General features: G+C 36.9%; 3 protein-coding genes across 15 annotated transcripts; all 3 read right to left on the reverse strand.

The window, feature by feature from the left end:
- Positions 1 to 508: 508 nt before the first annotated feature.
- On the reverse strand, positions 509 to 103,648 carry LOC147374448 (uncharacterized). 6 transcript variants are annotated; one of them, XM_086397187.1, is made up of 6 exons: positions 103,449 to 103,577; positions 55,201 to 55,259; positions 25,497 to 25,890; positions 23,974 to 24,103; positions 14,172 to 14,263; positions 509 to 1,084 (listed from the first exon to the last, which is right to left on the reverse strand). In XM_086397187.1, the coding sequence occupies exons 4-6, from the start codon at positions 24,085 to 24,087 to the stop codon at positions 913 to 915; spliced, it is 378 nt and encodes a 125-aa protein (XP_086253313.1). In that variant the 5' UTR covers positions 24,088 to 24,103; positions 25,497 to 25,890; positions 55,201 to 55,259; positions 103,449 to 103,577; the 3' UTR covers positions 509 to 912. The 6 variants fall into 6 exon arrangements, 2 of the variants coding, with proteins under 2 accessions (XP_086253313.1, XP_086253315.1); XR_015162776.1 differs by lacking the exon at positions 55,201 to 55,259 and having other exon boundaries at positions 103,449 to 103,584; XR_015162777.1 differs by lacking the exons at positions 55,201 to 55,259; positions 103,449 to 103,577 and adding an exon at positions 38,368 to 38,507.
- Positions 103,649 to 106,278: 2,630 nt separating this feature from the next.
- On the reverse strand, positions 106,279 to 491,253 carry PCLO (piccolo presynaptic cytomatrix protein). 7 transcript variants are annotated; one of them, XM_086398565.1, is made up of 26 exons: positions 490,612 to 491,253; positions 482,723 to 484,406; positions 463,799 to 465,196; positions 302,370 to 303,128; positions 288,021 to 293,109; positions 286,111 to 287,651; positions 259,296 to 261,483; positions 253,527 to 253,663; positions 244,018 to 244,108; positions 220,147 to 220,272; positions 193,960 to 194,068; positions 193,358 to 193,425; positions 192,112 to 192,326; positions 186,028 to 186,078; positions 181,904 to 182,028; positions 179,155 to 179,181; positions 168,087 to 168,180; positions 166,796 to 166,867; positions 165,039 to 165,219; positions 163,239 to 163,433; positions 161,866 to 162,048; positions 145,756 to 145,897; positions 141,713 to 141,786; positions 113,443 to 113,577; positions 112,853 to 112,998; positions 106,279 to 110,957 (listed from the first exon to the last, which is right to left on the reverse strand). In XM_086398565.1, exons 1-26 carry the CDS (start codon positions 490,863 to 490,865, stop codon positions 110,817 to 110,819), a joined length of 15,225 nt encoding a protein of 5,074 aa, XP_086254691.1. In that variant the 5' UTR covers positions 490,866 to 491,253; the 3' UTR covers positions 106,279 to 110,816. The 7 variants fall into 7 exon arrangements, 6 of the variants coding, with proteins under 6 accessions (XP_086254691.1, XP_086254689.1, XP_086254687.1 ...); XM_086398563.1 differs by having other exon boundaries at positions 161,866 to 161,940; positions 285,637 to 287,651; XM_086398561.1 differs by having other exon boundaries at positions 285,637 to 287,651.
- A 204,635-nt stretch (positions 491,254 to 695,888) lies between these two features.
- Positions 695,889 to 971,095, reverse strand: SEMA3E (semaphorin 3E). 2 transcript variants are annotated; one of them, XM_086398568.1, is made up of 17 exons: positions 970,360 to 971,095; positions 821,090 to 821,250; positions 810,173 to 810,232; positions 806,875 to 806,994; positions 759,001 to 759,094; positions 747,900 to 748,019; positions 746,693 to 746,835; positions 744,897 to 745,011; positions 744,247 to 744,316; positions 740,872 to 741,016; positions 738,307 to 738,529; positions 734,932 to 735,023; positions 730,778 to 730,819; positions 728,941 to 729,107; positions 724,109 to 724,176; positions 722,474 to 722,613; positions 695,889 to 700,092 (listed from the first exon to the last, which is right to left on the reverse strand). In XM_086398568.1, exons 1-17 carry the CDS (start codon positions 970,472 to 970,474, stop codon positions 699,640 to 699,642), a joined length of 2,328 nt encoding a protein of 775 aa, XP_086254694.1. In that variant the 5' UTR covers positions 970,475 to 971,095; the 3' UTR covers positions 695,889 to 699,639. The 2 variants fall into 2 exon arrangements, with proteins under 2 accessions (XP_086254694.1, XP_086254695.1); XM_086398569.1 differs by lacking the exon at positions 695,889 to 700,092 and adding an exon at positions 707,655 to 708,332.
- Positions 971,096 to 1,098,952: the final 127,857 nt, after the last annotated feature.

A 1,098,952-nucleotide genomic window follows, 5' to 3' on the forward strand; every position in this document is an offset into this window, starting at 1 on the left:
ATGCTAGGCTCCACTTTTTTCTCTTTCCAAAATAAACACGAAGGTAGACTGACCACCTTAGTCTTTCTCTTCTCTAACAACTTCCTAAAATTTTTTCAGTCTTGGTAATAATTTAGTTTCCCTGCTGTTCTCCCCCTATTCCAGATTGCTGGGCTTTAACAGAGAATATTAGAAAAGTGTGCAGGTAGGACTACCCTGGTGGCTGAGTGGTAAAGAATCTGCCTGTCAGTGTAGAAGGCACGGGTTTGATCCCTCCATCTGGGAAGATCCCACCTGCTCCAGAGCAACTCAGCCTGAGCACCACAACTATTGATCCTGTGCACTAGAGCCTGGGAACCGCAACTACTGAGCCCATGTGCCACGACTGCTGAAGTCGCCCTAGAGCCTGTCCTCTGCAACAAGAGAAGGCACTGCAATGAAAAGCCCACTCATGGCAACCAGAGAGCAGCCCCTCTTTTGCAACTACAGAAAAGCCCAAGTAGGAACAAAGACCCAGCAGAGCCAAAAATCAAATAAATAAATAAATAAAATTTATAAAGGAAAAAAAAGAAGTATTCAGGTAGGGATCACTACAAATGGTGCAGGCTACAGCCTCTCCTGGAGCCTCTATGCAACACTACCTGGTGAGTTTAGATTTTCCATCTTTTTTAAAGCTGTTTCTCACTGAGGTTATTTTCTTCCCTTATTTCTTAAGTTCCACATCTCTCCTCTCACCATCAGAATTCCTGACCAAGAAAATAAGAAGCAAGAAGCTTCGCAACTTCCAATCACTTACCTGCAGATTCTCAATCATCCACAGCCATCCTTGCCTCCGTGGGTGCAGCACTGGTTTCTGGCCCAGGGCTCCACAGTCCATTTTCTCTGGCATGAGCAAGTTTCCTGCCCAGTTCTCCAGGCTCTGTGGTTCACCATTCACTCTGCCTTCTGTGTCCACTTGTAATACCTGGGCACAATCCCCATAATGGTCTGCTTCTCTTCATCATCAAAGAGGTGTGTGTGAATCAGATTTTTTTCCTCTTTTCTGCCCTGTGCATTTAGAATCTTTATCATCACCATATAAAGGTGAATTTGAGGATAAGCTGTTCTGTAAGGAAAGATCAGAGTAATTAGAAGAATCTATAAGAGAGGAAATTATGTCACATGTGACATCCCCTCCCCCATAATTTAAGAAATACAATTTTCTAAAGAAGATCCTAATTCAAATAGAAGAATACAATTCTTACAGAAATCTAAAATTTGGAATTGTGATGTATGCAGGCATTGGAACAGAGTCATTTAAATGTCATCTCTGTAAGAAAAGGATCTAGTTATATATTTATACTAAAGGATACCTCCTCCTATTCTTTTTCACCCAAGGCTTGATTGTACAACTTTTCTTAATTTCTCTGGTACTTTATGAGTACATTTTTAGTAAAAACCACCCAGTGAGTTTCATTTACTTACATTTGAAAGAGGCCTAACTACTAGCATGTGACATAGACACAGAAGAAAAATTAGGGGCAAAAGAAAAGACAAACAATAAGTATAAGAAGAGCTGCTCAGTATCATTAGTCATTGGGTTCCGTGGTGGCTCAGGTGGTAAAGCATCTGCCTACAATGCGGGAGACCCAGGTTCAATCCCTGGGTTGGGAAGATCCTCTGGAGAAGGAAATGGCAACCCACTCCAGTACTCTTGCCTGGATAATCCAATGGACAGAAGAGCATTGTAGGCTACAGTCCATGGGGTCGAATTAGGGAAATGCAAATTAAAACCAAAAAGAAATTGTTACTATACACCACTAGAATATCAAAAATTTTAAAATTGGAAAATACTAAGTATTGGTAAGAATATGAAGTAAATGGAAATTTCATATATTGCTTGTGGAAATATAAAATTGCACAGCCACTCTAGAAGATGGTTCTGTAGTTTCTTGTAAAGTTAAACATACCCTTAGTATGTAATTGAGCAATTTAATTCCTAACTACTTATCCAGGAGAAATGAAAGCACATGCACAACCGAAGGCTGCACACTTGCATTCATAATAACCCCAAACTGCAGACAACTAAATGCCCATCAGTAGGTGAATACAATGAACTCCTGATATATGTATAGAACAAAATGTAATATCATCATGCTAAGCGAAAGAAGCTGTGTACAAAAGCATACGTGCTGTATCATTTCACTTATTTGAAAGTTTAGAAAAGGCAAATTGCCTCAGAAAACAAGGGAGCATTTGCACTAGAAAACAATGAATTAACTTCTAAAGATAAAAAGTAACTTTCTATGGCAATGGATATGTCCTATATCTTGATTGTGATAGTGATTACATGACAATACATATTTGCTCAAAACTCACCAATCTGTCTACTTAGCTAGATCTTATTGCATGTGACTTCTTTCTCAGTAAAGGAAAAAATAGGAAAAGAAAAATGGGAGCACAATTAAGTTATGTCTTTGGATTAATTGCTAAGATGTACTTGCTAGCTTTGCATCATTCCAGCATGAAAATAATTAAAAGATTCGCTTGTAGATGTCTGTGGTTATGTCTTAGTACTTCCAACAACATTTAGTAAAGTCACATTAAACATAGTGATTATTAAATAAATACCCACAAATTAGACTAAGATAAATTTGTTTCCTTTCAACTAGTACAGATAGATATCCTACCTTATGTTATATTGATAAAACTGTTTATCAAGCTATTTGTTAACCAGAATTTTTGCTTTTTGTTGATAATGTTCTAAATACTACCAGCTCATACACTTCAAAAGGAATTCTAAAGGGAATAACAAATCTACCTCTTGGTCTGCATCTGGGAAGGGTAATTTCACAGTTAAGTAGGGAACCCTGGAAAGTTGTATGATTTTCATTGATTTCTACACAATATGTTTATTTTTTTATTAATGAGAATTCTCATTATCAAACATAAAGAGAAACAAGTCTAGGTTTTTCAGTGAAACCCAAATATTACCTCCAGAATAAGATGACCAAATAATTCCCTCAAAGGCAGTTTAAATGAGATTAGAAGTTAATGTTTTTATGAATTGCATATTTGCCAAGATAATTTCAAAACGTTCCTGTGATTTCTATGCATTTTCCTTTAGAGAACATTCTTGGATGAAAATCTAGTTTTTCTGTAACTGAAATTTCTGAGTACCACCTGTAATATAAGACTTTATAAATATTCTATCCTGACTCCTCAAAAGATTTAGTTGAAATTTTACCTATGATGACAGATGGGATAAGGAAGACAGGGCAACAGTCTTTACTCTGCACATATTCTGAGCAGAATGGATTTATGTTCCTATTTTCTACCAAGGACAGAAGATGCTAGGCTTCTATCATAAATCTATTTACATTTGCTGCTGAATGTCTGAGTAGATTTGAAAGAGTCATTCTGTTTCAAAATAGGAAAAACATGGGGTGCTGAAAGAATGTTATCAGTGGTGTGCTAGCAGATGCTTAAAAGCCAACTCTCTGAAAAAAAGAAAGCAGAAACACAAAACCCAACCCTAATTTGTAGCATTTGCTGATATTCTTGATGTAAATACTCCTAACATTTGCAATTTCAAGTCACCAACGTCATGTCAAATGGTTTATAAATTCCTAAAACACCAATGCTTGTGACAGCCATTGCATGCTGACCTCAGAATATAAGTGAATTAAACATTGAAATTTATTTTTAGCAATGAGTTTTAAGCTCATCAATGACCTAATCAAAAAAGAATGACAGTTCCACTTAAAGTGAAAGTAGAAAATGAGCTTTAGCCCTCACCGTACCAAAGAGATGTTACTTTATTACTGCTTTAAACATAGAAGAAAAAATACAAATAATCTTAAGGAAAATGGTGCAAAGTATCTCCTTTTTCATATGGCAGATTGTTTTGGGCGTGGTCTTTCTGAAGGTACCTATATACTTTGAGATCTACATTTAGAAAAATAAATCATGGAATTTAGGAAGTGAATGGAAACAGTCTTTAAGGTGATTGCAGTAGTACATAATTTCTTGGATTAACATCATAATAGTATGTCAAGTGATCAGAATAATTCTTATCTATAGAAAATGCCAGAAGTAAAAGGAAGTTAGTATTCAACTATATCTCTCAAAATGTACTCAATGCATATAAAATTACTATTTATAATACATTTTTAAAATTCCTATAAATCAAAAGGAAAACACAAGATACCCATTGGAGAGAAAAAATTCCAATCATATAATCAGAAAGTTTTCATAAGGCAAATTCTTATTATCATTATTTTACACATAGAAACTGAAATACAGAGAGGTTAAATGATCTGCCTAAGGTCACACAGTTGGTCAGTGGCGGAGCCAGGACTCAATCCAAAGTCCATGCTTTTTGCCATTAATGCCCATTTGACACAGCATCTGAACAAATGATGCTTTTGAATTGTGGTGCTGGAGAAGACTCTTGAGAGTACCTTGGACACCAAGGAGATCAAACCAGTCAATCCTAAAGGAAATCAACTCTGAATATTCATTGGAAGGACTGATGCTGAAGCTGAAGCTCCGATACTCTAGCCACCTGATGTGAAAAGCTTACTCATTAGAAAAGAACCTGATACTGGGGAAGATTGAAGGCCAAAGAGAAGAGGGCAGCAGAGGATGAGATGGCTGGATATTATCACTGACTTGACACAAATTTGAGCAAACTCTAGGAGACAGTGGAGGACAGAGGAACCTGGCATGCTACAGTCCATGGCGTTGCAAACGGTCGAAACAACTTAGAGACTGAACAACAACAAACAGCAACAATATCCCTTTAACATGTATGTTTTAGGATCATCTATGCATCAGTTGTTAGCAGAAAAGACTTGTTCACATTTCCTCAAGTAATCTGGGACTATTAAAAATGGGAATAGTATTTTGCAGCTAAATCTCATTGGGACCTAGAAAAAGCTACCTACCCGATTTTCAGGGAAGAGACAAGAAGTACTACAGCCACACCTCATTGGAAGCTACACCATTTTGAATTCAATACAACTGTGACTTTCACATGATCTTGCCACCTCTAGAGAAAAAGTTCATTGATTTCTAAAACTGTATTCTAGAATCAATTTGACCCCACTTGCACAAAATGTAGAAAAAGAAACTCTGTTGAAGCCAATTAACATTGTTCCTATGTAAGCAGAGCTGTGTGCCAAGTTATCTTCATAAAAGACACTGATTATTAAGCAGAGGGAGGGAGTGGGAGAAATTAGGGCTTCAAGCTTTGGTAACTAGAGGGATATGAGTACCATTCATCACAATAAAAAGTACAGGAGAATGATAAGATGATGATTTCAATGTTGGGAGACCTGAGTTTTAGTGCCCACAAAATACACAGAAGGGGCTACTCATTAGCAAGACAAATTTAATGGTCCATAGGTCAGGTGAGTCCCTTAGACAGGGACCCATCAGGGTACTTGTCATGGTTAAATTAGGATGTCTCTTACTCAAATGATAACTTAGTCTCAAATCCCTCCTTCTTATTTTCTTTTTAAAGCTGTGTTTTAATTAAATATTTAAATTCAATCCCAATGCATTTTTGGGGGTGAAGGTTTTAATTAAAAGTCAGTACACTGTGGTTTTCTCATGTAAATTTGTAGCTTGAAGGCTACCTGGCAAATAAAGAAAGATAAAACAGAAAATGTCTTTGAGGTAAACTCAGCAGAATCATAGATGCAGTTCCTCTGAGTACTGCTGCATTGAAAATCCCTCCAGAGATAGGAAAAAAAAACATTTCTGTCTGCAATGCTGCACATTCCCTAAACTATAGTCTTTTGAAGCAGTCATTAACATCTGCATCCTCAGTGTATAGTGTTTTATGGCCTCACTGTATGTGACAACATTAAACATCGTAAAAAGGGTAATTAGAATAAAAATGGAAAGTTCTATATATCTTTTGAAATACATCAGATGTAGTTTGTCCTTGAAATAGAAAAAGGGCACAGTAATCAAGTTAGCTTTTCTCCCTTCTAAAATATGTACATGGATAGAATAAAGAAGTCTCTACATTGCTAAAAGATACAAATAATAAGTCATTTGAAAATGCTAAAAATATGAAAATTCAGTGCTTTTTAAAATCCTTAATTGAAGAATTTAAAAAAATACTTTTATTTACTTATTAATGTATTTTTTGCTGCCCTGGGTCTTTGTTGCTGTGCATGCTTCTCTCTAGTTGCAGAGAGCGAGGGCTACTCTCTAGTTGCGGTGCCTGGACTTCTCATTGTGGTGGCTTCTCTCTTGTTGTGGAGCGTGGGCTCTAGGGTGTGTGGGCTTCAGCAGTTGAAGCATAAGGGATCAATAGTTGTGGCTTCTGGGCTCTAGAGCACAGGGTCAGTAGCTGTGGAACTCAGGCTTAGCTGCTCTGTGGCATGTTCGATCTCCTCAGATCAGGGCTCAAACTGGTGTCTGCTGCATTGGCAGATGGATTCTTTACCACTGAGCTACCAGGGAAGACTGAAAGAATGTTTTTAAGGTAATGACTATCTTAGCAAAAGAAAAGATACCCAATTCTGTTAGGGGAAGCACTCTGATTGAAACCGCCCACCCTGGCCAGGCACCATAGTAACCATTTGCATGAGTTGTTTTATGACTGGCGATCCTGATAAGGAATACGGAACTAATAAGCCACCACCAACCGGAAGAGTTTAGGAAAGGTCTAAAGGAGACACCGCGTGTCCGTCCACTTCCCAGAATCCCTCTCGCTAGCATCCGTCTTGGCTGAGTGATGCGTGCGCTACCAGGAAAGACTGAATTAGAATGATTGGCCAAAGACCACCCAGAAACTAATCCCATCACCATAAAACCCGAGACTACAAGCCACACTGCAGAGCAGTTTTCCTGGGTTCCCTTACCCTACTGCTCTCCACCCGGGTGTCCTTTCCCAATAAAATCTCTTGCTTTATCAGTGTATGTGTCTCCTTGGACAATTCATTTTTGAGTGTTAGACAAGGGCCCAGTTTCGGGTCCTGGAAGGGGTCCACCTTCCTGCAACAATTCCATAGAGAGAATAATTGAAAATTATAAAGTCAAAAATTTAGTAACAATTGTTTCACTATACATTCTCCTCCAGGACCATTAACAGGGAAGCAAATAATGCTTTTTAAATTGTTTAAAATAAGAAATTCATTTTCTACATGGTCTCTAGTAAATTTTTCTATCAACTAACTATATACTAAATAGTGTAAGAGTTTCATAGGAATATTGAATATGAAATATAAATTTTGGGGAAATGGTTATCAACTGTGACTCAACTGAATATAAAGTGATCCCTCTGCTCTAGCAATGGGAGATGGAGGTTTAATTTAAAAGATCATTCTTATTTTGATCAGGATAAATGCACGCTTTAGCTTTGAGTTTAGGGAGAGCTTAACTGGTACATGTTGATTACGCTCGGGGCTGATTTCAACTACATGCTCTAAACAACCTCCACTAGAAAACTACTACACAGTTAAATGCATGCACTATTTATAAATAGCTTTGTATAAAATACTTAAAAATGTATTATAAAGATTAAATTTTAATTACTTTTAATTAAATTTTAATGCTTGTAAACATTAAAAATCCCATTAAAAAATTAAATATATTTCTGATAAATAGGCTAGTTATTGTGAGAAATACTTCCAAAACAGTTCAAATATTCACGTTAGAGACAATTTGGGGGCTTCCCTGGTGGTTCAGTGGTAAAGAATCTGCCTGCAATGCAGGAGATTTGGGTTTGATTCCTGGGTCAGGAAGATCCCCTGGAGAAGGAAATAGCAACCCATTCCAGTATCCTTGTCTGGGAAATTCCAGGGACAGAGGAGCTTGCCAGGCTACAGTCCATGGGGTTACAAAAGAGTCGGACACAATTTAGCGCCTAAACAACAGAGACGACTAATTCTCTAAGGTACTTGGAGATTCAAAGCCGTGATTTCCATTGAGAATTAATTCACATTCTGCTTTAGGAAACAAGATGTCTTTCACTTCTCCATCATTCAGTGTTAAGTATTTAGTCACAATTTTAGCCTCAAGCCTCTATGGGGATTAAGGAGCAGGCACCGGAAAAGATTGACAAGGCTAAATTGAAAGATGGACAAAGTCCTGCTTTAGAAACTTTTTTTAAGCACTGAATTTAAATTTGTAACCAGCATCATATTTTTATATCAGTGAAATAAAATTTATATATTATGGCAAGACAAGAAAAATATAAACAAAATTTTTTCTGCCCCTTTGGGTCTTGTCCCTCCTCTTTAGTGTGTATTGTGTATTTGCATTAACCAGACCTCCTTAGGAGATAACATTCCTTCTCAGTCTTGTAAAGATGACCCACTACTGCCTTTGTATATGCAGATCTGGATTGTGTAAACTATCACTATGTCATTTGACAGCAACCCTATGTCTCAGAAATTATATATATATAACTGTGCTTTGACCTCAGAGCTTTCTTTAAAAGAAAATTGTATTAAGGCATAGGTTTAGGTGTATAGCAAAGCAATTCAGTTATACATACACATATGTTACATATGTTAGGTTTTTATAGTATATTAGATTCTTTTCCATTAGATTATTACAAGATACTGAATATAGTCCCTTGTGCCATACAGGAGGTCCTTGTCTATTTATTTTATATATAATAGTGTGTATTATTATAGTATATATAATAGTGTGTTAATCCCAAATTCTGAATTTATCCCTGCCACCTTTTTCCCTTTAGTAACTTTAGGTTTTATGTCTGTGTGTCTATTTCTGCTTTATAAATAAATTCATTTGTATCTTTTTTTTTTTTAGATTCCACATATAAGTGATACCATATATTTGTCTTTCTCTGTCTGACTTAGCTCAGTCAGTATGATAATCTCTCGGTCTATCCATATTGCTGCAAATGGAATTATTTCATTCTTCTCTATGGCTGAGTAATAGTCCACTTCATGTAAGTACCACATCTTTATTCATTCCTCTGTCAATGGACATTTATGTTGCTTCTATGTCTTGGCTAAGTATTTGTAAAGAGTGCTTCTAAATACATTGAGGTGCATATGTCTTCAAATTATAGTTTTCTCCAGATATATACCCAGAAGTGGGATCTCTGGATCATATGATAATTTCAGTGTTGTTTTTTCTTTAAGGAAACTCTATGAAAAAAAGTGAAAGTGTTAGTCACTCAGTCATGTCTGACTTTTTGTAATCTCATGGACTGTAATCTGCTAGGCTCCTCTGTCTATGGAGTTCTTCAGGCAAGAATACTGGAGTGTATAGCCATTCTCTTCTCCAGGGGATCTTCCTGACCCAGGGATCGAACCCAGGTCTCCTGCATTGCAAGTGGATTCTTTACTGTCTGAGCCACCAGGAAGCCGAGGGAACCTCTATACTGTTCACCATACTGGCTGCAACAATTTGCATTCTCACCAACAGTGTAGAAGGGTGTCCTTTTTTCCCACACCCTCTCCAGCATTTATTACTTGTAGACTTTTTGCTGATAGACATTCTAAATGCTTTGAAGAGGTATCTCATTGTAGCTTTCACTTGCATTTCTCTAGTAATTAGTATGTTGAGGATCTTGCATGTGCCTATAGGCCATGTGTATGTCTCCTTTGGGAAAATGTGTACTTAGGTCTTCTACTCACTTTTTGATTGGATTGTTTGTTTTTTTGATATTGAACTGTGTAAGTTGTTTATATATTTCGGAAATTAAACCCCTGGTAGTTGTATCATTTGCAAGAATTTTCTCCCATTCTGTAAGTTGTCTTTTTGTTTTGTTCATTGTTTCTTTTGCTGTGCAAAGCTTTTAAGTTTATTTCTATACACTAAAAATGAAATATCAGAAAGAAAACTTAAGAAAACAATCCCATTTACTATTGCATGAAAAAGAATAAAATATCTAGAAATAAACCTACCTAAGAAGGTAAAAGACATGTACTTTGAACCTAGAGGATACTGATGATAGAAATTGAAGCCCACACACAGATGGAAGGATAAACCATGCTCTTAAATAGGAAGAACCAATACTGTTAAAATGACCATATGACCCAAGGCAGTCTATAGATTCAATGCAATCCCTATCAAATTACCAACACCATTTTTCACAGAACTAGAACAAATAACTTAAAAATTTGTATGGAAACATAAAAGACCCTGAACAATCTTGAGAGAGAAAAATAGAGCTGGAGGAATTGGGCTCCCTGACTCCAGATTATACTACGAGATTACAGTCATGAAAACAGTATGAAACTGGCACAAAAGCAAACTCATAGATCAATGGAACAGAATAGAAAGCCCAGAAACAAAACTACACACTTATGGCCAAATAATCTATGACTAAGGAGGCTGCTGCTGCTGCTAAGTCGCTTCAGTCGTGTTCGACTCTGTGCGACCCCATGGACTGCAGCCCACCAGACTCCTCCATCCATGGGATTTTCCAGCCAAGAGTAGTGGAGTGGGTTGCCATTGCCTTCTCCAATGACTAAGGAGGCAAGAATATGCAATGGAGAAAACTTATTCTTCAATAAGTAGTGCTGGGAAAACTGGACAGCTACATGTAAAAAAATGAAATTAGAACATTCTCTAACAGCATATACAAAATATATTAATATAAAAACATATTAAATACCTAAATGTGCCATGCCAAGTAGCTTCAGTCATTTCCAACTCTTTGCAACCCCATGGACTGTAGCTCATCAGGCTGCTCTGTCCGTGGGATTCTCCAGGCAAGAATACTGGAGTGGGTTACCGTTTCCTTCTCCAGGGGTACTTCCCAATGCAGGGATTGAACACAAGTCTCCTGCATTGCAGGCAGATTCTTTACCATCTGAGCCACCAGAGAAGCGCCAAATGTAAGAAGACCTAAACGTAAGATGGGATACTATAGAAGTCCTAGAGGAAAACATACTCAGAACACTCTGACATAAATCTCAACATCTTTTTTTATCTGTCTCCTATAGCAATGGAAACAGAAGCAAAAATAAATAAATGGGCCCTAATTAACCTTAAAAGCTTCTGCACAATAAAGGAAACCATAAACATAATGAAAGACAACTTCAGAGTTTTCTGAAGGCTCTCTTTCAGGTTATAATCTTCAAGTTGGCTTGGATAAAATTTTCCATTCCTTTCTTCAAACTATGGATTAAACTTTTTCATTGACAATATAAAAACCACCTTGAAGGTTAAAGAATAAAAAAGAAATTTAAAGTTTAATATTCATTCAGAAGAAGCCCTTAAACACACCTGCTTGATGCATGTTCAGTTCAGTTCTATTCAGTCGCTCAGTCGTGTCCGACTCTTTTGCGACCCCATGAATTGCAGCACGCCAGGCCTCCCTGTCCATCACTAACTCCCAGAGTTCATTCTGAAGAAAATTTGCAAAGATCCTTGCCAGGAGCCGGCATATTGCATATTGAGTGCATATTGCATATTGAGTGCAGCACTTTCCACAGCATCATCTTTCAGGATCTGGAATAGCTCAACTGGAATTCTATCACTGCCGGTAGCCAGCGTGAGGAACTCCGCCCATGACAAAGGTCATGAGGAAGGAGGCTCAGCATACGCAAAGGCGGGATCGAGCTTCAGGAGTCCCCCTGGAAATTCTCGAGCATATACCCCCAAAACCAGAGTCTGCCTACTTTCTGCTTTGTGCTTTCACCTACACCTCTGACTTTACGGGGGGCTGTCCCCCACTACCTCTCTGAAAAAAGAGTTAGCTTACAGCTCCAGTTAATAATTCCTGGGTGTGACAGTGTTTAACCTACAAACTCCTTTGGAAATCCTCTAGCCTGCCTGAATAGGATTTTCCGGCCACATGTGATTGTTCAGAGCCTCCCAACTGTGAGAGGCAGGAGATGTTCTAAACTGTCTAAATACAGATTCCTTTGAGCAGTTAAAAGATTGATTAGAAATTGTATTGGTGAAGGGATTTTCACTTGTTGGGCCAATGTTTGCTGCTAAGTCTCCATATCCCTTACCTGCTGTGTCCCTGGCAGTGTATTGATTAATATAATTGGTGTAAGTAGTAGCTTTAATGTTTGTAACCTGGGACCCTTGAGTTAATTCTTTTTCTTGTTATAGCCCACCACGCCTTTGCTCTGTAGGAACGCAACTTTATCTAATGCTTTTGGAGGGTGGCTCCTGACCAATCACCTTTAGAGAAAAATAAGTTTTCTGAAGAAAAGGTCTTAAAATGTTAACAGGCCTCCGGGCCAGAAGATGATGCAAATCACCTAAGCTTTTGCATATGATAAGTTTGCAGGAAGAAAGCCTGGTTTGCTGCAAGACTCTACCCCTTCCCCCATTATCCTCTATGCATAACTTAAGGTATAAAAACTACTTTGAAAAATAAAGTGCGGGCCTTGTTCACCGAAACTTGGTCTCCCCATGTCGTTCTTTCTCTTACCTTCTGGCTGAATTATTCAGCCTCTTTTCTCCACTGAATTTCCTCACTGAGCTATCCTTATTTCAGCCTCTTTTCTTCACTGAATTTTACTGAGCTATCCTCATTCTATTACTCTTTATATCCTTAATTAACGTTTAATTAAGCAGTTGTTTCCTGATCTTCCCCTACGCCGTCTCTCCTTCGAATACCCTGGATCAGCCGGGGCTGGTCCCCGGCAGATCCTTACAAAGGCTTCCTTTTAGAAATCCAGACAGAGCCTAGCCATTCAGTTGATGACTGGGGGCTGTACTTCCTGGTATGATTTCCTTGTTACTACGAGTATCTCTGTCTTTGGTGTGTCTTTCAGATATTCCACGGAGACTTGTTTATTCAAAGTGTGGGCCAAAGACCAATAGTTTTGAGAATCACTTGAAAAACTTGTTAGAAATGCAAAATCTAAGGCCCCGCTCAAGGCCTAATGGACAAGAATCTGCATTTTTACCAAGATCTCTAGGTGATTTATTTGCACTGAGAAGCACTGTTTTAAGCTCTTAAGGGGCTCACCAGCCACCTCCTTCTCATTGCCCTTTCTTTTTGAAATCAACTATTTCTGAAAGTATTATTTCACTCCTCTACTAAAATTACTGAGTTCCAGTTTCCCTTCTGTGCATGTGGTTTTTTAAAATTAATTTTTAGTTTTTGCTGGTGCTGCTCAATCGTTTTCTCTTTGTGGCAAGCGTGGGCTACTCCTCACTGTGGTGTGTGTGCTTCTCACTGAGGTGGCTTCTCCTAATTTGGAGCACAAGCTCTGGAGAGTGGATTAAGCAGTTGTTGCATGGGCTTAGTTGCCTCTTGGCATGGGGGAACTTCCTAGCCCAGGAAGTGGATTGAAAGGCAGATTCTTAACCACTGGACCACCAGGGAAGCCCACCTTCTGTGTTTTAAAATTTTCCTTCTAAGTTGCTGTGTTTAAGTTTCTTCTCCTGGGGAGTAGGAAGGATGATATCAAGTAGGAAGGATGATATCAAGGTACCTTGGAAGGGGCCGAAATGACCTTGGGTTCCTTGGACTCTCAAGTTCCAATTAATGTTTTTTCTCAAGTATCTATAATAGTAAACATATCTTGGACTTTGAGAATTATTTTCCTTCTGAAACCCCCAGTTTGTCTATCAGTTCAGTTCAGTCGCTCAGTCGTGTCCGACTCTCTGCGACCCCATGAATCATAGCACGCCAGGCCTCCCTGTCCATCACCAACTCCCGGAGTTCACTCAAACTCATGTCCATCAAGTCGGTGATGCCATCCAGCCATCTCATCCTCTGTCGTCCCCTTCTCCTCCTGCCCCCAATCCTTCCCAGCATCAGGGTCTTTAACAATGAGTCAACTCTTCACATGGGGTGGCCAAACTATTGGAGTTTCAGCTTTAGCATCAGTCCTTCCAATGAACACCCAGGACTGATTTCCTTCAGAATGGACCAGTTGGATCTCCTTGCAGTCCAAGGGACTCTCAAGAGTCTTCTCCAACACCACAGTTCAAAAGCATCGATTCTTTGGTGCTCAGCTTTCTTCACAGTCCAACTCTTACATCCATACATGACCACTGGAAAAACCATAGCCTTGACTAGATGGACCTTTGTTGGCAAAGTAATGTCTCTGCTATATTAGACATGATATTCCCATCTTGCACATAACTTAGACCCTATTTTACTAAAAGAGAATTTCCACCTGACCCTACCCACAAAGATGTAAGAGACATGGGTTTGAATCCTGGGTCAGGAATATCCCTTGGAGGAGGGCATGGCAATCTACTCCAAAGAGGAGTCTTCTGAAGGAGTGGTTACTTACATGATGAATTTCTTCAAATGCTTCCTTTTCTGGCATGTTTCTTCCAGTTTCATCATATTAAACTGTAGAAAATCCCTCTTGAATACAGTAACCTGTAATTATGAAAACAAATTGAGTTTTAATGACTTACTGCCTAAGAGAACACCTTATACTGACAATTCAAAATGGCAGCTCATTAGGAGAATGAGAGCAAGTTTGTATCACTTATTGCATTGAACACTGAAGTTCTTAGGGCAGGATATCAGAAGCAGAGTGTGGATTGGCTAATTTCTTAACAGGAGAATGGATGGAAGTGAGGTGAAATTCTAAGGCAAGAAAAACTGTCACGAGAGTCATTAGACACTGTGCAGGTGTAATCTCAAAATTGATGAGAGAGGTAATTCCCTTTCTCAGGAAGATGGAGAAGAAAGGCAATTAAACTAAAATGTTACACTTTTCACAAATTCAAATTTCTCTTCTGCAATTATTTTTTGTATGAATTATACTTCAACAGAACTTCACAAGCACAAGACAAAATACCAAATGAAAAGGCACCTTGCCCTCAACAACTAAAAGCTTTGTTAAATCAGTTCTATCCCTGAACTATGTGTTCGTGAAAACAACTGTTTTCTCATAACTGAAATATTTCAGAATAGGAAGTAGCTGTATAAATCCTTCATTTAATGGATGTGAAAAAAAGAAATAAACTTTCTATTGACTATTGTGAATCCATTTGCTTATTCTTTCCTTTGTCTACTAATGACTACAAGTTAGTATTCACGATGCCCAGCTCTGAGTTTTCCATAGTGTCCAGCAAAAAACAGACTCAGCCTGTGTTTTCCTGTAACATCATTTCATGAGTGAGACACACACAAGTCAGACAGTCATACAATTGGATGTATAATTACAAACTGTGACAGTGCTGCGCTTTACTGGATCCTGTGATACTGGAAAACAGCATCGGTTAAAGAAATCCCTGACTCCTTCGTCTAGGAAACTGCTTAGTGCAGAGAATCATACTTCCTCAGATGATTCTGATAAGATTCATGGATGTACTCCAGTGTTTACCCACATCAAAGCCAAATATAGATGCTCCAAATTCCTATTCTTTGCCTCAGAAATGATTAGCTGAACTGCTTGTCCCCACTGATGAATGGGAACAAAATGATTGTTAAACCTGTTTCAGCTTCTTTTCTTCCTTCATGCACCTCAACTTTGACCCATCGTCAGCCTCAGGCAGCATACAACTGTCTTAAGTATCCACTGGCCCAAAGGCAAACATTCTTTGATGTGCTATCCAACCAAGTCACCTTTCCACTCTGCTTCCCCACACCGCTTCTTTCCAGCCTTGTCTCTTGCAAGTGTGCTAAGTTGCTTCAATCATGTGCCACTTTTTGAGACTCTAAGGACTGTGGCCTGCCAGGCTCTTCTGTCCCTGGGGGCTCTCCAGGCAAGAATACTGAAGTGGGTTGCCACACCCTCCTGCAAGGGATCTTCCCAACCCAGGGATCAAATCCACGTCTCTTATGTCTCCTGCACTGGCAGGTGCGTTCTTCACCATTAGTGCTACCTGGGAAGCCCTGTTCCCTCTTCATTGTAAAACAAAGACCCTTTTTGCCTAACCCTAGAGAAGCTAGGCTTCAACAGTATGTGAACTGAGAACTTCCAGAGGTAGAAACTGGATTTAGAAAAGGCAGAGGAATCAGAAATCAAATTAACAACATCCACTGGATCACAGAAAAAAGAAAGGAATTTCAAAAAAAAAACATCTACTCTGCTTCACTGACTATGCTAAAGCCTTTGACTGCATGAAAGTGAAAGTGCTGGTCATTCAGTCAGGTCTGACTCTTTGTGACCCTAGCCCACCAGGCTCCTCTGTCCATGAGGATTCTCCAGGCAAGGATACTGGAGTGAGTTGCCATTCCCTTCTCCAGGGGATCTTCCTGACCCAGGGATAGAAACTGGGTCTCCTGCATTGCAGGTGAATTCTTTACCCTCTGAGCCACCAGTGACTGTGTGGATCACAACAAACACCTGTAGAAAATTCTTAAAAACATGGGAATACCAGATCATGCTACCTGGCTGCTGCGAAACCTGTATGCAGGTCAGGAAGCAACAGTTAGAGTTGGCCATGGAACAACAGACTGGTTCAAAATTGGAAAAGGAGTATGACAAGGCTGTATACTGTCACCCTGTTTATTTAACTTCTATGTAGAGTACATAACGCGAAACGCTGGGCTGGATGAAGCACAAACTGGAATCAAGATTTCCAGGAGAAACATCAATAACCTCAGACATGCAGATGACACCACCCTTACGGCAGAAAGTGAAGAACTAAAGAGCCTCTTGATGAGGGTGAAAGAGGAGAGCAAAAAAGCCAGCTTAAAACTCAATATTAAAAAAACTAAGACCATGGCATCCAGTCCCATCACTTCATGGCAAATAGATGGAGAAAAAGTTGAAACAGTGACAGATTTTATTTTCTAGGGCTTCAGAATCACTGCGAACAGTGACTGCAGCCACGAAATTAAAAGATGCTTACTCCTTGGAAGAAAAGAAGGACAAACCTAGACAGTCTATTAAAAAGCAAAAACATCACTTTGCTGACAAAGGTCCACACAGTCAAACCTATTTCTAGTAGTACGGCTTTTTCCAGTAGTCATGTATGGATGTAAGAGTTAGATCATAAAGAAGGCTGAGTGTCAAAGAATAGATACTTTTCAAACGGTGGTGCTGGAGAAGACTCTTGAGAGTCCCTTGGACTGCAAGGAGATCCAACCAATTAATCCTAAAGGAAATCTACCTTGAATATTTATTGCAAGGACTGATGCTGAAGCGGAAGCTCCAATACTTTGGCCACCTGATGTGAAGAACTGACTCATTGGAAAAGACCCTGATGCTGGGAATGATTGAGGGCAGGAGGAGAACAGGACAACAGAGGATGAGATTGTTGGATGGCATCACCGACTCAATGGACATGAGTTTGAGCAAACTCCAGGAGATAGTGAAGGAAAGGAAAACCTGGTGTGCTGCAGTCCATGGGGTTACAAAGAGTCGGACATGCCTTAGTGACTGAACAACAGTATGTTGTATATTAGCCATTCACCGTTGAGTAAATTCCATTGTATGATTTTGGCACAGTCCAACTGAAATGTATCCAGTTTTTTGTTATGAATAAAGATGCTATAAACATTTTTTTCTTGGCCATGCTGCACGGCTTGCACAGTCTTAGTTCCTAATCAGAGACTGAATTAAACCTGGATCACTGCAATAAAAAAGCACCAAGTCTTAGCCACTGGAGTGCCAGAGAATTCCCTGAACAGTTTTGCATAAGACTTTTTGTGAATATGTTTTTGCTTGTGGGTTATGGGTTAAATCTAGGTTAATTACCATTACTATATAAGAATTAGCCAGAGCATTTTTAAAGTAGCTATGACATGGATTATCACGATGGTGTGGTCACTCACCCAGAGCCAGACATTCTGGAGTGTGAAGTCAAGTGGGCTTTAGGAAGCACTGATGCCAATGAAGTTAGTGGAGGTGATGGAATTCCGGCAGAGCTATTTAAAAATCCTAAAAAATTATGCTGTTAAAGTGCTGTACTCAATATGTCACCAATTTGGGAAACCCAGCAGTTGCCACAGGACTGGAAAAGCTCAATCCTCATCCCAGTTCCCAAGAAGGGCAGTATTAAAACATTGGATGGTTGCTTCTTGGCAGGAAAGCTATGACAAACCTAGACAGTGTGTTAAAGAGCAAAGACGCCACTTTGCCAACAAAGGTCCATATAGTCAAGGCTTTGGTCTTCCCAGTGGCTGTGTACAGATGTGAGAGCTGGACCATAAAGAAAGCAAAGCACTGAAGAATTAATGCTTTTGAACTGTGGTAGTGGAGAAGACTCTTGAGAGTCTCTTGGACAGCAAGGAGATCAAACCAGTCAATCTTAAGGGAAATCAACCATGAAGATTTATTGGAAAGACTGATGCTGAAGCTCCAATACTTTGGCCACCTGATGTGAAGAACTGACTCATTGGAAAGACCCTGATGCTGGGAAAGATTGAAGGCAGAAGGAGAAGAGGGCAACAGAGGCTGAGATGGTTGGATGGCATCACCAACTCAATGGACATGAACTTGGGAAAACTCTGAGAGATGGTGAAGGACAGGAAAGCCTGGAATGCTATAGTTGATGGGGTCTCGAAGAGTTGGACACAACTTGGTACCTGAATGACAGCAACAGTAATGCCATTTTAATACTCCCACCAACAATGCATGAGTTTGTGTTGTTCCACACCCTGTCAGCATTTGTTAAGTCACTTTTAAAAATTTTAGCCTCTCAAGTAGGTCCACCCATATTTAAACAAAAATTATACAAATTTACTTTTTCATTTCCTATTTTTTTAATTTTTTTTTAAACTTTACAATATTGTATTGGTTTTGCCAAATATCGAAATGAATCTGCCACAGGTATACATATGTTCCCCATCCTGAACTGTCCTCCCTCCTCCCTCCCCATACCATCCCTCTGGGTCATCCCAGTGCACCAGTCCCAAGCATCCAGTATCGTGCATCGAACCTGGACTGGCAACTCATTCCATATATGATATTATACGTATTTCAATGCCATTCTCCCAAATCATCCCACCCTCTCCCTCTCCCACAGAGTCCAAAAGACTGTTCTATACATCTGTGTCTCTTTTGCTGTCTCATATATAGGGTTATTGTTACCATCTTTCTAAATTCCATATATATGCATTAGTATACTGTATTGGTGTTTTTCTTTCTGGCTTACTTCACTCTGTATAATAGGCTCCAGTTTCATCCACCTCATTAGAACTGATTCAAATGTATCCTTTTTAATGGCTGAGTAATACTCCATTGTGTATATATACCACAGCTTTCTTATCCATTCATCTGTTGATGGACATCTAGGTTGCTTCCATGTCCTGGCTATTATAAACAGTGCTGTGATGAATATTGGGGTACACGTGTCTCTTTCCCTTCTGGTTTCCTCAGTGTGTATGCCCAGCAGTGGGATTGCTGGGTCATAAGGCAGTTCTATTTCCAGTTTTTTAAGGAATCTCCACACTGTTCTCCATAGTGGCTGTACTAGTTTGCATTCCCACCAACAGTGTAAGAGGGTTCCCTTTTCTCCACACCCTCTCCAGCATTTATTACTTGTAGACTTTTGGATCGCAGCCATTCTGACTGGCGTGAAATGGTACCTCATTGTGTTTTGATTTGCATTTCTCTGATAATGAGTGATGTTGAGCATCTTTTCATGTGTTTGTTAGCCATCTGTATGTCTTCTTTGGAGAAATGTCTATTTAGTTCTTGGCCCATTTTTTGATTGGGTCATTTATTTTTCTGGAGCTGAGCTGTAGGAGTTGCTTGTATATTTTTGAGATTAGTTGTTTGTCAGTTGCTTCATTTGCTATTATTTTCTCCCATTCTGAAGGCTGTCTTTTCACCTTGCTTATAGTTTCCTTTGTTGTGCAGAAGCTTTTAAGTTTAATTAGGTCCCATTTGTTTATTTTTGCTTTTATTTCCAATATTCTGGGAGGTGGGTCATAGAGGATCCTGCTGTGATGTATGTCAGAGAGTGTTTTGCCTATGTTCTCCTCTAGGAGTTTTATAGTTTCTGGTCTTACATTTAGATCTTTAATCCATTTTGAGTTTATTTTTGTGTATGGTGTTAGAAAGTGCTCTAGTTTCATTCTTTTACAAGTGGTTGACCAGTTTTCCCAGCACCACTTGTTAAAGAAATTGTCTTTAATCCATTGTATATTCTTGCCTCCTTTGTCAAAGATAAGGTGTCCATATGTGCGTGGATTTATCTCTGGGCTTTCTATTTTGTTCCATTGATCTATATTTCTTTCTTTGTGCCAGTACCATACTGTCTTGATAACTGTGGCTTTGTAGTAGAGCCTGAAGTCAGGTAGGTTGATTCCTCCAGTTCCATGCTTCTTTCTCAAGATAACTTTGGCTATTCGAGGTTTTTTGTGTTTCCATACAAATTGTGAAATTATTTGTTCTAGCTCTGTGAAGAATACTGTTGGTAGCTTGATAGGGATTGCATTGAATCTATAAATTGCTTTGGGTAGTATACTCATTTTCACTATATTGATTCTTCCAATCCATGAACATGGTATATTTCTCCATCTATTAGTGTCCTCTTTGATTTCTTTCACCAGTGTTTTATAGTTTTATATATATAGGTCTTTAGTTTCTTTAGGTAGATATATTCCTAAGTATTTTATTCTTTCCATTGCAAATGTGAATGGAATTGTTTCCTTAATTTCTCTTTCTGTTTTCTCATTATTAGTGTATAGGAATGCAAGGGATTTCTGTGTCTTGATTTTATATCCTGCAACTTTACTATAATCATTGATTAGTTCTAGTAATTTTCTGGTGGAGTCTTTAGGGTTTTCTATGTAGAGGATCATGTCATCTGCAAAGAGTGAGAGTTTTACTTCTTCTTTTCCAATTTGGATTCCTTTTATTTCTTTTTCTGCTCTGATTGCTGTGGCCAAAACTTCCAAAACTATGTTGAATAGTAATGGTGAAAGTGGGCACCCTTGTCTTGTTCCTGACTTTAGAGGAAATGCTTTCAATTTTTCACCATTGAGGATAATGTTTGCTGTGGGTTTGTCATATATAGCTTTTATTATGCTGAGGTATGTTCCTTCTATTTCTGCTTTCTGGAGGGTTTTTATCATAAATGGATGTTGAATTTTGTCAAAGGTTTCTCTGCATCTATTGAGATAATCATATGGTTTTTATTTTTCAATTTGTTAATGTGGTGTATTACATTGATTGATTTGCGGATATTGAAGAATCCGTGCATCCCTGGGATAAAGCCCACTTGGTCACAGTGTATGATCTTTTTAATGTGTTGTTGGATTCTGATTGCTAGAATTTTGTTAAGGATTTTTGCATCTATGTTCATCAGTGATATTGGCCTGTAGTTTTCTTTTTTTGTGGGATCTTCCTCAGGTTTTGGTATTAGGGTGATGGTGGCCTCATAGAATGAGTTTGGAAGTTTACCTTCCTCTGCAATTTTCTGGAAGAGTTTGAGTAGGATAGGTGTTAGCTCTTCTCTAAATTTTTGGTAGAATTCAGCTGTGAAGCCGTCTGGACCTGGGCTTTTGTTTGCTGGAAGATTTTTGATTACAGTGTCAATTTCTGTGCTTGTGATGGGTCTGTTAAGATTTTCTATTTCTTCCTGGTCCAGTTTTGGAAAGTTGTACTTTTCTAAGATTTTGTCCACTTCTTCCACGTTGTCCATTTTATTGGCATATAATTGTTAATAGTAGTCTCTTATGATCCTTTGTATTTCTGTGTTGTCTGTTGCGATCTCTCCATTTTCGTTTCTAATTTTGTTGATTTGATTTTTCTCCCTTTGTTTCTTGATGAGTCTGGCTAATGGTTTGTCAATTTTATTTATCCTTTCAAAGAACCAGCTTTTGGCTTTGTTGATTTTTGCTATGGTCTCTTTTGTTTCTTTTGCATTTATTTCTGCCCTAATTTTTAAGATTTCTTTCCTTCTACTAACCCTGGGGTTCTTCATTTCTTCCTTTTCTAGTTGCTTTAGGTGTAGAGTTAGGTTATTTATTTGACTTTTTTCTTGTTTCTTGAGGTATGCCTGTATTGCTATGAACTTTCCCCTTAGGACTGCTTTTACAGTGTCCCACAGGTTTTGGGTTGTTGTCATTTCCTATTGAATTTTTCCATTACTTATGTGTGCCTCTTATACTTCTATTTCTAAAATCTTCCTTAAGTAGGCTTGGAAATAATATCACTATGTATTAATATATAGGCAAAATGTACCTTATTTGTATAAAAATGAGACTTTGTAAGTTAGGGAAAACAACACTTCTGTATAGACACAACAGAATCTTTAATTTATCACTTTGGAAAGGAAATTAGGATTCTCACTCTCAACCAGAATCCTTTCCAAAGCAACACTGATAAGCAGACATGTATATTTCACTTCACCACCACCAAAACAAAATGACCTACTTTACATGGCAACCCACTCATGTTTAGTCGTTGAACAACTCCAATGTGATTTTAAGTTTTTATGATCTAAGGTTGATGGACTTAAGTCTTTATATGTAAAGCAGTAATTTTTAAAATTTGTCGTTGTTCAGTTGCTCAGTCATGTCCGACTCTTTGTGACCCCATGGACTGCAGCACACCAGGCTTCCCTCTCCTTCACTATCTCCTGAGTTTGCTCAAACTCATGTCCATCCAGTCCATGATGCCATCCAACCATCTCATCCTCTGTCACCCCCTTCTCCTCCTGCCCTCAATCTTTCCCAGCATCAGGGTCTTCTCCAATGAGTCAGCTCTTTGTATCAGGTGGCCAAATTATTGGCATTTCAGCTTCAGCATCAGTCCTTCCAATGAATACTCATGGTTGATTTCCTTTACGATTGACTGGTTTGATCTCCTTGTTGTCCTATGAACACTCAAGAGTCCAGCACAGTTCAAAAGTATCAGTTCTTTGGCATTCATCTTTCTTTATGGTCCAACTCTCACATCTGTACATGACTGCTGGAAAAAACTATAGCTTTGACTATATGGATCTTTGTTGGCAAAGTTTTAAAAATTTAACAATTTTAAAAATATTTACTATCATATAATAACAATGCCCAATAAATAAGAATATAATTTAGTTTTCTGAGACAAGAGTGTTATTTCCTAATATCCTTTTCCATTTACCATGCCTAGCATGTTAAATATTTTTAAATTAAAAATTCCCTGAAATGGGAATGCTCTTCTAGTTGTTAGGTGAGCTGCTGCCCAATTCTTGAATCTTTGAAAAAAAGCCAATTAGCTTTTCTGAAAAAAGGAAAAAAATCCTGAAATGCCAGTGCTTTGGTTGTTGTTGTACTCTTTGCAGATAAAAAGTATATTAAAATGCATTTTGTATGACTTGTCCTGTGTTCTGTCAACATATTTATAACAGCCGAGTTAAAGTCTTTGTCTCGGAAGTCCAACATCTGAGCTTCCTAAGGTATAGCTTCTCTTGGCTGCTGTTTTTTGTGTGTCTTTTTTTTTTCTTCTGATGTATGGACCACACTTTTCTGATTCTTTACATATCTAAAGTTTTTGTTAAAAGTAGATACTGAAATAAAATAATGCACCACATCTGGAAATTAGATCCCCCCTGTCCCCACTCAGGTTTGCCATTTTTCTATTTCTTCTTGTTGTCATTGTTTTTACTTTTCCTTAGAAAATTTCCAGTATTAATTCTTTAAAGTCTACATCCTTTGTCATGTATGGCCACTGAAATTTCTGTTATTAGCTTAGTGTCAAGGAATGACTGAACAAGAGTCCGTGACCCCATGGACCGCAGCCTACCAGGCTCCTCCACCCATTAGATTTTCCAGGCAAGAGTACTGGAGTGGGGTGCAGGCCGTGGACCATGCTTTGAATGATGAGGTGTTAGGATACTCGTCTGCATTTGTATTACAGACCAGACCTTTAAGAGGATGAATTTAGTCATTCACTTGTTTTAGTCCTGGTCTAATCTTGTCTTGGAAATCTCCACCTTTGTTGTGTATTTCCAGGGAATAGACATTAACAAGGATTCCTGGTGTGTCCTCCTGGATTAGATATCCTCACTAGTCAGCTTCTTATACTTCTAAAGACAGCATTCTTTACTTTTTCCCATCTCTGCTCTTCAGTAGACTATTTTAGAAACATCACAGTTGAAAACTAGAAAAAAAAAAAACCTTCTTATTGTTCACTGGTAGTTAAATTGTGTCAAGAATATAAACTGTTTCAGAGGACAATATATTTTAGTATTAGCACTTACTTCTCTGATTTTTAAACTTATAATTGAAACTGGAATCATAGCATACTCCCAGGAGGTACTTGACTCAGAACAGAAGACAGTATTTACACTTCCAAAGCCTTTATATATGCTCATCACCTTCTATTCTTTTCTAAAAAAAAAAAAAAAAATGCAGACAGGTGGCTATTTATGTTTAATAAATGGATTAAAAACATAAAGTACATTTATCAGGATGTTAATTATCAATAGGATTTAGAATAATAGTTTATTCACTGTTTAATTTCTGAACCATTACATTAAAATTCTTTTTAATGGAACTAAATATTATTTGAATTAGATTAAATAATTTCATTTTTAGTTAAAAAATAATTAACTGCTTTGTGTGGTTGAGTAATATAAAGTAAACATTGCAGTATTAAGTAGGCCACAGAAATCCATTTCTAAGTAAACCACAAGAACCTCACAACAACCACATTGGATACTGAAGGTCTAAAAAGAGCACATCCAGAAATAGGGTATTCTAAAGGTTAGACTGAACTAAGTATGGAACAGATAAGACTAGTCTCCTAAAATGTCCTAGGATGTCTCGAAATTTTGTGACCTTTATCTTAAAGTAGTCCTAAACTGATGACCTTCTACACATGGCAGAAACAAATGAGGGAAGTTATGTTATTTACTATATCATAGGCTTCAAATGATTTCTATAAATAAATGTTTAGATACAATGGGGCTTTCCTTGTAGCTCAGCTAGTAAAGAATCTGCCTGCAATGCAGGAGACCCTGGTTCAATTTCCGGGTCAGGAAGAACCACAGGAGTAGAGAATGGCTAACCACTCCAGGATTCTGGCCTGGACAATTCCATGGATTATGTAGTCCATGCGGTCAAAAAGAGTCGGATACGACTGAGTAGATTTCACTTTAATTTTTCACTTTAGGCACAATACCAAAATGGGAAAAAAAAATTTAAAGATAATTAGGCAGAAAAAACAAGCAGATCTCAGGACTGAAAAACATCAAAAAATAAAAATAACAGCAGGACCACAAACAGCCCTTCAAATGCGCAAAATACTGGGATTATCATATTCAAATTAAACAGTCATGACAAGTATATTTAAAGAAGCAATAGACAGGCTTGACGATATCTGCTGGAAACAGATAACCAAAGTGGAAAAGTGCTGGAAAGTAACCAAAGTGACACAGAATTATTTAAAATGAACCAAAAACTTTGGGGAATAAAAATAAACAAATATTTTATAAAAATTTTTAAAACTTTTTTTTTTTTAATTTTAGGGAGGAGATGAAGACAGTAGAGCAGGAGGACATGGAACTCTCCTCCCACCACAAATACATTAAAAATACATCCACATGTAGAATAATTCTCACTAAAAACTAACTGGCAACTAGCAGAAGGACTCTTGAACAAACAAGGCTGTAAGAAAGACCCACAGAGAATCAGGTAGGAAGGGAAGAGAAGAGATGAAGTTGGGTCCTGAGTCCCTGGCCAGCTTCCCTGGTGTATGTCGCAAACTGAATCGTGTGCCCACCTTAGCCCTGCTTCCTTCACAACACTGTTCCACACTGAGGCAAGGGCTCCCATGGCCCAGGGGAGAGCTCATGGCTCTCTTAATGGATCAGTCTCTTAAGGTAAAAAAACAAAACAAAACCTAGAAAACAAAGAAGGGCTTCCCTAGTGATTCAATGGTTAAGATTCCACCAGCCAATGCAGGAAACACAGGTTCAATTCCTGGTCCAGGAAGACCCTACTTGCTGCTGAGCAACTAAGCGGTGTGCCACAATTGCTGAGAATGTGCACTGGAACTCCTGAAGCCTGGAGCTCTAGAGTCCATGTTCTGCAACACAGGAAACCAGCTCAGTGAGAAGCCTCCCCTGGGCCACAACTGGAGAAAGCACAGCCACAGCAACAAAGACACAGCACAGCTAAAAAAAAAAAAAAAAAAAAATTTTAACTGAAAAACAGGAAAAAAAAAAAAAAAAACAGAAAAAAAAAGAAAAACAGAAACAGAAGCAAAAGTAAATAATTAGACTGAATAGCTTTTACACAGCAATGAAACCATCAATTAAAATAAAGAAAGACAACCTATTGAATAGGAGAAAATATTTGCAAATGATATGACCAATTAGGGGTTAATACCCAAAATATACGAGAAGCTCATAAGTCTGTTTAAAAAAAACCTAATTATAATTTAGCTGAAGACATGAATAGATGTTTTTCCAAAGGAGATACAGGGATTGCCTACAGGCATATGAAACAATGTTCAACATCATTAACCATCTAAGAAATGCAAAAGAAAACCAGAATAAAATGTCATGTCACACCTGTCAAGATGGCTATCATCAAAAGTCTACAAGTAACAAATGTTCCCAAAATGTGGAGAAAAGGAACTCTAGTACACTCCTGTTGAGAATGTAAATTGGTACAGCCACTATGAAAAGCAATATAGAGTTTCCTCCGAATACTAAGACAAAAAAAAAAAACCCCAAAAAACAATGACATGGTTAAGCAATTCCATTTTTTATTATATACTGAAGAAAATAAAAACACATTTTGAAAAAAACACATGCCCAACAAAGATCATAGCAGCATTATATACAACAGTCAATATATGGAAACAAATTAAGAGTCCATCAAAAGATGAACAGATAAAGAAGACGTTAGATACACACACATACACACACACAGAGGTATATTACAAAGCCATAAAAATGGATAAAATTTTCCTGCTAAAAGGAACATAAATGACCTAGAGATAAACACAGTAAGTGAAGTAAGTCAACTACAGAAAGACAAATACCATATGATATAACTGACATGTGAAAAATAAAAATTGATACAAATGAACTACATTTGCAAAACAAAGAGACCCACAGATTTAGGAAACAGGCTTAGGGTGACCAACAGAGAAAGGGGGACAGGATATTAAGTAAGGAGGTTGCAACTAACAAATACACATGAACATACCTAACCTAGGTAATAAACAAGGACCTACTGTAAACCACTGGCAAAATCTATTCAATATAGGAATAAGCTATATGGAAAAAGAAAATGAAAAATAGTAGGTATATGCTATGCTATGCTATGCTAAGTCACTTCAGTCGTGTCCGACTCTGTGTGACCCCATAGACGTCAGCCACCAGGCTCCCCCATCCCTGGGATTCTCTGGGCAAGAACACTGGAGTGGGTTGCCATTTCCTTCTCCAATGCATGAAAGTGAAAAGTGAAAGTGAAGTCGCTCAGTCGTGTCCGACCCTTAGCGACCCCATGGATTGCAGCCTACCAGGCTCCTCCATCCATGGGATTTTCCAGGCAAAAGTACTGGAGTGGGGTGCCATTGCCTTCTCCGAGTAGGTATATGTCTCCATATAAATAAATCAAGCTGCTATACACTTGAAAAAAAAAACAAAAAACCCACAAAAGCCTGCTGCTGCTGCTAAATCGCGTCAGTCATGTTCGACTCTGTGTGACCCCATAGATGGCAGCCCACCAGGCTCCGCCATCCCTGGGATTCTCCAGGCAAGAACACTGGAGTGGGTTGCCATTGCCTTCTCCAATGCAGGAAAGTGAAAAGTGAAAGCTAAGTCACTCAGTCATGTCCGACCCTCAGTGACCCCATGGACTGCAGCCTTCCGGGCTCCTCTGTCCGTGGGATTTTCCAGGCAAGAGTACTGGAGTGGGGTGCTAAACCAAGTCTAATCAAAAAAAAAAAAAAAGTATACTCCAATATAATATAAAATTGAAGTTAACAACAAAATTAAAACAAATAAACAACAACAAAAAGAATGCCTACAATAATTTTTCCTGCATAGGAAACCCAGGCTTGTTCATATTCTGGAGACTAATCAGACTTGCTTCCCAAGGCAGGACTGCCATGGAGCTGAGGGACTGGGCAGGTTGTGCCAGTTTATAGGTTCCCCTTGGACCTGCAGTGCCTGGTCCCCACTGAAAGGGCAAAAATCACTTCAGGATGATTAAGGACCTATGCAGTTAAACCAGGCATAATGCACCCAAAGAATGGTGGATGCTCGGGACCCAAAGAGCACTGAAAAGTCACCTGGTCCCAAGGACTCCTAATGTTGGGGGTCCCACCTCCAGGCTCTTTCCTAAAACTCATTGAACCTGTGGCGGAAAGAAACCTCAGGACAGCATTGGCAGGTCTCGGACTTGATAGAACGATGTACTTTAAGGGGGAAGATGGAATGAGCTGAAAGATCTCGAGTGTCTGTTCTCTCACCCTCCACTCTCATTTAAAATCCACTCTCATTTAAAATCCATTTAATACCCAGCAGATAAAGGAACAGGATAAATGCCCACCAAACCAAACAAAAGAGGAAGAGATAGGGAATCTACCTGACAAAGAATTCCAAATAATGATAGTGAAATTGATCCACAATCTTGAAATTAAAATGGAATCACAGATAAATAGCCTGGAGACAAGGATTGAGAAGATGCAAGAAAGGTTTAACAAGGACCTAGAAGAAATAAAAAAAAGAGTCAATATATAATGAATAATGCAATAAATGAAATTAAAAACACTCTGGAGGCAACAAATAGTAGAATAACAGAGGCAGAAGATAGGATTAGTGAATTAGAAGATAGAATGGTAGAAATAAATGAATCAGAGAGGATAAAAGAAAAACGAATTAAAAGAAATGAGGACAATCTCAGAGACCTCCAGGACAATATTAAATGCTACAACATTCGAATCATAGGGGTTCCAGAAGAAGAAGACAAAAAGAAAGACCATGAGAAAATACTTGAGGAGATAATAGTTGAAAACTTCCCTAAAATGGGGAAGGAAATAATCACCCAAGTCCAAGAAACCCAGAGAGTCCCAAACAGGATAAACCCAAGGAGAAACACCCCAAGACACATATTAATCAAATCAACAAAGATCAAACACAAAGAACAAATATTAAAAGCAGCAAGGGAAAAACAACAAATAACACACAAGGGAATTCCCATAAGGATAACAGCTGATCTTTCAATAGAAACTCTTCAAGCCAGGAGGGAATGGCAAGACATACTTAAAATGATGAAAGAAAATAACCTACAGCCCAGATTATTGTACCCAGCAAGGATCTCATTCAAGTATGAAGGAGAAATCAAAAGTTTTTCAGACAAGCGAAAGCTGAGAGAATTCTGCACCACCAAACCAGCTCTCCAACAAATACTAAAGGATATTCTCTAGACAGGAAACACAAAAATGGTGTATAAACTCGAACCCAAAACAATAAAATGGCAACGGGATCATACTTATTAGTAATTACCTTAAACGTAAATGGGTTGAATGCCCCAACCAAAAGACAAAGACTGGCTGAATGGATACAAAAACAAGACCCCTACATATGTTGTCTACAAGAGACCCACCTCAAAACAGGGGACACATACAGACTGAAAGTGAAGGGCTGGAAAAAGATTTTCCATGCAAATTGGGACCAAAAGAAAGCAGGAGTCACAATACTCGTATCAGATAAATTAGACTTTAAAACAAAGGCTGTGAAAAGAGACAAAGAAGGTCACTACATAATGATCAAAGGATCAATCCAAGAAGAAGATATAACAATTATATAATATATATCCACCCAACATGGGAGCACCGCAGTATGTAAGACAAATTCTAACAAGTATGAAAGGAGAAATTAACAATAACACAATAATAGTGGGAGACTTTAATACCCCACTCACACTTATGGATAGATCAACTAAACAGAAAATTAACAAGGAAAAAAAAAAAAAACATGTATCTATAAAGTTCACTAAAGCAAAGCACAGTAAAATGAGGTATGGCAATAAAAGGCGTTAAATTTATCAAATAAAAAAATAAATAAATAAAGTGCTGAAAAATTAAAAAAAAAAAAAAGGAACAGAAGAAATAATATAAGCAATAAACTGTCTCGAGCAAACAGAAAGCATCGGTAAAAATTGCTAGACTGGATGGTGTCGACAATACGAACTATTTTTTTTTCCATCTCATGTCTTTTTCCCCTCAGTCTTCTGATCATTTCTGTTTTTCTTTATCCTGGCCTGACATTACCATCATTATAATGTCTTCAAAAGTTCAGGAATGTATCTGACAACTTGGTGTTGAAGTGGGCATTCCAGGAAAAGATAGGTAGGATCTAGCTACTATACTGTTTTAAAGCTACTGCTATTTCACCATAACCCAAAATACCCATATTTGGAAAGAGTTAACTTTTCATCATTATTTTAAGATTGATATTGCCAACACAACAACTGAAATAAAGGCATAAATTTTCAAAAAAATAAAATTAAATTAAATTAAATTAAATTAAGAAAAAAAAATAATAATACTGACTTCGTCTACTATAGATAAACAGTGTCTAATCCAATTGCCTTAGATTCATATTTTAGAAAACACAGAAATAGTTTCCTACAGTTATGTGCCTATCTAGTAAAGAAGGGCATAGGATGAGATAAAAATATTTATGGTTTGAGGTAATTTAGGTGGAGAGCTACATTTTTAGTACCAAATATTTAACACGCTGTAGCATTCTGTGCACCATACATTTTGAGAGCAAAGAGTTTAGCTGCTGCCGCTATAGATAAGCTAAAGCAACATAACAATCAATTAAAAAAAAAAAAAAAAAAATCCTGGGAAAGAACTGTCACCAAGGTTCAGATTACCAAACACCCTGAGTGGGTGAAGAGATTCTGCCACCTAGTGAACATATTTGAGAACTGCAACTTAGAAACCAACGCCTCAGTTCAGTTCAGTCGCACAGTCGTGTCCGACTCTTTGTGACCCCATGAACCGCAGCACGCCAGGCCTCCCTGTCCATCACCAACTCCTGGAGTTCACTCACACTCACGTTCATCGAGTCAGTGATGCCATCCAGCCATCTCATCCTCTGTCGTCCCCTTCTCCTCCTGCCCCCAATCCCAGCATCAGAGTCTTTTCCAATGAGTCAACTCTTCGCATGAGGTGGCCAAAGTATTGGAGTTTCAGCTTTAGCATCATTCCTTCCAAAGAAATCCCAGGGCTGATCTCCTTCAGAATGGACTGGTTGGGTCTCCTTGCAGTCCAAGGGACTCTCAAGAGTCTTCTCCAACACCACAGTTCAAAAGCATCAATTCTTCGGCGCTCAGCTTTCTTCAGTCCAACTCTCACATCCATACATGACCACAGGAAAAACCATAGCCTTGACTAGACGGACCTTTGTTGGCAAAGTGATGTCTCTGCTTTTGAATATGCTATCTAGGTTGGACATAACTTTCCTTCCAAGTAGTAAGTGTCTTTTAATTTCATGGCTGCAGTCACCATCTGCAGAGATTTTGGGGCCCAAAAAATAAAGTCTGACACTGTTTCCACTGTTTCCCCATCTATTTCCCCTGAAGCGGTGGGACCAGATGCCATGATCTTCGTTTTCTGAATGTTGAGCTTTAAGCCAACTTTTTCACTTTCCTCTTTCACTTTCATCAAGAGGCTTTTTAGTTCCTCTTCACTTTCTGCCATACGGGTGGGGTCACCTGCATATCTGAGGTTATTGATATTTCTCCCAGCAATCTTGATTCCAGCTTGTGCTTCTTCCAGCCCAGCGTTTCTCATGATGTACTCTGCATATAAGTTAAATAAGCAGGGTGACAATATACAGCCTTGACGTACTCCTTTTCCTATTTCGAACCAGTCTGTTCCATGTCCAGTTCTAACTGTTGCTTCCTTACCTGCATACAAATTTCTAAAGAGGCAGATCAGGTGGTCTGGTATTCCCATCTCTTGAAGAATTTTCCACAGTTTATTGTGATCCACACAGTCAAAGGCTTTGGCATAGTCAATAAAGCAGAAATAGATGTTTTTTTTGGAACTCTCTTGCTTTTTCCATGATCCAGCGGATATTGGCAATTTGATCTCTGGTTCCTCTGCCTTTTCTAAAACCAGCTTGAACATCAGGAAGTTCACGGTTCACATATTGCTGAAGCCTGTCTTGGAGAATTTTGAGCATTACTTTACTATCATGTGAGATAAGTGCATTTGTGCGGTAGTTTGAGCATTCTTTGGCATTGCCTTTCTTTGGGATTGGAATGAAAACTGACCTTTTCCAGTCCTGTGGCCACTGCTGAGTTTTCCAAATTTGCTGGCATATTGAGTGCAGCACTTTCACAGCATCATCTTTCAGGATTTGAAATAGTTCCACTGGAATTCCATCATCTCCACTAGTTTTGCATAGTGATGCTTTCTAAGGCCCACTTGACTTCACATTCCAGGATGTCTGGCTCTAGTAGAGTGATCACACCATTGTGATTATCTGTGTCGTGAAGATCTTTTTTGTACAGTTCTTTTGTGTATTCTTGCCACCTCTTCTTGATATCTTCTGCTTCTGTTAGGTCCATACCATTTCTGTCCTTTATCGAGCCCATCTTTGCATGAAATGTTCCCTTGGTATCTCTAATTTTCTTGAAGAGATCTCTAGTCTTTCCCATTCTGTTTTCCTCTATTTCTTTGAGGAAGGCTTTCTTATCTCTTCTTGCTATTCTTTGGAACTCTGCATTCAGATGCTTATATCTTTCCTTTTCTCCTTTGCTTTTATCTTCTCGTCTTTTCACAGCTATGTGTAAGCCCTCCCCAGACAGCCATTTTGCTTTTTTGCATTTCTTTTCCATGGGGATGGTCTTGATCCCTGTCTCCTGTACAATGTCATGAACCTCATTCCATAGTTCATCAGGCACTCTATCTATCAGATCTAGGCCCTTAAATCTATTTCTCACTTCCACTGTATAATCATAAGGGATTTGATTTAGGTCATACCTGAATGGTCTAGTGGTTTTCCCTACTTTCTTCAATTTAAGTCTGAATTTGGTAATTAGGAGTTCATGATCTGAGCCACAGTCAGCTCCTTGTCTTGTTTTTGTTGACTGTATAGAGCTTCTCCATCTTTGGCTGCAAAGGATATAATCCATCTGATTTTGGTGTTGACCATCTGGTGATGTCCATGTGTAGAGTCTTCTCTTGTGTTGTTGGAAGAGGGTGTTTGCTATGACCAGTGCATTTTCTTGGCAAAACTCTATTAGTCTTTGCCCTGCTTAATTCTGTATTCCAAGGCCAAATTTGCCTGTTACTCCAGGTGTTTCTTGACTTCCTACTTTTGCATTCCAGTCCCCCATAATGAAAAGGGCATCATTTTGGGGTGTTAGTTCTAAAAGGTCTTGTAGGTCTTCATAGAACCGTTCAACTTCAGCTTCTTCAGCATTACTGGTTGGGGCATAGACTTGGATTACTGTGATATTGAATGGTTTGCCTTGGAAATGAGCAGAGATCATTCTGTCGTTTTTGAGATTGCATCCAAGTACTGCATTTTGGACTCTTTTGTTGACTATGATGGCTACTCCATTTCTTCTGAGGGATTCCTGCCCACAGTAGTAGATATAATGGTCATCTGAGTTAAATTCACCCATTCCAGTTTGCTGATTTCTAGAATGTCGACGTTCACTCTTGCCATCTCCTGTTTGACCACTTCCAATTTGCCTTGATTCATGGACCTGACATTCCAGGTTCCTATGCAATATTGCTCTTCCCAGCATCGGACCTTGCTTCTGTCACCAGTCACATCCACAGCTGGGTACCCTTTTTGCTTTGGCTCCATCCCTTCATTCTTTCTGGAGTTATTTCTCCACTGATCTCCAGTAGCATATTGGGCACCTACTGACCTGGGGAGTTCCTCTTTCAGTATCCTATCATTTTGCCTTTTCATACTGTTCATGGGGTTCTCAAGGCAAGAATACTGAAGTGGTTTGCCATTCCTTTCTCCAGTGGACCACATTTTGTCAGATCTCTCCACCATGACCCTCCTGTCTTGGGTTGCCCCATGGGCATGGCTTAGTTTCATTGAGTTAGACAAGGCTAGTGTGCCGGTCGCAGCCACCCACGCTCTAGTGCACTGGTCACAGCCGCCCGGAGCTACCCCACACCCGAGGCCAGGGGCAGCAGCTGGGAGGAGCAACCCCATGCCCGAGACCAGGGGTGGCAGCCAGGAGGACCAACCCCATGTCCAAGGAGCGGTGGGTGCGCGGGCACAGGAGGGCCTAGAGGAGCTATCCCACGTTGAAGGTCAGGAAGGGTGGCGGTGAGGAGATACCCCTCATCGAAGGTAAGCAGCAACGGCTATGCTTTGCTGGAACAGCCGTGAAGAGATACCCCGCGCCCAAGGTAAGAGAAACCCAAGTAAGACGGTAGGTGTTGCAAGAGGGCATCAGAGGGCAGACACACTGAAACCATACTCGCAGAAAACTAGTCAATCTAATCACACTAGGACCACAGCCTTGTCTAACCAATGCCTAGGGGCATTTACTGTTCCCAAGCTCAGTTCAGTTGCTCAGTCCTGTCTGACTCTTTGAGACCCCATGGACTGCAGCACACCAGGCCTCCCTCCTTATCACCAACTCCCCGAGTTTACTCAAATTCATGCCCATTGAGTTGGCGGTGACATCCAACCATCTCATCCTCTGTCATTCCCTTCTCCTCCCGCGTTCCATGCTTCCCAGCATCAGGGTCTTTCAAATGAGTCAGTTCTTTGTATCAGGTGGCCAAAGTATTGGAGCATCAGCTTCAGCATCAATCCTTCCAATGAATATTCAGAACTGATTTCTTTTAGGATTGACTGGTTGGATCTCCTTTCAGTCCAAGGGACTCTCAAGAGTCTTCTCCAACAGCACAGTTCAAAAGCATCAATTCTTCCATGCTCAGCAGAGGGGATGCAATGATACATGCCCTGAAGGAGTATTCCGTGGGTAGGCAATCCAAACAACAACTGAGTAAATGACACACATTAGGGAAGCCACCAGAAAAGGTAAACTTGACCAAAAAAAAGTATAAAAAATGAAATAAAAAAAGATACACAGAAAGTAGTATCTCTTGCAAACAAAAACGGACTAATTGATTTCTAAAGCAAATTTTGGTGAACAGAAAAGAAATCCACTTGACTGACAAGACAAATTACAAAGTGAGAGTTCCAACAAACTCAAATTGCTACAGCTGACAACAGGAAGAACCTCCTGTAAACTGCACTAGTAAACTCTAGTCGCTATGCTACTATTTAATATGGAGTAAAATCACTCAGGTTGAATAAATATACCTGAATTCAGCTATTTTATACCTAAAAGTAATGCAACACTTTTAATCACTGGATAACAATATAATGTAAACATTAGGTGAAAACAGACAAAAAAAGATTCCATCCCGAAAAGTCAGCCAAGAAAAAAGACCTTTTTCTGATTCCTGCAGAATGAGAAGTCTATTTTTCCTACACAAACTGGCATGAGGCTGAGGAACCTGGCCAAGATATGCCCACATAAGGCCCCATGGCATCGACAGTGCCTGGCCCCCTCTGCGTGTGGGACAATGTGCCCAGGAGCAGTGGGTCACTAACAACTCGAGACATACAAATGTAAACAAAAACCAGGGTTTAACTGGCACCGATCAGAAAGGCCAAGTGAAATACGGGTAAGATGAAGAATTCGCAGAGGGGGTGTGGGAAAATGGGAACCCTGATTGGAGTTCAGAACACTGGACTTGGTCCTGGGTTGTATGAGACCACTGCAGGTGGTCTCAACACCCAGGCATCAACAGGGAGTGGTTCATAGGATCACTGCATACGGAGTTGGAGGAAATATTCGGAGAAAACCATAGTCAAAAAAGACAGACTCCAGCCTTCTGTGCAGAAGTAATTGCAATTGTTGAAGACACAACCATCAGAATGTCCATGGTGGCATGAATTGAGGGAAAAAAATGTGTAATCCATATAGTAAAGAATCTTCTGATTCATGGGAAGGAATGGAATATCGACACCAGCAGCCACTTGATTTTACTTGCACCAGGTCATACGAAAGGACGTTGATCAGGCAGAGAAAGAAAACAATACATAAAGTCATCAATGAGAGGCTGCTGCTGCTGCTAAGTCACTTCAGTCGTATCCAACTCTTTGCGACCCCTAGACGGCAGCCCACCAGGCTCCGCCATCCCTGGGATTCTCCAGGCAAGAACACTGGAGTGGGTTGCCATTTCCTTCTCCAAGGCATGAAAGTGAAACATGAAAGTGAAGTCGCTCAGTCATATCCTACTCTTTGCTTCCCCATGGACTGCAGCCTACCAGGCTCCTCCGCCCATGGGATTTTCCAGGCAAGAGTACTCGAGTGGGGTGCCACTGCCTTCTCCACACTGAGAGGCGGAACCTAACATTTGGTACACATAAAATACACCTTTCAAACAGAAACAGACTCATTGATGGAGAATCAAATTTGCGGTGACCCTGGAGGACATTGGGTTGGGAATGGGGATAAATGAGGAGGCTGGGTGGACACGCACACTCCTGTACCTGAAGGACCAAATCCACAAACCTCTGACAACCACGGGAACCTCTACTCAGCACAGTAAAGGTATGCGTGGGGAAACAATCTGAAAAACACCAAAGATTCATCCATTTTATTGAAACAGGCTGCTGTACAGCTAAACAAACCAAAAAAGGTGAAACAACGGATGATCAATATTATCCCAATAGCGGGCAAAAGGACAAAAACAAAACAAACAAACAAGAAAATCGGAGGCCACCTGGATAAACCTGGGCCAAGGATATCTGAGACGATTGCCATCCCTGTCAAACGAGCAGCCCGGTTTCTCTAGACAGAACTGCTCTGGGCTTGAGGATGTGCCACCTCAGAAGGTCCCAGGAGATATGGAGGGCCGGCTGGACGGGACCTCTCCCCACCTCTCCCCACTACTAAAGAAAGGGATCGTGGATGCTCTACGCCCTAAGACCTTGGAAAAGTCAACTGGTCTCGAGGAATTCTTCTCTTAAGGGTCCCACCTTGAGCCGCCTGCTTGAGCTTCAGTGAACTTAAGACCCAAAGAAATCCCTGGACACCTTTGGCACTGCCAGGTTAATCGATAGTGTGCTTTTTGACCCAAAACATATAAAAGTGCAGAGCACTTCAGGGGGCTGTTCTCCCATCATCCACTCTAATTGCCAACGCAGGAAGAGGATGGTCTCGTCTCTGCATCGCCCAGGAATGAGAGTGAGGTGGAAGAAATGCTGCCATCTTGTGGACACTCTTGGGAACTACAACTTGGAAATGCTCCAGTGCCTAGGGGCATTCCCCGTTCACAAAGCCCCTGAACACTTCTATAATATGTGCCCTGAGGGAATGTCCTGCTGGGAGGTAAGCCAAATAGCACTGAGAATAATGGCACCCGTTCAGGAAGGCACCCTGAAAAGGGAAACTTCACACACTTGATTAAAATGAAAAAAAGAAAAAGGACACACTGAAAGGTATATCTCTTTTAAACAAAATCCGACTTCCTGATGTATACAGCAATTTCAAGGTGACCAGAAAAGAAATCTGTTCGAGTGTCAAGACCGCTTAGGTGGTGATATTCCCATACATGCTCAAACAGCTACCACAGACTATCAGGAAGGACCACCTGTAAACCACAGGAAAGTTGATTCTCTATAGTACTATTCTATGCGGAATCAAATCTAAAAGATACTCCAGGTTGACCACATATAACTGAATGCAGCTATGTTACACCTACAAGAAATAAAATAATTTAATCACTGGAGGACCATATAATTGAAAAACGAGGTGAAAGCTCCACCCCCCCCCCCCCCCCCAAAAAAAGCCTTCTCTCCTAAAAATTGGGCGAGGAAATCCAAGCCTTTAGGATCCCTGTAGGCTTAGAAGCCTATTTTTCCTAGACAGGACTGGCATTGGGTTGAGGATGCTGGTCAGGATATGCCCGCTTAAAGCCCCATAGCATCGACAGTGCCTGGTCCCCTCTGCATGGGGGACAAATGCCCAGCATCAGTGGGTCACTAACAAGTAGAGATATGCAAATCTAAACAAAAACCAGGGTTTAATTGGCACTGATCAGAGAGGCCAGGTGAAATATGTCTACACTGAAGAATTCTCAGAGTTGGAGTGGGAAAATGGGATACCTGACTGGAGTTCAGGGAACTGGACTTGGTCCCAGCTTGTATGAGACCACTACGGTTATTCTGTAGGAATTGAAACTGACTGGTACATAGGATCTGCATACTGAGGTTGAAGAAAAATTCGGAATAAACCCTAGTCGGAAGAGACACACAGACTCCAGCCTTCTGTGCGGAAGTTATTCCAGTTGTCGAAACCGGAAACCACTGGAATATCTGCGGGGGGAAGGGACAGGAGGTGAAATTCGGGAAAAATCGTGCTATATATAAAGAATCTTCTGATCTATGGAAAGGAAAGGAATATTGATCCTAGCAGACACTTGATTTCACTTGCACCAGGTCATACGAAAGGACGTCGATCAGGCAGAGAAAGAAAGCAATACATAGAGTCATCACTGAGAGGCGGAAGCTAAAATTTGGTACACATAAAATACACCCTTCAAACAGAAACAGACTCACTGAAAGAGAAATCAAATTCGCGGTGACCATGGTGGACATCAATGAGGATAAATGAAGAGGCTGGGTGGACATGCACATTTCGATACCTGAAGGACCGAATCTACAAACCTCTGTCAACCATGGGAATCTGCTGCCTGGAGAATCTGAAAAACACCAAAGATTCGCCCATATTACTGAAGCAGGCTGCTGTACACCTAAACAAGCCAAAAATCGTGAAATAACTGGTGATCAATATAATCCCAATAGTGGTTTAAAGGACAAAAAGAGAAAGAAAAAAGAATGGAGACCGCCTGGTCATTTTTTTTTTTTTTTTTATAACAACAAAAATGATTTATTTGCAACACAACCCAGTCCCCATCACTTCAATACAGCACAGGAATAGAAAAGAGTCACAGTGCAAGCATTATTTAGTCCAAGGCAGAACTCCATGCCTCCCAATACAGCAAGCCTGTCTCCCCCAGAGACCCATGCTCAGAGCCCAGCTGAACACACAAACAAGCAAGCCCAGTATGAAGTCAGCCCCAGGTCTCAGCACATTTCACCCTTCCCCCACTGCCCTATTAACCTTCCTAACTGCAGCCTTCTATGCCTTCCACTCCCAACCAGGCCAACTCTCAGGCTCTGAGCCACCAGCAAGCTTTCTCTGTAGGATTATTAACAAGGGTTTAAGGATTACCTAAAATGAGAAAATACCCTGTGAAATCTATTGTTCCAGAGAAAATTTAAAATGACTCCCCCATACATAATTCTAATCAACAATGACAACTCTTCATTTTTTCACTATAGATATAAGAGGTTTTGAAATGATTGTCATCTCTGCTCCATTCACATTTCCCTACTGGCTTTATTAACGGCTGCTCTCTTCACAGCAGGATAATAAAGGGATAAACCCTTTATTATAAATAAATAAACCTTTATAAATAAACCCGGCCCAAGGATATCCGATATGATACCCATGCATGGCAAAGGAGCAGCCTTGTTTCCTTAAACAGACCTGGTCTGGGCCAGAGAATGTGCCATCTAAGAAGGTCCCAGGAGATGTAGAGGGCCAGCTGGACGGGTGACCTCTCCCCAGCCTGGGGCGGAACTCAGGCAGCCACTAACGCTTTGGCACCAGGGATCGCGGATGCTTACGTCCTAAGACCTGGAAAAGTCACCTGGTCTCGAGGATTTTTTTCTCTCAGGGGTCCCACCTCGAGCCACCTACTTGAGCCTCAGTGAACTTAAGACTGAAAGAAACCCCCGGGCACTTTTGCCACGGTCGGGATTGATCGGCAGTGTGCTTTTTGACCCAAAACACATAGCGGCGCAGAGCACTTCAGGAGGCTGTTCTCCCACCACCCACTGAGTTCCAATGCAGCAAGAGGACTGGCTCCAAGTGTCTGCATCTTCCAGGACTGGCAGTGTGGTTGAAGAACTGCTGCCGTCTTGTGGACACTGTTGGGAACTACAACTTGGAAAGCAGTGTTGGGGCCATTCCCTAGTCAAAAAGCCTGTGAAGATTTAAATTATTTTTGTGTCCTGAAGTTTTGAGCTGCTGATATATAGTCTAAACAACATTCAGTAATCCAATCTGTTTGAGGAAGGCACCCTAAAATGGTAAACTTTACACACAGTCCTTTTCAAAAAAAAAAAAAAATTAAGACAGAATTAGGTATCTCTTTCAAACTAAAACAGATTTACAAATAAAATTCATGCTGACTAGAAAAGTCATCTACTTGAGTGCCAAGGCAGATAGGAGATTGGATCTCCATACACACTCAAATAGCTACAATAGACAATCAAGAAGGACCTACTGTACACCACAGGAAACCCTAGTCACTATAGTACTTGTATATGGGTTAACCCACGTATATGGGTTAAGAATCTGAAAAATACTCCAGATTTATTACTTATAACTAAATCCAGCTATTTTTATGCCTAAGAGAAATACGACACGTTGAAGTCATCATGGACAATATCATTGAAAAATTAGATAAAAGAGGAGAAAAAAAGAAATAAAGCAATTCCACTATAACAAACCTCAGCTAAGGAAATCCACGCTTTTCTGATGGAGACCTGGAAGCCTGAGTGAGTCCTGTAGACTTAGAAGCCTATTTTTCTTAGATAAGAATGGCTTGGGCTTGGGGAAGCGGGGCACGACTATGCCTGCAATTATATTCTCAGGGGATGGACAGTGCGTGGGGACAACCTCCCCAGGATCAGTGTGTCACTAACAGGTAGAGACATGCAAATCTAAACAAAACCCAGGTGTTAATTGTCACCGATCAGAGAAACCACAGGAAATCTGTCTATGATGAAGAATTCCAAGAGTGAGTGTGGGAAAATGTGAATTCTGGCACTGGTGTGTGTGAGTGTATTAGTGTATGAAGTGTGTGTGAGACCACTACGGGTATCCTGCAGGACACGAAACGGACAGGTGCATATTGGCTGCGCACCCCAAGGGTGAGGATATATTTAGAGAAACTACTGTTGGAAAAGTCACGCACTCCAACCTTTGCTGCAGCCTTAATTACACTCACTAAGACACACCAGAATGTCCATGGTGGGAAGTATTGAGGAAACGTTGTAAGATAAAGAATCTTCTGAGCCACGGAAAGGAATGAAATAGTGACACTTGCAGCAGCATGACTGCACACGCAGATGGTCATACAAAGCAGATGGTCATACAAAAGGACTTACACCAGGTAGAGAAAACAAATACCCAAGATGATCACTGATAAGCAGAAATTAAATATGGTGCCAGTGAAGTACATCTTTCAGACGGGGGACTCACTGAATTAGAAATTAAATTCATGGTGAGCACAAAATAAATCTGGTTGGGTTCCACACAAATTGGGAGGTTGCTGTTGACATGCACACTCATATACCTGGCATACTTAACAAGAAGGCCCTCCTGTAAACCACAGGAAACTCAACCCTAACACAGTACCATTCTAGTTGGAAAAAAAATCTAAAAAATACTACCCATTGTCTTCATATAAGTGAATGAAGCTGCTGCTGCTGCTGATAGGTCACTTCAGTCGTGTCCAACTCTGTGCAACCCCATGGACTGCAGCGTACCAGGCTCCTCCGTCCCTGGGATTCTCCAGGCAAGAACACTGGAGTGGGTTGCCATTTCCTTCCCCAATGCATGAAAGTGAAAAGTGAAAGTGAAGTCGCTCAGTTGTACCCGACTTGTAGCGACCCCATGGACCGCAGGCCACCAGGCTCCTCCATCCATGGGATTTTCCAGGCAAGAGTATTGGAGTAAGTTGCCATTGCCTTCTCCTTATGAAGCTGCTATATACCAAAAAAAAGAAAAGAAAAGAAAATCCAAATTGGTGAAATAACTATAGTCCAGTACATTTAAAAAACGTTGCCATGTCTGGCAACTGAGTTGCCTTGTTTCCTTAGTCAGGACTCTCATGGGGTTGAGGGACCTTGGCAAGATATTGTACTAAAGAGATCCCATGGGACCCGTTGGGCCTGGAACCCTCTGGACAGGTGACAATCTCCGAGGGATCAGTGGGAAAGTCTGGGAGCTAATGAAGCCTAGTGCACCCGAGGATTCTTGTTCCTCTATGCCCTAAGATCTTTGAAAAGTCTTCTAGTCTTTAGGGCTTTTGTTGCTAAGTGGCCCACCTAAGGCCTCCTCATTTGACTCAGTGAACCTATGACACAAAGAAACCACTGGACATCTTTTGCACGCCTTGGCCTTACAAGTAGTATATTTTTAAAGGGAAAACGAGTAAAGGGCCAAAAGACTTTGGGGGGCTGTTCTCCCATGGTCCACTCTTGTTTACAACACAGGGGATTGTCTGCAGGGCCTTGTGTCTCCCTGCAATAGGAGAGGAGGTTTTAGAAATGCTGCCCCCTTGTGGAAATACGTGGGAACTACAACTTGGAAACCGGTGTCTAGGTGCCTTTTCCATTCAGAAAGGCTGTGAAAATGTAGTTTATACCTGAGCTTTAAGAATGTCCTGCGGTAGATAATCGAAACAAAAGTCACTAAAAGGCACAGTTTTGAGAAGTCACCTACAAATCACAAGATTCACATACCCTTGTTTTTTAAAAAATGGACATAGAAATGTGCTTAAGCTTGCTTAGCAGCCAAAGGGAAAATGTTTGTTGCTCAGTTGTCCGACTCTTTACTACCCCATGGACTGTAGTCCTCCAGGCTCCTCTGTCCATGGAATTTTCCAGGTAAGAATACTGGAGTGGGTAGCCTTTCCCTTCTGCAAAGGATCTTCCCGACCCAGGGTTCGAACTCAGGTCTTCTACATTTCGTGTGGATTGTTTACTGTCTGAACTACCAGAGAAATGCAAATCTAAACAAGAACCATGTATTCCCTGGCACTGATCAGAGAGGCATGATAAAAACGTCTAGAAAGAAAATTACAGGAGGGGATGTGGACAAAAAGGAATCCTGGCAAGCTATTTGGGGCACTGGGAATTGGTAACACGCACTATAAGACACTATGGAGTTTCCTTAAAAAACTGAAAACAGAGCTACGTATGATCCAGATATCCTGCTTTTGGGCATATATCCAAATAAAACCATAGTTGGAAAAGTCACATGGGCGCCAGCCTTCACTGTGGCCCTATTTATAATAGCCATAATAGGCAAGCAGCACAATACCCATGGCTGGATTCATTTTGGAGACATATTATGTATATAGAGGGCATATTACTCAGCCAGAAAAGTAATGAAATAATGACATTTGCAGCCCTATGAATTCATTTGCTGATGATCATACTAATTGAAGTAGATCAAGTATAGAAAGATATAATGTAAGACATCAATGATAGGTGGAAACTAAAATTTAGTACAAATGAAATCCATTTTTCAAACAGATTTCAAAAAATGAATTTATGGTGATCAGAAAAGAAAGGTAAGTGGGTGTCTGGAGAAATTAGGAGTTTTGGATCAACATACAGAGGCTATTATGTACAATACAAAATCAAGAATGCCCTATTGCAAACTACAGAAAACATGACTCAACACTGTAATAACCTGAAAAAAAGAATCTGAAAAAACAGTAGAAATATGTCTCCATATACCTGAGTCAATCTTCTGTAATCCTAGAACAAACACAACACCATAAAACAACTCTAGTCAGATATAATTTTAAAATGAAGTTAAATTACATGAAAAAAAAAATAGGAATGCCTATTCTATTCTTCTTGGGCCATAGAAACTCATGTTTGTTCACATCCTTGGAGCCTGGGCAGCTTTGTTTTCCAAGGCAGGACGTATGGTGCTGAGGGAGCAGGGCAGGATAAGCTAGCAAATGAGCCCCCATTGGACCGTAGTGCCTATTCCCCTTGGGATGGGTGACAGTCTCCAGGATCATTCGGGATCTCTGGCAGCAAAACCAAGCACAATACACCGAAAGGATGGTGGACCCTCGAGGCCCAAAGAGCTCTGAATAGGCACCTGGTGCCCATGACTCCTGGCGTTGGGGGTCCCACCTCCACCTCCTTTAGACTCATTGCACCTATGGCCAAAAGCACCCTCAGGACATTGGCAGTCCTTGGACTTGTTGAGAAGGTGTCCTTTAATGGGGAAGAAGTAAAGAGACACAAGATCGGGGGTATATATTCTACCACAGTCCATTCTCCTTTACAGTCCAGGAAGAGGACTTTCACAAAGGCTCTGGTTACCCCAAGGATGCGAAGTGGGGTTTAAAAAATTCTTCCACTTTGTGGACATTTTTCTGGAACTACAACTTGAAAATCAGTTCCTTGGGCTATTTTCCATTCACAAGGCCTATAGAGATGTAGAGTGAAAGAAAGTGAAGTTGCTCAGTTGTGCCTGACTCTTTGCCACCCCACGGATAGTAGCCTGCACCAAGCTCCTCTGTCCGTGGGATTTTCAAGGCAAGAGTACTGGAGTGGGTTGCCATTTCCTTCTCCAGGGAATCTCCCCAACCCAGGAATCGAACCCAGGTCTCTCACATTGTAGACAGATGCTTTACCGTCTGAACCACCAGGGAAGTCCATAGGGATGTAAAGGACACCTTAAATATCCTGGGAGTAGGTAATTGAAACAGAATTCATTAAAGGGCACACTTTCAAGAAGCAACCTGCAAAAGGTGAAATTCACACACACTGATCAAAAAAGTAAATAAATAAAGGACACTGAAAGATGCTTGAGGTCACTTAGCAGTAGAGAAATGCAAATTGAAACAACAATGACGTGTTACTTGTTATTGGTTGAAAGGCTGCCATAAGAAAGCCTACAAAGAAAAACTGCAGGAGAGTATGTGGATAAAAAGAAACATCACTTGATTTTCATGGGACTGTATATTGGTAATAGGGACTACGAGAACACTATGGAGGTTTCTTAAGAAAGTAAAAATAGAGCTACCATCTGATCAGGCCATCCCACTCGTGGGTGCGTCCAGAGAAAACCATAGTTGGTTAAGACAAAGGAACCCAAGTTTCACTTTAGCACTGTTTATAATAGCCACTTCCCTGGTGGCTCAGATGGTAAAACATCTGCCTACAATGTGGGAGACTCGGGTTCAATCCCTGGGTTGGGAAGATCTCCTGCAGAAGGAAATGGCAACCCACTCCAGTATTCTTGCCTGGAAAATCCCATGGATGGAGGAGCCTGGTGGGCTGCAATCCATGGGGTTGCAAAGAGTCAGACACGACTGAGCGATTTCACTTCACTTTCACGATAGCCAAAACAGGGAAACACCAAACAGTCCATGGTCAGATGCAGAATGATACATATATAGAAGGGAATATTAGTATGCAATAAAAACGAATGAAATAATGCCATTTGCAACCACATAAGTCTACTTGCAGATGAACATACCTTGTAAAGTAGATCAGGTAGAGAAAGACAGTGTCATAACAAATCACTAATAGAAGGAAACTAAAAATTACTACAAATGAACTACATTTTCCAAACAGAAACAGACTCATAGATTTAGAAAATAAACTCATCATGACTATAGAGGAAATGTTGGTGGGTGTTGGAATAATTTAGGAGGTTTGGGTTAACATATACACACTCAGGTGTATAAAACAGATAATCAACAAGGACTTTCTATAAAGTACAGGAAACCTTACTCAACAGAGTAATAACGCATATGGGAAAATAATCTGAAAAGTAGTAGATATATATCTACATCTAACTGAATCAGTGTACTGTTTGTGTAAACCGTACACAATGTTGTACCATAAATGAAGTACATTGTAATATAAATTTAAGATTAAAATTTTAAATTGCCCATCTATTTTCCTCCTGTCTTGGCTGTCATCCCTGGAGCCTAAGTGTACTCAGTTCCCAAGGCAGGACTGTTATGGGGCTGAGGGAGCTCGGGAGGAAGTGCCAGTAAATGAGCTGCCCTTGGACCATTAGTGCCTGCTCCCCTCTGAAAGGTGGGTGCCAAGTTGCTTTAGTCATGTCTGACTCTTTGTGACCCTGTGGACTGTAGCCCGTCAGGCTTGCAATCTCCATATCCAGGAGAACCTCCAATAGTTAATCCAAGCCTATGCACCCAAAGGATGGTGGACTTTCTGGTCCTGAAGGGCTTTGAAAAGTAACCCGGTCTCCATATTTCTTGGTGCTTGGGTTCCTTTCTCTAGCCCCCTACTTTGAGTTGCCCCACACAGGGACAACATCACCTTCAGAGAACAGCAGAGAATAGAGACAACAGCAGAGAAGACCTGCAGGAACTGTGATTTGTTCAGGATTAGGGGGGTGCAGTGTAATGGAGAAGTAATGAGACAGAAGTCCTTAAGCATTTGTTGTGGCACTGCAGTCTCATTCACAACTCAGGAACATGCCTTTCTCTAAGGCTCTGTTTATCACAGTAACCAGAGTGGGGTTGAAGAAATGCTGCCTCCTTGTGGCTGTTTCCCATAACTACAACTTTAAAACCAGAGCCTGTGAGGGTGTTCAGCTGCTTCAGTTCTAGCCAACTCTTTGCGACCCTATAGACTGCAGCCTGCTGGGCTCCTCTGTCCATGGGATCCTCCAGGCAAGAACACTAGAGTGGGTTGCCTTGCCCTCTTCCAGGGTATCATCCTGACACAGAGATCAAACCCTAGTCTTCTGCATTACAGGCAAATTCTTTACCGCTGAGCCACCCCGGAAGTCCCTTAAAACCATTGCTAACAGGTAAATGACGCCTGTTCTCAAGAAATGGCCTGGGGTAGGCAGTCGAATAAGAATTCAAAACAATTCAGGTTTCTCAAGAAGCTATTTTTAACAGGTATATTTTACTTACACTTTTTTTTTTTTAAGGCACATGAAACAAGACTCGGTATCATTCATTATTGTTGTTTTTGTTAAGTCACTGTTGTGTCCAACTCTTTGTGACCCTATGAACTGCAGCATGCCAGGCTTCCCTGTCCTTCACCATCTCCCAGAATTTGCTCGAACTCATGTCCATTGAGTCGGTGATGCCATCCACCATAGCATCCTCTGTCGTCCCCTTCTCCTCCTGCCCTCAATCTTTCCCTGCATCAGGGTCTTTTCAAGTGAGTCAGCTCTTTGCATCAGGTGGCCAAACTATTGGAGCTTCAGCGTGAGTCCTTCCAATGAATATTCAGGGTTGATTTCTTTTTGGATTGACTGGTTTGATCTTCTTGCAGTCCAAGGGACTCTCAAAAATCTTTTCCAGCACCATAATTCAAAAGCACAAATTCCTCGGTGCTCAGCCTTCTTTATGATCCAACTCTCACATCCATACATGTTTACTCATTATTAGAGAAATGAAAATCAACACTACGATAAGGTACCACCTCTTATTCATCAGAATGACCATCAAAAGTCCACACACAATGAATGATGGAAAGGGTGTGGGAGAAAGGGAAACCTCCACATGACCGGTGGGATTGTAAATCGGTAACAGTCACTGTGGAGAACAGCATAGAGGTTCTTTAAAAACCTAAAGGAAGAGGTTCCATATGACCTGGCAATCCCAGTCCTGGGCATATACGTGGAGAAAACTATAACTGGAAAACACACATGAACCTCAACTTTGATTGCAGCAGTACCAACAAAATCCAAGTAATGGAAACAACAATATCTGCCAACAGATGAATGGGTATAGATGATGTGGCACATATATGCAATGGAATATTACTTAGGCATAAAACAGATGAAATTGTGCCACCTTCAGCAAAGTGGGTGATTCTAGAAGATATTATGCTGAGTAAAAGAAGTCAGTCAGAGAGACAACACTCTCTGTTATCATTGATATATGGAATCTAAAAATAAAAGAAATGAATGTACTTAACAAAACAAACAGACTCACAGCTATAAAAAAGAAACTAGTGGTTACCAGCAGGGAAGGCACTGGTGACCCACTCCAGTCCCCTTGCCTGGAAACTCCCATGGACGGAGGAGCCCGGTGGGCTGCAGTCCATGGGGTCGCTAAGAGTCGGACATGACTGAGCGACTTCACTTTCACTTTCCACTTTCATGCATTGGAGAAGGAAATGGCAACCCACTCCAGTGTTCTTGCCTGGAGAGTCCCAGGGATGGGGGAGCCTGGTGAGCTGCCGTCTATGGGGTCGCGCAGAGTCAGACACGACTGAAGTGACTTAGCAGTAGCAGTAGCAGCAGTGGTTACCAGTGGGAATACACAGATGAAACCACCCTTATGGCCGAAAGCGAAGAAGAACTAAAGAGCCTCTTGATGAAAGTGATAGAGGAGAGTGAAAAACTTGGCTTAAACTTCAACATTCAGAAAACTAAGATCATGGCATCTGGTCCTGTCACTTCATGGCAAATATATGGGGAAACAATGGAAACAGTGACAGACTTTATTTTTTGGGGGGGCTCCAAAATCACTGCAGATAGTGACTGAAGCCATGAAATTAAAAGAAGCTTGTTCCTTGGAAGAAAAGCTATGATCAACCTGCTGCTACTGCTGCTAAGTCGCTTCAGTCGTGTCTGACTCTGTGCGACCCCACAGACGGCAGCCCACCAGGCTCCACCGCCCCTGGGATTCTCTAGGCAAGAACACTGGAGTGGGTTGCCATTTCCTTCTCCATGACCAACCTAGACAGCATATTAAAAAGCAGAGACATTACTTTACCAACAAAGGTCTGTCTGGTCAAAACTATGGTTTGTCCAGTGGTCATGTATGGATGTGAGAGTTGGACTATAAAGAAAGCTGAGTGCTGAAGAATTGATACTTTTGAACTGTAGTGTTCAAAGAAGACTCTTGAGAGTCCCTTGGACTGCAAGGAGATCCAAGCAGTCCATCCTAAGGGAAATCAGTCCTGACTATTCATTGGAAGGACTGATGCTGAAGGTGAAACTCCAATATTTTGGCCACCTGATGCGAAGAACTGACTCATTTGAAAAGACCCTGATGCTGGGAAAGATTGAAGGCAGGAGGAGAAGGGGACGACAGAGGATGAGATGGCTGGATGGCATCACTGACTTGATGAACATGAATTTGAGTAAGCTCCAGGAGGTGTTGATGGACCAGGAGGCCTGGTGTGCTGAGGTCCATGGGGGTCCCAAAGAGTTGGACATGACTGAGCAACTGAAATGAACTGAACCCTAAAATATCGAGTCTTTATGTTATGCACCTGAAAATAATACAATATTGTAAACCAACTATACTTCAGTTAAATAAACAAATGAATAAGCAAAATAATACTTTTTTTAAATAGCCAATCAGACATAGCTAAAGAGAAAATCCGTGAAATAAAATTTATATCAGAGTTAAATATTCAGAGTTTAGTACAGACCCTTGTGGCTCAGCTGGTAAAGAATCCGCCTGCAATGAGGGAGACCTAGGTTTGACTTCTGGGTTGGAAAGATCCCCTGGAGAAGGGAAGGGCTACCCACTCCAATTATTCTGGCCTGGAGAATTTCATGGACTGTTTAGTCCATTGGATCACAAAGAGTTGGACATGACTGAGTGACTTTCATTTCACAGACACAAGAATGAAAATACAAAAAAGCAGGGAAGTGATAGAGAGGATATAAAGAGAAAATATGAGTTTAATTAGAATCTCAGAAGGCAAAAATAAAGAATAGAATTAGTCAATATTTAAATTAAACAGCTGAGAGATTTCCAGTACTGATGATAGACGAACTCACAATATCAAGTAGCAAAAAAAAAAAAAAAAAAAAAAATCCAAATCCAGGTAATGAAAGGAATTCTATAGCTAGACACATCAAGAAAAAATTGGAAAAAAAATAGAAAATCCTTAAACTGCTAGACTAGAAATGACAGATGACTTTCAAAGGAGCATCTGTTAGTTTAAGAGAAAGCAAAGTTATTTATGGGGAAAGAAATGAGATCTTGAACGTATACAGAGCAACCCGTCTTTGAATGAAAGGACATGTACTCTGCTGTCACAGGAAAGAACTTCATGGTCGTAGTTGAGGGCATGCTTATAGATTCCTGGGAGTGGTGAGAAAATTCCCATCAATGAAGTATAAGTCAGAAAGTAGAAGATTAGAAAGTGCATAACAGGATTGTAAGCAGTAATGGGAAATCATGGGAAAGTGATGTATTAGATTACAACTATCACTTGAGTAAAGCAGATCCCTGGATTACTGAAGATTTGAGATATTCTTGCAGTGGCGTGGAGCAAATGACAGGAGGCAGGAAGCTGGTTGAACTGGTAAATGCCATTCACGATGCATTTTGGAATACGTTCAATTTTTTCAGCAACTTCCACAAATCCTTAGGGAGGGGAACCTGGTAAAATATCATGCTACTCACAATCAGAATTTCTGGAGCTCTGTTTCCAGAAAAACATTTAATTCATTTGTGATTTCACAGACTGGTTGAACACAAGATCTCTAGTTTACATGTGTAAATAAATACATACACAGGAATGCAAGCTATATTCTCTGCTACTCTCACTAATTTCAGAATCCTGTCTATATGGACATAGATCTGCTCTATAACACTGTCTTTGCCATGCCTGAAGAAAGTCAGAAAGTTTTATCACATTTCTTTTCAGATTCATCTTTAATGTAAAGTTGTGGAGAAGCTCAAAGGCTATGTGTGTGCATGCTAAGTTGCTTCAGTTATGTCCAACTCTTTGCAACCCTATGGACTGTAGCCCGCCAGGCTACTCTATTCATGGGATTCTCCAAGCAAGAATCCAGGAGTGAGTTGCCATGCCTTCCTCCAGGGGCTCTTTCCCACCCAGGGATCAAACTCGTCTCTCTTATGACTCCTGCCTCGGCAGGCAACTACTTTACCACTGTGCCACTTGGGAAACCCTTAAAGACTATAAAAAAGGCTCAAAGGCCATTTCCTGGGCATCATTTTACTTACTTTCTTTAATAGTCAAACACATTAGAATATATGAATTAATCTATTGATATTATCACTAGTTTGAAAAAATAAGTTTTTTTAATGAGTTTATATTCTAGTTACAGCTTGTATTTGAACAGCTGGGCAAACAGTTCTTAGCAGAATAAAAAAAGAGATAAAGGGTAATTAATCACTGAAAAAATGGTATATAAATATGTCCAGTGAAAGCAATGGTGGCAGTTTTTACATCCTAATGGAGGATGTAAAGCAAATGCAATGTTACTGTAATTAGCCTTAAGTTGCCAAGGAAGAGAACCTTTTGATATATGATATAGTTCCAGTCGGGGACTAGACTGAATTGTTACAAATCCAACAACCCTCAACGTAAAACGGGGCTTCCCTGGTGACAGTAAAGAAGCTGCCTGCAATGCAGGAGACCTGGGTTCAATCCCTGGGTCAGGAAGATCCCCTGGAGAAGGGAATGGCAACCCATTCCAGTAGTCTTGCCTGGAGGAGCCCATGGACTGAGGAGCCTGGCAGGCTCCAGTCCATGTGGTTGCAGTGGATGCAACAAACACTTTCAAGGTAAAATATTGTTTAAAAGATCAGTAACCAAGTTTTCCCCAAGTTATTTTTTTATTATTGTGATATTTAGATTTTTGCTGAACATTCAGCTCATATGCACATTTAGAGTTGTTCATAACTCCCTGGTGTCTTCCTATGGGTTGTACAACAATATGTTTGTTACGCTGCACAGAGTAGCTCATCAATAGTTAATACCAGTTTCAGGGATGAATGGAGTTATTATTTCAGTGTTTTATTCATTGTTGCATTTCTAGCATTTAGATCAGTGTCAGACCATTTAGACATGTAATAAGTATTACTTGAATTAAATTACTATATGTCATTTAGTCATATAAAGACCCTTCAAGACAAAGTTTGGAGCATAAAGATTTAAAAAGATCTTTATCTAAAATTGGAATAAGAATGACTGCTGTGCTCTATATTATTATTTGTATCTATGCAATAATATTCTCTCTACATAATCCCTATATTATACAGTTTAGTTTGGCTTTTAGGAAGCCTTATTTGTCACTATATCCAAGACTTGTCCTCAGTTTTTAAAGACTTTTAAAATTAAGTTTTGGCAAGTAATTAAATTTGGAGGTTGACACATTGTAAACAAATTCTCACAGAAGTGTGTGTCTGTATGTATGTGTCTATGTGTGCACTGTATTTGATGTATCATTTACAAGAAATATAACTGTTAAAGGAAGCTTCACAATTTTTGAATGGGGAATAAAGGTATTTTCATATAGATTTCTGCTTGGTGAGTATTGGATTTAAATTAGGGTATCACTTTTGCTATGTTAATAGATATTGTATCCAACCAAAGTATCTTGAGTCATCATTTCCTTTTAAAGGGAAAATAAGGCATAATTATCTGAGAAACAGAAGCAAAAATAAGTCTAGAATAACTATCTAATCTCTTGTTTCTAATTCATGTTGATCAGCAAATGATACTAAAGGTGAAACTCCAATACTTTGGCCACCTGATGCAAAGAACTGACTCACTGGAAAAGACCATGATGTTGGGAAAGGCTGAAGGCAGGAGGAGAAGGGGATGACAGAGGATGAGATGATTGAATGGCATCACCAACTTGATGGACATGACTTCAACCAAGCTCCGGAAGTTGCTGATGGACAGGGAAGCCTGGTGTACTGCATGGGGTCACAAAGAGTCGGACACAATAGAGCAACTGAACTGAACTGAACTGATAGTGAGTTCAGTGAAATCAGGTCAGAAATAATACCTTATATTCACAAAACATGTTATATTTTACAAAGCGTGTATACAAACATTACCTCAATTTAGCTATTAGTCCAAATCTTCTTGACTGGGATTAACCCAGTTTTATACTTGTGTCACTGAGGCTGAGAGATTAGATCATAGTTAGTAAAAAGAAAATGTGAAGAAGTCCCAGGGCGGTTGTTGCTCATTTTCCGCACGTTAAGATGAATGCCATGGACAGTAAAGTTGAAAGACAGTGTCTGTCACATAGAATTAGAAGGCATTTATAATAAAGTAGGAGTTTAGAGAATTGCCCAACATTGGTGGCTCAGACAGTAAGTGAGAATGCTATAAAGCAAAATTGGAATAGGAATGTAATGGAGATAAAAACTGAATGAATCACTTTTCTAAAGATTGCTATTTTTGAAGCTACACAAAATGAACTTTAAACTATCAAAGTAAGCTTAAGGATAACGGTTCTTAAAAGTCATGTCATATATATATTTGTTCTTTGACCCTTAAAATGTCCTGTATCTATTTCAATGGAACTTAAATATTCTTTGATGCTGTAGCTGAATTAACGGGCATTCAAATTTTGCCACCTCCTTTTGTGATTTTTCTTACTTGTATTCTAAACATAATTTTCTTTCGACCTTTTGTTTATGAAATAAATATCCAGCGTGAACTTTGGAAAATGAGTTTGGGTTCAATTCATATTCATCAACTAGATCATACTTTTATTGGTGCTGGGGTGTTTTGTTTTTCTCACAATTTTTGAGTGAATGCTATCATAGAATATTATTCAAGACATTGACAAGAAGATGAAAATACTATGAGACTATTCAAGAGCATTTCAGAGCTAAGTATCATTGTTATAATTCAGATATAAATTGTCCCAAATTCTCCCTCAGAAAAGTAATAATTCCCTAATGTTCTAAATGTAATAATTCCCCAAATAGGACATTAATTTATATGATAATTTTATAAATCTTTCATGAGGCAAATCTTCCCTCTCAAAAAATACTTCCTGAATATGTTTCCAATTTGAGTAAAAGTTTCAAGTCTCTGTAAAAACACTTGAGTTGAAATCTAATAAAAGAATATTCACGCATCACAGAGTTTCTGAGTATTTTTTATTTCCCTTGATTCCAACTTATACTTCTAGTGTAAATACTATGAATAATTTGAAGGATTAGAATTTTTAATAGTATTTTATATCTCAGAATATAATTATCTGTTATTAATAATTTGTTGCTTACCGAAGTCTATTTAGCCCAGTATTGTTTTACTTTAATTTCTTACCATAAATTGACATAAGAATAACTATTATGGAATAAAGAATTTTACAGGCAACAACTGAAAGTAGACTTGGCCAAGGACTCTTGAGGACTGAACACCAGTTCCCCTATATCATTACTTATTAGTGAATAAAACCTTGGGAATAATTCAGTTCCCCACTAAAAAAAATTATGTCTATATCTATATATAGATACGTATTTAGATATAAAGAGATATGGATATATGAATATGTATATCTCAAAAAGCTTATATCTCATAGATTTGTTGTAAAGACATCTGAGATAATATATCTGAAGCACCCAGAATATTTTAGGCAGTTAATAAATGTTTGTTTTAAAATAGCAAATATAATAGCTAATCTTTATTAGATGTTTAAAATGTGCCTGGCCCTAGAGACAGTGATGAAACAGTCAAAATAGTTCATCTTTAGGAGTTTATATCTAGTAGGGAGTAGAGAGATAATAGCTAGGTAAAGAGGATTTAAATAGATGATGTGAGTGATTCTTCTGTAACATATAGAAATGATGGAAGAAATGCTGAAGACGGGCAAAAACTGAAAGCTTTTCTAAGGAGATGCCATTTGTCTAGAAGCTGAAAAATTAAAAAGTAGACTACATAAAGAGCTTGCATGAAGACCAAAATGTATTTAGCTAGCTTGAGTAACCAAAAGCCAGTTCGTTTAGCTGCTCAGTCATGTCTGACTCTTTGTGACCCCATGGACTGTAGCCCTCAAGGCTCCTTTGTCCATGGGATTTCCCAGGCAAGAATACTGGAGTGGGTTGTCATTTTCTCCTCCAATGGATCTTCCTGACCCAGGGATCGAACCTGCATCTCCTACACTGCAGGCGAATTCTTTACTGCTGAGCCAGCAGGAGAGCCCCCCAAAGCCAGTTTGACTCAAGTGTTGTGAATGAGGGATTGTTTTACAAGATGGGATCTGAGGCAATGGCAGAAGCCCAGTCACACATATTGTGGTAAAGGTATAATAAGGAAGTTGGGTTGTATTAATATTCTAGACTATTTGGGAGCCACCGAGGGTTTCTAAGTAGGAGAGGTGTTGTGATCAGAATTTGAGTTTACCCTGAGTGCCATGTGAAGAATGAAATGTAAGGAGGTAAGAGGGGAAGCAGGAGATCAGCCTGGAATTAAATTGTCCTGGTTAAATATGATGGTTGTTTGAATTAGAACCCTGTCCGTAAAGACGGAATAACCAGATGGATTCCAGGTACATTTTGTTTTGTTTTTGTTTTTTCGATGCTTTATTTATTGACTTTTAATTAATTAACGTATTTGGCTGTGTCGGGTCTTAGCTGCACATGTGAGATCTAGTTCCCCCACCCGAGACTGAAGTGCAGCCTCCTGAATACAAGCACGGGTTTTAGCCACTGGGCCACCAGGGAAGTGCCTCCAGGTACATTTTGGCTGTCGAGCAGCATGGACTGCTGATAAATTAGCTGTCGGGGAGGGAGGCTGAGAAAAAGAGAGACAACAAGGATGGCTTACATATTTGTGGCTTGCACCACTCGATGATTGATGGCTCCATTCCTTAAGATAGAAGGTCACTGGAGGAGGAGAGATGGGAAAATTTAAGAGGTTATTTAGCATCAACTAAGTCTGAGATGTCCACCAAGGATTCAAATAGAGATGTTAAGTAAGACATACGGAGTAGAGGGCAAGAATCTGGGTTAAAAATTTAAATGTGCAATTCATTAACATGTAGATGCTATTTAAAGCACAACTAGATACATACCTAGAGAGAGACTAAAAAACTTTTTGTTAGTGATATAATACAGTGTATTGCGATTTCATACAATACTGTAGTAATACAAACTCAACTACTTCCAGAGCTTAACTGGGAGGATGGGAGGTACTGGACAGAAAACAAAACATGAAATTATGAGAGGAAGTAGTTGCTGGTTGAACTAACAGAAAGGAATTGGTTTGCCAAATAAGATTCACTAAAATTAAGTATCTTACTATTAAGCTTCATATAAATAATGAAGAAGAATGGGGAAAGCAGAAATTGTTCTGGTATCCAGAGTATAGGTCCTCAGCTTCTTCCTTCATGTCAGATCTGCCTTTCAGCCCAGAGTAACAGGGGAACAGTCTGAGCAAGTTGTGCTGGTGACCTCACACAACAGGAAGCATTTTAGGCTATGAAATACACCCATTTGTGTAACTGCATGGTTACATAGTTTATATAACATTCTCTAGGAAGCTGTGCCTTATAAAGTCATAGACTGAAGCTTATTCTGCCAAAAGTCTTCATTAGATAAGGATTTTACATCTAGAATACAACAGTGATTTGATCATTAGTCAAGTATTAGCATATTTAATTGACTTTAGACAAAACCATCTGAAATCTTTCTTTTCTGGTAACATCTCCCACATACGCCCAGTAAAGAAAGAGAAACTGGCCATAGGCTAGTGGCTCAACTCTTTCCTTCCGACCAGTATCTTCAGGAAACAAGGTATGCCCCTGGGAATGGATGACACAGGTGAGACAGAGGGGTGTGTTTCTGGGGAGAGGGCAAACATGTCAAGGAAGGAGGAGAATAGAGTGCTGGCTTTGTCATTCATGTGACTGAGGTCATGGGAAATTATGAGAGAAGCAGGATTAAAGTGAAAGAGTGTAGATGGTTTGCTATTTCTCATCTCTGCTCTTAGATGGTATACCTTCTGAAGTCAAGATCAAGGTCCTTCACCTCTGTATCCCACACATTTTTTTTTTTTTTATCACATACATTTTACATAAAGGGAGTAGAAGATCACTAAAAGTTTGTTGAATGAATGTAGAATTGATAACCATTGTTTCAAAATCTGTTCAAATATCTTTTCACAATAATTGCCTCCATGGCAAAATACTGTCTTCCGTTTGGGGACTTCTGTATCATTTTTCTTCTCATGATAATTGCTATTTATTTATGCATTTTTTCCTTATGAAAATAAAAGCTTCTTGAGGGCAGAGGCAATGCTATCTTTAATGTCACAGTTCTCTTCTCAGGGCAGGGTAGAAAATCTACATACAGGAAATAATCAAGTATTTGAATTGAATCAGGAGGATATGACCTATCAAATTAAATCCTGCCTATGAAAATCAGTAATTCAAACATATTAATTTTATTATAATTATTTTCTCAAATGAGGATATCTAGAGGGAAAAAAAGCCATAAAATAAACAGCACCATTTAAAATTTCTGTATGAGAAGATTTTCATAAATATTTCTGGTATAACACTTACATAATGTATTCAAAATTTACATATTAGGGAAATATTGTTCCTTGCACGCATGTATGCTAAGTCGCTTCAGTTGTGTCTAACTCTGTGCAGCCCCATAGATGGCAGCCCACCAGGCTCCTCCACCCACAGGAATCTCCTTAGTATCTTATTTTGTCATCACTAAACATGTCAACAACATATATTTTTTGTGAGTGATTGTGATGGCATGTCTGTTTATGTATTTTAAGAAACTCAAGATCATTCTTCAAAAGTCACTTTTCCAAGACTCTTTCATGACCACTTAGGTTCCTTTCTTTCTCCTTCTTGCTCTTTTTTAAAAAAATTATTTTTAATATTTATTTATTGATTTGGCTGCATTGGGTCTTCATTGCCGCATGTGGAATCTAGTTCCCTGACCAGGGATCGAACCCAGGCTCCCTGTATGGGAAGTGTGGATCCTTAGCCACTGGACCACCAGGGAAGTCCTCTCCTCTCTTTTTATAAAGTCAAAACAAAGGTATTATTTTGGCCAGATTTTTAGAATTTATCCTCTGAAAGATAAGTGTAAGTTTATGCCAGATTGTGTGATTTTCTCTCTTGTTCTACAAATGCACATTTTTGAACCTGTAATATAAATATTATGATTCATAAAAACTGAAAAAATATGGCACTCTTTTGACCTATTCTCCTTTTTCTAAAAATAACTCATATTTATTACCTTTTCTTATTGAAATTTTAATATCTGGGTATTACAGTAGTAAAACTGTTCACTGCATATGCAATGGGTGATATTGTTATGTTAACTGCCTACTTTATATTACAGTTATACATAATTTTGACATCCATAAAGGTGATTGAATATCATAATAATGTTTAAAGCAGTTATACCATTTTTCAGTTTTATTTCAGGTAACAGAATATTTTGTCCCAGGCATGTGATAACCATAGTATTTGAATATCTAGTCCTATATATGGTATTCAGGCTGTCCTGTGCCAATAAAAATGTCCTTGAACTAGAAATTGAGGGTTTTCAATCCGGTTTCACTATTATATCAGAAGCCATTTGAATGTAACCAAGTGTTTATTCTAAATCCAGTTGCTTTTCCTGTAATACTCCCCTCAAATACTCGATAACTATTTCCTGAACATCTGCTATATTCAAAACGCTGTGAACAAAGAAAAGTACAGACTCTAACAGAATAGTGGTGTCAAAGTAGCATTTTCAAGAAGTTAAATATATAACTTTCTATGGACATAAAGTGAGCACATGTCAAATATTTAATTCACTAGTGAATGATAGAACTTGCAAGATGGTAAGGATGGTTCAAAAAGAATTAGAAAGAAGGAAGTATTCAGAGTAGCCAAAGAAATTAATGCTTAAATAAGATTACTTATTTGAGTAGAAGCCTGGTTAATGTCCTATTGGGCAATAAAATTGCATTGATATAGGACAAGCATCATGTAAGTCTACCAGTTATGACTATCCTTACAGAGTTGTAAATTATCTAAACCAATAGTAAAATAGCAAGTTCAACAAAGGCACATACTCTAAGAAATCAGACAATCCTTGGCTTGGCCTGATAATGCTCAGCAAAAACACCGAAAGAAAACACAGCAATTTCTTTACTTTATGTATAAGTTTTGGATAGTTTTCTTAGTGAGAGGAATGAGAGATCAGTAACTCAGATTAAAATACGACCAGTACTTAGTGCAGGCAGGAGTAAGCTACTATCAAACCACAGTAAAACAGTACCAACAAGGGACGGCAGGACAAGAGGAAAGGTATTTTTAAGGAAGATGCTGAAATGCTAAGAACAATTTTCTTGAGATCTGAAAAACAAGTAACAAGGCAGTAAAGGATCCTTCAGGAATAGAAACATATTCATTGATATTCTGCCTTTGATTCTAGAATGGCTGATATGTGTTGCATATGAGACCAAAAAAAAAAAAAGGTAAAAAAGAAACTATTCTGAGTAACGAGCATGTGCAGGGGTGGGAAGCAGACTTTTTTTTTTTTTAATAGAAAGATTAATCCGACTTAGAAAGTCTGGAGCAAATAGAAAACAAAGAACAAAGCCTTCATATCAGGAGGAATGCTCCTAGTATCTTGGGAAAGGTAATCGACTGGGGAATAATTTTGGACCTCATGACCACAAATTACCTTGCCATTTTCATAAGGTAATAGTGCTGGTACTACTTATGATTAACTTCTCTTGTCATGGTTTCCCCACGGGAACAGCTATTACAGTTTGATGGCTTGCTTGTAGATTCCACAGGGGCATTTTATCATATATACAAGTGTGCTTAGTAACAGCCCAACAAAAATTCATCATCTGACTCTAGTGTAAGAGAGGAGAATGCTTAACCCCATATTACACTTTCCTCTTCAATCATAAACCCTGGAATAACCATTGACATCATTAAATTTTTGATTATATTTAAATCACTATAATTTCTGTTATTTTCAAATTCATGTTTTTTTAAGTCTTTTTTCTAACATAAGAAAAAAAAAACTTTGTTGAAATTCTTGCTATGCCAATTTTTGGCCAAAGAAACCTGATAATTAATAATAAAGTTCTTTTGTTTCAAATATCTCTCATTATCTTTTAGCCTAGGACTTTAGAAAACCAAGCCAAAAAAACAAATGTTAAAAGTTATATAGTCACATGATTGGATAAAACTATATTCATTTATAATGGTAGCTTAAGTAAAATTATGCATAATCATCTATATATTTTATATAAGAGTCCTTAGAGATCATTTTCAAATCCATTTTGATTAAAGATGTGACTTTAATATTTGGTCTTGCCATAAATGAACATATTTACAAAACAGAAACAGAAACACAGACATAAAGAACAAATTTGTGGTTGCCAAGAGGTGGAGGAGGTAGGGGAGGGAAGGAGTAGGAATTTGGGATTAGAAGACGCAAACTCATATATATAGGATGGATAAATAACAAAGTCCTACTATATAGCACAAGAAACTATATTCAGTATACTCTGATTCATCATAATGGAAAAGAATTTGTAAAAAGAGTATATGCATGTATAACTGAATCATTTTGCTGTTCAGCAGAAATTAACACAACAGTTTAAATCAACTACACTTCAGTAAAATCTAAAAATTAAAAATTAAAAAATAATTAGTCTTGCTTATTTAGAAAATCATCTATGATCTTATTTGTGTATATTTTTCCTTCCCATTTGTTTCCCAAGCTTTCCTATCTCTCTATTATGTGTCCTAACTTATTTCTTATGAGAAAGAGAAACGTGGCCTCTGACAGCTAGAAGCTGCTCTTGAACCATCAGTTAGACCCGGGTCTTGTTAGCTGCTGATCTCATGTCTTGGTATTCTCCTGCTGATTATAAACAATTTTATAGGACACCAATCAGACAATGACAAAGATGTCACTAACATATGTTACTATAATGGATTAAGACAAAATAAGACCATTTCATACATATGTCTAAACACAGATTAAAAACATGAACATAATCAAAAGGACAAAAATGAGCAAATATTCTTCTTTTCTGAGTAACATGAATAAGTGCTGCTTCTATACTAATCAGAATTTTAGCCACATTCTACTCTTCCTTCACTCCAGATAAGAATCATTAAAATACCTATAGCAGACCCACTCCAAAATGGTCCAGTTATCCTATCTTCTAGTTCTCACCCTTATGTATTTCTTCTCTTGAATGTAGACAGAATCCTTAACTTTCATTTAACCAGTGTAATATGATAAAGATAATGAGATTTTATTTCCATGATTACATTTTATAAGATGGTAGAAATCCCCATCTTGCCAGCAGACTCTATTTACTACCCATCGCTGCTGACTTTGATGAAGTAAGTCGCCATACGGAGAAGCCTGCATTACAAGCAACTAAGGTGGCCTCTAGATGACAACCAGTAAGGAACTGAGGCTCTCAAGTATCAGTCAATTCAGTCATTCAGTTGTGTCTGACTCTGCGACACCATGGACTGCAGCATGCCAGGCTTCCCTGTCCATCACCAACTCCTGGAGCTTGAGCAAACTCATGTTCATTGAGTCAGTGATGCCATCCAACCATTTCATCCTCTGTCATCCCCTTCTCCTCCCACCTTCAATCTTTCCTGGCATCAGGGTCTTTTCAAATGAGTCAGTTCTTCACATCAGGTGGCCGAAGAATTGGAGTTTCAGCTTCCTGAGCACCTTGCTGTCCAAGGGACTCTCAAGAATCTTCTCCAACACCACAGTTCAAAAGCATCAATTCTTCAGTGCTCATCTTTCTTTCTAGTCCAACTCTCACATCCATACATGACCACTGGAAAAACCATAGCTTTGACTAGACAGACCTTTGTTGGCAAAGTAATGTCTCTGCTTTTTAATATGCTGTCTAGGTTGGTCATAACTTTTCTTCCAAGGAGCAAGCATCTTTTAATTTCAAGGCTTCAGTCACCATCTGCAGTGATTTTGGAGCCCAAAAAATAAAGTCTGTCACTGTTTCCATTGTTTCCCCATCTATTTGCCATGAAGTGATGGAACCAGATGCCATGATCTTCATTTTTTTGAATGTTGAGTTTTAAGCCAGCTTTTTAACTTGTCTCTTTCACCTTCATCAAGAGGCTCTTTAGTTCTTCTTCTTTTTCTTCCATAAGGATGGTGTCATCTGCGTATCTGAGGTTATTGATATTTCTCCTGGCAATCTTGATTCCAGCTTGTGCTTCATCCAGCCCAGCATTTTGCATGATGTACTCTGCATATAAGTTAAATAAGCAGGGTGACAATATACATCCTTGACATACTCCTTTCCCGATTTGGAAACAGTCTGTTGTTCCATGTCCAGTTCTAACTGTTGCTTTTTGACCTGCATACAGATTTCTCAGGAGGCAGGTCAGGTGGTCTGGTGTTCCCACCTCTTTAAGAATTTTCCACAGTTTGTTGTCATCCACACAGTCAAAGGCTTTGGCATAGTCAGTAAAGCAGAAGTAGATGTTTTTATGGAATTCTCTTGCTTTCTATATGATCCAAAGGATGTTGGCAATTTGATCTCTGGTTCCTCTCCCTTTTCTAAATCCAGCTTGAACATCTGGAATTTCATGGTTCACATACTGTTGAAGGCTGACTTGGATAATTTTGAACATTACTTTGCTAGCATGTGAGATGAGTGCAGTTGCATGGTAGTTTGAACATTCTTTTGCATTGCCTTTCTTTGGGATTGGAATGAAAATTGACCTTTTCCAGTCCTGTGGCCACTGCTGAGTTTTCCAGGTTTGCTGGCATATTGAGTGCAGCACTTTCACAGCATCGAGTTTGAGGATTTGAAATAGCTCAACTGGAATTCCATCACCTCCACTAGCTTTGTTCGTAGTGATGCTTCCAATGGCCCTTGACTTTGCATTCCAGGATGTCTGGCTGTAGGTGAGTGTATGACAACCCACAAAAAGCTGAATCCCACCAACAACCATAGGAGGAGCATGGAAATGGACCCTCTCCCTATCAGGCCTTGAGATGAGATCACATCCCCAGCTGACACCTGGATTATAGTCCTGTGAAAAATTCTAAAACAGAGAATCCATCCAGTCTGTGGCTAGAGTCCTGACTCCCAGAATAATGAGACAAATGTGTGTTGTTTTCAACTGTTAAGTTTGTAGCCATTTGTTATTCAGCATTAGCTAGCTAATACAATAGCCAGTTGTAGAACTGCCTCCAATTCATGACAACATTCAATCCACAGCAAAGATCCACTTCCTCCAAGCTGTCCTGAATCACCTAATATAAGCCCCAATTTTATAATGCATTCCAAACTCATTCTCAATGAAACATACCCACAATTCTCCCTAGTGTGCATTTTCCCCTGTTGCAAAGATTATAACCCTCCCCAAATTTGTTCAACCACAGATGTATTTGTCTTGGGCTATTAAGCACTGACTTGTCCTCTGTCTTTCAGTATTGAGCTGTTTTTATCAGTGGACCATTGACCTGCCAAAGACCAACAGAGGCACTTACTGATGATTACAATGAAACCAAGTTTGTTAGTCCTACTGCAGAACCCCTGCTTGATAGAATCTTGCTGCTGCTAAGTCACTTCAGTCGTGTCTGACTCTGTGTGATCCCATAGACGGAAGCCCACCAGGCTCCCCCGTCCCTGGGATTCTCCAGGCAAGAACACTGGAGTGGGTTGCCATTTCCTTCTCCAATGCATGAAAGTGAAAAGTGAAAGTGAAGTCGCTCAGTCCTGTCTGACTCCTAGCGACCCCATGGACTGCAGCCCACCAGGCTCCTCCATCCATGGGATTTTCCAGGCAAGAGGACTGGAGTAGGACTATCTTAAAGTGAAAAGTTTAGGGGAAGAAATTTACAAGGTTTTAGGGCTTTGGCTATGTGATTTTAAAGTGGCTCTTGCAAGGTGAAGAATTTGTTGGGACTTGGCTGAGTTTACGGCATAGTGATTTTGGATTGATACATACAAAAAGACACAGCTCTTAAAATGAGCCTTGAACAAAGCTTTTTGTTTTGATAATTATGCCGTTTTAATTTATTCTTTGTTATCTTTTAGGAGCAAATATTTCCAGGATCTAATATCTAAATTGCATTTACTTGTCCTCAGTATTATTTAATAGAGGGACAAGGAATTAAATAGGTTTCAATTTTTCAAATCTCTCTGTCATGATCCTTACTGCTAGTTGTGGATAATGATGCACTTAACAGGACTGTCAAATTTCACTTTTAACATAGATTCAATCTGTTCTCTTGCTAGAGAGGATTGACCTAACCCTAGTTACAGTGTATTTAACTTGTATTTACATCTCTTTCCACTTCTTTCATTTCCTAATTTTATCATAGGGTCCTATGAAAATGTAGCAGGTGGAAACACGAAGGAAAAGTTCTTAACCTTTTCTTTTTTTGGGCAGGATCTTGGTCTCAAGATCTGAGTTGTGAGTACACTTCTCCCTGGGCAGAGCACGCATGTCCTGTTTCTTTTGAGGAATACTATTAAAAATCCCTCAAAGGGGCAGCATTTTAAAGACTTACCATTTAACAGCCTCACATCCTCTATCCTATGGTTATACGTAAAATTTTCTCGTATTGAAATAACAGCCTATTTGACAATGTAGGACATTTCCTACCAATTAAAATCTCATTTAAAAAAATTCTAAACAAGACTAAAAATCTTTCAATATGCATTGTCTTGTGATAATGTGTCAAAGTTATGTCCTCTTAATAGCAAACCAGTGCTGCCTTCATTCAAGGCAGGGGCTCCTCTTTCTGTTCTACAGCTTTCAGTTTTACCAAATCCCTATCTGCCTCTCCTTTGGAACTTTTCTTTTCCACTCGCTGACCAAACATAGAAAGGCAGTTTCTTCCCTTCCTAATCAGGAAAGTAAGTGCAAGCACATGAAGTGTAATCTATATATCTTGATTATGGGGACAAAGCAAAATATCAAAGTAACTTGAGATTTATATTAACCACTGGTTTAAGGGACAGTAAATGCCAAGAACAGACACACGTAGCATAAGTCACAAATTTGAAGCAATCAACTGCTTTAACTCAATGCCAGCCCAGGAATTGAACCCGCATCTCCTGCATTGCAGGTGGATTCTTTCCCTCTGAACCACCAGAGTATCATCATAGGTATACAATAAATAGTTGATTCATTTCAAGTCAACAAATCAAATAAATTCAAAAGATATGATTATGTGCCTATTACATGCCAGTCACTTTTACAGGTGCTTGTGATATATCAGTGGCAGGGGGAAGAGATCCCTGCCTCGTGGAGATTACATTTCTAATAGGTAGAGCTAGACAAAAAAACAATGCATATAATAATAAAACATGTAGCTTGATAGAATGTGATAAGAACTACTGTCAGAGAAAACAAGAGCTTGACAGTAGTTAAAGCAGTAAAAACAGATTTTATTCAGACACGATTGTAATTTAAGAAAAGAAAATCCCTCACTATAAAGCTGGCTACAATTCTGAGTACTGCAAGGAAAGTGGGAATTTATAGCCAAGTAGTGGGGCAGAAGGGCCAGTGGATGGCAAATTACAAAGAGGAAATATCAGGGATAAAGGGGGATTTCTGGTGAAACCAACTTGACAGGATTCTTATTGAAGGTAGGCCATGGATGTCAGATATAATCTGGGGGATGGTAGAAGATGAGGAATTTGATCAGATATTGAGGATGATCAGTTATTGATGGTGGAATATTCTTGCTAAACTGTCTTAGCAGGATTCTTGATAAAATTGGGCTCTTAAGGAAATAAGGCCTAGTCAAAAAAGGGTTCATGGGAGTCTGCCTTTTTTTCTTTTAGTGTTTGGCTGCACCACATGGCTTATAGGATCTTAGATCCCTGACTAGGGATTGAACCTGTGCTGCTTTCAGTGGAAGTATGAAGTCTCAACCAGTGGACTGCCAGGGAATTCCCTGGAAGAGCCTGTTTCAAGTTTCATCAAAGAGGAGGTCTTTGTCAGTATGTAAAATGAAGACAGTAGAGGAAAGGTAAGAGGAATGAGGTGGTGGGAGGGAATAGGAGGGAAGATGTTACTGTATTAAAATGGTCAGCCATCTATAAGAAGATAGAATTTGCCAAACTGTACCTTCTGCTTTAGCTCCTCTCTGAAGCACCTAGATAACAGTATCTACTGCACATTCCCCGAGTTATTTTATAGGTGCAAAACCCTGCCCCTCATATCCCCCCCACCCCCCACTCAGATGGAAGATGTGAACTATGTGATGACCATCAGCACATAGCCCCTGGGCCTTCTGGTACCCAAGAATTGGTAGTGTTAACCCCTAAGACACTGCCCTGTTACTTCACCATCCATCAATCAGAGACTTGTGCATGAGCTGATCACATGTCCTATGACATCTTTCCTTCACCTTGTTTTTTTTTTTTATATTATGATGTATCACCTGGCTTTTTAAAATGCTTTACTGAAACACTTCAAGGAGTTTGGGGGTTTGGGGGCAGGAGCCACCCATCTCCTTGTATGGTTCTGTAATAAATTTCTCTCTGCTCCCAACTCCAACCTTTCAGATTGTTTGATTTCACTGTGAGTTGGACACATGAACTTGTGTTTGGTGACAAAGTCATATCTCATAAGAGAGTTTTTTGTCAGAAGAACCAGCCAGAAAAATGTTTAAGGATAATTCTCAGCATGTTAGAAAACTTGCAAGAAAGCCGATGTGGCTTGAGCAGACTGAGCAAAGGAGAGAGGAGTGGAAGCAGTAATAGAAGTGATCTCTTCACTTGTTTGCTTCTAAAGTTAATAACTTCTCTGATCAAATTTTTCTATTTAAAAATTCACTTCCATGAATAACAATAGCCACATGAATATAGGAATTATTTTGATATTTCTTATTTTTCATAGTAATGCTAATGATAAATGGCATTTATATTATTAAACATGTTATTCCATGATAAATGGATCTTGTTAGGTGTTATAAAAGATAAATGCACAAGATCCAATTATATGCTGCTTATGAGAGACTCACTTCACTTTTAAGGACACACACAGACTGAAAGTGAAGGGATGAAAAAAGATACTCCACCCAAATGGAAACCAAACAAAAGCTGAGATAGTATACTTATAAAAGGCAAGATAGACTTTAAGACAAAGACTAACAAGATACAATGAAGGCCATTATATATTTAAAATGACAAAGGGGTCAATCCAACAAGAGGATGTAACACTTGTAAATATTTATGTACCCTAAAAGGAGCAACTAAATATATAATATTAATGAACCAAAGGGGAAATGGACAGCAATACATTAATAGTAGGGGACTTTAATACCATACTTTCATTAACAGATAGATATATAATATCCAAACAGAAAACCAATAAGGGAACAGTAGACAAATAACATTTTAGACCAGGTGGACTTACCATACACTTAAACACTATTCCACCCAAAAGCAATAGAACACTCATACTTCTAATTTACACATGGAACATGGAATCTATCTCTAGGATAGATTATGTATTAGGCCACAAAACACATTTTAATGAATTTAAGAAGGTTGAAATAGTATCAGGCATCTTTCCCAATAGTAATGATGTGAAACTAGAAATCAACTACAAGAAGAGAACTGGAAAATTCACAAATATGTGGAGACGAAATAGAATGGTACCGAACAACCAGTGGGTCAAAAAGAAATAAAAAAATATTTTGAGACAAGTGAAAGTGGAACTATAATATACCAAAAACTTATGGAAGCAGCAGTAGTAGTTTAAGAGGGAAATTTATATGGATAAACACCTACATGAAGAAAATGGACAATCTCAAGAAAACAACCTAACTTTGCACCTCAAGGAACTTGAAAAAGGAGAAACTAAGACAAAAGTTAGTATAAGGAAGAAAATAACAAAGATCAGATAGAAATAAATGAAACTGAGACTAAAAAGACAAGAGAAAAGATCAAGGAAACTAAGAGTTGGGTCTTTGAAAAGATAAACAAAATAGACCTTTAGCCAGACTCATAAGGAAGAAAGAGGTTTTGAATAAATAAAATCAGAAATGAAAGAGAAGATGTTACAATTGATACTAAAGAGATACAAAGTCTTAAAGGAGACTACTAGAAAAATTATATGCCAACAAATTGGAGTGTCTAGAAGAAATGGATAAATTCCTAGAAACATACAACCTACTAAGACTGATTGATGAATTAATAGAAAATCTGAGCAGACCAATTATTAGTAAGGAGATTGAATCAACAGTCAAATATCACTCCCAAAACAGAACTCCACACCCAGATGGTTTCACTGGTGAATTCTACCAAATATTTAAAGAAAAATTAATACTAATCTTTCTCTTACCAAAAAGAAGAGAGAAGGAAACACTTCCAAACTCATTCTATGACACCAGGATTACCCTGATACTAAAACCAGATAAGGACTCTAAAAGGAAAGAAATTTACAGGCCAAGAAAGACTAGAGATCTCTTCAAGAAAATTAGAGATTTTTGTTTCCGAGGGAACATTTCATGCAAAGATGGCCTCGATAAAGGACAGAAATGGTATGGACCTAACAGAAGCAGAAGATATTAAGAAGAGATGGCAAGAATACACAGAAGAACTGTACAAAAAAGATCTTCATGACCCAGATAATCACGATGGTGTGATCACTCACCTAGAGCCAGACATCCTGGAATGTGAAGTCAAATGCTTTCTAAGCATCACTACGAACAAAGCTAGTGGAGGTGATAGAATTCCAGTTGAGCTATTCCAAATCCTGAAAGATGATGCTGTGAAAGTGCTGCACTCAATATGCCAACAAATTTGGAAAACTCAGCAGTGGCCACAGGACTGGAAATGGTCAGTTTTCATTCCAATCCCAAAGAAAGGCAATGCCAAAGAATGCTCAAACTACCACTCAATTGCACTCGTCTCACATGCTAGTAAAGTAATCCTCAAAATTCTCCAGGCCAGGCTTCAGCAATATGTGAACCATGAACTTCCTGATATTCAAGCTGGTTTTAGAAAAGGCAGAGGACCCAGAAATCAAATTGCCAACATCTGCTGGATCATGGGAAAAGCAAGAGAGTTCCAGAAAAACATCTATTTCTGCTTTATTGACTACGCCAAAGCCTTTGACTGTGTGGATCACAATAAACTGCGGAAAATTCTTCAAGAGCTGGGAATACCAGACCACCTGATCTGCCTCTTGAGAAATCTGTATGCGGTCAGGAAGCAACAGTTAGAACTGGACATGGAACAACAGACTGGTTCCAATAGGAAAAGAAGTACATCAAGGCTATACATTGTCACCCTGCTTATTTAACCTATATGCAGAGTATATCATGAGAAACGCTGGACTGGAAGAAGCACAAGCTGGAATCAAGATTGCCGGGAGAAATATCAGTAACCTGAGATATGCAGATGACACCACCCTTATGGCAGAAAGTGAAGAGGAACTACAAAGCCTCTTGATGAAAGTGAAAGTGGAGAGTGGAAAAGTTGGCTTAAAGCTCAACATTCAGAAAACAAGATCATGGCATCTGGTCCCATCACTTCATGGGAAATAGATGGGGAAACAGTGGAAACAGTGTCAGACTTTATTTTTTTGGGCTCCAAAATCACTGCAGATGGTGACTGCAGCCATGAAATTAAAAGACGCTTACTCCTTGGAAGGAAAGTTATGACCAACCTAGATAGCATATTGAAAAGCAGAGATATTACTTTGCCAACAAAGGTCCATCTAGTCAAGGCTATGGTTTTTCCTGTGGTCATGTATGGATGTGGGAGTTGGACTGTGAAGAAGGCTGAGTGCCGAAGAATTGATGCTTTTATTTTTTATTTTTATTTTTTTGAGAAAGCTTATCTTGGTCTTTTATTGGAAATACATAATAAGAAATATCAACATTTCATTGGCCACCTTCAATAGTAAAAAATTTTAAGAATACATAATTTACAAAAGGAAGAAATTAAATTTTTATTAAAGAAATGAAGAGAAAAGGAATATTAATACCAACCAATTCTCTATTGCCCAGTCCAAACTCTAATAAAGTTCATGGACATAGAGGTGAAAAATTAAGACTGCCATCTGTTAAAAGAACATATGGCAATGGAATCTATCTTTGAAAAGAAAAAAGTAACCAAACCTGTAACTCTATACATATAATAAACATCCTTCAAAAATAAGGGTTGAATAAAGATATTTTCAGACAATTTGAGAGAATCTGTTGCAGGATGGACTGCATTAAATATACTAAATGGAAGTTCTTTTTTTCATTTTATTTTTAAACTTTATATAATTGTATTAGTTTTGCCAAATATCAAAATGAATCCACCACAGGTATACATGTGTTCCCCATCCTAGACCCACCTCCCTCCTCCCTCCCCATACCATCCCTCTGGGTCGTCCCAGTGCACTAGCCCCAAGCATCCAGTATCGTGCATCGAACCTGGACTGGCATCTCGTTTCTTACATGATATTTTACGTGTTTCAATGTCATTCTCCCAAATCTTCCCACCCTCTCCCTCTCCCACAGAGTCCATAAGACTGATCTATACATCAGTGTCTCTTTTGCTGTCTCGTACACTGGGTTATTGTTACCATCTTTCTAAATTCCATATATATGCATTAGTATACTGTATTGGTGTTTTTCTTTCTGGCTTACTTCACTCTGTATAATAGGCTCCAGTTTCATCCACCTCATTAGAACTGATTCAAATGAATTCTTTTTAATGGCTGAATAATACTCCATTGTGTATATGTACCACAGCTTTCTTATCCATTCATCTGCTGATGGACATCTAGGTTGCTTCCATGTCCTGGCTATTATAAACAGTGCTGCGATGAACACTGGGGTACACGTGTCTCTTTCCCTTCTGGTTTCCTCAGTGTGTATGCCCAGCAGTGGGATTGCTGGATCATAAGGCAGTTCTATTTCCAGTTTTTTTTTTTTTGTTTTTTTGTTTTTTTTTTTAGAATTGATGCTTTTAAACTGTGGTGTTGGAGAAGACTCTTGAGAGTCCCTTGGACTGCAAGGAGATCCAAGCAGTCCATTCTGAAGGAGATCAGTCCTGAGATTTCTTTGGAAGGAATGATGCTAAAGCTGAAACTCCAGTACTTTGGTCACCTCATGTGACGAGTTGACTCATTGGAAAAGACTCTGTTGCTGGGAGGGATTGGGGGCAGGAGGAGAAGGGGATGACAGAGGATGAGATGGCTGGATGGCATCACTGACTTGATGGACATGAGTCTGGGTGAACTCCGGGAGTTGGTGATGGACAGGGAGGCCTGGCGTGCTGCGATTCATGGGGTCGCAAAGAGTCGGACACGACTGAGCGACTGAACTGAACTGAACCCCTGATGAATATGGATATATATAAATGTTTCATATGGGGCCCTTACTTATTTACTTAAAATATTTTATTTCTTTATTCATTCATTCATTCATTCGTCTGCACAGGGTCTTAACTGCAGCACATGGGATCTTTGATCTTCACTGCGGCATGCGGGATCTTTAGTTGTGGCACTCTTAGTTGCTGCATGTGGGATCTTGTTCCCTGACCAGGGATGGAACCCTGGCCCCTTGCATTGGGAGTACAAAGTCTTACCACTGGACCACCAGAGAAGTCCTGAGGCACTTATGATTAAAGCTGCTACCAGTATTAAAAGAAGAAGAAATTAACTTTGAAAAATTCAATTTCAGAGTAAACGTTAAATAGATAAATTACCAAGGTCTAAAAGTAAAGGCAATGAAAAACATCCTGAGACCCCATCCTACTGCTCCCATTATAGAATCTCCGTTAATGTTGGCTAGTTCCAGATTTAGAAGGCAATGGCAACCCATTCCAGTACTCTTGCCTGGAAAATCCCATGGGCGGAGGAGCCTGGTAGGCTTCAGTCCATGGGGTCGTTGAGAGTCGGACACGACTGAGCGACTTCACTTTGACTTTTCACTTTCGTACATTGGAGAAGGAAATGGCAACCCACTCCAGTGTTCTTGCCTGGAGAACCCCAGGGACGGGAGAGCCTGGTGGGTTGCCATCTGTGGGGTCGCACAGAGTCGGACACAACTGAAGCGACTCAGCAGCAGCAGCAGCAGCAGCAGCAGCAGCAGCAGCAGCAGCAGCAGCTCCAGATTTAGGTTAAGTTTTTCTGGTGATTAGCGCCATCTAGTGGCATCCCTTGGTATAGCACACAAAAGTTTTAAAACTAGATCTATCATCTTAGTTCAGTTCAGTTCAGTTCAGTCGCTCAGTCGTGTCCGACTCTTTGCGACCCCATGAATTGCAGCACGCCAGGCCTCCCTGTCCATCACCAACTCCCAGAATTCACTCAAACTCATGTCCATCGAGTCGGTGATGCCATCCAGCCTTCTCATCCTCTGTCGTCCCCTTCTCCTCCTGCCCCAATCCCTCCCAGCATCAGAGTCTTTTCCAATGAGTCAACTCTTCGCATGAGGTGGCCAAAGTACTGGAGTTTCAGCTTTAGCATCATTCCCTCCAAAGAAATCCCAGGACTGATCTCCTTCAGAATGGACTGGTTGGATCTCCTTGTAGTCCAAGGGACTCTCAAGAAAATATCATTTGTCAAACTGGTATAAAAGGAACAGAAATTATAGGTGCATTGGCAACACATAATAATTAATTAAACAGCTTAAAGTTTGTTAAGATATTCCAAAGGTATAGGATACTTTTCCTCTAAGCAATTCTAATCCAGTTAGGTTTTGGGAGTGTCAAGGAATCTAAGATAGAAGATTATATCACCACCTTGAGGCAAAAACAAGAAGAGCAAACAAAAAGTGTTTTGAAAAAATGCAAAAATGAAAATCCTGATATCTGATATCTAGGATGAGAGAGATCTGAATACACAGAGCACTATAAACATTTTAGCCATAAAGGAAAATATTCTGGTAGCTGTTGTCCCTAGACTTTAGCACTTTGTTCATGTTTAAGTTTCAGGGGGGTTAAGTTGGTGAGGTGAAATATTAAAGGCCTTTTAAAGAGTTGAGATCAGTTATTTTGTAAGAGATTTTACTATTGCCATATAATATTTGAATTCTTAATAGTTTATATGCATCACTAACATATACATTAGAATTTTTAATATTTAAAATTATAAAGCATTTTATATCCATTTTACTATACTGTGTAGCCTAAATTTCACTTAGATATTTCTGTAACAGAGCACAAAATAAATTCTCCACATATTTGTTTTTTTTACAATAAAATGAGAAAGCATTCACCTCTTTATCATCTGCCCAAATCCTCAGAATCACGGTGAAAGTAGTACTGAAGAACCTGAATGAACATTTTATTTTAATTTTAGAATCTTGACTTTAAAATCTTGAGGTAAAAGAGGCAGTGCTGAAAATAGGTGATTTTAAGCATCTTTATAAGCAGAGCAGTTAAACTATCAATCAGTAGTTAGAACTGCCTTATGACCCAGCAATCCCACTGCTGGGCATACACACTGAGGAAACCAGAAGGGAAAGAGACACGTGTACCCCAGTGTTCATCGCAGCACTGTTTATAATAGCCAGGACATGGAAGCAACCTAGATGTCCATCAGCAGATGAATGGATAAGAAAGCTGTGGTACATATACACAATGGAGTATTATTCAGCCATTAAAAAGAATTCATTTGAATCAGTTCTAATGAGGTGGATGAAACTGGAGCCTATTATACAGAGTGAAGTAAGCCAGAAAGAAAAACACCAATACAGTATACTAATGCATATATATGGAATTTAGAAAGATGGTAACAATAACCCAGTGTACGAGACAGCAAAAGAGACACTGATGTATAGATCAGTCTTACGGACTCTGTGGGAGAGGGAGAGGGTGGGGAGATTTGGGAGAATAGCATTGAAACATGTATAATATCATGTAAGAAACGAGTTGCCAGTCCAGGTTCGATGCACGGTACTGGATGCTTGGGGCTGGTGCACTGGGACGACCCAGAAGGAGGGTAGGGGAGGGAGGAGGGAGGAGGGTTCAGGATGGGGAATGCGGGTATACCTGTGGCGGATTCATTTTGATATTTGGCAAAACTAATACAATATTGTAAAGTTTAAAAATAAAATAAAATTAAAAAAAAGAAAAAAAAGAAAAAATTTTTAACAGTAAAAAATCAAAAGGGTCCGTTTACTCAGTCCCCATTTTAGACTCATGGAATTAGAGTTTTCAGGTTAGGACTCTGAAAAACTATTTTTTATGAAAATGTACCCCCTAGAGATTACTATCCTGCTACCCCATGAAACATAGCTGTAATTCAAGTATAAAACCTAATTAATAAAAGACACACCATTAAAAGATCAGATAAGTAAAAATCCCTGTTGATCTAAAGTGTTGGTTCTTATATCTGCAGAGGGTAGCTGTAATTGTATTTAAGTAATGACTATTCCAAAGCCTTTGACTGTGTGGATCACAACAAACTGTGGACAATTCTTCAAGAGATGGGAATACCAGACCACCTGACCTGCCTCCTGAGAAATCTGTATGCAAGTCAAGAAGCAACAGTTAGAACTGGACATGGAAAAATAGACTGGTTCCAAATAGGAAAAGGAGTACGTCAAGGCTATATATTGTCACCCAGCTTATTTAAGTTATGTGCAGAGTACATCATGAGAAATGCTGGACTGGATGAAGCACAAGCTGGAGTCAAGATTGTGGGGAGAAATATCAATAACTTCAGATATGCAGATGACATCACACTTAATGGCAGAAAGAGAAGAAGAACTAAAGAGCCTCTTGATGAAAGTGAAAGAGGAGAGTAAATAAATTGGCTTAAAACTCAGCATTCAGAAAACTAAGATCATGGCATCTGGTCTCATCACTTCATGGCAAATAGATGGGGAAACAATGGAAACAGTGACAGACTTTATTTTTTGGGCTACAAAATCACTGCAAATGGTCACTGAAGCCTTGAAATTAAAAGACCCTTGCTCCTTGAAAGAAAAGTTATGACTAACCTAGACAGTATATTAAAAAGCAGAGACATTACTTTGCCAACAAAGGTCTGTCTAGTCAAAGGTATGGTTTTTCCAGTGGTCATGTATGGATGTGAGAGTTGGATTAGAAAGAAAGCTGAGCGCTGAAGAATTGATGCTTTTGAACTGAGGTGTTGGAGAAGACTCATGAGAGTCCCTTTGACAGCAAGGAGATCCAACCAGTCCATCCTAAGGGAAATCAGTTCTGAATATTCATTGGAAGGACTGATGCTGAAGCTGAAATTCCAATACTTTGGTCACCTGATGTGAAGAACTGACTCATTTGAAAAGACTGGGAAAGATTGAAGGCGGGAGGAGAAGGGGATGACAGGATGAGATGGTTGGATGTCATCACCAGCTCAATAGACATGAGTTTGAGTAAGCGCCACGAGTTGGTGATGGACAGGGAAGCCTGGCGTGCTGCAGTCCATGGGGTCTCAAAGCATCGGACACGACTGAGTGACAGAACTGAACTGAATGGCAGGACAGTAAGCATTGAGTCACTGTATGTAAAACACCTCATATGGTGCCTAGCACAAAATAAGGCCTTAGATAATTTTAGCTGTTATAACTGTATTTTATCATCATTATCAGGGAGCGATTTCTATTCTTGTAATTTATGTATCACTTAAGAAAATTCAAATAATAGTAAAAAAAGAGAAATTCATTCCCAATAGATATCTAATTTCTACAGTTATTAAAGCTGTACATAAATTAAACTGTGAAGCAAAAATAAGCTGCACTTAATGAACACTTTTTGAATTTTTTTTTTTTTCCTCCAAAGAGTTAGACTACCACCTTGTGGCAGAACTACTGTAGAGCAAACAACCATTTACCAGCTCGTACCTTAGTCATCATGGAGTAAAAAATTATTTATAAAAGTGAGGAAACAAGTGTAATTCTACAAATATTCGTCAATAAATGTAAATATGTGAATGGATAAATGAACAAACAAACAAACTCATCCTTAAACATAAAAGTAAAATTGAGAAACACAATTCTCACTTGAGAATTGCAAATCCTTTAGAGATAGGAAGCTGCCAACTTCCTGTCTTGTCAGATGTTCAAGTTGTGCTGGACGCACAGAGCGAAGTGTAGAGCCAAAAATCGGGCTTTGAAGAGTCAACAGTGTCACGGCTCTGGGTGTCTGGTCCAGGTTAGAGGCAGCTCCCACCACATCTCAGATAACTCACTGTAGGTAGGACAGTGGGCAAGTGTGCCAGCCAACTGATGCTCACCAAAGTACATGTGCAGATAGGTATGTTATACACAGAAGGGACAAGCCTGAAACCCTAAGAATCCTCTTACAAAAATATTTCCGAGTAATTTGACATGGAATCCCATCTTTCTGGGGCTTCCCAGGTGGCACTAGTTGTAAAGAACCCACCTGCAACTACAGGTGATGTGGGTTTGACCCCTGGGTCAAGAAGATCCCCTGGAGAAGGGCATGGCAACCCACTCCAGTATTCTTGCCTGGAAAATCCCGTGGACAGAGGAGCCTGGCAGGCTACAGTCTATAGGGTCACATAGAGTCGGATATGACTGAAGCGACTTAGCAAGCATGCGCACCTATCTTTCTACCTCCACTTCCCATCTTGACCATTTTCAAAGTGATGGGATAATTGATTTAGATGTCAGCACAACTTTCATAAGATTTTATTTATTTAGATTACTTTACTTTTGCTGTTTGAAATGAATGTTAGAAAAATCAAACATTTATCTAATCTTCCACAAATGTGAAACATATCACAATTTATTTCTCCTCTGACAATTTTTACCAGCTCAAGTGTAGCTTCTACTGCTTAGCGACTTTTTCAGGCTAGAAGAAATTAATTTAAAAAAGCCATTTTGTGTAAAATAAGCAATTGCTTGTAGGATCAGCATTTTCCTATTTTTTTCTTTAGTGAAAATTCTCTGAACTCACCTTGACATTTCCTACTTAATTTTCACCCACTGTTATCCAATTATCACTCTTAACACATACACCCAATAATGGCTTCCTTAATTTACTTTAGCATGCTGATAATTAACTGAACATTACTCATGAATGTAGGGATGAGGAAGGGAACGTTTACTAATATAAATTTCTGAATTTAGAGAACCATGATAGTTCACAGAATAACATAATTAGAAAAAAAAAGTTTCATTAAAAAATGCATCTTAAAAAGTAAAATACAGGAAGATTAAACCTAGCAAGAACATGAAAAAGGAAATACTGTATAGCACAGGGCACTATATTCAATATCTTATAATAACCTATAATGGAAAAGAATCTGAAAAAGGACATATGTATTATGTTCTTTTATAAGTATATATAAAACAATATTAATATATGCATATATAAAACCAAACCATTCTGCTATACACCTGAAACTAATACAACATTGTAAATTAACTACATGTCTATAAAAAATAAAGTATATTACAGACATTAAAAATAACATGAAAGACTCCTAGCTCTTCTATTTGGTTAAGTGATGATACAAGACTTCAGGGCTTCCCTGGTGGCTCAGTGGTACATAATTCACTTGCCAATGCAGGAGACGTGGGTTCAATTCCTGGGTTGGGAAGACCTCCTGGAAAAAGAAATGGCAACCCACTGCAGTATTCTTGCCTGGGAAATCCCATGGACAGAACCTGGTGGGCTACAGTCCATGGGGTCACAATAGAGTCGGACAGGACTTAGCGACTAAATGACAGCAACAAGTCTTCAACAAAGCTTATTACTCAATAATAATGCACTAAGCCATCTACATATATTGCTCAAGTTGTACCTTAGAAATGTGGTCTTTAATGAGCTTCTCAGATAAGAAGAGAAAAAAAAAAAAAAAAACGTTATGGATCAATTCAGTGCGTAAGTAGCAACCCTGAGGAGATTTAGAGACAGGAGAGGTTACTTTTGAGAGTAGTGTCACCCCCTGGTACTAACTCATCTCTTCTTGACAATCACTACTCAACACAGTGTGACCCCTCTGATTGTCTAGAAATTTCCTCATTCTTGCCTATATTGACAGCCTCTTATCTGGGTACTGTTAGTCACTCAGTCATGTCCGACTCTTTGCGACCCCGTGGACTGTAGCCCACCAAGCTCCTCTGTCCATGGTATTCTCCAGGCAAGAATACTGGAGTGTGTAACCATTCCCTTCTCCAGGGAATCTTCCTGACCCAGGGATCAAACTCAAGTCTCCTGCATTGTAGGCAGATTCTTTATCATTTGAGTCACAAAGGAAGCCTCTGGTTACTGAAATAGGGACGAAAAACGGTTGTTTCCTCTACCCTTCTAAGTTCTTGACTGACACTCCTCTGACAAGAGACAGGCTGTCAAGAGAAAAGCATACAAATCAGGCCTTCTCTAGTGGTCCAGTGGTGAAGAGTCCACCTACCAGTGCAGGGGATGTGGTTCAATTCCTGGTTGGGGAACTGTGATCTTCCATGCAGTAGGGCAGCTAAGCCAGCACACCCCAACCAGAGGGGAGCCCGCACACTGCAAGGAAGATCTTGCATGCCACAACCGAGACCTGATGCAGCCAAAAATTTTTTTTTTTTTAAAGTAAACCTTAAAAAAAAGCATGTAAATTTGTCTATTGTAAGTTTCATGTGACACTGGAAATGTCACAAGGAAATGAAAACCTGAAGAAGTAGTTAAACCTGAAAGTGTTTAGGTTAAAATCTGAGTGTTTGGTTAGAAGTAGAGAGGAAAGTCTTGTAAGAGTATGATAGGACAAAAAGGAGTGTGAGTTGAACATGGTAAATTAGGGGAAAAAGCAAAGCCTATTCAGTTTAATTTCTCTTGACATCTTAGAGACTAGAATGGACCTTTCCTCTAGGTATAGAAAAGGCACCCCCTCACATAAGGGTCTTAATCATCTCCTTCAGGGGAAGGTCAGAGAGTCCCTTCTACACATGCTATTTCTCTGATTTCTTCAGCTTAGAATATTCGGTATGCCCTGGTGTCATATTTGGGGTTAGCTCTTCCCGAATCCCATTTTCACACAGTTTCATAACAAAATGGCATTTAATTGGCAGCTCTAATTCCCCAAAGCATATCGTTCTGTACACGTCTTCAAGGACACTGAGGACGTGATTTGAGATGAAATCTACAGGGTGATTATTAGGTGGGCAAAGGGAAAAGCCTTGGCAAACGCTGTGGGGGTAACATGGAAACAAGGGTGATTTGAGATACTGCAAAGTCAGCGTGGCTGCAGCTGAGAAAAAGAGGGGGGAGTGATGAGAGAAGAGGTGAGGCGGGGACCCAGCTGCAGGAGCCTTTGTAGGGTCCTTCCTAAAAGCAATGGAAGCTCTATTTTTATTATTTTTTCTAAGATTATTTTTAATTACTTTTTATTGAAGGATAATTGCTTTACAGAATTTTGCTGTTTCCTGTCAAACCTCAACATGAATCAGCCATAGGTATACATACATGCCGTCCCTTTTGAAACTCCCTCCCATCTCCCTCTAGGTTGATACACAGCCCCTGTTTGAGTTTCCTGAGCCATATAGCAAATTCCCGTTGGCTATCTATTTTACATATGGTAATGTAAGTTTCCATGTTACTCTTTCCATACATCTCACCCTCTCCTCCTCGTTCCCCATGTCCATAAAGTCTATTCTCTATGTCTGTTTCTCTATTGTTGCCCTGTAAATAAATTATTCAGCATCATTTTTCTAGATTCTGTATATACATGTTAGAATACAGTATTTATCTCTTTCTGACTCACTTTACTCTGTATAATAGGTTCTAAGTCCATCCACCTCATTAGAACTGAGTCAAATGTGTTCCTTTTAATAGCTGAGTAATATTCCATTGTGCATGTGTACCACAACTTCTTTATCCATTCACCTATCCATGGACATCTAGGTTGCTTCCATGTTCTAGCTATTGTAAATAGTGCTTCAATGAACAACGGGATACATGTGTCTCTTGCAATTTTGGTTTCCTCAGGGTATATACCTAGGAGTGGAATTGCTGCGTCATATGGTGGTTTTATTCCTAGTTTTTTAAGGAAACTCCATACCACCTTCCATAGTGGCCTATCAGTTTACATTCCCACCAACAGTGCAAGAGTGTTCCCTTTTCTCCACACCTTCTCCAGCATTTATTGTTTGTAGACTTTTCAATGAGGGCCATTCTGACCAGTGTGAGGTGATATCTTATTGTAGTTTTGATTTGCATTTCTCTAATAATGAGTGATGTTGAGAATCTTTTCATGTGTTTTTTAGCCATCTGTATATCTTTGGAGAAATGTCTGTTTTGGTCCTTTTCCCACTTTCTGATTGGGTTGTTTTTCTGGTATTGAGTTGTATGAGCTGCTTGTATATTTTGGAAATTAATCCTTTGTCAGTTGTTTCATTTGCTATTATTTTCTCCCATTCTGAGGGTTGTCTTCTCACCTTGCTTATAGTTTCCTTTCCTGTGCAAAAACTTTTAAGTTTAATCAGGTCTCAGTTGTTTACTTTTGTTTTTATTTCCATTACTCTAGGAGGTGGGTCATAGAGGATCTTGCTTTGGTTTATGTCATCGAGTGTTCTGCCTATGTTTTCCTCTAAGAGTTTTATAGTTTCTGGTCTTACATTTAGGTCTTTAATCTGTTTTGAGTTTATCTTTGTGTATGGTGTACTTCCCTGGTGGCTCAGACAGTAAAGAATCTGCCTACAATGCAGGAGACCCGGGTTCGATCCTTGGGTTGGGACCGTCTCCTGGAGAAGGAAATGGCAACCCACTCCAGTATTCTTGACTGGAAAATCCCATGGACAGAGGAGCCTGGTAGGCTACAGTCCATGGTGTTGCAAAGAGTTGGACATGACTAAGCAACTTCACTTTCACTTTTGTGTATGGTGTTAGGAAGTGTTCTAATTCTTTTACATGTAGCTGTTCAGTTTTCCCAGCACCATTTACTGAAGAGGCTGTCTTTGCCTCATTGCATATTCTTGACTCCTTTGTACTCATAGGTGTATGGGTTTATTTCTGGGCTTTGGATCTTGTTCCATTGGTCTATATTTCTGTTTCTGTGCCAGTACCATACTGTTGTGATGATTGTAGCTATGTAGTATAACCTGAAGTCAGGAAGGTTGATTGCTCCAGCTCCATTCTTCTTTCTCAAGACTGCTTTGGCTATTCAGGGTCTTTTGTGTTTCCATATGAATTGTGAAATGTTTTTTTGTAGTTCTGTGACAATTGCCATTGGTCATTTGATAGGGATTGCATTGAATCTGTAGATTGCATTTGGTAGTATTGTCCTTTTCACAATATTGATTCTTCCTACCCAAGAACAAGGAATATCCCTCCATCTGTTTATGTCATCTTTGATTTCTTTCATTAGTGTCTTATAATTTTCTGTGTACAGATCTTTCATCTCCTTAGGTAAGTTTATTCCTAGGTATTTAATTCTTTTTGTTGCAATGGTGAATAGGATTGATTCCTTAATTGCTCTTTCTGATTTTTCATTGTTAGTATATAGAAATGCAAGTGATTTCTGTGTATTGATTTTGTATCCTGCAACTTTGCTAAATTCACTGATTAGCTTTAATAATTTTCTGATACTATCTTTAGGGTTTTCTTTGTAGAGTATCATGTCATCTGCGAACACTGAGAGCTTTACTTCTTTTCCAATCTGGATTCCTTTTATTTCTTTTCCTTCTCTGACTGCTGTAGCTAGGACTTCCAAAACTGTGTTAAATAATAGTGGTGAAAGTGGACACCTTTGTCTTGTTCCTGATCTTAGGGGGAATGCTTTCAGTTTTTCACCATTAGAATAACGTTTGCTGTAGGCTTATCATCTATGGCCTTTACTGTGTTGAGGTAGGTTCCTTCTATGCCCATTTTTTGAAGAGTCTTAATCATAAATAGGTGCTGAATTTTGTCAAATGCTTTTTTGTATCTATTGAGATGATCCTATGGTTTCTATCTTTCAATTTTTTAATATGGTGTATCACACTGATTGATTTCCATATATTGAAGAATCCCTGCATCCCCGGAATAAACCAAACTTGATCGTGGTATATGAGCTTTTTGACATGTTGCCGAATTCTGTTTGCTAAAATTTTGTTGAGGATTTTTGCATCTATGTTCATCAGTGATATTGGCCTGTAGTTTTCTTTTTCTGTGTTGTCTTTGTCTGGTTTTGGTATCATGATGATGGTGGGCTTGTAGAATGAATTTGGAAGTGTTCCTTCCTCTGCAATTTTTTGAAAGAGTTTTAGAAGGATAGGCATTAGCTCTTCTCTAAATGTTTGATATAATTCTCCTGTGAAGCCATCTGATCCTGGGCTTTTGTTTTTTGGGGGGATTTTTGATCACAGCTTCAATTTCAGTGCTTGTAATTGAGTTGTTCATAATTTCTATTTCTTCCTGGTTCAGTCTTGGAAGATTGAACTTTTCTAAGAATCTGTCCATTTCTTCCAGGTTATCTATTTTATTGCCATATAGTTGTTCATAATAGTCTCTTATAATCCTTTGTATTTCTGCATTGTCTGCTGTAACCTCTCCTTTTTCATTTCTAATTTTGTTGATTTGATTCTTCTCTTTCTTTTTCTTGATGAGTCTGGCTAAAGGCTTGCCAATTTTGTTTATTTTCTCAAAGAGCCAGCTTTCAGTTTTAGTAATCTTTACTATTGTTTCTTTCATTTCTTTTTCATTTATTTCTGTTTGGATCTTTATGATTTCTTTCCTTCTATTAATTTTGGATTTTTTCCCCATTCATTTTCCCACTTGGTTTAGGTGTAAAGTTAGGTTGTCTATTTGATGTTTTTCTTGTTTCTTAAGGTAGGATTGTATTGCAATAAGCTTCCCTCTTAGGACAGCTTTTACTGCATCCCATAGGTTTTGAGTTGTCATGTTTTCATTGTCATTTGTTTCTAGAAATTTTTTGATTTCCATTTTGATTTCTTCAGTAACCTGTTGGTTATTTAGAAATGTGTTGTTTAATCTCCATGTGTTTGTGTTTCTTACAGTTTTTTTCTTGTAAATGATATCTAGCCTCATAGCATTGTGGTCAGAGAAGATGCTTAATATGATTTCAATTTTCTTAAATTTACTGAGGTTTGATTTGTGACCCAAGATGTGGTCTATCCTGGAGAATGTTCCATGTGCATTTGAAAAAAATGTGTATTCTTCTGCATTTGTATGGAATGTCCTGAAGATATCATTGAGATCCATCTCATTTAATGTATCATTTAACACTTGTGTTTCCTTATTAATTTCCTGTTTTGATGATCTGTCCATTGGTGTGAGTGGGGTGTTAAAGGCTCCTACTATTATTGTGTTACTGTCAATTCTAAGATTATTTTTTAATGTGGACTATTTTTAAAGTCTTTATTGAATTTTGTTACAATATTGCTTCTGTTTTGTGTTTTGGTGGTGTTTTTTGTTTTTTGGTGTTTTTTTTTGGCCACAAGGTATATGGGATCTTAGCTCCCCAACCAGGGATTGAAATCGCACTCCTGCTTCCCTTGTAGCTCACTCAGTAAAGAATCTGCTTGCAGTTCAGGGAACCTGGGTTCTATCCCTGGGTTGGGAAGATCCTCTGGAGAAGGAAATGGCAACCCAATCCAGTATTCTTGCCTGGAAAATCTCACGGACAGAAGAGACTGGTGGGCTGCAGTCCATGGGGTCATAAAGAGTTGGGCACAACTGGGCAACTAACACTTACTTACTTAGTTAAATTAGTAGGCAAAATTTTTCGTTTATTTTGGGGAACCTCCATACTGTTCTGCACAGTCCTAACAGATTTACATTCCTATTAACCCTCTAGTAGGGTTCCCTTGTAGAACTATGATAAACCTAGGTAGCATATTAAAAAGCAGAGACATTACTTTGCCAACAAAGGTCCATCTAGTCAAAGTAGTCATGTATGGGTGTGAGAGTTGGACTATAAAGAAAGTTAAGTGCCAAAGAATTGATGCTTTTGAACTGTGGTGCTGGAGAAGACTCTTGAGAGTCCCTTGGACTGCAAGGAGATCCAACCAGTCAATCCTAAATGAAATCAACCCTGGATATTCATCCAAAGGACTGATGTTGAAACTGAAACTTAAATACTTAAGCCACCTGATATGAAGAACTGATTCATTGGAAAAGACCCTGATTCTGGGAAATATTGAGGGCAGGGGAAGGGGATGACAGAGGATGAGATGGTTGGATGGCATCACTGACTCGATGGACGTGAGTTTGACCAAGCTCTGGGAGTTGGTGATGGAGAGGGAAGGCTGGCGTGCTGCAGTCCATGGGATCACAAAGTTAGGACATGACTGAGTGACTGAACTGAACTGAACTGACAGCTACTATATGATCCAGCAATCTCACTCCTGGACATATACCCAGAGAAAACTGTAATTCAAGAAGACACATCTATGCCAACCTTCAGTGCAGCACTATTTACAGTAGCCATGACAGGGAAGCAACCTAAATGTCTACTGACAGAGAAGGTATGGCACATATATTCAGTGGAATATTACTTGGCCATAAAAAGAACAAAATAATGCTATTTGTAGCACCGTGAATGGACCTAGAGATTATTATACCAAGTGACATAACTCAGATAAAAACAAATATCATGTGATATCACATATGTTGAATCTAAAAAAAATGGTACATACAAGCTTATTTACAAAAGAGAGAGTCACAGATGTAGAAAACAATCTTATGGTTACCAGATAGCAAAGAGAGGGAGAGATACATTGGGAGATTGGGATTTACATATAAACACTGCTGTTGCTGCTAAGTCACTTCATTCATGTCCAACTCTGTGCGACCCCATAGATGGTAGCCCACCAGGCTCCCCCGTCCCTGGGATTCTCCAGGCAAGAACACTGGAGTGGGTTGCCGTTTCCTTCTCCAATGCATGAAAGTGAGAAGTGAAAGTGAAGTCGCTCAGTGGTGTACGACTCTTAGCGACCCCATGGACTGCAGCCCACCAGGCTCCTCTGTCCATGGGATTTTCCAGGCAAGAGTACTGGAGTGGGGTGCCATTGCCTTCTCCGACATATAAACACTATTATGTATAAAATAGATAACTAATAAGGACCTACTTTGGCCACCTCATGTGAAGAGTTGACTCATTGGAAAAGACTCTGATGCTGGGAGGGATTGGGGGCAGGAGGAGAAGGGGACGACAGAGGATGAGATGGCTGGATGGCATCACTGACTCGATGGACATGAGTCTGAGTGAACTCCGGGAGTTGGTGATGGACAGGGAGGCCTGGTGTGCTGCGATTCATGGGGTTGCAAAGAGTCGGACACGACTGAGCAACTGACCTGAACTGAAGGACCTACTGTATAGCACAGGAAGTCTACTCACTACTCTGTAATGACCTAAATGTAAAAAGGATCTAAAAAAGAGTGGATATAGGTATAAGCATACTTGATTCACTTTAGAGCAGAAATGAATACAACATTGTAAATTAACTATACTCCAATGAAAAGTAAAAAAACAATGGAAAATGATTGGATCTTAACTTTAGGGAGGAATTGATGAGAGTTCCCTTCCAGGTAAAAGTTTTTCTTCAGGTTGTTCCTTCAACTGCAGCCCATCCCCAGTTGTTTTTCCTCCAAAATTCATTGCTCAGACGGAAGGTGACCAATGAACTGGGTGAACAGGCTTATTAGGATTAGCTAGACCAAACTGATTCACTTTCCTAAGAATTTAAACTAATTAAAAATAATATTCCAACTATTGGAATGGAATATGAGAAGCTATCATTTGGTTGAGGATCTATCCTGAGAAACCATTAATTAGTTATGAGATTCATAAAATTATTATAGATTTTGACTTGGAAATAAAATTAGGTAGGCTTGTAATTTTTAAGTCATATATAGGGTGGCCTCTTAAATTTACCAGCAGACATGCTACCTTTTTATTCAATATCTGAAGCCACAGATTTTTGTCTATTCTAAAACAGCAAAAATATTCAATATGAGTAAATACTTCTACTCAGTGAGGTTTGTATTCTTTTTTCCCTTCCCCTCATACATTGACACACTTCCTGCTCTGTTAAATAAAGTGAGTTTCAGGGACACAGTGAAGGATTTGGGTGTGTCAGATCTGTATTTTTGGAAACTCACTATTTGGTATTCTGAACACTCCAGTTCTAATGAGTGGAGAGAGGGTGTTTCCCACCACCAAGCTGCTTTCTGAATGCCAACTGGGTGTCCTACACTTCAACTCAATTCTGATACTACATACCTGGAAGTAGCACCAGATTCCACAGGCTATGGGGTCAGTTCTACCACACTGTATGGCCACCAACAGGCCCCCATCTCCTCTCTCTCTCTCTCTCTCTCTCTCTCACACACACACACACACTTCAGACATGAATCACAAGATGAATCACAAGCCCAGGTTATCATCTGTGCTTCTCACTGATTGGCCATAGATCAACAAGCAATTTCAATGACCCCTCCTTGGTTTGAGGTTAATTTGTTTTAGTGGTTCACAGAGCTCAGAGAAACTTTTTACTTATCCAGTTGTGAGTTGACTATAAAAGGATATGATTCAGAAATAGTCAGATAAAAGAGATTCCCAGGACAAGGTATGGGAAAGGGCATGGAGCGTCCCTGCCCTCTTTGGGTGAGACACTGTCCCCAGATCTCCACGTATTCACCAACCTGAAAGCTCTTTGAACCTGTCCTTTTGAGTTTTTATTGAGCCTTTGTGACATGATTGATTAATACACTAGCCATTGATGGCTGAACTCAATCTCCAGTCCTATCCTCTCTCCTTATGTTGGAGGCTGAGGGGTGGAAGGAGGAAAGTGAAAGTTCCAGCCTTCTAATCAGCCTTCATAAACACATAAACAATAAAAAATTAAGGACATCATTAGAAAGACAAATTCCATTGAGATAAATTTTAACTGTTCGCCATCTCTGTCTCCTGGCAATCTTACTGTCTTTTACATAAATCATGTTCAAGTGAGAGAATGTAATTTTAATAATAAATCACAGAATTGGATGTGTGTTAGCAATCTGGGGAAAAAAACAGTTTTCTCAAGTAGCAGCCAGAAGCATTCCCTCCAAACAGGACAGAGGAATCTTTGCTGGGAAATTTGAGTAGCCCCAGAGGAAAGCTCTAAATATGCCAGCACCAGGATTTCCACTAGGAAATGTTCCAGCCAAATGTACAAGCCAGAGTTGAAGAGCCCCATCAGCTCTCAGAGCTTCCATTTGAGTTCTTAATGTACCACTCTTAAATATGGGCAAAAACATAAGCAAAAAAAACAGGTAGGAAAAAAAGAAAATGTGAGTTAAGCAGAGAGAAGAAAAAAATCATTAAAACAGCATAAATATCATTGGAGCAAAAAGAAGGTATTGCATTCATAAACTAAAATGAATGCTTTGAAAAAGTAACATTCAAAGACTAAAAGAGATATTTTTACAATTAAAAATATAAGAGCATAAATTAAAAATTGAAAATAAGACTTGGAATATAGTTAGCAACTCTCTGTTGTGTGTGTGTGCTTAGTCACTCAGTCATGTCTGACTCTTTGCGACCCCATGATCTTCCCGACCCAGGAATTGAACTGGGGTCTCCAGCATTGCAGGCAGATTCTTTACCAGTTGAGCTATCAGGGAAGCCCAGCAATTTTCTCGTAAATTAGGGTTCAAAATTGGAAATGGGCCAGGGGGAGCAGTTAAAGAGAGCTGAAAAAATTTTCCAAAAAGAAAAGTGCATAGAGAGGATAAGATCATGAATAAAACAATTTTCAAAAGATGAGCAAATCTAGAGAACATGAGTTCCCATTCAAAAGGGATTCACACTTAGACTGCCTAACATAATGGATGGAAACAGTCAATCAAAGTACATTCCTGTGAAATGAGAGGAGTATTGACAAGGGGGAAGTTAGGTTTCAAAGACAGGATCAAGAATTTGAATGATTTTAGTCATTTCTGAGCCTAGAAGACAGTGGAGAAATAACTTAATGATTTTGAAAGGCACTGATTTCCTATCTAGTATTCTATACGTTCCAAACTACTAAGTGCAAAGATGATAGAATAAGAGAATATTCACAATGCAAATTCTCAAAAAAAGTTCCACATGCCAAGCTTTATTAGGGATATGACAAAAGACATACTCCCACCCAAGTAGGAGGCAAAGAAATAAATACTTCCTTCAACCCAAACAGAAGATGGGATCCCGAAGAAAGGAGATCCTACAAAAGAGAGGTAAAGGGAATGAATATGACAGTGAAGAGTGTCCAGGACCAGAGGTGGGCATGAGAGGAATCAGTTCAGATTGTAGCAGGTTGGAAGATCCCAGGAAAGTTATTGTTTAGCAAGAAGAGAAAAGAAGTTTATTGTATAACAGAAGGAGCAATTGGGGTTAAATTAGTGAAGAGTATATAAACGAATAAATAGAACTTGAAAGAGATAAAATATTAGCTCAAAGTTAAAATGTTGTACAAAAACAAAAAGTGATCAAAAGAGTCTGTCCACAATGCAGAAGACCTGGGTTTTATCCCTGGGTTGGGAAGATCCCCTAGAGAAGGTTTTGTAAATAGCAATCTCAAATACAGGTAGGAAAGGAGAAGGAAGTAAAAATAGAAGAATTTGGGAGTCTGTAACAAAACAAAATGCTGTGCCTTTTTCTATGGCTTGAATATATAGCAACAAAGCTATATCATAATTATAAATAGATGGCTTTAAAAATTAAATATATACATAAAGAAATAATGTAAGCCCCACTGGCCTAGCCAACCTAGGTGAAGCTTCACCTAGGTTATGGTGCTGTTAAGTATCCTTACCTAGCTAGAGTAAAGATACTAACGGCAGCTTCTGGACAAGCCTTAGGAGGGAAACAAACCTTACTGTTGCTTTAGCTTTATCATTATGGGATCATACTTCTTTTCCTTTTAAAATATGGTAAGGATACAGAAATTTTCTCCTACTACTGTAAATGCTACTCTCCTCTCTTTACCTTTCATATGACAGTGATATGTTTTCAATGATCACAGTGATTTGTGTACTTGAATAAGTCCTTTTACTTAATTGCCTGATTCTGTTCATGATGCTTCTTTTGAAAATTAGACTAGTTTTCTCATTTGGGGGGAATTTTCATATTCTCTATATTTCACTCTTTTGGGAGTATCAGAAAATTATAGTCTTCCTATTTTATTGTAGACATAGGCTTTGGAACATGACTAGACAGATTTAAGTATTAGCTCTGCCGCTCAGTAACTGTGCAACACTGCTCAGATTATGTTGTCTTTCTGAGTTTCAGTTTCCTCATTCTAAAATGGAAATTATAATGCCTACACCGTAGGAGTTTTACAAAGATAATAATTTGTATAGCATACTAAGTACTCAATAAATGATTACTATCAAATCCCTTATGATTATACAGTGGGAAGTGAGAAATAGATTTAAGGGCCTAGATCTGATAGATAGAGTGCCTGATGAACTATGGAATGAGGTTCGTGACATTGTACAGGAGACAGGGATCAAGACCATTCCCATAGAAAAGAAATGCAAAAAAGCAAAATGGCTGTCTGGGGAGGCCTTACAAATAGCTGTGAAAAGAAGAGAAGCGAAAAGCAAAGGAGAAAAGGAAAGATATAAACATTGAATACAGAGTTCCAAAGAATAGCAAGAAGAGATAAGAAAGCCTTCTTCAGCGATCAATGCAAAGAAATAGAGGAAAACAACAGAATGGGAAAGACTAGGGATCTCTTCAAGAAAATCAGAGATTCCAAAGGAACATTTCATGCAAAGATGGCCTCGATAAAGGACAGAAATGGTATGGACCTAACAGAAGCAGAAGATATTAAGAAGAGATGGCAAGAATACACAGAAGAACTATACAAAAAAGATCTTCATGACCCAGATAATCACGATGGTGTGATCACTCACCTAGAGCCAGACATCCTGGAATGTGAAGTCAAGTGGGCCTTAGAAAGGATCACTACGAACAAAGCTAGTGGAGGTGATGGAATTCCAGTTGAGCTATTCCAAATCCTGAAAGATGATGCTGTGAAAGTGCTGCACTCAATATGCCAGCAAATTTGGAAAACTCAGCAGTGGCCACAGGACTGGAAAAGGTCAGTTTTCATTCCAATCCCAAAGAAAGACAATGCCAAAGAATGCTCAAACTACCGCACAATTGCACTCATCTCACATGCTAGTAAAGTAATGCTCAAAATTCTCCAAGCCAGGCTTCAGCAATATGTGATCCGTGAACTTCCTGATGTTCAAGCTGGTTTTAGAAAAGGCAGAGGAACCAGAGATCAAATTGCCAACATCTGCTGGATCGTCGAAAAAGCAAGAGAGTTCCAGAAAAACATCTATTTCTGCTTTATTGACTATGCCAAAGCCTTTGACTGTGTGGATCACAATAAACTGTGGAACATTCTGAAAGATATGGGAATACCAGACCACCTGATCTGCCTCTTGTGAAATTTGTATGCAGGTAAGGAAGCAACAGTTAGAACTGGACATGGAACAACTGACTGGTTCCAAATAGGAAAAGGAGTACATCAAGCCTGTATATTGTCACCCTGCTTATTTAACTTATATGCAGAGTACATCATGAGAAACACTGGGATGGAAGAAACACAAGCTGGAATCAAGATTGCCGGGAGAAATCTCAATAACCTCAGATATGCAGATGACACCACCCTTATGGCAGAAAGTGAAGAGGAACTCAAAAGCCTCTTGATGAAAGTGAAAGTGGAGAGTGAAAAAGTTGGCTTAAAGCTCAACATTCAGAAAACGAAGATCATGGCATCCGGTCCTACCACTTCATAGGAAATGGATGGGGAAACAGTGGAAACAGTGTCAGACTTTATTTTTCTGGGCTCCAAAATCACTACAGATGGTGACTGCAGCCATGAAATTAAAAGATGCTTACTCCTTGGAAGGAAAGTTATGATCAACCTAGATAGCATATTCAAAAGCAGAGACATTACTTTGCCAACAAAGGTTCATCTAGTCAAGGCTATGTTTTTTCCTGTGGTCATGTATGGATGTGAGAGTTGGACTGTGAAGAAGGCTGAGCACCAAAGAATTGATGCTTCTGAACTGTGGTGTTGGAGAAGACTCTTGAGAGTCCCTTGGACTGCAAGGAGATCCAACCAGTCCATTCTGAAGGAGATCAGCCCTGGGATTTCTTTGGAAGGAATGATGCTAAAGCTGAAACTCTAGTACTTTGGCCATCTCATGGGAAGAGTTGACTCATTGGAAAAGACTCTGATGCTGGGAGGGGTTGAGGGCAGGGGGAGAAGGGGATGACAGAGGATGAGATGGCTAGATGGCATCACTGACTTGATGGACATGAGTCTGGGTGAACTCCGGGAGTTGGTGATGGACAGGGAGGCCTGGCGTGCTGCAATTCATGGGGTCGCAAAGAGTCGGACACGACTGAACGACTGATCTGATCTGCTCTGATCTGATTGCTATTGCTTTAGGTTAGCTGGAAAAGGAAAACAAATATATCTTATTATATCCAAATTTTCTAAGAGATATTTCAAACTGATAGAGGTTGTTTTTCTTTTTTTTTGACATAAAATACAGTGGAATAGTATTTTGGGTGTCCTTATTGAACTGCAAACAGCCTATTTCCTATTTTCCACCGAACTCCTTTGGGGATGTTTTAGGACAGCCTGAGTGGCATATTGGTGGTGTTAAAGGGTATAAAGTATTAATTTGGAATTACATTAAATGTAATTTTCTTTAAACAGGGGACCTCCGCCTCCCATGCCCTCTAGGTACACTCCTTGCATAAAGACAAAAATCTCCACAAAATATTGAGAGGTAGAAGTGGGGAAGGGTCCATTTTTATGGGATGATTACATCTTTTACCTGTGTAACTACATGTGAATGAAGAGAAAACTAAAGCTCCTTAAATCTAGATTTTGCTATTCAGGATAAATGATGCAAGCAGAAAGCTGAAGACCCTAAGCTGTCAGAAAAATCTACGTCTCATTAGTCATTTAAGAAATAAATCACAAATAGATCACAATAAAAAGGTTCTCGTCTCTGAGAGACTGCTGAGCATACACTTTGAGCATCTTCTCCATTAGCAAGAGCATCACTGATGAACAACTTCAGTATAACAATGTAGTATTGATCATACACCCTTAAATTGAAGCTGTGGGGCTCCAGCAGAGGGCATGATTCACAAAGCCTGCAGCAGGGGAAGTTTTCTCTGTTATATCTATTTATTCATTTGTCTGTCTGTCTCTCTATCTACCTTTCTATATACTTGTCTATCTATCTAATGATCTATTGTCTAGCTCTCTATCTAGAGATGGATCTGAAATTTCTAGTTTGTTTCAACCTCAGCTCCCCTCCCTTTTGCAGTGAGCTCAGTCTGGTAGGTGGCAATGCAAGCAAATATAACATACTTCATGCTTCTTACCCTAGAAGATGGCAGTGAGAAACAGGAAGCTGGCTTTCCACAGAGAGATTAATTATTGAATAAAGTGTTTTAAAATATTTACTGAAAAATGATTCTTTTGTTAAATTGTTTTTCTTTAAAATACTTGGATATGTTTCTTCCTTTATGGATATGAGCTGCCTTATTGAGTCCAGAATGTGTAGGGGGGAAAATCATATTTTTTTAATGCCAAGTTAGCAACCTATCTTAGGAAGGAAAAGTGACTGCAGTGAGAAAGCACCCAGAGCTTGATAAGAGTTCTTAATAATGAATTCTAAACACCACACACACACAAACACAGACACACACCCAATCACTGAATAATAATAAGCTTTGCTTCTCAGGCAAGTATCTTAAAATATATATGTTGAATTTTTAAAATATTCCTGATGTCAAAATATTCAAGGAATGTGAGGAAACTGGAGAAGGCATGGAGGGACCAATGTCCATGAGCAGGATTTCTTTATCTCCTCAAAATCTCCTGATCTCAGAGCAGTTTCCATACAAATGTCCCTCTGTGGGTGAGGTCAGCCCGCCCCCTCTCCCCCACCCAACATCCAGGTTCAAGTGAGGCTAAATGTCATGATGACTGGAAGAAAAATGTCCCTGTTAGCTCTCTCTCACTTTCTGATTCAAGAGCCCACCTTTTGGTTTTGATGTTTCTGAAAAAGACGGGTTTGAGTTTTTGGCTTTACCTTGTATTTGGCCCTTAGCCCTGAATCAGCCCTGAATACAATCCTGTTGTATTAATACATAGGAGGCTGCAGATATTAGCTCAGGTTGGATAACATATAACATATTGAAGGCAAATAATACTTCTAATAGTGACTTTTGATAAAGCTATTAATGATAATGATGAAAAACAACACTGTGCAAATAGAAAAAGGAACAAAAATATAGGAAAAATAAATGAATAGAAAGGTCAATAGTCTAGATATATTTCAACTGAGGTCCTAGATCTTTATTTAAAAAAAAATCCATCTCAACTAATTTGGGGTTGCACCTCGCAGGCCTGTAACTCTTGCACTTGCCCAGCTTTAAGACTGAAGAAAGAGCTCAGAGTTTGTAATAGAGATGTCTGTTACATCTACCTTTAGGGCAGCAGTCCCCATCCTTTCTGGCACCAGGGACTGGTTTTGGAGAAGACAATTTTTCCATGGAAGCAGGTGGGGGGATGGTTTCAAGATGATTCAAGCACACTATATTTAGTGTATACTTTGTTTCTCTTATTATTGTATCAGTTCCACCGCAGATCATCAGGCATTAGATCCTAGAGGTTGGGGACCTCTGGTTTAAGGGATGGGGAGCTCATAAGTCTGAAACAGGGTCCTAGAGCTACATCCCACCATGTGCAACACAGGTCATTGTGGCAGTGTTCTTTCCTGCAGGGGCAAGGGGAAGAGGGCAATGCCCATTTTAGGGGAGCTTAAGTCAGGAGGGCCCATTAGGGAAAGCAGCAGTTTGATAAGAAACTGCTGATTTGATAATCCTTAGAGAGTCCCTTGGACTGCAAGGAGATCCAAAAAGTCCATTCTAAAGATCAGTCCTGTGTGTTCTTTGAAAGAACTGATGCTAAAGCTGAAACTCTAATACTTTGGCCGCCACATGCGAAGAGTTGACTCTTTGGAAAAGACCCTGATGCTGGGAGGGATTAGGGGCAGGAGGAGAAGGGGACGACAGAGGATGAGATGGCTGGATGGCATCACCAACTCGATGGACATGAGTTTGGGTGAACTCCAGGAGTTGGTGATGGACAGGGAGGCCTGGCGTGTTGTGATTCATGGGGTTGCAAAGAGTCGGACACCACTGAGTGACTGAACTGAACTGAACTGAACTGAACCACCTGTTTGAAAAGGACAGTTGCTAGCTGGAGCCTGAGGCAAGCATGTGGAAGGTCAGTCTCGTGAGTAAGGTATAGGGGAAGCAGGCACTGGTCAAACGGGATACAGAGAGCAAGAGAACAGCTGTCTTGTGTGACCTGACGACAGTTATGTATCTGAATGTAGCTAGGTCCTGGGATTTTACTTCTACCTTGGGAGCAGATAGCCTTCACTTTCCATTTTATGAGAGTACCAAACAATTGCAGAGGCAATGGCTCAGCATTCCTTTGAAGAGTGTACTAAGGAGAAATTTTAAGCTCTGCTAAAAGTCTGCTGCACCATCATTAAAAGCCAGCATTAAAATGCAGGCACCAACAGCATGTTTACACCAGGCTCAAACATTTTTTTTCATTCCTTTAAAAGAACATCAAGGACTTCCCTGGTGGTACAATGGAAAAGAATCTGCCTGACAACGCAGGGGAAATGGTCTCTGCTTGTTTACTTAGCCTACCCTCAGCTGGTCCCAGATTTTCTCAGAGCTGTTCTGTGGTCGAAGGCTCTCTTCCTTCCCCAGCCTTCCTTTTCTTCTCTGTCTTCATGGTTGTCACCCTTCCATCCCTACCTGAAGGCTTTCCCTGTCTGCTTCTCCTCCCTATTGCCTTATCCTTCACAGGAAACACCCCAAATCCCTGGCACATCCAGTCTTGCCCAAGGGTCTACACCAGATATCTTCTTCTTGAAAGACCCAAAGTGACACAAATTGTACACAGTGTGCTGTGAGGGCACAGGTGGAGAGATGTGGTTTGGAGTTGGCAAGTGAGACCTCATCCTGAGTGAAGTGCCAGGCAAAGAAGATATGAAAGTGAAAGTGTTAGTCGCTCAGTTGTGTCCAAGTCTTTGCGACCCCATGAACTGTAGCACCCACCAGACTCCTCTGTCCATGGCGTTTTTCTAGGCAAGAATACTGGAGTGGGTTGCCATTTCTTTCTCCAAGGGATCTTCCCCACCCAGGGATCGAACTTGGGTCTCCTGCATTGCAGGCAGATTCTCTACCATGTGAGCCACCACAGTCCTTGCAGTCAAGTGGCAGCCCAACTGCTGATGATTTCATGAGTGGCAACCCAGGAAAATGTCCCCATGGAGAGGACTGTCCTTGCTGGTATGATGATTAAGGTATTTTAAATGACTGTTTAGTACTAAATTAAACTGAGGCCTTATAGAAGGACAGTGGTAAATTGAGGGCAGTTAACAAATAATTAAAGTGTGACAGCTGGGGGACTGTTAGGGTAGTCTACATAGAGGCCTTTGTTTCTTGCTTTGGAAGGGCAGATGCAGGAGAGTTGACCCAGATTTTGTATTTAGAACTGCAGAGCTCTAGAGATGTTTAAAAGTGCAGCAGAGACAGTACTGATACCCTAAGGTCAGAGCAGTGGTTGGGAAAAGCTGAACCCTGGAAATGCTGACCGAGATGGCCTTAATGCTCCTCTCACCTTAATTAAACTTTAGATAGACTTCTTCCTGTCTCTAAGCTCCTGAACTCTCTTTCTTAGGAACATTCACTTTGGAAAATGTGTAATTATACATTTTTTGCCCTTTTCAGATGTAAATCCTTTTAAAAACCTCTTGACTGATTTACAATTCAGGAAGGTCTTTCTGGGATGACCTGGGAGCCATCTTTTTCAAATGTAATCATCAGGAAAGCTAGTACATCATTCCCCAGGCTCTGTGGGAGGGTAGGAACCTAAGCTCCATAGGTACCAATTATACAGATGGCCTAATAACAGAGAAAAACAGATGTGAACTCAGGAATAACTCAACGTGCTAGACACATCCTACTGGTCAACCTGTGCCCCTGACATCCTCCAGCATGTGTCCATAGCTCACCCTAGAGCTTGAAAACCCTCCTACCATTTGTTTCCAGACAGCTTATGTTAGACCGAGTTCTGATCCCTCTTCTCTATTTCAATAGGCCTGAACAAAGTCTTCTTGTGCAACTTTTTGTTTTAACAACATCCCTGAGAAGAGTAGCTCTTCAGGTCCCTCTGACCTTGGGGACTGGCCAAGGGGAGGAGGCTGCCCCCCTTATTAAGGAGCTAATACTTCTCCTGTAGGAAACGGCTGCAAGACAACAGCTGTCCTGCTCCAGAGTTGCTCTCTTCCACTTCTGGCTACAAGGGTGCTGATTATGATTAAATTCTAGCACCATCTAATGAGAGACATGGTGAACTTGACAAGGAAGGAACGAGATTATGTACTGAGGAAGCTTTCAGTGGTAGCCAAGGGAATACCTGTAGGGCGAGGTTTTGAGGGTGTTTAATCAAGGGGGCCAGGATTAAGAACTGAACGAAAGCAATATATTGACTTGGCAGCATTTTCCTGGAATGTTTGACTTTACACCTGGGTAAGGGCCCCAGAAAAGGAACACTCACTGCTAAAAGTAACTCATAGAAGTTAAGAATAAGATGATTCATGCTGAACAAAGTGCAAATGCCTCTGTTGTCTGACAGGTTGTAGAGGAAGAAGATGATGACTCAGGAATGTGGGCCTGATGGAATTTTTATGACATCCGAAGGCCCAATAGAGAATCCCAATAGGGGAATGCAGCATTCAGCAGGGCAGTCAGGAATGCATTGGTAGGGGTACAAGCATCCAAGAGAAGTTCAGTGACAGCTCATCCCAGAGCGACAGGGCAGAAACAAGGAGGAGCGCTCACAGAGCTGGTCTGATCAGTATCCATGAGGATGACAAGCCCTGAAGTAATTGAGTCTAGGTGGCAATGCTTAACTGCCAGAAACAAGGGGTCCATAGGACTGGAGTCATAGACAAAAGGGGCTGGACCTTCAGGGAGTTATGGAGATTGCTAGTAAAACATGACACCAACACATGCCAAATAGATAGCCCTGAAGTGTGCTGTTTGACATCTATGATCAGAAGCAGGCTAGAAGGGAACAGGAAGCTGAGGGCTATTGTCTCAATAAAAACTCACAATTCTCTGCTCAGTTCTCAAACCTAAAACAATCCTGAGATCCAGAACTTTCTGACCGAAGAGATGACCATGTGCACAGGAGGAACAAGTCTGTACCACCACAGCAGGTGTACACTGTTCTGAGTCCCCTAATCCTTCCCCAAAGAGACTTACAGTCATTTACTCATGTGATTTAATGTACTGGGGAGAGGGAAATAACCAGAGAACTATAAGACACAGAGTCTGAGTTGACTCCGTGTATCATCATGGTCCTCCAGTAACAGTGCGAACCACAGGAGTCATGGAATGAATGGAATCCTGCTAAAGTCTGGCTCAGAGTGGATCCACTGTGACAACAGATATAACTGGCTGTCATTTCTCTGTCTCCAAATATACAATTGAGTTGCCAGTTGGAGGCTGGAGTGTTCTTCATTTTGAATCCTTGATTTTATTGGAAAGACCAAGTGGAAGATTCCAAAATTATTTCCTTCTCCCTCCTCCCAGCCAAGATAGTAAATCAAAGCATCCCTGGAGAATAGGAAGAGATAGTGGAAATTAGCATCACATTAGAGAGCCTGGCCCTAACTTCTTTATTCTGGCCCTCAGAGAAAATGAATGGATTGTGGAGAATGACTGTAGCCTATGTAAGCTGAGGCAAGTAACAGCTCTGGTCATGGTTGCTATGCTACATGTGGTATTGTTGATAAATGCTGACCAATAAGGATTCAGGTGCATGGTACACAGACATGGGTTTTGCAGGTGTACTTTAAAAAACATTTGTTTGTTTTGATCAGAAAAGATCAGGGAAAAGCTGCATTTGTGTGGAATAGACAAAAATATGTACTTATAGTTTTTCCCCAGGATTACATTAACTCTCCCACTTCTCTGTCATAATATATTCAAAAGGAATCTAAATCATTTGGACATGTCACAGATTATCGCATTATTGGATTGATGCCATTACATTGATGAAACACTGGTAGCTAGTACATTGGAGACTTTGTTAAGACACATTTTAAAGAACAGCTGTTTCTGTCAAGCATTTAGTGGTCTAGTGGTCAGGGGTATTTGTAATATCTCCTGAAGGGTAAAAGACAAAATTACTAATTCCTACAGGCATGAGTCTCAGTGAGCTCCGGGAGTTGGTGATGGACAGGGAGGCCTGGCGTGCTGTGATTCATGGGGTCGCAAAGAGTCGGACATGACTGGATGACTGGTCTGATATGATCTGATAGTAGAGAAGAAACCACGACACATGGTAGGACTCTGGTGGTTTGGCTAGAAAACATTGTGCACATAGAAATATTGTTACAGCCCTTAAGTCCAATGATATGGGAGGCTTCCAGTTTTGAATAAAGTCCCAGAGTAGAAAAGGGTTCTGAAGCTGCCGCGGGCTGTGGTACTAGTGGTTCTATTACTTGGGCCATATCATCTAACAGGTTCTATATTGTTAGAAGTGTCAGTGGTGAGAAAAGATGGAATCCAAGTTTACAGCAAACCCTAGTGAGAGAATCCTAATGCCTACTACTGGGCTTCTGGAACAAGACCATGTCATCTGCGGTGGAGAATTCCACTTCATTAGAGAGTCATCTTCTGGCATGATACTTGGCCAAGGGGCACCAAGTGGTAATTGCCCACAATGAGCTGAGTTATTTTAGACCCCCAACATCATAGAGCAGAAAGCTCAGCAGTGTCCATCTTAAGTCAGAAAAGATGCATTTGAGATTGAAATTAAGAGTATGGGCAAGCTGCATGAGCAGGTGGCCCAGACTCTATGTCATTCACTAGTGCCCCATTGTAGATGAATTCTCTATGAGCAATTGAAAAGAGGAGGAAAAGGCCTAAGTTTGATTTCTGAATGGGTGGGCTCAGTATAGGTGTGCAAACTGAATCTGGATAAACATGGGGATGGCAGTGTTTCTTGATAATAGTGGAGACAGAAAAGTCTTTCCAGTGGGTGGAAGAGCAAATGGGGAATATGATCACACACTCTTTGTAGAAGTAGAACTGACCTTAAGGGAGAATACATGTTTATTTCTGTACATTTGCTAATGGCCTAGCAGAATGGTCAGGGGTATGGAAGGAAAAGACCAGGAGATCAGAGACGAGAAGGTCTGGGATTGCTGCGGATGGATACGTGGGAGTTGGATGCTGCAAGTGTAATGTTTGAATATGTTAATGCCTAACAGAAAGCATCCACCAAAGAGGCACTGAACGAGGAAGTAGACAAAGTGACATGGCCAACTGACATTGGTCCCATTGTCAGTGACCATCCAGACTGGCTTTTATGGAATGGAAGAGCCACAGAGCCCACACTGGTACTTCTTGATCATGAGCAGGGATTAAATAATGTTTATGCTCACTGCTTTGTCTTTTAATTGTCCCATTTTAATTTAATGTCTTTTAATTTGTCTTTCTATTGTGCTTAAAATCCAGAAACCAAGAATTATAATAATTATACAAACAAGTCATGAGGTTTACAAGAAAATTACCAATACCAAAATTATGTAGCAAGGTAGGATTTGACCAGAAACACAGTAAATTGCACAGAGAGGAGGTTCTTACTTTATTAATTATACCTATTTAGATTCAGATATTGAGTCAGACTTTGCATAAAAATCTTCTAAAATGTGGCTAATAATAGTGATTTTGGGAGGGGGGTTTACATAAAATGGGAGCAAGTGAATCAGCAGAAAGGTTTTATTTAAAATGCAATTGTATTCTCAATTTTGTTACATCTGAGGGGAACCTTGTGGATTATATATCATTCAACCCTTTAGTCAGGGAAAATAAGGCTTTGAGAAAGGATACAGTGGCACCAATTAGTGATAAAACTATGGTTAAAATCCAGCTATTCTGAGATTCCAGTGTTTTTCCACTAAGTCATATAGTCTCCTGTATTTAGAATAATGTTACTTGAAAATATTGTGGTTATGTACATGAAATTCATATTCCTTGAAATAACTGCTCTCTTAATCTGTCTTAATGAAGGCCCTGAATAAGTCCTGCATTTGTTTCATTCAAAAGAAGAATTGAAAATGCAGCTTGAGAAAATGGTGATAATTGTACAAAAAGTGATGACAGGTTGAAAATTCTCCAAATTATGAACTTATCCCAGCTATTTTCATACATATTTAATGCTAAATATTTTCTGCAAATGTAAGTAACCTATTCTACCCCTAAATACTCTTTTTTGATGATCATGTACCATCTTGAGATTGTAGATTTTTCTATCCTAAACTTAATATTTCATTTAAAAATTTAATTTGCTTTTGGTCAGTTTATTGACGCAGTAGCTCACTTTCAGGATTATTTCCATTTCAGATTCTCAACTTCAGATTATTTCTGGAGCACTAGCCAATCAGCATTTCACATTGATTTTTTTTTAAACATTGTTTTTTCTTTCTCAGATTCCTCATCAATGCAAGTATTTTCATCACTGAGGTGATAATTTGGAGATCATAGGGTGACAAAAGTTTGCCTGAGAATAATTTTCTCCTTCTCTATTACAAATTCAATAGTTTTGTAAAAGATTTTTTTATTATGCAAAACATATTTCATGTAAGAGTGAGCATTTGTAAGAAAAAAGGCCTACTTGTCTAAGATTTGACTGAGTGCTCGAACCAGAGAGTAAGTCTAACATAAAGCCAAGAAGATTTAAATGATTTCCTCCTTCTCCTACTCTTTAAAATACTGACACTCATGAAAGTCTTTTAATGTTATAGCAACACCATCCTGGCCTCAAAGTCCTTTCTCCCCTTTTTGCTTTCTGCACCACAATTTCTGACAAGCCACCCACTCACTCCTAACCCTCCTCATTTTAAAGTCTGAGAGGGATGTAGTTCTCTATCACGGTTTCTCCTTTCAGTCCACCTGGTATTTATCTGTTCTCTTTCCAGAGAAAAGGAAAGCGTGTCTGTGTGCACGTGTTTCTGTGTGTGTATGTGTGCCTGTGTGTGCCTGCATGTGGCTGTGTGCACGTATCTCTGTGTCTATGTATTTCTGTATGTGCGTTTCTGTGTGTCTCTGTGTGCCTGTGTCTGTCTGTATGTCTTTTGCAGGTGTGTCTCTGTAGGTATCTGTGTCTCTCTATATGTGCATTTGTATGTATATCTGTGTGCAAGTGTGTGACTTTGTATATCATATCTTTGTGTGTCTGTGTATATATATGTGCATGTGTGTGTTTCTGTGTGTGTGTGTGTGTGTGTGTAGGAATTGAGGGGAGTGAGAAGTAAGTAGGTAACCTAAATGGCCTTAACATTTCATCCATCTCCACCAAGCTTTAGACAGGCTTCTTCTGTCTCTAACTTCCCTTGTGGCTCAGAAGGTAAAGTGTCTGCCTGCAATGTGGGATACCTGGATTTGATCCCTGTGTCAGGAAGATCCCCTGGAGAAGGAAATGGCAACCCACTCCACTACTCTTGCCTGGAAAATTCCATTGACGGAGAAGCCTGGTAAGCTACAGTCCATGGGGTCACCAAGAGTCAGACACGACTGAGCGACTTCACTTTCACTTTTCTGTCTCTAGGCCCCTGACTTCCCTTTCCTTAGAGCTTACTTTAATTTTAATTTCTTAATATAATCTTGATATATAAAAATACATATTTAATGAATAAGATTCAATGAGTTTGGACATATACAAATATGGGAACCATCACCAAAATCAAGGTAATAAACATAACTCATTGCCTCCAAAATTTCCTCATGTCTCCCTTTTTAGGAGATAAGAATACCTAACATGAGCTTTACCTACTCATATTTTCAAGTGCACAATTCAGTATCATTAACCGTAGGTACTACACTGTACAGCAGATTTCTAGAATTTATTCATCTTGTACAACTGAAACTTTATACCAATAGAAAAACAATTCCCTGTGCAAGTGGGGGAACCAGACAAAAAGCATTTGCCATAGTTCAAGTGTGAAAGAGAATCTGAAAAACAACAGGATGAGTTTTTTTCAACGACCTGATTTTGAGGGAAAGGTAATAAGAAAAGATGCTGTCAAGGATGTTGCCCATTTTCGTGGTATGATTTGGCAATAGGAACCACTGCGAAGTTTCAGAAGGGACATGTTACAGTCAGATACAGATTTTAGATAGGTCCCAGGTGACTGTGCAGGGATCCATTTGAAGGAGAGGAGGTGGAAAACCATAAAGAGGCCACGATGGGAATCCAAATAAGAGGTGATAGGGTGTAATGAGGCATAACTGAATTAAATACTCTAGGCAGCAATAATTCATTTAGTTTGCAAGTCAACTATTAAAAAGAAATAATTCAGTAGTGTATGACTTTCCTTTAAATATCCATAGCAGATGTGAGTAGTCCCTTTACAGGAATATTGGAACCACTCAAAAGCTCTAATCAATTGACAATAATAACTTCTTGAATTTCAGAGGTAGAATAGAAAATTAAATTCTTCAGTTCAAGAGAATAAAACTGGCCCCCACATAGGAAAATTTTCTTCATTTGAAAGCAGAAATGTCATCTGAACCTCATGAGGTCAGTTTGAGCTTGATAAAGTATTACACAGGGAATGAAGGAAAATTGGTCAATTTTGAAAATAATCAGTTATTATCTCTGGTTCAGCTATATTTTTTAAAAAACTTTTATGTGCAATTCTGTACTTTTTGAATAAAATGGTAATCTTTTATTTTTGAAACATTCTTTGAAGTATAGAGACTAAAATATGTTTAAAATATATTATTTGCAGAATTTTCAATTGGTAAATAAAAGGCAGAATCAGATGTTTCCCTGCTGGAATTGTAATACTTATTTTAGAAGCAACATTATTACCAAATCAGAATTTGTGGCAGCTCATGCAGTCTGATTCTGATACCAATCAGAGATATCAATCTCTTTCCAGCTCTTCTTTACAGGTGTAAGCTATGCTTAGGAAATAGTTTCTCAGTATTTTTGAAATAAGCAATGTGTTTTCACAACACTTATTTACAATATTCCCTTAGCCTTAACACTTAGTCTCTCAGTTCAACTAGCAAATTCTATTCCCCTTCTAAGACTTTACTCATGGGCCCCTAAAATTTCTCTTATTTTCCTAGGAAGAATTATTCTATCTTAGTTAATTTTTTACATGTTTCTTTTCCCCAATCCAAACATCTTTCATTTTTACTTCCCTCCGTAACAATTATACCTTCTAAGGTCTGGCATTTCAAGTCAACTTGCCTGAGACCTGCACTCCCTTGCATGTCTGTCTTTTTTGTCTAATTCATGTAGTTAAAATATACAGTGTCTATTCTCTTACAAATAAGCCAAGGCTGAGGAAAGCTGTATGGCAAGGAAGTTTGGTGTCACTGTGGGTTGTCACTAAGCTCAAAAGGGCCCTCAATATAATACTGGTTTCTTCTCTCCCTGCCTACTTCCTCTATCACTCATTTCCAGGACTATAATAAACCTCATTCAATCTTCAAACATTTAACCTCTATTCATTTCCTCTTCACTCTTGAGCAAATAACCTCATATCTCACTGAGAAAAACACAGCCACCAGGAGGAAACATCACCACTTCCTATCAAACTTACAATCTGTCTGCTTCTGTACTAATGATCTCTTTTTCTTTAGTTTCACTAGGGTAGTAGTTTTAAACTTTGGCTCCGCATTGATAATAGCATCTGGGGAGTTTTCAAAAAATACTTCTGCCTAGGCTCAAACACCAGAGATGGTGGTTTAAATAGTTTGGGTTAGAGCTTGACTATGTTTTTGAAATTTCTTCAGATGATTCTAATGTAGTTAGGGTTGGGAATCAATCTTTGAAAAATTTCAGATTCTATCTTCTCAAATCATATACTCAAATTCACGCTTTCCTTCTTTTCTATATGTAGAGGGAGTATAAAGAATCACTCCCTTTCCTCTTAAAAATGAAACCAAATGAAACCAGATCAACCAGCTAACCAACCAAGCAACAAAAACACTTAAGAAAATTTCTCCGTCATACCTGTGGTGAGGAGTTTTCTGTATCAGCTTAGCTAGGCTGTGGCAGCCAGTTACGCATCCAAATGTGACTGGGCACGTTTCTGTGATGGATTCTGTAGAGATAGTTAGCATCTCTACACAGCTGACTCTAATTAACATGACTGTCCTCAATTACCTGAGTAAGCATGGCTGATTTCATCAGCTGAAAGTCTGAAAAACTTCAAAAGCTTAGGCTCCAAAATGGAGAGATTCTACCTGTGGTCTGCAGTGTCCATTTTCATCCAAGAGTTTCCAGCCTACATTTGATACAATCCAGAGGTCTGAAAAGAATTAAATATTAACACACACACACACACACATAAAATAACCACACCTGGTTCAGGACTTCTCTGGTGGTCCAGGCGTTAAGAATTGGCTTGCCAATGCGGGGGACACAGGTTCAATCCCTGGTTTGGGAAGATTCCACGAGTTACAGAGCAACTAAGCACAGTCGCCCCAACGTGTGCCACAACTAGTGAGCCTGTGCTCTAGAGTGTGTCTGAGAGATGCAACTACCGAAGCCCACGCTCCTAGAGCCTGCATTCTACAATGGGAGAAGCCACTGCAATGAGAAGCCTGCAAACCACAACAAAGAGTAGCTCCTGCTCGGGTCAGCTAGAGAAAGCCCATGCACAGCCACAAAGATCCAGGACAGCCATAAATAAACAAGCAAGCAAGCAAGAAAACTGCCCCATCATTCCACTCAAACAGCCTGCACATGTTGTAATTAACCTTGTTTTGCAAAAACATTTTCCAAGTGGCTATTCAATTGACACATGCTTGGGAAGTTCAGGCTTTGTGTTTTACAGCTCTGGTTCACCTACTCTGTTAGATATGAAGTGTCCATTCCTGCATGAGTCGACTTGTCTCATTATTAAGTTCAGTTGTTCAATTTATAAATACACATGTTGGATTGTATCAAATGTTTTCTACCATCTTAAGATTTTTACACTAATGTAACTCATTTTCCAATATGAACTAATCTTGCATAACTGGGATAACTGAACAAGGTCATAAGTCTATTACTTTTATACATTGCTAGACTGGGTTTGTTAAGTTTTGACTTTTGATATTGAAAGAGCCTCTTAATGAAACTGAGATGGGAGTGAAAAAGTTGGCTTAAAACTCAACATTCAGAAAATGAAGATCATGGCATCTGGCCCCATTACTTTATGGCAGATAGATGGGGAAACAATGGAAATAGTGACAGACTTTATCTGTCTGTCACCAAAATCACTGCAGATGGTGACTGAAGCCATGAAATTAAAAGACGCTTGCTCCTTGGAAGAAAAGCTATGACCATCCTAGACAGCACATTAAAAAGCAGAGACATTACTTTGCCAACAAAGGTCCATCTAGTCAAAGCTATGGTTTTTCCAGTAGTCATGTATGGATGTGAGTTGGACTATAAAGAAAGCTGAGTGCCGAAGAACTGATGCTTTTGAACTGTGGTATTGGAGAAGACTCTTGAGAGTCCCTCGGACTGCAAGGAGATCCAACCAGTCCATCCTAAAGGAGATCAGTCCTGGGTGTTCATTGGTAGAACTGATTTTGAAGCTGAAACTCCAATACTTTGGCCATCTGTGATGTGAACAGCCGACTCACTAGAAAAGACCCTGATGCTGGGAAAGATTGAAGGTGGGAGAAGAAGGGGATGACAGAGGATTAGATGGTTGGATGGCATCACTAACTCGATGGATGAGTTTGAATAAGTTTCAGGAATTGGTGATAGATAGGGAGGCCTGATGTGCTGCAGTCCATGGAGTCTCAAAGAGTCAGACATGACTGAGCAACTGAACTGAACTGATGGGCATTTATGTTAATTTTTTGTACGTGAAAATGGCAATTTGGCCTTACTTCTCTTTTAATTGCCATAGGCTTGTTAATTTTATTGATATATTCAAAGCATCAAATTGTTGGAAAGTCATTTTTTACTTCATAATTAATGCAAATATTTCTTAAATTTTACAAATAAGATATAATATTAAATAAAATTAAAATAAAAGTTTATTTGGAGTTAGTTGAACAGAAATAAAAATTTCAACATTTTCCAATTATAGTTCTACTGTTACTTTTAATAGGGAACTATTTTGGCTGAATTTTCTACAAAATTTGTTGACTATAGATTTTCAGCTCTTAAAAGCCTAGGTAATTAATAGTCAAAAAGTCAGATTCATTAATCATTTATCTAATTATAATCTTTTAGATTTGGAATTATTTAAAAAAAATGTTCCAAGATATATTTCATCCAAGAATACTCTAGTTTACCATAAACGTACTATATACTACTGTTGATGTTAGTGAAAGGTTGAGAAGGATAGCACATTACATAAAAGTTGATCAATCAACTCGATGTATTCCTAAATTTAATTATTTTTATAGAGATAAATAGGAAGAAAAATAAAAGTAAAAATTCAAGTTCAGTAGATTTCCTATAATGTTTTAAGGTTAAAGAAATGATATAAAATGTCCTTGCCATAGAAAGTTATCAAATATGTAAGCCCACTCATAGAGGGACCCACTGGCTCAAAAGGGTGAATTTAAGGCTTAATAAGAGTAACAAGTTCAATGAATTAAAATGTATCAAATATGTTAAAAGTTCAATTTCTTGATCTGGGTGGTTGTTTTAAGAGTATATAGTAATTTATTAAGTTACACATTTAATTCTGTTTTCTGTATTTGTGCTGTTTAAAACGTACTTTTTAAACTGAGTGAATGAACTCATCATATAATTTTCAGAAAAAATATTCCAGAAAGTTCTATTTCTATGTTAAGTATCAATATATCAAGTTGATAAAAACAGGCAGCCAAAGTTGATATTTTCAATATTTATTAGTAAGGCTGAGGCCACAGCCTTTATACAGCACAATTTGCATAAGTTATCAAGATACATCTTGTATACAATCACAAAACCAAGACATATTTTTACATAGAGTAAAACTCAAGACAGATTTACAAGCATTTCTATACAATTCTCATGTATTTCAGTTCAATTTATATAACCTTTAGCCCAAGAATTTTTCATTAGATTTCATTAGATGGTTCATTAGATTTTCGAGAGATTTGGGTAGAACAGAAAAAAGAACACATTAGCAAATCACCAACACGGCATGCAACATATAGTTAGAAACAAGACATATCTCCAAGTACTCTATTTTTTATTTTTAAACCAATTTTATTAGGTTTTTATCTTTTCAGACAAGAAACTTATTTCTTTTAACATCGGATGTGTTTTTGTTAGGATATCAGCACACACATTAATTGGTAGTGGGAGCACCTGAGCACATCACCAACAAATATACATACACAATCAAACAAGAATCATATTCACATGCTGAATGCCACAGGGAATTAATATTTCAACTTCGTCTAGTATACCAAATGGAGAGTTATGTACAGGGTAACGAATTAAGAAAATGCTCTCAATCTACCTATCAGAGAAGGAATCATTTGATTAAATGATTTTTATTTAAAGGGAGTCTTTAATAATAACAACATGGAACATACAGAAAACATCAATGTGTCATATTCAATGAGAATATCTGTTTCACTCATTCATTCTTGTGTCACATCAAAGGCAAGTTATTATTAAAGAGACAGCTCATAATTATTCACTGAGCTTTCTTTTACTTCCAGCTCAAGCTCAAAGAGGGAAAATCACTCTGTCACACATAGAGTTATAAACACATACATAGCTGTAGCTGGCTGCTTTTGGAATATTAGACATTGTAGCAATGAAAATAAGTTTTTAAAAATATTGTTAGTTATGATTTAAATAATAAAGTAAAAAAATACTATAAACATCTTTATGATATCTTAATGAAATGAAACACTGATCAAATCATTTCTAATAAATTGGGCACAATATAGTATATAATTTCATTTTACTTCACATCACCACCAACCTAGTTCACTACCTCTATCACCATGATCATCACAACCGTTCCTATAATAAGAATCAGTATCAGCTGGTTACCAGCTATAATATTCCCACAGTATGACTATTTTAATGTGTGTGATCCATAAAATTAAATCCACTGATATGCTGAAAATATGCATTTATTAATGTGATTAATTACAATATAGGCAACATTAAGGAGCAAAGACAATCACTTCCTCTTAGTCTTGGATACTCTTCTTTTAAACTGAAATAATAAAGAGTTCAGAGTCACCAAAAGTCTCCTTAACCTTAAGTAAAACAGGGAAACACAAACTTCTTAGTATTATCTATGTCTGTAATGACCATTCTAGACATCCCTGTCTTGTGTAAAAATTCACTCTGTGCTTTTGCTTCACAGCTAAAGGTTTCTTGGGGACCAAATTTTAAACCAAGAAGCAACTTGTGTCTGATGACTCAATGAAATTGTGGGAAAAATTAAGATGCTCTTCAAGGTAAAAGTGCTGTAATTGGATTGATCACATGTTATTTAGAGATTACAAACTTTGTCTCTATTAGGATAAAAAAAGCTAATCCCAATAAAATAAATGAAATAAAAAGTGGAAAATCATGTGCTGTGATATATACAAAAAAGTAAAAAACACCGAGCCCTATTTGCAATTAAAAAAGAAACAGTTTTGTTGTAAGAAGGGTAATCAATATCAGAAGAAATGCATTTGTATAAGGTTCAGTGTTGCATAGAATAATTCCAGTACAATGTAGGTGTTTGGTCAGCTGCAAACTTGGCACGCTTGGCAGGATCTTACACTCTCTGAAGAGGGATGCTGGTGCACAAAAAGAAGCCCTGTCATGAACTCTCTTGATTGGCCTGGCCACATCACCAGTTCTGGAATAGAGGGTCCCCTGTCATGGTAAGATTCCTACTCTCTCATGTCAAATAGCTACCAAGGTATGATCTTTGTTTTGGTGGCAGCTGCTTTTGTGTATTTTAAAAGAAATGGCAACTGTAATGAAGTAAGCTAACTGGTCATGAACCTCTCATGCATACTTCTGGTGTAAGTGGCTGCAGAAGAGGACCCACGGGAGTGAGAGTCTCCTTTAAGGACAAACAATAGAGCCTTTTTATGTCAGCAGGAGATCTTCCTGAACCCTTTCCTTCCCCAATTATGTGATGATTATAAGCTCCCTAAAGTGCTAAGTTCTGCTGGAAATATCCATGGCAACCACCAGCAGATCTAGATGTCTCTAAAAATAAAATTCTAGCAATATCAAATCCTTAGTGATCCTCTCACCACATGCTCATTTTACAGCAATAATCAATGATAAAATTGCATTGTCAGGGGAGGGAGATTACAAAGTAGAGGGAAGAAAAGTGACTGTTACCTTTTCTAGACCGGAAAGGAGTGAATTTATATACCTCTATATATAATAAAGATATGTAACATGGAGTTTATTATAAATTATTTAATTTTTAATGTCTTAAATTTAATCAATGTCTGTCAGATTTCAAGTATGTTTTTTCTTTAAAAATGAGAAAATTCAATATCTGACCAATATGTTTCTAGAAAATTTCTCTAATTCCACTAAAACTTCACCCTTGAATAAAGAAGCAGCTTTTAAACTCAGAATTCACAGAGAAGCAATTTATTTTTGTGGGTTTGGGAATAGGATAAGATCAGTATAATTTATTTAATTTATGATAACCCAATTTGTAAATTATTTTTATTAAGTTTTTGACATTAAAAATTTTTTTAACCTTTTTTGGTTAAATGAAAGTTTATATAAGTTCATATTTTAAGAAAATTGGTTTTGGAGTTAATATACTGCTTTTATCCATGTCTTTGCTTACCATTGGTTTCAAAGATGCTTTTTCACATACAAAATTGGGGAAAAAACTGCATAATGCCTATTCCTCACTTATGTGTATAAAACTACATTTGGAAATGTGCTTTCATCTTTTCTCATAGATCACTTAGTTTGATCATCCCAACATCCCATTAGGAAGGTTAGGAATATGTAATTCTATTTTACCACAAATAAGAAAACTGAGGAAAATTGAGTTTAAGTGACATGTGCACGGTGACACTTAGTGGCAGAACCAAGGCCTGAAGCCAGGCTTTGAATCCCAGCTGAGTTCATCTCCTCTAAGTCCATGCAACTTCCTTGTTCATGTTGTTGGTTGATGGGGAAGAGGATATTTCATTTTAATGACTTAGACGTTGGTCCTTTTATTCTATATTATTAAAGTAGCTCAAAGAACACTTTCACCTTAACATAACATTTATTTTTCACATATTTTCCCAACACTGATGAACTTGATTACTGTGATACTGTCACTAAAGTAGGACAATAGAGCACTAGGGAGAACTTGAATTTGGTGTCAGGGTTTTCATTTTACAATCAGTTAACGTAGTAAGGAAAACAGAAACTGTGGAAGAGCAGGAAATGACACCAATTAATCAATGTCACAGATTAGTATGATTTGTTTGCCAGAGGAAGAACTTTCTCCCTGTGCGTTTATTACTCCAGAGAAAGAAAATATGTGGGATAGTACATTGATTTGCAACTTCACAAAGCACAAGTTATCATGCTTCCTAGAATATGTCAATTTGATCTAGGTCCTTTGGTATGCAGATTGAAAATGTCTTGGATTAAGGGTTATTTATGGAGATTTTCATGTTTTCAACCAAGGTTCCAACAGTTTATGGGACAATATTCTTTTCCATTAGCCAGTCATGGCTTTACTTCTAGATACATGTAATTCCATTTCTACTTAGTATTATTTTTAGTATACATTATTTCAAATTATACAAATGTGCTTTTACAACATGAATTCCAAAATTGGTGTAGTTCACCCTTATAACATTTAGACACAGAGAAAACTTATACAACATGATCTAAAAACTATAATTTCTAAATCTCTGGTCCTCCTTACTTCTTTCTAGTCTGGATACACACTGTGGGTGTATCCTATGTCAGAAGCTCAAAACAGTTATCTGAGAAGATGAAGAAGAAAGACTTTTGAAAACTGAGATTTGTTACATCAGTTCCTTCCTTTCAACCAAGCTCTTCTGCATAAAGGATTACTTTTGCCTGCGTTAGAAACCATATTAATCTTTAAGTCTCAGCCTTCAGTTCGCTATAGCTTAACTCTACTCAAAAATGTTTTGCATTAAGTAATCAAAATTTCTCTCACTGTTTTTCGTGACAGCCACAAGAAATCCAAGGTTTCAGAACTCCTTTTTTTCTCTTGTCTTCAATATATGGACTTTTTCTTTTGAGTTTTTTTCTATGTTCCACAACCATACATTTGCAAAGGTTTCAGTATGCTTTTGCTTTTTGTTCCTCTTCTCACGATTACCCCTGAAAACAGCTTAGAACCAATAGTATTCAACTATAGTCGCGATTAAGATTATTTAAAGCACTTTCTATACCCTGAGCAGACACATTTCTTCAGTGGGTTTGAGTAGGACTGACCAAAAGTTTGTGCCAGTTGACTATTCTTTTTCTGAGATCCACTTTGTCAAGCCAGATACAGGCTTCGCCAATCAAGGTCTTTTTCATAAACTTCCCTCCATTGGAAAAAAGTAAAATCTAGAAAAAATAGTCAAAATTATATATCTATTTGTGTGTACATTTTCAACTTCTTTTATGGACATTTACACATCAAAGAACTAACACAGACAAGAAAGGGTGAGGGTGAGAGGAATTAGCAGACATCCTTGTAGGAGAACTAATAACTAAGATGACCTCAAAAGATCTGCATAATATTAATTAATTCACATCAACATTTCCCAAAGGCAGAGACCTATCCTGCAGGACAGAATTCTAGATAAGATATGTGTTATCAGCTAATTCTAACTCAGTTTATGCTTAAATTGATAGAAAGTTTCAGAAAAGAACTTAACTAGTTTATGAAAAACCAACTCAAATACAAAATTATTTGAGTGGTAAGTAAATAAGTAAGAGTTTACAAGGCAGATAGAACATAACATTGATTTTAAATACCATTTACTTTACTGGGGATTTTACTATAGTAAGCTCTTCTAAAGTGGTTTCTTGTCATATGTAGAATTTACATTAGTTGAAATTCCATGGGATCTCAAACTCAAGAATTTTTTTTTTTAGGGATCAGTTGAAAGAAAGGTAGAGACAAGGTAGAGACAGCCATTAATCCTTGACAATTCTCTTACTCTTTCTCTTTCTTTTTGGAATCTCCTTCAGATAATTCATCTTTATTCCTGGCCAAAATTTACTTTTATGTTTCTGACTTCAAAATCTACTCTTCTATCTTTTCAAGCCTTTGATTTTGTGATTTCAAATTGCCTAATTATATATTTCATTTGGACCTGCCCTCATCAAATTTATTACATTTCAGACAAACTCATGATTTTTTTCTCCCTCTATCCCTTCTTTAACTACTCAGCCTCTGTGCCTGACACATCTGTTCACACAGACTTCAGAGTGTCTTTTAATCTTATTATTCCCTTTAACTCTAATGTCAGTTAATCCTCTCAATGCAGTTTTTGCTTTGTAATATGTCTTACATTAGTCTCCAGCACAGGCCTTCATTTAAGTACCAAAACCATGGTCTTCTCGTCCCACATTTTTCATCATTACCCTCCCTCCTCTTTCTCCTTTCTCATTCCTTGTCTCTACATCTACCAAAGGCATACTATGTATAAGCATTGTGCTAGGCTGCAGAAGACAGAGCAATGAAAATCAAGCTTTGCACCAGAGAAGTTGATAGTACAAAAACAGTGGCAGGTAAGTACATAAATGGTTGTGCAAAACTGGGAGTGATGGCCTAATAAGATAAGCAAAACATGTGAATAAGATGTGATGAAGTATACCACAGCCATCAGTAAAGAGATGACTTTACATTGAAAGATGTGGAATATTGTAAGAGATGGAGAGAAATGAAGAAGGGAGTACTGAAGGGGAGGAAAAATACAAGCAAACAATCCAAGAATGTGAAGATTCTGGTGTGACTGAAGTAAAGAGTGAGTGGAAAAGTATACAAAGAGATGAAATTAAATGGAATACAATTAAATACATATAACTCACTTTAGAGGATTCTGAATGGGTCAGGCTAACAGTGAATCATTGGAGGGTCATCTAGTCAGTGTTTTTAAAAGATATATCTGCCAGTAGTGTGATAAAATGAATTAAAAGCATAAGATAATGATGGCAAGTAGGCCAGGTATAGTGCTGAAATGATGTGCATAATAAAGATGAAGACCCAAAGAGGATTAGTGGCAGTGAGTGTGAAAAAAAAATCTGTATAAATGAAACTGAGTAGGTAAGATAGAGGCTAATTGGATGGGGTGAATGGGTTGTGGAATTTTCAAGGGCCCCTGGAAAGTTACCTCTAAAATTAACTTGTAAAATGTCACATAGTATATGATTGGCATATAAATATTGAATAATTAAACAGTAAATAAGTACAGTATAGGTGAAAATTTAAAAATAGGAACGGTATGAGTTACCTGAAGAGAATGTCCAGCAGGACTTAGGCTGAATCTAAAAGTCTCATTGAATGAAGGCTCTCGATCATGTCTACATACTCTTGTTTTTTTCTTGATCACCTTTTTTTGGGTAGATATGTTCATCACATATAGTTTCACATATAAATCTGAAAATAAGAATTCAGCTTATTAAGTGTCTACTAACAATACATTTATACAATTAGCATTATAATTGTATACTGGGAGCTTCCCTACATTTTACATAAAGCCAGTAGACTGTGAACAACTTGTTTCAGACAACATAGAGCAATTAAAATATACCTAATTAAAACACACCAATTTTATTAGCAGTTTAAATGTTTACTTGTATAATAAATATATCACTCTAAGTTTATGTTGGAAAAAAATCTAATTTTTAACCAGTAAAATATCAATTTGCTTTATATAAGATTAGATTTATAAGATTATAAATTAATTCTTATTTCATATTTTTTTTCAGATATATTTGATACACAGTCCAAATTTTAGTTAGCATTTTCTAGGGCATTTAGTTCATTCTCCTAAGGAGTTCTTAGATACATTATATTGCTTATTATCATAAAATTAGATACCTGGTAAGTGATCAGGAGATTTAAATTTGTAGGTAATATTTCTACACTGTAGGATTTCAACTATTAGTTGTTCCCCATCTGTCTTCATTTCTTTCTTCAATGCAATCTTGATTTCTCCCATTACCTGAGTTTTAACTGGAACAATTTAATTAAAAAGTTAAGGAATATGTCATGTCATATATTAACTGGTTCATTCAATAAGTTTTTTGTACATTCATTTTTTGAGCGTTTACCAAGAGCTCAACATCTTATCATATCCTATGGATACACAGATGAACAGAATACAGTCCAAGCCCTTAAGGAGTAGAAAGTTTCACAGGAAAACTAATAAATTATAAACTTAAAATGAGGTATGTTATGTATAATGATAAGCTAGTAACATGAAAGGTATGGAGGAAATGTAAGTAGGTGTCACTCAACTGTAGATTTTTAGGACAAAAGAGGTAATAGATGAGACAATAGGAGACTGTAGAAAGATAGTCGTACATACAAATAATAGAATTCTAATTTATAGCAAACATTAAGTCAAGTGAAATACAAGAAGCTGTCTGCCAACAGTTGCTCACTACCTACAAGGCTTACAAAGGAACACTTGCTAACACAACTAAATGTAGTTGTATATTATATCTACTTCCATTCTATTTTCTTTGTAAGAGAAGTGGCCAACAAGAATATATAGTAATAAAATTGCACTAGGGAAAAATATGAGTGATTTAAATGAATTCAAGACATTCTTCTTCTAGTATTTATCTTGGATCTTTATATTAGTGAAGAAGCAATTCATGCTAGGTCAAACTCTATGTTGATTTCAATGGATTTTCTCTCCTATATTGATTCATACATTTATTCACTTACTCATTCACCAACAAATATTTTATTTCCCACTCTACTTTGTGATAAGCACTCTGTTAGGAAGAATGGATACAATGGTAAGCCATCATACACATGCCTGCTGGTTTTATGGTTTTTCAGTCTATTGGGAAGAAGTACTTCAGTGAAATAATTTATTCAGTAAAGGTACAATTAGAGAGAGAGAAGATGTTCTGATGTATAAAAGCATGGTTACAATAAAGTCTAGGAAAGAACTTCATGAGCTGAAACCAGAAGAATAAGAAAGCATTAACTAGGTGATATGGATGGAGAAGAACATCCTAAAGAGAAGGAACAGTGTGTCCACAAAAGGCAACATCACTGGACCAAGGAACTAAATAAATATTCATGGGATTATAATATACTGTTAAGTGGTGCTATGTTTAGAATTTGCATTTTATCTTTAGAACAATTGAAATCCAGTGAAGGTCTTTAACACGGATGTAGATCATTTGTTCTCATATGTTTCAATCTCAGGCTTTCTTTATATTACAAAAAGAAAACACTGGTCCTCAAAGAACATTAAAGTTTCTAATTAAAAAGTAAAAGTATACATTTACAAATATTTATTCATTGGTTCCATTAAAATGACAAGAATATACCTGTAAGTAGGGATTTTAATGAAAAATAACCATAATTTAAAAAAACAGTGAGGCATGTACAGATTAATGTAATTATCTGTACTTGGCTTAATAGTGGATGGCTGAATTCTCATACTTGTTTCTACATTAAATCCAGTTCAATATGTTGTATTAGTTGAAATATATGATGGTCTTACATATATACATAGTTGGAAAATGAAGAAGTATTTTAGTATCCTTTTCAGATAACTGTGGACAATCTTTGATACTACCAAAACATGAAAAGTAGTGTTTCTTTTTTTTAAAGATTAATGGAAATGTAGAATCTGAAACCATATCAATGAACTTTTTTTGTACTTTTACTTTAAAATACTATAGTCTATCTTGTACCTCGAATGGATCATTTAACTTCACCTGAATTGGTAACATCATATACTATTTATTTTGTAAAATAATGGTCTATTGAGTTATGTAGGTCTTCAAAAATCTGACACAATTCATACAATATTAAAAACACTTTTGTTAATATCACCACCCATATCATGAAAAAAGTCTGAATTATGAAAAGCTGTCAAGCTCAGGGAAGCAGATAAAAGTTTTAGAAAATTTCATTTTTACTTAGAAGTTGATTTTTGTCATTGACAACAACTACTGTCATTGTTTTCTTAAAGTGACAAATTCATTTTGTTAATTTTTTAGAAAATGGCTGCTGAATGTACCATGGACTTTGTTAAGTGAATGCTGCAAAAAATTTATTTTTCATTCAAATCTCAAGACAGAGAGCAAAACCTCATCAATCAGGGCAGCAACTTTATCTGTAAAACAGGTATATTTCTTTCCTCCAAACCCATAAGAAATCAGACAGAACTAATACTGCTCCATTCCTCAAACTGTAACTGAGATGGAGGGGAATAAAAGAGTATTCTAAATGATAGGGAGGGAGTCAAGGACAACACCCCAACTATTTGAAGCTAATAGGAGCTAAAATCAGAAATGATCACATCAATTAGCATGATGAAAGGAAAAAAACAAAACTAATTTTTCTGGAAAAAATTCATGGTTATAGGTGGTAGGTTCAGAAACTCCAACTTGCCAGCATATAAAATTTGTTGTTGTTGTTTTCACTTTCTCACTTCTGAAGAAAGGTGGAATTAAAAACTTGTTAACTAACATTCTCAAATCATCACATTGCCTATTTTTTTCTTGGAAGGTTAAATTCACATGCTCCATAGTGTGATACTTGTGAAGCTCTTGTTAAGTTTTTCCTACTCAAAGACGGTTCCAGCTTGTTCTTTACTGTTTCTACTAAAAGTAAAAAAGAGACATGTCTACTGAGGTGGTCTCAAAGGATGTATGCATTAATTATGAGTTATCACTAACAATCATGCTTATCCTTTTACAGCTACAAAATGCCTTTGTCATTGAAATCAAATGCATGGATTGTGACAAAAACCTCTGTGTCCACTCCCTCCACAGGTTGGGGGAGATTGGTGGATGGGAGGGACAGTAATGCCAGATCATCTTGAGCCTTTGAACCAAAGGAGACAACACACACAGAGAGGACACGTGAGGGTGTTACATAATCTTGTTTGGAATAGAGAGCAAAGTAGCAATAAAAATTTTTTTGACCAGCCTCCAGGTCTCTTAGTTTCCCAAAACTTCCATTTTAGCTGTATTAATAATACAGCTAAATAGAAATTAATCCTACTCCAGAGAAGATATTTATCCTACAACATGGCACATAGCTCTGATTACGAGTAGAAAGAACATTGTCTTTTCTCCACTGTATATTCTTGGCTCCATTGCTGTAGATTAACTGACTGTAGGTGTGTGGGTTTATTTTTGGGCTCTCTATTTGTTCCATTTATCTGAATATCTGTTTTGGTACCAATACTATGCTGTTTTGATTACTGTAGCTTTGTAATATTGTCTGAAGTCTAGGAGGGTTATGCCTCTAGCTTTGTTCTTTTTCCTCAGGATTGCTTTGGCAATTCTGAGTGTTTTATGGTTCCATATAAATTTGGGATTATTTGCTCTAGCTCTGTGAAAAATGTCATGGGTAATTTGATAGAGATCACATTAAATCAGTAGATTGCTTTGGGCAGCATTATCATTTTAACAATATTAATTCATCCAATCCAAGAGCATGGAATATTTTTCTATTTCTTTGAATTATCTTCAATTTCCTTTATTACTGTTTTATAGTTCTTAGTGTATAAGCCTTTAATCTCCTTGAACAGGTTTATTCTACTTTAAAAGGGATTTTTTTTAACTTTCTCTTTCTGATATTCATTGCTAGTGTAAACAACTGCAACAGATTTCTGTATGTTAATCTTGTATCTTGCTGAATTCATTTATCAGTTCGAGGAGTTTTTGTGTGGAGTGCTGCTGGGAAAGCGGGACAGCCACATGTAAATCGACGAGGTTGGAACACACCCCCATACCATACACAAAAATAAACTCAAAATACACAATACAACTCCTACAAAAAAACACAGGCAAAACATTTTCTGACATAAATAACATTAATGTTTACTTAGGACAGTGTCCCAAGGCAATAGAAATAAAAGTAAAAATAAGCAAATGAGGCCTAATCATACTTACAAGCTTTTGCACAGCAAATGAAACCATAAACAAAATTAAAAGACAATCTATGGACTGGGAGAAAATATTTGCAAATGATGCAACTGACAAAGGTTTAATTTCCAAAAAATACAAATAGCTCATACAACTCAATAACAACAACAACAACAAAAGCCCAAAACAGTAGAAGACATATGTAGACATTTCTCCAAAGAAGACATACAGATGGTGAACAGATACATTTGCCAAAGTAAAAACAACACCCAGCTGTGGATGTGACTGGTGATGGAAGTAAGTCCAATGCTATAAAGAACAATATTGCATAGGAACCTGAAATGTTAGGTCCATGAATCAAGGCAAATTGGAAGTGGTGAAACAGGAGATGTCAAGAGTGAACATAGACATTTTAGGAATCAGTGAACTAAAATGGACTGGAATGGGTGAATTTAACTTAGACCATTATATCTACTACTATGGGTAAGAATCCCTTAGAAGAAATGGAATAGCCCTCATAGTCAACGAAAGAATCTGAAATGCAGTACTTGGGTGCAATCTCAAAAACAACAGAATGATCTCTGCTCGGTTTCAAGGCAAACCATTCAATATCACAGTAATCCAAATCTATGCCCCGACCAGTAATGCTGAAGAAGCTGAAGGTGAAGAGGTCTATGAGGACCTACAAGACTTTCTAGAACTAACAACCAAAAAAGATGTCCTTTTCATTACAGGGGACTGGAATGCAAAGTAGGAAGTCAAGAGATACCTGGAGTAACAGGCGAATTTGGCCTTGGAGTACAAAGTGAAGCAGGGCAAAGGCTAACAGAGTTTTGCCAAGAGATTACACTGATCATAGCAAACACCCTCTTCCAACAACACAAAAGATGACTCTACACATGGATGTCACCAGATGGTCAATACCAAAATCAGACTGATTATATTCTTTGCAGCCAAAAGATGAAGAGGCTCTATGCAGTCAGCAAAAACAAGGTCAGGAGCTGACTGTGGCTTAGATCATGAACTCCTTATTGCTGAATTCAGACTTAAATTGAAGAAACTAGGGGAAACCAATAGACCATTCAGGTATGACCTAAATCAAATCCCTTATGATTATAAGTGACAAATAAATTTAAGGAGTTACATCTGATAGAGTGCCTGAAGAACTATGGATGGAATTTTGTGACATTGTACAGGAGGCAGTGATCAAAACCATACCCAGGAAAAAGAAAGGCAATAAGGCAAAATGGTTGTCCGAGGAGGCAAATTACAAATAGTTGAGAAAAGAGAAGTGAAAGGCAAAGGAGAAAAGGAAAGATATACCCATCTGAATGCAGACTTCCAAAGAATAGCTAGGAGAGATAAGAAAGCCTTCTTCAGTGATCAATGCAAAGAAATAGAGGAAAACAATAGAACGGGAAAAACTAGAGATCGCTTCAAGAAAATTAGAAATACTAAGGGAACATTTCATGCAAAGATGGGTACAATAAAGGACAGAAATGGTATGGACCTAACAGAAGCAGAAGATATTAAGAAGAGGTGGCAGGAATACACAGAAGAACTGTACAAAAAAGATCTTCATGACCCAGATAATCACGACGGTGTAGAGCCAGACATCCTGGAATGTGAAGCCAAGTGGGCCTTAGAAAGCATCACTACGAACAAAGCTAGTGGAGGTGATGGAATTCCAGTGGAGCTATTTCAAATCCTGAAAGATGATGCTGTGAAAGTGCTGCACTCAATATGCCAGCAAATTTGGAAAACTCAGCAGTGGCCATAGGACTGGAAAAGGTCAGTTTTCTTTCCAATCCCAAAGAAAGGCAATGCCAAAGAACGCTCAAACTACCACACAATTGCACTCATCTCACATGCTAGTAAGGAGAAGGCAATGGCACCCCACTCCAGTACTCTTGCCTGGAAAATCCCATGGTCAGAGGAGCCTGGTAGGCTGCAGTCCATGGGGTCGCTAAGAGTCAGACACAACTGAGTGACTTCACTTTCACTTTTCACTTTCATGCATTGGAGAAGGAAATGGCAACCCACTCCAGTGTTCTTGCCTGGAGAATCCCAGGGACGGGGGAGCCTGGTGGGCTGCTGTCTATGGGGTCGCACAGAGTCGGACACGACTGAAGTGACTTAGCAGCGGCAGCAGCACACGCTAGTAAAGTATTGCTCAAAATTCTCCAAGCCAGGCTTCAGCAATACGTGAACTGTGAGCTTCCAGAAGTTCAAGCTGGATTTAGAAAAGCCAGAGGAACCAGAGATCAAATTGCCAACATCCACTGGATCATTAAAAAAGCAAGATAAAAACATCCACTTCTGCTTTATTGACTACGCCAAAGCCTTTGACTGTGTGGATCACAACAAACTGTGGAGAATTCTTAAAGAGATGGGAATACCAGACCACCTGACCTGCCTCCTGAGAAATCTGTATGCAGGTCAGGAAGCAACAGTTAGAACTGGACATGGAACAATAGACTGGTTCCAAATCAGGAAAGGAGCACGTCAAGGCTGTTTATTGTCACCTTGCTTATTTAACTTCTATGCAGGGTACATCATGCAAAATGCCAGCTAGATGAAGTACAAGCTGGAATCAAGATTACTGGGAGAAATATCAATATGCTCAGATATGCAGATGACACCACCCTTATGGCAGAAAGTGAAGAACTAAAGAGCCACTTGATAAAAGTGAAAGAGGAGAGTGAAAAATTTGTCTTAAAACACAACATTCAGAAAACTAAGATCATGGCATCTGGTCCCATCACTTCATGGCAGATAGATGGGGAAACAATGGAGACAGTGACAGACTTTATTTTTTTGGGCTCTAAAATCACTGCAGATGGTGACTGCAGCCATGAAATTAAAAGATGTTTGCTCCTTGGAAGAAAAGCTATGGCAAACCTAGACAGCATATTATAAAGCAGAGATATTACTTTGTCAACAAGGTCCGGCTAGTCAAGGCTATGGTTTTTCCAGTAGTCATGTATGAATGTGAGAGTTGGACGATAAAGAAAGCTGAGTGCTGAAGAATTCATGCTTTTGAATTCTTGTTGGAAAAGACTCCTGAGAGTCCCTTGGAGTGCAAGGATATCAAACTGGTCAATCCTAAAGGAAATCATTCCTGAATACTCATTGGAAGGACTGATGCTGAAGCTAAAACTCCAAGACTTTGGCCACCTGATGCGAAGAACTGACTCCCTGGAAGAGACCTTGATCCTGGAAAAGACTGAAGGCAGGAGGAGAAGGGGATGACAGAGGATGAGATGGTTGGATGGCATCACTGACTCTATGGACATTAGTTTGAGTAAGCTCTGGGATTTGGTGATAGACAGGGAAGCCTGGTGTGCTGCAGTCCATGAAATCGCAAAGAGTAGGACATGACTGAGCAACTGAACTTAACTGAATAGACACAGGAAAAGATACTCAACACTGCTTGCTAATTATTTAAGAAATGCAAACCAAACATACACTGAACAGAAAGGACACTATTAAAATGTCAACAAATAACAAATACTGGAGAAAGTGCAAAGAAAAGAAAACCCTTCTACTTTGTCGGTAGGAATGTAAACTGGTACGGCCACTATGAAAGCAGTACAGAGGTTCCTCAAAAACCTAAAAATAGAGTTACTGTATGATATGGTAATCCCATTCCTGGGCTTATCTGTGGACAAATTACGATTCAAAAAGATACATACACCCCAATGTTCATATCAGCACTATTTACAATAGTCAAAAGACATGGAAACAACTTATATGTCCATGGACAGAAGAATAGATAAAGAAGATGTGATCAATATATATATAATGGAGTATTACTCAGTCATGAAAAGAATGAAATAATGCCCTTTGCAGCAACACAATGGACCTAGAGATTATTATATGAAATAAAGTCAGAATGAGAAAGGCAATTACCATATGATATCACTTATTTGCAGAATTTAAAATATGACACAAATGAGCTTATTTATGAAACATAGACAGACTCATAGACATAGAGAAATGACTTGTAGTTGCCAAAGGGGAGGGGACTGGGAGGGGGATGGTTTGGGATTAGCAGATGCACCCTATTATATATGAAAGAATAAACAAGGTCTTACCATGTAGCTTAAGGAATTATACTCAGTAACCTGTAATAAAACATAAGGGCTTCCCAGGTGACTCAGTGGTAAAGAATCTGCCTGCCAAGCAGGAGCTGCAGGTTTGATCCCTGTGTTGAGAAGAACCCCTGGAGAAAAAAATGGCAACCCACTCTAGAATTCTTGCCTGGGAAATCCCTAGAGAGAGAAGCCTGGTGGGCTTCAGTCCATGGGGTCACAAAAGACCTGGACACAACTTAGAGATTAAACAACAACAATAAACCGTAATGGAAAATAATATGAAAAAGAAATATGTATATACAACTATAAAGATACATGTTTATCACTTTTGCTATACACCAGAGACTAACACAACATGCAAATCAACAATATTTCAACTAAAAAAAAAAGGAATAGAAGGAAGAGGGATATGGAGGGCATAGCTAAAAAATGAGATGACAAAATGATAGGTGGGGTGAAAATGGGGATGCTGCTCCTGCTGCTGCTAAGTCGCTTCAGTCGTGTCTGACTCTGTGCGACCCCATAGACGGCAGCCCACCAGCCTCCCCCATCCCCGGGATTCTCCAGGCAAGAACACTGGAGTAGGTTGCCATTTCCTTCTCCAATGCGTGAAAATGAAAAGAGAAAGTGAAGTCACTCAGTTGTGCCCAACTCTTAGCGACCCCATGGACTGCAGCCTACCAGGCTTCTCCATTCATGGGATTTTCCAGGCAAGAGTACTGGAGTGGGGTGCCATTTCCTTCTCCAGAAAATGGGGATAAGAGAGGTAAATGCAAATAATCCCATTTAAAAGCTATTAATACATTAGACACATCCTGGGAACGAAATGAAGTAAGATAGAAATCAATCCTATTGTCACAGAATGAAGAAAGGCTTAGGATGATACAGAGAAAAATAAAGAGTAAAGAAGTTTCAGAATAATGATGGATATGTTAGAACCAAAAAATATGATCTGTTATAATTAATTGCTCCAGAAAAAAAGTAAAAACTAAATTCAAGAGAACAGAAAATAAGATCTATTTAAAATATAAATGTATTTACCTAAAACAATAGAAGAGTGAACATCTGGGTCAAAAGACTATTGTATATTCCTGGAGATCATAAGTTCATATACTGATATATCCAACTGAAGCTACTTCAAGTATACTGAAAGTGTTTTTAAAAATCCAGGGGAAAAACTAAGTTCCCCCAAAATGTAACAGACTGCTTTCCTAAAATATTTCAAAGATTGTGTAAAGGATATAGAACCTGTAATAATGAGTGAAAGAAAAAGAGATTAAAGAGAGAGGAAGAAAGGGAATGAATGGAAAATTTGAAGAAGAATCCAGGAGACCAATACACAATGGAAGAGGAAAAGTGGAAGAAAGTATGAGTATCGATTTCCTTTGTGCAGAGTTAATACAATTAAAATTTGAAATGTAGTATTAAAATACATAATTACTTACTCTTAATATTTTCAACTTTGTTTATTAAACTTAGTGAGATTTTTTTATAGACTATGGCTAAAATTTATTGAAATATTTTACATGTCTAAAATACTTATTGAGATTAAGCTTGTCTTGTTTTCACTGTATTACTTTTCTTAGATTAAAAATCAATAAATCATTTTTGATAAAGAACAGGAATAATTTAATTCAATTTTAACAAAATTGTGTGTGTGTCCCTTTATCTCTTTAGTTAACTGAAGTAAGTGTAACTGTAAAATTGGTTTATTTTTATCTTCCACAGCTTTCTTTTTTTTCACACTCTCTTGTGATTTATTCTCCTTTAAGATATGCAGTGTTCTTTCAACTTTTCTGTTTTCTTAAAAAAAGAGTTTACATATATTTTATCTTCGAAAAGCTGTGTTTTTTGAATCTATATGGAATATTTATATACATACTTATATCTAGATCTCCAACTAATTTGTGATTTTAGTAAGGTATATTTTAAGAAAACATTGCAATTAACAAAATACAATCATCATTTCACAACAAGAAATAAGGTTGATGTAATCCCCGTTTTACAGATGAGAAAACAGTGGCTTGAGTATTTTAAGTAACTTGTCAAATTTAAAGTGCTAGGCAGAACTATTTAAACTTCTGGTTTTAAGCACAGGTCTCTATTCTCTCATGAACACCTTATGTTTTCTTATGAATAATACTTTTAAAAACATTGGCTCATTTATGGAAATATTCATATGAAATATTAAAAAAATTATCAGAATGAAAGAATTTTCAGTAGTTCTTTTGCTATTTTATCTTACCTGGACATAGGACTTTAGAAAGAAAAGAGGTATAGCAAACAATTATTTTAGTTGGTTAAACAATAGCTGGAAGCTATAGTCTTCCTTTACACACTAGATCAGTTATGCAGATTATTGATATGAAAGGACAAAGCAGCAGTAAATACTTCCAGCAATATTCATTAATTATATGAGATTCTATATGTAACTGGCTTAAATATATAAAGTAATTTAAAATAAGTAAATTCATTAAAAAAATATTTTTTAACTATGTTATTCATATTTTTAACACTTAACTGGATAGAGTGCACTTTGAGGTTTACTCTCTCCCAGAATTGTAAGCATTATATTACAATCTGAGCACCTTTTGCCAACAGGAGACCATTTTAGGCAACAATCTCTTTAGAGGCAGTGTTTGCATTTGCAAATTTTCATTAGTAAATACCACATAACAATGCTTCAGGTTACTGGTGTCAGCTAATGCAGTATGAATTGGTGTTAGGAAGATTCACATTTAGCTCTGACTGTCTAACACCTCATAATTTGTTTCTTAGCTCCTATCACTCATTCCAAACCTAAGAAAAGTTTAATATGGAATTAAGATGGATTTTAAATACTAGGAATTCTGGCTTCTAACCCCATGAGATGGCAGGCCAGTCATCAAATGTCTCTGCTTTGTATTTCTTCATATTGTAAAGTAGAGTATGTAATAAGCTTATTTATAGACTATTTATAATATCACTGTGCACTTTATAGAATAATATATTTTTAGACATTTTCTGATGTCATCTAAAGATTATTTAGTCCTAGCCCTCTTCTAAACATCTTCCATCCTAGATAAGTTTGTCTGTTTACTCGGAGATTCTAAATCTACTCATTACAGAAAATCTTGATCATGTGCTAATACCTGTCAATAACCAAAGTAGTGGTGCATATTACCTCATGTATAATTACATTGCTTTTCATTTCACTTATTTTTACCCTATCAGTTTGAAGTCTAAATGATGAGCTAAAAAAAATGTTACCACAACAAAGGTAAATTAACATAATGCCTAAAATGGTAATAATTCAAGAAGCATTAATTCTTATTTCTCAACATTTAATGCAAAGGAAGACCAGTTCTAGAAGTAATTGACAGTTTAGACCTAGCATGTGTTATCTATACCAATAGGCCAATTGCTCAATCTATTCAAAGCAAGCAAACAAAACAAAACAAAAAAAAACGTGTCTTGGCATAGTCATATAAATCAATACTTTGTAAAAGGAAATTTCTTTAAAAAAAATGTCTTCTACTTCACTGAGCCTGTTAGAGAGAGGAAGTAAGCTAACTATAATTTGTTCTATTCAACAGTCCTCTATAATTTCCAACCATGTATATCAACCCTACCCTAGAGTCTATGATAAATTTTACCTTCGATGCTGAAATTATACCTCTCTCTTCCAGAAGTTCAAATGGTACTCACTAATTTAACAGTGGTACCCGATAATTATCTAAAATTGGCACTTCCTTTTTCTTTATACCTTGTCCTTGAGTAGCAGGGAAAAGCTATAGATCTTTTAACAAGTCTGGTAATCTTATCTGTAATGAATTTTATCTCCTAGTAAATCACTATTTTCTAGAGGCTGTATTCAAGCCATTCATATGTTTTAAACTTAGTTCTCAGAATTCTGGACAAAGGCATAGAACATTATATGTGTAGGACTGAGGAGTGAAGAGTCATAGTTTTAAAGGCTTATCCTAGTAATTTAATGTTTGAAAGGGGGAAGAAGCAAAATGAACTAATTTCTTCCTTCTGTAGTACATTAAATTCTATTTCAAGTACCCTCATGAAGCTGACTCTCCATAAATCAGCTTGCTTATACAATGAGAATGACACCACATAGCAGCTCCATTATCTGACTCCTTTTCTACCTCTGTATATAACAGATGACCCTAAATTCTTGGATCCAGTACTTTTTACAAAAACATACCATTAATAAAGTGTTAGAGAATTTCCAAGACAGGATTTGTAAATGCTTCATGAAAAGATATAAATAATTTCTTTATAAAGAAATTCAATATATTTGGTTTTCCAAACAAAATGAATCCTCATCCTAAATATATTTAAAGAAATATAATTTTCTACTCTGTCACAGTTTAAGTATACACTTATTTATAACCAAGTGCATAAATACTACTATGATATTTTAGATGGCAATACAAAGTTAATAATTTTAAAGTAACATATGTAAAATTTAGTCACATTATCTCATTTGTCCTAAACCATTTGAAGTAGACAGAGGCATCAATAACTTCACTTTAAAGAAAGGAGACTGCAAAGTTTCAGATCAGATCAGATCAGTCGCTCAGTTGTGTCCGACTCTTTGCGACCCCATGAATCGCAGCACGCCAGGCCTCCCTGTCCATCACCAACTCCCGGAGTTCACTCACACTCACGTCCATCGAGTCAGTGATGCCATCCAGCCATCTCATCCTCTGTCGTCCCCTTCTCCTCCTGCCCTCAATCCCTCCCAGCATCAGTCTTTTCCAATGAGTCAACTCTTGGCATGAGGTGGCCAAAGTACTGGAGTTTCAGCTTTAGCATCATTCCTTCCAAAGAACACCCAGGGCTGATCTCCTTCAGAATGGACTGGTTGGATCTCCTTGCAGTCCAAGGGACTCTCAAGAGTCTTGGTTGACTAATTTGCAAAAATCACATAGCTAAAAAAGATGTTTCCAACAAGACACCGCAAGGTTACTGCCAAAATCCTGATTATCTATTATGTGAGTGATGATGTGCCAAGTTCACGTGTATACTTGTGACTATGTATATATTGAGGGGAGGAAAGTTTGGATTCTTTTTGGTGGGGGGGGTGGCTCAAGATTTGTGGGGAAGTTGTACTGGAAAGACCAGGTACAGACAGGGTGAGCATTTGCTCACCCATTTCCTTTCCAAAGTATTAATTTATGACTCATATACTTCTCAATTTGTTACATGTAGGGAGGTACAATTTACTTGAATGGTATCAACAATGTATTCAATTTATTAAACAACTCTCCTATTTCAGGCATATTAAATCTATAGACTGCTGCCACCTTTAAAGTGTGTAGACTGTGCCTTATTTACCCTTGTCTTTTTAGCCTAGAAAAGATACCTAGAATATATTGGAGGTTTAATGGATGAATCTGTAAAATTTTTTCTAATCTTTACAGCAAACCTACAAAACATGTATCATTTTCATTTGACTCTTTGGAAAGTGACTTAACAGGCTTGAGGTACGTTAAGAAAGGAGACTCCATGCTCTTCCCATTAAATTAAGCTGAGGCCATATTATACAGAGTGAAGTAAGCCAGAAAGAAAATCACCAATATAGTATACTAACGCATATATATGGAATTTAGAAAGATGGTAATGACAACCCTGTATGTGAGACAGCAAAAGAGACACAGATGTATAGAACAGTCTTTTGGACTCTGTGGGAGAGGGAGGGGGGGGATGATTTGGGAGAATGGCATTAAAACATGTATAATATCATATAAGAAATGAATCGCCAGTCCAGGTTCGATACAGGACACAGGATGCTTGGGGCTGATGCACTGGGATGACCCAGAGGGATGGTATAGGGAGGGAGGTGGGAGAGGGGGGTCAGGATGGGGAACACATGTACACCCGTGGCGGATTCATGTTGATGTATGGCAAAACCAATACAATATTGTAAAGTAAAAAAAAAAAAAAATAATAAAAAATATAAAAAAATAAATTAATTAAGCTGAGGCCATAGATTTGGAGATTCTTCTGGGATTTTTTCAAACTTATGGTTTCTCCCCAAATAAATGCTTTTTGTCAATATATTAATAGCATTCTCTGTTTATATGCATATTCAAGCCTCTGTTACTCAAAGTCAGGGAGAGACATCCTAGTACATGGTCATGTCTCAAGGCTGAGTGCAGCTGAAAGAGGCATTTTGTTATGTTTTCATTAAATGTTTTTTTCAGAGCAGAAGAGTTCTGTAAGCTTTCATTAAGGGCTTTATTTGAAATAACCCAGATTCAAGGAGATATTTTATACAACAATCAGGCATTTGGGCCTAATGTGATTTAAGAGTTTTGTGAAAGTAGGGCAGGACTGCACATTCTTTCCGTCTTCTTATATAAAGAAAGCCTTTCTTTCTGAGACAAAGCCAGAAAGAACGTCATTTTAGAAAGAAAAACACAGATTCTTCGGATTGATCTCCAGTGTTTTGGCATTTGTTTGGTCCCTGTGGTACATGCTCCTTAGCATCCATTTTACTGTGACTGAAAATAACCAGAGTTCTTTAAAAACAAAACAACTTTTGATTAAAACCTCCCATCCATTATCTTGTATAGGACCAAAAAACAAACAAACCAAACTAAAACAACAAAAAACATTAGCTGTTAAGGAATAGAAATTGAAACCCTAAAAGGACATTACATTTTAAATATTTGCAGTTATGAAACACCTCTCAAATGCATCAGGAAAAAAAATCCTAAAAGGAATGAAATAGGAGAGCTGGTATGATTAGTGTTAGTTGCTCAGTCATGTCCGACTCTTTGCAACCCCATGAACCATAGCCCACCAGGCTCCTCTGTCCATGGGATTCTCCAGGAAAAAATACTGGAGTGGGTTGCCATTTCCTTCTCCAGTGTTCTTTACTCACTGGAAAAGACCCTGATGCTGGGAAAGATTCAAGGCAGGAGGAGAAGGGGACGACAGAGGATAAGATGGTTGGACGGCATCCCGGACTCGATGGACATGAGTTTGAGCAAGCTCCAGGAGTTGGTGATGGACAGGGAAGCCTGGTGTACTGCAGTCCATGGGGTCGCAAAGAGTTGGCACGACTGAGCAACTGAACTGAACTGAATATTCTTTTCTAGAGATGCATTAAGTTTAAGAAGACAGGCATTGTTTAGACCTCCTATCTAAACTTCTGACCTTTGATCTAAAACCAGGAAGATTACCCACTTAGGAGAAGTGGGTATATTTTCTATTTACAGAAAAATCTTAACATCATCATGTAATGATTTTAGAAAATAAAATCAGATAATAGCATAATGTGAGGGACACTAGAAGCTCCTATGAGAAAAACAGTTTTGTTGGTAAGAGTGAAGCTGCCATCCCACTGTAGAATAATCTCCAGTTTCTCACAGGAGTGGATGGTGATCAGGCAGTCAGGTAACCTCTGCAAAAACCTGAAAAAACCACCTAAATGACAGTTGATTATGAGAGTCATATGCTTACACTGGCCCACTACGTTATTTATATCATTTTGCTTCCTTTCTGCTTAGATTAATTCTGCCACTATTAACACACAGGAATTTTTATCCTCCTGTCAGTTTCAACTGATTCCCCACTTTATTTAACTAATGTTCCATTCTATAAAACCATTTCTCATTCGGTTTTTGCAATAAGCACTTTGTCTCCCTTGTCCTAACTGGCATGCTAAGCAAAATAATATACAATAATTCTACCTCAACTTTGTATTCTCAACCTACTTGTACTGTATGTGTATATATTTGCTGCTCCAATTCCCCTTTTTATCAGTCTTACCTTGCTTTGTCCCAAAATACTTGCTTGAACTTTATCACCTAATTCACAATATTGTGCAAAATTCACAATCAATATTGTGATTTAGTTACACATATATACATATTTTCAGATTATTTTCCATTATAGGTTATTATAAGATATTGGATATAGTTCCCTATGTTGTATAGTAAATCCCTTTTGTTTATCTATTTTATATAATAGTGTGTATATGTTAATCCCAACCTCTTAATTTTTTCCTTTCCTACTTGCCTTTCCCCTTTGGTAACCATAAATTGTTTTTCTATGTCTGATTTTATTTCTGTTCTGTATATAGGTTCATTTGTATTTTTTTTAGATTACACATTTAAGTGATATCATATGGTATTTGTCCTTGTCTGAATTACTTCATTTAGTATAATAATTTCTCAGTTCAGTTCAGTTCAGTAGGTCCTCACTTAAGCAAAAAAGAGAAAGGGAGAGAAAAGCCCTTGTCATAAGGGCCTGGGGGTAGTTCACAGAGTCAGAGGAAAAAGTTTTAGGGTGCTGATGGTACAGAAAGAAGACTTCCCTAACAGAGTCAGGTGGAGTTTGCTCCATAAATAGGTTCTTAGAAAAGTCAAGGTGAAGACTGAGCCTCAAAAGATGAACATATGTTTTCCAAGATAAAGCCATTTGAGAAGGGGAGATCATACTAAGTAAACAGCATGAGCAAATGTAAGGAATTTTGGTATTCCAAGATATAAATATGGTATGCGTACATGCTAAGTCACTTCAGTCATGTCTGACTCTTTGCAATGCCTTGGACTGTAGCCCACCAATCTCCTCTGTCCATGGGATTCTCCAGGCAAGGATATTGGAGTGGATTGCTCTGCACTACTCCAAGGGACCTTCCTGACCAAAGGATTGAACCTGCCTCTCTTATGTTTCCTGCATTGGCAGGAAGGTTTTTTTACCATTCGTGCTACACGGGAAGCCCACATACGGTATCACTTCAGTTCCATTCAGTTCAGTCACTCAGTTGTGTCCGACTCTTTGCGATCTCATGAATAGCAGCACGCTAGGCCTCCCTGTCCATCACCAACTCCCGGAGTTCACTCAAACTCAACGTCCATCAAGTCAGTGATGCCATCCAGCCATCTCATCCTCTGTCGTCCCCTTCTCCTCCTGCCCCCAATCCCTCCCAGCATCAGGGTCTTTTCCAGTGAGTCAACTGTTTGCATGAAGTGGCCAAAGTATTGGAGTTTCAGCTTTAGCATCAGCCCTTCCAATGAACACCAGGACTGATCTCCTTTAGGATGGACTGGTTGGATCTCCTTGCAGTCCAAGGGACTCTCAAGAGTCTTCTCCAACACCACAGTTCAAAAGCATCAATTCTTCATGTAACAGGATGTAAATATAAAGGATGTAATATATCCAATCAAACACTAGGACATGCCAGGAAATAAACTGGAGAAGTTGAAGGCAGGGCTCATTGTATTATTATTTTGTTGTATTATTAATAGACTCTTTCTAGAGTCAGGTAGCTCTGTGGTAAAGAATCCACCGGCCAATGCAGGAAACACAGGTTTGATCCCTCCTTGGTTTGGGAAGATCCCCTGGTGGGGTACAGTTCATAGAGGTGAAAAGAGTTGGACACAACTGAGCACACATGAGCAATGAGAGTCAGGTAGCCAATAGGGGTCCACAGAAACGTTTACACTGGAGAGTGAAAAAGCCATATTAGTGCTATCAAAGGTGATTTTGAAGATGATGATACTACAGGTGAAGAGAACAGTTAGGAGACTAGAAACTTCTCTGGGTGAGATGTGATTAAAACCTAAAATTGGGCAGTCACTGGAATGGAAAAGAAGGAAGACATTTTAAAAACTCTTAAGAAGTAAAATCTTCAAGAATTTGGCAATTGCCCAAATAAGGAAATGAGACAGCAACTGGAAGAATAAAGTGACCAAATCTAAAATATAAAATATAGGAAGCACAATAAAGGACAGAAGTGGTATGGATCTAACAGAAGCAGAAGATATTAATAAGAGGTGGCAACAATACACAGAAAAACTATACAAGAAAGATCTTCATGACCCAGATAAGCAGGATGGTGTGATCACTCACCTAGAGCCAGACATCCTGGAATGTGAAGTCAAGTGGGCCTTACGAACCATCACTACCAACAAAGCTAGTAGAGGTGATGGAATTCCAGCTGAATTATTCAAATCCTAAAAGATGATGCTGTGAAAGTGCTGCACTCAATATGCCAGCAAATTTGGAAAAGTCAACAGTGGCCAGAGGACTGGATAATGTCAGTTTTCATTCCAATCCCAAAGAAAAGCAATGCCAAAAAATGTTCAAACTACTGCACAGTTGCACTCATCTCACATGCTTGCAAAGTAATGCTCAAAATTCTCCAAGCCAGGCTTCAAAAGTACATGAACTGTGAAATTCCAGATGTTCAAGCTGGTTTTAGAAAAGCCAGAGGAACCAGAGATCAAATTGCCAACATCTGTTGGATCACTGAAGAAGCAAAACATCTATTTCTGCTTTATTGACTATGCCAAAGCCTTTGACTGTGTGGATCACAACAAACTGTGGAAAATTCTGAAAGAGATGGGAATACCAGACCACCTGACCTGTCTCCTGAGAAATCCGTATGCAGGTCAGGAAGCAACAGTTAGAACTGGACATGGAACAACAGACTGGTTCCAATTGGGAAAGGAGTACATCAAGGCTGCTTTTGTCACTTCACTTATTTAACTTCTATGCAGGGTACATCATGCAAAATTCCAGGCTGGATAAAGCATAAGTTGGAATCAAGATTGCCAGGAGAAATACCACTAACTTCAGATATGCAGATGTTACCACCCTTATGGCAGAAAGTGAAGAAGAATTAAAGAGCCGCTTGATAAAACTGAAAGAGGAGAGTGAAAAAGCTGACTTAAAACTCAGCATTCAGAAAACTGAGATCATGGCATCCAGTCCCATCAATTCATGGCAAATATATGGGGAAACAGTGGAAATAATGTCAGACTTTATTTTTTGGGGCTCCAAAATCACTGCAGATGGTGATTGCATGCATGAAATTAAAAGACACTTACTCCTTGGAAGGAAAGTTATGACCAACCTAGATAGCATATTGAAAAGCAGAGACATTACTTTGCCAACAAAGGTCCATCTAGTCAAGGCTATGGTTTTTCCAGTGGTCATGTATGGATGTGAGAGTTGGATTGTGAGGAAAGCTGAGCGCTAAAGAATTGATGCTTTTGAACTGTGGCATTGGAGAAGACTCTTGAGAGTCCCTTGGACTGCAAGGAGATCCAACCAGTCCATCCTAAAGGAGATCAGTCCTGGATGTTCATTGGAAGGACTGATGCTAAAGCTGAAACTCCAATACTTTGGCCACCTCATGCGAACAGTTGACTCACTGGAAAAGACCCTGATGCTGGGAGGGATTGGGTGCAGGAGGAGAAGGGGACAACAGAGGTTGAGATGGCTGGATGGCATCATCCACTCGATGGACATGAGTTTGAGTAAACTCCAGGAGTTGGTGATGGACAGGGAGGCCTGGCGTGCTGCAATTCACGCAAAGAGTCAGATACGACTGAGCGACCGAACTGAACTGAACTGAAAATCACTGCAGATGGTGACTGATGCCATTGCTCCTTGGAAGAAAAAATATGACCAACCTAGATAGCATATTAAAAAGCAGAGACGTTACTTTGCCGACTAATGTCCATGCAGTCAAAGCTATGGTTTATCCAGTAGTCACATATAGATGTTAGAATTGGACTAAAGAGTGCTGAAGAATTGCTTTTGAAGTGTGGTGTTGGGGAAGGCTTTTGAGATTCCCTTGGACTGCAAGGAGATCCAACCAGTCGATCCTAAAGGAAATCAGTCATAAATATTCTTTGGAAGGACTGATGCTGAAGCTAAAACTCCAATACTTTGGCCACCTCATGTGAAGAACTGACTCACTTGAAAAGATCCTGATCCTGGGAAAGATTGAAGGTGGGAGGAGAAGGGGATGATAGAGGATGAGATGGTTGGATGGCATCACTGACTCAATGGACATGAATTTAAGTACACTTGGGGAGTTAGTAATGGACAGGGAGGCCTGGCGTGCTGCAGTCCATGGGGTCGCAAAGAGTCAGACATGACTGAGCGACTGAACTGAACTGGTAATTACTTTCCTCCTTAGTGTATGTCCTGTACACACTCTCATATACTCATCAGGATGCAGAAGGATCTGATTCATCAAGCTTTCCACATTTGGAACAAGATACCAACGTCACTATATATAGACAAAGTTAAGTGAGTAAAATTTGTGCTCTCCCTCATTCAAACTCCATTTTACTCTTTAATTCATCTTTAAAATGTACTCTGAAGTGCTTACCATATGGCCCTTTAAAGCATAACCAATTTCTTTCTTTAAAATTCTGTGGAACGTTGGTTTGCATTTTATTATTTCCCTTCATCACTTTTTACACCGACCTCTGTTAACACTTTTTCAACTTCTTCATTTTAAATCATAATTATGTTTAACTACTGATCACTTACAGTGATCATCACTACATCACATTCAGCTACAGTGATGTAGCTGTAAGATGCTAGTGTCCAAAGATGTTTCATTCGCACTTTGATTTTGAATCATTTTTTGAACAAAACCATCCATTCCTATTTGTCTTTTTAGAGCGGTCTCAGAGTTGTCTATCCCCCTTTTTTCCCACTGCTGACTTTGTCTGTATTCTAGTCCTTTCTTACTTGGACCACTGCATTTCCTCCTAACTGGTCCCCTGACTGCAGACATGATCCCTTGTAATCCATCCTTCAGAACAGCAAATCTGATCATGGAATTTTCCTTTGCTTCCAGTTGCCTGTCTACAGCCTAGAGTCTAAGTCCCTCCTGACAGTGTCTGATACTTGTCAAATTATATGAGCTGTGATTACCTTTCAAGCCTTGTCTCTCCAACACAGAGCTCTGCTATAGTCACACAGAAGTGCCCACAGATTCACCAAGAATTCAATTTTCTCACGTTATAGAGGTTTGAACAGCAAGTTCCCTCTTATTAAAAACCTCGCTAGCCCTTCTCCCATTAGATTACTCATTACTTTTATTTCAAGAAGAATCTAAAAAAAAAGTATTTCCTGCCAGGGAGGCTTTCCTTATCCAACCTAAAGCAGAGTGACAATACTGACACTTATCTACCTCTGTCATAACTCAGCCCAGTTGTACATGAATATATCTGTCTGCTGCAGGGCACTGGTTATTTCTAGGGGAGACTCAGCACTAACCATCTTCTGTCGAGTCAATGGGGCTTTGTGAAAAAAGCACAACCAATAAAAATGAGGACACTTCTTTGGTTCCAGGGTAGTAAATTCCTTAAAAACTTGTCCATCAACATACAGAGCTAACATTACTTTTTAAGACATTTGGGTATAGCAGGTATATTAAAAAAATCTTAAGTTTTAAGACTCTCTTAAGTTTTAAGATTATTTTGTATAAATATCAACTTAAATTTTACAAGTGTATTACTAGGTTTGATTTATCCTTCAGTCTCTCAGAGTTTTAATGTCTTGACTCAAAAATGCTTATTTTTTAGGCATTTTGTATAAGTCTCTGTGCTAGACCTTGGGAATATCATAAATATTATTAATTTTAGAGGGTTATTATGAAAATAGGCCACCGGATTTTTAAAGATCCCAGCAAAACCTTTAACAAATAAATGTCAGTTGTAATGTTGCTGTGGTTATAGCTGTTAAGGAGAATGTGCTGGGGTTTTTGAGGATAAGTCATCAAGTGGAATGGATATATATATATATATAATTTAATAGCAAAGATGTCATAATAAAATGGGTAAGGTAAAGCCATGTTACTTTGTTACTGTCATTTAGTATTTCATACACCCATGACAGTTGTCTGGGCTTTAGAGAGCAATGCAAATTACAGAAATCACAATGGTATATTATTTAATGGATAAGAAATTTTCTGCTTTTGATGATAACAGTCGAAAATTTCATTTGCTTGATGCAAGAAAATACTCAAATGCAGAAGATGACTTGGGTAGATAGCAAAGCATTTTTTTTAAAATAAAAGATTTAAACAGGCAAATGGCTTCTTTCCTACAATTGTACTGTTGCAAAGAAAATAATAGAATATATTGATGTTTTTAGAAACTAACAGTCAAATAGTAAAGAAGCAGTGTGCACTTTCCTCAGAATATATTCATGTCTGTGTTATTTTTTTATCTTTAAAATTGGTTTATTTAGGGAAAGTGCCACTTGGTTGAGCAAGGGCTACTTATGTGATGTGTCGGTCTTTTTTTTTTTGGTCAGTTCTACTATTTGTTTTTTACTCAAATATAGGTGTTTTTTTTTTTCCTATAGAAAGTTACATAAATTTCCAAATGACTCTCTGGATCAAATAAATCAGAATGTTTCAATTAGAGAAAGTAACTAATAATCTAAATGGTGGAAAAATGAATTATCATCAATGAATTTTGCATTTTCCAAAACTCTGAAATTTTCTTTTTGCTGGCTAAATGAATAAAATACTAAAACTACTTGGTAGTTTGAATTCTGCAGCATTTTTGTCCACAGAGATTTTGTATTTTATTGGTATCAGTTAAAGTTAGGTGTCTTGAACGTAAAAAGCTTGCTGTATATAACATTAGTGCTATGAGAATATATTTAGTGAGTATGTAAAATAGAGTACTTAGTTGTAGTAACTATTACTAAAAGCTGTCAAGAGAATGGATATTCATTACTATTTAGGCTAATAGTAGGAAGTTACTATTACTCATAACTTTTAGCAGAATGGATATTCATTACTATTCAGGGTAGTTTGTGCTAGGTTGCTTTAGTCACGTCCGATTCTTTGCATTCCCAAAGACTGTAGCCCACTCCATGGACTGTAGCCCATCCCATGGACTGTAGCCCACCAGGCTCATCTGTTGATGGGATTTTGCAGTCGAGAATACTTGAGTGGGCTGCCAGTTCCTTCTCCAGGTGATTTTCCCAACCCAGTGATTGAACCCTTATCTCTTATAACTCCTGTATTGGCATTCGGAGTCTTTACCACTAGTGCCTGGGAAGCTCTAATAGAAGGAAGTTATTTGGGGATTCCTTGGTGGTACAGACAGTAAAAAATCTGTCTGCAATGCAGGAGACTTGGGTTGGATCTCTGGGGTCACAAAGAGTCAGACATGACTGAGAAACTAACACTTCAAATCACTTCGGGAAGTTATTTATTGTAAACAATGCCATTTTTCCCCTCATATTTATTAATATGGTTTGATCACTATCCCTAATTTTTATTTCCTCATGTATCAAGAGGTTGAATCATTTTACATAATTTTATGACTTCTTCATAAAAAAGTCAATTCTCCCATGGCCCAACTCTTTTTACTTTGACCCAACTTTTCATTTCCCCTAACCCTTAATAACCCTGGAGAAGGAAATGGCAACCCACTCCAGTATTCTTGCCTGGAGAATATCATGGACAGAGAAAGCCTGGCAGGCTACAGTCCATGGAATGGCAAAGAGTCAGACATGAGCAACTAACACAACCCTTAATAAAGTTACAGAGAAGAATCTACTGTCAACTCTTTATATCTGTTTCTTTGGTTCTTTTACATTCTTATTTCTTAAAGTAATTTTGTGTTGCCTTTAAAATTTATTTATATTTAAATTTTGGTATGTCAAGATTTAGTCTTCCCTCATCCTTCCAATGTATTTATGTCACAATCATGGTAGAACTAATATTTGGCATGCACATTAATGTGACTTATATCGCTCACTTCTGAGACCACTGATTATTTAATGGAGTTTTAAAGAATTTTTTCCCCTAAAATTATTAATTACTTTGTTTTACAATTTGCTTAGCTTTCTATGTACCTATTCCTAAGTGTTCCCAAAATTTCCACGTGTACCAACCCCTCTGAAGGCCATTTTTCACTTAGCTAGGTACTAACTCCTGTCAATTCCTTTCTTCCCCTTCCATACTAACACCTGACTCATCATCCACCTATGGTTAGAACTCTCAGTATTTGACCAGCTTTTTCCACGTATTCTCTCTGCCCACTGCATAACTACTGTCTTTAGAGTCTCCTCATTTCATCATGATATCCCCACCATTCTTTTCTCTACCCTTCTTGTCTCTTGGTTCCCAAGTTGTGTGTGTGTGTGCATGTGGGGTGGTCAGCATATGCATGAGTGTGGTTTATTCTCTATGTTGGTGGAACATATCTCCAAGTAACTTCCAGACAGGTAGCATGGAGACCTGAGAACTAGACATCCCAAACTGATTTTATTCAACCCTTACACTTACTGGGTAGTTTGTGGACAGAATTTTAGTTTATATTCTCTTCTGCTTGGAATTTCAAGGGCATTATCCATGACTCTCTTTTATTTTAAGTGTCTATTATTGCTGTTGAGACACTGTATGAATTCTTATCCTTCCTCCTTTGTATGTAATATATTTTAACTATGTAAAATACATAGTAATGTATTTTAATGTATTATGTAATATATTTTAAACAACTATAAACTAGTTGTTACTAGAATCATTTGGAATCTTCTTTATATCTCTTGCTGTTTTGACTACAGTAACTTTGTGGAAATGTTTAAAATCAGATAGAACAAGATTTAAAGTTGCTTTTTAAGCTGCATAATGCCTATAATGTAATTGATATTAATTTTAGTTAACTGTCCATAATCAGCAACAATGTTGATTATTTTCCTTTCCAATAATTGCAGACAGTTTTATAAATTTAAAATACTATTCATGCAAAAGTGCTCCAACCATTAATATTAAAAAAGGATGGAAAGTACAATGGGCAAAAGTCAGGAGATACTAGATTATATATCAGTAGATTTTAACCTTTGCCATTTAATTAGTTGACGTTCGATGAATGGTTTCATTGTTCCGGGTCTCTGTTTCTATAACTTTAAAGTGGAAATCATTATTCTATATTTACATCCCCTACTGTTTCATGAAAATGAATCAGAAAATGCATTCATGTTTTAAAGGCATTTAGAACAAAGCAAAACTATGTATCTGTAGTATTTATATGTCTTTTTTGTTAATTTTCCACATCTATGCTAAGAGAATATTCTTGGTTTATATTCATTCACTACCCTTTACTATGTTTTAAAGTCCTTATTTTGATTCAAATGCCTCTCTCATAAATAAATCAGAGCACTAACTCCCAATGCAAGTATTTCAGGGACTTCTAGGCAATGAAGACATTTCCAGAAAATATTAAAAACTGCCATTACAGATATTAATTTCAGAAAGTCTAAAATGTTCTGGGCTTACATTTAGCAATTGCCAAGTCTTTGATTTGTGCTTATGGCTAGGAAATGGTCAAGATATATTAAAGAAATTTAATTAATTTCTAGTGGTCAGTTAATAACCTCCAGTGATGAATCTGTTTCAGGTATAGACCCTGAATTATTTTTTATTTCAATAATAGACTGTTTTTAGAATATGCTTTCTATGTTAAATTCCCAGTGAGTAATCGAGGACTAGAAATCATTACCACTGAATTTTAAACTCAGGTGATTTAGGAAAGCATAATAAGGTCTAGGAAAGCCATCCTTCATGGAGAGGAGGCATTACTATACAAGGGATCACATGAGAATTATTCTGGGAAGAAAAATGGTTTGAAACACTGTAATAAACGTAATCTTTTCAAAACAAACTGGAAAATGTAAGACCCTGAAAACATCTTTTCTGTTGGAATGCCAAAGGGAAAAAAAGAGAAGCTATTTTAGAAAACATGAGTTTAAAAGTCTTGGGGAAAAGCAGACCAGGAGTAATCACTTACAGGATACAGGAGATGATAGGGAGCACTGCAGGCAGACTCTTTACCAGCTGGGCTACCAGAGAAGCCCCAGGGACAATGACAGCTAGCATATACTGAGTATAAGCCAGTCACAGTACCAAGTACCTTAACTATTTCCATCAATCCTTGCAACACACACTCATGGTAGATACTATTGTCATTCTTACTTTTGTAGACTAGGAACCAGAGACTTGGAAAATTTGAGTAATTTGTCTAATACTATACATATAAAAATAGTTATGTTCACATTAACATTTAAAAATATATACCATGTCCATGAGTAAGAAAGTATTATATGTAAAGATGTCAATTTCCTCAAAACAGTATTTGAATTATAGTATAATTTCAACAAATATTCATGTGGATCTTTCTTTGCTTCTCAACAAAGAGTTTTTTTTTTTTTAATTGAAAAATGGCTAAAAGCAGTCTAATTTAGAAAAACCAAAAATAAAACAAGAATAACAACGAGACAGGCACTGACAGATACAAATAGAATGAAAGGTCAACAAAAGGTTCCATTAAGTCCATTACCAGACATAAATATTCTTGAAAACTCTGAATGTGATTGTTATGGTATTTCGTACTAGTTAAGAAAGGAAAGCTTATTACCTTATCACCTTATCACATGGATAAAAAATTTTACTTAATTCAATATTACCTTTCACACCACAAAAGAGCAAGGAGAAAACAGAAAGAATTATGTACCTAGTATCCTCCCTGTGGAAAAAGAATATTCAAGCAAATGATTAAAGAAGAAATAAATAAAATTATAAATTTGATCTCACATATTTTGGAATATAAATTTAGGAATAAAAGGCAGGGATTTAAATTGCCATTTTAAAAGGCTTGGACACACCTTTTGTTCACATTTATGTTACCCATGAATCGAACAACCAGGGATTGTGCTACAATCTAAGCTTCATCCCCAGTGCTTACCCTAGTGCCATTAACAATAGGATTTGCTGAGGGACTCCTTGGATGTCCTAGTAACATCTGCTACTCTGTTCTAGTTGGGGGTCTTTCAGAATGATTTTGTATTTTTGTCTCTGCAAGCTAATTTTTAAACAACCCAGTTGGACAAGGAAATGAAATGAAAATTTTACATAGAGCACTTGTATATTCTAATCTACAACCCCCTAGAGGGATAACTATCATTTACTCCATTTTCTTTTTCCTATTAGAGAAAATATTTGGAGAAAATTAATAAACAAAGCAAAACACTTTTTTTGTGTGTGTTTATGAAAACAAGACAAGACAGAGGACTCCAGTTCTGAGACTTTGATTTTTTCCTGGTCAGGAAGTCATTTCTGTTCTACACTTGCTTCATGGACTTTGCAAAATGTGTTCATACACCTAAAAGGACTCATATTAATCACTGTTATAGTTACATGTAAAAGAGATATCTATATAAAATAGATGAGATACCAGTTAAAATGAGATTTGCATTATTTCTATATAAACCCTTATGCGTAATAAAACTTCCAATATTAAATCAAGTCTTGATCTCTTTCCTAAACCCCTGCCCTTCCCCCACCACCACATCCTTAGGTTGACATCCTTAGGTGATGTGCTTTACATACTCAATTATTTGAAAATACTTGTGAGTAGAATTTAGCATATTACTAAAATAGTAGAGGTTTATTTGTGCTGGCCCATTGAAAATGAAAATTGAGTGATCAAATTCAGGCTTCCAAAGATACTTAAGAGAATAAGTAATTTATTAGGGTTATTCGTTCTTTAAATGCACGCAGCCAGGCAAATGAAGCCTCATACAGAGTTGAGATCCTAACGCCTCCTGCTAAAGTTTGTGAACATCTGGTTTAGGAGAATAAATGGGTCATGTCAGTCATTATATGTAATGTACATGGATATCCACCAGCAAAGAATAACACAATTAGAAATTTAAGAAATGTGGCAAAGGGCCAAATTGTCTCTTTTGAGTGTATTATAAGTTTTCAAGGTAAACTGGGGAAACACCAGTACAACTGGAAAGTCTAACTGATTTGATCTAAATCTTTAAAGTAGTCTTGCATAAGCTCTCCCAAGAAGTGCATATTTTATCTTGAGGAGTATCACTCTTTTTGATCGGACCTAAATGGCTTTGTCTTATATCCACTTCTAATTTAATAATAGCTACAATTTAAAGAATATTAGTCATGTGCCATACATGGTGCTTATCTGCTCTTTACATTGTGCACTTACTTAAACTATGGGCATTCAATCATTCATTAGCAGAAATAGTTCACAAAAATTACTATTTTCCACTACAACTTAGATCAGAATTTCAGAACCTTTGATTGATCTTATATTCGGACACTGAATTAATCTCATGCTAGGATTAAAATTTATAAGTCAGTGCTGTACAGAAGATGAAACATTACTAGAAAAAATGACTAAGAGGAAAACAGATTTAAAAAAAATCAGAACTCATAATAAGTTGACTTGTTCAATAAGTAGTACTTAGAAGTCAACATTAATATTAAAACAAAAACATACAAACAAACAAATCTGTATAGCATACAGATTCAACCAAAATCCAGGATAGTAAATTTTAACTTACCTTCAGTGTCTGCTAGTCCAATGCCTACTCCTGTCTGTTTTATAGGCTCTTGCCCATTCTGTCCCATCTTTCCTCTGTTTAGAAAGGAAATAAAAGTTTATATACTTAAATTATGATCTTAAATGCAAATGTGAAGTCTAAGTTTGAAAAAATAGAATGTGACATTATATATTCAGACCTGCAACAAATTACTTGAATGGCAAATATAAACATAATAAATGGATTCCCATCATGTTAATTTTGAAGTGGATATTTGTTCATTATTCCTATTTAGGCTAAACACTGTACCTCAAAATTCAGTGTTCTATTCATGGATTCATTTATCAAAGATAAGACCATCATGAAATCTTCTAATTTTGTTTTGGAATGGGGATTTTTTTTTTTCCTTACCATTTTTAACTCAAGAAGGAGGGTTTTTTAGATCTACACTTTGTTATGATGAGTTGTATAGATCTTTTGGTGAGAAGGGAAATTTTGAATTGAAAAACTTAAAATAATATTGAAATAATATGGATGTTTATTTCTTTCAGATCCTTCCTGAGTGTAGCTTATTGGCTTTTGAAGTCATCCTGCTTGGTCTCTACCTCTGGCTCTACTACTTTATGCTGTCATTTAAGGTAAATCTACTTTATTTTGTGAAGACTATTTCTTCTTTTGTAATTTAAGGATAGTAGCACGAGTTACCCTTTGGTTATGAGAAAAATCACGTGGAAAATGTATATAACTGCTTAGCACAGTGACTGAAACAGCATAATATTCAATATATATAAAGTGCTGATAGGTAGTTACATACATAATGGCTTTAGAACTCAGCCAATGGCTGCAAACCATTTTTAGTTTTGGCCTTCAACTTCTTGGAAGGTCAAACAGATGAAAAACTCAGGAGACTTTGAGCCCTGTGAGTTCAGAATATTGATAATGTAACTGCCAAAAGACTATAGGCACTTCTTATTCCTTCAGAGAAAAAGTTACATGGCATACAAAAGATTCTGAAATTGCCCTTATATGTAGTTATATAAGATGTTCTAAAAAGACGGACTAAAAAGGTTTAAGTGTTTTAAAAAAAGGTGCTTGATCAAAGAAATGTCTTGATATTATACTTTCCAGACAATGATTCTAACACAGCAGTATTTACTAACAATTCATTTTTATTCTCACAAAAATATTTAATTTGCCCAGCCAGCAAAAATGTAACCATACTTATTTCTTAAGAATCCAATTTTATCTTACTTGAAAATTGCTCTAAAGATCCTCTTCTCATTTTACTGAAGTGGTTCTGTACATAATGAAAGAGGAACTGATGTAAATTCAACAATTATTTTACCTTGAAAGCCATTATATTGTTCCAATATAACAATGCTAGGTCAAAGTTTTAAGCACATATTTTTATTAATTGATATTGTGCAAGACAAAGTTAGAAATGTTAGAAATTATATATATATATATATATATATATGTCTGCATCTGCATATGGACAAAAGTCTTGATTAAGCAATGTACAAAACTTCAGCTTGTGTACTTACTTCAGTGAGATCACAACAAAGAGTTGATAAGTTAAAAAAATTAACTTTGCTGTATCTGCTACTATTACCCAGGGAGAAAGCCTAATAGTAGCAATCTTACCTTTAGCAGTACCCTATATTAGTAGAGCTAGCCAAAACACAACCTGTTATTGAGCCATACTCAGTTGAAAGTGAGAAACATTTTAGCAGTGCTAATCTAGTAGATTAGAGTGCTAAAAAATTACTATTCTATTCTATGCCAGACTTTAACAAAATAAGTATAATTTTAGTAATTGTAACAAGAATTTTTTGGGTAATTTTTTATTTGGCCTTAAGGTTTAGGTTTAATATTTTAATGATGCTATTCTGCTGCAGTACTTTTATTGAAAACTGATTTTAAGATTTGGTATTTAGCCAAAATATATATTAGGTGCATTTCTAAGATTATACAGAAAACTTGCAGCACTGTGAAAGCTAAATGGAGTACAAAGGAAATATAACTGTTGGTCATATAAAGGATGCAATTGTTTTGAATTCCCAATAAATAACCTTCAGTTCAGAACATTCTGACTGCACAAATGATAATGTTTATTTGTTAAACAATCACCAAGTAGTTATTGAACATTTACGCTAGCCCAAGCAATAATTGTGTTAGATACAAAGGGAGATAAAAGAACCACCAAATACTGATTCTTATATATCTCCTGTAATGCTTTAGAAAAAAGAACTTTCTTTGTGCTCATATGGCAAAACAATAGCTTCCTAGGCACTTTTAAAAGCTTTTGATTTACAAAAGAAACAGGAAAATGGGGAAAAAAAATTGAAATGTGGTCTGTAAGTAAAAAAAAACAATCCACTTTAGACATCCAGATATTGAGGAAATAATGTAGTTTATGCTCTGAAGTTATAATTTTGTCATCAGTGTTAAATTATATATCTTGAAAGGTACAGATAAATTGGAGGTCATGTGTGGTGCAAAACCTTTACTGACATATGATATTCACAGCTTGGAGACAGGAATGCAATGACTTTGCAGAAATTCTCTTCTGTTAGATTGGATCATCCATGTGCGGACCTACGAGATCGTACCCCTTTTAGAAATCATTGCCAATAAAAATGAACTGATTAAATACAAATAAGTCCATTGAATCCACAACCTACATCTTAAAAAAGTAGATGGATAGATAATCCAATACTGAGTCAAGTAGGAAAAACACATCCTGAAAATCACAAAATAAACATATTTTTCCACTGTACAAATCTATTTTACCCTATTATTTTACTTTTATAAACTTGAGCCATCATCTAAATAGAGCTCTTCTGGGGATCAAAAGGAAAGATTTGAAAAAACCTTGACATTAAAACAAAGAGAAGTAAAAAGATTTCACTCAACAGAGAAAATTTAATAAGGGCCCAGGCCAGTGGTTCACAAACTCACTCTGTAAAGGGCCAGATAATAAAGGATTTGAATGGTCTCTGCTGCAATCACACAATTCTGCCCCTAGAGCACAGACAATATTAGGTAACACATAAGCAAGCTGGTGGGGCCATATTCCAATGAAAATTAACATATGGACACAAATTTCAAATTCACACAATTATCATGTATCACAAAATGCTATTCTTCTGGGCTTTTGGGAAACATTTAAAAATGCAAAAGCCATTTTTAGTTCTTCTCACACCTTACAAAACCAGGCAGTGGGCTAGATTCACGCTGGCCTAGATCCTGGAGCTGTGGCCCAATGGCATTTTTGAAAACTTAACTAGTTATTGGAGAAAGTCAGGGAGTTTAGATTTTGATATTGGAATAGAGATAACATTTATCTTGGATGCTACTAAATTTTGCCACCAATATGACTAAAACCATTCTAACACATTCTAAATACAATCTGCTCTAGTTTTGCATTTTATTTGCAATATGATTTTCTCGAGGCTTAACATTTTATAAATGAACTTTATTCCAAGAGTATCTATTTGGGGACCTATATACAGCTTATTACTAGTTCTAGAAAATATGGTTCTACTTCAAAATACTCCATTTTAATGGTAGAAGAATTTATAGTTGAAAAGTTATTAGTAGTCCAATGTGTTTCTATTTCAAATATATGAGCTCTTTATATATATTTAAATGTCTCCTGATTCAAAATAAATTAATCTATACATTATATGATTAAAGCATCCGCATACTACTGCTGCTGAACTTCCTCCAGCATCAGTTCCGTCCAGTTCAGTCACTCAGTCATGTCCGACTCTTTGCGACCCCTTGGACATCTAAGTTATTATTTTAGCAGTGTTTTCTATTAAATATTGAATGTACTGATTAAGTAGTCCTGGTAGTGACCAGCATTCATCCTTAGAATTCACTAAAGTAATCCAGTCTTTCCTGAATAGTCTATTTTTCTGTTGGCGCAAAGAGTGGAAGTGCTTCAGAGACACTGACTCAAACTTGGATAATTATCTAGTTATTTCCTTTTCATTGGTAAGAAAAGCTTACTCATGATGCTGTTAACTTTGTAGTGGAATAAAAAGAGAGCCACTTACATCCTTGGAATAGGAAATAGATTAGTCTCCCCTGCAGTGCTGCTGCTTCCTTCACTGTCCACGCTATACCCACTGCCAAAGCTGCTGCCCGAGGAGCCAGTGGACACGGAGCTTTCTGCAGGCCGGTGATTGGTGGGCTTGGCTGCATGGTGTGGGAAGAGTCAACGCCACAGTCAATCAATGAAACTCCAACTGATCTCCAAATGCAACTTAAACGTTTTTCTTCATTTACATTATAAAGAAACAGCTCTGGCAAAAACTCTGCATTTCTTAACCTGCCTTTCATTCTCTTTTCTTTAACCAATAACTTTCAGTGGCAACACTAAAAGCCTTTGATTGTTTTTGTTGGACAAAAAAGAAAAACAAAATCACTTCTAGGGATAAACCATCAGATTTTTAGACTGAGTTAAATATTATTATTTGTTGTGATTTATTTGTACTGTATTACAATAATAATATGGCAAGCAAATAAGAATTGTGGCTATTTCATAGAGAAAAGACTTTAGGAAGACTTGGGTAGATAGAAGTGATAGAATACATGAAGATTGCTTTAATATTTTCCATATTAATAACCAATAATTTAAGAAGTCAAGGTGCAAAATAGAATAGATCATTTCAGGAAATGATTAAAAATTCTGGACTTGTTTGTATGTAGCTCTACCAACTGCCTCCAGCAGGTTTTAAAATTTGAAGATATTTATTTCCTCTTAGTCATGTCCTAGTTTATGAGTGGGAGTTGTTTTAAATAACCCATGAGTTTGATTTTTGAACATAAGAATGCATAGTCCCATAGAAGAATTATGAATCTGTATTATAAATTATGCAATAAGTGAATGGTAATGTTAGCAGAGTTCTAGATTAGAAATTTGGGAGGAAATTTTGATGCCAAAGAAATGAAGAGTAACAAAGAGTTTCCTCTTTTTTGTGGGGGTTGGGGAGATGCTCTAGGCAGATTTTTGAAACTATCGTTTTTCTTCTGCTGTGTGGTCAGAGTTTTAGGAGTGAGTGTGAGCTTTGATCTCACAGAATATGGTTTTGAATTCCCAATCCTGCTGAAGTAACTCTAGGAAGTCTGTTTCCTCATTTGAAAATAATGGAGTCAATAAAGCCTCCCTCATAAGATGATGGTAATCAGGAGGGAGATAAAGCTGGAATACAGTAACCCACACTTTGTACTGTGATTTTCTTTGCTATACCCGTCAGACCTCTTCTTCAGGGCTTTATCATCAATGGCTGTTTCCCAGTCTTTGAGAGTATCTGCTGCTACTGTTGCTAAGTCGCTTCAGTCGTGTCTGACTCTGTGCGACCCCATGGACTGCAGCCTACCAGGCTCCTCCACCCATGGGATTTTCCAGGCAAGAGTACTGGAGTGGGGTGCCATTGCCTTCTCCTGTAACTGCATAGTGATACACCAATTCAACTTACTGCTATGGGGGAAAAATACCGTTTAAAAGAGACATGAAGACAAAGCACAAACCTGACTAAGGGGACACACGCTGTGGACCATAGCACTGCTATGACCAGAGCAAGTGGGAGTATCTGGTCCCTGACAATGAATTCACCTTGATTCTCTTCTAATTTTAGATGTACTTTAAGCTGCAAAACTATTTAGATTCTCTCTCCTCCATAAATACTCTTCTACTGTTTAGTCAGGAGTTTCTTAAGCAGTTGGATGGATCCACACCACTTGGTAGAGTTGATAATCTTTTAATGATCTTATATTATCAACATTTTTCTTGAAATGTACAAAAGTACAGTGGCAATCTGGCAGTGCTTTAAGCAGTATACCCCCGCCAAAAAACAGAAAACATAGATGCTGTGAAGGAAATCATTTGAGGGCAGGAAACTCTATCAGATTAGCTATGATCAAGTCTTTCAAAGGTTTTAAGTTTTTTTCCCACTTCTTCCTTTCCATTTCTGAACAACCAGTTTCTCTAAAGCCACCAGAAATGTTCATACCATCTATTTTAGTGATAGTAGGATTCTTTTTCCAGAATAGAAAAGGAAGAAATATTTGATAATTAGTCAGTTGTATGGCAGGTGTGTATTAAATTGGGAATAGCTAGTTAGAAAAGTTCCTGAATCCTGTTAAGTAACCAGCCACCAGTGAATTAAGAGTAATACATAGGACTAGATTTCCAGGAAAAGAATAATAATCATAATGCTTGCTTAATATTCTCTTTGACTTATGTAGAAGAAATCTAACTAATGTGTTAAAGACTTTTTAAAAAGATAAAGTTATAAAATGCAAAGGTAATATGACATAAAATTATGAACACAATAAAATGGATTAAACTGTATAATAAACTGCATAGTGAGTCAGACAAGTCAACGGATTATAAACAAGGAAAAGCTATCACACTTTTTGATTGTCAATAGATGATTTAACTAACTAGATTGTTAATATTTTTAGTATGATACTGAATGTAACAAAGTTATTTCATCAACTGGAAAATCTCAATATATTATTTTCAAAGACAAACCTTAATTAACAGACATTATTTTTAAAATAAATTTATTAATTTAAAACTTTTTTTTTAATCCCTGAGCAATCTCACAAATGTCACAATACATCAAAATACCCGATGATGGCTTATTATTTACATTTCAAAATATCTAATCTTTTCTCTGGCAAACTTTGATTTTTACCTGATGCAGTTTCTAGCTCTAGTCCTCTTCTGGGATATTTGAGAAATGTGAACAGAATGTAAAACAATATAATCATAGGAAAGGAAAAAGGCTAGAAATAAATATAAGGAAACAGTTTTTCATATTGCCTAGGCAAATGGAAATTTCATGTGGAAAACCTATTAAAGTATTGCCAATATTTTAAATGCAAACCAGTAATATTTAAACAAAGAAAACTAAATATAGGGAACATATACAAATTTCAGAATAAGTCTAAGTCCACCTTTGTAAAATGAAATTACATGTAAAGTTAAATCTAAAGAAATTTTGGGTATTTAGGTGAATAACTCAAATGAATCTATATGTTTGGCATTATTTAATAAAATATCTGTGCATGACTGTATTTTTTTCTTAACCTGATACGTAGAGATAGCTTGACATTTAGTTTCTGAAAATGAATTCGATTATAATGCAGAATATATCTTCCTTGTACAGGTCTATATCTATATTGCATAAAATGAGGTTAAAAATATAGAATGCAGTTTTGATGAGCTGGTGCTAAACGTCCAAATATTTTAATAGTTCCTTTTCAGTTACTTGAAACAACACATCTATTTACTAATTTTCTTTAATTGAATCAGCTCCCACAGAAGAAACCATCAATTATATTAAACTGAACTAAATCTGTATTTCTGTAAACCTCCAACAGTAAGTCCTAAAAGCAATGAATAAAGTGCTTTAAGGACTTTCTATTAGAGGCCAGATTATAATTTCAAGAAATCTCATGATTTCAGTAAAATTCTTTAATTTTCATTATCAAATCTGTTTCATTTACTTTATCGTCTGTTGTTTTCCACACGTACCTCCCATGACTTTCCTTTGTATACTCTTCATTGAAGCCCATTCAGACCAATCACTTTGAATCTCTATGATTTGGTTTCTCTTCTCCTGAGCTCTAGCCAAGTCTCTTTCCAATTTTGTTATACCTTCCTCTGACCCTGTCATTTTCTCTATCTAAATGATACTCATCTGGAAAGGCTCAGTTCAGATAGAACCTGTTTCATACATTTCCCTCATCTTTATAATCAGAAGTGAACTCTCCTATATCTAGACTCTCACAGCACATAATTTGTATACCTTTTACAGCAATAATCACTTTCTATATTTAATTGTAGTTGTTAGATTCATGTGGTTTTTGGAAGCAGAACCTACCTATGTTTGTTCCATGGTAGCCTTCTTAAAAGCTTAATCCTGGAACTATGCTGAAGCAATATTTAATAAATTGATAGTAAAAATTATAATAATGATAATTATATTAATAATTCTTTCCTTTAACCAAACAACTTAAAATATCTGAGTGATATAGAGGATTTCTCACTTTTTAAAAATCTAGTTCTGTGTTGATACAAATCAAAAATATCAGAAACACCACAGTATGTATGTGTATGTATATATATATATTTACCCAATATTCTTTGTCAATGAAACTTTGGGTAATCTATTTTTTTTTTTTTTGGTTAACTTTTAAAATCAGAGATTCAACTTTAATCTGTCATACTGCATAGAAAAATGTGATCACTTGATCAGATGTTTTGTCATCCCAAATACCCCCAAACTGGTTTGATTAAAAGAAATATTTAATGAAAACACATGAAACATGGGAGAGCATAGCCTTGTGAATTCATAACAGACCATGAATATTATATATATACACAGACATATATATACATACTTATATATATTTCTAAACTGGAGTGAAAGAATAATACATATGGTAACATTGCATGGGAGGTACTAGAGGGTGACCTTAAGCTGACTACAACCCTTGGTGTACAGACAGGAGGTAAGCTCTGGTTTATATTTCAGTATAATGTCTCTCTACATTTCTTGTAGAAAATAATACTTGAAAACAGTAAAACTAAATACGATTTTTCATAATTTTATGATTTCAAAATTAACAATTAAAAAAATCTCTTCTTCATTCTTCCAACTCTTTAACAGAATTTCAGAAATCATATATTATACATCTGTGTGTTACATATGAAAATATTTATTTTACATTCGATTTGAGACTTTTTTAATAAGAAAAACGTTTTTGGAGCCATCTTCTTAATGAATTACATTTTGGGAGGCCTATTTTCTTTTTGAATTTTTACTTGTATTTGCAAAAGCCAACTAGAAAAAAGAGTGTATCAAATAAATATGTGATGGTATAAGTCTACTTCTAGAGAGAGGGTTTCTATATACACTGCTGCTGCTGCTAAGTCTAGAAGAATAAATACTAGCATGTTGAATCATTTTGGGACTCATTTATTGAGGGGGCATTTCAGGTAAATTAATTTTATCTTCTGTGAGGCAATTCAGTCTGTTTTGAATTATTCTCTGACCTCTTCACTTTCTGTGGCTGCTGGATGGTCAGACATCATTCTGTTTGATTGCTCCTCTGTGGCTAACCTTTATTAAATAGGGTAGTGTCTCTTTGACTGCCCATCTGTCTTCAATTAGCTTGCTCTGTTGATTTTCCCCTCTACTATATACACATCTTTTAAAAAATGCAGAACTATCACTGTACCTACCACACGATGGCAGCACCGTGTTCAAAGTGTCAGATCAAAATTGTGGATGACTTTATAATTGCACAATCATGGACTCTAAAGTTAACTAGTTCCAGAACCATCATCTTGTTTATAGAAAAACTAAGACCCTCCCACTTTTTTTTTTTAAAGTTTAAAGTTTAAGTGACTTTTTCCAGGTCACACATTCATTAATGAAAGAGAATCAAGACTAATCAAAATTAATGAAAGTGCTCATCCAGTTTTCTATAATACTGAATTTCTTAAATTAAGGGTTGTCTATTATAGAATTCAGTGCTTGGAGTGTATTAAGCCTGTGCTATTCTTTCACTGATTTTAAATCCCTGGTCTAGCTCAAAGGTGTTTCTAAATACTTCAGGAATAATTTATTATGTAGGTAAGCCTATAATTTCCTATTATATATATTATTATTATATTCCTATATGCAGTATATTATCTTCATAGATACAGTATATAGGGCTTTAGGATCAATTGTTTGGAATTAAGATAAATCAATCAATAATTCTTTTATTTCAATAGTATAATGATGGAACTGAAATAACTGCCTATTGCTGAAATTATATACTTATAGCATGCATTTTCTTTGTTGTTCTTTAGCTAGTATTATATTTACATTAGTGACCTTTTCTACTTTATCTCCTTCACCTTTCACTCTATTTATCTATCTATTATTATTGTTGCTTTTGTGTTATTTTTACCAAAGAGATCTTGCAGCTTTATCACATTTGCTGATTGGATTTGGATGGTGACCAAATGTCAGATTTTAATTTCCACTGTTACCAGCATTATTGGTAGGTTTTCCCTTGAATTATGTCCAGTAACATCTTTAGGTTTTACTACCATCCAGGAGTATTAATTTAAGAAGAGATATTGCATCTTATAAGGACTTAGAAATGTAATATGCTTTTTTCCTGCTTTACTTCAATATATTCATTATCCAATTAGGGAAAATTTAAAAGAAGACACTAGAAAAACGGCATGCTACTGCTGCTGCTGCTGCTAAGTCGCTTCAGTCATGTCTGACTCGGTGCGACCCCATAGACGGCAGCTCACCAGGCTCCCCCATCCCTGGGATTCTCCAGGCAAGAACACTGGAGTGGGTTGCCATTTCCTTCTCCAGTGCATGAAAGTGAAAAGTCAAAGGGAAGTCGCTCAGTCGTGTCTGACTCTTAGTGACCCCATGGACTGCAGCCTTCCAGGCTCCTCCGTCCATGGGATTTTCCAGGTAAGAGTACTGGAGTGGGGTGCCATTGCCTTCTCCAAGAAAAACGGCATAGGTGGCTTCAATACAATTATCTGTATTTGTAACCTCCAAACTGTAATTATTTACATTTGTTACCTCCAAATTATAAGTTTTCACAAATAAAAGCATTTAAAATAGACACCTCTAATTTCTATATTGGTCATTTGTAAACTCTTGGATAAGGGCAGTGGAAGGATGTCACTGCAATATTTTCTAAATGAAAAATTATTGGTGATTTTATTACTTCTCTCTCAGGGTTGCTGAAGATAAAATTAACACTAACACTGGGTTTGGTCCTTCAGAAATATATATGTATGCATATACCAGAAAGTTATAACAAGCTTATAAAAATCAAAATACGTCCCTTAAAATATTCCGTATTATTTACATAGTAGCTTCTTTCAGACAGGGAGATGATGTGATTCCTCTGTTCTTTCTTCAGAAAGATACTAAAGCTTTTAATCCTGCTTGCACTCTTCCCTCTCCATATGGTTCAGTGGACTATTGTTCCTGTATTTATGCTATAATGTTGCCTTTTAGTGTGTCTTACTTTCTAAAGGTGTTTTTGGTTAAGAACATGTTTTGGAAGAAACTACTTAAAGTTTAAATGTGGATCAAAATTTCAGATTAAGTAATGGATAAATGTTTGATTAAAACATCATTAAAGTTAATTCATCTTATCTTAAATAAATTTAGTTTATAATTCCAGCTATGTCCAAACAAAATTGACACAGAATTTATCAAGGGCCAAGTTTTTGTGCTAAAAAATGCTAACACAATTAAGATCTTTACCCTTAAATAACACAATACAAATCTTTAAAAGATTCATAGCAAGGAGAATCATATATGAAAGAAAAAATATTCAAGGGCATCAATTTTTCAAGGGCAACTCTATTTTACAATATTCTCTTTTGAAACTTAAATATCCTCTCTCTTGCAGTTTGCTTGCAAAAGTAATTACATGGTCACTTTTGAAAAATGTTCTTCATAATCCTGAAACTGATCACTAAGATCATGAATACTTGGATAACAAGGATGTTATTCTTAAATAGAATCCAAATATTTTGATTTATATAAAAATCCTGCCCAAAGGAGACATTTCCAGTACAAACAAATAGAAATTAATAATAGCATACTGATTTATATGGCTAATGCTACAACAAACCCTCAGCATTATTTTTCACGATCATTCAAATATAGTCAGTGGCCATAAAGAGGGATCTGGACAACTATCTGATAACTACATGTCCAGTCCCATGGAATCTAAAGTCTTTAATTAATTCCCTTAATATTCCTACCTTCTCCAAATAGATTGTTTTCTCTCTTCCTATAGTTGGTTGTGTGTTAAGTTGCTTCAGTCACGCCTGACTTTTTGTGACCCTGTGGACTATAGCCTGCCAGGCTCCTCTGTCCATGGGATTCTCCAGGCAAAAATACTGGAGTGGGTTGCCATTTCCTCCTCCAGGGGATCTTCCTAACCCAGGGATCGAACCTGTGTCTCTTGCTTCTCCTGCACTGGCAGGTGGGTTCTTTACCACTAGTGCCACCGGGGAAGCAGGAAACTGTAAAGATCATGAGAGAGTACCAGACCAGAACAAAACAATATTCTATTTCCAGATATTTATTTCTACAATTACTATTGTCTGGTTACATATAAACTTAAATTGACTAACTGCATTGTTCTTCAATTTAAGATAGAGAAAACTCATGCTTTTGTCATTCTTAAATTTCTCCCACATATCTTTAATTGGTTATTCAATAAATATTACTCCAATGGGAGATTAATGGGACAGTGATTTTTATCTATTGTGTTCACTAAAAATCACTAACACTTTGAAGAGTTTCTGAAACATGCTATTAATTAAAAAAAAAGTGTGTGTATGAATGAGAATAAATGATGAGCAACAAATCTGAGTAACCCAGATAATATTTTCTATAAATGATAAATATATATTTTCAGAATTCCCTTTTTAGATTTAATTATTTAAAAAAAAAAAAACTGAATTATATCCTTAAGGGTTAAGGATTAGGTAAGGGTTAGGAAACTCAAGTTTTACTTAAATTTGAATCAAAGTGATTATCTTCAATGTTTCTATTGTTATTTAATGCCCCAAATTAATTTTCAATGTGTAGAACTACTGATATAGATGATACAATAGAAGATAAAAGAAACAACTTATAAATGATTTTTTCCAATAAGTTTATCAAAATAAGGACACAAAATAAAATGTATTTACCTTTACAATACTCTGACTCTATCTTAATCTAGAAACAACTTGATTAAAGTTGATAGACAACTTATCAGTCAAACTTCAAAATTATATGGGCATATATAATCATAATTTAATCTAAATCATGCCCAGTAAATTAATTAAGATAAAATAAAAAATAGTCAATCTTAAATTATAAATTAACATTAATGAGCACAGAAAGTAAGGGTTCTGAAATGCACTATAAGAGATATAAGGCATAGAAAACTTAAGAGACAAATATGATAATTATATCTTGTGAGAAACTTCTAATTATCCTTCTTTCTTGACCATTGGAAAAATCAGGATTATGCCCATGTATAGAGCAGTGGCTCTTAAACATTTTGGTCTCAAGATCACTTTTACATTCTTAAACATAACTGAATTTCTCAAAGAACTCTGTTTTATGTGAGTTATATCTATCAATATTTATCATATTCAAAATTAAGAAAAGTTTAACATAAACAGTTGAGAAATACATTTTCCATTAGCCATCAACGCATTGATATTGTGCCTTGTCATAGAAATGTAGGAAAAGTTCATGCATATTACAAAAAGAATGAGAGTGAAAAAGGCAAGTAACATCTTAATAGTCTTAAGAATTTTTTGATCTTGTAGAGTCCTGAAAAGATCTCTGGAATATCTAGTGATCAATGGACACACTTTGAGAATTACTGGTCTAGATCTACAGTGATGCAAATGAAGTATGAACTGTGAAAATGAAAGAAACAAAGCAGTTAGCACAAGCCTTCTTCAACAATCATCTTAAACCAGTATACACATGACAATCATTCTATGGTGATTTTTAATTTTACTTTCTATACTAAAAAACATCAAGTTGTATCACCTTATTTGAAAAGATTTATTATTATTGATATTTCATCCTTTTAATTTCTCTAAACTTTTGCAGAGTTTGTTCACTCAGAACTTCACAGCTTTAGAGGAATAAGGTCATAAAAATTTGCTTGTCTCTTCTAGTTTTGTTTCTTTTTTTAAAAATCTACTTTATGTTACACAGAAACTCAGAGTAAATAATGAAATTTGGCAGGCATAAAATACTGCAAATTCTTCCCCAGATGGATTTCCTCTACATAAAGTCTCTTCATTTTCTTGTACATTAATAGTTGGATGGAGCCAAAGCAGCTATTTAAGAAATGTCAGTAGCAATGACAATGCTTCACAACAAATTAAAAGTATAGAAAGAATATATATATTGCTATACAGAAAGAAATTTGACTTGTTCAGTGTTAAAAAAATACACTTTCTCTCCCTCTTTAGATTCCAAGCTCATTTCACATAGTCAGATATGACCTGTGTGTGTAACTGAATAACTTTGCTGTATACCAGAAACTAACATAACATTGTAAATTAATTATACTTCAAAAATTTTTAAATAAAAATAAAAGCTATAAGAACTCTGAAAAAAAAAATTACCTGCAAGAACTTAAAAAAATGCAGTTTTTAGTTTGAAATCTCTCAATGAGAAAAAGTTGATTTTGCTTCTGTGTTTAGAATAAAGCAAAATTTATTCTATTGTCTTTCTCATGTTTAAAAATAGACACCTACCTCCTAACTTTCATCAAACATTTTCTTCTTAAAAGTTTATCTGTTCTTGATTGATTTGTAATATTATTTTGATTTGTTTCTGTTCAAATTATCAACTAACTTATTTTTCAGTATTTTACAACACATTGAGGTATAAAGCTATGGTTATATCTACATTATTCCTAATTATGCATGTAAAAACCTCAATACCCTAATCAAATATTGCTGATATGTTTTCATTTAATATCCAAAAGTGTTTATTTGGTACCTCAATAACTGAAATATATATTTACACATTCAACAAAGTAATAAAATAAAAAAGGCTACTTTTTACAGTCTGACTCATTATATGTAAAGATTCCTTCCCCCTATCCCATCCTCATTTCCCTCTCCTCCCCAAAGATTATCTTGCATAACAAGAATGGGTGGAATATCATGTTTTATATAATATACTCAGATGAAAAGTGGAAAAAAAATCAAGTATCAAGTAATTCATGGATAGATATCTGGAATTAGGCAACATTGGTAAGTAGCTACCTAGTGCCTTTGGCATTCCTCTGCCTCTCCCCTGGTTCCACGACGCCTCCTACCTACCCGAGTAATACGTTCCCAGCCCCAAGCTCTGATTGTACCCTCTGTTCAGGATCTTGTACTGTGTTCCCATTAGCCTTCTCATGCTCCATGCTTCTCATTTCTTTCCTCCATCAGCATTTACTTGCCTGTCTCATTTCCTCAGGGTCCTGTTCTCTGCTGGTAATTTGATAAATTACCTTTTTGAAAATAAATTTGCTCAAACCTAAAGTAAAATAATTTGCATTTTAAAAACTTAGGTTCATCCAAGGTATACCACGTGTCAGGGGTGGACAAGGTGTGGTCCTCAGCTCATCTGCCATGGGCCCGTCTAAGGACCAGGATACAGGAGGATGCTGTTTGTGAAAAAGACAGGCCCGAGGCATGGTGGAAGTTAGGCCCCTGAATTTCAACTTCATGGTTGAGTGAGAACGGCTCCAATGACTCAGAGGAGAGGTAGAAGACATTCCAGACCAAGAGAACAGCCAGCTGAAGGCTGGGTGAGGCAGGCAGGTCTGTGGCGTTCAGCATGACTATATCACAAAGACGGGGAGACGGGAAGAGCCTGGAGACCAGGCCAAAGAAGAAGGCAGGGCACAGATCCAGAGGGCCTTCTGAGCCAGGCTGGGCCTGCCACACAGTGATGGAGCCACCAAAGGGCTGGGGTAAGGGGGTAATCAACGTGCATTCTCGAAAGAATGTCCCGAGTGCCCACTGTGAACATCAGAGCGCCTGGACCACCAGGTGGGAATCTGTGGCCTCAAAATGACTGGGTGGCCCGACCAGGACAGCCGTAATGGGCTGGAATTTAAGAATACTGATGAACACAGGAAACAGATTGAATTCATGGAATTGGGCATAGGGTCATCCGTTACATCGTGACGCGTTAATTTCTTTATCATTTATTGGCACTGTCAACAGAATACTGTAAACAAGATCATTTTGTATGCGGGTAAGTCGGCGAGGTTCCCTAGCTATGGTTTTCTACCATGAGTTGATATATAGATAGATATAGACACATATAGATATATAGACAGATGAATGTTGTACACAACTTTGCATGGTTACTGAGTGTCAGTAAAAATTGTAAAAAATAAAAAAAAAAACCACCCATTTATAATAAAAGTGAGGATGTGCTAAAAAAAAAAAAAAAACTTAGGTTAACTTTGTTAAAAGACATGTCATAAATAGCATTTAAGGGACTTTGGCATGTTACAAATTAGGCCTTTCTCTTCTTGGATCATATGTTAATAGTCCTGCTCAATCAAACAGACCCATGGTTAGATCATGTGACAAAGGCACCACAATGCTGAAGCCAAGTTTGATACTTAGGCCAGTAGGTCTTACTATTCATGTCAGATGAAATGAATATGTAAGTCCTCGGTATGAACCAGTAATTCTTTACATGGATGGCTTGATGAACTCATGGTTGCTACCAGAAAAAGGCAAAAGTATCCAATGATGACAGGTCAGTGAATCACCTTTGGTAAGGAAGGTCCATCCACAAGAGGCAGCGTCATATGATCAGAGCTATATATTTACTGTCTGTGACTCTGCATGTACAGCAGAGATGTTTCTGGCAATAATGTTAAATGATTATAGAGTTTTGAAAATGCATAATCAATCATTCTAAGAGAATACAGAAAACTCTTAAAAAACACAAAGCTTTAGAAGAACATTTTGATTTTCACAAACAACATCAAAAGAAAACCCTTGCCCCAAGAGAAATAGGCCGAAAAATTTGAAAGCTGAAATCCAATTTGATTCTCTTCGATTGCTATTGGCTACTTACTTGCTGTGTTCGTATCAGCACAGTTTGTTTTCTTTTCACTTTATACTATCCCAAGTTTTATTTTTAAAGCTCTTCTCTTCTGCCTTTCTTTCTTATTTTTGCACAAACACAGTAAACTGAAGAATATAAAGTCTGTTTTTATTAACCTCTTGCATACATTCCAGATGATTTCACCTCCAAATGATCTCATTCTGATTTCTTTTCTGATCTTCACTTTCCTTTAGGACCCTTTCCTTTCCAGAAACACAGAATGCCAAATTCCTTCTGACCAAAAGTGACCATCTACTTCTGGCCAGAACCGAATGGACCACTGATCGGCTGCTGCCCTTGTAACCAACACTTCCCTCCACTCCCAGCGCCCACCCTGTTTCCCAACCCAGCCGCCCACTACCACTCGCCCGAGAGCGCAGGTCTCAAAGAGAGGTGGCTTAGTCAGAGTTCACCATGGCAACAAGGAAAGGAAACTCTTATTTGACAGGTACTGCAAAGGAGCCTTATGGAAAGTGGAGTTTCCAGCAGCGGTCTGTGGAAGTAGCTTCAGGCTTTTCTCCTGAATTCAGCCACAGCAAGGGACCCTCAATCACAGTTCCCTCACACAACTCAGTCAATGATTTCTCTTCTCAGCTAGCGTCTCCAAGCTGTCCCAGCAGTTCTTACTGCCCAAGGTGGAGAGATATTTCTACCCATCCTTTATCAGTGTTTCTAAACTTCAAGCTCACTTAAAAATCTCAGCATCACACAAAAATAGCTCAGGAATTAAAAAATATCCCTACAATGTAATATATTCAATAGAAACTAAAGTTAATTTTCAAGGTTTTAAGAATTTTTGTTTTAGTTTTGGTATGGTTTTAAAAAACAACCTATTTTTAAAACTCTCTTCCCAGGTTGGTGTTACCTTCTAAAATGGCGAGGCCTGTATTCAACCAAACCAACTGGCTTGGGAAAAAAACATCTCCAGGGATTTCTAAATACAAACAGAGAGTTGTTTAGGTATCAGGATGAGCTGGCACAATCTGTCTAGTCTTTCCTTTCAGGTTTCCTAGCATGCAACTAAACCCCAGAGGGAGAGAAAAAGTTCCTCCTGGCTCACTGTGTAGTTCATACTTGACCCATATTTTATGCTACTTCAAGCAGAAATCTGCTGAGAAGCTCACAAAAAATATGTGAAAAGCTCTTTAGGGACAATTTCGCCACCCTTGATAGAAATGACTACAGATGTGCACACAGCCTCCTCTGCAGAGACTGCTCACTGCTGCACTCGGCTTGTGCAGTGAGAAGGTTTTATTTTCCTGGTTGGTGGCAGCTTAATTATCAGCCTTCAGAAAAGAGGATCAAGTAGGTAAGCAAGTCTAAATTGTATTCCGCCATCATTTCTAGCAACCTCTAATCACTGGTAAGGACTTGAGTGTAAATAGAAAATAAGCAAATGACCATGGTTTTTAGTGAAATCAGGAGAGTGGATTTCAAAGGAGCCAATGTATTAAAAAGCAAAAGCTTAGGCACAGTTATAAGACCAGGGTTAGACTGCCGATTCTGACAATTTCTAGCCAAGTGCTCTTTATCAGTTATGTCGCCCCCTGACTCTCCAACGGCTCACTCAGAAAACAGAAATGAGAATATCTGCAATGAATCCCTCATCTACTAGGCGTGATAAAATGAGAAAATGGGTGATGAAGCACTTTTTACGTGAAGAACTACTGCAAATATATGAGAATATTCATTCGAGCATTATTCAAAGAAAGAGAAACACGTTTTGCTAAAAACTTTAAAACCCATATCTAAAAAAACCTCAGACAAAGTATCATATAGAAATACTTACATCAAGATAATTAAAAATGGAATGAAATAAGGGAAGCATTTGACTACTGTGACATTTGTAATTATGAAATATTTGCAGTAAGAAAATGAAGTAAGAAATCAATTGACTTATTTATTTGATTAAGAAAAGGCGAGAGGTGGAATTATAAGTACTCTTGGAAGGTACTAGTAAGGCTAACTAGAAATGGGAAATTGTCCTTTGGTGATAATCTATAAACTGGGTTGAATAAATGTATATTCAGGATTATCTTTTAATATTTAAGCTGTTTCCTTAAATCCCTGCTAATTCAAGAAATACCATAGTTCAAGTCCTTCGTACTGCCACACATATCTTCCACTGCTCCTAAATATTGATTAGTTGGGAGAAAGGAATATACAATTTTTAAGTTTTCTGAGAATAAAAAGAAATGCAGAAAGAAAAGTATGAGGTCTAATTTTAGTTTTGTGGGAAGTACAGAATAATAAAATCAAGTGTTTTAAGGCTGGAAGGGACTTAAGGACAGATAACTTATTTTTTTTTAAACCTTTCTTTGATATATGTTTTTGATTACAATGAAGATCATTTAATAATCACCCTGGTTCCCTGTAACTGTCAGTGAGTGGCATTCTTTCTTGGGGAAAATCTTACAAATGCTGAGGTCAAGTTAGGAACGGATATTAACTTGCTTTCCTTCCTAACAGAGCCATGGAATCAAGTCCAGGTCTTCCTCTATCCAGAAAGCTGAGCAGATTGTGAAGTTAATCAGACGTGGGAGAAAGAAAGAGCGGAAGCATTGACTAGAATAGCCGAACCCCATCGTTTATTTACATGTTTATGTAAGCTCTGGTATGTTTATTTGGTAACAATTCCCCGTCTATCTTATAATGTTTCCAACATGAAACTTTGTCCTGCAACCCAATATGCTATCGTTATAGCTCTCACTAGCAACGAAGCAGAAACTCTGAATTCTCTATTGCAAGGAATCAAATGAGAAAGCAAAAACTGACACACTCATTTTAAACTGTATCATATAACAATCGCTCAGAACCCAGCAGGTTATGAATGAAATAAATATACTTTATTTATTACACAGGCACTTGTATATTCACATGCCCAACACAACTGATACACTTGACAACTACGGAAACATGAATGGAAAATGTGTTTGTAGGATCAAGAGAGAACTGTTACCACGTAAAGGTGAATGAATGCATTAACATTTTTCCTTTACTTTCCTCTAGGAATTTCCAAAATTCACTGAATTTTTAAAAAAGTTACACTTAAAATAATATTCAACAAAAGCTTATCTACATTCCAACTGGTATGCTAATTCAAATTGTGAGTGGTTTAAATTTTTATCACAATGCAACATATTGATAGTCATGCTTGAACAGATTAGGTTAGTAGCATGCATTCCATTCTGCAATATGAATACTGTTAATCTATTTCCCAACAAAAGTCAAAAGATGCTCAGTGCATAGAAAAATACAAATCACTATAATCAATATATTATGAAACTGATCTTGGGACTTACACGGTGATGATGAAGTCCTGAAATGCCATGCCCACAAAAGCACATTAAAAAGTGGATAAACATACTTCATCAGACAATTTCTAAAAATTAAAAGATGAAGGCCTTAAATTTGGGGGATGTTCTCGCTGTGTACTTTGAATAGCGCCTTTCTGCTCACCTCCTTCTGGCTTGACTGGTCCATCAGACATCACCTTCCTGAGGGCTAGCTGGCTTTGGTCTTGGTTGCCATTGGCTGGTGGAGGCAGATTATCAGACTGAGTTCTTTGAATGGGGAAGACTCCTGCTATGCTGTGTCTGTGCTGCTTCCTGGCATGATTAGACTGACCGCTTTTATGTGCTGCTGTGGCAGTGTGGGTGAAATGGAAACTCAGAGTATGTATCCTCAGATGGAACCAGCTTGAATGTCATTCATGCAAACATAAGTGATGTTTTGCTCTACTGAAATTAAGTTGTGTTTTCAAATGCAGAAATGACATCACATGCACAGCACTAAAGGGGGTTAAAACTGGCTGTTTCTTTGGAAATGATGATTTTGGGAGATGGGGAGAACATTCATTTATCTCCATTGTTTGGCTGATGCCTTTTGGAAGTAACTGTGCCCCGGCATTTTCAAAGTCTCTGTACTTACTAAGTTCTTGTATCATTGTTATCAACTGAAATTACAGCCGTTAAGATGGGTGATTTGTTATGCTTTAGTTGATATCTTGACTTCAAAGGATTTCCAATGGTTAAAAAAAGAATAACCCTATAAATTTTCTGGAATCATAAACAAAGTGTGATCCAACTGAATGGGCCCAACTGTGCTCCTTAATGAGGCGATGACATAGTCTCATCACATATGCTTGTACATATATTAATACTATGTACTTTTGAGAATATAAGAAACATGATTTTCTTCATAGATTTTTTTTCAAAAGTCTAGAAAGTTTCTCACACAGAAATCTTCATCATTTCACATGCACAATTTATTAAACTTTTTAAGATTGATATGTCTTTTCCATTTCTCCTAGGTTCTAGAAGTTGACTATTGGTCACATTACTCTCTGTCTAAAATTGTTTAGTGTTTTTCAGAGGCGAGAATCTCATTGCTAGTCTGCTCCAAACAGTTGTGTGTATGTGCTTTTTTTTTTTGATGTAATGCCTGGAAAGTTGGCAGTCACTTGTGCTTATAATTTCTGTATTCTAAAGGCTATTTACAGGCACACAAAAAGGACACATGACATGGCTTTGCCTGCAAACATCAAAGACACAGCTCCCAAATACAATGAGCCAGGTTGGACGGATGGCAGAGACAAAGGAGAAACAGCCAGTTTTATTTTTGGTCTACGTAAACAACAACAAAAAAAAAACAAACAACTAAATAAGAAAGAGCATATTTATGTATTGATTCTGTCCTACACAGACAAAGGGACAGAGAACAGAGGGAGAAGGGAAAGCCAAAAACAAAGCAAATGGGGGAAGACAGCAGGAAAGAAAGGCAACAGATGAACACCAAGCTGCCATGCTGAGGAATTTATTTGCGTCTTTTACTTGGTTGAAGGCGGAGTTGTTGCACAGCGGCTTCGGCAGCGGCTATAGCAGCCCCTGCATCTTCCAGGTGGGTCTGAGTGACGCTGGTTTTGCTTTGACTGCGAGATGGTCCATGAGAGCGGAGATGGCCTTCGGATGAGGATTTCGAGCTACCGGGACTACTATGGGATTTCTCAATGGTGGGAACCTGCATGTCTGGTTACAAAAAGGTAAAACACGAGTTAAAGTTGCTCCAGCGTTCCTCTTGTTAAGCTTGGCTCACACAATTTGAAACTGTCTAAGATTGATGTTAATTCTGTTTGTTTTTTGGCTCATCTGTGCAACTGCTCACCATACAGCAATGTGACTCAACATTTGGGAGACAGTTTTTGGGAAGAAAGACAAGAGGATGATAATCTTGGGAAGAGAGGTTTGAGAAGAGGAATGCATTCGAAGTAGTACATGTAAATGAATATACTGACTTATAATTTTACCAAGGAACTCTGCTAATTCTAGCGGAGACCAGGGAAGAAGCAATAGGCTAACACTGCCGCAGGAGGAGTTTTAAGTAAAAAAGATAGTTAATTCCTGGAGGAAGGGTTGTGAATCACTGGGACACTTGGAAGTGGAGATGGTATTATCATCATCTCAGGTGATTTTAAAGAATGTACATATAAGATCACACATTTGCTATGGCAGCTATACAGAGAGAGAGGTCTTTATATTGATCATCTTTCAGAATGTCAATCAGGGCAGAGTTAATCTGGCTACATGGAATCCAGAAATGATAAATAAAATTCATAAGTAATCTATAGCATATATTGTAATCAGTGGTTTATCATATTAACTCAGTGGCCTTTGGACATAATCTCAGTTTTCCATCTTGTAGAACATTTGTATTTCTGACCCAAATTGCAAAAAAACACTTTTAAATTATGCTGTACTTCCTGAGAAGGGGCAAAAAAGGAAGGAATACTCAGATCCAATATAAAAATTTTTATTTAATATTTATGAATAGCTCAGCATATCCTGGAAAGATACTCCATGGTTATCTCATACAAGCAGTAAATCAGTTTATGATGAAGATTAATGCTGTGTTGTAGGATAACTGGTTACTGAACTTCCCAATGGAAAAGTTCATTCAAATGAGAAAACTGTGCATACTGCCAAACCCAGTGTATGATGCTGCAATTTAAAAAATAATAGTTAAAAAAATCATAGAATTCATTTGAATCCACCATTTAGGAAAGATTTAAGTAATTTTCAGCATACCAATTGTTTTGATGACCTAAGGAAAACATTTTTGATATAATTAAAAAAGCAAAATGCAAAGTTGTATGTGTCCTTATATTACATTTATAATGAATAAGAATGTATGTATGAAAAATAGGGATATAAGCAATTAGAAGAAATATGCAAAAATGATAATGATGATTACATCTAGTCAACATACTGCTGAGGATTTTTATGTTTTCTTTATGAGATATCCCAATACATTTTATAAAATCATATTATCCTGGATCTTGAGAGCTGGAAAAGACCCAATATCTTATATAATGCAACCTTCTCCATTTTACAGATTCAAAAACAGAGAACCAGAGTGGTGAAGATCACAAAGGCATCAACTTAATTATGGGCTGATCTGAGACTAAAGTCCATTTCTCCAGATTCCATACCCATCATTCTTTGCATGATATTATATTAAATATTTCCTGATAGAACCCAACCTTTCAAAAAATATTAAATATACAGACACTTATATTCAGAAAGATACTGAGTGAACAAATAGACAAAAGTTTTGCTATTTGAAATGTTTCCTACCCTTGGATGGGTCAGGGAAGATACCATGGCTTCTGCTTTTGATGACAGATGGCTTTGGGGACTGCTGGCTGCTCTGGCTGGAATGGGACTTGCCATGATCAATGCTTTCAGTCTGTTCTTTGAGCGGATACCACCTAGGCGTGTTATCAAGGTGAGATGTGCTAGATAAATCAATCAGTACCTGAAAAAAAAATGCAGTAAGTGAATTAAATTTATGGATTAATCTATAATTCGTTAATTTTTCCTGCATACTGAAATTTATTCAAGGACATAAGTCAAGGATATAGTATATCTTTTAGGATGATGAGATGAAATTTTTTTCATTTTTCAATTTTCCTCATTTTTCTTCATCCATGACATTGGGAACAATGTCTTGTGCATATTAAATGCTTTACAAATGTTTGGTTAAATTGAACCGTATTACATCTCTGACTATTAATTAAATTGTTCGGTGATGATGCAAAAAGAGAGATTACAAGTCAGTTTCTTTATGAAATAAAGTTTTCTTTTGTTGAATGGACATGTTCTAGTCCTAAACTTGGCTAGCAGTTTTCTGGAGATTGTTTAATTTTAGTTACCAGAGGGACAAAATGAAAAAGAATGGTTAGTTTTCAATTATTAACTTACTCCATCTATTTTAAAATATATCAGTTCACATTTGGAACAGGGATATGACCAACAATTTATGAAAAGAAAGCACTGCATCATGGTTTAATTGGCAATGTTTCCTTTTTCTTAGTGGTACATAAACAATGGTGCATTTTGCAGTAGTTGGCATCTTAAATTTGATCAATATAAAAGAAACGAAAACCAGAACAATGGATATATGCCTTAGGTTTATGTGAACAATAAATTATCAGGACTTCAGTAAATCAGCTTTTTGAAATAGGATCATAAATCAGATATAACAGTACATTCTAGAGTAGTCCTATCTAAAACCAAGATTAGCCCAAGTGGCTATTTCACATGGAGCCTGCAGGTGAAGTTCAAATGGGAAAGAGGTACAGATGGAGGAACCAAACATGACCTCGTGTCACTTAAGACTGTGCAACTGTTTTCTACTGTTTCTATCAAAAGGATATCATATTTTCTAGGTATTATACATTTTTGGAGAGGATTTATTTTTTTAACAATAATTCATAACTTCTGCTTTACGCAAAGATCACTAAACAAAAATATGTATTTTTATTTTTAAAAAATTATAGATGAAAAAAAGTAACAAGATCTGACCATCCTGCCAGATTTCATAATTAGGTTACATTCCTTGTGATTTACAAAAAATTTGTTTTTATTGTTTTCTTCTATTTCTAGCTTTGCTTCTTAAAATATTTTGAGATTTTTCTGTGAGACACTTAAATAAGAATATAAAATGTCATCAAGTCATTCATACATGCAATGAGGAACAGCAATTAAATAACCTCAAAATGCATTTGAAAAAATTCAGCTCATTTTATAATAAATTTATCCCATATCTTTAACATAGTCATTTGGATTCACAACATGATTATATAACTTTCTATCAAACAATTAATATTTCACTTTGAAAACTAATTATAAAGTACAATAAGTGGTAAAGTGAAAATTATTTCTCCAAATATTCATCTATTCAAAGAGTCAGTTTGAAAATAAATTATATTCACCAAAGAATTTTATCCAGAAATAGTTATTTTACACATTTAAGAAATTTCCTTTCCATCAATATTTAAATAAAGGCTTATAATGAAGCAAATGAAAAATAAAAGAAATCATAGGCTCACCTCACCAAGAAAGTCATTGGAAGAAAATCTATCATAATCCCAGACTGTCACCTCCAGTGTTTTCTTCTTGAGCTACAGTTCAAATCAAAGTGTTATTAACGTAATTCTCATCATAAATTTTCATTATACTCATATAACAGAGCCTTTTATTTTTATTCCTTGTACTCTATTTATGTAAAAATAGTTTTAATTTTATCTAAAACTGTATACTTACATTAAATATTATGTAAACTGTCAATCATTTTGCAGTCCAACCGAGTGTTTGATCATAAGGTACCTCACTGTTTTGCAAACAAAAGGGTGATTTTTACTTATTTCCTGTTATTCTACCCCCTCCCATTATTAAAAGTACAAAGCAGAATCTATATATACTCTTTAACACATGAAATTCATAGGTCATAAAAATGTCTAGGTTATTTAGATAAAGTATTTGGATTTGTCTCAGTAAATTGCCAAAACACACTAGTAGCATTATCTTATTTTTGCAGGTGAATCTGACTTATTTTCAACTCAAGAACACAGATTATAATTGATATCCAGCTTCAATTTCACAGTCAAATTAGAAATCTTCCAGATGATAAATTAGAAATCCCACTTTGAAAGACAACTCATTTGTAAATTGTTTCCATTGGATGTCTTCTATTTTATTTGTATTCTCTTCTCTCTTAATTCATCCTTATAAACCATCAGTTATTTTCTGTAAATCATGCATAGTTATGAAGATTTTCACAAACATATTGATGTAGTTTTGCCTAGAGTCATTCTGTTTCTGGTGATAACCCTTTACATTAGTTTTCTTCATGCTTTCTTTTGTACAATTCAGTTCCACAATGCCAGATCCTTACTAAGCCTCAATTTAGAGAAAAGACGATCTCCAAAATGTTGCCTGATGGGATAATTCATTTCAGTGTGTCCAGTTCTTTTGTATCTCTATACTGTTTATAAATGTCATGATGTGCCTAGCTGGAAATATTTTCCCTCAAAATATAATAGAGCCCATTCTACTTAAATATTTCATTTTGAAATAATCAATGGAAAATGTTTTACCAATCTTATTTACTGTGTTTATTTTTTTAGCTGTTTTGCCAAAATGTGCACATTTTCTTTCACCATTCTTTGAACTGCACTCAGTTCCTTTTATGGCTACATTTCTTATATGTACTTTACCTATTTTTGTTGTTGTTGTTGTTTATATAGAAAAATTGATATAAATCACATTCTTTCAATAATTTTATCATCACTGTTTTTATATTAGCCTAAATCTGTCATATAGAAAATAATAGCTGCATACCTGTTCCATGGAGATACTTTTATAAATCACTGTTTGATTCCACTCAGGATTAAGACTTTTCTGAACGTATTTAGTCCTTCTCTTGTACTCAGCACTGAATTGGAAGAAAAGAAAAAGTTATCTTGATTATTCACCTTGACTGATGACTTCATAGTCAACCTGAAGGGCATGCAGACTTTTAAAGGTACTTTGTTGTGAATCACTATATAATCATCTCATCATACTGATGTCTTAAACCATATCTTAAGTTGAATGCACAATAACAATTTAAAAATATCTTGGAATACTTTAGTTTTATTTTCCCTAAGGTAAATTTTTTTTAAAGAAAAGCTTTTTGGTGTTCTAACTGTGATATAATTTTAGAAATCTTAATCTCTCCTGAATGTTTGAGATAATTACATGAAGTATACAGTAATGTCAATATATTCTTATCCCATAAATAATAATTTTGTATTTAACTTTCCAATAGTTTTGCAACTGATCATGTCAGCAAAGCCAAATGGTTTTTCAATTTTTTTCCATAAAAAACTATAATAACTGTATTGACTGAGGAAAGGATGAAAAATGGCAGTTGCTATAGCTGAGATCTCATGAACATTTGTTATATTTATAGTATATTCTGACACTTTTAGTAAAACAGTAATATAGTTATGAAACAATCCTAATTAAATATAAATTCTTGGTTTCTGTCAATACCTTGTTATAAATGATAAACCAAATCAAAACTTTTCTTTATTCATTATAACTTGGGGCATTTGAGTTTGTCCTTGACTCTTCCATGCCCTCTGATCAACAGTTAGAAGCTTATATTTTACATGTTTAAACATGAGTATTTTTAAAACTTATTTTAATTAAGTTTGACAAAACATCTATACTGAGCATCAATCAATGAAGTTGGAATCACTGCTATTTGCTATGAGCCAATGGCACTCACACAGACCAAACCTTTCTCTAACATTCACTGGCTTTTCCCTAATTTTTTGCCTGGAAAACAAACCTATTATGTTGGTACAAATGTAATTATGGCTTTGGACTATGAATTCTAAATAATTATCAGTAGGCTCAAATACATCTTTATTAATCAAAATAGGAACCATTACAATCAACACACTTTTGCCACCGAGAAGTTTGTTTATTCCTGTAGCATAAAAATCCATGCTTTGGAATTTGATGAACTCTTGGAAAACATTTTCTCCTCCTGCTGATTGTAGAAGCATTTCCCCTGCAAAAACTTGTCAAGATGCTTGAGAAGTGGTAGTCAGTTGGTGAGAGGTCAGATGAATATGGAATATGAGGCAAAACTTTGTAGCTCAATTTGTTCAATTTTTGAAATGTTGGTTGTGCAACATGCTGTTGGGCATTGTGGCAGAGAATTGGGCCCTTTCTGTTGACCAATGTCGGCTGCAGGCATTGCAGCTTTTGGTGCATCTCATCGATTTACTAAGCATACTTCTCAGATGTAATGGTTTCATTGGGGTTCAGAAAGGGGCAGTCGATCAGCAGCAGACCACCGAACAGTGACCATGACCTTTGTTTAGTGCAAATTTGGCTTTGGGAAGTGTTTAGAGCTTCTTCTTGGTCCAGTCACTAAGCTGGTCATTGACGATTGTCATGTACAATCCACTTTTTGTTGCACATCACAATCCAATTAAGAAATGGTTTGTTGTGTGGAATAAGAGAAGAAGACATTTCTATTTATAATATATGTGCTCCTGAAATGAGTACAAGAGAAGATGACACTTCAAAATGGTGATTTTTTGATTTCTGGCCAGCTCATGAGGAACCCACTTTTTAAGCTTTTTCATCTTTCCAATTTGCTTCAAATACTGAATGACCATAGAATGGTTGACCCTGAGTTCTTTGGCAACATTCTGTGTAGCAGTAAGAAGATCAGCTTTGATGATGCTCTCAGTTGGTCGATGTCAACTTCTGATGGCTGGCCACTATGTTCATCTTCAAGGCTCTCGTCTCCTTGCACAACTTCTTGAACCACCACTGTACAATATGTTCACTAGCAGTTCCTGGGCCAAATGTATTGTTGATTTCGTGAGTTGTCTTTGCTACTTTATGACCCATTTTGAACTCAAATAAGAAAATTGCTTGAATTTGCTTTTTGTCTAACATCATTTCAATGTCTATAAAATGAATATAGACAGCAAGTAATAAGTCATTAGCAAAAAACATTAAGTGGGAAGTGTGCATTAAATGATGTATCAGATCAGATCACATCAGATCAGTCTCTCAGTCGTGTCCAACTCTTTGCGACCCCATGAATTGCAGCACGCCAGGCCTCCATGTCCATCACCAACTCCTGGAGTTCACTCACACTCACGTCCATCGAGTCAGTGATGCCATCCAGCCATCTCATCCTCTGTCATCCCCTTCTCCTCCTGCCCTCAATCCCTCCCAGCATCAGAGTCTTTTCCAATGAGTCAACTCTTCGCATGAAGTGGCCAAAGTACTGGAGTTTCAGCTTTAGCATCATTCCTTCCAAAGAAATCCCAGGGCTGATCTCCTTCAGAATGGACTGGTTGGATCTCCTTGCGGTCCAAGGGACTCTCAAGAGTCTTCTCCAACACCACAGTTCAAAAGCATCAATTCTTTGGTGCTCAGCCTTCTTCACAGTCCAACTCTCACATCCATACATGACCACAGGAAAAACCATAGCCTTGACTAGACAAACCTTTGTTGACAAAGTACTGTCTCTGCTTTTGAATATGCTATCTAGGTTGGTCATAACTTTCCTTCCAAGAAGTAAGCGTCTTTTAACTTCATGGCTGCAGTCACCATCTGCAGTGATTTTGGAGCCCAGAAAAATAAAGTCTGACACTGTTTCCACTGTTTCCCCATCTATTTCCCATGAAGTGATGGGACTGGATGCCATGATCTTTGTTTTCTGAATGCTGAGCTTTAAGCCAACTTTTTCACTCTCCACTTTCACTTTCATCAAGAGGCTTTGTAGTTCCTCTTCACTTTCTGCCATAAGGGTGGTGTCATCTGCATATCTGAGGTGATTGATATTTCTCCCAGCAATCTTGAGTCCAGCTTGTGTTTCTTCCAGTCCAGCTTTTCTCATGATGTACTCTGCATATAAGTTAAATAAACAGGGTGACAATATACAGCCTTGACGTACTCCTTTTCCTATTTGGAACTAGTCTGTTGTTCCATGTCCAGTTCTAACTGTTGCTTCCTGACCTGCATACAAATTTCTCCAGAGGCAGATCAGATGGTCTGGTATTCCCATCTCTTTCAGAATGTCCCACAGTTTATTGTGATCCACACAGTCAAAGGCTTTGGCATAGTCAATAAAGCAGAAATAGATGTTTTTCTGGAACTCTCTTGCTTTTTCCATGATCCAGTGGATGTTGGCAATTTGATCTCTGGTTCCTCTGCCTTTTCTAAAACCAGCTTGAACATCAGGAAGTTCACAGTTCACATATTGCTGAAGCCTGGCTTGAAGAATTTTGAGCATTACTTTACTAGCGTGTGAGAACAACCATATTTATTCAGAATGTATTCCAATATCAGATGGCAAATTTCAACAATGCAAAAACTGCAATTACTTTTGCACCAACATAATATTTGTCTGGGGTCCTTTCCTGTGCCTGGAATTCATAAATTGCCGTTCCCTGAAAGTAGTGGATCTTCATCCTGGATCTGCAGTTCTATTCCCAGCAATGGACAACAGAGTAACTCTTGTTATATTAATGGCCTCAAGCCTTGCTAAATTCTGGAATCTCTACTATTGTTCCCCCAACACTAGTTTATTCATTCTAGATAAAAATATTGAGAGTCAACTCCATTTCACCACTCACTTTTAGAGATATGTCTTACAGCCAAAGCTCAACATTCAGAAAACTAAGATCATGGCATCTGGTCCCATTACTTCATGGCAAATAGATGGGGAAACAGTGGAAACAGTGGCTGACTTTATTTTTCTGGGCTCCAAAATCACTTCAGATGGTGACTGCAGCCATGAAATTAAAAGACGCTTACTCGTTGGAAGAAAAGTTATGACCAATCTAGACAGCATGTTCAAAAGCAGAGACATTACTTTGCCAACAAAGGTTCATCTAGTCAAGGCTATGTTTTTTCCTGTGGTCATGTATGGATGTGAGAGTTGGACTGTGAAGAAGGCTGAGCACCAAAGAATTGATGCTTCTGAACTGTGGTGTTGGAGAAGACTCTTGAGAGTCCCTTGGACTGCAAGGAGATCCAACCAGTCCATTCTGAAGGAGATCAGCCCTGGGATTTCTTTGGAAGGAATGATGCTAAAGCTGAAACTCCAGTACTTTGGCCACCTCATGTGGAGAGTTGACTCATTGGAAAAGACTCTGATGCTGGGAGGGGTTGAGGGCAGGAGAAGAAGGGGACGACAGAGGATGAGATGGCTAGATGGCATCACTGACTCGATGGACATGAGTCTGGGTGAACTCCGGGAGTTGGTGATGGACAGGGAGGCCTGGTGTGCTGCGGTTCATGAGGTCGCAAAGAGTCAGACATGACTGAGCGACTGAACTGAACTATAGCTAAATATCTTTTTTCTTCCTCTGGCTTTATTCTCTTTCTTATCACATATACAAGGGCAATAATCTCCAACACTGATTGCCTGTTAGAATCACTCTGGGATCTGTGTTCCAACTGTGGGGGGTGGTGCAAACAATATGCATCCACATGTCCCTTCCCTTTACCCTTTATGAGAGTCTTATTTAATAGTCCTGGAGTGAGGCTTGAGCATCAGAATTTTTAAAATGACATGAGTAAATCTAATGTGTTGTCAAGATTGAGAACCAACTAGTTTATGTCTCCAAAGACTTTACATTTCAGCCACTGTGAACTGAATTCAATTTAAGAAATGAAGCAGTACTGTTCTCATTTTTAACCAACCTATTTGAATATTCAAAAATAAGAACACGATGTGACAATTTTGTCATTCAGCATAAAGTGCAAAGAATTCTGGGGAAATGAATAGGCAATGATTCAAAGACACACGAACTTTCATAGACTGTGGACAGAAAGTATATATTTTTATGTATCAGTTCAGTTCAGTTCAGTCGCTCAGTCGTGTCCGACTCTTTGCGACCCCATGAATTGCAGCACGCCAGGCCTCCCTGTCCATCACCAACTCCCGGAGTTCACTCAGACTCACATCCATTGAGTCAGTGATGCCATCCAGCCATCTCATCCTCTGTCGACCCCTTCTTCTCCTGCCCCCAATCCCTCCCAGCATGAGTCTTTTCCAATGGGTCAACTCTTCGTATGAGGTGGCCAAAGCACTGGAGTTTCAGCTTTAGCATCATTCCTTCCAATTTTTATGTATATGTTTTAGATAAATCTGTCTAGTGAAGTTTATATACCCAAGTATTCAGAAAGTTCCACTTTGACTTATTCCAATTTTACTCTAGAGAATTCTCCCACATGTACCTAAAGAATTGTTCAAGAACATTCATTGCAATATTGTTTCTAATAGTATGTGAATAAGATAGGAAATACAGGCATTATAATATATTCATTCAATGAAATTTAAGAAGCAGTTAAATTGAATGAAAACACCTTATATATCAACATATATAAATATTAAAAAAAAATCTTTAGCAAATAATTTTTAGAAGAAAACCTAGAGTAGGTTATCAAGATATAAATTGAAATCACATGAAATAATACTATAAATTATTTACATCTATATGTATATATGTATGACAAACATGTTAATGTCGTAAGACAGCATGGGATTTATGGATGTTACACTGTATTTAGTGGTTATCTCAGAAAAACAGGGGAATGGTTTCAGAGGGCTTCAGGGGTAGCTATAATATACTTTTTATTAAAAAAAAACCTGAAGCCAATATAGCAAAATATCAAGATTTGATAAAACTGGATATCAAGAACATAAGTACTTGTGACAGTATTTTCTATAATATTCAGTAAGTTTAAAATATTTTATAACAAAAATCAAAAATTATTTTAGCAAATTACATCCTTTTATATTTTATGATTTTGCTTTTTAAATTAAAGGTGATATAATAAGAATGAGTATGATCACTTTTCAGTTAATAGTCAACTTTGGTTGCTACTTTAGAATTCATGGCTAGTTCTCTAGTAGAATTTAAAAAAAGCACATTATAGTATGAGTTTTAAAGTTTCTGTTTTGGACTTAATTATCATAATGTGAGATCATGGGAAAAAACATATTAGGGATAAGATTCATAATACAGTGAACAGTGGTAAAAATGTTATTTTTTTCAAATCCTGAACAACTGAAAGCATATAATTTTAAAATAAGATTGAAGATGGAAACTAATGTCAAATGCAAACTCATGTATTTTTACTAAAATTCTAGATATGCCAACATATATTTAAAGCCAAAACTATTGAAATGTCTTCAAAAGATATATTAGTCACCATTTTTCCTTTATTTATAAATATTAACAATTGTAATAACATTTCACATGTATATTTTAGTAATTCTTTCACCAATATCTAGCAAAATTACTGAATGCCAACTTTGTGTCAGGAACTACGCTCTATAAAAATGTACAACTGCAAAACTTTTAATTGTATTAACACACCATTATATCATGAGAAACACTTTGTAAAGTCAGCACATTAAAATAATAACAGCTAACATTAATGAAAGGCTTTTTCACAGGCAGAGTCTAAGTGCTTTTCATGTGTTAAATTATTTAATCCTCAAAGCAACTCTGTGAGTCAGGTATTATTTATTATCTTATTTTATAGCTGATAAGAACTGAAGCTCAGAGGAATTAAGGCAAGCAGGTAAGGCTGCAGTTATTAATTCATAGGACAAGGTTTCAATAACAAGGAAACTGATTTCTTGCTCTTGAACATGGGCTATACGAACTCAGTTAATTAAGCCCATCATAAAATGTGACTAATCTATCAATTTTCTTAATTTTTCATTAGCTGAAGTGTCTAGTTTGTCTTATTTTAAAATCTAAAATTATATACCTCAAATTAAATATATATTTATACATATACAACATAAATTATTTACAGCATGTATATATAGACACATACTGAAAATCAGGACAGTTTTAGAGTTGCTTAGGGAAATAATGAATGGTATGTTGTAAGACAGTATTGTGGAACTAAGGATAATTAGTATAAATATTAACTTTTGTCCAGATACAATCAGATATAACCCCAATTAGTTGGGAAAAATTTAGATGTTTAATTTACTAGACAATATAAGTTCGACTCTCCAGTTTGTATCCTTTGCCTTTAGGGTTAATGAAGGTAAACACACCTTACTCCTGATCTTGCCTCTACCAGCCCAGGTTGACTGGTGTAAATGCAAATGAAATCCTTTGCAATCTTTTCAAACTTGAATTTGCTGACGTGCAGAGAAGGCCACAAGGGCCACACAAAGCTTTGCCTTCATTGACCCTCGTCTTAGAGCTACCATGTACTGACTATTTGGGCAAAATGCCAATGGACTATGTTCTGACTTTACACAATTGGAAACTCCACAGTTCTCAGCACCATATCAAAATCTGTGGATTTACAAGTTGAAGGTGGCCAGGTAAGCAGAATTCTTGAATGTGAGCAGAAATCCAGGTGGAGAAAAAAGTGGAGCTCATTTTTCTTTCCTACCTTTTCTAATAAACACACTACGGTCTCTAATGGGAAGGCTGAAATAATATTATTTTAGGATAAGTAAATCATATCTAATAATCAGAGACTTTTTTTAATAAGTGAAAATAAAAAGCCAATTAGTGAAGATGGGACATGGTGCTTATCAAAAAAGCTAAACCTTTGTTTCCTTGAAGTTTTGACTAATTTCTTTTTTCTTTGATTTTTATTGTTATGGTCACTTTTTCATAAGTAGGTATGATTTTAAGGCTGACAGGAAATATACTTAAAATTTAATTATTTTCTTCTAAACCAGCAGAATAAAACAGTTCTCTGAGTTTCTCTTTAATTAAAAAAAATTGAGAAAGAAGAATGGAATATAATGGCTTATTTATATTTAACCCTCATAGAATTATATAAAATATTGAAGGTCTTCATTTGCTTTCTCTTGATTGGAAAAATATATACATATTTCTTTACTGAAAAATATATAATGAGTCATATATATATATACACATAAATATATACATATACATACATAAACACATACACACACACACACATATAGTGAAGTGAAAGTCACTCAGTCGTGTCCTACTCTTTACCCCATGGACTATACAGTCGATGAAATTCTCCAGGCCAGAATAGTGGAGTGGGTACCCCTTCCCTTCTCCAGGGGATCTTCTCAACTCAGGGATTGAACCCAGGTCTCCCGCATTGCAGGCAGATTCTTTACCAGCTGAGCCACAGGGAAGCCTAAGAATACTGGAGTAGATAGCCTATCCCTTCTTCAGCAGATCTTTCTGACCCAGGAATTAAACTAGGGTCTCATGCGTTGCAGGCGGATTCTTTACCAGCCAAGTTTTCTTCAAACTTACTCCTCTGAGGATATTGCCTTTAATTTAGAAAGAAGCACAGAGCATATCCCATTTTACAAGCTCTGTTTCTCTGTGTGAAAGAACGTATATATGACTTGTCACTTGATTGTGCTCCCTGAGGTCTGAGACTATGGCTGTGTTCTCAATTCCAACCCCAGCAAAGAGTTTGGAGTAGTTTCTGCTAAATAAATGTTTATTGAATGGACCCTTAAAACATGTTTGTACTTCTTTTTTTCTTTAAAATCTACTGAAATAAAAGAAGTTTTGGCCTTCAAATTGTAAATATATACAACATGTATACCTGTTTCACATTCGTTCCAGAGGAAATAGTTTGAGATGCTAACAAGGGTGTTTAGAGAAAGTCCAGCCAGGAACTGGGCTTCCAGGTACCAGAATAGTGAAAATAAGCTTCAATTATAGCAAAATCTCATCAGTGGGAAAAAAAAAATCTGCACTTTGTCTAGCAGTGTAATGCAAGAAAGCAGAACGAAATCCTTCAGATATGCTCATTTTCATTTCTTAACTATCTAGGCACAAGTATTGAGTTAATGGACTCTAGGCTATTGTCTGTCTTTCACCTCATCTTGGCTGATATCTGGGCTATCAGAGCTTATGAATATCTTATTCAAAGGATGAGAAGAGGAAATGAAAGGAGACAAGAAAACCAGACCAGTGAAATTCTTTTAGTTAACAGGACATTAAATTTTTTTTAATCATTAAGGATGTATTATACTTATTACTGAAGAAAAGTTGCCTGATTTTCTAGTGTTGTTAAATAATTTTGTATAATTCAGTAGCCAAAGCATTCTATATCTCTTTTCTGTTGCAGGGTTAAGTGACCACTGGCAACATGAAATTTATTATACATCTCTATAAATAATAGCAACTGCCATTTATTGAGAGCTTATTATGTGCCTGACATTATGCTTATCATTTTTGGTACATTCTTCATGTGTTTGACAAAAATCCTGGGAGGGGGCTATTAAGATTCCTAGGTAGAAGAGGACATAGTTTTAGAGAAACCTCACAACTTCGAAGTGGTAGGGCTGAAATTCAAACTCAAGCTCTTAAGGACTTTACTCATTGGCCTCTTCAGTCTAACTTACAATGTCAATACTTTATCAGTATAATTCCTTTTCACACTGACAGTTCTAGAAGACATGATGAAAATAACTTCAATATGAAAGATATGACTAAGGGACTTCTAGATCTTCTATACTGTAATCCAGCACATCTCAGATCATTTTGACTATTATTTACATTTACAAAAAACATGTTCTCTTCTAAATTAAATATAGACAAGCACTGTCATTCTGACAATTTCCCTCTAGTTTCTCCTGATAAAAGAGAGAAAGCTTCTGAATAAAGGGACTGATAATGTCTGTTGTGAATGACATGATCCCTCTGAAACAAAACTCATTTTGCCTATCAGTCTGAGAGGTCTGGATGATGCCTGAGAAGAGAAAGCCAGTCATAACAAGTGACCTTTCTCAGTTTCAAATTTTCTGGTAGCCATAATTATGTGGCTGCAAGGAAATAGCTTCTGGGCACCAGAAAGGTTGTAGTGGCTAATACTGTTCTTTGAAATATTTAAATATTTAAGCTCTTACAAATTAGAAACTGCCTGTTTTGCCCAACAGTTTGTCAAGTTTATTAAAGATGTTGAATTTTATTATCAAAGACAAAAATCCTGTACCATTAAAATTCTGGGTGGGATTAAAATTCCCATCACTGTGTTGCTACAGATGGTACAAGATTCACCTCCCCAACTAAATAACACATTCAATTTATATGCAATGAGGTGTGCAAAAAGTGCTTTTGGCTATATATTAAGAAAACCCCTTAACTAACAATATACTGATTTAACACCCTCTAGCAGAAAATAGACAAAGGAGGTTGTTCTCATGCTGGAACAGGAAGATTATGGCATCCTAAATTGCACAGCAATAATTTTGTGGTACATAAGGTCTAAAAGCATGGAAGTGTTTCATCATCAGATCTGCTGCTGCTGCTGCTAAGTCGCTTCAGTCGTGTCCGACTCTGTGTGACCCCATAGACGTCACCCCACCAGGCTCTCCTGCCCCTGGGATTCTCCAGGCAAGAACACTGGAGTGGGTCTAAGTGAGGATAAAAAATGAGACAACTCTCATGTTTAAGATGGGATATATACGTAGTACTGGTCATCCAGAAGGCCAATTAATTTCTTCTGAAAAATGAGTATATATTTTTTTAATTTGTCATAGAAGACTCAGAAGGACCTAAGCCCTGATTACTGCATGAGAAGCTAAATGAATTTTAGCAAATTATAAACAAAAACTTTAGTTATATCTACTTTCAGAATGATATTTCTTTATCATACTTTTCTATGTTTTTACTATTTTCTACTTTTCTATCCTCTTCTGCACATATCTGCTAAACATATTTAGTAATGATGTGATCAGAACAGTCTGCTATTAGCCTAATTCAATTGATAGCAACATACAGAAAAATAAAAATTATAACTGCAGGTAAATGTACATGAAAGGCAAAAAAAAAAAAAAAAAAAAGTACTCTAGACATTTCAGCAAAGTGTGACACTGAAAGAGAACCAACTCTACCTTGCATTCTGGACAACCATGACTTGACTGCATTGATTCCAAGATCGAGAATGAAGGATACAGCAGAAAAGTAGGAAAGACAGGAAGAAAAAAGTTAGGAACAGAAGTAAGGAAGAAAATGTGAGAATAAAAACTAAAGGAGCTGCACCATAATACACAAACAACATGAGGTAGAAAATAATCGTTGAATCAAGGTGAAAATAATGCTTCCCAAGTATAATACATTCCAAGGTCTTGGTCATTATAGTAATTAGGAGTAATTTAAAGAAAGGGCTAGGAATTGAATAGGAATGGCATACTAGCGTGCTTTTTGGTCAAATCCCATCTAGAAGGCATATTTTGTTTGATAAATTGCATGGGGATAGCTTTCGGTGGGAACCTCACTCTTCATTTCATTATAGTTCCCACCCATCTTTCTGTTACCCACTCTGGAATGGACTGCCATATTCATGCCATCTGTCTGACCTTTCCAGTTATTCAAGTTTGCAATGGGATTGCAATAGGATTAAAACATATCCTGTAACAAATAAAAGATAACCACTCTTTTATAGTATAAACAGTGACACTCTAGGGTATTAAAGAAGATAGAAAATTAAAAGAGAGTGTCTATTTTCACTCATTAGCAAATGCTGATTAGAGATATAGCCTTGGCAGTGATTTCCTCTTATACTGTCATTAAATAACACTAACGGTCAAATGACCCAAATAAAAGGCAGAATGCAGTTATCAGTTTGTTATATTCATGCTAAAAAATAAAGTACTCGAGGAGGAGGGATAAATTAGGAGTTTGAGATTAGCAGTTACAGACTACTACATACAAAACAGATAAACAGCAAATTCTACTGTAATGCACAGAAACTATACTCAGTATCTTGAATTAAATCAGTTTGCTGTATACAGAAACGAATGCAACATTGAAAATCAACTATATTTCAAAAGAGTAGAAACATTGCAGTTATACTACTACATAAAGATAAAAACTAACATAGAAAGTCCCCTTTCTTGTTCTATAGGGCTAGTTTGAAATGTCTATGAATTAAAACTAGAGTAACAATACCAGCAACTCTAAGTTTCTAAATAAAATTGTTGGGTAGGATGAAATTAAGGGCTGTATACTGAATTAGATATATCACTTGGCAATTTTCAAATTATTTTCTGAGTATTATCTAATTTGATTTTCCTGAGCAACTGAAAATTATGGCTGTCTCTACCATGGCTCTTTCAATATCAACAAGGAAAGTGAATCTCTAAGAATTGATGATTTGACAGTTGTGACAACTGGTAAGTAGCACTCAAATGCAGTGTATAACTCTAATTTAGATCCTGTTCAAACAGACCAAATATAGTTATAGAACATACTTTGTATGATTTTAGTGTTTATAAATTTTTTGAGCTTTGTTTTATGGCCCACAACATAGTTTATGATGGTTAATGTTCCATGTGCACTTGAAAAGTATATATATACATATATATATATATATATACACACACATACATATTCTGTTGTTGATGGGCAGAATATTTTATATATATCAACTAGGTCATCAAACTGGCTAAGAAAATATTAGGAGGCAATTGGGGGAAATAAGAGATTTAAAAATTAAAAATTATTATGGCTATGTGTGGTATTATAATTACTTTTGAAGTTTTTTTTTTTTTAGAAATATATACTATTTGCATAAAAAAGTTACAATAGTTGAGATCTATTTTAAAATAATCTGCATGGAGGGAGTGTACAAGGGTGAAAATGAAACATGATTGGCTAGAGAGTGGTAATTGTTGAAGCTGAGTAATGGGTGCATGATGGATCATTATATTATTCTTTCTACTTATACTTCCAATGACTGAAAATTTCCCAGTAAAAAGTTACATTAAAATGTTGCTCTTCAAATTAAATGAAAACACAGCAAAAATGAAACCAGAGTCTTCAATAACCGTCCCCTAATTTTTTTAACTATACCTCGAATTGTTGATTACTTATGGTTCCATTATACTGATTTGGCTAGTATAAATTCTTCATAAAAGGTAATGATCTGTTGGGTCCAAATTACTGGTTTGAAGCCATCCCTGAATTATGATTTATATATAAGATTACAGCCATTTGCATTTATTATGTGAAAATTAAACATCTCTAAAGAGTACTTGCTTTATATAAACAGTTTATATATTACACAAGAGATTTAAAGAGATCTTTTTCATTTATCTATGAAAGTTGACATTTCAAATATTATTCTTATTTTTTTATTTTATAATTTTAGAACAGTGATTTGAAAATATGCATGTAAATAATGATCCATCAAGTTATTTAATGAGCATTTAATTATTGAATAATACACATGTCCTATAAGATAAAAGAGTAACTGGTGAGTCCTTGAACACTGGTTTCACAAATACATTTTGAAAGGTAAACTAATTCTTTAAATCTGCCACAGACAATTCCTGAAATGATTTCATAGTCTACCTGACTGGTCATAGCAGAAGAAGTTTCTAGAACTAACATACTAATACGTTCTTATCCAAGCAGCTTTTGTTATGATCATGAATCTCCAAAAACCCATTAAGGCTTAATTATAAATTTTTAATTCCACCTTGCTTACTAACTGGAAATAAATAAGTATGACATGTATTATAGATAAAACTAAGAAAAAGATATAAAGCTCTTTAGAGATTAGAAGACATTATCACTATTTAAAAAAAAAATCATATGGCAATATTTATGATACTTCGAAGACATCACTTCTTTACTTACCCTCGCCCTGGAAGAAGGTACACTTTAACAAAGGGGTCTGAATAACCATTGTTGTCTCGAGGGACTAGGTTTCTTGCTTGGAGAATATGTATTATGAGATTTCCAAGATCATAGTTGATTTGAAGCTTAAAGGAACAGCAAATATTCCATGAACATTATTTTGTTTTTAAAAAAGCATATAATACATTATCGTTCAATATTTTGCCAGTATTTAAAAAAAATTCTCATAAGAAGCATTAACTGTCACTTTCATTTTATTTGAAACTGAACAGACCAGTTAATGTCTAATTTAATTGGGAGCTCCCAGGCACACATTAATTACTAGTAAATGTGCTGTTCATTCTTTCCACTGTGAAAGTTCTGGCCTGTCTAAAATTCATTTAGAAGGAAAATAACACAGGGAATGCTAGTTACATTTTTAAACAAAATTTCCACTGTTAGCAAAATCAGAAATGTTAATGTTCATAAATACAGTTCCCAGAATTTTGAAAATAAATTAACTAATTGATAAATTTAATAGAAAATCTCTTTTGCATTTCATCAAATAGTTAACAGTGGGTAGAATCATTGTTTAAACACAAATACCTTAGTACTGAATTGTCAGGATATTTAAGAATGTGCAATTTGATCTCTTTCTATAGTACACTAGCTGATAAACCTGTAGCTTTTCTTTTTGTGCCTGCTTTCTTAACAGAGTGAGGTTAAGATAATAAAATACAACTGTTCTTTAATCTCAGAAACTGAAGAGAGAAGAAGAGGCACTGTCTCATAGATGTCTAACGGCTGTTGAAAAGTTGTCATTGAATAGTAAAAGACTTACCATTCAAACTAAATTTTAAGAAGCCAGCATTATTCAAAATAATTGAATTAACCAATTTTTCTCCTTCAAAAATGAAAAATTCCTTTGGCATCATTTAGAATAGGACAATTCTGTTTGATGCTGTTTCAATTTATCAAATAACAGAAAGGAAAGTCAAAGTGTTAGTTGCTCAGTTGTGTCCGACTCTTTGTGACCCCACGGATTGTGCAGACCCTATGGACTGTAGTCGACCAGGCTCCTCTGTCCATGGGATTTCCCAGGCAAGAATACTGGAGAGGGTAGCCATTCCCTTCTCCAAGGGATCTAGCCGACCCAGAACTCGAACCCAGGCCTCCTGCATTGCAGGTCGATTCTTTACTGCCTGAGCCACCAACGGAGCCCTAACAGAAAGGAAGAAATCTATACTTTGAAAAGGAAAAACCATAAATAAAAAATGAATGTACTTTCCATAATCATGCAAAACAGATATGCTATATTTATGTTGAAAATGGAATAACTTAGATGAGTCAGCCTTCATTTAAAATTTAATATTAAAACGATCTACTGATTTCAGCATAATTTTGATCTGATTACGTTTTGTGGCAGAAAAGCAATCTTTGTTCACTTTTCTCAGTACAGAAAGCTCCAGAGTCTCACTGACCACCATGAAAACAATATGAAACATGAAACACAGAGCCATGAAGGAAGAGGAGAAATAAGAAGTCTAGGACTGCAGTAACTGTGTTTTAATGGAGTACTAAAATACAGGAATTATTCTGCAATTAATTTCACTGAGGTTTAGAACAGCTTCCAAATCTTTACGGAGAAAATTTCCCCCTTTTTTTCCTTTCTCTGCTGGCCTAAAAGTCCATTTTTAACTGGTGAGGCAGCAAAATCATTTCTTATTGAAATAGAAATTTGCAGGATACTCTAAGAGAGTGCTTTCCAAAGCGTACTCTGTAAATCTGGTGCCTTAGAGAACACTTAGAGTTGCTCAGATGTTACATGTGAGAGAAAATGAGATGCCCCCAGTACCCCTTAACCAGACAAATTCCATTCTGGCAATTCACTGTTTGGGTGTTTACACAAGGTTTCATCTGGAATAAGGCTTTGCTAAAAAGACAGAAGATAAAATATTAAAAAATGAAATCACTGTCATAAGGAAGTATCTCCCCTTGCTGCCCCCCCCCCCAAAAAAAAAGAAAAAGGAAAGGAAAGCAAAGCAAATATCCTGGGGGTTGAAAATATTAGAGCAAAGTTCTACTGTAAAATTAAATATTACCACTGAAGTGAAAAGAAAATAAGAACAAAACAAATGAATTTACTTACGAAACAGAAATAGACTCACAGACAGACAATGAACTTACAGTTGTTGGTGGGGGACAGGGGGGAAGGGTGAAGGAGAAGGAATAGTTAGGGAATTTGTGGTGGATGTGTACACATCGCTATATTTAAAATGGATAACCAACAAGGACATCCTGTGCAGCATATGGAACTCTGCTCAATGTCATGTGGCAGCCTGGATGGGAGGGGGCTTAGCAGAGAGTAGATATATATGCATGTATGTATACATATATATATATGGCTGAGTGCCTGTGCTGTTCACCTGAAACTATCACAATATTGTTTGTTAATCAGCTATACCCCAATTCAAAATAAAATGGTTTTAGAAAATAAACCTTTCAGTAAAAAACAAATTATAACAAGCCAAAAAGAAACACAGCACATGTTGGCCCTTGAGCAAAAAATTAAAAAAATGAGACAAAGAAAGAGATATTATGAATCAGAGTATCTAGCATTTTCTTTGCTGCATGTGAAATTAAAAGAGATCACCTTTGGCTTTCTAGAAGTGAGAAATAGCAGTGAGACAGCAAGATTGAGAGCACATTGGTGATTTCAGTTCCATCCTGCTGGGTCCTTCTTATTAGGGTGCCCATGTTCTGTGCTTTTTCTTCATTTCCACTCTCACTCTCCTCTCTGCTTCAATCCGGGTATGCCCGGATGACAATTGATTTCTTTGTCTTTGTGTCCTCCTCTTTATAATACTTCCTAGAGGGTGTGGCTCTATGAATTTCTACGACATATTTGTTTCATTTAGCCTGTCCCTCACTCTAAAATATTTCCTGATCCCTCTATTATGTTGTGGCTAACATCCTTCGGGTTCTGTTCAAGGTTCTTTTAATTTAGTCTTAACTTATCTCTACAGGAACATTTTCCTGCAGCAGAGCAGATATGTTCCTTTCATTACCCTCTGGCAGCAGAATTGTTCCTTGTACCATTTCTTCTTCCAGGAAAACACTTCTCCTTTTTCTATGCTTATCCTCAAATTACTTCAAATCTCTGTTACCCTTTGTGAAAATGTACTGTGGATGCAACTAAGACTCACTGTTCTTTTCTCTTATCGAAAATGTACTATCTTCAAATAGCTATTATTTTCTATTTTGTTAATTCTTTTCACATGACATTTCTTACCTACCCTAAATTACTTTTTAGTATCATCTAAAGTATCATTTTTCTAACTTTTCTGAATCTGCCCATTTATGATGCAATATATAAACACAGAAACATGCACACAGAACTAAAAAAAAAACATAATGATTTAAACTATTTTCTTCTATCTTCCTGGTCAAAATCCTCTCAATTAATTTGATAAATTACAGATTGGTTATGATCTCCAGTATGAAAAACACTGCTCTAGAGTAACTGTTCAGCAATTATTTAGCAATTGTTGACCAGAGGAAGAAAAGAGGACAGCATTAGAGTCATGAAACTCTCAATGCTGCTGTTGCTGCTAGGTTGCTTCAGTCGTGTCCAACTCTGTGTGACCCCGTAGACGGCAGCCCACCAGGCTCCCCTGTCCCTGGGATTCTCCAGGCAAGAACACTGGAGTGGGTTGCCATTTCCTTCTCCAACGCATGAAAGTGAAAAGTGAAAGTGAAGTCGCTCAGTCGTGTCCGACTTGACCCCATGGACTGCAGCCTATCAGGCTCCTCCGTCCATGGAATTTTCCAGGCAAGAGTACTCTCAATGAGAAACCTTCAAATTTCCAGGAGAATCTGTCATGTTTGAAACACATTCAGCAACTATAAAGTAAATGAGACTTAATACATTGGTACTGTTAAGGTATTAGGTAGATTTCAAAGTACAGAATTCCAGAGGTATAATTAGATTTAATAAAACATATATCGTATTAAAATACTTATACCTATCTATGTCATAAAACAGGAAAAGTTAAGGTTCTAATAGTGCTTACAATCTCAATAGACCAGTGGGAAAAAGAGCCACAAAAGATGGTATAATAATGATCTTTTAAAAGCATTCATACCTGAATTTCCCCCGTAATTGGATGAGAGACAACCTTTGCTGCATCAGTAGGCTGCAATGTTAAGACATATATTAGATTAATGGATAAACCCTTTACAGGATTTACCACTTAAATTTCCCTTTGAGTTAAGTTCTGTTTGGTCAGAGCACACTGCCTGGAAAGCACATTTTGTCCATCTGGTTGCTTCAGATTATGGTGTCTACTTACACTTCTCAATACATGTTTAATTTTATAGATACATAAATCTCTTTTTCATTGTGTGAAGCCTGTTTTGAAACTATAATTTTATACCTGAAGTAATGTACATTCAATTACTTAAGAAATGGAACACTTTTGGTTGAAAGTATTCAATTTAAGTATTAATGGTTTTTAAATGTCTATAAGAAAATGAAAAAGATATTGTTTTTACTTGATTGCCTAGGAGGCCAAAAGTTATAAAAGTCCACCTTATATTCCTTTGCTGGGTTCTCAGTCCAGTCCTACTCTCTTCTAGAATGGGACACCCAGGTAAACACTTTTTAGCATTTCATACCCCTTTAATTAAAAGTCCATAACATTTGATCTAACTTCACATTTCCTTAATAATTTTCTTATGTCAGTAAAGCCTTAAAAACCATTCAGAATGTGATCTGATAAAGTGATTCACTCTGCTGATTAAATGACTGATTACTGATCTGTTACATTTCAGTAGAATGTACAAATTTGTACAAAAAAAGGAATGATGTCCCTGACTCTAGATCTACAACAGAATTTCAGGCAATGTGGCATCACTGTAGGGAGACATTTACTGAAATGGAGGCAAGCTTACTACGAGACAGCAAAGGCCCTGTATCCCTATATACACATCATATTGGCCTTATAATAATAATTAACTGGAAAAGGAAAATTCATCATATTTAGGTGTGTTTCTGCTACTTTTTTATTATTTTATGCTAGAAATGAGAGCAATCAAAGAAGACAGCTATCTTCCAGGTCTTGTTTTGTGAAATATTAAAAATTATGTGTAATCATTGGTAAAGTTATAGAGAAGGGTTTAAATTTTCTAAGCCATATATCCTTTATTAGTAAAGCTCATTTACATGAATGGCCATTTAACACTGAAACTATGCTCTAGCTGCAAAGGATAAACTGCTAGTTATTGAACAATTATGTTTACTTAATTCTTTTATGTTTAACTTTTAAGGAAAGCAAAGGAGTCGAGACAAAGAAGGAATACACAAGTTCCTGAAACTTTATCTCAATTAAAGATGGGAAGTTTCCTAAAACTAGATATCCATGAATCTCAATGAGCAAGGCTGAGGGATAACTAGAGATAAAATGTCAAAAATAGGGTGAAAAAAACCCCAAGTAATGATTGACAATGTATTTTGTTTTGATTTCATTTTGATAGTTATAACTCATTTGAAATATGATCATGCAAACATAACTAGAATCAGTGCAGAGAATATACTTACGGACAAATTTTAAATGTTCTGGGGGTGTGGCAATGAACTCATAAAGGCACACAAGGATACAATAATATCTGTGTACAGTGGGCATATCAGCTCCATGTAGTTATGGTTTAAGATTAGAGACAAGTATTTCTTTTCAGTGATGTCATACCCTTGTGAAGCTGGTTTTTGATGACTGTGGTGATTAAAAAAAATGTACTGCAAGAAAATTAGTGTGATCAGTGTGGAAGAGGAAATGCAAGTGTCAGTGTCCAAACCAATTCCACCATCTGAATAGTTCTGCAGTCCCTTCAGGCATACATATCCCACTGATAAATAATTTTAGTATATAACTATGAAATAGATACATCATTTTATTTCATTTTATGTATTATTTTTCCAATGGTTACTAAGATGTTAGGACATAAATACTAGTTAAATTGTTGGGACCTAACTATATAATAAATGTTAATTGTTTTAGGTATCTCTTTTGGTATAAGGGCAGTATGAAAAAATTACTGAGCTGTTGTGTGCTATGATAGAAAAGTCTGGGAGAGCAAGGACCTACTTCATTAGAACACTTAAAACTAGTAAGCATTTTAGTTGACATTTATTTATACTATGATGGGAGAAATTATTCAGATTTTAAAGATAATATGAAGAAAATCTGATTAGATTTCAGAAATAAAACAGCTTGTGGCAGTAAAATAAAAATTTTGGAGGAAAAAATTCATATTGAATTAGTAAACAAAATAATTTAAAATGGTCATATGTAAATATATAGCATAATTTAACCCTATGTCTAAATAATTTAGATTCACATTTTACTTTTATTTACTTAGAAGCAATCACTTAAACTGGAACATTATTAATAGATTAATAATTACTTATGAATAATCACTCAAAACATTTAATAGATGGTGTTCTAAATATACATAATTAATGTATAATTATGCTATGGTTTAAATATTTTTGTTTTAATTTACTCAATAATATTAATGTTTTATAATTTAATATATAGTTAGCCTCATAACTAATAAAAACAAAAGGATGTTAAAATTATAATTTTCTAAATTAACTGAAGAACATATGCTATATTTGAACATATTACCTGACTCAGAAACATGTAAGCTTCAGACCATTGCTCAGTATTTCTCTAATCTCTCAATGTCAATATTTTAACATTGTAGGATTTGTAGAACAAATAAAAATAAGTATTGACTTTTATGCATACTATAAATATCATTAAGTTCATTTATTTTAAGAAACTCAGTACCAGCTAAATGTTGATGATAATAAACTCTCCAAAAGATGAATAGGCAACAGTCCCTTTCTTCAAGAGTGTTAACATCTATTCACTATATATTTCTGTAAGTATATATAGAATCTCACTAATAACCAGATTTGATTATTGTTATTACTATTAATAAGAATTAAAAAGCAATCTATATACCATCACTGTCAAGTAGACTATAATGTGAGCCACATAGGTTATTTCAAATACTGTAGTAGTCACTTTAAAAATATAAAAATAAATGGTAAATTGATTTTTAAAAATATATTTTGTTTATTTGACTGCACCAGGTCTTAGCTGCACCGGTTTTAGTTGGGTACGTTGGCTCTTTAGTTGTGGCGTGTGGGATCTAGTTCCCTGACCAGGGGTCAAACCTGGGTCCCCTGCATTGGGAGCACGAAGTTTTAACCACTGGACCATCAGGAAAGTCCTGTGCAATTAATTTCTACTGACATATTTTATTTGATGTAATTTATTAGAAATACTATCATTTCACCATGAAATCAATATAAAAAATGTAATGAGCTATTTTACATGTTTTTTTATACTAAGTCTTTAAAATCTGTTGTATAATTCACGTATACAGCATATCTCAATTAGGACTAGAACATTTGAAGTGTTCAATTGCCACAGGTGGCTAGCAGCCTCTGTCATGGACAGTGAAGCTCTATAGCTGTTTCAGCAAAACCTCTGTAAAACTACATAGGTCACATTTTTGGCATAGAAAAGAATTACCACATATCATAAAACGTATCAGTATCATTTCCCTGATATTTGTCCTATAATACCTGTGTCCTATAATACCTATAATACCTGTGTTCATCTTTCAATCATTACCAAAAAAGTTCACATGAAAAAAAAAACTCTATTTTTTATTCCCATAATATTATAAAGACTCACAGGTACCACTGATGTTTTAATTTAATTTTAATTTATTTTGTTATGGTCTATGCAAGCTACTCTGCTACGTGCTTAGGGAGTTATAAAGAAAATAAGAAATGGCTTTTGGTTCTTAATGAGTGTGCAGCCCATTTAGGAGGGTAAAATAAGCAAACAAGTAACCATAATCAAGATACAAATTGTTTTACTAGATACATAAAGCATCTGGCACTTTGGAGGGAGTGAAGGAAGAGAGAAGGATGACTCTAAGGAAGGATTAGAATATGGAAAGGCTTCGTAGAGGAAGGGTTTCTGTTATTTTTGTTTATCATTGACTCTTCATTTTCTGCAGATTGTAGAGTAAAAGCAAGGCATGGCATATAATGTCTTTCAATTTACAATTATCTAGGCTTCTCCTCTATTTATTATCCCTATATCTTTTGTATACCATGACTTAAGCATACAATTTTCTGTTTCTCATTTTTTTTTTTGGTGGTGCATTCTCTTCTTCAATGTTGGTTTCTTTTTCCCCTTTACCAAACGGGTTCATTAGCTAAATGCCAGCTTTCCTAACCCCATTGTCCCAGTGCCCTCTGCAGTTTTTAATGACCACCAACATTATAGCTTTACTGAATTTGTTTATATATCATCCTTCATCTATACTTAAATTAGTACTTCTTAAACTTCAAGGGGTATCACACTCACTTGGAGAACTTATTAAAACTCAGGTTGCTTGGTTTTATCCCTGGAGCTTCTGATTCAGAAGGCATAATGGTAGGATCAAGAATTTGCATTTTTAATAAGTTCCTGCCTGATGCTGGTACTACTAGACTGAGCAGGCTTTAAGAACCACTGGTCTACATAGTATACAGGGATGGATTTTACCCATCTTTGTATCTTGCATTCAAATTATGACTCATGGTACTGAAGGCGGCATGTAAAAATGTCTTTGGAAAGTAGAATGAGTTGATAACCCTAAGAAATAGAGTACTTAGTAGCAAGGCTATTGTAAAGATCTGACAACATTAAGTTTACTGTGATAATCTCCCAAGGAACATCCCCCTTCCCCAGGTAGAGGCAGGGAAGCTGACATTCCAGGTAGCAGGGATGAATTTTAAACAGGAGAGGGACCTAATCCAATCACTGTGTCACAGATCCATAGTTGGAGGGTAGATTAAGAGGGAGGAAGAGAGACTGGTGAGCGGAGTGACTAGCAGTAAGTGCAATACTGCAGGTAAAGAAGAATAATGCTTTACTAAATGAAATTGGCAAGTTCAGAAAAGATGGAAAATTATTAGAGACTTATCAAAAAACTAGAATTCACAGCACTAGGATTCAATGAGTCAAAAGAAAAGATGAGATGGTGCTTTTATATTTGACTTAATTTTCTGGGAGGATGGTGATGTCAAATGCTGAAATAAAAAAAAATATCTGGATGACAGACTTATAGAATTTACTGTATTTGGTGTGAAAACTTTGTTAGCAGAATTTGTCATGTCTTTAGGTCATCTGTGTGGAGATACTGAGAAATCAGAAAATGATATCAGCCTGTAACTTTGGAGACAGGGCACCTCCATGAGGTAATTCTTCAAAATTAATACATAATTGCATGTGGGAAAATATAGTTGTGTTAAAATTTATTTTGAAATTGAGTCTATCTTTGAACTTATTCCTCATGAAACCTTAAAAAACTATTTTCTGAAGTCCAGTCAACTTATCTAACCATAGCCTGTCCTTCCTACATATATTTCACCACATAAGGAAAAACCTTTATGTTTAAACAAACAAAAAACCCTTTTAAATGTATTTATCAATCATGAAGAGAGTTTCTCTATTAATAATCCAATCTATGGGGGGAAAATTACAAATTGTCTATATTATCACCTGGTCCTATTAAGTTAAAATTAATTTATGTTTTCTTTTAATTCCCCAGTAACTCTAAAATAATACTGTTAGAAACATTTATTCTAACTGAAGAACTGCATGAAGAGAAAATTTATTAGTATGGAATTGGATACATTTCAAAATAGCAATACTGTATTACTGGGTTTCTTGGTTTCCTGTTGTCCTAAATTATCCTCATTTCGTGGTCTTTTTTACTATTTATTTAAATTACAAAATATAATGTAATTATATGTTGTGTTTCGAAAAAGATACAATGACTATATTTGATACACAAAGAGGTTCAGATTTATGTAACAACCACAAAGAAAAAGAACAGGAAGCATCAGATACATTTTTTTTTCAAGTCCCTCATAATAACTGCCACAATACTTTAAGAGAGAAACACATCATTTTGATACATCTTGATCAGTTTTATACTGAGATATGGAAACCTTTTTTGTTTGTTTCAGCAGATCAATAGGAAAGGAGAAATTACATGAGAAACACCTTTAGGACATGATACTATATTTCCCATCTCCTAATTTGAGTAAGGAGTAGAAAATAAGCAATTTAGAGGCTGCATTGGGCATTTCTCACCTTGCTGCTGCTGTGTTTCTTTTTGCTCACTGAGGGTGACCCTGGCTGCCCAGGACTGGGAACGGAACTGGATCCTGCTGATGTAGGACCTGAATGAACGTGAGATCCCTTTTCAACAACAGATGACAGAACCAGTGGTGACTGCTGTAGTGAGACCTTCTGGAGCTCTGCTGCCAACTGCTTGGGATCAACCCCTGGGGATTTCGCTTTATCCACTGCAACAAAACCAAATGGCTTCACATATTCTCAGTTTCATTGGTACTTAACACCATGGAACTTATCTGAGTTCTAGATGACAAAGTCAAAATGTTATGTAAAACAATTTAAATTAAAAAGAAAATACATGCAAGTGTACCTTTATAAATCTATTTCTCAGGAAGTCTAGAAGAGACTGAGAAAGAGTACTGAATTACAGAGGAAATTTGAGGTTCCTATTATATCATTAGAAAAATGCTTGTAAATGTTTTATACAGAGAACTAACTATATGACAAAATACTCTTTTATTCACTGGAATTTAATTTCTATGATTGATTGTTTTTATTTCTTGCAATCTTATACATCTATTTTTCTAAGGGGAAATTTCAAAGAATATATTTACATTTACAGATATATGAAAATTTCTACAGGTTTTGGTCTGCTCTGTTTAGTGCCACAACCCAGACTCTTAAAGATATTGGCTATAGCATAGGAAGTGCTTGGTAAATATTTATTGAACATAGAACAACAATATATTTAATCTTATAAATGAGCTAAATTTATAGACTATATCTGCTATCTAAGAAAGAGTTAAATCTACTTTATTGTGTACTTATATATTATATTGATTTTTATTTATTATAAAAGGCAATCGAATGTTTCAGTAGTGTTCCAAAACTCAGCTATGCTAAAAAGAATCTAGTATTATCCAAAAAGTATATAGGACCCAAAATAAATGACTCCATGAATTACTTTCATATGATGAATTGAATTTTAAAGAATTCCAAATGTGAATTCACACAGCAAGAATTTCATGTGAATTTCTTTAATGGTTCTAACATGTATATATGTGTTTCCCTAGAATACTAAAATGAAACTACAATGCTTCCGATTTTCTTACTATTACATAAATATATAAACATTCATATGTCTATACATTTATTTTTGCCTCTATCTGTGATTGTGTCTATATCCTCATCTACAGCTCCATCTGCCTCTACGACTGCTTCTCCATCTCCATCTTCACCACACTTGGAAGCTTTCACCTACCAGATTTTGGTGGTTCATGGAGTTCTAGGTGCTGGGGATTTTCAGAATCTGACAGCATATTGAGGTCCCTAAAAATTAAAACAAAAAAAAAATTAAGAAAGCAATTGAGGACGTCTGAGACAAAAGGCCCCTTTTCCCAACTACGCTGAGTATTTTTTTCAGTAGGTAAATGAGAAGTGGTTAATGATATAAAGCAATTTCAAAGCATGCTCACCCTTCTAACCAAATATATATTTGCAATGCTGTTAAAAGTCAGCTGATAAAAATGATTATTTAAGGTGAAATCTTTATGGATTAAATATAAGTTCATTTTGAAATACTGTACAAATCCATGAAATCTAAATGGGTTTAGGCTTTCATTTAAATGATGCATGTTTCAAGAAAATCATGAAAGGGGACATAATAAGAAACAAAATTAGCTGAATTCTTTCTGTGCTTTAGACTTTGATTCTGAACACAAGACATCTATAAACTTGCATTCACTTTATTTTCTAATTACAAGCAATCTTTCTGACTGGCAAAGGTTCCACCTTAACAATTTTAAATTAAAAGAGCCATGAATAGCCAAAAAAATGGAAACAAAAAGATGGGGAAAAACTCACAGTCTTACACATATTTCTGCTTCCCCATTTTGCTGACTAATGATACTCTGCACTTCTTCATATGTTTTAGAAGTTAAAGGAATTCCATTCCACTCCAATACTTGCATGCCTAAAAAGAAAAATTCAAGTATAAAATAAAAAAAAAAGGCGTGCTATGTCTCATCTGGGTCCACAGGGCACAGAAGACATTGCTTTGCATTTAAAAACCACTTCAGCAGCCATTCAACTGAACACGCCATTTCAGAGAACATCAGTTCAAAGTTCTCTGGAACATAAATACCAAAACCATATGTAGCTTGATTTCATCAACTTACCTGAACATATAAAATGTGTCTAATACAACATGCAAAATGTTGCTCTTAAAAACAATTAAATATTATCAAACCCATGCATTTTGTTCACACTGTTATGAAGACAACATTCTTTACTAAACCAATTTTTTATGGGGAAGAAATAATTGTAAACACCAATATATTATTTTCTATGTGCAGCAAGCAACTAGAAAAGTGTAAACTCTTATTATGTTATGGAATAGGAGTGGTAGAAAAAATTGTTAGGATTTTGTTGTGAAGCTTCCTTTAAGAAATTGTTATAGCCTCAACTCTGCTCAGATAAAAAAGATTTCCATTAAGTGTCTGTTACTTCACTACATGCAAGACAGTCCTAAGTGGAAGAAACAGATGTTATATAGAGGGCAGCGTCATGGGTGTGTGTATGCTCTATGCTCAGAAGGGCCCCATACTCGGTTTAATCTTTGCTGCTGTCATCTTGAAATTTTTAACACTGTTTGAACAAAGAGCCTGACATTTTCATTTTGCTCTGGGTCCTGTAAGTTATGTTGCTGGACTGGTCACAGAGCATTTTGTATTTCCTCTTTTTCTAGAAAGAGGATTTTCACAGAAAAAAAGTAGCAACATTATTAGTATTTCAATATTTTACATTTAGGTTTTTTGGTCCCTTTTATATGAGCTGTCAAATAATTTAGGGTGCATGTTTGGCACATATCACATGGTCATATTATGTAGCTATGTGAGCTACATATAAATTCAGTGAAACCACCCAAGTTATAGTGCCAGATATTTGTGAATGCTACCAGCTTTACCTGAGGAAAAATACCTGCCATGGCTAGAACATTATTTAAAAAGAAATACTTGTTGAACAATTAGGTTTTCAATGAGCTTCATAGATGCCAATGTGAAATTCCCTATTGTTCACTATCGGCTTCCATGGGAAATTCTAAACATGGCATGATTGAGTCTTAAAAGTTTTAATGATTTTGATATACATTGGTAACAAGTAAGGGAAGTTCTTTTACCATTGAGAAATGGCAAAAGAAGTCCATAAAAATGCCTACAATAACACAAACAAGAATGATGACTTTTCTATAACTTACTCCAATGAAACTTTATCTTCAGATGGGCCTTAGGTTTAGTTCAACAATCCCAGGCTGTTGTACACATAAAATGAGAAAAATTACATAAAAGAATGCGATAATACCTCCAAAGAAAAATTTAGCACTGAAAGTGGTAAAGCACACTGAAAAACACTTCTTTTAGTCACAAGAAAGAGTACATTTATAACCAGATGATTCTGAATTGAAACAAATTAATGGTGTCATAATCCAGAAATTGCATTGCCACTTTTCTGCAGGAACAAATTCTATTAAAGGAAATAGCTGCATAACCTTCTTGCTTCCTGTTTTGAATTTACCTGTTAGTTTTTCACATTTTAAAGGGGCAAATTCATACAATGTAGTTATACAGTGAAATGAAAAATGCTTCTAGTTGTAAAAAAGAAAATCTGTTTAGACTCATTAATAAAACTAATGAAAAAATACAGAGATAACTAGCATTTGCTGCTAAGTCACTTCAGTCGTGTCCGACTCTGTGTGACCCCATAGATGGCAGCCCACCAGGCTCCCCAGTCCCTGGGATTCTCCAGGCAAGAACACTGGAGTGGGTTGCCATTTCCTTCTCCAAACTAGCATGTTACCTAGATACATACGGAAGATCATGAACTACATGATCTTCTCAGTCTCAAGATATGCCCGTTGAACCTTCTTTGCCCCAGTAGTTTCCCACTAGCACTGGTGCAGTACTGCAGTTCAGAAGATTTTGCCAATTCTTCTAGTTTTGGTTTCATGGTGAGTATGAAATCTATAGGGAATGTGACTACTTGAACATAGTTACTTAATAACAACTTTGCTTTCCTCTGTCTCTCCAACTTCCTACAAATTATACAAGAATCACAGGAAAATCAATGAGTATACAAATCACTCCTTTAAATTCATAAAATGATTTTAGCACTTGTAAGAATTAAAATAATTAAGTATGTATCTTCAAATATATAATAGTTTTGAAAATTATTTTCTTTCTTTTTATTTATTTATTTTTTAATTTTATTTTATTTTTAAACTTTACATAATTGTATTAGTTTTGCAAATATCAAAATGAATCCATCACAGGTATACATGTGCTCCCCATCCTGAACCCTCCTCCCTCCTCCCTCCCCATACCCTCCCTCTGGGTCGTCCCAGTGCACTAGCCCCAAGCATCCAGTATCGTGCATTGAACCTGGACTGGCATCTCGTTTCATACATGATATTTTACATGTTTCAATGCCATTCTCCCAAATCTTCCCACCCTCTCCCTCTCCCACAGAGTCCATAAGACTGTTCCATACATCAGCGTCACTTTTGCTGTCTCGTACACAGGGTTATTGTTATCATCTTTCTAAATTCCATTGGATGTGCAACCTGGCATGTGGGATCCTAGCTCTCTGACCACGGATCGAACCTGCATCCCCTAGAATGGAAGTGTGAAGTCTTAACCACTGGACACATGCAAATTCTCTTGAAAATACTTTAATTGTAAGGTCCTAGAAACTGTTTTAAAATGCATGCAAACATTATTTGATCATACTACACAGAAGTTCACTAAAATAGTATTTTATCACTTAATTGATTTGAATGTAGGCATATTCAACGTTAAGGAAACTTTTTACTCTGACTTTGGTTTAGAAATAATTCCTAGAAGATAGAACACATGAATGGTTTTATCTACTGTTTAGCATTGTGAGCAAACACATTTCCTTTAAATTATATCAACGTGTATGCAAACCAGTTATTCAAGTTTGAGATTGTACAGATGGTACTTCAATTATATCCATGCTGCTGCTGCTGCTGCTAAGGCGCTTCAGTCGTCTCCGACTCTGTGCGACCCCATAGACGGCAGCCCACCAGGCTCCCCCGTCCCTGGGATTCTCCAGGCAAGAACACTGGAGTGGGTTGCCATTTCCTTCTCCAATGCATGAAAGTGAAAAGTGAAAGTGAGGTCACTCAGTCGTGTCCGACTCCTAGCGACCCCATGGACTGCAGCCCACCAGGCTCCTCCGCCCATGGGATTTTCCAGGCAAGAGTACTGGAGTGGGGTGCCATTGCCTTCTCCGAATTATATCCATGGAAAGCGCCTATTCTAATAACTTTTACTAGGAATGCTAGGATAATCTGATTTTTGATTTGTATGAGTAATGAGAAAATTAACTTCTTAAAATCTTACACTTTGGTAATTAAAACCCCAAAAATTTAATAAGAAATTTTTGAATTAAAAAAATCAGTCACCATAAAACATTCTACATTATCACTAGTTTTAGTGATATTTATCACTATTTATATCAATGTTTATCACTACTTCAAAAATGTATTCTGGATTAAAATTATTACATTATCTATTAAAATTTTATGGATTAAGGTATATCAAAATATATATCACACAAAAGTTCATGATTTTTATTTATCTATTCCACAAGTATTTAAGTGGCAGGTACTACACAATTTATCACCTTTGTATCTATTGTTTTATGCTGTTATAAAAATTAATAAAAATGATAATCTAGTAGAAAAAAACCAGAAATATCTTGGCAGTTAGCAAGATGTAGATGAATCACAGAGAAGGAAATTCAAAAGTATTTTAAGTATATAAAGAAAAACCTAGACTAATGAAAGATTAGAAAGTATAAATGAAAGCAATAGTGATGTATTACTTAAGTCTCACTATACTGAAAAATGTTTGAAAGCCAGAGAATACAGTGTGCTGACCAGAATATGGGATTAGGGGATTATGAAATATTACGTGGTTGTTTAGCTTTATCACCACTGTATGATCTGAGAATACTATGACCATTTCTGGATGAAAAATACAACTGCTTGTTTACAATTTACAAGCACATAATTATTTTATTGGGAATGCAGATAAACGCAACCACTCTAGAGTACAAAGTGGCAGAATGTTGTTAACTAAAGCACATGTACACCCTAGGACCCAAAAAACTTCTTGAGTTTCTATTTATGGGGAGGTGGTAGTATCAGGAAAAATGGACAATGAGAAAAATGGACACTAAATATTTATGATGGAAACACTTAGCAGTCTTAAGAAAGAAATCATACCGGTTGTTAATACGAAAAGATGGATCCATCTTAAAAGCATCTGACTTACAAAACATGTGAGAAACAGGATCTGATCTAAGGGCAATGACATTTACATTCATTAAGATGATATCCCACACAAATTAACATTATACATTATACAAATAATAAACAGACATTACATAAATTATAATGGTTGCTCATGGAGGTTAAGAACAGATAGGTAAAGAAAATGATATTAAACAAATGAATTAATAAATGAATAAACAAACAAACACCCCCCTACACACACACAAGGTAGGTGGGAACCTAATGAGAACCAGTGGGGTTGGGGTTGACGTGCTATGAGATAAGAATATGATATAGCTGAGTAAAACAAACAAACAAACAAAAAATAGAAAAAAACCCCCAAACTTAATTAATTCAAAATTTGTATATATTATTCCCCTTTCCCACTGATATTAACTATGACTCTAGATTAGTTTCCTAAATTTGGACATCTGTGCTCATGAATTCTAGATAAACTAGCAGCAGCAGGAAAAACTCAGCTGAACTGCTTATTTGTCTTGGCTTTCTAAATAGCAAAGAAACCACGCAAGTGAGTTTCAGGAGTCCAGTAAGTTATCCCATCAATACACTAGTTACTTATGCATTTTCAAGATAGGCCATGTTAATATAAATGAAATGCATAGATAGATATATTTTATTACTTTCAAAACTACATTTAATGTTTTTAGCCTATTTATATATTAACATTGGGTAAAGTCTATTGGGCTGCAAATGAGTTGGACACGACTCACGACAAAACATATGTTAACATAAAGAATGAATAAAGGGTGGACAAAGAGAAAAGAGGAAAGGGAAGAAAGAATGAAGGGAGGTAAAGGTAAAAAAAATTGAATATAGTTTCCTGAATATACAGGTCAAAGGAGATGCCCTAATCTATAACAAGATGTTCAATACTGTACACCTGAACACTTAAAAAATCAGCAAAGTATGGCTTTCATACAAAAGTTCTCAAATGAAATTAACTTCTACATTACAAAATTGTCACATTTTGAATGTGAAAAGTTATCTAAGAAATATCAAAGACTACCATTGGAAAAGACCCTGATGCTGGGAAAGATTGAGAGCAGGAGGAGAAGGGGATGACAGAGGATGAGATGGCTGGATGGCATCACCGACTCGATGGACATGGGTTTGGGTGGACTCCAGGAGTTGGTGATGGACAGGGAGGCCTGGCGTGCTGTGGTTCATGGGGTCGCAAAGAGTCGGACATGACTGAGCAACTGAACTGAACTGTTAAACTGAGTTTACTCACATTTTTTTTTTCCTATTTCTGTGTCTACTGAAAGTATTGTGAATTAATGACTTCTACACTTATAGGTGTAAAACATATTTAGCTCCAGTCATACAAAATTTTTAAAGAAAACAGATTATCACCTCCTTTGCAGTATTACTGGTCAATTTATTATTGACCAGGGTCACTGAAAGAGGATTGCATGAATAAAATGTCTTGTAAAAACATGCCACAACTATTTCATAGACTCATTATAAAGTAAGCAAGATCCTGTTACATATAGTAGTTTTAGTTTCTTTTTACAATTGAGAAGTAAAACATGAAGTGACATGACTTTTCTAACACCACATATTTACTTAATGGTAATGGAGAGGCAATGGCACCCCACTCCAGTACTCTTGCCTGGAAAACCTCATGGACGGAGGAGCCTGGTGGGCTGCAGTCCATGGGGTTGCTAGGAGTTGGACACGGCTGAGTGACTTCACTTTCACTTTTCACTTTCATGCATTGGAGAAGGCAATGGTAACCCACTTCAATGTTCTTGCCTGGAAAATCCCAGGGACAGGGGGAGCCTTGTGGGCTGCCATCTATGGGGTCGCACAGAGTCGGACATGACTAAAGCGACTTAGCAGCAGCAGCAGCAGCAATGCAAATAGGAACTCTGTTTAACTGTCTCTCAGGTCAATGCTAGCATCAGTAAATAAGAAAACTCATTCAAATTATGCTAACTAAAACTATGTCATAGCCCACCTGAATATAAACAATGTTCAAATATGTAAAACTGGGCACAAAGAACACATATATTATATAATGTTATTTTTAATTACAATAAAGACAGATAATGTATTGACAGAAATTGTTTATCTATATGACAGTATTATTTGAAAGTATGGACATGCAAAAATTGAAGATCTTATTGAACAAACAAATTGTGGGATACATCATTTTATGGTCGATAAACGATGACCATTAGGAGGGGAAAAAAAGCTGACTGGCTTTATCATCCTTTTTCTCCACTCCACTCTGAGAAGAGGAACCAATATTACATTTCTACAGGCATAATCATAGGAAACTATGCTAAGTCCTGCTGAAAGGGAAAATAATGTAGGATGGTTTGGTCAATATCACTAATTATCAGGGAAATGCAAATCAAAACCACAATGAGATATCATACATTGCTAGGATGGCTATTATAAAACAAAACAAAACAAAAAACCCCACAAAAGATGCTAAGTGTTGGTAAGGAAGTGAAGGAACTGGAACTAGTATATTCTGGTGGTTACATTGCAAAAGAATTCGCTGGTGGCTCAGAGGATAAAGCATCTGCCTGCCATGCGGGAGACCAGGGTTCGATCCCTGGGTTGGGAAGATCCCCTGGAGAAGGAAATGGCAACCCACTCCAGTATTCTTGCCTGGAGAATCCCATGGACAGAGGAGCCTGGCCGGCTACAGTCCAGAGGGTTGCAAAGAGTCGGACACAACTGAGCTGTGTAGTGTAGTGTAACCACTATGGAAAACATTATGAAGTTTCCTAAAAGTTGAAAATAGCATTACCACATGATTTAGCAATCCTACTGCTGGAGATTTATTCAAAAGAATTGAAATGATGATCTTAAAGAGATATCAGCATTCCCACATTCTCTGCAGTGCTATACACAATAGCTCAAATGTGGAAATAACCTAAATATCCATTAACAGATAAATCAATAAAGAAAAACACGGTTTAGAAATACTAAAGAATATTATTCGGTCTTTATTGCTCCTGAATTCAGGAAATTTGTAATATGAGGCATGGATAAATCTTGACAATATCATGCTAAATGAATTAAACCCAGTCACAGGAGGACAAATACTGCATGATTCCATCTGGATGATGTATCTAAAACAGTCAAGCTCATAGGAGCAAAGAATAGAATGGAAATGGGGAATTTCTAATTAACTTGTATGAAAGCTCAGCTTTGCAAGACAAATAAGCTTTAGATATCTGAGAAATAACATTGTGCCTTTAGATATCAATACTGTATTGAATTCTAAATGTTATGTTAAAAACCATGAAGAGATTAGGCCTCATGTTAAAAGTAGTAAGTGCAATTTTAAAAAGGGGAAAAAAAAGAATGTAGGATGAATAAAAAGAATGGGAGGTAAGGAGTTGTAGGGAGAAGATCTCCCCTAACAATGGTGGTTGGAGGTTGCAAAGGCAGTAGGGAGCAGCGTTCTATTTGCTTATATTATCCAGGGAAGATGGCATTACTTCAAAGAGAAATTTCTATGTGGTGCCTTTAGAAAAGCTGACCTTAGATTTGGTGGCTCAGATTAGACAGAATTACTCTCATGAAAATCTGGTCATAGTATAAGGGCACCACACACTCAAGGAAGTGGGCTGGCTAGATCACCACTCTCTCTGTGGGGCAGGTCAATGTACAGGGATCCAACCTCCATTGTTCTAGAATGTGTAAGACCCTCACTGGGAATTTCTCCAGCGCTCATGGGGAGAGAAGCATCAAATAATAAATGTGATTCAATTTTTCAAAAGTAGATGAAAGAAAGAGTGGAATTGATCACATTTGATTTACAGAAAATGTAATGTGCTTATTATACACCAGGGTGGTGTTGCAAACTCATGCTTTTTAGACAGAATTAAGGTAAAAAGGGAAATGTATTTAGCCATGATTTGTGGGTTCAACTTGAAGAAGGTTATCGTTATAGAATTCTTTTTCTAATCACTATGATTATTAACATAATCTATTATTCCAGCTCAGTATTTCCTGGAAGGTTTGGTATTGATGCCAAAGTTACTCTGTGGCTACAGTTAAAGGTGTTTAGAATTAGATATGTTACTTCATATAGACTTAAATAGAATGTGGCGGAATAAGGCAGGAAACAGTTTATAGGTACTGAAATTTGATATATCCTCTCCAAAATAATATAACACATGACAACTGAGCGACTTCACTTTCACTTTTCACTTTCATGCATTGGAGAAGGAAATGGCAACCCACTCCAGTGTTCTTGCCTGGAGAATCCCAGGGACGGGGGAGCCTGGTGGGCTGCCATCTCTGTGGTCGCACAGAGTCGGATATGACTGAAGTGACTTAGCAGCAGCAGCAGCATGGAGATATCCAATGATAGCTACATGATGCTAACATCTCATTTAAATCAGGTTGCAGTTCATAAATTAAAAACTTTTCTCCATTTAATTTCCCAATTTATTTTGTCAAAATACTCAGAGTAGATGTTTTCTATTTATTTGCTAATTAAATCGCATGAACAGATTAATATTATCAAATACCATGACCAGCTAACAGTAACAGATTAATCCAAAATGCAAGCATGATTATATAGAGACACAGAGTTGGGTTAAATGGTTATAGGAAGCTAGGTTAAGTCACACAATTGTGCATGAGAGATGCTTGTCTTAACTGGTGCCTCCTCTGCTTTAAGTATCCCTAGTGAAACATCAAGGATTTTAACTTTATGTTCTTAATCTTTTTTGGTATTCATGTATTCTGCATTATTCCATTTATAAAGTTATTTAAATATATCCCACTACTCAGAGAATGGAGTTTAACACAAAATATCATCAATTTATATTTGGTAAAGTGTTTCCTAATAAAAACAAGAAATATTTAAACCAGTTGCAAAAAAATCATCTCCACCAAGAATACATATATATATATTAGATACAAATTCTATTTCATAACATTATGAATGTTTCATAACACTATGAATGTTATAGAAACAGATAAAATATGCAGAACTTTGATTTCTAAGTTGTAACTTTAAATCATGTGCAAAATCAGACAGAAAGAAATTTATATTTTGAAAATTAAAGTTTGAAAATGAAATCTCCTAATCAAAATTTAAGAGCAAAAGAGATTCCAATATACTTATTATAGAGTATAAAAAATACTTTTTTTTCACAGAAGGAATTTTAAAAAATCATAACCTAAGTACTCATCACTAGAAATATCACATGATAAATTTTTGTGCATACAAATGTTGATTTCATATTTTTCTTATTTTGAGCCAAAGATACTACAGAATTATTATGAATGGGATAATCAAAACCTAAAAAGTGAACTTTAAATTACATAAGTTCTTTTATCATTTAAAGACTTAGGATAGAAATAAAACAGAGGAGTCATTTCAAACAATAATAACCATTTTATCACCATGAGAGAAACTTTAAAAAAAGAAAATGAATTATTTGTTACTTCATAAGAAATGCCAATATTTTATTATTTATATCATGAAGAAGAATTAGCAAATAATTCACTTTGGCTTGATGAATGTTAAATACATAACATTCAATGGTAGAATTCTATTTAAAAAGTTCTCAATCACTTTTAGTAAACAGAATGTAATTTTAATATATATTATTAGTATATAAAACATATTACAATAATTGAATTTTCCACTAATGAACCAAAGTTGTCTAAGAAGACAACACTTTAACAGCTATATCTGCCAAATGATAGAGAACAAAACTCAATTATTTCCCTCCAGGTCTTTAAAATTTACATAGAGAAATTACTTCCCCTAAGTCAGAAGCAAACATGATAATGGTAATATATTGTAGATAAATATAATGGCAATGTATTTTAGATAAAGTAAACAAAACTTTTTTGTTTAAAAGGAATAAAGAAGTCTTTTTGGATCAAAAGGAATAAAATTAGACCCATTTCACTTAAGTTAATCACACCAATATGGGATTTTTTTTTTTTAAGTTATTTTGACCACTTATCCTCATTTAAACTTTATAGCTATTCAGTAAAGTATGTAGGATAAATGTAACTATCCTTGTTTTTACAGATCTTTAGAAATTACATTGAGTGGTAGTTCAAAAGGCAGGACTCCTGACTCTTCATCTAAGCCCAAGAATATTAGTAGCATTTTTGTTTAAAACATACAGAATATCTACTTATAACATTTTGGCTATTTTTATAGCTAATAACCATAGATTTATGTGCAAAATCAATATGAATAAATGCACTTATTTATGATAAAAGTACTGTATGTGTCAAAGACAGGACTGGAGAGATGCTGGGTCATATCATTAATCATGATTTCTATCATGATTTCTCCTACTTAGAAGTAGGGGCATCATGAACACATGCTCATAAAAGTAAACAAGATTACAGCTCCAGGCTTAAGCTGAGAAATGAGATAGGTGATGGATAAAAATAAATTATAATGGATTGGCATAAGTTATGAAAGGCCTGGTAAATTACATTAAACTCAGGCTAATAGAAGAAATAAGAAAAATTTGCCTTAATAAAATTCTCATTTCAATAACTGTCTGCAGTTTGTATGTTAATGTCAGTCTCTTTCATGTTTTCTCTTGTACATATTTCTATTGTTACACTCAAAACACTTTATTTTACATTATGCATTAGTGTAACTGTCTCCGCTGCTGTCCTGTGAATTTCTACACCTGTACATATGTTTACTGGATAAATGAACGAAGGCAGAGACAGACTGGAAATGGGGAGACTGCTGAAGAAGATAAGAATTCAAAATTGCAGCAGAAGATAGGATTATACATTTTTACATCTAACATAATCATCAGAAAATGCTTTCATGAGGAAAACATGGAATTGCTGAGAATCAGTTATTCAAGTATAGTATTTAAATCCATTTTTCACAATTCATTAATATAAACTATTTAAGTTCAATAAAACTGAGAGATTTTATTCATTTTTGTTCCTCTCCAACACCTAAGTAGATATTGATAGACACATAATTTTCATATATAAAAATGCATTACAGAATGAGTTTTCATCATAAACATTAAAAACTGTGGCTCTTAGTGAGATACAATTAGAAAGTGATAGGAATAAAAAACATTTGAAATGCCACCTGTAGAACTACACAATTACACATTTTAAGTTGTATGATGTCTATTAAAGAATGTACACTTATTGTATTAATTAAAATAAGATTAAGACTTGAATGTTAAATGTTCTGTAGGTTTCTTACATTATGTAGCGATTTAAGTTTTTTAAAAACTTAACTTTTAAAAAAACTTTGGCTTATAGTACCTTTTGGCTTGTGAAATTTGAATACTCTGTATGGGAACAAATGAATAAACATATTGAGGTCATTTTCACTGAGCTGAAATTTAATATACGTTGTATTAGTATTTATAGATACATGATATAGCATCATTTATCCCCAAGTCCTCTGTTCCCATCTTTGGTCTGAACAGCCACATTTCATACCTGGATTATTTCTGTAGCTTCCTAACTGCTCTCTTTCCTAGTCTTTACTCCTTCAAACTATTATCCTTATAGCAGTCAGAATGATTTTATTTAAACGTCATTCAGCTTGTGTCGGCCCAGTGCCTTCTCATTTGACATTAATAGAGGCTGAAGTCCTTACACTGACCTACAAGATTCTAGCTCTGCTACTTCTGTTGCTCTGTTACCACCATTACTTTCCTGCCCACAACTCCTGCTCTCTTCTCTCACATCCTCACCCAGTGCCAGCCGTGCTGACCTCAATGTGGTCTTACTGTTCCTGGCACATACCAGGTAAGCTCTTGCTCTGAGCCTTTGCCCTTTTCTTTCCTCTGCCTGTAAGACCAATAACTGTAAGCTGACTCCTTCCTCTCCTTGGGGGCTTTCCTCAGTTTTTGCCTTCTTGGTGAACCTTTCCCTGACCATTCCATCTGAAATTGCAACCCCACCCTATAGTGTATGCACCCTCCTGGTTATCTTTTTCTCCTCAGCACTGATTACCACTTATTATGTGATACTTATGAATAGGTTTGTTACTTTCAGTCTCACCTACTAAAATGTATGGTCTATATTTTCTTCATTTACATCTCATAGGACCAAGAGAGGTTGCTCTACAGAGCATATATTTAAACACACACACATAATTATATATTAAATTTATACACACATATACATACATGCTAGAACTTAGAAAACTCAAGCACCATATCCGACAGTAATGGGATCTAGTAAAAACTAGGGAGTAAAAGCAAACAAAAGTAGTCTAAGAGAAAATAAAAGCAATTCAATTTTCTTCCACCACTCTCAGTATAACTCAGTATGCTGCTACTGCTGCTAAGTCACCTCAGTCGTGTCTGACTCTGTGCGACCCCATAGATGGAAGCCCACTAGGCTCCCCCGTCCCTGGAATTCTCCAGACAAGAACACTGGAGTGGGTTGCCATTTCCTTCTCCAATGCATGAAAGTGAAAAGTGAAAGTGAAGTCGCTCAGTTGTGTCCGACTCTTCGAGACCAGCCTACCAGGCTCCTTCGTCCATGGGATTTTCCAGACAAGAGTACTGGAGTGGGTTGCCATTGCCTTCTCTGATATTTACATGAGACATGACTTAATCACTTCAGGCATTAAATTTTTAAAAAATTATTCAGACTGGATACCTAAAATGATTTTCCATTATAGCAGATACCTCTAACAGATCAATGCTCCCTCTTATAGGAAGCCTGAACTTTGTATGATTAACTGTCATCTATGAAAAGATTTTTGTCTACCTTCAACAAAATAGCTTATTCAGCTAGTCTAGTTATTTATAGTTAACAAAGCACTCGCTTAAGCACAAAAAATGTAGCAGCTCCTTTTATACTTTCAGTTAACCTGATGAGATAGGTCGTGAAGCCTCCTAGTTGAAATATCAACCCATACAGATGAGATAAAAGGAGATTCAAAGAACATAAGCAACTTGCCTAGCAACATGAGGATGGTGTTAATTCAGTCTTCTGACTTCAAGTCTGTGCTTTGTATATTAGGAGTGTTCTAAATCCTTGCAGTTCAGAGCTCAGACCTGAATATGGTCAATTATCTATGCACATAAATACAGATAGAGGGGATCTAATTCAAGTTTAATAGCACAGGCTCCTCTTACCATCAAAGGTTTTCAAAATAAGTACCACTACTTCTGCGAAACACTGTGACAAACACTATATTAAATGTTTCTGATATATTATTTTTGCTGATAACAATATGGCAGACACTATTATTATGCCAATTTCCCAACTGAGAATACCAAGGTACTAATAGTTAAACGAATTTTCTAGGCAGTAAGTGCCAGAGCTCAATCTAAATCCTGATGTCTCTGACTCTAGAAGCATTCTCTTTATGTAATGAAGATGCTAAAGCATTGGCTGTCTGAAGGTACGGTATAGGTATTAAGCAGAGTTCAGCACCCTTACTTCCAAAATAACCACTCCAAGTTCAAACACAGAGAAAATGTAACCAATTATGATATACTGATTAGACAAATCCAGAAATTTAAGAACAGAGACAATTGTTCATGGTTAAACAGTGTCACTTGAACATACATGTGTATTTCAAGGCATACCACTCTTATTGATGAACCAATCAAATTAGGATATGGAGTATTGTACACACCAAAAAATGTGAAAAGGGGCAATTATTCCATTACACAATTCCTTCTGATTAATTTCCAAATAAATGGATACAGAAGAGAAATGCCTTGCTTTATCTAGTCAATACAGCTAACCATTATTATGTAAGTATGATATCACTGCATCTTCAAAATAGTGTATTATAACCTACCCATCCAGGTATCCACAATTTATGTTTTTTCTTCCCAGAAGATAGTTTCCTAATTTAAAAAATTTTTTTAGAAAAACCTTTGAATCAACAAGAAATGTGATCTTGTGCCGTGTGTACCTGACATACTATCTTGTAGGAATTCTGAGAAGTCTCATGCTAACGACCAATTCGTACCTGGTAATCCCCCTGGAACAAGTACAAGGAAGCTCACTCATCTGTGTGGTGTGTTTCTTGTTCTCCAACCTTGATCACTGCCATGCCATCTGTAACATATGCCAAAAAAGCATAAGCAGAAATAGAGACTTTCTTGCCTCGGAACATTCTCCTTTAACTCACACAGGAGTGTGTCCTCTACTGAAATTAGTTCTCCTACCATAGACTTCTTCAGTACAGGAAATTCCAGAGGCCAACTTCTAAAATCAAAACCACATGCCAAAAACAGCTAACATCATCTCCACTCCAATTTCTAATTCTCAAACATACATCCAACAACATTTTTTTTTTTTTTTTTTGCCAGAAACCACACCGATTCACCTTTAAAAGGAGCTAGCTAGATGAATCAAATCCTTTTCACTGAGACAACTAGAAACTGAGAATTTGGAAATATCCATGAATTAGAATTTATACCACAGGTACATTTCCTCACAGAATAGGATATGAACAAACTGAGATAAACTCATTTTTTTACAGGCCTAGCAGCCTGCAGAAGCTAATTTTCCATATATCTCTGGCTAAATCCATAAGCAAACATTGAATATTATTGGTTTTAAACTTTTGCTCTCCTAGTCTATATCTCTATTGATTATTAAGAAGTTTCTTGAAGCTACATTTGGAAGTTAACACTATCTTCCTACTTAACATATATTCCTATCTTAGCTTCAAACAGCATTCTCCAAACAAATATGATTTTATTATCAAAAATCAAGATACAATTTATCTTCAAAATACTTCAATTAATTTTCAGTTGGACAATCTATCAATATAAACAAATAACTGCTTTTGGTTCAATGGCTAAAAGATGTTTAGTTCTTATAGATTTACTGTTCTCTTATGAAAACTGTTGACATATGAAAAATATTACACAGGTAATGTATTTCACAATTATGATGTTATGATACACAATACTATGGGAAAAATCATTTGGAGAATAAGATCAGAAGTCCAGTGATTAAATAAAACTCAGAACCAACAACATGCATATAAAGGATTAGGTCTGTTCCATTATACTTCCTAAACAAATTTTTATTTGTATTTTTGACTCTTTTTCTGGAGACACAACATTGTAATAGGTTAATATAAAATGATACAACTTTTCAATAAGTTTAACAATTGCTATATATTAATTTATTTAAATGTCCTAACTTAATTTGTTATATTGATTCTAAACACAATGATTAAATCTCTAAGAAGAGCAAAGGTCCTGCATGGAGAACCCATGTAAAACTCAAATACATAAGACTCAATATAAAATTTTTTTCTACATTAATTTATACCTTCAATATAATTACTATCAAATTTCAACAGAGATCTTCCTGGAAACTAACAAGCCAGTTCTAGAATGTATATGCAAGATCAAAGTTCAAGAATTGTCCCAAGTCGATTTTGAATAGCAATATGGTAGATTACCTACCATATGTCAGGACTTAAAATAAAGGCATCATAATTAAAACAGCGTGACACTGATGTAGGGATAGACAAAGAGACCAATATCTCATAGAACAAAGATATTATAAAAGACCCACACATGTATAAAAAAATCAATATATGACAGATGGGGTATTGTAGATCAGTGGAACAATGCTACACTGTTTAATAAATTGTGCACAGGCAACTGATTATCCATACTGATGGGGGAGAAAACTAAAATTTCAGAGACCACAGATAGATTAAAAACACCTGAATTCTACATCTATAAGGGCATTATATAAAAACTGAGATTTTAAAAGTTTTAGAAAAAAATATAGGCTAATATTTGAGGACTTCGGAGCAAGAAGAATTTCCCAAATAATATAGAATGTTTATACTGCTAAAGAGAAACAAAATGATAAGCCGACTACGTTTCAATTTCAACTTAAAAAAAAAGACAGACACTAAAGAAACAAAAGAAACAAGCCACATACTCAGCTACCTACTTGACAAATGCTTATAACCAGAATATATAAAGATTCTCTGAAATTCATTTAAAAATACACAAACAATTCAATGAAGAATAAGCCAAAGAAACAAGCAAATCACAGATGAGGAAAACCCCAAAGCTAATAAGATTAATAAAATACTATCACATTCAATATCACTGAAGACATGCAAATGAACACAATGGGCTATCATTTTATATTATATTTGAAAAAGAAAATTCAAAGTAAGAGGAACAAGAATATAAAGGAATAAGAACCCTAATTTACTAAAGATGAATGTAAAAATAGTATAACACTTTGGAGAACAATTTGGAAAAATCAACTACAGTTGAAGAAACCACGTAATATTCTCTTACATTATTTATCAATATGAGTTATTATCACCCAGAAAATGAACCTGTAGAAGAAACTTCTGCATATGTGCAAAAGGAAAAGGAAAGCATTTCAGAAAATCAATTACAGCATTGTTTGAAATATATACAAAAAACCTCATATGTAATATAAATAACCAGAGAATATTTAAACATTGTTGAGCCATATAGTAATAGAATTCTGCCCTGTACTACAAATTAAGTTATCTACAAAACAGAAATAGAGTTACTGATGTAGATAATAAACTTATGGCTATCAGAGGGTGGGGGGTGAATAAACTGGAAGATTGGGACTGACACATACATACTACTATATATACAAAATATGTAACTAATAAGGACCTATTGTGTAGCACAGGGAACTCTACTCAGTACTCTGTAATGGCCTTTATATGAAAAGAATCTAAAAAAGAGTAGATAATGTATAAGCGATTCACTTTGTTGTACACCTGAAATGAATACAACATTGTAAATTCACTACACCCAATAAAATTTTTTTAAAAATAATAAAAATGAATTTTTCTTTCCTTAAAAAACTTCTGCCCTGCAGTTAAAATAAACAACTACAGCTACACATACCACATTATATAAATCTCATAAATGTTGGGACTAAAAAAACGTGGCAAAAATTCATGTACAGTAAGCTATCATTTCTATAAAAATTTCATAAACAAGCAAAATGAATCCTTATAAACTTTATGAATGCATACATAAAAATAAATTAAAGCAAGTGAAGGGTATTCTCATACTGTCTGGTGATATATTTTGGGTTAGTAAGAGGTTTGGAAGAGGAGAGGTGACTACAGGAGGCTTTCATTGATTTATAGATACTTATTTCTCCTAAAAATATGAAGCAAAAAGGCAAAACATTGAGACTTAAAACAGTCTGATGAATACATGGGTGTTTATCATACTACTCTCTATAGCTTTTTTTGTATGCTCAAACATTTGCAACAAAAATTGCAGGCTGGTACCTAATTAAGTGTTATATTGCATACGTCAAACGAGAATGTGAAGAAGCTCCCCTACCCCACTCCCATGAGGGAAGGCAGAACAGAAGATATGGATGTTGAGCTGTGTACCCCACTACATGAGGAATCTTAAAAAGCAAATCTATTAAAGCAATTTTCCTGATTGTGGAGGAAGCTCAGACTAAGGAAAATCACATCCATTTTCAATGAATTAGTAAACATCAAACTCTGACTTTCTGTTTTCACCATGTAACAGAGAAATGCAGCCACTGAGTTGCTTCAGTAAAATTTTCCAGGATTGAAAGCTCACCATTTAAGTGCAAATAAATCAGAAAGAGATGTGTCAGGCAGCAAACACTTCCACGTAGGACTTGTTATTTTGAGTTAAGATTTTAACTTCGAATTTAAAACTCATCTGTTTTGTGCCCTTCACCCTCTCTCCATCAGAGGGCCAACATGATAATTGGGAGATTCTGGACTGGAGAAGAACCCACCAGAGGGAAAGGATGCTGCATTTTCCAGATTGGGAGAGGTTTTTCTCTATCAGGAATCAAGCCATTACCCACTCCCACTCCAGAGACCTGAATTTAAATTCAGGGCAAAGAAAAACTAAGAGAAAAAAAAAAGAGAGAGCAAACATATATAAATTTATGAGCACCTAAATCCACGGTTATAAGAACATGTGCCCAGAGGAAACTATCTATTTCGATCTTCCTTTCTTAAAAGATAATCAAAAGTTGTGCTAACAAATATAGATGCTGTTCTAAATGCACATGATTCTTTACCAGTAGTAAGAGTGTAAGTACACGTACTGGGTTGGTCAAAATGTTCATTTTCTGTAACATCTTATGGAAAAACCTGGATGAACATTTTGGCCAACTCAATATCATTTTTTTTTTTTTGCTTCACATAACCTTGTATGGAGTGATATATTAGTGAGCACCAAATTTTGTAATTAAAAAGGAATTCTTCATTACTCATTTCTACATATATTGCTTGAAATATTTTATGAGGCACCTGTGTTGAGCACTGGGTATGGAGAAAAAAGAACTCCATGTCAAAGGACAAAAGAGATAAGAGGCACAAATGGTGTTGAACACAAAGAACTGAACTTGGTCTTTATCAGATAAAAAATGAACAAAGTCTGTGCTGTTCATAAAATATTGACAATTGTGTTATAGACTCCTCGTATTTGGAGATGGTTGGAACTTTGATCTGTGAAGAATACATAAAGTTGTTTTTACTGTTCAGTTGCTAATTCATGTCTGACTCTTTGTGACCCTATGACCAGCAGCACATCAGGTTTCCCTGTCTTTCACCATCTCCTGGAATTTGCTCCAACTCACATCCATTGAGTTGGTGATGCCATCCAACCATCTCATCCTCTGTTGCCCCTTCTCCTTTTGCCCTCAATCTTTCCCAACATCAGGTTCTTTTCCAATCAGTTGACATTTAGCATCAGAAGGCCAAAATATTAGGGCTTCAGCTTCAGTATCATTCCACCCAATGAATATTCACGGTTGATTTCCTTTACGATTGACTGGTTTGATTTCCTTGCTGTCCAAGGGACTATCAGCAGTGTTTTCCAGCACCACAGTTAGAAAGCATTAATTCCTGGGTGCTCCACCTTCTTTACGTCCAACTCTCACATCCATATACGACTACTGGAAAAATCATAGCTTTGACTATATGGACCTTTGTCAGCAAAGTGATGTCTCTGCTTTTTTAATACGCTATGTTTGTCATAGCTTTTTCATCCAAGGAGCAAGCGTCTTTTAATTTAGTGGCTGTAGTCACAATCTGTAGTGATTCTGGAGCCCAAGAAAATTCAATCTGTCACTGTTTCCACTGTTTTCCCATCTATTTGCCATGATATTATGGGAACCATGATCTTAGTTTTTTGAACACTGAGTTTTAAGGCAGCTTTTTCAGTCTCCTCTTTCACCCTCATCAAGAGGCTCTTTAGTTCCTCTTTGCTTTCTGTCATTAGAGTAGTATCATCTGATTATCTGAGGTTGATGGTATTTCTCCCAAACTTGATTCCAGCTTGTGAGTCTTGCATTCTGCACAGAAGTAAAACAAGTAGTGTGACAATATACAGCCTTGATGTACTCCTTTTCCAATCTGGAACATGATGTATTCTGCACAGAAGTCAAACAAGCAGTGACAATATACAGCCTTGATGTACTCCTTTCCCAATCTGGAACCAGTCCATTGTTCCATGTCTGGTTCTAACTGTTGCTTGACCTGCATACAGGTTTCTTAAGAGGCAGGTAGGGTGGTCTGGTATTCCCATCTCTTTTAGAATTTTCCACAGTTTGTCGTTATCTACACAGTCAAAGGCTTTAGCATAGTTAATATAGCAGAAGTAGACTTTTTTTGGAATTTTCTTGCTTTTTTTATGATCCAGCAGATAATGCAAGTTGATCTCTGGTTCCTCTGCCTTTTTAAAATCCAGCTTGTACATCTGGAAGTTCTTAGTTCATGTACTATCGAAGCAAAGCCTACCTTAAAGAGTTAGAGCATTACTTTGCTAGCATATGGAATAAGTCCAATTGCATGGTAGTTTGAACATTATTTGGCATTGCCTTTCCTTGGGATTGGAATGAAAACTGAACTTTTAAAGTCCTGTGGCTATTGCTGAGTTTTCCAAATTCACTGGCATATTGAGTGTAGCACATTAACAGCGTCATCCTTTAGGATATGAAGTAGCTCAACTGGAATTTCATCACTTCTGCTAGCTTTATTCACAGTGATGCTTCCTAAGGCCCACTTGACTTCACACTCCAGATGTCTGGCTCTAGGTGAGTGACCACACCGTCACAGTTATCTGGGTCATTAAGAACTTTTTGGTATAGTTCTGTGTATTACTGCTACCTCTCTTAATCTCTTCTGTTTCTGTTAGGTCCTTGCCATGTCTGTCCTTTATTGTGCTCATCTTTGCATGAAATGTTCCGTTGGTATCTCCAATTTTTTGAAGAGATCTCTAGTCTTTCCCATTCTATCTTTTCCCTCTACTTTTTGCATTGTTCACTTAAGATGGCTTTCTTATTTTTCCTTGCTATTCTCTAAGATTTATTTTTAAAGAAAATGTTATTTTTAAATCATGCCATGAGTTCAAAACTTCCTAAAACTTCAATGATACATAGGTTTCAATAGGTAAAATAGCCTACAGAAAAGTAAGTTTATTACTGAAGAAGCCTCTAATTCTCTGAGGCTGTTAATCATAGTGTTGATTATATGGAACTTTGTATTGTTATTTAATATACATAAGGTTTATAATCACTTGCCTAAGGATAGAGATATAAAGTGGCAAGTTATAAATATACTTTCAAAGTCCATATATTAGTATACTTTTAAGTGCTCAAATTAATTAAAAAAGAAACAATATCATGAACCTGTATGCAGGGAAGGAATGGAGATGCAGATGAAGAGAATGAAATTGTGGACACAGCAGGTAGCCATTCCCTTCTCCAGGGGATCTTCCCAACCCAGGGATTGAACCCAGGTCTCCAGAATTGCAGGTGGATTCTTTACCAGCTGAGCCACAAGGGAAGCCCAGGGAAAGGAGAGGGTAGGAGAAACACAGAAAGTGGCATTGACATATATACTCTATTGTATGTAAAACAGATAACTAGTGGGAAGCTGCTATATAACATGTGGAGCCCACCCCAGTGTCTTGTGATAGCCTGGAGGGGTGGGAAAGGAGGGGGAGAGGGGTAGGAAGGACCAGGGAGGGCAGCTCAATAGGGAGGGGATAAATGTGTGTGTGTGTGTGCCTGTGTGTGCCTGAATTATGACTCATTCTCATTGTTTTACTGCAGAAACCAGCATATTGTAAAGCATTTATTCTCCAATTAAAAAAAAAAAAAAAGACCAAAATTAGAAAACTACACACTATCTAAAACCCCAATACTGGTAAGCATTTCATGGCTCCAACATTGTTGATCTAAAACTGTTAACATTTTAATCTTAAAGCAAATAGCAAATCCGGCACTCTAGAAACTTAATTAGATTTGTAACTTAATCTGCTAGATCTTTTGTCTTCATTTTCTCAACAGAACAAAGACTGAATTTATGTGCGAAAAAACAGGATAATAGGCAGAAAAGGACCATTCTTTGTCTAGTAGTTGTTTAAGAATGTTTACTAAATGTTTCTGGGAGATAAATTTTAAGATTTTGAATGATTAGGATCCTTCAAGTACCTGACTGCCTGAGTTCTTTCAGAAAACTACTGTAGACTAAAATATTGGTTCAGGAAATTTAAATTAAAGGAATATTTTCTATTGCCTTTTTTTTTTAATTTTAAGGCACATGAGGTAATATTAGGAGTGTTTTAAAACTAATTTCTTGAATATAGCCTAAGTATTTTGCAATAAAATTATTGTTAATTCTCAGGATTCTGAACCATAAAATTCTTTTACATTATTTAACATGATAGACAACCTTGTTCAGAAAGATTTTTTTAAAAAGGTTGAATCAAAATCTTTTTTCAAAGAAATGAACAGAGTAGCGATTCAGAAAATATACTAGGGTTATTTTTTTCTCTTCCATTTAATAATTTAGTTACATAAGTGGGTACTTTCAGAATTTGAACATTAAGAAATCTACATCCTCGATCAGTATGTTTTAAATGCATAAGTTCAGAGAATAAAGTAGAGGAGATTTGAAAAATCAACACAGAGTCCATGCCACTGAGTGTCATTAACATGTCAAACCATGAAAAGTCTGAAAAACTTATGATAGGAAAAATGACCAAATTTAGAGAAAACAGTAGACAGGTAAACTGCGAACAGTAGCTTTGTATTTTGGAGTGATAAAAAGTACAGTCTAAAAATTCTATAGTCAATCAATTGTCATTCACATTTTAAATCAACTGGAAGACAATTTTGAGTCATAAAGACTGTCTATATACTTCTGTATACAGAATGTGAAAGAAAGACATATCAGGAAGAGATCAAATCAATTCCTATGTCCACCTGGAATTCATCATAAAAATGGAGAAACTAAATTACACAAACACAAAAAACATTTTATCCATCTATTTATGCACACACACTCACACACACATATACACATATAATATTCCTTAGGAAAGAATTAACTTCAAACTGTGGCAAATTAATCAAATTCAATCTCTTCAATAAGTAAATTTTAAAAAATTAACATTCATGAACACAATTTTAAAAATTAAAAAACCCCAAAACTCCAGTGATAGAGAATTGGCATTATTATATTTCACATCAGGCATAAAAATCAGAGTATTGTTTCAATGAATCTACTGCTCTGAAATTTTTTGATCATCTATTCCAGCTTGAGGCTCAGTTCCCTAAGGATATCACATATGAATGAAACACATAATTGTAGACAAAACAAATTATAGGGCCATCCCAGGTGGTGCTGGTAGTAAAGAATTTGCCTGCCAATGCAGAAGAGGCAAGAGATGCAGGTTCAATCCCTGGATTGGAAAGATTCCCTGGAGAGGGAAATGCCAACCCACTCTAATATTCTTGACTGGAAAGTCTCATGAACAGAGGAGGCTGGTGGGCTGTAGTCCATGGGGTCATAAAGAATCAGATGGCACTGAGCATCTGAACACATACTAAAGTCAGAAATATACTGGTCTCAACAAAGTAAGTCTGTAGATATTAACTTGGACTGATAGCCTTCTAGTCAGTTCATTTGTAGACTGAAAAAAACAAAACAAAACAATGAATCTATCATTTTAGCCTGGTGGCATAGAACACAGGTATAGCTTTGGATAGGAGAAAGTAAATGACTTATCCTATGTCAGAAGTGAAAGTGTAGTCACTCAGTCATGTCAGACTCTTTGCGACCCCAGGGACTGTAGCCTGCTAGGGCTCCTATTTCCATGGAATTCTCCAGATAAGAATACTGGAGTGGGTAGCCATTCCCTTCTCCAGGGGATCTTCCCAACCCTGACTGAAGCCAGCTCTCCTGCATTTCAGGCAGATTCTTTACCATCTGAGCCACCAGGGAAGACCTTCATATGTCAAAATCACTCCTCAAAATATTTAATGTTTCAAATACAGTATCTATTTTGACAGTTAAGATATTAGGTTGGCCAGAAAGTTCATTGGTTTCCCATATCATCTAATGGAAAAACACAAACTTTTTGGCCAATCCAATATCATCATGAATTTAATAGACATACCACCAAGAACTGTAGTAAAGATTTATGTTTTATGAGAAAATAAAGTAAATCTGGAAATCATAAGTAGCAAATTATGGCTATGAGTTATGCAAAAACTGAACTCTAATCAGAGGATTTATACTCAGAAAGGCCTGGCTTGGCACCTTGGCAAAACTTTGGGAGAATTAATAAATAATACAATTAATAAAAGTAAAATCTTAAGTCACAGGGAATCTTCCTGACCTAGGGATCAAACCTGGGTCTCTTGCCTTGCAGGCAGATTCTTTTCTGAGCCACTAGGGAATCCCAAGTCATATGCACATAGCTTTTAATGAGTTCCCACTTAAACAAATGAAACAACCTGCAAAATTCTCAGTTCCAAAAAAAGATGAGGACTTTAATGGCAGTGTCTGAGTTTATAAAATCACAAATGTAATTTTAGGTTCATTTCAGTTTTCTTTCTTGAATGAGTTTGCATTACATCTATTTTTAATTTAGGTGCATGAATTTAAAAATAGCCACATAAGCTACCAAATACAGACAGAGTCACTTCATCATAGAGTACTTCATTGAAACTGTACTTAAAATCATCCTGATTTGTAGCATTTGGTGATTTTCATGTTGTTAAGACAAAGAAGGTTATGAAATTTTATCTTTAAATTATCCAAGTATCTTTGTCAAACTATATTAGGCAGAGTTACTAAGTTGCAAATTTTATTCTAAAAGAAAAACAGCATATTCATTTCTTTCTGAAGTATGCTATCTGAAAGTAAACATATCATGCCCATACTTACAAATGGGCCTCAATCTTTGTATCTTACCTAGACTGTAATACCAAGAGAATAGTATTAGGCATGATAGGATTACAGTCATTGAAAATTCATACAGATCCAGTGTTTGTTCCTAATGGTTATGTTTTGATTCATATAGTCTTCTTTTTCATTTAGCTAGCCCTCCCAATTTTTGCTGTTGTATGAATATAATTAGAATATTTTAAATAATATACTTTCAGTTATATATTTGGCAATATCCTAGTAAACTAGCTTTCTGAAAATCAATAAGCAACTAAATGAACAAAAAGGTTTGATTTATAGCATTTGTCTATTTTCATGTTTAAATACTCTCACCATGGCCAATTCAAACTATCAACATGATGGCATTCAAAGTGAAGCTGGGAAGAGATGTGCAAAGCTTCTCGCAGTGAGTTGGTCAAGCTGGTTTCAGCAGAGCACTGTGATAAATAAATACTGCCTCAAGTCTGTGTTTATTCTAATAGTCTGTCAGAATATACAGGGACTTTTTGGTAAGTTCCAATATATTTAAGAATATGGCAGTGAATAATTTTAACATGATTAAGTTTTAAACAATAACAGGCAACATTAAATTATGAAGTGACAGCAAAACACTTTCTAAATAGCATCTAATTGAGGATAAAAACAAAAAAAAATGATTTACGATAAAACTATTGCTTTATGATAAAAATATTCATGACAAATAGTATCACTGAAAGCTTGTAAGCTATCTCTATGTTGGAATTTTGAAAATGTAAATGACCACATCATCTTGAGACTCAAGGTAACATTTTACTGAAATTAAAAGTAAGATCATTTTATGGCCCACTATATACACTTGTAAAGTTCATTATTTTAATACTTATGATGTAATAAGCTGAATAGAATAGTACCTAACATAGGATTTGACGATTTTTTTTTTCTCTAAAGGGTCAGAGAGAATATATTTAGGCTTTGCAAATCATATAGTTTGTTGTGAATGCAGTACTGTTTGTGCAGTGGGAAATACTCATGTTCAACATGTAAATTAACAATTCTTGCTGTATTTCAATAAAACAATGCTTACAGAAACAAACAGCGGGTGGATTTGGCCTGTGGGTCATCCACAGTTTGTTGACCTGACTTTAGCAGGTATCAAATCATCTGACGTTTTTATGGGACTGATTTCAATATGATTTTTCTTGGTGTTTATGAATCACTAGTCCCTTTAATTAAAGTACTTTTTGAATGTATATTGTCCCAGTCAGTAAAAAAATCTTTACTAATTACTGTTTCTTAAACAAGATACTCCGCAATGCAAAAGGACAATGCAATTGAAAATAAAATGAATACAGTGGTGGACATATCTTCCTTTACTATACCACAATGTCACCTTTAACCACAAAGAGAGGTTTTCCTAGACAGTAAAAGAAGAGAAAACTTTCAGATCAAATTAAGATATGTTTAATATGAGCACATTCATTTTAATTTACTCTGAAATCCTTATTCTTACCTTCCACAAGTTTCCCTGTCTGTTCGGCACTTCCCCCAGGAAGAATCTTGGCAATATAGGCTCCAATTTCTCCGCTATGTCCAGGGATTTCTTTACCACCCACAATTCTAATTCCTAATCCATTACCTGTATTGAAAAGTTAGCAAATTATTAGCAATAAGAAAGGACAACAGTTATCACAAGTGATAAGGTGCAGAAAAAATGGGTTCTGATATGTATAAGTTAACCCCAAATGAATATTGGAACTGGACACTGATAACAAAAGAACAATATTATGATTTCATAGTAGTTGATAGGAAAGAGAATTATCTGAGATCTGGTAGGATCTATAATGATTAATCTGACATTAACAAATAATTTTTATTTTTTATTTCAGCCATATTCAATAATATAATAAAGTTTTATCCATTTTGATCATATATGTTGCAAGAATTTTATATGATGATGTTCCCAGTATAAATAATTTCAGAGCAAAAAATTCATTTATGAAATTGATGAGCATTTGACTTACAAAAAGGAAGTAATGGCTATCATAAATTGAGAAGACATAAATGACTGCAACTGATAAAGTGAAACCATGATCATAACTTATGAATTATTATTCACATTTCAGCCTTAATTCAGAAACTAATATTGTTTGTGCATTAATATGGCACTTAATACAGGGATAATAAAAACATTCTTTACTGATGAGCAACTTGGTAAACTGTTCCTTATTCCACAGAACAGATTTTTCTATAATTAGCGATGCAGATAAAAGATGGAAAATGATTATTATGAGAAATCTACACACTCTACTTGATCTTAGCCAAAAGGCTGAGAAGTGATGATTATTATGAGAGATCTAATTGAATCAAATAAACTGTTGACATTTTAAGTTTATTTTAAAAGAGTAAACTAAAAAACAGCTAGTGTATACAGCTCCACATATATTTTTGTTACAAATGTCAAGAAGATTTTAAAATGAAAGCACTAAAAGAAAGCAGAATTCTCCTTTATTGAAGACACAATTAATTAAACATTTCATTCAGTGATTGAAGTAGCATTTCCAACTCTTTCAAAATCTCTAAAATTAAAAGCCAGGTCTCTTCCAAATCCTATTACTTTCCTACTTAACTCCTCAAAAAGAATCCCTCTAGTTAGCATCAACCGGAGAAGGCAATGGCACCCCACTCCAGTACTCTTGCCTGGAAAATCCCATGGGTGGAGGAGCCTGGTAGGCTGCAGTCCATGGGGTCACTAAGAGTCAGACACGACTGAGCAACCTCACTTTCACTTTTCACTTTCATGCACTGGAGAAGGACATGGCAACCCACCCCAGTGTTCTTGCCTGGAGAATCCCAGGGATGGGGGAGCCTGGTGGGCTGCCCTCTATGGGGTCGCACAGAGTCGGACACGACTGAAGCAACTTAGCAGCACCAACAGCAGCAGCAGCAGCAGCAGCAGTTAGCATCAACACAATTCAAACACTCAACAAGCAGTAGCTGAATTATGCACTGCTTTTTAAAAAATTTATTTATTTTAATTGGAGGCTAATTACTTTACAGTATTGTATTGGTTTTGCCATACATCAACATTAATCCGCCACGGGTGTACACGTGTTCCCAATCCTGAAGCCCCCTCCCACTTCCCTCCCCATACCATCCCTCTGGGTCATCCCAGTGCACCAGCCCCAAGCATCCTGTATCCTGTATCGAACCTGGACTGGCGATTCGTTTATTATATGATATTATACATGTTTCAATGCCATTCTCCCAAATCATCCCACCCTCTCCCTCTCCCACAGAGTCCAAAAGACTGTTCTATACATCTGTGTCTTTTTTGCTGTCTCGCAATACAGGGTCATCTCAGCACTGTTTCTAACAGCCAGGACATGGAAGCAACCTAGATGTCCATCAGCAGATGAATGGATAAGAAAGCTGTGGTACATGTACACAATGGAGTATTACTCAGCCATTAAAAAGAATACATTTGAACCAGTTCTAATGAGGTGGATGACACTGGACTGCTTCTTTATTTATCTAGTAGAGGTGTATTTTGGTAAAATACTGTTTATTTCTAGGTGACATGATCCTTCCAAATGAATTTACTCGTTCCTTTTCTTCCTTCCTCCTCCCTCCCTTTCATCCTTCCTCCCCTTTCCCCCTTCCTACTCTCCCTCTTTTCCCCTAGTACCCCACTCCCCACTCTCATCCCGAGACCTGCTTTGTCACCAGAGCAAGTGTTCTGAAGATTTAGCCTCAAAACAAAAACAAAACAAGTTAACTGCATGTTTCAACAAAGGGTTGCCAAGGGTGAGAGTTAAATAAGATCCTAGCTCTCTGTGGCCCCACTTGTGGCGCTTTTCTGTCACAAGTTTCTTAGCTCAGTGTTCCTGTTCTTGGAGATTAATTGAGGATCCAAACTGAACAGAACTGGACCAATGAAGACTAGCATTTACTATATGACACAGAGCATGTATTATATATGACTTTCAGTCTCAACAAAAGTTGATTTCTTAGACATTAGCATTTAAAGATTCACCAGGACTGATTCTACAATAAGACGTTAGATAGATACTAAGAAAGAGTAGAAGATGAAGAAAAGTAATTAGCCACTATTTATTCAATTATTTTATATATATGTGTGTGTATATATATAGTGTTAAGCCATTTTAGAAATTACAAAATGAGGATTTAAAAATAGCTGGTCATATTTAAAGGATTTTCCTATGGAATTTGTCCAGAAAAAATAAAAACAGATTCTTAATCTAAGATTTGGCTTTATCTTTCATGGTTGAATCACTCACAAGGTGCAATTCATCACTTGTTAAATATTTCATAAAACAGATACCTATACTGAATTTCTAATGTGGTCAATATATTCATATCAATTTTAAGACATGGTCAATCTGGGATGCCAAAAGATGATTGATGAGATTTCTTTAGAGTAAAGGCATATTTTCAAGATCAAGTTTTATATGAATATTTATGCTAGATGATAGCAGAGCATAGTAGGGTATAGTAAAGTGCTCATGGCAGCTCTTATTTCTTTTTAAGATTAAAAACTGTTGTATGGCAGAAACCAACCCAATACTAAAATTTTAAAAAATATATTTAAATTAAAAAATGGAAAAAATACCGTATAAATACAGTTCATAAAAATAATTCTGTACTATATAGAATATGGTGTAGCCATATACTTAGAAACTACAAACAGAGTTGTTATACCTTGTAAATGTATAGCTAAAAAGTAGAATTTCAGAATCTATTAATTAACATGTGACTACTTAAAAAAACTGATTATGTTTTCATTTTGAAAAATGACATTGTCTTGAAGATAAGTAGTTGGGTTCTTAGTACCATTTGATTTTTAGTGACTGAGTACATTCTAAAATCCTGTAGTAAAGGATCTATAATAGGAACTTACAACTATATCCACAATAATTATTTAATTTTGTAAAATACAGTTTCATGCTAATGAATTTGACACTTTTTAAATATACTTTACAAATCAGTGTCTTTGGTAAAATGGGAGTAATGCATAGCCATGAAAATACTGTGAAAAATGAGATTTGATAGACAGTTGACCCTTCCACAACCTGGGGGTTGAGGTGCTGACCCTCTGTGCAGTTGAAAATCCTCATAAACTTATACTCAGCCCTTTGTATACAAGGTTTCTCTGTGTACTTCCATATCCCTGGATTCAACCAACTGTGGATTGTGTAGCATTATATATTTACTATTGAAAAAAAATCTCCATTTAAATGAACCCATGCAGTTCAAACACATATTGTTCAAGGATAAATGTATATAGAAACCACTTCTAATACATAGCAATTCTCAAAAGTTACTTTTCTTCTTTTTGATCCTGCTGTGTTGACTGCTTTTGATTTTCATGTATACAATAAAGTAACATAGAAATATTAAAAGTTTGTGAAAGAAAAGCAAGTTAGAAAATAAAAAGACCTAAAGGAAAACATTTGTTTATTTTACAGTAGTTGCCTGTATCCTAATTTGGATGCCATGAGTATGAATTTAATTTATATAATTTCTAAGAATGTAAATCTAGATATTTTTATTTACCATTTCTATGGTTATACTTTGATATTTTATGAATATAGACAGAAAAACAAAAACACTTATATAAAAATAAAACACATCAGCTCAAATCTAAAAAGCAGAATGTCAATAAAATAATTTTATAAGCCTAAGAGGCAAAATTAGTTTTTAACTGAAATGCTTAAATCTAAGTGGTCCTTGATAAGTGATACTGTTGGTTTTAACTTTTACAAATTTTTAACAACATAAACTTATTTCCCTCTCTGTTTCTATTCCATCTAGAAACATTGCTAAAATATTTCCTCAGAAGCCATGAAAGTACACTGGTTTTGCTCTTTAGCTCACCATATGGCAGAAAAGAGAGGCCAACAATTACTGTAAAGAACATGGGAGCTTTAGTAAAAGAGATCATCAAAGTTACAGTAATTTTATAACATATAACCATAAATGTGGTTAAGGAAGTCTTAAAGGGAGATCTATAAGCAACCACAACACAATGTATTTGTAAATCACCATGATGTACACCTTAAATATCTTATAATTTTGTAAGCCCATTATACCTCAATAAATTGAAATGAAAAAATAAAAAAGTAAGCTGTACATAAAATAACATGAGCATACTAAGGAAACAGCCTCACATTTGAATTTCAATTTGCAGTTTAAATCTCCCTTACTTTTATATGTTTATCAACGTTACATTAAATGCTCTGATATTTAGGGTATTACAAAAATGTTTTTATTTCCATTATTAAATAACATGAAAATAGCTTGATGTTATAATTAGAGCACTGAATGTGGGCAAAATGACAATACTTGTTTCATTTCATCACTATCATGTGCTACATCTAAGCATCAAGGAAAAGGAAAATTTTCATCAACGAACATACTGTCTTATGAATAGTAGTCTTTAAATCAATAACCTATTATTCATAATAAAGTTATTACAGAACAAAGATATACTGCTTAGTTTAGTCATATAATTAGTTGGGCTGAAGAAGAAAGACTGTCTATATAAATATATTGTCTATATTAATATGAATACACTCATTGGAAGGACAGATGCTGAAGCTGAAGCTCCTATACTTTGGGCACCTGATGTGAAGATCTAACTCATCGGAAGATACCCTGATGCCAGGAAAAATTGAGGGCAAAAGGAGAAGGGGGTAACAGAGGATGAGATGGTTGGATGGCATCACTGACTCAATGGACATGAGTTTGAAACTCAGGGAGATAAAAATGGACAGAGAAGCCTGGTGTGCTGCAGTTCACAGGGTTACAAAGAGTTGGACATGACTTAGCGACTGAACAACAAAAACAATAAATAATCAATGCTAATGATGTACTAAGGATAATGAAAAATACACAAAAGATAGTTCAATTAAATCTATTTTTATAGTTCATCTTAATTATACTCTTGCATAAGGCTGTTGTACCTACAGCTATAAATTATCCAAGAAAATATTTAGAAAAAATCAAATTACATTAAAAGACCATAATGATTTCCTTTGCATCTTATCAAATGTTATATTAATTCATTAACTTTTGAAAACAAAGACCTAAAGAATATTTCACTATTTGTTCTTTAACTTTACTTACTTTTGTTCATTATAAGAAAACATTTCTACAAACACAACAAAGCTCATCAATTGCATTATTAACAATCCATACTTGACTGTTTCTAGAAAATTCAAAATGGAAAAGCCATATTCATGCCAAATATAATCCAACTGTAAGTCTGGACATGCAAATTACAAACTCAGCTCTTCAACCGTTAGCTTTTTTTAAAATTCAGCCAATTACTGTATAAAATCTTCTTTCCTACTTTTAAATATGTAAAGATTCATAAAGAATTTGAAGTGAATATTGTATTTCACATTTCTATGAACAAAAGTTCACCATTTGTCTTTTTCTAATGTAATTTGAATAATATTAAGGTAAAAATGTTGCATGGGCTTCAAAGCATGTATAAAATGCTATTCACACTTAGACCATCCTGGATGAGATAGGTCCAAGTTGGCCTGCCATAGGACTGAAATGGCCATTGGCAAGGGAAATAAGGAAGATAAGTCATGGATATAAGTCAAAAGTGGCACAGTGGTAACAAATGCACTTTAGAGACCTGGGTTTGATACCTGGATTGGGAAGATCCCCTGCAGAAGGAAATGGCAACCTACTCCAGTATTCTTGCCTGGGAAATCCCATGGGTAGAGGAGCTTTGCAGGCTATACATAGTTCACGGGGTTGCAAATAGTTGGACATGACTGAGCAATTACAACAACAACAATACGTCAAGACACTGGTATTCTGAGTTTGTTAAGCAACATCTTCCAAATGTCAGATGATGTATGAACTGATAAGGTATTTTTACTAAGAGGGCATAGGATTTCCTCTTTCTGAAATGCTTCAGAAATAGTCCTCACCAAGAAAATTTTCAGGACTTCCACATCAAAAGGGACATTTCGTTCACACAGAGTTTTTTTCTTTATTTTAACTTACATGTTTGATAGTTGCTGAGAGTAGATCTTAAAAGTTTTTATCACAAGAAAAAAATTTTGTAACTATGTTTGGTGATGAATGTTAAACAGAATTATCATGATGACTGCCTTCCCAGACAACACACAGATTGCAGCTATGTGAGTTCCTGATCAGGGGACCTAGTTAAGCCATGCTTCAGATTCTTGAACTACAAAAACATTGAGTACTAAATGTGTGTTTTTTAAGGCATTAAATTTGTGGTAACTTGTTATTCATCAACAAAAAATTAATACCAAGATGAAAGCTGCATTCTGAGTTTTCTGTGCACACAATACATAGGGATATTGTCTTGGTAGCAAAGCCAGTGGAATAGTTGTGTTTATAGTACTTAACCACAGTGATTGAGCAGCGATAGAGGGTAGGAGATACAGGGAAAATAGGCTATGAACAGAAAGCCTGTTGCCCTTCATAAATGAAGAGGAAGAGCTCTGTGTATCAGTTCTGCATCGCTGGGGTTCTAGTATAATGTGTGTAGCAAGTACATGGCATCTAGGCTACACGAAATTTGTAAATGAATGAATCATGAATGGATGAAAACTGAAGTGTCTAATTTTCAGTTTTGAAACTTTAAAGTGTCTAATTTTCTCTACATAGAGCTTCATGCCCGGCATGCTGCGGTCCATGGTGTCACAAGAAGTTGGACACGATTGAGTGACTGAGCTAAAATGAGGGCTAATGCATCAGTTACAGTGATCTTAAAAATAATAGATTTGTACTGTACTCTGTTCTTGGAAAATGTCTGTAAAATTATATTAACACAATGAATCTTAAAATTAAAAATAACAAAAAGGAAACCCTCTATTCTACATGAATAAAATAAGATTTTGTGAGGTCAACTGCTCAAGACAACACCTAATATACGGTAATGCTAGAGTGGAGCCCACACTCCAAATGAATGGGTTAGAGATGAGTCTCCCGTTAGGCTAGGGCCAGGGAACCTGGTGTGGGAGGAGAAAGGATGGGTTGGGGAGCTGCATACAAAGTCCTTCCCTTTCTCATTCAGTTGCAGAGGGGAGAGTGAAGAGAGACCTTACAATTAGGCCATTAAAAGGAGAAACTACCAGGATGTAAAAAATGTTGGGGAGTCAGTATCTGTCAGTCAGTACCGAGGAGAGGAAACATTTTGGGTTTAGACAGCTTGTGGGTTAAATGGCAGCATTTAATGTTTTTAAATTTATTTTTAATTGGAGGATAATTGCTTTACAATGTTGTGTTGGTTTCTGCCATACAACACTGTGAATTAGCTGTTCAGTTCAGTTCAGTTCAGTCACTCAGTCGTGTCCAACTCTTTGCGACCCCATGAATTGCAGCACGCCAGGCCTCCCCGTCCATTGCCAACTCCCAGAGTTCACTCAAACTCATGTCCATTGAGTCGGTGATGCCATCCAGCCATCTCATCCTCTGTCGTCTCCTTTTCCTCCTGCCCCCAATCCCTCCCAGCATCAGAGTCTTTTCCAATGAGTCAACTCTTCGCATCAGGTGGCCAAAGTACTGGAGTTTCAGCTTTAGCATCGGTCCTTCCAAAGAACACCCAGGACTGTTCTCCTTTAGAATGAACTGGTTGGACCTCCTTGCAGTCCAAGAGACTCTCAAGAGTCTTCTCCAACACCACAGTTCAAAAGCATCAATTCTTCGGCGCTCAGCCTTCTTCACAGTCCAACTCTCACATCCATACATAACCATGGGAAAAACCATAACCTTGACTAGACAGACCTTTGTTGGCAAAGTACTGTCTCTGCTTTTGAATATGCTATTTAGGTTGGTCATAACTTTCCTTCCAAGGAGTAAGTGTCTTTTAATTTCATGGCTACAATCACTATCTGCAGTGATTTTGGAGCCCCCCCAAATAAAGTCTGACACTGTTTCCACTGTTTCCCCATCTATTTCCCATGAAATGATGGGTGAATTAGCTGTAAGTATACATATATCCCTTCCCTCTTGAACCTTCCCACCACCCTCCATCCCACCCCTACAGGTTGTCACAGAATATGGGGTTGAGCTCCTGGTGTTATACAGTAACTTCCCACTAGATCATCTACATATTGTAATGCATATGTTTTAAATACCATTTAATCTGAAGCTGTAAGTGATCGCTTGGAAAAGGCTCTGCTTGTTTTGTCACTATAGTTTCCATTTTTCTATTGATGAATAAATGTCTATGACTTATTTATACCTTTATCAGCCATTACAAAGATGAAATTGTTACCTTTCCAGTATTAAAGATTTTATCATTTTGTATTTTAGCATTTGTGTTACTATGTTATATATATCTATTAAATGAATACATAATATTAATACTTATATATCTTACTTTGCAAATCTATAAAGAATGATGTATACACAGGCCTGATAACATAATTATATTATAATAACCATTATTTGGGGGAGTAGTTGAAAAACTGATTTGGAGAGAAAAGTTCTGAGTTTGCCAAGTCACTTTAGGGATACTATAAATAAAATCCAGGTGTCCAGATTATTTTTGTGTTACAGGCTAAACCTAGTCTAATCAAAATCAATTTGCTTTAGTAAAAGAGGTATTCAACACAGTTCAACAGATTCTACCATTCAGTATATGTTAGGGAATATTTTTTACTAAAGAGTTATTTAATATAATTACTTTGGTTATATTCATTAATCTATTTTTAAAACTGTTATTATAACACTATCTGAAATTAAGAATAAATATTATATGTTATTAGGTGGCCAGGCTAAGGATAAACATTCCTCTGAAATTGTACTCTAAACAAAAAGTGAGCTGCTTTTATTTCACCTAGTTTTCTACTGCATAAGATTTAGGGAACGTTTAGTTGTATGTTTCAAAATATATGACTTTGAACTAATGAACACTATTTGGTGTTTCTACTTTGTACCAATATTATATGTATTATATTACTTGTTTTCAATCTCTTCGGTAACATCTTCAGGGATAGAAGGGAAAAAAGTAACTAACATTTCTAGAGTTTCTCCTACTTTGCATTTTTAAATCATCTCATAACTTTCCATGTTAGGCACTGTCCATATCATTTTAGGACAAAGCAGCTGAGACTACAGGAGGTTAGAAACTTGGCTAGGTTGGCTGGTAAGTAAAACAACCAAGGTTAGAGCCCATTTTTCTCCTTGAGTCCCACATTCTTGTTCTTTCTATATACCTTTGCTCATCACTCTAATTGTCAAAAAAAATTCTAGAGGATAATTTTAGAAAATATTCTAGAAGTCTTTTCTCTTTTAATTGAATCTCATTTCTTTTTATCCATTTTCCAAGATGAAATCATATGCATGATCTCTCTCTCTCCCTCTCTCTCTCTATATATATATACATACATATATATATATACACACACATATTTAGTATTAACATCACCAAATTACCCTCCTTAACCTGTAGGTTAAACATCTTGAATGTCTTTACCCTCTCCTTACAGAATCAATTATTAATTCCTTTGCTTTTATTTATTAAGAAAAACAGAAAAATGTGTTCATCCATCCCCAGTCTTTTAACTGGGGTTTTAACTGGCTTTTAACACAGCCATTAATGTCACTTAATGGCAGGAACCCATTTCTACAAGCAATATTCATCTTGACAGATGTCAGGAAAAGTGATGATGTGAATGAGGAACTAGTCCAACAGTAAATACTTCTTTTATCACTGAGGAAATGAACGCAAGTTTTCACTGAAATATACAAGGAAGAAATGATTTTAGAAGAGATTCTATTCAAATATGATTTTTTCTATAGTTGTATACTCTTTATTTCTAAGACACTTTGAGGGGCTTACAATGAGAAATTGTATCATATATTTACAACATATTTGGACAGTTAATAAGAGTAAAGAGAAAAAGCCATTCTGAATGGGAAGGGAGAAATTTGGAGTCAAGACCTGCTTACTAGAATCTGTTCAGTTTCCCAGAACTTGCAGCATTTAGCATGGAAAACACATGTTCTCAAAGTGACAATGGACACTTTCTCTTGGTGTTCCACAAGAAAAAGAACAAATGACATAAGTGCCTTAACTTTCAAACACCTGACCTTAAAAAAAATGTTTTCTCATTAAATGTTCCTAAACAATGTAGGAGACATGTTAAGGGTGTGTTACCTACAATGTATCTAACTGCATGAAGTAGAGTTCACCACATTTTTGCCTCAGTTCACTTCAGTCACTCTGTTGTGTCTGACTCTTTGAGACCCCATGGACTGTAGCACGCCAGGCCTCCCTGTCCATCACCAACTCCCGGAACTCACCCAAACTCATGTCCATTGAGTCGGTGATGCCATCCAACCATCTTATCCTCTGTCGTCCCCTTCTCCTCCTGTCTTCAATCTTTCCCAACATCAGGGTCTTTTCAAATGAGTCAGCTCTTTGCATCAGGTGGTCAAAGTATTGGAGTTTCAGCTTCAACTTTAGTCCTTTCAATGAACACTCTGGACTGATCTCCTTTAGGATGGACTGGCTGGATTTCCTTCCAGTCCAAGGGACTCTCAAGAGTCTTCTCCACCACCACAGTTCAAAAGCCTCAATGCTTCGGCATTCAGCTTTCTTTATAGTCCAACTCTCACATCCATACATGATTACTGGAAAAACAATAGCCTTGACTAGATGGACCTTTGTTAGCAAAGTAATGTCTCTGCTTTTTAATATACTGTCTAGGTTGGTCATAACTTTCCTTCCAAGAAGTATGCATCTTTTAATTTCATGGCTGCAGTCACCATCTGCAGTTATTTTGGAACCCCCCCCCCAAAAATAAAGTCAGCCATTGAAATAAAGTCAGTTTCCACTGTTTTCCCATCTATTTGCCATGAAGTGATGGGACCGGATGCCATGATCTTCGTTTTCTAAATGTTGAGCTTTAAGCCAACTTTTTCACTATCCTTTTTCACTTTCATCAAGAGCCTCTTAGTTCTTCTTACTTTCTGCCATAAGGGTGGTGTCATCTGCATATCTGAGATTATTTGTATTTCTCCTGGCAATCTTGATTCCGGCTTCTGCTTCCTACAGCCTAGTGTTTCTCATGATGTACTCTGCCTAAAAGTTAAAGAAGGAGGGTGACAATATACAGCCTTGACATACTCCTTTTCCTATTTGGAACCAGTCTGTTGTTCCATGTCCAGTTCTAACTGTTGCTTCCTAACCTGCATACAGATTTCTCAAGAGGCAGGTCAGGTGGTCTGGTATTCCCATCTCTTTCAGAATTTTCCACAGTTTATTGTGATCCACACAGTCAAAGGTTTTGGCATAGTCAATAAAGCAGATATAGATGTTTTTTTTCTGGAACTCTCGCTTTTTTGATGATCTAGTGGATGTTAAGCAATTTGATCTCTGGTTCCTCTGCCTTTTCTAAAACCAGCTTGAACATCTGGAAGTTCACAGTTCTTGTATTGCTGAAGCCTGGCTTGGAGAATTTTGAGCATTAATTTGCTAGCATGTGAGATGAATGCAACTGTGCGGTAGTTTGAGCATTCTTTGGCATTGCCTTTCTTTGGGACCGGAATGAAAACGGACCTTTTCCAGTCCTGTGGCCACTGCTGAGTTTTCCAAATTTGCTGGCATATTGAGTGCAGCACTTTCCCAGGATCATCTTTTAGGATTTGAACTAGCTCAACTGGAATTCTATCACCTCCACTAGCTTTGTTCATAGAGATGCTTCCTAAGGCCCTCTTGATTTCACATTCCAGGATGTCTGGCTCTAGGTGAGTGATCACACCATCGTGATCATCTGGGTCGTGAAGAGCTTTTTTCTACAGTTCTTCTGTTTATTCTAGTTACCTCTTCTTAATATCTTCTGCTTCTGTTAGGTCCATACCATTTCTGTCATTTATTGAGACCATCTTTGCATGAAATAGTCCCTTGGTATCTCTACTTTTCTTGAAGAGATCTCTAATCTTTCCCATTCTATTGTTTTCTTCTATTTCCTGGCAATGATCACTGAGGAAGGCTTTCTTATTTCTCTTTGCTATTTTTTGGAACTCTGTACTCAAATGGGTATATCTTTCCTTTTCTCCTTTGCTTTTTGCAGTTCCCCTTTATTTGATATACCACATGTGAGCACAGGAGTGTGGTCTCAAATAAAGATTATAGAATTTTTTTAAAAAAATTGGTGTATCTTATTTCATCATGGTTAAATTTTTTTCAGAATTCAGCTTTGAACCAGACAAAACCATTAGAAAAATCTCTAAAAGGAAGCTTCAGTGATTTCATTGGTGCTCATATTACCCATCAAATTAAATTCAGGATTATTTAATATGATCTGGGTCTAACTCTTATTCCTTTTATGACCTCCTCCTAACTTTGATCCGTTTTGTATTCTGTTTTAGCAAAACAAAATTTAAAAAAATAACATAAGCCAAAAAAAAAAAGAACAAAAAACCCCCCAAAATAACCCACTTCCTGAAATGATAAAATCATTGAAAGGAAATAAAAAACACTAATCAGGTCCAAGGGCTAAACTCAAGACTCAATATTATATGCAGCCTCATTATCTAGTTTAATTAGTAGGTTCTTAAATGGTCTAATCATAAAATCCCCTTCTCTCTGGTGGATATAAAGATCCCTCACCAAATAGCACTCCTTATCAAGTGATCTGGGCTTCCCTGGTGGCTTAGATGGTAAAGAATCTGCCTGAGACCCCGGTTCAATCTCTAGGCTGAGAAGATCCTCTGGAGACGTAACGGTAACCCACTACAATATTCTTGCCTGGAGAATCCCCATGGACAGAGCAGCCTGGGTGGGCTAAAGTTCATGGGGTTGCAAAGAATTGGACATGACTGAGCAATTCACATGTCCACTTTTCATCAAGGGGCTCTAGTCCAATTTCTGCTTATCCCTGAGCAGGTGGGACTCAGTTTCCTCCAAGTCTATACAATTATTCAACCAAGCCAATCATATCTTCCTGAAAGAACCAGGGGGCACTCCAACTTTTAGATACTAAAATGCTGGCCTTGGCAGAACTGTTTATTCTATTCCTGAGTACAACCCCAATATGGCCTCTATACTTTAGGGAAATAAAGAACACATCATGGCAGCATTTTTTCACTGTGGTATTGTAGTATTGTTTATAATATTGAAAAGGGGAAGTCAGTACAAATGTTTAGCAACTGAGGAATGGTGGATATAGATGATTAAATATCTATAAATATAATAAAAATAATTAAACTTATCTTATGAAGATCTTTTGATGTAACAGGAAAACGTCTTTGTTAGGTAATTTATACCTATATACAAAATACGTATGTAAACTACTTTACAATATGCTCCTAACATTTACTGTATGTACCTGGGTATAAAGAAGAAAGGAAAGAGAGTGTAAATTGTCAGATTATGACAGTTTTCATTTTTATCTTTATAGTTTTCAGTATTACTATAATTTACTGAGGATCTCTCTATCTATTCATCCATCCATCCATCCATCCAGTTATCTATATATACACGACACACACATACTCATTTCACATACACATACAAAGAAGAGAGTTGAAAATGATACATGTATTTAGAAGATCAGATGGGAGATCTGCCTTTTAGATTTCTAAGAGGAAAGAGAAATGAAAATCTTCATGAGAAAATGGGGAATGATATATTCTCTATCTCCCATTAATATATTCTTTGAATAAATGAAGATACTAGGTATAAAAATTATATGTGTAAATACATGTACCCATGGTTTGTGACTTATTTTAACTTTCAAGAGACAATCTCATGTATTCAATGTTTGCTATGGATTAGCTCTACTTCTTCAAATATCTTGCAAATTCTTGGAAGTAGAATTGTTACCACAGGCTTTTTGCATGTCTGCCTCATATCTAGGTTGAGGTTGAGTTTACATTCAACATGAGCTATTTACTTTTACAGTGGGAAAGTGAAAGATTTGTTTATTTTAATTCTACTTTCTATAATTCTATATTATTTGGAAAAATTTTCAAGTAAATTTAACAGTTATAAAAGGTAGCTAAATTTTTGTTCCAGTATTTTTATTGACTATGGACTATATTCCATGGAACATGGGGTAGTTTTCTAAACTAATCTGCTGATTAATAATACGATATCTTCAAGAAAGACTAAACAAGATATATAGAACTATTACTACCATCTGAAGGTTCCATCTAGAATCTGAATGCAACTATTTATCTAAATCACCTCTACTTTAAATTTGTGGGTTTTCATTGTAAACACTCGTTAGTAAGAAAGAAAAAGAAGAATGGTATCAGTATTTGGTAGAATTGGTTATACTTTCAAATTATTTCAGAAGCAAAGGAAAAAATAAGCAAGTGTACAGTGAATAAAATAACTATGTTCATATCTTTCTAACTTAATTGAGATTTTCATTTCCTTTCTTAGGATTTTACATGCATAATTTCTTTGGTTGCATACTGGGACAATATAACGACCCTAACCCTAAATAAGGTCATTGTCATAAATGTAACCATGTCCATTAAAAAATTATTGAAATATAAACCAGAGTGAATATGAGGGTATGTATGTATGTATGCATGTATGTAAACTCTTTATCCTCTTTCAAATATGAAAACATAATTCATTCAATACCTCTTCATATTGCCAGGATTTGAGAGTTCAATTGGTAAAGAGAAGAAAGTGCAGTCTGATCAGCTAGTGTTTGCTTTAAAAGCTGTTCTTAAATACTTCTGCTCACCTTTCTAAAATTTTAGGCCAATAAAAATCCTTCCAATGAGTTTTAGTGCGGAAGAGAGGAAGGGATTCTACAACAGGCTTAGGGTAGAATCCCTGCATTACTGTCACAACTAGTCACTAATGTTCTTCAGGAACAAAGCAGGGATGTCTCCTCTCACGACTCTGCTCAGTATTATACCACAGGTTTTAGAAAGTGCAATAAGGACAAGAAATTTATACAAATTTATCCCCACTGGAATGGAAGAAGTAAAGCTGTCTTTATTTGTAAACAACATAATCTTGCTTGTAGAAAACTCTAAGGACTCCCCCCCAAAATTAAAAAACTATCAGAACTAAAAACACTAGTAAGATTATAAACTAAAAGGTCAGTGTACAAAAATCAAATGCATTTTTATAAAATGGTAGTGAATAATCCCAAACTGAAATTAAGAAAGCAATTCCATTCTTGGCTACATGTGTACGTATGGCCGAGTCCTATTGCTGTCCACCTGAAACTGTCACTACATTGTTAACTGGCTATACTACAATATAAAATAAAAAGCTTAAAAAAAGGCAAAAAAATATTGAATCTTATACTCACCATGAGTGAAACTTATAAGATGGAAATTATATCTCAATAAAGCTGTTAAAAAAAACAATTCCATTCTCAATAGCACCAAGAACAGAATAATTTGGAAGACATTAAACAAAGAAATTCTAGTTTTGTACTGGAAACTATAAAACTGTATTGAAAAATTAAAGGATACCTCAGTAAAGGTAGAAATATTACACATACATGAATTAGAAGATTCAGTGTTGGTAAGATAGCAATTCTTTCAAATTGATCTATAGTTTCAATGTGACCCCTATCATAATCCCGGTAAGTTGATACTAAAAAATGTGGAAATTAAAAGAATCTAGAGTAGCCAAAACAATTTTAAAAAAAAGTTGGAGTAATTACATTATTAGATTTCAAAACTTAATATGAAGCTACAGAGTAAGCAAAAGAGTATAACAGTTAGGCATATAATCAAACAGAACAGAATTGAGATTCCAGAAATAAATTCTTTTTTTTTTTTTTTTGGCATTGGATATGGCCATGGTTTCTTATATGTGACACAAAAACCATGAGCAATACAAGGAAAATATATAAATTGGATGTCATCAAAATGAAAAACTTTTGTACAAAGGACATTAAGATACCAAGGCAATTCAATGGGGGATTGGTTTCTTTCACAGAAGGTGCTTGTACAATTAAATATTCATTAGTGGTTCAAAAAAATGAATTTGGATGTCAGCATCATACCATATACACAAATAGGTACAAAATAGGTAACTGACCTGAATGTTTAAAGTATATAAACATAAGAGAAATTTTCTGGTATAAAACCTCTCAGAGAAAATCTTTTTGACCTCGAAATAGTTCTTAATACATTATCAGCAGCATGGTTTACAAACTAAAAATAACAATAAATTGAATTCTATTAAAATGTAAATTTTTCCTTTAAAATACACCTTTAAGAAAATAAAAAGACAAGACAAAAACTAGAAGGAAATAGATGCACTCCATGTAACTTATAAGAAACACATCCAAAATATATAAAGAACTCTTACAACTCTGTATGAAGACAAAGAATCCAAATGAATAATGGAAAAAAATTCTTAATAAATATTTTACCAAAGAATATGTATGCTTTGACTTTAACCACCTAAAAATATACTCATAGCTCAGTTGGTAAAGAATCCACCTGTAATGCAGGAGAACCTGGTTTGATTCCTGGGTCAGGAAGATCTCCTGGAGAAGGGATAGGCTACCAATGCATTATTCTTGGGCTTCCCTGGTGGCTCAGCTGGTAAAGAATCTGCCTGCAATGCAGGAGACCTGGGTTTGATTCCTGGGTTGGGAAGATCCCCTGTAGAAGGGAAAGGTTTCCCACTCCAGTACTCTGGTCTGGAGAATTCCATGGACTGTATAGTCCATTGGGTCACAAAGAACTGGACACAACTGAGCAACTTTCACTTTCACTCTCATCAGAGGTCATTAGGAAAATTCAAGTTAAAACAACACACTATCATCCACACTCACCCTAAAAGACAGATATTACCAAGTGCTGGCAAAGGCATAGAGGAAGTAGAATCCTTAGACATTGTTGGTAAGAATAGAATATGGTACCTTTACCTTGGCAAACTATCTGACAACTTCTTAAATAGTTAAAAAGAAACTCACCATGTAACTGAGCAATTCCATTTTTAGGACATCATACAAAAGTACCATATGTCCAAAGTAAAACTTGTGTGCAAATTTTAAGTGAAACCACAAAAAATCCAATGGATAAATAAATAAAGAGAATTCAAACAATGGAGTACTTCTTCACAATAAAAAGAACAAATATCTGATACATGCTACAACATAGATAAACCTAAAAAGTACTGGTAATTGAAAGGAGTCAGAAATCAAAACTGAAATCGTACAATTTAATTTATATGAAGAACCCATAAAGGGTAGAATCAGAGACAGAAAGTAAACTTCCTGTCTGTGACTGGGAGAGGAATGCTGGATGTGGCTATGGCTATCAGACTCAAAGGAACTTTTTGTAGTGTTTGAAAAGTTTCAAAACAAGATTGTTGTGATAGTCATACAACTCCACAAATTTATAAAAGTCATTTATAACCTGCACATTCACGATATAAGTTTTACCACAAAGTTCCACCCATGAAACTTTCCAGGCAAGAGTACTGGAGTGGGTTGCCATTTACTTCTCCAGGGGATCTTCCCGACCCAGGGATCAAACCCAGGTCTCCAGCATTGCAGGCAGATGCTTTACCATCTGAGCCACCAGGGAAGCCCCATACCACAATAAAGTTGTTAAAATAATAATTTTAAACGGGCTATCCATATTTGCTATTCCTACCAACTCAGATCCAGTGAGATCTGTTACATTTGTTTCTTGTTTCTAAAACTTATGAAGATGGTGGCCTAATGGGGTACAGAGAATGAGCCACTATATCTGGAGAAGACACTGCTATCTTTTGAAACTAACCATTCTTAATGTTCTTCACTATTACACTTCCTAATCCATCTTTCTAACCTTGCAGATGGAGCCAGTCCATTATGGAACTTTAATATAAGCAAATATCCTTTTTAAATTCAGAAGAATTTCTCTGACTTGTTTTGAACAGCTGTGTTTCTGAAGATGTTAAGATGGAGTTCTAAACAAAAAAGAAAGAGACTCACTTCTTGAGTATTACGTTTTATCTTTTTTTCTGATAATTTCTAAGAGAAAATAACATTCTTTTGATTGAACACTAAGGATAAGATTTTGTGTCAGGTTCACTTGCAATTATGTGAGATATAGAGAGCTGATCTTTTTTAAGAATGAATGTACTCATTCTCAAAATCTAAATAAGTGATAGAGCTGAACTCCAATTCAGGACTTTCTGATTCTAAAACTCATGTCCTATTTTCTCCATTTCACTGCTTTGTGCTTGGGTGACTGAAGGTTTTCAGAACTGTTGTACAGTTGTTGATCAGCACCTATAAGTATATCTTTGAAGTTTACAGTCAAAATTAAATGATCTATTTGCTCAAAGTTATCGACCACTTAACAGAAGACTGTATGCATGTATTTCCCTCTGCATACATCATAAAATAGTATAAAAAAATGGTACACATGTGTATGTGTGCACACACCTATACATATATACAGATGTCTATGAACAATAAAGTTTTGTAAATTCCCTGACTTTGTCTCAGTTGTTCCTTAAGTTTTACTATAGTTCAGTTCAGTTCAGTCGCTCAGTCGTGTCCAACTTTTTGTGACCCCATGAACTGCAGCACGCCAGGCCTCCCTGTCCATCACCAACTCCTGGAGTCCACCCAAACCCACGTCCATTGAGTCGGTGATGCCATTCAACCAACTCATCCTCTGTCTTCCCCTTCTCCTCCTGCCTTCAATCTTCCTCAGCATCAGGGTCTTTTCCAATGAGTCAGCTCTTTGCATCAGGTGGCCAAAGTATTGGAGTTTTATTCACATTTCAGATTCTCCTATTAAAGCGTGAATAACCTGTAGATCAAGGTCTTTGCTAGAGTCACTCTAGTAACCTAGCAACTAATACAATATAAATCACACTATGGGTGTTCTATGAATAAATATTAATGAATTAAAATTTAAAAGTATTCAATATGAGTTTGAAAGCAGTTATAAACTAAAATTTATTTGAATAAGTTTTTGTATAGGAAGGAAAAAAAGCTTAGAATTTTTTTCACTTATTCTATAAAGATTCTTAGAGAAGTATTTCACAAACATTTTGGCTTCAAGGAGCCATTTATATTTTTAACATTATTGAGGATGTCAAAGAGCTTTCATTTATATCAGTTATAATTTTGTATATTTTCGATATTATAGACTAAAACTGAATTTATTAATGAATTTAAAGCATTAATAAACTCATTCTATGTTAAAACAAATCATTTTTTTAAAAAATGCATTTTAAAAACAAAACATTTAAGAGAAAGGTGGCATTGTTTTACATTACTGAAAAAATGTTTGATTTGAATTAAATAGAAGACAGTTGAATTCTCTTATCTGCTCTGTATACAATCTTTTGGGATGTCACACATCATGTAATCTCTGAAAAACTCTACTGTATATTCACAGAAAAATGAGAGTGCAAAAGGTAAATGTTACCTTTAGCATTACTATGAAAATAATTTTGACCTTGAAAACCCCCTGAAACAATCTTGAGAACCCCGAGGGTTCTCAGCTTAACACTCTGACAGCCATATAATAAAAAGAATTAAAAAAATTTTTTTTCTATTTCTGTATGTTGTTAATATTTTGAAATTATTTTGCTTTCAATAAGTATCAATAGAAATATGTTTTTTTTTTCTGTGAAGTGTCCATGTTTCATATAATTCTTATAAAATAATTTAAGGTTAGACACAGAATGGTCTATTAAAACACTATAAAAGATATATTTTATTTCTCCTTTCAATGAGCTTTTATAACGAAAATGAAAATTCACTAATGACATTTCCCCTCTGTTTGGGAGAGCAGAAATGCTACATTTTACTCTTTTCTCCTTCCTTGATTATATCCTCATCTTGTTTTACAAAGGCAGTTAAATTATTAGCTTGCTATGCTAAGTCACTTCAGTCGTGTCCGACTCTGTGCAACCCCATAGACGGCAGCCCACCAGGCTCCCCTGTCCCTGGGATTCTCCAGGCAAGAACACTGGAGTGGGTTGCCATTTCCTCCTCCAATGCATGAAAGTGAAAAGTGAAAGTGAAGTTGCTCAGTCGTGTCCGACTCTTAGCGACCCCATGGACTGCAGCCTACCAGGCTCCTCCGTCCATGGGATTTTCCAGGCAAGAGTACTGGAGTGGGGTGCCATTGCCTTCTCTGAATTATTAGCTTAGATAGCTTTTTTTCCTATTGATGAAGCCACTGGGCACTGCTGTTTTTCTCTAAACATGAGAGACAATCAGGAATTTAATTGTTAGGTAGTTAGAACAGGAAAAAGGAGTCCAGATTGGTGGTGGCTAAAAGACAAGGAAGGAAGAAGCTTGCAAAAATAGAACAAAGGAAGGTCTGAGGACCAGAGTGAGGACCTCAGGTAAAACAAACAGCATTACCCAGGAGTGCTGTTTGTTTTACCCGAGGTCCTCACTCCAGTCCTCAAACCTCCTTTGTTCTATTTTCACGGGCTTTTTCTTTCCTTGTCGTTTAGCCACCACCATTCTGGACTCCTTTTTCCTGTTCTAACTACCTAACATAACTATTTTCTATTATGCAAAGTTTCATACATATAAAAAAGTAGTGACAAGGCTGTAATAAAACCCAGTGTAATCATTCAGCTCCAAAGTAATCAAATTATGTCAATTCTGTTCGATCTATGTCTTCACCACTTTTTACACAGCTAATTGTGAAGCAAACTCCACACAAGACATTGTTTCATCTGTAAATATTTTAGTATACATCTCTAAAAAACATACTCCATTTTGTCATGAAAATATTAACATAAAAATGACATGATAGCTAGAAAAACAGTAAAATCTTAGTATCATCAAATATTTAGTCACTCAAAGTAAGCTTTTGGTAGACCAGCAAATAACAGAGATTAGCCAGGAGTGTAAATTTTCTATGCCAGGGTTTGTCTGCCACTAACTTCAAACTGCTAGATGCTGTTTGGCAAATATTGCCATTTCTTGCTCTAATCTTGCATATAAATTTTTTTGTGTGTGAAATTGTTAGTGGCTCAGTCATGTCAGACTCTGCAACCCCCAGGACCATGGCACACCAGAAACCTCTGTCCATTGGATTCTCCAGGCAAGAATACTGGAGTGGGTAGCAACTCCCTTCTTCAGGGGATCTTCCTGACCGAGGGATTGAACCTGGGTCTCCCACATTTTAGGCAGATTCTTTTTTTTTTTTAAGATAAATTTATTTATTTTAATTGGAGGCTAATTACTTTACAATATCGTATTTGTTTTGCCATACATCAACATGAATCCGCCACGGGTGCACACGTGTTCCCCATCCTGAACCCTCCTCCCACAAGCTACCAGGGAAGTCCCATATACATGTATTTAAATCCCTTTGAAGCACTTAAGATTTAGTTGAAGACAATACAAATTGTTCTAAAAAATTTAGTTTAGAATGAGATCAGGCTACTTTGGGATACAAAGAAAATACATTCAGTAGCAACGCAGGATAAATGTAACAAGTATGTTTATTATTATTTTGCTGCTGCTAAGTCACTTCAGTCATGTCCGACTCTGTGCGACCCCATAGACGGAAGCCCACCAGGCTCCCCCATCCCTGGGATTCTCTAGGCAAGAATACCGGAGTGGGTTGCCATTTCCTTCTCCAATGCATGAAAGTGAAAAGTGAAAGGGAAGTCGCTCAGTCGTGTCCGACTCTTAGCGACCCCATGGACTACAGACTACCAGGCTCCTCTATCCATGGGATTTTCCAGGCAAGAGTACTGGAGTGGGGTGCCATTGAAAAGGAGCATGCATAGAGATAATAATATACATTACTAGTATATAATGCAAACTATAATCCTCTTCTCATTTTGCAAAGTCTACATATAGAAGAAACAAATTTTCAGACTAGAATAATTATAACAAGTCAATAGCTCTGATTTCTATTATTCTTATATTTTAAAATAAAATTATAATTTTTTCCTAATTTTAGTAAAATAAAACAAAAATTTCCCCTAACTGTAGCAAAAAAAACCAATATAAGTTGCAAAAGAAAAATGATAAGGTTGAAGGGATAATTACTTTGACACAGAATACTAATACAAATAGAAAACATATTGACATGGAGTCCTGGTGATTTAGTAAAAATTGTTTGAAGGTTTTTGCTGAAAAACATAATTTTGGCATTGCTAGAAAGTATTATGTTGTTTTGTTTGATGAGCTGGAGGGAACTGAAATAGGTTGCAGCAAGTAATTATTTCTACAAAAAGAGTCCCTGGATTTTAAGACTCACCCCTGGACTGTTCATCAGTACTTAAAATACAGTTTGCATGTAATAAAATTATGAAAGTTTGAAATATCTGTCTCTGGCAGAAGAAAAACTATCCTATCTTAAAAGGAAAACATTGCACTCCTAATCGATTCATTCTCTATGAAAATAAAGGGGAAAAAATTGCTCAAATCAAAACCTGTTCTAAAACCGTAGGGTCTAAAATCTGCAAAGAACAACAGCAAGTACACTGAAGAAATACCACTTTTTGTCCTCTGTTATGTCAGTTCTTAAAGAAAAAAAAAAGTAACATATATGCTATGTTAGATATGCCACTGACATATATTCATATGTATTGATGAATATTTTCTGTTGATATACAGTGTCTATTTAACACAGAAAATGTACTTGAGTGAGAAAACAGGTAATATGCATACTTTGAAAATTTATTAACTTTCAAAAAATTTATACTTCTACCTCATAGATATAAACTAGAGAACTTTTAATAATCTAAATGCAATCTGAGACTTGGGTTAGATCCTGGACCAGAAAAAAATTAGTGGGTCAGTTGGGAAACTCAAAATTTGGATAAGGCTTGTAGATATTTTAATACCATCATATTAATGTTGATTTCTGGTTTTGATCACTTTTTGTGGTTAGATGTTAACATTAATGAAACTGGGTAAAGAGTGGGCAAAAGAACGGATCATTCTATTTTCTGAGAGTCCAAAGTTTTTTCAAAATAACAAGTTTAAATTTTCTGTCATATGGTTAATTTAAAGAAGAACACAAACAAATAAACAAAAACTGAGCAAAACTGATAATGTTCAAATTTACAAGGTATAAGGGAATTTATTCCTTAGTAAAATTTAAGTTAGTTTCTGTGTAAGAATGTTTTATGGTCCTATGACCATATTACTCAACAGTGCAATAATTATGGAGCATTTACCATTATGCACATCAAAAATGAAGATATAGAATGGTCTAAATATAAATCATTTAGTAATGTATCATATTAATAATTATGGCATTATTTTTTTATATTTAAATATATAGCCTGATTATTTTTTGAAAATTTCCAATAGACAGTTTTTGACAGAAAAATGCATTTTCTTAAATTTAATGTCACCTAAACAAATTCAAATACATACCTCAACCAGACATTAAAGTAAAAAGAACCAGATTATTTGATTTCTTTTACCTGAAACTGTGTGATCCTTAGAGTCTCTTGTTATTTTTATCCTTGCATGTGGAAAGATGTAGTGCACAGTTTTCCCATCCATCTGTATAATCTAAGACATACATAAGATATGGTGAAAAAGCAATGTTAAAGACATTTAAAGGGCAATATACATAATTATCTTTCTTCAGACTACAGTGATTCAACCAATGAAAACAGAAGATTCTCAACTGATGACAATTTTAAGCATTTAATACCACATAATGATATATTGTTTTCTGAGTTTATTATAGTCTTCACATTTACAATCAGTTTCTCTTGCAAACTGATTTGTTGGGTTTGGAAAATCAATAAGCATATGTTAACACATAAGGATATCTATTACTATGGTATTACATAGAGAATGTATATGGAAAATTGACCTCTGCTGATTTTGTTTTTGGACAGCCTAGAAATAGAAAGGCATTTTTAATTTTCAGCCATCAAGCTTAAAAGGAGAAAAGACAAAGATCCTCCTACTCTGCATCTCTATCACTTTACCAGGAATGCATATTTCTGTTATGTTGATATCATTGTGGAATTTTGCTTCTGCTGAGCATATTTGCCAAAAGTTTTAGGATATACCTGATGCTGAGACTAATTCTGCATAAATAAATAAAGTCTTTGCTCATTTATTATTTTCTGAAGCCTTCTTTGTATGCAAAGGTATTATTTCTTATTTAATTCTGACACTCCTTCAGTTAGAAGAAACAACATTCAATGCCTTTGTTACAAGGCTGGGATTTCAATTCTCATTACTGAGACTTGAAAATGAGAATACTATAGACTGTGTTATTGGTGTTTCCACTTGACAAAATGAGATTTCAGAAATAAAGGAAATTAGCATATGCAAACTTCTGCTGTAAATTTTATGGAATTAGGCTTTCAAAAGAGATTTGTGAAATAATGAAAGACAGAGTAAAATCTTTATAAAACTATATTAATAGGATTTTAATAGTATGAAATCTTGTATCCATCACTTCTGGAGAATTTTTAACTAGAATTAGATAAAATAAGGTTTAGTAAAGAGACATTTAATACTACCCATTTCAGAATGTGTTTAGGTAGTGTTTGGGTTTACTAAGATAATGTATGAAAAGGCAAAATGATAGGATACTGAAAGAGGAACTCCCCAGGTCAGTAGGTACCCAATATGCTACTGGAGATCAGTGGAGAAATAACTCCAGAAAGAATGAAGGGATGGAGCCAAAGCAAAAACAATACCCAGCTGTGGATGTGACTGGTGATAGAAACAAGGTCTGATGCTGTAAAGAGCAATATTGCATAGGAACCTGGAATGGCAGGTCCATGAATCAAGGCAAATTGGAAGTGGTCAAACAAGAGATGGCAAGAGAGAATGTCAACATTCTAGGAATCAGCAAACTAAAATGGACTGGAATGGCTGAATTTAACTCAGATGACCATTATATCTACTACTGCGGGCAGGAATCCCTCAGAAGAAATGGGGTAGCCATCATGGTCAACAAAAGAGTCCAAAATGCAGTACTTGGATGCAATCTCAAACATGACAGAATGATCTCTGTTTGTTTCCGAGGCAAACCATTCAATATCAGAGTAATCCAAGTCTATGCCTCAACCATTAATGCTGAAGCAAGTGAAGTTGAACGGTTCTATGAAGACCTACAAGACCATTTAGAACTAACACTCAAAATAGATGTCCTTTTCATTATAAGGGACTGGAATGCAAAAGTAGGAAGTCAAGAAACACCTGGAGTAACAGGCAAATTTGGCCTTGGAGTATGGAATGAAGCAGGGCAAAGACTAATAGAGTTTTGCCAAGATAATGCACTGGTCATAGCAAACACCCTTTTCCAACAACACAAGAAAGACTCTATACATGGACATCACCAGACGGTCAACACCAAAATCAGATTGATTATATTCTTTGCAGCCAAAGATGGAGAAACTCATACAGTCAGCAAAAACAAGACCAGGAGCTGACTGTGGCACAGATCATGAACTCCTTATTGCCAGATTCAGACGGAAATTGAAGAAAGTGGGGAAAACCACTAGACCAGTCAGGTATGACCTAAATCAAATCCCTTGTGATTATACACTGGAAGTGAGAAATAGATTTAAGGGCCTAGATCTGATAGATAGAGTGCCTGATGAACTATGGACAGAGGTTCATGACATTGTACAGGAGACAGGGATCAAGACCATCCCCATGGAAAAGAAATGCAAAAAAGCAAAATGGCTGTCTGGGGAGGCCTTACAAATAGCTGTGAAAAGAAGAGAAGCAAAAAGCAAAGGAGAAAAGGAAAGATATAAGCATCTGAATGCAGAGTTCCAAAGAATAGCAAGGAGAGATAAGAAAGCCTTCCTCAGAGATCAATGCAAAGAAATAGAGGAAAATAACAGAATGGGAAAGACTAGATATCTCTTCAAGAAAATTAGAGATACCAAGGGAACATTTCATGCAAAGATGGGCTCGATAAAGGACAGAAATGATATGAACCTAACAGAAGCAGAAGATATCAAGAAGAGGTGGCAAGAATACACAGAAGAACTGTACAAAAAAGATCTTCACGACCCTGATAATCACGATGGTGTGATCACTGACCTAGAGCCAGACATCCTGGAATGTGAAGTCAAGTGGGCCTTAGAAAGCATCACTACGAACAAAGCTAGTGGAGATGATGGAATTCCAGTTGAGCTATTTCAAATCCTGAAAGATGATGCTGCGAAAGTGCTGCATTCAATATGCCAGCAAATTTGGAAAACTCAGCAGTGGCCACAGGACTGGAAAAGGTCCGTTTTCATTCCAATCCCAAAGAAAGACAATGGCAAAGAATGCTCAAACTACCACACAATTGCACTCATCTCACACGCTAATAAAGTAATGCTCCAAATTCTCCAAGCCAGGCTTCAGCAATATGTGAACCGTGAACTTCCTGATGTTCAAGCTGGTTTTAGAAAAGGCAGAGGAACCAGAGATCAAATTGCTTAACATCCACTAGATCATCAAAAAAGCAAGAGAGTTCCAGAGAAAACATCTATTTCTGCTTTATTGCCTATGCCAAAGCCTTTGACTGTGTGGATCACAATAAACTGTGGAAAATTCTGAAAGAGATGGGAATACCAGACCACCTGACCTGGCTCTTGAGAAATCTGTATGCAGGTCAGGAAGCAACAGTTATAACTGGACATGGAACAACACACTAGTTCCAAATAGGAAAAGGAGTACGTCAAGGCTGTATATTGTCACTCTGCTTATTTAGCTTCTATGCAGAGTACATCATGAGAAACGCTGGGCTGGAAGAAACACAAGCTGGAATCAAGATTGCCGGGAGAAATATCAATACCCTCAGATATGCAGATGACACCACCCTTATGGCAGAAAGTGAAGAGGAACTAAAAAGCCTCTTGATGAAAGTGAAAGAGGAGAGTGAAAAAGTTGGCTTAAAGCTCAACATTCAGAAAGCTAAGATCATGGCATCTGGTCCCATCACTTCATGGGAAATAGATGGGGAAACAGTGTCAGACTTTATTTTTTTGGGCTCCAAAATCACTGCAGATGGTGACTGCAGCCATGAAATCAAAAGACGCTTACTCCTTGGAAGGAAAGTTATGACCAACCTAGATAGCATATTGAAAAGCAGAGACATTACTTTGCCAACAAAGGTCCATCTAGTCAAGGCTATGGTTTTTCCTGTGGTCATGTATGGATGTGAAAGTTGGACTGTGAAGAAGGCTGAGCGCTGAAGAATTGATGCTTTTGAACTGTGGTGATGGAGAAGACTCTTGAGAGTCCCTTGGACTGCAAGGAGATCCAACCAGTCCATTCTGAAGGAGATCAGCCCTGGGATTTCTTTGGAAGGAATGATGCTAAAGCTGAAACTCCAGTACTCTGGCCACCTCATGCGAAGAGTTGACTCATTGGAAAAGATTCTGATGCTGGGAGGGATTGGGGGCAGGAGGAGAAGGGAACAGCAGAGGATAAGATGGCTGGATGGCATCACTGACTCGATGGACATGAGTCTGGGTGAACTCCGGGAGTTGGTGATGGACAGGGAGGCCTGGTGTGCTGCCATTCATGGGGTCTCTAAGAGTTGGACACGACTGAGCGACTGAACTGAACTGAACTGAAGATAATACATTAACTAGAATTTCACATAAAAGGGTGTTTGTTTGTGAATAAAATTTCTCTGGAATATTCATGTTATTTTAATATGCCTCTGAAAATTCATCTTTTAAAATTGCTAGAATTGTGGATTTTCAAAGAAAAATGCATTGAAAAATGCAAACAACGCCAGCCTTTAGGTTTTATTCTCTTTAGGAAAGAATAAGCTTAATCAGGCCTCTGATGAACAAAAAATTGTCCCCAGACAACAGCAGAATCCTGTCAAATCCAAAAATCTTATATGAATTCTGCAAAGTAAAACTAAAATATCATTTGCATGATTATAAGAATATCATGGTCCATATAATCAATCTAGATAATTCATACTGTTAATAACAATGGCTTTGTAAAACATTGTGAATCTTGTATATGTTCATGACAAAAGAGTGTGTATTTTCCTTTTTTCTTCCTTACTCTACCCTCTTCTGTCTCACTCTCTTTTACTTTCTCTCCCGGACTCCTTACTTTCCCTCCCTTCATCTTTTCTCCTTCTTCTACTTTCCTTCATCCTCTCCTTTCTTACTCTTCTATCTGTATTAAAAATCTTCATTTTAAATTATGTGAACTGAAAATCTTACAACTATCAGATATAACTCAAATTTGCTTTGTTACTATAGGTAATTCATTAACATTACGTATATTATGGTGTAATCTCAAAATCAATAGAATGATCTTGGTTCATTTCCAAGGCAAACCATTCTGCATCTCAGTAATCCAAGTCTATGCCCCAACCACTAATGCCAAAGAAGCTGAAGTTAAATGGTTCTATGAAGACCTATAAGATCTTCTAGAATTAACACCCAAAAAAGATGTTCTTTTCATCATAGGGGATTGGAATGCAAAAGCAGAAATTTGAGAGATACCTGGAGTAACAGGCAAGTTTGGCCTTGGAGTACAGAATGAAGCAGGGCAAAGGCTAACAGTTTTGCCAAGAGAATACACTGGTCACAGTAAACACCCTCTTCCAACAACACAAGAGACGACTCTACACGTGGAAATCACCAGATGGTCAATACCGAAATCAGACTGATTATATTCTTTGCAGCCAAAGATGGAGAAGTTCTATACAGTCAGCAAAAATAAGACCTGGAGCTGACTGTGGCTCAGATCATGAGCTGCTTATTGAAAAATTCAGACTGAAATTGAAGAAACTAGGGAAAGCCATTAGACCATTTAGGTATGACCTAAATCAAATCCCTTATGATCATACAGTGGAGGTGACAAAGAGATTCAAAGGATTAGATCTGGTAGACAGAGTGCCTGAAGAACTATGGATGGAGGTTCATAACACAGTACAGGAGGCGGTGACCAAATCCATCCCCAAGAAAAAGAAATGCAAAAAGGCAAAGAGGTTGTCTGAAGAGGCCTTATAGCTGAGAAATGAGAAGTGAAAGGCAAAGGAGAAAGGGAAAGATGTACCCAGCTTACAAGTATTTCAAAAGAAATTATGTTCATGAACTGGCCCTTTATATTTATGAAACAGCAACTCTTGTGTTAACATATCTTTTATTTATACAGACATTCATTCTTTCCTTTATTTAAATACCTTGTATGCTAGATGTAGCAGACAGAGTATCAAGCCCTGTGTTAGGCACAGAATAGATACCATGGTGGATGGTATAGGGAGCGCTTGCTCTCCAAAAGTTCACAGCCCAAGACACAATGCATGGAGTGCTCCTGTAGCACAAAGTAGGAACATCTGTGGGGAGATGGTGGTAGTAATGTCAGAGTAGGCTTTTTGCAAGATGAGGCATGCGCATGGAGCCCTGAGTGATGAACAGCGTTAAGTCAAGAGAAAAGAGGAGGAAGAATGTTCGGGAAGAGGAAACAAGACATTCAAAAGCCCAGAATAAAGAAAGACTGACTCTTTCAAAGGAGCCCGAGGTACCTCAGTATAGCAGTCACATGGGAAGTGCACAAGGCTTGGGCATTAGTGCAGAATGAACGCACTGTGTCCTAGTAGAGAAATTTTGACCTTTGCAATGATGCTGTGAATGGTATTAGTTCTATTTATTGATGAAGTGACTGAGGAAAAAAAGAAAGAGATCAGGTGATCTCTTCAATTCACAAAGCAGAGTTGAATTCCTACTGAATAGTGTGGAGGTTAAACATACAAAAGGAAACACACAGAGATTTGCCTTATGCAGATTTGGCTTTATAATTCAAATGACTTTGAGTCTAAAGTCAGACATAGCCTGCTATCTCTCTAACCTATGTTTTACGTTAAATAATTTTTAAAGCAGATACATTAGTGTTTATATGTTTTACATAACATATAAGCAAAAAAAAAAAAAAAACAACAACTATGCAATACTCAAAACTGAAAAATATGTAGAATTATAAACTAATAAAACAAACATCTATATAACCACCACACAAAGAAAGGGAGCATTCATAATTTCTTTTGAAATATTTATAAACAGAGAAGAACCCTTTTTCTGGGCAGCATACAAGTGATATTTCTGTCAATGGGGAATTATCCAAAGACAGTGATGTCAGAAACCTTGCTCTTCGGGAGAGGAACAGGGCAATTAATTGACATCAGTCCTATCCTCTGGCCTTGTCCCTATTTTTATCTGGCAGAAACAACACTTACCCTAAATAAATGACTAAAACAAGAATGATACTTTGTTATTCTTTCTATACCAAAACATAATTTTGATAGGAAGAGAGTATTTGAAGATAAATATTATGACAAAAAAGCATGAACTTCATTTAAATGTAATCAAAACATGTCATCTCCTATGTAGCTTTCACATAGAGAAATTTATAAAGAAAAATAAATTACTGACAGAAAAGTCAATATATTCACTACTTGTTTGAGAGAGGTTGAAAATTACAATCTGGAAAGGGGAAAATTACAATGTGAAAAATTACAATCCCCTTTGTAGATTTCAAAGGGAAGAAAACACTCCCTTTCTTTGTGTGGTGGCTATATGGCTGTATGTTTTATGATTAATTTATAATTCTACATGTCTTTAAGTTTTGAGTATTACATAGTTTTTTGTTTATGTGTTACAAGGGCTTCCCTGATAGCTCAGTTGGTAAAGAATGTGCCTGCAATCAATTCCTGGTTTGGGACGATCCCCTGTAGAAGGGATAGGCTACCCGTTCCAGTATTCTTGGGTTTCCCTTGTGGCTTTCTGGTAAAGAATCTGCCTGCAATGCGGGAGACCAGGGTTTGATTCCTGGGTTGGAAAGATCCCCTGGAGAAGGGAAAGCGGTGTACCCACTCCAGTATTCTGGCCTGGAGAATTCCATGGAATGTATAGTCCATTGGGTCACAAAAAGTTGGACACGACTGAGCAACTTGCACTTCACAGGTTAGATAACAAAATATAAATGTGAAAATAACTTTTAGCAATGAGATACACATTATTAAATTTACAAGGAGTCTTACATTTTCTATGTTATTAAACAAAGAAAAATTCATTAAATCATTCTCAGATATAGCCTGTTTAATTTTGGTATTATATTGCTCTATACTTATAAATTCAAATATAATGTGTTATGTCTTCAGATCCTGTAGAATACTAGTTGGATAAATTAGGTGGACAAGACTACTCTGGATACTCAGAAGTGTTGGGAAATAACTGTATGAAAGTTATTATGTTTTTAGCTCCTCAGTTTTTATATTTCATCCTATCAGGATTTCTTGAAAGGATCTGTATTTTCATTATGTTGATCTTGGTTTGTGGGAAATACTAAACTTCAGAGAAACAAACAAGATGAGTAAGGCACAACAAATAAGTCATTACAGAGAGATTCCTATAATAAAAAATAATTCAAGGAAGTTATTTTCAGTTGACAAATTGACTATTTTTGTAACTGTAAATAAGAGATAAACTAAAAGTTTTAAATACATTCAGAATGATTCTAATTTAAAAATTTTCTAATTTCCTAGTTAGATCTATTCTAGATCTAGAATATTTACAATAAACAGAGGATAACAGATTTCTATAAAGTATGAGAACGTCTAGAAGAGCACAATAAAACTGAGAAAATATTTTATCAGTTAGAAATTTGTCTAAAAAAAACTGAAATTGCTTAGGAAAAAGTCAAATCTATGACCATAGATCCTATCTTTTAGACAGCACTTTTACATGCAAAAATCTTGTTTTCTTTTATCCCTTAACATGACAAATACTGAATTATATTATAGTAAATTCATATGGTTCTTTTTTGTTCAAATATAGTTGTCAGCTTATCAATTAATCATTAATCAGACAGGATGATAAAAGAATTAATGTACATGATATAAGTAACTATCTCTTTTGTGAGTATCTTAATGATCATAATGAATACAAATACCTGCAAATACCTGATCCATTAAGGCAACTGATTTAAGGTCAGTGACCTACCAGAAGAATCTCCCTCAGGTTATCCAACTGTTAATCTCTCTAGTATCTATCAAGGTTCAATTTAAAACATCATCTCTTTTGTTCTAAAGTGAATAAGATCATGGGTTATGGTATTATATTTATGTAATAGTTAATAGTATCCCTGAATGACTGATTTTGACTCCTTAATATAGTAAGTTCTTTCCATCCAATCGGACTTCCCTGGTGGCTCAGACGGTTAAGTGTCTGTCTACAATGCGGGAGACCTGGGTTTGATCCCTGGGTTGGGAAGATCCCCTGGAGAAGGAAATGGCAATCCACTCCAGTACTACTGCCTGGAAAATCCCATGGACAGAGGAACCTGGTAGGCTACTGTCCATGCGGTCGCAAAGAGTTGGACACGACTGAGCGACTTCACTTTCATTAATAGTATCCCTTAGTTTTTTTTAATCTATAGATATTAACTAATAAAATCTACTTTATGAAAGTTGTTCTGAATATAAAATCCAATAATGAACGTAAAAGACTTCCATATAACACTTCCATATAACATCAGTTCCCTTATTCCCAGGTGAAGCCTTCTCTGTTCCCAGCTGCTTGGTTTGGTCATCTTCTTATTTGCTATTTCTTGATAGCTGGGCATATTCTAATGGAAAGCCCTGAAGTTACCCAAGTCTATTTTACCCTATATTCTGTAAGCTCTTCAGGAGTTTCATGCATTTTCTTTGCATGGCAGTGTTTGGTATGCTATATGGCTTAATTGTCTGTTAGAGGCAAAAAATCACTTAAATTGCCTGGTAAGAAGCATCACAGCTATGCTTCAATGTCAATCAGTCATGGCTGATGAAGTAAGGCAATTGCCACCTTAATATACTGAAAAAAAAAAGTCATTTGTGAGCTTGATTGATCAAAGTCCTGTGTATTTTGGGATAACTGAGACCATTCTATGGTGAAATGAGTCTTTTTTTTTGAGAAATCTAAAAGACATTGCTCAATATAGCACTTACTTGCTCTTGGTGTTGACTGAGTGGTCTAGAGTGGACCAATCTTTCTGGCAGTTTTCGATCTAGACCATGTCCATTGTCCAAACGAGACTCCCTGGGTTTGTCAAACCAATCTGTTTCTTCACGACGGAGGTGATAGGCTTTGGAGACCAAGGAAATATCAAACATTGCAACTCCAACTAATACAGATGACAGAGGGCAGTAGATGATCTGCAGTACCAGCATGCTTTGGGGCTTATTAACCATTCATGCATTTCAAACACAATTCCCAGTGGGATCAGAAATATCATTTTCTGCATTATGTTAAAAATTCTGTATGAGGGAATAACCTAGGAAAAAAACCATGTGCTACCTGTCAACTTTTCAGAGCAAAGTAAGACAAAATTAACATTTAAATCAGGTGAAAAAATAAATTTAGATAGTGATTGAATAAGTAAATGAACAAATGAATATTTCTCAAAAGTTGTTCTATTCAACTTCAGTCCATCAGTCCACCTCCTCACTTCTCCCCACTATATATCACCAAAATCTAAGGAAAACACATTTCTTCGATACAGAAGATTCAATTATTTTTCCACTATCATATTAACCCAGTACCAATATGTGGCTGCTAGATTTGGACATCAATTGAGCATCTTTTGAAAGCATGACACATCTATGACATTCATAACAAGATGAAAATATTTATTTTTAGGAGGATCCTAGGTATCAGTGCTAGGAACATGTGTGCCATAATCATCTGGTAGCCTAATTTTTAAAATATACCTACTAGAATTTTTCATTAAAAATCAAACAATTATTTTTTGTGGGATCATAGATCTAGGAATTAAAAGAGTTGGTAGGCTGCTTTCTGTACTTATAATGTGACAAAGCTTAACATCTTAAAATACTTTTTTGAAAATATAATTATATTTGAGTATATAACTACTATTTAAATTTTTTCAACCCATTAAATTCTTAGTACTTTCAAAGACATTTTAAAGTTCTTATCTAGTGATCCCAAATCATTATTTACCTATTATATAGAATTTGCCTTCACAGAAAGTTTTATGTATTGTAAAAGGATCCTTAATTAATAGTCTCTGGAAGTACACTGTTACTTCCTAAATGGCAGATGGAGCACCTCTTCTCAAGTATTATCCTGAAAGATCTGTTGATGATGCTATCAGTCTACATCTTCTTGAAACTCTGGTTTCGATAATGCCATACTATTGAGTATTCCTCTCAACCTCATTACAGTTCTCTTTCTGTCTGCATCACTGACTTCTCTTCCTCTACTTTCACTTTTTCCCAAGCAGTATCCATTAGTTCTTTACTGGCAGGGCTGGCAAAACCACAGCATATACAGCATTTACCTCTATACCTCCTGTGGTCTTGGTCATTGCCACTGATTAACCACAGAACTTTCTCTCAATAAACACAGAATGATAGACAATGTGTCATAATTTAGTCAGTCTTAGATTCGAGGCAATACAATGGTACATCCCTGGTTTGTGGTTGTATATGTACTTGTCTGATCTCCCCTATTAAGACTCTAAGCTGCTTGAAGGTAAGCCTTGTGTCTTCTGTTTTTTTGTTCTCCCTTAATACTAAAACCAATGCCTTGCAAATGCCACAATATTAATAAAGTATTTGGGAAATGAGTGGCACATAGGAAAATTAGTTATCAACTAAAGAAAGTTAAATATCCTAATTATTATAAGTACATTTTAAAATAAATACTTATCAAATGAACCTCATTAACAGTTACACAGTCTTTTCTCACAGTCTATTTGGTATTTACTATGGTTTTTAAAGTTTTCCCTTGACACCAAGGGACTAAATTTATGAAAGATATATTCAATATAATTTTGATAAGTAAACAAAACAAATCCATTATTTAATCATTAGTCTCTAAAACTTATTAGATGATCACCAAACACACAAATATTTTATGTTATTTTTATATATTTCAATAACATTTCTCATAAAAATAGTCTATACTGATTTTAATAAATGACTCCCTTGGATACTATACCTGATATCACTTGAATATATACTTTGCTAATTGCACTTAAAATAAAAAATCTTCTAAAATGTTTCCTTGGCTGTGTCTATACAAATAAGGCAGAATTTCAACTTGGTATACATTTTGTCAATTTATTTCCAATACTGATGACATATTTTGTCTGTTATGTTTATAATAACTCTATATGTAACTAAGTTAGGATAGCTACCATGCTTCGCATAGGAATTTATCAATCAAGAGAAACTAGATTAAGTAAGTCTTCTCTTAAATCGAATTCCATATTCACCATTTATAGAAAGTTGGTGTGTGCTAGGTTGCTTCAGTTGTGTCCGAATCTTTGCAACCCTATGTAGCCTGCTAGGCTACTCTGTCCATGGGATTCTCCAGGTAAGAATACTGGAGTGCGGTTCCATGCCCCTCTCCAGGGGATTCTGCCATCCCAGGGATTGAACCCAAGTCTCTTCCATCTCCTGAATAGACAGATAAGTTCTTAACCACTAGGGTCACCTGGGAAGCCCAATAGTAAGTTGGACATAAATGCTAAATGTTTGTAATTGCAATTGTTGGATCTGCCACGGTAGATCCAAACTTTAAAAATGAAATTTTACAATAATAACAGCATTTTCCAAATTAAACAATTCACTGCAGATTAGCATCCCCTTATTTTAGGCTACTGATATTTTCTTCTCTTAAATGTAAAATGCAAGTAAGCTGTTTTGGGGTCCAATTCTATTCTGTATAAAATATTCCTTGGAATTTTTTTTAAGACTGTATGTACTGATGCATTTTTTTTAAACATGAGTATATTTTAAAAGAATGTTTTCAACAAATTATTTGTGGTTGCAGAAATATAATGATTGTTTCTAGTTTAGTTTTTCTCCAATCTACTCTAGTCTTCCTGTTCTGTTCTTAACCAGGAATGAATATTAAGTTGTACAGTTTAGGCTTATGGTCATAACTATTAAGCAACATAAATTGTGCCTACCTCAAGTCACATTCTGCTTTAAAAGCTGTAATAAATACAGATTAATTAAAAAGAAAAAAAATTATATCTACCTAGATTTTACCTCAGATGAGGTATTTCAAAATTATCTGGAGTCATATAGAATACATCTGAAATATATATTGTTGTCTATAACCAAGAGTTTGATTGAATTCAGAGAAAGCACACAATAAATCTGAATAAATCTGAAATCAGTTAAATTTGCTTTGTTTACATGATACTAAGTAGCCTGCTGGAATGTTATATATTTCAAGGTTGTTTTAGTATCACTCAAACATAGATATAGTATATATGTGGCAAACTTTTATTTAAAAAAATCTCTAATAATTCATGAGTTTATAATGTCGTAACTTATGTGATTGGGAAAAATATTTTTTACTTTTTTCTTAATTACTCATGGATCCCAAGATTTAAAAAAAAAAAAAGAGCAGAGCACTGTTCACCAAGAAAAAGTAATACGTTTATGAGATACAAACACAAAGAAAATACAGAACATTTGAAAACACATCACTACAATTCACACAGATAATATTACATATATAATTCAGTTTGTTATAGTTTTCTTTGTATAATTATGTACCAACATGATTTTTTTTATGACTACATTTCTTATCTGCTTAATTGAAAAATAACATTTTAACTCAATTTAACTTCATGTAAGTTTCATTTTGTTTCCTTCTCTGGTGTCCTCTTTACACATTTCTTAATTTTGGGTGCTGCACGATGTCTCATCCAAATTAGTTTAAACAATTTGCTGGAGATTAACATGCTTTTTTAAATCTGATCTTTCCAATACTTAACAAATGTTTTTGATAAGTATTTTTTGATGAGTTTTGATATTTTATCAAAGCAAGTTTCTCATAGTCTTTGATGACTATGAGTACATATCATCCAAACATATAAATGAGAAAAATTTGGTTATTTTTACATGGTTGTATGTAAATAACTGTCCTACTTCAGAATATCTAGAAACATTTTTATGTCTGGCACCATGATGGCAGAATCTATGATTGAATAAATGAATTTGTCAAATTCTCTCCAGATAAATGTAAATCATGCATACAAAGCCTTTGGTGTTTAGTTTTATGATTGACCTGTTAGTTTTTACTCTATTTTGCTATTTTACAGATAGTATTATTGATGAGCCTGTCTATTCTTCTGTAGAAGTCATTATATATCTGTATATTTATATACATATATAACGTGTGTTAAATGTGGACTGTGAAAAACAGAAGAGTTTCCATATAACTCTTACTTAACTATGATGGTTGATTTAAACAACTGGCTAAAGTAAAAAAAAATAGTGTTTTATTTAATTGGCTAATTATCAATAAAAATGGTCAATTCAACAGCTCATAGAGAATAAAACAAATCAGAAAGTAACTGGTCTATTGGAATTTCACTAGGAAAAGCAGTCTCTTCTCCTTCAGATCCAGTGGTTACTTTTGTCCTGATCTAACCTACACTTAAACTTCTAATATCACACTGGTATCGAGATACAGAAGAAAGAAAATCCTTTCTGTGAAAATATATTTTCCTGCAAGCCCCCAGGGAAAATGTTAGATTTAAAAGAAGAGATGTTAGCTTAGAGCTTTTCCATCTCCAAAGTCATGAAGTAATACATTTTTATTGGATGAGAAATATTTTATTTTTAGGAGTCAAGCCACACTTATATTCAAATGTAAACCATGGAGGGAGAAGAAAAAAAAAGAACCAAGAGTAATAAGTCCTCGTGGCATGGGCAAAATGTCACATTTCTGTACCTCTTCAATCTTGTCCTCTAATTTAGACTTGGTCAGGTCATTTTCTAAAATCCTTTTGGTTCTATATGATTTAATAAAAAATCACCATAAAGTTTTCAGTTAAATATGTACTTGCCATATATCACTTGTTCTATATGAAAAACTAGTAAAACAATTTAGTGCAAAAAATATGAAATAATGCAAAAAGGAAACCCATGGAAAAGGCTAACTGAACATACAAGGAAAGCTTCAGCTCAAATACCTAAATTCACAAAAGCAATGTACAAAGTTCAAATTTTAAGATCTAAACAGTGCTTCATACATATTGACCAGCATATGGGTAATACTGTTGTTTACTGTCAATATCATATTAGGTACTAAGGTTTTAGTATGTAATACAAAATGTACAATGTACAATGCTTGTCAACTATGGCATTCACAATGAGAGAGAAATTAAAATACAGGCCTTTTATTTAGTAGATTATAAAACTACATTATGCTAACATTAGGGACTCACCTGAATGTTCTCAAGAAAACATTCTCTGAATTAACAAACACTGATCTCACAAATGATAAATAATTTTCTACTACAAAGTCTAGTGGAATAGTCAATGGCTCAAAACCTTAATCATTTCACAAACTGAAAGAAACTAATAACTTTAAAAATAACTTTTGAAAACAAAAGAAACATACAACAAAAAACTTTCCAACTATAGATTTAAAGGATGACCATATTTTATTGACACAATTATTTGATAATGGTTTTGGAAAAGTAGACACCACAAAAATCAAACAATCAAGAAACAATGATAAAAGGATAAATTAAAAAGAAATAAAGAGCATGCTATGAAATCTATACACAAGATAGAATTTCCATTTATAAGAAATAAAAGTGAAGTAAACATGCAAAAGACACACCAAGAAAAATAGAATACATTCTTGGAGAAGGAAAATCAAACATGCAGAAAAATAAGAGTTTGAGTTTTGAGAGTAGCAAGGTAGTTTGAGGCCCAATTTACCTTCACTGTCTGACATGGCATGTTGGAAGTCATCCATGATGAATGCTATGTCACGGTCATAGCCTCGAGTCCGTGATTCTTCTCTCATGTGTTGTTGAACTTCAGGCAAAGAGTGACTGGATCCGAACTGGTCCCTGGTGTCTGCAGATATTGGTGGCAGGGGTCCAGCAGCAGCCCTGGCCATTCCCATTGGCTGTCCAACAGGACTGAGTGGACTTTCCTCTTCAGAATTCTGGGCCACAATTGGTATTCTTCCTCTACTCTGGCTAATAGGCAAACTAGTAGGCTTAGTTCTCCCAGAAGGTGATGCATGACTAAAGGAAACATCTAGAGCTTCAGCCTCTTGAGCTTTCAGTCTTAGAGAAGAGCTAGAAGAATCTCTTTTAATGGATAAATCTAGCCCATAGACAGAGGAAGGTCTGGAAGAAGGTCTTGACCTGCTGCCACTGCTGTATGGCTTATCTGCTTCATCCTGCAGAGCTGACCGTATGGTATTTCCTAAGGTACCCAGTCCTGTGCCAAGAGATGATCCCATAAATTTTTGTTGGTCTGTAATATTTTTTCTGAGGCCAAAAGTAATATCATCTTGAAGAAGCCTTGCCCTGGAAGAAATGCCACCAATAGATGAAGTGCTTGAAGTCATATAGGTCGAATAATCAGGTTCAAGGTCTCTACTTTCTTGAATAGGTGAGAATTTTGACATTTTAGGGTCAATTAGTGATTTCTTATGCTTTGACTGCTTTTGATAAAGTATGGCAGCTGGTAGTTGTTTTGCTGCTTGTTTTTCAAGTGTGAGTCTACTAATGCTGTACTTCTCAGATTTTGGAAAATGTCTGTAACTAGTATCAGCATGGTAATAATGGGAAAGACCAGCAAGGTGATCTAAGCTCTCTGCTCCTCTACGGAATTCTTGTTTAATCTGTTGTTTCAGAAGCTTTAACTCATAAGGATCCTCCATTGGGTCCTCCTCTGCTTTCACGTAGCTATGCAATCTGGACGAAGTCTGCAGAGGTGCTAGGAAATCTGTCACTTCTTGAGACCTACGTGTCTCTGTGGTTCGGAGGAGACGGTCTGTTTTTGACAGATCTTTTTCATGAAGGCTAAACGCAGTGCTTAGAGCTGCTGTTCCTTTGGTAATCTCACCAATGTCATCAATTAAGACATAATTTCGCGAAGTATGATGGTCAATATCTGCATAGAAAGAATCTGCAGATATGCTTGATATTGGACTGCTTGCCATGCTACTTCTTTCCTCCAATCCTATTCTCAAATCTAAGCTGTTGTACTTACTACCGAGATGGGAAACAGCATATGTACTATCAGTAGAAACAGGTGCTATCATCAGGGGTTGGTTGCGAATCACCTCATAGTTTGAAGTTATCTTGGGCTCCAAATATAATGCAGTTTGCCGTGGCTTTTGTTGTATCACCATCATCTGTGATGGTAACTGATAAGAAGGTTGTGGGGTTGGTGTAGGTTGAGCTTGAGGTGTGAAAGACATTGTTGCCACAGCTTGGAAGGTTGGCTGAGTCTGATAAGGTGAAACTTCCTGATGGTACAGAGTCTGTTGCTGAAAGTGGGATTGTTGGGTGTATGGGGTAGGTGCTTGAGTAGGAAGAGCAGGGGAAGGGTATTGGTACTGGGTATAAGGACTCGTAGGAGGGACTAGCTGAGATTCTGTTTGGGTTTGTGGTGGAATAAACTGGTTGAATTCAGTTTGGGGAGCAGTTCTTGGTCGCTCGATGGCATGCTGACTTTCAATTCGGGTTGGTCTGGTGCTGCTGACCTCACTGTCGGACATGTAATCACGATCCTCAGCTACTCCCTGGAGATAGGCTCTCTCTCTCTTTTCCCTCTCCTTTAATAAGGCCTCTTTCCTCCTATTAATCCCCATTTCTAGGTACCGTAACTTAGCATCAATCTCCTTTTCTTCCTCATCAAGTTCTGCTTGTTTCTTCCTAAGCTTGGCAGATTCCCTCTCCACAAGATCAAGCTCTCTGTCTATATCCTGGAGAATCTTGGCTCGGGCCATCGTATTGGTTCTGCAGATCCTTCTCCTGGAGACTGTGCCCATTGTGCTAAAGGCTGACTGAGTTCCTGTGGAGGTCTCTTCAGGTGGTGGGTTTGGAAGAGTTCTCTTCACTTTTTTCTGAGTGCCAGAGGTTGTTGCGGTTTGAGAACCTTTTGCCTAAAATTAAGTAAATAAAATATAATACTTTACTATCAAGGAAAAAAGTTAAAGGTCAAAAAACCCATAATTTACATTTAAATAAAGATGATTTCATATATGTTTTAGCTTTGAGCACATAATAAAATTGTACCTATAATTGCAAGTATCAGTCACAAACAGTTAACTGAGAAATAATTTTCCCCTTCTTAGTAAATTGTTACATATTACAACTTACCTAACATTAGAAATGAGTTTTGAAATCAGGCACAAAGTGCATTGCTAGGCAGGCTTATATTTTAGTTAGACTCTTGGAAGAACTCTAAAAACTAATTTTTTATCGTACTTACTATACATATTATTACTTACTGAAGGTATGCCCAGAGTACTTGTGTTAACTATCTAAAATTCAAGTTATACTAGTTGAAGATACTCATTGTCAAGAGAATTGTTTGCTTCTGTCTCACCATTCCTCTTTCACCCCCTGAAGTGTCTGTCAGTCCTAAACCAATCACGAAATGTTTTGAAATGAAATCCTCTCATTCTCCACTTCTTTTTTCCCTCCCATAAGAGTTACCTGAACTAATTTCCTATTTATTCTTTCAATATTTTTGTAACAATGTGAATCAATTTTTTTTCAATGTTGCTATTCTTTGGTGATTTTAGCTTCTTATTAATATGCTTTAGTAACTACCACATGAAGCAAAAGGAAGTGACCACAAACAGTACAAAAATTCATTGAGGGTTTTCTGGGTGGCTCAATGGTAAAGAATGTGCCTGCCAACGAAGGAGACATGGGTTCAATCCCTGGTCTGGGAAGACCCCACATGCCACAGAGCAACTAAGCCCACGTACTACAACCACTGAGCCTGTGTTCTGAACCCGGGACCTCAACTACAGAGCCCTTGTGCTTTAGAGCCCGTGCTCCACAATAAGAGAAACTGCCTAAAGGAGAAGAGTGCACACTACAACTAGAGAAAAGCCTGAGCAGCAACAAAGGTCCAGCATAGCCAATAAATAAATAAATAAAATTATTTAAATAAACACACTGAAATCTTTAAAAAATATCAGAGAAAGCATATAGGTAAACTGTCAGATGTTTTCCATTTTATTTGGTTAATTTGTCATAACTTGCATTCTAAGAAACACTGGTCTTTAGAATCATTTAATTTCAGAATATCAGAAGACATGAGATCATTTTGACTATAATTAAAATAAACTGATACACTCAAAGCTACCCAAGCATTTAGTAGCATATTCCTCCAACTAGATCTCAGGTTTTCGGCCTTCTAGTTGCATATTCTTTACAAAATTCTTATTTTTTTGCTTTTTTGTACTAATAATCCAAAGACATTAATTATTCCCTTTCACCCAATCACCAAGTATTAAAAACCAAAAAAATATATATTATTCAAGACCTGTACTTCCACTGTCTTTTTACTATTTCCAAATTTATTTCCCTAGGTGTTTTAAAATCTGTTCTCTGTTGTCATTTTTTTTTTCTTCTCCACTTACCTACCCTCATTGTTTACCAGAAATAATATTCATAAGCAATACCATAAAGGTCAATTAAGGTTTAAACATATTTCTGAAATTTAAAATATTGAATGAAATTCACAATTACTAAACATCATAATCCTTTCAAGTACGGTTTTTGAAACTGTAGCTTGTTTCTCACAGAGACCTTGAGGAATATGGGCAATGGAACCTCAAAAGCAGCTGTTTGGTGTATTATTTATTCTCTCTCATCCTTATTTCTTTTAATTTTACTTACTACAATCAAGTCATAGAGCTGTTATTAACAGTCAATGAGACCTCTGTGCAAAATGTTTGGTACATACTGTAGTTGTTTTTTAGTTGCTAAGTCATAGCCAACTCTTTAGCGACCCCCATGGACTGTAGCCCACCAGGCTCCCCTGTCCATGGAATTTTTTCTGCAAAAAAACTGGAGTGTATTACCATTTCCTACTCCAAGAGATCATCCCAACCTAGGGATTGAGTGCTTTGGCAGGCAGATTCCTTACCACTGAGCCACATGCAATTCTGGACTTACTATAAGGTATCCATTACATATCATTTCCTTGCAAAATCCTCTCATTTCTACAGAAAATTATGGATGTTTGATAAATTCACATTCTAAATGTTTAAAAAACTGTTTCTTTGCAAAAAAATGAGTGTGCTGACCATAATAGTAAATAAATGAATAATTATTTAATAATTTCCCCTAATACTAACATATATATGTTTTCTATTTTTTAAAAAAGTTTTTTCACAATAACCTTTTTGGTTCTTTGAATATCATGGAGTTCAATAGGAGACTGAAATTAATGACCATTTCTTTTCCTTGAGTTGCATTTAGTAGATTTGGTATCTGGATAAGAATTTTCAAGTTTAAACTGTTCATCTGTACTACATAATTGTGGTTGTGAAATGGTTTGAAAAAGAAAGTTTCACTGTGTTACTCTGAAACTGTAATAGCATAGCATTTCAAAGTAAGGATTTCCCACCAAAGGAGGTTAAAAATACCCACTAACTAATGTAATACAAAAAGTGGATCCTGGCAGAGAGAAAGCACACAGAACAGAGAAGGTAACAATGCAATGGAACAAATAGAGAGAATGAAAGAAATTTCTGAGGTGAACACACACACTTTGAAAATTAATTTTTAAAAATACTGAAGGTACCCATTAAATGGGCGCATATATATATACACACACACACACACATTAAATGAAAGAATAAATAAATGAAAAGATAAAACAAGAACCTGTTCAATTACTTTTAAACTCTGAATCAAGAAATGAATTTCCCTGAATTCACTGTGTGGGATGAGAGTATATATGAAATCACCAGAAAGATAAAAGTATGAGGAACTGCAAAAAAGACAACTATGTTAAGAGTAATGGTTATTATGAACTAAACTAGAAACTGATATTAGTTCTTACTGTTGATTGCTCATACGTGTATATGCTACTGCTACTGCTAAGTCACTTCAGTTGTGTCTGACTCTGTGTGACCCCACAGACGGCAGCCCACCAGGCTCCCCCATCCCTGGGATTCTCCAGGCAAGAACACTGGAGTGGGTTGCCCTTTCCTTCTCCAATGCATGAAAGTGAAAAGTGAAAGGGAAGTCACTCAGTCGTGTCCAACTCTTCGTAACCCCATGGACTGCAGCCTACCAGGCTCCTCCGTCCATGGGATTTTCCAGGCAAGAGTACTGGAGTGGGGTGCCATTGCCTTCTCCAATACGTGTATATAATTTATCTGAATTTATGTTTAACAGTTTATAGTTCTCACTTGACAGAGTGAGCTTAGTCAAGCTCAGTCTTTGGTTGTTTTCAAAATATAATCCTAGGTTAAAGAAACATTCAAGGTATTAGGGATTTCTAATTTTCCTTCAGGGTTGCAAACATTTAATGATACATGACTTCTGTTTATCAATATTTTGTGGCCTAGGGACGTGAGTCATAGAAATAAGTGACAAAGTTGGTTGGTAGTAGCTAGACATTGGGTTGGCCAAAAAGTTCGTTTGAATTTTTCACACCAAACAAGCTTTTTGGCCAATCCAATACTTAATGAGCTAGCTCAGCTAAGCACTCAGTCCCCACAAGACAAAATAGCTTTGCTGTTCTGTACTACTTGATAACAAAGCTGGAGACTTGTCAAGATTTTAGCTACATTCCTCCCAAATGACAGGAAATGTAATGTGATTGTAAGCTTAGTCTCTCAGGCTAGACTCAGTTTCAATCCTGGCCCTGCCGTTACCAGCTGGGAGAACTTTAGCAAGTTGCTTAAACTCCCTGGCACTCAGTTTTCCTATATGTTGAGGAGATTATTGTTACATTGTCAGTTTGTCTAAGGAGTAAATCGGGCTTCCCTGGTAGCTCAGATGGTAAAGAATCCATCTGCAATGTGGGAGACCTGGGTTTGATCCCTGGGTTGGGAAGATCCTCAGGAGAAGAGAACAGCTACCCACTCCAGTATTCTGGCTTGGAGAATTCCGTGGACAGAGGAGCCTGGCAGGCTACAGCATGTGGGGTCACAAAGAGTCAGACATGACAGAGTGACTTTCACTAAATCATTTAAAACAAGGGCCTAAATTAGTTATTATTCCAGAGAACAGGGAGAAATAAAATAGAGAATTTAAAGTGATGTCTTGCCAACTTATAATTTAAAAAGAACAGCCTTTCTAGATAATAACTTCTAAAATGACTAATTCTAATCAATATAATGTAAAATAAGAGTGCATGCTCAGGGTGTCCAACTCTTTGTGACCCCATGGCCTGTAGCCCGCCATCCTTCTCTGTTCATGGAATTTTTCAGGCAGGAATACGGGCGCAGATTGCCATTTCCTATTCCAGTGGATCTTCCTAACCCAGGGATCAAACCTATGTCTCTTGCTTCTCCTGCACTGGCAGGTGGATTCTTTACCAGTAGGCCACCTGGGAAGCCCAAAATAAGAGTAGAGAACTCTAAAGTAGAGAACTGAAACAATGTAATTGCTTAGAAAAAAGAGAACCATCAAAACAAGTTTATCATGATTAAGGATGATGCAGTTGGAGGTCATGATTAGAGACAATAATAACAATCTAGAAAAATCTTGGTGTTTAATAAGATTTTCTTGCCTTGACGACTAGCCTGGTCAAAGTTTTCAAACAGATCTGGTGCCCTTAATCTGAAAAATAATTGTACTAAAAACAAATATTTAAAAATACTTGTGCAAATAATAGACCAAGGGAAAGGAAAGGAAGTCCTAAGAATAGAATGGAGGTTTAAAAAGACTTGAAGAAAAATTAATTTCAATCGCAATAGTGATAGGAAGCAAACAAACTCCAGCATAAGTTTGCTGTCTGAAGATATTTTAAACAACACTTCTTGGAGGAGCGCATTGATACCATGCATCTTATATGATAGATGAAATGCACTTCAGCCTGGTGATGCTTTAGTTTCTATGAGGTGGAAATACATACAGAAGGTGGTTGAATGCAAACAGAAAGAGGAAAAATGGAGAAGCAAAAAACAAATATATATATATATATATTTATATATACACACAAATGAAAGTTAAAGTCACTCAGCTGTGTCCAACTCTTTTCGATCTCATGGACTATAGCCTGCCAGTCTCTACTGTCCATGGAATTCTCCAGGCAAGAATACTGGAGTGGGTAGCCATTCCCTTCTCCAGGGGATCTTCCCAACCCAGGGATCAATCCCATGTCTTCTACGTTGTAGGCAAATTCTTTACCATCTGAGCCACCAGGGAAGCCCACACACCAGTGTGTATATATATATATATATATATATATATATATATATATATATGGAGAGAGAGAGAGAGAGAGAATATAATTCATAGGTGATACATAATACAAATGCTATATATAATATGTATTTTATATGTGTGTGTATATATATATAATATATAAAACCTTGAAATTTTATCTATATTAAGGTCTCCACTCATCCATTTCCTTTTTTCTTACAGGTGGAAAAGGGAACCCTGGTTATTACATACTGTTTAAATTAACTCTAATATGTTAACTACCAGGAAAACCATCAAACTCTAAATGTGCAATCACGGTTGATGACTTGGAATGCAGTGTACGGGGTGGCACGCATCATAGCTCTGCTAAAGAGAAAATTGTAACAGCCCAATTTAATTTCCTCCAATCATAATGTGGCAGTCCACATGGATAACATAGACACAGGAGATACAATCTCACAGGACTTCAGCAAAGCATTTTACATTATCCTTTGACACAGTTGCCAACTTTTGGATGTAACAATAAAAATAGTCAGGCAATTTGTTAGGGATCTGCATGCAGACTATGACTACTCATGGCCCAGCATCAATGTAAGTAATTAATCTTTCTTAACCTTGGCACTACTGACATTTCTTTCTAGATGATTCTATGTTGGGAGTGGGAGGACTGTTTTGTGAACTGTAGAATGTTTAGTGGCAATTCTGGCCTCTATCCACTCAGCACATCCTATTCTAGTCCTGTCAATCAAAAATGCCACTATACAATGTCAGATATCTCTAGGGGAAGACAGAGGCAAAACAGTCACTGGTTGAAAAATCATAGATGTCACAGGACATACAAGATGGTATCTTCAGAACGAGATCCCTAATCTATTGTTATTTAGCTTATAGAGAATGCTGGTATTTGTACGTTTTAGTGTCTTTGTCTGAATGGAAAAAGCAGAAACTTGGATGACCACTTGAAAAAGAGAGCTCCTTGGATAAAGGGTGAAAGAAAAAGAGATATTCTAGGCTATGATAACAATCTAAGCAAATTAATAAGGAGAGGAACATATTAGATTTTGCCTTGTATCAATTATGATCCTAAAATCAATCCCTTTATTAGATAGGATGATTCGCACCTTTTGGATTAACATGAATAAATACTCAGAAGATATTCAACCAAGATTTAAAAAACACAGTTTGATTAGAGAACATGGAGAAAAAAAATAGATGCTTACAACTATTAATGAGAATGTCTCTTTCAGTGCAGAAGATTAATTTTTCTAGCTTAACCCCGTAAAAATCTTGGGAAATTTTCCACAGGTGCAATAACTAAGGAAAAATCAGAGGATATGGAATTCCTAGTCTGAATGAAAAATTATGTAAATGCTACAACTTTGTTAAAAGTTGCTTGCTATTCTGAGTTCAAAAGAAGATCAATGGTGTAATTAAAAAGGGATTACAAACTTTAGAGGAAACAACAGTTATCTAGTTTGAGAAACTAATTACCCGAATCACTAAGGGAAATCAACTGGATAACTAACCTCAACTTTAAAATTGAGAAATATTTTCCATCTTAAAAATAATTTAAGAAAACAAGAATCAAAACAGTAACAACAAAACCCAGAAACACATATCTGATAGCTGAGTGCAAAAAACTAAGTGCATGTTTACTCTTTACTGTACTGACTGAGATTATGAGTAAGACTGTCCTTCAACTGTGCAGTATAATATACAGAACTGGAGGACAGAAATTGCTCTCAGAATCATTTGTCTCGCCTTATTGGAATTCTCACTCACGGCCTGTATTTACTTGATTACGAGAGAAGTCTTTGTCTTTGGAAGAAGAATACTACTTATACATATTATAAGTTCTCTGATATTTTTACTTCTGCCCTGTACCTGGTCGTTCCTTCTCATTAGGGTATAAATATCTTTCTATAAATGTCTATGCCTTTTAAGTATTAGGAAGGTAGATGAAATGTCTAGGATATTTGTCCCTTCAAACAAGATAGCTCTTATAAGGAGAGTTTCACTCTCTGAAATGTCAATGAAAGCATTAAGTCACCGTTAAGGGGGTCTCTCTACCCCACTATCTATAGTTTCCAGTTTGGAGACAAAATAGCAGTTGAATATAAAATATTCAGCATTCTATCCAATGCATTGTATCATTAATAATGTATTCCCCAAATAGACTTATTTTTAACATTACACCCCCACCCCTACATAGAGCTAAAATAGATTCTAAATGTTGAGTGCCAGGGCTCAGTTATTTCTACTGCTTTGAAACTCCAGTACTCTGGCCACCTCATGCAAAGAGTTGACTCATTGGAAAAGATTCTGATGCTGGGAGGGATTGGGGGCAGGAGGAGAAGGGGACAACAGAGGATGAGATGGCTGGATGGCATCACTGACTCGATGGATGTGAGTCTCAGTGAACTCCCGGAGTTGGTGATGGACAGGGAGGCCTGGTGTGCTGCGATTCATGGGGTCGCAAAGAGTTGGACACAACTAAGTGACTGAACTGAACTGAACTGAAGATATACAAGGAAAATTAAAAATAACATGGAGTGACCTGTGAAAAATGAAATTCTAAATGGTACCATTCTGGAAAAATACTTTGAACACTGATAAAACATCTAAAATCCACTAGTCATTGCAATATGGCACAATGCCTGGCACATACAAACAAAGCCATCAAATTTCTTCAACTAAAGTAGTGTGGAACAATTTAATAACTATTTCTATGAATCAAATGCTAAATGAGCAGTATCATCATTGCTATGAAAATATCACTGAATGATTGAAAAAAATATAGACACCTTTAAAAATAAACACTCTTGACTCTATGGCCATGGGAGAGAATTTACCATTTGTGAATATACTTGAAATTGTTTTTTAAAAGTACTTCTTCCTTAATTGTTGTAATATTCTAGTAGCATCAAAAAAGCAAGAAACTAAATCACAAGAACTTAGCAGTCAGAAAATAAAAACAAAGTAAATGAATATATTTAAAAGTCACACACACAAGTTGTTTCTTAAAGTCCAGTAGTAGAGACAAAAATGTTCTCCAATTAATACTGTGAAAGTGGCACTCAGTATATCATGAGGCATCTTCTGCTTTGCCTTAATGCATCTCTTGTCCCAGTTTGTCTTGTTTTCTTGCTGAAAGTCATTGCTCTTGGGCTGGGCAGCCAAGCAGAAAACTAGTTTCTACCTCACTGGACAGAAGCACTAGAGATGTCAGTCTGGGCAACACGTATTGTTTCTATTTTCTGGAATGTCCCAAACAGATTAATTTCTTTTCTCCTAAAATCTGTATAAGGTATTCTAGAAAGCCCTTTTAGCAGTTTTTAAGGTGATCAGTTTTTAGACATATGTACATGCAAGTATTTCTCCCTCTCCACTTTTACCCTCTATACCTCCCATTTATCTATCTTTGTCATTTCTAGATTTTACATTTTCATTGGAAAAACACACTTCTGTGTGCTACAGATATATTTCTAAGCTAGTTTTTTGCTTCATCCAAAATTGTATTTTCTTGATCACTTTCCTAGGAGAAAAGAAAATGCTTAAAGGTACTAATGACCTCCTTCTTTTTTTTCCTTTTAATCTCTCAACATCCAGTCATTACTAGGCTTAAAATCTCTCTTCTTATAGTTACAACTTCAAAAATTTATTGGGGTAGCAAAACATATTTTGCCCATATGTTCTTAGCTAAGCAGAAAGAAGGTGTGGTAACCAGTGAGCATAAAGAGAAACAAAGAAGTAATTTAACAGCATTTGTTTAACCTAAAGGTTATGAAAACATGATAGCATAAGAATTAAAATCTGATCAAATCACTGGAAAATAAACACAGGTAACTCCTATTTTCTCACTTCTATACCATTTAACTTCTGTATGTGCTGCTGGACTAGGATATGGAATGCTAAGAAAAACTAACATTGATTCCTTCTTCAAGGGCAAAATCATTTACAGTTCTAATATGCTATCAGGAGATAATGACTACATCCCTTCACCAGAAAATGTGTTAATAGTTTATGCGAGCAATCTGAAGTAGAATAATCAAGTTAATACAAATTTCCAAGAATTAACATGGAAACTTATCCTAAAACATATTAATAAATATATATTAAAAAGTAAGACACATCTCTTCCTCCCTCCATTCAGCATGCTAAATATTATAATATTGTCTGCCCATGACTTATTTCATTTTGAGAACAAATTGCTGATCCACAAAGAGGGACTGGAGTGATTCCAACACTTCTATAAACTACCTCCTCATTTGAATCTCTCATTGGCAACCTCTCATCATAACAAAATTAACTGTATTTCAAATGCTTTAAAATGTAAATCTCTAATTATACTACATTCTGTACATGGAGTATTAAAATGAAGATTGATTACTATTATATGTTTTCCAGAGCTTTGGATCACTAGCAATTTGAGGAATGATTCAATAACTACTTATCTAAAGCCACGAGGAATATAATGATCCTTTTAACAGTGGCACAGTCTTTACTAAATTATACTGAGATAATAAAGATATTTTATGTTTAGACTCTTGAAATACCTAACCACAAAATCACAGAAATCACTATTATTGCTTTTTATTCCTCTCTCATTGATTGATTATCCTTGGCCTAGCAAACCTTGGAACATGATATTAAAACAGTTCAGAGTTGCTTTTATCTAAACATACTCACAGTAAATAAAAACAGATCTCCTTCATAAAGCTATGTCACATAAATAGCTTCCTTCAAATTAAATTAAATTAACAAAATTTCCTTGGAAAGTAGGACCATGGTCCTTCTGTACAAACTGGAGAAGTGTTTGGTTCTTTAGAAAATGCTATTAAGAACTAACTGATAAAGGATGGCAATTGAATTAAGTAAGTATCAAGAAACATACAGTCATCTAAGATGATAAATCTCATGGATGGACTTTCATAAATACAATATTTTTATTAAATGTTATAATTTTAAGAGGTTAACTTTTCAATTCTATAAATTAAGTTATATGAGAATAGAGGCATACTTTGATGGTGATTAGATGATTTTCCAAATGGATTATTAAGAAAACCCGGGGTTACTGATGTGCATTTGAGTATTTACAGGCATCAGCTCATGCCATAAATGGGAGAACTGGGTGAAAGCAAATAAACTTTTTCTAAACTCAATATTATTTTATTAGAAATATTTCTATCATTTTAATTCCTGTTTCACACTGAATGAATTAATGCACATTTATTTATGTCAAAAGGAAAATTAATGTTGTGATGTGGGTCTTTTATGAATTATCATGAAACTCTCTACAATTAGTACTAGTAAGTACTTTAAATCTTGATTTTAGTTCGACTTTCTAAAAAGTAAATTAATGACTAATCCTTTAAAAGTAGCCTCTATGCCTGGAGACTGAGCCATGTGATTAGTGCTGAGTTTTATAAAAAAAAACAGTGGGTACTTGCCTTGTCCCTCTCATGTCAAAATACACCACTTACTAGATTAGAAATTAAAATTCAGTCCAACTTATTAAGAGTGACTTAGTCTATATTTTTTTATGTCACTTGAGGAAAGAGGAGGAGAATGATGAGTATACTCTCTTTTAGCTTCAACTCTTCTCCCGTGACTGACTGCTTACTCCCTCACAAGGGTTATTTACTGTTCTTTATGAAGGTAAGCTTTTATTTGCCATCTCATAACATTTTTTCAACCAAAAAAATAGAGACAGCAGTTCTATAAGTTAGCTCTAGGGTTTCTTTCATTGTGTTCAACTATTACTTTTCTTGACTGCCTTAATTTGAATCTCCAGCAATGTTCTTAAGGAGAAAATAAAATACATAAAAATTCCTTTTATTGTTTATAGCTTTAAATTAAGCTACCTCAGTTAACTAAACAGTTCTTTTAAGTTTCAATTCACCTCACTCTGCTTGTTCTGGTGCTTTGCTTTCTTAATTCAAATTCTATGCACCATTCAAGACAGAGGATCAAAAAGAAAACCCTGTTAAATAGAAGAAAATGCATTTTCTACAAATGAAATTAATGTTGGGTGGATATGGGCAGGTTCAAAGAATATTTACCTAACTTCAGATTTATCATTTTTAAAATACGGAATAAAATAAATGTAAAATCTACAGAAATAAATGGTTTGGATTTGTGCCAGGCAACTGCATGTGAAAATATTTTATTAGTTATACAAGGGTATAAAAATATTAACTAGTTTATGCATATATGTATATGTATGTAGGCATATATTTCTACTATGAACATGTATTTTATGTTGAATATAATGCTAAGAAAAAGTCAAGCAACTATTACAATACATTTTGATGTCACTATCTACATTATACCTCAAAACTTTTCCAAATTTTTATATTATACTTTAGTTGCTTGTTTTTTATTTCAGCAACAGCACATGTGGCAGATTAAAGCATCCTAAATAAGTAGTAATTTTAAAAAACATAAACAAATATACAAAAGTGCATACCTGTTCACTGGGAGGGGATATATTTTTGAGAATATGCATGTAGCTTTATGTAGTCAGTTATCAACAGCACAATTATTCAAAATAAGTAGTCTACTGAATCAAGAATATTATGATAAAATACTTAGGAAGCTAATTAAATGATGCTCTGTGTTCTTAAACTGGGTCAGTAATAATCAATGCTCTATTAATTCAGACCTTCCCTGTATTAAACCAATATATCCTAATATTTAGGGCTAATTTTCATCCAAGGTCTTTTACTGAACATTAAGAACATATATATGTATCTTATAATTATGCTTATTTACATATTTTGAAATGTAGATGTTAAGAAACTATAACACAAATAATACAATTTTTTCACCCTTCAGTCTGAAAACATTTGTTTTGAAGTTAATCCTAATATATTAATCATGGTGAAATAGTGAAGGTTAACTACTAAACACCAAATTGATGAGATCAATTAAAAAAATTTCTGGTTTTCACAGACATTTGTCTACATATATGAAGTCATTTTGATTTTTACCAAACCCTAATAGTTAATTACTGTAAAGTATTATCTTAGTTATTTTTTGAAAAATACTTTAATATTATTTCCTATTTTATAATAATATGGCATAATAACATATAATAATAATTCAAGATTTTAATCATAGAGAGGAACTATGGCAAGAAAAGTATACTAGCAATGAAGCAGTAAGAACTATAGAAAAAAATGAGGCTTCTACTATTTAGAATTTAACTCAGATGACCATTATATCTATTTCTGTGTGCAAGAATCCCTTAGAAGAAATGCAGTAGCCATCACAGTTAACAAAAGAGTCTGAAATGCAGTACTTGGATGCAATCTCAAAAATGACAGAATGATCTCTGCTTGTTTCCAAGGCAAGCCATTCAATATCACAGTAATCCAAGTCTATGCCCCGACCAATAATGCTGAAGAAGCTGAAGTTGAGCAGTTCTATGAAGATCTACAAGACCTTATAGAACTAACACCCAAAAAAGATGTCCTTTTCATTATAGGGGACTGGAATGCAAAAGTATGAAGTCAAGAAATACCTGAAGTAACAGGCAAATTTGGCCTTGGAGTATGGAATGAAGCAGGGCAAAGGCTATTCAGTTTTGCCAAGAGAATGCAATGGTCAGAGCAACACCCACTTCTAACAACACAAGAGAAGACTCTACACATGGAAATCACCAGATGATCAATACCAAAATCAGATTGATTATATTCTTTGCAGCCAAAGATGGAGAAGCTCTATACAGTCAGCAAAAACAAGACTGTGAGCTGACTGTGGCTCAGATCATGAAATCCTTATTGCCAAATTTAGACTTAAATTGAAGAAAGTGGGGAAAACCACTAGACCATTCAGGTATGACCTAAATCAAATTCCTTATGATTATACAGTGGAAGTGAGAAATAGATTTAAGGGATTAGGTCTGATAGAGTGCCTGATGAACTATGGACAGAGGTTCGTGACATTGTACAGGAGACAGGGATCAAGACTTTCCCCAAGAAAAAGCAATACAAAAAGGCAAAATGGTTGTCTGAAGAGGCCTTACAAATAGCTTTGAAAAGAAGAGAAATGAAAGGCAAAGGAGAAAAGGAAAGATATACCATCTGAATGCAGAGTTCCAAAGAATAGCAAGGAGAGATAAGAAAGCCTTCCTCAGTGATTAATGTAAAGAAATAGAGGAAAACAACAGAATGGGAACAATTAAAGATTTCTTTAAGGAAATAACAGATACCAAGGGAACATTTCATGGAAAGATAGGCAGAAATGTTATGGTCCTAACAAAAGAAGAAGATATTAAGAAGAGGTGGCAAGAATACACAGAAAAACTATACAAAAAAGACCTTAAGACCCAGATAATCACGATGGTGTGATCACTCACCTACAGCCAGACGTCCTGGAATGTGAAGTCAAGTGAGCCTTAGGAAGCATCACTACAAAGCTAGTGAAGGTGATGGAATTCCAGTTGAGCTAGTTCAAATCTTAAAAGATGATGCCGTGAAAGTTCTGCACTCAATATGCCAGCAAATTTGGAAAACTCAGCAGTGGCCACAAGACTGGAAAAGGTCAGTATTCATTCCAATCCCAAAGAAAGGCAATGGCAAAGAATGCTCTAACTACCACACAATTGCACTCATCTCACACGCTGGCAAAGTAATGCTCAAAATTCTCCAAGACAGGCTTCAACAGTACGTAAACCATGAGCTTCCAGATGTTCAAGCTGGCTTTAGAAAGGCAGAGGAACCAGAGATCAAGTTGCCAACATTTGTTGGATCACTGAAAAAGTGAGACAGTTCCAGAAAAACATCTACTTCTGCTTTATTGACTATGCCAAAGCCTTGACTGTGTGGATCACAACAAACTGTGGAAAATTCTCAGAGAGATGGAAATACCAGACCACCTTACCTGCCTCCTGAGAAATCTGTATGCAGGTCAAAAAGCAACAGGTCAAAAAGAACTGGACATGGAACAACAGACTGGTTCCAAATAGGAAAAGGAGTACATCAAGGCTATATATTGTCACTCTGCTTATTTAATTTATATTCAGATTACATCATGAGAAATGCTGGACTGGATGAAGCACAAGCTGGAATCAAGATTGCCAGGAGAAATATCAATAACCTCAGATATGCAGATGACATTATCCTTATGGCTAAAAGCAAAGAAGAACTAAAGAGCCTGTTGATGAAAGTGAAAGAGGAGAGTGGAAAAGCTGCTTGAAACTGAACTTTCAGAAAACTAAGATCATGGCATCTGGTCCCATCACTTCATGGCAAATTGATGGGGAAACAATGGAAACAGTGACAGATTTTATTTTCTTGGGCTCCAAAATCACTGCAGATGGTGACTGCAGCTATGAAACTAAAAGATGCTTGCTCCTTGGAAGAAAAGCTATGACCAACTTAGACAGCATATTATAAAGCAGAGACATTACTTGGCAAACAAAGGTCCATCTAGTCAAAGCTGTGTTTTTTCCGGTAGTCATGTATGGATGTGAGAGTGGGGCTATAAAGAAAGCTGAGTGCTGAAGAATTGATGCTTTTGACCTATGGTGTTGGAGAAGACTCTTGAAAGTGCCTTGGACTGCAAGGAGATCCAACCAGTCCATCCTAAAGGAAATCAGTCCTGAATATTCATTGGAAGGACTGATGCTGAAGCTCCAAAGTTTGGTCTCCTGATGTGAAGAACTGACTCACTTGAAAATACCCTGATGCTGGAAAAGATTGAAGGTGGGAGAAGAAGGGGAAGCGAGAGGATGAGATGGTTGGATGGCATCACAGACTCAATGGGCATGAGTTTGCATAAGCTCTGTCCAGGAGTTGGTGATGGACAGGGAAGCATGGAAGGAAGCCTGGTGTACCGCAGTCCATGGGGTCGCAAAGAGTCAGACACGACTGAGTGACTGAACTCAATTGAACTACTATTTAGAAAGCCTGTCTTTAATAAATGAGTACTTTTTCTCTCATGTATGTAAATAGTACCTTTATAAAATAGCTTATTTCATCAAACTCAGTTTTAATAGACTGATTTATGTTGCTTTCCAAAGAGAATAATGAAAAACAACCACTAAAAAATATTATTCTTCAAATCACATTTGGCCATCACAGTCATTATTTCTTAAATCTGTACATTCTGACAGAAATAAAATTGACAGAAATAAAATTTCTCAATTTAGGTTATGGAAATTACTCTCTGAAATAGACATTAAAGGGTTCCAAAAATCTTAAAAATAGCTATCAAAACAGCAATCAGTGAAGCAAAACATATTCTTGTAAAAATCAGCTCATGAATACCATCTGCTTTGCAATAGGATCCTGGCTTAAACTCTGGAACAAAAATATTTTAATAAGGAATTTGTCTATTACCAAAAAGTTCCAAAATTGTTCAACAAGTCTGAGGGTAGGAAAAATCAGCTGTAACACTTGGCAGGTTTTGTATTTTTAAGACCCGATAGAGGTGAAACATTTTAAATGTAGCTTATTTTAGCGCAAAAAGTTGCATGTATCACTACTGATAAAACGTCCTATTTCTGAAATGTATTTCTTTTTTGATAGAAAAATCTTTTTTTAAGACAGATAAATCGTAAAGGATATGTCTAGCTCTGAAAAAAATTCTTTGAGAGTACACTGCTATGTCTTTCAATGGCTGTTACTTTCTCTCCTGATTTTGTAGAGAACATTCTACATTTTATTTTTTGATGTTCTTGATCATTTGGGGTCATGATGTAAAAAGTCTCACTGTATAAAAGAACTAAGCCAAAACCACTGACTGTGTAGATCACAACAAACTGTAGAAAATTTTTAAAGAGATGGGAATACCAGACTATCTTACCTGCCTCCTGAGAAATCTGTATGCAGGTCAAGAAGCAATAGTTAGAACTGAAAAAGGAACAACAGACTGGTTGCAAATAGGGAAAGGAGTAGTCAAGGTTGTATACTGTCACCCTGCTTAAAAGTGAAAGGGAAAGTTGCTCAGTCATGTCCAATTCTTCGTGACCCCATGGACTATACAGTCCATAGAATTCTCCAGGCCAGAATACTGGAGTGGATAGCCTTTCTCTTCTCCAGGAAATCTTCCCAACCCAGGGATTGAACCCAGGTCTTCTGCATTGCAGGCAGATATCTTACCAGCTGAGCCACAAGGGAAGCAGAATACATTATGCAAAATGCCGGGGTGGATGAAGCACAAACTGGAATCAAGAGTCCTGGGAGAAATATCGGTAACCTCATTCTCAATGACACCACCCTTATGGAAGAAGAAGAAGAACTAAAGAGCCTCTTGATGAAAGTGAAAGAGGAGAGTGGAAAAGCAGGCTTGACACGAAACGTTCAGAAAACTAAGATTATGGCATCTGGTCCCATCACTTTATGGCAAATTTATGGGGAAACAATGGAAACAGTGACAGACTATTTTCTTGGGCTCCAAAATCACTGCAGATGGTGACTGCAGCTATGAAACTAAAAGACGCTTGCTCCTTGGAAGAAAAGATATGACCAACCTACACAGCACAATAAAAACCAGAGACATTACTTTGCCAACAAAGGTCCATCTAGTCAAAGCTATGGTTTTTCCAGTAGTCATGTAAGGATGTGAGAGTTGGACTATAAAGAAAGCTGAGCCCCAAGAATTGATGCTTTTGAACTGTGGTGTTAGAAAGACTCTTGAGAGTCCTTTGGACAGCAAGAAGATCCAACCAGTCCATCCTAAGGAAATCAGTCCTGCATATTCATTGGAAGGACTGATGCTGAAGCCAAAACTCCAATACTTTGACCACCTGATGGGAAGAACTGACTCATTTGAAAAGACCCTGATGCTGGGAAAGATTGAAGGCAGGAGGAGAAGGGGATGACAGAGGATGAGACGGTTGGATGACATCACCGAGTCGAAGGATATGTGTCTGAGCAAGCTTCGGGAGTTAGTGATGAACAGGGAAGCCTGGTGTGCTGCAGTCCATGAGGTCATAAAATGTCAGACACAACTGAGCGGCTGAACTGAGCTGTGTGAAAGAAGAAGGGCAGGAGGAACACATTTTGGTGCTCTGGTTTATGAAAATTTCATACATGTGATGCTAGAGATAATTGCTCCCCCCACCACACACACAAATGCTGCATTGAAATATATTTTAGAAAGTGTACTGTCATCTTTTTATCAAAAGAAGAAAAACATAGAAGGAGAAAGCAGAAGGAAAAACTCAACTCCACAAAAGGTATAGTGAAAGGATGAATCAAATCTCATTTATTTGTTTTGCTTTCTTTTTTTTTTTTTTTTTTGGTGTTGTTTTGTTTTAAGTGGGAGTGAGGAATTGGTGAATTCACCTAAATTAAAAGAAGTTTGATGGAAAAAGTGGCCTGTTCATTTTTTGATTCATCATATTAATATATTGTTATAGAGAACCTACTGTGAGCCAGGCATTTTTCTGGGTATAATAAACATAAAAATGTGATCATGTAAAACAAAAATCCCCACTCATAAATTCTGGTTAGGGAAGCAAAGACAATAAATGAAATAATAAAGGAAAAGACACTGTACTTTTGACCATATGTGATATGGAGAAAAATCACAAAGGGCGTGAGGATCAGAGTGTTAGAAAGGTAGGTGGTTTTCAACTAGTCAGGTAAGAATGGCCTCAATACCCAAAAGAAACAAATTTAAAATGGCTATAAAGAACAGGAATCTAATATCCCTAGAGTAGCACCATTATATACTTCATAGACTAGGAAAGACAAATAGTTACTATGAGATTTAATAATTTTTTTCTACTATCCCATAAAGTAAAGGTCTTTAATGATAGTAAGTTTTTGCTGAGGAAACAGAGAAATCGCCAAATGTTCCTGCGTGAGGAAAGGGAATCAAGGTTACTGGATATCTGCAATTGCCAGACTTGGGATGGGAAGGTTGTGTTACTTTCAATCATTATAGATGGTTTGATAACTCTATACTAGTGGTCACTCATTTTTAACTATTTGGCTCCCATAAAACATTTTAATTGAAGAATTCCACTGATAAAAATTAGAAATAAATCTTTGTGTGCATACTGTTTTTAATCAAAAAGCTTATTTCTTTTTGTGCTTTTTCTAAATTAGAATGAAAATACATTATTTTCAAGTGGTATCTAAATAGCGAGCTCAACCCCATGAGAAGGAGTACATTTCTGAATATTTTAGTTGTATCTTTTGGGAATTTTTCTGAGGAGCGAACAGAAAAACTCAAGGAAAAATGTGGCAATTTTTTTTTTTCATCTTAACGCAGAGTTAAAATTTTATATTTGTAAAAGGAAGAAGACTACATGATAAAAGTGTTTGGTTATATAAAGTTGCCAAAAATAGAATTTAGCTTGGGGGCTGTGACTTTGATAGCAAAATGACAAAGTCTGGAAAAGAGATATAGTTCACCTCTTGCAGACATAGGGGAATATTACATAACTCAATAAAAATATGTCAGATAACTCCTTGTACCAGTTAGGCCCACTGTGTACTATTTTATGATTTTATGTTAATTATTGCTAATTTAAACAATTAAATATATAAGATCTTAGGGTTAAGCATGAACTCAAAGTGCCAGTGAAACACTAACCAGATGGTACAGGCTCCTGGCTTGGAATTTCTGTGTCAAAAGTGTAACTACAATTCCATGATGGAAAAACTCTATCAGTTAAAGGATCTCAGATGCTTGGATTCCTATAGAGTGGGAAAGGAATAAATTTAAATCTCTAATGTTCCAAATTTCAGAATTAAGACAAATGTTTGGAAACTTCAGGGAAAGAGATTTTATTCATATGGAAGAATTTTGTAATAATGAAAGCTCTCCCATAAGCTTGTGAGATAGCTGCTAAGAAAAAAATAACTGCGTTTGGAAAGAGGACCAAAAGCAAACAAACCACAGAACAGTCCACATTTGCCTATGAAGAAACAAGAAGGGCAAGATAGTGCTTTGATGTGTCTCATTGGTTAAAAAACAAAACAAAAAAACCAAGCTTTGTTGGAGTGCTGATCCTTAGTACCTCAGAATGTGAAACCACTCAGACACAAGATATTTACAAGTAATCAAGTTAAAACAGATCTTTAGCGCTGACCTAATCAATAAGACCAGCGTCTGATAAAGAGTGGAGAAGGCAATGGCACTCCACTCCAGTACTCTTGCCTGGAAAATCCCATGGACAGAGGAGGCTGGTAGGCTGCAGACCATGGGGTCGAGAAGAGTCGGACACGACTGAGCGACTTCACTTTCTCTTTTCACTTTCATGCATTGGAGAAGGAAATGGCAACCCACTCCAGTGTTCTTGCCTGGAGAATCCCAGGGACGGGGTAGCTTGGTGGGCCGCCGTCTCTGGGGTCGCACAGAGTCGGACAAGACTGAAGCGACTTAGCAGCAGCAGCTGATAAAGAGGGGACATTTGGACGTATAGACAGCCATACAGAGAGGGAAGACAATGTAAAGAGACACAGGGAGACCACCTTCTGTAAGACAAGGAATGCTGGAGGCTAGCAGAAGCTAGGAGAAAGGCCTGCAACAGAAAGAACGAACCCTGCTCACATCATGATTTTGGACTTTTAGTCTCTAGAAGTGTGACAGCACATTTTTGTGGCTTAACTTACCGAGTTTGTGGTACCTTATTACAAGAGCCCTAGCAAATGAATACAACAGTGGGGCAAGGAGAACAAAATGATCACAGTGGTGGGAGGTCAGGCATGAACTCTGCCTTATCCTGTATGCTTTATAGAGTTTACCACAGTGTTTAAAAAAGACCAATGAATGGATGAATGTGATAATGAAAGAATGCAAGCAAGCTAAAAAATGAATAAACCTTATTGACAGGGGTTTAAATTATAATTTGGGGGAGAACAGAGGAAATGACAAGATAAAAAGACAGACACAAAGCATGGTACTGAATTAGCAAAAAACAAGCAAACAAACAAACAACAAAATCAGAAAATGTTCCATAAGCCTCAGAAGAGACAAATAGAGAATAACTGCAAAGTGCAAGTTTAGCATTCTAACTGGCCAGGTTACAGGTTCATTAAGGAATCATGATAAAGGCATTAGCCTACTCTGGGCTTTGTTCCTCATCTGTAAGGCATCTGGACTGTCTAATAGCTAAATACTGTTTAACTTGTACTCAGTGGTACAAATATCTATATGAAACCAAGTGGAACTGACACTTTAAGTATAGGCAGTATCAGTACAGATTATCAAAAGGACTTGCTAGGATGGGTCTGCTAAGTCACTTCAGTCGTGTCCGACTCTGTGCGACCCCATAGAAGGCAGCCCAACAAGCTCCACCATCCCTGGGATTCTCCAGGCAAGAACACTGGAGTGGGTTGCCATTGCCTTCTCCAGGATGGGTCTAAACTGTGGAAATGAAAAGGTAACCAGCTAGAGTCTTTTAATGCATGTCTTAACCCACTGCTTCCATGCAATCCTTCCTTTAATACATTTATTCAATAAATATTGAAGGCTTGCTTTGTTTTGGGTGCTGTTCTAGGCTCTTGGATTATAGCAGCTAACAAAACAAAGTTCCTGCTTTTGTAGAGGTTATGTTCTACAGGATAAAGTAGATGATTTGATTAAATATGTACTAACACATTAATACACATGTTTGGAGGGTGCAGGAATTCAAGGTGATAGGTTTATTTAGAGACTGAAGTAAGGAGAGCTTTTCTGTGGAAGTGAAATTTAACCAGAAATCTGTACACAGGAGTGAGTCAGACAACCATCTGGGGAGAGACAGCTCCTAACAGGCTTCCTGGGTGGGGATGAGGCATACCCAAAGACCAGCAAGGTCAGTGGTTGGAGCAGAGTGAGAAAGAGGGGTAAATGTGGAGAGTGACCAATGAGGCTGTGAGACAAGCAGAGACCAGATCACAAGGGTCCTTGCTAAGATATCTCTAATATACCCTGATGAATTTCTGAGAATCTACTTGAGAGTGTGTGACATAATCTGATGTAAACTTTAGAAAATCAGTTTAGAGGTGCAGTTTAGAGAATAGACTGTAAGGAAGGCCGGAGAAGGCAATGGCACCCCACTCCAATACTCTTGCCTGGAAAATCCCATGGACAGAGGAGCCTTGTAGACTGCAGTCCATGGGGTCACAAAGAGTTGGACACAACTGAGCGACCTCACTTTTACTTTTCACTTTCATACATTGGAGAAGGAAATGGCAACCCACTCCAGTGTTCTTGCCTGAAGAAATCCCAGGGACAGGGGAGCCTGGTGGGCTGCCGTGTATGGGGTCGCACAGAGTCGGACACGACTGAAGCGACTTAGCAGCAGTAGCAGTAAGGAAGGCAAGAGTGGAGGAGTCCAGGGCCTAAGGCATAGTGTAAATAAAAAATGATGGTGGGTTGAGTTAGGCTCCCTACAGCCAAGGGAAGTAAAACCAAACCTGAACTCAGCAAATTAGATCCCCTGGCACCTGTCCCTTCCTTATCTTTCATTTACAGTAAATCCTTTTCTCCTTCTCTTTGTTTTCTGTCTGTTCATCAGTCTGAACCCTTGTATATCTGTTTCCTCTAGAATGACTTCCATTTTGTTCTTCATGGTCCAACAGAGATCCCACCTTCCTGTTTGAGAACTTCCTTCCTTGAAACATTTCCTGGTACTTCCAGGCAGAGAACTGACTACAGAATGTTTTGCCATATAAAACTGATCTTTCATGCTGAATTATATGTGTTACTATGTTGTCTCAATGTTGATTGGATGGTATAATTTTTTTTTTCAATTTTATTGGTTTGAGAAAATTAACAATATGGAAATTACTGAGCTAAACAAACTTGCATCACCATGAATATCACTTAGATTATTCTTTTCAGTCCAACTAATATTTAGTAATTTATGTTTGTAATTGAGAGACTGGTTTTAGTTTAAAATGAACACAAGGAATGTCTAGAAATTTTCCAAGAAATAAATTATAAAATTCCCGTCTTAAATCAGAGTATCTAAAGTGCTAAGAACACTGCCTGTATATAAAATGGTCTACCTTACGCATGCAATAAAACAGTATTTTTGAGTTGGTATACAATTATTCCATATTGAAGCCTGCACTGAGTGTGACCACTTAGAAAAAGGAACTACTGGGTTGTGTTCCAAAGCTCAAAACACTTAGGATTTTTTAGGCTCAGAGTATTATTTGGTAATGCTATCCAACTTCTTCTAGGATTGGATAGTTAAAAAATATCACCATTACAATCAATAATACAATACATACAACCCATTGTATCTTTCATTTCATACTTTTAAAACCCAAGAGAATACTGTGAGGAAAAATATGGACACCTTGAATATCTTCTATACCTGTGTTCATTTGAATTAAGAGTATAGGGTGAAATGTTAAATTAATGGTCAATACACTGTGTGGAGAAGGCTGTTCTTTCTGTGACAGAAGTCTTGAGTATAACTTTAAAATACTGCTAAAAAATGTATTGTCAAAGATTTCTAGATTACTCTTTAGGTGAATTCATAGGTCACTGCTGTAAAAGTAAATACCTATACATTACAACTAAGTTAAAAATATTTCTCTCAATATATTTAATTCTAGAAACAAAGCCATACACAGAAACTGAATGAAATCTCAATGTAGAAGTGGTTCCCTGACTTACAAGTTATGATAAGTAAATTAAAAAAAAAATTATGACCTCTATCCCCCCCTTGAAGATAGTTTATACACTCTTTTTGAGAAAGTACATAATAACAAAATGCCCCTACGAAACTGGAACACTTAGATAAGAATTTTAATTTATTAGTATAACTATTAATATGCCTATATACCTAAAAATTGGCTTACAGTTACATATAATGGTACATTTTTCAGCCCACAGCCAGTGTTGAACACATTTGGGTCAGTTGCAATAGAGTAATTTCTCAGAAAAACCTATTTAAAAGCGTCAGGGTTTTAAGATCTAGAGTTTAGAAAGCAGTGTAATTAGGGGAACTTTTAATATAAACATAAATCTTGTTTTCAATAGAACTATTACTTTATTAATAACCTTCTAATGATATATATTAGGTTTTCTTGAAGTAGATAACCTGCTTTTTACCTGATTATTAACATTCCTTATTCCCAGTTATAGAGATCTTCACAAATATGTCCAACATTCCTATATATGTTCCTTTCACTTTGAAGCATATTTTAAATACACTCAAATTATTAAACTTAAATAATTAACAATTAAACCTATTTGAAGAAACATAAAAATTAATTTTTCTTCTGTAAGCACTAAGATTAAGGCTTACCTGACATTAGATTCAGAAAATTGCCAGAAACAAAATAAGCATGGATGAACTATGAAGATTAAATTACACTTTATGCCCTGCTGCTGCTGCTGCTGCAGCTGCTAAGTCACTTCAGTCGTGTCCGACTCTGTGTGACCCCATAGACGGCAGCCCACCAGGCTCCCCTGTCCCTGCGATTCTCCAGGCAAGAACACTGGAGTGGGTACTTTATGCCCTAGTAATGCTTTATTTTGAGCAGCAAAGATTAACATTCTGGCAGAAGGAATAATAGATTGATTAAATGATCTTCAAGGATCCTCCCACTAAGAATTCCAGCATCCATGGGTTTAAATTTTTGGTCATCCTTTGCCTTATCTATTTATTCAATACTTATTCTATCATATATGAATATTAGTTATATTTACTGAAATCAGCCTACAATTGACACTTGGGAGATTTCAAGATTAGAACAAAATGTTCAATCTCATTTATCACAAAATACTACACACTTTTCTCCTTTTGTCTTTTTTTTTCTTTGTATTTCTACATGGATGTATACTTTTCTGCTTACCACTCCCCCCACTAAATTTTCTAATGAAATAGTTCTCCTCATTGAAATTTAGAATTAGGCACCAGGAGTGTCATGGCCTCCTAAAGTCTGTAAACACACAGTTAACATCAACTCAGCCATTGTCTTCTAACTGAAAAGAAGCACTCTTACCGTGTAGCCCTCGGTATACTGAAAAGGAGCCCTGGAACTTTCGTCTGCTGTTGGACTCAGAGGCTTGGGGTCAGACATGGAGCGCTGCATCATCTTGGCTGTCTTAGGACTTGCTGGGGGAACTTTAGCCATATCTGGATGCAGTACTTTTTGTGGACTTATATCATCAGGGAGGGGTTTCTCATAAGGTACAAAGGCTGATTCTAAGGCTTTGCCTGGTGAAAGTGGTGAGATGGGAGAATAAAGGACTTTTGGAGATTTGGGTGGGGAAGGAGCCAGCTGTAGTGTGGAATCTGCCCGGAGGTGAGATGAATAACCAATTTCTAAAGGTGTTGGGCGTTTCTTGTCTTTGGGTGGAGAGGTGGCACTCAGATATTGAGGACTTTGTGTGTCTGAATCTGCTTCTGTTTGACATCCTAAACTGCCCCCTTTGTAAGTCTTTTCAGGTGCTGAAATGTGTTTAATTATTTCTACCTTGGCATCCACGCGTGCCCGTATCGAAGGTGTTCTTATGGTTCCAACTGGTTCAGTCTGCACAGATATCTCTGCTACTGTTTGAACGGCTATGCTGGAGACTTTGGAAGGGGGTTTGGCCTTGTCCGCCTCTGCAGGGCTGTCACCATATTTCCCTGCTCGAGCTTTCCTCCTAGATCTAGTAGGCATGTCCCATTCATCCTGATCTTCGTCATCCGTTTGGACACTTGTATCAACACTCTTTTTAGTTCTCCTTCTCCTACTCACATAACTCCGATCTGCTGAATCTTCATCATCAGTCTGTACTCCACTGTCCACTATCTTTTTAAAGCAGCGGGGGTCATCTGCCAGATTTTCCCCCATCTCGTCGTACTGGCCACGGACTTTAGCTCCAGAACTTCTCTTCTTGGGTTGTTTCTCCTCTTTGACAATTACATCTGTCAGAGGTATTTCTGAAACAGTACTCAGGATGCCAGGTGGGGCAATGTACTGAGTCACCCCATCAGACTGAACTGTGTACCATCCCTGGCTCTGTGGTATTTCAATTGCCACCACAGCTGAGGCTGTGGTGGTTGCATCTTCAGTTGCCCAGAACTGACCACCTTCTGGGGCAACATACTGACCTTCCAGGATGGCCTGGTCTGCAGTGGTCTGTGGAGAGGCAGTTCCGGAAGGGTCATAGTTATACTGGTAGACCTGGCGAATCTTCTGCTCCTCCAGCTGCTGGTGAAGCTGTTGCTGCAGCTGTTGGATCTGTTCCAGCTGCAACTGTTGCTGCGCTAACGTCTCCTGCCTCATCATGAACTGGGCTTGCCGCTCCTCTTCTTGCTGATAGAGGAGGTGTTGCTTCATTGACTGCAGCTCCTCCAGCTTCTTTTGAACCATGATCTTTTCCTGTTCTCGGAACCTTTGAATCTCCTGCCGTTCCCACTCCAACTCCTCAGCAAAACGCTGTTGCTTGATCTTTTCCAGTTCCAAGAGCTCACGCTCCAAGTCTAGCTGTTGTTGTTGCTTATCTTCCTCGGGGATGATTAAAAGTGCACTTTCCTCTCCCACCACTTCAGAAAATACTTCAGACGCTGTGGTCAGGGTGGGAACTGAGTCTATTGTCTCAGCTGTGAGAGTCTCCATAGTGATAGTCTGCAAACTGGCACTGATATCAATACCAGTGACTTCAATGTCTGTTTCAGATGCACCAGTTGTTAGGAAATAGGATCTAGGCATGGGCTGGCTTTGGTGCAGGGCGGACAAGGAAGTCACGGCGTCATTTGTGTGCACACCAGACAAATCCCTCATGGTGGTGCTGAAAATGGAGCCAGGCTGTGTGGTGATAGCAAACGTGGAAGGAATTGGAGTTGCTACTGAAGAATAGACAACCCCATTAGACGACCTCAAAACACTCCCCACACCATACTGGGGTCCTGGAGGTGGAGTCATTCTTGCTGTGGAATACTGCGGGGTACTAATCCCAACTCCTGAAATGACTTGTCGAGTTTCTGGATATGGACCTGTAGTCTTGCTTGAATAATCCATTACCTCACCTGAAATACAGGGGAGAGTTATAGTCCAGTTCCTAGAATGAATGATGTTTTTGGGGTTGGAAAGCCCTCTCAGTCTTGAAGAACATAATGAACAGGACTGCATGCAAATCCACAGGTTATTAACCTACTCAGGTGGAGAATAAAAGCAATGTTGAACATGCAGGCACATGCAGGCGACTTTGGGTGGAACAAATTTAAAAAAAAAAGTGGAGAAACAAAAATGCATATGTACTCCAAAATATATTGCCAAAACATCCAAAGAAAGATAAAAAATAACAAAATTGGAAATAAGACCACATTGTCATCCTGAAATGAGATGAGGAACACCATGATATTTCAAAGAAAGGTCTGTTGCTACATCATACTGACCTGTAGTAATTCTCCCTGAAGTAAGATCTACTGCTGCATCAGTTCCTCCAGAATAATCAAAAGCATTCTTACTTTTATAGAAAAAATGTCCAGCTTCTGCTAAATTAGTGTCAGACATGGAAGGTTTCATTCCCCCAATCCCTCTATAACCATATGGCCCTGATCGATCATATTGATAGTGATCATCCCTATAACCAAAACGATCTTCAGGAAGAGTGGTTGCAGGCTGCTGTGCTGTGCAGCTTCTTCCAAAGGGTAACTTATAAACCACATCACAGCACACGGCTCTTCTTCCTGCAGTCAGATCAACAGGTTTTTCATCATCTTCTATTATTTTAGTCACTACATTTGAAGAAGCTTCATCCATTGTTACAACTGTTCTATGAGTTTTGGAGGTACTGAGATCCACTACTTCCCCATCAGTGATGCTCTGGGATGTGGAGCTATCAGTCCATCCATTTGTGACACCAACAGGAGGTGTGGTAACAGGTTTCGTAGGAGCTGATGTCACTGGGTGTGCAGAAGTACTTAAAGATAAGTTTATTGGCGCTTCCTCCCTAATTGTAGGAAAGGTCTGGCCACTTGGAACTCTGTATAGTGGCTCCACATGCTTTGATGTAGTAAGCTGGAGTGGTGCTGCTGTTGCAAGTTCTAGACCCACTAGGCTTTCTGTGCCTGTGGTGTAACTTGCAGTAGCTGTGCATGTGACAACAGTCACTGTCTCGGTGACCAGGGATATAGGAGTCACTCCTGATGAAGTTGCGCTGAGATTTATAATTGAGGGTTGGACAGCACTAATTTGTCTCCCATACATTTCACTTGTTGTGGTCTGCCTCTTCACATCCACTGCAGAGGCAGAAAGATCCATACATTTTTCAGTCGCTTTAACATCTACTTTGGGTACTGTACGCAGATCAATGGCATCACCAACAAGTTGCAACTGGACATCTTCTTTATGCTGCTGCTTCTCTAAATGGAGGTGATCTAGAGCAAGAGGTTCTGAAGGAAAGGATATAGAGACACTGCTGAGACCAACGCTAGGGACTGTACTTCTTGCTGTTGGAACCTCAGCCTTGGAAACTTCAGTTGGGTGAAACTGTGTAACTGAAGCTGAAGTTGCTTGAAATGAAGACAGTGTTGTGACTGGGATAGCAGCAAATGTCTCCAAAGCTCTGGAGATGTATAGGCTCTGTTGTGAAGAAGTTGATATTTCCGCAGCTGTCATAGGAGGAACTACAGAAAATACTGGTTCAATGGAAATCAGATCTTTGGGGGGTGATCCCAACGGCCAACTGGTAATAGCTTGACTAGGTGAAGAATCTGTTGGAGTGCCAGGTTCAGATGGCAATGTGATAACCACATAAGTTTCCATAAGAGACTTGGAAAATCTTGGCGAGGACTTGTTAGAGTGAGGGGAAAGTGGAGAGGTAGGGGAAGGCAACTTATAGTCTGCTGATGTCACTAAATTTAATGTCATACTTGTAGTTAAAGGTAGACCTGTTGGTTTGGGGTATGTATCTGTTAGTTTTGGGGTAGTGACTGGAGGTTGAGGAACTGTTGGTTTAGGAGCAAGTGGAGGTTTGCTTGGTTCAGGTCTATGTGTAAATACAAGTCCAGATGGAATTAAAGATGGCTTAGGAGGAACAGGAGGAGGTGCAGTGGTATACACTTTTGTCATAGGTAACCCATCACTTCTGGGAGCAGACGTGGTCTCCACTGTAGTAACAGAATCTACTAGAGATGTAGCTGCTGTAGTTGCAGTCACTGGAGCTGTAACCGCTAACTTTTTTCTAGGATGAATAGTTGGTTTAGGTGAGGTTGGTGGAGGAAGCGGTGGGGGAGGAGGAGGAGGGGGAGGGGGAGGAGGTGGAGGAGGGGGAGGAGGAGGTGGAGGGGGTTGGGCTGATATGTCCAAAGAAGAACTTCGAAGGAATGGACGAGTTTTAGTTGGAAGAGAGAAAATGGGAGGAGTGCCAGATGGTAGCTGAGATGCAGGTTTTGCTTGACCCAAAACCTCTTCAGGTAAAAAGCATGTCGTTGAAACCTGCTCCTTCATTGGAAGAGTTTTTACAGAAGAAGGTGTCTGATCAAACACAGTGTCAGGTAAGCTAATTTCTGTCAGTTCAGCCTCAGACTCCTTCCTACTATCTCTATAAGCTTCCAAAACTTCCAGAATAAGTCCATCCCCTGTTTCCTTTCTGGCCTTCTTCGCTGCATCTTTTTCAGATATAGATAAGTCAGTAGAAACAGTGTCAGCAATTAGCCCCCCCAGTTTAGTTCCTACAGATTCTATGAGAGAAGGTTCTATATCAGATAAGGAAATCACAATGTGATCTTTACTAGTTCTACCATCCTGTATGGTTGTCTGATCTAAAGGTATATTTATGTCTTCTGGATAGTCTATAATACTGCCTGGGAAATATGTTGATGAAGAAATTTCCTCAGCATCTTCAAATTTAGCTACAATGTCCACTGGCTCAGTATAAACTGTGGTCATGCTATCCAGGGTAGTAATGGGTGAGGAGCTATCTGTGGTACAAACTGAAGAAACAGATGATGTGAGGGAGGGTGTGTCAGAGGGTGGCACTGATGTAGCACTTTCTGAAGGTTCAGAATAGGTCAAAATCAGTGATTCATGAGCAATTATCTCTTGAATTTCTCTTGTATAATCAGTCACATATTCATCCTCAATTTCTTCTGCTGAAAAATGTTGGGTTATTTTAACATCTGGGATGGAGAGTGTTGTGCTGCTGGTTGAATCTGTAAGAGATGCTCCCGAGAGAACACTTGATGTCAAAGATGCATCAGGTACCCTATCAAAGTCCACAGTGGACTCTGTCATATCGTCTCTGATGAGGGGCTGGGTTGGACTAGATCCAGGTGTTAACTGCATCTGTTGTCTTTTCATGAGTTCTTCATAGGCAGCATCAGCATCTAATAATTTTTTTTCTTCACTGGTAGAAGTTACCATACTACCCAGATCGACAATCTCATGACTTTCTGGGATGATAAAAGAACTTGAAACGATGTCTTCTTGAGGCAAAACAGCATGTAAATTTTCTAACTCATAAAACTCTTTCTGGAGGGCTGTGATTTTCTGCATGGGATCTTCATAAATCTGTTCTGGAAGTCTCATGTTTTGCTCTCTCTCTCTCTGCTGCAAAAATCCATTTTCTTCTTCTTGCCCTGTGAGCAGACTGCTGTCAACTGAACCATTGTATGTGTCTTCGACTAAAGACTCATAAATATAATCTTCTATTAGCATCCCACCATACAAGGGCTCTTTTTCAAACATTTCGTCTCGTTCATTTGCAGCTGGAAAAGCTTTATATTTCTGGCTTTTATGCATCATTTCTTCATACATCTCCTCAGCACTTTTTAATGCCTTTTGGCCACCTTCTTTCTGCATAATAGATTGCTCATCTGTTGGTGAGTATAAAGACACAGCTGTGGGCAATTTATAAACTTTTTGTACTTCGATTATTTTTTCTGGGCTTATTTCAAAGCCTTCTGGGTCTGACTCTATGCTAGGTGAATATTCAGAACACGAAGATCGATGGAGCTCCTCCATTTCTGCAGCCTGACGTAATTCTTCTGTTGGAGATGCGTCTTCGATGGGAGAGAGATTACTGGGTGGTGTCTTTGGTCTTTCCCTCCTTCTCTGAGCTCGAAGTTCATCTTTGTCTTTCTTTGATTTCTTACTAGAACTCTTTCTTTGTTGCTGTTCTAATTCCCGTTGCTTTTCTTGCTCCTTCAGTAATTCTTCTTCTTCTCTCAATTCTTCTTCCTCTGAAGAATCTTCAATGGTAGGTAAAAGAGGGCCATGTGATCTATGTCGAGCTTTGCGTTGTTGTTTGCTCTCTCCTTTTTTGTGACTTGGACTACTATCACTGTCTTCATCAAGAGAAGAAACGGATGTAGGGGATGTGCCAGGAGTGAAGCTGGAAGCATGAAGACTAGAAGATCCTTCCCCCCTTGATCTATCTTCTGGAGAGTCTGTCAGGCTTTCCATTTCTAATTCTGGCTCATCATCAAAATACAAAGCTGTTTTTTTCTGTGATGACTCTGCAGAGTATTTATCGGCTATCGTGCTGTTGAGTTCAATTGTTTTAAATCGACGGAGTCCTCCTCCTCCGGCAACTACAAGTTCTTCACTTTCCTGACTTTTAGTTTCTCTGTATTTAAGCTCAGGACTTTCATCAAAGGTCTCATCATCTTCATCATGCCAGGAATGGCGTCTTCCTGCATCGTCATCAAAGCTTGCACTACTTTTTCGTGTCAGTCGCCTGTGTTTCCCTCCTGTTCCTTTCCCCTTCCCTCTGGTTTCTTCCTTCTTCTGGCTTTCTATACTACTGCTAATCTCTTTGAGCTGGTTCCTAATGAACTCATCGTCTTCAGAATCGGAAACATCTTCATCAGCACTCATTTCTATGATTTGCTTTCGAATGAAGTCCTCCTCTTCCCCTGATCCTTGGCTGTCTTCCTGTTTATACTCATCACTGCTTGATGAACCAACACTGGTCCTCCCTTTTCTTTGCGGAACAGGTGAGTTTTCGCTTTCACTGCTGTCTTCAATTGAATCATAAGGCTGTCTCCTCGTAGCCAACTCGTCAACAAATTCAGGCTTTTCTTGGTCCTTTCTGGAAGGAATGTCTTGTTGGCTCTCTTTTTTAAAAGTGTCTCCTTCTTCTTGACTCTCTTTGAGCTCCTCCTCTGAAACTGTAGATTCCAGTTTTTCCACTAAACTCTGAGTTTTCTGCTGGTCCTTAGGCTGCTCAGGAGAAACCTCATGGGGCTGTGTTTTCTTTTCTGACTTTTCTTCAACAAGTGTACTTGCCTGAGCTTCTAAAATAGATAGGACTGTACTTTCTAACTTAGCCAAATCTGAGGGGCTGGAAGGGCTGCTTTCTTGTGAAAAGGAGTCCTTTTTGAGTCCCTTGAGCAAATCCTTTTCATCACTGGGAATAAGACTTGGAATTTCACCAAGTGAACTTGATATTCCATCAGAAGAATATCCTGTGTCACTAAGACCTTGTGGGCTTTTCGGCTGCTGAGAACTTGAAGTGTCTGATTTGTCATCTTCCTTTTCCTAGCAGGGAGGAAAAGATACAGGAAAACTTAACATGGGTAAACTAATAACACAGCCTCCCCATTACTCTCAAATAAGTATTACTGAGGAGAAATTATAGGACTTTTTCAACTATATAACAGAATTTTAAAAAATCTATGAGCACAAAAAATAAAAAGTTGATACATATTAAGGTTAGTTTTCATTTAACTAAAGTTTAATCAAATGTCAGTTCTCAAGCACAACTGATTTTATTTCATTGATATATCATTGTATATCTCAAAACCATTTTCCTTCAAAAACATGATTATCTTTCTCAGTACATTTACTTTGGGTAAGAAGTCAAATGGCCAAAGGAAATCTTTAGTAAGTTTCTCTTAACATAATTAATACTTTTGGATTATTAGGATAGGCAAACAAAGAATCAGAGAATGGGCTTTGTACTTGGCTATAAATTGTATGGGATATATTTACTTAACAGAAATAAGCAGGTAACATGACCATAATAATATTCATCTCACCTACTGCAAAGGATTCTTTTTATTTATTTATTTATTTTTGAGATAGAGAGGTCAAAAAAGGCATTGCCTTTTAAAGACACTCTGAAAGATGTAAAATGCTGTATTTCACTTGGTATGATTGTTAATCTCTATATCAATATTGCTAATCTCTATATCACAATTGTTAAGCTCTGTATCACTTGAAATGAATGTTTAGAAATTGTAAAATTCAAAAAAGCTATGTGATCATTGGTCTGACTGAAAGCTTTAGCTAAAGAGAAATACCTGTTATTTTTCTACAGTTATTATATCATATCTTCAGCATCCCATCTCAAAGAAATTTAATAAATATTATTTATAAATGTCTACAGACTTGAATATACTTGAAATTTTACCTTCACCTTACCCTAGTCATTTTACATTCATTTCCATTTCAATATCTGTCTTTATGGATAAAGATGTATCTTGAGCATATTATAGGGTAAAATGCTTTTGCAGAATTTAAAACATGACAATTAAAAAAGATAGTCTGATACATTCTTCACAACTTTTAAGCAAAAAAAAAATGCCTGCCCTTTGGATTACTACAAATTAACTTCTCTGGACCATTTTTGATGTCTTTCTAGAAAAGGAATACTTATCTGCCATTGTGAGATCATAGTAGTTGGGCTGACAAGCACCCAACTAACTAGTTCATTTCTCTTAAGAGCTACAAATTGAACAGGTAATCACAGGTGAAGCAGTGTTCTCATAAATTTTCTAGATGGTTTTTCAATGGATCTCCACTGTGACTGCTCACATCTCACACAATACCAGAGCACAACATTTTGTGTCCAGTATGCTTTCTACGTCTTTCTTTCCTATATGTCCACCTTTCACTAACTAACATAACCACAGGGGTGGGGACCTAAGCTCCTTGTGAAAAAAAAGTCAAGAAAATGATCCTTCATAATAAAATTTTGATGGTGTAATTTGTGTTCTTTATTGTGAGTCTGCACATATTATAATACATAACAATGTAATAAAAGTATACATATAAGGAGGAAATGCAACTATGATTATATATAACAACTTATTGAGTATAATAAAGAATGATTTTAATTTTATACAATGAATTCTGAAGGCTTTATTGGCATTTTACAAAAAAAAGATTTGGATCAGACATACACAACATAACAAAGGAAATTGAGATACACTAGACAGAAGACTCAAATGCATAAACATCAAAATCCCTACCCTACAATCCCCCTTATATGCCCTTCTGGATGTGTTCATGCTTTCCTTCTTTTCTCAGTGTTATGTTCTACCAACTTCTCCCTCCTGGTTTCTTTCCTCTATATTCCTCATGAAATTCAATCATCATTTACCTATGATGATGCTATGATGATTTTTCACCTAAATGACTTCCTCTCCATATTATAAGGTGGAATTGGTCTGCAAAGATGCTGTTCTACAGGTCTGTGGGTCTAAGATAAAGTGTCTGGAGTGTTTAATAAGGAAATCAAGTTAGGTGATCAAAGAGCATTTGGCTGAATTGTTTAGAAAGAACAATTGGTCATGTCTTTATACCACGATCACTGAAAAAACTCACAGTGTCAATTTCTGTCATACTGACTAGCATAAATGTAAACTTCCTGGCAGAGGTGAGTGACCTTCTGCTCCATTACTAATAGTGTACTATCAGATCACACACCAACTAACCCCTTTGCCTCTTTAAGAAACCTGTACATTCCTCTTTTCATCTGCTGCTACTAAAACAATAAAACAGTTGTTCTTCACATATAGAGATCAGCATGCTATGCTATGCTATGCTAAGTCACTTCAGTCGTGTCCGACTCTGTGCGACCCCATAGACGGCAGCCCACCAGGCTCCCCCGTCCCTGGGACTCTCCAGGCAAGAACACTGGAGTGGGTTGCCATTTCCTTCTCCAATGCATGAAAGTGAAAAGTGAAAGGGAAGTCGCTCAGTCGTGTCGGACTCTTCGTGATTCCATGATTGCAGCCCACCAAGCTCCTCCGTCCATGGGACTTTCCAGGCAAGAGATCAGCATAATGAGGTGCTTATCTCTCCATCCGCTTATCCTTTCTGTGGCTATTCACTCTTGTTTGTGAGATATCTGGACTAAATTTACAGTGGAATTTGTATCCATGTAGGTTAACTGGTCAATTATAGATTTAACACCACAAACTCTTGCTTTATGAGTACACTTCTTAAGGAGGGAATAATTTGATCAAAAAAGAAAGAGTATCCAGTACTAAGAGAAGAATATACAGCATAGTGTGTAAGTTTGGTCTGATTTTCTCTAATTATTCAAACTTCAAATTAATATTTGAAGTACTCTAACTCCAGAAGACTGTGATGAAAGGAGTCATGTGAGGGAGGCTTATTTTCTTTCAAATTTCTAATTCCCTAGGACTAAAAACAGGAGTTTTCCTTTAGTTGCTTCAAAAATGTGTGGCTGTATGCTTTTTACTGAGAAGAACATTAAGCAATTTAGTAACATTAAGATTTAATAAAATGAATAGATTCAAATGATTCTAAAGTATATGCATAGATTATATATGTAACACATATATACATATGTGGTTAAATATCACTGAGTTTTCATATTTACTCATTATTTTTCTCATTTGAATTGATAGGAGTTGGAATTATGCATTTAATTTATTACATGCAACACAAATATATCCAGAATAATCTCTAAAATTATTACATAAGAATAAAATTCCAGGTATAGTCCCTTTATAGTCCTCAATCTTAGATTGAGAAGTCAGCGGGAAGTTAAGTGTTCATAATTTAAGCACACTTTTTAAAAGAAAATTGCAATGTTATTTTTCAGTTCCCTGAGGAACACATTTTCACTGTATTTTTCTAAGTACATTTAACATTAGACTCTATTTCACTGACTTTTATTTTTCGTATATGTTGCACTTTTTCTCCATGTATAAAATTCTGTAATTAAGTCTTTGTAGTCTTTGTATATGAAACAACTATTTAAAATTTTAAGAAATGAAGATTCATATTTTCTTACTAACCCAAAGCAGAAAGTGCAGATTACTTTTCCTTTCAATATTCCACTGCCCTTTATTGACTTGAAGACTGGTCAGAGAGAGGCAGTGAAGAATTAAGAATCACTTGAAACCTTCCCATGGCATCGTATCTTGAGGCCTTCTCTAGTATCAAGACATTTTTGTACCGCCAAACTTAGTTCTGCCCTTTTCAGAGATGTTAAACTCTTAGGCTTCCATGTCGAAGGCAAATGGAAGGTTTTTTTTTTAAACTTTTATTGGAGTTATGAACTGAATTCTTGGTTAAATATAAGACTGTACAAAGAAAGGAAGCAATATTAAGTTTTTGCTTAATGTCCTCCAAGTTATTTAAGTTTAACAGGCCAAAGGAAAACAGCAGATGAATAATCTTTAATCAGTTATATAATGTTTTGTCAAAATGGATCGCTAGTCTGAATATTCTGAACAGTGTAAACAAAATTAAATCCACAAATTTACTGGACTTGGGGAGAAAATTGGATAGTCCCACATATATGGGAATCCTTTTCACTGCAGAAAACCTCATTATTTTCCATCCTATACAATTATGCTGTCTTTATATACTGGCTATATATAACTTAAATACTAACTCCTGGGTCATTTTAACTAGAAATAAAAGTTTATGCTAAAGGATGTTTGAATTTTGTCTTTTTTTAAATCAAGAGAGCTGTAACTTTTCAATGTAATACATCAAATGCAGACAAGCAGTATTCTGTTTCAGTGTAACATATAATTTTTAAATATTAAACTAAAAAAACAAAGAAGAATATACCTTTCAAAGTATTTATTATATTTCAGGATACATTTTAATTCCATTTGACTAACACATTTTGAAAGACAGGAATGAGTGGAGCGACAAAATGATGTGGCAATAAAGAAATGCAAACAACATACTGTAACAATATGAATGACGCACGTGACAAATGAATAAATAAAATAATGTCAACATATAGACAAAGTAAAAAAATATATACAAAGTGTCTGGGATTACAGTGGGAATTGCTAAAGGAGTTGAATAATTATAATAATGAAAAGGCAGTGTGCTACAAGTGTCATGGGGAGGCAGAATTATGTATAGTATTTAGGAGCCTAGCCTTTATAAGCAGAACTGGACTATAATCTTATCTTTGCTGCTTCTCAGCCTTGTGATCTAGAGCATAACAAATTTAGTTTCCTCCTCTTTAAAACAGATAAAATATTTAACTCATCAATAGTTATGTGGACTAAGTGATAAGGCACCTAAGACAGTGCTCAGAACATAGTGAGAGATAAATTGACTATTATTATGATTTAAAATAAAAAGCAATTTAAAAGTAATCATTATAGAGTGTTTGAACAGTAGGAGAAGTGACTGCCACAAGGGAGAGGTCCGGGTGGGATTTTTCCGATAGGAAAACAGCACCAGTGCACAGAGAAGAACTGAATTCAGGTTCAGAAGGAAGATGCACAAGCCACCTTTGGGATTCACACAAAGGCATTCTTGGCTGTTTTTCAACCTCTCATTGATGGGAGAATACTAGGTTGCTGGCGAGTTAGAGTGGAGCCATAGTCCAAAGGGCTGGGAAAGCCAACTTAAGTATTTAGGCAGAAGTTCTCTGTCAAGGCCAGGTATGCAAAATGTAAATACTTTTAGGAAGTAAATACGTAGGATTTTTAGTGTCTTTTTAAACCCCAAATAGAAATCATATTTTACAAATGTTTAATAAATAGATTGACACCAGCATTCTTTGATTTCTTATGTCAGTTGGTCATACGTTCTCTGCAGAATCCTGGGAGAAAACTGGGAGTTAAACTGTAAAAATTCATAGCAAGGCAGTTACTTTATTTGCTCACCTTTAAATTGAAGCTTATTGTTCAGTTGTAGTTTTTATTACCTAATTTCAAGCAAACCAATGTTCCTGTAATAGGTAAGTGGTAGACAAGATACTCTCACAAAAAATCATGTGTTAAAGATAATGTTAATAACATTGAAAACACACAAGCATATTTATAAAGAAGCTGACACCCTTCATATTGTTATCAGTTTTTCATCAGCAACATGTTAAGGTGAAAGCTGTGATGATCAAGTTAAATCAGATCTGACACAGTTAGTAATAAATGTTCCATAACTAGGAAAACTATTTGATATCTATATTGCATATGCTATTGCTATTAACAAACCTTGCTTCAACACATCACGTGCTGGCTAATTTCAGCAAGTGATCCTATAACACTATCACAGACTTCTAATATTTTTGGCAAATAATCATTCCAGTACTTAACAAATATTCAACAAGTTGAAATAAACACTTAAAATCTTCTTTTGAGCTGCTGTCTTATCGAATAGGAAAAGACAAAAAAATCATGCAACACTTGGGGAAACTTGATTTTCCTGCCATGGAAATATGGCTGAAGTAACACATAGAAAATAATATGGTGACAAATCAAACTGCATTTCTTTGTTAGCCAGTGTCACTGCAAAGAAGAAAGAAATAACTGTGGAAGGTTTGGGGAAAATTATAGGACAAAGTAAATAGCAAAAGGTTTGGCAATAAAATCAAAGTGCAGATGTTTCTAACATGCTCAGTTTATAATATTCATGATTTCCGTTTCAATAGTAATTACTACTGTGAGCTACTAAGTGGTTCAATACTGAGTGATTTGTTTTAAAAGGTGTATCTATATTAATGAAAAAAACTGTATGTTAAATTCTGAGGAGTGGTTCTTTTGATTGGAATTATTATTTTTAATTTCTTTATTTTAATTGGAGGATAATTACTTTACAACGTTTTGTTGGTTTCTGCCATACATCAGCATGAGTCAGCCATAGCTAAACATATGTCCTCTCCATCCTGAACTCCCCTCTCAGCTTCCACTCCATCCCAGCCCTCTCGGTTGTCACAGAGAACTAGGTTGAGCTCCTTGTGTCACACAGCAAATTTCCACTGGTTATCTATTTTACATATAGTAATGTATATGTTTCAGAGCTATTCTTGAATTATTTTTTAAGTTCAGGATAGGGGACACATGTACACCCATGGCTGATTCATGTGAATGTATGGCAAAAACCACTACAACACTGTAAAGTAATTAGCCTCCAATTAAAATAAATAAATTTACAAAAAAAAAAAAGGATAAGGTTACAGAGATAGCAGTGCATGCAAAATTCATTTACTGCATCTTTTACAAGTAAGCCAGTATTGCAGAGTACTTCATGATTTTACAGATGTGGTACGTATTTTAACGAGACCTTTATATTTTGAATAATATCTTTAATATTTTGTACTGAGATAAAGAATAACTAAGAATTTATTTTATCCATAGACGTTTGCTGATTATCTCATAAGAAATTAATTTAAAAAGTTGTAGATTTTGAAGATTTTTTTTTTTTTGACAAAAGTAGAAGAACCCCAAAGTGGCTGAACATTTTGGTGACAACAAATGGTGATTAGTAATATGCTACATGTTATATATTTAGGAAGAAAGTAAACTCTGATTATCAGTATGATAACTAGAAAGTATATGTGGAAAAAAATAAACACAAGCTGTCTCTTCAAGAGAATCATGATGTGTACACAGTCCTTTGAAGATAGATAACTGGAAAGCATCACATGATTATGCTAGATAAAATGACATATCATTTGAAAAAGTTGTCATGTTTGTCTTTTCAAACAAACTTTAGACAGAATATTTTAATCTGTTTATAAACTTTGTAGATAAAGAACTCCAGTGGGTTTTCAACCCATTTGCTAAAAAAAACATTTTAGAACACCACATTTTGTGATAACAGGAATAAATGACTGGTATCAAGTTAGAATAACACTTATTTATGGAAATTCCACAACTTAAAAAAAATATTTTTCAATTCCAAACCTAGAAAACAGGTAGCAAGATTTGGAAAGTACTGTCTTTAATACATTTCTTTCATTTCTGATATATTCTGTGGACTATCTTTTTTATTTTAGAGAGTCATCAACACTAAATTGTCAAAATATCAAAATAAATAACTTAGAAGCTGGATTTCAAAGAGCTCTTATTAAAATATTTTACAAGATTTTCAAACATCAAAGCACAGTCAACACTCTCTAAAATATTATTATTAATTATACTTCACTGTAATCAAGTGTATCTATATTTAATAAACATAATAAAAATGGTGATTTAGCTTATTTCACTGATTTTTTATATTTTTGTAAAAATCTATATTGAAAATATAGTGCACAGGTTTAATTTATAAATAAGTATATACATACTGAGGTTGTTAAAGAAAAGTAGAGATGATTAAAAGTGATGAATTTGTAAAATAAAAAGTAGCATCAACAAAATATTTGGATACTTCTTATTTAAATTAAAACCAAATAGAGAATCAGTAGAAATATCCGAGTGACAGAGTTATACTGTCTGAACTCTGGAAAATAATAATTTGATAATTATATCCTAGAGAAAGGAAATACAGAAGGCCTATTGACTAGTAATTACATTCCTCAAGTCATTGATATAAGATTATGAAGGCCATAAATAGGATATTGTCCTTAGGAATAGGAGCAGAGAGACAGAAGCATGATGTGGAGAGCCCAGTGTGTAAGAAGAAACCTCAGACTACCCTAAAGATTAGCGACTGGGAGACTAAAGACCTGATGAAGGATGAAGCCATTATCAGAAACAGAAACTGCTTCTACAGAGAGCTGGATATGATATGAACACACTGAGTTCCACTTTACCATGAGTTTCTGAAGTGAAATGATCTACTCAGTACTTGAAAATGCAGGTCCAACACTCAAGAGAGACAGATGGTACACAACAAGATTTAGGAAATAGGAAATATATGTTCATGTGGCTCCCCTGAGAGGAAAGAAGACAGAATTCAAAGAAAAACCTCATCATATAGAGATGGGAAAAGAGAAAGTCACAGAGATAGTCAAAGTAGAACTCATAAAGCACGATCAGAAAGACAGCCAAGGACAGCTTCACAAAAAAAGAAATAGTAAAAAGAATCTATTTCTGCAAAGTAGTTAGCTAGGAGAAGCAGTGGGTGAGGGTGGGGGGAGTTAGATCTAGCCATTAGAATGAGAATACACAGGCATCTGTTTTCTCTAGCTCTGATAAACTTATGAATTAATAACAAAGGAAGACCAGGATTTATTTTATGAGTGATGTACCATATACCAGAGATGAATTAGTAACCGTGTGTTAAAACTATAAACAAAACAACTAAACTGGGTTAGGATGGACTATTAACCCTTAAAAGTTTCCATTAAAGAAAACGAAAAAGAAGAATAATATGTAAAGAATAATATGTATTCCAGATTATGCTTGGATTATAAATAAACCTTCAATATTAAACAAACTGAATAAAACTCTGAACTAAATACATTATATTGCATACACCCAATACTAAAGTAACTTCGAAAAAATGTTTCTTCTGAATTTTGGCTGTACTTTTTAAAAAATCACAATTATTTAATCATTTTATCATTGAAAACATCTTAAAAGATTTTCAAGTGAGAAGTTGAGTCTTGCTTAACCAAGTGGCTAAGTAAATAAAAATTTCAAGACAAACATTATTTCACATGAAAGGGGGATACTGATTTCATGTTAGTATTTTTTTCTGAATGCTACTGACTCTTTTTGAAAATGCACCTAGTTGAAAGCTTTTACTTACAAAATCACCATTAAGCATTTGGTGTACATTTAGGTAGACGTTAGTAAATTACAGGTGTAAAACTGCAAAATGAGGTAAGAAACATAACTTACTGTTTTTTCCTTTCCAGATTCCGTCTGATCAGGCTTCGCCATGCCTGATGCCTGTGGCTGTACTTTTATTTTTTGAGTCATCCCATCATCTTCTTTAGGCAAACGCCGAGGTGCGCTGGCTGGTAAATCTTCCACCTCCATCACTGGCCGTTTCTTTCCTTCCACTGCTTCTGGAGGCACTCCGCCTTCAGGTTTAACTTCAGCAATTTGTACTTGAGTTTTAAGTAAGTCACGTTTCTGTTCTTCCTCTAGAATCGATGCTTTCGTTCCTGGGGCTAACTTTTTGTCTTCAAGAGCCGGCTTTTTGTCTTTAAGGGTTGGTTTTTTTTCTTCAAGAGGTGGCTTTTTTTCTTCAGGGAGTGGCTTTTTGTCTTCAGAAGGTGGCTTTTTGTCTTCAGAAGGTGGTTTTTTGTCTTCAGGGGGTGACTTTTTTTCTTGAGGGGCTGAAGTTTTGTCTTTCTCTCCTTTACTCTCCTCTCGGATTTGATCTATGGTTTCCTTAGGGGGAATTTTTTCACCTGAAGGTGTTTCTTTTACCTTTTCTGAAATGGTTTTTTCAGCTTCAGGTTTTTCTTCTTGTTCCTTCTTTTTCACTTTTACTGGGGCAGGCGTTGCTGTTTCCTGAAATGGTTGTTCTGCAGGGACAGGCAGAGGCAAGGCTTTTGGTCCTGCCTGTGTAGGAGGCATTTTGCCCATGTCTCCCAGCTGTCCTGATATCGCTCTCTGGGTTTGGCAATTTAAACAAAGCCATTCTTGAATCTGTAAATAAAGTAAAAATAAAAGATTAACTATAATACATCTGTTTTGGTACATTTACCAAGATGAGCACTTGACAATTTCTGGCTGCTTTTTTATATATGGAGAAGGTAGGTCATTGTTTTCTGAATCAATAGAACTGACTTTTAAAAGAACATTGCAAAAAGACTGCCTGAAATCTAAAGAATAGGAAGAATCCTTAGGGATTAGCATCTAATTGGCCTCATAATAAAAAGAAAATAAAAAAATGTATCAAAGATGTTTAGTTGCTAAGTCCTAGCTGACTCTTTTGCAAGCCCATGGAGTGTAGCCTTCTAGGCTCCATGGGATTTCCCAGGCAAAAATACTGGAGTGGAGTGCCATTTCCTTCTCCAGGGGATCTTCCCGACCCAGGGATCAAATACCCCAGGGATCGAACCCAAGTCTCTTGCCTTGCAGGTGGATTCTTTACCACTAAGCCACTAGGGAAGCCCGCATCAAAGACAGACTAGGGAAATATCATTTTTTTGGTTAAAAAAAAATCTGCATTTGTTCTAAATACAAATATTTTTAAGCCTCATACCTTCAAAATTAGTGTTCCTATCATAAATTTTTTCAAAAACTATTAAATTACAGTAGTCTTCTTTTCAGAGCCAATTAATAGTAAGTTTTAAACGACTTAGCCTATAATCTCCTATCTTTTGTTTTGGATCAAATGTAATTCTATCTACCCGGGCAGAAGATAACAAGGCACATGTAGAAGTTTCAAAAATCACATGTATATAACTCTATCTGACTTAAGATTAAAAAATGTTATTTTTAATAATAATTACATTTTTTATGCAATTGTGTCAAGAAGCATTCACAAATTAAAACTGTTTAATATCTTTTCCCCCAGTTTTCTCAATTGCTGACTAACATAGTTCTTTATACTACTTCTGTTCCTAAGTGGAATCCATGGGCCACCTGAGTCAAATCTCCTGAAGTAGTCCTTACTCATATAAATTTTAGTAACTATACCAATATAATTTTAGCAGAAATCTGGGATAGGAGAAGGAGAATCCGCCTTTTAAATAACCTGTTGGTGAATTCTTTTGCAAACTAAAGACTGAGAACCATCCTCTCATAACACACATAAATGATCACATGGGAGAGAGATTGCTAGACCGATAATGTTGCAGAATTTCCTTCTTATTGATGTATGGTGTGCTTTTTCTTACATTATACCTATTAAAATGTAAGAAATTAAGGTTATACATGTAGCTTCTAACTGTTACCATTTAATGAATGCCTATCCTTTAAAGTACACAGGTGGAGAGTCACATAAACAATATTGTGATTGTATGTTGTACTGTTTTCTGAGAGGTAATTTCAAATTGCTCTTCATATTGGATCATTCTTTCCAGTAGCATAACTTCAATTATTTAGAGACAAAAATCACTATTGTCCTAGAATATTATTAGACAACTAAGATTCATTTCTTCAGTTTTCAATTTCTTTAAAGAAACAAAAATGTTGCTTAATAATAATGACTATTTTGCAACTTGTAAGCTGTTATAATTCTTCCTTGATTATCTAAAACAGTAAGACCTGAGTCAGTTATTTAATTTCAGATAAAATGCTGTCTATAAAACATTAGTATGCATTATGGGTCACTTTACTTTGTGTGTTATGATCATCCAGTACCAATTTCTTTCTTAATTTCAACTCTAAGCAGCAATAAAGTGAGTTGTGGCTTCTCTATACAGTAACTTTATACAAAGTCTTATGAAAGAATCTGATTTGATCCTTATGTCCAATTCTAAAAGTTCCAGTTGTTGTGTTGAAGAATCCCTAGAGGAGGTACTTCCATAATGTCAACAGAAAATCAATCTTAATCAGTGTTGAGGTTTTAAAAACCACTCCTTGGTGGGGTCATATCTTAACAATATTTTCATTCAGAAACGGACATTTTAAAAAACAAAAATAGACACAAATAGCTGTACCATTTTGCTGTTTTGTCATATGGATTCTAAAAGCCAAATGCAGGTGTGTGCTATGCATTCCTGTCAGGGCAGGTCCAAATGTAAATAAGTTAGGATGTTTTTAACATTCCAGAAATAAATGGAATGTTTGGAAATTCTTATCAATTATAAAAGCATGATAACTTTATCTGAGTTTTAGGGACAAATTATTCTTACAAAGTTGTCATCTCTTGCTAGTTATATTAACAGTATGTGATACCAAAATGGTACACAGCTCTCATTAAAAGGAAAATCTGTTGAGAAAATAGAGTGATTATTTCAAGGTAGTACACTCATTATTTTCATACATTTGAAAATTTACATAAGAGGATAAAGCGTTTCATCGATTTAATCTATTATGTCACATAAAACACTTCATTTTCCTGATTTAAAATGTTTGATAAACCTACAAGCAGTGATAACCCACCCCTACTAAAATCAAAGGCAAAGGCAATAGTACTAGTCTAAGAGAAAAATGACCTGTTGAGAGCCTCCTTGACTGGTTCAAATCTCTGTTTTGCTCAAATTCCCATCCCAATTCAGTTAAACCTAGTATCTTTTTTGTTTTTTGGCCTGTTCATGCAGCTTGTGAGGTCTTGTTCCCTGACCAAGGCTTAAACTTGGGCCTTCTGCACTGAAAGCATGGAATGCTAACCACTGGACTGTAAGGGAATTCCCTACACCCAGTATCTTTTTTTTTTATATACTTTTTTTTTTTAAACTTTACATAATTGTATTAGTTTTGCCAAATATCAAAATTAATCTGCCACAGGTACACCCAGTATCTTTAACTGTTACTGTCTGTAATTAATTTTAACATGATGTTGCCACACTTGGTCTCTTGGTTACATGATTGATTTGCATTTTGAAGAATATCATAAGGCCAAGCTCGTTTTTTTTTAAACTTACACTTTGTCACCAAAATTAATTCGGAAACTGATGCTAGTATTATGTCAAATAATTATGACAATAGCATTCACTTACATAGCTATTCTGTAGATATCCAGCCTATTTTTATCTATTTTTATTTATATACCCTGGGGAAATTATATGTGCAAGGCTTATTCAATCATGAACTCACACTCAAGTAGAAGAAAAAAGATATGGGTTAAATATAAGTATAATATGCAGGGGAAAAAACCAAGGAAGATGGAAAGGATACTATGGTTTAAAAGGATTATCTGATGAATTCATTTACAACATAAGGAATTCGATAAATTATAAATCACACAGAGTAATTTTTCACCAATTAGAAACGTTGAACTGGTGGTCTCACATGTGTGTCTCTTCTTTCTGCAGCCCTAGAATTCAGATTGTTGTTTAGTTGCTAAGTTGTGTCACTCTTTGTGACCCCATGGACAATAGCCTACCAGGCTTCTCTATCCATGGGATTTCCCAGGCACAAATTCTGGTGTGAGTTGCGATTTCCTTTTCCAGGGGATCTTCCCAACCAGGGGATTGAACCCGTGTCTCCTGCAGTGGCAAGCAGATTGCTTTACCTCTGAGACACCAGGGAAGCCCTTAGAACCCAAATTAGAGTACCAACAAATTTAGCAAGCAGAGGAAGTTATAAATTCAATAAAGGATTGAAAAGAAAAAAAAACACTATTAGTTGCATTAAAAATTATGTATTTCTTTAAACATGTAAATTTAAATTTTGTTTATTAAAAGAAAAGATAGGAAAAGGCAGAGATTAGGGTAATATCCAAACTAGAAATGAGAAAAGCAAAAGCGATCAAATTCTGACAAAGAAGAAAATGAGTAAAAACTAATTTTCACAAGAAAATTCATTTAGGACAATACAGGTCATCATTATTCAGTCATCATTAAATATAAACACAATTACTAGAAAAATTTTCTTTAAAAAAAAAAACATTTTGGAAAAATACAACCACATAAGAAAATGTAAAAATCTGTTTTTCACAATTATTTCTTTTTTGCTTTTTTATCACAAATAATCCCAAAGACTTTTTTAAAATCACTGTATTCAGGAACCTAATTAAAAGTATTAATTTTCTGGGCTCAAAAATACATATGTACAATCTTAGTTTCTCAATAGCCACACATTATTAGACACAATATTATTTAATATTCATAATGTTTCTAGTTAAGTAGCAATCTGAAGAATTAAGTAAGATTTCTAAAATTATATTAAAATTCATAATATATCACTGCCACATATGACTTTGAATAACTGAAAAGATATTGCCATAGAACTAACTCTTTCTATAACTGTTATAGTGGTGATACACATGACTAATCATATTTTGCCTTAAGGTTAAATATCAGATGTTATGGTTTTATCTCTGAGCTATTTCCTTATAAAGACAGTGAGACAATCAGATGTATATTATATATAACATGATATATTGTATATTATATATGTATATAAATTGAAGGCATTTCTATTATATTACTGAGTTTATTACATAGAAAAATAGAACAAATAGATCCTATGGAGGCTTTTTATAAACATACTAGTCATTATTATGGATGCTCTCAGACCATTTCCATTTGTATTCCTGTGTTTTAAAAATATATTTTATTTTCAGTATACTGTAAGTATCTTCTAATGGCATAAATATAATGAAAGTTTATATTTCATCTATATTATTATTAAATGTATTAAATTCAGAAGGATGTATTTGTATGTCATTTATATATATTCATACTATGAAACCAATCACATTTTTTTAGTGCCTTAATGTTAATACCCAGAATATCAAAATTCACATCCAAATAGGAACAATTCTGATAAAGTATATGAAAAATAACTCCATTTTGATCACAATGCATTAAAATATATCCACTTGCCACCTAGTACACGTTAATAAAATACATTTATTTTAATATCAAATCATCAGGGCTTCAAAACAACACTCTAAAAAACCATTTAATCTTAAGAGGAGAGTAGGAAATGAAGGCAGTTTTACCCAAAAAAGGGATTCTGCTGTGCTACTCAGCATTTTTCTATCAATAAGCAATTTGCTTTATATAACATTTCAGCTGTAACTATAGCAACAATACCATTAAGGAAAATCTCAGAACTTCAGGCTTGCCTATTTATTTTTCTAAGTATTTTTTCTGAAGCATGATAATAAGACCTGCAGCAGGTTGAAAGTCTGATGTTAGACTTTAAATGGTAGAGAAGTGATGGTCCCCAAATCTACATGAGCAATTATATTTGTGTCAGAGAAATCTTAATATTATCTTAACATGAATTTTTCATTAAAGAATCAACTAGATTGATTCAGAAACTCATAAACTTTTTGTCAATAGAAGTGTTTAAGTATATCCTGAGTGACCCCACTTAAAATTCTGTAAAGGAAAACCAAGTAATCAAGGGGATTGCTACTATAATGCCATTGACTTTCCTGGCTACCATGAAGCTTCTGAGTCAACAACAAAAAATTTACACATATTTTTGCTGGTCTGCTTATCTGTTTGTCATCCAGAATGTTATTTTTTTTAAAGCTGAGAAATAATTACATTGATAATTTGTTTAGAAGTCACTATTTTACTTACTGACAATCCACAAATTGGCGAACAACATCACCTGCAACTTGTCGCTTTCTTCTATGCCCCCTACAGTCTTGGCATTAGGGTGTTTTATTTACCCAAGGCCCACATACTCTTCAACTTGACATTCTAAAAATCAGATTTTTTGCTTATTAAATCTCTAATTTAGTTACTTTTGTTACTTTTAAAAAGGAAAATGATTGAGTTCATGGTGGATTCACTTTTTTTCCTTCAGCTTACACAATAAATTGTTCAGACTACAAAGTCAAGATATTAAAAACTTGTAATCATTTATAAAACTACATTTGCAAGTGTGTGCAATAATGTGTTTGTGATATTTCTATTACTTTGTCCCTCCAAAAAATGAATGGGATTACTTTTGTTCCTTTTATAATCACTGAAATAAGAGTAACTCATAGTCAATATATATAACTGACTGGCTGAGGCTCTTCCTCATTTACTTCATATGTAGATATAAGAACTTTCTCAGAATGTATTAGAATATTAATATTTACATGAAAACTAAGAAAAAAACCAAGTAGATGATTTAAATATCAATTTTCAATGGAATTACTGATATGTAGGGTAGAAAATCAATAATGAAAACCTGTACTATTAGGAACCTATATAGGGGTTATCATTCTTAGGTCTAAATTGATCAGTGGTCATGTCCTTATCTGGAGAAGGAAATGGCAACCCACTCCAGTGTTCTTGCCTGGAGAATCCCAGGGACGGGGGAGTCTGGTGGGCTGCCGTCTATGGGGTCACACAGAGTTGGACACAACTGAAGCAACTTAGCAGCAGCAGCATGTCCTATCCATCTCTACTTTTATGTTTACATCTGTAAGACCTGCCCCCCAATCCCATATCTAAATGCATGAAGTCTATTTTACTCTTTTGCTGTAAATTTCTATATAATGTACATTTTTGTATAATGTAAAGCTATATTAACAAACATTTCCATAAATAGCAAGATGCCAACTAAAATCATGTATACTATACCAGGGTGTAAAATTATAAAATAAAATTATTGGGATTATAATTGCACACTTTGATTGACATTTTTCTGTGTCCATTTTTCTTTGAATAAAGCAGGATCACTTTTCTAGTCACCTTTTCACTACAATTAATAAGTATTTTCCTAAACTAAGAAAGTAATTTCTGAGTGTTCAATGTTTTAAATACCATTACATAAATAATATATAAATACACATGCACTAATTAAAATACTTCTGAATAATTACAGTAATACAGTTTTGACAGAACTTGTTGAGGGAAATCAGGGGCTTAGTTTCCTTTCAGAAATATATGAAAATAATATGTATTTTATATTAAATATAAAAGAACTAAACAGGGTTTTTTTCCTTAAAATATCTTCCTTCCTTTCTTCTTTTTCTTTTCTATCCTTTTCTACATCCCTCCCTTTCTTCCTCTCTTTTTTTTTCTAACTGGTGAGAGAGAGACACAGAGAGAGAGAGAGAGAATGACCTCACTAAAACTGTTTTTGACTTAAGTAAGTTACCTGATTTGGGTTCAATCAGAAACATTAGTATACCTGATCACCTTCCAGTGTGATCAAGTATTCTGTTAAAAGTGTATAAAAGAAAACTCTAAGGACACAGCTGGTTTGTCACTGGTAACCAATAATAAACTGAAGTGAAGAGTAATCATACATATTTATGTTGACTTTAGCTAATTCAGCTCTAGAAAAAATGGAAGTCTCAATAAGACTTACCTGCAGATTCATGGCATTTCTATTTGTGATTAATCGTTCTAGTGTACTACACTTTAGGTTGATATTTATATGTTTAACATAGAAAATAAGCAACAGTTTAAATATTTATCATTTATATGGATACCAAATTTAGGTTTTTAATCAGTTCTTATCCCTCTGCTTTTATAGAGTTTATTTTATTATTTATTACAAGAGGTGTTTATTTACTTTGTATGTGTGGATAATTACATCAATGAAAAAATTCCTTTTTAGTGTAACTTAGTTACTAGTCAGCCCTTCAGGAAATGTGTGACTGAATTTCAAAATAAGATTTATTTTGAAGATTTTTAATACACCTCAATACAGTCATTTTATGTATGTTAAAATTACAAAGTTACACACATTTAGAAGACAGGTTATTTAAAGCATACGATAGCTGAATAAAGGGAGGAGCCTGGTGGGCTGCACTCTATGGGGTCGTGGGGAGCCGGACATGACAGTGACTTAGCACAGCTGAATAAAACTTTATCAAACATTTTACAAGATAAATAAAAAATCAATCCCAATTTTAAACATAAGCATCATTGTGAATATAATATTCAAAGACAGAATAATCTCACAGGCTAGGGAGCCTGAAATGTACAGGAATAGGACTTATACCACTGGACAACAGAGAATGAAAACAGGTGATGGGTGTTAAACCCTCATATCAATACAATGCAGCAGAACATGGTGCAGTACTGGAAGTTCTGTGTGCAGGGAAGAATCAGTGTGTTGATTCTGCAAGATGTAAACTTTTCTAAGCTGAGCTGTGTTTCCCAGGATTCTCTTCTCCTTAAGTACATTATAATATAAAGTCAAATATAACTCCTCATTCAGTCAAGTGATGTAATTAAGGTAAGATGATAAAATGAGGATGAGGAAGGTAGCAACCTAAATGGAGTAGAATTTACTGTGGCCTATGACAGGCCAGATAGATATGGAAAACAGGAAAATGGACCAAATCTTTAAGGACAGTACAAACACAATTCACACCTGGATGGTAATTATCTGTTACAGTGTAGGCTGAAATTAGTAGGCATAAATAAAAAACATCAAAATCAAACAAACATTTAAGAAAGACTTAGTTCCTCAATATGGCAGTGACCAGAAGGATCTGTTTTAAAGCAAGTCATTTAAGTTGTTCTTTGTCCCATAGCCACTCGTAGACTTTAAGATTGAGGTCTAATATGTTGAACCTGAGATCCATTTATATTAAAAAAACAAATACACATAAATATATACATATACATCTCTTTCTTTTTTATAGGAATGCCTGCCTGTCCATGGGAAATTTTTGAATGGTTTGAAACAATCATTGATTATTAAATATTCTTATTTTATTATTTTATTTTTTATTGAAGGTTAATTACTTTATAGAATTTTTTTTGTTTTCTGTCAAACTTCATCATGAATCAGCCATAGGTATACATATATACGCTCCCTTTTGAACCTCCCTCCCATTTCCCTCCCCATCCCATCCCTCTAGGTTGATACAGAGCCCATGTGTGAGTTCCTGAGCCATAGAGCAAATTCCTGTTGGCTATCTATTTTACATACGGTAATGTAAGTTTCCATGTTACTCTTTCCATACATCTCACTCTCTCCTCCCCTCTCCCCATGTCCATAAGTCTATTCCCTATGTCTATTTCTCCATTGCTGACCTGTAAATAAGTTCTTCACTACCTTTCTTCTAGATTTTGTATATAAGTGTTAGAATACAGTATTTATCTTTCTCTTTGTGACTCACTTCACTCTGTATAATAGGTTCTTGGTTCATCCACCTCATCGGAACTGACTCAAATGCATTCCTTTTTATGGCCAATTAATATTCTATTGTGTATATGTACCAGAACTTCTTTATCCATTCATCTGTCGATGGACATCTAGGTTGCTTCCATGTTCTAGCTATTATAAATAGTGTTGCAATGAACAATGGGATACATGTGTCCCTTTCAATTTTCGTTTCCTCAGGGTATATGCCTAGGAGTGGAATTGCTGTGTCATATGGTGGTTTTATTCCTACTTTTTAAAGGAATCTCCATACCATCTTCCATAGTGGCTGTATCAATTTACATTCCCACGAATAGTGCAAGAGCATTCCCCTTTCTTCATACCCTCTCCAGCATTTATTGTTTGTAGACTTTTTGATGATAGCCATTCTGAACAGTGTGAGGTGATATCTCATTGTAGTTTAATTTGCATTTCTCTCATAATGAGTTCCAGAAAAACATCTACTTCTGCTTTATTGACTATGCCAAAGCCTTTGACTGTGTGGATCACAATAAACTGTGGAAAATTCTGAAAAAGATGGGAATACCAGACCACCTGACCTGCCTCTTGAGAAATCTGTATGCAGGTCAGGAAGCAACAGTTAGAACTGGACATGGAACAACAGACTGGTTCCAAATAGGAAAAGGAGTATGTCAAGGCTGTATACTGTCACCCTGCTTATTTAACTTATACGCAGAGTACATGATGAGAAACGCTGAGCTGGAAGAACACAAGCTGGAATCAAGATTGCTGGAAGAAATATCAATAACTTCAGATATGCAGATGGCACCACCCTTATGGCAGAAAGTGAAGAGGAACTGAAAAGCCTCTTGATGAAAGTGAAAGAGGAGAGTGAAAGTGTTGGCTTAAAGCTCAACTTTCAGAAAACGAAGATCATGGCATCTGGTCCCATCACTTCATGGCAAATAGATGGGGAAACAGTGGAAACAGCGTCCGACTTAATGTTTTTGGGCTCCAAAATCACTGCAGATGGTGACTGCAGCCATGAAATTAAAAGAAACTTACTCCTTGGAAGGAAAGTTATGACCAACCTAAATAGCATGTTCAAAAGCAGAGACATTACTTTGCCAACAAAGGTTCGTCTAGTCAAGGCTATGGTTTTTCCAGTGGTCATGTATGGATGTGAGAGTTGGACTGTGAAGAAAGCTGAGCGCCGAAGAATTGATGCTTTTGAACTGTGGTGTTGGAGAAGACTCTTGAGAGTCCCTTGGACTGCAAGAAGATCCAATCAGTCCATTTTAAAGGAGATCAGCCCTGGGTGTTCTTTGGAAGGAATGATGCTAAAGCTGAAACTCCAGTACTTTCACCACCTCATGCGAAGAGTTGACTCATTGGAAAAGACTCTGATGCTGGGAGGGATTGGGGGCAGGAGGAAAAGGGAATGACAGAGGATGGCAGGATGGCATCACGGACTCAATGGATGTGAGTTTGAGTGAGCTCCGGGAGTTGGTGATGGACAGGGAGGCCTGGCATGCTGCGATTCATGGGGTCACAAAGAGTCAGACATGACTGAGCGACTGAACTGAACTGAACTGAATAATGAGCAATGTTGAGTATCTTTTCATGTTTTTGTTGGCCATCTGTATGTCTTCTTTGGAGAAATGTCTGTTTAGGTATTTTTCCCACTTTTTCCTTGGGTTGTTTGTTTTTCTGGCACTGAATTATATGAGCTGCTTGTATATTTCAGAAATTAATCCTTTGTCAGTTGTTTCATTTGCTATTATTTTCTCCCACTCTGAGAGTTGTCTTTTCACTTTGCTTACAGTTTCCTTTGTTGTGCAAAAGCTTTTAAGCATAATCAGGTCCAAATTGTTTACTTTTATTTTTATTTCCATTACTCTAGGAGGTGGGTCACAGAGGATCTTGCTTGGATTTATGTCATCAAGTGTTCTGTCTGTGTTTTCCTCTAACAGTTTTATAGCTTCTGGTCTTACATTTAGGTCTTTAATCCATTTTGAGTTTATCATTGTGTATGGTGTTAGGAAGTATTCTAACTTCATTCTTTCACATGTAGCTCTCCAGTTTTTCCAGCACCATTTATCGAAGAGGCTATCTTTGCCCCATTGCATATTCTTGGCCCCTCTGTCAAAAATAAGGTACCCCTAGGTGTATGGATTTATTTCTGCACTTTGGTCTTGTTCCACTGGTCTATATTTCTGTGTTTGTGCCAGTCCATACTGTCTTGATGACTGTAGCTTTGTAGTATAATCTGAAGTCAGGAAGGTTGATTCCTCAGATCCATTCTTCTTTCTCAAGAATGCTTTGGCTATTTGGGGTCTTTTGTGTTTCCATATGAATTGTGAAATTTTTTGTTTCAGTTCTGTGAAATACGCCATTGGTAATTTATAGGGACTGCATTGAATCTGTAGATTGCATTTGGTAGTATAGTCATTTTCACAATATTGATTCTTCCTATCAGGAACATGGAATATCCTTCCATCTGTTTATGTCATCTTTGATTTCTTTCATTAGTGTCTTATAATTTTCTGTGTATAGTTCTTTTGTCTCCTTAAGTAAGTTTATTCCTGGATATTTAATTCTTTCTGTTGCAATGGTGAATGGGATTAATTCCTTAATTGCTCTTTCTGATTTTCATTGTTAGTATATAGAAATGCAAGTGATTTCTGTGTATTCATTTTGTATCCTGCAACTTTGCTAAATTCACTGATTAGCTCTAGTGATTTTCAGATACTATCTTTAGCGCTCTTTATGTACTGTATCATGTCATCTGCAAATAGTGAAGGCTTTACTTCTTTTCTGATCTGGATTCCTTTTATTTCTTTTTCTTCTATGATTGCTGTAGCTAGGATTTCCAAAACTATGTTGAATAACAGTGGTGAAAGTGGACACCTTTGTCTTGTTCCTGCTCTTAGCAGGAATGCTTTCAGTTTTTCACCATTGAGAATAATGTTTGCTGTAGGTTTATCATATATGGGCTTTACTATGTTGAGGAAGGTTTCTCCATACTCATTTTTTTAAAGAGTTTTAATCATAAATGGGTACTGAATTTTGTCAAAGGCTTTTTATACATCTATTGAGATTATTATATGATTTTTATCTTTCAACTTTTCAACATGGTATATCACATTGATTGATTTGTGTATATTGAAGAATAGTTGCATCCCTGGAATAAACCCAACTTGATCATGGTGTATGAGCTTTTTGAGGTGTTGCTGAATTTTTGAGGTGTTTGCTAAAATTTTGTTGAGGATTTTTGCATCTATGTTCATCAGTGTAGTTTTCTTTTTTTGTTGTTGTCTTTGTCTGGTTTTGGTATCAGGGTGATGTTGGCCTCATGGAATGAGTTTGGAAGTGCTCCTTCCTCTGAAATTTTTTGAAAGAGTTTTAGAAGGATAGGCATTAGCTCTCCTCTAAGTGTCTGACAGGAGAAGGCAATGGCAACCCACTCCAGTACTCTTGCCTGGAAAATCCCATGGGTGGACGAGCCTGGTAGGCTGCAGTCCACGGGGTTGCTAAGAGTCAGACACGACTGAGCGACTTCACTTTCACTTTTTCACTTTCATGCATTGGAGAAGGAAATGGCAACCCACTCCAGTGTCCTTGCCTGGAGAATCCCAGGGATGGGGTAGCCTGGTGGGCTGCCGTCTCTGGGGTCACACAGAGTCGGACAGGACTGAAGTGACTTAGCAGTAGCAGTAGCAAGTGTTTGATAGAATTCTCCTGTGATGCCATCTGGTACTGGGCTTTTGCTTTTTGGGAGATTTCTGATCACAGCTTCAATTTCAGTGCTTGTAATTGGGTTGTTCATAATTTCTATTTCTTCTCTGTTCAGTCTTGGTAGATTGAACTTTTCTAAGAATCTGTCCATTTCTGCTAGATTATCCATTTTATTGCCATATAGTTGTTCATCATAGCTTCTTATAATCCTTTGTATTTCTGAATTGTCTGTTGTAACCTCCCCTTTTTCATTTCTAATTTTGTTGATTTGATTCTTCTGTTTTTTTTTGTTTTTTTTCTTCTTAATGAGTCTGGCTAAAGTTTTGTCAATTTTGTTTATTGTCTCAAAGAACCAGCTTTAGTTTTAGCAATCTTTACTATTGTTTCTTTCATTTCTGCTCGGATCTTTATGATTTCTTTCCTTTTACTAATTTTCATTTTTTTTTCTGGTTCTTCTTTTTGCAGTTGTTTTAGCTGTAAAGTTAGGTTGTCTATTTGATGTTTTTCTTATTTCTTGAGGTAGGATTGTATTGCTATAAACTTCCCTCTTAGAACTGCTTTTTCTGCATTGCATAGGTTTTGAGCTGTTGTATTTTCATTTTCATTTGTTTATAGAAATTTTTTGATTTCCTTTTTGATTTCTTCAGTAACCTGTTGGTTATTTAGAAATGTGTTGTTTAATCTCTGTGTGTGTGTTTCTTACAGTTTTCTTCTTGTAATTGATATCTAATCTCATAGTGTTGTGGTTGGAGAAGATATGATTTGATTTGATTTCAATTTTCTTAAATTTACTGAGGTTTGATTTGTGACCCAAGATGTGGTCTAACCTGGAGAATGTTCCATGTGCACTTGAAAAAAAGGTGTGTTCTTCTGCTTTTGGATGGAATGTCCTGAAGATATCAATGAGATCCATCTCATCTAATATATCATTTAAGACTTGTATTTCCTTATTAATTTTCTACTTTGATGATCTGTCCATTGGTGTGAATGGGGTGTTAAAATCTCCTACTATTATTGTGTTACTATCAATTTCTCCTTTTATGTCTGTTAGTACTGTGTTACTATCAATTTCTCCTTTTATGTCTGTCAGTCTTATGTACTGAGGTACTCCTATGTTGGGTGCATAGACATTTATAATTGTTATGTCTTCCTCTTGGATTAATCTCTTAATCATTATGTAATGTCCTTCCTTCCTTCCTTTATTTTAAGGTCTTTTTTGTCTGATATGAGGACTGCTACTCCAGCTTTCTTTTGCTTCCCATCTGCATGTAATACATTTTTCCATCCTCTGACTTTCAGTATATATGTGTCTTTAGGCCTGAAGTGGGTTTCTTGTAGACAGCATATATATGGGTCTTATTTTTTTATGCATTCACCCACTCTGTGTCTTTGGGTTGGAGCATTTAGTCCATTTACATTTAAAGTAATTATTGATATATATGTTCCTATTGCCATTTTCTCAGTTGTTTGGCATTGATTTTGTAGATTTTTTCTTTTCTTGTATTTCTTGACTATTTAAGTCCCTTTAACATTTGTTGTAAAGCTAGTTTGGTGGTACTGAATTCTCTTAACTTTTGCTTGTCTGAAAAGCTTTTGATTTCTCCATCAGTTTTTAAAGAGATCCTTTCCAAGTACAGAAATCTTGGTTGTAGATTTTTCCTTTTCAAAACTTTAAATATATCCCGTCATTCCTTTCTGGCCTGCAGAGTTTCTGCTGAAAGATCAGCTGTTAAGTGTATGGGGTTTCTGTTGTATGTTACTTGTTGCTCCTCCCTTGCTGCTTTTAATATTCTTTCTTTGTGCTCAGTCTTTGTTAGTTTGATTAGCATGTGTCTTAGCATGTTTCTCCTTGAATTTAACCTGTATGGGACTCTCTGTTCCTTTTGGACTTGATTATTTCCTTTTCCATGTTGGGGAAATTTTCAGTTATAATCTCTTCAAAAATTTCCTCATACTCTTTCTTTTTTTTTCTTCTGGGACCCCTATAATTCAAATGTTGGTGCATTTGATCTTGTCCAGAGGTCTCTGAGACTATCCTCAGTTCTTTTCATTCTTTTTACTTTATTCTGCTCTTCAGAAGTTATTTCCACCATTTTATCTTCCAGCTCACTGATTCGTTTTCTGCTTCAGACATTCTGCTGTTGATTCCTTCTAGAGTATTTTTCAGAAATTGTGTTTTTTATGTTTATTCTTTAATTCTTCTAGGTCTTTGTTAATTCATTATTGCATTTTCTCCATTTTGTTTTCAAGGTTTTTGATCATCTTTACTATCATTATTGTGAATTCTTTTTCAGGTAGTTTGCTTATTTCCTCTTTATTTACTTGGACTTCTGTGTTTTCAGTGTGTCCCTTCATTTGTTTTAGTATTTCTCTGCCTTTCATTGTTTTTTTAACTTATTGTGTTTGAGATCTCATTTTCCCAGGCTTCGAGGTTGACTTCTTTCTTCCTTTTGGTTTTTTGCCCTCTTAAGGTTGGTCCAGTGGTTTGTGTAGGGTGAGATTTGTGCTGAGCTTAGGTTTGTTTGTTTGTTTTTGTATTTTGTTTGTTTTTGGTGTGTGTGTTTGTTTTTCCTCTGATGGTCAAGGCTGAGTGAGGTCATAATCCTGTCTGCTGATGATTGGGTTTGTATTTTTGTTTTGTTTGTTGTTTAGATGAGGTGTCCTGCACAAGGTGCTACTGGTGGTTGGGTGATCCTGGGTCTTGTATTTAAGTGGTTTCCTTTGTGTGAGTTCTCACTATTTAATATTCCCTAGGGTTAGTTCTCTGGTAGTCTAGGGTTTTGGAGTCAGTGCTCCCATTCCAAAGGCTCAGGGCTTGATCTGTGGTCAGGAACGAAGATTCCACAAGTGGTTTGTTATGGCATTAAGTGAGATTAAAACAAATATCCCAAAACAAGAAACCAACGATGAACCCCAGACAAATGGCAGTTACAAAATCAGGCAAATAATAATTATAATAATGGAATATGCACATACACATATACACCCATGAGCAAAGTCAAAACAGTCCAACAAAAATAAAGTACAGTACATTGACCTGGCAAACAAAGGAAATAAAAAATTATATTTACCAGTTAAGAACAAAACTAACTAAAGCACAAACTGGAAAACAAAACAACAGCAAGATGCCAAGTGGGGAATAAAGCAATGAAAATAAAATGAACAAATATGTTGAAAGGAAAGGAAAGAAAGAAAGAATAGATATGCAAAGTTAAAATAGAGATAAAGAAGATTTATATACATTAAAGATTAACTGCAAGGGGAAAAGAACAGTAGGAAATGCAAACAAAGGAATAAATGTAGAAAATATATAATAGTTTTTAACAATTAAAATTATAAAAAAAGAAGAATAAAAAAAGGACGAAGAAAACAAACAAACAAAAAAAAAGGAAAACGCCACAGAACTGCAAAAGCCCCATGTAGAGGCAGAGGTTTATAACAATAAAAAGTGTGACTGAATATACACATATACATATACACTCATAAGCAAAATCAAAACAGTCCAACAAAAATAAAGTACAACAGATTAACCCTGTAAACAAAGGAAACCAAGAAGTATATCTGCCAGAACAAAACTAACTAAAGCACAAATAGGAAAACAAAATTAAAGCAAGGTGCCAATTGGGGAATAAAGCAATGAAAACAAGTGTTTTAAGAGAAAAGAAATGTGTTAAGAGGAAAGAAAAGAAAGAAAGAATAGACATGCAAAGCTTATAGAGATAGATAAAGAAGATTTATATACATTAAAGATGAACTGCAAGGGGAAAAGAAAAGTAGGAAAAGTAAACAAAGGAATAAATGTAGAAGAAATGGTAAGTTTAAAAAATTAAAAATTTAAATTAAAAAAAGAAAAACTCCACAGAACTGCAAAAGCCCAATGCAGAGGCAGAGGCTTATAACAACTATAGAAAATGTGACTGAAAAAAAAATAGCTCAAAAGCTAAATTAGATATCATAGTGTCAATAAAATTGACAACTACAACAGACCAGGGTGGGGGGCGGGGTGGGGGGCGGGTGTAGGGGAAAAAAAAAGAGAAAAAAATCCAAAACAATCTATAGAACAAGTCAAAACACAATAATAAATGTTTTACTTCAGTTACTGCTGTCAGAGTCCTTTCCCTCGCTGGGAGTCACAGTCCACCTCACCTCCCTAGGGTGCCCTCCAATACTGTGCTGATCTCTGGACCTGCTGTAGGAGCAGCTCAGATTATAATCTGGTCCTACTCCTGTCTGTTCTAGCCTCCAATGTCCACAACGATAAGAACTAGTGCATTTTCTTTTGTGGGAGCTCTCAAATGAGCTTTTATATATTCCATAGACACAGTGTCTGCCTAGTCGATTATGTGGATTTAATCTGTAGCTTTGACAGCTGGTGGGAAGGTTTTCAGTCTTCCTCCTTAGGCACACTGCCCCTGGGTTTCAACTGTGAATTTATTTCCACCTCTACATGTGGGTCTTCCACTGGGATTTGCTCCTGAGGCTGTTCCAGAGGACTTAGGTTTGCCCTGTGAGGGTCAGGTGTGGAGGTGGTACAGTTGTTTGGGTTGCAGGGGTTCTGGCAGCATCAGGTATTCAGGGGAGTTGGTGGCTAGAGCAGCAGGAAATATAGTGCTCTAGAAGGGTATTCAGTTCAGTTCAGTCGCTCAGTTGTGTCTGACTCTTTGCAACTCGATGGACTGCAATACACCAGGATTCCCTGTCCATCACCAACTCTTGATGTTTACTCAAACTCATGCCCATTGATTTGGTGATGCCATCCAACCATCTCATCCTGTCACCCCTTTTTCCTTCTGCCTTCAATCTTTCCCAGCATCAGGGTCTTTTCAAATGAGTCAGTTCTTCGCATCAGGTGGTCAGAGTATTGGAGTTTCAGCTTCAGCATCAGGCCTTCCAATGAATATTCAGGACTAGTTTCCTTTAGGATGGACTTGTTGGATGTCCTTGCTGTCCAAGGAACTCTCAAAAGTCTTCTCAAACACCACAGTTCAAAAGCATCAATTCTTTGGTGCTCAGCTTCTTTATAGTATAACTCTCACATCCATACATGACTACTAGAAAAGCCATAGCTTTGACCAGACAGACTTTCGTTGGCAAAGTAATGTCTCTGCTTTTTAATATGCTGTCTAGGTTGGTCATAACTGTTCTTCTGAGGAGCAAGCGTCTTTTAATTTCATGGCTACAGTCACCATCTGCAGTGATTTTGGAGCCCAAGAAAATAAAATCTATCACTTTTCCCATTGCTTTCCCATCTATTTCCCATGAAGTGATGGGACCAGATGCCATGATGATAGTTTGCTCAATGTTGAGTTTTAAGCCAACTTTTCCACTCTCCTCTTTCACTTTCATCAAAAGGCTCTTTAATTCTTTCTCACTTTTTGCCACAAATGTGGTGTCATCTGTATATCTGAGGTTATTGATATTTCTCCCGGCAATCTTGATTCCAGTTTGTGCTTCATCCAGTCCAGCATTTCTCCTGATGACTCTGCATATAAGTTAAATAATCAGGGTGACAATATACAGCCTTGAAGTACTCCTTTCCTGATTTGGAACCAGTCTGTTGCTCCATGTCCTGTTCTAACTTTGCTTCCTGACCCACAATCAGATTTCTCAGGAGGTAGGTCAGGTGGTGTAGAAAGGTATGCAACCAGTGCTGCACTCAATATGCCAGCAAATTTGGAAAACTCAGCAGTGGCCACAGGACTGGAAAAGGTCAGTTTTCATTCCAATCCCAAAGAAAGGCAATGCCAAAGAATGCTCAAACTACCACACAATTGCACTCATCTCACATGCTAGTAAAATAATGCTCAAAATTCTTCAAGCCAGGCTTCAGCAATATGTGAACGGTGTACTTCCTGATGTTCAAGCTGGTTTTAGAAAAGGCAGAGGAACCAGAGATCAAATTGCCAACATCCGCTGGATCATAGAAAAAGCAAGAGAGTTCCAGAAAAACATCTATTTCTGCTTTATTGACTATGCCAAAGCCTTTGACTGTGTGGATCACAATAAACTGTGGAAAATTCTGAAAGAGATGGGAATACCAGACCACCTGATCTGCCTCTTGAGAAATCTGTATGCAGGTCAGGAAGCAACAGTTAGAACTGGACATGGAACAACAGACTGGTTCCAAAGAGGGAAAGGAGCTCATCAAGGCTGTATATTGTCACCCTGTTTATTTAACTTATATGTAGAGTACATCATGAGAAATGCTGGACTGGAAGAAACACAAACTGGAATCAAGATTGCCGGGAGAAATATCAATCACCTCAGATATGCAGATGACACTACCCTTATGGCAGAAAGTGAAGAGGAACTCAAAAGCCTCTTGATGAAAGTGAAAGTGGAGAGTGAAAAAGTTGGCTTAAAGCTCAACATTCAGAAAATGAAGATCATGGCATCCGGTCCCACCACTTCATGGGAAATAGATGGGGAAACAGTGGAAACAGTGTCAGACTTTATTTTGGGGGGCTCCAAAATCATTGCAGATTGTGACTGCAGCCATGAAATTAAAAGACGCTTACTCCTTGGAAGGAAAGTTACGACTAACTTAGATTGCATATTCAAAAGGAGAGACATTACTTTGCCAACAAAGGTTCTTCTAGTCAAGGCTATGGTCTTTCCTGTGCTCATGTATGGATGTGAGAGTTGGACTTTGAAGAAGGCTGAGCACCGAAGAATTGATGCTTTTGAACTGTGGTGTTGGAGAAGACTCTTGAAAGTCCCTTGGACTGCAAGGAGATCCAACCAGTCCATTCTGAAGGAGATCAGCCCTGGGATTTCTTTGGAAGGAATGATGCTAAAGCTGAAAGTCCAGTACTTTGGCCACCTCATGTGAAGAGTTGACTCATTGGAAAAGACTCTGATGCTGGGAGGGATTCGGGGCAGGAGGAGAAGGGGACAACTTTGGATGAGATGGCTGGATGGCATCACTGACTCGATGGACGTGAGTCTGAGTGAACTCCAGGAGTTGGTGATGGACAGGGAGGCCTGGCGTGCTGCGATTCATGGGGTCGAAAACAGTCGGACACGACTGAGCAACTGATCTGATCTGATCTGATCTGATTGGCCCATACACTCCATTATTCTTGTCTGGAAAACTCCCATCCCTGACAGAGAAGCCTGGCAGGCCACAGTCTACAGGGTTGCAAAGAGTCGGACACTACCGAAGTGATCCTGTGTGCATAGCCACAAGACGTTTTTTGCCTGTGGCAGGTTTTTTTTTTTTTTTTTTTTTTGCCCCAGTGAGTTAAGAGTGAAGTTGGCACAGCTGCTTGGCTTGCAGGTACCCTGTTAGCACAAAGTGTTTTCTTTTCTCGAGCCTTTTGCAGCTGGGGATCAGAAGGCCTCTTTGGCCTATCTTTCTCCATAGCCCTGCCCTTTCAGGCTCTTAAAGGGTTCCCTTGCCTGGGGTCCTTCTCTGTTGTTCGGTGCATCAGGCACATGGAGGGGACCCCCTGGCTGGGGTCCTACTCTATAGTTCAGTGCATCAGATGTTTGATGGGCCAGTGTCCCTATTGCTCAGCTGTTGATGCTGGCATGTGGGGAAAGAGAGGCTATGGTGATGGCTCCACCCCCTAGGCGTGACTCAGCAGTATCACCTTGCTTCCATGGCTGCCCGACTTTCCTCCACAGGGATTTACCACCACAATCTCCTCCCTAACATTCCCTCGATCCATCTCTCTGCAGTCAACAGCAGTCCTCGCCCTGGGATTGCTCCACAATCCCTAAACTCCCGCTCCCAGCTGCTGCACCTTCCAGGAGACTTGCATCCCTGTCCGGGGTATGTATGGCTGCAGCAAGGACTGTCTGATTCTCATTACATTTAGGCTGCCACAGATTAGCTGTTTTATTCTCAGCCTTAAATGTTTCTCCTCTGATTCAGACAATTGCCCCGATGTGGGGACTGGACCCCTGCTTCAGTCCCCCCTCTGTCCAAGGGCAGGTCCAGTCCTACTAACACTCCTGTTTTCCCCCCTGGTTCCTTTGTCCTACCGAGTTTTGTGTGGTTCCATATATTCTTTTCCACTGGTCAGGTACTCCTGTTCGCTCTCAGCTGGTGTTCTGCATGCACTTTTGTGTCTGAAGGTGTATTCCTGATGTATCCGTGGAGAGAGATGTACTCCACGTCCACCTACTCCTCTGCCATCTTGTTCTCCTTCTGATTTTATTAAATATTTTTAAGGATGTATTTTATTTAACTATCACTCTACTAGAAAAATATTTTAAACGCAGCAATGCAAATATAAATCAGAATGTCAAAGGAAGGAAGCAGAGAGTGGTTTAGTTTCTCTAATTCCTTATGTAAAATATTACTCATCTGCTTCACTATCTGGTACTCAACAATATGCCAATAACGTATATTATACCTTCAAGACATTCATAGTTCAGTCTTTTGCTCAGCGTTATCTTGCTGCCAGCAAACAGGCAGAGGTAGCCCATCTATATCTGAAGACTCATTATAGTTACTCATGGGACCTAGGGAAGGAAAGACGTTTCAGGTATGTTTAACTTTCGCATGTGCTTGTCTCTGGTGCTAGAGCTAGTAAGGATGATATGTGGTGATGAGGGATTGAGATCGGGATACTAGATAGTATGGAAAGTCACACTGGCAAAGATATCAATATTACTAAATATTAGGCATCAAAAACATTACCATTATCCTGTTCATTCATGGAATGAAAACACCAGTAATCCTAGGACTACACTAGAATTTAATGGATACATAATAACAGAAAGTGAATCAGTTCAGTTCAGTCGCTCAGTCATGTCCAACTCTTTGCGACCCCATGAATCACAGCACGCCAGGCCTCCCTGTCCATCACCAGCTCCCGGAGTTCACTCAGACTCACGTCCATCGAGTCAGTGATGCCATCCAGCCATCTCATCCTCTGTCGTCCCCTTCTCCTCCTGCCCCCAATCCCTCCCAGCATTAGAGTCTTTTCCAATGAGTCAACTCTTTGCATGAGGTGGCAATATCAGCTTTTAAATAAAAATTATAAATACAATTGTTCTTTTTTTTATACTGCTAAAGAACAGAGGAATTTACTAATGGAAAGAGTCCAGGTTGCAACCTCACAACCAGCATTGACTAGAAAGACCACCAACCTACCTGGAGACCTACCCCAGTCTGTATACCTTAGCCACCTTTAAAAGCCCATGACACCTCAGTCAATCCCTGTTGCCTAGAATTTCATTTTCATCTCATCAAGTCTGCTCAGTGTTTCTCAGACAGTAAGAATGTGACACCAGAGGTGAGCCGAGGTGAAGGGAGGAACAGAGAAAGAAAAAGGGAAAAGGTTTGGCCAGACATACATGCGATGTTTAGTTTTCACACCTGCTCATATTGCTGCCAGAATCAATGTTGCAGTGGTGATGCCAGGATCACAAGTTGTTCTAAGGCCTTTTGAACACAGCAGAGGCAGAACCACTATACGGGGAAGTTAGCTGTAAGCCTCACTGCCTAAAATGCTCAGCTGAATCAAATGAATACTTCTGAGTCAAAAGTGGCATGATTGAATATGTCATCTTGCAAAGAACCAAATAAATCTACCCTGAGAAAAAATACTGCTTTCTGTGTTTTTAAGTGTGCATAGTGTACTTTGGGTAAAAAACAGAACTATAATACAGAATTCCCATTTTTAACAGATTTCCATTTAGCATGTAACTTCCTCCCTAGGCTACTTGTATTTATTTGAAGAGGACAAGTTGCCCTGAAGGAATTACAGTGCAATGCAGAGGTTATAAGCCTGCACAGTTGACTAGGGTGGCGACAGAAGAAACAGAATGAGAGAATTGATGTAGTTAAGAAAAACTAATCTACAAGTATAAATGTTTTAAAAATGGAGGGAAACAGGTTCTGGGAGAACGTGAATACACATATTTCATTTAATCCTTGTAACTCTTGTGAACTATTAGTTGATCAGTCATGTCTGACTCTTTGCAACCCCATTGTCTGTCCATGGGATTCTCAAGGCAAGAATATTAGGGTGGGTTGCCATTCCCTTCTCCAGGGGATCTTCCCCACACAGGTCTCCTGCATTGTAGGCAAATTCTTTACCATCTGAGCTATCTATAATTACGTTCATTATACAGATGAAAAAAATAAAACATAGAAACTAAGAAGTAACATGGTGCTCAATATCTAAAGTTACAAGTGGCAGATATCAGATCTAAATCTCAGCTGTAGATTTAGATCTTAAAGAATATAAAAGAATACTTAAACAAAAGTTATAGGGCTTCCCTGGTGGCTCAGATGGTAGAAAATCTCCCTGCAATGTGGGAGACCTGGGTTCAATCCCTGGGTAGGGAAGATCCCTTGGAGAAGGAAATAGCAACCAGTATTGCTATTTGTGTCACTGCCAAATGGCACTCAGTATTCTTGCCTGAGAAATCCCATTGACAGAAGAGCCTGGTGGGCTGTCATCCAAGGGGTCACAAGAGTCAGATACAACTTAGCGACTAAACCACCACCAAACCAGAGTTAGAGGTGCTATTTCCTAGGGATGATATGGAAAAGAAGAAAACGGAGGGCAGATTCTTGGAGAAGAGCTCCACTGAGACTGGAAGAAAAACCAGCAAAGCATAGTAAAAAGCATCATTTATGAAAGTTGCAGTTTTATTAAACTCAAGGGAAGAAAGGTAAGAACTTCAAGGAAGTGATAGGTAACACTGGCAAATATTGCACTGAGGTTAAATAATAGATTGCAAAAAGACTGACAGACATGTTTTTTAGCTCTTTCTTTTTTTATAATTGAACCAAATACTCTATATATCCTTCTTGTTTGCTTTGTTCCTCTCATTTTTGCAATAATTGTTTTGATTTTTCTAAAGTGGTCTGCATAACTGACAGTGAACAACTGCTTTACCAGTGATTAAATATATACTTCTACTGAAAACAAAAGTTATGATATATACTATGTCAATAAATGGAAATTTTGCTCTCCTGCATTTCCATAAGTTGTCTTATACCCATATTATATGTGTCCTAAAATAGACCCTTTACTCTGAAGATCAAGCTAAAAAAGTATTTCAAACATCAGATATTAAAGCATCATTGATTTTAAAAAGAAAAGCAAAACACAAATTTGACATTTAGCTTAAAGTGTATATTATATATTATAAAAGTAGACCAGCTATTTAGCATTGAGATGCATATTTATAGAATTAATATTAACCAATATATAGCTTCTCATAAATTAAGGCATGCAACATTTTGATTGTATTTTACCACTACTAATTTCTGATACAATCCATGCACTTAAAACAGAATTTCAAAATATTTAATTGACTGAACTGTTACAAGTTCAGGATCCACAACTGACTTCTAGCCTCCACACTGCCATTTATAGTGATACATAGGAGATCTAAATAAAAATTTTAACAAAATAGTAAAATTTAAAATGTGCTTTTATAATATATGAGATTTTTAAAAGCTAATCTTTCTATATTTTCATTTTCTTTCTGCAAAACAATCATACTCATACCTATGCTGTTTACCAATAATTTCCTGATTTACTCTTGAAAATAGCAAGGTAAAAGTTACTTGGTAATCTGTAAGCTGTCTATAAACTTGTAATTGTCCTAAAATTAATTTTGTGGTTATTTAAAAAATATGCTCTTAATGGAATTATATATATTCTTTATTCACATCAATCTCAGAGAATCTCTTGACTTTAATAAGAAAATATTATAATATTTGTTAATAATAATGTAATGTTATACTCATTTTATACTGTGAAGTTTTAAGGAAATCCTAAAACTACTCTGTGATTTTTTTGGCTTAACACACACACACATACACATCTAAATATACACACACACATATATATATTATTAGGAGTTGATTTAGGTTTTAAAAATATCTTTGTATAACAATCAACAAAAGTATAGGATTTAAAAAAGATATCTCTATATATTCTCTCTGGTTTTACTGAGTTAAATATACTTCATATCAATAATATTCTACTTCATATTTAACTTATAATGCTTACTTCACATTCTATTGATTCCCTATTTGATTTCATAGAAATTAGGAAAAATAAATACTATATATTAATATTTTTATAAACAATATATAAATATAGCATGGCATAAATACTACAGATCTAACTGAAAGCTACATTTCAGTACACAGTGCCAAACTTTTAAATGTATATGTTTATTTTAGGATACATATATATTATTAATTATTTAAAACAATTACAGTTAGTAAAATGTATCATCACATTGCACATATAAATGAGATTTTGGGCAAAAGAGTGAAATGAAGGAAACAGTACTGCTAAAGATGCAATCAATTCTTATTTCAGAAGAATCATTTTTCCAAATGCACTTGGGTGATAAGTTCTGTTTGTTTCTGCATAAAAGTCAAGGTAATTTTATCACATCATTTATAAAAACAACCAATGATTTTATCCTCTTAGATTGAATGAAAAGGTGTTAGTTGTTCAGTTGTGTCTGACACTTTGTGACCCCATGGACTGTAGACCGCCAGGCTTATCTGTCCATGGAATACTCCAGGTAAGAATACTGTGGTGGGTAGCCATTCCCTTCTCCAGGGGATATTCCTGACCCTGGGCTTGAACTCAGGTTTCCTGGATTGCAGGCAGATTCTTTACCATCTGAACTACCAGGGAAAACCCTAGACTGAATAGTAAGGCCTCTCCTATGAACTTAAACATGATTGTTTATTGTGTCTTCCCAACCTGTTACCAAAGTTCCTGCTCACTTAGTTACATTTAGCCCTATATATTTTTTCTCTTTGTGAGCAGAACATATTTTTGGACCCTTCATCCCTGAAAAAAACTGTAAAGTCTGTGCATGCCTCTTGCTACCTTTGAAGCTGTTCTGGAATTCTAATTATCATAACAGGTGTTATTTTAAGTGATAAATTTAATTACATTTTAATTTGAAAAATATGCTTGAGCACACAACATGTATTAAATTGACATAATCTTAGCATGTTGTATAAAATCAAGAATGAAGCTGAAAATACTTTTTCCTGATGAAGTTGCAAGAATATTACAATGATTTACTGTTACTATCTCTCCTTTCCTAAACCTGGAGCTTCTCCCTATGATAACTGACTGAAACTATTTAAGTCCAGCTAATGTTGCAGGAGACCAGAAATGGATCCTCACAATGAGCATGCACTGACCCATTACATAACCATATGTGCAAAAATGTCCTCAACAAATGCTGATGGTATAGTGACAAAGTTCAGTTTAGGAAAAACAATTATCATTGTTAATGATAACAACTGCCTGGAGGTAGAAAAGGCAAGATTATAGTGTCCAGGCAGATGGCTTTCTGATGTTCTGTTTCAGTTCTAGAGTCTATTTACGAGAAGCAGGAAGAGTCATTAGATTGACATTTCTTTAAGCAACTTCAAAGCTATTTATTTTGAAAAAGTTTTAGAAAAATCTGACCTGAGGCTAACACAGGATTATACTGTGCTAAGCCCCTGCAGTGTGGTTATTTAATATGCCCAGCTGCTGGGGAGAAGTGTGTTTTAGTATTTGGCCAAACTGGGGTTCTGTGTGATGTACCAATATCGTCTTGTGACTGCTAATTATCTGAATAAGGGCATATGTTCAGCAGACAGGGCTGTCTTTTTGGACTTGCTTTCTGTAGTGTTCACTATCACAGATTCATAAAACATCTTAAGCAAATATTTGATTAAAATTGTCAATGTATGTGCAATAAACCAACATGAACCCAAAAGTGCACATATTATCAAGAACTATAATAAAATATTATAAACAAAATACAGGAGAAATAAAACTATCCATTTTAAGAATGGATAATAGAAGAAAGTTGATGTTTTTTACTTATTAAGTATAGAATATGCCCAGTACAGTTACTTAAACAATCATTCTGCATTTTAACCGGGTGCTTAAAAACTAGAGATAACAATACTGTTGTCTATCTGTTTTCAAGTGTACTTTTTACATTTTTGTATGTCTGAATAAAGTCTACTAAGGTTACAAAAGAATATTCATTTTGTGTTATCTTTGAAAGAAACAGCATCAAATACTTAACCAATGTCTTCATATTCTCACTTACTTTTTCATATCCTGACTACCAATACACCATAAATTCAGGGCAAATCTTTTTGATGGGACTACATTTTTCTTACACTTACTTAATAAAGTCACACATTATGTTATGACTATATTTGAGAAGAATGAAGGAGAAAAAAACATAAGAACTCTACAAGTGTTACTGGAATCAGAAAAACAGATTATAGGTTGTTTTTGCTTTTAAATCTGTCATCAAATTCCATAATAACTTACAAAGATTTTTGTATGTACTCTCTGCAAATGGATTCATTCATATGTAATTTGTAATAGCTTTCTTCTCAAATATGTACTTAAATATACATGAAAATAATTCGAAATATGCTCTGTCATAATTAACAAGATATGGCACTATTTTATAAGTCCAAATATAATTGCTCTAAAATGACAAGCAACTTTTTCCCCCTTATATATTGCAAAATATTTGAGTGAACAGAGCTTCACTGGCACACACAGGAATGATTCTTTTAACTCTACTGTATTTCAATTACTAATATAATTCCTATTCTAATTTATCTGATTTTCCATTTTACTATTAGTATTAATGGCAACCCACTCCAGTACCCTTGCCTGGAAAATCTCATGAACAGAGGAGCCTGGTAGGCTACAGTCCATGGGGTCACAGAGTCGGACACGACTGAGTGACTTCACTTTCACTTATTAGTATTAAAATGTAGATCTAAACCAGGTGTCGTTCTTTAAACAAAAGTATAACACAAAATCCTGAATAAAATCCATTCAAGTGAGTTAAATTATTTTAGAACAAAAATTTAAAGTACATTTAATTTAAAGTTCAATTTTCTTACATGTAAAATGGGACCGGGTTGGTGAAAAACTATGTGTTACTTTTCAAATTAAAATTTGAATAAACCTCTACTAACATATGATTTTGGCCTTTCATACAGTTCATGAGTATAAATGAACATGAACTTGGGCTCCAGGAGATGGTGAGAGACAGGGAGGCCTGGCATGCTGTAATCCATGGGGGTCACAAAGACTCAGACATGACTGGGTGACTGAACAATAACACATAATTTAAAGAAACTAATATGGGGCATATTCCATCAAATTATTGCAATATCATTTTTGATCACTTGAGAATTTCATTAGCTCTAGAAATTTATTCCCTTAAATAAGCCTGTGATGTTTCATAGAGGCAAATGGAAATTTGAAAGGGCAGAGCAACAGGTCAACAGTAAAAATATTCTTACTTTTATATAATATATATGAGCTATCTATATGTATACATATTATACCAAAAGAGGTATGCATACAAAAAAACCCAGAAGTGTATTCCATTTCATTTAAATTAAACATATCCTATAACTGATGATTCATAATACATAGTAATTTGTGGCCCAGTTTAAAATATCAATCAACAGTAGTAGATGAAAATTTTGAGGAAATTTGACAGGGATTTACAGATAGAATTATAAAGTGGCCAATAATCTAGGAGAGATATTACACAAAGTAAAATTTTTGTTTTTTTCAAATACTACTGACTTGATTTTGGAGAAATAGTCAACTGTCTCAGTTTCTTATCACACGAGTCTTTGTGGTTAAAAGAGGTAATACATACATAGTCTTTTCCAAAACTACTTGCAATAACATGCCAGACATATTGGTGTGTGTAGAAAAAAAAGAGCAAAAACTTAGGGTTGAAATATTGGCCTTATATTATTAAGTCTATTATTAAATGTCAAGTATTGAACAGAACTCTGCCTAGTCAGGTAATACTTTATCAGGTAGTAGCAAATGAAGTACAATTTTAAATAATGCTGACGTAAGCAAATATGCTAGAATTTCATAGGGAAAAAATCCTAATACAAAGAAGGTTGCAGACGTGTTTCACATCCAGTATATAGAAATCTATTAGTTTCAACCAATAATCAGAACTGTTTTATACATTTATATGTTTTTAATGTTTAAAAATGAAATTTAAAAAGAGGATATGAACCTGCCTATTTCTACCCATGGCTTTTCTTCCCACTCAGACAGTTATTCTTCTTAGATATGAAAGGTGGGTGTTAAAAGGGGAATGCGGGTATACCTGTGGCGGATTCATTTCGATATTTGGCAAAACTAATACAATATTCTAAAGTTTACAAGTAAAATAAAATTAAAAATAAATAAAAGGAGAAAAATAAAATGAGAGTAAACTCATTCACATGTTATGTGCTAATGGTAGATGACATGTAACAGTTTTTAAAAAACTTGGAGATAGTACATTATCAATTACTTAAAAATTAAGTTTAGTAGATAATATATCTACGCAAAATGAATGGTTACACACACACACATGCACAGTCACACACACACACTATTTATCCAGTTTTCTTTTTACTAAAGACTTTACACAATATTTAGGTTATCCTGGTCTCTTATGTTACTATTCCTTTGTTTCTGAGAAGTTTGATGGTTTCTCTTAATTATTAACAATTCTGACAGAAGACTAAAGAAATAGCACAAATGTCTGTTAATATTTTAAAGACAGTATACAAGGCAATATACAAAATATATTTCATTCCAATATATTTTTCTATTTTTATTTCAATCATTTTTTCTGTTTTATTCCAATCTTTTCTGCTTTAATACAGTTGACCTCATACATTACTCATTTACTTTATCTGTATCTATCAATCAACTATGTAGGAGTTATATACTCACTTGCTGCATATAGTTTTTCCTACTACTTTCATTTAACCTCATAATATAAGTGCATACAAGGCTATTTATTAATATCTTTGCTTACATCATTAAATATAGCAATATAGTATTTTACTATGAAAATCAACATCATTTAACCATTTTCAATTATTACATACTGAAAATATTTCCAGGTTTTGCCAAGGAAGCTCTTAAATTGTGTTTTTAGGGTCATCACAAATCCATGTGTAATACTGAGTGGGATGAGTTAGGGTTTTCTTATTGGAGCATGTACTTCTCAAGGGGCTGAAATTCTAAATTACATATAGATCCTCCTAAATGAAAAAATAAAAAACGGGATTACTGTTAGTTTCTATCTGGTGAAGGAGTAGGTTTTTCTTCTTTGTATAAAGGCAAAAACTTTTAGGGGAAAAAGCAAACCAATGAGGTACAGAAACTCAAAAGAAAATGCTTGGATTTCCTGATCAATTACCTCTATTCAAAGCTTCTACCATTTTCTTTAATGGCAGACAAATAATATACTGAAATCAAATTTATTTCAAAATATGTTAGAGAACTTAAAATTATTTGCATATACTCCTAGGTCCTTATGAGGATATCATTTATTCAAATCACAATATAGCATTCTTGATAAAAGAAGAAAAAACGAATGCTTTTTAACTGTGATCTATACATTTTACATATAAATTTAAACAAAATTTGAATATATTTAGTTTCTTAATTAAATCCATTAATGCCAACAAGGTAAAACATTTATAAAAATGATCAGATATATATTCTCTGTAAAATGCTGCTATTTTTGAAATACCGTTTTCTCATGGAATTTCCCGTTTTCTTTTATTTCCATAGATGGTTTAATCATGTACTGAGTGCCATGGGGAAGAGGTAGGGCATGTTTAAGAAAATTAGTTTCCTAGTAGTCTCTGAATTGGTGTTTCCCTAAACTTCAACTTACAAAGGAGAATCTGTTTGGTGTGAGCAGCATTGTATAGGGAGTACATCAGATAGGAAAACATTAAAACTTAAGAATAAAGAATTTCTTTGTGACTATGAAAAGATTTCTTAGCTTCAGGTGATAAGAAAGTTTAAAAGAAGTTTATGAAGAATAGTGAAAGGAGATGGGGAGAGAAGGGCCCTAACTTATGCTTTCTAGGAAAATGCCTAAACAGGTAGTCATGAAGAAATCCTTCCTCAGAGAAGCTGTGGGAGTTGAGGGCAAGACCCAGAGTTGATGGATCCTTTGTGTAGGAATACAGGACCACTGAGAATCTTTCAGAACTTAATATGATTCAGAATAACACCAAAGCAAAACATGAAAAAAACTGTATAATCAAAACAGGACCAAAAAATAGAAAAGAAACAGTGAAAAATAAGGGGAGAAGAAAGGAAAACAATAAACTCAAGTTGAGTGGAGTCACAGGGATTAAGCTTACATCATTTGCCTGAGATTTCTAGAAGTCAAGGCAGAGAAAATGGCTTTGTTAAAGTACTCGGAAGAAAACAAACAAAAAAATTAGCTGATATGTATGAAATACTGTAATCACATTTAGTGTAAATAATTCACATGTATTAAGTTATTCAATAATCATAAATAATTCCTTTTTGCATATGAGGAAATTAAGCTTCAAAGAATTTGAGTGACTGGCTCAAAAGACCATATTCTCAGTCATGTAGAGGTCTTCAAGAAAACAACCAATGAGAACCAACAGAATATGACTGTGTGTGTGTATGTGTGAGTGTGTGTGTGTATTAGATATTAGAGAGTATGAAGGAGAGAAAGGGAAAGGAAGAATGAGGAGAGGAAGGAGAAGTGGAGGGAGAGGGAGGGAGGGAGGGAGGGGGAGAGAGAGAGAGAGAGAGAGAGACTGATTTACCTTAAAGAATTGGTTCACACTATTAAAGAAGATGGCAGGCCTGAAACCTGCCGCGCAAGCCAGCAGACTGAAGTCCCAGGGAAGAGGTGATGTTTCTTGACTTCCAAAGTAGCCTAAAGGCAGAATGTGCTCTTCCTTAGGAGACTTTAGTCTTCTCTGATTGGATGAGGACTACCAACACTATACAGACTAAGCTGGTTCCTCACAGTCTACTGCTATTAATGCTGTTGCTGTTCATTTGCTAAGTCTTGTCTGACTCTTTGCGACCTCATGGGCTTGTAATCTGCCAAGCTCCTCTGTCCATGGGATTTACCAGGCAAGGATACTGGGTTGCCATTTTCTTTCCAGGGGATCTTTGCTAACCCAATGATCGAACCTCTGTCTCTTGCACGAGCAGGTATATTCTTTACTGCTGAGCCACCAGGGAAGTGCGCTATTAATGTTAATCTCATCTAAAAACACTTTCATGTTAACATCCAGGATGGTGAAAGATGAAATATCTTGCTACTGTGACCTAGTCAAGCTAACATAAAATTAACCATCACATATGGTTAATATGATTGGAAAGCCCATGGAACTTCTAGTGTCCCATGCTATGAAATATCATTTTACTATCTTTCCAAAAGTATATGTTTCAAGCCATTCACCAATATAATGAGGCAGGATTAAATAGGTTAATTTCTCAGATGAGTGATTCACAGACACATACATATATTTAGTGGAATGTATTTGCATTCAGTAGAAGAAGATAGTAGAGCAAATTTGGAAAGGACATAGTTACTGGATTCAGATACCTCTTGATTTCAAATTCCAGGCTCTACCACATTCTAAGTGAGTGTAAGCAACTTGTTAACTTCCCTAAACCTCAGGTTCTTCATCTGTAAAATGGAACATAATACCTAATTTATGGAACTGTTGTAGGAGTAAGTAGAGTGATCATCATCAAGATCTTAATATAGAGCTATAACAATATTTAGTTGTTTTCCTTAACAGTACCAATTCTGATTTGATAATGATGATGATGACAGTTAACAGAATAACAGGAAGGTTTTACCTCTGAAGCAGTTGGGCAAACACATAACTTGTCTTCACTTTCTATTAGTTATAAGAGAAAACCAGCCAGGTAATGATGCTTTTCATAAGGAGGATAAAAATAAGGAAAAACAAAGGAAACAGAAGGATCAAACCAACAAAACAGTGTTAAACAGCTATCAATTCACTGGTCCATGGCTTACTGTCAACTCATTACCCATTTTTAACCTGTTTCTGGCATAATGAAAACAAAATTTTAAAGTTGTTAATTTTTCATAAAGCCAAACTTTTCAACTAGAGGATACTATTTTGAGATTATGTCCTTCCTATATTTTTTATTTTAACAATATTCATACCTTTTAAAATAATGACAGTATTTAGTAAGGTTTTTTCTCTTCCTTTTTTCTATGACTATAGGTGACAAAATTAAAAAAAACCTGACAGATTTACTTCAGACACACTACTTTCTCTTTAATTTTAATATTTTGTGATTTTTAAAAGCCTGGAAACCATGGTCCTATTGTACATTAGTGGAGTTTTAGGTAAGAAGATTCTGAGATGTGTGATTGCACAAAGTGAAATAATCAGAAGGCAATGGCACCCCACTCCAGTACTCTTGCCTGGACAATCCCATGGACGGAGGAGCCTGGTGGGCTGCAGTCCATGGGGTGGCTAAGAGTCGGACAAGACTGAGCGACTTCACTTTCCCTTTTCACTTTCATGCATTGGAGAAGGAAATGGCAACCCACTCCAGTGTTCTTGCCTAGAGAATCTCAGGGACGGGGGAGCCTGGTGGGCTGCCGTCTATGGGGTCGCACAGAGTTGGACACAACTGACGAGACTTAGCAGCAGCAGCAGCTGTTCCTGCCATGGTAAAGAATACCAATTATCGGAAGGAATATTTATGCATATTATAATGAAAAAATAATCACTAGCATACATATAAAATTCATCATGACTAATTCATGCTCTGTTATATAACTAAATGCAGATAGCTGTGTCTGATTTAAAAACAAATAAAATGAAGCCTGTTTATCTCTCGATAAGATGCACACTCAAAATAAAGTGCATAGAAAGAATGGGATGGAAAAAATCTTTATCAAGCATCAAGTGAACAAATGCCTGTGAAGCTGTAACAATAGAGACCTTAACAATAGTCTCATTATATACCAGTGCCAAGAGAAAGCTTTTCATGAATAAATAACAATTTTGAACTTACATACAACAAATAACAGAGACTCAAAATACACACAGCAAAACCTTAAAATATTAAGGCATGTCAAAAGATGCTTAAGATTGTTAATTACCAGAAAATGAAAATAAAAACAATAATCTACCAATAATTTACCAATGAGATACCATCTCACATCTGTCAGAATATCCATCATCAAAAAGTTTACAACTGCTGGTGAGGATATGGAGAAAAGGGAATCCTTAAATGCTGTTGGTAGGAATGTAAATTGGTACAATCACTATGGAAACTGTATGGTTGTTCTTCAAAAAACTAAAAATAGAATCACTGTACAATTCAGTAATTTCATTCCTGGTTATATATCTGAAGAAAAATGAAAAAAAAAAAACTTTAAAAAATTATATGTACCACAATGTTCATAGCAGCTACATTTACAATGGCCAACATAGAGAAGTAAGCCAAGTATCCATCAACAGACAAATGGACAAAGATGTGGGGTATATGTACAATGGAATATTACTCAGCCATAAAAAGAATGAAATTCTACCATTTGCAGCAACATCAATGGGCCTAGAGAATATTATGCTGAGTTAAATAAGTTAGAGAGAGACAAATACTGTATGATATCATTTTTATGTGGAATCAAAAAATAAAACATGTATATAGCAAAACAGAAGTAGACTCACAGATATAGCAAACAAACTAGTGGTTACAGGTTGGGGAAAGGAGGGAAGAGCAGGATAGGGCAATAGGATTAAGAGACACAAATCACCATGTATAAAAATAGATACAAGGATATACTGTACAGCAGAGACAATCATCATATTAATAGCTATTATTTTGTAATAACTTTCAATCAGTTCATTTCAGTTGAGTTCAGTTCAGTCACTCAGTCATGTCTGACTCTTTGCAACCCCATGAATCACAGCACGCCAGGCCTCCCTGTTCATCACCAACTCCCGGAGTTCACTCAAATTCATGTCCATCGTGTCGGTGATGCCATCCAGCCATCTCATCTGCTGTTGTCCCCTTCTCCTCCTGCCCCCAATCCCGGTAAGCATCAGGGTCTTTTCCAATGAGTCAACTCTTCACATGAGGTGGCCAAAGTATTGGAGCTTCAGCTTTTTAGCATCAGTCCTTCCAATGAATACCCAGGACTGATCTCCTTTGGAATGGACTGGTTGGATTTCCTTGCAGTCCAAGGGACTCTCAAGAGTCTTCTCCAACACTACAGTTCAAAAGCATCAATTCTTCAGTGCTCAGCTTTCTTCACAGTCCAACTCTCACATCCATACATGACCACTGGAAAAACCATAGCCTTGACTAGACGAACCTTTGTTGGCAAAGTAATGTCAATGCTTTTCAATGTGCTATCTAGTTTGGTCATAACTTTCCTTCTAAGGAGTAAGCGTCTTTTAATTTCATGGCTGCAATCACCATCTGCACTGATTTTGGAGCCCCCAAAAATAAAGTCTGACACTGTTTCCACTGTTTCCCCATCTATTTCCCATGAAGTGATGGGACCAGATGCCATGATTTTAGTTTTCTGAATGTTGAGCTTTAAGCCAACTTTTTCACTCTCCTCTTTCACTTTCATCAAGAGGCTTTTTAGTTCCTCTTCACTTTCTGCCATAAGGGTGGTGCCATCTGCATATCTGAGGTTATTGATATTTCTCCTGGCAATCTTGATTCCAGCTTGTGCTTCTTCCAGCCCAGCGTTTCTCATGATGTACTCTGCATATAAGTTAAATAAGCAGGGTGACAATATACAACCTTGAAGTACTCCTTTTCCTATTTGGAACCAGTCTGTTGTTCCATGTCCAGTTCTGTTGCTTCTGGACATGCGTATAGGTTTCTTGAGAGGAGGTCAGGTGGTCTGGTATTCCCATCTCTTTCAGAATTTTCCACAGTTTATTGTGATCCACACAGTCAAAGGCTTTGGCATAGTCAATAAAACAGAAATAGATGTTTTTCTGGAACTCTCTTGCTTTTTCCATGATCCAGTGGATGTTGGCAATTTGATCTCTAGTTCCTCTGCCTTTTCTAAAACCAGCTTTAACATCTGGAAGTTCATGGTTCACGTATTGCTGAAGCCTGGCTTGGAGAATTTTGAGCATTAATTTACTAGCATGTGAGATGAGTGCAATTGTGTAGTAGTTTGAGCATTCTTTGGCATTGCCTTTCTTTGGGATTGGAATGAAAATTGACCTTTTCCAGTCCTGTGGCCACTGCTGAGTTTTCCAAATTTGCTGGCATTTTTGAGTGTGGCACTTTCACAGCATCATCTTTCCAGATTTGAAATAGCTCAACTGGAATTCCATCACCTCCTCTAGCTTTGTTCATAGTGATGCTTTCTAAGTCCCACTTGACTTCACATTCCAGGATGTCTGGCTCTACGTCAGTGATCATACCATCGTGATATCTTGGTCATGAAGATCTTTTTTGTACAGTTCTTCTGTGTATTCTTGCCACCTCTTCTTAATATCTTCTGCTTCTGTTAGGTCCATACCATTTCTGCCCTTTATCGAGCCCAGCTTTGCATGAAATGTTCCCTTGGTATCTCTAATTTTCTTGAACAGATCTCTAGTCTTTCCCATTCTGTTGTTTTCCTCTATTTCTTTGCATTGATCGCTGAGGAAGGCTTTCTTATCTCTTCTTGCTATTCTTTGGAACTCCACATTCAGATGCTTATATCTTTCCTTTTCCCCTTTGCTTTTTGCTTCTCTTCTTTTCATAGCTATTTGTAAGGCCTCCCCAGACCGCTATTTTGCTTTTTTGCATTTCTTTTCCATGGGGATGGTCTTGATCCCTGTCTCCTGTACAATGTCACGAACCTCAGTCCATAGTTCATCAGGCACTCTATCTATCAGATCCAGTCCCTTAAATCTATTTCTCACTTCCACTGTATAATCATAACGGATTTGATTTAGGTCATACCTGACTGGTCTAGTGGTTTTCCCCACTTTTTTCAATTTAAGTCTGAATTTGGCAATAAGGAGTTCATGATCTGAGCCACATTCAGCTCCCAGTCTTGTTTTTGCTGACTGTATAGAGCTTCTCCATCTTTGGCTGCGAAGAATATAATCAATCTGATTCGGTGTTGACCATCTGGTGATGTCCATGTGTGGAGTCTTCTCTTGTGTTGTTGGAAGAGAGTGTTTGCTATGACTAGTGCGTTCTCTCGGCAAAACTCTATTAGTCTTTGCCCTGCTTCATTCCATACTCCAAGGCCAACTTTGCCTGTTACTCCAGGTGTTTCTTGACTTTCTACTTTTGCATTCCAGTCCCCTATAATGAAAAGGACATCTTTTTTGGGTGTTAGTTCCAGGAGGTCTTGTAGGTCTTCATGGAACTGTTCAACTTCAGCTTCCTCAGCATTACTGGTTGGGGCATAGTCTTGGATTACTGTGATATTGAATGGTTTGCCTTGGAAACAAACAGAGATCACTCTGTCATTTTTGAGATTGCAACCAAGTAATTGCATTTCAGAGTCTTTTGTTGACCATGATGGCTACTCCATTTCTTCTAAGGGATTCCTGCCCACAGTAGTAGATATAGTGGTCATCTGAGTTAAATTCACCCATTCCAGGTCCAAGGTAAGGAGCAGCGGCTGTGCTTTGCTGGAGCAGCCGCGAAGAGATACCCCACGTCCAAGGTAAGAGAAACCCAAGTAAGACAGTATGTGTTGTGAGAGGGCATCAGAGGGCAGACACACTGAAACCATACTCACATAAAACTAGCCAATCTGATTACATGGACCATAGCCTTGTCTAACTCAATGAAACTAAGCCATGCCATGTGGGGCCACCCAAGATGGGAGGGTCATGGTGGAGAGGTCTGACAGAATGTGGTCCACTGGAGAAGGGAATGGCAGACCACTTCAGTATTCTTGCCTTGAGAACCCCATGAACAGTATGAAAAGGCAAAATGATAGGATATTGAAAGGGGAACTCCCCGGGTCGGTGGATGCCCAATATGCTATTGGAGATCAGTGGAGAAATAACTCCAGAAAGAATGAAGGGATGGAGCCAAAGCAAAAACAATACCTAGTTGTGGATGTGACTGGTAGTGGAAGCAAGGTCCAATGCTGTAAAGAGCAATATTGCATAGGAACCTGGAATGTAAGGTCCATGAATCAAGGCAAATTGGAAGTGGTCAAACAGGAGATGGCAAGAGTGAACGTCAACATTCTAGGAATAACTTTCAATGGAGAATATATAAAAATATTGAAATCACTGCTATACATGCCTGAACTAATAAAATGTTGTAAGCCAATGGTATACTGGCCTACAATAAAAAAAAGAGAAAAGATGGGAAAATTCACAATCATGGGGTAGAAATTTTAACTATCTTCTTAGTTGCTGATAGCTCAAGCTGACCAAAAAATTAGTAAAACTGAACAAGTGTGATCTAATGATGAGATGTATGATCCATACTCAAAAATAAGAAAATTAATATTTTTTAAAATCAGAATTGGTTATTTATAAAAAGTGACTAGATGTCAAGATACAAGGCAAATATCAATAAACAGCAAGCAACCAAGATCATGCAAATGATGTCATTTGACCACAATACAATACAATCCAACATTAATAAAACTCATGAGTCCATATATAAATAATTCATAACACATATACACACAAACATACACATAGGATTTACTTCAATAGATATGTAGCATTTTATTCTATGTGTGACTCATATTCAAAGGTATAGGAAAATGCTAATATCTGCCTAATTTTAGTAGTGTTTCTTACATTATATAAATTTGAAACTGCTACTACAGGATACTATCATTTTATATATTAAGAAAGAGAGGGGGAAGGAATGAAATAAAAAGGGATCTAATTATTTAAAAGGAGTTAAGAAAAATGGCCCCCTAAAAGTATATATGCAATGATTAATAAAAATGTAGAATGTGACCTTAAAAAATAGCTTGTCACTTGGAACTATTCAATCAGAACCACGATGGCTACTCATCTGTTATATAAAACAGATTCCAACATTAAGTAAAAGCATTAGGTAGCATTTTAAATTCTTAAGATTTTTATATTTCAAAAACTGATTTGGGGGGAGTCCAGACTACAATTTTCTGAGATATTTATACAAAGGCTAAGACAAAAATTCATATCTATAACAATTTCTATATCTAGAAATATCCCATACAGAAGAAAAATCACCTTTATACAATCATTTTAACTTATCTTAAAATAGCATTTTCAGTGGGTACTATAAAAGATACTTTAAAATTTCTAAATATAATGTCTACTGGTTCCTTCTTGCCTCCATTCTTAGCTCCTGGTCTAGCAACTAATGGATCAACCACAGACTTAGAATATTATGTAATATCTGAACATTTTCAGGGATAAATAATTTCACTAGCAGCAAATAAACTCAATGGCACAATGTTTAATATAAAGACAGAAAATAATAATTTGAACAAGTCATTTTAGTACTGTGAAATTGACACTAGAGAAGGAGAGCAACTCAAAGTCAGCATGCTTTCTCTGTAATCTGTGGGCAGGTTATTTATCCCATCTGTGACAAAAATTTCCAATTTCTATTTAATTATTTAATTTCTGAATTCCAATTTCTATTTAATTATAAATTCTATAAACTTTAGATAAATGGTTTAAGTGTAATAGAAAAGAGGTAATAGCTTTCTTTTCAAAGACATTTTTCATTCTATGACCTGAAAGCACATAATAAAATCCTTTCCAACTTTATACTATTTTGAGAGATTACTACAACATTTGATAATGTAAAAAGAATATACAGCTTCTATCAAATCAAATGGCTTCTCAGTATAAGCAACTACCTGCAGCTGAAATAATATAGACTGAAAACAAATGTTAATTTTTAAAGTAAAAATTCAGATTACATTAAAAATTTATGTAAGAGCTGATTGACATGCAATTATAGAAAAATGGAAAATATCATTTTTTAAGTACCAATACAATCTGGGAGAAGGAAATGGCAGCCCACTCCAATATTCTTGCTTGGGAAATTCCATGGACAGAGGAGCCTGGCGGGCTACAATCCACGGGGTTGTAGAGTCAGACATGATTTAGTGGCTAAACAAACATTAATATTTTGTCCATCTAAAATGATAATTCTGCTTCCTAAATGTTGATTTACTTGTACCCCCACCACCATTCTTCCTTACTTTTCTCCCTGCTGCTGCTGCTGCTGCTAAGTCGCTTCAGTCGTGTCCGACTCTGTGCAACCCCATGGACGGCAGCCCACCAGGCTCCCCCATCCCTGGGATTCTCCAGGCAAGAATACTGGAGTGGGTTGCCATTTCCTTCTCTCATCCAGTTAATCACTCACCTGCAGCTCAAACCACCTACCTTTCATACAGTACCTCAGTGATATTTTCAAAGCAATAATATTATCATGTTACTCTCCTTCCACAATGCATGAACATGCTTCTACCATGTAAAGAATAAATCCCCAAATATTTGGTCCAAGAAATCCTTCAATCATTTGCCCTACATCTTATCCAACCTTATCTTTTATCACCCTCTCTCACTTCACACTCCAATTTAGACCCACACAAATACTTGCCATACTTCAAACATATCATTTTCTCTCTTTACAGTTTCAGCTCTACACACTCTTCTTTCTGGCTTAATACCCTCAGCCTATGCATCTGAGAGCCTTAGCATCTTCTTTGAAACTATCCCTGATGCTCGCCTTACCTCCACATAGTGAACTGTGATCCCTTTTGATCATAAATTTCTTGAGCATAATTCTGACATTTGTCTTATAAAACTGCTATTATGGTATATTCTATTTGCTTTTTCAGGGATGAAGAATTTTATCCTTGAAGAATTTATCCAATGAAGAATTTACCATTAGGTCTTATTTCTCAGCTCCTAGGATAGGACCTAGCATACTCTGGCTTCAGAATATAAAAATACAAGAATAAAAATATAAAGATTAGTATGTCCATATATTCAAATACTTTAAATTCAAAAAGTAAACCATATTTTCTCTTTAAATCTACAACAAACTTTAAATCTTTAAGTTTTTCTTGCTATATCTCAATTTATATTTTTGACTACATTGTTGTTTTTTTATCTTTAATTTTCTGTCATTAATATCTTCCTCCTAATAGCCTAATTTGCTTTATCACTTTAATGTTTATCTTTTATTTATCTTATCTTCCCCATAGCCCCATGTAAAATGTATCCAATTTAAAAAGAAACATCTTTAACTTATAAAAATTAACTCGGTATGTTTTATATGCAGATATATATTAGCTAAATTTTATATTATTTTCCTAAATATCTATAGCTATTATATTCTTGTTTCTATATGACTTTTTGTATAACATTTTTGTCATTATTTTATTTGTTTAATTTGGCATTTGTCAGACACGTGGATAAATTCTATACTGGGAATAGATTAGAGAGTATTTTTATTCTCTACCAATCTTATTTTATGTTTTTATTTTGAGGAACTTCCTAAATAACAGAGAACAAGACAAAAAAATGCACTGAACAATGTAAAAGTATGACATAATATTAAAGCTGAAAAAACAAAGTTCAAGAGAATTTAAGATACATCTTTCAAATTTAGTTTTAAATTACTGATTTACCTCTTCTAAACTTGACTTCTTAAAACCCAAACATGACTAAATTTTTGTCTCACTTTAAACCAGATTAAAAAACCAAACAACCACAAATCAATAGTGGTTCATATGCACTTTAAAGATCCCTAGATTAGTTTCTGTATCCCTAGATTAGAGATAGCACTGAAAATTACAATAGTAGTTCACACTGTGGGACTGAACTGAACTGAACTGAATGCATTCATTCAAAAAACACTGGGAATCTCCTGAGTTACAGACTCTGCCAGGCACTGAGAATCAGAGAAAAGCATGTCAGTCACAATATTCAAAAACTCACACTTAACAAGTTACGGTTTGCAAATTCAAAGAATCAAAGTGTCCAGGCAGAAAACACAAACAAGTAAAGCAAATCAGGCACAGAAAAAACACGTCAGCATAATGAAGTTTTATGGATATGTTTAGGGATATAATAGGAAGTGGTATGGGCTCTTGTGAAAGAGAAAATTTGGGTTCTTAATAAGGAGGGAAATAACTGCTGAGAGCTTACTAACTGTTACCTTAAGGAATTAGCCCAGACCCGCCTGAAACACATTTGTAAAGAGAATCCAGAAATCCTGATTTCTATATGAAACTCCTTGCAGTTCAAATATCCGTAATTACAACCACTCTAAAAACAAACACTGTGGGGACCAATATAGAACAATTCAAGAAAAACAAAGCAAAACAACACCCTACTGACTGGTTCTGGTCGATTGGCCACTAGATCCCACCTCAAGGTTAAACTCTAGTTTTATATAAAATGCAATCTATTCAAGTATGGATATTTCCTTTCAACATCCCACCAAAATGAGTTTTATGTTTACAAGATCATATTGGAGTTGAGCCAAGGCAGAGAAGGAAAGTCATCTTTTCCACGCTGTCCCACTACTAGAGAAAGGCTGAAGGGTTTCAAATTAGCTATGAATTCAATGCTCATCCTTCATCCCATGCTTTCTCCTCTTAGTATTGTAGCTTGCTGGTCAGTTTTCTTCTACCTCCATCTTCAGTTTGTATATATTTTCCAGATAGAAAGTATAAATAAACAGGAACATGCCATTTATGAAAATAAAAAAATAGTCACATGTGAAATATTCTATGACGGTAAGAGAGTACATTTCATGCAGGGATCTGATATAAGCTGAGAACTCAAAACACGCAAGCAATCTATTTGACCTCACCACTTAACAATATGTATATAAATGAAGTACTTCAGGATTTAACAATACATCCTCTTTGCTAAACTACAGTATATTGTGGTATGATGCCTCATGAAATCAATATGCCTTCTAATATATTATGGTTTTTAGGCAAATTTTAGAAACTGTTTTCTCTTCCTCCTTGATAATGTTCACTCAGTGTCTTGTCTCTTTATAATAAACCAGCCTGCGGGGGAAATTCTCATACCATTTAAAATATCATTTCTCAAGTACAAATATTATATATATGTGTGCGTGTGTGTACATGTATATGTATCTTATACTAGTGTGAAAGTGAAAGTGTTAGCCACTCAGTTGTGTCCGACTCTTTGTGACCCCATGGACTGTAGCCTGCCAGGTGCCTTTGTCCATGGAATTCTCCAGGCAAGAATACTGGAGCGGGTTGCCATTCCCTTCTCCAGGGGATCTTCCTGACCCAGGGAGAGAAGCCAGGTCTCCTGCATTGCAGGCATATTCTTTACTGTCTGAGCCACCAGGGAATCCCCATCTTATATGAAAATATGAATTTAGTAGAGCTAAGGAATTTTGGTAACATACAAGTTCTCATCGCTTGAATAGCTTCTCATATTCCTGGATTTTTCTTTCTACTTACTAGCCTCTTAACAGTTATAAATCACAAAAAGATGTGAAATTCAGTGCAGTGTTGGGAGACATAACTGGGTTGATAAGAGGTATTGCAGTGGTAAAGAATCTGCCCCCAATGCAGCAGACACAAGAGAAAAGGGTTTGATCTCTAGGTTGGGAAGATCACCTGGAGTAGGAAATGGCCACCCACTCCAGTATTCGTGTCTGGAAAATTCAGTGAACAAAGGAGTCCAGTGGGCTACAGTCTACAGGATTGCCAAGGGTAGAACAAAACTGAGTATGCACGCATACGCTTCCACACACATATACATACACACACTTCATTAGACACTTACAGGTGAACCAGAGGCAGAAACAAAGTGCAGTAGAAAAAGACAGTTTTAAATTTTCAAAATAAAAGCTGCTAAAATCATTCTCATAAGAGATGTAAACTGAACACTTATCAATGATTTTAATTAGCTTGTTAATGAATGACTTAATTAACAGATGTTAAAACTGGTTCAAAAGGGAACTCAGAGTACCATATATTTATAGTCAGAAAGAATATGCTGAAATGAGTTTACTAATTGATACAAAACTGCTGATCATTATCTACATTGAGATAAACAACTGAGAGGAAACAATTTTTTTTCTATGGACAGGAATTAGGAGTTATTTATATTACTATCAGGTTTCAACAACTTAACTTATAGCTCTGTGAAGATATAAAATAGCCTAATCAAAGGCAAGCAAAAGTGAAGATAAATTCAGAGGATGAACTAGTTGGAGTCTACTAAAATGCAGTCTTCACAACTTTTCCTTATAATATTAAGGAACATTTGCTTATTTCAGAATTAGCTCAAACACTAGACCTAAACATATATTAACCCTGAAAAACCAATGTCTAACATTACCTCAAGCACATTTTCAACTTGATGGAGCGACCCAGCTCGAGAATAAAATTTTAGTTGTATAACTTCAAATTCTTGATTCAGTGAAAACTCATGATCTCAGAAAGAATTTATAACAAGAGACAGAATCAGTCTTCATTAACATAGATATTTTATGCTTTTAAATAGATTAAGTAGAAGTGAACAAATTAAATATTTAAAAATTTGATTCCAGCAGATAAGAAAAATGGCAAAGACAAACTTAAGCACTGAAGTCTAGAACAATAATAAAAATCACGTTTGAATATTTGCTCTAGAACGTATTCTCTACGTGATCAGTTCAGTTCAGTCACTCAGTCATGTCCAATTCTTTGCGATCCCATGGACTGCAGCACGCCAGGCCTCCCTGTCCATCACCAACTCCCGGAGTTCACTCAAACTCATGTCCATTGAGTCGGTGATGCCATCCAGCCATCTCATCCTCTGTTTTGTCTCCTTCTCCTCCCGCCTTCAATCTTTCCCAGCATCAGGGTCTTTTCCAATGAGTCAGTTCTTCTCATCAGGTAGCCAAAGAACTGGAGTTTTAGCTTCAGCATCAGTCCTTCCAACGGATATTCAGGACTGATTTCCTTTAGGATGGACTGGTTGAATCTCCTTTCAGTCCAAGAGATTCTCAAGAGCCTTCTCCAACACCACAGTTCAAAAGCATCAATACTTCAGTGCTCAGCTTTCTTTATAGTCCAACTCTCACATCTAAACATGACTACTGGAAAAACCATAGCTTTGACTAGACGGACCTTTGTTGGCAAAGTAATGTCTCTGCTTTTTAATATGCTGCTGAGGTTGGTCATAACTTTTCTTCCAAGTAGCAAGCATCTTTATTTCATGGCTGCAGTCACCATCTGCAGTGATTTTGGAGCCCCCCAAAATAAAGTCTACCACTTTTTCCATTGTTTCCCCATCTATTTGCCATGAAGTGTTGGGACCAGATGCCATGATCCGATGCTGTAAAGAGCAATATTGCATAGGAACCTGGAATGTTAGGTCTATGAATCAAATTAAATTGGAAGTGGTCAAACAGGAGATGGCAAGAGTGAACATCGACACTTTAGGAATCAGCGAACTAAAATGGACTGGAATGGGTGAAAATAATTCAGATGACCATTATATCTATCTTCTCAGGCAAGAATCCCTTAGAAGAAATGCAGTAGCCATCATAGAGCCAACAAAAGAGTCCGAAATGCAGTACTTGGATGCAATCTCAAAAAACAACAGAATGATCTCTGCTTGTTTCCAAGGCAAATCATTCAATATTACAGTAATTCAAGTCTATGCTCTGATGAGTAATGCTGAAGAAGCTGAACAGTTCTATAAAGACCTACAAGACCTTCTAGAACTAACACCTCAGAAAGATGTCCTTTTCATTACAGAGGACTGGAATGCAAAAATAGGAAGTCAAATACCTGGAGTAAAAGGCAAATTTGGCCTTGGAGTACAGAATGAAGTAGGGCAAAGGCTAATCAAGTTTTGGCAAGAGAACTCACTGGTCATAGCAAACATCCTCTATGTGATCATGAGCAGTTTAATCTTTTAACTGTTATATGCCCAAGGCTCTTCAAAGTTGTGAGACTATGGCTGTCTTGTGGTTGTCATGAGGATAAAATTAAAAGCACACGCACAGAAGCCTAGCACAGTGTATACCACAAGGTGTATCTGTTGTTCAGTTGCCCAGTCATGGCCGACTCTTTGCAACCCCAATGCACTGCAGCATGCCAGGCCTCTCTGTTCCTCACCATCTCCCGAAGTTTGCCCAAGTTCATGTCCATTGCATCATTGATGCCAACCAGCCATTTCATCCTCTGATGCCCTCTTTTCCTTCTGCCCTCAATCTTTCTCAGCATCAGGGTCTTTTCCAGTGAGTCGGCTCTTCGTATCAGGAGGCCAAAGTACTGGTGTCAGCATCAGTCCTTCCAATGAGTATTCAGGGTTGATTTCCATTTAAGACTGGTTTGATCACCTTGTATTCCAGGGGACTCTCAGGAGTCTTCTCCAGCACCACAGTTCAAAAGCATCAATTCTTCAGTGCTCCACCTTCATTACAGTCCAGCTCTCACAACCGTACAGCCCATGGGGTGCATCTGTTTACTACTAGGTAGATGACCTTTATGTATGCTTTTCAAATCAGAAGCTGGAACCCTGACGCCAGAGACGTCAACCTCAGTGTTGGGCTGAACCCCACAGACCTACAATGCCTGTACTTGTCCAGCTTTAAGGATAGTAGAAAGAACCCAGAGTAAGCAACAGACACATCAATGGTTTAATCAATGTGGGGGCTTACATGTCTGAAGCAAGTTTCCTGAGTGACATCCCATTGCGTGCAATGGACACATGAAGGACATGATGGCAGTCTTTGCTCCTGGAGGTAAGTGGTGCAGTGCGGGAGAGATCACAGTTATCAGATCAGATCAGATCAGATCAGTCACTCAGTCGTGTCCGACTCGTTGCGACTCCATGAATCGCAGCACACCAGGCCTCCCTGTCCATCACCAACTCCCGGAGTTCACTCACACTCACGTCCATCGAGTCAGTGATGCCATCCAGCCATCTCGGGGAACTGATACCAGGTGAGCTCATTAGTTACCAGAGAAACTGATAAAGGGTCACAACACTCACTGCCCCCTTTGGTAGGAACAATCATGAGCTGCGGGCTGGGGCAAGTATGTAGGAAGGTCAGTCAAGTGCCCAAGACATATAGGTAAAGCAGGCACTGGTGGGTCAGGGGAGGTACAGATAATAAGAGAATAGCCATCTTGAGTGGCCTGACCATATACTCAGTAAGGTACATCCTTGCTTCAGAAGATTTTACAGTGGGGGCCCTGATATTTTTTCTGGGTTCTAACCAATCCAAATAAAAAAAAAAAGTTTCAAACTTTCTACATGAAGAACAACAGATAGAAATGAAACTTCTGAGACTATATTTCTAGAGTCTTATAATGGATTTAAAATGGAACATTGGTAACAATAAACAAATTCACAGTTCACTTAATGTTTTTGGAAAACATTAATAATTTGGAAAATTAATTTTGGAAAACAGGGTAATAATTACTATAAAAGAATTACTTTGAAATATATATTAGATATTCATAGTATGCTATTAAATATAATTTTTGTTGCTGTTGTTCTTGTATCCTTTGTAGTATAGCAATTCTTATGTCAGTTTTGACATACCATACCACTAGTACCTGCAAAGCAGGAGAAAACAATCCACAGTTTCATGGAGAACAATCAAATACTTATTAAACATTGATTCTGTGTCTAGCTTTATGCCTGGCACTGTGAAGAGAGGCATTAGTATTAAACAGTCTCTTAAGAAATTTACTATCTTCCTAGAAAGGAAGAGATAGATATGAGATAAAAACAAAACAAAACAAAACAAATTAGCAATAAAAAACAAGAAAAAAATTCCAGGATGGGTTATATAAATGAGAAGTCGAGTCATGCCTGGAAAGGTCTTCAATTAAAAGTCTAACTTGATGTACTATAAAATTCAACAGAAGTACTTATAAGTTGCCAGGAATTTACAAAAATGATTAACTATGCACTTACATTGGACTGAATACAGAACATGGGATGATAAAAATAAACTCTCCTCAAGAACTTGGAGTTGATATAGAAGCAAGCTAAGTATCAATTAACAGACAAATGGATAAAGAATATGTGGAATCTATATATACAATGAATACTACTCAGCCGCAAAGAGAAGAAAATTTTCCCACTTGAAACAACACAGATGGACTTGGAGGGCATTAAGCTAAATGAAATAAGTCAGAGAAAGACTTATCACCTATATGTGGAATCTTAAAAATACAACAAACTAGTGAATATAACAAGAAATCTACTCTCAGATGTAGAGAACAAACTAGTAGTTAGCAGTTGGGAGAGAGAAGGGAGGAGGGGCAACAGAGGGGCAGGAGATTAAGAGATACAAACTATCATGTATAAAACAAACAACATGGATATATTGTACAACACAGGGAATATAGCCAATATTCTATAATAACTATAAATGGGCTGTAATCTTCAAAAATATTGTGAATCACTGTGTTGTACACCTGTATGGAGAAGGCGATGGCACCCCACTCCAGTACTCTTGCCTGGAGAATCCAATGGGACGGAGGAGCCCGTTAGGCTGCAGTCCATGGGGTCGCAAAGAGTCGGACATGACTGAGCGACTTCACTTTCACTTTTCACTTTCATGCATTGGACAAGGCAACGGCAACCCACTCCAGTGTTCTTGCCTGGAGAATCCCAGGGATGGAGGAGCCTGGTGGGCTGCTGTCTATGGGGTCGCACAGAGTCAGACAGGACTGACGTGACTTAGCAGCAGCAGCAGCAGTACTCCTGTAACTTATATAACACTGCACATCACTATATGTCAATTAAAAAAAAAAAAGAACTTGGAAATAAATACAGGTCCCACCTGCTAAGGTTTAACCATAAATCCAGTACATAATGAATTAATGAATACAATTCTTTCTTTGTGAAGCCCTTAGAGCAAAATTTCCTGAAAGTATCATAAATATAAAAAGAATGTGTGAGTCATATGGGAGGGGAGGGAATGGCTGTTTAATATTGGAAACAGAAAAAGGAGAATAGCAAAGGCTCAAAATTAACAGTACTCATCTCAGTACCAATTGGGAAGAATCCTGACCCATAGACTGACCAACTCTTTGGTTCTCTGAGGCAAAACTACACCCTTTGTGAAGGTGAATATATCAGGCTTATTGTTGTTTAGTCACTAAGTCGTATCTGACTCTTCCTGACCCCATGGACTGTAGCCCACCAGGCTCCTCCCTCCATGGGATTCTCCAGGCGAGAGTACTGGAGTGGGTTGCCATTTACTTCTCCAACTAAATGCACTAGATGGTCAAATTCTTCAACTAACATCTTTGTCCTAATCTCTTGCTTAAAACAGCAAAGGCTAGATTGTCTTACAGCTTCTCTGGTAGCTTCCCACATGAAAGTAAGGGGAAAATGCCAGAAAAAGGATGCAACTGTACTTTTTAGTTGCATTTCTCACAGTAAACGATTATAGTAGGAAACATATTTTAAGCAATTACTATGTGTCAGACACTATCCTAAATGTTTTACCTGAATTAACTCTTTAAACCATCACAACAATCCTATGAACTATGCCCAGATACTATCCTCGTTTTGCAGAAGAGGAAACTGAGGCACAGAGGGGTAATGATTATTGCTTGAGATTACACAGTCCGTAAGCCACAGAGACAAGATTCAGAGCCAGGCAATCTGACTCGTTCAGTCTTTGATCTTTCTTAACCACTATATTACACTGCTTCTCATAGGATCTATCAATTGACATTATAATTTCTGTGAGTTTGGTGGGCATACATCAGTGTCTCTAAATCCCCTACCAGTTCTAAACCCCATGAACATTAAATGTCTGGGCTCCCAATCTAAATTAAAAAATCACACTCTTGGGTGGTCTGTTAACCTCTTCCTCGTGAAACTGACCTCAACAGGAGTTTCTCATATTCATCTGCACAAATACTCTCCAAAGAGCCACACACTCTCATCTATTTCTATGTAAAATATACATAAAACATAACACTTTGTATCTCTGAAATAAGACTATATTTTAGAAATAAACAGATTTAGTATTAACAATAGTGAGATTTGTAAATAAGATACTGCTTCCTGATATAAACAGATGGTATAGGCAATGGTCTAAAACAAATTATCATTTTAATTTTTTATTGTGAAAATCAAGAATGATAAAAATAGTGTTACCCATAAACGCACCATTTTGAAGTAATTAAATGAGGCATAGTTATTATCTTTCCATTTCCTTAGCAGTGAAATATATTATAATTTTCTGCCACATTATGAATTAGTTCTTTTTTTTAAAGTTTGTTTTCATCTCACAACAGTGCAGGTATTTAGAAATGATTCTAGACTATAACTCTTTTATTTTACCCTAAAGAACATATGCTTTTTTGCATGGCCAAAAGCCAAGGTTAAGACACCTTTCCTTCACACAATTGTTCATCACAGACTCTTCTTAATTTTTTAAATGTCACACATTCTTATGTCTATTTCCTGAAAAAAATGCAGCAAATTGGCAGTGCCTAAGCACCAGCTCCTGCTTTGTTTTCATGACAGTGCACAGCCTGGGTGGAAAATCAAACACGGGGAGGAGGGGGACGCTCTTCCCACCAGCTCACCGAGTTCCTCCTGTAGAAAGGACATGACACAAGGTTGGACACCCACTAACAGAGGCCCAACAACAGATGGACTGACTAAGAATTAGCACTGCTGCCAAAATCTGGAAATGTCACAATAAAATAAAACACATAGGTTGAGGAAAAAGAGAAAAAAAAATATGTGTGAAAATGGGAACCTGAAATTAGAATCAGTGTTGAAGGAAGCAAGATTAAAAACGTGATTTCAATTGCTCTAAGAACTCAGTTCATGTGTAGACCTTTTAAAAGAAGGAATAAAGGGGGCTGCTTATTTTTTGATAGTTTTTTTTTTAATTTATTTTTTAACTTTACAATATTGTATTGGTTTTGCCATATACCAAAATGAATCCGCCACAGGTATACATGTGTTTTAAATGATGGTTTAATTTTTATTTCTGTTTATCTAGGAAGCTTATGCCAAGAAGCAAATACAGAAGTCTGGACCATTACAGAATGGGTCTTCTGATGCTGGCTTCAAAGAAAAGTTATTTTTTGGACAATCCATGGAATTGAGAGAGGGTAGTAATGTTGAATTAAGTTGATGTTGGAGAAATAAGTGTGTTATGGAGGGTCCTGCATGCCAGGCGCCTGAAGTCATCCATAAACAAGACAGGAATCACTGCAGGATTCTGAGCAGAAAAATGTAAAGCATGACATAAAGAAAATGCATCTAAGTGTTATACAGGGTAGACAGAATGAGAAGAATCCAGGTGGGCAGGAGCTTAGCTGAAAAGTACTTTAGATACTGGAAGGCTGAGAGATATCAGATCAACTTTCCTTTCAGGCTGCCGGAAAGATTTAACTAGCAATCCCAGGGTAGAGAGCAGAGGCCAGAGCAATTCAAGTGCTTTATTTGCTGGCTTACACCATGTTAGGAATAAATAGTACTCTTTGGAGATGAGATTAAAGTAGAAATAAACTGTGACACATACTCTATTCCCTTTAGGAAGAACCTTTGACTCTGAAGAGGAGAACAAGAAAGGTGAAAATCTGTCTGATGACTAGGAAGAAAAATAGGTATCTAAAAATAATTTACAAAGACTCAGAGAAAATAATTAGAAAACAATTTAGCCATTTTAATACAATGTTAAAATGCCTTTCATGAGTAAGTAGGAGGGGGGATTTAGAAACGCAAGTGTATCTTCTATAAGGTTGTGGGAATGGGTAAGCAAAGGAAGAACTAAAGATAAATAATATACTCATAAAATTAAATTATATTTTGATATTAGAAAAGAAGACTATAAACATTAAGAAAAATGTGGAGAACTTTACTTGAATGTAATGGAATAGGACAAAGAAAGACAAATGAAGGCAGACATTGAAAAGACATGAAAGAATTGGAAGTTCTCTAGAGAATAAAACCAAAATAACAATTGGACACATTTGCCAATATGTTTCCAGAGCAGAAAAAGGAATAGATTATGAAGATGGGTTCACTGAATTCCAAGAAAAATCCGTGCAAAGAGGTATACATAGATTTCTTATTTTTTAATTATTATTATAGTATAATTTTCTTGAGGCATTAATAAAGCACACATTACATTTACAGCACAAAATCAGATTACTCTTTTGCATCACTAAATTTTAAAAAGTTACACATTTTCAAAGAAAACAGACATTACAAAAGCAAACTATAAATGACTCAGTTATAATTCCTACATGGTGACACAGAAATACACTATGCAATACATGAAGAATTATGATATAGTGTTAACTATTAGATTTTCATGGGAAAAATACTTGACAACATTCTTCAGAAAGCTAAGAAATAAATCCAAAGTAGCACTCTCAAATGGGTATGCTGTATTAGAAATGAATTTACTCTCCATTTATAAGAATCTTTCCTAACGAAACACCTCAAAATGCATAAAATTTATAGCAGTATTATTTATAAAAATGCTAAGTTGGAAGAAATCCGAGGTCTCCATGAACTGTCACATACTGACATAAAATTTATGCATCAGCATGTTTACAAAGTATTTTTGGTACCACAGAAAAATGTTTACTATACATCTCTGTTAAGTAAAAAAGATAAAATGTAAAAGTTGTAAAATCTAAAATTTTCTATTTTAACCAGAAAAAACAGTAAGTATAAAAAATGTTGAACTGTGATAATATGTTGAAAGAGTTTGTGTATTTTGGCATTTGAGCTGTAATATATGTGACAGAATTACCTAGTTTAGAATGTGCCTAATATGGTACATATTAAGAATATTATAAACCCTATTTTAAGTAGGGATCTAAAAATCATCCTGAAAGTATATACATATTAAATATTCATGAGTATTTTAAGAATAGTACTAATTTCCCTTTCATTTTAGAAACTCAGGTTGGAAGCCTATACACCAGGGGATAACTGGAGTGTACTTAGTGAAGTATTCTACAACTTCAAACAATTGATGGCAACATTGAAAGTATTCTACATTTTAAACATTACCTTCTTTAGAATTCTATTAGAATGCATATTAGAGGGAAACTCCTTTTTGAAAGTTTGAGTTAGGAAGAAAATACAACTTTGGAAGATGAAATAAAGGAGATGGAATGAATGAAAAGGGCTGGCACACAGTAAGGAGGTGAAAGCGAAAGTGAAGTCGTGAAGTGCCCGACTCTTAGCGACCCCATGGACTGCAGCCTACCAGGCTCCTCCATCCATGGGATTTTCCAGGCAAGAGTGCTGGAGTGGGGTGCCATTGCCTTCTCCGAAGGAGGTGAAAGCTCCTGCTTACTCTTGTTTGACAACACCTACAATGGAACATGGGATTTCCCTGGTGGCTCAGCGGTAAAGAATCTGCCTGCCAATGCAGGAGACTTGGGTTTGAACCCTGGTCAGTAAGAACCCCTGGAGAAGGAAATGGCTACCCACTCCAGTATTCTTGCCTGGAATATAATTCCAATAAATGTTCCTGGAATCAATTATTTATATATGAATGAATATGCAAATAAATAAATGAATCAAAGTTTCTATGTAAATTGCTAAAAAATCTTAGGGTTTTTACTTACCTCAACATATGTGTGTACTGCTTTGCTTATAAACAGTATAGCTATTTTAGCTTAAGTAGACTACATGAATTTTAAATCTTTTAGAGTAGAGTGAGGCAGGAAGTGGAGCAGAAATAAAGAACTAAGTTCTTTTGTTTTGATTTTAAACCTATTTAGGAAAAAGTATGTAAATTCTATATTTTATAATCTAATATATTACATTTAATCTATTGTAATCTGCTGTCTTTAAATCATGAATGTATCATATCATGATTTAATTATAAGAGAAATACAAATTAATGTAAAGCTACACATGGAATATCAGGCTTCCCAGGTGGCTCAGTGGTAAAGATTTCACCTGCCAATGCAAGAGACACAAGAGATGCAGGTTGGATTCCAGGGTTGGGAAGATGCCCTGGAATAGAAAATGACAACCTGCTCCAGTATTCTTGCCTGAAAAATCCCATGGACAGAGAAGCCTGGTGGGCTATAGTCTATGGTTTGCAAAAAGTCAGACATGACTGGGCATGTGCGCATATACGGAATATCACTGGTTGGCACATTCTTGGTAGGCAGATTTGCCAGAAGAGCTCAAAGGACAAGTATTCCTCATCAATTACTCTTTTCAGTGAACAGACAGAACCGTATAAAAACCTGAGGAACTATAAACATATAGAAAGCTATCATGTGGGAGAACCAATGTCACGTTTTTCCTGTATAAAAATAATTTCTAAACACTAGGCACTGTGCATGCTAAATCACTTTATTTGTGTCCAACTCCATGGACAATAGCCTGCCAGGCTCCTCTGTTTATTTGATTCTCCAGCAGAATACTGGAGTGCGTTGCCATGCCTTTCTCCAGGGGATATTCCTGACCCAGGGATTGAAACCAGGTCTCCTGCATTGTAGGCAGATTCTTTACCATCTGAGCCACTAAAGAAGCCCTTAGACACTGGGTACTAGATGGCCCTTATTACTCTCTAAGAAGCTGGGTGTCTTTTTCCTTAAATATATTCCCAATCACTATTTCTATACAATATATCATAGCTAGAAAATCATTCAGATTGGGAAAAGACATGCATCAGTAAAAACATTTAAATACCAGAAAGACGCAATGTCTTATTTTAAAAGAGGCAGAGAAAGGAAGTACTTTAGAATGATCTTAGAGTGTTTCAAAGTCACCATCAGTTAAAAACACTTAGGAGATGAGTAGCTCTCAGAAGTAAATGAGAAAGAATCTAAAAGAGGAAGGGTAATATGATAATCTCAGTTTCAAATCTTCTTAGATGAATTCAGTTCAGTTCAGTTCAGTCGCTCAGTCCTGTCCGACTCTTTGCGACCCCATGAATTGTAGCACTTCAGGCTTCTCTGTCCATCACCATCTCCCGGAGTTCACTCAAATTCACATTCATTGAGTCGGTGATGCCATCCAGCCATCTCATCCTCTGCTGTCCCCTTTTCCTCCTGCCCCCAATCCCTCCCAGCATCAGTCTTTTCCAATGAGTCAACTCTTCACAAGAGGTGGCCAAAGTATTGGAGTTTCAGCTTTAGCATCATTCCTTCCAGAGAACACCCAGGACCGATCTCCTTTAGAATGGACTAGTTGGATCTCCTTGCAGTTCAAGGGACTCTCAAGTCTTCTCCAACACCACAGTTCAGAACTATCAATTCTTCAGTGCTCAGCTTTCTTCACAGTCCAACTCTCACATCCATACATGACCACTAGAAAAACCATAGCCTTGACTAGATGGATCTTTGTTGGCAAAGTAATATCTCTGCTTTTGAATATGCTATCTAGGTTGGTCATAACTTTCCTTCCAAGTAAATGTCTTTTAATTTAATGGCTGCAATCACCATCTGCAGTGATTTTGGAGCCCCCCAAAATAAAGTCTGACAATGTTTCCACTGTTTCCCTATCTATTGCCCATGAAGTGATGGGACCAGATGCCATGATTAAGCCAACTTTTTCACTCTCCTCTTTCACTTTCATCAAGAGGCTTTTTAGTTCCTCTTCACTTTCTGCCATAAGGGTGGTGTCATCTGCACATCTGAGGTTATTGATATTTCTCCCGGCAATCCTGATTCCAGCTTGTGCTTCTTCCAGCCCAGCATTCCTCATGATGTACTCTGCATATAAGTTAAATAAGCAGGGTGACAATATACAGTGCTGATGTACTCCTTTCCCAATTTGGAAACAGTCTGTTGTTCCATGTCCAGTTCTAACTGTTGCTTCCTGACCTGCATATAGGTTTCTCAAGAGGCAGGTCAGGTGGTCTGGTATTCCCATTTCTTTCAGAATTTTCCACAGTTTATTGTGATCCACACAGTCAAAGGCTTTGGCATAGTCAATAAAACAGAAATAGATGTTTTTCTGGAACTCTCTTGCTTTTTCCATGATCCAGTGGATGTTGGCAATTTGATCTCTAGTTCCTCTGTCTTTTCTAAAACCAGCTTGAACATCTGGAAGTTCACGGTTCACATATTACTGAAGCCTGGCTTGGAGAATTTTGAGCATTACTTTACTAGCATGTGAAATGAGTGCAATTGTGCGGTAGTTTGAGCATTCTTTGGCATTGCCTTTCTTTGGGATTGGAATGAAAACTGACCTTTTCCAGTCCTATGGCCCCTGCTGAGTAGTTAGAACTTTTAAATTAGGTCTCTTAAACTAACCTAGGTAATGTATCTTATTTAATTATTCACAACCTGGAAAGCATTAGCATAGCCCTTCACAGAAAAATTGTTAAATAAATGGCACACATCCAAAGAAGAACTTTAATCACTCAGATCCAGTTTGATCCTTAAGTGCTTATGTGATTGATTTCTTTGAAAGAAGTAAGCATTTAAAAAGAAATTCATGCTTCCTGTACTGTTGCATTCTATTACATTTCTTTTTTTGTATAGTTTATTTTTAATTTTTATTTTATTTTTATAATTTTATTTTATTTTTAAACTTTACATAATTGTATTAGTTTTGCCAAATATCAAAATGAATCCATCACAGGTATACATGTGCTCCCCATCCTGAACCCTCCTCCCTCCTCCCTCCCCATACCATCCCTCTGGGTCGTCCCCGTGCACTAGCCCCAAGCATCCAGTATCCTGCATTGAACCTGGACTGGTTTCTCGTTTCATACATGATATTTTACATGTTTCAATGCCATTCTCCCAAATCTTCCCACCCTCTCCCTCTCCCACAGAGTCCATAAGATTGTTCCATACATCAGTGTCTCTTTTGCTGTCTCGTACACAGGGTTATTGTTCATAGAGGTGAAGAATTTGCTGAGAGTGTATAACAGTTACTAAGGAATGTCATGTTGAGTGTGACAATGAGAAGACTTAACAGAGCCAGAAGCCACTGGTCAGAAAGTCCTAGATCTAAACTGATATCATCATTTACTGGCAATGTGATCCTGGAAAAGTTATGTAAAGTTTATGGTCTTCAGTTCTTCATCTACATAAGAGAGATAAAAATACTGTTTAAATCAATATCAAAAATAAAATGAGTAAACATACTGGAAAAACCAAACACACTAAACATAATACAAATTCAATAGATACCCACTCCTTCTCTTTCCCCTCCCTGCTTTCCTCTCCCTTCCTTTCCTCCCCTCTTCCACATGCATTTCCTGATATAATTATCACACCATAGAAATAAAAACAGTTCTGCATATTTGAAACAAGATTAGCATGCATTAAAACAAGATAAAATAATATTATGATTAAGAATAGGTATCTTAATTTTACAGTGCTTCATTTTAAGTGCTTTGACATATTTTATTTAATTTTCCTAATAAGTTAATATAGAAAGGTAAAATTATAATCTCTATCACCAGATAAGAAAAATAAAATATATTTATAAGGATCTCTTAAAGATTTCAAAGAATTACAGCGTGTGCAGTATAGAGTTGTTTACACGGATCTGTCAGCATTCTAGCAAAATAAAATTATATAAACTAAAAAATTTAATTCTGTATATAACATAATTGTCAATCATATATGCAATGATTTACTTCAAAAAGCAAGGTGACTTCTGAAAAGGTAGCTGAAAAAAAAAATGGCAATGTTACAAAAGATCAAAATATACCACAATATTATTCTTCAGGATCAAGAGTCTTCACTGGAAGCCCATAGGATTATTTTAAGAATCACCATGAATATTGTTGGAAAATCCTATGTTCCATAAATATGTAAAAGATATGTATGGGTAAACAATAAATATTTGTTGTATAAATCAAAACAAATCATTCATGTTTTATATACTTCTTATTGTCAGATTCCAGATTTTCTGTCAAAATAGAAATATCCATCTTTTAGACTTGACTTTAGCTGCAGGTCTTTTTTAAGCCTGCACAGAACAAATGCTTTCAATTGGAAAAGCTTATAGCACATTTATTTGCCTTATGTAAGAAACACACACTAGCTCCTTAGTGCCGCTGGCAAAAATGAACTGAAAAACTTGAATATATGCTATATACCGTGTATCTTATTTGTAAGATAAAGGTATTTTTAAGTAAGGCATTTCCTATTTGTTTCCTCAAACTTTTATGAACAGGTGTTGAAAACTAGAAAGCTAATTTGACACGTGGCCTTATTTTTATTATTTGGTTTGAAGTAAATATCACATGTATATATCAAGCCACAAAATCACTTTCAAAAACTGTAACTGCTAGCTAGTTTGACCTATAAAATTCATTATCATAAGCCATGTCAATTTTTAAACATGATTCATTGATGGCATATAAAAAGCTGATCTTAGTAAACAGACAAGTTAACTTAGAATTTCCAAATCTATTCATGTATTGGTTTTGCAGATTATAATGTAAAAATTAATGTAAAAGCAAAATTAAAAAGTTATTATTCTTTAAAGTAAAATATTATAGAGCTATTTACGGCATTATTACTGACACCATGACAATCCAGAAGCAATTTGAAATGAACAAGAAGGCAAGGTGGTTAAAATATATTTAGAATTCTATTACATATTCTATTGGTTTGCTCAATACACCTTCCCACTGGAAACCTTACTCACACAGCCTATTCACAAGCCAGATTCTGACTGGAAATTCAAGTTATAGGGCATATCTTTGAATCTGAAACTGATCACTACATAAAAGTACTAAGTATTGGTTCCTAACTGCTTTAGCACAAAAGATTGTGCCCCTGAGTAACAAGATAAATGATTAAAGTTTCAGCAGCAATGATTTCATTTGGAAAAAAGAAAAAGAGATGTATCTTGGTTTCCAGATTAAAGAAAGCTTAATACTGTTTGTGACCAAGCTTTTAACAAGTTAGCATAACTTGTGCCAGAGTGGACAGGTAGGGAGTAAAATGAATAACTCTAATTTCTTCACACCACTGATAAAGAATCAATGGTGCCTAAGAATATTATGGTTTACCAATCTTAACATTTCAATAAGCATTCCTGGAAATTTTATTTTCTGGAATGCATATCAAACTAAAGGAACAGAAAAGCTGCCTGTGGAATAATCCCTGAGAGTTGACTCACCATGACTATTCTGCCACTCCATGATCATTATTGCTCACTAGCTGTGGGCCAGACACCATGTGAAGTGTTAATGATAACAGACTCAGATAAGAAAAGGCTCAGCTCAGCTTTAAGAGTCTCACAATTGATGGCGTGAGACTGACATTTAAAACTCTACTACAATTTGATAAGCCCAACAGTTGGTATCTGTACAGGGATCTGTGTATATAGTAGAGAGTTACAAATAATTAATCTTGTCTGATTATGAAAAAAGCTCTACAGAGGATGTACCTTTGATCTGGGACTTGAAAAAAGTGCTTGAATTTCATCAAAGTGAGAGGAAAAAGCTATGGCAGCTATATAAAATGTCACTAGCAAAGGCACTGATGCTTTCAAACTGTGATACTGAAGAAGACTCAAGAGTCCCTTGGACTGAAAGGTGATCAAACCAGTCAATCCTACAGGAAATCAACCCTGAGTATTCATTGGAAGGACTGGTTCTGAAGCTAAAACTCCCAATACTTTGCCACCTGATGGAAAAGCTGACTCACTGGAAAAGACCCTGATGCTGGAAGAGATTGAAGGCAGATGAGGGGATGACAGAGGATTAGACGGTTGGATGGCATCACCCACTTGATGAACATAAGTTTGAGCAAGCTCCCAGAGTTGGTGATGGACAGGGAGGCCTGGCGTGCTGCAGTTCATGGGGTTGCAAAGCGTGAGACACGACTAAGTGACTGAACAACAACAACACAGGCATGGACAAGCGAGTCCACCTGGAACAGTCTTTGAAATGTTAGCTATCTCCTAAAACAACTGTGTATCAATCTTTTGCCCTTGATTTATTCTGCCTCTGTTTCTTTGAACCTTTTGCTTTCATGCAATTTACGCTGCAGAGAAGCTGAACAGAAGAAACATTGCTGCAGGGCTGTGATTAGAATGAGGTAAGTGCAGAATACACTGGAGGTTAGAGGGGCCTGGAAAAGCCCAGAACTTATGTGATATTTTTAAAAATCAAAAGCAGTGCAAAAAACTCTATGCTGAATAAAATATAAAAACATTAAAGACAGTTGGTTGTTGTTTATGACCTTGCATTATTGTACAATGGGAGTGGTGGTGGTTCCAATCAGCCCAAGGGATCCTGGTCTGCAACAGGTCACTCAGGTCTACTTCTGACCTTACAAAGGATGGGTTTATGAAAACATAATGGTATGCAAATCCAATGGGCAGGGCCGGGCTTTAAATATACGCTTTTTTTTTTTGGTATATAGTTTTTATATTTTTTACACTTTGTTCAAAAAACTAGAAGACATTTAAATAAGTGTATGTGGAGTGAAAGTGTTAGTCTCTCAGTCATGTCCAACTTTTTGCAATCCCATGGAATGTATAGGGGCACAATTTTTTTTTTCCCCTCCTTCAGGCTTCCATATGGCTCCAGAAGACACTGCCCTGCAGGAATCCATTCCCAGCCCTGCTCTGACGGGCTGTGGGATCTTAGTTCCTCCAGCTGCAATGTTCATACTGACTCAAACAGGGACAAGAGCAACTGCTCTAACGACAGAGCTACAGTGAGGAAAGTACTTTGAAAGGGCTTTGTAAATCAAATTTACAGCTCATACTGTATCGATTTAGCAACGTCTGATCAACTGAAATTCAGACATATATCACATGCATGTTCCAAACATCTATTTCATATCACACTGTTAGAAACAGGCAACTATCATCTTCCCTCAGCAGTCTGGGGCTCTGAGCATGACAAGGGTGTTTTACCACCAGACTGAAAGGATCTAAGGGGCGTTTACTTAAGAGTCTCTAAGCAGTTAGATCAAAGATCTTAGAAAGTTTTAAACAACAAGGCAAAAGCTACCATTTTAAATTTTGTTCCAGGTATCCTCCTTTGTTAGTGTCTAACATCCCAGATGTCATGTGGGCACCATGTCACAGCCTCACTAACAACATACCAAATTACTAGGAGAAAGGAAATGGTAAATTTAAGATGGAATCTTTGAACAAATGCAAAGGCATTCTGAATAGTCATCAGAATCACATCCTAAACACAAAAGACCTATATTTTTTTTTTTTTAAGAATCATCTAACAGCTATATAAGGGATAAAAAACTACATCAAGGAATGAGACTTCGAGACAACCTCTTTCTTTGTCACAGGCACAGGCACACACACAAATGCTGGCTCCTATGTCAGATCCACTAGAAAAAGTAAGTCCCTTTAAAGATAATCACCAACATTAAGTAGGCTTTTTATCACATTTATACAAACTCTCAATCATTCTTCCTTTACTTATATCCTTTACATGGCTATGCCTGATATACCACTCTTTTTGTTATACTACCAAGCGTTTTCATATTTAGTTAGCTACTTGCTTCATTTCAGTGGCAGGGTTTATTACGTGGTTGTTTAAACAGTATAAGGTCTTTACCTTGATTTTTCTTACCTACTAAAATCAAGGCATCAACTTAAGACATGCAGTAGATCTGTTTTACCTTCTTCACTCATGCCCCTAGCATCCACTTTTCTACCAGCCATTCACTCCAATTCCTCTTTCAATATGGTTTTATTTTTGCTGCACAGCTCTAACTACTGTCTTGAGTCTTTGTCAGTATCTCAATCAACAAATTCATTTATCCTCCAAGTACTGGACATTTCCCCATTACTCCTTCTTCAAACTCTCTTTTCCTTCTCTTTCTATTGAAAAAAAAACACAAGGCTCCCCAGGCTGTCTTATCTTCACTCTCTATTGGTTTCTCTTCTATTTTTAACATGAATGTTCTCCAAGATTTTGTTCCCTTATTACTTTTTCCCTCTCTATCTTGAGCTCAGACCTCTCCACCAGAGAGTAATCCTTTTCTAATCTGATATAACTTCTTGCATGTCTACTAATAACTTTTGACCATGCCCACATGAAAAATCTTTTCATTAACAGTGCTACCATTTTCCAAATCACCCAGGCATGAAACAATGGCATTTATTTAGACTACATTTTTTTTTGTGTTAGTTTTAAGCCCTATATCCAATAATCTAGAGTCAAATCATGAAATTTTAACATCTGTAACACTACAAATGCCTGAGATGCAGCTAAGCGAGGGTGAAGCACAGGGTTAAAGCCAATCAGAATGACTTTAAGAATACCAGTCCAACTCCCCACGAGCTATCTGATTTTGGCTCCACTGCTTACTTATCCAAAGATGACAGTTAAGATTTTGCCTAATAGGTGAAGATGAAACAAAATAGCATTTGGAAAGTTGGATACAGTATGACACCACCTAAACAAATGGCATCACTATTATTATGCCGTTTCTGCATGTGTAACATGTGTAATTCTTCAAGCTCTATCTAAATGTTCCTGTCTATGTATAGAGGCACTGGTTTCTTCTTCTTTTTTTTTTTAATTTTATTTTATTTTTAAACTTTACATAATTGTATTAGTTTTGCCAAATATCAAAATGAATCCATCACAGGTATACATGTGTTCCCCATCCTGAACCCTCCTCCCTCCTCCCTCCCCATACCATCCCCCTGGGTCGTCCCAGTGCACCAGCCCCAAGCATCCAGTATCGTGCATTGAACCTGGACTGGCATCTCGTTTCATACATGATATTTTACATGTTTCAACGCCATTCTCCCAAATCTTCCCACCCTCTCCCTCTCCCACAGAGTCCCTAAGACTGTTCCATACATCAGTGTCTCTTTTGCTGTCTCGTACTCAGGGTTATTGTTATCATCTTTCTAAATTCCATATATATGCGTTAGTATACTCTATTGGTGTTTTTCCTTCTGGCTTACTTCACTCTGTATAATAGGCTCCAGTTTCATCCACCTCATTAGACCTGATTCAAATGAATTCTTTTTAATGGCTGAGTAATACTCCACTGTGTATATGTACCACTGCTTTCTTATCCATTCATCTGCTGATGGACATCTAGGTTGCTTCCATGTCCTGGCTATTATAAACAGTGCTGCGATGAACATTGGGGTACACGTGTCTCTTTCCCTTCTGGTTTCCTCAGTGTGTATGCCCAGCAGTGGGATTGCTGGATCATAAGGCAGTTCTATTTCCAGTTTTTTAAGGAATCTCCACACTGTTCTCCATAGTGGCTGTACTAGTTTGCATTCCCACCAACAGTGTAAGAGGGTTCCTTTTTCTCCACACCCTCTCCAGCATTTATTATTTGTAGACTTTTGGATCGCAACCATTCTGACTGGTGTGAAATGGTACCTCATAGTGGTTTTGATTTGCATTTCTCTGATAATGAGTGATGTTGAGCATCTTTTCATGTGTTTGTTAGCCATCTGTATGTCTTCTTTGGAGAAATGTCTATTTAGTTCTTTGGCCCATTTTTTGATTGGGTCATTTATTTTTCTGGAGTTGAGCTGTAGGAGTTGCTTGTATATTTTTGAGATTAGTTGTTTGTCAGTTGCTTCATTTGCTATTATTTTCTCCCATTCTGAAGGCTGTCTTTTCACCTTGCTGATAGTTTCCTTTGTTGTGCAGAAGCTTTTAAGGTTAATTAGGTCCCATTTGTTTATTTTTGCTTTTATTTCCGATATTCTGGGAGGTGGGTCATAGAGGATCCTGCTGTGATGTATGTCAGAGAGTGTTTTGCCTATGTTCTCCTCTAGGAGTTTTATAATTTCTGGTCTTACGTTGAGATCTTTAATCCATTTTGAGTTTATTTTTGTGTATGGTGTTAGAAAGTGTTCTAGTTTCATTCTTTTACAAGTGGTTGACCAGTTTTCCCAGCACCACTTGTTAAAGAGATTGTCTTTAATCCATTGTATATTCTTGCCTCCTTGGTTTCTTCTTACACCTGGAATTTCCTCCATCACCTACCACTTAGAGTCTATGTATCACTCAATGCCCAACTTAAACAGTCCTTCCTTCATGAGGCCTTTGCTGATGAACTACCATTCCATACTAGTACAATCTTTCTTTTTTGAAAACACATGACGCTTTGCACTTCACTTTAGCCACTTTTTACCCTTTATTTTTCAATTTTTGTTTCCTCTGTTCATAGACCTATCTCTTTCCACTATATGTTCAAATTCCTCAAAATATTCCTGCTGTATTGCCATTGCTCACCTGGACTATTTTTTATTTTATCACATTCTTTTCCCCCTTATTTAAAGTCACATTTAGTTCATTCTCAGATACAATGATAGATTCCTCAAAAAAACAGTATCATATTTATATTTTTCTTGTTTTCAGTGCATAGCACATAGCCTTATTCCAGCTGCTCAATAAACATTTGTTAAGTAAGTTGAATCTGAACACTTGTAAATTGAAACTGAGTCCAAGAGAGCTAAGAAAAAAGTCAAAAGTATATCTTAGTTTTATGTGTCGTTTCATTCCATGACAGAAAATCAGAAAACATTTAAAAATACATTTTCTTATATTTTTTCCCAAAGAGCCAAGATTTTTGTCTCCAAAACACTTTTGAGAAAAAAGAACAATCAGATATAACTTTCTGGGAACATTTATACAAGCAAACTGCCACTTATCTCCTAATTTAAGTAGTGCTTCTCCTTAGCCAAGTCTCTAACATACCACATTTATCAGTCTAATCGTTGTGTATAAAGTGAAAGTGAAGTCACTCAGTCGTGTCTGACTCTTAGCGATCCCATGGATTATAGCCTACCAGGCTCCTCCATCCATGGGATTTTCCAGGCAAGTGTACTTCTCCGTTTTCTTCTTTGTTTATATGCTGTATTAAAATCACTGTTCAAAGTAAACTATATATACTGGTGACTTAATTATATAAATGGACTACTTACTATACTTAAGCAGCATCCACAAGTATTTCTAGGTAACATGGGATAAGAATTTAAAGCCTCTTGCTGAGGTTTTTGTCTCAAATTGCTCATTCTGTTTGTAGAAAAATGCACTGAATGCTATACCACCATAATATCCTTATTTATCTTATATCTTTGGTTACAGTTTTACTTGGAATAAGTGAATGTTTCATACACCTGAGGATAATGTTCCAGCTGGTTTCCTGACTAGTTGTAATGAAAATATGTTTCAAATTAAGGGTGCATTTCTCTTCATAATGTATATATTTTTAGAGACTATAATGTTCCTCAGACTCTCTGGCCACAAGACTCTGTAATATTCAGAGTTGTTTTGTTATTGTTGTTTTACCACTATCTGTGGGCTCAGGATTGAGAAGTACTGCCATATCACATTTGCTTCTGGTTCTGCCTTGTTCCTGTAAATCAATTCCAATAGCTTGGCTTTTGCTCTCTTTCTTGTGAGACATCCATCAATAAAAATTATTCCAGAATTGGAAAACAGGTAATATCAATTACTGCATGTTCTTTTCAAGTAGTGTGGGGGTACATCTTTGTATATCAAAGACTCTCTATTGATAGGCTCTTTTATAATTTTGTAGGTCTAGAGGTTATCTTATACAAAATTGGTATCAATTCAAATGATCCTTCTGTGAGAGTAATGCAAATGATTCATGTCTATAATAACGTAAATAAATATTGTCCAGGAGAGATGCAATTGATTTTAGTCTGTCAAAAATGATAACTCCAAACATTACAATATATTGCTCTGTAGGATATCATCCAGTTTTACATCTATTAGAAACATTTCAGCATTCTTGACAGATTATATAAACTGCATCCTTCAAAACGTCTTTTGAACTCAATTTTGACATTTTACCCATTACTTCATTAATGAATTCAAAAAATTCTTTGACACATGTTTATTTTATATTACACAAGAGCCATGTTTTTAGCCTTTAGAAAATTATAGTTTAGTAATCCCAAACCCCTGGGTTGGGAAAATACCCTGAAAAAGGAATGGCTACCCACTCCAGTATTCTGGCCTGGAGAATTCCACAGACAGAGGAACCTGGCAAGCTACCATCCATGAGGTTGCAAAGAGTTGATACGACTGAGCGACTTCACTTTCAATTCTTACATCACAGTTTTAATATATAAAAATCATGATGTGAGTTAACATCGATGGACAGAGGAGCCTGGTAGGCTACAGTCTATGGGGTCGCTAAGAGTCGGACACAACTGAGCGACTTCACTTTCACTTTTCACTTTCATGCATTGGAGAAGGAAATGGCAACCCACTCCAGTGTTCTTGCCTGGAGAATCCCAGGGACGGGGGAGCCTGGTGGCCTGCCGTCTATGGGGTCGCACAGAGTCGGACACGACTGAAGCGACTTAGCAGCAGCAGCTACTCTTACTATGTAACAGACATTCTGGGTTTGGTCTCTAACTCAGTTAATATTTATAGCAACTCTAGAAGGCTATCACTCTTATTATTAAACTGATTTTGAGAAGACAGAAGTGATGCATAAGGAGTCTAGCTTGTTAAAGGTTATATCTCTCTATTTGAAGTCTGAACATTTTAATTTCACTCTGTATACTGCATTTATAACTATGTATTTTTTGAAATGCATGCCTTCCTACCGAATATGCCGTTTTTTGTCGGGGACTGACAGTTCAGTCCTAACTCCTTTCCTTCTGAGATTCACTGCCAACTGCTGTCATATCCCCCTGCTTCCAAAATTATGTTTAATATCCAGTCTGTGAGGTGACCCTCAAATCTCACAAAACATCTTAGTACAGTGATTCGCCAACTTTACTATTCATCAGAACGACCTGAAAGACTTGATAAAATACAAATTACTGAGTCCTATCCCACAAATTTCTGATTCAGTATGTCTCCAGAGGAAGGGATTTGCAATTCTAAAAAGTTCCCTAGAAATGCTGACAAGGCCTGTCTGGAGGCCACACTTAGAAAACCACTTTCTTTGCATATGTTGCTAAATCCCCTTAAGGATGACTGCGAAATAATCTGGATTAGACAACCATCTATTTCTTGACCATGATACTTGTATGGTTCACCTGCTCTTCCTGGATGGGTTTCACCTCCCCTCTACCTCCACCTCCTTTTGTTACCACATAAGCACTAGTTCTCATATGCAATATTGTTACAACAATATATAATAATCTGAAATGTATTGTGGGGATGACTTGAAACATAGCGACTGATTCTCCTAAAGGCTCCAGTGCACAGCCCTACTTGTCATGGCTGCCTTAATATGAATATAGGACAGTGAACATTTTGGTGGCGGGGTGAGGGTGTATGAAGTTCTCTGAGATACCAACTCTCCATTGTCATATGCCTGCAAATTACTACCCTTGAAACAGCTGCTAATTACATTGTTCCTACTGCCATTACTACTGTAATTGCTTCCAACCTGTCCCCTACTGCTTCCTAGCTCCAAGGCTGCTTTTTCATGGCCAGATAACTTTATGGGCATGGTGTCCTTTTTCCAAAGTTACCTCCTGGTCTGGCATTGATGATTCACGGGGTCAGTGCAACACTGGTTAAACAGTAATAAGAAATGAAGAGTAACAAATTTGATATTCAACTCTGGTTCTATTCCACCAGGGTTGAAGAAAACTAAATGGAAAAAAAATATTTTTTTTTAAAGGAAACTCAAAAGTGAAAAAACATTGATTATTTATTGACAAATCAAATCTTTTTTTTTGACTGTTCAGCAAGCCTGTCTTGTAATCAAACTATAACAGGTTGCCAGGCTACATGAAGCCTATGTCAATAATGCATGTTATTGACAGCCTGGCTTGCAAATATCCTTTTAAAACAGATTTCTTCCATATCATTTTCTTATTAGAAGATTTTCCAATATCTACTCAGCCTATTACCATATCATAAGATCAAAGTATGTGATGCTGGAAGTGTTGATACATTTAGATAGAAACTGGTTTGAAAGGTTGGACAGATTCTTACTGAAATATAATTTTCTTTTAGATTTTGTGAGCTAGAGAACCAAGCTTAATGGTCATCAGAAGTAGCTCTCTACTTGTTTCTGATGGCTAGCAAGAAGGATTAGCAAGAGACTTTGGTCAGGAATAGATCAAAGGGAAAGAAGCAGTTACTTTTAAAATCATACTTCTAATCCATAAATAGGATGTTTTAACTTTTATAAATAGGATGTCAATTCTGACTTGTGTCATGGCAAAGAAAAAAGAAAAAGCATATCCTGGGGCCCCAGTTTCCTCTGACTTCTTTCATGATATTCCCTCAAGATGAATCATCCAAAAATCTAAAGTGAGTCACACCTATCAAAATGATGTCACACTCTTTATTTCTATTTAAAAACTACCTTAGAACCACCATACAGACCAGTACTTACACTTTTGTACATGTACCCAGAGAAAAGCATAATTTGAAAAGATACATGTATCCCAATGTTCACTGCAGTACTATTTACAATAGCCAAGACATGGAAGCAACCTAAAGGTCCATCAACAGAGGAATGGATAAAGAAGATGTGGTACATATATATGACAGAAAATCATACAGCCACATAACATAATGAAATAATGCCATTTGCGGCAACATGGGCGGACACGGAGATTACCATACTAAGTGAAGTAAGTCAGACAGAGTCAAATATTATACAATGTCACTGATATATGGAATCTAACTTTAAAAAGTGATAGAAATGAACTTATTTAGGAAAATGTAACAAACTTACAGAGTTAAAACAAACTTATGGTTACCAAAAGGGAAATGTGGGTGGTAGGCACAAGTTAGGAGCATGGGATTCACACACATACACTACCAAATATAAAATAGATAACTAAGAAAGAAGTACTGTACAGGACAGGAAATACTCAATATTCTGTAATAACCAATATGGGAAAAGAATCTGAAAAAGAATATCTATATTATGTATAACTGAATTTGTACACCTGAAACTAACACAACATTGTAAATCAACTCTATACTCCAACATTTTTTAAAATCCCCCCAAATAAATAAAAGCTCCCTAACTTGTAATTCACTACCTATATTAAAATATAGATAAATATTTTTTAACCCATAAACTGTCTTATGTTAATTACTGGTTTTATTGGCACCACGGACAAGCATCATTCTTTATGCTAAAGATTACTTTAGCTATTTGGGGTTTTTGGTGGTTTCATGCAAATTTCAGGATTTCTTTTTTCTATTTCTGTAAAAAATGTCCTTGGAATTTTGATAGAGACCACATTTGAATCTGTAGATTTTTTTGGGTAGAATGAACAGTTTTAACAATATTAATTCTTCTAATCTGTGAAAACAGGATATAACATATTTATTTGTGTCTTCTTTGATTACATTCATCAATGTTTTGTAGTTTTCAGTTTATAGATCTTTCACCTCCTTGATTTAATTTATTCTAAGTATTTTATCCTTTTTGTTGCTATTGGAAATGAGATTATTTTCTTCATATTTTTTTTTTCAAATAGTTCACTGCTAGTTCACCTTCACTTTTCACTTTCATGCACTGGAGAAGGAAATGGCAACCCACTCCAGTATTCTTGCCTGGAGAATCCCAGGGACGGGGGAGCCTGGTGGGCGGTGGGCTGCCGTCTATGGGGTCGCACAGAGTCGGACAGGACTGAAGTGACTTAGCAGCAGCAGCAGCAGTGTATGTAAATGTGACTGATGTGAATCACATTGGCATCTCTGCATTGATGAATATATGTTAGGCACAACTGTAACTTTAAAATGATTATAAATTGAATAACTTAAATGAGCTTTTAAAATAACCCCCATGTCTTTCCCTCTCAAAATATGAGAAAGTAGAGATGAATTTTGCAAGATTTACAGACTTAGGGCTCTTGATATATAATATAATCAAAATATTCACTTCATTATAGGGGAACTGGACAAGAGTAGGGAAATGACTTGTTTAAGATGACTGAGCACTCAAAGCAGAACAGATGACAGAACTGGAAATAACTGTCTATGTCATACTCTGTTGTTTCAAGTTACTTATTTCCTTAAAACAGGTAAACTCAATCCTATTGACATTTTGGGCTGCACGATTTTTGTAGAGGTGCTGTTCTCTGCATTGCAGGATGCTGAGTGCTGTCCCTAGCCTCTACTCACTAGGTTCAGTAGCATCCCTTACCCAGTTGTGACAATCAAAAATGTCTCCAGACAGTGTCAAATAGCCCCTGGGGATGGTGGAGCAAATTCTGCCCCAACTTACAACAACTTTCTTAAAATTAATGAAGTTGAAGTTCCAGAGAAAACCTTAAGAGAGTCACAGAAGTCAAGGAAGTTAAAATATACATATATGGAATCTGATTTCCAGTCCTTTCCATTTTCTTTGACCTTCAGTATATACACGCTCCTTGAATGCAGAATTATACTTGATTGAGTTTTGTTCCTTTATAGCTCTTGCATACTGAAGAGACACACAATAAATAAGCTGGTATGAAATGACATTATTTCAAAATCGTCAGCAGGAAAAATGTATTGGATATTTGATTCTGTGTGCCCTACTGCATTTCAAAAAGGCATAAAAATTGCCAAAAGATTACATTTAAAAGTCATAAGGCAACTTCTTATATAAGTTTTGCAAATGAGAAATTAACAGAGAACTGAAGTGGGACTTGTTTCTCTCTCATGCACCATTTGAACTGCCCTCAATTTTCGTTTGCATCCCACACATCAGACTACATGCATCTATGGAGCCCCCAAAACTTCTAACAGCAATTTAAAGATTCAGACTGTGACTGGTGTGAACAGAAGTCTGGCACAGCAAAAACAGCTGCAAATCCGCACTGCATACAAATCCATTTTTAGCTAAAGGTTTTATTTCCAATTCCAGAAGAGAAACTGAAACCTTGATTTTCCTCACATGAAGCAGAAAAGAAAGCCTTAAGTCAACTTTATTATTTCATCTTCTAACCTTATATCTTTATATCATGACTATACCTACAGTGTGCAACTATAAGTATTTTGAGTAAATAACATAGTTATTTCAAATTGAAGAGTTTTGATAACTATAAAATAGAAAACTAAGTAGTTAAATACCTAGTACTTTTTATACAGCAAATGATCAGTAAAGTACTAACTGATTATTTGAATGCTTAATAATTTAACACGAATTATTAAGCCAAAGTAAATTATAAATGTGTATCTTACCACCAAAATTAAAATGACCCCTAAACATTTCTTTTGCATAATGTATGACATGAACCTGCTGCATGATCATATAATAAAGAAAAACAAAGACCAGTCTCTATAAAAATGGGAGAAGTATAAAAACTATTTTACTGATTGATAATTTGGAACACAAAATTGCACAGGTTACATGTATGAAAAGAATAAGAAGTGGTCAAATATGATATTGCTTCCGTGTCTAAAAAATAAGAAGCTTCACAACATTGTATGGACTCTAATTTCTTGCCTAAAACGGTAGGGTTTAGTTGGAGAGGATGACTGAAACTCAAAGTTTTGGCAAATGTTTCTTTTGTCACTTAACATGGCTCCAGCTAAAAGCAACAATGATGGAACTAAAACAATCTTCCTCACCACAGTGCACACGAAAATATTTGTAAAACCACGTATACTCCTAGGATTCACTGTTTCTTATAACTGATGGTAGCTTTCAAATCTAACAGCAAAGCAGTTATTTAACATGAGCAGGGCCTGATGATTCTGAAGCAAAGCTATGCGTGATGCAATTCAACTGTAATTGCATCACTTAGCCTCCTGTTGAGCTAATATACTAGGCCAATAGTTCTTAGATGGCTAAACCATCTACTTTCTTCTCAAGTCCAACCTATATTCTTTTGTAGAGAAAAGTCAGTACGTAAGAAAAGGAAAGTAACAGTAAAAGGCTGATGCTGTTACATTAGGGATGGAGAGAAAAGTGAGACTGCTTTTTCCATGAATTAATTTCAATGCATAAGTGAGTTGCTTATGCGATGTTAATAGATAAAATGTGGTTTACTCTTAAAAACCCTCTGTCAAAGATTCTACTCCTCCTCTACAATTCAGCTAAAATGCCCACAGCTCAAAGGAGAAGACTTCCTTAATCTGCCCTCTGGAACAGATAGTACAAATGACTAAGGGTTTTCTTTTCCTCAGAACTTTCTATATCTGCATGGACCTTTCTTACAGCATGGAGTACAGGTTTATTATATTGTAGCTATTTGTCTTTACAGCTTATCCCCACCACTAGCTTGTATGTTCTTTAGGTATATCAATGACTATCATTATATCCTCCTTACTGTCGAACACAAAAATAATTCAGTAAATTACAGTTTAATATATTTTTTTCTTCTACCTACCTCACAGGCAATGAATCTCCTAGAAATCTAGAGAGATGATGACCTCAAGAAATAATGTTCTTTGACTCATTCACGGAAATGATGGTTTATTATAACTGTCCAATATTCCAACAGAGGCAGACCTTTCTCAGGAGGAATACTACCAGGGGGGATTCTAAGAACCAAAATACTAATACTATGATACATAGGTATCGATCTGTATTAGTTTCCTAGGGCTGCTGTAACAAAATAACCTAGACTTGGTGGCTTAAACAACAGTAGCTTATTTGGTCAGTTATGGAGGCTAGAAGTTCAAGACCAAGGGAATGACAGGCTTGGTTTCTTCTGAGGCCTCTCTCTTTGATCTGCAGATGGTCACCTTCTTGCTGTGGCCTCACTCAGTCCCTCCTCAGTTTGTGTTTTCCCAACATCTTCTTATAAGGACACCAGCCATTTGACCCCACTTTAATCTAATTACCTTTTTAAAAGTCTTATCTCTTAATACAGTCACCCTCTAGGGTACTAGAGGTGTGGATTTTAACATACGAATTTGAGGGTAGCAGGGGGCACAATTCAGTCAAGATAGTGCCTATCTGAATTTCTAAATTTCTAAGTATACCATTGTTACCTTCTTAATATTTCCCATGTGAAACTCCATAAATTAATACAGATGCATACCTTGTATGTTCTCTGTATACTTACAATGCTGCTTTGCATCATATAAATAGGTAAAAGAATGCTAATTTTTAAGTAAGAAACAGCATCTTCCAAGGAATGATAATAATTCTAGTTCTCAAAAGCTTTTCCAAATAGGAGAGTCTAAAAGCATTTCATAAACACTATTATCTAAATAACTTTTAAAATTCTTAAATTAGTTTTTTCTTTGTTTTATATATTAGTATTGAATATGTCCAGATTTGAAATATAAATCACAGACTATGAATGCACACCCATATTTCCTGATTTCTTATTTAATTCTTATTAATTCTGTATAAAAATACTCCTTTTCAGAAAGGAATATACATGGCCCCAGACATAAGTGTGTGTTTATAACTTAGGTTTTTGATTCTGTGGCTGAGACATCAATTTTTAAGCATGAGTGCGGTGGCTACCTTTGACATTTGTTATACTCCGTGCTTTAACATAGAGTAAAATCATAGAGTTGGATCTCTATCCAAGGAGATCCAATCAGTCCATCCTAAAGGCAATCAGTCCTGAATGTTCATTGGAAAGACTGATGTTGAAGCTGACACTCCAATACTTCGGCCACCTGATGCGAAGAGCTGACATTTGAAAAGACCCTGATGCTGGGAAAGATTGAAGGCAGGAGCAGAAGGGGATGACAGGGAGAGAATGAGATGGTTAGATGGCATCACTGACTCAATGAACATGGGTTTGAGTAAACTCAAGGAGCTGGTGATGGACAGGGAGTCCTGGTGTGCTGCAGTCTATGGGGTCGCAAAGAGTCGGACACGACTGAGCGACTGAACTGAACTGAACTGATGCTTTAACATGTTGACAAATAAGGAACAGCAAGAGGATGGCTGTATTTTTCTCAGGAGCAACTATTTTAAAAATAAGAAGAAAAATCAATGTGAGACAACAAACTTGTCAAGCAGCACTAAAGCAATAAAAATAACGAGTTATTTATTTAAAAGCTGCTCCAGCTAGGTACATGCTTTCTCATCTTCAAAGTAAAAGTTGCTTAGTCATCTCCGACTCTTTGCAAACTCATGGACTATCCAGTCCATGGAATTCTCCAGGCCAGAATTCTGGAGTCGGTAGCCTTTCCCTTCTCCAGGGATTGAACCCTGGTCTCTCGCATTGTGGGCATATTCTTTACCAGCTGAGCCAGAAGGGAAGCCCAGGGATAGTGGAGTGCATAGCCTATGAATTCTCCAGGAGACCTTCCCAACCCAGGAATCAAACCCAGGTCTCCTTCATTGCAGGCGGATTCTTTACCAACTGAAGCCCAAGCTGTCACCTTGGGAGCTACCAAAACTTCACTCTGAGTACTAAGCAAAAGCAAAAATAGAAACAGCTCAAACTCTAAACATAGGGCTTATATATAAAATATATAAACCAAATCAGAAAAGCAGGACAAAGAAACTTCCTATTACATAAATCACATTTGTTTACTTTTTTTGTCAGATAACATGATCATAATCTTCAGAAAGAATGATAATGAGCAATGTGTCTTTATGTGACTATATTTTCAACATGAAAGAGATCATGAAAGAACTGCTTATTATCTACAAAAAAAAAGAATATATATGTATAGAAATGACATTCGTTAACATCAGAAAATATATATGATTAAATTTACAAAGGAGCACTATAGACAGTTCCCACCTTAAGTTAAATATAACACATTATTAGAAATCAAGATATTAATGACCTTAGCTTTTATAAGATCCAGTGAATATTTACTGATTTTGAAGATGCCAAAAATATTTTACATTAACAGAGTCAACCTGATTTGAAAATTGAGTTCAAAATCCATTTGCCTTGGTATTTATATTAATAATGATAGATCACTAATAAAGAATCCATAATACATATAAATATTCTCTATCTTGAACTTTTTTAGCACAAATACTTTTGTGCTAAAACATTTTTAGCACATATAAATTCCCATTTATTAGGGATTTACTATTTTCTAGGTACTATGTTAAATACTTAAACATCACCATACCTAATAAAAAAAATCCTTTGAAGAAATCTTTCACTCATTATAAGAGAAAATGAGAGTTAGAGAACTTAATTTTTTCAATGTCACATGTAAAAACTAGCTGCTTCATGATATTAACCCAAGTTTGCCTGACTTCCATTCATCTCCCCAAAACACACACATACATACACCCCTCAGTGAACACACGCACAAAAGAACTGTGGCAAGAATTAAATTGAATTCTTTTAGGTAATAACAAGAATTGAAGCAACATATTATATGAGAGGACCAGGCCACCCAACCAAATATTGTTCCAGAGTCCAGGGTCCACATCATGTTCCATGGGATGTCTTCCTTTTCTGAACTTTGATAGTTTTTTATGATCTGCTGCTGCTGCTAAGTCACTTCAGTCGTGTCCGACTCTGTGACCCCATAGATGGTAGCCCACCAGGCTCCCCCATCCCTGGGATTCTCCAGGCAAGAACACTGGAGTGGGTTGCCATTTCCTTCTCCAATGCATGAAAGTGAAAAGTGAAAGTGAAGTCGCTCAGTCGTGTCTGACTCTTAGCGACCCCATGGACTGCAGCCCACCAGGCTCCTCCGTCCATGGGATTTTCCAGGCAAGAGTACTGGAGTGGGGTGCCATTGCCTTCTCCGTTTTATGATCTAAACCACTTATTTTAGCACTGAATCACATATTTCCTTATTACTTTGATGTTTTAGATGTATGTATACTGTGGTCTGGAAGCAACAGTTAGAACTGGACATGGAACAACAGACTGGTTCCAAATAGGAAAAGGAGTACATCAAGGCTGTATATTGTCACCCTGTTTATTTAACTTATACGCAGAGTACATCATGAGAAACGCTGGACTGGAAGAAATGCTGGACTGGAAGAAACACAAGCTGGAATCAAGATTGCCGGGAGAAATATCAATAAGCTCAGATATGCAAATGACACCACCCTTATGGCAGAAAGTGAAGAGGAACTAAAAAGCCTCTTGATGAAAGTAAAAGTGGAGAGTGAAAAAGTTGGCTTAAAGCTCAACATTCAGAAAACGAAGATCATGGCATCCGGTCCCACCACTTCATAGGAAATAGATGGGGAAACAGTGGAAACAGTGTCAGACTTTATTTTTCTGGGCTCCAAAATCACTGCAGATGGTGACTGCAGCCAAGAAATTAAAAGACGCTTACTCCTTGGAAGGAAAGTTATGACCAACCTAGATAGCATATTCAAAAGCAGAGACATTACTTTGCCAACAAAGGTTCGTCTAGTCAAGGCTATGGTTTTTCCTGTGGTCATGTATGGATGTGAGAGATGGACTGTGAAGAAGGCTAAGCGCTGAAGAATTGATGCTTTTGAACTGTGGTGTTGGAGAAGACTCTTGAGAGTCCCTTGGACTGCAAGGAGATCCAACCAGTCCATTCTGAAGGAGATCAGCCCTAGGATTTCTTTGGAAGTAATGATGCTAAAGCTGAAACTCCAGTACTTTGGCCACCTCATGCGAAGAGTTGACTCATTGAAAAAGACTCTGATGCTGGGAGGGATTGGGGGCAAGAGGAGAAGGGGACGACAGAGGATGAGATGGCTGGATGGCATCACTGACTTGATGGACATGAGTCTGAGTGAACTCTGGGAGTTGGTGATGGACAGGGAGGCCTGGCGTGCTGTGATTCATGGGGTCACAAAGAGTCGGACACAACTGAGCGACTGATCTGATCTGATCTGATATTGTGTTACTACCTTTATTTCAAATCTAAATTTTAGATTGCTTTGGGATTATAAGCAATGTGGTATTTAGCATTTTTATAACACTATATCCACGCCATCTGTCCATAAGATTCATAAAAGAAAACTGTATATAACTTGTTCCTTAACATGTTGCTGATTTGCTTGAGTTCTTCATCCATAGTGCAGATAGTACCTACAAGGAAAGACCAGTTTTGATTCCTCAGAATAAGTTATCTTGCTACCTGGAACAGAAAGAGGAATCTATTGTTGAATTAGATCCTTTTTTTAAAGAATCTTCTGCTCCAAAACAATGTCAGGTACTTCCAAGTCTAGTTGGGGTTTTCATCCCCCTCCCCAGGTCACCCAGAAAGCAAACCATTCCTGAAACTATGAGATAATTAAAATATTTTCTTCTTCTCTCCTCCCCCATTTCACACTATAACCACAGGCAGTTTGGCAAATTTATTTAATAGCAAAGCAGTATTTCCCAAAGAAGACAGTTAAGTAGGTGAATAGCAGAGTATTCTTAGATGTACAATTATGAGCTTGTGAAACATTCTGAGATTCTTACAACCTCCTTTATTTATGATAGTTTTTACATTCTCTATACCCTTCATTCTCACCCTGCTGCTGCTGCTGCTTATGACTTAAAGAACATAGTATTGCAGAACTTGACGTATTTCTGTCTGCCTTTTCCAATGACAGCTAAGAAAACCATTCTGATATGACTGTAATTCACTTAGTTGACTATCTAACGTGTCACTTACATTTTAATCATAACACATTTCTTACCTTAAACTTTAACACAGTTGAGGAACTTAAGTATTTTGCATATGGAAGCTGTTAGAACAGGTGGCACAGTCATGGTTGATTGTCCTCCCAAATGACAATAAAGTACCCTTCGGTATTTTGATGAAGCTGACTTAGCTACCTGCTGCTGACTTCTCACTATCTTAATTTCACTTGGAGTCATCAAGTTCACATCTTTAGGAACAGGAAGAAAATGAGAAACTTCCAGTTTTCTCTGTCACTCTCTAATATTTGATGGAATCTGGCAGTGACAACATGAATGATGAAATGTATAAAAGAAAAATCCTGACCTCACAGAATGCAATACAAAGGCATTTTAGGGTCTCATAATATGATGCAAGAAGTGTTATAATAATTCAATAGAGAAAGAATAGTCTTTTCAATAACTTATGCTAAAGCAGGTGAATATCTCCATGCAAGAAATGAAGCTAGATCCTGACCTTACAGCCTTCACAAAAATTAACTTAAAGGAGTTCATTGGAAGGACTTATGCTGAAGCAGAACCTCCAGTACTTTGGCCACTTGATGCGAAGAAGTGACTCATTAGAAAAGAGCCTGATGCAGGAAGAGACTGAGGACAGGAAGAGAAGGGAATGAAGAGGATGAGACGGGTAGATAGCATCACTGACGGTGGACGTGAGTTTGAGCAAGCTCTGGGAGCTGGTGATGGATAGGGAGGCCTGGCCTGCTGCAGTCCATGGGGGTCACAGAGCCGGACACAACTGAGTGACTGAACTGACTGAGATCAAAGGCCTAAATGTAAAATCCAAAGTGATAAAACTCCTAGATGATAACACAGGAGATAATAAGGTAATCTTCAATTTTGAGATGACTTTTTAGATACAACACCCAGATTAAGATTCATGACAGAAAAACAACGTATCATCATTGGTAAATCAATTGTAACAAGTATACCGCAGTAATGGAAGACATTGATAGGGGAAACTCGGGGCACCGGGAAGGTAGGAAAACTGAGATAGGGAATACGGGAACTCTGTAATTTCAGATCGTTTTTTAAAGTCTAAAATTGCTCTAAAAATAAAGTCTACTTATTAAAAAAACAACAAAATTCAAAACACTGACAAGACCAAATGCTGGTGAGGATGTAAAGCAATAGGAACTTTGATTGTTAGTGGGAATGCAGAATGGTACAGCCACTTTGGAAGACAGTTTGGTGTTTTCTTACAAAACTAAATATACTCTTACTATATAATCCAGCAACTTCACTCCTTGGTATTTATCCAAAGGAGCTGAAAACTTATGTCCACCCCAAAAATCTGCACACAGACATTTATAGCAGCTTTATTCATAACTGCCCAAACTTGGAAGCAAGCAAGATGTCATTCAGTAGATGAATGGATAAATAAACAGTGGCATAGCCACACATGGAATATATAATACCCAGTGTCAAAGAGAAGCAAGCCATCAAATCATGAAAAGACATGGAGAAACCTTAAATCTATATTACTAAGTGAAAGAAGTCAATGCGAAAAGGCTACAATTATACGATTCCAACTTAATTCCAACTATACAATTCCAATTGGAAAATACAAAACTATGGACACAGTAATTCTTGGGCTCCAAAATCACTGCAGATGGTGACGGCAGCCATGAAATTAAAAGACACTTGCTCCTTGGAAGAAAAGCTATGAACAACCTAGACAGCATATTAAAAAGCAGAGACATTACTTTGCCGACAAAGGTCCATCTAGTCAAAGCTATGGTTTTTCCAGTGGTCATGTAAGGATGTGAGAGTTGGACTATAAAGAAAGCTGAGTGCTAAAGAACTGATGCTTTTGAACTGCAGGGTTGAAGACTCTCGAGAGCCCCTTGGACTGCAAGGATATCAAAAGTCCATCCTAAAGGAAATCAGTCCTGAATATTTATTGGAAGGACTGATGCTAAAGCGGAACCTCCAATACTCTGGACACCTGATGCGAAAAAGTGATTCACTGGAAAAGACCCTGATTCTGGGAAAGACTGAAGGCAGGAAGAGAAGGGGACAACAGAGAATGAGATGGTTGGATGGCATCACTGACTCGATGGACATGAGTTTGAGCAAGCTCCAGGAGTTGGTGATGGACAGGGAATCCTGGCGTGCTGCAGTCCATGGGGTTGCAAAGAGTCAGACATGACTGAGTGGCTGAACTGAACTGAACTGAACCAAACTGATGGAGACAGTAAAATGGTTAAGTGGCTGTCTGGAGGTGGTGCTGTGAAGGATAAATGAGTAGAGCTCAGAAGAGTTTTACAGTAATTGAAATTCTATTTATGACACCATAATAACTGATACATGTCATTATGGAAGTGCTGATTGCTCAGTCTTGTCAGAGTCTATGAGACCCCATGGACTGTAGCCCCACCAGGCTCCTCTGTGGATGGAATTCTCCAGGCAAGAATATTGGAGTGGGTTGCCATTCCCTTCTCCAGGGGATCTTCCCAACCCAGGGATTGAACCAAGATTTCCTGCATTGCAAGCAGATTCTTTACCACCTGAGCCACCAGGGAAGCCCATTTTTCAAACCACAGAAAGTACAATACCAAGAGTAAAGTGTAATGCAAACTAAGGGCTTTAAGTAACTATAATAATTTGTGTGAAGGTAGATTTGATTGTAACAAATGTACCTCTCTGGTGGGGAATACTCAAAATGGGGGAGGCTTTGCATGGATTAGGGCAGAGAATATAAGGAAAATCTCAGTACCTTCTCAAATTTTCTGTGGATCTTAAAATCTTCTATAAAAAGAAAATCTTAAAAAACAAAACAACGAATATTCAAAAAACACAGGTTCTAGAGTTAGAAACTTTGAAATTCAACATCATCTTCACTACTTTCTAGAAAACTGAACTCAGGTATTACTTAACCTCTCTAAGACTACCAAGGTATATGTAAAATAAGGGAACACTGACAGTCTGACTTGGAATAATATTGATATTTAAATGATACTATGCATGCTGCTGCTGTTAAGTTGCTTCAGTCGTGTCCAACTCAGCGACCCCATGGACTGCAGCCTACCAGGTTCCTCCGTCCATGGGGTTTTCCAGGCAAGAGTACTGGAGTGGGTTGCCACTGCCTTCTCCAATGCATGCTATGTATCTGGTACATTGTCTCTAACTCCTGTTTGCAAAATACTTAATGGATGTCCCAGAGGGATTAAAAAATTACCATGACTCCAAATGAATGTAAAATCATTTCACTGAGTTCAATTGCTCTGCATGTTATGCCTCTGTCTTGTTGAATGTTAGACAGCCTTGAGTCTAACTGTACCAGCTACAAACAGGAATAGTCTTGATTCCTTCCTCTCAACTGGACTCCACATAGATCAGTGGTCATCAGATCTTTTCAACTGTATCATGTAATTAGCTTTACAGTTAACCCTCTTCTTCTCTATTTACTTTTCTGTATTAATCATGTCATCTAATCTATTATATCATCCTCCAGATTGGCCTCTCAGACTTCAGTTCAACCCTTATACTTATTATTCGTCCCTGCTGCTGCCTGAGTTGTTTTTTCAAAGGCAAATAATGTCCTAGAAATAATTCTCAAATTGGATGCACACCTGCTATACAGAAAAAGTTCTGGATGGCATTTTCCCCAGGAAAATGTATAGGGTCCTTCATGATCTGGTCTTATTACCTCTTTGGCCTCTGCTGCCAACATTACTAATTTACATTCAATATTCAGTCCTCCTACACTGCTTAGTTTTCTGTGCATTCCCTATTCTTCAATGCCATTTCCTCTTCCTATGGCACACTGCATCTTTTTTTTTCACTCCAATTTTTTTTCTTATCCTTTCAGATCCTGATTAATCTTCAGCAAATCATTTCCCTTCTCACCCTACTCTGACAAATAATATACCTTCCTCTATATAACACTCCTGTAAAATATTACATGATATTTTTCTATCTGTCTTGCAAAATCAATATAAACATCTTGACATCAAGGATTATACTGAGCTCAAAATTATATCTTAACCAGTAGCAAGTCATTAAAATGTAAAATGTTTGTGAATACTGACAAACAAGAGTAGAGAAATAAATGAATGGAGAGAAGGATGGAAGGTAAGAGGGTAGTAAGAAGCGAAAAGGAAGAAGAAATAGAAGATTAATTATGGCTGATATTATTCTGGTAAGATCATTTACACAAAGAGAAAATAAAAGATTAGTGAGTTTCATAAGAAAATAAGACATTGAGCTAAGTTTTAGAGTTTTCTGAATAAGTATTTAAGTCTGGGAATTCCTTTTAAACCTACCCAGTCATTCTGAGTTTTCAGTAACTGTTCTTTTCAATCTAATAAGCATTCCCTAAGCTACAATACCACTGTAATGGTTTATTTCATTGAATCTAAGACAGCATCTATATTAAAACTATACTACTTCACGTATAGGGCTTCCCTGGTGGCTCAGTGGTAAAGAATCCGCCTGCCAATGCAGGAAACGTGTTTGATCCCTGGTCTGGAATGATCTCCTGGAGAAGGAAATGGCAAGTCACTCTAGTATTCCTGTCTGAAAAATTCCATGGACAGAGGAGCCCAGAGGGCTGCAGTCCACAGGGTCGCAAAGAGTCAGACATGACTTAGCAACTAAACAACAATAACAACTTTATATATCCCAGAGAAAGAAAAGGAAGTGTCAAATAAATTTTAACCAAATTATAAAATACATCTCCATTTCAGAAATGTTAAAATGCTAAAAACATGCAGTGTAGAATCTATGCTATGCTAAGTCACTTCAGTCGTGTCCGACTCTGTGCGACCCCATAGACGGCAGCCCACCAGGCTCCCCCGTCCCTGGGATTCTCCAGGCAAGAACACTGGAGAGGGCTGCCATTTCCTTCTCCAACGCATGAAAGTGAAAAGTGAAAGTGAAGTCGCTCAGTCGTGTCTGACTCTTAGCGACCCCATGGATTGAAGCCTAACAGGCTCCTCCGTCCATGGGATTTTCCAAGCAAGAGTACTGGAGTGGGGTGCCATTGCCTTCTCCGAAAGAAACTACAATACAGGGAGTTAAATTTTTTCTATGATAGCTTTTTTGCTAAAAAATACTTTAATAATTCTAAAAGTAATTTTGGAAGGCATGGGGGAGGATGGAAGAGCTGAATTATTATTGCAGGGTCTCTGATTAGTGCTTTTTGTCCAATCCAGTGAGGTAATTTAAGATTTATAAGAATATACATATAAATGAATCACTCTGCTGTACACCTGAAACTAACACAATATTGTACATCAACTATACTTTAAGAAAAAAAAAACTGAATTAAAAAACCAAAAGATTTATAATAGAAATCAAGGTGATAGGTATAAAATGAACACAATTTTCATGGACCCATTCACTATGCATCCTAAAAGGAAGAGAAACATTAAGCTTGTAACCCAGCAGGTCTGTGAATATCACTAGAGAATCACAGGATAATCTTAATTTTGGCTCTAGAATTTTCAATCGATACTGCCAAGAGGGAAACATGACATTTTACATGATTCAGAATGTCTATAAAAATATTTGCAAGTTCAGGTATAACAAATTATTCTAAGCTAGTGAGACAAGAGAAGACCTTCCCTGGTGGCTCAGATGGTAGAGAATCCGCCTGCAATGCAGGAGACCTGGGTTCAGTTCCTGGGTTGGGAAGATCCCCTGGAGAAGGGAATGGTAACCCACTCAAGGATTCTTGCCTGGAGACTTTCATGGAGAGACGAGCCCGGTAGGTTACAGTCCATGTGGGAATAAAGAGTCAGACACGACTGAGTGACTAACTTTTTACTTTAAGAAAACTTCCTACCATAGGTAAAATCAATTTTTAGGAGATCTATGCAAAAAGGAAAGCTGCAAAGCCAAGTCCTGGATGTGTGTCTATACAATAAAGTTCATACTAATATTGCAAATCCAACCAAGTTCCTAAAGATAAAATTTTCTTCCCCATCCCTTATGTTTTCCTTTTCAAGGAATGACATAAGACATATAGGCCTCCAAATAATCAAATCTTTCACAAGTATTTTTCTTTAATATTGCAGCATTCTTTGAAATGCTTAATAAATTTTGACAGACACTATTTTAAAACAAATTAAAATAAAAATGATATTAGTTCTAAGGTAGGACTCAAGGAATCAAGCATTAAACCAGATACAAAAGAACCAAATGGCTGAGCAAAAAATTCTCCCTCGTGGCCAGGAAGCAACATCAAGGTTAAAATTTACATAATAGCTCATCCACATAAAATCAAAGGTCAATTGGCTCAAAACTGAGTACAATTCTCATACAAATAATTGGCAGGCAAGTGTGCGCTAACATAGAAGAATTGCCAATGAGGAGGGATTTCATGCTTGGGGAATTAAATTTTGTTGAATCAGTCGACCAGCTTCACAAGTACGTACAATACCTCAAAAGGAATTTAACTGTTGCAGCCAAAGCACAGTAATGAAAGTGCAAATTGACAAATCTGACCATTTTTAATTGTTTCCAACTGCACTTCCACATTTGGTTTTTTAAACACAGTATCCTATTTTCATTTGCTGAAAAAGCCAACTATAACTATCATAGTTGTAAATGCAATACTCCCAAGCCTAAAAATCTCCTGAAGATTTCAGCATTTATTGCATGATCACCATAATTTCATAAATACAGTAAAGAGTGTTTGTTTGCTAATAAAAATATTGACCTTTTTTTTGAACACTATTTCCCCCCATTAACACTAATAATCCCCGAATACATTCAAACACTAAAGAGAGCCACAAAAATTTGGAATAAATGGGACGCCTTCCTACCCATTGGGTAGTCAGGGAATGTGGAGAAGAAAGGGCCTAGAGAAGAATTTTAGAATGAGATCCTTAATGGTCTGTGACATTCTGTCACAATTACTTATTGATTTCAGTTGAGGAGACTCACTATAGCCTTTATAGTGAAAAAAAAAATGATAAGTCTTTTATTTGGGGGAACTAAGGGAGCCTCTAAAAAATCTATTGTAATCTTAATTCATGAGCAGAAAATTATTTAGTTGATATATTGCTCCCAACATTGTATTTCCATTGTGTATCTGGATTTTTTTATGATTATCTCCATCAGATAGACACTGTTGGGTTTGTTTTTGAAACGCAGGCATTTGCAAAGCTGTCAAAGTCAATTATTTGAAGGCATGAAGGGTGAAAAAGGCTGTCAGCAGATATAAATGCTTTTATAAATTTGTGAATTTTCTGGAAAACAATAACAGGATTGTTGAATATTTAAAAGAAACGTGGGGTTTAGAAGTACTCTGTAACATATTTTGTTTTACATAGTTCTGATTCTACACAACAAGGAAAAATTAATGGTAACACATAAAGATAATTCAAAGTGAAAAAGTATTTCTTTCAAATTTATATTTAGGCTTCCCTGGTGGCTCAGATGGTAAAGAAACTGTCTGCAAGGTAGGAGATCTGGGTTTGATTCTTGGGTTGGGAAAATCCCCTGGAGAAGGGAATGGCTACCCACTCCAGTATTCATTCTTGCCTTGAGAATTCCACAGACAGAGGAGCCCGTTGGGACACAGTCCACTGGGTCGCAAAAAGTCGGACACAACTGAGTGACTAACATACACACATACAAATGCTATTATATGTTTGTAGAAGTTGAGTCACTGAAATGCTTCAAGTCATGTGTGAGAAAACACGTACTTTCTCTTGGGTAGGTGTTACGATTGACATACATATATTTTAATATAATAGTTTATAGGCAGTGAATTTGAAACCAGGGAGCAATCTAAATTTGTATTCTTCATCTAGGGCAGTTTAACAGTACTTTTTCAGGGTATGGGGCTTCTAAATCATAAGCACTTAGAGTGTTAATTAAAAATGTGACTTTCAATCAATAAATGGGCAGAAGACCTAAACAGACATTTCTCCAAAGAAGAGAAACACATAACCAATAGGCACATGAAAAGACATTCATTATTGCCAATTATTAGAGAAATGCAAATCAAAACTACAATGAGGTATCACTTTACACTGGTCATCATAAAAAAATCTACAAATAATAAACGCTGGATAGAGTATGGAGAAGAGATCGCTTCTACATTGTTGGTGGAAATGTAAAGTGGTGCAACCACTATGGAAAATAATATGGACATTTCTTAAAAACCAAAAATAGAGCTACCATCTGATCCTGGACATATATCTGAAGAAAACCCTAATAAAAAAAATTATTGTACCCAATGTTCATAGCAGCATTATTTACAATAGCTAAGACACAGAAGCAACCTAAGTGTACATCATGACCAGATAAAGAAGGCGTACATAAACACACACACACACAGGAATATTACTTGGCCATAAATAGGAATGAAATACTGCCATTTACAGGCACATGGATGGACTTAGAAATCACCATAATGAGTGAAGCCAGATAGAGAAATACAAATATTATATGATATCACTTATGAAATATTACAAATGAACTTTTTTTCCAAAACAGCAACAGACTCACAGACATAGAAAACAAACTTATGGCTGCCAAAGGGAAAAGGAAACGAAGTATAGAATCAACAGACACATATAACATAAAGTAGATAAACAACAAGGATTTAATGTATAAAACAAGGAACTATATTCAATAATCTTATAATAATCTATAATGGAAAAGAATCAGAAGTATATGTACATATATAAATAAATCACTTTTCTGTATGCCTGAAATTAATAAAATATTGCAAATCAACTATATTTTAATTTAAAAAGAAAGAACATAAAAAATGTAGTTTTCTGAGCCTTACATTCCAGATTAAATCTCAAAATCATTTTTTTTGTCTTTGTATTTCTTTTTTTTTTAATTTTTTTATTTTTAAACTTTACACTATTGTATTGGTTTTGCCAAATATCTAAATGAATCCGCCACAGGTATACAAGTGAGGACTAGATATTCATAATTTCATTACTCTTGCATTTCACAATCTAACACTGAGATCTTTATTAAAAAGAAAGTCTGAGGGTGAATGCATTACAACAGTGTGTGCTCCATGAAAGGCTTCCTCCACATTTCACAAGGAAAAAAGGATCTGTTATTTCTATACTGAAGGACAGAAAATGAAATCAGAATTCTCAAATCTTGGGTTTAAGTTGTACTCAAATGTTTTTAGAAAAAAAGTACATGTTTTTATATAGAATTGTGCTAAGTCAAGTATTAAGTAATTCAGATTAGTCAATAATTATCTACATAGAATGAGAATGAGAAGAGCACCTATCCTTATATAGCTGTTCAGTTCTGAGTGGTTAGAAATAACTATAAGCCCACTATTACCTTGGGACTTGACCAGAGAATATACCTCCTACCCACATTTTTATGCATATTCTGAGGCTGTTCTCAGCCTTAAAACATCATTATAATCCCCAAACTATACAAACTCAAGCTAAAGGGAGGTGAAGCCTTCAGAACCACAAAGATCAAGATTGAAAGAAAGCTCAGGAGTCACTAGTCCAGTCACCTCATTTTACAAAGTTCAGCAAAAATGTTAACATAAGGATACATAAAAGCCAGAAATTTTTATATTAAGCCCATTGCTTTTTACTGCTGTCCAGATCATACAACTTTCTTACAGTGCTGTCTTATAATTTCTTAGATAATAAACGTTCTCTTTCAACACCTTTTAACTTCTTCTTTGGGCTACTATTAATATTCTTCTAGCATGAGTTCCAGATTGTTTCCCAGGTGACACTAGCAGTACAGAACTCGCCTGCCGATGCAGGAGACCTAAGACAGCTGAGTTCAATCCCTGGGTCAGGAAGATACCCTGCAGGAGGTCATGGCAATCCACTCCAGTTTTCTTGCCTAGAAAATACCACGAGCAGAGGAGCCAGGAGGGCTATGGTCCATAGGGTCACAAAGAGTCGGACTTGACTGAAGCGACTTAGCATGCATGCATGCACTGGGAAAAAGAGATGGAACTGAGATAAGCACTGAATCATGGGATTGATTCAAATCAATAGTTAGGAAGTGAAGAACTATGCCATCTGAAAGGAGTATCAAGATGGAAATCTTGAAAAGAAGTCAGAGAAGTCAGTGAAGGAAACAGCAATCAAGTTTCCCCCATTAAATGAAGAGTAGAAATAGCAGCAGAATACTAAGAGATTAAAAAAGAAAATCTATGTAATAACATAAAGTAAATAAAGGAACATTTAGACCTTTAGAAATGTGCCGAGTCTAAAGTAGTATGAGAGGACAGGTTCAGAAGATGATAGTAACATTGTTCTCTTGGCTTTGGGATAATATGAATAGAAATAAAAGTGATCCAGTGGTATCTACGGCTTCTAGAAAGTTGCAATTAAAATTTGTTTTCTGTGGCTTAAACCGTCTGCACTACGATTTAAATCCTCTTCACTATAGCAAGAAAAGAACTGCATGGAAACAAAAAACATCTGAATGAAGTGTCCTGATAAAATCACCTGGTAACTAGTACAATCCAGGGCCTCTACACTGCAAAGATAGGTTTACAAACACCACCTTAAAAATCCAAACCCAAACTTGGATAGCCTTCACTGGTGAAACAGTTGGACCTCAGTCCCCTTTTAAGCTACTCTCTCCATAAGCCCAACACACAACCTGTGGCCCTACCCATGAAGAAGTGCCCCACATGCTCCTAGAAATAAAATCAGGATGCTGCTCCTGCTTGGCTCTGGCTGGTGCTGAAGCTGCTGTTTGTGACTGTGCTCCAAGTAATTTCCAGTTGCTCTGCCAGAAATGCCGCCTGACCTGCTGCTCATTACTGCATGCTCGTTCCTACAGCTTCCAGCAGTTAAGGGCTGGAAACATGCCCTAGACTGCTCTTCACAGCCTGCCCCTCTGCTGCCAGCCACTGCTCAGCCCTTCCCTCATTCTGATGACATCATCATTCTACTCTCCAACACAACATTCTCTCTTTTCTGATCTCAACAGGCAACTCACCCAGTCCTCTAAGTTCGACTTTCTTGGAGGGCCCGTCTGGGGAATGAGGTGGACAGAGTCACACAGTTCTTCCAATTGTACTAAGGTCAGTGTTTCTCCTAGATGCACAAAGGTCATCTATGGCAAGATGGTGGGGACAGGGTGGACTGAAGCACTATTTTTTTGTTCCTTTGGTCAAGGTTGCTGAGTCCAGCTCCACAATGATTCTATCGCCATAAAGTTTTTCTTTTTTATGAAAGTGAAAGTGTTAGTCACTCAGTTGTGTCTGACTCTTTGCGACCCCATAGACCTCGCCAGACTCCTCTGTGCATGGAATTCTCCAGGCAAGAACACTGGAGTGGGTTGCCATTCCCTTCTCCAGGGGATCTTCCCAACCCAGGGATCGAACCTGGGTTTCCTGCATTGTAGGCACATTCTTTACCATCTGAGCCACTAGGGAAGCCCTTTTTTAATTATTTTTTTTATGAGCAATACAGTTATTGCTGCCAACCACAAACTGCTGGTCCACGGTTTATTATATCTGAATATGTCTAAAATTCAACTTTGGAAAGTTTTCATTTATTTCCCCGAAGTTTTATCTGATTTACTAATTTTGGATTAAATGAGAATATAAATTATTGATAAAATGAGAATAATATGTGCCATATAGCATAATACAATCAAGGGAGTGGGAACCCATCTTGTTCACAGGTCCAGTTTGCACTCAAGGGAACAAGATTATACAAGGCCTGTGCACTGGGGGTAGAGATTTTAGGGACCATCTGAAAACTCTTCCTACCATAGGTGAATTGGCATTCTAACTACACGTGCTAACCAAACACACAACTTCCAGTTTTTCTGGAAGTTGGGTGTACATTTTTATTTCCCTGCTGAAAATAAGACCCCTTCTGCCTCCACAGCTAAGCTGTGAACTGTATTGCCCCACATGCCCCGTCAACCGAACACAGTCATTAGCCATTAGCTTTAAAGGTAAGTATGATCCTGAGTCAACTCAGGATTCACTCTCTAATCATTTGTGTCCACTCTAGGTTTTAGGGTACTTTGAATACCTACAAAATGACTTAAACCAATCCTACTCTTGAGAACTTGAGGCTATTCTGGCATCAAGATCATATATTTTAAACATTTGGCATTTTTAATTTGACAGTGAAGAGAAGGTAGAGGACTTTTCCATGACCTTACTCAAGTTATCAGTATCTATATGACATTTGGTGACTAAGTACCAAATGGCATAAGGTCTACGGTTAGCAAAGAAACGTGCACAAGCTTTAAGAAGGATGTGTCTGAATATGTCAAATATAGATTTGATTTCACAGGCCATCTTGAAGACTGTCTTAATGACACCCTTATAAAACACAAACAACTAGTCTACCTGCAACTGGATCTGATTCTAAAGTTCTCAGAGACCTGGGGCCATTTTAGAATTATGGAGAACTAATGTTCCTGATAAAAAATATAATTTGTTTTACCAATATGCTACATCATGGGTGAAATAAAAATACTGTGAAATATAACACTCAGTGTCTCTCTGGGTACAAGGCAAATTGTATTTAAGCTCACATTAAGGGACAGATGATAGTCATTAGAAACTGAACAAATAGTATGGGTTGAAGGGAAGTGTTGAAGTGAGAAAATAATCAGTTTATTTACATTTCTTTCATTTTCTGTCATGATAGGATCTCTAAATTGGGTATAAAAAACAACTGTGTGTGATCAACATCATCCTTATTTAAATAAAAGCAAAAACAGTTCCACCAATACCCAGGGGAAGGTGGAACACCCCACTAGGCCTGCCCATCAACAGCAGACATTCATTGAGAGACCTGTGAGTGTGAGGTTACATCAGATTTAATACCATACTGCTGCTGCTGCTGCTGCTAAGTCGCTTCAGTCGTGTCCGACTCTATGCGACCCCATAACTATCTTAAATCCAACTTCCATTTCTTTCTGTTTCAACCAGTGCTACGATCCTGGGTTTTCTTGTTCAAGCTCAAAACTTTGTATTTTCCTTGACACCTCAGGTCACCCCTGTTCACCATACCAACCTTGTTGATAGTTTTACTATAATACTCACCATACAAATCCCTCAATTTTCATTCTCCTTTAATGGTGGTATTTGTTTACCTTTAGTTTTCATACACAATCCTGTATGATTACATTAGCTTTCTCACACTGAACTAGATTCCCTGCCTAATATCACTACTCTTTCCAAATTGTAACATATAAAACTGCTAGGCTAATACTCCCAAATACCTAATGGAAGCTAATGTTCTCTGCATATTGGAGTGCAAGTGTCAGATTTTCTTCTAATAACTTTATATGCATTTTATAACTTCAACCTTGCAACAATATACTTGAACTCTTTTTATCTCCATTTTGCAGAAAAAAACCCTTAATAAAAGAAATACCAAGGAAATCTCCTAAGGCAGACTTAAGTATCTGATTCCAAAGCTACTTATATTCATCCCCTATTGCCTTCTATGTAAATTAATAACCTGGACCAATGCCCAGTACTCAAGAAGCTAAGTATGAATGTTGTTTGAAGACTTTAATCTAGAACTCAAATCTGCTCTCTTTAATCCCTGAATATAATTGGATCACTCCCACTACTGACTTGTACTGTCATTTGGAACACCATCTTTCCCCATCTATTCAGATGTGATTTACTTTTAAAAACTGATCTCAAGTTCAGCCCTTTCAGTGAGGTCATTTCAGACCACCCAGGGTATTGTGATATATCCTCTCCTTTGAATTTCCTGAATATCTATTTCATTTTTGCACTTATAAAATGTCTTTTGGAGATATTCAACTTATTTGGTTGTACTTTATATCTGACTTACTGAAAGAACATAATGTATTTAGGGATATGGATTCTGCCTTATACTCTCTCTTGCCTTCACAGTGTATAGAATAGTACCTTACGTTAGGAAAGTGCTTTGCAGATAGTGGGTACCCCATTCAGTGAAAACTTAGTAAGAGGTTTCCATGAGCAAGCACCTACAATGGGAATGGTAAGGTACACAAAAGTAAATAACATGTTCCGTGAAAGAAAGTCCTTGCTATGAAGTAATTTCTAGTGAAGTTTATGGAATAAACACAGTATTATTTGTTGTATATTTGCATACATAATAACCACAGCAAGAGAGATACTGGCAGGTACCATAAGAGAGACTCAGGAAAGGCTCAGTCAAATCATGATATTTTGAGTGATATGCCATATCATGGGAACAGATAGAACAAATATGAGTAGGGAGGTACAGTTTATACACTTTATTGTTGGTGTTAGCTGCTAAGTCATGCCCAACTTCTTTGTGATCCTATGGACTGCAGCCCACCAGGCTCCTCTGTCCATGGGATTTTCCAGGCAAGGATACTGGAGTGGTTTGCCATTTCCTACTCCAGGGGATCTTTCTGACGAAGGGATTGAACCCAGGTCTCCTGCACTGCAGGAAGATTCTTTTCTGACTGAGCTACCAGGGATGAGGAAATAGACTTATCTGACAAAAAATACAATAGAAATGAAATAGTGGAAATTAATAAAAAACAATAAATGGAAAAAAACAGGAAGCACCTGAATGACATGCTATGGATTTTGGATTTTGTTTGAACTGCTGCCTGGTTTTCAGCACCAGCTCATAATGAGCATAGCACATTGTCACACAGAGTTGCTGTTAATGATTAAAGAAGATAGTGTTTGTCAAACACCTAGTGTGGGGCCTGCAAAATCACAGGTGTTCACCAAAGGATGCCTTGTCATTGTTCACTGTCAGAGTTTTGCTTGATACAGAAAAATCTGCCAAGATTGCATAGGATGGGGACAAAAGGAGTCAATGAGAGCAAACTGTCCATTGACGTGTCCCTGAAAGGAGAGAGAAGCTCTGAGGCCAGAAGCATTCAACAAACCTTTGTAGGAGCAGTTAGAAAAGCATAAGTTAATTTGTCTTTCCTTGAATGCCATGGCTATTCATGATCTCTCAGAGAGATGTTAAAAGGAAAAAGAATCAAAATGATTAATACAATTTCCTTTTTAACTCACTCTCTTCCCCACTCTCCCAAAGTGAAGAAGAAACTTAAGAAGGTGGGAAATGGATACTTTTGGCAACACAGAATACAACTGCCTTGTCCTTTCCAGAATCATTTCATTGCCTTCACTGGAATCATTTTACATCAGTTACTTCCGGCCAATCATCCTTACAATTTCTTGGCTCCTAGAAAGAAAGTAGGTGGAAACCAACCATCCTGAGCCATTTGGTCTCCCATTTCCAAGGCCAACACTTAAGCACTTGAAGACTGGTTGACTGTTTCCTCCTTCTGGCCAAAAAAGCTTCCCGTAGCAACAATCATCTCACTACTCACTCTCTTCCATATTGTACTTAATTTTTGTACTTAACTGTACTTAAATTATTTTCTATGTAATTCTCTTGCTATATTCTCCTGCCAATAATATATTCCTGTGATTTGTTAGCTAAATAATTAAAAAAATCAAAACTTTCTTAAAATGTCCCAATATTCTAAGAGGATCAAATATACAATTTGTGAGGTTCTTTTAAAAAACTTTCAGTCAGTTCAGTCGCTCAGTCGTGTCCGACTCTTTGCAACCCCTTGAATCGCAGCATGCCAGGCCTCCCTGTCCATCACCAACTCCCGGAGTTCCCTCAGACTCACATCCATTGAGTCAGTGATACCATCCAGCCATCTCATCTTCTGTCGTCCCCTTCTCCTCCTGCCCCTAATCCCTCCCAGGATCAGGGTCTTTTCCGATGAGGAAACTCTGCGCATGAGGTGGCCAAAGTACTGGAGCTTCAGCTTCAACATCATTCCTTCCAAAGAAATCCCAGGGCTGATCTCCTTCACAATGGATTGGTTGGATCTCCTTGCAGTCCAAGGGACTCTCAAGAGTCTTCTCCAACACCACAGTTCAAAAGCATCAATTCTTCAGCACTCAGCTTTCTTCACAGTCCAACTCTCACATCCATAGATGACCAATGGAAAAACCATAGCCTTGACTAGACAGACATTTGTTGGCAAAGTAATGTCTCTGCTTTTCAATATGCTATCTAGGTTGGTCATAACTTTTCTTCCAAGGGGTAAGGTCTTTTAATTTCATGGCTGCAGTCACCATCTGCAGTGATTTTGGAGCCCAAAAATATAAAGTCTGACACTGTTTCCACTGTTTCCCCATCTATTTCCCATGAAGTGATGGGACCAGATGCCATGATCTTCGTTTTCTGAATGTTGAGCTTTAAGCCAACTTTTTCACTCTCCACTTTCACTTTCATCAAGAGGCTTTTTAGTTCCTCTTCACTTTCTGCCATAAGGGTGAACTTTATTTTACTCAAAAGAGAGCAAAGAAGTAAGGCTATTAATCCCTAATTTATTTTCTGTTGAAGATGTTTGTTTACACTTAGTTCAAGGGTTCTTAAGAAAATATTTTCCTGAAATGTAGCTAAAAATAAGCAAAAATGGTGACTATTCCAGACTTCAACTGTACACTGGGGAGTCAAAAAAGAGAACTCCTGTCCCATGCAATATCATTTTATTATCAACTATATTTTACTGTGAAAGTATATTATTTTTAGATAAATATAAAGATAAAATGAAGACAGAGATAAGTTTAGCTAGAAGTAAATAATAATTGTTATTTATGATGTAATTATTATACAACAGTTATAATTATCTCTATTATACAACAGAGAGAAAAATAAAAGTAGCAACACTATCATTTGCTTTTCCTGTGTTCCAGATAAATGAACAAATACACAAAAATCAGAACATTAATAGTTATAGGTGAGTTACATTGAAAATGGGTCATAGTTACATGAAATTTGGTCATGAGAAGCTATCTCTAACAATGGTGAAAAAGGGTAAGTTTAATAATCTCCTTGTGTCTGTTCCGCCATCATACCTTCAGCAGACTATGATGGAGGTTCTATTTCCTTAAATGTATCTGGCCTGCCTTACTCATGTTTCTGAGACAGAACTAATCACGAGAATGTTGCTTTTGCACTTATATTTTCTTCTGAAGATTTCTGTCTCCTGAATTAGTTTCACTTTTTGGGAATAAATACAATGTTCTAGTTGGTACAACTTCTCTTCTATGAAAAGTGGTTGCTAACCCAATGACTTTAAGCTCTATAGATGAAAGAATAAATTGTTGAAACTTTTAAAACTCTTCAAGAGTCACTACTCAAACTTTGTTAATGTTAGTCTGATTTGTCAAACTTGATGATTCTTATATTGATTATACTTCATTCTAGCCCTCATGTCTACATTTTATCTGCTATGTCTACCATACAAGTTCTCCATTTTTAAGGTCATTTCGTTTTCCAACTCCTAATAGAATTTAAACACTTGTTCATTGAAGAAATGATTATACTTTCATATGGACATGTATGGACACACACAAATTTGAAACACAAGTTGAATAAAAAGTCTCAGTACCAAAGACACTAGGCCCTTGTTCATTTGTATTTTCACGTTCCATTTTAATTTACTTATATTTCCAAACAGTTAAATTTAAGATTATCTATATACTCTTTTAACATGTCAATACCTGAATTTTAGAATCTTAGGTTTCTAGTGGATTTATATGATTGAAATATCTGTTGAACTTCTTGAACTTGGATTATGCTTGATAAATAACCAAATATACCTTCCTACATTTTCAGTTATACAACATGTGTTCTCTCAAATGCCACACTAAACTCAGCTCTGAGGCATGTTTGATGAGGGAGCAGGGAAAATGGAGATATTCTGGACCTTAACTATGAAATTTGGTTTGAATCACTGCTGTTCATATATAAGATATACATGTATTCTGTACTTCAGCTTTCTAATATGTAAAATAACAATGCTATTAAACACTTCTTTGAGTTGATGTAATGAGATTTACAAGTAATGAGATTACTTGTAAAAAGATAACTGAAAGGTCTTCCTAGTTTGAGCTTCTTTCCCTTGATTTCTCACTCTTAATTTTATTCAGATTTTAGAAACTTTCTCTGAAGTAATTGGTTGCTTGAGACATTCCTCAAAATAAATTTTAAAGCAGGGAGTTATTTATTTTTTTCTTTTTCAGCAGGAGTTTTTGTTTTGTTTTCATTTTTCTTGTATCTGTCCACATTGTGGACAGACATCTTCTGTGTGTCTACAGGCATGCATTGTGAAGTAGCTATTGAAATACAGAGAACAGGAGAAGGGCAAGAGATTTTGTTTTAATCTGAATCCCCTAGCTGAAGCCAGAGAGAATGCCCTCACCGCAGGGAGGCTCCCTCCAGGTCAGCTGAGCATTGCTAGGTAGAGAGGCCTGACGCCACAGCACCCCTCTGTTGAGCCACCAACTTTCTTTGTGTTGGTTACTGAAGATCCATACCTTTCCTTGTTTGACACGTTTTGTTATATTGTGTTTTCTTCTCCAAGTAAGATGTGCCATCTTTGTATCTTTTCTTCTGCTCTTAGACTATTCAGTAGGAAGTCGGTCTATCACATTGAGATTAAAGATTCATACAACATATCCCTCCTGTGCAAGGAAAGGTCAAAGGAACCAATATGCAAGATTCATAAGGAACCCTTCTGGGGTACATCTTACAGACTCTGTGTGTATATCTGAAACTAAGGAGCATTTCCCCTCTATTTTTTAATGAAATTAAGTTTTGTTTACTTTTGCTAAGTTTAACAAGTAATATAGTAAGAGATAATATTTTAAAGAGAGATTTATATAAAAGCTACTATGAATTCTCCTTGCAGCAGTGTTAGATAATATATGACTGCAGATTTTTTTTCAGTTAAAACTAAAATTCAGCTAATTTTCCAGATACTATCCACATTCAACCAAGTAAGAATTTCTTCCTAAAACCAGGCCCTTTGAGACGAAGAAAATGGCCTGACATCCAAGAGCTATAGATAACAAGTTAGCAAGAAAGGAAAGATACTAAAGAGAGCCTGCAGTTTGCTCACAGTTAAAGGGTAAGTGAAGAAAACCAGCTTTTTAAAAATGAAATTGTATTACTTAAGAATCACAAGTTTAAAATCAGTATTAACTTTGTAAAATCAGTATTAACTCTGTAAAATATGTATATTTACCTATGCTATGCTATGCTAAGTCACTTCAGTCGTGTCCGACTCTGTGTGACCCCTTAGACGGCAGCCCACCAGGCTCCCCCGTCCCTGGGATTCTCCAGGCAAGAACACTGGAGTGGGTTGCCATTTCCTTCTCCAATGCACGAAAGTGAAAAGTGAAAGTGAAGTCGCTCAGTCGTGTACGACTCTCAGTGACCCCATGGACTGCAGCCCACCAGGCTCCTCCGTCTATGGGATTTTCCAGGCAAGAGTACTGGAGTGGGGTGCCATTGCCTTCTCTGATATTTACCTATATACACATATGTTTTATCACATAGAATGAGTTTGGATTCTAAAACTGCCACTTACAATTTATTCAACTTAAAACAAGTCACTTAACTTCTGGACTTTAGTTTATCTAAAATAAGAGTACTAATATCTATTTTATAGGATTGTTGGGCAATTAAGAAAATGCTTTGTTCTTAAGTGCCTAGTTCAGTGACTATGACAGAAAGCTTTTAATGAATATATAAATATTCATGGTCACCATCATCAGTGTCACCATTACTTATATCCTTAGTTACTCATCAAATAGTGTAAAGATTTTAATACGCACAAACATGCATACACATACAGACAGAAGATAAACAACCAGTGAAGGAAAAAGATACCTAAAGAAGAGGGAATGGAGAAGTACATTCTCAAGTGCTGTGGTGGTTTTAAAGTCTGTCTACTGATTTGTTGATGACCCAAGAGGTGAAGCTTAATTTCCATCCCCTTGAGTGTAGGCTGCATTTAGTGATTCACTTCTAAAAACAGGATATAGCAGGAGTAAAGGGAAGTCACTTCTAAGATTAGATCATGAAAACAGTATGGCTTCCATCTCGGGTTTTCTTTCTGCTGCTCTCTCTTTGATCCCTCTTTTTAGGGAAAGCCATATTGGGAGAAGCCCCAGGGAGGATCCCACAGAGTAAGGAACTAAAGTCTCCTGCTGGTAGTAACATAAGTGAGCCTGGAACTTCAAGCCCTGGTCAATAGCTTGAAAGCACCTCATTAGAGGTCTTGAGCAAGAACCACCTCATTCCTATATTCTTGACTCTCAGCAATTATGTGAATATACACTTGTTCTAAGATGTAAATTTAAAAGTTATTATGGAGAAATAGACAATATACATCTTAAATAATGAAAGAAACTGATTCAAGGAAATGATGATAGAATCAGACCAGAAAATAGGTATTCAGGAGTTGTGTTCGACTCAGCCATTTCATCATGGAGCATAGCTTCCTGGATCCTTACTCATGAATTACTCAACCCCACCTTCCTATTAAACTCGAATAATGTTTGTCATCCTCCTACCCATCTCTTGGATTATTCAACTGTACAAAGGCAAGTATCACTATTGGTAATATCTATATTTTAACTGGATTTTACATAAAACTTCTTAAATCACTTTAAAATATTTCTAAAATGTGACAATAGTTACATCTTTTTGTGCTTGGTATTATTTTCTTTCCATTTCTCTAGTTAAATCTAGAGATTTTTTGAATGTTTAAAAAAGAATATCATATGTGAAACGAATCGCCAGTCCAGGTTCGATGCATGATACATGATGCTCGGGGCTGGTGCACTGGGATGACCCAGAGGGATGGTATGGGGAGGGAGGTGGGAGGGGTGTTCAGGATGGGGAACACCTGTACACCAGTGGCGAATTCATGTCGACGTATGGCAAAACCAATACAACACTGTAAAGTAATTAGTGTCCAATTAAATAAATTTATATTAAAAAAAATAAAAAAGAAGTATTTCTTGCACCTGAAACCATATATCAACTTCAGGAAAGGAAGATTTGGCAACTGTTTCTAAGTTGATCACTCTTCCAGTAATAAAACAAATGGCACATTTCCCAGACTGAAATAATTATTTTAATCTCAAGCAATTACTCTTTCCTTCTCTCATTCCCCCCTCTCTCTCTCTTTGGAGGGTTATATGGGACAAAAAGTTTCTTAATTGAATAACAATCAAGAGATATCACTAATTAATATATCAGGAATCTATTGCTTCCCACGGGTAAGAAAGAACAAAAGTTACAGCTATATATATTTTGTCCACTTTAATTTCCAAAGAAATACATGAAGGCTATTAACAGTTGTTTGCTTTGTTACTGGAAAAGGAATGAGTAAAGGAAACACTTTAAAAGAATATTCACAATAATTGCATATACCTGCATTTAGAATACAATCCTGCAATTGGTTGCTAAGACCTACTGGAACATAAGAGGAAAGCTTTTAAATATTGTACATTTTTTACATGGAGAATTATCCATTTGTGGTTTTTTTTAAAAAATATTTTAAATTCTTTAATTTTGTCAATTTTTGTGAATTAAAATAATAGCTTAATATGCAAGTTTAGGACAATCTTTCTCAAAAAGAAAACAATAAGTAATTTATCATGGCTCTCTAGATTCATGTAAGTCCATTATAAAGGTTATGTTGTGTTTTTTTTGTTATGGTTTTCATCAAAATGGCTTATTATGAGAAACGTATGAGAAAATTCAAATCCATTAGAGAATTTCAATTATGTAAAGCACTTCAACACTTTATGAAGAACACATATTTCACAGTCTAAGCTTGAATACTTGAAAGTTGATTTCATAAAATTGCCAGAGTCTAGTAAGTTAGGATAAAGTCCCCTTCTTTCCTAATTTTTAAAACAATATCATTCCAAATTTCTAGTAGTCCCTTTTCTCTTTTTCACATCTAAAATAGTCTTCTGGACTCTCTTTTCATTGTACTTCTCACCAAAAATGTGGTATTAGTTCCTACACATATTTTCAATTTGCAGCTAAGAAAGGGGGAAAATGTATTGAGAAAAGAGATGAGGATTACAGTCTTCACTTTGACAGTATCTCTGGGACCTTGGCCATATTACTTCATTCTCCTTAGATTCATTTTCTTCAGCTACCAAATTAAGCTTTGTTCCAGTTCTTGTTCAGCTACAACATTTTATAACTGTCAAATCTGATATCCAAATCTTGCCACATCTCCTTAGTTGCAAATTTTCTGGTATTTCTCCCGTTCTGTACATTTTTCCACTTGCTGTTTCTTCAAATTCAAATTCCCTTAAACTAATGAGAAATGTCTGCCTACATAGCCATTCCTTGATTCCCCTGGTAAGGATGCCAATATTTCCACTACCCAGACTTGGAAATCCATAATTCTTGTCTTAACCTTCCCTTCTTCTTCAACATTAAATGCGTTGCAAAATTCACTTGAGATTTTCATCTCTATCTCTTTTCAGTCTAGTATCTTTCCATTTGCATCACACTATTTCTGATTTTTATTGCTACTCACCTAGACAACTAGTAAGGTTTCAACTTAATTTCGCTGCCTACAGAGTCCCCACCACCCAATGACAGACGAAATATCACTGGGAAGCAGGGATACTGTCAGTCTAACTTCTGAGCCCCATGGTATATGGGGCAATATTTTAGAATTAAAGATGGTATCAATTAGCCCAAACTTTTGAGCATCTCACAAACTGATTTAAATTATATTTACATTAAAAGTATCACAGAATGAATTAAAAGTCATCACAAAATGACACAAAGCAAATATTTTCTCAGCCCTGAATCATGGCTCACTCCAATAAGAACTTGTTGAGCATATTTCATGTAGCAGACATTATGCTAGATATTAAGTACATAGAGATTACTACTTTCTACATTGGAGAATTCACTACTTGGTACAGAGCAGACAGAACTGTAAACAAAAATAAATCACAATATAAAGAGAACAAAAGCCCATATTGGAGAAGAAAAACACTTTATGCCTTGCATTTAGCTTTTCCCCCATTCAACTACCAAGGAAGAACATTTTTAATGCAAACAAAGTAGCTACCCTGTATTTATCCTGTTACTTTGCTACAAGAATTTAATGAAACATATTAATTCTAAAATACTCAAGAAGCACACAGTAACACTGGAATGCAACTACGGATACTGTGATATTATAACTTTGAAAGCTGAAATGGAGTTTTACTTTTAAATAAATTATAGTCTTTAAAAATAATTCAATAATAAAAAATATTTATTGAAATTATGATCATGAAATAAAACTATATGTGGAGATGACAGATTAAAAAAACTTAGTAATTAAAACAAACCCCATTTAGATATTTGTTTCTAAACTTTCTACTATTAAATCTCAATACAATCCTGGAAGCACTAGATATAGAGAATTAAATCTAGAATATTATTAAATACAAATGAAACACATAATTCTGGATAAATGACCTATGTTTCCTCAATATGTCTAGTTTTCTTGCAATTATAAACAGATAAATGCCTAGGTTAGCTCTTTAAAATTGCAAGAAAACTAGATGGAATTTCAAGATAATCCATTAGTTTTATAATGTTCCTATTATATCCTCCTAACATTTCTATGAATACATCCAACACATTCATTACTTTTATTTTAGAATTCAGAGGAGGGGAGGGGAAGGGAGGGAGAGAAAGTGAAAGATATCTCTAGTAGGTATTTTAACACCTAGAATTGTCAACATTCCTAGAGAATTTCACAAGTAAAACTAACCTTCTGTACACACAAAATTTACTACATCCTAGAATCATATGTGGAAAGGAGTTTTGTGAACCAAGAAGCGATCAGATAGACAACCATCGGATGCATTATTACTGAACTAACTTTAATGAGATGAAATTACCTCTGATAGAAATCTTGTAAGAATAGGGATGAATTACATGCAAATAGGCCCATAAAAGATGCTGGGATAAGCTGTGTGAACACCTCCAAGACCTAGAATGATGGTCAAAGAACACAACACAGTGACCACCGATCTGAGTCACATAGCAATTTAAAAATTCTATAAGAGCCTTGACCATGGGGAAATTTGATGGACAAATAATTTACCAATTTCTTGTTGTTTAAGTGCTTAATGGCATAGGCCAATGTGGGAAAATTAGATGAACTGTCACTAGGTATCTGAAAATCATAGAACTAACAAAAGATGATGCTTCTGAAAGAAGCAGCACCACCGAAGGGGGAAAAAAAAAAAACACTGCCTGAAACACACACTTCCTCTCATTTTGACATCTGCTACTTGTGTATTCACAGGAAAAAGACAAGGAACAAGCACATGTAATGAAAGAATAATACTTTCATATCTTGCAGCCTTATATATAACCAGATATCGTGAGCTACTTTAAGAAGGTGGTGATCACAGAATATTCCCTAAAGAAATGAAAGACAAAAATCTAAGTGCTCCCGAGTAGAAAGATACAATCAATCCAATAAACAGCTGAACAGGCTGCATCTGAAACGGCTCACTGATCATGTCACCAAGTTGGTATTTTGAACCCATCAGAGATCCTTACCAAAATTACAGGTATTTAACAGAACATACATACTTAGAAAAGAGATTATTAAAAATCAATATACCATTCATTTTTCCATTAAAACTAAAAAATACTTCAAAAAGACAAGTGAAAATTGAAAGATATCCCCAAGAGTGAGTGTGAAATAGTATCAAGGGCTTTTCTGGACTAAGAGCCGGACTTCTAATTGCTACACTTCTTGCTCTCTGGCAGTTATTAACTTGATTGATTTGGAAGAGAAGTCAGTCAGCTTCCTAGGCTGTTTGTCCATTTGCAAGCCTTGATACCAGTTCTCCCTTCAATTATAACAGGTCCAACCTAGTTGACCTAACCTTTTGTTCCACCAAAGAAGCCTCAGCTCTAAAGTACATTCCATACATTTTTAATATAAAATGGCTGCAGAAAATATAATAAACAGCAAAATAAAAAACAAGATTCTAAAACATAACAAACGCTGTTTCCATCAAGAGTAAATTAAATGATATTAATTGATAGAATTCGAGTGGTATATTACTTTAAAATAATCATTAGATTTTAACACATTTTTAAACCCTGCATGTCAAAATAGTAAGTCACCATGATTTTCTCTCTGTAAGTTAAAATCTGGTGTATCAAGAGAGTATTGGGAAATCATTCTAATGCATATGTATATATGAATATATAAACTTCTATTAAATTAGAAAACTGTAATGATTATAATGTTAACACAAAAGCCTAATTTATGCCTTGTAAATAAACACATATGATATATCCAAGAGATTGTTTTTTTGACGTATCTTTTATAGTTCACAGGGAGATAAGAGTTAAAAGTGAAAAACAGATAGGAAAAGTTGGTTGAAATTTTTTGAATAGAAAACTATTTTTAAATCTCAGATATAATTTTGAATGCATCATAACCATACTTTTGCAATAAACATTAAAATATTTATAGAACCTGAATTTTAAAAATTAATATCTAGCATGCTGCTGCTGCTGCTAAGTCGCTTCAGTTGTGTCTGACTCCGTGCAACCCCATAGAGGGCAGCCCACCAGGCTCCCCCGTCCCTGGGATTCTCCAGGCAAGAATACTGGAGTGGGTTGCCATTTCCTTCTCCAATGCATGAAAGTGAAAAGTGAAAGTGAAAATGAAAGTGAAGTCGCTCGGTCGTGTCAGACTCTTAGCGACCCCATGGACTGCAGCCTACCAGACTCCTCTGTCCATGGGATTTTCCAGGCAAGAGTACTGGAGTGGGGTGCTATTGCCTTCTCCGAATATCTAGCATAAGATATCACTAAGATTTCATTACTTCAGTGGGACTCTGCAAACATGTCTAAACTAGATTTTCTTAGACTTTTATAAAACTCATAATTTTCATGAGTCTCTTATACAAGCTCATACTGAAATATCTACAGATCCTTATATCCTTCCAATTTACCCCTGCCATGCAATTGGTTTATCCAAGGAATAATCCTTCAAAAGTAAATGGTTGAGAAATTAATTTTATAGACCTTTCATGTAAAATATTTGTGTCCTATTCAATGTTATTTTCCTCTGGCCAAAGAATAAAACAAAGCCAAATACACAAAAAAGTAAAAACAAAACAAACAAAAAATCTCTAATATTTCTACTCCTCTGTTCATCAATGAATAAAAACTGGACAATGTGTCAATTTCTTATTGCTAATGAGGTATTTAATAATCAGCTCTTGAATCTGCATCTAGTCTAGATAAAATATAGTAAAGAGCAGTTACTCTCAAGGTATTTTTATGTACTGTTTCTATATCTAGAACATGATACATACTTTAAACAACTTAAAAGTATAATAATTTTAAAATTAAAAGTACACCAATTGGTGAGCATACATGTATGTGTGTGTCATATGACTAACAGTTTAAGATATCTAATATTCCTTCCTTTGGACTAAAATATGATTATATTCTTCACACAGGAGACTACTTTACAGAATCTTATATATAGACTATAACAAGGAAGTAGCATTTATTTTTACATTATAGAGTTCTGCTACCTTTTAGTAACAGATGCAACCTCTCCCCAATTCTGCTACTCTGTTGTTATAATTTCTCTTGTCCAGCTTGTGTGACTGCAAAGGATCAGTGACAGACTAGGAAAAGGCTACCCTTTAGTCATTTACAACAGCATTCAGTTTCAAAGGGGATCTTATTTTTGACTCCTAGCTGTTATTGTTGGGCTTTTTGAGTGCCTGCACCATCAAAAAAAAAAAAAAAAATAGAAATGTGGATGCTGGAACCAGGTCCTATCAGACTCAATGCCAAGTTATAAAACACAAAACAACTGATAACTCTATTTACAGATAAAAATGCATAAGGATGAGGGTTGGGGGAGAGTACTGGGAGTTTGGGATTAGCAGATGAAAACTATTATACAGAGAATGGATAAACAATAAGATCCTACTGTATTGCACAGGGAACTCTATTCAACATGCTGTGATAAACCACAATGAAAAAGAATATGAAGAAGAATCACTTCGTTATATAGCAGAAACAGAATCACTTTATTATACAGCAGAAAATCAACAAACACTATAAATCAATTATATTTCAATAAAATTTAAAAAAGAGGATGGGGAACACATGTACACCCATGGCTGATTCATGCTAATTATGGCAAAAACCACTACAATATTGTAAAGTAATTAGCCTCCAATTAAAATAAATTAAAAAAAAAGAAACAAATACTCATTAGCACTGCCCATGAAAAAATGCATAAGGAATAGATGCATTTTTATCAAAAAAAGACAACCAAGCCTAGACAAAGTTTCAACCAGATAAAAACACTTATTTGTTAGCACCAGGAGAAATTTTTCATTTTTGTTCTGATTATAGTAGATTCCAGTTCACAAAGAATTAAACTGCACCTTGATCAATCTGTCTCCCAAATGGATTGCTATTTTTCATATGAAGCCAACATCTGATAAAAAGATTTATCTGAAGGAGATAATAGCAAAGCTCATGAGATCCATCAGGTGGAAATGTTTGAGGCAGAGCTGGTAAACCAAAAAGCACAGTAGATTTCAAAATTTAGTGGGAGAGATCCAAATTACCTCAGCAGTTGACAGAAAAGGAAGACTGGGCAGTCAGAGGTCAAGATGGGTAATGGATTTTACAGGAGTCCGTGCCCAGCCATTCCGAGCACTCAGGCACAGGAGAAGCTCTGTCCTGCCCTCTGAGCTCTCGAATCTCACATGCCTCCTAATAATGGCTACAAAGAGAAATAAATCTTTAATTTCTCAAATATAATCAGATAAGTGGACACTGAACCTATCATTGTTATCCTATAATCAGCAAACATACATTATTAAAACATCAAAATGATGACATTTAGCTAAGAGATTTGCAAGATACAAAAGCACTCAAGCCTTTACTTTAAAGGCGTTATCTTCAAACAGAATTTTAAGTTGGTACCTCTGAGCCAACTCTTATTTATTCCCAAAATAGCCTAAGTTAACCTTTATTGCCTATTTTTTAAAAAATAGAAATTTTGAAGATGCACACCCCAAAAGAGAACTTCATTCAATGACACAGGAAAGTAGACTTTATTTTGCAGTTTGTGTAAAACCATCCTGTCTGTCCAAATAATGGTCAAACAATACTCCATATGTTGTTAGCGTTAATTGTTAATGCAAACCTGTTTAATAGAAGTTGGTATTTATAAATTAGTACCAGTAAAGTAAAAGATAAAATCTTACTAATAAGGCTGACTTAAAACCATGACTGCTGTTAAACAATACATAGGAGATGATCAGAAAAAGCAAATTTTTGAAAGATTTTCATTAGAATTCTCTAAATTCAAGCCAAATAGCAGAGGCAAAGTTAATACACAGATATAAACCAAATTAAATGCCAAATATTATTATTTTGCATTGCCACTTGATATACTGCTGCTAATATAGCCCTATATATAGGAAAACAGCATAATAATTAGGGAAACAATAAAAATGTATTTCTGAATTTCAATGAAGCAACATCATAATAATATTGACAAAAGCTACAGCAATATATTCATCAAAATTGTTAACCAGTGCTAACTTAAACCTAACATGAAAACTGCAGAATGGCTCATAAAAATAAGCCAGAAATTATTTTTATTCTTATCTCTAAACCAGGTCAACTGAAATAAAAATAGGACTGGTGATGAATAATCAGCTCCCATCTTACCATGCTTCCATTCAGAAGGCAGAAATAACTCTGATAGAACCATTGATGAAGATGAAGAAGAACAAAAACAAACTTCTCTTTCAGCACTTCTCCCCAGTTTTCAAGTTTTTCTAAACATGGTTGAGTTTGAAGGTAAAATAACTAGCTGGTCTCTGGAGGTCTTACACATGCTTATACACATTTTTTTGTTAGTGGCTGCAGCTGTTTTCTCACTGGATATAATATCCTCTTTAGTACATACTCAGGCTAAATAAAACTATATGACAGAGAGGGTTTAACAACGTTTTTTACATGTAATGACTAATGCAGTGCTTAATTTGTCTTCAAAATATAGTAATATACCTACAGATGAATTCAAAACTGTTCATCATAAAAGCTAATTTAAAAATCTACTTTGCTAAGTAATTTGAATGATCTCCCTAATATCATGAGTCCTAGCTTCTTAATTCATCCTTCTATCTTATATATTCATTCTTACCTCTGTACCAGTTATATTTTTAATAAGGATAACATTAAGTATTAGTTAATATATTTTTAAATGCTTTTCTGGATATCCTTAGAAATATATTCAGGCTTAAAATTGCATTATATTGATTTTTACTTTGAGGATTTAAAGGGCAAATTTGACAAAAGATAAAACTGATAAATTTCCACATTTTGCAATGTTGTATTCTTTTCTTTCAACAAAAACCATACATACACACACAAATAAGCTTTGGACTACAAACCCAGGATCCATAATAAATCAATGTTTTCAAACTACTTTGATGAACAAATATGGATTTTATAATTAGTGAGAGGTAAATTATTTTGTATATGTATTTCATACAGGAATTTAACAATGTATTTGGCAATGTAAAGATGAATTCAATGACTGAGTGAGCTTAGACAACCTACACAGTAGATCCTAAAAAGCCTGAGAATCATATCACCATGGTGTCAGATCATTTGAGTGAAAATGGAAAATAGCAAGACCTATATTCAACTATTTAAAAATGAGTAATATAAAAATATGAAAAAATTCAAACTGATGCCTTTATATTCACATACTATGCAAAATTTTGTTAAATAAATCCAACCATATTCTTCTATACACAGTATATATGTTCTATACTTTATATACTATGTTCTTGTTCAGTCGTTAAGTCATCTCAGACACTTTGTAACTCCATGGACTGTAGCATGCCAGGCTTCCCTATCCTTCACTATCTCACTATCTCCTGGAGTTTGCTTAGATTTCATGTCCATTAACTTGGTGATGCTATCTAACCATCTCATTCTTTGCCGCGCACTTCTTTTGCCTCAATCTTTCCCAGCATCAAGGTCTTATCCGATGAGTTGGCTCTTCACATCAGGTAGCCAAAGTATTTGAGTTTCAGCTTCAGTATCAGTCCTTCCAATGAATATTCAGGACTGATTTCATTCAGGATTGACAGGTTGTATCTCCTTACAGTCCAAGGGACTCTCAGGAGTCTTCTCCAATACCACAGTTCAACAGCATCAAATCTTCAGCACTCAGCCTTCTTCATGGTCCCACTCTCACATCCGTACATGACTATTGGAAAAACAACAGCTTTGATTATATGGACTTTTGTCAGCAAAATCATGTCCTGCTTTTTAATATGATGTCTAGCTTTGTCGCAGCTTTCCTTCCAAGGAGCAAGCGCCTTTTAATTTCATGGCTTCAGACACCGTTCACAGTGATTTTGGAGCCCAAGAAAATAAAATCTGTCACTGCTTCCACTTTTTACTACCTACTGCTGTGAAGTGACAGGGAAAATACATTAACTTAGATTTACAATTTTTCCTGTGAAATTGTGATGGGCTTACAATTACAGATCATTTAGAGCTACTAAAGGGTTCAATTCAGTTCAGTCACTCAGTCGTGCCCGAGTTTTTGTGACCCCATAGACTACAGCATGCCAGGATTCCCTGTCCACCACCAACTCCTGGAGCTTGCTCAAACTTATGTCCATAGAGTCGGTGATGCCATCCAACCATCTCATCCTCTGTCGTCCCCTTCTCCCACCTTCAATCTTTCCCAGCATGAGGGTCTTTTCCATGAGTCAGTTCTTCACATCAGGTGGCCAAAGTATTGGAGTTTTCAGCTTCAGCATCAGTCCTTCCAATTAATATTCAGGACTGATTTCCTTTAGGATGGACCAGTTTGATCTCCTTGCTGTCCAAGGGACTCTCAAGAGTCTTCTCCAACACCACAGTTCAATTCTTTGGCATTCAGCTTTCTTTATAGTCCAACTCTGACATCCATACATGACTACTGGAAAAACCATAGCTTTGACAAGATGGATCTTTGTGAGTATCTAGATATTTGAACTAGCCATAGTTTAGTTAATATATTAATTTTTAATTTAATTTACTGTTTCCTAAAACCTATACTAAACATGAATAACAGAGTCAAATGTACCAAAAAGAACAAAATAGAATATTGAGAAAAAAATCAAAAAGTCTGATGTATGTTCATGTATGATAAAGGATTTTCATAAATCATTTGGGTAAAAAAATGCTATTTTAAAATTAATACAGATGCAATCAACTACTTGAAAAAGTCACTATAATTTCATTTTATATTCTATACACAAATAAATCAGATAATTAATGTGGTCAATGTTAAAAATCTTAGAAACAACAATTTTTTAATGAGAAATATGTTTATCTTATATTAGAAGCAGTTTAAATAAATAACAATCGTATATTTATTATAATGTAAAGTATGTTATAACTAATTAATATGATAAATAACTATCATGCTTAAAAACTTTATTAACATTGAAATACCTGAATGTTTTAAAAGCAACACACAAAATATAATCTCAGTTTCACTAAACAATATGTATAGAAAGTGAGCAAAGTTCAACAAAAATGTTAATTATCTATGGATATGAAATGTTAGCCTTTTTGTGTTTTGAGCATTTCTTTTTACATCGAGCAAAAAGAATTAAATATTATGAGGTCTCCTATACCACAGAGCATATTCAAAATTAATCTGGACAATCTGTTTCCCCTAACTCTTTGTTAACCTGTACTTCTGTATGTTTTCTGATTATTCCCAGGGTGACAGAGAAATTTGCATGGATAAATTATAATCACCTTTGTGACAGCTGGATCCCACCATTTTAAGTAGATGGAAAATCACTCCATCTGTTTCTTGTGAATAGGTTAAAGTAAATGATAAAAAGAAAAGGTATGTGTTCCAAGTCTACATGTAGAGAAGGCAGAAATTCAGTTCTATGTCACGATTTCACACAGTGCTAGTGATGATCCTACCTCCTCAAAAGTATTTCCAGCAACTGGAACAGATTCTTTAAATTCCACCAATAGAGATGTGTTTCTTTGATTTCAAATCACTCCTCTTTAAAAAAGAAAAGATCTTTAGAAGTAAGGAGCACATTTAACTTTCATCAGTCACTTGTAAGAACATGAATGCTGCTGCTGCTGCTAAGTCACTTCAGTCGTGTCCGACTCTGTGCGACCCCATAGACAGCAGCCCACCAGGCTCCTCCGTCCTGGTGAATATAATTTTCAAATTCTTCCTGAGAACAAGTTGTAAAGAGGAGTAGGGCAGGGTTAACATGAGAACCTCCTCTATGGGAGGAACAGAAGTCAGAGCAGCCTGGTTAAGAGGAAGGATGAAGGCTGGAGGAAGAGATTAGAAAAATTAAGACACTTTTTTCCAAATATTCAACTTTGTGAATTACAGATCCTGAAAAGGCATGGGACCAAACTTTCAATAACAGGAATCCATGTATAATGATATTCTTGTTACTAGGGTGAATTTGGGGCTTCTGTGGTAGCTCAGCTGGTAGATAATCCACCTGTAATGCAGGAGACCCCAGTTCAATTCCTCGGTTAGGGCACTCTCCTGGAGTGGAGAAGAGATAGGCTACCTACTCCAGTATTTATGGGCTTCCCTGGTAGCTCAGACAGTAAAGAACCCACCTGCAATGCAGGAGACCTGGGTTCAAACCCTGGGGTGGGAAGATCCCCTAGAGGAGGAACCCACTCCAATATTTTTGCCTGGAGAATCCCCATGGACAGAGGAGCCTGGCAGGCTACAGTTCATGGGGTCACAAAGAGTTGGACACAACTAAGCATAGCACAATGTGAATTTTATAAGTTTGGTATCAAATATGTGAATTTTATAAGTTTGGTATCAAATATGCTTATGAATCGGAGAAGGCAATGGCACCCCACTCCAGTACACTTGCCTGGAAAACCCCATGGACGGAGGAGCCTGGTAGGTTGCAGTCCATGGGGTCACTAAGAGTCGGGCACCACTGAGCGACTTCACTTTCACTTTTCACTTTCATGCATTAGAGAAGGAAATGGCAACCCACTCCAGTGTTCTTGCCTGGAGAATCCCAGGGACGGGGGAGCGTGGTGGGCTGCCATCTGGGATCGCACAGAGTTGGACACAACTGAAGCGACTTAGCAGCAGCAGCAGCACCAGCACGCTTATGAATTTGGGAGCCTGAATTGGAGGTAGTGTGAAAGTACCCTAGAAGAAGACCAGAAGAATAGCTATAATATTATATTATGTACATTATATATACTGATGATGATGAAAGTTGCTCAGTCGTGTCTGACTCTTTGCGACCCCATGGACTATACAGTCCATGGAATTCTCCAGGCCAGAATACTGGAGTGGGTAGCCTTTCCCTTCTCCATGGGATCTTCCCAACCCAGGGATCAAATCCAGGTGTCCCACATTGCAGGCATATTCTTTACCAGCTGAGCTACAATGCTCAGCTGGTAAAAAAAAAAATATATATATGTATATATATATATAAAAATATATATATATATGTATATATATATAAATATATAATAATATATAATTAATATTATGAAATACCTGTTTTAAAACTCCATGGTTCAGACAGTCTTTGAGGCCCTGTGGCAGAAGAATGGGAGAATCTTTCCAAATACATACTAATGAAATAATTCATTAAAACTTACAACTGCCTTACATTATATTACTTTTAATTGGCATCCCAACTTAAAAGTACCATGTCTCATTCTGCATATTTTATGGTTAAGGGATGCTGGTACCAAATTAATATTAAATAATAATTAAAGTCTACATTCTATAGCATTCCAGAATTAAACCATATTTTTTCAAAGACCAGAAGCCCCATAAGTGCTGTTATGTTGTTAACTATGACAAGAAAATACTGTCAATTTCAACGTAACCCCTGAGTTATAGTTACATTTGTGTTTATTCTTGTTTTCCAGAATATTATCTCTCTCACACACATACACTTTAAAGATAACTGAGGAGATTTTAAAGTATTTACTCACGTGTTCCTCTTAACCAATTTTGCACATACTGGCACATCTCCAATTAACACCAGGAATAAGTTTGGGCTGGCTTTAACCTATGAGTGTAATTTCACTTGGGTTGACAACCCATGGAGATATACCTATTTACCTATCAAAACTACAGCAACAAAGCACACTAAAATGGGATTTGAGAGACCAAAGCAGACATTCTGCCTTGAAATTGATTCATTATAACTTTTTTATAACATACTGGGGAAATCGTCTAGAATAACTTGGCCCAAGAAGAGGAAAGAAAACTCATTTGTCTCCCTTGCATGCTTACCACAGTTGGCTTAAAGATCCTAAAACTATACACTAATAATGATGTACAGTTCATGCATGCCCCAGTTCAACAATTTACACGAACCAATCTGCTACATGACCCTCCTTACAAGAGTACTCTCCGGAGGTCACTGAGGCTGAACCTGGTGTGCCGGCGTCCCACAGCACATCAGTCATTTACCCTGACTTGCCTCAATGCCCCCTAGCCATCTATATCACCTACCCTCACTTTGTTAGGATCAGAGTATAGGGACTTTACTCTGAATTCAGTAGTTCTTTCAGCTCATGAATATTCAGTACTTTGTGTTCATGTAAACCATGCAACTAACTTACCCAAATTAACAGAGAAAGTAAAACCATCGACAGTAGCTATGCAAACCGATGTAGATTTATTGGTTGGTATGTGCTGAAGACAAAGATTTTTAAATCCATATAGTTAGAAAATCTAGGAAGCAGAAAAAGTTAAAAGGTGTCATTTATTTGATGCTTTTGAACTGCGGTGTTGGAGAAAACTCTTGAGAATCCCTTGGACTCCAAAGGAGATCCAACAGTTAATCCTAAAGGAAATCAGTCCTGAATATTCATTGGAAGGACTGATGCTGAAGCTGAAACTCCAATAACTGATGCAAAGAACTAACTCATTGGAAAAGACCCTGATGCTGGGAAAGACTAAAGGTGGGAGGAGAAGGGGATGACAGAGGATGAGCTGGTTGGATGGCATCACTGACTCCATGGACATGAGTTTGAGTAAGCTCCAGGAGTTGGTGATGGACAGAGAAGCCTAACGTGCAGTAGTCCATGGGGTGGCAAAGAGTTGGACACGACTGAGCAACTGAACTAAACTGAACTGATCTGTCACCTCCCCAAACAATATAAATTTAATTCCCCTCAAACAGTTCATCAATTAGGAAGCCACTAGCATGACTGCATTCCAAAAAGTCTTCCACCAACAATAAACATTCTGCATTCACATAAAATATCATCAGCCTCAAATCAGGAGTTCTGAATAATCTGTGCGAACCAGGCATGCTATTTAAACTCTGTGAGTCTTGGCTTCCTCAGTATTAAAGGAACTTGCTTTTCATTAAGGTTCTTTCCCAGATCTAAAATCTCATAATTTAATAACACAGAGAGCCCTGTGATGGGTACAAAGGAAAGACATGTATTTCCGGAGGAACCAAGACAGCCTACAAACAGACAATTATTTTCAGACTAAAATATCTTGAAAGCTATTTTAAAAACTTCCGTATTTTCTGATAAACTTGGAACTGGAGCATTTAGTTAGGCTTTCAGGAAAATAGCTTTTTTATCCAAGTAAATAAATAATAGTTGTATTAACCCTATACTACATGCAAAATATTTTACTCTCCTATCATTGTCTCCTGTCTTTCACGGGAATGGAGTCACAGACAGTTAGATTTTAGTTTCTGAAGAATAAATTTATGTACACAGTATGTTTTTGTGACCAATTAGAGAAACAATCTGTACATAATGTAAGTCACTTGCCTAAATGGTGTTTAATGAACAATGAAATAGGCTGATTCAAGTAACTCAGTTTTAGTTCCCCAGAAAATATATATTTTTTTAATATAGAATCTTGACTCTGAAAAGAGTGCAAATATACATATATATACACGTAGTCCTCACCACTAAACAATGAAGAATGAAGAGATTTTAAAAAGAAAAAAAGTTCATCTTTTTAATACCAATTCATGTCTGAAAGCTAGAAAATAACTTGCCAACTGAATATCTGAATGAAAAACAACACTCATTTCAAAGTATCAAAAGAATGATGAGACAAAAATAGCAATTGAAAATAGAATCATTCTCTCCAGCCAATTGAAGAAAATGGACTTTTCCCCTAGTACTTTGCCACTATTATGAGGGCTTAGGAGGAATAAAACTCTGATTTTGAGAATTATGGAATAAGAATGGTATAATCTCACAAGTAAGGACTGAAGTGATTGCAAGACCTAAAACCTCTAATCAGCTGCCAGTTTGTGTGAGTTTTGCTTGGGAAGAAATTGCTACAAAATTTCTTCTCTTCATTTCTGCTCCTCAGCTACTAATATAGATCTTGGATTTGCTTGTAACAAATACTCAACTGATTTTGCATTTTGAAAAAACAAGGCCAGAGCTTGAAGAAAAATGAGTTTCAATAATATAAGAAGTAAAGCCATTCAATTGTACTACCAAGTCCTGTAAAAACATCTGGAAGATTTTAACCATGTGCCATATTAAAACAAATGCTTTTGATTCAATGAAGAAAACAACTTCAGAAAATGTACTTAAATTGACAGAAGTTTCTACATGCTGTAATAAATCACTCTGAAGTTACCACTTGAATTGTAGTAATATGTAAGTCATCACTTTCAATTTTCTTATTTGCTTGTTAAAAATCTTTTTGCTCCCCACCTGAATTTAATATGATATTGAAGATTACCTTTGAATGTGGGAATAAAGCAATGCATTCATTTAAAATAAATTAACTTAGAAAACTCTGATGCAACATGTGAAAGGTACTAGGTCAGGAATAATTTAGGATACCCCAGAGTTGGCAGCTGCACCTCTAACATGATTTGAGTCACGATGGAGTCCTCCTGAACAAAAGGCCCTCTTCATTATCTGCCATTAGAATCCTAAAGCTTTTCAGTCTTGAGTTCTCAACTAAACTTGAACACACTTGAAGATGAAACACCATAAGCCATTATCTCTAATTCACATTTATCTCAGTTGGCAACTACTTGAGAGCCAAGATTCACAGGGTTGAGGAAAAAAGAGACAATAGGAACCAGGACAAGGAGAAGCTCAGGAAAAGGGAGGTGCAGTGGCATCAAACGTAGGATTTATCAATTTTACCACTTAGCCTGGGGTCAGCCTCCAAATTTAATTCCCAAATCTACTGACAGCATTCAAACAGAGCCAAGGGCACATTCTCAGGCTAATGTTCAGGACATTCAAATCCAAGCAAAAGAGGATCCGTTATCCATTTCTATAATCTGGCATTTCAAGAATGTTATATGAATGGAATCACATAGTATGGAACGTTTTGAGTTGTTTTGCATAATTCTCTGGAGATGTATTCAGGCTGTTTGTACCAACTTTCGGATTTTGGTGTTCACGTTTTCTGAATATTCAATGGGTTGATGTATCATGGTTTGTTGAGCTATTTATCCACTAAAGGACATCTGTGTTGTTTCCCATTTGGGGTTATTATGAAAAAAATACTATAAATATTTGTGTACAGATAATTGTATGACCATAAGTTTTCATTTTACTGTACTAAGGGCTCAAGAGTACAACTATTGGGTTCAACAGTGATTACATGTTTACTTATTTTAAGAAACTGTCAAACTTCTTCCAGATGATATAATTCCTATTTATGTGCTGCTGAATTATTTTTGTTAATATATTTTTAGGGATTTCAGTGTCTACACTGGAAACACTGATGAGGTATATTGCTCTGTCATTTTATTTTCTTGTATTTTGTTTTGATGTAGGGCAATATGCCAGCAAATTTGGAAAACTCAGCAGTGGCCACAGGACTGGAAAAGGTGAGTTTTCACTTCAATCCCAAAGAAAGGCAATGCCAAAGAATGCTCAAACTACCACACAATTGCACTCATCTTACATGCTAGTAAAGTAATGCTCAAAATTCTCCAAGCCAGGCTTCAGCAATACGTGAACCATGAACTTCCAGATGTTCAAGCTGGTTTTAGAAAAGGCAGAGGAACCAGAGACCAAATTGCCAACATCCACTGGATCATGGAAAAAGCAAGAGAGTTCCAGAAAAACATCTATTTCTGCTTTATTGACTAGGCCAAAGCCTTTGACTGTGTGGATCACAATAAACTGTGGAACATTCTGAAAGAGATGGGAATACCAGACCACCTGACCTGCCTCTTGAGAAATTTGTATGCAGGTCAGGAAGCAACAATTAGAACTGGACATGGAACAACAGACTGGTTCCAAAAAGGAAAAGGAGTATGTCAAGGCTGTATATTGTCACCCTGCTTATTTAACTTCTATGCAGAGTACATCATGAGAAACGCTGGGCTAGAAGAAGCACAAGCTGGAATCAAGATTGCCAGGAGAAATATCAATAACCTCAGATATGCAGATGACACCACCCTTATGACAGAAAGTGAAGAGGAACTAAAAAGCCTCTTGATGAAGGTGAAAGAGCAGAGTGAAAAAGTTGGCTTAAAGCTCAACATTCAGAAAACGAAGATCATAGCATCTGGTCCCATCACTTCATGGGAAATAGATGGGGAAACAGTGGAAACAGTGTCAGACTTTATTTTTTGGGGCTCCAAAATCAGTGCAGATGGTGACTGCAGCCATGAAATTAAAAGACGCTTACTCCTTGGAAGAAAAGTTATGACCAACCTAGATAGCATATTCAAAAGCAGAGACATTACTTTGCCAACAAAGGTCCATCTAGTCAAGGCTATGGTTTTTCCTGTGGCCATGTATGGATGTGAGAGTTGGACTGTAAAGAAGGCTGAGCGCCAAAGAATTGATGCTTTTGAACTGTGGTGTTGGAGAAGACCCTTGAGAGTCCCTTGGACTGCAAGGAGATCCAAGCAGTCCATTCTGAAGGAGATCAGCCCTGGGATTTCTTTGGAAGGAATGATGCTAAAGCTGAAACTCCAGTACTGTGGCCACCTCACGCAAAGAGTTGACTCATTGGAAAAGACTCTGATGCTGGGAAGGACTGGGGGCAGGAGGAGGAGGAGACGACAGAGGATGAGATGGCTGGATGGCATCACTGACTTGATGGACGTGAGTCTGAGTGAACTCCGGGAGTTGGTGATGGACAGGGAGGCCTGGTGTGTTGCAATTCATGGGGTCGCAAAGAGTCAGACATGACAGAGTGACTGAACTGAACTGAACTGAATACTAACTTCACAAAATGAATTGGCAAGCACTCCCTTCTGTAATACTTTCCGGAAAAGACTGTTTAGAATTGGTGTTAATTGTTGTTCAAGTTTTCAGAGAAACCATCTGGACTTGGAAATTTCCTTTCTGAAAGTTTCAAAATTGCAAAATTCATTTTCCTTAATAGTTAAACAGCTATTCAAATTATCTATTTTATATTGAATGAGTTATGGTTGGTTGTACTTTTCAATGAATTAATCTATTCTGTCAGTGTTATCAAATCCATAGGTGTGAAGTTGTATCAATCCTTTATTGTCTTTTTTGATATCTGCATGATTTGTATCGATATCCTTTGCTTCATTACTTTTATCAGCAATTTGTCTCTTCTCTCGTCAGTCTTGCTAAAGGTTTGTCAATCTTGACGAAGTTACTTTAAAAGTAGCAAGTCTTGGTTTCATTTTCTCTATTTTCAGTCTCATGTATTTCTGTTCCTTTTTATTCCCCCCTTCTTCTTGTTTTGGGTTTATTTTGCTCTATTATTCTTGAATCTTGAGGTGCAAGTTTAGATTATTGACCTAATCTGATTTGAGATCTACTCTGACTTTTTCCCCGAGCAGTAGCAGCATGCATTCAGTATTACAAAAGTTCTATAAACACTGATATGCTATATTTTCATATTCATTACTATGTGTTTTTAAAAGTTTCCCTGAGGCTTCTACTTTGACACACGAATTATTTATATATGTATAGTTTAATTTCAAAATGTTTGGAGATATTTCTTTTATCATTTTGATACTAATTGTTAGTTTGTTTTCACATGGTCAAAGAACATACTCTATATTATTTATTTTTCCTGAATTTGTTGACATTTGTTTTATGACTCATGATATGGCATATTTCAGAATATGTTTTATCACCACTTGAAAAAAAAGGTAGATTCTGGTGTTGCTGAACAGAACTTATCAGATTCTCGTTATAAAATCCCCAAACAAATCTGCTCTCCATCAACAATACACACCCTTAAATGGCAGGGGCTCTACATCACTTCCCTCCCAGATACATTTGTTTAAAAAAAAATTAATGGTATTGAATATATCTTAAACTTCTAACTCAATTCTCTCCAACTTTACACATTATTAATTTGTGAAAAGACTGACACACAAGTTTTAGAGTGCTTTCCTATATAGTAATTAACACGATCCTTACACCATCTCTCTGGAATGTTGCTGGGTATGATTGACATCTCCTTTTTTTTTTGCTGATTAAGCTGATGCATGGAGAAGGCAATGGTACCCCACTCCAGTACTCTTGCCTGGAAAATCCCATGGACGGAGGAGCCTGGTGGGCTGCAGTCCATGGGGTCAAAAAGAGTCGGACATGACTGAGCAACTTCACTTTCACTTTTCACTTCCATGCATTGGAGAAGGAAATGGCAACCCACTCCAGTGTTCTTGCCTGGAGAATCCCAGGGACGGGGGAGCCTGGTGGGCTGCCGTCTATGGGGTCACACAGAGTCGGACACGACTGAAGTGACTTAGCAGCAGCAGCAGCAAGCTGATGCAACTAATGCAAAACCAATATAGGCAATTGCAGGTTCACATTCTCACTGCAGAAATTTAGCTGCTGTCTGAATTAGTATAGGAGAGTGATTGGATCTGAACTTTGACTCTGATAAGTACTACTGAGTGGCTTGGACTAGTTAGCTAATCCTTTAAATCAGTTTCCTTATCTTTAAAATGGGAATTATGGCACTATGTACCTCAAAGGGTTCTGTAAGTGTTGAAAGAGTTAATACTAGTAGCGAGCTTATGTATCAGGGCCTGGGACAGAATATATGTGCTACCTGTGCTGGCTATGATTGCATATTGCCTATGATGGGAAAAAAAGGGAAAACAGTCAAGGAAATTCAGCAGGTCAATATCCTCTAATTTGACTTACATTGTCACTATTTTAAAGGTAATAAAAAAGCAAAATAAATAAACTTAAAAAGGTAAATTCAAAGGCCTGGTTAGCGTTGGTATTTAAAAAATACTTTTTTTCATAGTCTGAAGTGCTTATCCCTCTGTTTTTTCACCATCATGCTTTATAAACTGTGACCCAGAATAACACGGCTAAATGGACTTGGGTCTAAATAACACATTTCATATTTCAACACTATAAACTTAAACTGCTTTAGAAAACTGTGGAACAGAGCAGTCTGTTCTTATTAAATAAATATGCTTCAGTTGAGCTCAGTTCAGTTGCGCAGTTGTGTCAGACTCTTTGCGACCCCATGGACTGCAGCATGCCAGGCCTCCCTGTCCATCACCAACTCCTGGAGCTTACTCAAACTCATGTCCATGGAGTCAGTGATGCTACACAACCATCTCATCCACTGTCATTCCCTTCTCCTCCTGCCTTCAATCTTTTACAGCATCAGGCTCTTTTCAAATGAGTCAGTTCTTCCCATCAGGTGGCCAAAGTACTGGAGTTTCAGCTTCAGCATCAGTCCTTCCAATGAATATTCAGGACTGATTTCCTTTAAGATGGGCTGTTTTGATCTCCTTGCAGCCCAAGGGACTCTCAAGAGTCTTCTCCAACACCACAGTTCAAAAGCATCAATTCTTCAGCATTCAGCTTTCTTTATATTCCAACTCTCACTTCCATACACGACTACTGGAAAAACCATAGCTTTGACTAGACGGACCTTTGTTGGCAAAGTAATGACTCTGCTTTTTTAATATGCCTTCTAGGTTGGTCATAACTTTTCTTCCAAGGAGCAAGTGTTTTTTAATTTCATGGCTTCAGTCACAATCTGCATTGATTTTGGAGCCCCCCAAATAAAGTCTGTCACTGTTTCCACTGTTTCCCCATCTATTTACCATGAACAGATGGGACCAGATGCCATGAACTTTGTTTTTTGAATGTTGCGTTTTAAGCCAACTTTTTACTCTCCTCTTTCACTTTCATCAAGAGGCTCTTTAGTTCTTCACTTTCTGCCATAAGGGTGGTGTCATCTGCATATCTGAAGTTATTGATATTTTTCCCAGCAATCTTGATTCCAGCTTGGGCTTCATCCTGCTCAGCCTTTTTCATGATGTACTCTGCATATAAATTAAATAAGCAGGGTGACAATATACAGCCTTGATGTACTCCTTTCCCTCTTTGGAACCAGTCTGTTGTTCCGTGTCCAGTTCTAACTGTTGTTTCTTGACCTGCACACAGATTTCTCAGGAGGCAGGTCAGGTGGCCTGGTATTCCCATCTCTTTCAGAATTTTCCACAGTTTGTGGTGATCCACATAGTCAAAGGCTTTGGCATAGTCAGTGAAGCAGAAGTTTTTCTGGAACTCTCTTGCTTTTTCCATGATCCAACGGATGATGGCAATTTGATCTCTGGTTCCTCTGCCTTTTCTAAAACCAGCTTGAACATCTGGAAGTTCATTGTTCACATACTGTTGAAGCCTGGCTTGTAGAATTTTGAGCATTACTTTGCTAGTGTGTGAGATGAGTGCAATTGTGCAGTAGTTTGAGCATTCTTTGGCATTGCCTTTCTTTGGGATTGGAGTGAAAACTGACTTTTTCCAGTCCTGTCGCCACAGATGAGTTTTCCAAATTTGCTGGCATATTGAGTGAAGCACTTTCACACCATCATCTTTTAGGATTTGAACTAGCTCAACTGAATTCCATCACCTCCACTAGCTTTGTTGGTAATGATGCTTCCTAAGGCCCATATGACATCGCACTCCAGGATGCCTGGTTCTAGGTGGTTACCTGGGTCATGAAGATCTTTTTTGTATAGTCCTTCTGTGTATTCTTGCCACCTCTTCTTGATATATTCTGCTTCTTTAGGTCCGTACCATTTCTGTTTTTTTTTTGTGTGTGTGTGTGTGTGCCCATCTTTGCATGAAATGTTCCCTTGGTATCTGCCATTTTCTTGAAGAGATCTCTAATCTTTCCCATTCTATTGTTTTCCACTATTTCTTTGCATTGATCACTGAGGAAGGCTTTCTTATTTCTCCTTGTTATTCTTTGGAACTCTGCATTTAAATGGGTATATCTTTTCTTTTCTCCTTTGCCTTTCATTTCTGTTCTTTTACAGCTAATTGTAAGGCCTCCTCAGGCAACCATTTTGCTTTTTTGCATTTCTTTTTCTTGGGGAGGGTCCTGATCACTGCCTCCTGTACAATGTCATGAACCCCCATCCATAGTTTTTCAGGCATTCTTTCTATCAGATCAAATCCATTGAATCTATTTGTAACTTCCACTGTATAATAGTAAGGGATTTGAAATAGGTCATATCTGAATGGTCTAGTGGTTTTCCCTACTTTCTTCAATTTAAGTCTGAATTTGGTAATAAGGAGTTCATGACTTCAAGAAACAACAGAAGTTCAAGAGCATGATCATCTTTCGAAAACTGCTCTGGTATAACATGAAAATGTCAACATCTTTACTGTACATACTATGCTCCGTGAAATACGGAAAAGTTCTTCTTTGTTTAACAAACAAAAATTTCTCCAAGGCTCTGACTATTTGGTGGTTGATAAATATGCTTTCCCCCACTCTCAGTATTTGTAATAAATTAAATACAGATTAATAGTTTGCTGATAAAATAATATTAAAAAAAACAAATAAATATTAAAAAGTGATATTTTAGATTGCCTCATATTCCCACATTGTTATTAAAGAAATGAATGAAGGTACTTGTAAAAGTAAATGCAAGCCAGACAGATTAGGTTTATTGAGCTAAGGGAAATGTCTCTCCATGTATTGCATGTGAATTTAAATACAATCCTTCCAATTTCAAGGGGGTTAGGGACATGTCATGACCTAAATTGTCTGGAGAATCAAAGCTTCTCTGGATGTTTACTAATTTAATAATTAAAATAATCAGAATAAAGATCATTCATATCCACCCTTGAAAGTAATTTATTTAAAAGTAGATTTCTAATTTGGGGAAGAAATACCATCCTTTTTGATAAATATTGCAGAGTGAGTATAAAAGGTACCTTCTTTCAAGTGCATCACGTACAGCCATATAAATGGTGTTGTTCATAATCAAACCACTAAAATAGAAATTAGTTAAGCATGTGCTTTATTTTTTGGGGCTCCAAAATCACTGCAGATGGTGACTGCAGCCATGAGGTTAAAAGACGCTTACTCCTTAGAAAGAAAGTTATGACCAACCTAGATAGAATATTCAAAAGCAGAGACATTACTTTGCCAACAAAGGTCCGTCTAGTCAAGGCTATGGTTTTTCCTGTGGTCATGTATGGGTGTGAGAGTTGGACTGTGAAGAAGGCTGAGCGCTGAAGAATTGATGCTTTTAAACTATGGTGTTGGAGAAGACTCTTGAGAGTCCCTTGGACTGCAAGGAGATCCAAGCAGTCCATTCTGAAGGAGATCAGCCCTGGGATTTCTTTGGAAGGAATGATGCTAAAGCTGAAACTCCAGTACTGTGGCCACCTCATGCGAAGAGTTGACTCATTGGAAAAGACTCTGATGCTGGGAGGGATTGGGGGCAGGAGGAGAAGGGGACGACAGAGGATGAGATGGCTGGATGGCATCACTGACTCGATGGACGTGAGTCTGAGTGAACTCCAGGAGTTGGTGATGGACAGGGAGGTCTGGTGTGCTGAGATTCATGGGGTCGCAAAGAGTTGGACATGACTGAGCGACTGAACTGAACTGAACACATAAAGTCTTTTGCTGGACAGCATATGAAAGCTAAATTCTTGCCCTCCAAGTTTATAGTCTAACAAAAGTGACAACCACAGGTCATAACCATGAATTCTAATAAATCAGTCGAACATCTTTGAATATTAGAACTTTGGATGGCATAAAGGAAATAAAAAATAGTCCCAAGCAATTGTTCCTATTGTTTGCCTTAGCATGTATCCATAAAAGCATCAGTATCTCCTATTCGCTTCCCATGATCATCTTTCCACACTCTTATAATGAGGCAGTTATCCCGATGAAGGTGTCTTTCATTCTCTGGAGAAAACATTCTCCCATGTTCCAGTAAACATGTCACCTTACTTTGTTGCTGACTTGATATAATGCTATGTCTCTTAGGTGACATGGATTTTAGGAGACCAGCACAGGAAAAGGCAATGATGAGCTGTACTAGTCAGCAACTATTGCACAGAAGAGGGATTCAAGTTGGGTCTTGAAGGATATAGGGAAGAATTTAAGACATCAGGAGAAGTGTGAACAAAGGCCTACAGGAGGGAAAGCACAAGACACCTCTGAAGGCCAATGAAGTACACCTGGAAGGTTGGGGTTGTAAATTTGATCAGTTGACTAGCTTACAAAAAATACTAAGCATATAAATTAAATAGAAATGTAATAGACAACCTATCAGGCTAATAAATTTCAAATATCTTCTACAGACAAAGGAAAGCCATGTATGTTTACCTTCAATGCTTTGTTCTGATGGTGGTATGGAGAGGGAAGGGTGGGAGGGACAGTAGTGGTGACCAGAGCAAACAAAGCATTAAAGACAAAGGGAGTATACAAGAAATCTGGCTGGAGGTGGGAAGGCTCCAAGCAACAATTATGAAAGGAAAAAAAAAAAAAAAAAAAACTTGGAAAAAAAACAATATAAAAGAAGCAAACAGTATGTTGTGACTTAGAGTTAACAGAAATTTTTAAAACTTTTTTATTAATACTTATTAATTTTTCTAGCTCTACTGAGACAGAATTCACAAATAAAATCATGTGTATATAATGTATACAATGTGAAAATTATAATCAGAACCTAAAATAGTTGAACAGAAGCAGAGAGTAGAATGGTGTTACTCTAGGTATAATGTACTTGTAAATCTGCTAGGATTACAAATGTTTTAGGTATATATTAATTAAATACAGGTCTAAAAAATTATATAATCTTTATAAAATACTCCTAACCATTCTTCCTCCTTCTTCTACTATAGTTAATAAATCCATAAATTGGTTGAGACAAGGCTAGAAGTGTGAACATACTAAATCCATTGTGAGGAAGTTTATTAGAAAGCATACTATCTTTTTCAAGGTACTCATATAACAGATCATTCCCTGGTAGCTAAAATGGTAAAGAATCTGCTTGCAATGAGGGAGACTTGGGTTCGATCCCTGGGATGGGAGGATCCCCTGGAGAACGAAATGGCAACCTCACTCCAGTATTCTTGCCTGGAGAATTTCATGGACAGAGGAGCCTGGCAGGCTACAGTCCATGGGGTCCCAAAAAGTCAGACATGACTGAGAGACTTTAACATTCACATTCACATACAACACACACTAGACTAAACTCTACTACACTTACTATATTAAATACAATTGTTTATTTTATGGTTTTACATATGAATATATACACATACATATAGGCTTCCCTGGTGACTCAGCAGTAAGGATCAACCTTACTGCAGGAGCTGCAGGAGACGCGGGTTTGATCCCTGGGCTGGGAAGATCCCCTGGAGGAGGATATGGAACCCACTCCAGGATTCTTGCCCAGAGAACCCCATGGACAGAGGAGCCTGATGGGCTATAGTCCACAGGTATGCAAAGAGTCGGACATGACTGCAGTGACTGCATGCACACACACGTGCATGTGCACACACACACACGTATGTAAATACATGGTATTTAGAAACTATGAATTTCTCATACATAATATAACCTTTATATCAACTGACTGTATGCTTTAGTTGCTTCATACATTTTAAATATTAAAACTAGTCTAAAACAAAAAGACAACACATATACATAAATATATATAAATTTTACTCACCACATTTTACAATAGTTTTGAATTCTTTTAACTAAAAGTAAAATGTGTGGGTAACTTTATGAAGATAATATTTTGTCATTTGTAGGGGCATCAATAAGCAGACATTTTAGTGTTGCTTTATAGCTATTTTTTTTTACTTTATTAAACAATAAAAATAGATTTTTCCAGTTATTAAAATTCATTTATGTAATACCTCTTTTTATTTCTTGGTTATTCCTTTCCTTGTCAGATATTTACCTAGTCAGTAATTCTTAGTTGGATACTAACTATTAATGGAAAAAGAAAGAACAAAACTAGATAGAATATGATTAATAGAATAAAAATTATTTTCACAAAACTGGCTCTATTTTGCTAAAATTACTTTTCTTGGACTTCATTTTTTTGGGGGCATAGCTTTAAAATTACTATTATCTGTTTTTATGCCTCAAGGAAGGACTGAGGCAAAGACTCTCTTCAGTTATTGAGACAAAAGCTGGAAAATTCTGATATTTTTTTTCCTGATGTAACAGGAGGTGGTATAAAATAGAACAGCCATGGAAGAATGTGACAACTGGATCCTGAATATAAAGAAAGTATGCATTCTTTCTACTAGTATGACTCCTAAGACCACAGACATTATCCTATGAGTTTTTCCCTTTGCACTATAGTTAACACTGACTTGGGCATGCACCATGGCTTTGTAACCCTAGCTTTGAGGTTTAGCTCATCATTTATCAGAACAAACCCTTCTACACGGATAGAAGGCAGGATTAATTATACAAAAGTCTTACCATAACCATCAGAAACAGTTTCCAGTGTTCTATAGGATTCAAAGAGAACCTGAGAAGGATGTCCCTCTCACTTGGATGTCTGGAGAGGAGGGTCATATGGGATCAGTATAGGTAGTCAAAGAAACACAGGCAGATCATTAAATAGGTATCACAGTTTGAGCTCAGTTAAGATAATCTTGAGATAAAGGTAGGGCCTTTTCATTTCCGACCCTCTACACTCTTCAGATTTCCACTCTGAAGAAGCAAAGAGCAAAATAACAGAAGGAAATATTAAATGGATGGATCAGTCGACCTATGCCCCTTCTATTTCTCAATATTAGGATTTTTATGACCACGATCACTCAATAACAACTATGTTGACATTTCACTATCCAATAGTGAATAACTAACAACTCTGAACTGTTGATAAGAAATAGTAAATAGTTGGAAGTTTTTTAACAGTGACTAGATTATTCTGAGACATTCTTCTTTGACTGTATAACTAAAATTAACACAATTACATCAGTTAAGAAGTTCTTTTGCCAAAAATGAGGGGGAAACTCCAGTTTTTATTCTAATTTATCCCTCCGTCTCTTACTTTTTTTCTACTTGACAGTCCTATACAGCACACACACATATTTTCTGTGGCATGGAGGCTGAAGAATATTTGACCAGTCTTTATAGCACTGGGCATCCAAAGCAGGTCCCTGAAGTTCAATGCAACTGAACGTAGAAGGTGAGGGATGAGGACAGAGGAGTTGTGTTCATACCTACTGACACCATGGTGTCAAACACAACAGCTGTGGCTCAACAAAGCCCTAGGCTTGTTTTCTAAACTTTGGTGACATACACAGATTTCACTTTGGTTTACTTCAACAACAGGAATGGTATCTATTCTTCAAAAAAGAGGTCCACTCTTGTTCTGCCCAGGATTTTAAAAAAAAGGAAAGGATATTAAGGCTCTTCTCCCTACTGAATTTATATTCTGGTAGGGGAGAGGCTATTGTACAGCAGCATGTAAGAATGTCACTGAAGCAGTATTTAGAAGACAAAAATGTCAGTCAGGTGTGGTTACAGATGCACAGTAAGGTGGTGATGAAGTTATATTTAGACTTTAATGCTAGATCCAGAAGTAATTTGAAAAATCTTCCTCTCTTCTACTCCACAAGAAAGGCACACACAGTATCATGTTTAACATTCTATTACCATTTATTTTAAGTAATAAACTATCTTTCTTAGAGTACTGTGATTTTTGCTTGCTTGTGCAGCCAAGAAAAGTAGGAGGAAGATGTGTTTTTCCCTCTTTTATGTAACTGTCAGTGTCTGAGGGAATTAACAGCCTCCTGAATATTGCTACGAAAATCATAAAGTTCCATGGAAAGCGTCAGACTCTTTTCAAAAATCAGTGATAAGCAAAATTCCCATCTGGACCAAAAAAAAATTATTTTTATTCAGAAACCATCATTGTTTTGTTTCTGAGCTGAATGGAATCTCTGTTCTAGACTTGAGCAGAATTCTACAATGGAGGGAATATACAAGGTGTGAGGGTACCTCAGAGATTAAATTTGTGTACGTTGTCAAAAAAGGATTGAGAACTTCAAGTGATAGATTTAGATATGCTTCTGAAGTAAATACCAAAGAACCAATCTTGAAAATGTAACCAGGTCTTTGATGTAGCAAAGACAGCACTTTCTGAGAGCTCAGAAGAGAGAAAAGCTCATATCTGGGCTGATCCAGATGTCACTTTTAAAAAGGAATCTGCAAGTCATCTGTCTCATCTCTGGCATTAGCCTCATGGTAAATTCTGTTACCACACAAGACCATTAGCATTATTTTTTTCTTAATACAAGGTTATAAATTTATGCTCCTACCGACAATGATATATATACAGTGAGTCCACATTTGGGGCATCATAATGTTCAAGAATTTGCTCTAGAGTTAAGAATGAATTTTCTTTTAAAAATTTTGTCAGATAAATACATACCAAAGTCACATTCTACTTTGCTTAGCACTCAAGAAATAAAAGCTAGTTTTATGTAGCAATATGTACATACCTATTACTGATGTCTTGACTCTTATGTGAAATAGTCTATCTAAAATCTATACATGAAATTCACACAGGACTGAAATATAATCTTATGAATTAAAGTACAGTAGAATGTGAACTTACTGGCTCCTTTTTAATGTCTCAGAAAAAATAAAAAACTATAATCACCTTGCTAGTATATCAAGTCTGTACAACAACAAATGACACTTTTCATTCTTACTTCTTTAAACTGTAAAATATAAATCAGACAGTAAAAGAACATATTTTAGGTATGCTAAAGCTCAACTGATTTCAGCATGAACTGAAGCATAAAAACATACAATAAATAAATGTAATAAATAAATAAATATGGAGGAGCCTGGTGGGCTGCAGTCCATGGGGTCGCTAGAGTCGGACACGACTGAGCGACTTCCCTTTCACTTTTCACTTCCATGCATTGGAGAAGGAAATGGCAACCCACTCCAGTGTTCTTGCCTGGAGAATCCCAGGGACGGGGGAGCCTGGTGGCTACCGTCTATGGGGTCGCACAGAGTCGGACACGACTGAAGTGACTTAGTAGTAGCAGCATATATTACCTATGAAACAGATATAGTTATTAGCTATGATAATTACAGATTCCAAAATGCTTTTAGGATCAGACTTGTCAACCACTGGAATTATTTACATATTTTACTTTGAACTAAAAGGAGGCATATATTTATCAATATCTAGGACATCCATGGTGGCTCAGACAGTAAACTGTCTGCCTACAATGAGGGTTTGATCCCTGGGTCAGTAAGATCCTCTGGAGAAGGAAATGGCAACCCACTCCAGTACTCTTGCTTGGAAAATCTCAGGGATGGAGGAGCGTGGTAGGCTACAGTCCATGGGGTCGCAAAGAGTTGGACACGACTGAGCGACTTCACTGTAAGGAGGCATATATTTATCAATATCTACATAACTGAAAAAAATCATAATTGTACAAAAACTTTTTAATATTCTAAACTTGAGTCATCCACCACTCAATGTAAATTACATGTGTGATTTGGCTCCAGTCAAGTACTGCATTTTATTGGAATAGTCAGTTTGCTAACTTTTATATAACTTCCCCTGCCCCTTTGCCCCACCCTGAAAATACACAAACTGAGGGCTCAAAGGAAACAATATGAGACTCTGGAGTTAGAAAGATCTGGGTTTGAATTCTATTTCTACCACTTTGTGATATCAAGCAAGTTATTTAAAAATCTTTGACATTCTACAATTGAAACAGCAATACTCATTATTTTAAACTATGCCTAAGGTAATTGTTCTAAAGTAAGCACATAATCAACATACATTGAATACATCTCTTACTGAAACCTATATAGATTTATTACTTATAAAACTCAGGAAAATTTTAATCTCTGGCTAAAATATTACTTTTGCTTTCATAAAGTTAAATAATTTCATACTTTTTCAGCTCTCTTTTATTTGACAGATTTGGTTTAGTTTAAATTACATCCACAGACAAATCTTTCCTCATCTCAATAGTTTATTTCCTTGATGATTCTTATCTTGCTCCACATAAAACAGTAAATCGTTCATGAGTGTTACATAATGTTAAGCTAAATACCCTAAATTTCCTTTAGAACTCTGAATCACAAGACAGAATATATCTGTATGCAAATATAACTTTAAATTGAAAATATAATTATCAACACAAAGACCACTAATTGGCACACTGTTGATGGATGTTAGTTATCTAATACATGTGGAAGTAAAGGAAAATTTGAATGATACATGTCTTACTTTTGGCACAGGAAACTGACATTTCAATGCAGCAATGGCTGAAATCTGTTGTTTCTAAGAATAAATCTTCTAAAATTAACTTTGCCAATCATGAGGCAATCCTACCTCACATTCAAAAAATTTCAAGTTTATTTATTTAGGGATCATCTTTCCCAGAACCATCCTGAAATCTTACATTTCTTAGCAGATATTTAAGTGCTTCACTGATAAAAGATAAAACTCAAACCACACTTTATTTTCTGAGAAGATAATGTCACCAGTTTTTGTGACTCAGAACTAAAAGAACAATGATTTTAATCAAGCAAATGAGTAGACCTGAAACAGTTCTAAGAAGTGCATTTGGTACTTTAAGAACTGGAGGGGGAAGGTTTTGTTAGAAATGAAGTATTGTTATGTGTCTTGTAAATTCAGCCTCACATAGTTTATTATGATTTTTCTAATCACATAGAATAATTATTTACTTCTGATTGCACACTGTATAGCAGCTTCTTAATCCATCTAAGTGATGAGTGTGGTGTTTCTTGTAGAAGAGAAGATACTAACTACTATTTCAATAAAACTCATATGTTTTATTAATTCACATATCAAAAAGGTATCTTTCATTTTATTAAGCAACTAAATGCCTTATAAACATAATCATATAGTATTCATAAATTGAATATGCCTATTAAAATATAGCATCTGAAATCTTTATTATATTGAAAAATTTTAAAGATGATAATAAGGAATGCTGATTGGCTATCCTCAGAAAAACGCACCACCATTGTCTTTGTAAAGATTAGAGGTTTATAAAACATAGCTTTTCCTTTTCTTCAGTTCAATTCACTTCAGTCGATCAGTTGTGTCCGACTCTTTGTGACCCCATGGACTGCAGCACGCCAGGCTTCCCTGTCCATCACCAACTCCCAGACTTCACTCAAACTCATGTTCATTGAGTCAGTGATGCCATCCAACCATCTCATCCTCTGTCACCCCCTTCTCCTCCTGCCTTAAATCTTGCCCAGCATCAGGGTCTTTTCAAATGAATCAGTTCTTCGCATCAGATGGCCAAAGTATTGGAGTTTTACTTTCAGCATCAGTCCTTCCAGTGAATATTCAGAACTGATTTCTTTAAGATGGACTCGTTGTATCTCCTTGCAGTCCAAGGGGCTCTCAAGAGTCTTCTCCAACACCACAGTTCAAAAGCATCAATTCTTCGGTGCTCAGCTTTCTTTATACTCCATCTCTAACTTCCATACACAACTACTGGAAAAACCATAGCTTTGACTAGATGGACCTTTGTTGGCAAAGTAATGTCTCTGCTTTTTAATACGCTGTCCAGGTTGGTCATAACTTTTCTTCCAAGGAGCAAGCGTCTTTTAATTCCATGGCTGCAATCACCATCTGCAGTGATTTTGGAGCCCCCAAAACAAAGTCTGTCACTGTTTCCACTGTTTCCCCATCTATTTGCCATGAACAGATGGGACCGGATGCCATCATCTTATTTTCTGAATGTTGAGCTTTCAGTCAGCTTTTCCACTCTCCTCTTTCACTTTCAAGAGGCTCTTTAGTTCTTCTTCATTTACTGGCATAAGTGTGGTGTCATCTGCATATTTCAGGTTATTGATATTTCTCCTGGCAATCTTGATTCCAGCTTGTGCTTCATCCAGTCCAGCATTTCTCACGATTTACTCTGCATATAAGTTAAATAAGCAGGGTGACAATATACAGCCTTGACGTTTTCCTTTTCCTATTTGGAACCAGTCTGTTGTTCTATGTCCAGTTCTAACTGTTGCTTCCTAACCTGCATACAGATTTCTCAGGGGGCAGGGAAGGTGGTCTGGTATTCCCATTTCTTTCAGAATTTTCCACAGTTTGTTGTGATATGCACAGTCAAAGGCTTTGGCATAGTCAATAAAGCAGAAGTAGATGTTTTTCAGGAACTCTCTTGCTTTTTCGATAATCCAATGAATGTGGTCAATTCTATCTCTGGTTCCTCTGCTTTTCTAAAACCAGCTTGAACATCTGGAAGTTCACGGTTCATATATTGCTGAAGCCTGGCTTGGAGAACTTTGAGCATGACTTTACTAGCGTGTGAGATGAGTGCTGATGCTGCTGCTAAGACGCTTCAGTCGTGTCCGACTCTGTGAGACCCCACAGACGGAAGCCCACGAGGCTCCCCCGTCCCTGGTATTCTCCAGGCAAGAACACTGGAGTGGGTTGCCATTTTTGTGCGGTAGTTTGAGCATTCTTTGGCATTGCCTTTCTTTGGGATTGGAATGAAAACTGATCTTTTCCGGTCCTGTGGCCACTGCTGAGTTTTCCAGATTTGCTGGCATATAGAGTGCAGCACTTTCACAGCATCATCCTTCAGGATTTGGAATAGCTCGACTGGAATTCCATCACCTCTACTAGCTTTGTTCATAGTGATGATTCCTAAGGGCTACTTGACTTCACATTCCAGGATGTTTGGCTCTAGGTGAGTGATCATACCATGGTGATTATCTGGGTCATGAAGATATTTTTTGTATAGTTCTTCTGTGTTCTTGCCACCTGTTCTTAATATCTTCCGCTTCTGTTAGAGTTTTTCCAAGAGTACACACTGGTCATAGCAAACACCTACTTCCACCAGCACAAAAGAAGACTCTATACATGGACATCATTAGATGGTCAATACGGAAATCAGATTGATTATATTCTTTGCAGCCAAAGATGGACAGCTCTATACAGTCAGTAAAAATAAGACCAGGAGCTGAACTGTGGCTCAAATCATGAACTCCTTATTGCCAAATTCAGACTTAAATTGAAGAAAGTAGGGAAAACCACTAGACCATTCAGGTATTCTTTTTCTTACTATTGTTATAAAAAGAATTATTGATTTTGAGAAGATATACTAAGTATAATCTAGTCTAGTCAATTTTAATAATAAAATAAAAATGAATTCAAAATTAAGAGATTTTTTATGTTTGCCTATGATGTTATCATCATAAAAAATAATTTTTTAAAAAGAAGAGACTTTAAAATCTTGGAGAGAAGAAATAATGAAGAGGAAAATAAACCAATGAACAAAGATAGAGGTTAAGAGAAAATTCAACTTGGAAATAAGGTAACTGTTTTCATCATGAAGAGAATGTATAAATTGTATGAAATATTCAAAAAACTTCCATACAATATAAGCCAGCCAACAGTTAAGACAAATGAACCAGAGACACGTGTATCCTCATGGATTAAAGTGCAAAACAAATCAGGATGGGGAACACATGTATACCTATGGTGGATTCATTTTGATATTTGGCAAAACTAATAGAATTATATAAAGTTTAAAAATTAAATAAAAATTTTTTAAAAAAATAAACAAACAAAAAAATAAAGTGCAAAACAATACTTTATATTGCTTATGACCACATATATATACAATGAAAACATAAAATCGTATTTGAGGTAAAAAAAAAAAAAATGGCAAACACAGGATCGTAGTTTTCTCTGAGAAGTGAGGGTTGATAACAGAATCAAAGAGGAGTACACGGGGTGCTTTGTGTATAGCAAATAAGGCTGCATATTAAGATTAGACAAGATTGGATGGGGTGTTCATTAGGTATTTCTCTTTGTATCTGAAATATTACCTAATTTGAAAATTGTTTTAAAATCATTCATTTCAAGGACTATGATAGATTTAGCACAAGCAAGCATTGCAATGTGAAGGAGTATCTAATTAGTATTGAGATGTCTGAGGAGCTCAAGATAGGAGATTTAAGAATCACAATCCCACCAAAAAATAAGTTCTCAATATATTTCTATCTGAAAACGTGTGGGAAATGATATTCACATTCATGCTTCCATGGACACTATAGAAACTATTTGCGGTTTAAAAAAAAATTACAGTAATTCACAATTGCCACAAACATGAAAGGGAAAGAAATCACCCTTTGCTCACTAGATATTAGAGGGAGCAAATTTAGTGCAACTTCTGCTATTCCAGTTAATAACTCTATCTCTATTTTCACTCACAAAAGAAGTATATCAGAAAACATATAAGGAGGTTAATCTAGGGTAAACTTTTAATTTGCATTAATTTACTGATTTATGAAAGTTATCTACAAATATTAGTCCTCTGTGATCTGGAGAGTGCCATCTCATGACACTTCCCTCTAGTTCTGTCTGTTCAACATCACTATCTAGCACTTTGAACATCTGGGCCTTTACAGGGGCCCTCTCCCTGCTGAATTGCCCTGCATGCCCTACCCCATTCCCTTGACAGGTCTCACTTTACCGGTCTCAGCTAAAACAATCCAACCTCAAAAAAGCCTTCAGGGAAGCACTCTGTTTTAGTAGTGTTCATTTATTCACTTGTATTTGTATTTTTCACAGAGGAACTGCCATGGCAAGATGGTGTTTGCCTACTTTATTCACTAGAGTTAGAAGCTGATGGCTAACTACATTTGAAACTCATATTTTCAAATGTATTAATTTTATATTGCCTCACAACCTAGAGTGGTGGGAACTCCTATTGTAAAACATCAGTAATTTAATTCTGTTACTACAAATCTTTTTTAAGACTTACAGAGCCAGTAACTTTAATGAGGTGCTTAGAACAATGCCCAGAATATAAGAAGCACAATATAAAATTTTCACTAGAAAGACCTTCAAAGATCATCTCCTTGCTCCCTCTAGTAGCCACTTCTATTTTGTTTAAGGAAAAAATAAAGCTATTTATGTACAAATCACTAGGTATTCCAGTGTTTATGAGATTTGTCTTAATACCATAGAACAGAAAGCCTGGAAATTTTTTTTCAACACTGGAATCCCAACTAAATGCAAGTCAGTTTCTGACTCTGTCAAACCATAATAAATATTTCATTTTTATGTTCTTTCTTGTTTATCAAACTGTAACAGAAAAAAATGATGATCCTAAAGTTTCAAAATAGTATTAATTATGCTGTCATACAAAAGTCAAGAAAGACTAAACCACAAGATATTAAGCAACACCGAATGCAAGAAAGTCTTCCTCACCATCATTATTTATCATAAAATCACAAAACAGTTACTATATACTATATTTATATAGTAAATATATTTACTATATTTAGTAAAAATAAAATTACAGCCTCGAGATTACCAAAACATTTAAGTACTAATGAATGCCAAAAACTCATCTAAGGGATTGTGCCCTTTGAGCCAAGAATATTTTTTTTGAAGTTAGTTATCATTTACTTCACTGAGTGGCACATTTAGAGTGTCAATTTCAAAGCCTTTTGTTCACTCAAATACACATTCTAAGAAAACATGGTAACAGCACAGGAAATCTGGAAAAGAAACCACACATTTTAGTTTCCATTTATCTGGAAATGTCTTAAGTGTTAGTTTAGGAAGATAAAAGAAGACAAGAAAGAATAAGTATTAGTTTCAATCATGTTATATATATGCTATAGAAATGTGTGTGTGTATACTTGAATACATAAGTAACTTCAAAAGGTTTATTTGGCCTTATACCTAATTGTGTTTTAAAGGAAAATATCTTCAGGAGACATAAGCAAAACAAAAAAATTATTTTGGCAATGTTAACAATATACACATATATTTCACTTGCTGTTTGTTTTCTCTTACATGAATCCATGAGCCAGATTCTTCACTAAGATATAAATATCACACAAGCTCCACCTAGTTTTACCTAAGATAGCTTTCATTCATAGTCATAACACTATTAATGAAGCACCCAAACAAAATCATACCATGGCTGAAAAACTTTTTCACCTGACTACTAAAGTTACATAACCCTAATTATTAATATTTTCATAAGCAATGGAAAGATGCCGACTTTATCCTTAAAATACATCCACTTCTTTTCTGAATTTAGAATTGGATATCCTAAAGTTCATAGCAAAACAGTAAAAATTCTTATGACTTCCAGATTATTTATCAACTTCTTAATATTTTATTAAACTATACATTTTTATTGATTTAATATCAAGAAAAGAATGACATAACTAATAGCACAGGTCAAAACATAGACCTGGAAAAAGGCTTCTAGGTCTTGGGCATCACATACAACCTTCTCAGTAATATGAAGAATTTTGAAAGGTACTCAATAAATATCTGTCAGCTGAATAAGTGAATGAGCAAATGAACTGTCAAGAAACAAAATTCGAGACTAGTCTTCAGTAGCTCCTATTATAGCACAAATCTTATCAATGTAAACCATTTTATATATCAATTTTCAACTCAAATAGAAGTTTAAAGTAAGCAAGCATACACCAAGTACACGATAGGTTCTGTGGTATGAAGTACGATGACGATTAGAATGTAGTCCTTACATTTAGGGAATCCATGGCCTAGAACCATTTGAAAGCAAAAGATCAATTACAAAAAATGTATCGATACTTATGGAATGTACAAACTCCTTATCCTGACAATTACATCTCTGAACAATTTTTATTAGAAGACCTTCCATTTTCATAGTCTTGGTTATAAAAATACACCCTCCCTAGTCCAGGTGCTATGGTCAGTATAACTTAAGGACATAAGGATTTGGGTTCAATTCCCTGTCTCTTAGTGATTTATACATCCTTAGTCAAATTAATTTGGAGAAGGCAATGGCAACCCATTCCAGTACTGCCTGGAAAATCCCACGGACGGAGGAGCCTGGTAGGCTGCAGTCCATGGGGTCGCTGAGGGTCTGACACGACTGAGCAACTTCACTTTCACTTTCCACTTCCATACACTGGAGAAGAAAATGGCAACCCACTCCAGTGTTTTTGCCTGGAGAATCCCAGGGACGGCAGAGCCTGGTGGGCTGCTGTTTATGGGGTCGCACAGAGTCGGACACGACTGAAGCGACTTAGCAGCAGCAGCAATCAAATTAATTAAGGGGCTTCCCTGATAGCTCAGTTGGTAAAGAACCTGCTTGCAATGCAGGAGACCCCAGTTCAATTCCTGGGTTGGGAAGATCCGCCGGAGAAGGGATAGACTACCCACTCCAGTATTCTTGGGCTTCCCTTGTGGCTCAGCTGGTAAAGAATCTGCCTGCAATGTGGGAGACCTGGATTCGATCCCTGGGTTGGGAAGATCCCCTGGAGAAGGGAAAGGCTATCCATTCCAATATTCTGGCCTGGAGAATTCCACTGACTAACATTCCTGGGGTCCCAAAGAGTTGGGCACGACTGAATGACTTTCACTTTCAGTCAAATTAATTAACTTTAGTGAACCTCAGTTTTTCTACCTGCAAATCCCTTAGGAATATTTCAAGAGTAAAGTGAGAAACATGCATCAGAAAAGAAGTGAAATATCAAGAATCTTTTAGACCCGTGTTTCCCAAATGTATGTTAAGACACTCTGGCAAGCTGTGATGAAGTCAAAGGGCAATAAAAGTATTTTAAATTTTCATGAGAATCACAGCAACATTCATCTTACACCACATGAACTTCTTATTATGTTCTTTGAAAATAATTTCTTAACAAAAGAAACTTTTAGATACTTTGTTTGGCCTAGGGGTCCTCTGAAAAAAATTACTGAGAATTAAAGGTACCATGAACCAAGACAGTTTGGAATTCTCTGCACTAATGAATGATTTCCCACCATCTACCTGCCTCCTTGGTTCCACAAAGCCCTATGCACATACAATATTTGCGTCTTTGTCTTTGCAGAACTTGTACCACAGAATACAATATAAAACCTTTCTTGTAAATTTAACTTTTAAAGTTGAATTAGTAGGATTTTGCAAGTAACAAACATCTAACTCTGACAAACAGACAAATATATATATATATATACATATGTATGTATATATATATATATATACACACCAAAAGATTTTATGTGGAATAATATGTTTCAGTTTACAAAATCAGCAGGACACTGGAGAAACAGTCTAAAATCACAAAATGAGGAGATGAGGCAACAGAAGCCAGAATCAGAGTCAAAATGCAGAAGCAGCCAGGTAAGAATGCCACACTGGCATTGCCACCAAACATAACTCTACCACTGAATGGCTGACCTCCACCCCCAAAGCCAAGTGTGAATTCTACATTGCCAGATCTTAGCATTCCTCCAGGTGCCAGGTCACTGGAGAGAGTCCAATAGATAAGCCTTAGCTTGCATGGAGTAGGAAGAAGGATAATCTGGCCTTCCTCATCTATAGTTTAAGCCAAGGCAACATTTCCCACCAAATTAACCAAAAAGCATGATCTTGAACTGAAAGGAAGTTCAGATTATGGAAAACAAAAATAACACAGCAAATATCATCACAAAAATACTGCCCAGATTCAAAGACAGCTCAAATTCACTCTGGCAAAGACAATGCTTTGATCTGCTCATCAAAACCGCCATTGCTCTACATTTTTTACAACCTCTCTTTTTTTCTTCATACTTCTGCTATAGCTATTTCAAGGGTCTTTTATGTAGGTTTTCCAGTTTGACTGAATTATCTGTGAGGCTAGATGCTATGTCCTACTTTTTTTTTTTTTCTAAAATTTTCCAAAGCATTTAAAATTTTAACCTCATCTTATATGAAATAGTAAAATATGCAAGTAGAAGGAAAATATAGATGTTTAATTAGCATTGTTATTCAATTCTAATAGACTATGATAAACTTAACTAGGTCAATATTTTTCCAAAAGTATGTCTCAAATAACATGCAGAAATCCCCAGACATAGTCAAGAAAGTATGAGAAAAGCATTAACATCCCTTTATTGTATTACCCTATCACATTAAAGATTCTAAGTATCCTCTATTGTAAGGAAAATATTTAACTTTGTTTTAACCAAGATGATATAATCTATTACATATATGTGCTTATTATTACTGTGATTTATCACTTTACCTAGCTTTTTAGAATCAGTTAAAAATCATTTGTTAGCCTGAGGATTATTACCAGCTTCTCTCACACCTGATGAACTAAACACATGTTAGTTAACATACCTAAATACTCTGATGGCATGCATCAAACACAGACATTGCATTTGAAAAGACAAAAGGAGTGGTCAGTATGTATATACACTGATTTAAGTGCTCAAAGTGATTTTTTCTTTTTGTTAATCTTCACAGTTCACATTAATGTATGCAGTCATTTGCTGCAGTACTGTGGAATTTTGCCTATAACCAGGTGAAGAAACAACAATCTAATATCAACTGGAGCTTAGTTTTATTCTTTCAATCTAAGTCAATATTTAAAATTCTTCTTTGGGGATTTAGGTTCCATCCTGAGTGAATATTACCTTCTATACTTATATTAGCCAGTAATTAAAACAAATAGAAGTTACCGAGGACTAGAAGTTACAGAGGAACTAAAAGTTCACAGATCAAATTCTTAGTCATTACTCTCTAGAAGTCCATACTTTTTCAAAAAATTTCACGAACTTATTTTATCATCATTTGTATGTATTCATGACATTGAATACCACTCCACCTTACCTGCCTCCTGAGAAATCTGTATGCAGGTCAAGAAGCAACTGTTAGAACTGGACATAGAACAACACACTGTTTCCAAATTGCAAAAGGAGTATGTCAAGGATGTATATTGTCACCTTGCTTATTTAACTTATATGCAGAGTACATCATGAGAAATGCTGGGCTGGATGAAGCACAAGCTGGAATCAAGGTTGCTGGGAAAAATATAACAACCGCAGATATGCAGATAACATCACCCTAACGGCAGAAAGCAAAGAAGAACCTAAGAGCCTTTTGATGAAAGTGAAAGAGGAGAGTGGAAAAAGTTAGCTTAAAACTCAACATTTAGAAAACTAAGATCATGGCATCCGATCCCATCACTTCATGGCAAACAGATGGGGAAACAGTGAGAGACTTTATTTTGGGGGGCTCCAAAATCACTGCAGATGGTGATTGCAGCCATGAAATGAAAAGATGTTTGCTCCTTGGAAGAAAAGCTATGACCAACCTAGACAGCATGTCAAAATGCAGAGACATTACTTTGCCAACAAATGTCTGTCTAGTCAAAGCTATGGTTTTTCCAGTAGTTATGTTTGGATGTGTGAGAGTTGGAGCATAAAGAAAGCTGAGTGCCATAGAATTGATGCTTTTGAACTGTAGTGTTAGAGAAGACTCTTGAGAGTCCCTTGGACTGCAAGGAGATCCAACCAGTCCATCCTAAAGGAAATCAGTTCTGAATATTCATTTGAAGGACTGATGCAGAAGCTGAAACTCCAATACTTTAGCCATCTAATGCGAAGAACTGACTCCTTGGAAAAGACTCTGATGCTGGGAAAGATTGAAGGTGGGAGGAGAATGGGGCGACAGAGGATGAGATGGTTGGATGGCATCGACGGACATGAGTTTGAGTAAGCTCCAGGAGCTGGTGATGGACAGGGAAGTCTGGCCTGCTGCAGTCCATGGGGTTGCAAAGAGTTGGACATGACTGAGTGACTGAACTGAACTAATGACACTGAAATTCAGTTAAATATATTTCTTACCAAAAGCCATCCCACTTCGAAGAAAAGAAATAATACAAGCAATATTTAAAAGAAAGAAATTTACTATCAATTGCAAGTGTATGTCGATGTTTGCTGGAATTACTAAAGAAGCTGTACTATCATCAGCCAGGCAACTGTGCACCTATGACTTATATCAGTGACCAAGAGAACAGGAAGAAAACACAGCTAGACATGAGTAGTTTCACATTGCCACAGTCATGCCTGGACGAATTTCATTTAGCACCTGCTGAAGGTTAGTGCCGTAAAGAACAAAATTTAATATTCAGTCAAGACTAACATGAATCCATTTCACCCAAGCCTACTATTCTGTCATTTGTCAAATACACAAAATACAATAATGCTTCCTTTATTTAGGCCTTAACTGAGATTTAATTAACTTAAATTAAAATTAACTCGAACTAAATTATGTTAACTCTAAATTATCTATTAAAAAGTCAATCCTTAATCATCTTTAAAATTAATAACTTTTAGTTTTTATTTCAGTTTTTCAAGTATATGGATATACCCAGTTAAATTCATTAGAAATGTTATTCATTGGAAGACAAAAATAACTTGCAAATTAATAAAATGATCTGTAAATATATATTATATGTATTATATATATTAAATTATATATATTATTCATATTATATATATATATACAGAAATAACTAAAGTTTAAAATTATAATAGATTTCAGATATTCTTTGACAAGTTAAAAGTAATATAATTTATGTAAAATAGCATGTGTGCATGTAGGTATGTATAGTAAGAGTGAGAGAAAAAACTCATTTCTAAAAACACAGTCACTCATTCTAAAGAAGTAAAAATTACTATTAGTAGAGAAAGTTGTGAATTTTATTTTCCTTTGCTCTTCTTTGTACATTAGAACCTAAGTCCATAATTATTTTGGAGAAGGCAATGGCACCCCACTCCAGTACTCTTGCCTGGAAAATCCCATGGACGGAGGGGCCTGGTGGGCTGCAGTCCATGAGGTCACAAAGTGTCGGACACGACTGAGTGACTTCACTTTCACTTTTCACTTTCATGCATTGGAGAAGGAAATGGCAACCCACTCCAGTGTCTTTGCCTGGAGAATCCCAGGGACGGGGGAGCTTGGTGGGCTGCTGTCCATGGGGTTGCACAGAGTTGGACATGACTGAAGCAGCAGCAGCAGCCATAACTATTTGATCATTTTTCACATCACAAATGATAACCTAGCCTATACACTATCTTTCTACCTTCTTATCTATCATTCTATCAATCATAAGACATTTATCAGAGAAACAGAAATACCTTCATAGGAAAGTTTAACATGAAACTATCATTTTAAAAGTTCCATTTACCACTATATGTGCTGTATAAAATCAAATACAATTTCATACCCAAATTTTACCTTTTAAAAATTCTACTCAAATTAGATGTAAAATATTTTATGAATACTTACTCAAGTATATAATTGTGAAACAGACTCTACTCATCTGTAGTCCTTTAATAAATAAAGGCAGAAAGGGATAAATGTTCAATACTTTAGGTAGAGTTATGTTGTTTTTATTTTGCAAAATATATTCTTCCTCTTCAGTTTTTTACATGGGGAGAATTGATTATTATATATGACCACTGTTATTAACCAACCTCCTTCATTAATTCTTACCTGAATCAGGGTTCTATCAGCTAAATGTATTGGACCTAGAACAACTGTGGTTACTTGAAATGGTTCTACTATAATTATTGTAACTACTGTGAAAGTTTGTTCTTAGTACTCTGAACTTCTTTTCATCCCCTCACTTCTTTGTGCTCATAAATAATAATTATAGATCTACCTGCCACAACTCTCAAACTCACATATTCATAGCTATACAAAGACCTTAACCTTATATCTCACCCAATTGACTAGACAGGTATCTTCAGTTCTCACAGACTTGAAATATTACCCCAAGCAAATCATGTTTTAATCCTATAACTTTTCCCTCTATTTTTCTTAATTGCCAGTGTTTCCATAATTATACATTTTTCTTAGATGGATTCCCAAAAATATCCCCATGGGAGTGTGATGGAGTCAGGGGTGTATGTGGGGGTGTGTGTGTGTGCTTGTGTTAGTCACTTAGTCATGTTGGACTCTGTGCGACCCCATGGACTATAGCCCATCAAGCTCCTCTGTCCACGGAATTCTCCAGGCAAGAATATTGGAGTGGATTGCCATTTCCTTCTCCAGGGGATTTTTTTGACCCAGGGATCAAACCCAGGTCTCCTGCATTGCAGGCAGATTCTTTGCTATCTAAGCTATAGGGAAGTCCCAAGTTGTATATTTTGTACTCTCCATTGCTACTTTCGAACCACTATTCACTCCCTAACAAACCACTCTCATCTTTTGAAACTTTTTGTTATTCAGTAGTCATGCATGGATATGACAGTAGGAGTATAAAGAAAGCTGAGCATGGAAGAATTGATACTTTTGAGCTGTGGTGTTGGAAAAGACTCTTGAGAGTCCCTTGGACTGCAGGGAGATCCAACCAGTCCATCCTAAAGGAAACCAGTCCTGAATATTCATTGGAAGGACTGATGCTGAAGCTGAAACTCCAATACTTTGGCCACCTGATGTGAAGAACTGACTCACTGGAAAAGACCCTTATGCTGGGAAAGATTGAAGGCAGGAGGAGAAGGGGTCGACAGAGGATGAGATGGTTGGATGGCATTACTGATTCAAGGGACTTGAGTTTGAGTAAACTCTGGGAGTTGGTGATGGACAGGGAAGCCTGGTGTGCTGCAGTCCATGGGGTCACAAAAAGTCGCACACAACTGAGCGACTGAACTGAATTGATTATTCTCTTGCCAATGGGTGAATCTAATTTCCATAGGCCGTGAACACCTTCTCAATAGCTCTAACCCTAACTTACAGCTCCTTTTCATTTCTATTTTCTGTGGTCTTGATATTAATGTAATTTATCTTTCTAGATGTCTGGATTCATAATGAATAAATTGTATCAGCTTGAATGTCTGTTTCAGCTGATGATTTTGTCACATGATGCTATACAGACTCTCCATATACTTCTAAAAGATTAAAGACAAAAATTTAAAGAAAAAATTAAGATAAATCTACCATTCTTTTATAAAATTTAAAAAAAAATAAAACTAACTGGAGCATAATTGCTTTACAACGTTGTGTTGCTTTCTGCCACACCTCAACATGAATCAGTCACAGGTATATATATGCCTGGGCTTCCCAGGTGGCACAAGTGGTAAAGAACTTGCCTGTCAATGCAGGAGTCATAAGCAATGAGAGTTTGATGCCTGAATTGAGAAGAGCCCCTGGAGGAGGGCATTACAATTCACTCCAGAATTCTTGCCTAGAGAATCACCAGGGACAGAAGAGCCTGGTGAGCTATAGCCCATAGGGTTGCAGAATTGGACATGACTGAAGTAACTTAGCAGGCATACACACATACGTATGCCCCCTCCACCTTGAAGCTCCCTCCCACTTCCCACCCCTCCAGGTTGTCACAAAGCTCTGCTCTGAGCTCCCTGCATCATACAGCAAATTCCCACTATTTTACATATGGTAATATGTTTGTTTCCATACTACTCTCTTAATTCATCCCACCCTCTCCTTCCCCTACATAAACTGTTGTGTATGTCTGCATCTCTGTAGCTGCCCTACAGGTCCATAGATAGCATTTTTCTAGATTTCATATATATGCATTAATATACATTTGTTTTTCTCTTTCTGACTTACTTCACTCTGTGTAACAGGCTCTAGGTTCATCCACCTCACTAGAACTGACTCAGATTTGTTCCTTTTTATGGCTGAATAATATTCTAGTGTATATATGTACCACAACTTCTTTACCCATTCATCTGTCAATGGACATCTAGGTTGCTTCCATGTCCTGACTATTGTAAACAGTGCTGCAATGAAATTGGGATGCCTTTTATAATGAAATTGGGTCTTTTATAATTATGGTTTTCTCAGGGTACATGCCCAGTAGCGGGATTGCTAGGTCATATGGTACTTTCATTCCTGGTAAATCTACCATTCTAATTCACCTATTTTCACATAAGAATGGTCTTTACAGTTTTATAAATGATTACAACAAAAAAGCAAAAACATATTTTAATTAGTATCATAAATACATGATTTCTCCAAATAGCATTTAGTTATTATGTCAATGGTTTCACAGCATTCCATCAATTTTGAAAGGTGGTCTTGCAGGTGAATTCAGATTTCCTAATTTGGAAGCAAATTCTGCAACTTACATTACATCTGGAACTTACTGGCACACAAGTTGGTATTTAATAAGTATTACGTAAGTTATAACATGCCATGTTTTCTCTATGTAACCATATCTATTGCTGGAAATGTAGATGTTTATTGTTTTGGGGGTTTGTTTGCTTTTACTACTAAAGAAAATAGTGCAGTAAAGCACTGGGCTTTCCTTCTCATAAATCTCTTAATTCATTTGTCTGGTAAAACAGTAAGGAATATTAACTGTATCTCAGAACACAGATGCTCTTTGGTTCTGAATGAAGTGAGTGAAGTCACTCAGTCGTGTCCGACTCTTTGCGACCCCATGGACTGTAGCCTACCAGGCTCCTCCGTCCATGGGATTTTACAGGCAAGAATGCTGGAGTGGGTTGCCATTTCCTTCTCCAGGAGATCTTCCCAACCTAGGGATCGAACCTGGGTCTCCTGCATTGTAGGCAGACGCTTTACGGTCTGAGCCACCAGGGAAGTCCTTGGTTCTGACATGAATTTTTAAAAAAAGATATGTTAACAATTTATAACACAGGAGGTCAGTTTTATCACTACATTGCTTGTATTTAATCACTTGTTCTTCTTAAAAATCTCTTACCTTGTCTTCAGAAATGCCCTCTTTTTCCTTTCTCCTGAATCACCCAACATGCTATGTTTTGCCTCCTTTCCTCCTTTGCCACAAACTTTGGCCTTTCCTAGCATTCAGTCCTCTATGTCTGCTTTTCTGTGTTCTTTTCTTCAACATTATAAAACAGTTTCATGATTTTGACATCATATCTCTTCTGATGATATCCAGTACAAGGTAACTACCTCTTAAATGTATTCTGAGAGCTAAAATTGACTAATCTAACTACCTTCTGAAATCAGTATTCTGGTAATTGAACATTACATATTTACTTGATTTTACAATCACTGCCTCAACATCCCAGAATGAAAACCATAGAGTCATGTTTACCTTCTACTTCCACACAGCCAGCTAGGTGCTAAGCCCTGTAGTCCATCTCCTTCCCTAGAAGGAATTCTATAGTCTTATTTTCTATGTAATCTGGTTCACTTAATAAATTAACGATAAGATTACAAAATAAGGTCAAGCATTAAACTGTAAATTAATAAAAACCTCTCATTACTATCCCAAATAGAATAAAGCATTTCTACTTTTTTTTTTTTTTTTCTGGCCACACCATGTAGCATGCACCATGCAGCACTTAGTTCCTGACCAGCGATAAGACCTGTGCTTCCTGCAGTGGAGGTGCAGAGTGTGAACCACTGGACTGCCAAGGAAAAGTCCAACGCATTACTATTTCCACGCATGCATGCTTAGTCGCTCAGTAGTTTCCAATTCTTTGCGACCCCATGGACTGTAGCCTGCCAGGCTCCTCTGTCCATGGGGATTCTCCAGGCAAGAATACTGGAGTAGGTTGCCATGCTCTCCTCCAGGGGATCTTTCCAACCGAGGGATCGAACCCAGGTCTCCCGCATTGCAGGTGAATTCTTTACCATCTGAGCCATCAGGGAAGCCCCACTGTTTTCATGGGGGAAGGCTTTCAAGGAGAACTGACACCATAAAAATTACTTCTGAAACTGCTCTCACTCACTCTCCTTCCTGCAACGGGATTTGAGATAAATTAATTCTGCTTTAGGGCTTCCCTGGTGATTCAGAGGTAAATAATCCACCTGCCAATGCAAGAGACATGGATTTAATCCCTGGTCTGGGAAGATCCCCTGGAGAAGGAAATGACAATCCACTCCAGTACCCTTGACTGGCGAATCTGATGGACAGGGGAGCCTGGTGGGCTCCATGGGGTCACAGTGAGTTGGACATGGCTTGGTGACTGAACAACAACAATTCTGCTTTACATGCAGGTGTCACTTAAGTACCCATGTATAATTAAGTATCCACGCTCTGACAAAAATCAAATAAATAGGTGTGTTCTTTACAAAACATTCTACCTTTTATAAGTCCAATAACTCAGTTACTTTGCTACACAGAATTCTAAGAAGGATCTCTTAAAGTTTCTGCTCTTTGGTTTACACATCTTATTTAATCCTCTCCCCTTTAGTATAGGTGGAAATGGTATATATGATGGAGCATCTCTCAATGATTAGGTTACTAATCAGTTGACTTTTGGGTAAATCTAATGAGATGATATCCAGTCAGGCTCAATTCAACCAGGTGATCTTTTGGGAAAGCCTGGGTCCTTCTTCAAGCCAAAAACAAAGTGTGAGATGAATTCCACATGAGTGAAATTCTTTGTTACTGGCTTTGAAGGTGGAGAAGCTCTGAAACAAGAAAGGCCATCAACCTGCAAAAACTAACAGCGGCCCCAGGGGATAGCTGCTAAGGAAACAGAGACATCATCCTGCAACCACAAAGAACTGAATTCTGCAACCAACCTGAACAAAGTTCGAAGCAGGTTCTCTGGCAGAGCCCCACATAAGAACACAGGCCTTCCAACATCTTAATTTAGTCTTTTAAGATCTGCTCTGAGAAGCCAACTATGCCATACCAAACTTCTGAGCTACAAAACTGTGAGCTAATCCATGAGTATTGTTTTAAGCTGCAAAGTTTGTGGCAACTTGGTACAAAGCAATAGAAAACTAATACCCATGCAGGAAAAAAACAGTCTTTAGGGCTTGACTTTAGACTAATGTCACCTTTAAATCGACTCTATATTTAGACTTTCTTTCAATGTTACATATTTTTTAAAAAAATAGAGTATATAACATCATTTTTATAACTACAAATGATATGATTGCTTATTTCTGTGTAACTTAAGTAACATTCTATCTGTCAAAAAGTATGTTTATAATTTCCCTGAGGATGACAGAGTGTTTTAATCAGGAAATACACACTTGTTTTTTATGAAGTAAGATAAATCATTATAACAATTCTGGATACTGGGCTTAATTTAGTAAAAAATCATCTGATATAAAGCCTTCATTTAATTCAAATTCTTTACAAATACAAAAATGTGAACTCATTTAAATATCAGGAAAGAAAATAAATCTCAGCCACAGTTGACATGAATTTAAGCCATTTGGCCATAATTTTCAGGAAGCATTTCTCATGTTAAGATATTCTTGTTGGTAATATACACTCAGCAATTTTCTAAGGCTTTACAAATATACGCATTTTAAGAAAATTCATGCTATAGCTTCTCCCAATGAAAATCTTTTCAAAAATCTTAGAGTTACTTTGCTTCTTTTCATATGTAAAGAATGAATTCATATAAATACTCCATAATCACAGAGAAATTCTCACTAAATAAGTAAAAAAGTAAAAATAAAAGCACTGTTGACAACAAATAAAAGAACACAGCAATGCATGTGTTTCCTTTTAGTCAGGGCCCATTATTTTTTACCAAGTAATATAAATAACTTGAAATAATCTTTAAAGCTTGCAGTAAAGGCCCACAAATGCTATTTAGCATAAAACCACATTTCATTAAGCAGCTGAACTCTTCTTAGAAGTGAAGTTTCATTTAGAAAGGAATCATGTTTATCTTGTCTATTCAGCAAAAAAGATATGTTGATATAACAGTCCTTCTAGATTGGCCAAATGTGAGAAGAAAACTATTATTTATTAAGCTTTACCAAGTGCAGCATCATGAACTGTTCCGAGAGCTTAACAGACATCCACTCTTCTAATCTTCACAACAGCCCCATGAGATAGGTCCTGTCATCATCATTATCATTTTAGAGGTGAGCAAACCAAGTCACCAGGAAGTGGCATAAGTGCCATCTTGACACCCTGATATGCTGCCTCTCTATGGATCATCAAATTCATTTATCTTTTCCATGAAGCTCACTTTTATTCACTTATCTTCAGCTATAACAGATGATATACTATCCCTTATGAACTTAATTTTCTAATGAGACTTTATAGGCAGAAAGTTTTCCAAATACGTGGTATATCTGTCTTCTTTTCAATGAGGCATAGTGGGAAAACATGAGGCAAGAAAGTCATTAAAAATATTTGCAGCTAGCCAGATATGAGGTTGACTAGATCTCAGCATTCTGAACCGATATCCAAGTATTGGATATTGTATCAGATACTGCGTCTGTAGTAACCATATATATAGGACTGTTTAAGCTGGTTTTAGAAAAGGCAGAGGAACTAGAGATTAAATTGCCAACATCTGCTGGATCATGGAAAAAGTCAGAGAGTTCCAAAAAAACATCTATTTCTGCTTTCTTGACTATGCTAAAGCCTTTGACTGTGTGGATCACAATAAACTGTGGAAAATTCTGAAAGAGATGGGAATACCAGACCACCTGACCTGCCTCTTGAGAAACCTATATGCAGGTCAGGAAGCAACAGTTAGAAGTGGACACGGAACAACAGACTGGTTCCAAAGAGGGAAAGGAGTACGTCAAGGCTGTATATTGTCACCCTGCTAATTTAACTTATATGCAGAATACATCATGAGAAATGCTGGGCTGGAAGAAGCACAAGCTGGAATAAAGATTGCTGGGAGAAATATCAATAAGCTCAGATATGCGCATGACACCACCCTTATGGCAGAAAGTGAAGAGGAGCTAAAGAGCCTCTTGATGAAAGTGAAAGAGGAGAGTGAAAATGTTGGCTTAAAGCTCAACATTCAGAAAACGAAGATCATGGCATCTGGTCCCATCACTTCATGGGAAATAGATGGAGAAACAGTGGAAGGAGTGTCAGACTTTATTTTCTGGGGCTCCAAAATCACTGCAGATGGTGACTGCAGCCATGAAATTAAAAGACGCTTTCTCCTTGGAAGGAAAGTTATGACCAACCTAGATAGCATATTCAAAAGCAGAGACATTACTTTGCCAACAAAGGTCCGTCTAGTCAAGGCTATGGTTTTTCCAGTAGTCATGTATGGATGTGGAGTTGGACTGTGAAGAAAGTTGAGCATTGAAGAATTGATGCTTTTGAACTGTGGTGTTGGAGAAGACTCTTGAGAGTCCCTTGGCCTGCAAGGAGATTCAACCAGTCCATTCTAAAGGAGATGAGTCCTGGGTGTTCATTGCAAGGACTGATGTTGAAGCTGAAACTCCAATACTTTGGCCACCTCATGCAAAGAGTTGATTCATTGGAAAAGACCCTGATGCTGGGAGGGACTGGGGGCAGGAGGAGAAGGGGACAATGGAGGATGAGGTGGCTGGATGGCATCACCGACTCGATGGACATGAGTCTGAGTGAACTCTGGGAGTTGGTGATGGACAGGAAGGCCTGGAATGCTGCGATTCATGGGGTCGCAAAGAGTTGGACACAACTGAGCCACTAAACTGAACTGAACTGAACACATTCATTGGGTAAAGATTTAATGAGAGTCTACTATACGCCAATCACCTGGATTTGTGTCTACTGTATACCAAAGAATTGGTACTCATAGAACTTGTACTTAGTAAGGCAAAGAGATAATTTTTAAAAAACATGATAAATTAATAATGAACTATTATGTAGCAAAGTAGGAAGTGCTATGGACAGAAGAAAAAGAGAGTAGGGCAAGGAATTTTTGCATTATGGGAGGTGGGAGGCAGGTTACAGTATTAACTAGAGTGGTCTGGGTTAACTTCACTATTTAAATAAATAATTTTAAGATAGAAATTTCTTATTTTTTCATGCAGAAAAAACTCATCTTCTTTCTAATACTTCTGTACTTTAAGAACATATGCAAAGATATATATATATATATATATATATGTGTGTATATTAGTATGTAAGACTTTTAAAGAGAGCTTTAAAAATACTTGCAGCCAATAGAGAACTAAATAGCAAAGTTTCACACTATTTTTAACTATAATTATGATGCTATTAACATGCTATTAAGCATGCCTTTTACTCTGTGTATCCTTTCCCTAAATTCTGTGTTTCCTTCACTGAACAAACATGTATTGATTACCTACCACCTCATGGTATTTTGATAGCACTGATGGTGCTCCAGGAGTCACAATCCTATGGGATGACAGGAACAGACAACTGCAAAATATTTAAGAGGCCTGATTGGAGTATTATAACCGGAAGCAGGAATCAAGAGGAAAAGGTATCTGAGATGAATCTCAAAGAACAGACAGGTGATAAAGATGTGGGAAAGTGGAGAATCCTGGGGCACATGCGAAGGGCATATGCATAGTACTGAGGCACAAAGAGTATTCCAAGTATACACTTGTATATACAGTTTGTGGCATTTAGTCCTACATGAGAGAAGTCTAAGGGATTCAGCAGAACATGACAAAAAAGGAAACTGCAGACATACAGAAACTTGTAGGAGAATGAAATTCAAAAAACTGAGTTTCCCCAAATGAAATATTCTGGGCCTTTTGCATTAGCAGAGATGACAAACAAAAGCTCAAACAAGCCTCTCATGGTGAGGCTAAGAAGAGGATGAGAGAAGAGTGATCCTTTTAGCAAGTATTAATAAAACTGACAATAGTTGAAAGCTACCATTCTGGGTGAGTGATAGACAAGGAAAAGTCTGAAATGACTCTCTGGGTTTGTGATGCATTTCAGTCTGACAGGGAACACATGAAGAAGAACACGGGGTAAAAAAGGATGACTCCAACATGGGGCATGTTGAATGTGAAGGGAGTGTCACACACCTCGTTGGAAAACTTCCCTACACAGAGTCATTTATGTCTCTGGAAGCAAAATAAAGAATTCTAGGAATATGAAAATGAAGGTATTGATTAAAATCTATTTAAAATACTATTTCTTGAGCAATGTGTGTCATTTAGAATACTAGTTCTGCCCAGTAGGTAAAAAGACTATGTAGTAATATTTTTTAATACTTGGTTTAACAAGGTTCTTTATTAAAAAAGGCTTGTCACAGAAGTAATACATGAAATTCATATCTTTAAAAGAGATTAAATATGAAGCATTTGCAAATTTTCTTGAGGGATATGTTTTTAGTGTAGCATCTTATGGACTCACATAAAATGCATTTTTGAAAAAGAAAAAAAAACTCATCGAAGATTATTCAAACAGGTGTATTATCGGAATGTGTCAGGTCTGACATTTAGTTTACATCTTTACATTATATTACAATGCCTTGAGAACACTGACACTAGGTCATCTAGAACTTCATAAACAAGCGAGGCTTTTAAATCGAGGATGATCTTTTTATGAGGCTCAGCTGACACTTCACTTCTATTTAAGACTTTAAGTCTATTATTAAGATTTTCATATACTTAGATAATACTTACGTAATACTTCTGTATGAATACGAGTTTTTCTTTTTAGAAGAGTAGTTACTTTTCCACTGGTTACTCATGTATTGCAGTATGTCAATGAATTAAGCAAGAATGTAAGAATAAATACGTGACATTTAATAGATGCCAGAAGTCAACAGTTTCAAGAAAGCTGAGTAAATAGCAAAAGAAATTGACAGACATTCCTGCATACCATTTATTCAGTGAAAAGGTCTATTGTTTACTGAGTTCTTTAATTAGCTTTGCTTTAGAACTGTGGCTCAGGTAGAAAGGTCCTATTTTTAGCAGATGCAAAATAAAACTGCCTGTGATGGTATTCTGAGCTGATGAAAGCAGTGATAATGTGTGGTATGTTGAAAAAAAATTATTCTATTTAATAAGTTATAGAAGAATGAGATAAACTGGGTGAAATTCATTAATTTAATTATTGTGACATGCTTAAATGGCAATCTAAGTAAATACAAAGCTAATCTAAATATTTAAAAACAATTAAGATAAACTCATAACCATCTTTCCTGTGATCTTTAATAGCTGTTATAAAACCCTTCTCATGGTCATATAAAGAAAAAAAACTAAAAATGCTTTAAATGAGTATCCGTTCTTTCTGTGGTTTACCAAATTGATAAGTTAAAATGACGTATCTTCCAACATTTGATTGTTCATTTTTTTCTCATGGAATTTTAAAAAATACAAAAGAGAAGCAAAAGTATTTAAATATAAGTTTAGGCATTCCACACACAGATATATGAGGTTATTTTTATTCCAATGGTTAATTCTATGTGCAAGGCATATTTTTTATTTCTTCTGATCATACTTCTACCTGACATTATACATTTTTAAACTTGGTAGATGTAATTCACAGTTCTACATGTTAATACACAACACTTCATGTATGTTATTTCCCAAAATTAAACCCCATGGTATTTTAAGTCCTAATTTCTTCCCAGGGAAATTTCTAATTTTAGATCTAAAATAGGTACACAGGCATATGTATACAGGCTTTGTTGGTGGCTCAGTGGTAAAGAAATCCACCTGCAATGCAGGAGATGTGGATTTGATCATTGAGGGGTTCAACCCCTGGATCTGGAAGATCCCCTGGAGAAGGAAATGGCAATCCATTCCAACATTCTTGCCTGGAAAATCCCACAACAAAGGAGCCTGGTGGGCTACAGTCTATGGGGTCACAGAAGAGTTGGACATGACTTAGCAACTAAAACAACATATGTGTATATATATATACACACATATTATCTTCCAATATTAACATTAAAACAAAACAGTCTCAATTATTACAGACTGTCATAATTAGAATTATTTTGAATCTGATTAGGTTGATTTTTATAATCTAATCAAGGAGTAATCTCAAAGTCAGGCCCACAACTCTGTGTAGTAGAAATGCCATTGAATTTATTTTTAAATCATATTAATATATGGGGGGTATATAACCTACATACAATATGGAAAGGAAATGTTAATATAAATTAAATAATGGAGTATGTATTTTCTTCCAGAGCAATTCTTGTTTGAATATAAAATTGAGTTGTTTGTTTTAGGAAGTTTTCCTGTTTCTTTTGTTCACAAAGTTTAAGAAAGGAAAGAAGTTTTAAAAGGAGATGCAAAAGACAAACAATGGAAAGGTTATTTTTATTTAGTACTACAAGCACTACTGTATGATCCCAACTGTAAGCAGAAAACTTCAGTTACCTGAGTCTAATTTGCTTCATTTTTAAAGTATGAGGTTTGAGAAGCAGCTTTTTTTCATGAGAGTTTCAGATCAGAGGCAAGAATCAGGTCCAAGAATAAGAGAGGCAGCCAAATGAGCAGCTTCCAGCCCCAAGTTAAGCAGAGGAAGCTGGCCTCAACCAGCATACTTCCACTTTTATCTACAGTTCCACTTTTTTTCTACACATGGTCTCTATGTGTGTGTGTGTGTGTGTGTGTTAGTTGCTCAGTCACATTAGACTCTTTGCGACCCCATGGACTGTAGCCTGCCAGGCTTCTCTGTCCATGAAATTCTCCAGGCAAGAATACTGAAGTGCGTTGCCATTTCCTTCTACAGAGGATTTTCCTGACTCATGGATCAAACCTGGGTCTCCGGCATTGCATGGTTTCTACATTTAATGTTATTTGGAGGAGAAATTTACAATATTTTAAGCTTTAAAACCATTGGTTTATTAAAAGATAATCCTCAATGGGACTCTCTTGCACCTTCATCCGTAAAAGGCTTTGCCAACAATACAAGACCCTGGCTGCTCTTCACCTTGGCCATTCTTCAACTTCTGTGTGCAACAGGCAACCTTAGGGATGAGGTAATAACTCCACAGGACAAAGAGCAAACTGGCCTACTGCTTGTTATAAAAGAGGTGGCTTCCACAAGCTCAGTGCTCCTTACCTGTGATTCACACCTGCATGTGTAACGTCAATCTAGGTCCATGTCTCATGTGATCCCCCAAGAGTGGGGGACAAGCAGAATGGATGCAAATATGCTGACATTCATGCTGCCTCCTGTGCTATGAGTATTAATGTTCTTTGTCTCTGACCTAGGAGTGTCGTGTCTACTAGTGGCACCTATGAAACTGTAACAAGTTAGTTTATTGGCTTATAAGTAGAATAGTAGTAGTTTGTAAGTAGTAAAGTTAAATTCTGGCCAGGACAATGCCATATTACTAGACTCTTGCTAAGGTTTTCGTGCATATTTAATATTTTTAAATATTGAAACTATACTAATAAAAATAATAAAGCACTAATATTCTAAATTAGATATATAACTAACAGTACAAATGAAAGAATCTAGAAAAGCAAACTGTGTCTTAATGGAAATTTATTACGTGAAACATGACATGAAAAACCAGAGTGAAAATGATGAATTGCTGCTTAATAAATAACACAGAGGCAAGTGGCTATACATTTTGAACATATAAAGTTAGGCACTTCACCTCATATGGTACCAAAAAAAATGAATTACAGATAAATATGTGATTAGAAGTAAAAAATAAAACTACAGATGTTTAGGAATAAATGCAGAAGGCTATTTTTATAATAAAAATGTGAAAAGGCCTTCTTTAGCAAAATAAGCAATCAAGGGAAAATTAAAAGATTTGATTGCATAAAAGTTTTTTTTTTAATTTCATGTACAGAAGAAAATTTCATAAAGTTTTTTTGCATAAAAAACCCAAGTGATCAACATGGAAAATCATTTCAAGATAAGATGACAAAGAATTCAATAATTTAAAATATTTTAAGAAATACACAGACATAGACACATGAAAATATGACCAATGGGTATAAATGGGCAACTTCAAAAAGGAAAAATACAAGTAGTTGATAAGCTCATGATGTTCACATATATAATGTTTACTCTCAAAATAGGCATGGATATTTAATATTATACAACAATACTGCTTAGTTTCTGACTCTTAAAACCAATAATTATGGACTACTAGTCAGTGTGGAAATTAGACACACTAATAGTTTGTTGGTAGGACTATGATTACTACTCTTTTAAACAAGGTAATATGGAAACTCTGTTAAACATCACTTGTCTTAACTTTGCCCACCTGTTTCAAGGAATTTATCTAATATATCAAGATATAAGAGGAAAATGTATGTGTAGATGTTTTACTGTAGCCTTGTTTGCACATTAATAGAAACTCAAAACATCCTCAATTTCTCAGTTTTCATGAGGAGAATGTACATCAGTATTGAGATGCTGCAGAGTTATTTCCCTCACAAGTAGAATTAGGCAAGTCAATGAGAGTTCACTTGAAAGAATGTCAAATGTACAAAATTTTGTGAAAAAGAAACTCAATGAAAACAAGTATAGTAAGAACACATGTTCCTTTCCAAATAAATACATTATTTCTGAAAACACAAGCTCATAAAACTTTTTTCAAAGATCTGAAATCTGTCTACATTTCACTGTTTGTATAACCATTATATAAATAAACAAAAAGCAAAAAAAAAGGCTAAAGAGATACTAAAGCATTAACATGACGTACAAGGGGAAGAGGAAGCTTTTCATGCTTCTTCAGATACTTTAGTACTCTGTGGATTGTTATAAGGAATAATGCTTTTATAATACAAATTATTGGAATAGAGTTTTAAAAGAAAATGAATGGCCATGAAGAAATGGAAGGAAGAAAAAGCAGACAACACATTCAAATTCTAACATAATGTATTGCTGACACTTCTAGAAGCAACTGACCTCAAAATATATGATTTTTCACCCAAAGCTACAGGAAGAATATAAAGATGGCCAAGAGTTCTGGGGGAAAAAAAGAATAGAGGAAATATTTGGAAAAATAGAATAGAGGAAACCAGAAGACTCGGTAGAAAAGATATCTTGACCTAAAGGTTGGTAGGACCACAGTACACTTATCAATAGTACTGATATCTCATACTGATGATTAGCAGGGCCTAGAATAGTGATCATCAGGCTGGGCTGGGCCAGGCTAGGTATCAGTAGTTTATCTCCTGATGATGAGAGCCTCAAGAACTATTTGCTCAGTAGAGCACAGAAAGAGAACCAGATATGTTGTATAATATGGGGAAATTAAGCTCTGGAAGAGAAAATAAGCTCTGGAAGCAATAAATATAGTAATAGTGTTTTTCTTGTATAAAGAGAAAAACATATATCCTACATAGAAGTATACTGTAGTGCATGCATACGCAACTGCAAAGTGACATGTGAAAAGGCAGTCATAACAGCAATATTTAAGGATAAGTCTTACACAATAGTAACCAAATTAAAATTATCAGTGAGATATTTTACAGTTTCCATACTAAAGTTTCAAAATCTAATGTGGTTTTTGCACTTTCAATAATCTTAATTTGACCCATGGTGCTCAATAGCCATGTTCGTCCAGTGACTATCTTATTAGGCAATGCATCTTTAGAACAACAGTAGCACATATGCAAAGTTAATCAAACTAAAAATGGATAAAACTATGGTGGAGAACCAGTTTAAGATATATATACATGGCAATGGCAATCCACTCCAGTAGTCTTGCCTGGATAATTCAATGCACAGAGGAGCCTGGAGGGCTATAGTCCATGGAGTCGCAAAGAGTCAGACACGATTAACTAACACACGCATATATATATAAAACCCATGCTCCAGCAATCCCACTCCTGGGAATGTAACAAAGGAGGCTATACAAAAATGTTGGTAGAAGCAAAGATTAACCACCACCACTATCACCAGTGGAACATTTACATTATTTTCATGGAGTAAAGTCTTCGCATGCATTGACAGGAATATAATATTGACAGTATTTCTTACAGTTGGAGCAACTATCTTTTTTGACCTCACGTGTGCTATACATGAAAGCAGGGACATCATTTCATCATTCAGTCATATGCTTTCACCTAAATAAAAGTTGTGGAAAGGCTTATGCAGAAAAAGGATGATGCTAGCCTCTATGCTTCTGAAGTTCTCAATCTGCATATGCTTCTAAATTCAGCCATATAACACAACCACCATTATTCTGTGGGCCCCAAATGTTACCTGATTTGATGCACGTTTTAGCAAATTTGTTGATATCAAAGTCTTAGTAATTACCAACTGACACAAGCACAGAAGAAATGACATTTGTTATCCAGTTCCCCAGGGACAGAAGAGCCTGGCAGGCTACTCCATGAAGTCGTAAGAGTAGGACATGACTTAGCAACTAAAGAACCACCATCTCCCTCTCCATGTTACTTAAACATGGTCTAGGGGATCAAGCATTGTTTCAGCCTCTGAATGATACCTCTGTGGCTTGGTAACTACCTGTCTGATCTTCATTCTCCTGATCTCTAAAGCAGCTCTAAAATCTACTCTACAGGGTTGTTGTGAAAAAATGCCTGATACAGTGTGTTTCACATATTGTTGTTGTTTAGTCACTAAGTCATATCTGACTCTGTGATCCATGGACTGTAGCCTGCCAGGCTCCTCTGTCCATGAAAATCCTTATAGGCAAGAATACTAGAGTGGGTTGCCATTTCCTTCTCCAGGGGATCTTCCCAACCAAGGGATCGAACCTGCATCTCCTGCATTGGCAGGAGGATTCTTTACCACTGTGCCACCCGGAAGGGTGTCACATAGAATTAGTCAAATACCAGTTTACTTTTTCCTACAATGTCTGCACAATGTTATGTCTGAATTGTAATTAGAACCATCTATATACATTTAATATCTAAATAAAAGTTCTGGTAATCCAAGAGATACAAATCAAAGGAATCATATGATAGCATTTTTTAACTTCCAAATTAACCAATTTTATTATAAATGATAGTATTCAAATTTGGATAGGCTGCATTAAGAAAGGCATCAACTGCTATCATATCTCCAAAAAAATTTTGATAACTTCAGGGTTCTTATTCTTTGATTTAGTAACCTTAGTACCACTAAGCTTTCTCTGAAAAACAGTTAAAATGCAAATATTTATACTCCAAAATATTCACTTTATTTATAATAAAAAATGAAAATAACCTAAAATAAATGTTTATTATTTTTCATAATAAAAAATGAAAAACCTAAGGTATTAAGTCCTTAATACCACGACAATGTGTATGACAAAAACATACAACCAAAGAACCATAGAACTGAATGTAATCATTTTATGTAATATTTAAGAAGTGTTTAATCACATTAAAAATGGAATATCTTAATAGAACTACCACATAGAGCAGAATGCTAAATACTTAAAAATGCATAGATAAAAAGACTAATGAAGAATCTACTTTTTTGTTTCAATTTCTTTAAACAAAATATCTCTATTTTAAACGCATTTTTGGATTTTTCTTCAACTAGATATCACTTAATAAAAAGGTAATATCAAATTTCTTCTAAAGACTATTAAGCAAAAACTTTATTTCTACAAACTTATCAGTTATCTTATGTTAGCCAGAAAGTGCAAACAGATGTCCCTCTTTTCTTGGGATGCCAGAAATTTTTACACAGAATGTGTATTTATCTCTGTTGTGGAATTCTTTAAAAACTGATTATTGGTAGAATTATTTTCTCCTTATTGAGTTCTAATCATTCTTTTAGTTTTTTTGCTCATATACATATGCATGTGTATGTGTATATATATCTATTTTAGTAATAGATATTACTATAAAATCGTAATATTTTAGTAATAGATATATTTTTTAAACTTTAAGCAATGGTCTTTAAAGTTAAACCAAGATATTACCTGTTTACTAAACTAAGACTTTCTGAGAGAGAAGGGTCCAAGAGAGGGTCTGAGAGAGAACGCAGAAGTCACCTTGGCTACAGAGTAAAGATCTGAAGGGAACTCAGGTACATTACTGGATCTTAATCAGCTCAAAAGGCCCATTTGTTGCCTGGTGACAAATATATGCTGGCTATTTCAACATCATTCAAGCCATGCATAATTATCTTACTAAGGAAGCAGAAATATGACTCTAGGACTCCTTGAAGCATGTGGAAACAAATTTAAGTTGTATTTTCATAGTAAGAATTTCCTTTACAAAAGAGCAACACAAACAATAAGATACCCACTATGAGTAGACTTCTTTCTGCACTTAAACTGACCCAGAATAATTAAAATTCACTAGGTAAATTTATTGCCAATTTACACTGTTTTTCTCAACATGCTTCCAAATTCTATAAGACTAGCTCTTTCAGAAAGCCTTGCTGCCTCATAAAACTCCTTCAAAGACAAAATATTTCTTGATTTGGCAGAAATTAAAGCCTAAAAAACCATTCCTTACTATCAGAGGTTAATGGATGATAGTATTATGTGTGCACACTGGGCACAGAACAGTTAAACCATAAGGCTTAGGCTGAAGCCTGGCATCACCCCAGGGCCCTGCAGGCAGCCTTGGCGCTCTTCGGGTGCTGTGGGAGATGCTGAGAAGGACATACAGCAAACAACCTTAGAGACACGTGTGTTTGATGAATGGATGGGGAAGTGGGGAGACACTGTTTATAGTTCCCAACCCATGAAAAACCAGGACTGGCTCTTCTCACCACTAGAACAGAACAGAAGAAGGGGAGGGCAGCGAGGCATCTGGAGGACAAGACATCCTGTCTCATAAGAAGGGAGGGGGAGAAGCAGAGGCTGCATACCATGTTATATGTGCTTTACTAGAAAAATAAATGGAAATATGTAGTTGAATTCTTTCTTGAGGAATACCATTTCTCTGCATTGTAGGCTTAAAGTCTGAGTATTTTCAGTATATGCTCTCTCAAACTAGAATCAAAGTACAGTGCCAGCCCAGCAGAAAATATTGGATCACAAGAAAATTATCACAAGCAGAACAAAGAAATCACAGAAACAAAGCAAGGAAACAAGGATCAAGGATGAGATATTTTCTAACCACTCAAAATGAGGAGAGATTAGTAAGTAATATAAACACTGGGACAGCACAACAAATAAAGCGTATACATTGAATTTAGAATTTCCTGAATATACAAGTACATGTACACATACACACACATACATGCAAACACGGGGTGTCTGTTTCAACCAGTCTCTTCTGCCAGTCCTCCAAAGTCTTCTAGGTGAAAGAGCAGGAGCTACATATAAGGAACACAGATTAACTCCAGTAACCTTCATTCACTCCCTTGATGTCATGGTAGCTAATGGACTTTACCTAAAGATCAGACGGCATTAAGGTCTTAGACCAGCTAAAAACTTCCCTCAGATTAACACAGTCAAGTGGAGACAAGAACATGAGTCAACTGCTTTTGTTACATCATATTTTTCTCTCCTTTGAAATATGATCTTCCACATTCAAAGAAATGGCCAAAGAAAAAAACAATCTGAACAATGACAGATTATCTAAATTCCACTGATGCATTTAAAATAGAGGAGTTCTCATGCACCATTTGAAAACTTAAAACCACTTGTATTTTCAAACTATTGAAATTCCACACACATCCTAGATAATAATTCTCTGATTGATTCAAGAAATCTTTCAAAATTACCACTTCTGAAATATAATTTGCCAACACAGAAAATCAAAGATTTTCCTGAGAGATTTATTGTCCCTCTTCTCAAGAACTCTCACTTTACACCTTCAAACACTTACAGAATTCTAACAAACACTATGACCCAAATGCATATATACATATAAGTGTTTACACACATACACACATTATAGCCCTTCCTTCAGAGTGTACAAAATACACTTCTTCAGGGTATTTTAGTTTTTAGTGTTGCAGTTTGTTTTATAACCATTTAAATACTGATATCATAAAGCTCTTCATTAAAAGGTACAACTTCTCAAATGTATAAAATTAATACAATTGTCCTGGAAAAACTGAAATTCCCCTCTTCATAAATATACAATGAAAAACAATTCTAAAACTATGGAAGAAATTTAAAGTTGTTTTGGTCTTGCACTGAATTCCAAATACTGTAAGTAATAATTACACTTGTAACCATTCAAGAGGTGCTGAGAGAAACCATCTTTTTTTTTTTAACCTTTAAAACAGATCCTGGTTAACATTATTCATCACAGTTAAAGAAGATAAAAATCAACTTAAGTCTATAGGGACAATACTTTTATATGGTGTTAGACATGTCAAAGCAATCAAATACTTTCAAAAGTGAAAGAAGTTTAAAAGTTAAAAAGTTTAACTCAAAAACAAGAATCTCTAAAGCTTCTTTTGTATAGTTGTTAAATCCAACTATATAATTTTTTTTTGCATTCCAATGAATTACAAAATCAAGGAGGGGAAATAAAATAATCCTTAAGTATTACTGATTTGCATAAAAATAATGAACAATGATTTAAATTCAATCCCAAAATGTTTACTAAAATATCACTGTTACTTACCTAAGCAGCAATCATTCAACCCCTCAGTCTCCTAAGATCCAAATACTCTAACAGCCTTAACACAGTCTTAATGCTTATTGATTCATTCTTCTATAACTATATTAGGTAGAAAATTGTTATCTGCTTTTTACACTGTGGAAGAAGTGTTTTGGTCTTCCCATTAAAAAAAAAAAAATCCTTGACGTTAGTCACTGAAATCCATATAATTCCTTTTTCTTTCCACAGTTCCTAATAAAAGTACTCTATTATATTTATGCCAGATAACAGCTTAAACAGGATTATAAAAAGTCTAAGTATTATATATTTGAACCAATATTTTCTAGCAGACAATATTATTAACTTACACTAAGCTCGTAACTTTTGTAAAATAACAGATCTCATGTAGTTTATGTATTTGCAATCAATCAAGCTTCTCTTTTTAATGTATGAAAGAGACTGGAAGGATGAGAGACAGTGGGAACAGTAAATTACAATACTTATTTTGTGTTTTCAGGTGAAAACCATAGGATGTTAATTCATAAAAGAATGGGATAGTCATTATTTTAAGTTATCAGCTAATTTCATCTTCTTACTTTTTGATACATTAAGCCAGAAAAGTATAAATTACATGAATGTTTAAAAAGAAAGCATAAGCCTAATACGTAATTAAAGCTCCTTCAAAGATAACAATATCAGTTTTTATTTACTCAGAAATGTATTTTTTGCCAGGAAAACTGACTACCAAAACATTTCTGAATTAACACCATATACTCCTCACACTCATATGTGATACCACTATTGCTTACCTCAGTCAAGTGCGGTGTAGGGTTAAATCCACAGAGATTACACACTTGTTTCTTACATTCAGTGCAAGTGTTGAAGTTAGGAGGATCCTTAGAACTTATGTTGAGTTCAGTTTTGCAGAGAGGACAGGCTGATTCTGGTTTGGGGGTTTCTTCCAGTTTGGGGGGAAGAACAACCTTTTGAGGTTCAGCCGTGGAAGGCTTGCTGTCCTTAGTAGGCAGAGGCTTCTTTTCTGTTTCTGTTCTTTTTACTGTTGAAACTTGTTCAGCTTTGGGCTCTAGTTTTTCAATTACTGGAGCTTTGGTTTCCTTTTTCACAGGTAGAGCCTTTGCAGGTGCTGGCGGTGCTGTGGATTTGGGTGGCCCTTGAGAAGTAGGTGGTTGTGAAGGAGGAGGGACTTGTTTTGTTGGGGCCGCTGGCCCACCCTGTGAATGAGACCCAGGCTGGCCTGCTGTGGAGATCAGATTTGATGCCTGGCTAAAGATGGATGCTCCAAATCCAAAGAGTTTCCCAGTCACTGTTTCTTGAGGAGTTGTAGGCTGTGATTTAGGGGCATCAGTAATACTTCCAAGATTTAGGCTAAAACGTCTCGACTGTTCCTGAGGCTTTGGGGGCTGTGGAGATAGAGGGGCAGTTTGTCCAGTGGGGGGTCGTGGACCTTGGGGTGTCAGTGCCCCTTTTGGCATCGGCTTGGTGTCTGGCTTAGGACTCATTTTGGTTTGTGCTTTCTTGGGTTCGTCTTTTTTCTGAACTGGATCAACTTGTTTTTGATCTTTGCTCTCTGGAGTAGGTCCAGGATGTGAAATAATTTTTGTATCTGATGCAGGTCGAGGTATGACTTTAGAATCTACTGGGGTAACTTTTTCTCCTGTTGGTGGAAAACTCTGAGAAGGTTTGGCGGAGTCTGGTTTTAGAGGAGGAGTTGTTTTCTCTTGATCCTTTGATGGTATTTTGGGGCCTGGAATGTCCGGTCTTGTTGCTGTTGATGATGAAGACACAATGTCTGTGGCTGGCTTTCCTGCCTTGGGCTGCTCTGGTTTATCATCAGCGGTGGAGACCTTGGCCGGTTCAGACGAGACAGAAGGCTCTTTGGGAGGGACTGGCTTGGATGAGGACTCTGCCTCAGGAGGCTGCTGGGATGTGACTGGGTGGGGGCTGTGAAGGGTTGGTTGTTTCACTAGTGGCGGGGGCTTTTTAGACTCAGCTACCTTTGAGACATCCTGTTTGGGGATAGTGTCTTTCTTTGGAGAAACCTGCTGTGACGGAGTGGGTGGCTTGCTCACTGCTGATGCAGGAACAGGGGTAGTCTTCGGTTTGGGCTGGGGTGATGATGGAATTGGAGCCAGGTTACCTCCTAGAGCTCTCTGCATCTGACAGTTTAAACAGAGCCACTCTTTCATCTAGAAGTAACATAAAATAACAGTCAGTAAGGCAATAACAAGGTAGAAACAAAAGCATTTTTAAAACTGCATTGGTAGCTTTTGAAATTATGTCTCTCATCATGCAAACCATAAAATCTAGATCAAATAATTTTAGTTAATTTATATATTTATATATAGTTAAGTATACAAAAATATAACTAACGAAACTCAGAGATGTAAGCACTTTATTTTAAGCAATATAAAATTAACACAGAAAATTTTCTTGTAACATTAGCTTTATTTTTGCCTTTGATTTACTCAAAGTTTGATTACTCCCAGAAATAGAAAACCATGTACAATAAAAGAAAATGATTATTAATATAACATATTAGATTCCATAATTAGTTATGTTGGATATTTTCTCTGTTGATGGCTCATAAACAGGTTTCAGTTATATAACCCAGAGTATGCTTGTCAAAATTACTAGCACATTGCTAATTTCTTAAATTAGCAAGAGAATCACATCTCCCCTCCAAGGCAACATAATCAAATGTGAGAAAATCATAACTATTAATCACTGTGGGTTAGAAAGAAAACATTCTCTCTTAAGAAAGCAAAGAAAAAATAATGGCATCCCCTGAAATTATTATAGATATAGCATGATCAAAAAGAGAAAAGTTACTTCCTCATAATTTTTATAAATGGAAAGAGCAATATATGTATACAATATATTTACCTGACTGGTGAGATATGTATATGTGTGAGACACACATTGTGTGTGTATATATATGTATATATTTATGTGTGTGTGTGTATATATATATATCATGTATAGGTGTAAATGCATTTCTTCTTTAACATCACATTTATTGTTAAAAGGAGAAGGTGAAATTGGTACTAATATATTTTAGAAGATAATCTTAAAAAATGTATATTCCACATTTACCTATTTTATTCTAAAATAATATACGCTCATTATACAAAATTTTAAATATTACCAAAGTAATCTAGAAGGGTAAATTTTATACAACCTAATCTTTAACTCCCAAAATAACCAATGTCACCAGTTTAGCACTGAAGTTCTTTGTTCAAAATTCTACACGATGCAAAACTAAATATATGGTGCATAAGTACCAAAAAAGTTCTGCAGAATACAAAATTGTAAAGTATTAGGTGGGCAAACAACATACTCTTACTTGAAATAATTCCCTTTTGTAAAAAAAACTAAACTAAGCATTCCTAACTTTTTTTAAAAACTATTTTTCCACTTGACAGTTTACATTGTTAACATTTAATTTAAAAAAACTCCTGTGTCTTTTTCTGAATCATTAAAATGAATTTAAAATTTAAAGAAAGGATATCAAAATTATTTAAACTCAGGTACCAGTATGCATGTGTGCTAAGTTGCTTCAGTCGTGTCCGACTCTTTGTGACCCTATGGACCATAGCCTGCCAGGCTCCTCTGTCCATGGGATTCTCCAGGCGAGAATACTGTAGTGGGTTGCCATGCCCTCCTCTAGGGGATCTTCCTGACCCAGGGGTTGAACCTGCATCTCTTATGTCTCCTGCATTTGCAGTTGAGTTCTTTACCACTGACACCAGTGGGAAGCCTAAGGTACCAGTATAACAGGGCTTATTTTATAATCTCATGGAAAGCAAACTTTTGTTTGGAGAAGGTTGAAGGAGATTTTCAACTCTGACAAGTTATATTTGTTTAAAAATCTGAATCAAAAAGCAAAATTAAAACATTTGTTACCTACAGGTTAAGAGGCACTTGGGTTTTTATTACATTCATTTTCAATATGAGTATTAAGTACTTATGTTTACCTTTTTCTATGTTTGAGGCATTTCACAAAATAAATAACTTTTTAAACATACAGATATTTGAATCCCAAAACATAAACAATCCACTGTTACTAATGTAAGTTGTATGACTAAAGGGTTAGCTTGAATGTAAGGAAATCCACTCCATCATGCCCCCTTCTTGATGGATGGAAATTTCTCCATAAACACTCATCTATCCACTCAACCATCTCTCCTAATGCCAATGTCAATTCTGCTGTTCCACTATTTACTTTTTCTCATTTGTTTTCAATCTTAAATGACACCATGTCACCTTATAATCATGCAGTCAGACAAGATGAAAGAAGAAAATATAATTAAAATGATAATTCTTTACTTATAAAATAAGTATCTGATAATGATACTGTCATAAGTCCTCTTTTCCTTTCCTCTGAAAGTTCTCTCTCAACTCTCATCCTTCCAATTTCTTTGGATGCATTTGGTTTTATCAGTAAAATTTTAAGTCTGTTTGCCATGTGAACACTGGAGCTTCATGCACAGCTGGCTGGTAGGCTTTCACTCCATCTCTGAACCACTGCAAAATTAGAACACTACCATGGCATATCTAATGTACGATTTATATCAACACTGGGACACATATTCTGTACTGTCCTCATTCCAAAAGCAAACATTTCCTTGTAGTTTATAAACGTATATGACCAAGTCTCTAAATATGTAGACAAGGAGGGACTTAGGAAAAGAGGGGTGGAAAACACAGGTCATTGCTTTTTCATAGGGACATAATTCTGCTTTTCTCTTAACACACTGTGTTTCTGAACAGACTCCACTGGCCCTACTTTTGTCCTTTTCATGACCCCATTTTCTTCACTTTGATAAACAACACATAAAAGACATCTGATCCTTCAATGTTCCTCCTCACTGTGAAAATACAGGTTAAAATCATTGTCTATAGCTTTCACAATGTGAAAAGCTTTTTATCCTCTTAGGGTTTTTCAGAAAGAGCCTCTTTTTAATTCTACTGGCCAAATCTGTTGAAAATAGAAATGAGTTTTATCTCAGAACCTACTCTACTACTGAACACAGCAGTGTTTCCAATTGCCCGATTCAGTTGAAAACAACAACAACAAATCTTTCTTATTACACTGAGAAAATGACAAAGTCCACAACTCACCCCAACATTAACATCACGAATCACCATCTAATATTCCACAATGCACGGAGGGAGAGTTACAAGTAGTAATAGCACCTTTGCCCTCTCAGTCATCTGAGTTAAAAACCCTGTAATATCTTTACTACATATTCAGTTACTCTTCAAGGTCTGTGTTGCTTGTGAAAGTTAATTTCCCACTTGTTCATAGTTCCAAAGCCACTGTCCCTCATTTGGCCCTTGCCATTTCCAAAATATTTTGTATCTCCACCAAATTTAACCTGTTTAAAACAAACCACCACAGAAGAGGTTGACTCTATCTCCCATCAAAACTCAATACTCTCCAATAGCTGTGAACAGTTAATTTTTTGCAGGAAATTAAAATCTATAGTTTTGTTACTGTCCTTATGTTAGCACTTACCTAATTCTGATATCTCCAGCTCTATATCTCCCCAAAGACTGTCAGCAACAATTATAAACACTACGTGTATGGTCTGACCTTTCAATCATCATAAGTGAGTAAAGTCGCTCAGTCGTGTCTGACTCTTTGCGACCCCGTGGACTGTAGCCCGCCAGGCTCCTCTGTACATGGGATTCTCCAGGCAAGAATACTGGAGTGGGTTGCCATTTCCTTCTCCAGGGGATCTTCCCAACCCAGGGATCGAACCCAGGTCTCCTGCATTGCAGGCAGACACTTTATCCTCTGAGCCACCAGAGAAGCCCCTTTAATCATCATAGATGTTCACAAATATTTTTTGAGGTTGTTGGAATTAAATAAATTAAGATGTTCATGCTCTTCAAGCTACAATATTTCTGTGTTTACTCTGTTAATACCCATTGTTAATCTAGCCTGAATGACAAGCTTCTGCCTTCATTTTCTGGTGGCATGCCATTCTCCGTATGCTATACCTTGGCCATGGACCATGTATTCCCATTTTGATTCAAACTGAAGGAACACCCATAACTAACACGCCTGCTAACCATACATATTTTCAGGGCTTGGAGATAATTACTGTCTTATTTAACTTCTAAAATTACATTTTTATCTGTAACTATGAGCAGAGACGAACCTGAATTTACTACCATCCTTGGCTCAAACCTCTGATGCCCATTCCACTTGGTACCCATAACTATAATACAGCCAGTTCCCCTAGTTCTGCATCATCGGGTCTTCATTCCACTGCAGCCATGAATGTGGATCTTACAAGACTTTAGTCCTTATTCCTCTTCCCTATGCTAAAGAAGTCCAACACTATCCACGGACAAGCCTAACTGAGAAGAAGCCTTTCACCAACATTTCATAAAGGACTTCTCGGTTCCCTGACACGCATAGTACTTACTTTCTCTATTCACCCACATCCATTCAACAAATAGGAGAAAGGCAATAAATAATACCAGGGGAGCCTTCTACTATATCAGTATTTCCAAAGCCACTGTCTCTGATCTGGCCTTTCATGAATCTTTTTTTTTCCTTTTCTTCCTGAAAGTTACCCCTCAACCTGCTTTCAACCAATTTCTTTAGATGCATTGGTTTTATCAGTAAATTTTTAAGTCTCTTTGCAATGTGAACATTAGAGCTTACCTTCAATATACAGGCACTAAAATGAAAGTATTTGTGTTAGATAAGAATGCCATGCTTTAACTATTCCTAAATTCTAGATTTTATATGACAAATGATTTTAAAAAATTGTCATTTCTTCCTTTCCCCACATTGCTTACAGCAAGTGAATAAATGGAATTCAAGAACCGGAGACACAACTGTTTAATGAACTACTCTAATTCAATTAGCTGTATGGAAAGGAACAAAAAAGGCATAAAATTGTTCATTCAGTCTTCTGACTTAATATGCTACATAAATAGGGATAAGAAAGGACTCAACCAGGATTTCTGCTGAGGTCACTCTGTATTCTAAGGTGAATGCTGATAATTATTAACACACCTCCCTGTTAAATCCAATCTCCCAGGGTTCCCTTTTTCTGAGCCTTCTGGTGAGTTATGTATCAGAGCTGAGTCATATAAAATATAGTAATAAAACTTCACTGACTAAGGCTTTTGCTGGATAATCATAAAAATATTATTAAATGTTTCAAGAGGTACCACTTGAAAGTTTAATTGTGAATTTCACATAAACCTTCAATTATTGGTGCCACTATCAAAAAAGTACTGAAAAATAGATACTGATTTTTAAGTGTATGTCTTTAATAATTCAAGATAGTTAACACAATACATCTAACAAATAAGGTGAGTTGGCAAATGTTGGGGTTCCAGAATTAAAGCATATTCCTACTTGGAACTATTATTAATCTATTTAGCTTCAAAAGAGAATGCAAGTTTCTCAGGAATAAAAAAAAAAAAAGGGTCCAGAAGGCATAGTGACTAACATCCGCCCTTCAATGTGCCCCGAACTGAAAATTTTAAACACAAAATCTATTTAAAGTTTACAATGAAATCTCTGCTCAACAACATAGCATGTAGAATCTGAAAATTGTGGTATAGATGATCTTATTTACAAAGCAGAAATAGACACAGATGTAGAAAATAAAAGTATGGATACCAAGTGGGAAAGGGGAGGTGGCATGAGTAGGGAGACTCGGATATATACACTATAGTTTTTATATACACTATTGATAGTATGTATAAAATAGATAACTAATAAGAATCTGCTGTATAGCACAGCAAACATTACTCAATGCTCTGTGGTAACCTGAGTGGGAAAGAGATCCAAAAAAGAGGGAATATATGTATATGTACAGCTGATTCACTTTGATGTACAGCAGACTGACACAATATTGTTAAGTAACTATAATCCAATAAATATTTTTAAAAAATAAGTAAACTTTAGAGTTTTTTGAAGTCAGCTAAAAAACAAAAAGATGAACGCAATATTAGGAATTTATATTTGTAGTGTTCTCATACTATTCAAATTAAGAATATATTTTCTTCAATTATACATTCATCCTGCCCTTCTACTAAAATCTGTTAGGTCCTTACTTCTCGATGCATCATAACTAAACTTTTCTGCAAACCGTAAGATCTAAATGTATCATTTACTCCATCAAGGGAGTGTTCTCATTATCTCTTACCTGAGTTATGATTCAAAATTTGTACTCCTCCTCCATTTACCTAAATGCTTCCTAACCTTTATGATCCACAATGACTTCTCAGCCTTATAACTTAGTATTCCATTATCCACTATAAGGTCTGCCCCTTCTCAACTATCCCAACTAGATAGTCTGAACCACAGCATTCAGACCCACATATTGCTTTTCTTTTCCAATTAATTCTTCTTTTCTCCTGTCCTCACATACTCTTTAAAAAAGTAATCACTTCTTATGATGACTCTTACCTCTGTATTAGATACCAAGTAAAGTTTCAGTTCAGTTCAGTCGCTCAGTTGTGTCCGACTCTTTGCGACACCATGAACTGCAGCATGCCAGGCCTCCCTTTCCCTCAACAACTCCCAGAATTCATTCAAACTCAACACCCATCGAGTCGGTGATGCCATCCAGCCATCTCATCCTCTGTCGTCCCCTTCTCCTCCTGCCCCCAATCCCTCCCAGCATGAGAGTCTTTTCCAATGAGTCAACTCTTTGCATGAGGTGGCCAAAGTACTGGAGTTTCAGCTTTAGCATCAGTCCCTCCAATGAACACCCAGGACTGATCTCCTTTAGGATGGACTGGCTGGATCTCCTTGCAGCCCAAGGGACTCTCAAGAGTCTTCTCCAACACCACACTTCAGAAGCATCAATTCTTCAGCACTCAGCTTTCTTCACAGTCCAACTCTCACATCCATACATGACCACTGGAAAAACCATAGCCTTGACTAGAGGACCTTTGTTGGCAAGTAATGTCTCTGCTTTTGAATATGCTATCTAGGTTGATCATAACTTTCCTTCCAAGGAGTAAGGGACTTTTAATTTCATGGCTGCAATCACCATCTGCAGTGATTCTGGAGCCCCAAAAAATAAACTCTGACACTGTTTCCATTGTTTCCCCATCTATTTCCCATGAAGTGATGGGACCAGATGCCATGATCTTCGTTTTCTGAATGTTGAGCTTTAAGCCAACTTTTTCACTCTTCTCTTTCACTTTCATCAAGAGGCTTTTTAGTTCCTCTTCACTTTCTGCCAAAAGGGTGGTGGTCACCTGCATATCTGAGGTTACTGATATTTCTCCCGGCAATCTTGATTCCAGCTTGTGTTTCTTCCAGTCCAGCGTTTCTCATGATGTACTCTGCATAGAAGTTAAATAAGCAGGGTGACAATATACAGCCTTGATGTTCTGCTTTCCCTTTTTGGAACCAATCTATTGTTCCATGTCCAGTTCTAACTGTTGCTTCCTGACCTGCATATAGGTTTCTCAAGAGGCAGGTCAGGTGGTCTGGTATTCCCATCTCTTTCAGAATTGTCCACAGTTTATTGTGATACACACAGTCAAAGGCTTTGGCATAGTCAAGAAAGCAGAAATAGATGTTTTTCTGGAACTCTCTTGGTTTTTCGATGATCCAGCGGATATTGGCAATTTGATCTCTGGTTTCTCTGCCTTTTCTAAAACCAGCTTTTAGAAAACAAACATCTGGAAGTTCACCGTTCACATATAGCTGAAGCCTGGCTTGGAGAATTTTGAGCATTACTTTACTAGCATGTGAGATGAGGGCAACTATGCAGTAGTTTGAGCATTCTTTGGCATTGCCTTTCTTTGGGACTGGAATGAAAACTGACCTTTTCTAGTCCTGTAGCCACTGCTGAGTTTTCCAATCAAGGCAAATTGGAAGTGGTCAAACAGGAGATAGCAAGAGTGAACATCGACATTCTAGGAATCAACGAACTAAAATGGACTGGAATGGGTGAATTTAACTCAGAGGACCATTATATCTACTACTGTGGGCAGGAATCCCTCAGAAGAAATGGAGTAGCCATCATGGTCAAGAAAAGAGTCCAAAATCCAGTACTTGGATGCAATCTCAAAAACAACAGAATGATCTCTGTTCGTTTCCAAGGCAAACCATTCAATATCACAGTAATCCAAGTCTATGCCCCAACCAGTAATGCTGAAGAAGCTGAGGTTGAATGGTTCTATAAAGACCTACAAGACCTTTTAGAACTAACACCCAAAAAAGATGTCCTTTTCACTATAGGGGACTGGAATGCAAAAGTAGGAAGTCAAGACACACCTGGAGTAACAGGCAAATTTGGCCTTGGAGTACAGAATGAAGCAAGGTAAAGGCTAATAGAGTTTTGCCAAGAAAATGCACTGGTGATAGCAAACACCCTCTTCCAACAACACAAGAGAAGACTCTACACATGGACATCACCAGATGGTCAATACCGAAATCAGATTGATTATATTCTTTGCAGCCAGAGATGGAGAAGCTCTATACAGTCAGCAAAAACAAGACTGGGAGCTGACTGTGGCTCAGATCATGAACTCCTTATTGACAAATGCAGACTTAAATTGAAGAAAGTAAGGAAAACCACTATACCATTCAGGTATGACCTCAATCAAATCCCTTATGATTATACAGTGGAAGTGGAAATAGATTTAAGGGACTAGATCTGATACACAGAGTGCCTGATGAACTATGGATGGAGGTTCGTGACATGGTACAGGAGACAGGGATCAAGACCATCCCCATAGAAAAGAAATGCAAAAAAGCAAAATAGCTGTCTGGGAAGGCCTTACAAATAGCTGTGAAAAGAAGAGAAGCAAAAAGCAAAGGAGAAAAGGAAAGATATTCCCATTTGAATGCAGAGTTCCAAAATAGCAAGAAGAGATAAGAAAGCCTTCCTCAGTTATCAGTGCAAAGAAATAGAGGAAAACAATAGAATGGGAAAGACTAGAGATCTCTTCAAGAAAATGACAGATACCAAGGGAACATTTCATGCAAAGATGGGCTCAATAAAGGACAGAAATGGTATGGACCTAACAGAAGCAGAAGATATTAAGAAGAGGTGGCAAGAATACATAGAAGAACTGAACAAAAAAAGATCTTCACGAGCCAGATAATCATGATGGTGTTATCGCTCACCTAGAGCCGGACATCCTGGAACGTGAAGTCAAGTGGGCCTTAGAAAGCATCACTACGAACAAAGCTAGTGGAGGTGATGAAATTCCAGTTGAGCTATTTAAATTCCTGAAAGATGATGCTGTGAAAATGCTGCACTCAATATGCCAGCAAATTTGGAAAACTCAGCAGTGGCCACAGGACTTTAAAAGTTCAGTGTTCATTCCAATCCCAAAGAAAGGCAATGCCAAAGAATGCTCAAACTACTGCACAATTGTACTCATCTCACACGCTAGTAAAGTAATGCTCAAAATCCTCCAAGCCAGGCTTCAGCAATATATGAACCATGAACTTCCAGATGTTCAAGCTGGTTTTAGAAAAGGCAGAGAAACCAGAGATCAAGTTGCCAACATCCGCTGGATCATCAAAAAACCAAGAGAGTTCCAGAAAAACATCTATTTCTGCTTTCTTGACTATGCCAAAGCCTTTGACTGTGTGGATCACAATAAACAGTGGACAATTCTGAAAGAGATGGGAATACCAGACCACCTGACCTGCCTCTTGAGAAACCTATATGCAGGTCAGGAAGCAGCAGTTAGAACTGGAGATGGAACAACAGACTCGTTCCAAAAAGGGAAAGCAGAACATCAAGGCTGTATATTGTCACCCTGTTTATTTAACTTCTATGCAGAGTACATCATGAGAAACGCGGAGCTGGAAGAAGCACAAGCTTGCCGGGAGAAATATCAATAACCTCAGAAATGCAGATGACACCACCCTTTTGGCAGAAAGTGAAGAGGAACTAAAAAGCCTCTTGATGAAAGTGAAGGAGGAGAGTGAAAATGTTGGCTTAATGTTCAACATTCAGAAAATGAAGATCATGGCATCTGGTCCCATCACTTCATGGGAAATAGAAAGGGAAACAGTGGAAACAGTGTCAGACTTTATTTTTGGGGGCTCCAGAATCACTGCAGATGGTGATTGCAGCCATGAAATTAAAAGTCCCTTACTCCTTGGAAGGAAAGTTATAACCAACCTAGATAGCATATTTAAAAGCAGAGACATTACTTTGCCAACAAAATTCCATCTAGTCAAGGCTATGGTTTTTCCAGTGGTCATGTATGGATGTGAGAATTGGACTGTGAAGAAAGCTGAGTGCTGAAGAATTGATGCTTCTGAAGTGTGGTGTTGGAGAAGACTCTTGAGAGTCCCTTGGGCTGCAAGGAGATCCAGCCAGTCCATCCTAAAGGAGATCAGTCCTGGGTGTTCATTGGAAGGACTGATGTTGAAGCTGAAACTCCAGTACTGTGGCCACCTCATACAAAGAGTTGACTCATTGGAAAAGACCCTGATGCTGGGGCGGGGAGGGGGGATTGGGGGCAGGAAGAGAAGGGAACAACAGAGGATGAGGTGGCTGGATGACAACACCGACATGATGGACATGAGTTTGGGTAAACTCCGGGAGTTGCTGGTGCACAGGGAGGCCCGGCATGCTGCTCTTCATGGGGTTGCAAAAAGTCGGACATGACTGAGCGTCTGAACTGAACTGAACTGAATAGATTTTTTACGTCTTTCCTTCAATACAGCACTTTTGAAATGTGTGAAGGGTCCATTTTTATCTAAGCTAATTAAGATATGGTAACAGGGGAGAGACAGTGTTTTGTATGTGTGATTTCTCAAGGGATATGAACAATGAGCAAGTTATCCCATCACTGTATTAAGTTTACTGATCCAGTAAATGATTCCGTTAGTTGTGGGTATCTACTTTCATGGCAGAACATCTGTTCTTACTAAGCTATACAGACCATCATACTAGTTGTGATATTTAGCAATTGGCTTAGTATATATAAAAGCTGGACATGCAGAAGGACACCTGAAACATCTCGTAATTTAAAAGCTCCAAGTGAAAAAAAGGCTTTGGTGCTAAAGATTAAACTTACAGGTAGAGCATGAGGAATACATATTTATTTTACATGAGGAACACTGAAGTCATGAGGAAAATGCTGTACACTGGACCTCACGGAAAATGCGAGCTAAACAAACATGGCATTTGTGAACATATTTAAGTAATACAGATTTTAAAATTATTATTTCTATTCCTCTAAATTCATGAGAAAACTACTTTAGATAGAGAAATTAAGGTTGTTATAGTTAGGGTATTTTTGTATTACATACTATGAAAGGTACCATAAGCATTACTAGAGAGTAGCAAAAAAAAAAAAATATTCTTTATCTTCTATTAAATAAAAATTTTATGCTTAGCATCAAGGGACTTGTATTTATCTTTATTGGGTTCATATAAGAATGGTACCAGTTTTTGCTTGTCATGGCTGTGACAAGCAAAGAACAAATGAAAAAAACGGACCAAATTTGGCATGACAGGCATAAAGCATTTCAAATCATCACTGTTATTTAGAACTAAAAATTCTTGTCATTTCACCAAGTAGATGCCAAGGCTAAAGATGCGAAAATTGAGAATCTAATTTACCCTTTCCTTCACCTTATATAAACTGTTTAACCAATCATGTGATAAATGAGAAAATTTTAAATTACTGAAGTGTTAATTATAAGATGGATTTATAAGGCTAAAAAATAACACAAAAAGATATGACATTAAAAGTAAAAGCCTGTCTCTAGGTCACCAAGTCTTACTCTTCAGAATTGATCAGTGTCAACTTTTGCTTTGACGTTTTCTTGTAGCTGCCATTATAGTATCAAATAATAAGTTGTGGTTTATAAATTTAAGATGTATATTTTCTCCTTTAAAAGCTACATTTTTTCAAAAAACAATCTTATTTATTACCACCTATTTTAGAACTGTCTTTAGCAATGACAGGGCTTCCCTGATAGCTCAGTTGGTAAAGAATCTGCCAGCAAAGCAGGAGACACTGGTTCGATTCCTGGGTTGGGAATATCCCCTGGAGAAGGGGAAGGCTACCCACTCCAGTATTCTGGCCTGGAGAATTCCATGGACTGTATAGTGCTTGGGGTTGCAAAGAGTCAGACACAGCTAAGTGACTTTCACTTCACTAAGCAAAGTCAAAAAAAATATAACTGATATATTAATTAAATATTTTAACACACAGTTAAATAATGCATTTTACTTTGATTTGAATACCATCTAATATCATCTCACATTCCACTACTATTATACAATTACATTTTCGAAAAAATGATAAGGTCTAGTTTTCTTCATTCCTGGGGTCAGCTACTCCATCCCACTCCCTTCATTTTCCATTTTAATAGAAGAACTCCAGGGACTGTGATATATGCATATGTGCACCTGTGTACACGTGTGTGGTGTCTGACTCTTGAGATCCCACTGACTGGAGCCCGCCAGGCTCCTCTGTCTATGGGATTCTCCAGGCAAGAACACTGGAGTGAATTGCCATTTCCTTCTCCAGGGTATCTTCCCGACCCAGGAATCGAACCCGGGTCTCCTGTATTGGAGACAGATGATTTACCAACTGAGCTATGAGGGAAGTATGCATATACTTATATGGACTGCTAATGATTTTTATGGACTCTTAAATATGAAAAAATTCTTAAGCTGCTCGCATACCCCCTCTCGATTGCTTACTTAGAGAATTCATCATATCACAATCTCTAGAAATGTAAAGAAATTGTTCCCTCTCTGCTGTCTTCTGTGTTGATAATGACTATTATACTGATGCCTGATTTTTCATCTTTTTGCAGATGATATTTTTTTTCTCTGTAGAAGTCTTTCAAATGTTTTCCTTATCCTTGGAAATCACATCATTTCACCAGGATATATTTATCAGGCATTTTGTTAATCATGCTTGACTACTGGTGGATCAAAATCTGAAGACTTCCTTTTTCTAGAGCCTTGATTCTTTCTTTCTGAAACTCTTAGATATAATTTCTTAGAAATAATAAGCTGGAACTCTTAGAAATAATAAGCTCTTAGATATAATTTCCATAATTTTTAAATATTTCTCTTAGAGCCCCAGAGCTCTCAGAGTCCCAAGGGAACCTCAGAATTTCAGATAACCACCTCCTCAAAATGTCTACAATTTCATGGGAAGGTGCTTAGAAAGAGCTCTCTGTACTGGAGATAAAATGCTTACTCTCAGCCTCCACAACCCACAGGGAAGAGTAAAGAGGGGGATCTCAGAACTCTAAACATTTCTGGGTACATTCCCACCCTTTCCTTATTTAGCCCCTTTCAAACCCTCAGCCTCAGTTAGAACTATACACATAAATTAGACCTTTAGTTACCATTAAAAATTCCAGATTCCTGAGTCATCCATCAACTCCCACATGCTAATCCCCGAATGACAGGGAATGAAGGGACCTTACCAATATATCATCAATCCCTTCCCTTGGTTTGTGCTATAACCTTCTGCTACTTCATTTTTCTCCGTAACACTTATTACCATCCATCCCTCTATTCGTTCTATTTGCCACTCTGACCAATATACACTTTTTGGCTATTTTGTTCACTCTTACATCTAGGACAGTCCAGAAAGTGCCTGAAACATAGTAGGTCCTCAATTAAGCAGCTAGATAATTTGATGGGAAAATTCTGGGTCTCTCTTTTCCAAAACATCAACTGGGTCCATCTTTATCTTCAAGTCAGCACAGTGAAATTGGAGTATGCTAATTATTGATGGAATATGAATCATACAAATTTTACAAGTTCTTTTTATTTTCTGAGTAGATGCTCTCCCTTGAGGTCAGGTGTTTTGTTTTTCAGTAGTTCCTCTATATCCTTCATGTGGTGGTATTGCTAAAATGTCAAGCGAGTCTCTCCAAACCACTCATTTACAATGAACGTCTCCATCATTCAAAATGGGTAATCAGCAGAGTTTTTTTCTGTATTTATTTCTGTTCTGCTTCTCCATTGAATATGAGAAAATAGGATGGCAGAGGGTCAGTGTCCAAATTAAGGACAGCTTTACTAGGAGAGTAATAGATTTCGTGCATTTGACTCCTGGTTGAGAAATGTTTTATTTGTTTTCTCCTTTATATCACTCTGTGGTAGGAGAGGAGTGCTACCTCTTTTCATTTCCTTTTGAAAATCAAAGTTAAAATGAAATGTTTTAACACTCTAGATCAAATGGCTCCTGATTGCTATCACAGAATCCAACAATTTATAATATTGTATCTGTAGAAAATAATTTGAGGGTAAACTTTCAAAATCAACTCTGTTTAAAATATCAGATTATCCATGGCAGATAATATTACAACTTCAAAAGAACTTCATATATTGAAAAATACCTTCTCATACAAATGTTCAGTTAATCCTAACAATTCACTGTGTTCAGCAGAGAACATATTGTTTCTATTGTTCATCTGGTGTTACTGATAGACAAAGTGTAAATGATTTGCCCACACTCATCTCATTAATAATGGGGATGTTTTCTTTTTTTAAGCCACTGAGATCTTCTACCTGCCCCCACATTCCAAGCTTCTGTCAAATATGTCCAAGTTATCATTCTTCACATTCCCATGTCAAATACTTGTATTTCCATGAAGAAAGTTATGATACTGTTACAGATAGTCGTGGATACTTCATTTGATATCATAGCCCTTTCTTTCTTCTTACCATGAGTAAATGGATTTGGAATCAGAAGATTTAGTTTGGGTCCTAGTTATTTACTATCAGGTTGATCCTAACAAGTAAAGCAACCATAATAACCACTTGAAAACCAATTTTTTCTATAATTAAGAAAATATAACAGAGAAAACAGACTATATAACCACAGAATTACTTGGAAATTTAATTTTGATAAAATAAATAGGAAAGAACTATGTGAACTGTAAAGCCCTACAGTAAGTTTTCTTATATATTTGTTTTCCCCCTTTCTTATCTACAAATTTTATTTCCTCTATTTTCTGATTGAAGGAAAACACCATATCTAATGAATACTTGATTCTATCAAAGTACATGTCAGTGTTTCACAACTAGGCATTTGACATACATTTGTAAAATTAATGAAGGATTTGAAATATGACTACATTAATTAAGGTAAGTTTCAAAAAGCAGAATGTTCACTGCTACTGATGTGGAATGCCAAAATCTGAATTCAACTTCTCTCCAATCTCATTGCTCATTTCCTCCCCATCACTTCAGCCAACCTAGAGCTATGCCAATTTTCTAAATACACTTTGCATTATTCTGGCTCTAGGTCTTAGACCAAATCATTACTCCCTTTCACATCCTCTACCTGTTGAAGTAATATCCATTGTTACATACCTAGCACAAATGCCATTTTCTACACAAATCTCTCCTTAATCTCACCCACTGGAATGGGCGACTTCCTACCCTAATGACACTTCCTGCCCTATAGGCCATAATGTTTGCTCATGTGTTTCACAGCTTTTATTTGACCACATGTTATATTTCCTTGTACATGTATTATCTAAGCTAGTATACCTGAATCATGTAGAGATCAATATTATGTTTTACTTATCTTTATATCCTACCACACATATAGTAAAATACCTTCCACTTGGTAGGTACTCAAATAATATATTTAGCTTGAAGGTCCAAGTACATGTTTCTGTCTTACAAACTGTCACAAAGTCATGACTAAAATGGTCATTTTATAAAATGACCATCTACTGTTTGAAGTCACTATTACTACACATTCCTAAGAAGATGGTATACTATGGGCAGAAACACATCTTCATCAAAATGTATAAATACACACACACACATATACAATGGAATACTACTCAGCTAGAAGAAAGAATGAAATTTTGCCATTTGCAACCATCTGGATGGACTTGGAGAACATTAAGTGAAATAAGTCTGATAGAGAAAGATGAATACTGTATGATATCACTTATATACAGAATCTAAGAAATACAACTAGTGACTATAACAAAAAAGAAGCAGACACACAGATATAGAGAACAAACCAGTGGTTGCTAGTGGGCAGAAGAAAAGGGGGAGAGGAAGCTTGGGGGTAAAGGATTAAGAAGTATAAAACTATTATACATGAAGTCAGCCATATGAATATATTGTACACCATGGAGAATACAGCAAACACTTTATAATTATAAATGGAATATAACCTTTAAACTTGTAAAACGATATGCTGTACACCTGTAACAATTTTATACATCAACTATACTTTAATAAAATTTTTTAAAAAACAAGAAAAGAATGCAGGAAAGTTTAAGATATGAAAAAAAGCTACAAATATATAAACAAACTATTTATAATCTGATCTCCTCCACAACATAAATGTTCTTGTTAATTCCAATTTTACCATTAAAGAATCCCTTACCTAAAATGGTAGAGTACTCAATATGACTTCTGGTAAAAAGAATACTTTGGCAAAAAATCACAGGTTGACATACTTTAAATGGACATCATTATCATCTTTCATCACAGTAAGTATCCAAATGAACTTAACAGTTACCAATAATCATCACTGTTGTTTTTACCAGAAAAGGGATTTCAGTTAGAATGACAGTACGTGAGTCTCCACTCTTGGAGATATTTAAATCACACAATCCTTCAATGACTGCTGCCTCCATTCCTTCTTGGGCTGTTCACAGACACCATGCACACACAGCCCACTAACAGCTGTTCTCCAGATGGACTAAATGGTTTCTGTGCTTTCTTATCGGGGAGGGACTACTGCATTTCTTTTAAAAACATCTTCCTTTGGATCCTAACCCCTCTTATTCTCACTTAGTTTGTATTATTATATCATCTTCACTGTATTATTTCTTAACTCCAGAGAGTTTCTAAGTTCTGCAGTTTTATGTTTTGTGTCCCTTCCCTGAAAATTCCCCCAAATCTCTACCTATTAAAATGCTACTTTATCCAAGGTCTTTAAATGCTAAGTTAACATTAACTAGCTTGCTGAGAATAACTTTTCTAACCTGAATCAGATTGAACAATCTTAAACTCATTTGTGTCACAACTGGCCCGTTCATGACTCAGTCTGCCAGGAATGTTTACCCAATGACCTAGAATTACAAACTGTGATCTTTCTATGTAAACAATCAGTGTTGAACCTGCTCTAATGACTTCATTTTATGATGTGATTTATACTTTTATGAATGATTCTAACTAAAGAGGAAAGCATCCTCTCATAGATTATGGCAAAAATCACTGGCAGGGGATGTGTAGTTTGAAAAAATGTATTGTTTTATATTAAAATTGTATTTAGAATCTAAAAACCTTGTCTGCTTTTTCCCCAAGCATAAACAGGATCCCATATAAAAATATCATATCAAGAGTATTACATGGTAGGTAGGTAGGAGCATGAATTTAAAAGTTAATGTAGTATATTAATGTAATATAATAATAGTGTGGACTTTACACCCAGAATGCAATGAGTAAATGCTCTGCATTTTTCAATCAATTCATACTTCCTTTATGTGTCAAATTTATCAGAAATTATAGTAATGTTTTAGAGAAATATTATTACTGAAGGAAACGTTGAAAAAATTCTAATTTACATTTGGCAGAGAAGAAAAAGAGGAACGTAGGAAAGGAGGAGGAAAAGAAGAAAAGAACCATAGAAAAAGAATGCCATCCTATCATATCAGTGACAAACTAACCACTGTTTGTGGAAGACGGTGACACGTTTTAAGAGCATGAACATTATGAAAAAACTGAACTTACCTCAGTTAAATGAGGATTGGGATTAAAACCACAGAGGCTACAAACAGTGGTCTGACACTCAGTGCACGTGTTAAAATTGGCCTTTTCTGGAACATGCAACAGAAGTTCAGTGGTATTGCAAAGAGGGCAGATGGTTTTAGGGAGGCCGTGTACTAGAGTCTGTGCTGCAGATGGAAACGTTGGTGGCTGCAGAGGTTTCCCAGCTCCTGTTTGGCTTACTGGTTTTGTAGATTGCTGAGCTGAGGGCTTTGCAGGTCCTGGCTGTTGAGGAGGGGGCTTCGTTGGGCCTGGCAGTTGAGGAGGGGGCTTCGCTGGACCAGGCTGTTGAGGAGGGGGCTTCGTTGGGCCTGGCTGTTGAGGAGGGGGCTTTGCTGAACCTGGAGGTTGAGGAAGGGGTTTCGTTGGGCCTGGCTGTTGAGGAGGGGGCTTCGCTGGACCAGGCTGTTGAGGAGGGGGCTTCACTGGACCAGGCTGTTGAGGAGGGGGCTTCGCTGGGCCAGGCTGTTCAGGAGGGGGCTTCGCTGGGCCAGGCTGTTGAGGAGGGGGTTTCGCTGGGCCAGGCTGTTGAGGAGGGGGCTTCGCTGGACCAGGCTGTTGAGGAGGGGGCTTCGCTGGACCAGGCTGTTGAGGAGAGGGCTTCGCTGGGCCCAGCTGTTGAGGAGGGGGCTTCGCTGGACCAGGCTGTTGAGGAGGGGGCTTCACTGGGCCCGGCTGTTGAGGAGGGGGTTTCGTTGGGCCAGGCTGTTGAGGTGGCGTCTTGCCTAAGCCGGACAACTGGGCCTGAGGCTTTGTTGTCCCAACCTGCTGAGCTGGAGCCTTTGCTGGCCCAGGCGGCTGAGCTGGAGACTGTGGCCCGGGTTGGTGAACCAGGGATTTTGCTGCCCCTGGAGCTTGGGCCAGGGGCTTTGCTGTCCCCAGTTGTTGAGCTAGGGGCTTTGCAGGCCCAGGCTGTGGTATGGTACGTTTTTCAGGTCCAGGCTGCTGGGCTGGAGATTTTCCAGGACTTCCTTGCTGAATAGGTGGCTTGGAGGGGCTCTGCAGTGAGGGTTTAGCTGACTCACCCCTTCCTGGGTCTGTCTGTTTAGTCTGAGGCCTAGATACATCTCTCTGAAGTGGCAATTTTGCCTGGTCTGTCTGAGGAGCCTGGGGGAAGCCCTGAGCTGGCTTTCCTGTTTCTGGAGGTTGTGATTTACTTTTTTCTGGTGGCTGAGAGGATCCGGATTTTGGAGAACCTTCCTGCTGAAGCGGAGCCCTCACAGGTCCTGGCTGCTTAGGAACTGTCTTGGGAGACTGTTGTTGTGATGGAGGCTTTGTGACTCCCTCGGGTTTTCCTTGTTCCTTCTGAGCTATTTTTTGTTTCTTGGAGGCTTCCTCCTGGGAGGCATCAGGGTCTGATATCAAATCAAAAGGATTGAATTTATTTACAACGGAGGAGACAGCACTTAAAGGGTTAACCTCTGAGAGGAAGCCAGGCATCACACTAGACTTGTGCTCATCCTTAAAATCAGTTCTGGATTTCGATTCTTTCAAGCTAATAGTGGAAGGACTTCTTCCAGGCAATTTCTGCTCTGACCTCAGAGTGTCTGTAGTTCTACTCTTACTGAGACCAGGCTGAATTGGACGCCCAGGGTCTGGTGGTTTTCCTGGTTGCTTTGGAGGTTGACTACTATCCAACTCTTGTTTCCTAGAAGAATGAAACAAACAGAAGTAAAAATAATGGAAATTATACAACTCAAAATTACATGAAAAAGCTGTTACTTTCTTACATCTTCAAAATTTTGATCATATAACTAAAATCCATTTTTACATCATCCTGTAAGTAACATAAGATTTTTAATGTCTGTTATTTTCTTTACATGGGTTCAGATTTTCAACATGGAGGTGAAGAGAAGGGGGAAAGATCCAATACTTGCTACTATAAGTGATGAACTACTAAAATATCTAGTTAGAAACTACTTATAACAAAAAACAATTCACATTTACACTTAATAGTTAAGAATAGAATCTGGCCATACTTAAAGTCTGTTCAAATATATTAACTCACAAAACAATGCAAAGACATATTCCAGTACATTCACACATTCATGTTCACAGGACATATCCTTTTTAAGCAAAGGTTATGGTCAAAAAATGTTAGTCTCCCAAACACTAGCATACCAAGAAGTGAAAATATTTATTTTTAAAAACAACTGTTTTCTAATATTAGAATTTACATTAGCTACATAAGACACAATGTGACCTCAAATGATCTGGTAAAGGAGGTTTTTAGGTGTTTCTGGAAACTTGATCATCTACTCAATTTTACCCTATTTTGTCAAAAATGTAATATCCATCAAATATTATCATACTAAATTTGGAGAATAAGAATTGCTACTTTAATTATAAAAATTTGAGAAACCTTTCTTTCTTGTGAAAAAATAGTGTTATATCACTCAATTATTTTTCCAATTGTATTCTTAATCTGAGGTCCCTTAATGTAACAATAAGATGTTTAAAGCATCCTGAGATACAGCTTGATATACAAAGAGCAACAAGATGGTTGTCATCCCACTTTTGAAAAGTACTGTTACTTTACTCAGAGGAAGAAAAGAAATAAAGATCTCTTACTTAATGTCTTCTATAACATTTACTATTACCACTATTAGCTATTATTATTGACAATGACTTAAAAACTAAAAAGTAATTTGCAAAAATTCTTTTAACTCATAGACAAATATACAAGATGTTTTTTTTAAAAAAAATTGGAAACATCAATTCTAAATGATGGTTAAATAATTAAAATACTTGTTTCTCATATATACTTTTATCAAGTATATTAGTCTCCAAATAAGCTATTTACTGATAAAGTTTCAAGTAATAAGAACAAGCTGCATCAGAATTATGGGATAAATCAAACTGTATTTTGATATATGTAAATTTCTAACTTTCAAAAAGATTTCTTTTTAATTAAAAGAAAAGGAGATTAAACAGTGATTCAGTAGCACTTAAAATATCAGATGATCACAACATTGTATAGGTTTTAACTTGTTTTGTCAAAAATTTACCTGCCAATAGACCAGACTATAACTTTTTCTTTTCAGGTCATCTGGTACTTAATATGAATTACATTTTTTAATTTCACCCAATGGCACAGAAATCTGAGGATAGATCAAGATGTAAGACATACAACTGAGATCTGCCTCCTGTTAGCTACAACCAGGATGCAGAGAATAACATTCATTTGGTAGTGATTTATATGAACATCGTTGACTGATCATGACTTGACTTCAAGAACAAAGGATTTGACACCAAGTAGTCTGTAGCAACTAACCATGTCCCTCCCTCACCTTTCTTATAAAAGGGCTTTGTGGAAAGTTTTTAGTAACTTTGGGGTCCTTAAGGCATGAGCCACCTATCTCTTTGCATGACCCTGTAATAAAAATTTCTCTGTTCAAAAAAAAAAAAAAAACATGTAAGGCACAGTAGGAAGCAACACAGACATATTACTTCTAGATAGCAATGAGTCAGAAGAAAATAAACTATAAATGGCAATGTATGCCACAAAGTTATTTTCTAGTAAAAGATTAATAAACAGAAGGCTTAGTTCTGGAAATTTCCTCCAGGTAAAAAAAGTTATAAAAACTTGTCTCTGAAGCCTGTACTTAAAAAAGGAACTAAAATTATCCATTTGCTCCATTCCATACAAAGACAGAGTGTTAACTGCTCAGTCATGTCCAACTCTTTGTGACCCCATGGACTGTAGCCTGCCAGGCTCCTCTGTCCATGGAATTCTCCAGACAAGAATAGTGGAGTGGGTTTGGCTGAAGAGCCACGGTAAACAATCCAAAATCGATTATATTTTAAAAGTTCCACTGTTTATGTTTTCACATTATTCTAGCAATGTTACTTTTTCAATTAATAAAGTTTACCACTCCCTTGTGGGGCACAAACTTAAGAGATTATCCTATAAAGAATTATTTAGGCATTTTATTGAAGAAATCCATAGGTAAACAGAGTACTTAAAAATCTATTCTTAACTATACTATGCAGAGTGGGTTGCCATTTCCTACTCCAGGGGATCTTCCCAACCCAGGGATCAAACCCAGGTTTCCCGAATTATAGGCAGACGTTTTACCATCTGAGCCACCAGGGAAGCCCTGAAAATACTATTAAACATAATCATTTTTTCTGTGATATTGCTTCACTTAATTCATTTATATAAAACAAAATATAAATGTTGTTGAGTACCAAATATCTGTGATAACAATAAACACCAAAAGTTAAAGCAAGCTGCCTGCATTAAAAGTTATAACTGCATGTGTGTCTTATAAATATTAAGTAGTATTATGTTATAGAAGCCCCCTGTAAGAGAATATCTATACAGGTAGGCAAACTAAATTTAGTTTTAGTTGCTATAATAATATAAATAAATATAAAATATGGATGTCTGGAAGTGAGAAACAGATAATCATTAAGAGAAAATATAGGCTTAATACTGAACAACAACAAAAAAAAGATGCCTTAGCTAACTATGGTCTTTTGATGATTTTTTGTTGGGTATAATAGTTGTGTTAAAAACAAGAATGATTAAAATGTAATCTGTTTCTTATGTACTAGATCATGAGCTCCAAGGGAGAGAAAGTGTTTTACTCATCTTTGCATCACTAGAACCAAAGCTCGTAACTAGTCGATGAGTATTAATGTTTGATGAATCAATGAATGAATAATAGCAAAAGAACAAATGAATGAACATATCAGGTTTTTGTTTCCCTGTTGATTACTGTTTATTGAATCCTTTTCACTTTAACTTTTTCTACTGGTCTTCTGAGATATAAATGGAAATATTTCGTTTTCATTTTAGTTTGCTGCTCTAGGAAGACAAACAGTTGTGGAGGTGTCTACCCAGTAGCGGAGGCCTCAAGGAATGCTAAAGAAAATAATCAATTCAGTCAGAATTGACACTATTCCACTAATCAGAAGTATTTTTCAGGAAAGTTCCTCTATATGTTACATCTGTAGGTATAAATAGAATGAGGATAAGAAGTCATAAAACTGCATTTCCCTGGATCAACAATGAATAAAAAATCCAGGACTATTTCATTTGTAAGCTCTAACTTCTAGCTTTTAACTTTTCAAGTTTTATACAACCTCTCTTTTTCATTTCACTATTGGCATCCTCATATTCAAATTTTTCTTTCACATATTAACAGAAAAAAATGTTTCAGCTACAAATGAGAAAAAAAATGCGTTAGAGAGTCAGACTATAAAAGCAGTTGGAATACTAAAAGATTTTTAAATATAACACAAAAAGCAATGACACTTGACAGTGTTGAGTCATAAAATTTTATAATAATGGCAATATAAGCAACTTTAGAAATCTCTATTCATTTTTACATTGTAGAGGATAGTAGGATTTAAGAGGCAAAGATATTAATTCAAGGTTATAAAACTAGTTAGTCATAGAAATCTGGAGTCCTAAGTCCTGGTGGGGAGGATGGGGGACAGGATTTCCAGTACGCTGCACTGACTTCTTTTACATACAAAGAATATAGATATAGATATATCAAAATAACTCATAACAATGAATAGTTTAACCAACAACCTGTCTGCAGCCATCACTGCCAGTGCCATTCACTGCTGATAGCAATATACTACTTTTTATATGTATAAGGTTACTTCAAATTAAAATCCAAGCAGAAATGGTCCTGTCAATGTTTAATTGATCCTTACAATGGCTCTACAAGATAGATAAGTATTATTGTCTTATTTAGAGGCAAGGAAACATAGGCATATATGACTGTGAATCATATATAATTTGCTATGAGTCAGTTAAAAACAATCAGATAAGGTCTTTGGGCTGTGAACCCTTATTTCTTTAAAAAAAAAAAGTAAAACCCCACCATGTCTAATTCACATCATGTAACCTTCTAAACTGTGAAATGATTTGGATATAATTTCTTATATATACTTGAATTAATATGTTTCTAAAAATCTAAATCATAAGCCAAGTATTTATTTGGTTATCACACGTGGGAATAACTCTCCAAACTTATAGATTTTTATAGAAATCTTTCAGTAAAATGTAAACAGTTTGCCAAAATCATGCACATATTGTTTATATATTTGAATGAAGCTTTTGTCAATAACTGTTTAGACTCAGAAAATCTATTGCTAAGAATTCTACAGTAACAAAACTATCAGTAGAGAGCTTTAAAATTATGTTACTGATACAAATAATGCATAAAACACTATACTTTCATAGGCTGAAGTATTATTTTTTAGCCACCCTCTAAATAGAAGTAAGGAATTTAGAAATCAAAGTTCTCACTTTTCCTGGTATCTGTAACCAGCATGCTAAACCTGTTGCTTGTAGCTCTTAGGAAAAATTGCAGCAGAGCTGGCATACATTTTTTAAAAGGTTAATAAAAGTACTGTACCTCATTATTAACCTAAAAAAAACCTACTATATGAACATTCAAATTTTTTTCTAAGTCAGGTTTTAATTAGTAGAAAAAAACAGTACATATCATAAACTGTATTCTTAAGGGAATGTATTAGAAAGACTTAATGCCAAAGGAATAGCCCAGTATATCACTAATTTTAAAAACACAGAAAAAAATTTCAATATGAAAAAGCCAGTTTTTACCAGTAGTGTTGGGTTTCCCTTCAAGAAAATGGGTTTTTAGCTGATACAATTTATGCATTTAAGATTTTATGTGAAAAATGTTGTCATCATCCATAAAACATTTTACAGTTATCCTGTATTAGTTACTTGACAAAATTATATGCATATACTTATAGCTCCTAAGTTAAAGTGCATTTATTTTATGAAGTAGGGGATAAAAGCCTACACCTACATCAAGATTTTTCATATTTCCAGTATCTTTAATGAAAATTGTTAGGTTGCCATAAAGCAGGAGTGGTTTCAGGACCATGGTCAGAGAACTGTTCTGTAGGGAAGGGTGGGAAGTTAAAGGGTTTGTTTACAGAATAAAGGCAGGGCAGGCACAGTGATTACACCCTCTAAGTACTCTAATTAGAAAACAACCAGTTCACTGGGATGTAGGAAAATAGCGAGCTAGAGGGGGAAATGCATACATTAATATTACAAATCAGCTCTTAATTTCCTATGCAAGATGTTATTTGCTCTGTATTTAAAAGTATGTACTGGAAACTAATTTTAAGATAACACAAATTCACACATTCTTCCATAAACTGTAAGATCCTTTTCCACATAAAACAGCAGTGGTTTAGAAAATAGTATATGCTAATTCATAAATACATGTACAGCACCTGCACTGCTGTGACCAAATCATCTGTTTAACGCCACAACATAATTTAGGGTTTCTCATTGAATATAAAAGGTGTATTCATTCTATGCCTTCTACCTAAACAGCTCCTGTTCTCCTCTGGGGGTGGGGTGTGAAGGAAAGACAAATCACCTCTAAGGGAATTAAAGGTATCGTTACAGAAATATTTAGATATTATTCAAAGAGAAAAAGACCCCAAAATGACTGAGGAGGTTTAAACAGAGGTAAACACCCAGCTCTATCCATTTCCTAACACGTCCGTTCTGTATTAATGGAACACTTCCAGATTAGTAAAACACTGGAGGGCGTCTCTCCACGCCACCCTAGAGGGAAAAGGTTCCAAAAGGCCAGAAATCACAACCTAAAATCACAGTTCCAAGAATGCAACCCTTGACTATCCCACTAGAAACTCTGTAATGCATCATTTTTATTCTACCCAACAGAATGCTTATGGTCTCTGTTTATAGCCACCCCATTAGGAAGAATAAAATGAACGGAAGCGACATATATGTACTGCTGTGATGGCACATATGGGCAGGCACATATGTGCACGAGAAGCTGTACATATATGCCCGAACATATACATCATGCTGTGCGTGCCTGTGCATGGAAGGCGGCTCCGCAGCGGCCGGGGTAACGCTTCCTTTGGGCAGCCCCTGCGCCCTTGACATGACAGCAGCGATCTGTCTCCTCTCCTCTTCGCTCAGTTGGCTCAGATCCGCTTCCATGCCGGCCGGGATCACGGTGTGCAAGGGGCTCCCCGCCCCGCCAGCCCCTCCTCCGGCTGCTGCCGCTGCCGCCGCCGCCAGTCCTTCGGGGAGCCCTTCCCCTTCCAAGCTCGCCTCGTTGCCCATGGCTTAAGGAAACCCGGAGCCGCCGCGCTCCCTCCTTGCGCTGCGTCCCCGCCGGGAAACCCGCCGCCGGAGGAGCAACCAGAGCAGGGGTCTGGCTCAGGGCGTGCAGGCGGAGTCCCTGGGCTCGGGAACTCCGGCACCGCTGCCCTGAACGCCAGGCGGAGATTAGTCCCGCTTGCAGGTGATGCCCGAGGCCAGTGCCTCCTCCATGTTGGACAACGCCAGGCAACCTTTGCAGAAGGCAACTCCCGACGCCGCCTCAGCGCCCCAAGCCGGGCAGAAGCAGATCTGAGTGGTGCCAGCTAGGCGCCGTCGGCCCCTCCCACCGCGCCCCGCCTCCTCGTCCGCGCCCTCACAGTGCGCATGCCCCTTTCAGAACAGGTGATGCTCACACCCGCGCCCATCCCGCTCTGCGTAGCTCCTTCTCCTTCCTCATTCTCAGCACCGATTTAAAGGAGCCAAGCTAGAGGACAGATTAAAAACCGGGATGAAACAGCAGGCGTTTCTTTCAGGCATATTTCAGGATGCCTCAACCTGAGTTTTAGCAGACTACATTCTAGGGAACCGGGAAGGGTTTGGAGGGGAGGTGTCCGTTTCTAATCCATCTTTGACTCATGGGATTTGTAGTTTGTTTTTAAGCAAGCTTTTAAAAGACCCTAGAAATGTTTTCAGGTAGCTAGAGATTAACTAGAGAAATGTTTTCAGGTAGCTGGAGATTAACTAGAGAAACCTCTGATACCTTTGGGGCAAATTTCCCCAATGGAGCTAAAACTGGCCCTTTATTTAGAACTTTCCCAGAACAATTATTTTAGAATTTTAGATACAGTATTGGTAAGAAGGTAATGTTTTTGAATACTGTGTTGTTTCCTAAAGGGAATACGCAGAAGTAAAGATTTGGGAAAACTGTGGTTAGGATACTGTAGTTAAGAACCAGATTGTTGAATATTAAAATGTTACAATAGTGTGAATTTTGGGGACATGAGTTCAGTCCCTTTTTTCTATAACTGTAGGCCCAAATAGAAAAAATAATTTGTATAAAGTCACAGAACGGGTTAGCAGCAGAGGTATAACTAACACTCTTTCAGACCAACCCTCACATACTGTTTTTTTCTTGCTATTATTAATACACTCTTTAGACAGGACTGTTTGAGTTTAGCCCTGGATCTGCAGCCCTAATTTTGCAAACCACCTTTCCTAACAAAGTGGACTTAATGTTCCAGTTGTTGAGAATAAAGTCAAAAGCTAACAACTGGAAATAAATATGCAAACAAATAAGCTGCTCAGAAAGTTTCCAAGGTTTTGTAATAATCATAAGCTTGTTATTGTGCATTCCACTTATATCAAAACTAAGTAATGGCACAGTTGTAACTGCTTGTACTAAATTTACTGCTTTGAAAGATGACTAGTCATCAGATTAGATATTATTGGTTGAGTTCCTACCAACATTTAACATACTAAGAAGTGACTTCTAAAGTCAAAACTGCAGAGAGTATAATTCATTTAAATAAAGAAGAGAATGCTCACACTTAATACAAACAAATCAAGCTGAGGCAACCTGACATTCTAGTGGCTAGATATGGGGGCAAATACACCCTGTCATACCTCCTGGGAAGGAGTTTGCTTCAATAAAGGAGATAATTAGGTATACAATTCTGAATCATAATGCCTCCTCTGACAAAATGTGTAACTGCTTCACAGCCCAGGCTGCCCTAGGAATCAGTAACACTCTAGATGGAGGTGAGGAAGGAGATGATTCACATGCTGACTATTTTCTCATAATATGCTCAAGTTTTATGAGAATAAAATGTATTCAGACTCACAAACCACAGGCTTAAACTGGTAAGATAAATACCCCTTCAAACTCTGTGTGCTCAGTTGTGACCAACTCTTTGTGACCCCATGGACTACAGGTGTCAAAACTCCTCTGTGCATGGGATTTTGTAGGCAAGAATTCTAGAGTGGGTTCTCATTCTCTACCCCAGGGGATCTTCCTGACCCAGGAATGTAACCTGCATCTTCTGTGTCTTATGCATTGGCAGGCAGATTCTTTACCACTGAGCCACCTGGGAAGCCTCAGAATAATATCTAAACTAAGGAAATGTATTGTTAACTTCATGTTATCTGCCAATTTAGATGAAATGGAATTTATAAAGTAATAAATAAAAATTGATAATCAATATGCAAAGTAATGTTGATAGGCAGTAATTTGTAAGATGGGAATGTTATAACCCATTGAGCAAATATATGCATTGACTTTCTCTTTCCCTTCTGTCTCCCAGGAGCAAATATCATCAGAAAATGTGAAAATGGAACATATGGTGAGACCACTAAACGGACTATGAAAATAGGAGATATAATGGTGACACTGGGAAATATTCTGGCTGTTGACTTTTTCAAATGATTTTGCATTTGTAACCCTTATAACTGTTGAGTTTCAAATAACATTTCTTTTTTCAGTCTTTTATTTGGACTTAGTTGCTTGTATCAATAGTTGAGAGGTGTTTCTGATTTAAACAGAAATGCTAGAGCAGAATCCAGGTGCATTCCTGTTATGTGAATCCTCAGAATTCTAAGGGGATGAGGATGACAAGTTAAAAAAAAAAAAGGCTGTTGGGTAACTATGGAGTTTCTCTTTGTTGACTCAGAAAACTATCATAATTACTTTCATTCTGCAAATTAACTAATGGTGGTTGGCAGTGTAGTTGCTAAGTTGTGTCCAACCCTTGTGATTCCATGAATTCTAGCCCCCGCAGGCTCCTCTGTCCACAGAGGAGCTTCCTGTTGATTATTGCATCCTATTGATTATATAGTTACTCTAATGATCATTTATTTAAATCTCAATTTAACTTAACAAGTGATAGTTCAGCACCCATTCACTCAGCCTGATAGGTAGGTCATGAAATGAATCAGTTTCTGAAAACTTCTATTGTTATATACCACCATAATATCTTTCTAAAATGATTTCTCACCTCCAGAAAGTGAGATATTTTTGATTTTTTTGTCTCAATTTTCCAGGTAGTTTCTATTTCAATAGATTTAATCAATCTAAATGTGGGAGTTAACAGCTGAACATAAGTAGGTCATGATTCCTTGGAATGGGGTGGCCCAGTCTATCCAAGTCCTTATAGATATCATTCAACAGGGATAAAATAAAATAGATCTACCTTGTATCTATATGTGAAAAACTTGAATAAGTTAAGGGACTCAAGAATTGAAGTTAGAATAATCTTCATCAAATATAGTAGAACATGTAGTCTCATTAGTTTATAAAAATTTATTATACAATTAAGAGCCATATAATTTTAACAAAATCTATTTAAAAAGTGTATGTTTATGAAATTCTAGCAAGCATAATCTGAGTATTGGATTATTTATTATATGCCCATTATTTCCATATTAAGACCTATATAATAATGCTAGTGAGTGTTTTATAAGCTAAATTTGAGTTTAAGAATAGATTCAACCTTTCTGGAAAATAATTTGGCAGTACTTATCAAGAACCTTAAAAAGATTCTTAATCTAGGATACACTTTTGGAAACCAGTCCTAAGGGATCATTTGAGTTATAAAAATGATTTTGTGAAAAAAGTTCACTGTAGTATTATTTACACTAGCAATAAAGTAAAAAAGCAGAGACATCACTTTGCCAACAAAGGTCTTCATAGTCAAAGCTATGTTTTTTCCAGTAATCATATATGGATGTGAGAGTTGGAACATAAAGAAGGCTGAGTGTCAAAGAACTGATGCCTTCGAACTGTGGTGCTGGAGAAGACTCTTGAAGAGTCCCTTGGACAGCAAGGAGATTAAAACAATCAGTCTAAAGGAAATCAACCCTGAATATTCATTGGAAGGACTGATGCTGAAGCTGAAGTTCCAATACTCTGGCCATGTGATACGAAGAGCTGACTCACTGGAAAAGACCCTGATGCTGGGAAAGACTGGAGAGGAGAAGGAGGTGACACAGAATGAGATGGTTGAATGCCATCATCAATTAAATGGACATGAGTTTGAGTAAATTCTGGGCAATAGTGAAGGACAGGGAAGCCTGGCATGCTGCAGTCAATAGGGTTGCAGAGTCAGACACGACTGAGCAACATCTGAACAAAAACAACGAAAAGTAAACCAGTCATTACTCCTTGATATAGAAAAACAGAGAAGTAGAATCTGGTACAGCTAGATGAAAGTATTTTATGAAGATATTTGCTTAAAATAATGCTTTTAAATAGCTCAGTATAACATGGAAAATTTCTCAAAGTGTACTTGGGTTAAATTTTCATAAAGTTACATACTCAAATGTACAAAAAATGAAACCATTAAAATGCATAGAAATAATAGGAAACAAATCAGTGAACACAACCCATATATATTTAATGGCAAGACCATAGGTAATCTTACTTTTTCTGTAGAATTTTCTATATTTTCCAAAGTGAATGTATAGGGTTTTTGTGGTGTAAGAGCACTGGTAATTATTACTAATCACTTTTTTTTAAATCCTGAAAGATGGTGCTGTGAAAGTGCTGCACTCAATATGCCAGCAAATTTGGAAGACTCAGCAGTGGCCACAGGACTGGAAAAGGTCACTTTTCATTCCAGTCCCAAAGAAAGGCAGTGCCAAAGAATGCTCAAACTACTGCACAATTGCACTCATCTCACACACTAGTAAAGGAACACTCGAAATTCTCCAAGCCAGGCTTCAGCAATACATGAACCATGAACTTCCAGATGTTCAAGCTGGTTTTAGAAAAGGCAGAGGAACCAGAGATCAAATTGCCAACATCCGATGGATCATGGAAAAAGCAAGAGAGTTCCAGAAAAACATCTATTTCTGCTTTCTTGACTATGCCAAAGCCTTTGACTGTGTGGATCACAATAAACTGTGGGAAATTCTGAAAGAGATGGGAATACCAGACCGCCTGACCTGCCTCTTGAGAAACCTGTATGCACGTCAGGAAGCAACAGTTAGAACTGGACATGGAACAACAGACTGCTTCCAAAGAGGGAAAGGAGTACTTCAAGGCTGTATATTGTCACCCTACTTATTTAACTTCTATGCAGAGTACATCATGAGAAACACTGGGCTGGAAGAAGCATAAGCTGGAATAAAGATTGCTGGGAGAAATATCAATACCCTCAGATATGCAGATGACACCACCCTTATGGCAGAAAGTGAAGAAGAACTAAAGAGCCTCTTGATGAAAGTGAAAGAGGAGAATGAAAAAGTTGGCTTAAAGCTCAACATTCAGAAAACTAAGATCATGGCATCCGGTCCCATCGTTTCATGGCAAATAGGTGGGGAAACAATGGAAACAGTGGCTGACTTTATCTTTCTGGGCTCCAAAATCACTGCAGATGGTCATTGCAGCCATGAAATTAAAAGATGCTTACTCCTTGGAAGGAAAGTTATGACCTAGACAACATATTCAAAAGCAGAGACATTACTTTGCCAACAAAGGTCTATCTAGTCAAGGCTATTGTTTTTCCAGTGGTCATGTATGGATGTGAGAGTGGGACTATAAAGAAAGCTGAGCACAGAAGAATTGATGCTTTTGAACTGTGGTGTTGGAGAAGACTCTTGAGAGTCCCTTGGACTGCAAGGAGATCCAACCAGTCCATCCTAAAGGAGATCAGTCCTGGGTGTTCATTGGAAGGACTGATGTTGAAGCTGAAACTCCAATACTCTGGCCACCTGATGCAAAGAGATGACTCATTTGAAAAGACCCTGATGCTGGGAAAGTTTGAGGGCAGGAGGAGAAGGGGACACCAGAGAATGAGACAGTTGGATGGCATCACTGAGTCAATGGACATGGGTTTGGGTGGACTCTGGGAGTTGGTGATGGACAGGGAAGCCTGGTGTGCTGCAGTTCATGGGGTTGCAAAGAGTCAGACATGACTGAGTGACTGAATTGAACTGAACTGAAGTATAGAAAATATGACATTTTTATATAGACACACACACAGACTATATATATATATATATTTATTTATTTATTAATGTTCCCTCTATTAGAAGGCAAGAGAGGATTGTGTTAATTTAGTGGAGGATGAACATGCACTGGCTTAAGTTACAACCTTATTTTTTGTTATGGTTGAGTTCTTTCTCAATTGCTGTGCTCAGTCATTTTTGTGAGCTCTGCTTCAAAATGAGATTTGTAGCTAGAATGATAGAAATTCAAGTGAGATTACAGTTGGTTATGAATTGGTTTCCCGATTTTGAGAGAAAAAAACATGAGAAGTCTTTTAGAGGAAAGTTTGACAAATATATTTTTGAATTCTGACATCTGGAATATCAGGCAGTTTCCTTCCCTTTATACTTCTTTCCAAAGTAAATCCATAATTTAGATGAGAAAGTTGCTTGTATTTAATATATGTTCCTGTAGGTTTGGAGAAAAGGGAATCCTTACACTGTTGGTGGTAATGTAAATTGTTGTAACCACTATGGAGACCAGTATGGAGATTCCTTAAAAACTCAAAACAGAGCTAACATATGATCCAGCAATCCCATTCCTGGGCCTATATCCAGAGAAAACCATAATCTGAAAGGATATATGCACCCGTGTTCACTGAAGCACTGCTTACAAAAGCCAAGACACGAAAGTAACCTAAATGTCTATCAACAGAGGAATGGATGAAGATGTGGTACATATATATGAATGGAATATTCAGTTCAGTTGCTCAGTCATGTCCGACTCTTTGTGACCCATGTCACAGCACGCCAGGCCTCCCTGTCTATCACCAACTCCCAGAGTTCATCTAAACACATGTCCATCGAGTTGGTGATGCCATCCAGCTATCTCATCCTCTGTTGTCCCCTTCTCCTCCTGCCTTCAATCTTTTCCAGCATCGGGGTCTTTTCCAATGAGTCAGCTCTTCGCATCAGGTGGCCAAAGTAAAAAACAGAACAAAATAATGTCATTTGTAGCAACATGGATGGAACAAGAGATTGTCATACTGAGTGAAATAAGTCAGACAGAGAAAGACAAATATATGATATTGATTATATGTGGAATCTGAAAAAGGGCTACAAATGAACTTATCTATGAAACTGAAATAGACCTCAGATGTAGAAAACAAACTTATGGTTACAGAGTGTATATGGGAGAGGAGAAATAAATTGGAAATGTATTGACAAATACAATTTGGAAATATATACATTTCCAAATAAATACAATTTGGAAATATATACAATTTGTGTATAAAATGGAAATGTATATACAAATACACACTACTATATATAAAATAGATAACTAATAAGGCCTGCATGTATAGTTCAGGGAACTCTACTCAATACTCTGACTTATATGGGAAAATAGTCTTTTAAAAAGTGAATATATGTATTTGTATAACAGATTCACTTTGCTGGATACCCTAAACTAACTCAAAATTGTAAATCAACTATATTCCAATAAAAATTTTAAAAAATAAATCTTTCTGAAAAAAAGTACTTATAGACATAAAATGTGTAAAATATTAAGAATAAAATTAGTTTCTATGTCACTTTACAGTATTACTTTGTAAACTGAAAATTAATAATGTTATGAGGTTATAACAGATTATTCAGTATTACTTATTCACCCATTTTATAAATAGGCTTTAAAATTCAGAACTTACTCTTTGAAAGATCCAGATGAGTATACATGTCTTTACTTTATGATTTTTGGATTGGCTATGTCTGACTTTAAATCCTTGTTCTGCTATCTTACACTTACTTTGGGGTTAGTAAATCTTTGACTTTTTCCAGAACTTGAGGTTTGTCAACTGTAAAAATAGAGAAGATAATATTCTACCTCTCAGGGTCTTTGTGAAAAGACCAGAAAAGACGTGAATGCACTTGTAAATTAAGAAGCACATTAGCACAGCTGTTGTAGATTGTTACAACACTAGTCCTCAATAAATCAGATTTCCATGTGTCCACGGACCTTTACAGTGGGATTGCCATACGTCCCATCAAAGGTAGGGTCTGTTTCCTCACCCCTTGAGTAGAAATGAACCCCTGCCTTATTTTTAGCAAAAGAATGCAGTAGGAGAGGCATGTAACTTCCCAGACTAGCCTTCCAACCTGGCCCTTTTCATACCAGGAGACCTCCATGCTTGGAATAAGCCCAGAAGGTGTAGACTCCATAAAGGAGAGAAGCCCAACTGCCCAAACCTCCAGCCATCTGAACCAAGGTTTTAGGAGTCCTCGGGAGCACTTTGCCAGCAAGTCACCCCATTGAACCATGTGAAACTGGAAGAACTGCCCAATCAACCTAAGCATCATGAGACAAAATGATAGTTATTATAATCATTATTATCTTAAGTCATTAAGTTTTGGGGATTGTAGTTAAACTACTTAATTGATCATCTAGTTTTTATACATTAGCATTATGTATAATGTCTCAATTTCCTTTACTCTTTAAATGCTACTGACTGTTACCCCATTTACTGTCCAGTTGAACTTGAGCTGTTTGTTAAAAATTTCCAAATTCTACCCTTCTAAACTATAAAACAGCCCTGCTGTATGCTGTGCTTAGTCACTCAGTCGTGTCTGACTCTTTGCAACCCCATGGACTGTAGCCCGCCAGGCTCCTCTGTTCCATGAGGATTCTCCAGGCAAGAATACTGGAGTGGGTTGTCATGCCCTCCTCCAGGGGAGCGTCCCAACCCAGAAATCTAACCCAGGTCTCCCACATTGCAGGCAGATTCTTTACTGTCTGAGCCACCCAATAAATCCTAAAACAGCCCTACATGCTTGCAATGTGAAAAGCTCAAACAAGAAAATATGTGGGAAGATGATTTTTTAACTAGGTAATGCTACCATAATGTAAAGTTATATGAAAAGATGGAAAACCTATTCATGAGAATATCTGAAGGAAGATCAATGTATTTATTTGAGAAATTGCCAGAAGTGGAGGACACTCAAGGTCCCATTCAAAATGGTGGCTAGATTACAGAAGTGTAGATTCCTGAATTAAACACTTGGGATCAGAGGTTCAAAGTTATTTTCAGGATTTTATAGAGTTGATACAATACATAAACTACCCATTATATAATTGTGCCTTTAATATATATCCAGGAAGACCTGTTAACATTCACATTAACTTCTAAAGGAGTTGGGATCACATCAACTAGAGGATACTTATTTTTATCTAGCCTACTGGAGTGCAGACATTCTGGAAGACCAGCTAGGGCTTATGTGAATTACTCTGCAGAATAAAGAGAGAGCAATTTGAATTGGTTGAGGAGTATGGATTAGAAGACAAAAGTAGAGAAACACATAAGGGAAGGAAAGGACTTGATGCCACTTATTTTAAGGAAAGGAGAAATGGAAATGTTCTCACTGTACCAGCTTTGTTTCTCACAAATTCCAGAAAAGTCCATGTTTCTAAGGCATTTGTACATGGATTCTTTGAGAGGTGAGAGATGGCACAGAAAAAGACGCAAAGCTTTATATCCAAGCTGAGAAACACTAAAAATATGGGCACTATGCAACAGTTATTGTATATTTTTTTTCAAATCCATGTAGAGTGGCAAAGACTTTGATAATTTCCTTTGACTTGACATTTTTATTTATAAATGCCTTTCAATTAGTGGAATATGATACATAAATAGGTGAATCAGTTTAGTACACACAGTAAGGTTCATTATCTTTCCAGGAATAACTCCTACATTAAATATAACTAAGGAAGTTGAATGTTCTTTATTACATACTTAAGGAAATTATTCATTACTGATTTGGATACATGTGTAAAACCTGAGTAATGCACCTCTGGTGAAGCCTTGCTAAACTGTCTAAAACTTCTAAAGAAAACGTTACTATCTCTAAATACACACACACACACACACACACACACATATCTGCAATAAGATATCATTTGCATACACAGGAGCTGAAGGATAAAGGACATCTGATATCTGTGTTTCAGTCAGTATTATCATACATGCTGAAGGGCAAGGTTTATGATGGTTTGTAGAGTCCCATAATTTTCCCATGTGATCATTCAAAACTAACGAAAGAAAACTGCAAAATTTTGCCCTTGTCGGTATACAAGGAGAAAAAGAAGAGGGAAATTTCAATAGCAATATGTAAAGTCTAACTGGAAAAACTACTCTTACAACAATGGTTCACAGCCTTGAAAGGATCTTACACAGACATTTTGAGAAAGATCAATAGCTAGACCTCATCTTTAACAAATTAAAGCAGAATGTTGAGGAAGGGGGTGGCATTCATACTTTTTAAAGCTCCCCAGATGATTGTAGTATACAGCCTGAGTTGAGAACTACTGCTTTGAGAGGAGAGTGGGTTTTAGTATCAGAATTACAAGACTGAAGATAAGAAAGAGGCACTTGGGGATCAATGTAGACTTTCCTTTGAAGCTGCAGTCAAAGGCATCCACAGCATAGTTGCCATCGTCAGAAATAAATTTTGAAGAAAAAGGTAAAAGACACAGCTTTACTCTGTTCAAAATGGTAGTGTATCTGCATCTGGAATGTAGATACAGTTCTGGCCACTGCATTTTCAAAATGCATATTAGAGCTAGAAAGGTACAGCAAATTAAAGGAAAAGCAATATTAATCACTTCAATCTAGAAGTCTGAATGGGGAAATCTAGTAAGATTGAAGCATCTTACTGAAGAATATGAATTTGAAATATTCACCGAAATCTGGTAAACTAAAACTAAGAGGCTTTTTGTATACACAGAAAAGTCATGCTTAAACGGGGGTGGGGGAGGGAACAGGATATAATTTATTTATGGGTTTTATTTACATCTCAAATTAGGATGATGGATGTTTTTTTTTCCCTTTGGGGCAATATCCGTTTTTTTCCCCTTTGGGGCAAGTAGTTAAGCCACAGTTGCCAACATCTCTTGCAGCTGCACCTAATGAAGTGCTCCTTCCAGGCCTAGCCCAAAGTGATTCTGGTGTTCTACCTCCTGTGGTTGGTGGAGATGGAGACAACAGGTCTACTGGAGTAGGCTTCTGGGTTGAGATGACAGAGCCATCAGGTAGGCTCCAGGAGGGTTTCCTGATGACCATGTGTGGAATTTTGCCTTCCACTACTAACTACACTTTCCTTGGACAGTTTTGTAAATGAGGGGACAATGTATATATATTATATTTGAACCATAGTACATTTTTCATTTTGGTTCTTAAAGTAGTCAGCATTATCTTAACTAAACCATGATAGCAAGAGGTAATTCTATACAAGAGAAACTAACATTAATAAAATACATCCCCCTCTTATCCATTCCACATCAGTGATCATGGTTCCATTTTTCTTTTGAAAGAGCAGGATGGATAAATCTGGGTGCTTCACTGACCCCTGAAAACACTGCTCGCCTCTCCTCCAGTTTTTGTTCTTTTGTAATCTGGCAAAATTCTCCTCCCACCTCTGTACATCAGTGCATTTCTCAAGGCCAACCTCAAGGGCCATTTATCATGATAAGATCTTTTCATGTTTTGAAACTGCTGTTGTTCTCAATTATTATTTGAAAATCTTATTATCTATTTGACATTTATTTACATAAGTTCTTCCTTTATTTGGTTAACTGTTTCAGAACTGAGGTCTTGAAATGATGCAACAATGTTTTTGTTTCTTTTACAATCCTATCAGTAAAGTGCACACAGTGAATGCTCAAACCAACAGACATTAAATACATTACTTAGCAAGGAGTCTTCAGGTTAAAAGGTGAATAATTCAAAAAATGCATTAGATTATTTTTCAGAGGATGTCTACAAGGCAGGGGGTAAGGAAATGCTTTCACTGAGATAAAGGAATCCTCATCTGTAATGGTACAGTTTTTAACCCATAAATAATATATTTAGTATATTACCAAGGTCTCTCTTAGGTATTTTATCTATTTTTTATCTCAGTTAATTCTTTTCATAGTCTTGTCATTTAACTACAGTTTTGTCCATTTTATAAGTGAAAAATAGAAATTCAATAAAGTTATTTCAATTTCTTAAGGTCAATTAACCAATAAATAACAAGAGAAAATTCAAACCTAACTCAATCTGAATCTCATAACTACTGCTTTCTTTACTTAAAATATCATCCATTTCTACATTGAAAAGCCAGTCACTGCTAAAGAGTCTATATAACATGGTGTGTCTTGCGGCCACTTTTGGAACTTGGCTAATGCATTAAATATATTAGAAGTATACATATACTTTAATAAAAAGTATAATAATTTAAAAATTACATATAGAATTTTAATTGTAAAAGAAATATCCTATATAGCCAAGGATAGGGAAAAATATATTTAAAAGAAGTAATAAAACTTTCTCATTATGATTCTCTAGGATAATTTAATTTTTAAAGTTGTCTTTATCATGATCAATTTATCATATTTTATTTGGCATTTAATGATAGATGTCTTTGCCACAAATAATGGTAAGAATTTTATTGTTCACCATTTCAGGAGCCATTTAGGGAACATTTAATTCTATTCCAACCAAGCTCTAGATTGGCCAGGTTAATTATTGATGAGCAAGCAGAGGGTGGAAAGGATTTTATACAGTTCTGCCTGAGGCTTCCCATGTCTTCCTCCAGTCCACTTCATACTAATATATATTTTTAAAAAAATCAGTGTCTACTTTTGGCAGATGGTCCATAATCTGCCAGTAATAGTAGTAAGTTCATGTTTCCTAATGGCCTTCACTGCAGGGATCTCCAACTTTTGAAATCTGACAGCCATACATACTGCAATAAGTATCACAGGTCTGTTGTATAAGTGGTTAAACTGCAGAAATGAATCAGTGGGCCAGTGTCCAGCTTAACTCTTAAGTTATTTACACTTGCCACTAGAGAAGTTTAATTTTTCACACATTTTATTATCAGCATCCATCTCATAAGACCAAAGACACACCAATCACAAATTCAAAATCTGATCTCTTCAAAGAAAAAAGCTAATTGTATCAATCTAATAAATGACACTCCAAGATAGACAATCATGGTCTTTTATTGATTTCTTTGCCACTCTTGGCAGGAAATGGTGTCTATTTTTATCATAGATAGTAGACTCAAATAGAAGCTGCTAGAGAGATTTTCCACAAAGAAAGGCTCCTTCTGAAGAGAACAGTATAGTTTCTTTCTAGTCATTTTGTAGGTATCATTTCATTCTCAAATGCATTCTGAAAAAAGATGATGCGGCACCAGAAACAAGGTCATACCTCACAACCCACCCATTTGCTTTACATGGCCAAGAAGCTCAGCTTGGAATCATTTCTTTCCTGCTTGCCTGCCTTACTGGCTAGTGATGACCTCCTGGCTTTGCTCAGTGGGGCAGACTTCCTTTATTCAGCAGCCAGTCTGATAAGCTACTATGTGTTAATGGTAGAAACACAGTGTGATACAAAGGATTCAAGCAGCTTTCCTAGTTCCTGTGCCTAAAGAGTGTATCATGTAGCGGGGAGAGACAGATATTTTTCCAAGTAATTATAAGAGTGCTTATTTTATTTTCAAAAATGGCAAACTAGATTATCTAGATAAGTCCTCTTGCTGAAAAAAACTAAGTCGGTCAAAAATACATTTAGAAGAATATTAAAATGCACTACAGATCTGAAAATATGGTGAAGTATTACCAGGCCTGAACTCAAGGGACAGAGGAACCTGCAAGCTGCTTTAGGGCTGAGAGCATTTGCTGATTCAGAAAAATTTCAACTTTCCTTTCAGCATCCTTGTACAGTGAGGAGGACTGAAATAAAAGCCCAGAGTCTACATATGGTGAAGGGTCTGACGTAAGAGCCTCCCAGTCATAAACTGGAACACCAAAGGGCTTTAGGGCACGGGTGAACTAGAAGAGGATCATTTCTCTCTTTCGATTCCCCAAGCTACATAGGAAAACTTAAGCCTCGAATTTTATGTTTTCAATGTTAAAGTGGCCTATAAGGATCATTATGTGGAAGGCAACAGCATATAAAGGTCTTATCTGGAGGAAGGGATTTTCACCCTAGACCTCTAAAAATTTTGGCTCTTCCTGGGAGAGAGGAAGTCCGATTCTGAGATTTAGATTATTTCAGGGTAGCTGGAGAAATCTAGCTCAAGACTGGAGTAGCTTATGAGAAGAATGGGAAAAGAAACTAAAAAGGGTAAACAAAACAAAACACTGAGTAGTAAGAGATGCCCAGCTGTCTGTGATATTTCTGGTCAACATGTCCTTGGACCTTCCACATCAGTACCATCTAAGAGCCTGTGGAAAGACAGACTCTCAAGCCTGACTCCAGAACTACTGAATCAGGATCTGTACTTGAACAAAATCCATAGGTGATTCATATGCACCTTAAAAATAATGAAGTGGAAAATCTATCAGAGAAAGAAGAAAATTGCTGGAAATGTGTATGCTACATATTTTTATTTTAGAGCCCATGTAGTTTTTAACATAAGCACTGGGAAAGATGGTGTTTCAACGTTTTCAAATCCTGTGGCATAAAGTTAATCAGGGAAAGGAAGTTGTATCACCAAAGTTCATTTTTCCCTTGCACTTAATGCTTTGGCTTAGAGAATGTGAGCATTTAGACATAGCATCTATTTGATTATAGTAGGGGTGTAACTGGAATTCAGTATCTTGAGCCCAGAACCAGTAATCATTCTACTGAGCATAATGAGCATAATGTTGGACAGAATCTTCAAGGCATGACAAGCAAAGCTAAATATGAAAAAGATTCCCAAAAGACTGTTGTGGTCAGCCAGCCCCTATTCAATAGCAACCATGTAAGACTGAAAATCATAATCAAAAGGGCAGATATGTCAGATTTCTCTACTCGGCTGTTGGGAAAACACAGCAGAGAGGACATTGTGGACCCACAGAGAGTTTGACAAGTAGTACAACCCTACTTAGCACTGCAGCTGAAGAGGAACTTTGGTAGTTAAGAAATCAAACACTTTATTTCTACCTGGGCCAAGCGGCCATTCACCTGTTCAAATCTGGTTAAAAACATGGACTGTGCCATGCACACCATAATTCATCCAAAAGCCAGGACTTCAGCCTCAATTCCAGATGCCAGAGCCTGAAATCTTCAGCCTTGCTATGGGAGTACCTTGATCTTTGGACCTATTTTCTGTTGCTTTGTACCGAGAATGGTTTGCAGTAGTTGATTATGGTCATAAAATAATTGACAAAACAAAACAAAAAATAATTTAACTATGTTTTTAAGATTAGAAACTTTTGTACTACCTTGATAAACTCTAATGTTAAGCATAAAGTATGTGTTAAGTACTCAGTCATGTCCAACTCTTTGTGATGACATGGATTGTAGCCCACTAGCCTCCTCTGTCCATGGAATTCTCCAGGCAAGAATATTGGAGTGGGTTGCCATTCGCTTCTCCAGGGGATTGTCCCAGTCCAGGGATCAAACCCGGGTCCCCTGTACTGCAGGTGGATTCTTTAATGTCTGCACCACCAAGGAAGCCCCTGTGCATGAAGATGTGCTATTAAAATCTTTTACAACTTTTTAAAACTGTCTATTCTTTCTTTGGCAACACTATTATAATTTGCTCATAAAACATTTATTATCATGGTAGAGCCAGTATGAAAACAAATTAAGTGAAAGCAAACAAAAAATAGGAAGTGAACAATCCTTACATTCATCTTGAGAATTGGGTTTTTGGCAAGAACCTTTGGGAAGCTTCAGGAACCCTTATCCAGACATAGGTCAGGATGAAATGGTGACCACACACCATTTCCTCTGCCAATAGTGGCTATGATGACAAGCCAATTACTGGAGGACTGAGTGTAGCCCACAGATATTTTATCTTCCTCACACAGTGATTTTTTTATGCATTTTTTAATTGAGAGATTTCCCATTTAAAAGTTCAGATTTCTTGCTTCCAGGTAAAAATGAAACTAACAGCACTGAACCCAATCTTATTTGGCAACAATCGACTGTGATGGGCTGGCAGTGTCTCCTTCAGACTTGCTCCCATCTAACTTGTTGTTTAATTTTCGAACCCTGACTCTTATAGAAATTTTGTATTTGACCATTCCACAGTTTCTACTTCTTACCGAGAGGACATAATCTTTCTATCAATTAGAGTTAACTAGCTGCTGCTGCTGCTACTGCTAAGTCGCTTCAGCCGTGTCCGACTCTGTGCGACCCCATAGACGGCAGCCCACCAGGCTTCCCCATCCCTGGAATTCTCCAGGCAAGAACACTGGAGTGGGTTGCCATTTCCTTCTCCAATGCATGAAAGTGAAAAGTGAAAGCGAAGTCATTCAGTCGTGCCCGACTCTTAGTGACCCCATGGACTGCAGCCCACCAGGTTCCTCTGTCCATAGATTTTCCAGGCAAGAGTAGTGGAGTGGGGTGCCATTGCCTTCTCCGAGAGTTAACTAGCTAGGGCTTATGAAATTCCTAATTGATTTTAAACCTGTCAAGTGAACTACAATTTTAAAAGACAAGGAATGAGACCTGCATTACACTATAGACATCAACCACATTTTCTCCTTTGCATCTCTACTGATTCCACCATTGATTTTTCTTTGACCACATTTGTTTGTGTGCTTGAATTATAAGTAGTGACAGATTGAACTTCCCTTATACCTGCATGTGTCAGATTTGCAGTTAATGATCATTTAGGTAGAAAAGCAGTGATGGCAATATAAGAGAGAAATGTCAGCCTCCTAACTTAGTGTCTGGAGGTATTTTTTTTGGTAATGAATCTCTTCCTTTTGCCACACAGAACATTTCCCTCTAAAAATAATAAATGTCAGACACAAATTTGCTTTCCATGTAAATCTTCTTATTTCTAAAACTCTGTTTGAGGTGAAAACTTAACACTGACTGTCTTCTTTTATGAACCCTAGTCTCTGGAGTTCATAATTCTGCAGGACTTACTAACTTTGGGGAGAAGTTAGCAATATTTTAAATCTCTTATAGATAATTTGAAAAATTAACATGTCATACATCTGGCCATAAATTGATATTAAAATAAAATTCTAGTTAACCTTTAAAGCCCATAACACATTTTAAACTTATTTCAAAAAAAAATCTGACCCAAGTAAGAAATATGTGAGTCACTTGAGGCACCTTCCTTTCCTGAAGGTTGTTAAATTATATAGTGCAAAATCTCTAGAACAAATACACTCTTACTGACTTATTTTCTCCTTGTCTTCTACATGAACACTTTCCCTTCCAAAATGTCTCATATTACCCCTTTTCTTCACTGATGCGCAAGCGTGCCCTGATCTTGTGTTCTTATTCCCATGCAAGTCTATCCAAATCCTACCCAAATTTCATGGACTTTCTCAAACGCATAGCCTTCATGAAAGCAATCCTGCTTACTGTATTACTTTCTGAAACTATCATCTGGTATATATCATGTTCCAGATTGAAATATTATTCATTTTATGAGGTTCAGTTCAGTTCACTCACTTAGTCATGTCCAGCTCTTTACAACCCCATGGACTGCAGCACGGCAGTCTTCCCTGTTCATCATCATCTCCTGGAGCCTACTCAAACCTATATCCATTGCGTCGGTGATGCCATCCAACCATCTCCTCCTCTGTCATCCCTTTCTCCTCCCACCTTCAATACCAGTTAACTCCTTACCAGTTAGCAATCAGGGAATGACAGTGCTCCCAAGCCTGAAGAGAAACCAGGGTTAGCCATGGGCATTAGACTGCTGTCACAATCTACTGTGAAAGATTCTGACAGTATCTGATGGACCTCAGGCAGTACAGATGTATAATTGGGAGATTTCCACCTTAGTGGTAACGAGACATCAGTCAGTTCACTTCAGTTGCTCTGTTGTGTCCAACTCTTTGAGATCCCATGGAATGAAGCAAGGCTTCCCTGTCTATCACCAACTCCCAGAGCTTGTGCCAATTCATATTCATTGAGTCAGTGATGCCATCCAACCATCTCATCCTCGGTCGTCCCCTTCTCCTCCTGCTTTCAATCTTTCCCAGCATCAGGATCTTTTCCATTGAGTCAGTTCTTTGCATCAGGTGGCCAAAGTATTGGAGCTTCAGTCAGCATCAGTCCTTCCAATGGATATTCAGGACTGATTTCCTTTAGGATTGATTGGTTGGATCTCCTTGCAGTCCAAGGGACTCTCAAGAGTCTTTAACACCACAGTTCAAAAGCATTGATTCTTCAGCTCACAGCTTTGTTTATGGTCCAACTCTCACATCCATACATGACCACTGGAGAAACTATAGTCTTGACTAGAGGGACCTTTGTTGGCAAACTGATGTCTCTGCTTTTTAATATGCTGTCTAGGTTGGTCATTCTTAAGCAAGGTACAAATTGTCAAAGTTCCTTTTTATATTAAATAAACCATTATTCAGATTTCGCTTCTTTCTCAAAACTGGTTTTACTAGTGTCAATTTGTAAATAGAGTTGCATGGTTATTAATGGCATTAAGATTTTTTTATTGGAAACTCAAAGGCAGACATATCTCTCATTATTAGGTTTCCTGATTACATTGACTTTGTGTGATCGTGAACAAATATCAAACCCTCAGGAGGTAGGGTTGCAAAAATGGCTTTCTGTGTCTTTTCAAGAGTGCTGGTCAGTTGCTTTGCAGACTCTCCTCAATTTTAGTTTGACATTTTCTCATGAGCACATTTGGGCTATACATTTTTGGTAAAAACACCATAGAAATGATGTGATTCTTTCAATGCCCTTTGTTCTGAGTTCCAGACTGCATAGAAAATTCCCAACAAATATTTTCTCATTTTAGTAGCTAAAAGACTTTTCTTGTTTTTCTTGCTTAACGAGTTTGTTTTTTTTTTTCTGCATAAAATCTGGATACCAACTATGCTTTCTGTATATAGTTACTGTGATGATTAAGCAGGTGATATTTATAAAATATATAGGACAGTACACAGAGTAAGCTATCAATAAATAGTATCCAATATCAATATTAGTTGATAAAATACAAGTAGTTAACATTATAATGAATCTACTATGCTTTTATTATTTAACCTATTTAAATCACTGAACAACTCTATCAATTATAAGTTTACCACTTAAGAACTACAGCAATGATGCAGGCAAGATCTATCAATGGATGCTAAATTTGGTGGATAACAGTTTGAGAAGAAACAGGACATTTTCTTAGTCTCAATATATTTCCCTCCCAATATTTATTAACCACAAGGAGGAACAACAGTGACTTTACAATGGAGAAACCCAGCAGATACTACATGATCAAAGTTAACATACCATAACCTATCAACATCATGTACTGCCAACATGTTGCAGTGATGAGAACGACCACTTGTGGCGCTCTTACCCAAAAGGGATAAGCTCAAACCAGTTATAAGAAAACACCAGATATCAATCCATATTGACTGACATTCTGCAAAGTATCTGGCCGATGATCTTCAAAAGTATCAAAGTCAAAAAAGATAATGAAAGACTGAAAAGCTGTTACAGACAGGAAGAGATTCAGGCAATGTGAAAACCAAATGCAGCATGGCATCCTAGTTGGATACGGAACCAGAAAATGAACAATACTGGAAAAAACTGGTAAAATCTGTATAAAATCTACAGTCTACTTAATAGTATCGTACCAATGTTAATTTCTTAGTTTCAATATATATGGTGGTTTTGTAAGACAAACATCAGAAGCTCAGTGAAGAATATATAAGAAGTGTCTGTTTTTCACTTATCTGTAAGTCTAAAATTATTTCAAAATAAAAAAGAATGAAAAGAAAAATTCTGGTAGATACCACCACAATGAGGGATGAAATATGAGGATGAAGGTTGAAGGTAAGGTAATGAAGTAAAGTATGTTGAGTTCGTGTGGCTAGCAAGTTTAAGAGATGACATGGCAATCCAGTCTTCTGGACTATAAAGTATGTACCTTTAAACTATTATATACCACCTCTCCAGTGTTCTTGCCTGGAGAATCCCAGGGATGGCAGAGCCTGGTCGGCTGCCATCTATGGGGTCGCACAGAATCAGACACGACTGAAGCGACTTAGCAGCAGCAGCAGCAGCATACCACCTCTCAGTAACATAGATATACACTGATACATAATGATAACTTGGGAAGATTTTAACCTCCCACCCCAGGGTCTAACTCAATGGTTAAAAAAAATGTTTACCTTTATAATTTATTATTTTTATTATGTTAGTAATGCATATTGGCATAAGAGGTCTAGCTCAAAGACATCTAACTATGTAAAATTGCACCCTTTACCTCCACTCTTTTCTCCCCACTTTTTTTTCTCTTAAAACCCATCTGAAATATACTCAATACACTCAATTAACACACACATACATATTCATTAATTTCATTTTGCTTCATCTCCATGCTTTAGAATATTAGCTCTATGAATGCAGGATTTTTTGTCTACTTTATCCCTAGTTTCTTGAGCATAGTAAGCAATCAATTTCCTAAATAAATGAATGAATGAAAGAAGAATCCCCACTTTTACAGGAAAGGATGGATTCCAACAGGGATAGCCAGGGAGAACTTCACTGAGGAGAAGGTATTTAAGCAAAGATCTGAAGGAAGTCAGGGAGCAAGCCAGGCATGTAACTGGAGAAAGAGAATCTGAATCAGGAAAAGCAAATTAAAAAATCCTGTGTCAGCAGGCTGCCTTGCTCGTTCCCGAGCAGCACGGAGGCCAGAGCAGTTAGGGCAGACAGAGCAGGCAGGAGAGGTGGTGAGAGATGCAGTGAGAAAAACAGTGGGAGCTGCAGACACACAGGAGCTGCTGGATTGTGAAGACTACTATGGATGAGATGGAAATCCAGTGGAGGGTTGTGAGCAAAGGAGTGACATTATGTGACTTAAATTTGAACAAGATCACTTCGCCCTCTGTGTATAAATTCCAGTGAGCAAAACGGAAGCAGGGAGACCAATTAGAAGCTTGTTCAAAAAACTGGGTAAAACATTGTGATGCATGGACCAGTTTGGAAAGAGCAGTGGCAAGAAGCGGTGTAGATATGTATGTATCTACACACAGTTTCCATGAATAGATAGTGTTCAATAATCTGCCACAGTTTTCTACCATGTCCCATAGAAAAACTCTGAATTTCAAGGAAGTCTGGAATCTCTTTTTACTGATTCTATCCCAAAATATGTGCTTCCCTGGTGGCTCAGACTGTAAAGAATTTGCCTGCAGTGCAGGAGACCTGGGCCTGATCCCTGGGTTGGGAAGACCCCCTGGAGAAGGCAATGGCTACTCACTTCAGTATTCTTCCTTGGAGAATTCCATGACAGAGGAGCCTGGCAGGCTACAGTCCATGGGGTTGCTAAGAGTCGGACATGACTGAGTGACTAACACTTTTACTTTTTCATTGTAGAATATGCCTTCTGCAGATTTCTTCTTTAAGGAGTCGTGAAATTCTCACCTTCTCAAGCGGATTCTGCAACAACAGTCTGGATTTGTGTGTACCTAATAGTGTTACTCAAACATCATTTAAAATATAAACCACAGGATGGCATCATTCTCACCTTTCTCTATGGGGTTCAGATTTTAAAACATAGTAGAAAACCAAATTTCTCCTGTATGAGAAGGAAACTGGGAAGGAAATAAGGATGCAGGGCATCAGCTGTCTTATTTCTTTATATCAATCAATCAATAATTTAGTGACTTTTGGCCGGGAAGTACAGTTTGCCTTTTATAAAGGCTATATAGGAATGACTGCATCAAAATATCCTGCTTCACTCAGCTTTACCTGGAACAACTGTTTTGTTTTGAATTAGCTTTGAGAAAATTGCTAAATTTCAAACATTTTTTAGGAAGCATATTTTCAAACTAATGGTTGTGAGACTTGTACTCTTTACTCTGAGAAATTAGAGAGTCATCTTCTTTGAAAAATTATATTCAAGGGGCCAAAGAATACCTTCCTAGGAGAGTTTAGAAGCTGCCCTGTTGGGAGATTTAGAACTTTCTGACTTCATTTACTTGAAATTCTTTCAGAGTTTAAATGTTAAAGAAAATCTGATGAAATGTTACAGCTGAACCCTGCCTCCATCTTTTTTTTCTTATAGGAAAGTATTGTAACTATTTTTTGATATAAGTCACAGCCAGTCCTATTAGTCAACAGGAAAGAAGGGGGCTGTTTGTATGGAGACAATTTGAGGGACATTTTTCAAGGTCCCATTCTACCTAAACTTTATTCCCCAACAGTTCTCATTTCAGTTGCATCTTAATACAACTTGTTTGTGTGTGTGTGTGTGTGTGTGAACTGCTACCAATAAAATGTCTAAATCTTGACTAAGCTGGAGAAGCATGCTTATATTCAGTTCAGTTCAGTCACTCAGTCGTGTCCGACTCTTTGCGACCGAATGAATCGCAGCACGTCAGGCCTCCCTGTCCATCACCAACCCCCAGAGTTCACCCAGACTCACGTCCATCGAGTCAGTGATGCCATCCAGCCATCTCATCCTCTGTCGTCCCCTTCTCCTCCTGCCCCCAATCCCTCCCAGCATCAGAGTCTTCTCCAATTAGTCAACTCTTCGCATGAGGTGGCCAAAGTACTGGAGTTTCAGCTTTAGCATCATTCCTTCCAAAGAAATCCCAGGGCTGATCTCCTTCAGAATGGACTGGTTGGATCTCCTTGCAGTCCAAGGGACTCTCAAGAGTCTTCTCCAACACCACAGTTCAAAAGCATCAATTCTTCGGCACTCAGCCTTCTTCACAGTCCAACTCTCATATCCATACATGACCACAGGAAAAACCATAGCCTTGACTAGACGGACCTTTGTTGGCAAAGTAATGTCTCTGCTTTTTGATATGCTATCTAGGTTGGTCATAACTTTCCTTCCAAGGAGTAAGCGTCTTTTAATTTCATGGCTGCAGTCACCATCTGCAGTGATTTTGGAGCCCAGAAAAATAAAGTCTGACACTGTTTCCCCATCTATTTCCCATGAAGTGATGGGACCAGATGCCATGATCTTCGTTTTCTGAATGTTGAGCTTTAAGCCAACTTTTTCACTCTCCACTTTCACTTTCATCAAGAGGCTTTTGAGTTCTTCTTCACTTTCTGCCATAAGGGTGGTGTCATCTGCATATCTGAGGTTATTGATATTTCTCCCAGCAATCTTGATTCCAGCTTGTGTTTCTTCCAGTCCAGCGTTTCTCATGATGTACTCTGCATATAAGTTAAATAAGCAGGGTAACAATATACAGCCTTGACATACTCCTTTCCCTGTTTGGAACCAGTCTGTTGTTCCATGTCCAGTTCTAACTGTTGCTTCCTGACCTGCATACAAATTTCTCAAGAGGCAGATCAGGTGGTCTGGTATTCCCATCTCTTTCAGAATTTTCCACAGTTTATTGTGATCCACACAGTCAAAGGCTTTGGCATAGTCAATAAAGCAGAAATAGATGTTTTTCTGGAACTCTCTTGCTTTTTCCATGATCCAGCAGATGTTGGCAATTTGCTCTCTGGTTCCTCTGCCTTTTCTAAAACCAGCTTGAACATCAGGAAGTTCACGCTTATATTAGCTTCATGCTTATATTAGTTCATGCTTATATTAGGTTAACCAAAAGTCTTATTTAAAAACCCAAATGAATACTTTGGCCAACCAAATATATTAGCAGAGTTATTAACAGTTTTATTAATCATTTATAAGTATAAAGTTGAGATCTATGTAAGGGAAGAAAGATACCAGGAGTAGATGAAAATGTAAGAAAAAATTGGACAAGGAGGAGTGAATATCCAGGACTCATGAAGAACATGGTGATCCAGGGAGCAGTAGAATAAACTAGAATTACGGAAAACAAAGTGAGTGAAATCATCATAGAGAGATTTTGGTAACACTCTTGGATAGTCCTCTACCACTTCCCTTAGAGCAGCTGAATCATCGTACTCATAAGAGTTTTAGGAAATGGGAACTTATCTGCTCATCCTTCTCACATGTCATTGAAGCTGTTTTTTAACCTCTTTATGCCCAGCTACTACGAAACATTCATAGAGTACCCTAGAAAAGACCTTGAGGAAAGAAGGAAAGCTTTTGAAGGTTGATTTAAAAATGTATACCAATGGTTCAGTCGCTCATGTTAGAATTTATTGTTAAAAATAAGGGACACATCAAGGGTTATGCTAAGAGTAAAAAATAAAATATAATATTATTTATCTCTGAAATCAAATATTAACAAATAAAATATACAAATAAGTTAAACTCTTAATTTCTAAAATAAAAACTTTTCTGACTGGTTAATAACTAAATTAGTGATTCGATGAAAATTTTGAGCTTAATGTGATTTTCAATGTAACTTTTTCATTACTGACTAACCATTACAAAAGATTTATAATTATCTGAATACATATGAGTAGAAATTTCACATTAGGAATGCATTGCTCTTCAGTTCAGTTCAGTGGCTCAGTCGTGCCCGACTTTTTGAGACCCGATGGACTTCAGCATGCTATGCCTCCCTGTCCATCATGGACTCCCGGAGTTTACCCAAACTTATGTCCATTGAGTCGGTGATGCCATCCAAATATCTCATCCTCTGTCGTCGCTTTCTCCTCTAGCCCTCAATCTTTTCCAGCATCAGGGTCTTTTCCTGAGTCTGCTGTTTGCATCAGGTGGTCAAAGTATTGGAGTCTCAGCTTCAACATCAGTCCTTTCAATGAACACTCAGGACTGATTTCCTTTAGGATGGACTGGTTGGATCTCCTTGCAGTCCAAGGGACTCAAGAGTCTCCTCCAACACCACAGTTCAAAAACATCAATTCTTCTGTGCTCAGCTTTCTTCATAGTCCAACTCTCACATCCATAAATGGCCACTGGAAAAACCATAGCCTTGACTAGATGGACCTTTTTGGCAAAGTAGTGTCTCTGCTTTTTAATATGCTGTCTAGGTTGGTCATAACTTTCCTTCCAAGGAGTAAGAGTCTTTTAATTTCATGGCTGCAATCAACATCTGCAGTGATTTTGGAGCCCCAAAAGGTAAAGTCTGCCACTGTTTCTGCTGTTTCCCTGCTATTTGCCATGAAGTGATGGGACCGGATGCCATGATCTTAGTTTTCTGAATGTTGAGCTTTAAGCCAATTTTTTTCACTCTCCTCTTTCACTTTCATCAAGAGGTTCTTAGTTCTTCTTCACTTTCTGCCATAAGGGTGGTGTCATCTACATATCTGAGGTTATTGATATTTCTCCTGGCAATCTTGATTCCAGCTTGTGGTTCATCCAGCCCAGCATTTCTCATGATGTACTCTGCATATAAGTTAAATAAGCAGGGTGACAATATACAGCCTTGAAGTACTCCTTGTCCTATTGGAACCAGTCTGTTGTTCCATGTCCAGTTCTAACTGTTGCTTCCTGATCCGCATACAGATTTCTCAAGAGGCAGGTCAGGTGGTCTGGTATTTGCATCTCTTTCAGAATTTTCCATAGCTTATTGTGATCCATACGGTCAAAGGCATTGGCATAGTCAATAAAGCAGAAATAGATGTTTTTCTGGAACTCTCTTGCTTTTTTGACAATCCAGCAGGTGTTGGCAATTTGATCTCTCGTTCCTCTGCCTTTTCTAAAACCAGCTTGAACATCTGGAAGTTCACGGTTCATGTATTGCTGAAGCCTGGCTTGGAATATTTTGAGCATTACTTTGCTAGCATGTGATATGAGTGCAATTGTGTGGTAGTTGAGCATTTTTTGGCCTTGCCTTTCTTTGGGATTGGAGTGAGTATGACCATTTCGAGTCCTGTGGCCACTGCTGAGTTTTCCAAATTTGCTGGCATATTGAGTTTTCACACCATCATCTTTTAGGATTTGAAATAGCTCAACTGAAATTCTATCACCTCCACTAGCTTTGTTCATATTGATGCTTCCTAAGGTCCACTTGACTTCACATTCCAAAATGTCTGGCTCTAGGTGAGTGATCACACCATCGTGATTGTCTGGGTCATGAAGATCTTTTTTGTACAGTTCTTGTATGTATTTTTGCCACCTCTTCTTAATATCTTCTACTTCTGTTAGGTCCATACCATTTCTGTCCTTTATTGAGCCCATCTTTGCATGAAATGTTCCCTGGATATCTCTAATTTTCTTGAAGAGATCTCTAGTCTTTCCCATTCTATTGTTTTCCTCTATTTCTTTGCACTGATCACTGAGGAAGGCTTTCTTATCTCTCCTTGCTATTCTTTGGAAATCTGCATTCAAATGGGTATATCTTTTCTTTTCTCCTTTGCTTTTCACTTCTCTTCTTTTCACAGCTATTTGTAAGGCCTCTTCAAACAGCCATTTTGCTTTTTGCATTTCTTTTTCTTAGGGATGGTGTTGTTTCCTGTCTCCTGTACAATGTCACGAACCTCTGTCCATAGTTCATCAGGCACTCTACCAGATCTAGCCCCTTAAATCTATTTCTCACTTCCACTGTATAATCATAAGGGATTAATATTTAGGTCATACCTGAATGGTCTAGTGGTTTTCCCTACTTTCTTCAATTTAAGTCTTAGTTTGGCAATAAGGAGTTCATGATCTGAGCCACAGTCAGCTCCTGGTCTTGTTTTTACAGTAAGTTACAGTAAGTAACTGTACTTCCTACTAATTCCTCCTACATTTAGAGCATGAAAAATCATTAGCACAATTAAAAAAGGCTTTTGTGATGTCAGTAGCATTCTTCTATACCTAAGATTTAGTTACTAAGTCTCTTAATATTAGGTATGTGGGATTCCTAATCTTGCCTTTTAAAAGTCTTTCTATTTAGATGGGATATTTTAACAAGCAGAAAAAATGTCATATGATTAATTCCTGTGGTTTCACACATTCAAAACTTTTATTTTCCTTAGTGAAACTTTCTAAAGAGGATTGGATGCATAATTATTCTTTTCATGGCATATTCTCAGTACAAGCAGGTAAAACAGACATTGGTCTAGCGAGTCTCCCTCCATCCTCCCTGGAACAAATTAATACATTCTCTCTCTTAATACTGTATATGGATAATGAAATAAATAATCCTTAATGTAAAATAAATGTTTGTTTAATTCAAACAAAATTTCTCTACAATTTATAAAATGAACTTCGAATACATGATTACTCTTCCAGTTATTATTTGTAAGGAAATCTGCTCAATGAATAATCATATAATTAATTATAAAGTTCATACATATCCCATCATATCACATTCAGTCAGTACCCAGTACAGTATAATTAACCTGTTAAATGTATTTTTTTTTTCTAAAAGCATATGTTACTTAAACATGGCTATATCAGAAATATTCATTATCCTTTTACTTAAGTATATAATAGAAATGTAGTTATAGTAGACTGAAAAATGAACAAGGATGTCATCAAATCACATGCCTTTTTTTAATGGGTTGTAAGAAGATATCAGACATACTTTTTAGAACTGTATTTTTCAATGTCAAAGTTAGAAGCCTGATTTTCTGGTTGTTCACAGTCATATTTCAAACCAGTTTGAATAGAGCTCTAGATTAAATGACTGTGCTTTATTTTGTGGACTTTGGTAATTTGTTTCCTTGCCCAGAATTTAGGGGAACTTTCAATATTGTTATGTCATACATTTATTTACAAGCAGATAAAACAATTAAAAGGAGAAAAGTGAACCTACATACAAAACAAATACACCCGCAGACATAGAAAGCAAACTAATGGTTACCAAAGGGGAAAGGGTGGGAAGGGATAAATTAGGAGTCTGGGATTAACATGCACACTGCTGCTGCTGCTGCTTCTAAGTTGCTTCTGCTGCTGCTACTGCTGCTAAGTCGTGTCAGTTGTGTCCAACTCTGTGCGACCCCAGAGACGGCAGCCCACCAGGCTCCCCCGTCCCTGGGATTCTCCAGGCAAGAACACTAGAGTGGGTTGCCATTTCCTTCTCCAGTGCATGAAAGTGCAAAGCGAAAGTGAAGTCCTGTCTGACTCTTCAGCGACCCCATGGACTGGACTGCAGCCTACCAGTCTCCTCCATCCATGGGATTTTCCAGGCAAGAGTACTGGAGTGGGGTGCCTAAACATATGCACACTACTTACATATAAAATAAATAACAAGAGCATAATGTATAGCACAGGAACTCTACTTAATATTTCATAATAACCTATAAGGAAAAAGAATCTGAAAAAAAATATGTATATACATGGATAACAGAATGTACATCTGAAACTAACAAACATTGTAAATTAACTGTACTTCAATAAAAAATGGTTAATAAATATATTTCAAGAAAAATGGTTAATATATAAAAGAAAAAATAAAAACAGAAGGGTCACAGTTTTATGTGACCATAAGATCCTGTGCCCTTCTAATGAGGAAACTGAGATTCATTCTGTATTCAGAAACCCGCTCCTCAAATGTCTAGAGATACATAATCCTGTTGGGAATCTTGGGACAACGGGGACAGAAGTAGCAGTAACAGAGAAGCCCAGTCAATCTCGGGCTTCAACACAAAGGTTCAAAACCTAGCTCTGCTCTGTAACCTGTGCAAATCACTGAGGAGGAGAAATAGCCAACCAACGTAGGGCACTAGTGTAGGATTCCCGCATTCAAACCATTATGTCATTTAAACTTCACTAGAGACTTACTTTCGGAGAAGGCAATGGCAACCCACTCCAGTACTCTTGCCTGGAAAATCCCATGGATGGAGGAGCCTGGTAGGCTGCAGTCCATGGGGTCACTAAGAGTTGGACACGACTGAACGACTTCACTTTCATTTTTCACTTTCATGCATTGGAGAAGGAAATGGCAACCCACTCCATTGTTCTTGCCTGGAGAATCCCAGGGACGGGGGAGCCTGGTGGACTGACGTCTGTGGGGTCGCACAGAGTCAGACACGACTGAAGTGACTTAGTAGCAGCAGCAGAGACTTACTTTACGGATTAGGAAATTGAGTTTACTTTGCTTCTCCATGTCCACTCATGTAGTTGAGTTGAGACTAATCTCAGGTCATCCAAAACCAGAGCTCACACTCTTAACCCCAAAACTATACCTTTAAACCTCAGTTTGTTGTTTAGTCGCTAAATCATGTCCAGTTGTTTGTGACCCCATGCCCTCCAGGCAGCTCTGTCCATGGGATTTCCCAGGCAAGAATACTAGAGTAGATGGCCATTTCTTCTCCTCAGTTTACACTTGTACAAAATGATGCTGTGGTTGAGTATACTATACACTCTCCTACTGTCATAATATAATAAATTCAAGTATGGTTCAAAGGATGTCAAAAACCTTTCACATAATAAATTTAGGTAAGTGTTGACATTTGCTAAGCTGGTGACAGAGTAGCTACTGTATACTGTCTGGAATCATACAACGAAGTTTTAGAGATTATCTTATTTTTTATTAAACTCAGATTTCTGAATCAAATCTGACATGATCTTGAATCATGACATGATCTGAATCAAATCTGACATACCTCCTAGGACCTTGACTATGTTAAATTAAGTGAACTAATTTTGAAATATCAACTCCATTTGGTAATACAAAGAACTTTAACTTTTGAAAAAAAAAACCTAAGGAATACTTAGCATTCAATGAAGGTTTCAAAAAAATATTCATCCAAATTAGCAAATTAAAAAAACCAGTTTTAGATTCCAATCCACACTGACAACAATGTTCTAGAGCAGAATTTATGTGGTTGATAGCCTGGCAGTCCTCTAGTGCTGTTGAGCTCCTATCTTCTCGACTCATATATAATACTGGTAACCGTTTAACTGTCGAGACTTCCACACTAGCGGACAGCTTGGTGAGACACAGTGGGCAGTGACCCTAGATTTATTTGTTAGACATAGTTTGCACACCTTTGGATAAGTCCCTAACCCTTGCTGAACCTCTATATTAACAGCTATAAAATGTTTTCTTTAAAGAAAGAGGCTGTTAGCACCTTGATATTCCAGGAACTATGCAAGGCAGCCTTGGTTTGGGTCCTTAACGCATTGCTAAGGAGCTCACACACATATATACGGGGTGAGGGGAAGCTGAGGAAGGAAGGAGTAGCAATGAACCAGGTGTCAGTGAACTGATTCTATGTATAAAAACAGTGATTGTACACGATGTTATATTTTTAAGTCAACAGGTGATATTTTGTTGTCTAAGATCTAGAACTGAATGATACCTGAATTAAATGATCTTCAGATCTTTGATTAAAATATTTACACCAATGTTTCCATGTTGTGTGGCTTAGTGAATTCTCTGTATTTTCTCATTACTTTCCCAAACCATTCTTTCTTTGTAAAACTGCTGTTACTTATACTAAATTTTCTTTGCATATGAATAATCTCCATAGAGAGCAGCCACATCTAGAAAACACTGTACTAACCAAAGAGAAAATATAGTTTTTCAAAGTTGTATTAATTTGCTTGCCTCTCAAGAGCTGCTTTGAAAAATGACAGAAGACTGCCATAACTTAAATTGCATATAGGGTTCAGATATACTACATATAATTTCCTTAAACTTGATTAAAAGTATAACTTGTTAAGCAAGTAGTATTTCATTTATTGCTTTCGAGTACCTTGTTACCTTTCAGTGAGAATTCTGAACGTAATTAATGGGAAAGAAAGAGGCAAAGGTTCTCTGAAGAAAATTCAAATAAAATAATTTTGTTATTAAAAATGTTATTAAAAAAATTTCCATGCTTTAAAGAAAGTCACACATATACCTCCAAATCTAGATAATTAGGATGATTATTCACCCTCTAGAAATCATTTTTTCAGTCAGTTTCCAGATTGTTGCCCTTCATTTATTTAATAGCTCCCCACTATGTCAGTGCTGCTACTCTTTTGAGTGTGGGGAGCCAGATGTTGGTTGAGTTATGGCACCACAACAGTCTTTAATAAACAGAAGCACGTCATAGATTTACATAAACATTTGCTTTTAATTTACAGATATCTAAGACTTTCAAGTAAAATAAACAGCTCTGATTGTCAACAAATAGGCTGAATTTAAAAGACACAATAGCTAATGTAACTAGATTATTGAACTAGTTTTCTCAGGTGTGTTTATTTACTAACAATAGAACATCCACATGCCTTGAATAATTTACTATTAAATATTTCATCGGCTAAACCAACCATAAAATTGCTCCTATACTGACTATCAAATGACAACATTGATTTATAATGACATAAGAATTCAACTGGGGAGATAATTACTCCTAGGAATAAATATGCTTTGACCTGCATGAGCAAAATTAAATTTTAAATTTTAAATGAAAAATATTCTTATTTTACCATATTAACTTTCCATTGTGAAGCCTATCTAGCTAGAAAAAGTGTCCTATGTATAATGGTTTCAAGCTTGTGTAGAAAAATAATTTTGGAAGAGGACAGATAAATGCATACTAACTCATATGAATTTTACTTATTGTTCTTTACTTTTCAATTTTTAGGAAGATTTATAAAAATAACTTATGTAATTCCGGCAGACAGTTCAGATCCAGGGATAGTTTCATGAGCATGTATCTGTACTGTCACAGAGGACTCTGTGTTCAGAAATTGGCTTAGTCAATGCTTCCTTGTCATCCATTTTGAAATTCTTTTAACATCTCAACAAGACGCCTCACGTTTTCTGCTTGCACTGGGCCATGCAAATTATGTAGCCGGTATTGATCTGATGTTCATTACATCTGTGATTATAATATTGCCTGTATTAGTATTGCAATCAATTTAAAGAATTGCAATCAATTTAAATATTGTGAAAAACCACCTATTAAGTGTTTTGTGAGTCCCTTTTCTGGAAGAACTGCCCATTGAAGACTGGGTGCTATAAATCACGCTGCTGCTTTGCAACCCTGACCACCAAAGCTAGTAGTTCTCTCCTCTCATTTTCCTAGATTTGACTCTTTCAGCTCTTCCTAGGATTAGATGTGATATCTCAGGAACAGTCTAATTAATTCTTTTACCTTAACCAACCCCATGCAGATGTCAGTTACTTTCAACCAAATGAGATTTAAACAATAAATCATTAAATAGGAATTTGATTAAAATAAATCATGAAAACTCATTAAACACAATATCATGCAAAACTGAGAATGAGAGTGAGTTATGAATAATGTCAGAAAAGACAAAATGTATCAGGATTTTTTTTTAACAATTTGCAAAACAATATGTTGTGGAACATCTTCTTTTATTGTTGGATTTTTAAAATAACTTTAAATGTGAATATATTTTAGAAGATATACTTTCAGCTGTTAGCAGAAATGGTTACAGGAGGTGGATATATATATTTGTTTACCCCAACTTATTTAAATAGTCTTACCAAAATATTTCTTTTTTAATTAGAGAAAATTTAAGAATGATATTCCTAACAAAATAAATGCTTACATTAATATGACTTCTCTTGTTGAGGGAGTTAATCCACATTTTGAAAAATATTTGGTCATTTTCCAAATAGATATTTTAAACTGTGATTTAGTAGAGTTAGAGAACTATTGTAATCATCTAAACCAATGTTTCTCTATACCATTTTAAAAACCTAGTTATTTCATATTTGTAAATATTAATTCATATGTTTGAGATTATTAAAATACAGACTCTTTAAGGTTATACATCAGCCAAGAAAATCAGTTAAGTAACATCATTCAGTGATTAAATATAAAACTGAGTCCTTGTCTTCAAAAAACTTACAGTTTAGTGAACCAGACAGACAGCAAGAAGGACATCATATTTTAACTGTCATTATAAAATAGATGAAAAACCTACTGGAAACTGTAATAAGTTAGATGGCACAGTCAATTCCCTGTTTTTATCTCTTCATGCCCCTAAACAAGACTTACTTCTAACAGTTGCATGTAAATGATTGACTGACCAAGAAGCAGAATAAAGAAAGAAGTCTGTGAAAGTGAAAGTGAAGTCACTCAGTCGTGTCCAACTCTTTGCGACCCCATGGACTGTAGCTTGCTAGGCTCCTCCAACCATGGGATTTTCCAGGCAAGAATACTGGAATGGGGTTGCCATTTCCTTCTCCAGGGGATCTTCCTGACCCAGGGATTGAACCCTGGTGCCCTGTACTGCAGGCAGACTCTTTACTGTCTGAGCCACCAGGGAAGCCCCTGGTGGCTCATAAGTCTGTAGTAGGGCTATATTTAGAGAATTTTTTTGTTAATCTCAAAGTTAATTTGTTTATCTCAAAATACAAAGGTGGTCTAACAAGATTCATGAATTCTGCCATTTGAAATGATCTTGTAGTAATAAGTTAACTATTTACCTAAGAAATTACCATTAGTGGTAAAGGTACTGCCCATATCAGCATGCACATTTTGTTATGAAAGGTGAAGTGTTAGTCATTTAGTTGTGTCTAACTCTTTGTGAGTCCATGAACTGTAGCCCACCAGGCTCCTCTGTCCCTGGAATTCTCTGAGTAAGACTACTGCAGTGGGTAGAGCATGTTGTTATACTGTAAACATTTTGACTAATTTGTCCATAAAATGGCAACCGCCCCAAATTTTAGAGTATTATCATCATCACTTGGAAAAAGACCCTGATGCTGGGAAAGATTGAGGGCAGGAGGAAAACGGGGAAACAGAGAATTATGGGCTACACCTTGTTGAATATTATATTGATGAAGACTTAAGACCTAAATACTAGATGAGTGAACATATTTTTCTCAAAAAATTCACACCATTTGCCAAGAAAACAAAGAGATATCCTCTGTGATGATATCCTTTTCACATGTGCATAGCACAAGTTTTTGAATCATCTGTCCAGAAATGATCATATCTCTATTCTTATCCATATTTATGTCTAACAATTAAAATACTCCAAGTACATGCAAAAATTTTTGTTTCAATATTTTTATGTAGTTTTTATCATATCTCAGAGCTAACCTCTTATTGGACCAAAAAACAATTCTTGATTCTTTCTCCATGATTAAAAATCAAATCATCCCAAGTTATTTAAATGGGTATTTTAACCTTCCTAGGCTTTTCTGTTAAGGTCCATCAAGATTTTTCACTGTCCTTAGTTGAGAGCTCTTGTGTAATAAATCCTTTTATAATACATAGTTTCTTTTACCTAAAATTAAAGCCCCTACAACAACCTGCAGCAATTCTACCAAAGAGATATTCCTTAATAGTCCTTCATAAAGTTTGTCAATCATAAACCCCATTGCAATCGTCTATCAAATTATACCATGTGTTTTTAAGCTAAAGAATTTAAGACTTAATCAAGGTAAAATAATTTATTTCAACTTCACAGCTGAGGTTGTTTTCAACAGCTTTTCTGTAATTATGTGGGCTAAGAGAACTCACCACAGTCAGTCCGCATTTACTTCCTACACGTGTGTGGTAATAAATTCCCATGTTAAGAAGAAGCATTTCTGTCTAGGCATGGGAAACAAAGGTTTGAAAATTGTAAATCAATCACATTTTTCACATTAAAATAGCCACCAAATTGCTAAAGTTCAAAGAGTCAGAAGTCTGAAACATCACTTCCATTAAATCCCCCTTTTGGCTGGGGGCTACAGTATACTATGTTGTCAGCAATGAACCAAAAGTGGGATGAGGTTATAAATATTCAGTCAGATAAATACAAAGAGAAAATATTTCCTATTGACTGGTGCTTATACAAAATAAGTATAAGAGAGAAAAAAGACATGAAAAGAGCAGGTGAGAAAAAAAGATGTGTAGTTATGGAGTCACATGACTCAGAACTCTCTTCAAAAGAATGTGCTGCAAGGTGGCTACCTGCTGACAGGACAGCCTCCAGCAGCTGTTTTCTTACTTTCATCAGCTCAAACTGCCAAGGCCGCATGTACACGGGATGGTTCCTGGCCGTTCACTGGGAACAACACCGGTGTAGAGCAGGCCTGTTTCTGCCTGTACCCAGGACTTCCCTAATGGACAACCAGTGCTCAAAGACAGGCCCTACCAAGACTGTTTTAGGCTCCACCGCAGTAGAAAGTTCCTCCTTCCCAATCCGTCCTTCTCTTCCTCCTGTCATGTGTGTCCAGTGTCAGGCATCAGTGACACATCCATCTGAGGGGTCTCCCATGGCTCTCTCCCCTATTCATCTTTTACATGCATTTCTCCCATAAATCATTTGCATATCTAGATCCAGCTTGGTATCAGCTTTACAGAGGCCCCAAGGTGACAAAGAAAGTAAGGTCAATGAAAGAAAATATCAAGTTTTTTCTTGAAGAAAAATAAGTATCTACATTGACTATTTTTACTCCTTGCCACTTAAGGATAATGAGCAAGACCTATAATTTGAAGAAATGTTTTACTTTAATGAATAAATTAAAGAACAATTCTTTTTGGTGTTTCTTCCCTACACCCTCCTTCCCTCCTTTCTTTCTTTCAGTTTTTAGACAAAAACTGAAAAGGAAAACTTGCCAAGGAAATTTTATACAAAAATTTTATTCTCTTTATTGTAGATTTTAAAACTTGCACTTTTCTGTAGTGTTCTTTGTAATGTCACTTATACTGATAAGTTTTTTAAATTAATTATTTATTTTAATTGATGGCTAAGTACTTTATAATAATGTGATTTTTGCCATACATTGACATGAACTAGCTATGGGTGTACATGTGTTCCCCATTCCAAACCCTCCTCTCACGTTCCTCTCCATTGCATTCCACTGGGTTGTCCCAGTGCACCGGCTTTGAGTGCCCTGTTTTGTGCATCGAACCTGGACTGGTGATCTATTTCACCTAGGGTAATACACATGTTTCAATGTTATTCTCTCAAATCATCCCACCCTCACCTTCTCCCACAGAGTCCAAAAGTCTGTTCTTTATATCTGTGTCTCTTTTGCTGTCTCACATCCTAGCTATTGTAAACAGGGCTGCGATGAACATTGGGGTACATGTGTCTCTTTTAATTCTTGTTTCCTCAGTGTGTATGCCCAGCAGTGGGATCGCTGGGTTGTATGGCAGTTCTATTTTCAGTTTTTTAAGGAATCTCCACATTGTTCTCCATAATGGCTGTAATAGTTGGCATTCCCATCAACAGTGTAAGAGAGTTCCCTTTTCTCCACACCCTCTCTAGCACTTGTTTGTAGACTTTTTGATAGCAGCCATTCTGACCTGCATGAGATGATACCTCATTGTAGTTTTGATTTGCATTTCTCTGATAATGAGTGATGTTGAGCATCTTTTCATGTGTTTGTTAGCCATCTGTATGTCTTCTTTGGAGAAATGTCTGTTTAGTTCTTTGACCCATTTTTTGATTGGGTCATTTATTTTTCTGGTATTGAGCTGCATGAGCTGTTTATTTTTGAGATTAATTCTTTGTCAGTTGCTTCATTTGCTATTATTTTCTCCCACTCTGAAGGCTGTCTTTTCACCTTGCTTATAGTTTCCTTCATTGTGCAAAAGCTTTTAAGTTTAATTAGGTCCCATTTGTTTATTTTTGCTTTTATTTCCATTACTCTAGGAGGTGGGTCATAGAGGATCTTGCTGTGATTTATGTCAGAGAGTGTTTTGCCTATGTTTTCTTCTAGGAGTTTTATAGTTTCTGGTCTTACATTTAGATCTTTAATTCATTTTGAGTTTATTTTTGTGTATGGTGTTAGAAAGTGTTCTAGTTTTTTATTTTACAGATGGTAGGCCAGTTCTCCCAGCACCACTTGTTAAAGAGATTGTCCTTTCTCCATTGTATATTTTTGCCTCCTTTGTCAAAGATAAGGTGTCCATAGGTGCATGGATTTATCTCTTGGCTTTCTTCCAATGATCTATATTTCTGTCTTTGTGCCAGTACCATACTGTCTTGATGACTGTTGCTTTGTATATAGTCTGAAGTCAGGCAGGTTGATTCCTCCAGTTCCATTCTTCTTTCTCAAGATTGCTTTGGCTATTCGAGGTGTTTTTTTTTTTTTTTTGTATTTCCATACAAATTGTGAAATTATTTGTTCTAGTTCTGTGAAAAATACCATTGGTAGCTTGATAGGGATTGTATTGAATCTATAGATTGCTTTGGGTAGTATACTCATTTTCACTATATTGATTCTTCCAATCCATTATCATGGTATATTTCTCCATCTATCTGTGTCATCTTTGATTTCTTTCATCAGTATTTTGTAGTTTTCTATATATAGGTCTTTTGTTTCTTTAGGTAGACTTATTCCTAAGTATTTTATTCTTTTGTTGCAATGGTGAATGGGATTGTTTCCTTAATTTCTCTTTCTGTTTTCTCATTGTTAGTGTATAGGAATGCCAGGGATTTCTATGTATTGACTTTATATCCTGCAACGTTACTATATTCATTGTTTAGCTCTAGAAATTTTCTGGTGGTGTCTTTAGGGTTTTCTATGTAGAGGATCATGTCATCTGCAAACAGTCAGAGTTTTACTTCTTCTTTTCCAATCTGTATTCCTCTTATTTCTTTTTCTTCTCTGATTGCTGTGGCTAAAACTTCAAAAACTATGTTGAATAGTAGTGGTGAGAGTGGGCACCCTTGTCTTGTTCCTGACTTTAGGGGAAATGCTTTCAATTTTTCACCATTGAGGATAATGTTTGCTGTGGGTTTGTCATATATGACTTTTATTATGTTGAAGTATGTTCCTTCTATGCCTGCTTTCTGGAGAGTTTTTATCATAAATGGGTGTTGAATTTTGTCAAAGGCTTTCTCTGCATCTATTGAGATAATCATATGGATTTTATCTTTCACTTTGTTAATGTGGTATATCAAATTGATTGATTTGTGAATATTGAAGAATCCTTGCATCCCTGGGATAAAGCCCATTTGGTCATGATGTATGATCTTCTCAATATGTTGTTGGATTCTGTTTGCTAGAATTTTGTTGAGGATTTTTGCATCTATATCAGTGATATTTACCTGTAGTTTTCTTTTTTTCTGGCATCTTTGTCTTGTTTTGGCATTAGGGTGATGGTGACCTCATAGAATGAGTGTGGGAGTTTACCTTCCTCTGCAATTTTCTGGAAGAGTTTGAGTAGGACAGGTGTTAGCTCTTCTCTAAATTTTTGGTAGAATTCACCTGTGAAGCCATCTGGTTCCTGGGCTTTTGCCTGTTGGAAGATTTTTGATTACAGTTTTGATTTCTGTGCTTGTGATGGGTCTGTTAAGATTTTCTATTTCTTCCTGGATAAGTTTTGGAAGGTTATACTTTTCTAAGAATTTATCCATTTCTTCCAAGTTGTCCATTTTATTGGTGTATAGTTCCTGATAGTAATTCTTATGATCCTTTGTATTTCTGTGTTGTCTGTTGTGATTTCTCCAATTTCATTTCTAATTTTGTTGATTTGATTCTTCTCCCTTTTTTTCTTGATGAGTCTGGCTAATGGTTTGTCTATTTTATTTATCTTCTCAAAGAATCAGATTTTAGTTTTGTTGATTTTTGATATAGCCTCCTTTTTTTCTCTTTCATTTATTTCTTTTTTTTTATTTCTGCCCTGATTTTTATGATTTCTTTCCTTCTACTAACCCTGGTGTTCTTCATTTCTTCTTTGTCTTTTTCATATAGACTGGAATGCAAAAGTAGGAAGTCAAGAAACACCTGGAGTAACAGGCAAATTGGGCCTTGGAATACAGAATGAAGCAGGGCAAAGACTAATAGAGTTTTGCCAAGAAAATGCACTGGTCATAGCAAACACCCTCTTCCAACAACACAAGAGAAGACTCTACACATGGACATCACCAGATGGTTAACACTGAAATCAGACTGATTATATTCTTTGCAGCCAAAGATGGAGAAGCTCTATACAGTCAATAAAAATAAGACCAGGAGCTGACTGTGGCTCAGATCATGAAGTCCTGATTACCAAATTCAGACTTAAATTGAAGAAAGTAGGGAAAACCACTAGACCATTCAGATATGACCTAAATCAAATCCCTTATGATTATACAGTGGAAGTGAGAAATAGATTTAAGGGCCTAGATCTGATAGATAGAGTGCCTGATGAACTATGGAATGAGGTTCGTGACATTGTACAGGAGACAGGGATCAAGCCATCCCCATGGAAAAGAAATGCAAAAAAGCAAAATGGCTGTCTGGGGAGGCCTTACAAATAGCTGTGAAAAGAAAAGAAGTGAAAAGCAAAGGAGAAAAGGAAAGATAATAAGCATCTGAATATAGAGTTCCAAAGAATAGCAAGAAGAGATAAGAAAACCTTCCTCAGTTATCAATGCAAAGAAATAGAGGAAAACAACATAATGGGAAAGACTAGAGATCTCTTCAAGAAAATTAGAGATACCAAGGGAACATTTCATGCAAAGATGGGCTCAATAAAGGACAGAAATGGTATGGACCTAACAGAAGTAGAAGATATTAAGAAGAGGTGGCAAGAATATACAAAAGAACTGTACAAAAAAGATCTTCACGACCCAGATACTCACGATGGTGTGATCACTGACCTAGAGCCAGACTTCCTGGAATGTGAAGTCAAGCATCACTACGAACAAAGCTAGTGGAGGTGATGGAATTTCAAATCCTGAAAGATGATGCTGTGAAAGTGCTGCACTCAATATGCCAGCAAATTTGGAAAACTCAGCAGTGGCCACAGGACTGAAAAAGGTCAGTTTTCATTCCAATCCCAAAGAAAGGCAATGCCAAAGAATGCTCAAACTACCGCACAATTGCACTCATCTCACACGCTAGTAAAGTATTGCTCAAAATTCTCCAAGCCAGGCTTCAGCAATCTGTGAACCGTGAACTTCCTGATGTTCAAGCTGGTTTTAGAAAAGGCAGAGGAACCAGAGACCAAATTGCCAACATCCACTGGATCATGGAAAAAGCAAGAGAGTTCCAGAAAAACATCTATTTCTGCTTTCTTGACTATGCCAAAGCCTTTGACTGTGTGAATCACAATAAACTGTGGAACATTCTGAAAGAGATGGGAATACCAGACCACCTGATCTGCCTCTTGAGAAATTTGTATGTAGGTCAGGAAGCAACAGTCAGAACTGGACATGGAACAACAGACTGGTTCCAAATAGGAAAAGGAGTACGTCAAGGCTGTATATTGTCACCCTGCTTATTTAACTTATATGCAGAGTACATCATGAGAAATGCTGGACTGGAAGAAGCACAAGCTGGAATCAAGATTGCTGGGAGATATATCAAAAACCTCAGATATGCAGATGACACCACCCTTATGGCAGAAAGTGAAGAGGAACTAAAAAGCCTCTTGATGAAAGTGAAAGAGCAGAGTGAAAAAGTTGGCTTAATGAACAACATTCAGAAAATGAAGATCATGGCATCTGGTCTCATCACTTCATGGGAAATAGATGGGGAAACAGTGGAAACAGTGTCAGACTTTATTTTTGGGGGCTCCAAAATCACTGCAGATGGTGACTGCAGCCATGAGATTAAAAGACCCTTACTCCTTGGAAGGAAAGTTATGACCCACCTAGATAGCATATTCAAAAGCAGAGACATTACTTTGCCAACAAAATTCCATCTAGTCAAGGCTATGGTTTTTCCTGTGGTCACGTATGGATGTGACATTTGGACTGTGAAGGCTGAGCACCGAAGAATTGAATGCTTTTGAACTGTGGTGTTGGAGAAGATTCTTGAGAGTCCCTTGGACTGCAAGGAGATCCAACCAGTCCATTCTAAAGGAGATCAGCCCTGGGATTTCTTTGGAGGGAATGATGCTGAAGCTGAAACTCCAGTACTTTGGCCACCTCATGCGAAGAGTTGACTCATTGGAAAAGACTCTGATGCTGGGAGGGATTGGGGGCAGGAGGAGAAGGGGACGACAGAGGATGAGATGGCTGGATGGCATCACTGACTCGATGGACGTGAATCTGAGTGAAGTCCGGGAGTTGGTGATGGACAGGGCGGCCTGGCATGCTGTCATTCATGGGGTTGCAAAGAGTCGGACACGACTGAGCGACTGAACTGAACTGAACTGAGGTGTACAGTTAGGTTATTTATTTTATTTTACTCTTGTTTCTTGAGGTAAGCTTGTATTGCTATGAACCTTCCCCTTAGCACTGATTTTACTGAATCCCATAGGTTTTGGGTTGTTGTGTTTTCATTTTCATTTGTTTCTATACATATTTTGGTTTCCTTTGTGATTTCTTCCATGATTTGTCAGTTATTCAGAAGCATATTTTTTAGCCTCCATATGTTTGTAGTTTTAATAGCTTTTTTTCCTGTAGTTGACATCTAATCTTACCGCATTGTGATCAGAAAAGATGCTTGAAATGATTTCAATTTTTTGAATTTCCTGAGGCTACATTTGTGGCCCAAGATGTGATGTATCCTGGACAATGTTCCGTGTGCACTTGAGAAAAAGGTGAAATTCATTGTTTGGGGATGAAATGTCTAAAGATATCAATTAGGTCTAACTGGTCCATTGTATCATTTAAAGTTTGTGTTTCCTTGCTAATTTTCTGTTTGGTTGATCTATCCATAGGTGTGCTGCTGCTGCTGCTAAGTCGCTTCAGTCGTGTCTGACTGTGCAACCCCAGAGATGGCAGCCCACCAGGCTCCCCTGTGGGGTATTAAAGTCTCCCACTATTATTGTGCTGTTGTTAATTTCCCCTTTCATACTTGTTAGCACTTGTCTTACGTATTGAGGTGCTCCTATGTTCAGTGCATATATATTTATAATTGTTATACCTTCTCTTGGATTGTTCCTCTGAATATTATGTAGTGTCCTTCTTTGTCTCTCTTCACGACCTTTATTTCAAAGTCTATTTTATCTGATATGAGTATTGCTACTCCTGTTTTCTTTTGATCTCTATTTGCATGAAATATTTTTTTCCAGCCTTTCACCTTCAGTCTATATGTGTCCCTTGGTTTGAGGTGGGTCTCTTGTAGACAGCATATATAGGGATCTTGCTTGTGTATCCATTCAGCCAATTTTGGCTTTTGCTTGTGACATTCAACCCATTCACGTTTAAGCTAATTATTGATAAGTATGATGCTGTTGCCATTTACTTTGTTGTTTTGAGTTCAAGTTTATAAACCTTCTCCGAGTTTCCTATCTAGAGTAGATTCTTTAGCATTTGTTGAAGAGCTGGTTTGGTGGCGATGAATTCTCTCAGCTTTTGCTTGTCTGCAAAGCTTTTGATTTCTCTTGCATATTTGAATGAGATCCTTGCTGGGTATAGTGATCTGGGTTGTAGGTTTTCCTCTTTCATCACTTTATGTATATCCTGCATTCCCTTCTGGCCTGAAGAGTTTCTATTGAAAGATAAGCTGTTATCCTTATAGGGGTCCCCTTGTATGTTTTTTGTTGCTTTTCCCTTGCTGCTTTTAATTTGCTCTTTTTGTTTGATGTTCATTAATTTGATTAATATGTGTCTTGGGGTGTTTTGTCTTGGGTTTATCCTGTTTGGGACTCTCTGAGTTTCTTGGACTTGGGTGGCCATTTCCTTTCCCATTTTAGGGAAGTTTCCAACTATTATCTCCTCAAGTATTTTCTCATGCCCTTTCTTTTTGTCTTCTTCTGGGATTCCTATGATTCGAATGTTGGGGTGTTTAACATTGTCCCAGAGATCCCTGAAGTTGTTTTAATTATTTTAAAACATTTCTTTTAATTCTTTTTTCTTTCTTCCTCTCTGCTTCATTTATTTCTACTATTCTATCTTCCACCTCACTTATCCTATCTTCTGCCTCAGTTATTCTACTGTTGGTTCCCCCCAGAGTGCTTTTGATCACAGTTATTACATTATCCATTATTAATTGACTCTTCTTTATCTCTTCTAGGTCCTTGTCAAACATTTCTTAGATCTTCTCAATCCTTGTCTCCAGGCTATTCATCTGTAACTCCATTTTGTTTTTAAGATTTGGGATCATCTTTACTGTCACTATTCTGAATTCTTTTTTAGATAGACTCCCTATTGCCTCCTTTTTTGGTTGGTTTGGTGGGCATTTATCATATTCCTTTACCTGCTGATTATTTCTCTGCCTTTTCATTTTGTTTAGATTGCTGTGTTTGGGGTCCCCTTTCTGTAGGCTGGAAGTTTGTGGTTTGTCTTTATTGTGGAGCCTACTCCCTGTGGGTGGGGTTGGACTAGTCTGGCTTGCCAAGGTTTCCTGGTTAGGGAAGACAGTGTCTGTGTTCTGGTGGGTATAGCTGGGTCTCCTCTCTGGAGTGCAATGAAGTGTCCAGTAGTGAGTTTTGGGGTATCTATGGGCTTGGTGTGACTTTGGGCAGCCTGTCTTTTAATGCTCAGAGCTGTGTTCCTGCTTTGTTGGAGAATTAGCATGGTATGTCTTGCTCTGGAACTTGTTGGCTCTTGGGTGGAGCTTAGTCTCAGTGTAGGTATGGAGGCTTTTGGATGAGCTCTTGTCTATTAACATTCCCTAGAATCAGGAGTTCTCTGGTGTTCTCAAGTTTTGGAGTTAAGCCTTCTGTTTCTGGCTTTCAGTCTTATTCTTGCAGTAGCCTCAAGACTTCTCCATCCATACAGCACAGGTGATAAAACATTTAGGTTAATGGTGAAACAATTTTCTACAGCGAGGGACAGTCAGAAAGGGTCACAGAGTTAAGAAGAGGAAAAGAGTGAGGAGGGAGATAAAGACCAGGAGGAGAAGATGGAAAGTCGAAAGGGAAGAGAGCAATCAAGCCAGTAATCACACCCTTAAGTGAAAATGGATATTGAAAATTAGATTCTGAAAGGTACAAAACTGATAACAAATACCAAAAAGCAGATAAAAAAATCTATAGTAGAGGTTGTTGCTGCTGCTACTAAGTCGCTTCAGTCGTGTCTGACTCTGTGCGACCCCAGAGACGGCAGCCCACCAGGCTCCTCCGTCCCTGGGATTCTCCAGGCAAGAACACTGGAGTGGGTTGCCATTTCCTTCTCCAATGCATGAAAGTGAAAAGTGAAAGTGAAGTCGCTCAGTCGTGTCCAACCCTCAGCGACCTCATGGACTGCAGCCTTCCAGGCTCCTCTGTCCATGGGATTTTCCAGGCAAGAGTACTGGAGTGGGGTGCCATTGTTAGACTCTTAAAAAAACAATATTGAAAATACAAAATAAATCACAAAAATTATAAAAAATATAGATATGAAATTTGCTTTAAAAACAGGGTCTTGTTTTTCAAGGTAATGGTAGCTTATAAAAATGAAAATTAAAGGAGTAATAAAGAATTTAAATTAAAAAGTAATAATAGTAAAAATATATCTAGGAATTTATCTGGAGCTTTTGTGGGCAGTGTGGGGTCAGTTCAGTTTCAGAGAATTCCTTGTTCCAGCTTGTCCTTGTTCTCAAGGTCTATAGGCCCCCTCCAATGCTTAATGTTAACTACAGGGTTTTAACCTATTGTACCTGTCACTTCCAGAGCAGTTTCCTCTTTGTTTATTTTGGCTTCCTCCGTTTGCAAGTCTCTCCAGTGTCTAATTTCTGCCCTGACACAAGGGGGCGATGGTGGTCACTTATTTAGGTTCACTTGTTCAGTTGTGTTGTGGGGAGGAAGGAACACTGCAAACAAATATCGCTGGCATGTGTGGGGAGTGCTCCCAGTGCATGGACCACACTGGGTTTGCCTCAGCTCACAGCGGCATGTGCTTTCCAGGTCTACACTGCTCAGGCTCCAGGGTGCTCTGCAGGGCACTGTCCAAAGCAGGCCCTGTGTTCCATGCACTTTCCAGGTCTAAGCCACTCAGGTTCAGGTTCTCAGGTACTCCACAAGGGCACAGGCTTGGCTGGGAGTGCATTTTGTGCCCTTCCCAGGTCCGAGCAGCTCAGGTGACCAGGTGCTTGGCAAGTGCACCTGTCCCAGGTGGACCCTGCATCTTAATCACCTCCCTGGTCCTGGCTGCTGGTTTTCACAGGTGTGCCAGGAGAGCACCGCCTCAGGTGTGCCATGTGTCACCTCTGGGGAGCTGATCTCAGGCTGTGAGCCCCCTTGCAGATATCAACTGTCCAGGATCCCAGGAAGATGTGGCTAGCAACTGAGAGCCTGCTCACATTTTGGTGAAGGATGCTGGTCTCTGGGGCTGAGACTGGAGCAGCCCTTTGCCTTCCAGCTCTGGCTGTCACACACCTGCCTTGCTGTTTCCAATGGCGGGGAGGGGCCTGTACACAGCAGACTAGTTCTCCTTTGGTATTCGCTCAATCCTTTGTTCTGTGACCAGGCTGAGAATTAGAGCCTTTCATGGAAAAGTTCTCTCTCTCTCTTTTTTTTTCCCCTCTCTGGTGATCCCACAGTTTGGGATGCTACCTCATGTTAGCTCCCTCAGATTGTCCTTAGGGTATTCAGGCTTGGTCCTTACCCTAAGGACTGATCCTGTAGCCTGCACCTCCCTGTCCAGCTCCCGCTGGCTGGTGGTGGATGCGAGCCTCTGGGCTACTTCTCCACTGGCAGTTGTGGTTAGGCGCCTATTCTGTGGGTTTTGTTTGTTTGTTTGTTTGTTTTCTCCACAGACCTGCCTCTGAGAGGGTTTCCTACTGTTTGGAAACTTCTCCTCTTTCATGACTCCCTCCCCAGAATGGGTCTCCATCCCTAACTCTTTAGTCTCTCTTTCTGTCTTTAATATTTTGTCCTAACTCCTTTTGAAGAGAATGGGCTGCCTTTCTGGGTGCCTGGTGTCCTCCGCCAGCATTCAGAAGTTGTTTTGTGGAAGTTGCTCAGCATTCAAATGATCTTTTGATGAATTGGTGGGGGAGAAAGTGGTCTCCCTGTCCTATTCCCCTGCCATCTTGGGACCACCCCTTCATGGTGTTAAGTTTGATGGACTATTTATACACAATCAAACAAAGTAAGGTTGCTACTACCAATGTAATCTAATGAAACCCATCACTACTGGGTAATGACTAAGATGCAATCATTCTTAAAGACATCTTTAGGAAGTTTCCACTCATGGCTTTCTATTGGTATGATAGTACACGGTAACGCAAAGCTACATTATCAAGGTAACATTATTATTTATCAGGGTCCCATACACATATTCTTCATAGAGGTAAGGCCAAATTTTGCACATCACATGCCAGCTGAAGTATGTTATTAAAATTCTGTCTTGTATTTGTATATCTGCTCTATTATTTTAAATTAATAGAAACAATATATGATATTAATTATTAGCATGTTCACAATAAGCCATAGCATTACTTGAATTATTCTATGGAGGCATAGAAAATTCCATTATCTACCTATCTTAATTGTATGAGTCACTTTCAGACTATAGTCAGATCACAACAAAGATAAAATAATTGCATGTCAGAACAAAAACATTTAATATAGAGAGTACTAATTAGCATAATTGTATTCTTTCCTGACCAGAAAACAAAATCCATGAAGCCTGGTAACTTGGTAAAATTTTGAGATTATTTTAACACCTTTTCAGTTCAGTTCAGTTCAGTCACCCAGTCATGTCCGACTCTGCAACCCCATTAATTGCAGCACGCCAGGCCTCCCTGTCCATCACCAACTCCCAGACTTCACTCAGACTCACGTCCATCGAGTCAGTGATGCCATCCAGCCATCTCATCCTCTGTCGTCCCCTTCTCCTCTTGCCCCCAATCCCTCCCAGCATCAGAGTCTTTTCCAATGAGTCAACTCTTCGCATGAGGTGGCCAAAGTACTGGAGTTTCAGCTTTAGCATCATTCCTTCCAAAGAAATTCCAGGGCTGATCTCCTTCAGAATGGACTGGTTGGATCTCCTTGCAGTCCAAGGGGCTCTCAAGAGTCTGCTCCAACACCACAGTTCAAAAGCATCAATTCTTCGGCGCTCAGCCTTCTTCACAGTCCAACTCTCACATCCATACATGACCACTGGAAAAACCATAGCCTTGACTAGATGGACTTTTGTTGGCAAAGTAATATCTCTGCTTTTGAATATGCTATCTAGGTTGGTCATAACTTTCCATCCAAGGAGTAAGGGTCTTTTAATTTCATGGCTGCAGTCACCTTCTGCAGTGATTTTGGAGCCAAAAAAAAACAATAAAGTAAAATCAACATTACTATCCATGCAAATTATCATTAATATATGAGGAAAATAAGTATATGTTTAGATGTCTCAGGATGCTGATGTTGTGCCTACCATGTTCAGGTGGTGGTAGTGATGTGGTTTAGTTTAGGAAGTTCCTAAACTTCCTAATGTTGATAAAATCAACATTTGATTTGTTCATTGCTAATTTCAATGTCCAGAATCCTCTAATTCTTATGGACATTTCCATTCTAATCTCCAAATATTGTCCAACACTTCTTCAAGTGTTGCTGCTCCATTTGTTACACTCCAAACCATGTCCTCTGTTCAGAGGCCTGGAAGACCTATTGAAATTCATCTACCTTTCATGTCTTGAGCAATCTAACTTTCTGATGATCACAGATGAAAGAGACAAGCCTTCCCAGTTAACATGATCACTTTCATTTTTGGAAATTTGTGTCTTCCTAAATTGTGTGGATCACAATAACTGTGGAAAATTCTGAAAGAGATGGGAATACCAGACCACCTGATCTCCCTCTTGAGAGGCAGATATGCAACCTATATGCAGGTCAGGAAGCAACAGTTAGAACTGGACATGGAACAACAGACTGGTTCCAAAGAGGGAAAGGAGTATGTCAAGCCTGTATATTGTCACCCTGCTTATTTAACTTCTATGCAGAGTATATCATGAGAAATGCTGGACTGGAAGAAGCACACGCTGGAATCAAGATTGCCAGGAGAAATATAATAACCTCAGATATGCAGGTGACACCACCCTTATGGCACAAAGTGAAGAGAAACTAAAAAGCCTCTTGATGAAAGTGAAAGTGGAGAGTAAAAAAGTTGGCTTAAAGCTCAACATTCAGAAAACGAGATCATGGCATCCGGTCCCATCACTTCATGGCAAATAGATGGGGAAACAGTGGAAACAGTGTCAGACTTTATTTTTCTGGGCTCCAAAATCACTGCAGATGGTGACTGCAGCCATGAAATTAAAAGACGCTTTCTCCTTGGAAGGAAAGTTATGACCAACCTAGATAGAATATTGAAAAGCAGAGACATTACTTTGCCGAAAGAGATCCATCTAATCAAGGCTATGGTTTTTCCAGTTGTCACGTATGGATGTGAGAGTTGGACTGTGAAGAAAGCTGAGTGCCGAAGAATTGATGCTTTTGAACTGTGGTGCTGGAGAAGACTCTTGAGTTTCCCTTGAACTACAAGGAGATCCAACCAGTCCATTCTAAAGGAGATCAGCCCTGGGTGTTCTTTGGAAGGAATGATGCTAAAGCTGAAACTCCAGTACTTTGGCTACCTCATGAGAAAAGTTGACTCACTGGAAAAGACTCTGATGCTGGGAGGGATTGGGGGCAGGAGGAGAAGGGGACGACAGAGGATGAGATGGCTGGATGGCATCACCGACTTGATGGACATGAGTTTGAGTGAACTCCAGGAGTTGGTGATGGACAGGGAGGCCTGGTGTGCTGCGATTTATGGGGTCAAAAGTCAGACACGACTGAGCGACTGACCTGACCTGACCTGACCTGAAACTCTTTAGACAGAGTAAAGGGTAAGTTTCCTTTATAATCACTCTCTTTTCTAATTCACAATTATGTTCTCTCCATTGTTGGACTTACTTTTTGACATACAGTACTACCCACTTGAGCAAATTTTTAAGATTTGATAAGGTCTGAACATGGTGGGCTTCCCAGGTAGCTCAGTGGTAAAGAGTCACCAGCCAAGTAGGAGATGCAGGTTCAATCCCTGGGTTGGGAAGATCCCCTGAAGAAGGAAATGGCAACCTACTCTGGCATTCTTGCCTAGGAAATTTCTTGGACAGAGGAGCCTGGCAGGTGATAGTATGTGGGGCTGCAAAGAGTTGGACATGACTTAGTGACTAAACCACATCACCACCACAACCTTAACATGGTAGGCACAATATCAGCATCCTTAGACATCTAAAAATATACTTATTTTCCTCGTATATTAATGATAATTTGCATGGATAATAAATTCAAGTTTCTCCCTCACCCATTTTTAGGATTTTGAAAACAGACTTCATTTTTCTCCCTGTATCCACTATTTAAAGATGAACTGTCTGAAGTCCACTTATTCTTTTATCCCCATAAAAAAGAAAAATTGTAGATGACTTTCTATATTCTTGGGGTTGTAACACTTTCCAAGGGCCCATATAAGTGCTAGTCTTTTCTCAGTTATGTTGCTCATTTCACAAAGATCCTTTCAATATGAAAACATATGCTATTCTTCAAGGAAAGAAAAGTTTTCTTATTTCTTTGATTTTTCCCTACTTCTATCTTTTGTTCTGTTTCCATCTGTGACTCTAAAGGAAGGTGTGGAAAGGTTTCATTCTCTTTAGAAAGGTAGGCAGCATTTTTTGACTCTACCTACCAGATTATTCAATTTGTCTATAGTCATTTAACTTCTAATATCTAGCCCTTTAATGGATTTTTTAAAAACTTTTTGATCTATTTTTAATATTCCCCAAACTTTTGCTTCTTCTCTGGTTGTTCCTTTTTTCAGAAGCCTGGTCTTGTTTTCAGAATCAGCATCCTCTATAATCCCTCTGAGAACACTAATCAAAATTTCTTTCCTTTGTTCCCTGAATTATCTGTTCTCTCCCATGTCATTTGTTCTGATTGTCTATATTTGGTCTTTCTATTTCATGCTGTTAATTTCCCAAATTGTGCTGATCCTTGGTTTTCTATACATACTATTAGATAGCCAGCAAAGGTTCCCCTGCAATTGTGTAGTCTTCCTGTCTCACACAAAAGCATCTTTCTCAGTGGGAGGGCTAACGAAACTCAAATATGTTACTTTCAGACTTTGCTTTCTTTGCAGCACAAACCCTCCCAAATTCTCCCTGGACATTTCCCAGGATAGGCCTAACCAGTTCCTGTGTGACTCTATCTGTAAGTACAGTGAAGATTAATTCATTTGTACATGCTGTCTCTTTCTAATGCTGTAAACAAAAAGCTCTTAACTACTTGATTAAATCCCCACTATGTTCTTCTCTGTCTTCATTTTATAGTCATTGGAATATAAACACTTATATTTTTCCTCTTATTTTCTCAATTTCCCCCCAATGCTTTGCTCACCAGTCTGTACCCACTATCCCGAACTCATTGCCTACCTACATTCTGTTTCTCTGAACTGATTTTCTCACCTTTCAAACGTTAGATTTCACCCAGCACTACTAATCAGCTCTGATCACTCACCAACCTTCACTATCTGCTCTCTGTGTTTTTCTGTTGTTTACTGCGATGATGGATCAAGTATCTGCCATTGATCAAAGGTGGAGAAAGAGACCTTGTCTGTTAAGTTGTGTAACTAGATCTCTGGAATAGATGGAGGATCTATTCCCCTGGATCACCTATACCTACAACCTGGGGCCTCCTACTTGAGTAGCCATTTCTTACATACCTCATATCCCTCCAACAAATTTTTTTCCCATGTCTTCATTCACCACTTTCCTTAGCTTCTCTATCAGCTTCTTTTGTATCTTGAATATCTTTTTGAATTCCAATCTATAATGGGAGACAAGCACCATTTTCTGCTGCTGTGTATTTTAGGCAGCAGATTTGTGGAGGAGAGCAGAAGGGAAACAAGAGAAGGTGGGAGGACTTTTTTGATTCTTGGTAACAGAGGCAATAATTTGTAAGTATTAAAACACTGATTTTGTTTTGCTCTGAAAGCATGTTCCCTTTCAACCTTCCAAAGGCAAGTTCTAATCAGATAGTGTATTTAAAAATAAACAGATAGGGACCACCTAGAACAAAAAGGTCATTGGTAAACTTTGAGTTCTGAGGATGAATTTCTCTACAGCTTTAGTTTGCTAGTGGCTAGCAATGCCAAAAAATACTTAAAGACCAGTCTCTAAATTACTTTAATATTAAAAATGTTATATTCAAGCCTAGATAATTCAGATTATGGGTTTTATTCCATAGTGCTGCAAGATGGCTATGACTTATGTGATGGCTGATCCAGGAGGTCTAGCTTCTAGGACACTAGCAGGATATCACACACACACACACACACACACACACACACACACACACACACACACACACAAAACACCTCCTTCCCTCTTGAGAGGTTCATGAAGAAGAAGAGTCAAGTAGGAAAAATAAGGAATTATAGATTGGGATTTCCAAGTTGAGATCAAATGAACTACAAGAAAACCTAGACACATCTATAATAATTAATGGTGTGTTTCTTTGAGAGAAGAGTCAGAGGTCTGCAGACAACCCCCAGCACAGCCCCTGACTTCCTGCATATTTTCAGCTTTAGTAATCAGTTTAGTTCAGTCACTCAGTCATGTCTGACTCCTTGAGACCCCATGAATTGCAGCACGCCAGGCCTCCCTGTCCATCACCAGCTCCTGGAGTTCACTCAGACTCACGTCCATCGAGTCAGTGATGCCATCCAGCCATCTCATCCTCTATCGTCCCCTTCTCCTCTTGCCCCCAATCCCTCCCAGCATCAGAGTCTTTTCCCATGAGTCAACTCTTCGCATGAGGTGGCCAAAGTACTGGAGTTTCAGCTTTAGCATCATTCCTTCCAAAAAACACCCAGGGCTGAACTCCTTTAGAATGGACTGGTTGGATCTCCTTTCAGTCCAAGGGACTCTCAAGAGTCTTCTCCAACACTACAGTTCAGAAGCATCAATTCTTTGGCGCTCAGCTTTCTTCACAGTCCAACTCTCACATCTATACATGACCACTGGAAAAACCATAGCCTTGACTAGATGGACCTTTGTTGGCAAAGCGATGTCTCTGCTTTTGAATATGCTATCTAGGTTGGTCATAACTTTTCTTCCAAAGAGTAAGCATCTTTTAATTTCAAGGCTGCAGTCACCATCTGCAGTGATTTTGGAGCCCCCCAAAATAAAGTCTGATACTGTTTCTACTGTTTCCCCATCTATTTCCCATGAAGTCATGGGACCAGATGCCATGATCTTCATTTTCTGAATGTTGAGCTTTAAGCCAAATTTTTCTCTCTCCTCTTTCACTTTCATCAAGGGGCTCTTTAGTTCCTCTTCATTTTTTGCCATAAGGGTGGTGTCATTTGCATATCTGAGGTTTTTGATTCCAGCTTGGGCTTCTTCCAGCCCAGCATTTCTCATGATGTACTCTGCATAGAAGTTAAATAAGCAGGGTGACAATATACAGCCTTGAAGTACTCCTTTTCCTATTTGGAACCAGTCTGTTGTTCCACGTCCCGTTCTAACTGTTGCTTCCTGACCTGCATATAGGTATCTATCATGCCATGTGCAAAAAGGCATGGGAGAAACAGCCAAAAGAAAGTCTTTAAAAGCCAAATAAAATTACACTAAGGCAATGCTCTTGGACTTCTGTGATGTGTACAAGGAAACTAGAAGTTCCAACATGGAACTTAGTGAAGAAATTTGTGAGGACCAATGGGTAAGCATGGGCCTGAATGGACTGTGAACAAAGAAGCCAATTTATTTAAGGACATTGTGGAAGGAGGCAAACAGTTAGGACTATAGCTCTCAACATCTGATGCTAGGACACTGAAACTTGAGATCGCTCCTACTTTAACTGCAGCAGACACCTCAGTAGATTCCAAAGACCCCAACATTAATTCAGTAACCTCCTTTACTCCCCTTCATTAGATGGTTACATAAACTCCTACCATATATTCATTGGCATCATCTAGAAAGGAGCACAGGGGAGTTTAAAGACTGAGCACACACCTGGGACATTCAAGTAGAGGGTGAATTACCTGAAAAGTTCATTTAAATTATTAAATATATACGATCATGCATTTATTTAATACATGTATTGGGAACCTACTGTGTATTCAGTAAGTATATTAGACCCAGCGATGGAACCCGGGTCTCCTGCACTGCAGGCACATCCTTTACTGTCTGAGCTACCACGGAAGCCCATATAAGAAATAGATTGAGCTGGGGGTGGGTGGGAATTCTCCATTCTTACAAAGCTTTCATTCTACTGAAATTATTGGTTCACACTAACTTTGCCAGGGTTAAGCCAAATATATTTTCCCCGAGAACTGTAGTATTTTTTCCATTGTAAGGTCTTTAGTAGTTTCCTGACCCCCTTGGTGCTTTTGTGCACTTTGTAGGTCTCAAGGACAAATTTGTGTGTGTGCATGCTCACTCACTGAATTGTATCCGACTCTTTGTAACTCTGTGGACTGTAGCCTTCCAGGCTCCTCTGTCCTTGGGATTTTGCAGGTAAGAATACTAGAGTGGGTAGCTGTTTCATTCTCTAGGGGATCTTCTTGACTCAGGGATCGAACCCATGTCTCCTGCATTGCAGGGAGATTCTTTACTACTGAGCCACCTGGGAAGCCTTCCAAAGGCAATGTAGGGCCCTGTATATGTGAGCTAACACAAAGATCAGGTTGTCAAATCCAGCTGATACCAGAGTCAGATATTTTATCCACTGTCAAGTTTTACTAATAATGTCAATAATACAAGTAATCAGGACCAGATGAAGAAGGGAGAAGTCTAGACACACTAGGTCACAGGTCCCTTCTTCACACATCAGTCACACAACTGGGCTTTGTGGCCCAGAATAACACATGAAGTCTTTAATAAGATACACATGTCAACCTCTCATATGATGTCCCTTATATGCATCATAGGTTATCAAACAGTTCCATTTTAAACCCAGATATTTTCACAGCCTACAGGACACTGTTTGAAGTCATATTTCAAAAATCCATAGATTCTATATTTGTTTACCATAAGCAATCCTAAACCAAGGAACATCTGCTAATAGAATTCAATAGATAAAATTCTACTCTTGGTAAATACTGGTTTATTTTCTAGCAGGTGTACTATTAGCATGTTTACAAGAAAATTAGACCAGGTACCTGCTTGTTTTCTTTGCCAGGAGCATCCCGAGCCTCCATTACTAAAGGCTAGAAAGGGATCCCAGGACAGGGATTTAACTCCATTCTTTTCAATATGCCAAATAAGCTTTGAGGAACCATCGCCATAGACTCAGACTCATCTAGTTACCCACTTTCTTCTGCCACTTTCGTGTCCGTACTGATGGGGCATTTTGACATAGCTGATGTGAAGAGTAGGTATTTCCTAACGACCAATGACTCCCTCACACTGTGCTCCCTCAGTTAAATTTGGGCACCTCTACACCACCCAACTGGAGGTGTACAGGAGGCAGAGGATGAGGAAGGATGGGAGCTTTGACTTCTGATATCCTTGCTCTTCCTCACTCTCTCTTTTAATTCCCAATATCCCACCAAAACTTAAGACTGACTTTCCTCTCTTTATCCTTTATGTAAAAATTGATGCTTTCAGTTCAGTTCAGTCACTCAATCATGTTCGACTCTTTGTAACCCATGAACTGTAGCACGCCAGGCCTCCCTTTCCATCACCAACTCCCAGAGTCCACCCAAACCCATGTCCATTGACTCAGTGATGCCATCCAACCATCTAATCCTCTGTTGTCCCCTTCTCCTCCTGCCCTCAAATGTTCCCAGCATCAGGGTCTTTTCAAATGAGTCATCTCTTTGCATCAGGTGGCCAAAGTACTGGAGTTTCAGCTTTAGCATCATTCCTTCCAAAGAAATCCCAGGGCTGATCTCCTTCACAATGGACTGGTTGGATCTCCTTGCAGTCCAAGGGACTCTCAAGAGTCTTCTCTAACACCACAGTTTAAAAGCATCAATTCTTTGGCACTCAGCTTTCTTCACAGTCCAACTCTCACATCCATACATGACCATTGGGAAAACCAGAGCCTTGACTAGATGGACCTCTGTTGACAAAGTAATGTCTCTTTTTAATATGCTGTGTAGGTTGGTCATAACTTTTCTTCCAAGGAGTAAGCATCTTTTAATTTCATGGCTGCAGTCACCATCTGCAGTGATTTTGGAGACCCCAAAAATAAAGTCAGCCACTGTTTCCACTGTTTTCCCTTCTATGTGATGGAGAAGTGATGGAACCAGATGCCATGATCTAATGTATTCTTAATACATTAAAACAGAACTAAAGGGATTTATTGATTTTTAAAATTTCATGACAAAACATGGTTTTCTTATAATCCTTAAGAGTCAAGAAATTCATCCTATGATTAAAATTTAATTCAAGGCCTGGTTTAGAAACTCAATGATGTAAGGATCACTATACTGGGACTCTCTAACTTTGCCCTCTTTTCCTTCTCCTCATAGCCAATGGATGAATGCTTGAGCTCCAGATAGCACAATGGGGCTCTAGGCGTAAACAGTGATAAAAAGAGACGCACCAATCCTATTTTCCCATTTCATAAGAAAGGGAGAAGGATGCTGCTTCTATCTCATAAACCTGAAATATGTTATACAGTAAAGACAAGCAAGAAAAATAAGTATTTTGCCTGGAATAAGAAATAGTGTTTCTCTGAACAAAATGATACTTCAGTAAGTAAACAAGACAGAGGAAACAATATTTCTTAAAATTTACTTTGCCACAGACCTAAAATATTCATCTCTACTACATCACACATGCACACATATGCATATATACTAACACAATTTCTCACAAGTGAGCTACAGTCTTTGCATTTATATAATTTAGATTATTTAAATGTCATTATACTGCTCTATATAAGTCATGTAGGTTATTCCTCTGAATTTTTCTCTCATAAATTATATAATCATACATCGCACAACTTTTTTTTTTTTTTTCCGCAAGTTGAGTTCACCAGAAAACAAATTCTGAGAAAGAACTGAGCATGTTGGATGTTTATTACGGGTAGCTCAGACAGTAAAGAATTTGTTGTAATGCAGGAGACCCAGGTTTGATCTCTGGGTTGGGAAGATACTCTGGAGAAGAGAATGGCTACCCACTCCAGTTTCTTGCCTGAGAAATCCCATGAACAGAGGAGCCTGGTGGTTACAGTCCATGGGGTTGCAAAGAGTTGTACACAACTGAGCAACTCAGCACATTGGGATCAACATCTGTTGAAGAAAGGGGAGAGAAGCAGGACTCAGTGGCCACAGCCATAGTGGATCCCTCAGGGAAGGAGATTTGGTACTCGAAATGTCCTCCAAAGTTGTATTGAGTTCAGGGAAGACGACTGAACTCTTCATATCTTTGAACCATCATATTCACAATTCACTGAATGTGAGTGATGCGGTATTCAGCTGATAGAATCCCAGAAGGGCTGACAGTTGAAGGGTGCCTACTGGCACTCACAGCAGGTAAGACAACAAGTGTTTCTCAGCTGTGCTAAAGGGAAATCTGAGTGGTGCATTTTCTCTCTGGGATTTTTGTGAGACATGCTTTTCTAGAATACAGATACGAAAGAGATATATGTATGTATGCTTAGTTGTTCAGTTGTGTCTGGCTCTTTGCAACCCCATGGACTGTAGCCCACCAGGCTCCTTTGTCCATGGGGATTCTCCAGGCAAGAATATTGGAATGGTTTGCCATGCCCTCCTTCAGGGGATTTCCCAACCCAGGAATCCAACTCAGGTCTCCCACATTGCAGGCAGACTTTTTTTTTACCATCTGAGCCACCAGGGAAGCCCACCAAAGAGGTAGAAGTGTGTATTTAGTAATATTTTAACTACTTGAATAGTTAAATTCAATTAGTTAAATAGATTTGAGTAGTTAAATTATTACTAAATACACACATTTAAAATGATCCCTGAAATAATCATTGTACTATTGAAATCTGTGAAGGACTTAATTCACTACAGTAGGCTACTTTTGTGCTTTAAACCCTGAAGCTCTAACTATGCCTATACAGCCAAAAGCTGAACATGATGCCTTTAAATAAGTGGTCTATTTATGTATCTTAATACACATGGTCATAAAATGTGTTAGCCATTCAAAGAAAAATTCTGTGTTTTACACTTAATAATGAACAAGAAATGTATTTGAAATAAGTTATATTTACATTCATGGCATCCTCTATGTACAGTGGCTTGCTAAGTTATGACTCATTGGCACTGTCAAAAAATGATAAATGGAAAGAGAAGCTTTTCTTTATGTAACAGATATGCGTCTGGTTTGACACTATTACCATATCACTTATTTCTGTATGGAATTTCAGGTAATGTACTGATATTCTTTTACTGTGCTTTTGAAGGATTCAGTACTAATCTGTATAGTTTTCATACCAACTTCATTTAGACAGCTCTATATGCATGTAAAAGCAGTCATGTTTCATTACCTGTGATGAGCACTAGAAAAACTTTGTTGCTCTTAATGAAAATTTCATCTATTCAATTTGATATTTTGATTAAGAACAGAGCTCAAGATGGTCATTATTCTCCCTAGGAAAGAAGAGTCATTGAAATATTTGGAAAAAAATACAAAATGTTTCACTTATTATTAAAAAATTACAGGTAAGAACAGAAAAAGACAGTCAAATATTTGAGTGTTCAAGTTGGATACTGGTGTTACCAAAAAAAAAAAAATCTAAAATATAAGCTGTTTCTTTTGGGGATGGCAGCATGGATCAAGGAAGAACCAGAGTAGGATGATTTCTTAACCCTTATGAGTTGTGGTCCCTCTACAAGCTGCTATCAAGAAGCCCCCTTCTACACTACAGGCTGACATCCTGATAAGCAGCAGTGGAAACTGCTAAAGAAATTCTCACATATTACATTGAATGACTGATAATAAAAAAAAAATCCTTCTTATTTCTTATCAAAAGGCATAATATTAACTTCTAAACTAAGGTAAGGCACTAAATTATCTTTTTTTTTAATTTAAGGAAGCTTAAAATATTGAAATATATTTGATGCTATATTACCAACATCTTAAGAAGAAATGAATTGTGGTACAAATAATAAATGTAGATTACATGACTGGGAAACTTCATTTCCAAAATAATCTCTGAGAAAGAAATTGCTTTATATTTAAGTCCTTATACAGCCTCTCACTGTAGAAGAATTATATATATATATATATAACTTTAAAGTACTGCTTGAGAATGATACATTAGCCTGCAATGACTTTTTGTTGTTTTTAGTTACTAAGTCATGTCCAGTTCTTTTATGCCCCCATGGACTCTAGCCCGCTAGGCTCCTCTGTCTATGGGATTTCCCAGGCAAGAATATCAGAGTGGGTTGCTGTCTCCTTCCTCAGTGGATCTTCTGGAACGAGGGATTGAACCTACATCTCCTGCATTGAAGTCAAATTCTTTACTGCTGAGCCACCAGGGAAGCTGCAATGACCTTAGTTGATGTATTTTGAATGCTTATTGAGGACATCTGGTGGATTAAGAGAGAGTGGAAAAGAGGTTTTATCACAGATCAAGTAATTTTAAGAATTATGATCTCACATTGTTAAGTGATGGATATTAAAAAGTCCTTTTAAAGATCCTTTCTAAAGCCATGTATTAAGTACTATGTTCTAGAAGTATCAATACATACTCGCAGGAAACAATGTTAAAACCAAAACCCAAGCTACCCTAAAGTTATATGAATAAGTAATTCAGTTCAGTTCAGTCGCTCAGTCGTGTCCGACTCTTTGCGACCCCATGAATTACAGCATGCAAGGCCTCCCTGTCCATCACCAACTCCTGGAGTTCACTCAAATTCACGTCCATCGAGTCGGTGATGCCATCCAGCCATCTCATCCTCTGTCGTCCCCTTCTCCTCCTGCCCTCAATCCCTCCCAGCATCAGAGTCTTTTCCAATGAGTCAACTCTTCGCATGAGGTGGCCAAAGTATTGGAGTTTCAGCTTTAGCATCATTCCTTCCAAAGAACACCCAGAGCTGATCTCCTTTAGAATGGACTGGTTGGGTCTCCTTGCAGTCCAAGGGACTCTCAAGAGTCTTCTCCAACACCACAGTTCAAAAGCGTCAATTCTTTGGTGCTCAGCCTTCTTCACAGTCCAACTCTTACATCCATACATGACTACTGGAAAAATCATAGCCTTGGGTTGGTATAAAATTTCCAATAATTATCATTCTATGCTGATTCAAAAAATGCTCATTTTAAACAATTTAGGCAGCCAGAAGTACAGGCAGTAGGTTTTTAGAAATTGTTAGATGAGTTCAAAAGTGATTCTAGTTATTATCAAAGGTATCAGTGTCAAAACTGTGTGTGAAGACTTTAGTTTCATAAAGAACAGAAATGGAAATAATGTTATTTGAAAAGCATTGCATATATACGTAGGATTTTAAATATATTTGTAAAAGTGAAAAATAATTTTATCTAGATCCACAAGAATTTATAACATAACATTTTGGGGGATTGTCCAATTAGAAAAATATGGCATTAACTTATATCTGGTATCATCTTATAAATGAACACAACTAATATTCAAAATTAGTTGAGGACATCCCTGATGGTGCAGTCATTAAGAATCCACCTGCCAATGCAGGGGACATGGGTTTGATCTCTGCTCCAGGAAAATAGCACATGCCTCAGGGCTACTAAGCCTGTGTGCCACAACTACTGAAGCTCAAGCCCTGGAGCCCATGCTCCGCAACAAGAGAGGCCACCACAGCATAAAGCCTGCTCACCACACTAAAGAGTAGCCCCTGCTTGCCACAGCTAGAAAAAGGCCGTGCAGTAACAAAGATCTAGTGCAACCTAAAATAAATAGACTGAACAATTTAATTTAAAATAAAATAAAGTTATTTGAACAAAATTCATAGGCAAGTCCTTTTTAAAGATTTTTAACTTTGAATTTAAACTACACTTTCCTTTGAGGTAAAACAGCACATATACATAGCCATATTTCTCTATGAAAAAACTTACTCTGTATCAATGACAAATTGCCTTTAAAGCTTGTATTTAATGTAAGCAAATTAATACATTCTTGAGTACAAAAATAAATTTGTATCATAAAACTGATTAACAGGATTTTTGTTAAAAATAGCTTATTTAAAAAAATAGCTTTTTTAAAGTAAAGAAAGAGATACATTTTATGATCATAACATAACCCACATCTTTAAGCTAAGACATTCAAATATCCAGATACAAGCCCTTTTTTGATTCTTTTGAGTCATAATTCTTGGTGGACTTCTAAAAATGATATAAGCAATTTTTTTTCAGGTAGGAGAAAGCAATGGCAACCCACTCCAGTACTGTTGCCTGGAAAGTCCCATGGACAGAGGGGCCTGGTGGGCTGCAGTCCATGGGGTCGCTAGGAGTCGGACAGGACTGAGCGACTTCACTTTCACTTTTCACTTTCATGCATTGGAGAAGGAAATGGCAACCCACTCCAGTGTTCTTGCCTGGAGAGTCCCAGGGACAGGGGAGCCTGGTGGGCTGCCTCTATGGGGTCGCACAGAGTCGGACACAACTGAAGCGACTTAGCAGCAGCAGCAGTAATTACAAATGAGCTATCATATAACTCCATACTATTGTTAACTTTGAAAAATCAGATTCAGAACATGTAGCACAACCTGCTGAATCATATTTTATCTCTTTTAAATCAGTCCTTAGAAAATAGACTCTCAGCATGGAGTATTTCTGGGAATGAGATCAGAGAGCACTTAGCTGGCAGAAATTCTGAATTTTTTCCGCAGATAATTTTGAGCCTAAAGAATTATTTTTATATGTCCTTCTCTTAAATCAGGGGCTGATTTTGATGCCTAAAGATATTTCAGAGACTATAACGTGTATAAGGTGTTATGATTATTGCCGACGAGACACTGGCTTAGAAAATCTCATCATATAGTATATAAGAACTGTCAAGAAACACTGCTTTTTATTCAAACTGTTTCAGAATACTTGCTTCTTAAAAAAGTGGATTACTGGGTACCATTTCAGACCAAAAACTAGAGGCAGATATGGTATTTTAAAAGCTGCTGGAGTAATCCTTATGTATTCTGATGTATGAACACCATCAGTCCAAAGAATGACATAGTGACCTAATTTATATAGGAGTCCTGAATAATAGATAAACCTATGCTGATCCCTGTGGAGAGAAGTACGAAATGGGTCATTGTGAAATAAGACATCTAGATAGATATGCTATGTGTCACGTTATTTTGGAGTGAACTGTTTAAAAATGAAAGGTATACTTTAGCATTCTGATTAGGCAAAAGAAAGGAAAGTATAGCAGATGACTGCAGCAGTGGAACACATTATATCAGTCAGGCTTTATTATCAGAAGGAAAAGACTGACTATGAGAAAAAATACTGGAATCATTTACAAGAGCTGGTAGATGATACCCTGGATAACAAGGACCTAAAGGAAGTGTTTTGGAAAGTGCACAAGATCTGACGTGACAGTCCCAGGAAGACAGTCCCAGACACTGCTGGGAGAGAAAGCATATTGGAAGACACCATATTTTTTGGAAATGTATTGGTGAAGGGGCAAAAAGAGGTTGAATGCACAGAAAGTTCTCAAACAAATAATAGTAAAAATCAGAAGAGAAAAAGACATAAAATGCACCTTTTTAAAGAAAATGTCCTATTCTATAAAAATAGAAGAAAATGAATCCAGAAACTATGTAAGTTGCAAAGTCTATCACAACCCCTGCCCATAGGATGACCAAATGTTACTATACAGAAAAATGGAACACAATTCAAACAAACAGGAAACTACTACAATAGCATTCATTCCAAGTAGCTATTAAAAATATAAATATATATATAATATTTACTATTATATAATTTTATACTTTATGATGCTATTTATAAATTATAATTATGTATAACATTATATAATTATATATATATGATCCAAATTTTTCAGCCGATGAAAACACACAAATGCACATACACAAACTATATGACAATTGTTTATATGTATTATATGATAATACATAGGATCTAGATTAAATATCGAAGGCCATCAGTAAGAACAAGGTCAAGGAATTTTACTACCTGAGATCAAGGTATACATATAATGTAGTTTCTCTAAGGAGAAATAGATCAATGAAACAGAATAGAGTTCAGAAAGAAATGTATACATATGTTATCTTCTGATCTATAAGATTACCAATGCAAACACGTGGTGAAAAGATGGTCTTTTCAATAAAAGGAACTGATATCTGAATGGGGAAATAAATCAATCTTGACTCCTATCTTACCCAGTAACAAAAAAAAATAAATAAGCAAATAAATCACATAGCTTACATGTGGAGGGAAAAGGCATGAATCATTTCAAGAAAAAACAGAGAATATGTGCATGACTTTAGGGAAAAGAAAGATGTCCCAAACAGGAGACAGAAAGCACAAACTATAAAAAGACTGATAATCTGAATCTCATAAACATTAAGAAATTTTGTTACCAGAAACATTATCAAGAGAGTGAAAACCTTCCAAATACCTCTATCTGACAAGGGTTCATATTCAGATTCAAAGAATTCCTACAAATGAATGATAAAATAAGCAACCCATCACCACCAACAGTAATAAACAGTTAAAAGACATGAATAGCCACTTCACAAAAGATAATTGTCTGAATGGTCAATAAGCACGTGGAGTGCTACTCATTCTTGTGGTTTAGTTGCTGCTAAGTTGTGCCTGACTCTTTAGGACCCCATGGACTGTATCCCGCCAGGCTCCTCTGTCCATGGAATTCTTCAGGCAAGAATACTGGAATGGGTAGCTATTTCATTCTCCAGGGGATCTTCCTGACCCAGGGATCGAACCCACATATCCTGCTTGGCAGGTGGATTTTTCACCACTGAGCCACCTGGGGAGCCCTCTAAGCCACAGTGTGATGCCACCAAGCATTGAATAGGGTGGCTGAATTAGAACAGAAACATTTATATGAATGTTCATAGAAGTACTGTTTTTGTTTTTTGTGTGTTTTTTTTTTTTAATTATTATTTGGCTGTGACAGGTCTAAGTTGTAGCACACGGGATCTTTGATCTTTGCTGTGTCATGTAGGTAGGATGTTTTAAAACTGTGGCAGGCAAACTCTTAGTTGTGGCATGTGGAGTCTATTTCCCTGACCAGGGATCAAACCTGGGACCCCTGCAGTGGGAACAAAAAGTTCCAACCACTGAACCACCATGGAAGTCCAGAAGCATTGTTTCTATTTGTAAAAAGTATTGTTATTATTTATTTATTTAAATTTATTATTGTAATTTTCTAATTAAAAAAATGAACTGTTCCCCAGGAGAACAGGAAAAACTGTACTTTATTAATTCAATAGATTATTATAAGGCAATTAAAATAATTGAACTAGTTCTACATGTATCAATATGTACACATTATATCTGGTGGTAATGGTGGAAACCCAGTTGCAAAACTTTGTATACTACTTGAAATCCTATATCTGTTGCATGAGTACACTTATGTGGTAGTATACAAAAATACATATTAGAATGATAGAAAAAACTTTGGGGAAAGCAAAAAGGGAAAATGATGGGAGAAGAGACTTTAGCTACATCTATAGTATCTTACTTCTGAGAGGGTAACAGGCAGGAAGGCCAGGGATCTCCAAACAGAGGAAATAGGTTGCAAGTGTCAGACTTTTTTTTTTTTTTTTTAATCTCTCTCTTAAGCAGCAGGAGGAAACAAACTAGTGATATATTTTTTCCCCTTCTCTATACAAATTTAAAAAGAAATTTCTCTTAAAATACTGTGTTGCCATAATGATACCTGGTTTCACCTGAACTTAAGTTTTACTCAAATCTTGAGTTAACCAATGTATTTTTCTTATGGAAATGTTTGTCCTAAGCTATGTTAATGTACTACTATGCACTTACCCCAGACTCTGTCTTCAAGTCCTTCCATCTAATGGCTCAGAACTGACTTGATAAACCAGTATGTAATACTCAGACCCTAATCTATGTAAATGAAACTATTTGTATGGTAACTTGCCTTTCTACAAGATTCAAGTCAGGTTTTTTATGGACTGGGATGACTCATCTGGTGCCAAGATTATCACAAAATACATCTTATGGATGAGGGGCCTGGTGCCATTCTCTGAGTTTTAAGACATTCCTTTCTTTCATTAACAGACTGCTAGTAACTACATAACATCCAGCTAAAAACTAGCAGATGAGTATTATTTCTGCCCTCTTCTGATGTCTATGTCAGAAGCTTTCTCTATCTCCTTTATACTTTAATAAAACTTTATTACACAAAAGCCCTGAGCAATCAAGCCTTGTCTCTGGCCCCAGATTGAATTCTCCTTTGGAGGCCAAGAATCCCGGCATCTTTTCATGGTTCAGCAACAACTTTTCACTTCCATAAAAGAAATTGAACAAGAAAACAATAAACAAAACATTGAAATAAAGTAATAGCTTAATTTTAGAGGTTGGTGCATCAATGCATTATTTACATTGTTTTATGTACTCATTTGCATTATTCTATGCATTTGATTTTTTCACAATGGTTAACTGTCAAACCAAGAAATAATCATTGACAGAAAAACAGTTTAAAAAAAGGGACTGTTAATTTTATGTTAAGAAATATCTGAAATTTAGCTGACAAATTTCAGCTGACAAATAAGATTTAACAAAAATGAAGTAAATTACAGTGAAAAATATGGTTAATTATGGTGAAGAGCCACACACTCAGTAAGCGCCCAAGATAAGAACACATTTTAAAAGCCACTGTTCTGGAGAGAATGAAATACCAGTTGGACGGGAACTGTATGTTCTGGATAAGACAGTGAGACATCACAAAGAGACAAACCCCCAAATATTACATCAACATTCATCGTATGAACAGGATGATTGAAAATGGCAAGATTCCTGAAGCTAGTCCAGAGATGTTCATATTAAGCCAGAATCTGGTGTGATCATTTTGAAATTTCACTATTTTAAGTTTTAAAAACCAAGCAGCATTTTAAGAGAAAATTGACTTTCTAGTCCTAAGTACTCCTGCCTGACAACTGCAAGGGACATTATTTCCACTATATCATATGAAAGTATTGCATGTATTAGATGCACATGTGGTGATCTTGGAGTTCTGCTATAATCCATTTTATGAGGTAGTCATTTTTCTTTAAGAAAACCTCCCACTATGAAATGGTCTTTTAACACAGCTGACATCTTTGGTTCTTAATCCTGGCTGCACAATTGAATTTCCTGGGGAAACATGAATATATATACACATATATTTTGTTTTCATAATATTTACAATTTTTACAATTTAGATAATTTTCATAATGCTCCACACCCACCACACACCTGCATGCACTACATATACTCAGTACACACATACCCACTGCAAATATGCAACCAGCACACACATCCTCCCAACAGAATTGTAGCATAATTTTGGCTAAACGTGTATCTAGCATTTATATTATTAAGAAAATAAATGTTTTTATTTGACAAGTTATTGCTTCTAAATTATTTCTTTTATTTGGGTCTATATTCATGTAGGTAAGTTTCTAAAATATTTAATGACTTTTGGCTGTCTAGAGTTGCACTTTAGAATATGGAGTGGAAGCTTTGTATGCATGGACAGATTTGTCAAACATGGCTTCACTGTAGATAATAACTGGATTATATTGGAGAATACCACAATAACAGAATCTTTAAATATTTTCTGTTACACTTCTTTGAGAATAATTCTCACATCTCCTGTTGAGAGGGTATAAACCTAGTTTCTGAGGCTCTGGGATCCAATACATGGACAGAGTTGGTAAATTGATCAGCAGGAGAAAGCTGTTCAGTCTCATTACTCATGAATTTTCTTTGGAGGGAAAAGAAAATTAAAATTACGATGTGATATGACCACATGTATCAGATAATAGCATATGTTGGTGAAGATGAGAAACAACTTGTTAGGTAGTTAGAATAGGAAACAGGAGTCCAGAATGGCGGTGACTAAAAGATAAGGAAGGGAAAAGCCTGCAAAAATAGAACAAAGGAAGGTCTGAGGACTGGAGTGAGGACCTCAAGTAGGACAAACAACACTCCTGGGTAGCCCAATTTACATAGGGCAGGCCCAGGGGGAGAAAAAAATATATACAAAGAGGAGCCAAAGGGCTGGGTGTCTCTTTCTCTCTCCTGTGCGCTGGGGCGTTCTCTTCAGGTCTTTGGGTCGACATGCCCTCAAACCTCTAGGATGGATTTTCCTGCTATTTTCTAAATAAAATAGAACTGTAGCACAGAGCTGTAACACTGATTTGTCTAAGGGCCGTAACACGGTCTGTTCGAGACCTGAGAGCTATGACATGGTCTGTCCAAGACCCGAGAGCTGTGATACGCCGAGGGCTTTAATGTCCGTCACTCCAAATCTTTGTTGTGACGAGACAGAACTGAGGAACATACACTCGCCTGACAAACTGAAATTCTCATGAATGCAGATGGGAGTATGAATGTACACAGCCACGTTAGAAAAAGGTTTAGCAACATCTACTAAAGTGGAATATATACATACCCTATGAGTCGACAATCCCACTCAAAAGATTATTGAGATCAGATCAGATCAGATCAGTCACTCAGTCGTGTCCGACTCTTTGTGACCCCATGAATCGCAGCACACCAGGCCTCCCTGTCCATCACCAACTCCCGGAGTTCACTGAGACTCACGTCCATCGAGTCAGTGATGCCATCCAGCCATCTCATCCTCTGTTGTCCCCTTCTCCTCTTGCCCCCAATCCCTCCCAGCATCAGAGTCTTTTCCAATGAGTCAACTCTTTGCATGAGGTGGCCAAAGTACCGGAGTTTCAGCTTTAGCATGATTCCTTCCAAAGAAATCCCAGCCAGGGCTGATCTCCTTCAGAATGGACTGGTTGCATCTCCTTGCAGGCCAAGGCTCTCAAGAGTCTTCTCCAACACCACAGTTCAAAAGCATCAATTCTTCGGCGCTCAGCCTTCTTCACAGTCCAACTCTCACATCCATACATGACCACAGGAAAAACCATAGCCTTGACTAGACGGACCTTTGTTGGCAAAGTAATGTCTCTGCTTTTGAATATGCTATCTAGGTTGGTCATAACTTTCCTTCCAAGGAGTAAGTGTCTTTTAACCTCATGGCTGCAGTCACCATCTGCAGTGATTTTGGAGCCCCAAAAAATAAAGTCTGACACTGTTTCCACTGTTTCCCCATCTATTTCCCATGAAGTGATGGGACCGGATGCCATGATCTTTGTTTTCTGAATGTTGAGCTTTAAGCCAACTTTTTTACTCTCCACTTTCACTTTCATCAAGAGGCTTTTGAGTTCCTCTTCACTTTCTGCCATAAGGGTGGTGTCATCTTCATATCTGAGGTTATTGCTATTTCTCCTGGCAATCTTGATTCCAGCTTGTGTTTCTTCCAGTCCAGTGTTTCTCATGATGTACTCTGCATAGAAGTTAAATAAGCAGGGTAACAATATACAGCCTTGACGTACTCCTTTTCCTATTTGGAAGCAGTCTGTTGTTCCATGTCCAGTTCTAACTGTTGCTTCCTGACCTGCATACAAATTTCTCAAGAGGCAGATCAGGTGGTCTGGTATTCCCATCTCTTTCAGAATTTCCCACAGTTTATTGTGACCCACACAGTCAAAGCTTTGGCATAGTCAATAAAGCAGAAATATATGTTTTTCTGGAACTCCCTTGCTTTTTCTATGATCCAGCGGATGTTGGCAATTTGATCTCTGGTTCCTCTGCCTTTTCTAAAACCAGCTTGAACATCAGGAAGTTCACGGTTCACACACTGCTGAAGCCTGGCTTGGAGAATTTTGAGCATTACTTTACTAGCATGTGAGATGAGTGCAATTGTGCGGTAGTTTGTGCATTCTTTGGCATTGCCTTTACTTTCATATATATTTCAGTCTTACAAACCTAATGTTCTGGGTGGGGCGGGGGTGGGGGAACAGGACCAGACAAACCTAATGTTCTGCAAAAAAAAAAAAAGAAGAAAAAATGTATACTAATTCCATTTATGTAAAGGGCAAAAATGGGCAAAGCTAATCTGTGTTGTTAGAAGTCAGAATAATAGCTTTTCTCAAGAGAGGAAGAGGAACTGGGTGAGAGCACAAGGTGGAGTTTCTGATGAGCTAGTAATGCTCTCAATTTTTTGTTTTGTTTTGTATTTCAGTGCTATCTACTTCAGTGTATCCAATGACAAATAGAAGTTCTCACTCTACCAGGTAACAATTGATTATCCAATACCAGTGGGATCACGTAGCCAACAAAAATGGTTTGAAACTTGATTATAAATTCCACACTTTCCCCCAAACTTTGCATATAAGATCACCATCTGTTCTGATCAGAGACACTGCATCTGACTAGTATATTTGTCCTTCATAAAAACAATCAATAAATTCAACAATCTTTTTATTTTAGATATTGAGTGGTGGTCTTGTGTGTTTAGGTACTGAGTGGAGATCTTTGATTCCGTAACAACAGAGATTACAATACAATATTTTTTAAAATTCAAGAGGTCATCTACTTCTGATCAAGATGAAGGATAAGGACCAGGTTTACACTATTGTCTTAAATAACCAAAAAGCAGAAAAAAAAAAACCCACAAATCACTAGGTGTCAAGATGTTAGACATTAGTCAGTGGAAGATAGAGCTTTTAGAAGAGGAAAACAAACAGATCCCTAGGATGGACTGCCCTAGCTTACTGCCTTGAGAGAGTTTCCAGATTATGGGAAAGAAGAGAAAAACCCAGGGAGATAGTGATTTGAGGAGACAGAGCAAATAATCTCCATGTTTTAGAAGCACCCCACTGTCCTATAAAAATTGTTAAGGACAGGTCAGGATGTTTTAGAATAAATGAATTAATATGTATAAAACATACAAAATGCAGCCTGATTAATAAAATTATTCAGCACAAACTCTTACTATGAGTACTTTTACAGTTCAGTTTAGTCGCTCAATCTTGTTTGACTCTGTGACCCCATGGACTGCAGCATGCCAGACCTCCCTGTGCATCCCAATTCTTACTTAAACTCATGTCCATTGAGTCAGTAACATCATCCATCCATCTCATTCTCTGTCGTCCCCTTCTCCTCCTGCCTTCAATACCAGTTAACTTCTTACCAGTTAGCAATCAGGGAATGACAGTGCTCCCAAGCCTGAAGAGAAACCAGAGTTAGCCATGGGCATTAGACTGCTGTCACAAACTACTATGAAAGATTTTGACAGTATCTGATGGACATCAGGCAGTATAGATGTATAATTGGGAGATTTCAACTCTAGTGGTAACATGACATCAGTCAGTTCACTTCAGTTGCTCTGTTGTGTCCGACTCTTTGAGATCCCATGGACTGCAGCACAGCTTCCCTGTCCATCACCAACTCCCAGAGCTTGCGCAAACTCATCTTCATTGAGTCAGTGATGCCATCCAACCATCTCATCCTCTGTCATCCCCTTCTCCTCCTGCCTTCAATCTTTCCCAGCATCAGGATCTTTCCCACTGAGTCAATTCTTTGCATCAGGTGGCCAAAGTACTGGAGCTTCAGCTTCAGCATCAGTCCTTCCAATGAATATTCAGGACTGATTTCCTTTAGGATTGACTGGTTGGATCTCCTTGCAGTCCTAGGGACTCTCAAGAGTCTTCTCCAACACCACAGTTCAAAAGCATCAATTCTTCAACGCTCAGCTTTCTTTACAGACCAATTCTCACATCCATACGTGACCACTGGAAAAACCACAACTTTGACTAGATGGACCTTTGTTGGCAAAGTAATCTCTGCTTTTTAATATGGCTGTTTAGGCTTCTTGCAGCTTTTCTTCCAAGGAGTAAGTGTCTTTTAATTTCATGGCTGCAATCACCATCTGCAGTGATTTTGGACCCCAAGAAAATAAAATCTGTCACTGTTTCCATTGTTTCTCCATCTGTTTGCCATGATCTTCATTTTTTGAATGTTGAGTCTTAAGCCAGCCTTTTCACTCTCTTCTTTAACTTTTATCAAAAAGCTCTTTAGTTCCTCTTCACTTTCTGACATATGGGTGGTGTCATCTTCGTTTCTAAGGTTATTGATATTTTTCCCGGCAATCTTGACTCCAGCTTGTCCTTCATCCAGTTTGGCATTTTGCGTGATGTAATCTGCATATAAGTTAAATAAGCAGGATGACAATATATAGCCTTGACATACTTCTTTCCCAATTTGGAACCAGTCTGTCGTTCCATGTCCATTTCTAACTGTTGCTTCTTGATCTGCATACAAATTTCTCAGGAGGCAGGTAAGGTGGTCTGGTATTTCCATCTCTTTCAGAATTGTCCACAGTCTGTTGTGATCTACACAGTCAAAGGATCTACATAGTCAATGAAGCAGAAGTAGATGTTTTCAGGGAATATTCTTGCTTATTCTATGATCCAACAGATGTTGGCAATTTGATCTCTGGTCCCTCTGCCTTTTCTAAATCCAGCTTGAACATCTGGAAGTTCTCGGTTCACATAGTGTTGAAGTCTTACTTTGAGAATTTTGAGCATTCCTTTGCTAGCATGTGAGATGAGTGCAATTGTGCAGCAGTTTGAACATTCTTTGGCATTGCCTTTCTTTGGGATTGGTATGAAAACTATCCTTTTCCAGTCCTGTGGCCACTACTGAGTTTTCTAAATTTGCTGGCATATTGAGTGCAGCATTTTAACAGCACCATCTTTTAGAATTTGAAATAGCTTAGCTGGAATTCCATCACCTCCACTAGCTTTGTTGGTCGTGATGTTTCCTAAGGCCACTTGACTTTGCATTCCAGGATATCTGGCTCTAGTTGAGTGATCACAACATCGTGGCTATCTGGGTCATTAAGATCATTTTTGTGTATCTCTTCTGTGTATTCTTGCCACCTCTTCTTAATATCTTCTGCTCTTGTTAGGTCCATACAATTTCTGTCCTTTATTGTGCCCATCTTTGCATGAAATGTTCCCTTGGTATCTCTAATTTTCTTGAAGAGATCTCTAGTCTTTCCCATTTTATTGTTTTACTCTATTTCTTTGCATTGATCACTGAGGAAATTGTCTTATGTCTCCTTTCTATTCTTTGGAACTCTGCTTTCAGATGGATATGTCTTTCTTTTTCTCTTTTGCCTTTCACTAAATCATGACATAGTGACTTGCTAAATGTCTTCTGTACAAACTCAGATTATGTATGATTTACTCTCAAAATCCTTCATGGAAATAATATTAGTGGCATACTATGTGTAAATCTTTTCTAGTGTGATGTATAAAATAACATCTGTTTGGAGTTTTTTTCTTAAAGTGTAACATATCTTTAATAGTCTGACACTATTTAGAAGACAAAATACATGCCATTGTTCAGAAGAAAACATTTATTTTTTAAATGATAATGGATGCCAGTTCCTTTTCTGCTTTCTTTTGTTTTGAGAAAAGAACTGGGCAAAATTGCATGGAAATCTCTTAGCTGCATTACATAGCCATATAGAAATGTGCTTCGTTATGTTTCTTCCAATCTAGAAACATTGGTACCTTTTGAACTTCCTCCTGAAAACTTGCTGGACAGAATGGGGTAGTTGGCAGAGAAAACACAAATTTTTTTTTTTAAACTTACAATATTGTATTAGTTTTGCCAAATATCGAAATGAACCCACCACAGGTATACCCGCATTCCCCATCCTGAACCCTCCTCCCTCCTCCCTCCCCTACCCTCCCTCTGGGTCGTCCCAGTGCACCAGCCCCAAGCATCCAGTACCGTGCATCGAACCTGGACTGGCGACTCATTTCATACATGATATTATACATGAGAAAACCCAAATATTATACTTATTTTTGGCATCTGAATGAATTACAAAGGTTTTGCTGGTTATTTTAATAAAAATTTAAACTGCAAGCAGAGTTGAATGCTTTTGATAAGACTTCTTTATCATTAGATTTCTCAGGAATCAAGATAGAGTACTTATTAATGTAAAGAACAGAACCAAGCATGGAGCCAAGACAGACTTTAATGTTCATCTCTCCCCAGGGGATGACCAGATGGCTGTTTAATACTTTAGCCTGGCACTGCTACCACTTATCAACTGTTTAGATTTTTAATTTCAGGCTGAATGTTAATTCCCTGCTTCAACATAAGGGGTTATTTTTTTATAATTACACTCATATATAATCTTCATTTTTCCTATGTCTAAAAGTTACCAGAAGATTCTCATGAAATCATTTTTGTGAAAGTTAAGAAAATTTAAATATAATAATGCAACAGTCACAGGAAAAGTATAAAAAGTGTGTATCTTCATATTTATATTTTTGCAGGTAAAATTATATTTAAAACTAATTCATGTGAAACGCATATTTTTTGTTTGCTGGAGCTATTACCATGTCCTGGAGTGTGGCTCATTGTAACTGTTTTAATAATACAACTAATAAAAAATAATCATGAAGACCAGATACAATCTCAGAAGTGCTCATCCTAAAACACAGTAAGTCTATTTAAAGAAAATGCCGGTCTTTTGACTCAATACAGACATTTGCTAAATGCACTTGTATTTTGGGGTCACAGAGGGAAACAGAGTAAAGTCATTGAGAGTAAGGGAGAAGCAGAGTCACTGAAAGAAAAGTGAAAGTCGCTCAGTTGTGTCCGACTCTTTGCAACACCATGGACTATAGAGTCCATGGAATTCTCCAGGCCAGAATACTGCAGTGAGTAGCCTTTCCCTTGAGAGAAAGGGAGAAGCAAAGCCAAAAATGTCAGAACCATGAGGAATTATTTCATTTATACTAATTGGAGAGAGGTCCCTGCTTAATGGAATTATAAGCATTTATCTTTTCATTTCTTTTCTACTCACCTCTTCCTCTAATCATGTAACTGGCTTCAGACTCAGTCACTCTAATTAAATTTTGTCACATAGTCGCTGACGGCCTCCCTATTGCTAAGTTAAACAGCTTTTATTTATAATCTGTCTCAGCATTCTTTGTGCCATGTGCAATCTGCTTCTCAGGATGGCCTCTTCTTTGGAACACATGACCCTATATTGTTTCTGCAAATTTCATTTTATTATTCTTTCTATTTCATTGACAAGTCTTTGCCTTCTAGATCCTCTTCTCCACCTATGTACACCATACACTTCCACCTCAGAAGTTCCTTAACTCTAACGGAGCTTAAAAGAGTGAAGTCTGATTTGCTGCTCCAATTCTATTCCCAACATTTCAAACATCTTATATTCAAATCCATTCCTAATTCTCTCTATTGAAAAAGTTTTCTATTAATTTTCCTACCATCCAACCGAAAGTACCTACTAATTTTAACTCATCATTCGCATTTTCCTTAATATTTATTCAACCAAGTCTTGCAAGTTTTCTGTAAAATATGCTTCTAATATCTACTTCACCCTCTTCATCCCCACTGGAGTGATCTGTATCTTGATAATATTGTAGAAATGTAAATGCTAAGCACATTCCTAACTAGATACCTATTGGTCGACTCACTTGCAACCAGTCTTTGTTAGGAAAACAGTTCTCCATGAGTAATTTCCATATTCTGTGCAATCTGGACTTTCTGAGCAGACTACTGACAGCATGGGTGAAAGGATAATTGAATAGTAAACAAGTCTTGGAAGTTAAAGATAAAGAATTGCTCTGGAAAGATGTTAAGGCATATCTCGCAAAGCTGTCTGCTTACATTGAGATGCCTTTTTCCTCTTCCTCAAAGGTTTTTGCTCACTTCCAGGACAGTTGTGGCCTCCTATTCCCTGCATAGGATTTGTCACGTTATACCTTTAGAGCTGCTGTTGCTGCTGCTAAGTTGCTTCAGTCGTGTCCGACTGTGCCACCCCATAGACGGCAGCGCATCAGGCTCCCCCATCCCTGGGATCCTCCAGGCAAGAACACTGGAGTGGGTTGCCATTTCCTTCTCCAATGCATGAAAGTGAAAAGTGAAAGTGAAGTCACTCAGTCGTGTCCGACTCTAGCGACCCCATGGACTGCAGCCTACCAGGCTCCTCCATCCATTGGATTTTCTAGGCAAGAGTACTGGAGTGGGGTGCCATTGCCTTCTCTGACCTTTAGAGCAGGGGTCCCCAATTCCCTCCACAGACCAGTACTGGTCTGGGCCTCATAGTAGGAGGTAAACGGCAGGTCAGGAGCAGAGCTTCATCTGCCATCACTCGCCTTACTGCCTGAGCTATCCCCACCATGCCCCCAGTTTATGGAAAAATTGTCTTCAGTGAAACTGGTGCCTAAAAGGTTGGGGGATGCTGCTTTATAGAGAGAAAAAGGCTCTCTTACCATCTCTACTCCCTCTCTCTTCCCCTCCTCCTTTCCTGTTTCCTTTCTCTTTCTCTCTGTCTCCTTTACTCCCTCACTCTGTCTCTCTCTCAGTCTTCTTACAAAAGGGCCAAGTCTCAGAAATTTGAGGTGATGCAAACCACATTGCAGGCACAAATGCCATCAGACTTGCATTGCACTGTGTATGGGGAACTGGGGGTGTGACACTGGTAAGATGCTCTGTGAGTACACGTTATGCTTTCTGATCAATAGATCTCATGTTTCCTGTTAGGACTGGTTCATTAATTAAACAACAAACTTATTTAACATCTTGAACAATCTTACAAAATGGATATTGCTTAAGCCAATTATTTCTATGCACAAAATATTTGGGGGATAAACTCTGTTTCATGTTTTTGGGGTTTTTTGCTAGTGGGCTTTCAAAATCCTCATTCCTCAGTGTGATCATACACTCTGTACTCTAGTCTTTTACAAACAAATCAAATTTATTGCTGCTTCTTGAGTGTACAGAACTTTTCCTTTAATAAAAGTGATATTCTAGTAATAAAATGGCTTTACAGGAAAAAAGAGACTTGGATCCAAAACTCATGTGATACACCAAGACAAAGAGATGAGAGAATTTGAAGTTTGCCTGCCAAGTCAAACATCTGTGCCATCTTGGATTCTGTTTTTATTGATTGGTTTTGTTTCCCTTGTATGTCTACTGATAACTGATTGAAAAATTTGCATACTGTGGATAACACACTGTAAAGACTCTGATGCAATATTAGTAGGAATTTCACTTACAGTGGATCACCTTGAACTTGAAAAGGCTTGGTTTTATGACTTTTTGAAACTGAATCTGTGAAAAGTCCAAGTCCCTCTGATTGATGGGTCTCAACTTTCAAACTCTCTGTGTGAATTTCACGAAGGACTTTTTCTAAGGCTTTATTGCAGTGGGTCTAACATAGGCATAGGCCTTGTTTTCAGGCCTGTGTTTCATGAAACAACTCCATTAAAATCCATTATCTCGGCCTCCAAGAATACTTACATTCTCTCAAAGAAGACGATGTGTATTCTTCACTTTCTTAATTTTCTGGCTTAGCACTTTGCCATTGCTCACTTTTCATTATATTCTTTACTTTTCTTCTCTCTCAGTCATACTTTTAAAATTATCCTTTTGATATTTAGATGTTTTATACCAGGAGTTTATCTCCACGTATCTAGTCTATTTTCAGAGACAGAAGTCTTGCAGTATTTTTGCTTTCTGAAAATGGTGGTTCCTACCAGTGAGTAGTTAAGGACTTCATGCAGATACAGAGCTTTCAAAACATAATGTGTGCTCAAAAATGATGGAATTGGAAGACGTTAAATGAACTTGGAGTGGAACATCCTTGAGATAAGTAAAGCAGCAGACAGAAATGATGCAAGAGAATAGAAAGGCTAGACTTAAGCTGACACATTATCTCTAGGTGAGGAATTGCATACAGAACTGAAAATAGTAAAAGACTAAAGGGAGAGCCAAGAACCTAGGAATTATTGTGGCTACTCTGTCTGGTTCCAAATAGGAAAAGGAGTACATCAAGGCTGTATATTGTCACCCTACTTATTTAACTTATATGCAGAGTACATCATGAAAAGCGCTGGGCTGGAAGAAGCACAAGCTGGAATCAAGATTGCCAGGAGAAATATCAATAACCTCAGATATGCAGATGACACCACCCTTATGGCAGAAAGTAAAGAGGAACTAAAAAGCCTCTTGATGAAAGTGAAAGTGGAGAGTGAAAAAGTTGGCTTAAAGCTCAACATTCAGAAAACGAAGATCATGGCATCTGGTCCCATCACTTCATGGGAAATAGATGGGGAAACAGTGGAAACAGTGTCAGACTTTATTTTTTTGGGCTCCAAAATCAATGCAGATGGTGACTGCAGCCATGAAATTAAAAGATGCTTACTCTTTGGAAGAAAAGTTATGACCAACTTAGATAGCATATTCAAAAGCAGAGACATTACTTTGCCAACAAAGGTCTGTCTAGTCAAGGCTATGGTTTTTCCAGTGGTCATGTATTGATGTGAAAGTTGGACTGTGAAGAAAGCTGAGTGCCAAAGAATTGATTCTTTTGAACTGTGGTGTTGGAGAAGACCCTCGAGAGTCCCTTGGATTGCAAGGAGATCCAACCAGTCCATTGTGAAGGAGATCAGCCCTGGGATTTCTTTGGAAGGAATGATGCTAAAGCTGAAACTCCAGTACCTTGGCCACCTCATGCAAAGAGTTGACTCATTGGAAAAGACTCTGATGCTGGGAGGGATTGGGGGCAGGAGAAAGAGGGGATGACAGAGGATGAGATGGCTGGATGGCATTACCAACTCGATGGACGTGAGTTTGAGTGAATTCTGGGAGATGGTGATGGACAGGGAGGCCTGGCGTGCTGTGATACATAGGGTCACAAAGAGTTGGACATGACTGAGCGACTGAACTGAACTGAACTGAACTGAATCTGTCTGGAAGCATTTGCAATATATTGTAAAAAAGTTAACAAACAGAAACCCCAATTAAATGGAATTGAGAGACCAAAGAGGGGAGCTCTCATACCTATTTTTTCTGGCAAGGACTTGGCCAATGAAAAATCATAGACTCTTTATTCACTATAGCCCTTCTAATTTCCTTCTCCCTTTTTTAGAAGTATCCTTCCCATGCTGTGCAGTTACTTGCATGTGGCTTGCCCAAGTTGCAGACCATGATTGATATTCTCTGCTGATCCTGAGTATGTCCATCTTTGCTGGAGAAATATCTGCCCGTCTATTTACTTCAGGTCAACACTTTGGTGGCCCATAGTGGAACCAGAACAGACTCCTTACAGCTCCAAGGCTGGTGAGTGAACATGTGCAGAACTCACAAATTCAGTCTATTGTCACTCACTGCTTTCCTTGCTGACCCTAGAGACTGAAAGTAAGTCTTTCCCCTGGATCTGAGTTTATGCCCTGTTTGTGTTGGAAGCTCTCCAGGTTTTATCTTCCCTTGTGGCTCAGTTGGTAAAGAATCCACTTGCAATGTGGGAGACCTGGGTTCGATCCCTGGGTTGGGAAGATCCCCTGGAGAAGGGAAAGGCTACCTACTCCAGTATTCTGGACTAGAGAATTCCATGGACTCTGTAGTCCATGGGGTCACAAAGAGTCAGACATGACTGAGCAACTTTCACTTCACTTCACTTCAGATTTTATTTGAGATCTATTTAAAGGTTTCATTTTCTAGTTAAGTACCGTAGATGAACACTTATTTGGTACTTCGGTCTGATCTTGAGATCAGATTATTTCAGCGGAAGCTGGCTGAAAATGCCCACAACCCAATTTCTTTGGGAAAGGGCTGCTTCAAATGAAAGTGTGCTGATCTAGCCATTGGCCTACTCGTTTGGAAAGGGCTGATCTCTAGAAACTGGCTACAAAACCCTTTGACCCAGATTTTCTGGGATGAAGCTGTTTCCTTTCAACTGGCTGGTATACAGGCTTGCAAGCTGTTTGAATCACGCCATTTGTACTGTAGGTTGTTTAAGCTGTTTCAAAATTGTTCTTTAGAGGAAAAATTGTTTTTTACTCTAAGAAATGGGATCCTAGCTATCTTAATGGTGATCCTAGTTGACCACCAGACGGACTAAAGGCTGATTTTGTGTTTAAATACTTCAGCCCTTTCTTATGTGCACTTTTGTCAAATATATTAATTTTTTTTTTTTTTTTTAAATTTTTGGCTGTGCTGGGTCTTCATTGCTATGTGGGCTTTCCTCTAGTTGCAGTGAGTGGGGCCTACTCTCTAGATGTGGTGTGTGGGCTTCTCACTGAGATGGCTTCTCTTGTTGCAGAGCACAGGTTCTAGGGCAAGAGGTCCTCAGCAGTTGTGGCTTCTGGGCTCTAGAGCACAGGCTCAGTAGTTGCACAGGCTTGGTTCCTTCACGTCATGTGGGATCTTCCTGGATCAGGGATGGAACCCATGTCTCTTGCATTGGCAGACTGATTCTTTACCAGTGAGCCAACAGAGAACCCCCACTATATACATTTCTAACTAAATGGAAGCACAACCACGTGACCAAAGGCAGCTTTGATTATCAATAGCCATTATGAGGAAACTTTTAAAATCCTTCTCTTAAAGTCAAATTAGACTACAATAGCTCAAAAATTTATACAACTGAATGGAAGCTTGTTTTGATTGGTATTTTGAGGCTTTCCAACATTATCAGAAGTGTAAAATTGCCTCTTTGCAAAATAAGATTTTAAGGCTAAGACAAACAAATGATTAAAGAAATGTAAAATGCCCCCAAAGCCTCAGGTTCTTCCTTGGCTTCTTTATCTCAAGCTCTGTCTCAAGTGCCGTCCTGTCTCTCCCTCGGCTCTTTGTGACCCAATGCCACCTCCTGCGCCATCTTCCTCCTTCCCTTCTATGCTACCCATGCCTCCTCCTCTATATCCACAAGTCACCCATACTAATTCTTTTGCCAAACTTTTCCTTTTCTCTGAAATTCTCCCCACTCCCTTTTCTTTTGAGCTTGTCAGAACCTATTATTTAATTAAGTCTTCTGAGAACCTATAAGCTTAATTTCTTACACTCCCTGGACTAAAACTCAACTGTTAGTTCAGTTCAGTTCAGTCACTCAGTCGTGTCTGGCTCTTTGCGACCCCGTGAATCGCAGCACGCCAGGCCTCCCTGTCCATCACCAACTCCCGGAGTTCACTCAAACTCACGTCCATTGAGTCAGTGATGCCATCCAGCCATCTCATCCTCTGTCGTCCCCTTTTCCTCCTGCAACTGTTAGCAATGGTCAAAGATGTTTCCAAAGTAACTGAAGATGCCCACAGATTGACTGAGCAATTTGATATAGACATTCAAACTTAATAACCTAGTTCCTATACTTGTTGCTCAAGGTCAGAACCAGCAATGGATAAAAACCATTAATTGGAAAAGTCCTGAAAGAGCTCCAGAATTATAACCAGGAAATCAGTCTAACTTTTTTTTAAGGTCAGGTACAGACAATCACTATGAGACTTTATCCAGAAATTCTTAGAGATTTTCTAAAGCGTGTTATTGGAACAAAATTCAGGCTTGCACACAAAAATCTGACAAACCTGTTCAGGAATATCAACCTCAGATTGTTTTTAAAGAAAATTCTGGTCTTGCTTCAGATGTTGAGTCAACCTAGGCAGTTTTTAACCCTATGTTTAAAAAGAAACTGAACCAGGACCTTTCCCATCTAGAAAAAAAAAAAAGAAAAGAAAAAATCAGAATGGAATGGGGAACTGTTCACTCCAAATTTAGTTAACCTGGCAAATCAGTTTTCCATATTCTAGATGTGACCTTTAAGAAAGGCAGACACAATTTTTAGCTTTCAGCTTCAGCAAATGAAAACCCCTGAATAAAACCAAAACCACCTACTTACTGTTGTTATTAAAAATATCCAGGATGTTGGAAATGAGATTGTTACAAATTTAAATGCTTTCAACACCTTCATCCATCTCTTTCCAACATTTTCCCAATTTTTAAAGATGAGCTCTGAGTAACTACAGGGCTCTTCCCAATTTTCCCTTTTAATCATCTTGGAGAAACATTTTTCCAGCTTGGGGGTGACTCTCTTCCAGTCGTAACTGACATTGGTGCCACATTCTTGGTTCTCAACCCCACTATGAAAACACCCCACGCCTACCCTGTATTAGAGTACTAAAACAGTTCAAATAATGGGAATCTCTAATGAGTTTCAAGAGATTCCTGTCTCTGAACATATTCCCTTTTGTTTAGACCCTTTGAGAGCTCGCTACCTCTTTTCTCCTTATTTTGTCTGCCCCTACCCATTTATTAGGCTGAGAATTCTTAGAGAAGAATTATGACAGAATTTCTTTCTCCCAAAAGGGGGAAATAATTCTAGAAATTGATAGTAACCATCAAAGTAACTCACCCGGTGAATTAAATGACCCTTTGATGTATTATATAATGTTTATTTGGTCTCTGATAGTATTAACAGATTCTGAAAACAGTAATCATTTTGTCTCTATTGAATCAGTCACCACACTGCTTATGGACAAAATTCACAGCACACCTCCCATTAAATTTCACATAGATCCCTCAAAACATATTCCTGGAATTAATCAACATCCTATGAGTAAAGAAACCCATCAAGGCATAAAGCCCATATAGAAGATTACAGGGCTCAATGCACCATATTCTTCATACTAGCCTCAAAAGCACTCCCATTTTATTGGTGAGAAAACAGAGTATAGAGGTCTCCCCAGGAACTCTGAACAATAAATAGCATTAATATCCTTAGATATTCTGTTTTCTCTAAATCTCATAGGTTACTAACATTTATTCCCACAGGAAACAAATTTTTTATTGTAATTGCTTTATGCAGTGCATTCTTTAGTATTCCAGTTGATGAAGCTAGCCAATATCTTTTTGCCTTCACTTGGGGGGAAGAAAAACAAAACAAACCAATTCATCTGAATAGTAATGCCTGAGGGTTTCACTGAGTCCTTATTTTTCAAAATCCTGAAGGATAATCTGGATGATATAAATTTTGCTTGAGGTCCTACTTTGTTGCAATATGTGGATACTTCACCTCTTTGTTCTCCTTCTCAAGCCTTCTCACAGAAAGACAGAATCCATGTTCATCTACATGACAAGGGAGAGGTAAGACAATTGCTCTTCTTTGGATATAAATGATGTCCCCTTGTCTTAATCCATCCCAATAAACTGGGAGCATCTCTGTGACCATTCAAATTGTAATGAAATGTAATGTAACCAGGACCATTACAATTTCAACCACCAGTTTTCAGTAGATAAGGATTTTTCCCCATACCATCAAGCAATTCTCTGATACCAGCTGGTTATCCTATAATTCAATTCTGACATTATCTATGAAAAGATAACATCAGATTCCATAAGTTTAGTCCTACAAGTCTTTCCTCACTAACCCCACTTTCAGATATCAATTGTAAGTTCAGGCCATTACCTATGCTTCTAACCTACCAGCTATAGGTCAGAGGTTCCATGACCCTCAGTTTGGGTTTGAGTTTGATTAATTTGCTAGAGGAGATCAGAGAACTCAGAGAAACATTTTACTTACTAGACCAATTTATTATATAAGGACATGGCTCAGGAAGAGTGATATGGAAGAGATACATAGCACAAGGGAGGGAGAAAATACACAGAGTATGCTATCTTAAAGCATGCCACTCTTTCCAAATCTCCATGTGTTCACCTATCCAGATGCTTTCCAAACCCTGTCCTTTTGGGTTTGTTAGGTAGTTAGAATAGGAAAAAGGAGTCCAAAGGGGCAGTGGCTCAAAGACAAAGAAAGGAAAAAGCCTGCGAAAATGGAAAAGAAAATCCAAGAACCAGACTGAGACCCTCAGGTGAAACAAACAGCCCTCCTGGCTAGCCCAATTTACATAGGGTAGGCTCAGGAGGAGACAAAACATATAAAAAGAGGAGCCAAGATTGGGCCTCTCCTTTTGGGTCAGCCCGGCTTCACTGCTTGAGGGGTAATATCTTTTACTTGCCAAATAAAACCAAGCTGGAATAGAGCTGGAACACTGGTCCACCACTTTGAATCTTTGCTGTGGCGAGACAGAACTGAGGAAATTACACAGTTCCCTGATGCTTAATCCCAGGGACGGGAGAGTCTGGTGGGCTGCCATCTATGGGGTTGCACAGAGTCGGACACGACTGAAGAGACTTAGCAGCAGCAGCAGCAGCTGACATATCTGGCGCCTTGTCTCAGATTTAACCTGGCTGAAACAACCTCAGCTCAGCCCCAGTGAGGTGGAGACCAAGCACAGCAGAAGCCCAACTTAGCGAAAGCTCATGTGGTGGAAGCTGAACGTGAAGGAAACCCAGCACAGCTGAGGTGACAAGAAGCCTAGCTGAAAACCAGGAAAGCAGAAACAAACTCAGCAGAAAACTCACAAGGCTCAGCCTCAGATTCCGGAAGACCTCTGGTTAAGGTAGGAGGTCCTCACTCCTACGGCTGGAAGGACATATGGCTAAAAAATCTCAATTCCTTTATAACCTCTCGTTTGTTTCCTCGAACCCCCTGCAAACAGGCGAGTGGCAGTGGGTGCAACTGAGGGATTCTGGCAGGGGCTACTCCCCAGTGTGTCCCAAAGGCTCCACCATCTGCTGCACCTTAGTAGCTTTTGCCCAAGTGGGTGAGGATTCTTCTGTCCTTAATTTTCTTTGTGCCAAGGTTCAGGCCAATGGAAACTATGAGCACAGGTCAGGTATTTAGCAGATTTCCTGGCAGGTTATGAAGGGGATTCCTTGGCACATTTTTCCCACTGATTTTCCCTCCTGTCCTTCAGCTCCTCTCTTCATCTATGCCACTGTTTGGTTGGGCAGGTCATCAGCTTTCCACTTCTGAAAGTTGTGTTTGAAACTGTTTACCTAAGACTGGGACTCAAATCCATGTGGCAGGGACTCTGTGCTATGCTTAGTAACTCAGTCATGTTCAACTGGGACTTGAGTCCTGCCAAAACCCATGGTGCCTGGTTTCAGGACCTAATGAAGCTCAGGTTCTTGATGTCGAATTGCAAAAAGAATTCAGCGAGAGACACAGAGATAGGTAAGAGGTAGATTTATTCAGATTCAAAGAGAAGCACAGTCCACAGAGTGTGTGCCATCACAGAGGGTGAATGTGGCGGCCATGAAATGTGTGGTTAGTTTTTGTGGGCTGGGTGATTTCATATGTTAATGAGCAGGAGGATCATTCCAACAGTTGGGGAACCACCCACTCCTTGGTCTTTTGATAGTGCCTCAGAACTGTGTCATTTGGCTTGCAGATTGAGGATCAAGGTTTGGTTAGATTTGGCTTGTCTGCCATCTTGGACCCATTTGGTTTTGATCAGTTTGTGCTGTGCCCTTGGGCTATGTCATTCTTTCAAAAGTTGTGCCCCGCCCTCTTCCCTCCTGTTTAATACTCTTCCTGAGCCCGGTCTGGGCCCACAGTGTTGCCTCTACAATCTTCTGGAGGGACAACCAGAAAACAGCTGGCCCTTGGGAGGAAATACTGTATAATATCCAATCCCTCTAGATATTCAGGCCTTCACCTTCCATGTTTCCTACAACATGCGCAACAACAAAATTTCTCAGAGAACCCACTAAGGTGGGTGACAGGCATACAATGCCTGCTAGAAGTCCATATGTTGGTGGCATCCCTTCAAGGGCAATTGGGCTTCCAGAGATAATTTTTGCCATGTTTGGAGTTACCCCTGTGGGCCGTTTGGGTCCAAACCCTTACCACCCCTCTCCTAAAGTTACAAACATACCCATAGATCAAACCTCCACTCCACTTTTATGGAACATCTGGTCTGTTGCCTCTTATCAATTTGTTCTTAAGCCACTTACTAACTCCTACAACCAGGACCCTGCCCCCATGTAGGCAACATCACTCCACCCGCTTATTATTAAAATACTCTTAATGCCCCTAACAGGACCAGATAAGCCACTACTTCATCATTACTTCTATTATTACCTAAAGTGGGTCTATGACAATGTAATGTTCACCATTGGAAATACCCTAAACTGCTCTTATGGAGGACTAGGGGAGGAAATCAGGGACTTACATTCCCTCAGAGCAATAGAGGATAAGGCTTATGGCTATTTCACCAGGTTCCCAGTCTCAGGGCACAGGCTTAGAGTGCTTTACATCATGGTATCTATTCCCATCCACGGTGGACAAATCAGCAATGAGTTAAGATTACAGCCCCTTAATCCTACCCAGCACTGGTCAGACCTTAGGGATGTCCAACTCCATCCTGGGGGTCCCAGGAGGCTGACATGCCTCAACCTGCCTGGGGATTCGATCTCCAGGAGGTTGTTACACCTCAACCTACCTGGGAATCTGCACCCTGACCTGGAAATGCCCAGCTCTCAGGTTGCAACAGTACTGGGTAGGATAAGCTTCAGAAAGACTCACCCCTAAGGAAGTCCACGCATGGAAATAGAAGGAAGCCTATTAGTTGTGGGACTGTGTCTGGTCTCAGCAATAACTCAGGAGTTCAATGAGAACCCCATTGTCTTTCTGGAAAGTCTAAAAGTGGCCCTGCAAAAGTTTACCAATTTGGACTTAGACTCTTACAAGGGACAGGTGACTTTAAAGGACAAATTCCTGTCCCAATTTGCATCAGATATCAGGATAAAGTTACAACAGCTACAGAAGTAGCTGCCTCTGCTGCCCCAACAGCTACCCTGCTGCCTCTTTAAATGAGACGGTCCAGACAGCTACCAATACCTTTTATAACAGAGAACAGGAGAGAGAGGCCAAGGCTCAGGAAAGGGAGACAAGGAAAGAGACAAGGCATGCCTAAATGCTGGCCACCCTCCAGGGAAGCCCTATTGCAAACCCTGAGTCCTTGAAGGACAAGGCATGAGGTAAACAATCTGTAGACAGGTGGGACATTGGGCTAAAGAGTGACCAAACCATGACAAGTCTCCTAAAATGGCTTGCTACAAATGCCATCAACTGGGACAATGGGCATCACTCTGCCCTGGGGACCCAACAGCCTCAAGGTCAGGTGCCAAGCCTTCCCTCACGATGGTTCAACAGGATTGAAGCGGCCTGCTCCACCTAGCCTGCCTGTCACAGATAATCATCACGGGGCTGGAGCCAAGGATGCAACTGGATGTGACAAGTAGGTCCGATAATTTCTTGGTTGACACAGGGGCTACCTACTCTGTCCTGACCTCCTACTCCAGAGCCTTCTCCTCCCAAACATGTACCATTTTGGGTGCTACAGGAAAAACAATTACAGAAAGATCCACCTGGGCACTTTTTTGTTGCTGGGATGGATGAATATTTTCCCACCAGTTTCTGGTGGGCCCTGAGTGTCCTACTCCCTTATTGGGAAGAGATCTCTCCCTGCCTTTGAAATCTTGCAGCTATTTCAGTCCTGACAGAAGATGCTTTAAAATTCTCTCTTGGGGCAAACTATTTTTACCAGCCACCAGGTGAAACAACTCCTGAATGAGAGAGGCCGTTTATGGATGTCTGATCAAAGGATCCTCAGATATCAAGTAGTGCTGATGGAAAATCCAGGCCTGACTATATCCCCTTGTGAGGTTCTTAACCCAGCCACCCTCCTGCATACCCCCAAGGTCTCTCTCCCCTTTCACTCTTGCCTAGAAACTTTGGACCATTGGACAAAACCCTGAAAGGTATTGTTGGAAGATCCTCTGACCAATCCTGAGAAAATCTGGTACATTTATGGAAGCTTTGTCTTAGATGGAAAAGAAAGAGCCAGATATGCAGTAGTCTCTAATTTCGACTATAGAGGCTCAGCCTTTGCCTCCAGGTACTTCAGCCCAATTGGCTGAGCTCATAGCTCTGACTCAAGCTTTAGAGCTGGGAAAAGGAAAAAGAGTAGCCATTTACACTGACTCTAAATATGCCTTTCTGGTGCTACATGCATATGCTGCTATTTGGAAAGAAAGAGGCCACTTGATCACCCGAGGGTCCCCAATCAAGTATGGTGATTAAATCCTTAGGCTCTTGGAGACAGTCCATCTGCCCACTGAGATTTCAGTCTCCCATTGTAAAGGACATCAAAAAGGGAGCAAGGAAGTGGCATGAGGGAACCTAGCAGATGATCAGACAGCTAAGAGAGCAGCATTACAGAACAATGACCTAATAGGGGTTGCCGCTTTAGTTCACAGACTAATTTGCCATAAACTCCATCATATACTGAAGGTGAGAATCTTAAAGCTAAGAGTGAGGACTTTCAAGAAGATCATAGGGGGTGGTTTCAAAAGGAGGGACTCCTTTTTCTGCCTGGGAACCTCCAATGGAAGTTGGTTAACTCCTTACGTTTAGGGGAGAAGGCCCTCCAAAGATGACTTGAAAGATCCTTCAGAGGAAGAGGCCTCCAAATGACTATAAGGTAAGTGGTCTCCTCTTGTCCCACTTGCCAGTTAAACAACTCCCAAGGAGCTTGAAGACCCCAGCTGGCCCAGCCCATCCAACAGCATGGGACCTACCCAGGAGAGGACTGGTAGACGGACTTCACCCAGATTTCTCAAGGGTATAAATACCTATTAGTCATGATAGATACATTCACAGGATGGATTGAAGGCTTTCCCACCCAGATTGAGAAGGCTGAGGAGGTAGTAAACTGCTCCATGAAATCATTCTGAGATTTGGTTTGCCCAGGTCATTACAAAGTAACAATGGGATATCATTTACTTCTAAGGTCACCCAAGGGATCTCTAAAGCATTGGGCATTACCTATTACCTTCATTGTGCCGGGGGCCTCAGTCTTCAGGGAAAGTAGAAAGAGCCAACCAATTCTTAAAATCAGTGATAATAAAAGATAACCCAGGAGATCTCTCTCAGAAGAAAGGGGGCTTTACCAATAGCTCTCCTCTGCACCCATATTGCCCCTAAGGAACAGGTTGGTCTTAGTCCTTATGAGATGCTATATGAGAGACCTTTCGTTTATGTCAATGACCTCTTCCTAGATCCAGAGGCTCAGACCCTCTGGTCTTATACCATGACCATTGAGCAATTCCAACAAGATATGCATTTATGGGGTGTCAACCAAGACCCAAAAAATTCTAAAGAGCCACCACTATATGCTCCAGGGACTCAAGTCCTAATTAAAGTCTGGAAAGATGGGTCCCCAAAGGCTCAGCTCCAGCCCACATGGAAGGGCCCCTACCCTGTAATACTTTCTACCCCCAAAGCAGTCAAAGTACCAGGACACAACTCCTAGAGTCATTACTCATGAGTCAAGCCATGAAAGAAAACAGAAGAGGACATTCAATCCACCTGTGAGGGCCTGGGAGATCTCAGATACCTATTCAGGACTACAAATGACTGTCATTCTAATGAACACCCCCAAAATTGAGTTTCTGGGGATAAGCTTTCTCAGGAGAGCTCTAAAAAGCCAACACAGCTTGGCAGAGGTTGTACTCCAAAATAGACAGGAGATATATCTCCTGATCCCTGAACAAGGAGGGACGTGAGAGATCTTGAATGAGATGTGTCATATCTGGGTAAATACCTCCAGCCAAGTTAAAGAAAATCTCACAGCCCTCAAGAACATCATTCAGATCCTACAGGATCTCACAGAATGAGCTGGAGAGTCCTCAGGGTGACTACTATCTCTCTTTGGGGGATCCTTCTCCTGGCAAAGGGGAATTTGGAGTTGGCTAACACCCTGCTGAATCCCTGTTATCACCATATTGATGCTGTTTATGATTGCTCCATGTATTACCAACTGTCTAACCCATTTTGTCTCTGCCCAGGTCAACAAGCTACAACATGCAGTGCCAGTTCAACAAGGATATATAAAACTACACCTGACCATGGAAAATATGGCTCATCATTAGAGAGACACTGCTATAAGGACTCTGAAGCTTTAGACTAGCAAGAGGGGTAGGCCCAATGCCCCTCACTGTCTCAGCTCAACGGAAAGTAGCCAGAGGGACCTTGATGCCCCTATTCCCAAATAACTGGGCCTCCCATCTCTTGAGGGGGGTAATGTTGGGTAGTTAGAATAGGAAAATGGCAGTGGCTAAAAGACAAAGAAAGGGAAAAGCCTGTGAAAATGGAACAAAAGTATATCCGAGAACCGGCATTAGAACCTCAAGTGAAACAAACAGCTCTCCTGGCTAGCCCAATTTACACAGGGCAGGCTCAGGGGGAGGAGATAAAATATATAAAAAGAGGAGCCAAGATTGGGCCTCTCCCTTTGGGTCAGCCTGCCCTCATGCCTCGAGAGTGTACCATCCTTTGTTTGCCAAATAAAACTGAGGTATAAGGGAGCTGTAACAGTGATCCCATTTCAAATCTTTGCTGTGAGATAGAACTGAGAAAATTACACACGCCCAGGACAGATTTTTATGGAGGTTTCATCACATCAGTAGGAGAAGGCAATGGCACTCCACTCCAGTACTCTTGCCTGGAGAATCCCATGGATGGAGGAACCTCGTAGGCTGTGGTCCATGGGGTCATGAAGAGTCAGACACGACTGAATGACTTTGCTTTCACTTTTCACTTTCATGCATTGGAGAAGGAAATGGCAACCCACTCCAGTGTTCTTGCCTGGAGAATCCCAGGGACAGTGGAGACTGGTGGGCTGCCATCTATGGGGTCTCACAGAGTCAGACACTATTGAAGCGACTTAGCAGCAGCAGCAGCAATCACATCAGTGTGACTGATTAAACCTTTGGTGACTAAACTCAATCTCCTGCTCCTTTCCTCTCCCTAGAGGTTGGAGTGAGGGTGAGTGGGACAGAAAGTCCTAACCATTCAGTTATATGATGTTCCTGGCACCCATCCTTAGACATTCCCAAAGTCACCTTATTAACATAGCAAAAGACACAATGCTTGTTCTCATCCCTTAGGGAATTCAAAAGGTTTTAGATGCTCTACAAATCACATTTTGTCAGAACTCTCCACCCTGATCCAAATATCTTAGGTGACCCTGCAAGGCATGGCTTATAGCTTCACTGAGTTACACAAGACTGTGATCCATGTGATCATGTTGGTTAGCTTTCTGTGACTTTGGTTTTCATCTGGAGACCTTAGGACTGTAGTTCTCACTTCTTCTCTCTATCCTATGATGGATGAGGAGAAGAGGCTTGTGCAAGCTTCCTGATAGGAGAGACTGGCTGTGGGGAAAATTGGGTCTTGCTCTAGTGGGCAGGGCCATGATCAGTAAAATTTTAATCTAACTCTGTGCTGATAGGTGGGGCTGTGCTCCCTCCCTGTGAGTTGTATGGTTTGAGGCCACCCAGTCCTGGAGTCTGAAGGCTGTATGGTAAGGCTTTTGGCAACTTCCGAGAGGACTCATACCAACATGTGCCTCCATCTCCCACGACTGCTGCTGCCAGTGGCCCTGTCCCCATGGCGAGCCATTGTTGATCCACACCTCCACAGGAGACCCTCAAACACTCATAGGCAGTTCTGGGTTCATCAGAGAGGTGCTTGTAATGATCTACGAGGTGATTTATTGCTTCACTCTATTGCTCCTCTTGTTCATGCCTTTTTCCCCCTTTTGTTATCAACTTTCCTCACTTTAACTGTCATTTTAGTTATAATTAGTCTCATAGGCATAGTTAATTTATAAAATGCAGCATATCAAGATTTTTTGGTTGGAGTTCCACCTGCCTGAAAGGACAAATCTCAACTAAAAGATTTAAGCTTATATCTGCTTTGAATTGTGCTTAAAGAAACAACCATAGACTGGAATAAGATTTTTTAGCCAATTTGCTATCCGTTTGAAGTTTTTCTTAATCTATTTTGATAGTTCCTGTTGCTCATGTTTACCATGTCCAGGTTCTAATGGACCGTTTTATTATAAGTAATTGATTCTAAAATCTTTAGTATCAATAGTTCATTTCAGTCCCTTTACATAATCATCATTTTTATTTCTAAATAATTATGGTTTAATTATGTTTTTAGTTAACAGTCCCCACAGCCAGTCTCTCCTTTCTGTGCAGGAAGCTTGCACAAGCCTCTTCTCCTCATCCATCAGAGGACAGAGAGAAGAAGCAAGAACTACAGTCCCAAGGCCTCCAGATGAAAACCACAATCACAGAAAGCTAACCAACATGATCACAACTTTTGAAATTATCCATGCTAACAAGACTGTACTCAACCACTAAAGAAGATCTGATGCGGCCTCCAGATGAAAACCACAATCACAGAAAGCTAACCAACATGATCACAACTTTTGAAATTATCCATGCTAACAAGACTGTACTCAACCATTAAAGAAGATCTGATGCGATGTTTACAAGTCTACAGTTTATCACAAGAAAATGGTATAATTCAGTAACATCATTAAAATAAGGATATGCATTGTAATTAATGGCTGTCTTACAGCAATGAATCTAGAGAGGCCAAGCTCCAATTTAGAAGTGTAAGCTCCAACTATCTTCCTTCATAAAAATCACTCTGGATACACTTTCACTCATACATCAGGAATCACTGGTATGTGTACCAAACACCTGAAAACCAGGAAGCTCAAATGGAGTCTCAGTTAGGTTTTCTTATATCCCATAGGCATATTCCTATTATACACCAGTCTTGATGACAGAGCCCTCCAGGTTTCTGAGAAAAGTTGTAAATCACCATTGTCACTGGTATCAGTAATAATACTCACAAGCTGATACTGATGGAGCAGGACCCAGTGGTCCTTGCCCTGCTGCCATGTCCTCTGCCTGCCTTTTGCCCTTGGAAATGTTTAGCCGAAGGATAAGTTTAATCAGAGAAGTGAGAAATGCTGAAAGAAAGGAAAATATTCAAATGAGACTAAATAATGTAGTCATTAAGCATAGTCAAGGACCTTTAATTCTTTCTCAAAGGCTATAGATAATATTCTGAGCCATATCCTGTGAGCTGTCTTCAGATACCAAAACATCAGGTGGAAAATTTAACTACATGATGACCAGACTGTACCCAGGACATGAGCTGCCACAATTTCGAGAATTGCCCGCAAAGAAATGTGAACAAATGGTGTCTGGAACTGAAGATTAACTGTACCTAAAACAATCAAGATGATGCTGATCAGACCACTGATGATAATTTGAAGATGACTGTTAGAGACGACTATGCTGTTTCTGGATGGACACCACCCCTCTGCCCAACTCTGTCTATAAAAGCTCTCACCCCTTGCTTGTTGAGGTTGAGGATGGGGAATCAGCCTTTGGACAGATGTCTGCCACCCATGCACCCACAGATCCTGGCATCTGAACTAAAGCAAATTTTCCTTTCCACAAACCTGGCCAGTTTACTGGCTTTTGAGTGGTGAGCAGCTGGACCCACCAACTCCTTTCAGTAACAATGTAAACTGTCACCAAGTTTCCAAGACTCATGATATAGAGCAAAACTATTAACCAGTATGATTTATGTTTTGACCATACATCAGTGCCTGATGCATTCTTATTCAGTAGAAGATCTCAGGCTAATTTCAATCCTACTAGAATTAACCATCAGTCCAACTGTCATTAATATCTTCTTCTAATAGCTCAATCTAATGGTCCTTAACTCTATTATATCATCCTGCAAACATTCTTGACATGAGAGATAAAGTGAGAAGCTCAATTAACAAAAAGCTATATTTAACAGTAATAATTTAAGTGCTGCTATATCAATAACCTCAGATATGCAGATGATACTACCCTTATGGCAGAAAGTGAAGAGGAACTAAAAAGCCTGTTGATGAAAGTGAAAGAGGAGAGGGAAAAAGTTGGCTTAAAGCTCAACATTCAGAAAACGAAGATCATGGCATCTGGTCCCATCACTTCATGGGAAATAGATGGGGAAACAGTGGAAACAGTGTCAGACTTTATTTTTGGGGCTCCAAAATCACTGCAGATGGTGATTGCAGCCATGAAATTAAAAGACGCTTACTCCTTGGAAGGAAAGTTATGACCAACCTAGATAGCATACTGAAAAGCAGTTATATTACATTCCAACAAAGGTCCATCTAGTCAAGGCTATAGTTTTTCCAGTGGTCATATATGGATGTGAGAGTTGGACTGTGAAGAAAGCTGAGCAGTGAAGAATTGATGCTTTTGAACTGTGGTGTTGGAGAAGACTCTTGAGAGTCCCTTGGACTGCAAGGAGATCCAACCAGTCCATTCTGAAGGAGATCAGCCCTGGGATTTCTTTGGAAGGAATGATGCTGAAGCTGAAACTCCGGTACTTTGGCCACCTCATGTGAAGAGTTGACTCATTGGAGAAGACTCTGATGCTGGGAGGGATTGGGGGCAGGAGGAGAAGAGGACGACAGAGGATGAGATGGCTGGATGGCATCACTGACTTGATGGACGTGAGTTTGGGTGAACTCTGGGAGATGGTGATGGACAGGGAGTCCTGGCATGCTGCGATTCATGGGGTTGCAAAGACTTGGGCATGATTGAGCAACTGAACTGAACCCTTCACCCAATATGCAGTCCATAAGAACCATTTCACCTGTGAAGTATACCTGTTTATTACTGGTTCAGTTCAGTTGCTCAGTCATGTCTTGACTCTGCGACCCCATGGATTGCAGCACGCCAGGCCTCCCTGTTCATCACCAACTCCCGGAGTTCACCCAAACCCACATCCATCGAGTCAGTGATACCATCCAGCCATCTCATCCTCTGTTATCCCCTTTTCCTCCTGCCTCCAGTCCTTCCCAGCATCAGGGTCTTTTCCAATGAGTCAACTCTTTGCATGAGGTGGCCAAATTACCGGTTACAAAGGTAAATTTAAAAAACACCTTAAAAACTGAAAAAAAAAAAAAAAAAAAACAGTCTTCATAGTCTCATTTTTCATCCCATAGTCTCATTTTTAATGTTTAAATAGTCCATTTTAGTACTCTTTTTCAGTTTACTCTTCTAGGTAATTTTTCTGATATGTATTATTTACCAATCTCTGCACTACTAACTGTGACAACCAAAATCAGGCATTCTAATTGGCCAGGCAACTGCCCCTCTACTGTGATGCTCAAATTACAGGTAATGATTATCCACTATTTCCAACATATATTTTGTTATCAAAAAATAGGAAAAGAAGACCATGCTGGGCAGCAATCGCTGCATAGTTGCCATGGCTCCATATACATACTGAAACTGTAGTAGAAAAGATATAGGAGTAGGAAATAAGACATGGTCACAGCAGGAAGCTGCTCAAATAAGTTTTTTTTTTTTTTTTTAATTTTTAATCCTCTAAGTACTAGCCTGAAATAGTAATTTTGATTTAAGTAAGGTTTGATTTAATCTTCCTCTGAATTTCTTTCCAAAGAAATAATGTTTCTGAAGCTTATTACTCAAGAAGTCAAAAATCCTAAAATAAAAATTTAATTTTCTTTTAAACTGGAAGAATGAGGCAAGTCTAAGTCATGCCCTGAATCATAGATATCACCTCCTGCTCAGCCATTATGAACTCCTTACCAAGTAAAGGCAATAGCATACAAGCTTAATGGAAAGAGATTCTAGGGCAAGGTGAGGGTATGGGGGTGATGCCAGGAAGAAAATGGCATCTTATTTCATTATCCAAATTTCATTATCCTTATTTCATTATCCAAATGCATTTTCTTTTACCAATTTTTCTTGTGAATAACTGAAAGATCTGACATGAATTGAAACATGTTAAATCTATTATAATATGGTCTCTAATGAATCTTATTGTTTAAAAGATGAGAACTTGAATAATACAGCCACTAGGGTTTACAATAAGGAGAGGATGCAAGAAAAAAAAAAGTATACATTTTAGAGTATATATAATGAATTTATAATTCATTGATAGCATGTATACAAAACCCGTGAACAACACAGGTTTGAACAGAGTGGGTCCACTTATAAACATTTTTTGTAAGTCAATAGACATATGCTACAGTACTACATGATCTGTGGTTGATTGACTCTGTGGATTGAAAGGACTGATTGTAAATTATACATGGATTTTCAATTATGCAGAGGGTCAAAACTCCTAAGTCCTGTATTGTTCAAGGTCAACTGTGTATATTTTATGGTAGTTCTGCTAATATGAGAGCTATACTAATATTTTTACAATACTGACTTTACAAATACAGGATGATAAATCTAATTTGCTTCCAAATTAATATTTCAAAAGAGTCCCTGGCTAGTCATGAGACTAACAGGTGCTTGAACCTAATAGCTGTTTAGTAGACTTTAGAGTGGCTTGCCTAGGTGCTTAAGTATATTTGTACCATAATTAGCAAAACTTATCAATAAAATATTATTAATTACATAAGTTGCTTTTTCATTTCTTATAAAAGATTTCTTACATCAAGTTAAAGGAGTATAGGAAAGATATTGTGGTTGTACTACTTCAAATCCTTTATCTTAAGAAGAACACATATTTTATAGTAAATTTTAAAACAACTATAATACAGATCTATTTATTATTATTTAATAAATCTAAATATTAAAGTTAATATTCATTTAAAATAGTCAACCAAGTATGTAAGTTCATGTATGATTTTAAGGTGTATTATACTTTCATATATGTACATATAAACATATGACATGAATATATGAGAATTTGTATGTATAATCTTATAAAATTCCTAACTAAAAGAATATGTATCACATGTTTTTCTTAAAATGTAAAATATTATTTTATATTAATAAGTTTTAAAAATGTTAATATTAAATTTTAATGAAAGATGACATGGTTAGTATTATGATTAACATATAGTCTGTACTCTTGACAGGAAACTGAATTACAATAAAATATTATATTTCATTGCATCTTTGCCTCTTAATTGCTTATGATACATTCATCATAAACATCTTCTGAAGGAGACTGAAGAGATGGAAACTCAAAATAGGGTAAGAAAAACTAATATAAAAAACCCAATAAAAATATTTAAGTATTTTTAACTATCATGTTAATTTTGCCAACATGAATAAGATCATTTTAAAATATGTTTATCATAATAATTTTAGAACAATTTAACATTTTATTGACACTGACAACCCTTCCAGCTCATTCATATTCATACTTATCATTATCAATATTAGAAAATACTTACTATAATGCACAGGTCACAAAGCAATACAAAAAAAAATTTTTTTAATATATAAACGAGGAACATATTCAATCCTTGTTGGTTTTTTTCATTTTCTTTCCTAGTCCCAGGTGTCCATTGGAAGGACTGATGTTGAAGCTGAATCTCCAATACTTTGGCCACCTCATGCAAAGAGTTGACTCATTGGAAAAGACACTAATGCTGGGAGGGATTGGGGGCAGGAGGAGAAGGGGACTACAGAGGATGAGACGGCTGGATGGCATCACTGACTCGATGGACATGGTAGACTCTGGGAGTTGGTGATGGACAGGGAGGCCTGGTGTGCTGCGATTCATGGGGTCGCAAAGAGTCAGACACAACTGAGCAACTGAACTGAACTGAACTTTTTACTTTGCCCCTTCTACCTGGAATGCCCTAACCTTCCTATTATAGGCTACATTTTGTCCCCCAAAATCCATGTTGAAGTTTTTACTGCAGTAACTCAGAATGTAACTATAGGGAACTAAAAAGCCTCTTGATGAAAGTGAAAGAGGACAGTGAAAAAGTTGGCTTAAAACTCAACATTCAGAAAAGTAAGATCATGGCATCTGGTCCCATCACTTCATGGGAAATAGATGGGGAAACAGTAGAAACAGTGTCAGACTTTATTTTTTGGGGATCCAAAATCACTGCAGATGGTGAGTGTAGCCATGAAATTAAAAGACTCTTACTCCTTGGAAGGCAAGTTATGACGAACCTAGATAGCATATTCAAAAGCAGAGACATTACTTTGCCACCAAAGGTTTGTCTAGTCAAGGCTATGGTTTTTCCAGTGGTCATGTATGGATGTGAGAGTTGGACTGTGAAGTAAGCTGAGCGCTGAAGAATTGATGCTTTTGAACTGTAGTGTTGGAGAAAACTCTTGAGAGTCCCTTGGACTGCAAGGAGATCCAACCAGTCCATCCTAAAGGAGACCAGTCCTGGGTGTTCATTGGAAGGACTGATGCTGAAGCTGAAACTCCGGTACTTTGGCCACCTCATGCAAAGAGTTGACTCATTGGAAAAGATCCTGATGCTGGGAGGGATTGGGGGCAGGAGGAGAAGGGGACGACAGAGGATGAGATGGCTGGATGGCATCACCGACTCGATGCACATGAATTTGGGTGAACTCTGGGAGTTGGTGATGGACAGGGAGGCCTGGTGTGCTGCGATTCATGGGGTCACAAAGAGTTGTACATGACTGAGCGGCTGAACTAAACCGAACTGAAGATTTGTAAAGAGGTAATTTAGTCAAAATAAAGCCAATAAGGTGGTGACCTAATCAAGTATGAATGTTACCCTTACCAAAAAAAAAAAAAAAAAAAAGGAAGAAACACCAGGAATGTGCTCACACAGAGGAAAGACCATATAACAACACAATAAGAAGGCAGTCATCTGGAAGCCAAGGACAGAGGCCTCAGAATAAACCAAACTAGTCTTTGACACCTTGATCTTGTACTTTTAGTCTCCAGAACAGTGAGAAAATAAATTCATTGTTTCAGCTACCCAGTCTATACTATTTTATTATGAATGCCCTAGCAAAATAATATACTTGCTTTCCCCCATCTCGTATTTCCAAGTTCTATCAATCCAGCACAAGCCTGTAAAAGGCTACCTATTCCACAATATCTTCTTTCTTTCTTTCCTCCCCTATTCAATGGCTGTAATCACTACATATTTTTAATTCACAGGATACCCTGTCACTTTAATTTCTACAAATAAACATATGCCTTTGAAAAATGTCCCTCTAGGAATCCTTCAAAGTGCTGAAAATATTTTCTTGATCCATCAAATCATGTTGAATGAACAAAAAATGGATTGACATATGATGATAGCATAAACAGATGGCAGTATCAAAGGAAGACTTTCTTGAGATACAAGACATGATAGAGATAAAGGTACAGAATGATTTCAAGATGGATAAAAACATAGTTGTTGTTCCATTTAATGGCTGTGATTTTAGTGGATTTACTTTCACCTTGTAGGGTGAAGGTAAGGCTAGGAATCTGAAGGGTGTTTTGATGAAACACTCAAGAGAATGTTTAATAAACCTGCATACACACTGAGGAAACCAGAATTGAAAGAGACATGTGTACCCCAATGTTCATCGCAGCACTGTTTATAATAGCCAGGACATGGAAGCAACCTAGATGCCCATCAGCAGAAAAATGGATAAGAAAGCTGTGGTACATATACACAATGGAGTATTACTCAGCCATTAAAAAGAATACATTGGAATCAGTTCTAATGAGGTGGATGAAACTGGAGCCGATTATACAGAGTGAAGTAAGCCAGAAAGAAAAACACCAATACAGTATACTAACGCATGTATATGGAATTTAGAAAGATGGCAATGATAACCCTGTATGTGAGACAGCAAAAGAGACACAGATGTATAGAACAGTCTTTTGGACTCTGCGAGAGAGGGAGAGGGTGGGATGATTTGGGAGAATGGCATTGAAATATGTATAATATCATATATGAAATGAATTGCCAGTCTAGGTTTGATGCATGATACAGGATGCTTGGGGCTGGTGCACTGGGATGACCCAGAGGGATGGTATGGGGAGGGAGGAGGGAGGGGCATTCAGGATGGGGAACACGTGTATACCTGTGGCAGATTCATGTTGATGTATGGCAAAACCAATACAATATTAAAAAGTAATTAGCCTCCAATAAAAATAAATAAATTTATTTTAAAAAAAGAAAATGAACAGCAGACAGTTGAAAGGATTATTGAACAGTAATGAAGATAATTTTTTTTGGTAGTAATGTTAAAAAGTACATGATGCTGAGAGAAATGGTCAAGTCAGATTATTCAATGAACTTCTGTAAACTAATCTATAAAAGTAGCAATTGTTTTATGGAAAGTATTATCATGTCACTTCTAGGTGGTAAAAATAGAACTCTATATAGTTGATTTAAGGGGTTATGGGAAACTAGACACTCAGAACGTGGAATCCTGGCTTTAAACAAAGCCAGACCCATGTATGATACTTTGCTGCAGTGATGGGCTTGAGTAGCTTAAAGGGCCCTGGGTACTTACTGACTGGAGGAAGGAAAAAGGTACACAGTTCATGGGAGGGATGGAGGGTGAAAAAACTTATTTCTGAATAAGAAATTCTGAATGAAGAATCCTCTCCATTGTAGATTATATACAAGGATTAATCTTAACCTAGAATTTCACTTTATCCCAGTAGCATATGGTTATGAGGAATAAATCATTTAAGTAATGAGAGAACCTGAAAGTGAGAAAGAATGATATTTAAATATTAGCACTGAGCCTTAATTCTATAATTATCTCTTGCCTATTCTGGCAGGGTAGGAGTGATTGGCTTTAGAGAAATAAATAAGCAAAAGACAAATGAGGCCTGCAGAACTCCACCTACAACAAAGATTTAAACAGAGTCCCACTTTAACAGCCAAGGTCAGAATAAGTATTTTGACAAGCTAGTGACACGTGATGTGAAGGGTGTCAGAGGTTATATGTCTTGGAATACTGTAAAGTTTGCACTTTAAGAAATTAAAATTCCTATTTTAAAACTACTGCCTTCATTTTCTTACATTTCCACATGTTTGTTTCAGTGGGAGAAAGAGGTAGAGTTGAAATAGTGGTTCTCAAAATATGATTAAAAAAATCCCTGTGGCCCCCCACCACTCTTAGGGCCTCAGGGTTCTCCTTTTCTAAATTTGTATCTGAGGCTGAATTTTATTTACTACTCTACAAATATACAACACTTTACAAAATACTGAGTGCAGAAGCAGGTATTAGCACTCAACTATCTTCTATGAACTTGGCTTCAAAGAGGTTTCAGTTCAGTTACTCAGTCGTGTCTGACTCTTTGGGACCCCATGAATCACAGCATGCCAGGCCTCCCTGTCCATCACCAACTCCCGGAGTCTACCCAAACCCATGTCCATCAAGTCAGTGATGCCATCCAGCCATCTCATCCTCTGTTGTCCTCTTCTCCTCCTGCCCCCAATCCCTCCCAGCATCCGGTCTTTTCCAATGAGTCAACTCTTCACATGAGGTGGCCAAAGTATTGGAGTTTCAGTTTCAACATCAGTCCTTCTAATGAACACCCAGGACTGATCTCCTTTAGGATGGACTGGTTGGATCTCCCTGCAGTCCAGGTAAATGATCATTCTTAAACATTTTTTTCACCTAAATATGTAATTTTACTTAACATATAATGAGTTTATTATTGTGATTTTAAAATAATTCACAAACATGCTTTTAAACTACAGGTTGTAATTTCTGATATGGTAAATATCAAAGGTACAACATACACAAGCAAAATGTCCTTCAAATCATTAAATAATTTTTAAAGTGTAAAGGTGTCCAAAACCAAAAAGTTTGAGAACTGCCAATCTACTCCTCCATGAATCACATGTAGTCTAGTTTATCTATGAGAAAATACTAATCTTGGTTTATCTAGGGGAGCATGTCATCTACCATGAGTATCCAGGGGGAAACGACACTTCTTTTCTATGCTGGTGGGCTCTAATGAGGAAACTACCAAAAGCCTGCTCCTACCAACCCCATGAAGAAAACAATTTCATTTTAGTTTCTATCTTTGTTGTTATCTGTGCATGCTTGTCTTCCAAGAAGGAAATCAATTCTTCCAGGGAAAGATAAAATGACTTACTTTCGTCATCATATTTCTTCTCTCATCTTTTCCCACTGAGAACAGCGTTTGGTATAGAACAAACCACTAAGAATTATTTGTTGATTAAAGCCAAGTCAACACCACACAGGGAAAGTATCTATAGAAGCTATCTGGAGAATATAAACCTGGTAGCTGGAGAGAAAGAACTGAACCTAAAAAAGTTCTGTAAATAAAAATAGGGTTAGAGGGGATATCTATACCTGTATCTTTATCTATCCATCCATCCTGACAGTGAAAAAGACATATGTAATGGGCAAATTGACCACTGAAAATATTTAAAGTGTTGAGACACAGAAATTTTGTTAACCCACAGCTTTCTGCTTTTATCAATAAAAAGCATTACACAATCCATTTGAACATATAGAAACCACCAAAACAACATTCATTCAATGCAGCATCAGGTAAATTTTTTTTTTTAAGTAGTGAGATAAACATTAGCAAATCTGTTACCTTTTATTTATTTTTTTCCTCTCTTTTTTTTTTTTCTGTTACCTTTTAATATTTTATTAGTAGACTTTTTTAAACTAAATACTATGTCCATGGACATGAACTTGGGTAAACTCCAGAGATAGTGGGGGAACAGGGAGTCCTGGCATGCTACAGTCCACGGAATCACCAAGAGTAGGACACAGCCTAGTGACTGAACAACAACGTGTCCATTTATGTCACAGGAGAAAAACAGAGACTAAAAAACACTGTCAAAAAGTCTAACTCTGTTTTGCTAATATGTTATATATACACACATTACCCCCAGGAAAATATAGCAGTTATCTTGACCCCTACTTCATGATTAATGAATCATTCATTGTTAATCCTCAGACATAAAAGTCCGGTCCCACTGCCTTTTTTAAAATTTCCAAATGTTTTCTCAAAAGGACTTAGAAAGCCTTTAATAAGTCAAAACAATGAGACTATAGACATGAAAGCACACTATTAGCAGCTTTTCAAAAAATGTCTTAGAGGAAAGCAGACTATGAATACCTCAAGTTGCAATTCCCTGTTGTGTTTAGGGAGTATATGCTATTGCAAAATTAATCTGCAGCCTTCTTATGAGAAAGAAAATGATCAGGAAAGAATCCCCAAAGGAGTAATTATCTTCTATTATCCCTGAGTCAAATTGAGCCTTTGACAAAAGTTTCAGAAGGATATTTTCTCTATTATCTACCTCTTTTTATTCTAATACCAGAATCAAAATTGGGTCACAATTTATTAGGAAATTGTGCTTAATTAAAAGTCTACAAGTTGTTTTTATCTATATTTAAGTATTCTTTCCCAGATATGCGTGAGCCATCTTGTAGCCTTTGACACCAGTTTCCTCTTTGCCTATAATAATCACCATCTGTGTGACCATATACTTCTCAAATATCAAAGTAAACAACAGTATCATACAGAAAAGCTGCCTGTGTATATCAATTCTTAAAATAAGAATCAAAGCAACATCCTTATATTCCTAAAGATTTAGTGGCAACAATAGTTCATATATTTAAAACACTGTTAAACTAAAAATATGCTCTTTATCACATTTGGTTCACAATTCATAAGTAATTAAATGATTTCAAATTTTACAATAAAGCAATATCTAAAGAGGCAAAATGCTTCTCATCTAGTATCAGTCTATGAATTGAAAACAGAAACTTGTTTTTTCTTTCACTGCCAGAGATTTTATCAGGAGAGGAAGTTTAATGCACGATATTGTGACACTAAATTGTATTCTATGTTCACTGCCTTAAACATTTAAGAAATGTTAATTATTTATGTTTCATTTTATTTTTGTCTTTCTCTATTCCATGAAGGTAGTCAGAAAACAGAATCTTACGAAGACAACTTTTTATAAGAGCTTTAACTCACTATCTGCATAAAAAGCTTCCATCTCTCCAAAAACCTTCAAAGACTAACTCACTGGTACTCTCTGGGGTCCCTGAAGATCTTGTATGATTCTGCAGATTTTAGCAATTTTTCTTATTACTACTTACGTGGCAGGTGATATCATGTTAACACCTACTAGAATGTGTGCTTGCCTACTGTTATGCTCTAAAATTTCCTCAGTTCACTGGTAGCCCAGATGGTAAAGAATCTGCTGGAGATTCTTTAATGCAGATTCTCTTCAATGCAGGAGAGCTGGGTTTGATTCCTGGGTTAGGAAGATTCCCTGGAGAAGGAAATGGTCACCATTTCCTTCTGGAAAATTCCTGCCTGGAAAATTCCACGAACAGAGGAGCCTGGCAGGACATAGTCCACGGGGTCACAGAGAGTTGGACACAACTGACCTACTAACATACACATAGGGTATCAATAGGATAGAACCCACACAAGGTTTTTTTTGACATCCTCAATGACTTTTAGGGAAGTCAAGGGAAAAAAGTTTGAGAATTGCAGCATTAGTTAATCTAAAAGGGAAGGGATGAAACTGAAGTGCCTTTTTTTTGGGTTAAGGTGGGTGTCATGGTGAGAGAGAGGAAGTGCATTTCCCACACTTGGAAAGTAGCAGAGATTCAGTCAGTTCAGTTCAGTAGCTCAGTCGTGTCCGACTCTTTGCGACCCCGTAAATCGCAGCACGCCAGGCCTCCCCGTCCATCACCAATTCCCGGAGTTCACTCAGACTCACGTCCATTGAGTCAGTGATGCCATCCAGCCATCTCATCCTCTATCGTCCCCTTCTCCTCCTGCCCCCAATCCCTCCCAGCATCAGTCTTTTCCAATGAGTCAACTCTTCGCATGAGGTGGCCAAAGTATTGGAGTTTCAGTTTGACCCAATTCCCTTGCAAGGTCTCTGGGTGGTGACAGGATCTCAGAAGGCTCAACACTAAGCCCTAAACACGCTACTTCTGCCAAGTTTTAGGCACTGGGAAGAATGTAGTGCTACTGCCTGCCTTCATGGAAGTAGATGACCACCAGAAACTAGAGTATTAGGGACAATTGTGATGTACTAAAGTATAACAGATTTTCTCTTTTTTCCAGGCAGCTTGTGCAGTTGTTTGTCCAGTGACCCTGTATGTCGTTGGGAAAACTTCTCTGGTTTGTCTATTCTTGACATGAGGAAGATTCCATGTACTTGGTCCTCATTATAGAAGTCAGATCTGGTGGGCTGCAGTCCATGGGGTCGTGAAGGGTCGGACACGACTGAGCGACTTCGCTTTCACTTTTCACTTTCATGTATTGGAGAAGGAAATGGCAACCCACTCCAGTGTTCTTGCCTGGAGAATCCCAGGGATGGGGAGACTGGTGGGCTGTCGTCTATGGGGTCGCACAGAGTCGGACACGACTGACGTGACTTAGCAGCAGCAGCAGGCCCAAGACTAAGGTCTGACAACCACATGTTCTCTCCCGAGACTCTAAATGTTGAACTGGTAATATAGAGATGGAATGAATGCTTGAGACGATTCATTATAGTGAGCCTGGTGGCAGCAGCAATAAGAATGTCCTGCCTCTTTCCTTCTAGGATTCCTTGAATTCCTGGCCATCTTGAGTCTGTTGCCTTAGACCTCTTCCAATAAATTTCTCTGTGCTTAAGTTAGCCAGAGATCTCCCCTAACATGACATTCCTAAGGAGATAAAAGACCATCCCCATTAGAATAAACACAATTCCCAAACCACTGTGACTAAGAATCCCTCATGGGAGTAGAGACGAGGACATAGAGCTAAACAATTTTTAAAATATTTTTAAAAATATCAGGAAACATCCACCAGTTTTTAGTAATTTGGTATTTACTGTCAACAATCAGCTGCCTATATAAAGCTATTGCTTCTGGCTTAAGTTTGATCTATTCAACAATCTCTTTCTGTTGTGAATGCACAGATGATGAAATCCAGAATCAAGGACATATAACAAGCTGCCTGAAAAAGTAATTTTTTAACAAAAAAGTATGTCATTTAAAATTTGGCAGCCTTTTTATTTGCTGCTGACTAGAATAAGCAGAAAATCACTGCCGATGGTGATTACAGCCATGAAATTAAAAGACGCTTACTCCTTGGAAGAAAAGTTATGACCAACCTAGATAGCATATTCAAAAGCACAGACATTACTTTGCCAACAAAGATCCGTCTAGTCAAGGCTATGATTTTTACAGTAGTCATGTATGGATGTGAGAGTTGGACTGTGAAGAAAAGTGAACGCCAAAGAATTGATGCTTTTGAACTGTGGTGTTGGAAAAGACTCTTGAGAGTCCCTTGGACTGCGAGGAGATCCAACCAGTCCATCCTAAAGGAGACCAGTCTTGGGTGTTCATTGGTAGGACTGATGCTGGAGCTGAAACTCCAATACTTTGGCCACCACATGCGAAGAGTTGACTGACTGGAAAAGACTCTGATGCTGGGAGGGATTGGGGGCAGGAGGAGAAGGGGACGACAGAGGATGAGATGGCTGGATGGCATCACCGATTCGATGGACGTGAGTTTGGGTAAACTCCAGGAGATGGTGATGAACAGGGAGGCCTGGCCTGCTGTGATTCATGGGCTCGCAGAAAGTCGGACATGACAGAGCAACTGAACTGAACTGAACTGAACTATTATATAAATGCAATAACAAGGGAAAGAACTTTTTTGTTTACCTATTGACAGCGCATCTGTTGCCAGTATTCTTTGGTATACTTAGTGGATTTTAGATAGCACATGGGTAAGTGTGAAGTAGGAGCATTATACAGTGAGCAAGAGAACAAGCTTTGGAGTCAGACTGCTCCTGAATTTTGGTGCCACCAAATATCAGCTACATGTACTATTAAGGGTAGTTTTCTTAATTCTTTTTATTTCTTCGACCCTCAGTTTACATATTTATAATATAGGGATATAATAGTACCTACATCATAGGGTTATTGTGAAGATTAAAAGGAAATACACACAGCTGAATAAACTATAGCTATTTCTATCAGGGGTTAAGGAAGATGTTTAAAGAACATCTTTTAAAGTTCCTTAAACATTCCCTTTGCAGTTCATCAGTTATTAGGGCCTTTTGATATTTTGTGATGGGTGTGACTGAGGTTCACTGATAGAGGAAGGGGACCAATATCTTCAAATATGAACTTACAGAAAGTAAAGAAAGAGTCTATCAGGTGGCACAGATGGAGGAATCATCAATTTAGTCAAAGAGAAAATTCAACAGTCATTAAATTGTAAAAGAGATTTTTTTCCTCCTATCCCAGGTTTGAATTATATTAGCTGAAAAGGATCTGACTGAATGCTTAACAGAACTAAGAAAATTGTTCAACAAGGAAGCTGACTGAGCAGGAAATGGTTTGAATTGAGGTTGGTAAAATTTTCTTGAAATTTAGTAAGGACTAAATACACATTTTGTTGGTAAGGTTGAGCCATTCTGTTCAAAACAAATTTTCTGCTGTTTTCATGTAGAGAATGAATTTGAATGATTCATGAAGAAGCAATTTAAAAAGAACAAAAGGGAGGAAAAAAAAGAAATGTCTTTGCTAAGCTAGATAAGTAGTAAATTTTGAAAGTAAAAGCAGGAAAAGAAAATGGCCTCTAAAATAAATGTGTAGATTTCAGAATGCTGGAGTTACATAATTCTCAAATTCAGTGACTTCTTAAACTAAAACAAAGGTAGTATAAGCTTTATATTATGTAAGTTTTATATTAAATAATAAAAATAACTTTAGTGATCTAAAGGTTAGCACATGGTAATATCATGTTCACAATGTTTTATCTTTGATAGTGTCCTAGTAATTTTCTCTTTCAAAAACAGAAATGAAGAGTTAAAATGCCACTAGAAAGTCTTATATATTTTTAATGTCTGTGTACTTCAACAGAATTTGATAAAATTGTTAGGTAGTTAGAATAGGAAACAGGAGTCCAAAACGGCGGTGGCTAAAAGACAAGGAAGGGAAAAGCCCACGAAAATAGAACAAAGGAAGGTCAAAGGAAGGTCCGAGGACTGGAGTGAGGGCTTCAGGTAGAACAAATAGCACTCGGGGCTAGCCCAGTTTACATAGGGCAGGCCCAGGAGGAGGAGAAAACATATAAAAAGAGGAGCCAAAGGGCTCTCTCTCTCCCTCCCACACACTGGCGCGCTCCTCCACTCTCATCTCTTTGTATCTTTGGGTTGGCATGCCCTCATGCTTCGAGGATGGATTCTCCTGCATCTTATAAATAAAATAGAGCTGTAACACTGATTTGTCTAAGAGCTATAACATGGTTTGTCCAAGACCCGAGAGTTGTGACACGCCAAGGGCTTTAATGTCTGTTGCTCCAAATCTTTGTTGTGACGAGACAGAACCGAGGAACATACACTCACCTGACAAAATGAAGATGATATCCTTAGATTTTTTTTGGCATTTTTCAATTTATTTCCAACAATACATTAATGCAGTAATAAATCAAGCATTCTATAGGCAATCTTTGAAAAGTTCTGCTTCCAAATGAGATGACATAGTCTAAACAATGGAGAAGGAAATGACAACCCACTCCAGTGTTCTTGCCTGGAGAATCCCAGGGATGGGGGAGCCTGGTGGGCTGCCGTCTATGGGGTTGCACAGAGTTGGACACGACTGAAGTGACTTAGCAGCAGCAGCAGTCTAAACAAAATATCTTTCAACCAGAACAACCAAAAATACACATGTAAACAAACAAGAAATCATGTGTTTATTAAAAGCACCAAAGAGTAATAAGCACAAAAAGTGGAAGTGTCAGTCACTCAGTCATATCTGACTCTTTGCAACCCCGTGGATTGTAGCCTGCCAGGCTCCTCTGTTCATGGGCACAAAGAAACCCAAAGAAACTAAATCTTAGTGATAGGTAAGTCCTACTGGGGCTAGTAAAGATCTGTGATTACTGTGTCACTGTGTCCAAGTGAGTAGAGGATTGCACCTGCTGAGGCAGAGGAAATCTGCTTGATTAAAGAGAATCCAGAGGAACAGCCACATGGCCACTGTAAAGGATTTGCCTGAGTAAGAGCCCTAGCTGAAGAGCTAGATCTCTTCACACTTATTTTAATTCTCTTGGATGGGACTATTGCAGAATTTGAAGTAATTTGGGTACAACAGAGTGTAAGGTCTTGGTTAAGAATAGACAGACCTCAGGTTTGTCCAATTCTTCAGTTTCCTACTGGAGAAAGTGTTCTCCAACAGACACAGGATACATAGCTTTTAATGGCTTTTGAAACAGGAGGTAAAATTAAATTAACTATAGCAGTAATACGGCTCCAGCTCAGTTTAACTACTGACTGACTGCATCAAACTGCACATGGAATAGGATAGACCAAATGCCAGGTCACAAAAAATCTCAATACAGTTTTTAAAAAATTCAAATCATTCAAACATCTTCTTCAATCACATGAAATGAAAAATCAATAATAGAAGGAAATCTGGAAAATTCAAACATAAAAAAATCAAGTAGATCAGTCAACTAATGTATCAAAGAAGTAATCATAAGGAATTAGAAAACACGGCATGGCAAAACTTATGAGATGCAGCAAAAGCAGTGGTCGGAGGGAAACTTACAGCAGTAATGTCTATTTTAGAAAAGAAAGATTTCAAATCAATAACTGCATTATGGAAGTAGAAAAAAAAAGGAGAAAATCAAAGTCAAAGAAAACAGGAAGAAGGAAGTAGTAAAAATTAAAGTGGAGATAAAAACAGTATTGTCTCTCTAAAAGTGGCCCAGCAGCAATGCATCAGAGGCACTTTTCCCATTACTAAGTCTGAAGTATATGCCTAGCCTTCAGATTTTGCTCTACAATACTAAATACAATATAATGTAATATCTATTTTGCATAATATCTATATGTAATTATATGTCATGAAACATGATACTAAGAATAACATAATACTGAAAAGGAAACAAGATTCCTCAAATACCGTTGATTCTCAAAATTAGAAAAACAACAGTTTAGGTTAGCAGTTTTTATTGCCAAAAGCAAAAACGTCTTTGAGGTTATCTGAGCCAATGATGGAGGACAAAGGGGTCGACTTCAAATTGATCACCAAACTGTGAATACATCATGTTAAAAAAAAGTTGGAATTTTTCTGAATGGGCAACACAAAGGGATACTTTTCCCTTTTAAGTTAAAAAAGAAAGAAAGAAAAGAAAAAAAAGTAAGTATAACGGCCATTCCACTGGAACTCAAATGAACATTTTCATTTTTAACAATGAATCCGATCAGAAAATGTGGGATTGGATATGCAGCTCAATACACTGGTTACTTGTCTTCCTAAATTAGACTGTGCACCCTGCCCCAGATGGTTCGGCAGGGAGCCTGCCTGTACATTCACACAAGGCATCTTGCCTTCTGACTTCCTTTGAAACAAAGAGAAGCTGTAACACTAACAACCCACCCCATCACTTAAAGAACACCCTGTAAACAAGCTAACAACTAAGACTTTTTTGATATCAACTCATTTTCCATGAATCAGAGAGATGAGTCAAAAAGGATGCTAGGCTTATGTGTGCTATGAAATAGGTAATAAACTTCACAAAACACTGATTTTATACTTTTAAACAATATGAATTGCTTATGAAGAAAATAAGATATTATGCACACCTGGCTTAAGCTTTTAACAGCATGAAAAAATAATATGAAAAAATTCTCCTTTGTATCACAGTGCTTCAGTGCATTCCCTTGGGAAAACCACTGTGTTATATATTCTTTCAGAAATATTTGATAGTTATTTAAGAGTATGTGTGTATGTGTGTTCATGCCAAGTTGCTTCAGTCGTGTTTGACTCATTGCGACCCTATGGACTATAGCCCACCAGGCTCCTCTGTCCAGGGGTTACTGTACTTATAATTCTTCATTTTGAATTTTTCATTTTATGAGAAACATTGGGGATGTTTTCATATCATCACATGTAAATCTCTTACTCTTCTTAATAGATGCAAAGTATTCCAGTGGATGAATGTATTATACATTTAGTGTCCTACTGATGATTGTTTTAATTATTAATAGTCTCTTATTATTACAATAAAATCTGCAATAAAAGCTTTTGCCCTACAGAATCTTTGTGTACAGTGGATAAATATTACTCTTCCCAGCATCTTTAGCATTATTTTGTATCACTAAATATTTCATCTTTTGCCAGTTCACTGCTCAAAAATAGCTCATAGATAATTTTATTTGCTCTTCTTTATGAGTGATGGTGAATAGCTTTTCATATGGTTAGAGTATTTTTTGTCAACTCTACATTCATCCCCTCTATTTTCCTGTTAGCTTTTTTGAAGTCCATGGTTTGAAATATTTAAATAGGCCTCATATTGCAGCTTTGAAGCTTACCATAACATACAAGATACAATACAACTTGTGATATACTCAGGCTCTCAAAAAAAGGAATTAAAGAAGTGTTTAGTAGCTCAGATTTTTTTTCCAAGTCATTAATAAAATTAATATGGTTAACAATTTAGGTGAGATCAAATGAATTTCTTCCTGCATCATTTATAGATGTCAGAGGGGTCTTGAGATACACCAATGAAAAAATATTGCCAAATTTAAATGGGTTGTCAAAGACATTTGCCATAAATAAATGTCACATTTTCTATTCAATGTAGCATGGTATCATGATTCGTGTCTGTTTTGTCAGCATCAATCCATGTGGCTTGAGTTTGAGCAGATGCTACAAATTGCCAATTGCAGAAATGCATGGTTTGTAAGTTTTCCATCCAAAACCCAAGAAAATTTTCTTCTGCATAGTAATTACTAAAGATGTTCATAACTGATTATGACCCTTTAGGGAGTCTATAAAACAAGACTTGGAATATCACTGTAAGATCCTGAAGAGATAAACAGATAGCCAGTAATAGAAGAATATTATTATAAGACAGTCTTTGTTTACAAGAGAAAATTAGATTCATTAGTTAGCTCAGTGCATTTTCAAACAATCTAAAGCATGTGGACAGAGCAGATATTTTATGTATTTTCCTTATTTAGAGTTCTCAAAATATTGGGTAAGCTTACGTTTCCAAGCAGTTATATTTTTATAGTCCCCTTTTCATCAGTGATGTTCTTAAACCATGTTCTATAATCCATAACAACTCGGTTACTGTCACGATAATAAGGGCTTATTTTGGGGAGAATAATCTATAGATTACTCAGTAAATCACACTATCAATATGAACACTGCCCAAATTCTAGTTTGTGTCTTTCTGGATTTGATTTCTTAACTGTTTCTTCAATAAAGGCTACAACAGTTATTCATAAATGCAATAAATAAATAAACTTTTGCTTACAAAAAGTTATTAAATATAAAAAGAACTAATAAGGAACCTTTTTAAAATGGCACAAAAGAAAATTTTCTGAATTACCTTCATAGAATCAGAGATACATTAAAAATATTCTTACTTACTTAAGGAATATTTATGATTTGATTACTATATATTAATAACGACCACTGTTTTATATGCTGTGATACGGCAGTAAATGAAATGGACAAATACCCCTAACTCATGCAATTTCCATTCAGTAAAGCAAAGAGAAGAATAAAGGAAATCTGAATAGAAAGAAATATTCAGTAGGGTGACTGTGAAAAAGAATAATAGTTTCCTTCAACATCTTGTTCTAGAGATTTGTAAGATAAGATTGATCTTCAGAAATAGAAAGCAATTCAAGATTTTGAAACATCTAAAAAATCAGGCTACATTATATTAATTATGCTAGAGTTGGCAAAATCAGGCTACTATTTCGAGTCTGACATCTTTCCCAAGTTTATTACATCTTTGCATTGTCATGGCATAAAGACTTATATGATACTTTGTAAACTGACATTAAAATTTAAAATTGAATTTCATAAAATGTCCGTTAGTTGAATAGTTTCTCTGTCACTCAACATAGGGAACTCTTGTTCCTGGTTTCTTATGTATCCTTCCCTAGGCTGCTGTGTATATATATATATATACACACACATACTCAAGTAAATAAATTATCTTTCTCATTTTTATACAAAAAGGAAAACACACATAAGATACTTGCTATTCTGTGAATTTTTAAGTTTCTTTAAAACTTTGTGGACATCTTTCTATATCAGTATAGAGTTCCTTTCTATTTATAACTGCACAAGATTTATTTTTATGGATGCACCATATTTTTGTCTGTTTATCTGTCACTGCTGATATCTGACTACCGACATCACTCTAAGTAAAGACGCTGGGGTATTTTAATGGTATTTTTTTGTAATTACCTAAGATATTCTATTTTTACCTCCATCATCTTTTAATCTGGTTGGAATAAAACATGACTATAAGTTTTAAACCTACTAATGTTACTTTAGAAAATATATTTGGATTTGTTGCTTGCACTTTATTTTATTTTTTTAAGTAACTATATTTCACTTTTAAGTAGAGTATGGAAAAGAATGGGATTCAATCCACTTGCAGAATAAATGGGAAAAAAATCAATTGGCAGGAGAGAAAACAGTACAATGCTAAAATAGGCCAGATCGAATGTTAGGGGCTGAACAGAAAAAGATCTCTAATGTCTATGATATAAAGAAAGCAAATATTAATAGGGGGCTGGTCTACCATATAAATCCCCTCTTGAAAGATATATATTCGCACACCACTGAAGTAAGATCTTTATGATAAGAAACTGTCTTGAGGTGAAAAGAACACAAGAACACAGAAGTCCACGGGTAGAAGACAGATGACAAGGTGCGAAAGAGGCACATCTGGTGGAAATAAATATGTATTTATCGCATGCCTGCCTGTTCCTCCATTCGCCACCCCTCATTAGGAGCCAGGCTCCCTTTGGGGAAGTGACATTGACACTCTCTTGTCACCTACACCACATTTGCCTAATGGTGTGGCGCTGCGCAGTTGGAGGTAAGACTGAATTCACCCTTGACTCGAGGAAAATTTCACTTACTGAAAAAAAATGGTCTTGGTTACTGAAGCACAAGTAATCAGTAAAGAACTTGAGGCTGCGGCCAGGAAAACCATATAATGAATGTTTACCTTCATCTAAACATTGGCCATGTTACTGCCATGAAAAATACTGCTGCGGTTGAAGATGGCACACGGAGGTGCACATCTCAAGAGAACCACAGCAAGCTGATCCTATGGCCCTATTTGAACCATGCCTGCTCATCACACTTGCTTTGGAACTTTTAGGTATATAACAACAACAACAGAAAATCCCCCTTAATGTATCAGTAAGTTTGGTTCGTGTTTTTTATTTCTATCAGTTGGAAGTATCCTCACTGATATAAATGAGGGGCGGGGGAGAAGAAGGGGGTGGTAGACAGAAAAGCTGAAAATTAAACTTGGTCTATGGCTTGTATTCATTTATTCAGAATTCTCTTGAATTTCTCTGTATAATTTTCCTGGAAAAGGACATTTACACCACAAATAATTAATAACATGGATGAAAGAATATATATATACATACACATATACAAACTGTGACATATGTTTGCCCTACTCCTTGTCACGTAAGGTCATCATCATCCAAAGCCCACCACCTATATACCTGCTGACAAACAAAGCTGTTTGTAAACAAAGCTGATTATATATCAGGTTTCTGAGTCCATATCTATATTTACATCTATATATCTATATCTATATATGTAGTCTTCTTCCCTAGTTTTCTCTCAAAGCTGGTGTTCCAATGCCTTCAGTTTTTTATCTTATTTCAAGTATATGTCTATATTATAATGAAGATACCTCTATAATATTTCTTAATTTATGCCCTGTCAGATTATGTTACCTTCCTATTAAGCCTGATGACTCTCTAGTCTCAAAGGGCTATTTGAAACTCATTTGAAACGCAGTTATGAAACTCATTCTATAATTACCAACTAGTTCAGGGATACTGTAGATGGAATCAGAAAAAAAAAAAAATCACTAAATAGTAACATTTATGCTCTGCTAGTCAGTGAGAATATAAAGCATGAGTCACAAAGACAGCCATGTAATAACATAGCTCAAGTACTGCTGAGCAGAGAGAAAGTTGACTATTTGAAATAAACATCTAGGACCATGCTTAAAGTTTTCTAGACTTGGGATGTAAAACCAAAAAGTGATATCGGTTTGGGATTGGCCACAGCCATTGAGGAAGAGAGCCCCACAATCTCAAACTAGAAACCACTGCCAAAGGTTATTGAGATTTATTAAAGGAAATTTGCTTTCTAACTAGCTCATCCCTCAGATTTTATAAATAAATAACATCATGCATTTTACCAAGAGGTAACCAAGAAAGACTCTTTGCAAATGCAGGCAAAAAAGTATCATTTGTACTCTATGGTATTTATTACCAAGCAATTATAGTCTACATTTGTCAGCAAGCATATAGGTGCTGGGCTTTGGATGACGATGACCTTACATGGCAAGGAGTAGGGCAACCATATATCACAGTTTGCCTGATACTATTCCTGTATATACTTTCATCCACGTTATTAATTATTAATACTGTCCTTTCACTTTTAAACATTTTCTGGCTTGGAAGACAAGTTATATATATGGTCACCTTACTGACAGGCACGAGTAATCATGTATAAATATAAGGATGGCTAATAAGAGGAAAGATGAGTACTCTGTTAATACATATAGCAAAAGTAATCTTCCTCCTGTCTGCAAACAGATTATAGAACTAGGGAGTATACTGGCAACTGAAAAATTTATTTTCCAATTTTTTCTCCAGAAAAGTATTCTCTTCTGATATATGTTAAAGTACAAATTTTCTGAGTTAAAATAGTCAACTAGTTCTTGACCATGTCAATAGTACAGTTCAGTTCAGTTGCTCAGTAGTGTCTGACTCTTTGTGACCCCATGGACTGCAGCATGCTAGGCCTCCCTGTCCATCACCAACTCCTGGAGATAACTCAAACTCATGTCCATCAAGTTGGTGATGCCATCCAACCATTTCATCCTCTTTTATCCCGTTCTCCTCCTGCCTTCAATCTTTCTCAGCATCAGGATCTTTTGGAATGAGTCAGTTCTTCCCATCAGGTGGCCAAAGTATTGGAGTTTCAGCTTCAGCATCAGTCCTTCCAATGAATATTCAGGACTGATTTCCTTTAGGATGGACTGGCTGGATCTCCTTGCAGTCCAAGGGACTCTCAGGAGTCTTCTCCAACATCACAGTTCAAAAACATCAATTCTTCGACACTCAGCTTTCTTTATAGTCCAAATCTCACACCCATACATGACTACTGGAAAAACCATAGCTTTGACTAGATGGACCTTTGTTGGCAAAGTAATGTCTCTGCTTTTTAATATGCTCTCTAGGTTGGTCATAGATTATCTTCCAAGGAGCAAGCTTCTTTTAATTTCATGGCTGCAGTCACCATTCTGGAGCCCAAAAAAGTATAGTCTGTCACTGTTTCCACTGTTTCTCCATCTATTCGCCATGAAGTGATGGGACCTGATGCCATGATCTTAGTTTTCTGAATGCTGAGTTTTAAGCCAGCTTTTTCATTCTCCTCTTTCACTTTCATCAAGAGGCTCTTTAGTTCTTTGCTTTCTGCCATTAGGGTGATGTCATCTTCATGTCTGAGGTTATTGAAATTTCTCCAAGCAATCTTGAGTCCAGCTTGTGCTCCTTCCAGCCCAGTATTTCTCATGATGTACTCTGCATATAAGTTAAATAAGCAGGGTGACGATATACAGCCTTGATGTACTTCTTTCCCTATTTGGAACCAGTACAATAGTACAAATAGTCAATAGTACAAATAATGCAATTGCCGTGATCAGGACTTTAGAAAGGAGGACAAGAGAAGAGAGGGAAGGAAGAGGGGTGAGAGAAGGAGGGAGAGAAAGATGAGTAACAGTTTATAATCAAATGGATTGTATTATTATGTTAAGCCTTTTTTTCTGTTGTGATTAATAATAAATAAATACTACTCAGTCATAAAAAGGAACACATTTAAATCTCCTAATGAGGTGGACGAAACTAGAGCCCATTATACAGATTGAAATAATTCAAAAAGAGAAATGTAAATATTGTATACTGACACATATATATGGAGTCTGAAGAGATGGTGCTGGGCAGCAATGGAGAAACAGACATAGGGAAAAAGACCTATGGACAAGGTGGGAGGAGAGTAGGGGGAAGAGGAGATGTATGGAGAGAGTAATGCAGAAATTTACAATACCATGTATAAAACAGATAGCCAATGGGAATTTGCTGTGTGACTCTCTGACAGGCTAAAAAGGGGTGAGGAGGGAGATGGGAGGCGGTCTGGGAGGGAGGGACATGGGTGTACCTATGGCTGATACTTGCTGATGTATGACAGAAAACCACAAAATTCTGTAAAGCAATTATCCTTCAATTAAAATAAATTTAAATAATGAATATGCAAGAGTTAAGTCAAAAGTGAGAACACATCCTCCAGAAAAGTTTATTCATTCAACAAACATTTATATTCACTTATAAAGCACGTAGCAATCTTATCCAATTTTATTAAAATTTATTCTGCTTTACCAAACTTAATAAGCAGCAAGTGATTTTCCTTTTAGTATCATGACTCAGATCTGTCCTTAGCATCCCCAAATGCACATCCTGAAGACCTCAACCAAAACTTTTACAGGCCACATGTAAAGTGAAGATGGATGTTGCGCAAGAAGTCTCCTACGGAAATGGTTCTGTAGCTTTGTGCTTTTCTGTGTGACCAAGAACAACACACACTAACAAACTGAAATTTTATGAGTAGCACATGGTACTCCGTGCTTGGATTTTATGTGATTTACAGCTTTGGATTTTAAGCCAAAGGTTTACAATCTGTTTTATCTGTTAAACAAATTTCTCCTGTTAATCTTCACTACGAAGAACATTCTCATAACTAGAGCTGCTACTATATCCTTCTCATTTTATTTCCCCTCATTTGCTTTATATAAACAAAAGTAGGATAAAGAACAATGAACCGGCAGTGCTGCTTGGATGCCTGAGGGACTGGGAGATGCTAGGCGCTAAGGACGTTGCTAGGAAGCTGCTCTCACTATAAAATAGCCACTCCTCACGGCCAATCAGATCAACAGCCCTACATGGGATGACTCAGGGGATTTGGAGCTCTTCACTCCACATTATTGCTGACAATCACTCTCCTAGCTGCATTTCCTCCAGTTGATTAAAATGAATATATTTCCCCTACCATCTTTTCCTGTCATGTGGCTTTACAGTGTGTGGCTGAGACATTCTCACATAGAATCACATAAGGGATGATTTCAGTAAGGATGAAAGTTTATCTCACATTTTCCTTATTTCATTTGGCTTTCTCTTAGAATGGAGTTTTCTCAGAATCTATGACCAAGAGGTTTTGTGGTTTGTTTGTTTGTTTCTTTTTTAATCTCTCACCCAGGAAACAAGTCCATAGTTGAGTCAAAATTCAATTTAAGCCTTGGTGCTGCTACCAGTGTGAAGCTGGTGAGTCTTATAAGTTGCTCTCTCCCTATTCCTTCATCCCAGCAATTATGATTCATGTATACCCTACCTCAACAGCTCACTTTCAGAGTCAAGCAGGACTTCCTAGAACAAAGGATTCTGAAAAACTTATGGTACTGGAAAATGGAAGCTAGCATGATCAAGTTGTGTATTTGTGTTTTAACTACTGCCCTGTAGGCTTGAACACTGTTCAAAACTTGAACACTGTTTGGCAGTGATCAAAGAAGCACCTGAAATATGTTATAAGTGAGGAATTGTTCTATTTAGTTTTAATTAATTTTCATTTAAATGGGCACATCTTGCTAGGGGTTATCACATCAGACCACATAGCTCTAGGACATTAAATAGTTTTTATTATTTATTACCTTCTAAGGCTGTTTTTGGAGAAGGCAATGGGAACCCACTCCAGTACTCTTGCCTGGAAAATCCCATGGATGGAGGGGCCTGGTGGGCTGCAGTCCATGGGGTCGCTAGGAGTCGGACACAGCTAAGCAACTTCACTTTCACTTTTCACTTTCATGCATTGGAGAAGGAAATGGCAACCCATTCCAGTGTTCTTGCCTGGAGAATCCCAGGGACGGGGGAGCCTGGTGGGTTGCTGTCTCTGGGGTCACACAGAGTCGTACTCGACTGAAGCAACTTAGCAGCAGCAGTAGCAAGGCTGTTTTTAAACACTTGCAAATAATCAACCACTAACCTAATAATGCAGGTTAGTCTAGACTATGTGAGAATTAATGAGACCTAGATTTCTAGCGTTCTCTAGGGTAAGCAATCTTAAAAATAAAGATCATCTTTAAAATGTCTCAGATTTAAAAAGAGACTTGTTAATGACTATCTTAATAACTATATTTTACAACTATATTGTCAACAGAATATATCTTTAAGCTTGACTGTCACTATGAGAATGTGTATACTGATACATACACGTACAGTCTATTTATCTCTCTATATAGCATATTCTGTCAAGTTCATGGATTTTACTGTGGAATGGTTCATTAGGGAGTCAGAAAATTAATACAAAGTCTCAATTGTAACACTTGGTCAATTTACTCTTTTCCTCAAACACCTTCAATGACTTGCTATAAGCAATAGAATAAAATTTCAATGCTTCAGCATAAATTTAAAATCTACTTTCTTCCCCATTTTTAAATCTCTTATCACTTCCTAAAACTCGTAGTAAGCAATTCACCTACTTGTGTTTTTCACATGTTCTACCAAGTGTCTCTTGCATCTCCTGCATTGACAAGTGGATTCTTCACCACTGCACCACCTGGGAAGCTGAGAGGTACACCAGTGAAAATATAGTGTGGACATCTCTGGTGATGATTACATTTTAGGAAGAAATATCCATCAGTTCAGTTCAGTTCAGTAGCTCAGTTGTGTCCGACTCTTTGCAACCCCATGAAATGCAGCACGCCAGGCCTCCCTGTCCATCACCAACTCCCAGAGTCCACGCAAACCCATGTTCATCGAGTCGGTGATGCCATCCAACCATCTCACCCTCTGTTGTCCCCTTCTCCTCCTCCCCTCAATCTTTCCCAGCATCAGGGTCTTTTCAAATGAGTCAGTTCTTCGCATCAGGTGGCCAAAGTATTGGAGTTTCAGCTACAACATCAATCCTTCCAATGAACACCCAGGACTGATCTCTTTAGGATGGACTGATTGGATCTCCTTGCAGTCCAAGGGACTCCAAAGAGTCTTCTCCAACACCACAGTTCAAAAGCATCAATTCTTCTGCACTCAGCTTTCTTTCTAGTCCAACTCTCACCTCCATACATGACCACTGGAAAAACCATAGCCTTGACTAGACAGACAAAAGTTGACAAAGTAATGTCTCTGCTTTTTAATATGCTGTCTAGTACTCTTGCCTGGAAAATCCCATGGATGGAGGAGCCTGGTTGGCTGCAGTCCATGGGGTCGCTAGAGTCGGACACGACTGAATGACTTCACTTTCACTTTTCACTCTCATGCATTGGAGAAGGAAATGGCAACCCACTCCAGTGCTCTTGCCTGGAGAATCCCAGGGATGGGGGAGCCTGGTGGGCTGCCATCTATGGGGTTGCATAGAGTTGGACACGACTAAAGCGATGCAGCAGAAGCAGCAGGTTGGTCATAACTTTCCTTCCAAGGAGTAAATGTCTTTTAATTTCATGGCTGCAATCACAATTTGCAGTGATTTTGGAGCCCCCCAAAATAAAGTCAGCCACTATTTCCACTGTTTCCCCATGTATTTGCCATGAAGTGATGGGACCGGATGCCATGATCTTCGTTTTCTGAATGTTGAGCTTTAAGTCACCTTTTTCACTCTCCTCTTTCACTTTCATCAAGAGGCTTTTGAGTTCCTCTTCACTTTCTGCCATAAACGTGGTGTCATCTGCATATCTGAGGTTATTGATATTTCTCCCGGCAATCTTGATTCCAGCTTGTGCTTCTTACAGCTCAGCGTTTCTCACGATGTACTCTGCATATAAGTTAAATAAGCAGGGTGACAATATACAACCATGACATACTCCTTTTCCTATTTGGAACCAATTTGTTGTTCCATGTCCAGTTCTAACTGTTGCTTCCTGACCTGCCTACAGGTTTCTCAAGAGGCAGTAGCACAATCTCATACAAAGTCACACTAGCAATTATTCTACTATCAGTCCTTCTAATAAGTGGGTCCTTGACCCTTTCCACCCTAATCACCACACAAGAACAAGTAGGACTAATCTTTCCAGCATGACCCCTAGCGATAATATGATTTATCTCGACACGAGCAGAAACAAATCAAGCTCCATTTGACCTCACTGAGGGAGAGTCAGAACTAGTCTCAGGCTTCAACGTAGAATATGCAGCAGGACCATTCACCCTATTTTTCATAGCAGAATATGCAAACATCATTATAATGAATATTTTTACAACAATCCTATTCCTAGGAGCATTCCATAACCCATGCATACCAGAACTATACACAATCAACTTTACCATCAAATCACTGCTACTAGCAATCTCTTTCCTATGAATTCAAGCATCCTATCCCTGATTCCATTATGATCAAATAATGCAACTACTATGAAAAATTTTCCTACCCCTAACACTAGCCCTATGATGTGACACGTATCACTACCCATCCTCCTATCAAGCATCCCCCCACAAACATAAGAAATATGTCTGACAAAAGAGTTACTTTGATAGAGTAAATAAGAGAGGTTTAAGCCCTCTTATTTCTAGAACTATAGGAATTGAACCTACTCCTAAGAACCCAAAACTCTTCATGCTCCCAATTACACCAAATTCTAGTAGTAAGGTCAGTTAATTAAGCTATCAGGCCCATACCCCAAAAGTGTTGGTTTATATCCTTCTTGTACTAATAAACCCAATTATCTTTATCATTATTCTATCAACTATTATACTAGGAACTACCATTGTCATAATCAGCTCCTGCTGACTACTCATCTGAATTGGATTTGAAATAAATACACTTGCTATCATCCCCATTATAATAAAAAAAGTATAACCCACGAGCCACAGAAGCATCAACCAAATACTTTTTAACCCAATCAACAGCTTCAATATTACTAATAATAGCCATTATCATTAACTTAATATTCTCAGGCCAATGGACCATAATAAAATTATTTAACCCAACAGCATCTATACTCATAGCAATAGCTCTTACCATAAAATTAGGAATAACCCCATTCCACTTCTGAGTCCCAGAAGTAACACAAGGTATCTCCTTATCATCAGGCCTAATCTTATATTATTTCATGACTAATATTGTTAGGATTTATGAAACAAAAGTAAACTATGGGATTGGAGATCTCATTTTAGCACTGGTTTGGTTTGTAAGGGTGGAACTGAGAGCTAATCCAAAAGGTAGGCAGCATTTATCCAGGGTAAAGCATTCTAAATGGGAAAAACGGCCAACTGTGCTATAGTGTTATCTGTGTCTTTGTTCTCTTCCTCCACATGCTGAAATGCCGTTACATCTAAATTACATATGATCACTTTTGGAAAGTGATTCCAGAACCCCCCATCACAATAAAATTTGCTCTGACACAGAAGACATTACAGCCAGACACACTATAATTGCTTGTATTTATTTCAATCTCCCCTTTAGACCTCAAACATCCATAGAAATTGTTTTCATATTTATATTCTCTAGTATTTATTTCTTGGGGGGCCCTGAATAAATTTGTAATATAAGAATGACTAACATCGGTGGTCTTCCCTGAAAGAGTTCAAATTAGGAAGGGGGGAGAGAGATGTAAATAAAATTTTGTTATTCTGTTTGACCCCTGCTATAATGGAGACCTGCCAAATATGCAATACAATAATGAATAACAGGTTCTTTGTAGGTAGGTATGGAGAGAAAAGTACGACGTGTGTATCCAAATAAGTATTTTGTATATTCTGCTAAAATTTAGTCTGGGAGAGTTACTGGAAAAAAAGATTGGTAAAAATAGCCCAGATATAGTAAGATAGAGGTAGTAATGATAAGAGTGGATCAATCACTCTGTGGAAATAAACCCACTGTCAATATGATTGTGTCTATCAAAAAGAGCCCTGAACGTTTACTAATTAAATTTATAGCATGGGCAATCACTAACATGAACATGTTTCCTCTTCCATAAAATGCAGATCTTGGATGATTTGAATAGTGTTTTCTAACAGGTTTTTCATATAGCTTCCTGGACTATTAATGCTAAAAAGTGTTTTGAGGAATTTCTGAATTAAATAAAACTCTGTAAGTTTCTTAGAATAGTACTTCCCATCGTCTATGGCAGCCTAACATGCAATGTGGCTCACTAGAGAGGTCCATTGGATGCCTTTCTCAAATCTATTTAAAACATAAAGCCTATGCATCATGTATTATATAGTTACAATGTATGATAAGAGACAGAAGAAGAACAGAACAAGAGGCTGTGAAATAGGTTAACTTACTAAAGACTAAGTGGCCTGGGAATACCACTGTGAGACGAGAACTGTGACAGGAAGAATGAAAAAAGTCATGCAGAGGAAGCATTTCAGCAATACAGGCAGTATGTACGAGGCCCTAATGGTGAAATATTACTTAACTCCTTCATTTTAGGTGCTGAAATGGACTGAGCACACGAAGCAAGAGAGAGGGTCAGAAAAGCAAAGAGGAAGAAGTGGCTGAGCAGGGCTGGAAAATGGTCCTTTTGGGTTAATGGTTAATCAATACACTCCTTCCTTCATTGAGAAAGTCTTGATAAGATAAGGTCAGCTTATCTTATCAATAAACAGTGTGCATAAACAGTGTGTTTAATAACATGATTGATTTTTTTCCATCTGCCTAAGTACATTAGAAGTGAAGTGAAGTCGCTCAGTCCTGTCGGACTCTTTGCGACCCCATGGACTGTAGCCTACAAGGCTCCTCTGTCCATGGAATTTTCCAGGCAAGAGTACTGGAGTAGGTTGCCATTTCCTCCAGAGGATCTTCCCCACCCAGGGATCGAACCCCGGTCTCCTACATTGCAGGCAGACGCTTTACCGTCTGAGCCACCAGGGAAGCCCCTAAGTACATTATGCCTTGGCAAAACAACAACAAAAAAGTTCAGTCTGGTACTATGAGTAACTCCAGGAGCCTGAACTTAATTTTGAGCAAAATGGAAAGCCACTGAAGATCCTTAAGCAAAAAAGTGATAGTCATTCTGCAAAAATTCAGACTGTGGTGAAAACCAGAGATGGGTGTTTCTGTCCATTGCTTACCTTTGCATATCTATAATGTAATGATACTTGCTTCTCTTGCCAGGTCTGAGCCTATACTTAGTTTCAGTGAGGAAGGAAATGCGAGGAAGAGATTCTCCTTTTGGCCATTTTAATACCCCCATATACTGTTTAAAAGTAGGTACACAGTACTCAAAATCGCCACTTTAATACTCGTATTTTTTTTTTTTCATCTTTTCCTTTCAGTTTTGTCCTGATTGTTGCTGTCCTATCCAAAAGTGAAGTGAATAAAAGATCTATTTGGGCAGAATCTATTTTAATTATTACATATTTTCTCTGGTTTATTCTACATTAAAATTATTCTCAATAATGAATTTTAATTCTATTTCTTTTGACACAAATTTTGAGTTTGGAAAAATGTTTTTGCCTTCTGTCTGGCCATCGTATCTTACTTTTCAGAACCACAGAAGCAAAGTACCAGTGTTCAAGGGCTATGCTGCTTTCTCTTGAATGCTGTAAAACTTCTTTCCGGGGGAAGAATAGCCCATTTAGAACTGCATGCAGCGCCATCTTGTGACAAAGAAAGTAATTTCTTTTAGTGAATAGAGCATCTGCACATTGCAATCTAATGCTATACATAATTCACACAAAAAGACAGATGTTTTATAAAGTCAGCAGCCAGTGAGAACAGATATGAGTATCTTAGTGTTATCCTTCTATGCTAATTTTTCTAGGAAAATGTCATGCTAAAAACAAAACAATAAATTCTTGGATTAGTCAATTTTAAGAAACTTCTTTGAAATGGTTATCCTGTTTGTACTCAAAATTACATTAGGTCAATGCAAAGGAAAGCCAGAGATTCCATGATGGCCCTACATATTCAGCATTTTCCAAGGGCAAAAGTTTCTAGATACTCGATGAAAATTACCTTATGATGGAAAGAGTGGAGTTGATGATACTTTTCCAAAAGCCCTCCTCTATCAGCAAGGTATTAATTACTTTCCAGATTTTCAATACATAATTAATAGCACGCAATTATTCTCAACTAAATATATATATTACTTTATGGAGTAAAGGCAATTCCTACATATATGCTTTTGAACACTAAGTTTCAATTTAATTATTATCATGCACCTTGCTCCACTTAACACTTTTATCTGGAAAACATTCTACAGGTACAGAAAATATTTGAATTCTGTAGAACAGAAACAGCTTCTTTTAAAATGATGAAAACCTTTTTTTGGCTAAATATTGTTGAATATATGCATTATGTAAAACAATGTTTTAGATTTTGCTCTCTCAGTTACAAACTTCTAAAATTCTGATATAAGAATTCAGCTTGCTGTGGCCTCCTGCAAAGAACTAGAAGGAATAAAATCCACTCTCAGCTTAGTAAATAGACTCACGGAGGAAGAGAGACTTCAGATTATTCAAAATGTAGACCAAAAAGGCTGGAATAACCAGAGAATTTTTCCATTTCTCCCCCATTTTCTAATGAAGTAGAATAAATCTATGACTGAGTAAATTAAACTGCTGGCATTCTAATAAACAATCAAATATTATGATTTTAGAAATGTATTTTTGTGAAAGATGCTTAAGTAGGCTAAAACTCTGAAAGAGACACCAGAGAAAACTTCAGGAATAATATAGATTTTTAAAAGAGAATTTAGGTTTCTAAAAGAGAATTTAATATTGAATAATCTTAACATCATGGAGGCCAAATTTGCCTGTTACTCCAGGTGTTTCTTGACTTCCTACTTTTGCATTCCAGTCCCCTATAATGAAAAGGACATCTTTTTTGGGTGTTAGTTCTAAAAGGTCTTGTAGGTCTTCCTAGAACCGTTCAACTTCAGCTTCTTCAGCGCTACTGGCTGGGGCATAGACTTGGATTACTGTGATATTGAATGGTTTGCCTTGGAAATGAACAGAGATCATTCTGTCATTTTTAAGATTGCATCCAAGTACCGCATTTCGGACTCTTTTGTTGACCATGATGGCCACTCCATTTCTTCTGAGGGATTCCTGCCCGCAGTAGTAGATATAATGGTCATCTGAGTTAAATTCACCCATTCCAGTCCATTTCAGTTCGCTGATTCCTAGAATGTCGACATTCACTCTTGCCATCTCCTGTTTGACCACTTCCAATTTGCCTTGATTCATGGACCTGACATTCCAGGTTCCTATGCAATATTGCTCTTTACAGTATCGGACCTTGCTTCTATTACCAGTCACATCCACAGCTGGGTATTCTTTTTGCTTTGGCTCCATTCCTTCATTCTTTCTGGAGTTATTTCTCCACTGATCTCCAGTAGCATATTGGGCACCTACTGACCTGGGGAGTTTCTCTTTCAGTATCCTATCATTTTGCCTTTTCATACTGTTCATGGAGTTCTCAAGGCAAGAATACTGAAGTGGTTTGCCATTCCCTTCTCCAGTGGACCACATTCTGTCAGATCTCTCCACCATGACCTGCCCATCTTGGGTTGCCCCAGGGGCATGGCTTAGTTTCATTGAGTTAGACAAGGTTGTGGTCCTAGTGTGATTAGATTGACTAGTTTTCTGTGAGTATGATTTCAGTGTGTTTGCCCTGTGATGCCCTCTTGCAACATCTACCGTCTTACTTGGGTTTCTCTTACCTTGGGCGTGGGGTATCTCTTCACGGCTGCTCCAGCAAAGCGCAGCCATTGCTCCTTACCTTGGACGAGGGGTATCTCCTCACCACCGCCTTTCCTGACCTTCATCGTGGGATAGCTGCTCTAGGCCCTCCTGGAAAAGGTCAGTTTTCATTCCAATCCCAAAGAAAGGCAATGCCAAAGAATGCTCAAACTACCACACAATTGCACTCATCTCACACGCTAGTAAAGTAATGCTCAAAATTCTCCAAGCTAGGCTTCAGCAATATGTGAACCGTGAACTTCCTGATGTTCAAGCTGGTTTTAGAAAAAGCAGAGGAACCAGAGATCAAATTGCCAACATCCGCTGGATCATCGAAAAAGCAAGAGAGTTCCAGAAGAACATCTATTTCTGCTTTACTGACTATGCCAAAGCCTTTGACTGTGTGGATCACAATAAACTGTGGGAAATTCTGAAAGAGATGGGAATACCAGACCACCTGATCTGCCTCTTGAGAAATTTGTATGCAGGTCAGGAAGCAACAGTTAGAACTGGACATGGAACAACAGACTGGTTCCAAATAGGAAAAGGAGTACGTCAAGGCTGTATACTGTTACCCTGTTTATGTAACTTACATGCAGAGTACATCATTAGAAATGCTGGACTGGAAGAAACACAAGCTGGAATCAAGATTGCTGGGAGAAATATCAATCACCTCAGATATGCAGATGATACCACCCTTATGGCAGAAAGTGAAGAGGAACTCAAAAGCCTCTTGATGAAAGTGAAAGTGGAGAGTGAAAAAGTTGGCTTCAAGCTCAACATTCAGAAAATGAAGATCATGGCATCCGGTCCCATCACTTCATGGGAAATAGATGGGGAAACAGTGGAAACAGTGTCAGACTTTATTTTTGGGGGCTCCCAAATCACTGCAGATGGTGACTGCAGCCATGAAATTAAAAGACGCTTACTCCTTGGAAGGAAAGTTATGACCAACCTAGATAGTATATTCAAAAACAGAGACATTACTTTGCCAACAAAGGTCCATCTAGTCAAGGCTATGGTTTTTCCTGTGGTCATGTATGGATGTGAGAGTTGGACTGTGAAGAAGGCTGAGCGCCAAAGAATTGATGCTTTTGGACTGTGGTGTTGGAGAAGACTCTTTGGAGTCCCTTGGACTGCAAGGAGATCCAAGAAGTCCATTCTGAATGAGATCAGCCCTGGGTGTTCTTTGGAAGGAATGATGCTAAAGCTGAAACTCCAGTACTTTGGCCACCTCATGCAAAGAGTTGACTCATTGGAAAAGGCTCTAATGCTGGGAGGGATTGGGGGCAGGAGGAGAAGGGGACGACAGAGGATGAGATGGCTGGATGGCATCACTGACTCGATGGACATGAGTCTGAGTGAACTCTGGGAGTTGGTGTTGGACAGGGGGGCCTGGCGTGCTGCGATTCATGGGGTCGCAAAGAGTCGGACATGACTGAGCAACTGATCTGATCTGATCTGATCTAACATCATGGAGAAGGAAATGGCAATCCACTCCAGTATTCTTGCCTTGAAAATCCCATGGACAAAGGAGCCAGGTGGGCTGTTGTCCATGGGGACTCAAAGAGCTGGGCACAACTTAACGGCTAAACCAACCTTAACATCAAGAAAGAAATGTAAATTAATGTAGATCCACCCCAGTCATTTCCATAAGTCACTTGGACTCTGCTTACTTTTTCCAGACTCAGATAAAAGTGATCCGTGTATTAAAATGTTCCTTAATTTCTACCCCTACTCTATTTGTGGAATGGAATTTTCCTATACAAATAAATGTGGACTCTGCTACAGGAATTGAACAAAAGAGCTCATTTTTATAAAGAACTGCTTACTTATGAAGTCTTTTGATAACTCAGACATCTGGACAGCTGTGTTTAATCTGTACTGAGTTTCACTACTTGCATTCAAATTTTCTATAAAAATTCAAAATGTTAAGCACGGATACTCAATTTCTTCTTTAAACAACTTATATTTTAATGCATCAGCTAATGTAGACACAAGAATGAAATCTAGGTATAATTCCCAGGATTACTGAAGGCACTGCCCTAGCTCCTGGGGAGAAGAAACATGAAGATTGTATCTGGAATTGCAACTAGGCCACTAAACGCTACTGCCAAAGCCACTGCTTCTAAGAACAAGTATCAGACCAACGCAAAAAACTACACAGGCTTGCAACAGACAAATCCTTTTTGTACTAATATTTCTATTTCATGTAATTTTTTAAAGAACAGCAAAGCATGGACCCCAAAATACCCACTGACTTGCTTCTCTGGTATGCTCTCTACCATAAAAGAGCCCAAGAATTGGCAGAAGCAACTTCCTTCCAGGAGGGTACTCACCAGAACCTGGCAGTGTTGGCACCCTGATCCCAGACTTCGACTCCAGCTCTGTCAGAAATAAATTTATATTGTTTATAAGCCACTCATTCTATGGTAATTTGTTACAGCAGTCTGAACAATCTAAGACAATACCAAACTGTTTTCACTAAAAACAATACAACAACAGCAAAATCACTAACTTAAATTACACTGAATGTCATAAGCACGCTAAATGAATGTATCTATTCAGAACACATAATGTGAGACTTAAAAACCAAAACAAAGTCTTGGTTTCCCTTAAACTTAGCACCCTGTCTCTTACCTCCAAGGCTTTCTTCAAGATTTTCCCTCCAGAACACCTCTCAGTGTCTCTTTATTCCCTTCAGCTGTGAAATGTAAAATCAAGTTCTGCATTGAGATATCGGCATAAAAAAAGAAATAACTTTCTTGCCACCATCAATCAATCAATCAATGGTTTGACCACACGTTTAATGTACATCCTTAAGGAGAGTATACTCACTCTAGGAAAACACACATCACCTGTGTTTCTCATTACACTTAAAAAAGGCAAGGGCTCTACTTTTACTCTTCAATACCAGCACCTATCACAGTTATGAATGAGTAAATACTAAAGTAGCCAAACTTGCTAATCTAATGCCATCTCTGAAAGATGCCAAAAGTAATAATAGGTTGAAGTTGCTGCATCACTGATGAGAAACTAAAACTTTATCTATGTGATGATGATTAAATATCAATTCAATTCAACTGTTATGCCAGACTAAGGCAGATGTGATTGGCAAGTTTATGCAATAGTATGCTATGCTGTGCTTAGCCACTCAGTCATGTCCGACTCTTTGTGACCCCATGAACTGTAGCCTGCCCAGGCGCCTCTGTCCATGGGGTTTCTCCAGGCAAGAATACTGGAGTGGGTTGCCATGCAAGAACCAAACTGGGGTCTCCTGCATTGCAGATGGATTCTTTACCAGCTGAGCTACCTGGGAAGTAATAGTGTACTTTCATTTATTCTTATCTTCACAGATATGTATTGAGTATGTATGTAACAGGTGCTAACTGCAGTGTATACAACATTAAACAAAACAGAAAAAGACCCCTGTTCTTAGAATAAGTGCATGAGTTATTTTGCTATTGTGAATTCACCTGACCTGAGTTTGAAAAAGTATGGATAAAAAATAGGGAAGGGTAACAGAATCAGGTAAATCGAGAAAGCAAGCTGTCATATTTTCAACACTATGTGAACACTTGAAAAGAAGGAGTGCTGTGAAGTTAGAAAGGCTAACTTGAATAAAATCTCCTTTTAAAAGTTTAGGAAAACTAATAAGAACAAAGTATAAATACCTAATCCTAAACATAGCTATAATAGGAAAAATAGAATTAAAAAACAGGATAACATTTCTACAGTTAATGGAAACACATCAGAAGACATGCCCACAAACAGAACAAATAAACTAGAAGATATTAGGAAAATTATTTTAAAATATGAGGAAAAATAGTTAAAATAATTTCAAAAAGTCAGAAATGATAAAATGCAGGGAAGACAGAAATTTTAAAAATTCAAAAATTAAAATTAAAATTATAAGGAAAATAATAATAATCAAACACAAGAAATAATGCTTCCGGAGAGATGGAAAAGTTTATTTTATGAAAGAAAGAAAACATTAAAAGAGATAGAAGTAATATATATGCATGTATCTTCTATAGGTCTCTCTATATATAATATATGTGTAGGTATATATACACACACATATAAATGTATATATATTACACACATATGCATGTGTATTTTGTGTAAGTATATATATATATTCCAACTTAGGAAACATAGAAGTCCTTGAAGGTAAAAAATAAAAGTAAAGGAAATCAAGCTAATATTAAAAACTGTAATTCAAGGAAGCATTTCTGAATTAAAAAGTTTTTTTTGAAACTATTTAATGAAAGAACACACTGCATACTTAAGAATATTAATTTAACTGATCAACACCAAGACATAGTCAATAAAATTACTGGATATAAAAAAATTACTTTAGGTGTCAAAAGAACATTTTGCTCTTGCAAAAAAGAGCAAGTGACTCATATAGGAAATAAAATTAGCTTGTCATCAGACTTTTCAATTGCAACTCTTTATGCCAGAAGATACTAAAGGAAAGAGAAGGACTAAAGGAAAGAGAAAGAGTGGACAAAGGACTTAATACTTAGCAAAACTGACTTTTGATTATAAAGGGCACAAGTAAACTTTTATCATTATGCAAGAACTCAAGACATATTTTTTTCAAGAATCCTCCTGAGAAATCTACTAGAGAAAAGTCTTCAGTAAAAAGAACTAGAGAGTCATCTACATAAAAGCTGGTGGTGAGTGTTGAACATACAGTTTCTGGTAACATCAAGATGCAACAAGTACTAGAAGGAAAGAGTGTAGCAATTGATATATGATTTGAAAATATATACATAATATGACTTTTTGATGGCCTGAAAATATATAAGATATTCGATTAAATTTTTAAAAATTAGCATTTCAATAAGCTTGTTGGTGGCTGTGTACTGCTACTGCCTTGGCTGTACCATGTTGTGTGCATAGTTATATGTACACTGCCACATACATGCTGACATATATTAAAGCAGTGAGTGATTATAGGAAACTCTTAATTCTTCTCATCATGTGTTTTTAGAACCAGAATTCTGATTAAAAGAATGGGGATAGAGACATAAGTAAGATGAAATTAAGTAAAAATCCTAGAGTCTCTCATTTGAATTAGATATATCAGTATAAACTCATGAGACTTGTTATCCTTAATACTATATATCACATATGTGTACATGCTCAGTCGCTTCAGTAGTGTCCGACTCTTTGCTATCTTGTTGAGTGTAGCCTGCCAGGCTCCTCTGTCCATGGGATTCTCCAGGCGAGAATACTGGAGTGGCTTGCCATTTCCTTCTCCAGGGGATCTTTCTGATCCAGGGATCGAACCCACATATGTGTGTGTGTATATATATATATCCCCAGATTCCTTATCTTGGCTATTCAACCAAATAGTAATCTAGATATTCCTGTGAAAGGATCTGCAGGTGTAATTAAAGTCCAAAAATTATGGAAAGCATCTTGGTTAGTTGACCTAATCACATGAGTACTTCAAAAGCAGAGTTTTCTGTTGCTTGCATAAGAGATCAGAGAATCAAAACACAAGGGATATGTATACCAAGTCATCACACTGTACAATTTAAATATTTTTCACTTGTCAATAATACCTCAATAAAGCTGGAAAAAAGCAAGCAAGCAAACAAACCAAAACCCCACAAAACCCAAGGCAGATTTGTTATGCCATTCCTAGCTTGAATCTGGAGAGAGGATCAAGTGAAAAGGATTTGAAGGTTTCTAGAAGCAAAGAGTGACCACCAGTCAAAGGCCAGCAAAAAAATGGGAGTTCAGTCCTACAGCCTGAAGAAATCAGATCTTTGGAAAAGCTGAATAAGCCTGAAGTCAGATTCTTTCCTGGAATCTCCCGATAATGCAGCTTCTCCAACATTTTAATTTCAGCCTTGTGAGACTCTGAGCAGAGAACTAACACAGTGATGGACTTTGGAACTATACAAGTGTTTGATAACAAACACAGACATTTTAAGACTTGAAATATGTGGTAATTTGTTAATCAGCAGTAGAAAACATTCAATCTCAGGACATGCTGGTACACTCAAGAGCAAGGGAGCCATCGGACCTCAAGGGTCACATCAAAAAAACTTAGGAGTCAATTTCAAGAAACCTCACTGGACAAAGACAACACAACCTGAGCTTTAAAAATATAATAATAATTGAAGTAGATGCAGCATAAAAGTTTAAACCCATGTGGTCACCATAACATAAAATAACTGGTTGCATATGGAAGAAGATTTTTATTTTACAAACTGGCAAAGAAAAGAGAAACCTGACATTTATGTCATCTCTATATTTGAACTCTAAGAAGAGAAGAAGCAAGGAGTCCTTTAAAGAGGTTTCCCAGCTAATAGATTATACAGAAATGATAATATTAGAATGTTATCAAGTTGTTAACTCTTAACAGATCTTTTCTTTGAGTATAAACATCTGCTTTCATGAAAAGAGAGAGAGTCAGACATTGTGTTCTTGATTAAAGAATATAACACCACTTGTAGCATTGTCAAAGCAGCAAAATCTCAGTCTAATCATGTCTTTGGGTCCAGCTGCCAATCATGAGGAAATACAAAGGACTCACCAATATGTTAAACTGGATGATGAGTTTCAATCTGTAAAATCTAGTCTATGGGAAATTCTAACATTAATTGGCTCAGTTTCATCAGCAGATAATTTATAAGGAAATGAAAGGAATGGAAAGTAAAACTGAAATTGAAAAAAAAGAGGCATATCAAATTTTCAATACAGAAAACACTAAACTTTAATGTCCAGGGAAGCACACTAGACTGATAAAACTGTAAAAGAAGGCAAAGAAGTGGTTGTTATAAAATGAGACTAATAGTTTCTTTTGTGGGGATGAATTTCTTGTGATTGTGTTGAACCACAAGGGCAGGCTTGCTGGAAAAATTTTATTTCTTGACCTGGTTGGTAGTTACAAGGACGTTTGCTTTATAATAATTTATTAATCTTTGTATTTATTTGGTAGTGCTTTATATATATATATATATATATATATATATATATATATATGTATATATGTTTTTATAACAAATGATTTTAAAAGATCCTGCCTGGTATCTGTTTAATTTTCACCTAAATAAATGTGTTGTTATTATCACCATGGATATTGCTCGATTTGGGTTGTATGTGTCACATCCCTTTGGATTATAATTAAGAAAATACATGGTATCCTGTATGCACCCAAGTTGTGCAATATTATTAATTACTTCAGTTTTAGATCTCTTGCTGATGCTGATAAAATTTTACTTATATATCTTTTCCATGTTAAGTCATATATATGAAACATGGGTACTTTGATGACTATTGAGTTTTCTTCAACAAGATGACATCTCATCACCTGCCCCTCACCTCCAGATTTCTCTGAGAAAAATAATCAAAATAACCTAGAACTCCTCCAACCTCACTGCTTTCCTCTGTGATGGAATCAGTTGAGTCCAATCTATGAACCAACTCCCCAGGCCTGGCTGAAAACTTTAGCTTAGAAGTAGGGCATTCCCAAGTTCCTCTGAGATACATCCACCCATTCTGACCAATCTACTCATAGCTTCCTTGAAGAAGGGTCAGTACAAGGATCCTCATCCTTTACTGTTCATTAAAGTCAAATGGAGAAACTTAGAGAATATATCTACCAGTCCTACCTTAGGCTAATTAAATCTGAATCTCTGTGGGTGGTAATTTTTTTTTTTCAAAGCTCCTCAGGTTTTAATATGCAGTTAGGTATGTGAACTATGAGACTCGTATTTGTAATAAAGTTTAATACAAAACTCTTCTATAATTTATCTCTGCATATTAATGTTTGCCTATCAGTTTCTTTTAAAGACATTTTTAATATGCCAGTTTATGTTAAGATGGCAGGGGAAATGATAAATGGAGACAGAAGCGTTAATTGTATTGGGTCAGAATTAAGTTTGAATTACTGTTGAGTCAGAAGAGTCTCTGGAATACTTATATCTTTTATTACAAAACAGTTCAATTTATACATTTTCTGCTACTATGCAGGTTTTAAAAACAGTTCTATTTTCAACTGCATTACACATCTACGGTCATGGTAACTGATCAGCACTGTGAAATAGGAATAATGTATTCAAGTAATAAATTTTTTTTCTTTTGTAGTGTGTTACTTGTTATTTGAAACAGTGGCACGAGATAAGAGAAAAAATTTAACTCAGAATGTGACCAGGAAAATTACATCTCTCCATGGTGATCTGAAATAAACTGAGTACAGGTTGGATTATCGAAGATGATTTCAGTTGCAAATACCACATTTCTGATTAAAAATGTCCATTAGAAGTTTAGTATATGACATAACAAGAAATCTAGAGTAGATATTTCTAGATATGAGTCACTCATCTCAGGCCCCTGGCTTCTCTTAACATTCATCTGCTGTCTATAAGATGTGGACCAAAGCACCAAGCCCCGTAACTTACACAAAACATTCAAAGGAGGAAGAAAAAGGAGTTTTACTTTGTATTATAGAAGAAACTCCCTAGAACTCTCAGTTCCCTTTATCCAGATCAGGCTGAAAGTAGAGAATGAATCTTTGGCATTTTCAGCTTTTAATAAGGGTGTGGGGTGACCTTTGCCAATAACCAATTAACATGGTTAGTAATAGTGTTCAGTAGGCAACTGGTAGAATCTGGAGAAATAAGCCTTTGTCCAAAATACAAATCTTCAGTAGTCAAACTGCATGAACTGAGTAAACAATTTTCTGCACAATGTAAAAATAAGGAGCAAAATTTAAACAAAGGAAAACCTGCAGTGATGTGAGTTTCTGTCTATATACTTCTTGAACTTCACGTACGTAACAAATACATGGGGCCTTTGTTAAACGTTCTAGCCTGAAAGATACTGCAGTCGGGCTTAGTATAGAGTCGAGCTCAGTTAGGGATGAGAAACAGACGGCTATTTGTCCTGAGCCTATACTTTGGGAAATATTCTACACTGAAAACTATTAATAATCTCAAAATATTTAATCCTGACTTTTTTTTTTTTGCCAATGTCACAAGTGGCTGAAAATCTCCAGAACCATGTTTATTCCAACCCAGTAGCATTTATGAAATAGCCTCTAAAGTAGATTTCACTTGCTGCTCAACCTCACACATAACTAGTTAACTTGCCTTATCACAGACACTCAGTCATCCTTATTCAGCTAAATCTCTGAAGTTGGCCACAGGCCCCTGGGAGCTTCTGATCTAATGCCCTCCTGTTGTCAACAGAAAATGTCCACTGCTTCACTCTCTCACTAGTTTTAATTAATTAAAAACTCCCAGTCATCAGGAAGTCATATGCTCAGCATGCCCCCATGACAGCACAGCTTATCAAATTACCCTGTTCCCTGGGCAAGTTAATTCACCATATTGCTAAATTATTTCCTGTTTTTGTTTCCAATTCCAAGTTTTTTTTTTTTTTCCCTCTCCACTCTGCCTGATGTAGGATGACTTAATATCTCAAATCTTTTTTATTTAATAGCATAATCCATGAAACATAGCCAACAGTTTTTTGTATTAAAAGAAATACAATTTTCTCACAACAACCAAATAAAATTGTATCACTGACTTACCAAGCAATTTGGTAAAGATGCCATAAATAAGTTCAATCTCTTTCCAGTATCACGTCTTACCCACAACACTATCTCCATTATTTTTATTTCAATGTCAGCTGCTTTACCCTTTACATCTGTCACCCCAAATTCTGATCATAGGTTGCGTATGTTATTCACCTATTCTTCAGCTGGTTGTAAATGGAAATAAAAAACAAATAACACCCCACACTCCTACCAAAGAGAAAATACTTACAAAGAAAATCTGATTTCATTTCATAATATAATCCCATAAAGACGAGCTTATGTGCATTCTAATAAAGGCATAACTGGCATAGTTCCCTAGGCCAGTAGCTACAGGAGGACTTTGAACGCTAGGCTCCTTCTAGATCTCATCTCCTATGACAGCTGCTATGAACAATTACCACACTTCCCCTCGGCACCTCCATGTATAACACACTGCCTGTCACCCAAATAGGCACTCAACAAGCCACTCCCTCCCACCTTTTCTTCCAAAGTGCAAAAAATTCATATATGAGAGGACATCATATTATGAATGTCTAATATGATCTCTTTCTAACTCTACTCTACTCTGACTCATACCAAGAAGTAGATATCGTTTTACAGAAATAATCCAATATTAAGAAGACAAAAGTTGAATTTCATCTGATTGATTTTATTGCTGAATTATGCAATTTGATCAACTGTCTACAAACCAAGTCCCTAAGGCTAACTTAGTAATAACTCTCTAACTGCCGCATTCAAGTGAACTTTTAGTTTTGGACAGTCTTGCATTTATCATCAGAGGATTTTGTAAATATCATATTCATATTTAAATTTAATATCCCCTCTTGGCTGATGACCAAGACATTGAAGTATTGCTCAGCTATGAGCATGCTATTATTCTCTGTCAGAATTTTTCAAATATCTGCCAGTGTGTTTTACAGGCCACTAATAGAATGTTCAACACTGGTGAAAAAAAAAAAAAAGTTAATCTGTCAAACATGTGAAATACGTTTTGGTTAGGCAAAAACTAAAGATTTTTAAAAAACCTCAGGACTTTGCTGAAAACATGTGAATGTGCATTTCAAAATTCTAATGTGGGTGTGAGTATGTGGGTGTGTAATCATAATATTCTAATAGGGTATATACCAGAGTATTTGACCAAGAACCATATTTTCTTCTCTTTTACTTAAAAAAAAAAATCATTTTCAGCTGTTATATTAAAATAATTGAAATTTTTTCTTTGCTACTAAAACGTGGTCTGAGAAGAGACAATGGTTCCCAAGCCAGGGTGTAGACAGTTTCTCCTCAGCTGTGAGTGTGTGAGTACATGGCACAAAGAGCTGATGCTTGATGTTAAAAATCTGGAGGTGTTGAGATGGTGAAGAAGGTGGGAGCTGTTCATACTAGGAAAGGTAGGCTTTTTCGATAGAGACAACCTCAGGAAGCTTAAAGGAAAGAGAAATTTGGAGGCTGCCAGATGCACATGGCATTGTTCAGGAGAGGAGAGGCTAAAAGAGAGAAAGTCTATGCACTGAATACTGGGAATTCCAATGACATAGGACCTTTGTGACTTTGAGAGAAACAGTTGCAATTGGAGCCATGTGGTCCATAAGAGACATGGATTTTTTTTTTTTTCCTTCCCCCAGAGGAGTGATCGCAAGGAAATATATCTCTTTTGGCTTTGTAGATAACCACTGAGGACCAAAGAAACAGGAGAGCTATTGCCAACTCAAACATTTGAAACTGTTACTGTTCATATAAATTACTATCTAACTTATATTGCTCATTATACTTCTTCATCAATCACCCATAAACGTGACACAGCTCAGAGTCACCAGTGCTTGTTCATATACCTTGTTCATCAAACTTAGAAGATTTTTAAAATGGGCTAAAAACCCATAGGTTTTAAATACAGCGACACAAGCAGCAAGTGCTCATTTATCAGTATGTGTTATTTCCATATCCTCCCTCCTTTCGTCTGCCCCCTCTCCTCCCTTCCTTTCTCTTCTTCAGGTCCTTTTTTCCTTTTCAAAATATTATATTCTATTATTATTTCTGAATGGGTCAATAATAAAAAGCTATAAAATGGAAGAGGGAAAATGTTCCTCTCACTCTCTGTTACTCAATTTCCCTTCCTAGAGGAAACAACTTATGCATTTCAAAAATATTTCCAGAGATACCTTTATATGTTTCTATCACTTATATACACAAACATAAATACAACATACATATTATATGTATTTTTCCTCTTTATTGCACAAAAGGTTATATATGCTGTTCTGAATCTTAAATGTCATTTTTAAATCAACTCATTCTTCTGCCAAATATAAACAATACTTAAATGAATTTTTAAAATGTAATTCAATTCTAGAACAAGCACACATTATAAGGTTGATAAGTAAAAGACAACATGTAGAAAAATATTATGTCATAAAATTAATTTCATTGATATTCCTTATTTCTTAGATTGTGATAATCCCTCTTCCTGACTTACTTTGATTCACTGACAATTTTTAATAGGTGCACTCAAGTTTATGAAAGTTCTTCTGTGAATTTAAAAATGAAATTCTGAATAATGTATTTATTCTATTTCCATATCAAAATTATCACAAAGGGAGGGACTTATATAGCACATCACAGCTGTGAAATAAGTCCTATTATGGTGACAGTTTTCAAAAACTATTATTAGAAATATATTAGATAGGCTGAAGCATATAAAATATATTCAAATTTGACCAATAAAATGATAATAAAATAATAATAATAATGGTATTTTTAGAAGTGAGGTGTATTTTTATATCCCAAACATATCAGTACTCATTACTTTGGAAAATTGTTTTCACCACCAATCATAATGGAGGCAGGGACAAATAATTTTGATATGGAAATAAAATAAGTACATTATTTAGAATTTCATCTTTAAACTCATAAAAAGAAAAATGTTCATAAATTTGAGCATTATCTTTTCTGTGCCTCCTACTGGTCAGTGTTCTCTTAAAGTTAACAATTTAAGAACAGGTCTATAGACGGCAGTTACTCAATTTTTCTTCTTTCTGTTAGGCCTTAACTTGGTGCTTGACCTTCTTTTCTGAATCTGGTTTCACTCCTTGCCCAGGAAAAACTTCTCTAGCACACTTGCCTTTTTTCTGTTCTTGAGACCACCGAGACTTTCTTCTAGAGCACTCTGCCTTCTCCTTAAAATGTTCATTCTTCAGCTGTTTCCAAAGTCTTATCTTTAGGGTCTTTTCTCTGAAATCTGAGTATCTCATGTGAATAAGGTGTATCTTCTACATCAGTTATCTGCCGAGATATATTCTTCCCTTGTCATAATCTCCAACTCTTAAATGTATGTGTTTTCTCACTCACTTATGCTCTGATAAATACTTGATAAATCAGCAGATTGCTAATCTAGGTCCCAGATGCTGTGAGTGTAGATAAAGCCATAGTCTTCCTTCCCAAATAACTCCTTGTATAAACTAACATATAGACCAAATGCACATATGATATATGGGGCTATGTGGAGGAGAGTCACTTACAATCAAATGGAGTGAGTGATAGCTCTGGTTTCTATTCTGTTGGGTCCCATGAACTGAACTTGAGGATCTGTGGCTAGTACAGAAAAGTCCAGAAATAAGCAGAACCTGGAAAAGGGTTTTTTGTTGTTGTTGTTCTCTTGTTTTCTTGATTTTTTTGAGTCTTAGAAAGCATACAGGTAAGAAGCAGTCATGATTTAGCAGGAAAAATGTGAACTAATCTAGAACTAAAAATAATTGGTTCAGTTCCTAGAGACAAAAGTGTAGTTTTGAGTGGAGGAAAAACAACAACAAAAACAACAACCCTTACCTTGAGGTCTGGATAGCATCTGAAATCTGTCATGCAAAGCCAGTAGTAACTGGGCATCATCCAGTGACTTTGCAGGAAATTAAAGGACCAGTGAGATTCACAATGGGGGAAACAAAACTGGTGTGGATATTGCAGAGTGATCAAGTTGACAGACTGATTCTGAATATATACAAGAAGCCCTTTAAACAGCTCTTGGCAACAATGGGCTGGTGCTTTGAGAATAACTAATTTCTAGCAATCACACTGCTGCTGCTGCTAAGTCGCTTCAGTCGTGTCCAACTCTGTGCGACCCCAGAGACGGCAGCCCACCAGGCTCCCCCGTCCCTGGGATTCTCCAGGCAAGAACGCTGGAGTGGGTTGCCATTTCCTTCTCCAATGCATGAAAGTGAAAAGTGAAAGTGAACTTGCTCAGCCGTGTCCAACTCTTAGCGACCCCATGGACTGCAGCCTACCAGGCTCCTCCATCTATGGGGTTTGGGTTAAAAGTGAAGTGACAGTCATTCAGTCATGTCCGGCTCTTTGCAACCCCATGGACTAAAGCCTGCCAAATTCCTCTGTCCATAGAATTTTCCAGGCAAGAATACTTGAGTGGGTTGCCATTTCCTTCTTCAGGGAATCTTCCCAACTCAGGGATTGAACCCGGGTCCCGTGCATTGGAGGCAGATTCTTTATCATCTGAGCCACCAAAAGTTGACATAATTTATTCATTAATATTAAATATGTATGTATATGTTTATATACATATTTATAATGTGACCTAAAAGTCTCAGAATGAAAAGTCTAGGCCATCTGGAGTACCCTGGTAGGGCTTACATCTGAGGATTGATTTTCACCTTGGAGCATCTTGACCATTTTCTTTGCCATTTTTTTCTTGTGTGTTGTGCCATCAGTTTCTTTGATCAATATGTCACTGTTTTAGTGTCATTTTTCTAGGAAGGATTGTATTTTAAGTTTGTCAGCAGGCCAAAGATCAGTTGAAACCGTTATTGCTTAAACTGCAGAATTTGTTACATATGCCTGTGCCTCACTGCAAACTGTCAGGAAGCCTGCCCTTCCACCTATAGATCACTGCCTTTCTGCTGTGTCTGACACACATCTCTATATAAGCATTTTCCCATATTAAATTTTCTGAATATCCAGCAGACAACAACAGGTTAAAGTTCATAAGAATCTCTATATATAGCCTCCTAAAACTAATTTTGTGGTATTTCTGATTATTTCCAGAGTGATTTGAATCCTTATTAATATTTTAATATTGAATTAAATTTTATGCTCTAAATAAATAGCGTGATGGCAGGTTTTTTTGAGGAATAACTGAGAACCTGAGAGTGATACCAATGTTAGAAGAAAAGAGGTGGCTGTTTAGTTGCTAAGCTGTGTCTAACTCTTTTGAGAGCCCATGGACTGTAGCCTACCAAGCTCCTCTGTCCATGGAATTCTCCAGGCAAGAATACCAAAATTGGTTGCCATTTCCTTCTCCACGGGGAAATTACTAATCCAGGGATCAAACCAGCATCTCCTGCATTGGCAGGAGGGTTCTTAACCACTGAGCCACCAGGGCTTCCCCAGAAGAAAAGATATATATGCATAAATCTCAATTTCAAAGTTCCCTAGAATGAGAATAACTGTAGTTTGAAATACATAGCTTTTGTGATCTTGACTAAAACATAAAGTACATGGAACTAACCAAACATCACGTACTCACAATACATAATTATGATCAAAAGATTAGCTTTCTGGTGCAGTACATGGAATAAAACTAATTCATATTGAGAAAAGTCCATATTCACAATTCTAGAGCATTATCTCAATAATAATGTAGAAAAAATACTGAACAGCTACTCTAACTATACAACAAATTATGAAAAATACTCACAGATAAAGTTTTAATTTTCCTTGGTTTTATAAAGATATACTTAGAAGAAATTTAAATTATAGAAACCTCACAGGAACAAAGTTTTGATGCTTCCAGTGAGATTTTTTTGGAAAATATATTGGGAGGAAGTAAAGTAGACGTATTACTCGACACCGTGAGTTAAGAAGAAAATCAAAGGGCCTCTTACCTCTCCTCATTTAAAGTTTTGCTTAAAAAATATGGCATTTGTTTTCAACAGTATGGTTGACAAGAGGTCCTAAAACATACCTTAAAAAAAGAGAGAACAGAAAGAGATCCTCAGAGAGTGTCAGTGGTAATGTGCACACTATATCTTACACTGGGTAGCGGGTTTGAGAGAAACCTTATTTCTTTCCCTATTATGTTGTATTTCACATAAACATACGTTTTATATATATATATATATATATATATGCATGTTTTCCTACACTTTATTTGTAACAATTACTTTATAAGAGTAAAGAAAAAATCAGGATAAAAAATTTCATTTATGTATTATAATCATAAAAATGTAAACAGCAATCAAAATCTTGTGTCTAGAAGAAAACTAGAAAGAAAAATACCAAAATCATAATAGTGACTGACTTTCATTTGCAGGAACGTTGGTGATTGCTTTTCCTCCCTTTAAAAATGTTTTGTCATTTTAAGTTTTCTATAGTGAGCGTCCTTGCATACCATGTTTACTTATTTCATGAATAGAAATAAAAATAAAATGAGATAAAAAGCAAAACTTATGTTCATATAAAAATGGAAATGAAAATTATGTTTATTATAATAGCCTATACATACTTGTTCATATCAGCTTTATTTGTAAAAGTTAAAAGCCAGAAACAATCTAGATGTCCTTCCAAGGTAAAAGATACAACAAACCATGTTATACCCATACAGTGGATACTATACAGCAATAAAAAGAAACAATCTAATGATGTATCAGCTATCTGGATGCATCTCAAGGCCATTATAATGAGTGAAAGAGCCAATTTTGAAATTTCTCTATATTAGATTATTCCATTTGTACAGTATCAAAATTACACAGGGACAGAAAACACAGCAGTGGTTAGGAATGGTCGTAGGGAGGAGGGTGAATGTGACTACTATTAACAGGTGACATGAAGGTGATCTCTGTGGTGACGGAATGGTTCTATATTTTGGCCGTAGTGTTAATTCACATGAATCTACACATGTGATAACATGCTATTGGACAATCTGCACTTATTGTGCCAGTGTTCACTTCCTCAGCTTGATACTACACTATAGGTATATAATATAAAATATGAAACTGGGGAGAATGGGTGAAGGGTAGCTGAGCATGTACTATCTTCATAATTTCTTGAGAATCTATAATTATTTCAAAATAAAAAGTGTGAAAATTTTCTTCTGATCTTTGAGTTTTCTATAGTGAATATTTCTCTGATTATGAATAAAGTTTATTAATTTTGTTATTTAAGAGGAGAAGTAGTATGTAGAAACATTTTACAGATATTACCTTTCTTACTTCCTGTTCTGGTTGTGACTCAACACAAGTGAAATAAAAGTAAATTTAAAATTCCATCATGGTATTAAGAAGTTGAAAATAACGTTAAGATCAAGACTAAAATTTTGTTAAAACCTTAGGTGAAGATGAACTAAACTTGCTTTAGGGCAGAGTCCAGTGCAAGAGTTACAGTGTTAAGTAACACAGATTTGGTCCCTGACCTCAGGAAGCTTACACTACAGTGAGCAGAGAGAAAGTAAAAGGAAAAATTGAAACTAAATAAATGCTTGAAGATATTGGTACCATCAGTGAAGGAAGTGGGCTTCTCAGGTGGCACCTCCCTGGTGGCTCAAATGATAAAGAATCTGCTTGCAGTGAGGGAGACCCACATTTGATCCCTGGGTTGGGAAGATCCCCTGGAGAAGGGAATGGCAACTTACTCCAGTATTCTTGCTTGGACAATTCCATGGACAGAGGAGCCTGGTGGGCTACAATCCATGGGGTCGCTAAGAGTCAGACACAACTGAGCAACTAACACACACACCCATGAAGGAAGCGGAGAACTGACATATTAAGTAACAGTGAACTTCTAATTCACAAAGGTTGCCAAGGCAGAGAAGGCCTCTTGGGGGAGTTATTTAAGCTGAGACTTGAAGCAGTTGGCAACACATTAATTAATAAGAAGCTCTCTAGAACATTGAAAAGAATTCTGACTTTGCAGAATGTGGTTTTGCCACAATCAAGGGCACATATATATTTGGAACATATTTCTACTGGATACTATTCTAACCTCTTCCTGGCACACAGAAGATACTTAATGTGTGTTGCATAAATTCCTGAGTATTAATTCCATGGCACATCACAACTAAGTCTTTTGCAAATAAGGAAAGATAATGAATAAACAAAGAGAATTTAAAATATGACCTCTATTTCAGCTGAAAAATTGAAATATAAAATTTAAAACTATTTAATGTTCTCATAGAATTGTTTTAATTTATGTTTTCATGTTGACTCTTAGCCCCATCTCCACTTTATTATTATTATTTCAAAAGAATTCTATTCCTCTATGTTTTAACCCTGGACTTGAAATAGTCCCTGGTAAAGAAAAGGCATAATAGTTTCTAATGTGCCTTTTTTAATGAATTACAGTCTGCCTGATTAAAAAATAATGTGTAATGGTTACAGGAGACATTATTTAAAACTTAATATATGATCCAATAATAGTAAAATGAGTATTCCAATTTCTGTAACTGTGTACACTGTGAGGATGTTATATGCCAGGTTGGCTGGGTTCCTCTCTCAGTCCCCTGCTCCCAGGCATCCTTTGTGATTGCTTCTGAGTCATCTGGTCCTAGTTCTAGAATCTAGACTGATGATAAATCACTGAGGTTCAAAAATGTTGCTCACTCAGCTTCTGACTTATTAAAGTGATGAGGCTTTTTCACATTCAGCTTTAATGCCAACACTTAAAAATAATGGGTCCTTCTTCCTCCTGTTGCCAGTGGATATTTTTCTCAGTTTTACAGCAGTTCTCAGAGAGAAATACAGGCCTACTGTGCAGCTTGGTTTAACAGCTGGAAGGGCAAAAGCAGATTAAAATTCAATAAAGCTCGAGTAAGTTGTGCATCTACCTAAGTAATAACCTGATCAGTATTCATAATAGAATTACAAGCCTTGTTACCTCAGAGGGCTTATCTAATGGAGGGATTAGCATGTTCTGGAATTTCATTTCACAGTGTGGTGAGCCCGCCACCCTGACACCACTGCTCAATCATCAAATACAGCAAAAATGCAAATAAAAGTGTTACATGGGGGAAATGGGCAGAGTTTAGAACAAGTGGTGATGGGTTAGAGGTATTCATCTCAATTTTGAATTCTTCAATGTGTTGTGGCCAAAATTACCTCTTTATTCTTTTTTTTTTTTTTTACCTCTTTATTCTTGAATGTTTATAGATCTGTGTGATTTTCACTAGGTAGCAAGAGTGTGGATGAGCTCAGCCTATGGATTACTTTAAAAGTGTAAGCACTTTAGAGAAATTCCTAATAAAACATAAAAGCAAAAACAAACCAGAAACTCAAGAGAGAAATATAAAATGGAGTAAAAGAATCATTAAATGGTACTCTTAATCAGATATATTATTTAAACTATCCTGCAATGGCTGTTTGTATACATTTTTTTTCATGAACCAAAGTTTTCCTTGACCATTGTGCATGCTTGTGTCAAGAAGGACCATAAAGGATAAAGAAGGAAGTCAGGAGTACTGGCAGCATCCTTCCTAGTGTGACAGACTATCAATTCTAAAATTAACTATTTTCATAAAATATGAATCTGCACATTCCTAAATAATACCATGCATGCTCATAGTCTGCCTAAACAATAATTGAGTATATACAAATTTTACAATCTTGGTTTATCATTTTTCCATGGTGCTGTTCCAGCAGTAATTTTTAAAGCAAAAATAAATCTAGAAACAAAGAAAAGTTATTTCTTATTTAATCTCCTAGATGATTTATAGGCTGCTGGGCAGTGCAATCAGAGTAAAAGCTCTCTCTTTCTCTAAGGCATTTAACAGAGCACACTTTTAAAGACAAACTATGATCTATTGAAGTCACATTAGTACAGACAAAATACTGTCTTTTCTAACTTCCCTGCTTCATAGCCAGTTAATGACTGGTTATGGTCAATTATAGAACATAGTATAGTTAGTAGAAAGACACTGAGAGATTAAAAGTGTGTGTGTGTGTGTGTGTGCACAATTCTCTGCTATAGCTTTTTATATTCTTTGAGAGAAAGTGCAATTTAAGGCCCATAGACTACAGATCACAGGAAACACATCTATAGCTCTAAAAAAAAGAAAAAACAAGGTTTATTGACTTACTGCCAGGATGAGATACATATCATAAGAATGAGGCATTAGAGTGACGCTGATAAGGTTTAGACTTGGCTACATGATTCCAAGAAGGGATAAGGGCTGATTTGGATGGGATGCTATCAAGAACTGGGGGCAGTTCAGCAATTCAGTGTCTTACTTATGCTTATAATGTGGGACTGTGAAGAGAGAATGAAGATATCATGGGTAAAAAGACAGAAATTACTCAGAAGAAAAGATGATTAGTCATTCTGTGCCTGGGAGGTAGCCTTGGGTATATTATTTTAAAAACATTATGTTCTGTTGTCCTTGCCCCAATCTTTTTGGAATCAGTGTTGATATTTTCTTAGGAATATCATCATCTCAACAAGTGCCATGTTACAAAACAATTCATTCTATTTTATTGCAGTACTTGTCCATATCCATGAGTCACAGACTGTAACCAGAAAAATCCTAACAATTACAGGTTATACAAATGGTTTTGCAAAAGAGGAACTAAGTCAGATACTTCTTAATATTAAAGCAAACCCTCCAAACGACTGGAAAGAGTGAAAATATTTTTTCTAACTCTGTTGCACCAACCTGAAGAAAATCATTTAGTTTTCTAAGATTCAGTGTTCTATTTCAGGAAATTAGGATGATGAATCCATTTAGGCATATTTCACAGGGTTAAAATAAATTGACAATATAAACAATCAATATAGTAATGATTTTACTTGTTGAAATAATAACATAGTAATCATTTATATGTTGTTCCAAGTACTTTACATTTATTAAAATGCTCTAAGTACTTTACATATATTAATCCACTTAATATGGATAATATTTTTTCCCCCAATGAGAGGCTAAGTAACTTGCAAGATCACACTGTTAAGTGGCAGAAATGCTATTCGGAACAAAGTTGCTGTCTCCTGAGTCCTTGCTTGTAGAGGATACAGATAAATGGAGTTCACCTTAAAAGCAGTGTTAAAGGTACTTGTATCTGGGGCTTCTGTACATGTGATTCATTTCCAGTGATGGATATGGTGCTGCAATCATAAAGCTGGCCTTAGTTTTTAGAGTACAGAGAAATCTCCAACTATTTGTTCGACTCAGCAACAACAAAACTTAAACTTAAGTGTGTGAATCCATAACAGCTTCTTTAATATATGAATAGTCACAGATTTGGGAAATTTGTTATAGCTCCTCAGTTTACAGAGTAAAACAGTAAGTTTTTTTTTTTCCTAACGCTTTTTCTTTACAATCTTTTCTACTCAGCCAACTCTATTCTTTGAACAAAACTTTATAGATTTTTCTTTTTAGGACATGTGCTGCCAAAGCAAACACAGATTTTTCTTATAATTACATTTTAAGTTAATTTGAATCCCAAATAATATTATAACCCATAACAAGCATTATAGGAATTTAATTGTTCTTTCATCCTCATAAAATAATCCAATATATTTTTAATCAAGAAAATTAGAATAATATGGTGCTGCTGCTGCTGCTGCTAAGTCACTTCAGTCGTGTCCGACTCTGTGCGACCCCAGAGACGGCAGCCCACCAGGCTCCCCGTCCCTGGGATTCTCCAGGCAAGAACACTGGAGTGGGTTGCCATTTCCTTCTCCAATGCATGAAAGTGAAAAGTGAAAGGGAAGTCGCTCAGTCCTGTCCAACTCTTAGCGACCCCATGGACTGCAGCCTATCAGGCTCCTCTGTCCATGGGATTTTCTAGGCAAGAGTGCTGGAGTGGGGTGCCATTGCTACTCTATAATAAATGATCACTGAGCACCCAAGATATGCTGCAGAATTATTCTAGATCCAGGAGAGTCACCAAAGTAGACACAAAGCCTTACAAACTGGGTTTGAGGGAAGAAGGAGAAAGAGATGGATAAACAAAATGGTATTCCTAGTGTATTTAATACTGGGTTGGGGGTGGGAGGATTGGGGGTGGGCAGATCAGTTTTTATAATCCTCATTTTATAATAAAATTATTTTCAGTAACAATCATGACACGAAATTAATAAAATAATGGCTTGAGAAAAAGATAGGCAGTAAAAATCTTCTGTTGAAATACATATGTGTATATAAAGCAATGCCATGATAAGACAAACAATAATATCACAGTACAAAAAGGAAAAGCAAAGTATTAGATTAATACTTCTTAATTACACTAATGAGTTTTTTTAATAAAATGAGAAAAAATTACATTTATATTTTGGTTTGTTATAGTGATGAATAATAACAGTACGGTTTAATAATTAAAAAGAGCAGTGATTTTTAAAAAGTAGTCTTAATTTTAAAAGACATTATTCAAATTTAATAAAATATTTTATTACTGAAATATTAAATAAATTGAAACTGATATTTACCAAATAAAAATATTACATCTTGCATCTGTGCTCTCTTTTATTGTTTTAATTATATATGTAAGAAATAACCAAGTGGTCACATAGAATGGCTTAACTGAAGTGACTCAAAAATTTTTTTCATTTTTACAGTAACTCCCATTGTTTGTTTTGAATTTCGTCTTTACATTTAGGAATACACACTATCAACTGGGGTTGGAGATAGGAATTACAACCAAAGTCAACTTGAATGGTTCTAAGCCATTTTAAGCTTAGACTCTAGATGAGTATGTTTGTTGAGTCCACATATAACTGGCAATTCTCCAAATAAGCTGATACATAAAATGTTTTGAAAAAATGAGTAATAAAATATGCTAATATCAGGTTTTTATATTTATCTTATTAAAATGGAAAACCAATACCATTGTTTAGAGCTTTTATCAGAGAAGAATAACTTATCACTTTTTAAGAATCAATTTTTTAAAGAATTTCTGGTGCACTGTGACATTAAAAGTAAGACTGACGTTTAGTTTATTACTGATTTTGGATTACAACACATACCCTCCTTATTGGACCTAGGCAAACTACTCTTCTATTTTGGCACCTGGTAAGCCACGGGAGTGTGAGAAAAAAAGATATAATAAAAAATAGTAATTTTAATTAGTCTACTCTTTGAGTTGAAATCACAGATCAAAATAAATGCTTTTTATTCAGACTGACTATAAAAGAAATCTGAATTTTAAAATTAATTTAATTTTATTTGTGATAAATCAAAATTCTGAATTGAAATTGAAAACCATCTAAGTAAGGAATTTAAAATTAAATTAAATTTAAAACCTAACAGCAGATTTGATTTAAATTATTTTAATTTACATTAAATTAAAATTCAGAAGCATCTGAAATGAATCAGAATTAGTTATAATATTCACCTCATATATGAAATGCTGAACTTTCGATTTCCAAGAAGCTGTAATCAGGATCTGCTGACTTGATAGCAGTTTGCAGAACTCTGTGATATAAAAGATCAAAAAAGCCTAAAATAAGATAACAAAAGTAAATGTGGTAGGAAAAAATTATAACGGGTCCAATGATTAATGCCTCCAATGAGATTTACATTATCTTCAAATATGAAACTGTGGGTTATAGAGAGAATAAGAAAATAATAAACTGAATATATTTCTATTGAAATGATAAAAATCTGATCATTTATGATGGAACATATTGTTCTAAATACATCTCCATCAGAGTAGCTGTCCCTCTGCTAGCTGAACCTTGTTCACCACTAGAGTGGTGTGAGGGTCCATTAACCTCTAAATGCTCCTGGCACAACTCCCTTGGTCCATATTATCTACTTCATCACTAGAAATTTCTTGAGCGAAAAGTTGCAATTTGACAAGGAAGTTGTAATTAGAACCTATCTTTTATACTCTTTAAAGAGACCATCAGGAAAATTCCACTGAGTCCACCTCTGTTTATGTCATTCACAAGTCAAGGCCCCAGCTTTTACCCCTTGTGCTCTGTGTACCCTCTAATCTGATTCAAGACCCATGTATCTCCAGTTTTTCAAACCTTTTGCTATTCGCTCTGAATTTATGGTATGTTACAAACAAAACTCCCAAATGGTTAACCTCCTTTCAAATCCAGAGCACTTTCTTGCTCCACAAGACTCCCAGCCCCTGGGCTAGACATGTGTGGAGGAATATCTGCTCAGTCACTTGAGACTTCTCTTGACATTAGTGAATATAGATAGTAAATTCATTAAAAAAAAAAGTAATCATAATATACTTTTTCAACTTTATACTGCCCCCTCAGCATATATATGTATATATACACACACACACATATATTATATACTTACATATACACATACACATGCAAAGATGGGGAAAATAAAGGAGAGAAACAGAATGGACCTAACAAAAGCAGAAGATATTAAGAAGAGGTGGCAAGAATACACAGAAGAACTATACAAAAAATGACACAGATATCCACAAAGGTGTGATCACACACCTAGAGCCAGACATCTTGGAGTGTGAAGTCAAGAGGGCCTTAGGAAACATCACGCCCAACAAAGCAAGTGGAGGTGATGGAATTCCAACTGAACTATTTCAAATCCTAAAAGCTGATGCTACAAAAGTGCTGCACTCAAACGCAAGCACATTTGGAAAACTCAGCAGTGGCCACAGAACTGGCAAAGATCAGCTTTTATTCCAATCCTCAAAAAAGGCAATGCCAAAGAATGTTCAAACTACTGCACAACTGAACTCATTTCACACGCTAGCAAAGTAATGCTCAAAATTCTTCAAGCCGGGCTTCAACAGTATGTGAACTGTGAGCTTCCAGATGTTCAAGCTGGATTTAGAAAAGGCAGAGGAACCAGAGATCAAATTGCCAACATCTGTTGGATCATAGAAAAAGCAAGAGAATTCCAGAAAAATATCTACTTCTGCATCATTGACTACGCTAAATCCTTTGACTGTGTGGATCACAACAAACTGTGTACAATTCTTCAAGAGATGGGAATAACAGACCATCTTATCTGCCTCCTGAGAAATCTGTATGCACTCCAGAAGCAACAGTTAGAAATGGACATGGAACAATGGATTGGTTCCAAATTGGAAAAGGAGTGCACCATGCCTGTATATTGTCACCCTGCTTATTTAACTTATATGCAGAGTACATCAGGCAAAATGCTGGACTGGAAGAAGCATAAGCTGGAATCAAGATTTCTGGGAGAAATATCAACAACCTCAGATATGCAGATGACATCATCCTTATGGTAGAAAGTGAAGAGGAACTAAAGAGCCTCTTGATGAAAGTGAAAGAAGAGAGTGAAAATGCTGACTTAAAACTCAACATTCAAGAAACTAAGATCATGACATCTGATCCCATCACTTCATGGCAAATAGATGACGAAACAATGGAAACAGTGACAGGCTTTATTTTCTTGGGTTCCAAAATCACTGCAGATGGTGACTGCAGTCATGAAATTAAAAGACACTTGCTCCTTGGAAGAAAAGCTATGACAAACCTAGATAGCATATTAAAAAGCAGATAACATTACTTTGCTGAAAAAGGTCCATATAGTCAGTTATGGTTTTTTGAGTAGTCACGTATGGATGTGAGAGTTGGACCTTAAACAAAACTGAGCGCTGAATAATTGATGATTTGAACTGTGTGCTGGAGAAGACTCTGAGAGTCCCTTGCACTTCAAGGAGATCAAACTAGTCAATCCTGAAAGAAATTATCCTGAATATTCATTAGAAGGACTGATGCTGCAACGGAAGCTCTAATTCTTTGGCCACCTGATGCAGAGTCTACTCATTAGAAAAGACCCTGATGCTGGGAAAGACTGAAGACAGGAGGAGAAGGGGACGACAGAAGACGAGATGTTTGGACGGCATAACTGACTTAATGGACATGAGTTTGAGCAAGCTCCAGGAGATGGTGAAGGACAGAAAAGCCTGGGATGCTGCAGTCCATGGGGACACAGAGAGTCAGAATGAGCAACTGAACTCAATGACACATACACAATATAAACAGTTGGCCAAAAAGTTTGCAATATATTAGGGAAAAACCCAAAAAACTTTTCAGTCAATCCTATATTCTATATTGTTTGAAAATCTTTATCCTGTTAACTAAACCTTCTTTGTGTATTTTTATGAAAAGAAAAACTATGAGATTATTTAAATTAAAAACATTAAGTCACAGAGATTAAGATTTAAGAGGAAATTTCCCCACAAATAGTGCCTCAAATATATCTAAAACACATACACACACAGATAGATCCATACATTATATCAATAAAGAAGGTTTCAGTTTACAGTTGGTGGACCAAAGACCTAGAACAGCTCATTAACACAGATTATTTTATTATCTACTTAATAACTATTTAAAGGCATCTCCAAGTTTTATAGCACTTACTTACTAGTTTGACTATAACTTTATGTTAAAAACAGTCCGCTATTTATCAGAACTTTTGCAAAAATTTTTCAGTTCCTGACCTATAAGTTTTGATTCATTTAATACAGAATTAATGTTGCTAAATCAATTTTAATAAGATTTAAATACAGACTCTCTAGGGCATTAATTCTCAAATATGATTTGGGGGAATGAGAGGGTCTCACAAGCCCTTTCCCTGGAGGAGGGCATGGCAACCCACTACAGTATTCTTGCCTGGAGAATTCCAAGGACAGAGGAGCCTGGTGGGCTACAGTCTGAGTCACAAAGAGTTGGACACGACTGAAGTGACATTCACAAGCCTTTTCATGGGTCTTAAAAAGTCCTTTCTTCTCTAACTATATACCTATGTGAGGCCACATTTTTTTCATATATTTTGTTTAAAGTAACATATTGCAAAAAATGAATGCTGAGGCAGATACAAGAATTTAATTGCATTCCATAAGCCAGGCTTTAAAAAGATTTGCAAAAATATAAAGGCATTCCATTCTTCTATTATTTGTTTTGGAACATCAGTTCAGTTCAGTCGCTCAGTCGTGTCTGACTCTTTGCGACCCCATGAATCGCAGCAGGCCAGGACTCCCTGTCCATCACCAACTCCTGGAGTTCACTCAGACTCACGTCCATCGAGTCAGTGATACCATCCAGCCATCTCATCCTCTGTCCTCCCCTTCTCCTCCTGCCCCAAATCGCTCCCAGCACCAGAGACTTTTCCAATGAGTCAACTCTTCACATGAGGTGCCCAAAGTACTGGAGTTTCAGCTTTAACATCATTCCTTCCAAAGAAATCCCAGGGCTGATCTCCTTCAGAATGGACTGGTTGGATCTCCTTGCAGTCCAAGGGACTCTCAGGAGTCTTCTCCAACACCACAGTTCAAAAGCATCAGTTCTTCGGTGCTCAGCTTTCTTTACAGTCCAACTCTCATATCCATACATGACCACTGGAAAAAACCATAGCCTTGACTAGATGGACCTTTGTTGGCAAAATAATGTCTCTGCTTTTCAATATGCTATCTAGGTTGGTCATAAATTTTCTTCCAAGGAGTAATTGTCTTTTAATTTCATGGCTGCAGTCACCATCTGCAGTGATTTTGGAGCCCCCCAAAATAAAGTCTGACACTGTTTCCACTGTTTCCCCATCTATTTCCCATGAACATAGCTATTTCTATAAACATAATCTATTAATCTTTAATGAATTCATTTTTTTAAATAAATATTTTAAAAAAGAAATGAGTGCTAAGTTTGGTTAATTCAGTCATCTTTAAGGTGATATATTTTCTCTTTTAAGCTATTAATGTGATTAATTTCTATTAATGTAATTTCTTATTGTTTAATATGTATTCAATGAGACATTATCTTTATTTGGGGGTAAAATCTAATTAACTATTTAAAATTATTTTTTATAGCTTGTTGGATTTGATTTACTAGTATCTTAGAATGTGGGCAGCTTAATTTCTGTTGGCAATTTCTCCTCACTTAGGTGGCAAGTGGATGAAGGGTAGAAGAAATGTGCTGACAAATATGAGGAATCCACTCACCTTCTTAAGCCTCATCTAACCTGTGCTGAGAAAAGGAGAGATATAAGCATCTGAATGCAGAGTTCCAAAGAAGAGCAAGGAGAGATAAGAAAGCCTTCCTCAGCTATCAATGCAAAGAAATAAAGGAAAACAACAGAATGGAAAGACTAGAGATCTCTTCAAAAAAAAGGGGAACATTTCATGCAAAGATGGGCTCAATAAAGGACAGAAATGGTATGGACCTAACAGAAGCAGAAGATAATAAGAAGAGGTGGCAAGAATACACAGAAGAACTGTACAAAAAGATCTTCATGATCAAGATAATCACGATGGTATGATCACTCACCTAGAGCCAGACATCCTGGAATGTGAAGTTAAGTGGGCCTTAAAAAAGGCCCACTTAACTTCACATTCCAAAGCTAGTGGAGGTGATGGAATTCCAGTTGAGCTATTTCAAATCCTGAAAGATGATGCTGTGAAAGTGCTGCACTCAATATGCCAGCAAATTTGGAAAACTCAGCAGTGGCCACAGGACTGGAAAAGGTCAGTTTTCATTCCAATCCCAAAGAAAGGCAATGTCAAAGAATGCTCAAACTACCGCACAATTGCACTCATCTCACACGCTAGTAATGTAATGCTCAAAATTCTCCAAGCCAGGCTTCACCAATATATGAACCATGAACTTCCAGATGTTCAAGCTGGTTTTACAAAAGGCAGAGGAACCAGATCAAATTGCCAACATCCGCTGGTTCATTGAAAAAGCAAGAGAGTTCCAGAGAAACATCTATTTCTGCTTTAATGACTATGCCAGCGCCTTTGACTGTGTGGATCACAATAAACTGTGGAAAATTCTGAAAGAGATGGGAACACTAGACCACCTGACCTGCCTCTTGAGAAACCTATATGCAAGTCAGGAAGCAACAGTTAGAACTGGACATGGAACAACAGACTGGTTTCAAATAGGAAAAGGAGTACATCAAAGCTGTATACTGTCACCCTGCTTATTTAACTTACATGCAGAGTACATCATGAGAAATGCTGGGCTGGAAGAATCACAAGCTGGAATCAAGATTGCCGGGAGAAATATGAATAACCTCAGATATGCAGATGACACCACCCTTATGGCAGAAAGTGAAGAGGAACAAAAAAAGCCTCTTGATGAAAGTGAAAGAGGAGAGTGAAAAGGTTGGCTTAAAGCCCAACATTCAGGAATTGAAGATTATGGCATCTGGTCCCATCACTTCATGGCAAATAGATGAGGAAACAGTGGAAACAGTGTCAGACTTTATTTTTTTGGGCTCCAAAATCACTGCAGATGGTGACTGCAGCCATGAAGTTAAAAGACGCTTACTCCTTGGAAGGAAAGTTATGACAAACCTAGATAGCATATTCAAAAGCAGAGACATTACTTTACCAACAAAGGTCCATCTAGTCAAGGCTAGGGTTTTTCCAGTGGTCATGTATGGATATGAGAGTTGGACTGTGAAGAAAGCTGAGCGCCGAAGAATTGATGCTTTTGAACTGTGGTGTTGGAGAAGACTCTTGGGAGTCCCTTGGACTGCAAGGAGATCCAACCAGTCCATCCTGAAGGAGATCAGCCCTGGGTGTTCTTTGGAAGGAATGATGCTAAAGCTGAAACTCCAGTACTTTGGGCACCTCATGTGAAGAGTTGACTCATTGGAAAAGACTCTGATGCTGGGAGGGATTGGGGGCAGGAGGAGAAGAGGAAGACAGAGGATGAGATGGCTGGATGGCATCACTGACTCAATGGACGTGAGTTTGAGTGAACTCCGGGAGTTGGTGATGGACAGGGAGTCCTGGTGTGCTGTGATTCATGGGGTCGCAAAGAGTTGGATACGACTGAGCGACTGAACTGAACTGAACTGAACTGAACCTGTGCTACATCTAAACCTTTGCCTTTGAAGACGAAAGAAGAGGGCAGCAGAGATGAGATGGATAGATAGCCTCACTGACACAAAGGACATCAATTTGAGCAAACTCTGGGAGATAGGGGCTTCCAGGTGGCGCTAGCAGCGGAGAATCTGCCCCTCAGTGCAGGAGACCCAAGAGAGACGGAGGTTCAATCCCTGGGTTGGGAATGTCCCCTGCAGGAGGAAATGGCCCCACTAGGATCCTTGCCTGGGAAATCCCATGGACAGAGGAGCTTGGCGGGCTATAGTCCATGGGATCATAAAGAGTCAGACATGACTTAGTGACTGAATGACAACAAGAAACCTATGCTATTAACCTTTGAGCAGATGAGAGCTTCCCAGTTCCTGTTACATGAGCTCAGCCAGATATTTTCTTTGAATTAGAATTCCTTTTCTTAAATTATGGTCCTGAAGTATTTGAACGGGAGAGTTGAAGTGTGACCTCGGAGATAGAGAAGAAATTTGTTCTAATGTCAGGCTCCCCTCTGTTCCCACTGCACTGAGCACAGGCCACACCCACAGGCGTGCACATTCATTGTCTAAGGAAGATCCCACCCCTTAGTTAAAAGCCTAGTGTCCTTAGGCTCCTATTAAATATGTTATCCTCCCCTCCCTTGTGTCATTGGGAAAAGAATTTGTGTTCTTGAGGCTATCCAGTGACTTGACAATTTTTACCAAGGAAGGAAAACAACTGAGTTGCTAGGAGGTGGGGAATGGAGAGTTACTTTAAAAGATGGCTGCTGTTTGAGAGGTTACCTAAGAGGCAATAAACAATCCTCTTAGGGAGAGAATTGTGTTGTTCTTGTTTATGCAAGGTCAGTCCTCCTTGGGAGGAGCCAACAGGAAGAAATATTAGACAAGAGTAAACTGCTCTGTATAACAACATATTTGGAAATTTAAACTGGCAGACTGAGAGACAAAGGATTTGATGGCAAAGGGAGGCTCTCTTGAAAAGAGGGGATTCTGAATGAGTTAGAAAAGTCAGAACCCCAAGCGAAGGTACAGATATCAAGGAGAAAGACAGAAATGCCCATTGACATATTTCTTCTTTAGGAATGGCAAAATGACTTGAATAGTTAGGTCAAACGCGAGTTCTAGGTTGTTTTCAAGGTTGGGCTCTGACCAGTGTCCTCTTATCCAAAAGGCAGGCTAAGGATGTGCTTAAAGCAATCTTTAAAGAAATGCTTATTCAAAGAGCATAATCTTAAAGAATTAAGTATGCCATTTTTCAAAATCTTCAAGTAAAATTACTTCAGGAAAAACATACAAGAAAAAGATAATGGGGATTGCATCTGGGCAACAGGATTGTAATCTGGGAAATGGAGTGGGAAGAATTATTCTTCATATCATATCTTCGTCCATCTTTAAATTATGTCCCTACACTTGGTTTATCTATTCAAAACCAAAATGAATTCAATTTGAAATCATTTATACATTTTATTTTCCCCTTATGTTAAAATGCCCAGAGGGAGAGCACAGCATACATTTTTGAATGCTGAAATAATCCTCAATCCCTCAGAATGAGAAGTTTTTCTACACAACAGCCTTGTGTTAATGGTACTTTAGGAAATTAAAGGGAAGGCATGGTGGCTAGTTATAGGCAAAGTATTATAAAGTCTCATAAAACAGAATCAAAAATGGGAACTTATAATTCAGGAAAAACACAAGTTGGAGTAAGAGATAATCAGGGAAACAAAAAATCCCTCAGAAAGATTCAAAATCTCTGAAAGTTTGGTGGGTTTACTTCACTCTCTAGAATCAAAACTTGAACCAGTTTATTATTGATATGTTGCCAAAGGATTATCCTCAAGGCTGAGTGACTATAACACATTTAAGTCTTTTTTGTTTTTCAGTCACTTTAAAATTTGCTTTACTCTCTCTGCCTGTACACCATTTTGTTCGTGATTCTAATTTCTGGCTGTCAGACTTAACAATAAATTATAATAAATATGCTCTAACTAGAACAGAGCACAGTGGAAATGTCATGCCTTTGATCTAAGCATTACATTTTTCCTGTTCCTATTCTATGCTATATCTAACATCCCATAACACACGTAATACAGCTCTTTTACTTTGGTTTCACAAGGGACTCATACTATAAGCTCAGGTTAAATATTTGATTTATTACCAGGACCATGTCTGTTTTTATCTGAATTTCTGGTAGTAAGATTGCTTCGACCTGATACTAATGCAGAACTCCATTTCCACATACATGGGAATGTATTTATTTAAGCTACTTTCCTATTCTCTTGTTTACTATTCATCTGTAGAAGTCAAATTTTGAATCTTGTTAAAGGTTGTTACAAAGATTAAATGAAATAAATGTAAAGCATTCAAATCAATGCATGACATATACCAAAAGCTAAATAAAAAGTTAACTGTTATTACTATTCTTGTCTTCATTTTCTGAGGGTAAAAAATTTAAGGCAGACTACAAATTTATGAGATGACATTTTCAGTAGTAGAACACTTCTAGCTCATGCCAGTGTGCTTGAAATCTAGTATGACTATAGCCTGGCTCCTGTTACAGTCACAGGTAATCGGCATTGAATCTGTTATTCCATAGACTATCACACTGGCAGCATTTAGGAAATTGTTACATATACAGAATCTCAGATCCCATCCCAGACCTGCTGAGTCAGAAGCTCATCTTAAAAATTCCCCAGGTGATTAACAGGAACACTGAAGTTTGAGAAGTGCTGCTCTAGAGATTTGATTCACTACATGTTGCAAAATGGAGGGTTTTTTTTTTTTTTTTTTAATCTTTTACCATTTAACCTTGAAAGTGAAGTTGTTTGGCTCATTTTCCTTTAAGTACAGGAGGTATCTTTTGTTTGTGTCTTCATCTACTGACTCACACATATTCCTCTAGATTTGTTTACTTCTTTCAGAAGCTGTAATATGCATGCGGTTTGTAAAAGTTCATTGCCTTTTTGCTTCTTGCCTTCGTGCATGGAATTAGATTTGTTATTCTAGTTTTACTTTTCAACTGTTACAAGGCTTTTCCATTATTTATAAAACTTGAGTTTTTAAAAACTATTTGATACATTACTTATCACCTGAGAATAACTTTAAATCAGCATAATTCTGATAAATACTTAGGATGGAGCTCTTAAATAATTAAGAAAAATATTATAAATGTATAATGTCTGATGTGGACATGAGAATATTTTCTCCTTTTGCTTTCCCATTATTCTTTGTGTTTCATGTTGAAAACTTGTCTGGATTGCCAGATACAAATGCTGTGGTTAAGGGGGCACATAACCCATCAGCTGAATATTTGAAATTTGTATGAGACAGACACATAAGATGGTTCAGACACCCTTACTCTTCTGTCAGCCTTGAGACCTGTGATCTAGGCTCCGGAGGTCTTTGTTTTTACTGCCCTGCCCTTGCCTCTGTGGTCCTCTCATTTTCTAAGCACTAAATGAGACTAAAGTAGAGGTGTCAACACTTCCCACCTCTCCCCTAGGTCCTACAAACATGTACAGTTCATCCGTGAGTGCTACGTCATTTCAGTCATGTCCAGTTCTTTGAGACCCTATGGACTGTAGCCTGCCCATGCACCTCTGTCATGAGATTCTCCAGACAAGAATACTGGAGTGGGTTGGTCATGCCTTCCTCCAATAATTCTTAGGTTACTGTAATTTGCTCCCTGAGCCTCTTAACACAATTATAGCACATGCTGACTATCTGAAAGATGAAGATGTTAATGGCCCACCAGACAAACACAAGCCCTGGAAGCGTCAAAATCCGTTTCCTGAATAAGGAATATGTGACCCTTAGGAGCAAAAAGACCTGGTTATCTTTTGAGGGTAAACAGTTGGGAGAAATACTTTGTATCACCACCTAAGGAGTTCAAAAAAACAATTAAAAGCACAGTTCAATGCAATTTCTTCATTATCTCTCTTATTAAATTTTCAAAAAATCACCCAGCAATAATAATTTACCATTTGGTTGTTATGGGCAACATGATTCTCTATTTTATGCTTTTCTTCCTTATTTAGGACAAAAATCATCTTCATGTATTACATGATAATTCTCTATTTATTATCATGATGCCTTGAGCTACAAAGGAAGAGAACTTAAATATCTTTCTCAATGTATCATAAAAAAAGGATTATGAAAAAATCCATGAAAATATTTTCTCATTTTTTATATGAATGGATAAACCAACATTATTTCCATTGTCCTCAGCACTTTTGTCAGTAAAAACACATGACTTGAAATGATGCTGTTTGAGAAGATAGGTTCTAACATAATTTGCAAATGGATGAAAGAAGTTGTACATATTTTTCCTAACAGTGCTTCACAAAATGAACTCCAAAGGATAATTATCATTCTCCTTTTCTGAAATTAAAATAAAAGTGAAAGAAAATCATATATTATTCTTTCCATTATCTTGGAAAAGTCTTTTTTCAAGTCTTTTTTAACATGCTGCTGCTGCTGCTGCTGCTAAGTTGCTTCAGTCATGTCTGACTCTGTGCGACCCCATAGACGGCAGCCCACCAGGCTCCCCCGTCCCTGGGATTCTCCAGGCAAGAACACTGGAGTGGGTTGCCATTTCCTTCTCCAACACGTGAAAGGGAAAAGTGAAAGTGAAGTTGTGTCTGACTCTTAGCGACCCCACGGACTGCAGCCTACCAGGCTCCTCTATCCATGGGATTCTCCAGGCAAAAGTACTAGAGTGGGGTGCCATTGCCTTCTCCGTTCCTTAACATAATATATGTTAAATCCATGCTATTTAAATTCCCATATATTCCACACTAATCTTTTATCTCCCAGTTGTGGTCTAGCCAACTCAACTAAGCTTTGAATCACACTAGCTCTTCTCCAAGCATTTGCTCACACAGGTGCTCCATCTGGATGATTCCTCACCCCTACACCTACTCAGCACAAGTGTAAATTAGAACAGTATTTCTATGTCCTATTCAAATGTCTGAAGTCTCCTGTTTTCTAAAATGTGTAAATACTTTCTGCCACATCTAAATATTCGTATCTGTTAGAATTACTTTTAAGAATTTTATTATAGCTTTATGGGTAAGCCATGCTTTATTTCTTCTGCTACATTTAATTTCATTCAAGATGGGTTACATATGTGATTCCAAATTATAAACATAGTGTACGTAACATCGTTCCTTATCCTATTAATTAGAGCCAGGGGAGGAAACAGATGGAGCACTCGAAGGTTCTAAGTAAAGATTCATTTCAGGAATTATCTACAGAGGTGTAGGCAGAGTTCTGAGATAAGCTAACAAAGGTTAAGTATCAAGGACTACTTGCAGGCAGGACTTGGGGGACCTGTTGCCATTACTGGAAAATGGAAAGAGACAGCATGGAGTTGCCAGAGCCCAGTGAGAACTGGAACTATAAGCAGGAGCCGCCTGATTTAATTTTATGGTGGCTCAGACAGTTACGAATCTGTCTGCAATGCGGGAGATCCAGGTTCAATTCCTGGGTCTGGAAGATCAGCACTTGGCAACCCACTCCAGTCTTCTTGCTGGGAAATCCCATGGACAGAGGAGCCTGGCAGACTACAGTCCATGGCGTCGCAAAAGAGTTGGACATGACTTAGCAACTAAACAACACGTACAGGAACAACAGCCAGTGCCAAAAACCTCATGAGGCAGTGAGAGAAAGAAGAGAAATAATGGACCAAAATCATTCTCTCTAACCTCTGTTATTTTGCTGTTGTCTTCATTGTCTCCTTAAGAGAGGAAAATTCAACCAATAAGGTATCAAGGGTAATATTAATTAGTTTCCAGACCCAAGAATTCATTCTAATGGGGAACCATGATCATTTGCTGTCAGTTTACATCCTACAATCAATAATTCACAGGATGATATTCCATGGCTAGGGCCATTACTGGAGACTCCAGTAGGAAATTTCATGATTCTATGGGCTCAGATGGGCTTCCCAGGTGGTGACAAAGTGATAAAGAACCCACCTGCCAATGCAGGAGATGTAAGAGATGTGGGTTTGATCACTGGGTTGGGAAAGATGCCCTGGAGGGCATAACAACCCACTCAAACATACTTGCCTGGAGAATCCCATGGATAGAGGAGCCTGGCAGGCTACAGTCCACAGGGTCACAAAGAGCTGGACACAACTGAAGCAACTAAGCCCAAGCACATGGCTCAGATGTCTTAAGGTAATGCAGCACATTGAAAAAGTAAAGATTTCATAGTATGATATCCCTACTAAATTTAAAGTAACTTAAAGAAATATAAGTTGAGGTCCATGGGGTCACAAAGAGTTGGGTACAACTGAGTGACCAAACAACAAAAAAAATTTCTGTAACACTAAATTTGATGAAAATGGTCTGTGTAATCAATCTGACACTGAGTAGCTGTGGGCCACCTGAGCAATGTGCTTTATCAGGTACCAAGAATTAGTTTTACTCAAATGAAACTGGATAATCAGTAGTGGTGGCCAGAAGAGCCTTGAGGAGGGAGCATCTCCTTGGCCACCCAGCTCAGGCATGGTCTTTACTCCTACTTCCATGGCCATTATTCTCTTTGATGCCAGGGAGATCAACCGTGTGGTGACAACTCATCCTTTATCTCCAGATGCAAAGGTCAGATGATACTGAGAGCTTTTCTGGATGCTGATGTTCCTTTCTTTATATGAATTCTCCAATGGCTTGGTAAAGGGAGGGTTCTGAGTCCTCTCATTGGAAATAGTTAGGGTGTGGCTGAACAAGCTATAGAAACGGATCCACTCCATCAGTCCTATCACCCTGAGGGTTATACTACTTCTTCTACTGTATCTAGGATGTTCCATCCTAATTTTACTGTAGCCAAGACTATGTTCAAGCTTAAAGTACAAAGACATTTAAGGTCACTATTAAGTGGCCTTTAGTTCAATATTGAATTCTGGATTGACATATTCATATTAATAAATTTAGCCTGATTCACCTAATACTTCATTCTCCTTACTGTTACATCCTCAGGATACCTTCCTGTCCATGCTCCCCATTCCTCTAAGCTGATGCATGTTGGTGAGATGCTGCATCTTTAGTGTATCCAGTCTCTTCCTGAAAGAAACCTCATTCTTACCTTTCTGAACTATGCTGAAATACAACCGTTGGAATAAGTCTCAACAGAATAAGAAGTATCTGAATATGTGTGTGTCAGGCAGAGGGGAGGCTGTTGCTGAGAACAGTCATTCTCTGCAGACAATTTCTTTTTTTTGTTTCTCTTAAAAATTTCTAATTATGTTTTATTGAAGTATATTTGGCTTAACAGTATTGTTTCAGATATACAACATGGTAATTTGTTATTTTTATGGAATACACTCCAAAGTTGTTATAAAACATTGACTATATTTTCTGTGTTATACATTATATCCTTGTAAATTATTTATTTTGTACCTAGTAGTTCGTACCTCTTAACCCCCTTCTCCTATTTTGCCCATCCCCTTACCCTTCTCCCCTCGGTGAAACCTTAGTTTGTACTCTCTCTCTGTGAGTCTATTTCCGTTCTATTTTTTAGATTCCACATATAAGTGAAAACACACAGTATTTGTCTTTGACTTATGCAGGTAACTTCTTTGAACAGTAATGAAAAGGTATTTTTGCAATGGAAGTTTAGTTTCCTCAGATACTGGGTGAAGGGCAGCTTTCACTGGCAAAGAAGCTTCAAGCAAATTTGAACCTTTTAATTATCAGCAGCATCTAAATCTATCTAAATGTTCTCATCACATGCCTCAGGAACTCAGTCCTTAACTAGTGCTTAACACAAGAGAAACAAGTGCCATATGTTAGTGCCAATGGCTCTCAAACTTTTTGTCTCAAGGTCCCTTTACCTTTGGACAAGTTATTGGTATATCCAATGACAGTTTAGTGCATAGAATACTTTTTTTTTATATTTAACATTTCAAATTCAAACCAAATTGTTCTTTAAGGTAGCTCAGTGGTTAAGAACATGCCTGCCAATGCAGGAGACATAAGAGACATGAGTTCAATCCCTGGGTTAGTCAGATTCCCTGAAGAAGGAAATAGCAACCCACTCTAATATTCTTGCCTAAAGAATCCCATGGATAGAGGAGCCTGGTGGGCTACAGTCCACGGAATTGTGGATAGTCAAACATGACTGAAGCAACTAAGTACAATATATCAAACTGCCTCACAATTGCACTCATCTCACATGCTAGTAAAGTAATGCTCAAAATTCTCCAAGCCAGGCTTCAGCAATACGTGAACCGTGAACTTCCTGATGTTCAAGCTGGTTTTAGAAAAGGCAGAGGAACCAGAGATCAAATTGCCAACATCCGCTGTATCATGGAAAAAGCAAGAGAGTTCCAGAAAAACATCAATTTCTGCCTTATTGACTATGCCAAAGCCTTGGACTATGTGGATCACAATAAACAGTGGAAAATTCTGAAAGAGATGGGAATACCAGACCACCTGATCTGCCTCTTGAGAAATTTGTATGCAGGTCAGGAAGCAACAGTTAGAACTGGACATGGAACAACAGACTGGTTCCAAATAGGAAAAGGAGTACGTCAAGGCTGTATATTGTCACCCTGCTTATTTAACTTCTATGCAGAGTACATCATGAGAAACGCTGGACTGGAAGAAACACAAGCTGGAATCAAGATTGCCGGGAGAAATATGAATAACCTCAGATATGCAGATGACACCACCCTTATGGCAGAAAGTGAAGAGGAACTCAAAAGCCTCTTGATGAAAGTAAAAGTGGAGAGTGAAAAAGTTGGCCTAAAGCCCAACATTCAGAAAATGAAGATCATGGCATCCAATCCCACCACTTCATGGAAATAGATGGGGAAACAGTGGAAACAGTGTCAGACTTTATTTTTCTGGGCTCCAAAATCACTGCAGATGGTGACTGCAGCCATGAAATTAAAAGACACTTACTCCTTGGAAGGAAAGTTATGACCATCCTAGATAGCATATTCAAAAGCAGAGACATTACTTTGCCAACAAAGGTTCATCTAGTCAAGGCTATGGTTTTTCCTGTGGTCATGTATGGATGTGAGAGTTGGACTGTGAAGAAGGCTGAGAGCTGAAGAATTGATGCTTTTGAACTGTGGTGTTGGAGAAGACTCTTGAGAGTCCCTTGGACTGCAAGGAGATCCAACCAGTCCATTGTGAAGGAGATCAGCCCTGGGATTTCTCTGGAAGGAATGATGTTAAAGCTGAAACTCCAGTACTTTGGGCACCTCATGTGAAGAGTTGACTCATTGGAAAAGACTCCGATGCTGGGAGGGATTGCGGGCAGGAGGAGAAGGGGACAACAGAGGATTAGATGGCTGGATGGCATCACTGACTCGATGGACGTGAGTCTGAGTGAACTCCGGGAGTTGGTGATGGACAGGGAGGCCTAGTGTGCTGCAATTCATGGGGTCACAAAGAGTCGGACACGACTGAGCGACTGATCTGATCTGATCAAACATCTTCCATTAACTTTAAGAGTGGTGATTTTATCTCACTTAATGTAACTTTTACCAGGTTCCACTGAAAGCTTAGAGACTTGGAATTACAGCAAATACCATCTTTGTTTCATAATGAAAATAGTTTAGACCTCAGAGTCCCCCTGTATATCTTAAGGATCTCCAGTGGTTCCAAGACCAAATTTTGAGAAGTGCTGTTTTTGCACAAGAGATATGGTAAAATTGCATATTTAATATGTATTACAACTCTGCAATCCATACAATCAGGTTTGGGGACAGGATCTTTAAACTTGTTTGTCCTGGAGTCATACAGATTACACAATTCTTATTCACCATAGAGTTCTTCTGATTTTCTACCTGTGCTTTGAATTGAAAGGCCAAGTTTGTAATCATATATTTTTCTTTTTGTAACATTCCCAGTGTAATAAAAGTTATCCAGCTTCCTTAATTTTGCAATCACCTTTGACATGGCAACTCACTGCTGAAGCCTCTTGATCTTACAGCACCTTGCTGTTCAGCACTCTGTTCCTTAATTAATTGTGATGCTCATGGCATACTGTAGATAATGGGTATTTCTTCTCTGAGTTCACTAAATATATGATCCAACCAATACCATATTCTCAAGTATGAGGCTTGTTTCCTGGGGCCACTCTTGATACTATATTAACCAGTACCATGGTTAGAAAGAGAAAGACCAAAAACTGTTTAACTGGACTGAATTCAATTAAGGGACCATTTTCACAAGTGTATGGAGGATTAAAGACCTATTGGGAGGCAAGAACCCATCATCATTTCTAGGCCTGATGTGTCATGAAAGCAAGAGGAGCTGAGCTCTGGAAGAAGGACCAAAGGACAGGACAGCAAATTACAGCAAGATGGGCCCAAGGAAGCAAAGTATGTGCTCTCAATCTCTTAACTCTCATCCTCTGACTGTTTTTGTTGCTTACCATTGTCTGATCCCAACTGGAAGCCAGACAGGAGAAAGGAGCTGCCGTGTCAGTGTGCAGAGAGTAAGAAAGGTAGGCACAACTTAACTCTTCTCTTGATCAAAGGGAAATTTAAAGTACTACAACTTTGAAGTCTTACATGGTCCAGTTGTATTTTTTTAAATTAAAGATCCATGGTGAACATAAAAAAGTCATCATCATGGCAAACAAGAGAATAAGCAAGGTCCTTCAAGTATGATTTTCATTTTTTAGCAATATTTTTATATATGGTAAGCTATAAAAATAGCCTGGTAGTGACAACAGAAAAAAACCTTGAGAACTCAAGTCTCTTTTAAATTAAAAATTAGTATCAAATAGCAAACATAGCAGAGATGATGTATCAAGTGACTGTGCTATAAATGGTGACCCCCTTGCTTATGGCAGAAGACCACAAATGGTTCAGCATGATCTGTTTGTTGATGGGATTGATAAAGCTTTCACGATTAAAATACTAAATACATTTTTACATCTTTAATTGCTTCTATATGTTTAAGTCTACCAAGTAATGGATTTCTAAGTCACATATTTTTAAATTTTCTTGTTCAAAAAGTTGGAATAATTTCCCACATTTCATTCACTATCACTTATCTACTGACAAAACACAATGACTGTAATTCCTTTCTCTCCTTTCAATCTGTAAATACAAGCTTTTTGAGTGCAACAAGGCAGGAGAGGTACAAATCCACAAAAGGGATCTAAGTGTTATAGAATACTTGGAGAGGGCTGGTTACCCAGGGAGCAAAAAGCTGTCCTAGCTATTATGATACTAGATTTTCAATACCAAAGTTGCTGTCTCTGCTAGAAATAGCTCTCCCAAGAGGTACCCACCTCACCCTTTTGTTTTCCCTATGTCCTGAGTGCAGATTAAATCAATATGTCAAGAGAGAGAGAGAGAAACATTTCACTTTCTCAGGATGAACAATTTTGTCAGCATGACTGTGAGCTTTGACTGAAGTGTAAATTTATTTTTAAATACTTGTCAGAAATAGGTATCTGCTTTAAATATAATATGCTGTCATAATCTGTCAGGCCAAATGCCTTGGGTCTTTGGGGAAGAGAGTGTGCCTATTGACTTTCCATTGCACAATGGCATGAATAACAATCAACAAACAAACAGCTTATAAGACTAGTAAGTCAAATCAAGTTCCTGAGCAGGTGGGCAGGGGAGGGCAGATGTTGAGAAAATTCTGCAAAGCCACTGCTGAGAGATAAGGAGACCCTAAAAAAGATTCCAACAGGTACGATCTAATGTATACTTCATACATACTTCATAATGTATACTTCATAGTCTAAATTCACTACTGGTGAGAAACCACTGAGCCATTTAAACGTTCTTTAAATGAAATGCAAAACAGACTTTAAAAAATTAGAACTTTATTATAAATATCCCCATCTGTTCGTCTCCCTCTAATGCAGTGGAGCTTTATATAGGATACCTCCTTCCCTGCAGTCGTATTTGACTACCCACCTCTGGAAAGCCAAAATACATTTCACTCAAAGTGGAATGTTTTCCCTATCATCTCACTTCCAATGGGCGGCTCTCAGCCGATGACTAAGAAACACCCAGTCCTCTAATATGTAAAATGATTTTGATGTAATTTTGGCTCAAAGATTCTCCAGTCAACTCGGATGAAACTTTTCTGACAACTATTTGCAATCTGAGACACTGCTGACCCAATCCTCCTTCCTTACCTTTTTTCTTCACAGGTCAGCACTTCCTCATCTATTCTGACTCTCTTGTCATTTCCTTCATAGGTGTTTTCCTAATAAAACTCTTGCACTTAATTATCTCTCAACTTCCTTTTCTCAGAGGACCTGAACTAATGCTTTAAGTGACTTTATCCTTGACTCACTGAGATCTTTTGTATTAACTACATTTCTTCCAGTAAAGAATATACACATTCTCTAGTCTTTGGGCTTAAAACTGAATACACATAAACAGTGTTCCTTTTTAAACACATGTATGATGGGCTCCATGGTGGTCCCCCCAAAAAAGGTATGCTTTTTTCTCTTCCAGATAAAATTACATTAAGGATCTTGAAATAAGATCACAACTGTCAGGGTGGGCCTTAAATTTAATCCCTTTTAAGAGATAGAAGACAGGACATAGACATAGATGCAAAGGCACGTGTAGACAGAGGCAGAAACTGGAGTTACATAGCCAGAAGTTTGAGAACATTTGGGTCTACCAGAAGCCAGAAGAGGGAAGGAAGGATTCTCCTCTAGAGACTTTGGAGGGAGTGTAGCCCCACTGATGCCTTATTTAGATGTGTGACCTAGAGACAGAATAAATACTTGTTATTTTAAGCCAGCAAATTCAAGTTTGTAGTTTTTTTTGTTTGTTTTTTTACATTAGCCTAGGAATTAATATATCCTGGCAAGACAAAAACAGGAGATAATCAGCTTTTTATCTCCTTTGAGTACTGATGAGGTAGCTGGAGAGTAAAGTAAAATAGAGAATAGGATGTCATAGTAAAACCTGTAAATAACATCAAAAAGAAAGGAAAATTACAAATATCACTCATGAATATACTGAAAAATCTGCAATAAAATATTTTTAAAAGTCCATCCACAATAAACCAAATGATAATATATCATGAGAAAGTAGGATTTATCTCGACTGCAGGTTTTTTATGGTGATCATTTTGTATATATACAAATATTGAATCATTATGTCATACACCTGAAACTAGTATGTTAATCATACTTCAATAAAAATGAAAAAAATACAAGTTAGGCTCAATGTTTTAAAAAGAATTATTAAAGATGGCAGAGGAATAGGATGGGGAGACCACTTTCTCCCCCACAAATTCATCAAAAGAACATTTAAACGCTGAGTAAAATCCACAAAACAACTTCTGAATGCCGGCAGAGGACATCAGGCACCCAGAAAAGCAGCCCATTGTCTTCGAAAGGAGGTAGGGAAAAATATAAAAGACAAAAAAAGAGACAGAGGTAGGGACGGAGCTCCATCCCGGGAAGGGAGTCTTAAAAAGAGAGAAGTTTCCAAACACCAGGAAACACTTTCACTGCCAAGTCTGTGCTGAGCCTTGGAAGCACAGAGGGCAACATAATAGGGAGGAAAAATAATTAAATAATTAAAACCCACAGATTACGAGCCCAGTGATAACTCCCCCAGCAGAGAAGCAGTGCAGACGCCTGTGCCCGCCACTAGCAAGCGGGGGCTGGGCAGGGAGGCGCGAGCTGCATTGCTTAGAGTCAGGATCCGGCCTGAATGTCCCTGAGGGTAATCAGAGCGAACTAATTTGGGCTAGCGAACCAGACTGTGGGATAGCTACCACGAGAAAAGCCCTAAGATACCGCCGGGCCCATTCACAGAACAAAGGGTCCCATTCACAGAACAAAGGGCGGAACAGAACTAGCTGGCTGCAGACCTTCCCCCTCAGGTGACAGGCAGCCAGAACTGGAAGGGGGCAATCGCAGCCCCAGAGAGACATTATCTACCAAACTGCAAGCAGGCTTCTTTGCTTACTAAGACTTCTTGGGGTTCTGGACAGTCATCTACCTGAGAAGGTGCACCAGTTGTACACCCAGAAAACCGAGCAGCAGGGACAGGAGAGGCGATAAGTCACAGTGGCCGCGCTTGCCAAACACCTCATCACCCGAGCTGCTCGGAGCTGGGAAGGGCACAAAACACAGGCCCAACGGATTCTGTGCCTCTGAGAACTACCTGAGTGGCTTAGACCTGGGAGGTGCATGCAGCCCAGGGCCAGCCTCAGGCGGTTCCTGGCAGAGCAACCTAGAGCCTGAGCTGTGTGGGCAGGGAGGGTGCACACGCAGTGAGCGCGGGCAGGCCCAGTGTGGCTGAGACACTATGAGCACACGCCAGTGTTGTTTGTAGTGTCCCTCCCTCCCCACAGCGCGACTGAACAAGTGAGCCTAAAAAAGTGTCCACCACCGCCCCCTTGTGTCAGGGCGGAAATCAGACACTGAAGAGACCAGCAAACAGAAGCTAAAACCGAGGGAACCACCTTGGAAGTGACAGGTGCAATAGATTAAAACCCTGTGGTTAGTACCGACTACATAGGAAGGGGCCTATAGATCTTGAGAAATATAAGCTGGACCAAGAAACTACCCGAAAATGAACTGACCCCACACTGCCCACAACACCACCAGAGAAAGTCTTAGATATATTTTTACTATTTTTACAATCATTCTTTTTTTTTTCTTTTCTTTTCCTTTTTTTCTTTATTACTCCTTTAATTTACATTTTTATAACCTACTATTACTTTTCAAAAAACGACTATTTTTTAAAGCAAACTTCATATATATATATTTAATAACTTTTGTGATTTTTTTCTTCTTCTTCTTTTTTTCTTTAATATTGTATTTTTGAAAATCCAACCTCTACTCTAGAATTTTAATCTTTGCTTTTCAGTATTTGTTATCAATTTTGTACTTTTAAGAACCCAATCTTCAGTACCTATTTTTACTTGGGAGCGAGATTACTGGCTTGACTGCTCTCTCCCCCTTTGGACTCTCCTTTCTCTCCACTAGGTTGCCTCTGTCTCCTTCCTCTCCCTTCTCTTCTCTACCTGAATCTCTGTGTATTTCAGAGGGTGGAGGACACTTAGGGAACTGATTACTGGCTGGATCTGTCTCTCTCCTTTTCATTCCCCCCTTTTATCCTCCTGGCCACCTCTGTCTCCTCCCTCCCTCTTCTCTTCTCTGCATAACTCCATGAACATCTCTGAATGGTCCAGACTGTGGAGCACACATAAGGAAGTGATTACTGGCTACCTTGCTCTCTCCTCTTTTGATCCCACCTCATCTCATTCGGGTCACCTCTAACTCCCTCCTCCCTCTTCTCTTCTCCATGTAACTCTGTGAACCTCTCTGGGTGTCCCTCACTGTGGAGAAACTTTTTATTTTTAATCTAGATGTTTTATCAATGGTGCTGTATAGGAGAAGTCTTGAGACTACTGTAAAAATAAGACTTAAAACCAGAAGCAGGAGGCTTAAGTCCAAATCCTGAGAACATCATAGAACACCTGACTCCAGGGAACATTAAGCGATAGGAGCTCATTAAACGACTCCATACCTACACTGAAACCAAGCACCACCCAAGGGCCAACAAGTTCCAGAGCAAAACATACCATGCAAATTCTCCAGCAACACAGGAACACAGCCCTGAGTTTCAATATACAGGCTGCCCAAAGTTACTCCAAATCCATTGACATCTCATAACTCGTTACTAGATACTTCATTGCACTCCAAAGAGAAGAAATCCAGCTCCACCCACCAGAACACCGACACAAGCTTCCCTAACCAAGAAACTTTGACAAGCCACCAATACAACCCCACCCATAGCGAGGAAACTCTATAATAAAGAGAACTCCACAAATTGCCAGAATACAGAAAGGCCACCCCAAACTCAGCAATATAAAAAAGATAAAGAGATAGAGGAATACCCAGCAGGTAAAGGAACAGGATAAATGCCCACCAAACCAAACAAAAGAGGAAGAGATAGGGAATCTACCTGATAAAGAATTCTGAATAATGCTGGTGAAAATGATCCAAAATCTTGAAATCAAAATGGAGTCACAGATAAATAGCCTGGAGGCAAGGATTGAGAAAATGCAAGAAAGGTTTAACAAAGACCTGGAAGAAATTTTAAAAAGTCAATATATAATGAATAATGCAATAAATGAGATCAAAAACACACTGGAGGCAACAATCAGTAGAATAACAGAGGCAGAAGATAGGATTAGTGAAATAGAAGATAGAATGGTGGAAATAAATGAATCAAAGAGGAAAAAATAAAAATGAATTAAAAGAAATGAAGACAATCTCAGAGACCTCCAGGACAATATTAAATGTCACAACATTTGAATCATAGGAGTCCCAGAAGAAGAAGACAAAAAGAAAGACCATGAGAAAATACTTGAGGAGATAATAGTTGAAAACGCCCCTAAAAAGGGGAAGGAAATAATCACTCAAGTCCAAGAAACCCAGAGAGTCCCAAACAGGATAAACCCAAGGCAAGACACCCCAAGACACATTAATCAAATTAACAAAAATCAAACACAAAGAACAAATGTTAAAAGCAGCAAGGGAAAAACAACACATAACACACAAGGGGATTCCCATAACAGCTGATCTTTCAATAGAAACTCTTCAGGCCAGGAGGGAATGGCAAGACATACTTAAAGTGATGAAAGAAAATAATTTACATCCCAGATTACTGTACCCAGCAAGGATCTCACTCAAATATGAAGGAAAAATCAAAAGCTTTACAGACAAGCAAAAGCTGAGAGAATTTAGCACCACCAAACCAGCTCTCCAACAAATGCTAAAGCATATTCTCTAGACAGGAGACACAAAAATGGTGGATAAACTCGAACCCAAAACAATAAAGTAAATGGCAATGGGATCATACTTATCAATAATTACCTTAAATGTAAATGGGTTGAATGCCTCAACCAAAAGACAAAGACTGGCTGAATGGATACAAAAACAAGACCCCTATATATATTGTCTACAAGAGACCCACCTCAAAACAGGGGACACATACAGACTGAAAGTGAAGGGCTGGAAAAAGATATTCCATGCAAAAAGAGATCAAAAGAAAGCAGGAGTAGCAATACTCATATCAGATAAAATAGACTTTAAAACAAAGGCTGTAAAAAGAGACAAAGAAGGACACTACATAATGATCATAGGATCTATCCAAGAAGAAGAGATAGCAATTATAAATATATATGCACCCAACATAGGAGCACCGCAATATGTAAGACAAATGCTAACAAGTATGAAAAGGGAAATTAACAATAACACAATAATAGTGGGAGATTTTAATACCCCACTCACACCTATGGATAGCTCAACTAAACAGAAAATTAACAAAGAAACACAAACTTTAAATGATACAATAGACCAGTTAGACCTAATTGATATTGATAGGACATTTCACCTCAAAACAATGAATTTCACCTTTTTCTCAAGTGCACATGGAACATTCTCCAGGATAGATCACATCCTGGGCCATAAATCTAGGCTTGGTAAATTCAAAAAAATTGAAATCATTCCAAGCAACTTTTCTGACCACAATGCAGTAAGATTAGATCTCAACTACAGGAGAAAAACTATTAAAAATGCCAACATATGGAGGCTGAACAACACGCTGCTGAATAACCAACAAATCACAGAAGAAATCAAAAAAGAAATCAAAATATGCATAGAAATGAATGAAAATGAAAACACAACAACCCAAAACCTATAGGACACTGTAAAAGCAGTGCTAAGGGGAAAGTTCATAGCAATACAGGCATACCTCAAGAAAAAAGTCAAATAAATAACCTAATTCTACACCTAAAGCAACTAGAAATGGAAGAAATGAAGAACCCTAGGGTTAGTAGAAGGAAAGAAATCTTAAAAATTAGGGCAGAAATAAATGCAAAAGAAACAAATGAGACCATAGCAAAAATCAACAAAGCCAAAAGCTGGTTCTTTGAAAGGATAAATAAAATTGACAAACCATTAGCCAGACTCATCAAGAAACAAAGGGAGAAAAATCAATTCAATAAAATTAGAAATGAAAATGGAGAGATCACAACAGACAACACACAAATACAAAGGATCATAAGAGACTACTATCAGCAATTATATGCCAATAAAATGGACAACGTGGAAGAAATGGACCAATTCTTAGAAAAGTATAACTTTCTAAAACTGAACCAGGAAGAAAAAGAAAATCTTAACAGACCTATCACAAGCAAGGAAATTGAAACTGTAATCAGAAATCTTCCAGCAAATAAAAGCCCAGGTCCAGATGGCTTCACAGCTGAATTCTACCAAAAATTTAAAGAAAAGCTAACACCTATCCTACTCAAACTCTTCCAGAAAATTGCAGAGGAAGGTAAACTTCCAAACTCATTCTATGAGGCCACCATCACCCTAATACCAAAACCTGACAAAGATGCCACAAAAAAAGGAAACTACAGGCCAATATCACATAGATGCAAAAATCCTTAATAAAATTCTAGCAATCAGAATCCAACAACACATTAAAAAGATCATACACCATGACCAAGTGGGCTTTATCCCAGGGATGCAAGGATTCTTCAATATCCGCAAATCAATCAATGTAATACACCACATTAACAAATTGAAAAATAAAAGCCATATGATTATCTCAATAGATGCAGAGAAAGACTTTGATAAAATTCAACATCCATTTATGATAAAAACTCTTGAGAAAGCAGGAATAGAAGGAACATACCTCAACATAATAAAAACTATATATAACAAACCCACAGCAAACAGTATCCTCAATGGTGAAAACCTGAAAGCATTTCCCCTAAAGTCAGGAACAAGACAAGGGTGCCCACTCTCACCACTACTATTCAACATAGTTTTGGAAGTTTTGGCCACAGCAATCAGAGCAGAAAAAGAAATAAAAGGAATCCAAATTAGAAAAGAAGAAGGAAAACTCTCACTGTTTGCAGATGACATGATCCTCTACATAGAAAACCCTAAATACACCACCAGAAAATTTCTAGAGCTAATCAAGGAATATAGTAAAGTTGAAGGATATAAAATCAACACACAGAAACCCCTTGCATTCCTATACACTAATAATGAGAAAACAGAAAGAGAAATTAAGGAAACAATTCCATTCACCATTGCAACAAAAAGAATAAAATACTTAGGAATATATCTACCTAAAGAAACTAAAGACCTATATATAGAAAACTATAAAACACTGATGAAAGAAATCAAAGATGACACAAATAGATGGAGAAATATACCATGATAATGGATTGGAAGAATCAATATAGTGAAAATGAGTATACTACCCAAAGCAATCTATAGATTCAATGCAATCCCTATCAAACTACCAACAGTATTTTTCACAGAGCTAGAACAAATAATTTCACAATTTGTATGGAAATACAAAAAACCTCGAATAGCCAAAGCTATCTTGAGAAAGAAGAATGGAACTGGAGGAATCAACCTGCCTGACTTCAGGCTATACTACAAAGCCACAGTCATCAAGACAGTATGGTACTGGCACAAAGACAGAAATATAGATCAATGGAACAAAATAGAAAGCCCAGAGATAAACTCACACACCTATGGACACCTTATCTTTGACAAAGGAGGCAAGAATATACAATGGAGAAAAGACAATCTCTTTAACAAGTGGACCTGGGAAAACTGGTCAACCACTTGTAAAAGAATGAAACTAGAACACTTTCTAACACCATACACAAAAATAAACTCAAAATGGATTAAAGATCTAAACATAAGACCAGAAACTATAAAACTCTTAGAGGAGAACATAGGCAAAACACTCTCTGACATACATCACAGCAGGATCCTCTATGACCCACCTCCCAGAATATTGGAAATAAAAGCAAAAATAAACAAATGGGATCTAATTAAAATTAAAAGCTTCTGCACAACAAAGGAAACTATAAGCGAGGTGAAAAGACAGCCTTCAGAATGGGAGAAAATAATAGCAAATGAAGCAACTGACAAAGAACTAATCTCAAAAATATACAAGCAACTCCTACAGCTCAATTCCAGAAAAATAAATGACCCAATCAAAAAATGGGCCAAAGAACTAAATAGACATTTCACCAAAGAAGATATACAGATGGCTAACAAACACATGAAAAGATGCTCAACATCACTCATTATCAGATAAATACAAATCAAAACCACAATGAGGTACCATTTCATGCCAGTCAGAATGGCTGCGATCCAAAAGTCTACAAGCAATAAATGCTGGAGAGGGTGTGGAGAAAAGGTAACTCTCTTACACTGTTGGTGGGAATGCAAACTAGTACAGCCACTATGGAGAACAGTATGGAGATTCCTTAAAAAAATTGGAAATAGAACTGCCATATGACCCAGCAATCCTACTGCTGGGCATACACACCAAGGAAACCAGAATTGAAAGAGACACGTGTACCCCAATGTTCATCGCACACTGTTTATAATAGCAACCTAGATGTCCATCATCAGATGAATGGATAAGAAAGCAGTGGTACATATACACAATGGAGTATTACTCAGGCATTAAAAAGAATACATTTGAATCAGTTCTAATGAGGTGGATGAAACTGGAGCCAATTATACAGAGTGAAGTAAGCCAGAAAGAAAAACACCAATACAGTATACTAACGCATATATATGGAATTTAGAAAGATGGTAATGACAATCCTGTATGTGAGACAGCAAAAGAGACACAGATGTATAGAACAGCCTTTTGGACTCTGTGGGAGAGGAAGAGGGTGGGATGATTTTGGAGAATGGCAATAAAACATGCCAACTTATAATATCATATAAGAAACGAATTGCCAGTTCAGGTTCTATGCAGGATATAGGAAACTTGGGGCTGGTGCACTGGGATGACCCAGAGGGATGGTATAGGGAGGGAGCTGGGAGTGGGGGGTTCAGGATGGGGAACACGTGTACACCTGTGGTGGATGCATGTTGATATATGGCAAAACCAATACAATATTGTAAAGTAAAATAAATAAATAAATAATAAAATAAATAAAATATTAAAAAATGATAATAAAAATAAATAAAAGGAATTATTATAATTTACCACCATAGCAAATTAAATAAGAAATTCTGTAAGACAAACCCAATAGTTGAAGGAGAATATTTGACCCAAATAATTGGAGAAATAGGCCTTGTTCATGGATTTAAAGAGTCAGTATTATTGAGATGTCAGTTCTCCCCAATTTGGCTTACAGGTTCAACAAAATGACACTTTATTAGGAGAATTTGTGTAATTCTAAAATCTATGTGGAAATATCAAGGATTTAGCTAAAATAACCTTGAAAAGATTACTATATTTGTTTACATTGGCTAATATTCTTGGTCTCTTTGACTTTAATCCTCCTTATAAAGCTACAGTTATTGAGTTGCTGTGTAATTGTCATAAAATAAAGAAATAAATCAATGGGACAGGAAATAGGTCATGATTAGACCTAAAGTGGAAGTGAAGTCACTCAGTCATGTCCGACTCTTTGCGACCCCATGGACAGTAGCCTTCCAGGCTCCGCCATCCATGAGATTTTCCAGGCAAGAATACTAGAGTGGGCTGCCATTTCCTTCTCCAGATTAGACCTAAACATATATTTAACAGCATTCAATGAAAATGTCAAGGTAACTTAATAAGAAAGAGATCATCTTTTCAGCAATGGTGTTTAAACAAGTGGATATCTGTAGAGCGCAAAATAAAACATCACGTCTATGAAAAAATTGTCTTGAGATAGATTATAAACTTAAATGTAAAAATCACAACCATAAAGCTTCCGTGAAAAATATAGGAGAATATATTTTTAGACATGAAATTTACCAAAAATTTCTTTGGACACAAAAACACTAAGAAATAAATTAGAAAAAAAAGATAAAATTGGGCTTCATTAAAATTAGTTACTTCTGCTCTTCAAATAACATTGCAAAATCAAAAGTCAAGTCATAGGCTGGAAGAAATATTTTATAAGGCATATTTGAAGAAAGACTTGTATCCAGAATATATTAAAGGAAAAAACTCATTTAATGTAATAAAATAAAAACAAGCTAATAAAGATTGACCAAAATTTGAAAAGACACTTTACTGAGGAGGACATACAAATGACCAAGTGCATGAAAATGTTCTCAGCATCCTTAAAACATGAAGGAAATGAAAATTCAAGCCACAATGAAATATTATTATATCTCCTAATTTGTAAAAGACTAACAAGTTTCAATCATTGGCAAGGCCATTGAGCACATGGAATTGTCATATTGTGCAGGTGAGAGTGTAAAATGATACTACCACTTTGGAAAAGCAGTTTTAAAAATGTTAAATAGAGAGCTACTCTGTAACCCAACAATTGTTCTCCTAGGATATTACCTAAGAAAAATCAAAATACTGATCGGAGAAGACGTCTACAAGACCATTCCTTCAAAATACACAAACTGGAAAGAACTCAAATGTCCATCAACAGATAAATGAATAAGAAACTTTTGATATATTTTTGAAAATAGATTACTATTTGGCTGTAAAAAAGGAGTGAACTACAATCATCCCTTTGTATCCACAGGAAACTGGTTCCAGGACCTGCTGTCAATACCAAAATCTCAGGGTGCTCAAGTTTCAGAGTGGGCCTTCGGTATGTGCAGTTCCTCATCCATGAATTCAATCAACTACCAATTATATAGTACTGTTTTTACTTAAAAAAGAAAATCTATGTTAAAATGGACCACAAAATTCAAACCCATGTTCACCAGGATCAACTATATTTATCAACATCCCAGGTTGGTTGAGAGTGTCCCAGGTGGCACAGAAGTAAAGAATTCACCTGTCAATGCAAGAGAGGCAAGAGACACGGGTTTGATTCCTGGGTCAGGAAGATACCTGGAGAAGGAAATGGCAACCTACTCCAGTACACTTGCTTGGAAAATCCCATGAACAGAGGAGCCTGGTGGGCTATAGTTCATGGGGTCACAAAGAGTCAGAGATGACTGAGCACTTATGTGTCACACATGCACACAGGCTGGTTGAATCCCAGGATGCAGAACTGGGGATGGGGGGGCTTGTAGTAAAGTTATACTCTGATTTTCCACTATATCTGGATTGGCAGACAGAAAATGAAATAGAATATGAAGTAGAAAATAATACTAAAATTAAGGCAAAGAGAAATCAAAGTAGGATACATTTTAAATAAGCAGATTTAAAAAATATCTGCTTAACATGAAATCACATGGGCTCATTAAGTGTAGATTACAACTTGACCTCAAGTTTTCTAACTGGCAATGAGAAATGGAAAACTTGATTATTTACTTCAATGATTTTCAACATCTGATCACAGGCAGTCGCCTGGAGAGCTTCACAAAAACCACAAATTTTTAGGACCTGTAGCCTCCATATTCTAATTCAGCATATCTGGGGAAAGGCCTGAGATTGTGCCCTTTGAAAATTTTCCTTGGTCATTGTCATCTTAATTTGGAATTTGCTCAGTTACATAATTAATGGAAACCTCAAGATAAATCAACTATTCAGGAAATGCTCAGCAACCTCAGGAACTAAAAATAAAACCTAACTTCTTCTGTCAGTTCTCACAAAGAGGATCCTGTTGAATAACATATGTCCTAAATAATATCCTTAGAGTAAAATGATAAATTTTATAAAGGTGCTTCCTAACACAAATCCTCATATTGGACCTCAGCATAAGTCAAAGCCGTGATGCCACAGATAATCCAGTTACTACAGTTCAACTTGATGGTCAATGGATAAACCTCAAAAGTTAAATTATGCTGCTTTAGATTAACATGCTGCTGCTGCTGCTGCTAAGTTGCTTCAGTCGTGTCCGACTCTGTGCGACCCCATAGATAGCAGCCTACCAGGCTCTCCCATCCCTGGGATTCTTCAGGCAAGAACAGTGGAGTGGGTTGCCATTTCCTTCTCCAATGCATGAAAGTGAAAATTGAAAGTGAAGTCGCTCAGTCATATCTGACTCTTAGTGACCCCATGGATTGCAGCCCACCAGGCTCCTCCATCCATGGGATTTTCCAGGCAAGAGTACTGGAGTGGAGTGCCATTGCCTTCTCTGTTAGATTAACATAGGAGCATATGATAGACCATCTAGACAGACACTGAAGGTTCTTCATGAAGATTTTTTTTTCTCATCACCTTTTATATTCTTTAACAAGTACCTGAATCATACCTAATCTGTATTGCCATTTAAGTACCAGTCCATAAAATTTAAGCAGTCTATTAATATTAGTGATATAATCTAGTGACACTTAAAGAACTTAATCTAAACAGTATTTTCAATGAAGTTCTACCATACAAAAATCAAACAACTTAATGGATATAACTTTCACCAGATATTTTTCTTAATTATACCCTCCAAGAATATGAATGTATCTATTAGGTTTGTTCAATGGCCATGAAAAGGCAGAAGAAATGAAAATCTTGAGTATCTACAACAAAAACAGTAAGGATTTTGTGATACATATATCAAGGCTTAAACTATATATATCTCAAGCAAAATATAAATTCAAACATGAAAATATTTACCCATTCTTCAGATAGACACAAAAATGCAATTATCTTATGTTTTTCAAAATGAAATGCTATCAAATACCTTATTTTCCCCAAATTTAAAGTATCTTTGTGTTTACAGACACTTAATCTTTAAAGAATATAAAATAGGCAAAAGTATAGAACTGACAGTAGAATGATGGTCACCAGAGGATGGGGGGAAGGAGGTGAGGGGAGACATTGTCCAGTGGTATGAAGTTACAGTTTGGAGAAGACAACCCTTTCCAGTATTCTTGCCTGGAAAATTCCGTGGACAAAGGAGACTGGCAGGCCATAGTCCATGGGATCGCACAGAGTCAGCCATAACTGAGTGACTAAGCACATGAAGTTACAGTTACACAAAGGTTGTTGCTTAGTGCCGTTTCCTTCTCCAGGAGATCTTGCCCACCCAGGAACTGAACCTGCGTCTCTTGCATCTCCCGCATTGGCAGGTGGGTTCTTTTCTGCTGAGCCATCAGGGAAGCCCTTACACAAGAGAAGTTCCAAAGACCTGCTGTACAACACATGCCTATAGTTAACAATAAGGAATTGTGTACTTAAAAGTTTGTTAAGAGAGCAGTTCTCATGAAGTGTCCTTATATCACAAAGAAAAAACAGAAACAAAAACCAAAAGACACAAGGAAACTTTTGGAGGTGATAGATGTTAATTACCTGGATTGTGGTGATAGTGATACAAGTTTACACTTATGTCCAAATTCACTCAATTGCATATTAATCATATGCAATATTTTTGTATATTAATTATATTTTAAAACACTGAGACTCATCTTGAATCTCATGAATCTAGATTGTTAATCCTACTTTGTTCATTTTAATAGTAACACTAATTGAAAGTTACCAACTGTTGAGTACAGAATAACATAAGTAATCATTATGCCATACTTTTCAGGTAGGCACTGTTACTATTCCTTTTTGAAGATAAGGAAATTAAGGTACAGAAAGGTTAGACAATTTGCTAAAGTCTGATGCTTACCAGGCTAACGAGCTGGTCTTTTAGTCCATTCAGTTTGGCTATAGAATCTATGTTCCAAACCACCAAGAAATAATGCCTTTCATCTGACCTGAAGATGACCCCGTAGAGTTTTATAGACTGGATCTTAATGCAGTTCAGGTGGGTTGCTTTCTGTCAACTGAGTGTTTAGGAAACACCTGTGATAAATTTTTGCCTTTTAAGCCATCCAGCATCCATTTCTACTTCCCACTAGCACCCCGAGATTTTCCTGGGAAATTATGTCTTTCACAACATGTGCAGCCTCAGAAGGAAAGTGAGTTAGGGTTAGGATGTCCTCTCCTTCAGAAGCTTAAGGGGACCGGGAATCTATTTCATTATCATTTATTTTGCTTTATTTGTATAAATAGGCATGCCTAGCTGACCTATGCTCCCCCAACCAGATTCTCTCTCAGGACTTTGAAATTTAAGTAAAATGTCACAAAATGGAAAAGAAAACCAACCCCCCACCCCTTTACTGATTTAAGGAGTGGTGTCTGAATCAGACTATCCAGCGGTTCTTGCTTTGAAGACTTTCTCTAGGTGAAAAGTGCCTTTCCTTTCAAGCTTGTTTTCCCACCCTCCCTTCAGTCCTAAGTGCTTTCATATCCTTATAATCAGTCCTTTTCCAACTTAAATTACAGAGTTGGGTTTTGTTGCTTTCCAACTATTTTATTTATATGTGGTAGGGAGAGAATAATTAGTAATTCTTTGACTGCCATTTTTCAGGAAGAAGTGTTATTCATTTGCTAATAACTTTGTCCTCTCTTTGGAGAAGGAAATGGCAACCCACTCCAGTGTTCTTGCCTGGAGAATCCCAGGGATGGCGGGGCCTGGTGGGCTGCCGTCTCAGGGGTCTCATAGTGTCAGACCCTACTGAATCGACTTAGCAGCAGCAGCAGAAAAAGCAAGTGGAGAAGGCAATGGCAACCCAGTGCAGTACTCTTGCCTGGAAAATCACATAGACAGAGGAGCCTGGTAGGCTGCAGTCCATGGGATTGTGAAGAGTCGGACATGACTGAGCGACTTCCCTTTCACTTTTCACTTACATGCATTGGAGAAGGAAATGGCAACCCACTCCAGTGTTCTTGCCTGGAGAATCCCAGGGACAGGGGAGCCTGGTGGGCTGCCATCTATGGAGTCGCACACGTCGGACATCAGCTGCCACAAAACACATAGCTGTTTTGAAAGATGAATAATCTATGTCAAAATATGATGCCAGAAGAGAAGGAAAAAAAGTAATGTGGAAAAAATGTAAAATATTTATTAACTGATATTTCAGACACTAATCCTAGAAGAAAGAGGGAGAGAGGGAGAGACAGAGGGAAAGTGTGCCTCCATGATTATTTGGAAAAAAAAAATTATCCTGTTTCAGGGTTTCCCAGGAGTTGAGGTAGTAAAGAATCAGCCTGCCAATGCAGGAGATGCAGGAGACACAGGTTCAATCCCTGAATTGGGAAGGTCCTCTAGAGTAGGATATAGCAACCCATTCCAGTATTCTTGCCTGTAAAATTCCATGGACAGAGAAGCCTGGCAGGCTACAATACATGGGGTCGCAAAGAGTCAGACATGACTGAGCACGTGCGTGCATGCACACATGGACACACACACACACACATACACACACACACCATCTTGTTTCAGGCAGCCTCAAACAGAAAATTCAGCAGAATTCAACTAAGACAGCATGTCAGACTTAGATCTACATATGTTTTGAAAAGTGAGTGTTAAAATGGATTTCATTTCTGGAATGTGAACTCCAAATCCCATACTTAAAAGGCAAATTAGAAATCTAATTTGATTAGAAAATCTCTCTGTACAGAATGCATGAGGGTAAAAGCCTCAGTGCTCAAGACAGACCTGCAGCTCTCATAACCTTTGTCAAAACTTCTGTGAGCACTTATTCAAGTTAAACACTGAGTAGTCACAACCACCAAATGGGACTCTTACACTCCAAGTATGTAAGAGGAAAATTAGACCATACAGGGAGGAGCCAACTCCCTCGTGCCAGTTACTGCACTGGATGATCTGTGTACATGTTCTCATTTCTATGATCCTAGGGTGTAAGTAGTATAGTCTACCTAATTACACATACAGTATAATTATAATTGCCATTGTAATTGATCACATTCATACATACTGTGTTGATGCCACAGTAAAATGGATTTCCCACTGATTAACCTCATCTCTGGAGTTTTTCTGAATCAATTGCTATAAAGCCTTTATTTACTTTTATCTTCCTCACTTTTCTCCCTTCACTCTCAAAACTTGGTTGAGGGGAAAAAAAAAAAAGATGCCTATGGTCATGAGTCTAATCTGCCCTCCTTTGACTCAGCCATCCTAATTTTCTTTTTCCTATTTCTCTCCACCATCTCATTTCATAGCTAAAACCTTACTTTTACAACCCTAGGAAACAGGAATTTGTATCAGTTGTCTCTGACTTTGTAATAAATCACCCTGAAATATAGTCATTTTAAATAAGCCATATTTGTGAACTCGTGGTTTGGGTGAGGGATCCAGGGCAGCTTGGCTGGTTCCTCTGACTCAGGGTCTACCACAGGTCACAGTCACCTCAAGGCTGAACTGGAACAGGATCTACTCCCAAGCTCATACACACGGTTCCCTCTGGAATGGTGCACTGACTACAGTCTTCAGGCTGTCCTCAAGTCCTTAACTCCTTGCTCATCTCCAGGGCAGCTCACTGCAGCCGCTGGATTCAGCAGAGATCGCCAGCGAGAGATTGAGAGGGAGCACCGCAGGGTTTCCTAGACTGCTCTTGGAAGTGACATCACTTTTGCTGTATTCTCTTCTTTAGAAGCAAGTCACTAAAGGAGGGGATTGCACAAGGGTGTCAATTCCAGGAGGCAGGGATCATGGGGTGCCATGTAGAAGCAGCCTATCACACCACCAGCAGTTGTAATAAACTCCCTTCTGTCTAACAGGCTCACCTGCCAGCCATGTAGATACCGCAGGCCTGTTGTAGTCAGCCCTCCACCTCTGTTACTTTCAAATGGGGATGTTCACAGCTTTATTTCATAGCTCTTTAATAGCTTTGAAGAGAAAGCAGTAAGAGTGAGTTAGCATTAATTAGTTTTTCTCTGTGAACTAGTCCCTTATAGTTAAAGGCAGCTTTTGGTTCCTGAAGAATTTCCCTCATTTAGCCACTCCAGTACTCTTTCCTGGAAAATCCCATGGATGGCAGAGCCTGGTAGGCTGCAGTCCATGGGGTCGCTAGGAGTTGAACACGACTGAGCAACTTCACTTTCACTTTTCACTTTCATGCATTAGAGAAGGAAATGGCAACCCACTCCAGTGTTCTTGCCTGGAGAATCCCAGGGACGGGGGAGCCTGGTGGGCTGCCGTCTACGGGGTCACACAGAGTCGGACACGACTGAAGCAACTTAGCAGCAGCAGCAGCCTAATCTTAGAAGTAAAAAATTTGGACCTCATGATGCAACCTCAGTCTTAGAGTAACGTACACACAGTTTATGTAACGATTACTTACAGGGTAATTTGAGATGAAAGGATGCTTTTACCCAACAAATTGGAGTTTAAATCATTAAAGAATGATTCATTACATAACTTAAGAAATAAGGGGGACTTTCCTGGTGGTCCAGTGGTTAAGGATCCACCTTCCAATGCAGGTGACGCCAGTTCTCTGGCCAAGGAACTAAGACCCCACATGCCTCAGGGCGACTAAGCCCTCAATGCAACTTCTGAGCCTGCGCACTCTAGAGCCTGTGCTTCACAGCTAGAGAGAAGCCCGAGTGTCCCAAAGAGCCCGCACTGCAAGGAAAACTCCGGCATGCTGCAACTAAGAACCCACGCAGCCAAATAAATAAATATTATAAAAACAGAAAATAAGGGACAAAGGTATATGAACAGTGAATGTTGTTCATCTTTTTATAAATTCCTTGACAGGATACAGAGCATCTCATTCTGTCTGTAGCCTCACAGTGTTCTCTTCTCTCTGCCCCCACACCTCCACCATGTTGGACATTTGGGCCATGCTTGTTAAGTGCATGGGTAAATATTTTATATTTTATAATGCAACAGAGTTATGATTTCAATATTTATGTAATCTACTAACCAAAAGTAAAATAAGTCTTACTCACCATCATAACTTGAAATCAAGCTAGATATGTTTTATAAATTTCACAGAATAACACATAAATAAGTCTAGGTGGCAACCAGTGGAACTGGCTGGAACATAAACTGTGGAACATAAATAAGAAAAAAGAAAGATTTCTTACAGAAAAAGAGAGTTTATGTGTTTAGACTCCAAAATACTGAGAAATTACATCTAGGGCCCTATGTTCTGAAGCTCAAATCACAGAAATTCAAATATGGGATTTTAAATGTAATATATAGTTCACATGACACTAAGTTTATTAATATAACTTTCATTTAATCATTTAAGACTATTCTGAATTGTGGAAAATTTAAGTTGAACAATATACCTATTGTTGCTTTTATAGGTCATAAACTACTAAATACAATTTCATCAATTTCAGTAAGCAGTCTGTGACTAGGAAGCAAAAAAAATAACACTGGACAACTAAAGGGAAAATTCTTTAGAATAACTAAAAGAAAGAGAGGAATCACTCCCCCTCATTATTCAATAAGTATATTTACATCAGTACTGCTAAGGCACTTCAGTCGTGTCCGACTCTGTGCGACCCCATAGACAGCAGCCCACCAGGCTCCCCCATCCCTGGGATTCTCCAGGCAAGAACACTGGAGTGGGTTGCCATTTCCTTCTCCAACGCATGAAAGTGAAAATTGAAAGTGAAGTCGCTCAGTCATGTCCGACTCTTATATTACTAATCTCAGGGAAATACAAGTATGACAAAGAAAATTCTGAGAAAGTGAATTCAGTATAGAACATGAAAATTATTTTGAGGTATCTATGTGTACTCAGTCGTGTCTGACTCTGTGTGACCTCTTGGACTTGTAGTCCACCAGACTCTTCTGTCCATATAATTTTCTAGGCAAGAATATTAAAGTGGGTTGCCATTTCTTCTCCAGGGGATCTTCCTGACCCCTCAGGATGGAACCCTTGTCTCTTGTGTCTCCTGCATTCTTAACCATTGTGCCACCAGAGGAGCCCTATTTTGAGGCATATTATTGTATAATATAGTTAGTCTCATCAAGAAAGCACAACCAGTTCCTATAGCTCAGAGGAGAAAGATCACATATGCTAGAAGCCACATGTGAAGCCAGAGAAGCTTTTTATCCCATAAGTCTACAGGACCATAAATTGTATTAATCTCAGTTTCATAATAAAACAGCACTTCAGCCCATTCTTATCTAGATCAGCAGTCAGCATCCCTTCAGTAAAGGAGAAAGTTCAGCTCTCAGAATCCTTCTCTACTAAGAGGCTTCAACAGATTTCTCATGTTGTCACTTAAGTCTTTATCTGGGAGAAGGATGTTGGTGAATTTCACAGAGCTGAGTCAGAGGCAAGTTCTGCAAAGCAACTCCTCCTCTAATCTGACAGTCACGAGGCACTCCTCTGGAACCAGTTTCTGGTTCATGCCCTTTCTATTATGATAACTGGGAAAATAAGCAGCTCATTACAGAGCCTACTCACTAGAACAATTCACAGCCAGACCCACTGATTAAATCACATTGAAATGCAGGCTGCTCTTGTTCCTGTGCTCAGGTCATTCCAGGTTTTCTTCCTATTTCAAATTTATGATCTCTAAATGGGAAAAAAAAAGTGGTATAATATATTTAGAAGTGATATATGAAACTTCCTATTTGAAAACTTCAGAAGAGTAAATTTTCAAAGGAAAGGAAAATGATCCTAAAACTAGATTTGGCATGATTTTTATTAAGAAACACCACCCTGGTTTAAAACTAATGAAATGATAGGTTAGGCTTAGGGATTTTTAGAAGCTGCCCATAGATTTAACTTCAGACACATCTATCAAACTTTGATTATCCTGTGCATATATTTTCTCACCATTGCCTTTCCAGGGTCAGGAATAGTAGCACTCTGACTAAAATTGCACTATTGCTAGGCCATACCAAGTCAACTGTTCACAGATGGTGGATTAACACCCAATGGCTTTAAGACTGATTACATGCAACACTGAGAGGTAAAGGGTAGCAGTACACAGCTCCTCATATGAGCCATAAGGGAGCACAGTGGGCAGATTAAACCAGTGCTATGAAGTCAGATTTACTGGATTTGAATACCAGCTTTACCACTTGCCATGACCCTAGGCAAATCCCTGAAGCTTGCTACACCAGAGTCTACATCTGTAAAATGGCAGTAGAGTCTTTCCTCTTAGGAATGCTGGCAACATAAGAGGAGATAATGCTTGTATAGGGCTTTGTCCATTTTTAGTGTAATCATTCTGACAGCACTGTTCACGCAACCGCCTTTGCTGGGAACAAGATCTCAATTACCAAAGCTCCTAGGAAAATTGAATTCCTTTGTATAATTTTCTGACACTTGCTCACAACTCTGGAAGAAACAGTTCACCTGGACAAAAGATTAAAATGTTAGAAGACTCTTCTCCCTCTTCTGGAGATCATACGAACATTAGCAATGTTTGAATTACAATGCTTAGAAGAAGAGCTAAATTGCTCTGGTGGGAATATAAAAGAGTTGCTCTGTTTCAGGCCAAATATAATTTCAAAAACATGGCTGTCTACTTGCCCTATCACTGAACACTGACACTGAAAGGCAACGTTACCATTCCTAAGCCAATTAAGATACTATCAATCCATTTCAGTGAAAAAGAGGAAGAGATATCTCTGATTTATGTTCCTATGACATTGGCCAGTAAGAGCATTGCAACTAAAACTGGGAGAGTCATCCTGGCATCAGTGTAAGTTAGGGCTTGACTGTGTTTCATGATAACCTTCATTTGACTGGTGTTATTATTTTTGGCATAGCAATATTAAGTTTTTTTTTTTATTCACAATTCACTCCAAAGTCTTCAAAAGCTTTTTGTTAATAAGGACATGGGTAGGTATAAAAATAAAACCTCAAAGCAGAGACCTACATAAAAGTTTATTCTTACTTACATAAAAACTCAAAGATCCAGGACTGATGGGGTGCCCCTGTTCTTCTAGACATGAATTCTAAGGTAGCAGATCCAAAGTTCGCTATTTTTTGCCAGCACAAAAAGAAAAGAGAAAGGACAAACACTTCATTTGTAAGGGATTTTCGCCACTAATTGCAGATACAATTCATTTGGTTTGAGTCTAGTCACATGTTTCTACCTAGCTGCAAGAGAGTTTAGGTTGGTGGCTATGTGTCCAGTTATAACAGAAAGGATTGTATTATAAAGAGGAAGAAAGAGAATGGTAAGTGTGGATCATCAGCAGTCTCTAGCACTGGCAACTTTCCCTAGTCAAAGGTAACACTTTAGTTTCTATCGCTTCCATACCTGCTTTGCTAAGTAAACTCTCCATAAACCATGCTAGCTACAATGGTTACAATGAGTTATTTGCAGTTTCTTGAATTAATTTTGTCCTTTGCATTTTGCTATCTTTTTCGTGCATCATTTCTCTCTCAAAATTCCATCTATTTTTAAGTCTTGGGAAGGTTTACATAGATGTGAGATAACCCATGAGGTTGGCATAATGGAACCAGTAGGAAAGAGTAGCAAGCCAAAAGGAGACCTGTTTACTCAAGCAAAGACTTCGCCACCATGAGGGCAGGCAGATAATGCAACTGGTTACATAAAGCTCCAGATCATCTGTACTAGTAGGATACAACTATAAGAGAGTTCAACACTGTGGCTGTTGTCCAATTAAAAAGTAAGGCAGTGTTGCTATTTTTTGTTTGTTTTTAATATAACTTTATTTATTTTAATTAGAGGCTAATTACTTTACAATATTGTATTGGTTTTGCCATACATTGACATGAATCCGCCACGGGTGTACATGTGTTCCCCATCCTGAACCCCCCTCTCACCTCCCTCCCCATTCCATCCCTCTGGGTCATCCCAGTGCACCAGTCTCGAGCACTCTGAATTGTGCATCGAACCTGGACTGGTGATTCATTTCACGTACGATAATATACATGTTTCAATGTTGCTATTTTTAAAACGCACAACCAACAAAGACCTACTGTATAGCGCAGGGAACCCTGCTCAACGTTATGAGCAGAGTTTTGGGGAGAATGGATCATGTATATGTATGGCTGAGTCCCTTCACAGTTCACCTGAAATTATCACAGCATTGCTAATTGGCTATACCCCAGTACAAAACAAAAAGTTTTTAGAAAGAGAAAAAAGCCTCCCCAAAAGTAAAGCAATGTGTTCAGTAGCATAATAAGATTTTTTTCTTAAAGGGTGAATCCTCATAGATTATAAGGGCCAAAGGGTAAAGGGTCTAACACTGGGATAAAATGGACCTCAGATGTCTACACCAGGTAAGAAAGTTCCAGTAACTAGCGGAAGCATGAGGCATGATAAATGAGCAGAAATTAGGTTATAGGAAGTAGAGCAGCAGTCCAGGGATATGGACACACAGGGAACTGGAGAAAGACATAAACTTCAAGGTGTAACCAGAAGAACTCAGAATTTTCTGAGTCCCTTTTATGTCCTTGGACTCTAGAGCTGGTCCTCTAACCTTCTCTTGCCTATGACCTTATTCCCTAGATTTTCTCTCCATTTCAATGACTACTAACTCACAAAAGGAATCACTTTTCCCTTTTCAGAGGACAACCATTTTTGAGAAACATTTTTGTCTGATTATTCTTAAGAGTAGTTGATTCAGGCTGACTCCATTTGCTAAAGGCTACAAATCATCACCCTTTTGTCCCTGAGATAGATCATTCCTTTTTAACTTTCTTACATTTAGTATTTTCAAATATAAATTTATGCCATAGTGTTCTGAATGATTTTTCTACACTGGCTATACAGAAAACTAGCACTTTACCATAAGCAAAAGAATTTTTGGTATGACTGAAAGTAAAAAAAAAAAAGATTCAGAGGGGGAAACAGAGAGAGAGAGAGTTTGGGGTGGGGGAGAGAGAGAAAGGGAGGGCGTGAGAGAGAGAAACAACGTGTTATGTACAACAGAAACCCCATAAGATTATTAGATTTTTCATCAGACTTTGTAGGCCAGAAAAGAATGATACAAAATATTCAGAATGCTAAAAAAAATTCTATCCAATAATACTCCACCTGGCAAACTTATCATTCAGAATTGAAGAGATAGTTTTCCCAGAAAAGTAAATCTAAAGGAGCTGATCACCACTAAATCTGCCTTACAAGAAATGTAAAAGGACTTCTTTAATGAAAAGAAAGGGTATTAATTGCTAACTAGGAAACATATGAAAGAATAAATCTCACTGGAAAGGTGAATCTATAGTAAAAGTAGTAGATTAAGTATGCATAAAGCTAATATAAAGATTAAAGGCAAAGGTGGTAAAAGTAACTATGATTACAATAAATAGTTAAGGCAGGCACATGTAAAATGAACATCAAAGATGTTAAGATATAAAATGGGATCAAATTCAATTTGCTGTTAACTCAAAATAGACTATTATAGATGTAAGGTATTATATGTAAGCCTCATGATAACTACAAACCAAAAACCTACAGTAAATACACAAAAGATGACAGGAAAGAAGTGTATTACTAAAGAAAGCCAGCAGGGTTTCCCTGATGGCTCAGTGGTAAAGGATCTGCCTGCTAATGAAGGACACATGGGTTTGATCTCTGGTCCAGTTAGAACCCACATGCTGCAGAACAACCAAGCCCACGCACCATAACTATTAAGCCTGTGCTGTAGAGCCGGGGAACCACAACTATTGAGCCCATGCACCACAGCTACTAAAGCCCGCACACCCTAGAGCCTGTGCTCTGCAGTAAGAGAAGCCACTGCAATGAGGAGCTCATGCACTGCAAAAAAAGAGTAGCCTCTGTATTCTGCGACTAGAGAAAAGCCTACACAGCAATGAAGACATGGCCCAGCCAAAAATAAAAATAAATTAGTAAAATTATTAAAAATAAAGAAACTCAATAAACCACAAAGGAAGAGTGCAAAAGAGAGGAACTACAAATACAGCCAGTAAACAATTAACAAAATGATAATAAGTACATAGTTATCAATGATTACTTTAAATCTCATCAAACGAAATTCTATAATCAAAACACATAGAATGGCTAAAGAGATTAAAAAAAAAAACAAGACCCATGTCTATGCTGCCTACAAGAGACTCACTGTAGAAATAAGGAGACACAGACTGAAAGCGAAGGGATTGCATTCAAAAGGAACCCAAAAGAAAGCTAGAGTAGCTAGAATTATATCAGACAAGATTGACTTTAAAACAAGACCGTAATAAAAGATAAATATGGGTGTTACACAGATATAAAGGAGTCATTTCAACAAGAGGATATAACATTTGTAAATATTTAGGTATCCAATATAGGAGCACCTAAATATATAAACCAAATATTAACAGACCTAAAGGGAAAAATAGATGGCAATGTAATAATTAGTAGTAGATTTTATTATCCCACTTATACAATGGATATATTATCCAGACAGAAAATCAGTAAATAAAATCATTGACCTTAAATGACATGTTAGACAAATGTACATAACATGTATACACTCTTCTACCCCAAAGCAACAGAAAACAAATTCTTCTCAATTGCACATGGAATATTTTCCAGGATAAATTATTTTAGGCCACAAAACAAGTCAATAAATTTAAGAGAACTGAAATCATAGCAAGTGTCTTTTCCGATCATCATGGCATGAAACTAGAAATTAATTATGCAAAGAAAACTGGAAAATTCACAAATGTAAGGAGATTAACCAAAATGTTACTGAACAACCAGTGGGTCAAAGAAGAAACCTAAGAGAAATAAAAAATACTTTGAGACAAACAAAAATGGAAATACACGAAAATTTGTGGGATACAGCAAAAGCAGTTTTACAACACAGGTTCACGGCAATAAATGCCTACCTCAAGAAACAGGTCTCCAGCAAACTTTATATCTCAAGGAACTAGAAAAAGAACAATGCACAAAGTAGAAAGAAGGGAATAACAGTTGCAGCAGAAATAAATGAAACAGAAAGTAAAAAGACTACAGAAAAGATCAATAAAGTAAGAGCTAGTTCTGTGAAAAAATTACAGAAAATTGACAAATGTTAATCTAGACTCACCAAGAAAAAGAGATGATTCAAATAAACAAAATCAGAAATTAAACACATGATATTACAACTGATACAAAAGATCATTAAGACACTATTATGAATAAATATACACCAACAAATTGGACAACTTAGAAAAAATGGATAAATTTCTAGAAACATATAACCTACAAAGACGGAATCATGATGAAATAGAAAATATGAACAGGCTGATTACTAGTAGGAGTCTCAATCAGTAATCAAAAAGTGGATTGATAAGTAAGATGTGATATGTGTATATGCACACACACACAATGAAATATTGTGTGTGTGTGTGTGAGTGTGTGTGTGGACACTCAGTCAAGTCTGACTCTGCAGTTCAATGGACTGTAGGCTGCAAGGCTCCTTTGTCCATGGAATCTTAAACAGGCAAGAATACTAGAGTGAGTTGGCCTTTCCTACTCCAGGAATCTTTCCAAACCAGGGATTAAACCCATGTCTCTTGCGTCTCCTGCAATGCAGATGGATTCTTTACCACTGAGCCACCAGGAAAGCCATTGACGGATATTACTCAGTCATAGAATGAAATAATGCCATTTATAGTAACATGGATGGACATAGAGATAAGTGAAGTCAGAAGAGAAAGATAAAAATTATATGATAACATTTATATTTGGAATTTAAAAAAAGTAAAATGAACATATTAACAAAACAGAAATAGACTCACAGACATAGAAAACAAGAGGGAAGGAAGGAGGGATATTTTAGGAATATGAGATTAAGAGATACACACTACCATATCTACAACACATAAACAACAAGGATTTACTGTTGTGAGGGAAATACTGACATATTCAATATTTTGAAATAACCTATAATGGAAGAGAATCAAAAGGAAGAAGATATATATATAATATATATTATATATATATAATATGTCCCCAAATCACTCTGCTCTATACCTGAAATCAACACAATACTGTAAATCAACGATACTTTAAAAAAAAAATTCCAACAAAATTCAAGACCAGAAGACTTCACTACTGAATTCTACCAAACAGAATTAATAGCAATCTTTCTCAAAATATTCCAAAAATTAGTAGGAACTCTTTCAAATTCCATTTATGAGGCCTGTTTTACTGTGAAAACAAAATTAGAAAAGAACATAAGAAAAGAAAATCACAGGCCAAAAAATTTCTGATAAACATAGATTCAAGAATCTTCCAACAAAATATGAGAAAACTGAATTCAGTCATCATTTTAAAAGGATCATACATCATAATCAAATGGAATTTATTTTGGGAATACAAGGAAGGTCTAACATTTGCAAACCAGCCAGTGCAATACACCACACTAACAAAATGAAGAATAAAAGTCTTATGATCAGCTCAATAGATGCAGAAAAAGCATCTGACAAAATTCAACATTTATTTATGATAAAACCTCTCAGCAATGTGTGTATACAGTCAGAAGATTCAAATCATATTAAAATTTTGACTTTGTATATTTCATACATATATATGTTTATGCATATGTTTAGAAAGCAATTTTGCTTTGGTTCATTTAAGAAAAACACACATGAGTTTTTGGTGCAGTATTCCCACTGTTTTGCTAAGAATAAAATGTGTATGTATGTAAGAGCTATGAAATATGAATTCTATAATTTTTATGGACTCTACATATGAATTAAATGAATATATATATACACACACATATATATTTACACACACACACACACACACACACACACATATAACATGGTGTATAGGCTGCATCTGGGCCACAGATCCCGTATGGGGGAATTGACCTGATTTTAAGAAACTGGGACAGAGAGTGCTAACAAAATTCCTACTTCTGTGAGGATCTGTTCATAAACTGAGGCATATCTGAACCTGCAGGATATTGACTTCATGAGAGCTTCCTTCATGAAGGTAGGGAGGTCCTCAACATGAAATAAAAATAAGTGGGCTTTAGGCATATCATTAAGCATTTATTTTGATTATTCATACCCTAAATGTTAATGTACACTTACTATTTAGACTAATTCTGAGAGAGTTTTATGGAGAATACATGTCTTTAAAACAGCTCTGAAAAAGGCAAGTTTCAACATCTTATGACATAAAAGAATAGCTGCAATTGGAATTTTTTAAAAATTAAAATATATGTTTTACTTTCCGCTATTTCAATCTTCCATCTCCCAGTACAAGCCAATTATGGCTCCAAGGCAGACAAGGAGGGTAACTTGTGCTCTTTAGCTTGATGACAGCCTTTAAAACAACAAACAATATAAAGAAATGAGATGGGTAATTCCTTTGTTCCCTGTGGCAGCCAAGAAAGTACACTGCTCAGAATCCTCTGAGTGAGAACCAGATGCAAAGGGTACAGTCAACTGATGGCCTCTAGCTAATGTCCGGTCCCAGGGCAATTTGATAACTGAGTGTAGCAGGGAAACTCAGAACTGGTCATCCCTTCCTGAAAGAGAACTCTGCATTGGGTCGCCTACAACTTCCTCATAGGTACATCACATTCAGAGATTCTTCCTTCCAAATATTCCTTCTTTCCCCTAACTCTTCCCATAAGTGGCAGACCTATGTCATACTCTTAAAATATTTACCTGGCTCCTTCTCCTTTCTCTCACTTTTATTTTTCAAAAGCACTGCCTTCAAAGATTCCCTTGCAATTCTAATTCCATCCTGGTGTCTGTTTCCCAGAGGACCTTAACTGACTCAGCTCCTACTGAAGTGCTAGATGGCTAGGGACATCTGTATGACATCCTACACTTCTTCCATAGTGTAGAAGAGCTACTTCTATGCGCTACAATGGCCTAGCATCAGGCACTGATGAGAAAGAAGGAGGATGTTATGCAGGGCAAAAACCAAAACTCATCCGTCCTGGTCTAGAGGAGTGTGGATGGGAGTGAGAGGTTGGAAAGGCTAGGCATGAATAAGGTATAAGAACCTGTTGGGAAAGGCACTCTGCCAAGGGACATAAGACCTCCTGCATGTTCCTGCTGAGTGTGGCAAGAATTCAAAGCCTTGACTTTTTTTACCTAGATCATTTCTCAGGGTTGGATTGGCAGCGAGCAACCATAGGGAGGATGCAACGTATCCCTGCAGAACGAAGACAAAACTTAATATAAAAAACAACAGATTTCCCCAAATCAGTCATTTTAGCAGTGAATCAAGCCCAGAGTGGATTCAGTATTTACCTGAAGGCCACTGTGTCACCTCCATGGAACTTGGGGGACAGGAGAAAACAGTGCTGACACCATTCTCATGCTACTCTGTGTTATGAGTAATAAGTCCTTTATCCCTTATCTAGGGATCTTGTGTCTTGTGACAGCATCTATGAAACAATAACAGAGTACTTCAATAACTTGTAAGTGAGGTAAAATGTCAGACCTTGACACCTTTTCCCTTTCAGTTCCTTTAAAATGCCAGAGCATACAAAAGTGGATAAAGAGAAGAGGTCACTGTGGGTAAAATAACCCACATCCCACCTGGAAGAGTTAGGGGATCCTACAATATAAATGGTCCATATACTAACCTGGGACTAAGTCTCACCAAGAAACCTGGTGACGCAGTGAGAGATTAGGTAAACAAAGCCTAGACATTGGCTCACAAACTACACAGGAGTCTCCACTGAACACATGGAGTTGAATAAAACTACCAAAAGAGGAAAGAAGTGAAAGAGAGTTGAGAGTGGCATCCAGCTAACTCCCTAGAAAAGGTAAAGTGGTACCGAGGTGGACGATGTGGGCTAAGCACTTTTTGAGGGGCAGAACCAGATTCCAGTGTAACTCAGCTCCAGGGAATTTGGGAGGGGAGGTTGAATCATCAAGGTTTTGGGAAAAAATGAGTTATTTTAATAGCATCATAATTCTACTGAAGACTCTAGGAGCCCAAGGACATTCTTAGGCACGGCTTGGATATGAAGACATGTACATTCACAGTGACACAAGATCACATGTCTTCCTTCCCACACAGCCTTGCACCACTTCTGCCTGAGAGACCCTGAGTGGGAGGTAGCCGCCTGAGAGACTGAGAATTAGTGTCCAAGAAGGACTGTGGCCTACCTACAGGTCTGTCACAGTCATTTCATCAGACCAAATGGTAATAAAAAGTGCTCAAGTGTGTCTTTATTTTTTTTCTGATACCTGGATTCTCAGAGCTTGTGAAAAGCACATGGGTTTGACAGAGACAATAAAGAAACCAGTGTTTTCTGCATATCCAAGTTGTAACTGGAGTACAGATCTATTTTATAAAGTACCATGCTATATCCCCAAGTTTTTCAGACTCATTTAAGTAAAGGCTAGAGTGAGTAAGAAATAGAGCTAAGTGAGGTAGGTGTCTGAGCCATGAAGTATAAATACTACAAGATGTTGTTTTTATTCAGGAAATAGGGGAGATTCAAGTCATACAAATTCCTACACGCTGAACTTTCCAGGATGCACATTTCCTTACATAGACCAGTCTCCTCTCAGTTTCTTCAGTTAAGTCAAAACAATGTGTTCCTCCTTCCCCATATATTTTTGCTTGTTAGTGTATTTCTTGAGCTGTTTTCATATTATTTCTTTCCTTTCTGTGAAATGGTTTTTTAAAAAAACTTGGGACCACCAAGTTGTAAAGATGTATGTTTTTACCTGACAGTTATACCACAGGTAGACTGTCCAGTTAAGTTGAGAAGAGTGAACCAATAGCTTGTATTTGTTTTTAAAAGTAAATTAATCCTGGATAAGAGTTGCTTTTTTTTTTTTTTTTTAAGGAGTTAGTCCTTGACCACTAGTTTGATACCATCTCTATTTTGGGTGACCTGTTTCACCAGCAGGCCTGTTACTCTCCTTGACTAACTGTGTTAAGTGCTTATAATGGAATAAATTGCTTTTCTACATAAAAAAAAAAAAAAAAAAAAGTACCAGGAGTTGAGTGCAGCAAGGTAAAAATATTGGCTCCATATATTTGGTAAGTTTTCTCACTTGTTATATAGCATAAAACTCACAAGACAATTCAGTTGCCTTGGATGTCAGGCTAAGGAGTTCTGGCTTCATTCTGTACAAAGAATAGAGTCCTTGGAGGGATTTTTAGGAGGGTAATAAGCTTCCCTGGTAGCTCAGCTGGTAAAGAATCTACCTGCAATGCAGGCAACCTCAGTTCAACTCCTGGGTTGGGAACATCCCCTGGAGAAGGAATAGGCTCCCCACTCCAGTATTCTTGGGCTTCCCTGGTGGCTCAGAATCCCTGGTAAAGAATCTGCCTGCAATGCCAGAGACCTCGGTTCAATCCCTGGGTTGGGAAGATCCCCTGGAGAAGGGAATGACTGGCTACCCATTCCAGTATTCTGGCCTGGAGAATGTCATGGGCAGAGAAGCCTGGCAGGCTACAGTCCATGAGGTCGCAGAGTTGGACATGACTGAGTGACTTCACTTCACTTCAATAAAAGATTTAGTGAGGCTGTTTGGAAAGGTTCCTTCAAGTATAAAATGTATCTATAAACCTATCTATCAAGGACTGAAAAGAGAATGACAAGGGAAGGAAATTGATAATAACATCTGAATTGGGGGCAGTCCCTGGGTGCAAAGATAATTTTTAACATAATGCAGAGTCAGCTTTGCACTGTACCAAATACAATATCAACCACATGCCTCAAACAAAGTAGATGATGGACAGATCAACGTAGCACATAAAATAGTGATCTCCTCAGGAAAGTGCCTCAGTCTTTCATTTATGAATCCTCTGAAAACATTCTGTAGTATTTTTTTCCTGTATCATAAAATGAATGCAGTTTTAAGATATCCTGTTTAGAAATGCTCTGACTGCTAGGCTACATACAGATATGACAAACCGGAATAAATAAATTCACAGTGTTTTAATGTGTGTACTCACTAAAGAGAATTAATTAGTTGCAGAAATGAGACATTCTCACATTTAAAAATAAATTCCAAGCTAATTTTCAGTTTGTTACCAAGAATATATCTGCAATATCACTCCTGATAGAGTAAAAGTGTTACAGTAAATGCTCATTTATGGACAAATTTTAGGAACTAGTTTATATTTGATGCATTATTCTACATATTATAATGATCTGATTAATAACAAACATGACAACCAAATATACATTGAAAATTTTAGAAGGTGATTTTCCAATAGAATATACTAGTATTAAGATTATTTTGCATACAGTTATATCTTTGAGGAATTAAATGACTTTTTATGATGATGTAACATAGAAAGCTCTGCCCAAAGGTATAAGTTCCATTTTTTGGCATACTAGTTTGGTTACTCAAAATACGTACTATCCCTAAGGAAATACTGTTGAAAATAATTATTGAATTACTTTGAAAGTCACAAGAATCTTTTAAATCAATATGTCCCTGAAAGACTTCACCTGAGTTACTAACTAGCCTCAACTCTGCTTTCTGAGATTTAAGGTCACATAAAGCAGAAAAGAGGAGGAAGAACCACTGGTTTTTGGAAGCTCAGGAACTGTGCACAACCGTGGACAATAAACTTGAAGGGGATTGTATAAAGCGTTAACATTTATACCTTTTCCTGAATAAGGAACCAAACAAATATAGGGAGAATTGTATAAAAAGTCATTTAATCTCCTATTTTCATCTTTCTTACTCCTTAGGGTGCACATTTCTCCTTGGTTACTCTAATTTTTCAATCAAGGCCTGAACTTTTCCTTAGAGTGTTCCTTTCTAAAAAGCCAAATAGCTCATTCCTTTTCTCCCTTCACTTCCTGCTACCACCCTCACTCCATCAAAAATGTCATTTTAATATTTCGGATGACTCTAGATGGCTGACTGATCTACCTGATATAGCTGATGTTAATTCTACTTAGTCTACTCAGTTCTATAAGAGTTACTGGCATTTGTAATGAGGGTGGCTTGATAAATCATTCTTTATTTGACAGCATTTTTTAAGACTTAAAGGACTTTTGTATATATGGAATGTTATACATTTGGGGACAGGGACCATTAAGTCTGGTAGGTTAACCTGATTCAGTCAAACTACAGATTTTATAGCTAACTGACTTTATCAAAAGGTGCAAAGACCATGAAAAGATGCTCAACATCACTAATTTATTGGAGAAATGAAAATCAAAACCACAGTGAAGCATCACCTCACACAAGTCAGAATGGTTTATCAACAAAAAGCCTGCAAATAGCAAATGTCAGAGAAGTTGTGGAGAAAAGGGAAACTGCATATGCTGTTGGGAATGTGAACTGGTGCAGTCACTATGGAAAACAGTATGGAGGTACTTTTAAAAACTAGAAATGGAGCTACTATATTATCCAGCAATTCCACTCCTGGGCATATATATGGAAAAAATGAAAACACTAATTTGAAAAGATACATGCACCTCAATGTTCACAGCAGTACTGTTTGTAATAGTCAAGACATGTAAGCAACCCAAGTGCCCATCAACAGATGACTGGATTAAGATTTGGCACTTATACAACAGAATGTTACTCAGTCATAAATAAATGAAATACTGATATTTGCAGCAATGTGGTTGGGCCTACAGAACATTATGCTTAGGGAAATAAGTCAGACAGAGAACAACAATACTGTGATATCACATATGTGGATTCTAAATAAATGTATACGCAAAGCAGAAACAGTCTCCCAGACATGGAAAACAAACTTGCAGTTACCAAAGGGAGAGGAAGCGGGGGAGGAACAAATTAGAGGTATGTGTTTAACAGGTACAGACTACTGTATACAAAATAGAGGGACTTCCCTGGTGGTCTAGTGGTTAAGAATTTGCCTTCCAGTGCATGGGATGCGTGTTTCATCCCTAGTCAGGGAGCTAAGATCCTACATGAAGTGGGGCAACTAAGCCCAATTGACACAACTACAAAGCCCACATGCACCACAAGGAAACAGTCATCAAGACACAACGAAGATCGTGCATAATGCAAGTGAGATCCCGCTTGAAGCAAGGAAGATCCCGTGTGACGCAAGGAAGACCATGCGTGATGCAAGGAAGATCTCGCATGATGCAAGGAAGATCTCGTGTGTGGCAACAAAGAGCCCATGTGCTGTAAGGAAGATCCCACGAGCTGCAACTGAGACCTAACATGGCCAAATAAACACTTTAAAAAAAATCCCTCAAAACAAAATACAAATGCAATAAAGTTTTACTGTAAAACACAGGGAATTATGCCCGTTATCTTGTAGCAACCTATGCTGCTGCTACTGCTAAGTCGCTTCAGTCGTGTCTGACTCTGTGCAACCCCATACACAGCAGCCCACCAGGCTCCTCCATCCCTGGGATTCTCCAGGCAAGAGTACTGGAGTGGGTTGCCACTGCCTTCTCCAATGCATGAAAGTGAAAAGTGAAAGTGAAGTCGCTCAGTCGTGCCCGACTCTTAGCTACCGCATGGACTGCAGCCCACCAGGCCCCTCCGCCCATGGGATTCTCCAGGCAAGAGTACTGGAGTGGGTTGCCATTGCCTTCTCCGTAATAGAATATAATTTGCAAAAATATTTAATTACTACTCTGTACACCTGAAACTAACACAATATTGTAAATCAACGACATTGCTAAAGCTATAAAATTTGTGAATGAAAACAGTTGAAAAAAATCTTAGTGACCTTGTGCTTGGCTGCTGCTGCTACTGCTGCTAAGGTGCTTCAGTCGTGTCCGACTCTGTGCGACCCCATAGACGGCAGCCCACCAGGCTCCGCCTGTCCTGGGATTCTCCAGGCAAGAACACTGGAGTGCGTGGCAAAAATTTCCTAAATTTAATGCAAAAAACTTGGAATGTCAATAAACTGAACTTAATAAAAAACATCTGCTGCTCATAAGACAATGAATGAAAATGCCCCCAAACTGAGAGAAATATATACAAAATTTATACCTGACAAAGATCTTATATCTAAAAAATATAAAGAACTCTTACAACTTAAAAATGAGAAGTCAAATAACTCAATAAAAATTGGCAAATTATTTGAATAGTCATGTCCTCAAAGAAGATATAGGAATAAAATATAAGCACATTAAAAGGTGCTTCAACATCATTAGTCACTGAGGAAACAATAAAAACCACAGTGAGATACAATTGCATACCTGATAGAATGACTACAATTCAGAAAACTGATAATTTCCAGTGTTGTTTTCCAAAATAATTGTAATTCTCAGATACTTCTTATATTGTCAATATAAAAATGTAAAATTATTTTGGAAAGTAATTTGGTGGTTTCTTTAAAAGCTAAACATATACCAACTACATTATATAGAATTTCCACACCTAGGTACCAAGAGAAATAAAAGCTTATGTCCATACAAAGAGTTGTACATGAATGTTCAAAAGACTTTTATTTGTAAGAGACAAAAACTGAAACAACCAAAATGTACACCAAATTTTTGTATAACCATTGTAGTGGAATATTACTCAGTAATAAAGTAAAACAAATTACTGATACACTTACCAAACTGGAAGAATCTAAAAATATGCTGAGTAAAAGAAGCAAGATAAATAGAGGACATACTGTATGTTTCCATTTATATATAGTTCTGCTGCTGCTGCTGCTAAGTCGCTTCAGTCGTGTCCGATTCTGTGCGACCCCAGAGATGGCAGCCCACCAGGCTCCCCAGTCCCTGGGATTCTCCAGGCAAGAATACTGGAGTGAGTTGCCATTTCCTTCTCCAATGCATGAAAGTGAAAAGTGAAAGTGAAGTCACTCAGTCGTGTCTGACTCCTAGCGACTGCATGGACTGCAGCCTACCAGGCTCCTCTGTCCATGGGATTTTCCAGGCAAGAGTACTGGAATGAGGTGCCATTGCCTTCTCTGATATACAGTTCTAGAAAATGCAAATTCTTCTACCACATTAGAAAACAGATGAGTGAGTGGTTGCCTTGGCAGGGGTCAAAAAAGGGAGAGAGTTAAATTAAAAAGGAGCATCAGGAAACATTGGGGTGGAATGGATATATTCATTATTTTGATGGTGGTGGTTTCATAGATGTATACTTGTATAGAAGGTCAACAAACTATACATTTTAAATATGTACAGCTTATTTTACAAAACTATATATCAATACAGCTCAGAAAATAAAAAGTTTAAAGAGAAATGAGTTTGGCCTCATACTAAAGAATCTGAGTTTTCTACAGAAGACAGACTACAGAGAACTATGCAGTCACACAGTTGTATTGCCTAAGTTATGTTGCCTGTGGGGGATTAGGAAAGTGAGTGTGCAGAAAGCATTCCAGGAAATTCTAGAGGAGGTAAGACTCCAGGTAATAGTTAGTGAACTAGGATAAATAGAAATAAATATAGCAAGTAGATAAAAAGAAGAGGAGGGCATGAAGACTGGACAAAGTTAACTCAAAAAGCATGCAAAGTCAAGTTAAGGGATTGGAGCTTTATATCAGCCACACAGAAATCACTGAAGTAGAAGTGGGACAGGATCCAATTCGTGTTTCAGAAAGATGACTTTGGCTGCTGGGTAAAGAATGCACGAGAAGGTGGAAACAAGCAGGGAGACCAGAGGGTAGGACGATGGTAAAAATTCAGGAGAAAAAAAAGTGGAGGCTTGAACTAAAAGGTATTAAAAAGGTGAAGAGATATTTATAGAATCATTATAGAAAGAAGCCTTCACACATCATCAGGTGGTCCCAGAGTCCCATTTCTTTGGCTTTCACGTGAATACTGTTTAATTTATTTTCTTGTTTGTAAGATCTACAGATTATTTCTGCTTTCTCATCTGTAATTAAAGATACCTGGTTCAAAGAGGTTTTATTTTATTTTTCACTGTTAAATGAGATTATGCTTGGAAAACATTTATTATTAACATAACAATTTATGAATATAAAATATTTGTTATTATTATTTTCCCTAAAATTCTATCTTCACTTGACTTTTCCATAAGCCTTTTAGGAAATATAATTGTCAGTTTAGCGTTCTCACTGCACTGGTAGAATATTATATACAGCCTTAACTCATTCAATGTCATCTAACAATTAGACATCATCTTGGCACTAACAGAAAAAAAAATTTTTTTTTTTTAATTCAAGGTTGAGGTTATTATCTGTGCACTTCATATTAGTGTTTTCTAGGAAAAGCTATGTCTTTGATTTTGGTATTTAAAAAAAAAAGAGTCCAGAGAATGGGATAGAGCGCATACATGGTAAAATGGAGATTCAGAGGGCAAAGCCAAGAGCCACAAAGAATATTCCCCGGCCTTGAAACCTAATGGAGGTTTCCCAGCTGAATATTCAAACTGCTTTGGACTGGTGACTTCATTTTTGTCTGCCATTTTCTCCTTGTTTAATCCAGAATATCTGTAGAGTATTACCCTATGCCTGACCCATCATTATATGCTGGAAACATAAAATTTGTTCCTTTAGTTTCACAGGACCACAGATGGATAGGAATTGTGTCCCAAAGGGTAAATGATTATACACTAAGAGCCTTATTCATACTTGATTTAGAAGCAGTTGAGAAGACTGAGGAGTTCTGAGCTGAAGCTATAACAGGATAAGGCATTAGAAGACCTTGAGATGGGGTAAATGTATATTGCCTTTGAGAAGAATATGAATCTTTGGAGACAAGAGGGCTTACATGGTCCTTGAAATAAACCCACACCCTACAAATAGCTGTGAAAAGAAGAGAAGCAAAAAGTAAAGGAGAAAATTAGAGATATAAGCATCTGAATGCAGAGTTCCAAAGAATAGCAAGGAGAGATAAGAAAGCCTTCCTCAGCTATCAATGCAAAGAAACAGAGGAAAAACAACAGAATGGGAAAGGCTAGAGATCTCCTCAAGAAAATTAGAGATACCAAGAGAACATTTCATGCAAAGATGGCCTCAATAAAGCACAGAAATGGTATGGATGTAACAGAAGCAGAAGATATTAAGAAGAGGTGGCAAGAATACACAGAACTGTACAAAAAAGAGCTTCACTAGCAAGATAATCACGATGGTGTGATCACTCACCTAGAGCCAGACATCCTGGAATGTGAAGTCAAGTGGGCCTTAGAAAGCATCACTACGAACAAAGCTAGTGAGGTGATGGAATTACAGTTGAGCTATTTCAAATTCTGAAAGATGATGCTGTGAAAGTGTTGAACTCAATATGCCAGCAAATTTGGAAAACTCTGCAGTGGCCACAGGACTGGAAAATGTCAGCTTTCATTCCAATCCCAAAGAAAGGCAATGCCAAAGAATGCTCAAACTACTGCACAATTGTACTCATCTCACACGCTAGTAAAGTAATGCTCAAAATTCTCCAAGCCAGGCTTCAGCAATATGTGAACCGTGAACTTCCTGATGTTCAAGCTGGTTTTAGAAAAGACAGAGGAATCAGAGATCAAATTGCCAACATCCACTGAATCATTGAAAAAGCAAGAGAGTTCCAGAAAAACATCGATTTCTGCTTTATTGACTATGCCAAAGCCTTTGACTGTGTGGATCACAATAAACTGTGGAAAATTCTGAAAGAGATGGGGATACCAGGCCATCTGACCTGCCTCTTGAGAAACCTATTTGCAGGTCAGGAAGCAACAGTTAGAACTGGACATGGAACAGACTGGTTCCAAATAGGAAAAGGAGTACGTCAAGGCTGTATATTGTCACCCTGCTTATTTAACTTATATGCAGAGCACATCATGAGAAACACTGGGCTGGAAGAAGCACAAGGTGGAATCAAGATAGCCAGGAGAAATATCAATAACCTCAGATATGCAGATGACACCACCCTTATGGCAGAGGGTGAAGAGGACTAAAAAGCCTATTGATGAAAGTGAAAGAGGAGAGTAAAAGTTGGCTTAAAGCTCAACATTCAGAAAACTAAGATCATGGCATCTGGTCCCATCACTTCATGGCAAATAGATGGGGAAAGAGTGGAAACAGTGTCAGGCTTTATTTTTGGGGGCCCCAAAATCACTGCAGATGGTGACTGCAGCCATGAAATTAAAAGATATTTACTCCTTGGAAGAAAAGTTACGACTAACCTAGATAGCATATTAAAAAGCAGAGATATTACTTTGCTGGCAAAGGTCCGTCTAGTCAAGGCTATGGTTTTTCCAGTGGTCATGTATGGATGTGAGAGTTGGACTGTGAAGAAAGCTGAGTGCCAAAGAATTGATGCTTTTGAACTGTAGTGTTGAAGAAGACTCTTGAGAGTCCCTTGGACTGCAAGGAGGTCCAACCAGTCCATCCTAAAGGAGATCAGTCCTGGGTGTTCATTGGAAGGACTGATGCTAAAGCTGAAACTCTAATACTTTGGCCACCTCATGCGAAGAGTTGACTCATTGGAAAAGACCCTGATTCCGGGAGGGATTGGGGGCAGGAGAAGGGGATGACAGAGGATGAGATGGTTGCATGGCATCACCAACTCGATGGACATGAGTTTGAGTGAACTCTGAGAGTCGGTGATGGACAGGGAGGCCTGGCGTGCTGTTATTCATGGGGTCGCAAAGAGTCAGACACGGCTGAGCGACTGAACTGAACTGAACTGAATCCTCAGAATCTGAAAATATGTTGTTACACGGCGAAAGAACATTAGTAATGTAACTAAAATTACAAACTTTACCTGGGTAGGCCCAATCTAATCACATAAACCCTTAAAACAGAGATATTCCTCTAATCGGAGGCAGAAAAATGCAGCATAAGAGAAAGACAGAGAGGGTCTGAGTCTGACAAGGACTCAGTAGCCTACTGCTATTAACATGGGGCAGGGCAGTCCTGGAACCACAAGGAACAGAATCTCCTATTTGCCTGAACGAACTCGAAAGTGGATTCTTTACCAGAGCCCAGGCAGCTGATGCACTGATTTTGAACTTTTTAGATCCTAAGCAGAGAATCCAGCTGAAATACTTTGGCCTGGACTTCTGATTTATGGAAATCACATGATAAATTTGAATTATTTTAAGCTACTTTAAAAAGCCATGTAAAATTAAGAAACTCTTTAACCATTCTTTCAAAATAGGTTAAATTTATCGAATACTCTCTGAGGGATCGTCCTGTTTGTCACTAGCTCTTTTGCTTTTTTCCTTGAATGTTGAACTTATAATTTTGTCTTCCCCTTTCCCCAAATCCTATTTTATGGCACCAAGAATCCCCTAACCAGATTGTTCTAAGCCAACAGTTCCAGTTGAGAGGCCACTTTTCATCACTTTCTCCAGATGTCACTTTTCACTTAGCTTCAGATATTTTGAAATGTCTTGGAATATTAGTTCATAGACTCCTTTTGCACGTTTCTATTTCTTTCTTTTTTTGTTAAATTACTATTTTCTTTCTTTTTATGTAGCAGTTATCATTGCTACATCATTGTAGCTCCTCTGAATCAAAGTGTGGCTTTTTTAATGTCGTCCTGACCAGAAGTCCCAAGATTCATATTTAGAAGTACTTTTCACAACATTCCAAAGACTTGAAAAAAAATTTTTAAAGCTACACTCTTGTTGAGGGTCTTAGTACACAGAGGAAAATGAAGATTTGGACTATTTCCCATGAAAACATACTCTCAGAACAAATGCAATTCAATTTTATTCATTTACATAACTTAATGGCATTAGTAAGCAACTATCCCCTGCCTGGCATACAGTTTTTGAATAAAAAGATGGGTGCATACTTCTGTTCCCTTTGAATAACAAGTACGAGATTTCTAATCCTCACAATTGTTTCCCTGCTTTCCCTCAAATAATGACTAAATATGTATCTAAAAATCCATTTCAATGGGTTCATCAAATACTACATTAAAAGTAGGTCCTGTATTATACATACATGCAAGTGTGAAACATGTATAAACAGTTACCATTAATGGCACTTTCTTACCACAAAGCTGCCAGAAACAGTGTTCTAGATTGCCAAATTCTTCCTTTAATACATTGGGAATAATTACTTATTGATACAATAAATTCGGCCTTAAAAACAAAACTCCCAAAAGGACGAGTCATTTACCATTAAATATTATTAAATCACCTCCCCAAGTAAGTAAGCAAGTAAGTGTTAGTCGCTCAGTCATGCCCAGCTCTTTGTGATTCCATGGACTGTAGCCCACCAGGCTCCTGTGTCCATGAGACTTTCCAGGCAAGGATTCTGGAGTGGGTTGCCATTTCCTTCTCCAGGGGATCTTCCCAACCCAGGGATCAAAGCTGGGTCTCCTGTACTGCAGGCAGATTCTTTACCGACTGAGCTACAAGGGAAGCCCAAGTTCTTATTAAAATTAGCAGTTCAGTTCAGATACTCAGTCATGTACAACTCTTTGTGACCCCCATGGACTGCAGCATGCCAGGCTTCCCTGTCTATCACCAACTCCCAGAGCTAGGGAAGACAGCAATTTAGATACAAGTTGAGGCTTGCAAAAATCATAAACATCCTACCAGTTGTCATCTTAAAAGCATTCATTTTCTAAATCTCTCACCTGGATGATGCAGCTTTGAAAGGAATTTCTGGCTACTGGTTCTAGAAACACGGTGTGGAAGGCACAAATCCAACAGCTCCAAGGCAATGAGATGAACACTCTCCTTCTTAGAAAGTTGACTTATACATTTGAAACAAAAGTGAACTAAAGTCTATTCTAAATCCTTGAAAATTAATGCTCGTCCAGTATTGCATGTTGATATTCAGGCTTGATATTATTATGAAACTTGGGTTCAACAGACAAGAACTTAGAAAATACTCCTCAGACAACACTTAAGGGTTTCACAAATATTTATTTCTTTATCCTCTAAGTTGAACTAAATAGAAATTATACATAATGGTACAAATTATGCAGTGTACATTGGCAGATTCATGTGACAGTCAGAGACCCATTGTCAATGGTCTTTGCAGCTTGCCACCATGTGGTAATAAGTCTCATAGCTTATCATCAGTGAGCAGAAACAATATGGCACATGCTGTTATGGATGTGGGCAAGCAAATAAAAGGAAGTCATTTAGACAAAAATACCCCAGTACAGTCCTCCAGCTTATAACTAAGCCATTTAAACACAAACAGAACACACTCAGTTTATAATGAAAGCCAAAAGATAATGCTATCTTCCCAAGAAAAATAAACATACCAGCTTAAATAACATACTACAATCAAAAGTTTTCATTGGAAATCAATTATTTATATCTGATTCAAATGCAACAGTTGTTGGCCTGAAAAATGAGCACTGTTTTTGAAGAAGTAATTCAAAGTGATTCTCTGCGGTAAGAAAAAGAACATCAACTCCTTTCTGTCATTATGACTGCGGCAATTTTTCCTGGGATCTCAAATACCTATTCAAGGCTAGGTAATATTTGTAATATTTTAATGTATTTGTCAAGCTGAAGACAATGCATTTTAAGGACAACAGCTGCTGTGTTTGATTCATGCTTACACAAGCACCCAAAATGATTTACTGTATTTTACAAATTTTACAAATGTTCATAATCACTATGAGGATTTATAAAACCCTATACCCTATAGTAAATATTAAATACTCGATAAAAATCTCCTAAGTATTTAACTAACTTTAGGAAGGAAAAAAGACTCTAATATATATATACACATACATATGTATATAGAATTGCCACTTACTTAGCAGGCAAAGGCTTTCTGTTCCCTTTTTTTTCTAGAGCTCGTATTAGTGTTTACTTCTATTTTTAATCTCTGTTTCTCCGAGTTGATAAATTTGCACTGAAATATTCAGTAATAAACACAAAAGAAAACATTAACAATATAAAAGGCTAGATGTGTAAGAGACCTCACAAATCATAAAGTAAATTCCATTCAAGTTATAGTCCTTCTAGCTAACAAATCTCCATCTTTAGCTTAACAGGTGACACAGGACTGAAAACTGAGGTGCACATGATTTTATGCCAAAGCTCATTCTATTCACAGGTCCTCTCCCTTCCCGGAGAACATCACAGAGGACATCTGAAGAAGTAGGAGACTGACTAATGTGGAGATGTCCCTTAGGATTCTCACCTGTGTGTTCCCAGAGGGCATGATGTCTGGGGAAAATGTGCTGGGGCCAGGGTAGGTGACTAAGTATGTGTCCTTCCTGAGTTCAAGAAAAGGGGTATAAAGAGGACCAATTCACCTGTGATTTTCCAAGTTTGCACATTTCTCAAAGGAGATTCTACATTTGATTTCTAATGCCAAACAGAACAAAAGGCGGAATATGTTTTGTGGTATGTTTCAGATTCTCAAGAAGGACATGACAGCATAGGTTGTTGATTTGTCTTTTGAAAAGGCAGTATCTTAAAAGTGTGTGTATGTGCGTGTGTGTGAGAGAGAGAGACAGGATACCTGCATGGGGGAGAATACAGGAGGGAAAAAAGGGTGGGAGAGAGACAGAAAGTAAGAAGATGGAAAAATAAGTATATATTAAATTTAGTCCTCTCCCTGAATTGTGAACTTGTGTCCTCAAAATTTTATCAGACTATCAGTTAGCATTTTTAAAAGGTTTTTTGGCCTTATTAAAATAATCATCTCATTTTAGTTGAAACAGCTTGTAGAATCATTTAATTCTTAAGATTTATATAACAGAAAAGTTATTTTCCTCAGTTTTATTTCTTAAGCTACAAAGTATTTTAGCTTACAGTTAACATCACTGCTCTCCTTAACTGCTTTTGGGTGTGTTATTGAGATGGAAGTGATAGTCACATATACTGTACCTCCCTTACTCTAAAAAAAAAAAAATTGAATACAGGAGAAAATCCTACTTTCCCTTCTCTTGTGTTAATAGAACAATATTTTCAATGGTGCTTTGAGTCCTGCAGACACAAACTTTGCTAAGGACCCTCTGATCTGGGGTTATGGTTCTCTATCTCCACACTCGGTAGGCCTTTATTGAAACACATACAGCTTTCTGTTAATACTGAAATGGACATTAATGACCTCCAGTGGATTTTTAGGTAAATAACAACTGTGCACTTCAGAGAATGTTAATTTCTAATATATTTGTTTCCTTTAGGACTTTTGGAGCTTGGCAACTTATTTAATGAACTTTCCAAACTTTCTTAAATTTAATAATTCTTGAATGAAATTGCAAACCATCACATTATCAACTATAGCCTATAAGCTAATTTTGAAAACTGAGAATAATGTCATTCAAACTTAAATTTAAATAAATATTCATAATTATTTATGTGTAATTCACTTGCATTTAGTTTTAGTTAAATGAAAACTCTCAGAATTTCATACTTTAGAAAATTAACAGCTAAATAAAATAAGATAAAAAAACTTCAGGAAATAGTCATTTTCAAATATAAAAACCTCTGATAATATTTATAAGAAACAAGTAAAGATGCTCTAAACATCTTGGTAGTTAATTGAACCTCATGAAACAACTTTCCTATTTAATATAAAATTAAAAGGAAATATTGATATCTGAGTGCAGAATATTTTACTTTTTAAAAAATAAAACATGTTTCTGGAATAGCTTTTAGATTTCTGGGAAGATTACTTTTTTAAATAATCTTTACAATTTAAGTTTTAATAGGGCTTCAGTGCTTTAATACCTTCATTTTTGGTTTGTGAGATAATAAATTATTCATAAATACCTTATAAGAATCACATTTTTACTTGTTAATTTTTTTTTTTCTGAAAATGACCTAGATGTGTTTATTGAAAGACTGGTTCTAAATTTTTACTGGACAATCCATAGAATTAAAAAAAGATGTGAGAATATACCTTTTCTACCACAAGAGGGCAGCAAAAATGTTTTCTGTCACTCCATCTGTCTTGACATTCTTTGCTGTCTTTGAGATGTGAACGTTAACTTTCTTCTTTCTGCCCTGGAGTGAAATTCAAAGAATGTGTTTTCATTCTGAAACAGAACTATTGTGAGTGTGGTTTATTATTGAACGTTTTAGGAAGGACACAAGCCTCAAAGTGACCACAATTTTTTTTTTTTAGTGACCACAATTTTTCTTTCATAGTTTACAATAATTACAACAGACCTGCTTCATAAAGTTCATGGCTTAGACAACACTACTACATTAATTCTTAAAAGAGTACAGATGGTTCACTTGAGAATGTTAAAGTATGTGATAATCTATATATTTTACACTGTGATGGAAAGGCAAAATTCAAAAGATTAAAACATTTATTTATTTTTGCCATGATTATGGAAAATATCTAATTTTTCAGCAATATTGCATTAATTTCAAGAGTAAAATAATAATTGCCATGGAAGAGCAGCCAACTACTCAAAGCTACAATTATGGTTATCTTTTGATAAACAGAATGTGAAATCATTGAGCAATCCATGGTTTTAAAAAAAATTAGTTAATTTTATGTGAGGTTAACCAGTCAAATGAGTATATAGAACAATTTATGATATCACCTCTATAGTCCTTTCTATATTACAGAAAACTCTTTTTAAGTAATACAAAGAAAGTATATGGTTTCTCTCTTTTTTTTTAGTTTCTAAATATAAATTTTTCAGAAGCCAGTAGAAGGTTTCACCCCATCAGGAGTCCAGCGCGTGCCTCGGCAGGCGATAGTGCTCAGTTTTGGGACGGAGCTTCTTTTCCTGTGGGTTGGCATACTTCCACTTGGAAGGGGACATTTTAAGCTTTTTTCTCTTCTTATCTGTGCACCATACCTTTTCACAGTATTCTTCCACTCTCTGGAAGTTGCTATAACCAATCAGCTGCAAGAATTCCTTGTACCATGGTTTTGTCCCACGTGGGATGATGCTCCGAGCAGGACAAGGCATCTTATGAAGCCTATCCTCTTCAAAGTCTTTGCTAAACATCTCCTCCACTCTCTCGTCTTCCACTACTTCCAGGGTGATTTTACGGATTGTATGAACAAAACTATGCTCTACTGTCTGGCAAAAATAGGTCCCAGCATCCATTCTGCGTACTCTTAGGAAGAGTAAACCGAGGTCCATCTTAACCACTCTATCATCTGTCTTCACCTGTACAAGAACAAGAAAATCAAAGGCACTGAAGTATTATCCAGGAAATAGAATACCAGCTTACACCTTTCCACTACCTAGAAATTTTTTTTTCATTTTTGCAATCATATGATGAAATCCTATAAGTCATATATACATAGTTATATATTATACATATATTATATAATGAATATATTAACTATATAATAGATTATATGCACACTGGGTCACTTCAATCATGTCTGACATCTTTGAGACCCTATAGAATGTTGCTCACCAGACTCCTCTGTTCATGGGATTCTCCAAGCAAGAATACTGGAGTGGGTTATCATACTCCTCCAGAGGATCTTCCTGACCCAGGGATCAAACCTGCCTCTCTTTTGTCTCTTGCATTGGCAGGTGGGTTCTTTACCACTAGCACCATCTGGGAAGCCCATAATATACTATATAAATTTATATACCTTATGTTAATATTTTATTTACATATTAATATTTTAATACATACATGTTTATTTTATATTATATTTATATCATTATGTTATATATAATATAAATATATAGGAGAAAGAGGCTAAATAATTACATTAGGTGTGTGTGCATGTGTGAACATGTGTATCTGGGCACACATGTGTTTGTCCTAAACTTATTTATATTGAGATCACTTCATATCACAGACTTAGAGGTAATTTTACACCAATATTGTTAAGAGGAAACTGAGAGGGCTTTTTCCCTAATGATTTCCATTACCCATTAGAAAAAACATCCAGTTCAGTATAGCAGTCAAGCTTTGAGTGTAATGAAGAACTGTCAAATATAATTTTTTAATGGCAAAATAAATGCAATTTCTCACATTATTAGCTCAGAGGTTCTTATGTGTCCCAGATCACACTGATCAGTCTATGAGGCCCTGTGTTGGGAGAGCTGTGATATCCACACTCTCTCTCCTTATCAGAAAGAATCCATCCATTCATTAATTCAGTGAGCACTTCCTACAATTCTACCAGACTGTCCATTTAACAGACTAAAAAATAAACAACAAAAGTCCAGACTCTGCTCTGAAGAACCTCACAGGTCTAGTAAATATTAAGTCTGCATATACCTTCAGTACTCCACTATTTTCTTTTCATGTTTGTGACATAATAAATTACAGACATTATTTCTATCAGTAAATAATTATAATTCAGGATAAGAAGAGCACAGTAAGGCCGCCTTTGACTGTGTGGATCACAATAAACTGTGGAAAATTCTGAAAGAGATGGGAATACCAGACCACGTGATCTGCCTTTTGAGAAATCTATATGCAGGTCAGGAAGCAACAGTTAGAACTGGACATGGAACAGACTGGTTCCAAATAGGAAAAGGAGTACGTCAAGGCTGTATATTGTCACTGTGCTTATTTAACTTATATGCAGAGTACATCATGAGAAATGCTGGACTGGAAGAAGCACAAGCTGGAATCAAGATTGCCGGGAGAAATACCAATAACCTCAGATATGCAGATGACACCACCCTTGTGGCAGAAAGTGAAGAGGAACTCAAAAGCCTTTTGATGAAAGTGAAAGTGGAGAGAGAAAAGTTGGCTTAAAGCTCAACATTCAGAAAACAAAGACCATGGCATCTGGTCCCATCACTTCATGGGAAATAGATGGGGAAACAGTGGAAACAGTGTCAGACTTTATTTTTCTGGGCTCCAAAATCACTGCAGATGGTGACTGCAGCCATGAAATTAAAAGACATTTACTCCTTGGAAGGAAAGTTATGACCAACCTAGATAGCATATTCAAAAGCAGAGACATTACTTTGCCAACAAAGGTTCGTCTAGTCAAGGCTATGGTTTTTCCCATGGTCATGTATGGATGTGAGAGTTGGACTGTGAAGGAGGCTGAGCGCCGAAGAATTGATGCTTTTGAACTGTGGTGTTGGAGAAGACTCTTGAGAGTCCCTTGGACTGCAAGGAGATCCAACCAGTCCATTCTGAAGGAGATCAGCCCTGGGATTTCTTTGGAAGGAATGATGCTAAAGCTGAAACTCCAGTACTTTGGCCACCACATGCGAAGAGTTGACTCATTGGAAAAGACTCTGATGCTGGGAGGGATTGGGGGCAGGAGGAGAAGGCGACGACAGAGGATGAGATGGCTGGATGGCATCACTGACTCGATGGACGTGAGTCTGGGTGAACTCCGAGAGTTGGTGATGGACAGGGAGGCCTGGTGTGCTGTGATTCATGGGGTCACAAAGAGTCGGACACGACTGAGCGACTGAACTGAACTGAACTGAGCTGTACTAGTGAGTGAATGATTTGACTTTAGACAAAGCTAGATTCAAACACTGGCACCACTGTCTACTAACTGTGTGGTCTAGGGGCACTGATGTGTATTTTCTGTGTTCATTTTCTCTGTAAAGGAAGTAATAGTTATAATGTAACTTGAAGGATTGCTGTGGAGTTTAAATAACACTGGTGAGAATACTGTGTACAGAGCTATGAATACTTACCTTTACCTTTCCTATATACAGACATACTTTATTGTGGGTTTCACTCCAGATGACCACAATTAAAAAGCATATCACAATAAATGAGTCACAAATTTTTGGTTTCCCAGTGCATATACAATTTATGTTTCTACTATACTATTGTCTATTAAGTGTGCAATAGTGTTATGTCTAAAAAATAATGGATATACCGTAATTAAAAACACTGTTAAAAAAGTCAACTGTCATCTGAATCTTCAAAGAACTATTAATCTTTTTGCAATAGCAACATCAAATATCACTGATTACAGATCATAATGTTAGGTACTTAGAATAGGAAAAAGGAGTCCAGAATGGCAGTGGCTAAAAGACAAGGAAGGGAAAAGCCCACGAAAATAGAACAAAGGAAAGTCAAAGAACAGGAGTGAGGACCTCAGGTAGAAGACACAGCACTCCTGGCTAGCCCAATTTACATAGGGCAGGCCCAGGGGGAGGAGAAAAAACATAAAAAGAGGAGCCAAAGGGCTGGGGGGTCTCTCTCTCACTCTCTCATGCTCTCTCTCTCTCCTCTTTGCGTCTATTGGGTTGGCATGCCCGCATGCCTTGAGGATGTATTTTCCTTTATTTTCTAAATAAAACTGAGCTGTAACACTGATCTGTCTGAGAGCTGTGACACGGTTTGTCCGAGGGCTTTAACACTGGTCCATCACTTCAAATTTTTGTTGTGACAAGACAGAACCAAGGAAATTACACACTGTCCCAACAATAACAGATACAATAGCAATGAAAAGTTGGAAATATGGTGAGAATTATCAAAAGGTGACACAAAGTGAGCAAAGGCTGTTGAAAAATGGTGCCAACAGACTTGTTCCACACGGGACCGCCACAGACCCTCAAATTGTAAACAATACTATCTACATAATAGTAACAAAGCAAAGTCCAATAAAATGGACGCCTGTCCTTTCCTTTAGCTAAAAACAGACTAGCCTGTGTTTTCACATGGCCTAAGATCCTATTACAATGGGAGAAAGGTGATTTGCAATACACTGGCTGACTTCCCTTTTGAGAATAGACAAAAAAAAAAAACACATTAACCTTTGCCAATATAAGAGGGGCATACAAAGCGCCCCCTACCACTTTGGCAGGAAAGGCCATTACCACAAGCACAGTTTTTGTCCCAGTGTTAGATCAGGGCAAGACCTGCCAGGCTCAGCTCTCTCGAGGCTTAATCAGTTCAGGCACAGCTAAGTTGCAGTGGTACTCCTCATGTGTGATTACTCCTGTGTGGCCATTTATATAATCTGTGAATAATGTAACAAATGGTATTAGTTGTATAATAAGAGACTATAGGGCTTCCCTGGTGGTTCAGTGGTGAAGAACATGCCTGCCAATGCAGGAGACACAGGCTCAATCCCTGGGTCAGGAAGATCCTCTGGAGAAGGAAACGGCAATCCATTCCAGTATTCTTGCCTGGGAGAATCCCATGGACAGAGGAACCTGGCGGGCTACAGTTCATGGGCTTGCAAAGAGTCACACATGATTTAGCAAGTAAGCAACAACAAAAGAGATTGCAAGCCAAATAGGGATGTTAATGATAAATTACAAGGCTCCCAGCCATTATTCTTTTCAGCCATGTAAGATCAATTATTCAGCAGCTTCATAGAGACACAGGTGATAAAAGGGGCTCCTGGAATCCTTCACAGGGGCTTCCTTGACATGTCAGGACCATGTCTTGGTGGACAGAACATGATAGCCATTAACTCAGGAAGTTCTCCAGTGATGAGCCAGGAAGAGCCCTCAAACCAAACCATTTTCACTATATAGAAACTTTTTGTTATCCTTGAGAATGTTATCTTTTTCATCTGCCACAGAAAATAACTCAAAGGACTCTGTGCCACTCTGCTCATCTTCCCCAGTCCTCTTGGCAGTCTTCTTTACCACTATCTTTTTCCACAAATTCATGACCTATGGAACCTAGATGTGACCGCACCATGCCTCTGACAATAAAAACTGTCTCTGAAACACACCCTCCACTGCTTTTAAATTAGTGGCTTCCTTGGACACAGACGGTAAAGCGTCCGTCTACAATGTGGGAAACCCGGGTTCAGTCCCTGGGTTGGGAAGATCCTCTGGAGAAGGAAATGGCAATCCACTCCAGTACTATTGCCTGGAAAATCCTATGGACGGAGAAGCCTGGTAGGCTACAGTCCATGGGGTCGCAAAGAGTCAGACACAACTGAGTGACTTCATTTTTCACTATGAACACAGATAGACTTGACTCCTTAAATGTCTTTTGTTCTGTGTAGTACATGCCATTATACTGGTTCTCTCCTTGGTCTTTCTGTTGATTTTTCTTTCCCTCAGAGGCATAAGCCTCTGTCCTTCCTTTATCTCACATTTTATTTGCATCCGTTGATAATTCTTCTATTTTCTCATTTTGATCAACTTCCCTAAGATGGTACATCTTACACATGAATAGTCCATTATTTTGTATTTCTTATTAATTATAAAATACTGACCAGGACTAAGTATATGACAATTCACTAACTATATTTCAGTGACTTTCCACTCAAATTGCACTCCCCTCCCATTTATTAAATTCTCTCTTTCTGACCATATCATCATTATTTTTGAACCTACCCTTAACTGCTGGTCATTGTATTTCACCATCATTTTTCTATCCATATATCAAATACAGCAAGGTCTCACCAAAATTTCTTCAGGGCTGACCAGCATAAACATCCCTTCCATTTCACTATTTTTGCTACATGTTAGACTCTCCTATTTCATGACTGTTTTTTATTTTTTATTTTTTTGACCTTATCTCATGGCAGTCAAGGAGAAGGCAATGGCACCCCACTCTAGTACTCTTGCCTGGAAAATCCCATGGGTGGAGGAGCCTGGTGGGCTGCAGTCCATGGGGTCGCTAAGAGTCGGACACGACTGAACGACTTCACTTTCATGCATTGGAGAAGGAAATGGCAACCCACTCCAGTGCTCTTTCCTGGAGAATCCCGGGGACGGGGGAGCCTGGTGGGCTGCCGTCTATGGGGTCACACAGAGTCGGACACGACTGAAGCGACTTAGCAGCAGCATGGCAGTCACCCCCCCAAATCCTTCTTTCTGTTCCCGCTTTCATGCCCAACTTGATTCTGTTTCAGGTCCTGAAAGGACTCCCATACAACTGGCTCCTTCTTATCCCAAAGAATGAACTAAATGTCACCTCTTCAGAGCTCTTTAACACCCCAAAGTAAAAGTATCCTTTGTCCCTTAATATCATCATTTCACCTATTACCATTTATACATCTGAGCCTGCAACATTACCTGCAAATGCATAATAGTCCCGTAATGAGTTTTCTTTTGACTGGTATCTTTCCCCTTTATTTGAACATATGGGTGGGTACTGGTTTAGTTACTAAGTTGTATCCGAATCTTGAGACCCCATGGACTATAGCCCACCAGGCTCCTCTGTCCATGAGTACCATTTAACTCTTCAAAGTCCATTCCCTTTTGTAACATTCCTGACTTAGAACTTATTCAGACTTATTGTGTGTCTGACAGCTCATATGGTAAAGAATCTGCCTGCAATGAAGGAGACCTGGCTTCAATCCTTGGTCGGGAAGATCCCCTGGAGAAGGGAATGGCAACCCACTTCAGTATTCTCGCCTGGAGAATTCCATGGACAGAGAAGTCTGGTGGGCTACTATAGTCCATGGGGCCACGAAGAGTTGGAAACAACTGAGCAGCTAAACACATTGTCTGAGCAGGTAAGAATTGCTCAGTTAACTAGATGTTACCTTTCTAATTCTCTATAGCAAAACAGCTTCATGTGGTATTTCTCACTAGGGTTGGTAGAAGAGGTGCATTTCGGGAGATGAGTGAATTTTCTAGAAGGATTTCTCAATGTATTTATTTTTATGATAATCAATATAAATTAATAAACTATATGGGATCATGTGGAAGATCAACCTCCTGGTGAATGTTTTTGTTTATCATTGATTCTGAGCCATTTTCAGTGCTTGAACAGTTTCCAGCTGCTAAGAACAAAGCTGGATTTAATATGTTAATGCTACATTCCAGCCAAATGAAAACCAAACAACACCCCTATGTACTAATGCACATAAAAATTTTGAAGTCACTTGAGAAAAGTGTGGGGGGTACTGAGTCATCGTAAGGCACAAGGTGTTATGGATAGATGTTTTACACACGCACATATGTGGCAGCCTGTATCCCATAATATGTTCATGGAGATAGCTTATTTCAGTGGAAAAAAAATCATTACATCAACTAAACATTTAAATGATGCCTGCGTTTGTTTATATTTAATTTGTAAATTTATCTTCAGTCTATATTTGAATGAAAGCTATGAGCTTAAAGAATGCATTTCCTATTTCAGTCTTTTGAATATTTAATAAACATTATAAGTCATGGTAGCAGCCCAAGAAAATGTTGTACTGTTAAGGGCAGGTGGTGGTGGGGGGCAACCTATACAATACTAGAAACGAATCTTCCATGCCTCACAACTCCTGCTGCTCTTGGCTTCTGTACTGCCTCTTTACTTCCCACTCCTAGGTCTTATTCTGGTCGTAGTATTTCTTTCTTTCCATTATTTGAACTCCTTTCTGTTGTTTACCCATCCATTAAAAAACTTTCTCTCTAGGCTTAAGTTTTCCCTTCTTAAATGAATACTCTCTTCACAGCCCATGTAGAGCTGTCTCTTTGTAACTCAATAACATTCACATTTGTAGCATACAAGCTAGTATTTTTATTCTTCTTCAAATTATTTTTCCATACAATTTTTATCTCTTAACCATATTTTTTTTTTAATTTTTCTCTTTAAATTATTATTATTATTTTTTTTTACTTTACAATATTGTATTGGATTTGCCATACATCAACATGCATCCGCCATGGGTGTACATGTGTTCCCCATCCTGAACCCCATATTTAACCATATTTTAAATTTCAAAAGGGCAAAGGCCTATATCTTAATCATTCCAAACATTTCTGAGTGCTCAGAACATGTGAAAAATGAGAACATACTAATTAGTTCATAGTGTACAAACGTGCAAGGCAATAGGGGTTACCAGTAAAGATAAATCCAAAAGTTATTCCCCTTTTTAGGTAAGTTTAATAAGGATTTGGATAGAGAGGAAGCAAGCATGATTTCAGGAACAGTTAGCAACTAATGAAGAAAGCTATGCTCCACAGATACAACAGGAAAAACAGTTCCAGGACACAGTTCTTTTTCCTGAAAAGAATCTGCATATAAACATTATCACAAATATGATCCTTTGTCCCCTCCCCACCACACTTCTTATGAGAATGAATAATACGTGAGAAAACATGAAAGTCATCTAGTTTAGTTTCTGGCATATAGCAAGCCGTTTATGAAAGTGTTTTAAAATAAAACAGCAAAAATATAAATAAATACAAATATTTCATTACTGAATAAGAAGTATTTTCATGTTTTTTTTTCCAATTCTGATATAAAAATCAAATGTTTCTTTCATAATCAGAAACCCAAGTTTGAGAAACAGTTCATTATGTATCCATAAAGTCCAGACTGGTTCAAAAATATAGAAGCACAACAATTACAATGGGAAAATCCCACACCATTTATTTGCATGTTATAGATGGTGCCTGTCTCACAACTGTGGTCTCCACTCCTGGTTAAGTGAATCATAAATTCAGGAATAAAAGATGTTTGAACTCTTGAGTCTGGACAACCGTACACTATGTAGGTTAAATTGCTCTGAAAGTTAAATATATCTTCCATGGCCTACAAATACCTAAAAATAAAAAAAGATGGCTTAGAAATTTGTATTTGAAGTCTTTCCACGACTTAATCTTTTCACTTTTGTTAACATGGGTACCTTCAACAATCATATCTTGATTACAGAATTGTTTTCATTCAGCTGCGCTGTCTGCAGACCAGATTTTCTTGGTTAAGAAGATGGTACATAATACATCATTTTATCAAATATTCTTATAGAAAATCTATAAAAACACAAAATTTCTTACTAAAAATGGTTTTAATATTGTTAGCTATAAAGATTGATTCAATATGTTTCATAATGTGGAATAAAAGAAGTAATTGAACAAAGAACCCTGCACATCTGGTAGCTGGTCAGGAAGAAGCAGTGCTTTCCATGTGTATCAACCATATGGTTCCATACTTTTTATAGGAAATGGATCGACAAGGGCCTTGAAATGGCTTAGTTCAGAATATATTTAACAATGAAATCAGTTTTAGTCGAGTGATAAAGACCAACAGTTTATATATTTATTTGTTTATCTGGCCTGCCTTCAATACAAAAAAACATTTGTTTGACTTACAGAAAATATATGATATGCAATAATATAAACAAAAAATTTTCCTTTTATTAAAAACACTTTCCAGTGTGAACTTGCTATATGATAGAAATGATTCCCCAATAGAGATAGAATGAATTACCTAGTAACTCATTTGGAGAAACCTATTACACTGTACAAAGAACAAAAGTTGTACTTATATTTTAGATTAATTAAAGACCCAAATGGAGAAACCTTGCATCTAATACAAGAAGATGCTGAGAAGAAAGTTATTATAAATAAGAATGCCATTCTGTGAAAAAATGTTGTATTCAAGATATCAGCTATATCAAAGAAGCTTGAATATTTATATTCAGTAAAGAAATAGTGTAAACAGAAGATGCAAAGAACTCTTGAAAGTCAACAAAGGGAAGTAAAAAGTGGAATGGAAAAAGTCTATGAATAAGTAATTCATAAAAAGAGAAACTCAAGTATTTCATAAGTAGGCAATGCCAAAGTTCAACATTACTAGTAATTTTAGAAATGCAAATTTAAATAAAATACTACATTGTACCCAGAAGAAAGGCAAAAATTAGGAAATACCAAATATAGGTGAGGATATGGGCAAATGGGAACCCACATGAACTGTTTTGAGAGTGCAGATGGTGCGTTAATTCTGGAAAGCACGCTGACAATAGTTACCGAAATGAAGGATGTTGACAGATAATAATTTAAAAATTTGCACTCAGATTTATAAGGAGTTACCTGGAGAGATGACCATTAAAGATGTGGTCCTGGGAATTACTGACACTTGGTCTACTTGTAGGGGAATGCATCAATTAGGAGCAATGAATGCACGCTGTGGCATGAGCAGTTGTCAGAAACAATGAAACAGAGATGTACATAGAACAGTAATGAACCACACATAGTGCTGAGTTTAAAAAGCAGAAGCAGAATAAGAGCTATAACAGAATCTATTTATTTTCACAGCTCCTGTATACTAAAAATGTTATATACCAGTTCAATATACAAACGCAACATTGGGCTTATTCCAGTCCTTGCAGTGGATGCATATGGAGAAGCAAGGAGGAAAGTGGAGAAAAAGTCAAACAAGAGACGAGATTTGTGTGGACTGATGATGACAATGTGCCCTAAAATAAGGAGTATGATTAAATTATGCAACTGAAGTCAAAAAACAAGAACCCAAAACCAAAACAAACAAAAACTCCAGTTTTTTTGTAATGATTATCCTGGTCTGTCTATAAGATCCGTTCATGCTCTAGAATACTGTAATCATACACTTTTACAAATACTGCTTGAAAATAAATGGCAGTTTAAGAGTAATTTTTTTTACTATATTTTAATATAGTAAAATATAAAAATATTTTATCTTTAAAATATTTTTTAAATATTTCAAGTAAAAAATATTTGAAAAATTTTATAGATAATAATAGCAGGATGATCAGGGTAAAGGGAATAAGAGGACAGGGGATGAAAGCAAAGATAATGTCTGAACACAAAAATGCACAGCATAAGACACTCAACAGCTACTTTAATTGGAGTATCAATTCAAAACTAAATTTCCTAGTGATGAAAGGAAAGAGGAAAGTATGATAAATTCAGAGACAAAAATGTCTCTAAAATATACTATTAAAATTACTTTCTGCATTGCCATGCTACTTCGTTTAATCAGATGTCCAGAGTCAGACTGGTCTCAGTAGGATAAAACAGATCCGGATCTGATTTCATAGATCTAAAAGATATGTTTAATTTTCAAAGATGTTTAGCATCATCTTGGAAAATTAACAGAAGAGAGTTACTCTAGATCTATTCTTAAGATTACAAAGTTGCTTTATATTTTCCTACCGTACAAAAGAAAGTGTGTCTTAGCCATTGCAAAGGAAAAAATAAAATTAATAAGCCCTACTGCTAATTACTCCAGAACTAAAATATGGGGCACGTGATGTTATAAAAACATGCTTGTCAAGGCTAAAAAACATAAGTTTTGAATATTTACCTGTAAAGAGTTGTTAGTTTAGAAAAGATGAACACATTTTTTAATAGACTGAAGTATAAACATAAAAACTGCTAAACAGATGTTTCAAATGAGGCAAAGAGTTCATGCATTTTAATGTCATGACAACTAGAAAAAGGAAGAAATAATATTCACGTGGAACAAATCCGATGCATTCAAAACATAAATAAAGACAGAAAATGTAAACTTATGGCTGTCATTGATGCCTGTCATGCATTAGCTAGCACTGGTGAAAGTCAAGAAAATGAGTCCTCTAGCAAACAAGATAGCCAAATGAAGATAGGATTTTACTTCAACTCTCCTAGTTTTGATGACATAATGCAATTGCAACATTTAAAAGACGTAATTTGTGTATTTTTCTTTCTTTTGTTTTCTCAAAAGAAGCTATCTCCATAAGGTATGGCTCATCAATAAAAATATGCTTCCATGGAGACAGTACAAATTTAGTATAGATGCAATGAATTCTAAGTTACCTGGAAAGAACTACTGATTGGTAAATTAATCATGCCTCAGATTTCTCACCAAAATTTAAAATGACTTTGAGGAATTTATCCTACTCAGTAGGTGGTCTGAAGACAAAGTTGAGAAGTGACAATTTCTGGTACAGAAAAAAAAAAAAAGAATCGAGAGTGAAGTCAAATTGATGTTTTTGAATTTTGATGTCAATTTACATCCTCTCTTGAATTTTCTATTAAAAATATGTACATTTGAGCATTATTTAGGCAGTCTACACAGTGCATACAACGGATATTTTATTTTCAAGAAACACAAACACACAAAAATGGTTTCTCTTAAGTAGAGAAACTCCAATGGAAAGATCAAAAAGGATTAAGGAGAAAATAAGCCTTCCATGCCGGAGAAGGCAATGGCACCCCACTCCAGTACTCTTGCCTGGCAAATCCCATGGACGGAGGAGCCTGGTGGGCTGCAGTCCATGGGGTCTCAAAGAGTCGGATATGACTGAGCGACTTCACTTTCACTTTTCACTTTGATGCATTGGAGAAGGAAATGACAACCCATTCCAGTGTTCTTGCCTGGAGAATCCCAGGGATGGGGGAGCCTGGTGGGCTGCCATTTATGGGGTCGCACAGAGTTGGACACAACTGAAGCAGCAGCAGCAAGCCTTCCGTGCTCACCAATGGATAAATTATGATGGTGGTCTTATGGACCAGCAGTTTACTGGCCTGTGCTATACCTCATTGGCATGGATGTGAAGAATATTTTATGTATCTTGGGATTGCTCCAAATTTCCTCACTGAGGATTTATGACCTGCTTCCTATAACTCCATCTTGTTTACAGTGTCTTTGGGAAGCACACTGGTTTTGTCAGTAAAGAATAAAATCCAAAAGAACACATTCCAAGAAAATATTCATTTTGTTTGGCTTTGCTGAAACTCATTCCAATAAAATTATAGCGCTCAGTACAAAATGAGGGCTTGGTTTTTCATGAAAATATATTTTTGTCCAAAATACAGAGATACTTAATGAGGCTTTACTTGTATACATTTTCCTTTGACCTCTTTAATCAGAGGTCAACAAATTTTCTATAAAGAGCTATAAAGTAAAGATTGTGGTGTTTATATGTCAGGCAGTCTCTGTTATAAGTACTCAACCTTGTAGCTAGAGCATGAAAACAGTCATAGACTTTAGGTAAACAAATCAACATGGCAGTTTTCAAATAAAATTTTATTTATAAAAGAGGCTGAGATTTGGCCCCCAGGTCATACCTTGCCAACTTCTGCTTTAAATCATTGGCAAAGTTTAAAAGACTATTCTATTTTCAGGTTAGAAATAACATATTCCAAACTTATAACATTCAAAATAAGGATCATAATAATGTGAGCAGTTATACTAATCTTCTGAATATCTTAAAGAAACTATGGCTTACTTTGTCATGGTAGGTGAAAATTACACAGTGGACTAATAAATATTTAAATCTAAGCAAATCATTGCATACTTAAATTTTTCCTCAATTATTAGTTTTAAAATGCAATGCTCATGTATTTTAGAGAAAGAGAAATACATGGTGAAAAAATTCAATTGTACAACCACATGTCTTAGCAAGTATGGATGCTTTCCTTTGGGATGTTACTAAGAATCAAATTTTTTAAATCATTTTGGAAGTTTGTAAATACAAATACATGGAATTACAGAAACTGAGAGTTCATAAACTTGGGTACATCATTTCAGGGTGATTTAGTGGTGTTTTCTAACAGTTTTTTTTTTTTTCTTTTGCAATCACACAAACACACTTTATACCTTCTTCCTATAAGGAAGATTTGTGATATGTTCCAAATTAAAACTATATGAAGAAATATATATATGAGTACCTAATTCAAATAACTATAGATGGACTATCGAACAGCTAAACTTGGATTTTGTGAATGAAATTATCCACACATATAAAATATTTTCTTTTCTCCCCAGTTCAGAGAATGGGGATTTTTCCATTTCCTTCTTAGAATCCATCCTGTCACTTTCGTTTGTAATGATATTCTCTCTCCTATATTCTTCATCTTGCTTTATCACTTAGCTATACATTTTCTTCTCTATGGATATTTCCCTTCAACCTCTAAACATGACCAACCCAAAAAAGGCAAAAGTTCTTTCAACTATCATCTCCTATTGCTGATCTCTCCAATTTCTCAACCAAACCTTTAGGTAGAGAACACTATATTAGCTGTTTCTAATCCCACACAGCCCCATGCTTAAACCATTTAGCCCCATCACTTAACCTGTTGCTAGATGGCTCCTAGTTTAACCATTCCAATGAACATTCTCACTAGAGCCTGGGTGCTTATTTTTCTGAATTTTTCCAAGGATGCTGTTTGTCACTTCATCCTTATCCAAGTTCTTTTCTCTGAGTTCTATTACACCACATTCCCAACTCTACTGTCTATAGCTCCTCAAGCTATATCACTCCAGTGGTACTTACCATCTGTGTCTTTTCCATCAGTTACTTAATCTCATCTCTGTAATGCACAGAATAACACTAACTGCCACAGAAAAATGTTATAAGTTTTAAATAAACTACAACACATAAAGTACTTAATAGAACAGGGTACATAAGCACTAACTGAATGTTAGCTAAAACCATTACTTGTTTTTCTTAACAATTTTACTCTTCATCTTTTAGAATTTTTTCTTCTCCTAATTTTCCCTTACATGTGGGTTTCCCCCTTGCTTCTAGCCTTAGTTTACATGCTTCTCATTCACTCATTCTCCAAGGTAGGCTATGGCAGTCGGAGGGCCTACTAAAGGCCTAGAGCTGAAACCAGAAAGTCTGGCTCAAATTCAGACTGATTTCACAGGCAAGTAACTCAATCTCTCTGTGCTTCAGTTTCCTTAAATATAAAGTGGGGACAATAATATTAACTACTTCATAAGACTGTTGCAAGGATTAAAAGTACACCTATATGTAAAATTCTTAGGACAGTAGCTGGTACACAGTGAGCCATTTTAAAATGCTGATGCTTGCTATAGTATTCTTAGTTTTATTATCTCCATGAATTCATTGCCTCTTTGCTGAGGCCTCTCACTCATCTCCTGCCATTCCAAATTTTTTCTTTGGGCTTTATATTCCCAATCATGAATATACCAGGATAGCTCTGTCTGCATGCTTTACAGGGGCCCCCAATTCAATACAGCCAAAACTGAACTCTACCTTTCCTCCCTATAGTCTTGAAATCATGTCTTTGCACAATCAACCACAGAAACACTGAAAGCTGGAATAGGTGAATTATTTTTTCCCTCAAATATCAAATACACTCAATGTTATCTCATAAAAATTAGTATGTGTCTTCTTCCTTCTTACTACCAATGTTTAGTTTGGTCGAAAATCCTCCATCTGCCTACTGAAACACCTTCTTAAATGTTCTTCTTGACATCCTCCTTATCCTCCAACCCAGTAAGCTAGTTTCTAGAGTAATGTATCTAAATAGTCTGTCTAAGGCTTTCTCATTGGCTTATAGATAAAGCGAAATGGTCCCTTGATAGATCTACTCACTTTTGCATTCTCATGTCCGCCACAGATCTACATCAACTGTTTTGTGTCTCCTCTCCAGCACGTATGCTTATACCAGTCTCCCTGTTAGTTGGTTTCTACTTATGCATTTAGGGCTCAGATGTCACCTCTGCCTTGAATGTTTTCCTAACTGCCCCTCATGACACCTCCATTCCTGACCTATTAGTTGAGACACTTTTCTTTTCCTCTGAATTCACAAATAGGGGAAAAGATATTGTATTGTATAATATACTGTAACAAATACAATTTAATTATCTGTTCATACTGTTATATTCACTATAAGACTATAGGCTTCAAAAAGGCTAAAACTATGATTTGTTCATCAGCTAGTAAAGTAGGCTCTGAGTGAGTATTTGTTGAACCAGAACACTAAATTTAGACACATACACAGGGAGGAGAATAGAAGGTTAAAAAGTATTCCATGTGAGATGTTAAATAGCCTTTCTGGTTTTCAATGACAGCAAAGAGCGTATGTGAAGCGTTTGCTATCATGTGTATGAGGAGGCCACTTGCCCACCCTTTGGCACTGCAGCTTAAGGGCACGTGGACACTTGTGTCACTGAACATAAAGATGCCTGTTCCTACCTCAATGATAGCCTGCTTTGACCTTCACCCTACCCCCACATACTATAGTCTTAATACAATAACCAAAGTCATCTGTTTAAAATCAAATTTTGATCATATCACAGCTCTGTTGAAAACTACCTCATGGCTTTCTTTTGAAGTCAGAGCAAAAACCAAAGCCCTTTACCAGGATCTACAAATCCCTCATGAGCTGGCCCTTCATCTCACTTTTTGACTCAGCTTATTAGTTTCCTTACTGCTGTTTCCCCTCCAGCCAAGCTGCCCTCTGCTCTTAGGTTCTCTGGATACATCAGCGGCCCTCCCGATAAAGCAGGGCCTTTGCACGTGCTTTCCCAGTGTCAAGAAAGCTGTTATCCAACCCTGTCATATGGCCTACAACCTCACCTCTTTCAAGTCATTTCCAAGTGTCACCTTGTTGGTGAACTTCTTACCATGGCCTTCTCAACCTCCCTTCAAGTACCCTCTCTTGTATTTTTCTCCTTACCATCATCTGACAGATTAAATAGTGTTCTTATTTAGTTATATAATTATTATTACTATCTTTCTCTGTGCTCCAGAGTATAAATTCCATGAAAGAAGGACATAATAGGTGCTCATTAAATAAATTTCAAATAAATGAATAGAACATTATTTTAGTTAAAAACAAGGAAATGAGTTAGACAGTTCTGAGTTTTATATCTACACAGGCTCAAATGATACAGCACACTTATTTTTATAGAGTCTTTCTTCTACCCACTGGCGTACAGTAAAATCCTGAAAAGGCAGTTTGACACTGGAAATGCACTGATGTATGCATTGTATCTCAGACAGTAAAGAATCTGCTTGTAATGCAGGAGACACGCGTTCGATCCATGGGTTAGGAAGATTCCCTGGAGAAGGGAATGATGACTTACTCCAGTTTTCTTTCTTGGAGAATTCCATGGACAGAGGAGCCTGGCAGGCTACAGTCCACAAAGTCACAATAAAAGAGGTGCATTTATAGGGTGTCCCTGGTATTTCACATAATAAAGAATCTGCCTGCAATGCCAGAGACGAAGGTCAATCCCTGGGTCAGGAAGACCCCCTGGAGAAGGGAATGGCAAGCCATTCCAGTATTCGTGCCTGGAGAATTCCATGGACAGACCACAGGGTCACAAAGAGTCAGACACTACTAAGGGAGTAACACTTTCACTTTCATGAACTGTATAATAATGATTTCTGGTATCAGTGGGAATTGTTTAAATTATTGGCAGGTTCTCAGACTTCTAAACATGGGAATAGTACCTCTGCCACGAAAGCTACAGTGACATACTCTACTATACATTGTTGGAAAAAAATACGAATTTTTTCCCATTTGCTCCATGTTTATCCCAGAGCATGTGAAACTGCATTTAGAATTCTGATTTCAGAAGGTTGTGTAATTTAGTAGAAAAAACTAACAGACCTGGATATGAATCTACTTCACTAGCTGAGAGTAACTAGGAAAGTGATTAAACATTCTGTATCTCAATGGCAGCTGTGAGATATGGGAATAATAAGGCAAGGTGCCGACCCCAGTTCCTAGGTGTAGTAGATAAACATGAAAAAAAGCCTCATCTCTCAAATCCCTTCTATGAAGTTTTCTCCCCCAAAATGTAATTATAATGGACACACACACCATAATTAACCAGGTCATCAAGCCAAGGGAAAATGCTCCCTTATGAAGGACTTACAAATTAGGCTTCCCATAAACATTTCTGGAATTATAAAATGTGTAGTTTACATTTCATATATGTTATTTAAGGAAGCAGGAAACTATAAAGTACATATTTGAAAGAAATGAAGTAATCCAATTTGTAAACTAGATAACTAAACTGCTAGATTTTTTCTAGGCATCTGGTTATTATGGAGCATTTCTACAGATTCATTTGATAAAAAATGTTATCCACCCGAATATGTGGTTTCTGGACCACTTAAGAGGGTTGAGAGTGGACTTATAAGCGGATTCCAGACTCAAAAATTTCATTTCAATAGAAGGACATGACAATCAAAAATCTTACAAAGGCTATGGTCTGACTGTGGCTTGCATTATCAAGGATGAGCCTTATTGGCCACTGTCAAGGATACTCTAAAAAGTATTCCCACATGAGATAAGAAGTGGACCTGGTGACCTTAAACATCCTTTACAATGGTCAAGATTTAATGATAAACTTACCTTATTTGTTTCATAGAAACTACAATAAACGAAAAAATGTTCAAACTCTAAACTCTAAAACAACTATAAACGGACTCTATAAAACTGAAAGAATACACACACAGAGTCAGTTTGCTCTGGGTACACAACACGCACTTAGCTTTTGATGAAGTTAGCAACTGTGTGTTTTGTTTCAGATTAGGAATAAATCAATATATATCACTGTATCTATAGGAACCAAGCACTATCCGATTATAATACAACTTATAATGCATCGTGAAAGAAAAAGTGTTAGTTACGTAATCATATCTGACTCTTTGCAACCCCGTGAACTGGAGCCCACCAGGCTCCTCTGTCCATGGGATTCTACAGGCAAGAATAGTGGAGTAGGTAGCCATTCCCTTCTCCAGGGGATATTCCTGACCCAGGGATTAAACTTAAGTTCTCCCACATTGCAGGCAGATTCTTTACTGTCTGAGCCACCAGGGAAGCCCATAATGCATAGAGTAAACTCAAAATTTCAAATATCAGTAAATATATCAGGGAAATTTGAATTTAGTTGAAAATAGGGACCAAAATTTTGGGGAAAGAAGTACATTATATTAACAGTCTGAGAAAGAAACTTAAAATTGAACACTGCTGGATACAGCATGTCAAAATGACTTGGTAAAGATTTCCAAATGAGGTGGGTTACAGTGAGTTCAAAATCAGAAACAGAACATACTGAGTGAAGAAGACTACTGATGAAAGAATCACTTCCCTGTTTTCTGAAGTCATTCAACTGGGGGGACGATAGACTATTCCCAGGCCCTCTCCTGCCAAGTGAGTTATGACAAAACTCAAAAGCCGGTTTTATCACAGATGTAGGGAATGGAAAACACCTTAGCACTACATTAATAATTTATTCCATTGCAATATGCTGTATCACTTTTGGACACGTGTTTATTCTTACGATGTCATGAAAAATTTAGGAGAATTCTCCTCCCCTGATTGCCTTTCTATGTTATTTCTAAGTAGCCTATATTAAGTTGAAGCTCCTTCTTCTCTAATAGCTAGCCCAGGAACCTGGGATTTACACATTTAGTCATCTCCCAGAATGTACTGTCTGATTCTAAACAAAAAACATGTTTTTAAGTTTCACAACAGGCTAGGGGGGAAAGAGGCAAAAAATGTCTTTGTGCTCTACACATAGAATCAGCCGTTTACACTTCCAATGACAAATGTTTGGTTTTCATTATCAAATGAGGTGGAGACTTCCCGGATTCACTATCTGATGAATACTTATCAGCTGTCCTCTGTGTCCTAAGGCAGGTCTCTAAAATTTCTTAACCCAATTTAACTTGTAACCTCTTTACTAAGGACCATTTCTTCAATATTCACCAAGATCTATCTCCCTTTAATATAACCAGTTTTTATTCTATTTTCTGCTTTTAAATACCATCTTTTTTTTGTTGTTAAAATTGAGTTCAAAGCTCACATCAACATCAACAATATTTATCTGTCTTCTCCAGGATTTATCTGCTTCACACCCTAGCTAGACCTTTTCCTACATACAGCCAGCAACCTAGACCTACATTCATCTGTCCAGTGACTGCCTCCAGACTGTTTCTGTATACGTGTTTTAAATACTACCTATTCTTCCATTACAGACAGCTGAGAAAAGAAGAAAAATGAAAGGCAAAGGAGAAAAAGAAAGATATATCCATCTGAATGCAGAGTTCCAAAGAACAGCAGAGAGATAAGAAAGCCTTCCTAAGTTATCAATGCAAAGAAATACAGGAAAACAATAGAATGGGAAAGACTAGAAATCTATTCAAGAAAATTAGAGATTCCAAGGGAACATTTCATGCAAAGATGTGCACAATAAAGGACAGAAATAGTATGGACCTAACAGAAGATATTAAGAAAAGGTGGCAAGAATACACAGAAGAACTACACAAAAAAGATCTTAATGACCCAGATAACCACGAGGGTGAGATCAGTCACCTAGAGCCAGATATTCCGGAGTGTGAAGTCAAGTGGGTCTTAGGAAGCATCACCATGAAAGAAGCTCGTGTAGGTGATGGAATTCTGAAACAGCTGAGCTATTTCTGAAATAGCTAAGCTATTTCAAACCCTAAAAGATGATGCTGTGAAAGTGCTGAACTCAATATGCCAGCAAATTTGGAAAACTCAGCAGTGACCAAAGGATTGGAAAAGGTCAGTTTTCATTCCAATCCCAAAGAAAGGCAATACCAAAAAATGTTCAAACTACTCACAATTGCAATCATCTCACATTCTAGCAAAGTAATGCTTAAAATTCTCCAAGCCAGGCTTCAACAATACTTGAACCTAGAACTTATAGATGTTCAAAGTGGATTTAGAAAAGGCAGAGCTGACATCCACTTTATCATCGAAAAAGCAAAAGAATTCCAGAAATACGTCTATTTCTGTTTCATTGACTATGCTAAAGATTTTGACTGTGTGGATCACAACAAACTCTGGAAAATTCTTCAAGAGATGGGAATACCAAACCACCTGACCTACCTCCTGAGAAACCTGTATGCAGGTCAAGAAGCAAAAGTTAGAACCAGACATGAACAACGGACTGGTTCAAAATTGGGAAAGGAGTACGTCAAGGTTGTATAGTGTCACCCTGCTTATTTAACTATATGCACAGTACATCATGCAAAATGGTGGGCTGGATGAAGCACAAGCTAGAATCAAGATTGCTGGGAGAAATATCAATAACGTCAGATATGCAGATGACATCAACGGTAATGCAGAAAACAAAGAGGAACTAAAGAGCCTCTTGATGAAGGTGAAAGAAGAGAGTGAAAAAGCTGGTTTAAACTCAACATTCAGAAACTAAGATCATGGCATCCAGTCCGATCACTTCATGACAAATAGAATTGGAAACAATGGAAACAGTGACAGATTTTATTTTCTTGGGCTCCAAAATCACTGCAGATGGTGACTGCACCCATGAAATTAAAAGATGCTTGCTCCTTGGAAGAAAAGCTTTGACAAACCTAAACAGAATATTAATAAGCAGAAACATTATTTTGCCAACAAAGGTCCAACTAGTCAAAGCTATGGTTTTTCCATTAGTCACGTATGGATGTGAGAGTTGGACCATAAAGAAGGCTGAGTGCCGAAGAATTGATGCTTTTGAACTGTGGTGTTGGAGAAGACTCTTGAGAGTCCCTTGGACTGCAAGGAGATCAAACAGTCAATCCTAATGGAAATCAGTCCTGAATATTCATTGGAAGGACTGATGCTGATGCTGAAAGTCCAATACCTTGGCCACCTGATGCCAAGATCCATCTCATTAGAAAAGACCCTGATGCTGGGAAAGATTGAAGGCAGAAAGAGAACGGGACAACAGAGGATGAGATGGTCGGATGGCATTACCGACTCAATGGACATGAGTGTGAGCAAGCTCCAGGATATGTTGAGGGACAGGGAGGACTGCTGTGCTGCAATCCATGGGGTCACAAAGAGTTGGACATGTCTGAGTGACTGCACAACAACATTTCTTCCATCTATAAAAGCAGTCTGATTTGTTCATTTGTCAATATCTAGATACCTATAATAAATATAATTTCCACTACCAAACCTGCTTAGAAGGACAAAAGAACTTATATCCTTTTTGTTGTTGTTCCCAGTAGACAACATTGGAACTTCATAGCAGCTGTCTCATGTGTGACTTAATAACTATATCAACTGCTTTAATGTTGCTGCTGTTGTTTTCATTCTCTTATCCATATATCTAAGATATATGTAATAACAGTATTTAACTTTGCTATTTCTAAAACACTGCCTTGGGCAATACAATTTGAGACATCATTTTGACAGAACAACACTAAAATCATGAGACAATGAGCACTTCCTTAGTAAAAAATCTAAGTCTAGGTTCCAAATTTTATATATATATATATACAACATTTGTTTTTATATGTATATAAATACATATGTATATAAAAAGCTATGTGTATATGTATTTTACAATCTTTATACACATACATATGGGCTTCCCAGGTGGTGCCAGTGGTAAAGAACCCACCTGCCAATGCAGGTAGACATAAGGGAAACGGGTTCGATCCCTGGGTCGGGAAGATACCCTGGAGGAGGAAATGGCAACCCACTCCAGTATTCTTGCTTGGAGAATCCCCATGGACAGAGTAGCCTGGCAGGCGACAGTCCATAGGGTCGCAAAGAGTCAAACATGATTGAAGCAACTTAGCACACAGGCACACACACACACATATATATATATATACCTATATGGATACACGGAGAAGGCAATGGCACGCCACTCCAGTACTCTTGCCTGGAAAATCCCACGGACAGAGGAGCCTAGTAGGCTGCAGTCCATGGGGTCGCTAGGAGTCAGACACGACTGAGCGACTTCACTTTCACTTTTCACATTTATGCACTGGAGAAGGAAATGGCAACCCACTCCAGTGCTCTTGCCTGGAGAATCCCAGGGACGGGGGAGACTGGTGGGCTGCCATCTATGGGGTCACACAGAGTCGGACACGACTAAAGCAACTTAGTTGCAGCGGCACACTGATACACATATATATTTATATGAATCTGCTGCTGCTAAGTGGCTTCAGTCATGACCGACTCTGTGCGACCCCATAGACAGCAGCCCACCAGGCTCCCCCGTCCCTGGGATTCTCCAGGCAAGAACACTGGAGTGGGTTGCCATTTCCTTCTCCAATGCATCTAAATCGCACATAATAAAAAGCAAGTACAGTACAAAGGCTTTAATTTTCAGTACGCACATAAATCATAATCTATTTACTAATCATGCACTATACGCAAGTCACTCTTGAGTAGTGCAGCTATGAATTACCTCCTCTTTTCTTGCATCACGTCCTTTCTGTACAAACCAGATAACTTTTGCTTGTAAAGATCGTGGGGTACATTCCAGCAAAGTACTGTTATTCTCTATGCCATAGGCCAATCTCTCTTCAGTTTTATCCAAAGCATCCCCTGTAACATAAATGTTAACGTCAGCTTTGAGAATTTTATTTTACTGGTAAATAATATTTTTAAATGAGTCCTTATTCAGATCCCTATAGCACAGTGAATAGGTTTTATTGTTTACTGCTAATATATATACAAGGTCATATACATGAGTTATTTAGAAACAGTGGCATACTAAAATTTAGACAATAAAAAGGCACAGCAGACTATGAGGTGAGAAAGAAGTAACCAGGAATTTGATTACAAAAGATGGGTCAGAACAGTTAGAAGGTATGTCAGTGTTAAATTAACAGGAAATCAGTGACAACATCCATTGATAAAGTAGGCAAGAGAAGGTGAGCACCAAAAATCAAACACGACATAGGACTCAAACTCAAGGCTACACAAAGAAACAGAAAGCAGAAATCTAGGAGATATGGCTCTATATAAACACAAGTGTGAGTGATATCTTGACAATGGATTGCACTTATCCAGATACTATGGGAAGAAAAACACATGAAACTGAACCAAAGACTTTGTGAACCAGAGCTACTTGATTATAATGTGCACTTTGGCCCAGAAAGGCTCTCTTTGAACCTGAAACCCAAAATGCATACAGACAAGTATACCTAACTGCAGTGGAGAATCAAAGCCAGCGGATTTATTTTTAGTTGTTTTAACCAATATCACATTCAATACTAGATACCAGGCTTTTTTCCTATGTCTGAGTCCTTCACGCTTTCAAAACAGATCCCTGAGTTTCTCTAAAATTAGAATCCCACCTTTCTCTAACCAATATTCTCAGAGGCTTACATTTTGCACCAAATCCTCAGCCAGTCTGGGGACTAGCAAACTTATCCTGGACCACAATCTCTGGACCTGTGTATAAGCAGCTCTGGTCTCTCAATCATCAGGAGCACAGTCTGCTCACCAACTACCATCACAGTGCGAAGAGACAGGTCAGTGGTTTTCTGTCTTGTTTGACTTCCTTACATTTGCCTAAAGCTGACATTTTCTCTTTCTTTACACATTGAGCCACCCACTACCTTTCGTCAGAAATGCATGTCTGGACCACGAACCCCAGTTCTGGGCTTACTCTATTCTAGTGAAAGAGTCAAAGTACTTCACTTTCTTCTATCCAAAGCTCACTAGGTAACCTGATTCAAGTTAGATCACTCTTGATAAAATTAAGTTATAAAAACACAGTGAACATATTCCCAGGGTTGAGCTGGTGAGATAAATCCTGCAAATTACTATGGCATTTGCCACTTAAAGTACACAACATTTCTGTTGTAAGTGTTCTCTTTTTGAGGTCTAACAATAATGCTTGCGGCTATATAAAAATGTTTCCAAACTAAGAAAATTTATAATCCATAAAATTTTAACTACACAGAATATTCTCAGGAACATTATTCTAGTATATATCAATCACACATAAAACAAGGACCCTTTGAAAGAGGTTTGCATTCTATCTTCAATGCCCACTCTAAATACCCACGGCAACTGATTTTCTATGGATTACCGACAAACTGCTGTCCAAAGCACTGCTGAGCTGCATTCCCATGCCGAACATCTTGTCTGCGGAATCGCCTGAAAGAAAGTAAATGCATTTAGGAGATGTTCGGATTTCAATTTTCCAGACTTTAAAATATTGCCAACCTCATTAAAGTTTCAAGTAGTATTCTGCTACTGAAAAAATTGATCAGTCATACAAAACAAGGATAAAATCCAAGTTTCATAGTTTTCCATATTTCCACTGAATGTTATTCAATGGATAAGATCTATATAAAACTGTTTTTTAAATGGTCATATGAGTTTGAATTATGGATCCTGAAACAATAATCTAAAAAAGTTCTCTTCACATTTCATTAGGAATTTAGTTCAACAGGGAAGTCTTCTGGTTTTAAATGAGTATCTTGGGTGGTAAAGGCTATGTGCAGATAAAGACAGTGAGACTTGAGGCAGATTACCTATATGAGTAAAAAATGGATAAAATTCCCATATATATTTAAGTGCATTATGTAAAGCTATATGGATCCAAATATTTTGTTCTACAGCAATCATGATCAACGTGATTGTTAATAAAATAAACTGATAATATACTCAATTTACCCTTTTATTCAGTTATAATATGTAAAAAGTATATGCCTCTATTAAATGGGATGGTGCATTACATATTTAACAGAATGTCTTACATAATAGTGGGCCTCAGGAAATACTGTATTTTTCCTTAATTTGCCTCTAACAGGTAAATATACTTCCAGTATATTTTCATATTTCTGGTTGATTAGACATATGATTGACAAATAATAATAGTCTTTATCCATGGAGAAAGAATTCCAGAATATATGTTGTTCTTGTTGCTATTTAGTTGCTAAGTCATGTCCAGCTCTTTGCAACCCCGTGGACTGTAGCCATACAGGCTTCTCTGTCTGGGATTTCCCAGGCAAGAATACTGAAGTATTCATTTCCTTCTTCAAGGGATCTTCCCAACCCAGGGAAGATGTCTCCTCACATTGTCAGGCAGATTCTTTACCAATGAACCACCAAGAACGTCCTCTAGAATATATACCATGTTTCCAATTTGTAGGCATCTTTCTCAGGAATTAAATAATGGAATTTATCCTTATTAGTACTGGAATGCTAAAATTAAGATCTTCAGCATATTAACAAGTTTGAGATGGAAACAGAAATATTACGTAAAGCTATAAAATACCACTTGCTTCTCTAATCATGGCATTTCTTCAACACTGAGGGGAAACCAGAAGGCAGAACAGAACTTTTATTCCAGAGCGAGATGGTAAAACTTCCCAAGTGACAAAGAGATGGTTTTACCATATGCAATGGTCAAATTTGGAAAAGGGAACCAGGTTCAAATCCCAATGTTACTACTCAAATTCTGCACAATCTTATACGCATCCCTGGTCTTTCCTGGTTCAGTGTGCCCTCTTTTGTAAAGGAAGCTGGGCTGACTGACACTTAATTTCCAGTCTCATTTTTTTTTTTTTTTTCATTCTAAGTTTTCCTCATGGCCACCAGTGATACTGGAATGTTATCAAGAAATGGAGTGCTTTCTCATAAATGAGTTCAGATCTTAGTTAAGAACTCAATACTTAATCTTTTGAGTGTTTCCTTATATTAAATGCTAGGACAGATGAATATTTCCAGTCAATTTTTAGGGTAATGGTCTGAGTGCAAAACCAATTTTTAAAGTCTATTTAAAAGAATCAGACTGTTGATCAGAAAACCTTACTCAAAGACCTGAGATTTTATGAAGTTAAGATTAAAACTGCCATATGAATCATTCCATAGAGCTAAACCAAAAATAGAAATTGACAAAAGGGGAGCAAAAATTAAAGGTTTTATGCTTCTACATTGTTTTATGCTAGTGTGTACTTCTATTATGCAACTGATAGAAGCTCTGGATGACATTTAAATGGCTGTTGTTAATTCCTCACTTCACTGAGTGTTGCTTTGATATTGGGAATCTCAGGTCTGCTGAGCAATAGTGCATAATGAAACAGGAATAAATTAATGAAATGAGAAATAGTTTACATGTTGCAGCAAGGATATTGTATCATACTTATTATGCAAGTAATGTGAGGAAAAAAGGAATTAAAACCAGCTAATTCTAGGTAAGTACTGTGGGTAAGTGTGCAAAAATTTTGTTTAAAATCATTGGAAATATGCATTTAAAAATATAGATATCACATTCTCCAACAAGACTTCAGTTCATTTTATACTATCCTAGTATAGCTGTCCTTTATTTCAGCATTTAAAAAAGAAGGTATTAGGATCAGGAATATTAGAAAGGCTAAGCTCTCAAAGTCACGTATTTTTCTAATATCTCTTACCTCTTGGAAACTTTTCAAGAGAATGCTGGAAACAAGACAAAATACAAGAGCAAGGGGGAAGAAAAAGACCTAGCTCTATAAATTATAGTGTACTTTGGAAGACTATTTTAAACAAGTGGTTTGGAGTGTGAATTGATGCTTTTCCTCTGTTGACTCATTTTCACTTTGTGAACAGAAGAGTACTTATTTTAATGACCAGTTTTCAATTTCTACTGCTAGTCAAGTCTGAAGCAAAAATGATCTGCTATAAAAGCAAACTTTATGTGCTGGAACTTATCCAAAACGTTCTCCTCCAGGGGTGGGTGATGGTTTCAAAGAATCTGACACTGCTAAAAGATCTGCATTTCATGTCACTGAACTGAACTAATTCATTCATGAGCATGGCTCCTGATTCCACCATCTCACTACTTCTGTCTATGATTTTGCCCATTCATTTAACTTCCCTAAAGAACTCTTTTGTCCACCCTATAAAACACCATAAAAAAAACTATGAATATACACTTTTACAAGAGGCACCATATACCAGGAAATACTTAGCTATGGAAACTTCTTAGTTAAATTCATCATAAATGCTGCATGCCTAATAAAAAGCTTGTAATTCATTAAGTATTTGATGCAAGGCTTATAAATATTTTGTTGCTGCTAAAAGCATTAGGATAATTAATGTTATTATTTTTGGTATAATTACCTTTCTGCCCTTAGATTCTACTACATCAAATCTAACCTATGGAAATACATGGTTTTCTCAGAGCATTTTTCTGTGTCTCTGTAGAAACAATTAATTCTCTTTAACTGGAACCTCCTTATATCCTTGCCTTCAAGATTGAACTCAAATGTTGAATTATTCTGAGAATCAAATAATGTGTTATGTGTATTGCACTTAGTCTGGTGCCTTATACATAGTAAGTGCTCAGTGGTGAGCTATCACCCTCATTTACAATTCTATTCTTCACTTCCAGTTCTATTTTCCTATGGACAGGGTACTGGGATTGTTTCCTCCTACCCCTCAAACATAGTACAAAAATAGACTGAATGAGTGAAAAAAGCATAAATTAATATTTTCAATTAGTAACACAGCTGTATTCTTCAAGAACTGATTTTCAATATCAATAAACATGGATAGAAAATCAGCTGACTCACTCAATTCTTCAGTACAGTTGATACATTATTAAGCTCATAAATGTCCTCTCAAAGCATCTTTTACTATCTCCTTAATATATCCTTTATTTACTCATTGGAATGTTAATTTAGGTAAGGTCAAATTAATAAAAGTTTGAATTAGTGACTAATTTTTTAAAATGAGATTCTACTATTTATGTGAATTTATAAAAATAATAATTATATTAAATTGGATTAAATTAGATTTTGAAAAAAGGTGTAAAGGTAGCCCAAAGTAAAAGAGCAATAGTAAATGAAATTAATAAAAGTTGCTTTCAGCAGAGAAACTGTATATGGTTTCATATCTTTGCTTTATATTATCTTTAGCCACTTTATCAAGAGAAGATAATTCCTTATTCTATAATAAAAATATTTTCCTTTATTTTTTCCCCAAAGAATGCATAATTTCTTATCACTTGAGTTAAGAAAGATTCTTATTCTTCAAAATGCTTTCTGTACCATAAGATCTGTTCAAAGAATTCTAGGATTTACCTTCTCTAACTAGTGGCAATGACCCCACTGAAATGTACATATTAGAGTTTGGAGGTCTTTAAGTACCTTTCATTTGTGTTGAATTAAATCACACATTTCATTAATTACACAGGTCATATATTTGCCTAGGAGTTAAAATATTCACTTTCAAAATGAAATAAATGAAAACCAGCTGGTCAGGAGAACATAGGGCAAAGGCAGGATGTATTTTAGAATTTATTTATTTTCCTTTTTAAGTCTTTGAAATCCTCATATGTGGGTTTACTTGCTATTTCCACATTTTAAGTTTATCTAAACTGGTTTCATGTCTTGCAGCAAAAGTTTCAGGAGGGAAAACAGTTGATTCAAACATGGAAGAAAAATAAAACCCCAGAAAGCAAGCTCAGCCTGTATCTACACAATAGTCAATGGAAGTTATTTTTCAGAAAAAGTGAAGTTTTCAAAGTTTATATTAAGAACAAATTAAGACTATGATGATTAGGAGTTTGGGATTAACATATACACACCACTATATATAAAATAATCAACAAAGACCTACTCTATAACACAGGGAATTCTACTCAATACTCTGTAATAACCTCTACGGGAAAAGAATCTGAAAAAGAAGGGATATATCTATGAATACCTGAATCAAGTTGCTGTACACCTAAAACAAACACAACATTGTTAAATCACTATACTCCAAAATAAAAACAAAAAACCAAGTTACTTTAGAATAAATGGAAAATCACTTGAAAAAAAAAGAAAAGCAGGTTATTTTCATGGAATGGGTACAGAAAGAAAGTGACAAAAAAGAATAGTATTAGTTTTTTCTAAATAAGGGAAAGGTTCCATGGAAGAACTGTCTCACCGTTTTGCATGTGTGCCTGTTGGGTAATACCGAGAGCAGGAGATGCCATCCCAGGCGCAGTAAGGGTCTCGAGCCAGGCAGCAGTCTGCACAAGCACTTCCATACATGTCACACTGGTGGAATCGGACTTGGGCCACAGCAGAAGCAGATCCAATATAGAGCTGTTGCTATAGACATCAAGGAAGAGAGAGGCCACTAGCAGAAATGGACAGAATTCGCACTGAGTTCTTACATTTTCACGTTCCTATGTAATCATCTCTGTGAATATTCATGTAAATAACTACAGTTACTCAGGACTGATGATAGAACACTAACACTTTGGTTTTCTCCAAGATCTGAAATACTTTTACAGACTCGTATGCCTGAAGGACAAAAGTGCTATAGTGAAGCTGACAAATGTCTTAAGTTGACTATACTTTCATTCATTATCAAAGTAGAAAGACTCTTGTCATCTAACATTGTAGATCTTTTTAAAAAGTCTACAGGACTGTCCAAAAGGAGAGTGAAAAGGTATTTTTTTTGCATTTTTAATGGATACAATTGACATATAACATTATATTAGTCTTGGATGTACAACATAATTATTTGATACTTGTATATATTGTGAAATGGTCACAATCATTCTAGTTAATCTCCCTTATCTCACACTACACATCTATAAATATTTTTTTGTGATGAAAACTTTTAAGATCTACTCTCAGAAGCTTTCAAATACGTAAAACAGTATTGTTAACTATAATCATCATGCTGTACATTACATCACCAGGACTTACCTATTTTATAACTAAAAGTTTATACATTTTAATAACCTACACTCATTTCATGTAGCCCTTGCCTCTGGCAACCACAGATCTGTTCTCTGTATCTATGAGCCTGTTTTGTTGTTGTTTTTAAACAGTTCACATATAAATGATATATTATATGGTATTTGTCTTTCTTGGACATATTTCACTTGGCATAATGCCTGCAAAATCCTTTCATGTTACTGAAAATGGCAGAATTTCCTTCTTTTTTATGGCTGACTAACACTCCATTGTGTATGTGTGTGTGTGTACATGTGTATGTGTACAATTTATTTATCCAGTCATTCATAGATGGATGCTTAGTTCATCTCCATGTCTTGGCTATTATAAATAAACCTTAAATGAACATGGGGGTGTATGTATCTTTCTGAATTAGTGTTTTTGTTTCCTTAGGATAGATACCCAGAAGTAGAACTGCTAGATCATATGGCAGTTCTATTTTTAATTTTTTGAGTAACCTCCATACTGCTTTTCATGGTGGCTACACTAATTTACATTCCCACCAACAGTGCACATTGACATATAACATTTAGAAAAGTGACACAGATATATACATGGAATGATGTGGAATAAACTGTAAGATATGTTAGTAAATAAAAAGTATAAGTAACAGAACAATAACCTCATATGTCCTTATCTGCCTTAACATAAAAGGTTACTTATAAATAAATGAGGCAATATATGTAATAGCTACTCTTAAAGTTACACCAGAAACTTGCCCCAGTAAAGTGGAAAGGAGGTTTATTTTTCATTGTACACTCTCTTGTAGTATCATTACTATGATTTTTTGCAAAAATATTAGCAAAAAAAACATGGAATAATGTTCTATTATGGTTGTACAGGTAAATCTATTCTTGTCTATTTTTCTAGAAACAGAATATGAAGAAATCTATTATCTACCTGTAAATCATTATGTATTTCTGTCAGAATAAAGCTGTAACTTGTTAACATATAAGAACACCTACCTAAGCTTTCTATCTTTTGACCTTATCTGATACATAGAATGCACACACAGAGACACCTATAGAACTTACTCTCTTTGATGAAATCTCCATAGAAATAATAGGAACTGGATCCTGAAAAATTAAAAAAAAACTTTCATATTTAGGAATAAAAATATAGAAACATACCTTAGTATGGTTATAAATTAACTGAAATAATATTAGGTATGTGAGTGGTTCTCTGTCAAGCAGTATATAGCTTTCATTTTAGTAAATCAAAAGGAAAATACAATTAAATAAAATACAATTTCTTTCAAAAAATATTTTCTAATAGTGTAGGACAAAATATAAATGAGAAAAGTAGTGAATAATCTAATTATCTTTCAGTTTGTCTCTGCATTATAATTTTTGTATTTGCATTTGAGTATTACTCATGTTTTGGAAATCAATTATCTTTAAATAATAAAGTCAGAGTGCTATTTCTTATAAAGAAAGTTGAACCATTAGAAGGAGAACAGTTATATCTTTGAATAGGTCTTATTACCAATAAACCATGTGATCTTTCATTGTTTTAACTCAGGCCTAAATAAAATACTATGATCTTTCTTAGCTTTTTGAATGTTGAGTTTTAAGCCAAGTTTTTTACTCTTCTCTTTCACCCTTATCAAGAAGCTTTTTAGTTCCTCTTCTCTTTCTGCCATTAAGACGCTTGCTCCTTAGATGATAAAGCTATGACAAACCTAGACAGCATATTAAAAAGCAGAAAGGTTACTTTGCCAACAAAGGTCCATATAGTCAAAGCTATAACCATAGCTTTTTCTCACAGATGTGAGAGTTCTATCATAAAGAAAGCTAAGTGCCAAAGAATTGATGCTTTCAAATTACGGTGCTAGAGGACTCTTGACAGTCCCTTGGACTGCAAGGAGATCAAACCAACCAATCCTAAAAGAAATCAACACTGAATATTCATTGGAAGGACTGATGCTGAAGCTGAAGGCCCAGTACTTTGGCCACCTGATGCAAACAGCTGACTCACTGGAAAAGATTCTGATAATGGGAAAGATAGAGGGCAAGAGGAGAAGGGGCAACAGAGGATGAGATGGTTGGATGGCATCACTGACTCAATGGACATGAGTTTGAGCAAACTCTGGGAGATAGTGAAGGACAGGGAAGCCAACCGTGCTGCAGTCCATGGGGTGGCAAAGAGTTGGACATGACTTAGTGACTGTACAACAACAAAACAAAATATTTTTCTGTCAATCTCCATTAATCCAGAATGCTCTGAAAAATGTGCATTATCATCAACACTGTCTTGGAACTGCACCAGAGGAAGGACAATCTACAGAGTAGTTTTGAGCACTTCTGTACAATACTTGGGGTGGTGATTAAGACAAGAATATTTCTAAGGACATCACAAACTCAGCCATTTCTGTGACTGGAGAAGTCATAGGCATGTGGGATACAATCCTGGATAATTAATGGATAATTACCCTTCAAATAGTTATTTTTTGAAAGAGAAAAATTTGATCACCTATGTTAAAATTTTAAATATTTAAAACTACAGAACGCTTTATTCACATGTTGTTTTTTAGTCACTAAGTCGTGCCGACTCTTTGAGACCCCATAGACTGTAGTCTGTCAGGCTCCTCTGTCCATGGGATTTCTCAGGCAAGAATACTGGAGTGGGTTGTCATTTCCTTCTCCAGGGAATCTTCTCAACCCAGGGATGGAAGTCACGGCTCCTGCACTGGCAGGCAGATTCTCTACTGCTGAGTCACAAGGAAAGCATATGCATGCATTTATTCATTCAAAAAACAATGTTGCTTAAGGATTTATGTGAACAAGACATTGTTATGATGAATGCCCTTAATATGAGATCTGTGAGTCCTGACATGAAATGAAATTTTATAGAGGCTCAATATGCAAAATAAACAAAAATATTGCTGCTCTGGGGATTCTCCAGTGGCTCAGCAGTAAAAGAATCCACCTGCAAGGCAGGAGATGCCAAGACATGGGGTCGATTCCTGGGTCAGGAAGATAAGCTGTAGAAAGAAATGGCAATCCACTCCAGTATTCTTGCCCGGAAACTCCCATGGACAGAGAAGCCTGGAGGGCTACAGTCCATGGGGTCACACAAGAGTCAGACACAGCTGAGCGACTAAACAACAGCTGCTCTGGTTGAGATAAGAATGTCGTTAACTTTGTGTGAAGCTATGAGGAATCTAATCTGAACAGCTAAGGTGAAATATACTGTTTTCATCAAAAATATTTTTGTGCACATTCATTACATATACACAATCTTCATTATTACATATTGTGATCTTGCACATTTGCTTACTTGCTAAAACTTATTTGCAACCCCAATATCAATGCTTTTGGTATTTTGCTGCCTTTCACATGCTCAGAATGGCAAAAAAAAAAAAAAAAATCTGAGATGCCCAAAATGTACATTCCCAGCTGAGGTTGATCAAGGTATACCCTGCCTTCTTGTTTCAACTCTCATACGGTAAACAAGTATCTTCATGTTCCATTTAGTACCATATTTTTATTTGTGTCCTTTTTGTTAATGATTTGCTGTTTAAAAGGCCCCCAAGCATAGTGTGGTGTTGGAGAAGACTCTTGAGAGTCCCTTGGACTGCAAGGAGATCCAACCAGTCCATTCTAAAGGAGATCAGCCCTGGGTGTTCTTTGGAAGGAATGATGCTAAAGCTGAAACTCCAGTACTTTGGCCACCTCATGCGAAGAGTTGACTCATTGGAAAAGACTCTGATGCTGGGAGGGATTGTGGGCAGGAGGAGAAGGGGATGACAGAGGATGAGATGGCTGGATGGCATCACCAACTCGATGGACGTGAGTTTGAGTGAACTCCGGGAGATGATGATGGACAGGGAGGCCTGGCGTGCTGCAATTCATGGGGTCGCAAAGAGTCGGACATGACTGAGCGACTGAACTAAACTAAACTGAACTAAGCATAGTGTTGAAGTGTTGTGTTCCTAAGTTCCAAAAGGCTGAAATGTGCCTTATGAAATAAATATGTGTTTTAAATAAGCCTTGTTCAGGCAGGAGTTATTAGTGGCAACCCACTCCAGTACTCTTGCCTGGATAATCCCATGGACGGAGGAACATTGTAGGCTACAGTCCATGGGGTTGCAAAGAGTCGGACATGACTGAGCGACTTCACTTCACTTCAATTTTAATTAATCAACAGGATAGTCCTGGTTGGCTCAGTGGTAAAGAATCCACCTGCGGTGCAGGAGATATGGGTTGATCCCTGGGTCAGAAAGATTCTCTGGACAAGGAAATGTCAACCCACTCCAGTATTCTTGCTGGGGAAATTTCATAGACAGAGGAGTCTAGCAAGCTACAGTCCATGGGTTGGCAAAAGAGTTGGACACAACTGAGTGACTAAACAACAACAACATATACTAAATAAGGTGTCTTTAAAAAGAAACACAAATAAAACAAGTTTACATATCAATCAGCTGACAAAAATGCTGCAACTAGAGACTCTCAGGAACCTAATGTTGTATCTCCTCTTTGTTTTTCAGTTGCTCAGTCGTGTCGGATTCTTGTGACCCTATGGACTGCAGTGTGCATCTCCCCTAGGAGCAATGATTACTAATTAATTCAGTGTTCAAAAAGCAGTTATGCTATAGATGCCAAGACTTACTGTGTGTATATGGGTGTGTATGTGTGTGTGTAAAAAAGAGAGACAATATACACAACTGTTTTGTCATGCTTAATATTTCCGTTATCATTTTGCATTTTTCTTTTAGCAAATTCTCTGTGTAAACTGCATGCGATAAAAAGGCAATCTACTTATCCCACGACAATGCCAACATGTCGTGAAACCTGTGGACAGGTTCATATTGTTTCACCTGAAACAATATGAAACCTGCTGCTATTTTTTTAAATTGCTTTTATTGATAGTATTTTGCTTAAGATGATGACTGTAATAATGATTCTAGAATTCATTTGTGGGATAAAGGTCATTTTATATCCCACTTCATATAATGAAATTCTTTTCATGATGGTAAATACTGGCCTCTTTATCTGAATAGTGAATAGTCTATGATAACCAAATAGATGTACCAGAATTATAAATCATTCTTCACTTCAGAGTACTCTGAATTTACAACATACTGATTAGGGAAAAAAAACAACTGATGTAATGTTTTTCCTATTTATAATTCACTTGCGATTGTCTACAATACATAAATGTTGGCTATATGTTTCACTAAAAATACCTTGAATATCTGAAGTTCTTCTAGAATTACTTCTTCCATTGATTCTGTTTCTTGGTTGTAAATCGTGATTACTTTCAGCACAATTCCATTATCTATAAGAAAATAAAAGAAGAGATAATCCAGAAGCTTTGTAACAATCTGGTTTTCAAACAATTAAAAACCATGGGAAGATTATAAATTTAAATAAGATTTGAAATCTAGATGTATAAAATATTTAATCATTGCCAGTTAAAACAATATGGCTATTTATATATTCACATTTTAAATTAGCAAAAAAAATCAATTTTGTGTACCTGGTCAAAGAATAAGACCAAATAATATATAAGTATTTTCCAACAATTTGATTCAAAAACCCAATTAAAGGTTCAGAAATCAAGATGTCTTTTGGAATTAATGAAATAGACAAATAGAAAATTATTCTAGCTTTTTCTGTGATGTATGATGAAAGAATATTTTTTACCTAAAGCTACATCCTGGTAAGAAACTATACCTTTGATCTTATGGAACCTTTCAAGCAACACACAATGGAAATCTTGACATATTGATATATAAACAGAATAAATATATTTATATTTATACATATACATTTTTCTTCCAATTTTAATGAGATATAAATGACATACAACACTGTATAATTTTAAGGAATACAGCATAATTATTTGACCTATATACATCATGGGCTTCTCTTGTGGCTCAGCTGGTAAAGAATCCGCCTGCAATGCGGGAGACCTGGGTTCAATCTTTGGGTTGGGAAGATCCCCTGGAGAAGGGAAAGGCTACCTATTCCAGTATTCTGGCCTAGAGAATCCCATATAGTCCATGGGGTAGCAGAGTCAGACATGACTGAGCGCATACATCATGAAATAATACCACAATAAGTTTAGTGAACATCCATCATACAAAATAGCTTTTTTTCCCTTGTGATGAGAACTCTTAGGGTTTACTCTCTTAAAAGGCTTCATTATAACATACAGCACTGTTAACTATATTAGTCATGGTGTATATTATATCCTTAGTACTTATTTATCTCATAATTAAAAAGATGTATCTTTGACAACCTTCATCTAGTTCTCCCACCGCTCACCTCCAGTAACCACAAATCTTGTTATATACACTTTCAATAAAAATTTCAAGTATACCCTATAGAGAGAATGGTGTAATGAGTCCTCCTGTACTAATCATTTAGTTTATATAATTATAAATAATTTTATAAATTTATACCTACATTTTAAAATCCTACCTTGTTTTTATTATTCCTGATATTCTGAACTTGTTCTTTCCAATGAACATTTAATAAAACATGAATTTGAATGTAAGAATTTAGTATAGTGCTAGAAATAACTAGGGGGAAAAAGCACTTTGGGAGTTCTGATCCTGGGTTTCTATGGTACTTATGCAATTTCTTTAACAATTATGAAATCATGTGTTTGGCTTAATATAATGTAATTAAAATAAACTAATAAAAATTACCAAAAGGAACAAAACTATCATATCAAGCACACATTATAAATATCCCACAATTATCATATCAAGTAAAAAGGCAAAGAGGAACTCAAATTATCAGTTTGCAACTAGTGATTTTTCAATAAGGACTACTATATATAGTACTAAAGCATGTGTCTGGTAAATTTGGGGAAAAATAACTATTTTGTGGTATTATTCAAAGTTGTATTCATCACACATTCATCAAATATGTTCTTTAGTGCTGAAAAGCTGTGGTTTAATAGAATAATATCTTTAAGCTCAACATAGGTTACATGAGAGCCTAAGTATATACCTTATATATTTCTGGAATTCTCTCAAATAGCTTTGGTCAGTCTAACAAAAAAGTATTTCTGAAAACATTCTTGGATTTATATACGTGACTTCTACTTTCCAAGGTGGTGAAAAATAACATGCTTTTTTCTGTGATTAATTTTTATCAAATATTACTCTTGCTTATGGAATTCTTTTTTTTTTTTTTTAACTTTGTTGGATACCACTATACGTGAATTCATGGCCAGGTAATTTTAACTTTGTTAAATAAATGTGATGCTTTGTTAATCTTGAACCCACAGTGCAGAACATACTGCCTAGTCATTTCAGTCGTGTCCAACTCTTTGTGACCCCATGGACAGTAGCCCACCAGGCTCCTCTGTCCATGGGATTCTCCAGGCAAGAATACTGGAGTGGCTTGCCATTTCCTTCTCCAGCAGAACATATTACTAACCTCTTAAATGAATAAAATATATCCTGCAAGAGACATCAATTTTTGGAAATCAGACAATTACCTCCTTACTTGTACCTTTGCTGTTTCAAAAAGCATGAGTGGGAAAGTTCAAGCACCAATATTAATACTATATATTAATTCCTGATCTGGGCATATGTAATGTCTTTTTAGAATATGTCAATGATTAAAGTTATATATAGTAGAACGCTTACTCTTCTAAATAGGATCTGCTATAGTAATTACTGTGATGCATATATATAAAAAGAAATGATAGTTTTAATGATTCTTTAAATGACTATATAATTTCAAAGTACTTGACAGAATTTGATACATATTACCCTGCATGCTAAATGATTCCAAGTTCTCCTCCATAAGCTAGATCTAATGAATGGCACTAGTTGAAATTACAGATCTATTTTACATTTTGACTTTTAGCATATTTATTATACTTTATTTTAATAATGCAGGATATTATAGCTTTAGTCTAAAATTTTATCTCCATTATGTATAACACTGGTGTTCCCTCGTGACTCTTCTGGTAAAGAATCTGCCTGCAATGCAGGAGACCTGGGTTCGATCCTTGGGTTGGGAGAAGCCCGTGGAGAAGGGAAAGGCTACCCACTCCAGTATTCTGGCCTGGAGAATCCCATGGACTGTATGGTCCACGGGTCACAGAGTCAGACACGACTGAGCGACTTTCACTTTCTTTCACTTTAATGTATAACATTTAGCTTCATTAACTTTACATGGTTGATTTCTTATGGGGCCTGATAAGCACAGTTGAGATTATAGATTTAGGTGAAATTACCTAAACTTTACCTAAAGACTGAAGCAGTGGCCCTGAGGGACTAACAGAAGAGAACCATCCTTTGTATGGCACCCTATTTCTGCTCTGAGTTCTTTTCTGGAACCAACATTGTTTATTAACATCAATTATTCATTCCTTAATGTATTCATTTTGTTTAAATGTATTAAATATTGACCATGTATCAGGAATTACAGGCTGTAACTGCCCCAAATTCTTCTCTTCCATTGCAGCGGACAGGCAGTATGTAAGAAAGCCAAATGGGTCTACAGAGGTTTTGTTGACAGGCAGGGATGTTTAATGTTATGTTATTGATTTTAAGGTTCAATTTAAATGTCTGAGTACTTTCTAATTTCATTACCTGTCCCAATGAACAAGACATCATACTGGCCATCCTCAGCTTCTACTCGATCCACTGCTATTTGTTTCAGGTTATACTTTCCATCTGTTTTCACTAGTATTGGTTTTTTATGGGCAGGCTTTATGGGCTGGTACATAAGTGGATGACTTCTAGCAAACCGGATGGCATCATCAGGATAGTCTTTGGTAGTTTCATACCTGCCTCCATTCACTTTGCTGGCACACTGAAATACAAATGGATGAGAGAATATTTTTCCTGTGAAATCTAAAGAGCAAATTTATAATCAATTATAAGGAGAATTATAAAAATGGAGTATGTTCAATTAATCAACTATGTATTTAACAATATTTAGTAACCATATCTTCTTTACTACAGAAATAAAATCTGAATTAAAAATTGTATAGTGAGGCTGAATTATTTTTAAAAATGCAGCACTAGAAATAGACAGCAATGAAATCCTGAAAAATAATTAAGTATATATAGTTTGGAGATAGCACAAACATATTATAAAAATATTTTATTTTCCTGCTTCTAAAATTTGTTTTTCATGTTGCAAATTAAATTTTAAAGTAATAAATGTATTGTTCATAGCAAAACAAAAGTGACTTGTTATTGTGCTAAATCTTCCCCTCAAATTAAGAATTACAACCACACAACAGCTTTCCCATTACTGACACTGATTGATGATAGTTTCAATTGTCTCACTGACTATAACAGAAATCTCTTCAAATTCCATCATTGTTAATTAAGGGAGGAAAAAAACCCCTTCTCTACTCTAATGTAATTTGTATGAATGTATATTATTTTTGTATGAATCAGAGACAATAACTTGAAAAAACCAGAAATACTTGCTATAACACGTCTCAATTCTTAAAATCACTGACTCTAAAAATAAATGTTCAGCGGTACCTAAGCTACTTCTTGGAATACCTATCACTGTGTTGATGCATGCTTGCTATTTAGTGCTCCCTCATTTCACACATTTTCTTCTAGCACCAGCAGGAATTGTAACGGTGACCTTGATAAAAATTTTCCACTTTAGAGTATAAACACAGTAGTTTATTAGTCATTCTGCAAAGAGGGCATTTTTAATGGTTTGTTTTAAAATCTGGGGCCATATTTCTTAATTTGGCATGAATATTTCACGTGAGTGTACTTTCATGCTATATAATTGGAAACATTCTAGACCAGCCTGGAAGCAGTTCAGTAACCAGTCACTTCCTCTAAATCTCCTTTAATACCATGTGGTTTCAAGAAGCATTTCCAGCAAAGCCACAGAAGTGGGTTTTCTCCATTTAAATTGTAATTTCAATCAATAGAGTGAAATAAAATATACTTTATGTCTTATTGGAAGTAATAATTTTAACCTAGTGAGAGAGAGTGATTGAAATGGTAAAGCCTTACACTTGTTAACTGAGATAAGGTTTGTTTCCACTTTGAATTGTAGCTCTGCAAAAATGATTTCTACTGACTTGCAAGTACTTATGGAATCAGCATAGTGATGGGTTTTCACTAGCTGCTCATAATGGTGTAGACCGACTTGCATGACAAGTTTGTTCTCCATGAACAGCAGATACAATGATGCTACCTTTTCCCAACCTAATTGTGTACAGGACACATAGTACAAAATCCTCCTCCTCATTATTATCATCATGTGTGCAATTAAACGGAGAAAGCAATGGCACCCCACTCCAGAACTCTTGCCTGGAAAATCCCATGGACGGAGGAGCCTGGTGGGCTGCAGTCCATGGGGTTGCTAGGAGTCGGACATGACTGAGTGACTTCACTTTCACTTTTCACTTGCATGCATTGGAGAAGGAAATGGCAACCCACTCCAGTGTTCTTGCCTGGAGAATCCTAGGGATGGGGGAGCCTGGTGGGCTGCCATCTATGGAGTCACACATGTCGGACATGACTGAAGTGACTTAGCAGCAGCAGCAGCAGCAGTGCAATTAAAAGCACAGTTTGAATGGCTAGTTAGGAAGAATCTTGGTAGCACCAGTTAAGAGGCAAATGGTGGAACTTCCTCTTGGCAAATGGGTTGCTTAGTATTATGAAGAGCCAGAGAAAAAGCTTCCTCTCAATATGCTTAAGTGAGAAGCTGAGAAAAAGTCTGGTCTAGGGAACTGAAAGCCTGACCCAATTATCAGAATATATAATAACGATATGGTAACATTCTCTTGCTTGGAAACCACTTGTGGCACTAATTCTTCTAAAGAGGCTGAGAGGAATACAATGCTCATTTTATTGATGTTTCTGTATTCACCAGTACCTCTAAAAATAAAAATTTAGAGTCAAATAGATAGCCAAAATATCAACAATAATATGTATTTTATAATGCTAAGATGTATCCATTTTAGATTACATTCTTTTCATTAAATAACAAGCATACATCTAGATATAAGAAGTAATATTTCTTTACCATGCAAGTAACCAAGCAGATTTTTAGTTGTGGAATTTCTTAACTGTTTCATGCAAATTTAATAAAGCATCTGAACAACGAACAGAATATTACTAAAAAAGCTTTTCAAAAATAATAATACTTTGTTAAATGCCTAAACTTACAGATCCAGGTCTTGGATAAGGTACTTTTCCTTCATAGAGTGACCAGTGGTACTCAGGTCCTTCCTTATGTGCATATGGTCCATTAAAGGCTGCCCGGATGCTAGACATGTGATAAACACATATAGCATGGCCTCTAAATATATTACTGGGGAAAAAAGAGATAATTACTATTCTGGAATAGACTAGGAGGTCACCTAGTCAAATCCTACAGAAAACCTAGATAAGGAGGAAGTCTTTTGGGTGAAAGAGTTGCAATCTCTTAGGTATAAGACATCTAGCGATATTATCTACTACAATATTCCAAGTATTCAAACTCCAAACTTACTGTTTTTTGCCTATTTATTAGAGCAAATTAAAAATGACATTGTTAGAATCACAAAAGCAGTCATGTCGTTTTATTTTTTTCCCAGTTGAATCTTAAAATTGTAATTGAACTATAATTGATTTACAATGCTGTGTTAGTTTCAGGTGAACTACACACACACACACACACACACATATGTAAATATATCTGTTTGTGTTTTACATGTCTTATTAAGGAAGATTTCGTCTTAACACTTTTAAAGATTCATTTCCCAGTTGAGGACGGTTTTATCTCCTTGCATCTCTTTCAGGTATACTGTGTTTTTCTTCTTGCCATGCTGTTAATACTGTTGTAAATTTTATTCAAATTGTATATTTTTCTTAGCGTATATGATTTGGAGAATGATTTAAAGTCTAAAGAGAATTAGGGGCTTTGTTCCATTCTTGAGCTTGGCCATCACAAAAACATTGATTGGCTTACTGTACATTACCCACTCCTGGTCACTGAAACAGTGTTACAGTGGCAAGATGACTGGACTGCACCAGATTAATTTTGAGAAAAAGACTTAAATTATGCAAAACTCAGATTCCATACCTGAAGAACTAGAAGTTGAAATTATTTTCTTGATAAAAATTTCTCCTTATCTTGGATACAGACAGCATTTGAGCTTTCTTTATAAAATAAAGCTACATCAACTTTTATTGTGAGTATTTAAAATAAGATTCTGTGAAAGAACATTTTAAAATTATTTGCATTAAAGATTAGGCCACATTTCTTAATTTGGCATAATCTAAATGAAGTCTAACACTTCCCTAGCCTCCTTATTGTAAGAATTAAAATAATTAGATTGTGAAAGTGCTCTGCAAAATGCAGTTTTTTAAAAGTATAACATTTCCTACATTATGAGACACCTGTAGAACAGCAGTTATGTTACTGTCTAAGGACATCAGTTCACACATTTTATAACACACATTGAAGCAATTGGAAATGCCTGCAACAGTGAGAAAACCAGAGATAGTCTTTCAACTAACATGGCAGTAAACCTTTGATCACTATGCTATGATATCAACCTTTACGTCAAGTAACACCTGGGAAGCCTTTCCTCAAAATTATGCATAAATCGAACAGCCAAAATTGAAATTATGGAAGAAAATAATGCTCTGTGTTTGAAGTCTCAGACAGATCAATTATGCTATCATTTATGAAAACAGCTTATAAGCTGATCATTCTAACTCATTGAAAAATCTATACTGACTATTCTGTAGCTTACATTTACCATAAAACACCATGGAATTATCATGCAATGTACAAATTCTTCACTAGCATAAGAGAGAAGATGAAGTGTAAAAAAAGTTTGGGATTTTCCACGGACTGTGATAACTATCAATCTTCATTAACTACTTCTTTGTGCATCAAGGAATAATTGATAGCAAAATTGTGTCCATGTTTCTGTGCTAAAGAAAAGGTCCCCTTAGGACAGCAGGATGCTCAAAGAGTTTTATTATTTTTTTTCAAAGTGAGAATAAGAAATTACCTGCTGAAAAACTAAACAAAAATTTAATGCAACACCTAGGTGGGGGGACAGGGGAGATGAGCTGGGAGATTGAGATTGGTAAATATACACTATCTATATACAAAATAGAGATGAAAACAGACTTGTTCGGCACAGGAAACTCTATACAGTGCTCTGTGGTGATCTAAATGGGAAAGAAATTTAAAAAAGAGGGGATCTATGTATACATATAACTAATTCACTTTGCTGTACAGTTGTTATTGTTTAGTTGCTAAGTTGTGTCCAACTCTTTTGTGACCCCAGGCTCCACTGTCTATGGGATTTCCCAGACAAGAATACTGGAGTGGGTTGCCATTTCCTTCTTCAGGGGATCTTCCCAATTCAGGGATAGAACCCATGTCACCTGCATTGGCAGGCAGACTTTTTTAAACCACTGACCCACCTGGGAAACCCTTGTTAGACAGTAGAAACTAACAAAATATTGTAAGGCAATTATATGCCAATAAAAATTAATTAAAAAATTTTATGGAGAGATCCTAAGCAAACAAAGTATACATGACAACATAAAAGTTTAAGGCCAATGTAAAGCAAACAAGAAACTGAGTAATATTTTTCTATCACCATCAAGAGAATTGAAGTATATTCTTTATTTCTCATTTTAACCATCTCCTCTCCACTCTGATTTATTTGGAAAGACACTCAGGGAATTATATATATAAACTTTCAACTCAAACTGATTCTAATAACATATTTTCATTCATGTATCAGACACATTAAATGATCTTTGATTCATTTTTCCAGCACTCTTCAATGGATACATAACACAAAAACATAAAAATATCAGGTCATAAGTCCTAAACTTGAGTAGTTTATTTACATTTAAAACATGGAGGGCAAATTAGAAATGTGTGTTCTCTAAGAATCCACACAGGGGCAGAACAACCAGAGTAGAGGAAGTGAGCCAAGTGCTCTGTGATTAAGGAATCAAGGAGTGTTTCATGAAGATGGTAATTGACAAGTACTGGAAGAGAAAGTAGATAAAGCAAACCATAGTGATGGGAAAACCGGATGTTGGGATTCTGACAGGTTATTATCTTGTCAAAAGCAGAGTTTGAGGGAACTTAGAGGAAAAACTTTCAATCTTAAGTGGGGAATAGTGGATAGAAAGACTTGAAAGCCTGACCCAGACAACTGTATACGATAACTGAAAGAATAATCCTAGACTTTATAGCATGGAACTATAAAACAAGCATGCAAACACAAAACTGTATAGGAAAAAAAATATCATTCTGTTGTAGATCGGGGGTGAAGAGCTTAGGATACTGAGCAGAGGAGGATGCTAGTACTTTAAACAAAAAGAAATAAGGATTTGGACTGAGATTGTGGTTTTAAAAAAGTACAACTGCAAATATAGAAGAATGAAGGGAAATTGGTGACGTACAAAGTATAGAAAGTGAGAATAACAGATTGGTCAAGTGTATTTTCAATTACATCCACAGAGAAGGGACGAGGCATCTCTTGTTTCATGATACTTTGACTAACCATATAAATTTCTTACCTGGTAGTGTTGAAGAGTCCAAATATCACTGGGTTCTTATGATCTCTGGTATGCAGCAAGAACACATCCTCTGAAACATTAAAGATCATTGCATTAACTTAATATGTTTAGCCCTCAAGGCATGTGAAGAAAATATAGTGACATAAAGTAGTTTAGAACCCATGATATATTTTAAGATATATCTTATATATAAGATCATATATATATTGTATATATAATATGATATACATATGATATGATATGTATAGGATATATATTATATATAATATGATATACATTTCCATATACAGTTAAGCAACCATGACCAAATCACAACATAGTGACATGGATGAACTGTTGAGGATGACTTTGAGCTGGGCCTGAAGGAAGGAGCCAGAGGTGCTGACTCTAAACTAAAAGGAGGGGTCTTTTTGCTTTTGGAACTCCTTTGCCCCAACTCGTGGGCTGAGACGAGAATAAAAACTTGCTCTAAGTTAGAAGTCAATGACTGTGGAAAGCAAGTTACTTATGCATGTTAAAAACAGTGAGCATAAATAAAAGAAGCATATATATAAAAAAAGAAGCATATATATCAAAAAAAGAAGCATATATATATATAAAAGAAGCATATATATCAAAGAGGAAGATTTAATTCTCCTAATAATATTTACCTAATTCATCAAAATATGTATCAATCCCATTCATGCCTGGTACTGAGCAAACCAGTCTAGCTTTCAGGAAAGTGCTCCACTTATTCACTAGTATTCTCTGTCCTCCCATATCATTCTGTGAAAAACAAAAGCAGGTAAATAACCCTGTGTACGAGACAGCAAAAGAGACACTGATGTATAGAACAGTCTTATGGACTCTATGGGAGAGGGAGAGGGTGGGAAGATTTGGGAGAATGGCATTGAAACATGTAAAATATCATGTATGAAATGAGATGCCAGTCCAGGTTCGATACACGATACTGGATGCTTGGGGCTAGAGCACTGGGACGACCCAGAGGGATGGTATGGGGAGGGAGGAGGGAGGAGGGTTCAGGATGGGGAGCACATGTATACCTGTGGTGGATTCATTTTGATATTTGGCAAAACTAATACAATTATGTAAAGTTTAAAAATAAAATAAAATTTAAAAAAATTAAAAAAAAAAAAGCAGGTAAATGGGGACCCAGAGAACTTTTACCAGCAATGGATTTTGTATCATTAAACATGAAGATGGCAAGAGTTATACCTTTTTTACTTAATTAGAAATTCTGGTATACTCCTCAAACAATATTAAAGATGCAATTCCTCATAAACCTTTTCTTTTTTTTAGGTTCACACATGCTGCCGGGTCAGCGTGCTTTCACAATGGCCCAGTAAACACGGTTTCCAGGTATCAAACAATGTTAGTTGAGTAGGTGACCCCAAATAAATAGTGACTTTTATGATACAGTAACTTCTATTATTTGGAGAAGGCAATGGCAACCCACTCCAGTACTCTTGCCTGGAAAATCCCATGGACGGAGGAGCCTCGTGGGCTGCAGTCCATGGAGTCACTAGGAGTCGGACATAACTGAGCAACTTCACTTTCACTTTCCACTTTCATGCATTGGAGAAGGAAATGGCAACCCACTCCAGTGTTCTTGCCCGGAGAATCCCAGGGACGGGGGAGCCTGGTGGGCTGCCGTTTTTGGGGTCGCACAGAGTCGGACACGACTGAAGCGACTTATCAGCAGCAGCAGCAACTTTTACTATTATTTTATTGATAAATAATCTGCTTATCTCAGAAATACAGACACATCTCTTTTTCTTCTTTTAGGGAAAAAGGCTTGAGGTATGAACACATATGCATACATACACATAACAAGTATATATATTTGCACACATATACAAAATACATACATGTATATATGTGTGTCTGTGTGTACATCCATACATGTACATATGAACATCTTAAATTTATTCTTGAGTATCTTTTTAATATCAAAATAACTTCACATTTATGATTCTCTCAATATATAAGGCTACTTCAGTTGGCTTTGAATATTCACTAAATCATCTATCTGAATTCCAACAAACTATAGATGTTTTTCCCTACAGAATCAACCATCTGAATTGTTGAAACATAATTATGCAAATTATTTAGAATGTGGATTACAGAAACTAGAACAATTTTGGTGAAACTAACTTTTTAAAATGGAGCTTAAACTTCTGTATGGGAAGAAATATAGCCTAATTATACACCTTTTCTTCTTAATAGGGCTTTGAAAATGGGGAAGATAACACAAAATGCAAAGTTCTTTTCAGATTAAACTTTAGTAGACATGAAGTCTAAAGATTAGACACTAAATACCAATTTTAGGGAGCGTAAGAGGATACTATAAAACATTTTAAAGTAGAAACCGATTATAAAATGAGCAAAGGCCTGACATTAAATTGTGAGATAAGCAAGCTTAGTGAGAGAGGAAAACAGTCCTCACCACACAGAGTCGCCCCACTCTGGTGTAAATTGCATGGGCGCTGTTTTCGGCCTCCAGGGCCTTCTCCGTGAAAAAGAAATACACTTTGTTGTCATCTCGGTCTTCATTGTCAGGGATCATATAAGAACCTACAAATTTTGGCTCTAGATAAGTAAAAAAATAGAAGAAAATGTAATAGTTATTAAAACAAACTTAAAATATTTCCTTGACATTTTGTACTAAATTTTAATATCATGTAGATATCTCCATGTTGTTTGCAAATCAACAGTTTTAAGGAAGTGTTAGAGGATTTAAAATTTAACTGAGTCAGGGAGGAAAATAATCTGATTTCAAATAACATACACTACAGACTTGAATTAAAAAAAGAATAGGTTAAGAGCAATATGATGATACTCTCCATAAATTTCCTATCTGTCTCTCTATCCATATAAAGTCAATATAAATATATGAAAAATATTTTAGTAAAGAAGTCTATCATTACTTTTTTTTAATTCATAAATTGTCTACTAGTCCAGCTCATGCAAGATCATCTTAATTTTAAGGTGGAAAATTCACTTTAAGTTTTTGTATTTCTAATCAAATGGATCTGAGTGAATAACCTTTGATACAGAATGTCAAATAGTTTAATGACAAAATGCTGCCAATAACAACTATGCACTCTAAAGCCTAATAAAAAGGTTGAAAATAATGAAACTATTATTCACTATAAAATGATTTTAGTTCTTAGATATACCAATGTGACAAAATATAAACATGACTTCTTACAAAGAATTGTATGTAAACGAATGCCTGGTGATGTTCTTGGAATTTTATTTGTCTCTAAAGTACAATGTGATTCTATTAAACAAGCAAAGAAAAGCAATCAACTCATGCAAAATTATACCAACTGACAAGAGACAACAACTTATTGGATGAAAGAGGTTTTCATTCTGCATACATTTGCTTTGTTCATTAAAATCCTGATTTCTAAGTATTGCTCTGACAGTATTTTGGTTTTATTATAAAGCTGCTCAATTTTTATATAAAATGACATGCATATATCATATAATATTTTAATCTGGGAATATTGCTAAGAAAAAAAAGCAGAAAATTGCAAAACCTATAAATTGTATTTGTATTGTTATCATTATCAAAATGGCAAGTTTCCCATCAGCTCTGGACTTGCTTTTCAGTTCTGATTCATAAACTCTTTTCTCCTCGACCCCACCTTTCAACAGGCGCTCATCATCATGCTCAGTGCGGATCTGAGCCAGTCGTCCCAGGCTCCTGAAGATGGCAGCGTCTCTGCCCCAATAGTCACTGTAGAGTCCGGCAAACAATTCACTACCTGCATGAAAACATCAGTTAAAGAGAAGTGAGTGTCTCTGGGTCTGAGGACAATGTGCTATGCTGTCCCGTGCTTAGTCACTCAGTCGTGTCTGACTTTTTGAGACCCCATGGACTGTAGTCTGCCAGGCTTCTCTGTCCACGGGGATTCTCTAGGCAAGAATACTGGAATGGGTTGCCAATCTCTCCCCCAGAGGATCTTCCCAGGGATTGAACCCAGATCTCCCGCTTTGTAGGTGGATTCTTTATCAGCTGAGCTACCAGTGAAGCCCGATGACAACAGATAAAACCACAACTGCAATAAACATATCCAGGTTTACCATGTATATGGCCTTAGAAAGTCAACACTGCAGTACAGAGCAGGAATGGTGCAGTCAGACAGCCAGGGTCTGAATCATGACACTACCACTTACTAGATGTGTGACCTTGGACAAGTTGCTTAACCTCTTTGCCTCAGTTTTCACATTTACAAATAGGAACAGCACCCAAAATTAAGAGTAAAGCATTTAGAAAATCAGGGGCATATGCTAAGACCTATATGATCAGTTGATAAATAAGCTGACTTTATGGTATTTTAATAAACTTCTTTCAATCTTCATATCATCAGGGTATTAGTGTTGGTATTATATGTGACTGAGTTAATTCAAATACTTCTTGTAGTAAGAAATTGCTTCCACTAACATGACTTTAGTGCAGGAACCACAAAGTCTGATAAAGTAGTATATAATTTAATTAATTGTCATTTAATTTGTAAATGTGTGGCTCATTTAGATAGAAACAATAGAAAGAGTTTATGATTTAATTGGACAGTCAACAGAATGAATGAAGCTAGCTGTAACATGTGGTGAAAGTCACAGACTTAAATCAGACCAAAGTGAAAAGTAAAAGTGAAGTCACTCAGTCGTGTCCAACTCTTTGCGACCCCATGGACTGTAGCCCACCAGGCTCCTCCATCCATGGGATTCTCCAGGAAAGAATACTGGAGTGGGTTGCCATTTCCTTCTCCAAAATCAGACCAAGGCATACACAAACATATGCAGGATCTCAAGAAATGACTATATGTCTTTGGGACCAGCCTGAAAAAAAGACATTAAAATAGCTCATGATAAGAGAAAAATAAATTAACAGGAAAAAAAAGAGAGATAAAACCAGGCTTCCAGAAAGATCAAAACCTTTCAAGCACAGGGATGTGAAGTCCTCTTTTGTCAAATTGACAACAAAAGATAATGAGTGTGCCCTTCAACTGAGGCTGGAAGGATTGTCATAGGCATATGCAGCTCGAATTTTGTCTTGGGCAAAAATCTCTGGCCATGAAGCAGATGATAGCAACAGATCCCTGGAAACAACAGTCTCCATTTAGGGTGATAAAATTACTTCCTTCATGAGTGTCATGTAACTCTGGTCAGGTTTTAAAATATAGAGATGATAAGTATACTAAACTCAAAGTATGAATGCTTTTCTGTTAAATTTGGAATGTGTCCACATGCTAAAGTGCTTTTAAGTTTAAGATAATTCAAATTAATTTTATTTCCAATTTAATAAAGTTAGCTGTATACTCATTTTGGAGTTAGAATTATTAAAGTTACAGGTATAAAAATGTGACCAAGTTTTCACAGAATTTAAGAAAAATTGAGTGTCATATTTATAAACTTTATTTGCTATATTTAAAATTGGTTCAATATGTATAAAGAGTTTTCTCTAAAAAGGCCTTTAAAACTTTAAAAAACTTGAACAGAATAAATATATTTCTATGGTTTCAAATTTGAGAAAGTAATCAACTGAGTTGCAAATAGGACACACTGTAAGGAAGTTTAAAAATAAAGATGAGGAGACTCCCATGGCTGTCCAGGGTTATGACTCTGTGTTTCCAATGCAGGGGGTGCAGTTTTGATCCTTGTTTGGGGAACTAAGATCCCACATGCTGTGGGTCATGGCCAAAAAATTAATTTTTTTTAAAAGTAAAGATTCTTGCTTTTATTATACTAGATGTAGAAAAAGAAAACTGATATATACATTGAATTTTAAAACTTACAAGAAAAATAAGTTTTTATAAATGTTACTATAGTAAACTAGTTTTCATTGACAAAAAATGTGAGTAAAACCATAAATGGTTTTGTTTGGTTCACAAAATCCCCTATGGATACTTTAAAATTATATTAGGATACAATCAAATAAAATTCAGGTTTCCCACAAAGGAATTCACTTTAAAACTATATACATATATAACATTATATTATATTATATTAGAAAGAGGGGGACAGGAGAGACAGAAGCAAATGTGGTAAAATATTAACAGTTGGTGAGTCAAGGTAAATGGTATACATTTTTACACCTCTCTCAATTTTTCTTTGTATTTGAAAATTTTCAAGACAACAAACTTAAAAATGAGCTGTATTTTTTTAGTTAATCCCATATATTCAATGTATGCAAAGTGAGAAGTGTAATAAGAAAAATAACAAAAGCTAAAAAATAAAGATGTTTTGTATCTGGACTTAAGAAAATATAATTTGGTAGAAAAGAATTATATCAGAACTCATGTGTAAGCAAGTTCTTTGGAACTAGAAAGGGTGGGAGGAAGAACATACAGTTCAAGATACAACTGAATTTGTATCAAATTCAATCAGTGTTATCTTCACTAGAATTTTCATATCCATATGTGGAAAAAGAATATTTTGAGATAAAATGCATTCATTCAGTGGTTAGAGATATGAACCATGGGATTCCTGCACTACTTGAACACAGATAAAAGAGAGTTATGCTGAATTCAATTAAAAGGCTTTGGGGATCATCAACTCTATGGAATAAATGAATGAGTTGACCTTTAAAAGAGCTAACTGACTACTGAAACACCAGAGCAAGGCTTTTTCTGAAATTTTTAAAAAAATACTGTACTTGGTTATAGCTTCCACATAAAATATAAAGGCCATTTCACATGGATGAACTTAAGAGATTTTCATACAAAATGAAGTAAGTTGGACACAGATAAATATCATATGATACCATTTATATGTGGAACTTAAAAATAAAATGATACAAATGAACTTATTTATAAACAGAAATAGACCCACAGATATAGAAAACAAATTTATAGTTACCAAAGGGGAAAGAGGTGTGGGATAAATTGGGAATTTGGGATTAACAGACACACATTACTATATACAAAATAAACATCAAGGATCTACTGTATAACACAGGGAACTATAATCAGTATTTTGTAATAACTCATAATGGGAAAGAATCTGAAAAAGAACATATACATGTTTATAAATCAACTATACGTCAATAAAAATAACAACAATAAACTATAAAGGTCATTTTTTAAAACTATCCTTAACAGAACTTATTTTTCTAATATGGTCTGGGTGAATGTTTAATGCATAATAGGCACCAAAATTTTTTTTCTTTAAAATCATAACAGTTTTATACTTCTTAAGATTTTAATGTACTTTAATTTCCTAAAATATTTATAGAATTTTATATGTGAAAATATTATTATGGAAAATAGTCTTTATTTTATTTCACATCAATTTTGTTGCACTTATCCCAATTTGAACACTGTTTCCACCTTCTATTAATACTCGTTTTAATCAATTCTATAAATTTAACAAATAAGTTTTGCATGCAGCCACTAGATGGAGCCATATGATACCAAATGTGTGTGTGTGTGTGTGTGTGTGTGTGTGTGTGTGCGCGCACGCGCGCGCGCTTGCGTGCGTGCAAAAACGAAAAGATGATATATTACCAATTTTACCCAATTTCCCTTTTTGTATTCAGATAAAAGAAAATGGCTTGTTAACAATTCAAATAACACAATATGCACTGTATGATTTAAACTTCAAAGAAGCTAGACAGGTGCTAAAAACTATATGCTATATAAACTGAAACAAATGTGTTTCTGTTGAAACATTAGATTTTCCTCAGAATGGAAAGATTCTCCTTTCATATTATATTATCACTACAAAGAACAAAATAAATTCATAGTAACAGATAATAATGATTTTTGGTAAAATACTTTCCCAAGAAAACACAAATACTTTAATGAAAAATAATAAATTAGAATAAAGCTTTAGGCACAAATGTTAACTAATAGTAATTAAATGAGCAAAAAACTCATTATTATAAATATTGATATTATTTATGGCAAATATACAATATCTAGCTGAAAACTTAAAAATAATAACCATTTGGTATAGAAAATTTATGAATCAATATTCTGCTCTTTTATAGAGCATAAAAATAGTATCTGGATAATTCAAATTTTCATGGATTAAAAAGAAAAATGTTTAATACAAATAGTAAAATATGTTTTAGAGCTTCAATGAGAAGAACAGAACTACTCAAATTTTTAGTTTTCTATGTCTATGGAGACATTTAATAAACATATGAACTTGGCCATACATTTAACTGGCATTTATTTTGATATTCTGAATACAAATAACCAACTTAATTTGTGAGCCATGTATTATTTTTCATTGTTATAACACTGACTTCTGATGGTAACTGATGCTGTGTTAATCTTAGTTGGTCAAGTGTGGTTATAATTAAAAAATAAAACACATCTGCAGGGTATTTTGACAGGTGAATGTAACTTATCATTGTCATGTTCAACAATAGTCTCTGTGTACAGACGGGATAAGAGTGGAAACAGTTCTGCACTGGAAACCTGGCAAACTAAGCCCCCAGCCCCAAATCTGCGATTTGTGGCCAACTGTTCAGACCCTCACTGCCTTAGTTATTTGGAGAATCAGAGAGATGTACGAGTGATTTCCTGAGGTTGTCATGCTTCTCTATGTGCGAGTGCTAAGTTGCTTCAGTTTTATAAGACTCTTTGCTACGCTATGGACTTCAGCTGGCTGCCAGGCTTCTCTGTCCATGAGATTCTCCAAGCAAGAATACTGGAGTAGGTTGCTGTGCCCTCCTCCAGGGGATCTTCCTGGCCCAGGCATTGAACTCATATCTTCTGCATTGCAGACAGATTCTTTACCCACTGAACCCCACAGGAAGTCCCCTCTCTGCTGCCCTTTTATTTGTTTGTTTTTGGCCTGTAATTCTCTACCTCCCTGCTTCCTGCTTTACTCCCCAGTTATCTGGCCGTGGCCCAGGTAAATAAAGTCTTCCCTGACCAAACCTGTGTTACTTTAGTAGTTCCCAGTACCTGCACAGCCCCATGCCTATTTCTCTCATATTTCTTATAGCACTATACTCTCTCTCCTTCTGTGTTTGACATTATTTCTCACTAGACTGCACACTTCTTGATGTTGCTATATTCTTTTGTCACCAATATCTTGCACAGTGTCTAGAACACAGAAAATGCTCAATAAGCATTTGTTGAACCAAAGAATGGCATAATGAATTAACAAGAGAATGTATCTAAAATTTTTAGTTTATGAAAACTATGAAATGCAATTTAAAGAAAACCTCAAGATGAAATACTGATTTTTCAAAAATGGTTCAGGGAAAATATAGCAAAAGAAAGAAAAAACTATTAGCCTTTATATGAATAACAGTTCATTGCATTTTTGTTCCTCAAGAAGATTGTTATTTAACAGTTTTAATTTATGAACACAGAGACTCTATTTTCTTCTAGTATCTGTCCCTAAAAGTTTCAGCCCCAAGACTGTGTCTAGAAATAACTGTAAGAAAGAAAAGAAGAATATCATTTGAGCTGGAAAAAATACAAAAACAAATTCATTGTAAATAATTTTAAGTTAAAATGCATAATTAAATACTTTTCTACACAACTCCTTTTTTATAATGCAAACTCTAATTGAAGTTTCAGTGAAACATACTTCATTCTCTTAATATTTTATCAAACTTATTAAGAACTTAATTCAGAGACAGTATTATTAATCAATTAGAGTTTTTACTCACCATGTTGTAAATATAGGTTTTTAATTTAGTGAGAAAAATTCACAGTAGTTTTTCATGCCCTCATTTTCTTAATTCTTGCTCAAGCATTTCTCTTATTTATGTTGTAACCAGATCGGCATAATTTGTGAAACCTATTTGCCTCATGGAAAAGACATGGCTAAAGACAGATTTAACTGTATCATTTTATATTTGAACTTTATCATTTTATTAGAAAATCATTCTATTTTAGAGGCACTATTTCACAGAATGACTGTGACATGCGTAACCACAAACAAAATGCATTTGGGAGGATGAGGATTAGTAAGAATGGTCTATAGATTCCAACCTCCCAGTTCACACAGTCTGCAGAGAACACAGAAAAGAAATCAGAAAAAGCAGATCCTAAGTTACTTAGCTGTTGTTTGGACTTTTTCTTTGATTTTGCTTTAGCAAACAACATTAGCTATCAGTGTCAAGAAGGTTGTTTCTGTGGCATGAAGGAAAAAGAAAAATGTGTTTAGAATCTGTTTATTTGCATTATCTGGCATCTGTGACAATACTGAGAGTTTTCTTGGCAAACCAATGACACTGATGCCAGCATGGTCAAACCAGATTTCTAAGGGGAAGAATGTCAATGGGGAATTGAACATGACATTATTTTTCTTCTACCATTTTTGATTTTTTGTTTGTTTTGAGGAAACCATAACCAAGTAGTTAAATAACCCTGTATTCTTGCCTGGAGAAGAATCCCAGGGACGGGGGAGCCTGGTGGGCTGCCATCTATGGGGTCGCATAGAGTCGGACACGACTGAAGCGACTTAGCAGCAGTAGCAGCAGAAGCAGCAGCAGTGATGTCCAGAAGCAACAGTCAGCCTGTGGATGCTTGGCATTCAACCAAATGAGAGAGCACAGTAGTCTTGGATAAAAAATCACAGATATTCTTTAGGGACAGAGATGGGAACATGGTAAGGAAGTGGCTTTCTACACAGTTGAGATGAATTTAAGATATGAATCCTCACATTCACTTATGTTTACAGAGATTGTAATCATAAAGACTTATATTTTATCTTCATCTCAATGATTTCATTTATTTTTCTAATATTTATGAAGTCCTATTTTGTGCCAGAATTATTCATTTATAATTCTACCCTGAATATATAGTTAATCAAATAGAAGCATTTATTTATAAAAAAGTTTTAATAATAGTAAGAGCTTGAAGTAATCACTTAAATTTTCCCTGAATGAATTCTGACTCCCTTTCCTTCAATCGACATTGACTTTTAGTTTACAGAATTTGTAACGAGGGGATATATTCACAAAGGTCTCATGATAAAAGTGCGGGAAGAAAATCTCAGTACTATAAACCTGTATAATCTTATTTGCTGAAAAATGTAACATGGGATGTAAAAAGTGTGGAAAGAAAATTTCAGAGACTGTGAAATATTCATGGTTATTTGTTGACATAAAATTTGTAAGTCTTTAACTTGAAAGTATCCTAAAAAATTCTAACAACAAAGCTAACACTTTCAAAGCAAAGTGTGAAAAGGTACCTGACAAATCAAAGTGGTTCTCCCCCAAACATTAGTAACATGTACATTAGCATACTTTAGGCACTTCAAGTATGGTATGTATTAAATTACACCTAGAATTGGCAATAAAAATCTGAGTCAGAATGAAATTAAAAAAAAAAAAAAGCAATAGAATTGAGTGGACAAACTATCAAAGAAATTCCAAAGTTACTTAATAAAGAGAATATTGCAATGTTACATCAAATGTAAACTGATGCAAAAAAAAAAAAAATAAATAAAGAAGCCAGCTAATAGTTTTACTTCCTGACCAAAACGACATATGACACAATGAAAATATTTCCTGAATTTTGGTTGGCCAGCCAGCAAACCTAATAATTTTTAGTGGCAGGCAAATAATTTTCAGTGGCAATGTAAGTTCTCAGTATCTTTGTTTGACTCGAAAGGTACAGACAAGTAATACAGCAATTCAATTTACTAAGTAATTCATTGTTTCAACAAACTATTTTTAAAACCAGACTGTAATGCTTTGCCTTCAGATTTTTATTTAAGACCCTTTTATATGTAATATTAATGATCATAGTAGGGGGGAAATGTGGCTAAACATACAGAAATATTGCACCTGTGATGTGAATTTATATGCCACCATGATAAATTATGCTAATACAAAGTAGGGTTTAAAAAGCAAGCCTAATTAATGTATGATTTCATCTTGGTTGGCTTCTGAACATACAGAACACGGCTCAATAAGGAACTTGTTTTACTCCTTAAATCTTGCTTCACACAGAATCGTTTTCAGTTACTAACGTTTCCATTCTAAATTCGACTGTAAATTTAATAAAGTGTTCATTAACTTGTCTATCACCTAGCAAATAATGTTTATTCCTTATTTGGTTTTTCAGTAAGCTTTTACTCCATGTGATCTTAAGTCAACTGAATTTAAGTTAAATAAAATGAAATTTGTATCTGAAGTTAACATATTATGAGAAATTCTGATTCGTGAGCATGTTTTTTCTTTCAGGGCCTTGTTAGTTTTATGAGTATGGTTACAGAGTTTTTGTTGGTTTTTTTTTAAATCATGAAAGCAAATCTTAATGTGAACAGGCATTAAAAGTTAAGTGTGACCTATTATTAATACAGAAGCAGAAATGGTCTAACCATGGTCATCTTTTTGCTGAAGTCCTGTCTTAACCCAACAGTAGAGAACATATATGGTCATAAAATACCACATTAATGCATTCTTTCCCTGTCAAGAGTAAGCTGCACCGAGACTGCCAATTTCCAACTCAGGTAGCTCCATTTTTTCCAACTCAAATTCCTGCTGCTTTTTGATTTGAGTGAATTATTTCTACTTCCTGTCTTTTAAAGTGTTGCTGGCTCACAAAGGTTATCAGATTTCCACCCCAGTGGCTGCTGCATATCCACAGTAAGTGAATGATCTCTCAAAGGTACTTTGAGATGAAAGCTAGTGGATAAATTAGAAGAATTATATTTTTATTTCTTCTCTTTGGAGGGATTATACTATAACTTTTGTGTTTAGCTTGGAGGACTCTCAAGATTTGATTTTTCTTCTAAATAAGTGAAACAGTCACCCAGATGGCAAACACTTCACATAGCATAGTGTAATTCGATTTGGAAGTCCAGTGAAACTCACTTGGAAATGTCCCTCCAGTAATATTTCCCCTCTTAAAAAATTCAGTTTTAAATTTCTGGTTTCACGCATAAACAAGCTTCAGAAAGGCTAAGTGGAGAGTGGTAGGATGGCTAAAAAAAAGTTACTTTTAACCATGTTAAAAAAAAATGTTAAAAATAAATGGTGTTCTAATTGTCTTAGGATTTTACCAGAGAAGGAGTGCCTACTGTGTAATTTTTGACTTTCAATACCTTTTATAAGGTTCTTGTGAATACTATCCCCTAATTTGTTTTTGGTTTGTTTGTTTAGGAACACTTATATTTCATTCAGAAATCCTATGGACAGAGGAGCCGGGCAAGCCACAGTCCATGAGGGTAACAAAAGAGTCAGCAACTAAACAAGAATATTCATAGGAGACTCTTCTGTGCGATATCTTGTATGGTAAAAGAAAGATAAGACAGTCTCATTTCTCCAGACATATTCAAATCTTAAGTCTATGAACTGACAAAAATCAATAAAAACATTAGAAAAATTGTATGAGTCTATCAAATGCATATATTTTAATTCATATGCTGCCAACCTACTAGGAATTTCTAACACTTGTGGATCTGGCATTCTCCAAAAGTGGAACTCTTAAGGCTTGATTCCAACTAAGTCCAAACGGACTTAAGCAACTCTATTCACGTGCTTAAAATCTCCCTTCTTCATACTGTGCTTACACACACACACACACACACACACACACGGGTAAGTCAAGGAACTCAGGATATCTTAGTATTTTCTTTAAAATTTTATATTCTTTAAAAATAACTCTTTATTAAAGCTCCTGAAGAACTAATTACTTTGTGAAATTCTCATTAACAGGTCTTTCAAATTATAAAGTGAAAGTGAAAGTGAAGTTGCTCAGCCATGTCCGACTCTTTGTGACCCCATGGACTGTAGCCCACCAGGCTTCTCCATCCGTGGGATTTTCCAGGCAAGAACACTGGAGTGGGTTGCCATTTCCTTCTCCAGGAGATCTTCCCGACTCACGGATTGAACCCACATCTCCCGCATTGTAGTCAGATGCGTTATGAAACTGAAGTAAATTAAACATCCCTACTGATTAAAGCTAACAAGATTTTTGTTCTACAAGTAAATATACGTATATATAAAAGCTGTACTTATTTGGATGTGAGTACCATGATAGGCATGGTGGGGTAGGGGGAATGGGGTGCAAGGCCAATCAGAATCAACTATCTGGAGTAAATTCAGGGAATGTTTTGTCTCTAGAATATCCAGGAACATTTGCATCAACTCTAAATAAAGCACTGATTGATCATATTTTGATGATTCATCAGTGGGGAAAGAAAAAGTCTTATTCTGAGATTTAAGTGAGGTTTTCATGAATCTCATCTAATTTAACTGAATCCCAATTGGAAACTAGATCTGACATGGCCAGTTTTGTTCTATTATTCCAATGTGGACACAGTTTGAGTCAGTCAACCTCTATAGCTTACATTTTAAAATAACAGGAATCTAAATAAGTGACTCAAGTTCTAAACTGAGATGACTTTCTGCTGAATTCTACTGATACAGAGAAAGGCACCAGGAAAAGACTATTAGAAGTTCCCATAAAGAATAATTAAAACAGAAAGAATAGCATATGTTAAAATAGTTTAATTTCTCTAGCTATATTTTTATAAAGTATTTACATAATTGTATTTTGTGAACAATAAATGAAAATACAAAACACCTTCTATCAGGTACTGACAATTTGTGTTTTCTGGATGACATACCCTGTAACTTCATAGCACTGTTCTTACACGAGTGAAGCTAGCTCAAGTGAACATGGCTTGAAAATTAATATCCTTGATTCCAGCACCAATAAATAACTATGAAACAGCAATGTATATGAAGGAATACCAAAGACTCTAACTAAAAGTTTCATAATCAGTATGATACTACCTGATGTCTGTAGCCATGAAATTTACCTATTAAAGTAGAGATGAAGGAGGAGCTGGGATCAAAGGGACATCTGCCCCTTCCTCTCTCAGATCTGTGCGATTCCAGGTGAAAAAGGGGAGCCTGTCCAGAAAACCAGAAAAACCATTATGTATCTGCCAACTTTAATAAGAAGTTAATCTCTCAGAAAAAAATAGATTCAACCTTGATTATTTACAAAACAAGTACTGTAAATAAGGCTCCAGTGAGAAACATCAAGGAATTTAGGAACAAACTGGATTTTATAAATATGTGGATTTTAAGGCCCATGTGGTTTTATCACTCTTCTCAAAAAGGATGCAGGTGCTGAAATTCACAATTTTCATCATTTCATCACACAGTATTAGCTATGTTGACATGTCACTTAAATATTTCAAATAAATGGAGACTTGATGGGGGGAAAAAAGTTAGTAAAAAGGAGACTCATTGATAAACATGGACATGGGTTTTATTACACAAAAGCCATTATTGATTTTTTTTGAATAATCTCTAAAAGAATATAACATGTTCTGTCAATAATTTGGAATATCTATTTTCAATCATTTTTATTCCTCATCACATTCTCTTTGCAAAGACATCTAATATTTAATAATTTACAGAATGATTACTACATAAATAATCACTGGGATATATATGTGTGGAAGTTGATGCCATATTATAAACAATATTTCACACAAATGAGATATTGAAAATATATTCTAGAAAATTACAGCTTTATTGGTTCCTAGTGTAATTGTATAACTACAGGACTTTTCCTAAGTGTTCTCAGATTTCAAAATTCTCATTAATGGGTATTTCTATAATTGATTTTCATTAAGTGTGCTATAAGTGCCTTCAGTTTAAAAAAATGTAGTTTGACAAAGTGACAATAAAAGTCAATATATAAAATTTTGTAAGGGAAAAACTACTTTGCAATAGAATGTTGCCAACACTGCCCGTTGCAGCATCTATAAATAGCTCTGCTCATCTATAAATCATGAATCTGTACACAATCCAAAGTTCTGAGGACCCTACGAAGGTTGCATACACTTTTCTACAATTTCATCTTGACTTCCCAATAACCAGCTCATTTACTCCACATTATCTATCCTGTCCCTTTCTTGTTGTTCTTATTCAACTTTTCTCTTTCTCTCTGATATTCTAAAGTCATTGATCCTGCCATTCCAAGACTTTTCTAGTAAGTGCAGAGATCACCTGACCCCTATGAACTTCTTGTCTTGTCTTTGGAAATGAAGCAAAGTCTACAGAACAAAGAAATACAAGAAGGCAAAGTGGTTGTCTGAGGAGGTCTTACAAACAGCTGAGAAAAGAAGAGAAGTGAAAGGCAAAGGAGAAAGGGAAAGACATACCCAACCGAATGCAGAATTCCAGAGAACAGCAAGAGAGAAGAAAGCCTTCTTAAGTGAACAATGCAAAGAAGTAAAGGAAAACAAAACAATGGAAAAGACTAGAGATCTCTTCAAGAAAACTGGAGATACCAGGGGATACTTCATGCAAGGATGGGCAAATGAAGGACAGAAATGGCTAAGAAAAGATTAAGAGAGGTGGCAAGAACACATAGAAGAAATATTCAAAAAAAGTCTTAATGACTCGGATAGCCACAATGGTGTGGTCACTCACCTAGAGCCAGACATCTTCTGGTGTGAAGTAAAGTGGGCCTAAGGAATTGAACTGAACTGAAGGAAGCATTACTATGAACAAAGCTAGTACAGGTGATGGACGTCCAGCTGTAAATTGTGATACATACTTTTTAAATTTGAAGACTATGTAATGTGTGTTTGAAGTCTATAATACTTGTAACAAAATAATGAAGAGTTGTTTTGAACACCTGAAAGTTCTGTAACTCTTGTCTTATCACTTTGACCCTACCATCTTTGACCCTGTCCCCACACCTGGCTAGTTGTTAAATGAACATTTTTAATTACTAAATTAGGGTATCGGTACATAGTACAACAAGTTCTATAGTTTTTTATTAATCAGAACATACCTTTCTTTAGAAGTATAAGATTCTGTCAATATTATTTAAATCTCTGTGCTTTAACAATAATATTGTATCCCTGCTTTTTACTTTGTTTTTTAATTACTAAGTTAAATGAAGTTGTAACAAAAATGTGTTTCCCAGTTGTTTTTTTTTCTTTTTTAGCAAAGGCTGTTATAATACTATGACTAAAATAACTGATAATAAAAGCTAATGAAGGGTTGACATTTTTCATGTGAATGACTTGAGAGTCTAAGTACGGCTATGATCACACACAACCTTACATTCCCATTATTTTGAATTTAGCCTTGTTTGCTGATGAGGGCTTCCCTAGTGGCTCAGCTGGTGAAGAACCTGACACTCAGTGAGAGAGATGCAAGAGACATAGGTCAGTCCCTAGGTTGGGAAGATCCCCTGGAGAAGGAAATGGACACCCACTCCAGTATTCTTGCCTGGAAAACTCCACAGACAGAAGAGCCTGGCGGGCTACATAGTCCATGGAGTCACAAAGAGTTGGACACAACTGTGCAACTGATTCAGTTGTTTGCTGATACAAGGTAAATAGTTTCATCGCAGCTGTGGCCTCAGTAAATTTTATCTGAGCACCTTATGTACAGTCACAACCTTAAAGCATAATTAGATGACAATTTAGAGAAGTTAAACAGACAAAGCAATGCCAGAAAAAGTCAGAAGATAAAATTATCTCACACCTAATCAATATTTTATGACATGGTAAAAACAACAACAAAAAAATCTGCCTATGGTGAAAGCTGCTGCTGCTGCTAAGTCGCTTCAGTCGTGTCTGACTCTGTGCGACCCCATAGACGGCAGCCCACCAGGCTCCCCCGTCCCTGGGATTCTCCAGGCAAGAACACTGGAGTGGGTTGCCATTTCCTTCTCCAATGCATGAAAGAGAAACGTGAAAGTGAAGTCGCTCAGTCGTGTCCAACTTCTAGCGACCCCATGGACTGCAGCCCACCAGGCTCCTCCATCCATGGGATTTTCCAGGCAAGAGTACTGGAGTGGGGTGTCATTGCCTTTAATTAAACCTAAAAATGGTTTGCCTCTTACGAACATACTCAAAACTCCTATTTTTGTCACATCACTCTTTGTTGGTAACAAGTATGAGATTTCCACTAAACAAATCATAAACGATGAACAAGTTCAGAAAGTTAATTTCTACTGGAGATAAGGTGATTACTGAAACTATATTTCTGGTCTAGTTTATTGCTTCTCTAAAAACTTTTCACCATGCCTTCTGAAATCCTTATTTCATGATAGTGAAAGTTGCTTAGTCATGTCAAACTCTATACCCATATCCATGGAATTCTCTAGGCCAGAATACTGGAGTGTGTAGACTTTCCCTTCTCCAGGGGATCTTCCCAACCCAGGGATCTGACACAGGTCTCTGGCATTGCAGCCAGATTCTTTACCAACTGAGCCACAAAAGAAGCCCAAGAATACTGGCGTGGGTAGCTGATCCCTTCTCTAGGGGATCTTCGCAACCCAGGAATTGAACCAGGGTGTCCTGCACTGCAGGCAAATTCTTTACCAACTGAGCTATTAGGGAAGCCCATTTCATGATCAGTAAACTGCTAAGACCACACTCAATTTACAACAGGCTTCAACGCCTCCACGCCTTAATTAAGCCATAGCTCCCATACTCAGCATAATTATGGAGCCTCATGTTCATGTCCTAATGCCTGGAACCTATGAATATCTCATTTTTCATAATAGCAAAAGGGCCTTTTCAGATATGATTAAGAACCTCCAGATAGGGATGCTGCCAAGAATTATCCAGGTGAGCCCAATGTCATTATATGAGTCCTAAAAATAGAGATTTATTGATGATAGCCAAGAACCAAACCAGAGTGATGCAGTGTGGGGAAAATTAGACCTGCCATTCATTGCTGGCTGTGGCAATGGAAGAAGGAAGCCATGAGTCAAGGATGTGGGGGGTTCTCCAGAAGCTGAAAAAAAGAATGAGATGGATTCTCCTAAATCCTATGGAAGGAATGCATTTCTGTTGACATCTTGATATTATTCCAGGAGAATCATTTTAGACTTCTCACCTACCAAATTATTAGATAAAACATCTGTTTCATTTTAAGCCCCTAAATTTGTGGTAATTTGTTATAGCAGCCTTAAAAAAAATGAAGCTCCTATGAGGATATTGTTCCATACAGTTTCTCATCCTTCTAGCTCTTTTACATGATTAATTACAATACTTTTTATCCAATACAGAATTGAAACCCTTTTTTTTCCCCCAAAATATAAAGGTCCCTTCTCATCTTCTCTTTCTTATTCAGCTCTCACTTTGTCCCTAGTATCTCATCCATGTGTCTACCTTCCCTATTTCTATAAACCTATGATAGTGACGCTGCTATAGTAAACCATTTAAAAATATAAAGCAATCATTTACAATCAGTGATTTTTAGCTCAGACCTCAAAGTTGCCAAGGAATGTATTAATATGTTTTCCTGGTCATGTCTTTTTATAACTCCTTTGAGTAGCTATACGCTCAGCTAGCCTGACTTGTGATCTCTCTTGACAATCAGCAGACAATCTCACACCTTATGTCTGATGGAGAAAATCAGTTTCCATTAATTATGTAATTATTCAAAAAATCAATTTCTTCTAAGCCAGGTCTTGGCCTTAGAACAGAAAACAAAGTAGCAAACAAACAAACCCAAGCCTCATCAGTCTACTGGTCTCCTAAAATTACCCCTGATAGACTTTCCCTCTCCAACGCCCCCCCTTTATTTTTTAATATATCTATTTGTGATATTCGATGCTGCTGCCCACACCATAGCACTTATTTAATTCATGCCTTTACCACTTATCACCTTAATTTTAACAGCCTCCTGAGCAATGTCCCCAGCCCCAGCCATTAATCCTTTACTCTGTAGCCAAAGACTTCTTTCTGAATTTCCTCTTATCAACTCTCCACTTAAAATCGTTCATTGACTTCCCATAGTCTCTAGAGAACAAAGTCTAAAGCCCTTAGAGTTTTTACATAGGGACTTTATGCAAAAGTACTTCACCTCTAAAATGCTCCTCTTACATTCTGAGTACCAACCACTCTGATTGCTTGTAGTTTTTTTCATCTTACTTGGGCTCATTAATGTGTTTAGGATATCAATGCCCACACAATATTAAAAATTCAGCACAGACAATATGCATTTTCTACATATTGTGTGGGCATTTTATCACTTTCAAGAATCCTGATCTGACTCCTCTGCCTGCCCTAACATTGATTTCTTTCCCTTTCTGTGTCCTCCTGAAGCATCATGTAAATCCCTCTTTTATGTCATTTACTTCTCTGTATTATAATTGTCTGATTCTCTTCCCTACTGGTTTGTGAGGCCTCCTTGGGGAAACTGCCTATATGACATTTGTCTTTGATTCCCTGTATCAAATAAAATATCTTACACATAATAAATGCCCAATTGTTCATGTTTTCTAGTTTTATCTCCTTTGCTGTGTGCTCTTTGTCTATTTTCTAATGGATCTAAAACAATTCACAAAACATAGCTGTGGATAGGCACGTTGATTGAAAACTAAATCTGTACAAACTATAATATTATACAATGTTGTATATGCTTTCTTGGGGCTTTGCATACAGCACTATCATCATTCTATTTTTTCTGTATTTTGATTGCCTTTGGCTTTAGTAAATGTGACTACATTTTTAAAACAACTAAAGGAAAAATAAACATGTTTTTTTCTTTCTCAGCTATTTATTGAAGATCATATATTTTCAGAAACATGTTGACAGTTTATGATAAACTCTTGCCAGGGTTAATATACTAAAGGTTAGGATGAATATAATATAATTTAATGTAATATGACAGTCATTAAAAATAATATCAAATACTGAAGAATTCTAGAGAGAACTTATTTTGTCTTCAAAGATCTTACTAATGACAGCATGTAATTTGAAGTACTATGAAGGTGTGAGATGGAGGTACAGTTACTTCTTAGATAAGGTTCTCCTTTTCCACATGACTTTTTTAATGAGGAAAGGTATTCTCTTAATACTGTGGTATATCGTCATGAAACTTCAAAACTGAAATGACAATAAAGACTGAGTTCTTAATTCTTATCTAACAACCAACCTGACAATAGTTTTTAATGAACTAATTGGTATTATGCTCCATGATTTTAGAGGAAAGGCTTTCTTTGTCTTAAGTTACATGTAACAGAAAAATACATTGATCCAAGTCATCTTAATTTCTCAGAATTCTATATATGATTTTGGCAACTTTATACTGAGATGTGTAAATTTTTAAAAGGAAAAAAAATTACCATAGATAGAAGAGTATTGATGTTATGATAGAAAACAGGCAAATTCTAAACTTTCATTGCTTTGTTTTGCATGGGTCAAGCTAACTTCAAAATTAGCTACAAATTCAAGAATGAAGCTTTTTCACATTATTTTGAGAATTCACTGTGCTCTTAAATTTAGTGTACAATCCAATAAAATACTAAGAAGCAAGTAGCATAATTTTCTTCCATGAAGTAAACTGCAGCACCCAAACCAACCAGAAAACTTGAGTCATGATGACCTTGTCAATGACCCCAAAGCAATCGAGTTTATGGTTCAAGTAATGTGTAATGCTGGTGTTTAACCCTACTGAGAATGCTGGTCACTACTTATACTGGCTTTCCATTATCTATGTTTTAACAGCTGGAATTTCTGCTTGAGTTACGCGGCTTAAACTTACAAGACATCGCTGGTAGTAACAATGTGGGCAGCACTTTTTGTTTCAGCATAACACAGAGAAGTTTTTCAATAGACCCTTGTGTGCTAGAGAAAAAGCAGGACACCTAGCTTACCAATGTGTGCAGATGCATGTGTTTCTCTGAAAAATGTTTGTAAAGAATAAAGGCTACATTGTCCCAGGAGAGTTTTCTCATTTAGGTCTTGAGAAGAGCCCTCAAAACCCAGAAATCCTGCTATAAGCTCCTATCAATAGGTGTGAGTTACTACATAATCAGGTGTTAAACATGATGTCAATTAAATGAAATGAGAGTTTCCTCATTAATAAATCAGCTTTGTGAACTAATACTATTCTTGCCCTCAGCACCACTGAGATATCCTGAAAGATGTCAAAAGTAAATTAGAACATTATGAACACAAGATAAAACAAGTAATCACTTGTTTTATTAGCTATTCTAATAGAAAAAAAAAGCAAAATATATAGACTCACACTCATGTATCCATCAACAAAGGTTGTTTCGGTACAAAAATACCCCCAAATAAATAGCATAACAGGCACTTAAATTCTTCACAAAAAAAAACAGCTATTCAACTGTCTGTATCACAAGTTAATTTTGAATGTGATTCACTATATTGTTTATTTTTTCCCTTTCTTCTGCCATGCAATAAAATCATTTATTAAAGAATATGAAACATTTCTCAAAGGCTAAATAAATAAGTTGAAAAAACTGCAAAAAGGAGTGAGTCATTTCAGTTCATTTGCTCAGTCGTGTCCAACTCTTTGCGAAGTTGTAAGTAAATGTTTTGACTTTAAAGCTATTAATTTTGCATTTTAATGGCTGTTTCTTTACATTTTTCCCAAAAATGATGCATGTTTGTAAAATACTTTAAAATTTAATAAATATTCTTCCATATATTGTTTCATCCTCAAAATAAATCTGTAAACTAAGACAGGGTCAACAGTATTGTTCACAAATATTACTTTCTAAGTGAGGAATCACAGGCAAGATGAGTTTTTGCAAGTCTCAAGTGTCTTCTTGTTCTATATTATTTGACGGTATTACCCTATCTGCCACTGTAAAAGGAGAGTATGGGTATGTTTGTGTTGCCAGGCATGGCTATTTTTTTTTTCATATTTAATGTATAATCAAGGTTTAAAATGTATATTAAGATTGTTTTAAAGAAGACAAGTATTTATTTATTCAGTTACATGTTCAAAGGTTTTATTTCCTTAAATATTATTGGAATAGCTTGCAAAAACACTAAAATCTTTTAAAATTATGTACTACATCTAAGTAAAATTCTAACTCAACTGTCTTATGTTCAATTTTTTAAAAAGATTTGCTTTAACCTTTATTTGAAGGCAAAATCATCTTTACCCCTCTCTGTGCATCCTTTAACTATTACTTCCATTCTGCCCCTCATTCTACGTGCCTTCATCATATGCCAATATTATCTTAAATTCCACGCTGATATCTCTGCCTAGTGGATTTGTATGGTAAGCTGTACTAAGAGTACTAGAAGCAAATACTCTTCAAATTGTAATTACAATGCTGTCTTGAAGCTTTTACTAGAAAACAGCATCACTCATGTCTCCCACATCTTCCTCATCATCTTCTTCAAAATAATCATGTCACTCTCCCTCTGTAAAATCTTTAGTGCCTCCTCATTATCATGAAATAAAGTCTAACTTCTAGAATGGTAGTTCAGAATCTTCACAGTTTGATAAATGCTTTATCCTTTATGATTTTCACCATCCAATCAAAACTCCAGCAGTATGAGCTGACTATCTTTAAAATTTTTTGCATCAAAAACATCCATAGCTCTGATTACACTTTCCCTTTGGGAAAAGAGAATTTTATCCTTCATTTTCTTTACAATACTAACTCCTAATAACGACCAAAGGATGCTGAAAAATTATTTCACTGATATTCTCCAAGACTTCAAGCAAAACTTCTCCCATGGCCTATGCTATAAATCTCTTGCAGCATTATCCTCACTGCATTATCCTCACTGTGATGATGTGTATTTGAGTAGTTCCACAGACATTTCAGAAGCCTATGTTCCAATCATTCAGAAAATATTGAATTTAGGAAGCAGATTCATGCTACTCCTTTTAAATCCCATAAAATTAAGTAAAGTAGCCTAACTGTCAGGGAAGATTAGAGAGAAAATGCCTACCTCAGGAAACACGAAAAGTCTCAAGTAACCTAATTTTACACCTCAATAAACTAGAAAAAGAAGACCTAACAAAACCAAAGTTAGTGAAAGGAAGAAAATAACAAACATCACAGCAGGAATAAATGAAATAGAGACTAAAAAGACAATAGAAAAGATCAATGAAACTAAGAACTAGTTCTGTAAAAAGATAAACCAAATTGAGAAATATTTAAATAGATTAATTTTAAAAAGCAGAAGTCAAAGAAATAAAATAATATATGAAAAAATGATATTACAGTTGATACCACAGAAATACAAAGAATCATAAGAGACTACTATGAACAATTACACACCAACAAACTGGACAACCTAGAAAAAATGGATAAACTCCTAGAAACATACGGCCTGCAAAGACTGAATCATCATGTAACAGAAAATCTGAACAGATATATTACTAGTAAGGATATTGAATCCATAATCAAAAAATCTCCCAACAAATAAAAGTTCAGGACCAAATGGCTTCACTGGTAAATTGTACCAAATAGTCAAAGAATTAATACCAACCCCTCTCAAAGTATTTCAAAAACAGAAGAGGTGGGACCTCTTCCACATTCATCTTGTAAGGCCAGCATTACCTTGATACCAAAACCAGACAAATGCATGAGAAAAGAAAATTATAGACTAGTATGCCTGATGAACTTAGAAGCTAAAATCCTCAACAAAATATTAGCAAATTAAATTCAATAATACATTAAAATTATCAAATAAGAATGGTCAAACATTTGAGGTCAATATGATGCACCACAGAAACCAAAGGAGGAATAAAAGTCATATGATAATCTAAATAAATTCAGAAAAAGCATCTGACTATATATATATATATATATATAATAAGCATATTATATATACATATATATATAACATAGAAAGAACTCATACAGTTCAATAGGAAAAAACTCAAACAATCTGATTTTAAAAAAATGTGTGGAAGATCTGAACAAACAAATTCATCCAAAAAGATATATGATGGCCAATTGATATATGAAAAGATCCCTACACTGTTAATCCTTAGGAAAATGCAAATCAAAACCAGAATAACACCTCACACCTGTTAAAATGGCTATTATCAAAAAATCAAAAAATAACAAGTTTTAGCAAGGATACAGAGCAAAGGGAACCCTATGCATTGTTGGTGAGAATGTAAACTGGTACATCAAATATAGAAAATAGTAAGGAGGTTCCTCAAAAAATTAAAAGTGAAACTACTGTATATCCAGCAATTCTTCTTCTAGGTATATATCTAAAGAAAACAAAAACAATAGATCAAAAATATACAGGCACTTCTATGTTCACTGAAGCATTATTAATAACCAAGATAATGGCAACAACCTAACAATTTTGTTATCCATTCAACTATTGGACAAGTAGGTTGTTCCCATTATCTCAGTTATTGTTAATAATGCTGTAGTGTATACAAACACACACATATATATGTATACACACACACACACATATATATATATATATGGCTTTGCCTGCCATGCAAGAGACCCAGTTTCGATCCCTGGGTCAAGTAGATCCCTGGAGAAGAGAATGACAGCTCACTCCAGTATTCTTGCCTGGAGAATTCCATGGACAGAGAAGCCTGGTGAGTTCAGTCCATGGGGTCACAAAGAGTTGGACGCGACTAAACAATCTTCACTTTCGCTTTATATAGATTCACTTTATATATATTCGCTTTATATAGATTCACCTGGCACCTGGTGCCAGTCAGAAGAGACACCTGGCTTTTATATATATATAAAGCCCTATATATAAACATATATGTATACCCACACATATATATATACATAATCATATATGTATGTATTACATTATTCAGTCATAAAAACAATGAAATTTTGACATATGTAGTAGAAGTGAGAAATAGAATTAAGGGACTACATCTGATAGAATGCCTGATGAACTATGGAGAGAGGTTGGTGACACTGTACAGGAGACAGGAATCAAGACCATCCCCATAGAAAAGAAATGCAAAAAAGCAAAATGGCTGTCTGGGGAGGCCTTACAAATAGCTGTGCAAAGAAGGGAAGTGAAAAGCAAAGGAGAAAAGGAAAGATATATCCATTTGAATGCAGAGTTCCAAAGAATATCAAGGAGAGATAAGAAAGCCTTCCTCAGTGATCACTGCAAAGAAATAGAGGACAACAACAGAATGGAAAAGACTAGAGATCTCTTCAAGAAAATTAGAGATACCAAGGGAACATTTCATGCAAAGATGGGCTAAATAAAGGACAGAAATGGTATGGACCTAACAGAAGCAGAAGATATTAAGAAGAGGTGGCAAGAATACACAGAAGAACTGTACAAAAGAGATCTTCATGACCCAGATAATCACAATGGTATGATCACTCACCTAGAGCCAGACATCCTGGAATATGAAGTCAAGTGGGCCTTAGAAAGCATCACTATGAACAAAGCTAGTGGAGATGATGGAATTCCAGTTGAGCTATTTCAAATACTGAAAGGTGATGCTGTGAAAGTCCTGCACTTAATATGCCAGCAAGTTTGGAAAACTCAGCAGTGGCTACAGGACTGGAAAATGTCAGTGTTCATTCCAATCCCAAAGAAAGGCAATGCATAAGAATGCTCAAACTACCATACAATTGCACTCATCTCACACACTAGTAAAGTAATGCTCAAAATTCTCCAAGCCAGGCTTCAGCAATACGTGAACCGTGAACTTCCTGATGTTCAAGCTGGTTTTAAAGAGGCAGAGGAACCAGAGATCAAATTGCCAACATCCATTGGATCATCGAAAAAGCAAGGGAGTTCCAGAAAAACATCTATTTCTGCTTTATTGACTATACCAAAGCCTTGGACTGTGTGGATCACAATCAACTGTGGAAAATTCTGAAAGAGATAGGAATACCAGACCACCTGACCTGCCTCTTGAGAAACCTGTATGCAGGTCAAGAAGCAACAGTTAGAGCTGGACATGGAACAACAGACTGGTTCCAAATAGGAAAAGGAGTACGTCAAGGTTGTATATTGTCACTGTGCTTATTTAACTTACATGCAGAGTACCTCATGAGAAACGCTGGGTTGGAAGAAACACAAGCTGGAATCAAGATTGCCGGGAGAAATATCAATATCCTCAGATATGCAGATGATACCACCCTTATGGCAGAAAGTGAAGAAGAACTAAAGAGCATCTTGATGAAAGTGAAAAAGGAGAGTGAAAAAGTTGGCTTAAAGCTCAACATTCAGAAAATTAAGATCATGGCATCTGGTCCTATCACTTTATGGCAAATAGATGGGGAAACAGTGGAAACAGTGGCTGACTTTATTTTTCTAGGCTCCAAAATCACTGCAGATGGTGACTGTAGCCATGAAATTCAAAGACACTTACTCCTTGGAAGGAAAGTTATGACCAACCTAGACAGCATATTAAAAAGGAGACACATTACTTTGTCAACGAAGGTCCATTCTAGTCAAGGCTATTGTTTTTCCAGTGGTCATGTATGGATGTGAGAGTTGGACCATAAAGAAAGCCGAGCACCGAAGAATTGATGCTTTTGAACTGTGGTGTTGGAGAAGACTCTTGAGAGTCCCTTGGACTGCACAGAGATCCAACCAGTCCATTCTAAAGGAGACCAGTCCTGGGTATTCACTGGAAGGACTGATGTTGAAGCTGATACGCTACTTTGGCCCCTTGATGAAAAGAGGTGACTCATTTGAAAAGACCCTGACGCTGGGAAAGGTTGAGGATAGGAGGAGAAGGGGATGACAGAGGATGAAAAGGTTGTATGGCATCACTGACTCAGTGGACATGGGTTTGGGTGGACTCTGGGAGTTGGTGATGGACAGGGAGGCCTGGCGTGCTGTGGTTCATGGGGCCGCAAAGAGTCGGACACAACTGAACGACTGAACTGAACAATATGAATATACCTTGAGGGCATTATGCTAAGTGAAATAAGTCAGATAAAGACAAATACTATATGATCTCCCTCACTGTGTAATCTAAAAGAAGAAAACAAGCTCTAGATACTTATAGATACAAAGAATAAATGGGTGCTAGTCAGAATCAGGGAGTGGGGGTAGGAGACATAGCTACACCTGTTTTTATTTTAAGTTTTTTAGTACAAGTTTTTAAGTCTAAAAATTTTAAATAATAATAAACATTAATTTAACCAATGGCTAACAAAAATGAACAGGTGATCGCAAGTGCTATATAGTAGGCTAATTTTGTTCATTAACCAATATATTAACTGAATTTCAATAATAAATACATTGTAATTATTGAATCATATTAGGCACATACATCATTTCAATGGCAGAAATGAAATAAGGTCTCTGATATGTTCTTCTCATAAATTAGTGAAAAGAAAAAAAATGAAGAGGAAGAAGGAAAATTAGAATAGGAATAAGAACTAGAATAAGAATGAAAATGCTTTCCAAATAAAGTTAAGTCAAAGTGGAGATAAGAAAGGTTCTGATTTGATCTAGCTCAAGATCTCTTTCAACCTCAATTTCATTACTTGTAAAAAAAAAAATAAAGAAATAATACTTCTATGCTATTATCTCCTACAACTTTTGTGACAGTCAGAGGAAGAAAATGGGTATAAAGGCCACTGAGAAACTACAGGTACTAGAACATATGAGTATATGACAAAACCATATATGAAAATAAAACTGATCTCTTACAAAACCAAGGGTTTGCAACCAAATATTTTATATCCAACCCAACAGTGCCTAATGTTGATTTCATTCAGCAATTTGTTTTTGTTGTTCTACAGTGAACTTTATAAAGCCTTCTTCTATATTATAAGAAGTCAAAGTGGTATAAGAATGCACACTAATATGGATAGTATTTCAAAGCACAGTAGATAAGTGATGGATTATTCGAAAAATAGTGTTTGGACAACTGGACTGCCATCTGGAAAAAAATAAAGTGTGATTACTACCTCATGCCCTATCGCCCTGTAGACATATTCCAGACTGATCAACAATTTAAACATAAGAAATTGGATTATACTGGGAATAGAGAAAGACATAAAAATTTTGTATATAACCTTGGATTCAGGGAAAGGACTTTTAAAATAAAACACAAAATTCAGAAGGCTTAAAAGAAAGCCTTCTGATAATAATATGACTGAAAATTTTGAAAAATTCTATATGGAAAACAAACATTTTTTCACTCTAAAAACAAGACTTTTATTTTTCTTAATTTATAATAAATTTATACAAATCAATAAAATATCACAAAATCAACCTTTAAAAAATGCTCTGGGGTCACAGATACACAAAGTAGGCATGGAATACCATTTCATTCTAGAAAGCAAAGGAAGTTATCAAAACTATTAGGGTTATATTATAAAGACTTAAGTGTCAACTTAACAAGGTATCTACTGTACAAATATGGGACAATCCACTGATCAACAAGAATAATGACTGCAAAGGGTTGAAATAAGCCTAAACAGCCTAAGAATATAAAAAGCTGAATACTGGCAACGTTTCTTGGAATATCATAAAAGGCCATATTAGTAAGTACCCTATTATAATTAAATATGTAGTTCTAAGATTAAGAATGCTGGTATTTTAATTATTTGAAAGATGCACACAGCCAGTTTTCTTATAATTATAATATGGGTTCTGATTTGATTCACTTACCTTATGATCATCTGTGTCTGATTTGGGAAAAAATCAAGTTTAATGTGATAGAAAATCCATCACATATGTCTAGCCAGTTCTTGCCTGAATCAGCCAGTTAATCTGACTTCGAATTTACATATTGACCTGACTTTCAACTTATACTGAGAATGAAATAGCATTCCATAACAAATTACTCAAGTAGCTTATTTGGAATCTCTTTACATAAACAAATTATACAATACTTAAAGCAGGTGCATCTATATGTAAAAAATGCTGAAGAAAATAAAATTTTGTAGTAATTGATATCACAGTCTAGTTTATGAAACCTAGCTGCTGCTTAATAGAAAGCTATAAAATTTAGTGAAGTAATTATGGCTATATTTTTGAGCAGGTATGGATGTGCTATCCTGTATAGATATTTTAGGGTGAATTTTGTAGGAAAATATAGTTGCAGTAAAGATTTGTTCAGTGTAAACAGATGTTTAACTTCTGGTAATCTCTATACACTGTATGGTAAAATAATTGGCATAACATAACCAACAAGCAATTGGATTAAACTCTGTTTCTTGAATAAAACATATGCTATCTGCTAATTTATATACAGGCATATAGGATAATCTGGGAGAAGGCAATGGCACCCCACTCTAGTACTCTTGCCTGGAAAATCCCATGGACCGAGGAGCCTGGTGGGCTGCAGTCCATGGGGTCGCTAAGAGTCAGACACGACTGAGTGACTTCACTTTCACTTTCCACTTTCATGCATTGGAGAAGGAAATGGCAACCCACTCCAGTGTTCTTGCCTGGAGAATCCCAGGGATGGAGAAGCCTGGTAGGCTGCCGTCTCTGGGGTCGCACAGAGTTGGACACGACTGAAGCGACTTAGCAGCAGTAGGATAATCTATATATAAACATTATATATTTTAATATGTAAAATATAAATAGGGGATATTATTATTAAATATCCCTTACTAATAATTTATTAATATAAAAATTAAACAGAAGAGAGCTAGAAATAATTCAGAATAAGTACTTATGCATCCCTTCAAAAATGTAACTGAAGAATGGAGATAATTATCTAGATGTTTACACATGGCAAGAGAAAAGCCATATTGACTGAAGTCAGCTTAAAGATCTGGGTTTCTCTTCTGCACTGCTCTTCCCGTCCACCTTCTCTGGGTTTGACTACTCTCACTGTTATTCTGACCACACACAATGAAGCAAGAATAAAAATTCTTTTTTGAGAACAAAGATGCTTTTCATAAAACTATGAATATCTACTTTTCATGAGAAGGAAGTCATAGCCCCTTTTTAGTATGCAGCCAGCCTGCAGAGCCATCCCTCATTTCTGAGTCCCTGTTCCCTTTCACTTGGACACTTTTGAAAACTCTTCCGTCTTATGAGTGTTCCTACTGCTGACTGACTCATACATGGTCACAAAGGATCCCAGTCCTGTGAGGAGGAGAAAGAAAAGAAGTGCTGGTAAAAGGAAAAAGAAATCCACCATCTGCACAGCAAGGACTGGACAGCTGCAAGGGAAGGGATGCTTTCTGTAACAGCTGAATTGTCATCAGCTCTGGCTGCAGCCACGCAGCTCTCAGAGTTAAAAGTGCAAACAAAGGAAATTTTGAAAAATAGGGTTAATGGATATAGTCTTTGATGGTTATCAGAAGAGTCTAGGTTGGGGGATAACTGTCTTTTTCCCAGGAAAGGAGGAAATGTACCTACATTGCAGTCTTCTTACAAAGTTAAAGCATTCCAAAATTACTTTCAAAGCTGGTAATAATTGAACCCGTTCTGATTTTATGATGTCCATTACACACACTAATCTGCTCTCTATGCCTCAAATGGGGAGTCTGCTCCATGATCTAGTCTTGAGTGTGAAAGTATACATTCTCTTCTTCTTGCATCTCAGTTCTCCCTTTCTCAAACCTCCCCAATTAGCTTATCACACAGAAGTAAAGGGCATGTGAACATATCCTTAGCATGCTTTACTTTCTATATGATTATTCTGGAGGCTCATACCCTGTAGATATAGAGTAGAATAGAAATAAAATAGGAGAAGGCAACGGCACCCCACTCCAGTACTCTTGCCTGGAAAATCCCATGGACGGAGGAGCCTGGTGGGCTGCAGTCCATGGGGTGGCTAAGAGTCGAACACGACTGAGCGACGTCACTTTCACTTTTCACTTTCATGCGTTGGAGAAGGAAATGGCAACCCACTCCAGTGTTCTTCCTGGAGAATCCCAGGGACGGGGGAGCCTGGTGGGCTGCCGTCTCTGGGGTCGCACAAAGTCGGACACGACTGAAGCGACTTAGCAGCAGCAGCAGAAATAGAATACGATTAAAATAGACAACCAGCACATTACACTTAGGCCACACGGTCAATGATAACAGAATGGAGGATAAACATGGGGCCTAACATGTACTTCAGAGGACATCATTTCAATGTGCACTTGAATTCAATGAGCACTTCACTCTTCTGCGCAGGGCACTGTGTTAGGTACTGCAAGTTAATAATCATTTCTAAAGAGCACTTAAGGAAGATACAAAACACTTTTATCTACATGTTCTTCTTCACTGCTTATCTCAAGTCTTTAAGATAGATATTTAACCTATTTTAAATACAGTGATCCTTCAAAGAACATCACATAGGAAGGAACTGTGTCTTCTGGGCTCTAGATAGGGAAATACAATCAATGTAACAAGTGCCTCAGAGTCAAAAAGTCCTATACTGATATTATGAGGACAGTAAATTGGAACCTAATTCTAGTACCGAGGGTAGAGTACTCTGTCTGGCTTGAAGGAGGGAATGGTAATATTCTAGGATGCTTTTCCTGAAGGAAACAAAAGAACAGTTGATTGGAATTTATACTCGGAACACTTTCTGTGTTTCAGATATTGTCCTAAGAACATTGTTAATTTATTTCATTGTTCTTAAGCTTACTACAACACTAAGAGATCATTTTATCCTCATTTTTTCAAATAAAATTTCTGAGGCTCAGATACCTTTAAAAATGTATTCAAATCCACACAGCTCATAACAGGAAGATCTAATTCAATAGTCTCTTGACCATTCTCTTAAAAGGAAAGCAGGAAGGAAGAAAAAGAAATTCATGATGACAGAAGAGGTATGAAAGAAGCAAGTAGCCCTGATTAACTGTGATCAAACATTTAATGAGGAAGTTCAATAAACAAGGAGAGAGGGCTAAGAAACTACATTAGAATTAGTGAAGGATGCTGAGATACGGCATTTGGACTTCCTTCCCTCAACGTGCAATGGGAATCAGGAATACATATTTTGATAAGACTTATTTTCAAGCAAGGTTAAATTTGACAGCAGACTGAAATACAGCAAGACTGATGAGCAAGTGAAAAGTGAAGGAGAGCTAGTGGAGGCAGTCAGGATTGACAGTGCTTCTGGCAGAAGGAACATAAAGAGGAATGGACGGATTGGAAAGAGAGTTTAAAGATACAGCTGAAAGGATACTGCTACTGATTTAACTTGGAGGAAAGCTAGAGGTATTAATGCACGAGTGAAAAGAAAAAAGGTATTATCTTTTAACTGGGATAAGAGCTCAGTGAAAAGGAATGAAGGAATAGGTTTTTAGGAAACAATAAATTTCATATTAGGAATGTGTTTGACTATTGATTTGGATACTTTTTTGGGTTGTGTATTATTTTTACTTGGCAGACTATGCTGAATACGATTGTCCTTGTAAATAAGTCAACAAAACATCCTTGTCATTTTCCTGTTTCCAAGACTTTCCTGGTTAACGGTTTTACCTTAGAAGCATACATGATCCACCTTATCCTTTGATCTGTATACTTTGTAAACAATGATAGGAAATAACAGAAACTTGGCATAGGATATCAAAAGATCTGTCAGGATTAGCAAGTCAGACTTGTAAACAGTTGATGCCACTGGAGAAGCTAAAGGAATAAGGCTGAAGATGCCGCCACTACTTTTGACAGCTGACAATTACATAATATTTATCATCAGTCAAGCACTAGTCAAAGTGCTTTACTTTTATTAACCCAGTCCTCAGAACAACTCTACCCACTCCAGTGTTCTTGCCTGGAGAATCCCAGGGACGGGACAGCCTGGTGGGCTGCCGTCTATGGAGTCACAGAGAGTCGGACACGACTGAGGTGACTTAGCAGCAGCAGCAGAACAACTCTGTACATGAGATTAGCTCCATTTTATGTAAGAGGACATTGAGGCATGGAGAGAAGAGTGACATGGTCTAAATTATTACACAGTCAGTAAAAGACTGGGATTATGCCTAGAGGTACGGAATTATTTTATATATATATACACACACACACACACACACACATATGCAATTAGTATCACCACTGAACCACTACCATCGGTTTGGTCTGTGGCCTTCCAGAGAGAAAGAGAGAGCTGAAAGACACAGCCTCAAGTGCTAGTGGTGATTTAGTCTAGTGGAGGGATGGAGACTGCGGAAATGTTGAAGAAAACACTTTCAATTTGTCTCTGTCCTTTGACTACCTCATAAAGGTGAAGGCAATGACATGTATGACTATAAATAACTGAAACAATGTCATTATGTACATCCCAGGGATAGGGGAGCCTGGAGGGCTGCCGTCTCTGGGGTTGCACAGAGTCGGACACGACTGAAGCGACTTAGCAGCAGCAGCAGCCGCAAGTCAATATATAATTATGGAGAAAAATGTAGAATATAAATCTTTAAAAGCTAAAAACAATAAATTTTCATAATTTGACTATTTAAGGAGAACCACTGAGAAACTGTTATATTTCCTTCTAGTCTTTAGAGCATCTTTGATATCTTATTTCATAGAGCTCATGTTATACTGAATTTCACTTGGATGTCCAAAACACAGCATGGAGCTCTATCTCCATTTCCTTAATGAACACTTCTCAGTCTCTAGTGCTATGATACTTTATGTGCAGAACCATTTCTTCAGCCCTGGCATTCGCTGATTTTTATTTCCATAAATAACACTGGGTGAACAGATGTCTACCAGCCTGGTTTTGATCATGAAACACGGAGATACGCAAGTCTCCACGTATTCATCTCAGCATCCTTTGGGCTCCTGTTACCTGTGTCCTCTCGCATACTCAGCTACCATCTCATCTCAGCAGTGATTTAGCCACCTGAGGGGAAGGGAATGGTAGACCTACAGAAATTCCTAAAAGGAAAACACCATCTGTGTAGGGTTGGTTTACTTGTTTTCTTCCTTCCTGTGTTTGTGAAAGCTGTTACACTGGAGGTCACATTTTTCTTTGTATGTTTTTGTCCTGTTTTATAGCCTTTTTGCATTCAACTTTACGTTCAGGCCAGTCTCTACAGCATGTAAGTAATATGTTGTCACCTAGTCTCTCTCCAGATGTTCCTGGCAAAGTTCTGAGAGTTTACCAGAAACTTCTCTGCTTCCCCTGGGGAGGCACTGCTCTGTTAAGTCCCACTAAGTGCCTTCCTCCAGTCTGGTTCTGCTTTACAGCTAATAAATATCCCTGGATTTTCCAGCATACAGTAGCATCTTGTCCTTAGTAGCAAATGCTGATGCACATTCTCCTCTTTGATGTAATCTTTCTAGTAATTTCAACAGAAAATCAGCAAGAAGGTGGTTCTTAAGACTTGGAGTAGGTTATGGCCTGTATCAGCTTGGATCCAATCAAGAGACCAGGAAAAAAAAAAAAAAAAACCCACAAAATTTAAACAGGAGACATTGAACATAAACAAATATTAAGTGATGATAGAAGATTAAACATAAAGATAAAAGGAGGACTGAAGAAGGACAAACTGGGAAGGATTTCCACACATTGAAGGATGTGTGTGTTTGCATGCCAGGGGACAGTGGAGAAACGTGTGGTATGTCCAGGTCAGGGTTCTGCTCAACGTCTCCAGGCAAGTGGAACCACCCTCAGGGACACAGAGAAAACCACTGGAGTTCAGAGTATCAGAGGAGGACCTGGTGTGCTGGTGTGGGCGTGGCTCACTGGATGACCGGCTCCCAGACAGGAAAAGGTGTGGGAAGCAGTGCTTGGGCCTGGGCTGGGGGCAGCCTTACATGTACTCTCCATGCCACTGCTGTCTAAGTTGAGAGTTGCAGCCACATGTGAGAGACAGTTGTGTCCTCTGGGCACTTCACACTGAAGCATACCAAAGAGGCTGAGGAACGGAGAAAAAGGTGCCCTCTCCAGAAGCCCGGTGAAGGAGCCCCAGCCTGAGCACGACCTGAATCAATGAGGACCACCTTTTTCTTCTGAAACATCTTGCAGCGCCACCTACTGACAAAAGTTTAGCAACCGGCAGTTTAAAGGCAACTGCTAAGTTGCTTCACTCGTGTCCGACTCTGTGCAACCCATAGACGGCAGCCCTCCAGGCTCCTCTGTCCCTGGGATTCTCCAGGCAAGAATACCAGAGTAGGCTGCCATTTCCTTCTCCTAAAGGCAACTGACTAAGGACTTATGAATTAGACCCCCAGAATGGAATTCCCCTTTGTTACATAACACGATCGGGAAAGTGATATCATATCTCTTTTGTTATATTCTATTGGAGAAGCAAGTTATAGGTCTAGGTCCTGCTCACTCAAGGAAAAGAGATTAAACAGAGCACGGGTCTGCCCACCACAAACTACATTATTCACAATCACCAAAAACTGGAAATGACCCAAATGCCCCTCAAAATGTGAATGGATAAGCAAACTAAGATACATCCATGCTATGAAATACTCCACAGTAATGCAAGTGAATAAACTATTGATATACACATGACTTGACCCATCTCAAATCATTTATGCCAAGTGATAGAAGCCAATCTCAAAGTTTGCCTTCTGTGCAATCCCCTTTAGATGGCTTTCTCCAACTTACAAAACTACTGAGACAGGCAACAGTTGCTGACGTCTGGGAAGGAGTTCAGAAAGCTTGACTGGAAATCCTGTTAGTGGTGGCAGTTGTCAGACTCTATACACGTGACAAAATACACAAAATAAATTTAGAATGCATTTATTGAATAAAAGTGAACTATACTGGATGTGTCTAGTCAAGGCTATGGTTTTTCCTGTGGTCATGTATGGATGTGAGAGTTGGACTGTGAAGAAAGCTGAGCACCGAAGAACTGATGCTTTTGAACTGTAGTGTTGGAGAAGACTCTTGAGAGTCCCTGGGACTGCAAGGAGATCCAACCAGTCCATCCTAAACGAGATCAGTCCTGGGTGTTCATTGGAAGGACTGATGCTGAAGCTGAAACTCCAATACTTTGGCCACCTCATGAGAAGAGTTGACTCATTGGAAAAGACCCCGATGATGGGAGGGATTGGGGGCAGGAGGAGAAGGGGATGACAGAGGATGAGATGGCTGGATGGCATCACTGACTCAATGGACGTGAGTTTGAGTGAATTCCAGGAGTTGGTGATGGACAGGGAGGCCTGGCGTGCTGCGATTCATGGGGTCACAAAGAGTCAGACACAACTGAGCAACTGAACTGAATTGATACTGGATGCAAAACTAAATAATAATTATGCCTTAAAAGCAACAGGCAGAAAGCCTGTCCAGTTTTATGTTCCCACCAGAAAGAAGTATGTGTAAGAGTTCCTGAGTCCAGACAACCACAACTGACTGAATATGTTTAAAAGTTGGGGCTTCCCAACTTTTAAACTAGTTGGCGCTAGTGGTAAAGAACCTGCCTGCCTATTCAGGTTAGATGTAAAAGACTCAGGTTCGATCCCTGGGTGGGGGAGATCCCCTGGAGGAGGGCATGGCAACCCACTCCAATATTCTTGCTTGGAAAATCCTGTGGACAAGGGAGCCTGCCAGGCTACAGGCAACGAGGTCACAAAGAGCTGGACATGACTGAAGCAACTTAGCATGCAAACAAAAATAACTCTCTTTTGTTTAGGATTTACTTAATTATAATGAGCTTGCACATTCCATATATTTAATAGTATATGTATGCAATTTTTTGGAAATTTATCTTGATATCCATTAATTAATTAAGTTCTTGGCACACTTTTAATGCTTTACAGACACTCCTCAGAATTTAGGATATTAATGTTTGCTACCTGTTACAAATATTTCTTCATTCTGTTACTCATATTTTGAGTCAATTTATGATACATTTTAAAATATATAATTTTTATGAATTATCCAATATAATCCAAACATATCAGTATTTTCCTTTTGCCTTTTATTTTTTTGTCTTACTTTTTCCTCCCCTGCTGTGGAGGAGATAAATTAATCACAAGTATGCTCTTGCAAGTCTTTTTATGCTTAGTAATTTATCTCTTTGATCAAGTTTAGTATTCAGCTTGTTAACAGAAGCTTTTTCTTTCTTTTTCTAGCACAGAGGCAGAGCATCTTTGTTTTTTGAGCAGAAGAAGGAGCAGTGGAAATTTGTAGGTCTAACATCACTAGCCTTTGGTGTGAGTGAAAGCTGAGTTGATCAGCCTGGGCCTAGATAAAGGCCAAGACTAAAAAGAAAGATTAAGATGAAACTGATGAACAGATGAAAGTGAAAGTCGCTCAGTCATGTCCAACTCTTTGCAACCCTGTGGAACTCTCCAAGCCAGAATACTGGAGTGGGAAGCCTTTCCCTTCCCCAGGGGATCTTCCCAACTCAGAGACTGAACCCAGGTCTCCCACATTGCAGGTGGATTCTTCACCAGCTGAGGCACAAGGGAAGCCAGATAGCATAAGACAATAATGGACAGATAGCATCGGACAATAATGAATAATCAGAAGCTGTACTGAGGATGTGGATGTGAAGGACTGAGGAAAGAGAAGGGAATTACAGAGAGATGAGTTTGCCAGAGCTGAGAGCCATGGCTGAGTCCATGTATGATGGTAAAGCCAGAAAATGTAAGATGAGACCCAAATAAAAGAGTAAGGCTGTTGTAGTAAAGCAACATCTAGTTACTGCCCAGAATGTTAGTAAATCCATGAAGGCAGACACCGCAGGTTAAAAGTGTATCTGAGTGCAGAACACATGTGGACACGGAAGTAAGATAGTAGGGAAGTAAGTGACAGTCGCTCAGATGCTCTTTGTGACCTCATGAACTTTGTGACCTCATGTGACCTCATAGCCAGCCAGGCTCCTCTGTCCATGGGATTCTCCAGGCAAGAATACTGGAATGGGTTGCCATTTGGAGACAAAACTAGGAGGAGGATACCAAGGGCTTAGCTACAGTTCATAGACAAAAATCCAAACCAAAGAGCCCACTTAGAGGCTTACTTATCACAGAAGAAATGTATCAAGTGTCATCATACAACCAAAGCATTACCATGGTATGAACTGGTATAGGTCAGAGCAGAACCACAGCAAGACAGATTAGATGTTGCCTCCTATGATTTACTCAACCAAGACTTTGATAATCTGAGCTAAGCCAAGGTTTACATGCACAGCCTCAGATAGGGACAGCCTGCAATTGATTCCCACTGAGGGTACAGAGAGATGATTAGAGCTGAAATCAAGGCAGTTCACTCTAGGTATTATAGAAGAAGTAAAGATCTAACTGATGATTATGAACTTAGTAGTATGGAAGAGGAAACATTCAAAAAATAGTCCAAAAAGCTGAAAATAATAATCATATATACATATATATGATCTTCTTGAATTATCAATAAATATTGGTAAAATCTTTTAAGATGTCAAACATCCAAATGTTTGTTCTTACCTCATCTTGACTCTGGGGCTTCCCTGGTGGCTCAGATCATAAAGACTCTGCCTGCAATGGCAATGTGGGAGACCTGGGTTCAATCCCTGGGTTGGGAAGATCCTCCTAGAGGAGGGCACGGCAACACACTCTAATATTCTTGCCTGGAGAATCCCCACGGACAGAGGAGCCTGGAAGGCTACAGTCCATGGAGTCACAGAGTCGGACATGACTGAGCAACTAGGTACAGCACATCTTGACTCTAAAATGTCAATCCAACACTCAGTTCTATTCAGAAATTTCTTCTTAGATTCATATTGATTCAACAAATATGAAGTTCTGGCAAATAGTATGCTGTAAAAAACGAGGTTAAGTAAAATGAAGAGCCTGAAACATACGAGACAGGCTAGGACCTGGGACCCCTGCACTTGCACCTGGACAAACATCTCAACCAACAGAACACAAAGAAAATATAAGGGACTAATAGTAACAGCACACAAGAATAGTTGGCAATTATGATCAATAGGATACAAGAAGGACACAGACCAACTGCCACCTCTGAGGTGCTGGGAGCAAAAGCAGGGTACTGCACACAATTCCTGCGCACAGCACCACCAGGGGGTGGGCAGACCACCAAAGCCGCCCACCCGGCCCATCCTATGGATCCACCTTTACTCTCACCCCATTTAAGGAAACAGTTTGCTCCCCTCAAGCAAGTGAACCTGTTTCTTATTCTTGCTCCCATATGTTGCAGCACAAATCCTGATAAAGCCTTGTCTGATTCCTGAGTGGCCTCTTATCAATTTATAATAATTACAGAGTTTAAGGATCCAGGTCAGTAACATATATGCTCAGAATAGCTTTCTTTTTTAACAGAAGTATAGTTGATTCATAATGTGTTAGTTTTAGGTATACAGCAAACTGACTCTGATATATGCATAATTTATATAAATGTATATTTATATAGATAAAAATTATTTTCCAGAATCTTTTCCACTATAGGTTATTACAAGAGACTGAATGTAGTTCCCAGTGCTATACAGTAAGTCCTTGTAGTTTAAATACTTTATATATAGCAGTGTATATTTGTTAATCCTGAAACTCCTAATTTACTCCTTACCCCCTTTCCCTTTTGATAAACTAAATTTGTTTTCTGTGTCTGTGAGTTTACTTCTGTTTTGTAACTAAGTTCATTTGTACACTTTTTTAGGTTCTACATATAAGTGTTATCATATGATTTTTGTCTTTCTCTGACTTACTTCACTTAATAGGATAATCTCTAGCTCATTACATCTTTTTAGTGAATGATTTCAATAACTACTGCCAGGATTATGTTGGGCCATGAAGAAACTGAGATAGGAATGAGAGTGTCTACCCTACAGACACTCTGGCATTCATATAGAAATAATTCATAACTGATGTTTGTCTTAAGTACAATAAAAAATCCAAAGGAAAAGTAATTAACTTCACTAGGTAGAGGTCAATGTAGCCATCACAGAGGAGGTAATGTATGAGCTGTATTTTGAAGGATGAATTTAGAGTTTCTAAAAATAGAATAAGGATAAGAGTTCCTTAAGTAAAGGAATCAGCTTATGTGCAAAAAACATGAGCAATTGAGAGAATACAGTGTCTTTAAGACATGGCACAAAATGTTCAGTTTGTCTCATTGGTCCCATAGGATCAGGGGAGTCATGACCGCCAGGTAGGATCTTCCTCCTCCTCCCACCAATGAGATTCTCCCTCCTTTGTCAACCTGAATTCTCAGACATTTATTATTAAAGCAACTTTCCTTACAGTGTTTCCAGAAAATTCTTTTCCACATGTCCAGTAGGCATAGGGAGTGTGGATGTAGATTACTGTGTAACAGTTTGTTAATAATGCTCAGAATTTTATTCTAGAAATCAAACTGAATCTACACATTGATCAGTTAAGACCAACTACCAAGGTCTACAAATGTGTCAGTTATGAGGCTACGGATAGACATATAAGACCATATTTAATGTTCTAATCTTAGAAGAGGGAGCAAGATTGTTATTGGAGAAAAGGGGGTAAGGTGAACACAGAAGGTTATTTACTTCAAATGCTAAAAACAGGCAAGTTATCTAGGAAGAGAGAGAAAAATTATGGCATCTACACTCTCCCATGGCACTAAGAATATAGTGAGTGTAGGAAAAGACAGTAAAATCAATAAAAGGAGGTACAGTGGTCAAATGATATTTTACCCAACATCAGGAGAATAAACGAGTTCCACTCTAAATGTCTTATATTACTTTTCTTCTTTATTTTCCTGTAAGAAGATAATGGTAATAAGCAGTACATTAAGAATCCTGAATTCCTATCAAATTTCCTCAGTTTTCTTTCTTTTCTCTGCCCAGTTGTTACATATATGCAAATGCTAATAAGAAAGTTTTCTGGAAAATATACTACAACAATGTAGGATTTTAAAAGTTAACTCAATAAATTGAGTTTACTTATGTTAAAATACATTTTAAAATTGCCCTTTGGAAAATAAAACCTGAGAAAATTCAATTTGCCAGACTGGAATAAGCGAGTCATTTTAATTGTCAGTATTTTAATTAGGCTAGCAAATTTAACTCTAGATGGTGATTGCAGCCATGAAATTAAAAGAGGCTTACTCCTTGGAAGGAAGGTTATGACCAACCTAGACAGCATATTAAAAAGCAGAGACATTACTTTGTCAACAGAGCTCCATCTAGTCAAGGCTATGGTTTTTCCAGTGGTCATGTATGGATGTGAGAGTTGGACTATAAAGAAAGCTGAGCACCGAAGAACTGATGCTTTTGCACTGTGGTGTTGGAGAAGACTCTTGAGAGTCCCTTGGACTGCAAAGAGATTCAACCAGTCCATCCTAAAGGAGATCAGTCCTGGGTGTTCATTGGAAGGATGGATGTTGTAGCTGAAACTCCAATACTTTGGCCACCTGATGCGAAGACCCTGATGCTGGGAAAGATTGAGGGCAGGGGGAGAAGGGGACAACAGAGGATAAGATGGTTGGATGGCATCACAGACTCAATGGACATGGGTTTGGGTAGACTCCGGGAGTTGGTGATAGACAGGGAGGCCTGGCGTGCTGCGGTTCATGGGGTAGCAAAGAGGTGGACACAACTGAGCGACTGAACTGAGCTAAACTGAACATCTATTCTATGGGGCTTCTCAGGTGGCTCAGTGGTAAAGAATCTGCCTGCCAGTGCAGGTGACATGGTTTCGATCACTGGGTCGGGAAGATCCCTGGAGAAGGAAATGACAACACACTTCAGTATTCTTGCTTGGGAAATCCCATGAACAGAGCAGTCTGACAGGCTAAAGTTTATGCGGTTGCAAAAGAATAGGATGCAACTTAGCGACTAACAACAACATCTGCTCTACATCATGTTCGTGAAATACCAGTACAGCATGTGACTGAACTTATAACTAATTTAACTTAAGTCCACTAAGGAGATTCAAATTAGTTGTAAAGAGCCAACCATCTAATGTTATTCAAATGTCTTAGTGAAAAAATTCTTGAAAATAAGAAAGTCCCAAGTTAGCATGTTTTATTCCTATTGGCATTATTGTGGTGAATGTCAGATGTATCGTTAGAGAACCAAACATCTTCAGGTATATTTTTTCAAAATTTCTCTAGATACTTTCAAGACAACATGTAAACAGTGAATTCATTTGACAGAATTTTTAACCTAAAGCAGGCTGAAGCAACTACTACAAAACACTCAACATTACTCAACTGGATAAAGAACAGAAATCACCTGGTTGCCATAGAATTATAACTGTGAAAAGTGATATGCTATGATGACACTAAGATTTTGACATGAGGTACAAAATTCCATATTTAGAAAGTCTCTGGTTTTTTTCTAAACATACAGACACTATCCATATTACTGTTAGTATCTCTTATGTAAAGAATTATGTCATAATTATACCTCAGAGTTAAAATATGGAAAATTAATAAAAATAGCTAGTTTTTATTAAGGTACTACCTTATTATTGAAAGAAATTATATATATATGTGTGTATATATATGATTTTTACTATATTTTCATATTTAAAATATTTTATGTTTAAATATATATGCATATATATACATACACATATATACATGTAAATGAAAATTCTGGTACTCCTATACCTAGGCTTTTGTCATGAATCTTTACATTCTTCCTTCCTGATAAGACTATAACACTTGTTTTCTAGACCTACACTGATTGCCAAGAAAGTCAATTATCATAAAGGAAATATTGGCTTTATTCTACTCTATTCCTCTTTTCACCACTTCTTTGTACTGAATCCAACTGTTCTCTTCTACCATTTTCACCCAATTATATTTCTGACCCTTGTTTTTAATTTTCTATCAGTTTCAAAAGGCAAAGAAAAATGGTCACTGTAAGAATTAACTTTCACTATTTTATCCATGTCCAACACTGAACTGGATATTTCACATTTGCTTCCTTGTAAAAATTCCCCAGCAAACCTATTTGGCAAATGTTAAACAGCTCTTCAGCAGCAAACCAAAGACTTCAACTCATGAGTGACTCAAAAATCATAAGCCTCAATAAATATGTGAAACTGCTCGTTTATTAGTCATCAAGAAAGTGAAAATTCAAACCACAGTGTAATAACCATTATGCATTCATCAAAACAGAAAAGAACAGACAACACTAAGGATTGTCTGTAGACTGTGGAGTAACTGGCACACGCATACATTGCCAGAGGGCATGGAATTGGTACAATGACTGGAAAACAGTTTGGCAGGATTTACTAAAGCTGGACATACACATTCTCTATGACCTAATAATTCCACTCCCAGAATAGACTAAGAAAAACACGTGCACATTTACCAGCGGACATGCACAGGACTGTTCACGGCAGCATGATAACAGCACTGCAACTGTAAACAAGCTAAAGGCTCGGCAAAGACAGAATGGGGTCAATAAATTGAGGTGTACCCACACAAAGCAACACTACACAGCAATGAGAATTCATGAACTGCGACTCTACACAACACAGATTAATGTCACTATGTCATTAAGCGAAAGAAGCTAGTCATACATGAAATAACGTGCTCTGTGATTTCACTTAAATAAAATTCTAAAGGAGGCAAAACTAATCTATGGTGATAGAAATCAGGTTAACTTGGCTGTGGGGGGAGGTGGTGGATACTGACTGGAAAGGATCACAGCAGAGATTTTGGATTACTGGTGATGTTTTCTTCTTGATCTAGATGATGGTGACATAGATGTGTTCAATGTGTGAAACTGAACATAGATACTTCTTTTTTCACCTGTATATTTTTCTTTATAAGTTAACAAAAAAGTATACTTAAAGAATGTATCTTCCCTCTGTAATGCTTCTGAATTTATATTCTAAAGGCAAGAAAAGTAAAAACAAATATTTATTACATAAACACTGAACCTTTTCAAGAGTTGGCAGAATCCACATAATTAAAAGAAACAAGTATGTGTATAGAGGGAATTTGTTTATTATCTCATTTATAAGGTAAAGTCTATTTATAAACACTTTCACCAATTGAATCAAATAAGATTAAAGAACAAAAAATTACAAACCTCACAAGAAAGCAGAGTCACCAAATCTAACTAAAACTTACAAGTATCACAATAATGTTCAGAAATTTCTTAATTTGGATGGTTAGAATGTTAGTGTGTCACATCAAAGTATGAATGTAACAAAATCCATTTACTCATTAATTCGTTTGCTCACTCATTCATTCATCTCATGCTTACTGGTTATGAGGTTCTAAGCACTAAAGGGTTTTGAAGAGGTTCACAATCCTTCCTGTGCTTGAGTAACAAATGTAAATGCCCATTAGGGCCAGGTGGAGATGACCAACTAGCAGAGCCGAGTGTGAGTGGCAGGGACCGTGGACTATCATTAAGCATTGTGCCCTTATGTGAGGAACGGGGCAGCAACGTCTAATCACCCACTGATTCTTTTCATGTCCATCCAATGGAAATCACAATTTACTATGTGAAACCAACTGGTTTTCAAATGTAGGCTCTTTAAAAGAAAACAAACAAGTAACAGTGTGACAAACAAAGCACATCTGTGAGCTGAATCAGACATATGGCTGCCAGTTTATAATGTCTGACCAAACTAAAGCGACATGAATGCTTATTGGGCTACAGCCATGAGCAGCTGATTTGCCTATAAGGAGCCCAGCCATTCAAGTACCACATTCATTCTCTGCTTCGCTGTAGCCTGAGAACTAACAGTTTAAAAGTAAATCACTTGGGAGAAAATAACAGCAAATGAAACAACTGACAAAGGATTAATTTCCAAAATATACAAGCAGCTTATACATCTCAATACCAGAAAAACAAACAACCCAATCAAAAAGTGGGAAAAAGACCTAAACAGACATTTCTCCAAAGACGTACAGATGGCTAACAAACACAAGAAAAGATGCTCAACATCACTCATTATTAGAGAAATGCAAATCAAAACTACAATGAGATATTGTAGTGGTCACACCAGTCAGAATGACCATCATCAAAAAGTCTACAAACAATAAATGCTGGAAAGGGTGTGGAGAAAAGGGAACCCTCTTGCACTATTGATAAGAATGTAAACATACAGCCACTATGGAAGAGAGTTGTGAGATTCCTATAAAAACTAGGAATAAAACCACCATATGCACAGCAATCCCACTCCTAGGCATATACCCTGAGGAAACCAAAATTGAAAAAGACACATGTATCCCATTGTTCATTGCAGCATTATTTACAATAGCTAGAACATGGAAGCAACCTATATGTCCATCGATAGGTGAATGGATAAAGAAATTGTGGTACCTATACACAATGGAATATTACTCAGCCATAAAAGAAACACATTTGAGTCACTTCTGATGAGGTGGATGAACCTTAGAGCCTATTATAGAATGAATGAGTCAGAAAGAGAAATATAAATATCATATTCTAATGCATATATATGGAATCTAGAAAAATGGTACCGAAGGATTTATTTACAGGGCAGCAATGGAGAAATAGACATAGAGAATAGACTTATGGACATGGGGAGAGGGGAGGAGAGGGTGAGATGTATAGAAAGAGTAACATGGAAACTTACATTACCATATGTAAAATAGATAGCCAACAGGAATGTGCTGTATGGTTCAGGAAACTCAAGCAGGGGCTTTGTATCACTCTAGAGGGGTGGGATGGGGCAGGAGATGGGAGAGAGGTTCAAAAGGGAGGGGATATATGTATACCTGTGGCTGATTCATGTTGTGGTTTGACAGAAAACAACAAAATTCTGTAAAGCAATTATCCTACAATAAAAAAAAATAAATTAAAAATTAAAAAAGTCAATCACTTAATTACATTAAGTGTAATGTATGCTATGACATGCACCATTTAAATGAATGAGATAGAATTATTATGTCCAAATATATAAATGGGAATGTCTGTGAAATATTTTTGAGCAAAAATTAACAAAATCAGAACTTCAAGTAGAGTACATGCTTTGCTATCACACATATATACACATGTGTTTGGAAAAATAAACATCAAACTATTAACAGAGGGATGCTACAAAAGAGGTGGGCAAAAGTTGGCACTGGAACACTTCCACTTTTTATTTTATTGACTTTTCCCATGTATTCTATGTATTGTGGGAAAAAAATAGCCCACATGGCAGAACTCACTGCTCCCTGAGGATCTGACCTTCTACTTCTTTAATTAAAGTCCATGCCTCTCCTGGTGCCTCATCCCCAGGGACCATTAGAAAAGCAGCTCAGCAATACAGTTTCACTTGCTTATCCCTGAACCTTCTCTTTGATTCTAGGCATGTGGTGCTAGAGAGTGGGGTTTCTCACTCACTGCCTCACCTGCAGAGCATGCACAGGCGTGAGCTACAAGGGAAGTTTCTCAAGCAGTCTGCTTTTCCAAAAGTTTTCATATCATCATTCTTGGACAAAAACTAGCCTAAGGAATCTTGTTTTCCTTCCCAGCAAAAGATCATGTAACCAGCTTTCATTATTAAGGCTGACAGAAGAGAAAGACCCTGAAGGAACAATCCCTATACCTGAGACAATTTTAAATAACCTTAGGGATGTTAAAACTCATACAAATAATAGACTGCAAATTCCTGGAGAAAGTGTCATGCTCACTTTCTTATGTAACAGGCAGGGATTGTAACATTTGCCTTTTCTACCAGTTGCATTGAAAAACATCTTTTGATTTGCAGTAAAGAAAGCAGAAAAACACTGTAGAAAATGACTGAACACCTAATGGACAAGATATACAATTTCTTTTAAGATATTAATTGCTATTTAAGTCTTCAAATGCTGACTTCTAAATAAAAAAATCTTTATATCATGTGCTATGAAATTTATATTAACTGTCTTCACTTACTCAAAAAATGTATTTTTTTAAGATACAAAAGAAAAGAAAGAAAAAGTATTTTTCCTTATGAAAAGAATTCTTAGGATATCTTTCTTTTAAGAACTATTGATACATTGCATTTATTTGACAACTACCATATAAATGTAAATAATTTCCTTCTTCACATGTAAATTTTAATATCTATTCCAATGAATAAAATATTTCCATTCATCCTGCTTCAATAAAAAGTATTATTGTCTTGGTGTTTTTCTTTCTGGCTTACTTCACTCTGTATAATTTAGAAAGATGGTAACAATAACCCTGTGTACGAGACAGCAAAAGAGACACTGATGTATAGATGAGTCTTATGGACTCTGTGGGAGAGGGAGAGGGTGGGGAGATTTGGGAGAATGGCATTGAAACATGTATAATATCATGTATGAAACGAGTTGCCAGTCCAGGTTCGATGCACGATACTGGATGCTTGGGGCTGGTGCACTGGGACGACCCAGAGGGAGGGTATGGGGAGGGAGGAGGGAGGAGGGTGAGGAGGGAGGAGGGTTCAGGATGGGGAACACAGGTATTACCTGTGGTGGATTCATTTCGATATTTGGCGAAACTAATACAATATTGTAAAGTTTAAAAATAAAATAAAATTTAAAAAAATCCCTAAAAAAAAAAAAAGTATTATTGTCAGGTAATCACTATGTTTATTGTTTATAATTTCCATTACCCCTCCAGTCAAAAATACCTGTATAGCATATGGTCTCCAGAATGAAAACCTCACAGACTGAGGTCAGAACAAAACATAAACATGACTTTATAAGGGCATACATATGACCTTTAAGTCACCTATTTGAAATGGGTTATAAAATAAATTACCATAATTTTTAAATCAATAAAATATTTCCATGTATTATTTTAACATGTCTATCAAGAAATTATAGGCCAGAGCTGCCCATGAAAACATGCAAGCAATAAGATTTATAAAAACATCTTGGTACAAATTCTAATCTGAACATTTTTGTTAACCAACAGTGAATTTAACATATACGAATTATCTTAAAATATAAATATGGCTAAGTATATATTTTCATGTATTTATTCTATTTGAATGGCTAGTGCCCACCCTAGATTTTTATAAAATTACTTTAAAATTATTACGTTTAACATTTTTTTCACCAACTGTTAAAATAACTGCAGGTAAACAAATAGAAATAAATAGGGACATAACAGAAAACCTTTAAGGGAACAAATCTGGAAATCTTTGAAATTTTGTATGTTTAAAAGTTGAGTATAAGAAGACCCAACTTTTGTGTGAACAAAATAATTTGTAGAATCAAAATATTCACATTTCTTTGTGAAAAACACAAAAAAATATTAAATGCAAGGCTATATGGATCTCAGTTGTGTAAAACAAACTATTAATAGCAGTCATGTAAGCCTAATGGGTAACTTTTTCAACTTCTAGAAACTGTTATTAGCTTTGTTGGCTCTCCCAATGGAATTTTGATTCTGTACTATAGGCAGAAACTAAAATTTAATCTGCTGTGTGTGTCAGTCACTCAGTAGTGGCTGCCTCTTTGTGACCCCGTGGACTGGAGCCTGCAAGCTTCTCTGTTCATGGGGATTCTCCAGGCAAGAATACTGGAGTGGGTTGCCATGCCCTCCTCCAGGGGATCTACCCAACCCAGGGATTGAACCCAGGTCTGCATTGCAGGTGGATTCTTTACCAGCTGAGCTACCAGGGAAGCCCTTAATCTGCTAAGAAACAACTACTAAGGGCCTGTGAGGAAAATATATCTGATAAAAATCCATGTGCTCATAATATGATATTTCAGTCTATTTTTGATACTTGAAGTATTGCTGCCTGAAAAGATATTTTAAATAATTATTGAAAAATAAAGGGTTCAAGCTCAAAAGGAACCATAACATAATATTACAAAACATGACTCTATAAAGGCAAGAAACTGTTATGTCTGGATAGTAATCTTTTACTGGCACATCACAAAATATTTAACTAGGGAATACAATTAGAAAATATATAATTTCTAGTCTATGAAGTACAAATGTGGATTAACTTGATAAAAACAATACTTGAGACAGTTTCTAACATATTTTCAAAGAGACTTAGACTGGATGAGGTATATGAATAATTCTTGATTTTGAAGCTGACAGTATCCCAATTTGAATAGCTGAGCTGCTACTTTCTGCACTAGATGAAACGTGTGTCAAAACCATATACTGAAAATCAAAAAGCACATTATCATCTTGGTGCCAAACACATTTGCATAATGACTTTAGTCTGCAAATTTAAAAACTGATATAATAAACTTAAAATAAAAATACACTGAGAAAATTTATGCTATACTAATGAAATATGAGCAAGAGAGTTTCAGAAAAATATCTACTTCTGCTTTATTGACTATGCCAAATCCTTTGACTGTGTGGACCACAACAAACTCTGAAAAATTCTGAAAGAGATGGGAATACCAGACCACCCGACCTGCCTCTTGAGAAATCTGTATAGAGGTCAGGAAGCAACAGTTAGAAATGGATATGGAACAACAGACTGGTTCCAAATAGGAAAAGGAGTACATTAAGGCTGTATATTGTCACCCTGCTTATTTAACTTATATGTAGACTACATCATGAGAAATGCTGGACTGGATGAAGCACAAGCCAGAATCAAGATTGTCAGGAGAAATATCAATAATCTGAGATATGCAGATGACCTCACCCTTATGGCAGAAATCAAAGAAGAACTAGTCTCTTGATGAAAGTGAAAGAGAAGAGTGAAAAAGTTGGCTTAAAACTCAATACTCAGAAAACGAAGATCATGGCATCTTGTCCCATTACTCCATGGCAGATAGGTGGGAAAACTGGAAACACTGACAGACTTTATTTTTTGGGGCTCCAAAATCACTGCAGATGGTGACTGCAGCCATGAAATTAAAAGACGCTTGCTCCTTGGAAGAAAAGCTATGATCGACCTAGACACCATATTAAAAAGTAGAGACATTACTTTGCCAAGAAAGGTCCATCTAGTCAAAGCTATGGTTTTTCCAGTAGTTATGTATGGATGTGAGAGTTGGACTATAAAAAAAGCTGAGCACCGAAGAATTGATGCTTTTGAACTGTGGTGTTGGGGAAGACTCTTGAGAGTCCCTTGGACTGCAAGGAGAAATCAGTCCTGAATATTCATTGGAATGACTGATGCTGAAGCTTAAACTCCAATACTTTCGCCACCTGATGCGAAGAACTGACTCATTTGAAAAGACCTTGATGCTGGGAAAGATTGAAGGCAGAAGAAGAAGGGAATGACAGAGGATAAGATGGTTGGATGATGGCATCAGCGACTCAACAGACATGAGTTTGAGTAAACTCTAGGAGTTGGTGATGGTCAGGGAGGCCTGGCGTGCTGCAGTCCATGGGGTTGCAAAGAGTCAGACACAACTGAGTGAATGAACTGAGCTAAACTGAATGAAATACAGGGATCACTACCTTGTCATGGCAAAGGGGCCTGCGTAACTCAATGAAGCTATGAGGAATGCCATGCAGGGCCACCCCAAACAGATGGGTCACAGTAAAGAGCTCTGACAAAAAGCAGTCCACTGGAGGAGGGAATGGCAAACCACTCCAGTATTCTTGCCACCAGAACCCTATGAAATGTATGAAAAGGCAAAAAAAATGTGACACCAGAAAATAAGCTCCCTCCCCAACCCCTGGCCAGAAGGTGTCCAATATGCTTCTGCGGAAGAGTGGAGGGCAATTAATAATAGCTCTAGAAAGAATTAAGCGGCTGGGTCAGTTGTGGATGTGTCTGGTCATGAAAGTAAAGTCCAATGCTGTCTGGGAGAGGGTGAAGGACAGGGAAGCCTGGCATGCTGCAGCCCATGGGGTTGCAAAAAATCAGACACTATTTAGTGACTGAACAACAACAATGAAATATACAGCAATTCTTGTTCAAATGCTAAAGCCCTGAGGACAATCAAATTTTCCCATGTTTGGGCAGGCAACAATCTGGAGGTGGCCCACATATTCATTCCTTGGACCTTATAATTCTTACAAGGAGGAAAAGAAGTTTCTTTTAAGAGGAGGGTCTTGTCATGGACAAGGTTCAGGGAAAAAATGACTATTTCTCACCTTTTGCTATGTGCGTTTCCCTTGACTACCAAGACACATCCTCTTAAAGCACTGAATATTCATTGGAAAGACTGATACTGAAGTTGAAACTCCAATACTTTGGCCACCTGATGTGAAGAACTCACTCACTGGAAAAGACCCTGGTGCTGGGAAAGATTGAAGGCATGAGGAAAAGGGGACAACAGAGGATGAGATGGTTGCATGGTGTCACCAACTTGATGGGCATGAGTTTGAGCAAGCTCTGGGAGTTGGTGATGGACAGGGAAGCTTGCATGCTGTAGTCCATGGGGTCGCAAAGAGTCACAACTGAGCAACTGAACTGAACTGAACACATTTGCACTGATACAATCTTCGTTTTGTATGAAGATATGAAAGGGAGAGTATGGTAGAGAGAATACTAATGGTGTCTAACATTCCCACTTCCTCTTACCGTTGGATGTTCAGTATAACTACCACACCCTGGGTACGGGCAAGAACTGCAAACATGGTGGAAAAGCCCTCTTTAGATTATGGTATTTTATAAGGTGATGGTATAGTAATTCTCATGATTAGGTTATATTATATAACTGGCTCTTAGTAAACTGGACAGAAGATTATCCTGCTGCCTTCAAAGGAGTACATTGCCATGATTTGACAGGGTCACATGGCAAAGAACTGCTCGTGGGCCTTTAGGAGCTGAGAGCAGCCTCTGAGTGACAGCCATCAAGAAATTGGAAACTGAAGTCCTACAACTGCAAGGAACTGAATTCTGTCAACCACAAGCTCATGGGAAATGATCCTGAGTGCCAGAAAGAGGCAGCCAGGCAGCACCTTGATGTCAGTATTCAGAGTCATGAGCAGGGAAGCTAGTTAAGCAATGCCTGGCCTCCTCCTGCCCCACAGAACCTGTGAGATAATAAATGTGTCCTGTTTGAAGCTGCCAAACTTTTGGTAATGTGTTTTGCAACACAGAAAACTAATATGAATAGAAGAACGCAAATATCACTGTGATAAAGTCACTGTGTTCTAAGAGAAACATAGTCTGTTAAGTAACAAAAACAATCTCCATTCTGCCTCAGTTCAAGGCTTTTGCCAGTTCTCTAGAAACCTATATATTATAGCTGAACCTCTGGGATTTTTTTGTCTGAACCTCTATATTCAACCCATAATTTCCATTTTCTTTGAAAGGTGAATAAAATTAGAGGTAGATAAAAACCTATAGTATTTTATATTTGTATAGCATTTACTATTTGAAAGGTGCTCTTAGTGTCAACAGGGAAAAACAAACCTAACTCCATATTGGATCTATTCCTTTAATTCTAAGCTTTGTGCTCTGTTGCTTGTGCTTAGCCACGCTAGCTCTGCACTTTTTGTAAAAGAATGTTTCCTATCGCTTGAAATACATAGGACAGCCTACTCTGTACTCTCAGGGTTCTGACCTTTAAGAGTCCATTCATATAGAGAGAAAAAAGTTGCAGGACAGAGAATGCATTTGCTTTATTGGAGGTTTATAGGAACATGTGACCAGACCTACATGGATAGCTGCAACAACAAAAGATTCCAGCACCAGGAAGTTTGTGGCAACCAGTTACACCCCTTCCCTTTTAGGATAAAAGAAGCCCAAATCTAACTTGGGTAAGATGGTTCCTTGGGACACTAGTTCACTATCTTCTTGGTTTGCTGGTTTTCCAAATAAAGTCACTATTCTTTGCCTCAACAACTTGTCTCTCCATTTATTGGCCCATCATGCAGCAAGCAGTAAGAGACTGAACTCAGTATCACTAGATTTTTGAGAGGATAGCAGCAGAGGCATATGTTTTATTCTCTGTAAATTCTCCCAGGAAAACAGATGGATCAAGCAGAAATGCCAAAACAACACCTACAGCAAAGTGACTATGAAGACATCTTCACGAGCTCCCAAGTTACCAGCAGGTGTGGATGAACTATCGCAAGCTTAAGACACACAGGGTGTTAATATCTTCCAGGAGGAAGCAGAGAGAAGCAATCAGGTTTTGTCAAATGTGATAGGACCTCTCGTGTCTCCAGTAAGTAGTGTAGTGTAGCATTGTTTCAGAATGGCAGCTGAACCTGGGAGGAATTCTTGCTGATTACATCTGTGGGTGATTTCAAGGGGCCTGTGGGAAGAATAGAGACCTTGAATCCCCAAAATTAAGCAGCCCACTTCCTTTCCAAGTAGAAACTGCTAAGAGTAGAATGTAATTTGTCCAAGAAAGTGATAAAGAAGGTGAAGAGAAAGCAATATTCACACAAAAGAGGAAGAGAGAACACCCAGAAGAATATCTGTATCTATATCCATGTTCACATCGATATTCTGTATCTATCTCCATATTTTTGAACATTTGACAAAACAGAATGGTGAGTTCTAAAAGGTGAGGCTAGACATACATCTATTCTGGTACATATTTTCTCTTTAAAAATTCAGGAAAACTAATTGTATATAAAAATGAGCACTAAAAAGAGATCCCACCTGAATCCAGTATTTTACTCTAAAAGAATAAGAAACAGAAAAGCATTATCATAGAAAGCTTGTTAAAAAGGCACACCACAAAATAGATATGAGAATCAAACACAGTATTTCAATACACCCTGAAATAAATTAAGGAAAGATACAAGAAATAAAACATAAATCAAAATTAGAAAAAATAAAAAATGAAGTGAAAGAATTCAGGAAGGACTCTGAAATGAAGACTAAACTAGAAGAGGCATAAGCGAAAAAAAAAACAAAACCAAGAATTCATGAGGAAAGAAAAAAAATGAAAACAAAATTTATAAATAAAAAGAAATTATTTGATTTTGATGTCCATTACACAGGGGCATTCAATTTGTGAAAATGATCTAGCAATACATTCACATTCTGTGTACTTCTTAAAGTTTATATTATACTTCAGTAAAAAAAATAAAAATACTGAAATGAAAAAAGATAAATGTAATTCAAGAGAAAGTTGGTTTCTACTCTTTATGCCAGAAAACCACAATTTTCATCCAAATTTTATTGAAATTCCTTTCATAAATGTCTCCAAAGACTTTCTAGATACAATGACACTGACTCTTTGAGACTTCAAACAATGGCGATCACTTCCTCATTTTTGCATTATCTCACTCTCCTATTTTCCTCCTAACCTTCCTAGTCAACTTCTCAATAGATTCCTTTTTTTTCCTTCCTCCACTAGTCTTTCATATATTGATGTTTCTGGGCACAATATTCAGTTATTTTCTCTTTTTACTCAAATTCTCTTCCTAACCAATGACATCATACCTAAAGAGCTCAGCTTTCACACATATATAGGCTGTTAATCCTCAACTCTGCATTTCTAGCTCGGTTTCTCTCTTGAAAAATAGCCCTTTATCAGTTCAGTTCAGTTCAGTCGCTCAGTCGTGTCCGACTCTTTGCGACCCCATGAACCGCAGCATGCCGGGCCTCCCTGTCCATCACCAATTCCCAGAGTTCACTCAAACTCACGTCCATTGAGTCAGTGATGCCATCCAACCATCTAATCGACTGTTGTCCCCTTCTCTTCCTGCCTTCCATTTTTCCCACCATCAGGGGCTTTTCAAATGAGTCAGCTCTTCACATCAGGTGGCCAAAGTATTGGAGTTTCAGCTTCAGTATCAGTCCTTTCAATGAACATTCAGGACTGATTTTCTTTAGGATGGACTGGCTGGATCTCCTTGCCAGGGACTCTCTACAACACCACAGTTGAAAAGCATCAGTTCTTCAGTGCTCAGCTTTCTTTATAGTCCAACTCTCACATCTACACATGACTACTGGAAAAACCATAGCTTTGACTAGATGGACCTTTGTTGGCAAAGTAATGTCTCTGCTTTTTAATAAGCTCAGGGGTCTCAAACAAACCTTGTGTGCACCAGAACCCAGGGACCCCACAGAGACTGAGACAGAACTGTGTCGGAGTGTCTCCTGTGGAGGTACAGGCTGGCAGTGGTCTGCTGCAGGGACAGGGGCTCTGGGTGTGGGTATGGCATAAGTCCTCTTGGAGAAGGTTGCCATTTACTCCACTATGGAGCTGCTAGAACTTACATAGGACTGGGAAATAGACTCTTGGAGGGCACAACAGAACGTTTGGCACCAGGACCCAGGAGAAAGGAACAGTGACCACACAGGAGACTTGCCGGTGGGTGTCCAGAAGTCTCCAGCGAATGCGTGGGTCGGTGGTGGCCTGCTGGGGGCACAGACTGTGGCAGTACATGACTGGGTTCTTTTGAGGGAGGTCACGATTATCTTCATCACCTCCACCATAGTTTTTCTCCCAGGTAAATAGCAGGGAGGGTACACAGCTCCACCCATCAATTGAAAATTTGATTAAAGATTTACTGAGCATGGCCCTACCCAACACAACAAGACCCAGTATCCCCCTCAGTCAGTCTCTCCCATCAGGAAGTTTCCATAAGCCTCTTATCCTTCTCCATCAAAGGGCAGACAGACTGAAAACCACCATCACAGAAAAGTAACCAGTCTAATCACATGGACCACAGCCTTGTCTAACTCAATGAAACTACGAGCCATGTTGTGTAGGGCCACCCAAGACGGAGGGGTCATGGTGGAGAGTTCTGACAAAATGTGCTCCACTGGAGAAGGGTATGGCAAACCACTTCGGTATTCCTGCCTTGAGAGCCCCATGAACAGTATGAATAGCAAAATGATAGGACACTGAAAGATGAACTCCCCAGGTCAGTAGGTGCCCAATATGCTGCTGGAGATAAGTGGAGAAATAACTCCAGAAAGAATGAAGAGATGGAACCAAAGCAAAAATACCACCCAGTTGTGGATGTGACTGGTAGTGGAAGCAAGGTCTGATGCTGTAAAGAGCAATATTGGATAGGAACCTGGAATGTTTGGTCCATGAATCAAGACAAATTGGAAGTGATCAAACAGGGGATGGCAAGAATGAATATCGACATTTTAGGAATCAGCAAACTAAAATGGACTGGAATGTGTGAATTTAACTCAGATGACCATTATATCTATTACTGTGGGCAATACCCTAGAAGAAATGAAGTAGCCATCATAGTCACCAAAACAGTCTGAAACGCAGTACTTGGATGCAGTCTCTAGAACAACAAAATGATCTCGGTTCGTTTCTGAGGCAAACCATTCAATATCACGGTAATCCAAGTCTATGCCCCAACCAGTAATGCTGAAGAAGCTGAAGTTGAATGGTTCTATGAAGACCTACAAAACCTTCTAGAATTAATACCCCCAAAAGATGTCCTTTTCATTATAGGGGACTGGAATGCAAAAGTAGGAAGTCAAGAAACACCTGGAGTAACAGGCAAATTTGGCCTTGGAGTACAGAATGAAGCAGGACAAAGGCTAATAGAGCCCTTTATATCCAACTGTTATTGAGCTCTCTCAATGATTAGCAGACAGTACCTCTCCTTTCAAACTTGCTCCTTATCCAACCCTTCTTATCTCCAAGAAGGAAAATGATCATATCCTCTGTTTAATAAATAAGTTTCCTTGTCTTCTATCCTAAGAAAACCCTTCTTTCAACATTCCACTTTGTGTTGTTGTTTTTAATTGTATTGAAGTACAGATGATTTACAATGTTGTGATTCAATTTGCTATACAATAAACCCTTTTCATTGTGGTTTGTCACACGACATTAAATATAGTTCCCTCTGCTATACAGCAGGACCTTGTTTATCCATTCTATAAATAATAGTTCACATCTGCAATCCTTCCCTCTGTCCCCAACCCAATCCAGCAACCACAAGTCTGATCTCTATGTCTGACCAACATTCCAATTTTATATCCTTCTCCATATTTCTTTTCCTTAATAATTCTATTTCTGGATTAAATTGGCAATAATACTGCCTTTATTTTATCACTATTCAGTCACTTCTTCATCTACATTCTAATTACTCATCCCTTTACCAAAACCACCCTCTGTAGTACTGATGATGTTGTCTATTATTTTGTTCCTTTTACAAATGATTTTAATTGCACTAAACTGATTTGCCTTACACTGCTCTGCTCAGTCTGCTTATTAATATTCCCTAAACATTCTGTCATATAAAAAATGCTATTTTCCAAGTAAAATACCTGGATAAAGTGGACTGCAGAGAAGGGAGGTGAGAGAAGAAAATAAGAGAATAGGGGAGAGAGACAAAGAAGAAAATCCTTCAGGGATCCTTAACTTCCTAGGGTTCAACAACTCAACCTATTTTGACAACATGCTATCCTAGCTCCAGGATCAATATTTTAAATAACTATACATGGAAATAAAATAGTTATAATTGAGAAACATTGACTGTTTTTTTATGTTTTCTGGCTTCTTAATTCTCTCTTGCTATTAGACTTTGTTTTTCTTCCCAATCATCAAGAAATAAAATTGGAATTGCTCTCTGATTCCTTTTTGTCAGCAACATCTGATAAAATGTTAAGTTATATAAACTCCTGCTGAGTGTCTTCTCACATCAGCCCCACACTTCCTCTCCTTAGCTATTGTGACAACACTCAAATATCCTCGTGATCTCTCACGAAGACTCTTATAGCAGTTCCCTTTAATTTCTCTCTGCCTTTCATCCCGTTCCACTTGAATCAATCCTAAATATTACTAATGACATGTCAATCAAACACTCTGCTCAAACTGCTCGCCGTCTCTATGCTGTTTCTAGAAATAACTACAGAATGCCACTGTCTAGCATTAAAATCCTCCACCAATTTGCCCCAGCTTTATCTTCTGTTGTTTCCCAACCAACTGAATTAATGTCTATGAACCTATTCCCTATGTGCTATCTTTGTGTTTTTAAAACATTTTTCTTGCCTATAACAATTTGTAATTTTCACTCCCTTATATGAAATTTTATCAAGCCTCCAAATAGAGTTTTGATAAACTATTTTATCAAGCCTCCAAATAGGGTCTCACTGTCCTTATTATCATCTGCCACATATTCCTTTTTGGAACATACATATTTTTTTTCAAAATATGTTTTTAATCAGACCTAGTATTTAGATAATTATATGAGAAAAATATTCAACATTATGTATATGAAGGTGAATTACATGGAGTTTCACTTCTACTAATGACACAGTTTGTACTGAACTAATTTCCACAAATAATGTTGATAAGTAAGTAAAAAAAAAAAACAATTATTTGAAGGCAATGGAAATCAGTTAAGAGCAGACAAAGATGAGAGTTTTTCATTCAAGAAAATCTCCTGATTAATGTGGGAAGGAATGGATAGAACTCAAGCAGAAAGCTGGAGACCTTCTAGTTTGGAAAGACACAGGACAGAGATTTAAAGTATCGGATCAACTTAAAGGTGGGAAGGTATATCCAGAAACTGAAGGAGGTGCCCTGAAATATGTGAATATACTCTCTCCCAAGTCCTTAGCTGCCACCTGAACTGCATATGGAAGCAGACCATGAAAGCAGTGGCTAAAAACTTGAAAGCAAAGTGTGGTTGTCGATGACTTCAAAGCAGTTTTGAAAGGGAATCCAGCCAAGTAAACTGCTAGAACAGAAATCTTCAAAGGAAACAGAATTCAGAATCAAGAATTAAAGTATACAATCTATTTTATAATGTACAGTGCAAAATAAAAATTACTATACGTGCAAAAAAAAGAAAACATGATTCACAGTCAAGAGAAAAACCAGTCAATGCAGTTCAGTTCAGTTCAGTCGCTCAGTTGTGTCTGACTCTTTGTGACTCAATTAACTGCAGCATGCCAGGCTTCCTTGTCCATCACCAACTCCCAGAGCCTACCCAAACTCATGTCCATTGAGTCGGTGACGCCATCCAGCCATCACATCCTCTGTCATCCCTTTCTCCTCCTGCCCTCAATCTTTCCTAGGATCAGAATCTTTTCAAATAAGTCAATTCAAACTCACCTAAAGTAACTCAGATGTTAAAATTAGCACACAGGGATTTGAAAACTGCTGTTAAAATATGTTAAAAAGTTTAAAAGAAAGAGTCATAAAAAAATAAAAATATGTGGGGGAGCACTCAGTCCAGAAATGGAAAATATATAAAATGGAAGTTCTAGAACTGAAAAGTACACTATATATGGATGATTAACGGGGTGGTCTTAAGAGCATACTGGTGATGCTGGAAGAAAGGGTTGAAACTTGAAAATAAATGTAAAGTATTCATCCACTTTTAAAAACAGAGGGAAAAAAGATTAAGAATGAACAGAATCTCAGCAATCTATGGGAGAAGGCCCCAAAGTCAATCTATCTATCTCTATCTATTTATATTCATCTTTCCATAAGTCCCCGAAGAAGAGTGAAGGAATGAGGAAGAGGTATTATTTGGAAAAATGATGGCCGAAAATTGGGTGTAAAATATAAACTCTGTATCCAAAAAAACCTTAGTATCCCAAGAAATAAAAATATCAATTTTTTATCAAGTATCCCAAGAAATAAAAATACCCATTTTTCCATTATCACCACCACACACATAGGCACAGTATAGAAAAACTACTGAAAACCAAAGATAAAGAGAAACTGTTGAAAGATAAAGCAATCACAAACAGGGTAATATCAATATGAATGAAAGCTGAACTTACATCAGAAAGAGATTAGGTGACAATGAGGCATTTTTGAGATGCTTAAAGAAACAAACAAAAGAAATACTGTTAACCCAAAATTCTATACTCACGGAAAATATCTTCCAGAAATAAAGATGAAATAAAGTCATTTTCAGATCAATGAAAACTGAGAGGATTTCTTTCCAATAGATCTGCACCACAAATTGTCTACATTCTGAACTGTATATATGTATACTTATGTGTTTCTGAATATATATGTATATATATGTGTGTGTGTGTGTGTGTGTATATATATATATATATATATACACACATAAGTATACACAGAAACACATGGCAGAAAGTGAAGAGGAACTCAAAAGCCTCTTGATGAAAGTGAAAGTGGAGAGTGAAAAAGTTGGCTTAAAGCTCAACATTCAGAAAACGAAGATCATGGCATCCGGTCCCACCACTTCATGGGAAATAGATGGGGAAACAGTGGAAACAGTGTCAGACTTTATTTTTCTGGGCTCCAAAATCACTGCAGATGGTGACTGCAGCCATGAAATTAAAAGATGCTTACTCCTTGGAAGGAAAGTTATGACCAACCTAGATAGCATATTCAAAAGCAGAGACATTACTTTGCCAACAAAGGTTCGTCTAGTCAAGGCTATGGTTTTTCCTGTGGTCATGTATGGATGTGAGAGTTGGACTGTGAAGAAGGCTGAGCACCGAAGAATTGATGCTTTTGAACTGTGGTGTTGGAGAAGACTCTTGAGAGTCCCTTGGACTGCAAGGAGATCCAACCAGTCCATTTTGAAGGAGATCAGCCCTGGGATTTCTTTGGAAGGAATGATGCTAGAGCTGAAACTCCAGTACTTTAGCCACCTCATGTGAAGAGTTAACTCATTGGAAAAGACTCTGATGCTGGGAGGAATTGGGAGCAGGAGGAGAAGGGGACGACAGAGGATGAGATGGCTGGATGGCATCACTGACTCGATGGACGTGAGTCTGAGTGAACTCCGGGAGTTGGTGATGGATGGACAGGGAGGTCTGGTGTGCTGCGATTCATGGGGTCACAGGGAGTCAGACACGACTGAGCGACTGATCTGATCTGATCTGATCTGATACATATATATACATATGCATATGTATATACATATGTATACTTGGTATATTTGTATATATATAAATATTCTGACTTTGCACTAGCCTCCTTGCCTTCTATATCTCTGCTGAAGTTCTCCCTTTTATCACTTGCATTGTTACTCTAAAATAATTTAGTAAATACACTGTGATGTGTTTGTGTATGCTATTTAACTTTAATCTACAACTAGAGGTGGTTTCTTAACTTTTAAAATATGTTAATCAAAAATCCTGCCTAGAAGGATGCTTACCAGCTGAAGTGCCCCAATCAGGGGTACTTTCTAGAGGCACTTAAGAGTTAGCACTTCAGATACTGCTAATTATGTGTGCACATGAGTGTTAACTAGTATCAGGAATATCAGAAATAATTTTTCAGGAATACCAGTGAAATGAATGTTGTTCTTCACACATGGTAGCTGAAAATACTTTACAGTCACTGCTGCCTTTTCATAAATATACAAGAGTCAAGGGGTTAGCAGATGTAAATTATTACATATAGAATGGATAAACAAGGTCCTACTGTATGGCACAGGGAACTATATTCAATATCCTGTGATAAATCATATGGAAAAGAGTATTTTAAAAAAGGGGGTGTCTATATGTGTATAACTGAGTCACTGTGCCATACAGCAGAGATTGGCCTAACACTGTAAAAGAATTAGAATTTTTAAGAAAAGAGAGAGAGAGTCTAGCTGCTTAACTACAGATCATCCATAGCTCTGTTTTATCTGTGTCCCATCTTGATGTAGGATTCTGCCTTCTGATTACAAGGAAAGGTAACAGATCCTGACATCAGAACATCGTTTAGCATGTTTCTCAGTGAAACTGTGATCTAAAGTGCTTGACATGGGCCTAAATAAACGAGAGTTGGTAGTTTACCCAGTTTGTTGAAACCGGTTATATGACTGATCATCAAGCCTGCTACTTTATATATGCAGGTAGCAGAATTCAGTTGGGATTTGCTTAAATAATACCATATCACCTAGTGGTGGGGGTCTTGGGGAAGACATGGATAGCTCTTATCAACTATCATTTATCTCAAGTCAGTTTGCAATCTGTTCCCCACCTCACCTCCACCTCCCCACCTCACCTGGCCAAGAAAAGGAGTTATTACAGGATCAACAAGCCTGTGCATGTCTTTTAAAAGATACTGTATGTAGCAATTTTGTTTATATAAATTTATTTACACATACACGTGGGTGTGTGTATATATATATGTTCATATATATATATATATATATACATTCATTCTACTCTGGTGCTTTTACCAATACAAATCATATAAGAACACAATAGAGAACACAGTTTGATATTAAGAAATATTTTTAAGTGGACAAATTAAGTAAATGAAATTCTTCAGTGAAGGAATGCATAAAGAATTAACTGGTTCACAGATTTCATAACTGACAAGAAATCTTTGCCTCTCACTCAAGCAAATTAATTCAGAATATCACAAATGCTCTTCTCTTTTATCCAAAGAAATGCCATAACCTTTCTTTTAAAACAAAGTTATTTTAAGCATTACTTTTGATAATTCATTCAGAGCAATGAATGAAACTGTCATACCTCCAAATGGTATCCAACTCTGATGAAGGCACAGAGTGGGTCAAACGCTCCTGTCCCGCAGGTCAGTAGATGTGTTCTGTTATAGTGATGCAAAACCCGAACATAATTTGCACATTCACTCTAAAAACCGGGAGAAAAAGAAGGAATTGGTTAGTGTAATAAAAACGTTTTGCTTCTGTTTTGACTGTTGTTTTTCCTAACCCTAGACATCTCATGTATAAGCCTCCCTTGGTTAGGGAAGGCAAAGGGGGCAGATGAAAAGAGGGCAACGACCAGTCAGGGAGACGGATGTAGCGAGGTATCATTACAATCAATAATGGGAGTGCATCATTATGAGGTATTCTAGTACACAATTGAGTTTTTTTTTTTAAAAAAGCACTGGTCAGAAGTGTTTTCAGGTGTAGATTTCCAAGGCAATGTTTCACTAGGCAATTAAATTATTATCAAGACTGTTATTTTTTAAAGTACATATAAATCAACATTAAGTCGGAAGACCAATCAGTAGAAGTAGTTTCATTACCCTCAAGGAAACATATGCAGACTTCAGGGCACAAAGAGTTCTGATGTTTGGAAAGTTAAGTCCTGTATTTTCAAACTCATAGATTCATATAAAGGACTTTCAGAGAATTTTCAAATAAACAGATGGAAACTAACTGGTAAAAGTAACATTTTATACCTATTACTGTAAGATTACAGTCCTGGGATCAGCAAACTTTTTCTATAAAGAACCGGAGAGTAAATATATTTAGTTTGATGGGCCATCTGGTCTCTGTTGCAACTACTTAACTTCTGCAGCTATAGCATAAAAGCAGCCATTGTCAACAGAAAAATAAATGGATATGGATATGTTCCAAGAAAACTTCATTTATGGCAGGTCACATTTGGCCTCAGATCTCTAGTTTGTCTAAAATGGGATTCAACTGTAAGCTTCTCAGAAAACAGAATCTCAGTTTTGCACATCGATATAGTCCACAGTTAATCAAACTCAGTACCTAATACACAGCCCACACTCAACAAAGTTTTAATAGATCAATCACTAGGTAAGTATGCTAAATGAAAAAATGTTCTAAAACTATTTAAAACCAACTTAACTAAATTTTGGCTAATAGCTTGTTGACAAATTAATCCCAGGGACAGAGGGGCCTGGTGGGCTGCCGTCTCTGGGGTTGCACAGAGTCGGACACGACTGAAGCGACTTAGCAGCAGCAGCAGTGCATTTAAATTATGAGAGAAATACCAAGCCCTTTTATTGCTAAATATTACCTTGACATTAATAGATGCAATAGTCAGTAAAAGATATTTTATAAAGACAGATTTTGATTTTTAAAGTCTGTCATGTAACAGTATTGGGATGAAAAAAGCCAACAGAACCATCATACCATACATGACTGAGATTATAGCATTCCCTTGGGAAGAACAAGTAATGCACTAATGAACAGATTATTTGGGGTACTAAGATTTATTTCTTTAATTTCCCATTAACATAGCATCCTAGTCTACGGATGACCCATATAGTTGGGAAAATCTAACATTCTATTTTCATCTTGCTGTAAGCACATGCTTCTCATCTCCTGAAATGGGCGCATCCTGAGGGGCCAATGAGACCATATTCTGGCTCTGCTGGGTTTAGACTGACACAGCCTCTGAATGTGTTCAGTTAGTCAGCAACACGCCACAGACTGAGGAAGCAAGGAAGACTCATTCTTTGACTGTTACCCAGTTGCTACACAAGAATGAGGTGTGGGTAGAATGTGTGTTAATTTTTCACATGTTTTTGCTTTTTCTTCTTACAGAAAAAGAACAAATTAACTTTCTAAAGAAGATGTGCATACTTCTTCCAAAGTTCTCCTTTAACTTCTTCATTTGTTTCTAATTCACTAATCAAAGTGAAACAAAATCTCACAAAGGTGCTTAGCTTATCTTTAAGATACTACCTGAAATTATTTTTCTCTCTAATACATAGGAAATAAATATTACTATAAGAATGTATAAATCTGAATTGATTAAAATATAGTAAGATATAATAAGAGAAAATAAAACCAAGATCTGATGGCACCTTGGTTCCCTACACTAACTCCACAATGAAAATAAGTTTTAAGTAATTATGTACACATAGACAATATACATGTATATATCAAATATGTGTGTATGTATATGTGTGTGTTTGTGCTAAGTTGCTTCATTCATATCCAACTGTTTGCAACTCTATGAACTGTAGCCCACTGGGCTCCTCTGTCTATGGGATTCTCCAGGCAAGAATATTGGAGTGGCTTGCCATACCTTCCTCCAGGGGATCTTCTGAACTCAAGGATTGAACCCACGTCTCTTATATCTGCTGCATTGGCAGGTGGGTTTTTCACCACTAGTGCCACCTGGGAAGCCCCGTGTGTGTGTGTGTGTGTGTGTTTTGTTGTTCAGTCTCAAAGTCATGTCCACCTCTTTGCAACCCATAAAACTGCAACATTCCAGGCTTCCCTGTCTTTCACTATCTCCCAGAGTTTGCTCAAACTCATGTCCATTGAGTAGGTGATGCCATCCAACCATCTGATCCTCTGTCCCATTCCTTCTCCTCCTGCACTCAATCTTTCCCAGCATCAGGGTTTTTTCCACTGAGTTGCCTCTTTGCTTCAGGTGCCCAAAGTTTGGAGCTTCAGCTTCAGCCTCAGTTCTTCCAATGAATATTCAGGGTTGATTTCCTTTAGGATTGACTGGTTGGATCTCTTTGCTGTCTAAGGGAGTCTCCAGAGTCTTCTCCAGCACCACAGTTCAAAAGCATCAATTCTTTGGCACTCAGCCTTCTTTATGATCCAACTCTCACATCTGTACATGAGTACTGGAAAAACCATAGCTTTGACTAGTTGAACCTTTGTTGGCAAAGTGATGTCTCTGCTGTTTAATATGCTATCTAGGTTTGTCATAGCTTTTCTTCCAAGGAGCAAGTGTCTTTTAATTGTATGGCTGCAGTCACCATCCATAGTGATTCTGGAGCCCCAAAAAATAAAATCTGTCACTGTTTCCCTTTTTTCCTCATCTATTTGCCCTGAAGTAATGGGACCAGATGCCATGATCTTCATTTTTTGAATGTTGACTTTTAAGCCAGCTTTTTCACTCTTCTCTTTCAACTTTTGTATGTGTGTATATATAATATATGTGTATATACCTAGATATATGTATTTATTCCTTACATGAATTGTATATATGCTTTTTAGGAACAATTAACAGGTTAGAGATTCAGTCCTTTGTCACTGACCAGGACTACAATTAATGATATGTTTAGTTTACAATGAATGATACTTACGGCATCATTTCCTTTCATTATGCATTCTTCTGTTTTTAGTGCTGTACTTGGCCAGTGTATCTGAAATAAAACATAATGCACTATTATGCAAACACATATAAAAATAAACTACACTGAAAACCCATTTCATTTTTTCTGTAAGTCAATACTTTATAGTTTATTTTATTTTTTTTTGCTTCTATTTCTTTCTTTGAGAAGATCAAGAGGTTTATCACTTAACTCATATATTATGGAGCCAAATAGCCTTCATACATGAGAGATATTGGGGACTTATAAAAGTGGTGACAATAGCATTGAATTATGATGATCTTGTTATGATTAAATTTATGATCATAAGAGATAATACTACATGGTTTCAACTATAGGAATACAACATTACCTTGGTATTGTTATTACTGTATCAGGCCCCCTAAGTTTCTTACGAACAATATTCAGCATCATGTGGTCATTTGCTTTCACAGTGCAGTATATAAACTTTTAAATACTTTGGCCACCTGATGCAAAGAGCTGACTCATTGAAAAAAACCCTGAAGCTGGGAAAGACTGAGGGCAGGAGGAGAAGGGGGGCGGGTGGAAGATGACAAGGTTAGATGGCATCACCAACACAATGGACATGAATTTGAGCAAACCCCAAGAGATAATGAAGGACAGGGAGGCTTGGCGTGCTGCAGTCCATGGGGTCGCAAAGAGTTGAACACAACTTAGTGACTGAACAACAACAAACAGAAACACATGAGCACTTTTGGTTATGTTGCAACATAAAAAAGAAAGACAAAGAACAAGTAGTGATACCAAAGAAAGCCAGTTAAAAGCAAAAAGCACACATAGAAAAGCCTAGAATCAATGCTCTTCATTATATCATAGATCTGTCAATGGAGCATATATGCTTCAGGAATAATATCACATTAACGTAACAACAATGTCAGATTCAATTGCAGCCTTGCATCAGCTTGAAGAGGGTCCTTAACACCACTACAGAATAAGGATGCTGGAAGTGAAACTGTTGAATTTATAAACTTTATTGATCCTTTTTTGGAAAAAATTCAGACACTGAGTGATAGGTTTTCTCAGATGACTTCTAAAATATATTCTAATTTGAGGCTCAATTTGGTTTTGGAATTATAGTTTTACTATGGATGCATAAATCATTCAAAAGGATATGCTAGAATGTATGTGTGTACATGTGTAAACACAAGCTCAAAATACAAATTAATTTTAGGATTACTCATCACTGGAAAGATAATTTTCTTATTAATATGAGTAAATCAGAGAATATCTCACCCGTCAATCATAATGATTAACATTCTTAAGATCTTTAATTTACAAGAAGCAAGGCTTTTCTTCTTATAATATTTACACCCCTTTTTATTTACTTTTCATCATTATATAAAATGAGACTTATTTAAACTATATTTCTACAATTTCAAAGTGTTTGATAACCAATTCTTTGGGAAAAATACCAAAGTTCAGCTTTTCAATGTTGAAACAGACAAGAGAATAACCTCAATTTACTACCTCATTCTCCTCAATCATTGGTTTTATGTGGATTATTTCTGGGACTATTTGAACACATTGTTTTGGGTGGATGGCAATTCTCTAGAGGATTCCTATATTTTGTTGACTAATTTTGTTTTCAGCTATCTTTTCAAACAGCCTTGGAAGATAGAGATAGATCCTCCCTCCAGGGCAAATAGATTTTTTTCTTGATCAGGATAATAAAGATAATGTCTCCCTCTGGGCAAAGGCTGGACAGGTTTGCTAGAAGACTCCTTTTAAGGCTGAGAGTATTTTGAGCTGGAAGTTGGTAAATTGGGTGCAAGATATATTCACTGTGTGTACAACATCTCCTTAGGCTGCTTGGCTCTGTGGGACTTGAGGAGGAAAAGACAACTGATGGAAACATGAGGCTCATACAGTCTGCGGTACTGGGAGTGACTAGGCCAGGTGCCTCCTGTCTTTTGCCAGCATCAATGAAACTATGACAGGTTGACTTGTCTAAAAGCAAGGTAAAATTCACAGTTCTTGACACAAACAAAAAATAATATATTCTGTGGTGGTGAAGACAATACATGGTTCTTCTAGGATTGCCAGAATGTGTTATTTCTAGCAGCAAACCTAATCGTGACGACTGCTCTGCTGCTGCTAAGTCGCTTCAGTTGTGTCCAACTCTGTGCGACCCCACAGATGGCAGCCCACCAGGCTCCCCCGTCCCTGGGATTCTCCAGGCAAGAACATTGGAGTGGGTTGCCATTTCCTTCTTCAATGCATGAAAGTGAAAAGAGAAAGTGAAGTCGCTCAGTCATGTCCAACTCTTAGTGACCCCATGGACTGCAGCCTACCAGGCTCCTCTGTCCATGGGATTTTCCAGGCAAGAGTACTGGAGTAGGGTGCCAATAATGAAATCATTACTTCAGGCACATCTTCAATGATGTTCCCAGATAACTTTTACATGATGGCAAGTAAAAATTTACATATTTTACAAGATGGCATTTGTCCCTCCTTTAATGCTCTGAATTGTTTTTCTTAGTATGTATTCAATTTTAGCTCTCTCATTAGGCTGTAAGTTACAGAGGGCAAGGCAGTGACTAACTTCTGTAGCCCTAAAATGCCTACCTGACACAGGGTCTTTAATGCCATCACTGCTTATTCATTGGCTACTGACAGATTTGTGTCAGTCAACATTTCTTTATCACATTCTTCAAACAGTTAATTCACTAAAGGATCCTACAATACAGTTTGAGAGAGAGATTCACTGACATGAAAAGGCTACAATCAGTGTCAAGTAAATGAGACAAGCAGCACTTTCCAGTTTAATCAGGGAGGAAATCCTACAGAATTTAGTGAGTGTGAAAGACTGGCAGGATTTCCGAGGGCAGAGAAAATGGTCTTAACCAGATCACTCTGGGTTCACAAAGGGAAAGTAGTAGAAGATTAAGTTATGAACACTTAACCACTGAAATCCAACACATCGGAACTCCCCTAAGGAATAATATACTTGAGTTTTGCTTTTATTGTTGTTTATACTTTAGTTTCCTTTGGTTTGTTTTTTTTAAACACAATTTAACAGGCTCAGGACTGTATTCAAATGTCCACTCAGGTGAGAAAAGACAAGAGAATGATCTCACTGGAAATCAGAAGTTATTTTAAAGCCATTATGTACAGATGTTCTGCCAAGACAGTAAGGGAAATGATTTTCTTCATTTGTTTTGGCAGTTAGGATGCCTTTTGGTTCTGCTCCAAAGTATAGCATCAACAAAAAGTCATAAAATTAAGCTATCTGTTCTGCATAAAGCATTTTTAAAGGCAGTTAAACAACAGGGTGTAATGACATTTCCAAATTCTCTGCACCAAGAAAGGTACAAAAAGCAAAGGTTAAATACACATGATTTCATCACAATATTCCTACTATATAATTTAATTGTTCTAATGCATTTTAACAGGCCATTTACTATTCTTGTATAGCTCAAACGAGAAAAATAAAATAAAAATTAAATTACAAAGTATTCTTTTCTGGACTCCCTATTGAACCTCCTAATTATACCAGGATTAAGAATTTAACTATTCTATTGTTACATGATGTTAGAACACTCAGAGATTTTGGAGAGCAAAAACAAATGAACAAAAAAGTAATAATTTAACTGTCTAAAAAACATTATTTCCTTTTTTTATTGAAAAAGATTAAATAAAATGATACAGTAAATGTAAATCTCCCTTGGAATATATTTAAGTGACTAAGACACTATTATAACTTTGTCTAATATTCTCTTCCTAATTCTATTATTCTAATGAAAAATATTGTTTATATTTTAGTTTTTTATTTCTATATTTTACATCTATATATAGTACCAGTGCCCATCAACACATATTTTAATTAAAGGTCCTACAAAGGTCATTAAAATCAAGAAAATATGTTTTGAATATAACACATTAAAAGAGACTTAATGGTTTATAAATGGTAGTTTTAACCTGTCACACTTCCCTCTTACTGTTTATCCTTTTATAATTAGTTATAATGACTGTCATTATTCAAATACTTTATAACCAGAATTATAATCTTCTGCATTACAGATAAAATTTGTTCTTGAAATGTTGATAATCAAAAGCTTTTGAATTAGAACACTATTATTATAACACAAACATTTCTGGCCTGGTAAAACTCTGATGTTGGGAGAGATTGAAGCCAAAAGGAGAAGGGGGCAGCAGAGCATGAGATGGTTAGATAGCATCACTGACCCAATGGACATGAATTTGAGCAAGCTCCGGGAGATAGCAGAGGATAGAGGAGCCTGGTGTGCTGCCATCCATGGGGTCACAAAGAATTAGACATAATTTAGTGACTGAACAACAAATGGCCTTTTTAATGGATGAAATCTACTAAACTGCTATCATTAATGTGAAACACCATTTGCCATTTTATATGCAAATTATATTCTAATGCCTTTCTCCCACTTAAAAAAAATGAAGTTCTAAAATGGAAGAATTTTTTTCACCTTTCATTCAATAAACTTGAGTGAGAAAAGTATAAATATTTTTACAAATAGAAGTGACTAAACTTTATTTATAGATATCCAAATTAAGTAGTGCAACTTTAGCTTTAAATAATAGTGGTAAGAATAATTTTAGAAGGAAAAAAAAGGTGAAATTTAGAAACAGAAAAGCCATCGGTAAAAGTTAAAGCAAAAATTTATTACTAAATATGGAATATCCGATGAAGTCCTCCCTGGTGCCTCAGATGGTAAAGAATCTGCCTGCAATGCGGGAGACCTGGGTTCAGTCCCTGGGTTGGGAAGATCCCCTGGAGGAGGGCATGGCAATCCATTCCATTCTTCTCTAGAGAATCCCCATGGACAGAGGAGCCTGGTGGGCTACAGTCCATGGGGTCTCAAAGAGTGGGACACGAAGGAGCAACTAAGCACAGCACATGAAGTCCTATAAAATACAGCTTAAATAAATCAACATTTCCACTTTTGATTTCTTTATGAAATGAAAAAAGAAAAGAAAATGAAATGAAAAAAAATTTTATATGTCAAACTATATAGTATTGCTATGTCCCCAAGAATAACTTTATTTTTCAGGAAGACTTGGTAATTCTCAAATGTGCACAGATTGCAAGAGGCTATATCAACAGAACAGACAAGCTAGTCCCTATGCTGTCTTTGAATACCAGAGCCTCCTTGGACTCTCAACTTTGCCATAAATTAACAAAGGGGAAACAGTTCCTTGATCTTGTCATTGGTTTTCCTCTGCTTCTGTCACCAACAACTGTTTCACTAGTCTATTAACCATCACTAAAGGAAACACTGGAGAAGGCAATGGCAACCCACTCCAGTACTCTTGCCTAGAAAATCCCATGGACGGAGGAACCTGGTGGGCTGCAGTCCATGGGGTTGCTAGGAGTCGGACATAACTGAGTGACTTCACTTTCATGCATTGGAGAAGGAAATGGCAACGCAGTCCAGTGGTCTTGCCTGGAGAATCCCAGGGACGGGGGAACCTGGTGGGCTGCCATCTATGGGGTCACACAGAGTCGGACACGACTGAAGCAACTTCGCAGCAAAGGAAACACTAGTGATGCAAAGGCAGTAAGAACCAAGAGGAAAGAAACCCCTGACAACAAAAGGCCAACAAAGGTCCGTCTAGTCAAGGCTATGGTTTTTCCTGTGGGCATGTATGGATGTGAGAGTTGGACTGTGAAGAAGGCTGAGCGCCGAAGAACTGATGCTTTTGAACTGTGGTGTTGGAGAAGACTCTTGAGAGTCCCTTGGACTGCAAGGAGATCCAACCAGTCCATTCTGAAGGAGATCAGCCCTGGGATTTCTTTGGAAGGAATGATGGTAGAGCTGAAACTCCAGTACTTTGGCCACCTCATGCGAAGAGTTGACTCATTGGAAAAGACTCTGATGCTGGGAGGGATTGGGGGCAAGAGGAGAAGGGGATGACAGAGGATGAGATGGCTGGATGGCATCACTGACTCAATGGACGTGAGTCTGGGTGAACTCCGGGAGTTGGTAATGGACAGGGAGGCCTGGCGTGCTGCGATTAATGGGGTCGCAAAGAGTCGGACACGACTGAGTGACTGATCTGATCTGATCTGATCTGAATGGTAAGCTGAAGACCAATTTGGGAGACACAGTTCACACTAAAGTAGCATTCTGGTTCTCAATTCTATGGTGTAGTACAAATAGCTTAGGCTTCTTAGACAAATAAACTTGGTTTTAAGTTCTAATTGTTACTTACTGGCCTCATGGCCTTATTTTCCTCTTTTTTCCATTTACCCAACATGCTGGTGCTAAAGCAATCACCCTAAACTATCATTCTCATTATGTTATACTGAGACATAACGTAATACTCAGACTCTCCCACTGGCTCCTGCATTGCTTAAGTTTCAACAGCTCAGCAGTCAATGTTCTTCAGGATCTGGTCTAAACCATATTTCCTTCCTTAACTATCACTCTCCCCAGTTCCCACCCACATGCCCCCACCTCACCTATCTACTTCAACCAAATCATTATTTCAAATTGCTCTAAAATTTCTCAGCTTCTTCCCTCTCCTCACTACCAAACTGTGTGACTCAAAATTCCAACTACTATTCAAAGTCCACTTTTAAATTATATCTCCTCCAGGAAACCCCAACTCTCAGTTTATGCATATTTTCTTAGTATTTTATTTGGGCCTTTATTATAGTTCTCTTTAAATTGTGCTATCTATGACAGATGTGTATGTATCTTCTCCATTGCACTAGAAATATTTTAGGGTAGGGACTGTTTTATTCATTTCTGCGTAATTCATATTTCCATGACTATTTGTAGAACTTAGTTGAATAGTCTTTAATATGTAGGACTCTTATACCTCACTTAGAAATGGAAGCACACAAGAATCATGTGCTAATTCTGTGTCTTGTTCAGATAATAACCATGATAGCAAATATTTGGATAACACTACATATTTTCTGGCACTGTTCAAGGTAATTAATAACTCAATTAATTATCTTATAAAATGCTCAGTCACTTCAGCTATGTCTGACTCTTTGTGACACCACAGACTGCAGCCCACCACATTCCTCTGTCCATGAGATTCTCCAGGCAAGAACTGAGTGTGTTGCCATATCCTCCTCATGTTTTTCTCTTTCCAAGTCTTCTATCTATACTGCTGCTGCTGCTAAGTCACTTCAGTCGTGTCTGACTCTGTGTGACCCCACAGACAGCAGCCCACCAGGCTCCACTGTCCCTGGGATTCTCCAGGCAAGAACACTGGAGTGGGTTGCCATTTCCTTCTCCAATGTGTGAAAGTGAAAAGTGAAAGCAAAGTCACTCAGTCATGTCAGACTCTTCGCGACCCCGTGGACCACAGCCTACCAGGCTCCTCCATCCATGGGATTCTCCAGGCAAGAGTACTGGAGTGGGGTGCCACTGCCTTCTCGTTCTGCTATTGTCACATAATGATCAGAATCTCAAGATACTTTAATATTTTCACCTGAATAATGATTTCCTCTAAATCAGTCCAAAACATTTTGCACCAAAAGACTTTAGACAGAAGTGCAAAGAAAAAAAAAAAAGGTTTAAATAAATTTCTTAGGACGTTCCTGATGAAATCAGAGTTTAATCTAAGTATCGTGTTATCTGTGGATTTTAGAGACTTTTCAAGAGAGTAATCTGCAGAAGAAATTTTTTCTGGCAGGTAGGAGGCTTTCATGAAATAAAACAAATGGAAAAATAAGGGTAGAAATTTTACAGTTTTACCACCAGGATTGACTCTTCCATTTTTGAGTGAAGGTCAAGGGTCTTTTATGAATGTGACATAGATACAAGGGAACAGAATTTCCGGGTGAAAGTATCATTACATAGTCTGGGAAATGCTATGAATGAATTAATTTATAAAGCAAAGTCAGTATCTAAAAAACTAACAGTAAATTTATTAAATGGTAATGAAAGTCACTCAGTCCTGTCCAACTCTTTGTGACCCGATAGATTATAGCCCACCAGGCTCCTCTGTCCATGGGATTTCCCAGATAAGAATACTGGAGTAGGTAGCCATTGCTTTCTCCAGGGGATCTTTCTGACCCAGGGATCAAACGTGGGTACACCTGCATTGCAAGCAGACTCTTTACCTTCTGAGATACCAGGGAAGCCCAGTAAATGGCAAGTTCTTACCTATTTCAAAATTGCACAGGAAAAATCAGTCTAATGTGTATATAATAATACAAGTTCTGACTGTTATAGTTGATCCTTGAACAACATGGGTTCAAACTGTGAAGGTCCACTTAACGTGCGGATTTTTTTCAGGGAATACCCTAATATTCAGGGAATACCCTAATATTTGTCCCCTTTAACAAATGAGAAAGCAGAAGAATAAAGGGATTAAGGAATTTGCCGAGTACTACAAATGCAAGTGAAGTGAAGTCGCTCAGTTATGTCCGACTCTTTGTCGATCCCATGGACTGTAGTCTACCAAGCTTCTCTGTCCATGGGATTTTCCAGGCAAGAGGACTGGAGTGGGTTGCCATTTCCTTCTCCAGGGGATCTTCCTGACCCAGGGATCGAACCCAGGTCTCCTGCATTGCAGGCAGACACTTTACCCTCTGAGCCACCAGAGAAGCCCAACTACAAATGCAAAGCCAGGATTTTCTTTGCTTTTTAATACACTGTCTAGGTTTGTCATAGCTTTCCTTCCAAGGAGCAAGTCTGCTTTAATTTCATGGCTACAGTCACCATCAGCAGGAACTGTATTTGTAAATTACAAATTGTATTTGTAAATTACACCTCAGTAAATTAAAAGATGGGAAAAGTTATGCAAAAACAATATGCTGCTTAAATATACAATATGGAAAAAAAAAAAAAACTAAAAATCTAACTTGTGTTCCTCATTCAATCTTCATACCCCTACAACAAAGGAGGCACAGTCACAAGTAACACAACTGAATCTAATAACTAATACTAAAACAAAACAAAAAAGCAGTAGGCTACAATAAACAATTGTGTATCATTTTTACATAGCTTAAAACAAGTAACTCTAAACAATACAATGTAATAGGGAAACACTCATTATGATACAATAATTCTTTAAAATTTGAAATTAATAAATAAATAAACCAAAAAATCCATCAGAGTGATGGCTTCTAGGTAGCAGGAGACACAGGAGGAAAAGACGGAGGAAACGAAAGGCAACTACAAGCAGTGGGGATGGTGATAATGTCATTCTTGAGTTGGTCGGTGAGTTCTAGGTATTTATTTAACTATTATGTCGTCTAAGATATTTACATTATTTATTATTTTATGGAACAGATATTGGGCTTCCCTGGTGGCTCAATGGTAAAGAATCCGCCTGCCAGTGCAGGAGACCTGAATTCGATCCCTGTGTCAGGAAGATCCCCTGGAGAAGGAAATGGCAACTCGCTCCAGTATTCTTGCCTGGGAAATTTCATGGACAGAGGAGCCTGGTGGGCTACAGTCCATGGAGTCACAAAATAATCGGACATGAGTTAGTGATTAAACAACAATAATCCAAGCAAATAAAAAAAAAGAGAAAACATTTAATCGGGGGAGGGGGAAGAAGTGTGATCTATTTTCCTAATTATAATAATGTATATAGTTACTACTTAGCTAAAAATTGTGGTACAGCTATAATAGGAAGATGACAGGGCAGATGAGTAGGGGTTGCTGCTGAAATTGTGCAGATATTTTAGCTACGTCACTGCAAGAAAAGGAAGCAAAAATCTTCATCTTCATTTACAGAAAGTCAACAGATATTGTCTAAAACTAGTGATATCACGGAGAAGGTAATGGCACCCCACTCCAGTACTCTTGCCTGGAAAATCCCATGGACCGAGGAGCCTGGTGGGCTGCAGTCCATGGGGTTGCTAAGATTTGGACATGGCTGAGCGACTTCACTTTCACTTTTCACTTTCATGCATTGGAGAAGGAAATGGCAACCCACTCCGGTGTTCTTGCCTGGAGAATCCCAGGGACGGGAGAGCCTGGTGGGCTGCCATCTATGGGGTCTCACAGAGTCGGACACGACTGAAGTGACTTGGCATAGCATAGCATAGCATAGTGATATCAAGAAAGAACAGTACACAGATGTCACTTCAACACATGGAGATAAGAACCAGAAAATACGAGAGTTTTAAATTATTTTCTCTAGAGATTAGGAATTGGATGGGATGAAGGTGTTCTGCTTTTTATAATTTTTTTAAAATGACTTTAAAAAATATGGACATTGTTCATTTTGACAAACATAAAAATATACAAGTAAATTATAAAGAAAATGTATTATGTAATATATACCTTTATGCCAAAAAATGCTATAGTCTACATATATCTGAATGTTTTATATAAGGTTGATATAGTTCTGGAAACATATTAATTCAACTCTACAAGCACAGATTATAAGAACCATTTTTCTTCTTATAGTTAACCTTCTCAAAATAGTTGAATGCTTGCCTGTTTTAATATATTTTAATCCTTTAGGTTTAAAGAGCATCCATCTGAATTAGTGATCTTACCAATAGAAATACATGAGTCAGCTACACTGAGTTCACACATCCATATTTCTTCAGGCTGGGATTTTTGGAGTAATAAAGCCCAAAGGGACTTTAAATCAGAATATACAAACCTAGGTGTCAGGAGAGTGGGTGTGGTACAAGGGCCGCTAGGCAAGAGAAAGTTTCAATGCATCAATCAGAAGTCTTCTGGGGATTTGGGAATCAGTGGTGTGCTAGAAAAGTTTATTCTGCATTATTTATAAATCTTCTCAAAATGATTTTATTTTTAATGTGTATTTGATTTCTTTCAATAATATTATCACTCAGAATGTTCATGTGGTCAAGACAATGAAAAATCTAATCCAAGTAACACCCATTTAAGATTTCTCCCTTACTCCTTTTCTTTCTCTCCTGAAATATAGTTTACTCTTTCATACCTCTCTATAGCCACTGCTGATGTGTTCTAAGCTGAGGGAATATACAAGATCCTTGCCTCCCACGAAGAGTCTCTCTTGATATTCATCCAGTAGCATTGTCTGGAGATTAAGAAATCCAAAACGGCTATGAAAGACTGATGTTCTGTTTAGATCCAAGAGCTCTGAAATGCAAAACAAAATGTACTCTAAATACAGAAAATACAAATACCTTTGTAACAATTTTTCATGGCTGTATTTTCACATGTATTTATACTGTGCAGTTAACATTCATTTATTTTATCATAAATACAAATGATAACATTTATTGTTCAGAAAGATTAAAAATATATAATACACTGTCAATACTTGGTTGTGTGTTTGAAAGATGCTAAAATAGTATATATTCTAACCATGTAAAGGGATGGATATTAATTAACTTATAGGGATAGTCATTTCTTGATATGACTTGATATCAAATCAATATGTTGTGAACAGATTCATACAACATTATAGTTCTACTATAATTTTAAAAACAAAAAAAATTGTTCAGCATTTAAAAACAGAGTATAATGGAAATAAGTTACAATGTGCACAAATTAAAATCTTTTTTAAGTTTATGAATGGAAAAACTTTGACACAACTTAATATGAAAAGTAGGGCTTCCCTGGTGGCTCAGATGGTAAAGTGTCTGCAATGCGGGAGACCCGGGTTCGATTCCTGGGTCAGGAAGATCCCCTGGAGAAGGAAATGGCAATCCACTCCAGCACTCTTGCCTGGAAAATTCCATGGATGGAGGAGCCTGATAGGCTACAGTCCATGGGGTCGCAAAGAGTTGGACACAACTGAGCAATTTCAATAGCCTATGCTTTTAAATATGGAATTATTTTTCACAAACTTTAGTGTAAAGCACACATAGAAAAGTTATTCCACTATGACTTTTTTTTTTCCAGTTGAGCTATTTTTTTTTAATTTTATTTTATTTTTAAACTTTACAATATTGTATTAGTTTTGCCAAATATTGAAATGAATCCGCCACAGGTATACATGTGTTCCCCATCCTGAACCCTCCTCCCTCCTCCTTCCCCATACCATCCCTCTGGGTCATCCCAATGCACCAGCCCCACTATGACTTTTATATTTACTTCTCTATGTATAATAAAAATCCCAATTCTAAAATAAATATCCCCAAAACAAGTCCATTTAATTCCAGATGAACACCAATTCAGAAAAAATGTTTCTACTTGAAACTGGTTTTGAAAGTCATGTCCAGAATCAAATCACCCGAGTCTGGAAACTATCAGGACTGTGAATGCAATGAAGTAAAACATGGTAGTATTCACTACAGAGGGAATAACTGTTAAAACTGACAGGGATCTACTGTCTAAAACTGTGATTTAGGCTACTGTTTATGTACTACTCTTACTTCAAAAGGACTAAAGAGCCTATTGATGAAAGTGAAAGAGGGGAGTGAAAAAGTTGGCTGAAAGCTCCACATTCAGAAAACTAAGGACATGGCATCTGGTGCCATCACTTCATGGCAAATAGATGGGGAAACAGTGGAAACAGTGGCTGACTTCATTTTTGGGGGCTCCAAAATCACTGCAGATAGTGATTGCAGCCATGAAATTAAAAGACACTTACTCCTTGGAAGGAAAGTTATGACCAACTTAGACAGCATATTAAAAAGCAGAAACATTGTCCACAAAGGTCCGTCTAGTCAAGGCTATGGTTTTTCCAGTAGTCATGTATGGATGTGAGAGTTGGACTATAAAGAAAGGTAAGCACCGAAGAATTGCTGCTTTTGCACTGTGGTGTTGCAGAAGACTCTTGAGAGTCTCTGGGACTACAAGGAGATCCAACCAGTCCCTCCTAAAGGAGATCAGTCCTGGTTGTTCATTGGAAGGACTGATGTTGTAGCTGAAACTCCAATGCTTTGGCCACCTGATGTGAAGAGCTGACTCATTTGAAAAGACCCTGATGCTGGGAAAGATTGAAGGCAGGAGGAGAAGGGGATGACAGAGGATGAGATAGTTGGATGTCATCACTGACTCAATGGACATGAGTTTGGGTGAATTCTGGGAGTCGGTGATGGACAGGGAGGCCTGGTGTGCTGCGGTTCCTAGGGTCACAATGGGTCAGACACAACTGAGCAACTGAACTGGACTGAACTTACTTCAGAAAGTCAGAATCTGGCAAATCTGTGGTATTGTTTGTTTGTTGAAGCTATTTCACTGCATATGGCAGTTTATTACTTATGGTTGTTAAATGATATGTGAGAGACTTTGAGGGTGAGAAAGAATATGACTCCAATATGAAAAACCCTGAAGGCTGAAAATTCCCAAGAAGTCTCCTTGGAAATATTGACAAGTTAACAGATAACTTCATTTCCCAAAAATCTGTTCCTAATGCAACTGACAGAGAAGGTTAAATACTGGTAACCAAAACACTCAAATCCAGATAGCAATATGAAATATGACAGATCTATATTATTTTGTCCACTCTTACACTATTTCTGAGAAAAGAGAAATGAAGTATTTTTCCCCTCTATTAAGAATGTATTAACTTCTATTTCTCTACTCTGAAAGTACTGATCTCCAGCATTTCATGGGATAGGGCTAACCTTAAATCTTTAGTTTAAAACAAGCAATATTGCTAGCATCAAAGTATCATTTATAAAGGTAAAACTTGTGATATTGAATCATTTGACAATTCATCTAAATAAAGAACTTAAACTTTTTAGGGAGAGATGGAAATAATAAGGTACTTTATTTAGGGAGGATGAAAATAGGAATTTGAGAGATTTAAGGGTTCTTGAATTCTGGAAGACAAATTTTTCCTATTTCGTAATTTTGTCAAGGTAGAATCACATTCTTTTCCTTTCTTACTAGGCATTCACAGAAAGAGATGCACTTTTTAGGAATTCAATACCATACCAAAAATATAAATCAAAGTTCTCCACTGCCATTATATCTTGTCTTTATATGTAATCACTTAAGGTGTTACATCCGGTCTGATCAGGAAACTATTTTGCAGAAAAAGCTCCCCAGTTATTCTGATATATTTCTAAAATTCTTCAAGTGTTAAGCATGGTGAAATCATTATCTGAACATATTTAACTGATCAAAGAATGGGTATATGCTAAGTAGAATTAACAGATCTCTACAAACTACAAACTTACCAAGAACAGTAAGGTACAGAGTTTAGGAGACTAAGTTGGCTGGAAACTGAGAGAAAGTCATGAAAGGAAACAAACATGAGGAACTGAAAGGTTGTTGTTGAATCACGCGAATACACCGGGATTCTTGGCCCCCGGAGGAGAAGAATTCAATCCGGGGCCAGAGACAAGGCTTGATCGCTCAGAGCTTTTGTGTAGTAAAGTTTTATTAAAGTATAAAGGAGATAGAGAAAGCTTCTGACATAGGCATCAGAAGGGGGCAGAAAGAGTACCCCCCTGCTAGTCTTTAGCTGGATGTTATATAGTCACTAGCAGTCTGTTAATGAAAGAAAGGAATATCTTAAAATTCAGAATGGCACCAGGCCCCTCACCCATAAGATGCATTTTGGGATAAATGGTTTATCCTGGGCCATAAAACGATTAACTTGAATCTTGAAGAAGGGCAGACCACCATACAAATAGTTTCATTTACATAGATTAGGGGAACAATATCTATACTGGTTTGTCAAGTAGGTTCTGGGCCAAGAGGCGGAACCGACTTGGAGACAGAGTTTGGGGTAAAGGCAGAGTACATTAGCATAGCTTAAGATGGACATTTCCATAAGAAAAAGGCATTGGTTATCTCTAGGTTTGAGAATAGTTAACTTCAGGCCAAACCAGGTGTCATTATGGCAACACAGTATTTTAAGAGAAACCTCCCTTTAAATTTGTATAGAGAAGGAAAAAATATTGCTAGTTTGTTTCCTCCTGCCGCTTAAGAGAGATAAAAATGTCTGACACTTGCAGGCTATTTCCTCTATTTGGAGACCCCTGGCCTTCCTGCCTGTTACCCTCTCAGAACCTACCCCAAAGCATTGCCACAGTTGAGTACTCATTGCAAATTTTGAAAAGTATGAATTGGAAAGAGAGGCAGCCTCACCAGTAAAGGAGGCCCTCTGTTAAGTGAATTCCAGTAAGGATGGAATGCCCTTGCTTTTTCCCAGTGAAGTCATTACAGCCTCATTACCTCCATATATACCTAGAGATATAGACATCAAAACTTGTACTTGTTTTTATGACTTGCCAACTTCTGCAGTACTTATTATATCTAATTTTTATAGCGTAAAGGTGGTAGTTCCTATTTTTTAATCAATAATAATAAGAGACTAACTACTGATCCAATAGTGATATACAACTGTGATATCCAACAGTGAATACGGATGGCTTCACCAACTCAATGGACATGAGTTTGAGTAAGCTCCAGGAGTTGGTGATGGACAGGGAAGTCTGGCGTGCTGCAGTCCATGGGGTCGCAAAGAGTCGGACACAACTGAGCAACTGAACTGAACTGAATGTAGATCCACCAGTCTTATTTTCTTTTAATATATCAGATTTTATTTGGACCCATCCTCCATCTATATGACCGGTCTATCCCATGAGATAACAAAATTGAACTCATGTTTCTGTTGAGGTGTAGTTTGGAAAATGCAAAGGGAAAAATTCCAACAACTGCAAAATTTTCACAAGTTCCTTGCTCATGGCCTTTATATTTATTGATTTTTTTTCCACCACAGTAAAGAACCACAGTGTAACAGTTTGAATTACTATCATCCTTTAAGTGACTTATGAAGAAACTCAGGTGCCCAGGGAATAAATGGGAAAGAGAAAACTATCCTACATACACTATTACAATGAAAAAAAAAAAAAAAATCCCCCCTCCAAAAAAAAGAGAGAGAGAGAAAGAGAGAATTAACGTAAAACAGATGTATATGCCATTATGAAAGTCCTGTAGGCTGAGAAGCTGAGGAGCCAGGTTCTGGTCTTGACTTTGCCATTAATTACCTGAGGAACCTTGAATAACCACTTAACCTCTTTAGACTGGTTTCCTCACATGTTAATCACCCTTCTGTCCTCTAAATTATTATTTGCCTAAATTGCATTTCTAAAATGGAGGTGATAAGACATTGTTAAAAATATACAAATCCAAAGACAGATATTTTTAGTCTTTCAAAGTATAGTGCTGAATCTATATTTTTGACATCTTCAAAAATGGAGTGATCAATGAAAAATTCTAAATAGCTCATGACCCGTATTTAAACTTGCCTAAAGGGAAGTAGTTAAAACATTAATTTATGACTTTTCATATGTTTAAAATATTATAGGGTCAGGAAATACTTTCAGGTTATCAGGAATTTTTGATCTAATTTATTCTGATTCATTCATATTGCCTCAGGAAAAACTGCTGCCAAGATATGCCTGGATACATAAAATTGAATATGATGTACATGCCTTAGGCAGTAAGTTAAGAAATTTCATTTCACTTATAAAGACACTTCTTGGGATAGTTCCTAAGTTATTTTTTTTAAATATAAGATCTAATAAATAGACTGTAGTTTTCTTTAAACATGTTCCCTATATGAGGGGTGGACATTCAATGCTTCTGTAACTCTCTACTTTGACCAATACAACAGAATAGTGCTGATGACTGATTCCTAACAAGTTCAGGCTTATCAATAGAAATTTCAGAATCAAGGTACTAACCAAAACATATTAGTTCAATGGTTTATATTTTTATTGTCCACTTCCATAGAGATAAATCCCAATTGTGATCCTTAATTCTCTCTGAGACTCAAATCCTCCTTCCTGTCTGGGACTCTCCAACATCTTGAGCTCTAAGTCAGGGAAGGCCAAAAGTATCTACTATGTGTAAATGTCTGTACTTCAGATATATATTTGGACTAACACAGAGGAATTCTAAACACAAACATTTTTAAAAGTTGTGCGTATTTATGCTGTAATACTAACTCTAATTTTCTACTTTTATTTGATTATTTTACTTGCCTCTTTCCAAAAAGGATCTGAGATGACTCATGCAAATATTCAATTGAACAAATAAATATATATTTAGGGATATTAAAATATTGGGAAATAAAAAACAAAATGAGAGGTCTGGAATAAATTTTATTAAATGTAAGTCATTCTCTAATATCCAACACAATGTTAAAGTGAATATCAAAATTGACCCCAGGCTTCTAAAAAAATCCAAAGTCACTAAAAAACAAGAGAAAAACTAGATCAATTGCTTAAGAGCACTGCCTGATGTGATGGTTAATTTTATGTCTCAATTCGACTGGATCACAGTTGTCTAGATATTTGGCTAAACATCTCACTTAATCATGTGGCACTTACTTGTAAGAGGGAGGACCTATAACTATTCCTGTTTCCCAAATGCAAAAGACAGGTTTTAAAGAGATTCAGAACACAGATACCTGGATGAGGGCATGGAAACCCACTAGTATTCTAGCCTGGAGAATCCCATGGACAGAGGAGCCTGGTGGGCTACAATCCATGGGGTCGCAAAGAGTCAGACAGGACTAAGCAACTAAGCACAGCACAGCACACAGCTAAGGTTATTTGGTCATTGCTGGTGCCAAAATGTAAATAAGGAAAGTTGACTGGAGAGCTTTGCTATTAATTATCCATGGTAGATGCGGTGTCCATCACCACTGTGCAGCACACAGCTTAGTCTTCTTCAGTTCTGTTCCCCAGAGACAAACACCATCAAGGTGGTTTGATTTGTTAAAAGTTTGTTCCTTATAAACAAGAACTCCATAATCCATTACATCTAAAACTTCCTACAGAAGGAACTAAGAACAAACTGCAGAAAATTCTTAAGGAGATGGGAATACCAGACTACCTTACCTGTCTCCTGAGAAACCTGTTTTCAGGACAAGAAGAAACAGAACTGGACATGGAACAATGGAATGGTTCAAAGTTGGAAAAGGAGTATATCAAGGCTGTATACTGTCACCCTGCTAATTTAACTTACATGCAGAGTACATCATGCAAAATGCTGGGCTGGATGACTCACAAGCTGGAATCAAGGTTGCCATGAGAAATATCAACAACCTCAGATTTGCAGATCATACCACGCTAATGACAGAAATTAAAGAGGAACTAAAGAGCGTCTTGATGAAGGTGAAAGAGGAGAGGGAAAAGTCTGGCTTAAAACACAACATTCAAAAATGTTGGGAAAAACAAAAAAACTAAGATGATGGCATCTGGTCCCATCACTTCATGGCAAACAGAGGGGGGAAAAATGAAAACAGTGACAGACTTTATTTTCTTGAGCTCCAAAAGCACTATGGACAGTGACTGTAGCCATGAAATTAAGGCTCTTGCTTCTTGAAAGAAAGCTATGACAAACCTAGACAGCGTATTAAAAAGCAGAGACGTCACTTTGCTGACAAAGGTCCAGACAGTCAAAATTATGGTTTTTCCAGTAGTCATGTATGGATGTGAGAGTTGGACCATAAGAAGGCTGAGCCCCAAACAATTGATGCTTTCAAAATATGAGGCTGGAGAAGACTCTTGAGAGTCCGTTGGACAGCAAGGAGATCAGTCAATTCTCAAGGAAATAAACCCTGAATATTCACTAGAAGGATTGATGCTAAAGCTGAAGCTCCAATACTTTGACCTCCTGATGTGAAGAGCCCACTCACTGGAAAAGAACCTGATGCTGAGAAGGACTGAGGGCAAGAGGAAAAGGTGGCGACAGAGGATGAGATGGTTGGATGGCATCACTGACTCAATGGACATGAGTTTGAACAAGCTCTGGGAGATAGTGAAGCACAGGAAACCCTGATGTGCTGCAGTTCATGGGATAACAAAGAGTCAGACACAACTTAGGACTGAACAATAACAACACAGAAAAGTCTATTCTATTAAGGGATTATAATATTTCTCAACTTGAATACATTTTTTTACAGAGACTCCTATTCATAATAAAATAAAATGGAAGGTTTTCCCAATATTCAGTTGTTAGAATTGACATAATTCAAATAATTCAACAGCATTTACAACAAGAAAACTCAGGTTAATATCAAGTTTAATTTTAATTACCTTTCATTTGTATTTAAAAACTCTCTCAAATAACTATTGAATTTTTCATGTTGCTTTATGAATTGGTGACATCCTCAATTTTATATATTTTAGTTTAAAAACCTGAAATCTTTGTACTTCACTTGCTATAGTTTCCAAATGAATTAAATACTTTTTTGGTATACACTTAGGGAAACAAAACAAAAACCTTAAGCAGGAAGCTTTCCTCCTTCTTTAAGAATATTTTCTCCTTTTAGTTTTAGAGCCAGCATTTTAAGTCATAATAGTGGTTTTAGCACCAAATTATAGTCCACAGACACGGCGTATTTACCAAGCAATGGCTAACTGCTTTTTCCCTCTGCACTGCTGCAAGCTGCTTAGATGAAAGAATCAGAAAATATACAGGAAGAGGAGGACAAAAGAAACTCTAATCTCAGGTAATCTCCAGAAAACACAGTGCAAATAATGGACAGTGCTGACTCGGGTAAAAGGAAGGAGCTCATCTTGAGTTCTTCCTACTCTAAAAATAACACGAATTACTTGGGGGAGACAGTGGACAAAGAAACAAGACAACTGAGATGCACCAACTCAGGGTTCATCCGGAAATTTTCTCAAGGGGGAACTAATTATTATTGCTAGGCTGCCTGCTAATTATCAGCTGTCAATGAAGATATACGCAGAGGATTTAGTCATTTCCTCTCATGGTCCTTCTTTTAAAACTGCAAGGGAAACAGTTTTAAAACTCACTGACCTCAATATATTATAGAGACAGTTCTCTTCACTTTGTCAAAATATATTTAAATTCCACACATCAACGTGTAAGATGGGGGAGGAGAGAGGATATATTTTTCAGTTTTCAAACAAAAAAATAGATTTCCAAGGGACGGGCATTTTCTTATTCAATGCACACTCCTACCACTGTCACCTGCAAAGCAGTAACTTTTGAGATCCAGGACTTTAAAATTTTTCATTATTTTCCAAATCAATTCTTTTATTCAATGTCTTAAAGCTAATTCAACAATAAAATGCTGAATCGCAAAGTAAGCATTGTTAAGGGAAATGAAATGTATAAATAATGGTTAGAAATCTCTTCAACTTTTTAACAAGTCCAAAGGAAACATTCTTACAACATGCTTTGATGATTTTGACAGATCTGATCAATGTTCACTAATGGCTTATAATAATGTTGAAACAGAGTTGTAAAGAAATAAGCAATTAACTTTTTTAAAGTGTAATCAGGGCTTACTAATTGGTCTTTCCAGCAATGGACTATAGTCATCCTTTCACCTACCCTCTGAACTTTTAGATTTCTATCTTTCTAACAAGTCAAAGGTCCAAATCAGGCACTGTGGTGTTCCAACTTTTAATCATATGCTGCTTCCAGCAAAAGCAAAAAGAGTTCAAAAGTACACATGAATGGCCTAGGCATCTAGTAGCCTTTTATTTCCTCAGTCAAGAAAAAAACAGTGTCAGAATTTTAAGATTCCTTATGTTCCTATATTATATAACTCATCATTATTTAGTATTACACACAATATTCTGACTTACAGATCTCTGAATGCCATGAGCACAAGATCACCAGCGGACAAGATGACACAGAATCATTGTCCATGCGTATACTGTACATATGTGTGAGTGCTCATATTTAAATCACCAAATTGAACAAAATCATACAATACAAAGTGCTACCATCTAAAAGTCAACAGTTTAACAATTGTGATTGCCTCCTAAATGTTGAGTTACAATTTATTTCATTGGAGGTCAATGGAGCAAGTGCTATGTGAATAGCTTCTGAAGCTGAGTCTATAGGGCAAAGGGACCCTGAACTGAGAGCAGTGTGTCCATTCAGCCATTCCTCTGGGGCCTCATAACCAGGATGTGATATTCTAAGTGTAATGGAAAGGCCTTCAATGGTTTTAAGAGCAATTGTATGACTGGAATTATCTTTAAAATACCAATTGCTTTTGATGTGCGTAATTGTCAGCAGGGGGCAAAACTTGAATAAAAGGAGGTTTGAAGAATTATTTTTTAATAAGCATGTGAGAATGATAGTAACAAAACAAGGTGTACTGCAGAGGTAGAGACCTAAAAGATTAAATGAAAGAAAGCTAGGCATCAAATTTTACACAATATGTAAAAGTTTTTCTTTTTCTCAATTTAAACTGATTAGGATTGGGATAATAGATTGTAATTCATTTTGATGCAACATTCAGTATGTACTGAAATGCTCTGCATTATGTACTGTACTATATCTGGGGTGTCAGAAGGACATTAGAAATCAGTGTAATCTATATAACACAAATCAGATTTTGGCATTCTTCATTTTATTTCTATAAATTAATTTCAGAGGTAAGTTTTTTCAGCTAACATACTAGATAAAATAGGGTCTGTTCACTTTTTTTTTTTTTTAGAAAATACTTTTTAGAGTTCAAAACCAGGAAAACTATAAAGGTAGGAGGGATAAACTAAGAATTCAGGATTAATAGATACAAACTACTACATTTAAAATAAATGATAGGGACGTACTATATAGCACAGGGAACTACTTTCAATATCTCGTAAAAACCTATACTAGAAAGAATACGTAAAAGAACATATATATATATATATATATATTTAACTGAATCACTTTGCTGTACATCTGAAACTAACACAACATTGTAAATTAACTATACTTTAATTTTTAAAAGTGATTTGAAACATAGCACTACAATGTATATACATGAATATATGGCAATTCACACACATGAAAATATATTTATAAGAAATATTTTTAGAAGTGGAGTTTTTTTTGTTTGTTTTTACAGATACTGCCAATGTGCCTCCATGGGAATTATAGTTTAATATTCTACCACTGCAAGTGAGAATGACTATTCCCTGTCACCTAGAGAACAGTATGTCATTATATGCCATTAAAATTTAGGATATTTGCAGATCTGACTGTGGAAATACTAATTAAATTTACGTTTTTCTTATGGGTGAAGTTAAGCATCTTTCATATATTTTAGAATACTTTCACTTTTTGTCATCTTTATGTCCATTGCCTATTTTTCCACAAGCTTAAGTTTTTAGTCAAGATCTGAATTTAAGAAATGTTAAAACTGTTAAGTTTTATATTTTGTGACATCCTGGTTGAAAGATAGAGGAGGCTAGGCTCTTCATGTAGAAATGTGTGCTTCAACCATGTTATTTTTAATGTGTTAAATTTTTGCTTTAGTAAATAAACCTAATTCTTAATTATTTAGTGTTTTGAACCAGTTTGGCATTAACAATTCACCAAAAAAAAAAAAAAGTTATGAATCAGGGAACATGCTCAGTCTCTCAGAGGCTGAACTGGGTGTCAACAAACTCCTAGGCAGAGCTGTTCAGCTGGGAGCCATGTGGGACAGAAGTGTGGAGCCTCGCCCACAGTGGAGGTGCCACTGTTGGGAAGGGACAGTGGTTCTATAGCCAGAGGCCTTTGTGAAATTGTCCTCCCTAAGGACACTACAGTTGATCCAGATTTTTTCTCATCCATTCTCCCTGGCTTCAGGGTCATGTTTTCCATTTGGCCTCTTCAGACTTCAATCCCCTTCACACTTACTCTATACTTTTCCTATAGCTCCATTTTTGAGGCTCCCTGTGGAATCTATTTTGACTCATTTGGTTTTTCTTTGAACACTTATTTCCAGTCACTGATGAGTCCCAAATCCACAACCCTTTCTCACACACAGATTAGGAGTTATATTAAGTGGCATCATATAATATCTTTTTAATAATTTACTATCTACTATAAAATATCAGAAATGTTATACTTAACATTTAGTTTCTCAAGGCCACTTTTGTGGAGGTCAGTTTTTACTTATGGTCAGGCTTTTATTGAACACTAGCCAATGAGAAAGTTTCTTCCACATGGAGGGAAAAATGACTCACTCAAAACTGATCTTTCGACCCTCCTGTTAACTTGACACTCGTTTATGAGAATTCAAAAATTCTAAGTAACAAATATTTTACAAGATGTTTTAAATGTTCAATCAAAGCAGAAGTTAATGAAGCCAAGAATATGTGTGAAATACTGTAATGTTGTTTTTTTATACTGTTAGTGATTTAAAACTTATCGAGGAAGCAGCGAAAGAAACACATTTCCAAAAGTCCAACAAAGTGCTCCTAGTATTATAATAGTGTGCTCTAGGTTTGATCAGCAAGTGAACATCTTCCTTTCAGATTATTTTCATACAATCTATGAAATTATCTGTGGTAATAAAGTTTGTTTTCATTTATTTACTTATTTCTAAATATTAGACATGTATAAATAGTGTTCATTTTATAGTAATATCTGAAAAGCCACTTTTTCTGGATTATGCCATTTCAGCATGGATTGGTTATCATTTAATATTTAAAACTTGAATAGTAAATGAACTGTTCTATATATTTACATTATATTCTGTTTTAGAATTAGGTTTAAAACAAATGAGGAATATTACATCATAATTCATTTCTTCTAACACACTTAACAATCCTGATTTCCACTGTTCTGTCTACACCCCACCAAAAAATGCAATTTGTAAGACACTTTTGATTTTCAAAGTTGGCTACCATATACCCAATTGTAAATAGCTATTAAATTCTAAATATATTTTAATATTATCTTAATTCAGAAATATTCTATGCTATAAAGCTAATATACTGCTTATAATATATATGTTTAAGTGAATTTAAGTCACACTAAGAAATTGAATATGTCTATCATGCATATTTCTCATATTGCAATCGATCATTTTAGACATGCTGTGCTGTGCTATGCTGCATCACTCAGTCGTGTCTGACTCTTTGTGCCCCCATATACTGTAACGTGCTAGGCTCCTCTGTCCTTGGGCATTCTCCAGTCAAGAATACTGGAGTAGGTTCCCATGCCCTCCTCCAGGGGATCTTCCCAACCCAGGGATCAAAGCCAGGTCTCCCACATTGCAGGTGGATTCTTTACTCTCTGAGCCACCAGGTAAGCCGAAGAGTACTGAAGTGGGTAGCCTATCCCTTCTCCAGGAGATCTTCCTGACCCAGGAATCCAACTGTGGTCTCCTGCATTGCAGTGTATTCTTTACCAGCTGAGCTACCAGGGAAGCCCAATATGACATGCCAGTACATAGCATAAACATTTATAGGCTTTTCCCCCCAATACTAGTGAGATAAAAGTGAGAGGTAACACTGTTAAAGTATGCAGCATAATGATTTGATACATGTATATATAGCGAAATGATTACCATGATTAGCTTAGTTAATATCCATCCTATTAAATAGTTATTTTTTCTTGTGATGAGAATTTTTAAGACCTACTCTCTAAGCAACTTGAAGAAACATGATACAGTACACCATGCCACACGTTACATCCCCATGACCTATTTATTTATAACTGGAAGATTGTACCTTTTGAACACATTCATCCATTTCCCCCACCTCTCAATTTTTATCTTATGTTTTGTTAAGTTCTATATGTTTCTATAACAACAAGTTTATTGATATTTGGTCTATAATATTTTCTCTCATAAATAATCCATCATATAACAACAAAGAAGTAAAGTAGCTAAAAACAGAATTGTATTTTTACTTCATCATATATCAGTTCAAGTACTGGATATCTGAAATCCTTCAAAGTAATATGATGCTCAATTTCTTGTTCCCTGTACTGACCTCCAAATTCATACTGGTTTAGTCAAGTGCCTATGTGCTATTTTCTCCTGGAGTCTAACAAACAAGCTTCTCCAATTGAGCAAGTGAAGAACAAACTTTTGATTTTCAACTATAAACTAACTCATCTCTCAGACTTTCACTCTCAGTAAGCTCTTCTTTGTATCTTGCCAAAAATGTAGGCTTCCTCCTGATTGTCCTTCCCCTGAATGCCTCCCTATCTGCCAACATCTCCACTATAACTACCCAGCTGGGCCAATGAAAGGGCTTCCTAACTGCTTCCACTCTTTCTTACCAGCCAATTGGTTTATCTCACAGTAGCCAGAGTGACCATTTCTTTAAAACTATTAAGTGGGTCGTGATGTTCCTTGCCCCACATAAAACTCTCCAATTAATTCTTAATGTCCTTAGGTTAAATCCTTACTCCAACTGTGGCATTATGTATGGTTGCCAATATTGCAATATTACCCCGGATACTGCTACATTTTCCCCTTGCTCACCAAGCTCCAGGGCCCAGGCTTTAGAGCTTTGCCTTGATTCTTCTTTCCACCTGCTCCGTGCCTCCCTCTGACCTCCACACTGTGGCTCTTCCTGCATTTGGACTTTATCTCTGTGACGTCTTCCCAGACTAAGGAATCTGGAGTTCCCACCTTGACAACCCCAGCTGCATCACTCCCTCTTACTATTTTAATACTGCATGCATGCTACTTGGTTTTGAATTTTTCTTAACTTGTATATTTTCTCTCTCCCCTGACAGGAAGTTCCATGCTAGGAGTGACATTTTCCATCTTGGTCACTGTGATAGCCCTAGAGCCAAGGCCAATGCTAACCACTTGTTTACTAGACACTCGATAAATGTATGTGAAATTAATGAACTTCTCTGAATCTCAACTTTCTCAAGTGTGAATTGGGGATAACAACAAATTAGGAGCATTGCTATAAGAATCAAACGACTCAGAACCTAATGGATGGTCGATATATATGAGTTTCTTTCTCCTTTCTTTTGATGTTGATAAATTATTGGCAAAGTGTATGAATGGTAATTTACCCTATATAAATAGGCCTTTCTTAATTACATTCTGTCAAGTGGACATATGTACTCTCTAGGCTTTTTATATAGGCTTAAAGTGAAATGGGAAAATTTTCAAGTACATGATTACTATGATCAGTGTAAACAGCTACTCTGTATTTTAAGTTCAAATCTTGTTTTCCTACCAAGAATAGTTTGGGATGGCTTTCTATTCCTTTTTTCAATCCACATCCATCTCCACTTGCAAGAGAATATTTCCTTAGAAAATGTGCTTTATTTCTTTATCATCCATTTATTTATAAGCTCAATCTAAAATATGTTATACTAAACTATCTCTATTTCACCCCTGAAATTTAAATTTTAAGTAGCAGAATAGCAGGCAAACATTCTTTCAACATTTTTGCTACTACTCTTAAATACTGGATGTTTATGAGCTTTTCAGTATTTAATTTGGTACTTGTTTTTATAAGAACAGAGTTGTCAAGTTTTAGACAGGTGCGTGACTTGACATGGTGTTAAAGCATCACAGCTGAACACCCTCCGCATTCTCTTCTTCTGACCTCTAATAAAGATCTTTAGTCTCATCTTTATAAAAATAAAGCCTTCTCTCAACCCATATAATTTAATCCCATAAAACATTCCTTCTAAGAAAAAAAATGACTTCCAGATGTCTGAAGAGCTTGGAATCTGATAATCTGACACATTGAACATTTGCACCTTTAAAAACATGTCATTTCCAGACTGACTTATTACCATAAAGTAGTGACTACTGTGTAATTTGGATACTTTTTCTATTAACATCACATTTTCCTTATAGTTTCAATACAGACAGAATAATAACTGAATTTCAAATCTGGGCAGAATGAAAGGCAACTTTATAATTTTTTAATATTGCATGAATTAAATGGAAACAATCTATCCACATTATGACAAGAAAATAATATCATTGGTAGATGTATTTTGATACAGAAATGAGGCTGTGTGTTATTGGCCATCATTTGATAGGTTTGGAAATGCCAGACAACCACTAAAAGGTCATTTACTCTTAAATTACATCCCTCAATTACTGTAGCTGCTGCCATGTGAACCGGAATCTCCTTAATAAGTAATAGGCCCCCTTGGTACGTGGGTTCTCTTCAGATGTGGCTAACTCAAAGAAATTGAAGAGGAAAGACAAACCCATGCTATGTGTACAATTCACTGATGACTTTCTTTCACAAAATGTCACCTTAGTGACTAAGCTGCTAACAAAGTCTTCTGTTTTCCTTTCCTTCTAGCAATCTTCAATAAGCATTGAGTCACTGCCCAGAAAATACTGTTGTCTATAACCTGTCACAAGGCACACAGTACCTAAAAAGACCACACGTGATTTCTCTGGCAAGTTGAAAGGAAGGGAAACACATTCACAGAAAGGCTCTTGAGTCCCAGGTACTGTGCAAAGTATCCACTTTGTGTAACTTCATTTGCCATTCATACCACTCCAACAACAGATGGATAACCCTTCCCACTTTATAGGTTAGGAAACAAGCTCACACAGAAACTTAAAAACTTCCCAAAGTCACACACCATTTGAGGGTCAGTATCTCTGGATTTAATAACATTATGTTGCTTATTTTATGTATTTGACCATAACAGAAGAGTTTGTATAATTATACAGTTTTTTCACAGACTCAAGTAAGTCATAAGCTGTCAGCGAGATAAGTCCCTGAGGAGTATGTTACAGGTGTTCTCCATGTTTCATACATTTTTCAAATAATATTTATCCATAATAAGTGGTCATAGACAACTCTGGAGGTCATCAGTGTTTCCACCCATACCTCAGCCTTTCAGCCTTTTCTTGTAATTTGTCTCACTTATCCTAAAGGCCTTCTCATGTCAGCCATGTTTACATCACATAATCCAGTACCAACAAACAGAAAACAATGTGACCCAGAGATCAGAAGCAGATAAAAAATATACCTCTTAAATTCAAATCAGTTAGAGGAGCTAATGTTCTGAAAAAGAAAAATTATTATAAGTCAAGACATCTGTATTTCGTTCCCAACTTTATCACCGAATATACCATTCATAAGGGATTAGGTTCCCCCATTTGCAGGAATGAGAGAGGTGGATGGGATCATCACTAAGGTTCCCAGTAGTTTCACAAACTATATCACATCACAAACTATATTGTCTCCACTTGAGGAAACCATAAATTAGAAGTGTCCATAGGATGCTCTCTAGGATTTTTTAGTTTTGTTAGCTTTTAGTTGGTGAAGGACAGGGAAGCCTGGCATGCTGCAGTCCATGGGGTTACAAAGAGTTGGACATGACTGAGTGACTGAACTGAACTGATAAATCATGAGAACTGTAGAAGTACTTCTAGCTGTATGGAAAGAAAAAAATTAATACTGAAGATACAATTTCATATCTGTTAAGTTCTTGTGTCAAAAAAAGGGTATTACTATGGATAAAAAAACAAAAAACAAAAAATGTATTGCTATTTGATCTGTTTCCTATAATTTTTGATATACTCTAAATATAAGGGAGAAGCAATAAATCACATACATTTGAGTTTCATACTGGTATATCACACTTACTGAGCAAACATGAATTAGGTCATGCTACAATCAGAAAAACTGAAAGACTTGATAAAACCTTTATAAATTACAATGCAATCACTTAAGCCCAAACCTTATTACTCAAGAAACCAGTAACTTGGCAAATGTGAACACTGCTCTACATGCTGAGAACAAGAGTATGAATGATAAATAAGAAAAAGCATAGGAATCTTGGAAGACATTTTTATGGGATAAATTAAAATGTCTTTCATAGAACTCACTGGAGAAATGTTAAAGTATAAAATTAACTCTAGACAAGTAATTCATTAGTAGACCAAGATTTGCTCCTTTTTCTACATTTTATGATAGAACCATCTCCTTTGAGAACCAACTGAATTTCTGAAAATATCATTCCTACCAGCTGGAGGCAAGCGTGAAATGCATTAACATGTAGCTGCCTTATCCCCAGGTCCTCAACTGTATCAGAACAGATGCTTGCACCCAGGTAAATGGCCATCCATCATCAAGTCAAATATGATTTTACATGTACTTGGATCCTTCTGGCAAGGTCACTGCTCCTATCTCGGAAAAAAAATTCCACATAAAATTGGGAACAGGAGGTCAATTTTCTTTTCCTACCATGACAAGGCAGAGATAGCCTCTGCCACTGGAAGGGGCCAATGTGTTAACTCCCTTATTGGCAGAGACCCTTTAAAATAATAATGCCGTTTTTCAGAACGCTTGTCGCTAGTGACTGCTAGGATTCATCACCATAAAACAGAGCTGTGTGCATGTGTATGAAAGAGAAAGGGGACAATTAAAGGATGTGAATGTAGTGGGGAGGTGGCAAGCAGAGGCAAGCAGGAGGTGTAAAAGCTTTCCCATCAACATTTCCACTCACTTTGCAACAGGGGAAAGAGAACAAGAAAGAAGGTAATTAAAAGTGATGTAAATAACATCAAGAAGTGATCATTTTGGATACGGTCCATACTGCTAAAAATAATATAAAGTAACAGATACGTTAATAAGGTGTTTAAAGCTATTGAGTTCCAGCCTGCTTTTGTAGAACTTATCAATTTCAGCCCTCAAGAGAGCCTCATTTTCCACACAAGAAATAAAAACATATATACTCTATCTAAATTATTAATGCATTCCAATTGTTAAAATGGTTATAGTGAAAACATTAAAGAGCATAAAAATTAAGTGATTAATTGATAACACAATTTTCTTTGGCAAAGACAAGATTCTTAACAGAGGCTGTAACTCCTGTAATGTCAACTGCAACATTTAAAATTCATTAATTACTTCATTCTTGTCTTTAATATTCATTGACATTCATAGTACATATGAATCTCATAAGGTGTTTTTTGATAATAAATTATCTGGAGTAAATTAAATTTTTGAAGGCAATCAATTATCACACAGAGTTTCAGTGGCAAATTACCTGGAATAAAATAATAATTAATTAATTTCTAGTGTAATTGATACCCTACTTATATGACCAAGGAGACATCATATTTGGAACCAAAAGGACCAAAAATTGTTTTTTGAATGGGTAATAGTGAGTTCTTTGAACTTACTATGAACAGAAGCCTAATGTTTTCCAGAGGGGCTAATCTAACAAGCAAAGCTGCCTATGTGGTATAATTTGAAAAGGGGTAATGAAGAGGGCCCTTTGAGTCCAATTATTTAATCCTCTCCCAGTTACTACTGTCATTAAAGTTTTACAACTTTGATATTTTTCAGCTTTCAGGAGACCTTATTAAAATTGTAGAACCTCTGGGAGGGATTATACCTTAAACCTTTGTCAACTAGTAATTTAGCTTTGTCTGAACACTAGAACTGAGTCAAGCATAAATACACCATTGGATGAACCTAGAGAAGAGGTGTCTTTCATGTGGAAAAAAAGGATAACATAATGTTAGGGTGTGTGGGAGAAGTGGGGCTGTGGAGGTTGACACCGATACAAAGTTCCTAGTGTCACACTAGCAAGCCAGGTTTCCAGTCCAGGCACACAGCTTTGTTATGTTGCCAATACATGGAGTGCAGAACTAACTAAATTGTTCACTTTAGCCCTAGCTGTCTGGAGGCAATCACACACACTCCATGACACGTGTGTCTCAACAGTGCCACAAAAGTCTAAGCAATTTGTTCAAAAATTTACTTTGGCAACCATCAAACTGACAGAAAAACACTATTTTTTATGGTAAATTCAGGGTTCAGTGGGGGAAGGGGGTTTCCTTCATGCTGATTTTGATTCTGGTTCTGTTTCTTCTAGGACAGTGGTTCTCCACCTTGGTTGCACCCTGAAATCCCCTGGAAGCTCTAAAAAAGTCTAATGCCTGGGTCCCTCACCAAGAGAGAGGTGTGTATTTGGTCTGGCATTGGTATGTTTTAAAAATCTCCCCAGGTAAAGACTGAGAACCTCTGCTGTAGAATGATTCTGCTGAAGATTAGCCATTAGACAAGATGTGAACATTTGCACATAATCAAAGGTTTTATAATCTTGGGGGTTAGTTACAAAGAATTGCCAGGATGCCAAACTTTTCCAGTCATTATCCAATTCTAAGTCAACAGTCGCTGCTTAATATTATAGACAAGACCAAGAAGGGGTGAGAAAAAAACCTTACTTGAATATCATGTCACTGTATTAATACACTGATACCGAAGCAGATGTGGCTGCTCTTAGGTGTGTCTGGAGAAGGCAATGGCACCCCACTCCAGTACTCTTGCCTGGAAAATCCCATGGACGGAGGAGCCTGGTGGGCTGCAGCCCATGGGGTGGCGAAGAGTCGGACACGACTGAGCGACTTCACTTTCACTTTTCACTTTCCTGCATTGGAGAAGGAAATGGCAACCCACTCCAGTGTTCTTGCCTGGAGAATCCCAGGGACGGGGTAGGCTGGTGGGCTGCCGTCTATGGGGTCGCACACGATATGGAGTTGGACACGATTGAAGCGACTTAGCAGCAGCAGCAGTACATATTTAATGGCACCATTAGCTGACATGCAGCAGTATGCCCTCTATCTGCTCCATAAGACACCTCTCAAGTAATGAATCTATTTTGTATAAGGTTCAAATAATTATATTTAAGATATCATGAATTTTGAATAAAGTCTATCCCTGAATATTTGAGCTGGAAGAAAGTGTTAAAAGATGGTGCTTCATAACTCAGATTTATCACAAATTAAAGGTGAATAAACACAAAAATAAATTTCTGCACTGAGGTCTACAGGTTTGATCTTGAGCAGTTTTTCAACTCTCAGATTTCGTAATAAATTCTATGTGTCTCTTGTTACCTGTAAGGTTTGTAAGGCCCTGAGGTAAGAAATTGAGCTAGTATAAAAGACTTCAGGTCCTGCCTAGCTCAAGTGCTGCAAAAATGTGGTGGGACATTTTATGAAGTGTTTATCAATATTAGAGGTAAACTCTTTCTTTGGGTTAGGCTTAAATGCATTTATTTTACAGTGAAAGAGAAAGTAGGCGTTTTAGGACACCAAGATACAGAGACCTGTCAAAGAGTTCTAAGGTCATCTTCTCCATGGAAAAGGGTTTGAAACAACACTCACAGTTACTCATGTCTGCAGTTCTGTACTCAGCAAATGAGCATTTTTAAAAGGTCTGAGATGAAAGAGTCCCTGCCCACCAGCAGATGGACGCTTCTAAGGGTTAAGGATAGAGAACACGAGATCTCCATTCGTCTATGGAGGTTAGTTTAGGGTCAAGGGGAAAGTCCCTCTCTTTTCTAACAGCAACATTAAAACAAGACTATCACACGTTCTATTACAGACTATAAGATAGCAGACTATAAGGACGTGCGCTCATCTTCTCCTGTGGGAACTCCAAAATTACAACTCACTGCTGAACAACCATCAACAAGAGAATGTCAGATCGCACCAAAAAAGGATACCCCACATTCAAGGGCAAAGGAGAAGCCCCGGCAAGACAGTAGAAGAGAGGAAATCGCATTTAGAATCAAACCCCATACCCACCAGATGTGCTCAGAGGGGTCAAACGAAACCTTGTGCACACCAGAAGACCCCACAGAGACTGAGCTAGACATGCCTTTCAGTGTTTGAGTGTATCCTGCAGAGATATGGGTCAGCAGTGGCCTGCCGCAGGGCCAGAGGCTCTGGGTGCAGCAGTCCTGGGCACAACTGCACTCATCTCACAAGATAGCAAAGTAATGCTCAAAATTCTCCATGTCAGGCTTTAACAGTATGTGAACTGTGAACTTCCAGATGTTCGAGCTGGATTTAGAAAAGGCAGAGGAATCAGATATCATATTGCCAACATCCACTTGATCATCAAAAACGCAAGAGAATTTCAGAGAAATATCTATTTCTGCTTTATTGACTATGCCAAAGCCTTTGACTGTGTGGATCACAACAAACTGTTGAAAAATTCTTCAAGAGATGGGAATACCAGACCACCTTACCTGGCTCCTGAGAAATCTATATGCAGGTCAAGAAGCAACAGTTAAAATTGGACATGGAACAACAGACTGGTTCCAAATCAGGAAAGGGTTACATCAAGGCTGCATATTGTCACCATGCTTATTAAACTTATATGCAGAGTACATCATGTGAAATGCCAGGCTGGATGAAGCACAAACTGGAATCATGATTGCCGGGAGAAATATCAATACTCTCAGATACACAGATGACACCACACTTATGGCAGAAAGTGAAGAAGAACTAAAGAGACTCTTGATGAATATGAAAGAGGAGAGTGAAGAAGCTGGCTTAAAACTCAATATTCAGAAAATAAGATCATGGCACCCTGTCCCATCACTTCATGGCAAATAAATGGGGAAACAATGGAAACAGTGTCAGACTTTATTTTGGGGGGCTCCAAAATCACTGCAAGATGGTGACTGCAGCCATGAAATTAAAAGACGCTTACTCCTTGGAAGGAAAGTTATGACCAACCTAGACAGCATATTAAAAAGCAGAGACTATTTTGCCAACAAAGATCCGTGCAGTCAAAGCTATGGTTTTTCCAGTAGTCATGTATGGATGTGAGAGCTGGACTATAAAGAAAGCTGAGCACAGAAGAATTGATGCTTTTGAACTGTGGTGTTGGAGAAGACTCTTGAAAGTCCCTTGGACTGCAAGGAGATCCAACCAGTCCATCCTAAAGGAGACCAGTCCTGGGTGTTCATTGGAAGGACTGATGTTGAAGCTGAAAACTCCAATACTTTGGCCACCTCATGCGAAGAGCTAACTCATTTGAAAAGACCCTGATGCTGGGAAAGATTGAGGGCAGGAGGAGAAGGGGGACAACAGAGGATGAGATGGTTGGATGGCATGACTGACTTGATGGACATGAGTTTGAGCAAGCTTTGGGAGTTGGTGACAGACAAGGAAGCCTGTTGCAACCCATGGGGTTGCAAAGAGTTGGACATGACTGAGCGACTGAACTGAACTGATCACACATTCTAGTTGTTACAATACATGAAAGGTATTTTCTGAGGAAGAAACATACTATGTTAGTATTATCTCAGTATATGGGATAAAGGTCCTGGTTTCATTTGTTTACCTGATAAAAATGAATATATTCATATACATATATATGCATATATATATATATATATATAACTTATGTATATATCATGTATATGAAATGGGAAAGTGTATGGTAGAAACTGTTTTAGCCCATAAGAGTAAATCTGTCCAGAAATTTCCCAGGACTAACATTTTCACTCACTTGATTCCCACAGCTAATTTAACTGAAGTGATCATCCAAGACACTGATTTCTTTAGGCCTCCCAAATCCTTACTTATGCTGCTCCCTCAAAATTGTGTGCTTGGAGGAAGTAAATACACTTTCTGGACCAAAAAAGGAATAGTCTTTGAACAGGGATGTACATTTAGCATCTCTCTCAGGCTGGCAACCCTGAAGAAGCCATGTGAACACTGTGAAATTACTTATGCTGAAGCTTTTGATCTGAGCTCCATTTATAAGGACTCAGAGACTAGAGAAGTCTTGAAATACAGGCTATGGATTAGTTGCATTCATTTTACTGTTTTCCTAAACACTGGATAAGATGAGGCAAAGGGAGAAGCCTTACATGCAAAAAGGCATTACATTTTGTTCTTCTACTCTGTAAGTTCTCAAGAAAGGAAGCAGAAAAAAAAAAGTCAGATAATTATTTTTAGAGATATTTGTATTTAATATTAATTTAAGCTTAACGAGAATGAATAAAACCTTTGTCAAATTTCTTTATAACTGTAAGTTATTCTGCTATTATAAAACAGCCTTATTAAACAGTGCTTGAAATTAGCAATTCGTTCTGAATATGCCCAGCAAGGTGCTGAAAAGGATTTAGAGCCTACAAAGGCAATTGTACTAAATTAGGTAAATAAGGTATTTTAAATATCTTAACACAAGCTATTTCTGTACTTCGAATGTGACAGTGTGATGTAAATTATATCTATTTTTAAATTTTGGTGTAATACAGAAACACACATAATATGATGTATTAATACTATCAGTATCTTTTTTTAACTTCATTTAATAGATAAAAACAAAAGTGATGTGAACTCAAAGCTTCACAACTAACAAAGCATTTCACTCAGTTTCTTACATAAAGATTAAAGCTAGAATAGGGGTTAAACTATTCCTATGCTTTGAAATACAGACAGTGAAGAGTTTATTTTTTTTTAAATAGCAAAGAGACGGTACACATCGATTATAATATGAAAGTCTCTATTTATCAGAGTATTTGTTGTAATGAACGGCCATTCATATTTGATTGTTCTGGTTCTTTGTTTTTGGAGTTAAGCCCCACACTCACTCATTTCCAATTAGTTAGCTGTGTCCTCCCTGGTAATAGGTGGCTACCACATCATAGCTTTCTAGTTTTCAGACTCAATTAAAAAAGTGATAGTGAGTCTTGGCTCAAAATCAAGGCTGTGACCCCTGCAACCATCACATCTCCTTTAATCTCCCACAGCTCTGTTCCCTGACAAATTCCCTGGACAGCATAATTACCCCTTCCCACAACGCTTCCAAACACTCTGCACAGGGTTCCCAGGAGAATCAGCACAGAGATGCCATAAATGTTTTAAGATAGAAGAAAAAAATGTATATGTTTTTTCTCAAATTAGTTCATACAATGATTGTTTGAAGCTGAATGCACAAACACATTTTAAACTTGTATAAATTTAATTACATCATTTATAGTGAAGGTGAACTTGCCACAGGATGACAAGTCTATGAGACTACATTCAGGTTATCTTTTCCTGCTAATGGCAAAGCTATCACAGGATCTTCTTTTTAAAAAACACATATACATACACTTTCTATTACAAGAGAAATGATTTAGTAGGGTGACTTTGGTATACACTTTTAGGAAACCAATACACATTGTCTTTTTAGAACTTACAAAAATAGGTTTTAAAATATCATTAACTAATTATATATGTTTCAAATTAGTGCCATACTATTTTGATTGGATTGTCAAAATCTTCAGAAAATTTCTGGTATAAACATACCGAGCATTCAAATTCAGGATTTAAAGCTTCTATAATAAATTCCTACCACTCTAACTTTTCTCTTGAAGATTGTGTTTTCTTGAAAATGAAGAAAAATAACAAAAACTTCATTGTCGAAGGTAACTCCACACCAAAGGTTACTTTAAATATAAAATATATTGTATTGGTGGATCTGATATCATGATTAATGCACAATCTAGGTTCTGTTTCTGTCTTCATTTGGAAACCACCTAGCTGTAACAGAAGAAAAACATTCCTATTCTTATTCTAAGGAGGAAAAAAGATTAATAAAGTAAAGTTAGGTTTACACAGTCATCATTAACCAGACATTCTGTAACAAACTGTGAATAATTACATGGAAATATGCTGCTTTCACCTGCATTATTCAAGATTTTTTTTTAAGGCATCAGGAAAGTCAGGAACAGGAACGGGAAAAAAATCAATCTTATTTTGCGTAATGATTTAATATTATATTTACTCAGATGCTTCACCTGCCTACAGGCATGCACTCTTCTCCCACAGATGCTGTACACAGTAAATAAAAACTGAAAAAAAATTCTTTTTCCCACCTAATATTTTCTCTTCCCCCTTGAAACAACAACCACTGTTGCTAGCAAAAGCCTGACTAATTGAAATGTGCTTTGTCCTTGCCAGGACAAGTAAGAGATTAAATTAAACTCAGCAACAGCCTTGGTCAGATGGGAGGGGGGAAACAATGAGTTTGTATCAGCCCCGCCACCCAAGGCCTCCTCCCCTCTTCCGCCTCATCTTCTTATCCTTCTCAGTACTCCAGGCAGGGGGTAGGGGCCTCTCAGGCAGCCTTCTGCCCTGCAGGTGTTCTACTTTGTGTGGTACTTTTTAAACTCAATAAAGGGCTTTGCTTATGAAAAGAAGAACTGTCCTGAATTCCAAGCAAAGCTTGTTACAAGGCATTTGGAGCATTAAGCATGAACTGTTCTATATTAAAGATGATCTGAAATACTAGTATAAACTATTAAGAAAACTAGCAGAAAATTATATTGATTTCTATAACCTACTGCCTCCTCTGCCATCCTTCCTCTACTGCTTGGAAGAGGGCAGAGTTTGAGATATTTTTATTGTACATGATCCTCCCATCATAAAGTACTTCTGGAAGCTCAAGCTTTGCCTGTACCATGGTTGCTAATCCATCTGCTTCCTCCTTAGAGTTCACTACAGAAATACTTATTACCAGAAATAGTTATTATCTCTAGGAAAGTCAGGTCACCTCAGCAATGAACGGCAAGGCCCTTAGACTATTTAAAAAAATTGGTTTTGATATATTTTTTTCTCCCTAATACTGAGCTTTTATATATATAGTCGTCAGTTATTTTCTCTGATCATTAAATTGGTACTTTATTATAACATATTACCATCAACTATATATTAATTTTTCCCATGTCAATGCAATTACTCATTAAGTATTTTATGCATAGCACTAATTTCTGGGTATACAGATGTATGAAACTATCATAAGCCCAGGCTTCACAGAGTTTCCCTCCTAATAAAACCATTTTTTCCTTTGAAGAAAAAATAATTTCTTTCTAAACAGGCATTTAGACAAGTATAGTAACTATTAAGCACTGTCTGACAGAGGTATAAAAATATAAATATAGTTTGTTCTAGGAAAAATTCATACTAAGGTTAAATTATTTAGGGAAAAGTATTTTTATATTATAAAGATAATACAAATTTGAAATCTTTCAGATTATAAGAAAAATAGTAAATCTTAACACGAAGAGGATTTTCTTGCTTTTGGCATTGCTGAGACATAAATTAACAGAACAGAGAGAATACATTATAGCCATTAAATCCAATGTATCCACATATCATCACCAAATCTGAATTATTCAACTTCAGTGAGCACAAAATGGTGTCTAAGCAATAGCAGAAATTTGATAGTTTCTTAACCTGCCACATTGTTTTTAACTGTATCACACAAGCCAGACATACTTGAGAGAGTTTAATTCTTAATAGTACTTTCCAGTTAAACAACAATAAATTTATCAATAAAAGTAAGGATGTAGAATCACAGGCATCCTGAGCGCCTGTCTTGAATATATATAGCATACAGCACATTATACATATAAAGGAAATTTGTGACTGTCAGAATACTGCATCCATTTGATACAAAGTTTTACTTCAGGAAATACAACTCTAAGCTCAATATACTCTTGTCAGTATCAGAATGAAAGACACATCTTTGGTGTTCTGAAAGCAGGGCAACCCTATTCCTTTCAGGGTCTACAAGCACATACATTTAAGCTGAACATCTGCATTGACAAGGAAAGACTTCAGCCATGGCCTTGATGCTCCAGATCATGTGTTTTTGCAGCTGCCTTATGCTAGACAGAGCATGAAAGACTCTGCTCCGTGGCCTTTATGCATTCTGTTCTCCAAATACAAGTTGGCTTTGTAGAGGCGGAGGAAGAGCGGGAAATGAAGCACTGCTGCTTCCAGGGCTTGTTCTAAATACATCAACTTTAGTTACCCAAAAGTTTTCAAGAAGAAAAACTATTCATATTTTGTGACTTAACTATAATTATACTCTAGGAAATGCTGCTTTTGCTAGCCTCCTTCAAACCAGGAATAAATAAAAATACTAATTCAGCATTATCTGTGAAAAATATTAACTTCACCATCCATTGTCACTCCACCCACTTCTAAGGCAACAGAATATTTTTCTTAACTAGCTATTACCTTGCCTTACTTACCATGAATAATGGAGTGAAGGTTAGGGAGCAGGAGAGTTAAAGCTTAGCATAACGAAATGATACAAATAGAGGATAGAAAAAGGAAAGTAGGGGATGAGGAAAAGAGATCAACATGTAAACAAAAGTACCTTTAGAGAGCCAACTTCAGGTGTTGGTCATTCACCCCATATACCTGTCATGCAATGGAAAATGAGCTTTTTCCAGTTCTTAACCACTACTGAGGGCTAAGGCAAAAGCAATTTGAAAGAGAGCAAGCGTGGGTACATTTTTAGGGTAAATGAGAATGCATTCATATGGAAGTCATAAATGAGGACCACGGTGGTAGGAAATGATGTGGGGATTCTGGGCGAGAAAGGGAATTACTAGAGCTAATTTCATTAGAAGATTTGAAACTCTAAAGCTCTTGTTTCCATTAGAGGCACATAAAAGTACAGGGGGTTGTAAGGAGGAGATAATCTACAGAAAAAAATAAAAATTTCAAAAGGTACACATGATGATCTTGGTTTTCTTCATGAAAGGAAAGAAGTATGACATCTATGAGTTGGGGATGGACTTGTAGTTAGTACATCAGGACCACAGTTTCCATTTGAGAGGTATTTTATGGGGAATAGGTCACAGAATGGACAAGATGCATATAGAAAACGGTCTGAAAGGATACAACTGAAACTGGAGGACATAAACAAGCAAGTGTAAGTTTTGCCAAATATGTTCATTGGCCCAGAAATAAGAGACAGCGGGTGGGCGAGCACGTATAACTCACAGGTAAGGAAAGGAAAAGGTACAAGGAAATCCACAGTGACAGTAGTACCAGTGGTTGAAACTCGGGACTAGAAAGAGGTAAGAGGACATATAGTCAAAAAAGAAGTTCACAGTTCGGAAAGATTCTATAGAAATCGCTTTTGGTATCAATCGGATCTGAGTTCATGTCTAAGCTCACCTTCTTACTAGGTATTTGATCTTAACCAAATCATTTATTATCATTTTGTGTCAGTTTCTTTATCTATAAAATAAAGATATAACACTTAGCTGATAGAATTATCATAGAGTTAAACAATTTATATAAAACAACAAAATAGCAGAAATCTATGATAATTCATAAAAATGGAGGATAATGGTGTAACAGGAAATCTCAGTGAACCCCAATGTTCATGGTTCCCTGTCCTTTTGCATTTCTTCCTTTCCTCAGTGATGCCCAGAGATCCTGGCACAGCCCTCCCTCTCAGACAAGCTCCCCACTTCTTTCTATTACGCCACAAGCCTTGAATTTACCTTTTGTCCACCAGGGCCTATCTCTCTGCTTTACAGCATAGCGAAACCCTCCACTCCATTCTTCTTCCTCATAAATTTCTAGCTTGCCTTGGCTTTAGGAATTATCAGCTCAATTACATCTTTCTCACTAGACCTAAATCGAGCAAACTTTCTAGAATCTGACTTGACTAATGTCCTGCAACAAAAAGTGACATTTTTAAGCATGGCCTGGCCCTTTCTCTAACCCCAACTTCATTCTCTAATATGACCCCAGTGACTCCTCTAGCAGCAGATGTGCTAAATCATGTAAGATTCCTAGGAGGTACTGCATTTTCTCATGGCTTTGTATCTTTTCTGTAGACCTCATCCTCTTGTCTCCTAGATAAAGTCCTTAAAATCATCTCCCTTTCCTCAGAAGAGGGGAACCCCCACTGTGAGTGGGACAGATCTGGAACGTATCTTCTGTTACAGCACTTAGTACACTGAGTTTTCATCATGAATTTCCTTTAGATCCCACCAAACGATGAGAATATTGGAAGCTTTATCTTTTTGATTTCTGCATGGATAGAATCTGCATAAACGTGGCAACAACAGCTATTCCATCAAAGGCTACTACCATGTGTTAGACATAATCAAGCTATACAACTTGCTTATGGATGTGTATCTTTTTTATCATCGCCATTTCATAGAAGAGGAAACCAAGGCATAGTGAGGTGAACTAATTTGCCCAAAGAACTGGGCCATGAACCAGGCTATTTGAGCTGTCCAAGTCTGCTAAGCACTACACCAGCCAATAAACCCCAAATCTTTTTGAATGGTTGGTGCTCAATAAATGTGTAAAAGATGAATAAACATGTAAGCCACAGTTGAGGAAAACTTCCAATAAAATATTTTTCTAGCATTGGCACTGCTAGGCTGTTACCTTCTTTCAGGCAATCTCCTGATCTCTTTATGTAGAAAAAGCTTCTCATTCTGCACCAGAGAACTTGCATGCATTTGAATATTTATTAAGTACCACTTACAACTCTTCTCTTAAATTATGCCTGAGAGAGTACAGTTAGAAAATTACATTCATTAGGAGATAGGCGAATCGCAAGAAGGGGCCTGGCCAGACAGCTGCTCCCAGTTCACTTACCAAGTTCCTTCACCAATGAGAGGACCTTGGAGAGAATGTTTGGCAACAGAATCAATGACAGTTTTTTGTGATTTTTTTTTTCCTTTCCCATTTATACTTTCTTCTCTCTTTATCAGCCAGCACAAAAGTTTATCTGATTTCTCTGACACCTCCCATCACTGTCACTCTACTAGTCGTAAATAAGATGAATCGAAAAGTGTGGGTTCAGAGGGAGGCTGAGCAAAATGTAAGGAACGTGAAAACAAGTTACAAGCTGGCTCTGCAAACTCCATGGGGAACAAAACCTACCTCTGTACTGGATTGCTAACCTCTATTTCATTTAAGAAAAAAAGACACAAATTTAGCATTTCCAATTCAAATACTGTTTAGGGGACAGATAGGATAGTAGTTACTGATGAGTCCATGTAAACACACAGCCACTCAAAGATAATTTAAAGCCAAACTTAGCCTTGTCCATCACTGCAGATTGGCAAATTGAAATTCTTTGTGCCTGGCGAGTTATAGACACCCTCCCTGGAAAAGAAGCCGGAGTGCTGCCAGGTCTTGCTGGCCAGCTTCCAACAGCAAGCTCTCTTGCTCTGCTGTGTGGGGCTCTGGGAGGATGGGGCCTTTCGGTGTGAAATGAATGTGACATCCGCAACAGGGTTCCCCACTTCTTCTGCAGCAGGCATGTAAACAGAGGGTTTTCACAGCACTTAATAGATACTTTGGTCCTGTTCTGGGAAGCACCTGTATAGAAATGCACAAAAAGGGCAGAGGAAGTTTTATAGAGACTTATGCAGCCGTTCTTGCCAAGGAACATTTTCATTTCAAATCATAGTCCTTCCTGTGGGTCTTGGATACCCATCTCTGCCATCTGCCAGGTGCAGGTTCTGACTCTCTAAACATGCAAAGAACACTTTTACCTGGTTCAGCCTGGAAATATCCAAGAGCAAATTTAGGCACAATTCTATCCTAAAGAGGCACGATTTTTAACAATGAATATATGAAAATTACCTATACACAACTAAGAAATTGCACTATTGGTCATTAGTTAGGGAGACGATGGTGTTAAAAGGGGAAACATTCCCTCTGGAATTCTGTTTTTAACTTTACTTTTCCCTAAAGAAAATAAAACATGTTTATAGATGAGTACTGGCTGGTGCTGGTAAGTTGCTTCAGTCATGTCCGCCTCTATGCGACCCCACAGATGGCAGCCCACCAGGCTCCCCTGTCCCTGGGATTCTCCAGGCAAGAACACTGGAGTGGGTTGCCATTTCCTTCTCCAATGCAGGAAAGTGAAAAGTGAAAGTGAAGTCGCTCAGTCATGTCCGACTCTTCGTGACCCCATGGACTGCAGCCCACCAGGCTCCTCCATCCATGGGATTTTCCAGGCAAGAGTACTGGAGTGCGTGCCATCACCTTCTCCGAAAGATGAGTATAGGCATGTGGTAATGTAATAGTCTTCTCTAGCTGCTATAACAAAACACCAAAGTCTTGGTGGCTTAAACAAGAGACATTTCTTTCTCACAGTTCTAGAGGCTAGGATGTACAAGATCAAGGTGCTGATTGATTTGTGTCCTGGTGAAGGCCTTCTTCTGGCTTTAAGAGAGCCACCTTCTTTATGTCTGTGTCCTCACACAGCAGAGAGCAAGTGAGCTGTCTGCTGTCTCTTCTTTTAAGGATGCTAATCCATGGCCCCAACCTTATGACTTCAGTTAATGTTAATGGCTTCCTTACTCCAATATGCTCACATTGTGGGTTAGGGCTTCGATGAATGTATCTGGTGTTGGGAGTGCACAATCAATCTGCAAAAGGTACCTTTACAAAAAAGTAAGCCACATGTTACCTAATGTAGTAATGCCAGGATGATACTCAGGAAAGAAGCAAAAATTAGAAGTTTTCTACAAAAGTATTACAAAGATATTTATACAGAAACATTATAAAGATGCAATACTCAATGTCTTACAGATGTAGCATGGTTGGTTCTTAGGAAATTACAAATCATGTTTCTCCTAAATTTAAATGCCACCTTAAGCAATAATTTTAGCCAAAGATACTTATTACTGTTCTACTTATATCCCCTCAAATCACTTTCTCCTTTATTTTTCTGTCCTCTAACTCTGTTGTCTCTTATTTCTAACATTTTGTTCTGTCCTCAGATCACTGTCCTCAGCTAGTGGAGCTGTTTTACCAACACAACAGAGAATCAGAAGTGCCTGAGAATTTATTTCCTCAGTCAGCCATTGACCAATATGTGACACATGTGTGGATATGAAAGCCCAGGTCCCTTGCTTTGGTCAGGATACCTCTAGGGGTTAATTCAGAACCTAAAGTTTCCCTGTGGGATCAGGCTGAAGCTACTCTCATTTATGTCACCCACTTCCTCATCCAGATTCTTTCAACCTTACCAGTCTCCCCTGTGAGCACCTCTTTAACAAATCCCTTGCACACCAATATTTATCTTAGAGTCTTCTGGAGAATGCAACCTCAGAAAGCCTTGAGATAACACCTATCACACTATCAAAAGGATACAAAAGGGATAAATAGGAGATGTCAAATGTTAACCATCTTTTATATTGACATCCTTCTAGTAACTTATTTTTTTTTGCAATTCAAACTCAATTCCTCAATTCCTTTGGTCCACCATCTCACCCAGGCGTTTTTGGCTTTAAACTTTGTTTAGCCTGTGTGAAACACATTGTTTCACCCAGTTTCCTCCTTTTCCCCTAACACTCCTGTTATCCTCAATGAACTACAAAGCACATTTCTCAGAACTGATGGAAAAATAATTGGGAAGGTGGCTAAGTGTCAGGCTGAACTCTTTGAATGACTAGTAACAGACTTGAACAACATAGGTTAACTGCAACACCAGCATAAAGGAGGGATAAATCCAAGGAAACAGAAAGGAGGCTGGCAGATGGTGGTGGCAAAAAGAGCAAAAGGGAGCACAAGGAAGGAAATGAGCCTCTACGCTTCCTGTTCAGTGTACACACTATGGGCTCGGGGTGGCTCCACCTCTTCTTTATTAGCAGTCCTAATAAGGACTCGGAGAAGGCAATGGCACCCCACTCCAGTACTCTTGCCTGTAAAGTCCCATGGACGGGGGAGCCTGGTGGGCTGCAGTCCATGGGGTCGCGAAGAGTCGGACATGACTGAGCGATTTCACTTTTACTTTTCACTTTCCTGCATTGGAGAAGGAAATGGCAACCCACTCCGTTGTTCTTGCCTGGAGAATCCCAGGGACAGGGGAGCCTGGTGGGCTGCTGTCTATGGGGTCGCACACAGTCCGACACAACTGACGCGACTTAGCAGCAGCAATAAGGACTCAGAGGCCTAACCACCACCTTCCTGACCTCAGGAAGAAAACTCAGAAAACTGATCGCCATCTTCCTGACCACAGCGTTAAACAGAGAAGAACGTTCTCAGGAGAGAACTGGTTTTTAGTTGAGGAGGAGAGGATACAGCAAAGAGGTCAATGATTCGGGGTAGGGAAACTCACAGGGTTAGTACTTTAAAAATCCCCACAAATAGGGAACTCCCCAGGGGTCTAGTGGTTAAGAATCACCTGTGCAATGCAGGGGGTGCTGGTTCAGTCCCTGGTCAGGAAAACAAGATCCCACATCCCACATGCCACAGGGCAACTAAGCCTGTGCATGGAAACTACTGAGCCTGTGTGCCATAACAAAGTATCCCACGTGCCACAACTAAAACCCAATATAGTCCCTGTGAATATACAAGTTCACCACACTGTGTCTCAACCTGACCAATCCATGGAGGTGTTATTCCGGAAGATAATCCAATACCTCTGTCCTGTCAAATTCACTGTCAGCTCTCCTGTCATGATTTTTTCCCTCACAGTGGCATTTTTCCTGGTGAGCCATTCTGCCATCTTGAACTCTGTCTGTCCTTGATTTTCCTGGTACCTTCTTAGATGTTCTTCACCCTCTCTGGACAATCATTCTGTCTCTGGATTTTTCTTCTTCAGTACTCCCATAAACGATGATATCATTAAGGCCTTTCATCATGTATATTTTCTTTTGCTGTGCCTATATTATATGTATGATTTCAAAAGTATTTTATCAAATTACAAGGAATAATATGGGTGCATTTTTTCAAGTCTAAAAATTCCACTGTGAGTGCAAACTGTATGGCTTATCTTTATTTCCATTGCCTGAGACCTGAGTGAATAAACAACATACATCAAAAATAATTCATATGCTATTCTTTTGAGAAAATTATTTAAAATCTTATTTAAATATCCCATAATTAGGAACATTATATTTGCTTAATCATTGAGAGAACTATGAAAACATCTTATTTTTGTGTGTTAACTATTACAAAAGAGTGTTACCTATTATTTTATAACCTTTGTAAACCAACCAAATTGCCTTTGCACAAGGAGAATACAGCTTTGTGAAAAAGTTACATTTCTGATTCATACTTAGCCACCTCTGTCTTATGTAACTTACAAGAATAGCTTTTCTTCTCCTTTAACAGAGAAGTCATTTTAGCACAGAAATTTACAGAATCTCTAATTCATTTATTTTCTGTGAATCTTTTCTGTGAATCAGGTAGCTGAGGCATATTAAAAGAAAGAGCATTCTCAAATCACCTACCTTAGAATGAAATATAAGGGTCAAAACTATCTTTAGGAAATCTGGACTTAAAGTTCCAAAAGCTGAGCAATGTCTGGTATCTCTGAGCACTTAGTCAAAGGAAAAAAAAACAATTCTAAGTTGTTTCATTACTCACCAAGTTAGCACTTCTAGGAATGCAGAGAATACAGTCTGTGCAGTGGCCATGCCACATTCCTAGAAGCAGGTGCTCTATTTTCTGAATTTATCCAGTCATTCATTGTATGCAACACATAACTGGGACTTTTTAAAGTTTGTCTTAGAACATAGTTATTCATAATAGGAATTTTTTTTTTTCTTTCTGGTCTTCCTTTAATCATTGGATTTAATATTCTATGTCTGATTTTTTTTATTTGCTTTATTTTCTATATGCATAGCACAAATCCAAACTCCAACCCTCCACCAGCTATTTTAATTATCTTTCAGTACTTTCAGCTGTATCTGGTAGTCCATCAGATTCACTGTCCCCAAAGAAGTCTCTCTTGAACCCTCTGCCCACAAGCTTCTTGGATTGGCGGTACCCCTTGGTTACACTCTCATTGTGAGATGGCCCATCTCTCTTACACTAAGGATTTCTTTTACTTCTTCCTGGTTTGAATCGCTTCTTTCTAGATTTAACCCTCTTGTTAGTTTACCAGGGCTTCCCTGGTGGCTCAGACAGTAAAGAATCTGCCTGCAATGTGGGAGACTTGGGTTCAGTTTCTGGGTTGGGAAGATCCCCTGGAGAAGGAAATGGCTACCCAGTCTGGTGTTCTTGCCTGGAAAATTCCATGGACAGAGGAGCTTGGCAAGCTACAGTCCATGGGGGTCACAAAGAGTTGGACACAACTGAGCAACTTTCATTTTCACTTTCTTTCACTTGGTTTACTCTCCTGTTTTGGTGAGCTTATCTTTAGTTTCTTAAGAAATGGTGTATCAATGTTAACTGAAAACTTCCGTGCCTAAAATGTATTCAACCTTTAAAATTAATTGATATTTTGGCTAGATTTGGAATTCAATGTTGGAAAGCATTTTCCTCTGCAATTTGAAAGCATTTTTCTGTTGCGTCCTGGATTTTAGGATTGAAGCTATGAAGAGCAAAGCATTTCTAATCTCTGAAAAGCATATAATCTGTTCATTTTCTCTGGAACTTTACAGAGTCTTCTATTTTTTCCCCAGTGGTCTAAAAAGTTATGATGACCGGCTGTGGTATGAGTTTGTTTCTATCCATTGTACTGGACCCTCTCAATCTAGAAATAATTTAACTACTAAGATATGTTCTTCAGTGTCTTTACTGATGATTTCTTTTGTACATATCTCATTTTGTCTTTCTTCAATGCTTATTTTTTGAGCTTCTGAGTTGGACTCCAATTTTCTTGTTATCTCACTTACTTTTTTCATGCACCTTCTCTTTTTTACTCTACATCTAGGATATTTCTGCACCTTTAATTTTCAAAACTTCTTTTACAATTTTTATTCATCTCAGATTTTAAATTCAAGGAGTTTTTTTATTTTCTGTCCCTTTTAAAAGCAGTACTTGATCCTGTTCCATGGATACAATATCTTCTCTGATCTTCATCAAGATCTTTTCTTTCTCTCAGCATAGATTCTGTTCCCTCTAAGTTCCTTTATTTGTTACTGTTTTTTATCTCTACTTATTTTAGAAGCTTTCCTCAGCTGTCCAGTGGTCTTGAATTCAGTGTTTACATTTAAGAGGGAGCTTAAGAATGGGTAGGCTAAGACATGAATAGGCCTTGCAAATTGAGACCTTTGCTATGGAGAGGATCAGTAGATCATTTCTTTGAGAAAGCCAAATATCAGTATGTTTCTTTAGACTCATCATATTCCTTTAAGAAGAATATTCCAAGTGTGCCCCTGGAGGGCTGCCAGAAATCTAAAGTCTTAAGAGAAGAAAGACATTTTTCAAGCAGTAGTACGCTGGAGATGATAAGTCCTCAATCAGAAGGACTGACTGTATATACATATCTTCTGAAACTTTACATTGAGGAAAATCATGTTGATAGCTTGAAACTGAGCATGGTGGTGATATACATACCACAGAAATCAGCAAATGCAACAAATCAAGTAGAGAGCTGATTGTTGAACATATACCAGCACACTGCAGGTCTTACTAATTATTTAGCTTTTCACCTGGTTCCTCTGTTTTCAGTCCATTCCATCAGTGCAGAGATGCTCTGTTTCACATACTCCAGAGGAAAAAAAAAATCCATCTTTACAGAGATATGGGAGAGGAAGTGGCAGGGTTATGCTGAATGAGACAGGAGATCTTGGGATATAATGCTTATTAAACAGACTTCCAAAGTTCTGAAACCAGTCTTCACCTTCACTTTCATAGGTACTTGATGCTTCCAATTCCTGATGTTTCAGAGGATTCTAAGCTATGACTCAGTTTTTTTTTTTTTTTTTTTCTTGACTGGTGCTTCTCTTGGCTTAGGATTTGCTTTTCTTGGTTATGCCAACTCAATTACACTAACCCATGTGCTATTCATTTTCCAAAATTGAGTTGTTATTATTTTCTGTCCCCTTTTTTTGTGTAGTAGTTTGTGCCTTTAAAATCCTTTTATGGTGATTTTATGGAGGACTGGGGAACAGATGAAAATATAGGCACATATGCTGCTATCAATATTTGACTATTTTTTAATTAAACATTTGCAGTATCCCAGGGACGGGGGAGCCTGGTGGGCTGCCGTCTGTGGTGTCACACAGAGTTGGACACGACTGAAGCGACTTAGCAGCAGCCGCAGCAGTGAAAGTATGACAGCTTCCAAAGTGACCTTATTTGGGAAACTGGGTTTTGTAGATGCAGTCAAGGCAAGATTAGGTCATACTGGATTAGGGTGGGCTCTTATCCAATGATTAGTATTCATACAAGAGGAGGAAAATTTGAACACAGAGATGCAAGGGAGAAGGTCAAGTGACAATGAAGAAGAATGGAAATCAAGGAATACAAGCCAAGGAGTGCCAAGGACTGTCGGCACCCACCAGATGCTAGGAAGAGGAAAGGAAGGATGCTTCCTTGAATCCTTCAGAGGAATCCATGTCTCTGCCAACATCTTGTTTTTGCACTTCTGGCCTCAAAAATTATGAGAATAAATTTCTATTGTTTACAGCAACTCAGTTTGTGGTACTTTGTTAAGGCAGCTCTAGAAAATTAATACAACCTCCAACAGTCTGCAAGGCTTGTGCTTTGCTCTTTTTTGGGAGTGAGTTAGGCAAAGAGAGAAAAGGAGTACCAGGGGATCCACACTCATAAAACCCCTCCTACCTTAAACCCTGATCCAATGGAGTACATGATGTTTAGTTCCCTTCTTCTGCCTATATTGCCCAGTTATCTCAGGCATTCAAGAATCAATATTACAACTACATTCTAACTAAATAGACATTTCTCCAAAGAAGACATACAGATGGCTAACAAACACATGAAAAGATGCTCAACATCACTCATTATCAGAGAAATGCAAATCAAAACCACTATGAGGTACCATTTCACACCAGTCAGAATGGCTGCGATCCAAAAGTCTACAAATAATAAATGCTGGAGAGGGTGTGGAGAAAAGGGAACCCTCCTACACTGTTGGTGGGAATGCAAACTAGTACAGCCACTATGGAGAACAGTGTGGAGATTCCTTAAAAAACTGGAAATAGAACTGCCTTATGATCCAGCAATCCCACTGCTGGGCATACACACTGAGGAAACCAGAAGGGAAAGAGACAGGTGTACCCCAATGTTCATCGCAGCACTGTTTATAATAGCCAGGACATGGAAGCAACCTAGATGCCCATCAGCAGATGAATGGATAAGAAAGCTGTGGTACATATACACAATGGAGTATTACTCAGCCATTAAAAAGAATACATTTGAATCAGTTCTAATGAGGTGGATGAAACTGGAGCCTATTATACAGAGTGAAGTAAGCCAGAAGGAAAAACACCAATACAGTATACTAACGCATATATATGGAATTTAGAAAGATGATAACAATAACCCTGTGTACGAGACAGCAAAAGAGACAGTGATGTATAGAACAGTCTTATGGACTCTGTGGGAGAGGGAGAGGGTGGGAAGATTTGGGAGAATGGCATTGAAACATGTAAAATATCATGCCAGTCCAGGTTCGATGCACGATACTGGATGCTTGGGGCTAGTGCACCGGGACGACCCAGAGGGAGGGTATGGGGAGGGAGGAGGGAGGAGGGTTCAGGATGGGGAACACATGTATACCTGTGGTGGATTCATTTTGATATTTGGCAAAACTAATACAATTATGTAAAGTATAAAAATTAAATAAAATTAAAAAAAAATATTACAACTACATTCTAGCTCCAAGGGCCTCAGAAATATATATTCACATCTACTTGTGCTTAAACACTGAAAAGCTACAGGTGCCAGAGATATAATAGCAGCATTTTGATCTAAATATTTCACCCTTGAAATTTACAGTTCAATCTTAGTTGGTAGCCAAGACCAATAATTTCAATGATTTCTTGAGCTAAAACAGTATTTGTATTATAATTTTTTCTCAAAATCAAATATATTATAAATATTTACACAGTCCTAGCAATGAGTTTATTTGTTTACTTTTGGTAATAGTGATGGGAAGATACAAGCTATATCATTTGTGGTAATTATAATAAAAACATTTACACAGTGATTATACCTTGAGCCTAAGTTTTCTGCTAAAGAAATTGAGTAAATATAGATGTGAATGGTTAAAAAAGAAAGAAAAAGAAAAGTTGTGAAGAGACAGAGACCTTTAAAAGAAAAACAACTTCTAACTCCTGCCTATGCATATGATGAAAATGACTCTCTAATTTATATTTATGGAACTTATGTAATTATATGCTTACATATGGTTTTTGTCATAGTTGCTATGGTAATACTCTAATTGTCATCTAAGTTAGGGAAAATATGGAATATTTTCACATATAAATATGGAATTTATATGGAATGTAAATAAAGTACAAATAGTCTTTTTATAATATTCATTGTAAAACTAGTCCTTAGCAAAGGAATTCTTAAGCATTTTCAAAATTTTAAAAAACCTCGAAGGATAAAAAAACTAAATATCAAAAATCACAAGTGTATAATATCCAACATTTTCATCTGTTTCACTGAAGTCAGACTTGCACTACAATATTATCAGGGATCAAATAGGAGCTTTGTTGAAACTAAGAACATACTTTAAGACTAGCTGGAGTGAACCACTGATTGGGCCTTGAAAATGGGTGAAATAATAAGCTGCTAACTATGAACTAAGATATTATTATAAAAGCACAACATTTGGCATAGATAAATATTATACCCAAACTTTTTTCATAATCCTTTCAATTCACTATTCATTTTCATATTACTCATTCAATAATCTATAAAACCAAAAAAAAAAAACCTGAATAAATTCCAAGACCTCATTATAGAAGCTACTCCTATTCAGATCTTTAACTGTTTCAACATTTTTGCTAACTCCATATGACCCATAAAATAAATATCCATTTACCATGATTAAGATATGACTAAGTTCCGAAGTTCTTTTAAAAAATCTTCAAAGTAAATAATTTTCAGAAAGTATTATAAGGATAAGAAGTTACAATAAAATTCAAATGAAACTGCAGTGATTTATTAGTCTTCTCTAGCTTCAGAGACTCTTTTAAATTTTGTTTAATGAATCATACTGTAAAGGGTTTTAAAATGTGAAAAATACACTCAAGTGGAGAGGTAAATACTTTTTAGATAATGAGAGTGCTGTGTCCTTACAAAAATCTTCTAGACATGTCTGAGGAGAGAAGAGCACTCAAGTTGCCTATTCTACCTTCATTAAAGGTTATCTTTTTGGTAGAGTATTTCAAATCATTCACATAGTGGTCACTGGAATGTAATGTAAGTGTTTTAAATAGTAACTAAAGAATTTTATAACTGCCAGTGGCAGCAGCTCTTCAAATAACTAGAAAATTATATTCTTGATCAAAGGGAGTTTATTTCCACCACTGGTGAGTATGCTGTCAACAGGGTTCAGCTATCGGCCCATCCAGGGAATGTCTCAGCTGAAAAGAGAAAGACAGCCACTTGCCCGAGGTCCAGCCCCTCAGACAGCCTATACCCTGTGCCTGAACCACCTGGAGGTGAATGCAGATCTACTCAAGGATCATCCTAGTCTCAGAGCTTCCCCCACATCTGGCGGAGGCTACAGTTAAGAGAGTATTTCCATCCAACTTGCTGTCACAGTCCACTCTTGGTTTCCCGCTCTCCTTCCATATGTGTCCCTCTAAAAAGCACTCTAATAAACTCCCTGCATGCAAACCTCTCTCTGAGTCTGGTTCTCAGGGAATCCAACCTGTAATACTCCCCACTATTAATTCCAAGTGCCAAATACTGTTCCACTGGAACAGAAACCCTACAGATGACATAAAATATACTGGGTTATGGATATATAGTGGGTTATGGTTCAATGTCACAGAGAACACAATAGAAATAAGATTTATTGATGAAGCATAAATGTGATGCAACTCTATCAAAAGATAACAGAAACAAAGGGTGACTCTTTCATTCTACAAAATGCTCTCCTATACTTCATTGCACTACTATATTCATTGCTTTCTGGTAGAATTGATCCTAGTTATCCTAGTTACTTTGTATAGTCCTGATTTCCACATCCCTAAGTCATTTTGGTGCCTCTAAACTATTCCACAGTATAATTTTTGGCACAGGAGTTGTCCTCCCTACATTTTTTTTCCTTTTAATTATCCCCAAGAGATGAGCAAGAGAGCATAGCAATTATACATATTAATTTGGATCACTGTAAGTGAAAAGTCTCATGCCTATTTGTGAACTGCTTTAAATATTTATTTTGGATAAATGTTTTAAATATTTACTAAATCTTGTATTCATAAATATAATAATTATATGATAGTTGTTTCTCTTCCACAAAAATACTGCCATTTTTAACTGGAAAGTAAATGAGTACTATTCAAAATGGATTTCTCAGTCTTTCAAAGAGATCGAAATACCTCATTTCTTTTTTGGTATTCCTAATTTTCAAAACAGCACTAACAAGAAAAAAAGGCACTAAATAAAAATAACCATGATATGACAATGGAAGAAAAAAGAATTGTAAAAAATATTTACAATGTAAAATTTTTTAATGTATTATTTATTGGCTGAGAGGAAGTATTACAACAAACACTGAGATTTTTCTTGATGAACTTTTCTAGTCCTGGTTATCTTCCCTGTGTTAGGCACATCATCTAACTTTCAAGCTTCAACTTCTCTGTAACATCAACAATCTACTTTTTCTAACTTTAGAGTTTTTATAAGAAATCAAATAATATGCTGAAAAAGAATCTTGTATAAATATAAGCACTAATAATAATTCCACTGAAAAGGAGAATGATGGGTCACACAGTAATTTTGTTATACAAAACTGAACCACCCAGCTGCCTAAGTGAAATCTACAAATGTATCTAGAAGTTATTTGACATGTAGATCATATCTCAATGCACTGGGGGTGGGAGGGTGTGCTCACTGATACTCAGGTGATGCCTGAGGGGTGTGCTCCCTGAGGTTCACTGATGCCTTCTTCTAAGTCTTCTGTGTTTTAGTTTCATTGCCTCAACAATTTTGCTTACATGACATTAATTCGAGAAATCACACATTTTCTCTTGGTCAGCATATTTTGCCATTTCACTGATGCAGTGCACTCAGTGATGCATTAATTACTCTATTCTCATTTCTTTCCTGAGTTCTAAAGTTGATACTATACCTTAAGATGGAACACTATATAGCCATTAAAAAGTAGGAGGAAGTCTTATTTGTCATATGTAAAACCATTTCCAAGACATATATGTATGTCTTAAATATATGTATTTAATTCAACATTCTAATCAGCATAAAATTAATCCAAGGTGTCTGCAGAAATATGTTTCAAATTAAATACATACTAAATTAGGTATATTATTATAAATTATATATTTGACATTTATACTGTACTTTGGATTCACACATATGTCTATAAATACATATATACATTTTTCCCTGAAATTACCAAGGATTTTCTTAAAGAAAGGAAACTTGGCATTTATTGTTATATGAAGAGTTTTATTTTAACATATAGTACATCAATAAAAAAATAAGAATCAGCTTCTCCTAATATGTGCCTAATATTAAAACTTATTATTAAGAATCTAATGCTATCATTTTGTTTATTCCAGTACAAATATTTATTTCTGCTTTGTAGGAAAATTAAAGAAGAAGCAAACAAATTGAGAACACTTGCATATCCTACTGTGTTTTAAACAAGTCATTGTATGTGTATGCTTATTGACTAGAACATTCTTAATATCAATGTCTTCAAAAATCTGTAGTTTTGTTCATGTTTATATGAGATTTATTTACTTCTATTTTCTAATTTATAACAAATACTAAGTATGAAAATGCATACATTTAAAGATATCAAAATCTTTTACTTATCAAATGTTTTTCTTCTTTTTCATTGTAAAAATGTTGGGGAAAGAAATGTTTATTTTCTCTTGGATTAACTTGAACCACCTTAAGACATAAGGTTGGCACCTACAAAAATAACTTCAAGACAAATATTTGCATTCCACTGTTCCATACGGGCATCCTCAGGAGATGTGACATTTGGCTTTTGGCTCTCAAACCAATCCGTGATAAACGTGACTTTTAAAAATTAGCCTGTGTTTGCTGATTGCTATTTCTTCTGGGTAAAAGCATGGACAAATTAAGGAAATCTCAAAGGAGATATTTCAATGCAAAAATTTAAGACAACATTTAAGAAAACATATTAGGGGTCTTTTTAGCGTGTCAAGTTTCTTCATTTTATCACATCTTATTTTTCTTGTTATAGTCTTTGACTTTTTAAACTTCATTTTGAGGACATAAAATGAAGCTAGAAAGCTATTCTTACACTCTAGAGAACAGGATATTTAATGAACATTGACAGATATAAGAATTTATTAAACTTGTGTTCAACTTCCTTTCCTCTCCAGAACTGAATATTCTCAAAGTGATTTAATGTCTCTCTCCCCAGTTAGAGCATGAACTTTCTACACACTCTACTTTTAGAGAGAAGCACTTAGTAGAGTGACTGGCACAAAACATGAATTCAAAAATTTCTGAAAGGATGAATGAATCAGTGCATGAATGGACTGCATAATAACATACAGTAAGGTGTAACTTTCTCTTTATGAGGAAAGAGACGTTTGCTTTGATGGAAACACTCTAACCAGGAATCCCCGAAACCTGGGATCAATTTCTTAAGTTGTTTTGACTATCTTACTCTCAATACTTCTGCTTAATAAGAAAATAAATAACCTGAAAGTCCTTTCCATTTTTAGATTAAATCTAGGTGAAATTATGATCTGTTTGAAAAAAATACAAAATGTGAAGCTACAGTCTTGCTTTGTGGGAAATGTAACGTAAGGAACTCTCACTAGAACATCTGTCTTATAACTTTAATGAAGATGAATACTAAATCTCGGATGTAAATGGATTAATTTTACATGGTCTTCTCATTTGCCCACTACAGATCTCTAAGATTTCTCTATCCCTGAAACAGAAATAGCTTCACTATACCAATAGAATCCCATTAGCTATGCTACCACCAATTCCTTTCATACATTTCCTTCCACTTCCTGCCTGTGCACATGTCTAACTGCCCCTCGACCTGAATTTCCTTCAGGCATCATGTACAGTCTTAGGATTTACAACCTAAAAGGGAACCTCCCCTTTCTCACTGAAATTTATGTTTGAGGCAAGTGGAAAGAAAACAAGTAAGGTCCTGAGGCAGGAGAACAGGAACAATTAAACATCACATAGCTCTTTCACTTGAGACAAGACAGGGAGATGAGTGGTTTCTGTTCCTAACTGTGCCTCAGCCAGGGTTATTCCACCCGACATGGAAGTTACCTCCATCTGAAATCTCCTTCCCTTTTGTTACTCCCCTTAGCTGAGAATTTTCGTAATTAAAGAGGAGGAGGAGGAAAAGTAGTGACTTAACTCTACTCTGTCAGACTGCGGAGGCACTGAGGCTGGGAAAGGTCCGTCCCTGCTGCCACTGTCCCGAAGAGGAGCTTACTCTCCTCACTAATTTCCATGACTCATTTCTGAAAGGACTTCTTGCCTCTGGAGTTCTCTTCACCCCAAGAGATATTAACAACTCAGTATTGTTCTACGTAATATATTCCAAGTGGAGACAATACAGCTCCCACTTCAATTCTATGCCAGGCAATTCAGGGAAGCTTTCAAAGTTTTCAGAACACACCCACAAGTAAACAGATTTCATTTTGTATCCATTAGACACATTCATGTCAAACACATGTCCTAAAACAAGGTTTCACAAAACAATACTTACTATATGCAATACACACTGATTATTTTAATCTAATATTAAAACAAAACAATGGCTGGACCAATTAAATCACAATTTCTTGGGGGTAAGACCCAGGCATCAAGTTGTTTTTGTTTGTTTGTTTTTGGCATTTCCCAGGTGATTATCATGTGGGAAATCAAACTTTGGGAACCACCATTCTAAAGGGCTTTTAGGCGATCCACTTTAATTTTTGAGAAATATGGCCTTCCATTTATAAATAATAGTTCTCTTTTCATTTACAATCATTGCATTTCATAATTTTGTTTATTGTCCTACTGCTTTACACATAGTTTTTAAAACAATGTTGAATAATAATAAAAACAAGCATCTATTAAAACTGGCCTTTACTGGTTGTGGAGCCGCACAGCAAGGAACTCTTTATATCTGCAGCCGTGTGCCCCAAAGATCCTCTGTAGTCTGTGCAGATCTTCGGAGGCGAGAAAAGAGCCACTGCAAACCTGGCTCACTGCAAACCTCACGGAGGTGAAACAAGAAGCCGCAAACTGAGCCCCAAATGCTGCCGCGCAGCGACTGACTGGAACTGGATCTGCTTCTGCGCAACAAGTAACCACTCGGGGTAGCGGGGAGAGGGGGCCGTGGTCGTGCATGTGCAAGTAAAGGGCAGTGGTCTCTCGGCCCAGTTTTACACCATCTGCCGCTGTATCTCCAAAGCCTTGGTGGCTTAGCACCAAAAACTGATGGATGAGTCTTCCAACAAGGAGAGCAAAGATATCCTCATCCAGTGTGACCAGACCGTGCTGGTGGCTGATCCCTGTTGCTGCTAATCCAAAAACTTGGGAGACTTGGGAACTGCTATTCGCTACCAGAAATGCTATCCCAATAGCCGTTCCTGAGGATCAGGGTTCACCTTATTAAAAAGAAAAAATGGTTGTGTGTTTTGCGGTTTAAATCCTATATCATAAGATCTATAAAGTTGATCGTGTACACTATTAAGTGAAAGTCTCTCAGTCGTGTCCGATTCTTTGTGACCCCGTGGACTATACAGTCCTTGGAATTCTCCAGGCCAGAATACTGCGGTGGGTAGCCGTTCCCTTCTCCAGGGGGATCTTCCCAACCCAGGGATCGAACCCTGGTCTGCCACATTGCAGGCAGATTCTTTACCAGCTGAGCCACAAGGGAAGCCCTTATGAGTCCTCTATTAAACATAATTTATAACCAACTGATATAGAGCAGGAGTTGGCAAACTGTGGCCCATGGACCAAATCAGGTTCACCACCTGTTTGAGTAAATAAAATGATATTGGTATACAACCCTTCCTACTTTTGAATGGATGGTCTATTGCTGCTTTCTGTAGCCATGACAGAGTTGAGCCAATCTGGCAGAGGCTTTGTGACCCACAAAGTTTTAGCTACTTTTTACCTGACTTACAAAAAGTTTGGCCTACCCACCTTGTATAAAGTAAGTATTTTACCCTAGGAGGGGTGGATTTGGGGTAAGAAGCAAATAGGTTAGAAAAGGTGGGGGGACAATAATGAACCATTTCCATGTAGAAATGACACTTTTTCTAGTCTCCAGCTGGGTTCTGAAAGTTTGAAAATAGAGTGCATCAGGCAGGGATGAAATTAGGCCTTATTCCTTGTGTGTTTCTAGGCTCCAAGAGTTGATGTTCCCTGTGAATCCTCTAAATGTACACTTAACCTTTGCTTCTCTTTCACTGTGAAACTGCTGGAATTTATAACTTCCTTCCTATTTTTAGATTAAAGACTCCTGCCTGAGTCTCATCGGAGGGTTTCATAACTCTGGACTGTATTCCATGGGCATTCTGGCTCCATCTAAAAAGGTGACTTTCCTCTGCTCTCTAAGGAGAGGTGGTGCTGGGAATCAACTATGCCTCCTGCCTGAAGCTGCTGGGTTTGACAGTACATAAACAGTAAGCCCATTAAATTAAAGGTGGTCAACAGACCAGTTTAAAAAAAAAGAAAAAAGCTACTTTTATTTTTCAGCAGGTAATGCTTAATTCATTCATCAAACTGACACAGTAAACATTTACACTGTTCATCTATATCAAATATGTTTTGCTTTAAGTAAATATAGCAACCACAGAGTTCTTAATGGCAACTTGGATTCTAAATGCTTGCTTCAAAGATAGCACTGAAAAACTTGTTGACCTTGAGAATGATTACTAATGCTTTACTATTCTGATGTTATCGTTTAAAGCCTTTTCTCTATTATCTTTTCATATACTAAAAGGTATAGTAAGAAAAATATGCTTGCAGCAAAAGGTCTCAATTAATTATTTTAATGTTTTATTTTATTCACCAGGTGGGTTTTATTAACCAAGGTTAGAAAAAATAGATCTTCACAACATGTAGTTTAGTAGATAAATGTATATAAGCTTACAAATAAAGGTCCTATAAGGCTTATGAAACTTTATGAAAAGACTTCTAAAGAAAAAAAAAATTCTAAACCTAAATTATGGTTAAATCTGCATTATAAAGTAAATAAAGGTGGTTTCCAAAAGGTGGTTATGTGTCAAAGTGAGATGTGAAGAATGCAGAAAGATTAATAAAACCAAGCAGGACCTCATTAATCAAACATCCCCAAGTGGAAGAAATGATTTGACTTGAATTTGCCTCTACGTACACCAGTGATGGAATCTGCTTTTTTTGTGAAGCAGCCAAAATGTCAACTTGATAAATGGTGTAATTCTTTCAACAGTACCTACTCCATTTTTTTAATATCTTGATGAATGTACATAGTAAAACCCAGATTAATTTTTTAAAAATCTAAATGAAGCTTTGATCACTTTGACTAAGAAGATTTGATTCTTTTAAATGAATTGACCAAATAAAATCTTTAAACTGAACCTCTGTTCAAAGGATTGAACATACAGGAAAGTAACCACAACACTGAATAATTTTAGTTTGCCAAGATAACATCTTAGGTTAGAATTAAAACTACTATCTGTTACTAATATTATATTTAGGGCTTTGAATAACAATTTATAAAAATAATGTAATAATGCAGGAGAACTGGGTTAGATCTCTTGGTTGGGAAGATCCCCTGGAGAAGAGAAAGGCTACCCACTCCAGTATTCTGACCTGGAGAATTCCATGGACAGTCCATGGCGTTGCAAAGAGTTGGATTCGACTGAGCAACCTTCACTTTCACCTATATATTTCAGTCCTATATGAAAGTGCTTTAAGAATGATTAATCTTTCATTTATATGTCACTTTTTCTCTTGAATCGTTTGAAAAATATGGTAAATATTTACATCCAAGACAACTTAAAGGAAAACAAAACAAGTAAAGCAAGTAATCAAAAAATCTTGCTTATAAAACAATTACTTAATAACTGGATATATTAAGATAGTTTAAAAAACTGCCACAAATGTATTTTGGGAATATTATTGCCAAATGAATGTACATGCATGCATGCTACATCCCTTCAGTCGTGTCTGACTCTTTGCGACCCTGTGGACTGTAGCTCACCATGCTCTTCTGTCCATGCGATTCTCCAGGCAAGAAAATCGGAGTGGGTTCTTCCCAACCCTGGGATTGAACCTGCCTCTTCTCCTGCCTTGGCAGGTGGATTCTTTACCTCTAGTGCCACCTGGGAAGCCACCTAAGAGCCAAATGAATATAAATATCCAAAAACCAAACAAGAGAAAAACAGTATTCCTATATAGTTAATAACATCTCCAGTAAGAGTAAATACTTTAATGGCTAATTTTATCATAGGTTTCCAGTGAAAATATCCAGTATTTAGTTTCTATTTTATTCAGAAGTATACATTGCTTTAGACTGAATTTTGCCCCTTCCTTGAATAAAATCATATTTTGAAACTCTTACCCCTGATGTGACTGTATTTGGAGATAGAGCCTTTAGGAGGTAATTAAGTTAAGAAGAGCTGATAAGAGTGGGCTTTAACCCAGTAGAATTGGTAGCCTTATAAAAAAAAGAAAAAGAATATAAACATTAAGAACCTACTGTATATAACACAGGGAACTAATTCAATATCTTGTAAAATCCTATCATGAAAAAGAATCTGAAAAATAATAGATATGTATATATATGCATGTGTGCATGCTCAGCTTCAGTTGTGTCTGACTCTTTGCCACTCTGTGAACTGTAGCATGTCATGCTTCTCTGTCCATGGGATTGTCCATGGGATTCACCAGACATGAATATTGGAGTGGGTTGCCATTCCCTCCTCCAGGGGATATTCCTGACTCAGGGATCAAACCTGTGTCTCTTGCATTGCAAATGGATTTTTAACCCACTGAGCCATATTTGTATATACATATATAACTGCATTATTTTGCTGTACACCTGAAACATGTAAGTAAACTATACTTCAATTTTTTAAGTAGCATAAAAAAAAAGAAGAGGAAGAAAGAGTGAGAGATCTCCCTCTTACCTCTCCCCATGTAAGGGGACACAAAGAGCAGGAAACAACTAAAAGCCTGAGAGTGCTAATCAGAAACTAAATCTTAATTGCATCCAGAACTGTGAGAAATGAATAAATTTCTATTGCTCAATCTATCTTGTGTTTCCTGTTATAGCAGTCTGAACTAAGACATACATGTTCATAGTTTAAATAACCAAACATTTCTTCAGTATGTGTCATGAAAAATAGCCATGCCTCCACATTGTAGCCCTCCCCTACACCAGTTCCCAATTCCCAGAGCAGTGGTCTTATCTAAGGAAAACCAAGCCCCCAATCCCATCTCCTCTGGCTATTTGAAAACGTCTAGAGACATTTTTGGTTATCACAAATGAGGGGAGAGAGGGTTGCTATTGACATCTACTGGGTAGAGGTCAGCGATGCTTTTAAACACTCCACAATGCAGAGGATAGCACTGCACAAAAAAGAATGATCAGTCTCCAGTGTTAACCATGCCCTGGATGAGGAACTCTGCCTTACAGAGTATCACTTTTATGCCATAACTTTTAAGTTTATGCTATAACTTTTATACGGTTTATTTTCAAATCTCCAAATAATATGGTCATTTTCCTGCTTCTTAATTTTTCTTTAAACAGTTTTCAGTTAGTCAGTTCAGTCACTCAGGCATGTTCAACTCTTTGCAACTCCATGGACTGCAGACGCCAGGCATCCCTGTCCATCACCAACTCCCGGAGTTCACCCAAACTCCATTGTCCATTGAGCTGGTGATGTCATCCAGCCACATCATCCTCTACCGTCCCCTTCTCCTCCTGCCTTCAGTCTTTCCCAGCATCAGGGTCTTTTCCAATGAGTCAGCTCTTTATATCAGGTGGCTAAAGTATTGCAGTTTCAGCTTCAGCATCAGTCCTTCCAATAAGTATTCAGGACTGATTTCCTTTAGGACCAAATGGCTGGATCTCCTTGTAGTTCAACGGACTCTCAAGAATGTTCTCCAATACCACACTTCAAAAGCATCAATTCTTTGGTGCTCAGCTTTCTTCAAGTTCAACTCTCACATCCATACATGACTACTAAAAAAAACATAGCTTTGACAAGATGGACCTTTGTTGGCAAAGTAATTTTTCTGCTTTTTAATATGCTGTCTAGGTTTGTCATAGCTTTTCTTTCAAGGAGCAAGTATCTTAATTTCATGGCTGCAGTCACCATCTGCAGTGATTTTGGAACCCAAGAAAATAAAGTCTGTCACTGTTTCCATTGTTTCCCCATCTATTTGCCGTGAAGTGATGGGACCAGATGCCTTGATCTTGGTTTTTTTGACTGTTGAGTTTTAAGGCAACTTTTTCACTCTCCTCTTTCACTTTCATCAACAGGCTCTTAAGTTCCTCTTCACTTTCTGCCATAAGGGTGGTGTCATCTGGGTATCTGAGGTTATTGATATTTCTCCCTGCAGTCTTGATTCCAGGTTGTACTTCATCTAGCCCAGCATTTCGCAGGATGTACTCTGTATATAAGTTAAATAAGCAGGGTGACAATATACAACCATGATGTACTCCTTTCCCAATTTGGAACCACTCTGTTGTTCCATATTCGGTTCTAACTGTCGCTTCTTGACCTGCATACAGATTTCTCAGGAGGCAGGTAAGGTGGTCTGGTATTCCCATCGCTTTAAGAATTTTCCACAGTTTGCTGTGATCCACACAAAGGCTTTGGTGTAATCAGTAAAGCAGAAGTAGATGTTTTCCTGGAATTCTCTTGCTTTTTCTGTGATCCAATGGATGTTGGCAATTTTATCTCTGGTTCCTCTGCCTTTTCTAAATCAGGCTGGAACTTCTAGAAGTTCACCGTTTTAGTGATATATAATTTATATACCATACAATTCACCCATTTAAAGTGTATAGTTAAAACGGGTTTTGGTATATTCTCAGATAAACACAGCCACCACCATAGTAAAGTTTGGAACATTTTCATTAACTCAAAAAGAAATCCATACCCTATAGCTATCACCCCTCTACCTCTCTACATTCTCCCCTACCCCTAATCTCACCTCACCAGCCTAAGCAACCACTAATCTATTTTCTTTCTCTGTAAATTTCCCTATTCTGGATGTCCTTATGAATGGAGTCATACAGTATGTGGACTTTTGTGACTGGCTTTCTTTACTAAGATGTTTTCAAGCTTCATCCACGTGGTAGGTAGCATGTATCAGTACTTTGCTCCATTGTACTGACGTAACACATTTAGTTAATCTGTTCTTCTTTTGATGGACATTTGGGGATGTTTCCACCTTTTAGCTCCTGAATAATGCTACTATAAACATTTGCGTACAAGTTTCTATGTGGACACATGTTTTCATTTCTGTGTGGATATACGCTGTCATTTCTTTAGGGTATATATTAATACTAGTAGAAATGCTGGGTCATATGGCAACTCTCTGTTGAATCATTTGTGGTATTAGCAGCTGTTTTCCAACGCAGCTGCACCATTTTGTATTCCCACTAGTGCTGTAGGAGAGTTCTGATTTCTCCGCATCCTTGCCAGCACTTGTTTTCTGACTTTTTGATTCTTGCCATCCTAGTGAGTATGAAGCATTATCTCACTGTGGTTTTAATTTGCATTTCCCTGATGACTAATGGTGTCAAGTCAAGCATCTTTTCATGTGCTTAATGGACACGTGTGTATCTTCTAGGAGAAATGTCTATTATCATCTGTCTCTCATCCTGCTTTAGGAACCCTACATCATGCACAAGCATACATCATGTTCTCTCTCTTACAGTACATTGAAGTTTTACTCTTGTTAAATCAGTATTTGGTTATTACATTATTATATTATTATAACTATATATTTTTGACAACTGAACCATATAGTATATTATGATTTCATAATTTCCCACCTCTGGAATAATTATCTTCCCGTTGTTTCTTCTATGGATTTCTCACTGCTGTATCTCAGAACTTCTTCACAGTTATTATCACTCTCTCAATACATTAAAATAAACTCTACCTTCCTGAATAAAATTCACCATCTGACCTGGTCTAAATAAGCTACTCAAATATTATTTGGGGAATCTCTCTTCACAATCACCTAGGAATTCCATGCCATCTTTCTTTTATTGAAGATTAATTCCTTCTCTTTTATACTGAAGACTGGTTTCCTGGATCCCAAGACTTTTACTTTCTTGGTTTACTTTTTGATTTGGGTAGTAGAACACATCTGTAGTATCTTCCTGAGAAAGTATCTCCATTTATCTGTTTTCCTTTCACCAAGATTTCCCTAATCATATGCCCAACTCATCAACTGAAGCAACTATCACTTGTTCAACATGAAAGTTCTTTTTTTCTCTAAGTTTAAAAAATAGTATTCCTTTGTTGCCTCATGACTGCCATAAGTCCTCTTATTCTCTGAGGATGTCAATGGATTTCTTTTTTGTCTACCTAGTTGTATTGCTTCTGCATAATCTCTGTTTTCCTTGCATAACCTCTTTTTTTTTTTTTAATAACTATTTGGCTTCTTTATCAAAGTCTTTCCTCAACTACCTGCTGAGACTCAAGGCTGTCTGCTCACATATAAGACTGGGACATTAAAAAGTTGATTAGAAGTTCTAATTTGGTAGGTGATATTTTTTTCATCTATAGGCCCAAAGGGTGGTTTTGTTTGGCAACTTTCTAAAGAAGTATAGGATCATCACAAAAGATTCTTTAAATCTTTTTATGTTAGGTATAGCTTAGTGCCAGGCTCCGAGAGCCCAGGGGGAAAGAGAGCTAGAATTTTAACATGCTCTAGTAAAATTTCTCTTTATCACTAGATTTTTTAGAAGATTTATTCTCCCTCTCAACTGTGCCTGGTATCCCCCAGTCAGAAAGTCTCTGCTTTATCCTTTACAGGTAATAAACCTTAATTCTTCTGATGATATACAAAGTGGTAGACATCTGGTTGTAGAGAAGGGAGGAGAGTCTGATGTTCTAATTACTTTTTTGTTTTATTGAAGCAGAGTTGATTTACAATGTTATGTTAGTTTCTGGTGTGCAGCAAAGTGACTCAGTTATACATACATTTTCAGATTCTTTTTCATTATAGGTATTACAATGTATACAATACATTTTCCTGTACTATAAGCAGGACCTTGCTGTTTATCTATTTAATTATTTCTTAAACAGAATTCCAAGCGATCTACCTATATTACCTCCCAACCTCACACTTAGCCCAATTTCAGAGAGTCTTTTGCTGCCAGTTGCCAAACCTTTGGGGTCTTCCCTGTAGATTAAATTTAGCCTCAGTCTTCTTTATTCCTATTAGGATCCAATTTTCTTGCTTTGCTAAATTAGGAATTACCTCTGTGGTTTTCAGCCTCCCAAATGTTACTGTAGCCAGGTCTGCTCTCATCCTCTGAAAATCATTGCTCCCATGTTCCCCACGCCACTCTCTTTTCCTATTGCCATGGCTACCAAATTTTCCATTGGTTTTATCCACACTTAATGAGTTGTTGGAGAGAAATTGAAAGCAAATGTACATATTTAATCTGTCATTTAACAACAACAACAAAAACTCTTTCCATATTTAAAGTGAATTTTAGTCTTGAAAGTGGTTGGAGAACAAATTAAATTATTCTATTGACACTTTTTGGCATAAAGGGATGCATAAAGAGACATGGATGTCATTTTAGATATGAAATTATCCACTTAGTAGAATTTGTATCTAAACATGAATCCAGTAGATTAATGTTGAGTACTATGTGGTGGGGCTGTCAACTACTACTGCTGGTCTTGGAATTGGAAATAACCAAATACAGACTATAAAGACATATTTCTAAGAACATATATTGCCATAATATATCTAATAATAGTTCTGCCTTAGACTCTGCCTTACTTTACGTCCCTAGAAGGCATATATCCATTCTAAATATATCATCCTAAAATATGTAATACTTTAATAAGTAGATGTCAACATTAATATCCTACCAGCTATTCTAGCTCCACAATTATGGGATGTATGACATAAAGTAATATTTCTCAAGGGTTTATCCATAGACTATTTACAGTAAAAATGCAAAAATTTTAAATAAAGATGTCAATTCCTTAACCTCAGCCAAGAACTATTGTGTATGAGTTTTTAATGTATGCTCATAGATAAATGTGAAACACAATAAACTTTTAGAATCACACTGAAATGAAAAGAATGTGTTTATGTGGTTATGGAATTTATTTTATATCTAGATTTGAATGAATTTTTTGTATACCACAAATGGCATAAAACAGGGGGTTTAAACTGTTTTCTATAAGAAAAGATTTGGCAAATGTGTATGCAAATGATTCAGAGGTCATGTTCATGTTATGTCTGGAGAAGACAGCTCAAGGAAGGAGATGAGATGTGTAGACCCTTAATGAAGGGATGACTGAGTATTTGCAGATGCTCAGATCATTAGGAAAGGGTTCTAACAATGATTCCAAACAATTTATTTGGAGGTTGCTGGCATTTTCTGCACCTCATTAGGTTAGTGAGAAAGAATACTAGAGTCAAAAACCATGGATTTGTATATGTCACACTGACTTTCTTGAGAGGAGGACTTGGCAGGACTTTTCAAAAAAAATCTTTAAAGTTATATAAAGGTTGTAATGAAAGTTTCTATACACCATGAAGGCAGGAATCATTTCTATCAAATTCCTTATTTTACCTTCTGTATCCAGCAAAGTGCCCATCACACACAGTAGGGGTCAGTAAACATTGGTTGAATTTATGAACAAATACTGGAGAAGGCAATGGCACCCCACTCCAGTATTCTTGCCTGGAAAATCCCATGGACGGAGGAGCCTGGTAGGCTGCAGTCCATGGGGTCGCTAAGAGTCGGACACGACGGAGCAACTTCACTTTCACTTTTCATTTTCCTGCATTGGAGAAGGAAATGGCAACCCACTCCAGTGTTCTTGCCTGGAGAATCCCAGGGATGGGGGAGCCTGGTGGGCTGCCGTCTATGGGGTCGCACAGAGTTGGACATGACTGAAGTGACTTAGCAGCAACAGCAGCATGAACAGATACTGACACTTGACCATGAGAGTCTATAATACTAAGAAAAATGTAAATGCTGCATAGGGTAAATGCTACTGGATTCAACCAGAGTCAGCACTGAGTCTGATTCTTTTCATCAGTCCCTCTCCGCTGCTCAAGAAAGGCAGAAGCAGAGGTTACTCTTAGCTTATCTAAAAGGCCACTCTCAGAGACCAGTGAAACAGCAACATAGTAATGGGAGACTACTGAAAGGAATGATTTTGGCTTAACTTTGATCTCTTCTAAGCAGATAGGGGAACTTTGGACAACTAATGCAGTACTGCCAGCAAATTCAGGATAATTCAGAGTAGCCATGAAGCCTACCCTTCAGAGAAATTGAAAGTCTAACTCCGGTGTAAGCCCACACAATGAGATCTCTAGTGATGGCGGCAAAAATACACAAAATGATAGGTGGCTTTCTGTAAGTCAGAAGGAATATATAACCTCCCATGTTGTTAAGGAGTGTTCTTAGAAGGTAACGCATGGAAAAACATCCTCTAAAAGAGGTCCCAGAAGGACTAGGTTAAAGAAAAGAGAGTCTGTGGAGAGGGGGATGGAAGAGCCTGGCATAATCTCACTGCTACAGTCAGTGGCATCTGCAGGACTTAGCTTTTGACAAGGACTGCCGTGCAGTCCATCAGTGACAGCCGGGGGCAGGGTCCAGCTCTTAATGACTAGAATTTAAATCAAAAGAGAATGCTGAAGATTAAGTCTGAAAGCTTATGTTTAAAATAGTTTAACACAGAAAACAATGTCCTTTTGCTTGCATATATGTTTATAAATTAGTTATATGGTTTTATTATGCATATAAGATTTTATAATACATTCAAACACATGTGTATTAGATAGAATATGTGTACATATATGTATACATATGTATATATTTTAATGCCTATGTTCTATTTTGTATATAATAACATGAGTCATGTGCATTATATATGTAATAGAATAGTTGATAGAACTTTGTACTGTTTGAATAGTTGGATGAGCAAAATAAAATCCATGGGGGAAAATATGACATTTTTGAAAGCCTAATCTGAAATATTACATAATAATTCACCCTAGAAGACAGACATGGCATCACCGATGCAATGGACATGACTTAGGCAAACTTTGGGAAATGGTGAGGGAGAGAGGCCTGGACTGCTGCAGTCCACGGGGTCGCAAAGAGTAGGACACAACTGGGCGACTGAACAACAGAAACAGCAGACAGACAGAAATACAGACCTTTAGTCCCTGACTCAGATTTTATCCTTATCATGATAATTACTTGATCTCACAATCGTCTGAAATATCTGGCCCTCTCACTAGACTGTCAACTCTAGAAGGGCAGGGTTTAGGTGGAAATTTATCTGTTTCTAAGCCACTATAACTGGTATAGAGTAGATGCTCAAAAACTATTTACCAAGTTTTTAAGTTATAAATTCATATTAATAATTGGATACATAATGGAGAATATTAAACAACAATCTTTTGTGGCTTAAAAGTCCACAAAAGAGAGAGATATATACAGATAATATAAAAATTTAACTAGTCCTGAGACTTTCAGAAGGTAACTTGCTATATTAATATAGGCCTCAGTTTTTCCCAACTATACAACTTGCAGGATTGATATGAGACAATGTGTAAGTTCCTTGTAAATAGTCTATGATCAGTAAATGATAGTTGTTATTATTGATAGTTTTGCACTGACAAAATACATAGGTGGACTAATTTTGGAGATAATGAGAGAAATAGATATAAACTGATGTAGACAAGTCAGACAAAAACAAACAAAAAGCCCCTCACAAACCTCAATCTTAAATATGCCTATTAATTTACATGGATCCTCTGAAACACTAAGTGTGTTATTCCAAAGGCAGTGATAGCATAAAACTAAATAGGTTTCTCTTCGTTTCTTAGGCAAGATAAAAAGCCAAATCTGTTAGGGGTTGCAAGCATTAAAATACCTCTCCGTGATTCCAGGGAGCCTGCATATGTGTCTAGACTCATACAAACTCAAGTCTGTGTTTTTGGTTACTCAATATGGTAATGTTCCAACTCATATCCTCCTAACAAGCTCCCTTGTAATGGGAAGTCTGTGATTTAATGGCTCTAGAAATTTTAGGTGATATATGTGTGTAAAAATGCTTGTGGGGAATCAACAAGCTAAGACAGTTCTATTGTAACTAAAACAGTAAAATGAATCCCTTCTGGCACAAGAAAATGACATCAACGGATAGAGGTGGGGAAATTAGTTAAATATGGCTCTTTTTCTAAGCAGATGAATCATGTATTTCCCTGGACTTGTCCTGCATGCCTGTAAAATGATGCACTAAACAGTCTTGACTTCAGAATTACAAATATGCTGCCCTTTTGCTAAGCTAGAGGGAAAATAGGAAACACAAGCTAAATCCTCAGTCAGGGTGATTATACTACTCTAGTTTCAAACTTCTTGGTCAGTGTACTTTCACCTCTATATTTTCATTAGGTCTGCTGCTGCTGCTGCTAAGTCGCATCAGTCGTGTCCGACTCTGTGCGACCCCATAGACGGCAGCCCACCAGGCCCCACCGTCCCTGGGATTCTCCAGGCAAGAACACTGGAGTGGGTTGCCATTTCCTCCTCCAGTGCATGAAAGTGAAAAGTGAAAGTGAAGTTGCCCAGTCGTATCCGACTCTTAGGGACCCCATGGACTTCAGCCTACCAGGCTCCTCCATACATGGGATTTTCCAGGCAAGAGTACTGGAGTGGGGTGCCATTTCCTCCTCCAATGCATGAAAGTGAAAAGTGAAAGTGAAGTCGCCCAGTCGTGTCCGACTCTTAGGGACCCCATGGACTTCAGCCTACCAGGCTCCTCTGTCCATGGGATTTTCCAGGCAAGAGTACTGGAGTGGGGTGCCATTTCCTCCTCCAATGCATGAAAGTGAAAAGTGAAAGTGAAGTCGCCCAGTCGTGTCCGACTCTTAGGGACCCCATGGACTTCAGCCTACCAGGCTCCTCCATACATGGGATTTTCCAGGCAAGAGTACTGGAGTGGGGTGCCATTGCCTTCTCCATTTATTAGGTCAAAATTCTTCAATCATTACATTTTTCTGTTTAATCTTTCCTCCTAAAAAATCACCTTTAAATTGTGGTATTCTCTTTCCTCTTTCAGAGGGAGGGTTCCTTTTAAAATAAAGACTTTACTAAAAACAATTCTATAAAGTACTGATAAAATATTTCTAAGACTTCATAAGATATCTTGGAAATAGGACCTTACATAACTGCCTAGTAGAAGATATCAACACTGTATGGGCATTTAATGGCAGGCTGGTTAAAACATGTAAGTGGACAATTCTTTATATTGTTTCTTTCCTTACTCAACTTTTATTTAAAACTCTAATTACAGATAATTGAGAACTATAGTGCTTGAACAAATCCAGTGGATAGCATGCCAATAATAATATTGTATAGAAAGCAGTGTTCGTTCTTCATTTGAGCAACTGCACATATAGTCATTTCTAAACCCCAGGTTGCTGAATATTTACTGGTATGATTTGAAGGAGACCATCTAGTTGCGAGACATGAAAGCAACACTGACGAGAGAGAAAGCTGTCTGCTATACTATGTTCAGAAGTTCTGGTTAATGTAAGTACCAGATACTAAGAGCCTACATGTATACTTTGTCCTAAGCACTTAACATGTGTTGGTTTCTTTAACTATCACAAGAACTCAGTATGGTAGGTACTTTATTTCCATTGTGTTCATGGGAAAACTGAGACTTAGGTTTAATTAGTTTCAGAAAGGACATACTGCCTCTCCACAGGTAGAGCTGGTATTCTAAGAGAAGTATCTCTGAACCTCAGCCGTGAAGGTGGGCTTCTCAAACCTTAAGCCAGTAGGGGTCTCAGGATGTAGTTTTGTAACATTTATATCTCATCTATAGGAGACCATTCATCTCACTCCCTTATAGTTAAATTAGCTATGTGGTTTCAAAGCCATGATTTAGTGGTTTCCTTGAATAATAGATGTTTATTAATAAAATCAGAGGTTTCATTTCCTTTTATTACTCACAGGAAAAATTAGGCTACTGGGTAAAAACAGTCGCACACTTAAATCTTTGGTGCCAGCTAATAAAGGCTACCAGTTGAAAAAATTAATGAACTAGCATCATAAATACAATAATAGGAAACTTAGCTGACTTTGCTAAATCCAACAACCTAGTTATTATTTGTTGCTCCTGAAATTAATGTTTGGAGATGTGATTTTATTGTACATTGCATACCCCATTTGGCATTAGGCATGTTCAGAAATGGGAACCATAATAGAATAAGCTCTATAAGAAGCATATCCATTTGGAACTATATCTGTTTGCTTAGACGGCAAATGTTCTTCCTTTTTCTTCCAAACCTCTGAAGCCAAGATAAATTCCTGGGGCCATGGCTAACCCAGTTCCTAGTCCTATTCATTTTGGGTTAATCCTCTCAGGGTGCAGTGATGTTTACCATGCCCTTTATAATGACAAAAATTTTCTCCCAATTTCAAATACCTACTGATTTTTCTTGAAAGTATTTTAGACTTTCTTAAATCTGTAGTATATCCAGTGTGATACTCTTCTTTGGCATTTTTTTTTTCAATTATCCTGGATCAGTTCAAGAGAAATAAAAAGAAATGGTGGAAAGAGAGACCATAGTGGAAAAATTAACAGATGGGCCAGCAAGAGTCAAAATGAGGCAAGTGTTGGACAACGTGAACTTCTAGTTGTTAGGGACATATGACCAGGCTCTCTTACCTTTGCTGTGAATACTATAGAAGAGAACTATATGTTAACAACATTTTCCAGTAGTAGAATGGACACACAGATTTCTAAGATTGCCAGTGTTATATCAACACTGAATACTGGATGAGGCACAACTGCACGCTTATATTTTATGTTTCAATTTTTCATTTTAGAAAAAAGTTCCATGTTTGGTTGATAGTATATCAGTAACTTACAATGCTCCACTAAATCACTAAGATTTAGAAGGATCTATAATCCCAAACAATTAAAGGCTTACTGGATGATTTGACAGTTTGGCTAGTTGAATATTGTTTGATGGACTATGTTAAAGATGTTGTGTGTGTGTGCGTGTGTGTATTGGGAAGGGAGGGGAATGTAGTGTGTGTAGGACAAGTATATGGCCAGAGGGAGAGGGTGCCTTCCAAAGGGACAGGCTCCAGTTTCCAAGCAGCAGGAGAGTGAGAATTGGAAAGGACTCCAGAGACCAAGACAAAAAAGACCAATATTTCTACATTACAATTTACTTAGAAAAAGTCTTATATCCATTTCTTTTTTCTCCATTAGCTCATTTAGATTTCACTTTAGCATCAAGATTGTATTTGTATCAGTATCTTACTAAGTACTTAAAAATCACTTTTTACCACTCTCAAACATTTCAGTGTTTCTTACTGAGGAGAGGAAAAGATCTCAGGTTCATTATCCTACCAGTTCTCACATTCTAATGAAGAATAAGTCAGTGATATTTAATACAGTGAATCTTTGAATGGACACACACACACACACACAAACATATATATCCTTACCAATAGAGACATGAAGATTAGTGTTCAAAATGCAAAGCAAACTAGTTAAAGTAACTGATATCAAATCTTAGGTCAAAATTCTATTGATGGAGATATTTATTTTCCTCAAAGTTGTTTAAAGAAAGGTACAATACAAAGTAAATTGAAAATGAAATTAAGCAAGCATAATGTTTTAATAGGAAACAAGAATGACAACAATTGAAAACTATAAGCAAATCAAAACAAGGCTGAGGATTAATTAATAGTCCTTCCTAAAATTTCAACCACCTGTCTATTTGAGTACACCTTAGAGTTTTGAACAACTATTGAATGTTCAGATCAGTTCAGTCGCTCAGTCATGTCTGACTCTTTGCGACCCCATGAATTGCAGCACACCAGGCCTCCCTGTCCATCACCAACTCCCGGAGTATGTTAATTAGAACCAAATTTTCTTTTTAGAATACTGAACTAGACTCCTAAGTATACTTTAATAAATAATGCAACTTTATTTATGGATAAATTATTTATAATAAATATTTTAATAATATAATTATGAATGAATTCATATTTGTGGGTTTTATTATTAATTTCATTTATTAATACTATTTACTTACAATTTACAAAATGTACTTTTAAATAAACTTTAATAAGTTGTACTTTAGAATATTAATTAGCATTTAGGCAGAGAAATGACAATCTACAGAATTGCACAGTATTCACCCATAAGCACCACATAAGTTCTAATATTCTGATACCATTTCACCAGGGTGCCAACAAGAATCACTAGTCTATAACCTTCCCCTAATTTTTCTTCCAGTTTGCAAAACTGTTGGCAAAATTTTAGCAGAAAGCACAGACTTTCTTCAAAAGTACTACCAACTATCATACAATTTTCTATATATTTGTGCTTTCTCTTCACAATGAATCACTCTTTCTGCCATCTACACAGCCTAAATAAGGAAAGTAATGCCTGGTAGTTTGGTTTGACTGGTTTGCGTGGTCAGACACACTTTGTTAAAAACACCACCCAGATAAAGAATGTATGGTATTATTATATTCTTATCAAATCATATTTAAAGATTTATGTTTAACCTTGAAAATTGGCTGCTAGCCCAAACTTCTTGGTTGTAGCTAGAGGTGGTGGTTACTAGGCTTGTCTAATGCAAACACAGGCCAAGTAAAATTTTCTTCCACCCACAGAGTTTCAGAGGGGTATATCCTCCCTGTTTGCTGCCAGTTGAGGCAAGTTGCCAGACTCCAACAGACTTACTGAGGTAGATATGTGAAAAACTTCACCCACTCTAATGCAGAAGTAATCATCAATCTTTCAACAGAAAATGAAACACACAAGCATGAGGAATTGGTAGCATTCCCCAGTCTGGATAAGGCTGCCAGATCCAGAGTAATGAACTTTGCTACCCTCAGTAGAATATCTTCTTCCATATCTGGCTCCAGGGAGTCCAAGGTGGGCTCACAAACCAAAGCTTTCGTCTCCTCTATTTCCTGTCTTTGTTCCAGGATTAATCTTTCTCTACTTTCCTTTTAATGCTGTGTGCCTATCCCCATGCCTTTCTTTTCCCATTTTCATACTATGTGTAAGAGCTTGCTGAGAAACAGAGAACTTGATCACTTCTCACATCACACTGATGCTGTCATTATGATGCAGGTAATTACAAATATTTAATGACTTTCAGTTTGTTCCGCCTCAGAGCCCTACTGCATGTTTTTCATTGCTTGCTAGAAATAAGTCAAAGTATAAAGGTCTACGATTTGTCTTTCCCCAGGATTTATCTTTTTTATAAAAGTTATGAATATTACAGTACTCCAGTTAGGTATACTCCAAATCTAATATTTATTTACATAGCAATAAAAATATATATTATTCTGAAACTCCTCTATATAGGAAGGAAAAGTTTCAGTTTAATGCACTCCTGAGACTTCTTCCCTCCCTATGGAGTCTTGAGAAGATCCAAAGTATCTTTTATATCCAGAAAAATGTTTGGTGGGTGGATTCTCTAGTTTTCATGCACATTCTTCATCTCTAAATAATCTGTGGTCCCAGACAGCACAGTCTCTTGATAGGCTGTCATCCCTCTGGTGTTTCCCAAACTTGGGCATCAAGCTTCTTACTGAGGCTGAGAATCCTAGTGCTGTGAGCACTAAGTAACTTTCCCTTAAATAACCACACAGCATTTTTCTCTTAGATATGATCATCTCCCTGGAGTAGGGAAATCAAGGAGAGTAAGCGTCCACACTACTTCCAAGATGCCCCAACTCTCTGGCCCCTTCTAAACTAAATGACTCTTTTCATCCACAAGTTCAACTGTTACCTCTATTATCTAAGCAGAAACCCTTAACATTTTAGGTTTCAGAAAACAAAAGCCAGGAAAGGGCTTACCTCTGCTTGATAATTTCTTCTTTCAGCCTAACCCCACATATGCCTCCAAGACAAAGGTACTCACAAACTTCTGGGAATTTGGAAGTGAGAAAATAAACCAAAACAACATATCTCATTTTAAAGTACATTTTGTTTCCCACTGAACACTTTTTTTTTTAATTGAAATTTGCACGCTACCAGTCCAGTCCAGCTCACTCGCTCAGTCGTGTCTGACCCTTTGCAACCCCATGGGCTGCAGCACGCCAGGCCTCCCTGTCCATCACCAACTCCCGGAGTTCACTCAAACTCAGGTCCAAGAGTCGGTGATGCTATCCAACCATCTCATCCTCTGTCATCCCCTTTTCCTCCTGCCCTCAATCTTTCCCAGCATCAGGGTCTTTTCCAATGAGTCAGCTCTTCATATCAGGTGACCAAAGTGTTGGAGTTTCAGCTTCAACATCAGTCTTTCCAATGAACACCCAGGACTAGTCTCCTTTAGGATGGATTGGTTGGATCTCCTTGCAGTCTAAGGGACTCTCAAGAGTTTTCTCCAACACCACAGTTCAGAAGCATCCATTCTTCGGCGCTCAGCTTTCTTTAAGGTCCAACTCTCACATCCATACATGACCACTGGAAAAATGATAGCCTTGACTAGACAGACCTTTGTTGACAAAGTAATGTCTCTGCTTTTATATATGCTGTCTAGGTTGGTCATAACTTTCCTTCCAAGGAGTAAACGTCTTTTAATTTCATGCTAACACACAGTGAAGACTCAGTTTTTGAGTCATTTGAAACATTTCTATCAATATCCTTGATCAATTTATAATTATAAATCTCTTTAATTTATTTTAATACAAAGAATTACAACATGTTTTCTCATTTAATCCCTTAACAAACCAGTACTACTCTTATCTCTAAATATTCAATCACTGGATTACATACTCTAAAGAATACAGCTAAGTGTAAATGGAATAGTTTTTCAGATGAACCTGAGTAGAATCCTGATTTGTACCATTTATTATTTGATAATGAAATCCAATGATTCTTTTCCTGTGTTTAACATTTCTCACTATTTTCCTTGGCACACTATCTAACACAGTTTCTTTAATGATATATTTTTTACATTTTTATGTTTAACTTTTATCCCATCTCTATTATTAAAACTTAATGGAAGTTCTGCTCTTATTTAACTATTTCTTTAATTCCCATTGAATAATTATTGTCTCTACATCTAAGTTCTAACTCACCTTTCTTTAATCATGTAACCTTAGGACATTCCACCAATATCATCATTGAAGACAAAACAATATTTTGAAAGGAGTTTATTCACCTCCCATCTTCTGCTAGATCTCAGACACAAATGCCTTATAAGTTCTAAGTTTTCGCTTTATTGTCAGCAATATGAATATTTTCTAATTTCCTCAGAATATGATCTTTGTAAAGTCAAATTCAATTGTCTTACCCTCTTTTCTGCACTCCTTGCCTTATCAGTTTCTCCGGAGCAATGAATGGCAAATCATTGTATTTAAGAATTTACATATTCAAAATCAAGGAGTTCCTTTTAAGTCATACAAGCTAGAGTATTCACACTATTAGCAATGGAATGTCAGAATGCCCTCCCCTTAATCTGCAGAAAATTTACTCTAGTCCATTATTTTTTTTAAAGTAAGGACCACGGTTTTTACAATGCTTGAGGTTACACAAGTCAATCCATAGAAAATATGTTAAAGAAATATCCAGAGCCAAAAAAAAAAAAACAACTGTCTTCATTTATCTAATCCCTCATCAATTTTAAACACATAAGGTATTGAATATGTTGGTCACCTATCATTTGAAGAAGCGGTAACACCTATAGTCACAATTGTATAAGACAGATGACACTCAGTGTTGATCTGAAATCGCTGCCTTGAAGGACTTATCGGATTTTTATTATCTTAAACTGGTTATCCTATTCAATTTCCATAGGCCAGCTTCTGAATTCTTGTTCATATGTGTGACATCCAATGATGTCGGGGAATGCTTATATCAGTACATCTATACACATATGGGGAAGGAAATGGCAACCCACTCCAGTACTCTTGCCCGGAGAACTCCATGGATGGAGGAGCCTGATGGGCTACAGTCCATGGGGTTGCAGAGTCAGACACGACTGAGGGACTTCACTTTCTTTCTTTCTATAGTTCCTTTTGAAGAGGGAAATGGCAACCCACTCCAGTGCTCTTGCCTGGAGAGTCCCATAGACGGAGGGGCCTGGTGGGCTGCAGTCTATGGGGGTGCAAAGAGTCGGACATGACTAAGCAACTAAAACACACACACACATACACATATAGGCCTGATCGGGCAATACTTCATTTTGCCATTTTATATTTATCCTTTCCAAATAAGGGGAAATGGAGTCATTGCTCTTTCTTTTTCATTTTTTAGTGATTCTTTAAAACTTGAGCCACATCTTTTTCAAAAGGGAAACATAGTAATACACGCTAAATATGAAAAAGAAGTTACTGTCTGACATTCCATTCATTTAAAAAAAAATGACCTTTTAGGGAATTTTTTTCCCATTTTTTATATTATAGCCATCAGTTTCAGTGTCTCATCTCTATTACTGTTATTATAATACGACAGATTAAAGATAAACTATTTAAAATGGCAGAAATACCATATCTCAAAATGAGATTTCTTTTAACATTCCTGTATCATCTACCCATCAGGGGATTCAATTTTTTCAAGAGGAGTTTCAAAAAAAACTCATCTAGTCTGATGAGTTGACTAGAAAAAACTCCAACTATTTCCTGGGATCTTTAATTCTGGATATTGCACAAAAGAATCAGAAAATATATGCAAAACCTACAAATAAACAAGAAAGATGAAAACATTCCAACAGGAAAACATACATGATATATGATAACCTTTGGCAAAGAGGAAATATAAATGTCAATACACATATGTAATCATTAGTAATAAAATAATTATTTTATTAAGAATCAAGACCTCAATGAGAAGTTATTTTAGATCCATCAGATTAGAAAACACAAAGAAATCAGGTAATACTAAATCTAAATGTTGATTAATATATGAAGCAAAAAGAACACTAATACATTTATGCTAGTAGAACTATATTTATGAAAGTATCAGTGGTAAAATTATATAACATTTATGAATATATCAGTGGTGTAACCCTTGGGAAAGTTTGTCATTATATATACATCCACAGGCCCTATGACATAAGGGTACCACTATTAAGTACCCTAAAATAATTGCTATATATGTTCATCAGGAGACATAAAATAATGCTTATAATATTCTGTTTATTACATCAAAACCAACTGAAAATAGTCTCAAAACCCATTAAAAGAAGATTGTCTATATAAATTTAGTGTATACTCACCATATGCTAATAGGCAACAGTGAACATGAATGAAATATGGCTACTCTCAGCAATGTTAAAAATTCTTAAAAACATAGTATTGGGTGAAATCAAACCATGTAATAGGATAATACAGGGGTCATGATGCTGCTTTTATGAAGTGTAAAGCCAAGCAAAATTAAACTATTATTTAAGGACAAACTTTTAAAAAAAAATAAGAATGAAATATAAAATTCAGAATAATAATCACTTCTTGGAGGAAATTAAGAGAATGAATTAGAGAAACAGCACAGAGATAGATGACATAGAACAAGGAAGGTTCTAGATCTTAAACTGAGTAATAAGGTCATAGGTACACATGTTTTATAATTTATAATGTAACTTACTAACACTAAAATATTTATATGCATGAATGAATATTAGTGAACTCAATGCTTTATTTTCCTTGTCCTTTTTTATAAAACATGACCAATAGTAATCTCAGAGAAGGGTTTCTCAAGCTTGGCAGTATTGACATTTTGGGCCAGGGCACTGTTTTGTGGCATGGGACTACCTTTGTATTATAGAATGTTCAGCAGTGTTCCCTGGTCTCTACTTCTCAGACGCAAATAGAAGTTATCAGCTGTAACAACTCAAAATGTCTTTAGATGAGGGCAAAATTCATACCCTGGTTTGAGACCTTTGGTCTTTCAGGAATAATTTATGTGAGATTCACATGAAATAAGAGCATCCTTATCTTTAAGGATGAAGAGACACTAAGAGGAATTCAAGCAGACCTTGCTATGATTACCCTAGTTTCCTATACTTAATTTGTACCCTTTTCCCCATCATATTTTCCCATTAATTTCCATTTTTCATCAACCTAGCATAAAAAGACAGGTTTAACCACAACTTTGGGTCTTCATTTCCTTATGAAAGTTCCCATGTCATATGGAACTTATATTAAATAAATTTGTATGCTTTTCTCCTTTGGACAGAGCCCCAGCTAAGAATCTGAAAGATTTTGTTTCCTTCTGTATGCAATCCTGATCCATAAACTAAATATAAAATCTCTTGCTGAGTCATCTTTAAAGAACTATGGAATGTCTCTTATAGGTCAGGAGTTTTGTTTTTGCATTATGCAAATTTTCAAGCATACATAAGAAAGAATAACACTATGAATTCCCACACACTTATCATTTAAATCCATTGAATAAGACTTTGTTCTAACTGTTTTCTCTATCCACTTTGATTTTATTATTTTCTTTGTTGAATTATTATTTGAAATTCCATATGTCAGAAGTATTTCACTCCTGCACACTCAGCTACACAATTCTAAAACATGTGAATGTGTCAAGGCTTTTTCTCACAATCACATTTTAAATAAAAATTAAGAAATAAATATAACAAATCTCCATCATAGCATGACTTTAACTCAGAGTTATGCATGTCGTATATATAAAGCGATTTTTTTTCACATTTTACGACCGAAATAATGATTACTAACTTTCTATATTAACATAGATCTTAGAGTCTGTAATTTCTTCTAAGATTTCAGTGTAATCATAAATCAATGTTGTCAAATTAACAAGATATGGAAAGATGAATTCACAGAGAAAAACTGAAACCATATTTCTCGATATATGATCAGGCCATCCAAGATGGCTGTTCTCTCTCTGTCCGTCCCCTGCTGAATCAGTGCCTGCTTCACATACACCCTGCTCACGTGACTTACCTTACATACTGGCCCTGCCCCATCTAGTAGTTGTTTGAAACCTCAGATTAGAACATCTCCAACGAGATAGCTTGTCAAAGGAACAGTGAGAGGTGTACCACTTTGCTGGTTTCCCCGTACCCAGCTGATTATCCAACCTGGAGTCAATTCCCCCTAAAATAGGTAAACTTCCCCTAGCCCTTCCCCTGCTGCCATGTCCTGTCACTTATCTGCCCACCTGTCACTACGGAACCTTGCCTCAGACATGTAAGCGCCCCCATCCATTAAATCACTGAAGTCTCTGTCGCTGACTCCAGGCTCTTTCCTGCATCTTGCAGATGGACAGGCACAGGGCTTTCTGGCCTGCGGGGTGCAGCCCTACACATGACATGAGGCAGCATTCATGCTTCTCCAGACCTTGAGTAGAGATGTGTGCGTTCACTAAGGCTTCTAAATTCTGTGTACAGCTGACACAATTTTGTGACCATTCTACACACATAGAGACATTTGAGAAAATTAAAGAGGAAAGAAAAGCATTGTGGCTTATAAAAAAGTTCAGTTTACAAAACTTAGTATGTCAGCATCTTCCTAATCCAATAAAATAAGAGCAATTACCTTGCCACTTAAGATAAATGAAGAGCAAGTTTCTCATACCTTATCCTTAATGCATCATTTCAGAACATTCAATTTATAAAAACCATAAGAACACTTCAAAGACTTGGGTTTGTCATAGAAACAATCCAAGTCAATAGAAAAAATTTAAACATAAGTGAAATAATCATGCTTTCTACAGAATAGATCGGAGAAGGCAATGGCACCCCACTCCAGTACTTTTGCCTGGAAAATCCCATGGGTGGAGGAGCCTGGTGGCTACAGTCCATGGGGTCGCTAAGAGTCGGACATGACTGAGAGACTTCATTTTCACTTTTCATGCATTGGAGAAGGAAATGGCAACCCACTCCAGTGTTCTTGCCTGGAGAATCCCAGGGACGGGGGAGCCTGGTGGGCTGCCGTCTATGGGGTCACACAGAGTCGGACACGACTGAAGCGACTTAGTGATTAGCGACAGAATAGATGCTGCCTTGAATTCTGTAAAGCAAATACTACTTTTCCTATTGGTATTTATTGTAGATCAAACATTCATTTCACCAAAAAAAAAAATTTTTTTTTTTTGCCCTGACGTAAGGTATACAAATAAATCGATCTAATAATAGTTTGCTTTTTGCATCAAAAAGTGTGTGGATGAATGTGTTAGTTTTTCCTTGTTTCTTTCTTCCATCTAAATGGTGTGGAAGGAACAAAGCACGTGGTAGAAGTCACAGCATTTCTTTCCACCACAGAGACAGAGTATGTGATTTATTAGCTAAACTTGTCTATATCCTGAACTACTTCTATTATTTTTGCTTTTTGCCTACTCCTTTTTTCCTGTCAGAAGCTAAGTATATTTCCCGTGTGTAAAATGGGACCTAAGAAAGTGAGATGCAACAATCAAGATTTGTTCACGTCTCAGTGCAAATCAGTGAACAAAGCAACTCATAATTTTTACAGATGTAAGAAAGATACTAAAGGTACCCCGGCTGACCCATTTTGCACATGAGAAAACTGGACCTCCTTTTTTACATCATCATCAGTTCAGTTCAGTTGCTCAGTCATCATACCTTTTCATTTTTTTCCTAAATATATTAATTTCTCCTGCCATGCTTTGGCAAATCTGATTTGTTTTTCTTTGTTTCACACTCATATTTGGTACCATGGATCACTCTATAAACTGGTCATCAATGGACATTCTAAAACCACAAGTATAGAGACCTTGCAAAGAAGTCCTGCCCAAGAGGTTCTATGCCATGCATCCAGTCTTATCTGACCTCAATTTTTTAAGCTACAGATTTTAAAGTTTCTGTTCTTCAACCTGTAATTGTTCTCGATCTTCTAATAAATGAAGTGGCAGCTCCAAATGTCCTTTGGTCTATTCTCTTTCTGGCATGATAGCAAATATTCACATAGGTATGAATTTTAATCAGAAAAAAAGGGAAAAGAAACTAAAAGGAGAAAAAAAAGTCTCCTCTTCCCCTTACTTTCTCTACATATTCCCTTCTCTTCCTGAAGTAACTATAGATAAAAATTTGTTATGTATTTATGAAGAAATAAGACTTTCACATTGCCAAGAACTTTTCAAGGATATTCTCATTTAATGTATCTTATCCAAGCCAAGTGGCTGGTTTATTCATTCATTCAACATCTGTTTATTGACCTCTTTATTAAATGTCAGGCACAATTTTTAGAGTCATGATAAATCAACGAAAAAACAAGCAATGATTCCCACCTTCATGGATCTCATATGCTATGAAAAAAAAAGTGTTTAAAAAAGACCTAGGCATTCACAGGATAGGGAACAAATTCTAAATTTTAATGACTTTGTATTTTGTTTAATTGAGCTTTAAAATGGAGGCATTTGTAGGTTTAGGTAGCAGGTGTATAATAATGATATAGACTATTATCTGGGAATCTCAAAATATGTTTATGAATTATTATACTAAGTTTAAAAATTGCTGAATAAATATAAGGATTATAATATATTAAGGATCAAAAAATCCTTATGTCACTATACTTTACTTGAAAGTGAATTTGCTTTTATTACTAAATTCATTTGACAATTAGATTTATAATGTTTCTTCAGTGAGATGCATTTAAATTAAAATGAACTTTACCTAATTTTTCACTGGGCAGGTAAAAGATAAGTAATTTATATTAATCTATAACTAGGACACAAAATCAAAACAATCATATATATTTTAAAATATAGGAATGAGTATTTTATATTAATATAGTTTAATTAATGAACCTAATGTTATTTTTGGAGAAGGCAATGGCACCCCACTCCAGTACTCTTGCCTGGAAAATCCCATGGGTGGAGGAGCCTGGTAGGCTGCAGTCCATGGGGTCGCAAAGAGTCTGACACAACTGAGCGACTTCACTTTCACTTTTCACTTTCATGCATTGGAGAAGGAAATGGCAACCCACTCCAGTGTTCTTGCCTGGAGAATCCCAGGGACGGGGGAGCCTGGTGGGCTGCAGTCTGTGGGGTCGCACAGAGTTGGACACGACTGAAGTGACTTAGCAGCAGCAGCAGCAGCAATGTTATTTTATTGAAATGAATGCTTATGAGAAAATAATTTAAAATTAATTCTATCTAATTTACATTATAAACATCACAATGTTCATTATTTGCAATTTAAAAATATTAATGTATTCATTAATTATCATGAATGCCAGTTATTAATGAACTCTCAAAGGATACAAGTAATTATTTTAAACAGTTGAGATTTGACAAATCATTCAAGAAAATCCTTTTACAAGGTTCTATAAAGTATGAGTAAAATTCTACACTTCATATCAGTAAAAGATGCCAGTAGTTGCACAAAGGAAAGAACTATATTCTTATTTCCTCCTATTATTCTAAAAAAATTGTTATGGCTGGTAGCTTGTGTTTATTTAGCATAAAGCTTACATGATTAAATGCATTCCCCATTTTCCCCAACAGAGCATTATTCTGACAGGGAGGTATGAGACAAACTCATTTTATTCCCAGGAATAAGGCATTATCACTTCATTAAAAATGTATGCAATGCATTTCTGAAATAATTTTCTTATTTGCACATATATCCAAGATAAACCCAGTAGCACAGCTTTTCTGTATAAACACAGTGTAGAGGAATAAACATTATTTTTTTTCTGTGTACCAGGATATAGGAAAAAATTGAAGTCCTTGTCCTGTTAATCTCTCCATTTCACTTGTTCACTAAAACAAATTCCTAAGAATAGCTTTCATAGGGTTCATAATTTAACAATCTAGAAATGTAGACATAATGTATAGCAAACAATTTCAATCCATGGTGGGAGAAGCTCTGAAATAAATAGCACCTTAAAAAAAAAAGACAAAGATTTGAGGATATTTCTAGTCATCAACCTGACTAGGCCATAAGATGCCCAGACATTTGGTCAAACATTATTCCGGGTGTGAAGGTGAGGGTATTTCTGGATGAAATTAACATTTGAACCAGTAGACTGGGTAAAGCAGAGTGTGCCTCAACCAATCAAAAACCAGAACAGAACAAAACTGCTGAGTAAGAGGGAAATCCGCAGGCCTGACTGATGAGCTTGGAGACTGATCTTTTCCTGCCTTTGGATTTAAACTGAAAAGTTGTCTCTTCTTAGATCTTAAGCCTGCTGAGTTTCAGATGGGAATGACATCATTGCTCTCTCGAATCTCCAGGTTGCCAACTTCACGTCTTGAGATTTCTCAGGCTCCGCTTGCATGAGACAATTCCTTATAATGAATCTCTCTATGTATACATCCTATTGGGTCTGTTTATCTGGAGAACCCTAACAAATACATCACTAGACGTGCCCCATTCTACCATGAGTAATATTTCATGTAATATAGTTGAAAGCCCTGACCACCTGTGCAATAGAAAATCTGCATGTAATTTATAGTTGGCCCTCCATATCCTCAGATTCAGTCAACTGCAGATTGTATACTACTGTAGTACATAACATTAAAAAAAAAAAAAAAAATCTGAGTATAAGTGGACCTGCACAGTTCAAACTTGTTGATTCAAGGATCAACGGTAACATATGTGAAAAAATACCGGCTTGATTTTTCAAAACAACAATTTTTCCATATTGTTTTAATTTATAGAGACTGGTACAAAGATTTTACTGAATAATATTTGTGGTCTTCTATGCTACTGGTATTTGGTTTCAAAAGATAAATATAGGATTGTTTAAATAGCATTTCTTTAGTAATTTCCCTTTCAAATGTAGAATGTGGCATTTTGGGAGGGGAAGAAAGTTATAAAAATATACATTTATCCACTTTTCAAAAAATGCAGTTGTCAAATTATGAAGCAGGAAAAAATAATAGAGCCACTAATAAGGCAGAGATGTATTCCAGATGGGTTTCTTAAATTATGGTTATATTTTAGAACTAAATATTTCAATACATTTTAATAAAAATATGGTTTAAAATCAATGCTACATAACAAACCATAAAAAATGTGTTAACAATTCTTCTATTTTAGTATCCTAAAGAAGGAAGATTAAAATTCTTACCTACAGTAGATTAGGATAACTAATATTGTGTCATGTAGTTAGAAAACTCAAATTTTCAACAAATATTTTCTTTAATAAACAAGTACAACAGAAATTAAATATAAGCTTCCAAATTTTGCTTTCTGCTTTGCTTTTCTTGGATTGCTAACTCCAGTTAGATCACTGCTTGAAATTGATGTTTATTTTCAATAATACTGTACCTCATGGGCTATAAATAAAGTAAAATTTTAGCCAGCTATGTTATTTGATAAATGAAGTCCATTTTGATGTTTAATCATCCTAAATTAGCACCAGTAATTATCACTTTTCTTCAACTGTATCAATTTTGATGTAGCCAAACAGTTTTAGATTTGGAGCAAGAGAAAAAGTCCAAATCATTAGTGTGATAATTGTTTGCTGAAGTGCTTCTAAAAGGTTATCCTCTTAAGCCCTAGTTCCCTCTTCTGTAAAATGGTACCTTTCCCTAATGATATTTGACAGAATTTGAAGAATATATATATGAAAATAAAATAACATTTTATTTTTGTATATTTATGTGTGTGTGTGTGTGTGCATCCTAAATCGCTTTAGTCATGTCTGACTCCTTGTGACCCTATGGACTGTATCCTGCCATACTCCTCTGTTCATTGGATTTTCTAGGCAAGAATACTGGAGTGGGTTGCCATTTCCTTCTCCAGGGGAACACCCCAACCTGGGGATCAAACCTGTGTCTCTGATGTTTCCTGCATTGGCAGGCAGGGTCTTTAGCACTAGAGCCACCTGGTTAGCCAGATACATCCACTGCAACTAGAGAAAAGCCACGCAGCAAGGAAGACCAGCACAGCCAAAAATAAATAAAGTTTAAAAGAAGCAGGGGTTGGGAAACCATGATGTCCCATCTAGCTCATCTAATTGCCTTTCATGTAAAAAAACTGATAATAATCCAAAGGATTCTTGCTCACCGAAATGCAAATATATTGTGTGTGATGATATGCAATTGATCACTGCCTTTTCAATAAACGTTTTGCATGTATTTATAAACTCATTTCAAAATTCCTTATTTTCTATACATGTGAGTTTCTTAAGTTTCTCAGTCCTTTGAACTGATTATAACATCTTATTAGTTCCCTCCTTAATAATGATTTAAATTAACCATCGACACACGTTCATTTAATATTTATATGAGCTGAGATTTTAACTTTTAAAAATTATTCTTAAAAAGTGCTCTACATTTTAAATAAATTGTATGTTTATATACCAATGGAATTTGCACATTAGAAAAGAATTTTTCAGAAGACTATTTTGAGCATATTATTTTTGCTTTTAATCTTTTTAATTTTCACACTAGATAATTTTTTGAAGTCTGCAATGGAGTTTTAAACATATGGATTGGGGTAAACTAACCTTGTCAATTACATAATATGCTTTCCAAATGCATCGATTTTTTAAAAAGGGGATAAAAACACATGATAAACTGTGACGAAATTTATTAGAATTTCCTAATCTAGAAATCCTAAAGAGATTATAATATACACTGTGGGAAATTTAGTGTACTTTTACTGCGCCCTTAATTGTTTTAGGAAAGTATAGCTGTTTTCAAAGAATTAACAAAACCAACAAGGAATCTGTATTTACCACACTATGTACAAATTTGCCAGTGTGAAAATATAGCATAAATGAGAGTTAGATTTACTTTTTCAACATGACAGATGTGAAAACTCCCCTTGATCTAAAAAAATAATAATCCATTTTAAGAGAGCTTTAATCTTCCACAAAATAAACCAGGGGTTTATTCAAAGGGAAAAAAAATACACTTCTTTTTTGATAAAATAGTTCCTAAGGGGTTCCTCTCTGATTTTCTTAAAACTTTGATTGCCTATCTTCCTGTTGAACTTCTAAAATAATTTCATGGTAGAGTTTTCAGGTTTCTAAAAATACTTCAAATTTTTCCTTCCTGTTTTTCAATTTTGCCTGCCTCTTATTCCCTGATGATACTTTTACCTCTGGCAGGCAACTTTGTTCTTAACACCCTGTCCCTGAAGGAATCAACTGATGCTTTGAATTGAGCTGCTTTTTTAACTCATGTGAATTCTCACAGTAACTAGTTGATAGCATTTTCAATTCACTCTATAAATTGAGTGTCAATTTTATCTGTAGCGGAATCATAACAAACTGATTTAAAAAGTTAAGCTATTCATTTGGGGTAAGCATTTTATCAATATGGTAACAAAATGATATTTCAGATACCCATTGGTGGTGTATATATTATCACTGATTTATAGTTAATAAAATTGAAAATAGACATTTTAGTTTGTATAAGTCAGGAAGCATACTAATTATTATCCAAGCATTGAGTTTTCAAACAGTCTTAAGTCACAGAACTCCTCTTGAAAGAAAGGCATACATGAAATCACCACTAAGCTCAATATTGACCTGGACCCCTTGTATGCAAGGAGGAGGCATTTTGTCCATGGCTTATATCAGACTCCTATACACATAGTATGAAAAATTTAACACCAAAGGACACCAAGCATTTCACTTATAATTTATCAGTCTGACATTCAGCATTGTAGTTATTGAATGTGCATACTTGAGATGAAAACCTTGCAAAGGAAATTAATTGAAAAGTACATTTAAAAAAAACCCACATGGTTTTCTTAACCAACTTGAGATTTTTATCATGGACAATGATTTCTGGTTACATTTACTTGCATGGAGTGGGGGTGGACAGCGGTTGAGAGTTTTAAATTGAAAAAGGACTATTTCCAAATATTGACTATAAACTCTTTTTAATCAGTGCAATTAAGGATGGGGCTGTTAGTATATTTTCCCACCTGGCTTTGGCTTCTGCCAAGAAGCATTTGGAATCCTAGGTACACATCCGGAATTCCTGCTGCAGGTAGTGGCACCAGCCAGAGTGAGCTTCCTAGAATCTCCTTTTTCAGTTGAATCTATAAAATGACTGCAACAGTACAAGCACTATCTTAGAAAGGCATATTCTGCCCCAGCTATCCTTTGAGTTTGGCAGATATTGACAATTAAAGCAGGGTCTTCCTTAGAAAACCCCATTTCTCTGTAACAAAGGGAATTCAGTTTCAGTTGACAAAACTGCCTTCTGCAGCCTTTGCTGCTGCAGCTAAGTCACTTCAGTCGTGTCTGACTCTGTGCGACCCCATAGACGGCAGCCCACTAGGCTCCTATGTAGCTGGGATTCTCCAAGCAAGAATACTGAAGTGGGTTGCCATTTCCTTCTCCAACGCATGAAAGTGAAAAGTGAAAGTGAAGTCGCTCAGTCGTGCCTGACTCTTAGTGACCCCACGGACTGCAGCCTACCAGGCTCCTCCGTCCATGGGATTCTCCAGGCAAGAGTACTGGAGTGGGTTGCCATTGCCTTCTCTGTCTGCAGCCTTTAGAAGTGGCTATTATTTGCAACCAATGCCAGGGAAATAAGCCTCTAAGTCCTAGTGTGAGCTTTTTGGTGACATGGAGAAAAGACATATCCAATCTATCTTCAAAAAAGGAGAGAAAGCTATTCGGTTCAGTTCACTCAGTCATGTCCAACTCTTTGCGACCCCGTGAACTGCAAAACGCCAGGCTCCCCTGCCCATCACCAACTCCCAGAACATGCTCAAACTCATGTTCATAGAGTCTGTCATGCCATCCAACAATCTCATCCTCTGTCGTCACTTTCTCCTCCTGCCTTCCATCTTTCTCAGCAAGAGTCTTTTATTGAGTCAGTTCTTTGCATCAGGTGGCCAAAGTATTGGAATTTCAGTTTCAGCATCAGTCCTTCCAAAGAATATTCAGGACTGATTTCCTTTAGGATGTGACTGGTTTGATCTCCTTGCAGTCCAACGGACTCTCAAGAATCTTCTTCATTACAACAGTTCAAAAACATCAGTTCTTCAGTGCTCAGCTTTCTTTATAGTCCATCTGTCACCTCCACACATGACTACTAGAAAAACCATAGCTTAGACTAGACAGACCTTTGTCAGCAAAAGCAATATCTCGGCATTTTAATATGCTGTCTAGGTTGGGCATAGCTTTTCTTCCAAGGAGCAAGTGCCTTTTCATTTCATGACTGCAATCACCATCTGCAGTGATTTTGGAGCCCATGCCCCCAAATAAAATCTCTCACTGTTTCCATTGTTTCCCTATCTATTTTCCATGAAGTGAAGGGACCAGTTGCCATGATCTTAGTTTTCTGAATGTTGAGTTTTAAGCCAACTTCTTCATATTCTCTTTCAGTTTCATCAAGAGGCTCTTTAGTTTCTCTTTGCTTTCTTCCATAAGCATGGTGTCATCTGCATATCTGAGGTTTATGATATTTCTCCCAGAAATCTTGATTCCAGCTTGTGCTTCATCCAGCATGGCATTTTGCATGATGTACTCTGCATATAAGTTAAATAAGCAGGTGACAATATACAGCCTTGACATATTCCTTTCCCAATTTGGAACCAGTCTGTTGTTCCATGTATGGTACTAACTGTTGCTTCTTGACCTATATACAGATTTCTCAGGAGGCAGGTAAGGTGGTAGGGTATTCCCACCTTGTTGAAGAATTTTACACATTTTGTTGTGATCCACACAGTAAAAGGCTTTGGTTAGTCAATAAAGGAGAAATAGATGTTTTTCTGGAACTCTTTTGATTTCTCAATGGTCCAAAGAATGTTGGCAATTTGATCTCTGGTTCCTCTGCCTTTACTAAATCCAGCTTGAAATTCTGGAAGTTCACGGTTCACTGAAGCCTGGCTTGGAAAATTTTGAGCATCACTTTGCTAGCATGTGAGATGAGTGCAATTGTACAGTAGTTTAAACATTCTTTGGCATTGCCTTTCTTTGGGATTGGAATGAAAACTGAATTTTTCCAGACCTGTGGCCACTGCTGAGTTTTCCAAATTTGCTGGCACATTGAGTACAGCACTTTCACAGCATCATCTTTTGGATTTGAAATAGCTCAACTGGAATTTTATCACCTCCACTAACTTTGTAATGATGCTTTCTAAGGCCCACCTGACTTCGCATTCCAGGATATCTGGCTCTAGGTGAGTGATCACACATTCATGGTTATCTGTGTCATGAAGATCTTTTTTGTATAGTTCTTCTATGTATTCTTGCCACCTCTTCTTAATCTCTTCTGCTTCTGTTAGGTCTATACCATTTCTGTTCTTTATTGTGCCCATCTGTGCATGAAATGTTCCCTTGGTGTCTCTAACTTTCTTGAAGAGATCTCTAGTCTTTCCCATTCTATTGTTTTCCTCTTTTTCTTTGCATTGATCACTGAGGAAGGCTTTCCTATATCTCCTTGCTGTTCTTTGGCACTCTGGATTCAGATGGGTATATTTTTCCTTTTCTCCTTTGCCTTTAGCTTCTCTTCTTTTCTCACCTATTTGTAAGCCCTCCTCAGACAACCATTTTGCCTTTTTACAATTTTTTCTTGTGGATGGTCTTGATCACTGCCTCCTGTACATCATGAACCTCTGGCCCATAGTTCTTCAGGCATTCTGTCTGTCATAGTAATCCCTGGAATCTATTTGTCACTTCTACTGTATAATCGTAAGGGATTTGATTTAGGTCATACCTGAATGGTCTAGTGGTTTTCCCTACTCTTCAATTTAAGTCTTAATTTGGCAATAAGGAGTTCATGATCTGAGCCAAAGTCAGCTCCTGGTCTTGTTTATGCTCACTGTATAGAGCTTCTCCATCTTTGGCTGCAAAGAATATAATCAATCTGATTTCAGTATTGACCATCTGGTGATATCCACGTTTAGCATCTTCTCTTGTGTTGTTGGAAGAAGATGTTTGCTATGATGAGTGCGTTCTCTTGGCAAAACTCTTCATTCTGTTAGCCTTTGCTCTGCTTCATTTTGTACTCCAAGGCCAAATTTGCCTGTTATTCCAGGTATCTCTTCACTTCCTACTTTTGCATTCCAGTCCAAAAGATGATGAAAAGAACATCTTTTTTGGGTGTTCGTTCTGGAAGGTCTTGTATGTCATCATAAAACCATTCAACTTCAGCTTCTTCAGCATTACTGGTCAGGGCACAGACGTGGATTACTGTGATATTGAATGGTTTGCCTTGGAAACGAACAGAGATCATTCTGTCATTTTTGCATTTGCACCCAAGTACTGCATTTTGGACTCTTTTGTTGACTATGATGGCTACTCCATGTCTTCTAAGGGATTCTTGCCCACAGTAGTAGATATAATGGTCAACTGAATTAAATTCTGCCATTTCAGACCATTTTAGTTTGCTGATTCCTAAAATGTCAATGTTAACTCTTACCATCTCCCGTTTGACCACTTCCAATTTGTCTTGATTCATGGACCTAACATTCCAGGTTCCTATGCACTATTGCTCTTTACAGCAATGGACTTTACTTTCATCACCAGTCACATCCACAACTAGGCATTGTTTTCACTTTGGCTCTGTCTCTTCACTCTTTCTTGAGTTTTTTCTCCACTCCTCTCCAGTAGCATATTGGGCACCTACCAACCTGGGGATTCATCTTTCAGTGTCATATATTTTTGCCTTTTCACACTGTCCATGGGGTTCTCAAGGCAAGAAAAGATATTAGAAAATCTTATAAGACTCTAAGAAGAGGTAAAAAGTAGAGCAAATCTCAGTGACACAAGAAAGTTATCTGAAGCAAACCAGCTGCTGTCAAGGATGGGGCTACAACTTCCCAAGCTTTCTTCTCTCTACCTACTGGCTTCTCTGTTTATTCTTGCTTCCCACTTGCTCATGCTTTTGGGGAGTCAGTCCACTTCTTAGCTCCAGTGTACACTGTAGACAGGCATACTCTATGTGTCTCATTTCAGATTCCCGAGAGTCAGATCTAGTCCTTAGATAGCCCGTGGGTTGAATAAATTGTGCAGAGACAGTATAACACATATAGCAGTGAACAGGACAGGCAAAGTTCCTGACTTCATGGAGCTAACGGCATCTTAATTAGCACTTGACAATTCTGTGATAATTTAAAGGCAGCAGGACTGTGGGGACATGGACTTTTCTATAAATGCACTCTAACAAAACACACAGTGAAATAAATCCCTAACACGCTTTGCCCACTTCTTTTTCTTTTGCCGTTGTTTTGCCTCTGCCACTACTGTTACCACTTTTCTTTTTAATGTTAATGACTTTTTTACTCAAAGGCTACTACTCTTAACCAGACATACTCTAAGCCAGTGGGTCTCATAGTGTGGTGCCCAGATTACAGGCAGTAGAAGTACCTAGCAATTTATTAGAAATGCCAGTGTTAGGGTCTTTACCCAGACCTACTTAATCAGAAACTGAAGAACCAGTGCTCTATTCCTTCAATTCAAATATGTCAGTCTACCTTAATTCTACCTGCTTCCTAATAACGTCAATGGATTCTCTGAGTTCCTCACTACTTGGTTTGAAAATATAAATACATACTGTTAAAAAATGACTCTCCCATCCCCATTTAGAATCTCTGTCCCTAAACTAAACAAAACTTTTCACATTAGTCTTCTTGCCCACTGGAGTCAAAGCTGTTAATCAAGTCCTACTTGGTATCTGTCTGGAACCATGTTAAAATTCAACTCACCAAAAAAGAAATACAATCCATCAATTTTAAATTTAAGATGAATCAATTCAACTAGATTGACCATTCCTCCCTTCATCTGTCAACCAGTCCAACCTATCATGTATGAAAACAATGCCAAATAAAAGCATTCAAACTTCCTAGGATTTTAGATAGAGGACAACTTTGAAAATATAATGAAATACAGAATTAAAATCTATCAGTGGGCTATGAACTTAGTTTCTCTAAAAAGTCATTGCTTATTTAGCCTCTCAAAATATATTCTGCAAACAAAGCCACTTTTCAAAATGAACCTGTATTCTGGGGGGAAATTACATTGTAAGGAGTTTAAAAAAAAAAAAAAGCTTGGAGTGTTACAGAAAAAAATTGCATTCACAAAACTGCATTCCTGGAATGCCATGTTCAGATCTTTTTGGGTCAATGTTCTCTGTACTACACTTTTGTTAGCATATTTTTAAAAGTTTTCCACCAATATATCACTACCATTTTTACGAAAATACCTGCTTCCTAATAACTTATTAGGGAAATATTTTTGTTCCTTAGGCATTACTGTTATATAACAATTGTTAAGTTAATCATTTATGCAAACTTCTTACTTCCAATCAACCATCAGCTCCACGAAGGTAGGTAATTGTAACTGCTGTAACTTTAGCATCTGACTCCGTAGCTGACTCATAGTTGTTTTTTTAGTTTTATGGCTGCACCATGCAACATGCAGGATCTTAGTTTCCTGACTAGGAATCAAACCTGCAACCCCTGCAGCAGAAACAAGGAGTCTTAACCACTGGACTGATAGGAAAGTACCCCTGACTCATATTTGTTGTTCAATATATGTTTGCAGAAATGATGTACTAGAAGAATGAAAATGTTGTGGCTGGTGAAAAATAATAAATATAATTTTTAAAAAAGAAAACACTGATAGGCTTAGAAAGTATTATGAACTCAATAATACCTCCTGGGAGTAGACAGCCAATGCATCAAGGTTTAATGTGTTTTGTAATTCATTACCAATTTGTGTACCAATGTCCAGAATATACACTTGATAGTCAACCTTTAATATTGCTTTGTGGAAAAGACTTTGAGAGTATTTGTGCTCCAGCTTCCTTGCCTCAAGGCTACAGGATATTGAAATAGAACAAACAACTCTCAGATTTTTTTCTCACTTTCAAGGGGTGGAAATTTTATGAGATTTTTGGAATTCTTGTATTTTATCATACTGACAGTAAAGAGGTTACTCCTTGAAAGAACCTAATTATGAGATCACTAGGCAATGTATCCTAACTCCTGACTTATGCCTTCCAAATACACACCATACCTTACCTCACCTGTTGATTATTTTGCTAGATTAAAAGAAGTAAGAATGAAGAATTAAGTAGTTAAAGAATGACTAGCTCTCCACCCTCAGGAGCCCCCTTAGCAATCCTACAGGCTGAACGTACGGGAAGATAACATCTGAAGAGGGTCAGCTAGTCCACAGCCTTTGGGGAATGATGCAGAACCCAACCTTCTGCCTCAATGATCCACTGAAAGTCTCCCTCCCTTGTTCTCTTTAAAAACTGTCATATTTGAGCAGAATTGGTCTCAGAACATGAGTCCACTTTCTCCCTAAATTGATGGCTTTTCTGATTAGAGCATCGTTCCATTTTACTGACACTTACCTCGCATTCACGTTTGAGTTGCAAGTAACTGAAGTTTTATAAGAAACTGTCAGATAGGAAAAAAAAAAAAATTTAGTACAGTAACTTTGGACTCTTAATTCTGGCTTCAACACTTTATAGATATTTGATAGTAGACAAGTCAATTTCTCATTCTCAACAACCTTGTTTTAGAGGAATAGAGGCAATAATGTGACAACTAAGGATGACATATCCTGAGTGAAAAAGAGGTAATAAATGTTAGCTACTTTATTTTTAAAATTGGTTTTAAAATTGTAGGGACTTCTCAGAATTGGTTTCTATAAGACACTTCTGTTGAAGAAGAATGCCATTGTCAAGTTTTATTGTCTTCAACTCTTTTTCTAGCTATCTTCAAATTAGTCAGATTCATACTTTCATAGATTACCATATCTAATGTAATTAAAATTCATACCACAAGTATCAGTGTATGAACATATACACAAATGTTTAATTCGTCCTAAGGCAAATTTTGTCATGGAAAAAAACTGGCATTATTTGGCAAAAAAATCAGCATTCTGGGAATGAGGATGGGAAGTCTAGTTGGTTGCTATTACTCTTCTAAAATTGTTTCATCAGTTAAAAAATAAAAGGAAGATAAACACATTTTGGAAAGTGAAAGTGAAAGTGAAGTCGCTGAGTCTGTCTGACTCTTTGCAACCACATGGACTGTAGCCTATGAGGCTTCTCCGTTCCTGGGATTTTCCAGGCAAAATACCAGAGCTGGTTGCCATTTCCTTCTCCAGAAACACATTTTGACTTAAGTACAAAAAATAAGCATATATTTGTAATTTTCTTTGACCTTTGCAATTAAATATAATCTTCAAAATTAGGGAGTTCAACTTATTTAACATATAATGTTTTGACTTTCTTATCTTTCCTCTTTGAGTAACTAGTTCATCATAAATAAAGGCATGCATACTCTAATGCTAGCCTTTTAAAATTTGGAGGTAATAATAAAAATAACTGTTTTATTATAGATCAGACACTCCTCTCTTCTTGGGTTCTTACTTTTACCAGAAAAATACTTTAATCTTTTACAATAGTGTCTCCTTTAGCATTTTATAAAATAAAATCACTTAAAAAATAGCTCTAATCAGTTTCATTACTGGCTCCCGGAAACCAGTAAAAAAAAAAAAAAAAAATGTTAGGTAAAGCTTTAAAAATGGGCTTAATATTGTAAATTTTAAAACTATAAGATCTACTGCCTCTGATCACTGCTCATGTTTTTATATGTAAATACTAGAATTATAGCTTGATCATCAAATATTAACTTTCTCCTTCCAGTTCTTTACCAAATAGAAATGCAAACTAAATCCTCAGTAACTTGCATTACTTGGTGTAGAATTTTCATCATTTGGGCCTCATTCTGCCTGAAGGACATCTCAAGTTTGTACCCAGCACTATTTAGGACTTTAGAACAAAGCTACAGAAAGAGATATAATAATTCCTTTTATTGCATCTGCATCACAGGGTAATCCTCACCCACATAAACCTGTGCTGAGCCATGTAATTCTCTTTGGCCAATGGGATATGTGCAAGCATTATACAAGTGGAGACTTCATCAGTGTCTGCCTACTGAGACTTCCTCTCTCTTACTGTGTTTGGAAACCTTAGACCACTAAGCGAATATGTCTGTGCTAACCTGCTGGAGAATAAGGGGCCATATGGAGAAGTAAAGAGCCTCAGCCCACAGCCCACTAGCCAACCATTTGCCAATAGCCAGATTGTGTACGAGGCCATTCTAGATCATCCAGCAGCCCGCCAACCTGGCAGCTGTCCACAGAGCCATGAAAGAGCTAAGCAGGGATCAGCAAAGCTATCACAAACCAGAAATCCTGCCCATTCCAACCACAGAACTGTGAACAAAAGAAACTGGAATGCTTTAAGTCATTAAGTTTTGGAGTGGTTTGATGCACAGCAAAAGTCAACTGAGCAGGGAACAATAAACAAACGGGAGAAAGCTTTTGTTGAGAAATAAAACAAGGTAAACTTACTTCTCCACTTGGTAGTTCATTTTAGCTGCTGGCTTGAGAATAAGTTACTATTTCACTTCTCTTTGAAATGTGCATTTGTTTAATAAGCCTGATACACTGTAGGTTTATTTTTACCCTAAAAGACCATCCTGCTGAAAAAAGCTAGAAGTAACAATACATTCTTTCCATCCTGTTCCTAGGGAGGAATGTGCCAGGAGAGATACAAAATCTTCAATTTTCCTTTGAACAGAAACAGATCACAGTGTTATCATCCTGCTTACAAAAAAGAATCAAACCAAAGATCAGATCTAGCAGTGTATTCCACTAACTATGATATCTTAAACATAATGTATCATTCAGAGACAAAGTAAAAATAGTATTTTTATTAATACTCAATTGTTTATGTATTATTGATTAATTTTACTTACATATACTACTGGATACAAGTTATATTTGGTTCCATTATAAATTCAACAAGTATTTATCAACAGTGATTTTCAATGTGCCTGACATTTTACTCGTATGTCTGGCTCTACTCTTTTTGAGTTTTATGATAAAAATTCTCATGCAAAATTATTTGGTTTCTCATTTTCATGCCAGCCCTTGAGCTCATAATTACCTGGAAGAGCTATAACAGAGTCTGCTTTCGGTGATAAATAAATATTATAAGATGTGGGTCACTTTCTTTCTAAACATCAAAGATACATACCATCTCCTTCATTTGATTTTTCCCTGAATAATTGAAAAAGGAAAATTATTTGGCTACTGGTAGGGGAAAATATCAATTTACAAATCCTTAATGGAAGGACAAAGATACATGCTACAATGTGCAGAGTGTAATTTCAATAAACCCATGAACAACCATATAGACTCATCTATTTACAGCACTATGAAGAAAGCTTTGTTCATGTAGTTAAGCACTTGGGTTAGGTTAAGTGTTGGGTTGGACAAAAATTTCGTTTGGATTTTTCTATAACATTTTATGGAAAATTCAAATAAACTTTTTGGCCAATCCAATATTTATCCAATTGCAAAGCTTCAAGTCTTCACAAAATATATTGTTATATCCATTTATAAAGAAAAGATAAAATCAAGTGAATGGTATCACATTATCATCAAAAAATACAAACTGGAATATATATTAGGATATAAATCTACTGGGAGGATATACATAAAAATAAATTTCATCATAAGAATTATTATACTAATGATAATTAAAGGTTTGCTTCTCATTGCCAGTATCTTAATAAATAATTTAAAAATTTATTCACATATGCTAGATGCCTTGATTATTCTTTAATTTACCTGAGCACCCTTTAGAAGCTTGTCTATTGAGTATGGACAGTTAATATTTTTAAAACTTTATTGAGAATTGTCAGATATATGCAAATGTTGATTAAATAGTATATAAATTATAAGGGGGGTAGAAAATATAGGCTTTAAATTAAGCCCAGCCAAATATTAGAATCTGTTTCTAAAAAAAAAAATAGAAGAAAATGTCACAGAAAGATACCTGTGAAATGCTAAAACTTACCAAGGAGTTTCTAATTCGTGGCTTTTTTGTAAATAAATTTGCCGTAGGACCCTATGTTAGTTAATATCCAAGATGAAGATCTAAAATGTATTATGTGGAAAAAACATGACTGATCTGTATTTAATAGTCATCATTAGCTAAAATTCCAAATAATTTTCATGATAGCTATGTTCATTTTATATCATTTAAAAATCTATAAATTGGACTTAACAGTTTCTCACCTAACCAATGTTTTATATTCACCTCACATATATATTATGTACCTAATCACTATTCAAACAACCAGAGTTAGACATAAATTTTAAAATACTTATATTAACATTTATATATGAACATGTGTATAAACACCTAATGCTAGATGTTTATAGACAGAAGATTAGATAGATAAATAGATGGGACGGTACTACTCTGGCCTTCATCTCTAATAAGAAGGTTGAGGCATATTTTACATAAAACTCAAAAAAATGAAGAATAAAAAAAATAAATTAATAGACATTGGAAGAATTACAGCTCCTTTTGTCCAAAGAGATTAAAATTTGAAGAAATTTTTAAAAACCCATGTTGTATAATAGCTCTTTGTATTTAGTTTGTATTTTCCATACTCAGTACTACTTTCAATGAAGTCAGAATTTGAACAATGCAATGTCTAATTCATATTCTAGTAGTTATGAAGTCACATATGTCTTGCGAGTAGTCAATTAGTACTGAATTTGTTTTACAGCTAGAGGAAAGCACTCTGATGTGTTACATAGATTTGCAATGCTTGGCCTAAATGAGTTAAATCCCAGTAATATTGTAATATACAGAAAACTAAATGAAACTGGAATAAAGTGTTGGCAGATTATCTACTCATTTTAATTCTATATGAGGCATGTGATAAGTGATAGAGGGTTTAAAATAAGAATAGAGGAAAATTTCCTCCAGGAGAGAAAAAGTATAAAGAGATTTTTTTCTAATTGAAATGAAGTAAAAACAAAAATACTTCAGAGGTATGAAAATAATGTAATATTTTGTTTTTCTTTCATATTTCTTATAGCATTTCCATTTTCACAAGGCATAAGGAAACAGCAAAAATGTCACCATATAAGATTTTAATGTCAATTTTTATATCATTCCTTTAATTTTTAAATAAAAATATCTAAAGTATATTGATTCTGAGGAAAATGTGTAATATAAATAGCTGCCAGAATTTGAAAAATATCTAAGTATTAACTCATAATGTTGGCACATGTAAGACAAAGGATATTACCTCATACTTTCTACCTTTCTAAGGCTTTGTGAAAGAACATTGTTTGCATCCAGTTATGACTACAACTGCTTTCTCATAAGAAAATACTGCAATAATAAAAATGTTTCACACATCCCCTCAAAAGTTTTCTTAAGTTTTTAATATTAAATTTGGTTTAATGGTTATATTGTATAATATTGCTGCGCCAATTATCTTTTTAACTGTTATTAAAGGATAGAATCCATAATTTGGACCATTAAATGGCATCATTCAATACATAAACATGTTTTAAACACTCATTACAGTTTATAAAACAAATGAAAAACTAATTATTAAAATGAAGACTATTTTCTTCCATGATTATTCCAAAACAAACGTTCTCTAATAGTCTGCTATTACTTCTTAGTTATAACTAAGAAGAGGAGACCTAGGAATGAAGGACTCACTATAACAAAAAGCAGATGACTTCAGAATAAAAATATATTATGCCTAAATTTGATTAAATGTAGACATAACAAAAGACAACTAATTCACATATTGGCCCTTTATAGAGTTATGAGCTTTGTTAAGTCCTTGAATAATAAATCACAGAAGTTATGTAATCAGTAACATTATTTGAATTAATCAGAAGTGTATAGAAATTTAGTAAGTATTCATACTGTAGTATTTAATATATGAAAAGCTAAGTTTGGCCATGTTTTATTAGGACAAATATATTCTAAAAGATCTAATGCAATTTATCCTATTATACAGTTTAATTGTTTTCCAATATATATTAAATAGGATAGAAGTTTTGTTAGATTTTTACTTCTCATAGTTGAATGACGTTACATGATTATATTTAAATTTAACAGGATTGAGATTTTTAAAAAACCCTAAAAACTATTGATTATTTATATTGGGCATAAATTGTGTATTATAAACTATGTAAATGCAATCTATTCATATGTTGTAAGCTTTAGTGTGATAATCTCAGCTTGGATTAGCAGAATAATTTTGAGTATTATTTTTAAAAATTACAAACAATTTTCAAATATAAATTTAAAATGAAAAAATATTTTAGAGTTTCTTTAAAGAAGTCAGTCTATCATTTGTAATATAGACCAGTAGAATTCAGAGTTGTACCACCATATAATATATTTAGACATAGATTAGCATAAAGTAGGTTATAATTAAAACCGGCCCACTACATTGGCAGATATTTCTAAACACTTGTATACCATTGGTATATGCTAAGAAACATGGAAAAACAAAACATCATTAATAAAAACACTGGGTCAGTGCAAAATGTCTTGAATGTTAATCATTTTCCACTTTGTATAGAAACTACAAAGTACAGCTCAATAAAAATTCTAGGAACAAGTTTCAACTCCACAGTATTTTTCTTTAGTTAATTCATATTTACCATAGCCAATTTATGATTGTCTAACAACAAAAGTACCTGACATTAGTCCATAAACCTGACTTCATAAATTTGTTTTTGAAAGACCAGCAATGAATGAACTCATTGAAGGAGTGAGTCATTCTTTCTTGTTGTTGTTCAGTCACTCAGTTGGGTCCGACTCTTTGTGACTTCATGGGCTGGAGCACGCCAGGCTTTCCTGTCTCTCCCTCTCTCCTGGAGCTTGCTCAAACTCATGTGCATTGAGTCAGTGATGCCATCAGCCATCTCATCCTCTGTTGCCCCTTCTCCTCCTGCCCTCAATCTTTCCCAGCATCAGGGTCTTTTCCAAGAAGTCGGCTCTTCGCATCAGGTAGCCAAAGTATTGGAGCTTCAGCTTCAGTATCAGTCCTTCCAATGAATAGTCAGGGTTGATTTCCTTTAGGATTGACTGGTTTGATTTCTTTGCTGTCCAAGGGACTCTCAAGAGTCTTCTCGAATACCACAATTCAAAATCATCAATTTTCGGTGCTCAGCCTTCTTTATGATCCATCTCTCACATCTGTACATATATATGTACATGGCTTACTAGAAAAACCACAGCTTTGACTTTTGTCAGCAAAGTGATGTCATTCTTAGGAACATCTTACTCTTTTCCATTTTAGTTAACCAAAGCATACCCACTCTGACTAAACAACAAATCAATTTAGTTCTATGAGTGAATTCTGTTTAAAAAGAAAGAAAGAAAGAAAAAGCACAACAAAAATCTTGACTTAGGTAAAAGGATGACCTTGACTACATCTTAAGGCCTTTGTCCAAAATTCTTCCTAAAACTCAACAGGGATAATCACAAACAGAGAGAATATTCTAACCTCTCTATTTCCTATCTTTAAAGAAGGAAAATTTCTTGACTGTTCAAGAAATTCCAGCTTCTTGACTGCTCTCAATTTTTTTTTCCTGTACACTAGTCACTTCTGCTGTAAACAATGTAATGTGGTCAGAGGTGAATGCACCCCATCACTGCCTTGTTTTAGTTAACATAGTAGAGTCAAGTTGAATCACTCCAGACACTTTCCTATCAGCTCCCTCATTTCCATTTTCTCATCAAATCCTGTATATTCTATCCATTTACTATCTGTCAAGTGCATCCCTTCCTCTTTACCTTCACTAGTCCTTCTTTTATTCAAACTATGATCATTTTGTGTTCGTATCTTACTAACTGAATACTTTTCCACTTGTCTCAAAGGCACTTTCTTAACTCTCGTTCATGTAACTCAAACTCCTAAATCAAACATAGTTCATGAGTTATCTCAGGGAGGCCTTCCTTAACATTTCAATTTGATGTTTCTTTTCTATACTTCCTTAACCATCTCTATTTTAGTATCTATGCCATTTACTATAATTATCAATTTATAGAACTGTCTCCTCTTTCCCTTGAGGGCAAAGCTTATATTATTTTAATTTTTAAACTCCTGTTCCAAACAAATATGAGGCATAAATGCTGTGAATATTTGTTCAATGAATACCATTACCAAGAATTTTATTTTTAATTCTTGATCCCTGTACCTAAGAATATATTGAATTTCATGTCAAAAATAATATCAGATATTTATTATTTCATAGTTTATTATATTCCCTAGATGAATTTGGATTACAATAAGAAATTTAAATTAATATGAAGTATGTTAAAGTTTCACAAATTAAGCCTGTGTATGTTTGAAGTGGATTTATTATCCTAGCCCTTCAAAAGTGGTATCAGAGTGCTAAAGTCATTCTACATGGTAACTGGAATTAAGACTTAGAACTTCACTAGATTCAGTATCTTTCAAAGTACCATATCATGGCTGAGGTCCTTAACTCCTCAAATGCCTTTAAAAATAAAAATCAGCACATTTCTAAGTCCCTACCACTGTGTATTATTTCACCATTAAAGATTCCAAACTTTTTTTAAATATATATTCCACACACAGTCCATTGTAGCAGATTGCTACACTGCCCATAGTAATCTCTTTAAGATCTGGACCTTGAATTATTTTTCATGTAACTTAAACTTCCATGTTTCAAAAAGAGGGAAGCAAATTCTAAAAATTTTCCTGTTTGAAGGACTTTTCTTAGTGAATAATAATACTACCTGGTTTTAAACTACAAACACTGTTTTGTTTTTGGTTTTTAGATATGTTTATTTCTTTAACCTTCATGTTTTTAAAACTAAAATCTTCTAACTACTATTTTCAATGTTTTCCATTTAATAAATTGAATTTTGCACCATGGAAAAGAAATTTTGCAAACATCAGTAGACTAAAAACAAATATGGCATAAAATGAGACATAACTTAAATCACTGTAAGCAATCATTAAAATGTGGGATTTGAAGAAAGCTATTAGCTGATGAATAGCTCATTAAACTGCTCCTGAAGTCAGAGTATTAGCAATTAAACTAAAACCCCACATAAAACAGTCTGCCAGAGTGTATAGGTAGAAATGAATTAGAAATGTTTTTATTTCATTACAAGAGGTCTCCTCTACAATGCCAGTTAAGGATAATGTTTGGAGGTCTTGACTTAACAATAGGAAATCCTGTCACTATCTTCACTAGTAGAAAGTAACTGAATTAACTGCAAAATACCAACATTATTCCTCTTCATGTGATGTGAGAAGAAATAGCATTACACGTCATAAGAATACTAAAGTGTTTAAGACAGGTCTAATGAGGGGTCATAACTCTACACCGACTCTTAATTTCCAAGTCATGGAAACAATACTACTTTCTGTTGCAATCAGAAAAGCAAATACTTTTCCCATATGTTCAAGGAAGAAAAAAATTATATTATCCCAGTTTAAAAAACTAAAATCACAATTAGAAGGTTGGACTTATTAGGAAAAATATAATTACAAACTAGCCAGAGTTTTCCTAAGACACAAATTATAATTCTATTTTCTGATTGTTCATGTCCAAATACATGAAAATCTAGACAAAAAGGTAATATACCTCCTGTTACCACTGGTTGGATGAAGCTCTGACCAGTAATCATTGTGCTCTGTATACTGTAACTACCCTATCAAGTGTTCAAGTGAAAGCAAAGTTGGAAAGCAGCATAAACAGGTAAATAATAATTACTATTAAAAAGTGATATATTTCTGTTTGTATAGTCAGATACTAGAGAGAAGGGATTGCTATCTAATCCTTCCTTGGAAGAAATTATTTTTAGAAAAATTTTCTGTCTTATATAACAATGAAATATATTTGACTACCATATGTGTATATATATACACACACACACATATATACATATATATACAAATATTTGACTACCATATGTATATAGATAGATAGATACATATATACATATACATATATACACAGACACACACACATATATATATGCACATATATTCAATATTTATAAGAGTACAAGGTTTATCAGTTCGGTTCCGTTCAGTCGCTCAGTCGTGTCCATCTCCTTGAGACCCCATGGACTACAGAATGCCAGGCTTCCCTGTTCATCACCAAATCCCGGAGCTTTCTCAAACTCATGTCCATCTAGTCAGTCATGCCATCCAACCATCTCATCCTCTGTCATCCCCTTCTCCTCCTGCCTTAAATCTTTCTTGGCAAAAGAGTCTTTTCCAACACGGCAGTTCTTCACATCAAGTAGCCAAAATATTGGAGTTTCAGCTTCAGCATCAGTCCTTCCAATGAATATTCAGGACTGATTTCCTTTTAGATTGACTGATTTGATCTCCTTGCTGTCCAGGGGTCTCTCAAGAGTCTTCTCCAACCCCACAGTTCAAAAGCATAAATTCTTCAGCACTTAGCTTTCTTTATGGTTAAGCTCTCACATCTGTACATGATCACTGGAAAACCATAGCTTGAGTAGATGGACTTTGTTGGCAAAGTAATGTCTCTGCTTTTTAATATGCTGTCTAGGTTGGTCATAGCTTTTCTTCCAAGGAGCAAGTCTCTTTCCATTTCATGGCTGCAGTCATCATCTGCAGTGATTTTGGAGCCCTCCAAAATAAAGTCTGTCACTGTTTCCACTTTTTCCCCATCTTTTTTGCCATGAAGTGATAGAACTGGATGCCATGATCTTAGTTTTCTGAATTTGAGTTTTAAGCTAGATTTTTCACTCTCCTCTTTCACTTTCATCAAGAGGCTCTTTAGTTCTTCTTTGCATTCTGCCATAAGTGTGGCATCATCTGCATATCTGAGGTTATTGATATTTCTCCTGGCAATCTTAATTCTAGCTTGTGCTTCATCCAGCCCAGCATTTTGCATGATGCACTCTGCATATAAGTTAAATAAGCAGGGTGACAATATACAGCTTTGATATATTCCTTTTCCTATTTGGAACCAGTCTGTTGTTCTATGTCTGGTTCTAACTATTGCTTCTTGACCTGCAAACAGATTTCTCAAGCACAGGTCAGGTGGTCTGGTATTCCCATCTCTTAAAGAATTTTCCACAGTTTGTTGTGATCCACACAGTCAAAAGCTTTGGCATAGTCAATAAAACAGAAGTAGATATTTTTCTGGAATTCCACTGCTTTTTCAATGATCCAACAGATCTTGGTTATTTGATCTCTGGTTCTTCTGCCTTTTCTAAAACTAGCTTGAACATCTGGAAGTTCATGGTTCACATATTGCTGAAGCCTGGCTTGGAGAATTTTGAGCATTACTTTACTAGCGTGTGAGATGAGTACAATTGTGCAGTAGTTTGAACATTCTTTGGCACTGCCTTTCTTTGGGATTGGAATGAAAACTGACCTTTTCCAGTCCTGTGGCCACTGCTGCATTTTCCAAATTTGCTGGCATATTGAGTGCAGCACTTTCACAGCATCGTCTTTTAGGATTTGAAATATCTCAACTGGAATTCCATCACCTCCACTAGCTTTGTTTGTAGTGATGATTCCTAAGGCCCTCTTGACTTTGCATTCCAGGATGTCTGGCTGTAGGTGAGTGATCACACCATCGTGGTTATCTGTGTCATGAAGATCTTTTTTGTACAGTTCTTCTGTGTATTCTTGCCAGCTCTTCTTAATCTCTTCTGCTTCTGTTAGGTCCATACCGTTTCTCTTCTTTATTGTGCCCATCTTTGCATGAAATGTTCCCTTGGTGTCTCTAACTTTCTTGAAGAGATCTCTAGTCTTTCCCATTCTATTGCTTTACTCTATTTCTTTGCATTTATCACTGAGGAAGGCTTTCCTATATCTCCCTGTTATTCTTTAGAACTCAGCTTTCAGGTGGGTACATTTTTCCTTTTCTTCCTTGCCTATAGCTTCTCCTCTTTTCTCACCTATTTATAAGGCCTCCTCAGACAACCATTTTGCCTTTTTACATTTCTTTTCTTGGGGATGGTCTTGATATGTTGCCTGTACAAAGTAACGAACCTCCATCCATAGTTCTTCAGGCACTCTATCTGTCATGTCTAATCCCTTGAATCTATTTGTCACTTCCACTTTTCTCTTCACTCTATGTACCTTCTATTCTGTGTCTCAGATACTTATGTTCATTTATTTTCTATTTCATTAAATCACAAAGTCCAAGAAGACTTTAAGAACTTTTGTTCGTTCTGATTTACTCTGGGTAACTGAGTCCTTCTTACTAAGCCTTAAGCAGTGAGAATATAGGCCAAGCAGGAACTCCATCACTAACTAAGCTGTATGCAGTCTGGAATGTTACTTAACTTCTGTGGGTCTCCAGTTCCTCATTGGTAATAAGTGCCCTTTTGCATACTTCATGGAATTTTGGTAAAATCAAAAGAAACAGTATATATAATACCACTTGCCTAGCACGCGATTAATAATGATAACTACACAGACTTAAACCATATCCCCCAAAATATACAAGATCATTCTGATGGACCTTACATGTGAAGAGAAGTGTTTTCTTATAAGTGATACATGGATAGAAGGGAGAAGGCCATAGGAAAATGAAGGCAGAGATTGGATTTCTTAAAATCAACATGTATTACAAAAGGTTAATATACCATTGCACATGCATGTACAAGTAGAGGGATAAATATACTCAGCTGAACACATATTCCTGTATCATCACCTTCAACTTGTCCATTATTTGCATTATCTATGTAACAAACAATAGCATCAGACCAGATTAGAGGTTGTGACTCCGATATCAGTGGGCCTTGTGGGTTGCCTGCAGATCCCGGAATCCCTGCCAACCATGCAAGTATTACGGTATTGTCAAATCTGCCTTTTTCAAAGGAAAACATGCATAGGTTTCATCAAGTCTCAAAAGGGTTTGGGATCACCAAAAGAGAAATAATCTCAAATCTGGAGGATCCTGAAGGCCCTTCCTGGCTGTTATATTGATATAATGTTTCAGGTTTTTATGCCTTTAAAACAGCCAAAGAGATTTGGCATGCTATTTTAATCAGTAAAATCCTTTCTTTGAAGACCAAGAGTAAGTCAAATAAGACACTATAATAGAGGCTGTTTTAAGTAAACTTATCTTCCTCCAAACATTATAATGAAAATCTACAGCTTTCTGTTTTCTTATGTGCAGTCTGTCATTACCCACCATCCTCCAGCAAAGGAAATAATCTCTACAGTCGACAGTATAAATACAGACTCCAGGTTTCCTTGAGCTCCGAAATTGCTATATTCAAGTTAAAAGGTCATAGTAAGCATGAAGGAGAGGATAAAAAATAAATGAAAAATACAGTTTACTTATTTCTTTCAGCAAAAAACACTTCAAGGTCATTCTTATCAGAACAGTCATATTTCTGTGTTTTTTACACTGAAGGCTATCAAAGAAAGGTTAGAACAGAAAGGCATCTAGGAAGAATTGGACACCAAAGTTCTTAAAGTTCACTATTTTTCTTTAAATCCTTGTAAAATTTACCAAATAAAAACTGAAGAACTTTCTGCAGTTTATCATCTCATGAAGCAAATGCCAAGAGTACAAATATAAATCATAGGTCAAGTGATTTGTTATAAGGAAATTGTATATGTTTCTCATCACTTTCAAGTTAACAGAATTTTAGTTTTGAGGTCTGAAGTAATTTAAGATATAAGAAATATACTATGGATATGCTGTAGAGAGTGTGGAGAAAAAGAAACCCTCCCTATTACACTGTAAGTGGGAACGTAAACTGGTACAGTCATTATGGAAAACAGTATGGAGGTCCTTAAAAAACTAAAATAGAGTTGCCATATGATCCTGTAATCCCATTCCTGGGCATATATCTAGAGAAAACGCTAATTCAAAAAGATACATGCACCTCAGTATTCATAGCAGCACTATTTATAATAGCCAAGACATGGATGTAACCTAAACCTAAATGCTCATCAACAGATAAATGAATAAAAAAGATCCACTTTAGAAGTGGATAAAGTGGTATGTGTGTAAACGTGTATGTATTCAGTTCAGTCGCTCAGTCGTGTCCAACTCTTTGCGACCCCATGAACTGCAGCACGCCAGACCTCCCTGTCCATCACAAACTCCCAGGGTGTACCCAAACTCATGTCCATTGAGTCATTGATGCCATATAACCATCTCATCCTCTGTCGCCCCCTTCTCCTCCTGCCTTCAATCTTTCCCAACATCAGGGTCTTTTCAAATGAGTCAGCTCTTCACATCAGGTGGTCAAAATATTGGAGTTTCAGTTTTAACATCAGTCCTTCCAATGAATAACCAGGACCGATTTCCCTTAGGATGGACTGGTTGGATCTCCTTGCAGTCCAAGGGATTCTCAAGAGTCTTCTCCAACACCACAGTTCAAAAGCATCAATTCTTCTGCACTCAGCCCTCTTTATAGTCCAATTCTCGCATCCATACATGACCACTAGAAAAACCATAGCCTTGACTAGACGGACCTTTGTTGACAAAGTAATGTCTCTGCTTTTTAATATGCTGTCTAGGTTGGTCATAACCTTCCTTCCAAGGAGTCAGTGTCTTTTAATTTCATGGCTGCAATCACCATCTGCAGTGATTCTGAAGCCCCCAAAAATAAAGTCAGCCACTGTTTCCACTGTTTCCCCATCTATTTGCCATGAAGTGATGGGACCAGATGCTATGATCTTAGTTTTCTGAATGTTGATCTTTAAGCCAACTTTTTCATTCTCCTCTTTCGGTTTCATCAAGAGGTTCTTGATGTGTATGTGTGTGTGTGTGTGTGTGTGTGTGTGTGTATACACAGAGAGAGAGAGAGAAAGAGAGAGTGAGCGAGCCTTCCCTGGTGGCTCAGTGGTAAAGAATCCACCTGTCAATGCAGGAGACTTGGGTTCAATCCCCGGGTCAGGAAGATCCCCTGGATAAGGAAATGGCAACTCACTCTAATATCCTTGCCTGGGAAATCCCATGGACAGAACCCGGCAGGCTACATCCCATGGGGTCACAAGAGTTGGACATGAATTAGCAACTAAACAACAACAAACATATACACACATATATGTATAAACACACATACACACTCAAAGTGAAGTATTACTCAGCCTTAAAAAAGAATGGAATAATGCCATTTTCAGTAACATAGATGGACCTAGAGATTATCATATTAAGTTAAATAAGTCAAACAGAGAAAAATAAACATACGATATCACATATATGTGCAATCTAAAATAAAAATAATACAAATGAATCTCTATGCAAAACAGAATCTGACTCACAAACATAGAAAACAAACTTACAGTTACCAGAGGGGATAAGAGGCTAGTAGAGGAAGAAATAAGTTAGGAGTTGAGGATTAACATATACACAATACTGTGTATCAAATAGGTAACAACAAGGACCTACGCTACAGCACAGGGAACTATATATCTTATAATAGAAGAGAATCTGAAAAATGTTCCTGGTGGCTTCCCTGGTGCCTCAGATGGCAAAAGCATCTGCCTGAAATGCAGGAGAACCAGGTTCTATCCCTGGGTCGGGAAGTTCCCCTGGAGAATACATGGTAACCCACTCCAGTATTCTCGCCTGGAGAATCCCATAGACAGAGGAGCTTGGCGGGTATAGTTCACAGGGTTGCAGAGTCGGACATGACTGAGCAACTAACACTTCACCACTTCACTTCATATATATATACTTTTTGAATATATGTGTGCACACACATACACACACACATAAGTATATACAAACCGAATCACGTTGCAGCAATACACTTGAAACTAACACACTGTGAATTAACTATAGTTCAGTTTAAAAAATAAATATATTATGGATTATCAGGCAGTTTCCTTTGCAAATAAAAGCAAACGATTTTCAGTTTATTCACTATGTATATATATATGAAGAACATAGGGAATACAAACAAACTATTAGAACACCGTGTTGTACATCTAACAGCTCTTCTTATGTACCATATGGACAATAGATGGCATCACCGATTCAATGGACATGAACTTGGGCAAATTCTGGGAGATAGTGAGGGACAGGGAAGCCTGGCATGCTGCAGTCTTTGGGGTTGTGCAGAGTCCGACACAACTTGGCGACTGAAGAACAACAATGGACAATAAAAGCCCCTGTATTATTTAAAAAGTACAAAAGTAATTGCATGGGTGAAAGCCTTCCACTTGAAAGTCATCAGATTGGTTTTAAAAGTTGATTACTTTCCTTTAAAATGAACTGCGCTGCAGCTTTTAAAAATAGCTTGGATGAATTGCTATGTAAGGCAATGGTAAACAGTGGCTAAGAGTACAAACTCTTGCAACAGATTTTCAGGATTCGAATGTTTCGACCAATGAAAAGTTAAACTTTAGCAACTTACTTAACTTATGCATGTCTCAGTTTTCTCTAAAATGCAGGTAATAGTAACTGATTTACAGTTGTTTGAGGAGTAAATGAGTTAATACTGCATCTTAAATACATGGAATATAGTAAGTGTCCAATAAGTGTTAGTGTAAATCTTATTTAAGTCATTACAAAAACATTTTTTTAAATTCATATTTTCCGTAATCTAAGTCTCAAAAGTTTTTTCTATATACCAATATCATGCCATTGAGATTTATAGGAAATGAATTTTTGATGTATTACCAATCATGTTGATCACTCATTCTTGTATTTAGGTTTTTATAATAGATATTTATAATATCTTATAATGTCTTTATAATCAGGTATTGGGCCACCTCATGCGAAGAGTTGACTCACTGGAAAAGACTCTGATGCTGGGAGGAATTAGGGGCAAGAGGAGAAGGGGACGACAGAGGATGAGATGGCTGGATGGCATCACTGACTCGATGGTCGTGAGTCTCAGTGAACTCCGGGAGTTGGAGATGGACAGGGAGGCCTGGCGTGCTGCGATTCATGGGGTCGCAAAGAGTCGGACACAACTGAGCGACTGATCTGATCTGATCTGAATTCAAAAATACATAGGATATACTAATAATCCCATTTTGTGCTGTGCTGTGCTTAGTCACTCAAGTCATGTCCAGCTCTTTGAGACCCCACAGACTGTAGCCCACCAGGCTCCTCTGTCCATGAGGATTCTCCAGGCAAGAATACTGGAGTGGGTTGCCATGCCCAGGGGATCTTCACAACTCAGAGATTGAACCCAGGTCTCCCACATTGCAGGCAGATTCTTTACCTACTGGCCAACTGGGAAGTCCCATTTTACATATAATATGTTCAGTTTCACCATTTAATATTCTTACAGAAGTTCAGAAATTTAGTTATGTACCCATTATTTAAAAGTGTAAGTATTTAATAAAGCCTACAAAAGCCAGTTAACCCTTTATTAATTAATCATACTTGTTCCTTGGCATTACATTCTGATGTGGTTTCCATTTCTCTTCAATAACATCTATTCTGTATCTTGCTCAAGGATTCACTCTCTTACAATTCAGTTTTCATCATGTGCGCTCTTTCCTTCATGTTGAAGTCTTTAAGAAACCATTACTCCCAACTAACACTCCTCAGCTTGGTATTTATTTTAAGGCTTCTAGATCAACCATAGAATGCATTTGTTATTTCTCTTTCCAATACTTTCTCTTTCTATTCTTGCTATTATTTTTGCTTATTTAAAAATTTTTGTTTAACTTTATATGCCCTTATACAGCATTCTAAATACTTTTGATCTGATTCAACCACCAGGGAACTTCCTCTATTAGGTAATTATTTTGGTTTTTTTTTCTTAGTCAGAAATATTACTTCATCACAACTATATATTCAGTTCAAAAATATATTCCTTTATACCATCCTTAATTCAGTCAAATTTTATTCACACAACACTGACATAAAAATGGGAGGCTACCAAATACAGAACATTGATATAAAATTTACTAACTGTTTGACCTCAGTCGGTAAAGAATCCACCTGCAATGCAGGAGAACCCGGTTCCACTCCTAGGTTGGGAAGATATGCTGGAGAAAGGATAGGCTACCCACTTCAGTGTTCTTGGGCATCCCTTGTGGCTCAGCTGGTAAAGAATCCGCCTGCAATGTTGTAGACCTGGATTCGATCCCTGGGTTGGGAAGATGCCCTGGAGAAGGGAAAGGCTACCCACTCCAGCATTCTGGCCTGGAGAATTCCATGGACTGTATAGTCCATGGGGTTGCAAAGAGTAGAACATGACTGAGTAACTTTCACTTTCACTTTGACCTGGAGTAAGTTTCTTTGCTTTCTGGACATGGTTTCCTTATATGCAAATAGACATGATAATCCAGGGCATATGAAACTTTTAGAAACTCCCATGCTCTAGACTAAAAATACAGTTTAGTGAAATGGCTCAGTCGTGTCCAACTCTTTGCGATCCCATGGACTGTAGCCTACCACGCTCCTCCATCCATGGGATTTTCCAGGCAAGAGTACTGGAGTGGGTTGCCATTTATTCTCTCATAAATAAAGCGATTTGCTTTCTTCAACTTTATAGAAAGTCATTTTACTTTATTTATTATCCATACTGTAAAAATCCAAGCAGCCCTTTAAAAGAAGATGTGCTGATACAAGAAGGATACCATATACACTGTTGATTAAAAATCAAGTTCTCAAATAAACTTTTTATGGTATGAGCCCATTTATTTAGAAAACAGCTAAGACCCATACTTACACATACAAAAATTTATGCATACATGGTCATGTAAATATACACACATGTGTATGTAATTGTAAATAACATATTGTAACTACATGAGTTTATGTAGAAAAATGTTTGAAAGTATACTACACAATTTTTTAAGATAAAGATTATATAAAAGGAGATAAAAATGTATAATAAAATATGCATCCATGCTTTATGACTTTTTAACCCAAACATATCTGAGAATTACTTATGTAATTAAAATATCTAAATACAGCTCTAATCAGCAACTTATATATATTCATAATCTTTTATACTTCAGTTATTACTAGATTAATTTCATTTGTATATATTATCTTAATTATGTTTGATTGGGTTGAAGCTGACAATGTTCATACTAGTAGTTCTTCACTAGGTTATTTTTAACATTAAAAGTCACTCAGTTTTTATGCTGGATATAACTGATTTTCATATGCTTAAAGAAGCTCAAAAGCTGTTTATTAAAAACATAAGCATTGTGAAATCCTCTGCAATTAAACACCTGGGCAGATGAACATTTAGAAACTGCCATGTAAAAGGAGCCAAGTATTTATCTGGGTGGAGACACTGAGAGCAACAGAAGTGGCTCAGTTAATTTGAAGAGTCTCTGATAATTAATTTAAATATTAATTCAATATTAATATTCTAAAATAGCATTCTAAGCTAGTGAAAGATGACAAAAGTCACACATTATTATGATGCATTTGCTAATAAAGTTTAAAGGTGTTAGACCCTTTTTATTCTATCTTAATGGTCCTAAATAACTGAGTTAATCTCATTTCTGAATGTTCTAAATAGTAGTCCACATTTGCCTTAGATCACATTAGCATGAAAAGTAAATAAAGGCTTATAAAAATTAAAAAAATAATGTAATGGGCAATCTTAGTCACAGCCCCACTAGTGTAGTCTCTGGAAATCTCATCCTCAAATCCCCATGGCTAATTCCTAAAGCTCCCAGGGGATCTTACAACTATAGCATCCTGCTCCTCAGATGCTCCCAGCAGAGACTGACAAGCTCCTGTTTCTGTGGTGACATCCTTGGAACCTTGCAAGTATGATGCCTCCCTCACTTATCTTTTGTAGCTCACTGGACTGAGGTGCGTGAATTGCAAAGGGGTAGAAATCCTCTTCAATCTCATGTTTAATTCCATCATAAAGTCAGAATCAAGTGCATCCTCAGCCCTCTGGGTACTTCATTGGCTCCATCAATGTTTGTTTTCTGAAATTAACTGCACTTTTACTCCATCATTATAGTTAGTGCATAAGGTAATTTGATTGACAGGATATTCTGTAAACTCTCAAAAGTATTCCTTTCCTTAGACTTTAACAAATAAGGATCCTTATTTGATTTACACTCTACTCTTGTTTCTTCAGAGTGAGCTTCTTTTCCACCAAATATGATTATTTTTCAACATTCTGCCCATATTTTATATATATATATATACATATATATATATATATATAGACACACACACATATATGTGTAAGTTATAATTATCTATGTGATTAAAAATCCCTGAGAGACTTAAAGATGTGAGTTTGGTAAATTTCACTTCATTCCCAGCAGGTTCATGTACTGATCTTTACATGAGGCTGCTTAGTTTTCAGACTTTGGAACCTAACTGGGCCTCCTCATGGGACCTCTGGAACTCTGCTGTAAAATAGAAATACAGTGCGAGTCATAGGCGCAAACCACATATGTAACTTTGTCTTATTTGTCTTATTTACTGTCTTAAAACAGTAAATAAGAATCAGATGGAAATAGTTTAAATAACGTTTTTGTTAGCCAAATCTATCTAAACTATTATTTCAATATGCAATCAATATAAAATGCATTGAAAATTGTATATTTATTAAAAATTAGTATCTATTTTACACTTATAGTATGTCTCAATTTAGACTAGCTAAGACTGCAAGTGCATAACTACAGTGGTTAGGGGCTATTTTACAGGTAGGTAGAGATCTGAATAATGTAGAAATTCTGGGTATCAAGTGGCCCAACAGTTTAATGAAAAACTGTTTCATTTAAAGATATTTCTCAAATATCATTCTAACTTCTGTATACCATGTCCAATGATGAACCCCTTGCATCCTGAGAAATGGTTTCCTCAGATCAATACATAATAGTTTGCTCTCTGACACATGCTATATTCTGCTTGTTTAAAAAAAATGTAGAAAGAATATTTCTTTTTAATGCAATTATTTTGAAATTTACACAGAGTTAGGAAAAACTTTTTTTTTGTTTTAAAGTACAAGATTAATAAATCCTCACCGTAAAACATCAAACACTATAGAAGCATATAAATTAAAAACTGAAAGTAATTGCTCCTTGTATTCCCTATTTTGCTTCCTAGAGTTACTTAAGTTTGCTGTGTATCTTTCCAGACATTTTTCTATATTAAATAGATGTTTAGACAGAGCTATTAAATACCCAGAGGTGTTTAATGGGAATGAATAGATTCATTGGCAAGGTCTAGTACATAAACGTGCTTGATGACTTGGAAACATCAGGTTGCCTAATGGAAGGTACTATATGCTTTCTTGCTGACAGAGCTCCTATTTTGTCTGAGTATTCACAATTACTGTTGCCATGTGTGCAGAGAAGAGCTACAAAGTGAGATATTGTTTAGTCTGAGCCTGTAAAGTAATTCCCTTTTCTTAGCCAATGACTGACTCTGTCAGAGGTGTACGATGTAGTTTTGTCCAATAAAAACAGTGGACAAGGGAGCGATTTTCTTTCTTGTAAAAACAGCTGCATGAAAAATAAAAGAAAATAAATAGCTGCATAGAAAAGAACAGTCTTTTTCTTCTCGATTTTGCTGTCTACCTGTGATGCCTATAATGACATGTTGGGGCTCTGAAGGGAATCACAGAAGTTAATGTATCAAAATCAGCACATGAAATAAAGGACAGGATCTTTGATGTCATTGCAGAACTCTTTCTGGGATGTGAGACAATAATCCTCTTACTGCTACTGTTTAGTCCCGAAGTTGTGTCTGACTCTTGTGACCCTATGGACTCTAGTCCGTCAGTCTCCTCTGTCCATGGGATTTCCCAAGCAAGAATACTGGACTGGGTTGCCATTTCCTTCTACAGGGGATCTTGCCAACTCAGGGATCAAACCCACAACTCCTGCCTGGCAGGCAAATTCTTTACCAATGAGCCACCTGGGAAGACCTTTCTTATTGCCAACTCACTGTTAGTTGTGTTTTCTGTTATTTGAAAATTAAATTGCCTCTTAATTGAGGCAAACATCCAAAAAAAATGTTTTATAAACATTAGTCAAAATGAAATAATAATAATTTTCATTAGTGAAATTGATTTAAGCTACCAGTTATTGATGAGGAAGTTATTAATTTTCTGTCAACTTATTTCCATACATGATCCGCACATTATAATTATCCCAGTTATCTGCAAAGAAAGAGTAATTTTCAACAGAACAGATAAACAAATGTTTAGTGTTACTGCCATTAGAAATAACATTGGTACAATTTAGGTAAGGAAAATGTAAACATACCATCAGAACTGTGAGTTTTAAAATGTTTTTGTATATATGCAAATCTTTAATAGATTATAGAGTATCATGAAACCTGCTGTCAGTAGCAAGTTATAATTGTTTATTCTTGTAGTGTGGTGATTTTCTTCCTGTCTACACATTGCTCAGAGTGTGGCACATCCTGAGTTTGAACAAAATGCAAGATATAAAAATATGTATTATATTTATCATATATAATGCAACCTTAACAAAAATAGGTTTAGCTACCATTTAATAAAGCTGAGTTCAAATATCCTTTCAATGTTTCTATTTAATGTGTAGTTTTTATACATAGAAATTAAGGACTTTGAATAGATTTAACTGCTTGGGATTAAACCATATAAATTAATCATAAAGACTGCAATTTTTATAAGCAAAATGATGAAAAATTAGCAATTTCACATGATATGAATTAAAACAAACATTTAAAACTTTTCAAAAATATATGAAAACTGGTATTGTTTTGAATTTCAAAGCTTTTTTCCTTTTCATAATGATCATTGAAGTTTAGTATGCTTATGTCACTTATCTAGAAAAACTAGAACTAGAGCTCTACTTGATAAGACAAGAGTAACACAGCAAATGGGACAAGGATCGGCTGAGGATATCATTTTTTTCTACATAATTCTAAGGCAAATATCTTTGATCACTTATAACATTAAATCCATTTGAAGATATAGTCATACAAAATATATAACCACTAACCACATTTCTTTATAACTATAATGAATGTTCTATTTTAATTGTGAGAATAAAAAATATTTATAGGTATTTGCATATTCACAGAGCATGATGTTAATATGCTAATGCATATTTTTACCAGAGTTTATAGAGAGCATGATGAAAATAATATTTGCCATAAACTTTAGAAATACTATATATGGTAATGCTCTTATTTTTGGAATATCATTTACATGGAAAAGGATGAAATTGGGACTTCTAAGTTATTCAGCTGCTCTAAATGAGGATTACTATTCAATATCAAACTCATGCTTTGTGCTAAGTATGACAGAGGCTAGATTAAAATGAATAAATATATAATTAGAGTTTGTCAAATGGGTATGTTAGGGGTAATATTTTGCTTGCTGTATTTACAAAGCATTAATTATTTCTAGGTCTTACAATATTATTGAGTCTATCCTATATTTTTAGCATTTTCTCTGGTTCATATTATTTTAAAATAGCAGACAAAAATTTATACTTTTTTCCTATCTCATCCCAACCAATGGCCATTACTCAGATTAAGCCAAAAGGCTTACAACTCTTCTAACATCATTGTGATATTTAGCAAGTGGGATGGATTATCAATACTTGATGACTGAACACAGAGGGACATACAAATGGGCAGAGGAAAGTGATAGGTTCAATTTGGCATTCAGGAGGCTATATCAAGTAGTAGGCAGTTGATACACAAATTTGGGATTCAGGAAAGTATGTCAGCTGAAGACACTAAACTAGGGAATTATTAGTATAGAGATGCTAGCTAAAATAAGGGTCTTCCCAACTGGCTCAGAGGTAGAGAATCTGCCTACCAAGCAGGAAACCAGGAAACAGTCGGATCCCTGGTTCGGGAAGATTCACTGGAGAAGGAAATGGCAATCCACTCCCCTATTCTTGCCTGGGAAATCCCATGGTCAGAGAAGCCTGGCGGGCTATAGTCCATGGGATCACAAAAGAGTCAGACACAACCTATGGACTAAACACCACCACCAGGCTAAAATAAAGTGGATGAAAGAAATGAAGAAAAACTGGTCAGAGAATATAATGGACTGAATGTTTGTGTCCCTTCCAAATTCATACGTTGAAATCCTAACACCCAATGTAATGGTATTAGGAGATGGGATTTGGGGAAGGTAATTAGGTCATGAGCGTGTAGCCCTCTTGAATGTCTACCTCTGATGCCCAGTTTAAGCCATGTGAGGATACAAGAGAATTCCACAGTGCACAACACTGAAGAGGGCCTCCATGAGAACTTGTGAAATTTCCAGCCTCCGGCACAATGGGAAATAAACTTCTGCTATTTATAAATCACCCAGACTATGGTACTTTGATATAGTAGTCCTAACTAAGGCAGGGAGGGAAAAGAAATAGGAAAGAGAGATGTCTTCGAGGTTGAGACAAACATGTGCTTTTTTAAAAGGACATGAAATAAAGTCCATGAGGCTGAGACATAAAAAGTATTTACCGAAGTAGACTGCTAAAACAGTTAGTGACCAAAGCATGAAGAGACTTGCCTATAAAACTTAAGTTACTAGCTGGCCATCAAATATTTTGAAGCAGGGAGAAACAAGATCATAAAATCTAATCTATGAGGTAGTAATTGTCTCTGAAAGTGGTGTGTGTGTGTGTGTGTGTGTGTGTGTGTGTGTGTGTGTTGTGTGTGTGTGTCTGTATATCTGTGTGTCTGAGTGTGTATGTTAGTGGAGCAGGTTGCTGGGACAAAGAGAGAATTTTGGACCAGCTAGAAAATATGTAATTTGTCATAATGAGATGATCATTACATGGAATGGAATGGAAAGGAAAGCACAGATTAAAATCTTAGATATAAAAATTAAGGGTACTTAGTAACAGCATGTAGAGACTGAAAATCAGCTAGGAGGAATTAGAGATGATAGTGGGAGTCAGAGACTGTGGTCACTGGCATGGTGGTGGTGCCCTCAAATGAAAGTAGAAATGTGGGGAGAAAAACAGGTTTGGGTTGTATTATCATGAATTCCATTTTGAACAGACCAGCAAGCAGTAGGATACCCAGATCTATTGACAGAAATTTCAGACCTGTAGATGTGGATCCAGTTGATCCTCGGTGCAAGAGAAATTTATCCATATATTTTAAAATATTTTTAAATACAGCATAGAAACAGCCAACAAAATATGCAGGTGCATAAATGGAAGTTTCCATTGGTTTCCATTGATGGCATTTGTAAAACTATAATTGCCCGCAGATAATCCCTTTTACTGAAGTATAGTTGATCTACAATGTTGTTAGTTTCAGGTGTACAGCAAAATGATTCAGTTACACATATAATTTTTCAGATTCTTGTCCCTTAGAGGTTATTATAAAATACTGAGTTTAGTTCCAATAATAATTTTTACTATATTTAAATGCAAAAGGTAAATGAAAGCCACTTTATTTCACATTTGTTAAAAGTTATGCTTGCTTTTGGAGGGACACAAACCACTTTTGTCATTTCTTTCCAACACATTCACTATTGTCATTAGCGGCTGAGATTTTTCCATATAGTGAACGGTGCCAACACAGAACTTTGCCAAGTTATTCCAATTAAAGATTGTTTCTCTCTAGAGGGCATGGAATATTTTTACCCTCTCTGTCAAAAGACACTCTTGTTTTGTGTTTCATGTAACAGTTTGTATGTAAGAAAGTGAGGAGCTTATGTGAGGCAATTTTAAATTGTTTAGCCAGCAGGAAGCTTATGTAATGCTTTGTTCTTTAATGAGGGCACCTGAATCTTCAAATGAAATTGCCAGTTTTTCCAAATGCAGGTGATCAAATTAGGTGTGGGAGATGTGCCAAATGTATGTAAACAAAGGAACCATTTCCAAGGATGCTGACTGAAACAAGTGGAAACGGGATCAGACTAATCAGTGATGGAATTTAAAGGATTAATAAGTTAACCTACTGGGTCTCACCAGATTGCCAAAATAATTATAGCACTGCTGTAGAGAGGATGGGTACAAGCCTTCCCGGTTTTTCTAGAAGGGTGTAAATTTCAGATTTGTTTGTTCATTTGTTTCTGTATTACAATATTTACTAGTAGCAGACCATATGTACAATTTTTATTTTGAAAAATGTTACCATGGGCTATTTTGTTCCTTCCTAATAATCACTTCTTCTTAAACTTTGATTTTAGTCCATCTACTTAAACCAGCTTCACTCAGCTTAGCATCCCACCCTCAGTTCCAGGATGGGCACAGTACTTGAAATCTACCCTCAGCTCCAGGATGGGCTAGTGACTGCTTATAGAAACCGGGCCTATGACAAACAGTCCATGTGATCCCCCTTGCATCTCCAGTTGGCTTAGTAAAGAGAATCCTACCTAATCTATTCCAGTTGGATCTTTGGGGGATGATGTTTTCCTAAGGATATCTGGGAAAGACAGGTTCTTACCTTTTTAAAGACAAGTCATTGAAATTAGTAGGCCTCTCATTCTGGCCACTAGTGATCAGCCTAGAACTCCTGCAGCTATCTCATTATGAGGATGAGGATAAAATGGTTTGTGAAGGAGAGCTAAAATAAAGGGAATCTAAGTTAAAAGAGCGAAGAAGGCAATGGCATCCCATTCCAGTACTCTTGCCTGGAAAATCCGATGGATGGAGGAGCCTGGTAGGCTGCAGTCCATGGGGTCGCTAAGAGTCAGGCATGACTGAGCGACTTCACTTTCACTTTTCACCTTCATGCATTGGAGAAGGAAATGGCAACCCACTCCAGTGTTCTTGCCTGGAGAATCCCAGGGATGGCAGGGCCTGGTGGGCTGCTGTCTGTGGTGTCACACAGAGTCGGACACGACTGAAGCAACTTAACAGCAGCAGCAAATTAAAAGAAGCTAGAGTCTTGATAGAACAACATTTTGATTGACCACTGCCATAAAGATTTGTTCAATTAAATAAGCAATCAAATAAGACAATTAAGTTGTCTTTGTTGTCAACAGTTTGTTGCAGCCAAAAGCATCCTAATGGTAGTTTGCTTAAACCACAGTTTTCACATTTCCATGACACATAAAACAATTCATACTTTCCTTCAGTCTCGTGTTACTTTATTTTGGAATGATTTGGGATTTACAGAAGAGTTGCAAAACAGCACAGAGAATTTCCGTATACCTTTCATTTGGTAAAATCTGATTGTGATACAATGATCAAAACTAAGAATTTAATAGGGTACAATGTTATTAACTACAGAATGTGTTCAGCTTTCACCTGTTTTTTCATTAAGGTCATTATTCTGTATCAAGGCCCAAACCAGGGTCCCAGGTTGCATTTAGCTGTCATGTCTTCCTAATCTTTTTTATTCTGTGATATCTGTTCATTCTTTCCTTGTCTTTCATGACCTTGACACACTAAACAGTCAGCTATTTTGTATAGTGTCACTCAATTTGGTTTTGTCTGGTGTTTCTCAAAGTTAGACTGAGGTTATGCATTATTCGGAAGGATACCACAGACATGTATTATGTCTCATTGCATCATAATAGAAGCTCAGGATTTGGTAAGTCTGCTGATGTTTGCACTGATCATTCTATAAGGGGGCATCTTATACTTCTCCAGTAACCTGTGAAGTTACTATGTTTTTATTTGTAACTGATAGGTTTGGGGAAGGGATAGATTGTGAGTATGCAAATAGCCTCTTTCTCCTTGAACTTCTGTCTACTAATTTTGCCACCCATCACTGTGTCTTGCCTGCAGGAAGCCCAGTTAATTATCACTATGGTGTTCATGGGAAATAGATGGGGAAACAGTGGAAACAGTGTTAGACTTTATTTTTCTGGGCTCTAAAATCACTGCAGATGGTTACTGCAGCCATGAAATTAAAAGACGCTTACTCCTTGGAAGGAAAGTTATGACCAACCTAGATAGCATATTCAAAAGCAGAGGCATTACTTTGCCAACAAAGGTTCGTCTAGTCAAGGCTATGATTTTTCCTGTGGTCATGTATGGATGTGAGAGTTGGACTGTGAAGAAGGCTGAGCACCGAAGAATTGATGCTTTTGAACTGTGGTGTTGGAGAAGACTCTTGAGGGTCCCTTGGACTGAAAGAAGATCCAACCAGTCCATTCTAAAGGAGATCAGCCCTGGTGTTCTTTGGAAGGAATGATGCTAAAGCTGAAACTCCAGTACTTTGGCCACCTCATGCGAAGAGTTGACTCATTGGAAAAGACTCTGATGCTGGGAGGGATTGGGGGCAGGAGGAGAAGGGGACAACAGAGGATGAGATGGCTGGATGGCATCACTGACTCGATGGACATGAGTCTGAGTGAACTCCGGGAGTTGGTGATGGACAGGGAGGCCTGGCGTGCTGCGATTCATGGGGTCGCAAAGAGTCGGACATGACTAAGCGACTGATCTGATCTGATCTGATGGTGTTCTAACTGTGATTTTCTATTTCCTTCATTTCTTCTACATTTTTAATTGGAATTATTCTATAAGAAAGACTTGTCCACAGAAAACAGCAAAATTCTGTAAACCAATTATCCTTCAATAAAAAATAAATTATTAAAAAAATTTTAAAAGGCTTGTCTATTGTCTCATTCGCATTTTAATTTAATTATTTATTTACAATATCATGGACTCAGAGATATTTGTGTCATTCTCTCGGTAATAATCAAATACTTTTATAATTTATTTGTTGCTCAAATTGTTCCAGCTTGGCCATAGGAAGCTTTTCCTGGTTGGCTCCTATGTCCTTCTGACATTTCACCATTCCTTCCTTTCTGTTCCCTTTTCTTCTTTCTTTCCTCTTTCTTACCTTCCCTTCTTCCCTCCCTCCCTTCCTTTCTCTTCCTCCCTCTTTCCTTTCTTCCATCTTTCCTTCCTTCCTCCCTCTCTTTCCTTCCCTCTCTTTCTATCTTTTCTTTGCTTTTTTTAATAGCTCCAGACTCATCTTGCATTTTCCCTACTCCAGTCAAACCACTCCAATCACTTCCCCAAAGAACCTCAGCAACTTTCAATGGAGAATGCTACTTACTAAAAATTCTTATTGCTGCTTGAGTGTCATTGTCTCTAGGTTCTGTCAATGAATAAAGACAGGAGATATTTGTATGTGTATTAACACATTCATATACACTGTTGTATGCTCCAGTCTCTTTTTTATGCCCTGCTCCTACCTTCTGATTACATGATGGTATCTTGGAACTTGGACCTTTCTATGTTTATATGAACTTATGTGAATCTTTTGGCTGCTCCCTACAATTTTCCTAGGCACAGAGAAATATTATTAGTGGGGTCAAATAATCTAATTCAAAATGGTAACTTCCTAAGGTAGGACTATTGAGATCTCTTATCTGACAGTTCTATCGGTGGTTTACCACAGTTGCAGATTTCCTATTTATACTCAACACCATGACCATACCATCCTCAATTAATATATGAATTGAAGGCTTGACCAGTTGGACAGGTGAAAGCTTGACACTTTTAGAAAGATCACTAATACTCAGGTTATAGAATCATCAGTGCAATCATCCATTTATGGATAGCACCCATAAACTTTATAGTCCTGGTCAGGGACACATCCATGTACGTATCTCTTCTTCTGACTCTAACATTGTGATATAAAGTCTTATCCCACAGTGTCCCAGACTAAACAAGAACCAGGATGAAACACATGAAATCATGCTGGAAGTCTAGCCAAAGTTTTGAGCATGAAGGTCTCTTGTTATTGTAGGACTCAGATCTCATGTCAGAAAACCTGATACTTTTTTATGTTGGATATTTTTGCTATTTCTTGTCACTGCCAAGAAGAGACTTTAGTGATATTCACTTTGTAATCTTCCATCCCTATGGACTCTCTGGTAAGAATGCATTAGATCAGTACACTGTCTTAGCACTCTGTTCTTTATGTCTATCCATTTTACTATCTTGAGTGTGTTTTGCTTAACACAATAGTTATTTTGTTATCAGCTTTCACTCAGTTGTGGGTTCCAAGAACTGTATTAACTGTTAATATTAGAAACTGTCCATGAACTGTTCCATGAACTGCATTAACTGTTAATATTAGAAACTGTCCTGTGAATACTTTCATGTACATTGTTTCATTTTAGCAAGCTATGTCTCTTGCCCATTTCCAATCAGTAATTGACATTACATTTTATTAAACTATAATTGACTTAGTCCAAACTTAGGTTAAACATATATATGACAGTATAGCACAACTATACTTCTCTCGGTTATTGCTGTGGTAACATAATATGAATTTATGGAAAATACACTCTGTAGATAGTATAGGGTCAAGTTGTGATCTAACATCAAACTCAATTCAAATACCTCACCACGATCGCTCACTGTTCCTAAACAACTAATATTTTAATACTCTGATATGAAGACAAACTTAATCACAAAAGAATATATATGAGACAAGGAGTTAGAAATAACTTAAAAGAATGGCCAGGTTCACCGGTGTATTTCTGGAAATTGAGAATGAGAAAAATATTTGGAAGGCATTGCAACTAACTTTGTACTATTAATGTAAGTGAAAGTGAAAGTCGCTCAGTCATGTCCGACTCTTTGCGACCCCATGGACTATACAGTCCATGGAATTTTCCAGGCCAGAAATACTGGAGCGGGGGGTAGCCTTTCCCTTCTCCAGGGGATCTTCCCAACCCAGGGATCAAACCTAGGTCACCCGCATTGCAGGCGGATTCTTTACCAGCTGAGCCACAAGGGAAGCCCATTAATGTAAAGCCTCATACAAATACATCAATGAGGGCTTCCAAGACTCTCACATGTACAATAGTCGCTCATGAATGTGGAGACTGATGATAGTTGGCTCCACTGAAGCTGAGAATGCTAGAGCAGAGGTGAGCTAAATCTGCCTGCAGTGGCAGGTGTAGGGTAACCATCCAGACAGCACAAGAGTTGTGCCAAAACAGAAACGCAGTGAGATCCTGGGTCTAGCATGTCTCCAGGATCTTTCTATATACATCAGGTTTTCACAATATCAAAATGTAATCATTTTAGAGATGGCTTTAAAAGACTGTAATAATGGCACCATGATAAATGATGCCATTTTTTTCTGTTGGTCAACTTTAGTAAATGAGTTAGTGAGGGAAAGGAGTGAAATAATTATATAATGTAAAGTATTGAATATGAGTGGCTTTTATAAAGTGATCTTGGGTTCTTTTCATCCATTCTTTGCTTGCCCATATAGACAACTCAGTATTTATATGTAAAAATCAAGTATTTATATGTAAAGCCCAGTGGTGAGTTAATGCTATTATACAGGCTAGAGTCCTCCCACTGGAAATATGCTACATAATGTCTAGAATTTGCTACTCTGGGTATTTGCAGAGCTTAAGCTAGGAGAATTCCAATCTTCTCTTAAGGAATCAAATACTCAGAGTCAACAAGATTCCTGAGGTTTAGTGACAACATAATTCACCTCCAGAAACCTGTTGTTATACCCCTCTGTGCTTCTACAACATCTCTACATGTCTTTGTCAGCACTCATCCTATGGAATGCTATATACTTCACTGTGTATCAATTTCCCCCTTAGAACAAAATCCATGTTAAATGTTTTTATATCTCTTAGACTTCACATCTGTATAAGACTGCATCTCTAAACATGTGGCACTGAGTAAAGACCAGCTAAATAAATTTATAAGCAGTAAATAGTATAGACGTTTTTCTTTATAAACACAGTCTCTAGGAAAATGTTTATAGGAAAATACAGTTCTAATTTGCTTAAATGTTTGGATTTATTTTTAAATAAATACTTCAGAAAATAATGTCAAACATGAAAATTTTAAGAAATCCAGTTTTTGAGAACAAAAATTAAATCAGATAGAGCTCCATGGTTTTAAAAGTCTTAGTGAAGTATTAAGAACACACTTTAATTAAATACAGAATGATGTCATTGTAAGTCACTAGCGTCTAATACTTTCCACTTCTAGCCCTTTCTAAAACAGTAAATCTAGAGGAAACATTAAGTTACACATAACACAATGTCCCTTTCATTAAAAAGCTATGAGATTATTATTTTTTTCCTTCTAGAGGGCAAAGTACTTTGTGGTTAAGCAAAAGTACAAAACTTCCTATGTGAATATGAGACACAAGAGAGAAGCAATTTAATCATTTTAATCTAATGAGTGCCAAAATAGTTCATTTATACTGTGAGTTGAAATTCAATAACCCACTTTTGCTCCAAGGTTGATTTATAGCTATTAAATATTTTCATAGTTGTTCCTTAATGACTGTGAAATTAAGTTGATTTTTTAACATAAATATGAATAGTTCTATCCAAGATGAATACAATAGGAGTATACAGACAGCCCATTGGGCACCTACTACCTAACAGTTTACATACAGACTTATTCCAGACATTCAGAATCATTCAGTATTATTCAAAATCACTAGAGCTACATAACAAAATAAGCAGAATAAGTAAACTCTTGTTCAAAGTTATATGCCTATATTGTTCGAATCCCGTTTTACAACCAGAGTTGCATGAGGTACTGCTTGTGTGTTGGTGGTTCTGTGTATGTGTGTGTGTAGGTGTACCTGTTTCTAAATAAATAGTACAATTGTTTATGAAAGACCTTTTTGGAATTTTAAAGGTCAGTGTATGTAAGAATAGCAAGCTTTTAAAAAATGGGCATTTTCCCACACAATAAACACATTTTATAAATAATGAATTTGTAGAAAACTTAATTTTGAGATAAAAATCATTTTTCCACCAATCATTATACATAAGTACACTAGTAATTAATTTGAAGGTTTTAGAAATGCAGCTTCCATATTTTACTTTTCCTCTCTCATCCTTCTATCAAATGTTCCCTACAGACTAGTTAACATTATTTTATTTGGTTCTACCTTATATATCTTGCTCTGGGCCTTTGTTCATTGAAATTATTCAAAATGAAATACTCTCCCTTTATTTCTATCTCTGTCAAAATTACAACTTTCTTCAAAGTCCTTCTCAAGAAATAGATGGATTATATCAGAAATTAAGAATTCAAAAATTACCAAGACCAAGAAATATTTGTTATTAGAAGTATGGCAGAATATCAAGCAATACCAAGGAAAAACAATAAAAATTGTTTTTTGTTTGTTTGTTTGTTTTTGCTAAACAGATCTAAGAGAAATAAGGATAACTAGAAATACATGAAAGAGAGGTTACAAAAGGAAGATAAAAAGATGAGTTGCAATGGCAAAATTAAGTAGGCACAGACTTGGCTCTAGAGAGTTGTGGTGGCTGAATAACGGCCTCCTTAAAGATATGGACACCCTAATCCCTGGAATTTGTGAAGATGCTATCTTACACAGCAAAAGGAGTTTCAAGGTTGTAAAGAATTTAAGGTTTTTGAGGTGGCAGATAATCCTGGATTATCTGGATGAACCCAACACAATCACAAAGCTTCTTGAAAGAAGGGAGAAGGAGGATCAGAGTGAGAAAAAGAGGTATGAAGAAAGCAGAGGTTTGAAATGATTCAAGAAGAGGCCACAGGGCAAGGAATGTAAGTGGCCTCTAAATGCTATAAAAGACAAGAAGATGGGTTCTTTCCAGGGCCTCTAGAAGGAACATCCAACCCTCCCAACCTCCAGATCCGCAAGATAATAACTTTATGCTCTTTAAAGATACTAAATTTATAATCATTTGTTACAGTAACAGTAGGAAATGAATACAAAAGTCAGTACAATTCAAAGAATGCCACTTGAACTTTGAGACAAAATTTGTGCTCCTAAGTTCCACTTTGCCATTTACTTATTGTGTGAATTTGGATCAACTACTTTCCCTTTTTGATCCATCCCGTCCACTGTAATATGCACACAAGATCTCTTTCCAAACACGTGTCCCCAGATATGCTTCATGTGCAGCTGGCTCTCCAAACTAAGGTTTTTTTGGATCCATCTTGATACCTGACTCAGGCTCTCAGTCAAATTTTCCTTCCTGAGAATTTGGGGTTGGGCTTGAGAAAGAGCTAATAACACTGACATATCTCCTGAAACCAAAGAATAACCACTTTCTTTCATCATAGATACATAGATAAACCAAGACAAAGATATAGAGATAAAAGCAAATATGAGACTCAGAGAGCTTTTTGCTTCCTGAGTTCCTAACATTGTCAGGTCCTTCTCATTATCAGATTCTTCTCTTTTCTTAAGGCCTGGTTATATTGTGGCCATTGGTTCATGAACCATCACTTATCATATAATACACTTCCTCTTTTTGTTTAATTTAACATAAATAATTTTCTTTGATGAAAAAACTGACATAAAATACACCTTGGAGTGGGTGTGTAAAGATAAATGATAATGTAGTTAAAGTTTTAGCAAAATTCTTAACATATAGTAAGAGTGCAATAAATGGTAGCTATGCTTATTTGTATATTTCCATTACTGCTAGCACTCATGTGAGGACAAGGAGGAGGAGAGGGAGAAGGAATAGGAGTCAAGGGAAAGGAGAAAGGCAGGAAGGGAACATTTTTATTAACTCTGAATATCGTAGAGAGGATTTCATATGTTCTAAGGTACAGTGGGAATAGAGTGGATGGGAATTCTGTCTCTCTAGTTCTGTTTCAGGATATGAACAATGTCATTTCTGTGTCTACCCCTGCTTCATTCTGAAGAGACACAATAAAGTTGATAATACCAATGGGATATAGTAGAAAACGTGAGAAATACAAGCCATATTCTCTATAGTCTTGAGGTGGTCATAAATCACAAAATTACCATTACATATGAACAACCACTGCCTTCATAAAACTAGTATATTATGAATATACAGTATACTATGAATAGGAATATATTCCAGTTATTATACTACCAGGTTGAAGAAGTGAGAAAAGGTTTCATGTTTTGGGGGGCATAAAAGCAAAAGCAAATACTATTTAAACAGCTTATAACCACTCACAATAAATACGGTACATCTTTTCAGAACAAAACTGGATGCTGCTATAGATACTTTACTAAGGACAGCAGAAGGTACTCTGCCCCTTGTGTTTAGTTCAACTCAGTCACTCAGTCTTTGTGACCCCATGGACCACAGCACACCAGGCCTCCCTGTCCATTACCAACTCCCGGAGCTTGCTCAAACTCATGTCCATCGAGTCGGTGATGCCATCCATCCATCTCATCCTCTGTCTTCCCCTCCTCCAACTGCCTTCAATCTTTCCCAGCATCAGGGTCTTTTCCAATGAGTCAGTTCTCACATCAGGTGGCCAAAGTATTGGAACTTTAGCTTCAGCATCAGTCCTTCCAGTGAATATTCAGGACTAATTTCCTTTAGGATTGACTGGTTTGATCTCCTTGCAGTAACCTCAAGTTTAGTTGTTTAGCAAGTTAATTCTAATACCATCAATGAGATGGGTAGAGCTTTATTTTAAAGTTTAAAAAAAAGACCAAAGTTCAATGATTTTCTCATAAAAGTAAATATCTTCTAATCCTCTAAGCCACATGAATATGTTGTTTGCTGTAGAAATTTGCACTCACCTACAATATTGTATAGGGCTTTCCAGGTGGTGCTAGTGGTAAAGAACCTGCCTGCCAATGCAGGAGATGTAAGAGATGGGAGTTCAATTGCTAGGTCAGGAAGATCCCCTAAAGAAGGAAATGACAACCCACTCTAGTATTCTTGCCTGGAGAATCCCACAGAAGAGGACCCTGGAGGGCTACAGTCGATAGGGTAGCAAAGAGTCAGACACGACTGAGGCGACTGAGCACACAAGCATAAAATACTGTATAAAAACCTGGTCATTTAATCTTTGGAGCTGTCTACTACAACCCAATGGTACTTCAAAGAAGTACTTATTACAACCACTTGCATTCTTTGAATATGTCGATCCTCTTGCACATGTGTTCTTTAAAAGCTGTAAGAAAATTAAGGCATTAAGAAACTAAATAGGAAGTTAAATTCATGTAGAGCTTATCTTACCAAATCATCTATTGTCAGAACTTTCTTCAGGTAGTGAGAAGGAAGATTGATATCCCTAATTGCATGGTTCACCTAATGAACCACAACACAATCACATTTCTGGAAATACTGATAAACTGCTGCCTCTTAGACTGTTAGAATAAAGTGCATTAGTGCATTTACAAAGCAAACAGTTTCAAAACAAAAAAAAGAAAACAGTTTCAAGGTGGAGGACTGAGGTATTTCATCCCTTACTCCTGAAAGTGAAGCAAAATTTGTTTAAGAAGCAGTAAGTGTATAGAAATAAAGAGAATGAAAAAAAAGAAAGAGAATGCCTCACTTCATACATATTGTTCCATTTAAGTCCTATGTGTACAGTCTGAATCAAGCTGTCTATAATTTATGAAAAAAATACTTGGATGTTAGGGCTCTTAGATGGTATTCAGGTAGAAATGATCCAATTTTTCTGTTTTAAACCCAAGTGGTTTCTTCTTACTAGTTAGATATGCATAGAATCTTTTTATTTTATGAACTCTTAAGTATGTACAAAGATATAATTTAAAAATTAAGAACAACTGAAACAATTAATAAAAGTTTTCATATCTCAAGTATGAAATTGCCCAAATTACCTCTTGGTGAAGAGCATTCATTAGATATCTACTCAACATTCTGCAGCTTTAGGTAACTTTCCATGGTAAGAAAATTGAAAACTTTCAGATTACTGACTATACTTTAAACTGCAAAACCTTTGAATATCTTGATTTAAAGAATAAAGGCAACAATATGGTTAATGGTTCTTCCTGTCAGGGTGATCTAAACAAAACCATTGAATTGATGATTTGTTAGCCTTGATATTTTATCAGCTCATCCATTTCCTAGGTAATTTCATGAGATTAAAAATGTCAGGTTGGATATTATTGTTTTAAACAAACATGTATTTTCCTATTTGCATATTATATTGTGACTATCATAAGACAGGATCTACTAAAGTAAAGCTTCCAAGAATATTTGAAGGTAAAGCTAAAAGTAGCATAATTTCATGATTTTTGTTGTATTAAATTTGAAGTGTAGGATGTGATGTATACCACCATTCCTTAAATGTCAAATCCATTGGAATGATGCTACAGCAACTCATACCAATGCTTTCTGGTCAGTACAACCGGCAATAGTTCAGGAAGACTGAGCTTCTGTGTGAACACTCAGAAGTCCTATTCTAACTGTAGAGATGATGCTGAGATTAGGTCCTACTGAGTGAATTTGTCTTTCCTTTTGAATCCCCATTGTGAAGTGATCTAAAGTGTGTGTGTTAGTCCCTCAGTCGTGTCTGACTCTTTGCAACCCCATGGAATGTAGCCTGCCAGGATCCTCTGTCCACGGAATTCTCTGGGCAAGAATACTGGAGTGGGTGGCTGGCCATTCCCTTCTCCAAAGGATTTGCCTACCCAGGGATCAAATCCTGGTCTCCCACGTTGCAGGTGGTTTCTTTACTGTCTGAGCTACCAGGGATGCCTCCAAGGCAGTACCTACATAACTTTAAAGAAATACAGATTCAATTGGTTGGCTATTGTATCCACATGACAATAAATAACATGTTTGATTTATTTTTAAACTTAATTGACTTTCATTTTCTCTGAATATTTGAAAGTTGCTGAATGTTTTGGGGTCATGGTATCAGCCTAAATCTCAAGACATAAATTATAAGTGTCATAAAATATCTTCTCTACTCACTTGAATACTTTCTCTACCTTAGTGAGAGGCCTTGTCTTACATAGGTTAGTCTTAAAGGAACGGCGGGGCGGGGGAGGGGGTGGGTGCGGGGTGGGGGAGGGCCACCTATATTGATTTAGTCAGACAATTGTAATTCTTCACTCTCAGTTTTACCTATATGAAAGAATCCATGTTTTAAATATTTTATAAAATATTAAGTGGACTATGGGTTTACTAGTCATTAATTCCACAAATAATTTATGAAATAAAAACTAGAAAGCTGTAAATATGAACAATGTGATACTATTCTCAAACTGGACAATAATGACTGTCCTGAAGAAGTATATTTGGAGCTGAAATCTAAAGAATTAGTAAGATTTAGGAAAGGAGAGCCGGAGAAGGCAATGGCAAGCCACTCCAGAACTCTTGCCTAGAAAATCCCATGGATGGAGGAGCCTGGTAGGCTGCAGTCCATGGGGTCTCGAGTCGGACGCGACTGAGCGACTTCACTTTCACTTTCACTTTCCTGCATTGGAGAAGGAAATGGCAACCCACTGCAGTGTTCTTGCCTGGAGAATCCCAGGGACGACGGAGCCTGGTGGGCTGCCGTCTACAGTGTCACACAGAGTCAGACACGACTGAAGCGACTTAGCAGCAGCAGCAGCAGCAGGAAAGGAGAGCAAGAGTACAAGAGGATGAATGTGCAGAGACAAGTACAGAGGCGAGGAGTAGGCTTTATCTGGGAAAGGCTGGTGAACTGGGAGAAATGGTAGGGAGATGGACACAGACCATCTCATGAAAATAAGCCTTAGTGACCATAATCAAATACCACTGAGAAGTTTTAACTGCACAGGTGGTATAATCAGACTGAATTGCTTTAAAAGATTATTTTAGCATCATTCAAGAGAATAAAAAGGAAGATGATAAAAGAAAATAATGATGCTCAACGAGCATATAAGGGATGACTGAAAGTGTCCAGATTATAAATTATCTCTTTTCTGGGGTTTCCCTGGTGGCTCAGACAGTAAAGAATCTGTCTGCAAAGCGGTAGACCTGGGTTTGATCCCTGGGTTGGGAAGATCCCCTGGAGGAGGGCATGGCAATCCACTCCAGTATTCTTACTTGGAGAATACTTATGGAGATTATAAATTATCTCTTTTCTAGGTTTCTCATATTTCAATATTATTTTTAATACAAAGCAATATAGCATTTTTAAAAATAAGAAATTTTTAAAAGAATGAAATTTATTCATAATCTTATTATACTCTTACAAAACTACTTTTATTTTATATAAGTTTTTAAACTTTTTGTCCAGAGCATGCATATTTTATATCATTGTAAATGTAGCATATATATAACTGTGTATTTTGCTTTTGTCATGCTTTAGTTTATCAAAAGCATCCCCCGTTCCTGTTATATATTATATTCCATCAAGATAAGTCATAATTGGTATAACCAGGCTATTATTGTTAGTCTAGAAATACTGTACTTTGAAGTACATGGATGTCCATGGGTTGCCTTATGGGAATCATGAATTGTTTGAATTTGGATGCAATGTTTTGAATGTACATGCAAAGTTTTGAATTTTTCTAGAGAATATATATTATTCATCTGGTTTTCAAATGGCATGCAATGCAAATGGCTATGAGTATACATAAGCATTCAAAGTTGGTAAAAGCCTAAGTCTCATTGTCTGAGAGAGCTAAGGGAAAGAAAAGTGCACTGTGATACAACTTGTAGCATAAAATTGCATTCATTTTAAGGATTCAAGGGATGTATGCCAAGAAGTAAAAGAAAAGCCATCTGACAAATTTCTAGGAATCGAGAAAGTATAGAGAAATGTCTAACGAATTACTATGTACTAAGAAAGATAATTTACACATTATGCCGTATGCAATGTATTCCTACCTCTCTGAGTTACCTCTCTTAAAAAAATTCTAAATAATATTTCAACCACTGCTATATATTTGATCATATAGAATAACCATGAATTTCAGAAAATGCCCCATCAATAATAAAAAAGGAAATGTTGAAAATATGTATTCTAGTCTCCTACTTAAATATTTGTTATGTGTTTTCTTCATTCTCTACTGTATTTTAAACATTACCATAATAAAATTAAACATTATATACTGAGTGAGTATGGATAAAGTTTTAAAAAGCCAAAGAGATTCCCTTCTAGATGTATAAATAATTTTTAAATTTGTTAAAATGAACTGGAAAATAAAATCAGGATATTTATAGGAAATATTAAATCTTGATTTAAAGACAAGCTGTAGATAAAATTTTTGAAATTGTATACTATGTATTAAATATGTAAAGCAAAGAATGCACATCAACTTTTCACAGTGAACATAAGACTGTCTTAGAGACTAGCAGAAGCTGGACTTTATTCTGAAGGTCACAGGATGAAAGACGTAGAGAGTTCACTCTACCAATCTCTGCTTTTCTGATTTTCTAATCCTGACCCTCTGTGGGCATAATTTATAAAATAACAAATACAAATCACTCGGTAAAAATACCTACAACATACATACGCATAGTGAAGAAGTCTAGAGCGACTACTATTTTCTATTTTATATTCTGTACAATTAAAGTATATGTAAAGAAAATAGTTTTACATTTAATTGTCACGAACAGAGTTATTAAAACTTTTAACTCAAGTTATTCCTTGGTTTTCTTAGATCTTATGGATATTACAAATGATATGACTGTGATTGAATAGTTTTATAGCATTAACTGAAACACTGCCACACAATCCTCAATGTCCCCTATCCATTCTCAAGAATTTTATCATACTTTTGTCATATTTCAAATCCCTTTTTATGTTTGAATTGTGTCCCCCAAATTTATATGTTAAACTGTAAACTCCCAGTGCTGCAAAATGTGACTGTACTCAGAGATAGGCTCTTTAAAGAGTTAATTAAGTTAAAATGAAGTAATTAGGATGGGGCCTAAGTGAATGTGATTGGCATCGTTTATAAGAAGAGGAGATTAGAACACAGATAACCACAGAAGGATGATCATGTAAAGACACAGGAGAAAAATGACCAAGCCAAGGAGAGAGGCCTTAGAAGAAACCAACCTTGCTTACACCCTGATCCTGAAATTCTAGTCTCCAGAATTTTGAGAGAAAAATTTCATTTGTTTAGGCCACCCCACTTATGGTATTTGGTATAGTAGCCCCAGCAAATAATACACATCTTTCGTTCTTGCTCTCCTACAGTGGAGGACCTTGCTTCACATATAAGTGGGAAACTAGAAGTTGTAAGAAGAGAAATCCCAAGTTCTCCTACCACCATCACTTCTCCCTAACCCCCCACAAGGGACATGGGTTCTATTGCTGGGTTGGGAAGATCTCCTGGAGGAGAGCATGGCAACCCACTCCAGTATTATTGCCTGGAGAATCCCATGGACAGAGGAACCTGGCAGGCTACAGTCCATAGGGTCACACAGAGTCAGACACGACTGAAGTGACTGAGCATGATGATGACTGCATCAGTACTCCTTTACTCTGCTGCTGCTGCTAAGTCACTTCAGTCATGTCTGACTCTGTGCGACGCCATAGACGGCAGCCCAACAGGCTCCCCTGTCCCTGGGATTCTCCAGGCAAGAACACTGGAGTGGGTTGCCATTCCTTCTCCAGTGCATGAAAGTGAAAAGTGAAAGTGAAGTTGTTCAGTCATGTCCAACTCTTCGCAACCCCATGGACGGCTGCCCACCAGGCTCCTCCATCCATGGGATTTTCCAAGCTAGAGTACTAGACTGGGGTGCCATTGCCTTCTCCCCTATACTCTGCAGCCTTCTGCATTCCTCTCACAGCCCAAACTCTGCCCTGCTCTAAAATCCTATCTCTAACCTAGTCAAGGACTTTATCCCTTCTTTGGCATCATCAATTGTTCCCTCTCACCGGATCATTCCACCACCAGGCAAGCATGCGGTACATTACCCACCTTTAGCCATTGCTCCCTTGACCTCAGGTCCCCATCCAGTCACCACACAATCTCTCTGCATATTTTCTCCTCCAGAAACATTCCCCATGAGGAAGTAGCAACTCCATGATTCCAGCTGTTTAGGACAAAACCCTTGAAAGCATTTTTTGGCTCGTCTCTTCCTCTTACATCCCATAAGAATCTATCATCTAATTCTGTTGCATCTATTTTTAACACTCATATGTTTTCTATTGCCATCAATACCACTTACCTCCAAGCCACCAGATTCCTTTACCTGAATTATTTATATAGCTTCCAGACTGGTTTTCCTGCTTTAAATTTTGTTCCTAAAGTCTATAATATATAATACTTATTCAGCAGTCAGGGATCTCTTCAATCTGAAAGTCAGATCAAATTATCTGTAACTCAAAACTCGAATGGTTTCCTATTCACATGGCTTAAGTCTACTCTTGAGCACAGCAGACAAGACCCACAGATCAGCTCCCCATCTGCCTCACAGATTTCACCTTGCCATTTCTTCCTGCTCTGTTCACTGTTAGAATGGACAAATGATCTTCTAGCTTCAGTGCCTTTGCACTTGCCAGTCTACCTGTTCATAATGTTTTCCTCCCAGATTTCCATATTCCTTTTAGTTCTCTTCTGAAATATCGCCTCATCAGAGATACTCTTCCTGATTCCCTTATGTAAAACAGAACCCCTGACACTTTTCATCTTAACCTGCTTTACTGAATTTTATTCAAGATGGGTACATTTTACAGATAATTCCTGAGACTTAGGTAGCAAAACAACTAAGGTCACACACCCAGAATTTGACTTTTCAAATGATGAGAAAAATAAGCAAACAAAAAAACTCCCAACCCCCCACAGTCTTCCTGATTCTGAGTATATTCTGATAATTGCATGTTTGTCCAGTTTAAGCCTGCTTTGCCTAATTTTAACCCTGGGTTTTAAAGAACAGAGTGCTCCAGTGTCATTAAGGATGAGGTAAAACACATGACTGTCTATTTCTGGGATAGGTCTACTCTTACACTGAGGAACAAATTCCTTCCTAACTTCCAAACAAGATCTCTCTATCCTTAAAACATATTACAGAAGCTAATATTTCACATAGAAAAATATAATGAAGACGAATCTATATACCATTGGAAAGATAGTTCGATAAACTAAATGGAAATAACCTTTCAAGACCCCTATCCATAATTCAGCCTGTTGTATTCAAACAGTACAGACTGACATTGGGTTTGCATCTAGGTTTGTTGTTTGTATTTAAATAACTGAGCCTCATTTAGCTTATTTATAAAGTATGAATAATAATATGATGACATTTGGAAGATTTGAGATGGTGTACATATGTCATTGAGCAAATAGTAGGCACTTAAAATGAGTAATTTTGATTCATGACGGAAGAAGCATGTTAACTTCATGAGTACTCTAAGACCTGAAATCAACGGAAACTTGTGTTTTTTGTATCTCCCAGTGAATCCATTTAACCCATCTTGCCCTTCTCACCATCCTCCTGTTAGTAAGAAAACAGCACACAGAATGCAGTCTAAGACATACAGAAGTAAAATACGGAAGGAACTGTCAACTTTCCTTTGTGAATCAGACTGTATGATTGCTTGAACTAAGCCTCACAATACCATGCTATTTTTAATGGAGCACTGTAAATGACAAAACAATATGAACAGAATACTGTTTTCATAACATATTCTTTCTTACTCTTTTCATCCAAAATTAAAATAACAAGGGGCTCTATCTACTATCTACAAAAAGAAACAGACTCACTCTAATTTAATGTGAGAGCAATAGCTCATAAATAGTTCATAAAATAATCCATATTAATATGATTAACAAAGCTTTTGACTGAAGATTGACTCTATTTTTCTATATGTAATAGTCTTTTGTATTCTACAATCCATGTGTCAACCTTTCATCATAATTTTTCTTTCTTAATGCCAAGATGGTAAAAGTAATGTAAAAAATCAAGAACCAACTCAAGGCCAGTACTATTGAGGATGGTGTAAGCAAATTAAAAATAGCATTTTTTCATACACTTCTCATAGTTGTCATTAAAACTACATATTTCACCCTGGTTTCCCATTCCTTCCCATTAGAGAATGTGACATGTAATTTTTATCAGAATCATTTATTGAAAAAAATGTAACAAAAATGACTTCTAAGGATGTAGCATTTTTAAAGCATTTAAAATATGAAACAGTATTCATATGTGAAGGCAGGGAAACAAGAATTCCAGAAATAATGATTTAGTCTCTCAAAGAATTACCAAGTCTATAGAAATGAGGATTATTTCCTTCACCCTTCAGTCTTTGTTGCTGCTGCCAAGACAGAGGAGTGATTGTGTTTGTCCAAGTGATCATTTAAAACTATACCTGTCACAAGTTGTCACTTCCCTCTATACTTTCTAACACATAAGCAGAGAGGAAAAAAGAGGATAAGAAACAGTTATATAGATAAGTCTGGTTCCTCACATTCCTCCTAAATCCTACAATCCAGGAGATGATAAAACAGCCAGCCAGATTTTATTCCCAATTCAGCACTGCGGACAGCCAGCCAGAAGCTGTTTTCCTATTCAAATATAACAGATGCTGTGTTTCTTCCTTGTAAGGCAAGAATTTCACCACATGTAGTGTAGAGAAAGTTGGCATGGCACAATCAGCTAGGAGAGTGACACCTGAACATCATTTATTTGTATGCAGAGAAAATAGTTTGCTTAGTCATGTCTAGGAGCAAAAATGTTTTCTTCCCAAATAAATGTGTTGCCAATTGTCAGTCAAGAGAGGACAGGTTAGGATGCAATAAAAAAAAACAACCCCGGAAATCTCAGTGGCTTGAAATAACAGACATTTATTTCTAGCTCAGTTTATGTATCAAGGCAAGTCTTCAAGTGAGACCCTGCTTAGCAAGTAACTCTGGGACCCAGGATATCAGAGCCTTCATCTTGGCAAGTGCATCTGTGACTGTTGAGGCCAGGAAAGGAAACTTTACACACTTGGTATTAGTTTCTGACAGTTTTTGCACAGAAATGGCACTTGTCAATTCTGATTTAATTTAATTGGCCAAAGCAAGTCACAGAGCATGTTAACGTCCGAGGTGAAGTGGGGATGTGCAATCCTATCGTGCATACAATGAAGAATCAAAAGATTAATAAACTGTTCAAATGATTCTACACAACAATGTAAATGTTTAAGTACTTCCTATTATTATTAAGTAGAGGATTTTATTTGGTTGAATCAAATACATATTTACTGAATACATGAATGAATATATGTACTGAATATATCTATGACTAGAACAAAACACAATATTCCTGGCAGAAAATACAAATGAACACAATACAGCTCGTCCCCTGACATATTTGGACAAGACCACTACTGTCGCCATCTTCATCACAGCTAATGACAGTAGCTAATATCAATTGAGCACTTGCTTTGTGCCCAGCATTGTTCTGAGGGGTTCAGTGACAGCCGTACAGCTTATAGTTCTACAACTAACCTAAAATTACTAACTTTGTTACCTTTAATTTGAGGTTTGATGTCTCCAAACAGTGAATGTGAATATACTGTTATATATACTCTCTCTCTCTCTATATATATATACTCTCTCTATATATATATACTCTAAAATGTGAATATACTGTTCATAAAGCTTATATTATTTATGGGTAGCATTTAATTCACATAAGCCTGTTTCTAAACACCTTACTTAGCAGACAGTGCAGCATTAAGGGATCTAAAACAATGGTTTTATTAAGGGATAAAACAATGATGATAAGGAAAACCTGGGAAAATACAAGAGCTTAGACTACAGCTTACAGAAAACACAGACTCAGATGGGCTCTACCATCATGGGGGCAGCCATGAGTGAGCATGGGGGCTCCTAGAGAGTTAAAAGGGGAGGCTGTTTCTGTTTTTGAGGAAATTGATTTACAGATGAAAATGACATGAAACTTCTAAGGCGATAAATAGTAACTTTAATAATGCCACACTTCATATATCTCTATCATTGTTTTTAACACTTGGGGAGAGAGGTTTGCACACATACACCCACACCTTCCCACCTAAAGGCAAACTAACTATAAAACAAGTCTGTTGTAAGTTAACCAACCACACAACACTAAAGAAAATGGCAGAAGCATGGGGGAGTTACCTTAGACATAATAAAGAGCTTGTTTTCAGTAAGCTTTCTAAACACTAAGCCTTGCTCAATATCAAGAGTTTATTGTGGAATCTCTCTCTCCCAAGGGCTTTATTTATTAAATGGAATTTTTTCATCAGGAAAGGTTTTAAACAATCCTGCCTAAAGTTAGTAACATGGATTAGCATGATTAAGAAAAAGGAAAAAAAAAAGTCTACAATAAGTACCTGTGTTGTAGGTTAAATGTATGCCCTTGAAGAAACTAGGCCATGAACTAGAGAATCTGTTAAGGGCCTTTCCAAAGCTATGCTTTTATAATTTCTATCATTAGGTTCATTTGGGGGTAAGTAGCTGCTGTTAATTATGTGTGAGTCTATTTTCTTCAGCTTTTGGCAAATAGGAGTATACATACTGCAAAAACATTTCGAACTATGGCAACAATTGTGACACACAGGACAGAAATATTTGGATTTTTACAAAGCTTCATGTAAGTAGCAAAGGCAACTGTCATTCATATTACACAGTATTTTATATAAGAAAAAATCTGGTTTCTCACTTCCTAATTTTTGTACAAGCACATTCTAGATCAAATAGAAATACCATATATCGCACATTAGACATAACCAGCTATATGATGGAACATTTTGCCAGAATAGGAAAAGAAACTATATTTGAAATTTTATTTTATAAAGGTCAAAATTTGTCACATTTCAAATCTTCTAATAGAAAGAATCTGGCAGAATGGCACCAGTCTATTTACTCAATGGTTTTTCCTGTTCTTTTTTTTTTCAAAAGTTCAGCTTTCTCCTAAAAAGCCACAATTTCCACATCATTTTTGCCTTTGCATCGGTCTGTAATTCCCTCCTCCTCATTTTTCCTTTTGAAGTCCTACCTGTTTTTTAAAGACCAGATGCGATCTGAGATCCCACCTCTGTCAGAAAACATTCTTCAAAAATTCCAACTGACACACTTTACACTCTTCATTTAAACATTAATTTGGTTAAAATTCCAAAATATATGCTAAGAATAATTATTTTAAATGGAAAATAGAAACTGTAAGATATACTTTAGTCTAACTTAAAATATTGCTGTTAGCAATTCCTTTCCATCATTAAAATATTTTTATTTTTTTTTATGTTTTATGTTCCTTTACCTTCACTTTGCTGTGGTATTTATATACATATAAGTCTCTGAGAATGACCAGTTTCCATTTCACACATGAAAGCCAATAAATGCTCTAAGGAGGTTAACTTTAAAGGAATGTCAAAATATTTTTCCATAATATTTCCAAAATACTTTTCCTCATCAAATATTTTTCCATAACTGTGTTACAGAGTACAAAGGACTCCCATTTCCTTTATTATATGTATAATTTGGATACATTGGTAACTAATGACTATATGAAATAGAAAGCTGTAAATCACTGATGAGTTTTTTAAAAGGTTGCTTCAAGTATTAGATCTTATCAAACAAAGATACTGATCTGGAATTCATATATAGTAGAGCAGACCCTAAAAAGTATTCTTTCACAATAACAACAAAATAATATTATTCAAACCTAAAATGTTTAAGTTTATGGATACCATATTTGTGAATAAATTTGGAGTTATCATATTTGTGAATAAGTTTGGAGTTACCATATTTGTGAATAAATTTGGATGAACAGGCTATCTGTGGCTCTCGTGGGGTAGAGAAAGATTCTTTTGTGTCACTGAAGTATGGCTTTTCCCACATGTTTCTTGTGTAGAATGACTGCCAGAAAAGACAAGTTGACCACAACACAACACATTCATCTATATATTTAATAAGTTCTTACTATTTGCTAGATAGTGTGAAATGTGTTTGTGATATAGTGATGAATAAAATATTATCCCTATACCTAATGAGTTCACCATAGTAAACGAAATAGATAAATAGACAATTGGAATACAGTAAAAAAAAAAAAAAAATCGTAAAGTGCATGGAGTGCTGTGGAGGTTAAAAAATGACTGGCAAAAGTATATCATGTCTAAATTCCTAAAAATGAGCAGATATTAACAGTAAGCAGCAGAAGAAGGGAGGATGGAGACGAAAGGAAAAGACATTCTAGGAAGCACAAACAATATACAAAGGTCCAGAGCAAGAAGTTTGACAGGTGCCCAGAATGTCATGAAACTCAGTTATTACTGGAGATCGGAACTCAAGAAAGATACAAAGCAAAAAAAGGGGAAACAGGGTTCAGATCACAAAAAAACCTAGTATACCATGCCAAGAGGAGTGTGTTTTCTCTAAAAAGCAGTATCTAGCCTTCCATTAAAGATTTATTACGAGGAGCTGAAATGAGTAAGATTTGCATTTTTAATGATCACTCTACTTGTAGTATGAAGAGTAGATTGGATTGACAATAAGATATGAGTCAAGAGGCTGCAGTAATAAAGCAGATGGACCATAAAAACATTAGTGGGACCAGACAAATGCAGTGTTCTTTGGACTTGACTACCACCTGACTCAACACTGTTCTTAGTCATTCTTTCTCTACATTCAGAATTACAAAAAAGTATAAGTAGATTATAAACTAATAAAGAGATATAGGAAAATAGTATTTGATAAAGTTAATCCTTTAACACTAAGTAAGTTTGGTAAAAAAAAGTTTATAGGTTTTTAAAAAAATTAATTTTAATGATGCTAATTTTTTAAACATTAAGTCTTCCACATTTTTATAGAACTTACTGTTTGATTTACATAGAGTTAATGAAAAAAAATCATTCTGAAAAGTCATATGCCTCATTTTTTCAAATCACAAAATTTTGTACAAATACCCAGAGAGATTGGGAAATCTACAAAATGACAGCAAATTAAAGTTATAAAATCAAGTGATCGTAGTTACGATGGTATTTTAATTCTGTTATTCTGTTGTGGTGATCATTACAGATTCTTTTTAAATAAAAAATTTTAAGACATTTAAAAATCTCTTATTTATTTCAGCAGTGAAGAAAGACTGTATTTTATTTCTTCATATTAAAGAATTTCAAATGAATGTTTCATTTACTATATGAAATAGATTATTTTATAATACTCACATAGAAAATTAGCAATGACATTTACTGGTCTACACAATCCTTGAAAGCCAAAAGCATACATTTTTATATTTTCTAATTTAAAAATTGTCTTTTATCTACATTACACTTCTTCTAAACAATATTGTAAAGTAATTAGCCTCCAATTAAAATAAATTTATACTAAAAAATAAAATAAAATAAAAATTGAAACAAAAAAATGAACCCATAAAATGTGCATTTAAAATTTTTTAAATATTTTTAAAGAATTTCTACAACAAATGCAAGTTTTATCATTCCTAACTAGCTAATAGTTTCCTAAAGACAATAAAAGTGGGCACTGGTATTAAGAAAATTAAGTGAAAATACATAATAGCAGAAACAGCCTGAATTTAGGAATGTTTAACTACAGGTTTTGTCCAGGGCACCACAGGCTGTTGTTACTCTGCTTCTGATTCACATTCTGCACAGCAGAGTATAGGAGAGGGTTTTCCTTATCTTTAACAAATAAACCACAAGTGTGAAATAAAGGAAAGAGCTGGCTTAGAGTCTATGTGAAAAGCCCTTAGAAGAACTGACAGTCATCTCAACATAAACCAATAGGCTGGCATATTTGCCTAATAAGCTACTGTCAACTCAGGTGGCTTTAATAAATAAAAGACACCAGTTAGCAGTGGCACTGTTCTGTGAACAAGGCGGGCATCTCTTCAGTATTGATTGTGGTTCTCCATTATAAGGGGGAAATTAACAAAGAGGGGCCTGATCAGAACACTGATATCAATCAGGACAACCATGCAAGGAATATTCACCCACCGACAAAGGGCATGAGAACTATTTCTAAACATTTGGAGGTCTGTTGTGACTTATAGTCTTATTAGAGGAAAGAACCAAAGTGAAACAGTAGAAGATACAGTAAGATAGATTTGGGATTAGGTATGTAAATACTTTTCTCTTTATCAGAAGATTCAAAACTTGGAATGGACCTCCTTCCCAGGCAATGATTTTCCTTTCCATGAGAATGTACAAATTCAAAGTGAAAAATGTGTCTGACCACCTGTCTAGATGCCATGAATTGGATTAAATCATTAAAATTCCTACCTTCAATAATCTTCTCTGATTTGGGAAATTCCATACGCTTTCCTAAACTCCAGCCTTTTTCTAATTATTGATTTTGGGGGAAGGATATAGAATAAGATGTGTAAAATGCTAAGTGTGAAATACAGGTCTTAATTGTGTACGTGTAGTTATTGGTTTTTCCAGCAGTGATTCCTCCCTCTGTCCCTCCCTTCCACTCTTCCCTCCCTTTCCCTTCCCTCATTTTTTTCTCTCCCCTCCCTCTTGCTCCATCCTTACTTTCATATGCTCTCTTTCCCTCTCTCTCTCTCTCTGACTTTTCATCAAATACTTAGCATTTACTATGTGTCAGCCAGTGTTCTACCTGCATTCAAATGTTCATTCATTTAATCCGTATCAAAGACAATCAATGACATAGGTACTATTTATCATTTGCCTCTTTGAGTCAGAAAAAGTTTAAGTAACTTGTCCAAGATCACGTGAATAAATTTGCTTCTGCTGCAATTGTTTTCAAAATGGTGCTGAGAAGTGGAAAAAATAGCAATGTGCAAAATGAACCATTTTGAGCAGCCAGGTATAAAACAGTCAAATACAGATGAGGAAAACATTTTGGAAAAAACATCATTCACCAATTTTTTAGAAGTTCAGCAGAAAGAAAGATTAGGAAATTAAATGAAATAATAAAGTTAGGAATGGACCCACCCAAAATTATTTAGATGCCAAAGTAAGCCAATCCCAGCTGTTATTCTTTACTCTGGCTGCCATCCTCAGCAAGAGCAATATGGGGGAGTGTGGGCAACCGGCTGTAGTAGCAGCTGGGCCTATTTGTTAAGAGGAAAAAAACCATCAGTGAAGACAAAAGGAAATTTCAGTGGCTAGGAGAGTGAATGCAAACTCAGAGCCTGGCTAAGAGAGCCTCAGAAGTGAAGTGCAACCGAGCTGTCAGCAACCAAACTGCAGTATTCACAAACCATTCACGCAGAGAGTATGCCCTATAGTCATGCTTTTGCTGGCAAGAGTTTATTCCATCATGAGCAAAATTTACTAAAGACAAATTTTGTATATATTTTCTCATATTACCAGAATTCTGGATGTTCAAAAATTAAGCAATATCAAGGTCTGTTCTAATTAAACAATGGGTATAAATTAGCAGACTAAAATGGGCAAATGGCATTTCCAATCTAAAAAAAAAAAATGTGCTGTTACATAGCTCACTAACATAGAAATGTAAATGTGTAGTAAACATAATCACATATTCCAAAGCATAAATGCATGTAATAAAATCCTAGTATTCTATTTATTTAACATCCTCTAAGACCAATGTTATAGAAGGCATCTAAATGTGTTTCTGAGTGATCATTGCTCGATTTGCATGTAGACTTTCTAATCGGTATCAATTTTCTAATTTTATTTTTCATTTTTATTCTTGCTCAATTGTATTGACATCTTAGAGACTTCCATTTTTTTCTCCAAATATGAAAAATTCTTCTACAATCCTAAAATATATCAGACTGCAGTTTAGGCATACACATTTTGGAGCAAGCAAAAAGCATTTGGCAAAAAAAATCTGTCAAAAGCAGTGCCCAGCACATAACTTTTGTCTTATTTCTGAGAATTTTAATGACAAAGACACAATTATAGTTTTTTAATTATAAGCATAACTGACTTAACTGTAATATTTTTCTTCTTTCTATGGTTATTTAAATATTATTGTAATAGAGTTTTGCTTTGGGGAATTACTAGGAAGTCAAAATATATTAACGTGAAGTTTAAACATATCATGAGTGCTATGTGCACGCATGCTCGGTTGCTTCACTCATGTCTGACTCTTTGCGATCCTATGGACTGCAGCCTGCCAGGATCCTCTGTCCATGGAATTCTCTGTGCAAGAATACTGGAATGGGTTGCCGTGTGCTTCTCCAGATCTTCCCAACTCAGGGATCAAAGCAGCATTTCCTGCATTGCAGGCAGATTCTTTACCACTGAGCCACCAGGGAAGCCCTTAAACATATTACCTTCCCATAACTGAAGCAATAAAGTAACAAAACTGGTATTTTTTGGGTGACTCATAATATCCATTCCAGTATTTCAAAATCCCATCTTTTATCTTTCTTCATTCTAGATGAACAAAAATAGAGTATTTTGTGTTCCTTTATTAATGGGAAGGTGCAATTTTATGGGCAATTGAACATGCCAACAACTAAAATTCTAACATTTGACTTTGAAAAATTCTTTTCCTTTTAATTTAAATTTTAAACATGGGGTAGTATAACTATTCTAAGAATTCACCATATGCTTAACTCAAGTTTATGCAGACCCTCCCTTAAAGAGCCAGCAAGCTCAATATCCTAGAACCCATTTTAAGCAATTATAAAGTATCTGTTAGATATCATTCATCTGACCAGAAATATGTATAGCATCTATGCATTGTAATAGTGTCAAACTTGAAATTTCCTTTTTATTTCCTTTCTTTTTCTCTTTTTTTTTTGGTAAGGAAAAATTAGTTATGTCATTTTGATCAATAATGAAAGAGCTACTTTAATTTTTATTTTCCATTACTTTACCCAATGTTTCTTTACAAAACATATTACTTTTGTACTCTTTATAGTAAAAGGCAGTGACAAATGTGTGTTTTCACCTGAATTTATTTATGAAATTTCTATTTATGTCCATTAATTTCTTATTTTTCATTAGGTGTATTATATTTGATTAATTAATATGGTACTAAAAAAACTCAAAGGTACAATAATTCAAAATATGTTGTTAATTTTTATAAGGTTTATATCCAATAAAGTAATTTTTTTCCTTAGTCAAAATTTTCATTGGTTCTTTCCCAATTAATTTTGGTTGGAAAATATCTTACATAAGCTAACTATAATTATAAAACTGGTAACAATTGTTTATTCTTCTCATAGTATTATTACCGATAGCTATGCTTTTAAAATTTAATCAATTAACAAAACAAAAAGGGAGCATAGTCAAATTATTCATAAAATAACCTCTGCACAGGGATTAACTGATAAAAATGAAAAACATTCTTGCTTTTGATCATTTAGGGCATCCTTTAAAAACAAAACTGTAGGTAAGTTGCTATGTTTTTCAAAGTCCTGACTAGGCTTTTGGCTTTGTCACTTGATTGCATGCATTACTTGTCTCTCTTTTCATCATTCATCACTCTAGACACGAATGAGATTCTACACTGGACACTGGAAGATCACAACTGGGGCTAATGGGAGGAAAAGGTAACTGAAATGGGACATTGATCATGTAATGACCCAGATGAATTCAAACCACTCTATGCCTAAACTGTGTACTTTATTTCAATAAAATATGAATATTTTCTGAAAATTTTTAAAGCTGTTCTGGATTTCTCATTATAACTTTTGTAACAGAAAACCTGAAGCCAAACTAGAGCATAACATTTTGAAGCAGGGACAGAAGAGAAGTATTCCTATCATTTTTCCTGACTTCTGAACGCTCCCCCAAGTTCCAGCATCTCACTTTCTGCCATCTTTTTTTTTTTTTTTTTAGGAATCTAGTTATATATTGCATCAGACAAAGATGGTAATGATAACCCTGTGCGCGAGACAGCAAAAGAGACACAGATGTATAGAACAGTCTTTTGGACTCTGTGGGAGAGGGAGGGGGGGGATGATTTGGAAGAATGGAATTGAAACATGTATAATACCATATAAGAAATGAATGGCCAGTCCAGGTTTGATGCAGGATACAGGATGCTTGGGGCTGGTGCACTGGGATGACCCAGAGGGATGGTATGGGGAGGGAGGTGGGAAGGGGGTTCAGGATGGGGAACATGTGTACACCTGTGGCAGATTCATGTTGATGTATGGCAAAACCAATACAATATTGTAAAGTAATTAGCCTCTAATAAAAAAAATAGATAAAAAAATAAAATGTGAAAAAAAAAAAAAAGAATGAAGATAGATAATACTAATGTGAATAGACATAATAAGGGGCTTCCCTGATAGCTCAGTTGGTAAAGAATCAGCTTGCAGAATTGAGACCCTGGTCCAACTCCTGTGTCAGGAAGATCCTCTGGAGAAGCGAGAGGCTACCCACTCTAGTATCCTTGGGCTTCCCTTCTGTCTCAGCAGGTAAAGAATCTGCCTGCAATGCGGGAGATCTGGATTCGATCCCTGGGTTGGGAAGATCCCCTGGAGAAGGGAAAGACTACCCATTCCAGTATTTTGGCCTGGAGAATTCCATGAACTGTATAGTCCATGGGCTTGCAAAGAGTCGGACATAAAAGTACATCAGGAGACTTTCACTTTCACTTTCAGACATAATGAAATATTTTTACATTAAGTGAAATAGGTATGATAAATTTATTCAGTTCAGTTCAGTTCAGTCACTCAGTCATGTCTGACTCTTTGCAACCCCATGAATCAAAGCACGCCAGGCCTCCCTGTCCATCACCAACTCCCGAAGTTCACTCAGACTCACATCCATCAAGTCGGTGATGCCATCCAGGCAACTCATCCTCTGTTGTCCCCTTTTCCTCCTGCCCCCAATCCCTCCCAGCATCAGTGTCTTTTCCAATGAGTCAACTCTTTGCATGAGGTGGCCAAAATACTGGACTTTCAGTTTTAGCATCATTCCTTCCAAAGAACACCAGGGCTGATCTCCTTTAGAATGGACTGGTTGGATCTCCTTGTAGTCCAAGGGACTCTCAAGAGTCTTCTCCAACACCACAGTTCAAAAGCTTCAATTCTTTGGTTCTCAGCTTTCTTCACAGTCCAAATTTATTAAGTACCTTAAATTTGTTAGATTCTAAGGATTTAAACAATAAAATGCAATATACTTGCCTTCAAAACTTTCAGAATCTACTCATGAATGTGTATTAATCTCATATTAGTCATACAAAGAAAATAACAATTCCTTAAAGTCATATAGAAATGAGGCCATTTAATTTAACATGAATAGAGAGCGCTTGTGATGCTACCAGTAGTATAACTATGAATACAATGATATTCAGTTAATTACATACCTATTTGTCTAGGAGGAGACAGTGTATTATATGTAGAGGGGTGGCACTGGGAGCTTAGCAGGAATGGTGGCAGGATGGTCTAAGACACACAGTTTGCTCATTATTTTTCAAGCAGTCTCCTCCTATTTACCTCCCAGACTGAGCTCTGGTTGTTTCATCCCCCACTCCACGCTTCTGTAGCACTTTGTTCTAACCTTTAATATGTTAAAAAAAAAAAAAAATCCTTCTTTATCACAACTTGTCTCTTTTACAACTAGTCTTAAGCTTCTTGGAGAAAGGGTTTGAGTAGAGGCAGTATGTGTGTGTGTGTTTGTGTGTGTGTGTCTTTTAATAAACTTTTAATATTAGAATAGTTTTAGATTCACAGAAAAGTTGTGAAACTAGTATAAAAGTTTCCATAAACCCACTGCCAGTTTCCTCTGTTATTAACAGTTTACATTAGTGCGGTACATTTGTCACAGTTAATGAGCTAACATAGATACATTATTATTAGCTAAAACTCATACTCCGTTCAGATTTCCTTAATTTTTACCTAATATTTTTGCACTGTTCCAGGCTACAACCCAGTATACTAAATTCCATTTAGCGAACTATGTTTTTTATTCTAAAATTCCTAGCATGATGCCTAGTATCTAAAACACTGAAGAAGCTCAACAAATAGTTATGTATTAAGTGAATGATTGAGTGAATAACTATTAAAAAGATATAGAAACTTCTGAATCCATTAAGGGAAAGATCAGGATGTGTAACAGGAATGAAGTGCACCTAGCTTCATTGGTCGGAGAAAACTTTCCATTGAGAGATAAAGGATACCTGGAATCTTACAAAATGCTTTTCCACAATCCACTAATTGTAAATGTTTTCTTATCTAAACTCAGTGATAGCACCATGTGTCACAGTTTATGCCATGAAAAATTATTAAAAGATTTAATTTATATATTAAATGATTATCAATAACTGTATATACTATATATATATATCTTATCTAATAGAAAAACATAATAGGCAGAGAATGGCATAATCGGTATTTATGAATTTAAATATATTTTTGAAGATTAAGGCTGTAATTTGGAAATTTAAATAAATAACACCTTAACCTGCTGTCACTTATGATATATCTGGGTGATAGATCTGAAGGAGGAAAAATGAAAAAGTTAAGATGAAAGCAAGGCTCCTCTGTAGCATCATCCCAAACACTTAACCTAGTATTTCCCATGCTTAAGAGTGCATTAAGAATTCCCTGCAGGGAATAGAGACTCAGATATACAGAACAGACTTGTGCATACAGCGAAGGAAGGAGAGAGAGAGTAGCATTGAAATATATACATTACCCTGTGTAAAACAGATGGCTAATGGGAAGTTGCTGTGTAGTACAGGGAGCTCAGCCTTGTCCTCTGTGACTCTCTAGAGGGGTGGGATGGGGTGGGAGGTAGGAGGGAGATTCAAGAGGAAGGGGACATATGTATATCTATGACTGATTCATGTTGATATATGGCAGAAACCAAAGTAACATTGTAAAGCAATTGTCTTCCAAAAATAAAAAAATAAAGGAATCCCCTGCAGGGTTTGTTAAAACACAGAATCCTGAGCCCCAGAATTACTGACTCAGCAAGCCTCCAGAACTGAGTGTGAAGTCAAGTGGATCTTAGGAAGCACTGCTGTCAATAAAGCTCGCGGAGATAATGCTATCAAAGGGCTGCACTCAATATGTCAGCAAATTTGGAAAACCCAGAAGTGGCCACAGAACTGGAAAAGGTCAATCCTTATCCAAATTCCCATGAAGAGCAGTACTAAAGAATGTTCAAACCCAGATAATTTCACTCATCTCCCATGCTAGTAAGGTTATACTCAAAATCCTCCAAGCCAAGCTTCAGCATTATGTGAACCAAGAACTTCCAGACATTCAAGCTGGGTTTAGAAAAGGCAGAGGAATCAAAGATCAAATTGCCAAGATTCACTGGATCATAGAAAAAACAAGGGAATTCCAGAAAAACATCTACCTTTGTTTCATTGACTACGTTAAAGCCTTTGACTCTGTGGATCATAACAAACTGCAGAAAATTCTTAAAGAGATGATAATACCAGATATCTTGCTTATCTCCTGAGAAATTTGTATGTGGGAGAAGAAGCAACAGTTAGAACCTTGTATGGAACAAATGACTAGTTCAGGATTGAGAAAGGAGCATGATAAGGCTGTTCATTGTCATCCTTTTATTTAACTTACATGTACAGCACATCATGAGAAATGCCGGGCTGGATAAGTTACAAGCTGGAATCAAGATTACCAGGAGAAATATCAACAATCTCAGATACGCAGATGATACCACTATAATGGGAGAAGGCAAAGAGGAACTAAAGAACATCTTGCTGAGGATGAAGGAGGAGAGTGAAAAAGTTGACTTAAAACTCAGTATTAAAAAAAAAAAAAACACAAAACTAAGATCATGGCATCTGGTCCCATCACATCATGGCAAATAGAAGGGGAAAAGGTGGAAGCAGTGACAGATTTCCTTTTCTTGGGCTCTAAAATCACTGTGAATAGTGACCGTAGTCATGAACTTAGAAGATGATTGCTTCTTGAAAGGAAAGCTATGACAAGCCTAGAGACTGTGTTTAAAAGCACAGACATCACTTTGCAACAAAGGTCCTTATATTCAAGGCTGTAGTCTTTCCAGTAGTCACGTACACTTGTGAGAGTTGGAACATAAAGAAGGCAGAGCATGGAAGAGCTGATGCTTTCAAACTGTGGTGCTGGAGTAGACTCTTGAAAGCCCTTTGCCCAGCAAGTAATCTTAAAAGAAATCAATCCTAAATACTCATTGGAGAGAATGATGCTGAAACTGAAGCTCCAATACTTGGGCCACCTGATGTGAACAGTCAGCTCATTGGAAAAGACCCTAATGCAGGGAAAGATTGAAGGCAGGAGAGAGTGACAGAGGATGAGATGGTTGGATGGCATCACCAGTGCGATGGACAGGAACTTGGGCAAACTTCAGGAGATGGTGAGGGACAGGACCCCATAGACTGATGCTACAGTCTATGGGGTCACAAAGAGTCAGACATGACTTGGTGACTGAACAACAACCTAATTCAGTAGCTCACAGGGGATGCTAGTGTTGCCAGTCCCGGACACTTTGTACAGCACTGGATTAATCCCAGTGTCTATCTCCTCTCAGCCCCTACTTTGGAGGAAGAGTGTAAGAAAAGTATCATAAGTAATATTATCTCCTCTGAGATGAAGCTCAACTAAGCCTCTCTCAGGTTAATTATTCAGCAGTAGCTCTACCTCTTAAAGAAATAAACTTTTGTCATTTTGACCATAACATGGAAGACAAAAACAATCATAAAACTTTTGTTTGTTTGTTTGTTTTGTTTTTACTCAGTAGATACTAAACCTCCAGCGTTTAGGAATGATTTGATTAAGTCCCTTTATTTTGCCCACAAGGATCTCACCAAAAAAATACTCCTTGCCCTCAAGGATGTTAAAACATAGTTAAAGACACATAAGTCAGAAAATATAATGTCATTATTTCACAATATCCTACATCTCCATGGTATATTTCTATTTTCTACAACAATCACATGAGATAGTAATTAGTTCCTGTGTACTTAGGAGGAAATTAAGCCTCCAAAGGAGTTCAATGATTTAGCATCAATAATATGACATCAAATAGGATAAGCTGTAGATTCAAATCTAGGATTTTTTAAAACTCTGAATCCATACATACTCTTTCCACTAGCACAGGCTGTCTCCTAATAAAACGTTCAAAGTGTTTTGGAGAAATGAGACACACTGGGAGGAGAAAGAGACCTACATTTCTAGAATTGGAAAGGATCTCTGAAGTCACATGGTCTGTGATAAATTTTTGACTCAGGGTTAGGAAAAAAGCAATCAGCAGGAGTGAATAGCTATATGCAACACGGTCAGCACATTTCCTCTTCGCTTTATTTCCACAGTGCATCCTGAGCTTTGAATTTAAAGCTCTCCTCAGTTCCCATCATTTCCTGGGAGGAAACTAGTCAGGAGGGAAAAGGTCAATGTCCCCAACTGACCCCTCACGTTTTTATTCCTATTTTCATTGCTGCTGTTCTTTTCTGCTTCTGGAGTTGGTTGCGCCACCTAAAGTCACCACTGAGACATAGCCTTAGGGATGCTACTCTTCTGCTCTATCCTGTAAATAAAACACCCTGTCTATTGTGGTTTCAATGAGTTAAAAAATCATAACTCAGAGAAAATGAACCAAAGCTACCTGGAAATAGATAGTTTTACATAATTAATATTTTTACACTAAGCTCAACATTATCCACAGAGGGAACAGGCTGGCAGGCTCTGCTCAGGACCCTAATTCTCCCCTTCCAGTCCCCACAGTGTCATGGTGCTGAGAACATCAGCCACCCTCTGGTTACATAAACAGGGTAAGTTGTCCAAGTCACTAGTAAGCTATTTACTATTTCATTATTTCCTAAGCCATACATTTCAACACATTTTTACACCTAATGAGTAAAGTTATGTCTTCTATTCATTGAACTAGCCAATAAAATAAATACTCAGGTAAACTCAGACCAGTAAATAGACATCATTCACTTAAAATGCTTTCATTTCATCTTTGGCTTAAAGTAGGGAAGAAATCATAATATCTATCTGGAAAATAAAGGTGGGGAGAATAAGAGAGAAGGGGGTTGGTGACAACACTGAGAAGTCAAAGAAACAAATGATAGAGAAGTAAAGGAAGTAGTTGTGGTGATCGTTCAAGAATGACAAGAGCATCAAAAAGTAGGTTTTGTTTTGTTTTAAAGGGGACTAATTATAGATTAGAAAATATGGTTGACCTGTTGGAAGGTGTCTGGAGGCCCCAGTAGCTCCACACAATGCAAACCTGTGGTGAAGGAAGGTGAACAGGCAGAGAAAGCCCCAGCCTTTCTTCTCGTGTGTTTTATCAAAGGAGCCATAAATATTTGTTCTGGATTCCTTAGTTTCTTTGGTACTCTTCACCCCACCCAAGTATCAGGCATTTCTTTTAAAAAAAAAAAAAAAAAGGCTGCTCTAAATCATTGTGCTTTATTCACATACCTGGTCAGTGAACACTGACTGAACACCTACTAAGGGTAAGGAACTGTGCTGGGCAGCATATACCTTACCTGTTTGTCCAGGGGAAAGGTAGAATGGAAAGCTTTCTCCCCCTTTCAAAGCAAACAATGTATGTTGGGCTGATTGCTTACAGGCCACTGTTTGGTTTAACTTCTGACAGTGTGATCTGTTCTTAGTAATATCTGTTCCATTGTGTCTTACAAAGCTGGGTCTACAATTACCTTTGTTAGTAACTTCTGTTTATTTTATGGCTTTGGTCTCTTGTCCCCAAAGTGCCATCAGATAAAGTTCCAACTTTCCTTAATTTATCAATAAAATAACCTTATGGTAACTTACAAGCATAACAGATACCCAAATCCTATTTTCTTTCCAGTTATCTACTCCATTTACAGGTGGACTTCATTTAAAAACAAAACCAAAAAACTTTGCTTTCAAGTTAAAAAAAAAAAAAACTGATTAAAGATTTTCCCTTATTTTAAGAGGTTAAGTTAATAATTAACTCATGATTGCTTTTAGAATAAAAAAGGGAACAAGAGTAGGCTAATTCTCCCTGAACCTCTTCTGATTCATGAGTAATTTATGAAAAGCTTCCTAAAGCTAAAGTATTTACCACACTAATTTGCAGTATCTCGTGTAATTCTTTCAGGATGCTGCAAGTTAAATATTATCCCATTTTAAAAATGAGAAAATTCATACCCAGAAAAGATAAGTAACTTTCTCAAGTCATGCAGCCATAAGCAACATCCAAAATCTAGAGTTTTTAGGCTATTGACATTAGAATGCGAGAGTGTTTTGTAATTCTTGGGACTAAACTACTTTTCTATGAGCACTGTGCCAAGGCTATGAGCTAAGTCCTTGACCAGAAAGCAGATGATTAAAGATAGAAGTAGAAATATGTTTTTAAGCCCTAGAAATCAGGCAAGTCATGAATTTCTCTTTTCCTTTTCCATACTAGTTGTAGAGTCAAAGTTACCAGGGCAATGGGGCCTTATGGTGGGAATATTCTGAACTAAGCATTGGGCCCAAGCCACCAATTGCTTTGACCACCCACCAGGGCTATAGGAAATCAACTTACCAATTCCACAAACATCCCTGTTTTTGAAATCATCACATTCTCTGACAGAAAATGTTCTCCACTATCAGAAATTATACTACTTGGTTCAAATGAGGTATTAACATATCTTTTTCATTCATAGTCCAGAAAATCCAGCTGATAAAATATCCAGTCTTGTCATTATCATCCTTTACATGAGTACAAAGAATAATGCTTGCTTAAGCCCAAGAAATAACTAATGACATTGATAGTTTCTCTTACGCTCCAAATGTTATGTAAAACCATACCTGGAAAAAATTCTCCATTAAAAGAATCATCATCCTTTGTATAATTTATATGATATTCCAAAGTATCAGATGTTGTGCTAAAGACTACTAATAGCAATTGATCCCGTTTAAACCAAGAAAATAATCGAAATCTTTACGCCGTTAGGAAAATGTTGTAAGTGGTATAATTTCAGCTTTGTTTTCTTTTAAATTCTCTGAGACTGAACTTACTAGACCATTTTAACACTGCAGTGGCTGTGTATGAAGGGGCATGCATGCATACAAAGTGTCATTTCTGGATTCCTGCAGACTAAATTCCTCTACTAAACCACAGAAGAGTTTCACACACAAAGATAAAGTAAATCTTTCATGTAAATCTTTGTATGCTCTCCCACTAAGAACCCCCCAGGATGATTCCAACAGATATCTTTGATGAAAGAAAACTACTTAGCAGATTGCTAACAATAATTTTTACTAGCAATGACCAATTTGATGTTTGGTGCTTTATTATATGGTCATAGAACTGGGGCCACCAAGTCATCTTATCCCAGACAGGAAGACAGACCATCTCTATGAAATACCCTCATTAAATGACAAATCTGACATGGACAATAAAATAATACTGCAACACAAACTTTTGAAAGAATATTCCATTGTGACAACATGATTACTGCATGTATTTTTTTAGTCAAGAACAAGTATTGGTTCTTTATTATGTATAGAACACAGTCTTCACAAAATTTTTGAGACATGATTTTATATGACTAAATCATTTTTTGGTCCAAAATTGGCCCCGTTTATTTACTGCTGCTGCTGCTAAGTCGCTTCAGTCGTGTCCGACTCTGTGTGACCCCAGAGACGGCAGCCCACCAGGCTTCCCTGTCCCTGGGGGAAGAACACTGGAGTGGGTTGCCATTTCCTTCTCCAATCCATTTATTTACAACTTTCTCTAATTCTGACCTCCCCTCACTCTATTTTACATTAAAGATAACTGTTTTCTCACTGTCATACTCAACATATACATATGAACTGAATAATTCATAGAGCCATTCTGAAGCTTTTGATTATCCAGGTGCATTTCTGTGATACACGAGCAATATTTGTAACAGATGAAAATACAAAGAATAGTGTTATTTAAAATCCTTATATAGACTTCTATGAAAAGTACATTCTGTGTAAAAAAAAACAAAACTTACTGTAATCCTTTCATCTTACCCAGTGGCTTCTTTTTTTTTTTTTCAAATATAAACTGTTTCTTAATAAACTTATCAATTAATTCTCACTAACTCTCCCTCATGGAGATCCAGATATCAGGTTTGTATTCACCCCTGGATCCTTTGAATTTACTTTCTTTATGAATCATACCTTATAACCAGTTTTATTTATTAACCACACAGGGATGTGAAACTAATGTCATTATTGCTAGTACCTAGTTACTGGCTGAGAAACCCAAGCTATGAGCCGGTTCAGGAAAAACTGGCTCAGTCACTGCCTTTTTTCAACTGGCCCTGGATATAAAATAAATACTACAACCTTTAGGATAATCATTCAAAACTTATTTATTATTGTATTATCCTAGAATTTTATCTCATTTTTTTTTGTATAAATGGAAAAACAATTCTAAAATGTGTGGTGTAAGGTGAGTATGCATAATAAATAGATATATGCAGACTTCTATTGTAAAAATATTGACCATGAATCTTGGAATATACAGATGATGTAATTATCTTATAAATTACTATAAGTATAGGTCAAAGGTACGAAATGGGATTTGGAGTGAATGCATTCAGGATAGATTACAAATTTTATGCAAATCACGACCAAATTTTGCTGTCATCTATTCTAGCATTATAGATGCTGGTATTGATATCCAAACTTAAGGATTTCCAAAAGTTTGTTTATCTTTAGAATATGTTTCCTTCTAATATTCTCATTTTCTATCAGTCTTCAGGAAACATCAATAAGATAATTTTTAGGTTATAAAGTATGCTTTTATAGTATTATTGTTCTGTTTTGATCTTCTCAAAAACCCAGTGAAAAATATCAGTACTATCACTATTTTCAAATAAGGAAACTGAGGCACAGATAACTACCAATAGTATAATTGGAAAGATTATAGCTGGAGTAGAGACCTCTCACTTCAAATCTGAGCTCACCGAACTATGAAAAATATTCATTTAATTGCTTATAATATTAAAATACAGATAGACTAGTTAATACTATCCCATATTTATATGTATAGATATGTATTCAATGCTCAAATCTACATTTATAATATCAACATATTTTAGCAATGATCCTCTGTCATATTTGGGCTTCCCTGGTGATTCAGATGATAAAGAATCGATCTGCAGTACAGTAGGCCTGGGCTCACTTCCTGGGACGCTCCCTTGGAGGAGGGCATGGCAACCCACTCCAGTATTCTGGCCTGGAGAATCCCATGGACAGAGGAGCCTGGAGGGCTGCAGTCCACAGGGTCGCAGAGTCGGACAAGCCTGAGTGACTTTCACTGTTTAATTTCTGCCATATTTATGTCTTTATTTAGCTATCTTTTCATCAAACATCCTGGGATAACACCCTCTGCTTATCAGCAGACATTCTTCTTGGCTTCTGCAATTGTGAAGTCCCTTCTGGGGTCTTTGAACACCTACCCCATCTGGAACCTCCCTTGATTGCATTTCTGGGACTTTCCACATGCACTGGGATTTCTTCTTTGACATGGGCTTCTTTCCTCATTTGTTTTTTTTCTTCTTCAAGCTCTATTATCAGGAAGGCTATATTTTTGCCTTCCCTGTAACCTCATTAATGCAGGATGGTGAAAGTAAGGAGAGACCAGACATCAGCAGAGGGAAGTGCCTGAATCCACCAGGACACCTCTCCCTCTATTCTCTTGCCTTCATTCTCAGGCCTTTCTGTCACGAGGCTTATAGCTACTTTTCAAAGACATCCTTGGGTAAATGCATACTAATTATATCAAAATTACCCTTTTTAGGGTATTGGCTATAAAACTGGTGATAAATTCTTAACTGTTCAGAAACTTTCAAACACTTGTCTGACATAGTTAATCTCAACCCATATCTTGACTGAACATTCTGATAGGGCAGGACAAAATCTTGCCATTTTATCTTTGTATGTTTTGGTTAACCCAATTTATCCTGAACCTGTAAAAGGCATTCAAAGATATATGTATTGCCTCAATAAAGGCAAATTTCATTTCTTTATTTACAAGGCTTGCCTTTAGTTAGCATCTTTGCTTAATATCAGAGTGGAATGGATATTCAGCAGAAGAGGGAAGAATTCAATATTATCCCACTGTGGGTGGAGAGCAGTGAGGAATAAGCTATAAGATGCTCCATATTTGATCCCAATGTTCTTCTTTGTCCCCCTTCCTCACCTCCTTTTCTCCCTTTTGATCTTGATGGTCTTCTCCTTTCAAGCTCTGTTGAAGAACATGCCACTTCTGGGGTTAGAGAAGAATGAAGGAGAGAGGAAAAAGGGCAATTCCTGGATACTTTTTTTCTTAACATATTTTTATATAATTTAATTAAAGCTTTATATTAATATATGACACTGAGACTTTCTCCTCCTCTTTGGGAAGAAACACGAGGCTTGTGGTCTCCAGCACCATCTTGATAATGAAAGATATAAGAAAGATGCTTGTCGTTTTCCCACATGGCATAGACCACTGCTATGAAATGAATCCCTGGATATATCTAGTAACCACCTCCAGGAAGCCTTATTGGATTTCTCCACAGGGGGTCAGGCAGCAGTGCAAAGGTGCTAGATTACTTATGTCTCATGTATCTTATTTTTCATGACCATACATTCATTTACAATATTAATCACCTAATTTACTGACTACTAAAATTTCACCTATTTGGATATCATTTATGATAGCAAAAGAGTATACTCTAAAATATTCTGTCCCCAGTGTTTGGACACTGCTAAAACGTCCATTGATTCTGAAGTGTAGAGAGGTGAATGTCTTATTTTTACTGTATTAATGGGACAGAATGTCCCTACTCTGACAGTTCTGTGCTTCCCTTTCAATGAAACACCTGCAGTGCAGGAGGCATTTGCTGCTTCAGGTTGCATCTCTGGTGTGATATCGTAACTGACTTTGGCAATTAAACTGCACAGGTGGGAACATCCTATTTTCAGGTAACTCTATACTATCTTTATATAAAAGCACAACATTGCACGTTTTCAGCTAGTGCCATTAAACCAAAAGGTTAAGAAAAGCCAAGAGGAAATCTTACGGCAGTTTTCAGTTTAGTATCCATAGATACAAGCAGTGGTCCTCCCACATCACTTAACACAACTCGTAAAATCAGTTACAGTTACTCCTCTGATCAAGAGAGATGTGTTGAAGATGAGGCTGATGACAACATTATGTACCAGAGTTCTGGTATGCTCTGACTAAATTAGAAGTTCCCCAAGGAAAAATATTAAAACGAGGTATCTCTGGAAACACTGATATTGAGCTATCAAAAAAATAAGCATCAGAGTAATAAAGTATAGAAGGTTGATACCATGCATAGCAGAATGGTAACTTGACAAATTTGGCAGCTTATCCACTTGTCTACAATAGAAAAACAATCCATTATTATGTTTTCTTTCTCTGACATCCTTATGTGTCCATATTCCATCACATCAAATTTTAGCATTTAGGTATATTTGATCTTACCTTCTTAGGAATATGTATGTTGGTACATACCATAATACATCTTTCCAAATCAAATAAATTGTACCAATTCTAGGCACTATATTTTAAATACTTTACAAATGCAGGGTCAAGTGTTTCTTAAATTTATGCTACATACTTGGGAGTATTATCAGAAATCTATTTAAACTAAGAAAATATCCACAGATTTTTAGCTGTTATAAAATGAGACATTTCTATAATCAAATCAACTGATAATTGTCCAATAAAAAACAAAAAAAAAAAGTGTCATTAAAATTGAGGCCTCCTGTTTGGTTTCTCCTTCTGGTAAAGATTACACTCATAACCAATACAATATTGTAAAGTTTAAAAATAAAATAAAATTTAAAAAAATAGTAACACTTAAAAAAAAGATTATACTCATTTTAAAAATACAGGATACTTTCTACAGTGGGAGACAATTTAAAAGCTTACACAATTGAAAAATGTTTCTTATGTAATTTTCACTATTCCATCTATTATCTGTCTCAATGATTAATGATAACAAATACTTCTTTCCTGAAAATTTATTTCAAAAAACTTTTAAGTCAGCAAAGTCACTTTCATAGATATGGGTTTTGTTTGTTGCTTGTTTGTCTGTTTATGGGAAGGGTCATCAAACCTATTCATGACTGGCTTTTAAGGACCTTGATGCAAAAGCTATCATTTGATCATTTATTTATGACTAAATGCTGCTTTACAAAACATAGTAGCAGAATAAAATAAACGTTTCAATTGAATATAGATCTTCAATTAAGCAATACAAATTTACATTAAAAAACGAGTAGATGCTAGTGTATAGTATCTAACACTTTAAATCAATATAAACCAGTTTACAGGGATTGTTAACTGATTTTTTTCTTGCCACATATAAAAAATTTCTAGTAATCAATTTAATTGGAAAGCTAGTTTATAACAGTTGTGAGTCATTTTAATCACACAGTGATGACTTTGTTATAATGGGCAAGGAATCATTTTATTCTCAAGAATCTTTTTTCCTCTTCTCATCCCCATTATGGACAACACAAAACAGAAAAATCAATTGCACCTCTATTTCTACAGCCCTTGCCTAACATCTTTGCTTCCCTTTATGCATGAATTGATATTTAAATACCCACTGCTAACTTGGTGGATTCAGCCCCTCAAAGCTTTTTACAACCTGCTTCCTTCTCTCTCCTGTTGTGTCAGCTAGTGAGTGAACTTATTAACAAAACCTAATATTTACAAGACAAAAATAACATCTCTAAAGTTAGCCTGTGATTTTACACTATTTTCAGCTGTGGTTAGCCATGACCTATTCATTAAAGGTACTTAGAAGCTTCAGTCAATTTTGCAGTAATTTTTTTCAGGTGCATGCTAAGAGTCTGGAGACCAAAGATCAGTGTTAAATGATTTTAATTTTTTTCTCATTTTTTTCTAAACAAAAGGTCACCTACCTTTATGTGACAGGCGTAAGCGGGGGTGCGGGGTGTCAGCTGTATGACCTCCTGTCCACAGCTCCAGCAAGTAGCCCCACAGGAGCCAGGTGACGAGGTGCCCAGGCGATGCCATGCTGCCTGCCGCTGCGATCCTCACTCTCTGGCGGGGTGAGTTTTACTTAGGACTCCCCTCCAGGGGCAGCGTACGAGAGAGGCTTTGTCACAAATCGAACGCGTTGTCATCAGAAAGCACAGTTCCAAAGTGCCATTTGTCAGGCTGTGTTTGGATATGTAAAACCTGCCTTTCCCCAGGACAGTTGTTTATAAGCCCGGAGCAAGAGGACATTCCAAGGAGTGAATCTTCACTGCCATGTCCTGCCTAGAGCTCTTTTCAGTCACTAAGCGGGGAGATTCAGGAAGAAACTGTATTATCTGAGTCACTTATGCAAGCGATTCATTCAGAAAAAACAACAACAAGCTCAGCACACGCACTGCCTTCACCCCCGTGGAGCTCCTCTTCTCTTCTGGCTCCTTGAAGCCTCTCAGAAGTCAGCTTCTTGCACTGACTTGCCAAACAGCTAGTTTTAATTCACCTTTCACCTTGCTAATTAAAAACAAGAAGTGCCATTCCCTCCAGGAGTTGCAGGATCCACCCAGCAGGGATGCCGCTGTCGGCGAGCTGTGTTTACCGGGAAAGTTCAGGCGGGGTTGAGCAGCATACTTGCTGTTTCTAGGAAGTGTTTCTGGTCCACGTGCCCTCGTCCCACCCGCCCTCCCAGTATTATTGGCCCCGCGTCACTCAGCGACAGGAGAGAAGTTCACATTTTGATGGAAAAGTGGAATCAGGAGGGAGAATGATATACAATAGGCTGCTTACTTAAAAATCAGTATAACCTAAGAGGATGGAGGGTCAGGAAGGGCTTTTAAATTCTCACTCATCAGGATTAACCCTTGAGTAAATACAGATTCATTTTAAACAATCTATCTGTCACCATTCAGTACCCAAATTGATTTTTTTCCCCTTTTCACTGAAATTGTATTGTTTTCACATTTTTGCCTTTTTATATTGATTGCATCTTAGAAATGTCATTTTCAACTGCTCTAAGGAAAGCATTTCAAGAACCTGAAAAAATGTGTCTGTGATTGTTTTGTCGATGTGTTAAAACTAACAAAGTGTCTTGTGCCATTCTTCAAATGTGCAAATTCTTCAAATCAAAAGCAAATTCTTTTTTATAAGCAGGTCATAAATTTCATCTCAAATTTTGGAATAATTAACTTTTGAGGTGATTCTTCTCCTATATAAGATAACTATAGTAAGTGAGATTCTCTATGGGACAGATCCCAGTAGATACTAGAAAAGTTGGGATGTAAAATACCTTGGGGTTCAACTGCTATGCACTTTTAGAATTTATTTTCCAAGACACTATGTGTAAATAAGCTTAACACAATAGGTCAACTTTTTACAATCTACTTTCAATCGATCTCAAAAACTAAACCAAACACTCCATAGCTGTTGGCATGGAAATGAATGGTATTATTTTAAGATACCAATAAACTTGAATGGATATTTGACTTGATAGTTTAAAGTTAATGATCAACAAATGATTTCAACTTTTTTTCTCATTCTGCATTTTAAAAGGTAATGATTAAGAACACTTCTTGAGAATTATGGTTTTAAAATAATGCATTTATAACAAAAAGATAACAGAGTTATTTTGCATTATATATAAACAAATGTAGAACCAAGCATTCTTTACCCATTTGCCTAAGCATGATATGTTCTACTACAAGCAAAGTATATTCAGCAAAATGTAAATGTCACTGGATATTATAAATAATTAGATTTCCAATGTCTACAAAAGATAACAAACTCTAAACATTATTTAACAGTAAAGTAACATGAAGTATTTAGATACTTTTAAGCTGGGGTGGTCTCTGTAGGCACTTGCATATTTTAAGAGCCAGTCTGATGAGCTATAGACCTAAAAGTTGTTCTAAGTGTGCTATAACATACCTTTGGAATCCTCTTTTACTTTCTTCCAGAATTGAAATAACTAGAAATTAAATAGCAGCTTTTAGATGTGTTATCTAACAGTAGGATTCCAGAAAAAGTAAATATGATGGATATAACTTTTATTATAAATGCATGCCTACACTCATGCAAATGAAATTCCATTTAAGCTTGTACAGGGCCTGTCCTAACCCTATTATGAAACTAAAGCAATGTAACATTTCAGAACCATTTCATTAGGATACAGAATTCACACCATTAACTACTGATACAGGGATAAATGTTATGGATGCTAGTTACATACATACCACTATACACCCAGATTCATCTTCCGTGTTTATATGTCCTCCTTTAGATACGGTTAGAGCATTTTGAAGTCTGTGCCAGATTCATGAACTCCTTTGGGTGTCTCAAAAATGTGCTTTGGTTTATCCTTCAGTCATCAATGTCATTGCTTACTCCCTGTAACTTCTCTCTATGTCCTTTTAACCTTTTTTCTAGTCTATACAAAGCATACAGATGATGTCCCCCCAAAATGACTATTAAAAATACTAACCATAGCCTCGGTTACCTCTGTGTGGCTCTGATACTGCTGCTGCTGCTAAGCCGCTTCAGTCGTGTCCGACTCTGTGCGACCCCATAGACGGCAGCCCACGACGCTCCCCCATCCCTGGGATTCTCCAGGCAAGAACACTGGAGTGGGTTGCCATTGCCTTCTAACCACAAGCAAAGGAATGAAGAGTCATTAGGACCAAATCAGTCATTCACATCATAAAATAAAAGAATTCTCAGGAGCAGGGTCATCATACAACTTAACATCCAAACCAAACTTTTTTTTTTTTAAAGTAAAAGAGTTTTCTATTAATCATCATGGAGAAAGAATGTTATAGACAAATTAGGACATCAAAGCCACCTTCCTTGGGAGAGATTTCTAGGCAGCCTTAGAAAACATGTAAATAGAAATAACAATAATAAAACTGACAGCTCCAACAGTGAATGAAGAGCTTAAGTGAATGGAAAGGCTTTTGGAACTAGCAGTAATATCTATTGATATTATTACATTTGATCTGAGAGGAGTGGGACTGCCAGTTTGAACAATCTGAGACAAAAATAAAAACCAAGTAAGAAGGAAAATGGTAGTCCTGAAGGTATTCCCTACCAGGTCAAATGTTTCTGTCCAAACCCTTTGTTGTTAACTGTTGCAAAAAGGCAGTGAGAAAAAAGGCCAGAACTGAGAACTTATCAGCAGTTCCGGGCTCCCCTGTCCCTGGTTCCCCAATTTTAACAGCAGAAGAGCAACTGGCCTCTGAAACAATCCTCCCAGCATGTGGTCCAAGACAGTCTGCTGCTGAATCACATAGGGTATTGGCTAAGAGCAGATTCTAATGCCCCACCTTGTACTCCCAGTTTACTTAAAGTTTTACATACTAATATTTCAGTTTCACAGTGGTTCTTTTAGGTCACTGTTATTAAAATATTAGATATCTGTTTGCCACTTTCTACCATTTTTATAAGACTATAGTATCTGCAATTTAAGTTTAAACTTTTATAAAATGAAGCCACAGCTACAGCGTGCACTTACATTTTTCAAATACATGTTGAAAACAAGCAAAAATTGTAAAAACCTTCTCTATACCACTTAAAATTATTTCACATATTGTGGGATGGGACTCTCTACTTACTAATACCCTTGAGAATATCCATTCTTTCTTTTCTTCCTCCCCAAGAAAATAGGATATAAATACGGGAGCCTACATTTCTCAGCCCCTTGGCAGTTATGCTAAGCCCTGTGACAATTTCTGTTTTAAAACATTTATTTGTAATTGATTGATGATTGGTTTACAAAATTGGTTTGATTTCTGTCATATATCAACATGAATCAACCATAGGTGTACATAAGTCCTCTACCTCTTGAATTTCCCTCCCACCTCCCACCTAGTCCCACCCTCTAGATTATTACAGGGCCCCAGTCTGAGTTCCCTGAATTGTACAGCAAATTCCCACTGGCTGTCTATTTACATGTGCTAGTATATATGCATCCATGCTACTCTGTCCATTTATCTCACCCTCTCCCTCTTTCCCCACCCTTGTCCATAAGTCTGTTCTCTATGTCTGTGTCTCCATTGCTGCTCTGTGAACAGATTTGTCAGTACATCCTTCTAGATTCCATATATATGCATTAACATACAATATTTGTTTTTCTCTTTCTGACTTACTTCACTCTACATAATAGGCTCTAGGTTCATCCACCTCATTAGAACTGACTCAAATGTGTTCCTTTTTATGGCTGAGTAGTATTCCATTGTATATATGTCACCACATGTGAAATTTTATGACCAAATAAATGAGTAGAAGTGACATGTATCACATCTAGGCTGAGGTAGTGAAATACTACTAAGCAATTCTTTCTCTCTCAAATACTTTCTGCAACAAAGGTTGAAGAAAAGGAGGAGGCCATATGTCAAAATGTGAAGGTACAAGATTGAGGCATCTTCAATTACTGAATCATCATAGTAGGGACAGTTGCCCTGGAAAGTTATCCAGCCCACAGAAAACTTTATATAAGCAAGAACTAAACATATGCTATGTTAAGCCTTTTGGTTTACTTGCTATCATTAGCATACATAGTCTCTCCTAACTAAATGCACCCACTTACTGTGCTTTGGGAAACAGGCTCATGGACAAACATATAGCATAAATAAGTCACTAATATTGTATTTCTTCCTATCTACTATTAAAACTTATTTCAGTAGAAGTTATTATACTAATATAGCTAGAGAGAGATGTGGATAGTTGAGGGTTGAATGAGAAGTAACATGAATCCCTGTGTTACTTTTAGAATGGGATGGCTACGCCCTGAGCTTTTCCAGTTGAGCACTGCACACAAAAATATCATGAACAGTATTTATAGGTGAACAAATAGTGCTGCATCTCAAGAACACCATGATTAAACCATTAGAAACCACATGTCACGAAAGCAGTGAGGATGATCCTTTGTGAACTAAACTTTCTCTTTAGCGGTCACGACCTTCCAGGATCACCTTCCTCCACTTCTGCTAGCCCTACACTCTGGAGCATCTCAAATCAGTCACCAGTACAGCCAGCTACTGCGGCCACTACAGCATCGAGGCTGATGGGTGTTATAACTAAGGCTGTTGATGTGTTTATTGGTCAGGATTCCAGAAGTCTGGACTCGCTTTTTCCCACATTCAACAATTCAAGAGGATGATGGAAAAGGGAAAACTAAATTATCCCTGATTTGTATGTTATTGAGAGTAGTTCACTACCAGCCGGGATCCGATCTAGTTGCTTGTGTGAAAGAGATTTGGCTGATTCCATTCTGATGTCATCAACATAGTTAATTATTTTAAAACACTGAACTTTTATTTTTCCACTTTGATCATCTATTATTAAAAAAAGACATAAAATTTGAACAAAATTTACATTTGGTAGAATCTTGAGTTCTTTGTTTCTGACTCATACTAGATTTATTCTAATTTTCTTCTATGTCCTTGATAATAAAGAAAAGCATAAGCATTTTGAGATAGGTATCATCTTTAATTGATTTTAATCAAAGAACAGTGATTTTTAATGCCCTTTTTATGGCAAAATGAAATTACGTGAGCCACTAACTCCAGAAATCTTTAATTTATAGATCCTGGGAGGTTTCCCTACATACTCTTCCTTATAGGTAATAGAGAATTCCTTATAAAGGCAGAGATCCAATTAGTTACCTTTAAAAATGTAACAGAAACTTCCATAATAATACATTATAATTTACTGTTTTTTTGACCAACCTAGATGGCATATTAAAAAGCAGAGGTATTACTTTGCCAACAAAGGTCCATCTAGTCAAGGCTATGGTTTTTCCAGTGGTCATGTAAGGATGTTGGAGTTGGACTGTGACGAAAAGCTGAGCACCGAAGAATTGATGCTTTTGAACTGTGGTGTTGGAGAAGACTCTTGAGAGTCCCTTGGACTGCAAGGAGATCCAACCAGTCCATTCTAAAGGAGATCAGTCCTGTGTGTTCATTGGAAGGACTGATGCTAAAGCTGAAACTCCAGTACTTTGGCCACCTCACGCAAAGAGTTGACTCATTGGAAAAGACACTGATGCTGGGAGGGATTGGGGACAGGAGGAGAAGGGGACGACAGAGGATGAGATGGCTGGATGGCATCACCGACTCGATGGATGTGAGTCTGAGTGAACTCCAGGAGTTGGTGATGGACAGGGAGACCTGGCGTGCTGCAATTCATGGGGTCACAAAAAGTCAGACACGACTGAGCAACTGAACTGACTGACTGAACTGATGCCTGTTTTAACACATATTTTTGAGCTACTGGTGGCACTGATGGTGACTTGTTCTTGATCCATGATAAGTGTCTTCAGCACCTAGCACTGAACTTCAAATTGATTCCATTTCAGTAGAATAAAAATGACTACTATAATAATAACACAAATGTTCATTTGCTTCCTACATGCTAGACCCCATACAGGGCATATTCACATATAATCCAGTTTAATCCGGACAACAGCCGTATTCAATGACACCATTTTTACCACCGTTTACACAGAAGAAGAATCTGGGACACAGGTGTCAAATAACTACTTCCCTGAGGTGAAGCTGGAAGTGTTAGTCGCTCAGTTGTGTCCAATTCTTTGTAACCCCCTGGACAGTAAGTCCCCAGGCTCCTCTGTCCATGGGATTCTCCAGGCAAGAATACTAGAGTGTGTTGCCATACTCTTCTCCAGGGGATCTTCTGACCCAGGGATTGAACAGGGTCTCCTGCATTGCAGACAGATTTTTTTTACAGCCTGTGAAGTACTGATAAAGCAACAGATCTGGACTCTCACACCCAAACTCCAGGGCCTGAGTTCCAACCATTACACTTGCCTTCTTGGAGAATACTATTTAAAGACTTTATATTGACTCTTCCAAATTATTACACTATCTGGAACTTATCTTTATTAAGTATTAATAAGGACGTAACATGGTTTAGTCGCTAAGTCGTGTCTGACTCTTGCCACCCCATGGACTGTAGCCTAACAGGCTCCTCTGTCCATGGGATTTTCCAGGCAAGAGTACTGGAGCAGGTTGCCATTTCCTTCTCCAACAGGAAATAGTATAGTCTTAAAATAAAAACCTTTCAAGGCAGTTTGTACTTTAATCAACAACCAGCCTCAGTGACTGAGATTAAACTCACCACATAAAAGCCTCCATCCAAGGTCATGTCAGATGGCAGTGTATACTCTGTTAATATCATTCTGTAAGCTGTTAGGTTTGACTAGGGTCTTTGGAGATTGGTAGTCAGGCACAACACTGGAGCTAAATACAGTAGGCAAAATTACTAAAGATCCAATATCAAAGGCACCCAAGAAATAATTTTTTTTCTATTAATAATCATTATTCCATATTGAAACATGCAGTAATTGTGCAACAAATAGGTATTAAAAGAAGAATCTGTCAGATAATAATAGTGACTATTTGTGGAAATATATATATATATATATACACACATATATATATGTACACACACTTATAGGCATACATACACACACAAACACATCTTTAGTTATGGTTGCATGGAAAGAAAGAAGTTGTCAAGAAAGGATTTAAGGCTAATAATTCACTTACCAATAGTTACTGATGTTTATATTATTTTGCCCAAAAGATTCCAACATTTTCAAAAAAACGTTACCACTAATATACCTAAAGGAAATAAAACAATTTATAGTCAGTCCACTTAAGAGAGGGACTCAGTATGAGGCCAACAATAAATGCCATAAACTGCAATAAAGAAGTTATCCATCCATGCTGCTAAGTCACTTCAGTCGTGTCCAACTCTGTGCGACCCCATAGACGGCAGCCCACCAGGCTCCCCCGTCCCTGGGATTCTCCAGGCAAGAACACTGGAGTGGGTTGCAATTTCCTTCTCCAATGCATGAGAGTGAAAAATGAAAGTGAAGTCGCTCAGTCGTGCTTCTTTAATTTCCTTCTAGAATTTAAGACCACCTATATTTTTTTGTCTTTTTGGTAAGAAGTGATCTAATTTTTTCAAGGTCAGTTTATGGATTATTTACATTAAAAAAAGGAAGGAAGGAAGGAAGAAGGGAAGAAGTAAGTGATAATTTAATGTAATATATTTTCAACTTTTTTTATTTCAAGTCTTGAATCCTCTTTCATTTTCTCTATGATCTCCACTGTCGTTTAACTATCACTGGTTAAACCAGACCCAAACAAGCTGGCATAGGGTAGTTTATTCAATAAATATTTGTATGATAGAAGCAAGGTACTCATATAGCTTAAACTATCTAGAAATCAGAGATTAATTTCTTTCTGGTAATTATTTGGATCATTTTTTCAGTTGTTCACTTTGACTCTACAGAGGACAATGGCCAATACATAAAATGAAGAAAACAATTGTATTCCATTATGAAAGAAGAAAAGGATTTACATAAAGCCAATGCAATTATCCATTAGTCAGTTGGCAAGAAACTAAGGAAAAAGGCCAAATATTTTGTAATATTTTATAGTATCTTCAACTGTCATACAGTTGGCAGATGGATATAAACGTTTATATATCACATAAAGCTGCCATCAACTCAATGAATGTACCTGTTTCACATTAACATAAATGGAAACAAACACTAACTTTAAAGTTGTGAAGAATCTGACAGAAAATCAGAATATTCAAAATAAAAAACATTTTGGCTATGAGAGTGAATCTTAGACTTCAAAGGAATCACAACGACCAAAGAAAAAACCTGGCAGAAGTCCTGTGAAGACTCTTTCCCCCCAAGGACTTCCTTTCTTTAACACCATTCCAAATAACCATCGACGGAAGAGCGAAAACAGTCCATAGGAAAAAGAACATGATGTTGAACCCACTGGTGAGACCCCAAAGATGAAAGAAGAAATCTAAACTCATTATTTCATTTCACCTTTTGTTTAGCATTGCTATAATTTCCACAAATGATTTGGCAAAATTGTTATTGCTTATGAGCCAGATTTTAAAGAGGCAGGATTTCAGGTGTAGTGTCTTTTCATTTGAATCCGTTATTTCATTACTGGAATTATATTTGATGGGCTGTACGAGTGGTTATTTGGCGTGAACAGGTAGTTCTGGCTTGTGATGTCCCAGTACATAACACTAGCACCATGTGGAGGCCAAGACTGGTACTACATGCTTTCAATTGTAAACCACATTGCAAGCCTATTTGTGCTCACAATTTGTTTCCTATCACAAAATAAAGAACATGCTTTATCCAATGATGGTGTAACCCTTTATATTCTGAGCATGACCACTTTATGCAGCTGATAGATGGGTCTTGGTAGTTAAGGAAAAATAATTTAAATGTACTTTATAAAACATTTAATTTAAAAAAACACCAAAATTTCTGTTCAGAAACTATTTCTTAACAAGAGGCTGAGAATTTTGAAGAGATGACCATAAATATGTCAGAAATATACATATTAAATAGGAAAATATCTCCTGTGAAAATGTGCTTTAAGTATAAGACACTAGGACACTATTGTGTCTTATACTTGAAACATGTCTAATATTACCATTACACAATGATATGCTGCTGCTGCTGCTGCTGCTGCTGCTGCTGCTGCTGCTGCTGCTGCTAAGTCGCTTCAGTCGTCTCCGACTCTGTGCGACCCCATAGATGGCAGCACACCCGGCTCCCCCATCCCTGGGATTCTCCAGGCAAGAACACTGGAGTGGGTTGCCATTTCCTTCTCCAGCACATGAAAGTGAAAAGTGAAAGTGAAGTCGCTCAGTCGTGTCCAACTCTTAGCAACCCCATGGACTGCAGCCTACCAGACTTCATCCATGGGATTTTCCAGGCAAGAGTAGTGGAGTGGGGTGCCATTACCTTCTCCAACACAATGATATAATTGCATGTAAATATGTCTTTATATAATCCCATGTTTATACTAGGTAATAAATAAAGAAAAATATGAACAAAATATCAAGTAAATCCCAACCTCACTCTATTTGCTTGCCAAAAAAATACAACCACATAAAATAATATCTTTCCCCAGAGATCTAAATGGAAAGAATATTTCAATCCAGAAGTTCACTTTGTATTCGATTTGACTAATAAATTAGCATGTTTTCAAGAATAAATTAGTATATGTGCATTGACCTCTGCCTAAAATTAATTGCAGGAGAATTTAAACAAATTGCTTAATGATCTGAAGGTGGATCACTTATTGCAAGAAAGGTATAAAAGTTGAATTTCAATAAAAACTGTACACTTTGAATGAAATTTTAATAGCTAAGCATGAAAAGCTAATTGGTACATCATATTCTCACAATAAACTTGATAAGCTTTATCCAGAACTAAAATACAAGAAACAATGTGTTTTACAAATAAAGGTGAGAATCAAACATTTACTGATTGATGTATGTTTTAAAATGAAAAGTCTACTTTACCAGTCATTTTCAACAAAGCAAGCTTTACAATATTAAAAATATGGTACATTTTTTCCTTAAAGCCTGGTTGAAAATTATGCAAAGTTGCTTGAATCCCAAGAATACTGGTTTTATAGTTTTCAACCATAATATTAACATCTATATAAGAGGATAATTCAAATATAATTTCTCCCATTCTGAACAATCAGACAAGTAAATATTTCTCCAAGAATTCTATTATTCCTATTTTTCAGCTCACAATTCCTTGTATCAATTTAATCCTTTTCTATAGGATAAATGTGAAAGTGTTAGTTGCTCTGTTGTGTCCAACTCTTTGAGACCCCATGGACTGTAGCCCTGCCAGGCTTCTCTGACCATGGAATTCTCCCTGCAGGAATATTGAAATGGGTTGCCATGCCCTCCTCCAGGGGATCTTCCCAACCCAGGGACTGAACCCAGGTCTCCCACATTGCAGACAGATTCTTTACTCTTCGAGACCTGGGAAGCCCCATAAGGTAAATAATAACTCTCCATTAGATAATCCCCAATCTTACAGAAAAATGTAGTAACATTTCCCATCATAAAAAAACTCTCTATTTTCAGTAATCCTCCAACTAGGGACCAATTTATAGATAAAATCCTTCAAAATATTGGCTATAATCTGTCTTCATGTGTTGACCTCGTATTTTCTACTGAATCCACTCTGTAAGTTTGAATTAGGTTTGATTGCAGGTGGCAGAAAACACCAATCAATAGTGATTTAAATGTGACAAATTTTACTTCTCCCTTTTGTTAACATGGTTTGAAGGTGAGACCAGGGCTGCTGTCACAAAATAGGGAGCTAACTAGCACATAACTAACAGGAGCATTTTCTGTCTTGTTACTAGTGCATCTGTGCAAAGTCATTTCAGTCGTGTCCAACCCTTTGCAACCCATGGACTGTAGCCCACCAATCTCATCTGTCCATAGTATTCTCCAGGCAAGAATATTGAAGTAGGTTGCCATGCCCTTCTCCAGGGGATCTTCCCAACCCAAGGACTGAACCGACATCTCTCATGTCTCCTGCTTTGGCAGGTGGGTTCTTTACCACCAGCACCACATGGGAAGTCCTGTCTTGTTGCTTATCCACTCACAATAGGTGGCCTCCATCTTACAGTCCAAGCTCCAGCCATCACATCCTCTTTGCAGCCAAAGACATTTAAGAATTAATGAAGAAGGATGTGCCCTCTGCATTTAAGGACATTTGCAAAAAAAAAAAAAAACTTCATATTCCTGAGCTCTGCTTTGAGTGCCACATGGTTCAAACCTACAACCTCATCTCTTCTCTACCTATAGTCACCCCTTCTTGTGGATTTGCACCAGGTCAACTTGGCTACCTTCCCCAGGACTCCCTTTCTGGCCTATTTCCATTTAGGTTGAGCCAAAGGGGAAATTCTTCGGAGATTTGGCGGGTAGAAGGGAAACAACAATCATTTTGTAACATGCTGCTGCTGCTGCTAAGTCACTTCAGTCGTGTCCGACTCTGTGCGACCCCATAGACGGAAGCCCACCAGGCTCTCCAGTCCCTGGGATTCTCCAGGCAAGAACGCTGGAGTGGGTTGCCATTTCCTTCTCCAATGCATGAAAGTGAAAAGTGAAAGTGAAGTCACTCAGTCGTGTCCAACCCTCAGAGACCCCATGGACTGCAGCCTACCAGGCCCCTCCATCCATGGGATTTTCCAGGCAAGAGTACTGGGGTGGAGTGCCATTGCCTTCTCCGATTTTGTAACATACATATTTTCTTATATTTGTCTCTGCAACTGCTCCACCATTCCAAGAACCTGCTTCTGCTTATCTGTCTCCTGGGTCAGGTGTGCGTGTTTAACTCCATGACTAAGGGCCCTGGCTTTTGCTATACACCCACAACATCAAGGTCAGAGGCAACAACTGCTATCAGGGGTTGCAGTCTTCCCTCCTTGGGTTCCAGTTCATACTTGCAGGTTCCAGCTAGTAATTCCTCTCCCATTTTATACCCTTCTTCTCTTCTTACTGCCTGCCCTGTGGACTTCAAAGCCCAGCATTAGACATGAGTGCAACAACTTTAAAGAGACTTACTAAGCAGTTCCACAAATGCATAAGGTTAAATTTCTGTAACAAATCTATCAGTATGCTCTAGAGGTTCTCCTATTTCCACTGGTACATCCCCTAATCCTCTCACCCAAGACCATGATTTTTCAGAACATCTGTGCACTGAATATCTCAAATCCAGCTTCTCATTCCCTCCATGAAACTCAAACAGATTTGTATATTTGATTGTCTTCCAGAGATTTCCACTTGTGTGTCTAATAAATATTTTAACCTTAACTTGTTAAAATACAATTGTTGATTTCTACTTGCCTTTTACCTCCTCAGTTTGCAAACCTGCTTCCCCCATCCCAGTAAATGGAAATGTCTAGGTCCCCTCCATCAGTGCTTTTCTGCTCTATGTCAATTAGAATAAAAGTCAGATCTTTATTGTGGTCTCTAAGGTCCTTTTTTGATCTGGCCCCTGCTGTGTCATTCACTTTACATACCATTCCTCTCTCAGGCCACTGGAACCACACTGAATTCATGGACAGCTTCCAACCTGGCTAAGCACACTCCCACTTCAGAGCCTCTGCAGTTGCTATTTCTTCTGACTATACAGCTTTCACTTCAGAAACCCATGTCTTACATTATAATAGCTCTAAATTTTTCTAACAAATCAAACCTAAGAAGATATAATTACTAAGAAATAAATGCTGAACATAATTAAATTATAATGTCAAATGTTAAGCACCAATTTCTTATATATCAACTATCTATAAATATCTATCATATTTGTAAGTGAAAGAAATTTTTTTCAGATCTATATTTAGAGTAAAAAGGCATGTTTTAAATCCTGCTTTAATACTATGGAACTGGGTGCCCTTAACCTAAATATTTTTTCTGAGCATCATTTTCTAGCATCTGTAATGGAGAAATTATAATAAGAGATCAATTTGCTGACATCTGTTAGATCATAGAAAAAGCAAGAGAATTTCAGAAAAACATCTACTTCTGCTTCATTGACTACACTAAGGCCTTTGTATGGATCAAAACAAACTGGAAAATTCTTCCAGAGATGGGAGAATACCAAACCACCTTACTTGCCTCCTGAGAAATCTGTATGCAGGTCAAGAAGCAATAATTAGAACCGGACATAGAACAACAGACTGGTTCCAAATTGGGAAAGGAGTACATCAAGGCTGTATATTGTCACCTTGCTTATTTAACTTATATGCAGAATACATCATGCGAAATGTTGGGCTGGATGAAGCACAAGATGGAATCAAAACTGTCAGGAGAAATATCAATAACCTCAGATATGCAGATGACAACACCCTTATGGCAGAAAGTGAAGAGGAACTAAAGAACCTTTTGATCAAAGTGAAAGAGGAGAGTGAAATAGTTGGCTTAAAACTCAACATTCAAAAAACTAAGATCATGGCATCTGGTCCCATCATTTCATAGTAAATAGATGGGAAAACAATGGAAACAGTGACAAACTTTATTTTCTTGGGCTCCAAAGTCACTGCAGATGATGCCTGCAACCATAAATTAAAAGCCGCTTGCTCCTTGGAAGAAAAGCTATGACAAACCTGTGTGTTAGTAGTTCAGTCATGTCTGACTGTTTGCGATCCCATGGATTGTAGCTCACCAGGCTTCTCTGTTCATGGAATTCACCAAATAAGAATATTGGAGTGGGTTGCCATTCCTTCCTCCAGGGATCTTCACAACCCAGGGATCGAACCTGGGTCTCCCACATTGCAGGATGATTCTTTACTGTCTGAGCCACCAGGGAAGCCTGTGACAAACCTAGGTAGCATATTAAAAATCAGAGATATTACTTTACTAACAAAGGTCTGTATAGTCAAAGCTATGGTTTTTCCAGTAGTCATGTATGGATGTGAGAGTTGGACCATAAAGAAAGCTGAGCACTTAAGATTTGATGCTTTTGAACTGTGGTGTTGTGGAAGACTCTTGAGAGTCCCTTGGACTGCAAGGAGATCAAACCAGTCAATCCTGAAGGAAATAAGTCCTGAATATTCATTGAAATGATTGATGCTGAAGCTGAAGTTCTAATACTTTGGCCACCAGATACGAAGAACTGACTCAGTGGAAAAGACCCTGATGCTGGGAAAGATTGAAGGCAGGAGAAGGGGACGACAGAGGATGAGATGGTTGGATGGCATCTGTGACTTCATGGACATGAGTTTGAGCAAGTTCCAGGAATTGGCGATGGACAGGGAAGCCTGGCGTGTTGCAGTCTATGGGTCACGAAGAGTCAGACATGACTGAGCAACTGAACTGAACTGAAGCTTAAGTAGAATAAGTATTTTGAAACTGATATGATTATATTCAAAGCTTTAATATATAAACATTTCCATATTTCTCTATATTGTTTTATATTGACATTGTAGAGTAAGTTCTATTTCAATTTTGAGAGCATGAAAAGATCTGCATCAAGGTCAAAACATGTTAGTTTTTTATCTCCTAAAGCTGGAATCAAGATTGCCGGGAGAAATATCAATAACCTCAGATATGCAGATGACACCACCCTTATGGCAGAAAGTGAAGAGGAACTCAAAAGCCTCGTGATGAAAGTGAAAGTGGAGAGTGAAAAAGTTGGCTTAAAGCTCAACATTCAGAAAATGAAGATCATGGCATCTGGTCCCATCACTTCATGGCAAATAGATGGGGAAACAGTGGAAACAGTGTCAGAATTTATTTTGGGGGGCTCCAAAATCACTGCAGATGGTAACTGCAGCCATGAAATTAAAAGACGCTTACTCCTTGGAAGGAAAGTTATGACCAACCTAGATAGCATATTGAAAAGCAGAGACGTTACTTTGCCAACAAAGATTTATCTAGTCAAGGCTATGGTTTTTCCTGTGGTCAGGTATGGATGTGAGGGTTGGACTGTGAAGAAGGCTGAGCACCGAAGAATTGATGCTTTTGAACTGTGGTGTTGGAGAAGACTCTTGAGAGTCCCTTGGACTGCAAGGATATTCAACCAGTCCATTCTGAAGGAGATCAGCCCTGGGGTTTCTTTGGAAGGAATGATTCTAAAGCTGAAACTCCAGTACTTTGGCCACCTCATGTGAAGAGTTGACTCATTGGAAAAGACTCTGATGCTGGGAGGGATTGGGGACAGGAGGAGAAGGGGACGACAGAGGATGAGATGGCTGGATGGCATCACTGACTCGATGGACGTGAGTCTGAGTGAACTCCGGGAGTTGGTGATGGACAGGGAGGCCTGGTGTGCTGTGATTCATGGGGTTGCAAAGAGTCAGACACGACTGAGCGACTGAACTGACTGAATATTTGAATAATTTTTTTTTTTTTAAGAACTATCTCCTATCAGGTACTTCTAGAAGTAGCATTACAAATGAATCCCTGATTTTTCAGGATTTAAATAACTTAACTCTTGTATCATTTCTAATGTTGCATGCATTCAGAGGCAGTACTATAGATATAGACTGTCTCCTGAATACTCTAAGAGATATGGGTACTAGGCAACCCAATACTTCTCCATTCTCACTAGTGAAATGGATGACTTTGCAGAAAGACAATCTCACCTCAGAATAAAAGACAGCCAATATCCTACAATCAATATAGGAATATATATGTGTCTTTAACACATTTCAACAAGGTCAGAATTTAACAGAGTATAAAATGCTTTTAAAAACTATGCTGAATAATTGAATCTGCAGAGCAAAATATTTTATAAAATCTGTATCTTAGAATAATTTATTTTAGGGATGTGTTTCTTTGTAAAAATTAAAATAATTTTTGTAAAAATCTCGTATCCAGAGATTTTAAAAGAAATATTCATTACTTATATGTTGGATATTTATTCTAACCAAATTTATACTCCTTGCTTAGATGACATTACCCTTAAAAGCCTGGGCATGTACTCATCTCAATATTCATCTCAGTGTACTAATTTATTCATTACTGAAGAATGAAAGAACAAATGAATGAAATAAAATCTATCAAATACTTCAAGTTAAATTAGGATTAACTTAATAATATAAGATGTTATATTAGAATAATATAGTAATAATTAAAAACAAACTTTTGGGGGTGATGGATACATTCAGTATCTTGATTTTAGTGATAGCTTCATGAGCATATACATGTTTCAAAACTTACTGAATCATACATCTTAAATATTTTCTTATATGTCAGTTTAACGCAATAAAGAAGTTTAAAATTTAACAATTAAAATATTAGGTATAAATTTTTGAACTTATAAAATTTTTTAGAATATAGTCATTCAAGATTAGTCTAGTATACAGATATTTTGCAAAACATCTTAACTCATCATGCTCTGTTCTAAATATAAGTAAGATGATCATTTAAAACTCTATTTGGCACTAACATAAACTCCTCACATGATAGAGTTTGTCTAAAAAATATTCTTTGGCTCCTTCTGGCTGTGACCAAGACTTTGATTTGATGAGATTTAAAAAGCCTCAAAGCTCATCTCTTCCTCTCCCAAAAGGATAGTTTGGGTTTCCCACCACTCTGGTCTAGAAGCTGAGGAAGCAGCACAGACTGATCATATTCACTTCCTATCCTCCCAAAAGGCAATTGCTTATTGTTTTAGAAAGCTCCACTATTTTGGCGCTTGCACCTTTTGAGCTAACCACTTTCTCCCTATGAATGCCACTACAACTTCGTCATGCCTCCAATCTTTCATCAGAGACTATAGCACTAGGTCCTGGCACTCAAAGGACTCTACGATATGAATGAATGACTTTCCAGGAACCCTTTCAATTCTTTGACCCTCTCATCACTAGTGATTTGCTTCTCCCTAAGCAAAAATCTCATGGTTTCAACCTGCGCATTTTCACTATGAAACATCTCTATTTTCAAATGTATCAATTCAGTAGTCATCTTTTGAATAAAAATTCCTCTACCCCAAGTTTAATTTTTCAATTCCTGATATTTCTGGCCTCACACTTACTACATTTTTACATGCCTCAAAATATCCACCTTTGATAATTTCTCAATCATTTTACAATGTAAAAACCTTTTTTCTTTTTTACTATAGGTTGTACAAAAACGGGTTTAGATTTGACTACATCTCATCAGGACCTTTAAATTATTCACCTTTTGACTTTCCTCTAATTCGTCAGCTCTCTAATGTCTTTATTTCCCTTTTTATCCTGATTTGATTCTAAGATTGTGCTATTTTAATACTATTGCCAATAAGTTAATTCCTTAGTTCCTCTCTTATTATTCAACCATCTGGCAAAACTCCTGCCTTGGATTAGCTTGATTATCTGTTTTCTTAATGACTAAACCCAAGGTTGCTGGACATTCCTACAGAAAATCAGGGAAAGGAGGAAAGATGTTCCTTAAAAGATAAAAAAGCTAATTCAGTTGAGCTTGCTATACTCCATGGCAGTCTTAGGAAGTTTTACTGTTAAACTCACAGTCCTATTCTTCTCAGTACCTTCTTCCAAAGATTTTCTTCTCAAAGGTGTAATCAACCCTTCCTTCAAATCTCTCTATAGTCATAGCAGATTATCTGGATGCTTAATTCACAGAAAAAGCTAGGACCTTACTGCACATACAGTTTCCTTTTTCTGTTTGGTTAAATTAGATGTGGTGTCCTTCCTTCACCTGCCTTCAGATATCCATCTGTACATTGGACTCTTTCACTCCTTTTGAATTTTACATAATCAGTGGTTCTTTCTCTCACTCCCTTTCAATTATTCTTAAAGTTAATGTTTAAATATTTCCACCTTGGGCTTCCCTGGTGGCTCAGTGGTAGAGAATGTGCCTGCAATGCAGGAGATGTGGGTTGGATCCCTGGTTGAGGAAGATCCCCTGTAGAGGGCACAGCAACCCATTCCAATATTTTTGCCTGGAGAATCCCATGGACAGAAGAGCCTGGTGGGCTACAGTTTATTGGGTTGCAAAGAGTCAGACACAACTGGAGCAAATGAGCATGCAGGCACACACCAGTCTCTCCACCTTAAACACACACACAGACAAATCAATCTTCCTTCAGAAACCTCATTTCCTCATCTGCCGGGGACCAGCCCCGGCTGATCCAGGGTATTCGAAGGAGAGACGGCATAGGCGAGGATCAGGATACAATAGCTTCAATTAGATATTAATTAAAGATATAAAGAGTAATAGAATAAGGATAGCTCAGTAGGAAAATTCAGTGGAGAAAAGAGGCTGAGTAGCTTGGTTTACGCGGGAGACCAATAAAACTTCAAGACAAGAAGTTTGCACCACTTACGTAGGCCGCAGGCGTCCTTCCGTTCTCCCGAAGGAGAGGAGACACTGAGGCCTCCCCGGTCGGATCTTAGAAGCCCAGGCATAATTAGTAAGCATGGTGGGTTCCGCGCTCCAGATGGAGACTCAACCAGAGTGAGAGAGAGAGCGACATGGGGAGACCAGTATTTCGAGAAACTGATCCCAATTCTTTATTTTCCATGGTCTACTTTTATACACTGAGATGTTATGCAAAAGTCACGCGGGGTCAGCAGTCCTGACTTTTATCAAAGTCAGGTGCTTCATACAAATGTATACAGAGGTCTTAGGGGTGTTACATCATCTTCTGGCCAGGGGGGCCTGCTGACAATTTACGACCCTCTCCTTGTGACAGTCAGTCAATCAGGACACTTATTTCTCCAGGGCTGATTATTCTCAAAACAGACGCCACCCAAATAAAGTTACATTCCTACAGGGTGAGGGTGTAGTGGGTTTTAGTTAAGGAAAGAATTTACTTAGCCTAAGGTCTAACGTGATTAATATCAAAGGTTAATTCTATATATTCATTAATGTGTGTAAGGGCAGGGGATATGGAGACTTAGCAACAAACGTTGGCTCAACAAATGAAAAACCCTTCACCAACACAATTTCTAATCAGCCCATTATACTTATACTAATAGTTTTCTAACTTTTCTAAGGAACCTGTTTTTAGAAGGTTTAAAGCATCTCGTGCCTCTCACGGTTGGGAGGCTGTGAGCAATCACATGTGGCCGGACGAGCCTGTCAGGCAGGCTAGAGAACCTTCAGAGGAGTTTGTAGGTTAAAACACTCTTATCACGCCCAGGAATTATTATTAACTGGAGCTCTAAGTTAACTCCTTCTCCAAAAGAGGTGGTGGGGGACAGCCCCCCGTAAAGTCAGAGGTGTAGGTGAGCACGAAGTAGTAAAGTAGGCAGGCTCTGGTTATGGGGATAGACGCTCGAGGATTTCCAGGGGGACTCCTGAGGCTCAATCCCGCCTTTGCGTATGTCAAGCCTCCTTCCTCAGGACCTTTGTCACGGGCGGAGTACCTCACTCTGGCCCCCAACACTCATCACTTCATCCTTCTCTTTCTTGATGCAGCAATTATTTTCAGTCTCCTTTACTCCTTTTTTCCATACATTTTTTTTTTTTTCAATTGCTACCTGTAGTCAGGCCACCCCTCCCATTACCAAAGCAGAGTGATGTTGTCTATGCCACTAAATCACTGCTCATTTTCCAACTCTTACTTTAAAAAATTAAGCAAATTAAAAAAAAAAAACAAAAAAACAGCAAACAAAACTAAGAAACAATGGTCATATAACTCATATCAAGATTTGTCACAGTCTCTAACCATTTCCTTCTTCTATTTAAAGACCTACTTTCTCAATCACCTATTTTATAAACATTTAATTTTTAATAAAAAATGTCCTGAGCATGTATTTTTAAAAATCATTATCAGTATTCCTTTCACATCATCCTTAGAAATATGGACACACACCATGGTACATTATCTACCGCTGAGGAACAATATTACCACAAAGTCAAGTGTTTAAAACAACACATTGATTATCTCACAGTTTCTGTGGGAAGATTCTGGTATGGGTCCTCTGCTTAAGGGTCTCACAAGGCTACAATCATAGTTTCTGCCAGGGCTGAGGTCTCAGCTCAGATTTCACTGGGGAAGGATCCACTTCCAAATTCATTCCGGCTGTTGGTAGAATTCAGTTTCTTGTGACTGCAGGATCACAAGGTTCAGTTTCTCACAGTCTGTTCCTGAGGGCTGCCCTCAGTCCTAACGGTGCCCTGTAGGTTCTAGTCATGTGGGATCCCCCACCAGTCAGTAGCTTCCTCAAAGTGAGCATAGGAGAAAGAGATCCAACAATATGGGCAGTGCAATCTCATAAAACATAGGTACTCAAATATCTTTCTAAATAAGCATTAACTTTACACTGAAAAAATATACCCCAGTGCCTTCATTTTGTATATCCAAGCGCACACACTTCCTTGAGGTGACTCCTCAATTGAGGTGCTTATTCATCTTCTGAAATCTATAATTTGCTATGCCTGCAGCCCTTCTTATTTTAGGTTTAGGTTGTTAAGCTGAGTAATCATTACTCATTCTCCAATGAGTACTCATTCTCATCCTTATTATGTTTTCCACTAGTCTCTTAAGATACCAAGGCCTTATGAAATGGGACGGTCTAATGCTAGAATATTAGACTGCTATTTGAAAGTATGTGTTTCGGAAGCCCATTTAATAACACATAAAAGGCTTATGAATTAGCATTTGGTGGGAAATTTGGAATATAAAATAGCACAAAATATTTGTAGGTATACAAAAATATCAGGCTAAACTGAGAGTTTAACAGTGTCTGTTCCTGATGGAAATAGTTTCCATGATTTAAAATTTCTCCTTTATAATTTTCCATATATTCTATAAGCATATACTATATACATAACAAAGGGCATTTTCTTTTCATGACTGTCTTATTTTATTACTTTTTTTATTATCTTTAATATGATTTGCAGGTGCTTGAGACTAGACCCATCCTATTTGCAATTCTCCACTTTGGTTTCATATATCCTATTACTTTGGCATCAAAAGTCACCTTATGGAAGTCTACTGTGCTGTAGAGTCATGCGCAGTGCTCACTCTCAGCAATGAATGAATCTTTGCAACCTCACGGATTGTAGCCCATCAGGCTCCTCTGTCCATGGAATTTTCCAGGCAAGAATACTGGAGTGGATTGCCATTTCCTACTCCAGGGCACCTTGCCGACCCAGGGATCGAACTCATGCCCCGCATCTCCTGCATTAGCAAGCATGCGTGTTCAGTCCTTTCAATCCTGTCCAGTCGTTTACAACCCTGTGGACTGCAGCTTTCCAGGCTCCGCTGTCCATGAGATTCTCTAGGGAAGAATACCAGAGTGGGTTGTCACTTACTCCACTAGGGCATAGGCAGGTGAATTCTTTACCAATGCACCATCTGGGAAGCCCGTGTTGTAGAACAGGGGTCACGGAAATATAGCCCATGGGTAAAGGGAGCCAAAAGTAAGCTATAAATGATTTTAAATGGAAGGGGGATAATCAAAATAAGAATAATATTTTTTGACATCTGAAAACTCAATTAAAATTTTAGTGTTCATAAATACAGTACTATTGGAACACAGCCATTCACATGTTTCTGGATATGACTGCTCTTACACTGAGCAATTACAACAGAAACTAAATGGCCCACAAAGCCTAAAATATACACAGTTACACCATTTATAGAAAATTTGCTAACCCTTGATCAAGATTTTGACCTCTCGAATTTTATATGCATACAAATCACAAAGAAGACCTTCTTTTAGTACAGATTTTTATTCTGGAACCTGGAACTCTGCATTTTAAATAAGTTCCAAGTGATGTTAATGTTGCTGGTCCATGAACCATGCTCTGAGTTGTAAAGCTCTGGATTGCACTACAATGTAATATGTGAAATATACTAGTTATATTAAAATAAAAAAGTAAAAATATACATTATTTCCAGGGCATTTCCATTGTACATGTGTGTGGGACCTTAGGTCATCCTTCTACTGAAAACCAATGAAAATGGATGTGGACAGATGACAAGTAAGGATAGAGAAAAAAACTAATAAAATAGTTATAGAACATTGATGTACAGTAAACTTTTAGTGAAAACAATTTAAATGTTCTAGCATATATAAAGAATTCAATACACTGACATATACCAGTAGACTATATTTTCTAATATAATAATTCATGTAATAAAAGAATTAAACATGCTACATTCCTACAGAGATATCAAAATGTTCAGTTCTAATATACTAGCAATAAATGCACATATAAAGCCTATAATAATTTTTAGCTTATAATTTCTTAGTTATTTCCCCTTCTTGAGAAAATTATCTCAAAGAAAGTAGCTCTGGTAAATTACTTTAAGGACTGGCTCTACACCATAGAAATGGCCCTAAGCCTGTCTTTCTCAGCAGGGACAAAGTAGGCCATTGTGTTGGAAGAACTTTCCCAGGGAGGAGCTAAGGGGTTACAAGCTCTGTTGTGTGGCGTGGTCTCTTTTTGGATTCTCCTTCTTTCTAAATTGCTTCCTTTCCCCTAGGCTGGTGTGGCAAAGATGAGATTGTGATTATCTCTTCTTGGGAGGTCCCTTTGTCCTTGAAAGATCTAGCAAAACCAGGGAAAGGACACCTGGGGTGGCCAATTTATGGCAGCCCTTCTCTAAACCTTAAGGAGAAATATTCTTTTAATTGGGTTGAGATTCTTTGCCTCTTTGTCAATAGGGAAGGATGCTCTGAAGAACAAGATCAGGAAAAAGTCCATTGAGCCTAATTCTAGTCTAGACCTTAAACTAGAGAAACTGATATTCCCAGAGTATTTTAGGGTTAGAGCCCTGCTAATAAAAGCAAATAAATAAACACATAAATCTGTATATTTGTCTACACTGTAGTTGCAAGAAAGAAAAAGAAAAAGAAACTGGGCTTGCACATAAAAAAAAAATCATTATACATCATTTGCATATTATTAATATCAGCTTACCTAACCTATTAAATTCATTTCAGGCATTTTGGTAAGCTTCTCAATTTTCTTTGCCTATCTCATTCTAAGTTTGGTTAACAGCGAGTTTCCTTCATTTATTTCGTATCTACCAAGCACATGCCCATGCTCATCACAGTGATTAATATTTTCTTATTCTGGTTTAGCCTTTAAATCAGAACAGGATCTCTGATTAAGTTATCTGTGAGGGTGAAATTGAGCCCTTTTATTCCTTACTATGTTCAAATCCTATAAATGTATCAATATCATTTTATAGTTTGTTTCCACTAAATCTATGAAAATTATAAATTTTATGCATCTAAAATTCATCTACACAGGAAATCCTTTCACGTACTGTTGGTATCTGGTCTTATGCCTTTATATTTTAAGTCAATTTCTCTTTGGAGATCTGTTTTATATTTCTGCTAAACACAAGACACCTGAATGAGTAGCATAAGAAACCGATTATAATGCTTTCCTTTATAGAATACTATATTTTCTGGGAAATAAGCCAGAGTCTGATCTAATTCATCTCTAGCACTTTCAGCTTTGAATACTTTACCATGTATTGCCTTGCAAAATCTTCTACAACAGTTATAAAATATATTCTTTCAAAATAAATTGATTACCATTTATATGCATTTACTAACAATCTCATAGGACTGTTAGAATAAGAAGAATTTTAATTCCTTTTTTTCAAGACCTAAATTGTGACCAAAGGTTTTTATGAGAAATTACCATTTTTACTGAGTTTAATGTTTTTCCTCTTTTCTTTTCACTCCAGGTAAAATGTGCTATTAAATCAAAAGAGTTTCAGTCCTAGAGTGGTTTCTGAATGGAGAGTTAGAGTAATTTATTTCCTTTTTGTAATTTAGGAATGGGCTTCCAGGTTGATTCATAAATCTAAAAATAGGACAGAATTTATTTTTTGCTTTTCTTAGGTAGAAGTCACTTCAACAATTTCAAAAGCACTGTAAATGACTACCTTTGACAACCTGGAGGCCAAGGAGGTACTCACAGATCTGGAAATGGAAACAGCTGGACTGGTTGCGTGGTGATGAATCAGCCTGAGTCACAAGCCCACACCCAGATGGAAAAGGCAAAGCCTCAAGGTTTTAGGGGATCCCCTCTGAGACCTATCATTGTGTCTGGATTGGCGCAGGTTTCAGAGAGTATTTCTAACTCCTTTAATTTTTGTATGGTCCCCCATCCTATTCATTATAATTTATAAGATTCTCTATTTACATTTCTAATAAGTAAAATGCTTCCCTGACAGCTCAGTTAGTAAAGAATCCACCAGCAATGCAAGAGACCCCCGTTCTATTCCTGGGTTGAGTAGATCCCCTGGAGAAGAGAAAGGCTACCCACTCCAGTATTCTGACCTGCAGAATTCCATGGACTGTATAGTCCATGGGGTCTCAAAGAGTCAGACACAACTGAGCGAATTTCACTTTCAATAAGTACTGTTGAGTGTGAACAATTGCAGAATAAATTAAGATACATTCAGTGCACAGTTGACATGACACAGCCCAGGCATCAGCCTGCCCATACCCTCCTATAGGCTGAAGGAGCCCAAATTTCTGGAGCTCCAGAGGCATTAGCACTTCATGGCTAACATTTGGGCAGGCAGATTTAATGAGATATAGCATACAGGATTTATAGTACTATCTCCCTGCCCTCCTCTCCCATTCTAATTAAAACAACAGCTAAAAATTACCAGTATTTAATCTGGCCAGAAACTCTACAAAACACTCTACACACTTAAACTCCAGTAACAGATCACAACTACTCTCTGAAGTAGACATTGTGACTGTTGCAGAGAAGAAGCCAATTCTGACTCCATATTGGAACTGTTTCTTTGACTAGCTTTTCATTTATTTTGTCATTATAATCATATAGAATGGCTTGCCTCAGAGAATTCTGCCCCTATACCTGATTGTTAAACTAAAGAGCCTTTGTTCAGAACCCTGTCCACCTGTCTATGGCAGGAAGGAAGAAATTAAGACATCCCTTGCCTAAGGCTTGCCATTCTAGGAGATATTTGCAAAATTTGTGTCCTTTTTACACTGCTGCTTCCTCACCTCCCCCCATCTCTGATCTATGAAAGAACTCAGCAGCAAGATCTCAGTAAGGTGGTTATTTTGAGGTATTAGCCTACCATCTTCTTGGTCAGCCAGCTCCCCAAACAGTCTCTTCCTTACCTCAACCCCTCATCTATCAGATACATTGGCCTATCATGCGGAGAGCAGAGTGAGCTTGTACTCTGTAACAATATGGCTTAGCTAGCCAGGAGCCTTGCTGCTCGTGGCTAACCGACCCTGATCAGGGAATATTGGGGCAAGACCTTAGCAGCTGCTGGGACGATCTGTCCTGAGGTTCTTTCCTTCAAGATTCCCTGAAGCAGCACTGGCTTCCCCTAGTACTTGGCAGTTGAGATAAGGAACCTACAAACTTCTATGAGTCCACAGACACCATTTTATTTGTAGGGTAAGTGTACCCAATTCAATAGCCGGTTTAGTCAGTTTGCTTGTTTTGTATGCCCTTTTGTGTTACAAGCCAACGGGCTTGATTTTGGAGGGTAAGTTGTTCTGGTGTGCACATCAGCAACAATTTTTTTTCCCCTCAATTTGGGCTTTTCCTTTATGGCACACCTGGAGAAGGGAAAGGCTATCCACTCCACTATTCTGGCCTGGAGAATTCCATGGACTGTACAGTCAATGGGGTCACAAAGAGTGGACACGACCGAGCGACTTTCACTTTATGGACAAGCCAATTTCTTTGGGGTACCCTGTTGGAAAGGGAAATTGTTGGACTCTACCCTGAACTGGTTCATTGGGGAACTAGTTCTTGTGGGGCAAGCCCACCCTAGTTGGAATTAGCTCATTTATTTTGTAGGGTAAATTTATTTGGAATTTGGTTTGGTTGGAGCCATTCTATTGGGGAAGTAGTTCTTGTGGGAATGGGTATCCTAGTTGGAATTAGTTCGTTTGTTTTGTAGGAAACATTTATTTACCTAATTGGAGAATCAATTTACCTGATTGGAAATCAGTTGTAGGGTACATTTATTTACCTAATTGTACATCAGTGCTGAAATTTATGCTGTTTTGTTATTGAAATTTGTCTGCATCTTTTGTGTTTTGGTGTTATAAACCTTATAAAAATGGGAAATATTTCATGTGTCCCGAAGAAAAGATCTTTGGGGTACATATTAGATATGCTAAAATCAGAAGAGCAATAGCCCCTGAATGGCTCACAATTATACAATGGCAGTCAGAAGCACTTCACAAAGGAGAGGAACACTTTGATTATGAACAGGCCCAGGGACCCCTTGGACTTGAGGCATCCAGTTCTAATTTCCCCTATGAGTGCCACAGGTAACTTTGACAGTGGGGAACAAGTTGATTGACTCTCTAATAGATTCTACTTACTCTCCTTTAAATTAAATGCTCAAATAAACTTGTTCTCAGAACAGCTTGACATCATGGTCCCACTGGGGCCTTTTTGACTTTGTCCAATTTGGGGAGCTTCAGTTCCCATCTGCAGGGCTTTGACTCCAACTTGGGGTGTTCTCCCAGTGAAGGGAAACTCCATTTATAGGTGCTTTGGAGAAAGGTCACTGGTTTAACGGGACATTAATGTGACTTCCCAGCTGGCTAGGTGTTGGTTAATTCTGGTCACATTGTTTGATCCCTGGGTTGGGAAGATCCCCTGGAGATTGGAAAGGCTACCCACTCCAGTATTCTGGCCTGGAGAATACTGTGGACTATATAGTCCATGGGGTCAAAAAGAGTTGGACACCGCTGAGCTGTCCCATCACTTCATGGCAAATAGATGAGGAAACAGTGACAGACTTTATTTTGGGGGGCTCCAAAATCACTGCAGATACTGATTGCAGCCATGAAATTAAAAGACCCTTACTCCTTGGAAGGAAAGTTATAACCAACTTAGACAGCATATTAAAAAGCAGAGACATTACTTTGTCCACAAAGGTCCATCTAGTCAAGGCTATGGTTTCTCCAGTGGTCATGTATGGATGTGAGAGTTGGAGTATGAAATAAACTGAGTGCAGAAGAATTGATGCTTTTGAACTATGGTGTTGGAGAAGACTCTTGAGTGTTCCTTGGACTGCAAGGAGATCCAACCAGTCCATTCTAAAAGAAATCAGTCCTGAGTGTTCATTGGAAGGACTGATGTTGAAGCTGAAACTCCAATACATTGGCCACCTGATGTGAAGAACTGACTCATTTGAAAAGACCCTGATGCTGGGAAGGATTGAAGGCAGGAGGAGAAGAGGACAATAGAGGATGAGATGGTTGGATGGTATCATCGACTCAATGGACATGGGTTTGGGTGGACACCGGGAGTTAGTGATGGACAGGGAAGCCTGGCGTACTGCGGTTCATGGGGTTGCAGGGGGTCAGACACGACTGAGTGACTGAACTGAACTGAGCGACTTTCACTTACACTTTCTTTTTGGAAATGTGAAGACAGTATCAGCTCACTCAGTCGTGTCCAGCTCTTTGTGACCCCATGGACTGCAGCATGCCAGGCTTCCCTGTCCATCACCAACTCTCGGCGCTTACTCAAACTCATGTCCATTGAGTTAGTGATGCCATCCAACCATCTCACTCTCTGTCATCTGCTTCTCCTCCTGCCTTCAACCTTTCCAAGCGTCAGGATCTTTTCCAATGAGGCAGTTCTTCGCATAAAATCCAAAGTATTCAGCTTCAGCATCAGTCCTTCCAATGAATATTCAAGACTGATTTCCTTTAGGATGAACTGATTGGATCTCCTTGCAGTCCAAGGGACTCTTAAGTGTCTTCTCCAACAACATAGTTCAAAAGCACCAATTCTTCAGCGCTCAGCTTTCTTTATGGTCCAACTCTCACATCCATACATGACTACTGGAAAAACCATAGCTTTGACCAGATGGACTTTTGTCAGGAAAGTAATGTCTCTGCTTTTAATATTCTGTCTAGATTGGTCATAGCTTTTCTTCCAAGGAACAAACGTCTTTTAATTTCATGTTTGCAGTAACCATCTGCAGTGATTTTGGAGCCCAAGAATACAAAGTCTGACACCGTTCCCACTTTTTCCCCATCTATTTCTCATGAAGTGATGGGACCTGATGCCATGATCTTAGTTTTCTGAATGTTGAGTCTTAAGCCAACTTTTTCACTCTCCTCTTGTACTTTCATCAAGAGTCTCTTTAGTTCCTCTTCACTTTCTGTCATAAGGGTGGTGTCATCTGCATATCTGAGGCTATTGATATTTCTCCCTGCAATCTTGATTCCAGTTTATGCTTCATCCAGCCCAGTATTTTGCAAGGTGTACTCTGCATAGCAGTTCAATTAGCAGGGTGACAGTATACAACCTCCATGTCCTCCTTTCCCTATTTGGAACCAGTCCATTGTTTCATGTCTGGTTCTAACTGTTGCTTCTTGACCTGCATACAGATTTCTCAGGAGGTAAGTAAGATGGTCTAGTATTTCCATCTCTTTAAGAATTTTCCACAGTTTATTGTGATCCACACAGTCAGTGGATTTTGTGTAGTCAATAAAGCAGAAGTAGATGTTTTTCTGGAATTCTTTTGCCTTTTCTATGATCCAACAGATGTTGGCAATTTGATCTCTGGTTCCTCTGCCTTTTCTACATCCAGCATGAACATCTGGAAATTCTTGATTCACATACTGTTGAACTGAGAGCCTTGCTTGGAGAATTTTGAGCATTAATTTGCTAGCATATAAAACAAGTGCAAATGTGCAATAATTTGAACATTCTTTGGCATTGCCTTTCTTTGGGACTGGAATGAAAACTGACCTTTTACAGTCCTGTGGCCACTGCTGAGTTTTCCAAATTTGCTGGCATATTGAGTGCAGCACTTTCACAGCATCATCTTTCAGGATTTGGAATAGTTCAACTGGAATTTCATCACCTCCACTAGTTTTGTTCATAGTGATTATTCCTAAGGCCCACTTAACTTCCCATTCCAGGATGTCTGGCTCTAGGTGAGTGATCACACCATTGGGGTTATCTGGGTTATGAAGGTTTTTTTGTACAGTTCTTCTGTGTATTCTTGCCAGCTCTTCTTAATATCTTCTACTTCTGTTGCTGCTGCTGCTGCTAAGTTGCTTCAGTCGTGTCCGACTCTGTGCAACCCCATAGACAGCAGCCCACCAGGCTCCCCCATCCCTGGGACTGTCCTTTATTGTACCCATCTTTGCATGAAATGTTCCCTTGGTATCTCTAATTTTCTTGGAGATCTCTTGTCTTGCCCATTCTACTGTTTTCCTCTCTTTGCAGGAACACTTAGGAAGGTTTTCTTATCTCTCCTTGCTATTCTTTGGAACTCTGCATTCAAATGGGTATATCTTCCTTTTCTCCTTTGCCTTTAGCTTCTCTTCTTTTCTCAGCTGTGTCTCCTCAGACAACCATTTTGCCTTTTTGCATTTCTTTTTTTGGGGATGATCTTGATCACTGCCTCTGATATGATGTCACAAACCTCCATCCATCTGTCTATCAAATCTAATCCCGTGAATCTATTTGTCCCTTTTACTGGTGGCTCAGACAGTAATTGGAGAAGGCAATGGCACCCCACTCCAGTACTCTTGCCTGGAAAATCCCGTGGACAGAGGAGCCTGGTAGGCTGCAGTCCATGGGGTCGCTAAGAGTCAGACACGACTGAGTGACTTCACTTCACAGACAGTAAAGCGTCTGTCTACAATGCGGGAGACCCGGGTTTGATCCCTGAGTTGGAAAGATCCCCTGGAGAAGGAAATGGCAACCCATTCCAGGACTATTGCCTGGAAAATCCCATGGACAGAGGAACCTGGTAGGCTACAGTCCATGGGGTCGCAAAGAGTCGGACATGACTGAGTGGCTTCACTTTCTTTCTTTTCTTTACTGTATAATCATAAGAGATTTGATTTAGGTCATACCTGAATGCTCTAGTGGCTTCCCCTACTTTCTTCAATTTAAGTCTGAATTTTGCAGTAAGGAGTTCATGATCTGAGCCACAGTCAGTTACTGGTCTTGTTTTTGCTGACTGTATGATATATATTCACCTTGAATGTATATTCACTTTCCAGTGTGAAGACATCTGGTACTAACTGCTTCCTCTAAGTCTTCTTCTATAGTTTTCTCATTTCTTTCTCCTTGAACCCTCTCTTACAGGCAAGTGGCTGTGGAAACAATTGAGGAACTTATTCCAAGGTTACCCTCTGGTGTGTTCCAAAGGCCCACAGCCCACTGTGCCCCAGTAGCTGCCACCCAAGGGCATGAAAGCTCTCCTTTCCTCTTCCTCCCTTAAGCTGAGGACCAAACCTATGGGATTAAAGGGCAGATTCCTCTTCCTTGTTGTCTTTGCCTGTTTTTCCTTTGGAGGGAGCCTGGTTATTGCCTCTGGGCCTTCTTTATTAGCTTTCTCCCTTAGGCTACAGGAAGAAAAGTGAAACTTTTCAACATGGGTGGATAGATGTGTCAGTCATTGTTGGGAGGGCCACCCAAGTCTTTTGGGAAAGGAGGGAAAAACAAAACTGTCCTTGGTTTACAAATGTAGCCTTTACAGATCAGGCTTCCCTGGTGGCTCAGATGGTAAAATGTCTGCCTTTAATGCGGGAGACCTGGCTTCGATCCCTGGTTCGGGAAGATCCCCTGTAGAAAGAAATGGCAACCCACTCCAATACTCTTGCCTGGAAAATTCTATGGATGGAGGAGCCTGGTAGGCTACAGTCCAGGGGGTTGCAAATTGTCAGACAAAACTGAGCAACTTCACTGGTTCACAGGTCAGAAGGGTGGTTCCAAAAATCCTTTCAGCACTTCCCAAACCTTCCCTGTTCATATTATGAAGTTGTAAATATTAAACAAAGTTATCCTAGAAATAACTTGCCTCTCTGTTCTTCTCAGAAAACTCTTACCACTGCTGTTTTTTTAATGTAAATTTTAGAAAGTGTAAAATAGACATGACTGAGCAAATTCACTGGTTAGAAAGTGTAAAATAATTTCAAGTTGGCTTGTTCAAGGTGATTAAAAGTTGCTTTTTTTTCAAATATTAATATTTAGCCATGTAGCCAAGGGAGCCTGACTTATTCATTTTTGAGAATCCCAATTTTAATCCAAACCTCTTTTGCAAACTGATGGGCTTTACATTCCTGACATTTACATTCTGGGGTTTACAGTCCTGTACCTGACTCAAAACTGAAATCTTGAAGTAAGAACTCTTTTGTGTGCATACACACACACACACACACACACACATATATAACCATGTTATGTATGTGTACATATATATACCCATATGGGGCTTCCCTGATAGCTCAGTTGGTAAAGAATCTGCCTGCAACGCAGAAGATCCCAGTTGGATTCCTGGGTTGGGAAGGTCCGCTGGAGGAAGGGATAGGCTACCCACTCTAGTATTCTTGGGATTCCCTGGTGGCTCAGCTGGTAAAGAATTTGCCTGCAATGCAGGAGACCTGGGTTCAATCCATACAATCCGTGGGTCGCAAAGAGTCAGACATGACTGAGTGACTAATTTTATATGTATATATATATATATATATATACATCTGAATAATATTGCTTTGGTTGATTTGTAAAAAGAGCTCTATTTAATTGACTTAAGTAACAGTAATAAGCAATAATAAAAAAATTCTAAATACAAGAGAAATCAAGTTAAATGAGTTTCAGGTTCACATGAACTGGGAAACATGTAATATTAAATTAGTACCTGATGTTAATGTTTAAGATTGTTGATCTAATAATAATATAGACATGTCTGAGTCATCAACATATTAAATATAATATTAAGTATAATACTTTCATTGTGCTTAGGTTTAACATAAATATAGTATTACATTTATTATAAATTTGTAAGCCAAAAAAAAAAAAAAAAGTATCTCAATGTGGAAAAAACTTTAAGGAAACTACAATATGTGTTTTCAGTATAAGATATGAGGAACAAAATACTGAAAAGGGTTTTGTAAATGATCAGTCAGTATAAACTAAGTCTAAAATAAGTTTAATTGAGTAAATGAACTTTTAAGCCCATGCAAAATGTAAATTGGGTTTTTCTCTCCGTTAGACAAGTTTTCTGAAGAAGCTAAACTGCCTTTGGTAACAGACTTCAAGTTTATTTACCTTTGAAATCTTTTGTCACTTTGGCTAGGTTTCAGTGATCTATAGTCTTGCTATATTAAAAAAATTTTTTTAATTGGGGGGATATTTCTTTAAACAGGGCCTCCCAAAATCAAATTATAATAAAGTTCCATTGACATCTAGTTAATTTTGAGATGCTTCAAAGAGCCCCTGAAGTACCCCAAAGGGAGATATTAAACCAATCAGATTCATTTAGCGTGTTAAACTATAAGGGAGGTGTTGTCAAATGAGTAATGCATTTTAAGTTAATTACGTGGTAAATGGTACAGATACTCTAGAAATTATATGGAGTTCCTAAAAATCTTTCTTGGTAAATATGTCTTGGTAAAATATTATGTCATAATTTTAATTATGTGAAGGTGTTATATGTCACAGCTGTAATCAAATTTAAATTTGCCATCTTTAAGTCTTTTTATGGTTTCACTCTGATACCTTTATAAAAATGCCTCTTGTTTAAGAAGAATTATTAAAAGGACTTTCAGATAAATACAAGTTTCTGACTTTCAGAACATAATACTAAATTGAGTGAAAAATTGAAAAATTCTAATGAGAAACTCGATAACTTAATAAAGATGTTAACAAAAAGGATTATTAACATAAAACTAAGTAAACTGGTAAATATGGTTGTAATTTTTATAGTTTCTATCTAAAAAGATTACTGGTCTAAATCTTCGTTTTCCAGTTGTAAGAAAAAGCTCTTCAATTAATTATGACTTCCAATAGTTTCATAAATTTATGCCTTTTGGAACATAAATCTTTTTCTCTCTACCTGGTTGAACTGCCAGTAACATATATTGGTCTCAAGATGAGACCATGCATAAGTTTGGGTAGCCAATACAATGAAATGTAGATAGCTCATTAAATCAGTTATGGCTCCTTTGGTCATTTGATTATTACAACTGGATTACAACTAGTTATACTAATCGTTGTTTAAATTTGTTCTTTGTTTTCAAATTGTGTTTTGTGTCTCCCTGCTGTACTATATTATTGTCTGCATTCAGTTAAGTTCAGTTCAATCGCGTCCGACTCTTTGCGACCCCATGAATCGCAGCATGCCAGGCCTCCCTGTCCATCACCAACTCCCGGAGTTGACTCAGACTCACATCCATCAAGTCAGTGATGCCATCCAGCCATCTCATCCTCTGTCGTCCCCTTCTCCTCCTGCCCCCAATCCCTCCCAGCATCAGAGTCTTTTCCAATGAGTCAACTCTTCGCATGAGGTGGCCAAAGTACTGGAGTTTCAGCTTCAGCATCATTCCTTCCAAAGAAATCCCAGGGCTGATCTCCTTCAGAATGGACTGGTTGGATCTCCTTGCAGTCCAAGGGACTCTCAAGAGTCTTCTCCAACACCACAGTTCAAAAGCATCACTTCTTCGGCGCTCAGCCTTCTTCACAGTCCAACTCTCACATCCATACATGACCACAGGAAAAACCATAGCCTTGACTAGACGAACCTTTGTTGGCAAAGTAATGTCTCTGCTTTTGAATATGCTATCTAGGTTGGTCATAACTTTCCTTCCAAGGAGTAAGCATCTTTTAATTTCATGGCTGCAGTCACCATCTGCAGTGATTTTGGAGCCCAAAAAAATAAAGTCTAACACTGGTTCCCCATCTATTTGCCATGAAGTGATGGGACCAGATGCCATGATCTTTCTTTTCTGAATGTTGAGCTTTAAGCCAACTTTTTCTCTCTCCACTTTCACTTTCATCAAGAGGCTTTTGAGTTCCTCTTCACTTTCTGCCATAAGGGTGGTGTCATCTGCATATCTGAGGTTATTAATATTTCTCCTGGCAATCTTGATTCCAGCTTGTGTTTCTTCCAGTCCAGTGTTTCTCATTATGTACTCTGCATATAAGTTAAATAAACAGGGTGACAATATACAGTGTTGACATACTCCTTTTCCTATTTGGAACCAGACTGTTGTTCCATGTCCAGTTCCAACTGTTGTTTCCTGACCTGCATACAAATTTCTCAAGAGGCAGGTCAGGTGGTCTGGTATTCCCATCTCTTTCAGAATTTTCCACAATTTATTGTGATCCACACAGTCAAAGGCTTTGGCATAGTCAGTAAAGAACAAATAGATGTTTTTCTGGAATTCTCTTGCTTTTTCCATTATCCAGCGGATGTTGGCAATTTGATCTCTGGTTCCTCTGCCTTTTCTAAAACCAGCTTAAACATCAGGATGTTCACAGTTCATGTATTGCTGAAGCCTGGCTTGGAGAATTTTAAGCATTACTTTACTAGCGTGTGAGATGAGTGCAATTGTGTGGTAGTTTGAGCATTCTTTGGCATTGCCTTTCTTTGGGATTGGAATGAAAACTGACCTTTTCTAGTCCTGTGGCTACTGCTGTGTTTTCCAAATTTGCTGGCATATTGAGTGCAGCACTTTCACAGCATCATCTTTCAGGATTTGAAATTGCTCAACTGGAATTCCATCACCTCCACTAGCTTTGTTCATAGTGAGGCTTTCTAAGGCCCATTTGACTTTACATTCCAGGATGTCTGGATCTAGAGTGATTACACCATCATGATTATTTGGGTCATGAAGATCTTTTTTGTAAAGTTCTTCTGTGTATTCTTGCCACCTCTTCTTAATATCTTCTGCTTATGTTAGGTCCATACCATTTCTGTCCTTTATCGAGCCCATCTTTGCATGACATGTTCCCTTGGTATCTCTAATTTTATTGAAGGGATCTCTAGTCTTTCCCATTCTGTTGTTTTCCTCTATTTCTTTGCATATTTGCCTGCATTACTTATATCCATTTAATTTATAAAATTGTTGTCTCTTGCAATAACCAATATGTAATCAGGCCTCCAACAAAGATTCTGTGGCTAAATATTTTGAGAAAATCACATTTACAAAATAAAATAATTGTAATAGTGTGATTCTCAGTTCAGTTCAGTTCAGTCACTCAGCTGTGTCCAGCTCTTGGCGACATCATGAACTGCAGACTCCAGGCTTCCTTGTCCTCAGCAACTCCCAGTTCTTACTCAAAATGATGTCCATTGAGTCGGTGATGCCATCCAACCATCTCATCTTCTGTTGTCCCCTTCTCCTCCTGCCTTCAATCTTTCCCAGCATCAGGGACTTTTCAAATGAGTCAGTTCTTTGCATCAGGTGGCCACAGTACTGGAGTTTCAACTTCAGCATCAGTCCTTCCAATGAATATTCAGAACTGATCTCCTTTAGGATGATCTGGTTGGATGTCCTTGCAGTCTAAGGGACTCTCAAGAGTCTTCTCCAACACCACAGTTCAAAAGCAACAGTTCTTCGGCACCCAGCTTTCTTTGTAGTCCATACATGACTACTGGAAAAACCATAGCTTTGACTAGATGGACCTTTGTCAGCAAAGTAATGTCTCTGCATTTTAATATGCTGTCTAGATTGGGCATAACTTTTCTTCCAAGGAGCAGGTGTCCTTTAATTTCATGGCTGCAGTCACCATATGCAGTGATTTTGGAGCCCCCCAAAATAGTCTTTTCCTGTTTTCACTGTTTCCCCATCTATTTGCCATGAAGTGATGGGACCAGATGCCATGATCTTCGTCTTCTGAATGTTGAGCTTTAAGCCAACTTTTTCACTCTCTTTCACTTTCATCAAGAGTCTCTTTAGTTCTTCTTCAATTTCTGCCATAAGTGTCGTGTCATCTGCATATCTGAGGTTATTGATATTTCTTCCTGAAATCTTGATTCCAGCTTGTGCTTCATCCAGCCCAGCATTTCTTATGATGTACTCTGCTTGTAAGTTAAATAAGCAGGGTGACAATATACAGCCTTGACAAACTCCTTTTCCTATTTGGAACCAGTCTGTTGTTCCATGCTAAGTTCTAACTTGCTTCCTGACCTGCATACAGATTTCTCAAGAAGCAGTTAAGGCCTTCTGGTATTCCCATCTCTTTCAGAATTTTCCACAGTCTGTTGTGATCCACACAATCAAATTATTGACTATGCTTTGGCATAGTCAATAAAGCACAAGTAGATGTTTTTCTGGAACTCTCTTGCTTTTTTGATGAACCAACGGATGTTGGCAATTTGATCTCTGGTTCCTCTACCTTTTCTAAATACAGCTTGAACATCTGGAGGTTCATGGTTCACACACTGTTGAATCCTGGCTTGGAGAATTTTGAGCATTACTTTACTAAGGTGTGAGATGAGTGCAAATGTGTGGTAGTTAGAGCATTCTTTGGCATTGCTTTTCTTTGGATTGGATTGAAAACTGACCTGTGGCCACTGCTGAGTTTTCCAAATTTGTTGGCATATTGAGTGTAGCACTTTCACAGCATCATCTTTTAGGATTTGAAATAGCTGAACTGGAATTGCATCACCTCCACTAACTTTGTTCATAGGGATGCTTCCTAAGGCCCACTTGACTTCACACTCCAGGATATCTGGCTCTAGGTGAGTGATCATACTATCGTGATTATCTGGGTCTTGAAGATCTTTTTTGTATAGTTCTTCTGTTTATTCTTGCCAGCTCTTCTTAATATCTTCTGCTTCTGTTAGGTCCACATCATTTCTGTCCTTTATTGTGCCCATCTTTGCATGAAATGTTCCCTTGGTATCTCTAGTTTTCTTGAAGAGATCTCTAGTCTTTCCCATTCAAATTTCTTTGCATTGATCACTGAGGAAGGCTTGCTTATCTCTCCTTGCTTTGGAACTCTGGGTATATCTTTCCTTTTCTCCTTTGCATTTCACTTCTTTTCACAGCTATTTGTAAGGTCTCCTCAGACAACCATTTTGCCTTTCTTTTTCTTGGGGATGGTCTTTTCCCCTGCTTCCTGTACCATGTCATGAACCTCCATCCATAGTTCTTCAGGCACTCTGTCAATCAGATCTAATCCCTTGAATCTATTTCTCACTTCTACTGTATAATCGTAAGGGATTTAATTTAGGTCATACCTGAATGGTGTAGTGGTTTTCCTTACTTTCTTAAATTTAAGTCTGAATTTGGCAATAAGGAGTTCATGATCTGAGCCACAGTCAACTCCTGGTTTTTTTTGCTGACCGTATAGAGTTTGTCCATCTCGTCTGCAAGGAATATAATCAGTCTGATTTCAGTATTGACCATCTAGTGGCATCCATGTGTAGAATCTTCTCTAGTGTTGTTGAAAGAGGGTTTTTGCCATGACCAGCACATTCTCTAGGAAAATCTCTATTAGCCTTTCCCCTGCTTCCTTCTGTACTCCAAGGCCAAATTTGCCTGTTACTCCAGGTGTTTCTTGACTTCCTACTTTTGCATTCCAGTCCCCTATAATGAAAAGGACATCTTTTTGGGGTATTAGTTCTGGAAGGTCTTGTAGGTCTTCATAGAATCGTTCAACTTCAGCTTCTTCAACATTACTGGTTGGGGCATAGACTTGGATTACTGTGATGCTGAATGGCTTGCCTTGGAAATGAAAAGAGATCATTCTGTCATTTTTGAGACTGCATCCAAGTACTGCATTTCAGCTCTTTTGTTGACTATGATGGCTACTCCATTTCTTCTAAGGGATTCTTGCCCACAGTAGTAGATATAATGGTCAGCTGAGTTAAATTCACCCATTCCAGTCCATTTTAGTTTGCTGATTCCTAAAATGTTGATGTTCACTCTTGCCATTTGACCACTTAACAATTTGTCTTGATTCATGGAGCTAACATTCCAGGTTCATATGTAATATTGCTTTTTACAGCATTGGACTTTACTTCTATTACCAGTCACATCCACAACTGGTTGCTGTTTTTGCTTTAGTCTGACTTTTCATTCTTTATGGAGTTATTTCTCCACTGATCTCCAGTAACATATTGGGTACCTACTGACCTGGGGAGTTCATCTTTCAGTGTCCTATCTTTTTGCCTTTTCATGCTGTTTATGCAGTCTCAAGGCAAGAATACTGAAATAGTTTTCCATTCCCTTCTCCAGTGGACCACGTTTCATCAGAACTGCCCACCATGACCCATCCGTCTTGGGTGGCCCTACACAGCATGGCTCGCAGTTTCATCGAGTTAGACAGGGCTGTGATCCATGTGATCAGATTGGCTAGTTTTCTGTGATTGTGGTTTTTAATCAGTCTGCCCTCTGATGGAGAAGGATAAGAGGCTTATGAGAGCTTCCTGATGGGAGAGACTGACTAAGGGGGAAACTGGGTCTTGTTCTGATGGGCGGGGCCATGCTCAGTAAATATTTAATCCAATTTTCTGTTGATGGGTGGAGCTGTGTTCCCTCCCTGTTATTTACCTGTGATCAAACTATGGTGGAGGTAATGAAGATAATGACAACCTCCTTCAAAAGGTCCCATACATGTGCTGCTACACTCAGTGCCCCCAAACCTGCTGCAGGCCACTGCCAACCCACACTTCTGCTGGAGACTCCTGGACACTCACGGGCAAGTCTAGGTCAGTCTCTTATGGGATCACTGCTCCTATCTCCTGGGTCCTGGTATGCACAAGATTTTTTGTGCCCTCCAAGAGTCTATTTCCCCAGTCCTGTGTGAGTTCTGGCAGCTCTATGGTTGGGTTAATGGCAACCTTCTCCAAGAGGGCTTATGCCACACCCAAGTCTGCTGCACCCAGAGCCCCTGACCCCGTGGCGGTCTACTGCTGACCTGTACTTCCACAGTAGACACTCAACCACAGTTCTGTCTCAGACTTAGTGGGGGGTCTCTAGGTCCTGGTGCAGACAAAGTTTGTTTGAGCCCCCTGAGCATCTCTGGCGGGTATGGGGTTTGATTCTAAACATGATTTTGCCCCTCCTGCCATCTTGCTGGGGCTTCTCCTTTGACCTTGGATGTGGGGTATCTCTTCAAATTTGCTCCAGCGCTGTGCAGCCACCACTCCAGCACCTACTGTCTTGCTGGGGCTTCTCTGCTCATGGATGTGGGATATCTCCTCACAGTTGCTCCAGTGCCACTTCTAGGTATGGGAAAAATCAACAAGGGAAAATGCCTCCTGGATTATAGTTAGACAGAATCCAGAGAATTTTTAATTATTAATGGGGCATGGTCCAAAACTTAACAACTGGAGTGGCATACCAAGAATTTTTGACCAGGCTGGGATGAGCCTCCCAGCACCATGGGATAAAAGTTATTCATGAAATGTTTCCCAGATAATGGTCAGATTCATGATCAAGAGGGAAAGGCCCTATAAATGGAATCAGTGACTACAACCCTTCAACGTGAGACCCAAGGAAGGGAAATACCTGCTACCTAGCAGTCATCAGACTGCAACCACTCCAGCCACTCCCTGTGGTGAACCCTGAGGAAACTCTGAAAGCATCACACCCTTTTTTTCCAGAAAATTATGGAATGAACTTTGACAGCTAGAAATTGTTGCAGAGAAGAGGTCAATTCTGACTCCATTTGGAACTATTTCTTTGACTTGCTTTTTGATGCTTTTGTTATTATAATCATACAGAACGGTTTGCCTCAGAGAATTCTGCCCCTCTGCATAACTATTAAACTGAAGTGCCTTTGTTCAGAACTCTGTCCACCTGTGGATGGCAGAAAGGAAGAAATTAATATACGCCCCCTGTCTGAGGCTAGCCATTCTAGGAGATGTTGGCAAAGCTAATGGCCTTTTTACTTTGCTTCCTCACCTCCCCTCACCTCTGATCTATAAAAGAACTCAACATTGAGATCTCAATTAGATGATTATTTTGAGGTACTAGCCTGCCATCTTCTCAGTCAGCTGGCTCCCTGAATACAGATTCTTCCTGGCCTCAACCCCTTGTCTCTAGGGTTCATTGGCCTGTCATGCAGGGAGCAGAGCAAACTTGGACTCAGTAACATTATTAACTACACACTGGGTAATTGTGGGGCCAAAAGTGAACACAAGATCTTTGATCCTAGAGCATAAGCTCTTATTATGAGAGTTAAAAACCAATTGTACTTTCTTTTCTGCATAAATAATTGAAATTTTAAGAAAGAAGCATGATCACTATAGAAGAGTCATAATCTAGATAACAAGCATATATTAAGAAAAAAATATGCTAGCACTGTTCCAGTTACTAAAAAAATAAACAGTGAATAAAAGACAAATGACCTAAATAAACAAGCAGATTGTATTGTGGTGGATAATAAATGCAATAAAAAAAAAAAAAAACAGGAAAGAAGAATGTATTATGGTGACATTAAAATTTAAATCCTGTGCTCAGTGATGACCTCCTGAGGTGATAACTAAAGATAATTAAAAACTTGAAGGAGGTGAGGAAACAAGCCCTTTTCCATCCTTGGGGACAAGTTCAAAGGCCCTGAGGCAAATACAGTGAAGAGAGGAAGAGACAAGGGAGCTGAAACAGTATGCAGGATGATCATAACAACTAACCATAGGCTGTAATTAGGACAAGGAAGAATGATAAAATGAAGGTGGGTTGGGAAGGACATTGTAGAGATGGTAGGATCAAGGACTGTAGACTCTAGTGAGGCTGTAGAATTGTTGGAGTCTATACTGTCTGGGGAGGCCTTACAAATAGCTGTGAAAAGAAGAGAAGTGAAAAGCAAAGGAGAAAAGGAAAGATATAAACATCTGCATGCAGAGTTCCAAAGAATAGCAAGAAGTGATAAGAAAGCCTTCTTCAGCGATCAAAGCAAAGAAATAGAGGAAAGCAACAGAATGGGAAAGACTAGGGATCTCTTCAAGAAAATCAGAGATACCAAAGGAACATTTCATGCAAAGATGAGCTCGATAAAGGACAGAAATGGTATGGACCTAAAAGAAGCAGAAGATATTAAGAAGAGATGGCAAGAATACACAGAAGAACTGTACAAAAAAGATCTTCACGACCCAGATAAGCCACGATGGTGTGATCACTGACATAGAGCCAGACATCCTGGAATGTGAAGTCAAGTGGGCCTTAGAAAGCATCACTACGAACAAAGCTAGTGGAGGTGATGGAATTCCAGTTGAGCTATTCCAAATCCTGAAAGACGATGCTGTGAAAGTGCTGCACTCAATATGCCAGCAAATTTGGAAAACTCAGCAGTGGCCACAGGACTGGAAAAGGGCAGTTTTCATTCCAATCCCAAAGAAAGGCAACGCCAAAGAATGCCCAAACTACCACACAATTGCACTCATCTCACACACTAGTAAAGTAATGCTCAAAATTCTCCAACCAGGCTTCAGCAATACGTGAACCATGAACTTCCTGATGTTCAAGCTGGTTTTAGAAAAGGCAGAGGAACCAGAGATCAAATTGCCAACATCCGCTGGATCATAGAAAAAGCAAGAGAGTCCCAGAAAAACATCTATTTCTGCTTTACTGACTATACTAAAGCCTTTGACTGTGTGGATCACAATAAAGTGTGGAAAATTCTGAAAGAGGTGGGAATACCAGACCACCTGATCTGCCTCTTGAGAAATTTGTATGCAGGTCAGGAAACAACAGTTAGAACTGGACATGGAACAACAGACTGGTTCCAAATAGGAAAAGGAGTTTGTCAAGGCTGTATATTGTCACCCTGTTTATTTAACTTAAATGCAGAGTACATCATGAGAAACGCTGGACTGGAAGAAACACAAACTGGAATCAAGATTGCCGGGAGAAATATCAATAACCTCAGATATGCAGATGACACCACCCTTATGGCAGAAAGTGAAGAGGAACTCAAAAGCCTCTTGATGAAAGTGAAAGTGGAGAGTGAAAAAGTTGGCTTAAAGCTCAACATTCAGAAAACGAAGATCATGGCATCTAGTCCCACCACTTCATGGGAAATAGATGGGGAAACAGTGGAAACAGTGTTAGACTTTATTTTTCTGGGCTCCAAAATCACTGCGGATGGTGACTGCAGCCATGAAATTAAAAGATGCTTACTCCTTGGAAGGAAAGTTATGACCAACCTAGATAGCATATTCAAAAGCAGAGACATTACTTTGCCAACAAAGGTTCATCTAGTCAAGGCTATGGTTTTTCCTATGGTCATGTATGGATGTGAGAGTTGGACTGTGAAGAAGGCTGAGCGCCGAAGAAGCGATGCTTTTGAACTGTGGTGTTCGAAAAGACTCTTTAGAGTCCCTTGGACTGCAAGGAGATCCAACCAGTCCATTCTAAAGGAGATCAGCCCTGGGATTTCTTTGGAAGGAATGATGCTGAAGCTGAAACTCCAGTACTTTGGCCACCTCATGTGAAGAGTTGACTTGTAGGAAAGGACTCTGATGCTGGGAGGGATTGGGGGCAGGAGGAGAAGGGGACGACAGAGGATGAGATGGCTGGATGGCATCACTGACTCGATGGACATGAGTCTGTGTGAACTCTGGGAGCTGGTGATGGACAGGGAGGCCTGGCGTGCTGCGATTCATGGGGTCGCAAAGAGTCGGACACGACTGAGTGACTGATCTAATCTGATACTGGACAGGTGATTAATCAGCATAAATCATGTCTCCCTCAAATCAGAAATTTATTAAAATGTTCCCTAGCCAGAGTGCTTAGTTGTGACTGATACTTTGCAATCCTGTAGACTGTAGCCCAACAGGCTCCTCTGTCCGTATGGATTCTCCAGGCAAGAATACTGGAGTGGGTTGCCATGCCCTCCTCCAGGGGATCTTCCCAACCCAGAAATTGAACCTAGGTCTCCCACATCACAGGTGGATTCTGTACTGTCTGAGCCACCAGGGAAGCCCATGAAAACTGGACTGGGTAGCTTATCCCTTTTCCAGGGGATCTTCCTGACTCAGGAATTAACCAGGGTGTCTTGCATTGCAGCCAGATTCTTTACCAGCTGAGCAACCAGGGAAGCCCAGCCAGAGTCCCTAGTGGAGGCCAGTTCCTGGGAATCTTCTATATTCCATTTCTATATTAACTTCAGAAAACCTAGATTCTTTAAAACGTTGAAGAACTGAATAGTTTTCCAATTATCTATAAATCAAGGTCTCTCAACACTCAGTATTTGAGTACTTATACAATTTGGGTGTTTAGGATATATTTAAAAATTCCTGGAATAAAAGAGATTGTTCTTCATTAGTAGTCAAAACACATCTGGGCCATAAGTCATTGCATCATAAAAAGAATTAAATAAAATATATTAGTATAGAGATCTAAAGTTTCAGTATGAATCCCATTCATTTAAAATGAACTGATTTTCAATATTTAAAGCTTTAATATTAATCAAATGACTGGCAAAATTTTATGCAGTCATTTTATAAATAATATTTAATCCTTAAAATATAGACTATAATAAAATTATATTTTCTTAGAAGATTTTTTTAAAAGTAGAAGAATGTTACTAGCTGCAATTTTGGTCATACAAATTACTTCATTCCTTGATGTCTTATAAGTAAATGTGACATTCCCTGTTTAAATAAAAATTCTACATGATAGATTCCCATGTTTGAGATTTTTCAATTTGTGGAGTTTGTAAAATACCTGGTAGTGCATTCTTCAGGGAGGTGATTTTATTTTCTGTAAACATTTGCATGCTTCATTCCTGTACTTTTGAGTAGGTCTTATAAGACCTATAAATAGGTCTTCATTGCAAAAAAGAGTGAGTGCACCCCAAAACACTTTTTACAGTGCTAATTAATCATAAAATATAATTTGTATGGCCAGTAAGAATTTTTAGGACAATTATTGCTATTTATTATTGGCTAATATTTTATTCTTATTATTCTCTTACTATCAAAATGATTTCACTTTTACCACCCTACCAGCTTACCGACGATGGAGTACGTTTGAATAGCAGAAAGTGTTCTCTATGTTGTGAACATCTACACCATTACACAGTTTCTAGAAATATCTCTCCATAAAGGTAGAGCTTACTCATAAAAACCATACTGTTTATGATTTTTCAGTCAAATGTAAAAGAAATTTAATCTTTTCCCCATTATTACGAAAGATAACAGAACATTTTGTATTAACAAAATTATTGTCATGTTGGGAAGACAGAGAAATTGATTTGTCTACCTCTATATATTGGAGAAGGCGATAGCACCCCACTCCAGTACTCTTGCCTGGAAAATCCCATGGATGGAGGAGCCTGGTGGACTGCAGTCCATGGGGTCACTAGGAGTCGGACACGACTGAGTGACTTCACTTTCACTTTTCACTTTCATGCATTGGAGAAGGAAATGGCAACCCACTCCAGTGTTCTTGCCTGGAGAATCCCAGAGATGGGAGAGCCTTGTGGGCTGCCATCTATGGGGTCACACAGAGTTGGACATGACTGAAGTGACTTAGCAGCAGCAGCATATATGTTCAAATCTGAGCTACCACATAGCTTACATTTCCAAAATATGACCTTTGCTACCCATTGAAAGACTTGCCATTATGTCCATTTCTATTGTGTGTCTGAAGATCCCTACCCTAACAATATACATTACTTTTGAGGTTTAAGGTACAGACTCAGAGGTTACTGTACAATGTCAATATTCAATCATAAAAGCAGAAAGTCATGGTGAGAATAAACAATGATCAGGTATGCTTTCCTGGACAATATGGAAAGGAAATGATCTCGAGGAAGGGGTTGGACCTAAGGGACATAGGTCCAGGTGAGGTGACAAAGGGATGATAGGCTGGTGCTTTGCATCTTATCAGCTGAAGTACTCATTTATAAGAAGGAAAGGAAGACACCTTTTCCACTTCAACAATTAAGTACAAAACAGCAACAACAAAAAGACTAAAAAATTTTAATTAACCAAACACTGATACTGGAGTATTGTTTTTGATTAAAACACAGCAGATAGCCTTTTTATTATATGATTAAGATCTTTTGTTTTTTATTTATTATATAACACCTACAACAATATGTATAGGTAGAGAGGTTAGGTGATTTCTATTTCTGTGACAATGTAAGTGATTTTTTTTTTTTATAAAGTAAAAAAATACTTTTTTAGGGAGAACAACATGCAAATTAATTTTATGCATTGGGAATGCAGTGTAAAGGCCAAGAAAACTTGCTATTATGTGTAAAAATGTTATTTTATAGTTATTGTGTTATCTATCTATAAAATGATTTAAGACAGGCAAGAAAATATATATTTTAAATTGAAGAATTTCCTTGTGTCTAGAAAAGAAACTAGGGACATATATGTTTATCTCTATTATTGTATTATATTTCAAAATTATTATTATATTGTCATTCTTTAGGCATACTGGCTTAATAAATGACAAATGTATATCTGGCTTTGTATCTCCATCAGGGCCAGTTCTTCAAGATAGCACGCTTATTCTGAAAAAATAAACTTGTAAACCTGTACAGACACATTTACTAAGTATATCAACTTTTAGTGATAATAATAATGGGCCAGAAACTGTTACAAGCAGTTTCCATGTATTAATAACATTATACAAACTTCCACATGGATTTAATTATTATACAGTTTATAGATGAGGAATATAAGAGAACTGTCAAATAACTTGCTGAAAATTGTACAATAAGCAAGAAACTCGGCTGGCATTCACATGTAATAGGAATATATTGTGAAGGTGCCAACACGGTCAGATGCCTTAGATAGTCCATTTTTAACAAGTCTAAAAATTGTCAGTTGGCTTTTCCTATTAGCTTCAGTGGGATGAAGTAGTAAAAGCCAGATTTGGATGGGTTAGGGAATGAAGTAAGAATGTGAAAACATTTATTTTAGTAAAGTGACACGTAATAATAAAATTTATTGATTGCTAAGGATATCAATCCATGCCTGGAAAGGAAGTGGGGGATGGATCAGAGGTTTTCAAGTGGAAATAAGACCTTTTTGAATTTAAAAGGCAAGTAGGAACTTTTCTAAAAGATGAAAGGGTGGAGGCTGGGGCCAGTCTAGGCCAAGGGAGTGGGATGAGCAGACGGGTTTAGGGTGGAAGGGGAAGAAGGGAAGGATGAGGGTGGAGATCCAGGAAAGGCTAAGATTAGGGAGGCCTTGGATAGTCTGCCAAAAAGCTTTATCTTTATCCTCTATATAATAGGAGGCTTTTCTTGATTTGAAGCAGAGGCACAATATGTTTGGTTTCAAGTTTTATATAAATCACTTTGGCAGCTTAGAGGAGAATGTATTTGAGAAGGGGAGAATTGGTATTAGAATATTGCTACAATGATCTAGGAAAAAGAATACATGATTTTAAGGGGTTTTTGGGAAAAGCAGACATAAGTACAAACATGTAAAAGGTGAAAACAGTAAGTCTTGGTTATTATTTGGAGAAGAGTAAAGGACTAATGAATCATCTCCAGGTTTTCTTGCCTGGATTGTGGGTACACATTGGCATCAAAAATAAGATAGAAAGCACAACGGGAAGTGCAAAATGATGCAATGAATTCTAGGTAAGTTGAATTTGAGGTCCCTGTGGGACATACAGTGAAGATATGAGGCAGAAAATAGGATGCGTTGGAATAGGCCAGGAAGGATGGGCTGAAAAGACTTGTTTGGCTGTAAACAGTCTCTGGATTCCAGGTAGAACAGCAGATTAGAATTTCAGAGTTGTGAGAATGGATGTGAATGCTCAGCAAGAGATAATTCAAAACAGAAGTTGGCTTAGGGATAACTCAAGAGAACAGTAACACTTAACTTTCAGAAAGAGAAAGAAAAGTCCAGGGGAAATAAACTATAAACCAAAGGTAAGGTGTAGAAGATCCAAGGGAAGAATTTTAATAAGAAGGGGAAACTCACTTGAAATGCAAACTCTAAGTAAAACAAGAAACTGGCTTCAACAATGGGACTGTTGAGTCTGGTCAATGGTTTGCTTCCTGGTGCAATTACTCTCTGTAGACACAGAAGCCAGATCATAGCTGCCTGCAGAGGGCATGGAAAACTTGGGATGCAAGAATTCCACATTTCAGAATTCCACATTTCCCTCAATGTTTCTCACCTTGATCCTACCAGGCAGATGACTGTCTCTGGCTTCAGTGGTGGAAGGGAGGTTCATGATTTGTATCATTACTCGTAGCAGTTTCACAACCAAAGCTTTAGAACTTAGGCCTTCCCTGGTGGCTCAGATGGTAAAGAATCCACCGGCAATGTGGGAGACCTGGATTCGATCCCTGGGTTGGGAAGATCGCTTGGAGAAGGACATGGCAACCCACTCCAGTATTCCTGCCTGGAGAATCCCCTTGGACAGAGGAGCCTGCTCGGCTACAGCCCCCGAGGTTGCAAAGAGTTAGACATGACTGAGTGACTAAGCACAGCACAGCACAGGAAACACAACATTATATTATAAATGTAATGTGGTAATTTATCCATTGGTAGTAAATTATGATATTCTTAGAAATAGTTATCTTTTAATACAAAATTGTACATAGAATCTTGGTCTATAATTTCTACCACTAGGAGGAAAAGAAGTTAGACCTTATACTTAATTATTGGGTTGTTTATTAATATATAATATATAAAGATATTATAAAATCATTTCTACTATTTAAAAAAGGTAGGCTTACAGTTTTTTTACTCCTTTACAATTTAAAGGAGGTGATTATGCCAGGCTCTAACATTTTTATTCTTGGAAAACCAAATCTGTGCAGTTGTCATTATTTCATTCAATAACTGTCCACCTTTATTTTATAATCTGTGAATGTGATTATTTGCATACTCTGATAAGCATTATGAACATCTAAAGGGAGAAATCAAAATCTTTCAAGGATGATTTTTATGGTTCCTATTAGGAAAATTTCCAGCTCAAAATTCAGTCTTCTTGGGTCTTTAGAGACTGAAAGTCCAGGGGTACAAAGTCATTAGAATGTCTTACCTAGTAAGAGCTCTGTGTTATATAACATCAATTTCCTTTTTCAAGAAGGCCCTGAAGAACGTTTAGTCCTTTGCCATCATTTTTAATAATTAGTAAACTCAATGTAAGTACATACATCTTCAAGAAAAGAGGAAAAATGTAAAACCAAGGTGGTTATTTTAGCTAGAATTTCCTATTTGATGAAAACATTTAGAAACTATAAATAACTGTATCACAGTTTTATACTTTTACAAACATTTTGAAGATCATCATTAAGAACAGTAGAGTACTTACACTACAAGATTATGTAAGATTGCAAGGACATGTCACTGAACTAAAGATTTATATTTCAAGAAGTTTTCTATTTTTTCAGTCAATAGAGTGTTAGGATGTGCTCATCTGTGCATTTTGAATAGATTTGTTAGGAATAAGTGCATTATGGACTCTGTGGGAGAGGGAGAGGGTGGGAAGATTTGGGAGAATGGCATTGAAACATGTATAATATCATGTATGAAACAAGTTGCCAGTCCAGATTCGATGCACGATACTGGATGCTTGGGGCTGGTGCACTGGGACGACCCAGAGGGAGGGTATGGGGAGGGAGGAGGGAGGAGGGTTCAGGATGGGGAGCACAGGTATACCTGTGGCAGATTCATTTCGATATTTGGCAAAACTAATACAATATTGTAAAGTTTAAAAATAAAATAAAATTTAAAAATAAATAAATAAATAAATGTTTAAAAAAAAAGGAATAAGTGCGTGTTTGTATATTTTCTCAAAGCAAAATTAAATTGGCTTTAGCTGTTGAATTATTTAAAATTCTAATTTTTAGCCATAGTGTGAATTAGTGCCTATCTTTATAAAAAAATCTCAAGGACTTCTTTAAGAAAATAGGAAATTAGACCTTATGCCAGCATTCTGACTTTACTACTACTGGATTTCAAATCTGGGGACATGACACACCTGAAATAAGAAATGGGGTAAGGAATATTCATTTGCTTCAATGGCTGTGAGAAACATGCTCACGAAGCTCTCTGAGTTTTTATCTGATTCACAGGAAGAAGGGTGGAGGAAAAGGAGCAGGTGCAGAGGTGAGATCCTGGGTGGAATCCTGGGGCAGAGCTCCTGGACTGATAAGGCCTAGGTCTGTGGCAATCGCCTCTGTGCTCTGTACTACAGGCCTGACAAGCTTCCTCCTGGGGCGGAATGGATGGAATGTGGATTCTCCACTTTACCTTGGGCTCTGAAGCTGCAGGGAGCTCTTTACCATTTTGAAGACCTCAGCCTGCTGAAGGCATTCAGGACTCAAGGGGAGAGGGTCCAGGATTCCTCCACAAATCATAGTGAAGACTGCACTTTCATAACCTCAGTGATCACATAATCCTGGCATTATTTCAATATATATTTTAAAATGAAAGCAAACAAACAAGTTGAGAAATGGAGAGGAGGTAAAAGAGTACATTATCTAAAACCCCATACTACAGACTTGGCATAGCCAGGTCTTTGAATCAGATTATGGTGTTGCACAAAATTGTGGTGTAATCTTTCAGCATATAAATAATATAAGCATGTGTACATATACCTAATTATTTGGAATGAAGAAAGCAGACTTAAAAGCATTATAGAATCAAAGATTGGCATGCATTGGGTACTTAATGAGCTGCATAAAGATGATAATTTTACATCTTTAGGCTTCAGTTTATCTGAAAAATAAAGACTTTTGACTAGGTATCTAAAATCCTATTATCTCAAGTTCTTGATTTAAAAATTTTAAAAATTGGTCTGTTTTAAATATTGCATGGTTCATAAATTGTCATTTTAATTTTAATTTTTTCAAAGTAGAAAGTCATTTGTGCTTAATGAAAAACAAAAATCAGAGAGCTATTTAAAAATTAAGAAAACCTATAAACTCATCACCCTGAGAAATCTAAAATACATGTTTTTGTGTTTCTAAGTACAAACTTCTTATAAAATATATGTATAAAATTATAATAAATTGGGATTATACAGCACACAAAATGTGCCTTTTTACTATTCCTTTTTGTCTTAAAATATATTGTGTATGTTTTCGATGACTATATTAGTTCTCTTTAGTTTTAATAGTTGCATATTTTATTGTGTGTACATTTTATATATATGTACCATCATTCACTTAAAAAATCATCTTAATGCTAATCATTATATACTGATAGTAGTCAACATCATCTATTGATGAACAACTGCTTCTTTCTGCCATTTATTTTTATGTGTCAATAGGTATATACACACTTTCCCTATGATAATATTTCCCTATGATAAATTTCAAGCAGAACTGTTATATCAATGAGAGTATGCTATAATTTGTGCTATAAAATGTGCTATAATTTGATAGTTATTTTTTAAAGACCTTATTGAAAAAAATTTGTACAATATATAAAAATCATAATTAGTCATAATTTTGGTTAACATTTTCTTGAACTTTCATTAAGTGATTTTTCTATGAATATATTTTATAATATGGCTGAATTTAAATACTTAGCAAGAATACATTCTGAAAGTAACAGTATGTTTTCACCTCCACAGAGGTTTGGAGAATGGAGTAAGTACTAAAACCCAAGCTACAAATTCTTGGGCCCTGGGCTTCTCACAGGTCAATTAGCAGAGAGACATGCACTGAGCAGGCCCTTCCTTCAGGACACTAGCTGCAGTTGGCCATGAAGAGCTCTGGGTTGCTGCCTCTGTGTGTGTGAGTATGTGTGTGTGTGTTAGTTGCTCAGTTGTGTTCAACTCTTTGCAACTCCATGGACTGTAGACAGCCAGACTCCTCTGTCCATGGAATTCTCCAGGCAAGAATGCTGGAGTTGCCATTCCCTTTTCCAAGGGATCTTCCTGACCCAGGGATCAAACTTGGGCTCCTGTACCAGAGAAGCCCCTGCTGCCCCTCTGAGCCCATGTGAATTTGCTTCTCTTTCACAAGGTGTGAGTAAGTGATGCTAGACCACGTTAATAGCCTAAAGTTGTAGAATCCATCTAGTTATTTTATAATTTTGATTTGTACCAACCTAGAAATGTCTACTTAGCTACAAATGAGTCAAAAGTACTATTTTTAAACAACCTTTTATGAGACATAATGCTCTGTACCTTAAATGCATTTTCATTAATCCAGAGAAAGGAAAAATGAGTGCTGTAATTTAGGTCTATCATACCTGTGTGAAGGTGGGGCAATTAAAGCATCAGTTCAGTTCAGTTCGGTCACTCAGCCGTGTCTGACTCCTTTTGACCCCTCAGCACACCAGGCCTCCTTGTCCATCACCAACACCCGGAGTTTACACAAACTCAAGTCCATTGAGTCAGCGATGCCATCCAGCCATCTCATCCTCTGTCGTCCCCTTCTCCTCCTGTCTTCAATCTTTCCCAGCATCAGGGTCTTTTCAAATGAGTCAGCTCTTTCCATCAGGTGGCCAAAGTGCTGGAGTTTCAGCTTCAACATCAGTTCTTCCAACGAACACTCAGGACTGCTCTCCTTTAGGATGGACTGGTTGGATCTCCTTGCAGTCCAAGGGACTCTCAAGAGTCTTCTCCAACGCCACAGTTCAAAAGCATCAATTTTTTGGCATAGGATTGTTAAACATTCCCAGGTCAAAAAGTAGTACATAGAGAACGGAAACTAGGTTTGAAGCACTTCCATTCTTTATCCCATTATTTTTCTTAGATCATGTTTTATTTTTAGCAGATTTACTGAGCATCATAAATTCATCTCAACACAAACACTGAAGCTTATCATTTTACCACAGTAGAGAAAATAGTTACATTCTTGCACTTCACGTGTTTGTTTCTGTCTCCCACTTGCCCCTACTAAAAACAAGTTTTTGGTGTAAATTCTGTTTCCTACCCTTTCTTCTACCAACTAAGGATGGATAAGTTGCTCTAACTTGTTACTTTCCCCTTCCCCAGTTCTCTGCTTTCTCAAATAAAGTAACATTATCTACCTCACTCTTATTCAGTTATGTGGAGTTTGGGGAGTTTTTTTTGGGGGGGAGGGGAATTTTTTTTTCTTTACTATTTTATTTTATAAATTAAATTATTTTATTTGCTATTTTATTTTACATATTAAAAATTTATAAAAAATTTTTCTTTACTAATTATGTAACCAATAAGCCCTTTCTCCTAAGAACACAAAGTATATCTCAACATTGTTAGTGATCAGTAACATTTTTCTTAAAGCTGATTGGAGATTTAAGGAACTATTAAATAAGATTTTACTTTTGTTTTATAAAAGATGCACATATAAAAAATGTCTTCCATCATGTAAATCTTAATAATATTTATGGAGCCTGTATAACCTCTCTATGACATATGGATTAATTTTCCCTCTTTAAGTAGTTAAGAGAAATGGAATCACAGAAGTATATTATATGACTGCCCCAAGGTTATTTAGAACACCAGCTGCAAAATTGCAGAGTTTTGTTCAAATCAACTTCAATTAAAACTAGGGAGTACTTTTTAAAAAATGAAGCTGAAGAAGCTTTAAAAAAACCAGCGGAACAGCCTTAAAACTATGAAATATATGCTAAACAACCAATGAAGCTGTTTTATTTTCAACCAAGGGCAGGTAGATATCTAAAAGCATTTTGAGTTTTTAGGTAAATAAGAGTCACACACAGGATTACATCTATTTAGTCCTGTTCAATGTTATGGAGCAAGTATAATAAAGAAAGTGTAACAGAGAAAGACTTTGAGAAATCTACTTGAGTAAGCCATTTTGATCTTTTTATCTTGATTGCTCTTTATCTCCTGATAGTTTACTTCTCAGTTTTAGTGTAGGGTTAAAAAAGTTGGTTAGCCTTTACTTTGTGCTGGTCTGCTTGTTGAAATGATGATTCTGTGTCTGTAATATTCATTCCACAGTGTACTGTGTATACTCTTTGTTTAAATGGTTAGTGCCAGAAATATTTAAGAAGCTTTCTTTACCTAAAGTAAACATTTTGAAGAAACATTAAGGAGTTAGAGAGATGATGAGTGGTGTGTTTTGTGTTAAGCATAACTGTGGCTCACAGGGTAAAATCTTTGCTACTATTGTAAAAATAGTCTCAATTCCTCATTAAAGCAAATAATTTGGTTGCTTGAAAGTCTAAGATACACATATCATCCAAACAGAAATTCAAGAGCTGAGCTATGTGTGGTATTTGTTACTTGAATTCCCATACCTTTTGGTGCTAGAGTGTTAGCTGGCAGGTAAATTGTAAAACAAAATCAAATACAAAATAAATAAAATACAAAAATAAAACAAAATCGGTCATATATTGAAATATTTACAAATTAATATAATATTAAAAAATTGTTAATGAAAGCTTTATGAAATTTATTTAGTATAGAAGAGAAATCAATCTCATTCTGAGAAATTAACACATGTAACGGATTCTTCCATTAGAACCTGATTCCTGGGATTTCTCTGGCAGTTCAGTGGTTAAGACCCTTTCCACTGAAAGGCGCACGGGTTCAATTTCTGATCCTTGGTTGGGAAACTAAGATCCCACATGCCAGGTGGTTGCATGGCCAAAAAACAAACAAATGAGAAAACCTGATCCTTTAATGTGACACCTTAATATTTGAAAAGTCTTTTGAGTAAAGACTGAAAAAGAAATATGTCATACATTCAGATACTCAAGATCCAGAACCAAACTAATTTAAATAATGTTTTTTAAAAAAGATCTCTATATATGTACATATATATGTGCATGTGTATACATACAAAGAAAAATATATATACATATTAGTACAAAGGTTGATATAATCATTTTAAGCATTAATTCATTTTAGAGCAACTTCTCCTAAAACTCATACTTTCTTGACCCTCATTTCATAGCAGTGATCACTATGAAATTCTGGAAACAAAAAAGAACATGTTAAAAGTCAGTTTTATAAAATGGAGTTTCTCAAGAAATCTGGTAGCTCCATAATTTTAGAGATCAAAATTTATATAATATACATTTGCATGTGTGTATGCACATTTAGAGAGAATTCACTTGTACATTAAGTTTACATATGAACACTTCTATAGCTTATGATTAGATCTGGCAACTTTAGGGTCTATTGAATCTAAAGAAAATAGCTGCTTTAAACAAAAAAGTCCTTTTTATGCAGAGGATATGGCATTCATATTAAAAAAATTATAAATATGTAATCTTGGATCAACATTTGTAAGTTGAAAATCAGTGTTAAGCTTTATAAATGTCAGGTAAATTTTGATCTATATTATTATCACTTACCAAAGCAACAACTTTCAGTATATTCTTTTCCAAAGGAAATAAAGGCAAATATATGATTACTATGAAAGATTAATAGTAGCTAGTATAAAAATATTAACTCTATTACTTTATAAAAATCCAAAAATTCATTGATTGTAAGTTAAAATTACAGATAGCAAAAAATAACATTGCTTGTAATAACATGTAATAACATTTCTAACTATAGCATAAAATTACCAATTCCCATATGGCTACAAAATTTCACACCATCACATGTTCCATATATATATGGATGGAATATATATATATTTAAGTGACTATAATGAATTGACTATTTATTGCCAGGCTTCTGACACTATTAAGGTAGAAATATATGGGGAATTCTTAATGCCCAAATTTTCACTCAGCAAATACATGTGAATAGAAATTACTCAATTATCTTACTGCTAATCTCAATGTAATATAAATGGTACTTTAGACCTAATTTTTTCTTAGGAGAGTATATCTTGAAAAGTTCAATTATCTTGATTATAAAAGATAATTTAATTCCATCATTAGTTTAATAGTATATTCATCAAATATTTTTAGACATCTATTACTTGAAGCTCTCTGTACAAATGAATGTTACAAAGAGTCAGAAGGTATGGGTTTCAGCCTTAGTTCTGCCACTTAGCTATCATGCTACCTCTACTCCTTCTGTGCTTCAATGCTTTCATTTGCGTAAAAGATAGACTGGAGTAAGTAATTTCTCAAGTTCCAGCTACCTCTAAAAGTCTCAGTCTACAAATGAGATACGGTTTCTACTTTTAAGGAGTTTATAGTGTTGTAGGAGAACACAAAGTAGGAGAGAATGTTTCTAGAGTTCTAATCATAGGGGGGAGAAAAATCTTTTCCCTTTATCCTTTTACGTTCTTGATTAAGATACCACACCCCATAATAAAAAAGAGGTTAATGGGAGAAAAACAAACAAAATTAATAACATACATAGCTCCTGTATACATAGGAGAGATCTGCTGTCTCTTTAGTCGTTAAGTAATGTCCCACTCTTTGCAACCCCATGGGCTATAGCCCACCAGGCTGCTCTGTCCATGGGATTTTCCAGGAAAGAATACTGGAGGGGTTGCCATTTCCTTCTCCAGGGGATCTTCCTGACCCAGGATCAAATCCAGGCCTTTGGCATTGGCAGGTGGGTTCTTTACCACTTTCCCAGGTCTTACCTTGGAAGACCAGGAGAGACCCTAGGAAGACAGAATGATTCCCTCAATGGCCGCAAATACCACTTTAAATATCATTTCCAACTAAAGACAAAAAAATTTGGGTGTAGGGAGAGCCAGTTATGGGAGTTCAATGGGCAAAGTACAGTAAGCAAGGGTATAATTGTCACACAGATTTAAGTCCAGGTCTTCTTCATCAATAAGTTTCTAGAGAGTTAGTCATTCTCCTTTTCCTAATACAAAGAAATCCTTTAGTGACCCTCATAAATGGAGATTTCCCTTATAAAATGTAAATGTCTCTTACAGAATAGTAACCTACTCAGTTTTCAAGGCTTGTCCTGTGTCTGCTATTTTTTAAAAATAACCTAAAGTAAGTCTTATGCCAAAAAAGTATATTTTGGGGTGGCAAATTCTGCTCCCCTTTGTATCAGACCAAAAGCTCAAAGAGTGAAGGCAGGAGGTCAGTAGGTAAAAGGGAAGTCCAACTAGAGGAGGAAGCACGTGAAACTGAATCTGAAAAGTAATAGGGAATAATATTTTAAATAAAGATGCAGGAATAAATTATTTTAGGTGAACTGAAAGCAATGGGAGAAGGAATAAAATTTAGAAAGCTTTTACAACTTTTGGTTTCATGACCCTTAGTGTCTCAGTAATTTTTTTCATATAACCTGCAGGTCAAAAGATACGATGGATCCATTTGTTAGCCAGTTTGTTGTTGTTGTTTTTCTGTTATTAAGTCATGTCCCATTGTTTGCAACTTCAGGATTGCAGCCCACCAGGCTTTCCTGTCCTTCGCTATCTCCCAGAGTTTGTTCAGATTCATGTCCATAAAGTTGGTGATGCTATCTAACCATCTCATCCTCTGTTGCCTTCTTCTCCTTTTGCCCTCAATTTTTCCCAGCATAAGGGTCTTTTCTAATGAGTCAGCTTATATATCAAGTGGTATTGGACCTTCAACTTTAGCATCAGTCCTTCCAATAAATTTTCAGGGTTTATTTTCTTTAGGATTGACTGGTTTGATCTCCTTGCTGTCCAAGGGATTCTCAAGAGTTTTCTCCAGCACCACAGTCTGAAGGGATCAATTCTTGAGTGCTCAGCCTTTTTATGATCCAACTCTCACATCTACACAAGACTACTAGAAAAATCATAGCTTTGACTCTACTGATCTTTGTCAGTAGAGTAATGTCTTAGTTTTTTAATATACTGTGTAGGTTGCTCAGAGCATTTCTTCCAAGGAGCAAGTGTCTTTTCATTTCACGGCTGCAGTCACCATCTGCAGTTATTTTGGAGCCCAAGAAAATAAAATCTGTCACGGTTTCTACTTTTTCCCCATCCCTTTGCCATGAAGTGATGGGACTGAATGCTATGATCTTTGTTTTTTTTAATACTGAGTTTTTAGCCAGCTTTCTCACGCTCCTCTTTTACCCTCAAGAGGCTCTTTAGTCCATCTTTAATTTCTGCCATTGAGTGGTGTCATCTGCATGTCTGAGTTATTGATATTTCTCTCAGCAATCTTGAGTCCAGCTTGTGATTCATCCAGCCTGGCATTTCACATGATGTACTAAGTTATATAAGCAGGGTGAAAATTTACAGCCTTGTTCTTCTCCTTCCCCACTTTGAACCAGTCGTTCCATGTAAGGTTCTAACCATTGCTTCTTGACCCACATACCGTTTTCTCAGGAGACAGGTAATGCGGTCTGGTATTCCCGTATTTTTAAGAATTTTCCACAGCTTGTTGTGATCCACACAGTCAAAGGCTTTAGTGTAGTCAATGAGCAGAAGTAGATTTTTTTTTTTTTTTAAATACCCTTGCTTTCTCTCTGATCCAACAAATGTTGGGAATTTGATCTCTGGTTCCTCTGACTTCTAAACGCAGCTTGTACATCTGGAATTTCTCAGTTCACCTACTGTTCAAGCCTAGCTTGAAGGATTTTGAGCATTACTTTATGAGCATGAGAAATAAGCACCCTTGTAGAATAATTTGTACATTCTTTGGCACTGCCTTTCTTTGTGATTGGAATGAAAACTGATTTTTTTCCAGTCCTGTAGTCACTGCTGAGTTTTCCAAATTTGCTGAACATATTGAGTGAAGCACTTTAACAGCATCGTCTTTTAGGATTTGAAATAGCTCCACTGGAATTCCATCACCTTCACTAGCCATGTGTGTGGTAATGCTTCCTAAGGTCAACTTGAGTTCAGACTCCAGGATGTCAGGCTCTAGGTGAGCCACCACACCATCATGGTTATCTGGGTCATTAAGATTTTTTGTATGGTTCTTCCGTGCATTCTGTGTATTTTGTATAGTTCTTCTGTGTATCTTAAAATCTCTTCAACTTCTCTTAGGTCCTTACTGTTTCTGTCCTTTATCATGCCCATCCTTGCATGAAATGTTCCCTTGATAGCTCCAATTTTCTTGAAAAGATCTCTAGTCTTTCCCATTTTGTTGTTTCCCTCTACTTCTTTGCACTGTTCCTTTAAGAAGGTCTTCTTATTTTTCCTTGCTATTCTCTGGAACTCTGCATTCAGTTGAGTATATCTTTCCCTTTCTTCCCTGCTTTTTGCTTCTCTTCTTTCCTCAGCTATCTGTAAATCCTCCGCAGACAACCACTTTACCTTTTGCATTTCTTTTTCTTAGGCATAGTTTTGGTCATTGCCTCCTATACAATGTTACAAACCTCTGTCCATAGTTCTTCAGGCACTCTGTCTACCAGATTTAATCTCTTGAATCTATTCATCCCCTCCACTGTATAATCATAAAGGACTTGATTTAGGTCATACCTCAATGGCCTTGTTTTTTTCCTTACTATCTTCAATTTAAGCCTGAATCTTACAATAAGGAGCTGATGATCTTGGGCATAGTCAACTCCAGGTCTTATTTTTGCTGACTGTATAGTTTCCCCATCTTCAGCTGCAGAAAATATAATCAGTCTGATGTCGATATTGACCATTTTGGTGATGTCCATGTGTAGAATCATCTATTGTGTCTTGGAAAAGGGTGTTTGCTAAGACCAGTGTGTTCTCTTGACAAAACCCTGTTAACTTTTGCCCTGCTTCATTTTGTACGCCAAAAACAAATTTGCCTGTTACTCTAGGTATCTGTTGCTTCCTACTTTTGAGTTCCAATCCCCTATGATAAAAAGGTCATTTTTTTTTTGGTGTTAGTCCTAGAAGATCTTGTCAGTTCAGTTCAGTTCAGTCGTGTCCGACTCTTTGCAACCCCATAAATCACAGCACGCCAGGCCTCCCTGTCCATCACCAACTCCTGGAGTTCACTCAGACTCACGTCCATCGAATCAGTGATGCCATCCAGCCATCTCATCCTCTGTCGTCCCCTTCTCCTCCTGCCCCCAATCCCTTCCAGCATCAGAGTCTTTTCCAATGAGTCAACTCTTCGCATGAGGTGGCCAAAGTACTGGAATTTCAGCTCTAGCATCATTCCTTCCAAAGAAATCCCAGGGCTGATCTCCTTCAGAATGGACTGGTTGGATCTCCTTGCAGTCCAAGGGACTCTCAAGAGTCTTCTCCAACACCACAGTTCAAAAGCATCAATTCTTCGGCGCTCAGCCTTCTTCACAGTCCAACTCTCACATCCATACATGACCATAGGAAAAACCATAGCCTTGACTAGACGAACCTTTGTTGGCAAAGTAATGTCTCTGCTTTTGAATATGCTATCTAGGTTGGTCATAACTTTCCTTCCAAGGAGTAAGCGTCTTTTAATTTCATGGCTGCAGTCACCATCTGCAGTGATTTTGGAGCCCAGAAAAATAAAGTCTGACACTGTTTCCACTGTTTCCCCATCTATTTCCCATGAAGTGGTGGGACCAGATGCCATGATCTTCGTTTTCTGAATGTTGAGCTTTAAGTCAACTTTTTCACTCTCCACTTGCACTTTCATCAAGAGGCTTTTGAGTTCCTCTTCACTTTCTGCCATAAGGGTGCTGTCATCTGCATATCTGAGGTTATTGATATTTCTTCATAAAACCATTCAACTTCAGCTTCATCAGCATCAGTAGTTGGGGCATAGACTTGGATTACTGTAGTTTAAGAAATTAGGTAGTATAAGTCCATACAAATTACAGTAGTAGTTCATACATTATGCAACAAATATAATTGTATTTCTTTTGGATATGTAAAAGAGCTTACAGTGTCTCTGAGAATTTACTGCAGTTCTCCATGGTGCCTTGGTTAAATGTTTAGGAGCCATGGTTATAGTGTACACAGGAAATGGCAGAAGAGTTTTTTACAGTGTGAACTGCATGTAAACACTGTGAAATCTTAATAGAAGCAGGGCTGTGTGGTCCAGTCTATTTATGCACTACCATGTAAACTAAAAATTAGAATTAAAAAATTTTCCAGTACATTGTCCTCCTTTATCCTAGGTTTCACTTGCCATGGTTTTAGTTCTACATGGTTAACCATTGTCCAAAAATATTAAATGAGATGTTTTAGAGATAAATAATTCATAAATTCTAAATTATGCCCCATTCTGAGTTGGGTGAATGAAATATCTCCCTATACTGCTCATCCTACTCAGGACATGAATCATCTTTCTCCATCATATCCACACTGTTAATGTGTCTACCTATTAGTATATATAGAATTCAGTACTATCCTCAATTTGAGGTATCCACTGGGGGTCTTGCAATGTATTTCCCTCAGATAAGGATGCATTACTGTATTTAATTCCATCTTCTAAAGAAAGAACAAGAGATTCAATTCATTACTTTCAGCAGTACTTCTCTGAACCTTCTCCCCACCCTTTGCCCCCACAATGCTCCCAGCTTTCTTCCCTTTAATCTTTCATGCTAAATCCTTCCCTACTTCCTCTGAACTAGTTGAGTAGTCTATCTCAACTACTCTCCACATTCTGAATTACAAAAAATCCTGGAATTGGTTGGCAAAACCATTGAAGACAGAAGAATTGTAGCAGAATCATGATAAGCAGAAATTATAGTCATGTTAGTGTGGAAGTAAGTGAAATACAGGTCTTATGTATATGTTAAATAGATCCTATTTCAGTTATAGATTTTGCCATCTCATGAACCTCCTTTAGAGGGATCCGATTTTAATTACTCTGTCTAGATACTCTATTTATGGTCTAATCCCATTCTATTTTTTCGTGTTTAATATGATGCCTCTGAAGGTTCTTATTTGGTCTAAAAATTTCCTTCTTACAAATCTAATTGGAGAGAAATGTGGGGGCAAGGGGAACAGAATTTGCTACCCCCAGATTATGTCTATTCAGCATAAGGTTTATTTTAGACTAGTTATTTTTAAGAAACTGCAGACACAGGAGAAGTGCTGAAAATTGGATTAAAACCATGAAAAATTTTCTTTGTAAGATCTATTTACATTTGTAAGATAAATCTTCCTTTGTGAGAATGTCTCCCACTCTATACCAGGAAGAGGAAGAAAATCAAATCTCCAGAAACTTACCAATGAAGAAAGTTTGGACTTAAGTCTGCACGACGATTATACACTTGTTTACTATGCTTTTCCTGGTAATCTCCCACAACTGGCCTTTCCTCCCTCTAGCATCTTTCTTTTGTTTTTAGCTGAAGATGTTGTTTAAGGTGGTGGTTTGGACCATTCAGAGTTACTCAATTTTTCTGGTCTCTCCATGGGATTGTGAAGAGTTGTATATGACTGAGCAACTAATACTAATGTTAGAGTTCAAATATCATTTTCTTTTTCCTTCAATGCCTATCTTCTTAGCAGAATGAGAAAAATAATGTATACTCTGAATTCTTTTCCTCATAAAGTGAAATTAACATAAGACATTCCTTGAGGTCACAAGTAAGGAAATGCTAAGCCCACTCAGAGCTTTCAGCTATCTAAGGATAAACACTGGATCTGGCCTACACTAATTATTTATAAAGTGCCAGAAGATGAGAGCACAATTGCTAAGAGAAGCCCACCTGTTACACTCTTCATCACATTATAACTAAATGAGTGGGAAGAGCCTCCCACTTTAGCTCTTGACTTTCTTAGAGAGGGATGGGAAGAGGCAGGAAGAGAGTTCTCTTGAACATAATGCAGAATATATTTAACTCCAGTCCCCAGGACCTTGCTTATAGAACTATTATTGAAGCATCTATTATCACTGCCCAGACTACCAGGAAGGCAGGTCTTAGCTCCACTGTTCAGCCCTGATCAGGGAGCAGCATCATGGTAGTAACTCTTTTAGTCCTTATTGGGCTGCACCTGTAGGCCTGCAAGCCTTGTAGTTGTCCAACCAGGAGACTTAAGAAAGAGCCTAAATACAGTGACAGAGACACCAGTGGTTTATAGGATAGGGGACCATACATGTCTGAAGCAAAAGGTCCTGGAGTGATATAAAAGGCAGGACATGAAGCCATTGTTAGTACTCATGGGAGAGGGAGGCTACCATTTATAGGGAGAATTACCATCAGGTTGGCTCATCGTTGCCAGTGAAAGCGGTAGCTGGGCAGGGGCAAGCATGTGGGCAAGCATGGAGACAGTTATGGATTAAGCCCTATAATGTAAAAGATTGAATAGTCATGTAAGTGACTGGTTGAGCAGGACAGGTACAGAAAGCAAGAGAACAATCATCCTGAATGGCATAATTATACAATCATTAATTTCAACAGTGATAGGAATTCACAGTTCACTGGGTTTATATAGAGGACCACTCTTCTGGTCATACCTTTAAAATCCTATATAAGTTTAAATATCTTCAACCTCATTTGCAAATACTTCATGTCCAACTGATTCCTCCCAACTTTCTAGCTCCAAATTGGAACCAAATTAAACAATTGTTAGGCCCTCCTTCAGACATAGCTTTTATTAATCCTGCCACCTTTTAACGGAGAAGGCAATGGCACCCCACTCCAGTACTCTTGCCTGGAAAATCCCAGGGACGGAGGAGCCTGGTAGACTCCAGTCCATGGGGTCGCTAAGAGTCAGGCACGACTGAGTGACTTCACTTTCCCTTTTCCCTTTCATGCATTGGAGAAGGAAATGGCAACCCACTCCAGTGTTCTTGCCTGGAGAATCCCAGGGACGGGGGAGCCTGGTGGGCTGCCGTCCAAGGGGTCGCACAGAGTCGGACACGACTGAAGCGACTTAGCAGCAGCAGCAGCAGCAGCAGCTTTTAAATTTCTTCTTCCATTACTTCTTTACTTTCCTCCTATTACAGCTCAAATTTTAGACTCGATCCTTATCACTCTTTGGTATGCACACTCAATTCTGTTGGACTTCTCCCTTCCAAGTGTTTGCTCAACCAAACTACAATAATGGTTAATTCCACCATTTGTCTAAGCTTAGCCAATATGCGCTAAGTTGAACAAGGCTAGGGAAGAACACACAATCAGACTTTCAGTTTTCACCTGAAGCTCATGCCAAGAACATGGAAGCTACCTGATGATCATGTTTTATTTCCCCAGTACATTCACTCTACCAGTCTCCTGGATCAATGGTTTACAAAGTTTTGTCCACAGTCTCCTAGAAGCCTCCATGACCTTTTTAGGGGGGTTGAGAAATCAAAACTATTCTCATAAAAACATTGACATGTTGTTTGTCTGTTTTACCATGTTCTCGACATTAGCTCCAAAGATACAAAAGCAATAGAGGGTAAAACTGTTGGTGTCTTGGCATAGCTAAGGTACTGGCACCAAACTATTGTAGAAGTCATCAACAAGCACCTTCAGTTACAAGAAAAAGTCAGTTTCTTAAATGATATTTAAGAATGTCCTAGAGGAAACAGTAAAAATATCATAATTATATGTACTATTAATATAATTAATATTAAATCTCAACTCTTGTGTGTCTTTTTTAATATTGTGTGTGACACAAAGGATTACTATTGCATACTAAAATATGATAGTTGTCCCCAGAAAAAGCATTTATACCTTTTTCATGGAATACACTTTTCATTTGAAAGAACAACTGACACATTGTTGTGATCCTTAACTGAGTGTCTGGCAGACATTTTCTCCCAAATGCAGAAAGTGAGTCATTTCAAGAAAAACAACGGACAATTTGTTGCCAGTGATAAATTTTGAGCTTTCAAGTGAAAATTATGATTATGAAGGATTTGTATTCATCATCTTGTGCTTCCTGATACTTAAGGTGTTTTTTTTTTTTTTTTTTTTTTGATAAAATGGACATGATACAAATGAAAGTGCTATTTTAAAATATATCAACATTTGGAATATTTGCATAGCACAATGAACTGGTATTTTCCAAATGACCAAAACATTATAAGATCATCCATGAATAAAACATTCAATCAAAGTGCAAGGTCGACCAATGGACTTAACCTAACAGAGCATAAAATGTTGGTTGATATGGCTTCATATTCCTTACTACAACTAATGTTAAAAACACTGGAGTTAATTGACCTCTGGTGTAGTGACAAAGAAGCACCCGTCTGCTATTAGTTGTCCTGAAAAGTAACTTTCCCTTTCTAATCACATACCTGTGGGAAGCCAGACAAATCCACTCTCCTCTCTATGACATAACTGAGAGCCCAGCAAGTTGTAGTCACCATTTTCTTGCAGGGAATTCTCTCTCCCTGATCTAGTTTATGTTTGCATCTTAAAAAAAAAAAAAAAAAATCTGTTGGTGCAGGTACCTCTGCTTGCTTTTTCATGGCCATGTGTCCCTGCTTTGGGCTTTCTCTTTTTAGTCTCAACACAAAGACCAGAGAGATTTTGTAAAATATACAAGTTAAATTATGTCATGCTCTGCTTTAATCCTTCAGTGTTTCCCAAGTTGATTACTCTAAAAGTTCAGGTCTTTACCGTGACCTAGATGTTACACACACAGGATGCGGCTCCCTGTTTGTTACCTTTCCGATTTCATCTCCTGTTGGACTCCCCTTTGCCCTAATACAGCAACTGCACTGGAATCCTTTTGAATACTTAGGCTTTTGAATACTTAGTCTTTTGCTTCAAGATCTTTGTCTGTGCTCCACCCTCTCTTGAAATGCTCCTCCTCCCTATTTCCACACAGCTGTTCCCTCACTCCTTCAGGACTTCACTCAGATAGAACCTCAGTGGGGACGTATGTGACTACCCTTTTTGACACTGTAGCTGTCTCTATTGTGTCATTTACTATTCCTGTTCACAGATCTGTTTTTTCCCATAGAATTTACTAACATCTAGGATGCTATATCATCTGTTTTAATGTTTATTGTAAGTTTCACCATTCTAGAATGCAAATTCCATGAGGCTAAAGATTTTTTATTTTTATACATTGCTATAATACCTTACCTAGAGCAGGGCCAGGCAATGAATGGAACTCAGGAACTGGATGAAGTGAATAAACATCCATGAATAGGGTCTATTCTATATAGGCCCTGTGCCAGATTCTGGAGACCAAACAATGAATAGGACATAGAATCTAACTAAACTGCCAGTAGAATGAGGAAATGTTTAGAGGATATAGGGTATGTAGTAGGAATATAATTAGATAAAATTGGTTTACTCTATGTGACATGTTTTTATTCAAGGTTTCCCATTAACACTTATATATGCTTTCTTAAATGACATCCAGTTTGACATAATATTTTTATGGTAAAGAACTCCATAACCGTACCTCTAACACAACAGTGTCTGATACATAGAATCACATTGATATACAAAATATAGAAATTATTTTCAATAGAGGTACTTATAGAAGAGTGAACTGACATTAGCACTATTTCATTTAGAATTATAATGATATAAAGCAGCTATTTGAAGCAGAAAATGAGGCACGAAACCTTCAGCATCTACCAGCCTAGCCCAAGATAATGAAATGATCGTATTTGGAAACATAACTAGGTTGACACATTTAATCCTTCTTCTAACACATTACTCAAAATTATGTGTGAATTATATATATAAAGCATAAATGACTTGGCTTAAGAATTTAAAATGCCATCCTTATTTTTTTTTTTAACTGCAATATGCGAACTGTGGGAACTACACTAGCTTTAATGGCATTGTGTATGCCGAAGTGAGGCTGCCTTATAATAAGGATTTGAGGGAACCATATCTGGATGTGACGATGAAAACAGTAATGTCTTTTACTAAATTCTTTTATTATGATAATAGGAGGATACTGCTGAATATTGAAATGCATATGGATCAATCCAGGCAAAGAAATGTTAGAAAAGTGTCAGATGAATAAAATAAACTGAGAGATTTTCATCCTTGGCTAAAAGTCTATAGAGAATGGTAAATTATAAGGAAGTTAGTGATTTTCTGTTTCTTTTCATTTACATAATGCAATTCAAAATATGAAAATCTTTATAACTTTTTTATATCTCCATGTAAAATAAATTTTTAACTCTTGTTTTAGTTCAGTATTTTACTTGAACTGTTTATCAGTTCTTTGAATTTTTTTAATTTAAAATTTTTAATATATGTATATGAGTTAAGTATTTAGTGTGTTCTTTGCTTTGGATTTTGAAAAAAAAATTCTGAATTTCAATTTTAAACGTGTTTTTGGTTCACATTTGTAGTTCAACAGATTAAGTTCTGCTATTGATTATCTTCTAATTACAAATGTGTCTCCTATGTCAGAGCTATTACAGAAACAAATTGGAAAGTAGCCAGTATTACATGAAAGCTTGAATTTTTAGGAAAGAGAAAGGAAAATGAATTACCAGTGGGACCTCTCATTTCTTCCCACTGATTTCTCATTTTACCTATTGATGCTTGGAGGTTGCTGTATTGTTGCTACATTTCAAGTGATTTCATCAGATTTATCTAAAGAGAATATACACTTGATAATCCAATATGCACTTGATAATGAATCCACATGACTCCAATACTATAGTAAATAAATAATATAATATAAAAATCATCAATTTATAGTAAAATAAATAAAGCACTACCTAAATCTCAAATTTCTATACTCTAGCACATGGAAGCTCCTGACTGGACTATCCATTCCCATCTCTCTTACATCCCTCTATCCCTTTTGTTTGTTTGTTTTCACTAAAGCCAAAAGGGAAATTTTATTGGAAGGATACTAGAGTATCTTACAAAATGCAGGACTGCTAGGCCTGGTGGCAGGCATGAAAAAGTCATCAGTAATCCAGTAGCATATGCTTCTCATTTCTTATCTCTGCTTCTCTCTGGGTATCATTTTCTTTTTATCCCTCTTCCCAGTCTGGCTTTCTCATTCCCTACCTATAGATAACAGAGAATGGCAGGCTCATAATTCCTGAATTTATATCCTTCAGTTCCAGTTATACCTATCTACAATGATTAAGTCCAAATTCCTAATTCGTAGGAGAGAAGATCTGGAACAGTTTGGGTCGGGGGGTTGTTTATGGTCTAGTCAATTGCGGCCTACAAAAAGGATCTAATAATAACAGTATGACTGTCAAGGGAAAATCCCTGGTGAAGGGTGTGAGGAAGGGGAGGGCAGTCCTCAGAATATATGGTAACTTTTACTTGGCTAATTTCTTATGCAACCATCAAGGCCTAATTCTTGTGTCTCTTTTCTGGTAAAATTCTTCTACCCCTCCCCGCTTACTGCCACCACATCGGGAAATGCATTCATTGTATTAAGCACTATTAATACTTACACAGCTGTCATCTTGTCTCTCTCACCCACTGTACAGACACTTTGTTTTTAAATTTCATATCTCTAATCCTGCTTTGTACTAATTATTCCTGCCCGCAGTAGTAGATATAATGGTCATCTGAGTTAAATTCACCCATTCCAGTCCATTTCAGTTCGCTGATTGCTAGAATGTCGACATTCACTCTTGCCATCTCTTGTTTGACCACTTCCAATTTGCCTTGATTCATGGACATTCCAGGTTCCTATGCAATATTGCTCTTTACAGCATCAGACCTTACTTCTATCACCAGTCACATCCACAGCTGGGTATTGTTTTTGCTTTGGCTCCATCCCTTCATTCTTTCTGGAGTTATTTCTCCACTGATCTCCAGTAGCATATTGGGCACCTACTGACCTGGGGAGTTTGTCTTTCAGTATCCTATCATTTTGCCTTTCATCCTGTTCATGGGGTTCTCAAGGCAAGAATACTGAAGTGGTTTGCCATTACCTTATCCAGCGGACCACATTCTGTCAGATATCTCCACCATCACCCACCCGTCTTGGGTTGCCCCACGAGCATGGCTTAGTTTCATTGAGTTAGACAAGGCTGTGGTCCTAGTGTGATTAGATTGACTAGTTTTCTGTGAGTATGGTTTCAGTGTGTTTGCCCTCTGATGCCCTCTTGCAACACCTACCGTCTTTACTTGGGTTTCTCTTACCTTGGGCGTGGGGTATCTCTTCACAGCTGCTCCACCAAAGTGCAGCCATTGCTCCCTACCTTGGATGAGGGGTATCTCCTCACCACCGCCCTTCCTGACCTTCAGTGTGGGATAGCTCCTCTAGGCCCTCCTGTGCCCGTGCAGCCGGGTAACTCCTCTAGTTGCCGCCCCTGGCCTCCGGCGTGGGTTGCTCCTCTCAGCTGCCCCTCTGACCTCAGACGCGGGGTAGCTCCTCTGGCAGTTCCTGCGCGTCGCAGTCTGGTACTCTCTGGCGCTGCCCCTGACCTCGGACGTGGGGTAACTCCTCTTGGCCGCCTCCCTTCGAACTCTGAACTTCCTGATGTTCAAGCTGGTTTTAGAAAAGGCAGAGGAACCAGAGATCAAATTGCCAGCATCTGCTGGATCATAGAAAAAGCGAGAGTTCCAGAAAAACATCTATTTCTGCTTTATTGACTATGTCAAAGCCTTTGACTGTGTGGATCACAATAAACTGTGGAAAATTCTGAAAGAGATGGGAATACCAGACCACCTGATCGACCTCTTGAGAAATTTGTATGCAGGTCAGGAAGCAACAGTTCGAACTGGACATGGAACAACAGACTGGGTCCAAATAGGAAAAGGAGTACATCAAGGTTGTATATTGTCACCCTGCTTATTTAACTTATATGCAGAGTACATCATGAGAAACGCTGGACTGGAAGAAACACAAGCTGGAATCAAGATTGCCAAGAGAAATATCAATAACCTCAGATATGCAGATGACACCACCCTTATGGCAGAAAGTGAAGAGGAACTCAAAAGCCTCTTGATAAAAGTGAAAGTGGAGAGTGAAAAAGTTGGCTTAAAGCTCAACATTCAGAAAATGAAGATCATGGCATCCAGTCCCACCACTTCATGGGAAATAGATGGGGAACCAGTGGAAACAGTGTCAGACTTTATTTTTCTGGGCTCCAAAATCACTGCAGATGGTGACTGCAGCCATGAAATTAAAAGACGCTTACTCCTTGGAAGGAAAGTTATGACCAACCTAGATAGCATATTCAAAAGCAGAGACATTACTTTGCCAACAAAGGTTCGTCTAGTCAAGGCTATGGTTTTTCCTGTGGTCATGTATGGATGTGAGAGTTGGACTGTGAAGAAGGCTGAGCGCCGAAGAATTGATGCTTTTGAACTGTGGTGTTGGAGAAGACTCTTGAGAGTCCCTTGGACTGCAAGGAGATCCAATCAGTCCATTCTGAAGGAGATCAGCCCTGGGATTTCCTTGGAAGGAATGATGCTACAGCTGAAACTCCAGTATTTTGGCCACCTCATGCGAAGAGTTGACTCATTGGAAAAGACTCTGATGCTGGGAGGGATTGGGGGCAGGAGGAGAAGGGGACGACAGAGGATGAGATGGCTGGATGGCATCACTGACTTGATGGATGTGAGTCTGAGTCAACTCTGGGAGTTGGTGATGGACAGGGAGGCCTGGCATGCTGCGATTCATGGGGTCGCAAAGAGTCGGACACGACTGAGCGACTGATCTGATCTGATTAATTATTCCATGGCAAACACCTTGAATTGTCTGTTGAATAAATATATCATATAAAGATATATAAATATCTTTATACATATAAATATATATATGTATATATAAATATATCAAATAAAGATTCAAACTGGACCACAGTTATTAGCTTGCATTCCCAGAACCCATAGCAGTCTCATAAGAAACATAAATGATTTGGAAATACATAGTGTCAAAGGTTTTTAAAGACATTGGATTCTATCCTCTCTCTTGTTTCAAAAGACAACTTTATTGAGATACAGTAGTCATGTATGGAATTGAGGGTTGGATCATAAAGAAGGTTGAGCACTGAAGAATTGATGCTTTTGAACTGTGGTGTTGCAGAGGACTCTTGAGAGTCTCTAGGACTACAAGGAGATCAAACCAATCAATCCTAAAGGAAATCCATCCTGAATATTTATTGCAAGGACTGATGCTGAAGCTGAAGCTCTAGTACTTCAGCCGCCTGGTACAAAGAGCTGACTTTTAGAAAAGACCTAGGAAAGATTGAAGGCAGGAGGGTAAGGGGATTACAGAGGATGAGATGGTTGGAGGGGCATCACCCACTCAATGGACAAGAGTTTGAGCAAGCTCCAGGAGGTGGTGAAGGACAGGGAGGCCTGACATGCTGCAGTCCATGGGGTTGCAAAGAGTCAAGACGCAATAGAGCGACTGAACAACATCAATTGAGACACAGTTTGTATATAACATAATTTTCCCTTTTAAAGGGTATGAAAATTGAAGTGAAAATGTTAGCCGTTCAGTTGTGTCCAACTCTTTGTCACCTCATGGGCTGTAGCCCTCCAGACTCCTGTTTATAGGATTTCCCAGGCAAGAATACCAGAGTGGGTTGCCATTCCTTTCTCCAGAGGATCTTCCCAACCAGGGATCAAACCTGGGTATCCTGCATTGCAGGTAGATCCTTTAAAAGCCCTTTAAAGGTTAGAAGTCAATGATTTTTATAAGTTCAGAGTTGTACCACCATCACCACAATTTTATAACATTTTCATCATCTCCTAAAGAAACCCTGTTCCCTTTAGCAATCACTTCTCATTTCCCTTCATTCTCATAGACCTAAAAAACCACCAGTATTCCTTCAGTCTCTATGAACTTAGCAATTCTGGAACTTTCATATAAGAGGAATAATAAAATACTTGATATTTTGTGGCTGGTTACTTCCACATGACATAATGTTTCCTAGGTTTATGCATGTTTATAGCATGCATTAGTAATCATTCTTTTTATGCCTGAATCTTTTTCTATTATAAGGATATACCATATTTTATTTATTCATTCATTAGTTGATGGACATTTGGATTGTCTCTACCTTTGGCTATTATGAATGATGATGCTATGAATATTCAAGTGATTTTATGTTTCTTGGGAACCTAGAGGTAGATTGCTGGTTTCTGTGGTAATTCTATATTTAACTTTTGGAAGAATGCAAGACTGTTTGCCAAAGAGCTACACCATTGTATGAAAGGGTCTGAAGTAACATTTATCAAAGGAAGAAATACAAATTGCCAATAAGCACATGAAAATGATTCAACATCATAATTTACTAGTGCAATGGAAATTAAAACCACATAAAATGCCACTTCACATAAACTAAGATGATCATAATTAAAAAGGAAACATTATAAGGGTTGGCAAGGATAAAAGACTCTATTTTATAAACACTCACTCTTGCATTGTACTCCACATTTTGTGCTACCCGTGAGAATATTTATGAACTGAATCAATGATCAGTTCTCTACTGTCTTATTTCTTATGATTTCTAAACTTTTGTTATTAATTTTAAAAGAGTAATACCTGTTAACTGTATAGGCAGATAAAATGGTAAAGAAATATAAACAATACAGTAAAATAATTTTTTAAAAACTAAAATTGATTTTGAAGAAATGCCTGTATTTGGTTAAAAAAGAGCATACATCCTAGAGTCCAAATAATTCTCTTTATATTCCTGACCACCAACCCCTCAATTGTCCTCCTTATAAAAATTCTCTTCTAATTTCTTGCTTTCCAAAAAGTTTCAGTCTCATAAGGCTCTGCTGCTGCTTAGTCACTTCAGTCACAAGTTAACTTCTTAAAAACAGTTGATATCAATAGCAGCATACTATTTGGTCTATACTGAGCCATGGATTTTTTAACACACACACACACACACACACACACACACACAAATATTTATTTTCAAACATGGAGAAGGCAAGATTTGCTATTCTTGGACACCATAAAGGTAATTGCAAATAGGGTAGCAGATTTGACTATTTTTAAAATTGTATATGACACGGGGAAAGTTGCAAACTTTTTAGAAATGAGCAAAACATTTGTGGTAAATATGTTTTGCTTTTTCCATTAACTTATCTAGAATTATTCTTTATTATTTCTACTTTGTTCTTTATAATGGTTGTAATATATTCTCATTCAAGGTTATGTCATGAAATATGTTCAGTGGAATTTCAATATAATACCATGAGTCCACTTATTTGGTCCAGATGGTCTACAAATATTTTTGAGTGGTTTTTATATATTCATCTTCCATTCAGATCTATCAATATCTAATCCCTTTGCATTTTTATCCTGCATTTTTCTTTTTTCTTTTTTTTTTTGCATTTTTCTTTATTAAACTATTTATTGCCTAATTTTCTACTTTTTTTTTCCTCAGTGGGAATACCCTGACATATCCTTTACAATAGGAAAGGAAGAAAATAATTTTTATTTCCCAAAAATACAGAATATATAGGAAATAATTTATATACATACATATATATATATATAATCTTTTAAAAGTTTCTAAAAATAATAAGTTCAAATACACAGTTTGGAGGTGCCTTGGACCTTTAAAAGTTTAAGCTATACCTACCTACATCCTACTTGTGTTTATATTCTTACATTAATTCAACACATATGAACCATCAGTCATCTATCAAAAACAGAACATTATGGACATAACTCAAAGAGATAACTTAGAAGAGAAAACAGGAGAACGTGGTGGGTAAAACCCTAGGGAGCAATGACACTGAATGATTATGTTTATGGGACAAGTATGAGAAACTGAAAAGCCCAGGAAGTCAGAGAGGAGAGTTTCACTTAGTTCCACCCTAGCCCAGTCTCTAGGTCACTGGAAGTCACTGCGTTTTCACCTCAGTAAATGGCCACATTGCTTCAAGCATGCCTAATCCTTCAGGTCAATACATGTTTCTCCACAGTCTTTCCAGTCCCCTAGTGATGTAAAGGGACTTCCCACGTGGCTCAGTAGGTAAGAAATCCACCTGCAATGTCAGAGATGAAGTAGATACAGGTTCTATTCCTGGGTTGGGAAGATCCCCTGGAAGACAGCACGGCAACCCACTCCAGTATTCTTGCCTGGAAAATTCCATGGACAGAGGAACCTATGGGGTTACGGTCCAAAGTGTTGCAAAGAGCTGGACGTGACTGAAGTGACTGAGCATGAGCAAGTAAGTGATGTAAAGCAACCCAATCACACCGCTGGTTGACTGATTACTCTTTTAAAGTTTGAACTACTGGGTTAAAGATAAAACAGGTAATACTTTTACTGTAATGACTACACATTCTCTAAGGAGGAGAATGTCAGAATTCATACCCCTTAGCAGTTCCCTTGTCAGGAGGGCATATCATGACCTCTCTCAAATTGGATCAAATAAATGATATTTATTTCCCTATATTTTAATTTTTAATAAAAATAATTATTTTTAATTGGAGCATAATTGTTTTACAATATTGTGTTGATTTCTGCCATATATCAAATGAATCAGCCATAGGTATACATACGTCCCCTCCTTCTTGAACCTTCCTTACAATTCACCATATTCTGTTCAAATTTCATATAATCTTATCACAGGGAACTATAGTCAATATCTTGTAAAAAGCTATAGTGGAAAATAATCTCAAAAATAATATATGTGTATGTGTATAACTGAATTTAAAAAATCGTATAATCTTTTGCTGTCTTTACAATGGAGAGATTATTCAATAAATGTATTTTGAATCAAGGTCTTTGCTAATACCAAGATGTTACAACTTGATATTTGTAATTTGTGGTGTGATTTTCTTATTTTTTTTTAATCTCAGTACAGTGATTCATAGCTGAAAATCCATTTTATATGAGAACTCAAACACATGAGAAAACTATTTAATTTACACCTAGAAGACTTTTTCAATGGTATGATAGTTTCCCATTCAATTCACTGACCAAAATATAAATACATGCCCATAATGTTTTGGTACTAAAGGACAATTTCAAAATGTTATAAAGATATTAATATACAAACCTAAGAACATTGTGGGAGATTAATCTCTCTGTCTTGCTCTCTCTCCTACATTTGTGTTTAGAATTATTACAATGATTATTTTTATGAGAAATAGATTACATGCTTTTTATCTTCTGAGAAATATTTATCACTGAAATTAGAGAATTTTTATTATTTTAAAAACTTCTTAGGATTTTAAAGTACAAACGTCATAATGTGCTTTGTGACATAAGTGAATCAGTACAATGTAAAAAAATGTATACATGCAAGATGACCATCCCACACACCTCCAGCTTCACACCTCAGGTACAGCCGTCAGGTAGTTAGAATAGGAAACAGGAGTCCAGAATGGCGGTGGCTAAAAGACAAAGAAGGGAAAAGCCCAAGGAAATAGAACAAAGGAAGGTCTGAGGACTGGAGTGAGAACCTCAGGTGAAACAAACAGCCTTACTGGCTAGTCCAATTTGCATAGGGCAGGCTCAGGGGGAGGAGAAAACACATACAAAAAGAGGATCCAAAATTGAGCCCGTCTATTCACTTCTCTTCACTTCTTTTGAGTTGGCCCACTCTCATGCCTTAAGGATATATTTTCATTTGCTTGCCAAATAAAACTGAGCTGTAATGAGCTGTAACACTGGTCTGTCCGTTGCTTCAAAGTTTTGCTCGGCGAGACAGAACCAAGGAAATTACACACAATTACACACCCACATAACCAATGTGAGAAGCCTGCTGTGACCCTCTTCAACACTTTTCTCCTTGTTCACTCAGTGTTTATAGGCATATATGCATATACGGAGAGATGTTTATCTGACTTTTAAAATGAATAATTATACAATATATCTTACTCTGCACTTTCTTAATTTTATTTCCATTTTTAATATGTCATGGATATTCCTACAATTCCACATGAATATCATCTATATTATACAAAAATGAATGCAACTCAAAAAGAGAATAGGCAATGGCTATAAAACAGGAATACAAGGAAGGGCTGATAAACATGAAAATAAACTTCAAACTCACTGATAATAATGAAACTGCTCATAAGACTTGCACATATTTAAATGAGTCAGGACGCTTTTAAAGAGGAAGATGAAGAAAAAGATGTAAATTACACTCATAAGAATTATCTGGCAATATGTATTAAACTAATATATTTAAAATATATCAATTATCTATCAATCTAAGCATCTATATTTAAACTTTTAATCCAGACATCTTATATATTATCTAACTTCTAGGCATGTCTTCTATAAAAATGAAAGCATTGTTATTCAAAAATATAGGCACATGATATTCTTATGGGGTGTTACCATTGAACAAAGGAGACAGGTTATCTGAGAAAGAAAAGAATAGAGCCAAGTAGAAAAAGAAAAGAAAGGAAAGAATAGAGTCAAGTAAAAGAAAAATAGAAGACTACAATACCATACAAGAGTTAGCATGCTATGATCACATTTCTGTAAAATTATATTACATATATACATGTATCTGCATTAGTACTTTGGGAAAAAGCTATGAAGTTCCTATGAACTTAATGTTTTATATTACCCAGGACAAGACAATCTTATATAGTTGTTTAATATAGCTGACTTTAACTAGTTGAAAACAATTACAGAAAAATTATTTTATTACTGCAGCTGAAAGTATCTTTTTGGTGCATAACACCATGTAAAAAAGTTTTCCAAGACTCACACAGTCAGGATATTTACTCCTTCATTTGTGCCAATGAGTTCTGCCTGTTGTCAACAAGAAACTAAAGCAAGTTTCACCTAGGCTATTTTATTCAATAAACTGAAATATCACTTTCAAGAGCAAACAACAGATGTTTCCTAAATGTTTAGGGATAATGAGAGTAATTAATTTCACAGGTGGATGTATATTTTCTTTTTTTGGCCACACCCCACGACATTCAGGATCTTAATTCCCTGACCAGGGATCAAACCCATGCCCTTCTGCAGTAGAAGCACAGAATCTTAACTACTGGACTGTTAGGTTAGTTTTGGAAGTATATTTTCATTTTCTTTTCCCTCAATATTCCCCTGAGTAATATCAATATATGTACTTTAAAGAAAACATGTAAAGAATCTATGATTTTGAAAGAGTGGTGGTATTTTTTTTTCATTTATTTATTTTTTAATTAAGACTTCATTTTTTTACAGCAATTTTAGGTTCATAGCAAAATTGAGGGAAAGGTATAGAGATTTCCCATACCGTCTGTCCCACACATGCATAGCCTCCTCCATTATCAGCATCCCTCATCAGAGCAGTACATTTGTTGCAAAAGATGAACTTACACTGACTCATCATAAGCATCAAAGTCCACTGCTTACATTATGGGGTTGCATATTATAAGTAATAAGCACATTTCCTCTTCTCTTCTATTTCCAGGGAATCTCTGGTCCCTTACGATCTCTTCACCTCTTTTCTAAGTGTCCTTGTGGGGCATTTCATGCATGCACACTTAAAACTGTTCTCCATCAACTGTGCCCCTAGCATTCACTCGCTGTGGATGAGGACTGACGTTTGTGCTTGTGGTTACCACCGCAGTGCCAGTCTCCCACTGCTTTAGATGCAGTCGCCTAAGTGCCACTACTGTGCTACTGCTTCAGACTGGCTGCCGAAGAAGAGACTGAGGTTACCCACCACAGTCTGGGGAAATATTCTGTGTGCTGTAATAACGCTGTGCTGTGATACCCATATGTAAAAGACACACTGCATTATTCATCACAGGAGGCTCCAACTCTCAGTGCCTTCTGTGAAGTTTCCAGATAACTCACACTGAGTTTTGTTTGAAAATAATTCTTAAATCTTTTTATTTATAGCTCATCTGACCTTAAAATACAACATGCAAATGTATGGGAGGCTTGGAATAGGATACAAACTACTGCAAATATTAGTGCCTTATATTCAGAGTTATGACTGCTTCCTAGGATACTGTACTCCATTGATCAAGTCTCTCTATCTGGTGAAAATTAAATTCGTGGAGACAACTTATACAGTTAAGCACAAGCTTCACCCCAACTAATAAGGAATGGCAGTAACATTTCTTTATAAGTGACTGTTCCCTATAAAATATATTAAACTACCCAGGGTTTATAACTCTAAACAGAGACATTCTTATTACTTTGGGGTAACTTTGGGATTTATTGCCATCATGATTGACTAACATTTTGCAAAAGGTAGGTCCTGATTAAATTGTTTTAAACTATACATGCATTTTAATAGATGCTTTTGTTGATGTCATAAATTTTAATATGATTTTGCCTATTTCTAGGGCAATAAAATAATTTCCTACTGGAATGTTTTCAATTGTTATTACTGATTGTTAAGTGGAATACTAAACGTTTTCTGAATATTTTATAATTTACAAATTTTGATATGCAAGTTGAAAATGAGCCATTAAGAAACAAGTAATATATAATGTTACAGAGCATATTCAGGGAACACATGTTCTTAACTTTTCATATTAGAATTTTAAAGATTTTGTTTTCCAGTCTTTTGGTTTATGACATCACAGAAACTTTCAATGAAATTAGAGCCTTGTAATTCTCTACACAGGATGCATTTTTTTCACTGTATAATAAATATAAAGATAAAATCATATCAGTAACTTGGATCCTTCTGCACTTCAGTGAGAGGAATAATTGTCTCAATTAAAAAAAAAAAAACTTTAACAGCTTAAACTATGGAATTGTTTAGATTATTTTTTGTATAAGCAATAAGACTAATTGTGAAACTAAGCCTGTGAAACTTATCACATACTCAGAGTTACAAATAATTTGTTTAATGCTAATGTAAAGCCAAGTATGTGTTACCATGAAAAGACTATTTATTGAACAGCCAATAAAGTTCAAAGAACTTGGGTTTTGCTGCCCAACACTTTCTCTATGGAAAAAGGTATTTACTGCAAACTGCGTTCTCTTTTGCTAATTAGCACTTGCCAATGATTCAGAGTCACAATCTCCCTGCCACCCTAAGCAAAGTGTTTGCTGAGAATTTCTTTCTTGCTGATAAAATGGAAAAGGTTACACAAATTTTGTATAACATGTTTATTGAAATGGATCCAACGTGACATTTTAAGTAATAGTATTTAATATGGACTACAAATTGTTTAAAAAGAAATGAGTTCCTCTTAAGTTTTTTTTTCATTAATTTAAAAATCATTGATAAACTAGAATGTAAGCAGATATTTTAGGAACGTGATTTTTTTCACAAAAGTATTTATGAATGCATTGGTTTCTATAATGATATCAGTAAAATGTTTTAGTTGTACTTAATTATCATTTCATTTGGGCTACCTGCAATGTGGGAGACCTGGGTTCGATCCCTGAGTTTGGAAGATCCCCTGGAGAAGAGAACAGCTACCCACTCACGTTTTCTTGCCTGAAGAGTTCCATGGACAGAGGAGCCTGGCAGGCTACAGTCCATGGGATCGCAAAGAGTCAGACAGTACTGAATGACTTTCACTTCAGTTATCAATTCAGTGTCAAGCAATTAATATTCCAAATGTCTATACTGAGATTTCCTTTTCTTTCTTTCTCTGTTCCGAGTCTTCATGGCTGCACAGGCTTTTTAAAATTGTGGCAAGCAAGCACGTGCTACTCTCTAACTGCCATCTACAGGCTTCTCATTGCAGAGGCTTCTCATTGCAGTGGCTTCTCTTTTTCTGGAACACAGACTCCAGAAGACTCCAGTCTTCAGGCTTCAGTAGTTGTGGCACGTGGGCTCAATAGTTGTGGTTCTCAGACTCTAGAGCACAGGCTCAGTAGTTGTGGCACAGGGGTTTAGTTGCCCTGAAGCATGTGGGATCTTCCTAGACCAGGGGTCGAACCCTCTTGCATTGACAGGAGGATTTTTCACCACTGAGCCACTAAGGAAGCCCTGCAATGAGATTGTCTTTTATCTGAGTCTTAAAATTTTACACTTGCTCTCTAGCAAAATAAAATTTTCTTTTATTTGGTTGAGTCTTTTTTCTTTGGGAGGACTGAATTCATCATGATCATAATTAGAGTAGGCAATATGTATAATTCCATAGATATAGAATAGCTGTGCTATACAACAGAAAATCATGAATCATAATTATATGAGTAGATTTAAATGCACATAATCATGTTTTTACATTTTAAATTATGGAATAATAAAATTTGTTTAATAACTACTTATATAACTGGGTTCCACTGTTTTATAGCCACTTTGCACTAGGTTTCCATTTCCCATTTCTTGCTTGGGAGATGGCTGGATTTCAAATGAAAGAGAGTGACATTTAGGTGATTGTTAAAAAAAGAGATATATAAATCTACCAGATGGAATCAACAAAGTTGGAAATTTCTGAAACTGAAGTAGTCCAAAGTAATGATTTCTTTAAAATAACTAAATTTGAAATTAAATGTATTTTCTTTCAAAAAATTATTGTTTGTTAATTACACTGGTGCATTTCAGTAAAACATTTTCATGAATATAACAACAGCAAATCAGATATCTCATAATCCATGTGAAAGTGAAAATGTTAGTTGCTTAGTCATATCCAACTCTTTGCAACCCCATGGGTTGTAGCCCACCAGTCTCCTCTGTCCATGAGCTTCGCCAGGCAAGAAAACTGCAGTGGGTATTCCCTTCTCCAAGGGTTCTTCCCGACATAGGGATAGAACCACAGTGTGCTGCATTGCAGGCAGATTCTTTACTGTCTGAGCCACCAGGGAACCCCCTCATAATCCATACTGTATGTTAAATACTTAGGTCATATTATAAAGAAAAAGGAAAATTTTATTCAACTGTTAGCCTATTAACAGAATATTATCCCATTTATTTGCTTTATAGCTTCACTAATTCTTTTTCTTTGATTTGGATGTTCAGGTATGTTACTGCCTGTCTAGGAAATCTGCCAAACTTTGGGTGGTGATATAGAGAAATTATCAAATATACTCAAGAAGAGTTTCTCATGGTAGAAACCAAAAGCAAGCTGGCAGGGCTCCAAATGTAATTTTGATTGCTGTGATTTTTTTTTTTTTTAAGCAGGTTTTCATTGCAACAAGAGCAGGCTTTCCAGAAAATTGATCAGGCATATTTTGGAGTAAGCTTGGTACAGAGAGGATGTTGAAACTTTGAATCATTTTCATGTGGAATGTGTATGTTTATATCCATGTAACTTGAAACCTATCCATATAATCAACATTTGGTTTCTGTTTTTTTTTCATAGTATATGTAAAAACTGTGTATTTTCACTTTTAGTGTTATTAAATACTGAGGCTATTAATAATAATTAACTCTTTGTTATTGCTCAGATGTTCAGCCATGTCCAGCTGTTTGCGACCCCAATGGACTGTATAGCATGCCAGGCTCCTCTGTCCATGAGATTCTCCCAGCAAGAATAATGGAATGAGTTGCCATTTCCTCCTCCAGGGGATATTCCTGACCCAGGGATCAAATTCACATCTCGTGTGTCTCCTGCACTGGCAGGTGGATTCTTTACTACTAGTGCCAGGGAGGAAGCCCGATTAACTCCTTAATATGACCTAATTAATTTTTATAGCAAACATTTATTATCATGTATTATTTACCTTGTTAAGTATTAATGATATAAAAAGAAACCACAAGTTCTATTGTCAAATGATCACATGCACTTTAGTAAAGAAAAAAGATATTAAATAATTATTTTAAAATCTATCTAGAAAGATGATACTGATGAACTTATTTGCAGGGAAGCAATGGAGATGCAGACAAAGAGAAAAGACCCGAGGATACAGGGTAGAGGAGGTCGGGGTGAGACAAATGGAGAGAGTAGCATGGAAATGTATACACTATCAGAAGTAAAAGAGATAGCCAGTGGGAATTTCCTGAATGATCAGAGAACTGAAACCAGGGCTCTGTGACAATCTAAAGGGGTGGGATAGGGTGAGAGGAGGTTCAAGAGGGAGGGTACATGTGTACACCTATGGCTGATTCATATTGTTGTATGGCAGAAGCTGACACAATATTGTAAAGCAATTATCCTTCAATTAAAAATAAATAAGTCAAAAAATCTATATGGCTATTCATAATAAAGATATGTACAAAGCACAGTGCCTGAGTGGGAGAGAATAAAATCATAGCCATGAGAAATAGCAAGGGAATATAGAGAACTGTATGATAAACCATACAGTTTGGTATCATACATCAGATGCAAGAAAAAAAAGTATAAACAACTTTCAGTTCAGTTCAGTCGCTCAGTCGTGTCTGACTCTTTGCGACCCCAAGGATTGCAGCTCTCCAGGCCTCCCTGTCCATCACCAACTCCGGGAGTTTACTCAAACTCATGTCCATTGAGTCGGTGATGCCATCCAACCATTTCATCCTCTGTCATCCCCTTCACCTCCCGCCCTCAATCTTTCCCACCGTCAGGGTCTTTTCCAATAGATATTACTTTCTATACATATTACTTTCTAATAGATATTACATTTCCAAAGTAAACAACTTTACTGAGACATAATTCATACACCTTACAATTTACCCATTTAAAGTGTAAAATTGGATTTTTTGTTGTGTATGTATAGCATTATACAACCATTGACTTATTCTAATTTTAAAACACTGAAAGATATACTTACTGAAAGACATTACAACATATATTATAAATATTTGAAATTTAAATAATTTGCAATTTAGAAAAAACACTTACATTACAGTTTGGGTGACTGCCTAAAATCATTATTATGAATTACTTGGCATGTTTCAAAAACAACTATAAATGATACATGAAATTTATTCTCCTTTGGATTAATACTGACCAGATAGATCGACTTAAAAAGAACAGTTTTTCAGCTTTAGTAGCATTCCATGTCACTTCTGATAAAAATGGAATAAAGTGAGGTAACAATAATTAAAATATAATAAATTTTTACAGGCCTATATTTTGTGAATTCATTTTTAGAAGAAAAATGAGGTATTTATTATGAGATATGCAACATAATATCAAATTCACTTCAAAGCCAGAAGTTTACCTAACTTAATGATCAGTTATTTACTAGTTAATTAAAATATTTTACTAGACTGTTAACATTCAAAATTCAAAGACATTTTCTTTTGTATGTTATTCTGACTTAAATTAGATGTTTCTATGCTTGTTATATAAGAGCTAAATTTAAATTCTACTGATTTGAAGCACAGATTTCACACAAACACACACAATATTCAATCAACTTACTTTTTTTTTTTTTTTTTACCAGTGCTTTCATTATCTGATGTAAAAAGTAAATGCTATAAGCCCAGTATAGATATATTTTACTTCTATAGTCCAATACAAATTTGGGAAATTATACCTAGGTCACATCAAACTTAACATATTGATATAAATCTTACCCCACACCCGAGAATTTAAGTACAGGATTAAAGTTTGGAGGAAGAGAGAAACTGAATTGTACTTTAGCTAAAATTGAAATAATAAATAGTGTGAATTTGAAAACAAATTTTTGAGATCTGAGATTCTCTTTGAGTGTATCATTCTCATATGATTCATCATTCTTCATTTGAATCAAATCTTGTTGAAATACAGATATGGCTGTATTGCTTGCATAGATTATCAAGTTAATCATCAAGCGATTCATAAAATTTCAACTACTACTGGAATGTCAAAATGGTTTTATAATCCATCTGTTTTCTAGCATCTGGCTTGTCAGCTAAAATGAGTTAACCAAAAAAAAAAAAAAAAAGTATATACTGCAAATAATTGTGTTGATGTAATGTACTTAACTCAAAAATTCACACAGTATGAAAAACAAATATTTGTATCATTGAAAGTCTGTATTTATGAAATTGTTATATTATTATTAAACATCGTAAGAAACAACCACAATAGATTTCTGAAATTTTCTTTCCTATGAAATACATCAAAAATGAATTTTAATACCTATATTAAAAATCAAAGGTATTTTTCAGTGGCTCAAAGCAATGAGAAAATGACAGAATATGAATCTTACAAGGAGCCCTAGAACTTGTGTACTAATGCTTGTAGTCCACGCACAGTTCTTTGGCAATTACTCATTCTACCTTTGCGTGAATACCTTCAATTGCAGGAAAATCTGTTGCTCCAAACCTGGTCTAATTTTTAACACTTTGATTAGAAATATGCTTAGTTTATTCATAATGCTTTAAATATATAATTCTGAGAACTGAACTAATTATTCCACATTACTTTCAATACTATGAATTTGCCATCAATATTCACTGTCATTACCACAACTCTTCTTACTGAATATAGCACCAAGTAAAGGAACATCTTGCTCTTAAATCTCAATTGTAAGCATTTTGATTACTGTTTTCCAAGATACAATATCCTAAGGGTGTTATGTAATGTTATATAAAAGGGTGTTATATAATGTTATATAAATCTGAGATGATTTATAGAATGATTTTCTATTAGATATCATGTCTTAAAGATCATGTATATTAGAAAATAATGAGTAATGCAGTTCATTTGTGATTTCATAAACATTATTATTTAGGATGAGATTAATGTAGAACTGATTTTAAGAAGTGAATCATTTTATAGAAAAATATTGTGTTAGTACAGTTGATCTTCTTATAAGGTAACATATGAATAAGTGAAATTCAAAATGATAGTTCTCTTCTTTTAATTATAATCGACTTGTGAGATAGAAATACATTGTTTTTCTCTTAAAAGCAGTGAATGATTGGAGCAAAATAATTTTTTATTTTCTATGAGGGAACATCATTCTAGCTTATTTAATTTTTACACAGATCTTTTTTCCAATGAGTTTTGCTGTCTCAGAAATTCACAACACAGAATATATTCTGACTAATAGAAAGTTCTCTCTCTATGGCCAAATCATAGTAGAATCTTTCTGTACAGCATAAGTTGGTAGTTAAGCATCAAAGAAGAAAATATTCTATGAAAAAGATTTAGAGGATAGAAAGAAGCTTCTAAAAGAAGAAACTCTTAAGAATTTAATGAGTCTTAAGGCAGTGATTTGGACAGTGAAGAAGGCTGAGCGCCGAAGAATTGATGCTTTTGAACTGTGATGTTGGAGAAGACTCTTGAGAGTCCCTTGGACTGCCAGGAGATCCAACCAGTCCATTCTGAAGGAGATCAGCCCTGGGTGTTCTTTGGAAGGGATGATGCTAAAGCTGAAACTCCAGTACTTTGGCCACCTCATGCGAAGAGTTGACTCATTGGAAAAGACTCTGATGCTGGGAGGGATTGCGGGCAGGAGGAGAAGGGGACGACAGAGGATGAGATGGCTGCATGGCATCACTGACTCGATGGACGTGAGTCTGAGTGAACTCCGGGAGATGATGATGGACAGGGAGGTCTGGCGTGCTGCGATTCATGGGGTCTCAAAGAGTTGGACACAACTGAGTGACTGATCTGATCTGATCTGATCTGAAGGCAATGATTTATTTTTCTTGTGTCTGTTTAATTTTTTTTTTTTATCCAGACTAGGGATGGTTTATCAATGAACATTTCTCCTTTTTTAACAACTATGGTGTTTTTGAAGGATTATTGTGTTTGCTCAGATAACTGTCTCAAGTTATCAATTCACATTTATAATAATTGTGAAAATTTCTTTTCCTTATTTTTGCAAATAAGTGGAAATCAAAAGCTGAAAATGAAAGGAATTAGGTGTTTGGTAAGACACCAATTTTGTATAAAACATGTAATTCTACTAGCTTGCATGTCTGAGAAATCAGCCCAGACCAAAAAACTGTCTAGTTCAGGCAACCCAAATTAACCAACCACACAATCAGGAGCTAAACAATAGTTGTTTTAAGTCCCGGATGTGTTAGTTACTCTGTAGAAGCTAACTACTATAAGACTTAAACTTAACTCGGTTGATTTCAGACCCATAGAATCAATTAAATGTCTGATCTGCTCAAATGCCTGGAAGCAAGTAAAATCCTCACAATATTTTAACTTACACAAGTAAGAAACAAATAATACTTATCATAATAAAAATTCTCAAGTAAGTGGGCATAGAGGAAACCTACCTCAACACAGTATAGGCCATATATGACAAACCCACAGCTATCATTCTCAATGGTGACAAAATAAATGCATTTCCTCTAAAATCAGAAACAAGACAAGGATGTCCACTTTCACTCCTTTTATTCAACATAATTTTTAAAGTTCTAGCCATGGCAATTAGAGAATAAAGAGATATAAAAGGAATCCAAATAGGAAAAGAAGAAATAAAATCGTCACTGTTTGCAGATGACATGATACTAAACATAGAATATAAAATTAATACACAGCAATCCCTTGCATTTCTCTATACTAACAACAAAATATCAGAGAGATTAAGCACACACCAAAAAATCCCATTTATCATTGTATCAAAAAGACTAAAATATCTAGGAATAAACCTACATAAGGAGGCAAAAGACCAGTACTCAGAAAACTATGAGGTGTTGATGAAAGAACTCAAAGATGACATAAATAGATGGAGAGATATACCATGTTCTTGAACTGGAAAATTCCAAGTTGTGAAAATGACTATACTACCAAAGTGATCTATAGATTCAATGCAATACCTATCAAATTACCAAAAGCATTTTCCACAGAATTAGAACAAAAACGTTTACAATTAGCTTGGAACACAAAAGACTCTAAATTAGCCGAAGCAGTCTTGAGAAAGAAAAAGAAAGCTGGTGGAATTAGACTCCCTGACCTCAGCCTATACTACAAAGATACAGTAACCAAAATAGTTTGATAGTGGCACAAAAACAGAAATATAGGTCAATGGTACAGGATAGAAAGTTCAGAGATAAACCCACACACCCACAGTCAACTAATCTATGACAAAGGAGGCAAGAATACAGTGACTCAATGGAGAAGACAGTGTCTTCAGTAAGTGGTACTGGACAGCTACATATAAAAGAATGACATGAACACTCTAACACCATACACAAACATAAACTGAAAATCGACTAACGACATAAGGCAGGATAATATACAACTCTATAGGAAAACATAGGCAGAACACTGACATAAATGTCAGCAATATGTTTTTGGTTCTACCTCCTAGATTAATGGATATAAAAGCAAAAATAAATAAATAAGACCTAGAAAAACATCTATTTCTGCTTTATTGACTACACCAAAGCCTTTGACTGTGTGGATCACAATAAACTGTGGAAAATTCTGAAAGAGATGGGAATACCAGACCACCTGACCTGCCTCTTGAGAAACCTATATGCATGTCAGGAGGCAACAGTTAGAACTGGACATGGAACAACAGACTGGTTCCAAATAGGAAAAGGAGTACGTCAAGGCTGTATATTGTCACCCTGCTTATTTAACTTGTATGTAGAGTACATCATGAGAAACGCTGGGCTGGAAGAAGCACAAGCTGGAATCAAGATTGCTGGGAGAAATATCAATAACCTCAGATATGCAGATGACACCACCCTTATGGCAGAAAGTGAAGAGGAACTCAAAAGCCTCTTGATGAAAGTAAAAGTGGAGAGTGAAAAAGTTGGCTTAAAGCTCAACACTCAGAAAACTAAGATCATGGCATCTGGTCCCATCACTTCATGGGAAATAGATGGGGAAACAGTGGAAACAGTGTCAGACTTTATTTTTCTGGGCTCCAAAATCACTGCAGATGGTGATTGCAGCCATGAAATTAAAAGACGCTTACTCCTTGGAAGGAAAGTTATGACCAACCTAGATAGCATATTGAAAAGCAGAGATATTACCTTGCCAACAAAGGTCTGTCTAGTCAAGGCTATGGTTTTTCCTGTGGTCATGTATGGATGCGAGAGTTGGACTGTGAAGAAGGCTGAGCACCAAAGAATTGATGCTTTTGTACTTTGGCTACCTCATGCGAAGAGTTGACTCATTGGAAAAGACCCTGATGCTGGGAGGGATTGGGGACAGGAGGAGAAGGGGACGACAGAGGATGAGATGGCTGGATGGCATCACTGACTTAATGCACATGAGTTTGAGTGAACTCTGGGAGTTGGTGATGGACAGGGAGGCCTGGCGTGCTGCCATTCATGGGGTCGCAAAGAGTTGGACACGACTGAGCGACTGAACTGAACTGAATTGAAGTAAACTTAGAAGATTTTGCACAACAAAGGAAACCATAAGCAAACTTAAAACACAACCCACAGAAAGGGAAAAAATTTGCAAACAAAGCAACCAACAGGGTGAAATTTATATTAATTTGGGATTAATTTCCAAAATATACAAACAGCTCATGCAGCTCAATATAAAAAAAAAAAAAACAACAACAACCATCCACAAAATATGGGTGGAAAATCTTAATAGACATTTCTCCAAAGAAGACATATAGATGGTCAAAAAAACATGAAAAGGTGCTCAAAATCACTAATTATTAGAGAAATCCATATGAAACTATAACGAGGTATCACCTCACACTGGTCAGAATGGCTATCATCAAAAAATTACAAATGATGTTGAAGAGTGTGTGGAGAAAAAGGAACCCTCCTACCCTGTTGGTGGGAATGTAAATTGGTAGAGACACTTTGGAGAATAGTATGGAGGTTCCTTAACATCTAAAAATAAAGCAACCGTATGATCTAGGAATCCCATGCCTGGGCATGTATCCAGAGAAAACTGTAATTCAAAAAGATACATGCATTCCAATGTTCACTGCAGCACTATTTACAATAGCCAGGACACAGAAGCAACTCTAACGTCCATTGACAAAGGAATGGATAAAGAAGGTGTGGTATATATACACAATGGAATATTACCCAGTCATTAAAAAGAATGAAATAATTCCATTTGCAGCAACATGGATGGATTTAAAGATTGTCATACTGAGTGAACTTAAGTCGTATAGAGAAAGACAAATATGGAATCTTTAAAAAATGGTACAAATGATCTTATTTACAAAACAGAAATAGAGCCACTGATATATATATATATATATATATATATATATATATATATATATATATAAAACAGATAATCAGGACCTATTCTATAGCACAGGGAACTCTACTCAATACTCTGTAATGACCTATATGAGAAAAAAACAAAAAAGGTAGTGGATAATGTGAATTCCAGGAAAACATATACTTCTGCCTCACTGACTACACTAAAGCCTTTGATTGTGTGAATCACAACAAACTGGAAAATTTACAAAGAGAAGGGAATACCAGACCACCTTATTTGTCTCCTGAGAAACCTGTATACAGGTCAAGAAGCAGCAATTAGAACCAGTCATGGAACAAAGGAAAGGTTCAAAATAGGGAAAGGAGTATGTTAAGGCTGTACATTGTCATCCAGCTTATTTAACTTATATGCAGAGTACCTCATGCAAAAGGCTAGGCTGGATGAATAACGAGACAAAATCAAGATTGCCAGGAGAAATATAAACAATCTCAGATATGCAGATGATACTACTTTAAGGGCAGAAAGTGAAGAGGAACTAAAGAACCTCTTGATGAAGGTGAAAGAGGAGAGTGAAAAAGTTGGCTTAAAGCTCAATATTCAAACAACTAAGATTATAGCATCTGGCGCTATCACAGCAAATATATGGAGGAAAAGTGGAAATGGTGACTGATTTTATTTTCTTGGGTTCCAAAATCATTGCAGACTATGAAATTAAAAGATGCTTTCTCCTTGAAAGGAAAGCTATGACAAACTTAGCATGTTAAAAAGCAGAGACATCACTTTGTTGACAAAAGTCTGTATAGTCAAAGCCATAGTTTTTCCAGTAGTCATGTATGGACATGAGAGTTGGACCATAAAGAAGGCTGAGAGCCAAATAATTGATCTTTTCTGAGAGAAGACTCTTGAGAGTCCCTTGGACAGCAAGGAGATCAAACCAGTCAGTCCTAAGGTAAATCAACTCTGAATATTCATTGGAAGGACTGATGCTAAAGCTCCAATACTTTGACCACCTGTTGCAAAGAGCCTGCTCATTGGAAAAGACTCTGAATTCTGGGAAAGAGTGAGGGCAGGAGAAGTAGGCAACAGAAGATGAGATGGTTGGATGGCATCAACTCAATGGACATGAGTTTGAGAAAACTCCAGAAGATACTGAAGGACAAGGAAGGCTGCAATGCTGTAGTCCATGGGGTGGCAAAGAGTCAAACACGACTGAGCAACTGAACAACAATAATATGTGTATGTATAACTGATTCACTAGTGTACACCTAAAACTAATACAACATTGTAAATCAATTATAATCCCATGAAAAGTTTTAAAAAAGAAATAAATGACAAGTGTAATTTAAACAAAAGAATGAGAGAGCATCTGGATTTTTAATTTTGCATTTTACTGGAATTAGAAATAAGGGTTAACTATCACACACAAAAAAACCTAAAGGAGGATGACAGGGAATCTGTGCTGAAATATTACAAAATCGAGTCCTAGTTTTACATTGCACCTGATTTAGAAAAGCAGAACTATGATCATGGAAGGCAGCAGTTATTAAAAGAAGATGGAGGCACTTTTTGTACCAATAATTCAATTAAGAAAGAACATTACATAGAATATGTTAATGGAAATTATAATAAGGAAACAACACAATTTTCTTAGGGAAGAACTTTGACGGATTAATGAAGAGCCACTTATTTTCAGCAAGAAAAATATAGAATAAATCATATTCTTACACTCTGATCACAAGTAGTAGTGCTATTCAAAAACTATGGCATAAAAATAGAGAAACAGTAATCTTGAAATCATAGCGATTAGTCATACTGATAAAATAAGGAAACAATTGATAATTCTCTCACTGTTGGAAAATAAATTATGTCAGCATCTACCTTGAATGTTTTTATTGTTAGGTTGACATCTAATTTATATAATATTTACGGTAATTCTGCTTAGGAGTGTGAAAAAGTCATTGTTTTACATTTACCTACAATGGTTATGGTCTTCCCAGGAGGCACTAGTGGTGAAGAATCCACCTCCCAATGCAGGAGATGGAAGAGAATGTGGGTTCGATCCCTGGGTTGGGAAGATTCTCTGGAGGTGGGCATGGCAACCCATTCCAGTATTCTTGCCTGGAGAATCCCACAGACAGAGGAGCCTGGTGGGCTACAATCCCATGGGGTCGCAAAGAGTCAGACGCAACAGAAACAACTCAGTATGCCCACACAATGGCTGTACATCAGTTCAGTTCAGTCGCTCAGTCGTGTCCCACTTTTTACAACCCCATGGATTGCAGCACACCAGGCCTCCCTGTCCATCACTAACTCCCGGAGTTCACTCAGACTCACGTCTATTGAGTCAGTGATGCCATCCAACCATCTCATCCTCTGTCATCCCCTTTTCCTCCCGTCCTCAGTATTTCCCAGCATCAGGGTCTTTTCCAATGAGTCAGTTCTTTGCATCAGGTGGCCAAAGTATTGAAGTATGGCTATCTATATTCATCATTATATTGCCATGTAACAAGCCATCCTAAACAGTGGCATACAAGAATAACCACCATTCATTCGATTTGCAAATCTAGGGTTTGGGCTCAGGTAGGTAGTTTGCTCAAGGTCTCTCACTGACTTACAGTCAGATAGTGGTGGGGTCATCTTTGTGTTCTTCAAGTGTCTGGTACCTGAGCTACGGAGATTCAAAAAGCTTTGTGGGCATCTCTCTCTCTCCCGTGATGGACTTTGAACATGGTCTTTCTATATGTTAAGTGAAGGTTCTCAGAGCGTGTGTCTCCAGAGATGCCAGCTGCAGCCACATGGCCTTTTCTAACCAAGCCTCAGGAGCCACAGCACTGCCATGTCACATGTATTATGTTCTATTTGTTAAAAGCTTCAAGGGGAGGGAACATAGCCCCGTTTCTTGATGGAAGCAATATCAAAGAATTTGGGGACATATTTTTAAACCACTATATATTTATTTTGTGTTTCTTTAGTTTATGTAGTTTCCTTTTTGTCCTCTCCCATCTTCAATATGCACACCACAGATAGAACTCTGGGTTGTATATATCAAAGGTCTTGGGTTCAATCAAACTTATTGCTTTAACTGTATACAAAACTTTTTGGTTTTGTTCTTCTGTGACTATTTAAAATACTTACTTAAATACTTTTGTGGGAATAGCTCCTTTTGTATTTATGTCTTTGTTTTCCCCAACATTTGTAAAAGTAAATTTCTACTTTTACTTTCCAAATATTGTCTGAACTCTAAGGAAGACTACTTGGAAAAAATATTAAGTTGGAATTTGTTTATATAAATATAGTGCTGACTAAAACAGGCAAGAGAAAATTAACATATTCTGTTCCAGTGAAGAGAATAAGGATGTAATATGTTCCATTTAGAAAACAAAGTCCTTACCTTTGTGTTGAATAAAGCTTGTCTAGAGTGAAAACAAAAATGTAGCCATTTCCTGAAGTATGTGATTATTATGACTAATGAGGTCAGTAATTTCAAAACTTTTAGATCAGTGATTTCAAAGCTTTTTGAAATATTGTTTTGATGTATCACACTTCCAACATCTTCCATCAATATTTTTCTCTTTATTTTAAATTAAATAAATTATTTATGATTCATGTAATAAGGAATTGATAAATAGAATAAAATATTATTTAAAGAGGGAATTGTTTTCAATTTCATCTTAAGTTTATACTTGAATCAGTCTCCAGGAGACTATATTGGGGAAATAGGAATACATCTTTCCTCTATTTCATTGCTTTCATGTAGTTGCTAATGTAACTAAAATTTTAAAGACTCCATCCAAGTAAATATTTTAGAATATGAGCATTTTTGAGTTAATTGTCAAACAAATAGTTATCCTGTCTTTCCTTAATTTAACATCTGCATTCATATTAATAACCAGAGTGTGAGAAAAAAAAAAGAATGAGGAGAATTTTTATACTTTCCCCATCCAGACTAGAACTATATGAGCAGTTAATAACCAATATGTAAGTTGAGAAAAAAAATCCTGTAAACTTAAAGAACTTAGCTGAGAAAAGTACTTTGTACAAATGCAGTATTTTAGGGCTCTTAGGAAGAAACAGTTTTGCCCTATTTTGAGTGAAGTAGCACAAACAGTAAAGTCCTAGAACTTCTTTTTACTCTACCTTGAGCTTCCTAAGAGAATATTATTAATATAGCTATCTTCGAAGCCAGGACTGCTGGGTGAAAATAGAAAACTAAAACCAAACTATTCTATGCCCAGCAATATCCCACCCTCTTTGAGTTTTTGCAGAGGGCTTCTTTATTACCAACTCATGTCTTTTATAAGTATTACAGTATTTACAACTAGGAATCAGGGGCGTGCGTGCAGGCTAAGTCACTTCTGTCATGATCAACACTTTGGGACCCTATGAACCATAGCCCAGTATCCCAGGATCCTCTGTCCATGGGATTCTCCAGGCAGGCATACCAGAATGGGTTGCCATGCCCTTCTCCAGGGGATCATCCCAACCCAGGGATCAAACCCATGTCTCCTGTGGCTCCTGCATTGCAGGTGGAGTCTTTACCACTGAGCCACCGGGGAAGCCCCAGGGGTTAGGGGGGGTTTCATTTATTTCTTTGCCTTGCTTTTAAACTGTAGAAGGTGTAGACTTATAGTATATGGTTTCTTTTAGGTCTAAATTCAAAATTTCTCATTCTGTAGGTAATAGAAAGTGGTGATCTACATGGCATTATCACCACATAGCTAAACTTTCTTCAAATTCAACCCAGTTTTCAATTTAACTTTTCCTACAAAAGGAAGTCATGGAGAAAGTTCACCTTGATGGTAAGACAATGAGGTGATTTGTAGTTAAAAAAAATGTGTATATATATGTGTGTGTGTGTGTGTGTGCGCGCGCGTGTGTGTGTGCACGCGTGCACGTGCATCTGAAGCAAACACTATTTATGCTTAGGTGGGTCCAGATAAAATTTCTTTATAATATCCCTGGTTATGTCAGAGCATCCTGACATAGATAGATAAAGATAAAGACCAAGGTGAATAGATAAATAAAAAGGCTGAAAGGACATGCGATTTGCCTGGCTTTCTCCACCTTATACCTCAGTTTTGCAAAAAGCTGCCTCTAGGATTCAGTCAACTACATATCTTCATAATACACCGGTAAGCCAACTCAGAAACCATACTATCATGACATCCAATTAATACCATGCAGGCTGATGGGGGGGAAACTTTATTGGAAAGTGCAAAGACCTAAATAGATGAAGAAATGTAGGGATATGCAGTGTAATAAACATAGCAATACTCCCCATATTGATCTAAACACTACAAAAATCTATAAGCATTCTAATAAAAAGTCAAGTCATTTTTAAGTCTGGAATATTTGTATGGAATATGAAAAGTCCAAAACTAGCTAAAATACTTTTAATGAAAAGCATAATGGTGAAGGACACTATTTTAGATAACAAGTTTAATATGAGCACTTAGCAATGTCTAGTGAGGTTGCCAACAGGTGTCTAGGATGTGGAGTATACAGCTTTAGGGAGTGATGTTTATATAAAGGAAATATAAATTTGTGACTTCTAGAGTTGCATTTGTGGCAGCACTGCATGTATACTTCAAACAGATTTTATATTTATAATTTTCATAGATTATTTAAAATATTTAACACAGAAAAAAAGTGCTACTTCTTCCTGGGAGGGTAAACCGTAGTCATCTCTGATGATTCGCTTTCCTCCACCCTCACTGCACCCCATCCAGTCTACTTGTGAGTCCTTTTGTTTCCAACTCTGCGCTTTAACTGCACTGCCATAGTTTCATGACTGAGCCACTGAGACAGTCTCCAAATTCATTCCCTTTTCTGCTGTTGCTCTCCAGACAGCAGGCAGAGAGATCTTCTTTTCTTTTTCTTATCATCATTGCTATTTAAATTTTATATAATGGAACATTTAAAATCTATATCAAAGTAGAAGGATGAGTGTACCTCCTCTCATTCAACTTCAATTATCAATAACCAATCTTCTCTGATCGACTCTTCTGTCATCTGCCCACTCCCCCCAGTATTTTGAAACAACCACAGACATCGTATCACCTAATAGACTAATACAGAACTGCCCTAAAGTAAACTTTTGGCTTGAGACTTACTGGTTCATCCAGAAGACTTCATGCTTCCACTGCAGAGGCCACAGATTCAATCCCTGGTTGGGAAACTTGCTGCAGTTTGCTGCGCTCTCTCCCCCTCCCCAAAAAAGTTAAATTTTGCCTATTGGTTGGTCATGAAAGGTAGGAAAGTTTGCTGCCCTAGTAGTGATAAGTTATTTGTCAACATCTTTACTGACTTCCAATTGTTTCCCCTTATTTTTTTCAGGATGAGTTCTAAGTTCCATCACTAGAAAAACAGTTTAATGTGTTCATTTTATGTTAAGCTAGTTTTTCAGGGCTACATATATAAGCACTCTCCTACTTTTGCACCAACTGTGTCCTTTGAAGTGCGTGTGAAAGTTGAATGTACAAAAAATGAAAACACAGGTCAGTTACACTTCAAAAAATACTCAGAAAATCAGGTTTGTGGTTACCAGAGGCAGGAATCGGGGAGGGGAAACTGGATGAAGGCAATTAAAGGTACAAACTTCCAGTTATAAGGTATTAATTACTAGGGATGTGCTGCATAGCTTGATAAATGTAATTAACACTGCTATATGTCCTCGGAGAAGGCAATGACAACCCACTCCAGTACTCTTGCCTGGAAAATCCCATGGGTGGAGGAGCCTGGTCGGCTGCAGTCCATGGGGTCGGGGAGAGTCGGATATGACTGAGCGACTTCACTTTCACTTTTCACTTAGAAAACTGGAGTGGATTGCCATTTCCTTCTCCAGGGGATCTTCCCAGCCCAGGGCTCGAACCAGCGTCTCCCACATTGTAGACAGACGCATTGTAGACAGACGCTGTACTGCCCGAGCCACCAGGGAAGTCCGTTGGAGAAGGAAATGGCAGCCGACTCCAGTGTTCTTGCCTGGAGAATCCCAGGAACGCGGGAGTCTGGTGGGCTGCCATCTACGGGGTCGCACAGAGTTGGACACGACTGAAGCGATTTAGCAGCAGCAGCAGCATGTCATATATGAAAGTTGTTCAGAGAGCAAATTTTAAATTCTTATTACAAGGAAAAAATACTTCTATTTCTTTAATTTTGTATCTACATTAAATGATATGAAATGTGAACTGCTAGAACCCAGACTTTCTAATTAATTCTGAGAGGACTTCAAGAATGTACATTTCCAACAAGGTCTTTGATGATATTGATATTGCTGGTCTGGGAACCATGCTTTGAGAATCACTGGTGTAGGTTAAAGTTGACATTATTAAAATCTTTTGCAAAAGTGAGTGGAATATATGAGTAGATGCTATGAGAATATATCACTGCTTTCTAAATTAATGAAGATATTATTTTTTATGGTACCATTGTAAAAAACTAACTTAAGGGTAGAAAAACATGTGGTTTTTGCCTTAAGTACTGTATATTTTGAATATTAGAATCAGAATTCACTTAGTATGTTGAAAAGTGTTGATACTGAAAATTAAACCAATTACTTAACTCTTGATGTGAAACATCACCAACAGGATTTTATGTCATTATAATTTCAAAAAGCATTCTAAAATACAAGGTAACATACATATATACATATATATATATATATATATATATATACATATATTTATACTTACACATACACACATATATTTATAAAAATATATTAGCCTTCAAAATTAAAGTGGTATTTGACATTTAGGAAATTAATAGTAAATGGATATTTGATAAGAAATTTAAACATGTCCTTTAAATTGAGATCCAAATTTCAATATCAATTTCAATATCACATCAGTTTCCAATACTAAAAGTATTTTAGGATTAGTTGCATTTAACTTGATAACTCTCTGGGCTATCTGTGTCCTTTGAGAATTAAATATGAATCAGAATTACTCTAAGGCTTTTCATCAAAATCCATTAAGAGAAATTAAGCCCAAAGAGATTATCTTACATATGACTTTGCTTAATGTGCTTACAGTATTAAATGGATACTCTACAACTAAAGATTAATTTGCCATAAAGAACTCACTTATGTGGATCTTTCTTGATATTATTGTCATACCTAAAGCTTTTTATAATGAAGTTGAATAGAATTTGTATATCTACTGATTTCTTTTTAGTTGGAAGAGTCTTAATTGTGGTTTCAAAGTAATTTTTAAGTGATTTTTAAATTTAATCAACATTTTTTTCCTCTAAAAATTTAGGTAAATAAGTTATTGTCACTTTCTGACTGTCCTTCCAGTTTAAGTCTTTTTAATGGATCAGAAAGGCAGTAACTACATAGTATGAATTTGCAACCATGACTACATTTGGCAAAGCATCAAGATTTCCTGGGAGAATTTGTTAAAAATATAAATTTACATATCACATCTCTAATTCTTAATGATTCTAATCCTTATGTCTAAGGAAGGACCCAGCAGTGTGATTTTCATTCCAAAGTTTCATGTTTTCACTTGAAATTGATCTTTTCTTATAGAGAAAACCTAGGGAACGTGAGGAACCTTTGAAAAAATGACAAATGTTTCAAGAAGGCCCTGACTGCCACCAAGGACTCACAGTACTGTTTCCCAATTGCTGAGGCCATGTAAAGCTTCACTTCTGCTAACTCTGGGACCCAACAAACTCCTGGCCATTGCTGAACAAGAACAACTTCTAAGAAGTAAGTCTGGCTTGAAAGTTTGTAGTGTCAAGGATAACACCAGCTGTCTTCTTAAACACTAATCTTGTTTCTCTGTGTTGCACCTATGTTTCGCCTTTAGGATGGGGTTAAATATGCCTCCTTCCTTTGCCTAAGGCAATACACCTGCATGAATTTTTGTTACCAAGCCTTGTGTTTCTCATGCCTATAATCTCTTGACAGTTTCATTATTACCACTGCCTCTTCATATTTAGTAGCAACACAGCTAATACTGTGTTTCTCTCATAAACTCTAGTTACTTTGCCAGTTTAGTCTTTTCAAGACAAAAAGATGCAGAAACACGCAAGAAGACAATGGTTACATGATCCAACAATTTGACTCTTAACTGACTTCTCTTTTTAAAATAGCCCAGAGCAAGCCAAAAGTATGAGTGTACCTGTCTAGGGATTCCTAATGCTCCATTCATATCTCAAGTCCTCAAACTACATCATTATTCTAAAATAATCTGGGTGTGTGTGTGTAGTCTTAAAAATGCCTTAAAAGTAACGGCTGTCATCAACAATAGGAAAAACATCAGTGTAACATCATCATGAAAATATTAGGCAATATTTGTTGAGTGCTGACTAATGTTTTATTTTATTTAGAAATAGAAGGTCATTTTAAAATGCCCTTTACACATAGAATACCATTCCTTTGAACTATGGGATAGGTACTTTTCTGTAGGCTCAGTTGTTTTTCTCACCAGCTATCTATCTATGTATAAAATATTATTCCCATTTTATACATGTGGAAAGGGAACTTTGTATTAATGGCTTTCAAATCCCTTCTATTTCTGACCTTCTCTGATTTACATAAATAGAGATACTGAAGATCACGATGTAAATAAAGTAATAGAACTATATTGGTCCTGGCATCAGGCTAGATGCTGGCAATCTGAAGTCGAAATGTCTGTTGGGAGACCATTTGTAATGTGTTAGGAGTGAAGGAACGACATGGCCTGTTGAGCAACAGTTTTACAGGTGCACTCCAGCACTACCTTTTTCTCTGCCTTGAAAATAACTTAGTTCCCTTTAACTACAATGTTGTCCTTTGATCTAGGGAAGGAGCCTAAGGGAGAAGAGGCAGAGGGGTGGAACTTAGCACCTTCCGTGTCTGTGTTTGTATAAACACACAGGAGAAAGACACAGTCAACCAAGAAAAACAGCCCCAGAGAAATATGTATTCTAAGGCATATTTGATCTACTTTGGATTCATTAATATGAATGTTTGTTCTGCCTCCACAGATTTGAGATATGACAAAGCCCAGAGCCCTTCATCTGCAAAGCCTCTCTTCACTCCAATTAATTTGCTATTGTTCTCTGATCTTGCTGATATTTCTAAATGAGTTTTAGTTGGGCTAATTATCTTCATACTTTGAGAACTTTATTTGTTGAATACTGAGGGCCTTTGTCCAAAAGCTTAGAAATAAAGTTTCTTTAATTGTTCAGTAGAGATGGGAAATAGTCTAAGGGAACAGTAAGATAAACTTTGTTCTTGAGCTTTTCTTGTTCTCTCTCTGTCTTTATATGTTATTACAAACTTCCACAAATATTATTCCTTAATAATTTTAGAAAATACTATTTTTCTAAAGCAGAATTAGAGAACAACATTGCAGTCATCCTCATATTTCTCACTCTCTTTTCAAAATAAGTGAGAGAAATACACAAATCCATATTCTAATGCAGTATTTTAAAGTTTAATGGAGAGCAGAAAAGTAAATAGTTAAGATTCTTCTTAAGAACCATATTTTCAGCATTTTTTTTTCATATGCAGGACCATTTTTTTTTAATAGTGACTATTAACTGTCTCTGCTATCCATATTATCCACAATCGTAGCATCAGGACATGTAAAATATAGGAGTCACCCTTACCCACCTTCCATTATGTTATTCATAAACTCTTAAGTCACTATATTCAACTTAGTTTTAAAATTAAGGGAACATGAGAAAAAAAAAAATAGAGGAAATGAGGTAATTCAGGTTGCCTAGGAATATTGAAGGATAAATTTAGCAATGATTTTCAAGCACACAGACTGTGATCTCCATCTCCCCAGAGGTTAGAAAAGGAAAGAGGAGACTTAAACCACAGCCTAGGAGGATTAAGTTGGATATATAATCATAGCAGGCCAGAGTGAAAAAAACTATCAAATCATCTGGTGAGTCCTCTCTCTTTCAGAGAGGAGGAAACTAAAGCCCACAGAGGGAGGCTCAATGTATAAGGTTATATTGTCAGCAGCAGGCTAAAACCTGTGGTCTTCAAGGACTCAGCCTTCTGTCAGTGAAGGAGGACAGATTTGGGAAAGGATTACCAACAGACAAAGGGCTTTCCTTCTCAGAGTGACAAGATTTTACAAACAATCCAACAGAAAAATTATCATTTTCATTGTTGCACTAATCAGCAGAGAACATTTTAAATTATTTTCATATGGGCCCAGTAAAGGAAAAGAGATGACATTTTCTTTCTTTCTTTTTTTTTTCTCTTTGGGTGTGGATGTTTTGTTTGGGTGATTCAATCATTCAGCAAATAAACTTAAGCACAGATATTTTGTTAAAGACAAGGATACAGTGGGCCTTCACTAAGAAATGCATATCTCAGTACAGTGATGTCCCCCAAAATGTTATGTGGACAGGTGTATGCTTTTTTATGAAAATATTTTAAACAGTCTGGGAAGACAAAGGTGAGAATGTTTTTTAGAGCTAAATATATACATACATATATATATATGCACATATATATGTATATGTTTATACATGTAGGCATTTCTACCTTTTTGGTGTTAAAATACCATATATTTCATTCATGAAATGATGCTTAGGAGTAAACCTGATGTTAGAATATTTTTACTGCCTGATTTACTATAGAAAAAATGCTGCACCATGAAATTATAAATCTGGTATAATGGAATGAATTGATAATTATAACACCAACAAATGATAAAGGCGCAGGCATTATGGATAAGCACAGGAACTCTGTATTAATGTCAGATTTAGCCACATCCAACAGAAAACAACACGACATTACATGAGATAAGAGAGGGCTAGAGCTAGGAAGTACAGGGTTAACAGGAGGACTGCCTATCTCTTTTCGACTCACTGCTTTATCATCTTAAAGTTGGCTTTTAAAGAACTGTTGGACCCTAACATTTCATTCAGGGAAAAAAAGAAACACGTTTTTAATCCTTTCATCACAAACTTACACAAGATACTTCTCTCAGAGTTGCCATTCAATGGACTCCTTATGTCTCATTGACCAGAACTATGTAAACTGTTAGATACAAGAGTGTTTGGGAAACTGATCGTTTTTATCTGGTCCACTGCTGCCACAGACAAGTCTGGGGTTCTGTAGGATTGTAGCAAAATTAAGAGGGCCTTAATTTTCAAGTTCAGTAGTTTGAATAGGGAAAAAGAGAAAGAAAACGATTGGGGAATGATGGATGTTAGCAAAGAAAGTTTATACATTATTATCTTCAACATAGTTAATTCACTTTTTTACTTTACGAATCATTTTCTTTTTTTTTAAATGTTTTTCCAGAAAAATATCTGATTTTTTTTTTCCTATTTAGGATAATTAGCAGGTGTTTGGGAGAAGGCAATGGCACCCCACTCCAGTACTCTTGCCTGGAAAATCCCATGGATGGAGGAGCCTGGTAGGTTGCAGTCCATGGGGTCGCTAAGAGTGGACACAACTGAGCGGCTTCACTTTCACTTTTCACTTTCATGCACTGGAGAAGGAAATGGCAACCCACTCCAGTGTTCTTGCCTGGGGAATCCCAGGGACGGGGGAGCCTGATGGGCTGTCATATTCTGGGATCGCACAGGGTCGGACATGACTGAAGCAACTTAGCAGCAGCAGCAGCAGGTATTTGATATTCTGTACATAGATGAGGCTTAAAAATCCAGTTGTGTGTGTTCTAGAGAGAAATAAATGTTAGTTTGGGTAGAATTAATAGTTTCTCCTTCCTGCTGATGCCTGTTAAAAACAAATCGTTCGCACAACATCTGTTAATGGTAACTGTCTGAGGATCATTCCATGTTTGAGTATACTTAAGCAAAATTCAATCTTTGTAATTAAAGAGCAAAGTTTTAGTAAACCTCTTCCTGGTTTATTGTTAATAATCGAGGGTTTTAGTTAAAATATGAACTCTATTTCTTTGGAATGGCATATAGATACATACTGTTTTATTATACAACTTATATTCTATTTAGAAGTAATGTTTTAAACTTGAAGTTTCACTGATTTCAGTAGTATTCTATAGTTGCTGCAGTGCTTGCTTAAAAGTGGATAAAACACTCTACTGTAGCAAAGACACAATCCTTAGCAACATTTTCTGTCTTACAGTTTATGTCCAGATTATATAAAAGGTGTCACCAGTAAAGCACTTGTGTAAGTAATAAAACATTCAATACTAATTTTACAGTAAAGCAACTCTCAATATTGAAGAACTAGGGGTAAATATTTAAGTTACTATTTAGTATTTTGTATTCAGATTTGAAGTAGAGACACATTCATCTTCAAAATTTGGTGAACAGTTTAAGTCACATAACATTTAAAATTTTGTGGCTGAAATACAGAATCAGATTAATCTTCAAGTTTTCAATATGTTTCATAATTGTATCTATAAGGAAATGGCAACCCACTCCACTATTCTTGCCTGGAGAATCCCAGGGACAGAGGAGCCTAGTGGGCTGCCATCTATGGGGTTGCACAGAGTCGGACACGACTGAAGCGACTTGGCAGCAGCATAACTAAAACTAGACAAAGAAAATTATTGATTGCTTTAATTTTCTGAGTTTCATGACTAACATCTGAAAGTGCTTCAACTCCACTTTTGTTTTGAAAACCACAATTCACAGTTAGGTAACCTAAACTCATTGTAGTGGGATCTCCACATTAAAGTAGTTTGGTATAGATGTTTGTGCTCTATTGTAGCAATAATTATACATAATTTATTTAATTCTGAAACCAAGTGGGGTCCTGTGGGGAGGGAGACACTTTTGTCTCCCATTTTTTGTAGGTGAGACTCCAGTTTCCATGACCTTTCCTGAGTTCCAAAGGGAAGATTTGAACAGATCCTAGTCAAGGGAGGAACAGCCAGGAAATCACTTGAGGCAAGATTAGAGGGACTGGAGAATCTCATGAAGATTAGGAGATGAGATTAAGGGAGTACAAGGCCTGCACACAGTCTAATCTTGTCAGAGACACTAAGAAAAACCCTCACCAATTCCTCCATAGTTGGGACACAATTTTTCTTGGCAGGAGTCCACTTTCTCTCCTTTTGCCTGGTAAAGCAATCAAGTCCAGTCCTCTAAAGAACAATATTGCATAGGAACCTGGAATGTTGGGTCCATGAATCAAGGTAAATTGGACATGGTCAATTAGGAGATAGCAGGAATGAACATCAACATTTTAGCATTCAGTGAACTCAAATGGGCAAGAATAGGTGAACTCAATTCACATGACCATTAAATCTACTATTGTGGGCAAGAAATCCTTAGAAGAAATGGAGTAGCCCTTGTATTCAAAAATAGATTCCAAAATGCAGTTGCTGCTGCTGCTAAGTCGCTTCAGTCATGTCCGACTCTGTGCGACCCCATAGATGGCAGCCCACCAGGCTCCCCCGTCCCTGGGATTCTCCAGGCAAGAACACTGGAGTGGGTTGCCATTTCCTTCTCCAATGCATAAGAGTGAAAAGTGAAAGTGAAGTCTCTCGTCATGTCCGACTCTTAGCGACCCCATGGACTGTAGCCCACCAGGCTCCTCCGTCCATGGGATTTTCCAGGCAAGAGTGCTGGAGTGGGGTGCCATTGCCTTCTCCGCCAAAATGCAGTACTTGGGTGCAATCTCAAAAACAACAGAATGATCTCAGTTTATTTCCTAGGTGAGCCATTCAGCATCACAGCAATCCAAGTTTATGACCCAACCACAGGTGTCAAAGAAGGTGAATGATTGATTCTCTGAAGACGTAGAAGATGTTCTAGACTAACACTACAAAAAAGATGTCCTTTTCATCATAGGGGATTGGAATGCAAAAGTAGGAAGTCAAGAGATACCAGCAGTAACTGGCAAGTCTGGCCTTAGAGTACAAAATAAAACAAGGAAAAGGCTAACAGAGTTTTGCCAAGAGAACACACTGGTCATAGCAAACACTGTCTTCCCATAAGAAATGACTCTACACATGGAGATCACCAGACGGTCTATATTGACATCAGATTGATTATATTCTTTGCAGCGGAAGAAGGCGAAGCCCTGTACTGTCAGCAAAAACAAGACTTGGAGCTAACTGTGGCTCAGATCATGAGCTCTGTATTGCAAAATACAGATTTAAATTGAAAAAAACTAGGGAAAAACCACTAGGACATTCAGGTATGACCTAAATCTTATGATTATACAGTAGAGGTGATGAATAGATTCAAGGGATTAGTGTTAATAGGATGCCTGAAGAATTATGCATGGAGGTTCATGACACTGTACAGGAGGCAGTGACCAAAACCATTCCAAAGAGAAAGAAATGCAAGAAGACAAAACAGTTGTCTAAGGAGGCCTTACAAACAGCTAAGAAAAGAAGAAAGCAAAAGGCAAAGGAGGAAGGGAAAGATATACCCAACTGAAAGCAGAGTTCCAAAGAATAACAAAGAAAGATAAGAAAGCCTTCTTAACTGAACAATGCAAAGAAATAGAGGAAAACAACAGAATAGGAAAGAATGGAGATCTTGTCAAGAAAATTGGAGATATCAAGGAAACATTTCATGCAAGTTCAGTTCAGTTCAGTTGCTCAGTCGTGTCCAACTCTTTGCGACCCCATGAATTGCAGCACACCAGGCCTCCCTGTCCATTACCAACTCCTGGAGTTTACTCAAACTCATGTCCATTGAGTCGGTGATGCCTTCCAGCCATCTCATCCTCTGTCGCCCCCTTCTCCTCCTGCCCCCAATCCCTCTCAGCATCAGAGTCTTTTCCAATGAGTCAACTCTTTGCATGAGGTGGCCAAAGTATTGGAGTTGCAGCTTTGGCATCAGTCCTTCCAATGAACACCCAGGACTGATCTCCTTTAGGAGGGACTGGTTGGATCTTCTTGCAGTCCAAGGGACTCTCAACAGTCTTCTCCAACATGGGCACAATAAAGGACAGAACCAGAAAGGATATAGCAGAAGCAGAAGAGTTTGAGAAGAGGTAGCAAGAACACACACACACACACAAACTGTAAAAGAAAGGTCTTAATGACTTGGATAACCATGATGGTGTGGTCACTCACTGAGAGCCAAACATCCTGGAGTGTGAAGTCAAGAGGGCCTTAAGAAGCATTACTACAAATGAAGCTAGTCGAGGTGATGGAATTCCAGCCGAGCTTTTTCAAATCCTAAAAGATGATGCTGTAAAAATGCTACACAAATATGCCAGATATGCCAACAGATATGCCAGCAAATCTGGAAAACTCAGCAGTAGCCACAGGACTGGAAAAGTTGTTTTCATTCCAATCACAAAGAAGGGCAATGCCAACAATGTACAAACTACAATACAACTGCACTCATTTCACATGCCAGCAAGGTAATGCTCAAAATTCTCAAACTAGGCTTCAACAGTACGTGAACCTAGAACTTCCAGATGTGCAAGCTGGATTTAGGAAAGGCAGAGGAACAAGAAATCAAATTGCCAACATCCTTTGGATCATAGAAAATACATCTACCTCTACTTTGTTGACTATAGTGAAGACTTTGTGTGGATCACAACAAACTGGAAAATTCTTCAAGAGAGATGAGAATAGCAGACCACCTTACCTATCTCCTGAGAAATCTATATGCAGGTCAAGAAGTAACAGATGGAACCAGACATGGAACAACAGACTGGTTCCAAATTGGGAAAAGAGTACATCAAGGCTATATATTGTCATCCTGCTTATTTAACTTATATGCAGAGTACACCATGCAAAATGCCAGATTGGGTGAAGCACAAGATGGAATCAAGATTGCTGAGAAAAATATCAATAACCTCAAATGTGCAAATGATACCACCCTCATGGCAGAAAGAGAAGAGGAATTAAAGAGCCTCTTGATGAACGTTAAAAAGCAGAGTAAAAAAGCTGGCTTAAAACAACATTCAAAAAACCAGGATCATGGAATCTGGTTCCATCACTTCATGGCAAATAAATGAGGAAAAATGGAAACAGTGGCAGATGTTTTTTCTTGGTCTCCCAAATCACTGCAGACTGTAACTGCAGCCATGATATGAAAAGATACTTGTTTCTTGGGAGGAAAGCTATGCCAAAACTAGACATCATTTTATAAAGCAGAGACATCACTTTGCCAACAGATGTCTGCATAATCAAAGCTATGGTTTTTCCAGGAGTCATGTACAGATGTTAAGTGTTGGACTATAAGGAAGGCTGAGCACTGAAGAACTGATGCTTTTGAATTGTGTTGGAGAAGACTCTTGAGAGTCCCTTGAACAGCAAGGATATCAAACCAGTCAATCCTAAAGGAAATCAACACTAAATATTCATTGGAAGGACTGATGCTGAAGCTGAAGCTCCAATACTTTGGCCACCTGATGTGAAGAGCTGACTCACTGGAAAAAGACCCTGATGCTGGGAAAGATTGAGATCAGAAGAAGGGGACAACCGATGATGAGATTTGGATGGCATCACTAACTCAATGGGTGTGAGTTTGGACAAACTCTGGTTGACAGTGAAGGACAGGGAAGTCTTGAGCACTGCAGTCCATGGGGTCACAAAGAGTCAGACACGGCTTAGCAACTGAACAACAACAACATCTTCACCCAAAACTTTATCTCTGAGATTTGATCTGGCACCTATCTAGAGAAACTGAGCTTTTGACATCAATTTCAAGAAAAAAATGGTTCCTTCCTATGCAATTCAAAGTAAGTGCATTAAGGCAGACCTGGGAGCTGTTACAAGTTTGTTTCCAGACCACTGTAGTAAAGTGAGTCACACATGAATTTTTACATTTCTCAGTACATATAAATTATGGTTCCATTATGCCGTAGTCTAGTAAGTGTGTGATAACCACTAGTGATTTCCCTGCTGGCTCAGGTGGTAAAAATGTCTGTCTACAACTCAGGAGACCCAGGTTTGATCCCTTGGGAAGATCCCCTGGAGAAGGAAATGGAACCCACTCCAGTACTCTTGCCTTGAAACTCCCATGGACGGAGGAGCCTGGTAGGCTACAGTCCATGCGGTTGCAAAGAGTCTAACACGACTGAGAGACTTCACTTTCACTTTCAGTAAGCGTGTGATAGCATTATGTCTGAAGAAAAGTATATATATCTTAAAAGTGTTTTCACCATCATTTGAGCCTTCAAATAGTTGTAATCTTTTTGCAATTGTAACATCAAAGATCACTGGTCACAGGTCACCATAACAAATATAAAAATAATGAAAAAGTCTGAGGGTTTTCCTAGACTCAGTGGTAAAGAATCCGCCTGCCAATGCAGGGGACATGGGTTTTATTTCTGGTCTGGGAAGATCCCACATGCCACGGGATAACTAAGTCCGTGTGCCACAACTATTAAGCGTGAGCTCTAGACCCAGGAAGTGCATCTACCAAGCTCATGTGCTACAACTTCTATAGCCCGTGTTCCCTAGAGCCTGCGCTGCACAAGAGAAGCCACTGCAGTGAGAAGCCTGTGTACTGCAACGAACAGTAGCCCCTGCTTGCTGCAACTTGAGAACAGTCCACACAGCAATGAAGACCCAGCACAGATAAAAATGAATGTTTTTTGTTTGTTTTTTTTTTAAGCTTGAAATATGATGAGAATTACCAGAATGTGAAACAGAGACACCAAAGGAGCAGATGCAGTTGGAAAAAATGGCCCCAATAGACTTGCGCTGCACAGGGTTGCCCCAAACCTTCAATTTGTAAAATACTTAGTATTTGTGAAGTGCAGTGAAGCAAAGTATGCCGAAAGGAAGAAAGCCTGAATGCTGCTCTGTGTGTGTATATGTGTGTGCCTGTGTATGGCAGACAGGGAGTTCCCTTGCTTACTTATTGATAGCCATTGTCCCAGTATAGTAAAGTGACAATACTGTGTGGTAAGCCTACAAAATCCAACTTTGATCTCCTTTTAGTGAGTCATCCAAATTACTCAAAAGGACAAAAGCAGCAGGGAAGAATGAGTCATTTCATTTATAGTAAACTCAGCCTTTCTGTTTCTAGAATGTGGCACACCTTGTCTTTCCTGCTTAGAAAATGAGGTTTGTAATTCAGATCTGTGTTTGGGTTTCCTAGTCAACCTAAAAGTTTATGTTAATGTCATATGGAAAACCCAGCTTATGCTAAAATTACACAAGACACAATCATGAAGTGAATAAAATGAGCTTTTATTAGGGAATTTGGTGGAGAAGAAAACCAATGAAAATGTAAGGTTTATAAGTTTTCCTGTATAATTCCTATATATTTTTTAATAGATACTCTTTTTAAGAATGACCTTTTCATAATTACATTATCTGGTATAAAGTTTGACTTTGAAAATGTGGACTTTTTGAACAGCTTACAACAAATGAAAGATAATTTTGACTAGGCAATATATTCACAGGGTTCAAAACCAATAAACTATAAAAAGATGAACAGTGAAAATTTTTCCATCCAACCGTGTCCTCCCTCCATCTGAACACTATCTACCCAACTCCTACACATAACTGCTCCTAGTAACTTCTGTATAATTCATACGTATATCCTTCCTGTTTCTTTATGCACATATATTATTTGTCCCATTTTTACAGAAAGTTTAGTATACATATTATTTTAAGCACTAATTTTTCCTTTAATATATTGGACACTTTTACCATCAGTCTATTCGTGGAACTTTTTTAAAAATTGGGGTATAATTACAATATAGCACTATATTAGTTTCAGGTGTACAGAAGAATGCTTCAGTATTTGTATATATTGTAAGATGATCACCGTAATGCTAAGATCTGTCACCACATATGGGGCTTCTCAGGTGCTGCTGCTGCTGCTGCTAAGTCGCTTCAGTCGTGTCCAACTCTGTGCGACCCCATAGACAGCAGCCCACCAGGCTCCCCCGTCCCTGGGATTCTCCAGTCAAGAACACTGGAGTGGGTTGCCATTTCCTTCTCCAATGCATGAAAGTGAAAAGTGAAAGGGAAGTTGCTCAGTCGTGTCCGACTCTTCGCGACCCCATGGACTGCAGGCTACCAGGCTTCTCCATCCATGGGATTTTCTCAGTAGTAAAGAATCTGCCTGCCAATATAGGAGACACAGATTTAATCCTTGAGTTGGGAAGATACCCTGGAGGAGGAAATGGCAACCCACTCCAGTATTCTTGCCTGGAAATTTCCATGGACAGAGGAGCCTGGCAGTTATAGTCCATGGGGTCACAAAGAGCTGCACACAACTGAGCACATATATAGACACCACATAGTTACAGGATGTTCTTTTCTTGTCATGAGGACTTTTAAGATCTATTCCTTAGCAAATTTCAAATATGGAAACTATACTAATATTATAGTATTATTAACTATAGTCATCATGCTGTACCTCACTTGTGGACCTTAATGCAAACTCATTAAATACAAAAAGTAGCACTGTGACTAGAGAGAAATTAGGATAAATTCTGGGCCATATAGATGTGATACTTAAATTATAACCCCCAGGAAAATAGAATTGTCTGCTATATTTAGATTTAACAAAGTGTAATATAAACATAGATTTCTCTCTATTTTATAGTGCTGTCATAAAAATTTAATCATAAATTAATAATCATGCTAATTAATAATAAAATTGTGTTTTGAAGAAATTTAATTGTATCATAAACTTAGTTTTTAAATAGTTAATATTCTCTATTTTTTAAGGTAATTATCATATAAAGTAAGAGAATGGGAAGGCTTTTCATAGATATATCATGCAGAATAGGAATCTCTGAACAACTAGATCTAAAAATAAAGGGAATCAAGTTCTTCCTAATGAAACTCATTAAAGGATAATCATTATTTAAGTAATTCATTATTTTGAACTAATGCTTAATATGTTCTGTTTTATTTTTACCATGTGTATTTTTACAATCTGTAATGAAAAGAAGCAGAATATAATAAAGCAGTTATATGTTTATTCTTAAAGAATATACCTCCAAAGTTTTGCTGTTTAAGTTCAGTTCAGTCGCTCAGTCATCTCCAACTCTTTGCGATCCCATGAACCACAGCACACCAGGCCTCCCTGTCCATCACCAACTCCCGGAGTCCACCAAAACCCATGCCCATTGAGTCGGTGATGTCATCCAACCATCTCATCCTCTGTCATCCCCTTCTCCTCCTGCCCTCAATCTTTCCCAGCATCAGGGTCTTTTCCAATGAGTCAGCTCTTCGCATCAGGTGGCCAAAGTACTGGAGTTTCAGCTTCAACATCAGTCCTACCAAGGAGCACCCAGGACTGATCTCCTTTAGGATGAACTGGTTTGATCTCCTTGCAGTCCAAGGGACACTCAAGAGTCTTCTCCAACACCACAGTTCAAAAGCATCAACTCTTTGACAATCAGCTTTCTTTATAGTCCAACTCTCACATCCATACATGACCACTGGAAAAAACATAGCCTTGACCAGACGGACCTTTTTTGACAAAGAAATGTCTTTGCTTTTTAATATGCTGTCTAGGGTGGTCATAACTTTCTTTCCAAGGAGTAAGCGTCTTTTAATTTCAAGGCTGCAATCACCATCTGCAGTGATTCTGGAGCCCAGAAAAATATAGTCAGCCACTGTTTCCACATCTATTTGCCATGAAGTGATGGGACTGGATGCCATGATCTTAGTTTTCTGAATGTTGAGCTTTAAGCCAACTTTTTCACTCTCCTCTTTCACTTTCATCAAGAGGCTCTTTAGTTCTTCACTTTCTGCCATAAAGGTGGTGTCATCTGCATATCTGAGGTTATTGATATTTCTCCCCAAAATCTTGATTCCAGCTTATGCTTCCTCCAGCCCAGCATTTCTCATGATGTACTCTGCATATAAATTAAAAAAGCAGGTGACAATATACAGCCTTGACATACTCCTTTCCCGATTTGGAACCAGTCTGTTATTTAATGTCCAGTTCTAACTATTGCTTCCTGACCTGAATACAGATTGCTCAAGAAGCGGTCAGGTGGTCTGGTATTCCCATCCCTTTCAGAATTTTACACAGTTTATTGGGATCCACACAGTCAAAGGCTTTGGCATAGTCAATAAAGCAGAAATAGATGTTTTTCTGGAACTCTCTTGCTTTTTCTATGATCCAGCGGATGTTGGCAATTTGATCTCTGGTTCCTCTGCCTTTTCTAAAACCAGCTTGACATATGGAAGATCATGGTTCACATATTGCTGAAGCCTGGCTTGGAGAATTTTGAGCATTACTTTACTACCGTGTGAGATGAATGCAATTGTGCGGTAGTTTGAGCATTCTTTGGCATTGCCTTTCTTTGGGATTGGAATGAAAACTGACCTTTTCCAGTCCTGTGACCACTGCTGAATATTCCAAATTTGCTGGCATATTGAGTGCTGCACTTTCACAGCATCATCTTCTAGGATTTGAAATAGCTCAATTGGAATTCCATCACCTCCACTAGCTTTGTTTGTAGTGATACTTTCTAAGGTCCACTTGACTTCACATTCCAGGATGTCTGGCTCTAGGTGAGTGATCACACTATCATGACTATCTGGGTCATGAAGATCTTTTTTGTACAGTTCTTCTGTGTATTCTTGCCACTTCTTCTTAGTATCTTCTGCTTCTGTTAAGTCCATACCATTTCTGTCCTTTATTGAGCCCATCTTTGCATGAAATGTTCCCTTGGTATCTCTAATTTTCTTGAAGAGATCTCTAGTCTTTCCTATTCTATTGTTTTCCTCTATTTCTTTGCATTGATCACTGAGGAAGGCTTTCTTATCTCTCCTTGATATTCTTTGGAACTCTGCATTCAAATGGATATATCTTTCCTTTTCTCCTTTGCTTTTCACCTCCCTTCTTTTCACAGCTATTTGTAAGGCCTCCTCAGACAGCCATTTTGCTTTTTTGCATTTCTTTTCTTGGGGATGGTCTTTATTCCTGTCTCTTGTACAATGTCACAAACCTCCATCCATAGTTCATCAGGCAAACTGTCTATCAGATCTAGTCCCTTAAATCTATTTCTCACTTCTACTGTATAGTCATAAGGGATTTGATTTAGGTCATACCTATATGTCACCCTGTTTATTTAACTTATATGCAGAGTACATCATGAGAAACGCTGTACTAGAAGAAACACAAGCTGGAATCAAGATTGCCAGGAGAAATATCAATAACCTCAGATATGCAGATGACACCACCCTTATGGCAGAAAGTGAAGAGGAACTCAAAAGCCTCGTGATGAAAGTGAAAGTGGAGAGTGAAAAAGTTGGCTTAAAGCTCAACATTCAGAAAATGAAGATCATGGCATCTGGTCCCATCACTTCATGGGAAATAGATGGGGAAACAGTGGAAACAGTGTCAGACTTTATTTTTCTGGGCTCCAAAATCACTGCAGATGGTGACTGCAGCCATGAAATTAAAAGATGCTTACCCCTTGGAAGGAAAGTTATGACCAACCTAGATAGCATATTCAAAAGCAGAGACATTACTTTGCCAACAAAGGTCTGTCTAGTCAAGGCTATGGTTTTTCCTGTGGTCATGTATGGATGTGAGAGTTGGACTGTGAAGAAGGCTGAGCGCCGAAGAATTGATGCTTTTGAACTGTGGTGTTAGAGAAGACTCTTGAGAGTCCCTTGGACTGCAAGGAGATCCAACCAGTCCATTCTGAAGGAGATCAGCCCTGGGATTTCTTTGGAAGGAATGATGCTAAAGCTGAAACTCCAGTACTTTGACCACCTCATGTGAAGAGTTGACTCATTGGAAAAGACTCTGATGCTGGGAGGGATTGGGGGCAAGAGGAGAAGGGAACGACAGAGGATGAGATGGCTGGATGGCATCACTGACTCGATGGACCTGAGTGAACTCTGGGAGTTGGTGATGGACAGGGAGGCCTGGCATACTGCGATTCATGGGGTCGCAAAGAGTTGGACACGACTGAGCGACTGATCTGATCTGATCTGATACCTGTATGGTGTAGTGATTTATGCTTAAATAAACCTATTATTTTATAAATTGCTTTAAAACCATTCTAAAGGAGTAAATAAACCTTTAATAAATCATTAAGTGCATAAAGATACATTTCAGAATATCAAATGAAGCTAAAAGTAAAAATTAGACCTCAAATTTTTCAAATTTGAAAATAGAAACCATTTTCAAGCTGCTTAATGAAAACTAAATTAGGATTTAAAATAACATTTTTTTCCCTCACTCTACTTTTAAATATACCAAAAAAGTTTTTGAGTAATAGAGAAAAGGTAAAGATTATTTGCTCTAAATGATCAGATAGTTTCTTAGATGCTACCTTTTGTTACATCTCTATCCACTCTCACACATAGAGTGGCTATGAGGTCAGAGTGCTAAAAAATCATTATTCTTGACATTTAAGCATGAAATTTGCCATTTGATTCAGTAATTCTACTCATAGGTATATAGCCCAATAACCGAGTTCTCCTTAGACTACTGACTTCTACAGAACATTATCACATAATTGCAAGTAAAAAGGAGAGTGGAGAGAGTGGAGAGGGAGAGGGGGAGGGAGGCAGAAAAATCATAAATATAAATAATCATAATTTTTAGACAATATCCCCATCTTTGTATGCTTTCTACTCTCACATTAGTGTCAAATTTTCCAGCAGACATTTCTAACCATAGCACTAAAACACAAGTTCTCCTGTGTATAATTATGTTCTATCTTCTTTAAATAAATGCCTCTTGTGTTGTGGGACTAGACCTGGTCAGTAAAGTTAGACTTTCATTACAGAAGCAAGCGTATTTCCAAAACCATCCAGCTGCCTGGCCAAGCCATGGAGGCTTCACTGCTTTTTTGAGGAAAACAAAACAAAGCCCCACGCTGACAAATACGGACAACCCAATATAGGCTGTGGTCTTAAAGCAATTAGTGTGTTGAATTATAGGACTCAGTTTCAGGAAGGGAAATCCTAGATATTATCACTCAATATTGAATATGAAGTGTAATGAAAACTATTTGACAAAAAAACTTTACTCTTGCATCAAATTTCCACAAAATTAAAGAAAATTTTTCTGTATAACGTTTCCTCTTAGGGTAGTAGCTGTAGTTGTGTGGTTGTGTAGTAGTGTGGTTGGTATATGCAATCCATTATATCTATTTAAATTGTTTTGCTCTTTGCTATGAGTAAACTGCAACCTCCTATTATGTACAACGGCGTTGTTCACGCATTCTTTGTTAATTTTACCTTTTGTTGCTAAGAGTAGAGGTGAAGCAGCATGACAGAACGCTGACCACTGTTATTAGCAATTAGTGCAAGGCTGCTCTGGTTTCATTTTATGTCATTTCATTTTTCTCCTTCTCTCTGATCTCCACTCTTATTCTAGTTTCTACTTAGGCATTTTCTTTGATATGTTTGCTATATGTCCCTATATTAACAAATTATTGGAAAATAATTTTAAAATTTCTGGTTCTTTAAAATTTACATAAGTATTTATCTACTTTATTCATGCAGCACTTTTTGAGCTATGTCTGTGTTATTGTCCAGTATTTAGTTTCTTACTTCTACTGCAGTGCTGCATTCTATAGTGCACATCAATCATTATGTTACTTTTTCATTTCCCCAACAATTTCCTCTAGGTTATTCCAACCGCCACAACCACAAACAATGCCATGATAGGCTTACTGAACAAAGCGCCCATGTGATACCATGTGAGAATTTTACTACCAAAGGAGCACATTTGCCTTTAACTTGCTCACCTTATATATTTCAGAACTGCAATGGACCAATAAAAGCTACTATGTCTGTTTCATTCCCCACCCTCCCCCTTTGTGAATAAGAGCATTTCGTGTGACTATTTGTTCTACCTGAGTATATTGGCAGTGTGGGAGGCAGAAAATATTTTTATGTCTCCTAGTTGAGAAGAGACACATGTGGGCTTGATCACACATCATCACACATCACAAAGTTCAGAGATCCTGAACTTTGAGCTTGATGCCCATGAGTAGATGCAAATTTGGACTGAGTGTAGCTTGCCAGTAAGAAGAAGAGTGGGCCAAATGACCAGAAGGGCAAGATGTGATTACTATAATACTGCTCATGAAATATTTCTGGCTCTCTACCCTTGGGGCAAATAATGGAGGGGGACAATATGACAGAGTGACATGTCAATTCTGGCCCAACCATTGAATCTCTCCAAGACACTTTTTTCATCTGCTACATTAACCAGTAATATTGCAGATTTTATTTCTTGGTCAGTCTGTATCCAGACATGAGGATAATATCTAGAAAACCCTCCACAGGATCTATAATGGACACATAATATAAGAATAAATTAATGTTGGTTTGATATTTTGAAAGTATTTGTTATCAGAGCATTCAGTTCAGTTCAGTCACTCAGTCGTGTCTGAATCTTTGTGACCCCATGAATTGGAGCATACCAGGCCTCCATGTCCATCAACAACTCCTGGAGTTCACCCAAACTCATGTGCATCGAGTCAGTGATGCCATCTAACTGTCTAATTCTCTGTCGTCCCCTTCTCCTCCTACCCCCAATCCCTCCCAGCATCAGGGTCCTTTCCAATGAGTCAACTCTTCTCATGAGGTGGCCAAAGTATTGGAGCTTCAGCTTCAGCATCAGTCCTTCCAATGAACACCCAGGACTGATCTCCTTTAGGATGGACTGGTTGGATCTTCTTGCAGTCCAAGGGACACTCAAGAGTCTTCTCCAACACCACAGTTCAAAAGCATCAATTCTTTGGCGCTCAGCTTTCTTCACAATCCAACTCTCAAATTCATACATGACTACTGGAAAAACCATAGCCTTGACTAGACAGACCTTTGTTGGCAAAGTAATATCTCTGGTTTTTATTATGCTATCTAGGTTGGTTATATGGAGAAGGCAATGGCACCCCACTCCAGTACTCTTGCCTAGAAAATCCCACGGATGGCTCAGCCTGGTAGGCTGCAGTCCATGGGGTCACAAAGAGTCGGACACGACTGAGCGACTTCCCTTTCATTTTTCACTTTAACGCATTGGAGAAGGAATGGCAACCCACTCCAGTGTTCTTGCCTGGAGAATCCCAGGGACGGGGGACCCTGGTGGGCTGCCGTCTATGGGGTCTCACAGAGTCGGACATGACTGAAGCGACTTAGCAGCAGCAGCAGCAGCAGGTTGGTTTTAACGTTCCTTCCAAGGAGTAAGTGTCTTTTAATTTCATGGCTGCAGTCACCATCTGCAGTGATTTTGGAGCCCCCAGAAATAAAGTCTGACACTGTTTCCACTGTTTCCCCATCTATTTCCCATGAAGTGATGGGACCAGATGCCATGATCTTCATTTTCTGAATGTTGAGCTTTAAGCCAACTTTTTCACTCTCCTCTTTCACTTGCATCAAGAGGCTTTTGAGTTCCTCTTCACTTTCTGCCATAAGGGTGCTATCATCTGCCTACCTGAGGTTATTGATATTTCTCCTGGAAATCTTGATTCAAGCTTGTGCTTCTTCCAGCCCAGCGTTCTAACCTAAAACTGATAAAACCATATATACCTAAATAAGATCACAGAATCATTGGGTAATTGCACTCATAATTTTGCTAAACACTGACAACTATATTCCATGAATCCTTGGTAACACTTGATATTAACCTTTTTCTAATTTTTGCCATTTTTTCACATATAGAGTATAATGATTTTCTGCCTCTTGTTAGGTTGATTTCTAAATACTTAAAAGTTTTCCACTGCCATTGTGAATTTTTCTATTTAATAATCTCACATATGTTGTTGCTAATCTAGAGGAGATTTATTAATTTTTGTAAGGTCTGGTACTGGTTGTCATTTTTGGATACTCTTATTAACTACTTATGAGGGGGTGTTTTTGTGTAGGTGACTATATGAAATAATGGCAGTATCATCTCTCTCTTCCAATTCATAAATCTACCATTTGTTGTCTTATAATATTAATGAGAAATTCTAATATCATACCAAACATCAGCATAGGTGTTCAGTTCTAGAATTTAATGAGGATGATACTAAATTTTTTTTTTTTTTGTAAAATTAAAGTTGTTTCATTTTCAGAACAGACAATGGGTTGAAGTGAGGATAAAAAAAAAAAAAAGGACATGAGACCTAGAGAATATGAAGAGTTCGTTATCGCTATCTTGTTCAGTCGTGTCTGACTCTTTGAGACTCCATGGATTGTAGGCAGCCAAGCTCCTCTGTCCATGGATTTTTGAGTCTTTTTCTGAGAGTAGTGCCATTTATGGTGACAGGGGCTAGAGCCCAGGAGCTGTGCTAGATCAGATGACTGACCTCAGGGTTGCTGACAAGTCTCTTAGCCAGGTGTTCTGTCATGTGAGTGTGAATACTGGCCTGCAATCTGCGATTTTCCTGACAGCTAAATGTCCAGATGTCATACAAGTTATTCAATACCATCTTCATGTAAATATCAGAAATTTTTAACTATTTCATCTAATTTTTAGAATAGTAGATTAAAACATATTAAAATTTAAAATGATAAAGCAACTCACTTCTCTGGGAAACATTGACTATCAGATTGTTATATTTAATGCAAAGAAATGTATTGCATGATTCTTTATTTTTTTGGTATAGCACACTAAAATAAGTTAAGATTATGAAGAATGTATGTGCATGTTCAAATTAAAGTCATTAGATACTTCTCAGAAACAGATACTAATATACATACTTCCTTTTTCATAATGTATTAATCTTTAACTGTGGATAAGTTATTGTTTGCAGCTATCACAGGCAAAATTACATTAACCAGATCAGACATAAACTCCAGCTTTTGCAGAATTCCTTAGTCTGGATCCACAATTTATTGATGTTATGGTATTATTCAGAATAGTGTTTTGGAGTTGTGGTTTTTCACTATCACATGGAGAATATAATAGCTCTTTCACAAAGTTTGTATTTCTTTCACAAAGTCTGATTTTGTGTGTATATGACCAGAATTACCCAAGACAACTGGAATCTTATCCCCATAGATATTTATTAATAATACAACTGCTTCTTGGGTTGTACTCCTTGCATAAATGACCTGTGATTTCTAAATGATCTGTTTAATTAGAATTTTGCACATTAGGAAGATTCATGCATGTAACCAATTCAATCTAGAATTAGATGATAAGGAGATCACAATTTACTTAAATCATTTAAAATTTTCATTTCCTTTAAAGTTTTGATATGGTATATTTCATATTTTAAGGTTTATTTATGACACAATTTATTTTGTTTAATGAGCAGAAGACTATTTCTCACATAGTTCATTTCACTGTTAATCACCTGTATTTTGAACTGATCTGTAAATAAACAAATGTTCTGAAATAGTTACAATGAATAACGAGTTTATGCCAGTTATTGCTGACAGTTATTAGAGCTATAATTTGGTGATGTATTTTTTGCATTGTTTTGAACAAGACTGCAGTCATGCAAGCAATTTGTTGATTTTTCAAATTAGCAACCAAATGCAATTGAGCAGATGTAACAGAAACAAAGGCATCAAATGACCTCTAAAATAAATCCAAATCTCTATTATAAAGATTCAGCTGTCATCAAATGATTTCTGAATTTCTTCCCCTAGCCATGCTATAATTGAGATGAAAACTAATTGACATAATTTTAACAAGTTCCAATCCTACAACACTAATTTCCCACTAAATGTAATAACCACTGAGAAATCTAGCCAACTGCTTTGAAATTGATTCTAACACTAGTCTCCACCTACTTTATGATGAAGTTTCAGAGCTTTTTCTTTTTCTTGCAGTCTTATATAGTAAGACTTCTTCATTTTGTACTCCAGAGCCAAACTTGCCTCTGACTCCAGGTACCTCTTGACTTATGACTTTTACATTTGAATCCCCTATGATGAGTAGGATATCTTTTTTGGTGTTAGATCTAGTAGGTCTTGTAGGTCTTGTAGGTTTTGTAGGTCTTCACAGAACTGATCAACTTCAGCTTCTTTGGCATCAGTGGTTGGGGTACAGACTTGAATTACTGTGATGTTGAACGGTTTGCCTTGGAAATGAATCAAGATCATTCTGTCATTTTTGAGGTGGTACCCAAATACTGCATTTCAGACTGTTTTGTTGATTATAAAGGCTATTCCATTTCTTCTAAGAGGTTCTTGCCCACAGTAGTAGATATAATGGTGACCTAAATTAAATTCACCCATTCCTGTCCATTTTAATTCACTGATTCCTAAGATGTAAATGGAATCAGCTTGTCATCTCTTGCCATTTCCTGCTTGACCACGTCCAATTTACCTTGATTCATGGACCTAACATTCCAGATTCCTATGCAATACTGTTCCTTAACAGCATCAGATTTTACTTTCATCACCAGACACATCTACAACTGAGTGTTGTTTCCTCTTATTTCTAATAATGTGACAAAAATCAGTGGGATTCAGATTAGATTTATTGAAATTCTTCTAGATAGATACATTTCCAGATGTAGGAAATATAATCTTCTAAATAGTCGTCTTGACTCAATGCATCCAGCAGCAATATTACACTTCTCCATAAATGATAATCTGAGTATTCCAATATAGATGATTAATGCTTTGAAGTTGATTCTACACTAGTCTCCAAAGCTTATAGGGCTTAGTCCAAGGACATAAAGGTGCTTCCCTAGTGGACCCAGTGGTAAAGCATCTGCCTGCAATGCAGGAGATGAGGCAGGAACTGTGGGTCCTATCCCTGGGTCAGGGAGGTTCCCTGGAGAAGGAAATGGCAACCCACTCCAGTATTCTTGCCTGGAGAATCCCATAGACAGAGGAGCCTGGCAGACTACAGACCATGGGGTTGCAAAAGAGTCAGACATGACTTAGCAACTAAACAAAAAAAAAACAAGGGCATGACAGTGACAAGTATTTGAACTTCTCACAGAGTATACTTCATATTCTACATCACTGATGTGCAGAAACCATTCCATGTCTCTCTTCTAGTTTCTGGAAGTTGCCAGTGATCTTTACATTCCTTAACTTGTAGACACATCACTACAATCCCTGTTTCTCTGTTAGTATCTCCATCTTCACTCTGTTCATGTGTATCCTTTTTGTCTCCTTTAAGAACATTCTCTTGGATTTTGGGCACATCCTAATCCAGTGTGATCTGATCTTGAACATTAACTTAGTTACATTAGTAAAGAGCCTCTTTCCAAATAAGATCACATTATGAGGTTCCAATTTGACACGAAATTTTTTGGATCACATTCTTTAACCCACTACAGGTATGAAAAAAATGAGACCATTGGCAAATATTATTGAAAATCATATCTTCTATTTCTAGATATTCAGTTCAGTTCAGTCACTCAGTCATGTCCAACTCTTTGCAACCCTATGGACTGCAGCACACCAGGCCTCCCTGTTCATCACCAACTCCCAGAGTTTACTCAAACTCATAAAGTCAGTGATGCCATCCAACAATCTCATCCTCTGTAGTTTCCTTCTTTTCCCGCAATCATTCCAAGCATCAGGGTCTTTTCCAATGAGTCAGTTCTTCACATCAGGTGGCCAAAGTATTGGATTTCAGCTTCAGCATCAGTTCTTCCAGTGAATATTCAGGACTAATTTCCTCTGGGATGGACTGGTTGGATCTCCTTGTTGTCCAAGGGACTCTCAAGAATCTTCTCCAACACCACAGTTCAAAAGCATCAATTCTTTGGTGCTCAGCTTTCTTTATAGTTCAACTCTCACATCTATACATGACTACTGGAAAACCCATAGCTTTGACTAGACAGACCTTTGTTGGCAAAGTGATGTCTCTGCTTTTTAATATGCTGTCTAGCTTAGTCATAACTTTTCTTCCAAGGAGCATGTGTCTTTTAATTTCATGGCTGCAGTCACCATCTGCAGTGACTTTGGAGTCCCCCAAAATAAACTCTGCCACTGTTTCCCCATCTATTTGCAATGAAGTGATAGGACCAGATGCCATGATCTTAATTTTCTGAATGTTGAGTTTTAAGTCAACTTTTTCACTCTCCTCTTAACTTTGATCAAGAGGCTCTTTAGTTCTTCTTCACTTTCTGCCATAAGGATGGTGTCATCTGTGTATCTGAGGTTATTGATATTTTTCCCAGCAATCTTGATTCCAGCTTGTGCTTCATTCAGCCTAGCATTTCTCATGATGTACTCTACATATAAGTTAAATAAGCAGGGTGACAATATACAGTCTGGACATACTCTTTTTCCAATTTGGAATCAGTCTGTTATTCCATGTCCAGTTCTATCTGTTGCTTCTTGACCTGCATACAGATTTCTCAGGAGGCAGGTCAGGTGATCTGGTATTCCCATCTCTTGAAGAATTTTCCACAGTTTGTGGTGATCCACACAGTCAAAGGCTTTTGCGTAGTCAATAAAGCAGAAGTAGTTGTTTTTCTGGAACTGTCTTGATTTCTCGATGATCCAGCAGATGTTGGCAATTTGATCTCTGGTTCCTCTGCCTTTCTAAATCCAACTTGAACATCTGAAGTTCACAGTTCATGTACTGTTGAAGGCTGGCTTAGAGAATTTTGAGCATCACTTTGCTAGCCTGTGAGAGGAGTGCAATTGTGCCGTAGTTTGAATATTCTTTGGCATTGCCTTTCTTTGGCCCTGGAATGAAAACGGACTTTTCCAGTCCTGTGGCCACTGCTGAATTTTCCAAATTTGCTGGCATATTGAGTGCAGCACTTTCACAGCATCGTCTTTTAGAATTTGAAATAGATCAACTGGAGTTCCATCCCCTCCACTAGCTTTGTTTGTAGTGATGTTCGTAGTGATGCTTCCTAAGGCTCACTTGATTGTGCATTCCAGGATGTCTGGCTCTAGGTGAGTAATCATGCCATCGTGATTATCTGGGTCATGAAGGTCTTTTTTGTATATTTCTTCTGTGTATTCTTGCCACCTCTTCTTAATATCTTCTGCTTCTGTTAGGTCCATGCCATTTCTGTCTTTTATTGTGCCCATTTTGCATGAAATATTGCCTTGGTATCTAATTTTCTTGAAGAGATCTCTAGCTTTTCCCATTCTATTGTTTTCCTCTATTTCTTTGTATTGATCACTGAGGAAGGCTTTCTTATCGCTTCTTGCTATTCTTTGGAACTCTGCATTCAAATGGGTATATCTTTCCTTTTCTCCTTTGCATTTCACTTCTCTTATTTTCTCGTCTATTTGTAAAGCTTCCTCAGACAACTGTTTTGCCTTTTCACCATTTCTTTTTTCTTAGGGGTGGTCTTGATTCCTGCCTCCTATACAATGTCATGAACTTCTGTCCATAGTTCTTCAGGCACTCTGCCTATCATATCTAATCCCCTGAATCTATTTCTCACTTCTACTGTATAATCATAAAGAATTTGATTTAGGTCATACTTGAGTGGTCTAGTGGTTTTCTGTACTTTCTTCAATTTACGTCTGAATTTGGCAATAAGGAGTTCATGATCTGAGCCACAGTAAAGAATATTTATAACTGCAGAAACTTTACTATGAGCGAGACATTACTCAGAGAAGGCAATGACACCCCATTCCAGTAGTTTTGCCTGGAAAATCCCATGGACGGAAGAGCCTGGTAGGCTGCAGTCCATGGGGTCGCAAAGAGTCGGACACGACTGAGCGACTTCCCTTTCACTTTTCTTTTTTTTTTCTTTTTTTTTAAAATTTTATTTTATTTTTAAACTTTACATAATTGTATTAGTTTTGCCAAATATCAAAATGAATCCGCCACAGGTATACTTGTGTTCCCCATCCTGAACCCTCCTCTCTCCTCCCTCCCCATACCATCCCTCTGGGTCGTCCCAGTGCACTAGCCCCAAGCATCCAGTATCGTGCATTGAACCTGGACTGGCAACTCGTTTCTTACATGATATTTTACATGTTTCAATGTCATTCTCCCAAATCTTCCCACCCTCTCCCTCTCCCACAGAGTCCATAAGACTGTTCTATACATCAGTGTCTCTTTTGCTGTCTCATACACAGGGTTATTGTTACCATCTTTCTAAATTACATATATATGCATTAGTATACTGTATTTATGTTTTTCCTTCTGGCTTACTTCACTCTGTATAATAGGCTCCAGTTTCATCCACCTCATTAGAACTGATTCAAATGTATTCCCTTTCACTTTTCACTTTCACGCATTGGAGAAGGAAATGGCAACCCACTCCAGTGTTCTTGCCTGGAGAATCCCAGGGACGGGGAAGCCTGGTGGGCTTCCATCTATGGGGTTGCACAGAATCAGACATGACTGTAGTGACTTAGCAGTAGCAATAGACATTACTCATTCATGTTTTAACTCCTTTAATATGCAGGAAAGCCTTATGAAGTAAGTACTGATATTGTTATCCCCAATTTACAAATGAGAAAACTGAAAAAAAGAGGAGTTGAATATCTTTTCTCAGTTATTAGAGCTATTAAATGACAGAGCTATATTTATCTGTAAATATTCTAAAGAGATCACATTCTGAAGTACCAACATATTATCAAGGAAAAAAGAGGAAGGGAAAGAAAGGAAAAGCATATAAACCATCAGTTTTGCAGGGCTAATATGCCCAGGTGCATGTCCTAGTAAGTTTAAACTTAATAGTAACCCATTCTGGTAGGTTTCATCATTAGAGCCCATTTTCTTAATAAAAGAACTACAGTTAAGGGCTAGGAAGTTGTGCAAAGTTCCATAGCTGTGGTTGCTTTAAAACTCACTCTGTTTGTCATGTATGTTGCCATCTACATTCTAGGGATAATAGATTTCAACTCCTTTCTCAGAATTAGTGTGTATATTCCAGATAAATTAACTTCCAAATTTCTAAGAGTAATGTGCTGTGGAATTATTAAAGGGATAGATTTCATTTCTCCTCAATTTATTAAAGTTTAGTCATATTCTTCAAGTGTGTTTGGTCAGTAAGTGTTTTTTTTTTTCCTTTTTTTTTTTATAGAAATATTGTGGACGTAATACAAAGGTACATACGCAGGAAAGAATGGTGAATATTTTATAGATAGTGGAGAAGTATAAAATTAGTAGAACTAAATGGGTTTGGAAAATAAATACATATCTCATTTGAATATATGACAGTGTATAACATATATATATATATATATATATATATATATATATATATATTTCCCAGGCATGGAGATATGAAGGCATAGATTATAAAGCTTTAAAGTAGTCATTTAATTTTACATCAGTACAAAAATGAATATGCTATTGGGCCAATTTCTATAGTTTAATTCTCCAAAACTTACATTTGGAAGTAAGTACTTACTGATATTTCCAGACTGACTATTTTAGAAACCAAATGGAAATCATGGGAGGCTAAAATCAGACCTTTTATAATGAGATTTTTATCAGAGGACACTGGCAATTAAAAAAATATTCAGCAGTATTTTCTTTTAATCTCTGTACCTCATAAATTTTTCTAAACAAAACGTCCTGGTCTTAAAATCAATGTGACAAGTTTTTGTTTTACCATGTATTTTATATCCAACTGGCACTTTTACCAAAAAGCATATCATTCTATCTTTGTATTCTTGGCTTTAAAGCCATTTTATAAATTTTGTGGAGAATGGTATATTAATAGAAACCATGCAATTAACTTGAAAAAAATAGCCTCTAATTTGGTTGAAAAATTCCTAAAGAATCATGCCAACCACTTATAAAAAGGAATAAATAAAAATAATTTTTTAGAAGTTGAAAGAAAACAAAATAGGACATACTTATAGTTTCTACTTTAAACTGGACATTTATAAAAGAGTGCCAGTTTATATTATATCCTGAACAAAAAATGAACTTTACTATAAATTCTGTTTGAAATTCAAATTAAATGCAAATAATATTACAGTCAATAATATTAAAAACCAAGGTCATTCATAGAAATAATAAAATCACTTAAGATTTTCAGGATAAATTTCTGTATGCCCAATAGTTTGTTCATGAAGAAGGTTCTGACATAATTACAATTCTTCATTGTCATATGCCATTTCAACTCTCATTTGCCATCTCTGAAACTGCTTCTAAACTATATTAGCGATATTCCCCAATAGGGTCTATCAGCAAATATGTAATGGAGAAAAAAATTTCTAAGTATGACATCAAATAACCATTTATTAATTCAGTGAATACTTACTAAGCACCTTTTTGTGAAAGTTTATATTGGTTACAAAGTGGAGACTCATTGTTTAGGGGGAAAAAGGGAGACAGTCTTTGCCTGATAGTGGGCACATGATCACACAGGTTGAAAACATGTGGGAGTGGTATCCAAACATTTTTGTTCACTAAGGATAGCATAAACAAAGAGTTAGATCAATAATTCAGAAATATGTCAGAGAACACTTGGCATTTGACTTGACACCTGCCACATAGGGTTGTTTTGCAGTGAAGGTTTTTATTCTTTTTTTTCCCTTTGAGAAAGGTAGAGTGAGTATGCTTATCAATGAGCAAGTATCAGCTCTTACTTTTTCCCCCCCTTATTGAGCATGATTAGCAATGATTAGTTAAGGAACAGATGGCATTTGAACTAATGTTGCTGTTCAGTTGCTAAGTGGTGTCTGAATCTTTGCAACCCCATGAACAGCAGCAAGCCAGGCTTCTCTGTCCATCACTATCTCCCTGAGTTTGTTCAGACTCATGTCTATTGAGTCGGTGATGCCATCCAACCATCTCATCCTGTTTTCCCCTTCTCCTTATACCTTCAATTTTTTCCAGCATCAGGGTCTTCAAATTTATAACTGTGTATCTTTATGTAAGATTAATCCAAGTATATTTACAATAACCTAAATAGAAAAATCAATGGTCAATGCAAAGAAATAGTGGGAAACAATAGAATGGGAAAGACTAGAGAAAGACTTCAAGAAAATTGGAGATACCAAGGGAACACTTCACGCAAAGATAGGCACAATAAAGGACAGGAATGGTATGGACTTAACAGAAGCAGAAGATATTAAGAAGAGGTGGCAAGAATATACAGAAGAACTGTACAAAAAAGATCTTCATGACCCAGATAACCACGATGGTCTGATCACCCATCTAGAGCCAGACATCCTGGAATGCAAAGTCAAGTGGGCTTTAGGAAGCATCACTATGAACAAAGCTAGTGGAGGCGATAGAGTTCCAGTTGAGCTATTTCAAATCCTAAAAGATGATGCTGTGAAAGTGCTGCACTCAATATGCCAGCAAATTTGGAAAACTCAGCAGTGGCCACAGGACTGGAAAAGTCAGTTTTGATTCCAATCCCAAAGAAAGGCAATGACAAAGAATGCTCAAAGTACCACACAACTCCATTCATCTCATAGGCTAGCAAAGTGATGGTCAAAATTCTCCAAGCCAGCCTTCAACAGTGCATGAACCGTGAACCTCCAGATGTTCAAGCTGGACTTAGAAAAGGCAGAGGAACCAGAGATCAAATTGCCAACATTTGTTGGATCATCAAGAAATCAAGAGAGTTCCAGAAAAACATCTACTTCTGCTTTATTGACTATACCAAAGCCTTTGACTGTGTGGGTCACCACAAACTGTGGAAAATTCTTCAAGAGATGGGAATACCAGATCACCTGACCTGCCTCCTGAGAAATCTGTATGCAGGTCAAGAAGCAACAGATAGAACTGGACATGGAATAACAGACTAGTTCTAAATTGGAAAAAGAGTACGTCAAGGCTGTATATTGTCACCCTGCTTATTTAACTTATATGCAGAGTACATCATGAGAAATGCCGGGCTGAATGAAGCACAAGCTGGAATCAAGATTGCCGGGAGAAATATCAATCAATAATCTCAGATTCGCAGATTACACCATCCTTATGGCAGAAAGTGAAGAAGAACTCAAGAGTGTCTTGGTGAAAGTGAAAGAGGAGAGTGAAAAAGCTGGCTTAAAACTCCACATGCAAAGTACAAAGATCATGGCATATGGTCTCATTACGTCATGGCAAATAGATGGGGAAACAGTGGAAACAGTGACAGACTTTATTTTGGGGGGCTCCAGAATTACTGCAGATGGTGACTGCAGCCATGAAATTAAAAGACACATGCTCCTTGGAAGAAAAGTTATGACCAACCTAAACAGAATATTAAAAAGCAGAGACATTACTTTGTCAACAAAGGTCCATCTAGTCAAAGCTATGGGTTTTCCAGTAGTCACATATGGATGTAAGAGTTGGACTACAAAGAAAGCTAAGGGCCAAAGAATTGATGCTTTTCAACTGTGGTGTTGGAGAAGACTCTTGAGAGTCTCTTGGACAGCAAGGAGATCCAACCAGTCCATCCCAAAGGAAATCAGTCCTGAGTATTCATTGGAAGGACTGATGTTGAAGTTGAAATTCCAATTTTGGCCACCTGATGCAAAGAGCAGACTCCTTGGAGAATACCTTGATGCTGGGAAAGATTTAAGACAGGAGGAGAAGGGGACAACAGAGGATGAGATGGTTGGATGATATCACCGACACGATGGACATGAGTCTGAGCAAGCTCGGGGAGTTGGTGAAGGACAGGGAAGACTGGCCTGCTGCAGTCTATGGGGTTGCAATGATTTGGACATGACTGAGCAACTGAACTGAAACTGACATAAAAAATCAGTGGTTAGATGAATCAGTGTATGACACTCTCAGTGACTTAAGAATGTTGCCAGGGAATCATGAATTTTCCTATTAAGCTTTGAGCTCTACAAGGCAAGTATAATTTGCTTTTGATATGTCAAATTTGTGGTATCTTACTATTGATAGTTCTGTTCATGCATTTTCCATGGAGAATTCTATGTTTTTAATAAATTAACAATGCATATTAAAATAAATCAATAATTTAAGGGAAAATGTTTGCCTTGTATTATTTCATCTCCATGGCTTTGTTCACTATTCTGATATCTGTAGACACACACATATACTTAACATGCAGTTTTGAAAACCCCTCAACGTCCCTTCTCATTTCAAATTCATATCAGTACTTTAAGACAGAGGTCAAATCCTTAATCCCTCTTGCCACTCCTCCCAATCCATCTCGCACCTGAATTTCTGTAGCAATTGTTCTGTGTACCAATCACTTGAGTTGCAGATAGCCTTAAGTACACTATGCTGTGATCCAGGTTAAACTCTCTGGAGACGGACTGCTTGGGTTCAAAATTGAGTTTTATTTTGCTAAATAAGACACCTGAAACAAATGACTGAAATGCTTTCCATTGGCTCAGTGGGTAAAGAATCTGCCTGCAGTGCAGGAGATGCAGGCAGATGTGAGTTTGATTCCCAGGTCTGGAAGATGCCCTGGAGAGGGGCATGCCAGTCCACTAACAGGATTCTTGCCTGAAGAATCCCTTGGACACAGAACCTGGAGGGCTATAGGCCATGAGGTCGCACAGAGTCAGACATGACTGATGAGACTTAGTGTGCATAGCACGCATGCACGCAGGGAAAACGAGATGAGATAGATATACAAGTAAATGACTACAACATTAAAAAAGGCTCAGGAAACAGAAAACTTCCCCCCACCCCAACCCCATTATTTCCACTGTCTGGTTTTTTTTTTCTGTTTTTATCCAAATATTTAATGCAATGATTTTTTAAAAATTGAAAGATTTATGACAATTTTAGAACAAAATTACCTTGCCCTGTCTGCATTCCAGTTCAGCCTGCTCATTCCTCTCCTCAAATGCAATCATTTGACTATTCTAATGATCAATGGCATATATTAGGGAGATGTGGCCAATATTACAGAGAATATTTGCTCATGAAACAATATAGGAATTATTCATTAATGCCAGACTTAATCACAAAATAATAATTGCATTGTAAGCAATATTTAAAAATAAAGTTAATATAATAGACATATATGATTAAAATATTTACTAATACTATCATAGTACTTTAAGATTGTTTTTCTTTCATTCTCTAGAAAGATCATACTTTAATTTTAAAATTTCATTAGAATTTTTATTCTGTGAATATTACATTCCAGATATTTAAAATTTCTGACTTTTTCTCCTATTTTCTATACTATAACAACAGGCAATGAAAGGATATTCAAAGACAATCTTTGGTTGGGTTGCCTTAATGGCAAACTCTGAAGCAGATTTTAACCTATAGGAGGCTTACTAGGGAATTCTTTCTGTATTTAGAGCTTTGAAAGGGAAGAAGGGAGGGACACCAGTTGAATTTGACAAAAGCAGAGGCTGTGCATTCAGTAATCTGTCTTAGCTAATTCCAGAGGGAACTCTGGAACTAACACACTAGAGTTGTACTGAGTTGGGCCAAGATGTGAGTTTATTCTATCTTCCGCATCCAGGCTGATTGACATATTCCCAAATCAATCAGTCATTGGAGATAGATAGCTGTGGAAGAACCATAACTTTGGGCAAGTGGTCCATTGCAGTCGAAGCAACCCTGAAGAAGCTTGCAGCTGAATGCAGTCCACTGACAGCACTCCTGCAGCTCTGAGAAGAAGTCTTTCTTTGAAAAGGGATATATAGACAGAACAGGCTTCCCTCATAGCTCAATTGGTAAAGAATCCACCTGCAATGCGGTAGACCTGGGTTCAATCCTTGGGATGGGAACATCTACTGGAGAAGGGAAAGACTACCCACTCCAGTATTTTGGCCTGAAGAATCCCATGGACTCTATAGTCCATGGCATCGCAAAGAGTCAGACACGACTGAGAAACTTTCACTTTCATAAAGATAGAGGATTTCTTTGTCCATCATAATGGTTTAAATAATTTTTTGGAAAAACTATATTAGTTCAAGAAACATTTTCAGACAAAGTGGAATACCTTATTGAACATTTAATAAGAGACACTTACTGGTGATGAAATTTTTTTGAAATGTGTTTGTTATTTTTGCAGGTTATTGTTTGATTGAAGAAATGGATTTTTAAGTTTATGTAGCTAGCTTATATAACGTCTAGATATATACCTCAGAAGACTAACTGTTTAGATTTTTAGGCAAGTTTAAGAATTTGTAGGATAAAACATGAAATTGTGTGCTTGTCTTAATATTCAGAAAAGAATTTTAATTCTAGTTTTTGTTAAATGATTACTCAAGATTTATGGTTCAATGATTCTTATGCAAGACCACCAAGAGCTATTGTGGAATTCTGCTTCTCCAGTTTTTCAGTGAATATTGGAAGGTTTATAGCTCTAATTCACTGAATCAACTGTATTTTTGGGATCAGGGAATTGAAGACAATCAGTCACACAGATTTAGAACCAGAATTTAAAACTGAGGAGTGTGGAATAAAGTTTACTAGATGGCCACAAATGTCATTTGCTGACAAGTTTTGTTTGTACCACTTGTATTCACATACTTTATGAAGTAGTTACTATAGACTGAATTAGTTGCTATTCTCTGACCCATTGTGGGAAGAATTATAATTTCTACCTTCAGAGATAATAGTCTTGGTTGTGTGACTGTACGATAGTATGTGAAGCTTTTA

This window comes from Bos grunniens, chromosome 4 (genome assembly GCF_055505025.1).
Source record: "Bos grunniens cultivar Pamir isolate PY7600 chromosome 4, Bosgru_T2T1.0, whole genome shotgun sequence".
Taxonomy (NCBI): domain Eukaryota; kingdom Metazoa; phylum Chordata; class Mammalia; order Artiodactyla; family Bovidae; genus Bos; species Bos grunniens.

Bases quoted from the DNA above. Each gene is read 5' to 3' on its own strand.
- SEMA3E (XM_086398568.1), bottom strand. From the start codon at position 970,474: ATGGCATCGCCTGGGCACCTCGTCACCTGGCTCCTGTGGGGCTACTTG. The intron at 735,024-738,306 runs GTAATGAAATTA...ATTTTCTTATAG, and splicing joins TGTCTTGTTCATTGGGACAG to ATAATGGAATTGTGCTGAAA. The intron at 729,108-730,777 runs GTAAGTTCTATA...TGATGTCTATAG, and splicing joins TGGAGATTTCATCAAAGAGA to CAACAGCTCTATATTGGATC.
- PCLO (XM_086398561.1), bottom strand. From the start codon at position 490,865: ATGGGCAACGAGGCGAGCTTGGAAGGGGAAGGGCTCCCCGAAGGACTG. The intron at 484,407-490,611 runs GCACGCACAGCA...TCATTCTTCTAG, and splicing joins GAGCCGCCTTCCATGCACAG to GAAACAAGAGTTGGATAGTA. The intron at 182,029-186,027 runs GTATGAATGCTT...TGTTCCTTTAAG, and splicing joins CAATTACGGGGGAAATTCAG to CTTCAAATCAACTATGATCT.
- LOC147374448 (XM_086397187.1), bottom strand. From the start codon at position 24,087: ATGAGCATATATAAAGGCTTTGGAAGTGTAAATACTGTCTTCTGTTCT. The intron at 14,264-23,973 runs GTAAGTGCTAAT...TCATAATTACAG, and splicing joins TAAGTTTAAAAATCAGAGAA to GTTACTGTATTCAAGAGGGA. The intron at 1,085-14,171 runs GTAAGTAACCAC...CTTTCCTTACAG, and splicing joins CATTTGAAGAAATTCATCAT to AACAGCTTATCCTCAAATTC.